Below are 1,021,687 nucleotides of genomic sequence, written 5' to 3'. Positions count from 1 at the left end.
TAAAACAATGTATAACAGGCCCTTGTAAGCTTACAATCTAAAGGAAATGCACCAAATGAACTATATATATATATATATATATATATATATATATATATATATATATATATATATATATACATACATATATATTAAATATACATTTCATATGGTGCATGCCTTGTTTCTAAATGACTTTCTGAGTAGAATTGGATTTGGTAATTTCATTCCAATGCCATCATGTCACACATTGCTCCGATAATGGCTCGTGAAGCTTATCCACAGGGAAACTGAGCCCCTCATTTACAACACATCACTGCATCCGAGCTGCTTCTAGATGATGGATCACAGGCAAGGAGTCTTGTGCAATCCATAAACAATGCAGATACAAATCTGAGGCTTTGTTATGTCTGTTTAAATAAATATGGATATGAATACACATGTCCGGAAAGTTTATTTATTTCCCTAATTTATTTACATTCGCTTAGCACATGACTATGAGATTTTGATAGAAATTTAGTTGAAGAAAATTGGACACCGCAACCGATTCGTGCTTCTTTATGTTAGCAGGCTTGTAGCCCTGGATCACGCGCTAACTCTTTGGTGAGGTCTCCTTTAAGGTATTGTTCAGAAGCTACTGTACCAAGGTGCTCACCGCTCAAGGATTGGATGTGCTTTCCTCTGTTAAAGTGTTGTCATTGTGTACAGTAAATGTTCTTCCTTCCTTGAAACCTAGTGCTGCTTGTAGGGCGGCAGCAAGGACATGTCAAATGTTTTACTTGGAGATTATGTTGTTTTTTCCCTACATTGGCTGTGGTAAGCTGTCATCTACCTGTGTGTTTGTTATAATTGGGTCTGATCTGTGAATGTTACCATCAGGCCTGGATTTACATCACAGGAGCCTATAGGCACAGATGTCCTGGCACCTTAAACGTCATCCTCCATGGACCTTTAACCCCTGCTAAACTGCCATGTACTGGCTGGCCCAGCTGTCAACATTCCCCTACTTCCCCTGCCTGGAGTAGGTACCCACGGGTGCTCCTTAGTATTAGGTAGCCAGAGGTAACCTAAGTATTAAGTAGAGTTGCCCCTGACTGATCGGGTAAGTAAATCTCATTTACACTCTGCTCAGGACTCTGTATTGGGAAGGAGGGAGGGAGGCACTCGGGGAGGGACGTGAGCCACCTTTTGCATCATGAGGTGCCTGTAGGTACATGCCTACAGTGCCTTATGGTAAATTCAGCCCTGCTTACCATGGTTTCTCCTTGCAGTAAACTCTTAAATCCATTACTGCTAAAGAGGCCCCTTCTGATTTCCCTCCTCGCCAGGACCCTTTGTAAGATCCAAGCTGTGCTCCTCTCCAGGAGGCCATGCTACACTTAAAATCAAATTCCACTGCTTTGTTTTTATTATGCAGTCTACAACCTGATCCTGCATTGCAAGCATTCCAATATAATCATAAATGTTTTTGCTGTAATAAATCATATCTCAGTCTCCCTGGCTCTATTCTTGTACATTGCAGAGGAGAAGGAAGCTTGTTATCTCCCCTTCTACATTCCTGCTCCTCACTGATTGGCTGAGTGACACAAGGCTGAGAAGGGAAATACTCCCCATCCCTCTGCAGAAGCTGTTGAAATATGATTTATGCTGTGCTCACGTGTTTACAAAGCAGGCTAGATATAACAGTGCAGTTTCTAGGAGGAAAAATTAGTAAGGGAGGACATGACATCAGGATTGGCTTCAGTCAGAAGTCATAAAGATGGAAAATGCCTGAAACAGTTTTCTCCTGTGTGAGAGGCAGAGCCCTTGACCAGTACACTATCCAGCCAAAAGAGCATTACTAAGATGGGGTGCTCACTACCCTTGGCAATGATTTAGAAACTTTTTAGAAAGTAAGGAATAAGGACTGTGTCTATATGTTACTTCCTTAGATATGAGCGTCCCTTCCTATACATAGCAACGATGTATAGGAAGGCACGCTCCTATCTAAGTAAGTAACGCTCCGAAGGAAAGCACGCTCCTATCTAAGGAAGGCACGCTCCTTACATAGCAGCGAGCGCTGCTATGTAAGGCATGCATTAGCGGCTGCTCCATCACATTAAGATGTGCTGCTTAACAGTGCAGCTTAATGATCACGCCCTATTCACTGGAGTTCCTCTTTAACTCCTTGGCTCCCTCATCATTGCAGCAGAGTTTGGTAAGCATGCACTTGTGTCTGATGTCCCATTTAGAAGATGCCTTAAGCTACATGACTTCCGTCAGTGCTGCTTGGTGGTAGTACAGCCCAATTAGTAGCCAAATTCTGAAAAACTGGAAAGGCTTAATGTTGCAGGTTAGTGACCAAAACAGGAGAGCGGCTTCCTGTAGCGGCGATGTGTATCGCCGCTACCAAGGGAACTGCTCCCCTGCTTCCTGCCTCATCACAGCAGCCGCGGTGCGCACTGCTGTAAAGCAAAATAACATGGAGGAGAGGAGAATATAAGAGAGGCAGCGGCCCCGCCAGCTAAGGTAACAGCAGCAGCAGCAGCCGCGGGGAGGGGGGGGGGTGCGCATGCTGGGGCAACTATACTAGCTATACTGGGGCACACTGGGGCACTATACTAGCTATACTGAGGCACTATACTAGCTATACTGGGGCACACTGGGGCAATATACTAGCTATACTGGGGCACACTGGGGCACTACACTAGCTATACTGGGGCACACTGGGGCAATATACTAGCTATACTGGGGCACACTGGGGCACTACACTAGCTATACTGGGGCACACTGGGGCACTATACTAGCTATACTGGGGTAACTATGCTTGCTATTCCGCCGCACCCCCCAACCTCTCCCCCTGTAACCGGCTGCACACGACACTGCTCAGTGCACTTCCTCTCCCCCCACGTCATCTATCGTCCCAGCCCCCTCCCCAGAGAAGAAAATTTTGGTCGGTTAGCGGTCCCCGGGCTGAAAAAGGTTGGGGACCCCTGCATTAGAGGATACCCGAGGTGACATGTGACATGATGAGATAGATGTACAGTGCCTAGCATGCAAATAACTAATGCTGTGTTCCTTTCTTTCTTTCTCTGCCTAAAGGAGTTAAACATCAGGTATGTAAGTGGCAGTTCCTGTCCGAGTCAGGACTGGGTCAGACTACAGCGTGACCCTCACTGATAAGAAATCACAACTATAAAACACTTTCCTAGCAGCAAATGGCTTCTGAGAGCAGGAAAGAGATATAAAGGGTCAATAGTTCATAGACTTTAGTTCTGGCATACTTCAATGAATTTGTCATTGAGCAAAAACAATAAAATAGTAAAAACTTAAAAAGTAGATTTAAATATAAAATAAAACTATGCAATATCTTAAAAATGTCATGTTTAGGAGAAAGAGGATAGATACAATTGATTATTTCATTAGTTTATTTTCAACTCGGGTGTCCTTTATAGCAAACCTGCAGTGGAAAAAAAACTATAAAAGAGAACAGAGCTAATGATCCTTTGAACTTTCCTGCAGTCAAACATTATCCCAACCAGTCTTTCACTGTTTCTTTGATTACGTGTTTCAGAAAACAGCAAAAATCGATTAACCCTTCGCACTCTCACATGCAAATGTTCAAACAAATGCATTCACAGATTCACTCATCCAGGCACAACTGTTATCCCTACAGCTAAGTTAAAAGCCGGGGTTTTAGTTCACAGAAGAATGCATTCTTATGCTTAGTCACCTATACTGCGCAGAAGTACCCATGTAAACATAGGTGTCCTAACTCTGGCCCTGTAACATGCATAGTGCAGACATGCAACCACACGTATTGCATCAAACCTATCAATGGATTAGGAGCACACATCCTGACGTTCTCTCCTGGGACAGATAGCGCATCTTACCAATCGCACAAGGGAGCTAACGTAATGTATCCATGTGCACCATGCACATGTAACCCTCTCTTTCTTACACTATCTGCGACACTTCCAGCTTTCACACTCACTCGGCCACCAGCTCCTCCAGCATAAACTCCAAGTGGACTGAAAGGGATGACACTCAGGCCTTCTGTGTTTTAAAGCTTTATTGAGGTGGAGTGCACTTGGCTGGAGCCTGTAAGACAACAGGGAAACACTGCCACTATCTGGGATACTGTCAAGCCACCAGCCCACCTCTTCCACAGTCAATCGTTGCACTCACAAAATATAAAACAGTGATCGTATAGTGGATTTTACATAGAACATTTTGACTTCTCTTTTCCTTGTTTTGGCTCTGCTGTTAGTTTGTACAGCGGTTTTGCTATTCTTGAAAATTCTGGTATGAAATGAGAATAATAATTTGCCAGTCCCAGAAATGATCTGATCTTCTTTACTGATGGTGTTTTGCCATCTTCCTCCATCAGGTCATTTGTAGCAACGCTTGTTATCGCTGATACCTTATCTGGATCTGTGGTAATTCCTTCTGGTTTTATGATATGGCCCAAAAACTTCACAGTGCTTCTTAAAAATTTGCATTTCTTTGGTGCTAACATTAAATTGTGTTCTTGTAATCGGCTGAAGACCATCTGAATTCTCTCAAGAGCTTCTTGTTCTTGCCGAACACCAGTAAATCATCTAGATAGCATAACAAACTCAGATAATTTTGGTCACCAAAAATAGACATCATCATTCGAGCAAAAGTTGCAGGACTGTTGCATAACCCTTGTGCCATACGGTTGTACTCAAATAGCCCAACAGGTGTGATACAAGCTGTGTACTTCTTATCATCCTCATGGATAGGAATGTTGTAAAACCCTGATGTTAAGTCCATTGTACTGAACCAACAGTTTCCACTAAGGGATGCCAGAGCATCAGCCTGATTTGGTAAAGGATAGGCGTCCTTAATTGTTCTCGCGTTCAGCCATCGGAAATCTGTACAGATTCTGGGTTCTCCTGATGGTTTCCATGCTAGCACAAGTGGTGATGCCCATTCACTGCTAGACTTACGAATAATTTGCTTTTCTTTCATTTCATTCAAGACTTCACGCAATTTTTGCAAGTGAGCTGGAGGCACTCTTCTATATGGGAGACGAAAGGGTCTGTCATCAGTTAGACGTATTCGATGCCAAAAGCCCTTGGCTTCTCCACAATCCAGCCTTCCTCTAGAAAAGATCTGTTCATAAGATACAATCAGCTCACCTAACTTTTGCTTCCAGCACTCTGACACTTCACACAAGTCTATATTCACTTCCTCTAATCCAAGATTTTTCAGCATTGTTCTGATACACTCACTTTTCCCTTTAGTGTTATGGAAAGTATCTTCTTGCGCTGAGCATTGCTGGGATAGCAGTACTTCTTCTTTGCCACTAAGATCAAGATCTTCTAAAGCTATACAGGGATCCATCTGTCGTCCCATAGTGGCGTGACTGTACGCCCTATCAGAACATTTCTTGGACATGTCTTGGATGTAGTAGGCTCCACTATAACTGTACTACCAACTGATAAATTTGCCTTCTTTTCAAGCTTTCCCCACACTAAATGCTCTTGAAGTGGCTGCATAGTAATACAGGACACAAGCTTTACAGTGCCCTCCTTCTCTGGGATTCTATCACCTCTCCATCGGGTCACATTGGCTAGTAAATTCATAAAGGGACCAGGCCTGGCTTCACTGTCTTTTTCAGGAATAGCTAACATTTCCCCAAAACTCTCATCTTTCTTTAACTGTTGAGTAATGTGCCTAATCACATTTGTTCCAATAATTAGATCATCTACTTGTCCTGGCACTACTAGCACTTGGACAATCATTTTACAGTCAAAAATGTCTAGGTGTATGTCATAAACAGACTTTGGCTTTACCTTATTACCACCACAACCCACAAGTACAATAGCATTTGGTATGGCAGAGCACGATTTCAACAATTTAGACTGTATAAGTTGTTGCTCAGTTTGCTCACTAATGCTACATACAATCGAGCCACTGTCAATCATAGCAGTTAACTGACACTTTTCTTGAACAGTAACAGTAGTATGGAACAAATTGTCATAGGGAGCAATTTTCTGCAAGTGTTGAAATATCACCTGTGTACCTTTTGGCATTTCCTGAACACACTGATTATATAACACTTCCATATCTCCAGATTCATCAGTAGATGGGGTTTGAGAGTTCGGGCCCACACCATACCCCTCTAAGTGCAGGCTTTCTAGTTTAACTGTTGTGACTTTTTCATTGGGCATGCCTGCCTCTGGTGGCCGGGTTGCCAGCAGAGGAAGCACAAGTTATTCATCATGCAATGTGTCTTGGTAGAGTGGTTGCTGTTTTTGCAGATGTGACAAGCAGCATACCTTTTTCCAGGAACTGAAAAGACAGCTGTTTGTGCCCGGGGATTTTGGCAAGTATATTGAACTGGTACAACCTTTTCAAGCAATGCAATTAGTTTGTTAATATTGGAATCATTTTCCCCCTTACTGCATATGGGAACAATGTTCTTTACCTCAGATTCTGTAGGGGTGGAGTCTTCAGAAATTTCACATTTTTTAGTCACAAGACTCTGGACCATTTTATTGTCAGCCCTAAACCTTTTGTCTCTGTGGTAACTATCCATCATTTCCTGCACTTCACTTACTGTCCCTTTCTCTGCAGGTTTACACCTAAGCATGCTTTGCAATTCTGATTCTGGGCAGTGTCAGATGAACATCATTGCTACCTCATGGCCCAGGTCCTCCACACACCTTCCCTGTCTCTTTAGACATTCATTAGCAAGATCAATGACCCGGTTTAAATGCATCCAGTAATCAAGGCTACTCTCACCAGGTTTAGGCAGTGTGGAGTAAAAGTCTGCCAAAGGAGTCACCGTGAAGATTACTTCCCCAAAATGTTGCTCCAATATATTGTAAATAGCACTAGGGTCCTTCTTTATATCAATAGATGGATTATTTCTCACCCCGATTTTCACTAGTTCTTTTGCACGGCCCATCAATTTATCCATTATCTCTTTACCTCGTTCAACAGCTTGGTAACCTTTCTTATGAAGAAAAGACTGCATCATCTCCTCCCATTCATACACACTGCACTTGTCACTCTCATCTCCCCTAAATATTGGGGGTTCTTTCACATTTGCTTTTAGTACAAGATTTAATTTAGCCCAATCCTGAGTTTGCTGGTAACTTTCTGGTGTGAAGGTGGAATCCTGCCTGCTATTGTGAGCTGACAGACCTTCTATAATAGAGTGGCTAATCTGCTGTCCAACCTCCCTTATTACATCTGACAGAACCTGTGAATTCTGGAATGTGTTTTGCATAATGCTGGGTGTACGTCTATCATGGGAGTCAGTAACATGGCTCATGTTTTCTGAATATGTCCTGTCCTGGTCAGACACTTCTGGTACACCTGAATCATTAGATACAAATATCTTAGACCTTGTAAATAAGTTTCCAGTCTGATCTACTGTTGTGGAAAAACCTGCATTAACATCATGGCTATAAGATGCATTCAAATTCTGTAACTGTTTATACAATGGAGCTCCCCTCCCTAGTACCAAAGGTGTGGAGTTGTAATGTCCTGAGGGAGGTCTGTGGGGTTCTGACATTTTTTTTTTTTTATAGAAAGTTCCAGAACACAGTCTCTTAGGCAAACCTTTCAGATACAGTCCGCTTATTACACGTGTCCACTTGTCTGGATCGCTGCTGATGACTTTAGGTATCTTCACTGGTCACTTTGTGCAGAATGATGAGATCCGAGTCACGGCACCAAATGTAACCCTCTCTTTCTTACACCATCTGCGACACTTCCAGCTTTCACACTCACTCGGCCACCAGCTCCTCCAGCATAAACTGCAAGTGGACTGAAAGGGATGACACTCAGGCCTTCTGTGTTTTAAAGCTTTATTGAGGTGGAGTGCACTTGGCTGGAGCCTGTAAGACAATAGGGAAACACTGCCACTATCTGGGATACTGCCAGGCCACCAGCCCACCTCTTCCACAGTCAATCTTTGCACTCACAAAATATAAAACAGTGATCGTATAGTGGATTTTACATAGAACAATAATATGAACATTACAGAAACATACCTGTAAGACAACAGGGAAACACTGCCACTACTGTCAGGCCACCAGCCCACCTATATCATAACAGGCAGTCATTATATTACATTCCCACATACATTTTACAGGATATATAACAAAGCATACATGAAAATGAACAAGAGAAAACATTTTACAGAGATATTGCAGCAGGGTGATGTGAAACACTGCATGTCTCATACAGCAGCCATTTCAGAAAGAGCACATGGCTCTCTAACATCATCTACTCAGCTTAGCATGTTCTGCAGGGCCTACAGGGCCTACAGGCTGCTAAAAAGCACACATATAACTCTTTACATTCTACAGAACTAGTATGGATATAGATCATAACTTTTTACAGCAGATAGAATAACTTTAGCTTCAGAGAACACAGACAAAGATCCTACCTCTTCCACAGTCAATCTTTGCACTGAGGAGACCAAACCAACAGGCGGGAATACACAGGGGGCTTTCTGGAGTCCATTGCTAAGATTCAGCCTCTTATCACTTTCCTCAGTTTTAGCTAATGACACATTTAAAGAGGTTTATTTTGCCTGTCCTGACACTCTGTTAACAGCTTTTGAACAAATTAAACTATATTTATCAATTCTGCAGCTCCTGTATGTTGGTATGACCCTCTTGCAAACCTGTAGACTGGATATTTGGTGATAGTGTTGCTCAAATACCCCTTTTCAAAATTCGAGTTAGGTCGAATTCGAATAGTAAATTATTCGAGATCAGTCGAATATTCGAGTCGAATAATTTTTACTATTCGATTCGACCTCGGAATTCGAGCTCACTATTCGAGTCGGTATTCGAGCTCATTATTCGAGCTGACTATTCGAAATGGCCTTAAATAGCTTCCAACACTTGTTTTGAGGGTGAATGATGCAAGAAACCTCTTTTTTTCCAAGTAACAACAGCAAGTGATTATGTGGGGATGTTCCTTTAAAAAAAAAAAGTTGAAAAGAGAAGTTGTGTCCAGAAATTTGTTCAGTACTGTATATACTTCTTCTTCTTCTTCTTTATCTTCTATATCTTCTTCTTCTTCTTCTTCTTCTTCTTCTATATCTTCTTCTTCTATATCTTCTTCTTCTATATCTTCTTCTATATCTTCTTCTTCTTTTATATTGTCTTCTTCTTCTTCTTCTTCATCTTCTTCATCATCATCTTCTTCTTCTTCATCTTCTTCTTCATCTTCTTCATCTTCTTCTTCATCTTCTTCATCTTCTTCATCTTCTTCTTCTTCTTCTTCTTCTTCATCTTCTTCATCTTCAACTTCTTCATCTTCTTCTTCATCTTCTTCTTCTTCTTCATCTTCAACTTCTTCATCTTCTTCTTCTTCTTCTTCATCTTCTTCATCTTCTTCTTCATCTTCTTCTTCTTCTTCATCATCTTCTTCTTCTTCATCATCTTCTTCATCTTCTTCATCTTCATCTTCTTCATCTTCTTCATCTTCTTCTTCTTCATCATCTTCATCTTCTTCTTCATCTTCTTCTTCTTCATCATCTTCATCTTCTTCTTCTTCATCTTCTTCATCTTCTTCATCTTCTTCATCTTCTTCTTCATCTTCTTCATCTTCTTCATCTTCTTCTTCATCTTCTTCTTCTTCTTCATCATCTTCATCTTCTTCATCTTCATCTTCTTCTTCATCTTCTTCTTCTTCATCATCTTCATCTTCTTCTTCTTCATCTTCTTCTTCTTCTTCTTCATCTTCTTCTTCTTCATCTTCTTCTTCTTCATCTTCTTCATCTTCATCTTCTTCATCTTCTTCTTCTTCATCTTCTTCTTCTTCATCTTCTTCATCTTCATCTTCTTCATCTTCTTCTTCTTCATCTTCTTCTTCTTCATCTTCTTCATCTTCTTCTATATCGTCTTCTTCTTCACTTATTTCTCTTTTCAAATTTTTTTTTTTAAAGAAATGCAGCTATTTTTGAGCGTAACAAATAGCTGGTGGCGCACGCATGTTGGAAGCGCCATTGTATGTGCTCCCTGGCAGTGGAAACACACAGACAGCAGGAGGTAAATTCAGCAGCAGGAGGAGGAGGATGAGTGTGTGGCAGCAGGCAGTCAATGAGGCAGGCAGCGTGACATAATAGCCCTGGTACCTAGCGGTGATACCAGGGCTGTAAATAAACACAGCAGGCAGGAGGTCCCAGACAGCGGTCGTGCAGCCCACATTGTGTCCAATACACAACTGGGACAACACAGTTTTCAACCCGGGCACCTCAGAAAAATTAAACCTTTTTTTTTTTTTTTTTTTATGGTTTTGTAGTTTTGTTTTTACAACAAATTACACAGACAGATATAGCTATTTTTTGACGTAATAGCTGGTGGCAGAGTGGCAGCAGAAGGTAAATCTGTGTACCCTGGCGTTGGGAAACACAGACAGACAGACAGCAGCAGCAGCAGCAGCAGGAGGAATGGAGGAGTAATGTGAGCAGCTATTGTTTGACGTAATAGCTGGTGGCAGAGTGGCAGCAGAAGGTAAATCTGTGTACCCTGGCGTTGGGAAACACAGACAGACAGCAGCATCAGCAGGAGGAATGGAGGAGTAGTGTGAGTGTGGCAGCAGGCAGGCAGCGTGACATAATAGCCCTGGTACCTAGCGGTGATACCAGGGCTGTAAATAAACACAGCAGGCAGGAGGTCCCAGACAGCGGTCGTGCAGCCCACATTGTGTCCAATACACAACTGGGACAACACAGTTTTCAACCCGGGCACCTCAGAAAAATTAAACCTTTTTTTTTTTTTTTTTTATGGTTTTGTAGTTTTGTTTTTACAACAAATTACACAGACAGATATAGCTATTTTTTGACGTAATAGCTGGTGGCAGAGTGGCAGCAGAAGGTAAATCTGTGTACCCTGGCGTTGGGAAACACAGACAGACAGACAGCAGCAGCAGCAGCAGGAGGAATGGAGGAGTAATGTGAGCAGCTATTGTTTGACGTAATAGCTGGTGGCAGAGTGGCAGCAGAAGGTAAATCTGTGTACCCTGGCGTTGGGAAACACAGACAGACAGCAGCATCAGCAGCAGGAATGGAGGAGTAGTGTGAGTGTGGCAGCAGGCAGGCAGCGTGACATAATAGCCCTGGTACCTAGCGGTGATACCAGGGCTGTAAATAAACACAGCAGGCAGGAGGTCCCAGACAGCGGTTGTGTAGCCCACATTGTGTCCAATACACAACTGGGACAACACAGTTTTCAACCCGGGCACCTCAGAAAAATTAAACCTTTTTTTTTTTTTTATGGTTTTGTAGTTTTGTTTTTACAACAAATTACACAGACAGATATAGCTATTTTTTGACGTAATAGCTGGTGGCAGAGTGGCAGCAGAAGGTAAATCTGTGTACCCTGGCGTTGGGAAACACAGACAGACAGACAGCAGCAGCAGCAGCAGGAGGAATGGAGGAGTAATGTGAGCAGCTATTGTTTGACGTAATAGCTGGTGGCAGAGTGGCAGCAGAAGGTAAATCTGTGTACCCTGGCGTTGGGAAACACAGACAGACAGCAGCATCAGCAGGAGGAATGGAGGAGTAGTGTGAGTGTGGCAGCAGGCAGGCAGCGTGACATAATAGCCCTGGTACCTAGCGGTGATACCAGGGCTGTAAATAAACACAGCAGGCAGGAGGTCCCAGACAGCGGTCGTGTAGCCCACATTGTGTCCAATACACAACTGGGACAACACAGTTTTCAACCCGGGCACCTCAGAAAAATTAAACCTTTTTTTTTTTTTATGGTTTTGTAGTTTTGGTTTTACAACCAATTACACAGATATAGCTATTTTTTGACGTAATAGCTGGTGGCAGAGTGGCAGCAGAAGGTAAATCTGTGTACCCTGGCGTTGGGAAACACAGACAGACAGACAGCAGCAGCAGCAGCAGGAGGAATGGAGGAGTAATGTGAGCAGCTATTGTTTGACGTAATAGCTGGTGGCAGAGTGGCAGCAGAAGGTAAATCTGTGTACCCTGGTGTTGGGAAACACAGACAGACAGCAGCATCAGCAGGAGGAATGGAGGAGTAGTGTGAGTGTGGCAGCAGGCAGGCAGCGTGACATAATAGCCCTGGTACCTAGCGGTGATACCAGGGCTGTAAATAAACAGAGCAGGCAGGAGGTCCCAGACAGCGGTCGTGCAGCCCACATTGTGTCCAATACACAACTGGGACAACACAGTTTTCAACCCGGGCACCTCAGAAAAATTAAACCTTTTTTTTTTTTTTTTATAGTTTTGTAGTTTTGGTTTTACAACCAATTACACAGATATAGCTATTTTTTGACGTAATAGCTGGTGGCAGAGTGGCAGCAGAAGGTAAATCTGTGTACCCTGGCGTTGGGAAACACAGACAGACAGCAGCATCAGCAGGAGGAATGGAGGAGTAGTGTGAGTGTGGCAGCAGGCAGGCAGCGTGACATAATAGCCCTTGTACCTAGCGGTGATACCAGGGCTGTAAATAAACACAGCAGGCAGGAGGTCCCAGACAGCGGTCGTGTAGCCCACATTGTGTCCAATACACAACTGGGACAACACAGTTTTCAACCCGGGCACCTCAGAAAAATTAAACCTTTTTTTTTTTTTAATGGTTTTGTAGTTTTGTTTTTACAACAAATTACACAGACAGATATAGCTATTTTTTGACGTAATAGCTGGTGGCAGAGTGGCAGCAGAAGGTAAATCTGTGTACCCTGGCGTTGGGAAACACAGACAGACAGACAGCAGCAGCAGCAGCAGGAGGAATGGAGGAGTAATGTGAGCAGCTATTGTTTGACGTAATAGCTGGTGGCAGAGTGGCAGCAGAAGGTAAATCTGTGTACCCTGGCGTTGGGAAACACAGACAGACAGCAGCATCAGCAGGAGGAATGGAGGAGTAGTGTGAGTGTGGCAGCAGGCAGGCAGCGTGACATAATAGCCCTGGTACCTAGCGGTGATACCAGGGCTGTAAATAAACACAGCAGGCAGGAGGTCCCAGACAGCGGTCGTGTAGCCCACATTGTGTCCAATACACAACTGGGACAACACAGTTTTCAACCCGGGCACCTCAGAAAAATTAAACCTTTTTTTTTTTTTTTTTTATGGTTTTGTAGTTTTGGTTTTACAACCAATTACACAGATATAGCTATTTTTTGACGTAATAGCTGGTGGCAGAGTGGCAGCAGAAGGTAAATCTGTGTACCCTGGCGTTGGGAAACACAGACAGACAGCAGCATCAGCAGGAGGAATGGAGGAGTAGTGTGAGTGTGGCAGCAGGCAGGCAGCGTGACATAATAGCCCTGGTACCTAGCGGTGATACCAGGCCGTAAATGAACACAACAGGAGGTCCCAGACAGCGGTCGTGCAGCCCACATCGTGTCCAATACACAACTGGGACAACACAGTTTTCAACCCGGGCACCTCAGAAAAATTAAACCTTTTTTTTTTTTTATGGTTTTTTGGTTTTGTTTGTAAAACAAATTACACAGATATATAGCTATTGTTTGACGTAATAGCTGGTGGCAGAGTGGCAGCAGAAGGTAAATCTGTGTACCCTGGCAGTGGGAAACACAGACAGACAGCAGAAGGGCAGTACACAGCAGCCCACTGTAGGTGTAAAATGTGTGGCTGCAGGCGACGTAATAGTCAAAGTGAACCAGGCTGGCTTAGTGAGCAGGAGCCAGGAGGTGGTAAAGGGTGGTAAGGCACATTAACGATGGTTCTTAGCCAGTTCATGTCCCCCTCTCGCCAACAACAGGGGCCAGGAACTCGCCTTCCACCCACGCCTGGTTCATCTTGAGAAACGTCAGTCTGTCCACAGACTTGTGAGACAGACGTGAGCGTTTCTCGGTGACCACACCACCAGCTGCACTGAAGCAGCGCTCGGACAGCACGCTGGAAGGGGGGCAGGACAGCACTTCCAGGGCGTACTGCGCCAGCTCGCTCCAGATCTCCAGGCGCTTGACCCAATACTCCATGGGATCAACAGGGGCATCGCTGTCAAGCCCGCTGTAGGACCCCATGTAGTCAGCCACCATGCGGGTCAGGCGCTGGCTGTGACCGGTGGAGGATGCTGCTGCATGCACCTCCTCTCTAGTCACTGCTGCCGGAGCCTCTACAGTCCTGTAGAGCTCGTGGCTGAGAGACAGCAGGTCTGTGGGGCGCTTGCTGCTGGATGCAGGCACCTGCTGCTGCCTCTGTGCTGGCTGCTGGACAGTGGGGGTGGAAGGCTGGGGGAAGGCTTCCTCCAAGCGCTCAACAAGGGCCTGCTGCAAGCTCCTTATTTGTTGCGCTGGGTCTCCTCCTGCAGGCGGCAGGAACTGGCTCAACTTCCCCTTGAGTCGTGGGTCCAACATCATGCTGATCCAGATGTCCTCCCTCTGCTTCATCTGGATCACCCTGGGGTCTCTGCGCAGGCACGTCAGCATGTGCGCTGCCATTGGGAAGAGGCTGGCCACGTCTGCTGGCACATCGACGGCAGTGCTGCTGTCCTCATCCTCCTCCTCTGCCTCGTCAGCCTCATCCTCTCTCCACCCCCGCACCAACTCAGCTGCACTGTGCTGCTCCCCCTCATCAGCAGCAAGGTCAGGGACCTCCACCAAGTCCTCCTCCTCCTCCCCCTCAGAGGTGGACTGTGCAGCTGCTTGCCGCTCCTGCTGGTCCAAGGCTGCCGCTCCCTGTTCCAGCAAAGCATCGAGGGCCCTGTTCAGCAGACAAACCAGGGGCACCCACTCGCAGACCATAGCATGGTCCCTGCTCACCATGTTAGTGGCCTGCAGAAAGGGAGCCAGCACTAAGCACACCTGCTGCATGTGCCTCCAGTCATCATCGGGGACGATGGACGGGATGTTGCTGGTCTTGTCCCTTCTCTGAGCGGCGGAAACAGTGGCCAGGGCAAGGTACTGGTTGACAGCGTGCTTCTGTTCAACCAGACGCTCCAACATCGCCAGGGTGGAGTTCCAGCGAGTCGGAACGTCAAGGATCAGCCGATGGCGTGGCAGATCCAGCTCCTTTTGCACGTCTTCCAGGCTCGCACAGGCTGCAGCCGAGCGCCGGAAGTGACGCACAACGTTCCTTGCCGTTTCCAGCAGTTCGCCCATCCCCTGGTAGGTGCGCAAGAACTTCTGCACTACCAGGTTCAGCACGTGGGCAAGACAGGGGATGTGGGTCAGGTTTCCCCTGTCTATTGCGGCAACCAGATTGGCCCCATTGTCGGCCACCACCTCTCCGACTCTGAGGCCTCTGGGGGTCAGCCAAATCCTCTCCTGCTCCTGGAGTTTGGCCAACACATGGGTTGCCGTCAGCTTGGTCTTCCCAAGGCTGACCAAGTGCAGCAGCGCTTGGCAGTGGCGGGCCTTCACGCTGCTGCTGAGGCGGGGGGTTTGGCCAGGTGTGCCGGAGGATGGCAGAGGATCGGAGGAACCTGCTGCAGTTCCCCTGACCCTGCGGGGTGGCACCACCCACTGTGTTGCTGCTGCTGCTGTGCCCGCTGCTGCTCTCCCATCCTCACCCCCTTCCACCAAGCTGACCCAGTGGACAGTGAAGGACAGGTAGCGGCCTGTCCCGAAGCGGCTGCTCCAGGAGTCCATGGTGACGTGGACCCTTTCACCAACCGCGTGCTCCAGCCCTCGCTCCACATTGGCCATCACAAAGCGGTGCAGTGCAGGAATGGCATTGCGGGAGAAAAAGTGTCTGCTGGGGAGCTGCCAGTCTGGGGCTGCGCAAGCAAGCAGCGCACGAATGTCGCTCCCCTCCTGCACGAGCGTGTACGGCAGGAGTTGGGAGCACATGGCCCGTGCCAGCAAGCCGTTCAGCTGCCGCACGCGACGGCTGCTGGGAGGCAGAGCCCTAACCACCCCCTGGAAGGACTCGCTCAAAAGGCTCTGGCGTGGCCTTTTGCTGGCACGGGAATCAGCAGACACAGCGGAGGAGGCCACTGAGGACTGGCTGCCAGAACAGGCCTCAGTGTCGGCGGCAGGAGTTGCAGAGGGGGGGAGGAGCAGTGCGTTTCCGCACTCCTGCTGGTGCTGCTGGAGGAGCAGGAGGGCGGGTGGCTGCTGTTGCTGCTGCTGCTGAAGGCTGTGCAGTGATGGGTGTGGTGCCACTGCCAGCACCAGATGCCTTCAGCCTCTGGAACTCCTGATGCTGGTGGAAATGTTTCGCAGCAAGGTGGTTGATGAGCGAGCTGGTGCAGAACTTTAAGGGGTCTGCACCTCTGCTCAACTTCCGCTGACAGTGGTTGCAAGTGGCGTACTTGCTGTACACTGTGGGCATGGTGAAAAAGCGCCAGATTGGTGACAGAAACATCCCCCTACGGCATGGAAGCGCTGCTGCCTGTCTCCCTGTGGTGGTTGGGGGGGGGGGCTTGGGGGGCTTGGGTGCGGCTGGTGGTGGTACTGGCAGATGCTGCTGCTGCTGAGCCTGAGACACCAGCAGGCTGTGGGACCTGCCTACTGCTGCTGCCAATGCTTGCAATGATGCGCCTCCTTGCAAGGCCCACAAGAGCATCCTCCTCTGAGCTGCTGAGGACGACATCCCCTGGAGGTGGTGGCACCCAGTCTCTGTCTGTCACCGGGTCATCAACATCCTCCCCCTCCTGAAACATGTCCTGCTGGGATGAGGACCCCCCAAACTCCTCTCCTGATGCATGGATGGGCTGCTTGACTGTCGCCACAGTCTTGCTGTCCAATCCCTCATCCCCCAAAGTGCCCATCAGCATCTCCTCCTCAAGATCGCCAACAACAGCAGACAATTTACTCATGATGCCTGGGGTCAAAAGACTGCTGAATGACAGGTCGGCGAGTGACGGTGAACTGGCCTCCTCCCCAGACCCTGCTGGGCGGCTGCTGCGAACAGGGGTGGTGGTGGTGGTGGTGAGGGTGGAGGCCTCAGATGCAGAGCTGATGGCGGGCTGCTCATCCTCCGTCATGAGTTGCACCACAGTGTCTGCATGCTTTTCCTCAATGGGACGTTTCCGACCCGGCTGGAGGAAAATCGGAGCAGGTGCTACACGCTGCTGCTGCTGTGTCTCTGCAGCGTGAGTTGCAGATGCTCCTGCTGGGCGGCGCCCAAGGCGTCCACGGCCAGTGGCTATGGGAGGAATGTTAGCCACTGACGCTGCTGCTGCTGCTGCGGAACTGTGCATGGTGGCGCGCCCGCGGCTTGCCACAATGCTGCTCCCTCTCCTCCTGATTCCCTTGCTGCCCTTCCCCTTGCCCAAACCGCGCTGGCTGCCACTTCCAGACATCTTCGATGTTTTGGGCGTATAGACAAAAGTTTTTTAAAAGGGCGGGTGAAAAGTGGGGTACTTTAATGGAGTGGGTTGGTGGGTGAGGTGACTGAGTGAGTGTCCCTAGTACAGTAAGTAAGTAGTAACAGTCAGGAAGTACAACTAGCAGTTACAATAATCAGTAGTAATCACAAGTAAATTTAGTGTGTGTACACTACAGACAGTGAGTGCACGCACGCGCAAACACGCGCAGGAGCTAGCCTATGAACAGTGACTGAGTGAGTGTCCCTAGTACAGTAAGTAAGTAAGTAGTAACAGTCAGTAAGTACAACTAACTAATTACAATAATCAATCAGTTATCAGAAGGAAATAGAGTGTGTGTAGTGTGTACACAGACAGTGAGTGCACACACGCAGGAGCTAGTAGCCTATGAACAGTGACTGAGTGTCCTAGACTCCTAGTACAGTAAGAGTAAGTAGTAACAGTAAGTACAACTAACTAATTACAATAATCAATCAGTTATCAGAAGGAAATAGAGTGTGTGTAGTGTGTGTACACAGACAGTGAGTGCACACACGCAGGAGCTAGTAGCCTATGAACAGTGACTGAGTGTCCTAGACTCCTAGTACAGTAAGAGTAAGTAGTAACAGTAAGTACAACTAACTAATTACAATAAGCAATCAGTTATCAGAAGGAAATAGAGTGTGTGTAGTGTGTGTACACAGACAGTGAGTGCACACACGCAGGAGCTAGTAGCCTATGAACAGTGACTGAGTGTCCTAGACTCCTAGTACAGTAAGTAGTAACAGTAAGTACAACTAACTAATTACAATAATCAATCAGTTATCAGAAGGAAATAGAGTGTGTGTAGTGTGTACACAGACAGTGAGTGCACACACGCAGGAGCTAGTAGCCTATGAACAGTGACTGAGTGTCCTAGACTCCTAGTCCTAGTACAGTAAGTAGTAACAGTAAGTACAACTAACTAATTACAATAATCAATCAGTTATCAGAAGGAAATAGAGTATGTGTAGTGTGTACACAGACAGTGAGTGCACACACGCAGGAGCTAGTAGCCTATGAACAGTGACTGAGTGTCCTAGACTCCTAGTACAGCAAGTAGTAACAGTGAGTACAACTAACTAATTACAATATTCAATTACAATAATCAATCAGTTATCAGAACTTGGAAATAGAGTGTGTGTAGTGTGTACACAGACAGTGAGTGCACACACGCAGGAGCAGCTAGTAGCCTATGAACAGTGACAGTGAGTGTCCTAGTACAGTTACAGTATATAACTACAATACTAATACAATCAGTAGTAAAGGACAGCAGAAATACTGGTATAGAATAGAGAGAAATAAACAGAGGACAGGAGGACAGCTGCCCAGTGCCCACACAGGCAGGCCCTGAGGCCTAAAGCTGTAAGCCTGCAGCAGCTGGCCTGTCTCTATGTAACACAAAAGCTACTAACTAAAATACAATGTCTAACTAACTAACAACAATATAGGTGTGTATAGGAGGTGTATGTGAGCAAAAACGCTAGGTAAATGACCACAATAAAGCTCTTGCTAAGCCAAAGCACAAAGGAGCAACTCTCTCTCTATGCAAGTCTCAGGCAAGGACGGAGAAACGTAACATGGCGGCCGCTATTTATAGGGTAGGGGCTGGCCAGGGTCCCCCTCTGTGATTGGCTGCCGTCAGAGGGCCTGGGAGCAATCTGATTGGCTCTAAGGACATCAATCTGGGCTATGACGCTATTCGAGCTCGGTACCGAGCTCGAATAGCGCCGTTTGCTCGAATAGCTCGAATAGTGAATGGGCTATTCGAGTGTACGCGAATAGCCCATTCGAATAGCTACAGCTATTCGGAGCTCGAATACCGAGCTCGAATAGCTGGAAATGTGCTCGAATATTCGAGCTACTCGAATATTCGAGCTCTGCTGAGCACCACTGTTTGGTGAAACTTCATATGCCTAAAAATCACTGTGCTACACACATACACCAGCATAAGCTGTGTGCATGCTGACAAACACATACAGGGGAAGGAGGGAGTGCACTGAGTTAGACCCTAGCCACAGGGGTCAGTAACAAGAACAAAATACATATATCCAGGCACATCGCCTCTAGTTAGGACATTAAATAAGTTAAGGAAAGGGAGGTGCTGAAAGGGGTGTGGCTAGAAAACAGCAAAAATCTATTAACCCTTTGCACTCTCACATGCAAATGTTCAAACAAATGCATTCACAGATTCACTCATTCAGGCACAACTGTTATCCCTACAGCTAAGTTAAAAGCCGGGGTTTTAGTTCACAGAAGAATGCATTCTTATGCTTAGTCACCTATACTGCGCAGAAGTACCCAGATAAACATAGGTGTCCTAACTCTGGCCCTGTAACATGCATAGTGCAGACATGCAACCACATTCATTGCATCAAACCTATCAATGGATTAGGAGCACACATCCTGACGTCCTCTCCTGGGACAGACAGTGCATCTTACCAATCGCACGATTTTCAGAATCGCATATCATTTTCAGAAAACAGGACTGTCTTTGACCCAAGTAACATCCAAGAGCTCAGAGAAGCTCTTTTGCATAGGAAACAACTGAAGTTTCTTAACTCTTCCTGTACTGGAAAACAATATGAGACACTTTTCTTTTCTACTAATGTTCTATTTCTTAGCAGTACTATGCATACAATTCATTATCTCTTAAGTTTATAAAACACTTTTCAGGAGCTGAGGTAACAGCGTGTTTCTTTGTTTTTGCCTGCGCATCATTTATTATCAGGAAAAGAATGGACTGAGCATTCTTTAGTCAGGGCCACAACTTGTGTTCCAGAGTAAATGCAGGTAATAATCTGAGCTGCCTGCCACTAGTGCGCAGAAACATTTTTATTTGTAAGTATTCAATAATGCGTATGTTATTAGACAGTGTAAATTCATGACATTTTTTTTATACAATTAGTAAAACGTTCACATAGCACACCTGCACGTCATCTACATGGAAGCATAGCCATAGTCCAAGTGGCTCCTGAGGCCACAGTGAAGAACAGAGGAGGCTGTCAGTCTCATCCGTATTGTATGCATCCTCAGGCTATTACAGCTTACTGTGACTTACAAGGGCTCTGGTTCAATTCACAAATCAAATTACCCTTTATGAAACTGGACAGTGGGCACAGGAGTCTGTAAATCCGTGGACCTGAAAGACCAAGATGTGTTTTGGCTGTTGACTGTGACACATTATTTACAGCTCAATCATTTTCTGATTGAATTTGTGGTCAATGATATTGAAAGCAGCCTTGAGACTCTTATTTTCCCAAATAAATGAGGAACTGTCACGAAAATCTTAAGATTTAAAACACATACAAATAGGAAGTACATTTCTTCCAGAGTAAAATGAGTCATAAATTACTTTCCTCCTATGTTGCTGTCACTTACAGTAGGTAGTAGAAATCTGACATTACAGACAGGTTTTGGGTTGGACTATCTCGTCATGGGGGATACTCAGCATGGCCTTTATTCTTTATAAAGACATTCCCTGAAAAAGATTTATACAAAGATGCTGGCCAGCCTCCCTGCTCACCGTACACTTTTTTGACAATTGGATTGAGCAACTGCCATTCACTATGTGCTTTTGAATATAAAGAAAACCCCGAGAACCCCACCATGAGGAGATGGGCTAGTCCAAAACCTGTCAGTTCTGTCAGATTTCTACTACTTAGTATAAGTGACAGCAACATAGGAGAAAAGTAATTTACTCAGGAAGAAACAAACTTTTTATTTGTATGTGTTTACATATATTTTAAATTTTAAGATTTTTTGTGACAGTGGTCCTTTTTTTAAGTGCTCTAAGATATTTTTGATCCTGTTTCAAAGTAAAAAAGACATCTGAAGCTTGAAGAAAGGACTATATTTTTCTTTTTGACCAAAGTGGCAGCCAAGGTGAACATTTTTTTTTTCTGTTTTTATACCGTAGTGATTTTTTTTTATTTTTTTATTTTTTTAGTAATCTAGGAAAGATCATATGGTAGGCATAAAAGTCTGAACATCTTAAAGGGAGCCTTAAGTGACATGAAGTGTGTAGTGGTATGCGTAAAATTAACTAAGCTGTGTTCCTTTTCTTCTTTCGCTGCTTGAATGAGTAAATACTGTATATAGCTATGCAACTGACAGTTTCTCTCCAGTCAGGAACACACCTGGAATATAGGGAATTACAGCCTTTTTTTCTGGCAGAAACTGGGCTTCTGAGAGCACTGCGTTCATACAAAAGGTCAACAGTTCATATATTTTTGCTCTCTGAGATACGGGACAGACTGTGTCATTGAGCTGAGTTAAAACCATAAATCTCCTTTTTTAGGTTTTAAACATAACATAAAACTTTACAAAAGTCATTTTTAGGTGTAGAAGGATGGAGATACAGTAATATTGTTTATCTCATCAGTTTATTTTCACTTTCGGTTCACTTTATATTACAAAACAGTTACTGCAGCTGGAAGCACTTTAGAATGTAGAGCCTTGCACACTCGCCTGACTTAAAGGAATACTATCGATTGAAACAACTTTTTTTTTTAATATTCTATATTAGTGTACACATTACCACTAGTGCTAGGGGCACTTTATTTATTCACCCAGGTCTCTCTCTCCCTATCCCTGCTTAAAAATTCATTTCTCACACAGCTCATAGTAGTTTGGGTCACCCTGAGCTGCTTGGTTACTCTGTCACACAGCTCACAAATATATTTCACTGTGTCACTCTCACAGCATGCAGGAGTCATGAGGAGAAACAGGCTGATCTGAGGCTGTAATATTGCTGGAATATAACTAGCTATACCAGGAGTCTGTGTTTACACTCAGACTGGCTGCCTGCTTGAGGTGATTCACTCCAGGCTGCATCCACTTTACAAGCTGCTGAGAGGGGCAGACCACTGTCTACAATTAGCATTATTAGTATCTTTATCAGTCAAGAGAAGCAAAGATAATAAACACACATTGCTAGAATCTTTAACCCCTTACCACCATATCAACAAGATTCTTTCAGCAAGGTGATAATTAAACTATAAACTGAGTAGTTGATAGCATCTCCCCTTTGCAGAGACATGGTCTAGCCCTCTGGGAGCTCAGTATTAGATACATTTTGTATCCAACACTGATGCCAAAACTGACGGAGGATTTTACAGCTGAGAGAAACAGCTGTGTGAGGAATCAAATTGTTCCTAGTACTTGCCCTAATGTGTGCTACAACATACAGCATTTAAAAATAAATGCATACATCGATAGTATTCCTTTAAGTCAGCTGAGGCAGTCGATAACAACCTCCTTAGCCAACAATCAGGTGTGTGTATGGCAGCCAGCAACTCCCAACCCGCAAGTGATCTGCTGGGCAGATCTAATCAACCCCAGCGATGCTGATCACCCATCGATCCCATTGTTTGCACCGCTCCACCACCGTGTGATGTCATGCAGACGCCTCTCATTGTCCCTAGTGGTGCTCAGCAGAGCTCGAATATTCGAGTAGCTCGAATATTCGAGCTCTTTTCCAGCTATTCGAGCTCGGTATTCGAGCTCCGAATAGCTGCAGCTATTCGAATGGGCTATTCGAGTAAACGCGAATAGCCCATTCACTATTCGAGCTATTCGAGCAAACGGCGCTATTCGAGCTCGAAAACAGAGCTCGAATAGCGTCATAGCCCAGATTGATGTCCTTAGAGCCAATCAGAGGGCTCCCAGGCACTCTGACGGCAGCCAATCACAGAGGGGGACCCTGGCCAGCCCCTACCCTATAAATAGCGGCCGCCATGTTCCGTTTCTCCGTCCTTGCCTGAGACTTGCATAGAGAGAGAGTTGCTCCTTTGTGCTTTGGCTTAGCAAGAGCTCTATTGTGGTCATTTACCTAGCGTTTTTGCTCACATACACCTCCTATACACACCTATATTGTTGTTAGTTAGATAGACATTGTATTTTAGTTAGTAGCTTTTGTGTTACATAGAGAGAGACTCAGACAGCTGCTGCAGGCTTACAGCTTTAGGCCTCAGGGCCTTGCCTGTGTGGGCAGCTGTCCTCCTGTCCTCTGTTAGTTTATTTCTCATTAGTATTTAGACAGTATTAGATAGTATTAGACAGTATTTCTGCTGTCCTTTACTACTTAGTGATTGTATTTTGTATTGTAGTTATATACTGTAACTGTACTAGGACACTCACTGACTGTCACTGTTCATAGGCTAGCTCCTGCGTGTGCTTGCACTCACTGTCTGTGTACACACACTCTTTTTCCTTCTGAATAGTTATATACTGTAACTGTACTAGGACACTCACTGACTGTCACTGTTCATAGGCTAGCTCCTGCGTGTGCTTGCACTCACTGTCTGTGTACACACACTCTATTTCCTTCTGAATAGTTATATACTGTAACTGTACTAGGACACTCACTGACTGTCACTGTTCATAGGCTAGCTCCTGCGTGTGCTTGCACTCACTGTCTGTGTACACACACTCTATTTCCTTCTGAATAGTTATATACTGTAACTGTACTAGGACACTCAATGACTGTCACTGTTCATAGGCTAGCTCCTGCGTGTGCTTGCACTCACTGTCTGTGTACACACACTCTATTTCCTTCTGAATAGTTATATACTGTAACTGTACTAGGACACTCACTGACTGTCACTGTTCATAGGCTAGCTCCTGCGTGTGCTTGCACTCACTGTCTGTGTAGTACACACACTCTATTTCCTTCTGAATAGTTATATACTGTAACTGTACTAGGACACTCACTGACTGTCACTGTTCATAGGCTAGCTCCTGCGTGTGCTTGCACTCACTGTCTGTGTAGTACACACACTCTATTTCCTTCTGAATAGTTATATACTGTAACTGTACTAGGACACTCACTGACTGTCACTGTTCATAGGCTAGCTCCTGCGTGTGCTTGCACTCACTGTCTGTGTACACACACTCTATTTCCTTCTGAATAGTTATATACTGTAACTGTACTAGGACACTCACTGACTGTCACTGTTCATAGGCTACTAGCTCCTGCGTGTGTGTGTGCACTCACTGTCTGTGTAGTACACACACTCTATTTCCTTCTGAATAGTTATATACTGTAACTGTACTAGTACACTCACTGACTGTCACTGTTCATAGGCTAGCTCCTGCGTGTGCTTGCACTCACTGTCTGTGTAGTACACACACTCTATTTCCTTCTGAATAGTTATATACTGTAACTGTACTTGGACACTCACTGACTGTCACTGTTCATAGGCTAGCTCCTGCGTGTGCTTGCACTCACTGTCTGTGTAGTACACACACTCTATTTCCTTCTGAATAGTTATATACTGTAACTGTACTAGGACACTCACTGACTGTCACTGTTCATAGGCTAGCTCCTGCGTGTGCTTGCACTCACTGTCTGTGTACACACACTCTATTTCCTTCTGAATAGTTATATACTGTAACTGTACTAGGACACTCACTGACTGTCACTGTTCATAGGCTAGCTCCTGCATGTGCTTGCACTCACTGTCTGTGTAGTACACACACTCTATTTCCTTCTGAATAGTTATATACTGTAACTGTACTAGGACACTCACTGACTGTCACTGTTCATAGGCTAGCTCCTGCGTGTGCTTGCACTCACTGTCTGTGTAGTACACACACTCTATTTCCTTCTGAATAGTTATATACTGTAACTGTACTAGGACACTCACTGTCACTGTTCATAGGCTACTAGCTCCTGCGTGTGTGTGTGCACTCACTGTCTGTGTACTGTACACACACTCTATTTCCTTCTGATTACTGATTGATTATTGTAAATTCTACTTCCTGACAGTTACTACTTACTTACTGTAGTAGGGACACTCACTCAGTCACTGTTCATAGGCTAGCTCCTGCACGTGTGTGCGCGTGCGTGCACTCACTGTCTGTAGTGTACACACACTCTATTTCCTTGTGATTACTACTGATTATTGTAACTTCTAGTTGTACTTACTGACTGTTACTACTTACTTACTGTACTAGGGACACTCACTCACTCTCTGTTCATAGGCCAGATCCTGCGCGTGTTTGCGCGTGCGTGCACTCACTGTCTGTAGTGTACACACACTCTATTTCCTTGTGATTACTACTGATTATTGTAACTGCTAGTTGTACTTCCTGACTGTTACTACTTACTTACTGTACTAGGGAGTCGGGAGACTCACTCAGTCACCTCACCCACCAACCCACTCCATTAAAGTACCCCACTTTTCACCCGCCCTTTTCAAAACTTTTGTGTTTACGCCCAAAACATCGAAGATGTCTGGAAGTGGCAGCCAGCGCGGTTTGGGCAAGGGGAAGGGCAGCAAGGGAATCAGGAGGAGAGGGAGCAGCATTGTGGCAAGCCGCGGGCGCGGCCGCGCCACCATGCACAGTTCCGCAGCAGCAGCGTCAGTGGCTAACATTCCTCCCATAGCCACTTGCCGTGGACGCCTTGGGCGCCGCCCAGCAGGAGCATCTGCAACTCACGCTGCAGAGACACAGCAGCAGCAGCAGCGTGTAGCACCTGCTCCGATTTTCCTCCAGCCGGGTCGGAAACGTCCCATTAAGGAAAAGGATGCAGACACTGTGGTGCAACTGATGACGGAGGATGAGCAGCCCGCCATCAGCTCTGCATCCGAGGCCTCCACCCTCACCACCACCACCACCCCTGTTCGCAGCAGCCGCCCAGCAGGGCCTGGGGAGGAGGCCAGTTCACCGTCACTCGCCGACCTGTCATTCAGCAGTCTTTTGACCCCAGGCATCATGAGTAAATTGTCTGCTGTTGTTGGCGATCTTGAGGAGGAGATGCTGATGGGCACTTTGGGGGATGAGGGATTGGACAGCAAGACTGTGGCGACAGTCAAGCAGCCCATCCATGCATCAGGAGAGGAGTTTGGGGGGTCATCATCCCAGCAGGACATGTTTCAGGAGGGGGAGGATGATGATGACACGGTGACAGACAGAGACTGGGTGCCACCAGCTCCAGGGGATGTCGTCATCAGCAGCTCTGAGGAGGAGGAGGAGGATGCGCTTGTGGGCCTTGCAAGGAGGCGCATCATTGCAAGCATTGGCAGCAGTAGGCAGGTCCCCCAGCCTGCTGGTGTCTCAGGCTCAGCAGCAGCAGCATCTGCCAGTACCACCACCAGCCGCACCCAAGCCCCCCCCCCCCCCCCCAACCACCACAGGGAGACAGGCAGCAGCGGTTCCATGCCGTAGGGGGTCGTTTTTGTCACCAATCTGGCGTTTTTTCACCTTGCCCACAGTGTACAGCAAGTATACCACTTGCAACCACTGTCAGCGGAAGTTGAGCAGAGGTGCAGACCCCTTAAAGTTCAGCACCAGCTCACTCATCAACCACCTTGCTGCGAAACATTTCCACCAGCATGAGGAGTTCCAGAGGCTGAAGGCATCTGGTGCTGGCAGTGGCACCACACCCATCACTGCACAGCCTTCAGCAGCAGCAGCAGCAGCAACAGCAGCCACCCGCCCTCCTGCTCCTCCAGCAGCACCAGCAGGAGTGCGGAAACGCACTGCTCCTCCCCCCTCTGCAACTCCTACCGCCGACACTGAGGCCTGTTCTGGCAGCCAGTCCTCAGTGGCCTCCTCCGCTGTGTCTGCTGATTCCCGTGCCAGCAAAAGGCCACGCCAGAGCCTTTTGAGCGAGTTCTTCCAGGGGGTGGTTAGGGCTCTGCCTCCCAGCAGCCGTCGCGTGCGGCAGCTGAACGGCTTGCTGGCACGGGCCATGTGCTCCCAACTCCTGCCGTACACGCTTGTGCAGGAGGGGAGCGACATGCGTGCGCTGCTTGCTTGCGCAGCCCCAGACTGGCAGCTCCCCAGCAGACACTTCTTCGCCCGCAAGGCCATTCCTGCACTGCACCGCTTTGTGATGGCCAATGTGGAGCGAGGGCTGGAGCACGCGGTTGGTGAAAGGGTCCACGTCACCATGGACTCCTGGAGCAGCCGCTTCGGGACAGGCCGCTACCTGTCCTTCACTGTCCACTGGGTCAGCATGGTGGAAGGGGGTGAGGATGGGGGAGCAGCAGCGGGCACAGCAGCAGCAACACAGTGGGTGGTGCCCCCCCCCGCAGGGTCAGGGGAACTGCAGCAGGTTCCTCCGATCCTCTGCCATCCTCCGGCACACCTGGCCAAACCCCCCGCCTCAGCAGCAGCGTGAAGGCCCGCCACTGCCAAGCGCTGCTGCACTTGGTCAGCCTTGGGAAGACCAAGCTGACGGCAACCCATGTGTTGGCCAAACTCCAGGAGCAGGAGAGGATTTGGCTGACCCCCAGAGGCCTCAGAGTCGGAGAGGTGGTGGCCGACAATGGGGCTAATCTGGTTGCCGCAATAGACAGGGGAAACCTGACCCACATCCCCTGTCTTGCCCACGTGCTGAACCTGGTGGTGCAAAAGTTCTTGCGCACCTACCAGGGGATGGGCGAACTGCTGGAAAAGGCAAGGAACGTTGTGCGTCACTTCCGGCGCTCGGCTGCAGCCTGTGCGAGCCTGGAAGACGTGCAAAAGGAGCTGGAGCTGCCACGCCATCGGCTGATCCTTGACGTTCCGACTCGCTGGAACTCCACCCTGGCGATGTTGGAGCGTCTGGTTGAACAGAAGCACGCTGTCAACCAGTACCTTGCCCTGGCCACTGTTTCCGCCGCTCGGAGAAGGGACAAGACCAGCAACATCCCGTCCATCGTCCCCGATGATGACTGGAGGCACATGCAGCAGGTGTGCTTAGTGCTGGCTCCCTTTCTGCAGGCCACTAACATGGTGAGCAGGGACCATGCTATGGTCTGCGAGTGGGTGCCCCTGGTTTGTCTGCTGAACAGGGCCCTCGATGCTTTGCTGGAACAGGGAGCGGCAGCCTTGGACCAGCAGGAGCGGCAAGCAGCTGCACAGTCCACCTCTGAGGGGGAGGAGGAGGAGGACTTGGTGGAGGTCCCTGACCTTGCTGCTGATGAGGGGGATCAGCACAGCGCAGCTGAGTTGGTGCGGGGGTGGAGAGAGGATGAGGCGGCAGAGGAGGAGGATGAGGAGGACAGCACTGCCGTCGATGTGCCAGCACACGTGGCCCGCCTCTTCCCAATGGCAGCGCACATGCTGGCGTGCCTGCGCAAGGACCCCAGGGTGATCCAGATGAAGCAGAGGGAGGACATCTGGATCAGCATGATGTTGGACCCACGCCTCAAGGGGAAGTTGAGCCAGTTCCTGCCGCCTGCAGGAGGAGACCCAGCGCAACAAATAAGGAGCTTGCAGCAGGCCCTTGTTGAGCGCTTGGAGGAAGCCTTCCCCCAGCCTTCCACCCCCACTGTCCAGCAGCCAGCACAGAGGCAGCAGCAGGTGCCTGCATCCAGCAGCAAGCGCCCCACAGACCTGCTGTCTCTCAGCCACGAGCTCTACAGGACTGTAGAGGCTCCGGCAGCAGTGACTAGAGAGGAGGTGCATGATGCAGCAGCATCCTCCTCCGGTCACAGCCAGCGCCTGACCCGCATGGTGGCTGACTACATGGGGTCCTACAGCGGGCTTGACAGCGATGCCCCTGTTGATCCCATGGAGTATTGGGTCAAGCGCCTGGAGATCTGGAGCGAGCTGGCGCAGTACGCCCTGGAAGTGCTGTCCTGCCCCCCTTCCAGCGTGCTGTCCGAGCGCTGCTTCAGTGCAGCTGGTGGCGTGGTCACCGAGAAACGCTCACGTCTGTCTCACAAGTCTGTGGACAGACTGACGTTTCTCAAGATGAACCAGGCGTGGGTGGAAGGCGAGTTCCTGGCCCCTGTTGTCGGCGAGAGGGGGACATGAACTGGCTAAGAACCATCGTTAATGTGCCTTACCACCCTTTACCACCTCCTGGCTCCTGCTCACTAAGCCAGCCTGGTTCAGTTTGACTATTACGTCGCCTGCAGCAGCCACACATTTTACACCTACAGTGGGCTGCTGTGTACTGCCCTTCTGCTGTCTGTCTGTGTTTCCCACTGCCAGGGTACACAGAATTACATTCTGCTGCCACTCTGCCACCAGCTATTACGTCAAACAATAGCTATATATCTGTGTAATTGGTTGTAAAAACAAAACCAAAAAACCATTAAAAAAAAAAAAAAAAGGTTTAATTTTTCTGAGGTGCCCGGGTTGAAAACTGTGTTGTCCCAGTTGTGTATTGGACACGATGTGGGCTGCACGACCGCTGTCTGGGACCTCCTGTTGTGTTTATTTACAGCCCTGGTATCACCGCTAGGTACCAGGGCTATTATGTCACGCTGCCTGCCTGCTGCCACACTCACACTACTCCTCCATTCCTCCTGCTGCTGCTGTCGGTCTGTGTTTCCCACTGCCAGGGTACACAGAATTACATTCTGCTGCCACTCTGCCACCAGCTATTACGTCAAACAATAGCTATATATCTGTGTAATTGGTTGTACAAACAAAACCAAAAAAACATTAAAAAAAAAAAAAGGTTTAATTTTTCTGAGGTGCCCGGGTTGAAAACTGTGTTGTCTCAGTTGTGTATTGGACACGATGTGGGCTGCACGACCGCTGTCTGGGACCTCCTGTTGTGTTTATTTACAGCCCTGGTATCACCGCTAGGTACCAGGGCTATTATGTCACGCTGCCTGCCTGCTGCCACACTCACACTACTCCTCCATTCCTCCTGCTGCTGCTGTCGGTCTGTGTTTCCCACTGCCAGGGTACACAGAATTACATTCTGCTGCCACTCTGCCACCAGCTATTACGTCAAACAATAGCTATATATCTGTGTAATTGGTTGTACAAACAAAACCAAAAAACCATTAAAAAAAAAAAAAGGTTTAATTTTTCTGAGGTGCCCGAGTTGAAAACTGTGTTGTCCCAGTTGTGTATTGGACATGATGTGGGCTGCACGACCGCTGTCTGGGACCTCCTGTTGTGTTTATTTACAGCCCTGGTATCACCGCTAGGTACCAGGGCTATTATGTCACGCTGCCTGCCTGCTGCCACACTCACACTACTCCTCCATTCCTCCTGCTGCTGCTGTCTGTCTGTGTTTCCCACTGCCAGGGTACACAGAATTACCTTCTGCTGCCACACTGCCACCAGCTATTACGTCAAACAATAGCTGCTCACATTACTCCTCCATTCCTCCTGCTGCTGCTGCTGTCGGTCTGTGTTTCCCACTGCCAGGGTACACAGAAATTGCAGAATTACATTCTGCTGCCACTCTGCCACCAGCTATTACGTCAAACAATAGCTATATATCTGTGTAATTGGTTGTACAAACAAAACCAAAAAACCATTAAAAAAAAAAAAAGGTTTAATTTTTCTGAGGTGCCCGGGTTGAAAACTGTGTTGTCCCAGTTGTGTATTGGACACGATGTGGGCTGCACGACCGCTGTCTGGGACCTCCTGTTGTGTTTATTTACAGCCCTGGTATCACCGCTAGGTACCAGGGCTATTATGTCACGCTGCCTGCCTCATTGACTGCCTGCTGCCACACACTCATCCTCCTCCTCCTGCTGCTGAATTTACCTCCTGCTGTCTGTGTGTTTCCACTGCCAGGGAGCACATACAATGGCGCTTCCAACATGCGTGCGCCACCAGCTATTTGTTACGCTCAAAAATAGCTGCATTTCTGTAAAAAAAATTGAAAAGAGAAATAAGTGAAGAAGAAGACGATATAGAAGAAGATGAAGAAGATGAAGAAGAAGAAGATGAAGAAGAAGAAGATGAAGATGAAGAAGAAGAAGAAGAAGGAGAAGAAGAAGAAGATGAAGATGAAGAAGAAGAAGAAGAAGGAGAAGAAGAAGAAGATGAAGAAGAAAAAAATGAAGAAGAAGATGAAGAAGAAGAAGAAGAAGAAGGAGAAGAAGGAGAAGAAGAAGAAGATGAAGAAGAAGAAGAAGAAGAAGATGAAGAAGATGAAGAAGATGAAGAAGAAGATGAAGAAGATGAAGAAGAAGAAGATGAAGAAGATGAAGAAGATGAAGAAGATGCAGAAGAAGATGAAGAAGAAGAAGATGAAGAAGATGAAGAAGAAGAAGATGAAGAAGAAGAAGAAGAAGAAGATGATGATGAAGAAGATGAAGAAGATGAAGAAGAAGAAGAAGATGAAGAAGAAGAAGAAGAAGAAGAAGACAATATAGAAGAAGAAGAAGATATAGAAGAAGAAGATATAGAAGAAGAAGATGAAGAAGAAGAAGAAGAAGAAGTATATACAGTACTGAACAAAATTCTGGACACAACTTCTCTTTTCACCTTTTTTTTTTAAAGGAACATCCCCACATAATCACTTGCTGTTGTTACTTGGAAAAAAAGATGTTTCTTGCATCATTCACCCTCAAAACAAGTGTTGGAAGCTATTTAAGGCCAATTCGAATAGTCAGCTTGAATAATGAGCTCGAATACCGACTCGAATAGTGAGCTCGAAGTCCGAGGTCGAATCGAATAGTAAAAATTATTCGACTCGAATATTCGACTGACCTCGAATAATTTACTATTCGAATTCGACCAAACTCGAATTTTAAAAAGGGGTATTTGAGCACCACTGATTGTCCCTCCATCGCACCCCTTTTTCAGGTACACAGCTGACACGTGTGTGTGCAGGCTGGCCCAGCGATGTCACCCAAGGAGATCAGCTCTTGATCCCCGAAAGGCAACAAATATCAGCTGCAAATGTGTACGCATCAAAAAATCAAACTTGCAATAATGCTGCATTTTTCACATCCTTACTAGCCCCCAGAAATGTCCCCAGTGTGCTGCTGAGAGTTGTCACACAGGGACTATATTTTCTTCACTGCATTTATATACAACAGGAGTGCAGCCGTGTTGGAATACATTATATATTCAAAAATAAAAACTAAATTTTCATATTAACCACTGTAAATTAATCAAACAAATGTATAAAAATAACCTTACATTTCCGCCTCACCGTGTCCCTGTTGCCACCATTCTGTGCTTGCACAGTATGCAAAAATTGCAGGCGCAGAGCATTCCCAGCAACGGGAGCATGATGAGCATGCGCGCGGCTTGGGGCAGCGCATGCGCAATAGCCTCCGACTGGCCACGACCGGCGAGCTTTAAGGGGGTTTCCGCTGCTCAATGGAGGGTCTCGGAAGGACAGCGTGAGCACAGGTAAGTAAAACTACTTTTTTAATTTCATTTAAGTAACCCATTAATACTATGACAATGTAAGGGCAACCATGTTTTTCTCTTGAGTTATGTAGTGCCATTCATGTGTTGTTCATTTTAAACTGTATCTCAGAGGCCACAGTGTATAATGGATATTACTGACTTTCTATCTCTGCTTAAAGGATACCCGAAGTGACATGTGACATGATGAGATAGACATGGGTATGTACAGTGCCTAGCACACAAATAACTATGCTGTGTTCCTTTTTTTCTTTCTCTGCCTGAAAGAGTTAAATATCAGGCATGTAAGTGGCTGACTCAGTCCTGACTCAGACAGGAAGTGACTACAGTGTGACCCTCACTGATAAGAAATTCCAACTATAAAACACTTTCCTAGCAGAAAATGGCCTCTGAGAGCAAGAAAGAGGTAAAAAAGGGAATTGATTCACAAAGCAGTGATAACTGTCTTACGACTGTGAAAAAGTGCTTTGCGCAAAAAACGGTTCTCGCACTAAAAACTTTTTGCGCATGATAACCATTTTCACACTAAATTTCGCGTGAAGCACTTTTCACAGCGTGATAACAGTTATCAATGCTTTGTGAATCAAGCCCATAGTCTGTAGAAGGAGAAAAGGGAAGATAAGAAAAAAAAGGAAAAATTACAGACACTGATGTATAGTAAAGCTTTATCTAGTTACACGTAGCACTGTGGTGAAATATGGTAGAATACAGTAAATTATTCCAGATATCCACTTTTACAGTAATTTTCCTGGTTTCAGCACCAGAAACACTTCCTCTATCTGTATATAGGTATGTAGCCCTTCCCTCCCAGTGGTGATTAGCCTGGGCAGTTTAGCTATGTGTGATTCTCCTCCCAGAGCATTCTGGGAGACCCCCTATGATTTTAACTGGCTTCCGAATTCTTCGAAACAATTTTGCAGAGCTGCACTTGACAGGGCTAAAGATATCACCATTCACCAAATGTGATAAATTTCAGGGTAAGATTTTACAATGTGCCTACACTGACTAAATAAGAGTCTGAAGCCAAATACATTTCTTTTTTTTATTGGCCAGTTATGTTAAGTATTAAGATCAAAGCTGATTTGTTGCATTCCCATGGCAGAACTAGGTATTTATCCCCCAAAATCCCCGGGCCAAAATCCTGCCAACGTTTCCTGGTAGAGGCAGAGCTTTGCCTAGTAGCTCTGTCTCTGCTCCAGTCAATCTCTGCCTCTCCCCATCTCTCTCAGTCTTCTTTCACTGAGAGGAGTAAGGAGCAGTGGAGATCGATCGGCGGAGATTGATGGGACTGGAGGCAGAGCTACAGTACAAAGCTCTGCCTCCCCGGGCAGCAAAATCCACAACCAGGAAAGTCTTGGAATTTTGCCCCGGGATTTTTGGTGGATAAATACCTTGTACTGCTGAGGGGATGCGGCGAATCAGCTTTGATCTTGATGCTTACCATAACTGGGTAATAAAAAGAGGTAATTTATTTGGCTTCAGACTCTCTTTAATAATGAATATTGTAAAAAAATGTTTTATTCATTATGTTGTTGGAGGGGAGGTGTTTTGGTGTTAGGCATTGGAGGGGAGGTTTTAGTGTTCAGAATCAGCTTCAAGATTCTATGTTTGGCCTACAAATCTATACACAAGTCCAGCCCGACCTACATCTCTGACCTGGTCAGCAGATACACACCTGGTCACCCACTTCATTCCTCCAACAACCTCTTTGTAACCACCCCACGCATCTCGCACTCCCATGCACGACTACAGGACTTCACTAGAGCTGCCCGAATCCTGTGGAACTCTTTCCCACTGCCCATCAGGCTTGCCTCCTCCACCAACACCTTCAAACAAGCCCTCAAAACTCACCTCTTCAAGGTGGCCTACCCCATTTCAACGCTGCCCTAACTCTCTCTGCCGAGAACCTCCCAATCAAGCCCCCCCCTTTCGTGCCACCACCCCCTCCCTCTACATTGTAAGCCTTTGGCAGGGTGCCCTCTCCTTGTGTATCATACTTGAATGTGCACTCCACCCAGAATAATGTGAACTTGTATTATTGGGACTTTAACTGCAGTGTATGATCTGACATTGTATTGTTACCTGAATAGTGTTGTGTATCTTATTGCTTATTGCCTGTATTGTGTTGTCGGTTACCCCTGTTATTATCGTCTGTAATCTTATTTATTGTACACCGCTGCATATTGTGTTGGTGCTAAATAACTCCAATTAATAATAATATTAACAATAATAGTGTTAGGCACCAGAAGGGGGTGGGGGGTGGGGGGTTGGCATTCGGCATCAGAGGGAAAGTTTTGGTTCAAGGGTTAGGCATGGAAAGTGTTTTTTTAGGGTTAGGCATGGGGGATAGTTCAGGGCTAGGTATCACCAGAAAGGGGTGGTTAGGGCTAAGCATCGGAGAAAGGTGGTTAGGTTTAGGCATCAAAGGGGGGTGGTTAGGTTCAAGCAGAGGAAGGGCTCTGAGTGAGAATAAGGTAAGGTTAGCCTTTTTGTAAAATATTAGTACAATTTTTTTTACATTTTATTATCGTAATAACCCGCTCAAACATAGTAGAATATTGGTAATGTACCCATATTCTACATACAGCTATTAATGGTGCCCAAATTCTCACAGTGCCCGTTTAAAATTTACCCAATGAAGCAGACACTTTAAGTTTCTCCAGTTAGCATTTCTGAGTTGTTTTGGAGCAGGTGGGACCACCATTGCCTTCTCTTCTTAGATATTGATATATGTTTTTAGATATTTTACTTCACTTTGGCGCCTCTAAACAATTGTATAAAATGCACTTAAGTGGACATGAAGAGACAAACTAATGCTGCATAATAGTGAAAGCAGTACTGTCCAACAAAACACTGGCAGCACATTTGCCGGCTAGTGTACTGGAGTTGCTGAATCCTGACAAGGGTCAATACCTATGCAGTAAGGAGTTCAAGGCCAGACTCCCTAACACTGCAGGGTGGCCTCTTGAGTGCATCCCAGTGGCTGCAGCTCTTGAGCACTTTGAGTCCAACAGGAGAAAATGCTATACAAATGTTTGGATTACTATCTTTGCCCACAGAAATTGCAGTAAAGTGTGTGTTACCTGCTAAATCTCCCTCTTATGATTCAAAACCTAACAATGCAGAGATGGCAGCAGTAGAAATGTATCCTCAGGAGCATAACAGACCACTGCCATTTTCACCCATCTCAGTGTCAGTGTAGCTCTCATTTACTTGCATTAGGCGGCACATGCAAACTCTATGAGCAAACTCTGGCAGCTGAGAGAGATTAGGCTTTTCATCAATCTTTGCATTTGCACTCACATAAGCAACAACAGGTTTCAGTGTCTCTGAGTGACTAATAATGTTATCCTGCCATTGTACTTGGAGTTATCAGATGTATTTACTTCCATCAGTCTATCCAGTTAAACACCAATTCCAGGCACATGTTTTCCTAATCTTGTGTAGGCAAGCAGTTGCAGATCTTGTTTTTGGCTATAACCTCTCTAATTAGCACATGTATAATAAATCACTTGTAAATTACCTGGCCAGTAGCGCTGTCAATGTCCAGCTCCTGCAATCCTCTCAGAGAGTTTCAGACTGTGCCTTTCTCCTTGCAGACTGAACAGCAGTTAGGATGATGGAATCAGGGCAGTCTGAGCAGCTCCATGAACAGATGCTGAAAGCTGTTCCACTGAACATATCCTGTTCTCAAAATGTCAAGACTTTTAACTACAGGAGCCTCAGTTAATATATGAGCAGGGTGAATAATACTAAAGCAGTAGATGATGTTTTTAGATCTATGCGTGGAGATAAATAGGATAGAGTCTGTAGTAGAGTCCAAGGAACCATCCAGAAAAAAACAAAGACACAGAGCTCCCAGGCAGGGACATACCTGCAAAATTATGACCGCCCCCCCCCCCCCCCCTTCTTCCCCTGCAAAACTTTGATGGGGCCTTCCAATGTTCACACCCTTTTCCTTGCCTCCTCTTAGTGATGCCCCCCGCCTAGGGACCCATCTTACAAGGGGCATCCATAAGATCCACACATCCATTCACATCCATAAGAAGTGTAGCCACAAAAATACCCAACCTGGAGGATGGACCCCTGCATGGAGGGGGTGGAGGTTAGTAGTTGGGGATCCCCACTGCTCTGGGCCCCCCTGCAGTTGCAGGGGCTGTTCCCGTATAGTTACACCCCTGCCTCCAGGAGTCCCGTATAGTGTAGTAGTAAAAAAAAATAAAAAAAAGTTTAATCACATGCAAGTTGCTTTCTTCATTAAAGGTAAGAATTTAAGTAAGTTTTACTACTTTTTCCTAAACCATCCAGAACCTATTTTTGTGGTGCCCCTTCCCTTTAAAGCCTTATGACTCTGCCCAGTGCCCACCTTCAGGGTTCCAGAATGTTCTATTATTTTGAAAAGGTGTATGTGTTGTATGGGTTAGTGGTATATAGGTGGAGGGGAAAAATAAAGAAATGGAATATGATGCTTTTTAAGGCTTAACTGAAAAACAAAATGTTCAGCTTTGCTCGTTTTCAGGCATATCAGATGCATTGACAGATTCCTGTCATATCACATGGTTCAAAACTATTTTCTCTGCTTTTGTCAAGCAGTGCTATACATGCACCTGGGGACATCTTTGACAAGTGTAGTGATTATTTCACTCGGCTGTTATAGTAAGTTTAGATTAACAGTTTAAAGATTTGATCAAATGCATCACATAGCACAGTGGGGCATATTCACAAAATAGCGGTAAAATTGACGTGCACAGGCAACATAGGGCAATTTTACCATGCAGTGGCATGGTCAATTTCTCTATACAACTTTTACTATAGCTTACTAAATATGGTCTGCCAAATTTATATTTTATACCAATGTTCGTAATTTTATTAATTTATGTTTCATGTTTTTACTTTACAGTGTCAAGGATCATGAATGATGGTGCTATATAAATGAATACTACTACTACTACTACTACTACTACTACTACTACTACTACTACTACTACTACTACTACTACTACTACTACTACTACTACTAATAATAATAATAATAATAATAATAATAATATGCCAGGCTCTGTTTTCTGCTTAACAGTGTTGCACAATAGTTACCATTCTTCTTTGTAGCTATAAGTCGTATGTCTGTCTGGCTCAGAATGATTGAAAACAATTCAAGTTAAAATCTGTGGTCAAATGTTTAATATAACATAAGTGTACTGTATATACATGTGTGAGAAGTCTGAGTGGTAATATTTTTGTAATTATTGACGCACAGCATCAGCACAGAAAGCATTGGGTGGTTCATGTTAATGCTGGTGAGCAAGTAGTTACTGGTGTTCTGTAGTCATGTGACGAGCAGTGAAGGAAGACACAAGATTAACTTGAGAGATGCAAGTTAAATTACACTGAAAGAATGCAGTAACAGTTTTTTGGCAACAAAATTCCAATCATTACATTGAATGAAAAATCACATTGCCATTGTGTATTATTGTCAGCAACCATGCGTTACCATTCCATGGTGCATTGCAACGCATGGACTGGGACATCAGACAGTGCAGTCTATGCACTTCTAATGTCCCTGTGGATCGCACAGCATGGCAAATGTGGCAAAGATCATACTAAGCAGGGACGCGGCCTTAGTGAAACAACATTGCATAAAAATGTTCATTAAAATCAGCTGTTTTCTGCTCTACCGCATGCCATAATGCTTAGCAAATTGAAGCCTATGAATGTCAGATATACATTCTTTGATGTTCTGTCCGGAATTACTCCTAAAATGGTAACAGAAGAGTTGCTGTATGCCGAAATGGCATTGAGCTGTCATATTTCTTTCATCCACTCTTGCCTCTTGTCATGAGTGGATATGAAGCACTGAGTAGCGTTTGTACACTTATCTGTCACACAAAAAAGAAAAGTTGAATGGCCATTTTTTTTCCTTTGCTGCAAGGGACTCATGCTGTTCAATTTTACATGCTCTCTCTTCCTGAATTATAACTATCTCTGCTTAATACCAGCTAGGAGAATTATCTTATACAAAAATCCTTTAGGTCAAATACTGGGATTGTATTTCCTATGGATTCTATAACGCTCAGTAATATTTGTAACAATAATGTGTCAAATGCATCGTGATGAGGAAATATTGAAAGAGAAATCTTAAATAAACAATTTTTGCTGCTCAAGGCAGTTGACCATATGCTCCTATTTTACATGCATGATGTCAGCAGGCTGGAGGCAAAACACAGGAAGAAACAGTGCTTTCAACTCATCTGTTCAAGGCTCTCTGTTTATGATGATATGCTAAAATAATCTGTCTCCTCTATTATTGAATAAATTGTTTGTTACACTTCTTTGTTACGTACATAGACACATTTCGGTTTGCGTAGAACATGCCTCCAGACATATTTGAATGTGGAAGGTAACATCTCACCCAATAACTAGGCTTACATCATGCACAGACTTTTTCCAGAACCAATTTGTAAATGTTGTATTCATTGGTGTATTTTGATTATATAATGATTTTTGTAAAAATGAAAGCAGTGTCAGAGTAAACATGCAACCTCCTTTACCAAAATAACGAAAAGGCTGCAGTACTTGAAGAACAGTTACCACATGCAATAGAAGTAGTTCTTAGTATAATAGAAGCTGGCAGATTATACATATTTGTTGTTTGAAATGTATCCATCAGATCTGAAAATGACTATCTAGTCAGCTTCTGAAAATATAAAATATCATAAATAAAAATGCAGCGCTCCACCTGACAGTACAACTGACAAGCGAGATAAGTAATCAGTCCCAAGTCTGGAGACGTTGTAGTTTCAAAGTTACAGGCATGTTTACAGCAACAGACAGTTTACTTTGCTCACAAATCATAACCAGGTGTAAACATAAGAGAAAGCTCAAAATAAAAGCAAAAGAATGTATTTGTATGTGAAAAAAAACCCTTTCACACATTTGTAATTCCAAACGGGTTTAACATTATTATTTCTAGGACTTGTTTGCACTATGAGCTATTTGGTGCTTTTCCTCGCTTGCAAACTCAAATTCACGTGTGGGGAAAAAAACGGACAGGCGGCCGGCAGCATTTTTTTACATTACGCATGCTATTCCCCATGGCAGTGCATAGCAGGACTAGAGGGAATCTCATGCATACTCGCATCAACACAAGCGCCGGCCTGCGTCGAAGACGCCTACTGGCACAAGTAGAAACTGGCCTTTAGCATGTAATATATATTGAAAAAAAAACAATTAAATATGCTAAAACTATACTAAATTGCCTTTAAAGTTTCAGCACCCAGTAACCCCATCATAATTCATCATGGTAGTCAGGTGCACTTCTGTGAATCATATAGCCATCATGGAGCGTTTATGCGCGGTCTCCACGTGATAAGCACAATAGAGACAAGCACGCCTAACTAACCACCGACAGACAAACATGAAACAGAGGACGCGAGCGCTTGCTTAACGGTTACCTCACTGAGCCTCCAGCAAGCGTTCGTAGCAGACAAGACAGATACACGAAAACAGGAATAAGCGAGCGATAGGATCCACAGCACTAGCGCAAGTGGCTAGTGCGATCCAGGAAGACAGAACAGAAGGATCCACAGCGCTAGCGCAAGATGCTAGTGCGATCCAAGTACAGAGTAGCAGACCAGAAGGATCCACAGCACTAGCGCAAGAGGCTGGTGCGATCCAGGGAAACAGATCAGAAGGGGCTACCAGTAACAACCGCTGTTCCGGTTAGCACCCAGACACACAGAACGATTTCCTGTCGACCACCGCTGGGACAGGACAATCGCAACAGACAAACAAAACAGATAAGCAATCCTAACTGCACTAGGGAAACCTGCCTAGTGCAGTCCCAGGAATTACTCTCGGCTAATCTTTAAACAAAGAGCAAGGCTGACACTCCAGGCGAGTGTTCCACAGGACTAACTCTTATGACCAGCCCCTTACTGTGGGAAACATAGCTCTTTATAGAGCAAGCCCACAAGGGATGTGGCTAGGCAATCTGCATAACAAACGTATGCAAATTCCTCAGCAGCAAGCTGCACAACTGACAAATGGTCTCTCTTCCAGAGACCTGCAGAATGCAGACCTGAACAGTGGTCAAAAGGCTGCCTGCCTGCGCAGGCAGCCACGCGGATCATCACAGACAGCTCAACATAAATCTTATTTAGTTTAATGCTGCTAACTGGTATCATACGGGATATATTCAGGGGTTCAGGTAATTGTATTACCTAAGTACTTGTTTGTCAGCAGTCTAAACAAAATAAACTTAAAGCGGAACTGAAATAATAATAAAAAAACAGAGTGTTTCACTTACCTGGGGCTTCTGCCAGCCCCTTGCAGCCTCCCTGTCCCGCGCCGGTCCTCCACGATTCTCCGTTCTACCGCCGCTAGCTGCTTTAGGTACTGTCGTACCGTCAACTTTCAAGTCTATGGCAACTGTGCCTGCGCTCCCCAGGCCACTCTTTTCTTTCTAGTGTCCTGCACTAATAGCGCACGACGCTAATGCAGAGAAAGATACGCGTGGCCCGGGGCGTGCAGGCGCAGTTGCCGAGTCCATCGAACCGAAAGTAGCTGGCGGTGGGAGAACGGAGAATTGCAAAGGACTGGCACAGGACAGGTAGGCTGCAGGGGGGCTGGCAGAAGCCCCAGGTAAGTGAAACTCTGTGTTTTTTTTTTTTTAATTTCTGTTCCGCTTTAAGCTCAGTGGCATAAAACAGGTACATTAATATGACAGACAGTAGATGCCAATAAAAGCAAAATAGGAACAATACACAACAGTGTTACCAAGAATTTGTACAGCGGGAGACATGGCAGCGCTCAAACAGAAGTTATATCTGAATGATTTATCTGCATGGATGTGCAGAGCTCCAGTAACTGGACTATATTACACACCTAGCACTCAAAACAGGCAAAGGAGGGTGTTAGCTTCAGTAAATAATGTGTGCACAAATTATTACCTAATAGACTTCCCCACGGCGATGACAGACCCTCTCGAGGAAGGCCTAACACTAGTCTATCAATACAAACATAATATTCCTTGTGCTGCTAATCATAAATGATATAAACATTTCATCAAGCAGACAGACAGAAAAATGACAACACTCAAGGCTGCACCCGAAATGAAGATTAAAAGAAGCAATGCAGAGCCCCACTGGGGCTAAATACATGCCTTGAATGCAAAACAGATGCAAATTATGTACTAATTCTAACCTAAAAATTTTGAATGTAGATCTGAAGCAATGAGTGCAGCTAGCCACTAGTATACTTACGTCTCCCGCTGTACAAATTGAACGTAAGTATACCAGTGACCAGCTGAATTCATTGCTTCCGAACTACATTCAAAATTTTGAGGTTAGAATTAGTACATAATTTGATTTTCGTAATGAGAGAAGTATAGCTGCTCTTTCTTAAAAATAGTACTATATGTACTTACAGCAAATGATCATCTTCAGCACATATCTTAAAGAGAAACCGTAACCAAGAATTTAACTTCATCCCAATCAGTAGCTGATACCCGCTTTCCTACGAGAAAACCTTTCCTTTTCACAAATGGATCATCAGGGGGGCTCTGTATGGCTGATATTGTGGTACAACCCCTCCCACAGTGAGATATCAGGACCATGGTTCTGACAACACACTGTGGGAGCCTTGTTGCATTGTGGGAAATAACAGCTGTTTACAGCTGTTTCCAACTGCCAAAAAAGCAAGCAGCATTTCCTTCCACTGACATCACCTGCCAGCAGTAAAAATGTTACCATGTGATATATCTGCAACAACCTCCACCAACAAAAAAGTTTGTCCATGCCTCACTAGTCACTTATCAAAAATTCTTTATTGTGAGCAATAAGTTCAGACCATATTAAAAAAACACTCTAATAAAACTTTAAAAACACTAAGAACCCTAGGATAGGCACGTTACTCCCCGCACCCCACACCTGCTTCATGCATTCATTCACAGCAGTCATCCAAAAAAGAGCGCAAAAAAACTGCATGCAATTGTAAGTTACCACAGAGCTCTGGGACAATTGTGTGGACTATTAATGTGCCGGGTTATGCTGGTAGTCCATGCAAAAAACAGGCCTGTAATAACAGCAACAAACTCCTTTTAAGGAAAAAGGACCGTAAAAACTCCAGATGAAAAAACCTCCATTTATAGTTCCATAGATGCACAGCTTTATAAGTCTGCAGACAGACAGAAAGGCTTGGCCCTACCCTGAAATTTTTATGAATCCCATTATTGCTAAGGCTAAACATATTTTCCAACTGCCGTGCAAACATTAGCTCCCTCTGTGTGTATGTGTTGTGTATATATACAGTATATATTTATAGGCCTATCAACTGATGAGTGCACATGCACGAAGCGCGTAGGGCGGAGCTACAGGAGGAGGAAGCTGGCGTGGTGGAGCTCATGCAGATATATGCTTGTTTTTACTTTGAACATGTGAGTGCACTAGATTTTTATATATTTTAATACATTTGTATGGTTTTATGCTATGTGGAGTCCTTCAGTTGATAGGCTGATGTGAAGGGTCTGCTCCTATGGTGCTTTATCTGCTAAGGATTGGCTGGAAACATCCTATTTGGATACATTAAGCACTTCTGCTGTCTTATAACCTGGACGGAAGAGAGTAAGGTGAGAGGCCACGTATGATCTGGTGGATATCTGCATGCGATTGGGAAAGTGTATATGGTGCTGTTTTTGCTGTCTGTGTGGCTTGGCAGCTATTTCACATGGTGAGGACCTGTATAACCTTATGAGTCGTGGTGGACACACAGAGGATATTGCTTGCAGCACTGGGTGTTGTGGGAAAAGGCAATGTTTTAATGCAGTATCACGCTATGGTTTGTCTTTTTCTTTTCTTTTGAGTTACACAATTATAAGAAGATTGGATGTACATGTGAGCGCAGCATTCTGAAGGAGGACTGTGATTACATCATATGCTTGGTGACTGATGCAGCGATCCATGGACACATAATTAGTCACTGGACTGTGGTTTGAGGACTTTATTACCATTTATTTTGTAATATATTACACGTTTATAGGAAGATTGTAGTTGTAGTAGTGAGCGCACAGGAACAAAGGTTTTCTCTGTTGATAAGTCAGATGTCAGTCGTATTTTGTATTATTATTATTATTTATTGTATTTATAAAGCGCCAACATATTACGCAGCGCTGGACATTAATTTAGGTTACAGACAATATTTAGGGGTCACATACAGCAATATGACAATACAGGAATACAAGAAAACCAGATCACACAGCACAGTATGAGTTCAAGGTAATGCTTAGTCAGTCACTGTATGGAGCATGGAGATTAGGCAAGTTAGGTTCACTCAAAAGCATAGCATGGAATCACAGTAATGGAGGTGCAAGATCAGGTAGAACACAAAAGGAGGAGGACCCTGCCCAAAGGCTTACAATCTAGAGGGAGAGGTAAGGAAACCAATGGTAGGGGACCAGAGTTCAGCTGTAGGTTTAGAGCAATTGTGAGGGGTGGTAGGCCAGAGTGAAAAGGTGAGTTTTGATGGCCTTCTTGAAGGTGTTGAAGGAGGGGGCTGCCCTAATGGGTGGAGGTGGGGAGTTCCATGGTGTTGGAGCGGCTCTTGAGAAGTCCTGGAGGCGTGCATGGGACTGGGTTATGCGGGGAACGGTCAGGCGAAGTTCATTGGAAGAGCAGAGTGAGCAGCTTGGTGTGTATCTCTGAGTACGATCAGAAATGTAGGTTGGACAGGTTTTGTGGACGGATTTGTAGGTCAGACACAATATCTTGAATCTGATTCTGGACTGGATAGGAAGCCAGTGGAGGGATTCACGGAGGGGAGCCGCCCTGGTGGAGCGATGGGAGGAGTGGATAATTCTGGCTGCCGCATTCATGATGGACTGCAGTGGGGCTATTCAGGTAATAGGGAGACCAGACAGAAGGGCATTGCAGTAGTCAAGGCAGGAAATTATGAGGGCATGGATGAAGAGTTTGGCGGTGGCAGAGGTCAGGAAAGGGCGAATATTACAGATGTTAGGAAGGATGAAGTTGCAGGACTTTGTGAGATTTTGGATGTAGGGAGTGAAGGAGAGTGCGGGGTCCAGGGTGACACCCAGACAGCGGGCTTGAGAGGTAGGGCGAATGGTAGTGTGGTTAACAGTGACCTGCACATCTGGGAGGTCCAGGGATGACCGGGGTGGGAAGATCATAAATTCCGTTTTGTCTAGATTTAGTTTCAGGAACCTAGCAAACATCCAGGAGGAGAAGGCAGATAGGCAGCAGGAGACCTTGTCCATGGTAGTGGTGGATATGTCAGGGGTGTGGAGGTAGATTTGGGTGTCATCTGCATACAGATGATAGTTAAAACCCATGGAGGAGATAACCTTGCCAATGGAGGATGTGTATAGGGAAAACAGTAGGGGGCCAAGGACCGAGCCTTGGGGGACTCCCACTGAGAGGTGTTTGGGGGTGGACGAGCACTCATTGAAGGAGGAATGTATTGTAAGGATCAGGCAATAACGAAGTCAGGGACGGGCCGAGTCGAACACGTGTATCAGATGGCAGTGGTACAGAAGGACAAGACAAGAGCAAGGTCAAAAAGCAAGCAAAAGTCGGTACACAGATAAATATACAATAAGATGTTACTTCAATATATTACGAAAAAAAAAATATATATATATATATATATGTATATATATATATATATATATATACATATATATATATATATATATATATATATATATATATATATATATATATATAACTACAAAATAACAAGACTGACTAAGATCTTTAGGTGAAGCTCCTCTTTAAAGATGAGAGTTATTCATAATTTAAGGACAGTGTAGAGAGCCATGTAAATTATTCCAGTTATGCGTGCAGAACCGCTGAGCTATAATGTACCCAGGGATAGTTTTAGGGAAAATGTGGCCCTTTACATTTAGTATTGTACTGACAGCAAGTTTGTTGATTTCCAGAATCTTTTACATAGTGACCCGTCCGCCCCAAGGAGGTCATCTCCCTAGGCCCTTGTCCATATTAACCTTATGGAAGCATTGGCCCTGAGCATAACATTTAAGTACTTTAAAGTAAAATCTGATTCCTATAAACATAACATAGAATGATATAATATGTGCTCCGAGGCTACTTTCTATGAAAACTGCAGGACAAACTGACTTTTTGTTCTAAAAAGATGCTGGCTAGTGATTCTCCAGTGAACTCAGGTCTCACAGACTAACTTTCGGCTGTGTTTGTGCATGAGTGTGGAATGGCCTAGGTTAGATTGTATGCGTGCTTCAAAAATCATTATTAGCAGTGAAAGTTATATTTTAATGCGTGTACTATATAAAAAAAGTTGTTTTTGCTATAGAAATCAGTAAAGCACTTGCACAGGTACACAGGTTCATTGCAGGTGAGTGGGATTTTGGTTGAAGTGAGTTTTTTTCCAGGTCATCAGCAATGTAATATCTTATTTTCCTTATTATCTAAAGTCCACCCTTAGGCCTAGTTGCTAGGGTTAGTAGCAATCCCTCATCTCTCCCCCCCTCTCCCCACAACCAGCCTCCAATTTGGCAGTGGCCATAGTGGACCCTCCTATTTTATAAACTTAACACCAGAGGTAGGCCTTCAGAGAGAGAGACAATGTATCTGCTTATCTGCCTGGTTCTCAGCTAAGTCCAGCCACAATGCCTCAGAGAATCAGAGGTTTACTTGTGAATAACTTGGCCTGAAGTTATGTTTTCCTCTGAGGTCCCAAATTTAGTAAACCCTAACTTTAAAAAAAAGGGATTTTCTTAAAATATAAAATATTGTACTAATGCGTTAAGTAAAAGGCTCCCTGAACTACGGTTTTAGGAGATGCTGTAACTCCAACCATTTAATCAACTTTCCTGTTTTATAAGATTACATGGCCATTCACGTACTTGATTAAACCAAAAAAGGTTTAGCTTGCTCCCTTCATATGAAAGGTAATAATTGCTCCTTAGTTTTGCTCTCAAGAAAAATAAAAATAATGACTGCAAAATTCATTTTAAGCTCACTGTGAAAGATGAACTCCTTTGTGGGCAAAGGGAGAGTTATATAAGTAGTAGGAGATGCTGTAATTCCTAACCTTCTTCCCTAGCAGTTATTTTAATCAATAATACCGTATGGTTTTGACTGATACTTAAAAGTTAGAGATAAGACAGTACTTAAATACATATCTAATCAACTATTTTCTCTCTCTCATTTTCTTTGAGGCACATTTCACACTGGTGCGTTACCCATTTTTTACCGTAGTGTAACGCTACACCAATGAAAGTCTATGGGGCATTTTTCACCAATACGAAATGAAGTATTCACCACCCGGCCGATGCTGGCACAACAGCGCATTGGTTTTGAACTTGCGCGGCGACCGGAAGTCATGTAAATCTATGGCGATGCAGGTTTTTTTTTTGTATTTTTTCATGTTCAGATTGCGGCATGTATGCGTGGAAGCATATTTTGTCAATACTCTTCCGCACAATTTGAATATCGGTCACAGGAAGTGAGCGCACCTCACTTCCTGCTTGGCCTGCAGCCAGAATGGAGATTACCGAACACTGCCGCAGTAATCTCCATTGGCTTTTTTTGGCATTGCGGTGCGATGCGATCATAGCCACTGCGACAAGCTGTTGTGGGGAGAGTACTGTTGTGTGTCATGGTAAGTGTAAAAGGGGCCTAAATGAAAAATAGAATATAAGATGTTTAGAAGCAGTAAGAGTTGGATCCTTATCAAAAGCAATGTCTACTTCATTCCTTAATAACTTGTGAAGAATTGGCTAAACATCTATGTTGTTGTTCCCCCTGCATGACAAGCTGCTTATACTACTGTACTCTCTGAAATAAAAAGGCAAAACCATGCAACCCTTACGGCTTCTATTATTACAGAAGAGGAATCTGGAAGGTTTACATAAATAAGAGGAAATGTACAATGTTTGTATAGTATGCTGTGAATACAGAGACAGGAAACCTTTCTGTAAACTTTAGGTACATACGACACTCCCGCACAAGTTATTTATGAAGAAAGCAGGCCTTGAGCTGGTGCTGAATTAAATCTGATATGTTGGGATTTTACATTTCCAGCTGTTATATTTTCACATCAAGGATTAATTGCTCTCTCAGTAATCCAGCATATTACTGGAATATCGTAAAACACAAAAGCAAAGATAAAAATACTCTGATCTCATAGACTAACAACCAAAAGGTTAGAGCACTAGATGATACATTTACAGTCTGAGTTAATACTCTAATACTCACGGGCTTTCCAAATTATGTTATATTTTTCTTACAAATATGCATTAAAGAAGCACATGTTCCAAGTAGATCTGTAATTTATTTATTTTTTCATCTTTATTTTTACTAATTTTCATAAAGAAATGTAAAAAAAAAGTTTGGAACCCAATACCCTTGAAACCATTATTCCCCATTCAGACCAGTACTAGCCAGGAAATTAAAAACACAAGTTCATGGCTGTGCCCACGTGGCTTATAGCATTAGGGAGTAAGGAGAGGTGCTTATGGAAAACAAGGCAATGAATTAATAGCAGATGCTATTTAATTTCAGAGAATCACAACTCAGATTTATTTGCATCTCAATGATTATCCTTATCTGTTGGTAATGCCTTTATGCCACTTAAAGTGTTTGCCATCTATATTTAGAAAGAGGTCCATCACGGTGAGATTAGTTAAAATCTGGAATGTCTTGGATGTAGTTATGGCAAACTTTATGGGCTGGTGCACACCAGAGCGGTTCTGGAGCGTTTTTTAAAAACGATAGCTGTTTGAAAGCTGCTTGGGTAATGTATTTCAATGGGCTGGTGCACATACCAGAGCGGTTCATTTTTTCCACAAATGCAAACTCGGGGGCTGCAGCATTTTTTTAGATTTCTGAGGCGTTTCTGCCTTAATGTTCAAGTATAGGAAAGTGTAAAACTGCTCTGAAAAACACTAGATCAGAGCGGTTTTCCAAGTGTTTTTGTTACAGAAGCTGTTCAGTAACAGCTTTACTGTAACAATATATGAAATTTGCTAAATATATCACACATAACACAATAAATTACATTTTAAATTAACTGTTTACCTCCCACACCCAAAAAATATCCAAATACATTTTTTAACTAAAAAAAATAAAAAATTACAATTTAAAAAAACAAAAGCAAAACATAAATTGTTACCTAAGGGTCTGAACTTTTTAAATTTGCATGTCAAGAGGGTACATTACTAATATTTTTAAATTATAAGCTTGTAAATAGTGATGGACGCAAAACTGAAAAAATGCACCTTTATTTCCAAATAAAATATTGGCAACATACATTGTAATAAGAACATCATTTAAATGGTGTAATAACTGGGACAAATGGGCAAATAAAATGTGTGGGTTTTAATTACGGTAGCATGTATTATTTTAAAGCTATAATGGCCGAAAACTGAGAAATAATGAATTTTTTAAATTTTTCTTTCCACAAGATGTCCTCAGTCATTATTTTCGATTCGCGTACGTAAGGACGTGAATCAGAAATAATGCGTGGTAGTGTAACACCTGGAAGATACAATGACGCAGGCATCTAATAGATGCCAGTGTTCATTGATTCAGGGACTTAGATTTATGAATGAGAACTGCGTTATCATTCATTCATGTCCCCCGCTAACCGGCAGCCGGCAGCTCCCATTGAATAATTTTCACGGCCCTGGGACTTCAAATTAAGTTTCCCAGGGCGTGATTATACTGCACCTGGTGCAGTAGGTAGTTAAGCACATAATTCTACTTAAGCAGTTTAGTGCATACACTCCATGTATCTATTAGGAAATTGTCCTCAACTGAAGTATTGTCCTCTGTTATTTTTTCCTTGTTGTTTTGTGTGGAGCCCTGATAGATCATATAGGCTAAGTTCACAGTGGTGTGTTGTGGGGAAGCATATTAGCCACTGTGTAATTCAGCTTGCCGCATTGCAATGCACCACCTATGGGATGTTCACATTGCGGCTGGTGCATTGTGGTATAATGGAATGTGTCATGGTATCACACTGCATCCAGTGTGTAACCACAAAATATGCATGTTAACATTCATTCACATTCACTTTTCATTTTTCATTGACTGTATGCTTCACTGTATTCGATGCAATGGGAGGATAGCACACGGCACCGTTTTTCCATTACACTACTGCTGTTGCAAGGAGCGCAATGCTCAGTGTGAACCTAGCCTCAAGAAGATCAACAGGGGGCATACTAAAATTTTCACACCTGAAGAAGACAATATTTAGGGAAATTTGTAGCTACTTTTGCGCAACAACTGAAACTCTGCAGGGAATATGAGTATTAGGTATAGGGTCCTAGAGTGCAATTCGCCTTGTATTATGAATCTCCGTAGAGCATCAATTTTAGTGTTTTGTGGTGTTTAGAGGGTGAGTATTTAACCTTACCACTTTTAACTTCTCTTAATCCCATCAGCCACACTCACTTGATATTTCTACATAATCCTTCAGCTAAGTTTTCATTATCTACATCCTGAATCTCAAGACATGTAAAGATGATTTACATTACCCCAAATATTTTTTTTTCTTTTGGTTTCCAATATATGTATAGGTGTTCCTGAACAATCACAGGTCTCTCTACAGAAATCCCATAAGCTGGAAAATCCTCAGTTGATCACTATTGTAGTTCCTAATGCCTCTTGTCTTCTGCTTGCCCTTCCCACTCTCCTTTCCATAAAGCAAACTGTGAAACAGAGAGCTGGGCTGCGTGTCCTGCATTCTCTTATCTGAAATGGAAATTCTCTTATCTGTTACATAGTTACATAGACAGTTTTGTTGGAAAAAGACACCTGTCCATCAAATCCAACCAGAAATCTGAAACATGCGATTTTCCTCAATCACAATCATCGTGCCTGTTGCATTTTCATGTCTTTGAGTACTTTAAAAAGTATAGGAGTACAGGAAAATTGCATAGCAATCGCACCACTATGTGATATTTTTTTTTTTGCGATTCAAAATATTTTCCCATCTGTTTTGCCACTCAGCAGTCACGCCACACACCCGACCGTAGTGGAACATGGGAGAAACATGAATGCATTTCTCAGTGAAAAACAGCCCTTAATGAAAACACAACATGCTGACATGTCTGCAGCATGAACCAGCTGTGTGCCGCCCAATTTTCGGGCTGAGGACTTTTACATACTGTAAATTAAACAATGCAAATCTTTCCTATTATGGGCCAGTGCACTTTGTACATTGCTATGTGCCTCTAAATGGGTTAAATAAAAATGTAATATTTCACTATTCTGTTTGCAGATCCTCTGAAGGTTATTTGAGTTAAAATAATATCCATATAATCAGTACTGTATGAAATTCAAGGCCAGTCTCAGCTTAATATCAGCACTATCGTTCTAATGATGCACATTGTAAAGCATAAAAACACAGCACAAAGGTTACTTTTCAATATAAAAATGCCATTTTATTATTTATTCAGAACAAATGAAAATGCTAAGCTGGGGTTGAAATGGATCATAATCATTACAGGAAAGTTGTGAACAGTGCTGCCCATAAATTGAGTCTTAGAAATAATTAACAGGACTGTGGTTCATAAAGTCAGTAAATTCATAATGTAGTTTAGGTTACATCTCACACCACATTAATATATCTTATAATATTTTTGCAGATACGCAGTTTCTCTTTTACCGTAACGGTAAAAAAATAAAATAAACCAAGCACTTTATATAATGTAACTGAGGCATTCATCAATCTGAGGCTATATTTCATGTTCACAAAAACACATTTTACAAGCCTAAATACTCAAATGTAATTCAGCTCTTAACCAGAAGGGGTATGTCAGGCATTAATGTGGCATCTAATTAACTTGATGGAGACATCCATATGTTAACATCTGGAGCAGGTTTTGAGCTGACGAGCAGGTGGCTGATTAGGGCCAAACTGACTAAATATTGCCGTGTGCAGGTAGTGCATGACAATTTTAACGCCATTTACATTGACTGCATAGGTAACTCGTAGCAATGGTTGTAGTCAGCTAATTACAATTAAGCGAAATTTCACCCATATGTAATTAGGATTTGTAAATTCAATTGATTCTGTGTAATCATTCGTAATTTTGTGTAATTTCCACATTCATTGTACTGATTTAGCAGTGAAAAGCAAAACCGTCATACATGCTGTTGTCACCACAATTGTATGTATGTTATGGAAAATAGTGGGTACAAGTCAAAAAAAGTATTGTTCAAAAACATCTTGTTGTTTTTAGGAAAGCGGACAGTGCAACATTTCGCGCGCACAAGTGTGACGCTATCGGTGCACCGTGTGGCGCTAAACTTTGCACGCGATCAGTTAGAGCTTTGGACGTGCAAACCGCTTAGCACCCTAGTTTGCACCTCCAAAGCCTTAAGACGTGCTAACTGTGTTAGCACCGGTTAGTGAATCAAGGCCATCATGTGCATTTTTTCAGTGACAATCATTGAACTACTGTGACACTGCGCGCATTGTAAGGGACATGAATGTACATAGTGTCCAAAATTCACATGCAAGCCGTTCCTGAGTGAGCAGAATAAGGCAAATACCTTGGCTTAATTCCTCCTACTTCCTGGCTGCCGTGCTCATTATCTGCAGTAAGGTAGAGTTCACACTTATTGAAATTCCCTTGCAAAAATGCATTCTCCACAGATTTTATGTATTTAAATGGCATCACATTGTATTTCCGATTGTGTGCACATTGTGTGCATTTAAAGTTCAGACATCAGGTCTGTTTTTTTTTTTCATGTGGAATTCGCATTTCAATGCAAGTCATCCAAAACTCAGAATAATTGGGTTCTGCAGGAAAAATAGCATGCGCTTTGGAAGTTAATTAGAAGTCTTTTTAAAGTAAATTAATTTTGGTGTTCATGCAGAATTTACATTGCAATTTAAAAAAAAAATGCAGAATGGTACATGTGAATTATAACATGCTTTTTAGGCAATGCTTGTTCCAGGTTAGGGAGTAAAATACCAGGGCCTCCATCCCTGACCCTTTGTTAATGATCCTAATGACCTGGAACCAGAAGACTGATCTGATGTTCTAGATTTCTTGGCTGCAGGTTTGTTCTAGGTTTGTGATTCACTTAGAACTAATGTCTAACACCTGGTTCACACTGGCACTAAAAATGGTCCGCTAGATCATAAAGGAACGAAACCTAATGGATGCTAACTGATCCAATATTAACCGATGGATCTGTTCACAATGGTCTGTTCGAATGGATCCATTTCGCACTCTCTACTGAATGGACCGCAAGTTTGGTTCTGCAACGATTTTTCCGCACAGCAGAGCACAGCGGAACGGAAATGGGGGCTGAAGCACTACATAGTAGGAAATGAGAGAACACATGTACACAACACACTGACTATAAAAATGGATCTCTCTAACCATCAAAAAAAGTCTTTGGTAATGGGGGTCTGGAATGCAGCAATCAATCCATACAGATATCCTACTTGTGATAGTGGCATAACTAAGGAGTTTGGGGCCCCAATGCGAGTTTTACATGGGGCCCCAAGTTCTCTGTTGATATGGGGCCTCAAAACCTACCAAAGACAGTTGCAGTGTCTGAGAGGTGTAATTTGAACAAGGAAACAGTGTGTTAAAGATCATCACTATGCAATGCACTTATAGAGGTGTTCAATACCAGCACAGCACCAATGCAAAGCTAATTTGATAGATGAAGGAGGGCCTCTCTGGTCCAGGAGCCCTTGTGTGGTCACAATCTCTGCATCCCCTATTGCTACGCCAATACCACTGCATGTCTATATACTCTGTACGGCATTACAGAAGATGGCAGCACTTTATAAATACTCTAGAACAGTGATTCTCAACATCACTCCATGTACTAAGCTGTTGCTTATCAGGAACCCTTGTGATGGGTAAAATCCCACCTACTACTTGACACACATACAGGTTATATAGCACTGGTATTTTTCCCAGCAGCTATTCAGCACCTTCCATTGTAACAGAACGGAAACAGATGCTAAACGAATACCAACGGATCAGAAATCAGATCTGTTTTCAAGGATCTGTTTGCCAGAAAGTGCCAGTGTGAACCGACCCTAAAGAATTGCTTGACAGCCAAGCAATCAGAATTTTTCCAATAAGAAGGCTAGTAATGCCAGCCTGTGTATTTCTTCCCTTAACATGCAGCACTAGAATCTGTCTTGCAATTGATAGACGTATTTCACTTTCTCAGTTTCCCAAATCCTTCAAAAGAAAGCTGTGAAATCAAAACGTGTTACAGAACGCAGAGTGTTAATTATGTTGTCAAAATTAATTGCAGCCTGTGATATGTACATGACTTGCAGCTTTATTTTGACAGTTATTCTAAGTTTATAAAGTTATTATGTTTGCTTAAATGGATTTAAGATTATAAAAAAAAAAGTGGTTTTCATTTCAAGGAACAAAAGTTTGCCATTACATCCACTGAAAACATGTGCCACATAAAAGATAATTGTAGGCTGATACCAAGTAGCAATAGCATAATTATTGTATCTACCATCTCTCAAAGGGAGGCAATTACCTTCACAGCAGTGTTTGGTTTAAAGATCTAAGGAAGCTTCTACATTTTTAATAATATTTTGAAGTATTTAAATAGTAGCATACTGTATCCCACACAAGCAGCACTTGTACTGAGAATATAAATGAGGTCTGGGACAGGAAATATATCACTAAAATAGAAAAAAAAGGACAACACTTAAAGTATATCGTACATACCTTAAGCGCAGTTCTCAGGAGTTATAGCTGTGGGAATTCATATCACTCGAACAGAAGAAAATCTCCTGAGATGTTAAAAACAAACACAGTTTCTGCTTAGTTCCGTTCTCATATTAATATTTCAAGTGGCTTATAATTATTCTTTCAAAGAAAATAAATTTGGACAGCAGTGGGTCATAGTATAAATAGCTGATTAGGCAGGAGCATACATGATTAGAAAGCACTTTTCTCTATGTAAAGTAACCATAATACTGCTTCCGCTGACATTACAAGTTGATAATGAGTAAGGCCTTGTTTCCATTTGTGAGCGGCATGCGTCTTGCGAGACACGATGCCGGTACAGCTGTGACGTGTCTAGCAGGCGAATCCCTCTAGCCGCGCTATGCACAGCTATGGGATTCAGATGGGTGACACAATCATTATGCTGCAGGGGCAGCAGGGCCTCCGATTTTTCCCCGGCCACAAATTCGGATGCTATGCATAGAGTTCTATAGGCTGCCAAATTCCATCCGAATTTGTGGCCAAGGAATCGGCCCGTTTTCGCATAAATGGAAACCTAGCCTAAAACACTACAGAATGTTTATTGGAGAGCCCACTGAGAGAAACCTGCTGCCGGTATTTCAAGATCCATAATAACCTGCCTGATCATCCATCTCAGAACTAGGGCTACGTCACGCAAGTTAGCCGAGGCGACTAGCCGCTGTGACCAGCTGCTAAATGCTGCCTGCAACTGCTTGCTGTGATACATTGCTAGTAATACACTTGCAGATCTTTTGCCCTGGGGGATTTTCCATCCTCTGCCATGTTAAAAGCACTGGGGTACTTACTTAGAGGGGGAAATAAAGAAAATAATCCATGGGTTGGTATTGGTCAGGGGGTGGAACCCCATGCTCATAGGATCTGCTTTCCTGCTCAGTCAATCATTGTAAATAAGGCATTTAATAAGGCTTAGATGGGTCACAGAGTTTTATATTTATAATACAATTTTAAAAATGGTTAATAAAAATAAATATTTATATCATACTTACTGAAATTTGCCAGGATGGTTTAAACACATTTTCCCTTACTAAAAAATAAATAAATTCAAGTGGCATAGCCAGCTAATAGCTATCTCTTGGAACAGAAAGCTCCATAGCAATTGCCATGATATACTTTTTAAGTTTTAAAGTGAAATTGCAGATCATGGGCAAGTGTGCATGTGGAATTTTCCCCTCATTATGCACTAAGGCCACATATTGCAGCATTTACAGTATACATTTCCCCATAGTCTATAAAATTGTGTTTATCATTAGCAAATGAGTACTGTGACTTACTGATGGTAAATATATACAGTAAATATTCTTAACCACTTAATGACAAGCTGACTTATAAAAACGTCCTGCTAGAGCCTCTTAATGGCTCCAGGACATTTTTATAAGTCAGACAGTGCTCCTGCCTTTGTACACATGCACATGTGTGCTCCCAGTGGCGTAGCTATGAATCTCGGGGCCCCGGTGCGAGTTTTACATTGGGGCCCCCAAAGAACTCTAAACGTAACAATTGATACGGCGCAACAAAACCTGCCAAGGTCATCTACAATGTCAGAGGTGCCAGAAGGGGATGGGGAACAGCTTGTCAATGATTACTACCATTCAAAGCATCTATAGAAGTGATCATTACCAACACAGGACCAATAAACAGCTTATACTTTGGTTTAGGAAGGGCCCCATGGGGCCCCTCTAGCCCAAGGGCCCCGATGCGGTCGCTACCTCTGCAACCCCTATTGCTACGCCCCTGTGTGCTCCCGTGCATTCCTGTGCACGTGCACATGAAATTAAGTGGGGGAAAAAACACCAAAGAAAAAATACACCTTTATTTCCAAATACTATATTGTCACCATACTTTGTACTAGGGAGATAATTAAAATGTTGTGATAACCAGGACAAATAGGCAGATAAAATGTGTGGGTTTTTTGCACAGTAGCAGTGTTTATATTAAAACAATAGGGGATGAAATTGGAGAAATAGTGTATTTTTTCATTTTTCCTTGTTTTTCCCTTTAAAATGCATAGAAAATAAAGTAATTACTGAAAACAAATATCAACCCCCAAAAGCCTAATTGGTGGTGAAAAAAACAAGATACAGATCATTTCATTGTGATTAGTAGTGATTGAGCTATTGGCAAATGAAAGGGATGAGCACTGAAAGGTGAACATCGCTCTTGTCCGTTAGGGTAAAAAATGCTTTGGGGTGAAGTGGTTAAAGATTACCCCACTTGTTTCTGTTTTTATCCATCTCTCCATATCTAAAGAGCTACTGTATCAAACGTGTCTGACTAATGTGGAGTGATAATCACTCACCCAGAAATGTCATGTGTTGTGAGATTAAACCTGAAAATTGAGTCAAGATGCTTGAGCAATTTACAGATGAAATATCACAAGTAGTCTTGTTGGCTGGCATCATCTAGGGGGAATTGAATAGATACATAGTCAATTTTTTTCAAATGAATGTAGCTTATGCAGCTGTGAATATAAATGTTTTACCTTGCTCAGATATCAGACAAGGCCAACGGATAGCATTTGTGGTTTACACAAAGCAGTTTTTAGCAATAAAAATGACATTTTGCAATAGATATATATTGCCCCTGTTTCACATCTCGGGTGGTTTATTGAGCTGTATATCTTGCTTTAGATTGTTTTGCATTTAGTGACATGATTTACAAAAGCATGCTTTTTTATTTCAGAGTGTAAAACTTAAATGTTAGGTAGGTAATCCACAAGCGTCTATCAAATAAAGGCGCCTGGAAATTTGGATGCCCAGTAAGGCCGATGGTAAAATATCAGTATTAAATATTGATATTTAACTATAAAAGTGTAAAACATCGGAATTAGATACTAATATTTTACTATGGTCTAACTTAGCCTTACTCTAACACAGAGTTTAAGGTACTGAAGGAAAAAACACAAAGACAACGGGATCCCAAATGGTGCAGTACGTCACAAGTTGATAAATGTATAACAAAAAGGTGTTCGACAATGGAATACTCACAAAGGTGGGTTGCATAAGGGGCAACCGACCACTTTAGGCAGGTGGAGTATCTTAAACCTGACTCCACTCAGGTATGCCAACAATCCTGGAGGCGGTCGCTCTCTTGAAAAAATCTCATACACTCTAACCCTGTAAGGTGGTGGGGTTCCACCTCGGGTCTGGTGTGTGAGAATCCCATGCAAAAAGTAAGAAAGGCCAGGTCTCGACCTGGATTTAAGGCCGAATTGGCCAGTTTATTGCAAATACCACAGTGCAGAGCACAACGTTTTGGCCCGAGAGGCCTTTTTCAAGTGCTTACAGAGCATAAGTGCACCATACTATTTAAAGTGAATACAATTTACATAAAACACACCCCAGTGGGGACGGGCACAAAGCTTAAAGAGACAAGCAAATCAGTAACTCAGCGAGTATCTTATAGAAAACATTTTAAGTTGTATGTTTCATTCATCCCATGAGGGACAATGTCCCCAGATCACTTATCCATCTGTTCTCTCTGCTCAGTAGCGAGGTCTGTGGGTCAACACCTTCACCGCAGAACACCTTCTCCAACACTGGGAAGTGGGGAAGTAAGGTACAGTAGGAGGTAAAGTGGATATATAAAACACTCAAAAAATCATTAAGAAAAGTGAAGGGGTTTACCACACAGATGACAACTCACTTTAGATAGAACAGTTTAATGGTAAGAAGTTCTGTGGACTCGAAGCAGTAAAAAAGGGCGTATGCGGCAAGTAAACTAATTGGGTGCTGGTTTACTAAGAGCTTGCTGGTACTCTGTAACTCTGTATTAGTAGTAGGTAAAGAAGCGCCCAGTGGGTATATAAAACACTCTCAAATCACTACAATTAAAGGGAAGGTTCATGGACAATCAAAAAAAAATAAAAATCCACATCCACTTACCTCGGGCTTCCTCCAGCCCGTGGCAGGCAGGAGGTGCCTCTCGGCGCAGCTCCACAGGCTCCCGGTGGTCTTCGGTGGCGCGCCCGACCTGGCCAGGCCGGCGGCCAGGTCGGGCTTCTTCTGTGCTCCAATCTGCGTCTCACTGGTGCGTGCTGACATCATCGGACGTCCTCTGGGCTGTACTGTGCAGGCTCAGTAGTTCTGAGCCTGCGCAGTACAGCCCGGAGGATGTCCGATGGCGTCAGCGCGCACCAGTGAGACGCAGATTGGAGCGCAGAAGAGGCCCGACCTGACCGCCGGCCTGGCCAGGTCAGGCGCGCCACCGGAAACCACAGGGAGCCTGCGGAGCAGCGCCGAGGGCACCTCCTGCCTGCCACGGGCTGGAGGAAGCCCCAGGTAAGTGGATGTGGATTTTTTTTTTATCGTCCTTCCCTTTAAGAAAAATGAGGTGGCTTGCCTCACAGATGACAACTCACTTTAGATAGAACAGTTTAATGGTAATAAGTACAGGCAACGCATTTCGTGGGATCTAGCCCACTTCCTCAGGTCAAATGAAGTGCTGCTGTGTTCAACAAGCCACATTTGGGATGCCTTGGGGCACATTTGAGGCATCCCAAATGCGGCTTGTTGAACACAGCAGCACTTTATTTGGCCTGAGGAAGTGGGCTAGATCCCAAGAAATGGGTTCCCTGTGCTTATTACCATTAACCACTAGCCGACCGCGTCACGCCGATGGGCGTGAACACAGCGGCAGCCCCAGGACCACCTAACGCCGATCGGCGTAAAGTCCTGGGGCTTGCATTTGCAGGAGATCGCGTGCAGGCTTCGCGCGCATCTTCTGCTTGGTGGGCGGAGCAAAGCTCCACCTTCAGTCTCCGAGCGGTGATCGCCGCTCGGGAGACTGTAACGGCAAAACCACCTCTTAATTGTATTGTACAGTGCTGCGATCTGCAGCAGCGCTGTACTGGGGACAAGGTGTGTGACATGGCTGTCCCCCTGGGGCAATAGAGAGCGATCGGCTCTCATAGGCTGAAGCCTATGCTTGCCGATCACAGTTATTGGCTGCCTGGGGGGTGGGAGGGAGAGAGGGAAAAAATAATCAAAAAATACACAAATTTAATTAAAAAAAAGAACATAAATATTTATATAAAAACAAACAAACACTGCAGGGGCGATCAGACCCCACCAACATAAAGCTCTGTTGGTGGGGACAAAAGGGGGGGGGGGGAATCACTTGTGTGCTGTGTTGTGCGTCCCTGCAGCTTGGCCTTAAAGCTGCAGTGACCAATTTTGTATAAAATGGCCTTGTCACTAGGGGGGTTTAAGCCCATGGTCCTCAAGAGGTTAAACTGTTCTCTCTAAAGTGAGTTGTTATCTGTGAGGCAAGCCACCTCATTTTTCTTAATTTTAGTGATTTTAGAGTGTTTTATATACCCACTGGGCGCTCCTTTACCTACTACTAATACAGAGTCAGGCCTAGTGCACACCAAAAACCGCTAGCAGATCCGCAAAATGCTAGCAGATTTTGAAACGCTTTTTCTTATTTTTCTGTAGCGTTTAACCTAGCATTTTGCGGTTTTGTGAAGCGTTTTTGGTGTAGTAGATTTCATGTATTGTTACAGTAAAGCTGTTACTGAACAACTACTGTAACAAAAAACGCCTGGCAAACCGCTCTGAAGTGCCGTTTTTCAGAGCGGTTTGCGTTTTTCCTATACTTAACATTGAGGCAGAAACGCATCCGCAATCCAAAATCTGCAGCAGCCCGGGAGTATGCGTTTCTGCAAAACGCCTCCCGCTCTGGTGTGCACCAGCCCATTGAAATACATTACCCTAGCAGATCCGCACCCGCAAGCGGATCGAAAACCGTAGCAGAACCGCTCTGGTGTGCACTAGGCCTCACAGAGTACCAGCAAGCTCTTAGTAAACCAACACCCAATTATTCCACTTGCCGCATGCGCCCTTTTTTACTGCTTCGAGTCCACAGAACTTCTGCTGCTTTCACTATATTGAGAGAAATTTGAACTAGATATCTACCAATACATCTATACCCCACTTCTCATTAGGATATGCAACATCATGGTAGATAAATAACATTATTAGTGAGGGTTTTACTGTTCCCTCAAAAGTTAAGATACTGTGTAAAATGTAATTAAAAACAGAATGTAATGATTTCCAAATCTTTTTACCTCATATCTGTTTAAAAATAGTACAAATACAATGGCCTCAATTCTGGTAGCTATTTGCGGTAAATATTTTTTTCTCAGTAAAATACCTCATGCAAGTTTTTTAGCTATTCTGAAAGATTTTTCCACTTTTCTGAACATGCGGTAAAACGTGTGGTAAATGTGGAAAGTGCAATAAAACATGCAGTATTTCAGTGGTTAGCATGTGGTAAATAATAATAATAGAGTTTGATTCATCAAGCAGTGCTGCTAAAGCAGTGCGGCTTAATGACCCGTAGTGCGCCCTATGCACACCTTATACAGCAGTGCACGCTGCCATGTAAGGAGTGTGCCTTTCTTATTTACACGCATTGCAATGCGCATAACATTAACTGCGGGTGGCCCTGCTTCTGTGAAGTATCGCTGCCGCTATACTTCACTCACGGACGCTACAGAATTAATTTACATTGCTACGGGTTATTAATAGAGATGTCGCGAACCTCTGATTTTCGGTTCGCGAACTTCTGCAGAAGGTTCGGTTCGCGGAAAAATTCGCGAACCGCAATAGACTTCAATGGGGAGGCGAACTTTGAAAAATAGAAAAAATTATGCTGGCCACAAAAGTGATGGAAAAGATGTTTCAAGGGGTCTAAGACCTGGAGGGGGGCATGGCGGAGTGGGATACATGCCAAAAGTCCCGGTGAAAAATCTGGATGTGACGCAAAGCAGCGTTTTAAGGGCAGAAATCACATTGAATGCTAAATTGCAGGCCTAACGTGCTTTCAAACATCTTGCATGTGTATACATCAAACAGGGAGTGTAATTAGAGTACTGCTTCACACTGACACACCAAACTCACTGTGTAACGCACCGCAAACAGCTGTTTGTGTAGTGACGGCCATGCTGGACTACTGCGCAACATGGCGTGATTGCTCTTCCTCACTCAGTGATGTCAGGTAATGTGTGACTTCCTTCTCAACTTTCCATGGCATTGTTAAAAAGCTTACGTTTTGTTTTTAATTTACATTTTCTACTTGCTGTGTACTTGTTCAGTACCGCTACAATGAGAATCCTGTGGAGGCGGGCAAGTCTGCCATTGTGACCCCGGGTAATGGCCGGGGAATGAGAGGTTTGAATCCGGTGTGGAGCCTGAGCAACGGCTACCACTACACATCCAAGGAGGGCAGCGGGCAGGCATGCACGCCCGCCCGCCCCGAGGTAGTGACCAAAAATAACAATACAGGAGGAGGACTTTCGAGGCCCTGCTGTGTATTTGAAATGAATGTACTTTAAATCCTTTAACGAGAACCAGTTATGGCGGGCAAAGATGACACCACATTCCTTTCACGAGAATCATATGGAGGCGGGCAAGTCTGTCATTTGTGACCCCGGGTAATGGCCGGGGAATGAGGGATGGAATCCTGTGTGGAGCCTGAGAAACGGCTACCACTACACATCCAAGGAGGGCAGCAGGTAGGCATGCACGCCCGCCCCTAGGTAGTGACCAAAAATAACAATACAGGAGGCGGACTTTCGAGGCCCTGCTGTGTATTTGAAATGAATTAACTTTAAATCCTTTAACAGGAATCCGTTATGGAGGGCAAGTCTGCCATTGTCACCGCGGGGAATGAAGGTTGGATTGCGGCCCGAAGTGGGGGCCTGCTGAGACCCATGCTGTAGCTGCCCTGACCGTGCTTTGCAGACCAGGCATCTGTGGTCAGATGGACCCTTGAGCCAGCGGAAGACAAACCAAGTCGAAAGCATTTGCCAAGAATGTTTTACGGAGGGCAAGTTTTTTTGCCCTTTTTTTTAATTTTTTTTAAAATGATAGATGGTTGTATTTTTAAATTGTTTGAAAGTTTAGATGGTTGTATTTTTAAATTGTTTGAAAGTTTAGATGGTTGTATTTTTAAATTGTTTGAAAGTTTAGATGGTTGTATTTTTAAATTGTTTAAAAGTGTATCCATTCTTCCTCCCCCCAGCCACGAACAATACCATGGGAACGTGGAGCAGCAGAAGCCCCCTGTGACGGCTGCCACGGTTGTTCTCCGCTGCTTGTCTTTTGAGGGGTGCTTCTTTTCCTCAGGTGTTCTTGCCATAGCTGTTTGTGCCTTCTCTCCAGGTGCCTTCGTAAAGCACTTGTCCCTACGTGACAGTTGGCCTTTCCACGGCTCAATTTTTGCTGGCAGAGACAACAGATGGCTTTTCTCCGATCTGAGACACACACGTGAACAAATTTCCAAACTGCTGAGCCCCCCTGGGGTGATGGCGCTACGGTGGCATCAGCAGCAGCTGACGTTGAAGGGCATGTGTGCTCCCTGGCCATAGCTGGCGATACATGGCACCGGACACTGCCCCCAGCTGTTTCTGAGTACGAGCTCCCTCTGCTTCTATCATGGAGTCGTCTCCTCCTACTCCTCTCTGACTCCTCCTCTGAACTGTCCCCCTGGTCATCTCCTCTACCGGGAACATATGTGGTATGCGTATAATCGTCATCATAATCCTCCTGGCCAGCTGCGCTTTCCTCAGACACCTCCTCAAGTGCACCAACTTCAGGTGGTCCACCATCATCCCCATCCACACACGTTACGTCCATACTATCGCCACCTAACTCAGACGTATGAGGTGGTGTACCTGCGCCTTCTTGTTGTTGTTGCAGTAGTGGCTGGGAATCAGTGATTTCACCACCACCACCAAATAACTCCTTGCGAAGTGTCAAATGCAGCAGATGTGGTGCTTGTTGTAGCGCTGGTGGCTGCGGGAGATGAGGTGTTCTGTGTTAAATACTCAATCACCTCCTCACGATTTTGGGAAGTGATGGCACGTGCCTTCTTCTGAGCACTGTATTTTGGGGCAGGTCCGCATGAAATCACAGCAACACCACCTCGCACAGCCACAGACCTGCCGGTGCCTGGTGGCCTTCCTCTGGGTCTGCCTCTACCTCTTCCTCTACCTGGTTTGTCCATTTTGTCCATCTCGGGGGTATGCTAGCTATATGCAGTGAGGTGGGTTCTCACTCAACACAACAGGTAGTTAGATGCAGTGAGGTGGCCAGGTGGGTTCACACTCAACACAACAGGTAGTTAGATGCAGTGAGCTGGGTTCACTCAACAGTAAAGGTACTTAAGATGCAGTGAGGTGGGTTCTCACTCAACACAACAGGTAGTTAGATGCAGTGAGGTGGCCAGGTGGGTTCACACTCAACACAACAGGTAATTAGATGCAGTGAGCTGGGTTCACTCAACAGTAAAGGTACTTAAGATGCAGTGAGGTGGGTTCTCACTCAACACAACAGGTAGTTAGATGCAGTGAGGTGGCCAGGTGGGTTCACACTCAACACAACAGGTAGTTAGATGCAGTGAGCTGGGTTCACTCAACACAACTCTAGGTATATGCAGTGATGATGTGGGATAAGTAAACACAACAGGTACTGGGTAGTTAGATGCAGTGAGCTGGGTTCACTGAACAGTATACAGTAAAGGTACTTAAGATGCAGTGAGGTGGGTTCTCACTCAACACAACAGGTAGTTAGACTTAGATGCAGTGAGCTGGGTTCACTCAACACAACGCTAGGTATATGCAGTGATGAGGTGGGTTAAGTAAACACAACAGGTACTGGGTAGTTAGATGCAGTGAGCTGGGTTCACTCAACACAAAGCTAGGTATATGCAGTGATGAGGTGGGTTAAGTAAACACAACAGGTACTGGGGTATATGCAGTACTGGGTAGTACAATGTGCAGCTCCCTGTCACACACACAGGCAGTCAGTCACTGAATGTGCTGGGCTGCTGGCAGTGGCACACACACTATCAATTAGCAAGGCTGTGCATGCAACAAAAGTGTCAGAAAAAAAATGTACAGGTTGAGCTCTGAAAAGAGCTGTTGCTGGGTGCTTTAAAAGCAATATTAATCAGTCAGGAACAAGCAAAGCAGCCTAGAACCTAACTAATCTGTCCCTAAGAGAAAAAGTCTGCAGCAGCTGTCCCTTTCCTCTCTCTAGCAGGCACACGAGTGACTGTAATGGCCGCCGGAGGCTGCCTTATATAAGGGGGAGTGGGGCTCCAGGGCTTACTGTAGCCTGAATGGCTACAATGTGCCTGCTGACTGTGATGCAGAGGGTCAAAGTTGACCCTCATAGTGCATTATGGGGCGAATCGAACTTCCGGAAAAGTTCGCCTGGCGCAGGCGAACGCGAACCCCCAATGTTCGCCTGGAACCGTTCGCCGGCGAACCGTTCGGTACACCTCTAGTTATTAAGTAGCGCTGCATTATGAATCAAGCCCCTAGTCTTTGTTTTCCATAACTTAGGATAGTCTTTGGACTGTGTTTTTTTGGGGGGGAAGGTGTATTTGATTATGTAGCAACCTATGGAAAGTATATTTATAAGCATCCCCTATAAAAAAAAATCCAGTAAATATTTGGAGTTTTATTTCTACTATTCTTCTCAATTACACAGTCTGAATAGGAAATCCACTAAAACAGGAATAGGAACTGAATTGGAACTCTACTAAAAACTGCAAAATGCTCACACATTAACTTTACCGCCAGGTACAGAAAGGTCTTAAGGCTACTTACACACTAAGACGTTGCGTTTTAGGGGACGTTATGGTCGCATAACGTGCCCCTAACGCAACGCATGGTGGTGCGGGAGAGGACGTTAGAGTGAGCCGTGTTAGGCGGCTCTATCCGCATAAGGTCTCCTAGAGTGGTGCTGATTGGCCGGCGGGACCACGTGATGCGGAGCGAGACACTCCGCATCACGTGGTCCCGCCGACCAATCAGCGGCCGCCAGTACAGTGCATATTAAGTAGCCATGTGCGCGGCTACTGTAGCGGCATCTCCACGCCTCCTCTCCGCCCCCCACTGAGCATGTGCAAACAGTCTAACGCGGCTAAAGCTGCGTAGAACGCACAGCATGCTGCACTTTCACTACAACGTGCAGTGTTACATGTAACGCAACGTGGGCTCTGTGAACAGCCCACTTGCGTTACATTGCTGTGCGTTGGGGGAGCGTTACAGGCTGCACTAACGTGCACCTGTAACGTCCCACTGTGAAAGCAGCCTAAACTAATCGGTAAATGATGTGCTAACATATGAGAATTCCAATTTTTGGTAAAATATCACACATTTTATGACCTCATTTACCGCATGTTTTAAATTATGACCAAAATCTACCAGAATAGCAAACTGCTTTTACTGCATGTGGTAAAATACTACTTATGCGGTAAAACGGACGGTAAGCATACATGAATTGAGGCCAATATATCACATTTTGAAACAGAGTTGTATGGTCTACAAAAATTGTGCTCACTTTAAATTTGGTGCAAGCAACTAATTTCACAACATTTAGAACAAGGACAGCAACGACTGGAAAGGTTATGTGATACTTAAAAAAAAAAGGAACATTCCACAAAAAAATAATTGGCCACAGGTTAGTAATATAATCAAAGAGTCCATGGGCGTAACAATAGACCCCGCAAAGGATGCAGCCACAGGGAGGCCCAGAAGCCACAGGGGGCCCCTTCCTGAGAGACTGACAACTAAGGGCAAGGAGAGAAAAAACGTTCTGCTCTCTGCACAATTGTTCTATTGACTGCATCTGCTCAGCCACTAATAAGGAATCATACAACGTTTTGGAGACAAAGATTTGTAGACAATCCCTATTCAGTGTTCAGCAGGGTCTTGTGTCCTGCTCTTTTCTTCCCCCAGCCTTTCTACCCCTCCCCAAGTGCTGATGCCTGTAGTGATGCTTGAGGAGTCTGGGCATGGAGAGAAAAAGCATTCTGTTCTCTGCAGGTTTGGGGTTTGGCAAGAAGGGGCCCCATCTAAAGTTTCGCAGGGGGGCCCAGTGATTTCTAGTTACGTCCCTGAAAGAGTCATTAACTTTTTTCCCTAAATTTTCTCCTAGGAGAGAATTTGAAAATACTTTTCTTTTTCAGCACTATGCAGTTAAAAAACTACCAAAAAGTACTGTCAAAAGTACTGTCAAAATTATACAACGTTTTGGCACACAAGCGTTTGCCAAAGGCCTGTGTGCCGAAACGTTGTGCTTTCTGTGGCTATGTTACCACTAAGACATTAAGCTAATATTGCAAAATCCAGGTGCAGACACAGTTTTTTCTACTCTTTGCTTCTGACTCTACACCCCTGTGGGATCTGGGTGTATGCTGGTTGACTCCCTGGTGCTACAACGGTCAGTGGTTGAAGCTCTGGGGCAATCCTTTTTCGTACCTGTTTCTTATGGTGTGTACACACTTGAAAGATAAATGAAAGATATCAGACCAATTTTACCCCCTTCCATGTAGTATGAGAGCCATACTCTACACCAGCGCTGTCCAACTGGTGGCCCGCGGGCTGCATCCGGCCCGCCAGGCCTCCTGCAGCGGCCCTCTCTTCTCCCTGAAATGCAGGCATGGCTTGCGCTATGGGCGCCATGCCTGCTCCCTCATATAGTGCCCTCTCATGTGTCCCCGCTGCCGCTTCCTCACAGCTCAGACGTCACAGATCGCGGCAACTGAAGCAAGCAGAGTGCGCATGGTACCCGCATTCACGGAGTACGTCACATGCGGAAGTGACATCATTAGTCACTTCTGCATGTGAAGTTCAGCCGCGCGGGTGCCATGCGCACTCTGCTTGCTTCAGTCGCCGCGATCTGTGAGGTCTGAGCTGTGAGGCAGTGCCAGCGGGGACATAGGAGAAGGCATTGGCGGGCAGCGCTCGGCAGAGGTAACGGGCTGGTTGGAGGCACTGGACACCTCTCGCTATCTAACTGGGGGGGGGGGGGGGGGGGGAGAACATGTCACTATCTAACTGGGGGGGGACACCTGTCACTATCTAACGGGGGGGGGGGGGCATCTGTCACTATCTAACTGGGGGGGGGGGCACCTGTCACTACCTCAGCTGAGGGGACACCTGTCACTATCTAACTGGGGCGCACCTGACACTACCTCAGCTGGGGGGGGACACCTGTCACTACCTAACTGGGGGGACACCTGTCCCTATCTAACTCGAGGGGCACCTGTCACTACCTCAGCTGGGGGGGGGACACACCTGTCACTATCTAAATGGGGGGCACCTGTCACTACCTAGCAAGAACCTTCGGCCCTCCACCATGGGGTCTGAAAAAAAATGGCCCTCCATGCTCGTGAAGTTGGACAGCATTGCTCTACACAGTCTATTCTATGGAGCTGCATTCCCCATCGGATAAAAATCTTTGCAAGATACTGTGCATAAAGATGCTGTACACATTCAAAAGATCAGTATCTGCAAAAGATCTGTTCCTGCAAAAGATCCATCCCTGCAAAATGCATTCATAGTCTATGATATCTGCAGATCCTCATACACACCTTGTTTAACAGACTTTATCTGCATATCTGACAATCATCTGCAGATCTGAAAATCCATCCTGGTGGATCTGATCTGCAGATGATCTGCAGATGATTGTCTGTTAAACAAGGTGTGTATGAGGATCTGCAGATATCAGAGACTATGAATGCTTTTTGCAGGAACGGATCTTTTGCAGATACTGATCTTTTGAATGTGTACAGCATCTTTGTGCACAGCATCTTGCAAAGATTTTTATCTGATGGGGAGTTCAGCTCCATAGAATAGACTGTGTAGAGTATGGCTCTCATACTACATGGAAGATGGTAAAATTGGTCTGTGATCTTTCATTTATCTTTCAAGTGTGTATGTAGCATTAGACATCACAAGCTGAAGGGATGGCAGTGATAGATCAATTGGAATCTCAGTCACAGACTAAGGTTGGCCCAGGTGGAGATTGAGAGTGTGAAGTTCACAGGCTGAGGTTAGAGCAAGCAGAGAGCAGAGTCAACATCATAAGTCAGGTCACAACAGAAACACTAAACAAGAATAGTCAGGCCGACTGGGTCAGCAGAGGAATCAGGAATTACTGTATCACACAACAGAATACTACAGCTGAACGGAACTAACAGCGCTGAGAATATATGAGGATAGAGGTGTCCAGAGTATTAAAACAGCATGAGAATTCAAAACAGGAGGAAAAAAACCCTCTCCTGTGTTCATTTTTTATGCTAGTAGCAAACTATTGTTTTAATACTTTGGGCACCTCAATCCCCACATATTTCCAGTTCCTCCTTTGGAAGTAACAGTTTTTTTTCCAAAAACTACTTCTAGGAGAGCGACCAAGCAGCATTCAGCAAGGCCTGGAAAGCTGAGCAGGGACAGCTAATTCCCTGCACGCCTATATGGTGGTTGCAGGGGTCTTGTGAATATAAAACTCATATTTACAATAACCCCAAACTAACGGTACTACTCCATTGGGCTCCTGGGCTCTCTATAATCATCTAGGTATTCCATGACTACTACCATGTGAAACACTGAAACCTTTCTATACCAGCGCTTTGCACTGTCAGAAGCAAATTTTTATAGCCCAGGGTACAGCATTTTGTCTTGTAATTTTACATACATGTCTCTCTTTCTTTACTAACCTCCATGCATGCAGGAGCTTATGCAGGAGATACCCACAATAAACCACAGGTGGCATGAGGTATGGGAACATGTTCATGCCCTGGAAACATTATGGAAGTGAGGTGAGCATGACATGGCCTATCCTCTATGGGCAACCTCTGGATGTCCTCTAGGGCTGGTTTCTCTGTATGTGCAGCATGGAAGGCCTTCGCCCCTTCTAGGAGCATGAGTGGTCTGATTTCCACAGTCCCCAGGAATTATCTTCAGGGTCAATGCCTTTCCACTTCAGACTATCAGATTTTGTAGATTTTCTTTGGTTCAACATTTTCTCTATCACATACATTTCCTTACCATCTACCAGGATATGAGGTGGAGGTTCAAAAGAACTACTTAGGAAGGAGTCTGGGACTAATCCTTTAAGAGTAACACATGAAATGAAGAATGAAGGCGGATGGAAAAAGTGAGTTTGATTTTGAATGCCGGTTGATTAAAACGGGAAAAGGACCAATATACCTAGCGCCAACCTTGGATGGTCAGCAGAGCTTAAGGGTGGCTGTAGACAGCTAAATCAAATTTTCAGATTTGAAATTAGGACAGTCTTGTCTTTTTTGTCCATTTTGTATTAATTCCTGAACTTTGCCAGTTGTAGGTTTTCAATATGTAATTTCATGTAGTTCTCCAGTGTCTGGCTTGTTTTCTTTTCAACAAAGGATAGTACTGCACATGGAGAGGAAAAACAAAAAACAAAGATATGTGTGATATGACCAGGTTCACCTGACGATATGCTGGCTGCCTAATCATCTATTGACTAATTATTTACTAATTAAAATAGAATAGCATATGCTGATAACATCTGCTTGCCAGAATATGCAGGGTCTAAAATGAACTCACTGCGTTTCCCGCAGGAGTTGGCCCATGCAAAATCCATTGCATCTCAACAGGAGCACAGCATGTAAGCCTCCTATGCTCCCAGGAAATTGTGAGCAGGGGCCTGACTGAGCCTTTCCTTTCCCTGCCTCACATTTTGGTGTGGTTGTTGTTCCCAGGTCATGCATTATCTTGCAACCAAGGGCAATATGCAAATGGTAAGTAGTCTTTCCTTCAGAGGCAGAGTGCAGGTGGTCCCCCATGGGCTCTGGCCAGGCCTGGGGATGGGCTGTCCTCATCTCTCTGTTCCCCCCCCCCCCCCCCGGGTGGCAGCTGCACCACTCCTGGGCAGTGGATGCTCATGGGGCATTGCTGCTGTAATTTCCTGGGGGCATAGGAGGCCTACACGTGACGTGACGCCCCTGTTGAGATGCAATGGATTTTGTGTTCACCAACTCCTGCAGGGAATGTGGGGAGTCAGTTTTAGACCCTGCATATTTTGGCAAGCAAATGCTATTTGCAAATGCTATGCCATTTTAATTAGTCAATAATAGACAATTAGGCAGATAGTATATAGTCAGGTGAACCTGGACAGAGCACACATCTCTTTGTTTTTTTCTCCATGTGCAGAGACCAAGGATCATTTTCTGGTGATTCTGGAATTTTAGCTTCTAGCTTTAGTAAACTGTACTCTGAGATTGGAAACCATGTACACAAACAAAATCTGTGCTGTGAGTGCTGCCAAGGTGAGTTCACCTTTCATGGTAGCAAAGTGCTCCATCTTAGTCAAAAGATCAAGCACTGCTACAACTAAATTCTAGACAAGAGGGATGTTATTTTAACTATAAAATGTAAGGAAATTATATCATAAAGGTGGGTAGATTGGGAAGAAGTTGTAGTAGTTATGATGCTTGGCCTGACAGGGATGGCGGCATTGGCAAAAAATATTCCAGGTTTTTGTGAAAAGTTTACTTTAAAAAGAAAAAAGCCAGTGGGATGGTGAAGAGACTCAAATTGCAGGAACAGGATGGCTCTAATAACCGTTTCTGAGGCTTGAACTTTCAAGATGAAAGGAAGTGCAGTGTCAGGATGCCTAAATATGGTGGCAGATATAGAGAGGATCTTGAGTTTGACTGTACCCTAAGGGTCAATTGGAAGGATTTGCTGTTGTTTTGTAAGATGAGTAATAGAAGAAACCACTGAAAAGGATAAGCTTGCTGTAAGGGTTAGCGGAGATGCCGCCGTGGAAACAGGCGGCATGGCGGCTGTCTCCGCGTATCAGCCGGCAGTCTCTGCCGCGCAGTTTCATGCGACTGATCTGCCTGGTCCTTCCATTGCACATAGGTTGAGAGCTACGCGCGCGTGCGCCAGGCGACAGGACCTTTATGCGAGTAGAAGGGGAGTCAGCTGATCTGCCCAGTCAGCTGACTCCAACAGTACTTCGGATTGGCTGAGTGGCTGGGGCGGCGCTGCGGAGCAATTTAATATATATAGTACCAGACTGTCAGTTGCCCGGTGTCTGCTGTTGCAAATACTTGCGTGTGAGCGCTCAGACCTTAGTCAGATCCCAAAGTGTGCTAGAACCGGCCGGAGCCGGGGATCCACACTTAGCCAGATTCTGTTGATAGCTTAAAGTACTAATTCATTGTATTATCTGTTATGACCTTCTGCCTCCATTGACTATTCTCCTACTTGCTGACTCTGTACCTCTGCCTATCTGATTCACGTTGCCGACTCTGCCTGGAAAACAACTCTGAATCAGTCTTCTGTCTTTGTACCTCATCTTTCCGTTCGTTGCCAACTCTGCCTGTCTGACCTCTCTATCCTCGCCAGTGGGCCTAGCCACTGGTGAGGGATCTGTAGCTGTCACCTGCTCCTCAGGTGAAGCGTTAATGTGATACAGTCTGAGTCACCTGCTCCTCAGGTGATCACCTTTTCAGCTTGCCAGTGGCACCTGCTCCTCAGGTGTCCCTTGGCTACAGTACTGTCTGAATCACCTGCTCCCCAGGTGATCAGCATTGCAGCATACTTGTAGCTCCTGCTCCTCAGGGGTTCTTTAACAGCTACTCAGCCGGACTCGCCTGCTCCTCAGGTGATCCTTGGCTGCAGTATTGTCTGAAGTCACCCGCTCCTCGGGAGACCTTATCTTCCTCATTACTGTTGCACAAATCACTATCTCACATTGGTAGTCCTGTGTCTGGCTATACTAGCATTATTTGTGATTCTGCAGATCACCACATAATCGGTTATTATAGCATCTGCATTATTGGTGATACTGCAGATCACCAATAATCAGATAATCTGTTTGCTGACACCAATCGTTACACTTGCAAACCCAATAAATCTTTTGATTCCTTTTTTTGTATAGGGGTTAGTCAGTTTAGAATGAGAAGATACTTTCTGTAGGACCATGGCAATACTCTTGGGTGAAATTAATTAACCCAGGAATCATCCTTTCCTTTTATGAGTTTCAGGTGCCCTAGGACTTTCTTCACCTAGGCTCCATGTTCCCCAGAGAAGTGGAGAAAATCAAGATATTGTCCACATAAATGATCGTTGTGTCTTTGAAGTCTTTCAAAATATTGTTTACCAGATATTGGGACATGACAGGAGCATTAAACATCCTGAACAGCATTACAATGTATTCAAAATAAGCAAACCGTAAACAGAGGGCCATCTTGCACTCATCAACCTCTAAGATGGAAACCAGGTTTTAGCAGTTCATAGCTTTATTTAGGTGCGGACCTAAGCCGATGAAACAGATTAGGTATGAGTGACCAAGGACATCCGTTCATGACAATGATCTTGTCTAGGCCTTTAAAATCTATGCAAGGGCTTAGAGAGCCATCTTCTTTTCAACAAATAAGATGCTGGCACTGTCCTGGGGGATGGGTACTGTAATGTACCATTGTCTCAAATTTTCATTGGTAAAGGGTTTTATTCACTAACCTAAGGTATAATTGCTGTGTGCGCACCCCACTACCCATTCGATTGCAAGCTCGCAAGGGCAAACACCTCTTTCCTATTGTTTCTTATTTTTCTGTAATTTAGCATATAAACATTTACCAATTTTTGTGATTTCTCAAGCCACACATCAACTGTGTATTTGTCCTTGTATTGCTGGATGTTCTGATTGTATAGTGTTTTGAACTTCTCATGTATATGTTCCCCAATATTTGTTTTGTACTATGTACAATGCTACAGAAGATGTTGTCGCGATATGACTAACAAATTATAATAATAATCCCCTTGTGGGCACTAGGGTCTCCTTGGACTCTGAACTCTTCCTGAATCTGTTCCTGCCAGTAGCTGCTAATAACAGATGCTTAGTTGTGATCCTTTACTCGAACTTTACTCACATTATACTCATTTGTCATTAGAGACTTTTTTCATCACCCCAATGAGTTTAATGGTTCCTCCTAAGAAATAGTCCCTAGACTATGGTAGGGACACTTAGATTTTTGAACCATGTGGGGAGGATAATGAGAAATAATGACTTATTCCCTATAAAAAAAAATCAGAGGAAAAAGATGTTGGTGCTATTTGAATCTGTAATAGTTACAATTATTTAACCGTGCAGTCGTGTTTTTATAATTTTCTGTAAAACAAAAGTGCATATTCTGCAGTGATGCATTGTGGGAGACATATGCTCGCTCCAACCTGAATTTTTGCAAATACCTTCTGTTGTAGGAGGCAACCTTTTGTTTTCCATAGCATTTTATTAAAGGGTAACTGAAGTAAAAGGTATACGGAGGCTGCCATATTTATTTCCTTTTAATCAATACTGGCAGCCCTGCTGGTCTATGTCTCTGCAGTAGTATCTGAATAACACCAGAAACAAGCATGCAGCTAGTCTTGTCAGATCTGACTTTAAAGTCTGAAACACCTAATCTGCTGCATGCTTGTTGCGAGGCTATGGCTAATAGTATTAGAGACAGAGGATCAGCAGGGCTGCCAGGCAACTGGTATTGATTAAAAGGAAATAAACATGGCAGCCTCCATATACCTCTCTCTTCAGTTCCCGTTTAAGAGGGCTTTTGGGTCCCCTGTAGCACCTTACACACTCCAATGAGTTCTGGTTTACCATGAGCTTGCTGGGCAGTCTTTAATTTTCCACAAGAGAGTACTGATTTTAGGAATGGTTTACTTCAGCATATAAATTAAATATTCTCCCTTTGTTTATACCAGGGTTTATCACATATTTAATTTTTACTGATTTAATTCTTGATGTGAGCAGATTGATGTACGGTGATATTACCCAAAAGGCTGCTGTTCTATCTAGTGCTGTATGGGAGTGAATTGGCAGCTTTGGCAGACAAACCACAGTTACCTACAAAATGTTTTGCTGGTAATCATAGGTGTTGCAAATGGAGTTGATTTCAATATTTATTAGTACTGCAATAAATTCTCAAAATCCCATCACTAATGTAACACTAGTAGGCTCATTGCAGTTATTATATCAAAGGCCCATATATTAACTGCCCAAATTTTAGCTCATTGAGATGCTGGGACTTTTGTTCAAATGTGATTTCTAGCGAAACTAAAGCTAATGTACATCAGAAATTGTTTTCCCAGACACAAATGGTTCTTCAGTTTCTCATAATTGGTAATTAAAATAGGATGATTATGACAAAACTACAATTATTACAAAGAAACAGCTATTACGGTTATGGAATAATGATTATTAAAAGAAAAGCGTAGAAACAGCAATGATTATAGGCGTCATTTGCATGAATTGAAAAATCTGTAATTATTGGACTTATAGTTATAAAATGGTGACATCATTTTCTTGAACACTTGTTAATGTCCTCAGGCAGGCGCATACATGTTTAAGCAAATTCATTAAGTAATGGTAAAATTGCTTTGTGCAGGCAGCGCGCAGAATTTTACAGTCACTTATGCCAGTTATATAGGACAAATTGCGCAATGAACACTTGCGTTAACAATTTACGTAGGTAATGTGCCTTGTTAGTGTAACACATTATGCAAATCATTAAATGTGGGTTACCTTAGCAATGAACATGCTACATAGGTAGCACGGGTTGTGCTAACTGCCCAACGTACACTAAGTAGCTGGCATAAGTCACGGTGCATTACTTGCCCACGGCAATTTTACAGCCACTTAGGAAATATGCCCCCATGTTCCTTAAGGGCCCATTCACACTAGAAATCGCTAAACGGAATTGCAGACAATGAGCGATTTTCTGGAGTTTTCCAGTGTGTTTTTCCTAGAGATTTTCCAGCGATTTTTCACTGTACAGAACGTGTTTTTTCAGTGATGACATGACGGAAATGACATCTGCACAGGAAAAAGCGGTGTTTTATGGGTAAACTGCAAGGTTTGATTGGTAAAATTGCTGGAAAATTGCTTGAAAAACTCTGTTGATTGTGAACAGCCCAGCACATGCCCGTTTCTAGGGCCGTGCGGGGCGTGCCACCGCCCGGGGCGCTGTTGGGAGGGGGCGCTGTAATGGATGGGGGAGCCGGAGCCGCGGGGAGGGCAGCCCTCCCTCTCCCTCCCTCTCCTGGGCCGCCCTCCGTGCTCCCCCCTCAGACGCATACTCAGGCAGGAAGCGCCGCTGTTTACAACTCACCTCATTGGCTCCAAGCGCTGCTCTCTCGCCGCAGGTCTCCTCTCTGTTTACACGCTGATACACACGCTGCCGGAAGCAGCGTGTGTATATCAGCGTGTAGGCAGAGAGGAAAAGACCGGCGGCGAGAGAACAGCGCTTGGAGCCAATCAGGTGAGTTGTAAACAGCGGCGCTTCCTACCTGAGTATGCGTCTGAGGGGGGAGCACAGAGGGCGGCCCAGGAGAGGGAGGGAGAGGTCTGGCTGCCCTTCCCGCGGCTCCGGCTCCCCCCTCCATTAGGGGGGACAGCTACCTATCTAACCTACGCTGGGGGGCACCTACCTAATCTAACCTACGCTGGGGGGCAGCTACCTAATCTAACCTATACTGGGGGGCACCTACCTAATCTAACCTACACTGGGGGGCAGCTACCTATCTAACCTACACTGGGGGGCACCTACCTAATTAACCTACACTGGGGGGCAGCTACCTATCTAACCTACACTGGGGGGCAGCTACCTATCTAACCTACACTGGGGGGCACCTACTTTATCTAACCTATACTGGGGGGCACCTACCTAATCTAACCTACACTGGGGGGCAGCTACCTATCTAACCTACACTGGGGGGCAGCTACCTATCTAACCTACACTGGGGGCAGCTACCTATCTAACCTACGCTGGGGGGCAGCTACCTAATCTAACCTATGCTGGGGGGCAGCTACCTATCTACCCTTTACTGGGGGGCACCTACCTAATCTCACCTACACTGGGGGGCAGCTACCTAATCTAACCTATACTGGGGGGCACCTACCTAATCTAACCTATACTGGGGGGCACCTACCTAATTAACCTACACTGGGGGGCAGCTACCTATCTAACCTACGCTGGGGGGAAGCTACCTATCTAACCTACGCTGGGGGGCAGCTACCTATCTAACCTACGCTGGGGGGCAGCTACCTAATCTAACCTACGCTGGGGGGCAGCTACCTAATCTAACCTATACTGGGGGGCACCTACCTAATCTAACCTACACTGGGGGGCAGCTACCTATCTAACCTACACTGGGGGGCAGCTACCTATCTAACCTACACTGGGGGGCAGCTACCTATCTAACCTATACTGGGGGGCAGCTACCTATCTAACCTATACTGGGGGCACTTATCTAACCTGTATTGGGGGCACCTACCTACCTAGCTAGCTTATACAGGTGGCAACTATACTGGCTACCTATATTGGAGACACCTACCTAAATAACCCATACTGGGGGCACCTACCTATCTAACCTATGCTGGTGGCAACTATTCTGGCTACCTATATTAGAGGCACCCACCTAGCTAACCTGTACTGGGGCACCTACCTATCTAACTTATACCGGGGGCGCCTGCCTATCTAACCTATACTGGGGGCAACTATACTGGCTACCTATACTGGAGGCACCTACCTGGCTAACCTATAGCGGGGGCAACTATACTGGCTCACCTATGCCTGGCTACCTATACTGGGGGGACCTATAGCTGGCTACCTATACTGGGGTACCTATTCTTGGCTACCTATACTGGGGGGACCTATACTAAGTGCAACTAGACCTGGCAAACCTATACTGCGGGCACCCATACCTTGCTCCAGGGGGGGGGGCGCAATTTTTACACCCTCGCCCTGGGTGCATTTTAGCCTTGAAACTGCACTGGCCCAGCACTTCCAGAGCGATTTACCAGCGCTCCTATACTTAACATTGAAACTCTAATCGCTTAGAATTGCTCAGAAAATGTTGCAGGCAACGCATTTGCATTTCAGCAAATCGCTTAGATGAGAACACTTCCATATACTTTTCATTGTACAAACGTTTTTCAAAACACTAGCGATTTTCAGCAATGCTGACATCGCTTGTAAAGTGCACAAGTGTGAATGGGCCCTAAGTTTTTATTTTGTAATTATGAAATGGTAATATTGTTACAGTAGCTATTAATTGCTTAAGTGGTTATGTGGCATAAGCCCCTTTTATACCCAAGAAGCTGTGTACAATGTGTGGGTGCTTGCAGCTGGCTATTTGCACATGGTCCTTTTCTGTATATATTTAAATGTTTATTGCACAGCTCTGTTATCCATGCCATTTTTTTGACATAAGGAACAAATACTGTTTCAATGTAAATCACTAATGATTGCTACATAAACTTGCATAGCATTTTCCTGGCTGTTCAGATGCTAGAAAGGCTTTCTGATCTTCTTGAGCTGAGCTGTAACCATGCCTCAGGTCTTTCAAGAGTCTCGCAGTCACCCCGGTGTCTTTGCAAGGGTCACATCATTTGGAAAGATTTTTCCTTTCAACATCTGCTCACCAGAAGAAGCCACGTTTGTACTCTGTGAGATTTCCTTTGCATATCTCTCACATGTGACAAATATGAATGTAATAATTCACCAGTCATTTATGATGACTATTATGTGGCAACCCTGGGAGTGTGTTTTACTATACATAATACTTTTTGAATAAAACATAAGCATTACGGTAATTATAATCTCTTTCTTATGTAACCTGCATCACAGTCCAACGTCTTGGATCTGTACTTCCAATTGTAGAGGGGAACGTGATTCCATCAGATGCCAGTAGTTCTTGTTATGATGTGTTATTTCTGCATTTTAGCATCCTTTTGAATACTATTATTTAATAAACCAAATTTTAACAAGCCTAATTTACTATGCATCTCCAAGGTTCTTTAAGTATCTCTAACAAGTATAGCCTTGTATACCCTTGGGACGCAGAAACTCTGAAGTGTTTTTTTTTTTTAGTTTTTTTTTTTTTTTTTGCTGTCATGTGGTTTAAGATTTCTGCCCTTGTTTGTTTTTTTTGAAATGCAGAGGGGGTTGCTAGAAGCTTATCTCATGCAAGAGCCCACAGCCAGAACACACACATATCTATCTATCTATGTTTCTATCTATCTATCTATCTATCTATCTATCTATCTATCTATCTATCTATCTATCTCTGCCTACGTACCTACACACAACACACACATGACAAAACAATTTTTAATAAATCTCATGCAGGTTTTTTTGAAATGCAGAGGGGGTTGCTAGAGGCTTATCTCATGCAAGAGCCCACAGCCAGAACACACACATATCTATCTATCTATCTATCTATCTATCTATCTATCTATCTATCTCTACCTACCTACCTACACACAACACACACATGACAAAACAATTTTTAATAAATCTCATCCAGGTTTGCTGGATTACATAAGATACCTCCACTGGAGGTGGTTGAAGATCACTGAAGATGCCCTAATTAATCAGGCCCACTTTGCATAATGTGACTTATGCAAATGCCATAGGTGCGGTATGCAACAAAGCATGTGTTGCACCTTTTTGCACAAGTAAGCATTCAGGATTCTTTGAAACTGTATAATAAGTGTTAGTATCTATGCTTAGAAAAGCACTTTGCCATCAGTGCAATACTAATGTAAGGGGCCTCTTTTTGATATTTACCCAGGGCTCCATTTCACATAAGACCCGGTTCTGCATGGAAGTAGCATAGTTTGCATGTACAATCTACTTAGCACCCTAGTTAGCACGTGCAAACTACTTAGCACCCTAGTTAGCACACGCAAAGCCTTGAAATCAATGGAGCTTCGCCCGCACAGTAAAATAGAGTATGATAATGTAATTATGAATGGTGGCTACATTAACATGTGCAGTACTGTAAAGCGGCGCGCGCCGCATAATGAAGTATTTACAGTAATCAATGTTTTATATTGTGCTCACGTGATCTGCACTGACTTTGCGTGCTAACTATCATTATCACGTGAAGTCAGTGCAGTTCACAGTACTTTGCACGCGAAGCGTTTGTGCGCAAAACTTTACGCGCGCAAACTCTTACGCTCATGTTAGCATGTGCAAAGTGGCTTTTCACTGGCGTGCTAACACTTTGCACGCTTTAGTGAATCAAGCCCATAGCCTTCAGCATCCACCAATCAGGCGGGGGGCGCTGCCCCAGAAGCGCCAATCATGGCTACTCACTGCTCCCTTTCTTAATTGGAGCTGATGGTCTCATGGGCGGGACATCTCATACCACCTGCTACTGAGGTGGTAGAAATCTTACAGAACTGACTGGACTGCCCATCTCCCCTTGGGAGATTCTCAGGGTTTTCTTTATTTTCAAAAGCACTTAGTTGAATAGCATTTGCTCAGTCCAAATGCCAGAATAGTACTGTTCAAAAAGGTGTACATATGGACAAACACCTGACTCTCTGGTATACTGAAAGAAAGGACATGATTCCGGCACTCCACAGGAACTCTTCTTTTATTGAGGCCACAAAGCAACGATACAGAAAGAAAGCCCCTACTGTCTATAGCTGTTTCGCGTGAGGTTCAACCTTACTTCCTACCCCACCTATAAACAGGTAACCCCTCACCCACCTCTCTCTCACAGGGCAGGATCAAGGGGGGTCAATATAAGATCAGGAACATAGGTGGCAGTGTAGTCTATGCTAAATTCCTATAGCGGACCTATTTAAAAAAGGCATTAGCCTCATCTCTCTCATTGAAACCCAGATTCCCCAAGGCCTCAGCATTATAAATCATCCATGCTTCCCTTTTTGAGAGCCTGTCATCTCTCAACCCCCCTCTGCGGTCGCTCTGTACAACCTCCAAACCAGCGAAGGAAAGACAATCTGCATTTCCTATATGGGCCTCATTCACATGTTCTATCAATCGGGTAGCACCTACCCCATTTTTGATAGATCTTTTATGTTGAAGAAATTCAATGGCTGGACCGTCCTACCAATATAATAGCGGCCACAGGGACACCACACACAGTAAACGACATACCGAGTCCGACAATTAATGAATTCTCTGGTTTTCCAAGTAATTGGGCCAATCTGCACCACCTTACCCTTTTTAATAAAGCGGCAGGCACTACAGTGCCCACAACCATAATTACCCTCCCACTTTCTTTTAGACAACCAGTTTCCAGATTCTTCCTCCCTCCTTTTTATATCGCTATGTACTAACAATCTCCTAATTGTTTTACCCCTCCTAAAGCTGACCCTCGGGGGAGATTCGGTTATATCTTTCAGGTGTTTGTCCAACCTAAGGATACGCCATTGATTGCGGACCGCTTGTCTAATCTTTTCAGAGAGTGAGGAATAATCAAATACAAAGTTACATCGATTGCCTGTAGATCGCAACCGATTTTTCCTAATGAGTAACTGTTCTCTTGGAACCTGTCGGGCTCTATGTAGGGCTTTGCTAACTGAATCTAGTTCATATCTTCTATTAATAAGACACTCCCCTAGCTTGGCTGCTTGTTCCTCAAAGTCTAACTCATTTTTATTATTCTGCCTAAGGCGCAAAAATTGGCCATACGGGATGGCGTCCTTGACATGTCTGGGATGGTAACTAGCAAAGTGGAGCAAGCTATTCGTTGCGGTTTCCTTCCTAAAACCTTTAGTGGTCACCATCCGATCCTCAACAACCACCTTTAGGTCCAGGTACTCCACTTCCCTATCACCAAAGTGTGAGGTGAAGTTCATATTAACTTGGTTGGAATTAATCCACTCCATAAATTTCAAAAATTCCACCCGGTCACCATCCCAGACTACCAGGACGTCATCCACGTATCGACGCCATAATTTAATCTGGCCACGGAAGGGATTTACAGGGGACCAAATGGTCTCGTCCTCCCAAACCGATAGAAAAAGATTCGAATAGATTGGGGCCACAGGGGTCCCCATCGCTGTTCCTGACACTTGCTTATACCATTTTTGATTGAACATAAAAGAATTTTGTTCTAGAATAAATTGCATACACTCACACAGGTAGTCAGAGAACTCATCACATTTCCCGTATCTATCCAATACGTTGCGCAATGCATGTAGCCCCGCCGCATGTGGGATTCGGCTATATAAACTGACCACATCAATTGTGGCCAGATGATAGCCCTCCTTCCACTCAAAAGTATCCAATGTGTTCAAAATATCAACTGTGTCCTGAACAAGGGATTTAACCATCCTGAGGCACGGTCTCAACCTATAGTCAAGGTACCTTGACAGCACCTCCGTTAGTGAACCCACCCCGGAGACAATCGGTCTCCCCGGTGGGTTCACCAACGTTTTGTGCACCTTTGGCAGATAATACCAAATGGGGAATCTGGGGTTCTCCACAAATAAATCCTCCCCCAATTTGCAACTCAAAAATCTCAATTCTACTCCTTTCTTTAAGAGGGCTCTCATCTTTCCATTATCTTTCTCTATTGGGTTTGATTTTAATTCCACATAGGTCGAGGTGTCCCCCAATTGACGATGGGCCTCCTCTAAATAAATCTCCCTAGATAAGATGACAATATTCCCCCCCTTGTCGGCAGGTTTACATATAATGTCAGTCCTAGATCTCAGCTATTCAAGTGCAGCCCTCTCGCCTTGCGTAATGTTCATCTCATCTTTGGGATAGATACAAGCCCTAATTTCATCTAGGACACCCCTTTGAAAAACATCAATTGGGCTTCCCGGGGCTATGGGGGGATTGAACGTGGACCTACGAAAGGACCTCAGTCCTCTATCTCTAGTTCCCTCTACCTCTTCCCCCTCCGTACCGCCACTTTCTTCCAAGAGATCCCTCAGGATCGCTAACACTTCCTCATCTTTAGCGTTAAAGGCGGCACTTGTGCTGAAACCCAACGGACCCACCATGGGATTAACCACATTTGATTCATTTTTGCTCTTAAAGAATTTGTGCACATTTATTTTCCTAATAGCCTCCATTAGATCGACCTCAAATCGACACATATCAAAATTACCGGTGATACAAAAATTGAGTCCTTTGGATAACAAATCATAACTAATCATACCACCTGCTACTGAGGTGGTAGAAATCTTACAGAACTGACTGGACTGCCCATCTCCTCTTGGGAGATTCTCAGGGTTTTCTTTATTTTCAAAAGCACTTAGTTGAATAGCAGTTGCTCAGTCCAAATGCCAGAATAGTACTGTTCAAAAAGGTGTACATATGGACAAACACCTGACTCTCTGGGTCTGCTCATCTCTCACTGGCTTCTCTCCTAATGCACTGTCATGATGCATGCTAACATCACTTCCACCGTGCAGCGAATCAGAGTGAAAGTGGCGGAGCTCAGGAGCACTGATAGAAGGGATGAAATAAAGTTAGTGAATTGATGCTGCACAGCAACATGCAGTACCATAATTGCAGGGCCGGGCAGAGGCGAGAGAGGCTGCAGCCTCAGGGTGCAATATAGGAGGGGCACACAACTCACTCGGCTATCATTCCCCTATTGTGTAGAGCTGTACAGAGGAGCCAGTAGGATAAAAGTCACTAAAACGTTTGGGATGCGGTGGTGGACCAGCCAACCCAAAACACACAGGTACTGTCGATTCAAGTAATAAATAATTTATTTACATACTCCAAAGACAATTCTTTCAAGGACAATCATTCCCCTATTGTGTTTGAAGCAGAAATAAGGGAAGGGGATACATGATGTCAGTGACTGCAAGTCAGATAACTAGAGATTAAGGTGTTGGGGGCCCTGGGGTGCCTCTTAGTCTAATAGCAATCACACTGGGCTCGATTTTCTAAAGCGTGATAACTGCTATCACAGTAGTTATCACGCGATCTGCACGCGCAAAGGTTTTCACGTGAACAGCGTTACTTCACGTAATAAGCGAAGGTTTGCGCGTGACCATGTGTGTGGCAGATCGCGTGATAACTGCTGTGATAGCTTTAGAGAATTGAGCCCAGTGTGTGATGGCTGCAGTGGGAGGCATGGAGGGGCGCACTTTGGTGTCTCAGCGTTGGGTGCTGGAGGACCTGGTCCCAGCTCTGCATTATTGTATCCCTGATTAAATCCTATGCAGTGGACATCGTCACTTTTAGTGGAAAATTTAGCAATAATTTGGATGTACATTTTCTAGGCATGCCTATCTGTGGTAGATACATCATATGGCATTAAAGCTGCGAAACAACAAGCAAGACCCCAGATCGGTCATGGGCAGGATTACCCATCTTGATGGAATCTCTCTAAAATCAGCTGGATATCTCTGATCATTAATATTTTATCCGTTTCGGTCAGCATGTTATCAGATTTGTACTGTATTATTCTGATTTATGAAATGCTAATCAGAATCAAGACTGCAGTACAATGATATTCTTCAGTAGCATTTTCACTGTGCAGCTTCAATCTTCTCTCATTTTAAATGTGACCAAGGGCTCGATTCACAAAGGTGTGCAAACATAGTGTGTTGATAGCGTACCTGGGGTACAGGAGACCAGTAAGCTGAGGGCAGCAACCCTTGCGGCTCAACGACTGGGGCCCCTGGAAGTGAAACAGGGGAGCCCAGTAAGAAAGGGGCAGGAGCGCTTTTGAAACCAGCGATAAGTCCTGTTTGGAAACACAGCACTCCCACAGGCTAAGTCTGGCACTGCAATGACTCAGCACCCGAGTAAGTCCAGTAATAGATGCCAGGCAGGAGAAGACGTGGAAGTTGGAACAGGCAGCAATCGGCAACAGATCAAGTACTCGTACAAGCCGGGGTCTGGCAACAAATCGGGTCCTCAGGCAAGCAGTGGTCGGCAACAAATTGGGCAGTCGTACAAAGCGAAGGTCAGCAGGAAATCGGGTAGTCAGGCAGGCCAAGGTCAACATCCAGGAATCAAGAACGGGCATGTGAAGAAGCGCGGAAGAGCCGCCGCCATGAGTCAGCGGGAGGCGGCTCTTTCCGCGCACAGTATGGCTGGACACGGAGAGGCAGCCGCCTCCTCTCAGTGTGAGGCGGCTGTCTCCGTGCAGGGCATGGTGGAGCGTGGAGAAACCGCCGCGTTGGATGCGGCGGTTAGCGCGCATGGCCCCAGTGCGGAAACACCGCAGAGCGGTGCTGGTGTGGCTGGGACACATAGTCCCTCTAGGTTTAGAGTGACGCGCGCGCGCACACTCAGGCAGGGATTATATGACAGCCAGAAGTGAGTCAGCTGACCAGGCTGGTCAGCTGACTCTGGCTCCACTCCTCATTGGTCCAGCACTTAGGGAGGTGCTGGAGAGATCCTTGTGTATATATACTACTAGCTGCTCAGTTGCTGGTTGTCTGGCGTTGCGATCACAAACGTGGGAGCACTCAGACCTTTAGTCAGATCCGTAAGTGTGCTGGGACCAGCTGGAGCTTTAATCCTACACTTAGCTAGAATCGCTTGATAGCTTAAAGTACTAGTTTGATTGTGATTATCTGTTATGACCCTTTGCCTGCCTGACTATCCTCCTGAACTCTGATCCTGTACTTTGCCTTCTGATACTCTGTTGCCGAACCCCGGCTCGTCCTTAGACTCTGCTTCTGCCTCCTGATCTTGTACCTCGATATTTCTGATACCCTGTTGCCAGGGCCGGGCCGAGGCATAGGCTGGAGAGGCTCCAGCCTCAGGGCGCAGTGTAGGAGGGGTCGCACAATTCTTTCAGCTGTCATTCCTAATTGTGTTTGAAGCAGAAATAAATAAGAAAAGGGGATACATAGCAGTGACTGCAAGCCAGATAACTAGATATTAAGGTGTTGGGGACGTTGTAGGCCCTGTGGCCCTCTTAGTCTAATAGCAATCAGTGTGTGACAGCTGGGGTGGGAGGGATGGAGGGGCGTACTTTGGTGTCTCAGCTTTGGGTGCTGGAGGACCTTGTCCCAGCTCTGCCTGTTGCCGAACCCTGCCTGTACCTAGACTCCGCCTCTGCCTTCTGAATCCGTACTTTATCTGTCCGAGTGTTTACGACCTGGCTTGTCCGACCTCGAGAACCGACCTTACTATTGGAGGCGGTTCTCCGTCCTATTAGTGACACTTCCTCCTGAGTGTCACTTTCAGACAATCCTTCCTACTCTGGGCCTGACTCCTGCCGCCTTGGAGAGTTCAGGTCTTCGGAAGGAATCTGTGCATTACTCCTCACTGCACTGAGGCCTAGTCCTCTAAGTGTTACTGTTACACCAAACACTACACTCTACTCAGGTGAACTAGAGGTTAGCTGGTATATCGGATTATCGGTGATACTGCAGATCACTTATAATCTGGTATAAATCTGTATTCCCAGTGATACTGCAGATCACCGGTAATCAGATCCTCTCTGTGCTTCATCGATCGTTAAAGGGCAGAGCAAGGAATCACTCACGGGAGTGCAACACACACAAAAGCTGCAATACTACAGCACCAGAGTGTTGCACTCTCCAGACTTTTATAGGCCGTTTTGGCGCGCACGCGCAAACATCAACCATGCATAAAGCAGAGCATCCCTCACACGCGCACGTGCACAGCATTCACCGCAAGCGTCTTACAACGCCAACGCCTATGCCGCACAACGCAACGCGCATGGGCAAGCACCGACAGTCCACCACGCAGGGAAGACCGCCGAGACCCACCAGGACGACTGCCAGCATCCATGTGTACAAGCCGCCTCGTCTGGACAGGTAACTGATCGTGACACATAGTTAGAATGCCTAACAGCTTTGGACATGCAAACTAGGGTGTTAAGTAGTTTGCACATCTAAAGCTGTTGCAGATCGCATGCACGGTGCGCATGAAACGTCGTACCGGTGCGTGCAAAATGTGGCACCGTTTGCGTGCTAAGCGTACTTAGCAAGCCAACGGTGCGACTTTTCGCGCGCACCGGTGCGACATTTTGCGCGCGCCGTACACCGATAAATTTTCCGCGCGTATTAGCTCATGAAGTGGCTGTTTTCGCTTCTTAAGTGCCTTTTCACTGCCATGCTAACACTTAGCATCCTTTAATGAATCAAGGCCCAAGAGTTCAAGAGCCAGATTAGTTTGTTACAATATTTTCTTTTTCTGTGGTCTTTAAAATGGTATGAATCTCAACTTTTCTTCTTTGCTCTAAAAGATTTTTTACAGCATAAAACATACCAGCACAAAAAATAAAAATGTTAGCAGAACAGCATTCAAACAGTTAAACACAGTACTCTCTTTTCCAGTAGAAAGCTTCCTGCCACATCTGAACTGGTGATAACATTGTCTTTTGTTTACATTCTTTGTCAGCTACAATTTGTATACAGCCAGCAGTGTGCTGAAACTGATCTTCACACATTGTAGAACCAGAGAGAGCTGAGACGTGATCACTGGATACATTATATGTAAATATAGCAGCTATGCAGAAAATGCTATAGCAGATTTCAGAGCAGATAAACTGTACTTTGGGACTTTTAATTTAAATGGACAATAATACTTGAGCACAAAATCAAGAAAACACTTTTTTTGAACATTATGTCGGAGTCGGTATTTACTTAACCACTTGCCGACGGCTACACGCCGGCAGGCGTGGCCGCGGCGGCAGCCCCAGGACCGCCTAACGCCGATTGGCGGAAAGTCCTGGGGCTTGCATTTGCAGGAGATCGCGCGCAGGATGCGCGCGCATCTCCTGCTTGGTGGGCGGAGCGGAGCTCCGCCTTCAGTCTCCGAGCGGCGATTGCCGCTCTGGAGACTGTAACGGCGAAACCGCCACTTAATTGTATTGTACAGCGCTGCGATCTGCAGCAGCGCTGTACTGGGGACAGCCGTGTGACACGGCTGTCCCCCTGGAGGACGAGAGAGCGATCGGCTCTCATAGACTGAAGCCTATGACAGCCGATCGCCGTTATTGGCTGCCTGGGGGGTGGGAGGGATGGAGGGAATAAAATATTTAAAAAAATACACAAATTTAATAAAAAAAAAATAACATAAATATTTATATTTAAAAAAACAAACACTGCAGGGGCGATCAGACCCCACCAATAGAGAGCTATGTTGGTGGGGACAAAAGGAGGGGGGGATCATTAGTGTGCTGTGTTGTGCGGTCCTGCAGCTTGGCCTTAAAGCTGCAGTGGCCAATTTTAAACAAAATGACCTGGTCACTAGGGGGGTTTAAGCCCAGGGTCCTCAAGAGGTTAAAACTGTATTGCAAACTAAAGAAAAATACCTTGTTTTAATGGATAGTAGATATTGAATACGGTGGTTGTGCATAAACTGTACTTACTTAATTTAGGTCACAGAAGTATTGATTTGTAGCAGCACTGGCCCACGGGGAATGTCCAGCTTCCATCTGTTCAGTTGGTTTTGATGCATGGAAAGACTGTTTATCTTTCCTTCAGATCAGGGGCGGCGCCAGGGGGGTGCTTGGGGGTGCTCGAGCACCCCCTAGAATTGTCCAAGCACCCCCAAAGCACCCCCTGGAGTGAACTGACTTCAGAAGTCAGTTCACACACCGGCAGCACGGAGCAGCAGGCAGGGCTACGGTAAGATGGCCGCCCGGAGCCCTGTTCTGCAGACTTCGGGCGGCCATTTTCCCGTAGCCCTGCTCTCTGCATGCAGGCAGGAAGTCTCGTGGGACGTGGTGACGTCGGGAAGGAAGAGGATCGTGGGCGCGCGGGCGCTGCGCGCCACAATGAGGTCGGGACTCGGGACAGGAGGTCGGGAAAGAAGGTCTTCTGGCTGTAGGTGAGTAAATGGGTTTTTCTTTTCTTTTTCAGGTGATGCGGATTGTGCATATTGGGGTCATATCTGCTACGGATTGTGCATATTGGGGTCATATCTGCTACGGATTGTGCATATTGGGGTCATATCTGCTACGGATTGTGCATATTGGGGCGATTTCTGCTACCGATTGTGCATATTGGGGTCATTTCTGCTACCGATTGTGCATATTGGGGTCATTTCTGCTACCGATTGTGCATATTGGGGTCATTTCTGCTACCGATTGTGCATATTGGGGTCATTTCTGCTACCGATTGTGCATATTGGGGTCATTTCTGCTACCGATTGTGCATATTGGGGTCATTTCTGCTACCGATTGTGCATATTGGGGTCATTTCTGCTACCGATTGTGCATATTGGGGTCATATCTGCTACCGATTGTGCATATTGGGGTCATATCTGCTACCGATTGTGCATATTGGGGTCATATCTGCTACCGATTGTGCATATTGGGGTCATATCTGCTACCGATTGTGCATATTGGGGTCATATCTGCTACCGATTGTGCATATTGGGGTCATATCTGCTACCGATTGTGCATATTGGGGTCATATCTGCTACCGATTGTGCATATTGGGGTCATATCTGCTACCGATTGTGCATATTGGGGTCATTTCTGCTACGGATTGTGCATATTGGGGTCATATCTGCTACCGATTGTGCATATTGGGGCCATATCTGCTACCGATTGTGCATATTGGGGCCATATCTGCCACCGATTGTGCATATTGGGACCATATCTGCCACCGATTGTGCATATTGGGACCATATCTGCTACCGATTGTGCATATTGGGACCATATCTGCTACCGATTGTGCATATTGGGACCATATCTGCTACCGATTGTGCATATTGGGACCATATCTGCTACCGATTGTGCATATTGGGACCATATCTGCTACCGATTGTGCATATTGGGACCATATCTGCTACCGATTGTGCATATTGGGACCATATCTGCTACCGATTGTGCATATTGGGACCATATCTGCTACCGATTGTGCATATTGGGGCCATATCTGATAACGATTGTGCATATTGGGGCCATATCTGATAACGATTGTGCATATTGGGGTCATTGGACGTGTTTTTTGTTAAAATCTGCTCACATTACGTGTATTTTCTTGAGAAAACCTGCACAATTATGTGAATTTTCTGGGAAAAGGGTCACCAAAACTTGGGCCCTCTGTCTTTGCGTTGCACTTTTAAAGGGAACCCGAGGTGAGAATAATATTGAGGCTGCCATATTTATCTCCCTTTAAGCAATACCAGTTGCCTGGCTGCCGTGCTGGTCCTCTGCCTCTTATTCTTTCAACCATAGACCCTGAACAAGCATGCAGCAGGTCAGGGGTTTCTGACAATATTGTCAGAACTGACAAGATTAGCTGCATGGCTTGTTTCTGGTGTAATTCAGTTCACTACTACAGCCAAATAGATCAGCAGGGCTGCCAGGCAACTAGTATTGTTTAAAAGGAAATAAATATGGCAGCCACCATATCACTCTCACCCTGGGTTCACTTTAAATTACAGTTAGCCCCGCCCTCATCCGGTCATGACCACGCCCATTTTTTCGCCGCGGCGCGCTTCGCGCGCCGCAGGTTGTAGCCACACCCATTTTTGGCGCGGCGCGCTTTGCGCGCCGCAGGTCGTCAGCTCCCCCGGAAATTGGTCCAGCACCTGCATAGCACCCCCTAAAAAAAATTCCTGGAGCCGCCACTGCTTCAGATCCATCTTCTCATTCCACTTACTGTTATCTGAACTAATAGTTAATAGGTTTTTTTTTCCCCCACAAGCAGTGAGCTGCATCTACCTGCTCCAGCTCATTGGTCTGCACTTAGATAAACTTGTGTGCATGAATGAGAAGCTGTCCATGTCTATATGGATGAAGGGAGCGATCATTAACACACAGTCAGTCTGTTCAGGCATGGAGAATGGTGTGCACATATTTTCAATGCAATTTTTTATCCAGCAGTGTTCATGCTTGGGCATCTAATACACCCTGTTAGGCCAAAACATTGAAACCAGCTGTCTAATATAGTGTATGTGTACATGACTGCTGTGCTGCCAAAACCTATCTGACCAATGGAGAAAATAATGAGGAAACATAATAGTGATATGTTTTATAATCACTACAATCTTGGTAAAATAGCTTTTGTTAACCTCCCTGATATTCAATTTCCCAGGATTTCTGTGCAAAAAGTGAACCAATTAATTTTCATAACCTCTTTTTTCCCTGTAACTTGCCAAAATGTGTCAAGCAAGGGTCTAGAATACAGTACAGGAGAGTACTGACTTATGCAGGTCAGTACTGCTCACAATATGTTTTGTATTGACGTGTATAACCGTCAATACCGCTAGGGAGATTAACCTCCCTGGCGGTCAATTAAAACCGCCAGGGGGCAGCGCAGCACTATTTAAATTTTTTTTTTTTAAATCATGTAGCTAGCCTAGCGCTAGTTAAATGACAGTCGCTGTGCAGCGGCATCCCCCCACCCTCTTCGATCACCTCCGGCGATCAAGCCCGTCCGGAAATCCTGTCCTGAACGGGATTTCCATTAGGGCTTCCCCCGCCGCCATGGCGACGGGCAGGATGACATCACCGTCGTCGTGACGTCAAAGGGCGTGCTGATCCACCCCTCAGTGCTGCCTGGCACTGATTGGCCAGGCAGCGCAAGGGGTCTGGGGGGGGGCAGCACGACGAGTAGCGACGAATCGGCGCAGAGCGGCGGCGATCGGGCAGTACACGCAGCTAGCAAAGTGCTAGCTGCGTGTACCAAGAAAAAAATTATGCAAATCGGCCCAGCAGGGCCTGTAAAATCTTCCTGCAAGGCATAGCCCGAACTCAGCTCAGGCTTACCGCCAGGAAGGTTAAAGGACTCCCGAGGCAAATAAATGAATATCTCTTTATTTACTTGGGGCTTCTTCCAGCCCCTAGAAGTCCTTTGGGTGCCATGCTGAAGCTCTAGTCCTCCCCGGTGTCCCGCTGGCTGCCTGTAAGTATTGCTGACCCACTGGCGGGTTAGCAATTTTGCGCATGCGCCCATGTCCACGTCACCGGGCGCGTACTCCACCTGCACAATAGTACATTAGCGCAGACAGACAGCAGGACACCGGAGAGGACCAGAGCTTTGGGGAGGGACCCAAAGGACTTCTAGGGCTGGAAGAAGTCTCAGGTAAGTAGAAGGAGATTTATTCGCCTCGGGCGTCCTTCAAAGGGGAGCTGTCAGCCATACAATCTCAGAAAAAAACATAAATATAAGTAGATAAATACTTGCTCTAGCTACATAACATATGCATTGCACTGTCCACGTTTCTATTTTAGTGATTCTTCTACTGAAAAAAAAAGAAAATCCTTCTTAGTATTTCCCATTTTATCTGTGGCTATTTTGAAGCCAATCCTGATGCCATTTCCCCCCTTACTCTCATCTGCCTGATTTGCCTGCCCTTCACTATAGAAAGTGCATTGTCTCAGCATGAGAAATATTGGCCAATCAGAGTGGAACAGAGGTGTGGGAGGGGAAACAGTAAGGAAAGAGGCTTCAGCCAATCAGGCTGCATTAGTTGAGTCTGAGGGGAAGTAGAGAAGCAAAAAAGGACACCCCAGCATGCCCTGCAACTACCTTTTTGTGTACCAAATTTTGTGTGTACCAAATAAGAGTCAGTTAAACTGGGGAATGATCATTTATCAACACGAAAAGTAGTAGTGATTTTAACTTTTGGATTACCTGGTTATCATCCTTATTACTTGTTTACCAGATAAAAATAAAGAATTGATTTTTGATTTTATGCCCGACAGTTACACTTTAAAGAGAGCCCTAGGTGGGCTTATAAAATAAAAAAAGTAGGCTACGTGATCCGGGGGGGCTGAGCAGATCAAGTAGCCTCAAAATCCGTTGCTCCTGTTGGCCGCAATGGTCCACTTTAAGTTTCATTACCTCAGGGTCACGACGCTGCAAGGAAAGACTGTGTGTGTCTCTCACCAGCTTGCAGGAAGGCAGGGGAGCGGCAGGAGGCATGGCTAAGAGAGAGAGTTGCCCAATGGCAGCTCTGGAGACCCTGTAGGAACGCCTCTGGTGGGCATTTTGAACAGGGAATACCTCTCCTCAATGTTTCCCTTGAGATAGCGGCAAAAATTGTCGCTAATTTCGGGGGGCTATAGCGGGGGGGGGGGGGGGGGAAGGGGCAGAGAGCGGCAGTGTGGCTGAAACAGAGGCATGTCATAAGGCAGAGAACATGCCTCTGTGTTACATCTGCCCCCCCCCCCCCCCACCATCACAAGAACCACCTCGGGTTCTCTTATATACAGTGTCTATCACTGTAGCCTAAGGGATCCGGACTTGATCTCCTAGACTGACAGTTTGGGGCCGACTTCTGAACGGATGTATCACTATTCTCAAATTTAGCAACTTACCATATATTAATATGCATTGGCCTGCTCCCCAGAAACCCGTTATTTCATTATTGTCAGTGGCCAAAAAGTAAGCCTTCTAGAATTATAGGTTAAAAAGTTGCATGGCATCCTATTTACATGAAAGCATAAAGCAATTTTGTCAGTATTTACACAAGTTACATAATGCCTGTGCACATATGGCAAAACACATTATGTACAGTAGGTAATGCACACTTTACTAGTATAACATGGATTACACTACGTGTGTGATGTGCATTATAGACACAGTCGGTTTAAGCCACACGGGGGTCCTGGAGCAAAAGTAACTTGGGGCCCCCTACATCCCCCTCCCCCCTAGCGAAGTCAGCCCCCAAACCGACTGCTGCCCCTCGTGGTCTCGCACAGACTTCTCTGATGGCCCCCGCACATTGTTTAGCTCAGCTGCCTTGTAATAACTCACCTGTATCAGCTGCTTCATCATGTGCTTTGCCTTCAGCCCTGCTGCCTGTGTCTCCTCCATCCGGCACGTTACATGTAAATAACATGCACAGGGTCATAGAGGCAGGCAGCGTGGCTGAGGAGGGAGCACGGGATGGAGTTGCTGCAGGGACAGGTGAGTTATTACAAGGCAGCTGGGTAGGGGTGTAACTACATCAGGCCCCTCTGCAGAGATTTGTTGGTGGACACCCTCTTGGACCAGAACAGAGACATATTAGCAGAATCAATCAGTAAAGAAATTAAGAGTGTCGCCCAAGAATGTCCCACAAAGCAATGTTTGCCATGTTCCAACAAGCTATTCAGTCAACTATTCAGACATTTTAAAAATCACCAGGATTGCACTTTTATTTAGCTTTCCTGTATGACAAGAAGACACAGCCAACCAGCACTAGGGGAAGAGGGAAACAAAGGTGGATGAGGGAGGGCTGGTGCACACTAAAAGGGCTTCTGAGCGTTTTTCAAATCGACAGTGATTTGGAAAGCACTTGGCTAATGTTACCCTTTGAGGGTGTTCTCACATCAGCATTGAGTATTTTTCAAAATCACAAACACACTGCATGTAGCATTTTTTGGAGCGATTCATTCAAAAATCGCTCTGAAAATCGTTTCACAAAATCGCACCCACAAATTGCTAGTGATTGTGATTTTGGCGTGCACTAGCCCAGACTCCTGTCCCTGCTGGTCTCTTACACAAGTCGGAAAGTAGCCCTCCTGGAGTCTAGAGACTGTCAAAAACTTTTCAACTTGTATAACACCTTATCCACACATGCAGTCATTATAACATTGGGAAGAGACCAGAAAGATTTTTGCCCACGGACCCTCCAGGCAAGCTCTGCATCATGCTGTGTATATATTTTCAGCTTGCCGGTCCTCTAATTGCACTTTTATCAGCTAGCCTAGTGTTTCACATGGCCTTACAACAACAAACCTGAATAAACCAGACACCAGACCAGCCCTAAATCACTGAATGAAATGCGGCCTGGGGGGAGATTGCCCCCCTTCCCCCCTGGCCAGTGTGGGCTTGCCTGCCACTGCAGCTGAGCTGAACATGCAGGCATATGGGAACAGTCAGAAAGACCACCTGGGGGGCCAAGCAGAGGTCAGAGGCCCTGGGGCAATTGCCCCCTTTGCCTCTATGGTAGCGCCGGCCCTGATTATAGAAGCAATGCATGTGTTGCTACATACCAGGAGTTCCACTATACCAGTGAAATTGCTATGTGCTGTCTGTTCGATACATAGGCCTCGATTCACTAACCGGTGCTAAGCCTGTTAGGAGGCCTTAATAGTTTTTGGGCACAAACCACAGCGTTAGGTGGTTTGCGCCCACAGGACCACCCTCATCACGCGCAGCGTGGCTGCACAGTAATAGTTGGCGCTTTGAGTCCGCCAGGAGAAAAGCGCAATATAAATGTTCTGTGTTTGTTAGTGTGCGGTGCAATGTTATCGTCGCACCTGCTGCCCTGTAAACGTTGCACCAGGTGCGACGAAAATGGTGCATTGGGTGAATCCATCAATGCGCCGTTTCAGGGCACCTGATGCATTGCTTTCGTTGCACCAGATGCAACGTTAACAAGGCAGCGGGTGCGACGATAACATCGCACCGCACACTATTACTGTGCAGCCGCACTGTGCGCGATGTGGGTGGTCTTGTGGGCGATTTAGCTTTGCGCTGCTATTAATGTGCGCAAAGCTACATTTCGGGCACTAAGTGGCTTTTCACTCCGGCGCTAACACTTAGCGCCGGTTAGTGAATCAAGCCCATTTAGTGAATCAAGGGCATAGTCCCTTTCTGGCATTAGCATTAACTGGCCATCTTGGCAGGTCTGGCTAAAGAATTAATTACCATACCATAAAAATATTAATTTTATTTTGGGCAACTTTGCCCTGTCAATGACTGCTTAACATCAATAGCTAATTACATTTGAGCAATAATAAAGATGCCAAAGGTATACTGTGCAGTCAGATTATACACATCACACCCTAATTACTTCTTAAGTTCCATTCATGTGTCCACTGATTTTTATATGTCTTAAAGTGGACTAAAACTCTAACATAATGAAATGAATCAGCTGAGTTACAAAAGCATGTTACCATGCCTTATCTGACCTCTACACAGTGCTGCTCGTAATGGAAAAATCTACGCTTACGGATCATTACGCGTAATTTTACGCTATTACGCATTACGCAATTACGGTTACGGCGTAGGAAATTATCTACGGTACATCACTGTAATTACGCGTAAACTTACGCAATTACGCGTAAGGATACCGTAATGAAGGCGCTTACACTACGATGTTACGCGTAGTGCCGTAATGACCATTAATGCGTATTTTTGGACGCATGCGGACGATATGTACGCAATAGCCGTCAATGTGACAGTTATTGCGTACATATCATTCGTATGCATCAAAACGTACGCTTATACTGAAGGGCGGGAGAAGATACTATTGGTTGCTTAGGATGTTGACTGATTGGCTACTCTTAGAAAATGGGAGATTTTACGTTAGTAATTACGCGTAAAATTACGCGTAAGTGTTCGTAAAATTACGCATGCCTAGCAATTACGGTAGACAGTGTAATTACGATACCACTTACGGTCTTACGCGTAAATAATTACGCGTAAGACCGTAAGTTACGCGTAACGCTTACGCGTAAATTTACATTGAATTACGATGCGTAATTACGCTCATGCGTAATTTCGGCCTAGCACTGCCTCTACACTTACACTGTAATATAGTACAATACTGTTCACCTCCAACCAGTTGTTTGTTTCTGCCTCAAAACTCTTCCAAACTTGTCAATAAAAGTGGCTCGGCCACTGATAGGTCCATTATTATTTTTGCCAAGAGTGTGAGCGGATCCAGTTTCAGCTTGTCACCAAGGTGGAGTCAGGTTTATAAATCTCCACCTGCCTTCAGTGGTTGATTGCCCCCCTGTGCAACCTTCCTTTGTGAGTACCACAAGCCTTTTTTATTAAATTTGCTATTTACTTGTGAAACACTGCACCATTTGGGCTCCTGTTTCTGTGTTCTTTTCTAGTGTGTCAATTACCCTGTACCACAGTTGTCAATAAAAGATTAAAGTCAGAGACAATTCTAAGGCTCTGGTCACATTGAGCAGGATCGCCATCAGCCAACTGGAGTGGACAGTGTTGTGTCCATTTCGATGGTGCCTTGAGGTCCGGTTGGAGTCTGAAGCTGATACGTTTCCAATATAGTCTTCTGTTGGAAATGTATCTGCAGATGTGCAGGCTGACAACTTGGAATGGATGATATTAAAATAGGAACCATTGATGCTCAGTATTTGTGATCTGTTGTGACCTGGAAAAACAGATAAAAGGCATAATATTTGCAAGTGTCTTTGGTTTTAGGGAGGCAAATTTACACGGGTACAACATTTTAACTGCCAGCATACCCAAGGATATAATAAGTAAAGTCCTTTTCATTTCAATACGCTGGGCAGCAGATTTACAGTATATTACAGCATTCTAGCTTATATGCTAGCAGTGCTGTTCCACAAACACATATTGTTGTGATAACCACATTGTTATGCTTGAGCACATACGAACATAAAGAGCTCTGTTTTACCAAGATGGTAATGCTCAACTATATTGTACAGCTAATTACACTCTTTTTGTCTCATTAACTTTTCACTGCCACTGGGCATGCTGTATAAACAGCTTTTCTTTTTTTAAGGCACTATAAATTACATTGGTAACACCATATATGGTATATGTCTGTCTGTATATACAGCATTTTTACAGTCACAGCTTGACAAAGTAACATACTATCATTAACAAGCCTCAACATGAACACAATTGTTTTAATAAACAATCTGAAACAAATTAGAAGTGCACAATGTCCAGGTTTTGAGCAAATATAATATAATTCTGTATACTGCTTAGAAGAAATGATCACATTTTGTAATTAATATAATAAATCTGTAAATAAATCTGTATCCTCTATTTTAAAATTATTCATTCTTTTATTTCCTTCAGAATTAAAATGATTGTTAATACTAGTGAAACAATCTTTCCGATTTTCTTTTCAGTCATCTTTCTGGCAGATCAATATATGTTTACATTCTTAGCTGACAATTTATTGAACACTTAACCACTTGAGGACCGCAGTGTTAAACCCCCCTAAATTTACAAATATTTATTGTATTTATTTTTAAATAAATTTGTCTATTTTTTTTTTCTTTTAACCCTCTCCCTCCATTCCCCCCCCCCCCGCCCCCCGTCAGCCTATCAGCGTGATCGGCTGTGATAGGCTTCAGCCTATCCCAGCGGATCACTTTCCTGTCTCTGGAGGGGACAGCCGAGTGACATGGCTGTCCCCAGTACAGCGCTGCTTTAGATCGCATCGCTGTACAGTACTATTAGACGGCGGATACGCCATCTAACAGTCTCCTAGCAGCAATCGCCACTGGGAGACTGATGGCAGAGCGGAGCTCCGTCATTCATGCGGAGATATGATCTCCTGCAAATCCCCGCCCCAGGACTTGACGCCAATTGCCGTTAGGCGGTCCTGGGGCTGCCGCCGTGCTCATGCACATTGGCATGAGCCGGTCATTAAGAAGTTAATAGATATTATGGAGTTTATTCACAAAAGACCTTTACGCGCAGTGCACTAGAGACGTATGCGTTATCTACATAGTATGAGTTTCACTGTTTGCGCAACATGTCTTATGTAACTAAGGCAAGAAGAGGTAAATTACCTTGCACTGCCTGCACACATCAATTTTACCGCACATACATAAATATATCCGTAATACTTTTTATTTTTGGTCTCACTAAACCTCACACAACTTTTTTCAGTTTTCTGTCATAGCCTTTCAGTATATCATCTATTTTTGCTTAGCATATACTGTACATTCAGTATATCGTATATTTTTGCTTAGAATATACATTCTAACATCAGATGCATATCACATATCAGCAAATGTAATTAATCGCAATAGCTGAGCTGCGCTCTCCACTCTGCTTCAGGTTCCTATAAATACAAAATGAGCTCCACATAGCAATATACTGTTTCAATAACTCCTTAAACACCCGTGTCTCAGTGATTGGTGCACCACTCGTGATCACACAACTTGCTTCACACTCCCTAATATATTGCGCTCACCAGATGTTGGCCACCTCAAACAACAGGTGGATCTAGCATTAGTTTCATCAACCCCACTGGCACTGTGTATCTTCCAACTCTTTAATAGCAGATTAAAATTCCGGTTCATAGAAAAAACATAAAACTAGACATAGCGTAAAACCTGAATTGAGTGCTCACTCACGTCTGTTGTCTTGTATAGTTGCATATGAATAAGTAAACAGCGGGGTCTGTCCTGGCATCTGGCCTCATTCGTATTGGTTAGAAATACGGCATCCCGAATCTCTATCCCTGGCCTTAGAATGCCTGTCCCTTGTTCCCATACTCTCCTCGGTAGTTCAAATTCACCGCTGTGTGTTCGTAAGCGATGATGTCAGGCGCACAGGATGTAACTCCGCCCTGCGTGTTTCATCCAGTCAGACTCATCAGAGGCGTAGGGCGGAGTTTCATCCTGTGTGCCTGACGTCATCGCTTACGAACAAACACTGGTGTTTTTTCTAGGAACCGGAATTTTAATCTGCTATTTAAGAGTTGGAATATACTGTATACAGTGCCAGTGGGGTTGATGAAACACACGCTAGAGCCACATGTTGTTTGAGGTGGCCAACTTCTGGTGAGCACAATATATTGGGGAGTGTGAAGCAAGTTGTGTGATCACGAGTGGTGCACCAATCACCGAGACACGGGTGTTTAAGGAGTTATTGAAACAGTATTACGCTATGTGGAGTCGAGAGCGCAGTTCAGCTATTGAGATCAATTTTCTACTTGGAACAGTGAAACAGTGATCCCACTAATACGTTGTGTGGAGGACATTCTTAACAGGATTCAAACTGGGTGCTACATAGAGAATTGTCTGATGAAAGTTGTGGTTAACTTTAGGCAGCGCAGCCCTGTGAATAATTTTAGCAACTGTAATTGAATATACAGTATTTCAAGTATTAGTACACCCCCCCCCCCCCCACCCACCCACCCCAACCTAACCACCACTAGTAAAAATGGTGGAGGCTATCCTTATCACCATACCATCCTTCTCAGTAGCATAATTATGTTCTGTTGCCAGTATGAATCCCCCTCATTCCCCTTTAATATAGAAATGCCTGCATACTTATTTGTCCCTACATGTTCCTAAATATTCTAGATATTAAATATTCTTCTAGACCAACAGAAGAATGCACACAATGAAAGTAAAAACTTAAATTAATGCACTTTTTAAGGCCTCCTTCAGATGGGCAGCTGACAGGCGGTGAATTCCCCCATGGAGTCATATCAGATATGCTCAGATGTGATATGTCATGGTTGTTTACCACCAGTAAACGCCACTACATGTCAAGCACTGACATGCATGGTGTTACAAGCACTGCCATTTAGCTGTTTCCTGTTGCTGCCACTCTTGTCCTGTTGCCAGTATGAATCCCTTCATTCCCCATCCCCGTTTAATATATAAAGGTCCCCATACTTATTTGTTCTTCTGTAATCTATGAAGGTGTTTCGTATCCCCTTGTTCAGGAATGGAGAGCTGAGACCTGATCAAGGCTGAAACACAACAGATTTAGAGAGAAGACCCAAAAGACACACTGGCAGTGGGTAGAGAAGTCACAAGAGGGAGCAGCTGAAGAGAGGAGTCCTTTAGGTGGAACACAGGATTTGTAGCTATACCAGCACCCTTGCAGCAAACTCTATTCTGCTTTTTCTTCACATTATGGGGGTAGAAATAAAAATTAGCCTAAAGGTATTTCAGTGCACACTCTACACAGTGCAATAGGAGAGAAGGGCCCATATGCAATTTAACTTTTTCACCTTTTCTCTTAGGTCATATTTTCAAAACTTGTAGATAAAATGCCTTTTAAATTGCCAACCAGCAAGAAAATGCTCAAAATAATTTTGATAGTACCTTTTCACTTATTTTTGGATATTTTTTTCAATTGCAAAGTGCAGAAAAAATATTTTAAATGCAAGATAAAAAATTATTTACAAGGAAAAAACTCAGGAGAAAAGGTTAATTGCATATGGGCAAATGAATACCTTCATACATTAAAGGGTTTATAATAAGAAGAGGATTGAGGATCACTCCACACGGTTTACTCTTTATTGACTTGAAAAGAAACAGGCTTGTTATAAGAGGGCATTCTATTGACTAAAAATTCAGTTTAGCTTTAAGTATATTCAGTACCCAAATTGTACTCATGAGGCTAAAAACAGTGTTGTGCACTTAGGAAGTTCTCAAATCACCTTACATAACAGAAAGACAGAAGAAATGTTTTAGATCAACAGAAATATTCACAAAATCAAGATTGACAAAAGTAAAATTAAAACATTTAAGCAATGTGCTTTTTAAGGCCTTTTTCAGATGGGCAGCTGACAGGCAGTGAATTCACCATGGAGTCACATCTGAACGCGGTTACAGTCATGTTCAAATGTGATATGTCACGGTTCTCTGCCACCTCGTAACACCACCACATGTCAAGCGCTGGTACGTGTGGTGTTACAAGTGCTGCCATTCGGCTGCATTTCAATTGCAACCTAATGGCGCTTGTGGGCAGCAGATGAGGTGCTTAACTGCTCGACAAGCGCACAGTTCAGCCGTCCATCTGAAAGAGGCCTAAATGGAACGTGACAGGAGATGTGACATTCTATTTTCCTTTTAAACAATGAAGCCTCCCTGGTTGTTGTGTCAGTCCTCTGTCTCTAATACTTTCTGAACTATTGACCCAGAAGAAATATACTGATCAGCCAAACATTAACCTTCCTGGCGAAGCCACGCAGGAGGATTTCTCAGGCCCTGCTGGGCCGATTTGCATAATTTTTTTTTTTGCTACACGCAGCTAGCACTTTGCTAACTGCATGTGCACACCGATTGCCGATGCTCCACCACGCCGATTCGCCGCTACCCGCCGCGCCGCCCTCCCCCTCCTGACCCCTTGCGCAGCCTGGCCTATCAGCGCCAGGCAGTACTGAGGGGTGGATCGGGACTCCCGATGACGTCACACATCGACGTCATCACGACTGTCGCCATGGCGACGGGAAAAGCCCTCCAGGAAATCCCTTTCTTTGATATCTGGCACCAAGGTGATCGCAACAGATCATTTAAATCCTAGAGGTTTTAAGGTGGAGCCCCTGTGGCGATGTCTTTCCAGCACATCTTACAAATACAGAAGTGGAAGGCCAAACGCTCTAAAACCCCCAAGAGGCAGACGCTCCACCGTTGCAGGATCAGGTGAGCCAAGCCACAGGTAACATCAACAAATAAGGATCCGCAGTCACAGCGAAGTTGTAAAAGCTGATATTCTTTATTAAAAAACGCCACAAAAATGACACAAAAAGGACCACAGAATGACTGACGCGTATCGGGCTCAAAATCTGCCCTTAATCATGGTCATAATGACCACGTCAAACTGGGCACCCAGACTGGTCTGTGGCTATTCTGTGTGTTCTGACACATTTCTGACATAACATTTTAAGCAGTTTGCGCTATAGTACCTCTTTTATGTCTAGTTAGGTCAGCCTTTGATCCCGACATGCATGATTGTGTTGTTGGTTCACAGACTGTGCTTCCATGAGCCATTTTTAGTAGGCACTCACCACTGCATACCAGGAACACCCCACAAAACCATTTTGCCGGAGAGCTGGCGCAGGGTAAGCTGCTCATATCCCCGACGGCGTTAAATACTATTCCCCATACAAGTCATTGCAACTCGGAGGGAGAAGTAATTCAGGGATCGGCAGAAGCACAAAATTACCCTTGCATGGAGCGCGTAGTGTAGCACTACTGCTATAACTGCACCCATTTTGCACGCCAGACGCCGAGCACCGAGACAACTTGCTTGGTGTCAGCAGGTGTCATTGTAATGAAATAATCAAAGTTACCCATTTTACCTGTCTGGTCACTGGTGTATCCAGATCAGGTGATGATTCCACCCTGGTTGTTCATGGCTTAATCATACACTGCTAAAGCTTAAAGACCAGCCTAATCACCAGCGTAATGATAAGACAACAGGGAATATTAAGTTTTAAAAATGGCAGCCTTCATATTCCTCAACTCATGTTCTCTTTAAATGATTGGTTTACCAGACAGTTTGACATAGTCTATGCCCTAGTTTCTTCTCATTAAATATCATCTCAAACTGTTTAAAAATTCTTCAGGATTATCTACTTTAATCTAGATCCTGGTTGACTAAAATCATCATTAAAGTCAAAAAGAGGATTTAATTAAAGGAGAGAAAAGCACAGTTTCATCCTAATTAAAAAGAACCACTTTTATGTGACCCCAATGAGATATTATGTAGTTAGCTTTAAACATAATAGCAAGAGACAATAGAAAGGGCAGATAACACAGGTTCACTAGCAGCACTTGTGGCTCCAACATAACATTAGTAGAAACAAGAGTGAGGTAGGTGGATTAAATCATGTGTTAATAATTAACAATTACAATTACTGAATACACTGCAAAGTGTCGCATTTTAACTGCATATAATTGGTTACATGAAAGAACAATGGAGCCCACACAAATTAATTACATTTCATTGTGTAGAAATTGAGTGAAGAACAAAAATAACTAAGATCAATCATGTGTTGCATGTTAACAACTAGCTACCACCAGTGAAATCACAAAAATTAACATAATGCTTTGCTAATAAAATAATCCTGATCATTGATCAGATCAGCTATCTCAACTAACGTCCTTACCAGAGCAGGGACAAGATCCTCCAGCACCCAAGGCTGAGACACCAAAGTGCGCCCCTCCATCCCTGCCACCCCAGCTGTCACACACTGATTGCTATTAGACTAAGAAGCGCCACAGGGCCCACAACCTCCCCAACACCTTAATATCTAGTTATCTGGCTTGCAGTCACTGCCATGTATCCCCTTTTCTTATTTCTTTCTGCTTCAAACACAATTAGGAATGAAAGCTGAATGAATTGTGTGCCCCCTCCTACACTGCGCCCTGAGGCTGGAGCCTCTCCAGCCTATGCCTCGGCCCGGCCCTGGTCATTACTATGATTACATAATTAGCAGCTGATCATCAATTTCAAAAATAAGACTCACTCCCTACTTGTGCTGGACCAGCGGGAGCGGACAGTGTATTCTGCTCTCATAGTCCAGCTGGAGCCTGGGGTGGATGTGCTTCCCCATAGGCTATATGGGGGAACGCACCCCCCTGCCCGGGATTACAGCGGTGTGCAAAGAAGAGCGAGCCGCGGATCTGCTGCAGCATGACAAGTGTGAACGGCTCCTATTTAAAAATAGCTCCTGCTTATAAAATCCTGAGATTTCCTAGGAGATAATTTCTTATTATTTTCTTTAAAATAGCTTTTCAGCACTTTGCAATTGAAAAAGTACCAAAATGTAGGTGAAAAAGTACTATTAAAAAAATTCGGACTATTTTCTTGCTTACTGGTATTTTAAAAGGCATTTTATTGACAAGTTGTGAAACTATCACCTAGGAGAAAACTCAAGAGAAAAAGTGAATTGCATATTGTCTAATGAGCGGAGAATGGACATAAAATGTCAGTTTAATGCTGAAGTGGGAGCAGAGCCCTAAGAGACCCACTTACAAAGGAGGGGAAAATGCAAACGATCAGTCATTCCCTGTATAAAAATGCGATAAGGGATACTGTAATTCTGTAAAAGCAACATTACATCTTCTCTAAAGTATATTCTAACCACCTTTTAGGTCATGGAAGCTACAGTATTCATGTCTATGGGGTCACAGTGAAGTTTATAAAATTATTGTCTAGCCTACAATCTAGCTGATGTACAGCTGCCCCACTGTGTTTAGTGAACCGCCATGTCAGATCACTAAATAATGAACAAAAGGAGTGCATTAACTTTTGTTCTAGTGCTGCAGGATGCCAATTGCTTGAACACTGCCCACTGTCCCTCTCCCTTATTATGTTACATTGAAATATACATGCTGCTTGGCTATAGCTGCACAGCGGTCTGTACAAAACTCAGTCATCGAGTATGTCACTGTATGTCCAACGTTAGTTCTGGCATTATTCAACTCAATTGCATTATCTTGTGATAAATGATATAAGGACTTAGGGCCATATTCTATTGCTGAACTCGCCAGCGCTAAGCACTGGCGAGTTCTTAACTTAGGCGATGGGGGCATCGCCTAATCTAATTAAACTTTAGACCCCCCCAGGCGGAAAAGAACTCGCTTTGGCGATATAATCGCCCAGCGAGGTCTTAACACCGAATCCAATTACCCTTATCATGTCTCCGGGAAGCGATGCTTCCCGGCAGACATGAGCGTTAGCTTAGACCTGCAAAAAGCAGGTCTAAACTAGCTAACGCACGTCGTCGCCACAGCATCTGGGGGTCTCCTTTAATAAGGAGCCCCCCAGAGCTCCCCGTCGGGTCGCCGCACAGTTTAGAAGCCCCCGCGCAGCTCTGCAAAGGCTCCCCTGTCATACGTACCGCCGCCGATCACCCGCCGCCTCTCACCGCAAAATCCGTCGTGTAATTACAGTGTATCTAACACTGTAATTACTGTCCGCATAGAAGGAGCCCGGGCAAAGCATCTTTGAATCTGCAGCCTGGGCTCCCCATTGGTTTGCTGTCTGAACCAATAAAATGGCTCAGACAGCGGACCAATGGGGAGCCCAGGCTGCAGATTCAAAGATGCTTTGCCCGGGCTCCTTCTATGCGGACAGTAATTACAGTGTTAGATACACTGTAATTACGTGATGGATTTTGCGGCGAGAGGCGGCGGGTGATCGGCGGCGGTACGTATGACAGGGGAGCCTTTGCAGAGCTGCGCGGGAACTTCTAAACTGTGCGGCGACCCGACGGGGAGCTCTGGGGGTCTCCTTATTAAAGGAGACCCCCAGATGCTGCGGCGGAAGATGGCGGCGGATGTTAGGCGGGCGAGTGCGCATGTGTGGGGAGTGAGGCCGTGGTGCTGATGGACAGCACCACAGCGTAAACCTCACTCCCCATCGCTCGGTAAAAGGGAGCATCGCTCAGGCTTTCGCCTGAGTAATGCTCTCTAACGATCGGCCATCGCGCGAAGGATATGGGCAATAGGATTTGCCGGTAATCCTCGCGCGATGGCAAGGTGATAAGTAGCTCTCATCTGCAAGCTACTTATCACCTTGAATAGGATATGGCCCCTAGTGTCTAAGCGGCATTACCACATTCTATTGCCCAGCCTTGTAACTAATAAACACCAATGAACAAAAAGGTCAGCACAAGTGGATGTATTTAATAAATCGGTAGAAAAGTTTGCTTTAGCAGACAAAGGAGAGTGTTCTTGTCATAACTTACAATGAAGCTGCTTTCATCTTATAGTGGTTTGCTTCCTCATAGTTTTCAGATTGCAGAGGTCACTCATTTTTCCACTATCTGCCCACGGTGTGAGGCCTGTGCACAGCAAGGACAACACTAATGCATATGGAGGATGACTCATCCAGAGAGCTAGTACTGATTTACTTACCTCCAGCTGATTCATGCTCAGAAGGGCTGCTGAGCCTGACAGTTGTCAGGGGAACTACAAGTCTCTATGTACGATTAATACTGTGTGCCATATATGATTTCAGGCAAGCAAGACAGTCCTTAGTGCCTAGTTAGATCCAATTAGGGGGCCCCCGAGTTGCATGTGGAAATGTCAGGTGTGTGGGCCGGCTATTGGTAGAATTTCTTTTACTTTGTGACCGTTCTGTCTTTTTCACTGTTATAGTCCACACAGGTGGAAACGGTTTTGTTACTTTATTTTGCACAAAAAGTGTTTGATTTCACACTGACCCTACTGTAAGTAACTATTTTCCCTCCCCTTTTTCAAAATTTCTATCTGTACAGCACTCATTACTTGAAATGTCACCCTAATGATCAATCCACAGTCATTATAAGGGACACTAATTGATTGTGTTTATTAGGCTTAATATGAAAACAGGGACACTCTAACCTGCTTAGAGTGAGAAGGCAATGAGAACCTTACACCCATGAACTGTCTGATGACTGTATATGGCATGCCAGTCGTCTTGCACCTGTTAGGACTTATTTGATGTTTCATTTGATGAATGACATGGTCATGACCAAGTTGAAGAACCAGAAACAGAATGACCCAGATCTACTCAATGTGTTACAAGACCACCTGTGTGGACAAAGGAATATTAGATGTAGTTAGCTTGCATTGTATTGCTTTGTGTTATAAATTAATATTTGCATACTTGACGTTTGTTTAAAGGGAACCTTAACTGAGAGGGATATGGATGTTTCCTTTTAAACAATACCAGTTGCTTGTCAGTCCTGCTGATCTCTTTGATTCACCTACTATTGCAGCCACACACCTGAAATAAGCATACAGCTAATCCAGTCTGACTTCAGTCAGAGCACCTGATCTGCATGCTTGTTGAGGGGCTGTGGCTAAAAGTATTAGAGACACAGGATCAGCAGGAGAGTCAGGCAACTGGTAGTATTTTAAAAGGAAAAATCCATATCCTCAGTTTAGGTACCCTTTAAAGAAGCTTTTGTAACAAGAGGGGGTATGTGGCGTTCATGCCTTTGGCCTGTAGATGGCACTGTGATATTACTATGACTACTGTTATACGGCATGAGTTTATCCATGCTGTTTCTAGACTTGTTCATTCCTGCTCCTGCCTGTCTGTGTGTGCTGGATATGAAAAGCAAAGCATGGCTTGATGTAAAGAACCACAGTAACTTGTAAATAAACCTCATTCCTGTTATCCTGCATCAGTGATTACTGAACACAGCAGTGAGGAGATCAACTCAGTTTATTTATACTTTCCTTTCACAAGATTTTACCAACTTAAATCTATGTAGGTACAGAGTGTCTCTTTTCTCACAGAAGGCAACCTCTGCCAATGTGTTTTTCCCAGCATTACCACATTCTATTGCTAATAAACACCAATGAACAAAAAGGTCAGCACAAGTGGATGTATTTAATAAATCAGTAGAAAAGTTTGCTTTAGCAGACAAAGGAGAGTGTCCTTGTCATAACTTACAATGAAGCTGCTTTCATCTTATAGTGGTCTGCTTCCTCATAGTTTTCAGATTGCAGAGGTCACTAATGTTTCCACTATCTGCCCATGGTGTGAGGCCTGTGCACAGCAAGGACAACACTAATGCATATGGAGGATGACTCATCCAGAGAGCTAGTACTGATTTACTTACCTCCAGCTGATTCATGCTCAGAAGGGCTGCTGTGCCTGACAGTTGTCAGGGGAACTACAAGTCTCTCTGTACGATTAATACTGTGTGCCATATAAGATTTCAGGTAAGCAAGACAGTCATTCCCTTCAGCATATAGAAATCAATAAGTAAACTTGATACTGTTATCTGAAAAATTAACAACCAGATCTGGGTATAATGATATTTTCCATGACTGATAAGATGCTTGATGTGGCTTGCTTTTCAGTAAAAATATCTAGTTTCACAGGTGGGCAATAATGTAGAGCGGTTTTCCTTTTTCAGTATACACGTCCAGTAGATCTGAAGGAAAAATGTACTTCTGTTGAGTACACATTAGTGCTTTCAGTTTGATTCTATATATTGTGAGGGTTAATGGTAAACATTATCTCAGCTGATTTATTCTGTTCCTAGGCTACGTTTCCACTGTAGCCGATTCGCAAGGTTTCCCCACATGTGAATTCCGAAACAGAATTTCAGCCTTTTGAAATAAATAGGCTGCTTCTGAATTCACTTGCGGGGTAAAAAAGCAGCTCCGGCAGCATTTTTTCAGACAACGCATCATGAATTTGGATGATTACTCACATCAGCACAAGTGCCAATGTCTATCTTGGAAATGGAAGCCTGAACAACTGGAAACGGGGCCTTATATGCAAATATAATTTCGTCCTTACACTGTGTTTTAACCCTGGACCATAATCAGTGATCACTGAACATTGGTAAAGTTGCCATGAGCAGGGCAATGATACCAGTACTTAAAGGAATACTATCAATTCACATCTTTTTTTCAATTGACACAGGAATTGTTTGGGAAGTGCTGCTAAGTACTGGTGTATACATTTTAGTAGCAACTTCTTTGTTTACTGTTATCAAAATACTTTCAAACTTTACTGACGCCAAAACTGAGGCAGACTGAGCCATGAGGAGAGGGGAAATTCCCCTCACACTTGATCAGTTAACTCTATGTGTAACTCTGTGTGTGACAGAGAGAGAGAGAAAGCTCCCAAGAGCTGCAGCTCCTGTGTCCTGTGTTTCTGACTGACGTGTCTGAAGAGAGCAGAGGAAATGTAACAAATTGTCACAGCTTTTCATTTTGTTTTTGCTTTCAGAGTTTATGTTTGATATTTGCTTTCTGTAGTCTGATATGCAACTCTGGCTGTGCATTGAAGCAGACACCCCTTCTGCAATTGATTTGTCCCAATATAGCTAAATCCTTCCCTCAATAAATTACAGCTTTTGCCTCTGATATTTAACATGAAAAGTAGGAAAATGTTTACACAGCTACTTAGACATTATTTGTACTTTGTCATTTTAGAACACTTGGGTATCGATAGTATTCCTTTAAGTACCAGTACTTACACCACTGGAGTAGCTGTTGTTGCACAATTAGCATAGGTAAAGTGCATGTTGCTAATGTAACATATACTATGTAAATAGTGCTGCCTGCACATGTCAATTTTACTGCTGGTTAAAGAATATGCCCCAAAGTTTCATGCCAGTAAATGCATTAGATCAGGAGTTGAAACAAAAACAAAGGCTTCTGTCCTGAAGCTAATTACTCCAAACCAAGGTGTGAGTTTCTGAACGGGTGGTTGGCAACAGTACTCCAAACAGAAAGTTACTGTTTTGTTTGCTGCAAAAAAGTAGAAGGTTATAGCCAGGTCTGAGCTGGCTGCAAATGGAAATATACTGGTAATTTTAACAAGATGAGAGATGTGTGCAACACTGATCTGTTTTTGGAGATTTTATAACAAACCTGGTATTATGACTTAATTAAAAAAAATCATAATAACTAGTAAATTATAGAAACTGGTTAAAATTTGGAAAGAAAAAAACGTTTCATGTACCTCCACTGCTTTCCTTCAGATCAGGTAAAATACATTTTTGAAGACATTCTTGTGCATACTGAAACCAGACCACTACAATCCACCAAAGAAATAAGCACCGTAGGAGAAAAAACCTTCGCTTTAGAAAATGTAAAACAAAAACTGTTGATATATATGCATGCAATGTGGTGTAGCCCCATTCAATATAACAATATATCTGAATGGGCTTGCATGTCCTACTGTATAGAAATGCTGATGGCCATGGGTGGTGCATTAAAAGACTCTTGTGTGAATGGGGCATAGTAGCAAAAGTACGGTGAAGTTGCTGAGTGCAGGACGCATACAGCAATGTTACTGTACCTAGGTAACTTGCACTGTGCTACTTGCATTACTCTAACAACACTCAGGTGACCTAGGTAACAGGGTCACTAACTGCACCTTCAGTGTAATTAACAGAAAAATTGCATGCACTCCCTGCACAATGAAACTTTACTAGACTTTTACGAATATATCCCAAAATGTGCATAGATTTTAATCCCAAGTAATGTCTAAAACAAAGATGACACAGATAAGTATGAAATTCAGTTTTAGAAGTTTGGCCGTGAAGTATCGGCCAGGTGGAGAGCTGTGTGCAGCGTATCGGCGAGAGGTGGTGACATAAGGTAAGGTAATGTTCTCTGCTGCCGCTTGCACCCACCAACACTTAGGTTATTCCTAAGGGCTGGTGCACACCAGAGCGGTTCCAGAGTGTTTTTTAAAACGCTTGCAGGGGGAAACCACTTGGCTAATGAAAGTGAATGAGATGGTGCACACTAGAGCGGTTCGTTTTTTCTACAAACGCAAACTCGGGGGCTGCAGCATTTTTTAGATTTCTGAGGCATTTCTGCCTCAATGTTAAAGTATAGGAAAGTGGAAAACCGCTCTGAAAAACACTAGATCGGAGCGGTTTTTCAGGCGTTTTTGTCACAGAAGCTGTTCAGTAACAGCTTTACTGTAACAATGTATGAAATCTGCTACACAAAAACGCTCCAAAAATGCTAGGCATGTTTAGAAAACCTCTTGAACATGCCTAGAATCGCTCTGAAAATCTGCTTCAAAAACCTCTAGCGTTAGCACATCTGCTAGAGGTTTTTGGTGTGCACTGGCCATTAGTCTAAAGCAAAAAACAGCAGGGCTAAAGATCACAGCCCTTATACTGTTTTTGGTGAGACTTGACTTTCCTCCATTCCAGATAACCTAAACTATGGAAAATAGCAGTGTTGGCTGGTAAGTCATGCAGTGCAATGCTAAACTAGTCAGCACTAGACCTGGTGTTTTTTGTTGTAGAATTTAATTGGACTTGAAATGCAAAAGCCTGGATAGTGTAGCTTAGGACATGTTGTCAAGAAGTGTGCAGCCAAGCATAGCAAGCCCTAAGGCACATTATGGTAATATTGATAGTTTTACTGCCATGGATCACTCAATAATGATCAGAATGATGACAGCACAGCCACCACTAGATGTGTTCTGGTTGGTGCAATAGGCAGTAGAGCATCACTCATTCTCATGCCCCGACCCAGGCTCATTCCATAAGTGAACTGTCTTTTCCTGATCAATGGCCAAAGATTTTCACTCAGTACTGATCTGGAGAGGGCCTAGATTTTCATAGACCTCCATTTGACACCTTTTTCAAATCAAAAATATTGCACACAGTATGCCTATCTTTAGGCTTTAGAACAGCGCCAAATGTACTTGCAAACTCATGTTGCCAAACATCCCATTATTCAATATAACATACATCATTTCATTTCAGAACTTAAACATTTACATTCATTTCTGTAGTGGCTAAATCCTGGCTTTGGAAACGCGTGTGATTAATTTTCTCTTGAATGGAAGCATAATTGGCTCAGTGGCTCTCAAGGAAAATCATAACATGCCTGATTCACAGAACACTTCTACCCAACTCATTCTCTTTTTTTAATTAGAAATACCAATTCACCTTCCCATCTGACCACTTTGAACATGTACGTCTTTCTGAGCTCACATTTGCCAGAATTGATTTTTCTACCTCACTTTTAGTGTTGGGCGAACAGTGTTCGCCACTGTTCGGGTTCTGCAGAACATCACCCTGTTCGGGTGATGTTCGAGTTCGGCCGAACACCTGACGGTGCTCGGCCAAACCGTTCGGCCATATGGCCGAACTAAGAGCGCATGGCCGAACGTTCCCCGAACGTTCGGCTAGCGCTGTGATTGGCCGAACGGGTCACGTGGTTCGGACCCGAACGCGCTCTGATTGGCCGAACGGTCACGTGGTTCGGGTAAATAAATACCCGAACCACGTCATATCTCCGCCATTTGTCTGTGGGTTTAGCTTTGGGTAGGCAGGCAGGGTAGTTCGCGCTCCAGCCACGCTAGCCAGGGTCCCCCCTGTCATTGTGTCACTGCTGGGAACAGTAGTACACCGCTTGCTCAGCCACACTATATAGCATTCTGTTTACTGCCACTCTGTGTACCTCGCTCAGCCACACTATATAGCATTCTGTTTACTGCCACTCTGTGTCTGCTGGGAATAGTAGTACACCGCTTGCTCAGCCACACTATATAGCATTCTGTTTACTGCCACTCTGTGTACCTCGCTCAGCCACACTATATAGCATTCTGTTTACTGCCACTCTGTGTCTGCTGGGAATAGTGGTACACCGCTCGCTCAGCCACACTATATAGCATTCTGTTCACTGTTCTGTGTCTGCTTGGAATAGTGGTACACCGCTCGCTCAGCCACACTATATAGCATTCTGTTTACTGTTCTGTGTCTGCTGGGAATAGTGGTACACCGCTCGCTCAGCCACACTATATAGCATTCTGTTTACTGTTCTGTGTCTGCTGGGAATAGTGGTACACCGCTCGCTCAGCCACACTATATAGCATTCTGTGCACTGTTCTGTGTCTGCTGGGAATAGTGGTACACCGCTCGCTCAGCCACACTATATAGCATTCTGTTCACTGTTCTGTGTCTGCTGGGAATAGTGGTACACCGCTCGCTCAGCCACACTATATAGCATTCTGTTTACTGTTCTGTGTCTGCTGGGAATAGTGGTACACCGCTCGCTCATCCACACTATATAGCATTCTGTTCACTGTTCTGTGTCTGCTGGGAATAGTGGTACACCGCCCGCTCAGCCACACTATATAGCATTCTGTTCACTGTTCTGTGTCTGCTGGGAATAGTGGTACACCGCTCGCTCAGCCACACTATATAGCATTCTGTTCACTGTTCTGTGTCTGCTGGGAACAGTAGTACACCGCTCGCTCAGCCAGAGTATATAGCATTGTGTTTACTGCCACTCTGTGTACACCGCTCAGCCAGACTATATACCATTGTTTACTGACACTCTGTGTACACCGCTCAGCCAGACTATATACCATTGTTTACTGACACTCTGTGTACACCGCTCAGCCAGACTATATACCATTGTTTACTGCCACTCTGATTCTGCTGGGAACAGTAGTACACCGCTCGCTCAGCCAGACTATATAGCATTGTGTTTACTGCCACTCTGTGTACACCGCTCAGCCAGACTATATACCATTGTTTACTGACACTCTGTGTACACCGCTCAGCCAGACTATATACCATTGTTTACTGAAACTCTGTGTACACCGCTCAGCCAGACTATATACCATTGTTTACTGCCACTCTGATTCTGCTGGGAACAGTAGTACACCGCTCGCTCAGCCAGACTATATACCATTGTTTACTGACACTATATAGCAGACTATATAGCATTGTGTGTACACCGCTCAGCCAGACTATATACCATTGTTTACTGACACTCTGTGTACACCGCTCAGCCAGACTATATACCATTGTTTACTGCCACTCTGATTCTGCTGGGAACAGTAGTACACCGCTCGCTCAGCCAGACTATATACCATTGTTTACTGACACTCTGTGTACACCGCTCAGCCAGACTATATACCATTGTTTACTGCCACTCTGATTCTGCTGGGAACAGTAGTACACCGCTCGCTCAGCCAGACTATATACCATTGTTTACTGACACTATATAGCAGACTATATAGCATTGTGTGTACACCGCTCAGCCAGACTATATACCATTGTTTACTGACACTCTGTGTACACCGCTCAGCCAGACTATATACCATTGTTTACTGCCACTCTGATTCTGCTGGGAACAGTAGTACACCGCTCGCTCAGCCAGACTATATACCATTGTTTACTGACACTCTGTGTACACCGCTCAGCCAGACTATATACCATTGTTTACTGCCACTCTGATTCTGCTGGGAACAGTAGTACACCGCTCGCTCAGCCAGACTATATAGCATTGTGTTTACTGCCACTCTGTGTACACCGCTCAGCCACACTATATAGCATTGCGTACTCTGCCAGTCAGTGTGTATATTGCTGGGATCAGTAATACTCCACTCACCGTCAACCACTATATGAGCTCAACATGAGTTCCCCAGAGACCTCCGCTGTGAGCAGCACTCCCAACAACAGCAACAGCCAACGCCCCACGCAAGCTATAACATCCACCCCAGCAGCCAGTGGTCAGCAGCAGCCCTCCCCGGAGGAGAACGTTGTGTCCATCAGTCCGTCGCCAGAGCGATTAATGAGGGCTGCCATTGAGGAGATGATGGGGCCTGATGTGGAGGAGGAGGTCTGGCTCAGGCCAGCATCCCAAGTTAATGTTGAGGACGATGAGGGGTCTGTGTCTGGGGATGTTGGGGTGGCAGAGGTGGTGGGTGGGTCAGACTCAGGAGAAGAGTTGTATGATGAGGATGATGATCGGGACCATCTGTATGTGCCTCAGAGTCCGACCCCGGAAAACATGTTGTATCGTGTGTTTAGGTACTAAAATCTGCGTTCCCTCCCAGTAGTGTTGGGCGAACAGTGTTTGCCACTGTTCGGGTTCTGCAGAACATCACCCTGTTCGGGGTGACTATATAGCAGACTATATAGCATTGTGTTTAATGCCACTCTGTGTACACGGCTCAGCCACACTATATAGCATTGTGTTTACTTCCACTCTGTGTCTGCTGGGAACAGTAGTACACCGCTCACCCGCCACTGTATAGCATTGTGCTCTGTGTCACTGCTGACAATAGTGGTACACCGCTCACCCACCACTGTATAGCATTTCTGTACTGCCACTGTACTGCTGCCAGTCAGCGTGTACTTTAAGGATAAGTGAAATGAGGAAGAAATCCGGTGAAAGAGGGAGGGGCAAGGGAAGAGGTGTTTCCCCTGACGGTTCACGTACAGGCCACAGGGGAGCACCCAAGAAAACCCACTCAATACTGCCCATGTTGTCCAGGACAACAACCCTCACAGATCCAAAAGAACAGGACCAGATAATTACTTGGATGACCTCTCAAGCGTCCAGCAGTGGGTTAAGCAGCACCAGCACATCACGCACGAGGTCCGAGTCCTCAGCCAGTTAAAGTCTGGGCTTTCTTTGAAGACTGCACTGAGGATGTTACCATGGCGATTTGCAAGGTGTGCAAGACCCGCCTGAGCAGGGGGAAAAGTATTAACAACCTCTCCACCACCAGCATGAGCCGCCACATTCTATCCAAACATCCCACTCTGTGGGCAAACGCGGCAGGACAGGGTACCACCAGCAACACTGCCTCCCTTGGGTTCACCAGACTCACCACCAGACCCGCCTCAGCAGCAGCAGTAGCCCAGCCATTGCGTGGTTCACAACATTCACAAACATCAGACGATGCTGACACTGTCACTTTCCGGACTAGTGCTCTTGAGGTCTCCCAGTGTTCATCAAACACAACAACCAACAGCCCTTCGGTGTGCAGCGCTACGGTTGAGTTGTCTGTCTCTGAGATGTTTGAGCACAAGAGGAAATTGCCAGCAAATGACCCCCGGGCCGTGGCAGTAACAGCCAGCCAGCATAGCCAAGCTTCTGGCCTGCGAAATGCTGCCATATCGAGTGGTGGAGACAAACAGCTTCAAGGGCATGATGTCAGTGGCCATCCCACGTTACGTTGTTCCCAGCCGCTACCACTTTGCGCGCTCTGCAGTGCCTGAGTTGCATGAGCACGTGGTCAGCTAAATAACCCGAAGCTTGAAGAATGCCGTTGCCTGCAAGGTTCACCTCACCACTGACACCTGGACGAGTGCGTTCGGCCAGGGTCGATACATCTCCCTTACCGCGCACTGGGTGAACCTTGTGGAGCCTGGCAGCGATTCCTCACCTGCTACGGCGCGGGTGTTGCCCACGCCGCAAACAGCTGGATAACAACAGCAGCACCTACCTCTCTGACTCCTTCTCCTCCAACGCATCTCAAAGCTGTACCTCATCCGGAAATGCTAACCCAGCACCAGCAGCAGTAGGATCGTGGAAGCAGTGCAGCACAGCTGTTGGCATGCGTCAGCAAGCGTTGCTGAAGCTGATCTGCCTTGGGGATAAGCAGCACACAGGGGAGGAAATTTGGAGGGGAATAAAGGAACAGACGGATTTGTGGCTGGCACCGCTGGACCTGAAACCGGGCATGAAGCTAGACACCTGGCACGAACTGGCAATGTACGCAATAGAGGTGCTGGCTTGCCCGGCAGCCAGCGTTATGTCGGAACGCTGTTTCAGTGCTGCCGGAGGCATCATCACAGATCGGCGTATCCGCCTCTCCACAGAAAATGCAGACCGTCTGACTCAAATTAAAATGAATCAATCCTGGATTGGAAACGACTACGCAACACTCCTGGACCCCAACCAAGTAACATGACCGATGAACATCTGGGATGGTTTAGCGTTTCCGGTCCCTGTTTATTGAACCTCTCATCTGTATTACATTTATGACTGCATGGCGGCAAAAAGCATTGCTGCTATATCCGCACGCTTTTTGTCCTCATGCAAGGCCTGGGTTGTTGTGTCTCACAAAGCGTGGCCTTCTCCTCCTGCGCCTCCTCCTGTTCCATCACGTGTGCTGCTGCTGCTGCTGCTGCTGCTGCTGCTGGGTTACCGTTGCCGGTCCCTGTTTATGGAACCTCTTATCTTTATTACATTTATGACTACATGGCGGTACAAAGCATGCTATCCGCACGCTTTTTGTCCTCATGCAAGGCCTGGGTTGTTGTGTCTCACAAAGCGTGGCCTTCTCCTCCTGCGCCTCCTCCTGTTCCATCACGTGTGCTGCTGCTGCTGCTGCTGCTGGGTTAGCGTTGCCGCGTGGTCCCTGTTTATTGAACCTCTTATCTTTATTACATTTATGACTACATGGCGGTACAAAGCATGCTATCCGCACGCTTTTTGTCCTCATGCAAGGCCTGGGTTGTTGTGTCTCACAAAGCGTGGCCTTCTCCTCCTGCGCCTCCTCCTGTTCCATCACGTGTGCTGCTGCTGGGTTAGCGTTGCCGCGTGGTCCCTGTTTATTGAACCACTTATCTTTATTACATTTATGACTGCATGGTGGTACAAAGCATGCTATCCGCACGCTTCTTGTCCTCATGCAAGGCCTGGGTTGTTGTGTCTCAAAGCGTGGCCTTCTCCTCCTGCGCCACCCTCCTCCTGTTCCATCACGTGTGCTGCTGCTGGGTTAGCATTACCGGTCCCTTTTCCTGGAACCTCTTATATGTATTACATTTATGACTGCATGCCGACAAAAAGCATGTTACCTGTGCAAAGAAAACAGACATTTCCCGCATTTAAAAGACAGTTTTCCCTTTGAAACTTTAAAATCGATTTTCTCAAAAACTATAAGCTCTTTTTGCTAAATTTTTTTTTCCTCTTGTACCCACTCCCAAGGTGCACATACCCTGTAAATTTGGGGTATGTAGCATGTAAGGAGGCTTTACAAACCACAAAAGTTCGGGTCCCCATTGACTTCCATTATGTTCGGAGTTCGGGTCGAACACCCGAACATCGCGGCCATGTTCGGCCTGTTCGGCCCGAACCCGAACATCTAGATGTTCGCCCAACACTACTCACTTTTAGCTGAAGTATACAAGTCTAATCATGGCAAATGATCATGTAGTGAGGTGTGATAAAGGCTCATAGTTTAATAAGACAGAAGAAGGGTAAAACATATGCATTTACTAATATATAAAAGCTTCATGAACACCATAATGGTGTAATAAACCTGCACAGTGAGGCACCAGTTAATAACCGCTAATAGCTCACACTGTTCCTGATGCACAAAGGCTACTGTACTGTGCTGTGTCTTGCTTGTCACAGTTTATCATACTTGCCAAGCAAGACTGCCTCCCTATTTTCTCATATTTACAGTACAGTATATGTGATCTGACAAAACTTTTTCTTCTGTACAGCAGGAGACATGGCAGCGCTTTCAAACAGAAGTTATACCTGAATATCTGCATGGATGTGCAGAGCTCCAGGAAATGGACAATATTACACACCTAGCACTCAAAACAGGCAAAGAAGGGTTCATTTGTTAGCTTCAGTAAATAATGTATGCACAGATTATTACCTAATAGACTTCCCCATGGTGATGATGGACCCTCTCGGGGAAGGCTTAATCTAGCAATAAAAACATAATATTCCTTGTGCTGCTAATCATAAATGGTACACACATTTCATCAAGCAGGCAGACAGACAAATGACAGCGCTTAAGGCTGCACCTTTAGCACTGTGATTTGTCGGTCTGCCTGCTTGATAAAAACGTTTTCTTCTGTCTGGCCAATGTTGTAATTCAGATCATGGGACAGTAGCACAGAAAAGGAAACAGACCCTGTCCTGTGCCCTCATCCTTTTTATCCCTTTATAGTTGATAAAGCATAGGTGTAGCCCCTCCCCAGCCTACTGATTGGGCAGGGTATATCAGCAGCTCATTAGCTTGTCATTTTGATCTGTAATCAATTTAAAGGACAACTGAAGTGTGAAGAATATGGAGGATGCCATATTATTTTTCTTTTAAACAATATTAATTGTCTGGCAGCCCTGCTGGTTTATTTAGCTTATGTCAATGGTTCCTGTGATTACAACCTCAGGTTCATCTAAAAGACAAAAGGAGACCAGGAGCCCAATGGTGCAGAATCATGTAAGATTCAGGAAAGCAAATTGCTAAGTATGTATATACTCACAAAGGCGGGTTGCAAATCCTTGCAACCACCGTCAGAGCAGGCAGGAAATTAACCGCCCCCACTCTGTTTCCCAGGTCTGTTGACAGGAACTGGGTGGTCACACTCCATAAGTTCTTTAGGACAACTAAAAAACTATCACCTCTAAAAGAGGTATGACAAGACACTTAAAAAAGGGGTGGAGGCGCCCAATGCATAAAAGATAGGCTAATAAGCTATTAATATTATAAACAGAGAAGGAATCTTTCCTCTCAAAGAATTTGGATCAGTTTATTGAAAAAAGGTCTTTTATTCAAGCACAAAATTGACAATGCATTGCGTGGGTACTTGCCCACTTCCTAAGGTCAGTGAAAAAAAACAGGTGCCTTAACTGCTATGGCTGTGTAGCAAGCATGAGCGCCTCTCTGAGCGCCAAATGAACAATAATAATAGTAGGACCAAAGCTTCCCAATGCTCAAATGGCTCAGTATTTTTTGAAGAATTAATGTTTTTGAAAAATAAAAACACTACAAACAAATATAAAATTCAGGACACAAGTAAAACATCAAACCAGAAGCCAAAAAAGAAAAAAAAAGGAAAAAAACACAAGACCCAAGTAAAAAGTAGTAGATACGACATATGCAGTACATTTTGTCTTCCTGGTATTCCTTTTTAAAACAGAAAAAATGAGCCCCCATCAAATGCACAATTGCCCAAAGAGCAGCAACTAAGCCCAGACAATTACATAAATATTCTGTATTCCAACTTTTGTGCTTCTACAACAATTTATTGATTGCTGCCTATTATTTTTGTCACATTTGAGTTGCAGACTTGACCTTTCTGGGTTTAATTACCTGAATATTTTCAACATGCAGTAAAATATATTGTTTGCTGTAATAGCTTTTCCTCTGTGTAAATGATTAGGCCATTGCTGAAACCGAGACTCATTATTCAGAATGAAGACAATGTAACTAGCTGCCTGCGGTGTGTCCCAATAAAGAGCATTCAATTCTGTTTCCTAAAATAAATAAAACCATTGAATAAACTGTTGCAGTTTGTCAGGTAATGGTCTACCTCCTTTCACCTTTCATTCAATTCCCTGACATCTCTATCTGTAAAGGCTACTGATATTCTGTCTACTGAACAAGTTTTCTGTCCTGGAGAAACCTTGACTCTCTATTCTCTCATTTAAGCCTCTCATCCAGAACAGCTACAAATCTTGGCATTTCCTCTTTTGGAACATCATTGCAGCCTTCAGTGTATTGTCACCTTATGCATCTGAGCAATTTTCACATTTCAGCGCTCCTCCCATTCATCCCCCAATAACTTTACCACTACTTGTCACAACAAAATGATCTATATCTTGTTTTTTTCTGTCACCAGTTTGCCTTTCTTTGGGTGGTACATTTTACTAAGAATTATTTTTTTCTAAATGCATTTTAACAGGAATATTAAGAAAAAAATAGACATAATTCATTATTTCTCAGTTTTTGGCCATTATAGCTTTAAAATACATGCTACTATAATTAAAACTCATGTAATTTATTTGCTTATTTGTCCTGGTTAATACACCATTTAATTTATGTCCCTATCACAATGTATGGTGCCAATACTTTATTTGGAAATAAAGGTGCATTTTTTTAGTTTTGCTTCCATCACTATTTACAAGTCCATTTAAAAAACAACAGTAATATATCCTCTTGACATACATATTAAAAAAGTTCAGTTCTTAAGGTAACTATTTAGGCTTTTTTTTTACTTGAATTTTTTTTTTTAAGCAAAAGTTTCATGTGGGTATTTATGGGAGAGTGTGGGTGGTAAAGGGTTAATTATAAATGATGTGTAGGTTTCTTTATTAAAATAAATGGATTTAAGTTTAATTTTACTTTTCGGCCGCAAAATGTACTCAATTAGCTTCCTGAGCGTGCTTTTAGTACGCAAAACAGTAAATAATGGGTGTAAGGGTAACTACAGCACAGCGGCGGAGTACATATATCTACTCCCCTGAGGCTTAGATGAAGTTTTTAGGGGAGTAGATATACTGTTCTATAACCATTAATAGGTTTGTCTACTCCACTTCCTCTGGAGACTACCAAAGTCTTCATCCATCCTAACAATGTCTCCTAGGCTGCACCAATGTCCTATTTTATGTTTCTTCATTAACTAGGCTTTGAGCCAACACCATGTTTCCACAAAAATAAGACAGTCTTATATTAATATTTGCTACAAAAGTTGTGTTAGGACTTATTTTCAGGGGATGTCCTATTTTTCCATGAACAATACATACAAAAAATTAAACCATCATGAATTTTTTGTGATTTCATTTCTTTTTTAAATCTATTTTTTTTATGTGGGAGTTGTGTTTTGAGCGTGATTGTTTTGAGGGTGTCTGTTTTCACTGGTAAAGGGTCTCTCTGTTCTGCTGCATTGTGCCTGAGTACTATTTTCACTGACTGAGTAGGGCTTGTATTTTGAGCATCCCCAAAATCCTAAAAGAATGCTAGGGCTTAATTTGGGGGTAGGTTTTATTTTGAGGGAACAGTTTAAGGCCTCTTGCACACTGCATGCATTTCCGATTCAGATTCCGCTTTTTAATCGGTTTTTACATCCGATTCCAAATCGGATTTTTAATCTTTACTGCATGCTGCGTTTTCTGATCCATTTTTCTGTTGAATGTATTCAGGGAAAATCGGAATCGAAAATCGGAATCGGAATCTGAATCTGAATCTGAATCGGAAAATGGATTGCCAGTGTGCAGGGAGCCTAACAGAACAAATCTGTGCACATTGGTGTACCCCTGCCCCCTCCTGTAGATGGCACCATTATTTATATTAGTGAGGTGGCATGCTTCAGAGAGCTAAGCACCAAAGATGGGCAACACTGACCAATTTTGTTTTCCCAAAATTTCACAAAAAGGGAAACAATATTAGCAATTTATATAGCACCATCATCTTTCATAGTGCTATACAAAAGTAAGAAAGCAAACAACAGACAATGGTATGCATAAAAAGACAGACACTGGTACATAATACAGAAGCCCTAGACAATGGCCTCAATTCTGGTAGCTATGTGAGGTAAATATTTTTGTACATAAAATACCTCATGAGGTAATTTCCTCTTTTTTTTTAGCAATTCTGAAAGATTTTTCTCCATTTTCGAACATGAGGTAAAACATAAGGTAAATGCTTAAAGTGAGGTAAAACATGAGGTAAATGCATAAAGTAAGGTAAAACATGAGGTATTTCAACGGTAAGCATGCAGTAAATAAATAATAGTAGTCTTTAATTGTCTTTCATAAGTTAGGATAGTCTTTGGAATATCTTTTTTTTTTTTTTTTTTTAGGGGAAAGGTGTATTTGATTATGTAGCAACCTATGAAAATTATATTTATAGGCATCGCTTAAAAAAAAAACCAGTAAATATTTGGAGTTTTATTTCTACTATTCTTTTCTATTACACTGCCTGAATAGGAACGACACTCAAACAGCAATAGGAACTAAAAACTGCAAAATGCATACAAATTGACTTTACCTCCAGGTAACTGATCAGTAAATGATGTGCTAACATGCCCTCTAATTTCCATGAGAATAGCTATTTTCAGTTAAATTAATGCAAATTACCTCATGAATTACCTCATAATTTACCTCATGAGGTAAAACATGACTAAAATTTACCAGAATTGCTAAATGTCATTACCTCATGAGGTAAATTACCTCCCATGATGTAATTTGTTTGATAACCCTACCAGAATTGAGGCCATTATAATAAGTTATAGTGAGAATCGTATCATTGACAAAATGTACAGCAATTTACTAGACACAGAAGGGAGAGAACCTTGACCTTCTGAGCCTATAATCTAAAGGAAGCTTACAATGTAATGGGATTTCAAATAAACATAATCCTACACACTTCACAAATATGAAATATATTGAAGTACATACAAAACTGATTTATTAAGGTGAATGTTGCTTGTTTTGGTACCTGCCCTGTAATTATAACTAATGTTGTCGGAATCTACCAACATTAATTTTTTTTTTATCAGAATTGCTTGATGTTTTAAACAAATAGAATTCAGTGGATTGATTGCAATCTGTGGTGCCCCAAGCCATGTGGCAGTAATATAGGAACAGCAAATGTATGATTTATATGTATTTCAAAAACATGGGACAGTAGGAACTTCTACATGAACGGAAAAAAATCCAGGAAAGGAGGAAGACAAAGGAACATGTTTTCTCCTCTCTTGTTGATTATTTCCTATTTTAAATTATACTCATTTCATCAACATTTTCATTGAAATTATAATGAGATTTTTTTTATATAAAACATTTCTCTAGCATCAACAGTTCATGCTTACTGAGCACTAGTTATTATTATTATTATTATTATTTATTGTATTTATAAAGCGCCAACATATTACGCAGCGCTGAACAATAAATATATACAATGATACAAGGATGACATACATAGGGTTATACACATAGAACAAAGTTATACATACAAATTGTACAAAATACATGATCATGCAATATGGGCTGGTTAGGTAGGCCCAGTAATACAAGTACAGGCTGTCATAGGACAGGAGCACATGATCCTGTAGATTACACTAGGGAGTGGAGGACCCTGCCAGAGGCTTACAATCTAAAGGCCAACTGCTCCATAAAAGCCTGATACATAAGCACATATAAGATTTCCTTTCTACATGTGTATGATAAGACATAGCAACGTATCATAGCAATGAGCTGTAGTGATTTTGTTATACAAGCTATACCAGCAACAGAAAGTAGTGGCTCTTGGGTGCATGTGGATATGAAAAAAAAAACAAAAAACACTTTATTCAAACACTGTCATGACGTTATGAACATCCAAAAACCTTTTTTTTCTAAGATTGATATTTTAGTATAGGAAAGGTTTTTTTTTTCATATCTACATGCACCAAGTTTTTCTATTCTTGGTACAGTATATATTGTTTATTGTTGGCATGATGCTTGGGGTTATATATTTATCTGTTCATGGTCCCATGTTGGACATACTACTATACTATTTGCCTGCCATCTCTAAAAATTGGAGTTGTGAGATTGTTTTTGTTATACAAGTACTATGTAATTTAGTATGCATCTTGTCTGCTAAGTGCAGCATGGCACAAACCCATATTTAAAGAGAATCTGTATTGTTAAAATCACACAAAAGTAAACATACCAGTGTGTTAGGGGGCATCTCCTATTACCCTCTGTCACAATTTCGCCGCTGCCCGCCGCATTAAAAGTAGTCAAAAACAGTTTTAAAAAGTTTGTTTGTAAACAAACAAAATGGCCACCAAAACAGGAAGTAGGTTGATGTACAGTATGTCCACACATAGAAAATACATCCATACACAATCAGGCTGTATACAGCATTCCTTTTGAATCTCAAGAGATCATTTGTGTGTTTCTTTACCTCTGCAGCTCACTGAAGTTACAAGCTGATTGTTTGTTTACTCTTGCAGACAGCTCTGCCCGGTTGTCTGTAATTCTGCAGTATGTGACTCATCAGTATGTGAACAGAGGATTTATCCAGCTTGTAAAAGATAAGAGCAAAGAAAAGCTGGCTAATGTAAATAACACATACACACACACAGGGGAGTGTGCATAGAGGGGGCATGCATAACAGATCACACTGAAGAGTTGGCAGCCTTCCAGACACAGGACGACAAGTCCGACAGAGGAAAGATAAGCTGATTTATTACAGAGATGGTGATAGTATTAAGTGCAGCAGTAAGCCAGAGCACATTATAATAGGTTTAGGAACCTGTAGGATGGTAGAAAACACAATGACATTTTTGTTACAGAGTCTCTTTAAGAAACATTTTAGTATTACATATGTTTGGGTTTCTGTTAATGATGTGCTTTTTTACAACTATTCACTAGCTGATGTTATTTTCTCCTCTATTATAAACAGAATGATGAAAGTTCATCATTCACAGATAAACTCTAGTGGACAGCATATGTTGATGCTCACTGGCTCTTTATCAGTGTGCCCCAAGTGCCGAGTCAGTTGGTGAGTAAAGTATAAATGTGAATGCAGAAATAAAGCAGAATATAGATGATTTCAGAGATTTCTAACATATGGTTAGGGATTTATCTGTCAGACAGAGGGTGGCTCCATAGTTGTTGACATTACTTCACTTCTCTGTGCAAACTAGCTATAGGTTTTCTATTGCTACATTAGAGGCCAGTGGGAGCACAAACAGCTGCTTCTGAGCCTTGAAACAGATTTTGTTAATGTATATACAATGTATGTTTCAATGCACAGAAGTAAGCATTGTGCTATGTATATTGCCATATGAAGTAACTTTACAGCATTGCTGTTTATGATCTATAGAGAGTAACATTTCTTGTATTTGTAATAGCCATTCTCAATCTACCAACAAATACAAAAATATAATGCATCAATAGCCAGGAATATCACTGTAACGATCGGTGAAGCACAGAGAGGACCTGATTACCAGTGATCTGCAGAATCACTGGGAATACAGATGTATACCAGATTATACGTGATCTGCAGTATCACTGATAATCCGATATACTAGCTAACCTCTGTTCACCTGAGTAGAGTGTAGTGTTTGGTGTAACAGTAACACTTTGAGGACTAGGCCTCAGTGCAGCAAGGAGTACTGCACAGATTCCTTCCGCAGACCTGAGCTCTCCAAGACGGGAGGAGTCAGACTGACAGTAGGAAGGACAGACTGAAAGTAACCTTCAGGAGGAAGGATCACTAACAGAGCGAGGAACCGCCTCTAACAGTAAGGTCGGTTCTCGAGGTCAGACAAGCCAGGTCGTACACACACGGACAGATAAAGTACAAGATCAGAAGGCAAAGGCGGAGTCAAAGTACAGGCAGGGTTCAGCAACGGGGTATCAGAAATATCGGGGTACAAAATCAGGAGGCAGAAGCAGAGTCAAGGAATGAGCCGGGGTTCGGCAACAGAGTATCAGAAATATCGAGGTGCAAGATCAGAGTTCAGGAGGATAGTCGAGGCAGGCAAAAGTCATAACAAATAATCACAATCAAACTAGTACTTTAGCTATCAACAGAATCTAGCTAAGTGTAGGATTACAGCTCCAGCTGGTCCCGGCACACTTGCGGATCTGACTATGGATCTGGGTGCTCCCACATATGTGATCGCACGTTAGACAAAGAGCAAGTGAACAACCAGCAGTATATATACTCTAGGACCTTTCCAGGACCTCCCTAATTGCTGGTCCAATGGGAGCAGTGGAATTTGTCAGCTGACCCAGCTGGTCAGCCGACACCCTTCTAACTGCTATTTAAACTCTGCCTCTGTGCTCGCGCGCGTGTAAGTCTGAATCTTGGTGGACTATCAGTCCCAGCCACACCAGTACTGTTTTGCAATGTATCCAGTGAACTGAGTGCGGGAGCCGCCTCCAATGCGGATTCCGCCGTTCCCAATGCGGATTCCGCCGCTCTGCCTAAGCGGCATGCGGCGTTTTTTCCGCGTTGTGACGCCATGCTGGACGCGGAAACAGCCGCCTCGCCTTGAGAGACAGCGGCTTTTCCGCGTTTCATCACAGTACCCCCCCCCCCCGAGGAGTGGACTCCGGACAACTCCTACCAGGCTTCTCGGGGTGTAAGGCATGAAACTCCCTCCTTAACTCATCCGCATGCATACGCCTCCCTGGTACCCATTGCCTCTCTTCAATGCCGTATCCTTTCCAATGAACGAGATACTGTACCGAATTTTGTACAGTACGTGAATCAATAATCTTCTCCACCTCATATTCGGGTTGGGCATCTACCAATACAGGAGGAGGAGGAGTGGGACCCACCTGGACTGCTGGTTTAAGAAGGGATACATGGAAAGACCTTACTCCCCGCATGCTGGTGGGAAGGTCAACGGTATATGTAACATCATTAATTTTCCTGACAACCGGGAATGGACCCACAAACCTGGGACCAAGTTTATCAGAAGGTTGTCTCAGGGTCAAGTGACGTGTGGATACCCAGACCAAGTCTCCTGGTCTGAACCTCCACTCCACTGAGCGTCTTTTATCAGCTTGACCCTTCTGACTCAGAAATGCTTTTTCCAGGTTACTTCTTACCGTCCCCCAAAGGTTCCTAAATGACCCTTGCCAGAGCTCCAGGGCTGGGAACGGAGTGGAGACCACAGGCAATGGGGAAAATTTGGGTGATCTCCCTGTCACTACCTGAAAGGGGGAAAATCCGGAGGACGAATTTTTTAAATTATTCTGAGCAGACTCCGCGAAGGGCAAGAATCTGACCCAATCGTCTTGCGCCTCTGCAACATAACACCTCAAAAACTGCTCTAAGGACTGGTTTATCCTCTCAGTCTGGCCATTTGTCTGAGGATGATAACCAGACGAGAATGATAGCTTTATGCCCATGAGTTGGCAAAAAGCCTTCCAAAATCAGGAAACAAATTGCACTCCCCTATCTGAAACTATGTCTTCAGGAATGCCGTGCAATCGGAATACATGTGTAATAAATAACTCGGCCAACTCCTGAGCCGAGGGGAGTCCCTTCAATGGCACAAAGTGGGCCATCTTGCTAAAGCGGTCAATTATGACCCAAATGACTGTCATGCCTTCAGATCTGGGAAGCTCACCCACAAAATCCATGGACAGGTGGGTCCACGGCTCACTCGGGGTGGGCAAAGGCTGTAAGGTACCGACAGGTGCCAGCCGGGAGAGTTTGCTCCTGGCACATATCGTACACTCCTTCACATATTCCTTGCAATCTGCTGCCAGTGACGGCCACCAGGCGCATCTGGTCACCAGATCCTGTGTTCTAGATGCCCCTGGATGGCCAGCATTCTTATGCGCATGGAACATCTCCAGTACCTGGAGACGAAATGGCAGAGGAATAAACAAAACCCCTGCGGGCTTCCCTTCCGGGATGTCCTGCTGAAAGGGAGTCAAAGTCTCCTTCCAGTCCTCCCAAGTTCCAGTTGCTGCCAGTATCAACCTCTGGGGAACAATGGTCTCTGGAACGGAGGGCTGTGCTGTCTCTGACTCGAAACACCTGGATAACGCATCCGCCTTAACATTTTTGCTACCTGGAGTGTACGTAATAATGAAACTAAACCTGGAGAAGAACAGCGACCACCGAGCCTGGCGCGGGCTCAACCTCTTAGCCCCCTCGATATACTCTAGGTTTTTGTGATCGGTGTAAACCGTGATGGTATGCTCAGCTCCTTCTAACCAATGTCGCCATTCCTCGAAAGCCAACTTGATGGCCAAAAGCTCCCTGTTGCCAATATCGTAATTCCTCTCTGCAGGGGAGAACCTGCGAGAGAAATACGCACACGGGTGCAATCTACCCTGCAAGCCTGACTGCTGAGACAGCACAGCCCCCACCCCAACCTCCGAGGCATCCACCTCTACAATGAATGGGAAAGAGGCATCCACATGTCTGAGGATGGGTGCTGAACAGAATAGGCCCTTCAGTGTGGCAAAAGCCTGTAAAGCCTCAGGAGACCAGTGGGTGGTATCTGCCCCCTTCTTAGTGAGACAGGTAAGGGGAGCAATGACCGTGGAGTACCCCTTTATAAACCGTCTATAGTAGTTGGCGAAGCCAAGAAAGCGCTGAAGGGATTTCAACCCAACCGGTTGTGGCCACTCCAGAACAGCGGAGACCTTGGCAGGATCCATAGATAGGCCCGTGGTGGAGATTATGTACCCCAAGAAAGCGACAGATGTTACTTCAAAGATGCACTTCTCAAGTTTTGCGTATAACGAGTTCTGCCTTAACTGATTCAACACAAACCTCACATGGTTTCTATGTTCAGCGAGGTTGTTGGAGTAGATAAGAATATCATCAAGATAAACCAGAACAAATTTCCCCAACACCTCCCGGAATACCTCGTTAATGAGTTCCTGAAAAACGGCCGGAGCATTACATAGCCCGAAGGGCATCACCAGGTACTCATAATGCCCGTCTGGTGTATTAAAGGCCGTTTTCCACTCATCGCCCCTTCTTATGCGCACCAGATTGTACGCTCCCCGCAAGTCTAGCTTAGAAAAGATTTTAGCATCCGTAATCTGAGTGAACAAATCATCTATCAGTGGCAACGGATAGCGATTTTTTACAGTAATCTTGTTGAGATCGCGATAATCGATGCAGGGTCGCAGGCCTCCATCTTTCTTTTTGACAAAAAAGAACCCTGCTCCAGCAGGGGACCGGGACGGGCGAATGAAACCCTTGGCCAAATTTTCACGGATGTACTCCTGCATGGCCAATTTTTCGGGCCCTGACAGATTGTACAAATGACTCCGGGGAGGTACACAACCGGAACGGAGATCAATGGAACAGTCGAAAGGGCGATGTGGGGGTAACTTATCCGCTGCCTTGGGACAAAATACGTCAGCATATTCCATGTACTGTTCAGGAACACCCTCCACCTGAACCCTGGTTTGGCCCAAAGTCACCCTCCCTAAACAGTGCTGGTGACAATGATCGGACCATCTGGTTATCTGACCCGTAGCCCAGTCTATTTGTGGAGAATGGACTTGTAACCACGGCATGCCTAGGATGATAGTGGAGGTTGACATATGCAATACAAAAAACTGTAGATGTTCCCCATGCAGTACCCCTAAGGTGACCTTCACCTGCGGTGTCTGTGACAGGGAACGATTCCGTTGCAGAGGGGAATCGTCTACTGCCGTGACCTGAATGGGGGGACTCACTGGAGTGAGAGGAATACCCAACTCCTGAGCAAATTCAGTGTTCATAAAATTAGCCGCTGAGCCCGAATCAATAAAAGCCTCAGTGGCTACAGACTTATTATCCCATGTAATCGTACAGGGGAGAAGCAATCTTTTCTCTTTTTGGGGTGAGAATGGCGTGCCTAGGGTGTCACCCCCCACTACTCCTAGGCAGACTCGTTTCCCGGCTTGTTCGGGCAGTTTCGCTCGACCAATCTGCATTGGTTTGGGCGGAGGCAAGGCCGGAGAGGTTGAGACAGGCGGATAAGGTGTTACTAGGGGAGTAGCGGATGGTGCCGCGTACGAAGTCACCCTGACACGGTGACTGCCCCTAGCCTGCCTCTGATGACGTAGCCTGCGATCAACTCGAATGGCCAATGATATGGCCTGATCAACTGTCTTGGGCTCAGGTACAGTTAACATTAGGTCGGAGACCTCCTCCGATAACCCAGACAGGAAGTAATCTATCAGGGCAAAGTTGTCAAATCTAGCGGTGACGGACCACCTACGGAATTCTGCCGCGTAATCCTCGACCGACCCTCTGCCTTGGCGCAAAAGTTTGAGCTTCCGCTCAGAGGTTGCCGCAAGGTCAGGGTCGTCGTATATCACGGCCATAGCCTTAAAAAATTCCTCAACTGAGGTCAGAGCTGTATCTGTGGGAGGCAGATTGTATGCCCAGGTCTGGGAGTCACCGGTTAACAATGTTTTAATAAAAATGACCCGTTGGGTCTCAGTCCCCGATGATCGGGGTCTCAATTCGAAATATGACAACACTCTACTCCTAAAATTCTGGAAGTCAGACTTGTGGCCGGAAAACTTATCAGGTACGGGCATACGTATGTCATCACTAGGAGGGGATCGCACCGAATCAACTGACGTCTGAAGGGTTTGCACAGAGCCTTTAAGAGCATCAATTAAGGCTTTGTGTTGCCCCAGTGCTTGATGGATGTTATCCACCGAAGTGGCAAGCACAGACAGAGGGTCAGCTCGTGCATCCATCAGTATTTTTTGGTCTGGCGTTCTGTAACGATCGATGAAGCACAGAGAGGACCTGATTACCAGTGATCTGCAGAATCACTGGGAATACAGATGTATACCAGATTATACGTGATCTGCAGTATCACTGATAATCCGATATACTAGCTAACCTCTGTTCACCTGAGTAGAGTGTAGTGTTTGGTGTAACAGTAACACTTTGAGGACTAGGCCTCAGTGCAGCAAGGAGTACTGCACAGATTCCTTCCGCAGACCTGAGCTCTCCAAGACGGGAGGAGTCAGACTGACAGTAGGAAGGACAGACTGAAAGTAACCTTCAGGAGGAAGGATCACTAACAGAGCGAGGAACCGCCTCTAACAGTAAGGTCGGTTCTCGAGGTCAGACAAGCCAGGTCGTACACACACGGACAGATAAAGTACAAGATCAGAAGGCAAAGGCGGAGTCAAAGTACAGGCAGGGTTCAGCAATGGGGTATCAGAAATATCGGGGTACAAAATCAGGAGGCAGAAGCAGAGTCAAGGAATGAGCCGGGGTTCGGCAACAGAGTATCAGAAATATCGAGGTGCAAGATCAGAGTTCAGGAGGATAGTCGAGGCAGGCAAAAGTCATAACAAATAATCACAATCAAACTAGTACTTTAGCTATCAACAGAATCTAGCTAAGTGTAGGATTACAGCTGCAGCTGGTCCCGGCACACTTGCGGATCTGACTACGGATCTGGGTGCTCCCACATATGTGATCGCACGTTAGACAAAGAGCAAGTGAACAACCAGCAGTATATATACTCTAGGACCTTTCCAGGACCTCCCTAATTGCTGGTCCAATGGGAGCAGTGGAATTTGTCAGCTGACCCAGCTGGTCAGCCGACACCCTTCTAACTGCTATTTAATCTCTGCCTCTGTGCTCGCACGCGTGTAAGTCTGAATCTTGGTGGACTATCAGTCCCAGCCACACCAGTACTGTTTTGCAATGTATCCAGTGAACTGAGTGCGGGAGCCGCCTCCAATGCGGATTCCGCCGTTCCCAATGCGGATTCCGCCGCTCTGCCTAAGCGGCATGCGGCGTTTTTTCCGCGTTGTGACGCCATGCTGGACGCGGAAACAGCCGCCTCGTCTTGAGAGACAGCGGCTTTTCCGCGTTTCATCACAATCACACAAACAAATACTAAAATTGTACCTAACATAAAATATGGGGACATGGTCACTAAATGCTTGTAAAATGTCTGTGTGCACGCGGAGCACGGTAATTTTAACAATATTAACCCCTTAGCAGCCAATTTATTTAAAGGCTAGAAAGTACTCCAGGCCAATTTATTTTAGCACTTTTTTATTTCTTTGTTACATTTTCTTGCTTATAGTTAGTACTGCTGTAATGTATTTATGGCCACTTGCCACTAGGAGGTCAGTGTGAGACAATAACAAAGGACTTCTGCTTTCAGTTTGTGTATTTTCTGCTAGAGAGAGAGATCAAAGCATTCCAGCACAACCAGTTCTGTGAACTAATGTCAAAAGCAGTGTATTTATCTCAAACGAGATAACTCTATTAAAGCTCCTCCCCTCCAAACCTTATTACAATGCATCATTGAATTGAAGCAAATCCATCACACAATGCATAGTGCATACTGGAATTCTGAACAATGCTAAATGTAACAGATTTATATAATTTCCCACAAGCATTAACAGCATTTTAACAGTGAAACAACTTATAGCTACCCACACCGCCCCTCCCACCTCACATGCCCTGCAACACTATGCATCCATTGCAGATAGTGATAGTAAACATTCCGCTATGTTTACCTATCCAAACAGCTGAGCAAATACCATAGAATTTCATATTAAAATGCTCAAATATTACATGCCTGAAAACTGCAGTACATGCATTCAGCATTTAAACATAAATAGTGATAATGCCAATTCCCCTATTGATACCGATCCAAACAGTAGAGTAAACCCAACAGCATTTAATAGTGCCCTTTTCGACTGTTGCATGCCTGAACTTGCAATATATGCATGCATGCATGCTGAATGCTTGTACTGCAGCTTTTGGTCATACAAAATTTGAGCATGTTAATATGAAATTCGGTGATATTTGCTCAGTTGGTTGGGTAGGTATAAATAGGAAAATAATTAGATATAAATTGTCTGCGATTCCCTCAGATGGAAGTGTGATCATTCCCCTAAAGTAAAAAGAAAACTGATGCAGCTTGTTGCCATTGAAGATAGAAGATGAATCATTTGGATAATTTGATTTGGATTGCTTTGAGGGACACTAAGAAACCTGTCTTTAAAAGTCAAGGTTTTTATTTTCTACAGTGAAAGGATGTTTTGTGTGATTATTTAAAATTAAGGCTTTTAATTCACTGTATTCTTTTCTTTTAGCTATTTGTATGAGTAAGTGAGAGGTCATCTTGTCTGCAAGAAAAACGAACGATTCGAGTGAGCTGAATTAGGCCTGGTGCACACCAAAAACCGCTAGCAGATCCGCAAAATGCTAGCAGATTTTGAAACGCTTTTTCTTATTTTTCTGTAGCATTTCAGCTAGCGTTTTGTGGTTTTGTGTAGCGGTTTTGGTGTAGTAGATTTCATATATTGTTACAGTAAAGCTGTTACTGAACAGCTTCTGTAACAAAAACGCCGGCAAAACCGTTTTGAACAGGCGTTTTTCAGAGCGGTTTGCGTTTTTCCTATACTTAACATTGAGGCAGAAACGCATCCGCAATCCAAAAAATGCCTCACCCCGGGAGTATGCATTTCTGCAAAACGCCTCCCGCTCTGGTGTGAACCACCCCATTGAGATACATTGACCAAGCGTATCCGCAGCCGCAATCGGCTGCAGAAACGCTGAAAAAGCCGCTCGGTGTGCACCAGCCCTTAAAGAGGAACTTTACTCAATACACATAATAAAATTGCTTACATTATACAACATTCCTTTTTAAATGAATTGGTCTGTGTTTGCACATTGTATAAACTTTCGTCACCCTGATTTGCATTCTTAAATTTATCACAGATGGGAGCATCTTTGCTGCTGGCTGGTGCATCACTGCGGAGCGTGTGTGTTTGTTATTTGTTGTGAAGTGGGCAGGAACAACACCTGGTCTTCCAGAGTGCTCAGGTCAGAAGGCTGTTTGTCATCATAGCCTAGGACAGTGATGGCTAACCTTTGCACTCCAGCTGTGACAAAACTACAAATCCCATCATGCCTGCCCTCTCTGCCTCCCCGAGTTATGCTTAGAGCTGTCAAAGTGCTGCAATGCCTCATGGGACTTGTAGTTCCACCACAGCTGGAGTGCCAAAGTTAGCCATCACTGGCCTAGGATACGCTGGGAGGGCGGAGCTACATACCTAGGCTAAGCATCACTGGGAGGGCGGAGCTACATACCAATATACAGCAACATATAGGAAGGGTTTTTGATGCTGAAACCAGGATTATTAAATGTACAAATGGGTATCCTAAAAAGTTTAACATTCTACTATTTGTCATTACAGTCCCTCTGTAAAGTTAGAATAATGTTTAGGAAATTTTTTAGACAAAAAAAAAAAAGAAATGTACCCAGGAAACAACTAGACATTTTATAACTGTGTGCTAATGAGATGCCATAATAAAAAGAAAACTTTCCTTACAGACTTTGCGAATGTTTTGAATACACAAAACTAAAAAAGTGTTACAACAAAAATAATGTGATCAATGTGGCAACACAAGTATAAATATTCTAAAGACCACTCATTTCCTTTTAGGGTGATAAATATTGTATGGGCATTTGAGCAGCACACTCTGAGGCCTGTTTCACACCAGAAACCAGCGTTATAGCATGTGTGATTGGATGATCGCATCTCACCGTTAAAAATAGGCTTTGGAGATTACCACGGCAATGCGTGGTAATCTCACTTCTGGCTGCAAGCCAAGCAATAAATGAGGCTCTCTAGCGCTCTCTTCCTGAGGCCGAAAAACTAATTGCACGGAAGTGTATTGAAAAAAATACCCTTCCAAGCATGCGCACTGTGAAAAATGCAAAATACATGCATCGCCATTGAGTTACAAGACTTCTGGTCGCTGCATGTCCCTGTGAATGTTGCCTGGTAACGCGCTGTTGCTTTTGCATCAAATGTTAGGCTTCCATTGCATTGCACCGCAGCAGGTATGAAACGCCCCATAGATTTTCATTGCTTTAGCATTACCTTGGGGTAAAAAAGGGTAATGCAACACAATGAAAACACCCTAGTGCAGGGGTCGGCAACCCGCGGCTCTTTTTCACCTTTGCCGCAGCTCCTAGGCTGCGGCTCAGCCGCGGCTCCAGTAGTGTGTGTCAGTGGCTGCGGTGCGCGTGTGACATGTGCTGCCGCTTGCCGGCAGCCTATCAGAGAGGCTGCCGGACCGGTGCAGTGCAGGGCTTCGGGCGGCCATTTTCCCGTAGCCCTGCAGTGTAATGCAGGCAGGAAGTGACGTCGGGAAGGAAGAGGATCGTGGGAGTTGCGCGCCACAAGGAGGTCGGGACAGGAGGAGATCGTGACAGGAGGTCTTCTGACTAGGTGAGTAAATGGGTTTATCTTTTCATATCTGCTGAAGGATTGTGCATATTGGGGTCAGATCTGCTGAAGGATTGTGCATATTGGGGTCAGATCTGCTAATGATTTGTGCATATTTGGGTCATATCTGCTAACGATTTGTGCATATTGGAGTTATATCTGCTAACGATTTGTGCATATTTGGGTCATATCTGCTAACGATTTGTGCATATTGGGGTCATATCTGCTAGCGATTTGTGCATATTGGGGTCATATCTGCTAGCGATTTGTGCATATTGGGGTCATATCTGCTAACGATTTGTGCATATCGGGGTCATATCTGCTAACAATTTGTGCATATTGGGGTCATATCTGCTAACAATTTGTGCATATTGGGGTCATATCTGCTAACGATTTGTGCATATTGGGGTCATATCTGCTAACAATTTTTGCATATTGGGGTCATATCTACTAACGATTTGTGCATATTGGGGTCATATCTGATCCTGTATATAGCATTAAGGTAAGAAACAATATATGCAGTGTTAGATTTGTTTTATAATGGTTTTGCGGCTCCCAGTTTTTTTCTCTTTTCAGAAACGGGTCCAAGTGGCTCTTTATGTCTTAAAGGTTGCAGACCCATGCCCTAGTGTAAAAGGGGCTAGAACCTTATTTTGTATGTATGTATGTATGTTTTAGATGTAATGTAACACTACTCGTAATGCAGCAGGCTAGCATTGCTGTTTAAGGGATAGATAGGGGCTAGGAGAGTGCACCTATAGTGAGCAATATTTTTGGTTTAACCCTCCTGGCGGTAAGCCCGAGCTGAGCTCGGGGTAAGCCGCCGGAAGGCACCGCTCAGGCCCCGCTGGGCCGATTTGCATAATTTTTTTTTTGCTGCACGCAGCTAGCACTTTGCTAGCTGCGTGCAGTGCCCGATCGCCGCCGCTACCCGCCGATCCACCGCGCCGCAGCCGCCCCCCCAGACCCCGTGCGCTGCCTGGCCAATCAGTGCCAGGCAGCTCTATGGGGTGGATCGGAATCCCCTTTGACGTCACGACGTCGGTGACGTCATCTCGCCCCGTTGCCATGGCGACGGGGGAAGCCCTCCGGGAGATCCCGTTCTTTGAACGGGATCTCCGGATCTCCGATCGCCGGCGGCGATCGGAGGGGCTGGGGGGATGCCGCTGAGCAGCGGCTATCATGTAGCGAGACTTTGTCTCGCTACATGAAAAAAAAAAAAAAATTAAAAAAAAAGATTTGCTGCCCCCTGGCGATTTTTAGCAAACCGCCAGGAGGGTTAAAGGACACCTAAAGTGAGAGGGATATGGAGGCTGCCATATTTCCTTTTAATAAATACTAGTTGCCTGGCTGTCCTGTTGATCCTCTGCCTCTAATACTTTTAGCCATAGACCCTGGACAAGTATGCAGCAGATCAGGTGTTTCTGACATTTTTGTCAAACCTGACAAGATTAGCTGCATGCTTGTTTCTGGTGTTATTCACACTACTGCAGCCAAATAGATCAGCGGGGCTGGTATTGTTTAAAATGAAATAATGATGGCAGCCTCCATATACTTCTCACTTCAGGTTCCCTTTAAGCCCATAAATGTGCCTGCCTCCTGAATACATTTTGGTCTGTCCTCATATCTGTTCATGTGTAGAGATGGCCTGAACTGTTCACCCAGGGAACAGTTCACGGCAAACAAGTGTTCGCATCTATTCGCGAACATATGGCGTGTTCAATTCGCCCCCTATACATTATAATGGAGCCAAAAATTGACCCCTCACCCCAGAGTCAACAGGCACATGGCAGCCAATCAACTATCACTCTCACATGGATCACCCCCCACCACCACCAATCAGAAAGCCAGCACAGCAGCCAGTTTACACTCTGACTGTGGGTGCTGTGAAGAAGACAGGGCTGTACTGCTATTAAAGAGAATCTGTACTCTAATATTCTTACAATAAAAAGCATACCATTCTATTCCTTATTTTCTCCTGTGCCCCTCCGTGCTGTTTCTGTCACTCCCTGCTGCAATCCTGGCTTGTAATTAACAGTTTTAGGCAATGTTTACAAACAAATGACTGGCTTCTAACCAGAGTATCATAGGCTGAGAACAGCTTACTGTGTGATTCATGCAGAGCTTGGAGGGGGTGTGTAAAGCTTCTGCCAATGACAAGCAGTGCTGCACATTCCAGTCTCTGCCTGACAGACATGACAGAAGAAAGGAGATAAGATTTATTACAGAGACAGTGCAACTAGAAAAGGTTGCAGTAAGACAGACCACATCAGAACAGGTATAGGAACTTATAGAATAGAAGAAATAAGGCTCAACATTTTGTTACAGAGTCTCTTTAAGAAAAAGCCAATGACAAGACTATGTTCTTATGCATATTTGCACAAGTTAATACACCAGTTACTATCTGCCTATTGAGGCTCGTTTGCAAAATTAAACAGGACACTGTCAACCTACAGAGTTTTCATGCAAACTTTTTGTTTAACCACTTCAGCCCACGGGTTGTTTTCTCTTATGGATGAGAGGAATTTTCACATTTCAGTGCTTCTCTAATTTATTCCCCAATAACTTTATCACTACTTATCACAACAAATGATCTATACCTTGTTTTTTTTCACCACTAATTAGACTTTCTTTGGGTGGTATATTATGCTAAGTAGTATTTTATTCTAACTGCTTTTTAATGGGAATAATAAGAAAAACATGAAAAAAATACAATATAAATATATTTCTCAGTTTTCCACCACTATAGCTTTAAAATAAAATGGAAAACTGTGGATAAAAGCCACAAATTTTATTTGCCCATTTGTCCCAGTTATTGCAATGTTTAAATTATATCCCTAGTACAATGTATAGCGCCAATATTTTATTTGGAAATAAAGGTGCAATTTTTCAGTTTTACACAAGCCCATAATTTAATAATAATATACCCTCTTGACATACATATACAAAACAAATGATTCCCTAAAATATATAGGTGTGATTTTACTATTTGGCCACAAGATGTCCTCGCGCATTATTTTCTATTAGTGTACAATAAGTATGCTAAATAGGAAGTAATGCATGGCTGTGTTTCTTCGGAAGTGACGCAGGCATCTCATTGATATTGATGCAGGCGATCGCAGGGGCTTAGAGAGGAAATGAATGAATGGGAACAAAGTTTCCATTCATTAAGCTAATGATTGGCAGCGAGAACAAGCAAGTGGGAGGGAATGCGGCTGCACCATTTGAGAATGATCACTGTTTTTAAACAAAAACAGTGGTCATTGTCACTGGACAAGCACGTATTGGCTCAGGGGACTTTGTTCCCCTGCCACCAATCCCTCCCGTTTCCGGGACCATCATGATTATGGACTCAGCCCCCCCAAGCTCCATGGACGTGAGTCCCACGTCTATGCGGCTGTAGCTGCAGCAGCTGTGGTTGTGAGACTAATGTCCGGGCGGCTTAAGTAGCTACAGAAAATAAGGCCCAATTTATATTTCAGGCATGCTTGAAATATAAGACATCCCCTGAAAATAAGACCTAGTGGCAGACCCGCCCCCCCCATGCTTTCCGTTCCCTCAGCCGCCCACTTTAACTAATCTGCTCCTGAATCTGACCCCTACCTTAAAGGGAACTTTAACTGAGTTTTACTGATGGGTAACAAGGTACAATACCCTATTGCTACTTTTAAACAATACCAGTTGCCTTGCGGTCCTGCTGATCTCTATGGCTGCAGTAGTGGCTGAATCGCAGACCTGAAACAAGCATGCAGCTAATCCAGTCTGACTTCAGTCAGAGCACCTGAGCTGCATGCTTGTTGAGGGGCGGTGGCTAAACGTATTAGACACACAGGATAAGCAGGGGAGTCAGGCAACTGGTATTATTTTAAAAGGAAAAATCCATATCCTCAGTTTAGGTTCCCTTTAAAGTCTGGATCCCCTTGCATAGTGGTGCGCACATAAGCAGACACTTGCATCAAAAGCAGCTACGGTAGTGTATCCAGTAACAGCGCCGTCCTATACAGGAATTGATCTCTGCTTACTTCCTGTCGGCACTCTTACTGGATACATTACTGTAGCTGCTTTCGCCGCAAGTCTCTGCTAGTATGCGCGCCGCTATGCCAGCGTAAACTGCAGGGGGATCCGGCCTTAAGGTGGGGGCCAGGAGCAGATTAGGTATGGTGGGTGGCTGCGGAGCAGTTTTTTTCAGCGCAGGAAGATTTGGGTGCAGCCAGCGCCACCATAGACTATAATAGGAATTACATCTATAGCACTCAGTAACGTCGTCGTCGTCAGAAGACGGAGCTGAAGTTGCTTTTAAAACACAATAATTCGGCCTCCAGCAATAGCTAAATTATATCATTCAGCACTCATATCATTCATGGCGGCTTGGAGGGGGAATAGTAATTTTCCTGATCTGCTAATACATACAGCATATACAGAGTTTAGAGTCATTGGGAAAAAAGCTAAAATAAAATACTAATACTGATTTAGAGTAGGAAACTATGAGGTATCCAGGTGATCACCAATTACCTTCCAGACTCAATACCCAATCTTCACCTATAGCCAAGCCCCCGCTTGACTGATTATGTCTACCCGACTTTGGTTGCCCCCAGAACTTATATGTGGAAAGTATTGAATCTGAGGCTGGAGGTAACCAATGAAACACCCAAATAACCCAGCTAACAGAGTCCAGGAATGGAGCCAAAGCTCATACACAGGAGATCAGATGATTTACTAATCCAAGGGTTAAACAAACAATTCAGGAACCAGCTAGAGGTCATACACAGAAGATCTAGCAGACAGGCAGATGCAACAGGGTATGGGACAGAAGCATAGCCAAATCAAAGCTGAGGTCAGTTAGTACACAGAGCAATATGAAAGCACACCCTTCACTGAACAGAAAGCTGAACAACATAATGGGCAGGGAGCCCAGGCAGGAAGGACTTCTATAACAAAGGCTGCCAATCAGAGAGCAGATGCAAACCAGACTCACCAGACCATTAATTAATCCATAGTGTGCTAGGTGAATTTGGCTGCAAGCCAGCTGCTATGCAAAGCAGACTCACCTGACAAATAATCAGCCAAGTGAGAACCAGGTAAGTTTGCTGTAACGCCTAAAGCTGTCACTAGGTGACACCAGCAACACTCCTCCTAGTTCTCATTCTGACAGCGTAGATTACATAACAGAAACGTACAATATGGCCTAGTGCACACCAAAAACCGCTAGTAGATCCGCAAAATGCTAGCAGATTTTGAAACGCTTTTTCTTATTTTTCTGCAGCGTTTCAGCTAGCGTTTTGCGGTTTTGGTATAGTCCGCACTCACCCGACCTGTGCGACCACTGCTAGACTGGTCAGTGTGCACTTTGTAGTCCTTCTGTGGCCGGCTGCCCGTTCTGCCTCATATAACTCCTCTTGCATGCGTGGATTTTGCCTGCAGTCCTTCCCTCAGTTGGTTCCTTGGTTTGTGCTCACCTCAAAGAAGAGCCTCACATAGCATAACTCCGTTAAGTAAAACAAGTTTTATTAAAATTAAGGTACTCACAAACATGTGTATGTCTCAGCGCATAGAGTATTAACGGGCTCTCCCCCGTGCCTCTCCGGATAGGCTCGTCGGGCGCTCCGCTTTCCTCCGCTGTATAGTTCCCAGACCGTCCTGTCGGCTGCTAGCTCCTCCCTTTATACTATTGCCTATTTGATGTATTTGAACTGATGCGAAGTGGAGCGCTATCTATTCACATAAAACAGACTATGATAAAGGGGACTTGCTGAACCCAAATAAAGCGCATACACGAAGGAGACTTGCAAACAGATTGGGCATTGAGCCCTTCCGAACTTTTCATTAACTCTTTTGTTGATGTTTGAGTTTTATTTGTATTATATCTAACACACATTTGCTGATAGGTATTGCATCGTAAAGTTTGCAGCGCTGTCTTTTATATATACGGTTTTGGTATAGTAGATTTCATGTATTGTTACAGTAAAGCTGTTACTGAACAGCTACTGTAACAAAAAACGCCTGGCAAACCGCTCTGAAGTGCCGTTTTTCAGAGCGGTTTGCGTTTTTCCTATACTTAACATTGAGGCAGAAACGCATCCGCAATCCAAAATCTGCAGCAGCCCGGGAGTATGCGTTTCTGCAAAACGTCTCCCGCTCTGGTGTGCACCAGCCCATTGAAATACATTACCTTAGCGGATCCGCTCCCGCAAGCGGATCGCAAACCGCAGCGGAAACGCTCCGGTGTGCACTAGGCCTATGTGTGTGTGTAAATTGGTAATCTTTAATGGCAGGCGAACGTCTAAAACTTCATGGCATCTCTACAGCCACAATTTCTTTAACCCCTTTGGAACCAAGGATGTTACAGTTATGTCCTGTGCTGCTGAATGGATGTAACTGTAATTCGCCTTGGTTGCGAAGCCAAATGGGGAGATTAAGCTGTCATATGACAGCTGACATTGGCTCCTGATCACATGATCACTACGACCTCCGCCAATCGTAGTGATCATCAGGCGGTGGCAAAAGAGTAGGACCCACTCACCTCTCCTGACGTGCCTCGAGCGATCGCCGCTCCCCCTCCGCTCTGCCTGGCATCCAGCTTCACACTGCCCATAGTGTGGGGTAACGGGCTTGATGACGTCATCATGCCGGGTCTCAGAATTTAGCGGCAGTCTGCGGCTGGATGGCAGGGAGAGCTGCTAGTCTCAGGACCCATGGGAGGTGAATAATTGCTGGTCAACATCTGCAAGGAGTTTGTATGTTCTCACCGTGTCTGCGTGGGTTTCCTCCCACATCCCAAAAACATACAGATAGGTTAATTGGCTCCACCCTAAATTGGCCCTAAGGTGCGTACACACATGCGACTATAGTCGTTTGTAACGATCGTTCCCCGATCTTTACCAACGACGATCGTTACAAAAAACGAACCAACGACTATTAAGGCAAACGACGAACGAGGCAAATCGCTACAAAACAAAGTTCTGTCTTGGCGGATTTTTACCACCGACGATCGTTAGCAAAAGTGGCACATCGTTGGAAACGATCGTTCGTACCAGGCTGGACATGCGCATTTCACTTTTTCTCCAAGGAACTTTACAATTTTATGCGCAGGCGCATTAAGTGCTTTTACGTGGTGTAACGTTCGTTCTAACGATGTGATCGTTACATACTTTTTACAACTAACTTTACTTCGGTCGTTCTTTCGTCAATTAAAAGATCGTTCGTCGTTGACAACGAACGATCGTTGTCGCATGTGTGTACGTAGCACTAGACTAACATATACACTACACAATACATACATAGACATAGGACTATGGTAGGGAATTAGATTGTGAGCTCCTCTGAGGGACAGTTAGTGACAAGACAATATACTCTGTACAGCGCTGCGGAAGATGTTGGCGCTATATAAGTACTAAATAATAATAATAAAAAGTAACACCAGTTTCCAGGCTATTGTACTGATCCTTTGCCTCTAATACTTTTAGAAATACACCCTGAACAAGCATGCAGCACATCAGGTATTTGTGACATTTTTGTCAAATCTGATAAGATTAGCTGCATGCTTTTTTCTGGTGTGATTCAGACACTACTGCAGCCAAATAGATCAGCAGGGCTGCCAGGTAACTGGTATTGTTTAAAAGGAAATAAATATGGCAGCCTCCATATACTTTTTGTTTTAGGCTTCCCTTTATTCTGTTTATTTAAGTATTTATATAGCACCGACATATTATGCAGCACTGTAGAGAGTATATTGTCTTGTCACCAACTGTCCCTCAGAGGGGCTCACAATCTAGTCCCTACCATACAGGGGTGTAACTAGACTTTATAGGACCCCCTGCAAAAATGATAGCATGGGGCCCCTTTGTCCGTGAACCTCATGTGGGTCACGTGATCAGGAGCCGGCAAAGGGCAGCAGAGAGTGTTCTGCTGTGAAGCAGCCTGTGGAAGCTGGGGAAAATTACACCTGCTCCTGCACACGGTTTTTGTGAGTGAATGGGGAAGTTTCTTTGCTAATTGGCTGCACTTGCGGTTGGGAAGAGGGAGGAGGAGAGGCAGAGCCGGGACAAGGTCCTCCAGCACCCAAGGCTGAGACACCAAAGTGCGCCCCTCCATCCCTGCCACCCCAGCCATCACACACTGATTGCTATTAGACTAAGAGGCGCCACAGGGCCCACAACCTCCCCAACACCTTAATATCTAGTTATCTGGCTTGCAGTCACTGCCATGTATCCCCTTTTCTTATTTCTTTCTGCTTCAAACACAATTAGGAATAACAGCTGAATGAATTCTGCGCCCTCTCCTACACTGCGCCCTGGGTCTGGAGCCTCTCCAGCCTATGCCTCGGCCCGGCCCTGAGGAGAGGCCCCGAAAGCCTCTGGGCCCCCCTGCAATGGCAGTGACAACTACAATCTCATTGTTTGCATTCAGTAGCACAGAAAGTTTTGATGTGTTGTTTGTTTCAGTTTTAATGAATGTATCAGACTGTATTAATATGCACTTTTCACTGATTTGCTGCTGTGCAGAAACAATGCACATTTTTTTCTTTCCGGTGTCATTTAGCAACCTGTTGCTATATATAATGTGAAGAGATTTTTACATTTTCTATGGCCAGCCCTGTAAATTTTCATATCAAACTAATTTTCACTGTATGTCAGAATAATCTTCACAGATCTCTCTGATGCCAGAGAAATTCGCCGAACGGTTATACAGATGTCATTTATATCTGATGTGAAAATGTTTCACCCTGTCAATCAATACGGACGTCATTAACAGATTAGCATTTTTCGCATTATGAAAACAGTGAACAAAGAAAATGAGAGGTGCATCACAGCTAATTATGAGTATGTGCAATGACTGAATGGGGGAGGCAGGATGTGAACAATCTCATGCGTGTTCAGCTTAATGCAAGCACAGTTGTCTGTCTTCCCTGAACACAGCCTAAAGGTGGCCACACACCATACAATTTGTACATATCTATTCAATTCAATAATTATAATAAGTTGATCTGATTAATTGTGCCAAACACGAGTTTATTTATTTATTTATTTTACCAATAATTAAAATAAATGATTGAAAACTCAAGAATTTTACAATCTACTCTACACCATTCAATTTTAATAAAGATTGATCAGAAAAATCCACCACCACTACCTATCAACTTTTATTGAAAAACAAAAACTGGGAAATTTGATCAGATTTCTCGAATGAATAAGAAAAAAAGCTTTAGATTTTTCTATACAACTGATTGTTTTTATGGAATTGCCTTAAAATTGGATCATTTTATTGTATCCTGTCTGGCCACCCTAATGCTACATACACACTTGAAAGATAAATGAAAGATATCAGACCAATTTTACCACCTTCCATGTAGTATGAGAGCCATACTCTACACAGTCTATTCTATGGAGCTAAACTCCCCATCAGGTAAAAATCTTTGCAAGAGGCTGCTTACAAAGACGCTGTACACATTCAAAAGATCAGTATCTGCAAAAGATCTGTTCCTGCAAAAGATCCGTCCTTGCAAAATGCATTCATAGTCTATGATATCTGCAGATCCTCATACACACCTTGTTTAACAAACATTCATCTGCAGATAATCTGCAGATCAGATCCACCACGGTGGATTTTCAGATCTGCAGATGATTGTCAGAAATGCAGATGAAGTCTGTTAAACAAGGTGTGTATGATGATCTGCAGATATCATAGACTATGAATGCATTTTTCAAGGACGGATCTTTTGCAGGAACAGATCTTTTTGCAGATACACTGATCTTTTGAATGTGTACAGCGGTCTTTGTGTGCAGCATCTTGCAAAGATTTTTACCTGATGGGGAGTTCAGCTCCATAGAATAGACTGTGTAGAGTATGGCTCTCATACTACATTGAAGGTGGTAAAATTGGTCTGATATCTTTCATTTATGTTTCAAGTGTGTACACACCATAAGGCTGCTTTCACAGTAAGACGTTACAGGCGCACGTTAGAGCAGCCTGTAACGCAGCCTAACTCACAGCAATGAAAACTAAATGGGCTGTTCACAGTGCCCACATTGCGTTACATTGTAACGCAGCACGTTTAAACAAAGGGCTGCATGCTGTACGTTATACGTGGCTAAGCCGCGTTAGACTGTTTGCACATGCTTAGTAATGTTGGAGGAGGAGGTCTCCCCTCCTCCTCCACGGCCAGCCACATAGCTAATTAATATTCACTGCACTCAGTGACGTGCAGTGTTTACTTCCTGGAGCGGCCGCTCTGTGTGGCGATTGGCTGGCGGGACCACGTGATGCCGCATGCGTCCAAAAGTACGCATCCCGGCATTACGGACGCATGAAGAGCCGCATAACGCGGCTCAATGTGACGTCGTCCAACTTCAACCCCACTATGCGTTGCGTTAGGGGCACGTTATGCAACCTTAACGTGGCATCTAACGCAACGTCTTAGTGGGAAAGAAGCCTAAGGCTAGTTTCACACCAGGACGTTGTGTTTTAGGGGACGTTATGGTCGCATAATGTGCCCCTAACGCAACGCCTGGTGCTCTCTAAGGTGGACGTCAGAGTGAGCCGCGTTGTGCAGCTCACTCTGGCGTCCGTAATGCTGTGATGCGTACTCTTGTGCGCATGCAGCATCACGTGGTCCCGCCGGCCAATCGCTGCACAGAGCGGCCGCTCCAGGAAGTAAACACTGCACGTCACTGAGTGCAGTAAATATTAATTAGCCATGTGCCTGGCCGCTCTCCGCTCCTTCCCAACGTTACTGAGCATGTGCAAGCAGTCTAACGCGGCTCTGCCGCTTAGAAAGTACTGCATGCAGTACGTTGTCTGGTGGCGCAGCGTTACTATGTAACGCAACGTGGGCACTGTGAACAGCCCATTGATTTTTCATTGCTGTGCGGTGGGGTGCGTTACAGGCTGCTCTAACGTGCGCCTGTAACGTCCCACTGTGAAACCAGCCTAAAAGTGGCCACATACCATACAATTTTTTATATTTCTTTTCAATTCAAGAATTACATAATAATTTTTTTCATTGATTATAACATCTGAATAATCTGACAAATGTATCACACACATATATTTAATGTTTCCCCAAATATATATTAAAAAAAAAAAGATTGAAAACTGTTAGAACATTGCTTGTCTATACAACAAGTAATTGCCATTCTTCCTTATACCATTCAATTTTCATAAAAAACTGATCAGAAAAATCCACCCCTCCCGATCAAGTTAGATTTAAAAAAAAAAAAGGAAATGTGAACAGATTTCTGGAACAAATAAAAAAAAATCGGTACTTATCCGTTAGCCGGGCGCATCAGGCAGGTGGCGCTAATTACTATTCCCCCTCCAGGCCGCCATGGATAGTAGGGAAAGATGTAACTCTGGTGGAGTTTTGTCGCCACCTAGAGGATGCGCCCAGCTAACGGATAAGTACCAAAAAATCTTTCAATTTTTCTGTACAGCTAATCATTTATGGAGTTGCCATAACATTTGTATAAATCTTTTCAATTCAATAATTATAATCAATTCATCTGATTAATTGTGCCATACACGTGTTCATTTGTTATTACCAATAATTAAAATAAATGAAAACTAATCACTAATAATGGCCACCTTGGGACCATCATACAAGAAGAAGTATATGTACAGTGTATATATATCACAATGTCCATGAATTATAATCAAATGTAAAACAATGCTGTACAGCAGGGATGTTTTAAACATTTAAGAAACTTCATGAAGGGAGCAGCAAACAGTAAGAAAACTTAACTCGTATTAATATTTTCTGTGGCCAGCCTTTGCCTTGAATGCTGTAGCTAGGTTCTCACATTGTAGGATGTGACCTGGAGAACTTGCCACATTTCTACTGCAGTCTTGGGTTTGAATATATCCCAGATTGTCTTGGTGCTGGTGTTCATTTCAGAATAGAACAATGAAAAGCTAATGAGATGGATGAAGGAGGGCCCCTAGTCGGCCCTTCTGGCCAAGGGCCCTGGTGTATTTGCAACCTCTGCATCCCCTATTGCTACCCCACTGGCAATGTCTGAGTCACACACCTGAAACAAGCATGCAGCTGATCCAGTCACACCTGATTCAGAGACATCTGCATGCTTGTTCAGGGTCTAATGCTACGTTCACACTTGAGATAAAAGCCTTTGGAAAAGGCAAGACCACAGACCAATTTTACCCCCTTCCATGTAGTATGAGAGCCATACCTACACAGTCTATTCTATTGAGCTAAACTCCCCATCTTTGCAAGATGCTGCACACAAAGATGCTGTACACATTCAAAAGATCAGTATCTGCAAAAGATCCGTTCCTGAAAAACGCATTAATAGTCTATGATATCTGCAGATCATCATACACACCTAGTTTAACAGACATTCATCTGCAGATCAGATCCACCAGGATGGATCTTCAGATCTGCAGATGATTGTCAGATATGCAGATGAATGTCTGTTAAACAATGTGTGTATGAGGATCTGCAGATATCATAGACTATGAATGCTTTTTGCAGGAACTGATCTTTTGCAGATAATGATCTTTTGAATGTGTACAGCATCTTTGTGTGCAGCATCTTGCAAAGATTTCTGTCTGATGGGGAGTGCAGCTCCATAGAATAGACTGTGTAGAGTATGGCTCTAATACTACATGGAATGGGGTAAAATTGGTATGTGATCTTGCCTTTTCCAAAGACTTTTATCTCAAGTGTGTATGTAGCATAAGGCTAAAAGTATTAGAGGCAAAGGATCAGAAGGACAGCAGGCAATGTGCATTGTTTAAAAGGAAATAAATATGGAAGCCTCCATATGTCTCTCACAATGGGTTGCCTTTAACCACTTTCCCCTTTTGGACATTGCGAATACGTCCAAAAGGCTGCTATTGCGATGCTGCGTGCTCCTGCATGCTCCAGCGTGCGATTGCGCACACACGCGTGCTCCCGTGCCACCACCCGTTAGCCCGGAGATCAATGAATCGGAACATAGTTCCCATTCATTGATTTAAGTCTCTGTTAGAAAGACCGACAGCTTCTTTCAGAAGCCGTGATCTTTCTAAAGAAGAAAAAAAAAAGTTTCCCATCCTCCCTTCACATCCTGCGATATTTTATTTATTTCCAAATAAAATATTGTCGCCATACATTGTGATAGGGACATAATTTAAATTGTGTAATAACCAGGACAAATGGGCAAATAAAATATGTGTGTTTTAATTATGGTAGCATGTATTATTTTAAAGCTATAATGGCTGAAAAACTGAGAAATGATTTTTTTTTCCATTTTTTATTAATATTCCCGTTAAAAATGCATTTTGGGAAAAAAATAAGCAAAATGTAACACCCAAAGAAAGCCTAATTAGTGGTGGAAAAAACAAGATATAGATCAATTCATTGTGATAAGTAGTGATAAAGTTATTGGCGATTGAATGGGAGGTTAAAATTGCTCGGATGCATAAGGTGAAAAATGACTGAAGGCTGAAGTGGTTAAGAATAACTTTGGTGGTCCATGAAAGCAACAGTTACAGATGACCCAGGACTTGGAACATGCCATGACAATTTCTAGGATAACTAATCGAGCAGGTGGTATCAGAAAACAAACAAACGAAAAAATAAGTTTAAAGGACAGATGAAGTGAGAAGAATATGGAGGCGGCCATATGTATTTCGTTTTTGAACAATACATGTTGCCTGGTAGCCCTGCTGATCTATTTGGCTGCAGTATTGTCAGAAAAACACCAGAAACAAGCATGCTGCTAATCTTGTCAGATCTGACAATAATGTCAGAAACCCCTGATCTGCTGCATGGTTGTTCAGGGTCTATGGCAAAAAGTATTAGAGGATCAGCAAGACAGCCAGGCAACTGGTATTGCTTAAAAGGAAATAGATATGGCAGCCTTCATATCATTCTTGTTACAGTTGTCTTTTAAGGGCTGGTTTAAGAGCTTTTTCTAAGCGCTTGGGCTTTTAAAAGCTCTTGCTAATGTAATGCTATGGGTTTGTTCTAACTTGAGCAATGTGATTTTATAAAAATCACCCACAGCATAGCCTTGCATTAGCAAGAGCTTTCCAAATCGCCAGCACTATAAAAGCTCTTGCAGTGAGAACCAGGCATTAATGTATGACTGATGGCAGGGCCGGATTTAGGCCTAGGCCACCTAGGCCATGACCTTGGGCACCACAGGAGCAAGGGCACCAAAGCAGCAGACTAAACTGGTGCAGCATTTGCAAGTTTGCAAATGCTGCAATGCAAGGAGATCAGGTGAGCACCTGACCGCGGGACTCTGCTGCCAGCAACCTGTGCAGTGGCCACCCCGCTCTCTGAGCTCGTTGGCGTTGTGGTGGGCGGCTATGGACTTTGGCAGCATTGGAGACGGAGGGGAAAATGATGCTTCTACACTGGAGATAAGCAGAGAAGTGAGTGACACTGATGGCTGGAGGCAAGCTGTACTGAAAGGGGGAGTGGGAAAGGGAGGGATTAAGGTAGTCATCTGGCTATCTATACTGGAGGGGGAGGAGAAGGGATCATCAGGCTATCCATACTAGAGGGAAAGAGGGGAGCGGTCATCAGGCTACCTACTCTGCAGGGGGGGGGGGGGTCATCTGGCCACCTATACTGGAGGGGAGGGGGGCATTTCGCTACCTATACTGAAAGGGGGCGGCTCGTGACATTGGCCTTGGGCGGTAAAAAGTACAAATCTGGCCCTGACTGATGGGGCTTTTGTGATATCTAATCCTGATGTTAACACTCAGGACCACTGCAATCAGAATGATCACAGCAGGCTCCCATGGATACCCCTTGAGTAGCACTAATTGGATAATCAATGTCTCTTTTTATTCTGGTAGTGGGTCTTCAGAGGAAAACAAACTTGATTGGCTGCCATGATCTAAACAAAGTCAAGATATTTAAGTGACCACCAGAGAGTCAATAAACAATTCATTTCTCAAATGAATAACTCACAGTTACTCAGATACAAATGATGCTTTGATTTAACACCAGAGTAAGCAGGAAATTTCATAACAAAACTGTAGATATTGCAGTTCATAACAAGCTTGCAGCAATTAGCACACAGAGCATTGATATTTGGAGTGTCGTTCATTATGTGATTGCATTAAATTAGGCTTGCCACCAACTTGGGCAGGTCTAGCGTGACAAATTGCAAAACCTAATGGTTTGAACAGAAACGAAACCCCAATTTAAATATTAATATCATGTAAAGTATGTTTCAAACTGATAAAAGGCCTCCATGAAATAACTTCATAGCAAGTTCCATTCAGTATTCCTTGTACACAGTTGCGCTTTTGGTATAAATCCACAGGTCACACAAATAATGCCTAGGATAAGAAAACAACATATAGCGAGCACCTTCCAGCACAGTACACCCTTAGTGCAATACACAAATCCACGTACCAAAGTTAAAAAGTAAAATAAGCACATCTCACATGAACGCCACTGGCTTCAGGTCTCTCCACATCACCGCCAGTGATCCATGCGTGTTCATCAGAAGGTAGCGGGGCGAAGCCTGGGACGCGTACGCTACCTTCTGATGAACACGCATGGATCACTGGCGGTGATGTGGAGAGACCTGAAGCCAGTGGCGTTCATGTGAGATGTGCTTATTTTACTTTTTAACTTTGGTACGTGGATTTTAATTGGGGCCTTGGGCCATATTAAAAACTTTATTACCCTATGGGAAGCGCATTGTTATTGGTTTTGTAGATTCCGGACAAATGGGGTTGTGATGCGCTATTAAACAAGAAGACTATCGGTGAGCAGGGAGCTGAAGGGGGAGTGTGTGTGTGTCCCCCCCCTGCATGAGGTGGCAGTGTCTCCCGCACAGTGTGTGTGTATTGCACTAAGGGTGTACTGTGCTGGAAGGTGCTCGCTATATGTTTTCTTATCCTGGGCATTATTTGTGACCTCTGGATTTATACCAGAAGCGCAGCTGTGTACAAGGAATAGTGTTTGTAGGGACTGTCTCTTACATTGAACAGCGGGCAGCAAACTGGACTTGATTGGTCGTGAGGTGGTGAGCGCTGTATCACTTGGAAAAAAAAAAAGTTCCATTCAGTGATGACGAGCGAAAAATGTTGTAACTATGTATGATGAGCTGTATTTTTGCCTCTACAGTGGAAATTTGGTTTGATTATTATTAGTGCTCATTTGATTTGAATATAAATGACAGTACTCATTTTTAGGTGTGTTTTCTTATTAGTTGTAGCTTACGGGCCTTTTGCTAATGAACAGGCCCGGATTTACATCACAGGAGCCGATAGGCACAGATGTCCTGGCACCCTAGACTCCGCCCTCCATGCATGCAGGTCCGGATTTACATCACAGGAGCCTATAGGCACAGATGTCCTGTCACCCTAGACTCCGCCCTCCATGAACCTAGAAACCCCCACCGAACTGCACTGCCAGTGTGCTGGCTGGACCAGGTGTTACCTTTCCCTTACTTCCTTTGCCTGACATACGTAACTACAAATTCCCTTTAGTATACCTAGAGGAAACTCAGTACTAAATAGCTAGAGGTGCCCCTGACTGCAGGGAGATCTCATCAGTGGAATGCAGAGAGCAGGGTGAGTAACCTCTCATTACACTAATCAGGACTCTACATAGGGAAGGCGGGAAGGAGCCACTAGGGAAGGGGAGTGAGCTGCTTTCCATCATCAGGTGCCTGTAGGCACGTGCCTACACTGCCTTATGGTAAATCCGGCCCTGCTAATGAACATTTAAAACAACCCTCAAATATATTTCCTTTCACTTGGTATCATCTCATGCCTAAGTATGACATTGTTTTAGTAATGCAGGTTGCCATCAATATTTACTGCAGAATGTATTGTATCTGTATCATAGGAACATCTTGCTGTCTGAAAATCAGGAAAACATGTATCTGAAACATTACATCCCAAACAGCTACTTGCTAGCTCTAGAGCAATGATCTTTAAATCCAGTCCTCAAGGTCTGAGGACCTCACACATATTTGGCACACCTCAAATAAATTGATGGGACTGAATCAGAGTAGGTGTGGCAGGGGCAAATCCAGGATTTCCAAGGGGGGGGTTCCTGAAAGCGGCGTGTGGGCGTGGCCAAAACATGGTGTGGGTGGAGCCAAATACTAGCAGTTTCTAGGCTAAATTGCATCCGGGGTGAGGGTGTAAAATGTGCCCCCAACGTAGAGACAGGTATAGGTGCCCGCAGTATGGGTAGCCAGCTATAGGTCCCCCCCAGAATAGGTAGCCCATATAGTTGCACCCAGTATAGGTTAGATAAGTATATGCCCCCAGTATAGATTAGATAGGTATATGCCCAGTATAGATTAGATAGGTATATGCCCCCAGTATAGATTAGATAAGTATATATCCGCAGTATAGATTAGACAGGTATATGTCCGCAGTATAGATTAGATAGGTATATGTCCCCCAGTATAGATTAGATAAGTATATGCCCAGTATAGATTAGATAGGTATATGCCCTCAGTATAGGCTATAGGTGTATGCCCCCAGTATAGATTAGATTGGTATATGCCCCCCAGTATAGATTAGATAGGTATATGCCCCCCAGTATAGATCAGATAGGTATATGCCCAGTATAGATTAGATAGGTATATGCCCCCAGTATAGATTAGATAGGTATATGCCCAGTATAGATTAGATAGGTATATGCCCCCCAGTATAGATCAGATAGGTATATGCCCCCCAGTATAGATTAGATAGGTATATGCCCCCAGTATAGGTTAGATAGGTATATGCCCAGTATAGATTAGATAGGTATATGCCCAGTATAGATTAGATAGGTATATGCCCCCAGTATAGATTAGATAGGTATATGTCCGCAGTATAGATTAGACAGGTATATGTCCTCAGTATAGATGAGATAGGTATATGCCCAGTATAGATTAGATAGGTATATGCCCCAGTATAGATTAGATAGGTATATGTCCGCAGTATAGATTCGACAGGTATATGCCCCCAGTATAGATTAGATAGGTATATGCCCAGTATAGATTAGATAGGTATATGCCCCCAGTATAGATTAGATAGGTATATGCCCCCAGTATAGATTAGATAGGTATATGCCCCCAGTATAGATTAGATAGGTATATGCCCCCAGTATATATTAGATAGGTATATGCCCCCAGTATAAGTTAGATAGGTTTATGCCCCCAGTACACATTAGATAAGTATATGTCCCCAAGTATAAATTATATAGGTATATGCCCAGTATACATTAGTTAGGTTAGGCGATGGGAGCGGGAAGAGAGGAGTTTCCACTTACCTGTCTTCATCCTGCACGCAGCTTCTATCTTCATCCTCTCCCGGCGAGCGTTGCATCGGTAAGAGCTCCCCCTGTGATGACATGCGGTTACGTCATCACAGGGGGCGCTGTTACCATAACGACAGACGCCGGCCGGGACAGGATGTAGATAGAAGCTGGCAGGATCGAGGAAGGTAAGTGGAAAGTCTTCTTCCCGCAGCGCTAGTGCCCGTACGCCTGCTCCCCGCCGCCAGCAGCAAGCGAGGCCCCCCGCAGCGTGAGGCCTCGGGTGCCCCTACTCGTGCTGCCAGTCAGATGGGACTATCCACCGCACACACAAACGGCAGCCCCACTTCCGATCTCGGTGCAGGGGGGTGTTTCAGACACCCGGAACCCCCCCCCCCTTCCGTGCGCCACTGTGTGGTTCATCATTTAGAACACTTTTCTCAGTCAATCCTAAACAATGGCATGGATATGGCCCTTGAGAACTGGAGTTTGACACCTGTGCTCTAGTCGCTGAGATAACACTATTACACAGGAGGAAGGGGGTAGTACAGAAAATGTATAAGAAGAAAAAAGTGAGAGTTGGCTCTTGGGTGCATGAAAAATTACAAAAGAGTTTTATTAACTATCAAAAATCATTATAAAACATTTATCACAACAAAATTATTATAGAAAATTTAAAAACAATTGTTTTTAAATTTTCCATAATAATTTAGTTGTGATACATGTTTTATAAGGATTTTTGATAGTTAATAAAACTCTTTTGTAATTCTTCATGCACCCAAGAGCCAACTCTCACTTTTTTCTTCTTATACATTTATATCGTTGGCAGGATGCATGAAATCTGATATTACGAATTTATAACCAAGTATATAGATTATTTGATTTCCCATTTAACCACTTTTTCCATCCTTTTGAGCTATTTTAAATAGTACAGAAAATGGGCCACTGCTGTCACCTGAGGAGAGAACCGGCAAAGGAGATACTGAGGATATATATATATATATATATATATATATATATATATATATAGCCGTCAAAGAGACAGACTTAAAGGGCACCAGTGAGAGGGGTAATGAGCCTGCTATGTTTATTTCCTTTTAAACAATGCAAATCGCCTGGCTCTCCTGCTGGTCCTCTGCCGCTAATACTTTTAGCCATAGGTCATGAACAAGCATGCAGATCAGATGTTCGGCTGAAGTTTGACTGAATTCGCCACAGACTTGTCCCAGGTGTGTGATTTAGACACTACTAATGCATGAAAGATTAGCAGGATGCCAGGCAACTGGTATTGTTTAAAAGGAAAAAAAATATGTCAGCCTCCATATTTTTCTCACTTCATGTGTCCTTTAAGGTATGCACACAATATTTGTTTGTACAAATTATTGCCCTGGACTACTATAATACTACTATCACACATATTACTCATTCACAGAAACACAGCAAATGCCTTCTCCACTTCTCCAAAACCTAAAAATGTCCTCCTCACTCCTGCATTGAGTTTTCTACTAACCAGTCCAAATTCTTTGGAACTGTATTCCTTGCCCTTGAACATTTGCTACAGTTTTGGGGCGTTGCTACAGTGTCGGGCACCCCAACACTTCCCTAACCTCTGCCCCTACATTGCCATGCACCCTGACACTCTCCTAATGTCTGGTGCACTTCTGCCAGGCTCCCAAGGCACCATTACTCCCCAGACCAGCAGCACCAACCCTGACAGGATCACCAGGGCCGGATTTGTACTTCTTACCGCCCAAGGCCGACTATTACCAGCCGCCCCAACCGTATCCTACCACCTCTCTCCACACACATCCATCAAAAAAATTTTGGGCCGATGGTGTCCACTATTGGGGCTAGTGCCGAGGTCTCCATGGCAACGTGAAGTGAATCAATCATGTCACACGGGGGAACTGGTCAATCAAGCGATCTACAGGTGATGGGCGTGGTAGGAGCCTTCCACCATACACACATAGTCAAAAGTAGCTCACAATTGGACATTGGGTGGGGTCAGCAACACATAAAAGTGAGTCCTGTACCCACTGCTGTCTCCAGGGTAACAGCGCTGGCCAATCAATAATTAAGAAATGGGTACTGTGAGAGGCTGCCTTCTGTATTCTGTACTATTTGCTGGTGCTGCCCCTGGTCCTTTCATCCCCCACACCAAGTGTGTGAGACCCGGCCTTCTTTAACTGCCTGGAGCTGCTGCTATGTCATTGGACAAGGTCTGGCTTTTTGCTAGTCACACTCACACACTGTTCACAAACGTTTGGTTAACGGACTGCAGCTGCCTGTAGCACAGCACAGGCAGATGCCAGCTGGTACTAATAGTGCAGTTATCCTGACCACTTTCATTTGTTTGGAAACTTGCAAATAATGCCCTGCAAATAATGCCCACTGTCTGCAGGCCGCCCCTTGTTTATCTGGTGCCCTAGGCCATGGCCTATGTGGCCTTGCCAGAAATCCGGCCATGAGGATCACCAATATACTTGTCACAGCCACCACTCCCAGACACTTCTCAGCACAGTGACATGGGAGCCCCAACAAAATGCTTGTTCAAACCATCTGCTTGTGCTTCTCGTTGGTCCTCCCTAGGGCTATTTACTCCTTATGTCCCATGCAGTCTTGTGTAGCCAAGGAAGCTGAGCTGACCACACTAGCCAATACCTGCTTGCATGGTCCATGATATCGGGGGTTCTGTAAGAGTGAAGGTTTACGCGTGTAAAGATTTACGTGCGCGTGCAAAAGAAGGTGTTCGCGTGTTAACGCGTGCACTTTGCTGCGTTAGTGCGCGCACTTAAATCTTTACGCATGTAAACCTTCACGCACGTCACATTGCGTGCTAAATGCATAGCACGGTTGTGCTATACATTATCACGGCTTTGGGAATCAAGAGCATAGTAAGTCGTAGAAATCTGACAGAACTGGTAAAATAGGTTTTGGGCTAGTCCATCTCTTCATGGGGGATTCTCAGCATGACCTTTATTCTTTATGAAGACACTTATTGAAAAGGATTTATACAAAGACGCTGGCCAGACTCCCTGCTGGCTGCACACTTTTTTGGCAGTTGGGCGGAGCAACTGCTATTCACTAAGTGCTTTTGAAAATAAAGAAAACCCCAAGAAACCCCTATGAAGAGATGGTCTACTCCAAAACCTGTCGGTTCTGTCAGATTTCTACTACTTACTGTAAGTTACAGCAACATGGGAGAAAAGTAATTTATGGCTCATTTTACTCTGGAAGAAATGTTCTTCTTATTCGAATATGTTTACATGTATTTTAACATTTCTGATTTTCACAATGTTAGTCCTTTAAGGTTAAAATAAATTCTTCTCTATTTTTTTTTTATCTGTATACTTCTTTCTTCTGAATACTTTTGTCTTCCTTCTTCTTTCTTCTTTTAACTTGAGTGATTCTCCTATTATATGTCTTTGTCACAAAGAGCACAGAGGCGTGCACCTTCCATCCAAGGTTTTAATTCCACAAGGGTGACAGTATTACAGTCCAAATATCCAATACACTGCATCAGCGTGCATAGCCAAACATAATTGCTGAACAACTTGCGTGGGTCTTACGTGTCCATACAGTGACTGGTCAGTGGGAAGGAGGTGGGTGGATTCTCCTATTATAACTTGATTAACCAGCCATCCTAGTTATACCATCCCGCATACAATAAAAAGAAACAGGGAGCAGGTATTATGTATACCTATACTAGTAGGATAAACCAAGCAGTGTGCATTGGTCTCTTTTACAATAATAGTGCAATTAAAGAACATTGTAAAGCACCATAATTATTCATAATTAAAAATCATACAGTACATCAACAAATGTCCACAACTGGGAAAAGAAACCCCAGTGTGCACGCATATTTCAAATACCGTATATATTCGTGTATAAGCCGAATTTTTAAGGCCAAAAAAATGGCCCAAAAGTGGGGGTCTCGGCTTATACACGAGTCAAGAGAGAGTTGGGGTCCCCGTGTAGCCTGCACTGCAATGTGCACAAGACATTTTAGTACAAACGGCCACTTAAGCATTTTATTGACAATGTAGGAAAATATCACCCAGGAGAAAGCGAAAACTTAGAAGAAGAAGTGAATGTAATAAGGACCAATGTATATCATACATAGGAGTTCACAATAAATTCACAAGGAATAATCAGGAATGCAGATATACAGATTGGGCATCACATTGAGAAAGTGGATCGGATCAGGCTTCATTGGGCTTGATTCACAAAGCCGTGATAACTGTTATCACGGCTGTAAAAAAAAGTGCCTGGCGCGCGTCTTAGCGTGTTTTCACATGAAAAAAGTTTATTGCGCGCCAAAATTTGTGTGTGTGCATTAATGCAAATTTTTGCGCATTAACTTTAGTGTTCATGCGAAAACGTGGCTTTATCGCGTGAGCGCGTAACATTAACGTGTGAAAAATAGTGTTATCGTGAATGCCAATTTTTGCGCGCGATAACAGTTTTCACACGAAATTTCACACAAAGCACTTTTCACAGCGTGATAAAAGTTATCACTGCTTGGTGAATCAAGCCCATTATGTCTTAAAATTGATTGAGTACATTCAAAGAAAATTCTGTTGTCTTTTAATGTATGTTATTATTATAATGAATGATTTAGCATTAAAATGATGATGGTAAAATAATGGGAAACAAGGTTCATAAACAACCAGTGTTCTAAATTCAGTTATCTGTGTACTCTGACATCTCATGGTATGTGTATGTCCTCTGACGTGATCACAGGGTAAAGAATTGAAATCTTTAAAGCTTACAGTTTCCCCTAAAGCTGACACTGTCAGTTTATCTGCATCCCGTGGGCTGGAAACGCTAACAATTTGAAAATGTGCCTTTCCAGAAATAAATCTAGATTTTTATGTTCCCCGCCGCATTCTCACATTGCTATTCATAATGTAGCGAAAGTGCAAAATATTCAGCTCGTTTCAGGAGTATTAGTTTGTATATCCGTTAATCTGCTAATGAATAAATTAACAGCATTATTTCTTGTTATCTGTGTGGTACTACTGCTTTCATTAACATTAGTCAAAGGTGGGTGGGTGTCATTTCATGAGGTTGGGGTAGGAATTACTTCACTGCTATTAACTGTAGCTTGAATGATATACAGTAGGTGTAGCAGATTAAGTACAATAATTAAGAAGGTGCCACTCAGTTGGCTCAATAAACTTGCATTCATCATATTTTCAGCAGTAACACAACATGTTTTGGGGTGATGAAGGGGGTCACCCCGAAACATGTCTTGTTAATGCTGAAAATTTGATAAATGCAACTTTATTGAGCCTATTGAGAGCCTCCTTCTTATTTATTGTATTACGTCTGTGTGGATTGGTGGCCCACAGGAGGATTGAGCACTGGCTGCCTAGGCTAAATCAGGCCTAAGGAAGGTGAGGTCCACAGACAGTACTCCCTTATGCTAAGTAGATACCTTTGGATATGGTACAAGAATTTTACCAGCACTACCATTGTTGTTATTAAACCAGGAAATTTAAAATTATTTTGAAACACATAAAGATAGAACACCACTTTCACTTGTTCTGTTTTAACTTATAAGAGTAAGTCCACTTTTATTAAAATGATTTTGCAAATGCTTTTCATGGTTCAATAGTATTAAAAATCAACTGTAGTAAAATAACATAATTAATAAAATGGCTTATTTTTACAATACTCATTCACAAATTATTTATTCAGTGTTCAATCATTGGAACAATTTTCCTCACCCTGATTTACATTCTGAAATGTATCGCTGTTGGTGACATCTTTAGTCCTGCTAGGCGACCTCTGCGGAATGTTCATTTACTAAGGGAGATATTGCTTGCTTGGCAGTTTGAAAAAGCGGATATTTCCCACAATGCAACAAGGTTCACAGACAGCAAACAGTTCGGGTCATGGCCCTGACATCATGCGGTGGGTGGGGTTTCACCACAATATCAGCCATACAGATGTTCCAGATGATTTATTTGAAAAGGTAAATATTTCTCATGGAAAAGGGCTTATTTGATCACATACAGTAGTTGATATAGCAGAGTAATCATATTATGTACCATATCATCTGTTTACTTCAATTGCTGAATAAAGTACAGAAGAATTAAAGAAATAGGTAAAAATCCTCCTTTTTTTAATTTAGCTCCAAGCGGAGTCTCCCATATAATTACAATATAGGATTAATATGCATTTTTATTATGCATTTATATAAAGCTGTAATCTTTCACAGTGGTTTATGCATGCAAAACAGAACTTTGCCTTTTTAAGAGGTATTTGCGATTATTCAGGTTGGAGTGAGCTCTGAGGTGCCCCAGAATACATTACTGGTAAATATGCAAATCATCCCTTTGTTGTCCCTGTAAGCTAAACACACCTGCCGGACCAGCAGAATGCAATGATGTGTCAGCTTGTTTCAGACCCTTAGGCCTGGAACCCACTACAAAGCGAGATCGCTAATCGCAATTGCTAGCATTCTGTATGCGCGTTTAGCAAGCAATTACTTGAGCGTTTTCCGGCGTTTTTGGGCATGTTTTTCCGAAATGCTGAGCGTTTTGTAAGCGTTAGCGATTTAAGTATAGCGTTTTGCCATTTCATTGGTTGATTCAAATTTTGTCAGTTTTCCCCAACATGTAGCCAGTGCTTTGTGATTTATCTTGATGTAAATTTGCATACACACCTGATGTGGTGTAGCTAGGGTGTTTGACACCCGGTGCAGATAATTCACCGACACCCCCCCCCCCCCCCCAAAAAAGTGAAGCGCGCAGCGGCAAAAAATGGGCGTGGACATGACATCACATGGGTGGGGGTAACTGTAATGTAACTGTACGGCAGTGGGCTAATATAGGTAGCAAGAATAGTTGCCCCCAGCATAGGTTAGATAGGTAGGTTCCCCCAGTGTAGGTTAGTTAGGTAGGTGCCTCCAATATAGGTAGCCAGTATAGTTGCCATCAGTATAGGCTAGCTAGGTAGGTAGGTAGGTGCCCCCAATACAAGTTAGACAGGTAGGTGCCCCAGTATAGATTACATAGGTAGCTGTCCCCAGTATAGGTTAGATTGGTAGGTGCCTCCAGTGTAGGTTAGATAGGTAGGTGCTCCCCAGTATAGGTTAGATTAGGTAGGTGCCCCCCACTATAGGTTAAATAGGTAGCTGCCTGCCAGTATAGGTTAGATAGGTAGCTGCTGCCCAGTATAGGTTAGATTAGGTAGGTGCCCCCCATTATAAGTTAGATAGGTAGCTGCCCCCAGTATAAGTTAGATAGGTAGCTGCCCCCCAGTATAGGTTAAATAGGTAGTTGCCCCAGTATAGGTTAGATAGGTAGCTGCCCCCCAGTATAGGTTAGATAGGTAGCTGCCCCCCAGTATAGGTTAGATTAGGTAGGTGCCCCCCAGTATAGGTTAGATAAGGTAGGTGCCCCCCAGTAAAGGTTAGATAAGGTAGGTGCCCCCCAGTATAGGTTCGATTAGGTAGGTGCCCCCCAGTATAGGTTAGATTAGGTAGGTGCCCCACAATATAGGTTAGATTAGGTAGGTTCCCCCAGTATAGGTTAGATAGGTAGCTGCCCCCAGTATAGGTTATATAGGTAGATGCCCCCCCCCCCCCAGTATAGGTTAGATTAGGTATGTTCCCCCAGTATAGGTTCGATTAGGTAGGTGCCCCCCAGTATAGGTTAGATAGGTAGCTGCCCCCCAGTATTAGGTAGGTGCCCCCCTAATGGAGGGGAGGGCAGCCCGACCTCTCCCTCCCTCCCTCTCTCTCCCAGGGCTGCCCTCCGTGCTCCCCCCTCCAACTTGACATAGAGCAATGCGCAGGGGAGCCTGTACTAAACGACTCACCTCCCTGCGTTCCCATCGCCGCTCAGTCGCTGCTGGTCTTTTTCTCTCCGCATATGCTGATACACACACTGCTTCCTGTTTAGCCAAAAGCTGTGTGTGTATCAGCATATGCGGAGAGAAGAAGAGAAGACCAGCGGCGACTGAGCGGCGATGGGAACGCAGGGAGGTGAGTCGTTTAGTACAGGCTCCCCTGCGCATTGCTCTATGTCAAGTCTGGAGGGGGGAGCACGGAGGGCAGCCCTGGAAGAGGTCGGGCTGCTCTTCCCGCGGCTGCGGGTCTCCCCTCCATACAGCGCACCCCCTCTAGGGCGGCTGGGGTCACCCCACCTGGTACAGGTCGCACCCCATGCACCCCCGTCACAACGCTAGTGGTTGGTAGCCTAATAGGATTATTTGGGTAACCATACTCATGTTCATGTTGATAATAGGTGTGATGGTAGTTGAGGTTGCCATAAGGTGCTTGTTTGTGATATGGTGGAATTGGCACTGGAGGTGATGGTGAGGGTGTTGAAGATGAAGAAGAGCTGTGTGATTGTTCCACAGAAGTGCAGGGTGTATTTTTGATGGATTTTTTTTACAAGATCTATGATAGCCTGTCTTAGATCTAAAATGTTATCTTCTGGCACTTTTTTCATATATGGAACTAGACTAACTGCAACATTGTAGTGATCTCAGCTAGCATGATGTAATACACCTACAGCTTCCTGCATAGAACTTGAAACCCCACTCTCAAAACTGCTTTGTGATCTGCCAACTACACCTTGGCGCCTTCCTCTGCCTGTTTGTTCTGTGGTTTTTGTTGTGGAGGTAGTAGACTGGTCAGGAGACAATACATGAACACTGCTAGTTTTTGATGTATCATCACTTGGTGTGTCTGATGTACTTAATAAAGACACAGTCATTTTTTCCATGCCTTCTTGTGCATCATCTTCATCAACTCTGACCACAGGATCAGCAGGAAGGACAAAGGTTGGTAAGTATTGCAAATGTGATCAATACAGTATATCTGTTTACATATGTGTGTGTTGCCCTATAAAAAAGGTTATGTAGCATACAAACATTCAACACAAACGAGATATTACTTACTCCTCCAAATCCATACTGTGTCTTAAGAATGATAGTTCAGCAGTGTAGCTATATTTGGTCCTATTGCTTGCCCCAGAACCACTTTTGCTCTCAGCTTTCTCTTCTAGCAGCTCCTTTCTAAAGTTGTCCTTTATCGACGTCTATCGAGTTTTAATTTCTCTGACTGGAAAAAACAAAACAGAAACATTAGTAATTATGTAATCTTTTCACAGGTTTCTTGCTACTGGACATACATATGTGTCATTGCACTACCAGTATCGAGTGGGAAGGACAACCATTCGAAGAATCGTTTTGGAGATATGCACCTTAATTTGGAAGATTCTGCAACCAGAATTCCTGAAGTACCCAGATACTGCAGATTGGGAGAACATTTCCCAGGATTTTTGGTTAAAACCTAATTTTCCAAATTGTGTGGGTGCTGTGGATGGGATAGTAAAAAATAGTAAAAAAAAATAAAAATATTTAAGTAGTTTTTTTAGTAGATAGTAAAAAAATGTGCACCCTGCTGTGGATGGGAAACACATCAGAATTGTGATACCTCCAAGGGCTTGATTCACAAAGCAGTGCTAACCTACTTAGCACGTCTAAAGTCTTTAGACATGCTAACCAGGGTGCTAAGTAGGTTAGCACCGGATTTCTCAATCAGATTGCACGCTAAGTTTACGCGCGCAAAATTTTGCGCGCGCTAAGTCCCATAGGCTTTAATGGGCACTTCGCGCGGAGCGCCCTGCGCTCTGTGCAGTGGGCTCGTAAGGTTTTAGGCGCATAATGTTTTGCGCGCATAAAGTTTTGTGCACGAAAAGCTTGTTTAGACGTGCTAAGGGGTTTTTACAGGCTTGCTAACAGTTAGCACTGCTTTGTGAATCAAGCCCCAAATAGTGCTAGATTTTATAACTATAAAAATATTGTGCTTCTAGCAGTAGCTGATGCTAACTACAGGTTCAGCTATGTGGATGTGGGTGCACAAGGAAGCAGCAGTGACTCAGGAATCTTTTTAAACAGCCGTTTTGGTGTAAAATTAAGAGAAGGAAGCCTCAATCCCCCTCCTCCTCGACCCTGGCCAGGCCCAGATGGCCCAGATAGGCAACTGGTGTTCATTGGGGATGAGGCTTTTGGCTTGTCTAACCACATGATGAGGCCTTTCCCATAGCGCATTTTGACCCCTGCAAGGACTGTTTTCAATAATCGCCTGAGTACTGCAAGAAAAGTGGTGGAGTGTGCCTTTGGCATATTGGCTAATAAGTGGTGTATATTACACACTAGCATGATGATGGACACTGCAAATGCTGTGACAATTGTAAAGGCTGCATGTGTCCTACATAATTTTGTGTGGGACAAAGATGGCATCATTGTGGATGAATTCATTCCACCTGCTCCATTAGAACCTCTCACAGCATCCACAAGAAGAGGCACTATATCTGACACCACACTTCGTGAGGAATTAACTGCATATTTAAATTCACCACAGAGTTCTCAGATAGCAGATTCATAATGTAACATACTGACAATCAGTATCAGCATTTAGCAGGTTGCTTATCATTAATTTCTTTGTATTACAATAAAAAAAATTGCCAGTGCATTATGTTCATCTTATTATTTCAGCGAGGAGAACGCCAGCGCATACCACTAAGGCTGCATCTGAAATGACCACCAGCTCAGTGTGTAGCACCTATATAGACTTTCTACACACTTCGCATTCAATTCAGATGCAAATCATATGTAAATCTGCTACTACTTATCATGCAAACAGGAAACTCAGGAGGAGGGGCTGGGAGCAGCTAACCTAACAGTTACATAGTTACAAAGTTAAGGAAAGGGGGGGGGAAGGCTGCGCATCCCTAAACACATGCTGCAATTGAATGGTTAATCGCACAGGCATACACCGCCTCTGCTAGACTGAAAAATGCATGCCCTGCATCCAAGACAAGTGCTAACATTTATTAAACTAGGAGGTACTTTAGCTTCCAATATGGTTTGCATGCAAAGTATATTATACTAGACACTTGCGCCACGGTGAGGCAGACCTCCGGGCAAGTGACCTAACCTAAATTTAAAACCTTGTGGCGCAAGTGTCTAGTATAATATACTTTGCATGCAAACCATATTGGAAGCTAAAGTACCTCCTAGTTTAATAAATGTTAGCACTTGTCTTGGATGCAGGGCATGCATTTTTCAGTCTGGCAGAGGCGGTGTATGCCTGTGCGATTAACCATTCAATTGCAGCATGTGTTTAGGGATGCGCAGCCTTTCCCCCCCACCTTTCCTCATCTTATTATTTATTCATTATTAGGACAGGTGCATCCATGCGTACATCTATGTGACAAATACAATCAATTGATGTTGTTACAGTCTATCAAAAACAGGAATAGGGGTTGCAGAGGTTGCAACCGCATCGGGGCCCTTGGGCCAGAGGGGCCCCGAAGGGCCCTCCCTCAACTAAAGTCTTAGCTCTCTATTGGTCCTGTGCTCATAATAATCACTTCTATAGATACTTTGAATAGTGGTAATCCTTAAACTGTTCCCCATCCCCTTCTTGCACCTCTGACACTGTGGTTGCCATTGGCAGGTTTTGGTGCACCATATCAAGTGTTATGTATAGAGTGCTTGGGGGGGCCCCATTGTAAAACTTGCATCGGGGCCCACAGCTCCTTAGCTACGCTACTGTGTGTATATATATATATATGTATATATATATATATATATATATATATATATATATATATATATATATATATATATATATACACACAGGATCTTCTAAAAAAATTAGCATATTGTGATAAAGTTCATTATTTTCTTTAATTTACTGATAAACATTAGACTTTCATATATTTTAGATTCAAATACACACAACTGAAGTAGTTCAAGCCTTTTATTGTTTTAATATTGATGATTTTGGCATACAGCTCATAAAAACCCAAATTTCCTATCTCAAAAAATTAGCATATTTCATCCGACCAATAAAAGAAAAGTGTTTTTAAAACAAAAAAGGTCAACCTTCAAATAATTATGTTCAGTTATGCACTCAATACTTGGTCGGGAATCCTTTTGCAGAAATAACTGCTTCAATGCGGTGTGGCATGGAGACAATCAGCCTGTGGCACTGCTCAGGTGTTATGGAGGCCCAGGATGCTTCGATAGCAGCCTTAAGCTCATCCAGAGTGTTGGGTCTTGCGTCTCTCAACTTTCTCTTCACAATATCCCACAGATTCTCTATCAGGTTCAGGTCAGGAGAGTTGGCAGGCCAATTGAGCACAGTAATACCATGGTCAGTAAACCATTTACCAGTGGTTTTGGCACTGTGAGCAGGTGCCAGGTCGTGCTGAAAAAGGAAATCTTCATCTCCATAAAGCTTTTCAGCAGATGGAAGCATGAACCCCCTTTTGAACCAAAAACAGCGGCAGACCTGGGCTACAGAGAAGCAGCACTGGACTGTTGCTCAGTGGTCCAAAGAACTTTTTGCGGATGAAAGCAACTTTTACATGTCATTCGGAAATCAAGGTGCCAGAGTCTGGAGGAAGACTGGGGAGAGGGAAATGCCAAAATGCCTGAAGTCCAGTGTCAAGTACCCACAGTCAGTGATGGTCTGGGGTGCCATGTCAGCTGCTGGTGTTGGTCCACTGTGTTTTTTCAAGGGCAGGGTCAATGCAGCTAGCTATCAGGAGATTTTGGAGCACTTCATGCTTCCATCTGCTGAAAAGCTTTATGGAGATGAAGATTTCATTTTTCAGCACGACCTGGCACCTGCTCGCAGTGCCAAAACCACTGGTAAATGGTTTACTGATCATGGTATTACTGTGCTTAATTGGCCTGCCAACTCTCCTGACCTGAACCCCATAGAGAATCTGTGGGATATTGTGAAGAGAAAGTTGAGAGACGCAAGACCCAACACTGTGGATGAGCTTAAGGCCGCTATCGAAGCATCCTAGGCCTCCATAACACCTGAGCAGTGCCACAGGCTGATTCCCGCCCGACAGCATTCCCGACCAAGTATTGAGTGCATAACTGAACATAATTATTTGAAGGTTGACTTTTTTTGTTTTAAAAACACTTTTCTTTTATTGGTCGGATGAAATATGCTAATTTTTTGAGATAGGAAATTTGGGTTTTCGTGAGCTGTATGCCAAAATCATCAATATTAAAACAATAAAAGACTTGAACTACTTCAGCTGTGTGTATTTGAATCTAATCACTGTTTTATACAATGTAATATCAGTCGATTGTGTATATAGATATATATATATATAAATATGTATATTTAAATACAGAGGGTACTGCAGCACACAACAGGAAAACAGTGACAGGGGCTCTTGGTTACGCTTTAACGTGTTTAAGCTCACCAACTGCACCAAAGTGTCCCCAATCTGGTGAGTCCTACTCTAACCAGGCAAAATGCTAGTTTTTATCAGCGTTCTAGTGGGAACCATAGCAAAATCTCAGGGGTCAGCTAAGTGGGAGAAATGAAATTAAAAACACCTCACTTCGACTAGCTACTAACTGAATTATGAGCACCGCTCATTTATATGCTTAAAGGAATACTATCAATATTTTTTTCAATTGACACAGGAATTGTTTGGGAAGTGCTGCTAAGTACTGGTGAATACATTTTTTTTTCGTTTAACACAAAATTTTATTAAGTGAATTCACAAAGCATAAACAGCTATATCAAAAACATTGAGTGATCATTATACATATGTAGATATATACACATATAAAGGATTCTGTAAGCAGGAGAGGTACATATATATCAGAGGTTATGACTTTTTATCGTCCTTCTAACAATGCCGGTTTCTATTTGTACCTTGGTGCTATAAACAGCCTTAAGGGGTATTAGTAACATTGTAAGGCAAAAGAGAAGGAGGTATATATTGAGAGAAAAATAAAACTTAAAAAGAATAAGGAGAAAAATAGAACTAGGAGGAGAAGGTCTATTTGCGTGGGTCTGTCTTTCCGTTTAGTAGTTGATGTTTAAAGTATAGTTTCCTCAGGTCCCTGTTACCATTCAAACTTCCAATTCAATCATGGGGGCATATAGTTCAAGAAATATGTTTCCCATGGATCCCATATTTTGTCATATGTGGTTTCTGAATCTCGTAATAGAGCTGTTAAAAACTCCATTAGCTTGGTCCATCTGATTTTAGCCATAATCTCGGGTGTTGTGGGACTACAAAGACTGCGCCAGTTGGAGGCCAGAGAGAGCCTAGTGGCCGTGAGAATATGAGTTATTAATCTCATGGTATATTTTTTGACTTTAGGGATAGGTTTGCCTAACAGCATATATATGGGATCCATGGGAATATGTATACCTGTTACTTTTAAGATCAGAGTCTGGATATCTATCCATAGAGGTTGAATAGCTGGGCAAGACCAGAAGATATGCTCCAGGGAACCTATGTGACCACATTCCCTCCAACAGGTGTTAGACACATCATGATAAATTTTAGCTAATACTTCAGGAGTTCTATACCATCTGAATAATATTTTATAAATATTTTCTTTCACTTGTGTGCACATAGAGGTATGTTTAGCGTTTTCCCAGATAGAGGACCAGTCTTCTAGACTTATAGTTTGGTTCAGAGCTTGTTCCCATTTTGTCATATATGAGTGATTAGGTTTTGCAGAACCGGATTTATCAAGAAGCAAGACATAAATTGCTGATATAAGGCCTTTTTGATGCCCTTTGTAATCACATAGACGTTCGAATGGAGTGTAAGTAGGTATAGGGTTATTGCCCTTGGGAAGGGATTTCAAAAAATGGTAAATTTGATTGTATTCCATAGTGAGCTTAGTTGTGAATCGTACTTTCTCCTCTATTGCTTCTTTAGTTACAATTTTTCCTGTTCGTATGTCAGTCCAATTGCTAAGTTTAGTATAGTGAAGGGTGAACCATCTGCCCATAAAATCCTCTGCCATACCTGGGATAAAGGCTGGATTTCCTAGTATAGGGTAAAGTGGGGATAAGGGGGATCTAAGGTTGGCAGTTTTTGCGGTTGCCCGCCATATTTGCAGAGTGAATTTAATAGTAGGGAGTAATTGAGCAGTAGGGATCTTTGGCGGGGTCTGGGGCCAGATTAGAGCTGGTAATGATATTGGGAAAATACTCATTGCTTCAATAAAGCCCCATTTAGTGAATGTTTTGAGATCAGACCATTTAGAAAGTTGTCTTAAATGTGCCGCTTGGTAGTATAGTTTTAAGTTAGGTAATCCCAGACCTCCTTGTTCCCTGGATGCCATTAAAATAGTGGATTTAATTCTGGGTTTGGAGTTATTCCAAACAAATTTTAAGAAAGCACGTTGTAATATTTTAAACTGTAAGGGTGGTACTTGAATGGGGAGGGTCTCAAATAAATATAATAATCGTGGCAGGACGTTCATTTTGAGGGAGTATATTCTGCCAATCCATGATATTTTATATGCCGTCCATTTGTGTAGGTCTGAGAGTATAGATTGGATCAGAGACGGATAGTTTGCTTTATATAATGTAGAATAAGTTTGAGTCAGGTGAATACCCAGGTATTTGATAGCATGTGTCTTCCAGTTATAATGAAAAGTGTTTTGTAGGGTTTCGAGTAGGTTTTGTGGGATCTTGATAGGTAGTGCCTCAGTTTTTTCCTGATTGAGTTTAAAGCCTGAGATGGACTCAAAGTTCCGTAGAATAGTATGTAGGACAGGAAGTGTAGTGAGCGGCTGAGTCAGGGTTAGGAGGATGTCATCCGCGAAAAGCGAAATTTTATAATCTCGAGTTCCTTGCTTAACGCCCACAATGTCCGGGTTCTGTCGTATTGCACAAGCGAGTGGCTCTATACTAAGGGCGAATAATAGAGGGGAGAGGGGACATCCTTGCCGTGTACCGTTGAGGATAGGGAAGGGTGTTGGGGACGCAAAAGGTAATTTTACTGAGGTGGATGGAGAGGAATAGAGAAATCGTATTAGAGTTAGAAAGGGTCCATCGAACCCCTGATGTTCCATAACTCTGAAGAGGAATGGCCAAGATAGTCTGTCAAAAGCCTTCTCTGCATCTAGACTCAGAAGCAGAGAAGGCTCTTTAGATCTATTCATTAGTTCTATCAAATTGATTGCCTTCCTTGTATTATCTCCTGCTTGGCGGCCCATTATAAAACCAACCTGGTCATTATTGATTAGGGATGTGAGGATTGGATTTAAGCGATTAGCTAGAACTTTAGTGATTATTTTAAGATCCGCATTAAGAAGTGATATTGGGCGGTAGCTTTGTGGAAGTTGTGGGTCCTTCCCTTCCTTAGGGATCATGGTGACCAGGGAGCTTAAAAACTGGTGAATACATTTTAGTAGCAACTTCTTTGTTTACTGTTATCAAAATACTTTCAAACTTTACTGACCAAAACTGACAGCTGACTGAGCCATGAGGAGAGGGGAAATTCCCCTCACACTTGATCAGTTAACTCTATGTGTAGCTCTGTGTGTGACAGAGAAGAGAGCTCCCAACTAGGGATGAGCGTAATGACCTAATTACGAATTTCCGAAATTTCGCGAAATTACTACAATTACGATTTTAGCAGTAATCGAAATTTCGTAATTTTCGCAAATTACGCAAATTTTCGTAATTACGATTACGAAATTTAGTATTTTAAACTTTGCAAAGGTTTCTATCCCTCTAGATGCCTTCGTAATTGAAATTTCACTCCCGTAATGACGAATTTCGTGTCTCCAACCGAAATTTTACTGTTTCAGGTTTGTAAGGGTTTCTATCCCTCTAGATGCCTAAAATGAATAGCACAGCCAGCCAGCAGCCTCCTCCTCCTCCTCCTCCTCCTCCTCCTCCTCCTCCTCCTCCTCCTCCTCCTCCTCCTCCTCCTCCTCCTCCTCCTCCTCCTCCTCTCTCTCTCTCTCTCTCTCTCTCTCTCTCTCTCTCTCTCTCTCTCCCAGAGATCTGTAGTATTTCAAAACCATACTCACATTCATGACATGTCCAGGGATCAAACCCAGGCCAACCACATGGAAGACAGCTATGCTCACCACCATACCACCAAACACACACTAAATAGACTGCTAACCTAAATCTTACTTGTAGACAGTCATATGAGACACATGCTGGGTGCAGGGCTTTGTGATTGGACCATGCGATAGAGTGAGGTGCAAAAATGAAATCATGCCTAGCAGAGGATGGTTTCACAGTGCTAAATGCTAGGCTGGCTGTGGTGCAATTGGTTAGTGTGTCTGGCTGGTAACAGCAAGGTTACAGGTTCAATTCCATCCAGGCATGTCTTTTCCTTTTGCGTTCAACAGTTGTCCAAACAGAGCCAACAGAGCCCCAGATAGCCATGTAGAGTTAGGTCACAGCTAGCCTGGCTGTGGTGCAATTGGTTAGTGCGTCTGGCTAGTAACAGCAAGGTTACAGGTTCGATTCCATCCAGGCATGTCTTTTCCTTTTGCGTTCAACAGTTGTCCAAACAGAGTCAACAGAGCCCCAGATAGCCATGTAGAGTTAGGTCACTGCTAGCCTGGCTGTGGTGCAATTGGTTAGTGCGTCTGGCTGGTAACAGCAAGGTTACAGGTTCGATTCCATCCAGGCATGTCTTTTCCTTTTGCGTTCAACAGTTGTCCAAACAGAGCCAACAGAGCCCCAGATAGCCATGTAGAGTTAGGTCACAGCTAGCCTGGCTGTGGTGCAATTGGTTAGTGCGTCTGGCTGGTAACAGCAAGGTTACAGGTTCGATTCCATCCAGGCATGTCTTTTCCTTTTGCGTTCAACAGTTGTCCAAACAGAGCCAACAGAGCCCCAGATAGCCATGTAGAGTTAGGTCACAGCTAGCCTGGCTGTGGTGCAATTGGTTAGTGTGTCTGGCTGGTAACAGCAAGGTTTGATTCCATCCAGGCATGTCTTTTCCTTTTGCGTGCGCGCGCTGCGCCATTGAACCCCATGGGGTATTTTGCGTGCGTAAAACTTTACGCATGCAAAACTTTGTGCTCGGTGTTTGGACAACTGTTGAACTCAAAAGGAAAAGACATGCCTGGATGGAATCGAACCTGTAACCTTGCTGTTACCAGCCAGACACACTAACCAATTGCACCACAGCCAGGCTAGCTGTGACCTAACTCTACATGGCTATCTGGGGCTCTGTTGGCTCTGTTTGGACAACTGTTGAACGCAAAAGGAAAAGACATGCCTGGATGGAATCGAACCTGTAACCTTGCTGTTACCAGCCAGACGCACTAACCAATTGCACCACAGCCAGCCTAGCATTTAGCATTGTGAAACCATCCTCTGCTAGGCATGATTTCATTTTTGCACCTCACTCTATCGCATGGTCCATGGTCCAATCACAAAGCCCTGCACCCAGCATGTGTCTCATATGACTGTCTACAAGTAAGATTTAGGTTAGCAGTCTATTTAGTGTGTGTTTGGTGGTATGGTGGTGAGCATAGCTGTCTTCCATGTGGTTGGCCTGGGTTTGATCCCTGGACATGTCATGAATGTGAGTATGGTTTTGAAATACTACAGATCTCTGGAGAGAGAGAGAGAGAGAGAGAGAGAGAGAGAGAGAGAGAGAGAGAGAGAGAGAGAGGGGAGGAGGAGGAGGAGGAGGAGGAGGAGGAGGAGGAGGAGGAGGAGGAGGGCTGGCTGTGCTATTCATTTTAGGCATCTAGAGGGATAGAAACCCTTACAAACCTGAAACAGTAAAATTTCGGTTGGAGACACGAAATTCGTCATTACGGGAGTGAAATTTCGATTACGAAATTGTAAATTACGATTTGAAAATTAATTACGAAATTACGAATTTGGGTCGTAATGTTAAATTTCGCATTCGTAATAAAAGCAGTTCGAAATTTCGAAAATTTCGGCTCATCTCTACTCCCAACAGCTGCAGCTCCTGTGTCCTGTGTTTCTGACTGATGTGTTTGAAGAGAGCAGAGGATATGTAACTAATTGTCACAGCTTTTCATACTGTTTTTGCTTTCAGAGTTTGATATGTTTGATATTTGCTTTCTGTAGTCTGATATGCAACTCTGGCTGTGCATTGAAGCAGACACCCCTTCTGCAATTGATTTGTCCCAATATAGCTAAATCCTACCCTCAATAAATTACAGCTTTTGCCTCTAATATTTAACATGAAAAGTAGGAAAGTGTTTACACAGCTACTTAGACATTATTTGCACACTGTCATTTTAGAACACTTGGGTATCGATAGTATTCCTTTAACTGTGCTAGAGGTGGGCGTGGTTATGCACGCTCACAGGGGAAAATAATATAAGCCGAGGGATGAGCAGCACAAACCGAATTTTATGCAATACTATGCAAAGCATGCACGCAGCACTGGAGAACCCCAATCTCCATAAGAAATATATAAATACTAGCTGGACGCCCGGCGTTGCCCGGGTATGTATTTGGCTAGTGTTGGCTCTGCCCACTTTTCCTAACCCTAACACACAATTACTTAATGACCAAGTATGTGAGCTTTGTGGTCTTTGGCATCAATAATTTGCAATGAGATAAAATTAATCTGATTAGATGTGGCTCCACCCCTTTTCTGAATTTTAACCCCAATCACCCAATGGCTAACTGTACCAGGTACAGGTGATTAACAGTGCAAGAATGGCAGCAATTAAATATTCCCCTTAAAAATCAATAGGTGGATTTTGATTGGCTTTTATAGGCTCCACCCACTTTTCTGAATATTAATCCCAGTCACCCAGTGACCAACTGTGCAAAGTTTGAGAACCCTACCATTACCAGTGTAAGAATGGCTGCAGTTTACATTTGCGCAATGAAATTTGTATTTTTCTCCACCCACTTATTTCCTAACATTGTTCAGGTATGCATTTGGCTGGTGTTGGCTCCGCCTACTATTTGTAACGCTAACACGCAATTACTCAATAACCAAGTTTGTGAGCTTTGCGGTCTTTGGCATCAATAATTTGCATTGAGATTAAACAAATCTGATTGGCTGTTTGTGGCTCCACCCCTTTGTCTGAATTTGAACCCCAGTCACCCAATGACCAACTGTACCAGGTTTAAGGCTTGTGCAAGAATGGTAGCAATTACATATTCCCCTTGAAAATCAATAGGTGAATTTTGATTGGCTTTTGTAGGCTCCATCCACTTCTCTGAATATTAATCCCAGTCACTCAGTGACCAATTGTGCAAAGATTGAGAACCCTACCATTAAAAGTGTAAGAATTGCTGCAGTTTACATTTTCTCAGTGAAATTTGCATTTGTCTCCGCCTACTGATGAACCGGCATTGCCCGATTATGTATTTTGCAGGTGCTGGCTGCGCCCACTTTTCCTAACCCTAACACACAATTAATCAATTACTCAATGACTAAGTTTGTGAGCTTTGCGGTCTTTGGCATCAATAACCTGCATAAAAATGAAACAAATCATATTGGCTGTATGTGGCTCCACCCTGTTTTATGAATGTAAACCCCAGTCACGCAATGATCAACTATACCAGGTTTGAGGCTTATGCCATTAACAGTGCAAGAATGGCAGCAATGAAATATTCCCCTGAAAAATCAATAGGTAATTTTTGATTGCCTTTTGTAGGCTCCACCCACTTTTCTGAATATTAACCCCAGTCACCCAGTAACCAACTGTGCAAAGTTTGAGAACCCTGCAATTAACAGTGTAAGAATGGCTGGTGTTTACATTTTCCCAGTAAAATTTGTATTTGTCTCCGCCCACTTATGACCCGGCATTGCCCGCTTATGTATTTGGCTGGTGTTGGCTGTGCCTACTTTTCTAACCCTAACGCACAATTAATCAATTACCAAGTTTGTGATCTTTGCGGTGTTTGGCATCAATAATTTGCATTGAAATGAAACAAATCTAATTGGCTGTTTGTGGCTCCACCCCCTTTCTGAAATTGAACCCTAGTCACCCAATGACCAACTGTACTAGGTTTGAGGCTTGTGACATTAACAGTGCAAGAATGGCAGCAATGTAAATATTCCCCTTGAAAACCAATATGTTAATTTTGATTGGCTTTTATAGACTCCACCTACCTTTCTGAATATTAATCCCAGTCATCCAACGACCAACTGTGCAAAGTTTGAGAACCCTACCTTCAACAGTGTAAGAATGGCTGCAGTTTACATTTTCCAGTGAAATTTGTATTTGTCTCCGCCCCCTTTTTGGTTATGGGAATAAAAAGTATCCTATACTTTATTCCAGGTAATGTACTATGTGTGTGCCAAATTTAATTCAAATCCATTCAGCCATTTTTGCGTGATCGAGTAACAAACATCCAAACATCTAAACATCCAAACATCCGAACTTTTCCATTTATTATATTAGTAGGATATATATAGAGAGAGAGACACTTTAAAACATTTGGTCAGACAAAAGGTACTCTGTAACGAATGTGGAACTTTCTCCGTGATCAGCGCACAACGTGTGCGCTGACACGGCGGAAATCCTCCACAAGCGTGTAATTTTGCAGGCACCCAGCAAAAGGTGCTACGCACCCATAGAGGGAAAATTCCTGTCGGCAGATGGCGCTGGGGAGTGCAGAGGAACCAATCCTCTGTACCTCCACAAATGCCAGACAGGAATTGTACGAAGCGCAGAACGCAATCGCAAGAGAGGCGATTGCGAATGAGATGAGCAAAGGGACAGGTTGTATGTGTGTGCGCCAATCCAGTCGCCACCCAGCGACCGCGCACACACACAACAGCAGATATGAAATAGGAACGCGATCGCGAGAGGTGCGATCGCCAGACGTGACACAAGGCAGATCAGAATAGAATACGAGGGTAGCAAAGGCACAGCAAATAATACAATAAGGAGATACGGAAAATGACAAATGCTAGCTAACCACGAACACCGCACTCATTCGCAACAGTGCACGCGGTTATGCACGGTCTCCACGTGATAAGCACAATAGAGACAAGCACGCCTAACTAACCATTAACAGACAAACATGAAACAGAGGACGTGAGCGCTTGCTTAACGGTTACCTCACCGAGCCTCCAGCAAGCGTAGCAGACAGACACATGAAAACAGGGACAAGCGAGAGATAGGATCCACAGCACTAGAGAAAAGTGGCTAGCGCGATCCAAGTACAGAGTAGCAGAACAGAAGGATCCCCAGCGCTAGCGAAAAGTGGCTAGCGCGATCCCAGAAGACAGAACAGAAGAGATAGCTGGTAGCAACCGCTGCACCAGCTATACTCCAAGAACAGAGATCAGAACCATTTCCTGTCAACCACCATAGGGACAGGACAATGGCAAACAGGCAAGACAAGACAGAACAGGCAATACAGATAATACAATCCTAACAGCACTAGGGAAATCTGCCTAGCGCAGATTTAGGAATTACTCTAAGCTGATGTTCAAACAGAGAGCAAGGCTGACACCCCACCAGGAGTGTTACATAGGACGAAATCCTTATGAACAGCGAAGCATTGTGGGAAAGACATAGTACTTATAGTACACGCCTCCAATGAATGTGGCCAGGCAATTTGCATGACAACGTATGCAAATTCCTCTGCAAGCACAAGCTGCAAAACTGACAGAAGCTGTTCTTTCCAGAGTTCCAGAGCATGCAAACCTACACAATGGTCAAAAGGCTGGCTGCCTGCACAGGCAGCTGAGCAAATCATCACAGTACCCCCCCCTCCAGGGTCGAATTCCAGACGACCCTCAAAACTGCTATTAGCAACAGACTCAAATTGAAGACTCATGAAGGTCAGGACAGCCCGACAAGGTCCAATTCCAGAGTCAGTCCACCCGAAACCGACCTCATCGGAAACAGAAGCCACCGAAACATGCCTATCAGTACCACCAGTCTCAGTATAACACCCATCAGGACTGTGAACGCCAGAGAAGAAGCCATCAACACCCTCCAGACAATACCCACCACCTTCCAAGGAGCGTCCGAAAATACCAAACCTGCCACAATACCTGTTCGAAGTGTCCCTTACAACACAAAAGCCACCGTTGATCTTATCCAGGGTACCAAGCAAAATTTCTCCCGGAATCTCCCAGAACCTTTTGAAGCTCCACAGAGATCCCAAGAGGGCAGAACAATCACCAGGCTCACATGGAGAATTACCAAGAACCCCCATGGAACCAATGACAATTCCGGATTCAGAATTACGAGGACACCCATCAAGATCAAGACTTTCAGGGACCACTTCTGGGCATGCAAGCAGGCAGGCTAAATCAGAGCATGTCTCCACCAAGGAAGCATCTGAGTACGCTGGCAACCGAGGCACACTTGGGCTTTCTGGGTCACAGAGCACACTGGGGTACACCAGCACAGGAGAAACCTCAGGACATGTCGGGGAACTGCCAACCTCAGAGTCCGGCATGAGGAAACCAAAACCAGGACTGGGCAGAGAATCATCACAAGCAATGGTCTCAAGCACTGGACTTTCAAAAGAAGACTCGGATTCAAATTCGGAAATTTCTGTGACTGCAATATCATCATTGACTATACATGACTGAAGCTCCACCAGAGCTGAAAAGGTAGTCAGCAAGGCAGCAATGCCTACGGAAGAGGGCAACACCTCAGAAGGACTTGGGGGACAGGAGACATCTCCTACAAGTTCTGCACCCTTTGGGAGGAACTCGGAGACCTCCAGAACATCAAACAAGACCTCAGGAACATCATTTTTCAAGTTTTCTAGGAAGGATTCTGAACTATCCATGTTACAGGGCAAAACTGGAACTTTATTTTGTGGACAGGGCAGATGTCCCAGGAATGGTTCCACCATAACCTGAGACTGGATCTCATCATCATGAGGGGAATGTACAGGTATATTTACTGGAACACACACTGACTCCCTAACTTCATTCTCACTGTACCCAGAATTCTGTGTGGCAGTCAAACTAGCTTGTAACTCCAAAACTGCAGAAAAACAAGTAAAAATAGCAGCAATACCTAGACGAGCCTTTAGGGGCAAAGCAGGAGATATTGTACAAGGCAATGTTGACTCATCCAGAGTACAGGGTGGAGAGTCAAAACTTCCCTCAGAGCAAGAAAGGGACTCACAAATGTCAGTGTGATTGGACATCATATTGTTATTCATGGTACAGGGCAGGTTCAGAGAAAGCGTCTCTGAATAAGGCAAAGAGGGTTCAGCATCAGATTCGCAAAACCGAAGCGCTGTCTCACTCTTAGATTCGGCTAACAATGTCGAATCCGAGGAATCAGAACGCAAAACCTGCGAATCAAAATTCACTTTAGGTTGTGAAACTGACGCTTCTATAGCGCAAACCTCCGCGATCTGCGGAGCAGACTGCAAGGCATCTAGGACCGAAACGCTGGAGCAACTGTCCCCAGGCAGCGGGCCCTGACAGGTGTGAACAGGGTGAGACAGAGACTCATCTGCAGAAGAAATAGTGACATCAACAGGACAAACTTTATTAGGCATATTAAATTTACTTTTGACGCTGCATAGTCGAGAACTTTTCCCCATAGCAGGGTCACAGACGGAAGATCTTAAAGATCTGTTTCTAAATGACAAAGGATCCCACACATCCTTGAGGAAAGCGGCAGACTCATGCCGATCACAATCTGCAGGAACATCCGAGAAACAGGCATCAGATCGCACAGATTCAAACTGCACACTGTCAGGAGCGAATCCTTCAGGATTCGCACAGGAATCAACCACAGCGGCACACTCATTCATTTCAGATTGCACAAAGTCAAGACTCACATGCTTTACCCCAGAAAGGCAGGAACAATCATCCGACAACGATGTCTCTTTATTGGAATCAATTGGTTGGTGTGTGTGCAACTCATCCAAAATCGTTTGCCATACATAGATCACCAGATCCACATCATCCTTGTCACATTCATCGGAATCAATCAGAAGGTACATAGAGTCAAGACAAGCATTCAAGACATCTTCGCTTTTTGCGATGTAAAAATCGCAAAAGGCTTTCCAATCAAAATCGAATTCCTCCAGCAAGGCCCCAACATCCCAGGAAGCAAATGGGGGTTCAAACAGGCCAGTATCCAGATAATCTCCATAGGGTTGGAGTTCAGGAACAAGAACAGATTTTTTAACTGCTTTAATGTAGTGTGCGATCCTACCTATAGCAGGATCCACATAAGCTTTGGATTGGGGCAAAAAAGGCGGAGACGGAACAACATCATTACAAACATCAATAGGAAGGGTTTTATTCTGATGCTTGCGTTTCTTAGTTTTTCTCTTTTTCGCCACTTTGCATGTCTGCTGTTTAAAACCTGAAGTGGCAACAGACACATTGAACTGATTGTCATACTGAAAAGTTTTGCATGGAAGGGAAAGATCAGCTGACTTATCAGCAGCTACACACTCAATCAGAGCAGGTGGTAAGCCAGGCAGTTTAAACCATAAGAGAATATCACTGCAAGAAACTGATACAGATTATCATTCCAAGAATTGATTTTTAACAGATTATATGCCCAGGTGAACAAATCGTCTTTTAAGAGCACATAGGCAAACAGAAGAGCCGATGTGGACGGATCAGAAATCTGAAAGGTGGGATTCAGACAAAACCTCACACATTCAGAAATAAATTCCGCCTTGGTCTCTGAATTTAGCCTTTTAAAGCTCTTAAAGACACAGGACCCAAACTCGACAAAATCGTACAAATCAGAATTTCCGTCTACACTGGGGTTTTGGGTTGGGCTGTTCATACTGTAACGAATGTGGAACTTTCTCCGTGATCAGCGCACAACGTGTGCGCTGACACGGCGGAAATCCTCCACAAGCGTGTAATTTTGCAGGCACCCAGCCAAAGGTGCTACGCACCCATAGAGGGAAAATTCCTGTTGGCAGATGGCGCTGGGGAGTGCAGAGGAACCAATCCTCTGTACCTCCACAAATGCCAGACAGGAATTGTACGAAGCGCAGAACGCAATCGCAAGAGAGGCGATTGCGAATGAGATGAGCAAAGGGACAGGTTGTATGTGTGTGCGCCAATCCAGTCGCCACCCAGCGACCGCGCACACACACAACAGCAGATATGAAATAGGAACGCGATCGCGAGAGGTGCGATCGCCAGACGTGACACAAGGCAGATCAGAATAGAATACGAGGGTAGCAAAGGCACAGCAAATAATACAATAAGGAGATACGGAAAATAACAAATGCTAGCTAACCGCGAACACCGCACTCATTCGCAACAGTGCACGCGGTTATGCGCGGTCTCCACATGATAAGCACAATAGAGACAAGCACGCCTAACTAACCATTAACAGACAAACATGAAACAGAGGACGCAAGCGCTTGCTTAACGGTTACCTCACCGAGCCTCCAGCAAGCGTAGAAGACAGACACATGAAAACAGGGACAAGCGAGAGATAGGATCCACAGCACTAGCGAAAAGTGGCTAGCGCGATCCAAGTACAGAGTAGCAGAACAGAAGGATCCCCGGAAAATAACAAATGCTAGCTAACCGCGAACACCGCACTCATTCGCAACAGTGCACGCGGTTATGCGCGGTCTCCACGTGATAAGCACAATAGAGACAAGCACGCCTAACTAACCATTAACAGACAAACATGAAACAGAGGACGCGAGCGCTTGCTTAACGGTTACCTCACCGAGCCTCCAGCAAGCGTAGCAGACAGACACATGAAAACAGGGACAAGCGAGAGATAGGATCCACAGCACTAGCGAAAAGTGGCTAGCGCGATCCAAGTACAGAGTAGCAGAACAGAAGGATCCCCAGCGCTAGCGAAAAGTGGCTAGCGCGATCCCAGAAGACAGAACAGAAGAGATAGCTGGTAGCAACCGCTGCACCAGCTATACTCCAAGAACAGAGATCAGAACCATTTCCTGTCAACCACCATAGGGACAGGACAATGGCAAACAGGCAAGACAAGACAGAACAGGCAATACAGATAATACAATCCTAACAGCACTAGGGAAATCTGCCTAGCGCAGATTTAGGAATTACTCTAAGCTGATGTTCAAACAGAGAGCAAGGCTGACACCCCACCAGGAGTGTTACATAGGACGAAATCCTTATGAACAGCAAAGCATTGTGGGAAAGACATAGTACTTATAGTACACGCCTCCAATGAATGTGGCCAGGCAATTTGCATGACAACGTATGCAAATTCCTCTGCAAGCACAAGCTGCAAAACTGACAGAAGCTGTTCTTTCCAGAGTCCTGCAGCATGCAAACCTACACAATGGTCAAAAGGCTGGCTGCCTGCACAGGCAGCTGAGCAAATCATCACATACTCACTTTTAGTATCCTGAAGCTTGGGTGACAGCATATTCCATGTCAAACCAGCCTCCTCATACAGTTCTTTAGTAATTTTGGCCCATATTTCGCTGGCTAGCTGGCTAACTTTGTGGTCTCTGTTGCTTTTGTTGTACAGGATATCATGTGGCTGCACTTTGGAGATGACATCCTCCGTTGTGAACCACTTTTTCTTTGCCATTTTCCTGAGGAATGCTCTATCCACACAGCCTGCAGCTCTGTCACACTTCCGTTCAGCCACCAGACGTCAACAGGAAACAGAAACCTTATCTTATAGCATTCTGGGAAGCAGTAAGCCTTCTTGGTACTTTCAGCATTTAGAAAACGCTACCAAAACGCTCGCCATAGCGTTTTCACAGCGATTGCACCGCGATTACATACTTAACATTGAAGCGCTAACGCTCCCAAAATGCTGCATGTCCTGCGCTTGTGATTTTCAGAATCGCAATCGCTCCAGTGGAAGTTTCCCCATCCATTAACATTAGCTGAGCGTTTTTTGGAAAACGCTAGTGTTTTCAAGCGCTCCCTAAATGCTCAAAATATCACCCTTGTGTGTTCCAGCCCTTAGGGCCTGTTTCCAGTACACGCAGATTTGATGCAGAATGGATGCAGAGTAACTGACTCCAATGAATGCCTATGGGCCTGTTCCCACTAAATTTTTCTGATGCAGATTTTCCCATAGGCATTCATTGGAGTCAGTTTTTCTGCATCCATTCTGCATAAAATCTGCGTGTAGTGGAATCAGGCCCTTAGAGTTTAGGTCATAGTAAAACATAGGTACATATTACAGATTTTTACTATATAAATGAGGTAGCACAATATCAGTAAATTAGCTGATATTTTATCTCTTTTCCTGGTGTCCATTGTACTAGATGTAAAAATAAAGGTTAAAGTGGGGAATAGAAAAATATCAGTACAATAAATGATATTTTACATCATATCTTGGCACCCATGTCACTAAACCATAATTCAAATATCGGCTATATCTGGCACCTTTTAACAGGAGCCATTATTATATGTACGCGGGAATTATTATTATTGGTTTATAAAGAGCCAACATATTCCGTGGCGCTGTACAAAGTAAAAAAACAAACATGGGGTACATAATAATACAGACAATGGTATACACCAATATAAAAAATACAGAAATGGTAGCAAAATACACAATCAATACAAAATACAGAATTGGTAATGACAAAAGTGACATGATGAATAAAATGTATAATGAATTCCAAGGCACATAAGGGTGAGAGAGCTCTGTCCTTGTGAGCTTACAATCTAAAGGAATAGGGGGAATTAGCTCTTGTCCATGTTAACATGGACAATGGGGAATTTGAAAGGGCAGAGGATCCCGTATCATGGGCCCTGCATGTGGTATTGTTCAGGTTGTGGAGCTCCATTCTGGTACTCATAGCCAGTTTGCCAATACCTGATTGGATGGGGGGTGGGGGGGGGGTAAAGATTTGAAAGAGGCCTCAACAGGGATGGGCAATTGAAAAAAATATTTAAAGCTTTTAAAAAATTAAACAATTATAGTATCCTATACTCTAACATAGCTAAAGTGATAAGCAAAGAATGCTGATGACAGCTCTGAAAAAGCAATAGAAATTGCCCAGTAATTCACTTAAAACATCATTCTAATGGTCAAACAGTTTCTCAAACAAGGCAAATTGGATTTTGCACAAACATCAGTAGTGTTGATGCAACAATTAAATTAACCAGTAAATTGTGTGCGATGCAGCAAGTCTTTTATCTCTTCTTTTATCTAATTGCATTGGGCCCTAAGTGTCCAAGTTGATTTTATGTATTATGTAGATGGCAATAACCAAAGGCAGATGGGCGCAGGCACTGTCTGCAATCTGGGCAGTGCAAGAGTTGTTTTCACTCCCATAAAAGGCTTAATTGTTGGATCATTATGTGTGTGACAAAATCATTTACGAAGTAATTTAACTATGTATTAGCATTAAAAATATCTTGGTACCCTAATTAATTTCCTATTACTATAGCAGCCTTAGACCATCTGGCTAGCTTAAATTTTAGTTTTTTTTAACTACGCACATCCATTGCTTGGTTGTTTATTTGTGTTTGGTTGGTAAACAAATTACGTTTAGCTACAGTTTTAACCGTTAATATTTCCTGTGCATGAAGAAAGCATGGTGTGCCAAGTAAGAATGTGCAATGAATAATTACTAAGTTAGTGACAAAGTTTCCTGGTTTAAGGCTGGGGCACACTAGAGAGATTTTGGGTGCGTTTTCAAAGCTCTGACAATCGCCAGCCCTTTCAAAATCACTTTTCTAGTGTAAGTTTATGTAGTAGAGCCCACTAGATCTCTTGCAATTTTGGAAATGGCAAACACAGGAAAAGCAGCAATTTGTGAGCATTTGGACATATTATATTAGTTACATTAATCACCATGGAACGCAGCTGAAATTGCCTACAGCGCGCTTACACAAAGCTCTAGCTATTGCTATAGCACTTTGCAATTAATAGTGTGTCCCTAGCCTCAATCAGTATTTTAAGTACAGTATAAAGGAACGTACACACGCCATACCGCCGCAAACGACGGGTCCATCAACCCTCCCGCAGTGCGGACGTTCAGCGGGCAGTAGCACGTGTGTGTGTGCGTACACACATGCTACTGCCGGCTGAACGTCCGCCCATGCGGGAGGGTCTGACGGAGCAGTCGTTTGCGGCGGTATGGCGTGTGTACGTGCCTTAAGTAGTATCTGCAGGGCAGACCTGTTATCAGATTCCAAGCTTCCCTCTACTGTATATGGAAGCACTGATGTTTTTCAGATGCCCAGAAACATCTCAAAAAGGATTAATGTTGATAGTATGAATTAACAATAGGAACATTTTACGTTAATAATAGGCATTACTTTCAATAACTATTCCATCTCCTCACAGGGTATTCTCAGTATTTACTTCTTTTTTTTTTTACAAAAGCACTCTCTAGAAGAGGCTGGCACCGTCCCTTGCTTGCACTGTTGTACAACATTTTTGCAGTTATACTGAGAAACTGCCTTTCAGTAGGTGATTTAAAAAATGAATAAGCCCATGAGAATACCCCATGAGGAGATGGGACTCAATGAACTAGTCCAAAACCAGATTGACAGTGACTTAGGATAAAGTAATTTATTTTGAAGTCTACTCTTGGGGAAATATAGGCCTTATATGTATGTGTAAATTGATTGTAAATTGTAAATATTTTTATTTTTTTTATTTTTTGTGATAGTAGTGGTCCTTTAATATCAGCAGTATACATCGCCATCACATAATGCCTAATGATTTCTATTATCTGTATGTGTGTGTGTGATGTGTGCTGGTGAGGAGCAAAGAGAGGAGGTGGCCAGCATCAGCAAGGCGAGGCAATCATCTTGTATGTAAGCTCTGAGGAAGGGAGGCGTAGCTTTGGAAACACATCAGCAACCAGTCTAGAAGACTGACATCACACTACCTTTACAGATACATGCACAGTATAGACCTGAGGAAGTTAGCATTTAACTCACAAAACGCATTGCCTTTTATTATGCACATAAAGTTGTTTGTGAAAGACATCTTTCTTGAGGTTTCATAAACTACCTCTTGAATTTGTATTGTGATACCAAAATAAGTGTGTTACTTCATTGGGCGCCTCTTATCAGTTTCCACTACTGAGAGCGATATGGAGGCATGTTTATTTCCTTTCAAACAATGCCAGTTGTCTGGCATCCTGCTGATCTCTTTGGCTGCAGTGGCGCCTGAATCACACATCTGAAACAAGAATGTGGCTAATCTAGTCAGACTTCAGTCAGAAACACCTGATTGACATGATTGTTTGGGGTCTATGGCTACAAGTATTAGAGGCAGATGATCCCAAGGATAGCCAGGCAATTTGCATTGTTTAAAAGGAAAATAAGATGTCAGCCTCCATATCCCCCTCAGTTCAGTGCCCCCTTAGTACATTAGATACAGCCCCTCAATATAGAGCTGCATTAGTAGAGAGTATACTATAGAGAGGTACTACCCCTCAAGTACATAGTGCTTAGACTAGATAATGGACCCTCAGAACTGCCCCCTCAAATCTGATATAGGGAATATGCCCCCTTACTATACTACTTCTAAGGCCCCCTCAATATAGAGCCCCCTTAGTAGTAAGACCCCTTCAGTACATAATGCCCCTCAGTAGTGCCCCTTCAGTAGAGAATCTGATCTCAGTCTGATAATGCCCCCTTTGTAGAGAACTAGGTAATACCCCCGGCCAGCCTGTGGTCTCTCTGGGAGCAGCACAGCTTTGGCAGCAGCTTGGTCTCTGGTTGGGGCTGTGGCTCTGTCTCTAACAGCAGCACAGCAACAGGCAGCTTCGGTAGCAGCTTGGTCTCTGTTTGGGTCTATGTCTCTGGAAGCAAGCAGCTTGATCTCTGTTTGGGTCTATGGCTCTGTCTCCGGATGCAGCACAGCAGCAGGCAGTTTTGACGTCAGCTTGGTCTCTGGCTGGGTCTATGGCTCTGTCTCTGGTAGCAGGCAGATTTAGTGTAAGCTTGGCCTCTGGCTGGGTCTATGGCTCTGTCTCTAGCAGCAGGCAGCTTTGGTAGCAGCTTGGTCTCTGGCTGGGTCTATGGTTCTGTCTCTGGCTGCAGGCAGCTTTGGCATCAGCTTGGTCCCTGGCTGGTTCTATGGCTCTCTCTGGCTGCAGGCAGCGTTGGTAGCAGCTTGGTCTCTGGCTGGGTCTATGGCTCTGTTCTTGGCTGCAGGCAGCTTTGGTAGCAGCTTGGTCTCTGACTGGGTTTATGGCTCTGTCTCTGGCTGCAGGCAGCTTTGGTAGCAGCTTGGACTCTGGCTGGGTCTATGGCTCTGTCTCTGGCTGCAGGCAGCTTTGGCATCAGCTTGGTTCCTGGCTGGGTCTATGGCTCTGTCTCTGGCTGCAGGCAGCTTTGGCATCAGCTTGGTTCCTGGCTGGGTCTATGGCTCTGTCTCTGGCTGCAGGCAGCTTTGGCATCAGCTTGGTTCCTGGCTGGGTCTATGGCTCTGTCTCTGGTAGCAGGCAGATTTAGCGTCAGCTTGGTCACTGGCTGGGTCTATGGCTCTGTCTCTGGCTGCAGGCAGCGTTAGCATCAGCTTGGTCCCTGGCTGGGTCTATGGCTCTGTCTCTGGCTGCAAGCAGCGTTGGTAGCAGCTTGGTCACTGGCTGGGTCTATGGCTCTGTCTCTGGGTGCCGGCAGCTTTGGTAGCAGCTTGGTCTCTGGCTGGATCTATGGTTCTGTCTCTGGCTTCAGGCAGCTTTGGCATCAGCTTGGTCCCTGGCTGGATCTATGGCTCGGTCTCTGGCTGCAGGCAGCGTTGGTAGCAGCTTGGTCACTGGCTGGGTCTATGGCTCTGTCTCTGGCTGCAGTCGGCTTTGGCATCAGCTTGGTCCATGGCTGGGTCTATGGCTCTGTCTCTGGCTGCAGGCAGCGTTGGTAGCAGCTTGGTCTCTGGCTGGGTCTATGGCTCTCTTCTTGGCTGCAGGCAGCTTTGGTAGCAGCTTGGTCTCTGGCACCAGGCAACTTTGGCATCAGCTTGGTCTGTGGCTGGGTCTATGGCTCTGTCTCTGGCTGCAGGCAGCTTTGGCATCAGCTTGGTCTGTGGCTGGGTCTATGGATCTGTCTCCAGCAGCTTGTGGATACCTTGTGAGGCCCAGGCAGTAGCGGGTCTATCCCTCTGGCAGCCATGCGCTCCAGCGGCTCAGGCTCTCTCCTGAGGCGCGAGGACAACTTGAGGTGCAGGGAAGCAATGTAGCTAGAATCCTACTCCTGGACTTCAGCTCGGCGTTCAACACCATCTGCCAACGCATTCTGCAGGAAGAACTAGCTGCACTGGGAGTGCACCCAAGCCTACGACTCTGGATCACAGACTTTCTCACCAACAGGACCCAAGTCGTCAGGCTGGGGGACATCAAATCACGAAGTATGACCACAAACACAGGTGCACCCCAAGGATGTGTCCTGTCTCCACTGCTGTTCTCCCTTTACACAAACAAATGCAGATCCAGGGCAGACTCAGTTAAGGTCATCAAGTTCGCCGATGATACTACTATCATTGGACTTGTCACCAAGAACAATATCCAGGAATACTGTCAGCAGGTGGAGAGAATCTCCCTCTGGTGCAAGGAGAACAGGCTGGTGCTAAACACTGCAAAAACCGTCAAGCTAATTGTCGACTTCAGAAGGTCCGCTTCCACCCCACCCCCAATTCACATCAATGGTACGGAGGTGGCAAGAGTACCCTGCGCTCGCCTCCTGGGAACCACAATCTCCAGTGACCTCACCTGGAGGCCCAACATCACCGCGATACAGAGAAAAGCCCAGCAGAGACTGTACTTCCTCCGCCAGCTGAGGAAGTTTGGCATGACCCAAGAGATTCTGACCAACTTCTACTCCGCTACCATTGAGTCGATCCTCTGCTCATCCATTCTGGTCTGGTACGCTGGCGCAACTGCCAGCGACAGGCACTCACTTCAGAGGGTCATCAGGGCGGCGGAGAGGGTCATTGGGAGACCTCTCCCCTCACTTGCCCTCCTACACAACAAAAGACTGAGATCGAGGGCCCTGAAGATCGCTAACGACCCCTCTCACCCGGGCCACTGCTACTTTAGTCCGATGCCACTGGGACGAAGGCTTCGGGCCATCTCCACAAAGACGGCTAGGCATAGTAATTCCTTCTTTCCCTCAGCCGTCAGCCTCCTGAACTCCCTCAACATACTCCCCACCAGGGCACCCCCATTCAATATAGAACTGTCACGGACAGAGCCAACTGCTGCCCTAGTATGCAAACTGTTAACGCGAATGTAATGTACAATGTAAATACAAATGGAAAGCAAATGTAAACGTCTGCTACTGACATGTGTAATTGTAACTGTAACCGTCTGCTACTGACATGTGTAAGTGTAAATTTTTTTCTGTTCCTCCCTTCTGAGCCAAATGTACTGTGCCAAACCCAATTTCGGGCATGACCCAGTCATGCTTGGCGAAATAAACGATTCCTGATTCCTGATTCCTGATGTCCCAGGATCAGGATTCACTGGTTTTGAATGGCAGAAATGACATAAAGATTCAAATTCACAAATCTCATATCTTTCTCAAGATTCAAGGGATCTGTGGATTTGTCCCATTTCTAATAGAATGCACATAGAACTGATTTAGGGGAAAAGGAATTTCAATGAGCCAATGAAGAGCACGTAGTAAAGTAACCATGGTAAGCTGTGCACCTAGAACTTCACAATTCTCTCAAACTATGTCAGCAACATTACAAAATGAGCAGTGATTTTCATCAAATAACAGGTTTGCAATGTTTTTTAAGCCTGACCTTTTAACACGCATTGATTACTGAAGAGCTTTAGACTAATAGAGGACAGTGAAGTGCTCCAGGACACGCTTTCTCCTGATACGGTTCATTACAAGATAGAATTCGCTTCAGTTTTTTTTATAATTAACAATTTTAAAACAAAAAATTTTAGTACATTTTTAAATTACAGCATTCAGATTTGCAGACACAGTTGAGCCATGAACTGTAGAGGTGAACAGACTGGCCATGGGTATGAGGACTCGTTGACAGTCCAACCCCCCCCCCCCCCCCCCCCAGTGCATTATGGGAGACCAGAGATCTTTCCTACTGGTTTTAGGACTCTCAGTCCTAAACATTACATAAGCATCACATCCGATGCCATTCATGAATACTAACTTACGCTAAATGATAGTGCTAAATTACCTAATGCTCAATAAAGCGTTCGGTAAGCGTTCGGTAACACTTCATGAATCGAGGCCATGGCTTTAATTGGCCATACCAATGCCCCTGAAATGCTAGTGCCATGAAAGCTACAGTGCCAGATTACAGGCAAGGCATCTGAGGCAATTGCCTTGTTCCAGGGGGCCCGGCCACTGGCCTCAGCATCAGCTGCCTGCAAGTATGTGTCTGCACTCAGCAGCTGGCTGAAGATGCATTGCGAGCGACAGCCGCGTGAGACGAGAGTACTGTTTGCGGCGACAGCATCTGAATGGGTGATTAGTCCTGTGCTGATGACTCATTCATTCAGCCCAGCTACCACTGCACCTATCCTGCCAGCAGGGCGTAACTAGAAATCCCCGGGCCCCCCTGCAAAACTTTAAATGGGCCCCCTCCCACCTTCTCTCCCAGACTTCACAAGCATTACTACAGGACACAACACTTGGGGAGCGGTAGAAAGGCTGGAGGTAGAACAAGCTGTACAGAAGACTCTGCTGCACACTGAATGGGGACTGTCTACAAATCCTTGTATGATTCCTTATCAGTGGCTGAGCAGATGCAGTCATTAGAACAACTGAGCAAAGAGCAGAAAGTTTTTTCTCTCCTTGCCCTTAATTCTCAGTCTGTCAGGACAGGGCCCCCTGTGGCTTCTGGGCCCCCATGCGGCTGCATCCCTTGCAGGGTCTATTGTTACGTACCCACTTGCCAGCCGGGATTATCTCCAGTGCTGCCGCTATTTACTCGAACGGACCACCCAATACAGAGATAATGCAATCAGATAAAGTTAGCCAGACTAGTGCTCTGCTCTGCTGACTCTCCCCCCACCATGGCTATATCTGGTGCTCTTTTTTTTCCAGACGCCCTTTTCAAATGAATGCACCAGGAAAGGATAGTTCAGCTTCATATAGTAATGTGACAGCAGGGGCAGCGCATGCAGCTAGTCTCTAGGCCCCAATATATGGTTTGGTGTGGTCTGCTTCAATGAGTTTCTACAGACAGGCAGTATGACCTAAGCACAGGCATTTTAGCAGCATATTAGCAATGTGGGGCAGAGGATAATTTAGGCTCCATTTGTGTGCATTTTGTTGGAACAGCAGTGGCTTGCTCTAGGCAAAACTCCTTTTATATGAACAGATACATTACTTTTCAGATAAAAATAGATAAGCATTCGGAGGGACATGTAAACAGGATGCCTGATAAAAGTCTATTGATTTTTCTTTATTTTTCACAGTTAAAAAACAGATATATCTGCAACAGATAAAAACAAGACATTTTCATATGAAATAAGAATTATGGTAAAAAACACTTTTTTACAAAATGAGCAGCAATTTAAGTCCATTGCTCGCACTCAGTGAGTAACATAATTTCCCCTTATTGATCAGACTTTCAACAGAAAATGGTTGGTTGAAAGAACAGAATGTGACCCATTCGGGACTGGGATAAGTGACTCTCAAAAGCACAGAATTGCTATAATAACAGTGAAATTGCATTGGATAAATATGCTTTGCTTGGTCACTCTTGTATGGATAACCATTTGGTACAATAATTGTGTGACATGATTAGTAGCAAGTGGGAAGCACTTTTAGGCTCTGCTTTTTGGGTCGTGGCCCCCATGGCTGGTTGCTGTGACAGAAGGTTCAGCATGTTTCTATGCCAAATGAGAGCAGACATTTCCATCCCAGTCAGTGGCGTAGCTAGAGATTATGGGGCCCCATAGCAAAAGGCACAGACAAAATCAGAGGGTGGAGGAACTCAAGGAAGTTAATTGTGAATACATCAAGTACCACCTGGACCCTCTCTGCTTCAAGGCCCCATGGCTACTATGGCTATTGCTACACTCCTGATCCCAGTAAATGTGAGAATAATCGAGAGTTAGAAATTGCCAGAGAACAGTATGGTTAGACCATAACTAGTGATACTGTAAGGAATAGCCACTCGGTCCTAAAGAGGTCCTGTCTAAAACAAGAGCCATTCTGATTGCTGGCAAACTGTTTATCAGTGCTAAGGAAATAGAACATATGATCGCTGCCAAGAATGAACAACGTCCAAAGTTCACAAAATTAGTATTAAGAAGTCACCGCAGATCAAAGAGGAATAAATACAGTCAATAAAACGTCTCCACGGTGATATTCCAACCTCACATGGTCTCGTGGCCAACCATCACCAGAAAAGAGTAAGAGGGGCTTACCAGCTGCCAACAACCCACATTATAAAGTTGTATGTCTTGCATTCAGTGATAATCCTAACGAACCTCAATATGGATCCAAACTTCTACCACTCCTTCACTCCAATACTGTATATGGTATGGTATCCAGTAAGGTCAATATATAAACACAACAAAAAACAGTAACTCTAAGTGTAAACGGTTTATTGTAAAAACAATCGGTATAGGCCGTAAAAAACAAGATAAAAACAAAGACTTACATATGGGGCCCAAGAACTGGGAACCCCTAATAAAAACTTGCCCATGTAAGCTGATCCACAGCCAATAAGACATTAAAGGTGCCGCCTGTCTTCTTTCCAACCGGTTTTGCAATCTAGCGTCATCAGGGAATCAACCCGGCACCTACCCGGCAGGAGAATACAGGCAAGTCTCCCTAACACCAGCGGCGGTGCATTACATAATGCAATTTCCCACAAAGTGTGTCCCAGCGGCTGCAGCTTCGAGCCCGCCAGGAGAGAAACACAACACAAATGTTGTTTGTTTTGTTTTATGCTTTGACAATCGGAACTCAAACAGCACGCTTGCACTCCGATAGGCGTCGCATAGTAGGCGTCATCACTTAATGCGTAATAAAGTACGCATCCAGAAGCAGTGCATGGGTAATAAAGTGCGCATTCAAAAGCCACGCATGCATTATGAAAGAACGTGTCAAGCAGTACGCATCAACTAGACAACGCACGCGTAAAAATGTATATCGCGCACACGTGTAAAATCCGGATTAGAGTGGAAAAAGGTGCGCATTAAAAACATATCATACGCCCTCTAGAGGGCAAAAAGGTCAGTAAAACCCTAAGGGAAAGAGAAGATAGAAATATTGTGAGCAGCCCATTTTATTAGATTATATGTGCATAAATAAGTAAGTGTACAGCAAAGAGAACCCAATTTAAATGAGTTTTGCTAAACTGGCACATGTTCATGAACTAAAACAAAGATTTCGAGAAAAGTGCTGTAAACGTGAACATAACCATAATGCAGTGAATCTGAATAATAAGAATCTATATAACCAAAAGACAGTTGTAAATTATGCATGGCGTGGACACACTTTGGCCAGTTAACAGTTAAACTGCACAGTTAGCAATCAGATAGCTGGTGTACAGGGGCGTAACTAGAAATGACTGGGCCCCCCTGCGAAACTTTAGATGGGGCCCCCTATCGCCACCCCCACCCCCTTTTTTCCACACAACTTTGTATGATTCCTTACCAGTGGCAGATGCATTAGAACAATTGTGCAGAGAGCAGAAAGCTTTTTCTCTCCATGCCCAAACTTCTCAAGCATCACTACAGGACACAAACTTGGGGAGGTGTAGAATAGCACTGTACACAAGACCCTGCTGTACACTGACTGTCTACAGATCTTTGTCTGCAAAACCTTGTATGATTCCATAACAGTGACTGAGCAAATGCAGTCATTATAACATTTGTGCAGAGAGCAGAAAGTTTTTTTCTCTCCTTGCCCTTAGTTGTCAGTTTCTCAGGATGGGCCCCCCTGTGGCTTCTGGGCCCCCCTGCGGCTGCATCCCTTGCAGGGTCTGTTGTTACGCCCCTACTGGTGTACGATTCTTTTGAGAATCGGAGGTTTACTGGTGACTTACTATAAAGTGTGTGAGAGGAGATATATGGTGACATCATCACACTCTGCTTAGTTCTACACGCATATAAAGTGTATACCCGTGGTGTAGGTGTGCAAGTTTTACATTGGGACCCCCCAAACCCAATAGATACGTTGCATCAAAAGCTGCCAAGGACAACTACAGTGTCAGAGGTGCAAAAAGGGGATGGGGAACAGTTTGTTAATGATTACTATTATTCAATGCATCTATAGAAGTGATTATTACCAGCACAAAACCCATAAAGAGCTAATACTGTGGTTGAGGGAGGGCCCCTGTGGCCCAAGGGCCCTGATGCAGTTGAAACCTCTTTTCCCCCTATTGCTATGTCACTGATGCATACAAATATCTCTATTATTAACTCCTTATATATAGACACGAATAGTATAGTGGTATCTTGACATATCATCAAGGAATATTAAGCTTATACAGTGCATGTGTTATCATAACAACGTTGCGCTCCTCGAGTAGCGTGGGTCGCGCTAATAACATAACTCACGGTACATGCTGCCGGATGTAATGGTAATATTGCTGTGCGCAGTTTGCGCTTTTGTGCATCAATCCCCTGTTTTCTTATGTGTGGATGAATACATTTTTTTTATTTTTTTTTATTTATTTTTTTGCTGAGAAAGTTACGCTTCAATTAGCTTTGCAATCATTTCCAGACCTTTGGAACTATTACATCTTGCTGTCCACACTCTTACAATTATGTGACTGGTGTTTCATAGATCTAAATTATCATGTAAAATATGGTAAACATCAGTCTTGTGAAATATTAGAAAAAAAACTAAACAAAACTTGGGCGTATTTAGCTCATTTATGTAGAAAAGATAACACTGCTCTTTACTCTGCAAAAAATCCAGGAGCAGGATAATAACAATAGTTCAGCCAGACCTGAAGGAAAAATCCGCTCAACTGGAAAGTTAAAAGAGTCCAATCTGTATTATAAAACGTTCACGGACAGAGGCGTCATGCTCACGCGTACCGGAGCTACAATCATTTCTAGCTACTGTAGTAATGCTCTCACAGGAGCAGAAATTTAAAGGCGCATATTAATGCCCACGGGAGGATAAAAACAAATTAAAAATGCAAGGAGCAAGTATTGCTAATATTAAGCTAATGAGTTTTTAGCTCATTATAGCTCTGCAAAACTTGTTCTTTATAAAGTTAGATTTCTGTTGCTATATAAAGTTCTTTATAAAGTTAGATTTCTTATACCCATGAGTTCCTGTTTTCAAACCCTCAAGAAATTCCAACAAACTTTACAATAAATAAAATGTGACCATAGAGTTGCATCGCTAAACACTGGTAAATGTGCTGTGCGCAGATAGTATATGGTAATTTTACCAGTATTTATTTATATATATATATATATATATATATATATATATATATATATTTACCAGTAAGTTAGCGGACATTGCGCACATAGCGCAATTTATGTTCCTGTAGGGTAAACACGCATTGCTTGTATAGAACACATTGCACAAATAATGTAATGTAACATATGTATCATACTAGCAACACTAGCATAGCTAGCATGCTATCTACACAGCTATAGATAGTTATGCTATATGCACAGCTACATGTGCAGCTCCCTTGGGTATCCGCTTCCATTTTCATGTGATGTTCCCATTTGCAGTCTCCAAGGCCCGAGCATTTGTGGCCTTTTCAAAAATACAGCCCTAAATGTATAACAAATTCCAAGACACAAAATGAATCACAAATTTCAAGACACAAAAGGGGAGTTATAGTAACATGATGCTTCCACTGTCACTTCTTTACCATAGCTGATACCCGCTGCCTGTTTTTGGCTTGCATGCAGGCTGCCATTTTGCTTGTAATGTCAGCACTGTGCACAGAACAGGGATAACTCACAGTATTTTATAGTCTCCCTTAAGCAAGCACCTTAGCCTGCTGTTTAATACAGTGCTTAGTCACAATGAAGCTATTTCTTATTACTTCCTTGTTTGTAACAAAGAGATTCCAAGTCACTCTACTAATATTTAGCATGAAGAGAACGTGGTTGTAAAACCTAAATAGCTATTTACTTCTACTTTACTTCCATGACTTTGACAAATGTTTATCTGGACTTCTGAATATTCACTCTTCTATCTTATTTGAAAACATTTTTAGACTAAAGCATACTTGAATTGCATTTCAAAGCTCATTTAATGAGAGAACAAGCACAGCTACTGTGACTCATCCTATCAAGGGAGAATGAAGAAAACATGTTTGACCCGACTGCATACTCTAAACATCAGTATTCATGTTTATATATTATGATAATTTAGCAAGAACCAACAATAAATGGGCAGCTTTATAGCTTAGACAAAAGTGCCAGTTTTATTTTTACAGCAGAAATAGCTCTGACTGTGTTGCTAATGTAACTCTACATGGACAATGCACTAGAGCAAAGATGGGTTCTGCTCTCTGCTAGTATAGTGAATGATTTCACAATTCCTAATGATGATAACTGACATGGACATTATATTGATGATTTCTTGGTTGAAATGTTCTGAACTCAAGATAGGAACAGTACCCCAAATAGACTACATTGCAGGCAACTGGACTAATGAATCAAACAGTTCATTAGTGGGCATTTTACCTGTTCCATTATGCACAGAGAATAAAACACATTAGTCACTGAATTATGAATATTTATGTTTCCAATGTTCAGCAAAAAAATTATGAAATGATGTTCTGCATGTGTAAAGGTCATAATAACCTGCCTGCATTGAAAGCAGAAGTAATTCAGCACACTCAGTAAGTATGGAAAAACTTCTTTATGTACTTGAAACAACCACACATTTCAAACGAAATTAAAAATACAAAAGGGAATAACGTTTTTGGGGGGTGCAGATACCCGCCTGTACAATTAGTGTGTCAGGGTTAGAGGTGTAGCGAACGGTTCGCCGGTGAACGGTTGCAGGCGAACTTCGGAGGTCTGCGTTCGCCTGCACCAGGCGAACTTTTGCGGAAGTTCGATTCGCCCCATAATGCACTATGAGGGTCAACTTTGACCCTCTGCATCACAGTCAGTAGGCACATTGTAGCCATTCAGGCTACACTAAGCCCTGGAGGCCCCCCCCCCCCCCCCCCTTATGTAAGGCAGGCTGCGGCGGCCATTAGCCTCACTCGTGTCCCTGCTATTAGACAGACTAGGGAGAGCTGCTGCAGACTTGTTCTTCTAGGGACAGATTAGTTAGGTTATTGGCTGCTTAGCTTGCTCCTGGCTGATTATTATTGCTTTTATAGCACCCAGCAACAGCTCTTGTCAGAGCTCATCCTGTACTGTTTTTTTTTTCTGTGTGTCAAACTGACACTTTTGTTGCATGCACAGCATTGCTAATTGATAGTGTGTGTGCCACTGCCAGCAGCCCAGTACATTCAGTGACTACCTGTGTGTGTGACAGGGAGCTGCACATTGTACTACCCAGTACTGCATATACCCCAGTACCTGTTGTGTATACTTAACCCACCTCATCACTGCATATACCTAGCTTTGTGTTGAGTGAACCCAGCTCACTGCATCTAAATACCTGTTGTGTTGAGTGAGAACCCACCTGGCCACCTCACTGCATCTAACTACCGGTTGTGTTGAGTGAGAACCCACCTCACTGCATCTTAAGTACCTTCACTGTTCAGTGAATCCAGCTCACTGCATCTAACTACCCAGTACCTGTTGTGTATACTTAACCCACCTCATCACTGCATATACCTAGCGTTGTGTTGAGTGAACCCAGCTCACTGCATCTAAATACCTGTTGTGTTGGGTGAGAACCCACCTGGCCACCTCACTGCATCTAACTACCGGTTGTGTTGAATGAGAACCCACCTCACTGCATCTTAAGTACCTTCACTGTTCAGTGAACCCAGCTCACTGCATCTAACTACCCAGTACCTGTTGTGTATACTTAACCCACCTCATCACTGCATATACCTAGTATTGTGTTGAGTGAACCCAGCTCACTGCATCTAAATACCTGTTGTGTTGAGTGAGAACCCACCTGGCCACCTCACTGCATCTAACTACCGGTTGTGTTGAGTGAGAACCCACCTCACTGCATCTTAAGTACCTTCACTGTTCAGTGAACCCAGCTCACTGCATCTAACTACCCAGTACCTGTTGTGTATACTTAACCCACCTCATCACTGCATATACCTAGCGTTGTGTTGAGTGAACCCAGCTCACTGCATCTAAATACCTGTTGTGTTGAGTGAGAACCCACCTGGCCACCTCACTGCATCTAACTACTGGTTGTGTTGAGTGAGAACCCACCTCACTGCATCTTAAGTACCTTCACTGTTCAGTGAACCCAGCTCACTGCATCTAACTACCCAGTACCTGTTGTGTATACTTAACCCACCTCATCACTGCATATACCTAGCGTTGTGTTGAGTGAACCCAGCTCACTGCATCTAAATACCTGTTGTGTTGAGTGAGAACCCACCTGGCCACTTCACTGCATCTAACTACCGGTTGTGTTGAGTGAGAACCCACCTCACTGCATCTTAAGTACCTTCACTGTTCAGTGAACCCAGCTCACTGCATCTAACTACCCAGTACCTGTTGTGTATACTTAACCCACCTCATCACTGCATATACCTAGCGTTGTGTTGAGTGAACCCAGCTCACTGCATCTAAATACCTGTTGTGTTGGGTGAGAACCCACCTGGCCACCTCACTGCATCTAACTACCGGTTGTGTTGAGTGAGAACCCACCTCACTGCATATAGCTAGCATCCCCCCGAGATGGACAAAATGGACAAACCAGGTAGAGGAAGAGTTAGAGGCAGGCCCAGAGGAAGGCCACCAGGCACCGGCAGGTCTGTGCGAGGTGGTGTTTCTCTGATTTCGTGCGGACCTGCCCCAAAATACAGTGCTCAGAAGAAGGCACGTGCCATCACTTCCCAAAATCGTGAGGAGGTGATTGAGTTTTTAACACAGAACACCTCATCTCCGCAGCCACCAGCGCTACAACAAGCACCACATCTGCTGCATTTGACACTTTGCAGGAGTTATTTGGTGGTGGTGGTGAAATCACTGATTCCCAGCCACTACTGTCACAACAACAAGAAGGCGCAGGTACACCACCTCATACGTCTGAGTTAGGTGGCAATAGTATGGACGTAACGTGTGTGGATGGGGATGATGGTGGACCACCTGAAGTTGGTGCACTTGAGGAGGTGTCTGAGGAAAGCGCAGCTGGCCAGGAGGATTATGATGACGATTATACAGATACCACATATGTTCCCGGTAGAGGAGATGACCAGGGGGACAGTTCAGAGGAGGAGTCAGAGAGGAGTAGGAGGAGACGACTCCATGATAGAAGCAGAGGGAGCTCGTCCTCAGAAACAGCTGGGGGCAGTGTCCAGCGCCATGTATCGCCAGCTATGGCCAGCCAGCACACATGCCCTTCAACGTCAGCTGCTGATGCCACCGTAGCGCCATCAGCCCAGGGGGGCTCAGCGGTTTGGAAATTTTTTCACGTCTGTGTCTCAGATCGGAGCAAAGCCATCTGTTGTCTCTGCCAGCAAAAATTGAGCCGTGGAAAGGCCAACTCTCACGTAGGGACAAGTGCCTTACGAAGGCACCTGGAGAGAAGGCACAAACAGCTATGGCAAGAACACCTGAGGAAAAGCAGCACCCCTCAAAAGACAAGCCACCCTCCTTCTCCTCTTCCTCCTTCAGGTGCATCATCTTCATTCACTTTCTCCCTTGCACCTTCACAGCCACCCTCCTCCACACCGCCTCTTCCCTTGAGCGGTTCCTTCTCCTCTGCCCACAGCAGTACCCAGCTGTCCGTGAAGGAACTATTTGAGCGGAAGAAGCAAATGTCTGCCAGTCACCCTCTTGCCCGGCGTCTGACAGCTGGCGTGGCGGAACTATTAGCTCGCCAGCTATTACCATACAAGCTGGTGGAGTCGGAGGCTTTCCGTAAGTTTGTGGCCATTGGTACACCGCAGTGGAAGATACCAGGCCGCAATTATTTTTCACAAAAGGCCATACCCACACTCTACCGTGCAGTTGAGAGGCAAGTGGTGTCATCTCTGGCACACAGCATTGGGTCAAGGGTCCACCTGACCACGGATGCCTGGTCTGCCAAGCATGGGCAGGGCCACTACATTACATACACAGCCCATTGGGTCAACCTGGTGACCGATGGCAGCAAGCAGGGAGTACGTGGCTGCGCAGCAGACTGACTTGTCACACCTCCACGGCTTGCAGGCAGGCCTCCAGCCACCTCCTCTCCATCTGCTACCACCGCTTCACTGTCGTCATCCTCCTCCTCCTCCTTGGCTGGTGCCACGATCTCCTCTCCAGCTACACAGCCCCAGCACACCAGGGCCTATGCTGCATGCCAGGTACGACGGTGTCACACAGTGTTAGACATGTCTTGCCTGAAAGTGGAGAGTCACACTGGAGCAGCTCTCCTGGCTGCTCTTAACAAACAGGTGGAGCAATGGCTGACCCCGCACAAGCTTGAGATCGGCAACGTGGTGTGTGACAACGGCAGCAATCTGATTGCTGCGTTGAATTTGGGAAAGCTGACACACATACCCTGCATGGCACATGTGCTGAATCTGGTCTTTTTGCAAAGATTTGTGTCCAAGTACCCAGGCTTAGAGGACGTCCTGAAGCAGGCCAGGAAGTTGTGTGGGCATTTCAGGCGCTCTTACAAGGCCATGGCACGCTTTGCGGAGATTCAGCGTAGAAACAACTTGCCGGTGAGACGCCTGATTTGCGATAGCCCGACTCGCTGGAATTCCACCCTGCTGATGTTCTCTCGCCTGCTAGACCAGGAGAAAGCTGTCACCCACTACCTGTATCATTACAGTACAAGGACACAATCTGGGAGGATGGGGATGTTGTGGCCCAACAACTGGACACTGATGCGAAATGCATGCAGAGTCATGGAGCCCTTTGAGGAGGTGACCAAACTGGTGAGTCGCGATGAGGGCACCATCAGCGACTTGATCCCCTACGACTACTTCCTGGAGCGTGCTGTGCGTAGAGTGGTGGATACAGCTGTGGAGGAGCGTGAACGAGAAGAGTTACAGCAGCAGGAGTCGTGGGAGCCATTTACACACGAACCCGATGTTCCCACAACACCTGCGGCAGCACAGAGGGGGGAGGAGGAGGAGGAAGAAGAGGAGTCGTGTGGGGAAGGAGAGGAGTCAGACTCTGATGATGGTGATGATGAGGAAGGTGTTTTTGTGGAGGAGGAAGAGGCGGCGGAAGAAGAACAACTGCGGCAGCCGTCACAGGGGGCTTCTGCTGCTCCACGTTCCCGTGGTATTGTTCGTGGCTGGGGGGAGGAAGAGGAGTTGCATCCCGTCACTGAGGAAGAGCAAGAGGAGATGGAGAGTACGTCTGCATCCAGCTTTGTGCAGATGTCCTCCTTCATGTTGTCCAGCCTGTTGAGGGACCCCCGTATCAAAAAACTCAAGATGAATGACCTGTACTGGGTGGCCACGCTACTAGACCCTCGGTACAGGCACAAAATGGCGGACCTCTTAGCAACTCAACAAAAGGCGGAAAGGATGCAGCACTTGCAGAACAAGCTGTCGATGATGCTTTACAATGCATTTAAGGGTGATGTGGCTGCAAAACGCAATCAAGGTACCACTGGCAGTAACCCTCCTCCTCCCAAGTCCACGCAGGCAAGGACAGGACGCTCCAGCGATCTCAGAGTGATGTCGGACATGCGGACGTTCTTTAGTCCAACTCCTCGCCATAATCCTTCCGGATCCACCCTCCAACAACGCCTGGAGCGGCAGGTAGCCGACTACCTGGCCTTGATTGTGGATGTAGACTCTGCGAAAAGCGACGATGAACCCTTGGACTACTGGTTGCGCAGGCTTGACCTGTGGCCAGAGCTGTCCCAATTTGCCATACAACTTCTCTCTTGCCCTGCCGCAAGCGTCCTGTCAGAAAGGACCTTCAGTGCAGCTGGAGGCATAGTTACTGAGAAGAGAAGTCGCCTAAGTCACGACAGTGTTCAGTACCTGACCTTTATCAAGATGAATGAGGAATGGATCCCGGAGGGCTACTGCACGACCGAAGACTAAGTCAGTCCCCACACACAGCATCTCTGCCTGCAGGCCGCTTGACTGCCTTCTCCGCCACCACCAACAGGGTCCAGGACTCTAGGCGGATTCCTGAATTTTTAAGGCCGCTGCTAGCAGCGGCCGCTACACTAATTTTTCTGGTGCGTGTACATGCCTGCCTAATTTTTCTGGCTGCACTGCGGGCGGCTGCAACAACAAAACAAAAGGCATGTACATGTGCCCATCCCCCTTCATGATCATTACCTTGCCGCGGTGAAGGGGCTTGCGCATCACAATGAAGCAATGACCGCCGGCTATTTGGGTGTCTCGGGTGGGGGTGGCACACAAAAGATAATAAGGTCGTTGCTTCATTGTGGTCAGACCAAATTTGATCAGCTGGACAGTCACTGTTGTTCTATCATTGAGCTACCAAAGCCCGGCGACCATATGGGCTTGAAAAACGCCACAGCCTACACTCTGGCCACGGTGCACACCAGTCCAGTACGGCCGTCACTACGCAAACTGCTGTTTGCGCTGCGTTACACAGTGAGTTTGGTGTGTCAGTGTGTAGCAGAACTCTAATTACACTCCCTGATTGATGTATACCCATGCAAGACGTTTTAAAGCACTTTAGGCCTGCAATTTAGTATTCAATGTGATTTCTGCCCTTAAAATGCTGCTTTGCGTCAAATCCAGATTTTTCCCCGGGACTTTGGGCATGTATCCCACTCCGCCATGCCCCCCTCCAGGTGTTAGACCCCTTGAAACATCTTTTCCATCACTTTTGTGGCCAGCATAATTTTTTCTATTTTTGAAAGTTCGCATCCCCATTGAAGTCTATTGCGGTTCGCGAACTTTTCCGCCTACCGAACCTTCCGCGGAAGTTCGCGAACCCGGTTCGCGAACCGAAGATCGGAGGTTCGCGACATCTCTAGTCAGGGTGGGTTTTCATCTCCTATTTAAAAATATGCTCAAAGATAGGTTGAAAAACGAAGAAAAATTGTGAAAAAAGCAAGTGTGGTGTGAGTATATAATCATATCCAGTTACCCTATTATTATTTAGTATTTATATATCACTGACATCTTTAGAGGTTTTGTCACTGACTGTCCCAAGAGGGGCTCACAATCTAATCCCTAATATAGTCATATGTCTATGTATGTATCGTGTAGTGTATGTATCGTAGTCTTGGGACAATTTAGGAGGGAACCAATTAACTTATTTGTATGTTTTTAGGATGTTATTAGCAACTGTTTGTAAATTCTACTCGTTGAAACTTTCTAACTGCATTGCATATGGTAAACCATTGCTAGAGGCAACTGGGGACCAGAATCCCAGTGGCAGCATGCAGATAATAGCTATAAAGGTGGCCACTAATGGTCCAATTTCTAGCAAAAAATCGTTAGAATTATCTGATCACTCGAACGATTTTTCACTAGATATTGGATCGTTAGTGGTCACCATAATGGTGGCCATACACGGTACAATTTTTTATCCAATTTTATCATTTCTATGTAATATAAGGGAACTACCTAAATTATCCTTTCAATATATTCACTTATTTGACCCTTATACTACATAGAAATGGTAAGATTGGATGAAAAAAATTGTACCATGTATGGCCACCATTAGGTTGATCACACTCATTGCTGTCTAATATCAGCAATCATATTTGTGTGCTGCTGCTTTTGCAGCAGACAGGCTGACTCAGGGAGAAGGGAAAACAGAAAGAGGACCTTGTAGAATTAGTTAGGCAGTTCTTCTTGTATTATAGTTTACTACTAATATTAGTCAAGTCATATAATTGTTCCATTTCAGAGTAAGGTGAGAGAACTGCAATATGTTGGTGTAACAGGAGAAGATGCAGCCAGACACCTTGCACACTGGTGGATCTTATCCTCCTGTCATCTAAGTAGCCTCGTGGATGATGCTTTTTTCAACTTTCTTTTTATTGACACGTTTTCAAACTAAGCGTAGCAAAAATGGACAATATCATCTAGGTCACTAAGAAAACAGTAAAGACTTAGCAACATATAAAAATAAAATAAATAATTTCCAGGCAAAAAAAGACAACGAGCCTAAGGCCAAGATAACATTTGTTAGGGTTGTATAATATGTACATTCAACAGGGATACCACTATGGTGGGAATGGCCGACATTCCAAGGCTAGCCCCCAAAAAGGGGTCAGGATGCTTAGCACAACAACATGCCACATGGTCAAAGGATCAGTGGAAGGAAGACCCAGAGGACCAAGGGCCCTATGTACGAAGGAAATTGTTAGGTCTGTTGGAAATAGAGCAAGTAATTGGTTGTAAGGTATGAATTTCTTTGATCTAAAGAGTTAGCTCCTCACTAGAGGAGGAGTTCTCTTCCAAGATTGGGCTAGAAGAGATTTAGTGGCATTACGTACCTGAGCTATTAGAGGGCTTAGATAGCCTGAGCTTTTGTTAATAAAAGCGTGCTGTCCAAGAAGCTGATTTTTAATATCAATCTGATTTTTGGCGGCAAATTCAAAAAGAGAACTTCTATGGTGTTGCTTTGCTTGGTTTAAAATGAAGATACCCCCAAAATAATGAAAAGGCTTTGTGAATTCATTATTTACTGTAACTGTGGTACATATAGAAAAGCAAATAAATAGATACAATTAATTATATAGTCAGCAATAAGTCACCCGGTGGAGTGATAAGTGCATTTACCCACTAATGTCAACAATAACATTCTATAGAGATAAATATGTGAATGATTAAGATAAATATGTACATATATGAATGAACAGGCTTCAGTGTAAGCAGCATTCCAAATATGTCATAAGATGTTCAGACAAGGTAACGTTTTAGAAAATAGCTCTTTCCAGATGCCAAAATCATTTCTGAAGGAGCTGTTGGTACTGCAGTTTTCTGAAATCTCTGTGTTACTGGGATAATAATACCATGAAGTACCTCTTTGCTCAGGTTTTAGTACAGCTAGGACCTTGGTAGTGAAATCAGAAGCATGCAGAAAATGTAATGTCTGTATTTCTCTGTATCTTCTGCCAGCAGGTGGCATAGGTGAGTACCTACGTAAGGCAACCAGCACTCCTGAGCGGAGCTCATATCTGGAGCCCCAGCTTTGGCCTCCTCCAGAGCTGGACATGATGGATCCACATTGATCCTGGCCAATATCATCAAGGGTGCCCAGACAGGGCACTCAAATTATGACGACCTATAATGAGGAAGTAATTTTTAGATTAGCTAAATGGCACCTCCTAATATATAATTAATTAGCAGAAATGTCTTTAAGGAGAATTTTCACTTTAATCCTGATCAGTTATTTATGTCAAAAGATTTATGGCCTAATAAATGTCTCAAATGTTTCAGTTTCTAAGTGCACAAAGTGACTGCAACTTCAAATGCTAAAATTAATTAACATCCTAGCTCAGCCGGCCATTTTTTTAATGCATATAATGGTAAATGTGCATTAATTAGCAATGCACAATGTCCTGTGGATTGCACATCTGTACTTTTTGCAATAAATATTTAAAGCTCCTGCATAGCAGCATCCAACCTTATTCCTATCCTTATTACCAGTAGAGTGGGTGTTTTCCCTTTTCCATCACAAATTAGCTCATGTATCTAGTCCACCCCCTCCCACTGCAGCACACTACAGCTCTTCCTCCCTTGTAATGAAGCAATTAAGCCTTCTCACACCTTCTCAAAGTTTTATCATAGATATGGTGAGAATGAAAAGTAGAATAGTTGACATAATTTTTGAGAAAGGTTGTGTGGATAAACCTCCTTGGGCCTAAAGTTGGATGTCTGATCATTTTTCACTCTCATAGAATTTCGTTCTTGCAGCTTGTCCTGTTCCAATGCTCATCATTTAAGGTATCCTGTCCAGAGAAATATGCATGCCATCTTTTTAATTTTAAAACTGTGCACCTGGCCTGGGAAAGGGATTTGGGGAGGGCATTCCAATAAACATCTGTAAATAATTATATGGCATATGGGTATGCACATAGGGGTCTGAAGTCCCTGCCAAAACCCTCCGCAACACTGATCAGGATAACCAAAGTTGGGCATTTGAATTTCCCACTGAGCATTCCTATATCATGGAGTTTACCCATAGGAAATCAGTAGGAAAATTCAAACAAGCACCTTGGCTGGAAGTTAAATATTTTAATTTTCCACCAAGCATTCCTTTTGGTCCGGGCCTTTGCAACTTCTCCTTCCACCAATCGCCTGATATACCAAGCTGAGGCCTTACCTACTTCCTTTGTCTACAAGTCTCATAAAGATAGATTGTTGTTGATTAACTAAACATTGATAACACTGTCATGTGCAGATAGCGCACTGAAATTGTAGCAGTATTTATGCAAGTAACGTAGTGCACTACTGCACATATCGCAGCTTGCTTTATGTACATGCTGCTTGCTAACTGCTTGGTTGGTTGTTTAACAGATTAGATAAAATTCATTTTAAAACTTTCTACTTGCTGTATGCATGTATGTGGGGACTGACAAATGTATTTCCTTTTAAACAATACCAGTTGCCTGGCAGTCTTGCTGATCTTTCTGTCTGTAGTAATGTCTGAATCACACATCTGAAAAAAGCATGTATTGTCAGATTTTTGTCAGAAACCTCTAATCTGCATGCTTGTTCAGGGTCAATGTCTAAAAGTTTTAGAAGCAGTGGATCAGCTGGACAGCCAGAGCCAGGCAATGTGGATTGTTTAAAAGGAAATACATATGGCGTCCTCCATATATTTATCAACTTGGGTTCCCTTAAATGAACGTTACACATAGATAGTTTTGTAAGCCAGATGTTTGAATCCCCTTAAGCTTCTAATTTTATAGCACTCTTGCCTTGCAGCCCCCAGGTTCAAAGTTCAACTAAGACTCTATTTGCATGGTGTTTGCATTGTCTCATGTTTGCTCGAGTTTCCACCCAGCATTATGGTTTCCTCCTACATCTCAAAATCATACTTATAGCAAACAACTGGTTCCACTTAAATCTGGCTTAGCATATGGTAGGGACGTCAGACTATGATTATGGGGTATATTCATGAAAGTACAGTAAAATTACACAAATCGGTTTTACTGTCATTTTGGGAATATAGCTCTATATTAGGGATTATATGTTAAAGCAGAACTCCAGTGAAAATAATGAAATAAAAAAGTGCTTAAGTTTTACAATAATTATGTATAAATGATTTAGTCAGTGTTTGCTCAATGTAAAATGTGTCCTCTCCCTGATTTACATTCTGACATTTATTACATGGTGACATTTTTACTGCTGGCAGGTGATGTCACTGGAAGGAGATGCTGCTTGCTTTTTTTGGCAGTTGGAAAGAGCTGTTATTTCCCACAATGCAACAAGGCTCCCACAGTGTGATGTCAGGACCTCAGAGCTGTGAGGTGCTGACATCACACTGTGGGAGGGGTTTCACCACAAAATCAGCCATACAGAGCCCCCTGATGATCCGTTTGAGGAATTGGAATAGATTTCTCATGGGAAAGGGGTTATCAGCTACTTATTGGGATGAAGTTCAAGTCTTGGTTACGGTTTCTCTTTAAGCTCCCTTGAGGGACAGTTTTTGACGTGACTGCATACTCTTTAAAGTGCTTTGGAACAGGTCAGTGCTATAATGAATAATAATAGTAATAGTAAACTAGCTGCTCACACAACAAGTATAAAAGCATGTTCAGCAGCCTACTACTTAAATAAATTTCATAAAAATCTCATACTGGATACCAAACATGAACATATTATTTTAAATGATGTTATTTGTGTTGGTCTCTGGCATTTGATCATGATAACTTCAGAAGATCTATAAGAACTGAAGGACTGTCTGTCCCCTGCTGTTTCATTCTCTTTTGCTACGGTATGAAAGGACAGAACAATGGCATTTTATGCTGCACACATAAGGCAACAAAGTAATTTCATGGGAGAAAAGCAGACATTTGAAATGCATTATTAGTCATTCATTTTAATGAGCGCTCTCTGCAGAAAAGATAAAAGGTTAAACCATTTCTTCCTTAGACAACAACAAACTTAATTGCAGTAATACCCTAAATAGAAATTGTTATAATGTAACGATGTAAATTCCATTTGTTGCTGTCAATCTTGCATTAACTAAGTGCGAGGAAAAATAAATAAGATCATTAATCGTTGTCATATTCTTATTGGAATATCATTACAAATGTCATTGTGGACGGTAATCCTTGAGTCTGTGATATTAAGATGCCAAACTCCATAGGGGCTTTAAAGTGGTGCTTACCGTAATTAAAATGTTGGTGTTGGCACAAATCCTGTGCTGCCAGTTAGAGTTACCCTTTCACTGCCACATGCCTGTGAGCAGGGTAAGTTGTTTTTGTTTTGCTTTCTGCAATGATTGTGGTATGCTCATTCTGCCTATGAAGAGTCCGTCTGCGTTGAGTCACTGGTGCCTAGTTTTGGCTCTGCTGCAGTGTAGAATCGTGTTGTGTTTCTGGTATGCACTTCTGTATTTAGCAGCAGTTTCAGCATATATCTCCTGTTGTTAGTCTAACTGTAAATTCCTCCCTTAAAGAGGAACTCCAGTGAAAATAATGTAATTAAAAAGTGCTTCATTTTTACAATAATTATGTATAAATGATTTAGTCAGTGTTTGCCCATTGTAAAATCTTTGAAATCCCTGATTTCCATTCGGACATTTATTACATGGTGACATTTTTACTGTTGGCAGGTGATGTAGCTGCTGCTTGCTTTTTTGGCAGTTGGAAACAGCTGTAAACAGCTATTTCCCACAATGCAACAAGGTTCACAGACAGTAAACTGCCAGGAGTACCATGGTCTTTTAGAGGGTCACACTACAGTGTGACCCTCACTGATAAGAAATTCCCATTTTTACCTCTTTCTTGCTCTCAGAAGCCATTTTTGCTAGGAAAGTGTTTTATAGTTGGAATTTCTTATCAGTGAGGGTCACACTGTAGTCACTTCCTGTCTGAGTCAGGACTGAGTCAGCCACTTACATACCTGATATTTAACTCTTTCAGGCGTTTTAACAGGAATATTAAGGAAATAATGGGAAAAAATTCATAATTTCTCAGTTTTCAGCCCTTATAGCTTTAAAACAATACATGCTACCATAATTAAAACCTATGTATTTTATTTGCCCATTTGTCCCGGTTATTACACCATTTAAATTATGTCCCTATCATAATGTATTGCGCCAATATTTTATTTGGAAATAAAGGTGCATTTTTTTCAGATTTGCGTCCATCACTATTTACGAGCTTATAATTAAAAAAATGTTCGAAATATACTCTCTTCACATGCATATATAAAAAGTTCAGACCCTTAGGTAACTATTTATGGTTGTTGTTTTTTTTGTTTTTTTTTGTAATTTTTTTATTATTTTGTATTATTTTTTCATTAAAAATTTTGTTTGGGTTATTTGTGGTGTGGGGGTAAACAGTTAATTTTAAATTATATAATATAGGTTTATTTCATTAAAAAGTGCCTGTAGATGTAGTATTACTATTTGGCCACAAGATGGCCACCGTGAGTATTTTCTCTTTTTTTGTCCTGGAAGCGAGATCTCGCTTCCAGGATGTAGTAGGAAGACAGGGATTTTTTTTTTTAATCAGAAAGATGGCAGTTTTTGAAAATAAACAGTCGGTATTTCTAGCGGGCACTTAGATCGATGAATGGGATTTATATTCCCATTCATTGATCGATGGGCTAACGGGGGGCACCAGGTGTGATCGCGGGCGGGAGCACGCACCCGCACAGCAGCAGCTGCCTGGCCATGAGCTTCACGTCCAGGCGGCAGAAATGGTTTTAATGATACACCCTATCAAGACCCCATCCCATTTTTCTGACACATTACTTCAACTCCCTACTTATACCAAAATGCCATTCTAGATGCCTAGCCTAGCCTAGCCTAAACCTCCTCCCTAAAAAATACAGAAGCAATAAAAAGTATGTAAACCCTTTGGAATGATATGGATTTCTGCACAAATTGGTCATAAAATGTGATCTGATCTTCATCTAAGTCACAACAATAGACAATCACAGTCTGCTTAAACTAATACCACACAAATAATAAAATGTTCCCATTGTTATGTTGAACACACCATGTAAACATTCACAATGCAGATGGAATGTTGCTTCTTTGCTTCTAATGTTCTATGAACTATCTGCACTACACATACCATTCATTATTTCATAAGGTTTTTTTTCCGTTTCAGTGTCACTTTAATGTCTTTGTCTGTTCTTCTGGCTTCAGCTCTGGTGACCAACAGTCCACTTACCCCCATCATGGTCTTGGACACCTGACCAGTGCAGTTTCTAGGCTAAAATGCACCCAGGGCGAGGGTGTAAAAATTGCGCCCCCCCCCCCCCCCCGGAGCAAGGTATGGGCGCCCACAGAATAGGTTAGCCAGGTCTAGTTGCACTCAGTATAGGTCCCCCCAGTATAGGTAGCCGAGAATAGGTAATCCAGTATAGGTAGCCAGCTATAGGCCCCCAGTATAGGTAGCCAGGCATAGGTGAGCCAGTATAGTTGCCCCCGGTATAGGTTAGCCAGGTAGGTGCCTCCAGTATAGGTAGCCAGTATAGTTGCCCCCAGACTAGGTTAGATAGGTAGGCACCCCCAGTATAAGTTAGATAGGTAGGTGCCCCACTGCAGGTTAGCTAGGTGGGTGCCTCCAATATAGGTAGCCAGAATAGTTGCCCCCAGCATAGGTTAGATAGGTAGATGTCCCCAGTATAGGATAGTTAGGTAGGTGCCTGCAATATAGGTAGCCAGTATAGTTGCCACCTGTATAGGCTAGCTAGGTAGGTGCCCCCAATACAGGTTAGATAAGTACGTGCCCCCAGTATAGGTTTGATAGGTAGGTGCCCTACAGCATAAGTTAGATAGGTAGGTGCCCCCCAGTATAGGTTAGATTAGGTAGGTGCCCCCCAGTATAGGTTAGTTTAGGTAGGTTCCCCCAGTATAGGTTAGATAGGTAGGTGCCCCCCAGTATAGGTTATATGGGTAGCTGCCCCCCTGTATAGGTTAGATTAGGTAGGTGTCCCCTAGTATAGGTTAGATAGGTAGCTGCCCCCCAGTATAGGCTAGATAGGTAGCTGCCCCCCAGTATAGGTTAGATTAGGTAGGTGCCCCCAGTATAGGTTAGATAGGTAGGTGCCCCCCACAATAGTTTAGATACGTAGCTGCCCCCCAGTATAGGTTTGATAGGTAGGTGCCCCCCAGTATAGGTTAGATAGGTAGGTGCCCCCCAGTATAGGTTAGATTAGGTAGCTGCCCCCCAGTATAGGTTAGATAGGTAGGTGCCCCCCAGTATAGGTTAGATAGGTATCTGCCCCCCAGTATAGGTTAGATTAGGTAGGTGTCCCCCAGTATAGGTTAGATAGGTAGCTGCCCCCCAGTATAGGCTAGATAGGTAGCTGCCCCCAGTATAGGTTATATTAGGTAGGTGCCCCCAGTATAGCTTAGATAGGTAGGTGACCCCCAGTATAGGGTAGATTAGGTAGGTGCCCTCCAGTATAGGTTAGATTAAGTGCGTGCCCCCCCAGTATAGGTTAGATTAGGTAGGTTCCCCCCAGTATAGGTTAGATAGGCAGCTTCCCCCAGTATAGGTTAGGTAGGTCCACCCCCCCATAATGAAGGGGGGAGCCGGAGCCGCGGGGAGGGCAGCCCGACCTCTCCCCACGCCGCCCTCCATGCTCTCCCCTCAGATGCAGAGTAATTACGCAGCAGGAAGCTCTGTACATAACTACTCACCTCCCTGCGTTCCACTCGCAGCTGATCTCCTCTCGGCATAGACGCTGAAGCAGGAAGCAGCGTGTGTATCAGCTTGTATGCAGAGAGGAGATCAGCTGCGAATGGAACGCAGGAAGGTGAGTAGTTATGTACAGCGCTTCCTGCTGCGAAATTACTCTGCATCTGAGGGGGGAGCACGGAGGGCGGCCCGGGGAGAGGGAGGGAGAGATCAGGCTGCCCTCCCCGCGGCTCCGGCTCCCCCCTCCTTTACAGCGCCCCCCTCACAACAGCGCCCAGGGCGCCTGCACGGGCCTCGCAGCCCTAAAAACGGGCATGCACCTGACCACACAGCTTAAAGAGGAACTCTAGCGAAAAGGGGGAAAAAATAAATCAATAATTGCAAATTGAGAAGGTAATAAAATAGAAGAGAGATTAAGAAGTGATTGATATTTGCCATGTAATTTGTTCATATTGATTGATCCACAGTCAGCCTGCATGTAATCATCTTTCAAACCAGACAGCACCAACTGCCATTATCTATAACCACACCTCCTAACAATGCGATAGGCTAAAATGTTGTTTTTTATATACACAGAGGGAGATACTGGTTGCTTGACAGTATTTTCCCAAATTACAACAGGGTTCACAGACATAAAACTGTCAGGACCAAGGTGGTACTGTGGGAGGGGCTTCACCACAATATCAGCCATACAGACCCCCCACCCCGATGATCTATTTGAGAAAAGGTAAAGATTTCTCATGGGAAAAGGGGTATCAGCTACTAATTGGGATGAAGTTCAGTCCTTAGTTACAGTCATTTAATAAGTTCCAGCACCAATGCTGGCTGCTTAATTAAATACTGCCACACAGATGATGCAGATGGTTTATTCAAGCACAAGCACCAAATCACCTACTTGCATTAGTTGACAGTATAGACAGCTGTGTTTTTGGTAAATATAAATTATCTAAGCAGATATCACCTTTGGGAGTTGTAAAAGGTAATTGGCCACAATTCGACACTACAAAATTGTTTTGTTTTTTTTTACAAATGATCTGCAATCCCTTTCAGTCCCCAATGCTGGAAAATTGAACATGAAGCTTAGAAGTGTTTATGACTGAATCTTTTCAGGTTTTTATCTGCAGAAATGAGGAATGAGATTGGCTACTCTGATGTACATGCAAGTAGTGAATAGTATTAGGCTGAAGACTAGGCACACTGGGCACACTGAACACACACACACACACTCACACACACACACACGTGGAAAGCATGGGGTTCTTTCAAAAAGTTTTAAGATATTATGCAATGCACTGCAGCACACGCTGAACAATTAACATTGCTCACTATCCCTTAGGATCCGAGATGAAAAACTAACTATAGCAAGTAACTTGTCTATATATCTTATCTAAAGTTTAGATGGTATACACAGTAAATTTAGCTGCAAACAGCTTCAACAGTATATGATTATTTCTTCCAGTGATCCAATGAGAGCAGCCATATTCTGCTTGTCATCATTATACAGACAAGCTGCTCTGCATCTCCACTCCTCAGCCTGTGAAAACTCCACTCCTCTCATCTCCTCTCTCCGCCCCCTTCCCTTTGAAATCTTGCGCATGCTTCAGCAAACACATCCTCCTCCCCAGGCTGAGCTCCCATGAGCACTTGCAGCATGGGACTCAGAATGCCTAGGCGCTGGGGGAGCTGAGGGAGTGGATACATTCATTTACATGCAATTAGGTAATAAATACAATTTTTAAAAAGCATTTGGGTGGGGGAAAGAATGCCCAAGTCAGAAAAAGCTTGACTCGGATCCACTTTAAGGGAACTGTAATGTCCCTACTACACTCTTAATACCAATGTAAGTGTGAAGCCACTACAATAATAAAACAATAACATTTGTAAAGCACTTTTCTCCCATAGGACTCAAAGTGCAGAGATATGTCTCAGTCAGATCAAAACAAGGTTGCAGGCTGGACTGTGTTACACAGGAAATAGTCAGGTGTTTATAAATGCCAGACTAAAGAGGTGGGTTTTCAGTTTGGACTGAAATGCTTCCAGGGATGGAGCTGTCCTGATTGGGTGTATGCCTACCAAGATGTTTTTTTGGGATGAGAAAGAAAGGAAGAGCACCTAGAGGAAACCTACAGAAACACAAAAAGTGCTTGGTGGGAATTGAGCCCAGGTCCCTAGAGCCACAAGGCCAGTGGCGTAGCTAAGGAGCTGTGGGCCCCGATGCAAGTTTTACATGGGGCCCCCCAAGCACTCTATGCACCACAATTTATACGGAGCACCAAAATCTGCCAATGGCAACTACAGTGTCAGAGGTGCAAGAAGGGGATGGGGAACAGTTTGTTGATTACCACTATTCAAAGTATCTACAGAAGTCATTATTATGAGCATAGGACCAATAGAGAGCTAATTCTGTATTTAAGGGAGGGCCCTTCAGGGCCCCTCTGGCCCAAGGGCCCCGATGCGGTTGCTACCTCTGCACCCCCTATTGCTACGCCCCTGCACAAGGCAAGAGTAATCCCACTTAGACTCCATGCTTACAGTTTTTCAAGTTAAAGCATACTTGAAGTTGTAGTCATAAACGTATGTTTAACCCTTACGTATTAAAACTTTTTAATACCAAACTACTTCTGCCTGCAGTGGAAGTCTATTGACAATTTTGTTAAGAGTATATCATTAAGTGGATTTTTAAAAAGAGAAGCAATACTTAGAACAAATGTATGTTGCTGAAATCTAATCAAGGGCAAGTAATTATTAGCAGTCGGGTCTCTATAGAATACTGTTACAGACCAGTTAGATTTAGAAGCCCATATATGATCTCTGCTATGGGAGTGCTATGAGAGGAGTTTTTCACTGAAAGTTAAGCTTTGTTTTGTGCATTTTTGATTTTTTTTTTTAATAAACGAAGCATTCTTTTAAAGGACATCAGAAGTGAGAGGGATATAGAGGTGACAAATGTATTTCCCTTTAAACAATGCAAATTGCATGGCTGTCCTGCTGATTCAATACTTTTAGCCATATACCCTAAGCAAGCATGCAGATCAGATGTTGGACTGAAATCTGACTGGATTTTTCACATGCTTGTTTCAGGTGTGTAATTCAGGCACTGCTGATACCAGACAGCTCAGCAGGACACCAGGCCACTAGTATTGTTCAAAAGGAAATAAATATGGTAGTCTCCATATCCCTTTCACATTAGGTTTCCTTTAAAGAGAATCTGTACTCTAATACGGTTACACTAAAAAGCATACCATTCTATTCCTTATTTTCTCCTGTGCCCCTCTGTACTGTTTCTGCCACTCTCTGCTGCAATCCTGGCTTGTAATTAACAGTTTTAGGCAGTGTTTACAAACAAACTAACCAGCTTGTGATAGGCTCACATAAACAGAGTGTGTGAGTCATACAGAGTGTGCAGGGGGCCTGCAGAGGGTGTGTATCGCTTCTATTCAATCACAAGCAGCCCTGCACATTCCACACATTCAAGCCTTAGCCCGACAGACACGACAGAGGAAAGGAGATAAGATTTATTACAGAGACAGTGCAATTAGGAAAGGCTGCAGTAAGCCAGAGCACATTAGAACAGGCATAGGAACTTATAGGATAGAAGAACTAAGGCTGAAAAATTTGTTACAGAGTCTCTTTAAAGACAAGTTAGCAGGAATAAGTAGACATTTTTCCTCATAAGCACAACTCCAGTGACCCAGAAAGTGGTAGCCATGTTACCAAAACTAAGCATCTAACTGGAACTCAATGCACTTGTGCTAATGACTCAACTGCCAGGTAACGGATTGGCAGCGAGTGACTTTTATTTGCTATGCCTCTAGCTGGGTGTAGAGGCGTAAGTATGGGTGGGCAAGGGAAGACACATGTCCCCAGGTGCAGCACTGTAAGGGGGCGCAGAGCACGGCCACCGCACCCCCAAGTGAGTGAGAGGCATCTCGCTTGCTGCCCGAAGTGCCCCTGCATCTCTCCCTTCCTCTGCAGGGGAGTGCAGCAGCAGAACAAGGAGGGCACATATGGATAATTATAGGGGGTACGTTTGGCTATCTAAACGAGGGAAGGGAGGCACATCTGGCTATCTAAAGGGGGGCACATTTGACTGTGCAAACGGGGGGGGAGGGGGGCACATCTGGCTATATAAACGGCATTTGTACATTTGCGTCCACCCATGACCACACCCACATACTGATGCGTGGCCATGCCCAATTTGTCCAGAGGGGGGCGCAAAAACTGTAAAAACCTAGCCACACATCTGGCTGGGTGAGCCAAATGTTCTGCTCATCCCTACTTGTTCATTAAAGCAGTATACAGTTCAGTGTTAGAATAAGAAAGCAGAGCTAAATTTAGCTTGCCTTTTCTGACGCAGCCGAGGTCTGCTTTAATGGTGCGTCATCCCTTCATGTGATGATCTGCACCAACACAAAGCATTAACATAATAGTCACAGCCAAGAACACCAGGCTGTGTCATACTCATCTGAAGTTCCGCTGACCATGCTGACATTTGAACACCAAAGTCATTTATTCTAATTAAAAAAAGGGGATGGACGCTTCCAGAAAGTGTAATGTTGATAAAGAATGATGCTTTTACTTGGGTGCTTTGTTTCCACTGCTCGGGCCATCATCTTAAAGCAGAACAGAGAAAAACAGATATGACATCCTGAAACCCCTCAAAAGGAAAGTGGTACATTTTCTATGTCTCGGTGGACAAACTGACCTTTTTATTTATGTAAATATTCACGCAGGAGTAATATCATTTTATCATATAAAAATAGCATTAAAGTTACAGTAGAGGCAGTACAGTTCCATTCTGTATTAAATGCTGTACGTTATTCTGATATTTTTCAAAATACATATAATTGACCTTATTCAGTAAAGTTTCACAGTTAAGATGCAAATGATTGTAGGAATAACAAACTCCTCTGCTGCCTGTAAATTGTATCTATAGAAACAGTTTAGTTTTTATTGATAGAGCGCAGTGATTGTAAATGCAGTATCGTTTGTAAATAAAAAAAAGAGAAAGAAAGTAAAAATAAAGAACTGTGGTGGAATATTTCATAACTGACACGGTTAATTTTCAACAAGCCAGTAATATGATTTGGTATAAAGAGAACATCCCAGAGATGCTGATTTCTGAAAAGTAAAGCTAAGATGGGGCACACCACTCTGTAAAACACTGCATTGGGTAGTCGTGTGATTGTTTAAGAATAACATTTCTCAACATGGAACTACAAAGAATATGGGGATTTCATAATCTACAGTATGTGATATCTTACAGACTTAGAGAATCTAGAGAAGAGACAAGGCTAGAAGACAGTATTGTTAAAGGGACACTGTAGGGGGGTCAAGGGAAAATTAGTTAAAGTTACCCGGGGCTTCTAATGGTCCCCCACAGACATCCTGTGCCCACGCAGCCACTCCCCAATGCTCCGGCCCCGCCTCTGGTTCACTTCTGGAATTTCAGACTTTAAAGTCTGAAAACCACTGCACCTGTGTTGCCGTGTCCTCACTCCCGCTGATGTCACCAGGAGTGTATAGCACAAGCCCAGTATGGTCTGTGCCTGCGCCGTGCGCTCCCGGTGACATCAGGGGAAGAGAGGACACGGCAACGCAGGCGCAGTGGTTTTCAGACTTTAAAGTCTGAAATTCCATAAGTGAACTGGAGGCGGGGCCGGAGCATCGGTGAGTGGCTGCACTGGCACAGGATGCCTGTGGGGGACCATTAGAAGCCGCGGGTAACTTCAACTCATTTCCCCCCGACCCCCTACAGTATCCCTTTAAGCTGTGATCTTCAAGCACACAGGCAGCACTTCATTACAAATGTACACTTACCATCTGTTTTACCTTATAAGTGGTATTTTAGAGCATGCGGTAAAAGCAGTTTGCTATTCTGGTAGATTTTAGTCATACTTTACCTCATGCGGTAAATTAAGTCATAAAATGTGCGGTATTTTACCAAGAATCACAAATTGTCATGGAAAATAGGGGGCATGTTAGCACATAATTTACCAATCAGTTTAAATGATACCACAGCTGAAAAAAAAAGATTGCTGCAGTGTGTGGGGGGTTAAAAGTACATAACATTATCTCCTCCTACCCCCCTCAGTCTGGCGCCGTTAGTGTAATATTGATCCCATTGTCCGGCGACTTGATTGACCCCCCACCTGGACATACTGTGTCCTGTGTGCGCAGTATGTCCTTCCGTCTTCACTTCTGGCCGGTGCATAGCGATCGGCTAAGAAGCACGCTGATCCCTCCGTCTACTCTGGGCTGCGTGTGTGCTCCACTACACCAAGCGTCACATGCTAATCATGTGACGCTTGGCGTAGTGGAGCACACATGCAGCCCAGAGTAGACGGAGGGATCAGCGTGCTTCTGAGCCGATCGCTATGCACCGGCCAGAAGTGAAGACGGAAGGACATACTGCGCACACAGGGCGCAGTATGTCCGGGTGGGGGGTCAATCATGTCGCCGGACACCGGGATCAATATTACACTAACGGCGCCAGACTGAGGGGGGCAGGAGGAGATAATGGTATGTACTTTTATACCCCACACGCTGCAGCAATCTTTTTTTCAGCTGTGGTATCCTTTAAGACCTGCCTGTACCTCGCGGTAAAGTCAATTTGTATGCATTTTGCAGTTTTTAGTGGAGTTCCTATTCAGTTCCTATTCCTGTTCTAGTGGAATTCCTATTCAGGCTGTGCAATAGAGAAATAAAACTCCAAATATTTACTAGAATTTTTTATAGGGGATGCCTATAAATATACCTTCTGTAGGTTGCTACATAATCAAATACACCCCCTCCCCCCAAAAAAACCCACTGCGCATGTGCATGCATCTCCGATCACCGCTAGGAGACTGTTAGATGCCATCTATTTACATTGTACAGTGTTGCGATCTATGACAGCGCTGTACTGGTAACGGCCCGTGTCACTCGGCTGTCCACTAGAGAGGCTCAAGAGCGATCAGCTCTCATAGGCTGATGCCTATTATGCTGATTGCTGTCATTGGCTTGTGGGGGGAGCGAGGGAGGGGGATAGTAAAAAAAAAAAGTAAAATTTATTAAAAAAAAAAAAAAGACAATTAAATTAATAAAAAAAAAACAAAAGCCTGCAGCAGTGATCAGAGCCCACCAACAGAAAGTTCTGTTGGTGTGCAGAAAAGGGGACAAGATTAATTTGTTTGCTCAATTGTACGGCTCTGCAGCGAGCCATAAAAGCTGCAGAACACCAATTAGTAAAAAATAGCCTGGAAGGTCTCTAGAGGGGGTGTAAGCCTACGTTCCTCAAGTGGTTAATTTACATGAAAAACCATCTTGTTAACTTCAAAATCACACACAAACTTGCATGAAAAAACACACATTTTATGCTTACTTTCTGCGTTCCCATTGACTTGTATTGAAACACAAATCACACATTACACACGAAAAGTCAGAAAAACAATGCAATTTCATTGAGATCCATTACATCTGTGGCCAGTGGGTTTTTGCAGTTTCACACATGCACATGAATTTTAACAAGTGTGAACCCTGCCTAAGTGTACAGAAACAAAAGCCACTAAAGTGTTTTAATGAATTGCAGCTATCTCAAACGCATGTTTTATTGAAAGTAATTTGCTGTTGCAAACAAAAATCTCTCACTCTGCAGTACAAACAGCAGATGTGGAAACCACAATCTATAGCAATATTATATTTCAACATGTGTACTGTACGTGTTGTCTTTAACAAGCTTTGGTGTGAAGAAGAAAACAAATTGCCACACAGATGGGTCAAATTCCATTTTATCTTCTAAAATCCTTGCTGAAAATTAGCATTTGCTCTCAAAATATCCCTTTTACATTAGTGTGAAAGAGCAAACAATCAATCAGCCATGCTGCAGGTGCCAATGCTAGCAGTTTTTAGTAATTACGGATGGATATCAGCTAATCCCTGTAGCACTCTCACTGTCACTCAAGTAACACATAACCCTATCTATCCCGATTATCAGCAGCAAATTTCCATCAGCTGTCAGTGATGGAACATGAGTAACCCTGGGGGTCATAAGGAGATACAGCAATCCCAGCTGCTAAATCTCTACGGTATGTCAACTGAATAAATGTTACTGAGCAGTTTCCTTTTGCCATATATGGACAATAAACAATTAAAATGAAACGATGATTGGTAAAAGTTATTTTCTCTGAATGCTTAAATTCTTGAAGTGTTAACCCATTGACAGTTGAGACAGTTAACCTTTTGATGTCCACAGGGGAAGTGTTGTACTGTAAGCCCATCTGGCTGTCCAGGAGTTTTGTGCATCTCGTCCCATATGTCCACTGCAGGCCACAATTCTTTGGCACCGTTCCTTGCTACTTGAACATTCATATGTCACAGATTGTTGGCTCACGATGCCTGATGTGACCCAACGGGATTCATTAATTTGGTAGCAAAAATATTTATTTATTTTTTAATTTTTACTTTCTTTTAGCTTTCTCCAAGCCAAGTTAAAGAATTTGAAACAATGTTCAAGTATTGCTTGTCACATTTCTGGAGCAAGCATGACAGAGCATTTCAGAGGTGGTTTTTTTTTCAACTTTTAATCAAGAAGAGGATTTTCTAGAAAACCATTTTAAAATAGTCATAAATGTAAATTAAATTATATTATTTTTTAGATTTGTAAATTACTTGTCTGTTTATTTACAAAAGATAATCCTTGACACAAGATAACACCCACCTGATTTGGCTTTATAGGCTAGATCAAGTATGGATCTCATTTCTATAGGCCCGTACACAAGGGCTGACTGATGTTGCCCATCGGGGATTGGGACCCAATTTTTCAGGCAACATCACTGGGCTGGTCTATACAGACACATGTCAGCTGTACAGATGTGTACAGCTGAGAGCGCTTTCTGTTGCTATGCGGGCAGGCTGAGGGATGACGGAGTGCTCACATGTGACAGGCTGAGCGAGAGACGCGAAAAAAGCAGCCGGTCGTTGCTTGACCCACCGGTGGATTGCTAGACAAGCGTCGGTTGTTTGTTGGGGCTGCTGTACACACGCCAGATTATTTGCGGAGGCAGTCGTTATCAGCTGCCTCAGTCCTGCCTGTATGCACAGCTTACTGATAAAATGATTACCAGACTACTCTGAGACTTTCCTAATTGTTATTGTTCTCCCTTCTCCTCCAAGATTAATGTCAATCCTAACCCACTCTATTGACACAAACACTTTGCTTAGCAAGGTTCCCAAAGGAGAACTGATCTTATCTGACTTCCATCTCATATCTACAGCAACCTAATTTATAACAGTGTGAGATTCTCATATTGTCCCTGACAGCTAAAGAAGTGATTGTTTTCATCCAAGCACCACAGCCTGGAAGACGTTAATTGGCAACTATGGATTATAGAGCACAGGATGATTATCTTCTCTGGCACTTAGATAAATGTGTTTAAAGGATGCTTACTGTATGACTATGAAAAGGAAGTTGTTACTTCTGTTCATCAAACCCATTCTGGCCACCTGCAGGTCATAAAACACATCATGCATTTCCCCTTTGTTTCCATATACCACAAATGTTCAGAAAGCACTATGCTAATTGTTGCCATTGTCCCATTTAGGTACAGTGTCTTATAATGGTGTATATTTACTATGAACAGTAAATTGTTGTATACTGTCATAAACCATAGATTTTTTTTAAGATATAAAAAAGACATGAGTCTAGTTACTTCAACCTATTGAGCCATTTTGGGATGTGTTTTGCAGTGGAACACCCCTGCTTTGTTAAGCATTCCCGAGCAAAATGCATCACAATATAAAAACCTTAAACAGCATTAGCAACTCTGCTTTGTCCATCCACTGTTCTTATCAGACTTCCACACAATGCTGGAGAACCCGCCTGTACTGGCCAAGCACAACCATTCCACATGCCCACAGCGTGTCTGAACCTCACAGTGACCTGCACCACCCTGGAACGGCATCTACAAGCAAGAACCCACCAGCACTAAGCCTCGCCAAGCATTGGATATAAACAAAATGTAAAAAATATTTGATCTGAGGAATATTCCCTCCCCTTTCCCGCAACTTTCCCTTATTGTACTAAGCACTGTGTACTTGTAACTTGAACAACATTTTCAATAAAATTTTCCTGTTAAAAAAAAACAAGCCTGGTCCCCAGCTCAAGAGGGACATAATAGTGATTGCAAGCAAACCCACATGGGTCATGTGGGTCATTTCTCCATTTTCAACCCCTATGGTTTTAAAATAAACAATACTACTGTAGATAAAACCCACATATTTTATTTGCCTATTTGTCCTGGCTATCACAACATTAAGGTTATGTTCCTAGTACAATGTATGGCAACAATTCATTATTTTGAAATAAAGGTGTATTTTTTTCATTAGTGTTTTTGGTTTTCTCATTGTACTCTATAAAGAATTACAATCTCTAATTAGCAAAATAACAATAATATACCCTCATGACATACGAACATAAAAAGCTAAGTCCCTAACATAACAAATTATGTATTCTCTATTAAACTTCATTACTTTTTTTTTTTTTCTTTCTTCAAGATTCAAGATTTTGGTGATGGGGCGAGGGAGGGTTAATCAAACAACAAACAACAACAAACAAACACAGAACATTTATATCACGCTTTTCTCCTGGTGGACTCAAAGCACCAGAGCTGCAGCCACTAGGACGCACTCTATAGGCAGTAGCAGTGTTAGGGGGTCTTGCCCAAGGTCTCCTACTGAATAGGTGCTGGCTTACTGAACAGGCAGAGCTGAGATTTGAACCCAGGTTTCCTGTGTCAGAGGCAGAGCCCTTAACCATTACACTATCCAGCCACACTGGTTAATGGGTTTTTTTCTTTATATTTGTAGGATTTTTTTGTGCACTATTACATTTTTCCCCTAGTTGGCAATTTCCTGCATAGAAACCTGAATTACAGCTTTCTTTGTAAAAAGAAAGGGAAAATTGTGGGGGGTTTACACACTTTCAATAAATGAACTCTGCTGTTCATCATTACAGTAGAGATTGTTCATAAATATTTGCACTTTAATTGGCTTTGGGAACATATGTTCCCATAACCAATCTGTGCTCTAACAGCTAGCAATGTGGGTGAGCTCACATGCAAGCGCACTGCCCACATTACGCTTTGAAAGCAGAAGATGAGTATCTACGCCCCCGGGACTCTAGATCAGTGGTGCTCAGCAGAGCTCGAATATTCGAGTAGCTCGAATATTCGAGCTCTTTTTCAGCTATTCGAGCTCGGTATTCGAGCTCCGAATAGCTGCAGCTATTCGAATGGGCTATTCGAGTAAACGCGAATAGCCCATTCACTATTCGAGCTATTCGAGCAAACGGCGCTATTCGAGCTCGAATACCGAGCTCGAATAGCGTCATAGCCCAGATTGATGTCCTTAGAGCCAATCAGAGGGCTCCCAGGCCCTCTGACGGCAGCCAATCACAGAGGGGGACCCTGGCCAGCCCCTACCCTATAAATAGCGGCCGCCATGTTCCGTTTCTCCGTCCTTGCCTGAGACTTGCATAGAGAGAGAGTTGCTCCTTTGTGCTTTGGCTTAGCAAGAGCTCTATTGTGGTCATTTACCTAGCGTTTATGCTCACATACACCTCCTATACACACCTATATTGTTGTTAGTTAGATAGACATTGTATTTTAGTTAGTAGCTTTTGTGTTACATAGAGACAGGCCAGCTGCTGCTGCAGGCTTACCGCTTTAGGCCTCAGGGCCTGCCTGTGTGGGCAGCTGTCCTCCTGTCCTCTGTTAGTTTATTTCTCATTAGTATTAGACAGTATTAGACAGTATTAGACAGTATTTCTGCTGTCCTTTACTACTTAATGATTGTATTTTGTATTGTAGTTATATACTGTAACTGTACTAGGACACTCACTGACTGTCACTGTTCATAGGCTAGCTCCTGCGTGTGCTTGCACTCACTGTCTGTGTACACACACTCTATTTCCTTCTGAATAGTTATATACTGTAACTGTACTAGGACACTCACTGTCACTGTTCATAGGCTACTAGCTCCTGCGTGTGTGTGTGTGTGCACTCACTGTCTGTGTACTGTACACACACTCTATTTCCTTCTGAATAGTTATATACTGTAACTGTACTAGGACACTCACTGACTGTCACTGTTCATAGGCTAGCTCCTGCGTGTGCTTGCACTCACTGTCTGTGTACACACACTCTATTTCCTTCTGAATAGTTATATACTGTAACTGTACTAGGACACTCACTGTCACTGTTCATAGGCTACTAGCTCCTGCGTGTGTGTGTGCACTCACTGTCTGTGTACTGTACATACACTCTATTTCCTTCTGAATAGTTATATACTGTAACTGTACTAGGACACTCACTGACTGTCACTGTTCATAGGCTAGCTCCTGCGTGTGCTTGCACTCACTGTCTGTGTACACACACTCTATTTCCTTCTGAATAGTTATATACTGTAACTGTACTAGGACACTCACTGTCACTGTTCATAGGCTACTAGCTCCTGCGTGTGTGTGTGTGTGCACTCACTGTCTGTGTACTGTACACACACTATTTCCTTCTGAATAGTTATATACTGTAACTGTACTAGGACACTCACTGACTGTCACTGTTCATAGGCTAGCTCCTGCGTGTGCGTGCACTCACTGTCTGTGTACTGTACACACACTCTATTTCCTTCTGAATAGTTATATACTGTAACTGTACTAGGACACTCACTGACTGTCACTGTTCATAGGCTACTAGCTCCTGCGTGTGCATGCACTCACTCACTGTCTGTGTACTGTACACACACTCTATTTCCTTCTGAATAGTTATATACTGTAACTGTACTAGGACACTCACTGACTGTCACTGTTCATAGGCTAGCTCCTGCGTGTGCGTGCACTCACTCACTGTCTGTGTACTGTACACACACTCTATTTCCTTCTGAATAGTTATATACTGTAACTGTACTAGGACACTCACTGACTGTCACTGTTCATAGGCTAGCTCCTGCGTGTGCGTGCACTCACTCACTGTCTGTGTACTGTACACACACTATTTCCTTCTGAATAGTTATATACTGTAACTGTACTAGGACACTCACTGACTGTCACTGTTCATAGGCTAGCTCCTGCGTGTGCGTGCACTCACTCACTGTCTGTGTACTGTACACACACTCTATTTCCTTCTGAATAGTTATATACTGTAACTGTACTAGGACACTCACTGACTGTCACTGTTCATAGGCTAGCTCCTGCGTGTGCGTGCACTCACTGTCTGTGTACTGTACACACACTCTATTTCCTTCTGAATAGTTATATACTGTAACTGTACTAGGACACTCACTGTCACTGTTCATAGGCTACTAGCTCCTGCGTGTGTGTGTGCACTCACTGTCTGTGTACTGTACACACACTCTATTTCCTTCTGATTACTGATTGATTATTGTAAATTCTACTTCCTGACAGTTACTACTTACTAACTGTAGTAGGGACACTCACTCAGTCACTGTTCATAGGCTAGCTCCTGCACGTGTGTGCGCGTGCGTGCACTCACTGTCTGTAGTGTACACACACTCTATTTCCTTGTGATTACTACTGATTATTGTAACTTCTAGTTGTACTTCCTGACTGTTACTACTTACTTACTGTACTAGGGACACTCACTCACTCTCTGTTCATAGGCCAGCTCCTGCGCGTGTTTGCGCGTGCGTGCACTCACTGTCTGTAGTGTACACACACTCTATTTCCTTGTGATTACTACTGATTATTGTAACTGCTAGTTGTACTTCCTGACTGTTACTACTTACTTACTGTACTAGGGAGTCGGGACACTCACTCAGTCACCTCACCCACCAACCCACTCCATTAAAGTACCCCACTTTTCACCCGCCCTTTTCAAAAACTTTTGTGTTTACGCCCAAAACATCGAAGATGTCTGGAAGTGGCAGCCAGCGCGGTTTGGGCAAGGGGAAGGGCAGCAAGGGAATCAGGAGGAGAGGGAGCAGCATTGTGGCAAGCCGCAGGCGCGGCCGCGCCACCATGCACAGTTTCGCAGCAGCAGCAGCAGCGTCAGTGGCTAACATTCCTCCCATAGCCACTGGCCGTGGACGCCTTGGGCGCCGCCCAGCAGGAGCATCTGCAACTCACGCTGCAGAGACACAGCAGCAGCAGCAGCGTGTAGCACCTGCTCCGATTTTCCTCCAGCCGGGTCGGAAACGTCCCATTGAGGAAAAGGATGCAGACACTGTGGTGCAACTGATGACGGAGGATGAGCAGCCCGCCATCAGCTCTGCATCCGAGGCCTCCACCCTCACCACCACCACCACCACCCCTGTTCGCAGCAGCCGCCCAGCAGGGCCTGGGGAGGAGGCCAGTTCACCGTCAGTCGCCGACCTGTCACTCAGCACTCTTTTGACCCCAGGCATGATGCGTCAATTGTCTGCTGTTGTTGGCGATTTGGAGGAGGAGATGCTGATGGGCACTTTGGGGGATGAGGGATTGGACAGCAAGACTGTGGCGACAGTCAAGCAGCCCATCCATGCATCAGGAGAGGAGTTTGGGGGGTCATCATCCCAGCAGGACATGTTTCAGGAGGGGGAGGCTGATGATGACACGGTGACAGACAGAGACTGGGTGCCACCACCTCCAGGGGATGTCGTCCTCAGCAGCTCTGAGGAGGAGGAGGAGGATGCGCTTGTGGGCCTTGCAAGGAGGCGCATCATTGCAAGCATTGGCAGCAGTGGGCAGGTCCCACAGCCTGCTGGTGTCTCAGGCTCAGCAGCAGCAGCAGCAGCATCTGCCAGTACCACCACCAGCCGCACCCAAGCCCCCCCCCCCCCCCCCCAACCACCACAGGGAGACAGGCAGCAGCGGTTCCATGCCGTAGGGGGTCGTTTTTGTCACCAATCTGGCGTTTTTTCACCATGCCCACAGTGTACAGCAAGTACGCCACTTGCAACCACTGTCAGCGGAAGTTGAGCAGAGGTGCAGACCCCTTAAAGTTCAGCACCAGCTCGCTCATCAACCACCTTGCTGCGAAACATTTCCACCAGCATGAGGAGTTCCAGAGGCTGAAGGCATCTGGTGCTGGCAGTGGCACCACACCCATCACTGCACAGCCTTCAGCAGCAGCAGCAGCAGCAACAGCAGCCACCCGCCCTCCTGCTCCTCCAGCAGCACCAGCAGGAGTGCGGAAACGCACTGCTCCTCCCCCCTCTGCAACTCCTGCCGCCGACACTGAGGCCTGTTCTGGCAGCCAGTCCTCAGTGGCCTCCTCTGATGTGTCTGCTGATTCCCGTGCCAGCAAAAGGCCACACCAGAGCCTTTTGAGCGAGTCCTTCCAGGGGGTGGTTAGGGCTCTGCCTCCCAGCAGCCGTCGCGTGCGGCAGCTGAACGGCTTGCTGGCACGGGCCATGTGCTCCCAACTCCTGCCGTACACGCTTGTGCAGGAGGGGAGCGACATGCGTGCGCTGCTTGCTTGTGCAGCCCCAGACTGGCAGCTCCCCAGCAGACACTTCTTCGCCCGCAAGGCCATTCCTGCACTGCACCGCTTTGTGATGGCCAATGTGGAGCGAGGGCTGGAGCACGCGGTTGGTGAAAGGGTCCACGTCACCATGGACTCCTGGAGCAGCCGCTTCGGGACAGGCCGCTACCTGTCTTTCACTGTCCACTGGGTCAGCTTGGTGGAAGGGGGTGAGGATGGGAGAGCAGCAGCGGGCACAGCAGCAGCAACACAGTGGGTGGTGCCCCCCCGCAGGGTCAGGGGAACTGCAGCAGGTTCCTCCGATCCTCTGCCATCCTCCGTCACACCTGGCCAAACCCCCCGCCTCAGCAGCAGCGTGAAGGCCCGCCACTGCCAAGCGCTGCTGCACTTGGTCAGCCTTGGGAAGACCAAGCTGACGGCAACCCATGTGTTGGCCAAACTCCAGGAGCAGGAGAGGATTTGGCTGACCCCCAGAGGCCTCAGAGTCGGAGAGGTGGTGGCCGACAATGGGGCCAATCTGGTTGCCGCAATAGACAGGGGAAACCTGACCCACATCCCCTGTCTTGCCCACGTGCTGAACCTGGTGGTGCAAAAGTTCTTGCGCACCTACCAGGGGATGGGCAAACTGCTGGAAACGGCAAGGAACGTTGTGCGTCACTTCCGGCGCTCGGCTGCAGCCTGTGCGAGCCTGGAAGACGTGCAAAAGGAGCTGGAGCTGCCACGCCATCGGCTGATCCTTGACGTTCCGACTCGCTGGAACTCCACCCTGGCGATGTTGGAGCGTCTGGTTGAACAGAAGCACTCTGTCAACCAGTACCTTGCCCTGGCCACTGTTTCCGCCGCTCGGAGAAGGGACAAGACCAGCAACATCCCGTCCATCGTCCCCGATGATGACTGGAGGCACATGCAGCAGGTGTGCTTAGTGCTGGCTCCCTTTCTGCAGGCCACTAACATGGTGAGCAGGGACCATGCTATGGTCTGCGAGTGGGTGCCCCTGGTTTGTCTGCTGAACAGGGCCCTCGATGCTTTGCTGGAACAGGGAGCGGCAGCCTTGGACCAGCAGGAGCGGCAAGCAGCTGCACAGTCCACCTCTGAGGGGGAGGAGGACTTGGTGGAGGTCCCTGACCTTGCTGCTGATGAGGGGGATCAGCACAGCGCAGCTGAGTTGGTGGGGGGGTGGAGAGAGGATGAGGCGGCAGAGGAGGAGGATGAGGAGGACAGCACTGCCGTCGATGTGCCAGCACACGTGGCCCGCCTCTTCCCAATGGCAGCGCACATGCTGGCGTGCCTGCGCAAGGACCCCAGGGTGATCCAGATGAAGCAGAGGGAGGACATCTGGATCAGCATGATGTTGGACCCACGCCTCAAGGGGAAGTTGAGCCAGTTCCTGCCGCCTGCAGGAGGAGACCCAGCGCAACAAATAAGGAGCTTGCAGCAGGCCCTTGTTGAGCGCTTGGAGGAAGCCTTCCCCCAGCCTTCCACCCCCACTGTCCAGCAGCCAGCACAGAGGCAGCAGCAGGTGCCTGCATCCAGCAGCAAGCGCCCCACAGACCTGCTGTCTCTCAGCCACGAGCTCTACAGGACTGTAGAGGCTCCGGCAGCAGTGACTAGAGAGGAGGTGCATGATGCAGCAGCATCCTCCTCCGGTCACAGCCAGCGCCTGACCCGCATGGTGGCTGACTACATGGGGTCCTACAGCGGGCTTGACAGCGATGCCCCTGTTGATCCCATGGAGTATTGGGTCAAGCGCCTGGAGATCTGGAGCGAGCTGGCGCAGTACGCCCTGGAAGTGCTGTCCTGCCCCCCTTCCAGCGTGCTGTCCGAGCGCTGCTTCAGTGCAGCTGGTGGCGTGGTCACCGAGAAACGCTCACGTCTGTCTCACAAGTCTGTGGACAGACTGACGTTTCTCAAGATGAACCAGGCGTGGGTGGAAGGCGAGTTCCTGGCCCCTGTTGTCGGCGAGAGGGGGACATGAACTGGCTAAGAACCATCGTTAATGTGCCTTACCACCCTTTACCACCTCCTGGCTCCTGCTCACTAAGCTAGCCTGGTTCAGTTTGACTATTACGTCGCCTGCAGCCACACATTTTACACCTACAGTGGGCTGCTGTGTACTGCCCTTCTGCTGTCGGTCTGTGTTTCCCACTGCCAGGGTACACAGAATTACATTCTGCTGCCACACTGCCACCAGCTATTACGTCAAACAATAGCTGCTCACATTACTCCTCCATTCCTCCTGCTGCTGCTGCTGCTGTCGGTCTGTGTTTCCCACTGCCAGGGTACACAGAATTACATTCTGCTGCCACTCTGCCACCAGCTATTACGTCAAACAATAGCTATATATCTGTGTAATTGGTTGTACAAACAAAACCAAAAAACCATTAAAAAAAAAAAGGTTTAATTTTTCTGAAGTGCCCGGGTTGAAAACTGTGTTGTCCCAGTTGTGTATTGGACACGATGTGGGCTGCACGACCGCTGTCTGGGACCTCCTGCCTGCTGTGTTTATTTACAGCCCTGGTATCACCGCTAGGTACCAGGGCTAATATGTCACGCTGCCTGCCTCATTGACTGCCTGCTGCCACACACTCATCCTCCTCCTCCTGCTGCTGAATTTACCTCCTGCTGTCTGTGTGTTTCCACTGCCAGGGAGCACATACAATGGCGCTTCCAACATGCATGCGCCACCAGCTATTTGTTACGCTCAAAAATAGCTGCATTTCTTTAAAAAAAAAAATTGAAAAGAGAAATAAGTGAAGAAGAAGACGATATAGAAGAAGATGAAGAAGATGAAGAAGAAGAAGAAGAAGAAGAAGAAGAAGAAGAAGAAGAAGAAGAAGAAGAAGAAGAAGAAGAAGGAGGAGGAGAAGAAGAAGAAGGAGGAGAAGAAGAAGAAGGAGGAGAAGAAGAAGAAGGAGGAGAAGAAGAAGAAGAAGGAGGAGAAGAAGAAGGAGGAGAAGAAGAAGGAGGAGAAGAAGAAGAAGGAGGAGAAGAAGAAGAAGGAGGAGAAGAAGAAGAAGGAGGAGAAGAAGAAGAAGGAGGAGAAGAAGAAGAAGAAGAAGAAGAAGAAGAAGAAGAAGAAGAAGAAGAAGAAGAAGAAGAAGAAGAAGAAGAAGAAGAAGAAGAAGAAGAAGAAGAAGAAGAAGAAGAAGAAGAAGAAGAAGATGAAGAAGAAGAAGATGAAGAAGATGAAGATGAAGAAGATGAAGAAGATGAAGAAGATGAAGAAGAAGAAGATGAAGAAGAAGAAGAAGAAGAAGATGATGATGAAGAAGATGAAGAAGATGAAGAAGAAGATGAAGAAGAAGAAGAAGAAGAAGAAGAAGAAGAAGAAGAAGAAGAAGAAGAAGAAGAAGACAATATAGAAGAAGAAGAAGAAGATATAGAAGAAGATATAGAAGAAGAAGATATAGAAGAAGAAGATATAGAAGAAGAAGAAGATAGAAGATAAAGAAGAAGAAGAAGAAGAAGAAGTATATACAGTACTGAACAAAATTCTGGACACAACTTCTCTTTTCACCTTTTTTTTTTTAAAGGAACATCCCCACATAATCACTTGCTGTTGTTACTTGGAAAAAAAGATGTTTCTTGCATCATTCACCCTCAAAACAAGTGTTGGAAGCTATTTAAGGCCAATTCGAATAGTCAGCTCGAATAATGAGCTCGAATACCGACTCGAATAGTAAGCTCGAAGTCCGAGGTCGAATCGAATAGTAAAAATTATTCGACTCGAATATTCGACTGACCTCGAATAATTTACTATTCGAATTTGACCAAACTCGAATTTTAAAAAGGGGTATTTGAGCACCACTACTCTAGATTAAGTCCTGCGGGGCATAGATATACTGCCCCAGATTCGTTAAGTGGTTAATGGATACAGAGCGGATCAATGGATACATGAGAACTGCTTATATTACAGAAACAGCATCTCAGAAAACATAGGTACAGCTGTTCTTTGTATGTTGATATCTTTTTTCTGTTGTATATTTATGCAGGTTGTAATAATAACTTAGAACCTTTCTGTATAAACACACTAATCATTAGAAGGTACCAATCAATAAATGCCTCAGTCTGCTGCCTGCTTTGTAGGACAATACTCTACGTGCCAGGTTTGACTGGCAGACTGGCAATAAATAAGATGGTTTTTTAATATTACTATAGACTCTAGCTACAGATAACACTCAAAGTGCCAGGGTTGACTGGTAGATGTTGGGTTAACAAGATTTCCTATTACCATCATATGTTCTACCTACAGAAAGCACAATGTGTATACAATAACAGCAATATGCAATGCATGAAGTTCTACAACCTTGCTTTCTTTTTCAGTATTGTCTACTTTTCAAACTAATATGTCTGAATTCCTGTGAAACAGTGTAACATATGTACTATTAATCTGGGACCCTAAGACATAACTCAATAGCAGGTTATAAGTGTGATCACAGGTTTAGTAGCTGTTTGAGACCTCTACACTCAACTGATAAAAAAAAGTAACAACCCCTGTCTGGGAGAAAACACTTCTGCTTTCTCTGGGATCACTGCTTGGCAATAATAAGTGTAGAATGTATCTCCTAATCACCTAATTTTGGAAGGCTGTTTTTTCCCCATAATTCATAGTGGCCTGCTGACCATGACATGCGTTGGGTCCCCCATCCCTACTCACCATAGAGGCCGATTTGCTAATTGAGGTCTGTACTTTTTGTATTTTTTATATAGGACTTTATGCCTTAAGTGTTTTGTCTATTAGTGGTGGTCATTCACATGTATATATACATATTTTTGTATACCCCGTGAGTTATATTTATGATTGATTCAGCACTTCAGCAAGTTTGAATAGCATTTTTACTGTTGTTTTAATATATCCATGGCAATTCATTTAGTTCAGAGGCAAAATTCATTCATTGGCATGATGGCATCCAGTGTGTAGGAACAGTGTAGTAAGGGCATTAGGTTTTGTAATTGGTTTTATATGGATTCCTGTCTTATTCCCGTTTTCCTGTGTATTTATTAATGTATTATTATGTTGTATATTCTGATGAAATAGTATATATTACTGATATAGTAGTATGGCATTTTTTTTTTTGGGGGGGGGGGGGGGATACTTGGTTCCTGTTTTTTCCTAAAAATAACTTCATCTGAACCACAACATTTTGTAAGAAAGGAAAGTTTTCAGCTAAGTTGCCAATTTTGGGGTAACATTTTTGCAAATGTAGAACCCAAGCTTATCAAACACATTCCTAACATCTAGTGACAACAGCAGGAGTTAAATAAGGACATTGTTGTATTAGATTTGTAAAGATTATGATCCTGCAGATATGATATGATCCCCTGCTTGCTATTTGGAAATAAATACAGTCAATCTAGTCTTCTTGCCAGTATCCGCACGAGAAAATAGTTCAATGTCAAGTCTTAAATATTGCCATGAAGCTGTTTGCTCTGGCGTTTTATCTTCTAGAATCTTACTGGCATTAAACATTGTGAGTTCTGCGATGGTGACATATGTTTCCAAGGTAGTCTTCAAGGTCTCACTGGCCAGTGAAAAAGAGTTTAGATGAATATAAAGGTTTGAAAGATAATTTTTTGTGGTAAACTAGTCTGTCTGCTGTATTATGAGTTAATCTGCAATTGCCAACCAAGAGACATATTGGTTATAATTGTAGATGTCCAGTTATTAAAAGCACATACAGTATAATGTATAAACACACACACACACACACACACACACACACACACTCCAAATAGCATAACAATAGTTGTAATATTTTGTGCAAGCAACGTGCTTTACATACCTGGCATACGTTTTGGTAAAATTGCCATGCCCTTCCTGCACACAGTAACTTAAACCAACTTTAGTTGCAACAAATCCTTCAGGTATCCAAGACCAAGGTTGTGTAGAGATTTGAATAGTGTTTGGAGTTCTTACTCACTGAACCAAACATATCATGCTAATGACACTGCCTACACAATGAAGAGCTTACTATGAGCACCTGAAGGGCAGCTTGATTTGTTCTATATGAAACTGCGCCTTGAGCTTGCCAATACAGCCTAAATGCAATGTTTAAAGTGACTGCTTGCAATTGCTAGTAAGAGTATCAATTATACCATATCAACTGATTATTGCAGCTGTTATCTCTGGAGTGGAAGTGATACTTACATCAATATCCTGGCTGAAAAACTGAGGCTTCAATACATATGATTCTTCTACTTTTTCTGTGCTATTTTTCTGGACTTTACATTATCCTGCAGGTGTCAGGACATATTATTTTTGGACATTAGGCTGCGCAGCCCTAGTTCAGATTCATGTGCACACAACATCATATTAGTCAGAACTAACAGGCAGTGGGTGGGAGGGGTTTTGGGGTTTGTGGATATGGGGTGGTGGGTTGTGGGATAATCTACCGCCATGTGTTTTTATGTAAAGAAATATATTGTTTGCAAGTGTTAAATAAAGCTTTGCTTTTTTATAATCAATATTTGTACTCAATCAGGACATACCCTTCCTATATTCTATCTCAAATGGTTTTTTCTTGATATCATGCTAAAACAATTCCTCAGAGACTTCTTAACTGCCGACTGCTTCAGAGCATCTGTGAGATTTTTTAGCAGAAGAAGTAGAATGAGTCTTTTCAAGCCTTGTTATTAGTTCTTGGCTGCCTTGTGCCTGGCAGAAAGAGGAGGCTATTTAACAGCCTACTTGCACTGCAGTGTTTTCCTCCATTTTTTTTAAATGGCAGGCATTGGCTAGCTTTAGTAGCTTTGAATGCCTAATGTGTGCTGGGGATGGCCATCAACTGACTTCATTATGTTACCACAGCACTTCCTGGATTGGGTTGCATGCCACCAAAGGCTTTCTCAAAATGATTTTTTTTTTTATTTCGATTAGCTCTCCAACAATCTTAGGGTTCAGGAGATATATTTCCTATTCTCGTCCTATTCATTTTCCAGTATTAACAGAATCATATCCTATCTTTTATGCATGATTCATTTGTTGTCATTTCTTCTGGGTTTCATCCTTTCTGAATACCTATACCAAATATTTTGATGCATTCAAAATGTCACAATATTGATTTAGATCAAAATAAGAGATTGAACTAAAAGGCTAAGGAATGTTTGTAGAATAGAAAATAAAATATAAAAAGTCTTATTTATGATGGGCTTGAGTCTTCTGCCCTAGCCAACAAAACCACGGAGATGAAAAAACAGATTTATGAATAAAGTGTTGTAGGAAGCTTCGTCACTTCAGCTTAGGGTTAAGGTACAGCTCCACCATAACAGCTTCACCATAACAGCTTCTAGATACCAGACAGAGGACATATAACATTTAGGCTGGCATTTCTTTCTTCATTTATGTGGTTGAGTTTTGCTTGGGTGAAATATATTTGTAAAAATTCCAAAACAATAACTAGCACAAAGTTTAATTACAAATTCATTAACCTTGAAGATGAATACACATCGACTCCACTATAAAAATTTCACAAGCAGGTTTCCCTAACCTGAAATCCAAACATAAAAGTAGAATATACCCTAAAAATGTATTCTGACTTTTTGCATTAATGTCTTTGGCACTACATTTAGTTAACTGCAAACCCCCAAAACATGCTACTGTTACCAAATTTGTTATGGAGGACAAGGTCACTAGTGGGAATATATCAATTTTTTTTAAATGCCTGTTTTGCAACGCGCCCCTAAATCTTTTGAACTATGCGGTCTGGTATTGCTTGGGGGTGGAGTCCACATTTGCAGGCTCTGAAATCCTTGACGCATGTCAATCATGGAGACAAGGGGTTAAGAGTGCTTTGGAGGGGGACTTCACAGTGCAAATTTTTTAAATGTGCATATAATTGTGTGCTGTTACTTTACATTTTAACTTGGGAACTAAGTAGATTAAGGCATGTGAGCTAAAAACAACTGCAATTCAACCCTCTACTGGATTTACAAATGTACTTTAAAATCAATTTTGGCAAAACTACAAGGTCTCTTTGAATGAAAAAATATGTAAAGAAAGAGTGTGTGACATGATCCCACAAGTGAGCTTGACCACAATAGACAATTTTGTAAAGAGAACTTGTCTGGGGGCATTGCAGTTGAGTCAGAAGGTCAGCACCACATACTTCATTGAATTTCATCCAGAAAGGTCAAAACTCTAAACGTAACTTAGAATCTGATAAAAAAACTGGAACAGAAGCAGAAACCAGATTTCAACAACTTTGCCCATTTCTCTTGTCCCAGCTATAATGTACCTGTAATGTACACAGAAGAGCGTTTCCCCACCGCTCCCACTCTTTGCTTGTCCTCCCTCTCCTCTCCCCAATGCCAAATATTTATAAAGTAGTGAGTATGCTGAAGAGTGAATGCAGCTTTCTTTCCTATGTTCCACCACTGGGCCCCTCTCTTTCACTGCTGCCTGGCTACATAACCTTTGTCGCCGATGGGTCTTGTCTCTTCCACCACTCTGTCAAATCCAGCACTTCGTAATATGTTGGCGCTTTATAAATACAATAAATACATAAGTCCTCACTCTAGATCTCAACCTTAAGCTTCATATCAGCAAGGGACCCGAATGCAAGACTGGAGGACTTAGGCAACAGAGACAGGACACAGAAGACACAATGGCCAGGACCTGGAAGAAGCACAGGTGGACAGCAGCTGAAGAGAATAGCCCAACACCGGAATGCAGAAGAGGAAGCATTTAGAGGGAAACCATTTAGTTCTGTCAGTGGTTCCCTACCTTGATGTTTTACTGCACTCCACAAGGTTTGGGGGCCGGGGCCCATTTCCTTGTACATGACCTCCTGTAAATCCGATATGTGTTAACTGCATCCACTGCTAACATAAAGACCCCTGAATAAGATTGCCCTCATCACTGCTCAGGACCATGCCCACAAATCTGTGGCTATGTGGATCCAACAATCTCTGTTATGTGGAGGTGTTATGTGTAACATCTGGCTTCATGGAAGTTTGAGTAGTGGTAACTTAGGAATCAATGAGAAACAGAGAGAGGAGAATTCTGGGTAACTTAAATACCTAAATCTATTGTGTTCCCATGGCTTCTAGCAGACTGAAGTTGAAGGATATTTGATGGCATTCACTTACAAAATAATTTGCATGGCAATGATATATGATATAATGATTTTTTTATAGTTTGGTGTTGCAACTCTTTAAAACATACCCACTTAGCACAGGGAGATGATGGTTTCAGAGTATTCTGACTCAGTGAACTTTTTTTTTTTATTATTTAGGAGAATGCTTTTTATTGGCTTGCTTAAAAGATTCAGAATGTAGGCTTTCATTCTAAGACCCTCAAGACACATTTTTCATTTTAAGAGTTGTATTGTTCTTACTCACAAAAGGCACCTAGGAATGCTCTGTATGATCATTGCTTTGGATTTATATTGCGCCAGCATCTTCCATGATGCTGTACAACAGAAATAACAAAATACAGACAATTACAAAACAATGGAAAACATATGAGTCAATTGAACAGGTCAGTTAATGCATTATACATAGTGGTGAAAAATATTTATCCACATTACAAAGCAGTAATAACACATATGGGGAAAGATATCCCTGTCCATTTGAGTTTACTTTTTTTATGCTAGGTACACATCATACAATTTTCTGGCAAATTTACCTGCCAGATCGATTATTTCCAAAATGTCCGATCTTAATTTCGATCAATCTTTCAATTTTCCGATCGATTTTCTGATCAGTTTTCATTTTCACTTCTATGAAAATCGATCGAAAATGATTGGAAACATTATCGGAAAAACAATCGCAAAATCGATGGAAATTCAGATCAGACATGTCACAAATAATCGATCTGGCAGGTAAATCTGCCAGAAAATTGTATGGTGTGCACCTAGCATAAGAGGCTAAGAGATGGAAAAATTGATAAGAATAAGCTTTGTACAAAGCAGTAGTTTAGTGGTCATTTCCTAGAGTCCTAGGTGAGATTATCAGCTTGCCTGAGGAGATGAATTTTCAGGTTGCCCAAAAGATGGTAAGTGTGCATGAGTGATAAACAGATTATGGAAAGGAGTTGCAGAGAAGGGAAAAGTCTGTTAGTTATGAATGAGAAGAGTTGACTAGAGAGGTAGACAGGAGGATATTGTTAGTAGAGCTAAAGTTATGTGTAGAGAGGTATCTGGAAGGTATCCTACCTAATAAAACCCCTGTGTCTCTGCATCCCATGTCCGTGTGTGCGTCCCTGCTTTGCGCTACTGCGCATGTGCCGCAGGGACAGCCGTTGTTCGGACGGGAGCAGGACAGCCAGGGGGCCAGCCGGGTGTGTGCGTGACGAGCAGGCACGGGCAGATGTGCACACGGTGGCAGGTGGTGGCGGTGATAGACCTAGAGCGCATTATTAAACGAACTAAGGTCCCTAGTTTAGTTATATGAGATGGAGTTAGACTGCAATGTGCTTGGTGCTTGAGAGTTAGGATCTGGAATTGTATTATTTGTGTGATAGTCAGTGAAGGGACTGAATGAGTGGGTTATAAATAGAGAAGCAAGAGGAGAGGTGGAAGAGTCATGCTGAGTTGACAATGGACTGGGGTGGGGTTTGTTAGCTAACAAGTAATTCATAGAGACAAGAGTTACAGTAGTCAAGACGTGAAATAATCAGGGCATCCATATTGATTCTTAACCATCTTTTTATTAGTATGATAGCGCTCGTGCACGGGCAACTTTGTTATACTGGGCATGCATGGGCCTTATTTGCACATGCCCATCCTGTCCTCCATTGCTGGAAGCATGGACAGAAGAAACATATTTGCCTTGGGCTTAGTCAAAAAGGTAAAGCTGGTCCCTACACTGCATTGGTGGGCTGCAGGAGGTTCAAGAAGGTATGTAACCATTACTTTTACACTTCAGGTGCACTTTAAAAGGATTTTAAGACACTTTTTGCATTCAATTATTTATCAGTTCACAGGAGAAAACTATACCCATCATGCACTTGCAAATTTCCCATTTCTTTCATCCCATTACAAGCAGCTGACAGAACGAAGTTCATGTAATCCACAGAATACTATACTGAAAGATGCCATTCTCTGACAAAAGAATCAGGAAGGTGAAGCACTGGTTGAACAGTTACCCAGTTTGCAACTCAGGTATTGGAGAACACTGTTGTAGCTGGAGGTTTCTCTCCGCCATCCTTCATTCTCTTACAGTAATATCGGAGAGGTGAACCAGATGCTACCCAGTTACCCGGTGTGCGGCTCAGGCACTGGGGAACACTGCTAGAGAATAAGCCTTCTTTCAGCCATTCTTCATTCTCTGACAGAAGAATTAGGAACATGAAGCAGCAGCTGCCCAGTTACCAGGTTTGTAGCTCAGAGGTAGGAGAACACTGTTGTAGCTGGAGATTTCTCTCAGACATCCTAGATTCTCTGACATAAGAACCAGGGAGGTGAAGCAGCTGCCACCAGTTACAGCAAAGTCCCCGCTATCTGGAAATCAGGCAACCAGAAGTCTCAACAAACCAGCATGCATGTTGGATAACGGGGACTACAGTTTTGGGGGATTTATGGGGGTTTTGGAGGCATTTAAAATACTTAACAGGCTTTTAGCGATGTCTGGCAGTCCAGTACCTCCCTGCGGGCTCCTAGCGGCTTCCCGGCATGATGCACATAAGCATGCTTGTCACATGACCCGATGTGGGTCATTTGACTAGCCAACTTGCGTGCATGGAGAGTGCCAGAAAGCTGTTATGAGCCTGCAAAGAGGTATGGGGAGACTACCAGACATTGCTGGAGGCTCAGTGAGTATTTGCAGGGGGAGGTTTGTGCTTTTTTAGCCAGTTGTTCAAGCAACCGACAAGCACATCTATCCAGCATCAGGTGATCCCCGCTGGAGCTTTTTTAGCCAGTTGTTCAAGCAACCGACAAGCACATCTATCCAGCATCAGGTGATCCCCGCTGGGGACTTTGCTGTACCCAGTCTGTGGCTCTGATACTGGAGAACACTGCTGCAGCAACAGTTTTCTCTCAGACATCCTTTATTCCAGAGGTCTCATTTGGCCATAATTTGCTCTCTTACACTCATTTTGTAAAAACATTTTGGTTTTTAAACAAAGAAACAATTTAGCAAGGACCTTATAAAGTTTCAGATCTTTGCAATGTTATTCTGTCTCACTTTGTGTATTCTCTGTTTTCATTCATTTTCTTTCCCACTGAACCGCCATTGTACAGAGTCCTGAGAAAATCTAGAAGAGCAAAGTATAAAAAATATTATTTTCAATCTTTTCTTTCTCTCTTTTTAACAACCGTGCTGACTTCCTATGTCTTGTTTCAGCAAAAAGCATTATCTGAGCTGAGCTACCAGCAGAGCCATCTCCATGAGGGAAAGGATGTTAATTATTGTATCATACGCCTAGTTGCACCAAATTAGTCATTTGTCTGTTATCTTTATTATCTCGCGCAAAGATTAAAGCCACTTTGAGGCCATTCCACAGTTTTTCCCTTAGGTAACATTCTCATTGCTTTTGAACAAGGACATAATATTGTACTTTTTTCAGATAAAATCCAATGAGAGATGTATATTGCTATAAATTGCATTTAATGAGTTGATTATTGAGAGACTTCAGTCATCTGGTATTATTGTCACATCTGGTTAGAGTGTAAAAATAGAAAGAAATAGAACTGACATCATCATTGTCATCATCAGCATCTATATTGTGTAGAACATATAAAAAGGAAACTGGCGAGGAGAGGAACATAGAGAACACCAATGCCACCATTACTCACTTCCTTGTAAATGTTAACTTTCTGGCTGTTGGTTTGAAACATTTTTTGTCTTTTAGTCAGAAATAGGATGCAGGTCTGGTTTTCTGATATGCCACTGGCTGCATGCTTTTGCAAATGCACAACTCATGGATTACTTATGTTATTTAAATCATTACTAAAATAAAATAAAGGAAGTAGTGGATCTTTCAGCAGGGTCACTGTGGCACTATCTTTGGTGATGGCCATCTTAGTTTGGTGATTCTAGCATGAATGGGGGCTTTGGTATTACCGTAAATACTCAAGTATAAGCTGACCCCCCAACTTTTGCCTAACAAACCCCCCAGGAAATGATGTACTCGAGTATAATCTGGGGGTCGGAACTGCAGCGCCTACTGAGGACCTCCTAGGGTTCTCTGATCACTATATGTCATTGCACTCTCCATGTAGGCCTATTCAGATTCACTTTTCTCTATGCTTCCCTCCATCACCTCCATCCCCTCCCCCCAAGAAATTGGTCCCACTTCTTTTGGATATGTCTCCTCAATATGTCCTGGCTTGCTGGAGGATATCCTCTTGGCGGAGACCAGTGAGTGAATGCTCTCATGGTGCGCAGCTCCACAGATGTCCGGGAATACCAAGAAGCCTAAGGACAAATGACGGTCAGTGCATACAGCTCTGGAAGGTACATGTCACAGCTCTGCAGATGTCTGGGGATATAGGTAAGCCTAAGGACAAATGCTGGTCAGAGCATACAGCTCTGGGGGGTACGTGTTGGGAGACACACAGCAGCAAAAACTGTTCTGCTCATACCGTTCTGGCGGGTGGGGGCACATGCCATGGGACCAGAGGTCAATTATTTGTGCCATGACTCGAGTATAAGCGGAGACACCCACTTTTGGGATCCTTTTTTTGTCCCAAAAACTCAGCTTATACTCGAGTATATACTTCACAATCCTGTGTCTCCCATTGGAGCAAAGGGCTTCAACAAATGTATGCCCCCGTTTTCTGTCCTGGGAGATTTTTTCTATCTCAGTCCATGATTTCCCTGCTTTCTGAATATATACAGTAACACCTACAGTGGGCGACCATTTCTTAAACCGTTTTAAAAAAAAGCTTTTTTTTGGGGGGGGGGGGGGGATTGTTGCCATTAATCCCCCTTCATCATGTCACTGCCTGGGTTTTTGACAGTTTTGATACCTTTTTTAAATAAATTGTGGCCATAAAAATGCACTGGAGGTTTTTACAGTTCTTTCAATTAAAGTCAATGGAGCTCATACAAATTTTCTCAGTAAAATTCACCATGAACGCTCGCTTCATGGATTTTTTAAGTAAAATTCACAAATGGGTCAGAGAACGGTCATTTCCAATGTTCAGCCATACCTATGTCCCATGCTTGATCGTTTTATTACATGGTTTCCTATGGATACAATTCAAGATGGTGTCTGTAGCATCACTGTCCTTACATGGAGTCCCCACAAAACCTTCAGAATAGCAGAGCTAGAGCAAAATTGATGCACAAGTCTTCACTGAAGAGGGTAGAGTGGACACAAAAAAGTCAACTTAGAGATATATAGAGTGTCCAAATGCTCCTGAGCCCCATAGCAACAGCTACAGCTACTATGGCTATTGCTAGACCCCCTAAAAACAATGCATTTTACTACAGAAACAAAGGCAGGTGTTCTGGTGCTTTCAGCTAGTGAAAACATGCATACAAGAAGCACCAGGTACCAACCTGTCAAGCATACTGACAGCATGAAATGTCAGAAATGAACACAGGTTACCTTTAACCAGAAATTAATTTTAAAATATCGACTGGTTTACAACTGAGCACAGGAACACATTTTTTCCAATAAGCTCCTGAATTACACAGATCACATATCACGGTTTCTATTAATTTCTTCCAAAACTAGACTATTTTTTTTTAATATCTTGGCATAAAATTCATGTCTATTCAACAGCTCAGAGAATATTCGATCATCCGAGGTTACTGCACACACTTCTATTTAAAGAATGGCAGTATCAAAATTGTCTTTTTTTTTCAAATGATTGCTTACTGCTTACAGCTAAAAATAGCTGGCTCCCTTCTGAGATAGTAAAAATACTACCTTTTCATGATGCTTGTTTGTCATTAACCAAAGGTATTATTTTATCCTCTCAAGCGGCTATCTCAAGCTCATCAGGCAGAATAAAATGAGGGAATGGATGAGTCATTTATGAATGCATCCTACATGTGGTACTTGCTTATCTACAGGTCCATCCGAGCATAGAAATGCACTGTGGAAAAGACTCATTAGAAAATTACTATGAGAGCAGTGGCTATTCAGGGTCATAGTCCTTGCAGCAGTAAGTCTTTTTACCAGTATCCCTTGCTTTAAAAATAACGTTCATAGCGGTATTCCACAGTCATAATGTTTTAAGATTTCTATTTTCAGCTTAAAAAGTTGAACATGGCAATAATGCCGTCATATGCTTCACGCTGTGCTGGCAGCAGTGCGATCTCTGCTTCTAATGGGGTCTGTGATTTTTAGACTAGCGATTCAGTAGAAGGGAGCAAGAATGAGGTCAGCCGTGAACATCTATCAGACTGCGAATGGAGGCTGCCAGCAGCTGGCTGGGGACATGTCACATGTGATATGCTGAATTAACTGCCGTGTATATTGTATATATCACCCTATGTAGAAAATGCATATTGTAATGATTAAGGTAACAAACTTCATAATTTTGTTTGATAAGAACTTCACTGGCCTTGATTCAGTAAAAAAAAAAATGAAATAATTTTTCTTACAGGGATACAGGTATTCCCAAAAAGATGATAAAATTGCTGTGCACAAGCAGCACATGGCAATTTTACTAGTACTTACATAATGATGTGGCGCAGGTTGCACAATTAGCGAGGCCTGCATTAACTAGGTATCACCTGTGTTGCTAGTGTAACACACACTATGCAAGCAGCTTAACCACTTCACACCTAGGGCTTGATTCACTAAACCGTGATAACGCATATCACAAGCGCACTAGCATTTTCACTCACGATTTCAATGTTTCGTGCGCAATCGCGCTAAATCGCAAATTTGCGCACAAAAATGCTATCGTGGCCGTGATATGAGTTCTCACGGTTTAGTGAATCAAGCCCCTAGACCCTTGAACCAGATATTATTTGACTGATAAAGGGTATACTGGTACATTCCAATATGATTCATGGGCAGAGCTAGGAGGTACGCAGGACACAAACCTTGGAGATAGGCAGACCTGACAGGATGCACTGCTTTGTGACCGCGGCCTTAGCATGTGAACTCTGTTGTGACCTGCCTTTTTGAAATAAACTTTACTGGATTTACTTGCCCTGGTGGCCTGGCTATGTCATGCTGGAGATTCCTGGATGTGCTGGAAGAAGGGAGACGGTCTGCTTTTGAAGATTTAGCGTACATGCTATATGCTTACAGCCAAGCTTCCAGGTGGTGAGTGCATTCACAAAGGGGGGGGGGGGGTTTGGCTGATCCTTCCTTGGTGGTGGCACATCCTGCTGGAGTGCAACATGGCTGTTTAATGTGTCATATACTTTGGCAGTACTCAGCACTATATGCAAATGTATTTATTTTCAGGGTATTCTTTCCTTCCTGGTTTGGTTAGTTGGATAAAGAAGCACAGGTATTTGCTTTGATATTCTAAATAGGAGTGGAGTGACTCTTTTACTGCTTGCGATGCCCTGAATACTGCTTTCATCTATTTAACCATTTGGAGGCCAGTTTTAATCTGGAATTCTTGATGCAACATAGGGAAGCTACAAGAGGGGAAATGGCTGGCATGCTACTGAAAATCCCTTCCCATTGGTCCCTTGTGTAAAGTAGGTTTAGTCTGGGGAGAGTGCTGTGAGGGGAATGTGGGCAACCCTCGAACTGAGGACCTCTAGTGGTGAATGTGGAGGGCAAATTGGGGGACAAACATGAATTAGCATCCAGCACCTGACTGGTGTATAACTATAGCAATTAGGTAAATCTTTCCAGTAATCACTAACCAGAAGTAGGTGGGTACTGGGGGAATACCTGAGCGCACATGGAAAAGGTGGTGTAACTGATCACAGACAGAGATTTCAGGCCACTTAAGATGCACACAAGTACTGGGTTTGGTTAGGAGGGCCAGTAAGTAAATATAGGGAAAAAACAGCAACTGGATTTTAAGGTATCAGGATATCCAACACCTATTTCACCCATGTGGAAAAGTACTTGTCCACCTGGTTAGTTAGTTAGTTAATTAGTTAATCAATTAGTTAAACAACTGATTGAAGCCAGGCCTGTTCAATCTAAATTTTACTAAATACATACTCTCGGCATGACTAGGAAACATCAACAAGAGCCAAATAATTCTAAATTATGTATGTATGTATGTATGTATGTATGTATGTATGTATGTATGTATGTATGTATGTATATATATATATATATATATATATATATATATATATATAATGCAGCTTGAATATAGACCAGCTGTAACTTGCATACAATTGGTATACAATTTGCATCAACTCAATTATTTGCATCTCATTGAGTATCCACAGTCATGAATTACAGTATAGCAGCATTTAAAAAAATAGGAAAACCACAATAAATTCGTTCATATGTCTATCATTCTAAGCTTTAATCACTTATGTGGTTTGCAATGCATTATCTACGTCCTGCAGGACTTCAGTTCCTGCCCAGGGATGTAGATAATAATCCATTGAATCCGGCAGCCGCCGCTCACTGTGTCATGAGGTCAGGTCAATGATCCAGAGCAGTGGGTGGACACATGTGCAGATGCGCTAGAATCCAACTACACTAGGGTCTCAGGACACTAGAATCTCCCAATTAGAGACCAGACTCACTTTGAGAATAGAGCCTGACGCTCTTACATTAGGTTCAGGAGTCTGCTTGAAAATATCGCGGCCATTAAAGAGGCAGCACTCAATTTATTTGCACCTCTCCTGCCACAAGCCGATCCAGAAAGCTTCAGACTTGATTGCTGTAACGATTGTGGAACTTTCTCCGTGATCAGCGCACAACGCGTGCGCTGATACGGCGGAAATCCTCCACAAGCGTATATTTGCAGGAACCCAGCAAAAGGTGCTACGCACCCGTAGAGGGAAATTCCTGTCGGCAGATGGCGCTGGGGAGTGCAGAGGAACCTATCCTCTGTACCTCCACAAATGCCGGACAGGAATTGTACGAAGCGCAGAACGCAATCGCAAGAGAAGCGATTGCGAATGAGAACGAGCAAAGGGACAGGTTGTATGTGTGTGCACCAACCTAGTCGCCACCCCGAGACAGTGCACACACAACAGCAGATATGAAATAGGAACGCGATCGCGAGAGGTGCGATCGCCAGACGTGGCACAAGGCAGATCAGAACAGAATACGAGGTTAGCAAAGGCACAGCAAATAATACAATGAGAATAACAAGTAAAATAACAAACGCTAACTGAACGCGAACACCGCACTCATTCGCAACAGTGCACGCTTTCGTGCGCGGTCTCCACGTGATAAGCACAATAGAGACAAGCACGCCTAACTAACCAAGGCAAGACAGACACCACACAAACGTGCTTGCTACACAGTTGCCTTACCGCAGGCACCAGCAAGCGCACCCAAACAGACAGACAATGAGAATCGATCAAACAGGAACCACTGCTCTTACCGTCAGAGCCAGTGCGAACCAGGTATCAGAAAGATCCACTGCTCTTGCTGTCAGAGCAGTGTGATCCAAGCACACGACAAACAGAAGGAGTAACCAGCAGCGACCGCAGCCGAGGTTAGCTCCAAGATCCAGACCAGAGGAATCCACTGCCACCAACGCCAGGGTAAGTGCGATCCAGACAGACAGAACAGAAGGATCCACAGCACTTGCGAAAGTGGCCAGCGCGATCCAGGAAGACAGAGTAGAAGGATCCACAGCACTAGCGCAGGATGCCAGTGCAATCCAGGTACAGAGTAGCAGGACAGAAGGATCCACAGCACTAGCGCAGGATGCTAGTACGATCCAGGGAGGCAGAACAGAAGGATCCACGGCACTAGCGAAAAGAGGCTAGCACGATCCAGGGAAACTGATCAGAAGGGGCTACCAGCAACAACCGCTGTTGCGGTTAACACCCAGACACACAGAACGATTTCCTGTCGCTGGGACAGGACAATCGCAACAGACAAACAAAACAGATAAACAATTCGAACTGCACTAGGGAAACCTGCCTAGTGCAAGTTCCAGGAATAACTCTAAGCTGATCTTCAAACAAAGAGCATGGCTGACACTCCTCCAGGAGTGTTTCACAGGAAGGAGTCCTTATGACCAGCCAAGCATTGTGGGAAACAGATAGTACTTATAGAGCAAGCCCACAATGGATGTGGCTAGGCAATTTGCATGATAAACGTATGCAAATTCCTCAGCAGCAAGCTGCAGAACTGACAAAAGGTCTCTCTTAAAGAGACCTGCAGAATGCAGACCTGAACAGTGGTCAAAAAGCTGCCTGTCTGCACAGGCAGCTGAGCAGATTCTCACAGTACCCCCACTTCTAGGGTCGAATTCCAGACGACCCTCAAAACTGATATCTCCAAACCACTTTAACAGAAGACTCATGAAGGTCGGGACAGCCCGACAAGGTCCAATTCCAGAGTCAGTCCACCCGAAACCGACCTCATCGGAAACAGAAGCCACCGAAACATGCCCATCAGCACTACAAGTCTCAGCGCAACACCCATCAGGACTGTGGATACCAGAGAAGAAGCCATCGACACCCTCCAGACAATACCCACCACCTTCCAAGGAGCGTCCGAAAATACCAAATCTGCCACAAAACCTGTTCGAAGTGTCTCTTTCAAAACAAAAGCCGCTGTTGATCGTATTGAGGGTACCAAGCAAAACTTCTCTCGGAATCTCCCAGAACGCCTTGAAGCTCCGCAGAGACTCCAAGAAGCCAGAACACTCACCAGGCTCACATGGAGAGCTACCAAGCACCCCCATGGAACCTATGACAGTTCCAGATTCAGAATTAGCAGGAGACCCATCAAGATCAGGACTTTCAGGGACCACTTCTGGGCATGCAAGCAGGCAGGCTAAATCAGAACATGTCTCCACCGAGGAAGCATCTGAGTACGCTGGTAACCGAGGCACACTTGGGCTTTCTGGGTCACAGAGCACACTGGGGTACACCAGCACAGGAGAAACCTCAGGACATGTCGGGGAACTGCCCACCTCAGAGTCCGGCGCGACCAGACCAAAACCAGGACCGGGCAGAAAATCATCACGAGTAGAGGTCACAGGTACTGGTATTTCAAAAGAAGACTCAGTCTCAGGCTTTGTAATCTCAATGACTGTAATGGTATCTGACAGAAATTCATCATTGACTACACATGACTGAAGCTCCACCAGAGCTGAAAAGGTAGCCAGCAAGGCAGCAATGCCTACGGAAGAGGGCAACACCTCAGAAGGACTTGGGGGGCAGGAGACGTCTCCCACAAGTTCTGCACCGTTTGGGAGGAACTCGGAGACCTCCAGAACATCAAACAAGACCTCAGGAACATCATTTTCCAGGTTTTCTAAGAAGGATTCTGAACTATCCATGTTACAGGGCAAAACTGGAACTTTATTTTGTGGACAGGGCAGGTGTCCCAGGGAAGGTTCCACCACAAACTGAGACTGGATCTCATCATCATGAGGGGAATGTACAGGTATATTTACTGGAACACACACTGACTCCCTAACTTCATTCTCACTGTACCCAGAATTCTGTGTGGCAGTCAAACTAGCTTGTAACTCCAAAACTGCAGAAAAACAGGTGAGTATAGTGGCAATACCTAGACGAGCCTCTAGGAACACTGCAGGGGATTCTAAGCAAGGCCACATTGACTGATCCAGAGTACAGGGTGCAGAATCAGCACTTCCCTCAGAGCAAGAAAGGGGCTCACAAACGTCAGTGTGAAAGGAAAACATGTTTTCATTCATGGTATAGGGCAGGTTCAGAGAAAGCGTCTCTGAACAAGGCAAAGAAGGTTCAGCATCAGATTCGCAAAACCGAAGCGCTGTCTCACTCTTAGATTCAGCTAACAATGTCGAATCCGAGGAGTCAGAACGCAAAACCTGCGAATCACAAATCACTTTAGGTTGTGAAACTGACGCTTCCATAGCGCAAACCTCCGCGATCTGCGGAGCAGACTGTAAGGTGTTCAGGACAGAAACACTGGAGCAACTGTCACCAGGCAACGGGTCCTTACAGGTGTGAACAGGGTGAGACAGAGACTCATTAGCAGAAGAAATAGCGACATCAACAGGATAAACTTTATTAGGCATATTAATTTTACTTTTGACGCTGCATAGTCGAAAAATTTTCCCCATAGCAGGGTCACAGACGGAAGATCTCAAAGATCTGTTTCTAAATGAAAAAGGATCCCACACATCCTTGAGGAAACCGGCAGACTCATGCCGATCACAATCTGCAGGAACATTCGAGAAACAGGCATCAGATCGCACAGATTCAAACTGCACACTGTCAGGAGAGAATTCTTCAGGATTCTCACAGGAATCAACCACAGCGGCACACTCATTCATTTCAGATTGCACAAAGTCAAGACTCTCATGCTTTACCCCAGAAAGGCAGGAACAATCATCCGACAACGATGTCTCTTTATTGGAATCAATTGGTTGGTGTGTGTGCAACTTATCCAAAATCGTCTGCCACACATAAATCACCAGATCCACATCACCCTCGTCACATTCATCGGAATCAATCAAAAGGTACATAGAATCGAGACAATCATTCAAGACATCTTCGCTTTTTGCGATGTAAAAATCACAAAAGGCTTTCCAATCAAAATCGAATTCTTCCAGCAGGGCCCCAACATCCCAGGAAGCAAATGGGGGTTCAAACAGGCCAGTATCCAGATAATCTCCATATGGGTGGAGTTCAGGAACAAGAACAGATTTTTTAACTGCTTTAATATAGTGTGCGATCCTACCTATAGCAGGATCCACATAAGCTTTGGATTGGGGCAAAAAAGCCGGAGACGGAACAACATCATTATAAACATCAATAGGAAGTGTTTTATTCCGATGCTTGCGTTTTTTAGTTTTTCTCTTTTTAGCCACTTTGCATGTCTGCTGTTTAAAACCTGAAGTGGCAACAGACACATTGAACTGATTGTCATACTGAAAAGTTTTGCATGGAAGGGAAAGATCAGCTGACTTATCAGCAGCTACACATTCAATCAGAGCAGGTGGTAAGCCAGGCAGTTTAAACCAGTGAGAGAATATCACTGCAAGCAACTGATACAGATTACCATTCCAAGAATTGTGTTACGCCCAGGTGAACAAATCGTCTTTTAAGAGCACATAGGCAAACTGAAGAGCTGATGTGGACGGATCAGTAATCTGAAAGGTGGGATTCAGACAAAACCTCACACATTCAGAAATAAATTCCGCTTTGGTCTCTGAATTTAGCCTTTTAAAGCTCTTAAAGACACAGGACCCAGACTCGACAAAATCGTACAAATCAGAAACTCCCTCTACCCTGGGAATTTTGGTTGGGCTGGTCATAATGTAACGATTGTGGAACTTTCTCCGTGATCAGCGCACAACGCGTGCGCTGGTACGGCGGAAATTCTCCACAAGCGTATATTTGCAGGAACCCAGCAAACGGTGCTACGCACCCGTAGAGGGAAATTCCTGTCGGCAGATGGCGCTGGGGAGTGCAGAGGAACCTATCCTATGTACCTCCACAAATGCCAGACAGGAATTGTACGAAGCGCAGAACGCAATCGCAAGAGAAGCGATTGCGAATGAGAACGAGCAAAGGGACAGGTTGTAAGTGTGTGCGCCAACCTAGTCGCCACCCCGCGACAGTGCACACACAACAGCAGATATGAAATAGGAATGCGATCGCGAGAGGTGCAATCGCCAGACGTGACACAAGGCAGATCAGAACAGAATACGAGGTTAGCAAAGGCACAGCAAATAATACAATGAGAATAACAAGGAAAATAACAAACGCTAACTGAACGCGAACACCGCACTCATTCGCAACAGTGCACGCTTTCGTGCGCGGTCTCCACGTGATAAGCACAATAGAGACAAGCACGCCTAACTAACCAAGACAAGACAGACACCACACAAACGCGCTTGCTACACGGTTGCCTTACCGCAGGCACCAGCAAGCGCACGCAAACAGACAGACAACGAGAATCGATCAAACAGGAACCACTGCTCTTACCGTCAGAGCCAGTGCGAACCAGGTATCAGAAAGATCCACTGCTCTTGCTGTCAGAGCAGTGTGATCCAAGCACACGACAAACAGAGGGAGTAACCAGCAGCGACCGCAGCCGAGGTTAGCTCCAAGATCCAGACCAGAGGAATCCACTGCCACCAACGCCAGGGTAAGTGCGATCCAGACAGACAGAACAGAAGGATCCACAGCACTAGCGAAAGTGGCCAGCGCGATCCAGGAAGACAGAGTAGAAGGATCCACAGCACTAGCGCAGGATGCCAGTGCGATCCAGGTACAGAGTAGCAGGACAGAAGGATCCACAGCATTAGCGCAGGATGCTAGTACGATCCAGGGAGGCAGAACAGAAGGATCCACGGCACTAGCGAAAAGAGGCTAGCACGATCCAGGGAAACAGATCAGAAGGGGCTACCAGCAACAACCGCTGTTGCGGTTAGCACCCAGACACACAGAACGATTTCCTGTTGCTGGGACAGGACAATCGCAACAGACAAACAAAACAGATAAACAATCCTAACTGCACTAGGGAAACCTGCCTAGTGCAAGTTCCAGGAATAACTCTTAGCTGATCTTCAAACAAAGAGCATGGCTGACACTCCTCCAGGAGTGTTTCACAGGAAGGAGTCCTTATGACCAGCCAAGCATTCTGGGAAACAGATAGTACTTATAGAGCAAGCCCACAATGGATGTGGCTAGGCAATTTGCATGATAAACGTATGCAAATTCCTCAGCAGCAAGCTGCAGAACTGACAAAAGGTCTCTCTTAAAGAGACCTGCAGAATGCAGACCTGAACAGTGGTCAAAAAGCTTCCTGTCTGCACAGGCAGCTGAGCAGATTCTCACAATTGCATACTTAGAACCCTAGGAAGACCACGGAACCCCGATCTGCCGTGCAACGTTGTGCTCAAATTCCACTATTATGATGTCAAGGAACAATTCATGATGGCGGCGCAAAGCTTATCCACCATGCCAGGTATACCAACATCGGTGCGTCTGTACGCAGATTTGTCTCCCATGATGCTGCAGAAGCATAAACTCTGATCTGGAAGGAGATCCAGTACACGCGAACCTTTCCATGTGGCTTACAGTTTCAGCTAAATGGCGTGCCACAGCATGTCAAGGCACTGGAGGACTGAAAATCCATCTATGAAACTGCAGGAGTTTCCATCAGTTCCATTCTCATAGCAACAGGAGGCTCTCCCGCAACAACATCAATGCCCCCAGAGGGAATGGCACAGCCTGACGCAGATCAGCAGGCCAGAGATCCCTCCGGAAAGGATTTCAGAAGTGTTTCAGTACCATGGACAGCAGCACAAGTCTTTTGTTCCATTAAGTAGCAGTAGAATATTGCATTGTGTTAGCCATCAGTAAAAGAAAGAAGTTTTGAATCAGGATGAAACCATTTATTGGCTAAGTAAAAAAATATATAAGAGCAAGCTTTTGGCTATTAAACCTTCATCAGGCTGAATCCTGTAAGCATACAAGATTCAGTCTGACTAAGGCTCAATAGCCAAAAGTTTGCTCTTATATATTTTTTAACTTAGCAAAGGAGAACAAAAGTTTGCCTTCTTAAAACAGAAGGAATTTGTGATAATTCAGGTTGGAGTGAGCATATGATGTCCCCCACAGTGCATCACTACTGACTATGCAAATTATCCCTTGTTGTCTGTGTAAGCTAGCCATACCTCCAGAACTGCTGAAATGCAATGATGTGTCAGCTTGTTAATTGTACAGAGCCACAATAATCAAACATGTATACAGACTGTAAAGGTGGCCACACACTATACAATAAAATGATTTGATTTTACGGCAATTCGATAAATATGATCGGATCTCCCAAAAAAATCGAAAGCTTTTTTTTCATTATACTGAAAAATTCAGTCGTATTTCCCATGTTTTTTTTTTCAATTTTCATCGATCCAGAATGCTGGAAATTTTTCTTAAATTTTTCTAAAGATTGTACGGTGTGTGTTAGATCAATTTATTAATATACACACCCTTGCAATTTTCTCAGAGTTTCCAATCATTTTTATCATAAATGGGGAAAAAGTGAACATGAGTGTGGTACATTGGTTATATTTTTGAAATGTTACAATCATTTAGAAAAATTGATTGCAATTCTTAAATTGAACAGATATTTAAAAAATGGTATGGTGTGTGGTCACCATAAGAGGACCTTTGTAGCCCCTTACACACTCCAATAAGTTCTGGCTCACCATGAGCTTACTGGGTAGTCTTTAACTTTGCTAATAAATGGTTTCATCCTAATTCAAAACTTCTTTCTTATTCCATTAAGTGATACTTTTACTATAGAACTTTCCAAGTTAAAAGACACTACATAGATACATTATGATGGAATTATAACTATGATTATATGAACCCTTGAAGAGATGACAATGTCTTTAACCACTTAAGTACCTGCGGTCTCTGACACCTGAAGGACCAGAGACGGCTGGTACTAGAAATGGCGGAACACCTAAAAATAACGACGAATTGCCGCACATACCCACCGCAATCGCCATCACCGCCGCCCGCACGTCGGGAACCTGGGCCACCCACTCTGCCATCTCTATGACAGCAGATTTCCTGTGAGCTGGTCAGGACTCAGGAGCTACTTTCATTGGCTCCTGACCCTGCCTATCAATGTAAGTAAATGGGAGCGGCTTACGTTGAAAGACACGGCCTAAAGCCAATGAAATCAGCTCTTGACCCACTCACAGGGCTCTTCCGTTATAGAGAGGGCAGAGCGAATGAGCTGTGGTGGGGAGACAGCGGCGAGATCGTCGGAAGCAATGAAAGCGGCGAGAACACGCGGCTTCGGTTGATTGAAATCAACGCCCTGGCAGCCAGGTAGCCATCAAAACATGGCGTAGATTTCAATCATTAAGGTCCTAACGTAGTTAAAGAGGAAATGTGAACTGTAGTGAACATGACATAATAAATAAAATTGCTATGTGCTTACAATATTCATTTATAGATTATTTCCTCTCACATTTCCTCTGCTGAAATTTATCACTGGTGGTAAAAATGTTTGTTCTGTACGGAATGTTTGTTACTGAGAGTTGGAAAAAGCCATTATGTCCCACAATGCAACTAGGTTCACAGACAGCAAACTGCCAGTACCATGGTTTCCTGACATCACACTGTGTGAGGGGTTTCACCACAACATCAGCCATGCAGATGTTCCAAATGGTCTAGTTAAGAAAAGGTAAAGAATTCTTGTGGGAAAGGGGGTATCAGCTACTTATTGGGATGAAGTTCAATCCTTGGTTAAAGTTACTCTTTAAGATTGAAACAAGTTTTAAAGTCTTTCTGATAAATCCTATTTTTTTTTTTTTTTTGTAAAACTATTTAAACATTTAGCTTTAAGTTTATTATATGTAGTTATAGTATGGCAGCTACATTTGCATTCTGCTTAGAAGTTTTGAGTTCCCTGACTATCATAATGATCTTAGAGCTTCACTGGCTGTATGTTTATCCCAGGTCATTGACGCAGTAAGGCTGCTCATAAATTTAAAGTCTAAACTTTTGTAGGAAGAAACACATTCATTCTGGGACTTTTATACACATTGTAAAGAATTTTAGCAAATATCAATGCAGAAAGCTTCCCTTTGTGTTTCTTTGTGTGTGTTTTTCTGACAAAGGTACACACAGGTGCATAGCTAATGTCTTAAGCTAGTTAGCAGTAATAAAATGTGACTACATGGAACATACTGGGATTGTATTGTTAATGTTTAACATCCATGTATGTGTTTTGATGTGCATATGTGTATTGTCCCTGACCACATAAAGAACTGGGCCCAATGCAATTGCAGGAGAAAAAAGACTCACAGCATATGGGACATTGATTTTATTTCTTCTAATGCCTATGTGATTTTAACCTGGCTTTCCACATTAAACTAATTATCTTGAGCTATATAAGAAAACATTAAAGTGAACCAGAGATGAAGCACCCTCATGTATTTTATTATATATATCAGTGAGAATATTAGAGAAAACACCTATCCTGCTCTCTGTTTCATTCTTCACAGTTCAGTTTGCTTCTTAACAGCCCTGATAAAATCCCCGACTGAGCATTCAGTCTGGCTTTGCTATAATGATTCCTGAGCAGAGCCACAAGGGGGCAGGCTTGGGCTTGAAAAGACATCAGAGGAGACAGAGTCAGCTATAATGATTCCTGAGCAAAGTCAGACTGAATGCTCAGTCTGTGATTTTATCAGGGCCGATAACAAGCAGGCTGAGCAGTGAAAGATGAAACAGAGAGCAGGGTAGGTGTTTTCTCTAATGTTCCCACTGATATACATGGTAAAATAAATGAGGATGCTTCATCTCTGGTTCACTTTAAGGAAGGTGTTGGGTTCTTTCTATCGCTTTTGTGTGGTCATCACTATTATGCATGATTTCTCAATATAGTGAGGGTTTTTTTCTTCTTTTTAATATTTTTGATGAAATGTTTACAAAATTGGCATAACCTCACCTCCAACTTTTTAAACATATGTGTATTGCCTGATTTGCTGAGCCGGTCACCAAGAGGCAGCACCTCCTAAGCAATACCATCCGCCTGGTCCATAACATTGGGGGGACTCTTGCAAGACAGAGATAATAATAAAGTATTCCCCTCTGCTGCAGGCGTGGCCAGTCAAGCCAAGTAAGTGAGAGTGAAGCGATGCTTCGCGTCCCTTTGATCACACGTGGATGCTGACAGCCTGGCCGGCCAATGAATAGCCAATACAGCCCCAGAGAGGTAAACTAGTGGTGGTGCAAGCTGCGGGATTCTGTGGCTGCAGACTGGAAGATGTTAATTACAGAGAGGGCAGCGAAGAGTTGGTGAGTGCTGCTATGCGGCTATGGACTTAAGCATTTGATCCTTGTAAACTTAACTGAGCCGATAGAGTGGAAAGCTGCGTAAGTGGCTGCCACTAGAAGAAGCGTACAGCATAAGTTTGCATTTTGAGCTGTGCTTAGTGTAAACGAGTGGTCTTTTGAAGTATAACCCTTAAAAAGACACTAAAAGAAGATCTTATTGTTTAATCTCAAGAGGAAAAGTTGTCTGGGAATAATCTATGCATCTTTGCATACAAAGCAGCATAGTAACTACCAAAATCTGGCCAAAAACTGTGAGCAGAGTGTGCAAGAATCTATGGATGTCAGGAGAGCTCCATGGTTTCAGACCAGCAGAGGTTTTAATAGGGAAGGGGTTGTCATGGGGACTCTATGTTACGTGTGTTTTGATATCAATAAAATTCATATGCATTGTGAGAGTGTGGAATGTTAAATTTTTGTTGATAATTTGGTTATACATTCCTTAAGCACTCCCCTAGGATTGGAGTAAATGTACTAAGTAATAAGCCTGTTCACCAGGGACTTATTATGAAATCTGATGCAAATCCCCCTTATCCATGTCAAGAACCATGTCTCATCACTCAACCCATACATGCGGTGGTAGGTTCTGGGGAGCTTATGGTGCAATATGGGAGCCCCCTTTAATGCAAAGCAGACCATCAGATCTCTCTTCCCCCCCCCCCCCCCCCACACACACACACACACACACTGCCACAGGTATATGGTGTAATTTTTGCCTCTCTTACATAGGAGTAAAAGGTAATATTTTATATCAAATATAACTTGACAATAAAATATTTATTAATATATATGTATACAGTTAACATATATATATACACACACATTTTTACTTTTTTTTTTTGCTTTTTATGCATCCCAGAATTTTATTTGCATTTGCTGCTGTTACTTAGCATTGAATGTAGTTACTTAACTTTCTGTTAATCAGTCTTTCAAGAACTTCTCCAAGTGTGATGTCTCCAGGTATATCAAGTTTTCATTCATACAATGCTATGTCATTAGCATGGCCAAGACCTAATCTTTTTTTACTTTGAATTTCACCTGCCATTTAGTTGCGTATCATGCTCAAAAATTGGCAACACTGTATTTTTATTTAACCTACTAGATCATTAATAAATAGACTGAAGAACAATAGACTTAAAAATGACTCTGTGGTGGGCTTGACTATTTTGACTCCTTGGCTCCTCAGTTTCTGCATCAAGCTGTTGTGGAAAAAGTGTCAAACGATTTTGCTAAGTCAAAGAATATTACAATAATTGTCTTTCCAATATCAAGATTTGTGTATTTACCCCTTCACAGATGCTGAATATTTCTGCCAGGCAGCAGCTATCTTTAATAAACCCATGTTGATTATTTGAAATTTGATTGTATAGATTTTATACCCAGAGCTAAATTCAATTTTTGTGGCCTTAAAGAGAATCTGTACTCTAAAAGTCTTACAATAAAAAGCATACCATTCTATTCATTATGTTCTCCTGGACCCCTCTGTGCTGTTTTTGCCACTCTCTGCTGCAAACCTGGCTTGTAATTGCCAGTTTTAGGCAGTGTTTACAAAGAAAAGACATGGCTGCTAAAAGCTTGTGATAGGCTCAAGTAAACTTAGTGTGTGAGGCACACAAAGCATGCAGGGGGCCTGGAAAGGGTGTGTATAGCTTCTATCCAATCACAAGCAGCACAGCACATTCCAGTCAGACTGCCTGAGCCCGACAGACCCGACAGAGGAGAGAAGATTAGATCATATAACAAAGATAACACAGCCACTGTGCAAGTAGGAAAGGCTGCAGTAAGCCAGACCACATTAGAACAGGCATAGGAACTTATAGGATAGAAGAAATAAGGATGAACATTTTGTTACAGGGTCTCTTTAAAACAGAAGGTGTTTGCAATAATTTAGCTTTAAGCGAGCAAGTATGGTTTATGATGATGCTAATTACAACAGAGAGAAAATGTGTGCATCAACCAAGGAGGAGGCTTCCCATTGCCCCCATTTCCTCTCTGGTGTAATTAGCATTGCATTTTCTTTCCATTGGAGGCAAGTGGTGAATGGCTTGTTTTAGGAGGTGAGAGCCCTGGAGCGGGCTGGTTGCGCCTGTCCTCCCCTTATGTGTCGCGCCCAGGTCATGCGCATGTAGCAGAACGCAATGGACGTTAAGGTAAGTGCCTGTTTTTAATCTTGGGAGGTGTGTGTGGGCGGCTCTTCCCGGCGCTGGCCACGCTGGGGAGATCGCCTACACCCCCCAGCCTCCCCCTCCGGGGTGCCGCTGTGTGGGTTCCAGGCGGTGAGAGAGCCTGGGACCCTCGCGGCCCCCCCGTTGTATGGGGGCAATGGGAAGCCTCCTCGTGGCGCCCCTGGATAGTGCTATGTAGCATGAACTAATTCCCGCAGGGCGATTGTTTTGCGGTTTTGGTTTTTGACCCTGCATATTTAGGCATGCGAAAGCAAATGCATATTTGCATGAGCAATGTCTCGTGATTAGGCAATAGGCCAAATTTGCAAAGCCAGATTTGTCAGGTTCACTTGGTTGATGCACACATTTCCTCTCTGGTGTAATTAGCATGGTTTATCATGATGCATCACTCCCAAATATGCAAATCATCTCTTAAGACCCTTAAAAGCCATTTATAAATGGTAGTGCATAGTGAGCCTACAGCTTATATATTTTACAGAGCCATACTAATTCAGCATGCATACAGCTGTTTCAGACTTTCTTGTCCTCATCACTGCATGGTATGAATTGATATGACCCTATGAGACAGTGCTTGGGCCAGTACTATAAAATATCCAGAGAGCTTGTGGTTACCCAGAACAACAAGGAGAGTATAAAGTAGGCTGACCAGATGTCTTTTTTTTCCCCGGACAGGTCCTCACAGGTTTTTGAAATGTCCCGGGTGAAGAGAGCCGAACACAGAGCGAGTCAGAAGAGACGATTGAAGAGACAGAGAGCCGAACAGCCAAGACTCAGTCCAGTGTTTTCCCCAGAGCCTATCAGCTGGGCAGTAGTGTTGTCCAGATCTTGAACGATTCGGATCTTTGATCCGGATCTTTTTTGTGAGTTGACTCATCCGGATCATTACAATGAACGAATGATCCGGATGATTCAACTCACAAAAAAGATCCGGATCAAAGATCCAAATCATTCATGATCCGGAAAACACTACTGCCCAGCTGATAGGCTCTGGGGAAAACACTGGACTGAGTCTTGGCTGTTTGGCTCTCTGTCTCTTCAATCGGCTTTTCTGACTCACTCTGTGTTCGGCTCTCTTCACCGGAGACATTTCAAAAACCTGGGAGGAGCTGTCCGGGGAAAAGAGGACATGTGGTCAGCCTAGCATAAAGGGCTAAAAGAGACCGAAATTTGGAAGCCATCTGGGCTAAATGCCTTAGCTATGTTGATTTTATTTAAATTTATCTGCTCCCTTTCTTGCATTAAGTAACTAATTATGAAGGTGTAATACAGTCCTCAGTAGAAGCGCTCTGCACAAAACAGCTTTCAAGATTTTGTGCCCCAGCACACACCACCTGTTACCTGCATGTTACACAGCCTGTTACAATTTATGTAATTCATGGCTTTAGTGGCTTGCACTTATAAATTGTGTTGTGAGCATTGCTAACTCTTCCCTTGCTGTCACAATACATTTAACATTTATATTAACGTTTCAAAGTTAGTTTTGGTATTTTACTATTGTGTTCCTTTCTTTTAGAAGTTTTAGAAGTCCTGTACTTTCAGCCTTCTTTTAAGTTTATATATTTGTTATTTGGGAGAATGCTGGCAGGTGGATATAATTTAATATCACTAACAACATGCTTTTCAGGTTCCAGTTTTGTCAGTATGACTTCCCTTTTACAATATTTATATATGTTCAAAGATTAATTTCAAGAAATGATATAACTGGGACATACATTTATTTAACCCATCCTTGAGATGTTGTTTAAGCAGTTTGCTTTAGAAGATGAGACTATTGGGATGTTATGGTTGTTATTATTATTATTATTTTGCTTCAGGTAAGGTGGGGGCTTGAGATGGCAGGAAAGTAGTCAGTTTTGTTTTACGCATGTTAAGTTTTAGGAGTCAGGGGAGTACATGAACAAAGATAACGCAGAAATATAGCTAGGCACACAAAATATAGTATAGTCTGAAGCTCGGTGCTAAATTTCCTTATTATTTGTGTTAATACCGAAACCTAAACAAGCTTATTATTTCTTTAAAGTGCCCATACACTTGTTGGTCTGTCACCAGATCAACCATCACATAGATCTCTCTCTGACAATCTGATTAGAGAGGAATCTCTAGCCTGCCCACACACTGCAGACAGATTTCCTACAGATTTCAGGATGAAATTTACTGGAAATCATCTTAAAGCTGCCACCTGCTGACCCCCCTCCCCCAAGTATATGTGTGTCCCCACCCCCACCCCTGGTGAGAGTTGGTGGCTCACCTGTCATGTCAGCACAAATTTTTGCCTACATGGGCATCCGCAGAACATTTTTCAGGTGGGGGGGGGGTTAAGTCATGCGATGTGCCAAAAAATGGGGGGAGTGCAGTGGGCGTAGCTTGCCGCGCTGAAGAATGGGCGTGGCCATAGGCCATGATGTGGATGTGGTCATGGGTGGAGCCGAAGTTACATGAACTTAGCAATGGTGGGACATTAGACTAGGAATGTGGTAGGGATCAGATTGTGAATGCCACATACACAGGCGCCCCCCAGTTTAGGTAGTGACAGGGACCCCCCCCCCCCTCACCCAGATTAGGTGATGACAGGTGCTACCCAGAGTTTAGGTAGTGACAGGAGTCCACCAGCAAAATCAAGTAATGTATGCCCTTAAAGCGGTTTAAAACTCTGACAAATTTTTCAATAAAAATGTGTTTTCCTACTTTTTATAACCCATACAATTATCATATTTGCTTTTGTGCACAAGTATTATTATTCATTGATGAATTATAACTTCCCAAAGTTCAGTTAATTTACTTTGAAAGCTGCTGGTGCATTTTATTTATAACTGTTGTCATTCTGTTTTAAAAGCTGCCAGCAGTTATTTCTCATCTGTTTTTCACTGCAGCGCTCATCAGCTGAAGTCCTGCACAGCCGGAGAATGTTTACATAAATGTATCAAGTAAAGAATGTGTACACTAGATGAGATTATAAGCAGTTTGGCTGCGGGTTCTCCCTGCAGAAGAAAGAGTCAGCCCTGTGATGTAACCCTTTGAATGCTGTTTTACTAAAAAAAACAACAACATTGTGTTAGTATATTGTATGCTGTAAATAATCTTTTAAAGCAAAGAAGAAATTCTGGGTTGTATTCCGCTTTAAGAATGAGAGTATCAATTTTGGAAAGTGATATGGTGATCTTTCTAAAGGAAAGATAGCAAAATGACTCAAAAGTAGAGACTCAGACAATCCCTGGTGACAACAACAGGTGGCTGGAATCATTCATGTATGTAGATTTCGTTCCTTATAATAAAAGTAAGGTATACACACACACACACACACACACACACACACACACACACACACACACACACACACACACACACACACACACACACACACACACTATTATATGCCATCCCTTCTACAATGAACAACCCAAATTCACCCTGATTTCACCTTTCTCATTGACCTCTATATAATTTGCCTTTGGTTTCACATTTTTACAAAATCAACTTCCCATTTTCCCCCAAAGGGAAACTGTTCATGGCAAAAGTCAGCAGCTAACAGTGATGTAAAAATGACTAATATGGTAATTTGGGCACACGGGGAAGAGGGTGTGGATTAACAAATCCACAGCTTCTAACAGTCTCCTTACCCTGTAAAGCTAATTTGCATGTTACTACTAGTTAAATGAAACCTGAGATGTAAATACTGGGTTTATTTATTCTTACCCGGGCTTCCTCCAGCCCCATGAGGTGTGTGGGCTCCCTCACCGTCATCTCTAGCTACTCCATTCTTTCGCTATGCCCCACCCCCCATTGCGCTCCTGCAGTCGTGAGCATTCCCAGGCTGCATATGCGCAGAACCACGCGACTGGCCTGATTACCGGGGGGCACGAACGAGTGAATGGAATGGCTCAGGAGGACGGCGAGGGAGCCCACACACCTCATGGGGCTGGAGGAAGCCCCAGGTAAGCATAAATGCACCCATTATTCACATCTAAGGTACACTTTAAGAACATAACACTTTCTGAAGAAACTATTTTACAATGCAAAAACGCATCACAGTAAATTGAAGTTGAGTAGACTATATTTTGTCTTTTGATGTAAAATAGATTATGCTTCAAAGCAATATCACAAACTTGTAATGAAAGAGCAGCAGTTAATACATTTCAGAGATTTGAAAAAAATGTATCTTTAATGGGAAAGCATGGCAATTAATAATGGCAGCTGTAACTGTATCATTCATTGCACACAGACTATTTGAAGTACTTAATTCATTTTTTACTTCTAGCGTACCTTAAAGTAATTGCATTTGCGTATTAGTTATTTCGGTACTCTTACTTAATGAAGTTAGCCAATAAATAGTTTCTTCCTGATTCAAAAGTTCTTGCAAAAGATATCTTAAGTCAACCTTAAGTTTACAGCATCAGTAATTTTAACCAGTTACTGATGTTTCCCTGTAAATCTCCAGCTGCCATCATTCACAAAACTTAAAGTGAACTATTTCTTTATTAGATTTGGAAAATGTTTTGTCATTAATCCAAGTTACTTCTTCTGTTAGCTAACTATTTAACTATCTCTAACCATTTCCTCAGCACAGCACAAATCTAGTTAGACCACCATGCAACAAATTTCAGTGGCAAGAAAATGGCTGCTATTTAAATTCCCTGACTGGTCCATACTATACGTCAGGGCTCTGATTGCAGAAGTGTAAGCTGATGGAACACACCATAGACCTTACTGGAATGCAGGTGGCAGCCAGGTGAGTTAACCCTGCATATCCTGCTCGGTTTTTGCGAGAGCATTCTCCCTTATTTTTAATATCCTTAGACAGAGGTATACAATAAGAATCATGTCTCCATAAACATGGGAAAGACATATGTCTCTCCATGTAAAATACCAGATATCTGCCCATTTCTAGCAGCTTATTGGCTGCTGCAGAGACCCTGGACATTATGGGATTGCCTGTCATTGCTCCTATGTATATTACAGTTGTTTGGTTTGAGTTTTCCCAAATTGAATATGTAAAGTATTTTTTACCTGATTCAGGATTTGGTACATTTGAGATACCTGGCAGGTTGGCCCTCTTTATACATCAAGACCTCCCATTCATCAAAAGTACCTTTAGCTTTATCATTACAGAAACCAAAAAACAATGATTTCCATTTTTATTTATTGTAGTGGGGTTTGGCCTCAGTCAGGACATGCTAATCTCAGATTAGTTTGGATTGCTGTTCCCAAACTGAACAGGTAGTCATAAACAGAATAATGGCTACTTATTTGCAATCTTCACTGGGCCAATATAGAATAGTACTTGTGCATTAACCCTCCTGGCGGTCTGTTAAAAACCGCCAGGGGGCAGCGCAGCCGTTTTTTAATTTTTTTTTTAAAATCATGTAGCGAGCCTAGGGCTCGCTACATGATAGCCGCTGTGCAGCGGCATCCCCCTACCCTCTTCGATCACCACCGGCGATTGGCGATCAGGAAATCCCGTTCAAAGAACGGGATTTCCTGGAGGGCTTTCCCTGTCATGGACGTCGTGACGTCTAAGGGAGTCCCGATCCACCCCTCAGGGCTGCCTGGCGCTGATAGGCCAGGCAGCGCAGGGGTCTAGGGGGGGGGGGGCTCTGCAGCGACGCGAATAGCGCCGAATCAGCGCGGGGCGGCGGCGATCGGTGTGCTCACGCAGCTAGCAAAGTGCTAGCTGCGTGCAGCAAAAAAAAATTACGCAAATCGGCCCAGGAAGGTTAATAAAGATCCAATGTTTCCTGAAAACCTGTCTTTTTCACTAAGATTTATAGCAGACCAATCTTTGCAAATGTGCAAATGTCTTGTTGTTGATTCACAAAACGTACTTATCTTTCACCTTAAAGTGGATCTGAGATAAACTTTTACTCATTGCATAATTGGCATAATTGTGTTCCTTACATATAGTTTATAGGGCATTCCTGAAAGCCAAATACTTTTTTTTATGGTTTTAATACCCTAATTCCCTATAAACTAAATAAGCCTCTCCCACAGCTCCTTCAGCGCCTAGGCACTCTGAGACCCATGTAGAAAGGGCTTATGGGAGCTCAATATGGGCAGGAGGAAGAGGAAGTTACTAGCTAGAGATTTCAGAGACAGAGGGGAGGAGAGAGGAGGAGAGGGGAGTGAAGTTTTCACAAGCTGAAGGTGGAGATGCAGAGCAGCTTGCCTGTGTGTAATGATCACAAGCAGAACATGGCTGCTGTCATTGTATCACAGGAAGAAATAATCATATACTGATGCAGCTGTTTGCAGCTAGAATTGCTGTGTAAATGATATAAACTTTAAATAAGATATATAGACAAGTTACTTGTTATAGTTCGTTTTTTATCTCGGATCCACTTTAACCATAAGGAGAGCTAATGCATGAGATAAATAAAAGATAATTCATAAAAACAAACAGATAAGGAGAAGTAAATCATGAGTTACCGTAAGTCAAATAAGGAGAGATAAATCATGAGTTAGGTCAGTTAAGGACAGATAAATCATGAGTTAAGTTAGATAAGGAGCGATAAATCATGTGTTAAGTCATTGAAGGAGAGATCAAACGTGAGTTAAAAAGTAAGACGAGATAATTTAACAGAAAAGCTTTGTGAATCAGCCCCATTACCTCTTATTGTGGAATGAGCACACTAACACACAATAACACCCACAAGCTGTTCTGCTTTTCTGCTAACAGGTTTTTGCGTAAAATACAGTTTTTTTTTCTGATTAAACACAGATTATTTGTAATACTTTGTCATCTTTATTATACAAACCTTTTTTTCATATTTTTTTCTGAGACGCACATAAATACAATGAACTGTCCCAAACACTTAGTGTTACTCTCACATAACAAGAATGAAAGGAGCTGGCGAGTAGATCCAACAATCTGGGCATGCTAGTCGGGAAACGCATTATTATGATACACATGACATTTGACTATGTTACCATACATTTGTATAATTTGTCATTATGACACGTTGCATTAGACCATCAAATATAAAACAGCAAATGCCATCTAGAAGGAACTGGTACATTTAAATATTTTTCAATAACGCATTAACAAATCTCTCCTAGTATGCCCCATATCTGTTGTGTAAGGTATGTACATTTCCTCCATTATTATGTATAGCTCTACAGCTGTCCTGTTACATTATGTATGTCTGTATAGCCTCATTGCATCACAGAGGAGAAAAAAAAAGCAGTTTTTGTTCTGCACAGAGTTTGAAGGGGTTAGAATATCTTATAGGGCAGCGGATGCAATTTCATAACCGGCACCTCTAGCCATCCTCTTGGTGGTTACAGCTCTTAAAAATGAAAGCGGTGCTGGAGCAAAAATTTGTACTCATCCAGTAAACTCAATTCATTCTACTGCAGTTTGTTTTTGTTTTTATGTGGGGGGTGGCAGTCCGTATACATTAGAAATGTTAACTCAATGCCCTTTTTAATCATCCATGTGAATGAGCCCTTAGGCTCTTACTGTTTGTGTCACCATCAGGTAGCATTTCCTTTACTTCCCTTTACTCGGGGCCTATAGGGCTTTAATGTGACCGCTCATAGTCCTGGGGATTGGAAATGAGGGATAGTGATGAAAACCTAGCAGCGATCAGGGGTGGGCCGAAATTCGCAATTATGCATCGTAATCATAATGCAAAATTTCAGAGAAAATCATAATTAATTTTGTATGTAGTAGTAATAAGTCATAATTTCGAGTAATTTTTTGCGTAATTTCTGAACAAATCGTAATTACATATAGACGTAATTGCAAAGATGTAAGCAAAATTTTGCGTAACTATAATTAGCTGATTACAAATCATCACTAGCAGTGATCTTAGCCTCACTTTACAAAAATAAATTGCATTTCTTTTTGTTCCTGTTGGACAATTCCTGTAAGAGAATTACACCACATAATGATGTAGATGACAATAAAAGCCCACAACTTGCAATGCTGGGTTCGAATCTTGGACATTACACTATCTGCATGGAGGTTGTATGTAGACTTCTGGAAAGGGCTTTTCAGCCATTTAAAGGCACATACTGTGGAACATTTTCTGCAACTAATTTATGTCTTAAAGAGAATCTGTACTCTAAAATTCTTACAATAAAAAGCATACCATTCTATTCATTATGTTCTCCTGGGCCCCTTTGTGCTGTTTCTGCCACTCTCTGCTGCAAACCTGGCTTGTAATTACCAGTTTTAGGCAGTGTTTACAAACAAAAGACATGGCTGCTAAAAGCTTGTGATAGGCTCAAATAAGCAGAGGGTGTGAGTCACACAGAGCTTGCAGGGGGCCTGGAGAGGGTGTGTATAGCTTCTATCCAATCACAAGCAGCACAGCACATTCCAGCCAGACTGCCTGAGCCCGACAGACCCGACAAAGGAGAGAAGATTAGATCATATAACAGAGATAACACAGCCACTGTGCAAGTAGGAAAGGCTGCAGTTAGTCAAACCTCATTAGAACAGGCATAGGAACTTATAGGATAGAAGACATAAGGATGAACATTTTGTTACAGAGTCTCCTTAAGCTCTTCAGGACCAAAGGCTTTACAATGCCCCTCCCCCCCCTAACCCCCCGAAGACCAGGCCACTTTTTACAAAAATGCCCACTGCAGCTTTAAGGGCTTGCTGCAGGGCTGCACAACTCAGCACACAAGTGATTTCAAGCCCCCCCCCCCTTTTTCTCCCCACCGAGCTCTCTGTTGGTGGGGTCTGATTGCACCCCAGGTGTTTGCTGTTGTTTTTTTTATAAATATGTAGTACATTATTTTATTTAACTATTTTTAACTATTTTTTTTTTATTTCCTCTTCCCCCCTCCCTCTGTCCCCCCGCCAGCCAATCAGCGCGATCGGCTGTGATAGGCTTCAGCCTATCACAGCGGATTGCTTTTGTCCCTCTGGAGGAGACAGCCGAGTGACATGGCTGTCCCCTGTACAGTGCTGCCTTAGATCGCAGCGCTGTACATACTAAATAGACGGTAAATAACACTCTCTTATCAGCGATTACCGCTTGGAGACTGAAGGCGGAGCAGAGCTCCGCCTACCAAGCAGGAGATGCGTGTGCAGCATGCGTGCGATCTCCTGCAAAATCCAGCCCCAAGAGTTTACGCTGATCGGCGTTAGGCAGTCCTGGGGCTGCAACCGCTGCCACACCCATGAGCGTTACACAATCCTGTAGCAGTTCGGCTGTCTAACAGTCTCCTAGCAGCGATCGCCACTGGGAGACTGAAGGCGGAGCTCTAGCTCCGCCTACCAAGCAGGAGATGCCTGCGCAGCATGCGTGCGATCTCCTGCAAAATCCAGCCCCAGGACTTTACGCTGATCAGCGTTAGGCAGTCCTGGGGCTGCAACCGCTGCCACACCCATGAGCGTTACGCAATCCTGTAGCAGTTTGGCTGTCTAACAGTCTCCTAGCAGCGATCGCCACTGGGAGACTGAAGGCGGAGCTCTAGCTCCGCCTACCAAGCAGGAGATGCCTGCGCAGCATGCGTGCGATCTCCTGCAAAATCCAGCCCCAGGACTTTACGCTGATCAGCGTTAGGCAGTCCTGGGGCTGCAACCGCTGCCACACCCATGAGCGTTACGCAATCCTGTAGCAGTTTGGCTGTCTAACAGTCTCCTAGCAGCGATCGCCACTGGGAGACTGAAGGCGGAGCTCTAGCTCCGCCTACCAAGCAGGAGATGCACGCCCAGCATGCGTGCGATCTCCTGCAAAAGCCAGCCCCAGGATTTTACACTGATCGGTGTTAGGCACTCCTGGGGCTGCCACCGCGAACACGCCCATTGGCGTTACGCAGTCCTGTAGCAGTTAAACTGTCTAAAAGACATTGGTTCTACATATTGCAAGCCATGTCCTACAGGGATGTTCAGTTTAGGCTGTCTTTTGTGTTCTTGTCGTAACCTCTTTTGAGATTTACCTAGTTTTCGGGAATAGGTATGTAATGTGACTTGCAAGCTAGCTTACCTGGAGGTCACCCTAGACCTCTGGCCGCCCACACCCGCCTCCCAAAGGATAGGTACCTACCTTGTAACGCATTGCGTTCATGTATATCATGTAGAATCTGCCAAAAGAGCACAACTTGTGAGCACCACAGAAAGGGGAGTGAAGCATGAACCACTCCAAGCTGGTTAAGGCTCAGAGCAATGCGCAACACGAGCAATGCCTCTTGATTTAGCCAATTAGGCCAAGTTTGCAAAGGCAGGTTTTACTTGGCGCTTGATGCACACACTCTCTTGTTTTTGAAGTATATCAGACTACATAACGTGTGCCTAGATTTATTTAAAAAAAAGGGGGGGGGGGGAATTCAGTGGAGATGCACAAGACCTTAAAAAAGGTAAAAGGTAACTGCAAATAAAGCTATATGAAAAATTGTAAAGCCTTACTGAAGACTAGATAATGTTCTGATGCCTGTAAGTTACCTGTACATTTGCCAGATGAGTATAATCAGAAGATAACGGATTAGTCAGGTTTGGAAACTTTGATGAATATTGTTTCCATATGACAGGCTGACAGTGTTGTATGTGCATAGCTTGAAAGCACAGTAGGGTTGCTTGGCAGAGATAAGCAATACTGTTTGCTGCACAGCCAATGGATAAGCCCTCCGAGGCTAGATAAACTATTCCTGCAAGCCTGTCTAGAGGCTCGTACACACGCCTGACTTAAGTCGGCTTAGGTAGCCGATAACAATCGCCTCAGCCGATAATGAGGCGTATATATGTCAGCCCCTGACTCCCAACCCGCAAGCAATGCAGATCTAATTAACCCCCGTGACGCCGATCTCATTGTTTGAGCCACTCCCCTGCCTGCTGCGTGATGCACACGCCACTCGCTGCTGGCACCCCAGCACGTAGCAACACAGCACGTCGTCAGATACACAGCTAAAATGCAAGTTTGCAGCCCGGCTCAGTGATGACACCCAAGGAGATCAGGTCCTGAATGATCCCCAACAGGCCACATCAATCAAAGAAATTTACAACTGCCAGTTTTGGTTCCAGTGATATTACTTAAACTGCTATCTGGATGGCTGATAACACAACTAAATATACTATAGCAGTTGTATGTGCTCCAGTTTCTTGCTCATTTTTCAGGTCTCCACAAACGGGATCAAAGTTGCAGTCTGTCCTGGGTAAACATTATCTTATTAATACACAGCATTGCTACACATAAATGAAAAAAGAGGAAATGGAATTATTTAGTTAACATCCACTTAGCTCTGTGTGAGGTTTGTTGGAAATGAGCTCCAAGAAATGAGATTACATGTTTTCCTTTGATGCTGCTGATCTCCTTTTACAGCTCTTGGCTGGTTTAGCTGTTTTTTGAAATGATCTTCATTGTTTGCCATCTAATTTTTAGCTTGTTACATTGAAATTATTAGATAATGCACCCCTTGCTGTGAACTTGAAGGAAATCACAAATCCCTGAGAAGTGTACAGTAGAATTCTTCTGTAATATAATATGGCATGTAATCCCACTGTAAATTTTAATATCCTTTTATTTCATAGAAGCAATGCCAGAATCGTTGTCAGTCATAAGCAGTGCAACAGATGTTAGATTTCTCTCTCATGTCCCCTTTTACTTTTACTCCCACTTTGAGTTACAGATTTGTGATTTTACATTTCCACCTACATTGTTTGCAAGAAATGTATGCATTCTACACAAAAACAAAAGGTAATTTTAGTTTTTTGTTGGTGCTTATTTTCCTACACTATACATTTACAATTACTGATTTTGTTAATCAATTGTTTGTTTGTTTGTTCGTTCATCAATCCTTTTTTTTTTTTTTCCTATTTTGTAACTTTCTCTTTATTTGCATTTTTCTCTTTTTTTTTTTTTTTTTGTTTGTTCACGACAATAAAAGATACAGTCACAACACAGAAAGCAAGGTGGGTCGTAAACAATGACAACAAATGTATTATGCACTAAATAAGTTACATTAAAACACCATACAACATGAACATGAGGTGCGAAACAATGTACAGAAAGAAAAGTAATATATTAATGTGCCTTAACAACTCGAGTTACATCATAACGCAGTCTGACCAGAACCCCCCTAAGGAGTATGAAGTGATGCCCAGACCGACCAAGGATCCCATATCAGATCGAACCTCTGGCACGACTCCCTGAGGTATGCCGTAATATTTTGCAAAAGATATAGTGAATGGATTTAGTGAATAAACTGAAGTCTGGTAGGTTATTAAAGCCTTAGCTGCATTGCAAAACTGATCCAGCAATTTGTTTTGGTGCTTAATGACCACGGGGATAGGTTTATGGAAAAGGGCCATCCAAGGATCTAGTTGGACTGTCACTTCCAATACTTCAGAGGCCAATGCAAAGCAGACTAACCAAAAGTTATGTACTAGAGGACAGAACCACCAGCATCAATCATGTTTTATTGCGATTGTTAGAATTTTTCAGAAGGTGTGCATTCTCAAAGTTAAGACAGTCGCAATAAGTGAGCTTTGCTCACTAAATTATAAACAGGTAAACCAAAAATATGTTTTAACAAGCTATTACAACTGGAAAGTAGTGTGATATGAATTGACTTCATAAAAAATTCAGTAGAAGTTCAACATTTGACAGATGCATGAGTTTGGCAAGTTGAGCTTACTGTTAACAGCTAGTTCATCTGTACATGGAACATGAACTGAACCTTTTTTATATATGCACTACACTGAATTCTGAATAAATCTATGCTTTCCCCTGGAGATGATCCTGTTTCTTTTGTTGGTACATCCGTTTCCCCTGTATTGAGACTGTCATGTGGTGAACTTCTTGGGTTTACCTCTTTAGTACCCCACAAGCCAGGGCTGTGAGCTTTCTATTGGCAGAGGTTCAAAGTTAGAACCTTGTATTCTTCAAGATGTTGGGTCTTATTCTTTATAATATGGGTTGAAGATTGTCTAGTAAGCTGTTTTTAATATTGGTGGCAGGATTGTCACACTGATTTATTGGAGATTAAGAACATGGTGGTGTGTCATAGCCTTTGTTTCCCCTCCCCTCCCTTTTTGCACTGAGGATTGCCTTTTGGATTTGAAGAGTGACTGATGTGTGGTGCACTGGCGCTTGCATTTTTTTTATTATACACGTCACTGAATGCCTACCTGCAGTGTTTGCACATAAAACCTTAAAAGCAATAAATTAAGGTATGCTTAAACTGGCTTATCGACTCCAAGATTGCTGTACTAAGAAAACCCTAAGATCCAACTCCAAATCATGCAAGGTATAGGATCTGAGGCTGAGGAAACCAATGAAACACAAGGGACAGGTGAACTCTAGGTCAGGAATGAGCCCGAGGTCATACAAAGTGACTCAAGCCGCCAGGTGGATAAACCAAGGATGAGACAAAAGCGTACTCAGAACAAGTAGAGATCAGTACAGGTGACAATCCAAAAACATGGTCAAAGTATCAAGCAAGGTTGCCGCAAAGAGCAGTCTGAATCACACCCTAGCAGCTTAGCACAAAACAAGTAAATGCTATTACAGGTGGTGGAGCACTGGATGAAGCAAACCTTTATTGATAAAATGAGTAACCATTTTTTTTTGGACTGAAGGTCCCAGTAGTCCATTAACTGCTTCAGTAATAGAGTGGCCTATCAGCCTCTTATCAACCCTATTGATTGCTGTAAACCCCTCTGGCTGCTTTAGCAATAACACCACTGCTGGAGAGGATATGACGGTCTATGGTTGCTCAGGCCCATCTATGTGGCTGTCTGCTTGTGGACACATGCACGCATGGGGATATTGTACGGTCAGGTAATCCAACCAGGGCAGTGAGAAAAAGAAGTTAACTAATCAAACGGGCTATCAAAAGATCTGGCCTTGTCACTGAAACGCCATGCGAGGTAAATTTGTGCAACTGCCTTTCCAAATGGTTTTACGCTTGCAAGTCCCCATCTTCATGTGTGGTGAGCCAACCCCATAAAGGGGGTAATGAAGGCGGTGTCATTGTAATAAGAAGCAGGTGATTCCAGCAATCTCAAATATGCTGAAGTCTCAGAAGTGAAGACACCCAGGGCGGTCTATATAAAAAGAAGAATTACTAAGCCATAGAAGATGGTCATTAAATTAATACGCATGAAACCTATATACAATAATTACTTTGTCTGTTTTTAGTATCTTATTTTAGCTGTTTAAAATGTCAAGCAATAAACATTAAAAACACAGGTACAATTAGAAACTATGGCTAGTTTTATAATTCAAATCAGTTCCGCTTCCTACGATCTGACGCATTTGGAATGCTTTTCTTAAGCAATGATAAAATGCTTAGTAGTAAATGTCAACTGTATATTTTAAACTTAAATTGGAATTAATTGCCAGACTCTCAGACTGAAAAACATAATTATTTGCAATAAATCTTAGGATTGATTTTCTTTTTTGTAATAAAACTGAGAATTGCTGCCAGATCTGTACATGGTGCGTGATTAATGATCTCGGCTTACTGTACTACTGATTGCTTGGACAAAGAACTCTGTGGCAGAGGTAAATCATATTTTAAACTTCTCAAAGACAGAAAGATGGTTAAAGCGGAATATAACCCTGCATTTCAACTTTGCTCTAAAACATTATTTACAGTATATTATATGCAACCAGCATTTTTTTTTTTTACTAGACCAGCATTGGAAGGGTTACACAGGGCTTTAAAGTTCCTGGAGATTTCTGCAGACGCATCCGAAGCTCAGATAGTTACATTTTGTTAACATAAATGTATCTAAGTGTTGAATGTGACTCATCTCTCTGACTGAGCTGGAGGACAGCCAAAGAGTGTAACATTCAACACTTAGATACATTTATGTAAACAAAATGTAACTGAGCTTCAGATGCGTCTGCAGAAATCTCCAGGAACTTTAAAGCCCTGTATAACCCTTCCAATGCTGGTCTATTAAAAAAAAATGTTGGTTGCATAGAATATACTGTAAATAATGTTTTAGAGCAAAGTTGAAATGCAGGGTTATATTCCGCTTTAAAGAGAAACCCTGTGCAAATGTGGGTTAGAGGAGGGGCAATGTTAGTTGCAAGGCATTGTAGGCAAATATCAGTAAAATATGCAGAAGAAATAATATGGTTGGTCGTTAGTGATAGGATACTGTGGTAAAAATATTTCATTTGGGGAAAGGGAGGGTGGGGTAGTTTGAAAAGCTCTTGCCAATGCAATGCTATGGGTGATCTTTATAAAATCACATTGCTCAGGTGAGAACACACACATATGATTACATTAGCAAGAGCTTTTAAAATCACAAGCGCTTAGAAAAAGCTCTTGCAGTGTGAACCAGCTCTAAGGTCTCCCTGTCCTGTCGAATTCTTTTTCAGCTGCCTGTGAACTCGTTATCAGCTTGATTCAGAGCTGTAAACTCAGCAGGGAAGAGCAGATCATCAGGCTACAGTATATTATTAGTATATTATTAACCTTTCTCTGCTCTCCCTTAGCTCCTTCACACGCCTAGGAGTTTTGGTTTACCAGGAGCTTGCTAGCCAATGTGTAACCCTGGACCTAAGTGTCACACCCAGGGCTACACACAAGTGGAATCACAACCTTCTTCTGTCCACCTCCAGAATCACTTCCTCAAATTCAAGTAAGCAAGATTTCTCATGAGCCTCACCCCTCCTCTGGAATCCCCTTCCAAAACACATCCGTTACTCTCCAACCTTTGAAATCATTAAGCCCTCCTTTAAAAAAATCACTGTTTTTCTTACAAAAAATAGCCATTCCACTTTAACCTCTGGCCAAGTTGTGCTCCTCACACACTGCCTCTAGGTAAACATATTGTATACTACACCACTTCTTGTTTCCTCCCTATTCCTATAGATTGTAAGCTCGTGAGGGCAGGGCTCTCTCACCCTTTTGTGTCTTGGAATGTTCTATACATTGTGTCATACATTTGTCACTATGTCTACCAATTTTGTAATATGTACCAATGTTTATATTTTATGTATACTATACTATTGTCTGTATTATTATGTAACCCAGTTCTGTTTCTTACTCTGTACAGGGTCACAGAATAATCGCGTCAGTCTGGGTCTACTGCGCATGTGCGAGAGGTCCGCGCATGCGCAGAAGACCAAGACTGGACCCAATTGAGCCTATTACTGGGGCTGATCGGGGCTGAACGGCAGACCGCGGGAGGACAGCGAGGGACTCAGACGGGTTTATGCTGCAGGAGGAAGCTCTGGGTGAGCATCAAATCTTTATTTTTTACAGCTCTGGTACACCTTAAGCCTAAACATTTATAAAGTACCACAGTTAAGCTATATCACAGACATTTTCATTTTTGTGTCTTAATGTGATCATGTTTTTGTCGTGTTTGTCGCACGCAATTTTCTCTTTTTATTGTACAATTTTATAATTTTGCCAAATTACAATAGGATTAGCAAAGCGCTGTAAGCAGGGGAAAAACAGCAGGAAGTTGTCCATTTTATCATAGGGAAACCCAAATTCAGAAACACAAATGGAAATCAGGCCATTGACTTTAATTGTATGCGTGACAGTGCGCGTTTCATGCTGTGCACCCTTCCTAAATGTTCTAATTAGTAGAAAGGCAGTATCACACACAAGAAATAGGTACATTTTCTAAAATAAATTGTCCCGGAGCACTTGCAAGCAACTATTTAAACTGGTGGTTGAAAGATAATTGGCAATAACTTTATCACTACCTAATATTATATATCACTTAAGTGATTTATCTTTCTTTCTTTTTTCAGGATAAATTACACTTTGTCTTTATTTTTTTAAGAAAAACAAGAAATAGCACATATTTTGCCCACTTTGAAACATTATTTTTGTTGATTTCTAAAAAAAGAGCATGTACATATTTTGTGGCATTGTTCAGTGTAAGAAAGAAACATTGGGTACATAATAATACAGACAATGGTATAAACAATATATAGACACTGGTACATAAATGTATCCCAAATTCCAACACACAAAAAGATGAGGGAGGGAGTCCTGCCATTGTAAGCTTACAATCTAAAGGGAGGAAACAAGAGGTACAGTAGTATGCAATGTGGTAGTATGCAATGTGTAGGATACAATATGTGTACCTAGAGGCAGCAGGCTTTTGTTTTTTATAGTAAGGAGTATTAAAATAAACTGTGTAACAAATACGGTATATGTTATTCAACGTTTGGTGAAGATAATTTATTTTAAAATAGTATATTTGTGTTCTTATGTGTACTTTTTCAATGATTTAAAGCCTTTACTCGCACAGATGACAGAGATATACTCTCATGCAATACATATTTAAAAAGCAGAGACCTTAATGCGTCTAAATGTTGTCACTTTATTTTCGAAAGCATACACAGTAAAATAGCCTGAGCTAGTGTGAGTATCAAGGGATAAACTGTACAAACTGTGTAAACACATGACCCCAACTGTTTAAAAATTCACTCCTATTAAAATATAACTTTTATTGGGTCATTAAAATAGGGCATCTTAATATACTTAATATATTGTGATGTAGGAAAACAGAGGTACAGTCCTTATGGAAAGAAGAACTATAGCGTCTGGTAAGATAAACCCAGGAACACCAGCAATTGTCAAGTCAAACCTATCATGCCAACCACAACAATTGCAAGGAAATGTATATATTATCTCTCTGCATCTGCACGAGTTTCCTCCATGAATAACAGTTTCCTCCCACATCCCAAAACATACAGAGATAAGTTCATTATATTAAAAACGAAATAATATTGATAGAAATATTAGTGAAGTAGATGCATCTCCCAACATAAATGACAATAAGCTACATGTACAGTTTATCTGGCAGAAATGCAAACTTTCCCAAATGATAGTGCTTACTCCATATGCATATAAGGAACTGGATTCAAGCAGCAGTGAGGATATAACATAGGAAATGAGGGAGTGCTAAAGTGTCATCCGACCAAATTGTAATTGATGGATCCCAGTATATATCAGCCTGATCAGACAAAATCCAAGAAAGGAGGAATCTGACTCATTTTGCTCAGTGCAGATGTTTTATTTATATTACAGGCAGTGGCGTAACAATAGTGGGTGCAGAGGTAGCGACCGCATTGGGGCACTTGGGCTGGAGGGGCCCCCAAGGAGCCCGCCCTCAACTGCAGTATTAGCTCTTTATTGGTTCTGTGCTGGTAATAAACACTTCTTATAGATGCTTTAACCTCCTTGGCGGTAACCCCGAACTAAGCCGCGCAGGAGGTTTTCTCCGGCCCTGCTGGGCCGATTTGTTTAATTTTTTTTTTGCTGCCGCCCCGCGCACGATTGCCGCTATCCGTCGCGCTGTGCGGCCCCCCCCAGACCCCGTGCGCTGCCTGGCCAATCAGTGCCAGGCAGCGCTGAGGGGTGGTTCGGGACTCCCAATGACGCCCCGACAACGGTGACGTCATCCCGCCCCGTCGCCATGGGGATTTCCAACGGGATTTCCTGATCGGAGATCGCAGAAGGCGATCGAAGCGGGCGGGGGGATGCCGCTGAGCAGCGGCTATCATGTAGCGAGCCCTGGGCTCGCTACATGATATATAAAAAAAAAAAAAAAAAACCTGTTGTGCTCCCTCCTGGCGGTATTTTTTATACCACCAGGAGGGTTAAATAGTAGTAATCATTAAGCTATTCCCCATTCCCTTCTTGCCCCCCTGACAATGTAGTTGTCCTTGGCAGTTTGTAAAGTCAATTGATTTCGTATAATCAGTCGTAATTTTGAGTAAAATTTCGCATAATTTTTGCGTAATTTCGTGCTGACTTTGGCAGTGAATAGCAGAGCCCCCCTCATACATGCTATATACACCAACATTGCTACATATGTTAAGAATAGTGGGTACAAGTCAGAAAAAAGAATTTTCCAAAAAGACCTTGTAGATTTTAAGAAAATTGATTTTAAAAATGCAAAGAAAAATGGTTTTTAAACTCAGAAAAATGAGTTTAAAAACCATTTTTCTTAGCATTTTTAAAATTGATTTCCTCAAAAACTACAGTCTTTTTGAAAAATTCTATTTTTGACTTGTACCCAGTATTTTGCTTAACATTAGAGATGTCGCGAACCTCCGATTTTCAGGTTCACGAACCCTGTTCGCAAACTTTCACGGAAGGTTCGGTTCACGCGAACTTTTGCGAACCGCAATAGACTTCAATGGGGAGGCGAACTTAAAAATTTAGAAAAATATCTGCTGGCTAGAAAAATGATAGAAAAGATGTTTCAAGGGGTCTAATACCTGGAGGAAGACATGGTTGAGTGAAATACACATCAAAAGTCTCAGAAAAAAAATCTGAATTTGACACAAAGCAGTGTTTTAAGGTCAGAAATCTCATTGAATGTTCAATTGCAGGCCTACACTGCTTTACATCAGGCAGTGTATTCTTCCCTCCTTTGTCTTCCAGGGAATTGTAGCATTTCAAAAGCCAGCTTACATACCTTGGCCGGGAATTGAACCCAGGTCTGAGTGCTTGGTAGGTAGCTCTCTTCACCACTATACCACCAACACAACACACTACAATGCTACATGCTGAAGCCAGCCTAGCATGTACCATTGTGATATATCCAAGAGAAAAATGAGCTTGCTTAGTGAAATGTAGGATTTCAAAAGCCAGCTTACATACATTGGCTGGGTATCAAACCCAGGTCTAGTGCTCGGTAGGCTGCTATCCTTACCATTTTACCACCAACACAACACACTACAATGCTACATATGCTAAAGCCAGCCTAGCATGTACCATTGTGATATACCCAAGAGCAAAATGAACTCTCTCTCTCTCTCTCTCTCTCTCTCTCTCTCTCTCTCTCTCTCTAGGACTTGATGCCATTGAAGTGAATTTTCAGCTTAAAACCATCAATGGATACCGGCAGAATTTCACAGGCAATTTCAGAATTCCGCCGGATTGAAAAAGCAATTCCGTTCCGACCAAACAGAATGGAATGACCAATTTACGCCCAAAATTGCGGAAAATACAATTCCGCGGAAAGCGGTGACCCTCCCTACTAGAGAGAGAGAGAGAGAGAGAAAGGCAAGGCCATGCCTGGGTGGGCTTGAACCACCAACCTTTCAGTTAACAGCCAAACATGCTAACCAATTGTGCCACAGAGACTGTGTACCACAAAGACTGTGCACGCAGTTGCTGTTGAATGATTTTATGGGGATGTATGTGTGTCTTTTGAAATGAGGAAGTAAGTCTGCTCCAAGAAGTTTCAGCATGTAGTGTTGGTGATATAATGTTGTGGATAGCAGCCTACAGAGCGGTAGGCCTGGGTTTGATTCCTGGCCAATGTGAATTGGCTTTTGAAATCCTACAAATCCCTAAGCAAGCTCATTTTCTCTTGGATATATCACAATGGTACACGCTAGGCTGGCTTCAACATATAGCATTGTAGTGTGTTGTGTTGGTGGTATAATGGTTAGGATAGCAGCCTACAGAGCGGAAGGCCTGGGTTCGATTCCTGGCCAATGTGAGTTGGCTTTTCAAATCCTACAAATCCCTAAGCAAGCTCATTTTTATCTTGGATATATCACAATGGTACATGCTAGGCTGGCTTCAGCATGTAGCATTGTAGTGTGTTGTGTTGGTGGTATAATGGTTAGGATAGCAGCCTACCGAGCACTAGACCTGGGTTCGATTCCCAGCCAATGTATGTAAGCTGGCTTTTGAAATCCTACATTTCACTAAGCAAGCGCATTTTTCTCTTGGATATATCACAATGGTACATGCTAGGCTGGCTTCAGCATGTAGCATTGTAGTGTGTTGTGTTGGTGGTATAATGGATAGGATAGCAGCCTACCACGCGGTAGGCCTGGGTTCTATTCCTGGCCAATGTGAGTTGGCTTTTGACATACTACAAATCCTTAAGCAAGCTCATTTTTCATTTGGATATATCATAAGGGTACATGCTAGGCTTGCTTCAGCATGTAGTGTTGGTGGTGGTATAGTGGTGAAGAGAGCTACCTACCAAGCACTCAGACCTGGGTTCAATTCCAGGGCCAAGGTATGTAAGCTGGCTTTTGAAATCCTGCAATTCCCTGGAAGATAAGACCCTCCTCCCTCCGGGAGTAGGGAGTAATATAAGGAATAACAATCAGCTAGGAACAAGCCTACAAGAGCCTAACTAAGCTCTCCCTAGCAGAGTCTGTCAGCAGCTGTCCCTTAACTAATAACTGTAGGCAGACGAGTGAGTAAAACGGCAGGAGAACCTTGCCTTTTATAAGGGGGGGTGGGGCTCCAGGAGTGAGTGTAGTCTGATTGGTGACAATGTGCCTGCTGACTGTGATGTAGAGGGTCAAAGTTGTGCTCAATGGAGCATTATGGGGCAAATCGAACTTCCACAAAAGTTTGCCTTCGCCAGTGAACGCGAACCACCCAAAGTTCGCTTGGAATCGTTCGCCAGCGAACCATTCGGGCCATCTCTACTTAACATATGTAGCAATTTTGGTAGCAATAGCATGTACGGGGGCTTTGCTATTAACCGCTAAAATCGGCACAAAATTATGCAAAATTATGCAATTATGCAAAATTTTGCAAAAAATTGTGTGAAAATGTACCCGAAACTATTAAATATTACTATTACATATGAAATTAATTACGATTTTCTCTGCAATTTTGCATTACCATGTGTAATTGCGAATTTCACATATGCGAAATTTTGCCCCACCACTGGTATAGAGTGCTTGGGGGGCCCAATATAAAAATTTGCACTGGGGTGCCATAGCTCCTTAGCTACGCCACTGAATAAAGGATTTTCAATGTCAAAAAAGCTAATCTATTTTTTACTCACCTTGGGCTTCTTCCAGCCTCTCGCAACCTTCTCAGTCCCTTGCAGCAGCCACGGTTCTCTACGTTCCCGCTGCCCACCAGTGGGTCGGGTCTTCTGCGCCTGCACGGGCATTCGTGCCAACGCATCCATGTCATCTGGTGCATAGTGGGGTCACAATCACTACTGGCAGCCAGCGGGACAACGCGGAGGCCTGGGGCTGCAGCGAGGGACTGAGACTGCTGCAAGGGGCTGGAAGAAGCCCCATGTGAGTAAAAAATAGATTCATTTTTGACAGTTCTTTAAATAAGAAACCAATCAAACTAATAACACTACCAAACTGCAATTAGGCTGCATTAACACTATAAATCACATCCTCCTATGCATTTCTACACAAGCATTTTCTGATGCATAGCATGCACATTGAATCCCATTTAAATGCAGATAACTGCTCTGCAACCACTACTATATACAAAATGCAATCAGGTATGTGGATAAAAAGAAAACCTAAGATTTTTTTTTGAAAATGGAAAGATGCATACTATTACTACTATAGACTTACATGGACTCAGCACTGTGTAATATGTTGGCGCTTTATAAATACAATAAATAAATAAATAATGAATGGACGGTGTGTTATAATGCATTTCCATATTCGATAAAAAGAAAAAAAGAAAAAAGCAGACACGGGGTTGATCCACTTAATGCTGATAAAATTGCCATGCACAGATAGTGCACCAATATACACGTGCACACGTAAATTTTATCAGGCATTACACAAACTAGGTTTGCGTAACCTCCCTGGTGCTATGATTATTTCTGGATTTTAGGGTCTAAAAGCGGTGCAATTTTTTGCACGCTTTTACACCGTAAGACCAGGAAATAATCATACCGCAGTGAGCTCAGTGGCAGCCCTGCACTTACTCACCTCCCTGGAATCCAGCGCTGCAATTCTTCCTCCGCTGTACCCCTATATTGAGATCAACGTCTGTCGTCATGACTACAAACAGCGATCTCACTGAGGGATCCAAGCCTCCGAGGACTGGAAGAAGAATGGCTGCCAGCATCTGGATCCCAGGGAGGGGAGTTGAAATGCTTGCTGCACTTAAGGCTCTGCACAGACCTCCCAGCAGCTACCCTAAATCAGGCTGTGGATAACTGCTCCTGGCTTCTTTTTTCCACTCTGAGTCTGACTCCGAGTTACCGCCGGCAGGGAGGTTAACCTGCATTATATGCACAAAACGTACATTGCTTGCATAATTGTGTATATAGTCAGAAATGCACAAAATATAGTTGGTGTACCATCCAATACAATTTATGCATTCTATCTAAAAATAATTTTTTTTAAATCCCCACAAAAACACACTGAAAAGGGCATATACACAGCTTTGCATATCACTATCTATGCTCTACTATGCTCTGTAGATTCTCAGCGTCTCGCTTGTCTTCCCCACCTGCTGGCTCAGCGCGTGTATCCCTGACTCCGCCCTATCAATTTCGTCATACTGGTGACTCTTTTTGAGAAACCACTCATTGCTGATCGGATGCAACTGGTTAGCCAGCTCACCAACTCAATGCCATATAGCCAACAAGGCAGGTGCCAAAATGAGATCCTTTGCTCTGCAACCACTAAAAATATCTTTCATTACTTCTAGGAAATGATTCCAGGTTGCCTCAAACTTGTTTCAAAAAGTCCTTTTAACACAACGTAATGAATCCTTTTATGCAAAGCTCCTTGAAAGCCCATCATTATACATGTTTTATGTAAATTGAAACAGTAAATGACTCATATATTAGCTGAAGACTAAAGAAATAGAAGAAAAGCTTAAAGAGAAACTCTGACCAAGAACTGAACTTTATCCCAATCAGTAGCTGATACCCCCTTTTACATGAGAAATCTATTCCTTTTCACAAACAGGCCATCAGGGGGAGCTGTATGACTGATATTGTGGTGAAACCCCTCCCACAAGAAACTCTGAGTACGTACTCCTGGCAGTTTCCTGTCTGTGAACCTTGTTGCATTGTGGGAAATAGTTGTTTACAGCTGTTTCCAACTGCCAAAAAAGCATGCAGCAGCTACATCACTTGCCAACAGTAAACATGTCACTATGTAATAAATGTCAGAATGTAAATCAGGGATTTAAAAGATTTTACAATGGGCACACACTGACTAAATAATTTATACATAATTATTGTAAAAATGATGCACTTTTTATTATTACATTATTTTCACTGGAGTTCCTCTTTAAGCTTTCCCGATGTTATTATTGATTTCCCAATAATTGTCACTAGCTGTCATAATAGTAAACATTCCTGACATAATTAGTACTTATCACAGCAGCTGGTTATCCCTCCAGCTGTGTCAAAAGTTCATCTGCCTATTTAGAAATCAGCTACGTTGAGTGACAGCATTAACCACTTGAGGACCTAGGGCTTTCTACCCCTTAAGGACCGGCCACTTTTTTTCCATTCAGACCACTGCAGCTTTCACGGTTTATTGCTCGCTCATACAACCTACCACCTAAATGAATTTTGGCTCCTTTTCTTGTCACTAATAAAGCTTTCTTTTGATGCTATTTGATTGCTCCTGCGATTTTTACTTTTTATTATATTCATCAAAAAAGACATGAATTTTGGCAAAAAAATGATTTTTTTAACTTTCTGTGCTGACATTTTTCAAATAAAGTAAAATTTCTGTATACATGCAGCGCGAAAAATGTGGACAAACATGTTTTTGATAAAAAAAAAACCATTCAGTGTATATTTATTGGTTTGGGTAAAAGTTATAGCGTTTACAAACTATGGTGCCAAAAGTGAATTTTCCCATTTTCAAGCATCTCTGACTTTTCTGACCCCCTGTCATGTTTCATGAGGGGCTAGAATTCCAGGATAGTATAAATACCCCCCAAATGACCCCATTTTGGAAAGAAGACATCCCAAAGTATTCACTGAGAGGCATAGTGAGTTCATAGAAGATATTATTTTTTGTCACAAGTAAGCGGAAAATGACACTTTGTGAGAAAAAAAAAAAAAAAAAAAGTTTCCATTTCTTCTAACTTGCGACAAAAAAAAAATGAAATCTGCCACGGACTCACCATGCCCCTCTCTGAATACCTTGAAGGGTCTACTTTCCAAAATGGGATCATTTGTGGGGTGTGTTTACTGTCCTGACATTTTGGGGGGTGCTAAATTGTAAGCACCCCTGTAAAGCCTAAAGGTGCTCATTGGACTTTGGACCCCTTAGCGCAGTTAGGCTGCAAAAAAGTGCCACACATGTGGTATTGCCGTACTCAGGAGAAGTAGTATAATGTGTTTTGGGGTGTATTTTTACACATACCCATGCTGGGTGGGAGAAATATCTCTGTAAATGACAATTTGTTAATTTTTTTTACACACAATTGTCCATTTACAGAGATATTTCTCCCACTCAGCATGGGTATGTGTAAAAATACACCACAAAACACATTATACTACTTCTCCTGAGTACGGCGATACCACATGTGTGGCACTTTTTTGCACCCTAACTGCGCTAAAGGGCCCAAAGTCCAATGAGTACCTTTAGGATTTCACAGGTCATTTTGAGAAATTTCGTTTCAAGACTACTCCTCACGGTTTAGGGCCCCTAAAATGCCAGGGCAGTATAGGAACCCCACAAATGACCCCATTTTAGAAAGAAGACACCCCAAGGTATTCCGTTAGTAGTATGGCGAGTTCATAGAAGATTTTATTTTTTGTCACAAGTTAGCGGAAAATGACACTTTGTGAAAAAACACAATTAAAATCAATTTCCGCTAACTTTTGACAAAAAATAAAATCTTCTATGAACTCACCATACTCCTAACGGAATACCTTGGGGTGTCTTCTTTCTAAAATGGGGTCATTTGTGGGGTTCCTATACTGCCCTGGCATTTTAGGGGCCCTAAACCGTGAGGAGTAGTCTTGAAACGAAATTTCTCAAAATGACCTGTGAAATCCTAAAGGTACTCATTGGACTTTGGGCCCTTTAGCGCAGTTAGGGTGCAAAAAAGTGCCACACATGTGGTATCGCCATACTCGGGAGAAGTAGTACAATGTGTTTTGGGGTGTATTTTTACACATACCCATGCTGGGTGGGAGAAATACCTCTGTAAATGGACAATTGTGTGTAAAAAAATCAAAAGATTGTCATTTACAGAGGTATTTCTCCCACCCAGCATGGGTATGTGTAAAAATACACCCCAAAACACATTGTACTACTTCTCCCGAGTACGGCGATACCACATGTGTGGCACTTTTTTGCACCCTAACTGCACTAAGGGGCCCAAAGTCCAATGAGTACCTTTAGGATTTCACAGGTCATTTTTGTTTCAAGACTACTCCTCACGGTTTAGGGCCCCTAAAATGCCAGGGCAGTATAGGAACCCCACTAATGACCCCATTTTAGAAAGAAGACACCCCAAGGTATTCCGTTAGGAGTATGGTGAGTTCATAGAAGATTTTATTTTTTTGTCACAAGTTAGCGGAAATTGATTTTAATAGTTTTTTTTCACAAAGTGTCATTTTCCGCTAACTTGTGACAAAAAATAAAATCTTCTATGAACTCACCATACTCCGTACGGAATACCTTTGGGTGTCTTCTTTCTAGAATGGGGTCATTTGTGGGGTTCCTATACTGCCCTGGCATTTTAGGGGCCCTAAACCGTGAGGAGTAGTCTTGAAACCAAATGTCGCAAAATGACCTGTGAAATCCTAAATTGGACTTTGGGCCCCTTAGCGTACTTAGGGTGTAAAAAAGTGCCACACATGTGGTACCGCTGTACTCAGGAGAAGTAGTATAATGCGTTTTGGGGTGTATTTTTACACATACCCATGCTAAGTGGGAGAAATATCTCTGTAAATGACAATTGTTTGATTTTTTTACACACAATTGTCCATTTACATAGAAATTTCTCCCACCCAGCATGGGTATGTGTAAAAATACACCCCAAAACACATTATACTACTTTTCCTGAGTACGGCGGTACCACATGTGTGACACTTTTTTGCAGCCTAGGTGCGCTAAGGGGCCCAACGTCCTATTCACAGGTCATTTTGAAGCATTTGTTTTCTAGACTACTCCTCGCGGTTTAGGGCCCCTAAAATGCCAGGGCAGTATAGGAACCCCACAAGTGACCCCATTTTAGAAAGAAGACACCCCAAGGTATTCCGTTAGGTGTATGGCGAGTTCATAGAAGATTTTATTTTTTGTCACAAGTTAGTGAAAAATGACACTTTGTGAAAAAAAACCAATAAAAATTAATTTCCGCTAACTTTTGACAAAAAATTAAATCTTCTATGAACTCGTCATACACCTAACATAATACCTTGGGGTGTCTTTTTTTTCTAAAATGGGGTCACTTGTGGGGTTCCTATACCGCCCTGGCATTTTACAGGCCCAAAACCGTGAGTAGTCTGGAAACCAAATGTCTCAAAATGACTGTTCAGGGGTATAAGCATCTGCAAATTTTGATGACAGGTGGTCTATGAGGGGGCGAATTTTGTGGAACCGGTCATAAGCAGGGTGGCCTTTTAGATGACAGGTTGTATTGGGCCTGATCTGATGGATAGGAGTGCTAGGGGGGTGACAGGAGGTGATTGATGGGTGTCTCAGGGGGTGGTTAGAGGGGAAAATAGATGCAATCCATGCACTGGGGAGGTGATCGGAAGGGGGTCTGAGGGTTTGGCCGAGTGATCAGGAGCCCACACGGGGCAAATTGGGGCCTGATCTGATGGGTAGGTGTGCTAGGGGGTGACAGGAGGTGATTGATGGGTGTCTCAAGGTGTGATTAGAGGGGGGAATGGATGCAAGCAATGCACTGGCGAGGTGATCAGGGCTGGGGTCTGAGGGCATTCTGAGGGTGTGGGCGGGTGATTGAGTGCCCTAGGGGCAGATAGGGGTCTAATCTGATAGGTAGCAGTGACAGGGGGTGATTGATGGGTAATTAGTGGGTGTTTAGGGTAGAGAATAGATGGAAACACTGCGCTTGGGTGGTGATCTGATGTCGGATCTGCGGGCGATCTATTGGTGTGGGTGGGTGATCAGTTTGCCCGCAAGGGGCAGGTTAGGGGCTGATTGATGGGTGGCAGTGACAGCGGGTGATTGATGGGTGGCAGTGACAGGGGGTGATTGATGGGTGGCAGTGACAGGGGGTGATTGATGGGTGATTGATAGGTGATTGACAGGTAATCAGTGGGTTATTACAGGGGAGAACAGATGTAAATATTGCACTGGCGAATTGATAAGGGGGGGTCTGAGGGCAATCTGAGCGTGTAGGCGGTCGATTGGGTGCCCGCAAGGGGCAGATTAGGGTCTGATCTGATAGGTAACAGTGACAGGTGGTGATAGGGAGTGATTGATGGGTGATTGATGGGTAATTAGTGGGTGTTTAGAGGAGAGAATAGATGGAAACACTGCGCTTGGGTGGTGATCTGATGTCGGATCTGCGGGCGATCTATTGGTGTGGGTGATCAGATTGCCCGCAAGGGGCAGGTTAGGGGCTGATTGTTGGGTGGCAGTGACAGGGGGTGATTGATGGGTGATAGGTGATTGGCAGGTGATTGACAGGTGATCAGTGGGTTATTACAGGGAAGGACAGATGTAATTAATGCACTGGCGAATTGATAAGGGGGGGGGGGGGGGGGGGGGTCTGAGGGCAATCTGAGCGTGTGGGCGGGTGATTGGGTGCCCGCAAGGGGCAGATTAGGGTCTGATCTGATAGGTAACAGTGACAGGTGGTGATAGGGGGTGATTGATGGGTAATTAGTGGGTGTTTAGAGAAGATAACAGATGTAAACGATACATTTGGGAGGTAATCTGACGGCGGGTTTGCGGGCGATCTAATGGTGTGGGTGGGTGATCAGATTGCCCGCAAGGGGCAGGTTAGGGGCTGATTGATGGGTGGCAGTGACAGGGGGTGACAGGGGGTGATTGATGGGTGATAGGTGATTGGCAGGTGATTGACAGGTGATCAGTGGGTTATTACAGGGAAGAACAGATGTAATTAATGCACTGGTGAATTGATAAGGGGGGGTCAGAGGGCAATCTGAGCGTGTGGGCGGGTGATTGGGTGCCCGCAAGGGGCAGATTAGGGTCTGATCTGATAGGTAAAAGTGACAAGTGGTGATAGGGGGTGATTGATGGGTGATTGATGGGTAATTAGTGGGTGTTTAGAGGAGAGAATAGATGTAAACAATGGATTTGGGAGGTGATCTGATGTCGGATCTGTGGGCGATCTATTGGTGTGGGTGGGTGATCAGATTGCCCGCAAGGGGCAGGTTAGGGGCTGATTGATGGGTGGCAGTGTCAGGGGGTGATTGACGGGTGATTGACGGGTGATTGACAGGTGATTGACAGGTGATTGACAGGTGATCAGGGGGATAGATGCATACAGTAAACAGGGGGGGGGTGGTCTGGGGGGGGGTCTGGGGAGAATCTGAGGGGTGGGGGGTGATCAGGAGGGGGCAGGGAGCAGGGGGGGGGGATAAAAAAAAAATAGCGTTGACAGATAGTGACAGGGAGTGATTGATGGGTGATTAGGGGGGTGATTGGGTGCAAACAGGGGTCTGGGGGGTGGGCAGGGGGGGGTCTGATGGGTGCTGTGGGCGATCTGGGGCAGGGGGGGGAGAAATCAGTGTGCTTGGGTGCAGACTAGGGTGGCTGCAGCCTGCCCTGGTGGTCCCTCGGACACTGGGACCACCAGGGCAGGAGGCAGCCTGTATAATACACTTTGTAAACATTACAAAGTGTATTATACACTTTGTATGCGGCGATCGCGGGGTTAACATCCCGCCGGCGCTTCCGTATAGCCGGCGGGATGTTGCGGCGAGCGAGCGGTGACAGGCGCCGGCGGAGGATCGCGTCACGGATGACGCGATCGCTCCGCCCATGCCCTTAAATGGACCGCCGCCTCTGTGGGTGAGGCCGTCCTGCAGGGCTCCACTTCCCCGCCGCCCCTGTGTAGTGGGCGGTCGGGAAGTGGTTAAGTATAATGTCAGAATGTCTCAGAAACAGTAACAGAAGTCTATCTTTGTGCAGGAAAGAGTGTGTTAGAATTGTTCAGCATATACAGTATATAATACATATTATGTGATGTCCAGTACTTTACGTGTAGAATTGAACCTTGGTTTGCAAGCATAATTTGTTGTGAAAACTTACTTGAAATCCAAAGCGCTCTTATATCAAAGCGAATTTCCCCATAAGCATTAATAGAAACTTATGATGATTTGTTCCAGATTCCAAAAACATTTACAGAAAATATTTAATACAAAGTACTGTACTGTATAAAGGAAAAATATAAAAAAAAAGACCATCATTATGACTACCGTAATCAAAACAAGACAGAAACATTGCTATCTATTGGCTCACACCAAGCTTTTGTGAAGCTTCAACAAGTAACTTATCCAATGACAGTTGCTGTTGGCTACTTCTGAGGATTTATTTCACGCAAATGTAAAATAGTACAGTCCCTGCACTCAGATTAAATACAATCCTGCAGCGCCCCAGGAAGAACAACCATCAGTTCAGTTGTGATCACAGGACACGTGTATATGTACTGTGCTTGTATATCAAGATGTTACTTGCTTGCTTGCTTATCAAGTTGAAATTTAAAGGGATACTGTAGGGGGTCGGGAGAAAATGAGTTGAAGTTACCCGGGGCTTCTAATGGTCCCCCGCAGGCATCCTGTGCCCGCGCAGCCACTCCCCAATGCTCCAGCCCCGCCTCCGGTTCACTTCTGGAATTTCAGACTTTAAAGTCTGAAAACGACTGCGCCTGCGTTGCCGTGTCCTGGTGATATTTTTAAATTGTTCAAAAGAGATACAGCGCTCACCACCCTTTCGCTACAGTAAAAGTATGTGCAGCTGGCTGCCAGATATAGGTGAGAACCAAAGGAATCCACTTATAACAACAGATATTTAAATGCAGCAGCGCGTCCACTTAGTCCGCTCAGTGTTGTTGCCTGTTCAGACACCTATGAGAGAGAGAAACATATGCATATAGCGCGTGATCCTTAATGCACAAGTACACCCTGTGTAGTCAATAACACACTGTACAGGGGATTTCTGTCACCACATGCGGGTTGGGGGTCACACTCCCCCCTTCGTTTCCCTGCTCACCAAATATATACTTGAAACAGGCACATCAACAATCACCGTCGGCTTGCTCTACAAGATATAAAAAATCCGCCTCCACATAGCGTAAAAAACCTTCTTTAATATAAGTAAAATCCCTCATACATATATGCGTACCAGAGGTTAAAAGTAATAAGGCATGTCTCATACATCAACATACCGCTCTCCAGGCCTCCTCCCTGTGATGCCGGCTGCTTCCGTGTGTGAGTGTCCTCGCAAGCGTGCGTGTTCAGAAGCTCCGCCCTACGCGTTTCGTCACTCAGTGGGCGTGACTCATCAGGGGCTCTGAACATGCCGCACGCTACGACGTTTAAATGTACACAAAATGCCCGCCCATGCCACCTCCCACCCTGCTGAGAACCCGACTAGGGTGTACGTCATTGGCTCAGCCTGCGGAGAGGGCGGAAGCCTGTTGGGTGCATTAAAATATACTGTTACGAAAAAAAACCTCTCTCTATGCTCATTCTGTCAGCAATACGGAATTCCAATAGCCCTATATATGTCTACCTATACGGAAATGGAGTTTCCTCCCACCCCATACTGCCCACATTCCGGAAGTTTGAGAAGTTGCATTACGGAAAGTATTCCCCCCACATCTAAAACAGCGATACGGAAATCCCATAGCCCCATATATATCTACCTATACGGAAATAAAGTTTCCTCCTACCTAATACTGCCCACATTCCGGAAGTTTGAAAAGTTGCATTACGGAAAGTGTTCCCCCCGCATCTAGAACAATGCGAGAATCGTTGCACAAATAGTGTTCCCCATACATGCGCAATTTTCCTCACATTTTCCATCATCTGCAAACACCCACTCAGCCACTGTAAATAGACTTCCTAACGTGATAGGGATGAAGTAATTTTAGATAGCAAGTAGGTCGTGCTGGAGACAAAGATTGGCTCTCCAAAGCTACTAAATTCTAAATCGGTCCCCCCATGTACACACATATCATCCAATTTCACCCTGGTGCTATCAATTATTGCACCAGATCCCGTTGTTCTTTCAACTTTTGCACCAAATTCACTTAGGATATATAGAAAAATATAAAATATATGTAAGCAGCATATATAAAAATCAATAAAATAATAGTAACAAAAAAATTTTTTAAAAACTTTTTAGGAATCTCTGTAGATCCCTCCTGTGTGGAGCAACGGAACATCTTTTTTCAATGCACACACCTCTCGGCATAGAAGCATCCTTAAGTGGGGTCCACTTCTCTAGTCATTGGAAATAAAGCAGTTAATATCTACCTCAATGTTGAGGCCATTCGGTGTGAGCGACCCCAGCTTGTGGATCCACCTTGTTTCTAACTTAGATAGTTCTCTAAGTCGGTTGCATCCCCTCCAACTTGGGGCCAGCTTCTCCAATACACAGAATTTCAGGCCTTCAGGATTGCATTGATGTTTATTCCGAAAGTGGGCAGAGACACTATGGTCTTCATGGCCCTTTCTAATTTTATATATATGCTCGCCTATTCGGGTTTTTAGGTCTCTCGTAGTCCTACCCACATATTGGGCCCCACAACTACACCACAATACATATACTACATATGTTGAGTTGCATGTAGCGAATGTCTTTATCTTAAATGTTTTATGATTATGGTAGGATGTAATGGACCTAATAGTCTCTCTCCTATTCGTAAGGCAGCACCCTTGGCATCCCCCACATGGGTAAAATCCAGGCTGCTCCCAGTTGCTGGCCCCACGGCTCAAAGGCGGGTCCACACAGCTGGGCACAAGAGCATCCCGTAAATTTGGTGCTCTTCGATATACAAAGTTAGGTTTACTAGGAAGTGCTCTGGACAAAGCCGGATCACTAACTAGAACCGGCCAAAACTTTTTAAAAATTTTCTCAACCGACCTGTGTTGCAAACTATAATTGCTAATAAAGGTCATTTCATTTTGCGTACCATTCTCTCTATGTTTTTCTACCAATAGTTGTTTTCTATCCATATCTCTCACACCTTGTATTGTAGAGTCCAATTGGGCCTCCTGGTACCCCTTTTTCAAGAAACGGGTCTTAAGGACCCTAGCTTGTTCATCATAGTCAAGTAGACTTTTACAATTCCTGCGTAGTCTCACCATCTGACCTTTGGGGACCCCCCTCAGCCACTGTGGATGGTGGCAGCTTTCAGTGGGGATGAAACCATTCCTATCCGTCTGTTTGAAATAGCATTTAGTTTTCAGCTCACCTTCCTCCAAAGTAATGCTCAAATCCAAAAAATGTATGCATTGCTTGTCACACTCCAAAGTTAGCTTGATATTTGGCCACATAGTGTTGAGGTTCTAAAAGAATTCCTTAAGGGCCTCCTCAGATCCCCTCCAGAAGACTATGAGGTCGTCTATGTAACGACTCCATGTGATTATATTGGGGGCGCCCCTCTCTATGGCCAGTTCCTCCCACCTCCCCATGTAGAGGTTAGCCAGGGAAGGAGCGAAGGACGCCCCCATGGCGCATCCAAACCTTTGCAGATAGTACTCCCCCTTATACCAGAAATAATTTCTAGTCAGTGCAAACCTCAGGAGGTCCACCAAGAACTCTACCTGGTGTGCATTAAGGTTGTCATCCTCTTCCATATAAAATTGTACTGCTTGAACCCCTTCCTCATGGGGGATATTCGTATAGAGGGAGCTTACATCTGCCGTTCCCATCACCATTCCCTCTTCCACCGTAACCCCTTCGAGCACCCTCAATGTATGTCCTGTGTCTTTAAGAACCCTTGGGAGTTTTGCCACCAGGGGTTGTAGAAAAGTATCAAGCTATTCCCCCAATCTGTGAGTCACTGACCCAATCCCACTAATAATTGGGCGTCCAGGTGGGTCAGTCAGACTTTTATGAATTTTAGGGGTCTGGTAGATTACTGGTACTCGGGGGGCCGATGGAACAAGATAAGCAAATTCTTTATCGCTCAGCAGGCCCTCATCCAGGCCTCCTCTCAAAAGTTCAATAAGATCCTGTTTGTATTTAACCGTGGGGTTCCCAGGTAACCTGCTATATGTATTTGTATCAAAGACTATTTTGTCTAATTCTCCAAAGTATTGTTCCTTGTTCAGGACCACAACCCCACCTCCCTTGTCAGCGGGGCGTATTACTAGGTCCTTGGTCTCCAGCAGTTCTTTAACTTCCTTCCTAAACCCCCCAATCCTCTTTTCTGGTAATTTGTCAATTTCTCCACCCACCAGCCTCTTAAAAACCTCAATACTGTTCTGACTACTACCTATTTGGGGATTGAAGGTAGAGTTATTTCGGAGGTCTGTATGCTGGTACCTCATATTGACATGAGCCCTTTGAGTAGGTCCCTCTTTATCGAGAAAATAACGTCTTAAATTAATTTTTCTTATGAACTTCTGTAGGTCGATATACGTATCAAACTTGTTTAAATTTTTTGGCCGTAACAGTATATTTTAATGCGCCCAACAGGCTTCCGCCCTCTCCGCAGTCTGAGCCAATGACGTACACCCTAGTCGGGTTCTCAGCAGGGTGGGAGGTGGCATGGGCGGGCATTTTGTGTACATTTAAACGTCGTAGCGTGCGGCATGTTCAGAGCCCCTGATGAGTCACGCCCACTGAGTGACGAAACGCGTAGGGCGGAGCTTCTGAACACGCACGCTTGCGAGGACACTCACACACGGAAACAGCCGGCATCACAGGGAGGAGGCCTGGAAAGCGGTATGCTGATGTATGAGACATGCCTTATTACTTTTAACCTCTGGTACGCATATATGTATGAGGGATTTTACTTATATTAAAGAAGGTTTTTTACGCTATGTGGAGGCAGATTTTTTATATCTTGTAGAGCAAGCCGACGGTGATTGTTGATGTGCCTGTTTCAAGTATATATTTGGTGAGCAGGAAAACGAAGGGGGGAGTGTGACCCCCAACCCGCATGTGGTGACAGAAATCCCCTGCACAGTGTGTTATTGACTACACAGGGTGTACTTGTGCATTAAGGATCACGCGCTATATGCATATGTTTCTCTCTCTCATAGGTGTCTGAACAGGCAACAACACTGAGCGGACTAAGTGGACGCGCTGCTGCATTTAAATATCTGATATTTTTAAATTTGTCAATAAAATGCCTTTTAAGCCACCGGAAAGCAAGAAAATACTCAAAATAATTTTGATACTACTATTGCACTTACTTCTCAGTACTTTTTCAGTTGAAAAGTGCTGGAAAATTATTTAAAATAGAAGATGAAAAATTATCTCCTAGGAGAAAAGGTAGGAGAAAATTGGAATTGCATATGGGCCACTGGCCCATATGCATTTCACATTTTCTCCTGAGTTTTCTCCCAGGAGATAATTTTTCATCTTCTGTTTAAAATAACTTTTCAGCATTTTACAATTGAAATAGCAGCAAAAAATAGATGAAATAGTAATAATAAAATTATTAGGGGTATTTTCTTTCTTGCTGGTGGCTTAAAAAGCATTTTATTGGCAAGGTTTGAAAATACCACCTAGGAGAAATCTCGGGAGAAAAAGTGAATTGTATATGGGCCAGTGTATTTTCTGATTATTTCTCCACATAATCACCTTTATTTAAAGAGAACCAGAAACTAAGCACCCTCATGTATTTTACCATATATATCAATGGGAACATGACAGTAAACGCCTACTCTGCTCTTTGTTTCATTTTTCACTGCTCAGTCTTCTTGTTATCAGCTCTGATAAAATCCCTGACTGAGCATTCAGTCTAGCTTTGCCCCGTAATGATTATAGCTGAGTCAGTCTTCTGTGATGTCTTTTCAAGCCCAAGTCTGCCCCCTCCTGGCTTTGATTTCCTGCTACAAGGATACATAGCAGACTTGGGCTTGAAAAGACATCACAGAAGACTGACTCAGCTATAATCATTACGGGGCAAAGCTAGACTGAATGCTCAGTCGGGGATTTTATCAGAGCTTATAACATGAAGACTGAGCAGTGAAAAATTAAACAAAGAGCAGGGTAGGTGTTTACTGTCATGTTCCCATTGATATATATGGTAAAATACATGAGGGTGCTTCGTCTCTGGTTCCCTTTAAGCATTTGTCTTATCTTTTTACAAGGTTTTCAATGCATTTGTTGTAGTAATATTGCACCCCTCACTTATGGGTTGGAGCAATTAAGGGGTGGGGGGGGGGGGTGCTTGATGTTATTATTGCTGAACAAACAGTTACCGGAATTCTGCAATCATGTGACAAGTGATGCAGGGAAAGAAGAGGTTAACCTGAGAGATGCAATTTAAAATACATAGAAATAATACCTAAATGACTATTACTTTCTGAATGACCCTAGTACTTGAAGGATTTCGATATAGACTATTAATGTGTTCTCTGCAGAACTGTTTACTATACCGTAACTGCAACACTAGTTTGAGAATTACTCTGCAGACATTGCAACCTTTGAAAATAAAACAAAGGAAATGCATGCAGATGGTTCATTAAGCTCTGTACAGATTATGCTACAGTATGGATAGCTAAATTTAACATTAAATTATAACTGGCTCGTCAATTTTACATCATCTTAATCTTCACACGTTGTCCTTTAAGACAGACTTAATGTACAAAATATCGTCATATTTCGTACATGAATATATGTTGTTGTTTTGGGGGGTTTTTTTGAGTTACAAGAATTAACGAGCACATGAATCTGTGGTTTAGAGAAATGTCTTTTTTATAGCGGATTAAAAGAAACAGTATTTCTGTTGTAACCCACAACTCTATGTTAATGAAATTGTGCTATTTCAGGCTGAAATTAAAAATGGCCTGAAACATGATGTGTGCTGATGAGGATGAAGCCTTATCAGTGAACTGCCAGCTAAGATAGATCAAATCATCAACCTTGTATCACTGTCTGGCAGGCAGGAAGGCTCAGTGCTTCCATTTCCACAGCAAATTATTATAAGCAAAATCAACATCCTCTAAGACACTTCAAGATTATGACAGACATTACACGGACATAGCAGGAAGCTCGAACAGCCTGGCACATCAAAGAAGTGATCATTGCTCAATTGAGGCACATTGGGGCTTAGTGTGGGCGAATCTATGTCAAGAAGTATCTGCTCACAGCATGAAACTAAAACGTACTTTGCTAATTGAAACTTTTCTAATTTAACTCTGAATCTTCATGCATTTCTGTTTTCAAATTGTTACTGTAACATGAAGACAGAGTGCAGTGCACTCCAAACCTTGCCTGTTTATCCCACAATTCACAGCTGAGATGCAACATCTAAATAAATGGAAAAACAGTACCACCTCCAATGCAAAGTGCATTCATCTGCGTATACAGCCGGGTGCGACTCAAACGACACATTGACAACACCACCAAGCATGACCACCGCTTATAAGCATTGCGGTGGTGGCATACTTCCACTTATGCATTCCTCAATGGGACACAATGGGCTCAATTCTGGTAGCTATGTGAGGTAAATATTTTTTTGTAGGTAAAATACCTCATGAGGTATTTTCCTCTTCTTTTATCAATTCTGAAAGATTTTTCTCTATTTCCGAACAGGAGGTAAAACCTGAGGTAAATGCATAGAGTGAGATAAAACATGAGGTATTTCAGTGGTAAGCCTGCAGCAAATAAGTAATAGTCTTTAATTGTCTTCCATAAGTTAGGATAGTCTTTGGAAGATGTTTTTTTTTTCTTTTTTTTTTTGAGGAGGGAAGGAGTATTTGATTATGTAGCAACCTATAAAAAGTAAATTTATAGGCATCCATTATAAAAAAAAATTCAAAAAAATCCAGTTCATTTAAAGGCTGGTGGTAGGGGGGGTAGGAGCACTTTTAGAGGCTGGGGGGAGGGGGGGTCGGAGCACTTTTAGAGGATGGGGGAGGGGTCAGCACTTTTAGAGACTGGGGGTGTGAGTACTTTTACTTTTAGAGGGTGGGGGTCTGGAGGGAGGGTTACAGCACTTTTCCTTTTAGAGGCTGCTGGGGGGGGGGGGGGCTCGGAGCACTTTTAATCAGAGGAGGGGGGGTGGAAATCGGTGTTTGCCGCAGTTTTACTTAATTTTTTTTAAGAATAGAGGCTGTGGGTTGGAGCATTTTTACTTTTTTTTTCCAACCAGAAGTTGGGGAATGGCAATGTTGAGGGGGGGGCGCGGCAGATGAAGGATTGTACGGGGTTTGGAGCACTTTTTCTTTTTTAAAACAAAGTGGAAGCTATTCGTTGGTCAGATCACTTTTACTTATTTTAGCAAAATATGGGGGCCCTGTACACAGAACAAGCTGAAAAGGCTCCATGTTATGTGACAGATATCACAATTCTGTCACAGCACTACATTTATCATGTGGTAGAGGTAGGTCTAATTATGTGAGGTAAAAAACATGCAAACACACCCCTTATTTCTCTTCAGAATTCAAGTGTGAGGTATTTCACTACTTAATACCACACATTTTTAGTCGAAAATTACCACATGAATTACCTCATGAAATTACACGAGGTAAAACTTAAACTACCAGAATTCAAAAGTTTATTTTCCTCATGAGGTAAATCAAATTCTATGAGGTAATTATCTACTAAACGCTACTAGAATTGAGCCCATTGTCCCTCTAGCTTCTATCCCCTGGCGCCCATATGGGAAAATACGGTACTTGTGTATTATCCCACCTAGAAGGAGCCATGTAAACAGTTTGTCAGTTACACAGGCTGGGAAAGTGTATACAATGTTTCTTCAACAGCTAATTCCTCATAACACAGCAGCTGTTAAACAGAACCCAAGGTGGGATTTAATTATATTAGTGGGGCACAGAGGCTGGTTGTGCACACTATCACCAGCCTCTGTTGCCCTATGGTGTGCCCCCAGGACCCCCCTGCGATCTGCTGTCCCCTCCGCCGTGCTAGCGACACGCAGCGTGTCGCCAGCACAATGTTTACTTATGCATGTCTGTCAGCGCCGCTCCCCCGCCTCCTCTGTATCGGCGCTACCCACCCGCGTCCCTTCCCTCCCGCTGATTGGAGGGAAGGGACGCGGGTGGGTAAATTGTCAATTTACAGAGATATTTCTCCCACTCAGCATGGGTATGTGTAAAAATACACCCCAAAACACATTATACTACTTCTCCTGAGTACGGCGATACCACATGTGTGGCACTTCTTTGCACCCTAACTGCGCTAAGGGGCCCAAAGTCCAATGAGTACCTTTAGGATTTCACAGGTCATTTTGAGACATTTGTTTTTAAGACTACTCCTCACAGTTTAGGGCCCCTAAAATGCCAGGGCAGTATAGGAACCCCACAAATGACCCCATTTTAGAAAGAAGACACCCCAAGGTATTCCGTTAGGAGTATGGTGAGTTCATAGAAGATTTTATTTTTTGTTACAAGTTAGCGGAAATTGATTTTAAGTGATTTTTGTTCACAAAGTGTCATTTTCCGCTAACTTGTGACAAAAAATAAAATCTTCTATGAACTTACCATACTCCTAACGGAATACCTTGGGGTGTCTTCTTTCTAAAATGCAGTCATTTGTGGGGTTCCTATACTGCCCACGCATTTTAGGGGCCCTAAACTGTGAGGAGTAGTCTTAAAAACAAATGTCTCAAAATGACCCTTGAAATCCTAAAGGTACTCATTGGACTTTGGGCCCCTTAGCGCACTTAGGGTGCAAAAAAGTGCCACACATGTGGTACCGCCGTACTCAGGAGAAGTATTATAATGTGTTTTGGGGTGTATTTTTACATATACCCATGCTGGGTGGGAGAAATATCTCTGTACATGACAATTGTTTGTTTTGTTTTACACACAATTGTCCATTTACAGAGAGATTTCTCCCACCCAGCATGGGTATGTGTAAAAATACACCCCAAAACACATTATACTACTTCTCCTGAGTACGGCGATACCACATGTGTGGCAATTTTTTGCACCCTAACTGCGCTAAGGGGCCCAACGTCCTATTCACAGGTCATTTTGAGGCATTTGTTTTCTAGACTACTCCTCACGGTTTAGGGCCCCTAAAATGCCAGGGCAGTATAGGAACCCCACAAGTGACCCCATTTTAGAAAGAAGACACCCCAAGGTATTCCGTTAGGTGTATGGCGAGTTCATAGAAGATTTTATTTTTTGTCACAAGTGAGTGAAAAATGACACTTTGGGGGAAAAAAACAATAAAAATCAATTTCCGCTAACTTTTGACAAAAAATAAAATCTTCTATGAACTCGTCATACACCTAACAGAATACCTTGGGGTGTCTTTTTTCTAAAATGGGGTCACTTGTGGGGTTCCTATACCGCCCTGGCATTTTACGGGCCCAAAACCGTGAGTAGTCTGGAAACCAAATGTCTCAAAATGACTGTTCAGGGGTATAAGCATCTGCAAATTTTGATGACAGGTGGTCTATGAGGGGGTGAATTTTGTGGAACCGGTCATAAGCAGGGTGGCCTTTTAGATGACAGGTTGTATTGGGCCTGATCTGATGGATAGGAGTGCTAGGGGGGTGACAGGAGGTGATTGATGGGTGTCTCAGGGGGTGATTAGAGGGGAAAATAGATGCACTCAATGCACTGGGGAGGTGATCGGAAGGGGGTCCGAGGGGGATCTGAGGGTTTGGCCAAGTGATCAGGAGCCCACACGGGGCAAATTAGGGCCTGATCTGATGGGTAGGTGTGCTAGGGGGTGACAGGTGGTGACAGGAGGTGATTGATGGGTGTCTCAAGGTGTGATTAGTGGGGGGAATAGATGCAAGTAATGCACTGGTGAGGTGATCAGGGCTGGGGTCTGAGGGTGTGGGCGGGTGATTGGGTGCCCTAGGGGCAGATAGGGGTCTAATCTGATGGGTAGCAGTGACAGGTTATGACGGGGGGTGATTGATGGGTAATTAGTGGGTGTTTAGAGGAGAGAACAGATGCAATGCACTTGGGAGGTGATCTGACTGCGGGTCTGCAGGCGATCGGATGGTGTGGGTGGGTGATCAGATTGCCCGCAAGGGGCAGGTTAGGGGCTGATTGATGGGTGGCAGTGACAGGGGGTGATTGATGGGTGGCAGTGACAGGGGCTGATTGATGGGTGGCAGTGACAGGGGGTGACAGGGGGTGATTGATGGGTGATAGGTGATTGGCAGGTGATTGACAGGTGATCAGTGGGTTATTACAGGGAAGAACAGATGTAATTAATGCACTGGCGAATTGATAGGGGGGGGGGGGTCTGAGGGCAATCTGAGCGTGTGGGCGGGTGATTGGGTGCCCGCAAGGGGCAGATTAGGGTCTGATCTGATAGGTATCAGTGACAGGTGGTGATAGGGGGTGATTGATGGGTAATTAGTGGGTGTTTAGAGAAGAGAACAGATGTAAACAATACATTTGGGAGGTAATCTGACGGCGGGTTTGCGGGCGATCTAATGGTGTGGGTGGGTGATCAGATTGCCCGCAAGGGGCAGGTTAGGGGCTGATTGATGGGTGGCAGTGACAGGGGGTGATTGATGGATGATAGGTGATTGGCAGGTGATTGACAGGTGATCAGTGGGTTATTACAGGGAAGAACAGATGCACTGGCGAATTGAGAAGGGCGGGTCTGAGGGCAATCTGAGCGTGTGGGCGGGTGATTGGGTGCCTGCAAGGGGCAGATTAGGGTCTGATCTGATAGGTAACAGTGACAGGTGGTGATAGGGGGTGATTGAGGGTGATTGATGGGTAATTAGTGGGTGTTTGGAGAAGATAACAGATGTAAACAATACATTTGGGTGGTAATCTGACGGCGGGTTTGCGGGCGATCTAATGGTGTGGGTGGGTGATCAGATTGCCCGCAAGGGGCAGGTTAGGGGCTGATTGATGGGTGGCAGTGACAGGGGGTGATTGATGGGTGATAGGTGATTGGCACATAATTGACAGGTAATCAGTGAGTTATTACAGGGAAGAACAGATGTAATTAGTGCACTGGTGAATTGATAAGGGGGGTCAGAGGGCAATCTGAGCGTGTGGGCGGGTGATTGGGTGCCCGCAAGGGGAAGATTAGGGTCTGATCTGATAGGTAACAGTGACAGGTGGTGATAGGGGGTGATTGATGGGTGATTGATGGGTAATTAGTGGGTGTTTAGGGTAGAGAACAGATGTAAACACTGCACTGGGGAGGTGATCTGATGTCGGATCTGCGGGCGATCTATTGGTGTGGGTAGGTGATCAGATTGCCCACAAGGGGCAGGTTAGGTGCTGATTGTTGGGTGGCAGTGACAGGGGGTGATTGATGGGTGATTGATGGGTGATTGATGGGTGATTGACAGGTGATTGACAGGTGATCAGGGGGGATAGATACATACCGTACACAGGGGGGGGGGGTCTGGGGAGAATCTGAGGGGTGGGGGGTGTGATCAGAAGTCCCCAGGGGGCAGTTTAGGGACTTTAAAAAAAATTGCGTTGACAGATAGTGACAGGGAGTGATTGATGGGTTATTAGGGGGGTGATTGGGTGCAAACAGTGGTCTGGGGGCTGGGCAGGGGGGGGGGTCTGAGGGGTGCTGTGGGCGATCAGGGGGCGGGGGTGCAGATCAGTGTGTTTGGGTGCAGACTAGGGTGGCTGCAGCCTGCCCTGGTGGTCACACCCATAACATGTGTTGCCACAAAGACACCTGATCTGAAGTATCAGAGAAACTGAAGGTTAGTAGTTGGGGTCCTCCCCCCAGTTAGGCCCCTGTATATAGATGTCGCCCAACCAACCTCAGTGAATAAAGAAACTCTAAAATTATATCCTTCAGGAAGAAATGTGTAACTCCTAAAACAATGTTTTGAAACATTTTTTATTTAATTTGCCAAACTATGTAAAAACAGCACAGATTGATGTCTGCAACAAGTTTTTCTGCCCGAAATAGCTGGTGTCTACCTCGCAAGAAATTGGAGAAATTAGAAATAATTTCCTATAAAATTGTTACAGCAGATGTTTTGTGCTTTTTCTTTTTCCCTTTAGTATTGCATTGCTTGCATTTAGTTTGACCATACCATGCCAACCAAGCTCACAGAGAAATCTGCTTTGATGTAGTGCTAAAATTTCAAACATTCTGTTCTGTCTGCTGTCACTTTACCATATGGTGATTTTGAGAAATGTAATGTTATTTAGATAAATACAGCTTGCCCGAGACCGTTTTTGATGCAAGAACCCTCATTAGTTATACGTCTCTCTTTCAGGATTCAATTTGATAAAGGCCAATTGGATAAAAAAAAGAGCTCTAGCGATGTTGAAGAAGTGGTCAGAGGACAATTCCATAAAGAAAAATGGCAACATTCACAAAGTCACATCACATCTCTCACTTGTAACTTTGAGGCTCATGAATCCTAATAACTCCAACAATGACTATCATTCATAAAAGTGTGTTCGGTAAAGAAAATCAGTGCGGGAAAACACCGCATTCGGTATTTTAGACTTCTGTGTGCTCATTCATAAAAATGTGTACAGTTGCAATAGCAGTGTAGCAATTTCCCGAACTAGGCTGGCTCTAGGCTGTAGGTAGGCTGGCGTAACAGGAGAAGCTGCCTGAGTTCCTTCCATGCGCTGCTCTCACTGCTGTTGCTTGGGAGGTCTGTCTCCATTGACTTAGCTGTAATCCACATGCTTATCGCTACTTCCAAGGGAGCAGTATTCCCTGTCCTCATACCGCTTGCTCTAATCTTTATGAATTGACATTTAGTAACATTTGTTAAGATAATCACCGCACAAGGCGGTAATTTATCGCTCAGCTCGGGAATGTCAGCTTTTCGTGCTGAAACAGCCTTTATGAATAGACATTTTGCTATGTGCTCGGTAAAGTCAGCTGTTTTCAGCATTTCCACATGCGGGAATGCTTTATGAATGATAGCTAATGTATAATATTGGGCAGCACGGTGGCATAGTGGTTAGTGCTCTCACCTTGCAACGATGGGTCCCCGGTTCGAATCCCAGCCAGGTCAACATCTGCCAGGAGTTTGTATGTTCTCCCCGTGTCTGCGTAGCTTTCCTCCGGGCACTCCGGTTTCCCCCCACATTCCAAAAACATACAGATAAGTTAATTGGTTCCCCCCTAAATTGGCCCTAGTCTACAATAAATACACTACACGATACATACATAGACATACGACAATGGTAGGGACTAGATTGTGAGCCCCTCTGAGGGACAGTTAGTGACAAGACAATAAACTCTGTACAGCATACATCAAAGGTCAGCGCAGGTTTAGAAAGTAATTGTATGTAGGGAATGATAAATTCTTCACCACAATATATCAAATGCTCAGAGGTAGGTATCCACCAAACATCAAAACAAGAGAAGGCTTACCAGCTCCCAACAACCCACATTATAAAGTTGTAAATTGGCTCAGGTCACAGATAACGTCCAGGGGACATCAGACGTCGTGAAGATCCAGTGGACATCCGTATGGAGGTAAAGTTTCAGGAATTTATATAGGAAAACAAAAACGGCAATATCTAAACGTAACCCATTTACCCGCCCTGGTTAGTCCACCACTTGTTGGCCCTGGTGATGAGCCTTGGCACGTGCTATCACACATGCTGTGCTCATCAGATGCTGCAGCCTGCAGGCTAACAATCACACCTTTCTGCTACAACTGCTGGCAGATACAACATGATTATACTGTAGCCCATGAGCACAAGTGGTTAGGGCCAGATACACAATCAGTGGAAATGATTATCAATCATATTCATTGTTCATTGCTTTAAATGGAGTCAACTTGTTTACACAGTATAATGAAGCAGTGGTGTGCATATCTGTATATTTTCACCCATGTATAGCCAGTCTCATTTTGTACAAAGGTCTGTCTGCAATAATTGCCACAAATTATCTTATACAGCATAGAATACTTCAAACTCAATCTGCATCAAAGGTGCTGACAATACGAGATGTCTCCTGTTTGCAGTAATAATTTAAATTCTGTAATGTGTCAGAGTCTTTTAATATCAAGCCATGCACTATAATCACTGGTGAGTCTTTATCTTCCCAGAATAAAACTGTCAGACACAAGTTGATATTTTTGAAGGCATAATTCTGAGTGCAGAAATAGAGAATGAATCATATTTTCTTATCTTTAGAAAGTAAATATTCACTGGAAGAAACATCAAAACAATCTGAAATCTTAGCGGAAGAGGAATTAAACCTCTGAAGTGCATTCTCTCTATGATTTGTTTATTTGGATTTCCCTGTAAATGGCTGTAAATTGATTGTGGAACATTTTCATTGCTTCAGAGTTCAAAAATAACATTTACTTGGATTAAAACTGCTGACTATAGAATGTACTGATGTCGGGTTGTTTTTCTTGATTCCTGTCTAAGACAGGGTTCACACAGGTGGCAAAATCAGAGCTTTTTGCAACATTTGCTAGACTGGGGAAAACCCCTTTTGATTTCATTCAAAAATCATCCAATAAGTTTCTAATTTACCATTGAAGCATTGAGCGAATTACAAATTAATGTTGGGCACAAGCGATGCATCACGGTCCACTATAGTAGCAGAGCTACATAACTATTATTTATAATAAACTTAAAGCAAACTTAAAACTTAAAGCACAGCAGCAGGCATAAATCTGTATATAAGAAAAAACTACAATAAAGGGATTGATGGATATGTAAGTGACTGTACCTTTAACCTGCCTAGCGTTCTGGACGAGCTGAGCTCATCCAGAATAAACTAGCTGGAAGTGTTTATGACGAGCTGAGCTCGTCATGCAGTGCTGTGACTCACCGATGCGGTCTGTGGCGCATCCGCCGCCTCCAGGCTGCTCTGCGGGCTGCTGCGGCTCCCTCCTTCTCCCTCCTCGCTCTGCCGGCTGCTGGGGGTCCCTGTGTCTTCTTCCCGGGCTCTATTCTGGGCAGTTTGCGGCGCATCCGCCGCCTCCAGGCTGCTCAGCGTGCTCCCTCCTTGCTCTGCTGGCTGCTGGGGGTCCCTCTGTCTCCCTCCCCGGGTTGATCTGAGCGTTTTTCGGCACATCCGAAGCCTCCAGGCTGCTCAGTGGGCTCCCTCCTTCTCCCCACTCGCTCTCCTGGCTACTGGGGGTCCCTCTGTCTCCCTCCTGGGCTCCCATTAGCCTCTCCTCCGGGCTGATCGCTGGGCAGGCAAGATGGCACTGCCCAACCACTTCCTCTGTGTCAGCACTTCCTCTGATGCTGATCAGGCGCCCCCCGGTGGCCGTCGCATACATTGCATAATTGGATCAGTACACAAAGCTAATTGTAATCCAATCATGCCAAAGTAATTCAAAGATGTTTAGTAAGCATCCAAAAGTGCACGCTTTGGGGTGAAGTCCTTTATGCTGTGTGAGGCCAAGACCGGCTACATATGGAACTCTGTGATATACACAGGCAAAGGAACCAAATTTGCACCGCAGTACAGTGAGTTTGGGTGTGCTACCTCTTCGGTGCTCACGCTTATCGAGCCATTGCTGGATCAGGGGTACTGCCTTACGACAGACAATTTTTACAGCTCCCCGGAACTATTTGACCACCTGATCCAGCACAAGACAGATGCATATGGCACGGTGAGGACTAACCTTTGCCATATGCCATCGGCCTTTACTGACAGGAAGCTGAAGAAGGGAGAGGTTGGTGCCTGGCAGAAGGGCAAAATGATGGCTCTGAGGTTGGGGGACAAGCGGGATGTGTGCATCCTCAGCACGGTGCACAATGCAGAGACTGTCCGCACCACTACCAGGAGTCGACAGGAGGTTGAGAAGCCCAAAGCGGGTCGTGTACTACAACCATACGATGGGGAGTGTGGACAGGGCTGATGGAGAAGTGTCTTTTTATCCGGCTGTCCGCAAACAGCAGCGGAATTACTACAAAAAAAAAATTTCTGCCACCTGCTGGAACAGTGTTTGTGGAACGCTTATGTCCTTTACAAAGAAAAGAGTGACAGTCCTGTACCCCACCACGACTTTATCTGGAAGCTTACAGAAGCCATCTGTGTGAAACACCCCCCACCGGAGTCAGCAGCTAGACCGGGGCGACAGACGTCGGACGGCGTGAACCCGACACGACTTTCTGGACGCCACTTTCCTGAACATTTGCCGCCAACATACATATTTGTTGCAAGCATGCAGACTAGTTGCATGCACGCAGCACCTAACAAAATCAGATCAAATTGCAATTATCATTAGTATAAAGTACACCCATGGTGCTCTTGCATAGTCCCATTATAATTGTGAATGGGACAGAAACTCAGCCTCACCAAAACAGCTGTATGGAATGCATTTGCACATTGGTAGAAATGTGCACTCACCAATGGGAATGAATTATAGCAATTTACAGGGGCGCTGCTAGAGGCTGAGAACTGGGGCTAGTGCCCAGTATCTTGACAAGAGTGCCTTGAATATGTAATATCGGCAGTGCCCCGACTGTTTCCATGGCTGCGGACTGTGACTGCAGAGATACACACGCTTGTAGCCTGCATGGGGATCACATGGTGCTGGGCAGCCAGTGAGAGAGAGGATTGTAGCTCACACCTCTCTCACTGGCTGCCCGGCCCCATGTGATCCCGGCCAGGCAGGAGTGCGACTGTGTATCTCCACCACGTGCAGTGTGATGTGTCAGCAGGAGCAGGGGAAAGAAAGTTGCTGCTCCTAAAGGTTCTGGGCAGGGTGGGACTACTAGAGCAAAGATGGGTGCTGAGGAGACGTGCAAAGTAAGAAGGAGGCAAGTTACTACCTGTCTCCAGTCCCAGCAGCCCAGCTTTGCTTCTTGCACACACAGGACACAGCTGGCGTCAGACCGTGCCTGTGTACTGATGCAGCTTACAGCTACGGATGGACGGAATGTTCAGTGTAGAGTACGAGTCACCTGACCTCCCCTAGTGACCTGATACACCAGCATCCACATTACTGTGATAATTGGTGGGCAGGTAGTGCTTCTTTCTACTTACTCCCTAGCTCTTATCTGCAGCTTTGCTAAGACTGGCTCAGGTAGGAGGGACAGTCTGCAGACAACAACCAACCTTTGCCAACCTTTCATGTTATTTTTTACTGACAAATATCTAAAAATTTACTGACAAAAGATTTTTTTAACTGACAAAATCCCCTGTGCCGCACTTAGCGCGGCGCGCCGAAAAATGGGCGTAGCGATGCAACAGAATGTGGGCGTGGTCATGGGTGGGGCCAAATATACATGATTTTAGTACTGCTGTAAAAGGTCTGCCGGGGAAGTTTGAGCTCTGCCATAGTGTTACCCCCCTTCCCCCAAAATACATGTAATCTTACAGCATTTCACCAAAAAATCCACGTAAAAATACAGGTAATATGGCAGTGGTTCCCTAAAAATAGATGTAATCTGGCAGCAGCGATTCCCCCAAAATACACATAATCTGGCAGTAGTTCCCCAAAATACACTTAATCTGACAGCAGTGGTTCCCCAAAAAAAGGTAGCCCCAGGTCTATAGGTATCCAGCTGTATAGATGTCCCCAGAACAGGTAGCCAGGGGTAGAGATGTCCCCAGAACAGGTAACCAGGGGTATATGTGCCCAGTATATGTGGGCAGGGGTATATGTCCCCAGTATATGTGGGCAGGGGTATATGTGCCCAGTATATGTAGCCAGGGGTATATGTGCCCAGTATATGTAGCCACTAGTCACAGGTATATGTCCCCAGTATATGTAGGCAGTGGTATATGTGCCCAGTATATGTAGGCAGGGGTATATGTCCCCAGTATATGTAGGCAGGTGTATATGTGCCCAGTATATGTAGGCAGGGGTATATGTAGCCAGGGGTATATGTACCCAGGGGTATATGTACCCAGTATATGTAGTCAGAGGTATATGTCCCCAGTAAATGTAGGCGGGGTATATGTCCCTAGTATATGTAGGCAGGTGTATAAGTCCCCAGTATATGTAGGCAGGGGTATATGTCCCCAGTATATTTAGGCAAAGGTATATGTCCCCAGTATATGTAGGAAGGTGTATATGTGCCCAGTACATGTAGTCAGGGGTTTATGTCCCCAGTATATGTAGTCGGGGGTATATGTCCCCAGTATATGTAGGCAGGGGGTATATGTCCCCAGTATATGTAGGCAGGTGTATATGTCACCAGTATATGTAGGCAGGTGTATATGTCCCCAGTATATGTTGGCAGGTGTATATGTCCCCAGTATATGTAGGCAGGGTTATATGTCCCCAGTATATGTAGGCAGGTATATATGTCCCCAGTATATGTAGGCAGGGTTATATGTCCCCAGTATATGTAGGCACGTGTATATGTCCCCAGTATTTGTAGGCAGGAGTATATGTGCCCACTATATGTAGGCAGGAGTATATGTGCCCACTATATGTAGTAAGGGGTTTATGTCCCCAGTATATGTAGTCAGAGGTATATGTTCCCAGTAAATGTAGGCAGGGGTATATGTCCCCAGTATATGTAGGCAGGTGTATATGTCCCCAGTATATGTAGTCAGGGGTTTATGTCCCCAGTATATGTAGTTGGGGGTATATGTCCCCAGTATATGTAGGCAGGGGGTATATGTCCCCAGTATATGTAGGCAGGTGTATATGTCCCCAGTATATGTAGGCAGGTGTATATGTCCCCAGTATATGTAGGCAGGTGTATATGTCACCAGTATATGTAGGCAGGTGTATATGTCCCCAGTATATGTAGGCAGGTGTATATGGCCCCAGTATATGTAGGCAGGGTTATATGTTCCCAGTATATGTAGGCAGGTGTATATGTCCCCAGTGTATGTAGGCAGGGTTATATGTCCCCAGTATATGTAGGCACGTGTATATGACCCCAGTATATGTAGGCAAGTGTATATGTCCCCAGTATATGTAGGCAGGAGTATATGTGCCCACTATATGTAGGCAGGAGTATATGTGCCCACTATATGTAGTCGGGGGTTTATCTCCCCAGTATATGTAGTCAGGGGTATATGTCCCCAGTATATGTAGGCAGGGGGTATATGTCCCCAGTATATGTAGGCAGGTGTATATGTCCCAAGTATATGTAGGCAGGTGTATATGTCCCCATTATATGTAGGCAGGTGTATATGTCACCAGTATATGTAGGCAGGTGTATATGTCACCAGTATATGTAGGCAGGTGTATATGTCCCCAGTATATGTAGGCAGGTGTATATGTCCCCAGTATATGTAGGCAGGGTTATATGTCCCCAGTATATGTAGGCAGGTGTATATGTCCCCAGTATATGTAGGCAGGGTTATATGTCCCCAGTATATGTAGGCAGGAGTATATTTGCCCAATATATGTAGGCAGGAGTATATGTGCCCACTATATGTAGTAAGGGGTTTATGTCCCCAGTATATGTAGTCGGGGGTATATGTCCCCAGTATATGTAGGCAGGGGGTATATGTCCCCAGTATATGTAGGCAGGTGTATATGTCCCCAGTATATGTAGGCAGGTGTATATGTCACCAGTATATGTAGGCAGGTGTATATGTCCCCAGTATATGTAGGCAGGTGTATATGTCCCCAGTATATGTAGGCAGGTGTATATGTCCCCAGTATATGTAGGCAGGTGTATATGTCACCAGTATATGTAGGCAGGTGTATATGTCCCCAGTATATGTAGGCAGGTGTATATGTCCCCAGTATATGTAGGCAGGTGTATATGTCCCCAGTATATGTAGGCAGGGTTATATGTCCCCAGTATATGTAGGCACGTGTATATGTCCCCAGTATATGTAGGCAGGAGTATATGTGCCCACTATATGTAGGCAGGAGTATATGTGCCCACTATATGTAGTAAGGGGTTTATGTCCCCAGTATAAGTAGTCGGGGGTATATGTCCCCAGTATATGTAGGCAGGGGGTATATGTTCCCAGTATATGTAGGCAGGTGTATATGTCCCCAGTATATGTAGGCAGGTGTATATGTCCCCAGTATATTTAGGCAGGTGTATATGTCCCCAGTATATGTAGGCAGGTGTATATGTCACCAGTATATGTAGGCAGGTGTATATGTCCCCAGTATATGTAGGCAGGTGTATATGTCCCCAGTATATGTAGGCAGGGTTATATGTCCCCAGTATATGTAGGCAGGTGTATATGTCCCCAGTATATGTAGGCAGGGTTATATGTCCCCAGTATATGTAGGCACGTGCATATGTCCCCAGTATATGTAGGCAGGAGTATATGTGCCCACTATATGTAGGCAGGAGTATATGTGCCCACTATATGTAGTAAGGGGTTTATGTCCCCAGTATATGTAGTCGGGGGTATATGTCCCCAGTATATGTAGGCAAGGGTATATGTCCCCAGTATATGTCCCCAGTATATGTAGGCAGGTGTGCCCTCAGCAGGAGGGAAACAGCACAGAGAAGAGGGAGAGCTGTGGGATCAGCAGGGTAGGGGGGCCATCTCCCCCCCTCCCCCTCACCTTAGGGCTCTCCCTCCCTCGTTCGCTCTCACCTCCAGAACAAACTGTGGGACAGTGGCTGGCAGCGGGTGGAACTTACCTCCGTCTCATTGCAGGCATGGGATGGATTTGCCGCTAGTCTGGTCTGGTCCAGACCAGAGCAGCGGCACCGGATCTTCCAGCGCTTGGACCGAGACAGAGGTAAGTTCCGCCCACTGCCAAACGCCGCACCACACTTCATTCTGGCCGCCCTTATGGACGCTGCTGAATTCCTTACAGAATTCACGGGCAGCTAAAATTGTAACAAAATGTATGGGCGGTTGGCAACACTGAACCAGACACACTGTGTAAGCTGCTCATCCCCCCCTTCCTTCCACTATTCACTCTCTCACTGACCTGTCCTCTGCACTATGCTCTGCTCTTCACTCTAGCCTGCATTTTTATTTTAATAACCCTTTCACTGCTGGTCCTAACTTCTTGAGCACTCTGTATCATAATTTTATAATGTATAGTTGCTGTTTATCATTTTCTGTTAAGAAGGGCTTATGGTTGCCATACATCAGGTAACTTGGCGAACAATGACCATCTGATTTGATTATTATAATCGAATCGGATGAGAATTGGTGACGCCAAATGCATGTCCGATCGATCATGCAACCAATTTCAGGCTAAAATTGGCTGCATGTATAATATGGATATGCTGCAAGATGTAGGACCGACTTTCACGTTTAGATGCATGATGGAAACAGCGAGCAATATCGGGACAAATGTGTTAAAACTCCCAGCGCTGTTCCCCCAGTATATAAATGTACATGTATGTGTGCATTTATACATTACCTGTCCTGTGTCGCTGTGCCTGTCCAGCCCCCTAATCTGCCACTCTTCCATTAGCTCTATAGCATGCTGGCTTGAGTGTGACGTCACGTGCTGGCGGCATGTATACTGCTAATGGAGGAACGTCCGATTTAAGAGACGGACAGGCACAGTGACACAGGACAGGTAATGTATAAATGCACACATACATGAACATTTATACATTAAGGAACAGCGGCATGTTCGGGCGTGAGACATTGATTACACTGAGCAGAGAGGTTCTGCTGGTCTGCGAGTCTGATGTGCTGGGGATTTGTACCTGTTGGCTGGAGTACCATATTGGGTTCACAAATATATGTTCCGTTTCAGTCCTGTGCCGTCAGTTTTCATCAGTTTTGTATCATTTTTCTATCAGTTTTATTCTTGACTGATAGAAAACTGACAGGACTGGAACAAAACTGTACACATTGTATGTGTGAACCCAGCCTTAGGCTACATTACAAGATGCTGTTTGGTCAGGCCACCCATAACCACGCCCACTTCCCCTCTGAACATGGCCATGCCCACTTTTGCTTTTACTTATTGCCTATCTGCATGTACAGACCACTCTGCTCCATAAAATATTACCCTATGGCATGGCTAATAAAGGCTAACATTGGAAAATGCATGTTAAAAAAATGGCCCTGGGGGAGTGAGTCCTAATAACAGAAGAGGACAGTCTATCAAAGCACACTCTGCAGTCAGTCTGAAGAAACTTCCTCAGAAAACATATTTCACCTCAAGAGATCAGTCTTGCACAAGTACATTTTATCAGTGTTTTGTAAATATATCCCAATAAGTTTCAATGCAAGACTGACAACCCAGGGATCAGTTCTGTTTGGAAAGTTTCCTTTTATTTTCTTTCATCACTACAGCTGATGTCAGTCCTTTATAGCATGGCAGTAAAGGCCACCTTCTTCACAAAAAATAATAGTACTAAGTTACAAAAAATAATAGCAAAGACAACAAGCTAATGATACAAAGCAAACACACTCATTTTGTTCTATCATTACTGTACGTACTTAACTTAGCCAAATCAGGAAAAAAAATGTACTTTGCAATTATACATAATGAAAATTCACTTTTGCCGCTCCTAGAATTTCTTCCTATATATATATATATATATATATATATATATATATATATATATATATATATATATATATATATATATACATATATATATATATATATATATACATACATATATATGTCCAGTTCATGTTGTTTTGCCTAATGACCACCTTGCATGTCAATCCAAACAGGGTGTAGGGGCAGGAAAATTCATCAGATACAGAAAACACACATTTAATTAAACATTGTGGTACTTACAGTGTGCTGCAGCGAAAACCACAAAAACAGATTTTGTGTTACGTGTATCACCAGCAAAGCATATTTTTCCATTTTCGACCATACTAGCGAAATCATTTCTGAGGATAATGTAGATAGAACGAATGATTACATCTTCTCTATTTAATGAATACAAATCACATCATTTCAGAGCATTTTGGGTGAACAATGAGGTCCAGAGTAAATATAGCAAAATGAAATTTGGACATCTCTACCAAAAACAAAGTTATTATGTATGCATTATACACAAAATATAAATGATGAGATTAATGTTTGTATTTAATATACAGTCACTTCTTTTCCCTTTATGTAAAATACATCAGAACACAGAATGTATATTGATTGTTGTTAGACCTTCCATTGATTTTCCTTACTTTGTGATCTCAATAAGGTTACACTAATTGAACATGAGGATATGAAATACTAAAAAACTCATCATGTTCACAGCCTCTTGTTGTGTTTGAATAGCCATTTTGCAAGTGTCAAGTTTATTCTATGTCTACAGTGAGATTAGGTGTATAGTTGTCTGGTCATTATTTACATGAGCTTTGGAAATGTATTTGGTTTGGGCTATTTGAGCAGAATATATCCTATGTATCACTTTGTCATATTCAAATCAATTCTGCTGCTCTGTCTTTTTCATCTCATCTTTTTCATCAGAGTTTTCTATAGTCAGTAAAACAGAACTGAGTCATGGATCTAAATGCAGCATATAAGCAAAGTGGCTTGGTTTGTAAAGTTGCCATTACTTTTACAAAAAGGTTTGCAAAAATTGTCAAGGCAGGGCTTCTCGGTGCACACAGTGTGCGCAGCATATAGCTTGAATTCGGCGAGGTTATAGCAGCAATGCTATAGTCCGTGCCTTGCGTATGGGTAATTCAGGCATTCGGCGATTGCCGGACCCCAAATTCTCCCTCCGAGTTACTATGACTGGGAGGGGGAATAGTAATTAACACTGTCCGAAACTTCAGTGGCAGCAGGGTAAGCCAGCATTCGGCTCGCCCTGTGCCAAAAAGACCAGGAGGTAAAAGCGAATGTATGCAAAACTGTAGTATGAATAAAGATAAAGTAAACAGAAGTAATCAGCTTCAACTCTGAAATCACATCAACATTGTAGGGTTTGCATAGGCAAGCACATAGACTATATTAAGTCATAGCGTTTATTAATATTAACTCAATTCCATTAAAAAAGGCCATATAAACCATGGTCATTGCAGATAATGCCTGATGTGCATTTCATGGTTACACAGAACAGCTTCCTCAGAGGCAGAACTCAGAGTAGATGGTCCGTGATGCTCAGATGAAAAAGCAAAAAATCTTAAGTCACATTATGGAGCATAACATGTAGGGTATTTTAACCACCCTGGCGTTCTGATTAAATCGCCAGGGTGGCTGCGGGAGGGTTTTTTTTAAATAAAAAAAAAACTATTTCATGCAGCCAACTGAAAGTTGGCTGCATGAAAGCCCACTAGAGGGCGCTCCGGAGGCGATCTTCCGATCGCCTCCGGCGCCCAGAATAAACAAGGAAGGCCGCAATGAGCGGCCTTCCTTGTTTCGCTTATATCGTCGCCATAGCGACGAGCGGAGTGACGTCATCGACGTCAGCCGACGTCCTGACGTCAGCCGCCTCCGATCCAGCCCTTAGCGCTGGCCGGAACTTTTTGTTCCGGCTACGCTGGGCTCAGGCGGCTAGGGGGGCCCTCTTTCGCCGCTGCTCGCGGCGAATCGCCGCAGAGCGGCGGCGATCAGGCAGCACACGCGGCTGGCAAAGTGCCGGCTGCGTGTGCTGCTTTTTATTTCGTTAAAATCGGCCCAGCAGGGCCTGAGCGGCAGCCGCTGGCGGTGTTGGACGAGCTGAGCTCGTCCAGACCGCTCAGCTGGTTAAGGATATTTCTGGGGTAAAATTCCCAGCTGGTATATGTTAATAATAAGTAAATATCCCCTTAATTCTAAGAAGTGGTAATCCACTAGGTGCCTAAAGTTAAGTGAGTAGTAATTCGCAGACAAAGTGCCACTTGAAAGGTTCTGGGCATCCTGAACAGCAACCATGCGCAACTGCTGTGTAAATATTAAAAACTATGGGGCATATTCACAAAAATGTACTGTCTGTACAGTGCACAGCAATTTTGCTGACATTTACACAGCTGACATAGCACATACTGTATGTAGCACAACCCATGCTACACCAGTTGCGTAAATATCGGTTACATTGCTGTAAACTGTGTGTGCACAGTAAATTTACCGGCCTTTCGTGAATATATCACTATTTCAGTTACTATTCTACAAATATTTATTATTGGCCTCAAAATAATAACTGGTATAACTAAAACAAGCAATACTGAATGATACATCTTTATGTTATCAGGAATGCTGTAGTGCAGGGGTCATTAACCTTTTTGGCTGAGAGCTATAAACGCCACATATTTTAAAATGTAATTCTGTGAGAGCCATACAATATTTTTCAAACTGGGACAGTGCACATGTGCAGCAGAGCGCTCATATCTCTTTTGCAATGGTGATGTGTATACAGTTGATCCGCTGGGTAGTGGAAGTGTCAGACACATCTTCAGCTGCTCTTGGCTTTCAGCATCATCAGCAATTTCCCAGACAGGAGAAATACCGACTTATAGCTTGTACAATTAGCTAGCTGACTTGGGGGTTGGATAACTTTTAAGGACGAGATCCTCGCACTTTGATTGGCCCAATAGGCTGCCTGTCACTTGACAAGGGATCTCGTCCTACAAAGTCACTGGACCTGACAGGGTCCAGACTCCGAGTGGGAAAATAGGAGCAGCCTTTCATTTTGGGGTAGTGCAAGTAAGTTAGTAGTGCATGCTACAGCAGTAGCGTGCCTACTTTGAAAATTGTATTTGCGCTGCCACACTAAGCTGTACTGCTTGAGCATTGTAGCTTAGTGAATGAACCCCTACTGATTTGTATGTGAGCCAGATGTAGCCATCAAAAGAGCCACATCTGGCTCCTGATCCATAGGTTCCCTACCCCTGCTGTAGTGGATAGTATAGAATTGCAGCAGCTCACACAAAAGTCTGCAATCACTCTCATGTTGAGTTCTGGAGGAAAATGACTAACAGGAAGCAAAAGGAAGTGGAATTTTAGATACAAACTTCTTATAGATTAGGGCATCATGGTGGCGTAGTGGTTAGCGCTCTTGCCTTGCAGTGCTTGGTCCCCCGTTCGATTCCCAGCCAGGTCAACATCTGCAAGGAGTTTATATGTTCTCCCCGTGTCTGTGTGGGTTTCCTATGGGCACTCCGGTTTCCGCCCAAAGACATACAGATAAGTTTATTGGCTTCCCCCTAAATTGGCCTTAGACTATGATACATACACGACTACACGATACATACATACACATATGACGATGGTAGGGATTACATTGTGACCCCCTCTGAGGGACAGTTAGTGACAAGACAATATACTCTGTACAGTGCTGCGTAATGCGTCGGCAGGGGCGTAGCAATAGGGGGTGCAGCGGTAGCGACCGCATCGGGGCCCTTGGGCCAGAGGGGCCCCGAAGGGCCCTCCCTCAACTACAGTATTAGCTCTCTATTGGTCCTGTGCTCATAATAATCACTTCTATAGATACTTTGAATAGTGGTAATCATTAACAAACTGTTTCCCATCCCTTCCTTGCACCTCTGACTCTGTAGTTGCCATTGGCAGGTTTTGGTGCACCGTATCAATTGCTATGTATAGAGTGCTTGGGGGGCCCCATTGTAAAACTTGCATCGGGGCCCACAGCTCCTTAGCTACGCCACTGTGCGTCGGTGCTATATAAATACTTAAATAAATACATTAATAGAATGGGGGTCACATTGATAGCTTTTTTTATGTGACCTTTAACTTTTTAAAAGGAACCTGAAATGAGAAGAATACAGAGGCTGCCATCTTTATTCTGTAATAAACAATGCCAGTTGCCTGACTTCTGTGCTAATGCTCTACTTCTAATACTTTAAAGGACAACTGTAATGATATACTAAGGCCGCCATATTTATTTCCGTACCAGTTGCCTGGCAGACCTGCTGCTCCTCTTCCTCTAACACTTTTATCCATAGATCCTGAAAAAGCATGCAGCAGATCAGATGTTTCTGACATTATTGTCAGATCTGACAATATTAGCCACATTTCTAGTAGGAAAGGTGGTCACTGTGGGCATACCATGGTCACCTGTATGACAAGGAGAGACCAGGAGAAAAATGGTGCAGTATTGTGGGGTATTAGATGTTAGATTGTAGTATAAGAATATTTATACTCACAAAGGTAGGTTGCAGTCCCTGCAACTACTGTATATCACCAATGAGAAAATAACTGTCCCCACTCGATATTCCAGGTCCTACTAGAACTAGATGGTCGCACTCCTGGTTGGTCCTTCCTTGTTGTAGATAACACCACACCCGGAAGGTGAACACCTCCAAAGGAGATGTATTGTATAGTACTGGGGGGTGGAGGCGCCAAAAAATAGGTAATGTAATGAAACAAAAAATATTAGATGGAGTGAGGTGTCTTTACCACTCCAGATGGAAGAAACCAAATAACAGGGTAAATGTAAAAATATTAAATTATTTATTCAGCACGATTAAAAAGACAACTTGTTTCACAGGCCTCAGCCCGCTTCTTTAGGTCAGTATAAGTGCCTTTAAAATAATATGGTCACTCACAAGCATGGACACCAGAAATTTTTAACGTTCACGCTTGTGACCATATTTATTATATTATTTTTTGTTTCATTACATTACCTATTTTTGGGCACCTCCACCCCCCAGTACTAAGATTATCCACATGCTTGTTGTTATTCAAATGCAACTGCAGCCAAAGAGATCAGCAGAGTTGCCAGGCAACTGGTGGAGTTTAAAAGGAAATAAATATTGCAGCCTACTTATTCTTCTCTCTTCAGTTGTCCTTTTAGTAACTGACCCAGAATGAGCTTGCAGATCTGATGCTCTGACTCTGGTCTGACTCCTCTGGCAGCATGACAGCCAGGCAACAGGCATTGTTTATGAAGGAATTAAGATTGCAAACTCCATATGCTTTCACCTTCAAGTTTCCTTATTTTCCTATTTCCAAATAAAAACTAATCAGCCATTATTCATCTCTCATGTAGACAAAATAACAGCTATGTGATCATAGGTACGAGTTTATGAACTTTACTACATCATTCATTCATTTTCTCTGCATCTCTCCCCTCGAGGTAAGCTGTAGGTCTCCTACCTACAACATCTTCATTAGCTATGAAATGCAACGGCAAATCTCTACACTTCCGTAGCCGGTGTTTTCTGTTAGTTGTGCATTTCGTTTCTCATGCCCTTCCCACAGACTGAACTGAGCAGGTGAGCCAACTGACCAATTCAATTTATTTGAAGGATCATTGAAAAAAATGCAATTTATGGAAAAGGCCTGCTTATGAATATCTATATGCTGCTCATCCCTTGGTATTTATTTATAATTTTCCCCTGTGAGCATGCATAGCCACGCCCACCTCTAGCACAGTTAAGTATATAAATGAGCGGAGCTCATAGTTCAGTCAGTAGCTAGTAGAAGGTGAGGTGTTTTTAATTTCCTTTCTCCCATTTAGTTGACCACATTGGGCTTTTGGTATGGTTCCCACTAGAACGCTGATAAAAAAACTAGCATTTTTGCCTGGTTAGAGTAGGACTCACCAGATTGGGGACACTTTGGCGCAGTTGGTGAGCTTAAACGCGTTAAAGCGTAACCAAGAGCCCCTGTCACTGCTTTCCTGTTGTGTGCTGTATATAAATATTTGGCATTCTTTGGGGGTTGAAATAAGAAACAGGAAATCACTCAATCCTCCCAAACATCTTAGGTAAAGTGCAGAGTTGATACATGTGTAAACGGGAAAGAATGTTACAAATTCTACAAACTATAAGAAAGGAAAGGAACAGGAAGTAGTTCTAAAAGCACTGGCCCTTCTTCCAGCAGTTTTGCTATGTTAGCAAAACATAGAACATTTATCATAGCGTTAGGTACCATTTTTAAAGGGGATCTAAACTTAAAATTGTAAAAAGCCTCCAAGGACTGCTACCCCCCCCCCCCCCCCCCTTTCCCCCATTAGATTGCTGGAACCATTAGAAATTTGTTATGAAAGACATTTCTCATGCCAGTGTCACTGCTATAAAGCCTTGTACACACATTAGAAGGAAATTGGTACAAATGAACGATGAAACTGCTAGCCATGTCATTGGAATACAAATATATTACTTCACCTTACCCTACTATTCACACCTCTATGCAGGCTTGGGAATATTTCACAAATACCCTCCTAACAGCCAAGATAGAATCAAGCTGAAAATCCCTATAGGCAACACTGGGGATCATGCTACAACACCTAGTCTGTAAGCTGCTGAGACCAAAAATATTCAGTACTTCGACCAAATCCAAGATCAAGGAAGAATTCCCTCTTTTAACATTATTAGTGCTAAATTGAATTTACCTGAATCTTTCCTGCTGCCAGGGTGTTGTTAGGGGGTAGATCCGGAGCATGTGCCTTGGATCTATTAAAATGTGCCCCAAATTATGGGGATCCCAGTGTTCCCCCCCACAGCACCCCAAATGCCGGGGAAAGCCGAAGCAGCACCCCCCTCTATTCACGCGCTGCATTGCTGGCGGCATGTGGCACACATAATAATACCTCCACTCACCCTTTGTGGTGTGTGCAGAGCACGACATGTGATGTGTGGGGGCATATTACAAATTCTCTCCAGCAAGGCGATCACATGGGTCTGAGCAGCCAGTGAGGTAGGGATGAGGTGAGTGAGCCTCACCTCTCCCCCACTGGCTGCCTAGCCCCATGTGATCGCCTTGCTGGAGAGAATTTGTAGCTCCACCCCCTGCATGTTCAATTACTGAATTCAATTAGCAGGCTTACCAGCTGATAGTTTTAAATATGCATGAGGCAAATGAGTTAATTCTATATGCAAATGGCAAACAACAATAATTGAGGTTATACACCAACTATGAACAGTGGAAGTTTCAACCTATATCTTTCCACCACATTCCATAATCTCTCACTACTTCTGGCTGCGCACACCTCCCAATCCGATGAGCCTGGACAACTGTCTATAACGTGTATGCTGTAATTTAACCAACGTGTCACTCCCAACTATCGTCCCCTCAGCTAGCTTCATTCATTCTTACCGACTTCAGTCTTAGTATGTGTACAAAGTTTAAAGCAAATTTCACGTAAGTTCTGGTATTTTTTTGAGAACCCGAATCTCTGTTCCATTAAATCAGTTGCTGAGTGCTTTCTAAAAGCTGGGATCCACTGCTGTTTCACCGTGTGGTTTAAAAATACATGAAGCTTTAGGGCTCGTTTCCACTATAGCGAAGATTCGCATAGGCAATACAAGTGGATGGGATTGTTTCCACTTGTGCGTCGTGCGGGTGCATTTTGGTGTGCGGGGAAAATCTGCACGGCAGAGCCGTCAGATTTCGCGTGCGGCAGGAATGCAATGCTTTTAATAGGGAAATCGCATGCGGCTTTGTCATGCGGTTTTCCCTGCGATTTCGTGTACGATTTCGCATGTAAGGCTATGGAACTTTACACAGGCAGTGACATGGTTAAATTCGCCTGCTTCCTAGCCATGCGAAATCGCGGGGAAACCAGCATGCGTAAACGCATCTGCATGCGATTTCGTCCGCGGTGGAATCCAGGCGATTCCACACCGCAACAGTGGAAACGAGCCCTTTCTAACTGAACAACACGACTGCACCACAAATTAAAGGTTTAACATAACAATATAAAATATCTGTCTGTAAAATTACAAAATTACAAAAAAAATACATAAAATACATGAGAGTGAAGATTAAAATACGTGGCTTATCTTATTTTATGCAACTGTTTTCTGTTTTTAATTTGGCATTTCTTGAGCTCTCTGATATAGCAAATCCTTGTCACCTTGCCGGTAAATAATGCACACATCTCCAATTGTAAGAATGCTTTGTGTAAGTAAATTACTGGGTGATGCATGTGGCATGACAAGAATATAATTGTGCTGCTGCTTCTCCTTGTTTAGAAGGTGTGACTTTCAGCACTTGGGGACTAAACAGCACAATAATTCAGTTGCAAGTGTTTTCCTGTCGGCTGAGAAATTATATGGCTTTATTGCTTCTGTGAATACATTTCACACTAAGCCACTCCAAGATAAATTAATTTCATAAAATCATACAAGCTTATATGTTTCCCTGATGAATTAACATTTCAGCACATTTATTATAAAAAGTATTAAACTGGACTTCAGTGAACATATTATAGTTGTTAACTTATTTATCTGTGTATAGGTCAAACAGATTAGTATTTTATATACTTACTAGTAGACCCAAGCCCATTTAAAAACGGGCTCTAGGGTCTGTTTCTTGCCGCCGCCCCCCCCCCCCCCACCGCATGTTAATGCGCATGCGCGCACACCCGCCGCACAGCCGGCCGCCCGCTCACACGCCCGCCCCAGCTCCCTGGCCCCATCCTCCTGTGTCTGAGGCTGGGTCTGTGCTGCGCACATGAGCAGTAGCAAAACGCACGGACCGGCTACACAGAGACAGCACACGCAGGGACACAGGGGATTTATTATAGAGGATAAAAAGATGCTGGGATTGGCATTCTTAGAGTAAGAGCCTTAGCATTCAATGCAGACAAACAAGCTAATGTTCTTGACACTCATTTCATTGCTGGCGCTCGGCTCTGCCTACCTATGATGTACCTAATGCAGGCAAAAATGGGGTTATTTGCTGTGGTTGGTCATTTCATTTAGAAAGGATTAATTTGGGTGTCACCAATTGGCTACTACATAACCAAAGTAAAAACTTTTGAGATTTCAGCCCCTGGTACTTTGATTTGGAATTGGGGTTAAGAAGATGCCAGAATGTGTCACTTGGGTTTTTGGGTTAGCATTATACATCATTTAGGGGGTATAATAATAAGAAATAGTATAGGAAATAATTATCATTAGTTTTTAGGGTTAGAAGGTTAAGGTTAGGCCTTATGAAGTTGGATAGCGTACTGGTAAGGTTGTTGCTTTTGGTGTGGTATTTGAGACCTTTGACAAGGGTTCAAGCCAGTTTATAAATGTAACGATTGGGTGCTGCAACTCAGAAGTCTGATTATTTGTGATCTGCAGAATCACCAATAATACAGACGCTATACCTGATTATGTGGTGATCTGCAGTATCACCAATAATACTAGTATAGCTAGCTGAGAGTATAGGTGCCCATACACTCGTCAGATTGGCAGCAGATAGATAAGAAATGCATCTGATGATCTATCTGATGCGTTTTTAGAACATTTTTTACCAGGATAGAATTCCAATAGATTTCAGTTTTAAATCTATTGAAATTCGATCTGATGGCATTTTTTTGCCATCAGATTTCCATTAAGGCCAATGCAAAATAATAAGCAATCTCATCAGATCGACCTAGATTTTCCACCCTGCCAGTTCGATGGAAAACCATCGAAATCGGCCATCGATCGGTCGATTGGCCAACCGATTTGCAATCAATCGATCGATTTGGATCGATCGGTCGGCCAAAAAATCGGCTGAGTGTATGGGCCCCTTAAGGTGTGGTGTTTGGTGCAACAGTATAGACTACTCCAGAGGAGCTGGAGGGTCTACCAACACAAATAACAATACCTTTACCAGAGGAGCTGGCAAAGTACGAATAATGAGAGAACTAAAGAAGTTTGGCTAAACCTTACCAGAGGGGCTGGTAAGGAACTGACAGTACAAATGACTGAATAGTTAAACTAGACCTTTCCAGAGGAGCTGGGAAGGTAATAACAGCACAAGTGACTGAATAGTTTAGCAAGACCTTGTCAGAGGAGCTGGCAAGGTACTCACAGTCACTGGAGCTTATACTATTGAGTCTGAACCTCACCAGAAGAGCTGGTGGGTTCTAATGGCCATAGCACCTCACCAGTGGCAAGGGCTCACTGGTGAGTAGAGTAGTCAGACAGGCAAAGTACGATAACAGGCAGGCAGAGACAGTACCAAAACGGCAGGCAAGAGCGTAGTTAATATCAGGCAGAGGTTCAGCAAATAAAGTCAGAAAGGCAGAGGTACAGAATCATTTAGCAATAGCAAGGTCAAAGAGTAGCCAGAATCATACACAGGTTATCAGAAATACAATGTAATAATAACTAACTATAGATAGATGTATATTGCAAACACTATCATCAACTGTACCTCACTAGGTCTGAGCGCTAACACGAGTGTATTCGCAACAGCAGACCAGTTGCCAATGATTAGTGAAGGCTTAAGAAGCCGAGGAGAGCCTAGCGTCATGCCCCCTAACAATCAGCCAATCCGAGCAGCTCGAGTCACTCCTGACGTCAGCCAACCAGCAGGTCAGCTGACGCGCCTTCTTCCAGCATAAAGGTCCTGTCTCTGCGCGCGCCCACGCGATACAGAGACCCTATGAGCAAGAGACAATGCCGTTCCCGGCGTGCTGGTTGCCGCCGGGATGGACAGGGCCTGTGAACAGGGAACAAAGGCGGCTGCGGGTATAACATGCGTATCCACAACCGCCAAGTTTACAGATGTTACAGTACCCCCCCCCCCTCCCTCTAGGTGTGGACTCCGGACATAATCCATCTTGCGTGACAAGGCACCCATCCTGGGACCTCTCCCTGATTTTATCTGTCCCCACGGATCCAGGGCGGGAGGGAGACGGATGCCCCTGTACAGGTGAACCAAAAGACAAACTAGAGGCAGTTCTGGACTTTCTTAATCTTGCTGGCAGAGCCCAAACTATCTCCCCTGGAATGAATTCCCATTCCTCAGACTGTTTTACGTTGTCCGATAAAGAAAAGCTTATAGACGAGGTCTGTTCAACCTGAAAATTAACAGCTGCCACAACAACTTTTTCGGGAAGAATATTGACTGGAGTGGCAATCTGTACTGATTCAGGCTCAAGGCATCTAGACAATGAGTCTGCTTTTTTGTTTTTGCTACCTGGTCTGTAAGTAATAAAGAACCTGATCCGTGTAAAAAATAGGGACCACCGAGCCTGTCTAGGAGTAAGACGCTTGGCGGTTTCAATATACTCTAAATTTTTATGATTCATATATACTGTTATCGTGTGCTCAGCCCCCTCTAGCCAATGTCGCCACTCCTCAAATGCAAGTTTAATGGCTAGAAGCTCTCGATTTCCAATGTCATAATTCCTCTCAGCAGGAGAGAACTTTCTTGAAAAATAAGCGCAAGGATGCAACCTGCCCTGAAAACCAGAATGCTGAGACAATACAGCCCCTACTCCAATCTCTGAAGCGTCTACCTCAACAATAAAGGGTAGGGATACATCTACATGTCTCAAGATGGGGGCAGAACAAAACACATTTTTTAGAGACGAAAATGCGGCGAACGCCTCTGCCAACCAGTTAAAAGTATCTGCCCCCTTCTTGGTGAGTTCCGTAAGAGGTGAGACTACAGAAGAAAAGCCTTTTATAAACCTCCTGTAGTAATTGGCGAAACCAAGAAATCGCTGGAGCGCCTTTTAACCCACCGGTCGAGACCACTCCATTACTGCAGAGACCTTTTTGGGGTCCATGGACAACCCTGCTGTGGAAATCACATACCCCAAAAAAGGAACCTCCGAAACCTCAAAAAGGCACTTTTCTATCTTGGCAAACAATGAGTTCTGCCGTAACTTCCTTAGGACATATCTCACATGTTTTCGGTCTTCGGTCAGTGTAGGGGAAAAAATAAGGATATCATCCAGATAAACAAGGACACATTTTCCCAAAACCTCCCTGAACACCTCATTATTCAGTTCCTGGAAGACGCCGGGTGCGTTGCACAACCCGAAGGGCATAACGAGATACTCGTAATGCCCGTCGGGCGTGTTAAATGCCGTCTTCCACTCTTCACCCTCTCTTATACGGATCAGGTTATATGCCCCCCTGAGATCGAGTTAAGTAAACACCCCAGCCTTAGTAACCTGGGAGAATAAATCGTCGATCAGGGGTAGAGGATAACGATTTTTCACAGTAATCTTATTCAGACCTCTGTAATCGATACACGGCCTGAGGCCACGATCCTTCTTCTTCACAAAAAAGAAACCTGCCCCGGCCGGGGACCTAGAAGAACGGATAAAACCTTTGGCCAAATTGTCCGAGATATATTCCTGCATAGCCAGCTTTTCGGGCCTAGACAAATTATATAAATGACCCCTAGGAGGCATACAACTTGATCTCAAATCTATGGGGCAATCGAAGCTTCAATGGGGTGGAAGCTTGTCTGCAGCCCGGGGACAGAATACATCTGAAAAATCAGAGTATTGTCTAGGCAAACCCTCCACCTGAAGTTCCGTGGCGCACACCGTGACTTTCCCCAAACAATGCTGCTGACAAAAAGAGGACCAACTTAATAATTGTCTGGAACTCCAGTTAATCTGAGGGGAATGCTTCTGAAGCCAAGGCATACCAAGGATCACAGAGGAGGTCGCCATTTTGAGAACAAGAAACTGAATTTGTTCTCTATGGAGAATTCCAATGTGACATAACAAAACAGGAGTCTGTGAAAGAGATTGTTTTCCATGCAGTGGTGAGTCATCCACTGCAGTAAGAACCACCTGTTGTCCCAAAGACTGGAGAGGAAGACCGAGCTGTACTGCAAAATCATAATTCATAAAATTGGCGGCTGAACCTGAGTCTATAAATGCCTGTGTATCCTGGACCTGATCTTCCCAGGTAATTGTACATGGAAGGAGCAGCGTAGAATTTCCGGTCGGAACAGCTGAATCGCCTAAAGTGGTACCCCCAACCACCAGGGAGCGATGTAAAGTGTCCGTCTCGTTAAGACAATTTCAAACCCTCTGATCTGTCTCTGGTGGGGAAAAACCGGATCCTAAACGAGAGCTCCTAACTCCCTCAGATTTGGACAACTGGAAGAAATTAATTCTTTTCGAGTTATCCTGACAAAACGAAGGACCAGGCTCAGCTTTCCTAATAATCTTACCCCGAGTCTTTTTCTGATATCAGACTCGGCGATCAATCTTTATAGCCAAAGATATCGCCTGGTCTAGAGACCTAGGTTCGGGGTGGCCCAACATCAGATCGGCCACAGTGTCAGATAGTCCCGATAAAAAACAATCAAGCAAAGCATGTTGCTCCCATCTAGTTGTCACCGCCCACTTTCTAAACTCTGCTGCATACACCTCTACAGTATTATGAGTATGTCTGAGGGCCTTAAGCTTCCTCTCTGACGTTATAGCTGAATCGGGATCATCATATATAACTGCCATAGCTTCAAAGAACAGAAGCTAAGGCTTCATGATTATCTGGAAGACTATAAGCCCATGCCTGTGAGTCTCCTGATAATAAGGTCGTTAACAAAATGACCCTCTGGCTCTCTGACCCTGAAGCCATGGGACATACTTCAAAATAGGAAAGGCATCGATTCTTAAAATTTTGAAAATCGGACCTATGCCCAGAAAATCTCTCAGGAAGAGGTAGTCTGGGCTCCGGAACAAAAGGGGATGACACTGGTATAGTATGTGTAGGAATGTCTTGTAAGGCTTTAGATAGTTGGAAAATCTGAGTCTGTTGAGTACTGACTGTAAGAGATAGTCGGTCAATAGCTGCAATCAAGACTTCCACATGACCAGCCAGTGTATCCATGATATGTGGTCTGCTGTTCTATAACGATTGGGTGCTGCAACTCAGACGTCTGATTATTTGTGATCTGCAGAATCACCAATAATACAGATGCTATACCTGATTATGTGGTGATCTGCAGTATCACCAATAATACTAGTATAGCTAGCTGAGAGTAAGGTGTGGTGTTTGGTGCAACAGTATAGACTACTCCAGAGGAGCTGGAGGGTCTACCAACACAAATAACAATACCTTTACCAGAGGAGCTGGCAAAGTACTAATAATGAGAGAACTAAAGAAGTTTGGCTAAACCTTACCAGAGGGAGGGGCGTGGCCTGAACCTAATGGCGTGAGGACGTGCTGCGAGAGAGCTCCCGTCCGCTGATATCCTGAAACCCACTTTTACTGCAGCTAATCGCCTCATTTCTTCTTACCACACACTCCGTAAACTTGCCTGACCTATTTGGGGACCAGCATGGCTACTCCTCGTCCCTCAGAAGCTCTCCAGAAGCTCCAAAAGTTCCGCCATGAGGATCAAGATGGCGCCGAGTCGGCCTCGCAGCCTGCCTCAGATGACGACTCAGTTTCTTCCGCCAAACAGAAGCGCCCTACACTAACCCAAGTGCTGAAAGCCATCACTGCCTGTCAGTCGAGCCTCTCTCAAATTACCTCCACCCTTGAAGAGGTAAGACGGATGTCTCCTTCCTCCGGCAGGACCTCCGTAACTTAAAAAGTAAAGTATCGGACGCGGAAGCCAGAATCAGCTCCCTAGAGGACTCCGTCAGACCGCTCCACATAGAAATGGGTAAATCTCAGAAAGGCCTGAAATCTGTTAAAGACCGGCAAGAAGACCAAGAAAACCGGCAACGCCGCTCGAACATCCGCATTGTGGGCCTCCCAGAAAAGGTAGAGGGAAGCGACCCCGAAAAATTCACCGAAACACTCCTAACATCCCTCTTTGGCGTGGACACCTTCTCTAAGGCCTTTATTGTTGAGCGGGCCCACAGAATATCTCCTAAGACCCCTCCACCGGGTGCCCCTCCACGCACATTCATATTTAAACTCCTGAACTACCGCGACAGAGATGCGGTCCTGAGAGCGGCTAGGGCCAAAGAATCGGTTGCATATGAGAACGCTGTAATATCTTTCTACCCGGACTTCTCTCTGGAAGTCCAGAAACAACGCGCCAAGTTTGCCACGGCGAAGAGGAAGCTGAGAGACGCCCAACTCTCCTACGCTATGCTCTATCCTGCAAAACTCCGGATTGCTGACAACGGTAAAGTGCACTTCTTTACTGAGCCTGAGGATATAATCCGCTGGCTTGAAAACCGCCCAAAGAACGCGGGTCCAGCTTCACCGGAATAATGGGGTACTGTAAGATCTACCATGTTTCCGCCCTTGATCCTCATCAGTATTAGCCCACTTGTGAATACGCTAGCCCGTATTCCTCTTCACCTACCCAGACCGTGCGTACATACCTTTCCCCTGTTCCCCCCGCCATAACCGGCAGCCATGCTTTCCTTTTTGCTGCGTCACTACCCCTCACCACTTTCGGAAAATGGCGTAAATGACACCTAGACGGCTTTCCATGAACGACACCCTGACAATATACTCCATGAACTTAACTACACTTCTCAACGGGTACATGGGGCTCAGACTCGTACCCTCCAACACCCAGAAACTGGTGGCTGTATAGACTATTTTTCTACCTATTAAAAATGTGATCCAATTCTGTGCCACCTCCGGTGATTGCCTACGGATTTGTCCGGCACGTAGAACAGAACACTGTTGCGACAACTTTTCGCCAAGTTTATAAGCTGTTTTGGGGTCGGAGGCCCAGCAATGCACATTGAGACCCAGATATTTCTGCATGGCTGCCTTTAAACTGTACGCAAAAGCCTTCAAGTGGCGCTCATAACTCATATTTCTATTTCTATACTGTGTGGTATAGCTATTACTCTATGTCATAATGTGGTGTAACTTTTGCCAATATCCCTTACCTTCTTTATTTGCTCTGATAAAGGTTACTCAAGCTGTAGTTTCATATTTGGATGGGACTCACCTGCAGCGTCCCGCCACAACCCCACATTAGTAAGAATCCGTGCACTTTTGTGCTTACCATTAAGACCTAAGTGTAAATAAACGTGTCTGATTGGCCTGTAGGCTCCAGCTCGTTTATCTTTTATTGTTGTACTGTTGGGTATAAGGTTCCACATGTTAGTTGCTGTGGAACAGGGTGTTCCGTTGGGACAGCTGCCATGTTGGCAGCTCTGTTATGTTACTCGCATCAACCCCTTCTGTGTTTACTACTTAATATACCCTCTATGCTTGGTCTTCTATATCCTTCCAACCTACCTATATCTTTCTCTCCTTCCCCTGAAATATAAATGGCAATCAATGATAGAAGTGTTAAAATAATATGCTGGAATGTGCGTGGTCTAAATGATCACATCAAACGCTCCCTAGTTATGAACTTTATGAGGAAAAAAAAGCCAGATATACTGGCACTCCTTGAGACCCATATTACAGGCAATAAGACCAAAGCTCTTGAGAGGGGCTGGGTGGGTAAAGCTTTCCACTCGTCCTTCTCTCAATACTCCCGTGGAGTCTCCCTGTTGATTAGTCACTCCCTCCCATTTCATCCACTAAAGGTTGAGACGGATCAGTATGGAAGATTTATCTTTGTCCACGGTCTTTTGGACAATAAGCGGATAAATTTGCTGGTCTTTTATATCCCTCCTCCATACTCGTCTGTCTTACTTAGAGAGGGAATAAAATTTATGTCCACTCTTCCCACTTGCCCAAATATTTGGATGGGAGACTTCAACTCTATATGTGACCCTGCCTTAGATAAATTCCCTCCCGCTCCCTCGAGAAAAACTCCGTTTGCCAATCTCTTATCTGAAATCACATTATATGACGCATGGAGATATTTTTATCCCTCCACCAGGCAATTTACGTGTTTCTCTGCCTCATATAATGTCCTATCCAGACTTGATTACTTCCTAGTCTCCGCTAATGTACTTCCCCTAGTGGATTCCATAGGTACACTACCAAGAATTACCTCCGACCACTCCCCAATATATGTTCTCATCCAATGGTATGATACCCCCAAATATTTCCTATGGAAATTTAACCCATTCTGGCTGTCATTGTTAACCTCCGAGGAGTGGCTAGTGGACAAACTACAAACTTTTTTCTTTATTCACAGGAATACCGAAAATCACTCTCTTACCTGGGATAGCTTTAAAGCCCACCTGAGAGGTCTCCTAATTAGTGCAGTTTCCCACCTAAAAATAGAAACAAATGCAACTATATCCTCACTCCAAAACCAGATACCAATTCTCGAACAAAAATATTTGGCAGACTCCTCCGAGGTGAACTTTGGTGCATGGAAACGGGCACAAGCTCAGCTAACAGATATTCTCATTGAAAAGGTTCGGGCAAAAAACTTCTTTTATAAACAATCATTCTACGAACAAGGTGAAAAAACTTGCCCGGAAGAAGCCGCTCCTTGCGGCGAATCGCGACGGCCTCTGCACACACACTTGCCCTCCTGTCCAGCCTCACCGGTAAGACCTCTTTCTTCAGGTTTCCGTACTACACGGATTTCCGTGACACTGGGCTCACAGCCCCCCACACCTCTCCTCCTTCCCTTCTTTGCCACTCGGTAGTTGGGCTTGGCTCCTGTACACACCTTATTTCTCCTCATATCTGGGGTTAGCGTTCCGTACACACATTGATACACGCTATCTAGCATTTCTCACAGCAGGGGTCCTTGGTACATTGCCTGTTCACCCATTGTCCTACAGACACGGCACAGGGGTTGGACATTGTCAACCCCCTTTCACACCACCTTTTCACCCTGTTTATTCCTTACAGGGTGTCCAGCTGCACTTCATAGTTTCATTCAGCTTCTCTACACCATTCCATCTGCTGGCTACCGGTGTGTTTTGTTGTTCAGTTGTACATACTCATGTGCTGTATATTGACTTATTGTTCATTGAGGGCATTCTTATCCATATTGTGCTCCTGTTTTTATGGTTTTAACTACTTTATGGTTCAATAAAGGCTTATTTGTACTTCATATTACTCTTGTGGTGCGGTTTTGTAGGGCCAATCTTTTTTCTTTTTTAAGAGCCAAGGTGAAAAAACGGGCACAATTCTTGCCAGGATGGCTCGAGACAGAAGCTCCCTGAGCTCTATCCCGACCATCAGGGATTCCGCTGGCACTCTCCTTACCGGCTCCTCTGCCATAAATAATAGGTTTACTGAATACTTTAAAGATCTGTACTCTTCAAAATCTCTCTTCAGTCAGAATGAAGCAGAGATTTTCCTGTCAGAAATTGACCTCCCCAGACTTGCTCCGGAACACAGGGAAATGCTCGAGGGCCCTATCACACTTGAAGGTATAGAAACCGCCATCCACTCACTTCCCAATGGTAAAGCCTCAGGTCTTGATGGCCTTCCTGGTGAAATATATAAAAGATTTGCCGATATTATAGCCTCGCACCTGCTCCAAACCTTTGAATATGCATTCAAAGAAGGTATGCTTCCCACCAGGGCCGGGCCGAGGCATAGGCTGGAGAGGCTCCAGCCTCAGGGCGCAGTGTAGGAGGGGGCGCACAATTCATTCAGCTGTCATTGCTAATTGTGTATGAAGCAGAAAGAAATAAGAAAAGGAGATACATAGCAGTGACTGCAAGCCAGATAACTAGAGATTAAGATGTTGGGGAGGTTGTGGGCCCTGTGTCCCTCTTAGTCTAATAGCAATCAGTGTGTGACAGCTGAGGTGGGAGGGATGGAGGGGCGCACTTTGGTGTCTCAGCCTTGGGTGCTGGAGGACCTTCTCCCGGCTCTGCTTCCCACCTCCATGCGGACAGCACTAATCATTTTGTTATCTAAACCAGGCAAAGATACAACAGTATGTTATTCCTACAGACCCATCTCTCTGTTACCGCAAGATGTTAAAATTCTAGCAAAAATCCTGGCCAACAGGTTAAACCAGGTAATACTTACTCTTATTCATAACGACCAGACAGGCTTTATGCCCGGGAAAAAGACCTCTCTAAATATTAGGCGTTTATTCGCAAATCTACAGGCATCCCACATAAACAAAGGCCAGAGAGTGGTAGTATCCCTAGATGCCGCCAAGGCATTTGATGCTGTTGAGTGGCCCTTCCTCCTTGCTACGTTGGCACGTTTTGGTTTCGGGGATAACTTTATTAACTGGGTTCGTATCTTATATAACCAGCCAATGGCCCAAGTCTGCTCAAACTCCACTTTCTCCGCTCCTTTCCCAATAAATAGAGGAACCAGGCAGGGTTGTCCCCTGTCCCCACTACTATATGCTTTATCCGCTGAGCCACTGGCCTGCAAAATTAGAACCGACCCTAGAATCAAAGGCCTCTGTATAGGCAGTATTGAAGAAAAAATAAGTCAGTACGCCGACGACACCATTCTTTATCTTGCTGACCCTAATAAATCCCTGCAGGTTGTGTTTGACCTAATAAGTGAGATGGGCTGCTACTCGGGGCTTTCCGTGAACTGGAGCAAGTCTGCGATTATTAGTTTGGATGATCCTAAGGTCTCAACTTTTCCCCTGCCCTGCCCTCTGCAAATTGTTACATCATTTACATATCTAGGGGTGATTGTAACAGCTGACCCTCAATTATATTACCAAAATAATGTTGCTCCCTTATTGTCCCTGACTCAGTCTAAAATATCAGCCTGGACTAGACTCCCACTCTCAGTAGCTGGACGTGTTAATTTAATAAAGATGGTCCTATTTCCCAAAATACTGTACATAATTCACAATTCACCAATTTATATACTCATGTCCTTTTTCAAAAAACTCAGGTCACTGTTCCTCTCCTTGGTCTGGGGTAGGTCTAGAGCCAGGCTGAGATTTGGCATTTTGCACTGCCCGACCGCCTCCGGGGGTCTTGCTCTTCCAGATCCATACCTATATTACATTGCTTCCCAATTGGAACAAATTGCCTATTGGTTTGTCTCTAACTCTCTACAATCCCCTGAACTTTTAGGTTTCTCTCCCATCTCCATTTCTAACAATTTACCCTTTGCTCTACTAAAAGATAACCTCACTGCTAACTCCCCAAACAACACGATACTTATACAGGCTTCCAGGGTATGGCAGGCAGCGAATAATATCATTCCCCCCACTGGCAAAGAATTCCATACACCCCTTTGGCATAACCCTCAGTTACCTGAACTGTATCATTTAGACAATACCAATCTCTGGTCCACTAAAGGTATTCAATACCTTGGTCAAATTCTCCACAACGCTAAACTCATTCCCTACCAAACTCTCCAAGAGCAATACGACCTACCCCCCATATGTAACTATATGTTCTTGCAACTTCAACATGCTATTAGAACACAATTTTCCTCAGGCCTACCTTTAACTACCGTTTCCCTGATTATGGAAACTCTCAAGGATGGCCCTATGAAACACCATATCGGCATAGTATACTCTATGTTACTGGAATATCACTCTGCCCCCATAATAAAGGAGTCTTTGTCCAAGTGGATCCGAATCGGGGTCCAGTTGGACGAGGAGGAGTGGGAGGACTGCCTCTCTACACCTAAACAGGTTTCTCCACGCATTAGTGAGCGTCTCACACAAATTTATACCCTACATCAAAGTTACTTAATCCCTTCCCAACTCTTAAAATTCTCTCCCTCAGCATCAGCTTTCTGTCCTAAATGTCAAGCATTAAACCCATCTTTCCTCCACCTCATTTGGCAATGCCCACCCATTGCAGACTTCTGGAAGCAAGTCACGGATTTCTTCCATGATTTAATGGGGTCTCCAGTAGACCCAGACATCAAAACCTGCATCCTTAATCTCCTACATGAGGATACACCTAAATTCGACAAAATTTTGATTATGGAATCCTTATTTGCGGCCAAACAATGCATCACCTTTAGGTGGTTATCCCCAATCCTCCCTACACTGGAAGCCTGGAAATCCAGAGTTCGTAAACATCTACCCTTTAAAAAATTGGTATATTCCCATAGAAAATGTCCTAAAAAATTCCTTCAAGTTTGGGATACATGGTTAAACTCTTGACCAAATTCTCCTGAGTCTATATAAAGTTTGCTGTGTCTTTGGACCATTTGTCATGACACATAAATGTTGAGATTCTCTGCTTTGGTATTCTCACACTCCGGTACATGTTAACTTATCGAGATGACCACCCACGGTGTATAATGTTTTCTCTCTTGATTGCCAATATCTAATGTGTATAAACCTTATTTTCCTTGTACATTTGTATCTGTATTTTATACTGTACCAACTCTTTTTTTATCAATAAACACTTTTGGTTGATGAAAAAAAAAAAAACTTACCAGAGGGGCTGGTAAGGTACTGACAGTACAAATGACTGAATAGATAAACTAGACCTTTCCAGAGGAGCTGGGAAGGTAATAACAGCACAAGTGACTGAATAGTTTAGCAAGACCTTGTCAGAGGAGCTGGCAAGGTACTAACAGTAACTGGAGCTTATACTATTGAGTCTGAACCTCAACAGAAGAGCTGGTGGATTCTAATGGCCATAGCACCTCACCAGTGGCTAGGGCCCACTGGTGAGTAGAGTAGTCAGACAGGCAAAGTACGATAACAGGCAGGCAGAGACAGTACGAAAACGGCAGGCAAGAGAGTAGTTAATATCAGGCAGAGGTTCAGCAACTAAAGTCAGAAAGGCAGAGGTACAGAATCGTTTAGCAATAGCAAGGTCAGAGAGTAGCCAGAATCATACACAGGTTATCAGAAATACAATGTAATAATAACTAACTATAGATAGATGTATACTGCATATACATCTATCATCAACTGGAACCTCACTAGGTCTGAGCGCTAACACGAGTGTATTCGCAACAGCAGACGAGTTGCCAATGATTAGTGAAGGCTTAAGAAGCCGAGGAGAGCCTAGCGTCACGCTCCCTAACAATCAGCCAATCCGAGCAGCGCGAGTCACTCCTGACGTCAGCTGACCGGCAGGTCATCTGACGCGCCTTCTTCCAGCATAAAGGTCCTGTCTCCACGCGCGCCCGCGCGATACAGAGACCCTATGAGCAAGAGACAATGCCGTTCCCGGCGTGCTAGACGCCGCCGGGACGGACAAGGCCTGTGAACAGGGAACAAAGGTGGCTGCGGGTATAACAGTTTACAGATGTTACAATAAAACAGTAAGGAGTTTTGGGACAAGACTCCCTAATGATCCTGAGCACGCCTTAAGTGGCTGCAGCTCTGGTGCTTTGAGTCCACCAAGAGAAAAGTGCAATATAAATGTTCTGTGTGTTGTCTGGTCTAAAAGACAGTCAATGTAAGGGAGATACATCTCTGACCAGGTCAGCAGATACACACTTTGCTCCTTCAATGACCTCCTCCTAATCACCCTACATATCTTGCACTCCCATGTGCAACTACAGGACACTAGAGCCACCTCCATCCTGAGGAACTCTCTTCCATTGTCCATCATGCTTTCCCCCTTTATCAACACCTTTAAACAAGTGCTCAAAATTCACCTCTTCAAGGAGGCCTACCCCAACTCATTGATGCCCTAACTCTTTCTGACGAAAACTTCTTGATGCAGCCACCTCCTAAAATGCCACAATCCCCTCTCTTTAGATTGTAAGCCTTTGGCAGGGCCCTTCCTCCTTGTGTAACCTTCTTGATTATACACTCTGCCCACAGAAAAGTGTGAACTTGTATTATTGGGAATACTACTCTAGTGTATGATCTGGCATTGTGTTTCTTACTGCTTATTACCTGTACTGTGTAGGTCTTTCACCCTTATTATAATTGTCTGTAGCCTTACTTATTTTCCAGCACTGCGTAATATGTTGGTGCTTTATAAATCCAGTAAATAATAATAATAATATCATAAAGGGGGTTAACGTTAGGTGTCAGAAGAGGTTATTTGATTTGGTATATTATTTACAAGTAGTCAAACAGGAGAGAAAAAAGAATGAAACAGCTGTACTAAACTAACAGCGCTATCAATCAAATCAATCAAATATACCTGCTATGGAAACCAAGGTGAAAGGGGAGTACAGCCAGTCCCACCTTCCCACATATGACATTTGTTTTAAACTTCTTCTCTTTTTCTTCCAGGGTTTGTGGTGGCGGGAGGACAACATTGCTGGTGAAAGACTTGAGAAAGTTTTTTATCACTTTATGAGTCCTCCATGCGTTCTGCATTGCATACAATGATAAATGTTGACCAAAACATGCATCTGTGTGCTGTGGAGCTCTGCCTTGGGGGGTTATGCTATATCCATCTAGTTAGTGGTGGAATTTTCAATTTGGAACCGTTCATGAAATTTTCTGCATGCGCGATTCTGTGTTTGCAATTTTTGTATTCTTTTTGGAACAAAAATTTGTATAACAATGGAATTAATTTACATGAAAAATATGCAAATTAAATTTCCATGGAGACAGCACCCAGGTACAAGAACCTGGGAATGTGCCGGACCGAGGCCTCGACCAGATTGCTCCGCTGGTCCAGGTACAACCAAAAGTAAGAAAGAGGGGGCACAGCACTGGCTGCAAAAGATGCTTGTATTGCAGAACAGAAGCACTACATGTTACCATTTCTGTTCCGCAATACAAGCAACTTTTGCAGCCAGTGGTGTGCCGCTTCTTTTTACATGAAAAATACTCTGATTAACTGAAAAAATGCATGCAAATATTTTTGTGCAAAACATGATTTTTCTCAATTGGTTGTAGTGAGACAAAAAAAAATCACACATTGCACACAAAAATAAGCAGACCTGCCATCCAAATTTCAAACGGAGAAAAATCATGATTGCCAATTCACATACTAAAACAAATAAAATGTGATGCCATTAAAATATATTAGATGTAACATGATCGAGAAATTATAAAATCGCACATGAATTTTACCAAGTGTTTACCCTTCCTGCTACATCTTGCACGATTGCAGGACTTCACTAGGGCTTCCCCCACTCTCTGGAACTCGCTCCCACCACCCATCAGACTTGCCCCCACATTTAACACCTTCAAATAAGCCCTCAAGACTCACCCTTTCATGCTCGTGTACCCCCCTACACCAGCACCACAATATGTTCTGTTGGAAAACCTCTCAATAGAGGCACCTATAGTCTCCACCCCCACCCTTTAGATTGCAAGCCTCCGGCAGGGCCCTCCTCCCTAGTATTTCCAGCTTTATTATGCAATCTTACTGTCAGTCGACCTTCTTGTGGACTAGAACAGTCTCTATTTTGACCTATGACACTGCACGGTTATCAAATCATTTGCATGATCTTGTTTTGTTGTGAGTTTCCTGTATGTCCTACCTTGAATTTTAACCCATTTATTTATTTAACCCATCTATTGTGCAGCGCTGCTAATATGTTGGCGCTTCATAAATACAATAAATAATAATAATAAAGTGCGCTCTAATCATTTTATTCTTTGTATTGGAAATTGCCCATGCAGGGGATATTTTCATACATGCAAAATTATTTTAACCACTTGATGACCCAGCCTTTACCCCCCCCCCCCCCCCTTAAGGACCAGCGCTGTATTTGCTGATCTGTGCTGGGTGGGCTCTACAGCCCCCAGCACAGATCAAACACCAGGCAGAGCGACCAGATCGCCCCCTTTTTTCCCCACTAGGGAGATGATGTGCTGGGGGGGTCTGATCGCTCCTGCCTGCGTGTGGCTGGCGGGGGGGGGGGCACCTCAAAGCCCCCTCCACCTCAGGATTCCCCCTTTCCCTCTCCTCCCTCCCTTCCCCGGAGATCCGAGGCTGCACAGGAACGGATCTGTCCTGTGCAGCCTCTAATAGGCTCCTGCCTGTAATGTGACAGCGATCCCCGGCCGCTGATTGGCCGGGGATCGCTGATCCAGTACAACACTGCTACTGTTAGCAGCATTGTACAAATGTAAACAAAGCGGATTATTTCCGCTTGTGTTTACATTTAGCCTGCGAGCCGTGATCGGCGGCCCGCAGGCTATTCACGGAGCCCCCAGCCGTGAATTGACAGGAAGCAGCCGCTCGCGCGAGCGGCTGCTTCCTGATTAATTAGCCTGCAGCCGGCGACGCAGATCTGCGTCGCTGGTCCTGCAGCTGCCACTTTGCCGACGCGCGGTATGAGTGTGCGGTCGGCAAGTGGTTAAACGTTATCGTCAAAGGCAACATGCATCTTGTGAATATGCCTCCATACTGGACTGAAATATTCCTGTATTACTATATAATTGTCGTTCAGCTTTTATCATGCAGTTTATCAGCCTAGTCAAAATATTGGACTCAAATAATCACAACGTTTCATGGAAGACTTCACAAACAGAATGAATAGTGATCTTCAGCTGATTGACGTCAATATAATCTTCCTGGACAATTGAGTAGAACAATGTGTATATATTTATGAGAACTTTAACTATGGTTGGCTAAATACAGAATACACAAAGCCAAGCTATGGGGGAGAGAAAAGGATGAAAAATTGCTTGTATGACACTAAAACAATATGTGGTTGATATTTTAATATCTCTTGAATCTACAATTGTAACACCAAATGGAGTTTACACATTCAGATTTCACTTTTATGTTAACAAATTATGTTAGTCTAGTATCGTTTACTTCTTTCTTTAGGAACCTTTTTTAACCGTGTTTTCATTAATTATTATTAAATATAAATAGTAGATAAAATGAAATGGCAATAGTCAGCAAGGTGACTTAAATAACATAACATTATAAGACTAATGGAAGGAATAAATATATACATATAATTACCAGAGAATATTAACAAGAAATACAACATTTCCAATGTAGAGCTAGGACTAACTGACTAAAATTCAAAATATTCAGTTTTAGGAGAAGAGTGGCTGTACTCCCCTGAGCAGGCGGGCTGAGTTTCATATATATGTAATAGGATTCAAAGACCAGGTCTGATGAGATTGAGGCAGCTGCTGAAGTGCCACTACAGGTCAGGCTCCTAGATTACTAAGGAAATGAACACTAGACAAACCTTTGTATGAATGTAGCAATATGATGTAAAGGAATCTGTACCAACTCAATTAATAAGCAAGAGCCCAAGCTATTTTAATAGGATCCTATGGAGGCTGAGGGAGGGAATTTGAGCTGGGGAGTGGAATTCTGTTATCCAGGAGGTCTAAAGGGCACTACTGCCAGGATAAGGCGGAAAAGGAGACTATAGCTTAGGAATAGCTGAAGAAGAGTCACACAACATTCCTGAGTTGCTGGACCACAATGCTAAATCAAACAATTCAGGTGGTCCACACACTCAACGTCAGAACAAAGCCTTCTTTATTTACAAATTGTGGCAGTAGTCCATTCACAGACCAACAACCGTTTTGGGGAACTGAGGGGTCCCCTTTGTCATGGTGACAGACAGAATGGCAACGAGCTTAGGAGAGGAGGAAAAAAAAAGGGCTGGGTAGTGGACTTCATCTGAACATGGGTGAGAATTTAGCAAGAGGAGTGGAAAATTGGTTGTACAGATTGGCGGTCTACAGTAGCTGGATTGTGTCGGAGAACGTATTTCCATAAGTATAAGGTCGTATTTACAATGGGGCGTTATTGTCCTGCGTTATAAAGTAATTATAACGCAGGTTAACGTACTGTAATGTTAAGCCTATGTAACATTCACAGTGCGACGTTAACATCGCATTGTAAATGTTGCGTTAGGGCTCGTTCCCACTATCGCGAATCCGCATGCGTCCAACGCATGCGGATTCGCACATGTAATGTGAGTGGATGGGGCTGTTTCCACTCCTGCGGTGGCGTTGTGCGTTTTTTGTTGCGGAGAAAAAACGCACAAAAGAGGCAACGATTTCGCCTGCGTCGGGAATCCGTGCGAATCGCCGCTAATGTATTTAATAGTAAAAACGCATGCGTTTTTACCCGCGATTCGCGTGCGATTTCGCACCTTTTCCAATGTTATTTTGCCCTGGCAGTGTCATGGTTAATTTCGCATGGCACCCTGCCATGCGAAATCGCACTCGAAATCGCGGGTAAAAACGCATGCAGAAACGCATCTGCATGCGTTTTTACAAGCGTCGGAATGCCGGCGAATCGCGTCGCAACAGTGGAAACAAGCCCTTATTGTAACTCAGTGCTGACAGTGCATTACCTCTAAACGCAGATGTTAAACAGATACAGAAAGGCATACTTTTCATTGCCTGTATGCTCCACTGTATTTACTGTATGCCACGGTGACGGTAACACATCGGTAATTTGCGTTACCACCTTGTTGGTTTTTTTTTTGCTTTGCATTGTAATGCTGCATTGTGACTTTAACATTGCAAAAACTCTGCTACGTCCCACTGTGAATATGCTCTAAAATATCAAAAAACAAATGCATGTCCCTTCACCATACCAGTTGGATTATGACGAAAGATTTCTGGTTACATAACTAAACAAAAATATGCACTCCCTTTCACCATATTAACTGAATCACAAAGAGATTTTGGGTTCAGGTAAGAGGCAAAAACTAAATTAGACACTTCCCTTCATCATCGTAGCTGGATCACAAGGAAAGATTTCAGGTTAGGGGCCATGGCAACACAAAGTTATGTGCTCCCCTTCACCATATTAGCCGGAGACTTCAGGTAACTGGGCAACGAGGACAGTTTTCAATAAAGTGCCCTGATTCACCGCAGTAAAAACAAAAATTAGATTGGCATCTTTTTCTGAGAGTTGAGCCCTAACTGCACCTAACTGCATTTCCTCTGGACCATTCTCCAATTTCCCAACCTAAGGGGTGCACTAGGAGAGGCCAGACCTGGAAAACTATGGCAGAGACCCTTAGGGCTGGAACCCACAAGAGCGTTTTTTTGAGCATTTTGGCAGCGCTGCGATACGCTAGCGTTTTGCCAAAACGCTCAGCTGATGTTAATGGATGGGGCAACTTCCACAGGAGCGTTTGCGTTTCCCAGAAACGCAAACGCAGGACATGCAGCATTTTGGGAGCGTTAGCGCTTCAATGTAAAGTATTGAAACGCTAGCAGAAACGCTCAGCAAAACCTAAACTGAGCGGTTCTGCTAGCGTTTTGCGGTTCAGCACACTGTAACAAAATGAAAAATAATTCACAGGACCAATCAGGATAAAAACACAAAACGCAAAACGCTACACAACCGCTGAGGAAAAAAATACACTGTTGCAAAACGCGACCGAAAACTCGCATGAATCCGCTTGCAAACCGCTCATGCAAAACGCTAGCGGTTGCGTTTTGCGTTTGCGGATTTCAGTGGGTTCCAGGCCTTACTCTGTCTCTCCCGAGCTCTTTCACACAAATGTCAATTCATCTGAATTGCTAACTGAACAAGATCTTTGAGTAGTTTCGGTACACCAAGTCTGGCCAATTCATCCTTGAGACTCTAAGATAGACCTAGAGGGGAACAGACAGCAGGAGGAATTCCCGGGAGGCTGCGGCTGACAGGAAAGTGGTAGGCAGGGAGACTGACAGTGCCGGGATGAAATGGCAGGCCAGGGAAGTGATAGGTAGTGTCAGGCTGGGGAGTGATTAACAGGGAACACAGGTTGACAGGAACTGACAGGCTGACAGGGGAGACAGACTGACAGGCAGGGATCCTAGGTAGGCTAATGCAGGCTTAGGCTGACAGGCAGACTAAATGCAGCAATAGGGAAAGCCAACAGGGAAATGCCAAAAGGGAATCCTTGAGGGGAAGCTGGTCGAGAAGGGAAGGGGGGAAACAGCGACTGAACACAGCGGCATTAGGAAGGGCGCAGTACCACCCTCGGACAGTGCATAACAGAGAGGACAGGCTCGCGGCTAGCAACAGAGGATGCCTGACCCGGAAGTTCCGCCATCTTGGGGAATGAACGATGAGCAGCTTGGGACTCAGCTGCAGGAGTGTAATGAGCGATCGTTACACTCCGCCACCCTTACAGGAGCCAGCGCTGGAGGCGAGGAGAAGTAAAACGTGCAATTGTTACAGCTTGATGCAGTGAATTACGGTAAAGTTGTCGTGTGCATAACAGAGTAACGTGCGTGACACTAAGGGGTTATGCGTCTAGCTCCAGCACTAGTAATGGTAAAATTGCTGTGCCCTGTCTGCGCTTGGCAACTTTGCCGTAGTAAACTACATCAGGCCTAATGTTTCTTGCCTGTAGTTGATTTGTTCATAGAGTTTGTGCAGAAAAACTTTGGCTATTTAGAATGTGCATTTACATCCTAGAAATAACCACCTGGGAAATGGCCTAGCAAAGTCTATGTGAACTCATTGCCCTGGAGTAGATAACTACTCCCACAGATGACTGAAGCCAGATGACACATACTACATTCACTAAACTCTGATAAAATAGCTGTGCGCAGGCAATGGCATAGAGCACAGGTACAAACAGTAAAAAGCACAAATAGTAAATAGCACAACCCACATTATGTACACAATGCATGCATTGCTAGTATAATGTGTATTATACTAGCAATGCACACACTGTGTATTTAGCACAGGTTGTGCTATTTGCACAATGCATGCTGCATAACTTGTGTAAGTATCAGTATAACTGCAGTGCACTGCCTGCGCAATGAAATTTTACTGAGGTTGGTGACTACTGCCCGTAGTCTGAATCTATTGTCTCCCCTGAGAGGTTGTTCAATGTGTTAGTCAGTGCCAGGCCTCCAATGTGCTAGTCAGTGCATCACCTCCCAATAACCCTAATTCCACAATTTAAGTATATCTCATGTGTTGTTTGCTCTGTGTGCAAGAGCAGGATGGGACCAACATGTGATGATCATTGTACTTCTAGCCTTTAAGGATAGTTGTTCTATCATGGGGTCTCTTATTTTGTTTCCTGTTCAGTCATTTGACATGTTAGCAGATGTCACTCAGCCTGATGTACATTAACATCATCAGGCATTACAATAGACTCTTGCCTGTAAGGGAGTGGAAGACAAGACAACAATCTGCATTTGCATGTGTCCACATTTGCTTGAACTCAATGTTATGATCATTACCAGCAAGGGATAAAGCCCAGCGTTGCACTTGAGTAGCAGCTGTTACCAGCCCTCCCTTTTTAGGTATAGTAAAAGGTTGATGATCAGTTCAATTGCAAACCCATTTCGGTAAAGAAATTAATTAAATCTGTTTACCTCCCACAAACGGCTGAATGCATTATTGTCTTGTATAACTCCTTTCAGCACTTGACAGTGAGGCTAGCTGTCTTCCCTGAAATGACATGAGATATAACTGATCATCCCCACATAATAAGGTGGAGGCAACTGTCCTACTTATGGGAGACTAGAACCCCGGGGGGGGGGGGGGGCTTACCTTCCTTTCCCCCCATCCCCTTCCCTCCTGAAAATCGGTCTTGGGCTTCTACCTGTTGTAATAATTCTCATTTTACCTGCCTTATATTCACTGACAAGAGATATTTGGCTTGATTAACTAAACTGTGATAACACCTTATGAAAAGATATTACACCTTATGAAAAGATATCACACCTTATGAAAAGATATCACACCTTATCAAAGTTATCACACCTTATCAGAGTAGCATAGCGAGCGCTACAAGCCCACAGGGGCTCAGGGCAGGATGAGTGCCATTGCCAATTAACAGACATAAGTTCATAGCACTCGCTATGCTACTCTGATAAGGCATGTTAACTTTGATAAGGTGTGATATTTCTGATAAGGTGTGATATCTTTTCATAAGGTGTGATATCTTTTCATAAGGTGTGATCTTTGATCAGGTGTGATATTTGAGTTATCATGGTTTAGTGAATCAAGCCCATAGTCTGTTGTTCCTTATTAGGTTTGTCTGTATTGATATCACCTTTGACTTCAATAAAAACTGATTTTGAAAAAATAAAGTTAATTTCATATAAAAATACAATTAAATATTTTGCTAAAACAAATAATTTTAAAGGGACCCAGAGAAGTAAAAATAAATGAAGTCGCTACTTACCTGGGGCTTTCTCTAGCCCACCGTAGGCCGGGAGATCCCCCGGCGTCCTCCTGGCTCCTCTCCCGGTCCCGCTGCTGCATACAGAACCGGTGACACCCAGGCCAGGTGACGGGCTGCCTCTTCCTTATCTCTGACACTGCACGTCATCATGGCGGCCGGCGTGACAGTACTGCGCAAGCACGGTTTTATTCCTCGGGGTCCCTTTAACTCACTTTTTTTTCTTTTTTTACTTGTACTCTTGTATTTTCATATGCATACTTCTTTCTTCAAGTCTACTGTATTTATTCCTTTTTCTTTAGTTTTTTTGTCATCTCCCAACTATGTGTAGCACACTACTTCATTTTCACTTGTAAACCTCTTTCTTATTCTTTGTTGTACAGGTTCTTCTATTCTCCTGTTTTCTCTTCTTGTATTCTACATTTCCTCAGCGATTCTACTTTTCTTATTCTATTACCATCCTGTTTCCAGCTGCTGGATAAAATTTGTGCCTGCTATAGCCCACCCTAAACTAATCAGCAGAATTTCCTGCCAGAGCTTCCAGTTGGTTCATCATGTTGACCAATAGGACCTCAGTGTTAAAATTCAAAAACCGCTCCAAAAACAAAATTATATTTGAATGTGCCATTCCTATTAGTACATGTATGAAAATGTGTTATAAGTAATTGGGCCATGGAATGCAAGCTGTCCTTTATTTGGTTGCTGTAAGTCAATGCACACCATTTCCCTTTACACTATTTTAAAAAAATGAGACTCAGGGCCCTTTTCCACCAGCGCGTTTGCGCTGGCTGAATCGCAAAACCGCAAACCACTAGCGATTTTACAATCGCTACGGTTTGCTTTTTAACATAGGAATCGCGGTAGGTCATTTCCACTACCGCGATTCGCTTTTGTCGGGAACGCAAACGCACGGCGGAGCGATAATTGCCGCGATTTTGCTATGCAGTGCATAGCATAGCAAAATCGCGGCCGCAAACGGGGGAATCGCCGGTTTTGCGATTCAGCAATCGCTAGCGTTCAGCATGAACGCTAGCGATTGCAGGTGGAAAAGGGCCCTCAGTTATACAAATGGCATAACGTAAAAGTGGAAATAGTATCTCTAGGAGTTGATTATTGCAGTGATTATTTTGTATAGTAAAGGTCAGAAAGCAAAATAAAAAAGCTTGTTGTTTTCTATGGGCAGCACTAACATTTTTAGCTTGCTTCACTTTTTGACATGAACATGGCTTATCTTGTTTTGTAACAAACTAATTTAATTTAACAATAAAATAAAACAAGTTTATAGAAAAAAAAGATAAAATACTATAAAAAAAACAAAACAAATGAAAACACATTCTCCTAGTTATTTTTCAGCAAATAATAAAATGCATACACATTCCTTTTATCAAATTTCATAATAAATTCAGTAGAGATACAAATAATTATAATCAGGGTTGGCCCTAGACTTTTGCCGCCTGAGGCAAATTTTGTAAAAAAATTGTCGCCCGCTCCCTTCCCCCCCCCCCACCAAGCTGGAGGGGTAGCGGGCAGGATGGGGGTACCTCCCTCGCCTGGGTCCCCCGATCTGCGCTCCCCTCCAGCTTTAAATAGCGAGTAAGCAGCCGTCCAGCCGACAGTAAGAGGCACGGGCGGGGGATCACTCACCTTCCTCGTTCCAACGTGCGCTCCACTGACGTCACTTCCTGCAACGCCGGCCACGTACAATACAGTGGGCGGCGTTGCAGGAAGTGACGTCAGTGGAGCGCACGCTGGAACGAGGAAGAGGTGAGTGATCCCCTGCCCGTGCCTATTACTGTCGGCTGCTCACTCGCTATTTAAGCTGGAGGGGAGCGCAGTTCGGGGGACCCAGGCGAGGGACGGGGGGTCCGACCCCCCTCCCCACCGCTAGGCCCAATACCCCCATCCTGCCCGCTACCCCTCCAGCTCCCCCCCCCCCCCCCCACACCCACGGACGGGCGGATGCCGCCCCTACAAGTTTGCCGCCTGAGGTAAAAGTTTCACCCCGCCTCATGAGCGGGCCGGCCCTGATTATAATACCAGGACCTTCTTAAAGCCAGTTAAATGCTTTTTACACAGCTGGCATCTAGATATATTAGTCTTGTATATAAAGAGAAAGAGAGTCGTGCACCTTCCGTCATAACCGTGTTGCATTTATTTGCAAAGATTCACAGCATATTCTCGTGGTAATTGGAGATAACGAAAAATGAATGGTATACCTTATTTGGTTCTCTGCAGGTTGCTACTGCTGGAGGTGGGAGTGGGGGACATCGGTGGGCCTAGTAATGGCCGTTTTGCGTCCACAAGGACGCTTGGTCACACTGCGTTCCCACTCTTTATCGCTGCTGTTACAATCTAGATAGATTAATCATACAAAGAATGATCTAAGTTCACAGTTGTTTTTTTTCTATGGCTAGATATATTTGTCACGCTGTCAACTTTGTAGAGGATATAAATACAATAAGAATTTATGGAACCTTTGCAGCATTTTCTTGAAATACTGTATGTAGTAAAATGTATCATAGCTTTGGATGGATTATATGCCTTACACATGATGGATATGTGCAGTCATTTCCTGCAGAGTACATTGTTTGATTTATGGGATGAGTGTATGTTTTTGTTTTTAACAAGAAGTCAGCATCTAAATACCTTCTTAGCTATTTGTTGTAAGTTTATCCTAAGGTGTCTCTTATTTGTAATTTAATCTACAGAGTTTTTGAATCCAACCTTAAATAATACAGTAGTTAAAAAGGGTGCAGACTTTGTCTATGTCAATTGTATACGTCACACCAAGAATCTTTGACTATCCCACCACAGTTTTTTATTGGTCTATGCACTGGCCAATAAGATGCAGGTCAATACATAGACCAACAGGAAATCCTTGCAGGAAAGCGAAAGATACTTTTGCAAGAGTTCCTTGTATAGCTGCAATTGGAAAGTGTAAGTAGTGCTGACATAATACATGTTTGAGCAAGCTGCCATGCCTCCCTATCGGTTGTTTGATCTGACCAATTGAAATCCTCCTGTGACGGATTGCGGAGAAACCGCTGCGCGTTCTGGCAGTGAGGCGGCGGAATCCACACACAGAGCGGCAGTTTCCCCGCAGCAACATGCTTCTGGTTTGTCTGGCCCTTGTAGTGCACACAGATGGAGAGCTACGCGCGCCGCAAGACAGGCTCTTTATGCCAATAGGAGAAGGGTCAGGTGATCGAGGCGGTAAGCTGATCCCAGCTCAGCAGGTGATTGGTTGATGGGAGCTGGGCGGCGCTGTGGAGCGCTTTACTATATATATCTCTTGCTGTTCAGTTGCTGGTTGTCTGGCGGTGCGAATACCTATGTGTTAGCACTCAGACCTTAGTCAGATCCTTCAGCGTGGTGGAACCAGGAGGACCTGGGAATCCACACTTAGCCAGTTCACTGTATTATTATCTGTGTATTCTCTAGCATAGTTCCAGGGTGTAGAGACCACGGACCTCACACCCCAGACTAGGAATATTGTATCTCAGCTGTGTTATTCCTTAGACCAGTTCCAGGGTGTAGAGACCATGGACCTCACACCCCAGACTAGGAATATTGTATATCATCTGTGTTATTCCTTAGACCAGTTCCAGGGTGTAGAGACGACGGACCTCACACCCTAGACTAGGAATATTGTATATTATCTGTTATTCCTTAGACCAGCCCCTGGGTGTGAGACTACGGACCTCACACTCAAGACTAGGCATTATTGGATATCTGTTTATGAATTGTATCACTCTTGACTTCTCTTCTGTTTTCTGATTCGGTACCTTCGCACATCTGATCTACTGTTGCCGACCCTGCCTGTCCCTGGTTACCGAATCTGTCTCCTGTCTCTGTACTTTATCTGCCTGTGTGTTGCCGACCCGGCCTGCCCGACCCTTCTGGCTGTCACCCAACCTTTGGGTGCTCAGTCCTCCTGCAGGGGTCCCCTGCTCCTCAGAGGGGGGCCCTGCTGCAAAACCAGTCGGGGACTCTCCCTCCTGGAGCCCTTGACTGCAGAAGAGTCTTTCTCTACTTATTGGACCACCTGCTACCCCGGTGGTTCAATTCCTACTGTTACACCAAACACTTACACGCTTCAGGTGTCTAGAGGTTAGTACTATATCTGTATTATTGGTGATTCTGCAGATCATCCATAATCAGGTATAGATCTGTATTCTTGGTGATACTGCAGATCACCAATAATCAGATTCTCTCTGGTTGCTGACACCTATCGTTACACCTCCTTAAGGAGCATTCTCATAAGTCCAATCAATTGACCAATGGGAAGCCCTAATAATTTAAAAATAGTTTTACTAGGAATTGCCTATTTATATTACAGTTTAGTTCAACGTGAGTGAAGCACTGTCAGTGGTGCTGCAGCATGAGTCCAGCAAGGGGGTTAACAGTGTTGGTTGTACTGTGGTTGGAGTCCAGGGATGTTGATGGTGTTGATGCTGCTGCAGTGGGAGTATGGACGTGTTGACAGTGCTTAGGCAGTAGTCGTTGTCATTGGTAGTCATGGAGGAGCAACTTTGCAATCAAGCAATCAAGATATAAGAAGATCTTCTCTTCTGCAAAACTAAGAAGAAATGAAGACTGGTAAAATGAAGCCTACATGAAAAGACAGAGGTATAAATATGAAAAGGCAAATTAGAAAATTAAAACGTTCAGTGAACTTAAGGGCCCTTTTACACTGGAGCGATGCGTCGCTGCAATTTACTACACTGATACCGCAGGGCACTGAAAGTCTTTGGGTGCTTTCACATTACCTGCGTTGCGCCGGAAGTGCTCAATCTAATTGCCTCGATGCACCACGCCAGTTTAAAAGGGCTCTTAAGTTTATGCTTCCAAAATGAGGTTAGCACACGTATCGGTGTCGACGTGTGGCGGACTGGAAGTCATGCAAGTCTAAAAATGTTGGCGGCGGCGCTGCGATGTTGGTGCAGTGACATTGCAACGCGCATGCATGGAAGCATATTTTTACAATGCGCTTCTGTGCACTTCCGTATACCTGAAACAGGAAGTGGCCGCTAATATTCAGTGTAAAACTGGCCTAAGGATTAAAGTCAATAAAGCTGCAATTTTAATTCTTATTTAGTAAACTAACCCTAACACTATTTCAAGCCTGTTAAATGTTTGAATTAATTTCCCTCTCTAACGGTCACGGTCAGTTACCTGTCCAGGCGAGGCGGCTGGCACATGCGGATGCTGGCAGGCGTCCTGGGGGGTCCCGGCGGGCCTCCTTGCAGGGTGGTCTGTCGGTGCTCGCCAGTGCGTGTTGCGTTGTGCGGCGTGAGCATTGGCGCTGAAAGGCGTTGGTGTGAGGGCCGTCTGCGCGCGTGCGCAGGGACGTCTGTTTTATGCATCTTTCCTGTTTGTGCGCGTTTGCGCGTACACAAGCGCGCGCGTGTGTTTGCGCATGCGCGCGTTCATGTGTGCGCATGCGCGCGCAGCACGTCTCACCGTGCGTGCGTGACGCGCTACGCCGTGCGCGCATTGCGCGGTGCGCGCCAAAAGGCCTATTTAAGCCTGGTGAGCCCAGACCTCTGTGCTGTAGTATTGCAGCTAGTTTGGTTCCCGTGACCTGACATTCTGTCTGCCTGTATCCTGATCCTGCTCCATGCTGACCTTGGCTTGTCTGACTATCCGCTCTGGCTTTGACCCTTGCTACGTACGACTACCCGCTCTGCTGCCGAATCTTGCCCGTCTGAGAACCCGCTTTGTTGCCGAACCTTGCTTGTCTGACTACCCGCTCTGTTACCGACCCCGGCCTGTTCACGGATTTGCTCTCCTGCCTACCAACTACAGGATCTGCGTGTCAAGACCAACACTGGTGTACGGGTCATTGCAGTACCAGACCCGTCCTGCGGAAGTCTCCAGTTCCGGTTTATTCCAACTACTGGTTCTGCGAGCACTTCTGCCCCGTGCCAACCAGAGTACCCTGTTCCCAGCTCAGGGCCTTTGGTTGGTAAGTTGCAGGAGTTGCTGCCCTCAGCATAACGGTCTCCATAACTCCAGGTACGTGACAGAATACTACAGCCACAACATGGAGACCGCTGAGGCAGCGAAGGTTCTGACTACCCTATATGAACAAATGGCGGCCCTGACTGATGCCATTAAGGAGCTACAGACCAGTCACTTACGCCTGGAAGGAAGAGTCGGTGCACTAACTGCAGCCGGGGGGCAAGCTCCAGTAACTAACCCTCCCCCAGTCAATAATACACCTCCTGCACCTCCAGCTGCAACACCTCCTCCTGAGCCACGTGTAATCATGCCTGAACGTTTTTCTGGAGACAGAACTAAATTCCGTGCTTTCCGTCACTCCTGCCAGTTATATTTCAACCTGCAACCCCGCACTTACTTCTCCGAGGAAATCAAGGTGGGACTCATTATTTCCTTACTTCAGGGTGAACCCCAAGCATGGGCCCATAATCTCATGGATCAGAAGCACGCGTCCCTAGCAACTTCAGAGACCCTGTTTGAGGCTATGGCCGTTTTATACGATGACCCGCAGCGCGGTGCTACTGCTGAGACCGCGTTAGGTTACTTACGTCAAGGTCGTCGGACGGTGGAAGAATACACTTCAGAGTTCCGCCGTTGGGCGGCCGACACGGACTGGAATGATTCTGCTTTAAGATATCAATACCGGAAGGGACTTGCAGCCCATATCAAGGATGAATTGTCTAGAGCTGATGCTCCCGCTACTCTGGAATTATTAATCACTGCGGCAGTTCAAATTGACAGGCGATTCCGGGAACGCCAGTTGGAGAGGGCTAGTGAGCGTAACCCACGTTTCAACTGGGTACCTTCCTTTCCTACCAGCTCTCCTGCTCCTGTGACAACTGAAGATCAACCGGATCAGCCTGAGCCAATGCAGATCGGTGTAATCCGCCCTCGTCTTTCTCCAGAAGAAAGACAGAGAAGAAGTCAAGGAAATTTGTGTTTCTATTGTGGGGCGGCAGGCCATTTCCTGGAAGCATGCCCGGTTCGTATGCCTGGTAAGAAGCAAGCGCCATGGATACGTCCTGTAGGTAATTTCCAGATTATCCGACCAGCCTCTAATCATTTTTCTGTCCCTGTTTCTTTTCAGTTAACCGGAGGAAACCTTGAAGTTTCAGCCATCATCGACTCTGGCGCATGTAGTTGCTTTATGGATATTACATTTGCTACCACTCATCAGATCCCTATGCAGTATAAGAAGAACCCCCTTCTCATTCACCTAGCTGACGGTAGTGAAGTCAGCTCTGGACCTGTCATCTGGGAGACATTACCCATAGCCACAACTATTCAAGGGTTACATAAGGAACAGCTAACATTGGATCTCCTTACGTCACCTCTACATCCCGTCATTTTAGGATTACCGTGGCTTCAGGCGCATAACCCTGCTATTAACTGGTCTTCTGGCACCATATCTTTTCCCTCTACCTACTGTGACAAAAGTTGTATAAGAGAGCGGCCAGGACCAGTAGGTACTCTTCTTTGTACAACTTCTTTACAAGAAACCATACCTGAACAATACCATGCATTCCTTGACGTTTTTGATAAGCAGAAAGCAGACGTACTACCTCCTCACCGGCCGTACGATTGTCCCATCGACTTATTTCCTGGTTCAGCCATCCCCTTTAGCCGAATGTTTACTCTCTCAGAGCCAGAACAGGAGGTGTTGAGAGAATACATCGAGGAAAATGTAAGGAAAGGCTTCATTCGACCCTCAAAGTCCTCTGCGGGTGCTGGAATTTTTTTTGTACAGAAAAAGGATGGGACTCTCAGACCCTGCATCGATTACAGGGAATTGAACAAAGTCACGATCAAGAATAGGTACCCTTTACCACTGATGCCAGAACTATTTCAGAAACTACGTGATGCTAAGATTTTTACAAAGCTGGATCTCAGAGGGGCCTATAATCTAGTAAGAATAAGGGAAGGAGATGAATGGAAGACCGCCTTCAGATCACGCTACGGTCATTACGAATATCTGGTCATGCCCTTTGGGCTTTGTAATGCACCAGCCACTTTTCAGCACTTTATTAATGATGTACTAAGGGAATTTATTGATCACTTTTTAGTAGTTTACTTGGACGACATCTTGATTTTTTCAGCATCTTTGGAAGAACATAGGAGACAAGTCTGTCAAGTACTGGAACAACTACGATTGCATAGTCTGTATGCGAAGGCCGAGAAATGTGAGTTCGAACAACATACAATTCAATTCTTGGGGCTCATTATTTCTGCTGAGGGGTTCACCATGGATCCACAGAAAGTCCAAGCCATTCTGCAGTGGCCAGCTCCCATCAACCGGAAAGCAGTTCAAAGATTTGTAGGGTTTGCAAATTTCTACAGGAAGTTTATTAGGAACTTTTCTGCCATCATCTTACCCATTACAAATCTCACCCGGCAACACATTCCGTTTAAATGGACAGCTGAAGCCCAGTGTGCCTTTGAAAAGCTCAAGGAGTTATTTACTTCTGCATCCATTCTCAGACACCCTGACCCAGTATTACCATACATCCTTGAGGTGGACGCTTCAGACTCGGCAGTGGGTGCAATTTTGTCTCAGAGATCAGGTGAAAAAGCCGTACTTCATCCCATAGCATTCTTCTCTAAGAAATTGTCTGATGCGGAAAAGAAACTATGACGTGGGGGACAGGGAGTTACTGGCTATCAAATATGCCTTAGAGGAATGGAGGTATTTATTGGAAGGAGCATCCCAAGATATACTGATTTACACGGATCATAGGAACCTGGAGTACCTGAAGACGGCAAAGAGACTCAACCCCAGACAGGCGAGATGGGCACTTTTTTTTTCAAGATTTTCGTTTCATATCACATATCGACCTGGGTCAAAGAACACTAAACCGGATGCGTTGTCTCGCATGTTTCCTGAAGATGATACGTCACCTGTAATGGACACTGTTCTTTCTAAACAGAACTTTCTATTGATACAACCCGATCTGATAGAGCAACTTCGTCAAAATACTTCAGACCCACCAGATAAAATTAAAGCACAGTTGGTGGCCAAGGATGGCTTGTGGCTCTTTAAGAATAGAATCTTCGTGCCCGAGGATCATCGACGGGAAGTGTTCAAACTATATCATGACCATCAGTGGACCGGTCATTTTGGCAGTGCAAAGACATGTGAATTAATTCAGCGCACTTTTTGGTGGCCAGCTCTACGAAAAGACTGTGAGAAATATGTTAAGTCTTGTCAGGTGTGTAATCGGAGTAAGGGTTCGAAGCTTAAACCTTGGGGGTTGTTGGACCCTCTGCCTGTTCCTCCTAGACCGTGGCACTCAATTTCTATGGACTTCATTGTAGAATTACCAAATGCGGAAGGTTCAAATACGATTTTTGTGGTGGTGGATCGATTGACAAAAATGGAGCACTTCATTCCCATGACGGAATTACCTTCCGCCAGAATCACGGCTACAGTATTCATCAAAGAGATTGTACGTTTGCATGGGGTTCCTAACAACATTGTGTCAGACAGAGGGACTCAGTTCACGTCACAATTCTGGAAAAGTTTATGCCAATTACTCAATATACAGTTGCATTTCTCATCCGCTTATCATCCCCAATCCAACGGACAAACAGAACGCACCAACCAGACATTGGAACAGTACCTCAGATGCTTCATTTCAGGATTACAGGATAACTGGTCTCAGTTGTTACCTTCTGCGGAATTTGCTTACAATAATTCTGTACATTCTTCTACTAAACAAACCCCATTCTTTGCTAATTACGGTTACAATACGTCATTTTTGCCTGGAATGATAAAAGAATCTCCGGTTCCTGCTGCGGAAGAATTAGCCAAATGGCTTGTTTAAAATAATCAACTACTGCAACAATCTATGGCTCAGGCTCAAGGGAACTTCAAGAGGAAGGCTGATTGTCACAGGAGGGGAGACTTGGACTTGGGAACCGGAGATCGTGTGTACTTATCAACCAGGAATCTGAAACTCTTATGCCCGTCCAAGAAATTGGGTCCCAAATTTATTGGACCTTTTGAAATAAAAAGAAGAGTAGGACAAGCATCCTATGAACTCGAACTTCCCAGCAGTTTCAGAATACACCCTGTATTTCATGCTTCTTTATTGAAACCGGTATCACCGGAACTCTTTCTGGGACAAAACTCTGTACCACCTCCACCGGATATGGTGGATGGTGAACAGGAATTTGAAGTGGAGGATATCCTTGATTCCAGATGGAGGAATGGTGGTTTACAATACTTGATCAAGTGGAGAGACTATGGAGTTGAGGACAACTCTTGGGAACCAGACTCATTTGTCCATGCAACCGCATTGGTAAGGAGATTCCATCAGAGGTTTCCTGATAAACCAAGCCCAAAAGGCATCCGGAGGCTGCCCGTAAGGAGGGGGCATTGTCACGGTCAGTTACCTGTCCAGGCGAGGCGGCTGGCACATGCGGATGCTGGCAGGCGTCCTGGGGGGTCCCGGCGGGCCTCCTTGCAGGGTGGTCTGTCGGTGCTCGCCAGTGCATGTTGCGTTGTGCGGCGTGAGCATTGGCGCTGAAAGGCGTTGGTGTGAGGGCCGTCTGCGCGCGTGCGCAGGGACGTCTGTTTTATGCATCTTTCCTGTTTGTGCGCGTTTGCGCGTGCACGGGCGCGCGCGTGTGTTTGCGCATGCGCGCGTTCATGTGTGCGCATCCGCGCGCAGCACGTCGCACCGTGCGTGCGTGACGCGCTACGCCGTGCGCGCATTGCGCGGTGCGCGCCAAAAGGCCTATTTAAGCCTGGTGAGCCCAGACCTCTGTGCTGTAGTATTGCAGCTAGTTTGGTTCCCGTGACCTGACATTCTGTCTGCCTGTATCCTGATCCTGCTCCATGCTGACCTTGGCTTGTCTGACTATCCGCTCTGGCTTTGACCCCTGCTACGTACGACTACCCGCTCTGCTGCCGAATCTTGCCCGTCTGAGAACCCGCTTTGTTGCCGAACCTTGCTTGTCTGACTACCCGCTCTGTTACCGACCCCGGCCTGTTCACGGATTTGCTCTCCTGCCTACCAACTACAGGATCTGCGTGTCAAGACCAACACTGGTGTACGGGTCATTGCAGTACCAGACCCGTCCTGCGGAAGTCTCCAGTTCCGGTTTATTCCAACTACTGGTTCTGCGAGCACTTCTGCCCCGTGCCAACCAGAGTACCCTGTTCCCAGCTCAGGGCCTTTGGTTGGTAAGTTGCAGGAGTTGCTGCCCTCAGCATAACGGTCTCCATAACTCCAGGTACATGACACTCACAATATGCATTGCTGTCAATGCCCTTTAAAAGTATTTTGATCCACAGCTGGAAAATAAGGGAAATGGGATGGTTTAGTTATTTTCTTACAGATGGTTTGGGATCTGATGACAGCTGGCACACAAAGTCGATTAATCTTTTAAGCTGGCTATATTTTGAAAGTATTATATAGAAGAACTGTAGTGCAGATCCGCAGTGCATGATTACACAGACATCAATTGACCAACATCCTATTTACTCTCAGAAAGATGCACAGAGCTGTCTGCAGTCTACTGACTTTGACCTTATCTGGTATTATCATCAGTACAGGCAATGCGACATAGTAAGTATTCTCAGTATACTGTATATACATATATTATATCCTCAAAGAAGGATAATGTCTTAGTGTTGACTGAAGATATGAGATAATGGAAACAATGGCCAGAATCATTACATCTTGAATAGCATTACACATAGGGTAACAGAGACAGAAATACGCCATATATGAAAAAGCCACCTAGGATTTTTTCCCCTGTGCATGCTCCTAATTGACAGCTTCCCTATAAACACCGTCCATCTGTCAGTTTCATAACATAAAGAACACATTTTGCTGTTAAACAATCCTCTGATAAAAAAAATGGCTTAATCACAATTAATAATTGAATTAAAAACATAATGAAGTTATTCTTTGTAATCAGCAGCATTGCACAAAACATTAGTGCTTTATGAATATTGGCTAAGAAGAACAAACAATTATTGGGGTTTATTTATTCTCATCATGGGCCATCTTGGCGCAGAGTGAAGACCCTCCGAGTTGAAGCGACTCGGGGTGACATGTAAGTCAATCACGGCTATTGCCAGCAGCCTACTTAATTTTTTTTTTTTTTTAACTAGTGTGGCACGCAGCTGAAACTCCAAGCGCCCAAATCAGACACACAGTGCTGGCACCAAAACTATTGGGGCAGTGCTGCGCCAAAATCAGCAGGTTCTGTGCTCTACAGTAGAATATATTTTGCTGCTGCTAAAAGTCACTTCTTCAGTTTAAATGAAGTGGGGAAGATATGCCCAGACATTTACATGCAAAGATAATGTTTTTACTCCAGTTCACAAAAACAACTGACACTCATACAAGTGTTAATTAACGAAGCGCCTGGATGGCTATGTATATTGTTCTTAAAGGGGAATGTAACATCTAAAAATAAAAAATTACTAAAAAAATAATTAGTGCCCCAAAAATATATGTAATCCTCTATTTATCTAAAACAGGTCCCTATATGTCTCCTAATTTTTCTTTCTTTTTGCCTGCTCTGGGTGTCTTTTCCTTACTGCAGGAACTGTGCAGTGTCATTGGGAGTGTGGGCAGTTTTTTATCTTAGCTACAATAACAATCATGCAAATAACAGAAAGCTTCCTATATAAGATAAGATAAGGACACTATGACCAAAGGGTAATTGAACACCCCCCCTCAACTTTTGAAGAGTTTACACAGTGATCTATTGTCTATGTGATGTTTGCTGTGGGAGGGACAGTAAACTGTGGCAGTAGGGAAGGAAAATAAACACTGATTCATGTTGAAAAAGAAAAGGGCAGAAGTAAGGAATGCTGGCATCACACCATCACCACCACCAAACCATAAAGGTGGAAAACAGCAGAAATATTCTTTTCTTTTTATCCCATTTCTTCTAAATTGGACAGTGAACACTAAAACAACAGGATAGGTTAACTAAATATTTAATTTCTTGCAAGTTGAATTTTTTTTCAGTTACTTTGGGGTTTCCTCACACATAAAGTCTGGGTAAGTATAATAATATTATGAAAAAAGTTAAGTAAAAGAGTCTGTACATGTAAAATTGGAACAACCATCCCTTAACAGGGAGGGGACCATTGACGTCATTTTATCATCAAAATCCAATGCTGCTTTATCAATTTTACAAGAAAATTGTAAAGGTAATGCAAACCTTCAGCCAGGCACTTAAATAATTATCATCTGCAAAATGAGTATCAGTTACTTTTGATGACTGAAGTAAGTGGGCTAGTTTTGCATGTAAGTGCCTGGCTATGGCTTCCAAATTTCATTTAGACCTAAGAAATTGTAAAGGTTATCATCATGATGTTTTTTCACATTTGTTTCACATTGTAGGGAGCACTGAGAGGGTTAACATGGTTTTAAAATGTAGGAGCTCACCAGATTGCAGCGGCTGCTGCAGAATTGAGCAGTATATTCCTTGAAAACTGTAATTGCTGTGCTTGTTCAATACAATCAACTGCAGAGTTTGTTTCTGCAACATTTAGTGCTCTACAGCTTTGCAAAACCACAGAAGAGCTTTTTTCACCACAAAATAATTACAGATCAATTTAGTTATGTACTATTACCAACTTTGGCTACATTGGTACTGTAAACACCAATAAAAATGTAATGGCTTTACTCAATCAACACCTTAGCGTCGAACGTTTGCAACCACAAAAGGTGGCCTTCATCTATCGACTTTGCGGCAGATTGACCATCTGATTCGATAATTATTATCGAATCAGATGAACATTAGTGCCAACAAGAGCATGCTTGATCAACAATGGGACCAATTTCAGGCCCAAATTGGTCGCATATATTGATTGAACATGCTCCAAGATGTAAGGCCGTTGTGGTTGCCATCGTGGTTATCTGATTGCCATCTGGAGTCGGGAAGGAATTTTTTCCCTTTTGTGGCTAATTGGACCATGCCTTGTAAGGGTTTTTTCGCCTTCCTCTGGATCAACAGGGATATTTCAGGGAGCAGGCTGGTGTTGTACTTTATACTGGTTGAACTCGATGGACGTATGTCTTTTTTCAACCAAAATAACTATGTAACTATGTGGTGGATTTGGTGTGTGGCAATAACTGCGAGAGATATTGGGATACAAAAGAACCCCTGGTACTGTCCCCCCTCTAATGTCAACTGTCTGCCTGTTACATTATACTTTACCGGTCAGTGTCTGCCACTGGGCTCTGTCCTCTGTTCATACATACACCCCACGTGGTTACCAGCATGCACGTGGGCCCGTGTGACATCACTCATGCGTCCACATTACTCTGGCAACCACAAGGGGCCTGTGAATGAATGGAGGACAGAGCCCAAAGCCAGCGGCAGACATCGACAGGGAAAGTATAGTGCCCTGGAGGGGGCACATTTGACATTAGGGTCGAGGCAGCGGATGCGGCGTCACAGGGCGAATTCCTGATCAATTTTAGCATGAAATCGATCTGGAATCAGCCTGCAGTGTATGGGCAGCTGACATAACTCTCTCTAATCAGATTCAATCAGAGAGAGAGATTTGTCTCTTGGTCGAATCTGCCCATCAGCCCTAGATTTTTGGCTGCTAAACTGTGACATTGCAGACTATAGTGAAGGGTAGTGAAATAGCACTGTTTAGAACCAGCCAGAGTGACTTTCAGAAATGTACCTGTTTGTCTAGTCTGTGATCATGTGACAACAAGGCAGTGTCTTTAAAGCGGACCCAAACCAAACATTAATTCAAAATATTTAGTTGCACCACTGACACATACAAATATAAATAAACACTCCTTCAAGCCTATGAGCATTTCAGTGCATGCTTTTCACCCTCCTCTTTGCATAACTAGGGTTATACAGGTGGCAGCCATTAGCAATTCCTCCTTTGCTGGACACCATCTACTCCACCAGTTTGCCGGATTATTTGCCGGCAATATGAAAGGAAGGGAGGGGTTTCTCCAATAAATGTAAAATATTTTATATTTGTCATCATGCAGCTGAATAAAGACTGCTATTTATTATTATGATTTAGAAGATAGATTTTATTTCTGACATCTTGTATTTTTAGTTTGGGTCCACTTTAACGGAACATGCTTAACAAAACATGCAATGTAAGCTCACATTTTGAAATTTTAAAACATTTTTGTGGCTGTCTTGCAAATTTCTTCCTTAAATACTTTACGAACTACTAACTTAAAATAACTATTCATGCTTGCTCTAGGTCGGCAACTGGAAGGGTTAAAGCCAAAGGATCAGTATAACAACATTGCAAGCTTTCAAACACCATCTCCAGAATGGAGTCAGCAATGTCATTCTCTATAATTGCCTCAGTCAGCTCAGATTCTCCTCAGGAGAGCCAGTGTAATGTACCTTGTATTGAAGAAACGGTAAAACTGCGAACTCTGAACTTTTTTTAAGTTTATAGCTGCTTTGGCAAACTGTATTTCTGCGTGATAATATCAATCTACACTCTTATTATCTAGTAATGGAAACATTGTGTCACAGAGTTTTATGCCTACACATTTTCTCACAAGCAATAATGCTGCAATAATAGTTCGTTTGGCTAATGAAATTATAGCTGATAATAAACCACTGTTAAAGGGAGAATAAAATCAAGCACAGAAATGCTGCAGTAACACCTCAGTAAATGCACTTGCGATTGTGTAGAAAATGAAATACTGCAAACAAAAAGGAGCCAGAAAGCTGGGGAAATTGCTATTATGGCTTTAGAACAATTTAGAAGGATGGTGATATCCCCAATTAAAACCAAGTTCAGTTACATATATATATATATATATATATATATATATATATATACAGGATCTTCTCAAAAAATTTGCATATTGTGATAAAGTTCATTATTTTCTGTAATGTACTGATAAACATTAGACTTTCATATGTTTTAGATTCATTACACACAACTGAAGTAGTACAAGCCTTTTTATTGTTTTTACTACTTTGGCCTCCTGGATGTACTAGCTACGCCCAGGAGGCCATGTGCGCGTCCGCGCGCTCCCATGGCCGTTCGTGCCCGTGCACGCGCGTTCCTGGCTGTGGATAGTTAGCCCACGAATCAGTGAATCGGGCTATGGTGCCCGATCACTGATTCCTCTCCCCCGCAGAAAAAGCCACAGCTTCTCTCAGAAGCTCCGCTTTTTCTGGCTGTTACGTCCCCCATACGTCCCTCTAAGCGTATGTTACGCTTAGAGTGACGTCATGTAAACAAACTCATGGCCGCCATCTTGTGGCCAAAAAGTAAAACTGCAACTAAAAGTTAAAAAAAAAAAAAACCTTAACACACATTTACATTATAAAAGTTCTGTTTACATCCCACCCTCCCAAAAAATACCCAAATAAAATGTTTAATATAAAAAAAAACATTACAATAATAAAAAAAAACCATGTAAATATTTACCTAAGGGTCTAAACTTTTTAAATATCAATGTAAAGATGAAATATTTCTATACTTTTTTTATTTTAAACTTGTAAATAGTGATCGATGCAAAACGGAAAAAAATGCACCTTTATTTTCAAATAAAATATTGTCGCCATACATTGTTATAAGGACATAATTTTAATGGTGTAATAACCGGGACATATGGGCAAATACAATACGTGAGTTTTAATTATGGAGGCATGTATTATTTTAAAACTATAATGGCTGAAAACTGAGAAATAATGAATTTTTTCCATTTTTCTCTTATTCTTCCTGTTAAAATGCATTTACAGTAAAGTGGCTCTTAGCAAAATGTACCACCCAAAGAAAGCCTAATTGGTGGCGGAAAAAACAAGATATAGATCAGTTCATTCTGATAAGTAGTGATAAAGTTATAGGCTAATGAATGGGAGGTGAACATTGCTCGGATGCATAAAGTGAAAACGACTGAAGGCTGAAGTGGTCATTATTGATGATTTTGGCATACAGCTCATGAAAACCCAAAATTCCTATCTCAAAAAATTAGCATATTTTATCCGACTAATAAAAGAAAAGTGTTTTTGAAACAAAAAAAGTCAACCTTCAAATAATTATGTTCAGTTATGCACTCAATACTTGGTCGGGAATCCTTTTGCAGAAATGACTGCTTTAATGCGCGTTGCATGGAGGCAATCAGCCTGTGGCACTGCTCAGGTGTTATGGAGGCCCAGGATGCTTTGATAGCAGCCTTAAGCTCATCCAGAGTGTTGGGTCTTGCGTCTCTCAACTTACTCTTCACAATATCCCACAGATTCTCTATGGGGTTCAGGTCAGGACAGTTGGCAGGCCAATTGAGCACAGTAATACCATGGTCAGTAAACCATTTACCATTGGTTTTGGCACTGTGAGCAGGTGCCAGGTCATGCTGAAAAATGAAATCTTCATCTCTATAAAGCTTTTCAGCAGATGGAAGCATGAACCCACTTTTGAACCAGAAACAGCGGCAGAGGCGCCTGACCTGGGATACAGAGAAGCAGCACTGGACTGTTGCTCAGTGGTCCAAAGTACTTTATTCTGATGAAAGCAACTTTTACATGTCATTCGGAAATCAAGGTGCCAGAGTCTGGAGGAAGACTGGGGAGAGTGAAATGCCAAAATGCCTGAAGTCCAGGGTCAAGTACCCACAGTCAGTGATGGTCTGGGGTGCCATGTCAGCTGATGGTGTTGGTCCACTGTGTTTTATCAAGGGCAGGGTCAATGCAGCTAGCTATTGGGAGATTTTGGAGCACTTCATGCTTCCATCTGCTGAAAAGCTTTATGGAGATGAAGATTTCATTTTTCGGCACGACCTGGCACCTGCTCACAGTACCAAAACCACTGGTAAATGGTTTACTGACCATGGTATTACTGTGCTCAATTGGCCTGCCAACTCTCCTGACCTGAACTCCATAGAGAATCTGTTTTATATTGTGAAGAGTAAGTTGAGAGACGCAAGACCCAACACTCTGGATGAGCTTAAGGCCGCTATCGAAGCCTCCTGGGCCTCCATAACACCTGAGCAGTGCCACAGGCTGATTGCCTCCATGCCACGCCGGATTGAAGCAGTCATTTCTGCAAAAGGATTCCCAACCAAGTATTGAGTGCATAACTGAACATAATTATTTGAAGGTTGACTTTTTTTGTTTCAAAAACATTTTTCTTTTATTGGTCGGATTAAATATGCTAATTTTTTGAGATAGGAATTTGGGGTTTTCATGAGCTGTATGCCAAAATCATCAATATTGAAACAATAAAAAGGCTTGAACTACTTCAGCTGTGTGTAATGAATCTAAAATATATGAAAGTCTAATGTTTATCAGTACATTACAGAAAATAATGAACTTTGTCATAATATGCTAATTTTTTTTAGAAGATCCTGTGTATATATATATATATATATATATTTATATATATATATTGCACTTTTTTTTTGGGGGGGGGGGGGCAGAAGAGAAAAAAAACTATGTACTACAGACTATTAGACATCCATTACTGCCATCTACACCTCTGTGACCTACCATCATATCAGTTAAAATTGCTTATGATAAACTTGATTTATTTATACGTGTCTTTTCTACAACACAACCTTAGCATGAATTGATAAATTCTTTACACATAGAAAAACAAACAAAAATGCAGGGGTTTATTCATTAAATAATGGCAAAAGGTTATTAAGTGACTTGACCCCAGAATAACTAAGAGGTTAAAAATAGCTCAATTAAGTGTTATTACATTAAGCATTTAATAGGAATAACATTTATAATTTAACTCATAAAAAAATAAAAAATACACCCTTTAACTTAAATTGAGCCCAGGGTGAATATCGGGTCAACAACACATACTTATGTAAGAAGATCGAAGCCTCTGGATCCTGTAAAGGCTTATTGTGTCCTCCTTGCCACTCCATGGGACCATCTGGAAGATCCAGGCCATGTTCTTCTTCCTGGACTGTGGCTTACTGCACAGGCGCAACCACACTTGCACAAAAGGCGTGTTGGTACAGTACATGAAGAGGATTGTGGCCTGGATCTTCAATTTCAACAAGCTCCTGTCGGGTTTCTCTGGGGGGTCCACGAATGGCAATGGAGGGCCAGAGGACAGTGTAGTGAGCCTACAGGAATCAGAGGCTTCCCTCTTCTTAGGTAAGTATGCGTTTTTTGACTTAAGGTTTAAAACCAGCATAATTCGGCTGCTGAAATACCTCTTTCCCCTGTGTCAATGGTGGCCTGGAGGGAGAATAGTAATTAACAATGCCGGGTCTTTTGCACATTTCCCAGGGTCATTTTTGCATGAATGCGTTTTTAGCAATATGCTGTATTCCAAACCATATTTTAAACGGGATAACAATACAGTGGAACCTTGTTTGCGAGCATAATTCGTTCCGGAAACATGGTTGTAATCCAAAGCACTCTTATATCAAAGTGAATTTCCCCATAAGAATTCATGGAAACCCAGTTGATTTGTTCCACAATACAAAAACAGTTATAGTAATGTATGAAATTAAAATGTAAACCAGACTTTCACTATAACTAACAGAATAATTGCCATCTGTTGGCTCACCCCAACCTTTTTTGTGTGTGTGACTTTAACCATTTACCGCCATCCTAACGTATTAAAACGTCATGCTTACCGCTATTAACAGCAACATGACGTTTTAATACGTCGCGCATTCCCGCCGCTGCTACCGCCGTGTGTCCGCCGCTACTGCCGCCATTACCGTCGGGATCCCGTGCTGGGCGATTGGGGAAGAGGACTGAACAGTCCTCTACCCAATCGCAGTGCCTGGAGTGAATGGACGTGACCGCGAACAGCGGCTACGTCCATTCACATAAACAGGAAATGTAACAGTTTAATAAAGTGTGTAAAAAAAAAAAAAAAAAAAAAAAAGTGAACACGTCCTATGAGTGTTCACCAGCGCCATCTTGTGGCCAAAAAGTATATTACACTTACAAAATACATACATTTTCAAGTATATACACATCATTAATAAAATTACACTTACAACCCTCCCCCCCAAAAAAAACACTTGTAAAAAAAAAAAATCAGCTTAAAAAAAATAAATAAATAGTTACCTTAGGGACTCAGCTTTTTTTATTCTATATTTTATGGGGGAAAATTAATTTTAATTTATTACATAGGGGCTTGTAATTATGGCCAGAACAAACAGAAAAATAACCACTTATATTTCAAAATAATATACTGTCGCCATACATTGTGGTAGGGACATAATCTAAACGGTTTAATTATCGGGACCACTGGGCAAATAAAACGTGTTTGTTTTATCCACAGGAGAATGTTTAATTTTAAAACTATAAAGGCTGAACACTGAGAAATAATGATTTTTTTTCTTTTTTTTTCTGTTTTTCTCATTAAAATGCATTTAGAATAAAAAAATTCTTAGCAAAATGTACTATCCACAGAAAGCATAATTGGTGGCGAAAAAAACGAGGTATAGATCATTTTCTTGTGATAAGTAGTAATAAAGTTATAAGGGAATAAAAGGGAGGAGCGCTGACAACTGAAAATTGCTCTGGTCCGTTAGGATAAAAACCCTTGGGGGTGAACTGGTTAACATGGAACTTATCCAATGACTGTTACTTTTAAGGATTTCATGGAAATGTGACTTTGCACATTTCGCACTTCGCACTATAGGGTTGATTCATATATATATTAGTATGACAGCACTCCTCTTCTTATATCCTTAAAACCTGGAAAATAAAACATATCTCCACATAGCGCGTTACTGCTGGATTTATGTCCCGCTCTCCGCACTGGCGCATCAAATTCAAACTCTCTTCCGTTCGGGCAATGTGTGTCCTGCTACCTGTGATGTCAGATGCTCCCTGCTCCGTTTTACGCGTTTCGTCCCTTGGGACTCATCAGAGGCTGACGTCACAGGAGCGACCAACGTCTTTTAAGTCCAATTTCTGTTCCGCCTACTTCTGCGCATGCCCCCTCCGTTACGATGCGTACTCTGCGTCAACTGGACGCTTGTTATGGGGCATGCGTAGTAACTTCTATTGCTCTCCATACCTTCATGCGTCATATTGCACATGAAGTGTATCCCCTCGCATAAACAGGATGGTTAATCCTTGCAACAATGCCATCTACTGGATGGTTTTCTAACTGCTGCCCCCAACAACATTACTGATTTCTTGTACAAGGGATCATGATTCAATTAACTTTATATAACATCTAAAACATTAAAATATTAATAACCTGCTGGTTATCTCTCCATAATGGATTGTTCTACGCCATTTAAATTGGTCTGCATTTTCATTAACATTCCTAAAACAATTCAAGCATTAACCATCCATCTGTGTTTCGCAAATTTGACCAAAGGGTACATCACAGTGCCAAAAAAAAAAAACAAACAAAAAAAACCCTATCCTTCCCAGAATACTGTTTGGTGTCTAATATTTTGTTAATTATATAGTGATGCCCCTTTGAGTCCCCATTTACATACACCTTTACCGGGTCTTATGGGGAGAGAATTCTGTGGCCCCTTCAGGGGGGTCAAATTCACCCTACCCCTATTGGCTCTCATATTATCTCCCCTTTAACCTTACTATAATATCCCTTGGTACCCAAACATCTATTGAAACCATTGAATTCTCAGCATCATTATCATAATACATTTCTTTTGATCCATGGTGTAATGTGTCCCATATTTTGCCTCTGTTTCCCCTATTTATAGAGGGGGATATCTGGTTGCCAAATTTTATTTATTAATAATTAGTGGGCCCCCTGTTCCCTCATATAAAATTATCCCTTATGTGTCCCATTTACCATATATGGGAGGGTGCAGGGAAGGGGGGTGAATGTGTATTCATAACCACCTGGTTCTATGAAGAGGAAAAAAGGGGATGGAAAGGGGTCCAGATATTCCAACACATCTCCCCAATGGTTTACAATCAATACATTGAGTCTCACATTCCCCATTTATTAGCCCTTCTCCAGGCCCATTCTGCACTGATGGTCATATTTATTAGGCTCTTAATATTATCATTCCTTTCAAGCTCCCTGATGACTTCTCTTTCTATATTATTCCTTCAACTTAAATTGAGCCCAGGGCGAATATCGGATCAACAACACATACTTATGTAAGAAGATCGAAGCCTCTGGATCCTGTAAAGGCTTAAGGTTATTAAGTGACTTGACCCCAGAAGAACTAAGAGGTTAAAAATAGCTCACTTAAGTGTTATTACATTAAGCATTTAATAGGAATAACATTTATAATTTAACTCCTAAAAAAATAAAAAATACACCCTTCAACTTAAATTGAGCCCAGGGTGAATATCGGGTCAACAACACATACTTATGTAAGAAGATCAAAGCCTCTGGATCCTGTAAAGGCTTATTGTGTCCTCCTTGCCACTCCATGGGACCATCTGGAAGATCCAGGCCATGTTCTTCTTCCTGGACAAGTGGCTGTGGCTTACTGCACAGGCGCAACCACACTTGCACAAAAGGCCGTGTTGGTACAGTACATGAAGAGGATTGTGGCCTGGATCTTCAATTTCAACAAGCTCCTGTCGGATTTCTCTGGGGGGTCCACGAATGGCAATGGAGGGCCAGAGGACAGTGTGGTGAGCCTACAGGAATCAGAGGCTTCCCTCTTCTTAGGTAAGTATGCGTTTTTTGACTTGAGGTTTAAAACCAGCATAATTCGGCTGCTGAAATACCTCTTTCCCCTGTGTCAATGGTGGCCTGGAGGGAGAATAGTAATTAACAATGCCGGGTCTTTTGCACATTTCCCAGGGTCATTTTTGCATGGATGCGTTTTTTAGCAATATGCTGTATTCCAAACCAAATTTTAAACGGGATAACAATACAGTGGAACCTTGTTTGAGAGCATAATTCGTTCCGGAAACATGGTTGTAATCCAAAGCACTCTTATATCAAAGTGAATTTCCCCATAAGAATTAATGGAAATCCGGTTGATTTGTTCCACAATACAAAAATAGTTATAGTAATGTATGAAATTAAAATGTAAACCAGACTTTCACTATAACTAACAGAATAATTGCCATCTGTTGGCTCACCCCAACCTTTTTTGTGTGTGTGACTTTAACATGGAACTTATCCAATGACTGTTACTTTTAAGGATTTCATGGAAATGTGACTTTGCACATTTCGCACTTCGCACTATAGGGTTGATTCACTATACCATGCTAACACATAGCAGGGTCGCACTATTCATTTTGCGCACGTGTCGCGCGCACATGTTTACACGCGTAAAGGTTTGCACTCGCTTGCTAACAAAGGTCTTAGCGTGTTCACTTCCGCTTTAACATGTGAAGACCTTTGTTAGCGAGCGAGCGCAAACCTTTACGCGTGTAACCATGTGCACGTGTCACATTGCTCACTAAACGAATAGCGCGACCGTACTATGTGTTAGCACGATATAGTGAAACAACCCCTTTGTCTCTACACTCAGATTAAGTACATTTAAGAACAATTCTACAGAGCCAAAGGGAGAAGAACTATTGGCTCAGTTGTGATGACGGGGCGCATGTATACTTTTTTTTGCTTGTATGTCAAGACGTTGCATATATATCAAGTCAAAATTTCACAACATTTGTTGCTTGTATTGCAAAGCGCTCTTAAACCAAGTCACTCTCAATCCAAGGGTTTACTGTACTCAATAATTAATTACAATAAGCGATATCATTTGGGGAATATTTTTATTTAGTACCTGGAGCTCTCCTTTAAATTGTGTTCAGGACCTTCGTTAGCAAAGTAATGCAAATCAATGTAGCCTGTAAGTCAATCATTTGCCAAGGGAATTTTTAATATAAAATATGTTAATAAGCTAAATTACAAGGCAACCTTTATTTAATCAGGCCAAGAGCTGCTTAAATCCATATTCAAAAGAGAATCATCATAAATTTACTTGTGGGGCAGTATATGCACATAAATAATGCATGCAGGATACACATTATATTGCATAATGATTCATTGTCCTTAAGCAATCTGGTAGCGCTGTTAATTACCGTGTGGTGCCTTTACTTCTGCTGACATTGTGTGGTCGGATGTCTAAGAAGTGGAAAGTTTAGTATCTGAACAGCAGGGAATACTGTCATGCAGAAGACACTGACAAATTATCTGCTTCAGTCTATGGATTAAAAAAAGAGATTATAAAATGGCACCATTATCCGAGACAGTAATGAATGTATTCAGCAGCAAAGCAATTCTATCTAGAGTATGTCACTATAGCATAAGATTCTATACGATGGCATTCTAAACATGACATTTTATGAATGCAGCAATTTCAGGGCTTTGTCTATAGAAAATTGATATTTTCAGCCTTGAGTCTACCCTGGAAGGAAGTATGAATCACAAATCACATTCTTTTAATCTCTTGGTAATTCCAGCAGCAATTGAAACTAAGTTGGTGGATCATCTGTATTTCATTATAGAGAGTTCAGTGGGAAGATTGAGACCCCTCCCCTTGCAGCAATATTTGAGATGGGCAAACCAAGGAAGTCCAGCGAGATCAACCAACTGTTGGAGGTCCTGGGAAGTATAAGCCAGTGAGAGCTTCAACCTGCTAGTCTTCTGTAAGGGAAACATTGTTTTTAAATGGATTGACTGATATATTAGGAATTGTGAATTGTGTTATTTTATGGTAATGATGGCATTCCCATTTGGAAGATGAAATAACATGTTTGCCTAAAACTCTTCTTTTTGGCCTTATCTACTGGATTGGTTGAAGTGGGAGCTCTCCTGCCACTCAAAGAGTGTCTTTAATAATTCTACATAAAACTCAACTTTAAAGAGAATCTGTATTGTTAAAATCGTACAAAAGTAAACATACCAGTGCGTTAGGGGACATCTCCTATTCCCCTCTGTCACAATTTCGCCGTTCTCCGCCGCATTAAAAGTAGTCTTAGGCCTCTTGCACACTGCATGCGATTCAGATTCCGCTTTTTAATCAGTTGTTACATCCGATTCAGATTCCAATTTGCAGTGTGCAGGGAGCAAACTGCAAATCTGAATCTGAATCGGATGTAAAAACTGATTAAAAAGCGGAATCTGAATCGGAATCACTTGCAGTGTGCAAGAGGCCAAAAACAGATTTAAAAAGTGTGTTTATAAACAAACAAAATGGCCACCAAAACCGGAAGTGGGTGGATGTACAGTATGTCCACACATAGAAAATACATCCATACACAAGCAGGCTGTATACAGCCTTCCTTTTGAATCTTAAGAGATCCTTTGTGTGTTTACCTTCCCCCTGCAGCTATCATCCACTGAAGAGTGACAGGCTGATTGTTTCTTCCTGTAGACAGTTCTGCGATGTCTGTAATTCCTCATGTGACAGCCCAGCTCCTTTCACAGCAAAACAGAGAACGATTTATCCAGCTTGTAAAAGGCAAGCAGCTCTCTTCTCTTACTGACAAGAGAGCAGAGACAGCTGCCTAATCTAAATAACACACACGGGAGTGTGCATAGAGGGGGCCTGGAGGGGGGCGTGCATAACAGATCAACAACACTGAAGAGTTGGCAGCCTTCCAGACACAGGGCGACAAATCCGACAGGGGAAAGATAAGTTGCTTTATTACAGAGAGGTGATAGTAGAAAGTGCTGCAGTAAGCCAGAGCACATTAGAATAGGTTTTGGAACTTGTAGGATAGTAGGAAAAAAGGATGACATTTTTGTTATTTTGTTACAGAGTCTCTATAAAGGCAACTGAGCACCAGGATTTTTTTAAACGAACCTCTCCATAAGGTAGGTTCCTAATTGAGTCTGCCATTAGGGGTTGGGGGTTGAGGTGAGCCTCACTAACCTGCGGGGTGCTTTTCCTTTGGCTCCTGGCCTCTATGGGATGCAGCACCATCTTCTCAATGGACCAGTCGCATCTGCCAAATTTTGTAGTTCCTGGCAGAGTCTTGTACATGTGCCACCAGGCCTGGATTTAGATCACAGGAGCCTACAGGCACAGATGTCCTGCCACCCTAGACTTCACCCTCCATGAACCTACAAACCTCTGCCGAACCGCACTGCAAGTGTGCTGGCTGGCCCAGCTGTCACTTCTCCCTTACCTCCCTTGCCCACCATAGGTAGCTACAGGTGTCCCCTAGTATTAGGTAGCCAGAGGTACCCTCAGTATAAAGTAGCTAGGGAGATCTGGTCAGTGGAATGCCGAGACCCAGGTGAGTAATCTCTCATTTACACTCTGTTCAGGACCCTGCATAGGGAAGGAGTGAGAGAGGCACTTGAGGAGGGGAGTGAGCCGCCTTTCCATCATAAGCCCCATGTAGGCACATGCCCCCAGTGCCTTATTGTAAATCCAGCCCTGTGTGCCACAATGCATGCTTGGACATGTAGCCCATGGATGCGAGTACTGACTATGGCCTCGATTCATCATTCTCTTTGAGATAACTTTTTCCAGTTTGTTAAATTACCGAATTCGAAGTTTAGCGATTTCTAGTTGTATTCATCAAGGTTTTTCCTCATTCGGTGTGAATTCGATAACAATTCGGTAACCATTCGGTAACGTGTCGATATTTCCATTTTACAGTGGTACTTTAACACAAGGCCATAAGATTCCCATGGAATTGTGGGTAAAAGGCAGTCCTTTGAGCACTACGTAGCAACATTCTGAATAGGGCTTTACACCTGGACCAGGATTCTGGAAGTGGTTGGGACAATCCCACAATTTGATAGGAGCCTTTTCTAAAAAATTATAGTGCAGCTAGCAAATTAGTTAACCCTGACACTGCCTGTGTTCTCTTACAAGATGATTCAAGAGAAATGCAGATGTCGTGTTATAGCAAATAAATCTATTCTCTTACAAATTTATATGGTTGCAGACCTTATTCTTGCCCTTCTGCGCCTTTGAATCACTCTCAGCTGATACATAACCACTTCAAATGGCTCCATCTTCTCTGTCAGCAATGATCTGACAGGAATAACGACAGAGCAGTGAAGGAGATAACTAATCCTAAATGTAACGCTAAACCACGCCCACTTTCATTTTCATGAATTGCACTTTATTCCGTTTAGCGAATCGTTACCGAATCGTTACCGAATGTTCGCTAACAGCTGTAGATAACTTTTATGAATCCTGAAATGAAGTTAACAAATTCGGTATTTTACCAAACTGTTGTTAACAAATTTGCTAAGTGTTGATGAATCGAGGCCATAATCTCCTGGCATACATTGTGACTCGTGACAACAATACTGCATGCAGAGTACTCAGGCCACTGTTGCCAAGGTTACAAAGAAATACAGATTGAGCTTACTGTCAGTTTTGGAAAATCTTTTACTAGCTGAAGAATAATTTATGCAGCACCAATGTATATTTTATTGCAATTTTACAATGAAAAAAGGAAATTTGCTTTAAAAGAAACTTGAATCGAGTAAAATTATCTAAAATAAACAAATGATGTACTTGCAAATGAATATTACATACTAACCTCGCTGTCAGTTCCTCCTCTCGGTAATGCATGCATTGCTTTACTAATGCGCACCACGCTACTTCCACAACAATGGTTACTCTGACATTACTCCCATTACCTAGGTAATGTAGGTCTCACTAACTGTGCAACACACTGTAATTGGCATCCAGCGACAGCAACTTTACCAACATTTAGAGAATATGATCCATTGAGTTCTAAGCAGAGAAGGATTAACATGTAATGGGGCCTCAGGCAAAGTAGTATATATGGGGGTGCCTTGCGGTCCTTTTGGTAAGTAAAATTGGAGAGAGGTCGAAGAAGGTGGCAGATGGGCCCCTTGACACCCACTGGGCACCAAGAAACCTGTTTAGGTTGCCTGGTGGATGATCCTGCTCCAGTTCTGAGCGAGAAAAAACACTTTTCAAATGTTGTTGTCGGGTGATAAGATTCTGTACTAATACCCAGATCCAATGGAAGCATACAGTACATCTGCCAGCTGTATGGAGCCTTGGAAGCTGTGGATTTCCCATCTATTTGTTAATGATGTGATTTAAAGGAATATAGAAATGCATTTTGTACACATGGCATGGTGCTCCATACAACACTATAATGCATCTTCACTAAAGGGAAGACTGCACCATATTGCAATCTGCTTTGCTAGACACATTACTGACAACCAGGGTCGGACTGGGACACTGGGAGCCCACCAAAAAAATTTCAACCTGGGGCCCACACATCCCATGATTGTGGTGAAAAAAGTGCGTGGCCATGCACCAGAAGGTGGGCGTGGTCATGATGTATTATGGACAGGGCCAAATGTACATGATCTTAGCAGCATTGTAATCCAGAGACACTGCTGCCCAGCAAAACTTTGCATAGAGTCCCCTCCTTCAATATAAAGTAATGTCCTACTTTGCAGAGGCTGCGACCGCATCGGGGCCCTTGGGCCAAAGGGGCCCCGAAGGGCCCTCCCTCAACTACAGTATTACCTCTCTATTGGTCCTTTGCTCATAATAATGACTTCTGTAGATACTTTGAACAGTGGTAATCATTAAGCTATTTCCCATCCCCTTCTTGCACCTCTGACACTGTAGTTGCCATTGGCAGGTTTTGGTGCGTCGTATCAATTGTTATGTATAGAGTGCTTGTGGGGCCCCATTGTAAAATTTGCATCGAGACCCACAGCTACTTAGCTACACCACTGCTCTCAGCATGAGTGATTACAGCACTGAGAAGAGAATTTTTGAGCTGCAGGCAGCAATTGGAGCTCTGTCAGACAAGGGGGGGGGGGCAACCAGAGACCTGGAGGGGGGCCCACCGAGGGAAAAAACTGTACTACTGTGGCCCAGTCCGACCCTGCTGACAACACTGTGGAATAAGTGTTTAATGAGTAACTGTTAAACATAAAATCAAAAATCAATTCTCTATTTTTATATGTTAAACAAATAGTAAAGATGCTAACCAGGCAATCAAAAAATGAAAAATCATTCTGAATGTTCTTCTCAATAGAATATTATTTACCAGGTCCCCTGGCTCTTATTTGGTACATCTGCTGCAAAAGAGAAGTTGCAGTGCATGCTGGTTTTTTTTTTCTTTACTTTCCTCCCCATTTCCCCTCAGACATAACTAATGCAGGCTGATTGGCTAAAGTTTCTTTCACTCCTGTTTTCTCCTCTGTTTTCTCCTCCCACACCTCTGTTCCTCTCTGATTGGCCAATATTTCTTGTGCTGAGAAGACGCTGAGAAAGTGACGAAGCTAAAATCCAATCCATACAAATTAACCAGGTCTGCAAAGTCACACAATGATTTGTGATGATGCACTTCTTACTGCGGGAACTGTGTGGGAGTATCTGAAGACTGGAAGGAGGGCTGGCAAGCATACTAAATCGGAAAGAGGAGAGGAAATTACAACAGGATTGGCTTCAGACACAGGGATTCCAAAATGGAAACTGACAGAAACAGAATTCTATTTATTTACTATATAAAAGCCGCTGAAATCAAAATGTGGACAGTGCAATGCATTTGTTATGAAAGTAGAGCAAGTATTTATGTACTAACATGTGTTTTTTTCTGAGATAGTATGGCTAACAGCTCCTCTTTAAGAAGCTTAGCTGAGTTAATTTTAGCATCAACTACACTCAATAAAATAGATTTAGGGTAATTGATCCTTGACAAAGAATATAAACACAAATGAAAAACAATAACTTCTAAAAGATAGATTTTTATTTGCCATCTTGCATCATTTCACGTACGGAACGCTCAGTTTGTCCTCCCAGTGGCAAGCATCTAGACTAGAGTTTTCCATTAGCTAACAGCATGAGCAGATTACTTCACTTTAGCTATTACACAATGGTGTTGCAATTCATATGCAAATGAAAGAACAGTTTCTACAACTCTACAGCATGGGAGATTATTTAAGGGCACAGGTGGGATCATTTTCCTTTACAAAACTGATAGGAAAACAAAAAGCGTGTGCTGCACTCAACAGTCTGTAAGGAAATAAGGAGTGTTTAAATCTGTCTAAGAAGTAAAAACTTCAAGTGTAAAATAAAAAATGTAATAAGCATAAACAAGCTATATAATAACAACAAAAGATTTCCTGTATCTTCCTGCACTCTGGGGGCATCCTCATACTCCTGTATTACTCTAGAACCCATATTTTTATTTCATGTGTTTGTTTTTGGAGAAGCAGAATATACCATGGAAAGAACAGATTCATACTGTCCTATAAGAATTAAAGAATAACTCCAGTGAAAATAATGTAATAAAAAAGTGTTTCATTTTTTCAATAATTATGTATTTTATGATTGTGATTTATTATTTATGATAATTATGATTTAGTCAGTGTTTGCCCATTGTAAAATCTTTTAAATCCCTGATTTACTTTCTGACATTTATTACATGGTGACATTTTTACTGTTGGCAGGTGATGTAGCTGCTGCATGCTTTTTTAGCAGTTGGAAACAGCTGTAAACAGCTATTTCCCACAATGCAACAAGGTTCACGGATAGGTAACTGCCAGGAGTACCACGGTCCTCAGAGTTTCTTGTGGGAGGGGTTTCACTAAAATATCAGTCATACAGCGCCCCCTGACGTTCTGTTTGTGAAAAGGAATAGATTTCTCATTTAAAAGGAGGTATCAGCTACTGATTGAGATAAAGTTCAATGCTTGGTCGGAGTTTCTCTTTAAGCTGTCCACACATATCAAAAAGAATCTGCTAGGCCTTGGGGATGTGGAAAGTATGTAACAATCCAACTTGAATCAATAAGATTACATAGCAGGTGGATATGGCATATAGCCAGTTCGGCCTATCTGGACGAGCTTCCTCGTCCAGATAGGCACTGCAGCTTTCCCTGCGTGGTGCACGCGATCGGGCGCGTGCCCGCGCGCGCACCCGCCGCCCGCCGCTAGCCCCCCGATCAGTGAATGGGAATATAATTCCCATTCACCGATCTAACTTCCCCGCAGAAATACCGACGCTTTCTCTCCAGAGAGCGTGGTATTTCTGCCCCCAGGAAACAACTCCACTGATTTTTAGTTTCTGGATGCGAGATCGTTTGCATCCAGGAATTTTTTCACTGTGGCCATCTTGTGGCCAAATAGTAAACTGCACCCACATACATTTTTAATTAAAAAATTCTATTATTTTACATGTAAAATAAACAGTTTCCCTCCCACACCAAAAATTACCCACATACATTTTTTATAAATAAAAAAAAATACAATAAAAAACAAAAAAAACAAAAACAACAAATAGTTACCCAAGGGTCTGAACTTTTTAAATATGCACGTCAAGAGAGTATGTTATTATATTATTTAAAATTATAAACTTATAAATAGTTATCGACGCAAATTGAAAAAATGCACCTTTATTTCTAAATGAAATATCGGCACCATAAATTGTGATAGGGACATCATTTAAATGGTGTAATAACCGGGACAGATGGGCAAATAAAATACATGAGTTTTAATTACAGTAGCGTATATTAATTTCAAACTATAATGGCCAAAAACTGAGAAATAATGATTTTTTTTCATTTCTTTCTTAATCTTCCTGTTAAAATGGATTTAGAAAAAAATAAATCTTAGCAAAATGTACTACCCAAAGAAAACCTAATTAGTGACGGAAAAAACAAGATCTAGATCAATTCATTGTGATAAGTAGCGATAAAGTTATAGGCGAATGGATGGGAGGTGAACGTTGCTCGGATGCATGAGATTTTCGGCACTGCGGTGCTGAACCGGATAGATTTGAGTGCTGAGCATCTGGTGTATTGGGATGTGGTCAGTGGTGTTGGGATCATGATTGCAGCCACCAGGGAACCTGGTCCTGGCAGAACCTTTGCTGATTAATTAATTAATTTAAATTTCCCCTGTTTCTTGGGCACTGGTCCCTTCCCTGTGTCCTGTCCTGTACTGCCGGCAGGTGGGTAAAAAGGGACTATTTTTCACCTGCCCACTGCTGCTGTGAATGAATATATCCTTACATGCTAAACCTTTAGAACCAGGCATGGAGCTGGCCAAAAGTAAATATTAATTGTTCAGCCGGGAGGGAGGTCTTAATGTGAAGGTGTAACGGAGCAGAGGCCAACACAAACAACACTGCCACTATGTATTAATATCTCACTCCCTGGCCTGACAATCTTTCATTCCAGCCATGGAGGAGGAAGAGTAGCTCAACTCTGAAGCAGATGTAAGAAGCAGAAACCGCCCGGAGGGGAAACCAAAACCAGCGTACAGCATCCCATCCCCTGCTAGTAAGTGGGCAAAGGAGGACCACTAGACCTTAAGGGTGCAGTTAATATGATGAAGGAGAGCGGGGACCACTAGACAACCAACAAAAGCTATATGGCAAGGGATCTCTAGACTACAAGGGAAATTTTAAATTCATACAGGAAGGGTGACCACTAGACCACCAAGGACCATGGAATATTATAAGGAAGAGGGAGGAACTGCAAGACTACCAGAGAATGTTATAATGGGGGGGGTGCTATACTGCCAGAAAAATGTATATAAGTGTGGTGACCACTAGACTCCCAGGGTACAGTAAATATGATAAAGGGAGACCACTATATCACCAGCCAAAGTTGTGCCAGGGCACTACAAGACCACAGGATAGTTTATATAACAGAGAGGAGCCCTAGACCTTTAGGGTCCAGAGAATGTGATATGCGGAAGGAGCACCACTAGAACACCAGGGAAAGCTATATGGGAGTTGGGCCCAACTAAAATTTTGCTATGGGGCCTAGTAATGTCTGCTACACCCCTGGATGTGGTGCATATTTTGGTATCTAGCAACAAAATTATCAGCAACATGAAACCTCTCTTCCCTGCTGTAGCAGAGATATGGGCGCATGACTCAGCCACAGGAAGTCAAAGCCATTCCAGAAAAGGATGATGGCAAGTGGGAATCGGTTAGGGTTAAGGGACTATTAGTATGGTCGGGTTAAGGCGACAGACTAGAGGGAGTTTATTTTTAAAACAGATTTAACAGTTTCGTTTTAGTTGTCAGTATTACAGGGCTAAGGTAAGGTGTTCGGGTGGGATGACATTAAGGGGAAGGTTATATAAAGGTTCAAATAAGGGATTCATGTTATGGGGAGGGTAGGGTTGGGCATCATGAAGGGGTAAATGTTAGAGGGGGAGATACGTAGTAGGCATCCTGTAGGGATTACCTGTAATTATCTGCTCTGCTGTCTGCACAGGCAGACAGCTTTTTGACCATTTGTTAGGTCTGAGTGCTGCAGGTCCCTGGAAAAGAGACCTGTCTCCACTCTGCAAGCTGCAGAGTTGCTGTTCTGGGGAGGAATTTGCATCCACTTGTCATGCAAATTGCTTAGCTGCTTCCTCTGATGGCTTGCAGTATAAAAACCATTTCCTCCCAGAATTTCTTGCTGGTCGTGATGGTTTGTTCCTGCTAACTTACCTGGAGTCTCAGCCCTTTGCTTACTGTTTGCTAATATTGCTATCTTAGAGTAGTTCCTTGGGAGTGCCCTAGCATTCCTGTTAGCATAGCCAGGTTGTTTGTTACCTGTATTGCTTTGTACTGTCTATCTGTTGTGATTGTCTTATCGCCAGCAGCGGTCGACAGGAAATCGTTCTGTCTGTTGGGATAGCATTCGCCCTAGCGGTAGAGGCGTTGGATCCTTCTGTACTCTGTCTGGGAGTGTAGCAAGAGCAGCGGTTGCTACTGGTTGCTCCATCTGTCTGTCTGTTTGGATCGCATTCACCCTAGCGGTAGAGGCGGTGGTTCCTTCTATATTCTGCCTTAGGAGTGTAGCCAGAGTAGCGGTTGCTACTGGCTGCTCCATCTGTCTGTCTGTCTGTCTGGAACGAATGCTTGCTGTCGTCTCGGTGAGGTAACCGTTTAGCAAGCGTTCGCGTTCTCTTTTGTTTTTGTGCTTTCTTGGTTAGTCAGGGTTGGTACGCTTTGTCGCTATTGCGCTTCTCGTGTGGTGACCGTGCCGCGCATGCGCTTTGTCGCTATTGCGCTTAACGTGTGGTGACCGCGTGTAGTTAGTCCTGTCTGCTCCTGTGTGTTGGATTACTGTTTGTTATCAGTTCTGTCTTTATTATGTTCCTTTGCTCTGTGTTACTCAGTCTGGTGTCGCTATTAGCAATCGCCATTCTGGAGATTGCGTTCCCACTTGGTTTTCATTGTTGTGTGTTCACCGTCGCCGGGTGGCGACTAGATTGGTAGACACACATACATTCTGTCTCTGTGCTCTCTCTCTCTCCAAGGGCTATCTTGCCCTATACTGCTTCACCTCGTACAATTCCCACCTGGCATCTGTGGCAGTGCAGAGGGTTTGTTCCTCTGCACTCCACAGCTCCATCTGCCGGAGGGAATTTCCCTCTACAGGTGCATAGCACCATAGCTGGATTCTGTTAATTTACACGCTTGTGGAGGATTTCCGCAGTGTCAGCGCGCATCTTGTGCGCTGACCACAGAAATAATCCCCAATCGTTACATTACCTTTAGACATTTGAATAGGGTTAACATTAGGGGCAGGGTTAGAGCTAACTATTGGTAGGGAAATATAAGGTTATATAAATATAAATAGTATATAAATATAAGGTTATATATAATATAATATAAGGAAATATAAGGTTTGGGTTGGACACCAAGAAAGCGTAAACATTAGTGGGGACCGATAGAGTTAGGCATCAGGAAGAGGTTACCACTGGAGTGAAGGTTGAAGTGTGTAAGTGTTTAACCTGGGGAATACAGTTAAGTGTCAGTAAGGGGCTAGCGTTCGGCATTAGAAAAGAGTTAACATTACAATGAAAATTAGGCTTGGCCTATGTAAGGGAATTCATAGCTTGGGGGATTTATTAGGGTTAGATGTCCCAAAACATGGTCAAAGACAGCATCACAAACCTGGAAAAGCAGAGTAACAGTAGTGAAAAAATAAGCAGTCTGTATTGCCCACATTTCTAGATAGGAGAAATGCATTACCATCTGATGCCAACCTCTAACCTCCGGGGTGTAATCACATAATCGAAGCTAGGATGAATTAATTCTTTGACTCCCTATACCTAGAGACCTTAATGGAACTGTTAGGCCTTTATTTACCACTTACCGAATTAAAGCCCCGCGGGAGGAGTATTCCCATTCCAGGGGCGTAGATATACGACTCCAACTGTGATTGCCGCTGTATGTGCTCATGTGTGCGTTCTCACCGCTGCCCGTTAGTACACAGACCAGTGAATGGGAGCACAGTTCCCATTCACTGGTAGCTTTGTAGGTTAGGGTTAAGAGCTTAAACTGGATCCTCTGGTTTATTGGTAGCCAATGTAGAGCTTGACAGAGAAGGGCAGTAAAGAGGAAAGATGAATGAGACGAGCAGCTGAGTTCAGTACAGATTGGAGCGGTGCCAGTCTGTTAGTTGGTAGTCCACAAAGTAGAATGTTAAAATAGTCCCGACAAAATATTATAAGAGCATGTATTAACATTTTAGTTGTGTCTTAGCTGTAGGGATAACAGTACAGCTACAGTTAGCTGTAGGGATAACAGTGGTGCATGGATGAGTGAATCATTGATTGCATTTGTTTGAACATTTGCATGCGAGTGTGAGAAGGGTTAATGGTTTTTTGCTAATTATCTGGCCACACCCCCTTCAGCACCTCCCTTTCCCTAATAACTTATTTAAGGTCTGGGGTAGAGAGGTACAGTTGTGCATCCCCTGCATATAAGTAGTATTGAAACCCAAATGAGTAAAAAAAATGTACCTCTTACCTCCCCTTTTCTCTCATAGTTACCCCCCAAAAAGTTGGTATATAAATATAAAAAAATGACATTTTAAAAAACATAAATTGTTACCTTAGGGACTCAAGTTTTTTATTATGTATGTCATGGGGGTATACTACTATTATTTTTGCAAGTAAGGAATTGTAATTAGTGACAGGCGTAAAGCTGAAAAAATACACCTTTATTTCCAAATAAAATATTGTCGCCATACATTGTACTAGGAACATAATTTAAACATTGCATGTATGGTTTTAAAATTATAAAGGAAGAAAACTAAGAAATAAGGAATTTTTTAAAAAATTTTTCTTATTGCCATTCAGGGCTGGAACCCACTAGAGCGCTTTTTTGAGCATTTAGGGAGCGCTTTAAATCGCTAGCGATTTCCCTAAACATACTGCCAATGTAAATAAATGTAACACATTCCACAGTAGCGATTGCGATTAGCAAAATCGCAATAGCAGGACATGCAGCATTTTGGGAGCATTTGCGCTTCAATGTAAAGTATATAGGCGCTGGAAAATCGCTCATGAATCGTTACGCATAGCGATTTGTGAGTGATTTTAAATTACTGCAAACTGTAAAAAATTATAATTATTTGAAAGGACCAATCAGAATTAAAATCGCTAATCACAAATCGCTATCACAATCACTGGCAAAAAACGTACACTTTTTAAAACCGCTACCAAAATAACCGAAAAACACTCATGAAATCGCTTACAAAATGCTAATTAAATACGCTAGCAATTGCAATAGTGCTTTACGATTTGTAGTGAGTTCCAGGCCTCAAATGCATTTAGAATAAAATAAATCGTAGCAAAATGTACCATCCAAAGAAAGCCTATTTAGTGGCAAAGATATGGATCATTTTGTTGTGATAAGTAATGATAAAGTTATTGGCAAATGAATGAGAGGAGCACTGAAAGGTGAAAATTGCTCTGGTTCATAAGGGGAAAAACCCCTTAGTGGTGAACTGCGTAATTAACTTTTTCTCCTGAGTTTTCCCCTAGGAGATACACTGTACTTTTTTTTCTTCTCTGTAAAATAACATTTCAGCACTTTGCAATTGAAAAAAGTACTAAAAAGTACTGACAAAATTATTTTGAGTATTTTCGTATTTGCTGAAGGCTCGAGAGGTATTTTGAGTTATAAAAATATAACTTTGAGGAAAAATCAGGAGAAAAGGTCCAGTGAATAGGGGCATTAGACTGATTCGTTTGAAAAGCAGTCAGTGCATACTTATGCAGCTTTATTACTTTTTTTTAGTGATGGTCATGTCTAGGAGAAATCATGTAGAAGCATGTGATCAGTTTGGTCAGGTGATAGATATGTAAGTCTCTGATAGTTATGGTCATGTGCTAAAGCAGGATGTGATCACAGCAAATCAGAGCTTTGCAGGTCTATCAGCTGATCAAACAAATCACATGCTTCTCCATGCGTTCTCCAAGACCTGACTATTGACTAATACTGTCACTACTCTATTAATTTTGGTATTTTGGTGTAGTAGTTACTAGGTCTGCTGTTTCAACACTCCTTTAAAGCACCTTCAGCCACGATATTAGAAAATAGCTGGATCAGGGATCGGTCATGTCACGTGTATGGATAACTATAGGCATAAGCAGAACGGACAAATCTGGAACCTCTCTGGGCTGATCTGTAACTGGAAGCATTTCTCATATTCATTCATCTTCCCCCAACCTGTTCCCATCACAAATCTTGTTAGCTCGAAAATAAAGTTTATACTATGAAGACCTTTCCCAAACATTTTACCAAACTGGCATATTTATTTTGCAAGCATGGCTTCTAAAGCAACATTTCCTTTTCCTCTCTAGGTACAAATATAATTCACATATGTCCAACATACAGATTATATAAATGCTGCATATGCAGGTAACATATTCTGACAGTCTATTTTGACATATTATAGACATGTGTCGAAAGTTGTACGTTGCTGAGAGATTCATAAGCATGCTTAACTATGCCTAGTTCATATACATGTCAAGTTATGCACTTTTATGATTCCATATGTCTGACCATGTGTTTCATCCCATACTGGGGTTTATATTTGCATGTTAGACTATGTATAGAATGGCCCTGTCTCTCTAAATTACAGTTTTTGAGCCAAAATGTCTGTAACGGTGTGTAAAATGGCAGAAAGGCAGTGAGGTCATTAGATCAAAGAATATGGGGAAGGGAACACATGGTGAAAATTATAAGTTTTATAAATATATAATAAGGATAGACAGACTGTAGCTCCAGAAAACTAATTTTATGGCAGTTTATATATTTACTTAAATCCATACAGCACTTGTGGCTTGTTTCAGCTCTCTGCAAAAAACAACAATACACCAGTCAGTCTCTTACCTTGAATGAGCTCAAAATTTAAAAGTAAATTGCAGTTTCATTAAAAAAGAAAACTGATGAAAACCCACTCGCTGGTTCTTAGTCAAATCACTTTTCTCATAAGTTTTCTATTAGGTGATATTTTCCCACATTATTCATAAAATGCATTTTAAAGAAAACCTGTAACGAACAAAACCTCCCCTGGGAGGTACTCACCTGGGGTGGGGGAAGCCTCCGGATCCTATTGAGGCTTCCCCTGTCCTCCTCGGTCCCACGGCGGCGGCGAAAAAGCTCCCCGAACAGCGGGGGTGTAAATATTTACCTTCTCGGCTCCAGCGCAGGCGCAGTATCGGCTCTCCGCTCGGAGATAGGCGGAAATAGCCAATTCCTGTCAGGCCGCTCTACTGCGCAGCCACAAGTCTCCTGCGCAGTAGAGCGGACCCGAAAGAGATTGGCTATTTTCGCCTATCTCCATGCGGAGAGCCGCAACAGCGCCCCCGCCGGAGCCAGAAAAGGTAAATAAATCAGTGTTTATCAGCGCTTGTCAGGCTTGTCGAGGGAGGATTCCGGGACACTTCGGGGGAGCCAGCGCTGGACTACCTGCAGCTACAGGGGAGGGGAAGCCTCATTGGCACCCTGAGGCTTTCCCTTCTGAGGTGAGTACCCCCCAGGGGAACTTTTTTTTTTGTTACAGGCTCTCTTTAACCACTTGCCGACCGCGCACTCATACCGCGCGTCGGCAAAGTGGCAGCTGCAGGACCAGCGATGCAGTATTGCGTTGCCAGCTGCAGGCTGATTAATCAGGAAGCAGCCGCTCGTGCGAGCGGCTGCTTCCTGTCAATTCACGGCGGGGGGCTCCGTGAATAGCCTGCGGGCCGCCGATGGCGGCTCGCAGGCTAAATGTAAACACAAGCGGAAATAATCCGCTTTGTTTACATTTGTACGGCGCTGCTGCGCAGCAGCACCGTAAGGCAGATCGGCGATCCCCGGCCAATCAGCGGCCGGGGATCGCCGCCATGTGACAGGGGACGTCCCGTCACTGGCTGCACAGGACGGATAGCGTCTTGTGCAGCCCGGATCTCCAAGGGGGGGCCAGGTAGGAGAGGGAGGGGGAGGATTTCGCCGCGGAGGGGGGCTTTGAGGTGCCCCCCCCCGCAACACCCAGCAGGCAGGAGCGATCAGACCCCCCCAGCACATCATCCCCCTAGTGGGGAAAAAAGGGGGGCGATCTGGTCGCTCTGCCTGCACGCTGATCTGTGCTGGGGGCTGCAGAGCCCACCCAGCACAGATCAGCTACAACAGCGCTGGTCCTTAAGGGGGGGTAAAGGGTGGGTCCTCAAGTGGTTAAGGGACCAGCAAGCAAGAACTCAGAATACATTTTGAAAGTTCTTATTTCACCTTCTTTTCATTAGTTTTTGAATTGAGTTCTGAAAAGTTATTTTAAACACAAAATGAAAAATGATTTCCTAGGATTAGCATACCATGCTAGTAGTACCCGGTAGGACTCCTTATGCCTTCAGAACTGCCTTGATTCTTTGTGGCATAGATTTAACATGATGTTGAAAACATTCCTCTGAGATTTTTGCACATTTGTTGGCTGCACTTCCATGATGTGAATCTCACATTCCGCAACATCCCAAAGGTGCTCAATTAGATTTAAATGTGGTAACTGTGGAGGCTGTTCCAGTGCAGTGAACTCATCGGCATGTATAAGAAACCAGGTTGAAATAATGTGAGATTTGTGGGAGTAGCCATCAGAAGGCAGGTACACTGTAGTCATAAAGGGATGGACGTGGTCAGCACCAATACTCTGTTAGGCTGTGGCATTTAAATATGCTCAATTGGTCCTAAGGGTAATGTAATTTAAGTAGTGCCCAGCAATGCCAGTAAAAGGGGACGTAATAAAGGACACTTGGGTCCCCCGGCAAACAATATTATCCCAGGCTCCCCTTGCAGATGCCCCCCTGCCAGAATGGGCCAGTGAAACAGATGCCTCCTGTCATCCCCCCTTCCCAAGAATTAGCATAGCAGAGCTATGTGACTATATTATATTTACCTGATCCCACTGCCTCATGTCTCCTTTTCCTCCCAGCAGCAACTCGCTCTGGGCTCCATGTGCTCCAGATGTCACATGATCAAAAGCTGTGTATGCAGTACAGAGCAAATGGCTGATGGGAATAAGAGGGGATGCAAGGCACTGGGATCAGGTAAATATAGTCACATACTGTAGCTCCACTGTGTAATGCTCTGTAAGGTGGATGGGAGGAGGAGTCGGCCCCTATAGCCAGGGCCGGGCCGAGGCAGAGGAGAAAGAGGCTTTAGCCTCAGAGTGCAGTGTAGAAGGGGACGCAAAACTCACTCAGCTATCGTTCCCCTATTGTGTTTGAAGCAGAGAGAAATAAGAAAAGGGGATATATAGCAGAGACTGTAAGCCAGATAACTAGAGAGTAAGGTGTTGGGGGCCCTGTGGCGCCTCTTAGTCTAATAGCAATCAGTGTGTGACGGCTGGGGTAGGTGTCTCAGCCTTGGGTGCTGGAGGACCTTGTCAAAGCTCTGCCTATAGCCCCTGGGCTCTCGCCATAACGAGGGCTATTGTTACACCCCTGATCTGGAAGTAAAAAGCCATTCTTTTCCCTTTCTATTGTAGTCAGACTATGCTGTACAATTCAAAAAGTCCCTGTGATAATTTACAATTTTATCTAATCAATAAAAGAGCTTTTAACTTCTCAATGGTTCCGGCTACTACCTGAATCTTGCTACTGATTTACTTGGGGTGCTGCCAGGTCGGACCAGGAACATCAAGGTACTTTAACTGATGTCCATCTATTCCTACTTGCAATTGGTACTATGGGCAGGGATGCCCACCTCGACCTTGTGACCACGGCTAACCGGGAATCACGGGCCAATATGAGCGATCATGGGGTTGAAATTGGCATCAATGGTCGTCTGCGATCACGGATGCCGGTTTAGAATGCACCCATGATTGTGTTCAAATCCGGCCAGGGAAATTACGTTGTTGGGCCAATCAGAGGGCGTCCAGCCAAGGCTCTAGCAACCAATCAGAGGAGGGAGCCTCTGTCCTCCCCTCCTCTATATAAGGCCATTTTAGGATTTCCATCCTTGGTTGTGACTTCTGTGGTATTGAGAGCATCTCCAGTGCTATTGTCTGCCTGAGCAAGTGCATTTCTGTTAAAAAATCTAGCATTTTGCCTAATTTAAACATTTCACACACATTTACTGTATTGATTTTGTGTTAACTAGTGATTTGATTGTGTTAGTTTATACAGTCAGCGTAGTGTAGTGTACTGTCTATACTGTGCATAGCTTAGGATTAGTGATGGCCAGAACTGTTCACCCAGTGAACCAGTTCACTGAGAAGCACAGGTTTTCGAGCCCGCCCCCTCAGGCAAACACATGATGCGTTCGACCAGCATCATCATGCAGCTACACTTTGACCCCTCACTCCAGAGACAGCAGGCAAGTGGCAGCCAATCAACCAGCACTCCCTAACGGGCGCCCCCCCCCCCCCCCATAAAAACGCCAGCATGGCAGCCATCTTACAGTTTGTCTGTGTGCTTTGTAAATGAGAGCAGGGACAGAGCTGTACTGCAGATGGGGAAAGTGTTAGTTAGGCCTCTGTTCTTTGTCCCCACTGACGTTATTGCTGTTTGTACAGCGTCCGGAGCACCCAAAGAGCCCTTGTAAAGGTTGGTAACAGGTTTTATTGCTATTGTGAAATCGCAGTTCTTTGTGTCTGACTGTCCACAGTGTACTGTCTGATACAGGTGTGTACTGTGTGCACACTGCTGCTGCTGCTGCAGTACCTTGCACTATTCTCTCCTAAGTGCTATTTTTGTTCTCTTCACTTTTGATATTGTTATATTGCATTTCTTTGCGTCCAGTGACTGTCCAGTGTGGAGACCTTAGCTGGTGGACACATGTCGACACTGCTAGTGCTGGTCTACCTTGCCCAATACACTCCATCATAATTGCTATTTTTTTCTCTTTTGATCTTGTTATATTGCATTTCCCTGCGTCCTGTGGCTGTCCAGTGCAGTGACTTTAGCTGGTGGACACAGGTGTGCACACTGCTAGTGCTGATCCAGTACCTTGCACAATACACCCCATCATAATTGCTATTTTTGCTCTCTTTTGATCTTGTTATATTGCATTTCTCTGCATGCAGTGCACACGTTAGCTAGCGTTTGGAGACCGGTCTGCTGGTGGTCATAGTTGTGCACCAACTGCATAACCCAATAACCCTTCTCCACCACTACTGGCATCATCTAGTATTTGCCCTCTGTAGTGGTCCTGTATTGTGAGTCATTGTTGCAGATAGCAGTAATTCAACTCTATTGGTCATGGTCACCCGATCTGTGCGGAGTGATATTTACTTTGTAAAAAAAAACAAAAAAAAACAACTTGAGTGAAACACTGCATCGTGTATCTGACCATTACTGCACCCTTTATTGGTCCTGTATTGTGAGTGATTGTCGCACTCGAATATAGCAGTACATCAACCCTATCGGTCACACAATCTGTGCGAGTGACATTTACTTTTTTCAAAAAAATAAAATAAAACAAAACACCTGAATGAAACACTACATCTTGTATCCGAATATTACTGCCCCCTTTATTGGTCCTGTATTGTGAGTGACTGTTGCACTCACACTCAGATAGCAGTACACCAACCCTATCGGTCACCCGGCCTGTGAGGAGTGACATTTACTTTTTCCAAAAATAAATCAAAACACCTGAATGAAACACTACATCTTGTATCCGCCCATTACTGCCCCCTTTATTGGTCATATATTGTAAGTGACTAGTGCACTCACAGACAGGGGAGGACTGACCAGGGGTAAGATTTTCACCCAGGCCGCCTCTCATTTAATGATTTAGGGGTAGTGCAGGGCCTGCTGCATTCAGGCAGGGAACACACTTGACAGTTTTCGTGCGCGTTTTCTGCACAGAAAAACTGAGAACTCATGTTAATCAATGGGCCAGTACACACTTACTGTGTTGTTCGCGCGCAGAAAAAAAACTGACATTCTGCATCCTGATTCTGCACATTTTGTCAGTTTTCTCTATCAATTACATCAGCTGCTGTGAAAAAACGCGCGCGTTTTCCTGCATGAAAACACACTTGGTGTGCAGAAAAAGTATGCAGAAAAATGCGCGCGGAAAACTGAAAGTCAAGTGTGTTCCCTGCCTCAGTGTATAAGACAATGTGAAACAATAGGCTGGCTGAGGGAATAGAAGTGCAATTAGACCTTGTTCACATCATAAATCGTAATCACTGACACCAGCATTTTGCGATTTTGTGTTTGATTTTTTTTTAGCGCCTGGTGCTTACCTGCGCATTAGGGATTTTTTCTAAAGCGCTTTTCTAAGCACTTTTGCAGACTGCAGAGTGATTATTTTTTTCACTTGCTGATGTCAGTCAAGAAGTAAACTCTTTGACTCAGAAAAGAATAAATACAATAGGCTCGATTCACTAAAGGGTGCTAAGTGTTAGCACGGCAGTGAGAAGCCGCTTTGCACGTGCTAACTAGGGTGCTAAGTAGATTGCATGTGCTAACTACGGTGCTAAGTAGTTTGCAAGTGCTAACTATGGTGCTAAGTAGTTTGCACGTGCTAACTACGGTGCTAAATTGTTTGCACGTGCTAACTATGGTGCTAAGTAGTTTGCACGTTCAAAGCTTTTAGGCGTGATAACGGAGTTATCACGCTTTTGAGAATCAACCCCAATGTATTTATTTTTAAAAACGCTTGGTAAATCGCTATACAAAGCGCTTTTTCAAGCGCTTAGCAATTTCCCTATACCTTCCATGAGCCAAAGCACACTCTCATTGGGAATATTGCACAATCGCTTCGAGGAAGATTTCTGAAATCACCTGCCCTCAAAAAAGACACCCGCAAACGCCCTTAGTGTGAACAAGCCCTTACAGAGCAATTAGAGGGTGGGTAAGCTGGTAAATGTACACAGCAAGATACAGAGCAGAGGCTTGCCTGGAGGGTCCGTAAAAAAAGAAAAAAAACTGTCTGCTCTCTCACCATCATAGCTCCCAACTATCCCTCTCTTGGAGGGACAGTACCTCTTTGGACATAAGTGTGTGTGGATGAGGCGGGGAGTCTTGTGGAAATAAAATGGCCGTACATCTGTCGACTTGGCGATCAACCATTTTGATAATTATTATCGTATTTGATGAAAATTGGTGCTGCAACAATAATGCCAAATCGACTAATTGACAGATTTCAGGTGGAAATTGGTTAAATGTGTGATGTTGGGAAATCTCAGGCTGATGTGGTTGATCGGGTGCGCATCAGTAACAGCCTATGATAATCATGAACAGACAACAAAAACCCCTGGCTGTCAACCCTCCAAATGTATTATGTGACCCCTGGTGACTGTGCATTTATACTTTACCTGGCATGCTGTCCTGCAAGTGTCCTTGCATTATTTTCGAGTGAACGGCGGCCGCGTTTGCGGCTTAACCATATTATACTTTCGGGGCACTTGTGTTGGGCACCCCATAAAATAGATTTGGGGCACCCTAAGGCCATGTTGGGGGCACGGGCCCCCTAAAATAGCGCTAGCGACGCCGCTGCAAAGAACCAAATGTCCCGGGTAAACTAAGAGAGATCTGGAGACATAATCTGCGTATTGGGTGGGGGCTATAGCACCCTAGTCCTTGCCAGACTTCTAAGAATGTCAGGAATAGCTCTAGGATCAGTGATCACAATTTGCTTGCCATTGTGCAGAATATTGAGTTGAAAAGGGAACCCCCATCTATATCTGATGCCGTGACAAGCTAGAACAGATGTTATAGGCTTAAAGAAAACCTGAACTGAAAATTAAAAGTCAAAATAAGCATACACAAATCACACTTACCCAGAGCCGGGACAAGGTCCTCCAGCACCCAAGGCTGAGACACCAAAGTGCGCCCCTCCATCCCTGCCACCCCAGCCATCACACACTGATTGCTATTAGACTAAGAGGCGTCACAGGGCCCACAACCTCCCCAACACCTTAATATCTAGTTATCTGGCTTGCAGTCACTGCCATGTATCCCCTTTTCTTATTTCTTTCTGCTTCAAACACAATTAGGAATGACAGCTGAATGAATTCTGCGCCCCCTCCTACACTACACTGCGCCCTGAGGCTGGAGCCTCTCTAGCCTATGCCTCGGCCCGGCCCTGCACTTACCTTCCATGTAGTCTACTCCTCAGTGTCTTTCTTCTCTCCCGCGTCCTGTTTGTTCACTGTGATCAAGGGAATTTTCCGTCCTCCATTTTGAAAATGGCCATTACCCATAACAGCTTTCTGGTCAGCACACAGTTAAACTGTAACATCACCCATTTGAGCCATAGGGAAACATGGACATTACCTGGTACATCAGTTTTCCGCTCAGCTATAACTGACAGCAACTGATATTTTACTGACAGCAACTGATATATTTCAGATCTGACAAAATATTGTCAGAACTGGAAGGGATTATTGTCAGAAGAAAATGGTGAGCTTCTGAGAGGAACTGATGGCAAGGTAACTATGTAATGTTCATTTGCAGTTACCTCGTGTGTTTATTTGAAATATTTTTACTCAGTACAGGTTCTCTTTAAGTTCTCTTCTCTTTCTCAAGGTGTAAGGAGACAGATCAGGAAAGATATAAACCTGGTACCCCTGGAATCAAATCGAAATGCGGAAATCGGTAATGCAAGTGCAGTAGGCGGATTTTTGCGGACTTTTCTGCTGACCTTAACATCGATTTTATCAAAAACTATAAGGTCTTTTTGAAAACTTTTTTTTAGTAAGCCCTGAAAATTTGTTTTTTTCTAGGACTTATGGGGACTTTGCTATTAACCACTTAAGTCAGCGGATTTTTACTGTAATGTAAAATGCAGAAAACCAGCATTATCCGATATGGTGTAATTTTAAGCCAATCAGAAGACTCGGAATGAATAAATCAATCAGAGAATGGGGATTTAGGCGGAAATTTTCGCATTCTCTGATTGGCTTATTCATTCTCCGTCTTCTGATTGGCTTAAAATTACCGCATATCGGATAATGCGAATTTTCTGCATTTTACATTACAGTAAAAATCTGCCGACTTTAGCGGTTAATAGCAAAGCCCTCATAAGTCCTTTAAAAAACAAATTTTTTAGGGTTTGTTAAACAGAATCTTGTGAACAAGATGAAAAAAAAGTTTTCAAAAAGACCTTATAGTTTTTGAGAAAATCGATGTTAAATTCAGCAGAAATTTCCGCGATTTCCAGCGGAAATCCGCAACGGAATGCGGAAATTGGTAGCGGAAAGTGGAATCGGTAGCAGTAGCGGTAATCGGCAATGGCGGAATGCGGGTTTTCGGCAGAATCAGAAATTGGCATTTCCGACCATCCCTAGACAAGACTATACTCTGTGCAGTGCTGCGTAACCGCTATATAAATACTTCCCTAACTAATTACAGTCTGCCAGCTCTGATCAGTAGCTAGCAGGCTGATCGCTGGGCCCTGCTGCGTAGACTGATGGGAGCTTGTGTTCGTGCGAGCTCCCATCAAATCTCATTTCTTGCGAGATGATGCATATATGCGTCGCAGAGGAACAAGAGAGCAGCTGTCCCGCTGCCATTCTGTGTTAAGCGGTCGGGAAGCAGTTAACTAGCCCCATCTTTAAGCCTCTGGTTAGCACTTTAGACAGGAATGTTCTCATCCATTTTCATTCTGACCCTCAGCCTGTCATAACTTTTTTATTACGTCCTCTTTATTTACACCAGTTATTGTTAATTCACTACGCATATAAATGCTCCTATTTGGATCCCCATACTCTATTTTCAACCAATATTCCTCTTTGATATACGATTGTCCCCTTTTTACTTATATATATATATATATATATATATATATATATATATATGTATATATACATATATATACTTTATCAATTGTTTAGCCCATACACATACTATTGTTGCATTGATTTGCATACAGTTTATGCCAGATTTGGATTTAATGCTACATAATAATGTTTTCATTTGGATTTCTGTGGTAAATATAAGTTCCATACACATTCAATCAATATTTTGATTGCATACAATTTACATAGATTTAGTTTTAGTACTGTATATGACAAGACAAGACAAATAACATATCGCGCTTTTCTCCTGGCGGACTCAAAGCGCCAGAGCTGCAGCCACAGGGACGCGCTCTATAGGCAGTGGCAGTGTTAGGAAGACTTGCCAAAGGTCTCCTACTGAATTAGTGCTGGCTTACTGAACAGGCAGAGCCGAGATTCAAACCCTGGTCTCTTGTGTCAGAGGCAGAGCCCTTAACCATTACACTTTCCAGCCAGTATATGGATGTTTTATCTGAACTTCTTTGACAAATTTGAGTTCCTAGCATGTATATTTGTTCCTCCTAGCTCCCAGTACTGTCTGATGAAGTCGGATATTACCCATGAAACGTGTTGCAATATATCAGAGTTTTCTTGAATAAAACTATTTTTCAAGAGTCTATTCGACTCTATTTGAAGAGTCGCTTAGGTGACGAAACCGGTCAAGCCCACGCGGCCTACGCTAGCATCCGTGGGGAGAGATGTAGATGCAGAGGGGCAGGCGAAGGGTACAGTGCAATCAGAGCCAACCCGGCGGCCAAGGTTTGGAGTGGAGCCCATAAAAACTCTATACCAATATACCCCGAATATGCTTGTAAGTGTGCAATCTTTTTATTAAGAAATATTTTATAAAATTTTACGCTATGGGAGCTCTGATATGTCTTTTGAGGTGAAAAGAACACACAACAGCTACAGTCAGAGGTGAGGATGAGATTTTCTCTATGCGGCAGGGGGCAGCCAGATGACCCCATAAGCGCTGAGAACCCACCTAACTGAGGGTCAATATATCACGGTGAGTGGTCAGGGCTTGGGGTGTGGTGGTGGTGTCTCACTGAAGTGGAGTATCTGCCTGTTGCTTGAAGGAGGAATATCGCCTAACACCTGGAATGTGGAAAAGATTGGTCGCTAGTGTCTTCGTGTGCAGCTATTTTTGGAAAACTATTTTTCAGTTTGAATCGACTTTTGAGTCCATTTGTGGGAGATAAGTCCACCACTACCTCCTTTTTAAACAGTTTTGAACTATTTTATCCTCATCTGGAGCCTCTGTTTTACCAACTGTTTAACGTATTTCCACCCCTGGTGTGTGTGTGTGTGTGTGGGGGGGGGGGGGGGGGTTTACCCCATTTTTTCATATCTACAGAGTGACATTTTTAACCCAAGTGGGGTCGGTTTAATCTCCCCACCTGCCCGCCCAGTGGTTACCAGGGGTAACCCACCTTTGTGAGCATATTACTACATCCAATTTAACAACACATATATCGAATCGACATATTGCACTTTTGCATACATGTCAAACTTGGGCCCGTGGGCCAAATCTGGCCCTCGGAGCCATCCGATTTGGCCCTCAGGTGGTTTCCCCACTTTGCATTATTTTTGGCCCACTCTAGACCACCAGAGAAGCTACTGTATATTGTAGGGTAATCCCTAGATCACCAAGGAACTGTATATGGACTGTATAGGGACGGAGGGGGGCTTTTAGACACCAGGGAACTTTATAAGGGATAGAAGTGTCCACTAGACATTGAGGTCGGCCCATGACTTGGTCCCAGAGCTCAATTTTGGCCCACTTTGTATTCAAGTTCGACACCCCTGCACTATTGGAAACTCTTTAATCTTTGTAAAAGAAAGCCAAGAGCCCTCTGCAAAATCACTTCAAAGTACAGGATCGCCTTCTAAAAACATACATTATCGCTTTCAGATGTCTTAAAAGTAAGATCCACATTGCACAATTATGCAAATAGTTATCATTATGTAACACACATCCAGCTGATGTTTGCACCTCATCATTGTGAGTTGTGGATTTGTTTTTTTGATACCACAAGCCCTAGTGCTGAGAATCCATGAAAAGCAGGACCATGGTTACAGTTGCCTGTTAGTATATAGATATTCCTATACAGGCTGGTGTATAAGAGTATCTCACAAGTGTCCATGTGTGGTGAAAACCAAAAGTGGTTCCTATCATCCATTCTGGGTTACTGCAGGATTTTACCACAGCCCAACAAAGTATTTTAAGTTAGCAAGGCCATATTCCTTCTACACAGAGATGGATTAAGATGTAATGGGACCCTAGGTAAGATAGTAGATTTGGGCCCCCTTGTGGTCCTTTTGGTAAGCTGAAGTGGTAAGGGGTCAAAGAAGTGGGTCCCTTGACACCCACTAGGCCCCAATCACCTTCCTAGGTTGCCTGGTGGATAATCCTGCTCTGCTGTTGGCTAAAATTATATAAAGGTTTTAAATTGCCAATAGAAAAAATATATTATGTATTAAACATGCTTTCTCATGAAATAAATGCTTCTTAAGCTCAACACACACCATACAATCTTGGTTGTACAGATTTTCCAAATCTATGTAGTATAAGGGCCAACAGATTGAGCTTTAGACTTTTACTCTACTGCATGTTAATGTATTCTAAAATCAATGCTACGAATTTATAATTAATAATAAGATAATTTAACATTTTAATTTTTGTACAGATTAAAATATAACATCAGTTAATTAGTATTATTGTATTCAAATGTCCAGGTAGGGAAACAGTGTGATAGCATGCAGTTCTGGGAAGCGATTGTCTGACCAATTAGGTACAAGTATACAGGGAAAGCACTGACAGAACCTATCTTTGCTAGAAGCTATGTTTTGGTTTTTGTAATGTAGGTCACATAAATGACATTCCATAAACACCAGAGGCTTTATTGGAGCGCAGACCTTCACTGATCTGACAGAAACAACAAATCTTATAAGATGCTCAAAAACTACAACTTCGCTGCAGAGGACAAACAAAATGTAATCAAAAAGCTCTGGATAAAAGAACAGTTGAATAAACTACTCATGTAATTTTTTTTTTCTCTGAGCTTTTATGTCGGAGTTCTACAATGGATCAGGGATGACTGCTGAGAGCTTTAAAGTATGTTTCTCAAAAACACAAAAGGGTACACAAAATGAAACATTTATTTTACTGTAGATACAGAGAACATAAAGTCATCAGCTTGCTGCAAGTTGTCTACAAAAAAATGAACAAGCTCTATCACAACCTTTACAACACACAAAAGGCATGCTGGATATAATACTACATTGCATTTCTGTTTAGCTCAATAAAAGTAGTAACAGAGATAAAAGAAGAAACTGTTGTATGTATGTGTGTGTATATATATATATATATATATATATATATATATGTATATATATATATATATATATATATATATATATATATATATATATATATATATATATACACACAATGTTTAAATGGTTCATAGCGGTAATGATGCTACCGTATTTCTAAAAAGCTGGGACACTGCATAAAATAACAACAACAACAAAAACAAATCATTTGTAAAGCGCTTTTCCCATAGGACCCAAAGCGCATAAGCTTGTCTCAGATCAGTGATCTGCAAAATTGGCTCCTCAGCTGTTAAGGAACTACAAGTCCCACAATGCATTTGCCTTTATGAATCATGGCTGTGGCTGTCAGACTCCTGTAATGCATTGTGGGACTTGTAGTTCCTTAACGGCTGTAAAGCAAAGTTTGCAGATCACTGTCTCAGATCAATACATGATGTGTACAGGGGAAAAAGTTATGTGATTGTAAATGCCAGACTAAACAGGTGGCTTTTCGGTTTTGATTTAAGCGTGTTGTGTTGGAGCTGGCTGGATTACATTTGGCAAGGCATTCCACAGAGTAGGGGCAGCATGACAGAAAGCTCTTGCTCCAAAAGTTTTTTAGTTGGAGTCTGGGGGTGGACAAGTTATTGGATTCTTTTGATCTGAGGTACATAACGTACTTAAAAGCAGAGTTCCATGATTTTCAAAACATGTAAACACAAAATATACATTTTATAAAGATCATACATTTTACAAAAACGTAGATTGCACCATTTTTCACAGAGTGATGTTGCCCTCCCAATCTTTGCTTCTGAGAGATTCAGCCTCTATGGGGATTCTTTCTACATTCAATTATATTACTCACTTGTTGCAAATTAGTCAAATCAACCTAATTAGTTGTGAGATGTTTAACATTTAATTGGACTGATAAATATCAGCCATATCTTAACATTTTTAATCAACATGCCAAAAATCTTTTGGTTTACTAAAAGTATTTTATCACTATTTCAAACCATTTCATTCAATGAAAATTAATTCAAAGAAACTTGTTGGATTGAGTTAAATTGGTCACTGTTATGGTGCCCATACATGGTACCATTTTTTCACTTTTTTCGATTAGATAATTTTGTTTGACTATTCCGTTAGATCGAATATAAAGATTTTTCCAACATGTCCTATCTGACTTTTATTGAAAAAACTAAATATAATGGTTTGTTTTTCTTGATCTAAAAAAAAAAGAGAGATTCATTTCGACTTTCATTTGATTCAATCATTTTGGTCGAATAAATGGGAAAATCAAATGTTTTTATTGTACCGTGTATGGGCACCATTAAAGTGATGACACATTGTACAATCTAGGTTGAAAGATTTTTTATTTGTAACAATCTGTATTGCACAATCTTAGTCAATCTTATTACATTCAAGTGCCATAAGAGTAAGTTCAAAGGGACAGATGAACCAAATGCCACCCAACAACTGGGGATCTGCTGCATGTGCAACTGAGTATGAATATACACATAGGCAATGTGGGTTGGAAGTTGCCTAGCAGGCATTAAACACAAGTGACAGGAACAGCTGACAGGAAGTCAATACACAGATTATAAATCCCACATATATAACAACTGAGCTGATCTGGAGGAGTATAAGAAACACGGCATGCTGGTAACTCTAATCTAGAAGCAATTACATAAATGAAGAAATAATTATTTGTAATACTCATCTCACTTTATCTCTATAATGACTAGGTTTAGAATAATTGTTTGTGATCTACATATTTTGTCAACATATTTGAAGCGCATTAATATTTTCACTAGGAAAATTATTCGTAGCCTTAGTCTATAGCCTTAGTCTATAAAAGTGCCTGCAGATATTCAGTCAAAATCATAGGCACCCATGATTTTGACTGAATATCTGCAGGCACTTTTGTTGATCTGAGGAAGCGGGCAGAGACCAGTGAAATGCGTTATCTTTTTAAAAACCTTGCTTGAATAAGAACTTTACCTAATCAAAACCCCCTGTTTTCTCTGGGTTTTGCATCTGGAAGAGGTAAGGTACCTGGTTCTTTTATTTAATATTGTAAAATTTGTCATATAAAGGATATCTCATGTAAATATTTTCGGGCACCACCACCTACTAGTTGCCCATCAGGACCTAGAATTCCAAGCCGGGACAGTAATTTCCCCACAGGCAATAAATGGTGGTTGAAGGGCCTGCAACCAACCTTTGTGAGAATAATTACTTCTGTACTTTACAGAAATACCCATTACCTTCTGATATTGCACCATTTCGCTCCTGGTCTCTCCTGTCACACAGGCAACCAAGGTTCCCCCACAGTGACCGTTCCTATTTCTCTAAACCTTATGGCTGCACTGTCAATCAGGCAGCATGGCTCCACAAGGGATCATAGTCACAAAGTCCTCTGGCATCACCAACACAGAAAATCTTATGAAACTTAGAGATGGCAGGCTACAAGCAAGATTAAAGATTCTTTAAGCAACATAGAAGAATACAACTAGCAAGGTGACTCCTTGCTCATTTGCCACTAAAGTAGGAGCCAATAAGCACACTGTGTTCTACTACATTTTATCTATTTTTACTTATGAGTTCAAAGTCTTCAGGCCTCCCAAAACCGGTAAAAAGTGTGCTCACAGAACTCTGGAAAGAAGGGCGCCGCCATAGATACCAATAATAAAAGCCACGATTAGCGGCAATAGGCAGAAATTTGGGCACCCGAGGGTACACGATAAAATAGTGGATGCCAGGGCTGCCCACTATGCAAATTGCTGCTGTAAATAGCTGTAATTTGCATAGCAAGCTGCCCCAGAGACAAATTTCCATCTCTTGCTGCTAATCGCAGCTTTGCGGCACAGATATTTTAGTGTTAGAAGTGGGAGTGGCTTAGGGGTTAAGGTTAGGCACCATGGGGGGGCTTAAAGGCTATCCACCACCAGGGGAGGTTGAGGGTTAGGCAACACTGGGGGTTAGGCACTACCGAGGAGGGTTAACCACTTCACCACTGAGGGGGTTTACCCCCTGACCACCAGAGCAATTTTCACCTTTCAGCGCTCCTTCCATCCATTCGTCTATAACTTTATCATTACTTATCACAATTAAACGATCTATATCTTGTTTTTTCCACCACTAATTAGGCTTTCTTTAGGTGGGACATTATGCCAATAATTATTTTATTCTAAATGTGTTTAAATGGGAAAATAGGAAAAATCTGGGAAAAAATTAATTATTTTTCAGTTTTCAGCCATTATAGTTTTTAATTAATGCATGCTACTGTAATTAAAACCCACGAAATGTATTTGCCCTTTTGTCTCGGTTATAAAACTGTTATAAAATTGTCCCTATCACAATGTTTGGCGCCAATATTTTATTTGGAAATAAAGGTGCATTTTTTTCAGTTTTGCGTCCATCCCTAATTACAAGCCCATAGTTTATAAAGTAACAGTGTTGTACCCTCCTGACATAAATATTTAAAAAGTTCAGTCCCTAAGGTAACTATTTATGTATTTTTTTTTATTGTACATTTTTTTATTTTTTTTTAATTACAAAAAAAAAAAAATTGGGAGTGTGGGAGGTAATGAGTTAATTTTTTGTGTAAAAGTAATTTATTTGTATGTGAAAAATGTGTAGGGTGTAGTTTTACAATTTGGCCACAAGATGGCCAAAGTAACTTTTTGTTTTAATGCGACTTCCAAACATCCTTCCGGAAGCTTGGAGGAAGTACTTGGAGGCTGGGTAAGATCACAATGATCGCGCTGCCCATTGGAGAGCAGCGGATCATTGCGGGGCTTAGATCAACGAACGGGAATGGATTTTCCCGTTCATTGATCTCCGGGCAAGCGGGCGGCGGCGTGTTTACTAGCGGCGGGCGGCGTGTTTACGAGCGGGAGCGCGGACAGCGGCGGGAGTGCGCAAAGTACGGATTTCTCCGTCCCTGGGGGTTAAAGGATGGAAAAAGGGACGGAGAAATTCGTACGCGTGGGGGGAAAGTGGTTAAAGGTTAGGAATTGGTAGCAGTAGGGTTAAGGGTTAGGCATCAGTAGAGGGAGAGTTTAGGGATAGGGAGGGATCAGTAGGAGGAGGGTTAAGAGTTAGGCATCGGTAGAGGGAGGGTTACCTGTTAGCAAGCAGTAGAGGGAGGGTACTGTGTGATAGTAGAGTTAGGTTAGGTCATAAATTACCGATATTTTACTATCACAATTAAATAGAAGAATATCTGTAATTTTACTGAAATTCTACTAGCAGCAATATCCAGCGCCCTTTTTTTCCTGGCGCTTTTATTACATGTACGCTTCTCCTCCTGCACCTGTTGCTCCGCCTCCTCCAAACATATTGATGGAACTCTCTACTGGTTTATGCATAGAACTTGACAGCAAAAATATGAAAATTTGCAATAAAACAGGCATTATGGAGTTTAATGAATCATCCTTATTATCTGCAATTAGGAATGGTCAATGAGCTGCAAATCATTTTGAGTTGATGCAGCATTATGCAAAGTTTGTATGCAAATTTATGCAGCTTGAACGTAAACCAATCAAATCCTGCTGAGGTAAAATTAAAGTGGTCCATTTTTAAGCTGCATAAATTTGCATACAAAATTTGCATAATCTTGCATCAGCTTGAAAATTATTTGTATCTCATTAACCATCCCTATTTGCAACTACGATTACTTTATTGTGTTTCATTTATATTCTAGTCTCTCAATAAAAGACCATTTCGAAATAGAAAATTAAATTGTATTTGGTAAATCAAGCAAGATTTTTGCCTTTTAACGTGCGTGATATTGACCAGAAACAAATTCCTACATTATTACTTGCTGTGTTTGGATTTGTACTATGTACTCCTCTTGTTCTGTATACTTTTACCAGGAGGAGATTGTTTATTTAGCCGTGTTTGAACAGTGTGCAGCTATTGAACACATGGAGCAATGTTCTTGTGCCAACACTTGATAGCATCATATTTTACTGATAATTAAAAGCTGATTTCAACAGATCTAGTCCAAGGAATGTTCAATACCTCATTGACTAGCTTTTACATTACTGTCCGTAAATTGTTTTGGTTGACCTTGGCTGATCTTTCGCGGAAACAGTATTAGAGATGGGAATGTGGATTAGTGAATGAAAGTCTGTGTAATACGTAAAGTATACACCCATCTGTACATCTGTATCAATGGGGAACCCAACGGTAGAGATAAGAAAAGGTCATATAGCCTGAGACTATTTCATTTATCTGCTGACTGCAAATTGCTCATGATCTGCGCTTCTTGGCTGATGGCATTAATTTTTCAGACCTCTCTGTCTTCACATTTCACTGCTTGTTTTTCATCACATGAATAAATTAAACCCTTTTAAGCTAAATTTTAGCTTGGTCGTATATTTTGTTTGGGTAGGTAATGCTCCTGCTTAGGGGATAAGTACAATCTATTATTGCATTTTACTTTTATCCATATTTAAACCGCCAGAAAGCCACATGACACTTCCGTGCCTTTTTGTTTACTTTTTCTTTTTACTATCTTGCATTATTTATTCAATGAGATTGAGGGAATTCCAGTAATGTCAATAATCACCTGTATACAATGGCAGCTTACGCACACGTGGTGTTTTTTTTAAAAGGCTCTCCAAAAGAAAATGCTGAACAGACAAAAGCATTGCTCCTCACTGTATGTGTGACCACTACTAAGTGTACTGTAAAGTACATATGGTATGTCATAGAGGTCTTGCTGGTGTAGGAGCAGGGGTGTAGCCAGAAATCATGAGGCCCCATAGCAAAATATTGATTGGGCTCCCCAAAAATATAAGGTACCTTTGATCCCCAGGTAGCCCCTGGTATACAGAGCTAGAGGCACCGGCCAGTATTTTGTAGCCCCCAGTATAAGTAGCCAAATTAGCCCCCCAGTATAGGTAGTTCCACAGTATAGGTAAATTAGCACCCCAACCAAAGTCCCCACCCCACACGCACACACAGTGTAGGTGGCCAGATTAGCACCGCAGTATAGGTACCGCCCAGAGGTATGTAGTCCTCAATATAGGTAGCCAAATTACCCCCCCCCCCCCCCCCCCCCTAGTGTAGGTAGACATACAGTACAGGTAGCTAGATTAGCTAACCAGTGTAAGTAGTCAGGTGAGCACTCCAGTATAAGAAGCTCCACAGTATAGGTAGCCAGATTAGCCCCTCAGTATAGATAGCCAGATCAGCCCCCAGTATATGTAACCCACTAGTAAGTAGCCACATTAGCCACCTCTCAGTAGAGGTAGCCATATTAACCCCTGGTATAGGTAGCCAGATTAACTCCCAATATAGGTTGTCCCAAAATATAGGCAGCCAGATGAGTCCTCCAAGTATTGTTACCCCCCAATTGCAGAGTACAGAGTTGAGGGCTGGAGAGAAGTGATATACCTCTCTGGGCAATCTACAATCTACCTATAATTATAGTGCCCCCGGTCTTCATGTAACTAACGTAAGGAGAGAGGGAGCTGTAGTCACGGATAGGAGGACACTAGGAGGAGGATAGATCACTAGTTGAGCCCATTCACTACTCTGCGCCTCGGGGGCCCAACACAGGTCTCTATGATGCTCGCTACAGACCCCCTTATTTACGGTCAGCTCCAGTGTTTCTCAGCATTTTATTGGTATGTACCCTTTTTAAAACCCTGCACTTACCAAGTACCCCCTAGCACAGTAAACATTATCACAAGTACCCCTTGACAAATATATATTTAATTGTAGTACATGATAATTGGTTCTAAACAATTTCCAAGCATTTACTATTGCTTTTAAAGCGGGCCCAAACCAAACATTTTTTTAATTCAAAATATTTAGTTGCACCACTCTGACACATACAAATATAAATAAACACTCCTTCAAGCCTATGAGCATTTCAGTGCATGCTTTTCACCCTCCTCTTTGCATAACTAGGGTTACACAGGGGGCAGCCATTAGCAATTCCTCCTTTGCTGGACACCATCTACTCCACTAGTTTGCCGGATTATTTGCCGGCAATATGAAAGGAAGGGAGGGGTTCCTCCAATAAATGTAAAATATTTTATATTTGTCATCATGCAGCTGAAAAAAGGCTGCTATTTATTATTATAATTTAGAAAATAGATTTTATTTCTGAAATCTTGTATTTTTAGTTTGGGTCCACTTTAACTAAACACTAATTTAATGTTGTTTAAACAAGATTTATCATTTCCTAAAATTCTAAATATTTGTTATTCTTGGTTAAGTATATTAAGCCCGAGTACCCCCTGGAACCATCACAAGTACCCCCCGGGGTACGCGTACCACACGTTGAGAACCTAGGAGCTAGACCACCAGACGGCCTCTTGGCAACAGGCCCCATATGGCTGTTGTGGTGATCCCTGAATCACTATGTAAGAGAACGCTGGCCTTCTCTCTTTCATGGTGGCTTCAGCATTTGTCCTTCTTGAGGCACCACGTGCTCAAGTACATTTTTACGATTTCAGGTGTGTATGAGCACATAGTCTGGATTTCTTTATACTCATTGTGCTGTGTTATCTGATAAACTTTCTTTAGAGAACATGTAGCTATACCTTTGCGCTCAGATGACAGGCACAGATATAAAAAAGGCAACAGTTGATGCCAATTATTCATGAAGACATGTTTATCTCAGCTCTCGGTGAAAGGTGCTCTGCATAGCAGAATCTGTTGTCATTCCAAAGAACTCTAAGCTATGGAATCAAATGTTTCAGTCTTGGATATATAGAGATTTTAAGTGACTTGTGTCTGATAAAAATGAATGTTTGCCACCAAGAACAGGCAGTGCCTATGACTAATACTGCCCGTAGTAGTTCAACCTTTATGCTTTTTTTCCCCCAAGATCTATGTCTAAAAAAAAGTATTTGAACATTAGAAAATGCTCACAATAAGCTTTACTTTCCCCTTATTCCCATCAGAGTTCTTTTTCTGGACATCATTGGGCAGGAAATCAGCTGTAAAGCACTGCAGCTTTGTGTCTGTCTTCATTGCTTGATGAAAACTGACAACCTATGCTTTCTCAGAAGTCTCTATGTGGCATACAGTGCAGTATATTCGGATATCGATATTTATCTTACATTGTGATGTGGTCCCCTGACAATTTGCATGCTGCTAAAATTTCCCAGCAACATGATTACCATGAGAAAAAGGGATGCATGTATGCTTGTTAGCAGCCTCCCCAGTAGCACAGCTCATTATGCCCCCTCCTGTTCCTCTACACTTTATAGCAAGAACCATTTCTTACCAAAGAGTTCTAAAATTGCAAAGATTAATGGTACGCATAATTCAGCTTCCTTAATCTGCTTTTTTGTGCTTATAAATATCAGGAAATCAACAGTCTTCCTAATAGCTGGGCAAAGAGCCCAGTTCAGCGCAGATAATTACTACAGCAGCAAAATTAGCATCAATGTGCTGTCTGGACTCCAAACATAGTACTGTTGTCATGCAAGTTAAATACAGCATGCGCACGCCGCATACTACGCGTCGTAGTGTTGTGTAACGTGTGGTGCTAAGTTACGTGCGCTCCTTTTGAAAGTGCACAAGTGCCTTACAAGGTACTCGCGCTCCTTCATTTAGCGTGAGATGTAAAGTATCACTACCACGATACTTCACAAGCATGGCCGCTACTATATTAGTTGACGTAGTAGTGGCCCCAGTAGTGAAGTATCGCGGTCATGATACATCACAACTCGCAACAGATGAAGAAACGCGAGTACCTTGTAAGGAACGCACATCCTCTCAAAAGGAGCACCCGTAACTTAGCACAGCACGCTATGCAGCACTACCGGGCGTAGCACTGCATGCTGTATTTAACTCGCAAGGCTGGCTTTTAACTCACGCTATAGCAGCCAATCTTAATGAATCAATTTTATGTATAACACTGGCACGCGCTAAAAAAATTCTATAGCAGTTTATTAGACATATAAAAAGAAAGAATTAAATCACTCTCCACACGCTTTCAACACTCACACATACTTCAGAGAGGCCTCTCTGTTCCGCCTGCCTAACTACTGCCACTAACATATATCTTAAAATTCAAAAGTCTTTTAAGGGGATTTATATTCAATCTATTGTCATATTGTTCATTTCTGGTAAATGAGTCTAATGGTCTTCAATGTTAAAAAGTCTTTCCAGTTCAAGAGTGTAGTTTCCTGTATAAATGGATTACATTCAGACCAGCGATATTGATACACTCACGTGCTCCCCGGTATTGGGTTTGTCACTCTTTAGATTTACTTGGGATCCTGACTGGTTACCGTTCCTATGTAGGTCTCACCAGGCTCAGCGTCCTCCGGTTTCTCTCCTATGCCCGCCGCTCGCCAAACTGATACCTTTGTGCAGCATACGTCACCTCCGCATCCACTACGGAAGTGCGCCCGCTGTGTTCTCCGTCTATTGGCTTCTCGCGTGCACTGCTTCTTGGTGACGTCACCTCTCTAGGCTGTTGGAACTTCGCTGGCGGCTGTTGCGCGCTAACAGTCCGCTTCTTCCAAAACCTATGCAGATTTCTGTGGGCAATTCATATGCTTTTATTGTAACCTCTACGCGTTTCTGCCGATAACTCGTCGGCCTTCTTCAGGAGGGTTTCAGATTATGGGGCACTCTGAGCTGGTCGTATTTTTTAGTCCCTTTGACCTCAGAAATTATCCGCCCCTCATTTCCTAGGGGTGTGGTAATCCAGTCACATGATGTGGTCTCCATTTTCTTGTAGTCCAGGTATTAAAATTTACTCATAAAAGCATAGTCTTACATCTAACACATCTCTCCACTATCACTTTATTCCTCATTCATTATAATTCTAAAATACCCCACATTGCCTCTATACCCAGTCTTTTATTATATAAAATAGTACAAGCTATAATCTTTATCAAAAAAATGCAAATAGCTCCATTTCACTATTTAGCCCTCTTGGGATAATTGTATCCAACTGGTAAATCCATTTTGACTCATTTCTTGACATCTTCTGGATGTAATCACCCCCCCTTCTACCACGGTTTATTACCTCCAATCCAAAGAAGATGGTTCCCCTCAAGCTCCCTCCATGTTTTTCTTTATAATGTTTTGACAATGGATGTGTTATATTTTGTTTCCCAATTTTATTAAAATGTTCTGCTATCCTACTTTGCAGGGCCCTCTTTGTCCTCCCTATATACCTTTTATGGCAGGGACATTGTATACAATAAATTACCCCACATGTGGTACAAGTTATCTGATCTTTGATCTTGTATTTAACAGAATCTGGCGCCTCTACCTCTATTATTCTACCTGGATTACTGGTTCTCCTACAGTTCAGGCAAAAGCCGCATCTCATGAAACCCACCCTGCCCCTTCCCCTCCCACTCTAGCCAATTCCCCCCTATATTCATTTGCTGCAGTGGCTATCGATAGTCCAATGTTTGGGGCCCTTTTGAAGATAACTTGTGGTCTCTCAGGTATCAGTTCTCCCAGGATTTTATCCTGTTTTAGGACATCCCAGTGTTTATTAATGATATTCCTTACTTTCTTCGATTGTACACTATATTGTAATGTCAAACTGAAATCATTTCCATCCCAGTCTTGTTTCCTACTCATACTTAACAATTCTTCACGATCCCTTTGTCGGACCGTCTCTCTAGACTGTTCCACTTTCTCTACCGGATATCCCTTCTCCAGGAGGCACTTCTCCAGCTTGCTTGCCTCCAGGTCATAGTCCTTTATATTCGTACAATTACGGCGCAATCTGGAGAACTGTCCCCTGGGAACCTCATGTAGCCACCTAGGTAGATGGCAGCTTGTATATAAGATGTAGCTGTTGACATCAACAGCCTTTTGAAAGGTTCTAGTGCTCAAACATTCCTTGTCCACAAATATTTCCAAATCCAGGAAATTTACCCTGTCTCTACTGGTTTCGGTAGTGAATCTGATTTTCCAATCGTTACTATTGATCATGTTGATGTACCTGTCCAGGGATATCTGGTTGCCCCGCCATATCATCAGCACATCGTCGATGAAACGGCGCCATAGGACCAGGTCCGCACCGTATTCCTCATTTCCGTACACAGATGTCTCCTCCCAATATGACATAAATAAATTTGCATATGAGGGTGCGAACCTGGTCCCCATCGCCGTTCCACCGACCTGTAGGTACCAGCAACCATCATACTCGAAATAATTATGTTCTAAAATAAATTTTATGGATCTCAGGATAAAATCCCTCTGAGCATCAGTCATTGCATCGTCATGTTCCAAATAAAACTTAACTGCTTCTAGTCCTCTTTTGTGTTCAATAACAGTGTATAGAGAGGACACGTCCAAAGTGCATAATATCCACTCCTTATCCCACTGCAAACCGCCCAGAGTAGTCAACACCTCCTTGGTATCCTTAATGTAAGCTTTAGTTTCCTTTACATATTTTTGTAGAAATGTGTCGACATATCTGGACGTCGGGGATTCTAAACCATAAAGAATATGACTTTCTAATGGTACAACATCCGAGAAGGCCACTATTTTATCATCTGCCAAAAGTGCACAAGAACCTGACAAACCCACCGGGGAGACCCATAGTGTCGGGGGTGGGATCTCTCACTGCGAACCTATCCAGATATGTCGACACATTTCTACAAAAATATGTAAAGGAAACTAAAGCTTACATTAAGGATACCAAGGAGGTGTTGACTACTCTGGGCGGTTTGCAGTGGGATAAGGAGTGGATATTATGCACTTTGGACGTGTCCTCTCTATACACTGTTATTGAACACAAAAGAGGACTAGAAGCAGTTAAGTTTTATTTGGAACATGACGATGCAATGACTGATGCTCAGAGGGATTTTATCCTGAGATCCATAAAATTTATTTTAGAACATAATTATTTCGAGTATAATGGTTGCTGGTACCTACAGGTCGGTGGAACGGCGATGGGGACCAGGTTCGCACCCTCATATGCAAATTTATTTATGTCATATTGGGAGGAGACATCTGTGTACGGAAATGAGGAATACGGTGCGGACCTGGTCCTATGGCGCCGTTTCATCGACGATGTGCTGATGATATGGCGGGGCAACCAGATATCCCTGGACAGGTACATCAACATGATCAATAGTAACGATTGGAAAATCAGATTCACTACCGAAACCAGTAGAGACAGGGTAAATTTCCTGGATTTGGAAATATTTGTGGACAAGGAATGTTTGAGCACTAGAACCTTTCAAAAGGCTGTTGATGTCAACAGCTACATCTTATATACAAGCTGCCATCTACCTAGGTGGCTAAATGAGGTTCCCAGGGGACAGTTCTCCAGATTGCGCCGTAATTGTACGAATATAAAGGACTATGACCTGGAGGCAAGCAAGCTGGAGAAGTGCCTCCTGGAGAAGGGATATCCGGTAGAGAAAGTGGAACAGTCTAGAGAGACGGTCCGACAAAGGGATCGTGAAGAATTGTTAAATATGAGTAGGAAACAAGACTGGGATGGAAATGATTTCAGTTTGACATTACAATATAGTGTACAATCGAAGAAAGTAAGGAATATCATTAATAAACACTGGGATGTCCTAAAACAGGATAAAATCCTGGGAGAACTGATACCTGAGAGACCACAAGTTATCTTCAAAAGGGCCCCAAACATTGGACTATCGATAGCCACTGCAGCAAATGAATATAGGGAGGAATTGGCTGAGAGTGGGAGGGGAAGGGGCAGGGTGGGTTTCATGAGATGCGGCTTTTGCCTGAACTGTAGGAGAACCAGTAATCCAGGTAGAATAATAGAGGTAGAGGCGCCAGATTCTGTTAAATACAAGATCAAAGATCAGATAACTTGTACCACATGTGGGGTAATTTATTGTATACAATGTCCCTGCCATAAAAGGTATATAGGGAGGACAAAGAGGGCCCTGCAAAGTAGGATAGCAGAACATTTTAATAAAATTGGGAAACAAAATATAACACATCCATTGTCAAAACATTATAAAGAAAAACATGGAGGGAGCTTGAGGGGAACCATCTTCTTTGGATTGGAGGTAATAAACCGTGGTAGAAGGGGGGGTGATTACATCCAGAAGATGTCAAGAAATGAGTCAAAATGGATTTACCAGTTGGATACAATTATCCCAAGAGGGCTAAATAGTGAAATGGAGCTATTTGCATTTTTTTGATAAAGATTATAGCTTGTACTATTTTATATAATAAAAGACTGGGTATAGAGGCAATGTGGGGTATTTTAGAATTATAATGAATGAGGAATAAAGTGATAGTGGAGAGATGTGTTAGATGTAAGACTATGCTTTTATGAGTAAATTTTAATACCTGGACTACAAGAAAATGGAGACCACATCATGTGACTGGATTACCACACCCCTAGGAAATGAGGGGCGGATAATTTCTGAGGTCAAAGGGACTATAAAATACGACCAGCTCAGAGTGCCCCATAATCTGAAACCCTCCTGAAGAAGGCCGACGAGTTATCGGCAGAAACGCGTAGAGGTTACAATAAAAGCATATGAGTTGCCCACAGAAATCTGCATAGGTTTTGGAAGAAGCGGACTGTTAGCGCGCAACAGCCGCCAGCGAAGTTCCAACAGCCTAGAGAGGTGACGTCACCAAGAAGCAGTGCACGCGAGAAGCCAATAGACGGAGAACGCAGCGGGCGCACTTCCGTAGTGGATGCGGAGGTGACGTATGCTGCACAAAGGTATCAGTTTGGCGAGCGGCGGGCATAGGAGAGAAACCGGAGGACGCTGAGCCTGGTGAGACCTACATAGGAACGGTAACCAGTCAGGATCCCAAGTAAATCTAAAGAGAGTGACAAACCCAATACCGGGGAGCACGTGAGTGTATCAATATCGCTGGTCTGAATGTAATCCATTTATACAGGAAACTACACTCTTGAACTGGAAAGACTTTTTAACATTGAAGACCATTAGACTCATTTACCAGAAATGAACAATATGACAATAGATTGAATATAAATCCCCTTAAAAGACTTTTGAATTTTAAGATATATGTTAGTGGCAGTAGTTAGGCAGGCGGAACAGAGAGGCCTCTCTGAAGTATGTGTGAGTGTTGAAAGCGTGTGGAGAGTGATTTAATTCTTTCTTTTTATATGTCTAATAAACTGCTATAGAATTTTTTTAGCGCGTGCCAGTGTTATACATAAAATTGAATTCTATATTTTGAGGGTTTAGGGATTCCCTCCACGGGTTACGCAGCTTACCATTTAGGATTTTAATATCCAGCGCCAGATAGTGTTGTATTTATAGTATACAAATCTTAATGAATCAACCTGATTGGAACTTAGGGCTGGTTCACACTGACGTCTGTCAGCGTTTTTTCCTGGCGTTCAAGCGCCGCGTTTAAACTGCTTCCAATGTTGTTCTATGAGAGCGTTTTTGTGTTCTCGTTTGTTAGCGTTTTCAATACTTTTTTCAAGCGTCGCAGTTCATAGTGGTCTCTGAGACGTCGCATGTGGCTTCTGGTGGCGGCTGTGTTCAGCAAACATCAGTAGCAAACGCAGAAAAGCGCATGCAACAGCCCACAAACGCATTGTCTTTTGTACGCATACTGGAAGTATATGAGGTTCACAGGAAATGTCCCATAATTCACAGGGAAGGGAGTAGACAGGAAATAACCACAATCCTCTGGGATAAGAAGGAGGAGGAAGAAGAAGGATAGATGCTGACCTCTGTCTCTTTGGAGAACGCTCGTGAACGCTCGTGGATGAGATAGAGGCCAAGCCAGCAATCTGGAACGCAGGCTGTGCAGAGTACAGCAACAATGTACTGAAAAGCAGGGCATGGGAGAGTGTCTGCACACATTTCTTCCCGGATTATGCCAAGAGGTCTCCAGCCACCAGAAAATTAATGAGTGAGTACCAACTCTAATGGCAGGTTTTGTGCGGACTTTCTAGGTTGTGTAAAATACCCTGTAGTGGTGGACCAGAGTAGTGCAGTGCAGATTTAAATCATCTGTGTATAATCATAAGGTGTAAAATACCAGAGTCACCAGACTGCCAATACAAACAGGGTGTTGTGAAAACACAGGATGTTACCAATAAGACTGCTGCTTTCATAGTATTGTTTACAAGTGATTTGCTAGTACTGGTTAGAAGTGGCAATTTTTTTATTTTTTTTGGGAGGTGGGGGTCAATTTGATGACTTAAAAAATTAATATTTTTTTGCCTGTTTATTTATCTTTTTAGTGGCCATTGTTAAGAAGAAATAGAAATCTCTGAGAGATCGCTTCAGTAAAGACTTGAGGGTGCAGCGTTCATCAAGAAGTGGACAGGCTCCATCGAAGTATAGGTTCCATCCATTGTTTGACAGCTTGCAATTCCTGATCCCTTCGCTAGAAATCAGAAAGTACGTTTTTTTTTTCATTTTATATATTTTTTTTCACCACAGCCCCATACACAAACTCAACAGCGGTCCCCTAGGCTCTCACAACTCCTCCCGTGCAACACCCAAAAAAAACTGAAATTACCATCGTGCAAGCAGCTGACAAGACTGACAAGAAGACAACCTACCATTTATTGGTATAAAGCCTACAGTAGTATGGTTTGAGAACAGATACATGCCTATGCACGTCCAATGTAAAAAGAGTGATCAGCACCTTCAATGAAAGTTATGTCAGCCTCCATATCTCTCTCTGCTTTGCGCCACTATGATTTGTAATTTATATGTATTGTTGTTTGCTATTATTGTAGGACTTCAAGTAATGTGAGAACGGTTCGAGGCGAAGAGGAACAGCATGATAGTCAGTCTTCAGAAGAACCGGAAGAATCATTTTCAGGACTATCAGCAAATCAATCTGTACGTGATAATAGTGTTGAGGACAATTCTAAATGCTCCTCTGCAAACCAAGATCCTGGAGAGGGTACTAGTTGTCCTCAATCTATCTCTCCTCAGCCAACCTCACCTGTTTGTGTGAGTCAACGCAGTGAAAGAAGTAGAGCTCCTGCTAATAAAAATACAGAAAATAATGAGGAAGTGATTAAAATGATAAAGGAAGTGTCTACTTGTGTACAGAATGCAATGAGGCCTAAAGATGATCTATCTTATTTTATGCAGTCTCTGGAACTGGATGTGCATAAAGTGCAGAAGCATAAATTGGGGAAGTTAAAAATATTGCTGAAAATAGTTGATTTGTATCTTGAACCGGATGTTCCTGTGCCGAGAGAACAGGCCATATTTTCAATCTGCTCAGCAATCTATGCAATCTTCCCAACCCCCACAATCCAACTATGTATCTCTGTATCCTTTCAATACATCCTCCTCTCAATCTGCATCTTTTCCATACAGTAACTATCAGGCTCAGTCTTGTTCCTTACTTGCAACCATGCAACCATTGCCAAACAATAATGTCCGATCACAACGTATCCCTAGCCAGAGTGCATCTCTTGATTTTGGTCCAGCTGAGGCCCTAGGCTCTTCCTTACAAATGTTGTCCAGATCCTCAACTCCTACAATAGATGATGTGTAAGTCCGGATATTGAAGTAGTACTTTGGAATGTTTAACAAACAAAAAACAAACAGTACTTAGTTTGAGATCAGATAGTACAACCGTTAGTTGTATATACAATTTTTCCCAATACAGTTGAAGAAGTGTTTTAATCACATTCAGTGATTTCTCAAACGATTATTGAGACAAAGTGTCAGTGCACAGAACCGTGACCTCAAAACTGCTGGAGTGCTGCAGCCCAATGTTAGTTCATTTCTTCACAAGAATACCATTGTAGGAAAGATGTAAACATACCTGCTATTATTTCCAGTTTTCCACTTTTCTCAGAAATTTGTACAAAAAGAAGTACATTTATGTCATAGTGGTGAAAACTGCCATGTACTTACCCCTGGGCCTCCTCTATCCTCTAGCAGTCGATCTGTCCACCGCCGCTGCTGCTGACTCCTCTCCACGGCGAGGGACAGATCAGTTGCCAGTGGATGGAGGAAGCCCCGGGCAACGGCATGGCTGTTTTTGCTCACTATCATAGTGAATAAAAACAAAATTTGAGGACATTACATTTTGACTGTCTTTATTCGGGAAAAACCAAATAGAAAGGTGTTATACCACAGTTACAAGCATACATGTATGTTACTACGAACATATACCATATGCACACTAATTTTTTGCAAATGTTGTACAGTTATTACAATTTTATTGCTATATTTCATTTGTTGAAAGTATTCAAAAAGTTGTACTATATTCTGATACATTGCAATAAACAAAAATCGTTCTTTGCACTTTCCAACTGTACACACTCTTTTACACCGTCTATTTCTAATGCAGCTAATAGCTTACAGTTGACTTTTTGTTGTTGGGGGTGGGAGAGGGATTTACAGGTGGTGGAAAACAATCCTTGCCCAGGTAAAGTGTTGTCTCTAGCCAAGAGACAACGCTTTACCTGGTTGTTATCATTGCAGGTGCAAGCCAATCAGCTGGTGTGTAATAATCTCCAAGTTAGATAGTATACCAAAGGCACATTCTACATACCTTCTTGCCCTGGTAAGGCAGTAATTAAAAACATGCTAGGGGATGTACAAATCTGTTTGAGGATATGTCTTCATTAGGTTTGTATGTACAACAAAGGCCTCATACCGATGAAACTGGACAGGGTGTCTCCTAAGGTCTTTAGAGCCATAAAGACAACCTTATTACACCTTTGTGATGTAATGGTATGTACCCATCTGCGATGATGAACAACCCTCTGAGGTCACAACCGCTTCATCAAAAGCATCCTCCAATAAAGGCACTTCAGCTACAGCAGACAAGCCCGCTAATACAAACCCCACTTCCTGGGGAAAACTATCGGAGATCAAAGACAATATATCTCTATCAATTTGGAGTACCGGAAGTACAATGCTGTGACCAATTTCCTCTACGTTTCACAGTTTAGTACTGCCCCCTAATGACTACTTCCTCTTTAAGAAACTTCTAAGCTATCAAACGCTTTCAAACGCTCAACTGCTAACAAACACTAACAAGCGCTAACAAGCGCTTGGCTTACCAGGCATGTCAAACTGGTCCTGCGAGGGCCGAGGTCCTCACACATTTTTGACACAGCTCACATAAATTGATGGGTCTGAATCAGGAAAGGTGTGGTCCATTAGGTAGAACATAGTTATTTACATAGTTATTTTGGTTGAAAAAAGACATAAGTCCATCGAGTTCAACCAGTACAAAGTACAACTCCAGCCTGCTCCCTCACATATCCCTGTTGATCCAGAGGAAGGCAAAAAAAACCTTACAAGGCATGGTCCAATTAGCCCCAAAAGGGAAAAATTCCTTCCCGACTCCAGATGGCAATCAGATAAAATCCCTGGATCAACATCATTAGGCATTACCTAGTAATTGTAGCCATGGATGTCTCAACGTAAGGAAAAGCATCTCTCTTTCTCGGTTCATCCTAAACACTGGCAGGGACCTGGCCCTCCAGGCCTGGCGTTCGACACCTGTGGCTTAACCATTTCCACCACCCGGGCGTAAAGCTCACGTCCGGGTGGCTGCTGTGCTGCGCTCCGGCACGATCGCGGGCGCGCCCCCGTGGTTTCCCCCGGTAGCCCTGGGATCAGTGAACGGGAACATTGTTCCCGATCACCGATCCCTGTCCCCCGCAAAAAAAACGAAGCGCTCACACATGAGGCTTCAGTTCTTCTGCCCGGAAAAATTTCTGCATCCCCCTTGTACTTCCGCTTAGCCAGAAGTACAAGGAGAGAAAACAAAAATGAAGGTGGCCATCTTGTGGCCAAATAGTAAAACTACATCTACACATTTTTTACATTACAATTTACACATTCAACAACATTAAAAATGAACTGATTATGTCCCACACCAAAATATTACCCAAATCATTTTTTTCATGAAAAAAAGAAAATACAATTTAAAAAAAAAAAAGACAAATAGTTACCTAAGGGTCTGAACTTTTTAAATATGCATTTGAAAGGGATATAACTACAAACATTTTTTAAATTATAAGCTTGTAAATAGTAAAGGACGCAACACGTAAACAATGCACCTTTATTTCCAAATAAAATATTGGCGCCATACATTGTGATAGGGACAAAATTTAAATGGTATAATAACCGAGACATACAGCCAAATAAAACACATAGGTTTTAATTATGGTAGCGTGGATTATTATTTTAAAGCTATAATGGCCGAAAACTGAGAAATAATGAATTTTTTCCATTTTTTTCTTATTAATCCTTTTAAATTGCATTTATAAATAAATAATTCTCAGCAAAATGTACCACCCTAAGAAAGCCCAATTAGTGGCGGAAAAAACAAGATAGATCAATAAATTATGATAAGTAGTGATAAAGTTATTAGCGAATGAATGGGAGGTGAAAATTGCTCTGATGCATAAGGTGAAAAATCCCCGCAGGCTGAAATGGTTAAACAACGCGTAGATTTCGGTCATTCAGATATTAGCAGTTGAACGCTAACAAACGCAGACGTGTGAACCAGCCCTTAGAGTTTTCAAATTGAAAAGGAAAAATCATTTAGAATGAGACTCGTGCAGCACTAATATATGTTTATAGCCATTTTGGAACAAAACTCGAATCTCTTTTTTAGACTGTTAAACCGTACAATTTTTAGCGAACGAACATATTTTCGAGAAGATAATTTAGATAGAAAGAAAAGATTGTATTTAACTGATTTACAGTGTTAAATACTCCAACGTGTGATTATATCTAAGCCTGTTTTGGCCAATCGACCATTTCTTTAAAGGGGCCAATTAATGGTACAATTTTTAGAGAATGATTAATTTTTGATCAGCTTATTCTGAGCTTATTGTGTGAAAACAAAGCAGCTGGTGGCCTCAATCGATCCTGAACTATTGCATTATATGATTGTAAGTTGGATTTATTAATGCTGTGGAGCCATGAAAAGTTTGACAAAAAATATGATCGCACACTGACAATTATACCAGTAATGCCCTATCCCATAGAGCCATATCAATCCCTGCCATGCACTGAGGAGGACCAAAAGTCCAAAACAGACGGTCTGCTTGTGTGTTTGATGTGGCTGTGTGCAATTTAAAGCTAAAGGCTGGCTATTCACCAGCAGCTCTGGATGTAAGCCTGGCTTCAGAGGCATAAAGAGATAATTTGCATATTCAGTAGCGGTGCATTGTGGGTAACCACAGATGTTGACTTAAAGCAGTAGGATCAGCCATACTATGCCAGGGAAAAAAATACATATATACAGTGGCGTTCCTATCATTGGGCGCAGGGGGGAGTGGTGCAACGGGTGATGGACAGGCAAGAGGGTGTCGCCAAGCCCCCCCTGGCCCCTACAGCGGCAGAGCAGGAAGGAGGGGGAAGAAACGCTAGAAGGAGGGGCTTGAGGGCAGCGGCGGGGAGGGGGGCCAGAACCCCACCCCTCCCTCACCTGGGTCCCCTCCTTCTGCTCTCTCCCCTTCCAGAATATCGGCAGCAAGGAGGCGCGGTGGGCGGGCAGAGGATTACTCACTTCCGCGTTCCAAGCGCTGGAACGCAGCGTCCTCTCGTCACAGGTCTCCGCCTTCAAGGCCGCCCACTGTGCTTCCTTCAAGCACAGTGGGCGACATTGAAGGCGAAGACCTGTGACGAGAGGACGCTGCGTTCCAGCGTTTGGAACGCGGAAGTGAGGTGAGTAATCCTCCGCCCGCCCACCGCGCCTCCTTGCTTCTGGAAGGGGAGAGAGCAGAAGGAGGGGACCCAGGTGAGGGAGCGAGGGGGGGGTGGGTGTTCTGGCCCCCCTCCCCACCGCTGCCCTCAAGCCCCTCCTTCTAGCATTTCTTCCCGTCCTGGGGCACCTATTAAGGCTACACTGGGGGCAACTACGCAAATGGGGGCAACTATGCTGGCTACACTGGGGGAAGCTATGCTGGCTACACTGGGGGCAACTATGCTGGCTACACTGGGGGCAACTATGCTGGCTACACTGGAGGAAAATATGCTGGCTACACTGGAGGAAACTATGCTGGCTACAAAGGGGGCAACTATGCTGGCTACAAAGGGGGAAACTATGCTGGCTACACTGGGGGCAACTATGCTGGCTAAAAAGGGGGCAACTATGCTGGCTACAAAGGGGGCAACTATGCTGGCTACACTGGGGGCAACTATGCTGGCTACACTAGGGGCAACTATGCTGGCTACACTGGGGGCAACTATGCTGCTTACAAAGGGGGCAACTATGCTGGCTACACTGGGGGCAACTATGCTGGCTACACTGGGGGAAACTATGCTAATGGGGGCAACTATGCTGGCTACACTGGGGGCAACTATGATAACTACACTGAGGTCAACTACGCTAGCTACACTGGGGGAAGCTATACTGGGGCAACTATACTAGCTACACTGGGGGCAAGTATACTAGGGCAACTATATTACCTATACTGGGGGCACCTATAACTGCCGTGGCACACGTAGTTTGCCGCACTCGGTCCTTTTTTTTGGGGGGGGGGGGGGTGTCTTATAATACCCAGCACCGGGTGTCAAATGGCCTAGGTACGCCACTGCATATATAAGTAGATAAATAATTGATCTACTTACATAACACATGTATTGTACTGTCCACGTTTTGATTTCAGTGAATGTTCTATAGTAAATTACGAGAATTCTGCTCCTGGTGGGGGCCATGTCTTTTGCCCACAGTTAAGGCTAACTCGTGATGTCATTTCTGCCCTTTACTTTTTTTCTTGTCTCCTCCAATCACTGAGTCGCCTCAGCTAGTGTTGGTCGAACAGTGTTCGCCACTGTTCGGGTTCTGCAGAACATCACCCTGTTCGGGTGATGTTTGAGTTCGGCCGAACACCTGATGGTGTTCGGCCTTTTAAGTTCGGGTTCGTCCCGAACTACTGAATGGCCGCCGAACAGGGCCCTGTTCGCCCGAACATGCCGCAATACGGCCCCCCTATGGGGTCGCAGGCATAAGGGAGGAGCATGCCCCGATCGCGGGGGGGGGGGGGGGGTCGGAAATTCCCCCCATCCCCTCCGCTAGCGCTCCCCCCTCTGCCCGCTTCCCCATACAAAAGTTTAAGGCAAGTTAAATAGTACTTGGTGGCTGGCACTGGCAGTGGAGTGAGGAGGAGGAGGAGTCCGAGTAGCAGAGTGACGCGTTGAGGCCAGGCAGCGGGCGGTTCAGCGGTAGTACCCTTGTGGTACTTCCGCCCTTTCTCTGACCTCACGTCCTCTGCATACGAGGGTACGCGTCACGCGTACCCTCGTATGCGTCATCACGTAGAGGACGTGAGGTCAGAGAAAGGGCGGAAGTACCACAAGGGTACTACCGCTGAACCGCCCGCTGCCCGGCCTCAACGCGTCACTCTGCTACTCGGACTCCTCCTCCTCACTCCACTGCCAGTGCCAGGCCAGCCACCAAGTACTATTTAACTTGCCTCAAACTTTTTTTATGGGGAAGCGGGCAGAGGGGGGAGCGCTAGCGGAGGGGGTGGGGGGAATTTCCGACCCGCCCGCGATCGGGGCATGCTCCCCCCTTATGCCTGCGACCCCATAGGGCCCCCAAAATGGGCATGTTCGGGGGTCCCATTGAGTTCCATTGAGTTCGGCGTTCGGGCCGAACATGCCGAACATCTGGCCCATGTTCGGCCTGTTCGGCCCGAACCCGAACATCCAGGTGTTCGCCCAACACTAGCCTCAGCCTTGCTTGTAAACACAAGTGAGTAGGGGATTAGGTTTCAGATAAGAAGCTAGCAGGGAAATAAAGGGAAGAGGAGGAATAGATTATAGATAAAAAGAACCCCCAGCATGCAATTCTTTGGCACGACTACTAAAGGGCCAGTGTTTCTTAAGTATGTGATAACTCCAAATCATAACAGCAGAAAAAGTTTTGAAAGTTTTGAATGCAGGATTAGCATCTTTATCACTTAATACACTCAGACCGTTTGCTGTTGAAATTTGATTTTTATGGTGACGATACCGCTTTAAAGCTGAATTATTGCAAATACCGTCTGTTTTAAGAAGGCAAATCCAACTAAGCTATACAGTAGAGTGATCAAACCGTCAAGGGAAACTCCATCCAATCTGATCTCTCTTGACAAAATGTCAGGTTCGTCTATTTTGGACATTAAAGCATTTTTCATTATAACCACAAGGTGCGACTAGATAAGTCATGAGATTGCCCATCCCCTACCTTTCTGGGTTGATGGCCTGCTGTGCTGCATCTAATATAGCTACTGACATGCATGACCTGATTCCCAAATGAACTAAAATTATTCACCAATGACTGTTAAGATAATAGTCCCCCCCCCCCCCAAACAAAAGGGGAAAAAATAGGTTTGCCCTTCTGTTTTACATATGGGAGCCTTAGGGTCCTTTACATATGATGTGATTTGTGCACGGCAAAATGGCTACTGCAACGTGTCCCACCATACCATTACACTCACTTTGTTACATCAACAGACTGCACCAACAAGAAAACCGGAGGCAACCCGCCCCCAAAATGCTTCAACCCTGTGCACACTGCTGGACAGGAAATACACCTCCTAAAAATCTGCATCTTCCCATTCTCACCGCACGGCTACCATGAGAAAATTACTCACATTACCAATGCCTTTATTTCCAGCACCGCATATTGGGCTTGATTCACTAAACTGTGATAACTCAAATATCACACCTTATCAAAGATATCACACCTTATCAAATATATCACACCTCATCAGAGTAGGATAGCGAGCGCTACGAACCCGCAGGGGCTTAGGGCAGGACAAGTGTCATTACCAATTAGCAGGCATAAGTTCGTAGCGCTCGCTATGCTACTCTGATAAGGTGTGTTAACTTTGATAAGGTATGATATCTTTGATAACGTGTGATATTTGAGTTACCATGGTTTAGTGAATCAAGACCATAGTGCACAACAACACACTGCAGCCTCTGTCTGCTAGACCAGTTCCGGTGCATCACAGGAAGTGTAACATGTTTCACTGACTTTAATTGTGGTGCAAAGCAGGTGGTTTCAATGGCTTGCGCCAGCCATGTAGCACCTGAGTTGGGCGACTGCTGGGATCTGTGGCTCGTGCACTGTTAATTCGGGGTTCTGATCCCGAATTACTTCTCCCTTCAAGTTGCTATGACTTAGAGGGTGAATAGTATTTAAACGCACTGGGATTTTGAATGGCAGCAGGGTGAGCCATCATTCAGCTCACCCTGTGCCCAACTCACCGGTGGCGTACATATACGTACACATTGTGGTGAAATGCAGTAGGAGGAGGTGACACAACGTGATTAGATGCATACAGTGTGTACAGCTCTAATCACTGAATGCATACGTGCATACAGTGATTAGAGCATACATGTCGAAATCTGGACCGCAGAGACATCAAACTTGGCCCCCAAGTGGATTTCCCACTTTGAATTATGTTTGGCCCACTCTAGACCACCAGGGAAGCTATATTGGAGGTGAAGCCCTAGATCACCAGGGAAGCCATATGGGAAGGAAGGGGAAATCATTAGACACCAGGGAACTGTATAGGAGAGAAAGGGGGTCACTAGGAACCAGGGAACTGTAGAGGAGAGGAAGGAGAATCAATAGACACGAGGGCACTGTATAGTGAAGGGAGGAACACTAGACACCAGGGAATTGTATAGGGGAGGAATGGGGGCCACTAGACACCAGTGAGCTGTATAGTGAAGGGAGGGGATACACTAGACACCAGGGAAAAGTGTACTGGAGGAGGGCTGCTACCAGAGAACCTTATAAAAGAGGTAGGTGGCTACTAGACATTGAGGTTGGCCGGCTACTTGGTCTGAATGTTCAGTTTTGGTCCACTTTGTATTTGAGTTTGACACTCCTGGATAAGAGCTTCTATAAATAGTATCAATATATCTTTAAAGTAAGGCTGAAGTAAGAGGAATGTGGTTGGTGCCATTGCTGACTTTTGTGCCACTTGCCGTCTATACAGGGAAGGGGGGGGGGGTGGCCAACTGAATCTCTAATGTTTCCCAGACAAGAGGCTCAAAAAATCTGGATACCCAAATGTATTTGATGGTGTGGGGACAGAGTTAGCTTTAAAACTTTTAGGGAAGATTGGAGTGGAGTTAAAATGTGTGTGTGTGTGTGTGTGTGTGTGTGTGTGTGTGCGTGCGTGCGTGCGTGCGTGCGTGCGTGCGTGCGTGGTCCAATTTTTTTAAATTTATTTTAGGCTAAATGATTGCAACATGCTATTTCACATCCACCTGACATTTTCTATTGCAACCCCAGAGGCCCCAAGTGACAAATGCAGCAGCCATGAGGTCTTTGTAAGGATTGGGGGTATAACTCTCGGAGTCAGCATGTATGTCCCAGGCTATAGGTCTCGGTCTTCACCTAGCTGTCCCTGCCTGGCACACCACTAGCTGGCCCTAATTAGGACTTAGGCAAGCAAAGCATACAAGCTGACAGAGGACAGATATACCACCCGGAGCCACTAATGAGGCTAGTAACACAGTTCAATAGTTCAGAGGTATCACATAGGTCATTACCTGGATTCAGAGGAACTGAAGCAATCAGCGTTGAGAGTCAGTGGTAACAAGGATGACAGGCAAGTCCCCAGGTAACAGACAATACAGGCAGCAGGCAAGTATCCAGTAAACAGGCAATCCAGGCAGTAGACAAGGGAGTATCCAGTAAACAGGCAAAGGTCAATCCAGGCAGCAGACAAGGGATATCCAGGAAGCAAGCAAGGGTTAATCACAGCAGAATAGTCAAATACAATCCGAGGTCAAAGTCCAGTATATCAAACAACGATCAGAGTGCACACCCAGCAACTAGTCAAAGCTATACTTATCACAGGTGATGACTGGGAGCACGCTGCACGTTTAAATATCAATCATTCTCCAATCAGTGGCCGACCACCTTCCGCACAACCAATCACACAGCAAGGCCCTGTCAGGTAGAGATCAGCTGACACTGCTCCAGTCAGCTGAGCGGGTCAGCTGACTATTGTTTACCCTTGCGGAGGGCATACTGCGAACGCGCCCTCCGCCTATCAGCGTGTGCGGACTGTGAGTCACCGGCAGGATCAGCAGCGGGGAACAAGCGCCAAGAGCCGGAAGCGACAGATTCTGCCCAGTTCTCGGCGGCACTTTCACTATTTACAGGTACATTCCTTATAGTCTCAAGTGACAAATTTGGCAATCCCTTCCAAAGTGACAGTAAAGTAATCATGAGGGCCCCCTCTTGCCAAGTGTCCAATTCAGCAACTGTTTGTTCCTAATTGAAATTGCAATGACAAATGCAGCTATCAACCATAAAGAGAAACCGTAACTAAGAATTGAACTTCATCCCAATTAGTAGCTGATACCCCCTTTCCTATGAGAAATCTATTCCTTTTCTCAAACGGATCATCAGGAGGCTCGGTATGGCTGATTTTGTTGTGAAACCCCTCCCACAGTGTGATGTCAGCGCCTCACAGCACTGTGGTACTGACATCACACTGTGGGAGCCTTGTTGCATTGTGGGAAATAACAGCTGTTTCCAACTGCCGAAAAAGCAAGCAGAATCTCCTTCCAGTGACATCACCTGCTAGCAGTAAAAATGTCACCATGTGATAAATGTAAAGCAGGGAGAGGAAAGATTTTGCAATGGGCAAACACTGGCTAAATCAGTTATACATAATCATTGTAAAAATTAAGTCATGACTCCCCCACACAAGCTAGTGGAGCAATTGGTGGGAAATAGGGGCAATTACGACATACTGACACCCAACACTACTATCCACAACCCCCACCACCACACACACACACACGCACAGCTATGTAAGCCTCTGCTATGTGTTGTACAGTCATGTCCACTGTGATATGCAATACTATCTATGTGCTCAGAGGGCTGTGAAGATAAGTTTCCAGGACACCAATTTAGGGAAGGTTGGAATTGCCGGGAGCTAAATACGTCAAATTTCTACAATTTCACCCAAAATTCTAAACAAATTCCAAAATTCACAGATTCCTATTTGCATCCTGAAATTTACAAATAGTTTTAATTTAGTGCAAATGTATTTTTGTCAATAACCATAATTAAGATCAATTATGGTTAGTGCAAAAAATATGCTCACAATAGGATACAAATTCACTTTCTGAATTCAGTGTACAACTTAAAAATACGAACGTGGAATAAAAGCTTTAGAACATTACACAAACCTAATTTTGCATGACTTCAATCTCATTTTCAAACCTCACATAATTTCAGCTCAAAACTGTGAAAGGGTCGGTGCACACCTAAAAACGGTAGCGTAATCGCAAACGCTCAATGCTTTTAGAAGTGATTTTTCAAGACTATTCTAGGCATGTGCCTAGCAATTTTCTATTTATACCTAGCGATTTTGGAGCGTTTTTGGGTAGCTTTTTTTTGTACAGTACAACTGCTAGTGTACTGGTTATGTAACAAAAACACTTGGAAAATCGCTCTGATCTTTTCAGATCGATTTTCTACTTTTCTATACCTAACATTGAGGCTGAATTGCCTCAGAAATGCTGCAGGACCCGTTTTTGCATTTTGGGAAAAATCACATTGCTCTGGTGTGATCCATCCCGTAGAGAAACATTACCAAGCGCTCTAGGTGTGCATCAGCCCAAACTCTGGTGCGAATGTCAGAATTTAGACAAGTGGTGAATTCACCGCCTTCAGCCTCCTATGTGAAAGAGTCCTTTGCCTCTATGTTCCTCACTAAGGATGGTCAATAAGAAGCAAATAGTTCCCAGGATTATGCAAATTTTGTATGCACATTTATGCAGCTTGAAAATGGATGAAATGACTCCCACCAAGGTGGAATATGATCATTTTCAAGCTGCATGAATTTTCTTACAAAATTTGCATAATCCTGCATGAATTCAGAAATTACTTTCATCTCATTAACCGCTACTATTCCACACTTTAGATGTTCTTTAACTGAGAGTGGCCATGCCTCTTAAATGAAGAGCAAACATCAAAGAAGAAGCAATACGTACTACAGCTGAAACTATTTATATACCTGCATACATAATGTGCACCTCCTGAACCAGAGTATATAATTTCTGAGCAATAACTTCACACTTGCAGTGATTCACGATTAACACTTGTCAGGCAGAAATATGCTGTGTTAAGACAGAAGAAGGTAGTAATCTTTCTGTCCTCACTTCTGGAAGAAAACTAATGAAATCTTTCAGGTAACCGCACAAATAAATCAGTTATGGATTGGATGCAACCAGTAGCCCCTTATTGCAAGCAGAGTGGGAGTTGCTTCACCAAACCAAAGCAAATCACCTGACCCAGCTAACCTACTGCTACTGCTAAGAGATATTAGCCCATATGCAATTCACTTTTTCACCTGAGTTTTCACCTAGGTGATATTTTTAAAATTATCGATAAAATCCATTTTAAGCCACCAGAAAGCAAGAAAATACTCAAAATAATTTTGATAGTACTTTTTCATTTACGTTTCGGTACTTTTTTAGTTGAAAAGTGCTGGAAAGTTATTTTAAATAGAAGATGAAAAATTATCTCCTAGGAGAAAACTCAGGTGAAAAAGTGAATTGCATATGGGCCACTGGCCCATATGCAATTAATTTTTTCACCTGAGTTTTCTTCAAAGTGGTATTTTCAAACTTGTCAATAAAATGTCCTTTAAAGGGGTTCTTCCGCGAAATAGAAAAAAAATAAAAAGTGGTTTATTTATAAACTATTAAAAATCCTCTTCAAATAGTGCGAAAAGTGTTTTTAAAAAATGAATAGTTTCATCAAAGTAACACGTAATGTAATCAGTGACAGATGTCGGCCAGGGAGGCTAATCCATTTGTTAGGGTTTTTTTTTTTGTACTATAATATCACAAACATAACTGCTGCGTACCTAGTTGACAGTTCTGTAGTCCGTTGCTGTCAGGAATGGCTCTTACAATTAGAATAACGGCTGTTATCTCCCGGAGCTCTGCGCAGTTATTTATTTTAGTTTCAGGGAGGGAGAGAGAGGACCCCGGAGCAATGAATCAGGCAGAGGGAGATCAGCTGATCAGTGAGAACGTAATTTGTTGACGTCATTGCCCGGCAACCAGACTACGGCGTGTATGCAGAATCCTCTTTATCTCCTGAAAGCGAGTGATCTCTTTGTCGCTGCAAGATTTATGGGTTTGTGTTTTCTTATTAACTTTTAGCTGCCTGGAGAACTCAACACAAACCAATAAATCTTGCAGCGACAAAGAGATCACTCGCTAGAGGATTCTGCATAGACACCCTACGTTCTCACTGATCAGCTGATCTCCCTCTGCCTGATTCATTGCTCCGGGGTCCTCTCTCTCCCTCCGTGAAACTAAAATAAATAACTGCGCAGAGCTCCGGGAGATAACAGCCGTTATTCTAATTGTAAGAGCCATTCCTGACAGCAATGGACTACAGAACTGTCAACTAGGTACGCAGCAGTTATGTTTGTGATATTATAGTACAAAAAAAAACACCCCTAACAAATGGATTAGCCTCCCTGGCGTCATCCGTCACTGATTACATTAGGTGTTACTTTGATGAAACTATTCATTTTTAAAAAACACTTTTCGCACTATTTGAAGAGGATTTTTAATAGTTTATAAATAAACCACTTTTTATTTTTTTCCTATTTCGCGGAAGAACCCCTTTAAGTCACCAGCAAGCAAGAAAATACTCAAAATAATTTTGATAATACTTTGTACCTACCTTTTGATTTTTTTTCATTGCAAAATGCTAACATGTTATTTTAAATTGAAGATAAACATTTTCCACATAGGAGAAAGCTCAGGTGAAAAAGTGAATTGCATATGGGCCATTGGGCCTGATCCAATTCACCTTTTCTCCTAAGTTTTCTCCTAGGAGATAATTTTTCCTTTTCTCTATACAATAACTTTTCAGCACTCTAATTTAAAAATCACCAAAAAGTAGGTGAAAAAATACTGTCAGAATTATTCTCAGTATTTTCTTCCTTGCAGGTGGCTTAAAAGGCATTTTATTGAGATGTGAAAATATCCCCTAGGAGAAAACTGAGAAGAAAAAGTGAATTGGATTGGGTCCATTAACTGTTTGTAGCTGGCTTGCACTACAAATGATGACATACCACACAATATGCATAAAAACACAAGGATGACACAGGGCATGAAATGAAATAAAACAAAAATTTAATTTCATGAATTGAAAGAGAAATTTCTTAATTAATGTGTAAATTAAGCATGCTGTGCCTGTTTCATTTACATCAAGCATAAGGGAGACATCCTCAGCAATATAATTCAGTAAATGCTCAATGTGCCAAGTCATCAGTTAGCACTACTGACTGCAATGTCACAATAAGGTAGTAGAGACTAGCACCATACTTATACAGTGCTGCTCATAATTATTCATAACCCTGGCCCTTTTGCCCCTGGCAAATTTTGACTTTGTTACTTTGATTCAACCAGCAAGTAATCATTGAAAGGAAAGAACATAGGTGTCTCCCAAAAGATAAGATAACAATGTACAAGAGGATTGTTGTGGGGAAAAAAAACATTTCTCAGCTTTTATTTACATTTGAGCAAAAAGTGTACAGTCCAAAATTATTCATACACTCCTCAATAATCAATAGAAAAGTATTTTATGGCTATTACAGCAATCAAACACTTCCTATAATTTCAGACCAGCCTTTTGCATGTCTCCACAGGTATTTTTGCCCATTCATCTTTAGCAATGAGCTCCAAATCTTTCAGGTTGGAGGGTCCTCTTGCCATCATCCTGATCTTTAGCTCTCTCCACAGATTCTTAATTGGATTCAAGTCAGGACTCTGGCTGGGCCACTACAAAACGTTAATGTTGTTGTCTGTTAACTATTTCTTCACCACTTTTGCTGTGCGTTTTGGGTCATTGTCATTTTGGAATGTCCACTGGTGCCCAAGGTTTCTCTGCAGACCGCTTGATGTTGTCGTTGAGAATCCTCATGTATTGCTCTTTTTTATGGTGATGTTTAGGTTCCCTGATCCATTGGCTGAAAAACACCCCCAAAGCATTAGGTTTCCACCACCATGTTTGACAGTGGGGATGGTGTTCTTTGGGTTGAAGGCTTCTTTTTTATGCTAAATGAAGGAAACACCATTGCAACCAAACAATTCAATTTTTGCTTCATCTGACCATAACAAAGAAGACCAGAAGTGTTCTTCTTTGTCCAGATGAGCATTTGCAAAGGCCAATCAAGCTTTTGTGTGCCTTATCTGGAGAAGTGGAACCCAGCAGTGTGCAATGTCCTTTGGGTTGTCTGCCTTGAGACATTGCCACCAGCAGAGCTCAGATTCACCAGGATTGCCTTGGTGGTGATCCTTGGATTGTTTTTCACCACTCTCACTATCCTCCTGGCCAGCACAGGTGTCGCTTTTGGCTTTCGACCACATCCTCTGAGATTTTCCACCGTGTGGAATATTTTGTTATTTTCAATAATACTTTGCACTATAGCCACTGGAATTTGAAAACATTTAGAAATGGCCTTGTAGCCCGTTCTTGACTTTTGAGCAGCCACAATGCGCAACTGCAGGTGCTCACTGAGCTCCTTTGTCTTAGCCATGACTGTCCACAAACCAACTGCAGAGAGCTGCTGTTTATTCACCTGTTGAGTAGATTAAAACAGCTGTTCCCAATTAATCAGGGTAATTAGGATACTTTAGAACAGCTTGGACTATTTGGAATGGTGTAGATCTTGTGAAGGGTATGAATAATTTTGGACTGGATTTTTCCCACAATAATGCCATTTTTCCCCACAATAATGCCATTGTACATCATTTTATTACCTTTTGGGAGACACCGATGTCATTTCCCGTCAAAAAATTACTTGCTGGTTAAATAAAAGTAACTTTAAGTCAAAATTTGCCAGAGGAATGAATAATTATGGGCAGCACTGTATATTATACCTCTTTCATTGAAACAGCATTGACATATGTAGTGACGTTTCAGAGTTACTGTTTATAGTGGATCTCCTTTCTCTGCTAGCCATTCTGTATAATGTACTGAAATCCAACCTCCAAGCACTTATACAATCATGGACAATCATAGACAACAATAAACCAGTCACACTTAAGGTAACCAATAGAAATCCCTCCACAAACAAGAGGATCTGAAGGAAAACTATTCAAAAAAGTTTAACCAATCATAAATGTACATAGGTACTTTTAAATCTGAACAGAGTAGGTCTGCCCTCTCACTTGCACTCATAATGCATCACAAAGCTTATCTGTATATGGTGAACTTCCGCTTAGTCACCAACTACGTAACTATAACATGTGACTCAGAACTGAGTCCAGAAGAGACCTCTCTCCTATACTAGATTAATGGGTGTATTAGCAGTTATTGATTCCCTAGGGCCACAACCTTCTCAATATGTCTAATGCATCTCAATTTGCTGAGAGGAAGAGCTGTGCAAGCAACAACCCATTACTACACAAATGTGATGCACTGTCCCAAAACTATCCATGTGCAAAATTCCAGGGTGTCCACCATCCACTGATACAGACACAAGATATAGTATCTACTCTGTGTTAAAGTAATATCCAGAGAGAGGGGACAAAAGAAATGTAAAAAAAATTAGGGTTAGGTCATATTCAGGATTAAGTCCGTTAGGTTCTAATGTACGGACCCAATACATTTCTTTCCGTAACAATTTTGTATTCCTGTCACCCCTCTTCTTGGCTTCATCATGACCTGCTCTAAAATCTGGAATCTGATCTGTGACACCCTACGGCCATGAGCCAGGAAATGGAAAGTGACCACCTGTGATCTGTATGTCCACTACAAATGTCTGATTTGTGGGATGCCAATCTATCCTTCATGTTCGGCATGGTTTTCCCAATATACTACATAGCAGGAGTCACATGTGTGATATCCATTGATTTATTTAGTGCCAGAGGGCAGTGGTGCACTTACCATAAGGCTGCAGGTACTCACAGCACCGGCTGTAGCCATGGGTAGGGGTGCCACTGTGGTGGGTGCTTAGTTAGGCCAGATCCATACTAGAAGGGCTTTTGTGAGTGCTTGCATTTGATTAGCGCTTGCTGAGCTCTTGTTAAAAAATTGATCCCATTCACTTTAATTAAAATCATGGTAAACATGTACGTTTTTACAATCATGGCGATTTTTACAGCAATTTTAATGTAAGTGAATGGGAGCGATTTTTTAGCAAGCGCAAATCAAACGCAAGCGTTCACAAATGCGCTTATAGTGTGGATCCGGCCTTACTGTATTCTTCCATTTGGGACCTTTTTTCCACGTTTGGGCTACATTCGAGAAAATGTAATAAAGACTTCGTGCGCACAACAATCCTAAAAATATTCACAGAATATGTTTTCCCAGTAACACACCACACAAAAGTAAAATGCTGTTAACTGTGGATCGCAGTACACTCCCAGGGTATTTCCCCCGTTACAAATGTCTCTGAGGACTGCGGGCTAGCAGCCAATATACTGCACTCAGAATAAATGATCATAAAGCCATTATGAGCCGTCCCAGTGTTCAATAGACCAGAGGGCCCTTCTTGTTATCCCTTGCAGCCAAATACGGCAAATACTGGGGTTCCTCACAGTGATTCCTTCAGATCGGGCACTTTAAAAAAAATTAAATCTCCATAGTGTAGATCAGGGATATTTATTTAAAAAGTTGTCTTTCAAAATATTAAAACCAGTTGCTGGTAACAAAGTTGTCATCCAAAAGATTAAAACCAGTTGCTGGTAAAAAGCTTCCAGTGCATATGTTTTAACAGGGCAAGGTACAGCGGTTGGCTTGTTTACGCAGCGTTCAACTGCGTCCTGGGTGCTGCTTGTCCTACTGCAAACCCGCTCACCCACGTGTATAGTTACAGCACAACACTTCCCCACTCTCAGTGACGGCAGTGCGTGGCTCTGACCTACACGTTTGTTTCGTATTTAAAAGAAACTCATCAGGGGCTGATTCAGGTAAAAAAAACTCATCAGGGGCTACATTCGGTAAAAGAGCAGCATGCAGTGCAGGGGACTGTACTAATTTATGCGCTAGATGTAGCACCCCTCCCCTTCCTGTCCCATAGGCAATGTGTCTCCTCGCTCTCTACACATAGCGTGCAGTGAGTGAATGTAAATTGCAGCAGGGTGAGTAGAGAGAATGATTGCTGTGCTGCGGCTGGGACATTAGCAGCGAGAGGTGGCAGGATGTGTTTAGCGTTTCAGAAGTTGCCTGTCATTAGTAGCCATGTGCACTGGCTGCTGTAATACCAGAGTGCCCTGGACTATTGATAATTTATTGATTATTTATCCTGAAGCCAGTGGCACTGACATCTTGTGCATCACTTCTGCAGCACTTAGTTATGGTTAGCTCCGTCCACATCCTGATGACTCCTTTTCCCCCAAATTTTGCAGCGCCACGCTCTGCACCCCAACCCGTCAAACCTACCATCAAAAAAGTTGATTGTTTTTGGGGGTGTCTGTAAATAATCAGCACCGGGGCCCATATGCAATTCACTTTTTCACCTAAGTTTTCTCCTAGGAGATAATTTTTCAACGTCTTTTTAAAATACATTTTCAGCATTTTGAAACTGAAAAAGTACTAAAAAGTATGTGAGAAAGTACTAGTACTATCAAAATTATTTTGAGTATTGTCTTGCTAGCTGGTGGCTTAAAATTAATTCTATTGACAAATTTTAAAAATATCACCTAGGAGAAAACTCAGGACATAGTGAATTGCATATGGGCCCGGGTGTCAAATTCCCTAAGTACGCCACTGCTAGAGTGTGGATGAGTAATTTCTGTACCTGAGGACATTGTTGCAATGGACACAATTATTACAGGGAAAAGCACCTCTCCTCTACTATTAAAGGTCTTGATATCTGAGTGCACAAGTCACACATAAAGGCTCTCCTTTATGACATCAATAGGAGATTTTCTAAACTCTTGTACCTCAGGGACATTTTTGCTCAAAATATTCCAAGGACTCTTTATCATTTTCTCTATAAAATGGCTCTGTAAAGAGCACACTATATAAATGGAATCTAATGGCCATCAAAACATCTGCCCCTTCTAGTCTGTCCTGAACATGCCTGTAGTTTAGGCACATCCACCACCTCTTGTGGACAGAAAAAGATTAAGATGAAATGGAGCCTTTGCTTTCTCCTATAGTATTTTTAATAAATTGAGGTGGAAGAGTAATCAGAGAAAGTGGCAGCTAGGCCCCTTGATGGCTACTAGGCCCCGAGAAGTTACCTAGGTTGCCTTGTGAATGACCCTGCTCTGCTTGCGGCAAATGGCTTGCTAAAAAAATCTTATTTTTGCATCTGCAGAGGATGTAAGTCTCTGTGGATGGTCTCTATAATTATCATGTGATCCCGCAGGAACTGCCTCTTAGGAATGGACTTACGAATAGACTCTTCCATTTACTCATAATGCAAAGATGAGCTTATCAATCTCAAAGGAGAGCCACAGAACCAGTATAGCTGCACTCATGAGATAAGTATTTAATAATGTGAGTACTAATAGTATAAGCCATCATTATGGCTAACTATGCATGCAAATGACAGTGGAAGCTCACATAAACCCCTAATCCTTCTCTTACTTCAAAAAATAAAACCCACTAAAAACACTAATTTGATGCATGAAGTTTCCGAGCTTATCAATCTGCCTGTTTTTACAAGTCTGAAATGTACAGCACATTTGCGTTATATTATATGCCGTGGGGAGGGCAGCCCGACCTCTCTCTTCCTCTCCCCGGGCTGCCCTCTGTGCTCCCCCCTCCGACTGCAGAGTTAGCCTGGGAAGCGCTAAACTGCCAGCAACTCACCTGCCAGGTTCCAAGCGCTGCTCAGTCGCCGCTGGTCTTCTCCTTGGCATAGACGCGGATACACACGCTGCTTCCTTGTGTGCTTAGTTATGCAGCCCTGCAGTGAGCCCTTAAAGCTGCAGTGGCCATTTTTGTGAAAAATGGCCTGGTCTTTGGGGGGGGGGGTAAACCCTGTGGTCCTGAAGTGGTTAAATCACTAGAGATTTCCCTAAATGCTCTGCCAATGTAAATAAATGTAACAAATTTCACAGTAGCAATTGCGATTAGCAAAATTGCAATCGCAGGACATGCAGCATTTTGGGAGCGTTTGTGCAGCAATGTAAAGTATTAACGTGCTGGCAAATCGCTCATGAATTGCTATACATAGCGATTTGTGTGCAATTTAAATTACTGCAACCTGCAAAAAATATTAAACTAATTTGAAAGGACCAATCAGAAATAAAAACGCTAATCACAAATTGCTATCACAATGACTGGCAAAATGCATACACTTTTTAAAATCGCTACCAAAATCGCCAGAAAACGCTCATGAAATCGCTTACAAAATGCTCATTAGTTTGCGATTTGTAGTGGGTTCCAGGCCTCAGAGTGTGGCTTTTTGGAAATGACTTTCTGCACATTTACCCAGCTTACTGCTGCTGCTGATTCCTCATTTCTCAGCTCTATGGATTGGAAAAAATGGACAAGACATTGTAATAATAATATTGTTCAGTACACTCCTCTGTCATTTATTATAATCAAATAAACAAAAATAAATAAATAGTGTGAGCCTGACCTATGTATTCTGTAGACTATATACAATATTCTAAATAGATACTTAGCATTGCCATTCACAATATGCCCACTTTGGTAAGCACAAATTGCATACATACTTTTCATTCGTCCAGTTTTTATACATAAGATCTTAGAAAATGTGGAGCAGTTATTTTTTGGAGTGTGCGCTGATCTCCTCTCATTCTGCATTTATTATACCATCAGAAAAGTGACTCTACACTGTCATTGTCTCTTTTATTATTAGGCATTGCTCACAAATGATGCCACTTGCGAATCCAAGGGCATTTTCAGATTACCGGGGAAAGAATAGAGCCCAGTAAATTCATCTGAGCAGTCAAGTTATTTCAGGTCTTCATCCGCCTCAACTGTCAGACCTCAGGCTTATTGTCACCTGAAGTTATGTTTAATTTATGCTATGTTTCCCTCTGCCTTCACATTTTGTCTTTTCCAGTGTTGTGGAGTTGCAGGAATGCAGCAAAGGAAGACCACCCTTCCTCACTGGACTGTGGTGCTGAAGCTTCTATCTTTAAGGTTATTGTAGCATATTTCAAATCATTTCCGCCAGCTGCGTTGAGCTCAGGGTTCGGTCCGGAGGACAGCTGGTCACAGGCAAATCTGAGAAATATCTCTCATTCTCTGCCACTGAAAGCGCATTCAATCTACTGAACATATTCTTGGCACATCAGGTTCTATCTGTGAGGGCAAATGGTCTGTTTAAATAAGTGGAAACCTCTCAAAGCTTTACAATTAAGGTGAGCAACCTGGCACATCTTCACTTGTGACCCTAAACGCCTTGAGTAAACTTTACAATAACGCTTCCTAAACAAATAATCTAGAGGAAGTAAGTGCAATGTTACTTAAAGTGCATACAGAATTGATGGCAACCACCGGGAGCCTAGTGATGCATTCCGTCACTGTGGAGGGAGAGGAGGGATATGGACAATGGTAAAGCACATGATGGAGTGGGAGGGTTAAGGAAAACAATGCCTCAGCACGCATTTATCCAGAATGATCTGCATCTCTCAATGATATATCGGGGCCGCTGTACCCACACTAGATTCTTGGCAGATAACCCCTCTAGAAAATTCATGCACTTTATATTTGTTCCAGGCAGTGGCATAACTACAATTCATCGGGCCCCCCAGTGAAACTTTAATGGGGCCACCCAATGTTCCCTTTGGTGCCCTCCACATCTTACAAGGGTTTTCAAACAAGTGTGGCCATCATGATCTTCACACCTACGACAAGTGTAGCCACAAAAACACTAGCCCCTAGGCTAGCAATTAATCTATACAATGCTCTGCCCCGAACTGAATCGCCGGTACATAGTACTCATGCATGTGTATGTACCCTAAGTCAGAATTAGTGTCTTCAATATATTACAGAGTGGAAGAAGATTGAAAGATTGACAGGTACCCTGTCTAAATACTAGGAGTGAGAAAGTAAATCTAAGTACACAGATGTGAGAACTGTCGCCCTTCAGGAATAGATCCATTGGGTGACAATTCAGGGGCAGATGCTATACAGACACATTGCTAGCCTTCAGGTTAACCATGCGTTTCATTGCTACGGAGGGGAGCAGAGGGACAATGATTGGAGCGAATACCTACGGTTGGAGCATCTGGCACGAAGGATCCTTAATGACCCCTGCTACCCAAACAGAATCAATCCTAGACTGCTGTACACACACAATGATCATCGGCTGAAATAATCGTAATCAGCAAAAGGTTATCGCACGTGTGTACCTATCTTAAGATTCTTAAAATGGAGTATAATAACTTTTTAAAATTTCGTTCTGTTCAGGAGTCAAAGTACATTACCGGTAACAGCAACAATCAATATGGTACCAATCGGGGCTCAACCAATAATATCGAGAAGATTCCTTAAAATGTCATATTTATTTGCAGCAGTTATATAGCATATACAGATCAGCACAACGTTTTGGGCGTGAGGCCCTTTATCAAGTGCTTAATCAACTGGTGCACACATATCTAATATATAACATGCTGTGACATAGACACACCTTCCTGACTGATCAGTGGTACCCTTTCTATAGAAAACAGCTAGCAACATTACAGAAAACATTTTAGACTAAAGTCTTCGTTCAGGCCATTTGGCAATTGCGTCCCCAGTTGGTCCATTCACCAGGCCTCCCACCTTAACAATGTAATTCTAAAAACATTTTAGACTAAATTCTTCATTTAAGCCATTTGGCAATTGCGTCCCCAGTCGGTCCATCCACCTCCCGCCTTAACAATGTAATTCTAAAATCCCTACCTTCCTGTCTCTGTATAACTTCAAGGACTTGCCACCTCAATTAACTGACGGTGTATCTCATCAAGTGTCCATGCGGTCTGGCCAATCTTGGCCACACCTCTAAAGATATAAAAACACGTTGAAATGAACACAGAAGCCACATATGCAACCCAGAGGCCCTCAGAGAGAGAATTAAGAAGGGGAAGAGGGGAAAAGGTAAAAAGAGAGGGTATCCCCTGGCAAGACATTTTATTGATATGGGGCATAGCGTCAGTCAATTGAGGTGGCAAATCCTTGAAGTGATACAGAGAGAGGAAGGTAGGGATTTTAGAAATACATAGTTAACGCAGGAGGCCAGGTGGATGGACTGACTGGAGACGCAATTGCCAAATGGCCTGAACAAAGACTTTAGTCTAAAATGTTTTCTGTAATGTTGCTAGCGGTTTTCTATAGAAAGGGTTAAAGTGTCAACTCAAGTTTGTGCCCACCCACTGATTAGTCAGGAAGGTGTATCTATGCCACAACATGTTATATAATAGATATGTGTGCCCGAAACGTTGTGCTGATCTGTATATGCTATATAACTGCTGCAAATAAATATGACCTTTTAAGGAATCTTCTCGATGTGATTGGTTGAGCCAAGATTGGTACCGTATTGATTGGACTTGATTTTGGAGGCTTGATGAATCCTCTCTCTAATCTGTGACTCCCAGCAGAAAACGGTTTCATACACATTTCAACAGGAATCAGGAGATTGCAGAGTCTTCTGGGATACTGACTTCTGAAAAACGCAGGCAAAAACGCAAGCGCATGCATTTTTAATGCGTTTTTCATGCGCTGCGCTTAAAAAAGCGCAGCAGGCACTGCGATTGCGTTTTTCTAAAAACGCATCGCACCAGTGTGTACAAGTCATCACGATTTTCATTCTTTTTCAAAAGACCTTGCGATTTTAAAAACGCAGCGCAAGCGCAGCAGTGTGTACAGGCCCTAAGATTAGATAGAGAGATGTAGGAAAAACTGAAGAGAAAACTATACAATAATAGTGGCCATTATTAAGGAATATTGGCCAGATAATGATATATAGATGATAAAGTACTGGTCGTTAAACCAGCAGCTAAACCATCACACTTATTCACTATTTTATTCATCATTCAAATAAATAACCCAGCTCAGGATTTCACAGAAAAAAATGAACAAAATGCAATCTTTAAAGCCAAGTACAATATAACATGTCATGATAGGGGAGTTAAATGCCAAAAGTAGTTGCTGAGAAAATACCACTCTGTATGGCGGAGCTGGGATCAAGCGATGAAAAGGAGAAAAACGAATGCAATTTTATAAAGGCATTGACTTAATAATTGCAAGTACTATGTTTGAGTAGTCTTCCAGAACATTAAATACCTTGAACAGCACAGACGGAAATTACATTTGATTATATTGTGATGAACAATTGATTTAAAAACTATGTTACACAGACTAAAAAAATGTTCTGGGGGCTGGCAAAGGATTGTATCATAACCCTTCAGTTCCCAAAATTACGATTACACTAAAATGAATGACTGAATCTCATATCAAAGAATGGGATGGCTTAAACTCTCTTCAAACACAAGAGGTGAGAGTTAATTCACAGAAGAAATCATCAACGTCAATGCAAAGATCTGATTATTAAAAAATTAAAAAAAAACAAACAATAAAAGTGGGGCTGAGCAAGTGGAAAAAAAAAGTTGGAAATCTTTAGAAATTATTTAAAAGACCACTGTCTCGAAAATCTTAAAATTGAAAATACATGTAAACACTTAAAAATAAGAAGTATATTTCTTCCAGAGTAAAATGAGCTATAAATTACTTTTCTCCTATGTTGCTGTCACTTCCAGTAAGTAGCAGAACTCTGACATTACTGGAAGGTTTTGAGCTAGTCCATTTCTCCATAGGGGATTCTCAGCATGGCCCTTATTATTTACAAAGACACTCCCTGAAAAAGATTTATACAAAGATGCTGGCCAGCCTTCCTGCTCACCATACACTTTTTTGGCAGTTGGATGGAGCAACTGTCATTCACTAAGTGCTTTTGAAAACAAAGAAAACCCTGAGAACACCCCATGAGTAGATGGGATAGTCCAAAACCTGTCGGTTCTGTCAGATTTCTACTACTTACTGTAAGTGACAGCAACATAGGAGAAAAGTAATTTATGGCTCATTTTACTCTGGAAGAAACATACTTCTTATCTGTATATGTTTAAATATATTTTACATTTTAAGATTTTTGCAACAGTGGTTCTTTAAGCAGAGCTGCAGAAAAAGTAATTTCTAAAGATAAACAAAAGTACAATAAGCCATGGATAAATAACAACATTATGAAAATCTCTGATCAATGCAGGACTGTAGATAAGCAAATGATAACAGATTTAAAGGGAACCTGAAATGAGAGAAATGCCACTAGCAGCCTAGTTTAAAAAAGCTCTTGCTAATGCAATGCTATGGGGGATTTTTAAAAACTATCATAGCTCAAGTGGGATCACATCACACCCATAGTTTTACATTAGTAGAGCTTTTCAAATCACAAAGTGCTTAGAAAAGTGCTCCTAGTGGGTTCCTGGCCTGAGGCCAGAAACCCACTAGGAGTGCTTTCTAAGCGCTAGTGATTTCAAAAATCTCTTGCTAATACAATGCTATGGAGGATTTTTATAAAATCACAACGCATAATCACACAGCGCGCAGAAAAGCGCTTCTAGTGGGTTTCTGGTCTCAGTCACTGGCCCAGAATGAGTATACAAATCTGATGCTTTGACTCCACTAGTTGCATGCTTGTTGCAGGTGTGTGATTCAAAAGCAGCTAAAGCCAAAAGCTCAATAAAGAAAACATTCAGGCTGGGACCACGCTAGGCTGTGTGTTTCTGACTTTTTTGAGAGGTTTTGTATGCCTTTGCAATTGCGTTTTGATTTTGTATTTTTCATGCGTTTGAGTTTTGTGTTTTTCAATATTTTTCCTTTTTCAATGGAGTAAAGTTATCAGCGCACATTACACTGCACTACCGTGCGTAGCATGCGCACAGCTCCCACTGCTCAGAATCAGAATCATCTTTATTATTGCCAAGCACACCGCTAGGTGTGCCCGGAATTGCTTGTGGTTCACATGGCAAATGGCAGTTCAGGAACATATAACAACAAACGTATAGAGCAAATGGCAGTTCAGGAACATATAACAATAAACGTATAGAGCAATGATTAGAGTCTTGGGAGGTTAGAGTTTACAGATGTAACAGTCCATGTTTCTAGTCAGAGTTTACTGCTGTGAGAGACGGTTGCTCTGGGGACCAGAGCGTCCTGAGTTCAACAGGAGAACTGCTTGGGGGAAGAAGGTGTTCATGCGCCCAGTGGTTTTGGAGGGGATGGATCTGAAACGGCGTCCCAGTGGAAGGGTCTCGAAGTAGCGTCTGCCCGGGTGGGAGGGGTCGAGTAAGATCTTGGAGGCCCTTGTCTTCATCCTCATGGAGTAGAGGAGATCTAGCGAGGGCAGGTGGGCGCCGATAATCTTTTCTGCTGCATTTATCGCTTTCTTCTGAGTTCTGGTAGTGTTCTGTCCCCATTTGAGGTCGCTTGTTAAGGTTGTGCCTATGAACCGTACGCTTTGAACTCTGGACCCATTGATAAACACAGGTATGGGGGCAGGGTGAAGTTTCCGGAAGTTCACGATCAGTTCCACGGTCTTTGCAGTATTGAGAACGAGATTGTTGTCCTTGCACCGAGTGCAGATCTTCGTAACTTCATTTCGATAAGCGTCCTCCCCGTTTCTGTCGATGAGGCCGATAAGCGTGGTATTGTCTGCAAATTTGATAACTTTGACGGAGTCAGAGGCCGAGGTGCAGTTGTTAGTATACAGAGAGAACAGGAGTGGAGACAGCACGCATCCCTGCGGTGCACCAACGTTGGTGGTTCTCTCGCTGGAGATGCGACTGCCAAGCTTGACCCGTTGTGTTCTGTTCGAGAGAAAGTCCTTTACCCACCTGCAGAGGACGGAGTCTGCCCCAAGATGTGCAAGGTTGTCGATCAGAATGTCTGGACAGATGGTGTTGAAGTCTGAGCTGAAGTCCAGGAATAGGACCCTAGCATAGGCCCCTGGTCTGTCGAGATGTTCTGAGATGTATTCCAGGCTGACATTGATGGCATCGTCTACTGATCGGTTTTTCCTGTAGGCAAACTGGTGTGGTTTGAGGAGGGAGCTGGTGGAGTGCTTTAGGTGGACCAGCGCTAGCCTCTCGAATACTTTCATGATGATGGAGGTCAGGGCTACAGGTCTGAAGTTGTTGAGCTCTGTGTTCCCTGGTTTTTTGGGGACTGGTATGATTGTGGACCTTTTGAAGCAGGAGGGGACCTCCCCTTTGATAGGGATCTGTTGTAGAGAGAGGTGAGGATGGGAGCTAGTTGGATTGCACAGGTTCTCAGGCAGAGTGAGGACACCCCATCCGGGCCTGAGACTTTCCTGGGATTGAGTCTACGAAGGTGATGTAGCACGTCCTCCTCTTGCACTGCGGTCAGAGCGAGGATGCCACTGACCACTGGGGGGCACCCGAGCATCTTTCATAGTGGGTGACGAGGGATCCAGGAGTGGCTGGGATGCTGGGGCCACAGGCTGCTTGGGTTGGAGATCAAATCTGCAGTAGAACTCGTTGAGTTCCTCCGCCAGTTGGGAGCTGGGTGCTGCTTGTTGAAGGGGGGGCTTAAAGTTTGTGGCCGCCCTGAGACCCTTCCAGACCTGCCGCGAGTTGTTGGACTAAAGGCTGAGGCCTACCTTGTTAGAGTAGGTCCTTTTTGAAGCTTTCAGTTCTCTGTTCAGGGAATTCCTGGCTTTCCTGAACTTTTCTAGGGAGCCCGAATTGTGAGCCTCCTCCTTGATTTTCCGAAGACGTCGTAGGTTGCTGTTGAACCAGGGCTTTTCATTTGGGAAGACTTAAGGTTTTGGTTGGGATGCATGCATCTTCGCAGAAGATGCTCACATTAAGATGTGCTGCCTTAGCAGCGCAGCTTAATGAATCAATCCCACTGGCCCTTATTCCATTCAGTTTTCTCCTACATTTTCTACTAGGACTAATTTTTTATTGTCTGTTTAAAATAACTTTTAAGAACTCTGCAATTGAAAAAGTACTAAAAAGTAGGGGTAAAAATACTCCCAAAATTATTTTAATAATTTTATTGATAAGATGTGAAAATATCACCTGGGAGAAAACTTAAGAGAAAAAGTGATTTGAATATAGAAAAAGGGCCAATAAGTCTTATCAGGTGTTGAATGTTCAGCTTTATTTTTGTTTGAGAGAAAAAAAAACAAAAATGCAATGCTGAAATAAGTGAAACACAAAGTGATTGTACAGAACATGTGGCAGGCGGGAGGGCACTTTAAATATCAGAACAACATTAGTATGTTCAATATTGTACAACAAAAATATCTAATCAAAACCCCCGCAGATGCAGAGATTAATGGAAAAAATGTCACACTGTGGTAAATCTCTACTGATATTTACTACTGGGACTTTAGACATCCTTGAGAATCGGTGTACAGCAGATTTTTTTGGAGGGGTTTCAGTTCAGAAGGAGCAAAATGAAGCTGTTTTATCTCCAGGTCTTTTTAACATATGCTTCAAAAACATTAGTAAAATAAGCAATTTAAAAGAAAATCAAGGTGTGAAGAAGAAAATGTTTAATTTGAGGTATGTTGACGATACAGAATTAGTTTCTGGGGAAAAAAAAAAAAGACTTCAATATTATAAAAAAATAAATAAAATCAATGAATAATATGGAATACAGTAAGTTTTAACATTAAAAAGGCCAAATGGGGGGGCGGAGTCAGCCATGGCCGCGTAGAGACGTTTCTATCCAGAGCTCCTCACCCTGACCGCTATTTAGCAGTAAAAGACGTGTTTCTACCCTCTTAAAACGTCACAAAGGGATGGCCAGCGGACCCCGGAGAAGTAAGCGACAACCTAAACACACCGGCAAACCACAACGCCGAACCTCCAACGAAAACTCAGGTCAGCGGGCTCCTACGCAGATGCTATCTAAGATGGCCGCCAGCTCTCCACCTAAAGACGCGCCTGTCAGAGAGGAAGACTCCACTGCCATGATTTCCAAATCTCTGAAGGAAATCTGGGACTACTTGCACAACTTACCCACCAAAGATGATCTGTCCGATTTAGCAGACAAGATTACCACAGCTACAAGAGAGGAACTGCGGGTCATCCAAGATGATCTTAACGTCCATGATGAGCGGTTAACAGCTCTAGAACGAGATGTGGCATTGCTTCAATCTGAGGTGGGGAAGCTAAAAGAAGCAAACCAGCAACAAGCGCTGAGGACGGGGATGGAAGATCTACAGAACCGCAGTCGCCGGAATAACATAAGGCTTAGGGGCCTGCCGGAGTACATCTCTCCGCAGCAACTTGAGCCTACCTTAGTCGCCATTTTCAACGGCATCCTCAAAAAACCTGCTGACGACCCTCTAAAGATCGATAGGGCTCACCGGGCCCTTAAGCCAAAGCCAGCAGTAGACGAGTTGCCGCGTGACGTGATCTGCCGCATACACTATTTTGCGGTGAAGGACTCCATCATGAAAGCGGCCCGCCAACTAGACTCCATCGACCACGAGGGCTCTACTTTATTACTCTTTCAGGATCTGGCGCCCAGCACCCTGATACAGCGCCGCGCTCTTCAGCCTCTAATTAAGATGTTGCGGGAGAAAGAAGTGAATTATCGCTGGGGCTTCCCCTTTTAACTTATTGCGACAAAGGAGGATAAATCCTTCACAATCAAGGCCCCAGCCGACCTCCCGGGGTTCTTTCAAGCGCTAGGCCTGCCGACGGTGGAGGTCCCTGAATGGCAGCCGGATGTAATCCCAACTGGCCTAACCCAGAGACAGAGGAGGCAGCCTCGCAACCAACGCTGATTTGCTTCTTTTTACCTTTGGCCTGTAACCTTCCCGGGAATCAGATAAGTGCAAATAGACTGTAAGATGTTTTTATTTTTTAACATTGCTGAATCTGGTACAAAGAACTGCTTCCATAAAGACACAAATGTTGGAGCCATGGAACTTTTCCTCTATACTAGCGGTGACTCTCCCCGAGATGGTAGATACAAAAGGGACGATGTGGGGTAATGAGGTAGATAGCGCTCTAACTGCTACCTAGCTGCAAATCACAACTACTTGGGGTGTAGGAATACTGTATGTGCTTATATTTATATACCTATATTCTTACTGTCTGTGAAATCCATGCATTAATCAGTAATCTACCTATAAGATGCCAGACTCTGGGGATAGATCTTGTGCACATATACTGCCACCTACGTAGGCACCGTTATACAAATCTGCACTATGGTTTAGATACATCTTAAAAAAATTTTTTATTCACCTATGACTAAATTGAACAGGGTGACCATACCTGCTAGCAAGGCCCTATAGGAACATTGGGAGAATAAGCCCCTCCACGTATTATTCTTTCCCCTCCCCCCCCCCCTCCCTACCCCCCTCCCCCCTCCCTTCGGTGTTTCACTTAGCGAACAACGTCTCATGTTGAGATCCCTAGACTGCTGATGATTCATGTACGGATCACTACACAAGGGTAACATTATTATCCTCTATGAGGATGTTGAAGGCACTAGCGTTCTTCCCACTATGTGGGACAATCTCCCATACCCCGCTATGAAGCATAGCTTAAACTTGCTTAAACTGTTCATTCCCCGAGATTGCAAGGAGTGGTGAATAGGTTGCACTTAATGCCTGCGATTTACATTAGGATTATTAATATTGCCCTCTATGAGGACGCTACCAATAGCTGTAACACCCCCACTGTGTGGGATCACCTCATACATATCAACATGGGGGTAGCCTAAACTTACTTACATCACCCCATCCTCTATGTGCACCACTACCCTCTACTCAGCAGAGTCGGCTTTGCCTCCTGCACATTGTAAACATATACCTCCACCTACATTACATACCCCACTGTCAGTCTCCTAAGATTTACTTCTTGTTTAAAGCAAAGCTATGGTAGCTTAATACAAGAATATCCCACGTACTACCACCTTCTGCCATTGAAGGGAGTACAATCACCCTTCCCTAACTAGTCACCAAAACAATAGACTCCATAAGAGATTCATTAGTACTGCTCTTTCTTACAAGTTTGCGCAAGTCGATTCCCGGGAGCCGTGGTCAAGGGTTACGCAGCCTCTACAACCTTAATATTGGGTAGAACACCGTCCTTATCTAGAATCCTAAATGGGTGGGGGGACCCTGGGCTCTCTGGGCGGTAGTGGTTACCTCGCACCCACATAGGACAGCCCACCGGGCTAAGTACCTTTTCAAGGTAAACCATGGTTATAGGTGTGGTAGATACACACCTATATGTTCGTTTATACTGTGTTTGTTATGTTCTAGGGTCTGTACTGGTTGTCTGGCACGTATGCTACTTGTACCACATCAATGGCCTGTCTGAAGGTGGTCTCGATTAACGCCAGGGGGCTTAATATTCCTGAGAAGAGGTCTACACTTCTGCATAATATGCATAAACAACAAGCCCAGGTTGTATTAGTTCAAGAAACTCATTTTAAAGGTTCCAACCCCCCAAAACTAAAAGATAGATACTATCAGACGCTTTATATGAGCAATTCCCCTGACTCCAAAACTAAGGGCACAGCTATACTACTACATAAAGATCTCCAGGTTAGTGACGTGGAGACAAAAACAGATGGCAAGGGTAGATTTATATTACTAAAATGTAAACTAGCTGACCTGAAATATACGTTCTGCTCAGTATACGCCCCCAACACAGATCAAGTGTCTTTTCTGCTACGTTTCCTCTCAATATTAGATGCCTTTGTAGAAGGCAGTGTCATCATAGGCGGAGACTTAAATGTCCCTTTGAACCCTGCCCAAGATACCTCACACGGTAAATCCACCATTCCTTATAGTAAGCTTAACAAACTTAAAAAAGCCCTGCATGAACGCCAATTAGTAGATGTATGGAGACTTCTCAACCCAACAGTCAAAGATTACACTTATTTCTCCTCTGTGCACACAATCTACACTAGACTTGATTATATCCTCATTTCTCATAATCTCCTCTCTGACTCACCAATCGCAGACATTGGGATCATGTCATATTCAGATCACGCACCAGTCTCATTGTCACTAAATTATAGGTCCCGCAAACATCGGCCCTTAAACTGGAAATTTAACACCTCCATGCTTGAAGATGATAGTGTGGCCACTAATATCAAAACAGAAATTGAAAAGTACTTTGATAATAACACCAGTGATGACATGCCCTCAACTATTCTCTGGGAGGCACACAAATGTGTACTCAGAGGATATCTGATACAGTTGGGTGCAAAACTGAAAAGAGAAAGACAGCAGAAATTCATAGAACTATCTACAGAAATACATAACCTAGAACTTAAACACAAAAGCAATATGAAACAATCAGACCTAGACAAACTCGCGGATGCCAGAGAATCTTTAAAAAAAATCATGCATAACAGGGCCCGACTGGCAGCCCATAGATGCCAAAACTTATTTTATACTCATGGCAATAAATCTGGCCGTCTATTAGCCAGGGCCCTACGTCAACAACAGCAAAGGAATTACATTCCTCAAATCATAGATACTTATTCCAGGAAACACATACGCAGCGAATCTATTGCGAATTCTTTTCGAGATTTCTACTCGTCCCTATATAACCTTAAAGGTAATAATTGCGAGGATGCACATACACTAAAGGATAAGATAAGGAGCTACCTGGCAGAGTCTGGAATGCCTCGCTTCCCCCCCGAGACGGCAGATCTTTTAGAGGAGCAGTTTACTGAAACGGAGGTTCTCATGGTCATATCACAAATTAAACCAGGCAAGACGCCAGGTCCGGATGGCCTACCCATCGAGTACTATAAAAGATATAAACAAACCCTCCTGCCACATCTGTGCCAAATGTTCAATGATATCATAGATTCTGAGAAATCAATTTCGTTTACCCCCCAAACATTAGAATCACATATCTCAGTAATTCATAAGCCTGGCAAAGACCCAAATGCCTGTACAAGCTACAGACCAATATCTCTGCTCAATTTAGATTTAAAAATTTTCGCTAAATTAATAGCCAATAGACTAGCTCCCCTCATAGGAGATGTAATCAACTGGGATCAGGTGGGTTTCATTCCTGAGCGTGAGGGTCGAGATAACACCATCCGAACCCTGGATCTCGTTCAGTTTGCCCGGTCGAGGGATATCCCGTGTATGTTATTATCAACGGATGCAGAAAAGGCCTTCGACCGGGTAGACTGGACGTGGATCACTGAAGTTCTCAACTACATTGGCTTAGGCCCTAAAATGTTACAATGCGTGTCCGCCCTTTATTCTCAGCCCTCAGCACGAGTTAGAACTAACGGAGTGCTTTCTAACCCCTTTCGAATAATGAATGGCACACGACAGGGGTGCCCTCTCTCCCCTCTCATCTTCGCATTAGCCCTCGAACCATTCCTCTGTCATGTGAGAGATAATCCAGATATAAGTGGCATAGCGCTCCCTGCGAAAATACAAAAAGTCGCAGCTTACGCGGATGACCTACTTTTCTATATTACAAATCCCTTGATAACTCTGCCTAATCTACTAACCGAATTTAAAACCTATGGAGATCTGAGTTTATTTAAAATTAACTATGATAAATGCGAAGCTTTAAATATATCTCTTCCACACGAGTTACAAGCACACCTAGAGACACAATTTCCCTTCAGATGGTCTCCCACCTATATCAGCTACCTAGGAACAAAAATTACGCCAGATATAAAAGATATCTTTCAAATGAACTTCCCTCCCATCCTTGAGACCCTAAAGGCAGACCTGACTAGATGGAACCTCCCACACTTCTCCTGGATGGGCAGAATTGCAATTCTGAAAATGAATATCATGCCCAGATTATTGTATCTATTCCAGACTCTGCCAGTTCAAATACCTACCTCTTTTTTACAATCCGCCCAGACGCTATTTGGCAAATTTATTTGGAAGGGGAAGCCCCCCAGGCTCAAAAGGCATATCCTGCATAGACCTAAACAACTAGGAGGGCTAGCCGCGCCCGATATTAAAAAATACTACTATGCAGCTGTCCTCACTAGAATTGTAGATTGGCATAGGCACTACACAACAAAGCAGTGGGTCGAGCTAGAACACTCCATTTCTAAATACCCTCCCGTTAACTTGCCATGGTCGTCTCCTTCTCCGCGTTGCAAATGGGCTGATCTACACCTGATATACAACACTCTCAGAGTGCTATCTATTACCAGACATAAAGATGACATATCTCCCTGGCCTCCTCCCGAAGTGCCACTATTTAATAACCCTGAATTTGAGTTGGGCTGCCATAGTAACCTTTTCAAGGTATGGAAGGCAGCTGACATTACTGTCACGAATAACCTTTGGAGTCAGGGGAAGTGGCTGACGATTGACGACCTCAGAGCTAGATCTGGCGTTCACACCCTAGATTGGTTGGGTCTGGCGCAGCTCCGTTCTCTATGTAGAGCACTGGGTATATCACCAAGCAACTCAAGATCTAAATCTGCCTTTGAAATGCTTTGCGGGGCGGGGGGTCCATCTCAGAAAACGCTGTCTGCGATATACTCTCTATTGATCAACCAACCGCTCAGCTCACTCTCATACTTTAATAAGTGGGAAAGAGATCTCCAGTGTACATTTTCTAATGCACAAAGGGCAAAGATGTGTATATTCACCCATAAAGCCTCTATCACGGTCAAACTGCAAGAGATCAATTACAAAATTATATCACACTGGTACCTCACCCCACAGAAACTACATAATATCTTCCCAGGCAGAGATCCTTGCTGCTGGAGAGGATGTACCTCCATAGGTTCCCTACTTCATTTGTTATGGGAATGCCCCTTAATCGCTTCTTTCTGGAGAAAAGTGGAATCCTTAATAAGAAAGATAACAGATAGAGAGGTTCTCTTCGCCCCGCAGTTCTTTCTTCTCCATTTTAATAACTGGAGTATAAAGGCATATAAAAACTCCATAGTAAAACAAATTCTGAATGCAGCTAAGCTGCTCATAGTTCGTAGATGGGGAACTCATAACATACCTACACTGAAAGAATTAGACCAAGAACTGAGCCATATTAGTGACATGGAAAATACATTAATGACTCTCCAAAATAGATCTGAGCAATACAATAAAACATGGAGATTCTGGAACTTCTATAGAGAATCAGAGGAGTTCAGGTGTCTCTTAATATGATCATGAGTTCTCCATTTATCAACTGACCCTTTTTATGTCCCCCTGGCGACCACTGATGACAACCATACACACTTCAAAGCTGAGATAGTGCTGGATACCCGACAACCAGACCCTACTTGTTCCGTTTCTGTGTTCTCTCTCTCTCTTTTGTTATTTCTTTCTGTTTTCTACTCTCTTTTCTTGAGCTACTTCGTAGCTCTATATTCTTTCCTATCTTTCCTTTTTGCCAATGTGTTGTACTGTCACGCTGAAGGACAATCGATATATGACCAGAATGCATACAATGTCTCCGCCGCAACCGAAATGCACCCTTCAGCTCCATAGAACTTGACACATCTATGCGGATCGTAATGTGAATGGATATTTATACTGTTTTCTCTGTATGGGCTCAACTACTAATATCACCTTGTTACCTAGGAATATTAAGCTTATCTTCAAAATTTACCGGATAAGGCCACGTTGGGCTCACCACTTGTATGTAATCCAGTGTTCAATTAACTGATGATAAGATATGTACATGTTCGGTTGTATTCATGTGGCAGTATGATGTCTTCTTACTTTGCTCTGTAAAAACTTTTGCATAAATAAAAAGTATTTGAAAAAAAAAAAGGCCAAATGAATGATACCATGAAACACCAGTATAGGAGGAATCAATCTGGATCAAGTGCAAACATATATCGAATGATAGAGAATGGTAGGAATTAAGGTCATGAAAAAAACTAAAGATTTTTAGATAGATTAGCTTAAAGGGGAACTGAAGAGAGAGGTATATGGAGGCTGCCATGTTTATTTCCTTTTAAACAATACCAGTTGCCTGGCAGCCCTGCTGATCCTCTGCCTCTAATACTATTAGCCATAGCCCCTGAACACGCATGCAGCAGATCAGGTGTTTCAGACTTTAAAGTCAGATCTGACAAGAGTAGCTGCATGCTTGTTTCTGGTGTTATTCAGATACTACTGCAGAGAAATAGACCAGCAGGGCTGCCAGGCAACTGGTATTGAAGAAAAGGAAATAAATATGGCAGCCTCCATATCCTTCTTGCTTCAGTTGCCCTTTAAAAAATTGTATGAAGTGAAAACTTTTAAGTTGCAGATGATATGAAAAATGCGTAAACTTCCATGGCAGACAGTAAATCTAATGATGCTGTAATGGAGATGGCCAGAGAGGGAGGAGGGCTGATGAGTAAAATTTAACTGCATGGTATGGATCTATTCTTCATTACAACTACTACTTACTAAGAGCACTTTGGAAGGGATGATTGACGGTAGGAAAAGGAGAGATAAACAAGAATTGACATATGAAGAGAAGATTTATGGTGGCTGACCTCCAGGAATGAAAAGAGTGGAAGGAGAACATTGTATTCGTTTGTATAGCAATGTGGCTACGTTCACAGTGGGACGCTGTAGAGCTGCATTATGAAGTCTTATAACGCAACTTACCGCACTGCAATGATAAGCCTATGGGACAATTACAGTGTGACATTAGCGTTGCATTGTACTACTGCTTGTAGTGTGTTACCTTTAAATGCACACATTACAAGGTACAGGAAAGCATATGTTTCATTGTCTATATGCTTTACTGTACTAACTATATGCGACGGTAACGCAGCATTAATGTGCGTTACCACTTTTTTTTGCGTTGTGTTGTAATGCTGCGTTGTGACTTTAACGTTGCATCACAACGCATCGTCCCACTCTGAACCTAGCCTGAGTAAAAGAAAAATCAGTTCCACATAATTAAGTTGGAACATTTACAGTTAGATAGCTTGCAAGACTAATTATTAAGGTTAAAAACTTTGTTACAAGGAAATATTTAATATGTTGGTGTTCCGACTTCCTACGCCTAAAAATTACCTTTTTTTATAATCCCACAGTTTTATTTTCTGTTTAAAAGCTAAAATGAGGTTTAATGTTTTTCTGTCTCAGCTGAATGACAGCCTTTTACACAGTTCAGCACAGTTCAGAGCCATATTGGCCTGTTTATGTATCTCCTGCAATCAGAGGCTGTTATCTTCCAGGCAAGAGTGTTCTTGCTGTACCATAGGTAATACTAATATAATCAGATAAAATCTTGTCTATTTACTTAGCTGTGAAAAAAGAGAAAGAGACATTTGACTGAGTGGAACAGAGTGCAGTCTGTGTAGTTGTAGCTCAGACCCACGGTTATGGCCATTTGCAGCTATACTTGGTAAATACAAATGGTCAATATGACACACTCACAGCAAGTACTTCACATTTATCCATTTACAAGGGTATTAAAAATCATTGAAAAACATATCCATTGTTGCTAATATAACAAGGTGATCATTGGCCAAGATAATTTAAGAAACCAGTGAGGGATTCATTGAAACTCTTGATCGTAATGATAAGCAATGAATTGTCCTCATATGCTAATTAGCGTCACTCATCGGACAAAAGTTGGAGACAGCAAACCACAGCTTCTACTGGCTCATTAATTTAACAAATAGTGGTTTGAATTATATTCAGTGATTTGCTAGCCCCAGCTTCCACTTTAAACTTATAAGCATGTCAGAACCGTCAGTCAACTGGCATGCCAGCTGATCTGAGCTGTTTATTCCTCAGCTTAGATGTCCACTGTGAAACTATGGTTGAGCAAACAACTAGTATCTACAGTATATATGTAAAGCTTCACTATCCATAAATATCTCTTCATTGCAAAAATTATGATGAGTTTAATCTAGTCCAATATAAACATCTGATTTTGAACACTTTCTGCAGCAGAGCTTGCTTTTTTTTCTATTTATCCTTCATCCTTTGTTATTTTGTTTCATCTATCTCATACATAGTTTATACCTAACATGTTTTGATCTTTTCATGATTCTTTGCTTGCTGGCCTACTTAATGATATTATTCATACTTAGGATTGTTTATGAATGAAAAATGAAGATTTTGCATCTTGGCTGCACTTACTGTGAAATGTGTTTTTATTTGTAACAGAAAACCTGGTACATATTAATATTCAATTAAAAATAGAAATGAGTTGATATGGCCTGATTTTTTTATTAACCTCCTTGGCGGTAACCCCGTATGTGACACGGGGTAAGCCGCCCAGGCCCTGCTGGGCCGATTTACATAAAAAAAATGTTTTGCTACACGCAGCTAGCACTTTGCTAGCTGCGTGTGCATAATGATCACCGCCGCTACCCGACGATTCGCCGCGCCGCCCCCCACCCAGACCCCTTTCGCTGCCTGGCCAATCAGTGTCAGGCAGCGCTGAGGGGTGGATCGGAACACCCGCTGACGTCACGACGTTGATGACGTCAGTGACGTCATCGCCATGGCGATGGGGACGCCCATACAGGGAATCCCATTCAGAACGGGATTCCCTGCAGGGTAAAAGCACCGGCGGCGATCGGAGGGATGGGAGGGATAGCAAAGGGAGGGGGGAAGCATGTAGCTAGCGCCAGGCTAGCTACATGCTTTAAAAAAAAAAATTTAAAAAAAATTGTGCTGCGCTGCCCCCTGGCAGATTTATTGTACCGCCAGCAGAATTAAAACATTAGTACAATTTTATGTACATATACAGTAGTTTCACTCATGGAATGTTCAGTTTTAATAAATATACATATGGCTGTCTATACATATCAGAGGGTGATTAAAGATAAAGGCCTGATCTGTAAAACAAATTAATAATATATAAATATATAAATACAGAGGGGCTGCAGCACACAACATGAAAATAGTGACAGGGGCTCTTGGTTTACGCTATGGGAGAAAAGCACTATAGAATAATTATTGTTATTGTTGTTAAGCTCACTAACTGCGCCCAAGTGTCCCCAATCTGGTGAGTCCTACGCTAACCATGCAAAAATGCTAGTTTTTATTTGCATTCTAGTGGGAACCATCCCAAAAGCCCAAGAGTCAACTAAATGGGAAAAAGGAAATTAAAAACACCTCACCTTCCTTCTAGCTACTGACTGAACTGTCACACAGGACAATATGACTGTCATAGGACAATATTATTTTACAGGGGGAGACAATTAATGGCAGTGCTCTTAGACCAAGCCATTCCTGATTAATAGTCACAATTTGCATGCTTGTTCCCAAGTCATAGAGTACATTTAATCTAGGTTTGGTGGAGACATACAACATTAAAGTGTGGTCACCTTAGAAGAAATGTTAGTGGGAGTATCATTGGTTTAATTTTTTGCAGCTGTAGTCTGCTCAATAAGCTGAGTTGCCCTTTGCAGCCAGTATGCATCAGGTGCAGCTTGCCAATCTCTTCTCACCATACAATAGGGCAGTATTATGAAACTGGCTGTGAATGAAGGCCTCGGTTTACAGACCCACATGGATAGACTGTCACCAAAACCAATAGGGTGCAGTCAGCACTAGGATGTGCCCTTTTACTGACCTGTTAAGCCTTAGAAGCAGCATTATAATGCAGTTTTCATATAATTCTAGAGTTAGCTAGAGTGTAGAATCAGAACTGGATTGTCCATCTTTCTAATATCAAACATGAACATTATGCAGCATACAATAGCTCAAAACACTGCTTCAAACTAGTCGGTGAATCCTGAAGTCCCAGGAAGAATTCAGGGTGTAAGGCCTGGTGCACACCAAAAACCGCTAGCAGATCCGCAAAATGCTAGCAGATTTTGAAACGCTTTTTCTTATTTTTCTGTAGCATTTCAGCTAGCATTTTGCGGTTTTGTGAAGCGTTTTTGGTGTAGTAGATTTCATATATTGTTACAGTAAAGTTGTTACTGAACAGCTTCTGTAACAAAAACGCCTGGCAAACCGCTCTAATGTAGCATTTGTCAAAGCAGTTTGCATTTTTCCTATACTTTACAATGAGGCAGAAACGCCTCCGTAATCCAAAATCTGCAGCAGCCCGGGAGTATGCGTTTCTGCAAAACGCCTCCCGCTCTGGTGTGCACCACCCCATTGAAATACATTACCCTAGCATTTCCACATCCACAATCGGATCTGAAAACGCGACCGAACCGCTCTGGTGTGCACTAGGCCTAAGTGTGAAATAGGTTTTTCTGAGCTGAAAACTTATCAACTGGTTTCCTGTGTGTACTAACATTTTTTTCAGAGTTATACAAATCAAAAGTTTGCTTTGTTAAAACAAAAGGTATTTGCGATAATTAAGGTTGGAGTTTTCAGAGATATAAACTTGTTAAGAATATTAGTATTGTGTTCCCAATACCTCATACAAATGTATGTACACACCCTCCAGCCCTCCTCCATGACCTTGTACCAGTTAGATGGCCAAATGTATCCCTTCTCTGCAGCAAGTGGGTTCCACGTGTGTGTGTGTGTGTGTGTGTGTGTGTGTGTGTGTGTGTGTGGTGGGGGGGATGGGCATGGTGCAAGAGTTAACTTATTAGTTGACATTGCCCCATAAATCCTCCTCTCCGCTGGGAGGTGCCTATATTACTGTCCATAATATTAGGAGATCTTAGTGTACAGAAATGCTGAGAAAAGACATCACATATTGTTGGCAGCATGTCAGATCTTTTCATTCTTAAGGTGGCCACTAACGGTCCAATTTCTAGCGAAAAATCGTTCGAGCGATCAGAAATTCTGATCGGATTGGTTGTAAATAATCTCCATTGGTGGAAACAATCGATTATGAACGAGTGAAAAATATGTCGCTCGAATTAATTTTCGTCGAACGAAAATTTGGATTTTCTTGGTGGTCGTGATAGATAGGAAGCAATAATTGGTTAGTTGATGGTGTAGTGAACGATTTTTCGTCCGATCAGAATTTCTGATCGCTCGAACGATTTTTCGCTAGAAATTGGACCGTTAGTGGCCAGCTTTACAGTTTTTGTGCAGGAGTTAACCAAATGACTGTGTAATGAAGGACTGTGACTTCAAGAGAAGCAATTCTTGGAGAAAGGCAAGTGTATCATTTTTTTAAATGAAGACAGAAACTTAGAGCCACAGTTCCCTATCCTACCCTGCACTTCTGTGTACATTTGATAAATGTGCCCTTTGAAATGGTGCAGAATATAGCCAGTAGTAGAATATCTGTAAATTTACGGATATACTACCACTTCATTCATATAGTAAGATATCAGTAATATTTGCCAATATATTACTATGGCCTAACCTTTCCCTAGTCTCACATAGAAACCCCCCTAGTGGTGCCTAACCTTAACCCAAGCCCCCGGTGCCTAAGCTTAACTTCCCTTGGTGGGCAACCTAACCCTAAGCTCCCCTGGTGGGCGCCTAACCTTAACCTCCCTAAGCAGACAAATAACCCTAACCCCTGGTGGGAAAGTAACATCAACCCCTCATCAAGGGCTGCCTCAAAAAACTACAGCTACAAATAGTGGGCTGTCTCCATTTCAAAAATGTTACTTCCCTATCCATCATACACAACATCTTTAATACTTCAAGAAACAAGTATGAAGATCGGGTACTTTTAGAGCCGGTTCAGATGAGGGTCCCATGGTGCTTGTCGTTTTTGCAATGTCCTTTCAATTGAATGGAAAGCGCCTGAACTGGGCCTTACTCTGCCTATAGGATTAACGCAGGTGTGCAATTCCAACACTGATGATGATATCAAAAGATTAAAAATAATAATAATGGTAGAAGCCACCATATACCACTCAGTTAAGATTATCTTCAGCTCTAGCTGCGGCAGCTAGTACATTGCATGAAACCATTAGCTGCCCATCAAAGCAATCAGGAACCTTACTACAGAAGCTAATTGTTGCAAGACCCTTAGCACAAAGCATGGGATCTATATGCATTTAGTACAGAATTTAATGCTTAATATAAAAAGGAATGTTCCCCCTTCCCATTAAAACTTCCTGCAATGCCATCCTTATGCCATTTTATATCTATGCTTACGGTAACATATAATGCATATTACAGTATTTTGGAGTTGTTCATTCCTATTTAAACATAGTTATTTAAAGAAGCTCTGCTAATGTCCTATTTCATGAAGTGCGTACTGCGGATCTCTCATTATAATCCTTTTTTTCCCTGTTGTCTCCCTGCAGAAGCAATTCAAGAGGTAGCATCGGAAAAAGATTGGATTTCTAAGAATGAGGCAAGTTCTGCTTGACTTTTAAATCCCTATCCTGTGGTAACAGCTTGCCTGTGGAACATAATAATATACCTCCTCTTGAGCTATTTAAGTGTACTCTTCTCCTCTGGTGTCTTCACGTTTCTGTACCTCAATCCTCTGCATTTCAATATCCTCTCTGTCTGATGTACAACATTTACAGTAAGCAAACAACGGCAATTATACACAAATGAATAGATCGCCCCACACAGTATGGTGTGTGTGTGTGCATAGTGTGTGTGTATAGTGTAGTGTATGTTTGTGTGTAGTGTGTGTGCGTGCGTATAGTGTGTGTGTGTTGTGTGTGTGCGCGCGTGTATAGTGTGTGTGTGTGTGTACTGTGTGCGTGTGTATAGTGTGTGTGCACGTGTGTGTGTATAGTGTGTGTGTACTGTGTGTGGTGTGTGAGAGTGCATGCCGCAATAAGTATATTTTATGGTGAAATGCTCTGCTGCATTACAACTATTTTCTGGTGAACCCATGCTACAATAAGTGTATTTTCTGATTTTCTGGTAAAACGCTGCTGCATTATGATTTTCGGGGGTCTTGGGGGTGCAGGGGTGGTGTTCACCACAGGGGTGTGGGGTATGGAGCTGGGGGGGGGGGGGACTAGCTAGGGGGCGCACAGGATTTCTCGCCTGGAGTGACAAAATGGCTAGAGGCGCCCCTGTCCTGACTGATAGCAACCCATTCTTTCATAATCACTTCTTTGAATTTCTCAGAATTAGTTGGCTTTTGTTTGTCCACTCGCCTCTTGAGGAATGACCACAAGTTCTCAATGGGATTAAGATCGGGGGAGTTTCCAGGCCATGGACCCAAAATGTCAACGTTTTGGTCCCCGAGCCACTTAGTTATCACTTTTGCCTTATGATGTAGTGCTCCATTGTGCTGGAAAATGCATTGCTCTTCACCAAACTGTTGTTGGATTGCTGGAAGAAGTTGCTGTTGGAGGGTGTTTTGGTACCATTCTTTATTCATAGCTGTTTTTTTTTTGGGCAAAATTGTGAGTGAACCCACTCCCTTGGATGAGAAGCATCCCCACACATGAATGGTCTCAGGATGCTTTACTGTTTCCAAGACACAGGACTGATGGTAGCGCTCACCTTTTCTTCTCCTGTCAAGCCTTTTTCCAGATGCCCCAAACAATCGGAAAGGGGCTTAATTGGAGAATGTGACTTTGCCCCAGTCCTCAGCAGCCCATTCACCATACTTTCTGCAGAAGATCAATCTGTACCTGATTTTTTGGGGGGAGAGAAGTGTCTTCTTTGCTGCCCTTCTTGACACCAGGCTATCTTCCAAAGTCTTCACCTCACTGTGCATGCAGATGTGCTCACACCTGCCTGCTGCCATTCTTGAGCAATCTCTGCACTGGTTGCACTCCGATCCCACAGCTGAATCCTCTTTAGGAGACGATCCTGGCGCTTGCTGGACTTTCTTGGACGCCCTGAAGCCTTCTTAAAAAGAATTGAACCTCTTTCCTTGAAGTTCTTGATGATCCTATAAATTGTTGATTTAGGTGCAATCTTAGTAGCCACAATATCCTTGCCTGTGAGGCCATTTTTATGCAATGCAATGATGGCTGCATGTGTTTCTTTGCTGGTCACCATGGTTAACAATGGAAGATCAATGATTTCAAGCATCACCCTCCTTTTAACATGTCAAGTCTGCCATTCTAACCCAATCAGCCTGACATAATGATCTCCAGCCTTGTGCTTGTCAACATTCTCACCTGAGTTAACAAGACGATTACTGAAATGATCTCAGCAGGTCCTTTAATGACAGCAATGAAATGCAGTGGAAAGGTTTTTTTGGGATTCAGTTAATTTTCATGGCAAAGAAGGACTATGCAATTCATCTGAACACTCTTTATAACATTCTGGAGTATATGCAAATTGCTATTATTAAAAACTTAAGCAACAACTTTTCTAATTTCCAATATTTTTGACAGTCTCAAAACTTTTGGCTGGGACTGTAGTGGAAATTCACTCACAAGCTGCACCAGTGCACCCTACTCTACAGGAGGAAACTGAAGTTAAACCCATGGAAAGGGTGGGAGGAATGATGTCGGCCACCTCCCTGCAGGGTACCACTAGACCACCAGACAAGCTATATTAGGGGATAACACCAGACCACTGGGGATGTCACATGGGGGTACCAATAGTGCACCATCCCCTAAAACGCCCCTTAAAAAATGTTTGATTGGGGCAGTGTCTGTAAACAATAAGCACAGGGGCCCATATGCAATTGACTCTTCCAGACCATACCCCTTCCAATCGACCAGATACTGTACAGAATTTTGCACTAATCGAGAATCTAATATCTTGTAAAATGTTTCCTCTCCCTGATTTACATTCTGCCATTTATCACATGGTGACATTTTTACTGCTGGCCGGTGATGTCAATGGAAGGACATGCTGCTTGCATTTTTGGCAGTTGGAAACATGCAACAAGGCTCCCACAGTGTGATGTCAGCACCACAGTGCTGTGAGGCGCTGACATCACACTGTGGGAGGGCTTTCACCACAAAATCATCCATAAAGAGCCCCCTGATGATTCGTTTGAGAAAAGGAATAGATTTCTCATGGGAAAGAGGGTATCAGCTACTGATTGGGATGAAGTTCAATTCTTGGTTACGGTTTCCCTTCAAGTTAATTATGCATGCAAGGCAGCTGAGAACCTGCATGAAGTAAATATTTTGACTGTTTTTGAATCATAAGATAAAGTGAAAACTGCCCCCCCCCCCCCCCCCCAAAAAAAATGGAATGAAACCGGTGTAAAAAAAAATCATATTAAAGACATTTTCTGCATCAGACCCATCATTCTCAGTTGTTATCCTCACTCATGGCCGAATTCAAGGGATATATTTATGATGTTTTTATTGCAGTCTTGATGAACATATATTTTCACAGCAGTGTTGCCAGGATTGACTTAGATGTTTCTTCCCCAACAAAGAAATATCCTTTTCAATCCGTTATGATGATTTAAGGTTTCTTGACTGAGAAAGAACACAACACTTTCCACAAGCAGTTCAGCATGCTTCTTTCAGGTTAAGTGCTAAATAGTTTGCTGAGGACATTAATAGCAGATGTGTGACCTTGCCAATGCCGTACCTAAAGCAGTCTTAAAAATATGTTGTAACTATTTCTCCATGCCCTGCAAGAAGACACAACTAAGAATGTAAAGTGTCATAACCCCTACTGCAAGCCATAGAAAATTACAGCCAGGAACCCAGTGGCAAAGAAACAAGCTGAATGTCAATGAATGCAGATCAGTAGTAAACATTCTTTTTAAACGGTTTAGTTATTGTATTGTTTGACAGAACGTTTAACAGAAATAAAAATAAATAAATGTACAAATGAAAGATTTTTATTTAATGTGCGCACATTATACAGTGTCTCAGAAAAGTGACTACACCTCTCACATTTTTGTAAATATTTGATTAAATCTTTTCATGGGACACCACTAAAAATATGACACTTTGATGCAATGTAAAGTAGTCAGTGTACAGCTAACATACATTTGCTGTCCCATCAAAATAACACACAGCCATTTATGTCTAAACCACTAGAAACAAAAGTGAGTACAAACCCAAGTGAAGAATGTCAAACTTCTTGCCAAAGTGTTAATAGTTTGTGTGTCCACCACTATTTTCAAGCAGTGCCTTAAAGAGTAACTCCAGTGAAAATAGTGTAATAAAAAAAGTGCTTCATTTTTACAATAATTATGTATAAATTATTTAGTCAGTGTTTGTTCATTGTAAAATCTTTCCTCTCCCCGATTTACATTCTGACATTTATTACATGGTGACATTTTTACTGTGGGCAGGTTATGTAGCTGCTGCTAGCTGTTTTGGCCGTTGGAGACAGCTGTAAACAGCTTATTTCCTGTCTGTGAACCTTGTTACATTGTGGCAAACTGTCAAAAGTACCGCGGTCCTCAGAGCTTCTGGTGGGAGGGGTTTCACCACAATATCAGTCATACAGCGCCCCCTGATGGTCTGTTTGTGAAAAGCAATATATTTCTCATGTAAAAGGGGGTATCCAGGGCCGGCCCGCCCATGAGGCGGGGTGAGGCGGGTTCCTCAGGCGGCAGGAAGTGGAGGGGCGGCATCAGATGAATGGCTGTGACTGAGCGGGGGGGGGGAGCCAGAGCCGCGGTGAGGGCAGCCCGACCTCTCCCTCCCTCTCCCCGGGCCGCCCTCCATGCTCCCCCCTCGGACTTTAGGCAGCAGAGTTAGCGCGCAGGGAAGCGCTGCTGTACACAGTCACAGCCTGTTACTCACCTCCCTGGATCCGATCGCCGCTCCCGCCCTGCTGGTCTCCTCTCTGCCTAGCCGGCTGATACACACGCGGCTGCTTCCTGTGTAAACAGGAAGCAGCCGCGTGTGTAATGTATCAGCGGCTACATTGCAGAGAGGAGACCAGCAGGGCGGGAGCGGCGATCGGATCCAGGGAGGTGAGTAACAGGCTGTGACTGTGTACAGCAGCGCTTCCCTGCGCGCTAACTCTGCTGCCTAAAGTCCGAGGGGGGAGCATGGAGGGCGGCCCGGGGAGAGGGAGGGAGAGGTCGGGCTGCCCTCACCGCGGCTCCGGCTCCCCCCTCCGCCATTATGAGGGGGCACCTACCTGGGCAAGCTACCTATCTATCCTATACTGGGGGGCACCTACCTAATCTAACCTGTTTTGGGGGCAGCTACCTATCTATCCTATACTGGGGGGCTCCTACCTAATCTAACCTGTTTTGGGGGCAGCTACCTATCTATCCTATACTGGGGGGCACCTATCTAATCTAACCTGTACTGGGGCAGCTACCTATCTATCCTATACTGGGGGGCACCTACCTATTCTAACTTATACTGGGGGCCAGCTACCTATCCTATACTGGGGGGCAGCTACCTATCTAACCTATACTGGGGGGGCAGCTACCTATCTATCCTATACTGGGGGGCACCTACCTATCTAACCTATACTGGGGGCCAGCTACCTATCTATCCTATACTGGGGGGCAGCTACCTATCTAACCTATACTGGGGGGCAGCTACCTATCTATCCTATACTGGGGGTCTCCTACCTAATCTAACCTGTTTTGGGGGCAGCTACCTATCTATCCTATACTGGGGGGCACCTATCTAATCTAACCTGTACTGGGGCAGCTACCTATCTATCCTATACTGGGGGGCACCTACCTAATCTAACCTATACTGGGGGCCAGCTACCTATCCTATACTGGGGGGCAGCTACCTATCTAACCTATACTGGGGGGGCAGCTACCTATCTATCCTATACTGGGGGGCACCTACCTATCTATCCTATACTGGGGGGCAGCTACCTATCTAACCTATACTGGGGGGCAGCTACCTATCTATCCTATACTGGGGGGCACCTACCTAATCTAACCTGTTTTGGGGGCAGCTACCTATCTATCCTATACTGGGGGGCACCTACCTAATCTAACCTGTACTAGGGGCAGCTACCTATCTATCCTATACTGGGGGGCACCTACCTAATCTAACCTATACTGGGGGCCAGCTACCTATCTAACCTATACTGGGGGGCAGCTACCTATCTAACCTATACTGGGGGGCAGCTACCTATCTAACCTATACTGGGGGGCAGCTACCTATCTAACCTATACTGGGGGGCAGCTACCTATCTAACCTATACTGGGGGGCAGCTACCTATCTATCCTATACTGGGGGGCAGCTACCTATCTAACCTACACTGGGGGGCAGCTACCTATCTAACCTACACTGGGGGGCAGCTACCTATCTAACCTATACTGGGGGCAGCTACCTATCTATCCTATACTGGGGGGCACCTACCTAATCTAACCTGTACTGGGGGCAGCTACCTATCTATCCTATACTGGGGGGCACCTACCTAATCTAACCTGTACTGGGGGGCAGCTACCTATCTAACCTATACTGGGGGGCAGCTACCTATCTAACCTATACTGGGGGAAGCTACCTATCTATCCTATACTGGGGGGCACCTACCTAATCTAACCTGTACTGGGGGCAGCTACCTATCTATCCTATACTGGGGGGCACCTACCTAATCTAACCTGTACTGGGGGGCAGCTACCTATCTAACCTATGCTGGGGGGCAGCTACCTATCTAACCTATGCTGGGGGGCAGCTACCTGTCTAACCTATGCTGGGGGCAGCTACCTATCTAATCTATACTGGGGGCACCTACCTAATCTAACCTGTACTGGGGGCACCTACCTAATCTAACCTATACTGAAGGGCAGCGACCTAATCTAACCTATACTGGGGGGAAGCTACCTATCTAACCTATACTGGGGGCACTTATCTAACCTGTATTGGGGGCACCTACCTACCTAGCTAGCCTATACAGGTGGCAACTATACTGGCTACCTATACTGGGGGCACCTACCTAACTAACCTATACTGGGGGTACCTACCTATCTAACCTATGCTGGGGGCAACTATACTGGCTACCTATATTGGAGGCACCTACCTAGCTAACCTGTACTGGTGGCACCTACTTATCTAACTTATACCGGGGTGGGGTGCCTGCCTATCTAACATACTGGGGGCAACTATACTGGCTACCTATACTGGAGGCAACTACCTGGCTAACCTATACTGGGGGCAACTTTACTGGCTCACCCATGCCTGGCCACCTATACTCTGGGGGGACCTATAGCTGGTTACCTATACCGGGGGGGGGGGCGCAATTTTTACACCCTCGCCCTGGGTGCATTTTAGCCTAGAAACTGCACTGTTGCCGCCGGCCTCCGAGTCCGATGACTCTGAGCTCTGCGGCCTCTCCTGTCTCCTCCAAGGCTGCATGCTGGTGACGCTGCCTAGTGCCTAAGCCTGCTGATTTGATGGCGGCGGCTGCCGCCCGCTCTGCTGCCGCCCGCTCTGCTGCCCTGGCTGCGGCTGATTGTCACGGTCAGTCACTGAGCAGCGAGCGCCGCCGACGTGTCGATAATGATGATAAGGCTGGCTGGCTGCCGCCGGCTGCCGCCGGCCGCCGCTCATGTTTTGTAGAAATATTGGGGGGGGGGGGGGGGGCGCCTTTACGATCTTTGCCTCAGGCAGCAGAAAGTCCAGGACCGGCCCTGGGGGTATCAGCTACTGATTGGGATAAAGTTAAATTCTTGGTTTTAGTTTCTCTTTAACTCTTTTGGGCATGGAGTTCACTAGAGTTTCACAGATTGCCACTGGAATTCTCTTCCACTCCACTTCACCTCTTCCACTCCACATGATGAAGCTGTTACATGTCAGAGCTAGTTAGTGGCCACCTTTTACCCGTGGAACTCCCATTACTCTCCTGGAGTGTACAGTACAGACAAAGTTGATTTTTGTGGATTGGCCTACACTACCCTGGTATACAATTCATAAGAATATAGGTGCAGTGACCTATTGTGGATGTTATCACATAATCATTGCAAGATCCCAAATAGGGACCAGCACAGCAAATCAACAAGAATGTATGCTTTTCATCTTGCAGACATCATATATGCATGAAACAAACCTTTTGGGGTCATGCAGGACTTCTTCATCGAAGCATAAACTACAAATCCAAGAAAATTGCTTCTACAGAATTCACCTACATCCGGTATATCAAGTAAGAAAACGGTAAGCTATCTACTCAGTCATTGCATAACAAGCACAGGAATGAAATGTGTTATAACAACAACTCTTTGAGCAGCAGGCTGGAGATTATGTGGCCTTTATACAAATCTAAAATTACAGTATTAATGCTGCCAGGAGGTAATGTATCATGACATCTAAATCAATATACAAAGTCAATTTTTTTTTTCAGGAATCAATTTTTCTGGTAAATAACTTCAGGACACGGGATTTGTTGATACAAGCCACGATGGAGAAATCCGATCGTAATGCAAAATAAAAAGTGTGTTGGCAACTTGCAAAGACACATCCATTATTTTCAGATATCCCCTCCAAGATAAATGAGAATTCTATTGTGCCAAGAGTAAAAACGTGCTAGCATTGCTAGTGAAAGAACAGCTTTTATTTGCTCCTAGTTTATTTTTTACATTATCATTTTACTGGCAATGCATACATTTAGCTACCTCTCAAATTTCTGTCAAGTACATACTCATTTAAGGGTTTTTAAGCACCCCGGGTTTATTTATGTGCTATGCTATGACTTTCCAACATTACAATATATTTATATCGATGCATTTTTTTTCCACAATCTTCCAAGCTGCATATTATGAGCTCAGTCAGGGGCAGCACATTTACTAAAGGCGACTCTTTGTGGTATATTAAAATAAATCCTGGCTCTATATAACAAATACTACCAAGTTATATTTAGTTCTGCACAGCCCAAATTCTGCCTGCAATCAGCATGAATTATTCAGACACAAATGTGCAACAGCCTGACAGTACATGGAATGAAAATGTTGGCAGGTGTCTGGAGTGTTGGAGCCTCCAATGAGTGCTATGGCACTTTTTTGGGCAGCCCTCTATTGTGTTCTGCTGAGAATAGCACTGATTGCTGCAGCCAACGCAGAGACTGTCATACTGTATGGGTGTAAAGGAGAAATTGCATTCATCATAAAGTATAAGCTAATTACGTATGGAGTCATAAAAAATAAACTTTAATTTTTCAAGTTCATTACATATAACAAGATCAGGCACTCTCTCCTGGTACATCTTGCCTGTGACAAAAAATAAAATCTTCTATGAACTCACCATACTCCTAACGGAATACCTTGGGGTGTCTTCTTTCTAAAATGGGGTCATTTGTGGGGTTCCTATACTGCCCTGGCATTTTAGGGGCCCTAAACCGTGAGGAGTCGTCTTAAAACCAAATGTCGCAAAATGACCTGTGAAATCCTAAAGGTACTCATTGGACTTTGGGCCCCTTAGCGCATTTAGGGTGTAAAAAAGTGCCACACATGTGGTACCGCCGTACTCAGGAGAAGTAGTAAAATGTGTTTTGTGGTGTATTTTTACACATACAGATGCTGGGTGGGAGAAATATCTCTGTAAATGACAATTATTTGATTTTTTTACACACAATTGTCCATGTACAGAGAGATTTCTAACACCCAGCATGGGTATGTGTAAAAATACACCACAAAACACATTATACTACTTCTCCTGAGTACGGCGATACCACATGTGACACTTTTTTGCAGCCTAGATGCGCTAAGGGGCCCAACGTCCTATTCAGAGGTCATTTTGAGGCATTTGTTTTCTAGACTACTCCTCACGGTTTAGGGCCCCTAAAATGCCAGGGCAGTATAGGAACCCCACAAGTGACCCCATTTTAGAAAGAAGACACCCCAAGGTATTCTGCTAGGTGTATGGTGAGTTCAAAGAAGATTTTATTTTTTGTCACAAGTTAGTGAAAAATGACACTTGGTGAAAAAAACAATAAACATCAATTTCCACTAACTTTTGACAAAAAAAATTCTTCTATGAACTCGTCATACACCTAACAGAATACCTTGGGGTGTCTTTTTTTCTAAAATGGGGTCACTTGTGGTGTTCCTATACTGCCCTGGCATTTTACGGGTCCTAAACCGTGAGTAGTCTGGAAACCAAATTTCTCAAAATGACTGTTCAGGGGTATAAGCATCTGCAAATTTTGATGACAGGTGGTCTATGAGGGGGCAAATTTTGTGGAACCGGTCATAAGCAGGGTGGCCTCTTAGATGACAGGTTGTATTGGGCCTGATCTGATGGATAGGAGTGCTAGGGGGGTGACAGGAGGTGATTGATGGGTGTCTCAGGGGGTGGTTAGAGGGGAAAATAGATGCAATCAATGCACTGGGGAGGTGATCTTAAGGGGGTCTGAGGGGGATCTGAGGGTTTGGCCGAGTGATCAGGAGCCCACACGGGGCAAATGTTATGATCGCTTCTGCAGCGTTTACTGCTGACTGCAGTGGTATTGCAACCCAAGCAGTTCTGATGTCATTACATGCATTTGCTTGCATAGTTTGGTTTGCACTTAAACTAGTTGCTGATTCCATCTGCAGTCGCTCTGAAGTTAATGACAGTTTAATATGCTTTTGTGTAAACAAACATTGTCTGCTGCAATGGAGGGGCAATCCCTTTCCTGCAGGCTGCATATCATTGTCTGCCTTTTCCTGCTGTCAGCCTGTGATTAATTACCATTCACTTGTGTGGGAATCTGCAGGTCTGCTCCCATTGGATGACCTCAGTATAAAGAACTGCTTCCTGCAATGCTTGATGGGCTACCATAGTCTCAGATTCTGTCTGTTACTCTGCTCGTGCCCCACCTCGTTCCTAGTCCGTGTGGACTGCGCTGACTCCTGCGAAGGGGTCAGCGAGTCCTCCTAGTTCTGCTCTTGTTTCTAGAAGTTGTTACTTTGCTTGTCTTGTGTCATATATTGGTTCATCGCCAATATATACGCATACTTGCACGTTTATTATTTTCCTTGTATTCGTGTTACGTTGATACATCAGTGACGCTGATATATACGTACACGAACTGTTTATATCCTGTGTTCAGTTAGTCAGTTCCAGCACGTTTTGGTGGTTGCGCGTATCGTGATCACCCGTGCTGAGCTAGTTATCCTGTTCCTGGTCCTGTTTGTGGATTGCGTTCATCTCTGCGAGGAGATAACGAATCCTTCTGAATCCTGTCCTGTTGCCGTTTGTGGATTGCGTTCATCTCTGCGAAGAGATAGCGAATCCTTCTGAGTCCTGTTCCCTGTATTGCTCCAGTGCTAGTCAGTGTTCCTGCTTATGTCATATATCGGTTCATTGCCGATATATACATATGTTAGTCAGACGTTACAAATAGTTTCATTGATAGCTGTAATTGTAATACGCTAGGAAAACATACTTATTGTATATTTGTCTGTGTTACGTTCATCTATCTTGATCCTGCTATTTCCTGACTATCCTGTCCTGTCTTTGTGAGGCACGCCATCGCTGCAAACGCATTGGCTGCCTCATTCCAGTCTGTCTTGTTGTGGACGCTTGCTGTCACTAAGTAGTGGCTAGTTAAGCAAGCGTTCATTCTGTCTACCTGCCCTGATCTCCTCAGTTCTGGTTTATGCGCTCAGCGCTACTTTGCGCTGAGACGTTATCACGAAAGTATTGTTTGTGGCTGTTCGGATCTGCACCGGCTCTGTGCGCCACAATCTCCTATCGGAGTCAGTCCTCTCCTCCACTAAACTGGGGATATCCTGATTCCTTGTGCTGGTGTGTGTACCTCCTTCCTGTCAGCTTATGCATCACGTGCAGGGGCAAATCCAGGATTTTCAAGGGGGGGATTCCTGAAATGTTCAATCAGGGTTCGATTCGATATGCGTTCGTTCAACGCAAATCGAATCGAATCCTGATCGGACATGTTGGATTTTATCAATTTGATCAGCGATCGCATATCGATCGCATGACAAATCGAATGGTGTAGAAGATGGAGCTGGGCATGAGAGGGATGTGGAGGCTGCCATATTTATTTCCTTTTAAGCAATACCAGTTGCCTGGCAGCGCCTCTGCTCTATTCTGCTTCAGTAGTGTCTGAATCACACCAGTAACAAGCATGCAGCTAATCTTGTCAGATCTGACAATAATGTCAGAAACACCTGATCTGCTGCATGCTTGTTCAGTGTCTAGGGATGAAAGTATTAGAGGCAGACGATCAGCTGGATAGCCAGGAAACTGGTATTGTTTAAAAGGAAGTAAATATTGCAGCCTCCATATCTCTCTCGCTTCAGTTGTCGTTAAGACAGCCACGGGCATGACTGTGTACTAAATATTGCAGCCTCCATATCTCTCTACGCTTCTGTCCGCTTCTGTGCACTTTTTTTCAGCAACATGTATCTGTTAATGTGCTGAAAAAAAAGTGGACAGAAGCACACAAAGTGTGAATGAGGCCTAAGTGTAAGTGCTGCAGAAGATATCACTGCTATATAAACACATAATAATGATATGGGAGGGCATTAGACAATGACTATGGTAGGATTAGTATGTGAGCTCCTCTGAGGACAGTCAGTGACATGACTATGTACTCTGTAAAGTGCTGCAGAAGATGTCAGTGCTATATAAACACATAATAATAATATGAGAGGACATTAGACTATGACTATGGTAGGATTAGAGTGTGAGCTCGTCTGAGGACAGTCAGCGACATGACTATATACTCTGTAAAGTGCTGCAGAAGATGTCAGTGCTATATACATACTGTACATAATAATAATATAGTAGGATTAGATTGTGAGCTCCTCTGAGGGATAGCTAAGTCACAAGACGATATACTCTGTACAGTACTGCAGAAGATGTCACACTATATAAATGCTAAATAATAATACACAAATGAGGGGGGATTTGACAGGCTAAACTCTACATACATAGAGGGTGCATATCTGTTTTCCTTCTGTCCTGCTCACGTCACACATTTAAGAAGGAAAGCACTTGCCCTTCTCACCTCTTACACACAGTGATGGCTTATCAGTAATCACCTCTTGTCCCCCTCCCCATGTTACATTATGCCGTTTACTGCTGCCTGGGGGTTTACTGCTGCCTGGGGAGGAGAACGAAGAATGAGAAAGCCAGCCACACACATTCCCTTCCCTGGCGATTCATCTGCCCTGTCCTGACTCCTTGACCCTTCCTATAAACATATAGGAGCAGCCATGGCCGGATTTCTGGCAAGGCCACATAGGCCATGGCCTAGGGCACCAGATAAACAAGGGGCGGCCTGCAGACAGTGGACATTATTTGCAGGGCATTATTTGCAAGTGTCCAAACAAATAAAAGTGATCAGGATAACTGCACTATTAGTACCAGCTGGCATTTGCCTGTGCTGTGCTACAGGCAGCTGCAGTCCGTTAACCAAACGTTTGTGAACAGTGTGTGACTAGCAAAAAGCCAGACCTTGTCCAATGACTAGCAGCTGCAGGCAGTTACAGAAGGCCGGGTCCCACACACTTGGTGTGGGGGATGAAATGACCAGGGGCAGCACTAGCAAATAGTACAGAATACAGAAAGCAGCCTCTCACAGTACCCATTTCTTAATTATTGATGGCCAGCGCTGTTACCCTGGAGACAGCAGTGGGTACAGGACTCACTTTTACGTGTTGCTGACCCCACCCAATGTCCAATTGTGAGCCACTTTTGACTATGTGTGTGTGGTGGATGGCTCCCACCCCGCCCATCACCTGTAGATCGCTTGATTGACCAGTTCCCCCATGTGACGTGATTGATTCACTTCACGTTGCCATGGAGACCTCGGCATTAGCCGCAATATTGGACACCATCGGCCCAAAATTTTTTGGGTGTGTGTGGAGAGAGGTGGTAGGATACGGTTTCGGTTGGGGCGGCTGGTAATAGTTGGCCTTGGGCGGTAAGAAGTACAAATCCGGCCCTGGGAGCAGCGAGTGACAGCCAGAGGAGCTTGTGTGACTGAGAGGCGGCAAGGAAGGGCTGGTGAATGCGGGAGTCAGTTTGATTACCTGGCTAGCTTAGCTGACTGTCGCTGCTGCAGTGCTCTCTCCCTGGTGTCTGCGAGGTGACATGGCAGGGCTGGATGTGGAGAGTAGCTGGCTGCCTCCCTGGGGGAAAGAGGTACATCGGGTGAACCAGCGGCAGCCGCTCCTCCTGCACACAGTGCAGTCTTCCTCCTGGCTTGGCTCCATGTGTGCGCTGATAGGCGTGTGGGGGTGGGCTGGCTCGGCTGCCTCTCTTTCTATAGGCTGAAGAGAGGTGCCAGTTTCAAAATGCTGCCACTGTAGAGAGAGCTGAGTGAGGAAGGGAGGGAGGGACAGAGGAGGACTCTTACTCAGCCGCCCGGAGTATTGCGGCTCTCTGTAGTGAAGAGCCTATGCGCGCGGGGACAATTGTATACATTTATACCGACGGTCTCGGCCCAGGGGGAGGTTCCAGACACCCGGAACACCCCCTTCCGTGCGCCAGTGACGTGCTGACCGTGGAGAATACACCCCCAAGCTTAACATTATGGTAGCCCCTTTACTAATCCCCATTGTGGGGGGGGGGGGTTCCAGCAAAAATGACACTGTTTGTTATGGTTCCTGTTCCTTTAAGAAATTTGAGAAACTTAATTCTGAAACAGAAAATGAGTTTTTTTCTGAATGTACCAGGTTTTTGGCCAATCCTGAGCTCCAGGCTACTCCTGTTTCAACGTGGGCCCCCCAGTTAATTTATGTTTTGTTTAAGGGAAATTTGTTCCAGTGGGCGTACAATATCTTGGATCATACTAATTTGAAAGAAAGACCACTGGAATTTCTAGCGTTTGTGATCCATAACTGGCTGCGCAAAACCGATTTGCCTAGCCCTTTTGATAAGCTCCTGGCAGCTTGTCAATCAGCTGCTCCTTCTACTGCCTACAAAAATAATCAGCAAGCAGATAATTGTTCTGATAACTTTTCTTCTGCTTTGAATAAATCACCTAAGGCAGCCGGGTCTAAAGCCAAACGTAAACGCTCCAAAAGAAAAGCGTTACAATCAGCGGAGTCGTTGCCCTTAGCGACTGCGCATCAGATCTGTAATGAGACTCCACCATTAGCAGATAATGAAATTCAGTCACCATTCAGGGGAGTCAATCGGACCTATGAAACTACTAATGAACTTTCATTGCTAGCCAGGGAAAATAAAAGTTCTTGTTTAAATGAATTATCTGAATATGATTATGAAGATATATTACAGAGTATTGAACAGATCAATTTATTCGTGCAGCAAGGGAAATTTGCATACACTACAGTTCAACACTTGCTACAGGTATTGGAGATCCTTTGGAATAAGAAATCGGCCAATCGCCTGCTAAATAACCCAATGTATGTTTCTGCCACAAACACATTTGCAAACTGTGATCAACCTGAATGTTCAGCTGTTAAATATGCATGGGATCCTCCATTTGAGAAAGGAGAGATGGAAGCCCTGGTCTATGAATGGAAGAAAGATGCAAGTTCATTTTGTCAGTTTTACAGTGCAAAAAGTGAATTAGTATTGAATGCATGCATTAAGTCGGCTTATAACCTAATAAAGACTGGTGTGTGTGGGTATGACTTTGTGGCTCCATTGATCGATGTGTGGAGAATGATTTTGGACGATTTTTATGCGATTCAATCAGTTGATACCAGGGAAGACACACTGTCAATTGGAGATTGTTCCACTTCCTCAGTTGCTGATGACTCGCCTGCTTCAGCACCTTTGGCTGATTCAGCGAGTGATTCAGAGCTCCTTTTGTGTGAAATTAGAGTTCCTGTAATTCCACCCTGTACCATGGATAACTCAGTGTTACTTCCCAGTAAGACAGAAATTACTAATACTTCCTTAACCTTGCCCTGCACAAATTTCTCAGCAGAGGACCCAGAGGTCTTGCTGACTTCTGAGTCCAGCCTAGCCAGTACTCATGAGTCTTTGTTCAGTGAAACAGACATTAGAAAATCTTTGCCTGCCTCTGCAAACAATTCTGTAGAATTTACCTGTGTTAATAAAGTTCAACTCCTGTCTGATCCAGCAGATGCCAATAGATGCACTACATTAGTTTCTGAGTCCCAGCAATCCTGTCTAGAAACCTCAGAACCCCAGCATCTGAATTTTCCAATTTTACAATTGAATAGTGCTTCAGATGCACAAACTTTGTGTCTTGATCTTCCTGTCTCTTCACCTCGCTCTAGTTTCGTGAATAGCTCAGAGCATCTGCTATGTGAACCTGAAATCGTAGAATTATTACCTTGTTCAGAAAATGTTCCAGTAAATTTGCCCTGTACCATGAATTGTGCAGTAGATCTTCCCAGTGAAGCTCAGGTCACAGAATCATTATGCTGTCCAGCAGGTGCTTCCATGGTTTTGCCCTGCGATATGGCCTGTTCAGTGATCCTGTCCAGTGAAGCTGTGGTCGCAGAGTCTTATGCTTCACCCAGTACTTTGGATACTTCAGATCCTCTAGTAGAGGAGTCTGAGGCACTGCTTACTTCAGTGGGTGTTGCAGTAGTATTCACTTGTTTAGCAGCTGTTTTGGAATTACAGTCTGCTCTAATAAAACTTGATAAATCTCTGCCCAGTGAAGCAGAAGCTATTGAAACATTGTCTCTGTCAGCAAGCGTTTTTGATACCTTGCCCTGTACACAGTCTGATTTAGCTAAAGATGTTGAGTCCCTCTCTGATCTCACAGTAGTCAGGGAACTTCAGCCCTGTCCTCAATGTTTCAGAAGTATTGCCCTGTAACATGGATAATTCTGACTCGCTGGAAAAAATAATAGAAATCTCAGAATTTCAGTCCGGGTTAATGAGTGTTTCTGAAACCCAGCCCTGTATCCTGGAAAATTCTGGTTTTCTGCCCGGTGTGGCAGTAGTTCCAGAGTCCCCTTCATGTCCAGTGAGTTTCTCAGTGCCGGTGTGCCCAGATGTGCTTCGTATGCCAGAGTGCCCAGATGTGTCTGTGTTAGCGTGCTCACGTGCTTCCCTAGTGGAGACATGTTCTGATGTTGCCGGTTGGCCTGCATGCCCGGAGATGGTTTTGGTCCCTAAAAGCCCTGATCTTGATGTTTGTCCTTGTGACCCTGACTCTGGAGTTGCCCTGGGTTCCATAGGGGTTCTTGATAGTTCTCCATGTGAGCCTAAGGGGCGTTCTGACCTGTGGGGATCTCTTTGGAGCTTCCAAGTGTTCTGGGAGATCTCTGAGGAAACTTGTCCTGGTACCTTGGACTGGTTCAACAGTGGGTTTTGTGTTGGTAAGGACAGTTCCGGTGGGCATTGCAAAGGCTTTGGCGTTTTTGGACAGTCCCTGGAAGGCGGTGGGTATCGCTCAGAGAGTTTCTTGGGTTTTTTTTCTGGAAGTCGTGGTTCTGATGGGTATCGCACTGAGGCTTGTAGTGCTGAAGGGCATGGTTCGGTAGGTTCTGGTTCCAATTGGTCTAGTTTTGGTGAGACTGATTCAGGAATTTGGTTTTGTCGGGCTGATCCGACCTTCATGAATTTTCAGTCAGATCAGTTTGCTGGATTTTCCACTTCTGATTTTTTGGTTTGGGTGGTTCAGGAGAAATATGTCAGTTTTTATAGGCATCCAGAGGCCGCGTTTAAGGGGGGGGGGGGGTACTGTTATGATCGCTTCTGCAGCGTTTACTGCTGACTGCAGTGGTATTGCAACCCAAGCAGTTCTGATGTCATTACATGCATTTGCTTGCATAGTTTGGTTTGCACTTAAACTAGTTGCTGATTCCATCTGCAGTCGCTCTGAAGTTAATGACAGTTTAATATGCTTTTGTGTAAACAAACATTGTCTGCTGCAATGGAGGGGCAATCCCTTTCCTGCAGGCTGCATATCATTGTCTGCCTTTTCCTGCTGTCAGCCTGTGATTAATTACCATTCACTTGTGTGGGAATCTGCAGGTCTGCTCCCATTGGATGACCTCAGTATAAAGAACTGCTTCCTGCAATGCTTGATGGGCTACCATAGTCTCAGATTCTGTCTGTTACTCTGCTCGTGCCCCACCTCGTTCCTAGTCCGTGTGGACTGCGCTGACTCCTGCGAAGGGGTCAGCGAGTCCTCCTAGTTCTGCTCTTGTTTCTAGAAGTTGTTACTTTGCTTGTCTTGTGTCATATATTGGTTCATTGCCAATATATACGCATACTTGCACGTTTATTATTTTCCTTGTATTCGTGTTACGTTGATACATCAGTGACGCTGATATATACGTACACGAACTGTTTATATCCTGTGTTCAGTTAGTCAGTTCCAGCACGTTTTGGTGGTTGCGCGTATCGTGATCACCCGTGCTGAGCTAGTTATCCTGTTCCTGGTCCTGTTTGTGGATTGCGTTCATCTCTGCGAGGAGATAACGAATCCTTCTGAATCCTGTCCTGTTGCCGTTTGTGGATTGCGTTCATCTCTGCGAAGAGATAGCGAATCCTTCTGAGTCCTGTTCCCTGTATTGCTCCAGTGCTAGTCAGTGTTCCTGCTTATGTCATATATCGGTTCATTGCCGATATATACATATGTTAGTCAGACGTTACAAATAGTTTCATTGAAAGCTGTAATTGTAATACGCTAGGAAAACATACTTATTGTATATTTGTCTGTGTTACGTTCATCTATCTTGATCCTGCTATTTCCTGACTATCCTGTCCTGTCTTTGTAAGGCACGCCATCGCTGCAAACGCATTGGCTGCCTCATTCCAGTCTGTCTTGTTGTGGACGCTTGCTGTCACTAAGTAGTGGCTAGTTAAGCAAGCGTTCATTCTGTCTACCTGCCCTGATCTCCTCAGTTCTGGTTTATGCGCTCAGCGCTACTTTGCGCTGAGACGTTATCACGAAAGTATTGTTTGTGGCTGTTCGGATCTGCACCGGCTTTGTGCGCCACAATCTCCTATCAGAGTCAGTCCTCTCCTCCACTAAACTGGGGATTTTCTGATTCCTTGTGCTGGTGTGTGTACCTCCTTCCTGTCAGCTTATGCATCACGTGCTGACCATGGAGAATACACCCCCAAGCTTAACAGCAAATTAGGGCCTGATCTGATGAGTAGGTGTGCTAGGGGGTGACAGGAGGTGATTGATGGGTGTCCCAAGGTGTGATTAGAGGGGGGAAATAGATGCAAGCAGTGCACTGGCGAGGTGATCAGGGCTGGGGTCTGAGGATGTGGGCGGGTGATTGGGTGCCCTAGGGGCAGATTAGGGTCTAATCTGATGGGTAACAGTGACAGGTGGTGATAGGGGGTGATTGATGGGTGATTGATGGGTAATTAGTGGGTGTTTAGGGTAGAGAACAGATGTAAACACTGCACTTGGGAGGTGATCTGACGTCGGATCTGCGGGCGATCTATTGGTGTGGGTGGGTGATCAGATTGCCCGCAAGGGGCAGGTTAGGGGCAGATTGATGGGTGGCAGTGACAGGGGGTGATTGATGGGTGGCAGTGACAGGGGGTGATTGATGGGTGATTGACAGGTGATCAGTGGGTTATTTCAGGGAAGAACAGTTGTAAATATTGCACTGGCGAATTGATAAAGGGGGGAGGTCTGAGGGCAATCTGAGCGTGTAGGCGGGTGATTGGGTGCCCGCAAGGGGCAGATTAGGGTCTGTACTGATGGGTAACAGTGACAGGTGGTGATAGGGGGTGATTGATGGGTGATTGATGGGTAATTAGTGGGTGTTTAGGGTAGAGAACAGATGTAAACACTGCACTTGGGAGGTGATCTGACGTCGGATCTGCGGGCGATCTACTGGTGTGGGTGGGTGATCAGATTGCCCGCAAGGGGCAGGTTAGGGGCAGATTGATGGGTGGCAGTGACAGGGGGTGATTGATGGGTGGCAGTGACAGGGGGTGATTGATGGGTGATTGACAGGTGATCAGTGGGTTATTACAGGGAAGAACAGTTGTAAATATTGCACTGGCGAATTGATAAGGGGGGGTCTGAGGGCAATCTGAGCGTGTAGGCGGGTGATTGGGTGCCCGCAAGGGGCAGATTAGGGTCTGATCTGATGGGTAACAGTGACAGGTGGTGATAGGGGGTGATTGATGGGTAATTAGCGGGTGTTTAGGGTAGAGAACAGATGTAAACACTGCACTTGGGAGGTGATCTGATGTCGGATCTGCGGGCGATCTATTGGTGTGGGTGGGTGATCAGATTGCCCGCAAGGGGCAGGTTAGGGGCTGGTTGATGGGTAGCAGTGACAGGGGGTGATTGATGGGTGATTGACAGGTGATTGACAGGCGATCAGTGGGTTATTACAGGGGGGATAGAGGTATACAGTACACGGGGGGGGGGTCTGGGGAGAATCTGAGGGGTGGGGGGGTGATCAGGAGGGAGCAGGGGGCAGTTTAGGGTAAAAAAAAATAGCGTTGACAAATAGTGACAGGGAGTGATTGATGGGTGATTAGGGGGGTGATTGGGTGTAAACATGGGTCTGGGAGGTGGGCAGGGGGGGGGCCTGAGGGGTGCTGTGGGCGATCATGGGGCAGGGGGGGAGAAATCAGTGTGCTTGGGTGCAGACTAGGGTGGCTTGCAGTCTGCCCTGGTGGTCCCTCGGACACTGGGACCACCAGGGCAGGAGGCAGCCTGTATAATAGGCTTTGTATACATTACAAAGCCTATTATACACTTTCCGTGCGGCGACCGGGGTGCTAGTAACCCGCCGGCGCTTCCGAATGGCCGGCGGGTTACAGTGCGGGGGGGCGGAGCCAGTCGCCGGTGGCTGATGGCGTCACGAATGACGCGATTGCCGCAAAACCACGCCCGCCACCGCCGATGGGCGTATTGCGGTAGTTTGGGCCCAGCCCTTGCCGCCGCCCATCGGCTTAAGGCGGTCGGCAAGTGGTTAATAAGTAAAATTAGATAATTTGTGAAGTAAGTTTGATGAATCGATTCCCTTATTAGATGACAGAACAATGCAAACCTGTTGAATTGGGTATTATCTGTTTACACTGCTACTGATATTTAGACAAGGTGGTAATTAGTATGGAGAAATTTGTTTTAGAATTGTTTTATTAATTGTCCCCACTGATTTATTATGCATTCAAAATAACATTATTTTGCAGTCATTTATGGGACTGAGGGCTCTATCACACCAAAAATCGCAAAACATGATCGCAAAACGCAATCACAAACGTATTTTGCATTTCGTGTTTTGCGGTTCTCACTATGTTGGGCTCAATCGAAATGCAGGAAAAATGCATTAGAACTGCTATTTCCTTTTTAGTAAATTCAGTATGAATGCATTCTCACAATTCCAGTTGTAACTTTACTGTACTTACGTTTAGAAAATCACAAGCCTTTAAAAAAAAAAAAAAAAAAAAAAAAAACGCAGCCAGTGTGAAAGGGCCCTAATTTCAAATAGAGATTAATATGGCTTCACCATTTGTCTTGCAAACATATCTTGACATAAAATCATATCTTAAAATAAAATGTATAAAACAGTTTAAATCAAAATAGTACATATAAAAACAGAGCACTTAATATAGACAGAGCCATTGTGATATTTATTGGTGAGTAGAGCTAGGCACAGTGAAACATAAGAATCCTCATTTTCACAGCTTGCCACCAACTGCACTTAGTTAGAGCCATGGTTTTATTGGTTGAATCCTACAATCATTGCAGCACATCTTTACAACCCCAAGGTATGGCAAATAGTGTCAAAGGGACATGTCACTATCCTGGCTTGCATCAGAAACCTAAAAGGCTGACAGGATATAAGATAAAAAAATAGATTTTTCAACTGACTCCTACTGTGACAAGGTTAGAAAGCAAGATAACTACCTCCTGAAAAATAGGCACATAGAACAATACGTACACTGGCAAATAATATAAACAGTTATAGACACAGTAGTTCTCTTGCAATGTGTCCTACGCCTTTTTTTACTCAGGTTTTGCACATTATGTAAAAGTAAATTATGTAATAAAGATGCAGTGCTGGCACGAAAGATGAGATAGCTAATGCCTAGGCTCCCTGGGATTGGTCTGTTATTTGTTACTGAGGTCTGAGATGTTTTAGGGTCTTTCATGTAGGTTTATCTGTTACTGGTGCTGCCAATCTGGGATTATTTGTTGTTGGAATTTGATGTTACTGGGGTGCATCATGGGTGTTTGTCTGCTACAGTAATCTAATCTGTTACTGTTGTCGGTCATAGAATTCAGTCTGTTTCTGGGGACATCTGTTACTGGGGTCTGTCATGGGCACGGGGGAGTCTGACTTGCTTCTTGGGTCCGTTGTCTTTTACTTGAATCTGATGTTACTAGGGTTTGTCGCTAAGGTTTATCATCTATCACCAGAGTCTTATCTGCAGGGCCGGATTTGTGGGCAGGCCACATAAGCCCAGGCCTAGGGCGGGGCTTGAGCTAGGGCGACATTGCAGTTTCTAAGTTAGCTATATCATATATGCCCTGCGTGCGTGCTTCACTTGTGCCCTGTACCGCTGGTCTGTCTGTGAAAATTAGCATTGCTCGCCTCCCCTTGCTGACTGCACTGCATACACACAGTGGTTCACAGTGATGACTCATCACTGTGCATCGCTCACTCTAATGACTGGGCTACCATGCTGCAGATTGTCTACAGCGTACTAGCGTAGTGTATGTAGTGCAGTGAGTGATGGGGAAGTTAGTGAAGGAGAGGCGACTTGAGCAGGGCTGTAAATCACTCACTCACTGAATGTGCAGAGGGGCCCCGCAGTCAGGCAGCGGTACAGGAACAGACATGGGTATGTGACAGATGAAAGTCCTCCTTTCACACTGACCTGTAACGGAGTCCAGTAGCTGTATAGATAAGCTGACTTGCCAGATGCTGCTGAATGTTTTGTCTCAGTCAGCCTGCCTGATTTATTACCCATCCCAGTAACTGGACATGTATAACGTCTCCCTCCCTCCTCCACTCTTTTTACTTTCCTTCCTATATCATCCCCCCTCTCTTTGTTCTCTCATCTTGAGACCGGAGGGCACTGAAGGACCGGCGCGGGCACAGGACGGCTGCAGGAGGCTTGGGAAAGCCCCAGGTAAGTGAATTTTTTTGGGGCCCACAGTTAAGGTTCCCTTTAATCCCTCATCATGTGCCCTCTATCCTTTCCTCCACTTTTCCTCATTTTCCTCCTCTCTCATTTTGACTGTCCTCAGGAACTCGCAATCTATCCCTACCATAGTCTAAGCTTTACCATATTATGATAAAGCATTTGTATAGTGCTGACATCTTCTGCAGCGCATTACAGAGTACATAGTCATGTAGCCGACTGTCCTCAAAGGAGCTCACAATCTAATTCTGCTATAGTCATAGCCTAATGTCCTACCACATTATTATTATGAATTTATATAGCTCTTACATCTTCTGCAGCACTTTACAGAGTACATAGTCATGTCACTAAATGTCCTCAGAGGAGCTCACAATCAAATCCTACCATAGTCATAGTGTAATGTCCTCCCATAATATTATTATGTATTTATATAGCACTGACATCTCCTGCAGCACTTTACAGAGCACATAGCCATGTCACTGACTGTCCTCAGAGGAGCTCACAATCTAATCCTACCATAGTTATAGTGTAATGTCCTACCATATTATTATTATGAATTTATATAGCACTGACATCTTCTGCAGCACATTACAGAGTGCATAGTCATGTCACTGACTGTCCTCAGAGGAGCTCACAATCTAATCCCTGTCATAGTCTAATGTCCTATCAAAATATTATGATGTATTTATTTATGCAGTGGCATCTTTTGCAGCACTTTACAGGCATGTTACTGACTGTCCTCAATGGAGCTCGCAATCGGTGATATAATATTGTGTTTCCATGTACACACATGGTGGGGGTGAGGGAGGGGGGCGGTTTGTTGATCGCTGGCCTAGGGCGGTAAAAAGTACAAATCCGGCCCTGCTTATCTGCAAGAAGTTTTGAGTCAGGATGATACCATTTATTGGCTAACTTAAAATAAGAGTAAGATTTTGGCTGTACAGCCTTCTTCAGACTTCAATCCTGTTTGCTTACAAGGTGTAAGAATAAACAGCTATCTACATGCAACATCAAAAGGAGATATATATGTTTTTGCAAGCATAAATACATGTCATTAAGATGCCTTAAATGAAACAGAACCTCTAAATGGGGTGAGAGAGTGTAACAGGAGTCTAATCTGTTATGGATATTACTGGATCTTCTCATAGGGGTCGAATCTGTTATCAGGGTCTGTCATGAGGGCCTGACCTGTTACTGGGATTTTTCCTCAGGGTAACATCTGCAACTAGAGTCTGTCATGGGGAGGTTTAATCTATCACTGGGGTTCAATCTGTTGCTGTGGTCTGGTTTGTCACATGAAAAATGCTGCTTGTTATTTGAGGGCCATGCAGATATTTTTGTTATATGAAGTTGTGTCTGCCTAATTGTATTCTTTTAGAAACATGCTGCCTAGCTGTTAATTTGAAGGCATGTCTGTCTATTTGTTATTTCAGGACATACCTGCCTCATTACTACTGAGGGACACACTGATAGCTAATTGTTTCCTGTGGGCCATATTGCTTAATTATGGTATTTGGGAAGCATGCATATGCTGACCTATTTAAATATCACTGTGTGACTGACCTATTGCCACACCTCATACTGGTTACCCACCATTTCAACTTGGACAGCCCCCTTTTAGATTTTCTACGTCCTCAAGTTTATTTTATTGTACAAGAATGGGTTCTGTAATGTGTTAGCAGTTCTTCATTCCCTTGTAAAATGTTTCCTCCATTTGCACTCATTTACAAAGTGGTGTGAAAGCAAAAGGAAGTGCAATGCAGTGGTAAGTATGCCCCAACTCTTGTAAACATACTGGTTGCATCAAACTTAAAATGAACGTATATTTTTCAAAAAATTATTTTCTCCACTCAAAATGGGCTATTTTCTGTTACAAATAGAATTTACATGATGTGCAAATGATGACTTTTCCTTTTTGTCTATATTTTTATTCAGATGCCCAACTTTTTTTGAAAATTGAGGTGGTGGTTTACTAAGTTTACTATTAATACAATATCCATGTTGGCAAAGCAAGGGACTGCGCTGGAAGACTAGCCGTGCAAACTGGGGTTGAGCCATTCAGAAAGTTTTGCTTTGCTGACATTTTTAGTAATAAGTAGAAAGATTTCAATAAATTATGAAATTAGAGAAGTATTGGAGTCTAAGAGTTATGGTTATTTTGAGGCCTCTGAGGGGTACTGTAGACATGAATTGCTGCTTAGGGGGTTGTGTAGACAGACTTAACTTCAGTTCAGTTGTCATTTTAACATTGTTTCTGATCGACCGCAGCACATCTGCAGTTTGGCGTAATTTGCTCCCATTTTCCTGATGTGCACAAATCTTTTTTTTTATTATTTTTTTCAATTTGAGCTCAGATTGAAGTCAAATAGCATCCATAACTCAAAATTCTGTATACACAGGCCCTTAAATATATAAAAGATTCTTGCAACTTATTCTCATGCCAGGAAAGAGCACTATTGACAAACAAGGATGGAAGTGACTATATTATCTTTATTCAAGATAATTGCAGTGGGGACTTTAAAAAAAACAAAACACCGAAACAAAACCATAACAAGAGCAAGTTCCCAAAATTGAATTATACAAGTATACACAAATTATAGTCAGGGGGAACAACCGGATAACTATACAAAAAAAACAAAACAAAAACAAACACTTGCTTCAAATAAACAAAACAAAAAAGTACATACAAATAAGTAATGGAAAGCTATTTACGCACATCATCCCCAAAACATACATTCAAAATAAATTGAACAGAAACCTAAAATGGCTTTCTGCTGGCTACTCAATGTAGTAAATGCCTAGTGAGGCACATTGCTGATGTCTAGCGACAGCCTGCTGTTTCAGGCCAAGCAACCTTTCCTCTGCAAGAAACATAACATTCACCCTCCCTCTCATAGAGAAAACAGCATATCATGTCATCGCCAGATAGTAAACAGCCACTCCCATAGGCCACAAGACAGGGATGGCGCATGTGTGTGTTTGTGCTACCTGGTTTAGTGTGGGTCTGACCAGCCTGAGGAAAGGCTGCTTGGCCTCAAACAGCTGGCTGTCGCTGGACATCAGCCCTGCACTTTTTTCCACTTTTACTATGTTTAATGAATTATGAATAAAAGAGCTATGTTTTAAGAGCTATAATACTTGGAGGTGCTGACCCTTTTTTGATACCGTCTGAGAGGTGCGTAAGGACGGCCAGGTCACAGCACTCCACTCTTTTCTGAAATACATGGGTGCTGAATGCTGATCAAGGCAAGAGTTTTGGTACATTGCAGATGACAGTAGCTGCTGGTTGTTAAAAACAGCCTAACATAGAGCTGAAGCAATATGCAATAAAATGGCCTCAAACCATCTCCATCCCTAAATTAGATCACACCTATAACCTGTTTCTGCCTATATACAAACGTCAATATTCGGTCTCTCTCTCTCGGTCTCTCCGTTTCTTTTCTCAACTCTACAGCTATTACCCAAGGTAGAAAGCAACATGACCTATTTATGCCTTAAGGCTCATACACAAGTGCAAATTAATGTACAACCAACCGCACAACATGACCAACTGCACAACCATTTGTTTACACGCAAGTATATATACGCACTCCAACCAATTAAACAACCAACTCAATTAAATACTAGGCGTGAAAACTAAACGACAAACTGCACAACAGGTCTGCATTCAAAAACAACAAAGTTATTCAATCAAAAGATTTTTACACACGTTCCAACCTGCATGATAGTTGGGCAGATTGATCCACCAGTTGTACCTGGTAAACAACCTGTTATCAGTTGGTTGTCTGATTGGATGGCAGCCATACACACACCCAACTATCTTCCAACAGACCAAGTTTGAAAGATAGTTGGGCAGATCCTTTGAACATGTGTATGAGCCTTTACATAGGGAGGAAGCCTGCTGATTACTGATTGGTTGCTGAGGTTGGGGCTGGTATTGGTTGGCTCAGTTTGGATAACATTAACAAGCTGAAGATTTTTGTCTATATAAACTGTGCATTTTCACTTTGGCATTCTATGACAAGTAGAATATATTTGCTTTAATGACCAATAAGTAATTTTAAAGCTTTTCCCGCAGGAAGATAAAGTATAAATAACCTTTAGGCTTCTTGCACACAGGGACGTTACAGGCAGCCTGTAACGCTCCCCCAACGCACAGCAATGTAACACAAGTGGGCTGTTCACACTGCCCACGTTGCGTTACATTGTAACGCAGCAAAGTGCTGCATGCTGTGCGTTCTCCGCGGCTAAGCCGCGTTAGACTGTTTGCACATGCTCAGTCATGTTGGGGAGGAGGGGAGAGCGGCCGGGCACATGGTTAATTAATATTCACTGCACTCAGTGACGTGCAGTGTTTACTTCCTGGAGCGGCCGCTCTGTGCGGCGATTGGCCGGGCGGGACCACGTGATGCCGCATGCGTCCAAGAGTACGCATCATGGCATCACGGACGCCAGAGTGAGCTGCACAACGCGGCTCACTCCGACGTCCCCACCAGACAGCACCAGGCTTGGCGTGTGCCCTATAACGTCCCCTAAACGCAACGTCCTGGTGTGTAACTAGCCTTAAGGTACAAAATGTAAAACATCTCATTACACATGATATACAACTTGCACCTTTCAGTAATATTTAGTCTTTAAACACATTGCTTGTTCTTAAACAGTTAAACATTTATCTCTCTCCAGTAACTCTGTTCAACTTGTAGCTATTCTTAAGATCGCCTGGAAGAGGTTATGGGGTTACGTCACTCCATGAAACACACTAGCAGACAAGCTTATCGGTTGGTCTTTTATTGCAGCATTGTCAGATAAAAGGAATGTATAAAGTATATTGACTCACATACCCAGGAAGACCTTGGCTAATCCCAAGTCCCTTAAGTGCTCCAGTGAAAATGCCCCATGCTGACATTTCATAAAGTTCTCAGTCTCTGTTCATTCTGGCAAAATCCCTGATTTTGAAATATTATACTCCACTTAGCTCATTTCTTTCAGAAACAAAATAATGTGCATTTCATACCTAAATATTTGTCTTTTTAAAATACTTTCAGTTAAAGTTTGAAGTGAATAAACTGAGTAGCGTTAAGCTTATTTTTCACACAAAATCGATTTTATAATAAGAAAAGGCATTTTGCATTCCCTACAATCTGAGGGGGCACGCTGAATTCAAATTCCAAAGCTGTTGGTTTGCCACACAAAGATAATCAGTTGTCATAAGATAACTTCTTTCCAGCATCCAACATTTATAGAGAAGTACATGATCGATCAGGTGATTAATTTGCACGTATCTTATTGGCTGATCACAATCCGCTTACACAAGAGAATAAACGGAGAAGCTCATGTGTGATTGGGATATCACATTGCACTTTTCTGATAGACTGATGCCAAATTTACAAATGAGCATATCATCATTACCAGAGAAGTACAATAATATCATCTGATAAATTAGTTGCATGTTTCTCTATAAATTCTACCTAAAGCAAAAATTACCCAGGAAGAAATGATCATTATATTGCCAAGAATCTTGGTCAAGCCAGGAAGACACCTTCAGGTATGGCAGATCTGTAGATTTGCGTGTAAATATTTAAAAAATGTTATGGAAACATAAGAAAATAAAGTTGTTAATATGAAATTGGTGGCAGAATATTTTAATCTTGCAGAGTTACCTGAAGTTATCAGGCAATACACCTTGAGCATCACTTCAGAGCAGGCTTCCAAAAGGATGCTTAAAAGCCAATGGTTCTTTAAGGACTCTAAAGATAACAAAGCATTCTACCAGCAGAAGTACTTGTATTCCATTCCATGTGCACCCACCCTCAAGTGGAGAGACCATTGACATCCATTTTATGAATCAGAAGGAGCGAGGGAACCCACTGCTCCATGATCTGGGGAGGGGGGGGGGGGGGGCATCCTGGATGAGGAGCCAGATGGTATGGAAACAGCTGTACAGCGGTGGCAGTGTAGAAAAGCACACAGTGGTGTGTGAGAAGCTGCACCTGGCCGGTATGAGTGATTCTGCCGGCAAGGAGTTAAGTTTGCAAGAGGAACCTGTAAGCTGTGTTTAAACGCAGCAAGAGGCTGGAGAAGTATTGAAAACTTTTTATCAGCTGCTATTAAAATGTTAGGTTCTTAATTCAGACTCTTCATCCAGGATGCTGCCGGAAGCCTGGCTTCTGACTTCAGACCTACAATTGAAGCCACCCTCTTCTCGGATCATCCATACAAGACACTACCGTAAGCCTGGTCCCCGTCACAAGTGAGACAAAATTGCTGGCAGCCCATATGGGTACTCCAGTCCCACCTATTAGGTGATATCTTTCCAAATAGGGCATTAGCCCTTCCCCTACACACAGTGTGTGCTTTTCTTCACTTTTGTCTTCATAGATAAACTGTGTCACACAGTAAGCAGCACCTCCCCCCTCCCCCCCCCTCAACTCATAGATCCCAGTCTTGTGGTTGGTAACCCTAGAACACCCTCCTCTTTTGCTCGCAACCTACAAAAAGGCAGTGTGTCATACGAGAAAAAAACCTTACCTGTCCAAATATAGGTTGACATACTGTACAGGAGTAGAAGCTATTCTAATAGTCCTTAGTTTCAGAAATTGTACAGTAGTGCTAAGATATTCTAGCAGGCTATTAGTGGTTGATAAATGGAGAGCAATTTGGATGCAGCCTGTATCAATGGGTTGATATTAGCGGTGTGAGCACAATGTAAGTATTTACTGTTTAAGTGTAGTATTCGTTTGTTGCAGTGATTACCCTGCATATTGTACGTTGACATCATTTTCTTTAGTAGAGCTTTACTGTGCTGAAAGTTTTGTAAAAATAAATCTTTTAAAAAACATGCCAAATTGGTTGTAATTGATCATCCTTTGCAAGTGATTTCTTTCAGTTTGATAATATTGTGTTTCTGGAATGTAATTCAATGCATGGTTCCTAACTGTGTGCATTGTTCCGCATATTCAGAATAGATATATAATTAAACTTTATGTGCTCCCATGAGCAAAAGACTATAATATCTTTAGAACAAGAAGAAGCTTACCCAATAACAAAAGTTTTGATCACAAATATAGCGAAGTGTTAAAAATATATATTATTTTTACTGTAATCCAACAAAGCAAACTCATTCCTTATCAAAGATAAACACATTCAAAACAGAGCTGTCCACACAAATGAAGAACAGAAGGAAACAAATGAACAAAAGGCTACATATTTTTAAAAAAAGATATGTGAATATTGACATTGAATTTAACAAACGCATTTTAAAGGACCACTATTGTGAAAATGTTCAAATCTAAAATACAGGTGTACACATACTTATAAAAGTACATTCTCCTGGATTAAAAAGCACTGTAAATAACTTCTCTTCTATGTTGCTGTGGCTTACAGTAGACAGAAAAATTTACAGGTTTTGGACTAGTCTATATCCTCATGCGGGTTTTGTATATTTTCATTATTCTTTACAAAAGCAATTCCTGGAAAGGATCTATACAAATATGTTGGCCATCCTGTGTACTCATTGGCAAATTATTATTAACAGTTGACTGTGCAACTGCAGTCCTGAGAGCACATATGAAAAATTAAAAAAAGTGTACCTGAGCCGAAGCTCAGGTGCAAAATGAGATACTTACCTAAAGAGAGGGAAGCCTCAGAATCATATTGAGGCTTCCCTCCTTGCTCTGCTGTCCCTGTCGATGAGTGAGCGCCGCGGAACATTAGCGACAAGGCATTGTCGCTAATCATATCGGGGTCGCACAGCTCCTCTTCTTGCAGCCTGGCCACCTGAGCCCGTCCGCACTCCGTGCTACTGAGGATGCGTGGCCATGCTGCAAGAAGAGGAGCTGCACAGCCCTGATGCGAAGCGGGGCAGCACTCAGTGATGGGGGACACCGGACCACCGAGGGAAGGGATCCTGAGGCTTCCCTCTCTCGCTTCAGGCAGGTATCTTATTTTGATCTCGAGCATCGGCTCAGGATGGTTTTAAGTAAGTAAGCGACAGCAACATGAAAAGTAATTTATAGTACATTTTAATCTGGGAAAACATACTACTTATAATTATGTGTATACACATATTTTAAAAGTTACTTTTTTTTTTTGCAATAGGTCCTTTATACTAAGTGTGTTTTAGCTCAATAAAATACTTTGTCCAGGATCATGCCTACTTTTATTACTTTATAATCTTTTGTGTAAATATGTAAGTGATCAGATTTTAATTTGGATGCCACCTTATTAAGTGAGTTACCCAAAAGCCCTCTTATCTTATCCCCCCCCCCCCCCCCCCCCAGCACTGCAGGGGATGAGTTCTTTGTCGGTAACACTGAAACAACAGTGCTTTGCAAGAAAGGAGAGAGCTTGTAACTCTAGCAAAGAACCCCTCGGCCCCTTGCACATTAGATGGTAGACGGTAGACTTCCCCACTGCAGCTCATCACAAAGGACATGCAAGTGTATGGAGACCTGCATAGTGGAAATGATGTGATGCAACAGAGGTATCCAAATCGCTGCACTACTGTTGCAAAATCTGCAGCGCATGAGCTATGCCTACCGCTTGGATCATGGCATAATGCACGTAAGTGGGCAAAGCAGTGAGCCCAAAGCGGCGTGCATGCACGGACCAGCAAGGAGTATGTCACAGAGGGGGACGGGCATATGCATATGACCCTGTCACTAGAGATGGGCCGAACCTCCGATTTTAGGTTCGCGAACCGGGTTCGCGAACTTTCACGGAAGGTTCGGTTCGCGTAAAAGTTCGCGAACCGCAATAGACTTCAATGGGGATGCGAACTTTGAAAAAAAATAATAATTATGCTGGCCACAAAACTGATGGAAAAGATGTTTCAAGGGGTCTTACACCTGGAGGGGGGCATGGCGGAGTGGGATACATGGCAAAAGTCCCGGGGAAAAAATCTGGATTTGACGCAAAGCAGCGTTTTAAGGGCAGAAATCACATTGAATGCTAAATGACAGGCCTAAAGTGCTTTAAAACATCTTGCATGTGTATACATCAATCAATCAATCAGGTAGTGTAATTAAGGTACTGCTTTACACTGACACACCAAACTCACCGTGTAACGCACCGCAAACAGCTGTTTGTGTAGTGATGGCCGTGCTGGACTGGTGCGCACCATGGCGAGAGTGCAGGTTTTGGTGGCTTTACAGCCCATATGGTCGCCTGGCTGATGTAGCTGAATGACAGAACAGTGACTGTCCAGCTGATCAAATTTGGTCTGACCACAATGAAGCAACGACCTTATTATCTTTTGTGTGCCCCCCGAGACACTCATCTAGGCGCCGGTCATTGCTTCATTGTGATACGCAAGCCCCTTCACCACGGCAAGGTAATGATCACGAAGGGGAATGGGCGCATGTACATGCCTTTTCTTTTGTTGTTGCAGCTGCCCGCAGTGCAGCCAGAAAAATTAGGCAGTCATGTACACGCACCAGAAAAATTATTACAGCGGCCGCTGCTAGCAGCGGCCTAAAAAATTCAGCAATCCGCCTGGAGTCCCGGACCCTGTTGGTGGTGGCGGAGAAGGTAGTCAAGCGGCCTGCAGGCAGACATGCTGTGTGGAGGGACTGGGAGCGACTTAGTCTTCTTGGGGCAGCCCAGGCAGCCAGTCACACGGCGTGCAGGCAGAGATGCTGTGTGTGCGGGGACTGACTTAGTCTTGGGGCGGGCAGCAGCCCTCCGGGATCCATGCCTCATTAATTTTGATAAAGGTGAGGTACTTAACACTTTTGTGATTTAGGCGACTTCTCTTCTCTGTGACAATGCCTCCAGCTGCGCTGAAGGTCCTTTCTGACAGGACGCTTGCGGCAGGGCAGGAGAGAAGTTGGATGGCAAATTGGGAAAGCTCTGGCCACAGGTCAAGCCTGCGCACCCAGTAGTTCAAGGGTTCCTCATCGCTGTTCACAGCAGTGTCTACATCCACACTTAAGGCCAGGTAGTCGGCTACCTGCCGTTCCAGGCGTTGGTGGAGGGTGGATCCGGAAGGGCTACGGCGAGGCGTTGGACTAAAGAACGTCCGCATGTCCGACATCACCATGAGATCGCTGGAGCGTCCTGTCTTTGACTGCGTGGACACGGGAGGAGGATTAGTGGCAGTGGTACCTTGCTGGCGTTGTGCTGTCACATCACCCTTAAAGGCATTGTAAAGCATAGTTGACAGCTGGTTCTGCATGTGCTGCATCCTTTCCACCTTCCGGTGAGTTGGTAACAGGTCCGCCACTTTGTGCCTGTACCGAGGGTCTAGTAGTGTGGCCACCCAGTACAGCTCATTCCCCTTGAGGTTTTTTATACGGGGGTCCCTCAACAGGCAGGACAGCATAAAAGACGACATCTGCACAAAGTCGGATCCAGTACCCTCCATCTCCTCTTGCTCTTCCTCAGTGACGTCACGTAAGTCAACCTCCTCCCCCCAGCCGCGAACAATACCACGGGAAGGTTGAGCAGCACAAGCCCCCTGTGACGCCTGCTGCGGGTGTTCTCCTGCCACCGTCCCCTCCTCCTCCTCCTCCCCCAAAGAAACACCTTGCTCATCATCCTCTGAGTCTGACTCGTCTTCTGCACACGACTTCTCTTCTTCCTCCTCCTCCCCCCTCTGTGCTGCCTCAGGTGTTGAGGAAACAGCTGGGTCTGATGAAAATTGGTCCCATGCCTGTTCCTGCCGTAACGGTTCCTGGTCACGCTCATTCACAGCTTCATCCGCCACTCTACGCACAGCACGCTCCAAGAAGTAAGCGTAGGGAATTAAGTCGCTGATGGTGCCCTCACTGTGGCTCACCAGGTTGGTCACCTCCTCAAACGGCCGCATGAGCCTGCATGCATTTTTCATCAGTGTCCAGTTGTCGGGCCAGAACATCCCCATCTTCCCAGACTGTTTCGTTCTACTGTAGTTGTAGAGGTACTGGGTGACGGCTTTCTTCTGTTCTAGCAGGCGGGAGAACATGAGCAGGGTCGAATTCCAGCGAGTCGGGTTATCGCAAATGAGGCGTCTCACCGGCATGTTGTTTTTCCGCTGAATTTCTGCAAATCGTGCCATGGCTGTGTAAGACCGCCTCAAATGCCCACAGAACTTCCTGGCCTGCTTCAGGACATCCGCTAAGCCAGGGTACTTTGCCACAAATCTTTGAACAACTAGATTCATGACATGTGCCATGCAGGGTATGTGTGTCAGCTTCCCCATATGCAAAGCGGCAAGCAGATTGCTGCCGTTGTCGCACACCACGTTGCCTATCTCCAGGTGGTGCGGGGTCAGCCACTCATCCACCTGTTTCTTAAGAGCAGCCAGGAGAGCTGCTCCAGTGTGACTCTCCGCTTTGAGACAAGACATGTCTAAGATGGCGTGACAGCGTCGTACCTGGCATGCAGCATAGGCCCTGTGGAGCTGGGGCTGTGTAGCTGGAGAGGAGAACTGCCACTCAGCCAAGGAGGAGGAGGACAGCGAAGAGCATGTAGCAGGAGGAGAGGAGGTGGCAGGAGGCCTGCCTGCAAGCCGTGGAGGTGTCACAATTTGGTCCGCTGCGCCCTGCTTGCCATCGTTCACCACCAGGTTCACCCAATGGGCTGTGTACGTAATGTAGCGGCCCTGCCCGTGCTTGGCAGACCAGGCATCCGTGGTCAGGTGTACCCTTGACCCAACGCTCTTCGCAAGAGATGACACCACTTGCCTCTCAACTTCACGGTGCAGTTGGGGTATGGCCTTTCTCGAAAAATAAGTGCGGCCTGGCATCTTCCACTGCGGTGTTCCGATGGCCACAAATTTACGGAAGGCCTCAGAGTCCACCAGCTGGTATGGTAACAGCTGCCGAGCTAACAGTTCCGCCACGCCAGCTGTCAGACGCCGGGCAAGGGGGTGACTGGGCGAAATTGGGTTCTTCCGCTCAAACATTTCCTTCACGGACACCTGACTGCTGCTGTGGGCAGAGGAGCAGGAACCGCTCAAGGGCAGAGGCGGAGTGGAGGAGGGTGCCTGTGAAGGTGCAAGGGAGAAAGCGGCAGAAGCAGATGATGCACCTGAAGGAGGAAGAGGAGAAGGAGGGTGACTTTTCTTTTGTGTGCTGCTGCTGCTTTTGCTCAGGTGGCCATCCCATTGCTGTTTGTGCCTTTTCTCCAGGTGCCTTCGTAAGGCACTTGTCCCTACGTGAGTGTTGGCCTTTCCACAGCTCAATTTTTGTTGGCAGAGCGAACAGATGGCTTTGGTCCGATCTGGGGCACACACATTAAAACATTTCCACACCGCTGAGCCACCCTGGGATGTGGGCACTATGGGGACCTCAGCAGCTGATGCTGAAGGGCAAGTTGGCTGGCTGTACATAGGTGGCGATACATGGTGCCAGACTCTGCCACCAGCTGTTTCTGACGAAGAGCTGCCCCAGCTTCTTTCAGCAACTTCTCTACTCCTACTACTCTCTGACTCCCCCTCTGAACTGTCCCCCTCTTCATCTCCTCTATTGGGAACATACAGAGGATCCCTATCATCGTCAGCATCGTAATCATCCTGCCTAGCTTCGCTTGCCTCAGAAAAATCCAAACATGCACCATCAGTAGGTCCTTCATCCTCCTTACACGTTACATCCATAGTGTTGCCGCGTAACGCAGACATATGAGCTGGTGAAAAATCATCTGGCTGTAACAACAATGGCTGTGCATCAGTGATTTCACCCCTAAATAATTCTTGCGAAGTGTCAAATGCAGCGGAAGTGGTGCTAGTAGTAGCGCTGGTGGCTGAGCAAGATGGTGTTCTGTGTCGCTAAATACTCAACCACGTCCTGACAATCTTGGGAGGTGATGGGACGTGCCTTCTTCCGAGCACTGTACTGTGGGCCAGGTCCACACGAAATTACATTTACACGACCTTGCGCAGACCTGCCGGGTGGCCTTCCTCTGGCTCTGGCACTACCTCTTCCTCTACCTGTTTTGTCCATATCGGGTATGCACGGAGTGGTATATCACACTGCGTGCACTCACGTAGGTAGGTGGGTTCACTTAACTGCACAGGTATGCGCACTGATGCGGTGGGTTCACTGAACACAACAGGTATGCAGTGGCAGGTTCACTGAACACAACAGGTATGCAGTGGCGGGTTCACTGAACACAACAGGTATGCAGTGGCGGGTTCACTGAACACAACAGGTATGCAGTGGCGGGTTCACTGAACACAACAGGTATGCAGTGGCGGGTTCACTGAACAGGTATGCAGTGGCGGGTTTACTGAACAGTACAGGTATACATTGGTGGGTTCACTGAACACAACAGGTATGCAGTGGCGGGTTCACTGAACACAACAGGTATGCAGTGGCGGGTTCACTGAACAGGTATGCAGTGGCGGGTTCACTGAACAGTACAGGTATACAGTGGCGGGTTCACTGAACACAACAGGTATGCAGTGGCGGGTTCACTGAACACAACAGGTATGCAGTGGCGGGTTCACTGAACAGGTATGCAGTGGCGGGTTTACTGAACAGTACAGGTATACAGTGGCGGGTTCACTGAACACAACAGGTATGCAGTGGCGGGTTCACTGAACACAACAGGTATGCAGTGGCGGGTTCACTGAACAGTACAGGTATGCAGTGGCGGGTTCACTGAACAGTACAGGTATACAGTGGCGGGTTCACTGAACACAACAGGTATGCAGTGGCGGGTTCACTGAACACAACAGGTATGCAGTGGCGGGTTCACTGAACAGGTATGCAGTGGCGGGTTCACTGAACAGTACAGGTATACAGTGGCGGGTTCACTGAACACAACAGGTATGCAGTGGCGGGTTCACTGAACAGGTATACAGTGGCGGGTTCACTGAACAGAACAGGTATACAGTGGCGGGTTCACAGAACAGGTATGCAGTGGCAGGTTCACTGAACACAACAGGTATGCAGTGGTGGGTTCACTGAACAGGTATACAGTGGCGGGTCCACTGAACAGAACAGGTATGCAGTGGCGGGTTCACTGAACACAACAGGTATGCAGTGGTGGGTTCACTGAACAGGTATGCAGTGGTGGGTTCACTGAACACAACAGGTATGCAGTGGCGGGTTCACTGAACAGTACAGGTATACAGTGGCAGGTTCACTGAACAGAACAGGTATGCAGTGGCGGGTTCACTGAACAGTACAGGTATACAGTGGCAGGTTCACTGAACACAACAGGTATGCAGTGGTGGGTTCACAGCACAGGTATGCAGTGGTGGGTTCACAGAACAGGTATGCAGTGGTGGGTTCACAGCACAGGTATGCAGTGGCAGGTTCACTGAACAGGTATGCAGTGATGGGTTCACAGCACAGGTATGCAGTGGCAGGTTCACTGAACAGGTATGCAGTGATGGGTTCACAGCACAGGTATGCAGTGGTGGGTTCACAGAACAGGTATGCAGTTGTGGGTTCACAGCACAGGTATGCAGTGGCAGGTTCACTGAACAGGTATGCAGTGATGGGTTCACAGCACAGGTATGCAGTGGCAGGTTCACTGAACAGGTATGCAGTGATGGGTTCACAGAACAGGTATGCAGTGGCAGGTTCACTGAACAGGTATGCAGTGGTGGGTTCACAGAACAGGTATGCAGCCAGCCAGGAACAAGTTAAGCCTAACTAATCTTTCCCTGAGAGACAGTCTGCAGCAGCTCGCCCTACTCTCACTAACGCAGGCAGCACACGAGTGACCGTAATGGCCGCCGCTGCCTGCCTTATATAAGGGGGGGTAGGGCTCCAGGGGCTAGTGTAGCCTAATTGGCTACACTGGGCCTGCTGACTGTGATGTAGAGGGTCAAAGTTGACCCTCAAGGTGCATTATGGGGCGAACCGAACGTCCGCAAAGGTTCGCCAGCGGGACGCGAACCACCGAAGTTCGCGTGGAACCGTTCGCCGGCGAACCGTTCGGTCCATCTCTACCTGTCACCACAGCATGGCGCCTGGTCATATGAAGCCGGACTTATGCAGCAATCACTGCACCTTTTGGGTGTGCAAATGGCCTCAATGTCAAAAAGCATTCTATTGTTAGGTAAAACATAGTAGCTTTAGTGGGTGGGTGATAAGAAGTCAGTGAAGTGATTAAAGCAAACCTGAACTCAGAATCTCATCTCTAAAATATAAGTAATGTTACAGCTGATTCAAATCCTGCAATAAATCTGCAGTTTGTCTACTTCCTGCTTTCATGGAAGCAGGCAGATTGTTAACATCCTGTGTTTACAAATGAGCTCTCTTCGGTGGAAGTCAGCTGACACAGCTAAGGGATCAAATTACAACTTGAGCTTAGTCGCAGATGAGGGGGAATTAGACAGGCTAAACTCTCTAAGTACATACAGGGAGCATTTCTGTAGGTTTTCCTTATGACCAGTGCAAGAGTGCAGGTCCACTTTAACATAACGAAAAGGCAATTAACCTTGGGTACAATTAAAATAGAAAAGAGGCTTTGCACTCCTAAAAATTGCTTTTAAGGCTCATGTTATTGTGCTAAGTTTTAGGAAGAATGGTCACCAACTATGACTTCTATTTATCTTTATTAATCCAGTTTATCTATGTGTCCCAGTCACATTCAAATTTAGAAACTGCAGGTGAACATTATCTTAAAGGTTCTATTCCTTTATATTTGTAGTCCTGGCATTAGCAAGTTATTTTAATAACCTGCACTGCCAGACAAAGCAATAAACAAGCCTGTCTTTTACACAGCTCAGGGATTTGTGAGGTGCACTCAGGGCCGGATTACCAACCAGGCAACAAAAGCAGTCGCTTGGGGCCCCCATTCAGAGTCAAAGGGGCCCCATCAGCACATAAACCAGCCCTTGCCATCCTGTCAGCGGTGGTTGGATGGTATAATGGTTAAAGGGACTCTGAGCAGTGCAGTAACTATGGAAAAATGCATATAATTTTAAAGCTCTCTTTCTCCTCTTTCCAATGATATATAAACAGCCGCCCTATGCCTTTTAGTTTTCGCTATTTTCACGATCAAAATTGCGGCCACAGAACGACTTTTCTCCAAAGTCGGCAGCTCAATTCAGCACAATGCAATGAAATATAAGGAACCCAGGGGGATATAATTACAAACATCATGCTGGTAGGTGTGAGGATGTAATTAATTAGTTGTGTGTATGCTTAAAGGCATACCCACAGGCACTGCTCAGAGTCCCTTTATGGGCTCTGCCTCTGACACAGGAGACCAGCAGGGCCGGCCCGCTCATGAGGCGGGGTGAAACTTTTGCCTCAGGCGGCACATTTCTAGGGGCGGCATCCGCCCGTTGGTGGGTGCGGGGAGCCGGCCGCCGAGCTGGAGGGGTAGCGGGCAGGACGGGGGTATTGGGCTTGCGGCGGGGAGGGGGGTCGGACCACCCCCTCCCTCGCCTGGGTCCCCCGTCCTCCGCTCCCCTCCAGCCTTAAATAGATCAGAAGCGCTACTCGTAAGAGGCAGTGGGCGGGGAGGACTCACCTCTTCCTCGATCCAGCGTGCACTCCATTGACGTCACTTCCTGCAACGCCGCCCACTGTATTGTAAGTGGACGGCGTTGCAGGAAGTGACGTCAGTGGAGCGCACGCTGGATCGAGCGAGGAGGAGGTGAGTCCTCCTCGCCCACTGCCTCTTACGAGTAGCGCTTCCGATCTATTTAAGGCTGGACGGGAGCGGAGGACGGGGGACCCAGGCGAGGGAGGGGGGGGTCCGACCCCCCTCCCCGCCACTAGGCCCAATACCCCCGTCCTGCCCGCTACCCCTCCAGTTCGGCGGCGGCAGCAATAATTTTTTCAAAATTTGCCTTAGGCGGCAAAAAGTCTAGGGCCGGCCCTGGAAACCAGGGTTCGAATCTCGGCTCTGCCTGTTCAGTAAGCCAGCACCTATTCAGTAGGAGACCTTAGGCAAGTCTCTCTAACACTGCTACTGCCTATAGGGCGCGTCCTAGTGGCTGCAGCTGTGGCGCTTTGAGTCCGCCAGGAGAAAAGCGTGATATAAATGTTGTTTGTCTTGTCTTGTCAAATGATGCCATGCGCTGCTGATTGTCTTCAGAGCCAGGCTCTCCTCCTAGGTCCCCCTCCTGCTACTGTGCGCTCTGCCGCTGCCCACTCCGCCCTCCCTTCCCACAGAGAACCACAGCTGCAGCAAGAATTATAGCAGCAGATGGCAAACGCTCACTCACCTATCCATCCATGATCCAAGCGATAGAGATCCCATCATCTGAAACCCATCTGTCTCTTCTACAGTGCAGCCGCTCGCTCTGAACTTCCTGATTCTCAGATCAGACAGGAAGTAGGAAGTAGTAATAGTAGTAGTAACAGAGCGGCAGCACTCTAGAGAAGACAGATGGGCTCCGGATGACGGGACCTCTATTGCTTGGATCGCAATAGGTGAATGTGAGTCATCTAGTGCTGTCATTCTCCCCCTCTGCAGCTGCCTTCTCTGCTGGACTATCGTATTCACTGGGATGGAGGTTGCATGGTGGCTGTCTAGTTTAGGAGGAAATCGGTTGTTCGGTGGTGGAGGTGGTTATGTAATTCTGTCTGGGGAATGGCTTCCGGTTTGGCGGTGTCCACAGCTTTCTGCTATTGCCAGGCAGGAGATGCAGGGGGAAAGTGCTGCTGCTGTGATATCTGGCGCCCTCTTCACAGGGGTGCCCCAGCCCCTGAGTGCAAATGTACCAGCCATTCATCTCTCACTCTGCATTGTGCACCCACAGAGGAAAGTGGGCTGTTGCCCATAGCAACCAGTAGCTCGGCTGCCCCGGTGTGTGCGGCATGTTGCTGTGCAGCTGCATCTTCTGATTCTATTATGACATGATGGGGGGGCCCAAATCAGTTACTTTGCTTAGGGCCCCATTTAGCCTTAATCCGGCTCTGGGTGCACTATATGATGCAGTGTAACCTAGCAACCAAGGAGCATTTTGACTCCCATCAGGAGACCAACTGCTTGGAGTTTAAACAAACATTGCCCAATATTTTAAGATTACTAATACCAGACTGCATGCAGCACTTTCCAAGTTTAAAGAAAAAAATATCAGAAAAATATGCTGCCACTGCAATAACATATCCAACCAAGATGTGCTGAGCTTTCTATAGAGACTCATGCTTCAAAAAATAATTTATATGGAGATTTATGATTTATCACCATTCACAAATAAAACAAGCTGCCTAAGGTAAACATGAAGTTACAAACCATAAAAAAATAATTACTACCAGGCACAGGACTTTTTTTTTATAAAGATGGGATGAATTCAGACAAATCTGCATGTCTCGATTCAATTATGCCTACAGCACAAAGGTAAACTTTTCTTGTAGTTATAATGCAGAAAATATGATGGTGGCAAATATTTAATATTAAGCAATACCAGGGGATGAGACACTCTCTGTATGTTCCCATTTCAGAACATGTCATTCTTCTGGTGTAAACACATTATGCATAGATTCTATGGTTACCTGGCAATAAGGAAATCCACAGAAGATATAGAAATCCTTGTCATTAGAATAAATTAAATACCAAGCTAAATTGAGCGCTCCAATGTAATGTAACAGTTCATAAAGCATCAGCGCTGAAACAAGCATAGTGCGAATGTCCACCTTGAGAGCTCACAGATTAGCACTCACCAGCCCTTTAGTCCCAAGGGCATACATATAGCCTACAGCCCTAGCAACTATGTGACTGCTACGGATCCCATCGGCATAGTGCCAATGCAGCCAGCAACAGTATTTAGTAAGAAAATTAGTATGAGAGATGATTATATGTAGTTAAGGAGCACAACATGCTTTGAATGAAATTAGTGTGAGTCACTGTTTTAAGCTCTTTAGTGTTAATGCCAAGCAATACTCAGACTGCTAAGCAGATACAGTTGAACCCGTGTGTGCTACTGGGGATAAGTTGTTCCAAACTGAAAGTGAAGTTTTACTGCTAGAGAATAGTATAGCTTGAGAACTGTTCAGCTGTCATCTAGTGGCTGGGAGAACAATCACGCTGCCTTCAGACTCAAAGTGCTTATGGCAGTCGTGCCTATTCTGTTAGATGCTGGCTGGAGCCAATAGTTAAAATATTGGTAATGTAACAATACCCATATATCACACTTACCTGGCCCCAAATTCTCATACTAACCTCACCCCTCCCCCCCCCCAACAAATGCCTAAAACTAAACATCCCTACTAGCGCCTGTCAGTCTCACCTGGTATCACTCCTGCCGTGGCACTGTGTAAAGTAGGAAAAAATTGACATGCTATTCAAGGACATAGTCACATGCACATACAGTACATCAGGCTGTGCATGGTCTTATGTCCATTTCCAAGCATGTGGGCATTGGAACGCATTCACGTTTCCATATGCCTTTATGAAAACTATATCTCATTGTATCACTACAGGTACTGTATATCTCATTGAAGCAATCCATAATCCAATGCAGGACGCATTGGTAAAGACTGGATGGCCAATTAGACTTCACTAGGAAGATCTTTTTTTCTTTGAAGCCTCAGCAAAGATTAGTAGAAGTGAAGCTACACTGATTTAAATCACGTTCAACGAACATAACTATGTACTGCTACAGCAATGCAGGCAATTGGGAGGTTCGCAAGTGTCAAGTCTTCAAGAAAGGTGCTTTAACTGCAATGTATTTTGGAATTCTGTGAAGCATCTGATTTCTCATTGAAGTTATCCCTTCAAGTTCTGCAATACAAGTAAGTTACTGAAAAGATATCAACAAACGTCCACAGCAATAAAAATCATTTTGACAGATAGGAGCCTCAGTTCTTGAACCTCCTGGAATTAATGAGCTTTGGGCTTCTTTCGAGGATTTCTACAACAGCTGTTACTTCTAATCTAATATTTTTTTGTTCATAGTATACATTATACATATACTTATAAAACCGATTCATGCACATATTGTAATTACAAATTCAAATGCAATAAATGAACCAATATCAACAAGTTACGTAGAAATTTTAGGATAGACAAAACATAGAAAACACAGCTAAACATGACACAGTGGTCACTCAGGGCTCTGTTCCACTGGACCATTTGTCATCTGCAAAACGCAATGCCTAAGGCTCTGTTCACATCTAAAAACGAGATCAACGTCGACGATTTTTGATTTTTTTGGTGCGTTTTCTGTCCCCCTTACGGCACTCCACTGCGCACTACGATTTTGTGCAAAACGCTTTTGCAGAGCGACTAAATTTTTTCACTTCCTGACGTCAGTCAGGATGTGAACTCCTTGACCCGGAAAAGAATACATACAATGTATTTATTCTTAAAATCGCGAACGTCATCGCCACACACAACAATTTTGTGAGCATTTAGCGCTCTTCCTATGCCTTCCATTAGACCAAAATCACCCCAAAAATGGTACAGGCACACCTTTGCAGAGCGCAAAGCAGACACAATGTGCTTCTCATAGAGATTCATTGCACAAATGTTTTGTGAGCGATTTTGAAAATTGCCTGCGCTTAAAAAAAAGGCCAAAAATGCCTTAGATTTGAACAAGCCCTCAGGGTTGCTACTGTTGCGATGCGACGTGATTTTTCCTGATTGCAAACGTTGGTCCTGCTGCATTATTTGCATGCGTTTATGATTGTGTTGAACATATCAGAGGGCTGGAAAAATCACACAGTAATTGTGGCTTATATTGTTGTGCTGCGGCAATTAGAAAAAAAAAAAAAAAAACATTCCCGCATTTTTTTCTTCTCCTTCGCAAATTGCTTTGTGACACACATTGGATGGTAACAAAGGTAGTGAGTATTCATAGCATCGTAATCGTGCTGCGAATTCTAGTGGAAATCAGCCGCAAGGCCAAGACTACACAATACACAGGCTTACCATTCTCCATGTGCTGCTTGTTTGGGAAATTAATAAAATTAATTGCCCCATAAAATGCAAGTGAAGCTATTCTGCAATCAGGAAGGACTTCATTGTAGTAGAAGGCTAATCGTAGAAAGGACTGTAACCACAACCCCCACCACAACCACCACCACGATCCACCCGCATGAACATACACTAATAATCTGAATTGGAGAAGAGGCTGGTCACTGACAAGAAAACAAAAACAAATGCTATGAAATATCTCCATGCAACACAAGTCATTTTGTAATGTAATCAGAACCTGTGTGGGAAAAATTGCTGTTTGACTTTTAGTTCAATTTTAGACATTTGCAGTCATGACATTGGTACTGTTTGGGTATATTATCTTAAAGGGACTCTGATCACCTCTCATAGGCATGCCTTTAAGCCAGTTGACTTCCAAAAAATACATGCTATGACCCTTCTGGAGGAGCCTCTTGCAATGGCTATGCGTGTCACTTCCTCTTCCTGCTACATTCAGAGATGCACTTCTCTAACAGAGAAGACAGGAGTGACCCGGAAGTTATAACATAGCCAAGATGGCATCCACAATTTTTAAATTGAAATCGAATTCAAACTATTTGGTGTAGTACGACTATTCAGGCATCAAATGAAATAGAAGAGCACAAGCTACAGAAAGGTATGCATCTTTAAGTACTTTGCAGTACTGGTCGGAGTCTCTAGGCATACCCATGAGAGGTGCTCGGAGTTCCTTTAAACCAGCATACAGTACAATCCTGTCATAGAAAACTCCAAGGGGCCGGGCAAAATAGGTTACTATATCAGAAGTCTACTATACCAGAAATTGCCATACACAATCACATAAAGTGTACTATAGTACTGTATCTTAATTCAGTCAATAATGGGGATTCATTTTTTTTCATTGATTTAGAAAGTGAGCACACAGTGTTTTAAGCTAGATCAAAATGCTCAGCGTTCAATATGCAGGGATTTGCATCATTCACGCAACAGCTTGTACAGGAAGCCTAGGTCTCACCAGTTATTATAGGCACAGTACAGCTCCTCTGTCCACATTTCTGTGCAGCCTGGATGATACTGTAGCATTACAGCCATGCAGAAGCAAGTAACAGATGACAGGCAATTCCCTCAGTAATCAGGCAGCAGCTTACACACGAAACATATGTGTCACCAACTGGTGCAGATAGCAAGCAGGCTACAATCAGCTACCAGCCCCCCAAAGCTCATTGGTCTCCGATTGACGTATGATGATGCACCCACCCACTTTTTACTATAGTCGGATATAGAATACCTCAGGGGTCAAAAACAGATTTACTATAACAGACGTTCTATTATATCAGGGTTTATTATACCAGAAATTGCTCCCATATACTTATAATGATGCTTGGCCTGGACTCAGACATTTAGTTTACTATAACCAAAGTAGGACTATATCAGAGTTTACTATAATGAGATCATACTGTAGTAGGTTGGTGATAAAACACAAAATTGGGACATTCTTACCTAGACGTTTTAAGATCAATACAAACCTTTAACTAGGCACTTAAAAGGAATCAGAGGTGAGAGACAAATGGAGGCTGCCATATTTATTTCCTTTTAAACAATACCAGTTGCTCGGCAATCCTGCCCATCTTTCTGGTCAGTAGTGTCTGAATCACACACCTGAAAGAAGCATGCAGCTAATCTTGTCAGATTTGTCATAAATCTGCTTGCTTGTTCAGGGTCTATGGCTAAAAGTATTAAGAGGCAGAGAAGCAGCAGGACAGCCAGGCAATGTGCATTGTTTAAAAGGAAATAATTAATGTCATCCTCCATACGGTCTGTTGCTTCGGGGTTCCTGTAAAGAGTTTACATCTACATAACGTCTTAGAATAAAACTTAAGAACAAACTGCAAAAATGCCCAGTAGAAGGTACTTTTTTTGTTCTCCATTATCGTGTTTTTGTGACTGTCTTGTTTTTCTCTTATTAATGTACAGCACTGCGTTGCATAGTGGCACTTGATGATACATAATACCTGTATGTTTTAATAGATATTCAATCAAATGGACTCCACTGTAGACTAAAATCCTTAATGTCAAAGATCCAGATTTGCAATATAGTAAATGATATTCATAATGCTGTGTAAAAATCATATCCACAAAATTGCTGTGGTTTTGTAATGTGAGGTATAAATTGGTAGTGCTGAAATGACTCATCAGCTTTTTCATCTCTTTTCTGAAGTGATGTTAAGTTCCTCAACTTCTCTTGGGCTGCCCTTTGTATGCTTGGGAAGCTAAGCACATAGTGGAAAGTGCTCATTCAGATGCACTGGCTTGAGAGACGCTTAATTTCACAGCACTTTGAAGCAGCAGAAGTCAGAAGTTGTAGGTCTGAATAAAGTTGAAGTCTGACTTTCTCTGCAGGACTGCATAAAGCAAACCTTTGGCTTAGTAGAGTCGGTGCAACCATAGAGACAACGGGGGCAATTGCCCAGGGCCTCAGAGCCTGTAGGGCCCCTCACATATTATCCCCCCATCATAACTGATGCTTCCTGGGGCCTCTACAGAGTCTTTGGCAGAGCAGCGTCTCACCTGCGCTGGTGAGCAGATGAGACGCTACACTGCCAAGGACTCTGTACAGGCCCTAGAGATCAGTTAGGTTCGGAGGTGATTGGGAGGATCAGCAGCCAGCTCAGGTGCCCAGGAGTGAAATTTGAACAAAGGGACCCTAATGCTGCGTTTTGGTCAGGGGGTGTCTGCTGGAGGGCCCCTGGACTAATTTTGCCCTGGGACCCCACTGATATGCTAGGTATACACCATACAATTTTCTGTTAGATTTACCTGCCAGATAGATATTTCCAACATGCTGGAAATTATCTAACCATTTATCTGCCTAGCAATTAGGCATTGTTCTACTCAGCAGGAGATAACCAGTCTCTACCAGTACTTTACAAAAAATTATCTAACAGAAAATTGTATAGTGTGTACTAGGCATTACTAGAACCGGCCCTGGGCGCAGTGCAGATAATCAAACATCCAGAGCCACAATCAACTTTATTAAATAAAAGACAGGTTAGGGAATACACCGGGTATTTATTTATATATATCCAGACTGCTCACAGCATTATTTATTAAAAATATAAGCCCCAGAAATCCCTGGCAAACTCTTTTAAAGGACACACATAAACTGAGATGTGGATATGGAGGCTGCCATATTTATTTCCTTTTGAAAAATACCAGTTGTCTGGCAGTCCTGCTAAACGTCCGGGAGGCAGTGGTGTCTGAATTAACACACAAGCATGCAGTTAATCTTGTCAGATTTATGTTAGAAACATCTGATCTGCGTGCTTGTTTAGGGTTTATGGCTGAAGGTGGGTACACACGTCAGATACAGGAAAATTAATACTTACCTATCGGAAATTTTCCTTTCCTGGTGCATTTCCATGGCAGCATACTATGGGTAGTGGCCCCGCCCCTGAACCCTATTGGACACCATAACTATAAATTTGTTGAGAGTATCACCCACCAGTATTCTAGTAACTATAGTCCTCCCCGTTTTGAGGGTGGGTTCGTATGCTGCCATGGAAATGCACCAGGAAAGGAAAATTTCCGATAGGTAAGTATTAATTTTCCTGTTTCCCTGGTGCTTCCATGGCAGCATACTATGGGATTTAACTAGCAAGAACAAACAGGGAGGGTAAAGTAACACTATTTTTTAACATTAGTAGGATCAGAAATTAATTGATTTTCCCACATTTGAAGAGCTAAGGACTGAAGGGTCAACTCTAATATTCAACAAAAGTATATGTCGAGGACCATGCAGCTTTAAAGATTGTGGCTGTAGACACACCGGCAAGAAATGCTCACGATGAAGTTATACTTCTGGTTAAGTGAGCTAATGTCTGGCCAGGTAGACCTTAGCCTTACACACAGCAGGTGAATTCCCGAATCCAAGCCGTTAACATCCTATAAGGGGTTTCTTAACCTTTCCTGTAACCAGAAGAAACTAACAGGAGATGGGTTGACTGTCTGAAAGATTCTGTGATCTGCAGATATCTTTTAAAAGAGCATGACACATCCAGAGGATGTATTAGAGACAGATTGGATTTTACCCTTTTTTCTTTGACAAAGACAATCATTATCTAGGTAGAGCACTGATACCACTTTGGGTAAAAAAGTTCATCACTGGTGTTAGGCTAGCTTGATCATGATAAAAGATTAGATCTTCACAACCTAGAGCATGCAATTCTGACATTCTTCTAGCAGATATTATTGACATGAGACAGCCTTCCATAGGATAAAACGGAGGAAAAACTAAGTTAATCCAACAGCAACATTAAATCCCATTTGGGATATACATTTCTTCTAGGAGGTTTCATTTTAAGAGCTGCCTTTAAGAATTGCTGCAATGGATTTAAGGCCCACTTGTCTCCAGTTTTTTTAAAATGAGAACAGTGCCGTCACCTGGACCTTCAAGGTATTGTAGCTAAAACCAAGGACAAATCCCACCTGAAGAAAGTTTAAAGTATTATTTACTGATGGGGAGAATGGATCAAAATTGTCTCCAGAAACAAAGTCTTGAAACCGGTTCCAGACTTTCTGGCATACCACATTTGTTCATACTTTACTTGCTGTCTTGGAACATCCCAACTTAGTTAACCTCTCCCCTTAAATATACAGGCTACCAGACAAAATTTGTGAGGTGCTGATTGAAATAACCATGGCTCAGACAACAGTTTCGTACAGACCGAGAGAAACATTTGCTCCGTCTGAGATAATTGGAGAGGAAGAAGTGGAAACCACAGTCTGTACAGCCAGTATAGAATTATTGAAAGAAGTTTTGATTTCTCCTTCTTAAATTTCTTCAGAAACCGAAAGACTATTGGTACTGGAGAAAAATAGTACCGAACAGGAGGCGGCCAAGACTGGGATAGAGCATGTATTCCCACTGCTGCTTGACAATAAATTCGGGAGAAAAATTGTGGTATAATTGACTGTTGTGTTGCACTCGGTTTTCCCTACTAGAAGATGTGCAAAAGCTTTTAAAGGCTAAACAGGCGGATCTTAATTCCAAAGGATTTGAATTGTTTGTTAAGGGGTGACATGGCCATCTGGACTGAAGCACCTGGTCTTGGCACCATGCACCCCCTCCCAATAGACCAGCATCCCTGAAACATAAGTCAATTGAGACAGAATCAGAATCCATTGAGTAAATAATCCTGATTGCAACACCAGATAAGAGAATTCTTCATTGATGTGAGAAATCACCATTTTCTGTTGTAGAGACACTCTGCCCCACTAATATAAGAAAGGGAGTTCAAAAATGCATCATGTGCCAGTGTGGCCACTTCATCATTATTGTAGCTGCTAACATTCCCAAGACTTGAAGACACTTCCTTGCTGAAAGATGAATGTCTTTAATTGCAAACCAAACAAACTGTTGATACTAAGGATGTGTGGGAATACATACATATCTTTTAAGTTTATTGGAACTAGAAAATAGTTTTATTGGACTGTCAGGATAATGGATTGAAGAGATTCAATCTTGTATTTTGGAAGCAGTGTGTACTTGTTTAAAATATCCCAGATCTAAGACAGGTTGCCAAACTTCTGTTTTCTTGCCAAACAACAGAGGATAGTACATCCCTTTGACTCTCTGTGAGCAAGGTACCTCCAGTACTGCATCTTGCACTATTAATTGGCATATTGAAGACGACAGACTTCTCTCTCCGGGTAGGCATAAACATATCTTGCAGAGTGATTTAAATCTCCACCAATAACCGTCAGAGATGGCTTGAAACCCGCCTCCAGAAGTGTGGATGGATGGAGGGCCCAAAAGGACTTTCCTTGGGTTTGTCGATTAGCTGGAGCAATCTTGATTGCCCTAGAGAGGGCTGACTGAGAAATTTGCAAATTTTTTTTTTTTTTTTTTTATTCTTATCTGGTTTATAGGAACAAAAATTCCTGAATCTTTGCTGGAACGGATTTATCTGTACAAATCTTTGTAACTTGAGTCTTCTATCTTGAGGAATATCTTCAGATTTCCCTCCTGTTTATTATCGACTTTGTTCGTTTCTTCAAGAATCATCCTTATGATTTATTTCATTAAAGGAACGGCAAGACCAACCTCGGTAAGATGTGGATAATATTTACCTACATCTATGGAAGGATCTTCTGGTTCTTTCCACTGTAAAAAGGTTCTTTAGTGGAAAATACCATTACCTTCTGCTTCAGAGACAACCTCTTGAATAGATTTGACTTGGAAAGATCTGTCATTCTGTGAAGTTGACAGAACTGCAACTGGCGCTTGGGAACGCATTTCCCCTCTTACTGCTTGCTTCATAAATATGTAACAATCTAAAAAGGAGTCTTCAGATTTGTCTTCAGAATTTTCAGTACAACAATTCGCACAAGTCTTATCCAGCATCGTCATTTTTCCACACTTCCAGTAAGCTGATTTTCCTGTCGAGTGGTTGGAGATCAGTGGAGGCGGAGTATGCCGAGTCGACCTGGATCTAGAATGACGAATCAATCTTGAGGAAGGAGATCTTCTAGAATGCCCTTTATTCAGACAATGGGCCTGATTCACCAAAGAGCGCCAACCGCCAGCACGGCCGCCCCCGCGCGAAACGACAACGTCCCCACGCGAAAACGATATCGATCCCGCGTGAAAATTCGCACCCGCGTGCGAAAACGCGCAAGCAACGCGAAACCGACCGCGCCAACAGTCAGTGCCGCTGCGAACCAAGCCCAATGACTTCTGTCATCAGAATATCTTCATGAAGAGTGTGAATGCCAACGATGTCAGGAACTTTCTTGAGAACGCCAATCTTCAGTGTTATTAGGTCAAGAGGGGCTGAAATGGAATACAATTTTGCATTTGCAACACCCAATGACCCTCCTTTTTTTTTTTTTTTTTTTTTTCCTAAAACATTGCCCGAGAGTCCCCTTTCTATGGGCTTCCGTCTGGTCTTTAGAGCTGCATGCCAGATTTCCAGCAGGAATAGGCTGCAAGAGTTAAATAGTAAGAAAGTTTGGTTTTTTTTTTTTTTTTTTAAAGATATTATTTTAAGATACTTTTAAGAAGAGTAAATTAATCCCTTGGGAGAAAATGACTTCTCACAGGAGAAATAGCAGTGTCCCTGCAACTTTCAAATAGCAACATTAGGCTAGATACTCCTTAAACCTCCAGGAGGCTGTGAGCATGCTCAGAAGCAAGCTGCCCACAACCAAGATGGTTGCAACATTACCCAAGTATGGGCAAAGAGGAAAAAGCTATTAGCCTATATAAGGAAGTGCACACTCGCGCGCGCGTGCTATACACGCCTGCATGCTCGTGAACACTCCCCACCAATCCACACTGTCCTGCCACTGCAGAAAGCAGAGAACTGGCATTTACAAAACCATGAGACTACTCAGCCAGGAGATGAGGAAGAAAGGATGGAAGGAGATAGAACCAGATAGAAAGCAGGAAAGAAAAAGGACAGACAGGCAGGTAACTAATGCAGCCATTGCACACCTGTATGCATTTAGCACAGGAACTAATGCAGCCATAGTTCAAGTAATGCAGCCATAGTTCATCAGTATGCATCTTGCACGTGAAAGTAATGCAGCCATAGTTCATCTGTATGCATCTTGCACATGAAAGTAATGCAGCCATAGTTCATCTGTATGCATCTTGCACATGAAAGTAATGCAGCTATAGTTCATCTGTATGCATCTTGCTCATGAGAGTAATGTAGGCATAGTTGATTTGTATGCATCTTGCACATGAAAGTAATGCAGCCATAGATCATTTGTATGCATCTTGCATGAAAGTAATGCAGCCATAGTTCATTTGTATGCATCTTGCACATGAAAGTAATGCAGCCATAGTTAATTTGTATGCATCTTGCACATGAAAGTAATGCAGTCATAGTTCATTTGTATGCATCTTGCACATGAAAGTAATGCAGCCATAGTTCATTTGTATGCATTTAGTACATGCAAGTACTGCAGCCATCGTTCATTAGTATGCATGTAGCACATAAAGATAATACAGCCAAAGCTCATTAGTATGCATCTAGCATATGAAGGTAAAGCAGCCAGCGTTCAAGTCTATGCATCTAGCACATGAAAGTAATACAGCCATTGCTCACCTGCATGCTTCTAGCACATGAGGTAATGCATCCCGTGTTCATTTCTATGCATCTAGCACATGAAAGTAATACAGCCATTGCTCACCTGCATGCTTCTAGCACATGAGGTAATGCATCCCGTGTTCATTTCTATGCATCTAGCACATGAAAGTAATACAGCCATTGCTCACCTGTATGCTTCTAGTACATGAAGGTAATGCATCCCGTGTTCATTTCTATGTATGCAGCCATAGTTCATTTGTATGCATCTTGCACATGAAAGTAATGCAGCCATAGTTCATTTGTATGCATCTTGCACATGAAAGTAATGCAGCCATAGTTCATTTGTATGCATTTAGTACATGCAAGTACTGCAGCCATAGTTCATTAGTATGCATGTCGCACATGAAGATAATACAGCCAAAGCTCATTAGTATGCATCTAGCATATGAAGGTTATGCAGCCAGCGTTCATTTCTATGCATCTAGCACATGAAAGTAATACAGCCATTGCTCACCTGTATGCATTTAGCACAGGATACTGATGCAGGCATTGCTCACCTGTATGCATTTAGCACAGGATACTGATGCAGGCATTGCTCATTCGTATGCATTTAGCACACATGTATATCTCCGGGACCAGAAGACCGGGCTCTCTGTGTAAGATACATTTAGTACTCATGCAGAGACTACCCAGGGAAAGGGATAAACCCTGGGGTAGAAAGGGGACTGAAAAAGAAAGGAAGAGAAGGAAAGAAAATAGCAATAGTGTCCAAAGGGGAGGACAAAGGAAAAAGAATACTGGTGGGTGATACTCTCAACAAATTTATAGTTATGGTGTCCAATAGGGTTCAGGGGCGGGGCCACTACCCATAGTATGCTGCCATGGAAGCACCAGGGAAAAAAGTCTTTGGAAAATGAAAGATCACAGACCAATTTTACCTCCTTTCATGTAGTATGAGAGCCATACCTACACAGTCTATTCTATGGAGCTGAACTCCCCATCAGACAAAAATCTTTGCAAGATGCTGAACACAAAGATGCTGTACACATGCAACAGATCAGTATCTGCAAAAGATCTGTTCCTGCAAAAGATCCATTCCTGCAAAATGCATTCATAGTCTATGATATCTGCAGATCTCATACACACCTTGTTTAACGGACAATTATCTGTAGATCAGATCCACCAGGTTGGATCTTCAGATCGGCAGATAATTGTCTGATCTGCAGATGAATGTCCATTAAACAAGGTGTGTATGGGATCTGCAGATATCATAGACTATGAATGCATTTTGCAGGAATGGATCTTTTGCAGATACTGATCTTTTGTGTCTGTACAGCATCTTTGTGTGCAGCATCTTGCAAAGATTTCTGTCTGATGGGGAGTTCAGCTCCATAGAATAGACTGTGTAGAGTATGGCTCTCATACTACATGAAAGGGGGTAAAATTGGTCTGTGATCTTTCATTTTCCAAAGACTTATCTGACGTGTGTACGCACCTTAAGGCAGAGATCAGCAGGACAGCCAGGCAATGTGCATTGTTAAAAAGGAAATAAATGCAGTACACAGAACTCTAGGGTCAGGGGAATCTTCCTATCTGTATATTTTAAATTTTGGGTTCAAGTACCTGCTGAGTTTCCTGCATTCAAGGGCAATTTAACAAGATGTGGCTAATATTAGCCTGGCTGGTATGTCATTTCCAGGACGGATAATGTCCCTTCCTGATCTGCTTATGAATGAAATACCATCTTGTTAATTTTTTTTAATTAGCCTCTTATACTCTGCTGAAATAAATGTTTTATGCATGAAGGTACATACTTTTCCCTGTTGATCATTAGTAAGCAAAGTTCAGATGCCTTTTTCATTGACCTTTGAAAGAAAAGAAGGGCCCTACTGATAAAAAAAAATAATTGATACCAACCCAACTGCACTCTCAGATCTGCACAAGCTTCTTTTGTCTTTCTAGAATTACCACCTCACACATACAAGACTTCTCACGTGCCTCACCACTCCTCTGTAATGCCCTTCCACAGCATATCCATCACTCTCCAACCTTTATAATCTTTAAACACTCCCTCAAAACTCACTTTTTCTCACAAGCATATGCTCTCACTTAGGCCACTCCCCTTTCAACCTCTCGTCAAGTTTTACTCTTTACTAGATAACCTAAACACATACTGCCTGTATGTATACTGAATACTTCCCCACTTCTTGTTTACCCCCATTCCTTAAAGCCCCATCTACATGAAACGATTCTTTGTGCGATTCGATTACAATTCTATTTATGATCCAATTAAATCCGACATGTCAGATCGGGTTTCAATTCGATTCAATTTGCCATTGTTTTGCATCGAATAGAAGCGTAATCGAATCGCATAAAGAATCGTATCGTGTAGATTGGGTTTTAGATTGTAAGCTTGCAAGGGCAGGGCTCTCTAACCCTTTTGTGTCTTGGAATTTGTTATTCATTTCACTCATCATGTTACATCTGTCATTGTAATCACTAGTTGTGTATTTTGTACCAGTGTCCATATTAATGTATATCATTGTCAGTATCGTTCTGTACCCCTTGTTGTTTTCCTACTTGTACAGCGCCACAGAATATGTTGGCGCTTTACAAATCAATAATAATAGACTGGCTCCTACCCTTGACAGAGATCGTTGAAAGGTGTGCTAGAGTGTAACCCAAAGAAAAATCTTAGTTGGATATGGCTCCAATTATCCAATCCTGGGTAAGAGAAAAGCTCCCTTAACTCACCAACAGCACAGACACATTGCATGATTCCATTCATTCTGCATCTTCTCCACTTCCTGAAGCTATTTTTACTGCATGTTATTGATAAATCTAGATTGACTGAGACAGGATAAAGTGGTGAGGGCAAAACACTATATTTTTATTCTCTGTTGGTAAACAGTATTTTAAAGATGGGAAGTAAAAGGGGGGGGGGGGGGAGAAAAAGAGGCAAAACCACTCTCTCCCTTTAGACAAAAATGAATCGCTTATCCAACCACACAGACTGACTAGTCAGGAGTAGGGATGATCAATGATATGCAAATATTTCTGAGTTTATGCAAATGTATGTACGTTTTTATGGAAATATATGCAACTTGAAAATGAATGAATCAATCAATTTAAACCTGGGTGGGACTTGAGTGGTCCATTTTCAAGCTGCATATATTTGCATAAAAATGTACATAATTTTGCCTAAAAAAGTAGAAGTATTTGCATATCATTGATCATTGCTAGTCTGGAGGGAGAAGTCACAGGACAAATCAACACTAATCCAATCTTTCTTACTTCAGCCATTGTTCCAATGTTGATTAGAGGTAAGAAGGATAGTTAACGAGATACAAATTGCTGCAGGACTTTGTATGCAAATATATGCAGTTTGAAAATGGACCAGTCTAATCTAAGATGGAATCCAATTGGTCCATTTTCAAGCTGCATAAATTTTAATTAAAAAATGTGCATAGTTCTTGGAATTATTTGCATGTCATTGACCATACCTAGTGAGGTGATGCATCCATGTTCATTTTGTACAAATGTATGCGGCTTGAACTGATTAAATGCAGTAGCTGATGGTCGAATATCAAGCTGCATACCTTTCCATAAAATTAACATTTGCTTCAATTAAAAACGCTGGAGTACTCTATTGTGCGATTGGGTCTGGAGGAACTATGTGATGAGTTTACTAAAGTTGGTTTATGGATGGATATTTTTATTGGTGCTTTTCAATGGTATCATCTATGTGTATGACTATTATTATTAGCAAGTAACGAAGAACAGTTTGCAAAGGAACTTTTGTTATGGAAAGCTGGTTTTCTGCTTTGAACATCTTTATCCAGGTGGATGTGTGCTCTGTCTGGGGACGTTCAGTAAACCTCTGAGCAAGAAACTGTTTCCATGCAGGTGGCTCGGGGCATACAGGCTTTTTTTAATGGGTGTGTGGGGGAGGGAGTTCTTAGGAGGTTACTGGCAATGCGTTGAGTTGTCATAAATGTATTTTGCAATACCATCTGGATACAGGATGAGTGCCTTTTCCCAAGAAAGTGGTTACGAAAATTATCGATTGAGGCATGTCCCTGGTTTTATCTTTACGAGGGTGCAGTCTCACACAACAAAAGTTCCTACCTCAACTCACAATTAATAGCATTTCATTGACCATCTCTAACGATGACAATGTACTCACCACCCCAAACCACTAGTTAAAGGAAACCAGAGAGGAATAATTAAAAGTTAATTATACATACCTGGGGCTTCCCGCAGCTGCAGAAACCCTAATCGCTCCCACGCCGCGGTCCTCCGCTTCCTCCGTTCGCTGGTGCGGGTCCCGTCCTTCCAGGGGGCGTGGCCAGCCTACGCCAGTGAAGTGCGCTGTTTGCGTATCTCTCCAGCAGCCGCTGGAGAGGTACGCAAGGAGCGCACTTCAGCTACGATCGACTGGACAGTCAGGCTGAAGTGTCGGGACCCGCACCGGCGAACGGAGGAAGCTGAGGACCGCAGCGTGGGAGCGATTAGGGTTTCTGCAGCTGCGGGAAGCCCCAGGTATGCATAAATAACTTTTAATTATTCCTCTCTGGTTCTCTTTTAAAAGCACTTCAAAGTGAACCTATCCGATGACCAGCTGTGTATAGTGTGAGACTAATGCCCGAGTCCTAAATTACATCTGTCCCTTCCTCCCTCGTGGAGCTACTCCCATTGGCCAGCTGTTACCAATATCACATAGCTAGTTATCCAATGAGACCACCTTTATGAAGCAGGAAGGGTTAGGGACAATCTATGCACCAGTTCCTCTCCATAAAGTTGGACACAGGATCAGTCTTTAAAGGACAACTGTAGGGAGGCGGTCATGTTTTTTTTCCTTTTGTGCAATACCAGTTGCCTGGTTGTCCTGCTGGTCCTCTGTCTCTAATGCTTTTAGCCATAGACCCTGAACAGGCATGCAGCATATCAGATGTTTCCGACATTAATGTCGGAACTGACAAGATTAGCTGCATGCTTGTTTCTGGTGTTATTCAGACACCATTGCATCCAAAGACATTAGCAGGGTTGCCAGGAAACTGGTATTGCTTAAGGAGGAATAAATATGGCAGCCTTCTTATACCTCTCCCTACAGTTGTCCTTTAAGTACCTGTAATCCCTTGTAATTTAGTGCTCACTTGACTATCCTGGGCATATTTAAACTTATTTTTTAGGTAGCCCAAAGCAAACCAGAAATCAGCCAAAGCACACTTTAAAGGTTTCAGCTTTATTAGATCTGAATCTCAATTCAGACAAGAAATTTGCCAAGTGTAACATCTTAAATCCATAGTTTTAATTGCTTTCAGGATTCTGATTTAATTTTATACATACATTTTGTATATACAGGGGTGACAAAAAATGGAATAAAAGGTAATGCAGTTAGAGGGGTTTAGTGCCTCATCAATTTACCCAATTGCTTTGAGAATAAGACACTTCATGATGGTTCAAGTTGAGAATGACACTCTATATATTATTAACATGGTAATGCCAAATATAAATGAAGAAGTCTTTGTTTCTGTGTTGAAAGTTCTGCACATTATAGCTCAGAATATGAAAGATTTGCTCTTGAGCTCCTGCATTTTACAAGTATTCCTACACGTTTAAAGGGAAATTACACTTTCATTTCAAGATATAGATAGTTTGATTCTACGCTGTCTGCCTTTGAAAAGGCCGCTAGATGCGGCGAAACATGTCAGGCTTCTCCTGACAGCGTCCTTCTTACTCCCACATCCCCTCCAGCCTGCACCTCCTTGGTCCCATGGACTTTTCACATACAGGCCACTCAAGCTAGCCGATTGTCAGTACAAGGGAAGCTCAACATGTACCTGGACTGCCATATGAACTTTGCTTCTGAAGTATGGTAACTATGAGGTGGACACCATTTTAAGCACACACACGCTTGCCTGGCTGCACATGCCCTGCGATTGGGGGACTGTTAACTGCATCTGCCACACATGCTTTGCTCTCACCTGTGAGATTTCTCAGCTTTGCTTCACCTGTGTATAGGTTGCAACTGGAGGACTGTCTGCCTACATGGATTACTGCCTATCACTAGGCTACATCATTGGCTATGTTTATTGCTTGCCATTTCTCTGCTTAGACGCTGTCCATCTGCTTCAAGCTCCAGTGTGGTTTTGTGCTTATGTGTGCCTTTCTGGATGCTGCTGCTCAACTTGCTCCCTTGTGTCCATTACATGCTTCAAGAATATCACTCATGAGCTGTGCTTGTAGATGCTGGCTATGAATTGCTCATTACAGGCTGGGGCTGAATCTCTGGCCGTTCCATCTATATGAGTGGCACTATTACCAAATCTCCATGGTGCAGGTTATCACAAAATATGTACATATCATTTACGGGGGACTGCAGCCCCTGAGATGTTACGGGGTTTGTGAGGAGTAATTTTATGGGGGTGTTTTGAATATTCATGGGATATTTGTATTGTATATATATATTTTTTCATGCTGGTTGACATTGTTTGATATATGAATAAAGTTTCTGTCCTTTTCATGCACCCAAGAGCCAATTCTCATTTCTATTTTCGCTTTACATGTATTTTGTTGGCATGTGCATGACGAGGATATTTATTATATCTTTTATGTTTATGGTATTACCATTCTATTCCTAGATCCATCATATCCCCATTTGACACTGCCCTACAATTGAGGCATTTGTTATATAATAGTTTGATGCTGTGATAAATTACCCATTTTAGCTTGCAACAACCTAAGGGTTTCCAAATCTAACAGTCAACACAAAATGCACATTTTTGCAACTTGGCAACAGCACTGCATTTGCCATTAGACAATAAAAAAAACTTGCCAACTTGATGCAGCAGTAATCACACATAGCAGGTGCCTTTGCTACTCTCTCTAGCCGTATCCATTCACTGGCAGCAAATGAATACTCCTATCTACCAGTTTATATTATAAATACTGTGCATTGGCTGTGTTTTGTATGCACATAAACAGAAGGTAATAAAGGTAAAATAATGTTTCCTATTATACCTTGTAATATATAGAACCACACTGAAAGTACTGAGTTTATTTTTTTTTACAAAAGAGAGAAATTTAAGGATGCAAAGTACATTATGTGGAGTTTCTCTTGCTACATAAACAAATCCTTTTTGTAGGATTCCTTAACATAATAGTATAATATAGTGTTTCATTTGAAACACAATATTACTGACTATAGCTTTACATTACATATTTTGTCATTTAGTACTTCCCAATCCCAAACACAGTAATGTCCAAGAAATTCTTCCACTTACTGCATGGCTACAGATGAATATTACCAAAATCAGAAAATGTTACAAATAGTTTCTTAAAACTGGATTATAGTTATGGTATTGATTTTGAAAACCCAAATGACAGAACTCATAGGTCTTGCTCACCAAAAGACACACAGAATAGGGAGTATTTCTGTGTGTTTCTAGTACCGGTTTATGAGGCCTTTGGCGCTTTAGAACTGGCTTCATCTAGAGCCATTTGTGTAACTATGTACAGTTGTCTAGATCCTAGGTTCTCAACATGTGGTACGCATACCCCAGGGGGTACTCAAGCTTGATATACTAGACCAAGAATAACAAATTTAGAGTTTTAGAAAATTATAAATCTTATTTAAAAAACACCAAATTAGTGTTTTAGCAAAGCGAAGCAATAATAAATGCTTGGACATTGTTTAGATCTAATTATGTACTACGATTAATTATATATTTGTCAAGGGGTACTTGTGATAATGTTTATTATGCTAGGGGGTACTTGGTAAATACAGGATTTTAGAAGGGGTACACACCAATAAAATATTGAGAAACATTGGTCTAGATGACCAACAACTACAAGTGTAGCATGACATTAACCTTGGAAACTATTCTATGAAGTTACTGGAATTGATGTACACCAATCTAATGTAATTTTCTTAAAATGGTGACTTTAATGTACAGATGAAGAAACAAGAAAGGTGCCAGTCTCATTACCATTAAACCCATTCATTTAAAGCAGAACATGATTTACCCCTGCCTGCAAGTATGTGACCAGCATGCAGAACTGTACGGTACTTACGTGAAAATACTTCAGGTGATCTGTTCTTCACCTCTAAGATTTATTTAAAGCAAATGGGATTCGTTTTAAAAAAAATAAAGCAAATACTTACCTAAGGTGAGGAAAGGCTCTGGGTCCTAATGAGCCTTCCTTCTGCTCTCCCGGTGCTCTTGTTCAGGTGGCAGCTCCTCTGTTCAAATCCCCCCTGCAGGGGACTTCGGAGGTCTTTGGGAGCCGAGTGCTCCCGAAGACAGGCGGCTCTATACTGCGCATGCGCGAGTGCACAAGAGAAGGTGCATGCATAGTATGGATCGGCCCGTCTTCGGGAGCACTCGAGCTCCCAAAGACTTTCCAATGTCACCTTTGGCTGGCGGAAGGAGGAGTATTTGACCAATTTAGTCAAATACTGCTCCTGGGGACAGCGCTGCACCGGGAGAGGAGAGCGGAGGCTCATTAGGACCCAGAGCCTTCCCTCTCCTTAAGTATCTGGTTTCTTTTTTTTTAGAAGTGGTTCCCATTAGCTTTAAAGGACAATTGAAATGAGAATAATATGGAGGCTGCCATATTTATTTCCTTTTAAACAATACCAGTTGCCTGGCAGCCCTGTTGATCTATTTGGCTGCAGTAGTGAGTGAATCACACCAGATACAAGCATGCAGCTTGACTGTTTTTGCTTGCCCTATCTGCTGTACTTCTGCTCATGCCTGAATGAAAGAGCTTTAAAATACTGAAGACTGTGCTGGATCCCTTCTGCTACTGCTGTTTCTGGGCACAGAGGGACAATGACCGCAGCACGTCGCACTTTGATGGTTGGGTGCTGCCTATTACTTTTTTTCCCCAGGTTTACTTGAAGACAACTTAACTGGAGACAATTTAAAAAAGCATCTGGTTTAAGAATTCCATTAGTGGTTTTAAAGGAACCGTGTCTTTAAAGGGACTCCGAGCTCATCTAAAAAATAAAAGTTGTACTCACCCGGGGCTTTTTCCAGCCCAGTGCTGGTCGGGAGGTCCCACGACGGCGTCCTGGCTCCTCTCCTACTCCCCGCTCCGGAATGGCTGACCGGCCGCAGCCCGGGTGACACTCGGCCGAGTGTCGGGCTGCTCCTTCCGCGTATGATGCGGCTGACGTCACACGCCGCCCGCCTCGCGTCATCACGGTGGCCGGCGTGAAAGTACTGCACATGCGCGATTAAAGCGCGCATGCGCGGTACTGCCACGCCGGCCGCCGTGATGTGCGAGGCGGCCGGCGTGTGACGTCAGCCGCGTCATACGCGGAAGGAGCAGCCCGACACTCGGCCGAGTGTCGTCCGGGCTGCGGCTGGTCAGCCATTCCGGAGCGGGGAGTAGGAGAGGAGCCAGGACGGCATTGTGGGACCTCCCGACCAGCACTGGGCTGGAAAAAGCCCCCGGTGAGTACAACTTTTATTTTTTAGATGAGCTCGGAGTCCCTTTAACACAGCAAAAATGGAGAGTTACATCAACTTTCACAGCTCTTTCTAATAAATGGCTCAAAGTGAATAATTGATTTGTTTGCATTATACAATTATTTCATAGAAGGCTGAAAAAGGCTGTGGCATTCTAGCCACTCAGGACCAAACTATGCCTAGATGTATGCAAACAATCATGGGTCCATTCTGGGAGAAACATTAAAATGCAAAATGTAACTTCAGTGTTCTGTATTATATAAAGGTGTAATGTAGTATTATCACATGCGCCTTACTGCATTTTTCTCTGGAGTAGCTCAGCTAACTTTAAACCAGTCAAGTTTATTCATTTCAGCGGTCTTGGAGAGGACTCGGCCCTGGGCATGAGCTCCTCCTACCCAGTTACCTAATCTGTAGTTTACGGCTATCTCATTTGTAAGTCAGCACTAGATGTTTCTAAATATCATGGGACTCAACTGGCCAATGTTAGAGTAGAAATTGTGTGATCCTGTTAGAAGGAGCTCTGGATGCCAAGAGGCACATATCACTAAACACAACAACATGTTCTCAATAAAGAAATCTTGCACTTTATAAACAGGATATGTTTCCACTTGTAAGGAACGGTGGTGTGCAGTGAAAAGCACTGCTGTATGAAGTCTCTAAACTGTCTCTTAAAGGAAATGTGAACTAAACTCATTTACTGGAGTTCATCTCAGACATGTACTGTACACCTAAACAGGATTATTTTATTAGTAAATAGCAACTCACCTTGCTGGTCAGAGATTCATACTCTGCTACCTCTTTTGGCATGGGGCCAGCCATTTTGCATTTTGGCAATTCTAAACATTGCCTTATCTGTAGAGCTGATGTTTCTGAGTGAGTTCTGACACTAACATGTTATCTCACCCCTCTGGTGCTTTTCCTGCCAGAAGCTTTTTTTTTACACTATGGGGACACATCAAGGACAAAAACTCAAGCAGTATTTTCAGTGTAAGAGAGACTCAACGAAGAAAGTTGAATTAATAGTGAAGCAGGTTTTAGCAGTGCAAACTAAAGGTATATGAAGAACCTCATTTGTGGGGGAGTTCAGACATTACTTTTGTTTGAAACAGAGTTCCTGAGGTTCAGGTAAATGTTAAGTGCCTATAGGAGTCACTAAACAGAAGCATTACATGCAAAAGGCAATAAAAAGTTCTAGTTATCCTGCTGAACACGTCACTCATTCAGTGTGTTCAAACATAGAAATTAATAAGATTGGGCATAAAATGTCTGACTATGCACCGATTACATTTAATAAGTAAAAAAAACTTTACTAAGTAAAAAAAAACACAACTTAAAAATACAAATTTTCTCTGGAGTGTTTTAGAAATAAGCCTAATGAGAAGAATATGTATTTGTAAAAGCAGCAGGAAGAGAAGAAAAAAAAAGTAAAATAAAAGTCAATCAATAGTAGTAGTAAATAGGGTGATGACTGACTCAAAAGATACAAGATTTGCATACCGCTATGAACACTGGTCTGAAATAGAATCTTTATTTTGGCTGTATTAAAACTGGTGCATATGGTAGCTAAAATATCAGTAACTGTACCTACATACAGCTATGCCCTTTCCTATCCTCTCTCTCACACTAATCCTCTAACACACTACTTGAAACTGCTAATATAGTCCATGCACTATAATTATGCAGATGTCGCTGCCCAAGATGATATGAGCACCCATGTCACGCCAAAATTACCAGGTGCGAGTGTGCACCATTATTACCCCCATAACAGACAAGACTCAGTGCACAAAGATGAAGTAATGAACAAGCATCGGATCATAAGGAGTTTAATACGTATGTACATTATCACTACAGACATCAAGAGCTTCAAACAAACCTATGCCAAAACTACAGGTTGTTCTTCAGTGAGTGACTCGCAACATTGCTAAGTGCTACAACAATGTGCAATAATTAACAAAGAAATTGTTGCTCTGAGCAACAGATCAGTTTTGCAATCAGACCTGATTGCAAACAATGAGATTCAGGGGAGGGGAGATGTTGGCGTCTTGAATACAACTCTTGGGAAAGGTGTAACCCATCAGAAAGATAAATGCTAATATCTTTTTTTTCCTGCAAAAGCCTCAGTATTTCATAAAAATAGGGCACATAGGAGATTAACTGCAGAGCAGAACAGGAATTCCAATGCAAAATAAAAATGCCATTATATGAACTGCATCTATTTTAGGTTTGCCAGGCTGGTGAAGTATTGGTTCATGAAGGAGCAACTTGCATGCTAGCTAGACGACTGATATCTGGACTGAGTGGGCACAGCTGATAAATTCCATTAGGAAAAATACTGTCTATACATATCTGAAGTAAATGATTTCTGAAGCAGCACTCCGTTTAAATACCAACCATTTCAAAGTATATGTAAGCATTTAATTAAAACCTAGACAACAGAAAGGAAAAATAAACACAACTTTTCAACTCAGTGCAGCATTAGATTGGCAACTGAAACTTCACATCCACTTGTGCCAGTTTTGCCAAAGTGACAATTTCTGACAGTTTTACGACCTGCAGGAAGGAGAAGAGAAGACAAATTAGACAAATCCCTGCAACCCACTTCAGCTCAGAACACCACAATGGACAAGAGGAATTTCTTAAGCAAGTTTCTAACACATTTCTGTTTCCATCCTGTGGCTCCTAGCAGTTATAATTAACGGTGAGACATTCAGATTCCATTAATTATGGCTCTCCAGGCAAATTAAGATAAAGTGAGCATGAGTTGCCCAGTAGTAACAATCTGGAACTCTAAGGGAACAGCACATTATACAACTAAAGCAGATACAAGCAGTCCCCAGTTTATGAACACCTGAATTATGGGTGACTCATAATTACAAACGGAGACTGACTGGGAGGCACATATGGGCAACGAACAGGCTGTACTCTGCTGCTGCCACCATCCAATAGGATCCCTGGCAGGTTGGTGAGGACCCCACAACCCCTGGAAGAAGGAAAAATGATGCACAGAGTTTAGAGATACCTCACACAGGCCTAACACACCATGTTTTCACAGTTGTAAGTGCAGGAAGAAGTCACTGGAAACAAGACCTAAATCTATTTAGGTTTAGTAAATAAGCATAACTAAGCCTATTACTAGGGAGGTTCACATGACCAGAAGAAAAAAAAAAAAGGGCATTTCTGGTCAATTTTACTTCTATCCACAACTAAAACTATAAACAATACTGTATGTCAAGAACTAACATGACAGTCTTTTAATGTACTGCTGTGCTATTTTGCTAGTACTGGCTCATGAGGGCAGGATTGGCAAAATACGAATATAATGACCTTTGCTTGACTGCAAGGTTTTTTCTTTTACAACCCATTATAAATGTACTTCAATAGTCTCACTGTTCTCTGAAAAAAAGAAAAAAAAGAAAGGTTTTGGACTTTAATATCCATTCTTTGGTCATATCTGCACCACAGGGAGTCCATATACGGTTTCCAGCAGTAAGCCCAGAAGAAAGCAACATCTCCTTATACTAAGGGCAAAGCACAATGTCCACTTTACATTAACCCTTCATTACAATGAATTCTTTTCATAGATTTTTTTTAAATCATTTCTGAACTCAAACATCAAGTACTACAGAATACAGTGAAGACTTTCATATATTATTAGGAGTCTAAAGTGTGTAAAATTACCCAATCATTAAGGTATGCCGTGACTGATGGAATGTAAGGAGATGTAATTAGACCAAGATATGAAGGTCTGATCTCGTGAACCTGCTGTGCTTTACTCCAGAAACATTCACTGCATTTGTGAGTGACAGAGGTTCATGGAGATTTCGAACACTATGGATATTTCACATGTGGTTTGGACCCATGCTGGTAGCACAATAAAGAGCTAGTCAATACCATCTCTCATCTGTAGTTTGACCTGCATTGACAGACAAATGACTATAAGCAGGTTATCACTATTCATGTCTACAGTATGTTAACAGGGTGTTAACAAATATGTCCAATCACCGTTCGATCGTTTTGCCGCTCGATTTCTCATTGCCATGAATTGAAAAAAAGATAAGAAAAACGAGCGGAAGATAAGAGAATCGAGTGCTAGAATCGACCCGTGTATTTCCAGCATAAGGCATCTTATCTTTTCTCCAGACTAAATACGCTCACTTTCCTGGTAAGTGAGACCTTTCATCCCTCTAATCAGTTTTGACCTGCACCTGCTCTAAAACTGCAATGTCCCTCCTGTAAAGCAGTGCCCAGAAATGAATTCCATACTACAGTTGCAGCCTTACTAGAGAGGTAAATGGGCAGTATTATGCTGGCATCCCAAGTTTTTATTTCCCTTTTAATGCATCCCAAAATTGTATTTGCTTTAGCTGCAGCAGCTTGGCATTGAACACAATTATTGAACTTGTTGTCAACCAGTATTCCCAAGTCCTTCTTTAAGTTTGATATTGCCAACTGTATCCTAGTTTGTTTTGTTTGGTGCTAGACAATTGGTACGGCCAAGATGCATGACTTTACATTTCTTAACATTGAATTTCATCAGCCATTTATTGCCAAAACTCTATGCAGCAGTTCCCTCCATTTGTGCTCTTACTTTCTTTGCTTATACAGTTACTTCCCTGTCTCTGCTACACACCTCTCCAGTTGTGTCTCTCTCTTTCCTATGCCAATTCTATCTATCTCTCTCTGCCTCTGTTTTCTACCACACTCTACATTAATTCTCTTCTTCCCACTCAGCTTTTTTTCTCTCTCCCTAACCTGCCTTCCTCAGCTCAGCCTCTCTCTCTGTAAGCCACATCTATCCCTCTCCCCTTCCTGTCTGCAACCTGTTCTCCTCCAGCCACATTACAAATAATAGTACTGAATATTATAGCCTAGGCTCTCTTTAAAAACAGCACGTCATTTATTTTGATTCATGCCAGACTTATAAAGTCTATCTTACACACATGTATTGCTTATTCCTAGCTGTAACCTGCAGAGATCGGGGGGAGTTGTAGCTTGGCAACTAGGCTGCTCCATAAAACAATATGATACATTAGGGAACATAAGGCATCAGTTATATGGCTTTCTAAATGCGAACATTTAAGAGCAAGGTGAGACTACAGAAGTAGTAATTAATTGTAAAGCTAGAAAATTTGACATAAAATGTCAGACAGGAGGAAAATTGGCAATCTTGACATTTAACATCATATTTGCTACTCCGGGGTCAACATAAAATATCTGATATGGCTAAAATAAACCTATCACTGTATGAACTGTCATTCTGAAATGTTCGAGACACAAGGAGTTCATGTACACAATTCTAAACATTAGGGCTCTCACCCTAAAATCAGTATGGAGTGGTGCCCTACACTCTGCACCACCTCTTCCCAGACTCCCTTTCTGTGTATACTGGCACCATTCACACTGCCTGTTTTGTGTTGTGGTACCCTGTGCATCCAGGCACATCTGTGAGCAGTGAAGACTTTGAAGTGAAGTGAATGGGGAATTCTGTATGCAGCTGCAGCCAGCAGAGGTGCCAAGCTGTGCGCACTGCTGCCTGTATTAGAAGATCCTTGGATAGGAAAAACGATCTCATACACAGTCCTTCTGCAGTTTTTTATTGGTTCTATGATGTTTTCTCACAGGGAAGTACGTGCAATGGAGGCACAAGGAAAAATAGCCACCAGGTTATACAGATTGTAGAATATCGGTCTAATTACTGATGTTTTACTATCCCTCACAGTAAAATATCAGTAATTATATTCATATTCTACTCTCACCCTCTGTACCCCAATTCTCATACTAACTCTTCCCCATCTATGCCTAACACCGACCTCCCCCCACCTACTCCTAACACTAAGCCTGGTTATTAACCCACTCACAGCCACTCCAATAATCAAAAAGCCAAAGTTCACCTACAGCGTAATCAGACTTCGGTTCAACACTGCTCTCACCGGGCGGCGATATAGCCGCTTGTGACCACATGCCTGCAGCTGTCCCTGCAGAGTTCTGCTACATGGCAACAGAACTCCACTGCTGCTATTTAGCTTGGGATGCAACCTTTCTGGCAATTGCCAGTAAATTCTAAGTTTAACATGGGCGTTTATGGCAGCACCCAAAATTCTGCAGCCGCGATTGCACCCAAATTTCCCCTTAAAGCTACAGAGAGTGAGCCAAAAATCTACATTCCCAGTTGAATCAGTATTTTTATAAATTATTCTTGGGTGCTCTGGTGATTAAAAAGGGAAGCCACATACATATCCATATACCAGCGTTGCACATACATGTAAAAAAAAACAGTAAAAACGGTGCATTTACTGTATCAACAGGTTTAGGTTCAATACAATAAATGCAAAATAGGCTCCAACGATGGCAAGAATATGTATGAAGTAAAATGGGAAATTTTGTGGCCACAGTTTAAAAAAATACACAAATACAAATATGGATTGTGTTTCTCTCTGTGCAGTAATTGAAATAAGAACTTCTAATTTACCATTTTTGCAGCTTCATCCAAATCATCACATGCGAGAATTTTTAGGCCACTAGCTGTTATAAGTGCTTTGGCATCATCGACTCTAGTACCTAAAGGAGGGAGAAGAAATAAAAAGAAAAACAGATACATGTACACTGGGCTCTACGAATGCCAACAACACAAAAAAACACCTTAGGTAATCTCCTTGCTCACCCTACCAAAGTTTTCATTTTTCGTTAAAGCAGACCTGAACTCCTGCACAGCACACACTGAAAAGTCTTCACTCCACAAACGTTATTAAAGAAATGCATTACTCTTTGTGTAAGGAGAGAGCTGGAATGCCAGTTTAATCTGGCTAAACAAACAAAAACTGAGGACCCGTTTCCACTTGTGCGGATCGAATCGCCGCAGTAAAAATTTGCATGCGAATGTATGCAAATTTTCATGTGAATTCGCATGAATGACGCTGTATGCAAATTTAACCATGGCAGTCCTTTTCCATGGATTTCATGCGAATTCGCATATACCCGAATAGCGGTATGCAAATTCTAATGGCTCTGCCATGCAAATTTTTACTGCGGACAAAACGCTCAGAAATCCTGACAAGTGGAAACAGTCCCATTCACTTGTATTGGCTATGCGAATTCGCATGCGGCAGGGCCCTGAGACGTGTGTGTGTGTGCGTGCGTGTGTGCGTGCGTGTCATCACAACACACCAGTGTAAAAACTAATTTATTAAAAATTCTGGTACACTTGGTGTAGGGAATGTGATAACTGGAAATTAAAGAAAACCTGTAACCCCCCCAAAAAAATCCCTCTGGGGGATGCTTACCTCAGGAGGGGAAAGCCTCTGGATCCTAACAAGGCTTCCCCCGTCCTCCTCAATCCCTCCGATCAAATGCCAGGGTCCCCCGAAGTGCAGTGAGGTAAATATCTACCGCAATCCTGTGCAGGCGCACTAGCCGCTCTTCAATGAAGTTGAGGTGGAAATAGCCGAATCCGACTGATCCGCTCTACTGCTCCTTTTGCGCCAGCGCAGTATGATCGGGCTCGGCTATTTCTGCCTAGCCTGAACGAAGAGCAGCTACTGCGTCTGAGCAGGATCCCAGAGAGGTAAATATATTAACCACTTTACCCCCGCGCGTACGGATTTCTCCGCCCCTTTTTCCATCCTTTCACCCCCAGGGACGGAGAAATCCGTACTCTGCGCACTCCCGCCGCTGTCCGCGCTCCCGCTTGTAAACTCGCCGCCCGCCGCTAGTAAACACGCCGCCGCCCGCTCGCCCAGAGATCAACGAACGGGAAAATCCATTCCCGTTCGTTGATCTAAGCCCCGCAATGATCTGCTGCCGCTCGGCTGAGCAGCGCGATCATTGTGAAAAAATAACAAAGTCCCAGCCTCTTTCTACTTCCTGCAAGCATCCGGAAGGACGCTTGCAGGTCGCATGAAACAAATTGGTAATGTTGCCATCTTGTGGCCAAATAGTAAAACTACACCCTAACCATTTTTTACACACAAACTTGTTTTACACAAAAAATTAACTCCTTACCTCCCACACTCCCCAATTTTTTTTTTTTGTAATTAAAAAAAAAATAAAAAATTTACAATTTAAAAAAAATACATAAATAGTTACCTTAGGGACTGAACTTTTTAAATATTTATGTCAAGAGGGTATAACACTGTTACTTTATAAACTATGGGCTTGTAATTAGGGATGGACGCAAAACTGAAAAAAATGCACCTTTATTTCCAACTAAAATATTGGCGGCAAACATTGTGATAGGGACATAATTTAAACGGTTTTATAACCGGGATAAATAGGCATATACATTTAATGGGTTTTAATTACAGTAGCATGCATTATTTAAAAACTATAAAGGCCGAAAACTGAAAAATAATAAATTTTTTCCCACATTTTTTCCTATTTTCCCATTAAAACACATTTAGAATAAAATTATTCTTGGCATAATGTCCCACCTAAAGAAAGCCTAATTGGTGGCGAAAAAAACAAGATATAGTTCATTTCATTGCGATAAGTAATGATAAAATTATAGACGAATGAATGGAAGGAGCGCTGAAAGGTGAAAATTGCTCTGGTTGTCAGGGGGTAAAACCCCTCAGTTGGGAAGTGGTTAAGCTTTGTCAAGCTTGTCAGGGGAGGATTTGGGGGAACCAGCGCTGGAATCCCTGAAGCTACAGGGAAGGGGGGAGCCTCATTGGGACCCTGAGATTTCCCCCTCCTGAGGTAAGTACCCCCCAGAGAGCTTTTTTTAAAGTACAGAGACTCTTTAAGGACATTAGTTACTGTGGAATGAAGAATGTAATTTCCTTTATGAAAATCTAGAAATTGAGAAAAGACATTGTAAAATAAAGTCAGACTTTAGGTGCCCATACATGGTACAATTTTTTTTTCGATCAGATCATTTTGTTCAATTATTCCATTTGATCGAATATATAATTTTTTCCAATATGTCCGATCGTATTTTTATAGAAAAAAAGACACGGGATAATCGTTCTTCTACTTTCATTTGATTCAATCATTTTGGTCGATTAAATGGGAAAATCGAACTTTTTATTGTACCGCGTATGGGTACCATAAGGGGATCAAAGGAAACGGCTTACCTTGTAAACGGACAACAATCGGTATCCTAAGCTCCAGATCTTTTACAGCCATTATGATTCCTTGCGCTATTACATCACACCTCATAATACCACCAAAAATATTAACCAAGATAGCGAGTACCTGGTAATTAAACAGGTGTAAATTAGACTTTACATTAGGAATGCTAGTCAGCTTTTACACATTACTCAAAAATCAAACTGCAAATCAGATGTACAACTTAATAGCCTTGTTTTTCAAAATATGACCTCAGAAATGTAATTCTATTATTCAGAACAGCACTTTCCCTACCCATGGGTGAAAAACAAACCATTCATAGTATCCCCAAATATAACTGTGTTGGAGATGGTTTTTAGGACAAGGCCAACTTAGATACCTTATTTCCTGCAACTGTTACCCATTGCAACTACACAGTAGACAATATAACTGAGCAAAAATGAACAAATGATATGAAGATTGTGTGTGATGGGTGTGGTGATATATTGGGGTGCTGATAATGTTAAGGATAATAACAGAACATATTTCTGTCTTTTTTCTGTCTACTGGGTAAAACCTCAGATGTGTATTGTGCTTGGTAGTAATTGGCCACCTGGCCAGAGTAATCTGAAGGATAATGTAAGTCTGCATGTAAATGTACATTACCTCTGCCCTCATTGTCCAGCCGGGGAAACTGTGTGTACTGCTAATTAGCGGCCAATTGAGGAAGAATAGGCTGGTCGGCATGGCTTTTGAGTCTGGTGTCAGCTATTGTCCCATTATACAAGGAAAGCCTGCTAAGAGTCTTGAGGAAAGGGGGAAGCTGACACCTGAATGTTTGAAATGTATTTGACAGCCTACGGGAAATTATGGAAGGGGTGAAGTCCTTTTGATACCATTTTCTACCTGTGGAAATTGAATTATTGGTGGAGGTGCAACCTCCTTATCTTTGATCAGCTAGGAAGTACTGTCAACAATGGGGTTGTCACCTGTAACGTGGACTAGGGAAATCTTTTCATGTATGTGGGCTATTGTACATTTTTCGCAGGTGGATGTTAGATCTCTGGAGATCCAATTATGACTGAGGATGTAATTAAATCTAGCTTCCCCCCGTCCACACAGGCTTACAGCCTCGAGGCGAATATTTCATTATAAAACCCAGGGGGCATCTACCTCAAATCAGTTCTCTTCTGACGGTAGTGGCAGCCGGTCTCCTGGCCCAAGCTAGTGAACTCCTGGTCTAACCAGAATTGTGTCCTTCCACAAAAGTCCAAGGTTCTTCTATCTGGATTCCTGTATTTTTGGTAAGCAAATTGCTTGGTGTTGTATCTTTGTAACCTCTTATTTTTGTAACTTTTATCTTGTAACATTTTTACTTTGTTTTTTGTAATCTTTTTGTATATATTAAGTTCTGCACTGTTCTATGTTTTTCTAGAATATTAAATTATTATTTAATAAGTTTGACTTCTGCCGTACTAAACTAACACTCATAGCCTAGAAGAGACTGAAGTGTAACCGTGTATAAGTTCATGCCTAATTGTACGCTTGAGCAACACTACCGTATGAAATTGTAATTGCATTGTGTGTGGGGGGGGCGTTTGTCATACGTTGGCCTAAGCGCGCAGCTGACCCAACGTACGAACAATGCCAGTGCGAGTAGCGACAGCAGAGTGGCTAACAGTATCGTTCGGAACGACTGTTAGTGGGTCTTTGCTTCACGACAGTGTAAGATTGCAACTGTGTGTGTGTGTGTGTGTGTGTGGGCGCGTGGCGTTCCCGTATTTGGCCTAAGCGCAAAGCTGACCCAAATACGAAAACGCGGAGTGCGCGCTGAGGACTCGACAGCAGAGTGGAAGTGTCTAGCGAACCGCTAGTGGTGGCAGTGAGAGGTGTTCTGAGGGGTCCCAGCCTTGTTTTAGCTTGACTAAGGCTGCTTCCCCTCTCAATCTGGTCAAACCCGCAGTCGGGAACCGTATACGCAGGCGTGCCGCGGGCCGGTTCCTGACAATGGGGATCATGGCTGCACTGAACAAATACTGGTAGAAGAAAACAACAACACACTATACTAATGAAATGCACAGCTTGTGATCAATGTTTGATATATTAACTATTCAAATTCGATTTTATTAGACATCTAAATTAAAAGAAGACTAAATCAGATTAGATCTCCTCATGTCAAGTATGGTTAGTTGAAGCCAAAGTTAACTAGAATCCAGTATATTTATTCAGAAGGCCCATCAAACATGGTCTGATTAACCAAGCAGATCTGACAGCAGACAGTGCTCTTCTTTATAAAAGGATGTATAGTACTGTATACACATGTGGTAGAATTTGCCATATATTGCAGATGCTAAAGAGCTACTGACACCTCCCCCCTGTGCTTCCTGAGGATCTTATCTGACACTCTGGAGAGTGATTTATGTTGCCTGCTCACATTTCCCTGCCATTGAAAGAGCTCTGAAGAGCTATGAGTTTGGAATGCAAGTTATAGCAGGAGTAAAGCCTCCCTCTATAGGGAAATAACTTTGTTTGACCCCCAGCTTGGGTGTGCATTAGGAGATATTAGCCAATTAGATTCTGCTTTATGTGCATTCTCATTCCTCACAGCTCCTTCAGTGAACAGAAATGTTAGCTGGCAGCATGAGTCACCCATTTCAGACTTTTAAATAAGATGGGCAGGAAATGTAGGAAAAGCGGTGTATAATAGCTGTTGGATTACAAATTCTTCCACATGTATACTTTACATTATATTCAGGAGTACTAGCTAAGAACTTTTTATAGCAGTCTGAAATCTATTTACTATTGTGCAGGGAAAGATAAACATCAAATTAATTTTGGAGAGTTTATCAGTCAGATGTACAGTAAATCTGTAGCAGTGGTAAATCTCTATTAATCAGCTGGCAGGCCATTCATTGGATGCATGGATCTGTACTGTACCAAGCCACACATAAACAATTAGAAGGCATGCTGCTTGCTAGTTTTCTAAACCTGCTTAAGGCCAAAAGCACTAGAAGAGCTTCTGCAGCGCTTGGCGATCCCGGTGATTGACAAAGCACTATACCAGTGAATCCCTATGTGGGTGGTCCCACCGGCAGAGTGCTCATTGTGAAGCGATTGCTAAACGCTGCTGGCAGCATTTGGGGAGCCCAGCATATGGAGGTACGCTCCATCACAGTAGACATACAAATGATGACATCTGAAAACTAAAATAATACTTTATCCCCTTTATTTTCATTACAATACTAATATTTATAAAATGTTATGTAATTGGTATAACATTTTTTTTTTTTTTTAATTCTGGTCCCCTTTAATGCATTTTCAGCCATTGACACTGCTTGTCTATCTTTATTAAAAACACTACTGGATTCTACAATATAGGAACCTGCCCAACAGTGCATTATACCTGCATTATACCAAGCCTTTATCCAAGAAAATACAGGTGTCACGTTTCACACACATATTAGCGGAAATGATTTTAGGGTCTTTGTTTGAAAGGGCAATGAACGAGAAACAAGCAAATATTTTCCAGTTTTCTGAGCTGCTGTTGCTAACCGGTTGCTAAGGAATGCAGTAAGCCATACCTTGTTGAAATCATCTGTATGCATTCATACCTATAACAATGACTCTAAAACACTATAGAATAAAATCATGCGAGACAGTTTACCAAACATGTCATTCCATGTCTTATTTGATCAACAGCTCTAATATTATATAAATATAGCAGCCATTATGATGCTTCCTTCACATTTACTAGAGTGCAAAAAAAAAAAAAAAAAACAACAACCTTGGCAGATGCTGCAGGTCTCCCCATTTTATATGGATTTTCCTCAGTAATGTTGTTCTGTAATTATTTCCCAGCTGTTCTATGTAGGCAGCCTGCACAATGTCTATAGTAAAAATAAGCCACTGGGGATCTATCACTTGTAAAATTATACTAAGGTGTGAGAGAGAGAAATGTGTTACATGTCTAGAGAAACAAGAGTCCAGCTCAATACTACATATCCCACTGGGCTAGACATAGAAAGCAATCACTTTGTTCTGTGAAAATTGCTTCAAGCTCGGTTTACAAGTCTGACTGCCTATTACAATGTGAAATTATTAAACCCTACGTAACAAGACTGAAAAAGGAGATCAACAATCAATGCTGAGTGAATTTTCACCTGATCGATGAAAAAAAAGTAATTGAAGCCTTGTAACACAATGCCTCGTGTAGGAATATACAGTCATGTAAATTAGCAAGATACAGGAAACACTGCACTACTGTACATTTCAGAGGAACTGCATTGCAGCCAATGTTATTGTATGGTTATGATACCTTTTTATCTGAGGTGATGAGCCTGAAAGCTTCTGTTACTTGCTGGACGGTAGCACCACCACCAACATCTAAGAAATTTGCTGGAGTTCCGCCATGAAGCTTTATAATGTCCATTGTTGCCATTGCCAGGCCAGCACCATTCACTGTGAAAAAAGATTAAATTATAGTGGTCAGAATACAAAATGTAAAGTTTCCACCTCAGTACCTTAAAGTTTACCCAGCCTAAGCTCATGCCTGCACAGTAAGCTGGAGTTGCTCAAGTGGCTCCGTTCTAATGCCCAGGAGCGGTCACACGTTTGTCAAAAGAGGAGTGTGGCCCCGTTCAGATGGAGGGTCCCGGGCAGCGGTGGAAGATCAGAGGACACTGTGGGAAGCCTCTGGAGGATCCAAAGTCTTCCTTCTCTTTAGGCAAGTATGTGTCTCAGGCTCAGGTTCTCTTTAAAGCGGATCCGAGATGAAAAACTAACTATAACAAGTAACTTGTCTATATATCTTATCTAAAGTTTAGATAGTTTACACACATCTAGATGCAAACAGCTTCAAAAGTTTATGATTATTTATTCCTGTGATACAATGAGTGCAGCCATGTTCTGTTTGTCACAGGCTAAGAGCTGGAGATGCTATTAGCTTGCCTGTGTGTAAGTTCAGTCTCCTCTCCTCCTCCCTCCACCCCTCAGCCTCTGAAATCAATGGCTGGTAATCTCCTCCTCCTGCCCAGACTGAGCTCCCATAAGCCCTTACTACAGTGCCAAGGCACAAAAGGAGCTGTGGCGAGAGCTTGTTTAGTTTATAGGGAATTAGAGTATTAAAACAAAAAAAAGTATTTGGCTTGAGGAATGCCCTATAAACTATACAAAATGAACACAATTATGCAATGAGTAAAAGTTTATCTCGGATCCACATTAAAGGCTGCGTACAATTACAACTATTGCTGGCATTAGGAACTAGTAACAGCTGCAGCAGATATTCAGGAGAAAGTACTTTTGCTTCATTCATTGAACAAAAGTCATGCCATAAGGATCTATTTCTCTATGGCCAAGTAGTAACAAACTTGATTGAAAATCTCACATATCTGTGAGCACAAACTGAGTCAGATGATACAACCATTGGGTTTTTAGAACTGTCAATATTGTAAGTAAAGTGCCCCATTAGAGAGAGAGAGAGAGAGAGAGAGAGAGAGAGAGAGAGAGAGAGAGAGAGAGAGAGAGAGAGAGAGAGAGAGAGAGAGAGAGAGAGAGAGAGAGAGAGAGAGAGAGAGAGACATGGGGGATGCAATGTTAATATCATTACAAACAATACCAGTTGCCTGGCTGTCCTGCTGATCTTTGTGGCTTCACTAGTGTCTGAAGCACACATCAGAAACAATCACATGGCCAGTGTGGTAAAGTCGGAGCGCCTGATCTGCACTGTCCTCCTGAGTCTGTGGCTGAAGCCTAAAAACTTTCAAGTGGACTCTTAAAAAGGACCTATTCAGATAAGTATTTAATCTCTTAGTCCTTCTACAGGGACACATCCATATCTGCACCAGATGTCAAAGACACCTGCTAGCCCCTATTTCCCCATACAAGACACAGACAAGACACCGAACATTTATATTGCGCTTTTCTCCTGGCAGACTCAAAGCGCCAGAGCTGCAGCCACTAGGACAAGCTCTACAGGCAGTAGCAGTGTTAGGGAGTCTTGCCCAAGGTCTCCTACTGAATAGGTGCTGGCTTACTAAACAAGAAGAGCCGAGATTCAAACCCAGGTCACCTGTGTCAGAGGCAAAGCCCTTAACCACTACACTATCTAGCCACATACCTAGCATCTCCACATCTCCCCTCTAGACTAAGTTTACAAGGCCATGGTTTCTCCACTTAGTGATTCTCTCAGTGGAATTGGTTTTTTTAAATGATCAAGCACCTGTATTGCTGAATATTTTACAATGTATTGTCTATGCAAATGTAGGTATTCTATCCTCAGTTTAATGGTATTTTATGGAAATTGTGTTTTGCTTAACCTTTTGGGGACCGCTGATAGTAAATCCTATGCTGCACTTGTGGCTGTCTAAACCTGATGTGGCGTAGGATTTACGCCACCTGCCATTTCCGCTCTCGACACGATCGTGCACACCAGAGAGGGGAGTTTAACCACTTCCCGACCGCCCACTACACAGGGGCGGCGGGGAAGTGGAGCCCTGCAGGACGGCCTCACCCACAGAGGCGGCGGTCCATTTAAGGGCATGGGCGGAGCGATCGCGTCATCCGTGACGCGATCCTCCGCCGGCGCCTGTCACCGCTCGCTCGCCGCAACATCCCGCCGGCTATACGGAAGCGCCGGCGGGATGTTAACCCCGCGATCGCCGCATACAAAGTGTATAATACACTTTGTAATGTTTACAAAGTGTATTATACAGGCTGCCTCCTGCCCTGGTGGTCCCAGTGTCCGAGGGACCACCAGGGCAGGCTGCAGCCACCCTAGTCTGCACCCAAGCACACTGATTTCTCCCCCCCCTGCCCCAGATCGCCCACAGCACCCATCAGACCCCCCCCCCTGCCCACCCCCCAGACCCCTGTTTGCACCCAATCACCCCCCTAATCACCCATCAATCACTCCCTGTCACTATCTGTCAACGCTATTTTTTTTTTATCCCCCCCCCCTGCTCCCTGCCCCCTCCTGATCACCCCCCACCCCTCAGATTCTCCCCAGACCACCCCCCCCCCAGACCACCCCCCCCTGTTTACTGTATGCATCTATCCCCCTGATCACCTGTCAATCACCCGTCAATCACCCATCAATCACCCGTCAATCACCCCCTGTCACTGCCACCCATCAATCAGCCCCTAACCTGCCCCTTGCGGGCAATCTGATCACCCCCCCACACCAATAGATCCGCCCACAGATCCGACATCAGATCACCTCCCAAATCCATTGTTTACATCTATTCTCTCCTCTAAACACCCACTAATTACCCATCAATCACCCATCAATCACCCCCTATCACCACTTGTCACTTTTACCTATCAGATCAGACCCTAATCTGCCCCTTGCGGGCACCCAATCACCCGCCCACACGCTCAGATTGCCCTCTGACCCCCCCTTATCAATTCACCAGTGCATTAATTACATCTGTTCTTCCCTGTAATAACCCACTGATCACCTGTCAATCACCTGCCACCCATCAATCACCCCCTGTCACTGCCACCCATCAATCAGCCCCTAACCTGCCCCTTGCGGGCAATCTGATCACCCACCCACACCATTAGATCGCCCGCAAACCCGCCGTCAGATTACCTCCCAAATGTATCGTTTACATCTGTTATCTTCTCTAAACACCCACTAATTACCCATCAATCACCCCCTATCACCACCTGTCACTGTTACCTATCAGATCAGACCCTAATCTGCCCCTTGCGGGCACCCAATCACCCGCCCACACGCTCAGATTGCCCTCAGACCCCCCCCCCCCTTATCAATTCGCCAGTGCATTAATTACATCTGTCCTTCCCTGTAATAACCCACTGATCACCTGTCAATCACCTGCCAATCACCTATCACCCATCAATCACCCCCTGTCACTGCCACCCAACAATCAGCCCCTAACCTGCCCCTTGCGGGCAATCTGATCACCCACCCACACCAATAGATCGCCCGCAGATCCGACATCAGATCACCACCCAAGCGCAGTGTTTCCATCTATTCTCTCCTCTAAACACCCACTAATTACCCATCAATCACCCATCAATCACTCCCTATCACCACCTGTCACTGTTACCTATCAGATCAGACCCTAATCTGCCCCTTGCGGGCACCCAATCGACCGCCTACACGCTCAGATTGCCCTCAGACCCCCCCTTATCAATTCGCCAGTGCAATATTTACATCTGTTCTCCCCTGTAATAACCCACTGATTACCTGTCAATCACCTATCAATCACCCATCAATCACCCCCTGTCACTGCCACCCATCAATCACCCCCTGTCACTGCCACCCATCAATCACCCCCTAACCTGCCCCTTGCGGGCAAACTGATCACCCACCCACACCAATAGATCGCCCGCAGATCCGACATCAGATCAACCCCAAACGCAGTGTTTCCATCTATTCTCTACCCTAAACACCCACTAATTACCCATCAATCACCCCCTGTCACTGCTACCTATCAGATTAGACCCCTATCTGCCCCTAGGGCACTCAATCACCCGCCCACACCCTCAGAATGCCCTCAGACCCCAGCCCTGATCACCTCGCCAGTGCATTGCTTGCATCCATTCCCCCCTCTAATCACACCTTGAGACACCCATCAATCACCTCCTGTCACCCCCTAGCACACCTACCCATCAGATCAGGCCCCAATTTGCCCCGTGTGGGCTCCTGATCACTCGGCCAAACCCTCAGACCCCCTTCCGATCACCTCCCCAGTGCATGGATTGCATCTATTTTCCCCTCTAACCACCCCCTGAGACACCCATCAATCACCTCCTGTCACCCCCCTAGCACTCCTATCCATCAGATCAGGCCCAATACAACCTGTCATCTAAAAGGCCACCCTGCTTATGACCGGTTCCACAAAATTCGCCCCCTCATAGACCACCTGTCATCAAAATTTGCAGATGCTTATACCCCTGAACAGTCATTTTGAGACATTTGGTTTCCAGACTACTCACGGTTTTGGGCCTGTAAAATGCCAGGGCGGTATAGGAACCCCACAAGTGACCCCATTTTAGAAAAAAAAGACACCCCAAGGTATTATGTTAGGTGTATGACGAGTTCATAGAAGATTTAATTTTTTGTCAAAAGTTAGCGGAAATTAATTTTTATTGGTTTTTTTTCACAAAGTGTCATTTTTCACTAACTTGTGACAAAAAATAAAATCTTCTATGAACTCGCCATACACCTAACGGAATACCTTGGGGTGTCTTCTTTCTAAAATGGGGTCACTTGTGGGGTTCCTATACTGCCCTGGCATTTTAGGGGCCCTAAACCGCGAGGAGTAGTCTAGAAAACAAATGCTTCAAAATGACCTGTGAATAGGACGTTGGGCCCCTTAGCGCACCTAGGCTGCAAAAAAGTGTCACACATGTGGTACCGCCGTACTCAGGAAAAGTAGTAGAATGTGTTTTGGGGTGTATTTTTACACATACCCATGCTGGGTGGGAGAAATTTCTATGTAAATGGACAATTGTGTGTAAAAAAATCAAACAATTGTCATTTACAGAGATATTTCTCCCACTTAGCATGGGTATGTGTAAAAATACACCCCAAAACGCATTATACTACTTCTCCTGAGTACAGCGGTACCACATGTGTGGCACTTTTTTACACCCTAAGTACGCTAAGGGGCCCAAAGTCCAATGAGTACCTTTAGGATTTCACAGGTCATTTTGCGACATTTGGTTTCAAGACTACTCCTCACGGTTTAGGGCCCCTAAAATGCCAGGGCAGTATAGGAACCCCACAAATGACCCCATTCTAGAAAGAAGACACCCAAAGGTATTCCGTACGGAGTATGGTGAGTTCATAGAAGATTTTATTTTTTGTCACAAGTTAGCGGAAAATGACACTTTGTGAAAAAAAACTATTAAAATCAATTTCCGCTAACTTGTGACAAAAAAATAAAAACTTCTATGAACTCACCATACTCCTAACGGAATACCTTGGGGTGTCTTCTTTCTAAAATGGGGTCATTAGTGGGGTTCCTATACTGCCCTGGCATTTTAGGGGCCCTAAACCGTGAGGAGTAGTCTTGAAACAAAAATGACCTGTGAAATCCTAAAGGTACTCATTGGACTTTGGGCCCCTTAGTGCAGTTAGGGTGCAAAAAAGTGCCACACATGTGGTATCGCCGTACTCGGGAGAAGTAGTACAATGTGTTTTGGGGTGTATTTTTACACATACCCATGCTGGGTGGGAGAAATACCTCTGTAAATGACAATCTTTTGATTTTTTTACACACAATTGTCCATTTACAGAGGTATTTCTCCCACCCAGCATGGGTATGTGTAAAAATACACCCCAAAACACATTGTACTACTTCTCCCGAGTATGGCGATACCACATGTGTGGCACTTTTTTGCACCCTAACTGCGCTAAAGGGCCCAAAGTCCAATGAGTACCTTTAGGATTTCACAGGTCATTTTGAGAAATTTCGTTTCAAGACTACTCCTCACGGTTTAGGGCCCCTAAAATGCCAGGGCAGTATAGGAACCCCACAAATGACCCCATTTTAGAAAGAAGACACCCCAAGGTATTCCGTTAGGAGTATGGTGAGTTCATAGAAGATTTTATTTTTTGTCAAAAGTTAGCGGAAATTGATTTTAATTGTGTTTTTTCACAAAGTGTCATTTTCCGCTAACTTGTGACAAAAAATAAAATCTTCTATGAACTCGCCATACTACTAACGGAATACCTTGGGGTGTCTTCTTTCTAAAATGGGGTCATTTGTGGGGTTCCTATACTGCCCTGGCATTTTAGGGGCCCTAAACCGTGAGGAGTAGTCTTGAAACGAAATTTCTCAAAATGACCTGTGAAATCCTAAAGGTACTCATTGGACTTTGGGCCCTTTAGCGCAGTTAGGGTGCAAAAAAGTGCCACACATGTGGTATCGCCGTACTCAGGAGAAGTAGTATAATGTGTTTTGTGGTGTATTTTTACACATACCCATGCTGAGTGGGAGAAATATCTCTGTAAATGGACAATTGTGTGTAAAAAAAATTAACAAATTGTCATTTACAGAGATATTTCTCCCACCCAGCATGGGTATGTGTAAAAATACACCCCAAAACACATTATACTACTTCTCCTGAGTACGGCAATACCACATGTGTGGCACTTTTTTGCAGCCTAACTGCGCTAAGGGGTCCAAAGTCCAATGAGCACCTTTAGGCTTTACAGGGGTGCTTACAATTTAGCACCCCCCAAAATGTCAGGACAGTAAACACACCCCACAAATGATCCCATTTTGGAAAGTAGACCCTTCAAGGTATTCAGAGAGGGGCATGGTGAGTCCGTGGCAGATTTCATTTTTTTTTGTCGCAAGTTAGAAGAAATGGAAACTTTTTTTTTTTTTTTTTTTCTCACAAAGTGTCATTTTCCGCTTACTTGTGACAAAAAATAATATCTTCTATGAACTCACTATGCCTCTCAGTGAATACTTTGGGATGTCTTCTTTCCAAAATGGGGTCATTTGGGGGGTATTTATACTATCCTGGAATTCTAGCCCCTCATGAAACATGACAGGGGGTCAGAAAAGTCAGAGATGCTTGAAAATGGGAAAATTCACTTTTGGCACCATAGTTTGTAAACGCTATAACTTTTACCCAAACCAATAAATATACACTGAATGGGTTTTTTTTTATCAAAAACATGTTTGTCCACATTTTTCGCGCTGCATGTATACAGAAATTTTACTTTATTTGAAAAATGTCAGCACAGAAAGTTAAAAAAATCATTTTTTTGCCAAAATTCATGTCTTTTTTGATGAATATAATAAAAAGTAAAAATCGCAGGAGCAATCAAATAGCATCAAAAGAAAGCTTTATTAGTGACAAGAAAAGGAGCCAAAATTCATTTAGGTGGTAGGTTGTATGAGCGAGCAATAAACCGTGAAAGCTGCAGTGGTCTGAATGGAAAAAAAGTGGCCGGTCCTTAAGGGGTAGAAAGCCCTAGGTCCTCAAGTGGTTAAGCTGTCATAACAGCTGACATCTCCCCTCAGTGCTCAGGAGCCATCCCGATTGGCTCCTGATCACGTGATCAATACGATCGCCGGAGGATCGTAGTGATCACTGTTGGCAGCGGCGGTCTGAGGCGAAGAAGAGGACAAGGACTCACCTTCCTGATGTTCCCCCGGCGATCGTTGCTCCCCTCCGCACTGGCCGGCATCCCCGCTTGCTCTGGGTTAAGTGTCGGGTCACAGCTTGATGACACCATCAAGCCAGGACCCGGAACTTAACGGCAGTGCGAGCGGGGATGCGGGGCAGAGCGGAGGGGGCTAAAGCTGCTCATAGCTGGAGCCTTAGAGGTGAGTAAAGGCTGCTGGCAATACGGGGGACACCAGGCCACACTGGGGACACCATGCCCAGCTGACTGTCCCCCTAAATGTGCCCACCCCGCATGTAAAATGGCCTGGTCCTTAAGGGGGGAGTTAGGCAGCCAGTCCCCAAAGGGTTAATATCTGCTCAAATATGGTAGGTTGTACAAAATTCGTAATATTTTTTTTAACCATACATTTTCTGCTCTCAAAAAATATATGGGTTGTGGGCGTTAATAACATTTTATAGATGTAATTTGCATAGGATTAATGTCAATGAAAAATGAAAGACATTCTTGGCAGGAAAAGGCTCAAATGCCAAACATAAAAAAAAAAATTAATAAAAGGAAAAGAAAACAGAGGAAAAAAAAGTCATAAAAAAGGATACAGATGGAACCTAGATATAAAGCTGTGTTTTTATGATATAAAGAGGAAATAACTGTGCCCACTCCAAGTATTTAGTATTCTGTAAATACTGGCATTGATAAGCTTATTAGCAGTGTGAGATAAGTTATCAGTATCATAAAAGCCATATGCAGTCTCACATTTTCTATATCTCCCACCATAATAATGAAATAATTATCACTTTACAAGCAACATAATATTTTAAACATGATTATAGTAGAGATAAGAAGGAAAATCTTGAATACATTTGTGGATGACACTGGAATAGTAACACTTGTATATACTAATAATCATATTAGAGCAAAAATAAGCTAGTGGATCAATGTGATTTATCACACAGATTACACAGTGCCTGCAGACAGAATGTGTTTCGCACATAGTGTACAAACAGGAAACACAGCTGATTATGGAGAGAATTTCCGAAAGTAAAACTATGCCTGTGCAGTCTTTATCCTAGATTTTATTATCTTAAAGCTAAATTCTAGGTAGAGATCTAAATATTCATGAGAAAAACAGAAGTCTATTTCTCACTACTGCCATCACAACACTTCAGTTACAAAACAAAGGTTGTGTTAAAACAGCATGATGTTGTTTAGCAACAGAGAAGCTTGGAGATGTTGCTAAGCACTGTCACGCTCCTTGAGTGCCTCTTTCCCAGCCTCTCCACAAGCGAATGAAAAATGAACAGGATTTAGCAGATGTTCTCAAACGGCAAGGTTGAATGGTGAATCACACTGGTATTTACACTGAGGCACAGGAAGAAGGTTATCCACCACTATGGGAGCAATAATGTTGTAATACAACACAGAGCCACTACCACTGTCAGTTCTAAAGACAAAAACATAATATATACAGTATATAGGGCAGATTTTTCAGACAGATTCAATTACCAACCATCCAGATTTTAATGACAGATTCTATTACCTACCATAATGGTCAATTACAGAGTCGGGACAAGGTTCTCCAGCATCCAAGGCCGAGACAAGTGCGCCCCTCCATCACTCCCACCCCAGCCATCACACACTGATTGCTATTGAGCTAAGATGCGCCCGAGGGCTGCCAACCCCCCTCCCTAACCTTAATCTCTAGTTATCTGGCTTGCAGTCACTGTCATGTATACTGTCATGCATACCCTTTTCTTATTTCTTGCTGCTTCAAATTTCTTGCTGCTTCAAACACAACAGTGGAATGATAGGTGAGGAAGTTGTGTGCCCCTCCTACACTGTGCCCTGAGGCTGGAGCTTCTACCGCCTCTGCCTGGGCAAGAATGATATGGAAAATGGGATTTTCACACATTATATTTAAACCAAAGACAACTGTAGAAACAATAAGGGTTGGGTAGGTTTTTAATGATATGCTTATGCCAGACTATTATTCTGCTCTAATCTAGGCAGCTCCCATTATCATTCCATACTGCCTGTTACAAAGAAAAAAACAGCATGCAGCAGCCATTTTAAAGATGGTGGCTGGATATTTCTCACTAAACCCAAATAAATGGAAGAATTAGAGTCCCAAACATAAGTGGGACAGCACAAGTTTGGCCTGCATACTTGGAATTATGCTTCAGGCAGGGAACACACTTGAGGCAGGGAACACACTTGTCTTTCAGTTTTCTGCGCGCGTTTTCCTGCATACTTTTTCTGCACACCAAGTGTGTCTCTATGCAGGAAAACGCGCGTGTTTTTTCATAGCAGCTGATGTAATTGATACAAAAAACTGACAAAATGTGCAGAGTCATGATGCAGAATGTCAGTTTTTTTTCTGCGCGCGAACAAAATATTAAGGCAGGGAACACACTTGCAGGGCTGTTTTCCCCTGCATTTCCCAGGTTTCCGTCGGGTTTTGCGGTCGCGTCTAACGCGTGCGTTTTTCCGTGTGCGTTTCCGTGTTTATGCGATCGCATGGCATGTAGTGCCAAGCAATGTGCGGGAAAAAGCAGAAAACTGTGCGGGTACAAAACGCGGAAAAAACGCGAACGCAAACACGCACAAATGCATGCGGCGCAGCGTTTCCTGAGCTAGGCTATTCATTTCAATAATGTGTATAGTACCTCAGCGCAAAAAGGGGTGTGGAACTTGCCCCGGGCTATGCAAGCCCACTCGAGATGTAAGCAGATGACAGTACAGTACCTTAATAGAGGTTACATCTAGCTGCCCAAATACTTGCTGTAATCCCGATCTCTGTATTTCAAGTAATCCTGATATCACAGCGGCGGGGGATAAGAGCTAGCTCGCTCTACCACTTCCTATTTCCGGTCCGTCAAGCCCTACTGCCAGTAGGGTGCGTGCTGCAATGTAGTTCCGTGCGCCAATAAAATCGCACCGGACAGCCTAAAAAAGAGATAGGTAACATATAGTGAAGAGAGTAGCGAAATGAGTGGCCACCGCTTAGGAATCACTTACTAGAAGCAGAGCTTGTTTATTGCACGTAATAAAACACATAGACTCCTCTCCCGACTCGAGTTTCGGCTGTATGCCTTCCTCAGGGGGAGGAAGGCATACAGCCGAAACTCGAGTCGGGAGAGGAGTCTACGTGTTTTATTACGTGCAATAAACAAGCTCTGCTTCTAGTAAGTGATTCCTAAGCGGTGGCCACTCATTTCGCTACTCTCTTCACTATATGTTACCTATCTCTTTTTTAGGCTGTCCGGTGCGATTTTATTGGCGCACGGAACTACATTGCAGCACGCACCCTACTGGCAGTAGGGCTTGACGGACCGGAAATAGGAAGTGGTAGAGCGAGCTAGCTCTTATCCCCCGCCGCTGTGATATCAGGATTACTTGAAATACAGAGATCGGGATTACAGCAAGTATTTGGGCAGCTAGATGTAACCTCTATTAAGGTACTGTACTGTCATCTGCTTACATCTCGAGTGGGCTTGCATAGCCCGGGGCAAGTTCCACACCCCTTTTTGCGCTGAGGTACTATGCACATTTTCTCCTTCATCATTGGGTCTGAGCCGACCCCACCTCTAGCAGCAACACATTCATCTACACAAGCGCAAACTTTTTCCTTTTTTATTAATTTCAATAGCCTTTAAAATCGTGCGCGTTTTGCCGTTCGTGGCAAAAGGCGCAAAAACGCATGTAGTGTGTTCCCTGCCTGAGTGTGTACTAGCCCATTGATTAACATGAGTTCTCAGTTTTTCTGTGCAGAAAACGCGTACGAAAACAGTCAAGTGTGTTCCCTGCCTAACTGTTTTCGTACGCGTTTTCTGCACAGAAAAACTGAGAACTCATGTTAATCAATGGGCTAGTACACACTTAATATTTTGTTCGCGCGCAGAAAAAAAACTGACATTCTGCATCATGACTCTGCACATTTTGTCATTTCTTTGTATCAATTACATCAGCTGCTATGAAAAAACGCGCGCGTTTTCCTGCATAGAGACACACTTAGTGTGCAGAAAAAGTATGCAGGAAAACGCGCGCAGAAAACTGAAAGTCAAGTGTGTTCCCTGCCTCAAAGTGAAATGAGCAGCATTCTTTTTTTAAATGAACCTCCCTATATGGGAGGTTTGTAATTGCATGCGGTTGGGGGGGAAGGGGGTTGGGGTGAAAACAACTACTTGCTTTTGGGGATGTGCTGGCTCCTGTGGCCTCATCAGCACAGTGATTGCCATCTCCTCTGCTCATATCACAGTTTCAATCTCATGGCACATCCCCGAAGATGTAGCCCATAGATGTAAGAACAAAGTTCAGAGGTATACCACACACAAGCACTACTGCCTCACACGGTTCTTTTCACTGCATGCTGATGATAATTCATCTGTCACTTATTGTCCTCTCTACACAGAAAAGAACATGCAGCTCAGTTGTGGTAGAGCAGCGTGTCTTTGAGATACTTGTTTGGAAAACCTATCACCAACTACAAACAACAACAATCACTACACTATTACTGTGCATGAGGCTTTGGTGACTTCACTGATCTTTGGTGATTGGGTAGGTTGGAATCTCAGTGATGGTAATGGTCTCAAGTAAACTGAAGTTTGAAATGTTCCAAATATTCTAAGTGATGTCCCTGGCCTCTGTTGAATGGAGAGATTAAGTTCTAAGTGACATCTCTGGTTGACGGTTAATGAATGAATGGGTGGTACTTTAATAATGAAATTTGTCTTCTGCAAAATAATAAAGATTACATTTTTGAGCAAATGACACAAAATGTAGCCAAATGTTTACCAAGAAGTTATAGATGCAGTCGACATTTTAGTTAACAAAAAAAAAAAAGCCTTACATGCCACCATCGCTCCCTCTTAAAAAAAAAAAAAACAACAAAAAACACAATTCAGTCTTTTCAGCACTGCTCAGAAGTGCCTAAGGGCTCTTAAAGCGGATCCGAGATGAAAAACTAACTATAACAAGTAACTTGTCTATATATGTTACCTAAAGTTTAGATGGTTTACACAGCAAATCTAGCTGCAAACAGTTTTAATAGAATATGATTATTTATTCCTGTGATACAATGACAGCGGCCATGTTGTTTGTAAACATTACACAGAGGCAGGCTTATCTGTATCTTGAGCCATCAGCCTAATCCCCTCTCCTCCTCCCTCCTCCCCTCTGCCTCTGAAATCAATGGTTAGTAACACCTCCCCCTGCTCCTGCCTAGACTGAGCTCCCATGAGCCCTTGCTACTGCCTTGGCTCTCTGAAAACCTGTGGGCGTGGCTTTTTTAGTTTATAGGGAATTAGAGTATTAAAACAAAAACAAAAAAGTATTTGGCTTGAGGAATGCCCTATAAACAATTAGAAAAGGAACACAATTATGCAATCTGTAAAAGTTCACCTCAGATCCACTTTAAGATCTACAAATGTTTGTGCCTGCTGATCAGACCGACCACCAAGTTTCACAGTATACTCTTATAAACAAGTGCAAGCTTTTAACATATGGAAAACAAGTCTCCATATCTTGTTTTATTAGAGAAGTGTGTTCGCATCACACTGCTTCAAAAAAAGAATAGATTTTGCTTTGTGCTAACAGGTAGTTAAAAAAAAACTAAATCATTACGGTTACTTATTTTATATGAAAACATTCATACATCAGGCATAGATGCAGCCCCTATTAGAGGTTGCATATGATAACTCCTGCCCTCCTTCAATTATCTTGGGTTGTATATATTGAGAGGCAGGTGAATTTCCAACCTACTGTTGGTTGATAAATGTCAAAAAGTGTAAATAATAGAATACTGAACAGTTGCACAATCAGTTTGATTTAATCATCACTTATACAATAGAATTTCTTTATGGTAAACTTCAAGGGACCTGACCTGACCAAGTAGTTTACTACATCTGAAGTGCCTATATAAGAATTTGTCATGCATTGTACATTTAGGGCTGATTCACTCTACAAGAGCTTTCTAAGCGCTAGTGATTTTGAAAAGCTCTTGCTAACGCAATGCTATAGGGGATTTTTTACAAAATCACATCACTCCAGTAAGAACACACACATAGTAACATCAGCAAGAGCTTTTAAAGTCACAAAGTGCTTAGAAAAGCTCTTGTAGTGAGAATTAGCCCTTATAGAGATACATGGCTAAGACATGGGCACTGAGTTTACTCTAGCTGGAAGTTTACTATATCAGAGCTTCCTATAATGAGGTTACCCATCATCAAACTGAAAGCAAAGACATACAAGTGTATCTGGTATAATTATATGATCTCTGAATGTGTTGAAATATAAAAAGGAAGGCTTCTTTTGCCGAACAGGAGTCTCAGTAAACATGTACTATGACCTGCAACTCCTCAACCCCTGTTTACAAATAATTCAATATAGGACAACAGGTAATTCTGCTCACAATTCAAGAAGGCTGCCAAACTACATCACTGCATTTGCTTCAATGAGTAATCTATCAAAAAACCATAGCAAAGAAATGAACAGCGCTACTTAAAAACAGATGATTTTTAAGTAGCGCTGTTCATTTCTTTGCTATGTTTGATTTAATTCTGGCCAGCTGCTCCCACTTGTTAGTTTTTCTTTGGTGTATATGCAGAGCCTCTGTTTGGGTTCAAGGTGCGTTTGTAGTCTCTGGGGGGGCTCAGCACATCTCTGAGCTGAGGCCATTCAGAGGCGGCCTGGTGATGCGCTGATCCCACTTTTTCTGCGCAATTCTTAATTTTACTGGTAGCGCGCCCAGGCTATGCATATGCATAGGTAGGATTTAGGTAGTGTTAGGTCCCCTCCCATGGAGGAAAGACTTCTTCGACAGTGGGAGGGACGAGTACCTAACAAATTGCATGCAAGCTGTTAGTGGAAACTAACATCCTCCAAGTGGTAGACAGGTTGTATGTGTGCTCATTGTGTATTTGTTTCCCATGAGTGGGGTCTGCACTTTTTTGCAGGTAAGCATTCATCTGTTTTTAAGTAGCGCTGTTCATTTCTTTGCTATGTTTGATTTAATTCTGGCCAGCTGCTCCCACTTGTTAGTTTTTCTTTGGTGTATATGCAGAGCCTCTGTTTGGGTTCAAGGTGCGTTTGTAGTCTCTGGGGGGGCTCAGCACATCTCTGAGCTGAGGCCATTCAGAGGCGGCCTGGTGATGCGCTGATCCCACTTTTTCTGCGCAATTCTTAATTTTACTGGTAGCGCGCCCAGGCTATGCATATGCATAGGTAGGATTTAGGTAGTGTTAGGTCCCCTCCCATGGAGGAAAGACTTCTTCGACAGTGGGAGGGACGAGTACCTAACAAATTGCATGCAAGCTGTTAGTGGAAACTAACATCCTCCAAGTGGTAGACAGGTTGTATGTGTGCTCATTGTGTATTTGTTTCCCATGAGTGGGGTCTGCACTTTTTTGCAGGTAAGCATTCATCTGTTTTTAAGTAGCGCTGTTCATTTCTTTGCTATGTTTGATTTAATTCTGGTCAGCTGCTCCCACTTGTTAGTTTTTCTTTGGTGTATATGCAGAGCCTCTGTTTGGGTTCAAGGTGCGTTTGTAGTCTCTGGGGGGGCTCAGCGCATCTCTGAGCTGAGGCCATTCAGAGGCGGCCTGGTGATGCGCTGATCCCACTTTTTCTGCGCTATCAAAAAAGCATAGTGGCCATAGTAGAGTACGGGAAGGATATGAAATTCACATCACTCTACTTTTACAAACTATACATTTTTTTTAAGGACTGAAGCTCTCTATTGTAAAGCATTTAGAACTAAGGACACTGAATTCAAAAGCAATCAAGCTGTGACTAAACAGAACTGAGATGTAACATGAGGACAGTTACAGCTGCTACACAACAAAGGAATATGCACATTATGTGAAACACTAGAAGAACGTTTAGCCTACCGAGACACCCGATATTGCCATCCAAACCTATGTAGTTAAGGTCAGCTGTCGCTGCTTGCTGGTCTCTCTCGTCTTCCTGTGACCAATCTCGCAGTCCAAAGATTGCCTTTTGACGGTATGCTGCGTTGGTGTCAAAATTTATCTTTGCATCCATGCACATAACTGGTGAAAACAAAAACATTACATTAGAAAAGCATTCTTTAAGCCTCTTATTAGTCACACAGCCTTACCAGACTGAGGCCCGGTTCACATTAGCGTTGAGCGGAACGGAAGCGGAACGTATACTGTACAAACGGTCCGGAATACGAACGGATCCAATGTTAACCAATGGATCCGTTCACATCCATCCGCTTGTACGGATCCATTGTCCATTCCAATCTGCTATTTTTCCAGACCGTTGTGCCCAGCGGAACGGAAACGGAAGGTTTTGCAGCTGCATAGGAACAAATAGAAAACTGACAGTTTCAGCACATTGGCTGTAAAAACTGACAGTTTTTACCTGATCCTGCTGGCCGGATCTGTACGTCCGGCTCCGCAAAAACCGCTAATGTGAACCGCGCCAACGATGGCAGCTTCCTGAGTCACCTCCCCACTACCAGCCTATTAGTTCACATATGCCCTGCATGGAAAAAAAATAATAAAATAAAACACGACAGTGCAGAAATATTTTTAGCTATCCTAGAGCCATGAATCGGGAATACTTAAAGACTCCCAATAACAAAAACACAGTTCTCATCATGTCCTAGTGCTGTAAAATAAGAGGACAATACAGAGGATAATAAAGCTAATAATCAGAGCTCAGTGACTGACTGAGCATACTAATACAACAAATTCAGGGTAAACAATCATAAACAATTCACAGCTGTGCTTCAAAAACAAAAATTACTGATTTCATTATTGTAGAGCTTATTACCGGGTATATATAAAGAGATACAGGAAATGCCATATTACATATAGTTGTAAAACTACATGGTAAAGATTGAAAATGTCTTAAAATTATTTGAAGGGGCTTTGCTGCTGAACTAGAAAATTGTATGAAAGCGGTTATGTATTCAGTCGTGAAACAATGCAATCACACTAATTGGGGTTAAAACACTAAATATTGGTAATACTGATGTGCACACATAGCGCAGGGCAATATTACCCTAACTTCCGCCTGCAAGTACCGCGCGTTATGCAATTAGTGTGACCCGTGGTACTCAAGCAGTGCAACCGTTGCTACTATAATGCGCATTACTAATGAGCGTTACTGCAGCAACAGTCACGCTACTTGAGTACTACGGGTCACACTAACTGCGCAAGTGTAGGCGGAAGTTAGGGTAATATTGCTTTGTGTTATGTGTGCATGGCAGTATTACCAATGTTTAGAGAATCAACCCCATTATATTACAGTTACTGTGTTTTAGTAAGTTAGTTACTGCTCCTGAATAGTGTGTTGAAACAAGTAAGGCCAGGTGCCCACTACAGATCGCAATTGCTCAGCATTTTTTGCTAGTGTTTTGTACAGCAATTTCCATTGCTTTTTGTAGCGATTTTATTTTCATTCTAGCAATTGTAGGTTTTTTGTTTTTTTGATTCAGGTAGTACAATTGCTGTAAAAATTACTTTTATTCAGTGATTTTGCAGCATCCCTTTCTTTTGTATTGGAGGGCAATCGCTCCAAAAATGCCACAGGACCCATGATTGCAATTTCCCTAATCGCAATCATTCCTGTGAGTTTTCCTCCATTGAGTTTAATAACTGCTTTTGGAATCACTAGCGATCGCTGGGATCTCAAAGCTATGCTAAAATGACTAAGGGCCATAGCCGTTAATGTTAACTCCAGCTCTTTCCAAACGGCACAGACCCTCACATTATTCATTATTTCATTCTTTGACAGGTTTTTATAAAAGTTTGTGTTTCCATCTAGCAGACATCACCTAATTTACTGTCCAAATCACTACAATCACTACTGGTAGCACATACTGCATAAAAAAAAAAAAAAAAAAAAAAAAAAAAAATAAAATGAGTCTCTTGCCCCTCCTCACTCCTAAAGAAAAAAAAAAAAGCATTCAGTCGCAGGGATGCGGCGTTTTAGTTAGGGCAGTGATGTAAAAGATATTTTTTCAATTAAATGTGAATTTTATGTCGCTTCAGTGTCTCTAAGTGTAGAGTACAATAATAGTGATAGTAATAAAGAGACATAAAAAAAAGGAAAACATGTTTAGTATACTCCTTTTAAGTCTGCAGTAAGCAGTTTTCAATGAAGCATACGAACAGAACATGACTATGGTATCGACCGCCCCTAGCCAGACTTCTGCCAAAACATAGTTTAAAATGTCACAAGAGGTAAACCACATTTGTAAATTTTGACATAAAGGACAACCTGCAAGAAACATCAATGGAGAAGCAGAAGCTAGAATATCAATGAAAACTATGTTTACAAAAGAAAACATGGATGGAAGAAGAGACACAGCAGTAACTAGACTTACTGAAAACTAAACTTTCATTTTAGAAATTCACAGAATAATGTAAGGTTAGACTCACTTATGGAATTAATGTGTGAATCTTAACTGGGAAGAATTTTTTTAACTTTCTTATTGGTTCCATGTAAAAGCATATAGGCTCCTCAAGACACTTGCGCAAGGTGATGTGTATCCAGCAAGGAACAGCGACGTCACCGACGCTTGTTGGATACACATCGCATTGTGCGAGTGTCTTGAGGAGCCTGACTCCCCTTCTTCTACTTAACCTTTAGGGGACCTCTGTAGGAAAATCCTACGCCGCACTTGTGGCTGTCTAAGCCTGATGTGGCACAGGATATACGCCACCTGCTATTTTCGCTCCCTACGCGATCGTGCACACCCGAGAGGGGAGATTAAGCTGTCATGACAGCTGACATCTCCACTAAGTGATCAGGAGCCATCGCGATTGGCACGTGATTACTACGATTGCCGGCAGACCATAGTGGTCACTATCAGAGCAGCGGCGGTAGGAGGGGAAGAAGAGGATCCACTCACCTTCCTGACGTTCCCACAGTGATCGTTGCTCCCCTCCGCTCTGACTTAAGTGTCGGGTCCCAGTTTGATGACGTCATCAAGCTGCAACCCGGAGCTTAAAGTGAACCTCCAGACTAAAAATCTACTCAGCAGAACTGAAAAGGCTTAGTGTTTCTTTAACAGTTTCACAGCATCAGAACTTGGTTTTAATTATAGAAGTCTCATTTCTAGCTGCATTTTTAGCTAAGCTTCGCCCCATCAAAAAACTGCCCTGGCTTTTTTCCCCTGATGCTGTGCAAAGCATGATGGGATTTCCTATGTTATTCACGTTGCCTAGTAACTGGAAGGGGTGATCAGGGCACAGGACAGTTGGAACTGAGTCTCATGCTCCCTGTCACCTTCTTTCAACCAAAAAGATGGCTGCCCTTATAAAATCACAAACATTTGCCTGTTCTTTTAAAACAGGGTGGGTAAGAGATTATATTACCTATCTATTTCAATTAACATAACTAATTTAACTTAATGACAATAGGTTTGTTTAGGCTGAAGTTCCTCTTTAACGGCAGTGTGACTGAGGATGCCAGCCAGTACGGCTAGAGCTGCTAATCGCTGGAGGTAAATAAAGGCTGCTGGCATCTCGGGGAACCCCTGGCCACACAGGGGACAACATGCACAGCTAGCCCTACCAGGGATCCAGCTGCCTGGCCCCCCCCAAATGCAACCCCTGCCGCATGTAAAATGGCCTGGTCTTTAAGGGGGGTTAGGAAGCCGGCACCAAAGGATTAAATAGAAGTTTTCACACAGCTGCGTGCCTGTGAGCAAATCTTGCCTTGATAAAGGGGCTCTACGCAGCTCTGAAATGTTGGCCCTATGCTTTTACAGGGAACCAATAAGATATTGCTTTGGATGTGCCAGCTCTTTACCCGTTTTCAATATTGCATAGAGGGAATCATCCCTCTTTTCTAGCTGCAGCACTCCCTCCACAGGTTACATCCTTTAGTGTGTGCGAGACAACACTACAATTCTTTTTTTTTTTTAACTTCCTGACCCAGTGAACAGTTCAGGGCCACTTACACGGTACATACATTTTCTCATTGTTTTGCATCTTTTGTTTCTATTCAGTTATACTGTATGCACATGCTTTTGTTGGCGGACAGACCTTTTTAAAGTACAGAATACTGTATATTGGCGGCACTCATGCTGGACTTGCCTCACTAGTGTATTATGTTCTACAGCATTATCGTATTCACACACAATGCTACATTATGGTTTTACCCTCATATCACCTCACTTGTTTGTGGGATGACATGCTATTTAAAGATACTAATTTTAAGGAGGAGATTAAAACACAACCGAGGTGACATGTGACATGATGAGATAGACATGTGTATGTATAGTGCCAAGCACACAAATAACTAGGATGTGTTCCTTTTTTTCTTTCTCTGCCTGAAACAGTAATCATCAGGGCCCATATGCAATTAACGTCTTCTCCTGAGTTTTCTCCTAGGTGGTAATTTTTAAACTTGTCAATAAAATGCCTTTTAAGGCACCAGAAAGCAAAAACATTATTAAAAAATAATTTTGTTAGTACTTTTTCACCTACTTTTGGCACTTTTTTTTTTGTTGAAAAGTGCTGAAAAGTTATTTAAAGTTAGGAATTAAAAATTATCTCCTTGGTAAAAACTCAGGTGAAAAAGAGAATTGCATATGGGACCAGGTATGCAAGTGACAGTTTCTAATCGGGTCAGGACCGGGTTGGATTGGGTCAGACTATAGCATAATCCTCACTGATGAGTAATTAAAGCCATAAAAATTTCCCTGTCAGTAAATGGCTTCCTGGAGCAGGAAACAGATAAAAAGAGTCAATAATTTATAGATCTGAGCTCTAGCATAAGTCAATGAAGATGTCATTAAGCAGAGTCAATGAAACATTAAAAATGTAAAAACTTAATTTAAATGTAAAATAAAACTGTGTGATATAAAAAAAAAGTAATTTTTAGGATAAAGAGGATAGATACAATTGTTTTTCTCCTCATCGGTTTATTTTCCCCTCGGATGTCCTTTAACCACTTCGCATCCAGATGTTGTTTCCCACTTATGGACCAGAGCAGTTTTGACATTTTAGCTATGTCCCTATTTAATCAGCAATAATGTTATCCCTACTTATGACACCTAAATGAAATATATATTCTTTTTTTCAAGACTAACTAGGCTTTCATTGTATTCATTTTCCCTCAAACAATTTCATTTTTTAGGCATTTTAATAGGAAAAAAAAGGAGGAAAAAAAATAGAAAAAACACATTAGTTCTCAGTTTTACCAACTCCAGTTTAACCACTTCAGCCCGAGAGCAATTTTCACATATAGGCACTGGTCCCATTCATTCGCCAATAACTTTGTTAACTACTTATCACACCTAAATGATCTATACATTGTTTTTTTCAGGACAAATTCGGCTTTTAGTGTGTGTTAATTTTGATTAGTAAGGGCTCTTTCACATCAGAGCTTGCGTTGGAGAACGCTCAATGCATACGTTTTGTTGTGTGCGTTTTAATGTGTTTTGATATGTGTTGCACTGCAGTAAGTGTGCGTTTTTAGTGCGTTTTCAATGCGTTACAGCACATAGGAAAACGCAGGTAATTTTTTTCTTTTTTAGTTTTCAACTTTCTACATTGTTCCTCTGTTGCATTCTGGGACTGATTGCCTGCGTTGACGTTTTAAAAATGCGCATAGCGTGCGGTTTACATTGACTAACATTGTAACACGTAAAGCTAGCGTCGGCCGAAAAACTGCGCCTGGGTGCATCGTAACGCAACGCACAAAAACGCTGCGTTATATATGAAAACTAAAATGAAAGTCTATGGACTTTCATTTTACCTTGGGTAACGCAAACTTTACCCGTTGCGTTGAAACGCAGAAAATCTGCCCTGATGTAAAAGAGCCCTAATCACCTTATTTTCTATGCATTTTAAAGGGAAAATAAGGGAAAAAAATGAACTATTTCTCCATTTACATCCATTATAGTTTTACATTAAACAGTGCAGACTATAAGTTAAACCCACTAATTTTATTTGCTCATCCATTTGCAACATTTAGATTATGTTCCTAGCACAACGTATGGTGACAAGGTTGTATTTTAAAATAAAGGTGTCTTTTCTGTTTTTGCTTCTTCATTGTACACTATTGATGACTACACCTTATTTTCAAAAATAATAGTAATATACCCTCATGCCATACAAATTTAAAAAGCCAGGTTCCTAAGGTAACAATATATGTTTTTTTCTTTTATATTCTATCACTTTGTTTTAATTTTACAAGTCTTTTATTTTGGTACAAAATATGCAAAATTTAATTTCTTCTGATTCAGTTTGTGACTAAAAAGAATACAGGAGGACATGCGCCTCAACCCTCTCTTTAAACTCTATTCTGCTATTCTATTCTATCACCGTTAAAATGATACCACATATGTCTCTTGTAGTGTTGCTAAAACTTTCCCAAGTTTGATCATAATTTTGAAAATGACTTTTTATGTTTGATTGAGTTTGTCCCTACCTATACACCAAAATGTATTCTACATCTCGTCACGGTTAAAATGATACCACATGTGCCTCATTTAGTAACAAACTGTGGTGGTGCAATCTCCACAACTACACTGGACAAATATATTCATCCAGTTGTCTTTAAAGGAGTTATCAGGAGAAAAAAAGAAAAACTAGCTTTACTCACCTGGGTCTTTCTCCAGCCCCTTGCAGCCAACTGTTCCACGCTGTCACCTCCTCTCCCCGCCGCTGTCCCAGTCTCGTAGATGAGTAATCAGGCCAACCCCGAAGTCGGCCGTACTGCGGCTGCGCGAAGCGCCGCTGTCAATCATGACCACGTGGGCCGCGGCGAACTGCGCAGAACTACGGCGCCTGTGCAGTTCACCGCGGCCCACGTGGCCGTGATTGACAGTGGCGCTTCGCGCAGCCGCAGTAAGGGCGACCCTGCGATCGGCCTGAATACCGCTCTACGAGACCGGGACAGAGGCGGGTAGCGGAGCGGAGGTGACAGCGTGGGACAGTCGGCTGCAAGGGGGTGGAGAAAGCCCCAGTTGAGTAAAGCTAATTTTTCTTTTTTCCCCTGATAACTCCTTTAAGTGGTTAAAAATAAAAGGTGCTATTGCAAATAAAAAACACAAATTTTGTTTGGCTATTTCTACTGTTTATCACAAAACTTAAATTACGTTCCTGTCACAATTTACGGTGAAGATATTGGATTCTGAAATATTGCTACAGTGTGGATTTTTCACTATGAACTAAGAAAATAAAAGTATTTTTAATGATAAAAATCAATCTTATTAGCTCAGGGAACATATATTCGAGTTCACCAATTAGTGCTGCAGCAAATAATGCCAAAGGTTTTGCACAAAAGCAAACCCAATCGTGCTCAGCTGTGCTTCAGCTACATGACTTATATCTACATCCTTGTGGCTTAGATGAAGTCACAGAGGACGTAGATATACTGTAGTGGTGGAAAAAGTGGTTAAAGATAGATTAAGAGAATAAATAAAAATAAAAAATTAAGAAATGAAGTCGCCCAATGTGCTTATTATTTTAAACAAATCTACAAGTAAGCTATAAGTTTTGCATGTTGTATATTGTACTGTATTATGTAAAATGTCCAAAAATAAGCATTTGGTCTCTTTAGTACTTGACGCAATCCCACATACCTATCAATCCTTTGTGGTAGGTTTCTATAATGTGTGAGCTGTTGTGAACTCAGCAAACAATTTTGGTTGGGGTAAGCTTCAAAGAAGGAGAAAATCTTTCCACCCCTCTTTTTGGGATATTAACCACTTGAGGACCGTGGGCTTTACCCCCCTTAAGGACCAGGCACTTTTTTTCCATTCAGACCACTGCAGCTTTCACGGTTTATTGCTCGCTCATACAACCTACCACCCAAATGAATTTTGGCTCCTTTTCTTCTCACTAATAAAGCTTTCTTTTGGTGCTATTTGATTGCTGCTGCGATTTTTACTTTTTATTATATTCATCAAAAAAGACATGAATTTTGGCAAAAAAATGATTTTTTTTAACTTTCTGTGCTGACATTTTTCAAATAAAGTAAAATTTCTGTATACATGCAGTGCGAAAAATGTGGACAAACATGTTTTTGATTAAAAAAAACCCCATTCAGTGTATATTTATTGGTTTGGGTAAAAGTTATAGCGTTTACAAACTATGGTGCAAAAAGTGAATTTTCCCATTTTCAAGCATCTATGACTTTTCTGACCCCCTGTCATGTTTCATGAGGGGCTAGAATTCCAGGATAGTATAAATACCCCCCAAATGACCCCATTTTGGAAAGAAGACATCCCAAAGTATTCACTGAGAGGCATAGTGAGTTCATAGAAGATATTTTTTGTCACAAGTAAGCAGAAAATGACACTTTGTGACAAAAAAAAAGGTTTCCATTTCTTCTAACTTGCGACAAAAAAAAAATGAAATCTGCCACGGACTCACCATGCCCCTCTCTGAATACCTTGAAGTGTCTACTTTCCAAAATGGGGTCATTTGTGGGGTGTGTTTACTGTCCTCGCATTTTGGGGGGTGCTAATTTGTAAGCACCCCTGTAAAGCCTAAAGGTGCTCATTGGACTTTGGGGCCCTTAGCGCAGTTAGGCTGCAAAAAAGTGCCACACATGTAGCATTGCCGTACTCAGTAGAAGTAGTATAATGTGTTTTGGGGTGTATTTTTACACATACCGATGCTGAGTGGGAGAAATATCTCTGTAAATGACAATTTTTTAATTTCTTTTACACACAATTGTCCATTTACAGAGGTCTTTCTCCCACTCAGCATGGGTATGTGTAAAAATACACCCCAAAACACATTATACTACTTCTCCTGAGTACAGCGATACCACAGGTGTGGCACTTTTTTGCACCCTAACTGCGCTAAGGGGCCCAAAGTCCAATGAGTACCTTTAGGATTTCACAGGTCATTTTGAGAAATTTTGTTTCAAGACTACGCCTCACGGTTTAGGGCCCCTAAAATGCCAGGACAGTATAGGAACCCCACAAATGACCCCATTTTAGAAAGAAGACACCCCAAGGTATTCCGTTAGTAGTACGGTGAGTTCATAGAAGTTTTTATTTTTTTGTCACAAGTTAGCGGAAATTGATTTTAATAGTTTTTTTTCACAAAGTGTCATTTTCCGCTAACTTGTGACAAAAGATAAAATCTTCTATGAACTCACCATACTCCTAACGGAATACCTTTGGGTCTCTTCTTTCTACAATGGGGTCATTTGTGGGGTTCCTATACTGCCCTGGCATTTTAGGGGCCCTAAACCGTGAGGAGTAGTCTTGAAACCAAATGTCGCAAAATGACCTGTGAAATCCTAAAGGTACTCATTGGACTTTGGGCCACTTAGCGTACTTAGGGTGTAAAAAAAGTGCCACACATGTGGTACCGCCGTACTCAGGAGAAGTAGTATAATGTGTTTTGTGGTGTATTTTTACACATACCCATGCTGGGTGGGAGAAATATCTCTGTAAATGACAATTGTTTGATATTTTTTTTACACACAATTGTCCATTTACAGAGATATTTCTCCCACCCAGCATGGGTATGTGTAAAAATACACCCAAAACACATTATACTACTTCTCCTGAGTACGGCAATACCACATGTGACACTTTTTTGCAGCCTAGGTGCGCTAAGGGGCCCAACATCCTATTCACAGGTCATTTTGAGGCATTTGTTTTCTAGACTACTCCTCACGGTTTAGGGCCCCTAAAATGCCAGGGCAGTATAGGAACCCCACAAGTGACCCCATTTTAGAAAGAAGACACCCCAAGGTATTCCGTTAGGTGTATGGCGAGTTCATAGAAGATTTTATTTTTTGTCACAAGTTAGTGAAAAATGACACTTTGGGGAAAAAAAACAATAAAAATCAATTTCCGCTAACTTTTGACCAAAAATAAAATCTTCTATGAACTCGTCATACACCTAACAGAATACCTTGGGGTGTCTTTTTTTCTAAAATGGGGTCACTTGTGGGGTTCCTATACCGCCCTGGCATTTTACGGGCCCAAAACCGTGAGTAGTCTGGAAACCAAATGTCTCAAAATGACTGTTCAGGGGTATAAGCATCTGCAAATTTTGATGACAGGTGGTCTATGAGGGGGCGAATTTTGTGGAACCGGTCATAAGCAGGGTGGCCTTTTAGATGACAGGTTGTATTGGGCCTGATCTGATGGATAGGAGTGCTAGGGGGGTGACAGGAGGTGATTGATGGGTGTCTCAGGGGGTGGTTAGAGGGGAAAATAGATGCAATCAATGCACTGGGGAGGTGATCGGAAGGGGGTCTGAGGGGGATCTGAGGGTTTGGCCAAGTGATCAGGAGCCCACATGGGGCAAATTAGGGCCTGATCTGATGGGTAGGAGTGCTAGGGGGTGACAGGAGGTGATTGATGGGTGTCTCAAGGTGTGATTAGAGGGGGGAATAGATGCAAGCAATGCACTGGCGAGGTGATCAGGGCTGGGGTCTGAGGGCGTTCTGAGTGTGTTGAGTGCCCTAGGGGCAGATAGGGGTCTAATCTGATGGATAGCAGTGACAGGGGGTGATTGATGGGTAATTAGTGGGTGTTTGGAGGAGAGAACAGATGTAAACAATGCACTTGGGAGGTGATCTGACGTCGGATCTGCGGGCGATCTATTGGTGTGGGTGGGTGATCAGATTGCCCGCAAGGGGCAGGTTAGGGGCTGATTGATGGGTGGCAGTGACAGGGGGTGATTGATGGGTGGCAGTGACAGGGGGTGATTGATGGGTGATTGACAGGTAATCAGTGGGTTATTACAGGGAAGAACAGATGTAACTAATGCACTGGCGAATTGATAAGGGGGGGTCTGAGGGCAATCTGAGCGTGTAGGCGGGTGATTGGGTGTCCGCAAGGGGCAGATTAGGGTCTGATCTGATGGGTAACAGTGACAGGTGGTGATAGGGGGTGATTGATGGGTAATTAGTGGGTGTTTAGGGTAGAGAACAGATGTAAACACTGCACTTGGGAGGTGATCTGACGACGGATCTGCGGGCGATCTATTGGTGTGGGTGGGTGATCAGATTGCCCGCAAGGGGCAGGTTAGGGGCTGATTGATGGGTGGCAGTGACAGGGGGTGATTGATGGGTGATTGACAGGTGATCAGGGGGATAGAGGTATACAGTACACAGGGGGGGGGGGGGGGTCTGGGGAGAATCTGAGGGGGGGGGGGTGATCAGGAGTCCCCAGGAGGCAGTTTAGGGTTAAAAAAAATAGCGTTGACAGATAGTGACAGGGAGTGATTGATGGGTGATTAGGGGGGTGATTGGGTGCAAACAGGGGTCTGGGGGGTGGGCAGGGTCTGAGGGGTGCTGTGGGCGATCAGGGGGCGGGGGGGGGGAAATCAGTGTGCTTGGGTGCAGACTAGGGTGGCTGCAGCCTGCCCTGGTGGTCCCTTGGACACTGGGACCACCAGGGCAGGAGGCAGCCTGTATAATACACTTTGTAAACATTACAAAGTGTATTATACACTTTGTATGCGGCGATCGTCGGGTTAACATCCCGCCGGCGCTTCCGTATGGCCGGCGGGTGACAGGCGCCGGCGGAGGATCGCGTCACGGATGACGCGATCGCTCCGCCCATGCCCTTACAAAAACCGCCACCTCTGTGGGTGAGCTGGTCCTTGCGGGCTCCACTTCCCGTCCGCCCCTGTGCGTTAGGTGGTCGGGAAGTGGTTAATATAGAATATATAATTTGATACTGGAATAAGAAATGCAATTGCATTTATTGCAACCCAAATGTTTTATTATAAAATTTGAAGAATGTAGGGTAGGTATGTGCTCGTTTCCAAACTTTAATTGGTATATTAATTGACACTGAAGAGAATTTTCTTAATTTCTTGTACCAGTCATCTGTACAGGAAGTAGACGTAAACTGCTTTATTGGGGGCATAAAAGTGATCATTAAAGAAATGACAGTCGAGAATTTAGTGCAATTTACTGCTGTGGGGCAGAACACTTTGCACATTATTCCTTCCAAGCCCCTGTGCCTAATTACCCCCTCATTAAATACCTTATTTTAGTAATATACAACCACTGCTGCTTGCGCTCTCTCAGAGACTGGCAAGATTTCTTGGACGCTGCCCAGGAGCCAGCAATGAGAAGGATTGGAGGAGGATGAGAAGAGATGGTCTCACTGTATGCAGCTAGCGGTGGGGTCAATCAAATGTTCGTTGTGCCAGTTTAGACGGACACGGTTCATATCTTTATACAATCTACATTAAATTGGCATCCTAGCTAGAATGATTTGCATTGACCACATTTAGTGATGAGGCACGGAAATGAGTGATGAGGCAGCTACCTACACTTAGTTTCAGTGCTGTAAATTAGCTGTTCTTATTCCATTAGAAGAAATCAATGCCTGACTAAACAGATTTTCAAACAAGCTGAAAAGGTTGTGTATATAATGAGTGCTTCCAAAATTAAACACCAGCTACTACTGTCGTACTTGGAACATTTTTGCATGTCACATCTGTTGTAAATGATGTTCAAATTAGATGCGTCCCTTCCAAGTATATGGCCATGTATGGCGCCCTAATGGGGTACAACACAACTGACTGGTAACCGATGCAAAATATAGGATTATGTCAAAGACTAATGTAAAATGGATCCAGTCACTAGTTTAATCCTCCCTTACTAAGCAGCCCATGCTCGTCATCATCTCATTGAAATGTCTGAATGAAATGTCTATTTATATGTATATTTATAAACACAATTAGTACAATACAATAAAATAAGCAATATGGGAAACAAAATATAAAGGGAATATTAAAGATAATGTATAATAGCACTTCTATTGTGAAATATAAAATGATGGCAAATACTGCAGTACATTTAGTTACACTTAGAAAAGACAATACTTGTAGTACTCTTTATATAAGCTTTGTTCTGGCATGATATTTTCCAATTATTATAGCTTTGGCCATCCACTGTGTCCTGCTATGGTAGATGAGTCAGACACATAGAAGAACCGCGTGCAGGCAAGCCACTCCAACATCTCAACAGTGAGGTGGAAGCAGTCGCATAGCATGAGGCAAAGAACAAAGAAATGATAAACAGCCATCAAGTGTTGGCAATCTTTTCACTGTTGGCAGAAAAAAAGCTTCTGAAATATGGAATGCCTATCAAGATGTGCGACTGAAAAATCATTCTGTCCCTGATCATTCTCAGGTACAAGTAAGCTATATACTGTGCACAAATGAATGGGAATAGCTTGCACACAAATAGGGCAAAATAATATGCATGCAACAGGTTTTTGCCATTGCAGTTTCAGCAAAAGGACGTCAGCAGCAAAGAACAAATGAAAGGAAAACAAGTAATTTGATTTCTGACGTAGATCAGAATCCTAACAAGTTCCTTTGTCTAAAGGTGGCCACACGCCATACAATTTTTTAAATAAATTCTCAATACAAGACTTGCAATCAATTTGTCAAACTGATTGTAACATTTTACAAATCTGGCCAATGGACCACACACATATGTTAAATTTTGCCCAAATTATGAAAAAAATGATTGATTATTCTATTGTATCATGTGTGGTAACCTTCCATCACTAACTTAGCCTAAACTATCCACCATCTAACCTTAAAGTGGATCCGAGATGAACTTTTACTCCTTGCATAATTGTGTTCCTTACATATAGTTTATAGGGCATTCCTCAAGCCAAATACTTGTTTTGTTTTAATACCCTAATTTCCTATAAACTTCACAAGCCACACCCACAGTTTCTAGAGAGTGCCTTGGCACTTGCAAGGGATTGTGGGATTTCAGTCTGGGCAGGTGAAAAAGGTGTTACTAGCTATAGATTTCAGAGGCAGAGTTTTCACAATCTGAGAGCTGCAGTGCAGATACAGTTCAGTTGCCTGTGTAATGGAGGAGATAAGAGTGGAGTTTTCACAGAATATGCAGATTAGCATGCCTAGATACAGATAAGCTTGCCTGTGTGTGTAATTGTGTAATAGTGACAAGCAGAAAACATGTCTGCTCCCATTGTATCACAGGAAAAAATATTAATATACTGTTGAAGCTGTTTGAAGATAGATTTGCTGTGTAAACTATCTAAACTTTAGATAAGATATATAGACAAGTCACTTGTTATATTTAGTTTTTCATCTCGGATCCGCTTTAAAGAACAGCTGTAGCAAGAGGTATGTGGAGACTGCTATATTTATCATTTCCTCTTAACCACTTTTGCCTCCTGGACGTAGTAACTACGTCCAGGAGGCCATGTGCGCGTCTGCGCGCTCCCGGCCTGCGGTTCGTTAGCTCAGGAATCAATGAATCGGGCTATGGTGCCCGATCACTGATTCCTCTCCCCCGCAGAAAAAGCAACAGCTTCTCTCGGAATCTTCGCTTTGTGTTACGCTTAGAGTGACGTCATGTAAACAAACTCATGGCTGCCATCTTGTGGCCAAAAAGGTAAAACTACAACTAAATGCAAAAACAAAACAAAAACACATATTTACAGAAAAAAATTACTGTTTACATCCCACCCTCCCAAAAATACCCAACTAAAGTGTTTAACCACTTGAGGACCGTGGGCTTTCCCCCCCTTAAGGACCAGACCCTTTTTTCCATTCAGACCACTGCAGCTTTCACGGTTTATTGCTCGCTCATACAACCTACCACCTAAATTAATTTTGGCTCCTTTTCTTGTCACTAATAAAGCTTTCTTTTGGTGCTATTTGATTGCTGCTGTGATTTTTACTTTTTATTATATTCATCAAAAAATACATGAATTTTGTCAAAAAAATGATTTTTTTTTAACTTTCTGTGCTGACATTTTTTCAAATAAAGTAAAATTTCTGTATACATGCAGCACGAAAAATGTGGACAAACATGTTTTTAATAAAAAAAAAACCCATTCAGCCTATATTGATTGGTTTGGGTAAAAGTTATAGCGTTTACAAACTATGGTGCAAAAAGTGATTTTCCCATTTTGAAGCATCTATGACTTTTCTGACCACCTGTCATGTTTCATGAGGGGCTAGAATTCCAGGATAGTATAAATACGCCCCAAATGACCCCATTATGGAAAAAAGACATCCCAAAGTATTCACTGAGAGGCATGGTGATTTCATAGAAGATTTTATTTTTTTGTCACAAGTTAGCGAAAAATGACACTTTGACAAAAAAGAAAAAAAACTAACTTGCGGCAAAAAAAAAAATGAAATCTGCCACGGACTCACTATGCTCCTCTCTGAATACCTTGAAGTGTCTACTTTCCAAAATGGGGTAATTTGTGGGGTGTGTTTACTGTCCTGGCATTTTGGGGATGCCTAATTGTAAGCACCCCTGTAAAGCCTAAAGGTGCTCATTGGACTTTGGGCCCCTTAGCGCAGTTAGGCTGCAAAAAAGTGCCACACGTGGTATTGCCGTATTCAGGAGAAGTAGTATAATGTGTTTTGGGGTGTATTTTTACACATACCCATGATGGGTGGGAGAAATATCTCTGCAAATGACAATTGTTTGATTTTTTTTACACACAATTGTCCATTTACAGAGATATTTCTCCCACTAAGCATGGGTATGTGTAAAAATACACCCCAAAACACATTATACTACTTCTCCTGAGTACAGCGGTACCACATGTGTGGCACTTTTTTGCACCCTAACTGCGCTAAGGGGCCCAAAGTCCAATGAGTACCTTTAGGATTTCACAGGTCATTTTTGTTTCAAGACTACTCCTCACAGTTTAGGGCCCCTAAAATGTCAGGGCAGTCTAGGAACCCCACTATAGAAAGAAGACACCCCAAGGCCCTGGTGGTCCCTCGGACACTGGGACCACCAGGGCAGGAGGCAGCCTGTATAATACACTTTGTGTAGTGAGTTCATAGAAGATTGTATTTTTTGTCACAAGTTAGCGGAAATTGATTTTAATTGTTTTTTTTCACAAAGTGTCATTTTCCGCTAACTTGTGACAAAAAATAAAATCTTCTATGAACTCACCATACTCCTAACGGAATACCGTTGGGCGTCTTCTTTCTAGAATGAGGTCATTTGTGGGGTTCCTATACTGCCCTGGCATTTTAGGGGCCCTAAACCGTGAGGAGTAGTCTTGAAACCAAAGGTCGCAAAATGACCTGTGAAATCCTAAAGGTACTCATTGGACTTTGGGCCCCTTAGCGTACTTAGGGTGTAAAAAAGTGCCACACATGTGGTACCGTCGTACTCAGGAGAAGTAGTATAATGTGTTTTGGGGTGTATTTTTACACATACCCATGCTGGGTGGGAGAAATATCTCTGTAAATGACAATTGTTTGAATTTTTTTTTACACACAATTGTCCATTTACAGAGAGATTTCTCCCACCCAGCATGGGTATGTGAAAAAATACACCCCAAAACACATTATACTACTTCTAAGTACGGCGGTACCACATGTGTGACACTTTTTTGCAGCCTAGGTGCGCTAAGGGATCCAACGTCCTATTCACAGGTCATTTTGAGGCATTTGTTTTCTAGACTACTCCTCACGGTTTTTGGCCCCTAAAATGCCAGAGCAGTATAGGAACCCCACAAGTGACCCCATTTTAGAAAGAAGACACCCCAAGGTATTCCGTTAGGTGTATGGTGAGTTCATAGAAGATTTTATTTTTTGTCACAAGTTAGTAAAAAATGACACTTTGTGAAAAAAACAAAAATCAATTTCCGCTAACTTTTGACAAAAAATAAAATCTTCTATGAATTCGTCATACACCTAACGGAATACCTTGGGGTGTCTTTTTTCTAAAATGGGGTCACTTGTGGGGTTCCTATACCGCCCTGGCATTTTACGGGCCCAAAACCGTGAGTAGTCTGGAAACCAAATGTCTCAAAATGACTGTTCAGGGGTATAAGCATCTGCAAATTTTGATGACAGGTGGTCTATGAGGGGGCGAATTTTGTGGAACCGGTCATAAGCAGGGTGGCCTTTTAGATGACAGGTTGTATTGGGCCTGATCTGATGGATAGGAGTGCTAGGGGGGTGACAGGAGGTGATTGATGGGTGTCTCAGGGGGTGGTTAGAGGGGAAAATAGATGCAATCAATGTACTGGGGAGGTGATCGGAAGGTGGTCTGAGGGGGATCTGAGGGTTTGGCCGAGTGATCAGGAGCCCACACGGGGCAAATTAGGGCCTGATCTGATGGGTAGGTGTGCTAGGGGGTGACAGGAGGTGATTGATGGGTGTCTCAAGGTGTGATTAGAGGGGGGAATAGATGCAAGCAATGCACTGGCGAGGTGATCAGGGCTGGGGTCTGAGGGCGTTCTGAGGGTGTGGGCGGGTGATTGAGTGCCCTAGGGGCAGATAGGTGTCTAATCTGATGGGTAGCAGTGACAGGGGGTGATTGATGGGTAATTAGTGGGTGTTTAGGGTAGAGAATTGATGTAAACAATGCCCTCGGGAGGTGATCTGATGTCGGATCTGTGGGCAATCTATTGGTGTGGGTGGGTGATCAGATTGCCCGCAAGAGGCAGGTTAGGGGCTGATTGATGGGTGGCAGTGACAGGGGGTGATTGATGGGTGATTGACAGGTGATCAGTGGGTTATTACAGGGAAGAACAGATGTAAATATTGCACTGGCGAATTGATAAGGAGGGGGTCTGAGGGCAATCTGAGCGTGTAGGCGGGTGATTGGGTGCCCGCAAGGGGCAGATTAGAGTCTGATCTGATGGGTAACAGTGACAGGTGGTGATAGGGGGTGATTGATGGGTAATTAGTGGGTGTTTACGGTAGAGAACAGATGTAAACACTGCACTTGGGAGGTGATCTGACGTCGGATCTGCGGGCGATCTATTGGTGTGGGTGGGTGATCAGATTGCCCGCAAGGGGCAGGTTAGGGGCTGATTGATGGGTGGCAGTGACAGGGGGTGATTGATGGGTGATTGACAGGTGATCAGAGGGATAGATGCATACAGTACACAGGGGGGGGGGGGGTCTGGGGAAAATCTGAGGGGTGGGGGGGGTGACCAGGAGGGAGCAGGGGGCAGTTTAGGGCATTAAAAAAAATAGCGTTTACAGATAGTGACAGGGAGTGATTGATGGATGATTAGGGGGGTGATTGGGTGCAAACAGTGGTCTGGGGGGTGGGCAGGGGGTCTGAGGGGTGCTGTGGGCGATCAGAGGGCAGGAAGGGGGGGAAATCAGTGTGCTTTGGTGCAGACTAGGGTCGCTGCAGCCTGCCCTGGTGGTCCCTCGGACACTGGGACCACCAGGGCAGGAGGCAGCCTGTATAATACACTTTGTATACATTAAAAAGTGTATTATACACTTTGTATGCGGCGATCCGGGTGCTAGTAACCCGCTGGCGCTTCCGAACCGGCGGGTTACAGCGCGAGGTGGGCGGAGCCAGTCCCCGGCCGAGGATCGCGTCACGAATGACGCGATCGCTCCGCCCATGCCCGTACAAGGACCGCCGCCAATTGTATATGCGGCGGTCCTTGCGGGATCCACTTCCCGGCCGCCATTTGTACATGCGGCGGTCGGGAAGTGGTTAAACTGTCAGGCTTTTGCTTTTTCAATCTGTAATGATCTTGGTTGTTTTATGAATTTGTTGGGTTGTTTTATGAATTTGTATGTCTTAATGTGCGTCTTGTTAATACAAAAAAAAAATCCTTAATCAGCAAAAACATTGGGACGTGTAAAGGCACTTGAGGCACTGTGGCCAAAACTACTGAAACGATGAAAGTGTCAGTGACACACTTTCAACACATAAAAGAACAGTCTCCACAGGGAACACATGTTACAAGACCCATGCTTGTACTCAGTAAACGGTGACAATTAATTTTTTAGATGTACTGCATCAGTGTAGCGGCTGCAATAAATATGTGACATTTGCTCTTTCGGTATTTGTCATGAGAATCCCCATAATCTGCTGTATTATTTATCATGGAAGACGTTTCGCGGCCTTTCATTTAAATCCATGGCCAACAGTCTTTTTTTACCTCGTCTCCAAAAATATGCTTTTTATTAAAAAAATATGCTTTTTATTAAAAAGAGAATTCAGAATTTAATTTCGTTTTATTCAAAAACTGATGAATATTACCATCATATAGTAAAAAGCTCCTGTGCTTTGAAGGACACCTGAAATTAGAGTATTATCAAAGCTGCCATATTTTTTTCCATTTAAACAATACCAGTTGCCTGGCTGTCCTGCTGATCCTCTAGCTCTAATGCTTTTATCCATAGAACCTGAATAAGCATGCAGATCAGGTGTGTTGACTGAAGTTTGACTAGATTAACTACATGCTTGTTTCAGGTGTGTGATCCCAATACTACTTCAGCCAAAGAGATCAGCAAGAAAGCCAGGCAACTGATATTGCTTGAAAGGAAATACACATAGCTACCTCCATATCTCTCTCGCTTCAGGTGTCCTATATATATATATATATATATATATATATATATATATATATATATATATATATATATATATATATTTCCTCCTTCCGGGTTGAACGCTTCCTCCCTCAACCCGGAAGGAGGAAGTGTTTGTAGTCACATGACGGCGGATTGGAACACATCATGGGAGGCGCCGAGGGACGAGCAAAGAAGACGTCAGATAGGTAAGCTTGCCCCCCCCCGCCCAGCCCGCACAGCATTACTGGGTAAAATCCGGATAGTAACTATCCGGATCACCCGAAGCAGAATTACAGCCCATGCCTGCATAGCACATCACTGGGCAAAGTGGATTTGCTTATTAGTGGTAGAAAGCAGGGCTGTGGAGTCGGAGTCGAGGAGTCGGAGCAATTTTTGGGTATCTGGAGTCAGAGTCTGGAGTCAAAGTCTGAGTCGGGAAAAAATGCACCGACTCCGACTCCTAATGAATTTAAAGAGACTCTGAAGCGAGAATAAATCTCGCTTCAGAGCTCATAGTTAGCATGTGTGCCCCTGCTAAACTGCCACTATCGCGCCGCTAAACGGGGGTCCCTTACCTCACAATCCCCTCCGAGCAGCCGGGGATCTCTTCCTGGTTGAGGCAGGGCTAACCGCCACAGCCCTGCCCCACGCGCGTCTGTCAGCGTGTATCTCCGCCTCTCCCCCGCCCCTCTCAGTCTTCCTTCACTGAGAGGGGCAGGGGAGAGGCGGCGATACGCCGCTGATAGACGCGACTAGAGGCAGGGCTGCAGCCGTTAGCCCTGCCACTAGGAGCAGCAAAATCTACGACCAATTTGGTCGTTGATGTTGCGGGGGGTTTGGGGGTGAAGGGACCCCCGTTTAGCCGCGGGATGGTGGTGTTTAAGCAGGGGCATACGTGCCCGATAGCTATGAGCTCTTAAGCGAGAATTATTCTCACTTCAGTGTCTCTTTAAACTGTAATTAAAATAGAAAATATGATAAAATGTTCTATTTCTCAGATAATAGTCATCATAAATAATTTATATATACAGTAATAGTTCTGCTTAGTCCACAAAAATGAAATAAACCAATCAAAAAATAGTTACTTGTGCTGCTTCAATAAAGCAGTCCCCGTATTTTTAAAGTCAGATATACTGTACATATCTGATTGAGACTGTATATATGATGTGTACACAGGAATCTCTTATATATACTAAATAACATCTATGCTGTAAGAATACAGCCTGATGTGTAGCCGTGTCACTAATAGAGATGGTCAATGGGATGGAAATAATTCTTCTTACAGTGATCCCTTCCAGTTCTAACAATATTTTGTCAGAACTGAAATATACCAGTCGCTGTTATATATCAGCAGCTGTCAGTTACAACTAATGTGCAAGGTAATGGCTATGTTTTCCTATAGCTCAAGTAGGTGATATTACAGTTTAACGGTGTGCTGACCATGAAGCTGTTATGGGGTAATGGCCATTTTTAAAATGGAGGATGCAGAATTCCGATGATCACAGTGGACAAATGGGATGCAGGAGAGCAGAAACAGGATGTAAATATGACCTGTGTAAGGCTTTTTTTGGGACTTTTTATTTTCAGTTCAGGTTCTCTTTAAAGAGACTTTGTAGCAAAAAAAAAAAAAAAAAATCCCCTGGGGGTTCTCACCTCGGGAAGGAGAAGCCTCAGGGCCCTTTCACACCAGAGGGATTTTTCGGCGTTTTAACGCCACGGCCGAAGTTGGCGTTTTGCTAGGTAAAAGAAAGTCCATAGACTTTCATTTTACCTTTCACATCTAACTCGGCGTTTTGGAGCGTTGCGTTTCAACGCTCCCAGGAGCTTTTTCAGGGCTGTTAACAGCCGAAGTTGGCTGTTGGCGTTTCAATGATAGTCAATGGAAAACGCCAACTTCAGCGTTTTCAAAGCCTTTTCAAATCGTTTTACAGCTATCTTGTTCACTTATTTTTATAGAAGAAAAAAAAAAAGGACGTTTTCATATGGGCTGTAAAACTCTTTCAAAAGGCTTTGAAAAGGCTTTGAAAACGCTATGTATTGGCGTTAAGCAAAAGGCTGACTTTCAGCCTTTTCTACCGCAGCCTCTAGTGTGAAAGAGCCCTCAGGGTCCCAATGAGGCTTCCCCCATCCCTGTAGCTGCAGGCAGTCCAGCACTGGCTCCCCCGAAGCGCCCCGGAATCCTCTCCCGACAAGCCTGACAAACGCTGATAAGTGCTGATTTATTTACTTTGCCGGGATCCAGCACAAGCGCAGTAGCAGCTCTTCCTTCAGGTAAGGCGGAAATAGCCGAACCGGATCGTATCTGCTGTACTGCGCAGGCGCAAGAGGACTGGCACCTGCGCAGTAGAGCGGATCAATTGGGTTTGGCTATTTCCGCCTTATCCCAAAGAGAGATCTGCTAGTACACCTGCGCTGGATCTTAGGAGGTAAATATTTACACCCTGGCACTTCGGGGGGCTGCAGCTGGACAACAGAGGGACAGAGAAGAATGGGGGAAGCCTCGTTAGGACCCAGAGGCTTCCCCCTCACGAGGTAAGTACCCCCCCAGGAGACGTATTCTTCATTACAGGCTTTCTTTAAGCCCCTCACTCTGCAAACCTAACCTTAACTGACACCCTCATCCATCAAACAAACATTTTCAGGTGCCGCTATAAGCGCCTGTATAAATAGAGGCTATATTATTAATATTGATTCATGAAGCACCAACATATTCCGTGCCGCTGTACAAAGTAAGAAATGCACATGGGGTACATAATAATACAGACAATGGAGTACACCAATATACAAAATACAGAATTGGTGTGGACAGTAATAAAAGTAACATGATGAATAAAATGTATAATGAATTCCAAGACACAAAAGGGGGAGAGCCCTGCCCATGCAAGCTTACAATCTAAAGGCCATAGTGCAAAATGTAGGCACTTGGGGCAGTTTTAACATAGCGGGCAATGCAAAATAGGGCGAAATACTGCTACAAATAGCGGCCAAACCTCTGCAGCTCGCTGGTGCCCAAATTTGCTACTTCCAAAAATACAACCTTTTGTCTGCTTTAGACTCTAAGTTAATCTAATGAATTGAACAATCTGTACTCAACACCATGTTCTGTATGTCTAAAATAGTGCTGTGCAAAATAGCTGTTCTGGTAAAGAATAAACATTCTATAAAATATACAGGATCGCCTTTAATGTTACATTTTATGCCGGGAGGAAAGAAACATTAAGAAAAAGAAAGGAAGAAAATGTTTTCACAAGATTACATTTAACAAAAAGCAACAGACACTTGAATGTTTTGAAGAGACAACTTGCACCATAATAACAATGTAAGTCTTTTCAGCTTAAATGGCTATTGCCGGCTTTAAACTGTTCAGGAAAGATTTGTCTCTCTTCTGCTAGGCAGATTTGCTTCACAATAATAGAATGATGCCTGTACACTGCAATTTTCAAACAGTGGCACAGATTCTCAGTTGGCATGAGCTCAACATTTGGACTGGGCTACTAGAGGACATTTGCATTTTCTCTCAGTGTCTTGTTGTTGTGCCTTTGATTACTGTAGTGAACTCTAGCCCCAGCTTAATTTCTAAGCAGACGGCAGCAGTTCCAGAACTTTTGCACAACACTGTGTAATTCAATAAGAGGACCTGTCCTTTGCAATAAAGCAACCCTACAGAACAGTGCAACCGTAACTGCATGAGGCATTAACTTGGAAAATTGTCCACAACACTTTTTCTGAGTTCTTCTGACACCAAAACCCCATATACACATAACACACATTTTATCACCCAAAATGTTTTGTGTACATAATGCTGGGTTTATTTACATTATTAAAAAATTGTTATAATAGATGTTCTATTTAGCCTCTCCAAAGTCTCGCCCCACCTCCCAGATAAATGTATTTATATGTGGTCCACAGATCATTTTCAACCCCAATCATTCTATCGAAATACCACCCTGAGGTGTCTCCAACTTATCCAAAATTACTTACTGTACCAGGCACTTCTTCCACTTAATCTGGGAATGCCTTCCAGTTCAAACCTACTGGCTTCAAGTCACTAAATTAATTTATGTTGTCATGGGTACTCCTGTGCAAAGTGACCCTCAAAAATTTGTACTCCATCTTCCTGATCAATACGCTAAATCGTTCCTATTTCAAGCTCTTCACTCAGGGCCTGAGCCCACTGACGCAGTTGTGTCCACTTCTGTCCGCTTTTCAACATCAGTTACATTGATGTGTAACTGAAAAGCGGATACAACTGCGTCAGTGGGCTCAGGCCATTACCAAGGAAAACTCTAACCAAGTTTGCGATATGACCAACAGTCTCCACTTGCTTGAAATGGTTGTAAAATGTGAATGCTGTTTTACCGCATTGAAGAGTAAATTATAGGCCTGAACGATTTTAGGAAAAGATTGAATTGCACGATTTCTGTCAGAAATTGCGATTTCGATTCGATTCACGATTTTATTCAAATCAAGCTTTAGACCAACCAGACCAAGGCGAGAGTCAACGAGGGGCGGCGGGGAGATTATCATGTCGCCTATCCCTTGTTTCCCCTTGCAGCACTTATTATGGGGGGGTATGAGTCATGTCACAGAGGCAGTGGGGACAATTAATATTAGGAATGGGGTAGGTATGGTAAAGGTAAGCAGTGGGGGTGGGATGGGTGTTACGCTGATACACACACACACATTTAATTCTTCATCTCAGAGCACTCACTGATACACAGTTATCCACACTAACTAATACACACGCTTCATCTTGCAGCACTCACTGATACACACACACTTCATCTTGCAGCACTCACTGATACACACACACTTCATCTTGCAGCACTCACTGATACACACACACTTCATCTTGCAGCACTCACTGATACACACACACTTCATCTTGCAGCACTCACTGATACACACACACTTCATCTTGCAGCACTCACTGATACACAGTTATCCACACTCACTAATACACACACTTCATCTTGCACCACTCACTGATACACACACACAGCAGCACACATTGAAATGCACACACATACTTATCCACACACACTGACTGAAAGACACAAACAGTCACGCACTTCAGTCTTGCCTACAGCTCCATCTCCCCACGCTGTGCAGATAGATCCACGTGCTCTCTCCTGTGCTTCCTGACAACTTCTGAAAAGGGGAGGGGGAGGGAGGGAATACCTTCTCTGCTCCCTGCTACACGCTGAGCTGCTTTGTAATGCGGAGGAAAAGTCAGCCCAGACAATAGCTTTTGTCTCGCTGTGGTCTGCACACCTTTAAACAATCAGTGTAGCAAATAGTTCGAGTGCCTATATCAGCTTCACAGAAGGAGCGAGTGAGAGACTGTGGGCGGAGTCTGCCGCCCGCCCAGCTGAGCTGACGATGAAGCTAGGAGGAGTGACAGAGAGCAAGAGCCTGCCGCTGCTATGTCTGCTGATGACAGGAGGAGGAAGAGAAGAAGGTGGCACTAACTACGTAGAAGTATAGAGATACTGAGCTGCTGCGGGGAGTGAGAGCCGCCGCTTTTTGTACACAGACATTTGTACATGCTGCGCTGCTGCTACTGTACAGCAAGAGGGCGCAGTACAGCAAATATCGGCAAAAATCGACACTTTGGCGATCACGGAATCGTCACTTCGTGATCGCGATTTCGATACAAAAACGATAAATCGTTCAGGCCTAGTAAATTATAAACACTGCTGCACTGTAAAGTTTAACAACACAAGGTTGCCCTAGAAACAATCAAACCTCACAAACATCTAACGTTTCTCTCAATTCTAAATGTGATGTTGGGCATCATTCTATTATCTCAATTTAACTGTATAAGACATATGTGTTTTACTTATTATGGTTTGTAGTTTTATAATGCACACCAAACTATATCCCATTTCTTTTTCCTCCTGGCTGACAACTAAAGTAAATAAACTGAATGTATTATTGTCATTATTACTTATTCTTTTGAAACAAACTTGGTATGTAGAGTAAAAAGATGGTATAACTTTAACACTCCCTTTGTCAGATCTCTAGAAAACATTGAACTGTCACACATTAACATCCAGAATTAGCAAGCCTGCTCCATCAGTCCATGTGAGGAAGTTAGAAGACAAGATAAATGACATTTATGTCGCGCTTTTCTCCTGGCGGACGCAAAGCACCAGAGCTGCAGCCATTAGGACGCGCTCTATAGGCAGTAGCAGTGTTAGGCCTCTTGCACACTACATGCGATTCCGATTTTTAATCCTTACTGCATGCTGCATTTTTTCTGCGTTTTTTCTTTTGATACCATCCAGGGAAAATCGGATTTGCAAATCAGAATCGCAAATCGAATTTGCAGTGTGCAGGGGGCCTAAGGGAGACTTGCCTAAGGTCTCCTACTAAATATGTGCTGGCTTAATAAACAGGCAGAGCCAAGATTTGAACCCAGGTCTCCGGTGTCATTACACCATCCAACCACCTGGATGGTGGCTAAGCTAAGCAGGTGATATTAATGTTATCCAGTGCAGCTGCCAACACTGATGGCACTCTACAGCAGAAGCTAGTAAATGCTTGAATGGCTATATAGTCCAGATTTAGTGAAATATGCTAGTACAAGTACACAGCAAAAAAGAAGTATCAGCAGCACCGCTAAAGTGAAAAAGATAGCTCTTTTATTTGTGCAATAAAATCACATAGCAAGGATAGAGCTGGAGGCAACTACAGCCCGCTGTTTCGAAGAAACATGCTTCTTCTTCAAGTTGCAAGCTCATTGATGAGCAACAAGTTTTGATCAGCTATAGCACGCTTGTCTCCAATTAGAGTGCTGGGTCAAACAACTTGTTTGCAGTACAAGTACATAGTCATAAATAAGTTTACTAACGTAAAACAGGTTTAAGAGACACAGGAAGTAATCACACATAAAGTTTGCTGAAAACAATTTAAGAACCCAGATCAATACTGAGCTAGTCTATGAGCTTTTGTGTTGTTGAATAGGGTCATCATTATAAGTTCAAAAACTTTTCTTTCATCTGAGTTTTGTAAGTTGCCTTTTACAATCATGGTGATCGGTTTTTAAATGGAATGTTATTGGGAGCAATGCAGGTTCTTTTTGTAAAATGCACAGCCACCTTCATTGCAGAGAAACACGAGAGTCTCCTTGGGCCCTAACTTTCACATCAACCACTGAAGACAATGGAAGCTGAGAAATGGTTAGGGTCCGCAATTAGGGTTAGGAATAGATGGTAGGAAGGTTAGAATTAGAGGGGCACTAAAGTGAAAAATGTAAGAAACTATATGTACACATCAATACACTTGTCCCAGAGTAAATGCACTGTCATTTTTTTTTACTGTGTGGCTGCCACTTACAATAGAATATATAGTCTAAAAGCTCTGACCTCTTACTGACAGGTTTTTGATTAGTCCATCCCCACATGGGAAGTCCCAAAGTTACTTTTTAATTGTTTCAAAAGCAATCCCTGGAAAGGATCTATACAAAAATGTCAGACAGGGTGCTTTTTTATGCACACTATTCTGGCAGTTGGATTGTACCCCTGCCATTCAAAGAGTAGTTTTGAAAAAAAAAATCCTGAGAATTTTAGTGTATTGGTTTGCATCCTTATTTAAATTGTTTCCACTTACAGAAATTTGTATTCTTTATTTATTTTCTTCTTTTCCCTATGGTTATAAAATGTAAAACTCTCAATAAAAAGAAAGTCAAATAAAAAGGATGATTGCGGCAAGGTGGCATAAAAGTTCAGTGTTAAAAGTAGAGGTTAGGTGTCTGGAAGTAGACTATACAGTTAGGGCTTGCTCACACTAAGGGCGCTTTTGGCTTTGTTTAAGCGCCGGTGATTTTCAAACTCCCCCTAAAATTGTTTGTGCAATGATTCCCTATGAGAGTGTTCACATATGAGTGGTTCGATTCCGATCCGCTCACCAAAACGCTGCCTGTGCAGTTTTCGGGGTGATTTGCCTCAATGGAAGGTATAGAGGAATCTAAAGTGCTTGAAAAAGAGCTTTGTATAGCGATATCCACAGCACTTTCATTAATAAATACATTGTATTTATTTCCGGGTGAAAGAGTTCACTTCTGAAAAAACAGAATCGCTCTGCAAAAGCGCTTAGAAAAGAGCTTTGTAAAAAATCACAGCGCACAGGTAAGCACCGTGAGGTGCTAAGAAAATCACACACAAAATAAATGTTAAAAAAAAAAAAAAAACGCAAACGCTGGCGTCAGCGATTGTGATTTATGATGTGAACAAGGCCTAAAGAGGACAGGGGCGTAGGAATAGACCCTGCAGCCCCTGCAGTTGCAGGGGGGCCCCTAGCAAGTCAGGGGCCCGGAGGAGGAAAGGCTGTCACCACCGGCGTACCTACCGGGGATGCGACTCTCTCAGCCGCAGGGGGGCCCGGCCGCCCGGGGCTGCTCTGGGGCCCGCTCACTGTGCGTGGGGGGAGCGCTGCTCTGGACCCCCCAGCAAGGTGCTCAACTGGCCGCAGCGTCTAATAGACGCTGCGCCAGTTCATTCCCCGCAGCCCCGCTCCACCAGCAGCCTGCATAGTCTCCGGCAGGCAGAGCAGGGCTACGGCAAGATGGCCGCCGAAGAAGCCCTACACTGGAGACTATTTGTGTCTCTAGTACAGGGCTTCGGCAGCCATCTTGCCGTAGCCCTGCACTCTGCCTGTCAGCGCGGGAGATGTGCTGCAGGAGGACTCGGGGAGCTGCGAGCCAGATGCCGGGAGAGGAGAAGACTTCTGTCAGGTAAGTGAATTGTTTTTTTTTCACAGGTGCATTTTTTTTTCTAGTGTCTGCTGCCTACATTGTGATTTTCAGGTGACTGCTGCCCACATTGTGATTTTCAGGTGTCTGCTGCCCACATTATGATTTTCTGGTCACTGCTGCCCACATTATGATTTTCTGGTCACTGCTGCCCACATTGTGATTTTCAGGTGTCTGCTGCCCACATTACGATTTTCAGGTGTCTGCTGCCCACATTAGGATTTTCTGGTGTCTGCTGCCCACATTGCGATTTTCTGGTGTCTGCTGCCCACATTGCGATTTTCTGGTGTCTGCTGCCCACATTGTGATTTTCAGGTGTCTGCTGCCCACATTACGATTTTCTGGTCACTGCTGCCCATATTGCGATTTTCTGGTCACTGCTGCCCACATTGCGATTTTCAGGTGTCTGCTGCCCTCATTACGATTTTCAGGTGTCTGCTGCCCACATTACGATTTTCAGGTGTCTGCTGCCCACATTGCGATTTTCAGGTGTCTGCTGCCCACATTGCGATTTTCTGGTGTCTGCTGCCCACATTACGATTTTCTGGTGTATGCTGCCCACATTAGGATTTTCTGGTGACTGCTGCCCACATTGCGATTTTCTGGTGACTGCTGCCCACATTGCGATTTTTCTGGTGACTGCTGCCCACATAAGGATTTTCTGGTGACTGCTGCCCACATTAGGATTTTCTGGTGTCTGCTGCCCACATTACGACATTCTGGTGACTGACTGCTGCCCACATTAGGATTTTCTGGTGACTGCTGCCCACATTAGGATTTTCTGGTGACTGATGCCCACATTGCAATTTTCTGGTGACTGCTGCCCACATGGCGATTTTCTGGTGACTGCTGCCCACATTGCGATTTTCTGGTGAACTCTGCCCACATTACAATTTTCTGGCCCACATTACGATTTTCTGGTGAACACTGCCCACGTTACGATTGTCTGGTGAATGCTGTCCACGTTACAATTTTCTGGTGAACGCTGCCCACATTACGATTTTCTGGCCCACATTATGATTTTCTGGTGAACACTGCCCAAGTTACGATTGTCTGGTAAATGCTGTCCATGTTACAATTTTCTGGTGAACTCTGCCCCCATTACGATTTTCTGGCCCACATTACGATATTCTGGTGAACGCTGCCCACATTACGATTGTCTAGTGAATGCTGCCGACGTTACAATTTTCTGGTGACTGCTGCTCACGTTACTATTTTCTGATGACTGGTGCCCACATTACGATTTTCTGGTGAACTCTGCCCACATTATGATTTTCTAAAGGCCCACATTACGATTTTCTGGTGAACTCTGCCCACATTACGATTTTCTGGCCCACATTACGATTGTCTGGTAAAATGCTGCCCACTTTACAATTAATTTACAGTGAAACGCTGCCCCATTACGATTATTTGGCACCTATGGGGGGGGGGGGGGGCCCATCCAAATATTCGCAGGGGGGCCCAGTGATTTCTAGTTACGCCCCTGAAAGAGGATAAGGGAAGGGTATGCCAATTGTGAAGGACAAATACCAAAATCAGAGATGAAAAAGCTAACAGAACAGCATCAAAAAATGCGTATTCGTTTCTTACGTCAGCTCTAACAGGCGCTAAAAATACATGTACTGCCACAGGCACACAATCCCACACCAATGTATGTTAGTGCAAATAGAAAGAAAATCACATACAGTGCCCAACTTGATGCAATGAAGGCACTAACATGGCTGTAAGCATTTTACCTATGCTTTATGCTTTTCTAGTAAAAAACACACTTTTCTTTGCTGCATATTCCAATACAACAAAAAAGGTATTTATTTTTGCATTTGATTTACATTTCTGAAGCATTGTGACTGGATCTTAAATTCAGAGTCTGAATTTTCATTGAGACCTTGAGGCACGGTGTTCAAAGCTGATAGATTTTCATTTTCTTTGACAGGTGTCTTTTCCAAATGCAGCCCATTGATTCCCCCCCCCCCCCCCCTTGAAGTTTGTTTTGAATTCAGTGACTGGCTGGGAAGCCATACACTATTCAAAGCGGACCTGAACTCAGAACTTCCTATCTGCTCTAAAAGACACACAATAGCGTAATAACCATTAAAGAAAAACATTTCTTTGTTACAGCTGATACAAATCCTGCAATAAATCTGCACTGTTTCTACTTCTGGCTTTCAAGGAAGCAGACTTAGGGTTAAAACCATGCGTTTACCAATTACCTCTCTGCTGTGGCAGACAGCTGACACAACTGAGGGATCAAATTACAAGTTGTGCTTAGACACAGATGAGAGGGAATTGGACAGGTTAAACTCTATAAATACATACAGGGTGCATTTCTATATGCTTTCCTTCTGTCCTGTGCAAGAGTTCAGGTCCACTTTAACCTGCTGGGCGGTATGGACGAGCTCAGCTCGTCCATTACTGCCGGAGGCTGCCGCTCAGGCCCTGCTGGGCTGATTCTCATCAAATAAAAAGGAGCACACGCAGGCGGCACTTTGCCAGCCGCGTGTGCTACCTGATCGCTGCCACAGCGCGGCGATGGGCTGCGTGCAGCGGCGAAAGAGGGTCCCCCCAGGCGCCCGAGCCCAGTGCAGCAGGACCAAACAGTTCCGGCCAGCGCTAAGGGCTGGATCGGAGGCGGCTGACGTCCATGACGTCACTCCGCTCGTCGCCATCGCGACGAGGAAAGCAAAACAAGAAGGGCCGCTCATCGCGGCCATTAGGAGCGCCCTCTAGTGGGCTTTCATGCAGCCAACTTTCAGTTGGCTGCATGCAACAGTTTTTTTTTAATTAACCAATTCATGAATCTTGGTGGTGGGCTGCTTCACTTCACTGCTGGGAATTGTGAGCACTAATTATATTACATTGCTGTTTGTATATTGTTTTTTGCTGCTGCAATATCTGGTGGATTGTCTGTGTGGTTCATCTGATATTAAACAGCAAGTGTCAGTTTTTAAAAGTACAATTTTTTTTTTCTTTTCCCTCTAGTTTGTTTTGCAGCAGGCAATTGGCTAGGGGGAGGGACTAGCTGCAACAGGAGGTATTTGGTCAGCTTCAGGACTCAGTACTGAGCTTGCTCAGTCTGTGGCTTGCTCATTAAGTGGCTGCGACACAAGTGGCATAGGCGTTAAAAACAGGCGTTACAACACAGGCACAAAGAGAGTGGTGAGAGGAAGTAGGTAAGGACAAAAAAAAAAAAACCTTCAATCAATATTGTGGTTTTTTGCATTGGTTAGAATGTGCTAGGCACGTTGTGGTGTAGTCTTTAAATTTTGAGGACTCCACCCCAACTTCACTCACTCCACCTCCACTCCTCCACCCCTCCCGCCCCTCCTCCCCCCTCCCCCTCCCCACTCACTCCCCAACTTCACTTACTCTCCCTTTCCTCCTCCCCAGCTACACTCACTCTCCCATTTCATCTTTTACCACCACAGTTTACTTTAAATAATTTTTCCCCACACAAAAGTCATCATGTTGGACTATGCTGTACAGTGTACATCCTGCAACATGTATGCATGCCTTGATCAGCGGATTGAGGGTGTTTACTGTTGCCCTGGGTGTGTGCGTGTTGCTCAGTTAGAGGCGGAAGTCGCAGAGCTAAATAAGCATCTCGCAACACTGAGAAGCATACACAACATGGAGAAGAGCTTGGATCTCACGATCCAGACACTGGATGGAACCGTTGAAGATGAGGAGGGTGGAGTACAGCCGGACCAAGAAGCAGAGGCAGCCGCTAGTTGGGTCACAGTTAGAAGGGGTAGGGGAAAAAGTGGCAGGGAGGCTAGTCCCGAGTTGTCCCTCACTAATAAGTATGCTTGTTTGCGTAATATTGGGGAGGATGATTCAGGAGTAGCAATGCTGCAGCAGGATGTGCTCCTTAGCAACCAAGGGGCAGACTGCTGTAACGAGAAAGGGAATAGGAGTGCAGCTAAGGCTAGACAGGTACTGGTGGTAGGGGATTCAATTATTAGGCGCACAGATAGGGTAATCTGTCGAAGAAACCGCGAATGCCGTACAGTCTGTTGCCTCCCGGGTGCTCGGGTTCGGCATGTAGCGGAAAGAATTGACAGATTACTGGGTGGGGCTGGGGAAGACCCGGCTGTCATGGTACACATTGGCACCAATGACAAAGTTAGTGGGAGATGGAAGGTCCTCAAAAATGATTTTCAGGTACTTGGAGATAAACTTAAAGCAAGGACCTCCAAGGTGGTGTTTTCTGAAATACTGCCAGTGCCACATCTGAGAGACAGAGGGAGCTTAGGGAGTTAAATAAGTGGCTGAGAAATTGGTGTAGGAAGGAAGGGTTTGGGTTCCTGGAGAACTGGGCAGACTTTGCAGTCGGCTACAGGTTCTACAGCAGGGATGGGCTGCACCTTAATGGGGAGGGTGCAGCTGCATTGGGGGAGAAGATGGCTAAACGGTTGGAGGAGATTTTAAACTAGGATCTGGGGGGAGGCGGGAGGATAAAGTCTCAATACATAGACAAGATGAGGTAAAAAGACAGTGGGAACCTATCATTATGGAGGGTGGAGAGGGGGGTGGGGACAGTGTAAAGATTAAGGAGGTTGGTAAAAATTCAAGTAGCCCATTTCATGTAAACAAAATTGGTAAATGTGGTGGTAAAAATATAAAGTGCATGGTAACCAATGCTCGGAGCCTTGCAAATAAAATAGACGAACTAGAGTTCATTCTGAATGACAAAGGCTATGATATTGTGGGAATAACCGAGACATGGATGGATGAAAGCCATGACTGGATAGCTAATTTAAAAGGATACAATGTGTTTAGGAGGGATAGAACAGGGAAAAAAGGTGGAGGGGTTTGTCTCTTTGTTAAGAATTCTCTTACAGCTGTCCTCAACGATGAGATGGAGGAAGATTGCGAAGATGTGGAGTCCGTTTGGGTAAATATTCATGGTGGAAATAAAAGTTGCCAATTGCTTATTGGGGTATGCTACAGGCCACCTCTTATTAATGAAGCTGCAGAACTGCGATTACTACAGCAGATTGAAAAAGCTGCAGGTAAAAATGAGGTCATAATTATGGGCGACTTCAACTTTCCAGACATTGACTGGAGTATTGAGGCTACCCATTCTGGTAAAAGCAGCAGATTTCTGGCAGCACTACAGGACAATTACTTGACTCAAATGGTAACTGAACCAACTAGGGGGAATGCGTTACTGGATCTGATCATTTCTAATAGACCAGATAATGTATCAAATGTGCAGGTTCAAGAACATTTGGGAAATAGTGATCACAACATGATAACGTTTGAGCTGGTGACTGATAGGCCACGGGGCAGCGGGACCACTAAAACTATGAACTTTAGAAAAGCAAAGTTCACTCAAATTAGGCAGGCACTAAGTTTGGTGAACTGGGATAATGTACTACAAGGGGAAGACACTGAAGGGAAATGGCAAGCTTTTAAACTTATACTCAATCAATACTGTAGTATGTATATCCCATATGGAAACAAAATGTCTAGGAATAAAAAAAGGCCTCTATGGATGAATAGAAAGGTTAAACATAAAATGAAGAGGAAAAAGAATGCCTATAAGGTCTTAAAACAGGAGGGGACAGAGGCTGCACTAAGCAATTATAAGGAGTGCAATAAAAATTGTAAAAAAGAAATTAGGCAGGCAAAGATTGAAGCTGAAAAACAAATCGCTAAGGATATCAAATCTAACCCAAAAATGTTTTACAAGTACATTAACTCTAAAAAAAGAAAGGTTGACTGTATAGGACTCCTAAAGGATGAGGATGGGAACTCAATGGTGGATGACCAAGGTAAGGCAGAGTTATTAAATGCTTTCTTTGCTTCTGTCTTCACAAAAGAAACAGCACTGTTGCAAACTACAGAGGCGGAAGAGTCTCAATCTTCTAACTGTAATATTAAATACTTAACGCAGGAAGAAGTGAAGGCAAGACTAAATAAATTAAAAATAGACAAGGCACCTGGCCCGGATGGCATGCATCCTCGGGTCCTAAGGGAATTAAGTTCAGTTATAGATAAACCCCTTTATCTTATCTTTTGTGACTCTCTTGCAACTGGCAGAGTCCCAGTGGATTGGCGTACAGCCCACGTTTTCCCATTATTTAAGGGGGGCAAAAAATCTGATACAGGAAATTATAGACCTGTAAGTTTAACATCAGTTGTATGCAAACTATTTGAGGGGTTACTAAGAGATACTATACATGACTTCATAGTAGAAAATAATCTTATTTCTCAGCATCAACATGGGTTTACTAAAGACAGGTCCTGTTTGACTAACATGCTCAGCTTTTATGAGGTAGTGAATGCTAATATGGATATTGGGAATGCTGTAGATGTGATATACTTGGACTTTGCAAAGGCCTTCGACACTGTTCCCCACAAAAGTCTGGTGCAAAAGTTGAGGATGCAAGGACTGGGGAAGAGTCTGTGTTCATGGATAGGGAACTGGCTAATGGACAGAAAACAAAGAGTTGTGGTCAATGGATCATACTCAAAATGGGAGACTGTTAGCAGTGGGGTCCCACAGGGGTCTGTTCTGGGTCCAGTGCTCTTCAATTTATTTATTAATGACCTAGTAGATGCAGTAGTGAGCAATGTTGCTATTTTTGCAGATGATACAAAATTGTGCAGAATCATTAACTCTCAGGAAGATAGTGTCATATTGCAACAGGATCTGGATAGGATGGCTATATGGGCACATACATGGCAGATGAAATTCAATGTTGACAAATGTAAGGTCATGCATTTTGGACGTACTAATGGTCTAGCACCATACAAAATAAATGGGATACAGTTGGGGACATCAAACTTGGAGAAGGACTTAGGAGTACTCATTGACAACAAGTTAAATAATCGTACTCAATGCCAAGCAGCTGCAGCTAAAGCTAACAAAATTTTGGGATGCATTAAAAGGGAAATAAAAACTCGAGATGCTAGCATAATATTGCCCCTGTTTAACTCTCTAGTAAGGCCACATCTGGAATATGGAATTCAGTTCTGGGCACCACATTACAAAAAAGATATTGCAGTTTTAGAGCAGGTGCAGAGACGAGCAACAAAATTGATGCGTGGGATGGAAGGTCTCACTTATCGAGAAAGGTTAGATAAACTGGGTTTATTTAGTCTAGAGAAAAGACGCCTTAGAGGGGATCTAATTAACATGTATAAATACATCAGAGGGCAATATAATACCTTGGCGGATGAGCTGTTTGTCCCTAGGCCTTCTCAAAGGACTAGAGGACATGATCTGCGCATGGAGGAAAAATGTTTTAGCCATTTATTTAGGAAAGGGTTCTTTACAGTAAGAGTGATTAAGATGTGGAATGCATTGCCACAGGAAGTCGTTATGGCAAACTCTATACCTGCATTTAAAGGGGGCTTAGATGCTTTCCTTGCGTTGAAAGACATCCATGGCTACAATTACTAGGTAATGCCTAATGATGTTGATCCAGGGATTTTATCTGATTGCCATCTGGAGTCGGGAAGGAATTTTTCCCTTTAGGGGCTAATTGGACCATGCCTTGTAAGGGTTTTTTCGCCTTCCTCTGGATCAACAGGGATATGTGAGGGAGCAGGCTGGTGTTGTACTTTATACTGGTTGAACTCGATGGACGTATGTCTTTTTTCAACCAAAATAACTATGTAACTATGTAACTATGTCCTACCTACAGTATTTTCACGTCATTGCAAGTGGATTCTGAAAGCCACATGACGTGAATATAAGTTGTGCCCTTTAAATGAGCACAGCGTGCGTGCTAGCACGCACCTGGGCTCATCAACCCCCCTCCCTCTAACTACTCTAATCCTGGATGCCTTCCCGGGGGTCCGATCCCCCCACCCCACGCCCGATCCCCTGTAATGATACCCCCCTCCCCCTCCATGCTGCGATTGGGCAGCATGGGGAATTACAAAGAAGATTTCCCACCTAATCATCTTCCAGTGCGGAGGCTGTCAGCGGTACTGAATGGAGGGGAGCCGATCCCCGCGCTGGAAGATGATTAGGTGGGAAATCTTCTTTGTAATTCCCCATGCTGCCCGATCGCAGCATGGAGGGGGAGGGGGGGGGATCATTAAAGAAACCGCTGCTCAGATGGGGGGGGAGGGGGGAGGGGGAAGGGTAGGAGAGCAACACAAAAAGGATTAACAAGGGGGGGAGGGGGGTAAAGGGGCGCACACACCTAGCTATGGAGGGGGGGGGGGAAATAGACATCCATCCAGCCAGCTTTGGGGGAGAGGGGCCAAATATATACATCTGGCTAGCTGGGGGGGAGGGGTACTAAGGCCTGGCTGGGGGGGGGGGTATCCAGAGGCACATCTCACCAACTATGGGGGAGGGAGGCATATGTAAGTGCACATCTGGCTAACTGGGGGGAGGATCAGATTATAAAGGAGGAAAAAAATAACTAAATAAAAGTCGGACACAAAGTGAAAAAAACAAAATTAGCTTACCTGGTAATGCTGTTTTTAATAACCCTCCAGGACAGGTGCTACATATGAGATTTGGGCTCCGCCCTCAACAGGAAACACAAAGAACTAGCTCTCTATAAGTTCCACCCCTCAGTATCCACCTGCCAGTACGTTCCAATTAACTGTCCTGATACCGATTCTTCTTTCAAACAATTTAACAAAAAACTTGCATATACATAAACATCCGTATAAACACACAGAAATATATGCTTCAGTCAATATTATACATATATATATATATATATATATATATATATATATATATATATATATATATATATATATATATATATATATATATATATATATATATATAATGGGTGGGTCACCTGTCCTGGGTTATTAAAAACAGCATTACCAGGTAAGCTAATTTTGTTTTTTTCAAATAACCCTCCAGGTGCTACATATGAGAGGATATGCAATAAATACCAACCTCAGGGAGGGACAACAGCCTGAAGAACTTTTCTTCCAAATGCCTGTTCTTCTGCTGATAAGCCCAGTCAGTAATGCCTAATGAAGGTGTTCACGGATTTCCAAGTTGCTGTCTTGCAGATATCCGCCGCTGTTGCTCCAGCTCTATAAGCCCAGGAAGTTGCCACTGACCCTGTTGAGTGAGCGGTTACCTCTCTAGGACTTTGAACTCCTTTCGATTTGTAACTGACAAACAAAAAAACTAATAACTAGAGGTTCTAATGCTAACCTCTCATCCAAGTATAGTGATAAGGCTGCCACTTGGATCTTTAGGGTACTCAACGCTAGATTTTTGTCAACGTATGCTTGCAAAAATTCTAACACTATAGCGAGCTTATTGGATCGGAGTCCTGTCTTTCTCTTCCATTGACAAAAAGTTTTCCAATAGTTTTGATATATTGCTCTAGTGACTTTCTTTCTTACTTTTAATTATATTCTCTGTCACTTTCAGATAACCCTCTATCTTTTAAGATCTTCCTTTCAGAAACCAAGCTGTTAATCGAAGATTCGGAATCTGAGTCCATTTATCTTTTCTTTTTGAGAAGGTATAATCTGTCTGTTAATGGCATTGATCTGTCCATCAGCATCAACTTAATCATTGGATACCAGATTATTTTCAGCCAATCTGGTTCAATTAATATTAGATACATTGTTGTCGATTTCAGCTTCTGTAATACTATTGGTAACAGCGGTATTGGAGAAAATGCATAAGATATTTGATAATCCCACATTTGAGCCAAGGCATCTACTCCCGAAGCGCCTCTTGGGTCTAGAGAGAAGAGCTGGCGGCACTGAGTATTCTCCAGATTGGTGAATAAATCGATCTGTGGTTGTCCCTAATTTTTCGCTAACAACTTGAACACTTCAGGACTTAGCATTAGTTTGATAGTCTCTTCCTGCTCAACAGATCCACCATGTTGCTTAATGAACCCTTTAGGTGAACCGCTGAGATCGATTGAAGATTGTCCTCCGCCCAATCTAGCAGCTGCAGTGTCAAATCAAGAAGTTGTGATGACCTGGTACACCCTTGTTTGTTTACATACATCACTACTGTTATATTGTCTGACCTGATCTTGAACATGCTGGTCTTTTAACCTGTATTTTGCATGGTCTCTTCACTCCCAGATGCTCTCTGAAATTTGAAGATTGGGTCTTAATCTGCTTTGACCAAGTTCCTTGTAGATATATCCCATCTATGTGGGTTCTACCAAGAATACTTGCGTCTGTTAACAGTTTTGTCATCTGAAACTACCATAGTCGTCCCCGAGTGACATTGTCTGCTATTATACACCAACTGAGTGATTGCTTCACCAGTGTTGAAATGGACACCATGCGGTCTAAAGCCGCATGACTTACTTTCCAACTGCGCAGGAGCCGTTGTTGTAATATTCTCACGTTTCAATCAAGGATGGTCGTAGTCAGCCAACTTCGCTACGCTGGAACTACACGTGGTTTTACTCAATTACACTTCACCAAACTACGGCTGCGAATATCAAATATTCGTTTTGTATGCATCACGTAGACTACGCATTAAAAATACGCAATTACGCGTAGTGTAAAGTGTAGTGTGTGCGGATGCTTGTACTTATATGCAGAAAATTTTACGCATTAATTTCTCTATAAATGCTTATACCGGGACCTCTTCAATGCATACATTCCCCTTTCCCCTGCGTAAATTTGTAAGCATACAATCGCACGCCGAAAATTAGATGCAAGAAACGCATTCGTAGTTCACTACGCAATACACACATTCACTACGCATAGTGGGCATAAGCTACGTGTAGCAGTACTTCACTACGCGTAAATTCGTAAGCGTTGTTTTGAAACTTCACCTATGAACTACCATGCGTAGATGTGAACTATGATGCGTAAATTTGCACTGGCGTAGTTTCTGCTCATCCCTGGTTTCAATGCCCAATACACTGCCGGTGCTGTGGATGTCAAAAATCCTATTAGACTCATCACTTGTTTGACTGTTACCCTTGATTTGTGCTGGAAATTTTCCACTAAGGCATGAATCTTGACTAACTTGTCTTGTGGAAGAAATAATTTCTAAGCTATGGAAATTGATTCTGAACCCCAAGAACTGAATAACCTGTGTCAGAATCAAATTTGATTTTTGTCGGTTCCCTAACCAACCTGCTCGTACCAACTGCTGGATGATGAGATCTCTGATGTTTCAACTTCACAATACTGTCTGTCACTACTAAAAGGTCGTCTAAGTACGGCATTATCATAACACCTTTTAAAATGTAGGGTTCCCACAATTTCTGCCATTACTTTTTGTGAAGATTCTGGGTGCTGACGTGATTCCGAATGGGAGCAGTAGCAGACCATGCCTTCTTAAGAGAAAATTCAACTTATTTTCTGGGTTTTTAAGGTCGCTTTAGATCTTGAATGCTAACTCATTCACCTTCCAACCTGACTAAATGCAGCATCAAGTTTAGAACATGAATCCCCAGGCTTAGCGTCTTCCTCAGAAAATGGAAAACGCTTTTTCAAACCCTAAGGCTACTTTCACAGTGGGACGTTGCGTTTTGATGCAACGTTACAATCGCAACGCAAACTTAAACCGCAACGCCCCCAAAAAGTTGCATCGCCAGTTAATGGCTCATATTGTTGAATACAGTACGGCCTACAGGCAATGAAAACTATGCTTCTAAGTCATTACTGAGCATGTGCAAACTTTCTAACGCAGCTAACAACGTGTATAACGCACAGCATGCAGCACTAACAATGCTATACGTTACACACAAACACAACATGTGCACTGTGAATGTCCCACAGACTTAGTATTGCTGTGCGTTAGTCTGCGTTGAATCATTTATAACGTGCGTTTTTTTAATGACGCACTGTGAAAGAGGCCTTAGATACAAATAGTCTTTTATCCGGCTCTTTCCAATGAGCTGTGATTATGTTTTTTAATAGAGGAATATGAACTGGGAAACATAACTGCTCACATGGTTCCATTCCTGTGTATAGCATGTAAAGATATTGCAGATTTTTTTTTTTTTTGGGTGGTGGAATATCCAAAGTAGAATGAATTGACTTTAATAATTATCCAGTTTCTTCCAGCAGCAAACTTAAACTTTGAGGACTTTACAGTCTCCTCTGCTTCACTCTGTACAGATAAATCCTCAGAAGATTTTGAATCAGGATTAACAACTTCCTGCTCACTATCATCTTCCTCTTCCGAAGAAAGTATTATTCTAGATTTCCTTATTGCTTTCTTACGTTTTGTAGATTGAATTTAAGCAGTCTGAAGCAGTTGTGAACCTGGAGTAGAAGGAAGGCTTTCTCTAAAAGCTTTAAACGTTTCCACCATTTCTTGCCTAATGGATAACAAACTCCTTGCAAGATGCTGTAGTATCTTCATTATTTACGCTTGAAATGCATTTTTGACAAGATACTTTAGGCCAATCTAAGGCCTCTTGCACACTGCATGCATTTGCAGTGTGCAGGGAGCCCAATGCTTCTTTCCCACCAGGACGTTGTTTTAGGGAACGTTATAGGTTGCATAACATACCCTTAACACAACGCCTGGTGGTGCTGGAGGAGGACGCTACCAAGAACTGCGTTATGCAGCTCTTGGTGCGCCTTTTTCGCGCTGTGCGATGCGGAGACCACGTGATCCACAACACGTGGTCCCGCCAGCCAATTGCCACACAGAGCGGCCGCTCCAGGCAGTAAACACTGCACATCACAGTGCAGTGAATATTAATTAGCCATGTGGCTGGCCGCGGAGGAGGAGGGGACCTCCTCTTCCAACATAACTGCGCATGTGCAAACAGTCTAATGCGGCTTAGCCGTTTTATAACGCACAGCATGCAGCACTTTTGTCTTTACCTGCTGCGTTACAATGCAGCACATTGATTCTTCATTGCTGTGCGGTGGGCTGCGTTGACAGGCAGCACTAACGTGCGCCTGTAACGTCTAGCTGTGAAAGCAGACTTAATATAATTTTTTATTACAGAGAAGGCAATTGCTGGACCCATCAGAGCTATCAGTAGGCTCAATAGCATCCTGAAAAACATGCAAATGATGATTTAATCAATTAAGTCTGCTAACCAGCATGCATAAATACTTAACATGCCATGAGAGCTATTTGGCATAATCAGTAAAACCCAGACTTAGCTCCACTCATAAAGCTAGGCATATTTATTAAAGTATAACAGTGAAACTTAATCCAATTTCAAAGTTTCAAATTCAAGTAAATTAAATGATAATATAAAAATCATGCTGCCCATTCAAATGCAAGATGCATATGACAAATTAAATGTGCACAGAACACATTTGCTGAGACAATTAATCAATTGACTTTGTCCACCTGCATGCACAAACCTCATGATGAAGTTATCTGCAGCAAAGTTATAAAATCCAGCAGTTTAAGTAAAGACATGAGACCATGCTTAAGTTAAACACCAAACAATTTGGGTAATAAACATAGTGCTGAATCCATGGGCAATAGCAGACAAAAGACTTTCTACAACCATCAGCGCTGTAAGAAACTAAAAAAATCTTCCCCTGCGCCAGGTTTAGGCATAGACCTCAGAATCAGAAGGGCAACCATCCTCCGATGTCCGCCGCCACTTACTTGGTCTGCCGTCCTCTGTCTCGTGTCCATCTCCACCAAACACCAACCGCGGTGTGGGGAATGGACCTCTCGGCGTTCTGACAGCTGCGCGTACCGGATACCGGATCTGATGTCACCGTAAGGGTGGAAGTGTCATGCTCACAGCGCTATTGCCCTTGCCTCCTCTCTGGAAACGCTGAGAATCACACTACCGCCAAAGGAAGTCACCTTTCCGCCTCTGCAAAGTGAAAGCTTCCCTCCGACGCGCGATCGGTCTCCACCATGCTGCCTCAAACACCGTCTCTCCTTACATAGCTGACCTCCAGCATGATTCAGAGATCCACTACCGTGGAAAAACAAGGTACACCCCCAGTAATCCTTCCAGGACAGGGCTACCTATAAAAAGTTCCATGGCCTCAGCACTCCCTGGCTGCTGACCATATCTAGCTGTAGAGAGCTAGAGGCTTCCCGGGACAGGAAACACAAAGAACTGGCAGGTGGATACTGAGGGGTGGAACTTATAGAGAGCTAGTTCTTTGTGTTTCCTGTTGAGGGCGGAGCCCAAATCTCATATGTAGCACCTGTCCTGGAGGGTTATTTGAAAAAATGCATTTTATTTCCAAATCATTTATTGTCATCATACATTGCAGGGCTGTGGAGTCGGAGTCGGAGTCGTGGAGTCGGGCAATTTTGGGTGCCTGGAGTCGGAGTCGGGAAAAAATGCACCGACTCCGACTCCTAATGAATTTGTAACAGTAATTAAAATAGAAAATATGATAAATTTTTCTATTTCTCAGATAATAGTCATTAAAAATAATGTATATATACACTATATATACCGTAATAGCTGTGCTTAGTCCACAAAAATGAAATAAACCAATCAAAATTAGTTACTTGTGCTGCTTCAATAAAGCAGTCCCCGTATTTTTAAGGTCAGATATACATATCTGATTGTGACTGTATATATGTTGTGTACACAGGAATCTCTTATATATACTAAATAACATCTATGCTGTAAGAATAAAGCCTGATGTGTAGCGGTGTCACTAATAGAGATGGTCAACGAGATGGAAATAATTCTGCATTGATGCTGATTTATGCAAATGTATGCACTCCCTTTGCTGATGAAATCAAATAATTTGATATGTTGTTAAAATTTGGTTTGGTGACTACAAATTAAAGGGTAACTGAGACGGATGAAAAGTAAAGTTTTATACATACCTGGGGCTTCCTCCAGCCCCCTTCAGTCTAATCAGTCCCTCGCTGTCCTCCACCACCCGGATCTTCTGCTACGAGTCCTGGTAATTCAGCCAGTCAGCGCTGTCCGGCCGCATGCCGCTCCCACAGCCAGGAACATTCTGCACCTGCGCAATAGTGCTGCACAGGTGTAGTATGCTCCTGGCGGCGGAGTGTGTGCATGCGCACTACGCCCGACTGGCTCAAGTACCTGGACTCATAGCAGAAGATCCAGGTGGTGGAGGAGGACAACGAGGGACTGATTATCCTGAAGGCGGCTGGAGGAAGCACCAGGTATGTATACAACTTTAATTTAATCTGTCTTAGGTTTACTTTGTTACACAGTAGTACTATACTCTACATATGCACTCCCCACAGAGCTGCAGGGAATCCACTGAGAATGCTGTGCACATTGAACACAGAGGTGTTGTCGGTTTACAATCTCCTCATTCCCCTGCAGAGTACCTGCACATCATTCTTACATGTACCCACACTTACATTGCCTAGGGCCTGATAGATGTTCTTAGTTCCGGTTTGTACCTTTTACAAGTACTCTTACCAAGGACTAGTTTTAGTCTAAAGGGAATAAATATAGTAGTCTACATATCCTTCTCACTTCAGTTGTCTTGTAAAATTCCTAAGCGTTGGCAGTTAAGAGACGAATTTCATGTTACATACTTTTAAGCAACAAAATTGTAATATGCAAATTAGAGGAGTCGGAGTCGAGGAGTCGGAGTCGGAGGAATCCTAAACTGAGGAGTCGGAGTCAGTGGATTTCTGGACCGACTCCACAGCCCTGATACATTGTACTAGGATTGAAATTGAAATGGTAAAATAACCAGGGCAAATGGAAAAGTAAAATGTGTGGGTTTAACTTACAGCAGCAACTTTTATTTTCAAACTATAATGGCTGAAAACTGGGAAATAATGACTTTTTTCATTTTTTTACCCCTTGTTCCCTTTAAAATGCATAGAAAATAATATAATTCTTAGCAAAAAGTACCACCCAAAGAAAGCCTAATTGGTGGCGAAAAAAACAAGGTATAGATCATTTATGTATGATAAGTAGTGATAAAGTTATTAGCAAACGAATGGGAGGAGTGTGAAATGTAGAAAATGGTTCTGGTTTTTTAGGGGAAAAACCCCAGGGACGCGAAGTGGTTAAAAAAACAACTGACCAGTCGCCAGCCTGTCGATCTTAATAGAACGCCAGGTTGGTTAAAGACAAATGCAATGCATGCACTTATGTAGAGCACCGCACATGGCTTAGTGTTGGACCTTTTCTCCAGCTTTAAATAACAACTTTGTGATTCCAACAAAGTGACTAGTGCCCTTTGTATGGCTTCTCTCACACAAGACTACTCCTAGGTAGTGCTTTGGTGGGTTGATGTAGAAAGAGTCATGGTATTAACATTTCCCTGTGGACTTTCATTGTGATGAAACATGTTGGGTGGAACTAGAACACTTGGTGGAATAGATACAAAGTGCTGCGTTACTGATTTTCATTGATACGTTGTATGGTTTTAGGTCACTTGAGGTATAAACTTCCTGTGAGAGGAAATATACAACAAACAGGAAGCAGACAACTGCTGAGGCTTTTCATCTACAAGTAGGACAGGTGTCTTGGACATCTGTACTCGCCTAGGATCAGGGTGACAGGCATGGCAGTAAGTGGAAGTTTCCCATTTGAAAATAATGCCAGTCAGGAGACCAAGCAGGCATATGACGGGTGTAGGAGCATATATGAGAGACTGCAACAAACCCAAACATCAGAATAGCCAGAGATATTGAGCCTAAGGGGATGCTTTTTAACTGTTGACAAAATTTGAGATTACCCACTGACCAGAAAATTTGGTCTTCTCATATTTTGTATGACTTGGTTCACATAAGGCCCACTGCTGGACTGGTTCCCAAGAGCAGGCAGTACATATTCATGTTTTCCTATGCGTCCGTTCACATATATCCCATTTGCAACATGCCTGGGATTGTTAGTTTCTGCAGTGCACAAACACTTTTGGGACAGCGGCTAAATTGACCTTCATCCAAATGAATGGTATACATGCACTCCCGAGTACAGCGCACACTGCAGAAGACTTCTGGAGCAGTACAGCACATCTGTACTATTCAGATATACTGCTGTTCCATTGTATTTAGTGTCAACTGTGCTTTATTGACTATATGAGCTTCAAATGTAGGTGAAATTTAGAATTCTACTGCAAGTAAAAATTATGTCTTAGCTCCCCTCACAAGTGTGGTCCCACATACAACCTTTGTCTCAGCAGCTAAAGTTCCTCTGTATAGAAATTCCTGTCCATCACTGCTGAGCTTCTCTTCCCCTCCGTGATGTCAATAAGACTGCTCAAGAGTTTAACCTTGCCATTACTCTGTAGTGTAAACAAACTTCTGGCAGGGGAGCACAAAGGAAAAAATAATCTCTGTTTATATGGCTGATTGTGAAGTGTTGAGGTGATCACTCATTAATCTCTTCAGCTAAGTGCCTTCAGCTGCAGAGTGTTTGCAGGAAGTTGTGCAAAGTGGCTGTCTGGGATTTTTAATTAATATGTTAGCCTACTTCAACATTTGACAAATAAGTCCTCTCATTTGACATTCAGTATTGTGGATCATTTTGTGTAACCACAAGTCCTTCTAAACAGCCATTAGAAGCCATCAAACTACTTCAAAGAAATAATACAGGTGTTTTTAAGGTGCCACTATTTAAATTCTACTGAGACAGTATGACAGATGTCGACGCCTATAAAAGACTGCATTTAAGATTTGGAACCACACAGCCACACGGTTAAAGTGTACCCAAGGACGAACTTGGAGTCAAAGACTTACCTAGGCTGGTTCACACTGCAAGTGCTTTTTCTAAGCGTTGGTGATTTTAAAAGCTCTTGCAAATGTAATGCTATGTGTGTATTCTCACTTGAGTGATGAGATTTTATAAAAATTACCCATAGCATCGCTGGTAGTAAGAAGTGGGAAGTCTCTGGATCCAGCAGAGGTTTCCCATGCTGTCCTCTAGATCACCATAGCTGCTCGTGGGACCCACAAATAGAAAAAAAAAAATAGTACAATCTTGTTGTATTTCTGATTGCGACTGTGCTTCTCTGCATACAGGAGCATGGCTGTACCGTTCTCACTTGGGTGCAGCATGGCTGTACTCATGTATGAAGAGGAAAGAGGGCACGATCTTCAGGAGGGTCTCACGCAGCTGCAGTGGTCAGGAGGAGTGTGTGCGAAGCCTTTACGGGATTCAAAGGCTTCCCTCTTCTTAGGTATCTGCTCTTTGACCCGAGGTTTGCCTCAACTTCACTATAACATATAGCCAAACACAGCTGCCCATGTGGTTACTCTCATTTGGTTAAATGGAAATAGCAAGGGTGGGGTTAGGCAGTGTTTGTTCACCTCTGAACAATCAATAATTGCACACTTCATCCGCATGGACTAGTGTCAGACCGCACTCAGGAAAAAGAGGACCAGCAAAGGAGTTTTCAAAATGCATGCAGTCCCTATTAAACAGCCAGCTGATTTTGCTGGACTGCAAGGGGCGATGTACACTAAATATAACAATTGTAGACATGCAAACTATGACATAGATAGATTCAAGACATTTGGTTATTGTAGGCCAGGGTTCTTTAAACATAAATACTTACCTACTCCTGAAGCATCTTCCACCATTGGATTGATTTCTACCATTGTAGCATCGTACTTCATGAACAGATTATACAAGTTGATCATGGTGTCAGCTGCCTCGTCTACAAGGTTTTCTGGGAAACCCATTTTCTGTGCAAGCTAAACATGCGAAGAAACAAAAATTCTCAATAAGATAAACATTCATGATCTGATTAGTCAGCTAAAATCCCACGGAAGATATTTTCCTTCTCTTCACTCTCATCTAGCCTTGTGATGATTTACATGACTTGGGAGAATTACCATAGTTTAAAAAGAGTATGTAAACAGTGCATTGAAGCAATTAAGGAGAGAAAACAGTGGACTGAGAACCACTGATTTGTGTTATTGTGTTTGATTGTATACTATTTTCTTTAGGGGTTAAACTGTCACCATTTGCAGCTGTTTGGACTTAAAAGGGCAAATTACCACCCATGATATACTCTGAACGAAAACCAATAACTATAGTAAATAAAAGGTGTCTATTAATTCATATCGTTATTAAAATAGTACAAATTACTGAATGTCTGCCAATTCCTTGTATCTAAAAAGTATTGGTCTATAAACCAGTGAGCACAAGCTCTCAGTCTGATGGGTGGCCATACATGGTACAATTTTTTCATACAATCTTACCATTTCTATGTAATATAGGGGAACTGCCTAAATTATCATTTCAGTATATTCACTTAATTTACTTATACTACATAGAAATGGTAAGATTGTATGAAAAAAATTATACCATGTATGGCCACCATTAGACCTTTCCTCCTCAGTGTCCTGATACACCAAACAAACTGAGGGCTTCCATGTGCCAGAAGAACATGAAATCATTCTATCTTTTTCATAATTCCTTGCTCTTACTCTGTAGTGGACACAGTGAGATGGGGAGGATCTGACAGAAAATGGGGGCTTTAGTGCAGACAGGTCTGCAGCTGGCTCTCATACTCGATAACCACTTAGCTGTGGTGCTGTAAGCAAAATGTCAGTCCACTCTACTCTTACTTTTATACTCTACTACTTTTATAAAGATTTACATTTCAGGGTTGTGAACTGTAAACATAGTTAGCTATTGTGAAGCCTATACTAAGTTCACCTTATCTGTAAAATCTGTATTCATTCTGTTCCTCAGAGCTATACAGAGTATATATAGTCTTGTCACTAACTGTTCCCTCAGAGGGGCTCACAATTTTAGGGGGTATGCCAATTAACTTTTTTTTCTTGGGGGGGGGGGGGGTGCTTCATATAGACATAAATAACAAATGGCTAATAATAGAGAAGTTGCAGTGACCCCCCCCCCCCCTCTCCAAGAAGAGGAGCACCACGGTGAACCAAGAGATGAGCAGGGACATTGACTGTACAGGATTCAGCTGTCGCAACCAACTTTGACCTTGGCTTGCATATCCGGTGCCTGATGCACCTTATCCAACACAAAAGCTATTTATACACACAGTAAATTAAACATGGCCAAGGCAGGCGATAAACACCACCTAGGCAAAAATCTAGGGTGTGTGCTGTAGCCAACACGTCAACAAGAGATCCAGCTTGTAGGATCATTTTGTCAAGAGTTTCAGTTCTCCTTTCTTTCCAAAATCTCGCACAGTGCTGCACGTCACCTGGGGACTATGGGCTGTCTTCGTAATAGAGGAGTCAGCGTATGCATTTTATTTTGGCAATTGCAGACCTCATCTTGGGTTAATTTACTAAAAGTGTGGTTCACTCTAGCTGTAACATTTCACAAATGAATATAGTGCATATAGCATAAGACCACTTAAAGCTTAGGGGCAACACCATCAATTCTGTGAAAGCAAAAATGCAACAGTCATTTCACTACCAGACAAAAGGAACTGATTGGACTGCTATACAATTACAGCTTATTTTATGATAAAGCCATAACTTTAGATTCATAAACAAACTTACCCTAACTGCTTGTTCTTTTTGTATGCCTTCTACAATGTCAATGGGTTCTTTAACTATAGCATCTGGGTTTTCAGCAGCAACATCTTCAATGTTCACTCCACCTTGAGAGCTTCCAATAAGCACAGGACCCTGAGGAAAATATTAATATATTAATAACCAGGCTGATGGATTAAATGAATTTGTTCTTCAGAATTCTACACACAACACCCCATAATGACAACGTGAAATGTTTACTTGAGGTTTTGGCAAATTAAAAAATAAAAATAATGGAAATAGGATAGGCGTGCCAAGCTTGTGGCATCATATTCAAAAAGACTTGAGGCTGTTATTGCTGCCAAAGGTGCATTAAGAAAGTATTGAGCAAAGGCTGTTAATACTTATGCACATGTGATTTCTCAGTTTTTTATTTTTAACAGATTTGCCCAAACGTCAAGTAAACTTTTCTCATGTTTTCGTTATGGGTTGTTGTGTGTAGACTTCTGAGGGAAAAAAATAATGTAATCCTTTTGGAATAAGTTTGCAACATAACAAAATAAGGGAAAAGTGAGGCTCTGTGAATATTTCCAGATGGTGTGTGCGTGCGTATGCGCGTGTCAAAATCTTCTACAGAGTCAACAAGTACCCTCTGCAGGGTTTGTACCACTTGTAGAGATTCTAGGTGTTACTGCTTCTATTTTCTCCCACGTCACCCATACCTGGCATGAGGGCAATTTCCCAGGAATTCTACCTCTGCTTCCCTCCCCTACCATATAGGAAACATAGAGCCTGATGCATGAAAGGCCAGTAGTTTTGCCATTCGCAGGCAGCACAGTGCAATGTTACTGGTGCTAAGGGAGCATCGTCCTATTCTAAGTATTTGTAATAACACATTATTGGATTTCAGCCTGCACACACGGCAGGTAATATCATCCAGCTTCTGTGACTGAGACACATTTTACATTTCAGATCTGTCTGCGTTTTAGTTACTTTATGACTGGTCAGCATAACAGCAAATACAGTTGTAGTGAGGGACACCTTTAGACACAGGCTGTAAAGCTCTAATGAGCAGATCCCCTCTGCTAGTGTTTTTCTGTATTAGAGTTCATATCTCGGCATATACTGTACATGTACATTTTACAAGGTGGTCTATACAAATGTATATTATAGGAACTTTCCTTGTTTGTTCGTGTACATGTCCATGTAATGTTGAAAGTAGTGCTACAGAGCCATAGAAGGTTATGCAATAATTATAATTACTTTCTAAATTATGCACCAAAACAAACACTTAAAGAGAACCCGAGGTGTGTTTAAAGAATGTTATCTGCATACAGAGGCTGGATCTGCCTATACAGCCCAGCCTCTGTTGCTATCCCAAACCCCACTAAGGTCCTCTAGCACTCTGCAATCTCTCATAAATCACAGCCATGCTGTGAGGCTGTGTTTACATCTGTAGTGTCAGTCTCAGCTGCTCCCCCGCCTCCTGCATAGCTCCGGTCCCTGCCCTCGTCCCTTCCCTCCAATCAGCAGGGAGGGAAGGGATGCAGGCGGGGACTGGAGTTCTGCAGGAGGCGGGGAGAGCAGCAGACTGACACTATAGAGATAAACACAGCCAGCTCTGACAAGCTGTTTGTCAGCAGCGTGGCTGTGATTTATGAGGGATTGCAGAGTGCAGGGGGACCTTAGGGGGGTTTGGGATAGCAACAGAGGCTGGGCTGTATAGGCAGATCCAGCCTCTGTATGCAGATAATATTCTTCAAACCCACCTCGGGTTCTCTTTAATAGCACACCTATGAAAGTCGCAGACAAAGCAAAAGCATTTCAGCCACGGAATTAGCATTTCCAGATGAGAATAATAGAGTCCATGTTTCTCCCTTAACAAGTGTACGAGTACTTTAAAATGTCAAAACAGTTTATAAAACTACTGGAGAAATGAATTCACATCAGAGGAGCAAGCAAACAGAAAATGTGCCTGAAATTCTTAAATAATCCTGAGCAGTGCATCATTTGAACAGGAGGATTGTAAAGGATCATTCTCTCAGTAACATCATTATTGCACTCCTTTGCCTATATGCAATGAACTTCTTCCTCTTAGTTTTCTCTAAGTAATATTTTCACACTTTGGGCCATATGCAATTCACTTTTTCACCTGACTTTTCTCCCAGGAGATAATTTTTCATCTCAGGTTTAAAAATAACTTTTCAGCACTTTTCAACTAAAAAAGTACCAAAAAGTTGGTGAAATAGTACTATCAAAATTATTTTGAGTATTTTCTTGCTTTCTGTTGGCTTAAAGGCATTTTATTGACAAGTTTAAAAATATCACCTAGGAGAAAACTCAGGTGAAAAAGTGAATTGCATATGGCCCCTTGTCACCTTTTAAACCACCAGCAAGCAAGAACATACTAAGAATAATTTTGAATGAACTTTGTCACCTACTTTTTTGGTACTTTTTTAATGGCAAAGAGCAGAAAAGTTATTTTAACCACTTCCCCTCCCTGGGACGAGTATCTATGTCCCTGCAAAACCCCTCTATAGGTCTCAGGGACGTGGATACTCATCCCTTGCAGCCGTGCATGCTCACACCGGTGTTCTCATTCATTCATCTAAGTCGCCGTGTCAATGATCGCCGCCATCGAAGAGATGCCTGCGGACAATTGTAAAAAAATTAATTACACAAGCACGCATTACTTCCTGTTTGCGTACTGTTATTACGCACCAGGAAGAAAATGTGAGGACATCTTGTGGACAAATAGTAAAATTACACCTACATACATTTATTTCAATAAAATGACCTACACATACGGTAATTTAAAATTAACTTCTCATCTCCCACACTCTCCCATAAATACCCAAGACAATGACAAAAAATACATAAATAGTTACCTTCGTGACTGAACTTTTTTTTTTAATATGTATGTCAAGAGAGAATATTACGGTTTTTAGTGACTAGTAATTAGTAATGGACACAAAACTGAACTGAAAAAATGCACCTTTATTTCCAAATAAAATATTGTTGCCATACATTGTGGTAGGGAAATATTTTTAACGTTGCAATAACAAGGGCAAACGGGCAAATAAAATGCGTGGGTTTTATCGACAGTAGAATGTTTTATTTTAAAACTATAATGGCCAAAAACTGAGACATGATGATTTTTTTCCATTTGTTTCTTATTATTCTCATTAAAATGCATTTAGAATAAAATTATTCTTAGCAAAAAGTACCACCCAAAGAAAGCCAGACAATATTACCACTACTACCAGCAGCAGGTTACTACGAGTTATGCTATTAGTGCTGCCCAAGGTAACACTAGCATTGCTATGGTAATGGTATTACTCACTTATGATACCTTAGCAACGCTCGCAGTCAAGCTAGTAGTGTACCTCATGGTAACCCGCTGCCGTTAATATTACGGTGTGCTACCTATGCTCAGCTCCATTACCGTAGCTTTGTTCATTAACCCCCTTGTGTCAAGCAAGGTGTCAATGTTGGTTGAGCTATGGTTCAGATAAAGCCAGCACACAGGCATGTGTGTCAGAAGAAAGAGTGGCTTCATTCCATAAGAGAGCATGCCTGCTTTCAGTGTTGCTTGGTCCTTCCCCACACCAGAGAGCTTACTACTTTTCAGAGGTATTAATGAGTACAGACATTTTACTACATTTCCTCTATTGCCGAGGTATGAGCACTCGCTGAGAAACTGTTTTGGGGAGAGAGAGGAATAGAGAATTCTACACGCTTGTCTTTATGGCTGTTAACACCCTTATTAACATTGCCTTATTGGTTAATAAAGCACAAAAATGTTAATTTTCATGAAAGGGAAATACATTAGTTCTGTGTGCTCTCATTTAACAGCTGCAACTTGGAAAGGCCTCTGTGGTTTGAGTTGTAAACACATTTCCCACACAAAACTGACTTAAAAACTTTATAATGGGAGAGGGAAACTGTCCCTTGAGCAAGTACTATTAAAAATGAACTCTTTGTGAACATTCATTGGACTGGGGAATACACAGGAATAACTTTTGTAATTAACGCGGTTTTAAAATGTATACTTTTAAAAAGTTATCAGCTGCAGAAGAAAAGACTTTCACTAGCCAGCTACCTGATCCTATCTCTAAACACTATTTGAAACAGTCAGAAGACACACTGCTTAGTACAAGCAACAAAGCAGGAGGTAAAAAAACAACAACACCTTCCAAAAAAATGGACTTTAAAGTCAGCTCATAATACAGAACTTACAGGAGCAGATTGTGCTCTTTTAGCAACCTTACCAAGCAGATTATAGGCTAACAATAGATGTAAAAAAAACTATGTGCAGTAAGTGACATAATAGGTAAAGACTTTTACAGTAAATACTTTTACAGTATTTGACATATTCTGCTGCCATAATCTGAATAATTTTGCTGTAAGCAGACTTAAAATGAAACCGAGATGGTCCACTAGCGGTAATTTATACTTACCTGGGGCTTTCTCCAGCCCCATAAGTATCATGGCCTCCCTCGCCGTCCTCCTCGGCCCCTCCGTTATGCCGCTAGGACTCCCGGTAAGCCCGGGCAGTCCCGGCCTTTTGCGAATGCGTAGCTCGTCCGTGCACCTCTCGTCGCGCTCTCATCTCCTGGAGCATTCTGTGTCTACGCAGTACTACTGTGCAGGTGCAGAACGCTCCAGGGGATTAAAGTGCGCATGGCCGAACCAAGCCTGCTCAAAGGGCTTCAATTGGTAGCGACTGACTGGATTACCGGGAGTGGTAGCAACAGAACGGAGGGGCAGATGAGGATGGTGAGGGAAGCAACGGTGCTTATGGGGCTGGAGGAATCCCCAGGTAAGTATAAATCAGAGATAGTGTACCATCTCTGGTACACTTCAGGTGGCCACAAATGATCACAAGACTCAGGAATACTCTGTGGTATCCGAGTCTTGCGCTTGGTGTAAAATTACTGTAGTAATCCGACTTTTGCAGAGAAATTCTGCATTCTCCGACTGGTCCAATGCTTCTGAGTTCTGTGATTGGGCTAAAAATTACAGTTGCGGAAAATCAGATCTCTGCGGAAATCAGATTTCCAATCAGAAATTTCAATTCTGTGGAATGCAAATTAGAATTCCTATCTAGAAGCTTCCCTCTCTTGATGGGGGAGGAGAGACAGACTACAGGTACCCTTTAGTTAGGTCACACTAAGGTTAAAGCTACAGTCAGAAATCCAGATTCTGCATGAAGTGTATCTGTACCCGATACTTATAAGGCAGTTCACAATAAGCTGCAGCTCATTACTCTTAAAGTAGTGTAATGCTGCCACCTAGTGGCTTGGATTGATAGCATACATACAACTTCACTAAATGCGCACAAAGGAAGAACACCTGTGTGATTGGGTTCTAATTGAAGCAGCTGTTCCCTAATTTAGGGAATCACATCATTCATACCAGTTTCAGAGTAATGATTCAGTAAACCAATTTGAAGGAAACAACTTTGATCTTCAGATCTGTCTTAAAGGGGAACTGAAGAGAGAGGTATATGGAGGCTGTCATGTTTATTTCCTTTTAATCAATACCAGTTGTCTGGCAGCCCTGTTGGTCTATTTCTCTGCAGTAGTATCTGATTAAAACCAGAAACAAGCATGCAGGTAGTCTTGTCAGATCAGACTTATAAGTCTGAACCACTGAAACACCTGATCTGCTGCATGCTTGTTCAGGGGCTATGGCTAATAGTATTAGAGGCAGAGGATCAGCAGGGCTGCCAGGCAACTGGTATTGTCTAAAAGGAAATAAACATGACAGCCTCCATATACCTCTCTCTTCAGTTCCCCTTTAAAGCACACCTGACGCTAAGATGTATACGGAGGCTGCTGTATTTGTTTATTTATTTAGCTGCTAAAAAAATGCACATTGCCTGGCAATCCTGCTGATCATCTGCCTCTAATACCTTTAGCCATAGACCATGAACAGGCGCATGCAGATCAGGTGGCTCTGACTAAAGTCTGACTAGATTAGATGCACGCAAGTTTCAGGTGCGTGATCCAGATACTACTGCAATCACAGAGATCAGCAGAACTGCCAGGAAATTACTACTGATTAAAAATGAAATAAATATTTGGCTGCCTCCATATCCCTCTCAGTTCAGGTGTCCTTTACTTTTAGCCTGGAAAATAGGGGCCAAACCTTCTGGCCAATCTTTGCAAAAATACTTGTAACATGGCTCTACCATTGATCGACTGTTCTCAACAAGTTCCTGCAATCTCCTGTATACATTCAGCAATTGGCTGCACATATTTATGATTTGATGAGCAGGGTTGTCCACTATGTGTGCAGCACACAGGAGAACACCCTGCAACCACTGGGTCTTCAGGTCTTTCTGCCTATTAAATTCTGCCTTGTCTGGATTTTTTCAAGATAATTTGCATGCAGAGTTTACATAATCCTGCATCAACTCAGAATTATTTGCACCTCACTGATCATCCATACTCATTAGTATAGGTCCACTTTAACCACCTCACCCCAAGGCGGTTTTTACTCTAACAGACAAGAGCGATTTTCACCTTTCCGTGCTCATCCCTTTCATTTGCTAATAGCTTAATCACTACTAATCACGAAATATGAAATGATCTATATGTTTTTTTCACCACCAATTGGGCTTTTTGGGGTTGATATTTGTTTTCAGTAATTATTTTCTATGCATTTTAAAGGGAAATACAAGGGAAAAAAAAGTACACTTTCTCCAATTTCATCCCCTATGGTTTTAAAGAGACTCTGAAGAGAGAATAAATCTCACTTCAGAGCTCATAGTTAGCAGGGGCATGTGTGCCCCTGCTAAACCGCCACTAACGCGCTGCTAAACGGGGGTCCCTTCACCCCCAAACCCACCCCCGCAAGCGTTAGTCGTATATTTGGTCGCTCCTGGAGGCAGGGCTAACGGCTGCAGCCCTGCCTCCAGTCGCGTCTATCAGCGGCGCATCGCCGCCTCTCCCCCGCCCCTCTCAGTGAAGGAAGACTGAGAGGGGCGGGGGAGAGGCGGAGATACGCGCTGACAGATGCGCGTGGGGCAGGGCTGCGGCGGTTAGCCCTGCCCCAACCAGGAAGCGCTCCCCCGCTTTACGGAGGGGATTTGGGGGATCAGGGACCCCCGTTAAACCGCGGGATAGCGGCGGTTTAGCAGGGGCACACATGCCCCTGCTATCTATGAGGTCTGAAGCGAGATTTATTCTCGCTTCAGACTCTCTTTAATATAAACACTGCTACTGTACATAAAACCCACACATTTTATCTGCATATTTGTTCTGGTTATCACAAGATTTTAATTACGTCCCTAGTACAAAGTATGGTGACAATATATCATTTGGAAATAAAGGTGTATTTTTTCTTTGGCGGTTTTTTTTTTCCGACTATTTTCATGTGCATGGGAATACACGTGCACCCACGGGAGCACGCACGTGCGCGCGCACAGCGGAACTGTCTGACTTATAAAAAGGTCCTGGAGCCATTAAGAGGCTCTAGCAGGGCGTTTTTATAAGTCAGCATGTCATTAAGTGGTTAAGTGCTGAGTCATTGTGAATTTACATGGTTTCTTTCCTATTGAGATAGTCATGAAATGTATTACTGCTGATAAAAGGGCACTGAATAGCACTTCCACCTTTCCATCCCTTCTTCCTTGCACAATGTTCTGAACCATGAAACAAACTTTACTGACTAAACACAAGACAAGTCAGATTTCTTTATTTTGTTTTTTTTATCAAATTGCCAGAAAAAAGTTTGTAATTCTTATACTTAAGATTGATAGAATTACTTTACACTTGACTCATGAAAAAGTTTAAAGCGGAACTATAGATACAAATTAAACACATTGTTTCACTTACCTGGGGCTTCTGCAAGCCCCCAGCAGCTGTCCTGTCCCGCACCGAGTCTCCATTCCCCCGCCACCGTTCCGGTCCATACCTCTAATTGTAAGTCAAGGCCAGAACAGCCCTGCCAAGCGTATCCTTTCTTTGCGTTCCCCTCTGCAATAGCGGGGAACGTGAAGGATACACGTGGTCAGAGCCGCGCAGGCGCAGTGGCCCGACGGCGAAACCAAAAGTAGCTGGCGGCGGGAGAACGGAGGCTCGTCGAGGAGCAGGACAGGACGGCTGCTGGGGGCTCGGGGAAGCCCCAGGGAAGTAAAACAATGTGTTTAACCACTTCAGCCTAACTGGATGAAAATTTTCGTCCCGTTAGGCTGCGCGCACTCCCGCGGGTCGCGCGCACTCCCGCGGGCCCCCCCCATGCGCACCCCCGCTGCTGGCCGTTAGCCCAGCGATCAATGAAAGGGATTATAAATCCCTTTCACTGATCAGGCCCCCCCCCCCCGGAGAAAAGCCGACAGCGTCTCTTCAGACGCTGTGGCTTTTCTGAGATCAAAAAGTTCCCTGTCTTCATACTCGATCAATCTCGCTCCCAGGACTTTGACTGTGGCCATCTTGTGGCCAAATAGCAAACTACACCACAAACACTTTGAATTGAATAAATACATTTTAAAACATTTAAAATCCCCTGTTTATCTCCCACACCAAAATATACCCACATACAAGTTTTAATGAAAAATAAAATGAAAAAATTACAATAAAAAACAAAACAAAAAAAGAAATAGTTACCTAAGGGTTTGAACTTTTTAAATATTCATGTCAAATGAGTATATCAATATGATTTGTTAAATTATGGGCTTCTAAATAGTGATGGACGCAAATTGAAAAAATGCACCTTTATTTCCAAATTAAATATCGGCGCCATACATTGTGATAGGGACATAATTTAAATGGTGTAATAAGCGGGACAAATTGGTAAATAAAGTACATAGGTTTTAATTATGGTAGCATGTATTAATTTCAAACTATAATGGCCAAAAGTTGAGCAATAATTATTTTTTTCCATTTCTTTCTTAATATTCTTGTTAAAATGGATTTAGAATAAATTAATTCTCAGCAAAATGTATCACCGACAGAAAGCCTAATCGGTGGCGGAAAAAAACAAGATATAGATCAATTCATTGTGATGAGTACAAATGAATGGGAGGTGAAAGTTGCTCAGATGTAAAAAAATCTCAACCCTGTAGGCTGAAGTGGTTAATTTGTATCTACAGTTCCGCTTTAAAATTATTGTTTGTTAAAAATTGTACTGGAATGCAAATGGGAGAGGACTATGTTTGCCCGTATAATGATTATATTCCTTTATTACCAACTTAGGGACTCTTTACTATACAGTGAAAAGTATAAATATTTCAATAACACTAGTTTAACACAACATTGATGAAACTAATATTACATCAATTATTTCCTGCAAGAGAGAATGATGGAAGAACAGTTTTCCTATTGTTAGTCATTTTAATGATCACAGACTTGATAACTTTTCTGCATCAAAAACTTATAAAAACTTTGAACCAAGTTTTCCAAATTCTTTGATTAGGTCCCAGAAAGCGGAATGACCCAGGGAATAATTTAAAGCTGTTTGTTGTGATGTGATTCACTTCTCCAGCAGACTTCTGCAAACTAACGTGAGCTGTGTGCTCTCTAGGGCATGTTAATATTGGTTGCTAAACATCTGACAGTGTGATAAATCACTGCAAGTTTCTTCTGCAGAAAGATGAAGAGATGAAAAACACGGCTTGCTCTGGGGAGAGAAATGAAGCATCTCATGAAAGGGAAGGCGGGGATTTACAGAGCATCCCAGTTTACAATATGGCATATCCACATTCATTTCTAGAAGGCTTGTAAAGCACAACTTAAGTATATTATGCAAACAAGCCAACAAATTATAAATGTGAAACCACTGATGTAAAAATTGTGACTAACCTGCTTGCCACTTCCAGAAAACACAGAAATTTGCAGTGAAAATGATTAAAAAGAGGAACAGTAGTGAGAATAACGCAATTAATAAAATTACTTATTTTTCTTTACAATATTTACAGTTGTGCTCATAACTTTACATACCCTGGCAGAATTCATGATTTCTCAAAGTGGACCTGAACTCGTGTACAGGACATAAGGAAAGCAGAGAGAAATGCACCCTGTGTGTTTTTAGAGAGAATAGCCTTTCTAATTATTATTTAGTATTTATATAGCACCAAACGCTGTATAGAGTATATTGTTTTGCCACTTAACTGCCCCTTAAAGGGGCTCACAATCGAATCTCTACCATAGTCATAGGTCTATTTAGAGTATGTATTGTGTAGTGTATATATCGTGTTCTAGGGCCAATTTAGGCGGAAAACATTTAACGTATCGGTATGTTTTTGGGATGTGGGGAGGAAACCGGAGTGCCAGGAGGAAACCCACACATATGTATCCAAGTTCGAGAGTAGCAGGCCGGGCACAACCAGTAAAAAACTGCCTTTTATTTGAAAAAATCCTTAAAAAACAACAAAACATACTATTCCATGACAGCATTCAAGGATATAGAGAGGTGGTACACAGCATGCAGAGGTCGAAAGCCATTTTGCACCCCTTAGTGGGGCGCTTCATAAGGACACTGAGCCCCCCCCCAATTGCCTCCCCTTAAATAGTATACTCACTATTGTGTAGATAGAAAGCCGGCTGGACGCCCAAGCCGCACGCTCCTCCTCCGTCTATTCACTTCCTGGTCGCCCGTGCGTTCCAAAGGGCGGAAACTGGAAGTGGTAATACAGTTCGGCGGTGAGAGAGGACTTTCCCTGATCCAAATAGATGCTGGCATAGTACCCACCCATCACAGGGACGTCACAACCAATGGAGGAGCATCTCCCAGAGCGACCAACGGGACAGCAGAGCGGCATATGCCGCTACCTGTTACTAGGCAACCATTGCATTGTCAAACAACTGCAGTTACTCTTTTTTTCTTGTTTGTTCTTGTATGGGTATAGACATACTTTAGAATGGCGGCTTGAAACTGAGAACTTATTCTAGCCATACGCATAAAGAATATCGTGCAGTCTTCAAAAGTCTATACCAATTATTATAATTAATCAAATTGATTTTTTTTTAACTCCCCCATTAAAAAAACCCTGTCATATTTGATTGAAACAAGCTGCATTTACTTGTTGATTATGAATAAATGTCATCTTACTGAAACAAAGTTGAAACATGTGGGCAGTAGTAGGACTGTCATGAAACAAGGTGAAACAGAAGGGATTTTGCAGCAATACACCCCCAAAACAAACACGCACGCACACACACACACTTTACAAACTTTGATTGCTGCAACTCACTTGAAATGACCTTTCCATGGTAATTGCGAAGTAATACTCTCTCCTGGGATATCTGCGCTCACAGATGAACACATGGTTACATATTCTGCCCTTTTCTCCTGTCTGTTTGGTAAACAGCTTCTTCCCAATCATTTGTGAGGAAATGGCTTTGGCTTCTTCTGGGCTAAAATGAAAGATAAATGGAAAATGAAGGCACGCAGAAAACCATGAAATAACCAGACATGCAGTGCATTGTTTAGCAGCCTGTCACCTCACTTCAATTCTCCCTTCTCTGACAGATGAAAATGTACGCATAATAGAAAGTGTTCACCTCATGGTAACCTTAAGAAATTGTGCAAAACTGACATTTTAACCCATGGGAACCAATCATATTACCACAAACATACATGGGAACTGTAAACGTCTTTCTGCAGTTTCATGTTGCTAAAAACTATCCTACTTCATTCTGCAGCCGGTTTCCTAGCTGTGCGGCTTCCTCACACTACTGTTCTCTGCAGCAGAACATTGTATTGTCTGTTAGCTGCGAGTCAGGTATGAGGCCATACAACTTGTGCAGTAGTAATTAGCCAACCTTTACTGTTGCTTTTCAACACTTGGACAAATCCACTGAGTGGTAGGAAACGCTAAGACTATTAATCGCCAGTTTCTTGTAGAAACAGTGCAAGGTGACATATATGCACATAAAACAAAGCATGGAAGATGAAATCATGTTTGAAAAAAGAAGGACTGTGATGGGAAAAGGCGTTGATATCTGGCCACTTATCTTGGAAGTGGGATGCCTATGGAGGGTCTAGAGCAGGGGTGTCAAACAAATACAAAGTGGGCCAAAATTGATCACTGGGACCTCGCCGGGCAACCTCAATGTCTATTGGCCACTTTATAAAGTTCCCTGGTGTCTAATGGCTCCCCTACAACCCCTATAGAGTTCCCTGGTGTCTTTACCCTCCACTACACAGTTCCCTAGTGTTTAGTGCTTTCCCTAACATCCACAACAAGCAAACTGCAGCGAGTCCCTGTGGAATAGGCCTAGTCAGGTCTATGTTGCCGGTGCACAATCCCTCTGTGGGTCACCACTCCACACACGGTTCAATGTAGAAAATACGAAGGAGGCACTCAATTGGCTTCAAACTTGCGTTTTATCAAATCCCAGTAATACACGACATGTTTCGGGGCATATTCTCTTCATCATTTACTACATTCCCTAACATCCCCATATAGTTTTCCTGGTGATATAGGGCTTCACCTCTAGTGTAGCTTACCTGGTGGTCTAGAGTGGGCCAAATATAATGCAAAGTGGAGAAACCACTTGAGGGCCAAATATTTGGCCCATGGGCTGGAGTTTGACACGTATGGTCTAGAGACTTCCAAGGTCCTCCCTTAGCCATCCAATGCTGCCCATGAGTAACATCCATGCATGTACGATAAACATGTGCATGCCCAGCAGAATTAAGCACTTGTGTATGTAGAAAATGAAATGTGCACAAGCTGCTTTTTTATACTGGGCATGTGCGGACCTTACTCGTGCATACCCTGTCCGGATATGCTGGTACATAGCGGCAGCATGGCCACAAGGAACATATTCAACAAGCTCTTGTCAAACATATTTAGAGGGACCCTACCACTGGAATGGTGAGGTGTAGGAGGACCCCAGAAGCCTCTGGACTATCGAGTTCAGAGACAATATCACTACTGAGGTTTTTTTTATTTAAATTCTGGCTTTGGGTATATATATATATATATATATATATATATATATATATATATATATATATATATATATATATATATATATATATATATATAGCACTGAGGTTTTTCTTACCCAAAGTAGAAGTTGCCTTTGAGCTTGTAGGCCTTGGATCTAAAATTATACTGTAGCAATACATAATAAAGGTTTACTTTACCCAAACAACTGAATTTTAGAGAGAAACATGGGAACAGTGGTGTGGTGTGAAATCTAAATCAGTAGGAAAGGTATAGGTACAGATCTAATCTTTCATCATTGACCCTGTACACCCTCAGTGAATGGATTTGGTAATAGTGGCACCATGTCCCATACATAAACTGTGACAAGACCACACCCCGTGTGCAGCTTCATGCTCTCCTTGTGCCAAGATTTTGTTTACTTATTTACAGGTTACTTGTTTCTTTCTGCTGGCATTCATTCAACATAAATAATTGTGGCAATGAAGCAATGGTCTATGTGAAAGTACTTAGTAATGGTCTTTAGTACTACATTCAAGAAACTGTTTTTGCAGCTAATGCCCTTTGCATGGGTTGGCTTCATGGCTGCTCCAACAAGCAAAATATTAACAACATATCTGATGGTATCAGTGTTGCAAAAGACTAGCTACATAGTAACCGCAACTTACTGCTCTCCCAGGCAGCTGTATACAGCACTAAAAGTTAAAGAAAATAGCTGAAAGGGACCGCATTATGTACATATTATGGCCTGATGCTATACTCGATATGGGCAAGTTACGGTCCGCAGGCTGTATCGGGCTATTTAGTTGTTGTTTTTTTAACCCGGCCTGCCAAAGTTTAAATCATTTCAGTAGCAACATCAGACACTTACATTTGTGTCTGCCCGAGATCCTCTGTCTCCTCATTGCAGGCCCCAGTATTTGCAGCAAATTAGCGGAGATACCAGGCGCGTGCTTCCACCTCCCAGTCTGACCGTGACCCCAATCCACCATACGATCTTACTAGACACGCTCATTACCGCAACCTATGAAATGTTAAGAGTGAGCATACACTTGACATTTTCCTAAGAATAGATGCTGGCAACTCGGCTGAGCTGCTGGAAATAACAGAGCCCGAGGTGGGGAGGAGGACCTTGGGTGGCAACAGACACAAATAAAAGTGTCTGATGTTGCTACTGGAATGATCTAGGCAACTCCTGCTAACTGATTTGAAATAGACAAAAAATTTTATTGGATGTTTTGTGACTGGACATAGCAGAATAAATCCACTGTGCACAAGTGGTATAATGTGAAGAGGGAAGGTGACCTGCAGGAACTTTCTGGGTACACAAGAATCTACTTGGGCAGATCTCTTGTACATGGAGGGAAGCACGACCACAAGAAGATATCTGAGAAGCTCTTGTTGGATATGTACAGAAGGACCCTGTACAGCAGCAGTGGGCTCATTAATGGATTGGTAAGCCTGTCTGGACCATCCATTGCAATCCCTCTGCCTAGGGAAACATCCAACTTTGTTTTGTGATGTTACAGGTTTGCTTTGCGTTAATCTATTTTGAGGTCAATCTATAAAATGTATATTTATGCTGTATATATTTACCTTCTATTTATGCTGTTCATAGAGGGTGGTTTCTATGCCCAAGGAATTATCTTGGCAGAAGTCTATTAGGGCTGGTTCACGCCCTGTGCAGTGCTGCCATTAACACACCAGTCTGCACAGACATATGAATGTCTATAAACTTTCATATCCACACACATTCTCTGGGTTGCTGTGTGATGCGTTATGATGCAGTCATAAACTGTTTCACATGCATTGCACAACTGACACACAAAATGTAAATCTATGTGCAATGTGCACTAATGCATTTTCAAGTTTGTAGTGAATTTAAATGAATGCCAACTCACAAAGAACAATGCATCATAACGCACACACTGCAGTGCACAGAAAACCATGAATGCATTTTACATCTGCTTTATAAGAATTGAAGTGTGTATGAGGCATTAATCTCTGTCCTGTTTCAATTTACTCTCCAAGGCCTAGCTTGCATTATTCCTCCTCTACCTTCTAGGTTTCATTTCCTTGCCCACAGCAGATTCGAGGGTCACATGATGCATGCTGATCTATTCCAGCCCATTTTGCTCCTCAATTCCCAAGGTGTCAATTTCTAATTTATCATTGTATCTTTGATCCAGTCTGATTTTATCAATATATCTTCTTGTTCATTCTGAGCCAATCTGTTCTTCTCAAGCAGTTTGTTGAAGAGCTTCAAACCTGAGGGGGCCTCATCTTCCAGTGTCATTTTTTTGTCTCTGGTTGCTTCTGTTGATAAAATTATATCGTCCAAGTATTGGTGTTTGAATTATAATTCCCACAACATTATTTTTGAATCATTGCTATACTCGGGACAAGGTCCTCTAGCATCCAAGGATGAGGCACCAATGTGCACGCACCTTCACCCCTCCCACCTGAGCCATCACAAACTGATTTCTATTAGACTAAAGGCTACACACGATACAATAAAATGATACGATTTTACGGCAATTCGATAAAAACGATCGTATCTCCCGAAAAAATTAAAAGCTTTTTTTTCATTCGACTGAAAAATCTGATCGGATTTCTAGTTTTCTTCGATTTTTATCGATCCGGAATGCCAGATATTTTTCTTCAATCTTTCTAAAGATTGTATGGGGTGTTTTAGATTGTCAATTTATTAATCTACACACCCTAGCAATTTTGTCAGCGTTTCCAATCATTTTTTTATCATAATTGGGGAAAAATGTAACATAGGTGTGTGGTACATTGGTCATATTTTTGAAATGTTACAATCAGTCAGAAAAATTGATTGCAATTCTTAAATTGAACAGATATTTAAAAAATTGTATAGTGTGTGGCCACCTTAAGAGGCACACAGGGCCCCCAACACCTTAATCTCTAGTTATCTGGCTTGCAGTCTCTGCCATGTATCCCCTTTTCTTATTTCTCTCTGCTTGGGAATGATAGCTGAGTGAGTTGTGCGCCCCCTCCTGCACCCTGAGACTGTAGCCTCTCTTGCCTCTGCCTGGCCCTGGCTATTCTAAACCATAGTATAATGGCTTGTCCATCATGTAATACTGTATGCAACTTTGAGCAGAGTACAACAAATGTTTCAGACTATGCTGGCTACTAAGGTTTAGCAGGTTAATGTGAAATTCAGTTTTGCCACCAATGAGTGTTAGTGTACATGCGGGCTGCAGCAGCGGAGGTTAGCTCACCTTGAGCTTCACCTCTGGCCACAGCACTCCATGGCCCTCTATATCTAGAAGACAAAGGAAGCATCAGGATGATGTAGAAGGGTATGGAGCACTGCAGCCAGAGGTGGAGAACAAGGTGAGTTAACTCCCCACTGCTGAGGCCTGCATATACTAATGCTCAGTTTTAGTAGAACTGAATTTCACGTTTGCTCGTTCAACCTTACTGGCTACAATTATCCGAGGCAATAACACACTAGGAAGTGATAGCTTGTGCAATTTATAGCTTGCACGTGTTGTTTTTGTGTAAGAATTTCAAAGTTCGGAATAGATGACTTACGAGTAGACAATCTTCACGCCTCCTTTAAGGCCACCTTCAAAGGTTCCCTTGCCTCGACCACCAGCCAACACTTGAGCTTTAACCACCAAGTCTTTAGAACCTTAAAATAATGACAAAAATGACAAAGTCAATCACAAAAAAATAACCATCATAAAAAAATAATTGGTTAACATATTACAAAGCATTTGGAAGTAATTCTTAATATGCTCCCTCCTAAAAATCAAACAAGTACAAGCAAAGAGAGAACAGCAGATAGGGGGTTTTAAAAGTACACTACCATCTACAAGCTCAGAGTGAGCACCCTTCACCCATTGGTCTCTGCACGCCAGCTGGCTGAATCACATGGCGGCCAAGTGACAGTATGTATATCTGCCTGATCTAACCGTGGTTAGCGGTATTGTGAGCGCAGACTGTGTGAAGATTGTGTCACAGGCACCACTTTTCACGATTGGACCAGCCTAGGATCTGGCATTCTGGACTCCACACAGCTTGCAAGCAGAGGAGGGTGAAATACAGCATTCCATCATTGTTTCTCCACTCATTTGCTGCTGTGTTTACTGTGTTGTTCCCATCTCTTTCCACGGAGCTTCATTATATGTTGGGCCCGACAGACTTGACTATACAGTTTTTACAACTGAGGGTATTGATGTGAGGTTGTGGTGGTTTGTATGAGGTGGTGTGACCTGAGGTTGGTGTGGGGGCGCCCCATTGTTAGGGAAGGTTTCAGGTAGAAGTGTGCTTTTATTAGGGCATCATCCAGCACCAGTGCCTTGCTGATGTCACCTATAAATGCATGTATTATTTATGTGCAATAAAGATTACATTTTGGACTCACTATGAGCCATCCATGAGTTTATGTTATGCATATGGGTTTTATTAGTACCAGACAAAAAAAAAAAAAAAAAACAGCTTGAATACAATACAATCTCCAATAAAATAGCCAAGCATACATAAAATATATCAGTCATTCACATATATAAACTTGATGATTTGTACAGCGTAAACGGCATGACGTGCATTTCACAACTCACGTGGGTTGCTCTATCAGAGACCCATCGTAATATGCCATTTTGTGGCTTGATACAAACAAAGATCAAACCACAAATATTAAATTACAATCATTTTCACAAAGTACTGCAGACCACCAGGAATGCCAGCCAGCAATATAACTGTGGAGACCATCGCCATGTCAAGCCATGTGTATATGTGAGCAGTGTGTGGCCACACCATGGCTGATGCAGATGAGTGGGTAAAACTGTGGTGGGGGAAGCCACCCAAGTATGTAGAACATTACATATACACCCCCACATATACAGACTGCTTCACCTTTGCCTTATGGACCACAAACATTGTATGTCGTTGGTTTCAGTTGTATTGCTGCCTGAGGTTCTTGTGGCCCGTTTGTGAAAACAAGTATAACTTACCCTTTGGGATACGAATTCGGTTTATGCCAAGTTACAATCACAACAAAATAGCATACAACATGGAATTTGGCCCCTGGTGATTTGATCCCTCTGAGGTGCATCATTCTATGTTGTACAAATCGTGATTTTTACATAAGTTTATTACTTACGTACTATATGTATCCCCTGCTATTTTACTCGTTATTATATTAAAAGCCATGTTTCAATTTACCCTGGTTTAGTTGAAACCTCATCCGTTCCTCTCCCTTTTCATGTGTTGGTTACCTTACTCATAACAAGCACAATAAACAACAAAACACTGGCACAGTCCATAGTACAAACACCTCATCCAGAGTGTCTCCTTTGCATTGGACATTTCATACCTAGCATTGCTATTATATGTCTGACTTTTGTCTGGTGTCCAGAAAGATCATGCAGGATGGGAGTTTATTGGCACATGTCTGAATGGATCCTACACTTAACCTAGGATCCATAAACATGTCTATTCATCTCTTTTGATCTGTTTTGTGAATGGGACAATTTTAGTTTGCAGTGTGCCACAGCCTATTACTAGCTCTTTGCATTAGGCTTTTATCACAAATAAAGTAGAAAATAGGGCAGCGCCAAAAGGCAAACAGACTTACTGGTAACGTCTTTTTCAGGAATTGAAAGGACAGCACCAATAAAAGATGTCCTATCTACCTCATCTGGCCATAAAGGATACCATTTAGATTAGTATAAATAGGGACCTAGACAGCTGAGAGTCCAATAGCAGGCAGTACTTTGGCCATAATCTTGATCAATAGCAAGGGGGTGGAGGACAAGTTAAAGGCTAGAGCCATACATTTAAAATGTCTCGCCTCTCCCAGAAGGTAGGTGGTGACTCTCAAGGACGGCTATGAAAGCAGGTGAATCAGGAGATCCAGATACGCACCTTTCAGATCTAGAGAGGAAAGGAACTAACACTTCTGGTTGAGACTCATCACTTATATTCTACATTACAATTTCCTGAATAAACGTGTCGAGAACCTTCAGATTCAAGATAAACCTGTGCTGCCCTTGCATTTTCTCTACTAGAAAGACAGGTGAATAGTTTTCTTTACAGCACCTCTATTTAAGCCCTCTGTTGTAGTCCTAAAACACATTCCTGCAGTACAGGAGCATCTGACGCATTCCTAGGAGCAGGAAACACAAACGGTCTGGAGGGGAACTTAACACCAGTTTGCACCCTTCAAGAATTAAGTTTAGCAGCCACCTGTTTTGGAAATTTGGTAGCCACGTCGTATAAAAATCAGAGAGATTCCATGCCCCACCACTCACCGGGATTCTGTCATCACTGGAACAGTAGCTGTAATGAGGTTAAAGTTGGATCTGTTTCTGTCATCTGTTTATTCCCTCTTTTTAAATCCTGATGCTACTTTTGCTAGTCTTGAAAAGAAATACAGAAAGCAAAAATGTGTCTTCTTCTGTAGGAACTTCTTTTACATATTTGACCATGTATTCAAAACCTTCCACTACATTACAGAAGCGTTTGCGTTCTCTATGCTGAAACTACCTTAAAAAGGCATGCCAATCTGCTACCCGAGTAAGCATCTTGCATCACAGCATCCTTAAGTCATGCCAGCCTGTGCATGGCTGCACTTACGGTACTTGTTCTGCCAGCAAGTAATGTGGTTAGCAAGACTGTGTTGCCAAAACCTAAGTGCACACTCCAAAGTGCCAATATGCTCCTGCCAGCAGTCTTCCAGTATTCAGATCCCCCCTGGTCTGCTGCATTTGTGGGGGCACACCCCATCTACCACTCATTCCGCCTGACGTGGAAGCCCTGAATACAGCCCCTCAATCCTATTCTTGACTGGGCAGGAAACAAAGTGTGGTGGATGTCTCCCTGTTTATACTGATCTAAATGTTATCCTATTTTCCATCCAGAGGCAGTGGAAAGGTCATCTTTCATGGGTACTGTTCTGTGAAAAAAAATTAAGCAAATCTTCACACTACTCACAGATAAACATTAAGGCTACTTATACACCAAAATGTTGCGTTTTAGGGGACGTTAAGGTCGCATAACGTGCCCCTAAAGCAACGCATGGTGGTGTTGAAGTTGGACGTCAGATTGAGCTGCGTTACGCAGCTCTCAAAGCAGCCGCTCCAGGTTAGTGATAGGAAGTCCGGATCTTTTTAAGGATTCGGATCATTTGAATCGGATCAATGAAAAGATCCGGATCTTTGAACCAAATCATTTGAATCATTTTACTAGGGAAGCAGACTGGGTGAAATGACAAGCAGGACAGGACTTTCCCTGCACTGTACATTCTGTATGTTCCTGTTTCTTCCAGACAGACATCCACTGTGAACCGAATCTTTCATTGTGATGATCCGGATGATTCGACAAAAAAGATCCGGATCAAATTAATGATTCGTTCATGATCTGGACAACACTACAGTCCTACCATGAGTCTCTGCAGTGCAGTGAATATTAATTAGCCATGTGGCTGGCTGCAGAGGAGGAGGGGAGACCTCCTCCTCCAACATTACTGAGCATGTGCAAGCAGTTTTTTTTGTTTGTGTCTTAAAGGGACACTGAAGAGTGCCTGAGTTTAAAAGAATACACTTACTTGGGGCTTCTTCCAGCTCATCGTAGGCAGCGAGGTCCCGCGGCGTCCTCCTGGCTCCACTCCTTCAGCCTCCGCCGCCCCCGTTACTGGCGTCACCCAGCTACACCCGGGCTGGGTGTCGGGCCGGCTCTTCCCGGTTAATGACGCAATGCGTCATCACGCCGGCCGACTCGCATCATCTCAGCGGCCGGCGTGACATGTCTTTTCCATGCATGCACAGACCTGTCACGCCAGCCGGCCTAATGGCGCGAGGCGGTCGGCGTGATGATGGATTGCGTCATTAACCAGGAAGAGCCGGCCCGGGTGATGCCGGTAACTGGGGGACAGCGGAGGCTGAAGGAGTGGAGCCAGGAGGACACCGCGGGACCTCGCTGCCTACGGTGAGCTGGAAGAAGCTCAAAGTAAGTGTATTTTTTTTAAATTCGGGCACTCTTCGGAGTCCCTTTTAATATCTTAAACGTTTTGCATAGTATTACTTCATACGTGATAAAGTACGTCTATCAGGACAGCACCCCTCCTTGAGACTTGTCTCCCCTCCCACTCTGGACAGGAAGCTAAAAGAGATACAAATTTGCATAATGAGCAGGCAGCCAGTATATAAAGGCATCACTCACAGAAGTACCTCAGGTTTTGTTTTCCTGTCCCGGATGGGATGCTTCAGGAGAGTCTCCATATGCTATCGATGTCAGGTGACTAGGGCAGCGCTTGCAGGGACTCCATTGTTGTCTTACCAGGCGGTTTGTATGGAGTCCCGCAGCGTAGGGGAGGCTGCTCCATTCATGGCAACTGTTTAGTGAGCACATGAGCGCACACCGGAAGTTCCGGATCATAATCCGGAAGTGGGCTGGCGTCCCATGTGATCTGGAAATGCGGCTGGAGGTGGATAGTGGAACGAAGTGGCGTCACACGTGACCAGGAAGGCGGACTATCGGACGCATTGGAGGATTAGCGGTGTTGGCCGCGGTGATATTCGCCAGTTGCAGGTATTTTAAAATGCTAATTTATGTGCAGACTTTTGCAGCCCCTGTTCTCATATGTTTCTGAGAACATGGAGGATGCCACTAGCCTTTCCCCACTGCAGTTGTGGACACTGGTTCTGATCCCTCTCTGGCAAGTAACTTGTTTGATTCAGTTTGCTTTCCATGTGTATTGATTGAGGGATGAGGCTTATAGCTTCTTAAAGAGAATCTGTACTCTAAAATTCTTACAACAAAAAGCATACCGTTCTATTCATTATGTTCTCCTGGGCCACTCTGTGCTGTTTCTGCCACTCTCTGCTGCAAACCTGGCTTGTAATTGCCAGTTTTAGGCAGTGTTTACAAACAAACTAACCAGCTTGTGATAGACTCAGATAAGCAGAGTGTGTGAGTCATACAGAGCCTGCCGGGGGCCTGGAGAGGGTGTGTATAGCTTCTAGCCAATCACAAGAAGCTCTGCACATTGCAGTCTGACTGCCTCAGCCCGACAGAGCAGACAGAGGAGAGAAGATTAGATCATATAACAGAGATAATACAGTCACTGTGCAAGTAGGAAAGGCTGCAGTTAGACAGACCACATTAGAACAGTCATAGGAACGTATAGGATAGAAGAAATAAGGATGAAAATTTTGTTACAGAGTCTCTTTAATTGCTGCAGGTGGTTTAGGATGAGTCATCAGTTATTTAACCCCCCTGGCGGTATAATTCCCGCGGCTGCGCAGCCGCGGGAGGTTTTTTTTTCACTTTTTTTTTTTTTTCCTGTTTTTTTTTTTTAGCATGTAGCTAGCCTAGCGCTAGCTACATGCTTCCCCCCCCCCCCTTCCCCGCGGCGTCTACCCGTCCCCTCGGATCGCCGCCGGCGCCGCTTGCCCATAAGGAAATCCCGTTCTGAACGGGATTTCCTTGAGGGCTTCCCCCGTCGCCATGGCGACGAACGGAGTGACGTCATGGACGTCGTGACGTCACAGGGAGTCCCAATCCACCCCATGGCGCAACCTGGCGGCGATTGGCCAGGCTGTGCAAGGGGTATGCGGGGGGGGGGGGGCCTGTTTCCACGGCGGGTGGCGGCGCCGATCAGACCAAACACGCAGCTAGCAAAGTGCTAGCTGCGTGTTTGAAAAAAAAAATTATGTAAATCGGCCCAGCAGGGCCTGAGCGGCACCCTCCGGCGGCTTACCCCGTGTCACACACGGGGTTAACGCCAAGGAGGTTAAGGACTTAATGAGTTGGATGCATAATGAAATGTCCATAGCTATTAAAGTAATTAAGGTTTTTGCTATTGCCTCTTCATCCTCTACTAGGGCTGCACGGTTTTTCGGTTCAAAACCGAAACCGCAGTTCGTGCCAAGACGATCTGGTAATCGTCAGTATCCTCGGTTTTTACTGAGTGCCCGCCCGCTGCCTGCACGCTTGCCTGGCCCGCCTTCCGCTGTGCGCCGATTGGCCAGAGCCGCCAGAAGCAGTGAATATGCATTATGGTTAATGAGCGGGGAGGGCGGGTCCACTGGAGCGAGCGGCACACCGCTTTACCAATCGCTGGATAGCGATGGAATGACGGCAGTGTTAGGTGGAGCTTTACGCTCTGTACAGCTCCGCCTTCCGCTGCCGTCATTCCAGCGCTACCCAGCGATTGGTAAAGCTGTGTGCCACTCTCTCGAGTGGACCCGCCCTCCCCGCTCATTAACCATAATGCATATTCACTGCTTCTGGCGGCTCTGGCCAATCGGCGCACAGCGGTGCAGCCAGACAAGCGTGCAGGCAGCGGGCGGGAACTCTAAAAACTGCAGATAGTGACGATAACTATATCGTCTTCACGTGAACCGCCCCCCGCTGCCCTCACATGAACCGCCCCCGCAGCCCGGCTCTTATAAAGGAACACCAGTGAACACTGCTGACAGATGCTGCATGGTTTTTGACAGTTGGTAACAGCGATTTCCCACAATGCAGCAAGGTTCACAGAGAGAAAACTGCCAGGAGTACGTTCTTTTCTTGTGGGAAGGGTTTCACCACAATATCAGCCATATAGAGCCCCCTGATGATACTGATTGGGATAAAGTTCAAGAGTCGGAGTTTCTCTTAAAGCAATCGTCCGCCCGCAGTATCTGGCTAAACTATACTGGGGGCATAGTAAATTTAGTGCCAAAGCTCGATTTGAAGAAAAATCGTGAAAAAAATCGAAATCGCAATTTTTGAGAGGAAAAATCGCAATTTCAGTTTTTACCTAAAATCGTGCAGCCCTATCCTCTACTATGCCTGTAATTGATCAGCCTGTTCCTAGTGTTAAAGTTATGGTTCCATTTGATAATATACCTTCTTCCCCATCCCCTCCAATACTGCTTGTTTTTCAGTTATCGAAGGGCATTGGGAATTTAAAAATGCATGCATTTTTATGCACTTTTTTTTTCATGCAAAAATCGCAGCTGCCTAGCAACATAAACAGTGTGTTAACTACAGCTCACCCTCCACCACCCCTAACTACACCCATTAAAGAGACTCTGAAGCGAGAATAAATCTCGTTTCAGAGCTCATAGTTAGCAGGGGCATGTGTGCCCCTGCTAAAACGCCGCTATCCCGCGGCTTAACGGGGGTCCCTGATCCCCCAAATCCCCTCCGTAAAGCGGGGGAGCGCTTCCTGGTTGGGGCAGGGCTAACCGCCGCAGCCCTGCCCCACGCGCATCTGTCAGTTATTGATATACTCATTTGACATGAATATTTAAAAAGTTTAAACCCTTAGGTAACTATTTGTTGTTGTTTTTTTTGTTTTGTTTTTTATTGTAATTTTTTCATTTTATTTTTCATTAAAACTTGTATGTGGGTATTTTTTGGTGTGGGAGATAAACAGGGCATTTTAAATGTTTTAAAATGTATTTATTCAATTCAAAGTGTTTGTGGTGTAGTTTGCTATTTGGCCACAAGATGGCCACAGTCAAAGTCCTGGGAGCGAGATTGATCGAGTATGAAGACAGGGAACTTTTTGATCTCAGAAAAGCCACAGCGTCTGAAGAGACGCTGTCGGCTTTTCTCCGGGGGGGGGCCTGATCAGTGAAAAGGATTTATAATCCCTTTCATTGATCGCTGGGCTAACGGCCAGCAGCGGGGGAGAGCATGGGGGGGCCCGCGGGAGTGCGCGCGACCCGCGGGAGTGCGCGCAGCCTAACAGGACGAAAATTTTCATCCAGTTAGGCTGAAGTGGTTAAACACATTGTTTCACTTCCCTGGGGCTTCCCCGAGCCCCCAGCAGCCGTCCTGTCCTGCTCCTCGATGAGCCTCCGTTCTCCCGCCGCCAGCTACTTTTGGTTTCGCCGTCGGGCCACTGCGCCTGCGCGGCTCTGACCACGCGTATCCTTCACGTTCCCCGCTATTGCAGAGGGGAACGCGAAGAAAGGATACGCTTGGCAGGGCTGTGCTGGCCTTGACTTACAATTAGAGGTATGGACCGGAACGGCGGCGGGGGAATGGAGACTCGGTGCGGGACAGGACAGCTGCTGGGGGCTTGCAGAAGCCCCAGGTAAGTGAAACAATGTGTTTAATTTGTATCTATAGTTCCGCTTTAAACTTTTTCATGAGTCAAGTGTAAAGTAAATCTATCAATCTTAAGTATAAGAATTACAAACTTTTTTCTGGCAATTTGATAAAAAAAACAAAATAAAGAAATCTGACTTGTCTTGTGTTTAGTCAGTAAAGTTTGTTTCATGGTTCAGAACATTGTGCAAGGAAGAAGGGATGGAAAGGTGGAAGTGCTACTCAGTGCCCTTTTATCAGCAGTAATACATTTCATGACTATCTCAATAGGAAAGAAACCATGTACATTCACAATGACTCAGCACTTAACCACTTAATGACATGCTGACTTATAAAAACGCCCTGCTAGAGCCTCTTAATGGCTCCAGGACCTTTTTATAAGTCAGACAGTGCCGCTGTGCGCGCTCCCGCGGGTGCACGTGTATTCCCATGCACGTGAAAATAGTGGAAAAAAAAAACCACCAAAGAAAAAATACACCTTTATTTCCAAATGATATATTGTCACCATACTTTGTACTAGGGACGTAATTAAAATCTTGTGATAACCAGAACAAATATGCAGATAAAATGTGTGGGTTTTATGTACAGTAGCAGTGTTTATATTAAAGAGAGTCTGAAGCGAGAAAAAATCTCGCTTCAGACCTCATAGATAGCAGGGGCATGTGTGCCCCTGCTAAACCGCCGCTATCCCGCGGCTTAACGGGGGTCCCTGATCCCCCAAATCCCCTCCGTAAAGCGGGGGAGCGCTTCCTGGTTGGGGCAGGGCTAACCGCCGCAGCCCTGCCCCACGCGCATCTGTCAGTTATATAGCTGTTTTTCTATGCATCATTCTCTTATATTTGCAGTTCCCAATACACTCTGTATTTTAAATTATGAAACAGAGCACATGACACTTCCTGGCAGAAAAACCTTAAACAAACAAGAAACAGTGAGAGATAGGTTGAGATAAGTGCTTCAGAAAATAGCATTGCTCTCTGACTAAATCAGTCGGAGAGCTCAGAGAAGCTCTTTTGCATACATAACAAGTAAAGCTTTTGAACTTTTCTTGCACTGAAAACAGTAAAACTCCTATCTGTGCTACTAATGTTCTATTTCTTAGCTGTACTACACAAACAAATCATTATCTCATAAGTTTATTTTCACTTCAGATTCCCTTTAAACAGTGCCCCAGGCGGCTCATCCAGCTCCCTCAGCAGCTGTTATGTCACTTTACTGCCAATACATGGAGGGCCACAAAAGCAAAATCTACACATTTGTATGTAAAATATCCCATATAAATCCAAACTATTTTTACTACTTCAGTAGCATGCATCTCACAAATAGGGTAGTGCTGAGACTTAATACTCCATGATCAGATGACAATCTAACTCAATGTATGTAGGGAAAGGTCAGAGCTGACACATGATGGACATGGCACATACGGGAAGAAAAATGTCATTTACAAAGCATTTTCCTGTAAGAAACATACAGTTATACTTATGAGATAGATATATATATATATATATATATACATACATATATATATACACACACATACATACTATATATATATATATATATATATATATATATATATATATATATATATATATATATATATATATATATATATATATATATATATATATTATATATATATATATATATTATATATATATATATATATAAACTATTTGCCCTCTCCTGGTTTCTTATTCTTTTGCATGTTTGTCAGACTTAAATGTTTCTGCTCATCAAAGACCGTTAACTATTAGTCAAAGATAACATAATTGAACACAAAATGCAGTTTAAAATGATGGTTTTTATTATTTAGTGAGAAAAAAAACTAAAACCTACATGGCCTTGTGTGAAAAAGAAATTTCCCCTGAACCTAATAACTGGTTGGGCCACCCTTAGCAGCAATAACTGCAATCAAGCGTTTGCGATAACTTGCAACGAGTCTTTTAGGGCTCGTTTCCACTATCGCGAATCTGCATGCGTCCAACGCATGCAGATTCGCACATGTAATGCAAGTGGATGGGCCTGTTTCCACTGTAGCGTTGTTGAGGTGCGTTTTTTTCAGCGGTAAAAAACGCACAAAAGAGCCAACGAATTCGCCTGCGAGTGGAATGCATGCGAATCGCCGCTAATGTATTTAATAGTAAAAACGCATGCGTTTGTTACATGCGTTTTTACCCGCGATTTCGCACCTTTTTCAATTTTATTTTGCCCTGGCAGTGTCATGGTTAATTTCGCATGGCACCCTGCCATGCGAAATCGCGGGTAAAAACGCATGCGGAAACGCATCCGCATGCGTTTTTACAAGCGTCGGAATGCCGGCGAAATCGCGTCACAACAGTGGAAACAAGCCCTTACAGCACTCTGGAGGAATTTTGGCCCACTCATCTTTGCAGAATTGTTGTAATTCAGCTTTATTTGAGGGTTTTCTAGCATGAACCGCCTTTTTAAGGTCATGCCACAACATCTCAATAGGATTCAGGTCAGGACTTTGACTAGGCCACTCCAAAGCCTTCATTTTGTTTTTCTTCAGCCATTCAGAGGTGGATTTGATGGTGTGTTTTGGGTCATTGTCCTGCTGCAGCACCCAAGATCGCTTCAGCTCGAGTTGACAAACAGATGGCCGGACATTCTCCTTCAGGATTTTTTGGTAGACAGTAGAATTCATGGTTCCATCTATTACAGCAAGCCTTCCAGGTCCTAAAGCAGCAAAACAACCCCAGACCATCACACTACCACCACCATATTTTACTGTTGGTATGATGTTCTTTTGCTGAAATGCTGTGTTACTTCTATGCCAGATGTAACGGGACACGCACCTTCCAAAAAGTTCAACTTTTGTCTCGTCGGTCCACAAGGTATTTTCCCAAAAGTCTTGGCAATCATTGAGATTTTTCTTTAGCAAAATTGAGATGAGCCTTAATGTTCTTTTTGCTTAAAAGTGGTTTGCGCCTTGGATATCTGCCATGCAGGCCGTTTTTGCCCAGTTGCTTTCTTATGGTGGAGTCGTGAACACTGACCTTAATTGAGGCAAGTGAGGCCTGCAGTTCTTTAGATGTTGTCCTGGGGTCTTTTGTGGTGTCTCGGATGAGTTTTCTCTGCGCTCTTGGGGTCATTTTGGTCAGCCGGCCACTCCTGGGAAGGTTCATCACTGTTCCATGTTTTTGCCATTTGTGGATAATGGCTCTCACTGTAGTTTGCTGGAGTCCCAAAGCTTTAGAAATGGCTTTATAATCTTTACCAGACTGATAGATCTGAATTACTTTTGTTCTCATTTGTTCCTGAATTTCTTTGGATCTTGGCATGATGTCTAGCTTTTGAGGTGCTTTTTGGTCTACTTCTCTGTGTCAGATAGCTCCTATTTAAGTGATTTCTTGATTGAAACAGGTGTGGAAGTAATCAGGCCTGGGGGTGACTACAGAAATTGAACTCAGGTGTGATAAACCACAGTTAAGTTATTTTTTAACAAGGGGGGCAATCACTTTTTCACACAGGGCCATGTAGATTTGGAGTTTTTTTTCTCAATAAATAATAAAAACCATCATTTACAACTGCATTTTGTGTTCAATTATTTTATCTTTGACTAATAGTTAACGGTTTTTAATGAGCAGAAACATTTAAAGAGGAACTGTAACGACAAAACGTCCCCTGGGGGGTACTCACCTCGGGTGGGGGAAGCCTCCGGATCCTAATGAGGCTTCCCACGCCGTCCTCCGTCCCTCAGGGGTCTCGCTGCAGCCCTCCGTGCAGCGGTGACGTCAATATTTACCTTCCCGGCTCCTGCGCAGGCGCTCTGACGGCTGTCGGCTCCGAAGTAGGCAGAAATACCCGATCGCCGTCGGGTCTGCTCTACTGCGCAGGTGCAAATTTCCGGCGCCTGCGCAGTAAAGCGGACCAGACGGAGATCGTGTATTTCCGTCTATTTCCGTGCCGAAAGCAACCACAGCGCCCCCGCTGGAGTCAGCAAAGGTAAATATTGAATCTACAGTCGGGTCTGTCGCCGGTTGTTCGGAGGGCTGCAGCGAGACCCCCGTGGGACAGAGGACGGCGTGGGAAGCCTCATTAGGATCCCGAGGCTTCCCCCACCCGAGGTGAGTACCCCCCAGGGGAGGTTTTTGATGTTACAGAGTCTCTTTAAGTGTGACAAACATGCAAAAGAATAAGAAATCAGGAAGGGGGCAAATAGTTTTTCACATCACTGTGTATATTTATATATATATATATACATATATATATATATATATATATATATATATATATATATATATATATATATATGTGTATATGTATGTATGTATGTATGTATGTATGTATGTATGTTTTTTTTTTACTGATTATTTTTTCGATGGTAGCCCTTTAAGTATCTAATTATATTTTTGAGATGAAGAAAAAAAAAGGCACACTATTTGAGAATGGTTTCTGCCACCAATAATGTGCCCAAGATAATATTCATACAGCACACCCATGTTAAATGATCGGGAAAAATAAATTAAAGCCATGCGAACTTAGGACATTTATACGATGAAAACGTCAGAAAAAAATAAATCTCTATAACTGTCTTTCTGTACATATGTACATAGAAGGGGCCCTTACCAGTTCTCAAGTGCACTTAGTAACAACAGTGCTTGAAAGCATCTGAATTCAATGTCCAGAAAATACAACATTTGCTCCACAGGAAGACTATTCACCATTTTCCTGTCAGCACGCTGAAATGAGAGCCACTGCTGTGGATAAAAATAGCCAGGCCTCAGCACATTTCATGTCTAAATGGAGTTTCCTGCTTCACAAAAGATGATGCTTCTGGAGATGCCACACTAATTTAGCATATGCCATCAACGTGTGCCAAGCATTAATAATCGGGGAATTATCATCCTGGCAATGCCACAATGCACAATTGTTTAACCGGAACGCAGCAGAGAATAATAAAAGGGCTGTTCGTGACATCGGTTAAGATTAAACATTACAGTATAAAACCTACACAGAGTGAGTCCACCCGCTTGATTAACTGGGTGTAGCAGCGTGAATCTTGATAACTCACCTAGAGTATGGCAACCTCTCACCTCTGGCACAGACAAGACATGAAAGATACTTCTAATATGTATTCCTAATATTATATGGCAAATTGACTTAATCACTACTGGACCACCAGTAGTATTAAAACGTCCTGTTTGTCCCTCTTAATAGACATTTTAAAACGTCTTCCACCACCCGTCGGGTCTTGGAGAGCTACGATTAGTGAAAGGGAAGACATGTTCACTGAACCAATCAAAGTGCCTGTAAGGGAAAGATCATGGCTTCAACAAGAAGCCAATGATCTTTCCTATAACGACAATGTCTGAGTGCTTACTCAAAGCACACAGACTAGTGAGTGTGAGGACATCTAGAGGTAAAAAAAACCCAAGATATAAAAATACACATTTTACGTCTTTTTAAATTAAATGAAAACAAATACCTTTTTTCCCCTTTACCGCCCACCCTCCCCCCTTCCCAAAAAAAAAAAAAGACAGAATTAAAAAAAACAACAACAAATAGTTACGTTAGGGACTCAACTGTGCTCTTTTTTATGAATGGCATGAGGGTATAGTACTGTTATTTTTTTTTTTGTAAATAAAGGCTTGTAATTATTAAAAACTCATAAAAACAAAATAAATACTCCTCGATTTCAAAATATAATATTGTCACCATACATTGTACTAGGGACATAATTTAAACGTTGTAATAACTGGGACAAACTGGCAAATAAAAAGTGTGGGTTTTATCTACAGTAGCATTGTTTATTTTAAAACTATAGGGAATAGAATTGGAGAAATAGTGTATTTTTTCACTTTTTTCCCATTTAAAATGCATAGAAAGTAAAGAAATGCCTGAAAACAAATTTCAACCCCAAAACGCCTAATTTGTGGCGAGAAAAACAAGTTATAGATCACAACAAGCTCTCTCCCTAGCCACGCCTCCTGCCGCATCCCTGACCCCCTGCACGCTGGGGAGAGACAGTCTCTTCTTGCAGTGGGGTCACGCAGAGGTCACGAAAGTGAAAGTGGGCCATTGCGGCCCACAGGAGCGGCGGGGGAATGTCGGGTTTTGAGGCTACTTGATCCACTCAGAACCCCGGATCAAGTAGCCTACTTTTTTTTTTCTATTTTATGAGCCCACCTCGGGCTCTCTTTATAGAAAAAAAACTCCAAAGTAATTCATCAGAGTTCTTCTGGTCCCCATAACTATAGATTAGTATCTCCAGCCATCATAATTCTGCCTTACCACAGGTTTCCCACTATGGCTATGGAATGCTTTAATAGACAACTATTAAAAATGATAGTCGGACTGATGCCGTGTTTACATGTAACATTACCAAAGGAAGGACCGTGTTATTAAAGTAAAACAGCTACTGCAGTTGAGAAATTCATAAATTAGGATCTTCCCCTATAAGAAAAGGTCCTCCTCAGGTTATAAAGAAGGAAGTAGTCAATCAGTAGCTTAAAGGATGCAGAGGAGGCTACTTCTTCAACAGCAGAGAGACATGGGATGCATTTTCCTTGTGATAGCCATACCTTTCTTAATAGCTGTAAATTACAATTATATAGTAATTATGGAGCTGTGAGCAATTTGGGAGAACTGTCTGGAGGTCCCCTTTAAGTGACCTTTGCACAATGACCTAAATTCTGATTTGTGCAACAAGAGATAAGTATTTCGCAGGCAACACTATTTAAATCAACCCATTATGTAATTTCCCAGATACTAGGACATGAAGATACATAGCACTGCTCCTCCTCTAAACACTTAAAGAGACTCTGTAACCAGGGCTGTGGAGTCGGAGTCGGAGTCGTGGAGTCGGAGTCGTAGAGTCGGGCAATTTTGGGTGCCTGGAGTCGGAGTCGGGAAAAAATGCACCGACTCCGACTCCTAATGAATTTGTAACTGTAATTAAAATAGAAAATATGATAAATGTTCTATTTCTCAGATAATAGTCATTAAAAATAATGTATATATACAGTAATAGCTGTGCTTAGTCCACAAACATGAAATAAACCAATCAAAATTAGTTACTTGTGCTGCTTCAATAAAGCAGTCCCCGTATTTTTAAGGTCCGATATACATATCTGATTGTGACTGTATATATGATGTGTACACAGGAATCTCTTATATATACTAAATAACATCTATGCTGTAAGAATAAAGCCTGATGTGTAGCTGTGTCACTAATAGAGATGGTCAACGAGATGGAAATAATTCTGCACTGATGCTGATTTATGCAAATGTATGCACTCTCTTTGCTGATGTAATCAAATAATTTGATATGTTGTTAAAATTTGGTTTGGTGACTACAAATTAAAGGGTACCTGAGACGGATGAAAAGTAAAGTTTTATACATAACTGGGGCTTCCTCCAGCCCCCTTCAGGCTAATCAGTCCCTCGCTGTCCTCCACCACCCGGATCTTCTGATATGAGTCCTGGTAATTCAGCCAGTCAGCGCTGTCCGGCCGCATGCCGCTCCCACAGCCAGGAACATTCTGCACCTGTGCAATAGTGCTGCACAGGTGTAGTATGCTCCTAGCGGCGGAGTGTGTGCATGCGCGCTACGCCCGACTGGCTCAAGTACCTGGACTCATAGCAGAAGATCCAGGTGGTGGAGGAGGACAACGAGGGACTGATTATCCTGAAGGCGGCTGGAGGAAGCCCCAGGTATGTATAAAACTTTAATTTCATCTGTCTCAGGTTTACTTTGTTACACAGTAGTACTATACTCTACATATGCACTCCCCACAGAGCTGCAGGGAATCCACTGAGAATGCTGTGCACATTGAACACAGAGGTGTTGTCTGTTTACAATCTCCTCATTCCCCTGCAGAGTACCTGCACATCATTCTTACATGTACCCACACTTACATTGCCTAGGGCCTGATAGATGTTCTTTGTTCCGGTTTGTACCTTTTACAAGTACTCTTACCAAGGACTAGTTTTAGTCTAAAGGGAATAAATATAGTAGTCTACATATCCTTCTCACTTCAGTTGTCTTGTAAAATTCCTAAGCCTTGGCAGTTAAGAGACGAATTTCATGTTACATACTTTTAATCAACAAAATTGTAATATGCAAATTAGAGGAGTCGGAGTCGAGGAGTCGGAGTCGGTGGAATCCTAAACTGAGGAGTCTGAGTCGGTGGATTTTTGGACCGACTCCACAGCCCTGTCTGTAACAACAAAAACCTCCCCTGGGGGGTACTCACCTCGGGTGGGGGAAGCCTCCGGATCTTAATGAGGCTTCCCACGCCATCCTCTGTCCCACGGGGGTGTCGCTGCAGCCCTCCGAACAGCCGGCGACAGAGCCGACTGTAGCTTCAATATTTACCTTTGCTGGCTCCAGCGGGGGCGCTGTGGCGGCTTTCGGCACGGAAATAGACGGAAATACCCGATCTCCGTCGGGTCCGCTCTACTGCGCAGGCGCCGGAAACTTGCGCCTGCGCAGTAGAGCAGACCCGACGGCGATCGGGTATTTCCGCCTACTTCGGAGCCGACAGCCGTCAGAGCGCCTGCGCAGGAGCCAGGAAGGTAAATATTACGTCACCGCTGCACGGAGGGCTGCAGCGAGACCCCTGACGGATGGAGGACGGCGTGGGAAGCCTCATTAGGATCCGGAGGCTTCCCCCACCCGAGGTGAGTACCCCCAGGGGACGTTTTGTCGTTACAGTTCCTCTTTAATACGCATCTTACAACAGACAGAGTTTTCCTATAACTTAATCAGACAATTAAAAAATCTTAGCCCTCATTAGCAGTTATTGCTAGCAGGGTTTTGTAACAGGTCCTATTTTTCCTTTTTTTTTAAGTAATTTTGATTTAGCCCAAAAAAAACCTTTCCTATCTGCATGCAGAGAGTTTTTCATGCTAAAATTGCACTTATCAATACTCCTGTATTTGTGCTTTCTGCCAAACAGTTATCTATAATGCGTGGCGCTTAATGCTGTGTGGGTGGAGAATCTGGTCTTGCAACAATAGCAGTGTTTGTGGATAGTGTGTGTGCTACTGGCTCCAACCCTCTGGGTGCCCTTTATTGTGTGTGTACTCCCTACACATGCAGTAAGGGCCCCGAGCCCACTAAAGCAGTTCTGTCCGCTTTTCAGTTACACATCAATGTTACAGAAGCGGACAAACTGTGTTAGTGGGCTCAGGCCCACATTTACCAGGGACACAGTGCTCGCTTCAGCTATAATAAGGTATCATAGAGGAAAAAAAGCCAGCCATATAATGGACAGTTTTTATTAGTGATGCCTGTAATGAGCATAAATAATCTGTGAATGCCTGGCATCCTAATGACTCGCAATGCACCAAAGCTATTTGATGTGTACACATCAATATAGAAGAGAGCAGATGTTCAGTTTTACTCAAAAGAAAACCCATCAAGAAGCATTAATACTAACTCTCAAAAGGACACATCACCACTGTACTCAATTCCTTGCAAGTCTGAAAGAATTTCCCCCAGGAAAAAAAGCAAAACAATTTATTTAAAAGGTGAAATACAGTAGCAAGTGTTTTCTTCTTCTACAACAAAAACCTTTCCAGTCATCCTTTGGGCAGCACAGTGGCATAATCACTCAACTTACATAGGTTGCTGCCAGGTGGGGGGGGCACCCTGCCTAGTAATAAAGGTCAAAACGGCATTTCGGTAGTGGTTTTTGCTAAGGGGTGCCTTGAAACAAAATGTCATAGCCATTAAAGGCACCCTCACCCCCAAAACAAGAACCACTAGTATAGTGTATAGCACTCTTGCCTTGCAGCACGGGATCCCTGTTTTGAATCCCAGCCAGAGCACTATCTGCACAGAGTTTGTATGTTCTTCCCGTGTCTGCGCAAGTTTCCTCTGGACACTCAGGTTTCCTCCCACATCCCTAAACATAATTAAGTTAAATGGCTTTCCCCTAAAATTGGCCCTGGACTACTATAGACATATGTATATGGTAGGGATTAGATTGTGAGCTCCTCTGAGGGACAGATTGTGACATGACTATATACTTTGTAAAGTGCTGTGGAAGATGTCGGCACTATATAAAACACTAAATAATAATACAGTAATAATAATCCTTGCTTGTATGAGAGTTATTGTAGTTATCTAAAATAACTTTATCAGATAAAACACCCACAGAGTTGTACTTTGCGTAAATAGTACGATCTAGCTTTACTAGACCATGCTATATCAGAACTTGGAAAAAAACTACCCTCTCACACCACAAACGCTCTACTTAGATGGGGGGGGCAACTAGACTCCAAATTCAACATCTTCTGAAGCACATTAAAACATACATACATTATGTACCAACTCCAGGGATGGGATGCATTTGGACTGGAAAAGTATGGATGGTGGTAAAGAGAGGGAGGGTAGTCAAGACCAATGTGGTGGCGCTGCCAGTGGAACACATAGCCGATGTAGCGACCTGCTAAAAGCATCCCACAAGTGCAAAGGAACCACGAACCATGATAAAGCGGCAAGGTAAACGGCAACATCCAAGTACCACATAACACGTCATGGTGAACGAGCAATATCTAGGTCATCAGCTCATATGCACACCAAGCCAGCAGAAACCCTGGAAATACGGTAAGCTGGCAAAAGGAGCATAGAGGCTGTCAATATGATTATCAACTCTCCACCGAGTATAGGGTTTCCAGAATAAACTCAGAAAGCCTCCCTGATGGTATCACATGATTAATAAGTATCTACCTTTACTTATTAGCATTGATGAGACAATGGCCTCAATTCACTAAGATCATGCTGGAGATAATAAGGCAAGAGAAAAATTACCTCCACACAGTTTGCCTGAGGTAAAATGTTTCCTGAATACTACATGCCTTATCACCATGGTGATAACTATAGAAATGCAGGAGATAAGCTTAGTGAATTGAGGCCAATATGTTTTTACCAAATCCCCAACTCTATGTGGAGAAATTAAGCCCTAAAGCTTCAAGGAACATCTACCATGTGTCACCGTTGCCTGAAAGACACTCCTCATACAATCCTTATTCAATCAAGCTGCCTTCTGCTACAGCCAAATTTGTCCTCACCATCTCATATCACATGCTGTCCTGCACATTACTTCTTGTACTTTTGGGCACAAGTCACTTGTCCTCGTTACCTTGTCCAGTGGAAGGAGGAGGTGCAAAGTGTGGTAGTGAGTGGTGGAACGCGTCCCATAGGTTGCGTATTACAGCAGTGACACGCATAGGATCCCTGGACTTCTGGGTAAGTTAACCCCCGATTCCGCAGTCACGGGTGCAGTAATTAATCTTCATTTGAATTCCGAAATTGAGTACTTCAGTACTCGAAAGCCCATCCCTGGAGGACAGAACTCCAGTGTAGGAAAAGGGCTGCAATGTGGGCCCGACAATTCTGCAGCAACAGCAGAGGAGAGAACGGAGCAGGATGAGAAACAAACCTGGCAGATATGTATGCTTTTGTTAATGTAAACGTACAAAGAATGGCTGTTGTGCTAAAGTGGAAAAGTATGATTTCTGTAGCAGTAAAGCTGGTTGAGCCAGCATTAACGTTGACCTTAAAGAGACTCCGTAACAAAAATTGCATCCTGTTTTTTATCATCCTACAAGTTCATAAAGCTATTCTAATGTGTTCTGGCTTACTGCAGCACGTTCTACTATCACCATCTCTGTAATAAATCAATTTATCTCTCTCTTGTCAGACTTGTCAGCCTGTGTCTGGAAGGCTGCCAAGTTCTTCAGTGTTGTGGTTCTGCTATGAACTCCCCCTTCCAGGCCCCTGTAACACTGCCTGTGTGTTATTTAGGATTAGAGCGGCTTCTCTCTTATCTTTTACAAGCTGGATAAATCGTCCTCTGAGCTGGCTGGGCTTTCACATACTGAAGAATTACAGACAAGGGCAAAGCTGTTTGCAGGAAGAAACAAGCAGCCTGAAACTTCAGTGCATGAGAACAGGGGGAAAGAAACACACAAATAATCTCTTGAGATTCAAAAGGAAGGCTGTATACAGCCTGCTTGTGTATGGATGTATTTTCTATGTGTGGACATACTGTACATCAACCTACTTCTTGTTTTGGTGGCCATTTTGTTTGTTTATAAACAAACTTTTTAAAACTGTTTTTAACCAATTTTAATGCGGCGAGGAGCGGCGAAATTGTGTCAGAGGGTAATAGGAGATGTCCCCTAACGCACTGGTATGTTTACTTTTGTGCGATTTTAACAATACAGATTCTCTTTAAGGCCGGTTACACACTGAAAGCGTGCAGGAGAACGGCTCCTGCACGCGTTGCGGCGTGTCGTCGGGAAACTCCGGTGCGACGCTGAGTAGCGGCGGTAGTAGTTAATTAACCCGAAGGGGAAACGGCGATTCCCGACGATAAAATGCGCCGGGACGCGTCATACCGCAACGTATCGAAACGCAGCGTCGGGTGTGAAAGGTAAAAGGAAAGTCTATGGACTTTCCTTTTACCTTGGTTAACGCAAAGTATACACTTAGCGTTAAACCGCCAAAAGAGGGCTCTGGTGTGAAAGAGCCCTAACTCAGAACTTTCTCTCTGCTCTAAAAGATTAGAAACCACATAATGACCTTTAACTACTTCAGCCTTTATTTTCAATTCACCTTATGCATCCAAGCAACTTTCACCTCCCATTCATTCGCCAACAACTTTATCATTACTTATCACAATGAAATGATCTATATCTTGTTTTTTCCGCCAACATTTAGGCTTTCTTTGGGTGGTACATTGTGCTAAGAATTATTTTATTATAAATCCATTTTAACAGGAAGATTAAGGGAAAAAAAATCATTATTTCTCAGTTTTTGGCCATTATAGTTTTAAAATAATACATGCTACTGTAATTAAAAGCCATGTATTTTATTTTCCCATTTGTCCCGGCTATTACACCGTTTAAATTATGTCCCTATCACAATGTATGGCGCTGATATTTTATTTGGAAATAAAAGGTGCATTTTTTCAGTTTTGTGTCCATCACTTATTATAAGCCCATCATTTAAAAAATAACAGTAATATACTTTACTACATACATATTAATTATTATTATTATTATTATTATTTAGTATTTATATAGCGCCGACATATTACGCAGCGCTGTACAGTGTATATATATATATATTATCTTGTCGCTAACTGTCCCTCAAAGGAGCTCACAATCTAATCCCTACCATTACCATATGTCTATATTATGTAGTGTAAGTACTGTAGTCTAGGGCCAATTTTTTTTTTTTTTTTTTTTTTTTGGGAGCCAATTAACTTATCCGTATGTTTTTGGAATGTGGGAGGAAACCGGAGTGCCCGGAGGAAACCCACGCAGACACGGAGAGAACATACAAACTCTTTGCAGATAGTGCCCTGGCTGGGATTCGAACCAGGGACCCAGCGCTGCAAGGCGAGAGAGCTAACCACTACGCCACCGTGCTGCCCACAGTCTCTAAGGCAGGGGTCTCAAACTCAATTTACCTGGTGGGCCGCAGGAGGCAAAGTCAGGATGAGGCTGGGCCGCATAAGGAATTTCACAATCGCGGCGCATCGCCGCCTCTGCCCGCCCTTCTCACTCTTCCTTCACAGAGAGGGGCGGGGAGAGGCGGCGATCCGTGTGGCGAATGACGTCAGGAGGGGCAGAGCTGAAAGCTCTGCCCCTTCCAGGAAATGTCGGAGGATTGCCCCCCGGGCGATTTGGGGGCTCTGCAGCCCTCGTTTAGCGATGGGGATGCGGCGGATTACTTGGGAGCACTGAAGCAAACTATAAGGAAGCTTTTGCCGGCGAGGGCCACAAAATATTGTATCGAGGGTCACAAATGGCCCGCGGGCCGCGAGTTCGAGACCCCTGCTCTAAGGTAACTATTTATGTAACTTTTTTTTTTAACAAAAAAAGAATTATGCGTACCTATCGCGGAGTGTGGGAGGTAAAGAGCTAATTTTCAAAGTAAAAAATTAAAAAAAAGGTCATTTTCTGAAAATTGTTATTTCCAAATGTAATTTTACTATTTGGCCACAAGATGCCCTCGCAGCTCACTTCTGCATGCAGAAAGTTCCTCCGCAAAGCGTAAGTAATGAGTGGATGGGGCAGAAGGAGATTTGTGAAAGACTGAGCCGTCTCGTTGACAGTGTCGGTCTTTCATACAGGGACTTAGATCAATGAACTTAGTTCCCATTCATTGATCTCCAGGCTAACGGAAGGTGGCGGGAGTGCACCAGGCAGCGGCAGCAGTGCAGCTTATCTGGACGGATATATCCGTCCAGAAAGGATTAAGTGGTTAACGAAAAACATTTGTTACAGCTTATAGAACTCCAACAGAGATCCCGCAGTGTTTACTTCTTGGTTTCCTGGAAGCACGGAAAGGGTTAACCACCTGTGTTTACATATTAGCTCAGAAGTCAGCACAACACAGTTCACAAAGCTGATAACCATGCATTTACACTTGCTGATAACTTGCAGATAAAAGGAGAATAATGCTGGGAATAAACAATGAGATTTTTCAGCAGATTTACTGTCCGATCAATTTTCCAATTGATTTTCCGATCGATTTCCACTCATTTCTATGAGAAGTTGATCAGAAAAACGTTCAAAAATAAGATCAGACCTGTCAAAAATAAACTATTGAGCATCTATCTGCCAAAAAATCTCACGGTGTATTCCCAGCATTAGACAGGCTCTTCTCTGTAAATACACACAGACTGAACTCATCTGTGTTTTCCTTGTATCCTGTGCAAGAGTTTATGTCCGCTTTAAGAAGCAGTCTTGGTCTCTCTCCTCCCTTCACAACCCTTCCTGTATTGCTCAGGTGTATTGTCCTACCCAAATATGTCCCTCTCTTTGTGCGCCCATCAGGAGAAGGCCAGATCACCAAGTAGTTCAGGGAAAACTGCAAGCATTACAATTCTAATATTCAATTACCCTTTAACCAGTTCACCCCCAAGGGTTTTTATCCTAACGGACTAGAGCAATTTTCAGTTGTCAGCGCTCCTCCCTTTTATTCCCTAATAACTTTATTACTACTTATCACAAGAAAATGATCTATACCTCGTTTTTTTTGCCACCAATTAGGCTTTCTGTGGATAGTACATTTTGCTAAGAATTTTTTTATTCTAAATGCATTTTAATGAGAAAAACAGAAAAAAAAAGAAAAAAAATCATTATTTCTCAGTGTTCAGCCTTTATAGTTTTAAAATTAAACATTCTCCTGTGGATAAAACAAACACGTTTTATTTGCCCAGTGGTCCCGATAATTAAACCGTTTAGATTATGTCCCTACCACAATGTATGGCGACAGTATATTATTTTGAAATATAAGTGGTTATTTTTCTGTTTGTTCTGGCCATAATTACAAGCCCCTATGTAATAAATTAAAATTTTCCCCCATAAAATATAGAATAAAAAAAGCTGAGTCCCTAAGGCAACTATTTATTTTATTTTTTTAAGCTGTTTTTTTTTTTTTACAAGTGTTTTTTTGGGGGGGGAGGGTTGGAAGTGTAATTTTATTAATGATGTGTATATACTTAAAAATGTATGTATTTTGTAAGTGTAATATACTTTTTGGCCACAAGATGGCGCTGGTGAACACTCATAGGACGTGTTCACTTTTTTTTTTTTTTTTTTACACACTTTATTAAACTGTTACATTTCCTGTTTATGTGAATGGACGTAGCCGCTGTTCGCGGTCACGTCCATTCACTCCAGGCACTGCGATTGGGTAGAGGACTGTTCAGTCCTCTTCCCCAATCGCCCAGCACGGGATCCCGACGGTAATGGCGGCGGTAGCGGCGGACACACGGCGGTAGCAGCGGCGGGAATGCGCGACGTATTAAAACGTCATGTTGCTGTTAATAGCGGTAAGCATGACGTTTTAATACGTTAGGATGTCGGTAAATGGTTAAAGGGATACTGTAGGGGGGGTCGGGGGAAAATGAGCTGAACTTACCCGGGGCTTCTAATGGTCCCCCGCAGACATCCTGTGTTGGCGCAGCCACTCACCGATGCTCCGGCCCCGCCTCCAGTTCACTTCGGGAATTTCTGACTTTAAAGTCAGAAAACCACTGCGCCTGCACGCCCGTGTCCTCGCTCCCGCTGATGTCACCAGGAGTGTACTGCGCAGACACAGACCATACTGGGCCTGCGCTGTGCGCTCTTGATGACATCAGCGGGATCGAGGACACGGCAACGCAGGCGCAGTGGTTTTCAGACTTTAAAGTCTGAAATTCCAGAAGTGAACCGGAGGCGGGGCCGGAGCATCGGTGAGTGGCTGCGCCAACACAGGATGTCTGCGGGGGACCATTAGGAGCCCTGGGTAAGTTCAGCTCATTTTCCCCCGAACCCCCTACAGTATCCCTTTAAGTACAGCAAAAGCCAACAACTCTCTTTAACATGACAAAAAAATTGCTCATAACCAAATAAGATCAGAAGTTAGAACTTATGAAAATGCACTAGAGAGGGCATGACAGGTGGCTTGCTGTGATTCTGCTCACATCTCCAGCTCTGTATGTGCTCATACGCGAGTTATCCATCTATCTCAATACCTGATGCACTATACACATCTGCCAGTCGGAGGCCAAATAATCTCATTTACTTTGATAACACTATGAACAAAGATAAGCATCTTTGTTCATAGTGTTATCAAAGTAAATGAGATTATTTGGCCTCCGACTGGCAGATGTGTATAGTGCATCAGGTATTGAGATAGATGGATAACTTCTTTGAAGCACTCAGTTTCCACGTGAAACATAATTACCGTATATACTTGCATATAAGCCAACCCGTGTATAAGCAGAGGTACCCACTTTTCCCTCAGAAACCAGGAAAAAGTGATTGACTTGTGTATAAGCCCCCTTCCCAGTATAGCCCCCTCCACAGTAGCCATATGTGCCCCCAGTACAAGTCAGCCCCCCTTCCCCATAGCCAGATGTGCCTCAAGGACGATCGTTGTGTCTCAAGACGCCACTAGATATGAGACAGCGAATGCCACACAGGAAGTATCCCTAATCATTGCACCGCTGACACACTGCTTGCACACTCTGCTTGCATGCTCTGCTCCGCAGGAAGTCTTGAGCAGCGCACTCTGCACTGTTATAGGGGATGGGGGGCATGGACACAGCAGGGAGCCAGCTGGCAAGAGCAGAATTTGTAGTGCACGATCCTTACGCTCCTCTGCCAGTAACAAAACCTGCTCCACCATCCGTTCTGCACCACTGACTCGCATATAAGCCGAGGGGGTAACTTTTCAGCTCATGTTTTGTGCTGAAAAATTAGGCTTATATGTGAGTATACACAGTAGACAAAGCAGGAAAAAAAGGCTTTAAAATTTTCAGCTGTTGAAAGCACAATTAGCAGCTTATGATCTTCCAGCAGTATAACAATGAAACTCATTTTTTTAAAGCTGTGTAATTTTACATAATAAATGAATGTGTTACGTGTACAGTTGCCAATCACAATATGGTGCCATTAACCACTTGAAATTTCAGCTGCAGAAAGGTATTCCCACATCAAAAACAAAGATAAAAGCAGAGCACTTTCACTACTAAGAAATTGTGTTGTACCAAATAAAGAGTCAAGTAAACTGGGGAATGATCATTTGTCAACAAGAAAAGTAATAGTGATTTTAACTTTTGAATTACCTGGTTAGCATCTTTATTACTTGTTTTCCAGATAAAAATAAAAGGTAACCTTTACTGAAGTTAAAAGTAAGAGTTTAATTTACCTGGGGCTTCGACCAGCCCCCTGTAGCCGTCCAGTTCCCAAGCCTGTGCTCTATGTCATTTTACCCCGACTTGGAGTCGTATGCACAGGACCCTATTGAGGATGAGAATGCAAGCTAAGCTAAACGTGGTTAGGACCACGCAAGCACATTGGCCCCCAACTTCCAGTTGGTGTAAAACAAAACAAAGCCATGGCGGAAGAATGGAGGATCGTAGAAGATCGGCATGGGCACAGGATGGCTGCAGGGAGCTGGTCGAAGCATCAGGTAAGTTAAACTATAGCTTTTAGCAAGTCACTCTTACACACCTCAAAGATAGACAGAAACAGGCCTCCTCTAAAATTGAATCTGCCAGACAACTCCGTATATATGAACAAGGGGACAGAACTGGGAAATTATTAGCATACTTAATTGGGGAAGAAAAACCCTCCTTCCATATTGGGGCTATCAAAGATGATCAAGGAGTAACATTCACAGATGCAAGGAGCATTAATACAGAATTCTTAAAATACTACCAGTCTCTATATACCTCCCACACTTCCTATCATCCAGACCAGCTTCACATCTTCTTGGCCACATTTCGCCTTCCGCAGGTATCTGCTGAAGATACAGTTTTCCTGGAGGCAGATATCTCGGAGGGAGAGATTCGAGGGGTTATTAAAAACTTACCAAACGCAAAGTCACCGGGCACAGACGGATTTCCCCCAGAATTTTATAAACAGTATAATAAACAACTTGCACCTCACCTTAAAGAGGTCTTCAAACATGCTCTGGAAAATAATACCCTCCCGCAATCCATGAAGGAAGCCCTCATCACAGTCCTCCCCAAAAAGGCAAAGACCCACTTCTTTGTTCTTCTTATAGGCCAATTTCCCTACTAAATCAAGACTACAAAATCCTCGCAAAAATTCTTTCTATCAGAATTAATACCTTCATTACAAATTTGATACATCCAGACCAGTCCGGCTTTATACCTGGTAAAGGCACAGACATAAATATTAGAAGACTTATGACTAACCTCTATTTAACACATAATAATTCTAAGACACGGATTATTGTATCACTAGATGCCGAAAAGGCCTTCGATGCAGTGGAGTGGACATTTCTTTGGGAAACCCTTCTGAAATTTGGCTTTGGTGCCGAGTTTGTGAACTGGCTCAGGATCCTCTACACTGCACCGGAGGCCAGAGTACGCACTGGTCTCGATGTGTCTCAACCATTTAAATTATTTCGAGGTACGAGACAAGGCTGCCCCTTGTCACCCACATTATTTGCATTAGCAGTCGAACCCCTAGCCACTCTGCTCCGCTCAAATGACCTCATAAAAGGCCTTCAATTTGGGGAACGAGTGGAGAAACTGTCATTATATGCGGATGACATTCTCCTGTACCTAGCAGACTCAGGTCCCTCTTTGACCGCAGCACTACACACAATTCAGGAATTTGGCAGGTTCTCAGGCTTCAAAGTGAACTGGGAAAAATCATTAATTATCCCACTAGACAGCCAGATACCAGTTGCTCCCAGTCCCACTCCACTCCAATGGGTATCCGAGTTCACTTACCTTGGGATTAAAATCACCAGAGACCCCAAAGATTACCGTAAGCTTAACCTTGACCCCATTCTTTCCAAACTCAAAACCAAGTGCAAGGCATGGCAAACCCTTCCATTAACACTAGTAGGCAGACTCAATGCTATAAAAATAAATATGTTACCCAAATTCCTTTATTTCTTCCGTAATTCTCCAGTCTCAATCCCAAATCAATATTTTAAAGAAATCCATAAAGCCATTACATCCTTTTTATGGTACCCCAAATCCCCGCGGATAGCTCTTCCCTCCTTACAACTGGACCAATATCAGGGGGGCCTTGGGCTGCCCGATTTTGAGCGGTATTACTGGGCCTCTGTCCTAGTATCCGCCAGGTGGTGGTTTGAACAAACAACACAAAACCCAGCAACGGCTTTAGAAGCAGAAATTATGGGTTCCTTCACAGCCCTTACGAGCCTCCCGTTCCGAGGAAGCAAACATATCCCCCAGGCAACACCCAACATGCTGATGACGGTGCAGGTCTGGGAGAAAGTGAACAACTTATCCAACCAACCAGGGCAGACCTCGCCCTACACCCCCCTCTGGAATAACCCCTCCATTCCAGAATTCCTCACTATTCCAGATCCCAAAATCTGGGCGGATCATGGGATTTACAAGCTCACTGACATAGTAGATAATAATACACTCAAACCCTTCTCTACCCTAAAGCGTGAATTCCATCTCCCAAATCATATGCAGTTCCGCTATCTACAATTGAAGCATGCTTTCACTGCTCAATTCTTTTCACGAGGGGGACAACTCCTGCTGCAGTCCCATGCCACTGAGGGGGAAATAGCAAAAACTGGGTTAGAACACGTGGTCTCGGTACTCTACAAGACATTTCCTTATAGGGGACAATCCAATATCACCAAACTCTATCTAAAATGGAAAAAAGATATGCCAGCACTCAATGAGGAGGTCTGGGGCACAGTCCTGGGATACTATGTCACCACCAATGTATCTGCCCGGGACAAGCTTGTTGCCTTTAAATTTTTACATAGAAGTTACTTATCCCCCGCCCGTTTGGAAAAATTCGACCCCAGTTCACTAGGGGCATGCAATAGATGTGGATACCCCCATGCTGATTTTTTCCATATAACTTGGCAATGTCCCCAAGTTCAATTATACTGGTCTCAGATACATGCAACACTGCAAGGTGTCTTTGGGATGTCCTTGGACCTTGCCCCCGACCTCATGTTACTTGGATATGTAGCAGATGAGGTACTTTCCACGCACAAGATGCTGGCACTTCGAACCCTTACCTCCTACGCCCGAAAAATGATTGTGTTGAATTGGAATAAACCCTTGCCCCCAAAAAAGAATGACTGGGTATCGCTAGTGCACAAAGAATTAATCATATTGAAGCGGGTATACCGCAACCGTAAATGCCGGAAAAAATTTACAAAAGTATGGTCGTACTGGACCTCTTACCACAATCTTCATTTGGAAGACTGACTCACTTGATGTAACAATTTAACACTAAACTAAGCAGCAGACAGGGGAGAGCATGGTCTGTCCAGGAAGGGCCAGGCCTAGCATAATTGCTGGTCTTGGACCCACGGACTGCTGGCCCTCTCACCAGGGCAGCCGAGTCACAGGAGTTATAAGCCACAAATGTTGTATGTTGTTGTTATGTGAATGTTGTAATGCACTGTTGTATTACTATGCAATTTAAAAACAAATAAAAATTATTCTTTCAAAAAAAAAAAAAAACTATAGCTTTTAACTTCAGTTAAGGTTCCCTTTAAAGTGTACCTGAAGCAAAAGAAAAATGAATACTTACCCAAGTACTGGAAAGCATCTTGATAGTCCACAGGCTTCCCCCAACCTCAAGGCCAAGTCAAATACAGTGGAGGAAATAATTATTTGACCCCCTCACTGATTTTGTAAGTTTGTCCAATGACAAAGAAATGAAAAGTCTCAGAACAGTATCATTTCAATGGTAGATTTATTTTAACAGTGGCAGATAGCACATCAAAAGAAAAATGGAAAAAATAAACTTAAATAAAAGATAGCAACTGATTTGCATTTCATTGAGGGAAATAAGTTTTTGAATCCTCTAACAATAAAAGGCTTAATACTTAGTGGAAAAACCCTTGTTTGCAAGCACAGAGGTCAAACTTTTCTTGTAATTGATGACCAAGTTTGCACACATTTTAGGAGGAATGTTGGTCCACTCCTCTTTGCAGATCATCTCTAAATCCCTAAGGTTTCGAGGCTGTCTCTGTGCAACTCTGAGCTTGAGCTCCATCCATAGGTTTTCTATTGGATTAAGGTCTGGCGACTGACTAGGCCACTCCATGACCTTAATGTGCTTCTTCTTGAGCCACTCCTTTGTTGCCTTTGCTGTATTTTTTGGGTCATTGTCGTGCTGGAACACCCATCCACGACCCATTTTCAGTTTCCTGGCAGAGGGAAGGAGGTTGTCGTTCAGGATTTCACGATACATGGCTCCGTACATCTTCCCATTAATGCGATTAAGTTGTCCTGTGCCCTTAGCAGAAAAACACCCCCAAAGCAAAATGTTTCCACCCCCATGCTTGACGGTGGGGACGGTGTTTTGGGGGTAATAGGCAGCATTTTTCTTCCTCCAAACACAGCGAGTTGAGTTAATGCCAAAGAGCTCCATTTTGGTCTCATCAGACCACAGCACCTTCTCCCAGTCACTCACAGAATCATTCAGGTGTTCATTGGCAAACTTCAGACGGGCCTGCACATGTGCCTTCTTGAGCAGGGGGACCTTGCGAGCCCTGCAGGATTTTAATCCATTGCGGTGTAATGTGTTTCCAATGGTTTTCTTGGTGACTGTGGTCCCTGCTAATTTGAGGTCATTCACTAACTCCTCCCTTGTAGTTCTAGGATGCTTTTTCACCTTTCTCAGAACCATTGACACCCCACGAGGTGAGATCTTGCGTGGAGGCCCAGAGCGAGGTAGATTGATGGTCATTTTGTGCTCCTTCCATTTTCGAACAATCGCACCAACAGTTGTCACCTTCTCTCCCAGCTTCTTGCTAATGGTTTTGTAGCCCATTCCAGCCTTGTGCAGGTCTACAATTTTGTCTCTGACATCCTTTGACAGCTCTTTGGTCTTTCCCATGTTGGAGAGTTTGGAGTCTGCTTGATTGATTGATTCTTTGGACAGGTGTCTTTTATACAGGTGACTAGTTAAGACAGGTGTCCTTAATGAGGGTGACTAATTGAGTAGAAGTGTCTAACCACTCTGTGGGAGCCAGAACTCTTAATGGTTGGTAGGGGTTCAAAAACTTATTTCCCTCAATGAAATGCAAATCAGTTGCTATCTTTTATTTAAAGCGGAATATAACCCTGCATTTCAACTTTGCTCTAAAACATTATTTACAGCATATTATATGCAAAAAGCATTTTTTTTACTAGACCAGCATTGGAAGGGTTAAACACAGAGGTTTTAAGTTCCGTGCAGACGTTCAGATAGTTACATTCTATTTAGTTATATGTATATATTTATAAATGTTACACACTCTTTGGCTGTTCTCCAACTCTACAGTGAGAGAGATGAGTCACAATAAACACTTAGATGCATTTGTGTAAACAAAAAGTATCTAACTCAAGTTCGGATGCGTCTGCAAAAATCTCCAGGGACTTTAAAGCCCTGTGTAACCCTTCCAATGCTGGTCTAGTAAAAAAAAAATGCTGGTTGCATATAATATACTGTAAATAATGTTTTAGAGCAAAGTTGAAATGCAGGGTTATATTCCGCTTTAAGGTTATTTTTTCGATTTTCCTTTTGATGTGCTATCTGCCACTGTTAAAATAAACCTACCATTGAAATGATACTGTTCTGAGACTTTTCATTTCTTTGTCATTGCACAAACTTACAAAATCAGTGAGGGGTCAAATAATTATTTCCTCCACTGTATGTTCTTGTGGCAAAACTCCCATCCGTGCATGAGTGCAGCCACAAATATGGTGCAGTGCTTCTACATGGATGGGAGCATGCCTGCAAAGAAAAGAGGGGTCCCAGTGAGCAGTGGTGGGCTGAAGGAGGATCGGAGAAGACTCTGGATCATCCAGAGGCTTCCCGCTACTTAAAGAACAACCATCAAAGAAACTGTTTTTCTGTAAACCCCACATACATATAGAGCTGTTAGCCAGCAACACTAAAAGTCTTTTCAGAGGTCTCTCAGCACAGCCTGTGTGAAAAAAAATGCTTTGTTTATTCCAGCTGAACAAATGTGTGTCAGCAACAGGGGAGGGGAGGCAGAGCTGAACTGTAACCTGGCTGTAAACTGTTTACTTTATACTGCGAGGCAGAGAGAAAGACAGAACACACAGACAGCTGCAGTTAATTATTATTTCCACACATTTGAAGGTATAGTTCCGCTTTATTACTTTGGGAAGAGATTTCAGTCACAGTGTTAGAGCCACTGAACATGGTCTTTGTATGCTGGATCTGCTGGACACAGTCCTCCATAGTAATGCCCACAGTGAACACTGTTTTCTGTAAATGTCATATTTTCTTCTCATAAGATATGAAAAAAAAAAAAAAGCCTTTGTGTTGCCATTTGCTAGTTATTACTGGAAACATATGTGACATTTAGAATATTAGTTAACTTTGATAGTTGTCCTTTAAGTAAGTATTTGACTTCTCTTTACTTTTCACCCCACAAGTTTGCATTAAGTAGAAGTAAATTACAATACTTTAATGCTGTTTGTTTCCCAGCTGGAGAAATGTCCTGACTACATGTCACCAGTGACAAAGTAAGAATAAAGGTTCGTATACACGTACGATAAAGATCGTTTGGAACGAAAGATTCATGACGTGTGAACGATATTTAAATTAGATGGGATTTATCGGCCGTAACGAACGACTGTGTACAAATGAGAACGATTTCTACAAAAAAAAGTGGACGAACGATAGTATATGCGTGCGCAAAAGGAAGTGACGTCAGAAACAAATCGTCCGACTCCGTACACACGTAAAGATAATATTTAATAGCCGTTCATAATTTTAGTTGTAAAATATTTATGTTCACTACTTTATACTTTTAACAAACATTTTTCTAATACCATTTTACATTTACAGTATATGTTAATTAAAGGAGGGAGAGGGGAGAAAAAAAAAATCATGTCAAAATTAAGAACGAACGTGCCTGTAAACACACATAAGCTACTGAACGAACGTTCCATATATAAAACGTTCTTTTTGTGGGAAAATAAACGATCGACTCAATACATTAACTGTGATCGTTATAGGCCGTTATTCAAAACAAAGCAACGAAACTTCCGGATTTTTGAGCATGTGTACTACATCACAGATCTTATTTATTGCACGATTTCTGTACACATAACGATCGATTGATTATCGTGTGAAAAAAAATCCGCCGGGTTGGATCGGTTGAATTGCCTGATAAAGATAGTTATCGTTCACTAGAACGAACGTTCGTGTTTTTTTTCACACAATTATCGTTCCACTTATCGCTATCGGCCGTTTTGGAACAATCTTTATCGGACGTGTGTACTCAGCATAACTCTTGAAAGGGAAAACACACATCATAAAAAAACAGGGCCCATGTTCAGCACTCTAATATTATCTAGAGACCTATTCACACTAGAAGCAGAGCAGCAGGATGCTCACCACTCTGCAACCCCCTTTTCTCACTGCTTCCTGGGCTCTGCATTACTAATGTCATGCCATTCACAGCTCCTGTTGCATGATGCAGCACTGTGCAAAAACGCATCTGCAGGCTGAGACAGGTAGCTCAATCTGCTTGTATTGAATGGGACCATGTTGCCCCATCGATCTGTGGGAAAAGGTCCTAAAGTTAATTTTGCATGGAGTTCTGCTTTACAGTGGTCTGAAAGTCAGCATTTCTACTTTGCTCTAAAAGATTCCTCACAGCTTGAAAGCTACTATCCCAGAATTTTTTTTTTTTGCAGAACATCACTGAAATGGTTAAACAAAGCACTTTGTCCTGCTATTCAGCTTCAAATCCGTATCCAAACTGGAGATAACAGCATCTTTGTTTGCATTCTAATGTTGATACATGTGTGTAAACACAGTGTAACAAGTGAAAAGGAGCTCTCTGTGCTTCAAGCACACAAATGGCTCAGAACAGCTAATTAGAAGATGTTAAATAATAAAAAGTAGTTTGAATAAAATGCAATGGCAGCTTTCAGGGCAAGATAAACTACACTTTGGGAACTTGTAATTTGTAAACGGACGATATTACTTGTGCACAAAAGCAAATATGATAACTGTATGAGAAATAAAAAGTAGGAAAACACATTTTTATTGAATGTTATGTCGGAGTTTTGGACCACTTTAAGCAAATGTATTGTGGAATTTGCATAGACACAAATACAAAAAATAAAACCAAAGAGCACTATACTAAATGCAACCAGTATTAAAAAAAAAAAAAAAGAAAGAGAAAGTTATTACACTAAAAACATCTGCAAATTTTCCCACTCAAGTTTAATTTTTATAACAGTGAGCAAGGTCAAGTTAGGGCCCTTTTTAAAAATGTGTTGCTGTAGTTGCTGCAGTTTGGTTAGTGAGCAAGGAGGGTCATTGGAGAACTGTGTGATGAAAATCTTCACTAGTTATGGCAGGACAATGAATCTTCAAGTGAAATGATGAATGCCCAGAACAGTTTGTACTTCTCGCATGGCTAAATGGCCACAAGGAATGTGCAGAAAGTCAGGTGCCTAATAAGGTCTGTTACCAGGCGACCATTCTACATTCTGTGCAGCCATGATGCAGCAGCACCACCCCCCTTTCCCCTCATTTGCACACTAATCTGGCAGTTGGACTGAGCAACTCTTGTTCACCAATTGCTTTTGAAAATAAAAGAAAACCCTGAGAATCCGCCATGAGTAGATAAACCAGTCCAAAATCTGTCTATTCTGTCAGATTAGTACTGCTGACTGTAATAGCAACATAGGAGAAAAGTACTTTATAGCACAATTTACTTTAGAAAAAAAATGTAGTTTTATTTATGTTTTCATGTTTTTAAAATTTTAAAGTAAAGTTTTTGTGATAGCGGTTATCAGGTGAATGATTCATTTGATTCTGAATTGGATTAGCCCTATTTAACCTTAGTATGGAAACTCTGATTCAAACTATTCAACAGGACGATGAGATCAAAGGGGTAAAAACTAGGAAAGATGAGATCAAGTCCATTGCATATGCGGATGATCTGCTCTTAACTTCGACAGACCCAGCGAAATCCATAACTAAATGTAAAAATCAACTCAATCTTTTCGCTAAATATTCAAACTTCAAACTCAACAAAGGGAAAACAGAAATACTTAACGTAGGATGTTTCACCAAATTAATGGAAGAGATCAAGCAAAATAGCGAATATAGATGGAATAATTCTGCTATTAAATATCTAGGTATTAAACTCACTAATGACCCTGGGCAACTTTTTAATTCCAACTTTCTTAAAATTGTGGGCGATTGTAGAAAGAAGCTAGGGTCCTGGGACCGCCCGTGCTTTAATGTAATTGGCAGGATCAGGATAATTAAAATGCTGATTCTGCCAAAACTCAATATTTTTACTGCAGAGCCTTCCGGTTACCACTCCCAGCACATGGTTTCAGAACTGACATAAGATTTTTCAAAATTTTATTTGGAACAACGTAAAACAGTAATTTATAAACTTGCCATGAGAGGAAAAGAACTGGGTGGTCTCGCCGCACCAAACGTATATAATTATTATAGAAGTGCACATTTAGCAAGAGTGCTTGAGTGGAAAACAGAGACCACCTCAATTTTAAACAACAAAATTTGGCCAGGGCTAGAAAAGGAGGAGTGTGGCTTTGCTTCTATCTTCTCTTGGATCCCTAGAAATATCAGTAAGGTGTGTAACTCATCGTCCCATCCTTTGATTCAACCGACTTAAAACCTTGCTATGGATAATTAAAAGGTGGGAAAAAGAAACTGGCCTATCTCCAATTACAACTCAGTGAAAACGCTGATTTTCACCCTGGGCTAAACTTAGCTTGGTTTGGGCAGAATAATATAAGTACTGAAACATGTATAATTGATCTAAGCGGCAACCACAATTTAGGTGTCCTCTCTATTCTAGAAGACTCTGCACATACGGGAATATGGGGTTTAAATCAATTGCGTAGTTTCCACCAAAAAATTATCATGAGGCATGACTTGATGGAAGATCTAAATATCTTGGAAAAACATATCTTAAATAAAAAAAATGGACAAAAGTATATCAAGAATGTACAAGCTCATTAGCCATACAGAAAATAGTAGAAGCTCCCCTACTTACTGCCAAAAAATGGGAAAAAGACGTGGGTGTCAATCTAAGGGAAAGATGGCCACAAATCTGGGCTAACATATGGAAAATACGCGATCCAAGACTGCAATTGATACAACTTAAGGCGACTGCAAGATGGTACACTACCCCGCTGCAGATTAAAAGAATGTATGGACAAGATTTGGTCTGTTGGAGGTGTGGACAAGGGGGAGGGGACATACTACACATGTGGTGGTTATGCCCGACGGTCAGGAAGTTCTGGGATAGTATCTCCCACTTTGCCCGCAAACTATTAGGAGAAAACTTTGAACTAACTGCTGAGGAGGCTCTCCTTGGAACGCAGACAGGGGAGATAGTGTTGGGTGTACGCTGATTAAAGAATCGGGTACTATGGTAGCAAAATACATGATCGCAAAAGATTGGAAGAACCCCAACACACATGATCTTAAAGAATGGATTGTTAGAATGGATGCGCTGTGTGTGAATGAGGAACATAGAAGTTCAAATACAGCCCACAGATTGTGGAGAGACATGACAAGTAAGTTTAACTGCGTGCTCCTCTGGGCAGGGGTGGGGGCGGACGGGGGGGGGGGGGGTGGACCTCTCATTTCACAACGGGGACAAGTGAATGACTGTATGAGTAGGTGGTAATGTGGTTAGAGGGTGATTGTTTGTAAGGACAAGGGGCGAGGAGGGGTCAGGAGCAGATTGACAAATATACAGTTGATAATGCACTGGAATGAAACCTGAGTCATCCCGCATTGGAGTGTTTTTGGTTTTTTTTTTTGTTTCTTTCGTGTATGTGGACCATGGGTTGTGAGGTGGTAGTGACATACTGCCCCAACCTTCAGGCGAGGGAGGGTTCTGGGGGGCCCCTGCTTCACTGGTTTGTTTATGTGAAAAGGAATTAGTGATTCGCTGTTCCTTTTCTCCTTTCAAACTATGACTACACAAGTCAACTAAGGAGTACAGCAGGGGAGGGACTCTGCGGTTACGCCACTAGTTGAGTACTTACTAACCTGGGATTGTGTACTGAGTTTGAATAAAGAAAAGAAAAGAAAAAAAAATGGATTAGCCCTGTGCTAAGATCAAGTTCTTTTGCTGCTTATGGAGCAAGTGTCACTTAACTTGTACAAAAAGTTCCTACTAAAATTTCTACATCAGATAAAATAAATACATGCTATGCAACTAACATTTCTCCAAGGGCTTAATGTGTTCAGGTCTGGAACAAAAAGTACATTCAAATACTGCCTATGGCAAAGACATGGAAGGTTACAGAGAACACACAAGACTAGCAACCTTCTTTCAGAGGGAACTACATCTTTCAAATACATTTAGCTCTAATCAGATTTAGCATCCACAATATGAATACCGTTGACGTCTCCAGTATAAAGAAGAATGAAGAAAGATCATAATCCTGTCTTTTGAAAGGTCAAGCAATCATCTTAAAGTATACCCAACTCAAGACAAAGCTGCCTAAGGTAAGCACAAAGTCATACCTCTGTGCATTGTCCATTTCTCTCTTAGTTTCTTCCAATCCCAATAATGTGCTTACATTGCTTAAAATACATTTCAGTTTTGACTGAAGTAAAATTTTCATACAGGAAGAATCATGCTTGCTGCCATGTTCCCTCCTATCATCCTCATTCCCTTAACTCAGGGGTGTCAAACTCAAATACAAAGTGGGCCGAAATTGTACACTGGGACCTAGTCGCGGGCCAACCTCAATGTCTACTGGCCAACTTCCCAGTCGTCTGATGGCCACCCTCAAACTACTATACAGTTCCTTGGTGTCTAGTGGTCCTCCCCTCCCTATACAATTCCCTGATGTCTAGAGGCCCCCACCCTCCCCTATATGGTTCCCCAGTGTTTACGGCTTTTCCCCACCTCCCCCATTTGGCTTCCCTGGTGTTCTAGGGCTTAACCTCTAATATAGCTTCCCTGGTGGTCTAGAGTGGGCCAAACATAATGCAAAGTAGGGAAACCGCTTGAGGGCCAAATTTAATGGCTGTGAGGGCCAGATTTGGCCCTCGGGCCAGAGTTTGACATTTATACCTTAACTGGTTCCGGACAACAGTGATTGAAATCTATGCTCTGCTTGGCAGCCGTTATCCCTGCCAAGGCACAGGTATCACTCACTCATGCCAAGCAGTCTGGTCACTCCCACTGTTCACACCGCTTTATAATTGCTGCAGCCTGTTCACTCTGCTGACATAATGACAGCAAAGCGTCTTGCACGGTCAGGAGCTAATTTCAAGTACTTAAAGGGAGTGAACTGGGCAGGGAAGAGGTAATGGAAGGAAACAGGGCGGGGGAAGGAGTAATGGGAGGGAACAGAGCAGCAAGACTTCCTCTTCCTGTCCGAAAATTTGACTTAAAACGGAACTCCAGTTCACTCCCTTTAATAAAAAAAAAAAAAATAAAAAAAAAAAAAAAAGGGCTTCATTTTTACAATAATTATTTAAAAACAATTTAGTCGGTGTTTGCCTATTGTAAAATCTTTCCTCTCCCCGATTTACATTCTGACATTTATCACATGGCGACATCTTTACTGCTGGCAGGTGATATCTGTGGAAGGAGATGCGGCTTGCTTTTTTTTTGGCAGTTGGAAACAGCTGTTATTTCCCACAATGCAACAAGGCTGACATCACACTGTGGGGTGCGATGTCAGAACCATGGTCCTGACATCACACTGTGGGAGGGGTTTTACCACAATATCAGCCATACAGAGCCCCCTGATGATCTTTTGTGAAAAGGAAAATATTTCTCATGGGAAAGGGGGTAACAGTTCTAAGGGGTATCGGTTGAAAAGGGCGCCTGAGCTGCCTGTATGAAAAGGAAGCCGCCATAGACATCAATGTTATTTCTGGAAATATGGGTTACAAGGTGTAGAAAAGGGTGCCCGAGTTTTGGTATGGGCTACACCAGGCGCCTTTTTTTGTAGCCGAAGTTTATATGGGCTACACCAGGCGCCTTTTTTTTTGTAGCCGAAGTTTTTATATGGGCTACAAGCGCTGGAAACCGAATTATTTCATTCCCCCACTATCCATGGCAGCCTGGAGGGGGAATAGTAATTAACACATCCCGGGGTTTTTTTGTAGCCGAAGTTTTTATATGGGCTCCACCAGACGCCTTTTTTGTAGCCGAAGTTTATATGGGCTACACCAGGCGCCTTTTTTGTAGCCGAAATTGGTATATATGGGCTCCAACAGGCGCCCTTTGTTACAGGCGCCCTTTTCATATAAACCCGTCCTAAGGTACTGGGTTGCGAAGTTTGTTTGTTATTTTATATTAAAGACATTAAATCACATGATCAGAAACTTGCATTAGATAGGTCTCTAACTTATGCAGTAGAGATGGCCCAAACGCTTCGCCCGTGATCACTATTCGGTGAAGATCAGGTATTTGTGCTCGCCGCCATACATCATCATTGGGCTAAACTTGAACCCTTGTATCACAGTCAGCAGGCACATGGCAGCCAATCAGCCTACACTCCCTCACGGACCCCCCACCCTCTATAAAAACACTGCAGCACTCGCCATGTTCCAGTCTGTCTTCGGCTGGAATAGTAAGAGGAAGGGACAGAGCTTGCTGGAGATAAGGAAAGCGTTAGCTAGGCTTGTTTATTTTGATCCTCGCTGAATTATTTGCTGTTATAGCATCCCAAACAGTCCTTCTGAGGGCAACTTCATCCTTCTGCTGTTTTTGTTTTTTGTGTGTGCGACACTACAGCCCATAGGCATCCACCCAGTAGAATCAGAATTGAGTTTATTCACCAAGTACAACGGTTGTCATACCCGGAATTGGTTGTGGTACACATGACATAGGCATTTTTACATAACAGACCAAACAAGAACAAACAGGAATGAATGAGACAGGTATAGCACCAGGCATTGCAGATACTAGGGGGAGCACTAGCATCTAGAGCGTGGGGCAGTACTACCCAGAGTAGAGAGAGTTCAGAGATCGGGGCGCAGACTACGGGCCAGGTGCTGTGGACAGCCAAGGAGGGAGGAGCTGAAATTCAGGTGAAGAACGGCTTGAGGGAAGAATGCGTTTCTGTGCCTGGTGGTTCTGGAGTAGATGGCCCTGTAACGTCGGCCTGTTGGCATAGAGTCAAAGTAGCGGTTCCCCGGGTGGGAGGGAGAACGAGAAATCTTGGAAGCCCTCTTCCCCAGTCTTGCTGTGTGGAGGTGTCTAGTGGTAGCAGGGGTGATCCTATGATCTTCTCCGTAGTGTTAATTATTCTTTGAAGTTTGTACTTGATCTTGGGGGATGCTCCTGTATACCATACAATGACAGAGGAGCAGAGTATGGATTCCGTGGTAGCGGTGTACAAGCTGGTCAGCAATTCACGCGGCATACCGAATCTCTTCAGTTGATGCAAGAAGAATAGCATCTGCTGGGCTGCCCTCTGTGTCCTGGAAGTATTTTTCTCCCACCTAAGGTCCTTAGTTATGGTTGTGCTGAAAAATCATACATCGGACACACTGGAGACTGCAGTACCATATACTGGGGAGAGTATAGAGGGGTGCTTTCTGAAGCCTACAATGAGCTTGTCACGGACGGTTGCGGGGCCGCAGGCGCGTCCTGTAACCGCCCGTGAAGAAAAAGCGATCGCACTCGATTCCCTGCATCGATTGCGCTTCAGATCGATAGAATCTGGGTTGAGTGTGTAGGGGCAGCTGCAGTCTGTTCTCAGCAGAGAGAGAGCACCAGCCTAAATGCTGGATGGCTCTTTTGATATGCTAATGAGCCTGAGCCTAATCTGCCCCGGAGAGTCCCTGGCTTCAAGCTGTGCGGATGGCCCATCAATCAGGTATAAGGTGACAAGCACCATGGCAGAAGCAATCTAGTTGGGGGAAAACCAGACCCGCTGGCTCCCTCCCAGCAGAAGAGGTGACACCTAGCTGGCTGCCCCAAACTTCAAAGAGCCTTTGCCTGGGAATAACCTAAGTCTCATAGCATATCCATAACTTCCCAGATCTGTCATATTTCTGGGGTTCCTGAGATGGCAGCTTCGCCAAACTTGGGGGAAGTGTAGCATGAGCCCCGGTGCTGGTTCTGAGGAAGTTTCAGAACATTCTGAGGTAAGGACTGCCAGTTAGGCAGTTTGAAAGTGCCCTGATGATACCACAGGGGTCCCACCCCTCATGTCTGGTATCAGGGCGCTGGGTAAATCGAGACAGACCTGAAAATGTTAATAAATCTGCCCTGACCTGTACGGTTCTGGGAGATAGAGCCCATATATGGGTAGATATGATTTCTAGTCCCCAGGACAAGGGGAGGGCTCATCTCATCTTCTAAGGGGGTGTGTGGCTCCCCGCCCTCACTCCCTCCTACTGAATCAGGGGCATAAGAATGGCAGAGGAGCCAAACTCCGTGTCCTCCACCCTGAAAACATCTTGAACTCATCGGTGCCAGCTTGAGGATATGCTGGCATCCACCTGGTCTGAACTCTGAACTTTGATTGAAACCCAGAACTCTGTTTTTCCCACAAAAAGGACATCTTTCCAGGAACTAAGTATTTTTCTCCCTTCTTTTATTTTTTACACTGGCTATTACTGTTTTAATAATTGTTGATTTTAATAATTGTCTGTATATATTAATTATTTATATTGTGTGAATAAACGACTTTCTCCAAGTCATTCACTGTCCGCTACCCTGCTTATCAGCACACACAGAACTGATCCCGGGTCTCTGAAGATACGCTACTGTTTGTTTCTTGTTGGCTAGACAGAATACCGTGTGTTTAACCGTTTTATTCGCAGGACTAGTCAGTCAGTTAGTGGGCTCCACGGTCCCATGGTAACCGCGGTGGTGGCAGTTTACTCTGAACCAGTGGGTGAAGTTGTAATCACCCGTGTCTCACAGGCTCCCTTCTGAGTTGTCTGCGGCTAATTCTTAACGGTTCCTGCGCATTGACTGCGACCAGAGTTCGCACGATCTGTGCGCTGGCACCGTTTAGAAAGCTAAGTGCGGTCAGCCACTAGGGCTCCTGTGACAGAGCTCAACGGTTTTTGTTGCATTGAGAACAAGCTGGTTTCCCTTGCACCAACTTCTAATCCTCTCAATCTCGTTTTGGTAAGTGTGCTCCCCTTTGTTGTCAATAAGGTCGATTATAGTTGTGTCATCTGAAAATTTAATGACCTTAACAGAGTCCGCAGATGAGGTACAGTTGTTCGTATACAAAGAAAAAAGTAGAGGGGACAGCACACACCCTTGCGGAGCGCCTATGTTGGTGGTTCTTACGTGGGAGGAGCAGCTGCCAAGCTGCCGTGTTCTGTTGGAGAGAAAGTCCTTGACCCATGCACACAGGATGGGATCGACTCCTATCTGCCTGAGGTTGTCAAGCAGGATGACTGGGCAGATGGTATTAAATGCGAAGCTAAAATCCAGGAACAGAATCCTGGCGTAGGAGTTTGGTTTGTCAAGGTGCTCTGTGATGTATGCCAGACTGACATTTATGGCAGCCTCCACAGACCTGTTGGCTCTGTAAGCAAATTGGTGTGGGTCGAGGAAGGTGTTAGTGGAGGACTTCAGGAGGGCCAAAACAATCCGCTCAAGGATCTTCGTGGTGACAGGAGTAAGGGCTACAGGCCTGAAGTTGCTGAGATCTGTGTTCCCTGGCTTTTTGGGTACTGGGATAATTATTATTATTTATTGTATTTATAAAGTGCCAACATATCAAAGATCTTTTGAGGCAGGAGAGTACCATGCCTTCTGCTAGGGATCTGTTGAAGATGGGGGTCAGGACGGGGGCTAGTTAGTCTGCACAGGTTCTTAAAACAGGCTGAAGATACACCGTCCGGACCAGAGGATTTCTGGGGGTTGACCCTGCGAAGGAGTCTCAGTACATCCGCCTCCTGAACGATGACTGGCACAGGGGGGTCGTGACCCAGTGGTGGGGATGGGAGGGGAGGGGCCCCGCCTGGCATGGATGTGGGGGTCCTGAGCGGCCTGGATTGGTGCTAGAATCTGCAGTAGAACTCCTTGAGCTCCGCAGCCAGTTGGGTGCTAGCAGTCACGTGATGTGTGGGTGCTTTGAAGTTCGCCACTGCCCTAAAGGCTTTCCAAACCTTCTATGGGTTGTTGGCCTGGAGACCCAGCTTGTCGGAGTAGGCCCTTTTTGCAGCCCTCAGTTCTCGGTTTAGGGAGTTCCTAGCTGCCCTGAACTCCTCTGGGTGCCGGACTTGTGCGCCTCCTCCTTGAGTTTCCGCAGGTGGCGCAGCTTGCTGTTGAACCAACGCTTGTTGATTGGGAAGACCTTGAAGGATTTGGTTGGGATGCATGACTCCTCGCAGAAGCTGATATAGGAGGTGGCATTCTCTGTCCAATTGTCCAGGGAGTACCCACTACTATAATTGTCTGTGACATTAGACATAAGCACAATAGTGCTCCAGTGCCTCTGTTATTATTATTGTATTGTGTTTGACTGTATCACTGTATTGTGTTTGAACGGTTGCATATCTCAGTGTCTGTCTGATAGTCCCCAGACAGAGCCCACTGGCACTGACCCACACCTGTGCCCAATTCTAGTGATATTGAATTGTGTGCCACATAACACACAAGCAGAGTACTAACTACTGCTCCATGGCCTCTGTTATCACAGTATTGTGTTTGACCTCACCTGTTGCATATCTCAGGGTCTGTCTGATAGTCCACTCACATAGCCCAGTGGCACTGATCCACACCTGAACCCACTTCTAGTGATATATAAATTTAAAAAATAAGTTGTTTACTGAGCCAGTCTGCTTGCTACCTTTATAAAGTTCTATTAACAATTTTTCCCATCCTGGCCTCTGCTACATGCCACGCTGGTCCGTTCAGTTGTGCATGCATGCAGCACCACACACACACCTAAAGGCCTTACAGACCTGAGCTCAATCTTGGTAAACGTGGCGTTTGGTCTGTCAGTATGAAGCAGGCATAACCCTTATATTAACACTCTGGACATTTAAAAGCATCCCTTTATTCCACCAATGTAGGGATGTACTGTGATTTCTGCCCTTGGGGGATTAAAACCCGACTTTGCGTCAACTCCATAATTTTTGGTGGGACTTTTGGTATGGATCCCCCTCTGGCATGCCCCTATCCAGGTGTTAGACCTTTTGAAACAAGTTTTCCTCCACTTTTGTGGCCAGAAAAAGCCTTTGTAGGTTTCAAAATTTGCTTGCCCATTGAAGTCTATGGCGCAAACTAACTTTCCTGGAAGTTCGACGTTCGTGAATGGAAAATTTGATGTTCGCGACATCTCTACTCTCCAGGTGCTCTGACTTACTAAAGTGCAGCCCTGGAGAAACCCAGTGTGAAAACATGCACCCAAAGAAAACAACATCAGTAAATTAACGTATTTGCACTGGGCATATGTGGTGCAAGTACATAAGATTATGAATTAGAAGAACGCTATATGTGCCCAGACAACACTTCTAATGAACTCTTGGGATGACTGATCTCTCCCTAGACATGTTTTAGTTAGCTTAAATATGAAGTGAAAATAAACTTATGATATAATGAATTGTATGTGTAGTACAGCTAAGAAATAGAACATTAGTAGCAAAGATATACGGTAAGTCTCATATTGTTTCCAGTACAGGAAGAGTTAAGGAACTACACTTGGTATCTATGCAAAAGAGCTTCTCTGAGCTCTCCGCTACAGTGCTATTTACTGAAGCACTCATACCTCAAAGAAACAGTGAAATACAACTTCAGATAAGATTTTACTGCACGGAAGTACAAAGGGTCATTATCTCTGCTCTATTTCATAGTTTAAAATGCAGAATGTAGTGTGTAAACTGCAAATATAAGAGAATGATGTGATATTAAAAAAAAAAAAAAAAAAAAACAACAACTGTATAAACGAAAAACAAACAATAGGAGACTCTTTTCTTTGCTACAAATGTAATAATTATTTATAGTACACATAGTTACATAGTTATTTTGTTTGAAAAGTTGAAAAGACATATGGCCATCGAGTTCAACCAGTACAAAGTACAACTCCAGCCTGCTCCCTGAAATATCCCTGTTGATCGAGAGGAAGGCGAAAAAAACCCTTACAAGGCATGGTCCAATAAGCCCCAAAAGGGAAAAATTCCTTCCCGACTCCAGATGGCAATCAGATAAAATCCTTGGCTCAACATCATTAGGCATTACCTAGTAATTGTAGCTATGGAAATATGTCTTTCAACGCAAGGAAAGCATCTAAGCCCCCTTTAAATGCAGGTATAGAGTTTGCCATAACGCCTTCCTGTGGCAATGCATTCCACATCTTAATCACTCTTACTGTAAAGAACCCTTTCCTAAATAAATGGCTAAAACGTTTTTCTTCAATGTGCAGATCGTGTCCTCTAGTCCTTTGAGAAGGCCTAGGGACAAAAAGCTCATCCTCCAAGCTTTTATATTTACCTCTGATGTATTTATACATGTTAATTAGATCCCCTCTAAGGCGTCTTTTCTCTAGACTAAATACACCCCAGTTTATCTAACCTTTCTTGGTAAGTGAGACCTTCCATCCCACGTATCAATTTTGTTGCGAGTCTGTGCACCTGCTCTAAAACTGCAATATCTTTTTTGTAATGTGGTGCCCAGAACTAAATTCCATATTCCAGATGTGGCCTTACTAGAGAGTTAAACAGGGGCAATATTATGCTAGCATCTCGAGTTTTTATTTCCCTTTTAATGCATCCCAAAATTTTGTTAGCTTTAGCTGCAGCGGCTTGGCATTGAGTGCGATTATTTAACTTGTTGTCGATGAGTACTCCTAAGTCCTTCTCCAAGTTTGATGTCCCCAACTGTCTCCCATTTATTTTGTATGGTGCTAGACCATTGGTACGACCAAAATGCATGACTTTACATTTTTCAACATTGAATTTCATCTGCCATGTATATGCCCATATAGCCATCCTATCCAGATCCTGTTGCAATATGACACTATCTTCCTGAGAGTTGATGATTCTGCACAATTTTGTATCATCTGCAAAAATAGCAGCATTGCTCACTACCAGGGGCGCTTCTAGCCATCTTGGCACTCCAGGCGAGAAAACCTGTGGTGCCCCCCCCCCCTCCTATGGTGCCCCGACACGTTCCCCCATCCTCCCCCTTGTGGTGCCTCCCTATGAAAATAATCGTGATGCGGCTGGGTTTCACTGGAAAATAATCGTAATTCAGCTGCCACCCTGCACTGCATGCCACAAACCCCGCGGGCTGAGTCCTAGGTTTGAACATTGGTTAGGGCAAAATCTGCATGGAGTTACTATCTACCCCAGGAATTCATTTAGGCACTTCATATTCCCCAACATCCCTAAAACACACTAACAAGTCAACTGGTTTCCCCCAAAACAATCCTATATTGAGAATATTAGACTTTTACTATGGTGGGATTAGATTGTGAGCTCCTCTGAGGACAGTCAGTGATTATCCATTATTGTACCTTTGTAAGAACCTTATAAACCACTGGGAGATCTACAATTACCAGCATTTCTTTGTGAAGATGAACTATAATTCCATACATGACACATACATAATCACAGTAGGACATGCTAGTACCTGTAGTTCCCCAGTGCGCACTGCAGTCTATGATTTGGCCAAGGAATAGGCAGCCTGAGCAACACCTTATACAGCAAGTCACTCTATTCACATCCTGATGACCTGGTCTCCCGCTGTGCTTCCCCCTCCCTGAGCTGCAGCCAGAATTTAACCTTTTGTGTGCTCAATCAGTGACTAAAGCTTTTCATTTAGCTAGTTGTCCTGCTATTCACACGGTGCCTTATCAGTCTGGAAGCCATCACATTCAGGTGATCGGGTCTGGTGAGGAAATACAAATGTCCCTAGTGCTGCAAAGTCAGTGCCCAGTAACGTAACTGTCTGGGGATTGATTTTCTCTAGCTGGAGCTCTGCACTCCTGGCATGTCTTGCATGCCTTGTTATTACCTCCTCCAAGGCTCCAACAGACATGCTCTTCTGCTGTGTTTACTTTTCCACTTTGGCACAGGGAGGGGCGGGAGCCTCCAGCAGTCACACAGACACACTCTAGATCTGGAGATAACATTAACATTAGGGAATGCCATACAAAGTGTTGTAGACAAAAGGTTTGTAGATTCCTTATTTGAGGCTGAGCAGCAAAGACTTTCGTTAGAACTTTTTATCTCCGTTCCCTAATTTTTCAGTCTCTAAGGACAGGAAAAATAAACTTTTTCTTCCCTCAAAGCGCCTGCCATAAATCTGGCGCTCTAGGCAATTAGCTGGTCAGCTGGTCTCTAGGAGCGCCTCTGCTCACTACTGCATCTACTAGGTCATTAATAAATAAATTGAAGAGCACTGGACCCAGTACAGACCCCTGTGGGACCCCACTGCTAACAGTCTCCCATTTTGAGTATGATCCATTGACCACAACTCTTTGTTTTCTGTCCATTAGCCAGTTCCCTCTCCATGCACAGACTCTTCCCCAGTCCTTGCATCCTCAACTTTTGCACCAGACTTTTGTGTGGAACAGTGTCGAAGGCCTTTGCAAAGTCCAAGTATATCACATCTACATAGTTATTTTTTTACATAGTTATTTTGGTTGAAAAAAGACATACGTCCATTGAGTATCTACAGCATTCCCAATATCCACATTAGCGTTCACTACCTCATAAAAGCTGAGCATGTTAGTCAAACAGGATCTGTCTTTAGTAAACCCATGTTGATGCTGAGAAATAAGATAATTTTCTACTATGAAGTCATGTATAGTATCTCTTAGTAACCCCTCAAATAGTTTGCATACAACTGATAAGCTTACAGGTCTATAATTTCCCGGATCTGATTTTTTTCCCTTCTTAGATAATGGGAAAACGTGGGCTGTACGCCAATCCACTGGGACTCTGCCAGTTGAAAGAATGTTACAAAAGATAAGATAAAGGGGTTTATCTATGACTGAACTTAATTCCCTTAGGACCCGAGGATGCATGCCATCCGGGCCAGGTGCCTTGTCTATTTTTAATTTATTTAGTCTTGCCTTCACTTCTTTCTGCGTTAAGTATTTAATATTACAGTTAGAAGATTGAGACTCTTCTGCATCTGTAATTTGCAACAGTGCTGTTTCCTTTGTGAAGAGAGAAGCAAAGAAAGCATTTAATAACTCTGCCTTACCTTGGTCATCCACCACTGAGTTCCCACCCTCATCCTTTAGGAGTCCTATACAATCAACCTTTCTTCTTTTTTTTTTTTTTTTTTTTTTTTTTAGAGTTGATGTACTTGTAAAACTTTTTTGGGTTAGATTTGATATCCCTAGCGATTTGATTTTCAGCTTCGATCTTTGCCAGCCTAATTTCTTTTTTACAATTTTTATTGTACTCCTTATAATTGCTTAGTGCAGCCTCGGTCCCCTCCTGTTTTAGGACCTTATAGGCATTCTTTTCCCTCTTCATTTTATCTCTAACCTTTCTATTCGTCCATAGAGGCCTTTTTTTATTCCTAGACATTTTGTTTCCATCTGGGATATACATACTACAATATTGATTGAGAATAAGTTTAAAAGCTTGCCATTTCCCTTCAGTGTCCTCCCCTTGTACATTATCCCAGTTCACCAAACTTCGTGCCTGCCTAAGTTGATTGAACTTTGCTTTTCTAAAATTCATAGTTTTAGTGGTCCCGCTGCCCCGTGGCCTATCAGTCACCAGATCAAACTTTATGTTGTGATCACAGTTTCCCAAATGTTCTTGAACCTGCACATTTTATACATTATCTGGTCTATTAGAAATGATTAGATCCAGTAACGCATTCCCCCTAGTTGGTTCCGTTACCATTTGAGTCAAGTGATTGTCCTGTAGTGCTGCCAGAAATCGTCTGCTTTTACCAGAATGGGTAGCCTCAATACTCCAGTCAATGTCTGGAAAGTTGAAGTCGTCCATAACTATGACCTCATTTTTACTTGCAGCTTTTTCAATCTGCTGTAGTAATCGCAGTTCTGCAGCTTCATGAATATGTGGTGGCCTGTAGCATACCCCAATAAGCAATTGGCAACTTTTATTTCCACCATGAATATTTACCCAAACGGACTCCACATCTTCGCAATCTTCCTCCATCTCATCGTTGAGGACAGCTGTAAAAGAATTCTTAACAAAGAGACAAACCCCTCCACCCTGTTTTCCTGTTCTATCCTTCCTTAACACATTGTATCCCTCTAAATTAGCTATCCAGTCATGGCTTTCATCCATCCAGGTCTCGGTTATTCCCACAATGTCATAGCCTTTGTCATTCAGAATGAACTCTAGTTCGTCTATTTTATTTGAAAGGCTCCGAGCATTGGTTACCATGCACTTTATATTTTTACCACCACATTTACCAATTTTGTTTACATGAAATGGGCTACTTGAAGTTTTACCAACCTCCTTAATCTTTACACTGTCCCCATCCCCAATAATGTTAGGCTCCCACTGTCTTTTTACCTTATCTTGTCTACGTATTGAGACTTTATCCTCGCGCCTCCCCCCAGATCCTAGTTTAAAATCTCCTCCAACCGTTTAGCCATCTTCTCCCCCAATGCAGCTGCACCCTACCCATTGAGGTGCAGCCCATCCCTTCTGTAGAACCTGTAGCCGACTGCAAAGTCTGCCCAGTTCTCCAGGAATATACCGTGGTGTGAAAAACTATTTGCCCCCTTCCTGATTTCTTATTCTTTTGCATGTTTGTCACACTTAAATGTTTCTGCTCATCAAAAAACGTTAACTATTAGTCAAAGATAACATAATTGAACACAAAATGCAGTTTTAAATGATGGTTTTTATTATTTAGTGAGGAAAAAAACTCCAAATCTACATGGCCCTGTGTGAAAAAGTGATTGCCCCCCTTGATAAAAAATAACTTAACTTTGGTTTATCACACCTGAGTTCAATTTCTGTAGTCACCCCCAGGCCTCATTACTGCCACACCTGTTTCAATCAAGAAATGACTTACATAGGAGCTATCTGACACAGAGAAGTAGACCAAAAGCACCTCAAAAGCTAGACATCATGCCAAGATCCAAAGAAATTCAGGAACAAATGAGAACAAAAGTACTGTAATTGAGATCTATCAGCCTGGTAAAGGTTATAAAGCCATTTCTAAAGCTTTGGGACTCCAGCGAACCACAGTGAGAGCCATTATCCACAAATGGCAAAAACATGGAACAGTGATGAACCTTCCCAGGAGTGGCCGGCAGACCAAAATTACCCCAAGAGCGCAGAGAAAACTCATCCGAGAGGCCACAAAAGACCCCAGGACAACATCTAAAGAACTGCAGGCCTCACTTGCCTCAATTAAGGTCAGTGTTCACGACTCCACCATAAGAAAGAGACTGGGCAAAAACGGCCTGAATGGCAGATATCCAAGGCGCAAACCACTTTTAAGCAAAAAGAACATTAAGGCTCGTCTCAATTTTGCTAAAAAAAAACTCTCAATGATTGCCAAGACTTTTGGGAAAATACCTTGTGGACCGACGAGACAAAAGTTGAACTTTTTGGAAGGTGCGTGTCCCGTTACATCTGGCGTAGAAGTAACACAGCATTTCAGCAAAAGAACATCATACCAACAGTAAAATACGGTGGTGGTAGTGTGATGGTCTGGGGTTGTTTTGCTGCTTCAGGACCTGGAAGGCTTGCTGTGATAGATGGAACCATGAATTCTACTGTCTACCAAAATATCCTGAAGGAGAATGTCCGGCCATCTGTTCGTCAACTCAAGCTGAAGCGATCTTGGGTGCTGCAGCAAGACAATGACCCAAAACACACCAGCAAATCCACCTCTGAATGGCTGAAGAAAAACAAAATGAAGACTTTGGAGTGGCCTAGTCAAAGCCCTGACCTGAATCCTATTGAGATATTGTGGCATGACCTTAAAAAGGCGGTTCATGCTAGAAAACCCTCAAATAAAGCTGAATTGCAACAAATCTGCAAAGATGAGTGGGCCAAAATTCCTCCAGAGCGCTGTAAAAGACTTGTTGCAAGTTATCGCAAACGCGTGATTGCAGTTATTGCTGCTAAGGGTGGCCCAACCAGTTATTAGGTTCAGGGGGCTATTTCTTTTTCACACAGGGCTATGTAGGTTTTGAGGTTTTTTTCTCACTAAATAATAAAAACCATCATTTAAAACTGCATTTTGTGTTCAATTATGTTATCTTTGACTAATAGTTAACGGTTTTTGATGAGCAGAAACATTTAAGTGTGACAAACATGCAAAAAAATAAAAAATCAGGAAGGGGGCAAATAGTTTTTCACACCACTGTACATACAATTCATTATATCATAAGTTTCTTTCCGCTTCAGTGTCACTTTAACCTTCCTGGCGGTATGATTCCCGCGGCCTTCGGATGGTTTTTTTAACCTATTTTTTTTTTTTAGCATATAGCTAGCTTAGCGCTAGCTACATGCTTCCCCCCTCCCTGCGGCGTCCCTCCCTACCTTCTGATCACCGCCAGCGTGCTTGCCCATAAGGAAATGCCGTCCTGAACGGGATTTCCTTGAGGGCTTCCCCCGTTGCCATGGCGACGAACGGAGTGACATCATCGACGTCGTGGCGTCACAGGGAGTCCCGATCCACCCCATAGCGCAGGTATGCGGGGGGGGCCTGTATCGCGGCGGGTAGCGGCGGATCGGCAGCGATCGGACCATGCGCAGCTAGAAAAGTGCTAGCTGCGTGTTTGAAAATAAAATTATGCAAATCGGCCCAGCAGGGCCTGAGAAATCCTCCGCGGCGGCTTACCCAGTGTCCAGCACGGGGCTACCGCTAAGAAGGTTAAAGCGGATCCGAGATGAAAAACTAACTATAAGAAGTAACTTGTCTATATATCTTATCTAAAGTTTAGATGGTTTACACAGCACAGCAAAGTTTTAATAGAATATGATTATTTATTTCTGTGGTAAAATGACAGCAGCCATGTTGTTTGTAAACATTACAGAGGCAGGGTTATCTGTATCTTAAGCCATCAGCCTAATCCCCTTTCCTCCTCCCCTCTGCCTCTGAAATCAATGGCTAGTAACACCTCCCCCTCCTCCTGCCCGGACTGAGCTCCCATGAGCCCTTGCTACTGCCAAGGCTCTTTGAAAACCTGTGGGCGTGTTTTTTTTTTAGTTTATATGGAATTAAGAGTATTAAAACAAAAAAGTATTTGGCTTGAGGAATGCCCTATAAACAATAGAAAAGGAACACAATTATGCAATGAGTAAAAGTTCACCTCGGATACACTTTAAGTTTTGGTATTTTATAAGTAAAGGTGAATGAATACATGTTGACATGGCTTTAAATAAATTAGCATGAAGCTAAAGATTTATAAACTTCTTATATCCCACCCATGATGGTAATTTATGCTTCTATAACAATTAATCCTCACAGAAACATCTTTCAAAAAAACCTATAATACTTTAAAAAAATTAATTTGACCTTGAAGCACAAGACAAACATACAGAGAATATTGACAAAACACAGCAGACATCTGGAAGTCCTTTCAGGACTAGGATTCATAATCATATCCTTGTTATAGTTTAAAATAAAGTTTCACACTGGCTATTCACCATATCACTGCACAGAACAACTTAAGTGACAATATTATTTGCAGAAAAACAATTTCTTGCAGTGTTTTGGATTTTTTCTTTTGCACATAAAGCTATCACAACCTTAATTATTAAATGGCTGTTTGGTGGCTAAGAAACTATCCAGACTAAAAGCACTTGGCTGTGTGCACTGCAAAACACTGCCACAAGCTTTGGTGACAACCCCACTGACCGGAATGGTGCAAACCAGACACCACAGTGCACTAATGCATGCAGCAGTACAATATTGCATCACGTCATAATTACACCAGGTTTGCCTTATCACCTATGAGTGATAACCAATGGAGTTGCTGGGAAATCTCTGGAAATGGGTTTATTTAAAAAAAAAAAATAAAAAAATAAACCCTCATTGTGGGTACCTGCATGAGACTCAAATCACACTATCTACCCTTACAGCAATCCCCACCGTGTCAGTACAGCGGATGAGAGTTGCATTCTTTTGTCACAAAGCGGATTTCTTTTTTTATCTAGCCTTGGTTATCACTCATATGCCATCCCAAATGTACATGCTTGGAAAGGGTTTGGTTAATTCAACTTATAGTGTGAATGGGTTCTAGTCTATTATACAGTACATACATACATACACACACACACACAGAACTACTATATATTTGCGCAACTGCTGTGGTGACCTTACGCAATGTGATCCCAGAAGAAGAAGCTTACACAATGTTTGCAAGCATGTTCTGTCTTGTACTTACATTTTCCTGGCATTTAGCATACACTGGTATTGTAAAAGCACGCACCTGAAGCTATTTACTGCTTCTGGATATAAAAGTACAGAATTATCTGAGAGAATATGCCCTTTCTGCAATATTTCCCCAGTGTAACTGAAAAGTACAAGCAGAAGCAATGACAAACTTCAACAGCAGCACTGGGGATTTTAACATACATAATTAAAGTGTCCATTTAAATACTGCTAAGGGAAGGCTCTCACAGTCTGTACTAAACTGATATTTATATTATATATACACATAAAATTATATTATATTATAATAATATATATACAGTGGTGTGAAAAACTATTTGCCCCCTTCCTGATTTTTTTATGCTTTTGCATGTTTGTCACACTTAAATGTTTCTGCTCATCAAACACCGTTAACTATTAGTCAAAGATAACATCAGTGAACACAAAATGCAGTTTTAAATGATATTTTTTATTATTTAGTGAGGAAAAAAACTCAAAACCTACATGGCCCTGTGTGAAAAAGTGATTGCCCCCCTTGTTAAAAAATAACTTAACTGTGGTTTATCACACCTGAGTTCAATTTCTGTGTGATGATTTGCTCAGCTGCCTGTGCAGGCAGGCAGCTTTTTGACCATTGTGTAGGTTTTCATGCTGCAGGACTCTGGAAAGAAGAGCTTCTGTCAGTTTTGCAGCTTGTGCTTGCTGAGGAATTTGCATACATTGTCATGTAAATTGCCTGGCCACATTCATTGGAGGCGTGTACTATAAGTACTATGTGTGTCCCACAATGCTTTGCTGTTCATAAGGATTTCGTCCTATGTAACACTCCTGGTGGGGTGTCAGGCTTACTCTCTGTTTGAAGATCAGCTTAGAGTAATTCCTGAATCTGCGCTAGGCAGGTTTTCCCTAGTGCAGTTAGGATTGTTTATCTGTTTGTTTGTTCTGTTGCCATTGTACTGTCCCAACGGTGGCCGACAGGAAATGGTTCTGATCTCTGTTCTTGGAGTATAGCTGGTGCAGCGGTTGCTACCAGCTATCTCTTCTGATCTGTCTCTTTGGATCGCGCTAGCCACTTTTCGCTAGCGCTGTGGATCCTTCTGTTCTGTCTCCTGGGATCGCGCTAGCCACTTTTCGCTAGCGCTGTGGATCCTTCTGTTCTGTCTCCTTGGATCGCGCTAGCCACTTTTCGCTAGCGCTGTGGATCCTTCTGTTCTGCTACTCTGTACCTGGATCGCGATAGTCACTTTCGCTAGTGCTGTGGATCCTATCTCTCGCTTGTCCCTGTTTTCGTGTGTCTGTCTTGTCTGCTACGCTTGCTGGAGGCTCGGGGGGTAACCGTTAAGCAAGCGTTCGCGTCCTCTGTTTTTTGTTTGTCTGTCGATGGTTAGTTAGGCGTGCTTGTCTCTATTGTGCTTATCACGTGGAGACCGCGCATAACCGCGTGCACTGTTGCGAATGAGTGCGGTGTTCGCGGTTAGCTAGCGTTTGTTATTTTCTGCACCTCCTCATTGTATGATTTGCCGTGCCTTTGCTAACCTCGTATTCTGTTCTGATCTGCCTTGTGTCACGTCTGGCGATCGCACCTCTCGCGATCGCGTTCCTGTTTCATATCTGCTGTTGTGTGTGCACTGTCGCGGGGTGGCGACTAGGTTGGCGCACACACATACAACCTGTCCCTTTGCTAGTCTCATTCGGAATCGCCTCTCTTGCGATTGCGTTCTGCGCTTCGTACAATTCCTGTCTGGCATTTGTGGAGGTACAGAGGATTGGTTCCTCTGCACTCCCCAGCGCCATCTGCCGACAGGAATTTTCCCTCTACGGGTGCGTAGCACCTTTTGCTGGGTGCCTGCAAATATACGCTTGTGGAGGATTTCCGCCGTGTCAGCGCACGCGTTGTGCGCTGATCACGGAGAAAGTTCCACAATAGTTACATTCTGTAGTCACCCCCAGGCCTGATTACTGCCACACCTGTTTCAATCAAGAAATCACTTAAATAGGAGCTATCTGACACAGAAGTAGACCAAAAGCACCTCAAAAGCTAGACATCATGCCAAGATCCAAAGAAATTCAGGAACAAATGAGAACAAAAGTACTGTAATTAAGATCTATCAGTCTGGTAAAGGTTATAAAGCCATTTCTAAAGCTTTGGGACTCCAGCGAACCACAGTGAGAGCCATTATCCACAAATGGCAAAAACATGGAACAGTGATGAACCTTCCCAGGAGTGGCCGGCAGACCAAAATTACCCCAAGAGCGCAGGGAAAACTCATCCGAGAGGCCACAAAAGACCCTAGGACAACATCTAAAGAACTGCAGGCCTCACTTGCCTCAATTAAGGTCAGTGTTCACAACTCCACCATAAGAAAGAGACTGGGCAAAAACGGCATGCATGACAGATATCCAAGGCGCAAACCACTTTTAAGCAAAAAGAACATTAAGGCTCGTCTCAATTTTGCTAAAAAAAAAACATCTCAATGATTGCCAAGACTTGTGGGAAAATACCTTGTGGACCGCCGAGACAAAAGTTGAACTTTTTGGAAGGTGCGTGTCCTGTTAAATCTGTCGTAGAAGTAACACAGCATTTCAGCAAAAGAACATCATTCCAACAGTAAAATATGGTGGTGGTAGTGTGATGGTCTGGGGTTGTTATGCTGCTTCAGGACCTGGAAGGCTTGCTGTGATAGATGGAACCATGAATTCTACTGTCTACCAAAAAATCCTGAAGGAGAATGTCGGGCCATCTGTTCGTCAACTCAAGCTGAAGCGATCTTGGGTGCTGCAGCAGGACAATGACCCAAAACACACCATCAAATCCACCTCTGAATGGCTAAAGAAAAACAAAATGAAGACTTTGGAGTGGCCTAGTCAAAGCCCTGACCTGAATCCTATTGAGATATTGTGGCATGACCTTAAAAAGGCGGTTCATGCTAGAAAACCCTCAAATAAAGCTGAATTACAACAATTCTGCAAAGATGAGTGGGCCACAATTCCTCCAGAGCGCTGTAAAAGACTCGTTGCAAGTTATCGCAAACGCTTGATTGCAGTAATTGCTGCTAAGGGTGGCCCAACCAGTTATTAGGTTCAGGGGGCAATTTCTTTTTCACACAGGGCCATGTAGGTTTTGAGTTTTTTTTCTCACTAAATAATAAAAACCATCATTTAAAACTGCATTTTGTGTTCAATTATGTTATCTTTAACTAATGGTTAACGGTTTTTGATGAACAGAAACATTTAAGTGTGACAAACATGCAAAAGCATAAGAAATCAGGAAGGGGGCAAATAGTTTTTCACGTGTGTGTGTGTGTGTGTGTGTGTGTGTGTGTGTGTGTGTGTGTGTGTGTGTGTGTGTGTGTGTGTGTGTGTGTGTGTGTGTGTGTGTGTGTGTGTGTGTGTGTGTGTGTGTGTGTGTGTGTGTGTGTGTGTGTGTGTGTGTGTGTGTGTGTGTGTGTGTGTGTGTGTGTGTGTGTGTGTGTGTGTGAGTGTGAGTGTGAGTGTGAGTGATCACCCGGCTTTAATGACACCCGGCGTATAAGACGACCCCTGACTTTTCAGATGATTTTCAAGTGTTAAAAAGTAGTCTTATACAACAATCACCCCCCCTGTTATAATGAATACGTGCAGGTGAATGGGAGATGTCACCAGACGCAGAGGAAAAGGTCAGTCCTCACTCTGGCACAGATTTATAGGCCAAGGTTGTTACATATCACACTTGGGAGTTCTCTGTGCGGTTTATGTATTCCCTTTTAAACACTTGCCGAACACCCACTACCAATTGGCGGCGGCAAGGTGGCACCCCCAGGACCGCGTAACGCCGATCGGCGGAGGCACCTGGGGGACCAATTAGCCAGCATTAGGCTCCGCCCACCCGCAATGTCAACCCGTCGGCCAATTAGCAGCGCCGGCGGGTTGTTAACTCCCAATCTGCCGCATAGAAAAAGAGTATAATACACTTTGTAATGTATACAAAGTGTATTATACAGGCTGCATCCTCCCCTGGTGGTCCCAGTGATCGAGGGACCACCAGGGGAGGAGGCAGCTGTGCATGTAAACACACACACACACACACACACACACACACACACACACACACACACACACACATACACACATCCTGTCCCCCTGCCCCCCTGATCGCCCACAGCACCCCTCAGACCACCCCCAATCACCCCCTCAGACCACTGTTTGCACCCAATCACCCCCCAATCACCCATCAATCACCCCGTCACTATCTGGCAACGCTATATTTTAGATTAGGTCCTAAACTGGCCCCTGGGGGCTCCTGATCACCCCCCACACCCTCAGATCCTCCCCAAACCCCCCCCCCCCCCCGTGTACTGTATACATCTATTCTCCCCTGTAATCACCCACTGATCACCTGTCAATCACACCCTGTCACCACCTGTCTTTGCCACCCATCAGATCAGACCGTAACCTGCCCCTTGCGGGCACCCTATCGCTCGCAGACCCCCCCCCCCCTGATCACCTCGCCAGTGCATTGCTTGCATCTATTCTCCCCTCTACCCCTCTAATCACACCCTGATCACCTATCAATCACCCCGTCACCCCCTGTGAATGCTACCCATCAGATCAGACCCAAATCTGCCCCTTGCGGGCACCCAAAAACCCGCCCACACCCTCAGTTCGCCCTCAGACCCCCCCTGAACACCTCCCCAGTGCATTATTTACATCTGTTCTCCCATCTAATCACCTACTGATCACCCCCCGTCACCACTACCCATCAGATCCTCATCTGCCCCTTGCGAGCACCCAATCCCCCACCCACACCCTCAGATCGCCCACAGACCCCCCCTAATCACCTCCCCAGTGCATTGATTGCATCTATTCCCCCCTTCTAATCACACCCTGAGACACCCATCAATCACCTCCTGTCACCACCTAGCACACCTGCCCATCAGATCAGGCCCTAATTTTCCCCGTGTGGGCTCCTGATCACTCGGCCAAACCCTCAGATCCCCCTCAAACCCCCTTCCAATCACCTCCCCAGTGCATTGATTGCATCTATTCTCCCCTCTAATCACCCCCTGAGACACCCATCAATCACCTCCTGTCACCCCCTAGCACTCCTACCCATCAGATCAGGCCCTAAATCTGCCCCCTGTGGGCTTCTGATCACCCGGCCAAACCCTCACCCACCCCACCGCAGTGACAGAATTTTTTTTTGATCACTGCAAAAAACAAACACTGTACAATAACTGTGGCGCTGTAAAGATCAGTTTTGATTTATTTTTTTTTAATCAAAACTCAGTGACCACAGCTTTCTACTTCACAAGTACTCCCTTTTGCTAGGTAGGTGCTCTTTTTCCTGGGTAGTCTCAGAGGAATAGGCCCTAAATTTATCAGTCCACCATGGCAAAAAAGGGGTATTCCGCTGAAGAGGCCGCCGAGATTCTGGCCCAGTGGGGTGAGTGCGATTGGGAAGCCTCATCCAACAAATCATCCAGGTCAGAATACGAACTGGTGAACAGCAGTGGCTCCCTGACTGATAGCAATGACGAGGTTGAGGTCCCAGCTAGAGCCAGGCGTACCACCCCCCATGTCACTGGACCGCAGGATCAGACTCAAGGGCAGCAGAGTGGTGCTAGCGCTGATCTGAGTTTTCTTGGTGAGGCATGCACCAGCGTGTGTAGCATCTCCTGGACCTAGCACCAGTACTACCGTAGACCCTGGTGAAGTGGCGAGCACCAGCATGGTAGTAGAAACTGGTTCGGTGGCACGTGCTTTAAGACCAGAGTTGCAGCCACCAGCAAAACGGGCCAGTACTACCCATGGTCTCCCAGAGGTGCTGGCAAATCCCAATTGGCAATCCCCTGGTTCCGCCGCACCCGTACTGCCCCCTTTCACCACCCAGTCTGGAGTCCAGGTGGAGACAGACAATCTAGGATTGGCCCTAGACTTTTTTCCTGTTCTGCACTGTGGATCTCTACGACTTAATTGTGGCTGAGACCAACCGTTATGCCACACAATACGCAACCGCCAATCCGAGAAGCAGCCATGCCCAGCCTTTTTTTGGTGGAAACCACTCCAAGTTTCCGAACTTAAAAATTTTTGGGGCCTTCTCCTTAACATGAGTCTAGTCAAAAAGAATGTATTGAGGTCTTATGGGTCTACGAACCCAATACATCACATGCCCATGTTCTCTGCTGCCATGTCCAGGTCACGATTTGAGAACATCCTGCGCTTCATGCACTTCTGTGCCAATACAACCTGTCATCTAAGAGGCCACCCTGCTTATGACCGGTTCCACAAAATTCGGCCCCTCATAGACCACCTGTAATCAAAATTTGCAGATGCATATACTCCTGAACAGTCATTTTGAGGCATTTAGTTTCCAGAATACTCCTCACGGTTTTGGGCCCCCCAAAATGCCAGGGCAGTATAGGACCCCACAAGTGACCCCATTTTAGAAAGAAGACACCCCAAGGTATTCCGTTAGGTGTATGATGAGTTCATAGAAGATTTCATTTTTTGTCACAAGTTAGTGGAAAATGACACTGAAAAAAAAAACCAATAAAAATCAATTTCCGCTAACTTGTGACAAAAAAAACATTTTAGGGGCCCGAAACCGTGAGTAGTCTGGAAATCAAATGCCTCAAAATGACCTGTGCAATCCTAAAGGTACTCATAGGACTTTGGGTCCCTTAGCGCACCTAGGCTGCAAAAAAGTATTTATTTTTACACATACCCATGCTGGGTGGGAGAAATATCTCTGTAAATGGACAATTGTGTGAAAAAAAAAATTCTCATTTACAGAGATATTTCTCCCACCCAGCATGGGTACGTGTAAAAATACACCCCAAAACACATTATAATATTTCTCCTGAGTACGGCAATACCACGTGACACTTTTTTGCAGCCTAGGTGTGCTAAGGGGCCCAAAGTCCTATGAGCACCTTTAGGCTTTAACAGGGGTGCTTACAATTTAGCACCCCCCAAAATGCCAGGACAGTAAACACACCCCACAAATGACCCCATTTTGGAAAGTAGATACCCCAAAGTACTCAGAGAGGGGCATGGCGAGTCCGTAAGCAGATTTCAATTTTTTTGTCACAAACTAGCAGAAATGGAAACTTTTTTTTGTTTTGTCACAAAGTGTCATTTTCCGCTAACTTGTGACAAAAAAATAAAATCTTCTATGAACTCACCATGCCTCTTAATGAATACTTTGGGATGTCTTCTTTCCAAAATGGGGCCATTTGGGGGGTATATTATACTATCCTGGAATTCTAGCATCTCATGAAACATGACAGGTGCTCAGAAAAGTCAGAGATGCTTCAAACTGGGGAAATTCACTTTTTGCACCATAGTTTGTAAACGCTATAACTTTTACCCAAACAAAAAAAAATCCGATAAGTGTCTATTATTAAAGACATGTAGCACAATACATTTAGACAAAAATGTATATAGACATTTTACTTTATTTGAAAAATGTCAGCACAGAAAGTTAAAAAAATATTTTTTTTTGTCCAGATTCATGTCTTTTTTGATGAATATAATAAAAACTAAAAAATCACAGCAGCAATCAAATAGCACCAAAAGAAAGCTGTATTAGTGACAAGAAAAGGAGGTAAAATTCATTTATATAGTAGGTTGTATGACCGAGCAATAAAGAGTTAAAGCTGCAGTGGTCTGAATGGAAAAAAAGTGTCTGGTCCTTACAGAGAACCCGAGGTGGGAATCTTAGAATGAAATCTATACACAGAGGCTGGGTCTGGCTATAGTGCCCAGCCTCTGTTGCTATTTGAATCCCCCTTAGTCCCCCCTGCGCTCCGTTCTAGCCCATATATCACAGCTGCGCTGTCGGGCAATGTTTACCTAGCTAATGTCACTCACGCCGCTCCTCCCGCCTCCTGCAGAGCGCCGGTCCCCGCCCGCGTGCCTTCCCTCCAATCAGCGGCGAGGGAAGGGACGCGGGCAGGGACCGGCGCTCTGCAGGAGGCGGGGGAGCGGCGAGTGACACTAGGGAGGTAAATACAGCCCGCTGCGACACACTGCATGTCGACAGCGCGCCTGTAATTTATGGGGGAGAGCGGAGTGCAGGGGGGACTTAGGGGGGATTCAAATAGCAACAGAGGCTGGGCACTATAGCCAGACCCAGCCTCTGTGTATAGATTTCATTCTAAGATCCCCACCTCGGGTTCTCTTTAAGGGGTTTTAAGACTGGTTAAACAATACAAATTGCCAGGCCATCCTGCTGATCTTTCATGTATTAGTAGGCTTTGACTCACACACCCCAAACAAGCATATGCAGTCTAACATCTGATCTGCATGCTAGTTTAGGGCCTATGGCTGAAGGTATTAGAGGCACAGGATAAGCAGGACAGCCAGACAATGCACATTGTTTAACCTCCTTGGCGGTAACCCCGTGTGTGACACGGGGTAAGCCGCCGGAGGGTGCCGCTCAGGCCCTGCTGGGCCGATTTTCATAATTTTTTTTTTGCTGGACGCAGCTAGCACTTTGCTAGCTGCGCCAGCACTCTGATCGCCGCCGGCCCCTGCCCGATCGCCGCTATCTGCTGCGGCGCGGGTCCGTCCCCCCCCCCCAGACCCCAGCGCTGCCTGGCCAATCAGTGCCAGGCAGCGCCGAGGGGTGGCCCGGGACTCCCAATGACGTCCCGACGTCAGTGACGTCGGTGACGTCATCCCGCCCCGTCGCCATGGCGACGGGGGAAGCCCTCCAGGAAATCCCGTTCTATGAACGGGATTTCCTGATCGGAGATCGCCGAAGGCGATCGAAGCGGGCGGGGGGATGCCGCTCAGCAGCGGCTATCATGTAGCGAGCCCTCGGCTCGCTACATGATTAAAAAATTTTTTTTTTTTTTTAAAAACTGCTGCGCTCCCTCCTGGCGGTATTTTTCATACCGCCAAGGAGGTTAAAGGGAAGGTTCAAGCAAAATAAAAAAATGAGTTTCACTTACCTGGGGCTTCTACCAGCCCCATGCAGCCATCCTGTGCCCTCGCAGTCGCTCACTGCTGCTCCATTCCCACCGCTGGCAGCTTGCCGACCTCGGAGGTCGGCAGGGCGCATTGCGTACATTTTTACGCATTCCCGCTAGTGCAGGAACATTAACACATACATTTTTACGCATTACTGGTTCAATGCGTAAATTTTTACGCATTGAACCAGTAATGCGTAAAAATGTATGTGTTAATGTTCCTGCACTAGCGGGAATGCGTAAAAATGTATGCAATGCGTCCCGCCGACCTCCGAGGTCGGCAAGCTGCCAGCGGAGGACTGGAGCAGCAGTGAGTGACTACGAGGGCACAGGATGGCTGCATGGGGCTGATAGAAGCCCCAGGTAAGGGAAACTAATTTTTTTATTTTGCTTGGACATTCCCTTTAAAAAGAAATACATATGACAGTCTCAATATCCCTCAGATTTCATTTGTCCTTTAACCTTTTCGGGACCATGTGAATGAGATCCTACGCCGCACTTGTGGCTGTTCTAGCCTGATGCGGCGTAGGGTCTACGCCGGCCCGCAATTTCCGCTCCCGACGCGATCGTGCGCACCCGGAGGGGGAGATTAAGCTGTCATATGACAGCCGACATCTCCCCCGAGTGATCAGCAGCCATCGCGTATGGCTGCTGATCACACGATCACTACGATCGCCGTCGGATCGTAGTGATCTGTTTGACAGCTGCGGCGGCAGGGGGGGAAAGAAGAGGATCCACTCACCTCCCTGCCGTTCCAGCGACGATCGGCGCCCCCCTCCGCTCTGGCCGGCATCTCCGCTTCATCTGACGTCAGCGCCGGGTCCCGGCTTGATGACGTCATCAAGCCGCGACCCGGAACTGCTCGTCAGACAAAACGGAGATGCCGGCCGGAGAAGAGGGTCCCGTGCGGCTCATCGCTGGAGCCTGGAAGGTAAGTGAAGGCTGCGGGCAGAAGGGGGAGGCACAGGCCACCATGGGGGACACCACTCTAGCCAGCCACACATGGGATCCGGCCGCCTGACCCCCCCCCCCCCAAACGCGCGCACCCCCTTCCCGCGCAAAATGCCTGGTCCTTAAGGGGGGGGTAGGTGGCCGGTTAAAGTAGGGCTTTGCAACCCTGTCCTCAAGTACCACCAACAGTGCTTGTTTTGCAGAAAACCACAAACATTCACAGGTGGGGTAATTAGTGTCTCAGAGCAGAGCCGATTATCTACCTCTGAGGATTTGCACAAAACATGCACTGTTTGTAGTACTTGAGAACAGGGTTAGTAAGTTCTGCTTTAAAGCGGTATTGTCACCATAAAAAAAAAATTTCAACAGCAACTGGTCTGAGTGTATTAACCACCCTGGCGTTCTGATTAAATCGCCAGGGTGGCTGCGGGAGGGTTTTTTTTAAATAAAAAAAAAACTATTTCATGCAGCCAACTGAAAGTTGGCTGCATGAAAGCCCACTAGAGGGCGCTCCGGAGGCGATCTTCCGATCGCCTCCGGCGCCCAGAATAAACAAGGAAGGCCGCAATGAGCGGCCTTCCTTGTTTTGCTTATATCGTCGCCATAGCGACGAGCGGAGTGACGTCATCGACGTCAGCCGACGTCGTGACGTCAGCCGCCTCCGATCCAGCCCTTAGCGCTGGCCGGAACTTTTTGTTCCGGCTACGCTGGGCTCAGGCGGCTGGGGGGACCCTCTTTCGCCGCTGCTCGCGGCGAATCGCCGCAGAGCGGCGGCGATCAGGCAGCACACGCGGCTGGCAAAGTGCCGGCTGCGTGTGCTGCTTTTTATTTCATTAAAATCGGCCCAGCAGGGCCTGAGCGGCAGCCGCTGGCGGTGTTGGACGAGCTGAGCTCGTCCAGACCGCTCAGCTGGTTAAGTGATAAACATGCTAATCCTGCATTCAAAACTTGCAAAAAAATGTCTGCTGTTATGGTTTGGAGTTATCACATACTTTAGGAGCACTGGCCCTAGTGCCAAACAGTGCCTAAGAGTTGAATGCTAGGAGTTCTTTTTATCTGTAATATATTCCTCCTCTTCCATTTATTTCCCTGCCTAGCTGCTTATCAGAAACTCCATCTGATAACTTGTGTTTACAAGCAAGGCTGAGGTGACTTAGTGATTGGAGGAAAAGACAGTGTAGTTCCTAGTGTACACCTCAGTGGGAGTGTCTGAAGACTCTGGGAGGAGGGCAGCTAATGAATACACAATGAGAAAGAGAAGGGAGGGGAAACAAGAGTCAGGGAGGATATGATGTCAGCATTAGCTTGGCAAGATGGCCGCTGCCTAGAAAATGATTTTCTGCTTTTCCATAATAAAATTCACAGGAATCATTACGTGGATAGCACAATACATCTGTTATGTAAGTAGAAGTAGCATTTAACTACTTATATATGTGTTTTTTATTTCTAGGTTAGCATCAGTGTCGCTTGTTCTTTAAAGGTCCTGCCTGCCAAAACCGTGATGCCAGATATCTCAGATGTCCATGCTTTGACACAAAGAGATAGAGATAGATAGATACCTAAAGTGGACCTGAACTCTTGCACAGGACAGAAGGAAAACATAGAAAAATGCACCCTGAATGTATTTAAAGAGTTTAGCTTGTTTAAAGAGAGACTGTATTAAAAAAAAAAAAAAAAGTCCACTGGGGAGTACTTACCTCGGGAGGGGGAAGCCTCAGGGTTCCAATGAGGCTTCCCCATCCCTGTAGCTGCAGGCAATCCAGTGCTGGCTCCCCCGAAGCGTCCCGCAATCCTCCCTCGACAAGCCTGACAAGCGCTGATAAATTTACCTTTCCTGGCTCCAGCGGGGGCGCTGTTGTGGCTCTCAGCATGGAAATAGATGGAAATAGCCGATTCTCCAGCGGGTGGCACTGTTGTGCCTCTCAGCATGGAAATAGACGGAAATAGCCGATTCCAGCTGGATCCACTCTACTGCACGCCTGCGCAGTAGAGTGGACCCAACTGGAATCAGCTATTTCCGTGTTGAGAGCCACAACAGCGCCACCCGCTGGAGCCAGGGAAGGTAAATATATCAAGCCTTGTCAGGTTGTCGAGGGAGGATTGTTGGAGACTTCGGGGGAGCCAGCACTGGATTGCCTGCAGCTACAGGCAATGCCAAGATGGCAGCCGCGATTTTTAAACTGAAATCAAATGAAAACTATTTGGTGTAGAATGGTGATTCAGGCATCAAATTAAAGAGGAGAGCTACAGAAAGGTATGCATCTTTAAGTACTTCGCAGTACTGGTCAGAGTCTTAAAGGCATGCCCATGAGAGGTGCTCAGAGTCCCTTTAAAAGCTTCCTGCTATTCGATGGCGTAAGTTTGCAAGCCTCTTGGGTCAATCCAAACATCCTGGGTCACATCCAAACACAGCTGGGGTTGCTGAAAAATCAGTAATTCAGCAGTTGAGTGTCTGAAAACACCTGCTGACAACCACAATGAAAAATGCTGCTTAATCCTGCACCGACCAACTAGACTAAACCCCCCATTACCCGGCACCAACGGGGATCGGCTGAGGCCGGATAAGTGTTGCTTTGTTGGTAGCTTGAGATTCAATATTAAAAATAGGCCCAGCTAAAAAAATAGTGCTATACCCCACACTGTATACTTACCATAAATTCTGTACTAATGTTAAATTTCATCAATTAAAAACAAATTAGGACAAAGGACAGATTTATCTTAAAGCGGAACTGTAAACTTGTAAAAAACAAACTATTTCACTTATCTGGGGCCCCAAGCGCACAGCAGCTGTCCTGCTCCGCGCCGGTCCTGCACGATCCTCTGTTTTCCCACCGTGGCTAAGTTTTGGTACCGTCGACTTGTAAGTTTACAGTTCCGCTTTAATGTAACAGAGGTTTATTACTGAATAAAGACGTGTAAAAGTAGATTTCTGCATCCTGCAAGGCCAGAATTTTTTTTTCCTGGTTGATTGAGACTTCTGGTTCAATGAGTTCTGGATAATGGGAGTTTTAATGTGATAATGTTAAGATTTAACATGGTTATAATAATAAACTCACCTATTTCTTTAGCTACTGAATATGCCTCTTCCGGTGTCTTTGCAACATAACCTTTGGGTATGGCGATACCAGCTTCTTTAAGAAGGTCCATACTAAGATACTCATGTAGTGATAAGTTTCTGTGCTGCTGTACCTGTAGGCCTTGACCGCCAAATAGACCAGGGAACCCACCGAGAACCTAAATGTAAACAAACATCACATAAATGACAGTAAACAGCAAGATTAGCTTTGCACACATTCTCATGGACCTAGTAAAACAACACTGAGATCCTTGAGTACAGTAACCCACAGGACACAATCGTCTATTACGGTTATGACGTCTATATATAATAAATAAAAATCTTGCACTGAAATGTGGAGGAACATGGATCCAAGCTGCCACAGATCACCTCCTCCGTCCAGCACATGAGTACAGAGGGAGGTGAGGCCCAGGTGAGGAAGGCTACCAGCAGCAGCCACAATGCAAACCAAACTCTGAAGCTGGAGTAGCTAGGAAGGCCTACAAATGGGACTTTCAAAGTGGAGAAACTGGAGTAATGCAATGGTCTCTGACAAAGTAAGATTAAAATACATCATATTTTAGCCACATCTTAATAAAAAAAAAAAAAAGCAACATACAAAATGTGGTAAGTGATTACCAAGTAACATGCAAGTTAAAAGAAATGGAGCATACCAAAGTGTACCCGAGGCAACATGATGAGATAAACGTTTATGTACAGTGCAAAACATTAATAACCAGACCGTTTTTCTTGTTCTATTTTGCTGCCTCAAAGAGTTAATTTCTGGGCATGAAAGTGACAGCTTCTGACTTGTCAGTACCTTATTGGGGAACATAGTAAACATCACTGATAAAGCAAATCACAGCCATAACGTTTTCCTGGCAGAATACAACTGAGAGCAGAGGGAGATAAAATGCCATTGACCTTTTTCTAAGCACTTATTAGGCTTCCACAGAGCATAGGCAACAAAACAGTCAATCTAGGGTAGTGTGTAAATATAAAACAAAACCATGGGATATCTAGAAAAGGTCCTTTTTAGGAGTAGGAGGAGACGTACAATTGTTTCTCTCATCAGTATATTTTCACCTTGGGTTCACTTTAACCTCCTTGCCGGTTATCCCGGAGTAACCTGCGCAGGAGGATTTCTCAGGCCCTGCTGGGCCGATATGCATAATTTTTTTTCCTACTCGCAGCTAGCACTTTGCTAGCTGTGTGTGTTACGCTATCGCCGCCGCTACCCGCCGCGCCTAATCCCCCCCCCCCCCCGGGCCCTGCGCAGCATGGCCAATCAGTGCCCTGGGGTCGCTACAGGATTTTAAAAAAAAAATAAAATTAAAAAAAGTGCTGCGCTGCCCCCTTGCCGGCGGGAATTGGACCAGCAAGGAGGTTAAAGGAGTACCTGCAATGACGTTTGAAATACAACGAACGCAATCCTTATTGTACCTGAAAGTACCGTAGCGTCTGCATTTGTGTCTGCGGCCCACCCCCAGCTCGGCAGTTGCCGACCTAGGGGAGGGACGCAGTAAAAGGTGGGAGTGGCCACAGAGCTCTAAAATTCATCAGAGAGGCTTTGCGTAACAATTGTCATGGGGTTTGTTGACAGGAGGGGTAACCATTTTCTGGCAAACGGGAGCCTATTTTGCTATCCTGTTGGAGATTCCCAGTGGTTAGGGCAGCAAGCTGGAAGAAATTAGAACAAGGGCAGAGGAAGAAAAGTAAATAAACAAATGAAGTACACGAGTGCACTGGGGGGGGGGGTTGGAATCTAGGCAAGGAAAATGTAAAGCTAGGTGCACACCATACAATTTTCTGGCAGATTTACCTGCCAGATCGATTTCCAACATGTCCAATCGGAATTTCGTTCGATTTCTTGATTTACAGATTTTCGTTCAGTTGTATGAAAATCGATAGAAAAAACAGTACACAGCGAACAGGACGATGCTGGCCTGGTTACGCTGGCTTGTATGAAGATCCTTGGTGCAAGCATGTCGCATCACACACACATTGTGAAGCCGCATAAAACCACCAACAACAACTGGGGAGATGGTAAGTGCCATCATCAGTGAACATATAACTACACTGTTGATCCCAAGGGACTCCAAGCAGGACCTGTGCTATGAAAGAGTTTAGAACATTATATGCTGGAGTGCTGATGTGATCAGTTAGAAACACCTGGCTAATATACAGAGCTGGAAGTCCTATATAGAAAGTCCGGATGAACTAAATATTGGTCTATTTGAAATCTTGATAATTCTTTATTGTGGGTTGTAGCTTGTGTCCTGAGCACTGAAGTTGGCTTTTGATGAAAGCACTAGTTTGACACTGGACTATAAGTAAGGGAAACAAACATAATTGTCACACTTAAACATAAGAAGAATCTTGTATGTGTGTGGACTGGTTGCCGCTCGCCTGAGATTGGTCTTGGGGGAAACACGATGACTCCAACTGGGGAATGTTTTTTAAATAGGGCTGAATATTCAGTGCTATCAGTTAGTTACGCAAATATGTTACACAAATCAATAAAGTTGTCATTACCACACTGGATTGAGCTGTTCCATGTACACTGTAATATAGAGTTTTATCTGGATATGGACTGGTTCCCACACATTTTGTGCAGTTTCAATAGCGTCCTTAAAATGTGCTTCACTGAGACTCTGTATATGTGAATACAAAAAATATGACTGGTACACAATGCAAACAGTTAATTTTAGACCTACTGGGAACACCTTTTCTAGCAACTGGCAGGAAAGAATGCACAAAAGAGGGAATCCACATCTGGGAAAAGGGAAGAAAGGGACCCATATAACAGTATTCCTCCCTTTGTTAAAAATAATAAAACCACATCATACTAATGTTCAATTGAAAAAGAGCTTCATGATGGGATGTTGAAGGCGCTATCCTGTTGATTCCAGAAAGAAACATTGCTAATAGTTGTACCCTTTTACCCAATTTATCTGCAAAAAAAAAAAAAAAAACACGATCCAGTGAGGGAGAATTGCCTGACGGACTTGTGTATCAGTCACAATGGCATCAATTCACCAGAGGTTATCAAACTATTTATCACATGGGTCAGTAATTTACCTCATGTGATAACTCAAAATAGCAATTCTCCAGAAATATAGGTTGAAATACAGACATGTCGAAATTCGTGTGATAAATAGTCGGTAGTTATTCGCTATTTTTTCTCAAAATCACAATTCACTAGGGAAAAAAAGGGGTGTGACCATTCGTTATTTTAGATCTACTTATCACCTACCGTAAATGTACCTGGCGATATGTGGTTTTTCACACAGCTGCTGCAGCCTACAGCTAGTTTACTAGCAGCACACAGTAAAAGCTTATACTGTACATATTTCAGGCACCAGAGAGCAGCCCATTTACAATATTAAGCATATTAAGCAATATTAAGCATTTACAATATTAAGTGGATGGGTGAAACGAAGGAGGAATTTGGATATATTTTTCATCGGGAGGGAGTGCGAAAATGTATCCAAATACCTCCTCCGTTTCACCCATCCACTTCATTTTGTAAATGGTTAAAGTGAACCTCCAGACAAAAAATTTACTCAGGAACACTGAAAAGGCTCGGTGTTTATTTAACAGTTTCACAGCATCAGAACTTTTTTTTTTCATACCCAAGCCTAATTTTTAGCTGCTTAGAAGCAAAGCTCCCCCCCAATCAAAGAAAACTGTCCGGGCATTTTTCCCCTGATGCTGTGCAAAGCATGATGGGATTTCTGATGTTGTTGTTCTCATTGCCTAGCAGCTGGGAGGGCTGATCAGGACACAGGACAGTTGGAACTGTGTCTCATGCTCCCTGTCACCTCCTTTCAACCAAAAAGATGGCTGCCTTCATGAAATCACAAACCTTTGCCTGTTCATTTAAAACAGGGTGGGTAAGAGACTATATTACCTATCTATTTTAATTAACATAACTAATTTAACAATGACAGTATGTTTGTTTAGTCTGAAGTTCCTCTTTAATATATTGTTTAATATGCAGAACAGAGGGAGGGATTTGTAATGAAAGGAGAGGGTCAAAAAACAGGTAGGGAAACCCTCTGTGGTCACGTGCTGGTAATAACCGCGTCCTCCTACCCACAATCCTTTACCAGCATCCAGAGCTGCAAAGTTTTGCAGGCAAATCATTAACACCGCATAACTACCGACTCTTTTTTGTTCGGTTTTCGCATCCATATCGCTCCATTATCGCCTGCTACCGTACAATCCTCTAACTATCCTCGCACAGTGGTGAATTGCAAAAAAATTATTAAAATACCGCATGAGGTAAAATACCGACCTTTTATACTTACTAACTCATCTCTGGTGAATTGAGGCCAATGTGTGTGTTGCGAGTCATTAGCTTTGCTTCGTTTCATATTTTAACCCCCTTGGCGTTCTGATTCTTTCTGGATTTTAGGGTCTAAAAGTGGTGCAATTTTTTTGCTCCCCTTCAGACCCTAAAACCTGGAAAAAAAATCATGCTGCCAGGGAAATCTGCAGCAGCCCAGCAATCACTCACCTTCATGGCTCCAGCACTGCAGTTAAGCCTCCATCTTCCAGGTGGCGCTGCAACTCTAAAGTGAACTTGCCGGCTGTCGTCTCACCAGCAGGAAGCAGAGCCCCGGAGGAGAGGAAGAAAACCAGCCGACGTCGGGATCCCCGGGAGGTATGTAGAAATGCTCCCGCTGCGCGCATTGCTTTGTACACAGCCTCCGGCGGCTACCCCGAGCAGAGGTCAGGATTACCGCTCTTAGCTGCGGTTTTTACACCCCGACCCTAGCTCGGGATAACCGCCAAGGTTAAAATACAGAGTGTAGTTTGTAAACTGCTAATATTAGAGAATGACGCAATGTTATATAAAAACAAAAATCTCTATAACTGAAAATAAAAATATGAGAATTTTCTTTGCTACTAATGTTCTACGAATTATTCGTACTACACATACAATTTATTATATCATAAGTTATTTTTGCTTCAATGTCATTTAAAATGCTTATGTCTGCAGTCGGCTGTACTCATGCGTATGTACAAGGCTTTAGAACAGGGGTCTCAAACTCGCAGCCCGCGGGCCATTTGCGGCCCTCGATACAATATTTTGTGACCCTCGCCGGCAAAAGCTTCCTTATAGTTCGCTTCAGTGCTCCCAAGTAATCCGCCGCATCCCCGCCGCTAAACGAGGGCTGCAGAGCCTCCAAATCGCCTGTGGGGCAATGCGCCGGCATTTCCTGGAAGGGGCAGAGCTTTCAGCTTCAGCTCTGCCCCCCCTGACGTCAATCGCCACACAGATCGCCGCCTCTCCCCGCCCCTCTCTGCGAAATTCCTTATGCGGCCCAGCCTCATCCTAACTTTGCCTCCTGCAGCCCCCAGGTAAATTGAGTTTGAGACCCCTGCTTTAGAATGTAAGCTGGAATGGGAAGGTTGTTCTCTCTCCTGTGAGAGTTTTTAATGCTTTGCAATGTGGGTACATATTTTCTACCTCTATGTAACATCAATAAACTGACCTGCTCATTAGTGTGTTACTTTGTGGATTATTGATATCTCATCATTGTTTTGTAACTGTATACATTTTATACTATCTATTGTACAGTGCCACTAAAAGGTGAATGCGTATACAGGTATAAACCAAAATCATAACAGTGTGAATGAACGGTTATTGTTGTAGATACACGGTACACTAACAACTTATGTTTATGTTTGGATTCATTCCAAAACAGGTTGCAAATCTAGTCTCAACTCGCTTAACAGGGATTCCTGCAATAGAACCCATTATAGTAGCTTTCCACTCCAAACCAGTTCAATAAAGCAATAAAAAGTTATAAAATAAGGCAAAACTGTTCTGCTGAAAAAGAAACATACAATTCCGAGCTGCACATTTGGATTTGTACAGTTCGTGATGTAGGACAGCAGCAGCTATCAGTGTGTATAGGTAACAAGGACAACTACTTTAAAAGTTACTTTTTTTTTAAATAACCAGAAAACGTACGTTTTGTATTAACAAATATATTTCAAACCAAAGCATGTTCCAGCTGTCCAGCTATGAAGTGCTCTCAATCTAGAGATTGTAAGCCACAAAGAATGCTCCCAAAAACTAGGAAGGTGGTACAAACTGCTAATAGATAGTGGGGCCTACACAGAAAACTGACAGATTGTGGGACCCAGATTGCTGGCAGATTGGGGGGGGGGGTGCAAATAGGCTACCAGCAGGATTATGGGGCCCACAAAGACTGCTGACATAATAAAGGATGACCACACAAATCACTGGAAGTTTGGGGGTGCCCATATAGACAAGTACATGTAGAGCGCACAAAGACTGTTCACTTGCACCACCTCTTCTTACACCATTAAGTGCTTGGCTGACTGGCTGAGGGGCTGCTCCGACTTCTGGCAGATTCAAGGACTACCACACAGGCTGCTGGAAAATAAAAATGGGGCTCTGTAGAGAAAGCAGAAATAATCAAAGGCACATCATGCAGACCTGCTGGCTGAATGTGTCAGTGTCACACAGAATGCTGAAATATTTCAGGAGGGCCCCACACACAATGCTGGACAAATTCAGGAGGGCGCCATACACAATGCTGGAAGATTTCAGGAGGGCCCCATACACAATGCTGGAAGATTTCAGGAGGGCCCCATACACAATGCTGGAAGATTTCAGGAGGGCCCCATACACAATGCTGGAAGATTTCAGGAGGGCCCCATACACAACGCTGGAAGATTTCAGGAGGGCCCCATACACAACGCTGGAAGATTTCAGGAGGGTCCAATATACAATGCTGGAAGATTTCAGGAGGGCCCCATACACAATGCTGGAAGATTTCAGGAGGGCCCCATACACAACACTGTAAGATTTCAGGAGGGCCCCATACACAACGCTGGAAGATTTCAGGAGGGTCCAATATACAATGCTGGAAGATTTCAGGAGGGCCCCATACACAATGCTGGAAGATTTCAGGAGGGCCCCATACACAACACTGGAAGATTTCAGGAGGGCCCCTGTTACGAAGAGCTGGATGCGGAGACTGTTGACCGCCCCACTGCGTTTATGAACCACCCAAGCGCAGAGTCTAAGTGACCACGGGTCTTCACCCACAACCCCTTGAGGGGGAAGCAGGACCACAACCCCTTGAGGGGGAAGTGGAACTTCGCTGCCTAGTGCCCACCAGGTTGCGCTTAGGTAAATCCCACAGAGGGTTGGAGAACAGATGGTACTGCAGAGGTAGCGAGCAGTAAGACAGGTACAGGAGCAGAAGACAGGAACATAGTCGGGGTCACAAGCCAAGGTCGGGGCAGGCGGATATCAGAGTCGAGGTCACAAGCAGAGATCAGGGCAGGCTGCAGACAAGAAGAGTCAATAACGAGCTGAGGTCAGGACAGGCGGCAATATAAACGTGAGTCAGGAACAGGCTAAGGTCGGCAACAGGTAAACACAAATCAATACAAGGCTCCAGCGGCTACTGGCACCAAGCTGATCAGAAGAAACAGCACTGGCCACCTCCAGCAGCTCACTTAAATACTGAATTCAAAATTGGCGCTGAAAGACGTGCCCTGCGCGTGTGCACGCGTGCGTGCGCGCATGTGCGTACGCATGCGCGCTGGCGCGAACGCTTGTGCGCGTGGCGCAACGGCTCCCAGGAACACGCCCAATTGTCATAACAGACAGAGGATGGTCGCGCGCGTAGATGTGTGTGCACGCGACCGCTGCAGACAGGTATTGTAACATTGCCCCTCCCCCACGGGCAACCTCCGGGTGCCCTTAGGAGCCGGCTTACATGGAAATTTACGGTGAAAATTCTTAATTAACTTAGGAGCATGAATCCCAGTAGCAGGTTCCCACGAATTCTCCTCCACCCCATACCCTTTCCATTTTATCAAATAGAACATTCGACCAGCTTTCATCTTAGAATCTAAAATATCCTCGACTTCAAACTCCTCACAACCATCCACCAGGACCGGTGGCGGAGGAGGAGACTGAGGATTGGAACAATAACCCTGAAAATGCAATTTTAAACAAGATACATGAAAGACTGGATGAACCTTTAAAGTATCAGGTAATACTAGTTCAACAGCCACAGGGTTAATAATCCTCTTAACAGGATAAGGCCCAATAAATCTAGGTCCAAGCTTTCTTGATGGGACCCGCTACCTCAGATTACATGTAGATAACCAAACCAGATCTCCCGGTCTAAACGAAGGAGATTCCCTCCTGGATTTGTCAGCAATCCTCTTCGTTCTAACCTGAGTCTGAGACAGAACGTCAGCAATATTTTTGATATTATCTTTCAAAAACAACACTCTATCCTGAAGCGAAGGAACAGAAGATTCAGGAAATAAATTGGGCAGAGAAGTGGGATGAAACCCATAATTGGCAAAAAATGGTGATTGCTTAGTTGCAGAGTGAGTGGAATTATTATATGCAAATTCAGCAGTAGACAGCAGGGAAGACCAATCCTCTTGCGAGGCAGAAGTAAAACACCTCAGGTATTGTTCCAGAGTCTGGTTGGTTCTCACCGCCTGGCCATTAGACTAAGGATGATAGCCAGAGGAGAGAGAGACACATGAATATCCAAACATCTGCACAATTCCTTCCACAATTAAGAAGTAAATTGTACCCCTCTATCTGATACAATATCATCTGGTACCCCATGTAACCTAACAATTTCTTTAATAAATACTTCAGCTGTTTCTAGAGCAGTAGGAGTGCCCTTCATGGAAACAACATGACTCATCTTAGTCAGACGATCTACCACTACTAAAATGGAGTTAAACCCCCTGAGAGGAAGGTAGCTCTACAATGAAATCTAGTGAGGTCATACCCCAGGGGCGGGAGGGGATGGGTAAGGGTTTGAGCAGACCCCAAGGTTTCTCCCTAGATGATTTAGAACGAGCACAGACAAAACAGGATGACACATACTGTTTACAATCTTGGAACATATTAGGCCACCAGAAATCTCTTAATAAAAGTTCATGGGTTTTAGAAATGCCAAAATGACCCGAACGTAAACTGTCATGACAGTGGCCTAGCACAGCAGTCTTGGCCTGATCGGGTACAAAAATCTTGTCTTTATGCAAGAACAAACCTTCCTTATAGGTAAGAGCTAGTTTCCTGCAAGGTTTAACCCTGCTAGAGGCTTCTTTGATGGTATTTAACAGATCAGCCTGTAGTAATAGGAAGCAGTTTGAGGAGAAGATAGTTTCAGATTTGTCTTGCATAATCTCTTCCAAATACATTCTGGATAATGCATCAGCTTTAATGTTTCTGGAGCCTGGTTGGTAAGTGATATGTAGGTCGAATCTGGAAAAGAACAAGGCCCATCGGGCTTGTCGTGGTTTGAGAAGCTTGGCAGAACGAAGATATTCTAGATTCTTATGGTCGGTAAGAACAAGAACAGGATTATTGGCCCCTTCTAACAAATATCGCCACTCCTCCAGAGCTGCTTTGATGGACAACAGTTCTCTGTCAGCAATGTCATAGTTTCTTTCAGCTGGTAATAATTTGCGGGGGGAAAAAAGCAACAGGATGCAGTACAGCTTTTGGATCATTACGTCGAGACAGGATTGCCCCAATAGCATTTTCAGAAGCATCAACTTCTAATACAAAAGGTAAAGCAGGATCAGGATGAGTCAGAACAGGAGCAGAGGTGAATTTATCTTTCAGTCTTACAAAGGCTTCTTGAGCTTCTTGGTTCCAACAGAACGGTAAATTGACTTTGGTAAGTTGAGTCAGAGGGGATACAATAGCAGAGAAGTTCTTAATGAATCTTCGATAGAAGTTTGCAAAACCTATGAACCTCTGGACGCCTTTGCGGTCGATGGGGACTGGCCAGTCCAAAATGGCAGATACTTTTTTAGGGTCCATAGACACCCCTTCATCAGAAATGACAAGTCCCAAAAAATGTACAGATGTCTGTTCAAACACACACTTCTCTGATTTGGCATAGAGACCATGAGTGCGTAGACGAGCCAACACATGCCTGACATGTTGTCTATGCTCAGAAATATCTTGGGAAAATATAAGAATGTCATCAAGATAAACAACAATAAATTGGTCGATAATGTCTCTAAAGATATAATTGATGAAAATGTTGGAACGTAGCAGGAGCATTACAGAGTCCAAAAGGCATTACAAGTTATGACCGTATCTGGTTCGAAAGGCAGTCTTCCATTCATCGCCCTCTCGGATGCGGATCAGATTGTATGCTCCTCAAAGGTCTAATTTGGAGAAGATTCGAGCAGAACGGAGGCGTTGGAAAATTTCAGGAAAAAGTGGCAGAGGGTAACGGTTCTTAACCCCCCTGGCGGTATGACTCCCGCGGCTGCACGGCCGCGGGAGGGTTTTTTTTGACTTTTTTTTATTTTTTAGCATGTAGCTAGCCTAGCGCTAGCTACATGTTTTCCCCCCTCCCTGCGGCGTCCCCCCGTAGCGTCCGATCGCCGCCGGCGCTGCTTACCAATAAGGAAATCCCGTTCTGATTTCCTTGAGGGCTTCCCCCGTCACCATGGCAATGATCGGAGTGACGTCATAAACGTCGTGACGTCACAGGGAATCCCGATCCACCCCATAGCGCAACGGCTCCCAGGAACACGCCCAACTGTCATAAAAGACAGAGCATGATCGCGCGCGCGTAGAGGTGTGTGCACGCGACCGCTGCAGACAGGTATTGTAACAGCCCAACACACAATGCTGGAAGATTTCAGGAGGGCCCCATGCACAATGCTGGAAGAATTAAGGAGGGCCCCACACACAATGCTGGACAAATTCAGGAGGGCCCCACACACAATGCTGGAAGATTTCAGAAGGGCCCCATACACAATGCTGGAAGATTTCAGGAGGGTCCCATACACAATGCTGGAAGATTTCAGGAGGGTCCCATACACAATGCTGGAAGATTTCAGGAGGGCCCCATACACAATGTTGGAAGATTTCAGGAGGTTCCATACACAATGCTGGAAGATTTCAGGAGGGCCCCATACACAACGCTGGAAGATTTCAGGAGGGTCCAATATACAATGCTGGAAGATTTCAGGAGGGCCCCATACACAATGCTGGAAGATTTCAGGAGGGCCCCATACACAATGCTGGAAGATTTCAGGAGGGCCCCATACACAATGCTGGAAGATTTCAGGAGGGTCCAATATACAATGCTGGTCAGAGTTGATGGGAAGATGGATGGAGCCAAATACAGTGCAAACTTGGAAGAAAACCTCTTGGAGACTGCAGTAGACTTGAGACTGGGGCGGAGGTTCACCTTCCAGCAGGACAATGACCCTAAACATAAAGCCAGGGCAACAATGGAATGGTTTAAAACAAAACATATCTGTGTGTTAGAATGGCCCAGTCAAAGTCCAGATCTAAATCCAATCGGGAATCTGTGGCAAGAACTGAAAACTGCTGTTCACAAACGCTGTCCATCTAATCTGACTGAGCTGGAGCTGTTTTGCAAAGAAGAATGGGCAAGGATTTCAGTCTCTAGATGTGCAAAGCTGGTAGAAACATACCCTAAAAGACTGGCAGCTGTAATTGCAGTAAAAGGTGGTTCTACAAAGAATTGACTCAGGGGGCCGAATAATTACGCACACCCCACTTTGCAGTTATTTGTAAAAAAAATGTTTGGAATCATGTATGATTTTCGATCCACTTCTCACGTGTACACCACTTTGTATTGGTCTTTCATGTGGAATTCCAATAAAATTGATTCATGTTTGTGACAGTAATGTGACAAAATGTGGAAAACTTCAAGGGGGCAGAATACGTGTGTGTGTGTGTGTGTGTGTGTGTGTGTGTGTGTGTGTGTGTGTGTGTGTGTGTGTGTGTGTGTGTGTGTGTGTGTGTGTGTGTGTGTGTGTGTGTGTGTGTGTGTGTGTGTGTGTGTGTGTGTGTGTGTGTGTGTGTGTATATTTTACAAAAACAACAACTTACATTTGGGCCTGCTTAGGGGTTACAAACTTACTTTTCCACTGATTAATAAGATGTATTAAAGAGGAACTGTAACGACAAAACGTCCCCTGGGGGGTACTCACCTCGGGTGGGGGATGCCTCCGGATCCTAATGAGGCTTCCCACGCCGTCCTCCATCCGTCAGGGGTCTCGCTGCAGCCCTCCGTGCAGAGGTGACGTAATATTTACCTTCCTGGCTCCTGCGCAGGCGCTCTGACGGCTGTCGGCTCCGAAGTGTAACGATCGGTGAAGCACAGAGAGGATCTGATTACCGGTGATCTGCAGTATCACGGGGAATACAGATGTATACCAGATTATAAGTGATCTGCAGTATCCCCGATAATCCGATATACTAGCTAACCTCTGTTCACCTGAGTAGAGTGTAGTGTTTTGGTGTGACAGTAACACTTAGAGGACTAGGCCTCAGTACAGCAAGGAGTACTGCACAGATTCCTTCCGCAAACCTGAGCTCTCCAAGACGGGAGGAGTCAGGCTGACAGTAGGAAGGATATTCTGAAAGTAACCCTCAAGAGGAAGGGTCACTAACAGCGCGAGGAACCGCCTCTAACAGCAAGGTCGGTTCTCGAGGTCGGACAAGCCAAGTCATACACACACGGGCAGATAAGGTACAAGATCAGGAGGCAAAGGCGGTGTCAAGGTACAGGCAGGGTTTCGGCAACGGGGTATCAGATAGATCAAGGTACAAAATCAGGAGGCAGAAACAGAGTCTAGAAACGAGCCGGGGTTCGGCAACAGAGTATCAGAAATATCGAAGTACAAGATCAGAGTTCAGGAGAATGGTCAAGCAGGCAATAGGTCATAACAGATAATCACAATCAAATTAGTACTTTAGCTATCAACAGAATCTAGCTAAGTGTAGGATTACAGCTCCAGCTGGTCCCGGCACACTTGCGGATCTGACTACGGATCTGGGTGCTCCCACATATGTGATCGCAACGCCACACACCAGAGAAATGACCAGGCAGCAGTATATATACACTGGTGTCCCCCCAGCACCTCCCTAAGTGCTGGACCAATGACCAGGGCTGTGGAGTCGGAGTCGGGCAATTTTGGGTGCCTGGAGTCGGAGTTGTAAAAAAATGCACCGACTCTGTGTACACAGAAATCTCTTATATATACTAAATAACATCTATGCTGTAAGAATAAAGCCTGATGTGTAGCCGTGTCACTAATAGAGATGGTCAACGAGATGGAAATAATTCTGCATTGATGCTGATTTATGCAAATGTATGCACTCCCTTTGCTGATGAAATCAAATAATTTGATATGTTGTTAAAATTTGGTTTGGTGACTACAAATTAAAGGGTAACTGAGACGGATGAAAAGTAAAGTTTCATACATACCTGGGGCTTCCTCCAGCCCTTTTCAGGCTAATCAGTCCCTCGCTGTCCTCCACCACCCTGATCTTCTGCTATGAGTCCTGGTAATTCAGCCAGTCAGCGCTGTCCGGCCGCATGCCGCTCCCACAACCAGGAACATTCTGCACCTGCGCAATAGTGCTGCACAGGTGTAGTATGCTCCTGGCGGCGGAGTGTGTGCATGCGCACTACGCCCGACTGGCTCAAGTACCTGGACTCATAGCAGAAGATCCATGTGGTGGAGGACAACGAGGGACTGATTATCCTGAAGGCGGCTGGAGGAAGCCCCAGGTATGTATAAAACTTTAATTTCAGCTGTCTCAGGTTTACTTTGTTACACAGTAGTACTATACTCTACATATGCACTCCCCACAGAGCTGCAGGGAATCCACTGAGAATGCTGTGCACACTGAAAACACAGGTGTTGTCTGTTTACAATCTCCTCATTCCCCCGCAGAGTACCTGCACATCATTCTTACATGTACCCACACTTACATTGCCTAGGGCCTGATATATGTTCTTTGTTCCGGTTTGTACCTTTTACAAGTACTCTTACCAAGGACTAGTTTTAGTCTAAAGGGAATAAATATAGTAGTCTACATATCCTTCTCACTTCAGTTGTCTTGTAAAATTCCTAAGCGTTGGCAGATAATCAACAAAATTGTAATATGCAAATTAGAGGAGTTGGAGTCGAGGAGTCGGAGTCGGTGGAATCCTAAACTGAGGAGTCGGTGGATTTTTGGACCGACTCCACAGCCCTGCCAATGACGAGTGGAGCCAGAGTCAGTTGACCAGCCTGGTCAGCTGACTCCTTTCTGGCTGCCATAAATTCCCTGCCTGAGTGCGCGCGCGCGTCACTCTGAAACTAGAGGGACTACGAGTCCCAGCCACAGCCGCCCCGCGCTGCGTCTCTGCAGCGGGGGTATGCGCGCTAACCGCCACGTCCAACGCGGCGGTTTCTCCGCGCTCCGCAACTTTCTGCACGGAGACAGCCGCCTCATGCTGAGAGGAGGAGGCTGCCTCTCCGTGTGTGTGGCCACTGTGCGCGGAAAGAGCCGCCTGCCGCTGGCTCATGGCCGGCGGCTCTTCTGCGTTTTTTCTTACACGAAGTAGGTGGAAATACCCGATCGCCGTCGGGTCTGCTCTACTGCGCAGGCGCAAGTTTCCGGAGCCTGTGCAGTAGAGCGGACCCGACGGAGATCGGGTATTTCCGTCTATTTCCGTGCTGAAAGCCGCCACAGCGCCCCCGCTGTAGCCAGCAAAGGTAAATATTGAAACTACAGTCGGCTCTGTCGCCGGCTGTTCGGAGGGCTGCAGCGAGACCCCCGTGGGACAGAGGACGGCGTGGGAAGCCTCATTAGGATCCGGAGGCTTCCCCCACCCGAGGCGAGTACCCACCAGGGGAGGTTTTTGTTGTTACAGAGTCTCTTTAATACATAAAGACTAGATCTATTTTAATCTTCCCCAACACGTAAAGCTCTGGCTTTAGTTTTAGTTAAAAAGTTGCCAAGAATTAATTGCACAGATCTGTCACACGTGTGTCAATATTTTGAGGCAGGGAACACACTTGACTTTCAGTTTTCTGCGCGCGTTTTTCTGCATACTTTTTCTGCACACCAAGTGTGTTTCCATGCAGGAAAACGAGCGCTTTTTTTTCACAGCAGCTGATGTAAATGATAGCAGAAACTGCCAAAATGTGCAGAGTCATCATGCAGAATGTCAGTTTTTTTTCTGCGTGCGAACAACACAGTAAGTGTGCACTAGCACATTGATTAACATGAGTTCTCAGTTTTTCTGTGCAGAAAACGCGCACAAAAACAGTCAAGTGTGTTCCCTGCCTGAAGGCCACTATGAACAAAGGTACATTATCATTATCAGTGAATATCAAAGTTATGCTTGGTCTCTAGAGTACAACTTACTGTAGCAGCTAACAACCTAACTATAACAGCACATCTAACAGCAGAGCAGAAAGTCCAGCTGCATTTGCTTGTAAGACAGCTGATCTTAGATGTCAGCACAAGGACACACAGCTCAGTCTTGGCAACAGAACACTCCCCCTCCCCATTCCTTTGCCTCATTTGCCCTATGCAAGCTGCAGGAAAACAAGCAACTACTACAGCACCATGCATAGCATATTTATTTCCACACTGCTGTCCTTCACTTTGAGTGCAAATCCACCAATTTCATACCTCACCTGCAAATCAAGTATACCAGCTGAATAAACTATTAAACATAAAGCATTGCCTGTCTTATTTCATTATCAATATACATGTTACAGAAGTTTTCATTGATCAAGATGGCAAATCTGCTTACTCAGACAAGCTACAATACAACTTTATTGTTTTACTGTAATGATGTACGTTACATATTTTAATTTCTGCAAACCATAAAAACATATTGTACGTACTGTAAAACATACTTAAACCGGTGAGGATGTTGATTCCTATGTGATGATTGTAATTGCTAACTGTCAATCCTACTGATTCTCTGGCTCTAATACTTTTAAGCCACAGACCCTGAACAAGCATATGCAGATCAGGGGTTTCACTGGATTTGCTGCATGCTTATTTCAAATGATTCCAAATGTGGTACAAATTTAAGTTTACTGTATATCAATGGAAGGTAGTAATGCGACTTTAGTAAAAAGCCCTTTATAATAAACACAAGGGACCTGGCCACACACCTGTATGAATAAACCAGGGCTGTGGAGTCGGAGTCAGAGTAATTTTGGGTGTCTGGAGTCGGAGTCAGAGTCGTGAAAAAAATGCACCGACTCCGACTCCTAATGAATTTGTAACTGTAATTAAAATAGAAAATATAATAAAATGTTCTATTTCTCAGATAATAGTCATTAAAAATAATGTGTATATACAGTATATATACACAATAATAGCTGTGCTTAGTCCACAAAAATGAAATAAACCAATCAAAATTAGTTACTTGTGCTGCTTCAATAAAGCAGTCACCGTATTTTTAAGGTACATATCTGATTGTGACTGTATATATGATGTGTACACAGGAATCTCTTATATATACTAAATAACATCTATGCTGTAAGAATAAAGCCTGATGTGTAGCTGTGTCACTAATAGAGATGGTCAATGAGATGGAAATAATTCTGCATTGATGCCGATTTATGCAAATGTATGCACTCCCTTTGCTGATCAAATCAAATATTTTGATATGTTGTTAAAATTTGGTTTGGTGACTACAAATTAAAGGGTACCTGAAACGGATGAAAAGTCAAGTTTTATACATACCTGGGGCTTCCTCCAGCCCCCTTCAGGCCAATCAGTCCCTCGCTGTGCTCCACCACCCGGATCTTCTGCTATGAGTCCTGGTAATTCAGCCAGTCAGCGCTGTCCGGCCGCATGTCGCTCCCACAGTCAGGTACATTCTGCACCTGCGCAATAGTGCTGCACAGGTGTAGTATGCTCCTGGCGGCGGAGTGTGTGCATGTGCACTACGCCCGACTGACTCAAGTACCTGGACTCATAGCAGAAGATCCAGGTGGTGGAGAAGGACAACGAGGGACTGATTATCCTGAAGGCGGCTGGAGGAAGCCCCAGTTATGTATAAAACTTTAATTTCATCTGTCTCAGGTTTACTTTGTTACACAGTAGTACTATACTGTACATATGCACTCTCCACAGAGCTGCAGGGAATCCACTGAGAATGTTGTGCACATTGAACACAGAGGTGTTGTCTGTCACCCATAAACCTTGTTCAGATTGTGCATGAAGAATGTGTAATAGAGGAAGAATCTCCTCATTCCCCTGCAGAGTACCTGCACATCATTCTTACATGTACCCACAGTTACATTGCCTAGGGCCTGATAGATGTTCTTTGTTCCGGTTTGTACCTTTTACAAGTACTCTTACCAAGGACTAGTTTTAGTCTTAAGGGAATAAATATAGTAGTCTACATATCCTCACTTCAGCTGTCTTGTAAAATTCCTAAGCGTTGGCAGTTAGAGACAAATTTCATGTTACATACTTTTAATCAACAAAATTGTAATATGCAATTTAGAGGAGTCGGGGTCGAGGAGTCTGAGTCGGTGGAATCCTAAACTGAGGAGTCGGAGTCGGTGGATTTTTGGACCGACTCCACAGCCCTGGAATAAACAATGTATAAATATACAGTGTAAATTCATACAGGCGCATGGCCGAGACCTGGGGACTAGGTTTACTATACCCAGAGGTTTATTTTATCAGAGTTTACTATAAAACTAGATTCTACTGTATTTCTAAGAGTCAAACTGGTGTAAGTTCTCCATATAAAATTATCTTCTAGACTAGTGACCTTAGCCAGTTTAAAAACGGGCTAGGTCTGTCACCACTCCATTGCACGCACACACACGCCCGCCCCTTCTGGCCCCGTCCTCCCTCAGCTCTCCTCAGTGTCTCTGGGTCCCTCCCTGCACATGCGGAGTGCAAAAAAGCACTGACACAGGGACATAGCGGACGCAGTGTCACAGGGATATTATATAAAGAAATGACAAAAATACACAGAATGGGGTGATGGAGCTGCATATTAGTGTTGTCTGTACACAATAAAGGCTTTTCTACAGTAACGCAATCAGTTTGAAACCAGCACCACCTCATTTAGTTGTCTAGGTAATCATTTCTCCAAATCCTTCAAGAATTATGACCTTCAAAAACATAATTGCTGCTGTAGGACTGTGTGCAGCAACCAATTAACTTATTCAGACAAAATGTTACCATTATAATTCACAGATCCCCTAACTACTTATCAACCGCTGCTACGTATATCTACACGCCAGTGTTCTGCCCAGGCTCTTTTAGCCGGGTGCTCTACCCGGTTAGTTTTGGTGACCACCCGGCTGTCATCGGCTCACCTCCTCCTCTGCTGTAAGCAGAATTGTGCAGAGAAGCGCTGGCCCTGCATTCTCTCATCTTGCCCCACCCGGGTACTTTTTCATCCCACCCGGTTGTAAAATAATTCTGGAGAGAACATGGCTACACCCTTGAAAATTTCACATAACCAGGGGTGTAGCTATGGGTATTTAACTTTTCGATTGCCCTCCCGTTCGGTCCCTCTGGTCTGTGATCGGGGAATAGGAATATCTGTTCCCAAAGCTGATCACAGTGCCTGAAATGAATGAAAGCTGGCACTAATTATATATATATATACACATATTCCACATACATACATACATATGCATATACAGGGAGTGCAGGATAATTAGGCAAATGAGTATTTTGATCACATCATCCTCTTTATGCATGTTGTCTTACTCCAAGCTGTATAGGCTTGAAAGCCTACTACCAATTAAGCATATTAGGTGATGTGCATCTCTGTAATGAGAAGGGGTGTGGTCTAATGACAACACCCTATATCAGGTGTGCATAATTATTAGGCAACTTCCTTTCCTTTGGCAAAATGGGTCAAAAGAAGGACTTGAAAGGCTCAGAAAAGTCAAAAATAGTGATATATCTTGCAAAGGGATGCAGCACTCTAAAAATTGCAAAGTTTCTGAAGCGTGATCATCGAACAATCAAGCGTTTCATTCAAAATAGTCAACAGGGTCGCAAGAAGCGTGTGGAAAACCCAAGGCGCAAAATAACTGCCCATGAACTGAGAAAAGCCAAGCGTGCAGCTGCCAAGATGCCACTTGCCACCAGTTTGGCCATATTTCAGAACTGCAACATCACTGGAGTGCCCAAAAGCACAAGGTGTGCAATACTCAGAGACATGGCCAAGGTAAGAAAGGCTGAAAGACGACCACCACTGAACAAGACACACAAGCTGAAACGTCAAGACTGGGCCAAGAAATATCTCAAGACTGATTTTTCTAAGGTTTTACGGACTGATGAAATGAGAGTGAGTCTTGATGGGCCAGATGGATGGACCCGTGGCTGGATTGGTAAAGGACAGAGAGCTCCAGTCCAACTGAGACGCCAGCAAGGTGGAGGTGGAGTACTGGTTTGGGCTGGTATCATCAAAGATGAGCTTGTGGGGCCTTTTCGGGTTGAGGATGAAGTCAAGCTCAACTCTCAGTCCTACTGCCAGTTTCTGGAAGACACCTTCTTCAAGCAGTGGTAGAGGAAGAAGTCTGCATCCTTCAAGAAAAACATGATTTTCATGCAGGACAATGCTCCATCACACGCATCCAAGTACTCCACAGCGTGGCTGGCAAGAAAGGGTATAAAAGAAGAAAAACTAATGACATCGCCTCCTTGTTCACCTGATCTGAACCCCATTGAGAACCTGTGGTCCATCATAAAATGTGAGATTTACAAGGAGGGAAAACAGTACCTCTCTGAACAGTGTCTGGGAGGCTGTGGTTGCTGCTGCACGCAATGTTGATGGTGAACAGATCAAAACACTGACAGAATCCATGGATGGCAGGCTTTTGAGTGTCCTTGCAAAGAAAGGTGGCTATATTGGTCACTGATTTGTTTTTGAATGTCAGAAATGTATATTTGTGAATGTTGAGATGTTATATTGGTTTCACTGGTAAAAATAAATAATTGAAATGGGTATATATTTGTTTTTTGTTAAGTTGCCTAATAATTATGCACAGTAATAGTCACCTGCACACACAGATATCCCCCTAAAATAGCTAAAACTAAAAATAAACTAAAAACTACTTTCAAAAATATTCAGCTTTGATATTAATGAGTTTTTTGGGTTCATTGAGAACATGGTTGTTGTTCAATAATAAAATTGTTCCTCAAAAATACAACTTGCCTAATAATTCTGCACTCTCCCTGTACGTACATATACATATACACACACACACACACACACACACACACACACACACACACACACACACACACACACACACACACACACACACACACTTTTATTAGTCATTAACCCCTTTCCCCTACTCCATAGTTAGCAAAACAAAGCACTTGTATAAATGAAAATAAATAGTAACATCATTAAAAAAATATATAAGTACAGAAATAGTTACCTAAGGGATTTTTTTAATATGTACGTCAGGGTATATTACTGTTATTTTTGCAAATGCGGGCTTGTAATTATTAATTTATTAACACACTAGACAAAAAATACACCTTTATTTCAAAATAAAATATTTTTGCAATACATTGTACAATACTAGGAACATAATTTAAATGTTGTAATAACTTGGGCAATTGTGTGGTTTTATCTACAGTACCATTTTTATTTTTAAAACTATAATGGCTGAAAACTGAAAAATAATGACATTTTCATTTTTTTTTTTTATTCCATGGAAAATGCATATAAAATAATTCTTAGAAAAAAAAAGTATCACCCTAAGAAGGTCTAATTTGTGGCGGAAAAAAAACAATATATAGATCATTTCAGTGTGATAAGTAGTGATAAAATTATTGACGAATGAATGGGAAGAGCATGATGTAAAAATTGCTTACAGTTTTTTTTAGAGGAAAAAAACTTGTGGTGGGGAAGTGGTTAATGTTTTAAGTTTGCTGAATGCAGAAATGTTTATGTAGGGTGAATCCAAAGCGAGAGGGATATGGAGTCTGCCATATTTATTTCCTTTTAAACAATGAACGTTGCCTGGCAGTCTTGATCCTGTGTCTCGAATATGTTTAGCCATACACCCTGAACAAGCATGCAGCAGATCAGGTACTGTGACTCAGATGACTCAGACTTTACTGGATTAACCATATGCTTGCTCCAGTGTTCCAGGGTTTTGACTAAGACACTACTTATGCCAAAAGATCAACAAGGCTGCCAGGCAACTGGCATTGTTTGTAAGGAAATAAAGATGGCAGCCTCCATATCCCTTTCACCTCTGGTTACTTTTAATTATTGAAATGTCTTATTTTTTCTAGATTCATTGATAAGTTATTTAGTCAGTGTTTTACCCCTCTGTACCACACCCTGATTTACATACTTAAAAGGGAAACCGGGGTGAAAGGGATATGGAGGCTGCCATAGTTATTTCATGGTTAACAATGCCAGTTGCCTGGAAGCCCTGTTGATCTTCTGGCATAAGTAGAGTTTAAACCCTGGAACAAGTACCAGATCTGCTGCATGCTTGTTCAGGGTCTATGGCTAAAAGTATTAGAGGCACAGAACCAGGAGGCCTGTCAGGCAATGTGCATTGCTTGAAAGGAAATACATATGGCATACTCCATATCCCTCTCATCTCAGGTTCCCTTTAAGTTGCATACAGTAAAGTTCCTCTTTAAAAGCTGGTTCAGACGCAGGGGCGGCATCTCACTTAGACAATGTCAAATGCTTTTCTGCTACCTAGAAGAAAAGCATTTGCCAACCTTCAGCTGTACTTCCCTGTATTGTGTTTTGACCCCCGGTCAACACCGACATTTAAAAAGCACTTTTTAGCACTTATTATTTTGAATGGAGAGTGCTTAAACAACAAACGTTGTGTTGCTGCGTTTGACACCCCTGTGAACTACCCCCTAACGCTACAAAGACTCACTGGTCGGCTAAAGCCAAGCAACATGTACCGTTCAATAGAGAAGAAAAGGATAGAGGATACCCGGTACTACTACTACTACTACTACTACTACTACTACTACAGCCTAACACCTAACATTACGGTTTCCAAGAGAACATTAGCATGCAATGGTTTATGTTGTAATGAAAATTGTATTTTGCATTGGATCGCACAATAAAGAGTCAAGTCACAGCAGTGCCAAAATATGACATTCTACAAACACAATTATTGTTTTGTCTGTGTATAAGCTCCTTAGCTTTTCTAAGTGGGAATACTGAAAGATAATGTGCGCAAAGTTCCGCCATTAATCCGAAACAAAAGCAGTGTGCAAGTTGTTAAATTTAGAGAGCATAAAGAAGAAGAAAAAAAAGAAAAAAAAAAAACTAAAACTAGCCCTACTTCCAGTTATGAATATTCAATAGCATGCACCAATATGTGAAAATGCAAATAACACTTTATTAAGTTAAATTATGAGGGCTGAAACCCACTAGCATGCTTTTCTAAGCCTTTTGTAACTGCTTGTGATTTGAAAAGCTATTGCTAATGTCATGCTATGTGTGTGATCCCACTTGAGAGATGTGTTTAAAGTGCATCCGAGATAAACTTTTACTCATTGCATAGTCGTGTTCCTTTCATATAGTTTAGAGGGCATTCGTCTAGCCAAATACTGTTTTTGTTTTGTTTAAATACTCTAATTCCTTATAAACTAAAGCCTCGTCCACAGCTTTTTCACAGGGCCTTGGCACTGTAGCAAGGGCTTATGGGAGCTCAGTCTGGGCAGGAGGAGGTTACTAGCCAGAAATTTCAAAGGCAAAGGGGAGGAGGAGAGAGGACTGAATTTACACACAGGCAAGCTATAGCATCTCCAGCCCTCAGCCTGTGACAATGTGACAAACAGAACATGGCTGCCCTCATTGTATCACAGGAATAAATAATATATTTATTCATATTCTATTAACCCTCCTGGCGGTTTGCAAAAAAATCGCCAGGGGGCAGCAAATCTTTTTTTTTTAATTTTTTTTTTTTTTTTCATGTAGCGAGACAAAGTCTCGCTACATGATAGCCGCTGCTCAGCGGCATCCCCCCAGCCCCTCCGATCGCCGCCGGCGATCGGAGATCCGGAGATCCCGTTCAAAGAACGGGATCTCCCGGAGGGCTTCCCCCGTCGCCATGGCGACGGGGCGGGATGACGTCACCGACGTCATCGACGTCGTGACGTCAAAGGGGATTCCGATCCACCCCATAGAGCTGCCTGGCACTGATTGGCCAGGCAGCGCACGGGGTCTGGGGGGGGGGCGGCTGCGGCGCGACGGATAGCGGCGAATCGGCGGGTAGCGGCGGCGATCGGGCACTGCACGCAGCTAGCAAAGTGCTAGCTGCGTGCAGCAAAAAAAAAAATTATGCAAATCGGCCCAGCGGGGCCTGAGCAGTGCCTTCCGGCGGCTTACCCCGAGCTCAGCTCGGGCTTACCGCCAGGAAGGTTAAAGCTGTTTGCAGCTAGATTTGCTGTGTAAACTATCTAAACTTTAGATAAGATATATAGACAAGTTACTTGTTATAGTTAGTTTTTCATCTCGAATCCGCTTTAAGTGACACTGAAGTGAAAAAAAATGTATGATATAATGAATTGTTTGCGTAGTACAGATATTTAATAGAACATTAGTAGCATTAGTCGGGTAATCGCTCGGGTGAAGACGCAAACCGCAAGTGTGAATATGGTCAGCACATCCTGAGTGCATGTGCTTACTGCGCCGTTTCTGCATCATCTGCTTTGCAGTGTATTGTGAACTCAGCCGAAGGGAAACATACTGTAAGTAGAGGCTTCTCATGTTGTCATTCACCCCACCGCTGCTGCCCAGTACCTGCTTCTTGTTCACGGCTGTGTTTCAGTCTGTGAATGAGCACAGTCATACTGCATGTGCAAATTCAGTTTGCACCTGCACAGTAGCACAAAGCTGTTCACACATGGCTTTACTGCACAGTCGCAGACTATATTCGCACATGCGCAGTATGGTGGCACAGTCACGAGAACACAGCTAACAAGCTCTTGTTGGTGGAGCAGTGCTTTTCAGCGCTGCTAGATTTGGGCGCAGCCGGCGCCACCATAGACTATAAAGGAAATCACTTCTATAGCATTGCTCAGTGAGTAACGTCAGCTCTGTCAAAAGACGGAGTCAAAGTTGCTTATAAAACACAATAATTCAGCCTCCAGCAATCGCTGAAAGCCAAATTATATCATTCCCAAGTATCCATGGCGGCCTGGAGGGGGAATAGTAATTAACATGGCCCGGACTTGTGCAGAAGCAGGATCAGCCATATAACGGCTGTATCCTGCACCCAAGTCTACCGGCACCGATTTCAAATGTATGCCTTGTTGGGCATGTTTAGAGGGGCCCTGCGTGGGAAAGGATGGGCTCAAGAATTAGTGATGGGTCGTTCGGGAACGAGCCGGCTCTTTGCTGCGAACGACAAGAGACAGTTCTCAGTTTTAAAAGAGCCGATGCCTCAGCTGCCCCGCACAGCTCTGATTTGCTCTGTAATAAAGGGCGCTGAGGCATGCTGGGAGATATAGTCCTCCTCTTGCAGCTTGTAGGAGTGTATGGGGCGGAGCAGAGCAGTAGCAGGAGGGATTGCCCCAGTCAGAGAAGCAGTCTGGAGTTGTCATGGAGACGGGGCGGGGCTTTTACTCTGATTCTGAGTGGTGTCTAGTGATATTTAATAAAGAGCCAATTCAGAGCCGTAAGAGCCGGCTCTTTAATGGGAGCAGATTCAGAAGAGCTGATTCTCTGAGAAGAGCCAGAATTCCCATCACTATCAAGAATGATGCAGAGGATTCCCTCTACTGAAGTATCCATTTTTTATTTAAAAAAAAAAACACTTCTGGATCTCTTTAAATTGTTTGAAGTATATAGAAAGGATTTTTTGAGAAAAACTCGTACAAAATCTTCAAAGTACAAAAATATCAAAAAGTTTTGACACAAATTTCCAAGAAATTCCATTAAAATTCTCTAAGAAAGATTCCTTGCAGGTGCTTCAAATACAAAATATGTAGCACAGACATGTAGTTCATTCATACACTTAATGCAATCTAAAAAGGGCAACGACACGCTCGTTTCGGGCCCAACAGGACCCTTCATCAGGCCGAGTTGCAGAAAGTATTATCTATAGAAAAAACACATGAACAGTTACATGTAAATAATGTTATTGTATAAATCTGTTTCCACCACCTCACAGAGAAAAAGAAACCAAAGAGTGAAAGAAAGACACAGTGTATACACTGAAAACCGTATACGCGGTCTTCGACACTTGTCTAGAAAAAAAGTGTGTCAACAAAGAAAAAAGACACATAAAGACATAAGAAGAAAGCAATGTATGGACCTGGCGTATCAAGAACCATGCGGACTAGTAAATATCAGTACGCAAAGAACGCCTAAGATCTAAAGGCGATAAAGCACATGGTAGAATATAGCATGGCAACGGGCCCAAAAGGTCTGTAAATATCGACCTCATTGTTGCGCGCCACACTGGAGCGCAAACGAAAAGCATACTATTACCCCTCATATATATAGGATGCTTTTCGTTTGCGCTCCAGTGTGGCGCGCAAGCTTACTGTTGTTTGGCCGTTGTTGTATCCGGCCTCCTCTATTTGCGTCTCAGCGCCACTATTAGTTGACGCTGGACGCAGTCTTCCCCTTGCCCTGCTCACGTCACATGTTGTTGCTTGTTTGTTGCCGGAGTGATGCTGTTTGCATCACTTCCGGTTTTGGCTGACGTCAGATCCGGCCCTCCTTATTTGCGTTCCAGCGCCACTATCAGCGGACGCTGGACGCAGCCACTCCCCCTGACTCTTCATCTACATCAGATGTTGCTGACGTGTCCCTCTCCGATTCCCCGCCCATAGACATGCGCTCTGATGAACTGTAGACGCTGGTGCTCGCTATTTAAACCATCAGCAGCCATTACTCCGTGCACTCCCATGTTTGCAGCATGTCAGATCTTCGTGATATCAGGACAGCCATTGGGGTTGTAAGTATCAGTGATTTTTTTGTATCTCTTTAGACATACGTTATTCCATCTTTACTTATGCTGTTTATATCCTGTGATGACATTGAAGCTTGGACATGGTTATGATGGTTGGTAGGTTTGTTGGCTGTCAATATTGGGGGTGGTTATATGGAAGGCCCAGAAACTAATCTGCTCTATTGTTTTCTATTGCCATTTTTTGCATCTCTATGCTGTGTACTGCTTGGGCTAATGGTTGTGTGAACAGGACTGTGTAATATTGTGTTATACTGGGGCGGTTAGCTAGAGATCTCTTTACTCCTGGCTGTTTGCTATCTTCTTATGTCATTTTGTGCCTTTTTTTAAGGTGTAAATTACATCTGGTCGGTTCAGATGTTTCCTTGCCTTTCTTTTTGGTGTTCCAACCGTGCACTGCACACAGGGCTAACATGTTTGCAGAAACACATTTATGATGTGTATTTTTATCCTATGTACTGTGTTTCCATGGCAACAATGAGGTCGATATTTACAGACCTTTTGGGCCCGTTGCCATGCTATATTCTACTATGTGCTTTATCGCCTTTGGATCTTAGGCGTTCTTTGCGGACTGATATTTACTAGTCCGCATGGTTCTTGATACGCCAGGTCCATACACTGCTTTCTTCTTATGTCTTTATGTGTGTCTTTTTTCTTTGTTGACACACTTTTTTTCTAGACAAGTGTCGAAGACCGCGTATACGGTTTTCAGTGTATACACTGTGTCTTTCTTTCACTCTTTGGTTTATTTTTCTCTGTGAGGTGGTGGAAACAGATTTACACAATAACATTATTTACATGTAACTGTTCATGTGTTTTTTCTATAGATAATACTTTCTGCAACTCGGCCTGGTGAAGGGTCCTGTTGGGCACGAAACGAGCGTGTCGTTGCCCTTTTTAGATTGCATTAAGTGTATGAATGAACTACATGTCTGTGCTACATAATTTGTATTTGAAGCACCTGCAAGGAATCTTTCATAGAGAATTTTAATGGAATTTCTTGGAAATTTGTGTCAATAAAACTTTTTGATATTTTTGTACTTTGAAGATTTTGTACGAGTTTTTCTCAAAAAATCCTTTCTATATACTTCAAGCTTGTGGAGGGGTGAAGTGGATGACCCCAAAAAGGACTATTGGTTTTTTTCTTTTTCCCTTTTGTAAAAAGTACAACACTCCCAATTATACTTAAACTCTCTTTAAATTGTGTCAGAAAATACAAAAGACAGTTTGTAATCATTTTAAAAACACGTCAACGCAGGAAGCCATGAAATAGCCACACCTCAGAGTAGGCCCAGCAATGGTTAGTATTAGTTAAACCCCTCCATATGGGGTGTAGAATGTAAATCTTTAGAATGCTGTGGAAAGAATTGTGGCTGGTTCCATTTAATATGATATATTTATCTATCTCTGGAAACAAGCTAAAGGTCCATACTCACTGCATGATTGTTCATCTCCTAACAATTGTGCGAACAATCATTTTTGGCATATCACGTAACATAGTTTAATGAAAATTCATTCCAGACTACTCGTAACGATCGTTTGTTTTGAACGACCATTGTGTCGGATCACAGCAAGACCAATCATTAGAACAATCATTTAAACAATTGTTCCCATCCGTCATTCGTTTCTCATTATTGCAATTTTGCCAGGTGGATCGGGGAACGATCGTTCATCAGAAGAAATTCTGCCTCAACTCAGAATTATTTGCATCTTATTTTTATGAGCTTTGGATTTGAAAGTCTGTCAGAGACATTCCATCTATAGTTGTGTCATCAGAAAGTCAAAAGAGTACATGATGGCAAAACTATTGAATAAACGATTGCAAGGTATACCATATGTTGCTAGAAGTAATTGATTTTATAGTGAAGTCATAGCACTAAGTAGAAAAGTGAGAGCTAAATGAAGTCCATATTTGTAAAAAGTTGAACTTGCCATTTATGTTAAAAGAAAACTTTTAGCCAAACTGGATTTAAAACCAACAAAAACTACAATAAAGAAATCAGGTATGATCATGTATCATAAGAATGATCTTAATCCATCCAATTTAATGGAGTTAATGCTAAAGGCTTGATATGTTGCTACAACGATAACACAGCAACCCTTTAAATGCATGACAGCTGGGAACCTCAGGTAAACAATGAGTTCAGTAGTGACAGTATGAACGCAGCCAATCAGCTGTCAGTTGATAATATAACACTTGGTGTGCCTGGTCCTCAATGTGCAGCTTGCTACTGACACAACTGAGTTAACAAAACACTTTTAAACACTTATTCCACCACATAGTCCTTCACTGAAGTCATGTCAGTTTGAACTCCAACTTCTGCAGCTACAAAGGCTGGCAGCTAGCTGAAGAGACGCGGCCCCCAACACGATCCTCCCAACCGGCCATCACTGCGGCGCAGTTACCTGTGCAGCACAGCCGAGCGCAGCCCGGGGCGCCCGACTCCTCAGTCCCGCTGACAGCCGGCTGTACATTATGGAGGCCGCCATGTTGTCTCGGTCAGACACACCTCGACATTCAACTTCACACACGCAGGCGTAACCGCCGCTACCAGCGAGCGGGAGGGATAGAGCGGCAGCTTGCTGCTACGGAGGTGGTTGCGCTGGTGAGGCGCTCCATCCGCTGCTGTGGGTAGAAGGTCATACTCTATGGTAGGCAATGCCAGTTCTTGGTCTAGGCTAGCTCTAGAGCGGCTGCAGCGCGGACAGTGATTGGTAGTCAGCAGTCTGCCTGTAAACTTTGTCATAGAAACCTGGGAAGACTTTTCAATACTGGGGTGCAAACTGCATTCTGGCCGTTCCTTTTGCCTCCGCAGAACATTCCTGCAGTTGTCAATCAATCAAGACTAAATTTAAAGCTGACGTCACTGTGTGTACTTTGTATCACTGACATGAACAGTTAGTTATAGCTCCCAGCTGTGCCCTTTTCAGAGCGGCAGCCCCTCATATCTTTAGATGTGGTGTGCTCCTCTGTGTAAATGTTGGGATTTCTCTGCTAAATTTTGTTTAGTTTTTTTTTTTTTTTTTTTTAATCTTCACTGTAATCCTATTTTAATTTACAAGTCGTTTATTTTCAATTGCTAAAATGACAGGAAAATAGGAATGGCAGAAACAATTCGTGTTGTTTGAATGAGAAAGAATACTTAATATTATGATTAATTATTTGTGGTGTGTATTGTAAATGTCCTCCTCTTATCTCAGAAAGGCTACATTCACAGTGGTGTGGCGGGCATAACGGCTGCTCTGTAACGTGGGTGTGTTGTGGGGCGTTAGTCTAGTTTAGAGCACCCAGCAGGGAACAGTTGTACAATACAGCACAAAGCGTTGTGATTGTCCGAATAGTGTGGGTATCTGAAATCTAGTAGCTCAAGAGAGTGATGTCCACCCAATCATGTTAGTGGAATTTCATTACGAGGTTTCATGATGGGTTCCCTAAACTAGGCTAGCGCATGTGTCGGTACAACGGAGCATGGTAATGCACCACATGCAGTGCGGTACCGCAAAACGCACGTATTAAAGGCTACTGTGATGCATACTTTTCATTGACTGTATGCGCTGTGACAAGGAATGCAATGCAACAGTCACTGTGAACATGGCCAAAGTTTGGAGGTATGCAGGCAGAAACTTAGGGGGGACGGGGGAAAGGACATATGTCCCCAGGCGCAGCAATTAAGCAAGAGAAGTGCACCCTCTACATATCTCTCTGGCGGCTGCCAGAGAGATACGTAAATAGCGCACTTCACTTGCGCCGCGTCTGGAGGAAGTAATGGGACCTAGTACAGAAGACGAAAAAGACTGAGGACAGCGGCGTGGGAGTGATCCGTGCGCATGGGGTTGGAGGAAACCCCAGGTATGTATAAAACATTTACTTTATTCCAGCTCTGGTTTCCTTTAAAAGCTATTTTAAATAGAATATGAATATTATCTCCTAGGAGATAACTCAAGAGAAAAGGTTAACTGCATAAGGGCCCAGGTGTTTCTGCTGACTTCAGCGTAAACAAGTATTTTGCAGTGATGCACCTACGAGCAGGAAAGATTTTGCCACCTGTGATAAATGTATGAATGTAAATCAGAAAGTGGAAATATTTTACAATGGGCAAACATTAGCTAAATCATTTATAATGTAATATTGTTAAAAAGAAACAGTCTTATTTGTTGGGTACAGGTAGGAGGCACCCGGGTAAGGATGTTCAGTATAATATTCTATATGGCAGTATCCAACTATTACACAATAAGTTGTCCTACCTTATAGGTGTCCCTTTAGGAAATAGAGAGAATCAGAAGTAAAAGGAATAATTTTAATGGTGCACTAGATGACAACGCGTTTCACGGTCACAGCCGCTTCATCAGGTCAATAGCAGTGCCTTAAAATACAAATTGGCAGCACTCAGAAACCGAACAATAGATATGGTGTATACATAAAATCATATCAAATTAGAAACAGGCATTAACATTTTAGATACAATTACAATCAACATTATCTACAAGTCTACTGTACTGTCTTCTCTTATTTGCTAAAAAGGTAACCAACTCCTCCCCCTCTAGTGTGGAAGGAAGTATAGATCTGTAAAGATAATATTAAACGAGGTCACTACGAATAAATATAAATATAAAAATACTATAAAAATGATGATTATAAATTAATTGCAGAGTATATGCATACATATATATGTGTGCATGTGCACACGTAGTAGGTCAGGGTAGCTGTAAAAAATATATAAATATACACATGTACACATATACATGTTAAAAACAACAGATTGCCATAGACATTAGAAATTACACAGAAATATGCACCTATGTACTGCCTATTGAGATTACATGGAGGAATTGTTAATCGGATACCATATGTATACCTATGTTGGGGAAAACTGTAGATTTTCTCTTGGCGGGGAAAGAAGCCTTTATAAGCAAATAAGCTTCCTGGGTTTGTAAGGGGGGATAATGTGTAATTATAGGTTTATAATGTCAGTTTTGCAGACATAACTGAAAACCAGGTGGGCTCAATTGGAGGATGTGTTCAGTGGAGAGATATGTAGAAGTGTGGGGAGGCCGATCTCCCCAGTACCTAAAGAATATGCTGGGTGTTTAATATGCAGGACATTGGGCAGGGTTGTTTTGAAAAAAATATATATAAACGTTCAGGGAGAGAGACTAGCGTGGGGAGGAAGCCCCTGGGTAGCTGTAGGGTGGGCAGTCCGAGTATAGAGGTGGCAGATGGTATAAGGCGGCGGAGCATGCAGGACTACCCAGTCCCAGATATTAGTCATTCCAATCTTCCTCGGTTTCACATTTCCACGTAGCCAGTATAGGTCTTACATTAATGCTAAACTAGGCACGAACTACATTCTACAGATATACCCGGGTACAGGAGAAATACACTGAGCCTAGGAGGTACATATTCATCTAATACGATTCTGCATGCCTGTTTTCCACTGGCTCATATGGTTTTTATATCCTCATATATGTCCTCTATGTAGGCTGCTGGAAATAAACTTTTATGTAACTTATTGGCTTAGTGGTTTCTTACCCACATATACAATTCTTTATATGAATACAATATAAAGATATACTAAGCTAAAGGGTCACAATCTCTTTTTTTCCACCAGAGGGCCTCATCTGCCCCCCTAATGAGCCTTCCATCTCCACAGGTTCATCTCCATATAAATTAAGTGTAACTACTCGTTTTTCTTAAAAGTTTTTATTTATCTTCTTAACTGCCTCATATCCCTGCTGTACAGGGGATACATGTTAAAATACACTCAGGAGGACATTTTCCCCTCCTCCACCAGCCCAACATCTCTGAGATAGCCAGGACATACTAAAATTGGCAGCCGTCACACTGGCTTCTATAGTGACACAGGGCTCCACCAAAATGGCCGCCGTCATACTGGCCCCAAATTACATGGCCGCCGCCGGAGCTAATGTGTCCATCCCCGGTGTAATGTCTGATTGCGCTGCCCAGAAGCTCCCTTCCACACTGAGTAGCACGCATGCTCAGTGTGAAGTTAATGATGCTGCTGGAGGTAAAATACTAAATATCTTCACTTGCACACCTCTTACACTCCCCAAATTTTCAGGGTAGGGAGGGGACCTCCCGAAGACCTCTATGCCAAATTGCAGCCTCCGAGACCCGCTGGTTCAGGAGATAGATTAGAGAAATCTATCTCGGGGGCTGCAATTTAGCATAGAAGTCGTTCGGGGGGGGGGGGGTCCCCTATCTACCCTGAAAATTTGGGGAGTGTAAGAGGTGTGGGAGCGGAGATATTTAGTATTTTACCTCCAGCAGCATCATTCTATAGGAAATGTGGCCGCACAGTCTCCTACTGCGCATGCGGGGCAGCGCAAATCCACAGGCAGCGTAATCAGACACAACACCGGCTCCCTTCCCAAAGTCTAACCCACGTGACGTGATGACGTCACCTGCCCAACCTGAGCGCACTTCCGCCCTCCTCCCACACACACCACAGTTTATACAGCTCCGGGGACGCCACATCACATCATTGGCGCCCAGACACACGGACTCTCTGCATTTCAGGTAAGCCCCCTATGCTCCGCCACCTTATACCATCTGCCACCTCTATACTCGGACTGCCCACCCTACAGCTACCCAGGGGCTTCCTCCCCACGCTAGTCTCTCTCCCTGAACGTTTATATATAATTTTTTCAAAACAACCCTGCCCAATGTCCTGCATATTAAACACCCAGCATATTCTTTAGGTACTGGGAAGATCGGCCTCCCCACACTTCTACATATCTCTCCACTGAACACATCCTCCAATTGAACCCACCTGGTTTTCAGTTATGTCTGCAAAACTGACATTATAAACCTATAATTACACATTATCCCCCCTTACAAACCCAGGAAGCTTATTTGATTAAAAAGGCTTCTTTCCCCGCCAAGAGAAAATCTACGGTTTTCCCCAACATAGGTATACATATGGTATCCTATTAACAATTCCTCCATGTAATCTCAATAGGCTGTACATAGGTGCATATTTCTGTGTAATTTCTAATGTCTATGGCAATCTGTTGTTTTTAACATGTGTACATGTGTATATTTATACATTTTTTACAGCTACCCTGACCTACTACGTGTGCACATGCACACATATATATGTATGCATATACTCTGCAATTAATTTATAATCATCATTTTTATAGTATTTTTATATTTATTCGTAGTGACCTCGTTTAATATTATCTTTACAGATCTATACAGATCTGTACTTCCTTCCACACTAGAGGGGGAGGAGTTGGTTATCTTTTTAGCAAATAAGAGAAGGCAGTACAGTCGACTTGTAGATAATGTTGATTGTAATTGTATCTAAAATGTTTATGCCTGTTTCTACTTTGATATGATTTTATGTATACACCATATCTATTGTTCGGTTTCTGAGTGCTGCCAATTTGTATTTTAAGGCACTGCTATTGACCTGATGAAGCCGCTGTGACCGTGAAACGCGTTGTCATCTAGTGCACCATTAAAATTATTCCTTTTACTTCTGATTGTCTCTATTTGCTAAAGGGACACCTATAAGGTAGGACAACTTATTGTGTAATAGTTGGATACTGCCATATAGAATATTATACTGAACATCCTTACCCGGGTGCCTCCTACCTGTACCCAGAAAGTTAACACCCCTCTTGTTAGTAGGGGAGATTAGGCCGATTATAGTCGACCGATCAATCATTTTTTGGAGCAGCGACTACCTAAGGACCCAAAGGCCGAGTGGGGACGGCACTTCCCCACCTGCGGACACAAGTGGTTGCCTTTACTGCAACCCACGTGTGAGTATAATTACTGCTTTTTATAGCTATATCCAGATCCACTAACCGTATTGCACCAGATTGGACTGCCGGATCTCTCTGAGTTTTTTCCCTCTACTATTCTACAGTCTTATTTGTTGAGCTGTAAAGTTTATTGGCTAGTTCACATCATATGCGTTATAACATACAGGGTAATGTTACCGCACTGTTGTATGCATTTTTTGCTCACTGTGCATTATTATGAAAACAGCTGTACATGTATTCTAATTCTTGTTTTTAAACATGCAAAGAATCTGAAAAACGTAAGGCCCAATTTACACTTAAAGGGGCACTACAGCGGAAAACTGTAACATTTAAAATATGTGAAAACATTTACAAATAAGAAGTACATTTTTTCCAGAGTAAAATGATCCATAAATTACTTTTCTCCTATGTTCCTGTCACTTACAGTAGGCAGTAGAAATCTGACAAAAGTAACAGGTTTTGGACTAGTCCATCTCTTCATAGGGGATTCTCAGCAAGGCTTTAAAGAGACTCTGAAGTCTCCCTAAAATGAGGTTTTTATTTTAAAAACCTCATTAACATTATAGTCCGCCCTAAAACGCCGCAGAACCGCGGCTGAAAACCCCCTCGATCACCCCAAACTCACGGAGGTACAGGGCAGGCAAAATCCACGACTTTCTTGGTCGTGGATTTTGCTGCCGCCTCTATGCGCATCAATCAGCGAATATCTCCGCCTCTCCCCCACCTCTCTCAGTGAAGGAAGACTGAGAGGGGCGGGGGAGAGGCGGCGATCGGCGCTGATTGACGCGCATAGAAGCAGAGCTGCGCTGCCTCTATGCGGAATTTGCCTCCGTGTACCCCCGTGAGTTTGGGGTGATCGAGGGGGTTTTCAGCCACGGTTCTGCGGCGTTTTAGGTCGGACTATAATGTTAATGAGGTTTTTAAACTAAAAACCTCATTATAGAGAGACTTCAGAGTCTCTTTAATTCTTTATAAAGATATTCCCGAAAAAAAATGATGCCAGCCAGTGTCCCTGCTCCCTACACAGTTTTTTCGCAGTTGGACAGAGCAACTGCCATTCACTAAGTGCTTTTGAAAATAAATATATATCCCTGAGAATCCCCTATAAAGAGATGGACTAGTCCAAAACCTGTCACTTCTGTCAGATTTCTACTACCTACTGTAAGTGACAGCAACATAGGAGAAAAGTAATTTATGGCTCATTTTACTCTGGAAAAAATGTACTTCTTATTTGTATATGTTTGCACATATTTTAAATTTTACATTTTTTTTGCTGTAGTGCCCCTTTAATCAGTTGCTCTCAATTATAACTGAAAGAAAACTGATTTTCAAAGTAATGCCCATGTTATGGCACCTTTCACACTTAATGCGTTTTAACTGAAATCTTTTTCACAATGCATTGCTTTGGGAAAAACGCGTACTAACGCACACTAATGCACACCAACTGATTAAGTGTAAATGGGCCCTAAGCGTTATAAAACGTACATTACAGAATGTCCACTGTGTGAATGGGCCCTTAAAGGAGTCATCAGGGGGATATCAGGACAATAAGTGCTACTTACCTGGGGCTTTCGTCCAGCCCCAAGCACCCAGCATGTCCCTCACTGCAGCTCTGCAGTGAGCCGTTCGCCTGTGAAGCTTCCCGGTCGCCAGTGATGACGTCAGGCCGACCTGCGCTCCGAACCACGTGGCGGTGATTGACAGCACTGCTCACGCCGTCATCGCCGGGGACCGGGAAGCTTCACAGGCGTACGGCTCACTGCGGAGCTGCAGCGAGGGACATGCACTTATTGTCCTCATATCCCCCTGATGACTCCATTAAAGGGGTTCTGTGGTATAAGAATCAAACAAGCTGACGCTTACCTGGGGCTTCTATTGGTCCCCTGCAGCGGTAATGTCCCACGCCGTCCTCTTTCGGTCACCCGTTCCCCGCCGTCGGTCCCCGTGTACTAACGCGAGTGATTACACTGCGGCTGCGCTGCCGTGGCCGCACACGTTCTCGCTCCAGCGCGCGTCACCGGGAGCTTACTGTGCAGTCGCAGTACAACAAAACTTCGTACTGCGCCTGCGCAGTAAGCTCCAGATGACACCAGCGGGAGCGAGCATTATTCGTCTGTTTAGGCGAATATTAAACCGGGACCGGCGGCGGGGAACAGGTGTTCGGAGGAGGACGGCACGGGACATTACAGCTGCAGGGGGCCGATACAAGCCCCAGGTAAGTGTCAGCTTCTTTGATTTTTATAATATCACAGAACCCCTTTAAAGGACAACTGATGGGAGAAAAATACGGAGGCTGCCATATTTATTTCCTTTTAAACAATACCAGTGGCCTGGCAGCCCTGCTGATCTATTTTACTGCTATGACTAATAGTATTAGAGGCAGAGGATTAGCAGGACTGCCAGGCAACTGGTATTGTTAAAAGGAAATAAATATGACAGCCTCCATATTCCTCTTGTTGCAGTTGCCCTTTAAAGCAAACCTGAACTGAAACTTAAAAGTCAAAATAAACACATCATACATGCCTCCCCTGTAGTCTACTCATCACTCTCTTTCTCCTCTACCATGTCCTGTTTGTCCACTGTGATCAATAAAATTCTCTGTCCTCCATCTTAAAATTGGCAATGACCCTGTAACAGCTGCCGGGTCAGCACACTGTTAAACTGTAATATCACCCACATGAGCTATAGGAAACATGGACATTACCTTGCACATCAGTTGTCATTTCAGGTGTAATTGATGCATAACTGACAGCAACTGATATATTTCAGTTCTGACAAAATCTTGTCAGAACTGGAAGGAATCATTGTTAGAGGCAAATGGTGAGCTTCTAAAAGGAATTGATGGCGAGGTATGTAATATTTAATTGCAGGTGCATCATACAGTGATGTGAAAAACTATTTGCCCCCTTCCTGATTTCTTATTCTTTTGCATGTTTGTCACACTTAAATGTTTCTGCTCATCAAAAACCGTTAACCATTAGTCAAAGATAACATAATTGAACACAAAATGCAGTTTTAAATGATGTTTTTTATTATTTAGTGAGAAAAAAACCTCAAAACCTACATGGCCCTGTGTGAAAAAGAAATTGCCCCCTGAACCTAATAACTGGTTGGGCCACCCTTAGCAGCAATAACTGCAATCAAGCGTTTGCGATAACTTGAAACGAGTCTTTTACAGCGCTCTGGAGGAATTTTGGCCCACTCATCTTTGCAGAAATGTTGTAATTCAGCTTTATTTGAGGGTTTTCTAGCATGAACCGCCTTTTTAAGGTCATGCCACAATATCTCAATAGGATTCAGGTCAGGACTTTGACTAGGCCACTCCAAAGTCTTCATTTTGTTTTTCTTCAGCCATTCAGAGGTGGATTTGCTGGTGTGTTTTGGGTCATTGTCTTGCTGCAGCACCCAAGATCGCTTCAGCTTGAGTTGACGAACAGATGGCCAGACATTCTTCTTTAGGATTTTTTGGTAGACAGTAGAATTTATGGTTCCATCTATCACAGAAAGCCTTCCAGGTCCTGAAGCAGCACAACAACCCCAGACCATCACACTACCACCACCATATTTTACTGTTGGTATGATGTTCTTTTGCTGAAATGCTGTGTTACTTCTACGCCAGATGCAACGGGACACGCACCTTCCAAAAAGTTCAACTTTTGTCTCGTCGGTCCACAAGGTATTTTCCCAAAAGTCTTGGCAATCATTGAGATGTTTTTTAGCAAAATTGAGACAAGCCTTAAAGAGAATCTGTATTGTTAAAATCGCACAAAAGTAAACATACCAGTGCGTTAGGGGACATCTCCTATTACCCTCTGTCACAATTTCGCTGCTCCCCGCCGCATTAAAAGTGGTTAAAAACAGTTTTAAAAAGTTTGTTTATAAACAAACAAAATGGCCACCAAAACAGGAAGTAGGTTGATGTACAGTATGTCCACACATAGAAAATACATCCATACACAAGCAGGCTGTATACAGCCTTCCTTTTTAATCTCAAGAGATCATTTGTGTGTTTCTTTCCCCCTGCAGCTATCTTCCACTGAAGTGTCAGGCTGTTTCTTCCTGCAGAGTGCAGACAGCTGTGCCTGTATGTAATTCCTCAGTATGTGAAAGCCCAGCCAGCTCAGAGGAGGATTTATCCAGCTTGTAAAAGATAATAGAGCAGAGAGAAGCTGCACTAATCTAAATAAAACACAGGCAGTGTGCAGAGAGGGGCCTGGAGGGGGGAGATGCATCACAGAACCACAACACTGAAGAACTTGGCAGCCTTCCAGACACAGGCCGACAAGTCTGACAGGAGAGAGATAAGTTGATTTATTACAGAGATGGTGATAGTAGAACGTGCTGCAGTAAGCCAAAACACATTAGAATAGATTTTGGAACTTGTAGGATGGAAGAAAACCGGATGAAATTTTTGTTACGGAGTCTCTTTAATGTTCTTTTTGCTTAAAAGTGGTTTGCGCCTTGGATATCTGCCATGCAGGCCGTTTTTGCCCAGTCTCTTTCTTATGGTGGAGTTGTGACCTTAATTGAGGCAAGTGAGGCCTGCAGTTCTTTATATGTTGTCCTGGGGTCTTTTGTGGCCCTCGGATGAGTTTTCTCTGTGCTCTTGGGGTAATTTTGGTCGGCCGGCCACTCCTGGGAAGGTTCATCACTGTTTCATGTTTTTGCCATTTGTGGATAATGACTCACTGTGGTTCGCTGGAGTCCCAAGGCTTTAGAAATGGCTTTATAACCTTTACCAGACTGATAGATCTCAATTACTTTTATTCTCATTTGTTCCTGAGTTTCTTTGGATCTTGGCATAATGTCTAGCTTTTGAGGTGCTTTTGGTCTACTTCTCTGTGTCAGATAGCTCCTATTTAAGTGATTTCTTGATTGAAACAGGTGTGGCAGTAATCAGGCCTGGGGGTGACTACAGAAATTGAACTCAGGTGTGATAAACCACAGTTAAGTTATTTTTTAACAAAGGGGGCAATCACTTTTTCACACAGGGCCATGTAGATTTAAAGTTTTTTTTCTTACTAAATAATAAAAACCATCATTTAAAACTGCATTTTGTGTTCAATTATGTTATCTTTGACTAATAGTTAACGATTTTTGATGAGCAGAAACATTTAAAGGAGTTATCCGGGCTTTCAAAAGAAAATAAAGGCTACTTACCGGGAGCTTCCTCCAGCCCCAAGCTCCCAGGACCTCCCTCGCCGCACCTCTGCGCGCAGCCGTTCGCCGGAGCTCCGTCCCGGTCCCCGGCGATGACGTCAGCTCTGTACTGCGCCTGTGCGAGCGGCGCTGTCAATCACCGCCACGTGGGCCGGAGCAGACTGCGCAGGCGCAGTAGTTCTGCGCCTGCGCAGTCCGCTCCGGCCCACGTGGTGGTGATTGACAGCCCACGTGGCTCTGACGTCATCGCCGGAGACCGGGACGGAGCTCCGGCGAATGGCTGCGCGCAGAGGTGCGGCGAGGGAGGTCCTGGGAGCTTGGGGCTGGAGGAAGCTCCTGGTAAGTAGCCTTTATTTTCTTTTGAAAGCCCGGATAACTCTTTTAAGTGTGACAAACATGCAAAAGAATAAGAAATCAGGAAGGGGGCAAATAGTTTTTCACATCACTGTATGTTTATTTAAAATAATTTTACTCCGTTCAGATTCCCTTTAAGTGAAGCCTGTTAGTTGAGGCTGAGCCAATGGGGCCTGTTTTAGAAGGCATTGCAATGTTTCTGGAGACAGCGACATTACTCTGCAATGGACTTTGCCTTCTACCACTGCCTCATCACAAATGGCCATTTGATTTATTCATATGACTGTTTTTGAATTGCCTGTACTGGGACACTGTCTTCTCCTCCCCCTCTATAGGCCAGAATGTGCTGAGCAAGCATGCTTGTCAAGCATTATTGGCAAGCTGTCATTCTTAGCATCCACTAAAGATCGTATTTGGTGACAGGTTCTCAAGCATAATTGCCAAACTGTCACTTTCAACAGCCACAAAATATTGTTTTTGGTGACAGATGATATAGACTGTCGGAAGCTTATATTATTTTTTCTGTTAAACTTGATGTTTTTCCATTGTCGTCCCCATTGAGCAGCCTGTGTTTCATAACCCAACTTTACAAATTTTCAAATTCCATTATGCCTTATGAGGTGTCCTTAGTGCAATATGACACCTATGGTGCAGAGTCCTACTCATTCACATGTGACCTTGCTTGTCTGGCTATAGTACGTATCATAGCCTTGCTGTTTATACATGAAAGGGCATTGTCAGGGTCCTGTTGATCCGAGCATCAGATGGTGTGGGCACTACCAGGGCGTGGGATTTAAGTGACCATGGGTCTTCACCAGAGCACTCTACAAGTGATCATGGGCTACTTTACTGCCCAGTGGCCACTGAGTCATGACCCGCGGGACAATCCCTCCATTTATGGGACGAACAGAAGGGTGAACCTCTCAGTGAGGGAAGGAAAGGCAGGGAGAGCTGATGAGAGGGTGAACTGGAAGATAATACAAAATCGAATAAAGAGGCGGCACACCACTGGCTGCAAACTGTTGCTGTTTTACGGAACAGATACATGTTACAGACATGCAGGTCCTTCATCAGTTGTATAGCCAGTGTTGTGCTGCCTCTTTTTTCAATTTGGTAGTACCTAGACTGTTTGAGCAATCCGGTCGAGGCTTGGCACCGGCCAAGGTCCATAAATTTACTCTTTAGCAGCTTTTCTCCATAGATTTTGCATTTGTACTCCCTGAACTAGAGAATAAGGCTGTCAGGGCAGACTGGATGGTGGGACTGATAGACAGGACAGGCTGACTGACGAGTGACAGGACTGGTTGTGACTAGTAAGTTACGTGGAACAGTTTGGCAATATTCTGCAGCTGTAACAAAGGATGAAACGGCACTGGATGCTGTTTGGCCATGGTTTAAATCACCCTAACATTCACGTCAGTGCTGAAGCTCCACCCTCCGCCACGTACATAAAGGTGTACAGGAGAACGCGCAGCAAGAAAGAATGACGAGGAAGAAGGTAGACAATGTTTACGTCAGCTTCTGGGAGCGGCATTGGCGGACTCCACAGACGACGAGGGGCACACTGCTAGATCCAAAGGTGGGTGAGTGCATTGGGCATGCAGCCACTTGTTAGTACACTATGGCTTGCAACACCATGCATCTGGTGAGTACTATGGGATAGCATAGAAGTCATCTCTGGGAAGCAACAGATTTTGAAAAGTCTGCTTAGCTGTACAGTTTGTCTTCCAGACTTTCCAAATCTGTGCCTCTTGCATTGCTGGCAACCCAAAATCCCTGGCCTTGTCTTCCTGCTAGGCTCTTTTGCATACCTAGCCTGATTAACAACCTTGTCCAGTTTCAGCCTGCCACTGCTGAAGCCTGATACATGATTGAACTACACTCACCTAAAGGATTATTAGGAACATCATACTAATACGGTGTTTAACCCCCCTTTCGCCTTCAGAACTGACTTAATTCTATGTGGCATTAAGTCAACAAGGTGCTAAAAGCATTCTTTAGAAATATTGGCCCATATTGTTAGGATAGCATCTGGCAGTTGGAGATTTGTGGGATGCACATCCAGGGCACGAAGCTCCCATTCCATCACATCCCAAAGATGCTCTATTGGGTTGAGATCTGGTGACTGTGGGGGCCATTTTAGTACAGTGAACTCATTGTCATGTTCAAGAAACCAATTTTGAAATGATTTGAGCTTTGTGATATGGTGCATTATCCTGCTGGAAGTAGCCATCAAAGGATGGGTACATGGTGGTCATGAAGGGATGGACATGGTCAGAAACAATGCTCAGGTAGCCCGTGACATTTAAACGATGCCCAATTTGCATTAAGGGGCCTAAAGTGTGCCAAGAAAACATCCTCCACACCATTACACCCCCACCCTGCACAGTGGTAACAAGGCATGATGGATCCATGTTCTCATTCTGTTTACGACAAATTCTGACTATTGAGACTCATCAGACCAGGCAACATTTTTCCAGTCTTCAACTGTCCAGTTTTAGTGAGCTTGTGCAAATTGTAGCCTCTTTTTCCTATTTGTAGTGGAGATTAGTGGTACCCGATGGGGTCTTCTGCTGTTGTAGCCAATCCGCCTCAAGGTTGTGCATGTTGTGGCTTCACAAATGCTTTGCTGCATACCTCAGTTGTAACATGTGGTTATTTCAGTCAACGTTGCTCTTCTATCAGCTTTAATCAGTCGGCCCATTTTCCTCTGACCTCTAGCATCAACAAGACATTTTCGCCCACAGGGCTGCCGCATACTGGATGTTTTTCCCTTTTAACACCATTCTTTGTAAACCCTAGAAATGGTTGTGCGTAAAAATCCCAATAACTGAGCAGATTGTGAAATACTCAGACCAGCCCCTCTGGCACCAACAACCATGCCACACTCAAAATTGCTTAAATCACCTTTCTTTCCCATTCTGACATTCAGTTTGGAGTTCAGGAGATTGTCTTGACCAGAACCACACCCCCAAATGCATTGCAGCAACTGCCATGTGATAGGTTGATTAGATAATTGCATTAATGAGCAATTGAACAGGTGTTCCTAATAATCCTTTAGGTGAGTGTATATTGCCGTGTGTCTTGACCCTAGTGGGTTTAATGACTCTGACTGTTGTCTGCCCTTACCAAATCCTTATCCATAACTTGTCCAGATTGCTGACAGTTCTAACATATGCATTATCCACAATTTTAACTGATAGCTGCTAGGCCTGATCTTGATTATTTGTTTACATATCCTGCCTTCATATTCATTGCAAGCTTTAGCAGAAGGAATAAGAGGTAGACTATCAGTCTAAATTTTAAAGGCAGGAACACTCTGGTCACTGAAATCCACAGGTACACAAACAGTCCAATGCAGAAACACAGTAATGGGAAACTCCCATTTAATAATTAATGTTAATAGTACCAAACAGTAGAATGAACAAATGTTTTGGGCAAGACTTTCCTCGAATGTCCCATAGACAGAACAAATCATCCTAGTTATATAGTTAAAACACACTCACTAAAGCTGGCCATACACTTTTTTTTTATAGATGTACACCCAACGTTCCCAAAACCATTGATTCCTTTCTGAAAAGAATCAAGTCTAAAGGAATTGATTCCTACCATACACAACATCAATTTCCAATACATTCCAGCAGGGAATTTATTGAAAATCAATCGAACTGTAGAGTTGCACTGTTTGATGCAAAGCAAAGCTATAGGCCATCAATCTGCCAATGGTCTTGCCTCACCCCCGATTTTTTTCAAATTTTCCATTCTCTCCGATTGATACGTTTGACCGATTTTTTTTTTTTTTTTTTTTTTTTTTTTGAGCAGAATTAATGAAAAATTAATGTGACTGTGATGGTCAGAGCCGATGTCTGCTTGGTTCTGGCCTGGATTGGAAGGGAAAGGTTCTGGATAGTGTCAGTTGTTGCATGTTTGCAACAACGCTATCCTGTAGATTAGTATGGGATCCAGGACTGGCATGTATTGGGAGAAAGGTGGGCCTAGCACACCACTCGTCCAGGCCTGAGTCTGGCAGAGAGGGGGTTAATAAACTCACCTGGATTGGTTAAGTAGCTGAATCAACCAGTATGCAGTGGGCTGTGTGTGGAGCAAGAAGGCTCCTGTAAGGCTGTGCAGCTGAGAGGGCTGCCAGGCCTGTTGCAGCAGGGAAGCTGCTGTGCTGAAGTGCTGGAGGAAGTTGGACTCCAGTACTGGTGAACCAGGAGAAGCCTGGAAAAGGTGAGTGGCCCAGGACTGCCATTAGGCCCATGGCAGGGTGTCATTCACAAGCCAGTGTGGCTGCAGAAGGCAAGAAGGCTGAGACAGAATTGGTACAGACCCAGAAGGTTGTACATTTTGGGCTGTGCCTACGGTGTGATTACTGTATACCCAGAGTGGTAGATTTATGTTGCTGGTTCTGGACATTGTTGTGACTTACAATAAAGTTGTATTGTTTTATCTTTACCCTAAGAAGACTCACTGTCAGGTATGTTGTGACCCTTGATGCTACTGACCTACTCTACCAATGAGCTAAAAAAAAACAATATCACAGACATTTTAGGGAATCGAAGAAGAAGAATGCTGCATTTGATAAAGGCATTCCGACCAAAACGTCATGGTACTTGTGAGCTCTGGTGTTAAAATGCAATAAAGCAACACAGCTGCATGGAAAACCAGGTTGAGTATCAGGTCTACTTTCTTCTCATAGCCTCCATATCTCTCTAAATTCAGTTGTCCTTTAGGCCAGAAACCCACTAGGAGTGATTTTCTGTGCATTTTGCGATTTGAAAACTCTTGCTAATGTAATGCTATGGGTGTGATCCCACTTGAGCGCTGTCATTTTATAAAAATCCCCCATAGCATTGCATTAGCAAGAGCTTTTTGAAATCACTAGCAATTAGAAATCGCTTCTAGTGGGTTTCTGGCCTTAAGGTGGCTAAAGAGCTTTTCGGCCTGTTTTAACCCCTTTTAATTTACCTAGTGGTTCTGGGTCACCATGAGCTATCTGGGTATTCTGAAAAATTGTTTTGTGAAACATTTATCCCTAGTGTGCACGTAGCTTTATTGCTAGATCTTCAAAGGTAGAAATCGGAGTGGGGCACGGGACACAGGGAAAGATTAGGATCAGGTAAGTTTTACTTTAAAGGTGCCCATACATCTAATGATGGTGGGCAAATTCAACCAATCCAATCTGATTAGAGAGAGATCTGTTGGCATATACCGCAGGCTGATTCCAGATCAATTTCAGCATGAAATCTCTTGGTAATCTGCTGCATCTGCCACTTTTCCTTTAGTATGTTAATGTGAACCCCCCCCCCCCCCCCCCCCCCCCCGTGTGTGCATTTATACATTACCTGTCCTGTGTTACCCACCCTTCTTTGGGAATCCCTGCTCTTCCATTACAGTGTTCTCCCCAGAATTTTTTTCCAGCTGGGTGGCATGAAAAAGTAGCCGGGTGGGGAAAGATGAGAGAATGCAGGGCCGATGCTTCTGTGAGCAACTCTGCTTTTACAGCATAGGAGGAGGTGAGCCGATAACAGCCGCGTGCTCATCAAAACTAGACGGGTGGAGCACCCGGCTAAAAGAGCCTGGGGAGAACACTGCATTAGCACTATACACACCAGCATGTAATACTGCTAATGGAAGAGTGGGGGATTCCAAAGACGGATAGGCACAGCACAGTGGGCGACACAGGACAGGTATTGTGTAAATGCATAGATGGGGTCACATTTATACACTAGGGGGCAGTGCTGGGTGTTTGTCCCGTTATTATCGCTTCCCACACCGCCGCACACCCAATCCACCACGAAGGCTTGACATCTTGCAACATGCCCGATCAATACAAGCGAACGATTTCGGCCCTTAATTGGTCGCATCATCAATCGGGCATGCACTTGACGGCACCAATTTTCATCTGATTCAATAATAATTAACAAATTGGATGGTCGATCGGCCGCCAAGTTGAGAGATGTATGACCACCTAACAGGTCGGAATGTTGCAACATTTAATACAGAGCACCTGCCATATCATTGTTAGGCTAATAAGCAGTGCCCATTTGGGTGATAAAATGACATCCATCCCTTTGTTATTGGAAGTAGCAGTTGTAAGTATTCCATAAAGCAGTGTGCTTAGAATAGCTCTGTGGTCCCCCTCCTGCAGGTGTCACCCTTTCCACATTCTTCATAGTGGGGTACATGCACAAAACTGCAATAATATTGCCTTGCACAGAGGGCTGATTCACACTACAAAAAATGTTTAAAGTGACACCGGAACAAAAAAAACAACAAACTTATGATATAATGAATTGCATGTGTAGTACGGATAATTAATAGAACATTAGTAGCAAAAAAAGAGTCTCATTTTTATTTTCAGTTATATAGCTTTTGTTTTTATAACATTGCATCATTCTCTAATATTTACAAATTAAAGCTTCCTGTACTGGAAACAATATGAGACTCATAACTAATGTCATATTTCTTAGCTGTACTACACATACAATTCATTATATCATAAGTTTTTTTCATTTCAGATTCCCTAATGATTTGAAAAGCTTGTACTAATGCAATGCTATGGGGGATTTTTACATCACCCCAGTTTAACACACACATAGCATTACATTAGCAAGAGCTTTTAAAATCACAAAGCGCTTATAAAAGCTCTTGTAGTGTGAATGAGCCCAGACAGTGCATGGCAATATTACCCTTACTTCTGTCAGCAATACAGCAAGTTGTGCTATTAGCACTATCCGCAGCATTAGAGTAGCGTTATCTCTGCTACTAACAGTAAGGCTCGTTAGTGTCTCAGATGTTACTGAATTTTCCTTATGTACTCCAATGAGTTAAATTCTGATTTCACTGGTTTGTATAATAAGAGGTAACCAAACATCAGAACTGGTTTAATAAAATTGAATGTATTATGTAATATTGATACTAATTTCCTTTTTCAGGGCTCGGAGGCATAAAATTATATTCACCTATCTGGACTGTGTCAGTGATGCAATATGCATGTTTTCATAGAACAGTCACATTCTATTCAGCTGTCTTTATTGTATATGAGAAAACAGGATATTGACAGCTGCATAATATGGTGTGCTAAAATAGGTAATAGGTTATCAAGTACTGACTCCACTGTACTCCTCTGGGGGAAGGGATTGTTGGAAAACACAGGGTAATGGAACTCATGCCTTGGATTTATAAAAAAAAAATGTTTATAAGGTGTTTTTTGTCAACCACAGTACAGTTTATTAAGTGATAACAGAAATATTGATTGTGCAAATGCAGCAGACACTCAAGACACACATCCATAGTGAGAAGGTTTTCTTTGATGAATTCAGATCCACATGGACTTATTAAAATGAAACTCGCAACTGCACGTGCATTATGCGTGCACTGCATTGCATATAAACAATTAAAATATGTTTAATTTAGTATTTATATAGTGCCGACCTCTCCCACAGCACTGTACACAGTGGCATAGCTAAGGAGCAATGGGCCCCGGTGCAAGTTTTACATGGGGCCCCCCAAGCACTCTATACATAACAATTGATACGGTGCTGCAAAGGACAATAATCGTGTCAGAGGTGCAAGTAGTGGATGGGAAACAGTTTGTAAATGATTACTACTATTTAAAGCATCTGTAGAAGTGATTATTACCAACACAGGGCCAATAGAGAGCTTATATTGAGCTTCAGAGAGGGCCCCTTGGGGCCCCTCTGACCTAAGGGCCCCGATGCGGTCGCTACCTCTGAAACCCCTATTGCTACGCCACTGACTGTACAGAGTATATAGTCTTAACTGTCCCTCAGTCGGGCTCACAATCTAATTCCTACCATAGTCACATATCTATGTATGTATTGTGTAATGTATGTATCAAAGTCTAGGGCCAATTTAGGGGGAAGCCAATTAACTTGTCTATATATGTTTTTGAGGTGTGGGAAGAAACCAGAGTGCCCATGCTGACACAGGGAAAACATACAAACTCTGTGCAGATATTGCCCTGGATGGGATTCAAACTAGGGACCCAGCGCTGGAAGGTGAGAGTGCTAACCACTACACCGCCATGCTGTCCTTCTCAGTCATTGTTAGTGCGCATTTCATGTGGTAACGCACAGCATTGAGATACCACACTCCATTAGATTGCACCAGACACACTCTGAATGTCACATATGTTTAAAATTGTATCTTCACAATGTGCCCAAAATTCCCAGCTCCCTTTTCCAACGTACGCCTGTGGCAGCTATTAATTGAAATCTGTAGGGGAAAAATTGCACCCAATTTGGGTACTTACCTAGGTAGAGGGAAGCCTCTGCATAACCCCTCCTGCTCCTTCTCGCCACTCCTCCACTGGGTCCATGCGCAGTAACACAGACTTCTTATTTTCAAAGTAATGTATTTACGTTTAGAACAACACCCATGGAGTTGCATCTGTGCATGGCGGATGCATGTCAAACGTGACATGCATGGTGTTGTCAACTGCTGCCATTCAAAATCAGAATCAATTTATTTGGCCAAATACTTTTGTACTTACAAGGGATTTGACTTGGCAGTTGCCTAACAGACACAAACATAACTATACAAGGACAGACAAGTAAAGAACAGTATTTAAGTTATAGTGGCAGTAAACAGGGTGAGAAGTGTTCATTTTCAGTTCTTTGCTGTAACGGTTTCAAGTCCTAGCAGCTCCAGCATAGTTCTGCATTAAGCATGGCTACCGCCTGAGGGAAAAAGCTGTTCCTGTGTCTAGAAGGTTTAGTTGCAATTGACCGGTATCCTACTCCTGAAGGCGTAAGCTGGAAGATGGAGTGAGCAGGGGTCAGAGGCAATGTTGGTCACTCTCTTTCTGCACCTGCTAACATAAAGATCCTGCAGGGAAGGTAAGCTACAGCCAATTATTCTTTCTGCTGATCGGATGATGTGCTGCAGTCTCACTTTTTCTAGTACTGAGCATGAGCCGAACTAGACTTTCATGGATGATGTTATTATGGAACTGATGTTAGTGTGGAACTGCTCCATTAGTTTTTGTGGTAGGTCAAAGCTTTTTCAGCTGTGTTAGGTGTTACATCCTCTGTGGCACTTTTTTGATGATTTTGACAGTATTTTTGTTGGAGATTGTGGACTCAATAAATTTGAATGACCCTACTCAGGTTACTGTGGATGCATTTATGGTTTGGGGGAGGTGTTGGAAGGGAAGTTCTAAAGTCTATTATCAGTCTTAAGAGCATTCAGCTGCATGTAATTACAACCGAATGGAGCTTGTGGTTGGCAGCCGGGTGGCTGAAGTGCTCGACAAACGAGCAGTTCAGCCATCAGTGGAAAAGAGGCCTGGGCTTAAACTCACTTGCAGTATTTGTTTTTCCAGCATTTTGCATTTCGGAAACACTCTTCTATTTGCTTAAGTGAAAATTATGGATTTTGCTACTATTTTGAAAAATTGCAGCAATTTTGTTGTGATTCTCATTCAAGAGAAAGGAAGAGGAACTCATTTGGGTTTCAATACTACCTATATGCAGATGATATACAACTGTACCTTTCGGCCCTAGACCCCTTCTCACACGTGTTGCTGACTGCTTGTCTGCTATATCCCCCTTCATGTCTTCTCGCTTATTAAAACTTACCGTATTTTTCGGACCATAAGACGCAGGGCCGGCCCACCCATGAGGCGGGGTGAAACTTTTGCATCAGGCGGCACTTCTGGGGGGGCGGCACCCGCCCGTCCATGTGTGTGGGGGGCCGCCCGAGCTGGAGGGGATAGCGGGCAGGAAGGGGGTATTGGACCCCCCCTCCCTCGCCTGGGTCCCCCGTCCTCCGCTCCCCTCCAGCTTTAAAAAGGTCCGTGCTGTGGCTGCAGCTATTCGTAAGAGGCAACGGGCGGGGATTACTCACCTCTTCTTCGTTCCAGGTCAGCGTGCGCTCCACTGACGTCACTTCCTGCTACGCCGCAGGAAGTGACGTCAGTGGAGCGCACGCTGGCCTGGAACGAGGAAGAGGTGCTTGTACATGCTTGCGTCCCATAATTTGAAGCTGCAGGGCCAAACTCCCCCACAGTCACCGAGGGAATACAGATATACAAAGATCAGGCGTACCAGATCCATACTGGCATGTCAGAACTGCAATCCGGGCATACCATATAAAAGTTTTGGATGTTTTCGTGTGCTTATGATATAGGGGCCAGTGTGGGGGTCCACCCCCCTCCCCATATAATCTAACTGCACACTAAAACGGGTCCATTTATTAATGGGCCCGCAGTGCTTATTGCACAGGCTTCTACACTTTTAGGTCCTGTATACTAGGACATACAAACTGGTAGCCCAGATTCGTTATGGCATTATCCAGGACACCAGTGGGAAGAGAAAGGGGAAGAGAGGGGGAGAGAAAGTCACCCACTCGGGGGAACAGGGGCTTTCTTCCCTCTGCTTCTATTGGTCTGTTTCGAACTTTGATCTCCTTGGGACCCTAAACCGTAGTCCGTCCAGCCACTAGCCCTTTGAACGGGATTTGCTGATCGGAGATCGCCGAAGGCGATCAAAGCGGGCGGGGGGATTCCGCTGAGCCTTCGGCTCGCTACATGATTTAAAAAAAAAAACTGCTGTGCTGCTTCCTGGCGGAAAACATTAGACCGCCAAGAGGGTTAATACATGCTCAACTGCTCGTCTCATTCATCTTTTTTCTTGATCTTCCTCTGCTGCCCTTCTCTGTCAAGCTCTTCACTGGCTACCAATTAACCAGAGGATCCAGTTCAAACTCTTTAACCCTAAACTACAAAGTTCTTCACAATCTCTCCCCCCGGTACATATCATCACTAGTTTCCAGATACAAACCCAATCGCAATCTCAGATCTATTGTCCTCCTCTAGAATCACCTCCTCACATTCATGTTTGCAAGATTTTGCACACGCTTCACCCCTCCTCTGTAATGCCCTCCCACAACACATCCGTCGCTCGCCAGCCTTTGTTACCTTTAAATGCTCTCTAAAAACTCACTTGTTCTGACAAGCATATGCTCTACTTTAGGCCACTTCCCTTTGTCCTAAGACCAAATTGCACTCCTACTAGATATCCTAAAACACACAGGCCCATATTTAATTCATTGTTTCACCTGAGTTTTCTCCTAAGTGATATTTTCAAACTTCTCAATAAAATGTGTTTTAAATCACCAGAAAGAAGAAAATACTTAAAATAGTTGTGATAGTACTTTTCCACCTGCTTTTTGTACGTTTTCAATTGCAAAGTGCTGAAAAGTTATTCTAAATAGAAGATGAAAAAATATCTCCTAGGAGAAAACTCAGGAGAAAAAGTGAATTGCATATGGCCCACAGCCTCTATATGTTTGTTGTATACTACCCCACCTCTTGTTTCCCCCCATTCCTTTAGATAGTAAGCCCGCAAGGGCAGGGCTCTCTCCCCCTTTTGTGTCTTGGAAATCATTATTCATTTTATTCATAATGTTTTATCACTGTCATTACCAATTCTGTATCTTGTATTCTGTATTTTGTATCATTTTTGTATTTTCTCACCAATTATATATTTTGTACACCATTGTCTGTATCGTTTTGTACCCCATGTTTGTTTCTTACTTTTTACAGCACCTCGGAATATGTAGGCCCTTTATAAATCAATAATAATAATAATAATAAGAAGAAGATGTTCAAAAGGCTGGCAAAAAATGCTGCAAGTGGGTTTGAGCCCTAAATCTGCCTCATGTCAACAAAATGTTATAAGGCACCACCTGCTGGTGAGCAGATATAATAAAACATTAAGTTGAAAAGTGCTACCAGCAGGTGCTTCAAAGTAGAGCCAGACTCCTAACAGAACCCAACCCTCAGATAACATGCAAAAATCAGTGCTGGAATAGGGTCCACCAATATCTATGCACATTTACATTTGCAGACATACACACATACAAAACTTTTTGTTAAGTTACATGTGCTTACTTACACACATTGGCACGTACATTTCCCACCTACAGGAGGCTGCAGAGACTCCACTGCAGAGACAGGGCATACATGGAAAACGGGTGCCGGGTGAATGCACTAGTACTGCTGATGGTTTACTATCACTTTACCTAACCTAGCAAACACACTAACCCTCCCTCTATCTACTCCTAACAGTAACCCTCACCCTATTGTATGCCTAACACTTGTCGTCCTTTCCGGCATGTTACCACCTACCAAACCTATAACCACAAATAACATTGCTGTCTATGGCGGAACCCAAATTACCAGGTGCTGTGCAGTGTGCTGGGTTGCCTGCTTTGGACTTGGGATTTATTTGCAACTCCATGTTTCACCTGCGGTGGTACCTTGGAATATCATAAGATCTCTGCTATCCACCAAAAGCTTTCCCTCCTTAAAGCGGTATTGTCACTATAAAAATCAAATTTCAACAGCAACTGGTCTGAGTGTATTAAGTGATAAAAATGCTAATCCTGCATTCAAAACGTTCAAAACTTTTTCTGCTGTTAAGATTTGGAGTTATCATATACCTTAGGAGCACTGGCTCTTTAGTAGTCGGTGCCAAAGAATTGCATGCTGGGGATTCTTTTTATCTATACTATATTCCTCCTCTTCCCTTTATTTCCCTGCCTGCTGCTTATCTGAAACCTGATCCCCCTACTCACTTGTGTCTACTAGCAAGGCTGAGGTGACTCAGTGATTGGAGGAGACAAGAAAAAAAGTAAAGGGCAGAAATTACATCATGAGTTAGCCTTAACTGTGGGCAAAAGACATGGCCCCCACCAGAAACAGAATTCTCGTCATTTACTATATAACATTCACTGAAATCAAAATGTGGACAGTACAATACATGTGTTATGTAAGTAGATCAAGTATTTATCTACTTATATATGTTGTTTTTTTCCCTGGCATAGTATGGCTGATCCTACTGCTTTAAGCCCTATCTACACCATGCAATTTTTTGTGCGATTCGATTTGATCGATTCGATACAATCCGACATGTCCGATCGGGATTCGATTCGATTTGCCATTGCAACAAGGGCAAATTGAATCGAATCCCGATCGGACATGTTGGATTGAATCGCACAAAAAATTGTATGGTGTGGATGGGGCTTAAAGAGACTCTGAAGCGAGAATAAATCTCGCTTCAGAGCTCATAAATAGCAGGGGCACGTGTGCCCCTGCTAAACCGCCGCTATAGCGCGGCTTAACGGGGGTCCCTTCACCCCCAAAACGACCACTTTGACACTTGGTCGCAGATTTGGTCGTGATTTATTGCTTCCTGGAGGCAGGGCTAACGGCTGCAGCCCTGCCTCCAGTCGCGTCTGTCAGCGGCGCATCGCCGCCTCTCCCCCGCCCCTCTCAGTGAAGGAAGACAGAGGGGCGGGGGAGAGGCGGAGATACGCGCTGACAGACGCGCGTGGGGCAGGGCTGCGGCGGTTAGCCCTGCCCCAACCAGGAAGAGATCCCCCTCATTACGGTGGGGATTTGGGGGATCAGGGACCCCCGTTAAGCCGGTCTGAAGCGATATTTATTCTCGCTTCAGACTCTCTTTAAGTCTCATCATTCAGAACTAAAGATGTTCAATGACATGCTTATACATTCAGTCTTGCTTTCAAATTGTATGCAATTAGAAGTGAGCCAGTCCAAATTAAACAGAAGTGTATTTGATTAGCCCAATTCCAAGCTGCATACAATTTGCATGCAAGCTGGAATTGTTAGCATCTCATCGACCATTCTTATACAAGAGTTCTGCAAGCTTCCTATATAAAGGCTCCTACTTCCCTAAGGCATTGCCCAAATCTATCAGTTGCTTGGCCTTTGTGTAGCTGCTGAAATCTGGACAAACCTGTTCCTGTTTCTTTTTACTGCTTCCTAGTTCCTGCCCTGCACTCTGCCTCTGACCTTGATTTTCCTGATGGTTTTGTACTAAACACCTGACTGTTTATATATACATACAGTGGTTTGCAAAAGTATTTGGCCCCCTTGAAGTTTTCCACATTTTGTCATATTACTGCCACAAACTTGAATCAATTTTATTGGAATTCCACATGAAAGACCAATACAAAGTGGTGTACACGTGAGAAGTGGAACGAAAATCATACATGATTCCAAACGATTAAAAAAAAAAATAACTGCAAAGTGGAGTGTGCGTAATTATTCAGCCCTGAGTTAGTATTAGCTCTCTATTGGTCCTGTGCTCATAATAATCACTTCTATAGATACTTTGAATAGTGGTAATCATTAACAAACTGTTCCCCATCCCCTTCTTGCACCTCTGACACTGTAGTTGCCATTGGCAGGTTTTTGGTGCGCTGTATCAATTGTTATGTATAGAGTGCTTGGGGGGCCCCATTGTAAAACTTGCATCGGGGCCCACAGCTCCTTGGCTACGGCACTGGCATTGAGGTTCATTGACTGCAAACTGTCAGGACCATGGTCATGACATCACACTGTGGGAGGGGTTTCACCACAGTATCAGCCATACAGAGCCCCCCGATGATCTATTTGGGAAAAAGTAAAGACTTCTCAAAAGGGGTATCCGCTACTAAATGGAATGAGCTTTAATCCTGAGTTAAAGTTTCTCTTTAAAGGACAAATGACCTGAGGGGGATATGGAGACTGCTATAACCCCCGGTTAATTTTTCCTGGTGGCATTGTTACTAGAACTAGCCCTGGCGATCGGGACACAAGGGGGGTTGTCGCAGGACATGGGATGGTTGGGAGGCATACCCCACCGCTTACTCATGCAATGTTCTAAAGTCCCCTTTTTGTGTCTTGGAATTCATTATATATTTTATTCATCGTGTTACTTTTGTCACTGTCATTACCAATCCTGTGTTTTGAGTTGATTCTATATTTTGTCACCAATTATGTATTTTGTATATTGGTGTATTCCATTTGTCTGTATTATGATTTAACCAATGTTCGTTTCTTACTTTGTACAGCGCCACGGAATATGTTAGCGCTTTATAAATCAATAATAATAGTCCCTTTTACTCTCTCCATTGAACAAAGCTTGGTGTAATTTGCCTTCTTTAAACAGAAGGAAATTTGCAATAATTCAGCACGGTGGCGTAGTGGTTAGCGCTCTTGCCTTGCAGCGCTGGGTCCCTGGTTTGAGTCCCAGCCAGGTCAACATCTGCAAGGAGTTTGTATGTTCTCCCTGTGTCTGTGTGGGTTTCCTCCGGGCACTCCGGTTTCCTCCCACATCCCAAAAACATACTGATAGGTTAATTGGCTCCCCGCTAAATTGCTCCTAGACTGCAACACATACACTACACAATATAGACAAAGAACTATGGTAGGGATTAGATTGTGAGCTCCTCTGAGGGACAGTTAGTGACTAGACTATATATATACTCTGTACAGCGCTGCGGAAGATGTCGGCGCTATATAAATACTAAATAATATTAATAATAATTTGTGGTTACCCACAATGCACTAAAACTGAATATGCAAATTATTCCTTTTAAATTACACCAAGCTTTGCTTTTTTAGTAGGAGGGCTTTTTGGTTCCTTTTATCCCCCTATACATTCCTAGTAGTTTGGGTCACCCTGAGCTGCTTGGTTACTCTGTTGTTCCATTGAACAATAAATGCTGTGCCGCTATTACTACATGTCATGTCTGTACAGCATTTTCCCCTGCATCGTTACTATGACAATCCAGGTACAATTATTAAGCATGAAATACATCAACAACACACATAACCTCAAAAGTCTGCTCATTGGCACAGCAGGTAAGAGGTAGAGATTTTTTTTATTTTTTGTCAGATGTCAGATCTACTGTTTGGGAGTGAAGCAGAGGCAGCAACAATCTGGTAAACTGTCTATACAGTTCCATTCACATTCCTATTTTGATTTACAAGTGTGTGTACATGCGGATCTACAGTACATCAGCCATTCACAAGACATGATAAAGACAAGGCAGCACAGTATCCATTCCAGTGTAGTGTACTACGGAGATTGCTCAGAAGAAATCACATCATCTCACGCTGGCTCTTACTGTTGACGTCACACGTCCCGCCCCTTCCATCAGGAAGAGAGCTGCAGAGAAAGCAAGCATGTTCTATCTGTACTTTACAGTGGGGAAGAAGTCGTGCCATTGCTAATAAGGTACAGTGAAAAGTGAACTATAAGTATCTGAGGACATTAATTTCCGCCCAGGCTATTTTTTTTTTTATAGGAATGAAAGAAGCACAGCTAGCCAAACGTTCTCCTTATTTGCTTATATGGAGCCCAAGAAAGGCATGTTCTAGCAAAAGCTGTATGTGTTGGGGGGGGGGGAGTAAACATGTAACCTGTATGTCAATAATGTTACTTTTCAACAGCAGTTCTAAATTGCAAAGTGGACGTTAGTAAGAAATATACAAAATAGGGATGTGATTTCCTGTGGAAATGCAGTTAAAAGTGGGGAGTTCAGCACGGCTGCTTTCACACTATGGACTTGTGTTGCACATCCTGAAAAAACAGGATCGCAATGTTGTGGAAGCAATGCAACACATGCCGAAGACCATACAGACGTTATTTTATGTTTACACTGCAACTGTTAGGGCCTATTTCCACTACACGCAGATTGGATGCAGAAAAACCGACTCCAATGAATGCCTATGGGCCTGTTTCCACTAAACGTGATTTTTCTTACGCAGATTTGCCCATAGGCATTCATTGGAGTCAGTTTTTCTGCATCCAATCTGTGTGTAGTGGAAACAGGCCCTTAGGCCCGGTTCACATTAGCGGTTGTTTGCCAAACGGTCCGGATCGGAACCGTACGGTTCTGATCCGGATCCGATCCGGTCAGGTTGCATCAGGTGTCCATCAGGATGCGATCCGGATCCGTTTGGCAAAAGTTACGTTAAAAACAAAAAAAATGTTGGGGTCTGGGAGGTCAGCAGAAGGGGGACCTGTGGAATCAGGCCCTCTGCTGTTTAGCACTCACCTCCACCTCCGACATGCTGCCAACATCTCCGGATCCGGATCCAGCTGTGCTGCTCCACTCCAAAATGCTTGCCCATGTGTCCCCATCCAATATCGCCGCAACAATCCCCATAGGAAGTGGGGTAGAACATCCGGATTTCTCAGCCAGTGTGTTGTGCGCTCTCCGGTTCCCATTGGTTTGTATTGGCCGGATGGTGCAGTCCGGCTCCGCCCCGGATACGGCTGCCGGAGGAGCCGGATGAAAAAATAGCGCATGTTGGAACGGAGTCCGGATCCGGCCCGGATCCGGTCCGGCTCCGGTTCGGCAGAACGGACGCATGTGAACGGACGCATAGGCTTTCATTGCTATGCCGTGCGTCCGTTCCGTCCGTTCTGCAAGCGGTGCGGCTCCGGCACGGCGATTCCGGAGGGCCACCGCAAGTGTGAACCGGGCCTTAGTGTGCGTGTTGTCTGGTAATGCACAGCACATTGCACGTTATTCATACTGAATCTGTTGCACCACTAGTGCCCAGATGTAACTACCATTACAATATCATCATGTTGCAATGCGATTATATTGTCCGCTGCAACAGATGCAGTGTGAGAGTTGGGTTAGGCCAGGAACCCACTAACAACGCTTTTCAAAGTGTTTGTGATTTGTGAAGCTCTTGCTAATGTAATGCTGTGGGGGAGTTTTTAAAAAAAAATTACATCCCATCACAAGTGGGATCACTCATATAGCATTACATTAGCAAGAGCTTTTCAAATCACAAGCTCAGAAAAGTGCTGGTAATGGCCTGAGTGTCTAAACTTTCAGGAAGCTTCACATTTATTTTTTTTATAAACTGTCCTGCTCTACACATTAAACGGCAAGGTCCAATTTACATGGACTGTTTCCCAATGTTAATAAGCCATGTTTTTTTTTTTTGCCCACAACTGCTCTCATATGAAATCACCATTTTGTGGATGTGGCAGTATACTGTACATGAAAGGGACTGTATGATGTCAGTCAAGTATAGGTTGTATGCAGCATCTGGGATGTACTGCATAGACAAGAAGCACTTGCGAAAGTGAGCAAATGCTTGCATGTGCATATCTGTTGCATTTTGTGCAGCACGGTGGCGTAGTGATTAGCACTCTTGCCTTGCAACGCTGGGTTCCCGGTTCGAATCCCAGCCAGGTCAACATCTGCAAGGAGTTTGTATGCTCTCCCCTTGTCTGTGTGGGTTTCCTCCGGTTACTCCGGTTTTCCTCACAAACATACAAATAAGTCAATTGGCTTTCCCCTTAAAAAAATTGTCCTAGACAATGATACGTACACTACATGATACGCACAAGCACACACACAAACACACACACACACACACACCACTATGGTAGCGATTAGATTGTGAGCCCCTCTGAGGGACAGTTAAGTGACAAGACAATATACTCTGTACAGCGCTGCATAAATACTAAATAATAATTTTTCAGTTACTAAAAATGCCTGATTTACTTAAAGGGTACCTGTATTTAGAATAGAGGAAAAAAAAGTCGGGGCTAGTCTAGTTTAGGGGGCCTCGCTGGAAGCCTCATAGGAAACTGTGAAATTGTTCTCCAATCACAGCATACTCTACAGCGTTGTGATTGGCCAAATAGGGTGGACGTAGTTTACTACAACCTATCTGAAACTTAGCAGGTCAAGAAGGTGCCATCCACCCAATCACGTTACTGGAATTCCCCCGTGAATTTTCCTGCTGGGTCCCCTAAACTAGAATAGCGCCAAAAGGTTAGATACTTACCTCAGAAGGGGAAATGGGGGGGGTTAGCTTCCCTGATCATCCTCCTCCCCTCCTGCACTGCGCTGGGAACCTTTAAAGAATCTTCAACAATAAAGTTGAGGGTTGCTCGCAGTTGCGCTCCCTTCTATGCTGCAGCACGGCTGCATTGTGCAGAAGCATGGATGGCTGCGCAGTAGCATGGATCCATTCATGCAGGAATGAAGAGGAAAAGCCACCGGCAGAGAGATTGGGGACATCAGGGCTGCCATCATCTGTAAGGCCTAGTGCACACCAGAGCGTTTCTGCTGCGGTTTGCGATCTGCTTGCGGGTGCGGATCCGCTAGGGTAATGTATTTCAATGGGCTGGTGCACACCAGAGCGGGAGGCGTTTTGCAGAAACGCATACTCCCGGGCTGCTGCAGATTTTGGATTGTGGATGCGTTTCTGCCTCAATGTTAAGTATAGGAAAAACGCAAACCGCTCTGAAAAACGGCACTTCAGAGTTGTTTGCCAGGCGTTTTTTGTTACAGTAGTTGTTCAGTAACAGCTTTACTGTAACAATATCTGAAATCTACTACACCAAAACCGCTACACAAAACCGCAAAATGCTAGCTGAAACGCTACAGAAAAAGAAGAAAAAGCGTTTCAAAATCTGCTAGCATTTTGCGGATCTGCTAGCGGTTTTTGGTGTGCACCAGGCCAAACGGATGGAAGTTTCTTGAGTATAATGCTGACCCTCTGCTTATACTTACTAAATTCCTTGCCATGAACTGGCAAGGTCTTCCAAATTTCCTCTGGCTTTACAAATCTACAGTACCAGGTAAGGACATGAAAATCCACTAAAAGGCAATATTTTGGAATTACATGAGCATTCTAATGATGCAGTGCACACTTATTCTACTATTGCAAAGGAACTTTTTATTTTATGAGTGCTGTATAGCCTTTGTAAAAGATTTATGGGACTGATGTTTGCTTACTAAAATCTTATTTTGTTTTAGAGAATCCACAATTATCTGTCCAACCTGCATCACATCTCTGAGATACAATGGCGACTAATGGTAGACCTGGGGTTGGAGTTGGTGTTATAGTCACAAGCCCATCCCACCCTGGCTGTGTTCTGCTGGGGAGAAGGAAAGGTGAAGGGTTATCGGGAGCCGGAATGTATCAGCTACCAGGAGGACACCTGGAGTTTGGGTAGGGTCACTGCACATAGGATGCAACTCTCTCCAAAATGAATTCAAAAGCATTGTTAGCTACATGTGGTTCCTCTGCTTATTCTCTCGCCCTTACACAAGTATTCAGATTTACATGAACATGGCGGCATAGTGGATAGCACTCTTGCCTTGCAGCACTCCCCGTGTCTGTGTGGGTTTTCTCTGGGCACACAGTTTTTCTCCCACATCTCAAAAACATACAGATAAGTTAATTAGCTTCCCTCTACTCATGACTATGGTAGGGGTTAGATTGTGAGTTCCTCTGAGGGATGTTTAGTGACAAGACTATATACTCTTAAGCGCTGCGGAAGATGTTGGCACTTTATAATCAATTACTTCAGGGCAGTGCGTGAATATGCAAGTCCTTAATGTAGGTCCCTGAAAAAGCCAGGTATACGTTCAGAACTGATGTTTTTAGCACTACTGCAGCTATGCAGTTTTATTGGATAGAGTAGACCAAATTGCTCCCCAATCAGGCCATCACCAATGTAAGGTGGTCAAGGAGGAGTTAGGAGGGAACACCAGCCACCCTCTCCCTGTCAGCGCCGATCACCTGACCACACCCACCTCCTTCCTTTGCTTGTGAGAGATTAACTCTTTGTGGCTTGCACTACAGCCTCATTTCAGTGCTCCTGCTTAGAGTGTAAAAGTATTTAGCTTCCAACACACTCTTCAGTGTTTTCATAAAAGGATTGATTAAATGAGCAGTGGGTAGGGCAGGGTTATGAAAGGTAGTCATGGCTTATATAAACACACTGGGGAAGGTGAGTAAAAGGTTACTCACTGAGCAGGGAAAATATGGACAGGACGATAATGAGATTACTGAACTATAGCTGCAGTGCTGGCCTCAAAGAGTTAGGGCTAGTTCACACTTAATTTAAAAACGTATCCGTAGCTACGTTTTTTGTCCCGGACGAAAAACGTAGCCACGGATACCAATGTTAAAAATAGGAACAGCACACACTCAAGTTAAAAACGTATCCGCGTGCGATCCGCGGAATACGTTTTTAAACCCGGAACGCTGAGTCCGGACTTGCAGCATTTTTCACGGACCCGTATACACGTACGGGTAGTGAAAATCAATGGGGAAACGGGCCTCCCTCTTCACTGACATTTTGGGACACTGGAAACGGATCAGTTTCCAGTGTCCCATGGTGAAGGAGGGGGCCGCCATGCTGAAGGGGGTAGCAGCCAGAACGGGGGGGCTTCGGGCAAAGCGGCGGGCAAAGCGGCGGCCAGGGGGGGTCACATCCACCCCCCCCCCCCCCCCTTGCTCACCTGGGTGCCCCCCTCCCCGCTCCCCCTCCAGCTCGCATATAATGTAATAATTTGTACCTAATGAAGTTCGGCGAGCCGGGCACTTCCGCCCACACCGCTCGCCGTCACTTCCTGCGATGCCGCCCACTGAAATACAGAGGGCGACATTGCAGGAAGTGACGGCGAGCGGTGTGGGTGGAAGTGCCCGGCTCGCCGAACTTCATTAGGTACAAATTATTACATTATATGCGAGCTGGAGGGGGAGCGGGGACGGGGGGCACCCAGGTGAGCAAGGGGGGGGGGATGTGACCCCCCTGGCCGCCGCTTTGCCCGCAGCCCCCCGTCCTGGCTGCTACCCCCTCTAGCAAAAAAAAAACAAAAAACGCAAGCGGATCCAAAACGTGTGCTGCAAAAAAGGCAGCACGGATCCGTTTGCGTTCCGGGTTTTGAAAATCGGAGCCCGGACCGCGGATGCGTCCCGCACCCGGAGCTAGTGTGGCCCAGGCCTTACTATCTCAGGAGCCAAAGGAGTAGTTGGGTGAGAATCTGCTCTGCTGAGGAGAAGCAGCTGTTCACTGGCTGGGGAGTGCTTACACCTTTTTTTCAAAAGTATTTCTCTGGAACATCCATTTCTGAAAAGTTTGTCAGTAACGTCTTATTTCCCTGTTCACCTTAACAAACAATGACAAATCCAGGAGGGAAACCTAGTCTGTGGTCACATCCTGCTTTAGCACATGATCATGACTAGGAAATCAGTGACTTATATATCTATAAGTCAGAGTAAAAATGTAAAGATCAGCATGCAGTTTGGTATGAAGCATTTTAAAGGCAGCAGTGCCTCTGTTTTCTTCCAAAACGTGATCTCTTTGAGAGATAGTTTAACTTTTCACATTATCATTCACTTTGCAGTGCCTTAATATTGTTATTATTTAGAATTTACATAGTGCCAACATCTTTCTCAGCTCTGTACACAGTATGTTGTCTTGTCAATAACTGTTTCTCAGAGGGGCTCACAATCTAATCCCTACTATGGTCATATGTCCATTGTAGTATAGGGGACAATTTAGGAGAAAGCCAATGAAAATATCTGTATGTTTTTGGGATGTGGGAGGAAACCGGAGTGCCCGGAGGAAACCCACACAGACACAGAAAAAACATACAAACTCCAAGCATGTAGTTCCCTGGCTGACATACAAACCAGGAACCCAATGCTGCAAGGCGAAAGTGCTATCCACTACACCACCGTGCTGAAGCCTGATGATTTACATACATTTTCATCAAAGCAGAAATATTTTTCTCTCAGTTTGTATGCTGACATAACATACAAATCTTTTGTTGTTTGCTTTGTTTTTCATGTCACAGCGCTGTGCTTAGCCTCTGGTTATAAAACCCACATGCAGTAGTGCTCTGTATAAGGGATTTTATGGTGTATCCCAATGATGTAAAAATGGCTGGAAATTAGAGGAGTCTGGTACACAAGTTTGTAGAAGAGACTGACCACGCTTTCTTCATAAAATAAAAGGTATTTACAATGATTTTTATGTTATGTCTGTGTACAAACTGTAGTAAGTGTGTGGTGGGCTGCAGAGTTCCCCTTTAAAGCTGGAATTTTTTTCTACAAGAAACGGCACCACCCGCATGTATTGTCTAGGTGTGGTTCTGTGGCTAGCTATGGTTTGCATAGCACTGTAGTCCAGTAAAGTCAATGAAAGCCTTCAGAGTAACAATCGACTGATTTATCAGTCAAATAAGTTGTAAGAAGTGGCTGTGCACAAGCAAATCTGAGCAGTTCCAAACCACATATGCTCAGTAAACGGCTGGTTTTACCATAAGGCACTGTAGGCACATGCCTATAGGCGCCTGATGATGAAAAGGCGGCTCACTCCCCTCCTTTAGTGCCTCCCTGCCTCCTTTCCCATGCTGAGTCCTGAGCAGAACGTAAATGAGCGGTTACTCATCCTGCTCTCTGCATTCCACTGACCAGATCTCCCTTCAGTCAGGGGCACCTCTACCTACTTTAAGAAAACCTGTATTGAGAAAAACCTCCCCCGGTAAGGTACTCACCTGGGGTGGGGGAAGCCTCCAGATCCTATTGAGGCTTCCCCTGTCCTCCTCGGTCCCACGGCGGCAGAGATAAAGCTCCCCGAACAGCGGGGATGTAAATATTTACCTTCCCGGCTCCAGTGCAGGTGCAGTATCGGCTCTCCGTCTCGGAGATAGCCGGAAATAGCCGATCGCTGTCGGGCCGCTCAACTGCGCAGGCGCAAGTCGCCTGCGCAGTAGAGCGGACCTAACGGAGATCGGCTATTTTCAACTATCTCCATACGGAAAGCCACAACAGCGCCCCCGCTGGAGCCAGGAAAGGTGAATAAATCAGCGCTTGTCGAGGGAGGATTCCGGGACACTTCGGGGGAGCCAGTGCTGGACTGCCTGCAGCTACAGGGGAGTGGGAAGCATCATTGGGACCCTAAGGCTTCCCCCTCCTGAGGTGAGTACCCCCAGGGGAACTTTTATTTAATACAGGTTCTCTTTAACCTCCTTGGCGGTAATGACGAGCTCAGCTCATCCAAGTACGCCAATGAGGATTGCTCAGCCCCTGGAGGGTCTTTTTACTTACTTTTTTTTTTCAGAACATGTAGCTAGCACTTTGCTAGCTACATGTTCTGTCCGATCACCGCCGATCCGTCGCAATGCGTTGCTAAAGGGGCTGTCCCAGCCTCCCCCCCCCCCCCTGAAACGCCTAGCGCAGCCTGGCGAATCACCGCCAGACTGTGCAATGGGAAGGATCGGAGCTCCCCATGATGTCATATTCCGATCATCACCATGGTGACGGGAGAAGCGACGATAGGAAGTTACTCGCGGGATCTCGGACACGTAAGTATGGCCGGTGGGGATTGGGAGGATGGATGCGGACGGCGTGGCATACTGCTGTAGCTAGCAATACACTAGCTACAACAAGCGGAAAAAAAAAATATTTAACAAAACGGGTAATGCGTACTTCTGTACGCATTACCCAGAATGCCAGGGAGGTTAATATTAAATACTAAGGGGCAACTGTAGCTACCTATGATGGGCTGGGAAGTAAGGGAGAAGTGACAACTAGGCCAGCCAGCACACTTGCAGTGCGGGTCTGCAGGGGTTTGTAGGCTCATGGAGGGCGAAGTGTAGGGTCCCAGGACATCTGTGCCTATAGGCTCCTGTGATATAAATCCGGGCCTGCCGGTAAAGGAAGTGCTCATGCTCAAAAGAAAGAAGGGGTGCACAAGCACTATTTTTCAATGCGTATGCTCAGTTCTGAACTTGTGCATTCTCTGTTCACTGCTTGTGTCAACACTCTATGGGCTTCCGGAAAGCTGTTGGGAGGAGGAACCCCAAAGACAATGAACACCACGAAGGTCATCAGCAAGTAGTCTAGCCCACCATGGGCAACATTTCTATGCCGCATTGCCATTCCTCTGCCCATATAGCCATGCTGTTAATACTATTGTGTAGTATGTCACTAGTAATGTTACATAATTTCCTTTCATCTAAAAATATGGCAAATATGTTAATTTATTTCCATCTAGTAAGTTATTAGTGAATACATTGCAGAAAGCTGGACCCAGTCCTGAGCCTTGCAGGCTAACAGTTTCTGACCCAAATACAATTCTCTCCTTTCTCGTGTATAGATTAGAAAACTGGAATATCAAATATGGTACAAAATTCACATTGCAGTTGCAAAACCAATCTGAAGAGAAGGGTGCTAATAGCCTGGCGGCTGTTTCGCACTGTGTGCTTCTACAGAGGTTTCTATATAATACAGCCTCCTGACGTTCTTTTGCAGTTACCTTCCACAGCAGAAGTTATGTTTTTGAATTCTTTGAGTATATGATTTATCGATTTCATATTGAATTCCAATGATTTATCCAGAGGTGATCAATTTTGTCTTTGTGTTATCAGTCTTCACAGCCTGTTAGATATTCCTTTTTATTAACTGCCTATGTGATATGTTTGTTACAGGGAAAGCTGGGAGGATTGTGCCAAACGTGAGACCCTGGAGGAAGCAGGACTTCAACTTACAAATGTCAGATTTGCTTCTGTTGTCAATGGAATTAGCATTGAAAATAACTATCATTATGTTACAATTATAATGAAAGGGGAAGTAGACGTGAATTATGCATTGGAACCAATAAACACAGAGCCTGAAAAGAATGAAGGTAAGTAGGTTTTATGTGTTGTACAGTCATATGATGCCTGCTGTGCTGACAACATGACATTTTCATATTATAATCCATAACACTAAGAAAGAAAAAATGTGTGAGGGCTTTACTAGCTACATATAATGACAGAATACAAAGGTATGTAAAAGTGACCTGGCACTGAGAGGGATATGGAGGCTGCAATATGTATTTATTTTTAAGCAATACCAGTTGCCCAGGTGTCCTTGCTCATCTGTTGGCTTCAGTAGTGTTTGATTTACACACTTGAAATAAGCACGCAGTTACTACGGTTAGACTTTAATCAGAACACCTGATCTGTATACTCAGTGTGAGTCTGTGGCTTAAAAGGAACCTAAAGCAAATTAAAAAAAAACAGTTTAACTTACCTGGTGCTTCTACCAGCCCCATGCAACCACCCTGTGTCTGTGCCGTCACTGAGTGATGGTCCGGTCCACTCCTTCATAGCGCCCTTTTTTTGGCTGGGCAAGTCGACAGCCAAAGCGCATGGGTGGCCCTGATATCGCGTCAGGAGTGTTCTGCGAAGAGATTTTCCCGTACTGGGCATATGAAGTGTGCTCCTGTCCACGGGAGTGTGGTCAGGAGGCGTGCGGATCAGGGCCGCACATCCAGATTAAAGAGGGCCACTGCGGATGACAGGGAGATTGCAGAATGATGATGCAGACACGGGGGGGGGGGGGGATGGGGAGCTGCAAGGGGCTGGTAGAAGCCCTAGGTAAGTTAAATTGTTTTGTTTTTTCTTTTCATTTGCTTTAGTTTCACTTTAAAGTGTTAAAGGCAGAGGATCAGCAGAACAGCCAGGTAATGGGCACTGCTAAACAGGGAATACATGTTGGCCTCCACATTCCTCTTACTACTCGTCCCGTTTAACATAGTCAAGGAAAGCCAAATTGAGACAAATATGGAGACATCTTTCTTCCCTTTTCGAAAATGTCAGTTGCATGTTTATCATGCAGAATTTTTGGTTTCTGTGCTTTGTAAGTCAGGCACCTACAACAAGCATGCAGCAAGTGGAGTCCTAGCGGAGTTAGAACCGCTGATGTGCATAGTTCTGGGTCAGTGACTGTCCTAGATGGTGTTAGAAGCAAAGCATCATCAGACCAGCCAGGGAAGGAGCATGTTTAAAAAGTTAGCAATGGCAGCTTCCACATGCTCCTCACTGTAGGTTTTGTTTCAAATACACTCAGTTATATGGCATTAACAGGGCTGATCTGGGTCCCAGGTTCAGAACCTGCAGAAGACCCCCCCCCCAGTCTATAATATGGTTTGGGGAAAAGGTTGGAGGAGAGCATGAGGCTGGGTTGGGACAGGCCTGGCCAGTTCAGAAACATTACCAGGAAGTCCAGCTGAATTCAGGATCCTGTCTCAGTACTACAGAGCTGAGGTTCAGTCCTACTTCTCTGCATACTGTGATCCTCTACACGATAACTTGTCATAACCTATAGCCAATTAAGTCACATGCTCTGAATATTTAGGTAATTGAGTGACAAAACAGAAGTTTGCCTTCTTAAAACAGGTTGGAGTGAGCATATGATGTCTCCCACAATGCATCACTGCTGAATATGCAGATTGTTGCTTTGTTGTCCCTGTAAGCTAAACACGCCTCCAGAACTGCTGGAATACAATAATACGACAGCTTGTTAATTGTAATGAGCCACAGTAATCCAATATGCATACTGACTGTTTTAGGCTGGTTGGTCCTCCATGTTTATCATCTACTCTTCTAGACTGGGAAACTAACTTAATTATGGGATTGTTGGTTGCTTTCTTCATTATTCTTCGGGCAAACAAAAATTGATAAAATATTCTTCAAATAATGCAACTATGGTGCAAATGCCATCTGGTATCAGGAGGGAGCTGATGAAGCCAAATGTTTTGACCAGGTACAGTCATACCCGGCCCTGGGGTAGCTGCTCTGAGAATTAACAGGGTGCAAAATTAATTTTTTATTTATTTTGTATTGAAAGTGATAATCCCTTACAAAGATCATGAAATCTGCTCACTTCTTGTGCTACAGCCTTCATTTGAAAAAAAAAATTCATGGAAATATAAGAATGATTCTTTCATATATATACTTTTCCATAGCTGTTTGTTTTTCATCCCGCAGGCTGGAATTGGGTTAAATGGGAAGACTTTCCTTCAAATCAGCAGCTGTTCTGGTCCTTGTGTTGTCTGAGAAAGCAAGGATATAATCCCCTCACAGAAGACTTCCATCATCTGTACTCTGCCCCAAGATGAGCCTGTACCACACCTGTGTGTGACTGAAATAACAGAGGAAATAGATTGTCTCATTTTTCTCTCTTTCAGCTTAATCCTTTTATTTTTGTGACAGTAAAATTAATCTTTTAACTTGTTTTGCAGATGCAGTCAGATGCCTGTCAAGTCAAATCTGATAGGAATCTATCTCATGTGTGCCACACAATAGGAACATATTTCCAATAGATTTCAGAATGAAATCTATTGGAAATTGATCTAAATGCATTATTGGACCATTAGATCCAATGCAACTCTATGGGCCCATCGATCTGCTGCCAGCCGCAGATTGACCTAGATTTTCCATCCTGTCAGATCAAATCGATCGAAATTGGCTGCAAATAGATCGAATGTGGAATTTGATAGAATCGATTTCTGATCGATCGATTGATTCTATAGGATCGATCGATTGATGGCTGAAATCGACCAGAGTATGGGCCCCTTAAGTTAATTCTAATCACTTGTGATTTGAAGAGCTCTTGCTAATGTAATGCTATGGGTGTGATCCCACTTGAGCGATGTGATTTTATAAAAATCCCCCATAGCATTGCATTAGCAAGAGCTTTTCAAAATCACTAGCGCTTAGAAAAGGCTGCTAGTGGGCTTGAGTCCTTACTGTGTTAGACGTTAATTGTCATTTTTATCTGATGTGTCTTATACGATTTCTGCATTGCAAATGGTTCTGGCTATTGGTAAAGAAGTAAATTTAAAGAAAATCTGTAATGGAAAAAGAAAAACCCTCTGGGTGATACTTTCCTTGGGAGAGGGAAGCCTCTGGATCCTAACAAGGCTTCCCCCATCCTGCGGTGTCCCGGCAAACCAGCGCTGCAGCCCCCAACAGAGGTGAGGTAAATATTTACCTACCGCGATCCTGCGCAGGCACACTAGCGGGTCTCTGTTCAGGTTAAGGCAGAAATAGACAAACCCAATCGTATCCGCTCTACTGCGCAGGGGCGAGTCCTTTGCACCTGCGCAGTAGAGCAGTTATGATCGGGTTCGGCTATCTCCGCCTTCCTGGAATGAGGAGCCGCTAGTGCGCCTGCACAGGATCACGGTAGGTAAATATTACTCTCGCCTGCACACCCTTGTCAAGCCTTTTTGTGGGACTTTCGGCGGAGCCAGCGCTGGATTACTGCAAGCTGCAGAGGGCGGAGAAGCCTCATTGGGACTCTGAGGCTTCCCCCTCCTGAGGCAAGTATCCCCCAGAGGTGTTTTTTCCATTACAGGGTCTCTTTAAGAAAAATCTTAAAATGAGCCCACCTGCTTAGAAATGAATGTATAGGGGGCATTGTTTACATTTCTGTAATTTTGCCACAACTATTCCACCAAATAATTAAAGTGGTATTGTCATAAAAAAAAAAGTTTTTTCCTCTAAAAAATTAAACACACACACAAAAAAGGAGTAGAAAACACCATGAAGGTGCCCATACTTTAGCTCATGCATGGGCAGATCGACCAACAGACAGATCTCCCACTGATTGAATCTGACCGGAGAGAGAGATCTGTTGCCTACCCATACACCAGCAGACCTATTCTCGAGAGATTTCAGTTAGAAAGCTTTCAGGAATCGGCCTTGTGACGGCACCTCCATCACTGCCCCCTAATGTAAATGTTCCCCCCGCCCGGGCATTTAATACCTTAATTGTCTCCCGCCGTTTTTCCAATTTATCGTCCGCATTCTGATGTTAAGCACATGGTGCGTGTGTGACGTCACTCACACGTTGCGTGCTTTATGATAGACCATCAGCAATGCAGAACATGCATGGGGACCATGGCGGGAGACAGCGGACACTCAGCTGTGTTCTCATGACACAGGTCATATTACAAGTCCGTTTGTATTGGGTGGCTCTGTAATATGGTGCCAGAATTATATCTTATTTTTGTATAGCACAAAATCCTTGTGAAACTCAGAAAATTCAGTAAAGCACAGTTTCTGTAGGGAAACCTATTCATGACTTGTGCTGTCATGTCTTCTGGCATTCCAGCATTTTCAGTACATCTGTGCAAAATTTGGTGTGTTTTTAAACAGTTACTGTAATTCAAATCTCTTTTGCTATTCTGAGTATTGGTTGAAAAAGCACCAATATCTTCTCTGGCATGTTGAGATAAAATCACAAACACTGGCCCGCACGACAGCCAGGGGCCCCAGTCTCTCTCACTGGCCTGGGGCCCCTAAACCACCATGCGATAACTAGAGGGAAATGCGGGCTAGCCCTGGATCTCTCACTTCCAGGGACTTCACCCCCATTACCTCTAAACTGAATGCTAACTGCAACACACACAATTGCTCACTACCAGATCAAGCAATTTCCTACCTTTATCTGGTCAGCAGGCGCCAGTCAGCCAATCAGATGTATGGCCATACACCCTTTGCCTGCCATACCAAATCTAGCAGGAATTGCATAAATTAGCATTCAGGTGGGAGGCTTCGGTTGGACATAATCGTTGATGACCTTTGTGAGATGGACCCCAAGGCCATGAAAGGCACCAAGGCAAAAGTCACTCTTGTGCTGTGGACTTTAGCACAAGCAACACGTTAAGCACAAGCAAACATTAAAGAGAATCTGTATTGTTAAAATCACACAAAAGTAAACATACCAGTGCGTTAGGGGACATCTCCTATTCCCCTCTGTCACAATTTCGCCGCTCCCCGCCGCATTTAAAGTGGTTAAAAACAGTTTTAAAAAGTTTGTTTATAAACAAACAAAATGGCCACCAAAACAGGAAGTAGGTTGATGTACAGTATGTCCACACATAGAAAATACATCCATACACAAGCAGGCTGTATACAGCATTCCTTTTGAATCTCAAGAGATCATTTGTGTGTTTCTTTCCCCCTGCATCTCTCATGCTCTGAAGTTTCAGGCTGCTCTTTTCTTCCTGCAAACAGCTTTGCCCTTGTCTGTAATTCCTCACTATGTGAAAGCCCAGCCAGCTCAGAGGACGATTTATCCAGCTTGTAAAAGATAAGAGAGAAGCTGCTTTAATCTAAATAACACACAGCAGTGTGCAGAGAGGGGCCAGGAGGGGGGAGATGCATCACAGAACCACAACACTGAAGAACTTGGCAGCCTTCCAGACACAGGCTGACAAGTCTGACAAGAGAGAGATACGTTGATTTATTACAGAGATGGTAATAGTAGAACGTGCTGCAGTAAGCCAGAACACATTAGAATAGCTTTTGGAACTTGTAGGATGATAAAAAACAGGATGCAATTTTTGTTACGGAGTCTCTTTAAGCTCAAGCGTGCTTATTTCTTTCCATCATTATTGATAGTAACTCACATACAAAACAAATGTAAGCAGTTTTTTACATATGAGTAGCACAAGTTACTGAAGTTGTTAGTTTCTGTTAGTTTAGCCGATAAAGTTTCTGGCCCATGTACAGACAAAATATAATTTTCAGGCATGGCATGCAATCCAAGACGATTGGTACAATTCAGCAAGCACACTTATCCGCAATATTAGGTAGCCCCCACCCCCACCTCCCCAGAATAGCTAGCCAAATGTGCCCCTACTATATAATGACAGATTAGCCCCCAGTATTAGGTAGGTCCCCAGCATAGCTAGCCAAGTGTGCCCCCAGTATCCCGCCCGACCCCCACGCCCCTTAGACAATCATGAGCAAGGTTTTCTGGGGCTGTTACCTTTCAATGCCAGGATCTCTCCTCATCCATGTTACAGCGCCCCCTCTCTATGCCTCTGCCAACAGCATAACAAGGGCCTGATCCCACAGCAGCATTTATAAAAACACATGTATTTTTGAAACGCGTTTCATGCATTTCAAAAATGCTTGAAAAAATGTGCTACCTTTTTATAAATGCAGCAGTGGGCTCAGGCCCTGAGAGATACCACTGGAAGAGTCATAGAGGAGAGGGGACACTGCGATGAGGCTGAAGAGAGATCTCAGCACTGAGAGGTGAGTAACTGCTCCAGCATGCTCTGCTCACAATTACTCTACCATGGCTGGGGAGGGAGGCACCTGGGGGCCCAGCCCTGAGTACCAGCACAGTACCACTGTAAGTACTTTGCATTTTCTCATTTTAAGAATCTACTCTGAGTCATAATTTTGGCAGCAATGTAACAATAACAATAATATTTTTGTAGCGCTTTTCTCCCTGGGGACTCAAAGCGCTGTTGTAAAGGGTGATGTCTCTTTTGGACGGATATGCATTGTATGCAGTGGCTATACAGAACCCAGATAATCTGCGCTGTGTCAGAGACAGGCTCTAGTTCCTTTTTAAGTGTAATTATTCTTCCTTCTATAAACAAAAATGAGAAACCGATAAACAACTATCCAGTCTTGCATATTTATTGCTGAATTTTTGATTTCCCTCAGGATCTCATTTATCTTTGAGCAGTCCCCCAGTTTCTAGCGTGACAATTTTTGCATATCATATCAACAGCCATCGTTTTCTGTATATATAAATATATCTAGAAAAGTTAAGAGAAGTTTGTGATTTAAGAGGTCAAAGCAATTTAGTAATAATGGTAGTACGTGGATTATCTATGTGTGTGTCAGAGGGGAGATCTGAAATAGCACAATGTAATGATAATTACCTCACGGTCCTAATGACTTCCTATAAGCAGGTTTGACGCTCTATCAGCCACCTGCATAATGTGTTGCTCTCCCTATGGAGAGGATATATCACTCTTCACTACTTATTTACAGTGGAAAGACCAGAAAAATGAGCAGTTCTGTTTACATGTGGGAGGAATGATTACAACGGATTTACATCTTTCAGAGGATGTCACCCTTACAGGGATAATTACAATGTTGTAAATAGGCCAATGACTCAGGCCGCAGGAAGACTTTTTTTTTAATAGATGCCCTTTTCAGTAGAAAGTTAAATCCAAGCTGATGCAAAGCCAGACACAGCAGGATCCATTTGCCACAAAAAGCCTCACATACAGGAAGTCACTTTGTCAAACTTTTGTGTTCCAGGTTAATCTACAGATTAATACCTCTATGAAGTTACGTGGAGGAGTATCTATTCATAATGTTCTATGCACTCACTAAATGGCTGAAGCTCAGTAATATAAATTTTAGTCAGAGTGCAGAATCTTAAGTCGGTACATTAAAACAGGTACTAACAAGAAAAGCAGCAACCCACACAGCATAACACTGTTTAACTCATTTGGGACCTTCAGACTTTGGCCCCTTAAAGAGAACCTGAGATGAAAAGTGCCTCGGGTTCCATACTTACCTACGGATTCCTTAAACCAATAATGCCCGAAAACCTGGCTGAGGCACACTCCACCGTCGCGCCAGTTCCTGAGAGGATACTGCGCAAGCGCAGAACGCTCCTGGGGGCAGGAGCGTGCCTTAAAGAGCCACACATGCCCAACTCAGCCAGGCTTTTGGGCAGCATTGCGCATGACAGGAGCCACTCAGGGAGACTGCAAGGGATGAGTAGCCTCAAGGGGGCTTAAAGAGAAACTGTAACCAAGAATTGAAATTCATCTAAATTAGTAGCTGATCCCCCTATCCCATGAGAAATCTATTCCCTTTCTCAGATAGATCATCAGGAGGCTTTGTATGGATGATTTTGTGGTGAAACCCCTCCCACAGTGTGATGTCAGCACCTCACAGCACTGAGGTCCTGACATCACACTGTGAGAGACTTGTTGCATTGTGGGAAATAACAGCTGTTTCCAACTGCCAAAAATGCAAGCAGCTCACCTGCCAGCAGTAAAAATGTCACCATGTGATAAATGTCAGAATGTAAATCAGGGAGAGAAAAGATTTTACAATGACCAAACACTGACTAGATCATTTATACATAATTATTGTAAAAAATAAGCACTGTTTTATTACATTATTTTCACTGGAGTTCCTCTTTGTGGATCCAAGATGCAAACTAACTATGACAAGTAACTTGTCTATATATCTTATCTAAAGTTCAGATAGTTTACACCGCAAATCTAGCTGCAAACCGCTTCAACAGGTTCATGTTTATTTATTCCTGAGATACAATTACGGCGGCCATGTTTTGTTTGTCACATTACACACAGGCAAGCTGCAACTGCATCTCCAGCCCTCAGCTTAGAGCCAGTCCACACTAGGTCCGGAAACGTATCTGTGGCTGCGTTTTTCAAACCTGATGAAAAACGGAGTCCCGGATACTAATGTTGAAAATAGCAGCCAGCCTCACCCAAGTAAAAAACGGATCCGTCTGCGTTTGCGGGGATCCGTTTTCAAAACCTGAAGGGAAGGTCCGGATCTGCTGCATTTTCACGCAACGGATCAGGACCACGGATACACGCAGGGGTAGTGAAAGTAATGAGAAAACGCATCTCCAGCTCCACAGGCAAAAAACTGATGTTAAAACGGATAGCCTGAGCTTTATGATTGGCCCAAAAAAATCCTCCCACTCCTTCCTAATGATGGAGACGTTTTCTGTCAGGGAAAAACCTGAACGAAAACTGATGCACTTTCATCAGTTTGCAATACGGTGGGTACTTCCCCTGATCCGGACTGCAGTGTCCGTCCTGCAACCGGGTCTAGTGTGGACCTAGCCTTACTCCCTTCTCCTGCTCCCTCCTCCCCTCTGCCTCTGAAATCTTTGGCTAGTAACCTCCTCCTGCCCAGACTGAGCTCCCATAAGCCCTTGCTACATGGAATGCCAAGGCACTTTGAGCTGTGGGTTAGGCTTGTTTAGTTTACAGGGAATTAGGCCTTGTTCACATCATTTAGCGCAGATGGATGTGCGATCGGAACGCAACGCGTCCGATCGCATGCCATATGCGCTGCAGATCCCATTCATTACAATGGCTGTCTATGCCCTTCTACCGTTCTTGCACGTCGCACACTATACGCGCTGCCAAAATGCGCACGGCAGCGTGTATAGTGTGAACGAGGCCTTAGAGTATTAAAACAAAAAAAAAACTATTTGGCTTGAGTAATGCCCTATAAACTGTATGTAAGGAACACAATTATGCAATAAGTAAAAGTTTATCTCAGATCCACTTTAAGGAAGCTCCAGGTAAGTAAGACTTCTCGTCTCAGGTACACTTTAAAGGGAACCTGAAATAAGAGTGATATGGAGGCTGACATTTATTTCCTTTTAAACAATACCAGTTCCCTAGCAGTCTTGCTGATCCTCTGCCTCTAATACTTTTAACCATAGACTCTGAAGAAGCATATGCAGATCAGATGTTTGATAAGATTAGCTGCATGCTTGTTTCAGGTGTGTGATTCAGACACCAGATTGATCAACAGGCTGCCAGGCAACTTGTATTGTTTAAAAGGAAGCAAATATTGCAACCTCCATATCCCTCTCACTTCAGGTTCTTTTTTTTTCATTTTGATCACTGTGATTGGCTCAGTGACCACAGGGTCAGAAGTGCCGGCTAGTACACGCAATCGGGTCCCATGTACGGGAGGCAGTGCAGTAAAAATTATGTTGCATCAGGCTTAAAGGGCAACTGAATCAAGCAGTATATGTTGGCTGCCATATTTATTTCCTTTTAAACTATGCCAGTTGCCTGGCAGCCTGCTAGTCTATGTGACTGCAGTAGTGTCTGAACACCACTAGGAACAAGCATGCAGATAATCTTGTCAGATCTGACAATAATGCCAAAAACATCTGACCTGCTGCATGCTTATTTCGTGTCTATGGCTAAAAGTATTAGGCCCCGTTCAGATCTGAGCGTTTTGCCAGCGATTTTGGCAAAACGTTCAAGCACTAGCGCTTTTTAAAGCGCCAGTGCCATAATACCCTATGAACGTTCTCACTTGGGTGATTTGTATCCTGCACCATTTTCAGGCGATTTTCCGGCGATCGCGTTTAGTGCTATAGAAACGCAAATCGCAAAAAAATCTAAGTGTGAATGGCGATTGTTTTCGCATTAATCGCCAGAGCAAAACGCTAGCAAAAACGCTAGTGTTTTGCAAGTGTGAATGGGCCCTTTGAGGCAGAGGACCAGCAGGATTGCCAAGCAGCTGGTGGTATTGTTTAACCACCCTGGCGTTCTGATTAAATCGCCAGGGTGGCTGCGGGAGGGTTTTTTTTAAATAAAAAAAAAACTATTTCATGCAGCCAACTGAAAGTTGGCTGCATGAAAGCCCACTAGAGGGCGCTCCGGAGGCGATCTTCCGATCGCCTCCGGCGCCCATAATAAACAAGGAAGGCCGCAATGAGCGGCCTTCCTTGTTTTGCTTATATCGTCGCCATAGCGACGAGCGGAGTGACGTCATCGACGTCAGCCGACGTCCTGACGTCAGCCGCCTCCGATCCAGCCCTTAGCGCTGGCCGGAACTTTTTGTTCCGGCTGCGCAGGGCTCAGGCGGCTAGGGGGGCCCTCTTTCGCCGCTGCTCGCGGCGAATCGCCGCAGAGCGGCGGCGATCAGGCAGCACACGCGGCTGGCAAAGTGCCGGCTGCGTGTGCTGCACTTTATTTGATAAAAATCGGCCCAGCAGGGCCTGAGCGGCGACCTCCGGCGGTGTTGGACGAGCTGAGCTCGTCCAGACCGCTCAGGTGGTTAAAAGGAAATAAATATGGCAGCCTCCATATCCCTCCTGTTATAATTGTCCTTTAAGCAGCCACAAGCGTTGTTTTTTCCTATGTGTGGTTTCTGAACTGGCTAAAGAAATGCATGCAAATGTATAACAACCTAGGTAACAGATACAAACAATCCCCACTGGCTTCAAATCACTAAGACACATTTGATGAAAAATAAAGGGTCAGTAAAATACTACACTCAGGGCCATATGCAATTTACTTTTTCACCTGAGTTTACTCCTAGGTGATATTTCCATACACTGTCATAAAATGCTATTTAACCTCCCTGGCGGTAAGCCCGTGCTGAGCACGGGCTATGCCGCCGGGAGGCACCGCTCAGGCCCCGCTGGGCCGATTTGCATAATTTTTTTTTGCTGCACGCAGCTAGCACTTTGCTAGCTGCGTGCAGTGCCCGATCGCCGCCGATCCGCCGTGCCGCAGCCGCCCCCCCCCCCCCCCCCCAGACCCCGTGCGCTGCCTGGCCAATCAGTGCCAGGCAGCGCTGTGGGGTGGATCGGAGTCCCCCTTGGCGTCATCCCGCCCCGTCGCCATGGCGACGGGGGAAGCTCTCCAGGAGATCCCGTTTTTTGAGCGGGATCTCCGATCGCCGGAGGCGATCGGAGGGGCTGGGGGGATGCCGCTGAGCAGCGGCTATCATGTAGCGAGACTTTTGCAAACCGCCAGGAGGGTTAAACCACCAGCAAGCAAGAAAATGCTCAAAATTATTTTTATAGCACCGCTTCACCAACTTTTTGGCACATTTTCAGTTGTAAAATGCTGAAAATTTAGTTTACAGAGAAGATGAAATTTATCTCCCAAGAAATAACTCAGGTGAAAAAATGAATTGCATATGGGCCTCAGTGTTTTAAACTTTTTCCCCAAAGTCAGTTTCACAAATGCAATAATTTTGTAGTTCAGTAATTTAAAGGAAAACTGCATGACAATTCACTAAGATTTGTAATAGGAATCTTAAGTAGTATTTCATTCAGTATTTTAGGCTACTTTCCCACCAGGACGTTGCGTTTTAGGGGACGTTATGTTCGCATAACGTGCCTCTAACGCAACGCCTGGTGGTATTGGATGTGGACGTCAAACTGAGCCACGTTGTGCAGCTCACTCTGGCGTCTGTGATGCCGTGCTGCATACTCTTGGACGCATGCGGCATCACGTGGTCCTGCCAGCCACTCGCCGCACAGAGTGGCCGCTCCAGGAAGTAAACACTGCACGTCACACCGTGCAGTAAATATTAATTAGCCATGTGGCTGGCCGAGGAGGAGGAGGGGAGACCTCCTCCTCCAACACTACTGAGCATGTGCAAACAGTCTAACGCGGCTTAAGGTGGCCACACACCATACAATTTTTCAAATATCTGTTCAATTTAAGAATTGCAATCAATTTTTCTGACTGATTGTAATATTTCAAAAATATGACCAATGTACCACACACCTATGTTCAATTTTTTCCTCAATTATGATAAAACTGATTGGAAAATCAGAGAAAATTGCTAGGGTGTGTATATTAATAAATTAACAATCCAACACACACCATGCAATCTTTAGTAGAAATTGAAGAGAAATATCTGGCATTCCGGATCGATTTAAATCGAAAAAAACGGGAAATCCGATCGGATTTTTCAGTCGAATGAAAAAAAAGCTTTCGATTTTTTCGAGAGATACGATAGTTTTTATCGAATTACTGTAAAATCGGATCATTTTATTGTATCGTGTGTGGCCACCTTTAGACACTTATAACGTACACCACGCAGCACTTTAACTTGAGGTGCTGCGTTACAATGTAACGCAATGTGGGCACTGTGAACAGCCCATTGACTTTTCATTAATGTGCGGTGGGCTGCGTTACAGGCTGCACTAACGTGCGCCTGTAACGTCTAACTGTGAAAGCAGCCTTAAAGAGGAACTTCAGCCTAAACAAACATACTTTCATTAAGTTACATTATTTATGTTAATTAAAATAGATAGGTAATATAATCTCTTACTAGAAATGTAGCGAACAGTTCGCCGGCAAACGGTTCCAGGCGAACTTTGGGGATTCGCGGTCGCCTGGACCAAGCAAACTTTTGCGGAAGTTCGATTCACCCCATAATGCACTATGAGGGTCAACTTTGACCCTCTGCATCACAGTCAGCAGGCACATTGTAGCCATTCAGACTACACTAAGCCCTGGAGCGCCCCCCCCCCCCCCCCCTTATATAAGGCAGGTTTGCCGGCCATTACACCCACTCGTGTGCCTGCTAGACAGACTATTGACAGCTGATGCAGACTTGTTCTCCTAGGGAAAGATTAGTTAGGCTCTTGGCTTGCTCTTGGCTGATTGTTATTGCTAAAATAGCACCCCCTCAACAGCTCTTTTGAGAGATAATGTTTTCCAGATGTGTTTTTTTTTTTTGTGTGTGTTGCTCACTGACATTATACAGCCCTATCTGTTGCAGCTGGACCTTGGTAATTGTTATTACTGTGCCAGCCAGGCCCTGCCTAACTATCTATACTGGGACACCTACCTATGCCTACCTAACTACTGGGGCACCTACTTACCTATACGGGGACACCTACCTACCTATACTAGGGGACCTACCTATGCCTACCTACCTATACTGGGTCTCCTACCTATGCCTAGCTAACTACTGGGACACCTACCTACCTATACTGGGACTCCTACCTATGTCTAGCTAACTACTGAGGCACCTACCTTTGCCTACCTACCTATACTGGGACTCCTACCTATGTCTAGCTAATTACTGAGGCGCCTACCTATACTGGGACTCCTACCTATGCCTGCCTACCTATACTGGGACTCCTACCTACATACAAGAAGATAATAAGGTCGTTGCTTCATTGTGGACAGACCAAATTTGATCAGCTGGACAGTCACTGTTCTATCATTGAGCTACCACAGCCTGGCGACCATATGGGCTTGAAAACCGCCACGGCCTACACTCTCGCCATGGTGCGCACCAGTCCAGCACTGCCGTCACTACGCAAACAGCTGTTTGTGGTGCGTTACACAGTGAGTTTGGTGCGTCAGTGTGAAGCAGAACTCTACTTACACTCCCTGATTGATGTATACACATGCAAGATGTTTTTAAGCACTTTAGGCCTGCAATTTAGCCTTCAATGTAATTTCTGCCCTTAAACCGCTGCTTTGCGTCACATCCAGATTTTTCCCCGGGACTTTGGGCATGTATCCCACTCCGCCATGCCTCCCTCCAGCTGTTAGACCCCTTGAAACATCTTTTCCATCACTTTTGTGGCCAGCATAAATTTTTCTATTTTTCAAAGTTCGCATCCCCATCGAAGTCTATTGTGGTTCGCGAAATTTTCCGCGAGCGTTCGCAAACCGAAAATCAGAGGTTTGCGACATCTCTATCTCTTACCCACCCTGTTTTAAAAGAACAGGGAAATGTTTGATTTAATGATGGCAGCCATCTTTTTGGTTGTAAGGAGGTGACGGAGTATGATACACAGCTCCAACTGTCCTGTGTCCTGATCACCCCTCCCAGTTGCTAAGCAACGTGAATAAGGAAATACCATCATGCTCTGCACAGAATCAGGGAAAAAAGCCCGGGCTTTTTTTCTTTGATGGGTGGAGCTTAGATAAAAATACAGCTAAAAATTATGCTTTGGTAAGAAAAACAAAGTTCTGATGCTGTGAAACTGTTACAGAAACACCAAGCCTTTTCAGTTCTGCTGAGTAGATTTTTAGTCCGGAGGTTCACTTTAAGGAATCATGCGGAGTTTCATTCAGTAGTTGATGGATTAATGCAGTGCGGAGAAAATGGAAGCTGGATGTGATATAGATAGCAAAGTCCAAGCTGCATAAAATTAATAGTTTGGATCAGCTCAAAACTATCATCTTATTAACCATTTTTTAATTACTACATAATATTGTGAAATTAGGTAAATATGTTTTTATTAACTTTATTTTTCAACTTTTCTCTGGTCTGTTTCCTCCCTTCTGTAATCTTACAAAATGGGTGTTTGTTAGTTACCGACAGCTCCAGGCTGGAGGTAAAATACTGAACATCTCACTCCTTTTACTGCATGATTCTTTGTGAATTTACATTTATGAGGTATTTACCTCACAAGTCGGTAATTTCAGTTTTCCATGTGGTAACAGCCTTAATGAATTGACAATTCACAAAATGTTCAGTAAAATCAGTTGTTTTCTACTTTACTGCATGCAGTAATAAAATGCTTAGTAAATTGAATTCACTGTAGGTGATCTATCAGACCATGGCTACATAGGTTGGTGTAGCCACAGGGTTCCAGACTTCTTTAGTAAGGCTTTGGGCAAAAACCACCACATTGGTTTTGCCCTTAGGGGGAAGAGTTTAACCTTTTAACTCAGCGCTAGTCCTAACAGGAAATGGGTAGCTCTAGCCAATAGGAAAAGGCCCTAGTTTGTGAAAGTGAGAGAATATATCCATATTGGGGACAGACAACAGCAGGTAAAGCCCCAGTGCTATTTTAGGCTACCTCAATTTCTAAAACTACACTTAACTCGCCTATTCTCCAGGAAATGGGCATTAATCTTAAATTGAACCTCCAGACTAAAAATCGACTCAGCAGCACTGAAAAGGCCTAGTGTTTCTTTAACAGTTTCACAGCATCAGAACTTTGTTTCTCTTATACAAGTCTCATTTTTAGCTGCACAGAAGAAAACTGCCTGGGCATTTTTCCCCTGATGCGGTGCAAAGCATGATGGGATTTCTGATGATGTTCTCGTTCTGCTGTTTTGGTGCAAATTTTTTTTTTTTTACATTTTGAATTTGACATTTGAAGCCTAGCGTGTGCAGCTGGGAGGGGTTATCAGGACACAGGACAGTTGGAACTGTGTCTCATGCTCCCTGTCACCTCCTTTCAACCAAAAATATGGCTGCCCCCATGACAAAGATGGCAGCCCACATGAATCACATACATTTGCCTGTTCTTTTAAAACAGGGTGGGTAAAAGATTATATTACCTATCTATTCTAATTAACATAACCAATGTTACTTAATGACAGTATGTTTGTTTAGGCTGAAGTTCCCCTTTAAGCATATGACTGTGATTGTTTGTCTCTTCTTAAAAATGCTAGGTGTGTCACTGTGATGCTGGTACAATGGCTATGTGGGTCACAGACATGTATGAATCAATGAGTTATTACCAGAGATGTAGAATTAAAAAAAATGAAATTAATTTAAAAATATAAGCTTAATATAGCATTATACTGAGCATATGTGGATATATGTGATTAATAGAGAACGATATGATCAGTTTGGATAAATAGCAGAACACAACAAAAGTTGACCAATCAAAATAATCCCTATGGAAGCCAAAAGATGGAATAATTGTAAACTTAATTAAGGATGTATCCAAAAAAATAATTAAAACACTTAAATTCTCCCTGCCACCAGTAATGAATGAATAAATGCCAATTAACCCTTTATCAGCCACATATAGTAAAACTATACGGTGTGCTGCATGCCCACATTTTTCTAACGATGGGGAAGTGTGCCTTTCTGAACCTGGCAGACTATGCAGAGAGCGGCCATAGTTACCAGTGCGGACACTGCATCAGCTTCTCATCCTCCTCCGCCCACCGTGCTACACTCCCCACATCCTCCTCCCTGCCCTGATCACATGACGTGATCGGAAGAGGATGGTGAGAGCATTCACTGTAAAGGTGCCCATTAAAGGTACATATATTTCACCAAATGCAATCATCCATTTATTACTGGTGATGCAGGGAGATTTAAAGTGTTTTTATATTATCTTTTTTTGGGGGGACCCATCCCTAATAGTTTGCGATCATTCTATCTTTTGGCTTCAAAATGGATTACTCTAACTGGGCAACATTTGTTGTGTTCTCATGTCTTGTTACTGCCCACTAATCAATCATAGATTGCTTGGCTATATTTGTGTGCTGTGGATAAATAACAGGAGCACAACTATATGATTTCTGTGAAATTAGATCACCTTCATCTGTCACACCATAAAATGTTCATCTCCTGCTGCATCCTCTTTTGATCTAATCCTTAGAAGGTGATTTGTAACTTTTTATAAATTATCAACACACTGCTACAACCATCCCCTCAGATCAAGCATTCAAAGATGTAAATCTGTGTGGCTAGATTTGTAAAAAAAAAAAAAAGTCTCAAACGCTATTAAAGCCCCCATTCACTCTCCTGGATATTTCATAGTTTGTGAATAGGGGGACTATGACGTTACACTATTTTCATATTTGATACAGCTGTTCCAGAGAAAATCCCTTTAGAAAAGTGAGTCAAATGATCAAGACACACATGTGCAGAAAGTATGGAGCTGCCAAAGTCATGTAAGTTTTTCCTCTGCCCAGACCTTTACGTGACTCCTCCTGTGCAGGGATGAACTCCGGACAAGATCTGAATGAATTTCATCCCCAATTATTGCACCTGAGAGTGTGCGAGTGTGGTTTGGGGGATTAAACTCACCCAGCAGCCTTTTTCTTTAACCTGTCCCACACTGCATTCTAAGCCACGTTCACGTGACTACACTTCCACAGGTTGAAGGAGGAAGATAGTAGTCACGTGACACAGCTTGGGACGGGTTAAAGAAGAAGGCTGCTGGGTAACACACCCGCTCAGCTGCAATAGTCAGGAGGATGAGATCCGAATGAAAACTCATTCGGATTTCATCCTAATTTGATCCGGAGATCATCACTGCTCCTGTGTAGTGCAGTGGGGTGTAAGCAAGGTCAGCAGGGTGTTCAGTTCACAAGAAATGACGTGAAGGGGTAGAGTTTGGACACCCTAGACTACTGGTTAGTGCAGCCAATCTGAATCTGACATTCACATGGGAAATCAGCATTGCAAACCCAGCCAGCCAGAAAAAAAAAATGAATAGGGCAAAAATGGCTTATGTGTATTGCGAATTAGGATATATATCGCACAATATATGGTTTAAAAACAACAACCTCCCAAAACAAGGGCTTTATCGCTGAATTCTACAATAAAACTTCAATAGCCTTCAAGTTTACATTACAAAATCTCTATTTAGTAAAGTTACAGTCTCAATATGTACACTTTAACCTGTACAAGCATACCATGATGTGTGAACTCAAATCTATATACATATACAGTGGTATGCAGATGAACTATATACAACAGTAGTGCCAACTTCATCTAGGAGATACAAAAATATAGTGGAAAACACCAACTGTTTAAGATCAACTTATGAACGTTACATGTCAAATAATGGGCCAAAATATAACTGAATACAAAAAAAAAACAAAAAACTAAACAGTGAATCGGACATACCACAATTCTATATACGCATGGTAATAAAGGAGTACAAAAATGTATCAGTTCATAGGACTGAGATGGTCCAGGACCTAGAAAAATGTAGCTCTGCACCAATCAGATCCCAACAGAGAATAAATAGGATAGTCTTTAGGGGGCCAAGCCCTAATCGGAGTCACTGCTGCTGCTGGAAGAGTCTGTGGACATAACTTCAACATCATCTTCATTCTCCTTATTGGGGCCAAGAGATTCCATGAGGAAGTCGTTGCTGTGGTTTGGAGGTAACATGTTCATGGGTAGGTCATTGGATTGCCATGGATACTGTGGAGCCAGGACATCTAGAAACAATTGAAATACAAACCACACGTTTTTAACACGGGATAAAATGTACTGCTCACAAAGGTATAGAAATTAAAAAGATCTTGCTACAAAATCTGAGACATTGGCTCAACCAGCAAATATACCAGAGGAGCTTGATCATGTTTAAAGTGGACCACCTCTGTAAATTTTAAAGTGAAAGAGAGCCAGAATGACGCTTAAAGTGCCCATTAACGGTACAATTTTTCACTAAATGCGATCTTTCAATGCGATTTGAACAATCGTAACTAATCGGAAGGCAATTATCAATTGTTCACATTTACTGAACATTTCTTTCTTTAAATTTGATCATAAAATCCAACTTTCAGATAGATTCTATCCTATTTAGCAATCGTAAAATAACTGTTCCTTATCGCTTGCCTTCCTAAATGGCGAATACAAATTGATCGTAAAAAAAATTACATCAAAAGATCACTATTACAAACCCCTCCCCCCTGTTTTTTTAATTTAATATAGCAACAGCTGACTACTTCAGACGTTTAAAGTGACAAAACGATATACACCTTTATTTACCCGGGGCTTTTTCCAGTCCATAGAAGTCTGTGTGTCCCTCGCCGCAGGTCCGCTGTTCTCCAGAGTCCCGCTGTCAGCCCCATAGTGGATTTTCTGTGCATGTGGCCTCTCACTAACGCTACTGCACATGTGCACAACACTCCCAGCAGCGGCAGTGCAGTCATGAGGTGCTCGCGCATACACAGAAGCCGTCACCGACCAACTACAGGGCTAACAGTGGGATACTGGAAGACAGCGGACCTGCGGCAGGAGGACACACAGACCTCTAGGGGCTGAAAGAAGGCAAGTAAAGCTGTATATAGTTTTGTCCCCTCAGATGTCCTTTAACCATTTCAGCCCGCAGGTTGTTTTCACCTTCTGAATGAGAGGAATTTTCACATTTCAGTGCTTCTCCCTTTCATTCCCCAGTAACTTTATCACAACTAAGTTCCCATTAATCTAATGATTGGCGGCGTGAGCAAGCGGGAGGGAGCTCGTTGGCAGAGCTCCCAGTGTCCGTCAGTCACTGAGCCAGCATACAGGGCTCACATGGATGTTGAAAAAAAAATACCCTGCTAACAATTAAAAATAAATACTCAGTGATTCTTCTGTTTGTATACAGTAACTACTATGGGGTACTTAAAAATGTTCGCGATAGTGGTCCTCTAAGCAGCAGGGAAGCTTTGTGGCAGCTCTTTAATGCAGAATACTGTGGCTGGCACTGCACTTTCTTCACCTCTCCAAGACAGGCCGGCTCAGTTAAGGTGCTCCATGGCTAAAGAATATTTAACATAAGTGACTTTAAAACAAAAACATGGAGCGCTCCATAGTGCATTAACATAAAAACTGTTTATTTCGCAATTAAAAGTTATACTCACAAGATGTGTGAAAAATGTTCGCTTATCAGCGGCAAGCAGCGGCCTAGTGGTCCTACCGACATATAGTTTGGAGCAGTTGCAAGAGAGAAGGTATACTACATGATCGCTCCCACAATTAATAAATTCTTTGAGCTTAGTGGCTTGCTGGTCACGATCCATTATTTCTTTTGTTCTGTGTCTCATAAACGGACAGCACCCACACCTTTTGACATTACATCTGAAATTACCAACAACGGTGGGGAACATGTTCATGTTCTTCACAGTATTGTTTCTAATATTGCTGGGGGCAATACAATTCTTAATTGACTTGGCCTTCCTGAAAATAATTCCAGGTTGGTCCGGTAGGGAATTTTTCAGAGGCGTGCTGTAGCTTGTAGCGTCATCTGACAAAGGCGCAGAGCGCCGAAACGCGCAATGACACTACAAGCACGTCTAGAGTAAGCCACGCCCCCCCCCCCCCCCCCCCCCCCCAGAGACGAGCTACGGAAACCATCGTACCGCACTGCTGGCCACAGTGCGAGAGCCAAAGCCGCTGGGGAGTTAAGCGGAGGGGCTTGCCGCTGATAAGCGAACATTTTTCACACATCTTGTGAGTATAACTTTTAATTGCGAAATAAACAGTTTTTATGTTAATGCCCTATGGAGCGCTCCATGTTTTTGTTTTAAAGTTGTACACACCCCAGAGATTGGAGCTGAGCCGTGCATTTGGAATATAAAGACAGCAAAGATTGGTGGAACTGTTTTGAAACCAGGATTCGAGCACAGGGGCTTTTTGTGGATTTCTTTGAACATAAGTGAGCCTATGAACCTGGTCTGGTTTTGGTAAAAAAAAATGGTCTGCTATCTGGTCCAACTAGGAGGTACTTTGGAGATGATAGGTGGGGCAGGATGTGGTTGGGAGTGTAGGTAGGGCATTATCTGTATCTCTGTTTCATGAGAAATGTCCGTTTGCCATAGCATGCAGCCTATTATCAGACCACAGCAACTGGCCAATGGCCTGACCTTTTGGCATGTCTGGATACGATCTGAAGTGACCCAGGCAAGGACTGAGAACTTTGAGTAGCTGACTGCTTTTATTAAATCCAGCACAGGTTTGAGGGATCATTTATGTATTCCAGCCTGATGTACGCTTATAAATCAGGCATTTATGTGAAATAAGTATTTTCTTGTCAATGTAAATAATTACTCTGAAAAGCGCTTACACAATTAATAGATTACCCACAGAGATAGAACAAAAAGCATCCGGGCACCAGCAACAGCAGTGATGCTTAGTAAACCTTTATTCCATCCCCATACCGCATGACATACAAAGTGCAATGCCTAACGTCGTTTCACAGGATAAACCTGCTTCCTCAGAGGCAACCTTGGTTGCCTCTGAGGAAGCAGGTTTATCCTGTGAAACGACGTTAGGCATTGCACTTTGTATGTCATGCGGTATGGGGATGGAATAAAGGTTTACTAAGCATCACTGCTGTTGCTGGTGCCCGGATGCTTTTTGTTCTATCTCTGTGGATTATAGTTCATTTATCTGGAGGCACAGCTAGAGTGACCTGCTACCCTCTGCCCGTCTACAGTCCGCAAGCATCTTGTGCCAATCAACTCTTTCTTTTTGTTGAATTAATAGATTACGTTTGAGCTCGAGTGTTGTAAACCACAATGTATTGGGATGAACACTCTTCCCTGCTATCCTTTATACCCCAGCATCCTACGGTTCAGCCATGATTTAGCTGGTTATAAGCTGTAAATAAATGGTTAATGCTTCTCTCAGTGTACCTGGAAGTCTCCCTGCCGCCAACGCATCTCCAGGTAAATGACCATTAACACCATTTGTAGGTAGATTGCTCATCTGCCCTAATAATCCACTCCGCATCTCCAGATCTGTAGGGTAAGGACGACGTGGATCACCTACGGCAGGAAAGAAAAAGGTTATTCAGCACTCTATATTATTTTAGTCTTTTATACCTGCTGTATCAATTAGTGTCTTCTGAAAAGGATTAAAGTCAAAACCCCATAAGATCCCAGGTCTAATCCACTCAAAAAAGATCTCTGAAGGGTGCTTTCACACTGTGCACAATGCGTTACAACACTATTGTAATGCGACTGTGCACATTAAAGACGTGCAGTGAAGCATACAGTACAATTAATGTATGCTTCAATGCCATCATAAACGCACACATTGTCCAGTGACCGCACTGCAACAGGAGCCACCGCAGAATACACTATGTGATTGTACCATAGAAATATAATTTCAGCGCGTTTGTCTCTGAGGGACAGTGGCTCACTTGACTAAGTAAGGCTGTGTTCCCACTTTAGCTGAGAAATGACTTTTTTTTTTCTCCGTTCTCAGCTAACTAACAAAAATATTGAACAGCTCCTATTTTATATATAGAAGCATGGCAAGGAAATGAACAGCGCTACTTAAAAACAGATAAGTGCCTACCTGCAAAAGAGTGCAAGCCCCACTTGTGGGATAAAATACACACCTAGCATACACATGACCTGTCTACCACTGAAGGATGTTAGTTTCCTGTAACAGCTTGCATGCAACTTGTTAAGTACTCGTCCCTCCCACTGCGGAGAAGTCATCCTTGATGGGAGGGGACCTAACACTAACTAAATCCTAACCTATGCATATGCATAGCCTGGGTAAAATTGAAAATTGCGCAAAAGGTGGATCAGCTCATCACCAGGCCGCCTCCGAATGGCCTCCAATCAGAGGTGCGCTGAGCCCCCCCAGAACACAGAAGACAGGTCATGTGTATGCTAGGTGTGAATTTTATCCCACAAGTGGGGCTTGCACTCTCTTTCAGATAGGCACTTATCTGTTTTTAAGTAGCGCTGTTCATTTCCTTGCCATGTACTAATTTAATTCATTTTTGGTCAGCTGCTCCCACTTAACAGCTTTGCTTTTGATGTATATGCAGAGCTTCTGTTTGGGTTCAAGGTGCGTTTGCAGTTTCTGGGGGGGCTCAGCGCACCTCTGATTGGAGGCCTGGTGATGCGCTGATCCACCTTTTGCGCAATTTTCTATATATAGAAGCAATTCAGACTTGTCAGTCTGACGGATCCATGGAATCGGTTGCGGTAAGCAGGCCACACTTCTGTTTATACGACTATAATACCGAGCAGGTGGATGCATTCCCCATAGTGCATATGGTGGTAACGCATCTTCCCCGGGCTCCAGCCAGACCACAGCAGACACTACATTGTTCACTCCCGCTGGCCGCATGTGGTTTGACGACAGGAACTGAGCCCAAAGCTGTGAACTGGGAAACAGACTAAAGAGTTTACCTGGGACCCAGGTAGGAGGAGCACACACTGCATTGCTGGCACTGATCCGATGTGCATATTTAATCAGCTCTTCAGAAGAGATGGCACCTGGAAAACATGGACAAAACTAAGGTATAAGCACTATATGTTTTACATAATTTCAGAAGTTTATAGATAGAAAACCATAGTACAGGATCTGAAGTTTAACTGTGGAGATAAAGGTTTATTTAAAGCTAATGATCAGTCAACCCTTTGCACCGCTTGAACCCTTAAAGGGACTCTGTAACAACAAAAACCTCCCCTGGGGGGTACTCACCTCAGGTGGGGGAAGCCTCCGGATCCTAATGAGGCTTCCCACGCTGTCCTCTGTCCCACGGGGGTCTCGCTGCAGCCCTCCGAACAGACGGCGACAGAGCCGACTGTAGCTTCAATATTTACCTTTGCTGGCTCCAGCGGGGGCGCTGTGGCTGCTTTCGGCACGGAAATAGACGGAAATACCCGATCTCCGTCGGGTCCGCTCTACTGCGCAGACGCCGGAAACGTGCGCCTGCGCAGTAGAGCAGACCCGACGGCGATCGGGTATTTCCGCCTACTTCGGAGCCAACAGCAGTCAGAGCGCCTGCGCAGGAGCCAGGAAGGTAAATATTACGTCACCGCTGCACGGAGGGCTGCAGCGAGACCCCTGACGGATGGAGGACGGCATGGGAAGCCTCATTAGGATCCGGAGGCTTCCCCCACCCGAGGTGAGTACCCCCCAGGGGACGTTTTGTCGTTACAGTTCCTCTTTAAATATAAATGACCAGAGTACATAAGGCTTGGAAGACACAGTTCGCTTTTGATCAGTGCAAGGTCTCATGACTGATCTCGGATCCCTTTTCGGTTTCCGAGGCTGCAGCCTGAATCAGTGGTCCCAGACAGGGACAAGCACCAGAGCATGCCTGCACTTCAGCTGCATCAATTGCAATATTTGCAGCTCAGGGAATGTGCTGCCTAAATACTTATCCTTTACCCGTTTTCCATATCCTTAGCTGGCTGCATACTGAAGAGAACTTTAACCTCTTGAGGACTGCAGGGCTAAACCTCCCTAGTGACCAGGACATTTTTAGTAAAAAAAAGGCCACTGCAGCTTTAAGGCCAAGCTGCAGGGACGCACAACATAGCACACAAGTGATACCCCCCCCCCCTTTTCTCCCCACCAACAGAGCTCTCTGTTGGTGGGGTTTGATCGCTCCCCCCATGTTTTTTTTTAAATATTGTTCATGTTTAAAAAAAAAAAAAAAAAAAAAAAAAAAAAAAAAAACACACTGTTCCTTTAAACCCCTTCCCTCCCTCCCTCCCTCCCCCAGCCAGCCAATCATGGCGATCAGCTCTCATAGGCTTCACCCTATGAGAGCCGATCGCTCTCTTGTCCCCCAGGGGGACAGCCGTGTCACACGGCTGTCCCCAGTACAGTGCTGCTGCTGATCGCAGCGCTGCACCATATAAATAGACGGCGACCACGCCGTCTACCAGTCTCCCGAGCGGCATAACATTGCATAACAAAAGTAGAAAACCTCCCATCTGTACAGGATCCATTCAGGAAGTCCAAATTTTGACTGCATTGCTAGGCTGTAAACTGGATAACCGATTACCTGAGCAAGACAATAGTGCCATGGTGAAGTTTATGTAGAGGTAGAACTATTTTTTCCAAATAACTAGCAAGATGCCCTTATTTATTTTGAGACAATACAGCAAGTCTAAACAGATGAAAGAATTGATGGCTGCCGGGTAAAGCACTTGATGCCACTAGAAGGTGTCATGCGGTACTATCACCTATCAAAAGCAGTCGCCTCTCAACACTAGAGGTCACCAGAGAACTATTCATTTTTCTGACCTGGTGTAAATTTTGTGGCAATGTCTATGCAGCTTGTTACTGGGCTAATCTCCTCTCATTTGCCGAAATTTAAAGCTAAATACACTTTCAATTTTGGTAGCCAACAGGGATTGGGACTCCTTTGGGTGCAAGTTCAGGGCTGACTTCTGTACAGATGCATTACTAGCCCAATTGCATACTCTTTTTACTTCTGTACAACTTAAAATGATTCGATTTTCCCTCTGGACGAGGATAGGAAAGCTGGCAGTGATGCGCTATTTTGCACCTTACCCAGAGAACATACTAAGAAAAATTGTACGGTGCAGATTATCACTGTGAAAAGGAAGAGTGGTTACAACAGGCTAGTGATGGTCACGTAGATGCAAATAATTTTGGGTTGATGCAAATGTATGCAATTACCCAATTTTATGGAGATTGAAAATGAACCAATCAAATTTTACCTCAGCAGGATTTGATTGGTTCATTTTAAAGCTGCATACATTTGCATTAAAATTTGCATCAACTCAAAGTTATTTGCATCTACTTGACCATCACTACAACAGGCTGTGGATAGGGATGAGAAGTGTCCATAGCCAACATAACATGCTGGAACCACTCTTCATCTGTCCCACCTTAAACACAACCATACTAAACAGCTAATACAATACTTGGCCACAATCAAACATCACTTCATCTCGAGGGAAACAAATATCCCTGTGCCTGGGTTGGGGGTCTGTGTTGCCAAAGGTTGCAACAACTGCAGGCAGGTAGCAAGTTAGAGTCGGTCCATACTTCTCCCGTTCCAAAACGGATCCATGTCAAACGGATCAGTTTTTCTGAAAAACAGATCCGTTTGACACAGATCTGATATGGATGATAGGACACGTTCTGGTCCACACACGCATCGGCATTCACGTCGCTGCTCACCTCTCGCCCCACCGTTCGGTCACTTCCACAGCCTGGAGGCCAGCAGAAGCGTGGCTCTCCATAGGCTGCAACAGGCCAAAAAGGTTCGGCTTCCAGCATATCTGCAGAGCTTTAAAAACGTTTCCCTTTTTTCTGATTTTTCTCGTTTAGGAATAGTGAAAATTTCTGATCATTTTTTTTTTATTGTATGGGGTGTGGCAATTTCTATTAGACCAATAAAAATTGTACACTAGAACTCAACGTGAGGACAACTTTATTAGTTATATGTAGAAACAAGGAAGAAGTAAAGGAAAAAAAATTGAAATGTATGAGCAAACAAAAGGGTGCGTAGGACAATGTATACATTGTAAAGGTGGTTATGTTAGAAATATTAATGTAACAATAATGTGTTAAGCCCAATCTACATGATACGATTCTATTTACAATCTGATTAAATCCGACATGTCCGATCAGGATTCGATTCAAATCGATTTGCTATTGCAAAACAATGAAGCCTATGACAGACAATTGTGTTGATTGGCTGGTGGGGAGAGGGAGGGAGGGAGGGAGGAGGGAGGGAGGGAGGGAGGGAGGGAGGGGTGGGAAAAATAGTAATATTTTGTTTTATTTTTAAATAAATATTTATAGAAAAATAAATAAACATCCTGGGAGCAATCACAGCCCACCAAAAGAAATCTCTGTTGGTGGGCAGAAAAGGGGAGGAATCACTTGTGTGCCGAGTTGTACAGCCCGGCAGCGAGGCCTTAAAGAGGAGTTGTTAGGTATAGGGTCTCAGAGAAAATAAACACCTATATCAGTAGCTAAAGATTGGCTGTACTTACATTACATATGCATTTCACTGTCCACGTTTGGATTTCACAGAATTTGTATATAGTATATGCAGAGAATGATGCTCCTGACAGCTCATGGCAGGTTCCATGTTTGTGAAGCCAAATGTGTCGTCATGTCCTGCCTGCTTCTGATCACAGAACAGCTCATACTGAATAACACTAGTTTGCAGTGAATATTAATGAGCCATGTGGCTAGGAACAATAGCGGACTCCTGCAGTGTACGCTGCCCCGAGATTTATCTGTGCTGTGGCTGGACTGAGTTTTAGAAGCTGCTGAAACTTGATCCCGTCTTCTCCTTAGCAGCCGAGGGGAGGGCCCCAGAATGCTTTGCAGTATGTTATGCGGCTTGCGTCCTGCTTAGGTCTAAGCTGTGCTGATAAGCACACATCAAAGGTAAGAGAGATCTTTATCTTCAGTAATGTCTTTTTGGCTTCCTTCTAAACTGTTTAACACAGGAGACTAGAGGTTTAAATTAGCTTCTGCAGCCTGACAGTTACTCTTTAATTGTAAAAGAAATAGCCTGCTGTAGGTGTAAGCCTACAGCCCTCAAGAGGTTAAACCAGTGGTTCTCAAACTTTTCCGGGTGAAGGCACCCTTGGCGATTTTGAAAATTTTTCGAGGCACCCCTATGGGCTGTCGATCTACCGTCACTCCCCCGCTCCGTCCGAACAATCTAAATTTACAGTCCGATCATAATTTATGATTGATTTATATTATGAATCGAGCAAAATTACGATCAATGCGGCTCATGGAATCACAGATGACCAACAGATATGATCACAATGATCAAATCCGTCAGAAAAAAAAAATTATACATGTTTGGCCAGCCTTAGACAGACCGACCGACCACCCACTCTTTCTCATCAGTGTCACTATCAACAATAATTCCCCCACAACAAACAGCATCACCAGTTACATTACACACAGCCCTACCACACATAATCATCCATCACAAACCCTCTCCACCTCACGAAAAGGCAAAATAATTACACCCCTCCCCTCACCAGGTAACATCATGTGTGGGGCCTGAGAGTAACCCCCCAAATAAGAACATGTGGGGCCTGAGAACATCACCATACCCCCCCCCCCCCCCCCATTAGAAATGTGTGCGGTTCTTCACCACGCTACCTGTGCCCCCCAACCCCCCTCCTTCCTGCCCGAGGGGAAGGTGAGAATCCTTTACTTTGCGCTGGCTGGAGAAGGTAGGCAAAGTACACAAGTGGCACAGCTGGCTGCCTGGCTCTCTACTCGTAAGATTTTTTGACGCATTTTTTGGACAAACACTGCCGCTGATTACTGTGCTCTGTCCCCAGCTCACAGCGATGTGGGGCTCTGATTGGTCCGCTGCGCTCTCCTGTGGGTGGATACACAGCGATGTGGGGCTCTGATTGGTCCGCTGCTACCCCCTGTGGACGGATACAGTACTGCTGCTGTATCCGCCCACAGGAGAGAGCAGTGGACCAATCAGAGCACGTCATCGCTTTGTATCCACCCACAGGAGAGCGCAGCGGACCAATCAGAGCCCCACATCGCTGTGAGCCGGGGACAGAGCACAGTAATCACCGGCCATAAATGTACACAAACACACAAAGCATGGCAGAGTGCGGCACCCCTGAGAAGTGTCTGCGGCGCACCAGGGCGCCGCGGCACCCACTTTGAGAACCACTGGGTTAATCAATGCACATTGCCTGGCAGTCCTGCGGATTCTCTGCCTATAATACTTTTAGCCATAGAGCCTGAACAAGCATGCAGTAGATCAGATGTTTCTGACTAGATTAGCTGCCTGCTTGTTTCAGGTGTGGGATTAGGACACAACTGATGTCAAAACAAATTAGCAGAACTGCCAGGCAACTGGTTTTGTTTAAAAGGAAATAATTATGGCAGCCTCCAAATCTCTCTCAATTCCCTTTAAATCATATTACATCCAGTCATCCAATACAAAGTGGTGTAAAATGCCAAGCAGGTCAGTTCAATATCTATTAGAATTAGCCAAATAGAAGTATTGTAAAAAAAAATAACGACCAAACCATCTGCTCTTAGAAAAAGCACTGCTGTCAGCACTGTGTGATGTTGCTGCAAGGTTGGCGCAACACAAATTACAAAGGATCCTGAAGAGTGATGTTAATCATGATTATGCAATAACATACATTTATAGTACTCAGTTGTGGGCACTAACCTTTTCTTGCTTTATCTATTGACTTCAGCTTTTCCTTCGCTTGGTACACAGCTGTTGCCTGTATAAAACAAATCCGTTATCACTTCAGTGTATCTTTATATCAAGCTGTAGGCAGACAGAAAAATAGCTGCAGGTTTGATTAATGCAGCTCTGTATGTTCTTTACAGATCATTTCAGGTGACAAATGTTAAAAGTGTGTACTCAAGTTTAGTTTTTCCCCTTGTTAGGATGTAGATCTTTTGGAGGTGCCCATACATCGCTAGACTGACCAAAAGACTGGGATATTTGTTGGCTGCCCATACACCACAGGCCAATTCCCGATCAATTTCAGCATGAAATCTCTTGACACCATATCCAAATGTTAATGTCCCCCCCAGTGCATTGTAATCTTACCTGCTGAAGTGGCATTCCTCCGTTGTCTCCCACGAGCACTACCACTACATGGGGGTGTATACCATGTGGCATGCAGATCAGATGTTTGAACGCATTTGCCTCATGCTTGTTTCAGTTGTGTGAATCAGACACTAGTGATGTATGAAAGATCAACAGGACACCCAGGCAACTGGTATTGTTTAATACACTCCCACTTCAGTTGTCCTTTAAAGGATACCAGAGCCGAAAAAGGTTGGAGAAACGGGGGTGGGGGGGGGGGGTTGGGGTATTTAGGTGTAGGTGGATCTGTCCTGATGGCCACTACTCCCCCCCCATTCTCCACTGACACCTCTTTCTCACCTAAAGAACCCCCCAGCTTCTTCCGGGTTGCCGGGAATCACCATCGCTGTGCAGACGTTGGCCCGGCTGTGCGCTTCCTACAGCGCCTGACAGTGCTTTGCACATGTGCATGACGTCATGGACATGTGCAGGTTACAGCATATACAAGATAAAAGCGTGCACCTTCCGTCATTCAAATATTTACTTGCAAAGTGTCACAGTCCATATACATCATAGGTCTCAAACTCAATTTACCTGGGGGGCCGCAGGAGGCAAAGTCATGATGAGGCTGGGCCGCATAAGGAATTTCACAATCGCGGCGCATCGCCGCCTCTGCCCGCCCCTCTCACTCTTCCTTCACAGAGAGGGGCGGGGAGAGGCGGCGATCCGTGCGGCAATTGTCATCAGGAGGGGCAGAGCTGAAGCTGAAAGCTCTGCCCCTTCCAGGAAATGCCAGCGGATTGCCCCCTGGGTGATTTGGGGGCTCTGCAGCCCTCGTTTAGCGGCAGGGATGTAGCGGATTACTTGGTAGCACTGAAGCGAACTATAAGGAAGCTTTTGCGGGCGAGGGCCACAAAATATTGTATCGAGGGCCGCAAATGGCCCACGGGCCGTGAGTTTGAGACCCCTGATACATCAGGTGCCAAGCCAGTGTGCTATTGCTGTAAAGCCAGGCATATCTTACTTGTCCCGGTGTCTTTAGGATGAGAAAGTTATCAGTGGAGAATGGGGGGGGGGGAAGAGCGGTAGCCATCAGGACAGCTCCCCCACGTTTCTCGCTTTTTCAACTGTAGTATCCTTTAAAATTGTATAGATCCCGTTTCCACAAGCACTAAATTGCTCTGTTTTCTCACATACAAAAACACAACCAAACAACAGCCTATTAAGATCAATAGGCTGCTTCAGATTCACACGTGGGAACAAAACATTTTGCGGCTGCCACAGTTCCATTGTTGTGCATTGGCACATCAGGGGGATTAGGATTCACAGTGGAGCGGCACTCAGTTGACAAGACAAGACAAATAACATTTATATCGCGCTTTTCTCCTGGCGGACTCAAAGCGGGCATTAAAGGACCACTCCAGCGAAAAAAGTAAGCAGTTAAAATCTGACAGAACCGACGGGTTTTGGACTAGTCCATCTTTTCATGGGGGATTTTCAGGTATTTCTTTTTTTTTCAGAAGCATTTCCTGAATGTCAATTTAACTGCTAAAATAGTAAGATACCAGCCAGCCTCCCTACTCACTTACACACTATTTGTCAGTTAGACTTTGCAACTGCTGTTCAGAAAATGCTTTTGAAAACAAAGAAAACCCTGAGAATCCCCCATGAGGAGATGGACTGTCCCAAAACCTGTTGGTTCTGTCAGATTTTAACGTCTTACTTTTTTCGCGATCATGGTGGTCCTTTAAAAAGAAAGTGCCTTGCAAAATTAAACTGCATCAGAAAATAGCTAAGTTATGCTTACCAGTATGTGTTCTGCCTCTTTCAGCTGCTTCTGTAGCTGCTGGATATCACTGTCTCTCTTCTCCACCTCCTTTTCCAGCAGCTGCATTTCTTGGTGGATTTTGCCCTGGTTATATGCCACCTTCATGAGTTCCTGAAATTCTGCATCCTTCTGTATCAATAATTCTAAAATCTGTCAAAAAGATTTCACGTTAAAGAGCTGACTGAAGCTTGCTGGAAAGCAGAATATTTACACTGAACATTTTCCTCTAGAGAACTGTTCTATAATCAGAGATGGGCAATAAGAGGATAATTATTACAGCTTGCATGCAGACTGGAATTTGCCAAACAAATGTTGAATACACTTTGCATTGAATTTGCACGCGAGCCACGATTGGAACTTCATTGGCCATCTCTACTTTTATTAACCACTTCCGGACCACATTGGTAGAAATCTAGGTCCTGCAGGTGGCTGCGGGGCTCTGACAGGATGTAGATTTCACCTTCCCCGCTGTGTGCTCCCGCCGATCTCATCACTCTGCACCCACCGCAGTTCTCTCACCCTGCTGTCTATAAAAACGGCAGACCTCTGTGAGCAGGTCAGGAGCTGCTTTCATTGGCCCCTGACCGCCTGATCACTGTGAGCATTGATAGACAGCATCAGGAGCCAATAAAAGCGGCTCCTGACCGGCTGACAGCGCTCTTCCGTCATAGAGACGGCAGAGAGAGGAGCCTGCGGGGGTGAAACATCGCCGTTACCGGCAAGAACGGTGGGTATATGCGGCGATTCGTCAGGAGGCGCCATTTTCTGGTCCTTAAAGAGGCACTTCAGCCCAAACAAACATACTGTCATTTAGTTACATTAGTTTTGTTAATTAAAATAGATAGGTAATATAATTTCTCACCCACCCTGTTTTAAAAGAACAGGCAAATGTTTGATTTCATGAGGGCAGCCATCTTTTTGGTTAAAAGGAGGCGACAGGGAGCATGAGACAGTTCCAACTGTCCTGATCACCCCACCCAGTTGCTAGGCAACGTGAACAACATAGGAAATCCCATCATGCTTTGCACAGCATCAGGGGAATCAGTTTTCTTTGATGGGTGGAGCTTAGCTAAAAATGCAGCTAAAAATGATGCTTTGGTAAGAAAAACAAAGTTCTAATGCTGTGAAACTGTTAAAGAAACACCAAGCCTTTTCAGTTCTGCTGAGTAGATTTTTAGTCCGGAGGTTCACTTTAACCTCCTTAGCGGTAACCCCGTGCTGGACACGGGGTAAGCCGCCGGAGGGTGCCGCTCAGGCCCTGCTGGGCCGATTTTCATAATTTTTTTTTTGCTGGACGCAGCTAGCACTTTGCTAGCTGCGCCAGCACCCCTATCGCCGCCGGCCCCCACCCGATCGCCACTATCTGATGCGGCGCGCCCCCCCCCAGACCCCGTGCACTGCCTGGCCAATCAGTGCCAGGCAGCGCCGAGGGGTGGTTTGGGACTCCCAATGTCCCAATGGCGACGGGGGAAGCCCTCCAGGATATCCCGTTCTTTGAACGGGATTTCCTGATCGGAGATCGCCGAAGGCGATCGAAGTGGGCGGGGGGATGCCGCTGAGCAGCGGCTATCATGTAGCGAGCCCTGGGCTCGCTACATGATTTAAAAAAAAAAAAAAAAAAAAAAACCTGCTGCGCTGCCCCCTGGCGGAATTTTTCATACCGCCAGGGGGGTTAAGGGGCCAGAGACTGCCGGTACGCAAAGGGTTAACAGAATGATCACTTGATGTGCTACTGTTATACAAACATGGAGTCTGAAGAGATACAAAATACCACTGATTGATCAAACTTGCAGCCAGGTATTAGCTTTTTGCAGAAACACACTAATGCCTGGTACAGATTACAGACTACTTCCCATCAGATACATGGGTCGAATCGATTATTTCCAACAGATCCGATCTGACTTCTGATCGATTACGGATGCCGCTGAATGTCGCAGTAGTCGTGACCCCTCCCCTCTCATGCAAACGTGTGTCCTGCAAGATGATGCTTCTCACTCCACCCTCATTCAATAAAAGCACACATATCTGTACCTTCCTGTCAGTGGGCTCTTGCATTGCAAGTGTCATTCTACAAAAAAAATGGGGAAGGCTTTTTTTTTTTTTTTTTTTTTTTTTTTAATATAATTTTGCATACAGAAACATTTAGAACATTTGTTAGGTTTCATCACTGTCTACATTCCTAATGTGGAGAGCTCTTCTCATATCCTGTCATCCAGTGGCGTAACTACAATTCATGGGACCACCCCTCCCCCCGCCCATTGTTCACACCCCTTCCCTTTCCTCCCCTTGGTGACCCTCGCAGCCAGGGGGCCCATTTCACAAGGGTCATAAAACGAGTGTGGCCATCGGGATATTCACACCCATAACAATTAAAGCCACAAAAACACCTGATCTGACGTATAGTCCCCTGTATCGGAGGAAGGGAAGGTTAGTAGTTGGGGCCCCCTGCATGTGCTGCTCCCCTCTAGTTACAACCCCGGCTGTCATCCCAGAGGTCAAAGGAAGTGAGGTAAGCTCTACTATTTACTACAAAATAACTTGACTAATACAAAGAATGGTTAATATCCTATACATGATTTTGCATAAAGTCCCATAGTTGAATTTCCCACTCCTCCTAATGTGTCACCAGCAGCAGAAAATGAGAGGAATCACTGCATCAGGGACACAGAATCTTCCCAAAACTAAGACAAAAATGTTTTCATAGTGGTAGCTATGATAGCTACTGGAGTTGCTAATATGCCTACTATTATTGATACTACTGTGTCTCCCCTGCGCGCGATGCATCATAATGTCCTTTCATTTATGCACACTTGTACTTTGTTATACTTGACAAGACTTGTAGGAGGTGTCCAAAAATATCTGATCTTGAAATAATCATAAAGTTTAGGAGTAATTTGATCTTATCTCCGCCAATGAACAAACCACATTGGCAGAAATCATTTTAATGATGCACAAGACAATGCATTTCATGGGTACTGGCCTGCTTCCTCAGGTCAATAACAAGTGCCCAAGTCAGAAGCAGTCACAGGTGTGGGCACCTTGTTATACTTGAAATTTTCAATAAAAATTTTGAAACCAAAAAGGGATTTCATAGTTACCAAATATACTAGAGTATTAGCTGAGTTTTTGAGGCCCACAAAGTGGTCCAAAAGGGGGGGGGGGGGGGTTGAGTCTCAGCTTATACTCAAGTCACGAGTGCACTCTCCTAACGGCCACGTGCCCCCCTCCTCCACTAGATATTTCTTCTCCCCTCCCCCTCCAGAACGGAATGTGTGCCAGCTTTAAAAGGTGTCCTCTGTGCCCCCCTTGAGTGTTCCTGATGGGATATGTGCAGCTGTGTGGGCTACCTTTGCATACGGGTCCACCATTGGCACTCCTCTGTAGCCAAACTCAGTAACAGCCTCATTGTTGAGACACGTTCTAATGGCTCATTGCATCAGGTGCAGCATTGCAGGAAACAGGGGTGAGACTTCAGCTACAGAGGAGTGTCAGCGGCAGACCGGTAATAAGCACAAGCCCGCACGACCCAAGTCGCGCTTCACTGCGCATACGCGGCCTGGCTGCGCACTCCCAGGCCAGGAGCATTTTGCAATGGGCCACCCGGCAAAGGACCGAGCAGCCTCAATGGGGCTGCAGGAAGCCACAGATGAGTATAACACCTGAGACTTCTTTTGTCTCAGGTTCACTTTAAAAGGAAATAAATATGGCAGGCCTATATTCTTCTCACTTCAGGTGTCCTTTAAAGAACAAGTGACACCCATGCTAACCTAGAAATAAAAAACACATATATAAGTAGATAAATACTAGTTCTACTTACATAACAGATGTATTGCACTGTCCATGTTATGATTCCTGTCAATTTTATAAAGGAAAAGCAGAGAATCCTATTCTAGGCAGTTTTCATTTTGTTACCTTTGACCTCCTGACCATTTTCTCCCTCACTTTTTCTCCTGTTGCTAATTGTGTATTCGTCACCCGCCCTCCTCCCAGAGTCTTCAGACACTCCCACTGAGGTGTATACTAGGAAGTTCATTGTCTTATGCAGGGCTGTATTTAGGGTTTGGGCTCCCCTAGGCACACCAAACCTATGGCGCCCCCTAGGAGAACGGCGGGAAATGGGCGTGGCCACAGAATGCAGTGGGCATGTCCATAACGCAGTGGGTGTGGCTAATTAAAATATCCTAGTAAGAGTGCAGCCCAAAGTCAGTGGGGCCATGGTTTCTCCCTGGGTATGAGTAAAGTGACCTTAAAAAAGCAAGTAGGAAATGTCCCCCCCTCCCAAAAAAAAAAAAAAAAAAACACCACATTAGCCAGTGTTCTCTCACACAAAATAGTCGTAGGTATTAGAGTGTGAGCTCCCCTGAGAAAAGTCAGTAACATGACTGTTCTCTGCAAAGTGCTGCAGAATATGCCAGTGCTATATAAATACATAATAATATGGTAGGAAATTAGACTATGGGAGAATTAGATTGTAAGCTCCTCAGAGGATAGTCAGTGACATGACTACGTACTCCGTGAAGTACTGCTGAAGATGTAAGTACAATATAGTACAGTAGTATGGCAGCATGGTGGCGTAGTGGTTAGCACTCTCGCCTTGCAGCGCTGGGTTCCTGGTTCGCATCCTAGCCAGGTCAACATCTGCAAGGAGTTTGTATGTTCTCCCTTTGTCTGTGTGTGTTTCCTTAAGACACTCTGGTTTCCTCCCACATCCCAACAACATACGTTACAGATAAGTAAAATGTTAATTGGCTTCCCCTAAAAATTGGCCCTAGACTACGATACATACATAGACATATGACTATGGTAGGGATTCGATTGTGAGCCCCTCTGTGGGACAGTTATGTGACAAAACAATACATACTCTGTACAGCGCTGCGTAATATGTTGGCGCTATATAAATAATTAGTATAAGTACAATAGCCAGGTCTATAGGTGTCCAAATGTAGACATACTATAGGTGTCCCCAGTATAGATATCCAGGTCTATAGGTATCCCCAGTTTAGGTAGTAGTCAGGGGCGTAACTAGAAATCACTGGGCCCCCTTGCGAGAATTTGGATGGGCCCTCCCCCCCATAGGTGCCAAATAATCATAATGTGGCAGTGTTTCACCATAAAATAATCGCAATGTGTGCAGCATTTCAGCAGAGAATAATCACGAGTGTAACATTTCAGCAAAGAATAATCACAACGTGGGCAGCATTTCAGCAGTAAATCACACAGTGGGCAGCATAACACCAGTGGGCTGGCTGAGTACCTGGCTGGGTGAGCGGGTAGTGGGCTGGCTGGGTAGCTGGGTGAGCAAGCAGTGGGCTGGCTGAGTAATTAATTGCAGTATTTGTATAACGCTGGCTGGGAAAGCGGGCAGTGGGCTGGCTGGGCATGCGGGCCGGCTGGGTACCTGGCTGGGCATGCGGGCCGGCTGGGTACCTGGCTGGGCATGCGGGCCGGCTGGGTACCTGGCTGGGCATGCGGGCCGGCTGGGTACCTGGCTGGGCATGCGGGCCGGCTGGGTACCTGGCTGGGCATGCGGGCCGGCTGGGTACCTGGCTGGGCATGCGGGCCGGCTGGGTACCTGGCTGGGCATGCGGGCCGGCTGGGTACCTGGCTGGGCATGCGGGCCGGCTGGGTACCTGGCTGGGCATGCGGGCCGGCTGGGTACCTGGCTGGGCATGCGGGCCGGCTGGGTACCTGGCTGGGCAGCGGGCTGGCTGGGTACCTGGCTGGGCATGCGGGCTGGCTGGGTACCTGGCTGGGCATGCGGGCTGGCTGGGTACCTGGCTGCGTACCTGGCTGGACAGCGGGCTGGCTGGGTACCTGGCTGGGCAGCGGGCTGGCTGGGTACCTACCTGGTTGGGCGAGCTGGCTCCTGGCTGGGTAGCTGAGCTGCAGTTGCCAGCGCGTCCTTCGCGCTTCTCCCGACTCGCTCCCGCCCTCCAGCAGAGTGGCAGACATGATCCTGAACTCTGCATGCCGCCTCCTGGTCTAGAGACGTCACTAGACCAGGAGGCGGCATGCAGAGTTCAGGATCATGTCCTGACTCCTGGCCGGCCGCTGCCACTGTGCTGGAGGGCGGGGGTGAGAGCTTCCCTCGTCATCTGTAGGTGCGCTCTCCGCCGCTCCCCCCGCACGCCCCCCCCCCCCCCCCCCACCCCCCCCAACTAAAAAAAATAATAATAATTTTATGAATAAAAAAATAAAAAAAAATTATTGAACTATAGGTGGAGGAGGAAATAAAGGGAAGAGGATGATTATAGAAAAAAAGATCCCCCAGCATGCAACTTTGTGGCAATGGCTATTATAGGGCCAGTGCTCCTAAGGCATGTGATAACGCCAAACAATAACAACAGAAAAAGCGTTGAATGCAGGATTAGCATCTTTATCATTCAATACACTCAGACCAGTTGCTGTTGAAATTTGATTTTTATGTTGACAATCCCGCTTTAACAGAGCTTGTGGTGTTAGCGAGACTGCAGCAGAGCAAAAAGACACACAGATCTGAGTGGCACTTTAGTTCTGTGCATGTGTCTTTTTGCCAGGACATAGGATGAGTAGATTTAGCTCTGAAGTACTGGCGAAGGCATGTGAAGAAAACTTACTTGATTTTCTTCCCCTGGTTGATTTAGCTTCTGGTTCCGGGAAAGCGCCAACAGCTCTATTAGCTCTCTGTAAAAGATGAAATTAGTTTGACAATATATTAACTATTTAAAGAAAACCTGAACTGAAATATAAAAGTCAAAATAAACATGCACAAGTCATACTTACCTCCCGTGTAGTCTAATTATCAATCTCTTTCTCCTTTCCTGCATCCTATTTGTCCACTGTGATCAATGGGATTCTCTGTCCACCATTTTGAAAATGGCCATTACTCCATAACAGTTTTCTGGTCAGCACACAGTTAAACTGTAACATCGCCCGCTTGAGCCATGGGGAAACATGGACAGTTCTCCTCTCAGCTATAAATGACAGCAACTGATATATTTCAGTTCTGACAAAATGTCAGAACTGGAAGGGATCATTGCCAGAAGAAAATGGTGAGCTGAGAGGAACTGATGGCAAGGTAACTATGTAATGTTTATTTGAAGTTACCTCATGTGTTTATTTTAAATACTTTTACTCAGTACAGGTTCCCTTTAAAGAGAAACTCCGACCAAGAATTGAACTTTATCCCAATCAGTAGCTGATACCCCCTTTTACATGAGAATTCTATTCCTTTTCACAAACAGACCATCAGGGGGCGCTGTATGACTGATATTGTGGTGAAACCCCTCCCACAAGAAACTGAGTACGTACTCCTGGCAGTTTCCTGTCTGTGAACCTTGCTGCATTGTGGGAAATAGCTGTTTACAGCTGTTTCCAACTGCCAAAAAAACATGCAGCAGCTACATCACCAACAGTAAAAATGTTCACTGGAGTTCCTCTTTAAAGGGGTTCTTCCGCGAAATAGAAAAAAAATAAAAAGTGGTTTATTTATAAACTATTAAAAATCCTCTTCAAATAGTGCGAAAAGTGTTTTTAAAAAATGAATAGTTTCATCAAAGTAACACGTAATGTAATCAGTGACAGATGTCGGCCAGGGAGGCCAATCCATTTGTTAGGGGGTTTTTTTTTTGTACTATAATATCACAAACATAACTGCTGCGTACCTAGTTGACAGTTCTGTAGTCCGTTGCTGTCAGGAATGGCTCTTACAATTAGAATAACGGCTGTTATCTCCCGGAGCTCTGCGCAGTTATTTATTTTAGTTTCACGGAGGGAGAGCGAGGACCCCGGAAGCAATGAATCAGGCAGAGAGAGAGCAGCTGATCAGTGAGAACGTAATTTGTTGACGTCGTTGCCCGGCAACCAGACTACGGCGTGTATGCAGAATCCTCTTTATCTCCTGAAAGCGAGTGATCTCTTTGTCGCTGCAAGATTTATGGGTTTGTGTTTTCTTATTAACTTTTAGCTGCCTGGAGAACTCAACACAAACCAATAAATCTTGCAGCGACAAAGAGATCACTCGCTAGAGGATTCTGCATAGACACCCTACGTTCTCACTGATCAGCTGCTCTCTCTCTGCCTGATTCATTGCTCCGGGGTCCTCTCTCTCCCTCCGTGAAACTAAAATAAATAACTGCGCAGAGCTCCGGGAGATAACAGCCGTTATTCTAATTGTAAGAGCCATTCCTGACAGCAACGGACTACAGAACTGTCAACTAGGTACGCAGCAGTTATGTTTGTGATATTATAGTACAAAAAAAAAAACCCCCTAACAAATGGATTAGCCTCCCTGGCCGTCATCCGTCACTGATTACATTAGGTGTTACTTTGATGAAACTATTCATTTTTTAAAAACACTTTTCGCACTATTTGAAGAGGATTTTTAATAGTTTATAAATAAACCACTTTTTATTTTTTTCCTATTTCGCGGAAGAACCCCTTTAAGAAGAAAATCGTGTATGGTTGGCATTAGTCAGCATAAACACACCTGATTTAGAAAACTAAACAAGAATATACCCTAATAGAAAAGTATAAAACTTAGCTTTTAATGAAGTTACATTAAAACCACATCATATTTACTAGCTTATTTTGTCAACTGTGAAAAATGTGGACTGGAGGAAAGAGCGTCCTGGGTCAAAAGACCACCCTCCTAGTTCACACTAATATCCTAAACCCTACACCAAAACTCAACATGTTTCGTTTCCTATGATGGAAACTTCGTCAGGAGTGATAATGCCCTAGTGATAGAGTGATAAAGTGCTACATTGAGAAGATACAATATAAACTTTCACATATTTACAAAGAGTTAGCAAAATAGCAGAGTTGTGGCCGCTAAACCAGCAGCCTGCTAAATGATGTCTGTCCAAGCTTTCCTTTTATAGAGCAGTCACAAGCCCAGAGGATGTTGGGTAGGGCGGGTACCTTCCACGCCTACCATCCTAATCAGGAAGTAGTATCTAATTGGACTAAAAGAAAGTCCATCAGCAAATTGGACCAATAAGAAGACATGTCTATAGCAACCAGTACATTCTCAAAAATGCTCTAAATGTACCTGTATACAGCCAGGGACCACTTGAATCCAAGTACCCCATCCCCCCAATCCCGTACATTCAGCCGGCAGGAGAAGCCACGCTTAGACAGTACATAAAAGTACCTCTACGTATTTCCTGTTCTCCTATTGGTTGATGCGTGTGTAGGAGGCGGGAGAGAGCGTCATTAGGGAGGAGAGGAGTGACACCAAACCTAGCCAATCAGGCGCTTGGGTCTTCCCTGCTCAGCGCTTGTATCATACACGCACAGGGGAAAGAATAATAGGCGTCACTTCCGTATTGTACGGACAAGCAGAGTTGTGTGGGAGGTTGCCATAGTAACATGTCACATGGGCTGTGACGAATTTCGAAGAGAGCGTTTCATTGGTTCACGCTCTGTACGCATCAGGTTGCCTAGGAAACACATAAATATTAGGGAGAAGATGTAAATACCGGGCAAAACACTCTCCGTTTACACCTTATCCACCACACATCATGCAAAGCATTGGTCGCATTGGCAAGATGTAGATACCCATATTATACCCATTAGTCAGCATATACAGAAATAAAGCCTTTTGCAACATAACTGTACCTAAAGACTAAAATTGTGCTTAACCAGTTGAGGACCGCAGTGTTAAAGAGAAACCGTGACCAAGAATTGAACTTCATCCAAATCAGTAGCTGATGCATCCTTTTACATGAGAAATCTATTATTTTTCACAAATGGATCATCAGGGGTCTCTGTATGGCTGATATTGTGGTGAAACCCCTCCCACAAGAAACTCTGAGTACGTACTCCTGGCAGTTTCCTGTCTGTGAACCTTGTTGCATTGTGGGAAATAGCTGTTTACAGCTGTTTCCAACTGCCAAAGCAGCAAGTAGCAGCTACATCTGCCAGCAGTAAAAATGTCACCATGTGATAAATGGCAGAATGTAAATCAGGGATTTAAAATATTTCACAATGGGCAAACACTGACTAAATCATTTATACATAATTATTGTAAAAATGAAGCACTTTTTATAACATTTTCACTGGAGTTCCTCTTTAAACCCTGCTAAAGACCAGGCCATTTTTTTTTTAATTGGGCCACTGCAGCTTTAACTCAGCACACAAGTGATTCCCCCCCCCCTCCTTTTCTCCCCACCAACAGAGCTCTCTGTTGGTGGGGTCTGATCGCACCCCAGGTGTTTGTTTTTTTTATAAATATTTGTTTATTTTACTAATATTTTTTACAATATTTTTATTTTATAATTTCCCCTCCCTCCCCCGCCAGCCAATCAGCGTTATCGGCTGTCATAGGCTTCAGCCTATGACAGCCGATCACTTCCCTGCCTCTGGAGGGGACAGCCGTGTCACACAGCTGTCCCCAGTACAGCGCTGCCGTAGATCGCAGGGCTGTACACGGTAATTAGATAACGGTTGCGCCATCTAGCAGTCTCCTAGCGGGGATAGTCGCTGGGAGACTGAAGGTGGAGCAGAGCTCCGTCATTCATGCGGAGATGCGCGCGCAATCTCCTGCAATACCCGCCCCAAGGTCCTTACGCCGATCGAAGTTAGGCAGTCCTGGGGCTGCTGCCGCAGCCTCGCTCATCAGCGTGACAGTTGGCAAGCGGTTAATATGATAACATGGTGGTAATTCATGCTGATTGCTAAATATGGCAGTCAGTTCCATATTTTTCAAGATTTAAAGTGAACCCAAGGTGAGAGGGATATGGAGGCTGCCATATTTATTTCCTTATAAACGATATCAATTGCCTTAGCTGATCCTCTGCCTCTAATACTTTTAGCCATTGATCCTGAACAAGCATGCAGCAGATCAGGTGTTTTTGACATTATTGTCAGATCTGACAAGATTAGCCGTATGCTTGTTTCTGGTGTACTTGAGACACTACTGCAGCCAAATAGATCATCAGGGTTGCCAGGGAACTGGCATTGGTTAAAAAGAAACAAATATGGCAGCCTCCATACCACTCTCAGCACAGGTTCACTTTAAAGAGAAACTCCGACCAAGAATTGAACTTTATCCCAATATCCCAATCAGTAGCCGATACCCCCTTTTACATGAGAAATATATTCCTTTTCACAAGCAGACCATCAGGGGGCGCTGTATGACTGATATTGTGGTGAAACCGCTCCCATAAGAAACTGAGGGCCGTGGTACTCCAGGCAGTTTCCTGTCTGTGAACCTTTCTGCATTGTGGGAAATAGCCGTTTACAGCTGTTTCCAACTGCCAAAAACTATGCAGCAGCTACATCACCTGCTAACAGTAAAAATGTTCACTGGAGTTCCTCTTTAAGATTGCCAATGACATGGAAAAATATTGACCTAATGCAAATATTAATGCTCATCTTATTTAGATTTATGCAGCATGAAAATGGACCAAATGCAACAACATTTGATTAGTCCTTTTTCAATGTGAATGGAGCTGCATAAGATAACAAACATTTGCCTCAACGTCTAACTATTTGCAGCTCATTGACGCTTTCTACTGTACACAAAAGCCAAACAATCCTGATGTATATTCAAATAAATGTGAAGAAGAAAATTATTTTGGAAAAAAGGAAAAAAAAAGTAATTTGCTTGCTCATCTCTAAGTGGGATATGGAAAGTAGTGAAAAAAATACATGAAAATGTGTAGCCTTTTTCCAACCTATAAAAACGAAAGTTTTTCTTGAAAATAAGGTTCCCTTTACAACTAGTAAACTTCAAGCTAATTTGACTAGTTTCTAAGCCACATACACAGCAGGAATCATGATCTATGCACAGGGCAGCAGGCAGAGGCATTGCCAGGCATGGCAGATCTTGGGGGGACATCTAGAAGAGTAGATATAATCCCTGGAAACCAGCTGCCAGGAAGCTCGGTTTAGGAATGAATGAGCTCCAGTCAGAGGCATCACACTGGTACTGACGCTGTGTGGTTACTCAGCATCTAAGCCAGCCCCGACCCCGCAACTGCTGAGGAAGGAAGAAAACAGCCAATATAATCATCACCTGGACAAGACCTCCACATCCTCCAGCACAGACAGCAGCTTCTCCTTCGTACTCTTCTCAGCGGCCGCCATCGCAGCTCTGTGCGCACAACATGCAAGCCATAGAGCAGCCCAAACCAGAGGATAGAGGAGACCAGCGCTGCCTCAGGCTGGCCTATTTCCCGGCAGCGCCATCTGTCGGGGAAGCGCTAATACTGCCACTGTCTGCAGTAAAAGCATTGTCATTCGTGAGTATGAGTAATGAGTATGGCGCCCCCCACTGAAGAAAGTGAATAAGAATATCTGTGAAGTTTACAGTTTATATACGGACTGCGGAATCATTATGTATAATTTATGTATCGCTGATATTTTGTTACAGCGCACACTGTTTCTATAGAGCATATGAAACAAATTATGTCTCCATCTGTCCATTATATCTCCCAACTGACCCTCTTTTGGAGGGACAGTCCCTCTGTCCTTCGTTCTTCCTCATTTGTCCTTCTTATGCAGAGATGTAAGTAGATATAAGTATGTTTCTACTGAATAATTTGCTTAATTGAGCTTTAGTCCCATCCTTTAAATTTATATATTTCTTATTTTCAAGTGTTAATTTGAAGGAGAGTGAACCAGGAGGATAGAAAGGACCAGTCTGGTTTGAATTATAAAACAACATCTTTTTTCTTATGAAATCTTTATGGTATGAGTGACTGGGGGTGTGCCAATGGCATGATTAGGTATGTGGCAGGGCCGTGCCATAATATCCCTCTTTCTTATTTGAAAATGTTGGGAGTTCTGTCATCAGAAAGAAATCAACATACAGTACCTGTATGTTTTTAAATGTAGAAGGGTCATTACATTGTAACTATGGTAGAATTTGGAATAGATTGTGAGTGAGCTCCTGTAAGTGACATTTAGGCTGGGACCACACTTGTTAAATGCATGTGCGATTTCTCGCTATGTGAAATTGCACGCAATTCTTTTCAATGGTAATGCAAACTTTTGTCCGTAAGTCCGTGATTTTTTTTGTCTGTAAAATACTTGCACATTAAAAAGTGAGTGAAAGACAAGACTAAAGACTGGCTCCTGCACACGTCCAAACAATCTGCCCAACTATCATCTAAACTTGATCTGTTGGAAGACAGCCTCATACACACTCCTGACTTAGGTTGGCTGAGGCAGCCGATTACGACTGCCTCTGCCGGCAATCAGGCTTGTGTATGGCACACGACTCCCAACCCGCGAGCGAACCGCCAGACGGATCTACCCAATCCCAGCGATGCCAATCCACCCGCCGATCTCATTGTTCGTGCCGCTCCCCTGCCTGACATCAGGCATGCACTGCTTGTCGACCTCCCCCACCACGCATAGTAACTCAGGGAATCAACAGCTACACAGCTGACGTGTGTGTGCAGCAGGGCTCAGCAATGTCGCCCAAGGGGAGCTCCTGATCCCTGACCGGCGACATTAGTTGTCAATGTGTACTAGCCCTATGGCTGGCAAACAACAAGACAAGCAGCTGGTAACATGAGGTATGCCAGATCCATCCAGTGGATCAACCTGCAGAACTATCTTGCAGATTGGCCACGTGTGTACAAGTCGTTTGAACAACTTTGTTGTTTTTGAATTCGGACATGTTGTGCAGTTTGCTATCATTTAGTATTTATATAGCGCCAACATATTACGCAGCGCTGTACAGTATATATAATTGGGGAGCCAATTAACTTATCTGTATGTTTTGGAATGTGGGAGGAAACTGAAGTGCCCAAAAGAAACCCACACAGACACGGGGGAACATACAAACTCCTTGCAGGTAGTACCCTGATTGTGATTCGATCCGGGGACCCAGCGCTGCAAGGTGAGAGTGCTAACCACTACGCCCAGTTTGTTGTTTCACTTGTGTGTACAGTATTTAAGTGAGTTGGTTGTTAAGTTGGTTGGCCTGTGTGTACGTACTTGTCGTGTAAACAAATTGTCATGCGGTTGGTCATGTTGTGCGGTTGGTTGTGTATTATGTTGACCTTAGGGCTCGTACACATGTAGCCCATTGGGGATCAGGACTTGATCCCCTTGGGCGACATCTCTGGGCCGGGCTGCACACCTGTGAGGGAAAATAAACGCCACGTGCGCAGCATCACACGGTGGACGGCGGAACGGCGCAAACCATGGGAACAGTGGGGGGTCGGCGTCGCTGGAAGTAAGTAGATCCATCTGGTGGTTCCCTTGCGAGTTTGGGGTTGCTGGCTGCCATACACATGCCTGATTATCAGCTGAGATGGTCGTTATTGACTGCCTCAGCCGACTTAGGTCAGGCATGTGTTCGGGCTTTTAAGGAACACAAGACTAAATGAATGCAATTATGCATATGTATTCTGACAATGGGCTCTATTCTCAAAGACCAAACTTTTCTGCAAAATTTTACCGCTATATTTCCGCCAGCGGTAAACTCCGCATTTTTTCAACATTCTCTAACATTTTCCGCATGTTTGCCGATTGCGGAAAAAAAGATGCGGAAACAGCCATTATTCATGCGGGAATCATGCGGTAAAAAGGTCGCATGAAAAAGTGTTTAAAAAAAAAAAAGTTAAAGTCCAGCAAGCACAGCCCTTAAGCCTCCAGACTTCATTAAAGTCAATGGGATGCGGAATATATCACCTACTACTTGTAGGTGATAAAAAAATCGGTAATTAACGACGAAATGATGCACCTGAACATTTTTGAGAATTGATCTTTTATTGCGGAAAATACCGACTTTTGCGGAAATTTTTCTGCATGAATCCCGCACTTTTACCACACTTTTTCCGCATGTGGAAAAAACATGCGGAACATTTTGAGAATTTCAACGTGGCGGTGTTTTGGTTGGTAACTTCCCGCATGCACTTTACCGCATGCGGGAAGTCTTTGAGAATAGAGCCCAATGTGATGATCCCTTGGCAGAAGTTGCAAGATGACTTCATCATATTTCTTTCACTCTGTATGCTATCAGAAAGCTGGCAAGTCAAAAGAATACATAGAGAGTGCCAGTACAATGAAGAAGGGGTGATCCTGGCGTGAGGTCAGCATCTCAAAAGACAAAGGTGCAATTTTTAGCGAACGATCTTATTTTAAAGCGGAATATAACCCTGCATTTCAACTTTGCTCTAAAACATTATTTACAGTATATTATATGCAACCAGCATTTTTTTTTTACTAGACCAGCATTGGAAGGGTTACACAGGGCTTTAAAGTTCCTTTAGATTTCTGCAGACGCATCTCGAAGCATAAAAGAGATACATTTTGTTTACAGAAATGTATCTAAGTGTTGAATGACTCATCTCTCTGACTGAGAAGGAGCTTGGAGGACTGCCAAAGAGTGTGTAACTGTTTATCAATAGATACATAGAATGTAACAATCTGAACTTCTGCATATCTCTCCACAGAACTTGAAACGTCTGTGTTTAACCCTTCCAATGCTGGTCTAGTAAAAAAAAAAATGCTTTTTGCATATAATATGCTGTAAATAATATATTAGAGCAAAGTTGAAATGCAGGGTTATATTCCGCTTTAAATAAGATCATTTAGATCAAAAGAAAAGATTGTATTTATTTGATTCACAGCATTAAAGAATCCAACTTGTGATCCTATCTAAACCAATTGCAATTGTATCTATAGAAAAAATTCTGCAGCACAGATCAATCACTTCTTTAAAGAGACTCCGTAACAAAAATTGCATCCTGTTTTTTATCATCCTACAAGTTCCAAAAGCTATTCTAATGTGTTCTGGCTTACTGCAGCACTTTCTGCTATCACAGTCTCTGTAATAAATCAACTTATCTCTCTCTTGTCAGACTTGTCAGCCTGTGTCTGGAAGGCTGCCAAGTTCTTCAGTGTTGTGGTTCTGCTATGAACTCACCCTTCCAGGCCTCTCTATGCACACTGCCTGTGTGTTATTTAGATTAGAGCAGCTTCTCTCTTCTCTCTTATCTTTTACAAGCTGGATAAATCGTCCTCTGAACTGGCTGGGCTTTCACATAGTGAGGAATTACAGACAATATAGTGAGGAATTACCAAAGGCAAAGCTGTTTGCAGGAAGAAAAGAGCAGCCTGAAACTTCAGTGCATGAGAGATGCAGGGGGGAAAAACACACAAATGATCTCTTGAGATTCAAAAGGAAGGCTGTATACAGCCTGCTTGTGTATGGATGTATTTTCTATGTGTGGACATACTTTACATCAACCTACTTCCTGTTTTGGTGGCCATTTTGTTTGTTTATAAACCACTTTTAATGCGGCGGGGAGCGGTGAAATTGTGACAGAGGGGAATAGGAGATGTCCCCTAACGCACTGGTATGTTTACTTTTGTGTGATTTTAACAATACAGATTCTCTTTAAGGGAATGACTGATAATGGATTAGTTCAGGATCGATTGGGTGTACAACCTTCTTTGTTTTCATACAATACGATCTGAATAATCTGATAGAAAAATTTGATCGAACACTTGTACTGGTAATGGGCACCTTTAGATTATACTTGTTTCTTACATGTTTTTATTTATTTATTCTTCTTTAAAATGCTAGAATGTATTGTTGCTCCCCACTACATTTATTGTGTACTCTTTGCTGTCCAGAGGCCGGAGCAGTTTTCAGCGCAGGAGATTGGGGCGCACACTGCTTAGGCTCCATCAGAAGACGGAGCAGAAGTTACATTTTAAAACACTATAATTCGGCCTCCAGCTATAGCTGGAAGCCGAATTATATCATTCACCACTATCCACGTGGACCTAGAGGGGGAATAGTAATTAACATCTCCGGTACTTGTGCAGCAGCAGGATAAACCATATACTGGCTGTATCCTGCGCCCAAGTCTCCCGGTGCCGATTACATATGTACGCCCAGAGGCAGCCTAGTCCACAGTACTCAGGTTGTGCACATATTTGCCTGCAAGCTGCTAGGAAGTCGGAGGAGACATCAATACACACGTTCAGAATACAGATGGTCAATGGGATGCTATGTTTTCCGGTTTCAATACAAATTGTATGCAGCTTGAAGTTGTGTCAGTCTAATTTGTCAGGAAGTGCATTTGATTGGCCTAATTCCAGTCTGCATAAAATGTGCATTAAATTAGCATTCAAACTGGAAAAAAAACTACTTCTTCCAGTCTGCATGGTGCTTTTCAAGGTGCAGGGCAGGCAATCTGACACTTGGTCACGATGCATTGGTGCTCAAAGCAGATAAGCACAGCTTTTCCTTGGCATGGTAGAGAAGCTGGTAAATTGGGGTGGTTATGTGCCACTAACAGTCTATTTTTATTATCTGTATATCAATGCATTACCAGCTACAACCAGAAGGTGGCAGTGTGTTCTAGTAACACCCTGTAAAGGAAGTTGTAAATAAAACTTGTTTGCATTCTTGGGGCCTGATTCACAAAGCGGTGCTAACAGTTAGCACCGTGGTGAAAAGCCCTTTATCACGCCTAAACTCTGTTTAGGCATGATAAGTTTAGGTGTGATAAGTTTAGGTGTGATAAGTTTTTAGGTGTGATAAGTTTAAACGCCAACTGGGCTAGCACCGCAGTGCACAGCTGAACAAAAGTTTTGCGCTAGCAAAGTCTGATGCACTTTGCATAGAGTTTAATGGCGCTGCTTTGCATGCGGGACTTTGCGCGCAATCCAAACGTATCTAAACTTATCATGCCTAAACTGAGTTTAGGCATGATAAAAATGGTTATCACGCCTAAAGTCTTTAACTGGGTTATCACCGCTTTGTGAATCGAGCCCTTGGTGTGTACTAGCTAAGAGAGCCATTAGCAATGAGGTACTGATTAATATTGGTTTCTCCTGCATTCTACATTGCTGCGCACTAAGAAGCTAGATTATAATAGCTGTTCTATCAACCAGATACTATCATAGCATTTTCCATCCAGGAAATGCTACTTGAGTGTGTCTTGTATTTATAATGTTTTCAGCAGTCCTGATGTGTGCACAGGGCTATGAGAGTGAGTTAGGATTCACACTGGTCTCTGCGGAAACTGCAAATGATTACCTCCAATTGTGCGTTATGTGTTTTCTTTGATTCTTTTTTACAGTATCCAGTGATTTCAATGAGAAATCACATGTGTCGTGCAGAAAAGTTGTGCAGGTTGTATCTTTCTTTAAAGGGAACCTGAGGTGAGAGTGATATGGAGGCTGCCATATTTATTTCCTTGTAAACAATGCCATTTGCCTGGCAGTCCTGTTGATCTTCTGGCATACGTAGTGTCTGAGTCAAAACCCTGGAACAAGCATATGGCTAGTCCAGTAAAAACTGAGTCAGAGTACCTGATCTCCTGCATACTTGTTCAGGGTCTATGTCTAAAAGTATTAGAGACACAGGATCAGGAGGACTGCCAGGCAACCGGTATTGTTTAAAAGAAAATAAATATGGCAGCCTTCATATACCTCTCACCTTGGGTTCCCTTTAACATTATACAGAATTGCAGATGGCTTCTAAAAATGCAGCAGTCACATAGGAAGGCATTAGTTGCATTTTCACATGCCATTTTGCATTGGGCCAAAACACTGCATATTTTCACAAGTGCCCTGCCTCTAAGCTACTTCTACTATTACTGTAGGAGGAAACAATTGTTTTTGAATTTGATGTCTGATTCAGAATGCCTTCTGATATTGTCAACACAGGACATGGGATCACTGCCCAATCCAGCAAAGCTGATGATCATCTTACCTCTATGAACAAGGGCCGGTTCACACTAGAGCGGATGCAAAACTGACATGGTATGCATTCTGTCCATTTTGCATCCGTTTACAGCAATTTCACCGTCCCCTCCGAGTCCGCCCACCTGCTTTGTGTCCTACGTCAATCACATTCACCCATACGCCACTCACTTATCCCACCGCTTTTTCCCTCAGCACACAGCCCAGAGGCCGATAGGAGCAGACAGACCAATTCTCCCTAGCAACAGGGAGAATTTTCATTGGTTCAACATGAACCAATAAGAGTCCCCCCTGTTGCTGAGATTCCCATTAATCTTTTGCAGCCCAGAGAAGATCCCCATGCTTCTGCCAGCTGTGTGCAGGGACTGATGAGCGGTGGGACACGTGAGTATTATGTCACAACGGCGAACGAAATGGGTGAAGTGAATGGAATGATTAGCCTAGTGAGAACGGACAGGTGTGGCCCGGGAAAATGAGCAAAGTTTGGACTCTGCATTCCACTTAGTGCAACGCGGCAAGCGGATCTGTTTTTTTTCCCAACAAGTGGAGGCAGATCCCATTTTTAACATTACTTACTTACCATTTTTAACATTAGGATCTGCTTCCTGTGCTATCCTAAATGGTGCTATCTCCTCCCAGGAAAATCATCAGACACTAGTGGAGGATCAGAACACATTACCCTCCCTCTGCCCCTGCTGTCTGGCCCTCTTGGACCTTTATCAGCCAATCCATGTCCTCTCGAGTATGGGTGCATTTGGACAACACCATCTCATAACACTCAGGGCTGGTTCGCAATGGGGTGCTTTTGGGGAATGTGTGACAAATATATTCCTGCGGGATCATTCTCCCTGTAGCACTTGATCTTTGCATAAATCGCAAATGTGCTGCATGCAGAATTTTGGTGGGGACTGCGATGCAATTTGTGTTCTTGAACAGAAATCGCAATCGCTGAAAGATCACTAAAATTTTGTTTTCTGATCGGAGTGTGAACCAGGCCTTTGGGTGACAGCCTCTTCTTCCCTGTTATGCCTTACTAACTTACCAACAAGGCAAAGCAAGGGAGTATATATTCACTTCAGGCCCCTTTCACACTAGCGTTTTCATTGCATTGCCCATTTTTAACGCAGGGTAACGCTAAAGCAATGAAAGTCTATGATATACTTCAGATTGGATGTGATGCACCGGAAGCATCCAATCCGACGCTAGGTCATCAGCGAGTTATGGCATAGCATCTGCAGTAATGCACGTTGACCGGAAGTCATGTAAGTCAATGGTGCCACAGATATTTGAAACTGTTTTGTGTTAGCGTTGCGGTGCGTGTGCGCGAAAGCAAATTTTTGCAATACACTTCAATACACCATCCTCGCTCCAACCTTATTTCCATCCATCCCACCCACAAACACATACTCCCCCTAGTATACCCTGCGGTCTCTGGAATGCCAGATCCTTCCGCAACAAACTTACAGCAGTCCACGACCTCTTCCTCTCTAAATCCCTCACCATCCTCGCACTCACTGAGACATGGCTCACCCCCTCTGACTCTGCCGCAGAGGCTGCCCTCTCCTACGGGGGGCTTCACCTCAGTCACACCCCCAGACCAGACAACAGGACCGGAGGAGGGGTGGGTCTGCTCCTCTCCCCATCCTGCACCTTCCGTGTCCTTACCCCACCTACCTCTCTACAATTCACATCATTTGAGGCCCACACCATCCGCCTCTACCACCCCCTCCCTGCCATTGTTGCGGTCTTATACCGCCCTCCGGGCTCCACCCCACAATTTCTCGAGGACCTTGCCTCTTGGCTCCCTCACATCCTCTCCTCTGACCTTCCCACCATCATCCTTGGGGATTTCAATATTCCCATCGATGAAGCCCAGAGCTCCGCTGCCTGTGACCCGGCTACTCACCATTGCCAACTCACTTGGACTAGTACAACACGCCAACACCCCCACTTACACTGCAGGTCACACTCTCGACCTTATATTCACTAAATCCACCACCATTGCAGACCTTGACATCGCACCCTTTCCACCCTCAGATCATCACCTTCTCACCTTCAACATCCTCATGGAAGGCACCTCCAAATTACCCACCCACCCACCTGGTCGATGGCAGCGAGACCTACGCAAGCTCAACCCTACTGTCCTTGCTGACCCCCTCCATGCCCTCTCCTCCACTCTCCCCACCCTAACCTGTCCTATTCTTGCTGCAGCTCAGTATCACCAAACTCTCTCATCAGCCCTAGAGAAAGCTGCTCCACCAATATTTTGCCGCAACCGACCCCCTAACCCCCAGCCCTGGCGCACTACCCATACTCGCAACCTCCAGAGGAAAACACGCGCCACTGAACGGAAATGGAGGAAAACTGGACTTAACCAGGATTTCCTACAGTACAAGACCAACCTGCTGCAGTTCTACACTGCCCTTGCTCATGCGAAGCAGGAATACTTTACCAAGCTCATCGGAGCACAAGCTTCCAACCCCCGGCATCTTTTTGCCACTTTCAACTCCCTGCTTAAACCCCCACCACCACCCTCCGTTTCCTCCCTCTCTGACCAACAAAATTGTCTCCATCCGCCAGGAAATATCCAATCTCCAATCTTCACCTCCCACCCCCTCCCAACCATCTCCTCCTCCACCCTATCCTCCCCTCACATCCTTCACTCCTACTACCACCGAGGAAGTCAACCACCTACTGCAGACTTCCCATACCACTACTTCCCCCCCTTGACCCCATCCCTTCTGATTTACTCCAGCCTCACTTCACGGAATTGGCCCCAGTCCTCACTACCCTGTTCAACCTCTCCCTATCCACAGGCACCTTCCCCTCAGACTTCAAGCAGGCCACTATACTACCCCTGCTCAAGAAACCCTCCTTCGACCCCTTGCTACCTTTCAACTACCGTCCTATCTCCCTCCTCCCCTTTGTCTCAAAACTCCTTGAGTGTCTGGTTCACAAACGCCTGACCCAGTACCTCAATGCCAACTCACTGCTAGACCCACTGCAATCTGGATTTCGGCCTGCTCACTCAACCGAAACTGCTCTCACCAAAGTGGTCAACGACCTTGCCTTAGCTTGACCTTTCAGCAGCTTTTGACACAGTAGATCATCCCCTACTCCTCCAGTCCCTCCAGTCCTTGGGCATTCACGATCTCGCCCTGTCCTGGCTTTCATCCTACCTCTCCAACCGCTCCTTCACGACCGCCTTCAATGAGTCCTCGTCCACCCCCAACCACCTCTCGGTGGGAGTCCCCCAAGGTTCGGTCCTTGGCCCCCTACTGTTCACCCTATACACATCCTCCATTGGCAAGGTTATCTCCTCCATGGGTTTTAACTATCATCTGTATGCAGATGACACCCAGATCTACCTTCACACCCCTGACATATCCACCACTACCATGGACAAGGTCTCCTCCTGCCTATCAGCCATCTCCTCCTGGATGTCCGCTAGGTTCCTGAAACTAAATCTAGACAAAACGGAATTCATGATCTTCCCACCCCGGCCATCCACGAACCTCCCAGATGTGCATGTCACTGTTAACCACACTACCATTCGCCCTACCTCTCAAGCCCGCTGTCTGGGTGCCACCCTGGACTCCGCACTCTCCTTCACTTCCCACATCCAAAACCTCACAAAGTCCTGCAACTTCCACCTTCGTAACATCTGTAAGATTCGCCCTTTCCTGACCTCTGCCACCACCAAACTCCTCATCCATGCCTTCATAATTTCCCGCCTTGACTACTGCAATGCCCTGCTGTCTGGTCTCCCTATGACCCGAACAGCCCGACTGCAGTCCATCATGAATGCGGCAGCCAGAATTATCCACTGCGCCCATCGCTCCACCCAGCAGATCCCCTCCTAGAATCCCTCAACTGGCTTCCTATCCAGTCCAGAATCGGATTTAAGATACTGTGTCTGACTTACAAATCTGTCCACAAAACCTGTCCAACCTACATTTCCGATCTTACTCAGAGGTACACACCTAGCCGCCACACCTAGCCGCTCACTCTGCTCTTCCAATGAACTTTGCCTAACCGCCCCCCCCCCCCCCCCCCGCATCACCCAGTCCCATGCACGCCTCCAGGACTTCTCAAGAGCTGCTCCAACACTGTGGAACTCCCTACCTCCACCCATTAGGTCAGCCCCCTCCTTCAACATCTTCAAGAAAGCCCTCAAAACTCACCTTTTCACTCTGGCCTACTACCCCTCACAAGTGCTCTAAACCTACAGCTGAACTCTGGTCCCCTACCGTTTGTGTCCCTACCTCTCCCTCTAGATTGTAAGCCTTTGGGCAGGGTCCTCCTCCTTTTGTGTCCTACCTGATCATGCACCTCCATTACTGTGAACCCATGCTATGCATCTGAGTGAACCTAACTTGCCTAATCTCCATGCTCCATCCAGTGACTGACTAAGCATTACCTGGTACTCATACTGTGCTGTGTGATCTGGTTTTCTTGTATTCCTGTATTGTCATATTGCTGTATGTCACCCCTAAATATTGTCTGTAACCTAAATTAATGTTCAGCGCTGCGTAATATGTTGGCGCTTTATAAATACAATAAATAGATAAATAAATAATAAAATAAATAAATACACTTGCTTGCAATGCGTATTTATGCCACAGGAAGTGAGCAGTAGAGAGCCTCACTTACGGTGTTTTGGAGCCAAGATTAACGCTCATTAACGCAGGGAACTACAAAGCACAGACTGATTGCTAAATATTTATGTGAGTTGATTAAAACAGTGTAAAATGTAACAAAAACTGTGAGAAACAATTGTAGAAGTAATAGTTCTTGAGGATTTTTAAATGCAAACTTTTTATACTGAGATTGTTGAGAAAAATTATGTAACGAGTTGACAGATGAACATCTGTGGCTTTTTTTTGTTTCACAAGCTGCAAAATGTGTTGATACCTTTATGTGAGAAATATACGATTTTTAATTTTCACAGTGGACTCCTGCTGTAATGTTCTGGTGAGGAGAAGGAGAGCTGAGACACTAAAGACGGTGCAATTTACTAGCGTTTCTTTTCAATCACTAAATCTGTCTTTCTTAGAGAAGAATAAGAGCCCGCTGAAACAATATATCAGTAAAGCTACTAAAATACACAGCAGTAGCATATAAAACAATAGCAGCTCTATAGAAGAAAAGGTAAAGATGAGTGGAATGTGTGCTGTTTGATTTGTCTCTGTAGTACGGGCTTTTCTTTTTCCTTCCAAAAAATATATTTCTGGAAAGAACAGCTCTTATTTAATTTTACAACCCATTGTCGCCAATACAGTGACTGGCAGTCTCCGAGGGTGGAAACACATTATGCGTCGCGTGAAAGGTTGCTTTTTGCTGCACATGTGTTTCAGTGTGTTTGCGTTTCGCACATGCGTTTTTCTTGGGTTTTAATGCGTTTGCGTTTCATACATATAAATCGCATATGGATTTTTGTGCGTTTTGGATGCGGTTCGTATGCATTTCTTTATCATTCGTTGTATGCAAATCACTAGGAAGTTAACAGAAAGCGGAAACATCATCAAACTTGTTTTTTTTTTTAAACGCATAAAAAAAACCACATACGAAACGCAATAAAACGCTATACTTATGCATCACCATTGACATATATTAGGTGTGTTTCAGATGCGTTTTTGAACAATATGCAGCAAGTTCTGCATTTTCAAAAACGCACATTGTAGAATGCAAACATATACATTTTTCATGCGGCCCATTGACTTGCATTATGTGTGTTAACCACACCGCCGCCTGTCCTCAGGAGTCCCCCAGTATAATTTTTAGAGATCGCATTGTTTTAATTGATTCAGCTAGCACTAGGCTAGCTAGCAGTAGTGGCCGGCATCCCCTAATTACTTTTGATCCCCCCCGATCGCCGACCAAATATATTACCCCCCCCCTGGATCCAGCGATCGCGCAGCCTCCCTGCACATCTCCGGTCCTCTCTATGGGGAGGATCGGGTCTGCACATGACGTCGATCCTCCCCATAGAGAAGAGCGGAGCTGTCCGGGGAGGCTGCGCCGATTGCTAGATCCAGGCTGGGTAATGTATTTAGCGGCGATTTCTAAAAATTATACTGGGGGACTCTCGGCTGCAAACCCTCCTGAGCGGCGTAACGCTCAGGAGATTAATGCTAGCGTTTTACGCAAAGCTAGCATTTCTGCCTAGTGTGTTCCTACCCTTAGGGCTAATTCACAGAGCTCAGTTACGTTGCAAAATAATTCTGCATGTCACCCCACTGCCCATACAGTTCTATGGGCCTGTTCACAGTACTGAGGTATCCTAACTCGCTGCATGCAGGATTTGTATTAACGTCTATGTAACGCGTGCGTTATGCAATTGAACACTGTGAATCCAGCCTTACCCCGGTTTTGAATTATATTTTTCTGTATTCAGCCAACCAACAAGTCTCATCAATTTTTAGATTTCGAGAGGGCAGAACCAGGATTTGAGCTTAGAAGTAGCACCTGTCTAATATGCAAATTTAATGTAAATGTTAGGCTCGGTCAGGGCCACCTATGCTGATAATCTAGAATGTGTATGGTGTTGCCCAATCCTGTCCAGTGCATTGATAAAAGATCCGAACTGGCAAATACTAACAAAATTTCTGGTTCATGCACTGAATATTTCACAACTACACTATAGCAACTCTCTTCTCTGTGGCTTCACCGCTAACTGTATAGCTCTACTACAGTCCATCATGAAGTCTGTTGCACGACTCATCCACCTCTCCACCCCCTTCTCCAGCCCAGTCCCTCTCTGTCAGTCCCTTCACTGGCTACCCATTGCACAAAAAATACAATTTAAAATCCTGACTCTCACCTACAAAGCATTGTACAACCTAGCGCCTTCTTATATAAATAAACTTATTTCCAGATACCATCCTACACACAATCTCCGCTCTACTAACAATATTCTCCTGTCTTCCTCTCTGGTCACCTCTTCTCCCCACCTACAAGACTTCTCTCAGTACTCTCTACTCCTCTGGAACACCCTCCTACAACACATCTGCCACTCACCCACACTTACCCTTTTTAACAACTTAACGACCGCCTAACGCCGATAGGCGTCGGCGGGTCGTTAGTGGTTTTGCATGGAAACGGCCGCTCGTTCGAGCGTCCTTTCCATGCTAGTTCACGGAGGCTCGCACACGTAATGTAAACACGCGGGGAAGAAATCCCCGCTGTTTACATCATACGGCGCTGCTACGCAGCAGCGCCGTAAGGCAGATCGGCAATCCCCGGCCTCTGATTGGCCGGGGATCGCCGCATTCTCATTCGCCGGCATCTGTTGTAGGCGGAGCAGGACGGATCTCCGTCCTGCGTTGCCCATAGGAGGAAGGGGAACGCCGGAGGGGGACAGAGAGGGGCTTTGAGGAGCCCCCCCGCCGAACGAACAGAGCCGGCGGCGATCAGACCCCCCCAGCAGGACATCCCCCTAGTGGGGAAAAAAGGGGGTAAGTCTGATCGCCCAGCCTCATTGCTGATCTGTGCTGTGGGCTGTAGAGCCCACGCTGCACATATCAGCTAGATCACCACTGGTCCTTAAGTGGTTAAGCGCAACCTGAAAATTCACTTCTTCTCCTACCTAGGACACTGTGGCTGCTGACCAGCATGATTACCATTTCATGCACGGCTTCCCCTTACCTACTGTCCTATCCCTTAAACCTTTATGCTGGGAATACACGGTTTGTTTTTGAGCCATTTAGATGATTCGATAGATAATTTCCGACATGTCCGATCTCCCGCTTGATCGTTTCGCTGCTCGATTTGTGATAGCAGTCAATGGAAAAAGATAAGAAAACCGAGCGGAAGATAAAATAATCGACTGCAGAATCGAGCAGCGAAACGATTGAACGGGAGAATCGAGCAGCAAAAACGAGCCATGTATGCCCAGCATTAGAATGTAAGGCCTTTTGGCCAGGACTCTCTTCCCCTTTTGTGTCACAATGCTGTGTAATGTGTTTGCATACCTCCCACCCCTGTGTGTAAAAATCTGTAGATGATTGTTCACTGTATGTATCAGCTGTAATCCACCATTGTCTTTTACTGTTAACTGTTGGAGGGCTGGTGCACACCAAGCGGCTTTTTCAGCGTTTCTGCAGCCGCTTGCGGCTGCGGATCCGCTTGGTCAATGTATCTCAATGGGGTGGTTCACACCAGAGCGGGAGGCGTTTTGCAGAAACGAAAAATGCCGGGGTGAGGCATTTTTTGGATTTCAAATGCGTTTCTGCCTCAATGTTAAGTATAGGAAAAACGCAAACCGCTCTGAAAAACGCCTGTTCAGAGCGGATTTGCCGGCGTTTTTGTTACAGAAGCTGTTCAGTAACAGCTTTACTGTAACAATATATGAAAAATGTACTATACTGAAATCCGCTGCAGCAATCCGCAAAACGCTAGCAAAACGCCATAGAAAAAAAGGAAAAAGCGTTTCAAAATCTGCTACCATTTTGCGGATCTGCTAGCGGTTTTTGGTGTGCACCAGGCCGTATTGTTTATTTTGTATTGTTATACCCTGTATGCTGTTGTACATCGCCACGGAAGATGCTGGCACGTAAGGTACATACACACGTCGGATTTGCGCAAACGACCAAGCGGATCGCTCAAGTCCGGTCTTATCAGCTGAACGACAGACTGTACACACGCCCGATTTGACGTCCAAATGACGGGTAGTTTGTGCAAATCCGACGTGTGTATGCACCTTATATAAATAAATAATATAATAACTGCCACAATAAATTATTTACCTATTTCCGTGTTCATTCTTCAGTATATTTTTATTGATGCAAATTTGATTACTGGTCTATTTCCTGTGGGTGCTGTTAAACTGGGTGGTTTAGATTGGGAGACTGATCTATTCCCGTACCTTTTAATGTATTGCAAGGTTAATCTACATGATGGGTGGGAACAGGTGGCGGGGTTGTGGTTTCAATGGCCTTTTCCACCTAAAGCGGCCTTGAACTCAGAACTTCCTCTCTGCTCTAAAAGATAAGCAACAGCATAATAACCTTTAAAGAAAAACATTTCTTTATTACATCTTTGTTACATCTGATACAGATCCTACAATAAATCTGCTTTGTATCTACATCCTGTTTCATGATAAGGGGCCCATACACCTAACGATTTTGCCGCCGATATACGGCCGATTCGATCACAGTGATCGAATCGGCTGTGAAATCGCCACGCACACCGCTGACAGAACAATCGATTTCCGTCCGAAATCGATCATTCCCGTCGATCCGTCCGTGCGGAAGATTTTTCCCGATCGCCGGCGGGTCGGGAATGCGTTGTTAGCGGCGTTCGAATGCCCGACGACCGACGCAATACAGCGGGTATACATTACCTGTTCCGGCCTGCGCTAGTCCCCTGGTCTCTGCTGTCTTCTTTCAGTTCAGTAGCTGCAGGAACGGTCTGGAACCCGGATCGGAGAAGAAGACAGCGGGGAGCAGGGGACTCGCACCGGCCAGGACAGGTAATGTATGCAGGGGGGGCGACAGCAGCGGCAGCTCCACAGATTGTGATCGGTTTCAGGCTGAAATCGATTCACAATCTGTTTGCAGTAAAGGTGGGCATACGATCCCTCTCTGATCAGATTCGATCAGAGAGGGATCTATCTGTTGGTCGAATCTGATGGCAAATCGACCAGTGTATGGCCACCTATAGCGGACATAGGGTTAACATCATGGGCTTGATTCACTCAGGGCCCGTTTCCACTATAGCGTTACGAAATCGCCGGCGAATCACCGCAGGCAAATTGCATGCGGGTGCGATTCCGCATGCCTTTTTTGCCGCGATTTCGCATAGGTAAGGCTGTATGCGATTTTAACCATGTCACTGCCTGTGTGAATTAACATGGGTACCTATGCGAAATCGCATGCGAAATCGCGGCAAAAAACGCATGGGGAAAACGCATGCGATTTCCCTATTAAATACATTGCGTGCGATTCGCCTGCATTCCACACGCAGGCGAATTCTGAGGCCCCTACCCTGCAGACTTTTTCTGCACAGAAAAACGTGCGAGGAAACGCACAAGTGGAAACAGTCCCATCCACTTGTACTGACTGTGCGAATCCGCATGCGTTGCCCGCATGCGGATTCGCGATAGTGGAAACGAGCCCTGAGACAAAAAGCGTGCCTTATCAAAGTTAACACGCCTTTTCAGAGTAGCATAGCGAGCACTACAAACTTATGCCTGCTGATTGGCAATCCACTCATCCTGCCCTGAGCCCCTGCATGTTCATATCGCTCGCTATGCTACTCTGATAAGGCATGTTAACTTTGATCAGGCATGCTATTTGTGTTAGTGAAGAAAGCCCGATGTGTTTACAAATTAGGCAGCCAGCAAACACAGCTGAAAGATCAAATTACACCTTGTAATTAGTCACTGGTGAGGGGGAATTAGACAGGCTAAACCAGGGCTGGGCAATCTTTGCACAGCCCGGGCCCGCGTTCCTTACATTCCTCTCCCCCCAACCCATCCCTGTGGTAACTAGAGGTAACTTAAAACTCACCTAATCGCAAATTCCAGTGTGACGTCTCCATGGCAACAGGGCATCACACGACATGCCGCCTTGCTATTACCATAGTTACAAGGTGTCTGCAGCACTTCTCCTTCTGTTCCACTTTTTCTAATGGTGGCCATACATGGTACAATAAAAACGTTCGATTATCCCGTTTATTCGATCTAAATTATCGAATCGAATGAAAGTTAAAAAAAACAAATTTCGATCAAGAAATTAGAACGATTCTCCCGCTTTTTCGAGAAAAATTAGATCGAACATGCTGGAAAAATCTTTATATTCGATCTAACGGAATAATCTAACTAAATTATCTAATCGAAAAAAAATGAAAAATTGTACCATGTATGGCCACCCTAAAATAGACTTGATTGGATGGATTGGCACATGATGTATAATACTATGTTGTGTAACAAAGAGGACTTTCTATGACTTGTCAGAGATTGTTGCTTGAGAAAGGAAGAAAGCTCTTCCAAAGCATTTTGATTATGTAATCTTTTTTTAGGTAGAGATATCATTAAACATTTTTATCATTATATTGTGCTGATCATCTATTATGGATTTCTGCACATACAAATTTTATACACTTCCATCCTCCAGCATATTTGCACATGGTATATGTAATGACTGCTTCTATGGGGTATTTTATACACTTTACTGTTTTTATAAAGCTTGCAAGGACCTGTCTGAACAGAGACAGTGCTGTACTATCACAAATCCTCTATAAGCAATGCATGCCAGGCTATTGGTTTTAAGATTTCAACATGGTGGTAAACCAGGGAACAGTAAATTCGGGCGCCTGAGGCAAGTGGACAAATCGGGCGCCGCCATTCACTCCCATAATAAATATCGTTTAATGGGCGCCCGACAGGAAAAAAGGGCGCCGGAGAAAAATAACGTTTTATAAGCGGCGCCCGGAGACTTTTACTGTTTTATAACTGCTTCTCATGATTACACATTATTTTATGATTTATAATTTTTTAAACATTATTTTTAAACGAAAAACAGTACAATCTTTTTTAAAACATTATTTTTAAACGAAAAACAGCACAATATTTTTTTCACACGTTATTAATGCTTATCACAGGGGGGTCTTAGGTTTAGGCACCACCAGGGGGGTCTTAGGTTTAGGCATCAACAGGGGGGTCTTAGGTTTAGGCACCACCAGGGGAGTCTTAGGTTTAGGCACCACTAGGGGAGTCTTAGGTTTAGGCACCATCAGGGGAGTCTTAGGTTTAGGCACCACCAGGGGGGTCTTAGGTTTAGGCACCAACACGGGGGTCTAGGGGTTAGGGGTAGGTACAGGGAGGGTTACTTACTATTTTTTTTTAAACGTTATTATACGTTTCACTTTTTAAACGGAAGATTAACGTTTTCACAATTGCCAATTTCATGCACATTATTTAATGATTTATAACTTTATAAAACATTATTTTTAAACGAAATATAGTACATTATATTTTTTAAACGTTATCCATGTTTATCGTTTAAAACCCGGCGCCCTTTTTTCCCAGCGCCCCTTTTTAACGTACGCGGTAAACCATGCCTTCCAAAATTCATGGGCTGCCGCTGTCCTTCCCCATAACCTACTGGAGATGCAAAACAGATGCGAGAGATCATTTGCATATGTTAGTCATGTTCAAAAACTCTCCCTTCGGGCCCTTTTCCACTGTGAGCGTTTGCGATGCTGAATCGCTAGGGTTGGCCAAATAACATAAGAACCATGGTAGGTATTGCGCCTCGGAGCGATTTTTACTGTGATTTTGCATTGCATAGCAAAATCGCGGTCGCAATCGCGGAAAAAAATGTGGGACTTGCTGAATTGCAATCGCTTGCATTTAGCGCAAGCTCTAGCGATTGCTAGTGGAAAAGGGCCCTTCTGGTTAAAGGCTAGGTCACAGTGCATCAGTTGTATAGCAGGATAATTCTGCACGTCAATTTACTACCCAAACCATTCTATGGGCCTGTTCACATCTCTGCATTGTAGCGTATCGCGTTATTCTAACTTGCTGCATGCAGGCTCCGAAGTAACGTCTACTGTATGTCCAGGCTTCATTGCAGTTCACACTCATTTTAACGCATCTGTTATGCAACGCACCAATGTCAATTTAGACTTTTTTTCACTTAAATTATCTTGAACTTCAAAACCTGTTGATGTTGGAAGTTTATCATTATTTGCTATGTTGTTCAGGTTTTAAGAGGTCAAATTCCTGCAGCCCAAACTCTGGAATTTGCTGCTGTCAGAAGTGTTTGTGTTTAATTATTGCATTACCAGGTCTTGATGAGGTCATTTTTTGTGCCTGTTGCTGTTACTTGTATATTATTATCTATTGGCACATCTGGACTTTGAGGGTCAAGTCTAGGTACTACCACCCATACTGGTCAAATAATTACTGCCAGTTCTTATTTATTATGTCCCACTAGGAGGTGTGTGGGTTGCTGTGTTAAGCCGGGTACACACGAGCTACAAACACAGGAGCGTGTGCACGACAGATCGGCGACAGTTGTAGCCCGCGTGTATGGGCCTTTATAGACTTTATGGGGGGGGGGGGGACTACACAGGATACCCCCTCCTGCTGTCTTACTCCCATTTTTTCACATATAATGAGATATAAACTGATCTGAGATTCCTCTATTTTTACCTGGGAGCAAGTAAAAATTGTTTAATAAATATAAACTAAGTGGAACTTCTCTGCCTCACCATTACTCCCACTGGGGGAGCACTCCACTGCACTCTCTGCACAGGAATCTAGGGATCATCTTTTATAGCTTTTGTAGCAGGGTGGCATAATGGTTAGTGCTCTCGCCTTGTAGCGCTGGGTCCCCAGTTCAAATACTAGCCAAATACCAGCCAATGCACCATCTGCATGGAGTCTGTATGTTCTCCCCATGTCTGTATGGGTTTCCTCTGGGCACTCCGGTTTCCTCCCACATCCCAAACACATTAATTGACTTGGTCCTTCCTTCAACACATTCAAACAAGCTCTCAAAACCCACCTCTTTAAGATGGCCTACCCACCCCCTACCACACAGTAACTCTCTAGTGAATATTTATTTCACAGCCCCACCTAGTGTTTCCACCCCACCACCCTTAGATTGTATTTACATTGAATTTTGATTGGCTTTTGTAGGCTCCACCCACTTTTCTAAATATTAATTCCAGTCACCCAGTAACCAACTGTGCAAAGTTTGAGAACCCTACCATTAACAGTGTAAGAATGGCTGCACTTTACATTTTCCCAGTGAAATTTGTATTTGTCTCCGCCCACTTTTTGGTTATGGGGATAAAAAGTATACCCGGCTCCTGATCACGTGACATGCATCGGGAGCTGGAGGATGGTCTGCTCTTCTTCCAAGCAGCCACACTCTCTATGCAGCATGCCCGGCTTCTGATCACGTGACATGCATCGGGAGCTAGAGGATGGTCTGCTCTTCCATGCAGCCACACTCTCTATGCAGCATACCCGGCTCCTGATCACGTGACATGCATCGGGAGCTGGAGGATGGTCTGCTCTTCTTCTATGCAGCCACACTCTCTATGCAGCATGCCAGGCTTCTGATCACGTGACATGCATCGGGAGCTAGAGGATGGTCTGCTCTTCCATGCAGCCACACTCTCTATGCAGCATACCCGGCTCCTGATCATGTGATATGCATCGGGAGCTGGAGGATGGTCTGCTCTTCTTCCATGCAGATACACTCTCTCTGCAACATGCCCGGCTTCTGATCATGTGGCATGCATCGGGAGATGGAGGATGGCATATAGTATGATGCAGCACTGGAGCAGGTAATACACTGCTCCCTGCACTTACTTTATAAGGTGGGAGGTAGGAGGGGCCCCCGCTTCCCCCTCACGGTTTTGTGGGGCCTATTGTTACAAACCAATTCCAACCATAGACCAATTGCATAGCAAGCTACAGAAGTGGATGAATGAAAACTGTAAATAAAAGCTGATAATATAACTGAAGTTCATCATTGGAGGTCAGCACCTGGCAACAAAACAGCTTTCCTCCCAATCATCACCTCTTTGGATAGCGGCCACACGTCTATGTAGCTGTGGCCATGTGCGCAGCTTGAGTGTATTAATCGATGGGAAAAGAAACTTCAGAAAGCAAATCTCTACCATTGTGAAGTCTTTTCTTTTGTAATCTTATTTAGTACTCATGTAAACCACTTTGCAGCGTTTGTTTCTGTGAATAGAAAGCTGAGGTTTAGGACTGTCAGTGATGTATAGAGCTTGAAAGATGAGCTCACCTCCTCCATTATGAAAATGTGCTTATTGACAGCAAGGTATCCTTTGTTCTACAAAAAGCACACTGCTGAATAAAGCTTTTATGCCCTATATCTGCATGAAAAAATATGATTAGCTTGATTTACTGCACAGCTCCAATAATAGAAGCCAGCATGATCTGATGCTAACACACCGTTGTAGACAGAGGCCTGAAAAGGTCGAGCACACCAGTTTCCTCGCAGTAGAATTGTTATTTCAAGGATCAATGAGATGCATCATTGATTGGGGATAAAAGCAAGCGGACCAAGCAGTAATAATACAGTTATAGCATCTGATGCCATTAGTTCTCAGCAAGTTTACACTGACAACAGGATGCTGAGCGTTGATGCCAACAGCATTTCATTGGCAGGGCTGGTGCGTCATCTGTTCTGAAACCTTTGGTAATGAGGCCATCCTGTTCCTTGTACAGGGGAGTTAGCAACTACAAGCCTGCAAATTAGCAAGAAGGGCTCTGTTCCCTGATTTATCAGTTATACACACAGGAAATGCGTATTTGCCGGCCCTTGTACCAAATGGTGAGCACATAAATTTGCATTGGAGATGCGAAGGTTTGGCACGTCCTAATGTTTTATAATTGCTGTGTTATTTGGGAGATGGGTTATGTTAGGATTAGTAAGCATTCAGATGAGTGTCTGGTATTTATTTAGAAGGACCTAGGTACATAGGAACACAGTGTGGGGGATATGTTGCTTTGTAATGTCATATATTCATTGTTCAACAAATAATGACACATACATTATCCATACACATCAGATGACAGTCTGCCAAGAGAGCTGTTTTCTGCTGAATCAGATGGTGATCTAATGTCTGTGGGACCAGCGGGTGACAACTGCTTAGTGGAAGAATTCATCTGCGTCTCAAAAAAACAAGTTCCCTATTGAAATGAACCTCACCGATAGTGTTTCCTAATAATCCTAACATTTGTATAGCACTTTTCTCCTGTTGGACTCAAAGCGCTCAAGAGTAGTGGTGTTCGTAATGGGTCAATTACAATTATGCAAAAAGTTGTGTAATTTTTTGCAATTACACATTGCGAAATTGCGATTATGTTAAAGGATACCAGAGCTCAAAAGGTTTGGAGAAATGGCAGGAGCAGGAATATACTATCTCCCGTTCTCCTCTCTGTCCCCCGAAGCTCACCAGAAGCACCCAGGGATCCTCTTCCGGTCGGCAGGGTCGGGACTTACTGCGCAGGCACCGGCTGGGCTGTGCGCGTCCTACATACTTGTGTATCAAGAGGTGGAGCTTAGAGAAAGGATTGGGCAGCGTGTGGATGGAGGTTATCACTGAGTGTTCCCTGAAAATTCCTAAAATTTAACCAGAACCCAAGGCTTCAAACATGTAAATACTTACCTAAGGAGAGGAAAGCCTCTGGATCCTCCAGAGGCTTCCCATGCTGTCAACCGCCGCTTCCAGGGACCCACCTTAACGGGGCTGCGCTCCTCTTCTGGCACGAGCCCGGCCGTGCTGCAGCCATACAAGCCTGCCTGTGCCTGCACAGTAGCATGGAGCCGCTCATGCACAAGTGACTCTGCCTTACTGCACAGGTGCAGCCGTACTCATGCAGACGCAGTATGGCCGTACTTCTGCTTGAACATAGCCTACAATGTAATTATCAGCTATGGCACTGCCAGGGGGTGTCATTTGGGAGCTGGTTGCCTGATTTCAGCAAACCACTGCATTCTGCAGCAGCTCCCTCTCACAGCTACTGCTGTTCCACTCTAGGGGGTCACAGCTGCTGCGCTCTGCATACATACACAGAGCTGCTGCAGCCCGGTTTACTGTAGCAGCTGCTCCTCTGAAAAGCTCACAGCTGCTGCAACTCTGCAGAGGCCTCCTTTCTTGGGCGCTGGGAGACAATTTCAGCACTCTCTCACTCCCATTTTACCAGGTGCCACTTCTAAATGTACCCCTGCAGAAGATGTCGGCGTTTTATAAATACTAAATATAAATAATTAAGAAATTCCAGATGGTACTGGTACTCCATAGCTTACAGGGGACAATGACAAAATTACAATTTTTTTAAATAACCTGCGTCATGTATCCAAAATTTTTAATACTTTTCAAACTACTGTACTGTCTCATTTTATTTGTCTGAAAAAAATGATTTAAAATGTTACATACATGACACAGGTTATTTAATAAATAGTAATTTTGCCATAGTGCTACTTTAAGGAACATGACTCATTTAATATAGGACTTCTTCCCAAAACTGACCATAGACAGCTGTAAAAACCTCTGAATAGTCTGGAAAGTGTTGCATAATACTGCAGCACTATATAACCATTGGAAATAAAATTATAACAGATTCAGGCCATAACGAACAAGGTGACTCGTGCCATGTAAGCTTATCATCATAACGCCCTTCACGGATAGTGATATATGCAAGTGCTTTAGAAATGTTGTGTCTGCCAGCATAATAGTTCCAGAGTACCTCACACTAGAACATAAACATAAGGCAGGATCGTAAAGTTGTGAAGCCATCTCCTTTTTTGGAAGCAGCAGCCAGCAGAATTTTGATAGTGTTTGACAATTCATTAGAGAGTAGTCAAATTCTCTGCCAAATATATCTGTGATATTGTGAAAAAGTAACTGATTGGAACAAGAAGAGGAGTTAGCGAAAATGAAAGAGACAAGCGAAGCCAATTGGATGTGACACAAAATTAATATGTGATTAGTATGCAAATAGTGACTGATCAGCATCATTTCTGTATCAGAAATTACCACTGTAGATGCAAGTATGCAGAAACGGTTTTTGTTTTTATAATAGAGCTAGTGTACACACTTTTTTCATATTATCGAGGTATTAGAGGGATTTACAGTGCCTATTTATATTTTCATAAGGCATGTAATCCCGTTGAAATGCACACATTTTCCATAATAATATGTGCAAAGTGAGAATGAGCTTCCTATCCAGATTAATCACAAGTTTGAAGCCATTGAATAGACTTAGGCTGTCACAAGCAATTCCATTTTGTTTTATTCATCACAATAATTTTTAAATTTTGGCACATGAGTTTGTAAAACTCATAGGCCTTAATGCAGTTACCTTTTCTCACAGGCAGCGCCAGCAGGGCTAGATTTCTGGAATGGCCACAAAGGCCGGGGCCTTGAGCGGCTACAGCCCAAGGGGGCACCTAAACATGAAAGAAGGGCTGCTACATATGAAAGAGGAGGCATAAAATGGGAGCAACACATGAAAAAGGGAAATAATGCTCAAGGGAGCTGTTCATGAAAGAGAGGGGCTGCATACATGGATGGTACACATGGAAGAGGGGGCTGCACATGGAATGGGAGGGGAGCTGCTGCACATGGAAGGAGAAACCACAACATACTTGACGCCTAAGGGCACACAAAGTATAAATCCAGCCTTGAGTTCCAGATTTACATCTGAGGAGCTTATACGCACAGAAGTTCTCGTGCCCTAAACTCTGCCCTCTGTTGAGTGCTGGCTGTACCCGTTCTCTATCCAACCTGGCCATCACCACTCCCCCCTTTCCCCTGGCTGGCATGCCCGCATTCACCATCCTGGAGCCACACTGATGCCTCTGCCCTCAGTGCATAGAGAGCTGACTGGGCAGTTCCATCCGGTCTCCCCATCCAGCTCTCTATGTTACATGCAAAGAGTTGTGCTGGTCACTGCCAAGGGAGTATCAAGAGTGGGATGCGAGGGCTGGATGGACAGTTCCATGCCAAATGCTAACTCCATAGCAAGACACATGATTTGCAAATTTATTCCAAGTTAGTCATTCAAAAACCATTGAAGCCAAAGAAGTAGCAAAACAGCCAGGCAGGCAAGTAAAAAGGACTCGGCAACTTGAGCTTCCATATGCTTCTCTTTTCAAGCTACTTTAAAAAAAAAACAAAAGTCACGTAATGAAAGGAGCATGATATACTGTACAGTATAGATATTAGAAGTAATAACCTCCTGTGTGCCCTCAAATTACTGAGCGCACCAGGTGATATTTTAGCACATATGCTGCTAAACTATTGATTATAAATACATATTTAACACTGTCTATAAATATAAATTACATATTTAACAATGTATATGATTATTGTGGCCACATGTCCGGTGTTGTGAATTCTCTAAATAAATAATGATTTTATTACATTAGTGCTTTATGATTGTTTAAATAAACATTTGTTATACTTTATACATAGTGCGGTGCTTGATATGGGCTAACTGGTGGTCTTCTCTTTGCCGAAGTAAAAAGTGTTTTAAATCCTATTTTTCAAACAACAACATTCTGCAGATAATGAAGTATATTCACTAATTGATGGTAACATGTATGTGTGCACATACATTGTATCATGCATTATTCAAGCTAAGCAACACATGTTACATAGTTTATGTAAGGCGCATTACTAAACTGCCTTATGCCTGGTAATATTTACTGCAGTATCTGCACACGTAAAGGATCGAGTAGCTAGAATGGTAGTGGTAATCACTAAGCTGTTTAGCAGCTCCAGATCAGCAGGACCCCTGTGGATCAGCAGCTGTGTGGTGATAGGATAGGCACAGGTTTTCCACTTTCTATGTAAATGTGATATGTCCTCTAAGCCAGTTAGTATAACCTGAAAATCTGCTGACACGAGAGATGGATTGTGGGAAGGATATTTATTCAGCGTACGCTGACTTGTTTGCTTTGACAAACCAATGAACCAAAAGCGCTTAGGATTTCGAGTTTGATATAAACTGACAAGAAACTTGCAAGTTGCATCCAAAACAGCGAGTCTCCTTGAAGAAGTGGATAAACAGGCCAGATGCGTTAATATTTCATGAAAAAATGAAGACGGTATGAGACATATTGCGATGAATGAACCCAACTAATCTCAAAAGCCAGCGTAGTGCAGAAAGATGTCAGAGTGGTACCCAGTACTTGTGTTACAGTGTTTCCTTATTGTCAAAGGAAATGAAATCACATAATACCCAGCGCCCTGCAGGCTACCAGGCTGGACAGACTGGCTCCTGTTCTGTGCAGTAATCTAAGTGTTCTGACAAGTTCCTTAGTGAACAAATATCAACAAGCTATATGCTAAAAGTATTTATACACTGCTCAATGTATGGGCAAATCAACCATAAGATAGATTCCTCTCTGATGGAATCTGATCACAGAGGGATCTGTTGCCTGGCCACACACTGCACACAGATTTCCAATAGATTTCTGCAGGAAATCTTTTGGGAATCGTCCTGCTACCGCCTCCCTGACCACCCCACAAGTGTAAAGTGCCCCACCCGTGCCCATGCTCAGTGCTTAAAAGTCTACCCTCTCCACCCACATCACTCCTGGCCTCTTCCAGTGTTCGGCATAACTGAGAGCGCCGGTATCATTTGACTGGCCACATGTTGCGACGGCACAAAGCGCCAATGTCCAGTGGTGAAGTCATTTGCAGTGACAGCGGACACTAGAGGAGACCAGGAATCACTTTGGCAGAGAGATGTGACACTGAGGAGGGGGGGGGGGGAGTGTTACATCTTCAGACACTGTTGACTCTTCCACTGAAGGAGGAGACGTTGCCCAGCAGTGGAATCTAAGCGCTCACGGGTGTTCACTAATAACCCCCGAAGGGAATGGTGGACTTAGCTGCCTAGTGTTCACTACTGGGATAATCTCAGCTGGTGGTCGAGAGAACAGTGACACCTCACAGTGGAGTTCTAGGAAGATGAATCTGGTAAACAATCCAAGTCAGGGCAGGCGGCAGGCAATAGCAGAGTCCAGTATCCAATCCAAGCCAGAGCAGGCAGCAAACAGTAGCAGAGTCCAGTATCCAATCCGAGTCAGGGCAGGCAGCAAACAGTAGCAGAGTCCAGTATCCAATCCGAGTCAGGGCAGGCAGCAAACAGTAGCAGAGTCCAGTATCCAATCCGAGTCAGGGCAGGCAGCAAACAGTAGCAGAGTCCAGTATCCAATCCGGGTCAGAGCAGACAGTAGCAGAGTCCAGTATCCAAACAGAGTCAGAGCAGGCAGCAAACAGTTGCAGAGTCCAGTATCCAGGCAAGAGGTCAGCACCGAGGGAAGTAGAACAGGAGTAGTCAGGCAGGCCGGGTCGAGATCAGGAGTACAGGCAAAGAGCAGGGCTGGTCAGCAGACAGATAGTCACCAGGAACCAACACTAGCTGTCAGAACGAACAGCACCTATTACAGGGAAAGACTGGCCTTTTATACTGGGACACAGCAGATTGGTGCCGTCGTACGCACGCCATGCGTGCGCAAACGCGAACGCAAGACTCCACGCATGCGTACGTAAAGCTGTGTTCGGTCATACGCACGCGTGCGCACGCCCCCAGCCACAGCCTTCAAACTACGACCAGAGACGCCTGTGCGCGCGAGACAAGAAGGACGCCACCGCCGGGGTATTACAAACGTGAGTATGACAGGGAGGGGCAAAGTACACTTGGCGGGAAAACCAGCCAGGGGCTTGCGGGTCTTTAGATCATCTCAGTATTCAACGCCCTTACCACCGTGCACCCGATCAAGCCCTTGTGACCAAGATTTTCCAGCCTGTCTGATCAATCACTTTGACTGATTTTGGCCCCAAATCAATTGAACGATCGATCAGGTGACCGTGATGCAACACCGATTCTCTTCCAATTCGATTATCAAATTGGAAGGTTGATCAAGCTGTAAATCACGTAATGGCCACCTTAAAGGGAACTTAAACCAAATGAATTCACTTACCTGGGGCTTCTACCAGCCCCCTGCAGCCGCCCTGTGCCCATGCTGGTCCTCAACGATCCTTCGTTCCCCCACCGTGGCTAAGTTTTTTTTTTCGCTTGACTGGGAGTCGGCGGGCCACTGCAGCCTGCGCAGCCCTGGCCATCTGTATACTTGTCTGCGTTGCTGTCCACAATAGCATCCTGCGTCTGCGCAGGCACAGTGGCCCACCAGCAAAACCGAAACTCAGCCGCGGCGTGGGAATGGAGGATTGTTGAGGAGCTTTGTGAGCACAGGATGGCTGCAGGGAGCTGGTGGAAGCCCCAGGTAAGTGAAACTCGTTTCTTTACAATTGGTTTAGGTACACTTTAAATCTTTCTTTGATAAACTGTCCAGGATTGTTTTTTTGCCATGGCCACCAAATTTCTGTCTGCGTTCAGAGTCAGCAGATTATTGGGAGAAACCTGTTATGCTGTCACAAAGACAGATGTGCTGCTATGTAAAGTTTTGTAGTAAGGCTACCTAACTGCTCACCCTCCCAACCGGCTACCTAACTGCCCACTACCTAACTGCCCACCCTCCCACCCGGCTACCTAACTGCCCACCCTCCCACTCGGCTACCTAACTGCTCACCCTCCCACCCGGCTACCACGCTCCCACCCGGCTACCTAACTGCTCACCCTCCCACCTGGCTACCACGCTCCCACCCGGCTACCTAACTGCTCACCCTCCCACCCGGCTACCTAACTGCCCACCCTGCCACCCGGCTACCTAATTGCTCACCCTCCCACCCGGCTACCTAACTGCTCACCCTTCCACCCGGCTACCTAACTGCCCACCCTCCCACCCGGCTACCTAATTGCTCACCCTCCCACCCGGCTACCTAACTGCTCACCCTCCCACCCGGCTACCACCCTCCCACCCGGCTACCTAACTGCTCACCTTCCCACCCGGCTACCTAACTGCCCACCCTGCCACCCAGCTACCTAACTGCCTACCCTGCCACCCAGCTACCTAGCTGCCCACCTGGCTACCTATCTGCATACTTTGCCACCCAGCTACCTAACTGCCCACCTGGCTACCTAACTGCCCACCCTCCCACCTGGATACCTAACTGCCCACCCTCCCACCCGGCTACCTAACTGCCCACCCTGCCACCCAGCTACCTAGCTGCCCACCTGGCTACCTATCTGCCTACCCTGCCACCCAGCTACCTAACTGCCTACCCTGCTACCTAACTGCCCACCCAGCTACCTAACTGTCTACCCTGCCACCCAGCTACCTATCTGCCTACCCTGCTACCTATCTGCCTACCCTGCCACCCAGCTACCTAGCTGCCCACCTGGCTACCTATCTGCCTACCCTGCCACCCAGCTACCTAACTGCCCACCCAACTACCTACCTGCCCACCCTGCCACCCAGCTACCTAACTGCCCACGCGGCTACCTACCTGCCCACCCTGCCACCTGGCTACCTAACTTCCCACCTGGCTACCTAACTGCCCACACTTCTACCTAACTTCCCACCCGGCTACCTAACTGCCCACCAGTCTACCTATCTGCCTTCTCTCCCACCCAGCTACCTAACTGCCTACCCAGTGCAGTGCCTGCACCGCAAATAGTGTGCCAGCCTGCCCAACCACCCTCCCTCCAGGTAATTAATGTTAGCCCACTATAGACCTAACTACATATACTGCATTTTGTGGGGAAATCTGGCGACAATCTGATTGCATTTTGTGGGGAAGTTTAGCGACAATCTGATTGCAATTTGTGGGGAAATCTGCCGCCAATCTGGTTGCATTTTGTGGGGAAATCTGCCGCCAATCTGGTTGAATTTTTTGGGGAAATCTGACGCCAATCTGGTTGCATTTTTTGGGGGAAATCTGCCTCCAATCTGGTTGCAATTTGTGGGAAAATCTGCCGCCAATCTGGTTGCATTTTGTTGGGAAATCTGCCGCCAATCTGGTTGCATATTGTAGGGAAATCTACCAACAATCTGGTTGCATTTTGTGGGGAAATCTGCCAAAAATCTGGTTGCATTTTGTGGGGAAATCTACCGACAATCTGGTTGCATATTATGTGGAAATCTGCCGACAATCTGGTTGCATATTGTGTGGAAATCTGCCGACAATCTGGTTGCATTTTGTTGGGAAATCTGCCGACAATCTGGTTGCATATTGTAGGGCAATCTGCCGACAATCTGGTTGCATAATTGTAGGGAAATCTGCCGACAATCTGGTTGCATTTTGTGGGGGAATCAGATTTCCCCACAAAATGTTTGGGTGGGAGGTCCGAGGTCTGTGGGGTTGGAAGGTCGTCGGGTGGGGGCCCATAATTTTTTTTTTGCTATGGGGCCCAGTAATTTCTAGCTACGCCCCTGCTTAGAAGTGAAGTGGTTAAACACATTTTTCAGTAGAAAAATACATATATTTACACAAATCTGTACATCAGTCCTAAAAGAGGGACAAATGAGGAAGAAAGAGGGCAGAGGGATTTGGTTCTCAAAGAGGGACTGTCCCTCCAAAAAGGGACAGTTGGGAGCTATGCATATGTGTAGAACATACCTCCCAACTTTTTGCAATAAGAAAGAGGGACACTTAAGCCATGACCCTGCCACACCCCCAACCATACCCCTAGTCACACATACCATAAATATTTCATAAGAAAAACATGATGTTTTATCATTCAAACCGTACTTGTCCTTTCTATCCAGGTTCATTTTTTCCTTCATGCTAACATTTTAAAATGAGAAATATATAAATTAAAGGATGGGGATAAAGTTTTAGAGTGAATTACACACATTTTTCAGTAAAAAAAAATCCCAACATATATTTACATACGTAGGTCTGTACATCAGTCCTGAAAGAGGGACAAGTGTCAAAGAAAGAGGGACAGGGGGATTGGGTTTCCAAAAAGGGACTGTCCCTCTGAAAGAAGTACAGTTAGGAGCTATGGCAGAGTACAAGCTGCTTTGTCATGTTAGGTGAAGAAGTAAATTTGAATTGTTGTTGTTTCACCAAGCCAGAATTGTTAACTCTAACCAGATAACAGTCTGAAAGGATGCAGTACTTCTCTGACACTAAACTTCTGATTAGCACATACATTACTTTTGTCATCTTAATATTAACCCATTCCAATCCACTGTCGGACTTGGATCATTTCCTCCCACCAGCTCTTGATATAGGACTATGTCTGAAAAGGAGAAAATGGCTGCCATTGTAGGCGTCCCAGTCAGATCTAGTCTAGCATGGCATCCGCCCTGTTGAATCAAAGTGTTAGAACTAAGTACAACATTTAGATCACAGATAACCCCACTCTGCGTCACTGCGCCACATACAGGGGCGTAGCAATAGGGGGTGCTGAGGAAGCGACCGCATCTGGGCTCTTGGGCCAGAGGTGCCCCGATGTGCCCTCCCTCAACTACAGTATTAGCTCTATATTGGTCCTGTGCTCATAATAATCACTTCTATAGATACTTTAAATACAGGTAGTCCTCAGTTAACGAACGAGATAGGGACTGTAGGCTTGTTCTTAACCTGAATCCGTCCTTAAAGGGATACTTAAGTCAAAAATAAAAAATGATTTTTACTCACCTGGGGCATCCCTCAGCCCCCTGAAGCTGTATGGTGCCCTCGCAGCCTCGCTCCGATCCTCCTGTCCCCGCCGGCAGCTACTTCCGGGTTTGGCGACAGCCGCTGACAGGCTGTGAACGCGAGTGATTCTCCGTGTTTCCAGCCGCTATATCGCCCTCTATGCTGCTATAGCGTATAATACTTCTGTGTCTTTGTGCCCCCTAATGCAGAGTATGCGCAGCAAGTCTCACCTGCTTCCAGGGCGGTTCCGGGCCAATCAGCAGCGTCCTCTCACCCCTCAATGTTCCTCCCGGCAGCTTTACTAGTGTCGCATAATGACGCAATCAGAAGGAGCCGCGGGGTCTCCTTCTGATTGCGTCATTACGCAACGCTAGTGAAGCCGCCGGGAGGAACATTGAGGGGTGAGAGGACGCCGCTGATTGGCCCGGTGCCGCCCTGGAAGCAGGTGAGACTTGTTGCGCCTTCCGCTGCGCATACTCTGCATTAGGAAAGTTGGTAGAAGAGGTAGTCCCCGGGCTGCGTCACATCATCGCGGCGAGTCGGCTGGCGTTTGTATCGGCGGGTCGTTCGTAAGTCGGGCGTTCGTAACCCGGTGCCTACCTATAGTGGTAATCATTAACAAACTGTTCCCCATCCCCTTCTTGCACCTCTGACACTGTAGTTGCCATTGGCAGGTTTTGGTGTGCCGTATCAATTGTTATGTATAGAGTGCTTGGGGGGCCCCATTGTAAAACTTACATCGGGTCCCACAGCTCCTCAGCTATGCCACTGGCCACATATTATATTATGTGGCCGCATTTGGGTTCCCTGCTGCCTGCACCACTGCTAGATATAGTCCGGCACGCGTCAGGCTACTCAGATCGAAGTCTAAGACTAAGTTAGACACTATGAGCCTTTTTGGCATATGCTGCACCATGTAAATACCTATTATATTGGCGCGCGTGCAATGCAGGGTGGAGCTACAGAACACGAGCTAGCACCATCCCCACCCCCCACTGAAGGACAGGATCGCCTCCTTGCAGTAGTGCGAGGCTTTAAGTGTCCCCACTGGCTCTCCCCGCAGCAGCACTCAGACATCACTCACATTTCCCGCAAACAGCCATGTAAAATGAAGTAGTGGGGAAAACATGGGTGATCATAAAAATGGAGTGGAGAGGGTTAACAATATTAGTAAAAAATTATTTCAGAGGCACTAACTTTTGTGAAGGCTGTATTTCTGCAACATGTGTGCATGTGATTTTACTTCCATGCAGTAGCTCAGCTGGGGATGCTGGGAAGTCATTTATATGTGAAGTTCCTCTGTAATTATGTAAGATCTGCCAGAGAGGTGTACAATCTGTAGAACTGCGGTCTCAGTCTCTCTGTTTGCTTGTGGTTAATGTGCTGGGGATTTCCATTGTACAATATTTCTCTCTCTCAGGGAAGAATCAAAATTTAGATGAAACAATCTGTGCTCCATTATCAGGCACCAATTCCTTTGGGTTATTTTGCCTGTTAAATACTGTGGAGAGAAATATAAGTACAGCAGCAGATGTTACATTCGAAGCAAATGCAATCTCTGGCCATTTACTGTAATAGTCAGTTACAGATAGAGCAATTTAGCAGTCTATAGGTGTTTCTGTGAAAGGACAAGCAATATCAACAGCAAGTTATTCCCATGCAGAATCAGGAGGTACTGGCTACAGTATGAAGGACAGTGGATTTTTTGAAACACTGAACATATTGAAGCATACTGTATATACTTGCATATAAGTAGACCTGCGTAAAAGCCGAGGTACCCACTTTTTCCTCAGAAACCAGGAAAAATTGATTGACTCACGTATAAGCCCCCTCCACAGTAGCCAGATGTGCCCCCAGTACAAGTCATCCCCCCTCCCTAGAGGATGTGCCCCAAGGATGATACAGCTGTGTCTCAAGACGCCACTAGATGGCATCATAGATATGAGACGCATCGATTGCCACACAGGAAGAATCCCAGATCATTGGACTGCTGATAGGTTGCTGGCAAATCTGCTTCACAAGCCAGGGGACACAGGTAGTCTTTAGCAGCGCATTCTGCTCACCATGTTGCAGGGGATGAGGGACAGGGAGACAGCAGGGAGCCAGTGGGCAAGAGCAGGATCACTAGTGCACGGTCATTACACTCATCTGCCAGTAACAAAACCTGCTTCACCATCCGTTCTACTCCACTGACTCACATATCAACTGAGGGGGTAACATTTTTGTGCTGAAAAATTAGGCTTATACGCGAGTATATAAGGTAATTTTTTCCCTGTGTGCAGCTCTGTATTGTAGTGTAGGTGACAGGACCGGGTCATCCACAAGGCAACTTTTGCAGGTGCTTAGGGCATGTTGGATGTTAAAATACTTGGCTGCCACCTGCTCCAAGCATCTGCCCACTAAAGGCTAAGTCTAAAGCAGAGTGAACCAGCGCTATAAATTTGTATAGAACCCAATTTCACCCTAATCTGTTTCTGGTAGATGGATCCTTTCTTTTAACTTATCCTTAGAACGTGCCATTTTCAAAATGGCCACAGCCTGTATTGCCAGCAGTTTTCCAACTAAAGCTAGGCATACATATTAAATTTGACATTAACTTTTTTACCTGAATTATCTCCTAGGAGATAATTTTCATCCTTCTCTTTAACCACATCACCCCAAGGCGGTTTTTACCCTAATGGACAAGAGCGATTTTCACCTTTCCATGCTCATCCCTTTCATTTGCCAATAGCTTAATCACTACTAATCACAATGAAATGATCTATATCTTGTTTTCTTCACCACCAATTGGGCTTTTTGGGGTTGATATTTGTTTTCAGAAATTACTTTATTTTCTATGCATTTTAAAGGGCAATACAAGGAAATAAAATGAAAAAATACACTTTCTCCAATTTCATCCCCTATGATTTTAATATAAACACTGCTACTGGGCATAAAGCCCACACATTGTATCTGCCTATTTGTCCTGGTTATCACAAGATTTTATTTATGTCCCTAGTACAAAGTATGGTGACAATATATTATTTGGAAATAAAGGTGTATTTTTTTTTCTTTGGTGTTTTTTATCCCCACTATTTTCACGTGCACGGGAATGCACGTGCACGTGCTGGTGCACGCACATGCAGGAGCACGCACGTGCACGCGCACAGTGGCAGCAGCACTGTCTGACTTCTAAAAACGTCCTGGAGCCATTAAGAGGCTCTAGCAGGACGTTTTTAAAAGTCAGCATGTCATTAAGTGGTTAAACTAAATTTTCTGCATTTTACAATTGAAAAAGTATCCAAAGGTTGGTGAAAAAGTACTATCAAATTTATTTTGATTATTTCCTTGCTTGTTGTTGGCTTAAAAGGCATTTTATGACAAGTTGTGAAAATATCACCTAGGAGAAAACTTAGTAGAAAACGTTAATTGCATATGGAGCTCAATCAAAGAGTAGAGCATTAGAGCATTCTAGATTTATGCACAATCAAAATATCAGTTGAGCTTTGATTGGGAATATCTGTAGGTAGTATGAGTGATGCTGTCAGAAGGGCAGTGGGGAGGAGTTGGCTTGGCACCAAAGGTATGCAGCTGATGACTTCATGACTTAGCAAAACATTGTGCAAGCTTAATGCTAACAGCAGCATGACTGATATCAGATAAGGAATTTATCTAATACCTACTGGTGTATGATAGTAGACCAGATAAACGATCATCGATATCCAGCTTTAGCCGTTAAGCTATGTACACACGTTATGCTAGATGCACACAGAGCAACTTCTCGTCAGATCGACCGGTTGCACCAATTATTTCCAACTTTTCCGATCTGCTCCCGATCAATAATGGGATTGATTTATGAAGAAATGATATGAAAATCAATCCCATAATCAATTGGAAGCAGTTTGGACATGTACAAACGATGCAGCTTCTCGTCAGATTACCCCGATTGCATCGTGTGTACCTAGCATTAGGTTAAAATCAGACAGGGCAGCCCATAAAAACTGCCTTGGCTGAGAATCTAGCATGAGTACTGGAGCACCCTGACATAACCTGAAGGTCCAGCATGTCCGATGCCTGAGTGATCCCATAGCAACTTCCTAGTGCATTGATCTCCCTGTCTCACTGATCTCCCTGTCACTGTGCTGCTACAGCTTGTGCCACAGATCATCTCTCCTCACCCTTCCATAGCAACAAATGCTTTGCTAACCTGCAGGCTAGTACCGCATCTCTACAGCCTCAACCCCGAACTGTAGCCGGAGGGTTTGAGTCCTGATTGCTGCTGGGCGATAGTCCTCGTATGCGTGTACAAGGTTTTAGAGCACCAGACTTACAGATAGCCAGAGTTCTCTAAAAGCCCTAGTGAACTTTTACGCATGATGATAAATTTACATTAATTATATTTACATTCATTAGCAAAGCACAGAGTTTTACTAGGTTAGTGGCTAACGGTAATCTCTTAATAGACAAATCTTTATGATATTTCCAATTCTAGATGCTGCGAGCAGGGGGCGTAACTACAAATGCAGTGGCTGGATAGTGTAATGGTTAAGGGCTCTGCCTCTGACACAGGAGACCTGGGTTCAACTCTCTGCTCTGCCTGTTCAGTAAGCCAGCACCTATTTCATTAAGGAGTTTCTTGGACAAGTCTCCTTAACACTTCTACTGCCTACTGAGTGCGCTCTAGTGGCTGCCTCGCAAGCGCTTTGAGTCCGACAGGAGAAAGGCGCTATACAAATACTGCAATTATTATTAAATCATAGGGCCCCCAAGGAAAACTTTAATATGGCCCCCCAATGTTCACAGCATTTCCCTTGCCTACCCCTGGTGACCCTCACAGTCTGGGGGCCCATCTTGCAAGTCATAAAACAACAACAACAACAACAACAACAACAAATAACATTTGTAAAGCGCTTTTCTCCCGTGGGACTCAAAGCGCATAAGCATGGCTCCGACCATCGTGGTACAGAGGAAGAATTTTATAAATCTGGAAATGCCAGGCTAAACAGGTGGCTTTTCAGTCTGGATTTGAATAGCTCCAGGGATGGTGCTGTCTTTACTGGGTGTGGTAGGGAGTTCCAAAGAGTAGGGGCAGCTTTTTTGAGGTGCACTCTGGGAGTGACCAAGTTTATAGAACTTGCTGATCTGAGGTTGTGAGAGGTGTGGTGCAGCTTCAGCAAGTCCTTCATGTATCCAGGGCCCAGATTGTGCAGGGATTTGAATGTCAGCAGTCCAATCTTGAAGAGTATTCTCCATTCTACTGGTAGCCAGTGCAGTGAGCGAAGGATCGGTGTAATGTGACAGTGGCGAGGCTGGTTTGTTAGCAATCTGGCAGCAGCATTCTGCACTAATTGCAAGCGACGCAGGTCCTTTTTGGGGAGGCCAGCATAAAGGGCATTGCAGTAGTCCAGCCGTGATGTGATGAAGGCGTGGACTAGGGTTTGAAGATCCTCTGGGGGAATCAGATGTTTAATCTTTGCAATGTTCTTCAGATGAAAAAAGGAAGATTTAACTACAGATGAAATTTGGTTTCTGAAACTCAATTCCCCATCGATTAGTACGCCAAGGCTGCGCACAAGGTTGGAGCTGTTTATGTCTGAATTCCCAATCCTGATTGGTGTTGCTTTAGGATAGAGCTGTTTTGATGGCGGGCACTGGCTTTGGACAAACAGGAGTCACAGGACCTCAGTTTTGTCAGCATTCAGTTTCAACCAGTTATCATTCATCCATGCCTGAAGCTCAGCTAAGCAAGAGTTTATTTTTGGGGTAGGGTCTGTTCCACCAGGTTTGAAGGACAGGTATAGCTGTGTGTCATCGGCGTAGCAGTGGTACGTCAGGCCATGTCGTTGGATAAGTGTACCGAGTGGCAACATGTAGATTGCAAACAGCAGAGGGGATAGGATTGATCCTTGTGGCACTCCGAATTGTAGAGGTGCAGGTTTGGACATTATAGGTCCTAGGCATACTCTCTGTGTTCTGTCAGTCAGGAATGATCTGAACCACTGGAGGACTGCTCCACTGATGCCACAGTACTCCTGCAGTCTGTTAAGCAGGATTTCATGGTCAACTGTATCAAAAGCAGCTGAGAGATCCAGCAGGATTAGGATGGAGCATTCCCCTCTGTCCCTTGCCATGAGCAGATCATTGCAGACTTGGATGAGGGCTGTTTCACAGCTGTGGTGTTTCTTAAAGCCAGATTGTAGAGGGTCCAGGATGTTGTTTACTGACAGCCTGGTTTCAAGTTGCAGATAGACAGCCTTTTCAATAACTTTACCTAAGAAGGGGAGGTTGGAGACAGGTCTGTAGCTGCTCATAGCATCTGGATCCGTGGAAGGTTTTTTAAGAAGGGGCTTGATGATTCCTTCTTTTAGAGAGGTAGGAAACCTCCCTGCTTGCAGAGAGCAATTTACTATTTTGTGAAATGCTGGACCAAGCAGGTCAGGACATTTCAGCATATGTTTAGTTGGTCCAGGGTCCAGGTCGCAGGTTGTCTGGCGGAGACGACAGAGGATGTCTGAGATCTCTTCCTCACTAATACTTTTGAAGTCAGTCCAGGGTGTTAGGCTGTTTTTGCAGCTATTTCCATTAGTTGCATGAGTCTTGGGTGCTGTGGACTGAATGAGAGACCGAATAGAAGATACTTTGTCAGCAAAGTAGCAAGCGAATTTCTCGCATAGCTCCTTTGAGGGAGTTATAGTAGGTTTTAGACAGGATGGATTACATAGTCTATCAACTGTGCGGAATAGTTGGGCTGGTCTGTTGGCGGCCTTTGCGATCTCCTGTGATAGGTAGGAGGATTTTTTCTTGGTGATCGCATTTTGGTAGCTTTCCAGGTGAGAGACAAGGGTGTGTTTATCTTTTGAATTCTGAGATTTTCGCCACTTCCTTTCTAGTCTGCGCACTTCTTTCTTTAGGTCCTTTAGTGAGCTGTCAAACCACCGTGCATGGTGAAGTGGTGTAGACCGTTTGATGCGAACTGGAGCGAGGGCGTCATAGGCAGATGACACTGCATGGTTGTATATCAGGACCATGGAGTCTGGGTCTGCGCAATGATTGGTTAATGCGTCGAAGTTGAGGATATTCTGAACGTGCTGGGGTGAGACATCTTTCAGTGAACGGTATCAAGTGTAGCAGGGGAGTAACAATAGACTCTGCAAGGGATGCAGATGCAGGGGGGCCCAGAAGCCGCAGCTCCATCTGGGGCCCCATGGGGGGGGGGGGATGGTTCTTTTCCCTGTCCTGAGAGACTGACAGCTAAGGGCACAGAGAGAAAAAAACTTTCTGTTCTCTGCACAATTGCTCTAATGACAGCATCTGCTTAGCCACTGATAAGGAATCATACAAAGTTTTGCAGACAAAAATTTGTAGACAGTCCCTATTCAGCGTTCAGCAGGGTCTTGTGTACAGCGCCCTGCTTGTTTCACTCACTCTCTCGATCTCCCCAAGTGCTCTGTACTGTAGTGATGCTGGAGAAGTCTGCAGAGCTAGTTCTGCTCAATCAGAAGGACAGAGTGAGTGTAATAAGCTGAGGCTGGGAGCACACTTGTCTGGCGGCTTTCTGTATGCGTTTTCTGCACACCATGTGTGTCTGTATGTGTGAAAACATGCACATTTCATCACAGAAGCTAATGTAATTGATAGATAAAATGTGTGCAGTACTTCACTGCTGTCTGTTTTTATCTGCATGGGGAAAACACATTCAAATGTGCACCCCCCCCCCTCCCCGCAGTAACAGGGTCTGCACTTCTGTAGTTATGCCCCAGGCTGTGAGATCTCTTAGGATCTGGAGAATAAACTAGGGTATAATTCATAGATTATAACCGAGGGGCAAAAAGTATGTGGATGCTGCTTGTTTGATTGTGTTACCTGTTTAATTTGTTACAAGTTAAATCAAGGTGGTGCCTTTATATGCGCTATAAACATTGATTGGTTACAAAAGTCTGGCATCGTCAGTAGTAGCATAAAAATGAAACCCAACCTTAGACATACAATGCCTGGCCAAAGATATGCAGACACACAAAACACCACACCCATATGTGCTTGCTGAACACTCCATTTCAAAATCACAGCCCAGATAATACACCTTTGCTAATATCACTGCTCTATGATTCTCCAGGGCCCAATTTATACTTTTTTGCCATTCAGGTGAACAATAGCTACTCTCTATCTGTTTGCAGCCCCCTTCCATATATAGCAGGCTTAGCAGCTTCCCTCTATCATATGCTGCAGCCTCTCCTGTTAATGCCTATATGAACATACCTCCCAACTTTTTGAAATGAGAAAGAGGGACACTTAAGCCACGCCCCTGACCACACCCCTAGTCATTCATAGAATAAAGATTTCATAGGAAAAATATGTTGTTTTATAATTCAAACCACACTGGGCCTTTCTATCCTGGTTCATTTCCTTCATTTTAACATTTTACAATTAGTAATACAGTGGGTTGCAAAAATATTCGGCCCCCTTGAAGTTTTCTACATTTTGTCATATTACTGCCACAAACATGCATCAATTTTATTGGAATTCCACGTGAAAGACCAATACAAAGTGGTGTATATGTGAGAAGTGGATCGAAAATCATATATCATTCCAAACATTTTTTACAAATAAATAACTGCAAAGTGGGGTGTGCGTAATTATTCGGCCCCCTGAGTCAATACTTTGTAGAATCACCTTTTGCTGCAATTACAGCTGCCAGTCTTTTAGGGTATTTCTCTACCAGCTTTGCACATCTAGAGACTGAAATCCTTGCCCATTCTTCTTTGCAAAACAGCTCCATCTCAGTCAGATTAGATGGACAGCGTTTGTGAACAGCAGTTTTCAGATCTTGCCACAGATTCTCGATTGGATTTAGATCTGGACTTTGACTGGGCCATTCTAACACATAGATATGTTTTGTTTTAAACCATTCCATTGTTGCCCTGGCTTTATGTTTAGGGTCATTGTCCTGCTGGAAGGTGAACCTCCGCCCCAGTCTCAAGTCTATTGCAGTCTCCAAGAGGTTTTCTTCCAAGTTTGCCCTGTATTTGGCTCCATCCATCTTCCCATCAACTCTGACCAGCTTCCCTGTCCCTGCTGAAGAGATGCACCCCCCGAGCATGATGCTGCCACCACCATATTTGACAGTGGGGATGGTGTGTTCAGAGTGATGTGCAGTGTTAGTTTTTTGCCACAAATAGCGTTTTGCATTTTGGCCAAAAAGTTCCATTTTGGTCTCATCTGACCAGAGCACCTTCTTCCACATGGTTGCTGTGTCCCCCACATGGCTTGTGGCAAAATGCAAACGGGACTTCTTATGCTTTCTGTTAACAATGCCTTTCTTCTTGCCACTCTTCCATAAAGGCCAACTTTGTACAGTGCATGACTAATAGTTGTCCTATGGACAGAGTCACCCACCTGAGCTGTAGATCTCTGCAGCTCGTCCAGAGTCACCATGGGCCTCTTGACTGCGTTTCTGATCAGCGCTCTCCTTGTTCGGCCTGTGAGTTTAGGTGGATGGCCTTGTCTTGGTAGGTTTACAGTTGTGCCATGCTCCTTCCATTTCTGAATGATCGCTTAAACAGTGCTCCTTGGGATGTTCAAGGCTTTGGAAATCTTTTTGTAGCCTAAGCCTGCTTTAAATTTCTCAATAACTTGATCCCTGACCTGTCTTGGACCTGTCTTGTGTGTTCTTTGGACTTCATGGTGTTGTTGCTCCCAATATTCTCTTAGACAACCTCTGAGGCCCTCACAGAGCAGCTGTATTTGTACTGACATTAGATTACACACAGGTGCACTCTATTTAGTCATTAGCACTCACCAGGCAATGTCTATAGGCAACTGACTGCACTCAGATCAAAGGGGGCCGAATAATTATGCACACCCCACTTTGCAGTTATTTATTTGTAAAAAATGTTTGGAATCATGTATGATTTTCGTTCCACTTCTCATGTGTACACCACTTTGTATTGGTCTTTCATGTGGAATTCCAATAAAATTGATTCATGTTTGTGGCAGTAATATGACAAAATGTGGAAAACTTCAAGGGGGCCGAATACTTTTACAACCCACTGTATATCAATTTAAAGGATGGGAATAAAGTTTAGAGTCAATCAAACACATTTTTAGTAGATAAATATATATATATTTACACAGAAAGAGGGACAAAGTCCTGAAAGAGGGACAAATGAGGAGGAAAGAGGGACAGTGGTACAGGGCTCCCAAAAATGGACTGTCCCTCCAAAAGAGGGACAGTTGGGAGCTATGTATAAAGCCCCTGTAGGCAGAAACCCTTATTCCATGTAGCGCCGCTCCCCCACCTCCTCCGCATCGGCGCTACCTGCCCATGTCCCTTCCCTCCCGCTGATAGGAGGGAAGTGACACTGGCGGGTAGCGCCGATGCGGAGGAGGCAGGGGAGCGGCGCTGACTGACAGCGCATAGGTAAACATTGTGCTGGCGACGCGCTGCGTGGTATCAAGGCCGATGAGCAAGTGAATGCTCTGTCCTTATATACCCAAAGGATAGATCCTAAGCCCACCCCAGCAAAGATAACACCTCCTGCAAAAAAGGTGTCAGCTGATGACATCACAGCTGACACCTTTGGACACGACTTCTCAGCCTGTAAAGGCTGCTCTGTGCTGCGCGCGTCCGTCTGTTCCCACTGAGCACGCGCGCATGCCAAACCCCCACCGCAGGGGTGCTGGGGATGCGACAGGAGGACGGCGGAGCGGAAGTACGCAAACGAGTCCCGCCGGAGACAACGTGGGAGACTTTGCGGGACTCGCCGCTGGCAGGTAAGATTATTACACATAGATTTGGTAAGATTGTACAATCAAGATAGTATCATTAGTGGGCAACTTAAAGGGTAACTGTCGGGTATAAAATAAAAAAATCAATTCTTTATTTTTATCTGGTAAACAAGTAAAGGGGCCCATACACTGGTCGATTTCAGCGATCGATCGATTCTATAGAATCGATCAGAAATCGATTATTTCAAATCTTTCGATCAATTTGTGGCCAATCGATTTCGTTGGATTTGATCTATCTGACAGAATGAAAGATCTAGGTCGATCTGTGGCTGGTACTAGATCCATGGCCCATAGAGTTGCATTGGATGTAATGGTCCAATAATGCATTTAGATAGATTTCCAATAGATTTTATTCTGAAATCTATTGGAAATCTGTTCCTAGTGTGTGGCACACATGAGATAGATTCCTATCAGATTCAACTTGACAGGCATCTGCCAGAAATCTATCTGATGGTCAACTCTGCTGCAAATCTATAAGTGTATGGCCACCTTAATAAGGAAAGATGCTAACCAGGCAATCCAAAAGTTAAAATCACTATTACTTATCTTGTTGATAAATGACCATTCCCCAGTTTCCTTGACTCTTAAGGTGCCCATACACTCGTCAGATTGGCAGCAGATAGATAAGAAATGCATCTGATGATCTATCTGATGCGTTTTTAGAACATTATTTACCAGGATAGAATTCCAATAGATTTCAGTTTGAAATCTATTGAAATTCGATCTGATGGCATTTTTTTGCCATCAGATTTCCATTAAGGCCAATGCAAACTGATAAGCAATCTCATCAGATCGACCTAAATTTTCCACCCTGCAAGTTCGATGGAAATCCATCGAAATCGATCGAAATCGGCCGTCGATCGGTCGATTGGCCAACCGATTTGCAATCGATTGATCGATCGATCGGGATCGATCGGTCGGCCAGAAAATCGGCTGAGTGTATGGGCTGCTTTAAGGTGGCCATACACTCGTTAGATTAGCAGCAGATAGTTGTGTAGTCTGATGTGTTTAGGAACATTTTTTACTAGGAACAGATTTACAATAGATTTCAGTATGAAATCTATTGAAAATTAATCTGATGGCATTTTGTTGCCATCAGATTTCCATTAGGTCCAATGCAAAATGATAAGCCATCTCAAGAGATAAGCCTAAATTTTCCAACATGTCAGATCGATTGAAATAGATCGAAATCTGCCGCAAATCGATCGATTGGTCAATCGATTTGCCATCGGTCGATTTCAATCGATCAATCAGCCGAAAATTGGCTGAGTGTATGGGCCCCTTTATTTGGTACACACAATATTTGGTACACAAAAAGGAAGTTGCAGGGCATGCTAGGTTGTCCTTTTTTGCTTCTCTATTTCCCCCTCAGACTTAACTAATGCAGCCTGATTGGCTGAAGCCTCTTTCCCTCCTGTTTTCCCTCCCACACCTCTATTCCTCTCTGATTGGCCAATATTTCCCATGCTGAGACAATACACTTTCTATAGTGAAGAGCGGGCATATCAGGATTTAGGCAGATGAGAGAGTAAGAGCCTGTTCAGACTATGCGCGTTCCTAGTCGTTTTCAGGGAACGCGTACGGGTACCAAAAACGCATAGAAACGGCTCCTAATGCTTTTGAATGGGCTAGTTCACATGTATGCGTATGAGACGCATACGTTTCTTATCCGCATTGCTGCATGCAGTTCTGTGCATCACGCATAGAAACGGACGCAATGAAAGTCTCTGGACGCGTATCAAAAACGCGTACTATTGCGTTTTTAGCGTACGTTTCCCTCTGCGGTTCCCATAATTCTTTTTTTTCCCCTGGGTCACCGGTGTGTGCGAAACGCAATAGAAAACGCATTAGAACGCAAGAAAAACGCATGCGTTTTTCAACTTGCGTTTCGATTTTATACGCGTTCTTCATACGCTGACAGTCTGAACAGGCCCTAAGGGAGGAAATTACATCAGGATTGGCATAAAAATAGCCACAGTTGAAATGTGAAATGCTACCGTATATACTCGGATACAAGTCGACCTCGTGTATAAGTCGACCCCAAAATTTGACCCGCTTAAGCTGGTATTTTTCAATGTTTCAAGTATTAGTCGGCCCACGATAGTTGATAGCTGCAGGTGGGGACTAGGAGGGTTACTGGTTCTACACTTGGGGACCTGAAGTAATGTCTGCACTTGGAAACTAGGAGAGGATAATAGCTAACTCCCCAGTTGCAGCCAGCACCTGCCCAACATTGAACCCCTGTGCCCTGTATGGCTGCAGCTGTGTCCTCCCTTCTGTGTGCCTTGTGATTCCTTAGTTTGCCCACCTATAGACCCCTCTCTCTCTCCCCCACCCCAAGTGCCCTGTATGCAGAGTGCACATTGCAGCACATCAGGCATACATTGCTAGGGCAGAGTTTCCCCTCAAACCTCCCCTCCCTTCCCAGCCGCTGTGGTGCCTCCCTGACTCTGAGTGCCCGCTGCCCTCTCCCTACGGATGTCCACCTCTCTCTCCCCGTTACGTGAAGCAGTGTAAGCCGGGCTGACATACATTACCTAATCCCCCGCTGCGCGCTGTGTCCTCTGATCTCCTCTTCGCTGATGCTGGTAAGCGTACTATAGCGTCTCTCCCGCTTCCGGTACCATGTGACATCGGGAGTCACATGGTACCGGAAGCGGGAGAGACGCTATAGTACACTTACCGGCATCAGCGAAGAGGAGATCAGAGGACACAGCGCGCAGCGGGGGATTAGGTAATGTATGTCAGCCCGGCTTACACTGCTTCACGTAATGGGGAGAGAGAGGCGGACATCCGTAGGGAGAGGGCAGCGGGCACTCAGAGACAGAGAGGCACCACAGCGGCTGGGAAGGGAGGGGAGGTTTGTTAGGGAAACTGGCCATAATTATTAGTAGGTGGAGGCAGGAGGGAGGGAGAGCCAGAGAGGGGGGCAGTTTAGAATAGCATAATTAAGAGAAAGAGGCACCGGACCCCAGCTATAAGTTGGTAAATTTAGGACTGTCTCAAGTACAAGTCGACCCCCCCACTTTTACACTGTGAGTCAGTCCTAAATTTCTCGACTTATAGCCGAGGATATACGGTAAGAAGGATTTTCTCTTTTTTTACAATAGAAAAATCACTAAAATCAAAACATGGACAGTACAATACAACTGTTCTGTAAGTAGAGCAAGTATTTATCTACTTATATATGTGTTGTTGTTTTTTTGAGATAGTATGGCTGACAGCAGTGCAGAGATGTTCACTGATCACTGGATACAAGGAACCTCTACATACTCGCCAGTGAAGCAAATCTTTTCTCTGGAAACATCAAGGCTGCAAAGTCAACAAAATTCAGATGCTTATAAAGAACCTAATCAGCTATAATTAAAGCCCTTGTAAGGTTCTGAAATCTATAAGCTTATGTGTGCTGATGTTTCCAGAATAAAGAAGGTTTGCTTTCAGGCAGCATTCAGAGTGGGACAGTGCGTTGTAATGCGACGTTAAAGTCACAACGCAGCATTACAATGCAATACAAAAAAAGGTGGTAACGCACATTATTGCTGCGTTACCACCGCGTACAGTAGATACAGTAAAGCATACAGGAAATGAAAAGTATGCTTCCCTGTACTCGGTAACGTGTGCGTTTAGAGGTAGAGTGCAAGCAGTGCGTTACCATAACACTACACGTTACAATGCCATGCTAACGTTGCACTGTGAACGACGCATAGGATTAGCATTGCAGTGCGGTAAGCTGCGTTATAAGAGTTTAGAACGTGGCTCCGCAACGTCCCACTGTGCATGCAGCCTCAAGCCTGCACTGCTGTGTATTTGGAGGTTGCTTGAGTTTAACGTCATTGATATCATAATCTGCCTGCTGTTTTTACTATCTGCATATAACTGATATCTTCCCATTCTTGGCAATATCTGAATTATTATTATATAAAAAGGCTTTATTCAAGTTTAGCGAATGACATGGTTAATTGACAAATCAGGTATAAACCATCATAACAAGTTATACAATCGGCATTCCTAACAAGATAAGGGGGGGAGAAATAGGGAAAAAACATTCAGGAAGGAATCCTAGGTGCTCTGAGTTAAATTCTCACAATAAGTAAACCATGGATCCCAGATAGAGTTAAATCTATCAAGGTTGTCGATTGAGGCATAAAATAATCTATCAGTTAGTTTGATGTTATTCATTCTATCAGAGATCAGGGTAATGGAAAGAGTGGCAGTTTTCCATTTCAGAGCTATGGCCCAAAGAGCCGATAAGACTAAATATCTATATAATTTCTGAAATTTTTTAGAGATTACTGGGTTTGGAACAAATAATAAAGCTTGCTTTTTGGTGATCTTAATATTCAAGGAGAATATCTTAGAGGCCAGCTCGTTCCATTGATCCCAAAACTCTTGAGCAATCCTACAGTCCCAAAAGATATGAGAAAGGGAACCGTTGTTATTACAATTACGGAAGCATAAGGGAGAAACTGAAGGGAATATCCTATTCAGTTTCATTGGGGTAAAGTACCAGCGAAGCATAAGCTTAATGGCAGTGTCCTTTAGGACATTAGAGGATGAAGTCGCAGCCACGTTGGACCAAATTTTTGCCCAAGTGCCAAGGTCGATTTGCTCTCCTAGGTCCTGTTCCCATCTCAGCATGTAAGGTAATTTACTGTCAGTGCCAGTGTCAATCAATAGTGAGTAAATTTTTGAAATTGTACCTCTACCTCGGCCTTGGTTATAGTACATATTTTCAAAGGGTGTAAGGGGATCTTGTGGGATAGGATTGTATAATGACTGGAAATAGTGCTTAATTTGGCAATAATGAAGCATTTCTTCATCAGGGATAGATCTGGAGAAGCGGAAATGATGAAAGGATGAAAACTTATCTGCTATCCAAAATTTATTGGCAGTGATTAAACCTTGGTCTTTCCACCAGGAAAAGGATTGGGGGTTTTCTAAAGCTGGAAGGAAGTCTGGATTACCCAAAAAGGATATCCGAGTAGAGAGAATGGGGGCTAGTTGGAATTGGGCCTGGGCGAGAAACCATAGTTTGAGGGATTGGGCTACAATAGTGTTGAGGGGGAGAATTTTGGAAATTACCTGTCTTTTGGAGGAGGCTATCAATGTAGGTAAATGATAGGGATCAATTGAACCTGCTTCAAACTGGCACCATAGCGGAGGGTCTACAGTTTGGTTCCAGTCCAATAATTGGGAAGTGCGGGCAGCTAAATAATAGGACCATAAATTGACCATACCTATTCCGCCAAAAAGTTTATGCCGATATAATATTTTGGAACGGATTCGAGGGGGCTTATTGTCCCATACAAATTTGTTAAAAAGGGATTGAAGTTGGGCTAGTTGACTCTTCTGGAGGAGGGTGGGCAAAGTTCTAAAATAATACAGTAGCTTGGGTAAAAGGATCATCTTACATGCCAGGCTACGGCCTAGCCAGCCAATCTTATAAGATGCCCAGTCTTTAAGATGTTTGGAAATGGTTGTAAATAAGGGAGGATAATTTGCTTCAAAAAGCGATGAATATTTGGGGGTCAGAAATATCCCCAGATATTTAAATTTTTGATGTTGCCATTTAAAATCGAAATTGGCTTCTAAAAGTTTAACAGCAGGTCTGGGAAGATTGATAGGCATGGCCGCAGACTTGGTAGTGTTAACCTCTAATCCTGAAAAAGCGGCAAATTTTCCCAACAAAGGGAGCAATATTGGAAGCGAGGTGACAGGCTGAGACAAAAATAACAACACATCATCTGCATAGAGCAGTATTTTATAGGATTCATCATACCCATGAATGTCCGGATGTTGGCGCAGGGCTTCCGCCAGGGGCTCTACAGCCAAGGCAAAAAGCAAAGGAGATAATGGGCACCCCTGGCGGGAGCCCCTGCGTAGCCTGATGGGATTGGAGCAGGCTCCTGGGATATGAATGTGGGTTACTGGGTCAGTGTAAAGGGTCTTTATAGCTGATACAAAAGGACCATGTATACCAAAGGAAGGTAAAACCATATGTAGGTACTCCCAGCCCACTGAATCAAAAGCCTTATTGAAGTCTAAACTTAGCATCAAAAAGCGAGAGTCAGTGAGCTGGGAGTCCTGGATAAGATTAAGGGCTAAACGAACATTGTCGTATCCCTGGCGACCTGGTATAAAGCCAGATTGTTCCTTTTGGATTAAAGAGTGCACCATCGAAGCCAGTCTGACAGAGAGAATTTTGGAAAAAAGTTTTATATCATTATTAATAATAGAGATAGGCCGAAAGTTATTGGGGAGAGAGTGGTCTAGGCCTGGCTTAGGGATTAGAGACATGTTAGCTAAAAGCATTTCTGGGGGAAAAGTCTCTCCTTTCAGGGCAGCGTTAAAGACAGGGGTCAAATGAGGGATAAGTAAGTGGGCAAATTTTTTATAATAAGTGGATGAGTACCCATCGGGACCAGGGGCTGAGGAAGATTTGAGTTCCTTAATTGCTATGGCTAGTTCATTATGAGTGATAGGAGCGTTTAGCCTTGATAGTTGTTCAGGAGTAAGATTAGGCAAGTTTAAAGAAGATGGCCAAGATGACGCCTGACTGGCTTCGATGGGGGCAGGTGAACCCAAAAGTTTGGAATAAAACTTTTCAAAAATTCAAATAACTTGCTGGGGTAGAACCTCTAGGCGGCCACTGTCATTCCTCAGTTTATAAGCATGGGGGGGTTTGTAAAAGTTATTAAGCTTTCTGGCGAACATGGTAGAGGGGTTTTGACCGTATAGCATAAATTTAGCTTTTATAAACTTAAGAGCCTTTTCTGCCTTATTATTCAATAAGAGATTTAATTCGGTCCGTTTGTGCTGGAGCAACTGAACTACGGAAGGGTCCATCGAGGAGCCATGTAGTTTATAAAGAGTCTCTAACTCTGAGGTGAGAGAGGCAATTTTTTGTGATCTAGCATTTTTTGCCTTAATAGCTTTTGAAATGAGGATGCCTCTGATAGTGGGTTTATGGGCCGCCCACAGTAGCCCCGGGGAGAGATCAGAAGATGAGTTAAAACAAAAATAATCCTCAATAGAGGCTGCTATCTCAGAACGGTCGGCCTCTGAGGCAATCAAACTGTCATTGAGGCGCCAGCGCTTATATGAGGGGGGAGGGCCAAGAGAATTAAAATGGGCCAGGACAAAGTTATGATCTGACCAGGGGCAGACTTCTATAGAGGAAGCTGATATGCTGGCTGAAAAGTGTGGTGTCAAAAATATATAGTCTAATCTAGCATAAGAGCCTCTGGCATGAGAATAAAAAGTGTATTCCCGAGAGCCCATGTTAAAAGCTCTCCATATGTCAACCAATTGATTCTGGGACAGCAGCCTCTGTAACTTTCTAGGAAAGCTACGAGCAAAAGGTGAGAGAGTGCTCCTATCTAGTGTTGGGTTGGCTACCACATTAAAGTCGCCTGCTAGGATTAAATTAGGAGAGGAGTATTTTTCTAATAGGGAATTCAGTTTAATAAAAAAGTCAGCTTGAGCTGTGTTAGGGGCATAGCAATTAAGCAAGGTTGTTAATTTACCGGCCAGAACCCCTTTTAAGATTAAAATTCGGCCCTCTAAGTCTTGATAGGACTCTTGAAGTTCAAACGATATTGAGTTGTGCAGAAAAATTGAGACCCCTCTGGATTTTTTAGCAAAAGTGGAATGATAGTGGCGGCCAAAAGCCCTATCAAAAAATTGTGGAAATTTCCCTCGGGCAAAGTGAGTCTCTTGCAAAAAGAGCATTGTAGCTCCTAGGCGTTTGTATGTGGAGAAGGCCTTATGCCGCTTGCAAGGCTCGTTTAAGCCTGCACGTTGTGCGATATCATTTTAACCATTATTAAAATTGAAATAAAACAGGCACAACCAGCTTATCGGTGACGAGAATACCTGAGGGGGCTGAAAAGTGAACAAAGCCTTGAAGAAAACACAGATAACATCTAACAAAATCAAACATAAACAAAACAGGAATATAGAACACCATCTGGAAGCCCTAAAAAGGGACATCTTAGTCCAGGAATCAACACCTTTCAAATATGGGCGGCTAAAGATCTTCTAAGCAGCCCCAAAGGTGAGGGGGGGGGGGGGAAAGGCAGGCAGTCAACGGTCTTAGCATGGTGGCTGTTCAGCCCCAGTTAACAGTACACATAAAGTGAGGGAGAGCAGTAATAGTTACTGAATCGCAGCAGGATCGGTTATTCATCCGGACGGGACATCCTAGGCGACTTGGAGGTCACAGGTTGAGACCAAATCGGAGAGACACTCTGGCGTCGTTGAGGGGTCGGTATAGGGGGAGGTTGAAAACCTAACTTCTCCAGTAGTGTAACGCCTTCAGATGGAGTAGTAGCAGTTTGCATGGAGCCATCTTGTAAAATGATAAGTTTAAAGGGGAATCCCCAGCGATACTGTATTCTGGCATCAATAAGCACTTTGGTGATAGCTTTCATTTCACGGCGTTTATCTAGAGTCACGGGTGAGACATCAGGGTATAACTGTAACTTGGATCCTTCAAATAAAATCTCGGTGGCTTTACGTGCGGCCTGCAGGACTCGTTCTTTTAATATGAAGTCTTTGAAGCACATCACTACATCTCTAGGGGGCTTATTCTCAGGGGGCTTAGCCCGCAAGGCACGGTGTATCCGATCAAATATAAAGGTTTCATCTTCAACATCAGGGAGAAGATCAGCAAACACTTTGGCAATTGTGGGCCTTAGATCGGTATAGGACTCAGGGAGACCCCGGAGACGCAAGTTACTGCGCCTATTGCGATTGTCCAAATCCTCCATGTGGAGATGCATGGTGCTTACCTCGGATTTGAGGGTGTCATGCTCAGCCGCCAGCTGCTTGTGTGCTTTGCATAGTTCGTCATGCTTTGTCTCCAGTACACCAGCGCGGGCTCCGATTTCAGCTATCTCGTGGGAAAGGGCCTCCGTAGTTTTGCGGAGTTCCGTTTGCAGCTTACCCACAAATCTATTGTAGGTGCGATCCAGAGCGTCTTCCAAGTCCCGCTTGGTGAGGCCAAGTTGTTCCGGGCTACAAGAGCGAGAAGAGGAGTGTCTCTGAGGTGATGAGCGGCTAGAGCGCCTGGATCCATGTTGTGAGGACGCCATCTTGGGTTGGGCCCGGAGAAAGTAGCTCATAAGAGGGCCTTCCGAGCTGCGGGCTTGCGTCTTGCTTCTCCCCGGCATGCACGATATTGGGGGGATGAAGGTAAAGTGAGGTTTAGCTAATGGCAGGGCAAATAGATTACATCCCCGGCATAAAAGGGCTGAATCAGTGCGGAGCTTAGCTCACATGCGTCCGGCCGGAAGCATGCCGCGCCATGCCCCCGGCAATATCTGAATTATATGTATTATTTGCATTTCATTGAAATGTACCTGTCATTAGCAGGGCCGGATTTGTACTCTTTACCGCCCAAGGCCACTGTTACCAGCTGCCCCCCTTCAGTATAGGTAGCAAGGTGACCCCTCTCCCCTTCCCTCTAGTATAGGTAACCTGATGACCTCCCCCCCCCCAGTATAGGTAGCCAGACGACCCTTCCTTCTAGTATTGGTAACCTGATGAACCCCCCTCCAGTATAGGTAGCCAGATGACTCCTACCCCTTTCGTTCTAGTATAGGTAGCCAGATGACTCCCTTAATCCCTCCTTCCTCCCCCCCCCCCCTTTCAGTATAGGTAGCCAGCTTGCCTTCACACAGCAGCAGCCATCAGTGTCACTCATTTTTCCGCTCGTCACCAGTGCAGAAGCTTCCTCTTCCCCTATGTCTCCAATGCTGCCTAAGTCCATAGCCATCCGCCGCAATGCAAACGTGTACAGAGAGCAAGGTGGCCGCTGCACAAGCAGCAGAGCACCTCGGTCAGGCGTTCGCCTGATCTCCCTGCATTGCAGCATTTGCAAGTGTGCAAATGCTGCATAAGTTCAGCCTGCTGCTTTGGTGCCCTTGGTTCTGTGGTGCCCTTGGCCATGGCCTATTCGGCCTTGGCCTAAATCCGGCCCTGGTCATTAGTAATACATTGGACAAATCATTGCGTTTCACCAAACAATGTGATATATTCATAAAGGACAGTAAACTTAACGTGTGCAGACAGTGCATGTTAAATAGGAACTATAGTTCAAATAAAAATAACATAATGAATAACATTGCTCATTTTTTTTACAATATTCACATTTAAATTATATAGTCAGTGTTTCCCACTGTAAAATTCTTTCCTTTCCCTGATTTACATTTTGAGATTTATCACTGGTGGTGACACCTTTCGACTTCTCAGGTGATCTCAGTGGAATGGTCGTTTAATGAAAATTCTATGCACAGATAGTTAACATTGCGGTAGCTCTTTAAAAAGCCCCCAGGGTCTGTGATGGTTTGAGAAAGGACTGATCCAGCCCGAAACGCCTGTGCGTCACCTTATACTTACCCACACAGCTTTTACCTGTTTTTATGGATTAATAAAGATGGATACTTGATGGTGCGGATCTTGTGGAGTGTTTGCAAGTACTTGTGACTCCAGAGTCGATCTCTGCACATCTAAATCACCACCGGTGCTGAAGTATTTACTACAAAACATAAGAATAAGATGTAAATTTATCCCAGAGTAAAAATGAACTGTAAATTAATTACTTTCTAGGTAGCCGTCACTTACAGTAATTGTTTTAATCTAATGGTTCTAACTTCTTACTGACAGGTTTTGGATCAGTCCACCTCCTCAAGGAGGTGGATGCATTCGCGGGGAGTTTTTTTTTTTCAAAAGCACTTACTGTATGGCAGTTGCACACTTTGTGTAGGAATATTTAAGGAGCTATACCATCAGATTGTGAAGTGCTGGCCGTTACAGGAGACAGGGAACAGCGGTGTGATAAGAGTTTTCATGCTTATACCCGCTCCATCATTACTGCATTCAAAGCGCTTGCCACTCTCAGTTGCTGACTACCTCCCCTGCTGTGCTTACCTGTCCAACTAAAAGAGATTGCTCGCCTCAAGCAGCGAAAAACCATATTGTTTCTGTCTTTTGTATCGCTGCCTAATGTGCTTTGATGTTGCTGCTCCATGCTGCTGGTGCATTCAGAAATATTGGCCTATCCCTGTCCTAATTTGCTTTACGGAAGAACTGCTTGAGCTAGATCTCATCTTTTTGCAGGCTTGTTACATAGAGGAACTATCCAGGTTACTCTATGGTCTGCGCTAACAAGGGTCCCCTGATTGGATTTCAGTAGTTATTGCCTATATACAGGACTTTATTCAGAGCTGTGTCAGTCTGGGCGTGTGTGATTAGCATGTTATCCCATAACTATTTTGTTTTGCTAAAGATTACGGTTGTATTTTTTATACTATCCATTACATGTTATTTTTTTGTGTTTTGATCCTTGCACGCACCCCTTACTGGTTACCGTTACCCCTTACTGGTATTACTAGTTATTAGTGTTGGGCGAACATCTAGATGTTCGGGTTCGGGCCGAACAGGCCGAACATGGCCGCGATGTTCGGGTGTTCGACCCGAACTCCGAACATAATGGAAGTCAATGGGGACCCGAACTTTTGTGGTTTGTAAAGCCTCCTTACATGCTACATACCCCAAATTTACAGGGTATGTGCACCTTGGGAGTGGGTACAAGAGGAAAAAAAAATTAGCAAAAAGAGCTTATAGTTTTTGAGAAAATCGATTTTAAAGTTTCAAAGGGAAAACTGTCTTTTAAATGCGGGAAATGTCTGTTTTCTTTGCACAGGTAACATGTTTTTTGTCGGCATGCAGTCATAAATGTAATACATATAAGAGGTTCCAGGAAAAGGGACCGGTAACGCTAACCCAGCAGCAGCACACGTGATGGAACAGGAGGAGGGTGGCGCAGGAGGAGGAGAAGGCCACGCTTTGTGAGACACAACAACCCAGGCCTTGCATGAGGGCAAGAAGCGTGCGGATAGCATGCTTTGTACCGCCATGCAGTCATAAATGTAATAAAGATAAGTGGTTCAATAAACAGGGACCACGCGGCAACGCTAACCCAGCAGCAGCAGACGTGATGGAACAGGAGGAGGCGCAGGAGGAGAAGGCCACGCTTTGTGAGACACAACAACCCAGGCCTTGCATGAGGGCAAGAAGCGTGCGGATAGCATGCTTTGTACCGCCATGCAGTCATAAATGTAATAAAGATAAGTGGTTCAATAAACAGGGACCACGCGGCAACGCTAACCCAGCAGCAGCAGACGTGATGGAACAGGAGCAGGCGCAGGAGGAGAAGGCCACGCTTTGTGAGACACAACAACCCAGGCCTTGCATGAGGGCAAGAAGCGTGCGGATAGCATGCTTTGTACCGCCATGCAGTCATAAATGTAATAAAGATAAGTGGTTCAATAAACAGGGACCACGCGGCAACGCTAACCCAGCAGCAGCAGACGTGATGGAACAGGAGCAGGCGCAGGAGGAGAAGGCCACGCTTTGTGAGACACAACAACCCAGGCCTTGCATGTGGACAAAAAGCGTGCGGATATAGCAGCAATGCTTTTTGCCGCCATGCAGTCATAAATGTAATACAGATGAGAGGTTCAATAAACAGGGCCCGGAAACGCAACACCATCCCAGATGTTCATTGGTCATGTTACTTGGTTGGGGTCCTGGAGTGTTGCGTAGTCATTTCCAATCCAGGATTGATTCATTTTAATTTGAGTCAGACGGTCTGCATTTTCTGTAGAGAGGCGGATACGCCGATCTGTGACGATGCCTCCGGCAGCACTGAAACAGCGTTCCGACATAACGCTGGCTGCCGGGCAAGCCAGCACCTCTATTGCGTACATTGCCAGTTCGTGCCAGGTGTCTAGCTTCGATACCCAATAGTTGAAGGGTGCAGATGGATGGTTCGACACAGCTACGCCATCTGACATGTAGTCCTTGACCATCTTCTCCAGGCGATCGGTGTTGGAGGTGGATCTGCACGCTTGCTGTTCAGTGGGCTGCGGCTGCATGGGTGTCAGAAAATTTTCCCACTCCAAGGACACTGCCGATACCATTCCCTTTTGGGTACTAGCTGCGGCTTGCGTTGTTTGCTGCCCTCCTGGTCGTCCTGGGTTTGCGGAAGTCAGTCTGTCTGCGTACAACTGGCTAGAGGAGGGGGAGGATGTCAATCTCCTCTCTAAAGTCTCCACAAGGGCCTGCTGGTATTCTTCCATTTTGACCTGTCTGACTCTTTCTTCAAGCAGTTTTGGAACATTGTGTTTGTACCGTGGATCCAGAAGGGTATAAACCCAGTAATTGGTGTTGTCCAGAATGCGCACAATGCGTGGGTCACGTTCAATGCAGTCTAGCATGAATTGAGCCATGTGTGCCAGAGTCCTACCAGAATCCTCATCATCCTCTTGTGAGCGTTGTGATAGTTGTTGTGATGCATCATAGTCGTCACCTTCCTCCTGGTCTGCTTCTGCTGACCATTCGCGTTGAATTGTGGAAGTCCAACGTGCACCGCTCTGGCCCTCGTCAGTGGTGGCATGAAATTCCTGCTCCAACTCCAGCTGTTCCTCCTCCTCTTCTTCGTCATAGCTGCTGGGGCCAGCGTTCCCTGAGGCGGATGGCCTGATGTTGGTACCATCACGCTGATCGTTTTCTCCTTCAGATTCCCCCAGTTGCATCATGACAGCTGTTTCCTTGATTTTTAACATCGACCTCTTCAGTAAACACAGCAGTGGTATGGTAATGCTGACTGAAGAGTTGTCACTGCTCACAAGCAACGTGGATTGCTCAAAATTTTGGAGGACTTGGCAGAGGTCCAAAATGTTGGCCCAATCGGATCCACAGAAGCTTGGCAGCTGGCCGGATGCGCCTCGGTACTGCGCCGTCATGTACTGGACCACTGCACTCTTCTGCTCGCAAAAGCGGGCTAGCATGTGCAGCGTAGAATTCCAGCGCGTAGGGACATCACACAGCAAGCGATGGTGGGGGAGATTGAAGCGCTCCTGCATCTTGGCGAGTGCCCCCGAAGCAGTACTGGAATTTCTACAATGTTTGGACACTCGACGCACCTTCAACAGCAGATCGGGCACGCCTGGGTATGTCCTCAGGAACCGCTGAACTACTAGGTTCATCACGTGCGCCAGGCAAGGGATGTGTGTCAGCTTAGCCAACCTTAAAGCGCGAATGAGATTACTCCCATTATCACACACAACCATGCCCGGTTTCAGGTCCAGCGGTGCCAGCCACAAATCCGTCTGTTCCTTTATTCCCCTCCAAATTTCCTCCCCTGTGTGCTGCTTATCCCCAAGGCAGATTAGCTTCAGCAACGCTTGCTGACGCATGCCAACAGCTGTGCTGCACTGCTTCCACGATCCTACTGCTGCTGGGTTAGCGTTTCCGGATGAGGTACAGCTTTGAGATGCGTTGGAGGAGAAGGAGTCAGAGAGGTAGGTGCTGCTGTTATCCAGTGGGAGGGACGGCGGTGCAGCTGTTTGTGGCGTGGGCAACACCCGTGCCGTAGCAGGTGAGGAATCGCTGCCAGGCTCCACAAGGTTCACCCAGTGCGCGGTAAGGGAGATGTATCGACCCTGGCCGAACGCACTCGTCCAGGTGTCAGTGGTGAGGTGAACCTTGCAGGCAACGGCATTCTTCAAGCTTCGGGTTATTTTGCTGACCACGTGCTCATGCAACTCAGGCACTGCAGAGCGTGCAAAGTGGTAGCGGCTGGGAACCACGTAACGTGGGATGGCCACTGACATCATGCCCTTGAAGCTGTTTGTCTCCACCAATCGATATGGCAGCATTTCGCAGGCCAGAAGCTTGGCTATGCTGGCTGTTACTGCCACGGCCCGGGGGTCATTTGCTGGCAATTTCCTCTTGCGCTCAAACATCTCCGACACAGACAACTGAACCGTAGCGCTGCACACGGAAGGGCTGTTGGTTGTTGTGTTTGATGAACACTGGGAGACCTCAAGAGCACTACTCCGGAAAGTGACAGTGTCAGCGTCGTCTGATGTTTGTGACTGTTGTGAACCACGCAATGGCTGGGCTACTGCTGCTGCTGAGGCGGGTCTGGTGGTGAGTCTGGTGAACCCAAGGGAGGCAGTGTTGTTTCTGGTACCCTGTCCTGACGCGTTTGCCCAAAGAGTGGGATGTTTGGATAGCATGTGACGGCTCATGCTGGTGGTGGAGAGGTTGTTAATATTTTTCCCCCTGCTCAGGCGGGTCTTGCACACCTTGCAAATCGCCATGGTAACATCCTCAGTGCAGTCTTCAAAGAAAGCCCAGACTTTGGAGCACCTGCCTCCTTGCTGGCGATTTCTGTTTGCTCCTCTTTTGCCTCTCACTTGAACTTCCACGCTTGTGGTGCCTGAAATTGCGCGCCGCCTACCTTGTGGCACAAGGCGAACTCGTGCAGCAGTGTGTTCTTCAACAGACTCATCTGTGCTGCTGCTACGACGGCGATGTTCTCGTTCACAAACAAAATCTGGGTCTCTGTCCACATTGTCCATACCCTCCTCTTCCATCTCCTCAAACTCGTCATATGTCATTGTGGGCCACCGCCGTGGAGTAGAGCTCCCCACAACAACCTCTGCGCAGCACACTCCAACGTCGTCTTCCAGATCTTGTCGGCCGACCTCCTGCAATTGCAACCCCTCCTGCCCAAATTGCTCTGGGATTTGGGTTTCCGAGTCCTCTTCGGACTCGCCTTGTATTTCAGTGCGCGGTGCATTTCCCACAGTTAACGGTTGTGAATCCAGGCACAACATTTCTGGCTGTTCCTCCATTGACCTTTGAAAGGTGGAAGTTTGTTGGGCTGGGAATAGCTCCTGCGAATACCCCATTGTGTCCTGAGGTAATTCATCGGACTGGTTATCTGGCAGTTGTGTGCGTGGTGTCGCTGCCGGTTGTGTCAGCTTTGTGCCCACTGGCTCCTTGTAACTGGCTGAGGACTCGGACCTCGTGCGTGATGTGCTGGTGCTGCTTAACCCACTGCTGGACGCTTGAGAGGTCATCCAAGTAATTATCTGGTCCTGTTCTTTTGGATTTGTGAGGGTTGTTGTCCTGGACAACATGGGCGGTATTGAGTGGGTTTTCTTGGGTGCTCCCCTGTGGCCTGTACGTGAACCGTCAGGGGAAACACCTCTTCCCTTGCCCCTCCCTCTTTCACCGGATTTCTTCCTCATTTCACTTATCCTTACAGTACACGCTGACTGGCAGCAGTACAGTGGCAGTACAGAAATGCTATACAGTGGTGGGTGAGCGGTGTACCACTATTCCCAGCAGCGACACAGAGCACAATGCTATACAGTGACGGGTGAGCGGTGTACCACTATTCCCAGCAGCGACACAGAGCACAATGCTATACAGTGGCGAACGAGCGGTGTACCACTATTCCCAGCAGACACAGAACAGTACACAGAATGCTATATAGTGTGGCTGAACGAGCGGTGTACCACTATTCCCAGCAGACACAGAACAGTACACAGAATGCTATATAGTGTGGCTGAACGAGCGGTGTACTACTGTTCCCAGCAGACACAGAACAGTACACAGAATGCTATATAGTGTGGCTGAACGAGCGGTGTACTACTGTTCCCAGCAGACACAGAACAGTACACAGAATGCTATATAGTGTGGCTGAACGAGCGGTGTACTACTGTTCCCAGCAGACACAGAACAGTACACAGAATGCTATATAGTGTGGCTGAACGAGCGGTGTACCACTATTCCCAGCAGACACAGAACAGTACACAGAATGCTATATAGTGTGGCTGAACGAGCGGTGTACTACTGTTCCCAGCAGACACAGAACAGTACACAGAATGCTATATAGTGTGGCTGAACGAGCGGTGTACCACTATTCCCAGCAGACACAGAACAGTACACAGAATGCTATATAGTGTGGCTGAACGAGCGGTGTACTACTGTTCCCAGCAGACACAGAACAGTACACAGAATGCTATATAGTGTGGCTGAACGAGCGGTGTACTACTGTTCCCAGCAGACACAGAACAGTACACAGAATGCTATATAGTGTGGCTGAACGAGCGGTGTACTACTGTTCCCAGCAGACACAGAACAGTACACAGAATGCTATATAGTGTGGCTGAACGAGCGGTGTACTACTGTTCCCAGCAGACACAGAACAGTACACAGAATGCTATATAGTGTGGCTGAACGAGCGGTGTACCACTGTTCCCAGCAGACACAGAACAGTACACAGAATGCTATATAGTGTGGCTGAACGAGCGGTGTACTACTGTTCCCAGCAGACACAGAACAGTACACAGAATGCTATATAGTGTGGCTGAACGAGCGGTGTACTACTGTTCCCAGCAGACACAGAACAGTACACAGAATGCTATATAGTGTGGCTGAACGAGCGGTGTACTACTGTTCCCAGCAGACACAAAACAGTACACAGAATGCTATATAGTGTGGCTGAACGAGCGGTGTACTACTGTTCCCAGCAGACACAGAACAGTACACAGAATGCGATATAGTGTGACTGAACGAGCGGTGTACTACTGTTCCCAGCAGTGACACACAATGACTGGGGGGGACCCTGGCTAGCGTGGCTGGAGCGCGAACTACCCTGCCTGCCTACCCAAAGCTAAACCCACAGACAAATGGCGGAGATATGACGTGGTTCGGGTATTTATTTACCCGAACCACGTGACAGTTCGGCCAATCAGAGCGCGTTCGGGTCCGAACCACGTGACCCGTTCGGCCAATCACAGCGCTAGCCGAACGTTCGGGGAACGTTCGGCCATGCGCTCTTAGTTCGGCCATATGGCCGAACGGTTTGGCCGAGCACCGTCAGGTGTTCGGCCGAACTCGAACATCACCCGAACAGGGTGATGTTCTGCAGAACCCGAACAGTGGCGAACACTGTTCGCCCAACACTACTAGTTATCCCCAATGGGCCACAGAAATATCTGAGAAGCATGTGACCCACTGGTATTGGGCACTGGTGCTCCGTGGGGTGAGAAAAGCCCCCCCCCCCCCCCCCGAAGTAATGTAAGTCAATGGGTGACACATACCTTTTAAAGAGGTTGGTGGTGCTGCTGCATTACGCATGCGGGGATACAAAGGGAACCCCAGTGACGTACTTCCTGTCCAGCAGGAAATATTAGTGACGTATTTCCTGAGTGAGTGGCTGTGAGGGGCTTAGTGGCCCTGTCATATGCATAGGGTCATATGTTTGTGATTTTGTGCACTGTGGTGTGATGCGGTAGGGGTGGGACATCGCACCACAAACGCACACTTCAGGTGTAAAACCAGCCCCAAGGGGGCGAAGTGTGCACTGACTGTTTTTTCTTATTTTTACTTTGATTAAAAAAATCCTTTCCTTAGAGACAGTTTTGCTGTGCACAATTTTAGGACAGGGCATCGCATTAGACAAGGAGTGGTGCATCTCTGCTGCGTGTCTACTGGCCAATGAGAAGACTCTCACCAGCAAGTACAAATTATGTAAAAAACGAAGCAGCCATAGCTGGCATAAATGAAACTTCCTGGTATTGTGTGCTTTTGAGATGTGATTCAATCAACCCCATTGTCTTGAGCACTATAATTTCCATTAATGGAAACATTGTTTTATAATCAGCTTCCCTATGCTGAAGACTAAAGCCGTTCAGTTTTTGCTTTAAACTTTTAAAGTGCTCTAGGGGTATAATTACAAGGAATGATTGAGTGTCAACTCTTTATATAGTTCTTGTGATAATAACTGAACAAAGCAAGGAATAATTTTCCTTACACAATTCAAAAGCACGGAAGTTACATAAGCATTTTCAGCAAGGCAAGGGATAATATAGCTAGGTATATACTGTAGCTGATACAGTAGAATTCTCCCATTGCAGAATTGTGATGAACGTCATAGCTTCAGCGAGTGTGGCGAGGATGCAGACATGCTAATGTATTGAGACACACTGATAAATATAGATATACTGCACATACTGCGTACCTTTAGCAATGACTGTTAACATCCATCTGTAGGCAGTCAGAAAAGATGGCAAGTGAACAGCTGCTACAATGTGAGACACACAGATTACTCAGGTATAGACAGTGATCTAAGCTTTGGTTTGCTTCCAAACCGTGTGCACTGCAGAGAGTGTGAAGTAATGAGATTCAATATCCTTCTCCTCTTGCAATGAACACAAAATTTGATTTATGAAACCACGCCACATAAAAAGGATTTAGTTATCCACAGCCACTAAGAACATCTAATGTTTCCAACAATTCAAGGTTGCCAGGTATAGGTACAGAGGCGTAGTTAGGGTTTTCAGCAACCGGAGACAAAGACAGTTTTTGCGCCCCCTCTGGACAAAATGGGCGTGGCCACACATCAGAATGTGGTCATGGGTGGAGTCAAAAGTTATTTAGATAGCTATATGTGCCCCTTACCCCATTCAGATAGCCAGATGTGCCCCCCTTTAAATAGCCAAATGTGTCCCTTTAGTTAGCCAGATGAACCCCCCTTCACCCTGTTTTGATGGACAGATGTGCCCCCTTTAGATAGCCTTATACTGCTGCTGTTAACACTTCTGCAGAGGGAGGGAGAGAAGCAGGGGCACTTCGGGCAGCCAACAAGGCACCTCTCATGCACTTGGGGGTGCAATGGCCGTGCTAAGCGCCCTCATAGTGCTGCACCCGGGGACACATGTCCCCCCCCTTGCCCACCCATAGCTACTCCTCTGTATAGGTAACAGGGTCATTCCTGGACATTTAGTTGCCACAGGCAAAGCCCTGCTCGGAAGTATCCATATCTGGGAACTTTCAGGAAGAGCTTGAGAAGTTCAGAGCACAAATGATAGATTTGGAGTATCCCAGAAAGTGTATTTCAAGGTTCCAGCTCACAACATAGGGTTCTGCTGTTTACAATGCTGCCAATATGGTGCTGCAGCTTTCTAGGTTCACTGTATTGGGTCCCAGCCTTCCTATTGCTCTCATTTTCCATTTCCTAATTTTGTGTCCAAGCTTCTACGTGTCCCTTTAATGTGTATTGGCCCACATCTTCCTAGTGCCTCTTTACCAATTACCAGCCCACATATTCCTACTACCCCTATCTTCCTAGTGCCTCTGTATTGGCCCACATCTTCCTAGTGCCTCTATCTGCCAACGTCTTCCCAGTGCCTGTATTAGCCCACATTATCCTAGTGCCTCTGTATCAGCTTACATCTTCCTAGTACCTCTGTATCAGCCCACATCTTCCCAGTGCCTCTGTATCGGCCCACATATTCCTGATGCCTCTGTATCAGCCCACATCTTCCTAGTGCCTCTGTATCGGCCCACATCTTCCTAGTGCCTCTGTATCGGCCCACATCTTCCTGATGCCTCTGTATCGGCCCACATCTTCCTAGTGCCTCTATCTGCCAACGTCTTCCCAGTGCCTGTATTAGCCTACATTATCCTAGTGCCTCTGTATCAGCCTACATCTTCCTAGTACCTCTGTATCAGCCCACATCTTCCCAGTGCCTCTGTATCGGCCCACATATTCATGATGCCTCTGTATCGGCCCACATCTTCCTGATGCCTCTGTATCGGCCCACATCTTCCTAGTGCCTCTGTATCGGCCCACATCTTCCTGATGCCTCTGTATCGGCCCACATCTTCCTAGTGCCTCTGTATCAGCCCACATCTTCCTAGTGCCTCTGTATCGGCCCACATCTTCCTAGTGCCTCTGTATCGGCCCACATCTTCCTGATGCCTCTGTATCGGCCCACATCTTCCTAGTGCCTCTGTATCAGCCCACATCTTCCTAGTGCCTCTGTATCGGCCCACATATTCCTGATGCCTCTGTATCGGCCCACATATTCCTGATGCCTCTGTATCGGCCCACATCTTCCTGATGCCTCTGTATCGGCCCACATCTTCCTAGTGCCTCTGTATCAGCCCACATCTTCCTGATGCCTCTGTATCGGCCCACATCTTCCTAGTGCCTCTGTATCAGCCCACATATTCCTAGTGCCTCTGTATCGTCCCACATCTTCCTAGTGCCTCTGTATCGGCCCACATCTTCCTAGTGCCTCTGTATCGGCCCACATCTTCCTAGTGCCTCTGTATCGGCCCATATCTTCCTAGTGCCTCTGTATCCGCCCACATCTTCCTAGTGCCTCTGTATCCGCCCACATATTCCTAGTGCCTCTGTATCAGCCCACATCTTCCTAGTGCCTCTGTATCGGCCCACATCTTCCTAGTGCCTCTGTATCGGCCCACATCTTCCTAGTGCCTCTGTATCGGCACACAGCTTCCTAGTGTCTCTGTATCTGCCCACATATTCCTAGTGCCTCTGTATCAGCCCACATCTTCCTAGTACCTCTGTATCGGCCCACATCTTCCTACTGCCTCTATCTTCCCAGTGACTCTGTATCTGCCCACACCTTCCCAGTGCCTCTGTATTAGCCCACATCTTCCTAGTGCCCTTATATTAGTACACATCTTCTAAATGCCACTATATTGTAACTCAAGTGTACCCAGTCACAGCTTTCCAACAAATGAATGTGTGGTATAAACGAGAGGGAAGACTAATGTATTACACTTAAAGAGGAACTCCAGTGAAAATAATGTAATAAAAAAAGTGCTTCATTTTTACAATAATTATGTATAAATGATTTAGTCAGTGCTTGCCCATTGTAAAATCTTTTAAATCCCCGATTTATATTCTGACATTTATTACATGGTGACATTTTTACTGTTGGCATGTGATGTAGCTGCTGCATGCTTTTTTGGCAGTTGGAAACAGCTGTAAACAGCTATTTCCCACAATGCAACAAGGTTCACAGACAGGAAACTGCCAGGAGTACGTACTCAGTTTCTTGTGCGAGGGGTTTCACCACAATATCAGTCATACAGCGCCCCCTGATGGTCTGTCGGAATAGATTTATCATGTAAAAGGGGGTATCAGCTACTGATTGGGATAAAGTTCAATTCTTGGTCAGAGTTTCTCTTTAAGCAGCATACATGAGAAGCAGTAAAACCTTAGTGTGTTGTGCCACTAAATATACTTTCAGTCATTGTTGCAAGAGTTTCAAAAACTTGGCAAGTGTCAGGCCCCCTGCACACTGCAAATCCGGTTTGCGATTCCGATCTGTGATTCCGATTTTCCCTGGATGCTATCAAAGCAAAAAGAAAGACACAGAAACAAAAACGCAGCATGCAGTACCAATTAAAAATCGCAAATCGGTATCGCATGTAAAATCGGAATCGCATGTAGTGTGCAAGAGGCCTCATACTGTAGAATATCTAGCTAGCTTCTTATGCCCTTGCTTGCGCTCACATGCACGAATGTACCGGCTCATTAGAGCACAAGTGTGCATGCACAAATTGAGGTGCACAATTGGCGAATTGCATGCTAAAGCGCTCCCTACTGCCTTTAAGAGACCTTCTCACTCAGCGCTCAGTGCTGATTGATCTGTCAGTTTTGGTGCATTTACCAGCTATCCAGTTGCAGATCCTGTTTTCCATTCTGTCTTCTTGACTACACTGGATATTCTCTCCTCGTTACAAGCCTGGCTAGTGAATTCTGTATGCTTTTCTGCTGACTGATATAAATAAAGGCCCCTAAGCGCATAAAATATAAGTTTTATTGAGTCAGTTAAAATAAAAGAGCAGCAAAAACATATATACAGTGCTAAACACAAGTGGTGTTAAAACAACACTTAGAAAAATGTGAGGGGTAAATTACCAGAAGGGTATTTTGGTGGGGCTCAATATCTCAAATCACATGAGGAGATACTGATTCCCAAGCTGGACGAATATCAATGAACCAGACCTGGAAGGTGTAAATACACCAGCCTACCAAATAATCCTAACCCTCTGCTCACAAAATACTGGGGGTACTGTGAGGTGGTGAACATTCGTTCATACATACATTACTCGACATGTTTCACCCATAACAGGCTTCATCAGGAGCTGTATATACAGTGATAAATTAGTGAAAAACAAAAAATAAAACCACCAAAACAAATCAAGTAACCACCAGCATGTCAGCCCGTCAGCCCCTGCTGCCTGCCCTGCCCTAGGCTTGTGACCCCGACTATGATTGCTTACTGCCTATCCCGATCCTAGATTGTGATTTATACTATGCCTGTTGTCGCCAGCCTTGACTTCAGCCTGTCTTGATTCCTCTCATTCTTCTCCACATTACAGCGTCACCTGTTCTCCCCTGTCACTGGTGAGGCAATCTTGGGGGTTGCAGCCTATTGGCTAATAGGCAAGAAAGTAGTCTGGCCACCTAGAGGTGGCGGCCTATCATCCCTTGCAGGGGCCTCTGATGAGTACGGAAGTACGAAACGCATAGGGCGGAGCTACAGGCGTGGAGAGTCGGCATGAGGGGCCTACTACTGTGATGTGCTTGTTTTTTACTGGGACATGTGAGTGCACTTCTTTTAGATGTTTTAAATAACTGTGCAGTTTTACACTATGAGGAGTTCCTTCAGTTATTAGGTTATGCAGATTGGGGATTGAAGGCTGCATTTATCTGCTGGAAATGACATCCATCTGTCGTGCTAAAGCCAATAGGGATCTGTTGGGACCCTGTAACAAGTGTGTGTGCTGTCTTGGACGGCAGAACATCAGGTGAGAGGCCACGGGTGATTGTTGGTGATTTTATTTTATTTGAGGGAAGTGATTGCAAGCTGCTGGTGTTGTTTGGTGCTTTTATTGCTGTCTGTGAATTAGCAGTCATATTACATGGTGAGGGTCTGTGATACCTGTTAAAGTGATCCTTAAGCCAACTGAAAAAAATGAGATTTACTCACCTGGGGCTTCCCTCAGCCCCCAGCAGCCGATCGGTGCCCTCGCAGCTCCGCTCTGATGTCCCAGGACCCGTCGGCGAGCACTTCCGGTTTGGCCGTCACCGGCCGACAGGCATGGGAACGCGAGTGATTGTTCGCGTTCCCAGCCTGTATATCACCCCCTATGCTGCTATTGCGGCCAGGAGGCTGCAATAGCAGCATAGGGGGCGATATACAGGCTGGGAACGCGAACAATCACTCGCGTTCCCATGCCTGTCGGCCAGTGACGGCGAAACCGGAAGTCGTCACCGGCAAGTCCTGGGACATCGGAGCGGAGCTGCGAGGGCACCGATCGGCTGCTGGGGGCTGAGGGAAGCCCCAGGTGAGTAAATCTCATTTTTTTCAGTTGGCTTAAGGATCACTTTAATGTGTTGGAAGAATACACGGAAGCTTCGAGCACTGTGTGCTTTTTTGTAGACACTTCAGATTATACAGTATCACGCTATGTGTTTTTTTTTGTTTGTTTGTTTGTTTTGTTTATTTTTTCCTGAGAAATACCACAGCATTCAGTATGGAGGCAGTGTTGGTGGGTTTTCTGGATGTGAGAGGTCCAGAGCCTGGGTGTGAGAGGTCCAGGCCCACCTGCACTCCCCTCCAGGTATCGCGCATTGGCCTTGGGGCCCCGGCCAGTGAGAGAGGTCCGGGGCCCCTGGCCATCGTGCGAACCAATCGTGTGTTTTTAAACGTTTTTTTCAGCTCTAGGACATGGCAGACAGGTGAGCGGTTAGGGAGGGACCCCTGTGGGAGGGATGCCTGCACGGGGCGGTCCTGCTAGCGATGCAATCTTGCGATTTGCGTCCAACTGAAGCCTCCCACCTGAATGCTAATGGCTGCTAGATGTGGTATGGCAGGTAAAGGGTGTATGACAGTGCATCCTGATTGGCTGACGAGCACCTGCTGACGACTTAAATGTAGCTGCATGCATGTATTGCTGTGTTCTATTGCTTGCGTGTGTCGAATTTAGCATTCAGTATGGAGGCAGTGTTGGTGGGTTTTCTGGATGTGAGAGGTCCAGAGCCTGGGTGTGAGAGGTCCAGGCCCACCTGCACTCCCCTCCAGGTATCGCGCATTGGCCTTGGGGCCCCGGCCAGTGAGAGAGGTCCGGGGCCCCTGGCCATCGTGCGAACCAATCGTGTGTTTTTAAACGTTTTTTTTCAGCTCTAGGACATGGCAGACAGGTGAGCGGTTAGGGAGGGACCCCTGTGGGAGGGATGCCTGCACGGGGCGGTCCTGCTAGCGACGCAATCTTGCGATTTGCGTCCAACTGAAGCCTCCCACCTGAATGCTAATGGCTGCTAGATGTGGTATGGCAGGTAAAGGGTGTATGACAGTGCATCCTGATTGGCTGACGAGCACCTGCTGACGACTTAAATGTAGCTGCATGCATGTATTGCTGTGTTCTATTGCTTGCGTGTGTCGAATTTAGCATTCAGTATGGAGGCAGTGTTGGTGGGTTTTCTGGATGTGAGAGGTCCAAAGCCTGGGTGTGAGAGGTCCAGGCCCACCTGCACTCCCCTCCAGGTATCGCGCATTGGCCTTGGGGCCCTGGCCAGTGAGAGAGGTCCGGGGCCCCTGGCCATCGTGCGAACCAATCGTGTGTTTTTAAACGTTTTTTTTCAGCTCTAGGACATGGCAGACAGGTAAGCAGTTAGGGAGGGACCCCTGTGGGAGGGATGCCTGCACAGGGCGGTCCTGCTAGCGACGCAATCTTGCGATTTGCGTCCAACTGAAGCCTCCCACCTGAATGCTAATGGCTGCTAGATGTGGTATGGCAGGTAAAGGGTGTATGACAGTGCATCCTGATTGGCTGACGAGCACCTGCTGACGACTTAAATGTAGCTGCATGCATGTATTGCTGTGTTCTATTGCTTGTGTGTGTCGAATTTAGCATTCAGTATGGAGGCAGTGTTGGTGGGTTTTCTGGATGTAAGAGGTCCAGAGCCTGGGTGTGAGAGGTCCAGGCCCACCTGCACTCCCCTCCAGGTATCGCGCATTGGCCTTGGGGCCCCGGCCAGTGAGAGAGGTCCGGGGCCCCTGGCCATCGTGCGAACCAATCGTGTGTTTTTAAACGTTTTTTTTTTCAGCTCTAGGACATGGCAGACAGGTGAGCGGTTAGGGAGGGACCCCTGTGGGAGGGATGCCTGCACGGGGCGGTCCTGCTAGCGACGCAATCTTGCGATTTGCGTCCAACTGAAGCCTCCCACCTGAATGCTAATGGCTGCTAGATGTGCTATGGCAGGTAAAGGGTGTATGACAGTGCATCCTGATTGGCAGACGAGCACCTGCTGACGACTTAAATGTAGCTGCATGCATGTATTGCTGTGTTCTATTGCTTGTGTGTGTTGAATTTAGCATTCAGTATGGAGGCAGTGTTGGTGGGTTTTCTGGATGTGAGAGGTCCAGAGCCTGGGTGTGAGAGGTCCAGGCCCACCTGCACTCCCCTCCAGGTATCGCGCATTGGCCTTGGGGCCCCGGCCAGTGAGAGAGGTCCGGGGCCCCTGGCCATCGTGCGAACCAATCGTGTGTTTTTAAATACCACTGAGAGGAAGACTTATTTAGAAGTTGATACATGAGGGCACAGAATCCTGGATGAATTAGTGTACACAACAGACCACAGGAACATTCACCTGTCAGTGAGGCAAACAGCATGTCACAGTTATTGTTTTTGAATTATTATTATTATTATTATTATTATTTAGTATTTATATAGCGCCAACATCTTACGCAGCGCTGTACAGTATATATATATATATATATATATATTGTATTGTCACTAACTGTCCCTCAAAGGAGCTCACAATCTAATCCCTACTATTATCATATGTCTATGTATGTATTATGTAGTGTAATTACTGTAGTCTAGGGCCAATTTAGGGGTGAGCCAATTAACTTATCTGTATATTTTTGGGATGTGGGAGGAAACCAGAGTACCCGGAGGAAACCCACACAGACACGGGGAGAACATACAAACTCCTTGCAGATGGTGCCCTGGCTGGGATTTGAACCTGGGACACAGCACTGCAAGGCGAGAGTGCTAACCACTATGCCACCGTGCTGCCCATGTTTTTGAATGACATTTAATGTGGCTTCCATTCATACACAAAATGCTGATGAAGGTGTACTTTCAACAGTTACAGTTCATTTTGTTATGCATCTAAATGTTAATTTATATAATTGAGCACACAGTGGTCATAATTTTTAAAAACGAATACCTTAATGTAATTAAAAGTTGTTGTGTCGGACATATACGCAGCCAGAACAATGTAGCTCTCCTTAAAAGTCTGGGCCATAATCTTTGCAGGAGATAGTCAAAACTGTGTGGAAAAACCATTATGTTAAATGTTGTAAACTTTAAGTCTGACATGTGCAAGATACACATTTTTCTGTGCGTACAGTTGACTTTTTTTTTATAAAAGGATTAATATTTTTTGCATCAAAAAATTATGGAGTCAGTTAATGACAGATTAAAAAAAAAATACACGATGTTTCCTTTGTTAAAAAAGAAGGTTAACAATTACAGGTTGATGCATTGTTGAAAGGCTTGGAAAATTTTAGTTACATAGACTTTTAACTTTGGGTATAGTAGGCGCAAATTGTTTGCCTATTGCTGTTGCTAAGGACATTGGGGTCAGATATGTTCAAATTGGAGTAAATAAACAAATCTCAAGATAAAATTTCTTTGAAAGGCCAAAATATAACTTAAACATGGTATTACAGGGGTCTAGTCCTGGAAAAAGAGTTGAGTGGACTTACCGCAGCGAACCGGTGGACCGAAAAATGGGCGTGGTCACGCAGCAGAACATGGGCGTGGTCATGGGTGGGGCCAAATATACATGACTTTAGCAGTGGTGTGAAAGGTCTGCCGGGGAAGTTTGAGCTCTGCGTGGCAGAGATTCCTCCGAAATACAGATAATATGGCAATGGTTTCCCCAAAATAGACGTAATCTGGCAGCAGCAGTTCCCCCAACATAAACATAATCTGAAACCAGTTCCCCAAAATACGCGTAATCTGGCAGCGGATCACCCAAATTACACGTATCACCCAAAATACATGTAATCTGGCAGCAGTGGTCCCCCCAACATACACAGTCTGGCAGATACAAGTTTATAGTTCAAATCATGCATGGAATGCAGTCCTGGGCTGGTGATAATATCTTTAAAGGGATACTGTAGGGGGGTCGGGGGAAAATGAGCTGAACTTACCCAGGGCTTCTAATGGTCCCCCGCAGACATCCTGTGTTGGCGCAGCCACTCCCCAATGCTCCGGCCCCGCCTCCGGTTCACTTCTGGAATTTCTGACTTTAAAGTCAGAAAACCACTGCGCCTGCGTTGCCGTGTCCTCGCTCCCGCTGATGTCACCAGGAGTGTACTGCGCAGACACAGACCATACTGGGCCTGCGCTGTGCGCTCTTGATGACATCAGCGGGATCGAGGACACGGCAACGCAGGCGCAGTGGTTTTCTAACTTTAAAGTCAGAAATTCCAGAAGTGAACCGGAGGCGGGGCCGAGCATCGGTGAGCGGCTGCGCGGGCTCAGGATGTCTGCGGGGGACCATTAGAAGACCGGGTAAGTTCAGCTCATTTTCCCCCGACCCCCCTACAGTATCCCTTTAACCTCCTTGCCGGTCTAAAAAATCCGGCAAGGAGGCAGCGCCGCACTTTTTTTTTTTTTTTAAATCATGTAGCGAGCCCAGGGCTCGCTACATGATAGCCGCTAAGCGGCGGCATCCCCCCACCCATATTAAATTTAATCAGTGATCTGGGGTCAGGGTCTGCACATTTTCGTGGTGGTGATGGGTGAGGGAGATCTCATGCCAGCTGCAGGCATGAATATTTAATATTATATAATACAGTATTATATATAATATTATATAATATTAAATATTCTTGCTTGCTGTTGGCTTGAAGCATGAGGTCTCCCCCACCCACCACCACGCAAATGTGCATTAATACTCAATATTAAAAACTGAATTTTAATATTATGATATACTCAATATTATTATATTATGCTCACCCTCAGGGCCCCCACCCAAACTCTGCTCACTAGTCTCACCTACAATAATTCTAAACCCCCTGAGGGTCTCTTCCTCATGTAAATGAATCCTGCCAACAGGATTCCTGGTTCAGCCTGGCTGCAATTGCAGTTCCTGTAGACCGCGGAGCACCTTTCAGGGACCGCTATGCGCATGTGTATGACATCAATCGTGACGTCAGGCTCAGAGAGCACACAGCAAGGATAATTAAACTGAACGCACGCCAGTTCTGCACTCCAGATACAGGAAGCTTTAGGGCTTTTAGGTGAGCGAGCAGCCGGCGGCCGCTGTGGTCGGTAAATGTTAAAATCTAGTGGCGGCGGTGCGGGCCTGGGGCGATTGCTAGGTGGACGACGTCCACACTCTAATAAAAGTAGGTGGACGTCGTCCACTCGCGTTCACGCACCACTCGACCCCTGTGGTATTACACAGACAAATGCAAAAAAAATAAGTTAACCTGGCTATACTCATCCTGGTGTAAGCAAAGAATTTCTCTGGATGAGCACGCAAATCTTGTTAAAGTGAACCTCCAGACTAAAAATCGACTCAGCAGCACTGAAAAGGCTTGGTGTTTCTTTAACAGTTTCACAGCATCAGAACTTTGTTTATCTTATACAAGCCTCATTTTTAGATGCACAGAAGAAAACTGCCCGGGCATTTTTCTTGTGATGCTGTGCAAAGCATGATGGGATTTCTGATGTTGTTGCTCTCGTTTTGCTGTTTTGGTGCAAATTTTTTTTTTTTTTTCTTACATTTTGAATTTGACATTTGAAGCCTAGCGTGTGCAGCTGGGAGGGGTGATCAGGACACAGGACAGTTGGAACTGTCTCCTGCTCCCTGTCACCTCCTTTCAACCAAAAAGATGTCTGCCCCCATGACCAAGATGGCAGCCCCCATGAATCACAAACATTTGCCTGTTCTTTTAAAGCAGGGCGAGTAAGAGATTATATTACCAATCTATTCTACTTAACATAACTAATGTAACTTAATGACAGTATGTTTGTTTGTTTAGGCTGAAGTTCCCCTTTAAATAGACTGGAACTGGCCCTTCCGATCTCAGCTAACATTCATGGGATGCACCCAGTATCGACGAGGCCAGCCAGCATTAGCAAGAGCTTTTAAAATCACAAGCGCACAGAAAAGCTCTCATAGTGTGTGTCAGGAACCGGCCCGCGGCACGCCTGCGTATACTGTTCCCGACTGCGGGTTTGACCAGACTGAGAGGGGAAGCAGCCTTAGTCAAGCTAAAACAAGGCTGGGACCCCTCAGAACACCTCTCACTGCCACCACTAGCGGTTCGCTAGACACTTCCACTTTGCTGTCGAGTCCTCAGCGCGCACTCCGCGTTTTCGTATTTGGGTCAGCTTTGCGCTTAGGCCGAATACGGGAACGCCACGCACCCACACACACAGTTGCAATCTTACACTGTCGTGAAGCAAAGACCCACTAACAGTCGTTCCGAACGATCTGTTAGCCACTCTGCTGTCGCTACTCGCACTGGCGTTGTTCGTACGTTGGGTCAGCTGCGTGCTTAGGCCAACTTATGACAAACGCCCCCACACACAATGCAATTACAATTTCATACAGTAGTGTTGCTCAAGCGTACAATTAGGCATGAACTTATACACGGTTACACTTCAGTCTCTTCTAGGCTATGAGTGTTAGTTTAGTACAGCAGAAGTCAAGCTTATTAAATAATAATTTAATATTCCAGAAAAACTTAGAACAGTGCAGAACTTAGATATATACAAAAGATTACAAAAAGACAAAGTAAAAAAGTTACAAAATTAAGAGTTACAAAGATAACACACACGGATATTTGCGTAAAATAAAAATGGGGATTAAAAAAACGTTACCAACTTGAAGGTCTCAACGTTGTCGGCAGGAGCATGCCGCTTGTTCGACCAGAAGTCGAGATCAACTCTAGCTATGCGCTAACTCCAAGAGCAGATAGTCACTAGGCTTCTGCCTCTGCTTTTTATACTCTGAGCTACGCCTGGAGGCTGCAACTTCCTTGGGGAGGGGAGGAACTAGGTTTTAATTACATCCTCAGTCATAATTGGATTTCTAGAGATCTAACATCCACAAAAAATGTACTATAGCCCACATACATGAAAAGACTTCCTCCAATAATTTAATTTCCTCACAGTGAAATAGTGTTTCTTCACCACAAGTTGACATGTGTTAGACTTTTCCTGCCTAGGCTTGCTTTGTGTATTGAGACAATGGGCAGTCTCCTGAGTTCAAAAAGCCAGGCAGATAATCCCATTAGCAGAAACTCAAAGCATTTCCTATGGTCAAGACAATACCCACTTCCTTGCCCATTGAAGGGGACTGGTCCATTCACTGAAGACAATGGCAGCTGTCTACATCAATACAAAAGATCACAGCGTACAGTTCCTCTGGACAGCCAGAAACAGGTAATGAGGTTCCCTTTGTCTGTCTATTGACACCACACACAATCACATTACTAGTCCATGAAGCTAGCTGCCACTATCTTCAAGTCATACTGGCTGACCTCCACCTCTGAAAGATATACAGCAGACATAAAAATGATAGAATAGGTTTCTGTACTCCCTAATATCATCAGCACCTCAATATATCTCCACACCTCCACCGTTAACTTGGTGCAAGGCAGATGATCTTCCCAGATCATCCTGCCTGCACCTACACTGTTGGTTCTGCTTGACGGGACAGCCCATCAGCATTCCCATGATTGCTCCCCTTTCTATGTTGAATAGTGAAGCTATATTGTTGGAGAACCAAGCTCCATCTCAGCAATTTTCCATTGTCACCAGAAACCCGATGTAACCAACTAAGAGGGTTGTGGTCGGTGAAGACCGTGAATACGCGACCATAGAGGTAGTGCTGCAGCTTTTGTAGGGCCCATACAATTGCCAAGCACTCTTTCTCTATGGTGGCGTAGGCTACCTCCCGGGGTAGCAGCTTCCGACTTAAATACAGAATCGGATGTTCTTCCCCAGTCTGGTTTACCTGGCTTAACACAGCACCTAGGCCAAAGGCTGGGGCGTCCGTCTGGACCGCAAACCGTCGGCTGAAGTCTGGCGCTTGCAACACGGGAGGGCTGGCTAGGGCCCTCTTCAGAGCTGTGAATGACTGTTCACATTCTGGCGTCCAGAGAATCTGCTTGGGCAGCTTCTTTTTGGTGAGATCTGTCAATGGCTTGGCGAGGGCACTGTAGTTGGGGACAAACTTTCTATAGTACCCAGCCGTTCCTAAGAAGGACTGAATCTGCTTCTTCGTTTGGGGGGTGGGCCAGGACACAATGGCATCTACCTTCCCCGTATCTGGACGAAGCTCTCCCCCCCCCACCACATGTCCCAGGTACTGTACCTGTTTCATGCCGATCTGACACTTGCTAGGCTTGACTGTTAGTCCTGCTGCAGTGATGCACCCCAAAACCTGTGACAGCTGCGCTAAGTGGTCGTTCCAGTTGGCGCTAAACACGGCGATGTCATCCAGGTAGGCGACAGCGCAGTGTTCCAAACCTTCCAGGAGACCATTTACAACCCGTTGGAAGGTGGCCGGGGCATTTTTCATTCCAAAAGGCATTACATTAAATTCAAATAGACCTGAGGGGGTGATAAAGGCAGACCTCTCCCGTGCCTCAGCTGTTAGAGGGACCTGCCAGTATCCCCGACTCAAATCCACGATTGTTAGATATTGCGCGCCAGCTAGCTTATCTAACAATTCGTCGACCCTCGGCATTGGGTAAGCATCTGACGCAGTTATCAAATTTAGTTTTCGATAATCTACACAGAACCGAGTGGTCTGGTCCCGTTTGGGTGCTAGCACTACAGGTGATGCCCATGCGCTGTGCGACCGTTGGATCACCCCTAGTGACAGCATTTCCTCAATCTCCTTGCTGATGTGGGCCTGAACCTCAGGGGAGACTCTATAGGCTGACTGTCTAACCGGCTTGTTATTTCCGGTGTCAACATGGTGTACAGCCAGGCTGGTCAGACCAGGGCAGGCTGTAAAGGTACCACGGTAAAGGGTCAGCACATCAGATAGCCCAGCCTGCTGCTCTGCTGTCAACTCCGGATTGATCTGCACCTCGGTAACAGAGTCGGTTTCCTGGGTGGAGGCCAGGATGTCAACCAGGGCCTCTGCTTCACCGTCCGGTAGCAAACTGCAGACAGGGAGAGCGCAAGCGGTTCTAGCATGATGTTCCTTTAACATATTTACATGGTATGTTTTCAGCTGCTTACCTCAGTCATCCAGCGCGACCACATAGGTCACATCACTAATCTTCCTATGTATGGTATAGGGCCCATCTCAAGCGGCCTGCAGCTTATTCTGTCGCATCGGGTTTAGGACCCATACCTTGCGACCTACCTCATAAACTCTCTCCCTAGCCCCGTGGTCATACCACTGCTTCTGGGTGGCCTGGGCTTGAGTCAGATTCTCTCGCACTAACCCCACCAGGGTGTCCATCTTTTCCCGGAACTTTAGAATGTATTCCACTATGGAGACCCCAGGACCCATATCCTGCCCCTCCCAGACCTCTCGAATGAGATCGAGGGGTCCGCGTACCCTCCTCCCATATAAGAGCTCAAAGGGCGAGAACCCGGTGGATGCCTGGGGCACCTCACGATAAGCAAACAGTAAGTGGAGCAGGTATCGCTCCCAGTCCCTCCCTTGCGATTCAACAAACACCCTTAGCATCTGTTTCAGAGTACCATTGAACCGCTCACATAACCCATTTGTCTGGGGGTGGTAAGGGCTGGCCATGATGTGTTCTACCTGCATTTGTTTACAGAGGCATTCCATTAGGCGCGACATGAATTGCGGGCCGTGATCGGTGAGCATTTCACGGGGAAAACTGACCCGTGAGAAAATGCGCACCAATGCGTCCGCAACCTTGTCTGCCCGTATGGAGCTCAGGGCTACAGCTTCAGGGTAGCGAGTGGCATAATCGACCACCGTAAGAATGAAACGTTTCCCTGTGCTGCTGGGTATTGCTAGAGGCCCAATTATGTCCACAGCAACCCTTTGGAAGGGCTCCTCTATGATGGGCAAGGGCCTCAGTGGGGCTTTGTCTGTGTCACCTGCTTTGCCGACCCGCTGACATGCGACACAAGACCGGCAAAAATCAGCTATATCTGTCCCCATGTGGGGCCAATAAAAATTGTGTGCAAGCCGGGACTTGGTCTTGCGGATCCCCAAGTGACCAGCCAGGGGCACCTCATGTGCTATTCTTAATAGCTGCTCCCTGTACCTGAGGGGCACAATCAACTGCCTGTCTGCCTCCTCCACTTCAGACAGCTCAGAGGGAGTAACCTCTCTGTACAGTCTGCCGTGCTCCCAGTACACCCTCACTTTGTCGCCTTCCACCGGTGCCCTGTCCGCCAGACCCCTGAGCTCTTCCAGGCTGCTATCAAGTCGCACAGCCTCGGAGAACTCAGCGCTGTCGGCCACAGGCACCAGGGAGGTGGCAAACTGAGAGGCCTCTGGGTCCTCAGAGCCAGGCTCTGAAGTGGAAGAGCCCGACCCAGTGACATCAGCCCCTTTAGTGGACAATTCGTCTGCTGCAGCCCGGTGAGCACTTCGGGTCACCACTGCAGCTGACGGAGCGTTCACTGTACACATGTCATTATGCAACACATCACATATTACATCAACATTATCTGCATTCATGGTAACAATGTGTCCTCCTCCAGGCCTGGGCACTGGAGACTCACTAGGGCTGGCTCCTAGTACACAATCCGTAGCCCCTGGGGCCTCACCAGCACTCCCCGCTTGCACAGCATTATCACACAGTACCTTGCAAGAGTCCTGAACTTCTGCAGGGGATGCAGGCTCCATGGGGTGTGGAGTAGGCTCATACCGGGCCACTAACCGTCCCAGGTCAGTACCCAACAAAACGTTCGTGGGGATGGCATCCGTTACCCCCACTTCTTTCATTCCGCTGCCGGCCCCCCAATCCAGGTGGACCAAGGCTGTGGGTATGGCGGGGGTGACACCCCCAACTCCTTTGACAGCCATAGTCTTGCCAGGAATGTACTCCTCAGGGTTCACAAGCTGGGGGTGCACTAGAGTCACCTCTGCTCCAGAGTCTCTTAGACCGGTGGTAACCGTATCCCCAACCGTGACAGGTTGCAGATTCTCTGCATAGCTACCTGCATTCCTGGTGGCACACAACGCATTCCTGGCCCCGCCAGAGTTTGGGGCTTCCTTCTTCTTTTCTGGGCACGTAGCACTGATGTGACCCGGTTTGTTACAGGCAAAACATCTCCGAGTGTCAACGGTGGCGGTTCTACCTCCAGGCGGCTGCGGGACTTGGCTTCGCTGGGTGCTCAGAGGAGAAGGTCTCGCAGTCTTTTCTCCCTTCCAGCTGGGCGCCGTAGTCCTCCGAAAGTCAGATGCTCGATTGGACGTGTAGGCATCAGCAACTTTCGCGGCCTCATCCATGGTCTTCGGCTCTCGGTCCCGCACAAACTGCCGGACCTCAACAGGACAAGTGTGGAGGAACTGGTGTTTTATTATCAGTTCCTGCAGGGCATCAAAAGTTTCAACCGCCAGTCCTTTTAACCACTGCTGGAAGGCAGTGTGCAGGTTGCACGCATGATCCAGGTAACTGTCATTAGGACCTCGCTGCACTGTCCTGAAACGTTTGCGATACACCTCTGGCGTGAGGTGGTATCGCGCAATGATGGCTTTCTTAATTGCCTCAAAGTCTGTTTCTTCCTCCTGGGGGAGACTCACAAACGCCTCCAGGGCCTTGCCTCTCAGCCCTGGTGTGAGGTATCTTGCCCACTGCTCACTGGGGGAACCCCATAGTGCCGACAAGTCCTTTCAAACCCCTGTAGGAAAGTGTCTATGTCAGAGTCCTTGTCCATAGCGGGGAACTTATCCAGGGGGATTCGGTTGACTCGCTCACCTTCGCGTTCTGCTGCTGAAGTTTAGCCAGCTCCAGCTGGTGTTGCCGTTCAGCACTTTCCCTCTCGGCCTGGTGTCGCTGTGCAGCTTGTTCCCTCTGGGCTTGTCGTATTTCCCTCTCTGCTTGCCGATGTTCCAGAATCAGCTTTAGGCGCAGTTCGGGCTCAGCCGAACCTAGTAGCTGTAGGTCGGCTTCCAGAGATGTCATCTCCAAGTTCGGTGGATCATCCAGGACATCGTCTCCACTCACATTCTATGGCGGGAGCGATTCCTCCTCTGGCGTGTCGTGAGCTGCATCCGCTGACGTTGAAGCACGGGCTCGCTCTGCCTCATCATACTCCTCGAGCGCACAAACTAACTGCTCCTTAGTCTGGCCGCTCACCGTCTCGATGCCTTTGTGCTCACACAGGTTGAGTAGTATCTCTTTGTTTTGCCTTGCATAGCTGGATGCTTTCTGAGCCATCGAGTTGCAAAAAATAAAAAGAAAAAAGGGGGGAAGGGAAAGCAAATACCAAGTGTGTATCTTTGAACAAAAAAAAAAAAACGTATATAGATTCTGCACTGAGTAGACTTCTGTAGGCTAGTTGCTTCTAGCAAGCTTCCAGCCTTTAGTACTCAGAATAGCGAGCTAAACTGCGTACTAATGTACTAAACGATGCCACCACTGCCAGCCAATTATGTCAGGAACCGGCCCGCGGCACGCCTGCGTATACAGTTCCCGACTGCGGGTTTGACCAGACTGAGAGGGGAAGCAGCCTTAGTCAAGCTAAAACAAGGCTGGGACCCCTCAGAACACCTCTCACTGCCACCACTAGCGGTTCGCTAGACACTTCCACTCTGCTGTCGAGTCCTCAGCGCGCACTCCGCGTTTTCGTATTTGGGTCAGCTTTGCGCTTAGGCCGAATACGGGAACGCCACGCACCCACACACACACACAGTTGCAATCCTTCACTGTCGTGAAGCAAAGACCCACTAACAGTCGTTCCGAACGATATTGTTAGCCACTCTGCTGTCGCTACTCGCACTGGCGTTGTTCGTACGTTGGGTCAGCTGCGCGCTTAGGCCAACGTATGACAAACGCCCCCACACACAATGCAATTACAATTTTATACGGTAGTGTTGCTCAAGCGTACAATTAGGCATGAACTTATACACGGTTACACTTCAGTCTCTTCTAGGCTATGAGTGTTAGTTTAGTACAGCAGAAGTCAAGCTTATTAAATAATAATTTAATATTCCAGAAAAACATAGAACAGTGCAGAACTTAGATATATACAAAAGATTACAAAAAGACAAAGTAAAAAAGTTACAAAATTAAGAGTTACAAAGATAACACACACGGATATTTGCGTAAAATAAAAATGGGGATTAAAAAAACGTTACCAACTTGAAGGTCTCAACGTTGTCGGCAGGAGCATGCCGCTTGTTCGACCAGAAGTCGAGATCAACTCTAGCTATGCGCTAACTCCAAGAGCAGATAGTCACTAGGCTTCTGCCTCTGCTTTTTATACTCTGAGCTACGCCTGGAGGCTGCAACTTCCTTGGGGAGGGGAGGAACTAGGTTTTAATTACATCCTCAGTCATAATTGGATTTCTAGAGATCTAACATCCACAAAAAATGTACTATAGCCCACATACATGAAAAGACTTCCTCCAATAATTTAATTTCCTCACAGTGAAATAGTGTTTCTTCACCACAAGTTGACATGTGTTAGACTTTTCCTGCCTAGGCTTGCTTTGTGTATTGAGACAATGGGCCGTCTCCTGAGTTCAAAAAGCCAGGCAGATAATCCCATTAGCAGAAACTCAAAGCATTTCCTATGGTCAAGACAATACCCACTTCCTTGCCCACTGAAGGGGACTGGTCCATTCACTGAAGACAATGGCAGCTGTCTACATCAATACAAAAGATCACAGCGTACAGTTCCTCTGGACAGCCAGAAACAGGTAATGAGGTTCCCTTTGTCTGTCTATTGACACCACACACAATCACATTACTAGTCCATGAAGCTAGCTGCCACTAGCTTCAAGTCATACTGGCTGACCTCCACCTCTGAAAGATATACAGCAGACATAAAAATGATAGAATAGGTTTCTGTACTCCCTAATATCATCAGCACCTCAATATATCTCCACAGTGTGAACCCTGTGTGTGTGCCCTATGTGTGTGTTCTCAATGGAGCGATGTGATTTTGCAAAAATCTCCCACACTTGTGTGTGTGTTCTCACTGGAGCAATGTGATTTTGCAAAAATCTCCCATAGCATTATATTAGCAAAAGCTTTTCAAAATCACTAGAGCTTAAAAAGCCTCTTGTGGTGTGAACAAGCCTTAAACGATACCTTTTCAAACTATTTTAGAACAAATCCTAATATATGTGGTCAAATAAAAAAATCCCTGTACATTATCTTTATTTAGCTCTGAAAAGAAGACTTGTACTTTTTTGTGTTTTCAGTAAGGAACATGATCATTAATCCCTTAACCAGAAATGCCTGGGCTCCCGAGGTCCAGTCAGATGTGGACTGACTACATGAAAACTGCCATTCCCTCTAGACATGCGTTCCTTAGCGGTGTCCCACAATTCCTTCATCTATGTGTATCAAATACTTGTGGGCAAACCTGTGGGAAACTCCGGGCTACAATAACTATAACATCAACTGGCTACATACTGAATTCTGCAACTACATGTAAAAAATATGCTGATCTGTATCCTGTTTTTACAGAAGACGGAGATTATAAAGCTACCACTACGCTAGCTGCAACCAAATGCATTCAAATGATTTCATGCTTGACTACGCACAACCTGATTAGAGATGGAATGTTTGCAAAACAGAAACAAGGCATTATCATATCTGTGACACAGCAGTGTGACTGGAGCAGCACAATGTAGATCCTCAATCATCATATGTGATTAAAATACTCCCTATATCCAATCTATTCACTATAATGAAACATGAACCATTCATGGCTACTACTTAAAGAGAATCTGTATTGTTAAAATCGCTCAAAAGTAAACATACCAGTGCGTTAGGGGACATCTCCTATTACCCTCTGTCACAATTTCGCCGCTCCTCGCCGCATTAAAAGTGGTTAAAAACAGTTTTAAAAAGTTTGTTTGTAAACAAACAAAATGGCCACCAAAACAGGAAGTAGGTCGATGTACAGTATGTCCACACATAGAAAATACATCCATACATAAGCAGGCTGTATACAGCATTCCTTTTGAATCTCAAGAGATCATTTGTGTGTTTCTTTCCCCCATGCACTGAAGTTTCAGGCTGCTCTTTTCTTCTTGAAAACAGCTTTGCCTTTATCTGTAATTCCTCAGTATGTGAAAGCCCAGCCAGCTCAGAGGACGATTTATCCAGCTTTTAAAAGATAAGAGAGAAGAGAGAAGCTGCTCTAATCTAAATAACACACAGGCAGTGTGCATAGAGGGGCCAGAAAGGGTGAGTTCATAGCAGAACCACAACACTGAAGAACTTGGCAGCCTTCCAGACACAGGCCGACAAGTCTGACAGGGGAAAGATACATTGATTTATTACAGAGACTGTCATAGTAGAAAGTGCTGCAGTAAGCCAGAACACATTAGAATAGCTTTTGGAACATGTAGGATGATAAAAAACAGGATGCAATTTTTGTTACGGAGTCTCTTTAAAGAGACACTGAAGCGAAAAAAATATATGATATAATGAATTGGTTGTGTACTATGAATAATTACTAGAAGATTAGAAGCAAAGAAAATATTCTCATATTTTTATTTTCAGGTATATAGTGTTTTTTCTAACATTGCATCATTCTCTAATATGTGCAGATTACACAACACTCAGCATTCAAAATGATTCTTTCAGAGCAGTCTGAACTAATGACCTCTCCTCTGCCAGAGGAAAAGTAAACAGTTAACTAACAGTTGAGATAATAAAAGTCAGAAAACAGCCCTCTCCACGACTTTGAAAGTCGTAGAGATAATGGCTTTTTTGCATAGAGATAACAACTGGAGTTTCTTAAATCTTCCTGTACTGGAAACAATTACACTGATGTATCTGATCTTAATGTTTTATTTCTTAGCTGTACTACACATACAAATCATAATATCATAGTTTTTTTTTTGCTTCAGTGTCTCTTTAAAGGGGGTTGTAACATCCAAAAATTCAAAGAATTAAAAATTGCCTCCAAAAAAGCCCCCATATGTCCCCTCTTTTTTTTTTTTTACCTCATCTGTGTGCATTTGTCTAACTGGAGAAACTGCAGTGCCAGTGGGATTGTGGGAAGTTTTCTTTTTTAGCTACAGTAACAAAAGCTCCCTATTTTGGATAAGATAAAGACACTCCTGTCACTTTGAAAAGTTTACAGTGCTGTAAGCCTGTTGTCTAGGTGATGTTTGCAGTGGGAGGGACAGTAAGCTGTGGCAGTAGAGAGGGATAATTAACACTGAGCTGATGATTTAGGGGGGAAAAAGGCAGAAGTTATGTCACCTTTGGCATCACAGAGAAACGGTAAATATGGAAACCCGCAGAAATATTATTTATGTCTCCTAAATGTGACAGTAGGTTTAAAAACATCCGAATATGTTAGCTAAATAAGTGTGAGAATCTGCTCAGCTGCCTGTGCAGACAGGCAGCTTTTTGACCACTGTTCAGGTCTGCATTCTGCAGGTCTCTTTAAGAGAGACTTTTTGTCTGTATTGCAGCTTGCTGCTGAGGAATTTGCATACATTCGTTATGCAAATCCCCTACCTGCCTCCTGTGATGACTGGCAGTATAAAGGTTGGGATTACCCACAGTCCTTTGCTGGTCATTCCTTCAGGGTTTGTAGTAAACACTCCTAGAGAGTGTCAGCCATGCTACTTCTTATTGAAGTTATCTTAGAGTAATTCTGGGGACTGCACTAGGCAGTTTCTTTAGTGCCGTTAGGATTGCTTATCTGTTTGTTTGTCTGTTGCGACTGTCCTGTCCCAGCTGTGGTCGATAGGAAGTCGTTCTGTGTGTCTGGGTGCTAACCGGAACAGCGGTTGTTACTGGTAGCCCCTTCTGTTCTGTCTCCCTGGATCGCACTCGCCTTGCGCTAGTGCTGTGGATCCTTCTGTTCTGTCAACCTGGATCGCACTCGCCTTGCGCTAGTGCTGTGGATCCTTCTGTTCTGTCTACCTGGATCGCACTCGCCTTGAGCTAGTGCTGTGGATCCTTCTGTTCTGTCTACCTGGATCGCACTCACCTTGCGCTAGTGCTGTGGATCCTTCTGTTCTGTCTTCCTGGATTGCACTAACCGCTAGCGGTAGCGGCTGTGGATCTTTCTGATCTGTGTTTCTGCTTGGATCACACTTGCTCTGACGCAAGAGCGGTGGATCCTTTCTGCCTAGTTCCTGTTTCACGTTTGTCTGTCATATCTGATACAAACGCTTGCTGTAGGCACGGTGAGGTAACCGTTAAGCAAGCGCTCGCGTTCTCTATTTCGTGTTTGTCTGTCTTTGGTTAGTTAGGCGTGCTTGTCTCTGTTGTGCGTAACACGCGGAGACCGCGCACGAAAGCGTGCACTGTTGCGAATGAGTGCGGTGTTCGCGTTCAGCTAGCGTTTGTTATTTTTCTTATCTTTCTCTTTGTATGATTTGCTGTGCCTTTGCTACCCTGGTGCTCTGTCCTGCTCAGTCTTGTGTCGCTATTGGCAATCGCCATTCTTGCGATTGCGTTTCCTACTTCGTTTCCGCCGTTGTGGGTTCGCCGTTGCTGGGTGGCGACTAGTTTGGTGGGCACACATTGGTTCTGTCCCTTTGCTCTGTTCCCTGTGGGCAATCCAGCCCTGCCTGATTGTACCTTGTCCTGGATCTGTACAATTCCCATTTGGCATCTGTGGCTGTGCAGCGGCTGTGTTCGCCTGCGCTCCACAGCGCCATCTGCCGGTGGGAATTGCCCTCTGCGGGTGCATAGCACCTAGCCTTGGTGTCCTCAATTATACGCTTGTGGAGGAAATCTGCCGCGTCAGCGCACGTCTGGTGCGTTGACCACGGAGACGATTCCACAATCGTTACAATAAGTAATTTCTATTGGGTATTTTTTTTATTATGATTTCAGTTATTATGGAGTTTCAGTCCACTTTTGCCTAAAATGCTGTAGGAAATCCTGCAGCGTTAACACATTTGTTAGCGTGTGAAAATAAAAACATCATGCAGTCTCGTGAAACAACCTGTGGGCAGTATGTTTAAACATGGTCACACTGGAGAAAAGAGGCATGACATAACTGCCATAAGTTAAATGCAGGTCTGTGGAGTCAGTACAAAATCATCCAACTCCGCCTCCTCAGTTTATGAAATCACCGGCTCCGACTCCAGGCACCCAAAATTGCTCCGACTCCTCGACTCAACAGCCCTGGTTAAATGTTAGATTTGTCCTTTAAATTCATATAACTAGAAAGACTTGTTCCCCAGTAAACTACAAATACACAGTGAAAAGTTCTCCTTTAGACATATGCAACCAGAATGTACTGCCACTTTCTGCCTGATGATGGCAGTATTGAATTTGACCTGTACTTCCATCGTCCACCAGCAGGTGGCTTTATCCTGATTCTGACTACGCTGGATTTCCCTTGTTCACCATCAGGTGGATCTATCCTATCTGGAGACAGCACTTGCATTACACTTGCCTTTATGTGGGCAGTGTATTGTGCTGGCTTGCTGGCATCATACAGTAGGTGTGGCCTCTCTGTTTAAAGGACTTCCGAGGCCAAAATCCGGCCCCCAAATGTAAAAAAAGTTATCTACCTGTATGACTTTCTAAGGCACGGAGGACGCCGTCCGCACCCTCCGTGCCGTTCCGCCGGGTCCCCGCCTCTCAATACGACCCCGAATGGCTCCCGACCCCACGGCCAGGGTCGGGCTCTGCTGCCTGTATAAAGATGGCCGCCGACCCTGGCCGCGGCTGCGCACTCCGCATGGCCGCTACTGCGGCTGTGCAGCACTAGGGCCAACCCCCCGATCCACGCAACAGGCTGTTTCCTGTAGCGTGGATCGGGGGGTTGGCCCTAGTGCTGCGCAGCCGCAGTAGCGGCCATGCGGAGTGCGCAGCCGCGGCCAGGGTCGGCGGCCATCTTTATACAGGCAGCAGAGCCCGACCCTGGCCGTGGGGTCGGGAGCCATTCGGGGTCGTATTGAGAGGCGGGGACCCGGCGGAACGGCACGGAGGGCGCGGACGGCGTCCTCCGTGCCTTAGAAAGTCATACAGGTAGATAACTTTTTTTACATTTGGGGGCCGGATTTTGGCCTCGCAAGTCCTTTAAAGCGGTATTGTCACCATAAAAATCAAATTTCAACAGCAACTGGTCTGAGTTCATTAAGTGATAAAGATGCTAATCCTGCATTCAAAACTTGCAAAACTTTTTCTGCTGTTATGGTTTGGAGTTATCACATACTTTAGGAGCACTTACCCCAGTGCCAAAAATGTGAATGCTGGGAGTTCTTTTGAATGCTGGGATTTCTTTTTATCTATAATATATTCCTCCTCTTCCATTTATTTCCCTGCCTAGCTGATCACTTGTGTTTACAAGCAAGGCTGAGGTGACTCAGTGATTGGATGTGTAAATAAAAAAAAAAGACTCTGGTAGGAGGACAGCTAATGAATACACAATGAGCAAGAGAAGGGAGGGGGGAAACGAGAGTCAGGGAGGATATGATGTCAGCATTAGCTTGGCAAGATGGCCACAGCCTAGAATAGGATTTTCTGCTTTTCCTTTGAAAAATTCACCGGAATCATTATGTGGATAGCACAATACATCTGTTATGTAAGTAGAAGTAGTATTTATCTATATATGTTTTTTATTTCTAGGTTAGCATGGGTGTCGCTTGTTCTTTAAGAGCCCTGCAATAGCTAATGCCTACATGCTTGCCCCACACTCAGTACCAAAGACTAGAAAGCATGATAAGTTTGCATAAAATTCAGGAGGTGGATGTAAAAAAGCTAGGCTGTCTCTATACTACAGCATCAGCTTTAATCCCATAGGATTATCCCACTGCGACAGCATAAGATAAACCTTTCCAGGGGAGATACTGTCCTACCTAGACACGAGAAATGTCAGCACTGAAGAGAGGGGGCTAACAATGAGTTTAATTTACAGGGAAGGTACTGAGGTTTCCTGTTCCAGGGAGGAGTTGGTCGCTTATAAGGGTTAATTCATCAAACAGCTGTAATATTATTGTGCATGCACGGCACATGACAATATTACCATTACATTACTTCCGTCCGTGCATAGATTCTGCGAGATAATCTAGTATGTGACATCTACTCTAGTAGTGCAACTGCTACTACGGTAACGTGGCATCATCTTTTGTGGCGCTGATATATATGTTATGATGTGCCTATCATTGATAACTGGTTTGTGCATACTCTGCATGTGAAACACAACCGTGCCAGTAACTATGGTTTTCAGTGGAAAACCACTGTCTAGTATAAGGCCTAGAACCCACTAGCCATTCTTTTCTAAGCACTTGTGATTTGAAAAGCTCTTACTAATGTAATGTTATGTGTGTTAGGGCTGATTCACACTTCAAGAGATTTTCTAGGTGCTTTATGATTTTAAACGCTCTTGCTAATGTTATACTATGTGTGTGTTCTCACTGGGGTGATGTGATTTTGTAAAAATCCCTAATAGCGTACCATTAACAAGAGCTTTTCAAAATCATTAGCTCTTAAAAAGCTCTTGTAGTGTGAACCAGCCCTGATCCCAATTGAGGGATGTGATTTAAAAAAAATAAATCACCTATAGCATTACATTAGCAAGAGCTTTTCAAATCACAAAAGCTTAGAAAAGCGCTGCTAGTGGGTTCCAGACCTTAACTAGACAGTGGTTTTCTGTGGTAGTGTTTCACAGAGTATGACCCTTTTAATTAGTGTTGCCTGCCTGCGAATCAAGCGAACCGCAATAGACTTCAGCGGGCAGGTGAACTTTCAAAACTACAAACACTAATTCTGGCCACAAAAGTGATGGAAAAGATGTTTCAAGGGGTCTAACACCTGGAAGGGGGCATGGCGGAGTGGTATACATGCCAAAAGACCCTGGGAAAAATCCGGATTTGACGCAGAGCAGGGTTATAATCCCTAAAGGGCAGAAATCACATTGCATTGCTAAATTGGAGGCCTAAAGTGCTAAAAAACATTTTGCGTGTGTATACATCAATCAGGTAGTGTAATTAGTGTACTGCTTCACACTGACAGACCAAACTCACTGTGTAACGCACCGCAAACAAATGGTCGTGCTGGTGCGCATGTTGGCGAGAGTGCAGGTGATGGCGGCTTTCCAGCCCATATGGTCGGGCTGAGGCAGCTCAATGACAGAACAACAGTGACTGAGTGTCCAGCTGATCGAATTTGGTCTGTCCACAATGAAGCAACGACCTGATTATCTTGGGTGTGCCCCCCAACACACTCATATAGGTCATTGCTTCATTGTGATACGCAAGCCCCTTCACCGCGGCAAGGTAACAATCACGAAGGGCAATTGACACGTACATACCTTTTGTTTTGTAGTTGCAGCCGCAGTGCAGCCAGAAAAATTAGGCAGGCATGTACACGTGCCAGAAAAATTATTATAGCCAGCGGCCTTAAACATTCAGGAATCCACCTGGAGTCCTGGACCCTGTTAGTAGCGGCAGAGAAGGCAGTCAGGTGGCCTGCAGGCAGAGATGCTGTGTGGGGACCGACTTAGTCTTGGGGCAGGCAGTCACACACGGCGTGCAGGCAGAAATGCTGTGTGTGGGGACTGTCTTCGGGCACGCCTGACCGTGCTTTGCAGACCAGGCATCCGTGGTCAGATGGACCCTTGACCCAACGCTGTGTACCAGAGATGACATCACTTGCCTTTCAATATCACGTTAGTTTGTGTATCGCCTTTTTTGAGAAATAATTGCGGCATGGTATCTTCCACTGTGGTGTGTGGCTTTGCTTATGTGTGCTGCTTTTCCTCAGATGGTCATCCCATCGCAGTTTGTGCTTTGTATTTATGTGCCTTTGTAAGATAGTTGTCCCTACGCGAGTCTTGGTATTTCCACGGCTCAATTTGGCAGAGAGTACAGATGGCATTGCTCTCATCTGAGGTGGACACACACAAAAATTTCCACACCGCTAAGCCCTGGGATGATGGCACTTTGGTAATGGCTGCCGACGGAGTGTTAAGTGGGGTGCCAGAATCAGAGCAGGAGGAGGAAGATATGTCACGCTTCTGTGCGGAAGCTGAGGTGTTCTGTGTTAAATAGTCAACTACGTCCTGACAATATTGGGGGTTGACGTGCCTTCTTCTGAACACTGTAATACCGTTTATTAAAAGATTAAGAACAAGTAGTGCACTCACATTTCACCATAAAACATGCGCATGTAAAAAGCAGGACGTCCTCACCTCCGCCGATCTCGCGTCTCCACCAGCACTACGAGGCCACTACTTGTTCTTAATCTTAACGGTATTACACTATGGCAGTTTGTATCTTGAGTCTATAAAGGGAGAAGGCTCCATTTATGAGACAGAGGAGGAGATTTGACCACCATATACGCATAAAGCTGCTCTGTCATACGGTCAGCATTTTCATCTGGTGAGCCCGCAGCTGAAACATTTTTGTATACACTTGGAATGGTGTGAAAATACGCTGGGTGCACGGGTGATGTGTAACACTGGTGGAGGAATTAAATCACTCATTTAAAAGGCAGTATCACACTATGTTTATCCCTTTCTGTCTGAGCCACGTATAGGAAGAAGGTCAAGGGATCGTGAAGCTCAATTATCAACCACGCTGTATATGCTGATCATAATTAATCAGCCATCACATCTGGTGAGCGTGATACCTACTGTTGAGTGTGGAATCCAGTATAGAACCTTTAAGTGTTTGTGAACTTTGGAAAGCAGACTTTTGCCTCTTATCAGAATTGTAGCTTGTTCCCAGTTGAACTATTGTGGTGCTGGCAGGTGTAGAGCGCTGTACTATACCAACCAGTAAAATATAAAATCTGCTACACAAAATGCTAGGCATGTTTAGAAAATCTCTCTAAACATGCCTAGAATCGCTCTGAAAAAACAGCTTTAAAAAACGCTAGCGTTTGCGGATCCGCTAGCGTTTTTTGGTGTGCACTGGCCCAATATCAGGTGCCACTCAACAACGTTCAGGTAACCTGCTCTCCGTGCTTCCTGCTGAACAATGTGCCAGTCCTCCTGCTGAGCTGGCAGCCTGGCAACATGATTGCTGGTCTCCTTGCTGAACTAGTATGTACCAGTGGAGATGGTCACTGAGATACTAATAAAGCTGGACTGCTTGCAGATTGTATAGTTTTGAAATGGACCAATGAAAATAATCAGGAAGTGAAATGTATTGGCCATTGGCCAAGGTCCAAGCTGCATACAATTTGTAATGCAAGCCAACATTATTAATCTATGATCTATGTGATCCCTTCTGGACGGTGTGTGCTGCCAGTCTGGTGCTCCCTTCTAAATGGTTTGCTAGTCAGTGTGCTCAGCTGCTGACCGCCTGATCTCTGAGCTCCCTTCTGAATGGTGTGCAAGTCAGTGTGCTAACAGCCTGACCTCCCTTTTGAATGGTGTGCCAGTCAGTATGCTGCCAGTCTGATCTCTGAGCTCCCTTCTGCACAATTATATGGCAGTAATTGCTCTGGACTGACAATATGATCCCCATCCTCCTTTCTGAACAATGTGTTATGGGCTGGCAACCTAACATCTGTGCTCCCTTTTGAATGGTGTGCCAGTCAATGTGCTGCCAGTCTGATCTCCCTTCTGAATGGTGTGCCAGTCAGTGTGCTGCCAGTCTGATCTCCCTTCTGAATGGTGTGCCAGTCAGTGTGCTGCCAGTCTGATCTCCCTTCTGAATGGTGTGCCAGTCAGTGTGCTGCCAGTCTGATCTCCCTTCTGAATGGTGTGCCAGTCAGTGTGCTGCCAGTCTGATCTCTTCTGAATGGTGTGCCAGTCAGTGTGCTGCCAGTCTGATCTCTTCTGAATGGTGTGCCAGTCAGTGTGCTGCCAGTCTGATCTCCCTTCTGAATGGTGTGCCAGTCAGTGTGCTGCCAGTCTGATCTTTGGGCTCCCTGCTGCACAATTATATTGCAGTAATTGCTCTGGACTGACAATATGATCCCCATCCTCCTTTCTGAACAATGTGTTCTGGACTGGCAACCTAACATCTGTGCTCCCTTCTGAACCGTGTGCCAGTCAGTCAGTGCTGCTGCTGCTGGTGGTGTTGCTATTGTTGTTGTGCGTCACTCCTATGTCGGCTATCAGCGTTCCTCTCTCCTCCTCTCTCAGCTATCAGACCTCCCATCCCTCCACCCTCCTCACCGCGGAGACTCAGGCTGCTGCTCACTCAGTCAGTGCTCACAGCCTAACAACAAAGCCACAGTCCCCGCACAGCCTCCCTCCGTCCCGCAGCCCTCAGCCGGGCTCTGAGCAAACATGGTGAAGCTCACATTCAATTCGTCCCTGGCGCAGAAAGACGCCAAGAAGGAGGATGAGAACAGCGAAGTGCTGATTATCCCCGAGAACAAGGTGAGGCGCCGGGGAGACTCCGCCATGCAGCTGTGTACTTGACTGGCTACTGCCCTCATATCCCTCCGCCCTGGCAGCATTGTAGTGTCCCTATGGGTGAGGTGACTGCAGCAGGGCAATGTCCCCCCGGAAGAGAACCGTGGTTGGGGGCCACAGGGTGGCAGCGATCTCTGTACTGAGGAGCAAGTGTGAGGAATGTGAAAGCTGTAAATTGCAGTGTCATCAATGACAAGGATGCCTGGACAGTGCTTGTGGGGGGCTCTGTGTGGTCCTGGTCTGTGGACCCCCGACTCCCCCCCCCCCCCCCCCCCCTCAGTCTCCAGGTGTGCTACCCAGGGGAGGGGGCGCTTCCATGCAGCCAGTCGCACCTGGTCGCCACGTTGCAGACCCCCCGGGAATTCCTGAGAAACCCTGCGGGCTTGGCTTGCATGAATCTGCCTCAGCAACACTATATCTCGGCTGATTTATGTCTTTCCCGCTCAGGCTTGTGCTGTTTGCTGTTGCTACACTGGGCTTGAACAAGGAAGGAATCAAATAAAATGGAAGCTGTTTGTGATCAGTAGCAGCAGCCCAGAGATAAGCTCTATAAAATGGCTGACAGGGTGCAGCAGCTCAGCCTGCATGCATAATGCTCAGTTTCGGTCTGTGTACACATCCTGCTCATTGCCTGTGCTTTGTGAGCCAGGTTTTAAGAAATGATTTAGCAAAAACTAGAAATATCCTGACTTGTCATGGACCATTTGCTTATCAGGTAGGCATTTGAGGCTTTGCACAAAGTATTGTTTACATTCAGTGCTGCCATATTGGCTTTGGTTCTGGTGTTTGTGTGATCATCACCACTCTCCAAGTGCTAGAAATTGTTCCAAGGCCCCTGCTCACTTTGCATGCATAATTGTCACCCATAACCAGGGCTGTGGAGTCGGAGTCGAGGAGTCGGAGCAATTCTGGGCACCCGGAGTTGGAGTCGGAGTCGTTGATTTCATAAACTGGGGAGTCGGATAATTTTTGTACAAAATCCACAGCCCTGTTAAGTATTAGACTAAGGAGTCGGAGTCTGAGCCATTTTGGGTACCCGGAGTTGGAGTCGTGGTTTCATAAACGGAGGAGTCGGAGTCTGAAGATTTTTGTACCGACTCCACAGCCCTGCCCATAATGCTTCTGTGAGGCAGACATGCCTGCAAACTTGGAATTCTAGTTATAGGTCTGCTTTGGTGGAACCCAGAAGTCAAAGGTGCATGGTTTTTTTTTTTTGGTTTTTTTTAAATGTCCCTTGTTCAGTAGTTGTGCTTATCCTTTTCCTCTGATGCGTGAACAGGGCTGTAGAGTCGGTCCAAAAATCATCTGATTCCTCAGTTTATGAAACCATCCATCCCGACTCCCAGTTACCCAAAATTGTTCCAACTCCTCCACTCCAACTCCTTAGTTAAATAATCACCAGGGCTGTAGATTTGGTACAAAAATCATCTGACTCCGACCCCCGACTCCTCAATTTATGAAACCTCAGACTCCTGGTACCCAAAATTACTCCAACTTTGCCTCCACAACTCTGGTTATTAATCATGGCAACTACATGTTGTCCTCATTTTGCTTTGGCAGTTCTGTTTTGGCCCTGAACACACTAGTGTGCTTCTATCTGCTTTTTTGAGTGAACTCCCTTGGGCTGAATTGGAACTTTGCTTCAAACTAATCAGAATTGGAAAGTTAAAACCCTGTTTCAGCCACCCATTTTTTGTTGTTGTTTGCTGGTAGTAAATTTGTGTCAAAGGCATAGTTCACCCAATGGGGAATATTCACTAAACTGCAGTAAGCAGAATGTGCATAAAGTCTTACTGCATGAAGAGTATAATGCAATGCATTTGCCACAGTTTAATGAATAGGCCTATCAGGTTACTGGCTCGCATTTTTCAAGATTGGTTGAAGACTGCAAAGACTTTCTGTGCACCAATTAACATTGATCCGTCCATATTTTTTGCCTAAAAAGCCCTGCTGTAGATGTTGTTATTATTATTATTATTTATTATTATATATATATATATATATATATATTTTTTTTTTTTTTAAGTGGGGAATAGCCGATTTACATTGCCTTTCACTTCATGAATGCAAGCCTTTTCCTTGGACCACTAGTAGTCATGTTTTTTTTTTTTCTTTAATTTTTTTTTAATATTTATATATCATCCAGAGCACTGTACAGTGTACAAAACAGACAATATTATGTTACTTTACAATGCAGATTGCATTCACCTTGGAATTGGGCCAATCAAAATCAGCAGGACATGTATTTTATTGTCCCAGTTCCAAACTACATGCAAGTTGGAATTCTTGTGCGTCTGTTGACCATATCTAATAGACAGCATATGGGAAAGTGCAGCAGCTACTCTATCCAAGTGCACCGATCACTCTGTGACCATAGCGGGAAAACTGAGCAGGGAAAACTGAGCAGAGTGTTGATTTCCTGTTCTTACTTAAAACATGCTTAGTACATCTCATCGCCCTGCCCTATCTGCAATAATCCATTTCTCATGCTTTTTTTATTTAGACTGAATTCACACTGTTTTTGTTGCATAATGTACACATTGGGCTCTATTCTCAATGAGTTACCGCATGAGTTAAATTAGGTAGTGATAAACACCGACCAAAATATCTCCATTTTCAAATTCACAATTTTTTTTTACCTCATGCGGTAAAAGTGAGGTAAAAGTGTGGTAATTACCTCAAATTTATCTCCAATTTGAGATTCTCAATTGAAAAGTTGGTGTTAATTAAGGATGTTTTTATCACCTACAAATGGTAGGTGATAATTATCACTTCTCTGCTTTTGGCCTTCAGGATGGAGCCTATTCAGCTTTGTTTGCTCGAGTTTATGTCAGTTTTACATAGAAGGCAGAAAAGACGAGTGTGTCTAATCTCAAGGCGCACTTTCCGACCTCGTACAGTCTTTTAGATGATTTAATAGATGCCGAGGAGGAAATTCTTCTCTGCTCTAAAAGATAAGCAACAGCATAATTACCTTTAAAGAAAAACATTTCTTTGTTACAGCTGATACAAATCCAGCAAACAATCTCCAGTGTATGTACTTCCTGCTTTCATGGAAGCAGACATGGGGTTAACATCCTGTGTTTACACATTAGCTGCTCTGCTGAGGCAGCCAGCTGGCAAAGCTGAGAGGTCAAATTACAGTTGTGATTATTCACAGATGAGGGGGAAGGACAGGCTAAATTATATACATACAGGGTGCATTTATATATGTTTTCCTTCTGTCCTGTGCAAGAGTTGAGGTCCCACTTTAAACGTGACAGGCTTTCCTGGGTCATCTCTGTGTAATGGGTGGCAAGTATATGGGCTGCCCTACAGTGGTCAAAAAAGCTTTATTTCCGTACCTATTACTGACAGTTTTATCACCTGTTTTATCACCTGTTTTATCACCTGTTTTATCACCTGTTTTATCACCTGTTTTATCACCTGTTTTACCGCACTTTTATCAAACATTTATCACACTTGGTACATTTTTAGTGAATACTCACTTTTTTCACTATTTTTAGTGAATTATAACTGGAGGTAATTTTTCACCCAAAAAAGAGTTACCGCACATGGTTTTGTGAATAGAGCCCATTGTGTGTGAATTGCAATAGAGACTAGCTATGTACGTTCATATAACAGTTCAGTACTAGCAGTCTCCAAGTCGATGGGAATGCAAAATTAAATAAGAAAAAAGAAAAAAAAAAAAAGCCAGATACCTGAGGAGAGGGAAGGCTCAGGGTTCTATAGAGCCTTCCCGTGCCTCTCTCGCTCATCGCTGGCTCTCCGGGAGCAGTATTTAACCAATTTCATCAAATACTGCTCTAATCCCCGCCGTGGGGGACTTCGGAAGCCCGAGTGCTCCCGAAGACTGGCTGCTCCTTACTGCGCATGTGTTGGTGCCCTCTCTCATGTACTCGCGCGCACAGTATGGAGCCACCTGTCTTTGGGAGGACTCTGCTATGCTCTTTATTCCCATTGACTACTGACTGCTAGTACAAAAATGGGGCGTACTGATGTCATGCCGTAGTGACCTGTCGCTCTCCCCGTATGTGGCAATCAACTGTCTGTGAAGCCCACTTGCTCTGCCGTCACTGTGACAGAAGAGCTCCGGTTAGCAGCCAATTACATTGGCGCACAGTGATCACAGGGTCAGGAGCCAATGAAATCGGCTGGTAACCGGTTCCCAGACCTCTGCTGTCATAGCGCTGGTGGAGCAAGTGGCCTGCAGTGGCGGGAGAGCGGCGTGATTTGTGGTAGTGATGAGAGCATGCGGCGCGGAAGTTGAAATCTACTTCCTGGCAAGGATAACCAGTCCTAAACAAGGCGTAGATCCGTTGCAACGTAGAGATGGGACCATGCCCATACAATTGTATGGGCAGTGAGTTCACGTGCAGAATTATTCTGCAATGCAATATAGTACCCATAAAGTAGGGTGAAATTGGACGTAGAAAACTCTTGTACTTCTTTCTAGGTACAAGAGTATTAACCACTTGAGGACCACAGTCTTTTCGCCCCTTAAAGAGAATCTGTATTGTTAAAATCGCTCAAAAGTAAACATACCAGTGCGTTAGGGGACATCTCCTATTACCCTCTGTCACAATTTCGCCGCTCCTCGCCGCATTAAAAGTGGTTAAAAACAGTTTTAAAAAGTTTGTAAACAAACAAAATGGCCACCAAAACAGGAAGTAGGTTGATGTACAGTATGTCCACACATAGAAAATACATCCATACACAAGCAGGCTGTATACAGCATTCCTTTTGAATCTCAAGAGATCATTTGTGTGTTTCTTTCCCACATGCACTGAAGTTTCAGGCTGCTCTTTTCCTCTTGCAAACAGCTTTGCCCTTGTTTGTAATTCCTCAGTATGTGAAAGCCCAGCCAGCTCAGAGGACGATTTATCCAGCTGATTAGAGCAGCTTCTCTCTTCTCTCTTATCTAAATAACACACAGGCAGTGTGCATAGAGGGGCCAGAAAGGGTGAGTTCATAGCAGAACCACAACACTGAAGAACTTGGCAGCCTTCCAGACACAGGCCGACAAGTCTGACAGGGGAAAGATACATTGATTTATTACAGAGACTGTCATAGTAGAAAGTGCTGCAGTGAGCCAGAACACATTAGAATAGCTTTTGGAACATGTAGGATGATAAAAAACAGGATGCAATTTTTGTTACGGAGTCTCTTTAAGGACCAGAGCCTTTTTTTCCATTCAGACCACTGCAGCTTTCACGGTTTATTGCTTGGTCATACAACCTACCACCTAAATGAATTTTACCTCCTTTTCTTGTCACTAATACAGCTTTCTTTTAGTGCTATTTGATTGCTGCTGCGAGTTTTAGTTTTTATTATATTCATCAAAAAAGACATGAATTTTGTCAAAATTACTTTACTTTGTGTGCTGACATTTTTCAAATAAAGTAAAATTTCCTATACATTTGAGCGCGAAAGTTATTCTGCTACATGTCTTTGATTAAAAAAAAAAACATTCAGTGTATATTTATTGGATTGGGTAAAAGTTATAGCGTTTACAAACTATGGTGCCAAAAGTGAATTTTCCTATTTTCAAGCATCTCTGACTATTCTGACCCCCTGTCATGTTTCATGAGGTGCTAAAATTCCAGGATAGTATAAATACCCCCCAAATGACCCCATTTTGGAAAGAAGACATCCCAAAGTATTCAAATACCTTGGGGTGTCTTTCTAAAATGGGGTCATTTGTGGGGTTCCTATACTGCCCTGGCATTTTAGGGGCCCTAAACCGTGAGGAGTAGTCTTGAAACCAAATGTTGCAAAATTACCTGTGAAATCCTAAAGGTACTCATTGGACTTTGGGCCCCTTAGCGCAGTTAGGCTGCAAAAAAGTGCCACACATGTGGTATTGCCGTACTCAGGAGAAGTAGTATAATGTGTTTTGGGGTGTATTTTTACACATACCCATGCTGGGTGGGAGAAATATCTCCGTAAATGACAATTTTTTTTATTTTTATTTTTTTTTACACACAATTGCCTATTTACAGAGATATTTCTCCCACTCAGCATGGGTATGTGTAAAAATACACCCCAAAACACATTATACTACTTCTCCTGAGTACGGCGATACCACATGTGTGCCACTTTTTTGCAGCCTAGGTGCGCTAAGGGGCCCAACGTCCTATTCACAGGTCATTTTGAGGCATTTGTTTTCTAGACTACTCCTCACGGTTTAGGGCCCCTAAAATGCCAGGGCAGTATAGGAACCCCACAAGTGACCCCATTTTAGAAAGAAGACACCCCAAGGTAATCCGTTAGGTGTATGGTGAGTTCATAGAATTTATTTTTTTGTCACAAGTTAGTGAAAAATGACACTTTGTGAAAAAAACAATAAAAATCAATTTCCGCTAACTGTTGACAAAAAATAAAATCTTCTATGATCTCGTCATACACCTAACAGAATACCTTGGGGTGTCTTTTTTTTAAAATGGGGTCACTTGTGGGGTTCCTATACTGCCCTGGCATTTTACGGGCCCAAAACTGTGAGTAGTCGGGAAACCAAATTTCTCAAAATGACTGTTCAGGGGTATAAGCATCTGCAAATTTTGATGACAGGTGGTCTATGAGGGGGCAAATTTTGTGGAACCGGTCATAAGCAGGGTGGCCTCTTAGATGACAGGTTGTATTGGGCCTGATCTGATGGATAGGAGTGCTAGGGGGGTGACAGGAGGTAATTGATGGGTGTCTCAGGGGGTGGTTAGAGGGGAAAATAGATACAATCAATGCACTGGGGAGGTGATCGGAAGGGGGTCTGAGGGTTTGGCCGAGTGATCAAGAGCCCACACGGGGCAAATTAGGGCTTGATCTGATGGGTAGGTGTGCTAGGTGGTGACAGGAGGTGATTGATGGGTGTCTCAAGGTGTGATTAGAGGGGGGAAGTAGATGCAAGCAATGCCCTGGCGAGGTGATCAGGGCTGGGGTCTAAGGGCGTTCTGAGGGTGTGGGCGGGTGATTGGGTGCCCTAGGGGCAGATTAGGGTCTAATCTGATGGGTATCAGTGACAGGGGGTGATTGATGGGTAATTAGTGGGTGTTTAGGGTAAAGAACAGATGTAAACACTGCACTGGCAGGAGGCAGCCAGTATAATAGGCTTTGTATACATTACAAAGTCTATTATACACTATCCGTGCGGCGATCCAGGTGCTAGTAACCCGCCGGCGCTTCCGAACGGCCGGCGGGTTACAGCGGGGGGGGGGGGGGGCGGAGCCAGTCGCCGGCGGCTGATCGCATCACGAATGACGCGATCGCCGCATAACCATGCCCGCCACCACCGATGGGCGTATTGCGGCCGTTTGGGACCAGCCCTTGCCGCCGCCCATCGGCTTAAGGCGGTCGGCAAGTGGTTAAGCTAGCCATACATCTCACGATTCTGATTCATTGAACAAAGCTATTGACTTTATTAAGGAATCGCCTTCAGTATGAGTGATCGAAAGTCGATCGACTAGTGAAACACACACTACAAACTATATCCTATGCGGTTCACATTCGATCTGACCGATGTTGTCTCCATGCTCTGAATGCAAAAATCGATTCAGTTGATTGAATATGTGAACAGTAGCAGATTCCTGTATTCTGCTCGAAAGACTAAGTTGGTTGTTTAGACCTGATATCAGCCACTTTTCATCAATTGGGAATTCTGGAACACTCTCGATTCTATAAAATTATCAAATCAAATGGTCAATTGTACAGCCAAATTGCTAGATGTATGTAGATGCAACATTTTTCCCTCCCACCACTCTCTGTTCGGAATTGATGATTGTATACATTATCTGTGTCTTCACGGTACCATTATATGGGAAGCCGGCTGCGAAAGATTGCCTTGGATGAGAATATAGTGTGTGTATAGTGGTCCCAATTAGGGATGGTCGGAAATGCCAATTTCCGATTCCGCGGTAAATCCGCATTCCGACATTGCCAAATACCGATTCCGCTTTCCGCTACCAATTTCCGCATTCCAATACGGAATTTCCGCCGGAAATTGCGGAAATTCCGCCCGACTTTAACATTGATTTTCTCAAAAACTATAAGGTCTTTTTGAAAACTTTTTTTTTGCATTTTGTTCAGGAGATCCTGCTTAATAAACCCTGAAAATTTGGTGTTTCTAGGACTTAAGGGGGATTTGCTATCAACCGCTAAAGTCGGCGGATTTTTACTGTAATGTAAATGCAGAAAATAGGCAGATGCGGATTTTCTGCATTTTACATTACAGTAAAAATCCGCCGACTTTAGCAGTTAATAGCAAATCCCCCTTAAGTCCTAGAAACACCAAATTTTCAGGGTTTATTAAGCAGAATCTCCTGAACAAGATGCAAAAAAAAGTTTTCAAAAAGACCTTATAGTTTTTGAGAAAATCGATGTTAAAGTCGGGCGGAATTTCCGCGATTTCCGGCGGAAATTTCCGCGATTTCCGGCGGAAATCCGCCTAACACACTTGCATTACCGATTTCCGATCGGAATTTCGGAAATTACATTTCCGTGGAATCCGAATGAGCATCCCTAGTCCCAATACATCATCTTGAACAAACCTCAATGTCCTTCCTTCAGTGGTTAGGGCCCATTTCCTCTGCATGCGTTTTGATGCGATTTTCATGCATGTGTTTTGCCTATCACAATGTTTGGCTTTTCCACTGGTGCAGTGCAACTTGTAGGCAAATACAATTTCTGCTCAGTTTTTGAGCATTTGTGTACAGTCAACAGGACGGGGAAAAAAATTGCATGAAAAATGGGGGGCTAAGTGGTTTTCTTGCAATTTTTGCTTTACTGTAATTTTTTTAGCCATTCTAATTGAAAATTGCAAGAAAAGCAAGTAAAAAAAATGATAAAAATGGCATTACAGTGCATATGCAATTCTTAGTGGAGAAAGGCCTTCACAGTCCAGGACTGTCACTCTGAGACCTGGGCAGTGTGACTGCTAAAGTGAAAACCGCTTCAGATGCCAAGCCTTGTTATAGTGAAATATTGTGTACTTGAGAAGGCTGGAGAACTACACAGTGATGACCCACCTACTGTGGGAAGTGACAGGCTGCCAGGTGAACAGAAGATCACAACATAGTCCTGGATGACAGCAAGCAGACAGGCATTCAACATTTCCATGACTGTTACTAATTAATTGCTGTAAAAGCAGTTTGTCATCAGCTTACCTAATTGTTGGTGAATTTACAAACAAATACTATACAGTATTTTATAGGACAGGCTTTCTGAACCAGGGTTCCCTGAGTACTCTGCAGGGGTTCCTTGGCATTTTCCCCACATCATTAGGAAAATATAATAGGGATTACTGTAAAAAGAATCACTAAATTAGGGGGCCAGAATAATAATGAGCACATTAATAAAAAGCACTAGGATGAGGAAACAGTACAATGAGGGGCAATGTAATAGGGGGTAGTGAATTAAACAGCCACACCTATTTTTAAAGACAAAATACATTTTTGAAGGCAAAATAATTGCAGGGGTTCCTCGATCGAAAAATTTGCAGGGTTTCTCTAGGGGAGAAAGGCTGTTCTAGGGGGTTCCTATGCCAAAGCTGATCTTACACATTTAATAGCAAACATTGACCTCGATTCATAAAAAGCAGTGCGATAAAAATCTTGTCAGGAAAATACTGCACTCGGTATTCTCCCGGTCTGTGTGCTAATTCGTAAAGATTTCCCCAGCTGCCTTTGAAGGTCGGTAAATTACCGCAGCCCATTGAGCGGTAGAGTAGAGCAGTGTGACGATTCTCTCTTTTGCCCTGCACAAATGACTCAGACAGATGACTCGCACAGACTTTCCCTGCCTGCTCAAATTACTCACACAGACTGCTTTCTGGCTCTCTCCACAGATGACTCAAACAGACTTTGGCTCTCTGCACTTTGCATTCATCAGAGGTGTCGGTAACTATCCTCAGGCTTACCGCTTGTTGCAGGCTTTATGAATTGACATTTACTGACATGTGTTGGAGGTAACTACAGCCAAGTCGGTAATTTATCTCCCTGGTCGGTAATGTCAGCTTTTCATGCGGTAACAGCCTTTATGAATTGACACATTTCTAAGTGGTCGGGAAAGTCTGCGTTGCCGCATTATGCACGCATAGATATGCGGCAACGCATATTTTTGTACGCGTTGCGGCCCGCAATAGCGCTAATTACAGTCGGGAATGCGGAAAAAGCTATGCTTGGCCAGTCCTGACGGGCCTGTCGGCAAAGACGAAACTAGCTGGCAGCGGGGGACCAGAGGATTAGTGAGTGGCTGCGAGGGCACAGGACTGCTGCAGGGGGCTGAGGTGAGTAAAACTCATTTTTTTTCTGGCTTAGGTTCACTTTAAAGCAGTAGGATCAGCCATACTATGCCAGGAAAAAAAACACATATATAAGTAGATAAATACTAGATCTACTTACATAACACATGTATTATACTGTCCACGTTTTGATTTCAGTGAATGTTATATAGTAAATTACGAAAATTCTGTTCCTGGTGGGGGCCATGTCTTTTGCCCACAGTTAAGGCTAACTCGTGATGTCATTTCTGCCCTTTACTTTTTTTCTTGTCTCCTCCAATCGCTGAGTCGCCTCAGCCTTGCTTGTAAACACAAGTGAGTAGGGGATTAGGTTTCAGATAAGAAGCTGGCAGGGAAATAAAGGGAAGAGAAGGAATAGATTATAGATAAAAAGAACCCCCAGCATGCAATTCTTTGGCACGACTACTAAAGGGCCAGTGTTTGTGATAACTCCAAATCATAACAGCAGAAAAAGTTTTGAATGCAGGCTTAGCATCTTTATCACTTAATACATTCAGGCCAATTGCTGTTGAAATTTGATTTTTATGGTGACGATACCGCTTTAAGGCCGCTATTGAAGCATCCTGGGCCTCCATAACACCTGAGCAGTGCCACAGGCTGATTGCCTCCATGCCACGCCGCATTGAAGCAGTCATTTCTGCAAAAGGATTCCCGGCCAAGTATTGAGTGCATAACTGAACATAATTATTTGAAGGTTGACCTTTTTTTTTGTTTTAAAAACACTTATTTTATTGGTCGGATGAAATATGCAAATTTTTTGAGATAGGAATTTGGGGTTTTCATGAGCTGTATGCCAAAATCATCAATATTAAAACAATAAAAAGGCTTGAACTACTTCAGTTGTGTGCAATGAATCTAAAATATATGAAAGTCTGTTTATCAGTACATTACAGAAAATAATGAACTTTATCACAATATGCTAATTTTTTGAGAAGATCCTGTATACTAGCCATACTGGGGCACTATACTAGCCATACTGGGGCACTATACTAGCCATACTGGGGCACTATACTAGCCATACTGGGGCACTATACTAGCCATACTGGGGCACTATACTAGCTATACTGGGGCTCTATACTAGCTATACTGGGGCACTATACTAGCTATACTGGGGCTCTATACTAGCTATACTGGGGCTCTATACTAGCTATACTGGGGCTCTATACTAGCCATACTCGGGCTCTATACTAGCCATACTGGGGCACTATACTAGCCATACTGGGGCACTATACTAGCCATACTGGGGCACTATACTAGCCATACTGGGGCACTATACTAGCCATACTGGGGCTCTATACTAGCTATACTGGGGCACTATACTAGCTATACTGGGGCTCTATACTAGCTATACTGGGGCTCTATACTAGCTATACTGGGGCTCTATACTAGCTATACTGGGGCACTATACTAGCTATACTGGGGCACTACCTACCCATACTGATCGCTATACTGGGGTAACTATACTAGCCATACTGGGGCAACTAAACTCCCTATACTGGGGCAACCCCAGGCCCCCCCCCCCCCTGTAACCCGCTGCGCATGATACTGTCCACTAGGTCGCGCATCGCCCCCTAAACCGCCCTTAAACAGGCTAAACTCTCTAAATATATACAGTGTGCGTTTCTCTGTTTTCCTTCTGTCCAAGAGGTCAGGTCCACTTTAACTATCAATAGGGGATGCAGAGGCTGACACCGCAACCGCCCCCCCCCCCCCGACCAGTCCTTCATCCACCTTGTTAGCTCTGAGTTGATGATATGCTGGCAATAAACACCCTTTTATGTGCATTGCATAGTGCTAATCCTAAAACTGTTTCGCTACTCTGATTACACCTTGTTATAGCTGCTACATTTCCTACCCCCTGGCTTATACTCGGGACACTAATTTGGGGGGGGGGGGGGTCAGCTTATACTCGAGTATATACGGTATTTGTGATTATTGTGTTTTACACAGCATTTTTTGTAAGGGGACTTTTTGGTCCTTTTTAGCCCCTTACAGGCAAATGGGAGTTCTGGTTCTCCATGAAGTTGCTGGGCAATCTGTAAGGGCTGGTTCACACTGTGAGCAATTGCAAAGGGCTACAGCAATGTTGCCCTATGAGGGTGTTCTCACGGCAGCCTTTCGATTTATGAGAAAATCGAAAACGTGCTGCCTGTACCATTTTTGATTATTTTTTTTAGAGCATTTTTCTTAAATCTGCAAAAATAATCCATTCCTTTAAAAATGCTAATCTCTTTGCAAAATCTTGATCAAGTGCTTAGCGATTGCATTTTGTAGTGTGAGCTAGGCCTCACTTGCATTTATTTAGAGTTTTAGAAAATGGAATTCAGCGATACTGAGCCAATCGAAGACTGCTTCTAGTGAGTTTGATTTCGCTCATTTTAAAGTTGTAACTTAGCATTATTTTGTTCATGAAGACCTTACAGGGCTTCTGCATTATTTTCCCCAGGGAAGGGAGTCCTCATGAGGAACTTTCTTCTCTCAGCCACAGTGTTTCCTTTTGTTGCTTTCCTGCTCTGCTCCGCTTTCTTCTTCACTTGCTGTCTGTTCATCCTAAGGTCTGACCTCCCATGCAGGGAAGCTAACCGAGGTTAAATCACGACTGATTACTCGTGATTCAGAATCACGAGTAAATTGCTGCAGGCTGAATGCGGCGGGTTTAATTACCCATAATGCCGCCGCCTGCCCTGCGTGTCAACGAGATTACAAGCGTCCTATTGGTCGCGTTGCAAGGCTCTCTATGGCGCACTTCCTTAAAGCCAGAAGGAGGAAGTGCGCCATAGCGAGGCTTGTAATCTGACCAATAGGACGCTTGTAATCTCGTTGACGCGCAGGGCAGACGGCATTATGGGTAATTAACCCCACCGTATTCATCCCTGCACCTGCAGCAATTAACCCTTATTTGAATCACGAGCAATCAGACGTTATTACTCGAGATTACCTTAGTGAGCATCCCTGCTCCCATGTTCTCTTTGTTCATTGAACCATAGCCATATAACTGGTGCATCAAGTGGAACACGACCATCCTGCTGCCGTGATAAACTACATGAGACCAAAACTTGGGACAGATGGTAATTAAACAGGACACAGAGGAGCTGATCAGGTTACTATAACCAATGGGTTATGCAGTGAACATCCCCTCCACATAGATAAGAAAGCATTAAATTAGTTACCTATCCTAGTGGAATGCTAAGGGCTTGTTCACACTGTGAGCATTTGCGTATTTTTTTTAAGCGCTGGTGATTTTAAAAATAGCCCTAAAAGCGCTGGTGCAATTATTCCCCCTTTGTGAGTGTTCACATAAGAGCGGTTCGATTGCGATCTGCTTTCAAAAGTGCTGCCTGTACAATTTTCTAAGCGCTTAGGCTCAATGGAAGGTATAGGGAAATCGCAAAGCGCTTTGTATAGTGATTTCCTGAGCGCTTCTGTGAATACATTGTATTTCCGAGTGAAAAAAAACAAATCGCTGTGCAAAAGTGCTTAGAAAAGAGCTTTTCAAAGTGCTGACAAAACTCTCAATAAATCGCTCAGCTCTTGCGATAGCATTGGCGATTTATAATGTGAACATAGCGTAAGGGCCGGTTTCCACTGAGCTCGTGTGTCTTACAGAACGCACGCCAAAACACGTGCAGTGATGCAAGTACACATTATAGGGATTCGGATGCGTGCTGGGGAAACTGCAGCATGCTGTCCAGAATCGCACTGCAATTTGTTTCGGATGTGAAGTCATTGCCCGAGTAGGCTGTTTTTCCCCATCTGACTCCCTTGTGCGGAAACTGAAGATTCAGAAACAGATTTGGCCCTAGTGGAAATGGACTTTAAACTGTACCAAAGATGACGTGGCATGATGAGAAAGAGGTTTATATACAGTGGCAAGCATACAGAAACTTATGCTGTACTCCCTTTTTTTCTGTTTTTTTTTTCTTTTTCTTTTTTTTTCTTTTTTTATTCCCTGCCTGAAAGACTTTGATAGTCGACTTATAATAAAACTGACAATTTTTCTCCAGTTGGGCTCACTGATAACAAATTACAGCTATAATACACTTTTCTAAGCAGATAATTGGGCTTCTGACTGCAAGCGAAAGGTAAAAAAGGTCAATAGTTCATGTATTTTCGCTCTGGGACTCTTGAGACACTGCAATTGAGCAGAAACTCAAAGTAAATGTTTATACATAAAATAGTCTTGAGATATCTTAAAAAAATAAATAATTTTTAGGAGTAGGAAGACAAATCGAATTGTTTCTCATTACGGTAGTTTTTTTTCATCTCTGTTTCACTTTAAAGGAACTTTAGAAGAATTACGGTTTCAGCCAAGGAAAATATGAAATGTCCAGGTGTCCCTCAATATCACTATCCTCCCCTTTAAAGGGAAGGTTCGAGCTGATTAAAAAAAAAAAAAATCTACTTACATAGGGCTTCCTCAAGCCCCTTGCAGCCGTCTTGTGCCCTCGCCGCAGCTCTGGTGGCTCCCGGTCCCTTCCGGTGCAGATGGCGACCTCACCAGGTCAGCCTCTTCTGCACTTCAGCGTGCGGCTCACTGAATGGCACTGATGTCATCCAGATCTACTGCGTCTGCGCGGTACAGTCTGGATGACATCAGCGCAACTCCGTGAGCCGCATGCTGAAGCGCAGCAGGCAACTTGTACTGGAAGGGGTCCCCGAGCTACTGGCGGGAAGTTCCTGTCAGATCTACGGATCTAATCGATAACTCCCAACAGGTTCAATCTGATTCCATACACTTCCATACAAAATCAAGATGAAAAAATATTGGAAATCACTGGACCTGTCAGAAATAATTGATTCAACCAGTCGACCTGATGGGATATTGCATTAGTACCAGGCATTAGTAATTTTACCTGCATTTTTAGTAATTAAACAGCAATTTGCTATTTGTATACAAAGTTGAATGTGCTCTTTGGTCTGTTAACCCTTTGATGGATTTTTTTTTTCTGAACAAGTTCTTCCTAGAAGTTTCTATGGTGTGGCTGATCTGGTGAAGCCGAGATAAGATTTTGACTACAGTCTCGCTTTAGTGCTGGGTACACTTGATTCAATTTTCCGTCCAATCGTCCGGTATTCTGACAGGAAGTTGTATTGTGTGTACATATCCAAACTGCTTCTGACCGGTAATGGGATCAATTTTCCAATGATAACTTTGCAAACTCGATCCTGTTATTGATCATTAGATCGGACTTGTTGAAAATTATTGTATCCAGTCGATAAGACAGGAAATTTCATCATGTGTATTAAGTATGAAGTTTTGTGTACATGTTAGATTGCTCACAGCTGAGTTGGCCTTTCAGGACAGTCCCAGCTCAGAGGCTATCTTGTGTACAGGTGTTTTTTGTTTTTTCTGATCAATGAAATCCAAAATCTTGTTGATCTGATGGTTCCCTGGTTGATGTTTACCTCTTGTAGATGCAGTTGATGATGTTGAAGATAGTCATGTGGCAGTACATGTTTTCCAAATCTCCGCTCTACAATTATGAGTGAGTTAATGAGCACTAGTGGATATTTTGATGAGTCAGCTACATATATGTATCCTGGTAAAGTTTTCAGGAATGTCTGAAAAGCTTCCACATGCCAGGGTTTCCCTGTACCTTTGTAGTTTTTATAGCCCTGCGTTTGTGTCTGTGTGTGCAAAGACTTGTAGACGTTTTTTGTGAAATCTATAGTTGAAAACCCAATTCCAGGAAAATATTTACAGCTATCGTTATATCCTGCAAACTAACAGGATATAAGCCCGACGAAGGCTGCAAGGTCAGAAAGCTTGCTTATTTTTATTCATTTTTAGTTAGCCAATAAATGGAATCATCCTGATTTATAACAACTTGTTTTTACTGATGGCTAACACGGTACAATACCCTACTTGTCTATATATCTTATCTAAAGGTTTAGATAGTTTACACAGCAAATATAGCTGCAAACCGCTTTAATAGAAAATTATTTCTTCCTGTGATACAATGACAGCAGCCATGTTGTTTGTAAACATTCCACAGAGGCAGGCTTATCTGTATCTTGATCACTAAGCCGGTGAACAAAACCTAATCCCCCTCCTCCCGTCTCCCCTCTGCCCCTGAAATCAATGGCTAGTAAAACTTCCTCCTCCTCCTGCCCAGACTGAGCTCCCATGAGCCCTTGCTACTGCCAAGGCTCTCTGCAAACCTGTGGGTGTGGTTTATTTAGTTTATAGGGAATTAGAGTATTAAAACAAAAAAGTATTTGGCTTGAGGATTGCCCTATAAACAATAGGAAAGGAACACAATTATGCAATGAGTAAAAGTTCACCTCGGATCCACTTTAAACATTTCTGTAGCTCTGCAGAATTACATGATCAGATGAGCTCCTCCTACTGGAAACACTAGGATCCTTGCCTAAGAAAGCAGAAACTGCTTGGTTGGTCATTATTTATAAATTACCTGTATATCGTAGACTGGATATTTGTCTACATCAGTTGCTAAAACCAGTGGTTCTGGATGCTTGCCTGGCTTACAGCAGTGTTCTCCCCAGAATTTTTTTCCAGCTGGGTGGCATGAAAAAGTAGCCGGGTAGGGCGAGATGAGAGAATGCAGGGCAGGTGCTTCTCTGCACAACTCTGCTTACAGCATAGGAGGAGGTGAGCTGATGACAGCCGGGTACTCACCAAAACTAGCTGGGTGGAGCAACCGGCTAAAAGAGCCTGGGGAGAACACTGTTACAGGGCGAAAAGAGATAATTTGACCTTCAGTAATGGTGCATTGTGGGTAATAGGGCTGCACGATTTTGGGTAAAATCGAAATTGCGGTTTTTCTCTTTGAAATTGAGATTTCGATTTATTCACGATTTCTCAAAACAAGCTTTAGCGGGGGTGGGGGGGCGGGGTCAGGAGCCTAGCTATGGCGGGCTCTGTGTCAGAAAATTTTGCTGTGAATTCGCATTGCATTTCAGGCAATGCACATTTGTAAAGCCTGAAGCCCTCTATGATGACCCCTCGGCTTAATGTGCGTGCGGTAGTACTAATGTGCGGCGTACGGGACTCTTATGAGCCGGGCAGCGAGGGGCGGATCCACTGACAGAAGCAGTGCATATTCATGAATGCTAATGAGCCGGGCGGCGAGTCCAGTCCGGAGCGGCACACACAGCTTCACCAATCACTGGATAGCGATGGTATGACGGCAGCGGTAGGCGGAGCTGTACAGAGCGTACAGTACCGCCTCCGTCATTCCATTGCTTTCCAGCGATTGGAGAAGCTCTGTGCCGCTCTGGACTGGACTCGCCGCCCCCCCCCGGCCGCCCGGCTCATTAGCATTCATGAATATGCACTGCTTCTGTCAGTGGATCCGCCCCCCGCTGCCCGGCTCATAAGAGTCCCGTACGCCGCACATTAGTACTACCGCACGCACATTAAGCCCCCAGCCCCCCCCCCCCCCCGGCTCATTAACATATGGAATATGCACTACGGCGTCTCCTCGGCGCGTAGCGGTAGGCGGACCATGCGGCCAAGCACGGGCACAGCGGGCACTGAAAAACGAAAACCTCCGGACACTGACGATCCCCAGATCGTCTTCACAGGAACCGCGATTTCGGTTTAAAACTGGAAAATCGTGCAGCCCTAGTGGGTAACCACAAATGTTCACTTATAGCTGAATTATTGCAAGTTTCGTTCTGTTTTAAGAAGGCAAATTTCACCTAAAATTAAAATGAAACGCTTGATATTCCTGTTTTCACACAAAGGATCTGAGGCTGCTTGCAGTTAACTGCACTTTAAAAGTCCAGCCCCAGGAAAATAAACTATTGTAGTTTTGGAGAATGTGGTAAACGGCTAGAACCCGTATTTGGATTTTTACTGCTGTCTTCTGTTTCCATCTGTGAGATGCTCTCCTCATGTCTTACAGACAGGAAGTGGGAAAATTTCTCCACAAGTGACAAAAACTGCAACAAAAGCGTTTTTATAGAATCCTGACTGGGTCTTTTGGCCGTGTCTTAAGGTCCGTACACACGCCGGACTTTAGGCAACGACGGGTCCGTCGTTGCCTCCCGCTGGGTGGGCGTGCCAGCGACAGTCCAGCGTGTGTACGCTCTGTCGTCAGACTGATACGGCCGCTCAGAAACAGCCGTATCAGTCTGACGACAGAGCGTACACACGCCGGACTGTCGCTGGCACGCCCACCCAGCGGGAGGCAACGACGGACCCGTCGTTGCCTAAAGTCCGGCGTGTGTACGGACCTTTAGCAACAAAGCCATATGGAGATCCCAGGGACAGGAAGTAAGGAAAAATCACTCCGGTGGTAGAAACAGCAATAAAAATACTCCAAAGTTTTAATCACTTCCACACTGTGCTTTTCTTGTTCTCTGTACAACTCCCTAATTTTCATACAAGGCTTAGGTGTTAATACAAAGAGAGTCTGTAAGAAGTCAGTTGTAATGCGTGCTTATCTGCAGCTACTTGTAGGGCAAATGATCTGTACACAGTGCATCATTATGTCTTCCATTCCCAAATCATGATTGTAGATGGTGGTTGCCAGACAGGAATCAGCCATGTGGGAAATGCAATGTCTGGTGGGTTGTTGCCACCCACCTTGATTGGGTGCAGAGCCAAATATACATTGGAGCAGTGAATCCACTGCCTTTGAGTCCTCTGCCTAAAGGGGCCCATACACTGGTCGATTTCAGCCGTTGATCGACGGCCGATTTGACTGCTCCAATAGAATCGGCTAGAAATCGATGCAGGAAGCATGATCTATTTCCAGCCGATTTCTATTGATTTGCTTGATTGGTCCAGATGGAAAATCTAGCTGCTGGCAGCAGATCGATCGCCCATAGAGTTGCATTGGATCGAATGGTGCAATAATGCATTTTTGATCTATTTTCAATAGATTTCATTCTGAGATCTATTGAAAATCTGTTCCTAGTGTTTGGCACACATCAGATTCTACCTGACAGGCATCTAACAGGAATCTGATGGTTGAATCTGCTGCAAATCTATAAGTTTATGGCTACCTTTTAGGTTGTGGGCATGTATCCAATTTTAATTGGTCAAATGCCTATTAATTGTACCACGTCCATGTAGTATGAGAGATTTCCTACACAATCTGTCCGTAGTAGTCAGAATCTGTTGGTCCTCGCACAGCTTGCACATAGCAAAATTGACCAATCAAAATTGTATGTATGTATGCTTAAGTTGCTTTATTAGTGTGAAGATTCTGTGCCAGCTGCTAAAAATAATACTGTTACACATGGACTTTAAAGAACAACTAAGAAGTAATTTGGTATAAATCCATTTTTTGTCTTCTCAATTGTCTGAAAAATGCTGTGCCATGATTAGACTGATGGTGTCGAGTTTGTGAGGGCATCAATCTTCACAGGGAAGACGTGAAGCATCGTGTGGCCTAATGGATTTCTAGTCCGCCCCCTCCCCAGCATGCTGCAATACAATAAGGCCCTATTTCCAATAAGCATGAACCCAGGCTGTTCCCCGCTGTATCGTTTCCCCACTTACGAGAGCGGCAGAGAAACGCTGTCTGTCTCTCCTATGGCTTGGTGTCCAGATCACACGCAGCTGAATCCCTATAGCCATGTATGGCACGGCTTAGTGATTTGGGCTAAGGCCACGCAGCAGAATGGAAGCCGTGGCTTAAAGGGAACCTAAACTGAGATGGGTATGGATATTTCCTTTAAACAATACCAGTTGTTTGTCAGTCCTGCTGATCTTTTTGCCTGCAATAGTGCATGAATCACACACCTGAAACCAGCATGCAGCTAATCCAGTCTGACTCCCGTCAGAGCACCTGATTTGCATGCTTGTTGAGGGGCTGTGGCTAAATGTATTAGAGACACAGGATCAGCAGGAGAGTCAGGCAACTGGTATTATTTTAAAAGTAAAAAACCATATCCTTCTCAGTTTAGGTTCCCTTTAACCGGATATGGCCGTGGCTCCTATTGGAAACTAGCCCTAATGCTGGTGATACACTGTACGTTTTCCCCCTTATCAATCGAGCCGCTGATGGCTCGATTGATAATTTCCAACAGGTCCGATGACCCTGCTCGATCCCCGCAGGGAGTCAAGCGGAAGATAAGGAAGTGCCCGCGGGGTCGAGCGGGAATCGATCCGGCGGCTAATCGAGCAACCGGGTCGTACCGTGTATCCCCAGCATAAGACTTGCATGTTTGCCACAGCAGGCTGCAGGGCTGTGGAGTCGGTCCAAAAATCCACCGACTCCGACTCCTCAGTTTAGGATTCCACCGACTCCACGACTCCGACTCCTCTAATTTGCATATTACAATTTTGTTGATTGAAAGTATGTAACATGAAATTCGTCTCTTAACTGCCAACGCTTAGGAATTTTACAAGACAACTGAAGTGAGAAGGATATGTAGACTACTATATTTATTCCCTTTAGACTAAAACTAGTCCTTGGTAAGAGTACTTGTAAAAGGTACAAACCGGAACAAAGAACATCTATCAGGCCCTAGGCAGTGTAAGTGTGGGTACATGTAAGAATGATGTGCAGGTACTCTGCAGGGGAATGAGGAGATTGTAAACAGACAACACCTCTGTGTTCAATGTGCACAGCATTCTCAGTGGATTCCCTGCAGCTCTGTGGGGAGTGCATATGTAGAGTATAGTACTACTGTGTAACAAAGTAAACCTGAGACAGATGAAATTAAAGTTTTATACATACCTGGGGCTTCCTCCAGCCGCCTTCAGGATAATCAGTCCCTCGTTGTCCTCCTCCGCCACCTGGATCTTCTGCTATGAGTCCAGGTACTTGAGCCAGTCAGGCGTAGTGCGCATGCACACACTCCGCCGCCAGGAGCATACTACACCTGTGCAGCACTATTGCGCAGGTGCAGAATGTTCCTGGCTGTGGGAGCGGCATGCGGCCGGACAGCGCTGACTGCCTGAATTACCAGGACTCATAGAAGAAGATCCGGGTGGTGGAGGACAGCGAGGGACTGATAAGCCTGAAGGGGGCTGGAGGAAGCCCCAGGTATGTATAAAACTTTACTTTTCATCCGTCTCAGTTACCCTTTAATTTGTAGTCACCAAACCAAATTTTAACAACATATCAAATTATTTGATTTCATCAGCAAAGGGAGTGCATACATTTGCATAAATCAGCATCAATGCAGAATTATTTCCATCTCGTTGACCATCTCTATTAGTGACACAGCTACACATCAGGCTTTATTCTTACAGCATAGATGTTATTTAGTATATATAAGAGATTCCTGTGTACACATCATATATACAGTCACAATCAGATATGTATATCTGACCTTAAAAATACGGGGACTGCTTTATTGAAGCAGCACAAGTAACTCATTTTGATTGGTTTATTTCATTTTTGTGGACTAAGCACAGCTATTACTGTATATATACTGTATATATACATTATTTTTAATGACTATTATCTGAGAAATAGAACATTTTATCATATTTTTTTATTTTAATTACAGTTACAAATTCATTAGGAGTCGGAGTCGGTGCATTTTTTCCCGACTCCGACTCCAGGCACCCAAAATTGCCCGACTCCACGATTCCGACTCCACAGCCCTGGCAGGCTGTCTGCTAACAGCCCACATTCATTCAAATAAACCCCTGCCTACATTTAGTGACGACACCCTCCACCATCTTTCATCTAATAGTGGACATTGCATGCGCATTATGTTATTTGAGCACAGCAGGAGCGAGAGTGGATTTCTCTGACTTGTCAGCTTATGTTGTAACCACAATCGTGTGGCTCTTTCATATCACAGTTTGCCATTGGGGGGGGGGGGCACAGGCAATGGATTAGGCCACAGAATCATCCGCTGTGAAGATATATGGGCTTATTTAGCTGACACTGACGGTCTAATGAGACAGCATTTGTAATTTAATAAAAACGAAGCCCTCAGACTATGTATAGCAATTATTCATTCTTAAAAATGTAATTACCATCCTGAACCACATACATGAGTAAAGAATTTTAACTTTCTACTTGCAACGCAACCCTCACTTTAGAGGGCGTTAAAACACAAATGGAGCACAAACTAAAACTGTGTGCTGGTTGTCTTTAAAATAGTCGCACAATAAAGTACCCTCATCTTTAGCATATTGTTGTTTATGAAGTTCGGACCAGGAAAGAAAATTACAGCTCCCATGATGCAATTGGGCTTTAGCAATGTAGATCTATCTAAATTTTGTTGGCAAAGAAAGTGAGGCCAGGAATGGGATGGGCACAAGTGCTCAATTTGCCCTTTATTGAAACTATGTAGTCCCATCCATAGCATATAGGCCAGCAAGTAATGTGCCAAATTTGTTTCCCATGGCAATTTTCTGTTAAGTTCTGTGTTGGTTTTTAGGTCAGGCAGCAGTTTTCTAGGACATCTGTCCATTTGACTCTGAGGTGGGGGGATCCCTGGCAGCAGAAGTCTGTCTTCTTGTAAGCACTTGGCCTCTTTTGTTGTGTAACACCACTCTTATGAGGCCCCGTTTCCACTATCGCGAATCCGCATGCGTCTTGCGTATGCGGATTCGCATAGACAATATAAGTGAATGGGCCTGTTTCCACTTATGCGTCTGCGGGAGCGTTTTATTGTGCAGAGAAAATCTGCACGGAACACCCTGCAGAATTCGCCTGCGTGTGGAATGCAGGCGAATCGCACACAATGTATTTAATAGGGAAATCGCATGCGTTTTCCCCATGCGTTTTTTGCTGCGAATTCGCATGCGAATTCGCATAGGTACCAATGTAAATTCACTCAGGCAGTGACATGGTTAAAATCGCATATACCCTCACCTATGCGAATTCGCATGCGAATTCGCGGAAATTAACGCATGCGGAATCGCATCTGCATGCGATTTCATCAGCGGTGGAATCCAGGCGATTCCGCACCGCCATAGTGGAAACGAGCCCTCAGTCTAGTATGTGACTTTAAAGGAAACCAGAAGTGAAAGGAATATGAAGGGTGTTATTCCTGATATCCTTTAAGAAAAAGCTAGTTTTCTGACAATGTTTTAATATATTTTAAACAAAACTGTACATGCTATGTCAGATAGACAGAGCACAGTCCTGTATCACTTTGTGCATCGACATGTAAGGGTGCCCGGTTGTCGATATGTCACGTTTTTAAAGCACTTGGCCGGGTGCGTGGCACGGTGGCAGTAGCATCATTTGATTTCCCTATGACTGCTTTTGCCAGTCTCCCTCCCAACCTCCCCCCCCCCCCCCCCCCATATATGTAATGTGTAACCCCAGGACCTGTGGTAAGTGTCCCAGTGTAGTTTGGGCTTACCTTTACGCTGGTGTGCTTCTCCTATGTCCTGGAGGGGTGGGGAACACCTGACTGACTGAAGGCAGACAGGCAAGTAGTATTTTTATTTTACAAGAAATGAAGTAGAAGCGGGGTCCATTTATATATATTTTTTTTTTATTTTTTTCCTCCCACTTTAAGCGGACATTTAGTGAATATAACCTATTCACTGGGTCCTCTTCTATAAAGTTATAATCCCCTGCCATGTCTTTCTTTTTGTGAATTACCTGTGGCTGCATGTTTCCAACTTCTGGCACATACTCTCCCTTGAGCTGAACTGAGGCTTCTGTCGATCCAATAACAAACCCTTCTGCTGAGAGGTAATGCAGAGCTGTACAGAAGCTGACAGAGAAAAGAAAACTCTGCAGTTGATAAGAGTGAACAAATGCAGATTATAATATTCATGGAATATACTGTTAAATTCTGCAGCAGCTAAAAGCACTGCATCAAATGCTCCCTGTGTAATTCAGTGCACTCCCTCCTTCCCCTGTATGTTTTTTTTGTCAGCATGCACACAGCTTATGCTGGTGTATGTACATGGTGCGCATGAATACATTACATTAGCTCCTTTGTGCGATTGGTATGATGTGCTATCTGTCCCATGAGAGGACGCCAGGATGTGTGCTCCTAATCCCCAGATGGGTCTGATGCAATGAATGTTTGCATGTCTGCACTATGCATGTTACAGGGCCAGAGTTAGGACACCTACGTTTACCTAGGTACTTCTGCGCAGTGTAGGTGACTAAGCATAAGAATGCATTCTTCTGTGAACTAAAACCATGGCTTTTAACTTAGCTGTAGGGATAACAGTGGTGCCTGGATGAGTGAATCTGTGAATGCATTTGTTTGAACATTTGCATGCGAGAGTGCGAAGGGTTAATAGATTTTTGCTGTTTTCTGGCCACACCCCCTTCAGCACCTCCCTTTTCCTTAATAACTTATTTAATGTCCTAACTAGAGGCGATGTGCCTGGATATGTATTTTTTTTTTTTTGTTTGTTTTTTTTTTTTTTATCTGATGTGTGCCACACACTAGGAACAGATTTCCAATAAATTCCAGAATGAAATCTACTGGAAATGGATCTAAATGTATTATTGGAGCATTAGATCCAATGCAACTCTATGGGCCATCGATCTGCTGCCAGCAGCAGATTGACTTAGATTTTCCATCCTGTCAGATCAAATCGATCGAAATCGACCATAAATTGATTTTGATAGGATTGAACGATGGCTGAAATTGACCAGTGTATGGGCCCTTTTAGAGTCTTCATTTTGGCACCTTTCTCCCCCTCTACATAAATAAAATATGCTAATCCGATGTCCATAGCACAATTTTACGCTACACATAGTCGGGTTGTTTTTTATGTATCTGAGAAGTTTAACATTATTTGTAAGCATTGTTACTGTGTTGCATGTTTTATTTCATGGATAGTGATATGTTCTGAGCTTGGCATAAGACAAACAACTGAAATAAGAGATGACAGTTCTAGGTTACTACCAGACTTCCACCTAAATAATTCATGTTTACAATGTTGGATACACAGGGAGGAGGATTTGCATTTCTGACTAAATGTTATGTATGTGTTCTCAACAGGCTCCTCACAGGTCCTCTGCCAAGACAGTAACAACAACAAATATGTGAATCAAACCCTTAGTTGCTGTATAGCTCATCAGAGCGAACCTTCATCTTAAAGAGTACGGCTCGGGTTCAGAAACACACATTTCTCAGGGATCGGGGCCACACTCCTCTTCTGTCATTAGTGGGGCTTCGGCTTTACGGTGCAGGCACAGTATGGCCACGCTTGTGCCAGAAGGCACGTGGCCTGATCAGATTACCAACAATCCCTTGTCAGTAATTCTGAGTGAACGCCAATGGGGGACTGGAGGAGGCCATCAGAAGCCTCATTGGGATCCAGAGACATTTAGTGGCAAGGTGTACCCCTAGAAAGCGCCAGCACACGCTGGGTCCTAGTAAGCTGGGAGAGACTTGGGGTTGCTCAGGCAGGGTTACAATGCATGGGCACTGGAAAGCTTGCACATATTTTCTCCATGAAGAGAGCATTAGAAAACTAGCAAGTTATGGGGAGCAAAGGAAAGATGAATTGCACAAATTAGGACACTGGCATTAAATATGTTGGATAGCCCACTGTTAGCCCCACAATTTTTTTTTTCCACCATTCAGCTGTTTTCCTCCCATTCATTTGGTGTGGGGAAAGTACAAGTCGTGTGAACCGTTTGTCGTGGCTTTATTCATGCGCTATTTACATAACCTACTGTATTAACAATGATCTAAGCAAAGAGGGCAGATTTTGTTGTCTTGGAAAATAGCACAGCTCTAATGTAAACAATCTGTCTATCTGGTTCTTTCCAGACTCATTCAAATAGCATGTTAATGTAAGCAGTCTTACCCATTGCACTGTATACACACCCATTCTTCACTGCCACCATATAATATATGATTTATGTATGCAGGAGGATTCCTTTGTGATGACTGCATGGAGCCTTAAAATTGTACCTGCAGTTCCATCCTAGTCAGCCTTCACTAGATTCTTGGACATTTCCAGTCAGTGTGGGAATGATCGCTGTATAGATGCATGACAGTAGCCAAGTAGCCTGTTCTGCCCTATGGAGAGGGGATTAGGATATGGGATGGCAGACGAGTGGTGCTGAACACTAGAGGTCAGTCATGGTGGTCGTTTAATTATCTGATACAGTGGATAGGTAAACGACCTAGTGATGCTATCTTTTTCACTCGACCATCACAAATGATTGCATTAAATCCGCAAAATTGCGGTGCAGTAGGGAAAATGACAAACGCGATTGCAAGTCACAATATGTCAACACAATGATTTTGTTGCAATTTGATGAGATTTTCACTGGATCCTAAGAAGACACGGAGAAAATGCAGGACTTCTGCAATCGGGAACATAGCAATTGCACTACTATAAACAGGTTCTTGAAATTTTATTTTCTGTAATGTCCTTGCACTTTGCTTGCAGTTGGAAAACACTGCACAATCCTATGTAATATAAATCCGCCTTTACAAGCACAATCTTTATCATTATGCTAGGTACGCAACATACAATTTTCTGGCAGATATACCTGTCAGACTGATTCAGCCCGAACTGAATTTCGATAGATTTTTTTTTCCGATCATTTTTTCGATAGTTTTTTTTTTTTTTTTTTTATATCAATTTTCGTTCAGTTCTATGAAAATCAATAAAAAAAAAAATAAAAATGGGGAAAATCAAAAAATTGCTCGAAATTCCGATCGACCATGTTGGAAATTGATCTGGCAGGTAAATCTGCCAGAAAATTGCATGGTGTGTACCTAGCATTAGGATGACCATTGAGGCCAGAAGCTCTGTAGCTGGGCACCGTGTACTTCGATTAAAAGAAGAGACGGGGTGACAGACGTGCACGATCAAGTGGCTTCTGGTTTACCCTAAAATTGTGCAAAGGATGTAAAAGCACCTTCTGCTACTTGATTTGAGGATGTCATTAACTACTTGGAAGGGGGATGCTGCCTAATAAGCATCACTAGCAACTTGGAGAGGGGTGTTGCCTAATAAGCATCACTAGCTACTTGGAGAGGGGTGCTGCCTAAAAAAAAAAAAAAAATCATACCAGCATTTCGATAGTAGTTTTTGACAAGGGGTGCCTTTGAAAATATTTCAAAGCCATGAAGGGCACCCTCACCCAAAAAAGTTTGAGAACCACTGTGTTAGATCAATTCTAGGTAAAAAATTGATTGAAATTGATCAAAATGGCATCCTATTGGAAAACCATTCTGTTCAAATCTACTGGGAAAGCATTGAATGTATGGGTATAATACATAACTCAAATTTCCATTGATCGATTAAGCGATTGACTTTATTGGGCAATCCACTAATGGCCCACACACTACAAATGAGCTCCTATGCAATTCTTCACTATCAAACTGAATGATGATTTGCCTTCATGTTCTGAAACCAAAAATATTCGGTGTCAATTTAAATCATGGGAACAATAGCCAATTCCTTTACCATCGACCAATATTTTCCATCCCGTCTGACTGAGTAAATTGGTAGATTTAACCAGAGTTCTGCCAATCCAATCAATTGAGCAGAATGGAACATAATTGATTCTCCCCCAATCCAATAAAATGATATAATTGAATGGCCATTTCAGCAGGAAAATCGAGTGATGTACGTGTGCCTCTAGCCGACCGGGTCACGCCGATGGGGGTGGCCGCGGCGGCAGCCCCAGGACCACCTTATGCCGATCAGCTGCGCGCACATCTCTTGCTTGGTGGGCGGAGCCTTCAGTCTCCGAGCAGCGATTGCCGTCTAATTACTGGAACAGCGCTGCAATCTACAGCAACGCTGTACTGGGGACAGCCGTGTGACATGGCTGTCCCCTCCTGAGCCACAGAGGTGATCGGCTGTCATAGGCTGAAGCCTATGACAGCTGATCACGAGGATTGGCTGACGGAGGGAGGGGGGTATACAATGGAATAAATAAAAAAACACAAACATCTGGGAGGGGCGATAAGACCCCACCAACAGAGAGCTCTGTTGGTGGGGTGAAAAGGGGGGGGGGGAATCACTTGTGTGCAGTGTTCTGCAGCCCTGCAGCTTGGCCTTAAAGCTGCAGTGGCCAATTTAATGAAAAATTGCCTGGTTTTTAGGTGGATTTAACACTGCGGTCCTCGGGATTGTCGGCCACAAAATTGAATTCCATTTACTCACTGCTCTGTGTTATGTAGTCTACAGCCTGACCCTGCATTGCAAGCATTCCAATATAATCATAAATGTTTCTGCTATGATAAATCAGATCTATCAGCCTGGCTCTATTCTGGCACAATGTGGATGAAAAGGAAAGCTCATTATGGCCCAGTGCACACCAAAACTGCTAGCAGATCTGCAAACACTAGAGGTTTTTGAAGTAGATTATCTGAGCAATTCTAGGCATGTTTAGAGAGATTTTTTTTTAAACATGCCTAAGCGGTTTTTGGAACGTTTTTGTGTAGCATATTTTATATTTTGTTACAGTAAAGCTGTAACTGAACATCTTCTGTGACAAAAACGCCTGGAAAACCACTCTGATCTAGCAGTTTTCCACTTTCCTATACTTTACATTGAGCCAGAAACGTATCTGCAAACTGCAAAAGTGCTGCAGGAGCCACATTTGCGGTTTGCTAAAAATCTCAAACTGCTGGTGTGCACCATCCCATTGAGATACATTAGCCAAGCATTTTCACAAGCGGCAGCGGTTTTGAAAACTCTACCAAAAATGCTTGGTGTGCACCAGCCCTATCTCCCCTTCCACATGCCTGCTCCTCACTATTTGGCTGAAGGCAGTTCAGCATGATACAAGCTGAGGTGGGACGTCACCCCTCTACAGAAGCTGCTAAAAATACGATCTGTGCTGTGCTCACATTTTGTTACAAAGTAAGCTACATATGACATTGCAGTTTCTAGGGAGGAAAAAAAGGGCTGAAATTACATCAGGATTGGCTTCACTAGGAGGGGCAGTAAAGATGTAAAATACCTGTAAACAGTCTTCTGTTTTACTGTATAAACTTAACTGAAATCAAAATATGGACAGTACAATACATATGTTATGTAAGTAGAACAAGTATTAATATGTGTTTCTTTTTCCTGGGATAGTATGGCTGTCCCTGCTGCTTTAAGACATATACTTTGCCAATTGTAGTACAGCAGTAAACGTAATAGCAAATGCTTACCTAATAGAGCTATGCATCACTGCAGTCTATCCTACGTTGTGCAGCTGCAGCTCCGAAAATAAATCTGTCGTCAGGGCAATCCCTATTCTTCACTAGCCCTCTGTAACTGCGTGCTCTCTTCTTCTGATTACTCCATAAACTGAGGTCACATTAAACCGCATACAGTCAAGCAGGTTTTACAAGCCTGGTAGAAATATAGTGATAAACAGTATGTAGGGTTACTAATATGGTTCTGGATAATCCAGGAAATAGAGATGTTTAAATGCACTGGGTCAATGTAAAATGTTACTTCTACATGCTCTAATGCAGTTACCGCCGAGAAAAGATGTTTTTACGCCCACCCCATGTTAGGAAGCAGAGGGCCGTGCTATATGCTGCTAACACTGATGCTATGATACATTCTGAGAATCTCCTGCAAGCAGCAGTCGGGTACGCTCTGAATCTGGTTACTGTGCTTCTATAAAACTATATAAACACTTTATGAAAGCCAAGAATTGCAGCTTGCAAATGTTTCTGCTTTATGTTTCTGAGCAGCAAGTCCGATTGCTTTCTCAAATGAATTAAAAAGAAAAATGCTAACACCCGACTGGTGTCTTCATTTTTTGTTACACAGCAGCTTGTAGCGTGTAATGCTCATACACAGAGCAGTTTCTAGGCTAAATTGCACCCAGGGCGAGGGTGTAAAAATTGCACCCCCACCCCATGGAGCCAGGTATAAGGTGACCGCAGTATAGATTAGCCAGGTCTAGTTGCACCCAGAATAGGGAGCCAGCTATAGGTCCCCCCAGTATAAGTAGCCAGGCATAAGTGCCCCAGTATAGGTAGCCAGTATAATTGACCCCAGTATAGGTTAGCCAGGTAGGTGCCTCCAGTATAGTTGCCCCCAGTATAGGTTAAATAGGTAGGTGCCCCCAGTATAGGTTAGATAGGTAGGTACCCCCAGTATAGGTTAGCTAGGTGGGTGCCTCCAGTATAGGTAGCCAGTATAGTTGCCACCAGTGTAGGCTAGCTAGGTAGATGCCCCCAGTATAGGTTAGATAGGTAGGTGCCCGCAATATTGGTTAGATAGGTAGATGCCCCCCATAATGGAGGGGGGAGGCAGTTGCGAGGAGGGCCACCCTCCGTGCCACCTAAAGCCTTCTATAGAGCAACTCCCCACCCTGCTGTTCCAATTGCCGATCACTTGCAGCTGGTCTTCTTTGCATAGCCGCTGATACACAATCTACTTTCTGATTCACAGCCATGGCTCGCCCCCCAACTCAGCGCTCAGGGCGGTCGCCTGGCCTGCACACCCCTAGAAACGGGGCTGCTTGTATACGCGTGCAACATTTCCATTCAACTGTTGTCCAAACTTGGTCTGTTGGATGATAGTTTGGTATGTGTACACGTGAAAAACTGCTCGATGAGAGACTGGTAACAGGCGATTTGCCTGATCCAACCGGTGGATCAACATGACTGCTCGGCTGATGTTGTGCCGGGCAGCACCTGCGCAGTGCTCACCGACCTGGAAGGGGGGGGGGGGGGGCAATAGACCATAACAAAAGGGGACGGTGGAGAATGGGGGTGAGCGATGGGCATGAGGAGAGCCTCTTATACGTGCCTGCTCCCCACGGTTTTTAAATTTTGAAAAGCGCTAAGGTATCCTTTAACACTCTTCCCTAAAATTGCATTTAAATCGCATTTTACATTTTGAACCTGTCATTTAAAATCTGTTCAAAATTTGGAAACAGAACAGATTGACATAAGCTTATGCATTAATGTTTTGGTTTGTCTTTTGCAGGAAGTGGAGGAAGTTGTGCCAATTGGACAGAGGCGAGCCTGGTGCTGGTGTATGTGCTTTGGATTGGCCTTTATGCTGGCTGGTATTGTGCTTGGTGGTGCTTACCTCTACAGGTATTTAGTTTCACAGGTAAGAGAGCCTTTTTGAGATGTGATGTATTATAGATTGACTTGTGTGCAGCGGTTTCTTGCAGTCCACTGTGATAAAGAAATTGCATTGACTCCTTCCCTTCTGACCAATTCATGCCCAGTAATTGCCAATTTATTAAACAGAAGATGCTACAAATGGTGCAGGGATTACTAGGACCAATACTACATGCAGAAAAAGATGGACTCTTGTGAGATTTTGAGCTGTGTTCGTGTCCATTCCAGCGCCATAACATGATTTCCATGTACAGGAATAATGAATTTTTCTGCTTGGCCTGTTGAATAACATACACTAACACAGGGAACACTATGGAGGAGGAACATGAAATGGAGGCTCAGGGCCCTTTTAAAGTGGATCCGAGGTGAACTTTTACTCATTGCATAATTGTTTTCCTTTCCTATTGTTTATAGGGCATTCCTCAAGCCAAATACTTTTTTGTTTTAATAATAATTCCCTATAAACTAAACAATAATGGCAGTATTTGTATATAATAATGGCAGTATTTGTATAGCGCCTTTCTCCTGTCGGACTCAAAGCGCTTGCGAGGCAGCCACTAGAGCGCACTCAGTAGGCAGTAGCAGTGTTAAAGAGACACTGAAGCGAAAAAAAAATGATATTATGATTTGTATGTGTAGCACAGCTAAGAAATAAAACATTAAGATCAGATACATCAGTCTAATTGTTTCCAGTACAGGAAGAGTTGAGAAACTCCAGTTATCTCTATGCAAACAAGCCATTAAGCTCTCCGACTAAGTTAAGGTGGCCATACACTGGCCCGATTCACGGCCGTTTCGACAGCAGATTCGATCCTGGGATCGAATCTGCTGCCAATCGTTTGCGGTAAACGCACCCGCCGATCCGATTTCCTCCCGAAATCTGATCGGTCCGTCGATCGCGCCGTGCGTGAAATTACCCTCGATCGCCCGCGGGTAGGGAGTGCGTCGCTAGCGGCGGCCGATCCGATCAGGTATACATTACCTGATGCTGGCTCCCGGGCATCTTCTCTGCGCTGCACGGCTCTGTTCCGGCTCCATCCCGGCGCTTCCTGTGTCACTGCAGTGACCAGGAAGTTCAAATAGAGGGCGCTCTATTTGGACTTCCTGGTCACGGAGTGACACAGGAAGCGCCGGGATGGAGCCGGAACAGAGCCGTGCAGCGCGGAGAAGATGCCCGGGAGCCAGCATCAGGTAATGTATACGGGGGGGGGGGGGGGGAGACAGGCGGCAGGAGTAGCTCAACAGATTGTGATCGGTTTCAGGCTGAAATCGATTCACAATCTGTTTGCAGTAAAGGCAGCCATACGATCCCTCTCTGATCAGATTCGATCAGATAGGGATCTGTCAGCTGGTCGATCTAATGGCAAATCGACCAGTGTATGGCTACCTTTAGTCCTGGAGAGGGCTGTTATCTGACTTTTATTATCTCAACTGTAAGTGAACTATTTACTTTTTCTCTGCCAGAGGAGATGTCATTACTTTACAGACTGCTCTGAAAGAATCATTTTGAATGCTGAGTGTTGTGTAATCTGCACATATTATAGAAGGATGCAATGTTAGGAAAAACACTATATACCTGAAAATAAAAGAATGAGAATATTTTCTTTGCTGCTAATCTTCTAGTAATTATTCATAGTACACAACCAATTCACTATATCATATTTTTTTTTTTTTCGCTTCAGTGTCTCTTTAAGGAGACTTGCCCAAGAAACTCCTTACTGAAATAGGTGCTGGCTTACTGAACAGGCAGAGCCGAGATTTGAACCCAGGTCTCCTGTGTCAGAGGCAGAGCCCTTAACCATTACACTATCCAGCCACGCCCACAGGTTTTCATAGAGCCAAGGCACTCTCAGACAGTAGCAAGGGCTCATGGGAGCTCAGTCTGGGCAGGAGGAGGGGGAGGTATTACTAGCCAGAGATTTCAGAGGCAGAGGGGAGGAGGAGGAGGATTAGGTTTTTTGCTCAAGATGCAGATAAGCCTGCCTCTGTGTAATGTTTACAAACAACATGGCTGCTGTCATTGTATCACAGGAAGAAATAATCATATTCTATTTAAGCTGTTTGCAGCTAGATTTGCTGCGTAAACTATCTAAACTTTAGATAAGATATATAGACAAGTTACTTGTTATAGTTAGTTTTTCATCTCGGATCCGCTTTAAAGAAAACTGATTTTCAAAGTAATGCCCATATTTTCCTATGGCACAGTTCCACTTACTAAAACCTGTAACAATAAAATCCTCCCCTGGGGGAAAAACTCCTCGGGTGGGGAAGCCTCCGGATCCTATTGAGGCTTCCCCCGTCCTGATCCTATTGAGGCTTCCCCTGTCCTCCTCGGTCCCACGGCAGTGGCGATAAAGCTCCCTGTACAGCAGGGATGTTAATATTTACCTTCCGGGGCTCCAGCGCAGGCGCAGTATCGGCTCTCCGCTCGGAGATAGGCGGAAATAGCCGATCACTGTCGGGCCGTTCTACTGCACAGGTGCAAGTCTTCTGCGCCTGTGCAGTAGAGCGGACCCGACGGAGATCGGCTATTTTTGCCTATCTCTGTGCAGAGAGCCGCAACAGCGCCCCGCCGGAGCCAGAAAAGGTAAACAAATCAGTGCTTGTTGAGGGAGGATTCCGGAACACTTCAGGGGAGCCAGCACTGGACTGCCGGCAGCTATAGGGGAGGGGGAAGCCTCATTGGGACCCTGAGGCTTCCCCCTTCCGAGGTGGGTACCCCCCCCCCCCCCATGGGAACCTTTTTTTTGTTACAGGTTGCCTTTAACGCGTTTTAACTGAAATCTTTTTCACAACGCACTGCTATGGAAAAAGCACATACTAATGCGTACCAACTGATTAAGTGTAAACGGGGCCTAAACATGTCTTTTCTAGCCTCACCATTGAAAGACTGTGCCTCTTGCAAAATAAATCCCTACTCCCTCCGCTATTATGCTGGATACACACGGTGCGTTTGTGCACTCGATTTTCCCGCCGATTCCCGTCGATTAGTTTATTTCCAACATGTCCGATTTGGATTTCGATGGATCGTTAGGTCGATTCGGCATACTTTGCATGCGAATCGACCTAACGATCCATCGAAATCCAAATCGGACATGTTGAAAATAAACGAATCGACGGGAAAATCAAGTACACGAACGCACCGTGTGTATCCAGCATTACAGGGGTTTCCTGAGATTCGGGCAAAATTATTTGAAGGTTTCCTCCAGGGTAAAAGGGTTAAGAAAGACTGCTCTAGACTGTTAAAGCAAGTCTGTAGTGAAATAGAAAAAAAGTCAGATACTTACCTATGGAGGTGGAAGGCTCTAGATCCTATAGAGCCTTCCTGGTCCTCACAGTCTCCACATTTCAGTGCTGTTCCCGGGTTCAAATTTGCCACCTCCCAGGAGCCCTTGGATAGCTGCGGAAGACAGGTGGCTACATACTGCATATGCGTGCTCAATCATGAACAGTACGGAGTGGCCATTTTCTGAAGCATTAGGGGACACAAGTGCTTCCGAGGATGATTGAAGACGTATGTGACCAACTGGGGGTGACAGCGCTGGGAACAAGTGGACTGTGAGACAAATGGCAAGGCCCTATAGGATCCAGAGCCTTCCCACTCTATGGGCTTGATTCACAAAGCCTTGCTAACTGTTAAGCACGGGTGTGCTAAACAGTTAGCACGTGAAGTGCCGTTCACGGACTTTTGCGCGCGCAAAGTGCCGCGGTTCGCTCGATCATGGACATTTGCGCGCGCAAAAGTCCGCAATCGCGCGAATCGTGGCACTTTGTGTGCGCAAAAGTCCGCGAACGGAACTTCACGTGCTGTTTAGCACACCCGTGCTAAACAGTGAGCACGGCTTTGTGAATCAAGCCCTATAGGTAAGTATCTGACTTTTTGTGTTTTTATTTTGCTTCAGTTTTACATTAAAATGTGTAACAGGTATGTTTGTGGCTCTAGGCAGTGTAATGCTAGTCTGACAGCCAGGTGCACATAGAACTATACATATACTTCTTCCTTGTGACCCATCCATCACAGTTATGCAGAGGTCAAAATCTACAAAGCCTGCTACTGATTCAGTGCACAGATCAAGTTGATACTAGAGTTCCAACAGTATTGTGCGGTTGTCAGCAATATTGCATCCTTGTTTTCATTTAAAAAACATCTGTGATGGATTTGGGTCAGGAGTTTAGACCGGAGCATAAAAGAAAGAAAGAAAGAATTGGTGTGTGGCTTTTCATATGTCTGGGCCCTGTGTATGTGTGTATATCCTCCGTATGTGCAAGACTCCGTAATGCAGCATATTTGAGTAGACAAGGTGAGTATGGGAACAATGAACTCAGCTGAGACAACTATCTGGCACTTCCAATCTCTCAACGATGCATCTGGCCACCCTGCACACACTAGACTGTTGGAAGAGTCTGTCCCAACTGGCTACTTTGGCCGAGAATTCTTTTGCATGTGTATGAGGCTCTTCTGTGCACTTAGTGTCTTTGTTCTCTCTGTGTGTGTGTGTGTTGTGTAGTCCTGCTTTGAGTGCACTATTTCTGTTAAGCTGTGTTAATTCTGTGTTGCTTCTTTCTCTATTCCACGCACGCGCGCGCGCACACACACACACACGCGCACACATATACGCACACATATACGCACACATATACGCACACATATACGCACACATATACGCACACATATACGCACACATATACGCACACATATACGCACAAATATACGCACACATATACGCACACATATACGCACACATATACGCACACATATACGCACACATGCACACATACACCTTGCAATGTAGTGAAAGCAATGAAGGGAGACAATGGAAAAGCCCAAGGGCCGGGTGTCAAATAGCTGCTATCACACATTGCACCTGTGGTGATGATGAGCTTCTCTTTTCAGCACGTTGTCACCCATCCTCCCTCCAGTGCGCAGGTTCATCACATATTTCACAACACTGAATCCCAGTCTAGCTAGACAAAAGGTATGTTAGTGTCCTGATGAAGGGGTACCTGGAAGCTATTTGCTAATGCGCAGTGAAATCTGAGCAAGTGCCCCAGCGGCTGCAAGTGTTTCAAAATTGTAGATGTGACATTAACTCCTTACTCTCTGCTGAGAGGAGATTCTATATATAACAGTTGAATACATGCAAAGTCATACTCGTAAGAACAATTTATTCATTTTGATTAGTTTGAATCAGATAATGAAAACACATTACATCGCTTTATAATCGTTTGCAAGCATTTTAAAATAGTTTTTAAGGAAAGCTTTAATACCCCCCCCCCCCCCCCCCCCCCAAAAGGTTTCACTTCTGCCAGCCCCCTGCAGCCTCCCTGTGCCCGCACCGTCTCTTAACTATCCTCCAGTCCCCCACCAGAGCTCCTCTTCGTTACTGCCGACTTGCAGGTCGCCGTCCACTGTGTCTTTGTTCATGCTCCCGCGAGCGTCCTTCGCAGTACAAGAAAACCTTGTACTGCGCCTGTGCAGGTCGCTCTCTGCTAGGGGAACACGACCGAGGATGCAGTGGACGGCAACTTACTGTAATGGAGCTGAGCTGCGGTGGGGGACCAGAGGAGGATGTTTAGCCATACTATGCAAGGGGAAAAAAAACACATATAAGTAGATAAATACTTGATCTACTTACATAACACATGTATTGTACAGTCCACGTTTTGATTTCAATGAATTTTATATAGTAAATGACAAGAATTCTGTTCCTGGTGGGAACCATGTCTTTTGCCCACAGCTGAGGCTAAATCCTGATGTAATTTCTTCCCTTAACTTTTTTTTTCTTTCCTTTTTCTCCTCCAATCGCTGAGTCACCTCAGCCTTGCTTGTAAACATAAGTGAGCAGAGGATCATGTTTCAGCTAGGTGGGGAAATGGAATAGGAGGAATATATTATAGATACAAAGAACCCCCAGCATGCAACTGAATAGCAATGGCTATTAAGGGGCCAGTGCTCCTAAGGTATGTGAGAACTCCAAACCATAACAGCAGAAAAAGATTTAAAAGGTTTGAATGCAGGATTAGCATCATTCTCACTTAATACTCAGACCAGTTGCTGTTGAAATTTAGATTTTTTTATTTTTTTTTATGGTGACAATCCCGCTTTAAGAGACTGTGCAGGCACAGGGAGGCTCCACAGGGCTGGCAGAAGCCCCAGGTAAGTAAAGCTTTTTTTTTTTGGGGGGGGGGGACAACATGACAGGTTTCCTTTAAGTACATCTAACTTCCTCTCCCCCCCCCCCCCCCCCCTCCCATTGCATAAGATCTTAGTTCCACTGGGTATACGTAGACCTTATTTGCATGTCCAGCCGGGGGTGCCATATTTATCTCCTTTTTAAACAATTCCAGTTGCCTGGCTGTTCTGGTGATCCACTGCATCTAATACTTTTAGCCATAGACCCTGAACAAGCATGCAGATCAGATGCCTATGGCAAAAACCTAACAAGATTAGCTGCACGCTTGTTTCAGGTGGGTGATTCAGACTCTTCTGCAGCAAAAAAGATTGCTAATCAGTAGGACTGCCAGGCAACTGGTATAGCTTACAAGAAAATAAATATGGTAGCCTCCATATCCCTCTCACTTCAGGTTGTCTTTAAGTCAAACATCTGATCTGCATGCTTGCTCGGGGTCTATAATTCGAGGCAGAGGATTAGCAGGACAGCCAGACAATGTGCATTGTTTAATAGGAAACAAATATGGCAGCCTCCATATCCTTCTCAGATCAGTTGTCCTTTAAGAAAATGTCATTAGAATATCTAAATGTGGTGGCCTCATAATGTTTATCAATTATGACTGACCAATCACTGACAAATTTTACCACCTCCATATAGTGTGAGAGTTTACCTACCAAATCTGCTCATAGTATTAAATATCTTTTGAGCCTCATACTACATGGAGTTGGTGAAATTGGTCAGTGATTGGTTAATCCATAATTGAGTGTGTGTCTACAAATTGTTTGCCATTACTTGTGTGTAATCTATTTCTATTAACGACACAGTTCAATACTTAATTATTGTGCCTGTAAAACTGTACTGCAAGCTGCATGGTACATTAATATTCTTTTTTCCCTTAAAATTAAAACTAAACAGTGGTAATGTATTCCGAAGAGTTAATTTTTCTGTACATACATTTCATAGTTTACTTTCGCAAGTGAAAATAAAACTAGTCTATAAAAGTTTTAAGTGGGACCACCTAGGAGTGCTTTGCTGCACTTGCTAATCGCTGGAAATCGGTAAAGCGCTATGCCAGTGGATCCCTATGGGGGTGGTCACACTAGCAGCATTCTGCGATCGTAAAACGCTGCTTGCAGCATTTTGGGAGCAGTCCCAGAGCGATCGCATCAGCGGCTACAGTAGCCAAATCGCAAATGTACTATGAATCGCTGCGAACATGCAGCACGTCTGTGATTTAGAAAATCGCTGTTGCTTTGCGAATACCACAAAGCGCCTGTCGTGGGTCCCAGTCCTTAAAGAGGAACTACAGCCTAAACACACATACTGTCATTAAGTTACATTAGTTATGTTAATTAAAATGGGTAATATAATCTCTTACCCACCCTGTTTTAAAAGAACTGGTAAATGTTTGATTTCATGGGGGCAGCCATCTTTTTGGTTGAAAGGAGCTGATGGAGCATGAGACACAGTTCCAGCTGTCCTGTGTCTTGATCACCCCTCCTAGTTGCTAAGCATCAGAAATCCCATCATGCTTTGGACAGCATCAGGGGAAAAATGCCAGGGCAGTTTTCTTTGATGGGGCGGAGTTTAGCTGCTGTGCAGCTAAAAGTTCTGATGTTGTGAAACGGTGTAGAAACACCAAGCCTTTTCAGTGCTGCTGAGTAGATTTTTAGTCTGGAGGTTCACTTTAAAGTGGATCCGAGATTAACTTTTACTCATTGAATAATTGTTCTTTTTCATATTGTTTATAGGGCATTCCTCAAGCCAAATACTTTTTTGTTTTTGTTTTAATACTCTAATCCCCTATAAACCTCGCCCACAGCTTTTCAGAGAGCCTTGGCATTTTCAGACAGTAGCAAGGGCTCATGGGAGCTCAGTCTGGGGAGGAGGAGGGGAAGGTATTACTAGCCAGAGGTTTCAGAGGCAGAGAGGAGGAGGGAGGATTAGGTTATGCAGGTAAGTTTGCCTGTGTGTAATGTGTTGGCGCTATATATATATATATATATATATATATATATATATATATATATATATATATATATATATATATACACATACATACATACATACATACATACATACATACATACATACATACATACATACATACATACATACATACATACATACATACATACATACATACATACATACATACATACATACATATACATATATATACATATATATATATATATATATATAATTACTGCTGTCGTATCACAGGAAGAAATAATCATATTCTATTGAAGCTGTTTGCAGCTAGATTTGCTGTGTAAACTATCTAAGCTTTAGAGAAGATATATAGACAAGTTACTTGTTATAGTTTAGTTTTTCATCTCGGATCCACTTTAAGATCAGTTTAATTTGTGGTGAAATATCATGTAATACTCTAGTGAACTCTGTGTGCCAGCATAATAAATGTATTTACTGTTTCCTTACCAGAGAGGTGTTTACTTTTGCGGCATCAGATACACTGACGATGATATGACCCTCGCTGACCCATACCCAGAGCCTGCACGTGTCCGCTACCACTCATTTAAGGAGAGAATTCAGATCCTGGAAGATGATGAAGTTGAAATGATCAATGTGCCCGTCCCTGAATTTGCTGATAGTGATCCCGCTGATATTGTTCATGACTTTCACAGGGTGAGTAAGTTTTTCTGGGATGATTGGTGGGATTGCTGAGCATACTATCTACTGAGTGTGTTTACTGTTTGGACAGACACTAATTATGTACATTTTAAACTTCAAATCTAAGTATTGTCATAAGTGTTTGCTTTCATCTGCTAGCTTTATTTTCTTGCACCTGAGTTCCCAGCTGTGTCTACTTGATGCATCCCTTATGAAAAGAGCACTCTGCTGGATTCTCTGTTTGCTTTAAGCTGTAGAAAATCTATTTGGATCCTGTTTAGTTTTATAACCTTTGCATGAATGAAGGTCCTGAGCTGGAAACCATGACAACAGAGACACTGCTGCTGAAGTTCCTGATAGATGAATGAAGCTGGCAGCCATCTGAGCCTGATAATCTAGTTATTGAGGTCACTGTCCTACAAGCAAGGCATTACCTTACTGTTCAGTTGACCTTGTGGCTTTCTGTTGAAGGACATCTCCATAAAGCATTTTTTGATGGATGAGGGAGGTATTTACACTTTTGGTGCATCCATCAGCAGATCAGCTTGCTTGTACAGGTGTGCTAGTTTTTTTTTTTTCTACTGTAGACTTCTAATATGGAGATTCTGTTTTAAACCTGTTTCCATCCTCAAAGTGTGCCCGAGCTTTGGCTTACTTACTTAAGAGGTAAGCCTCTGGATCCTATAGAGGCTTCCCAGGGCATCCTTCGGTCTACTGTTGTCGTGCGCGGACCCTCAAAATATTACTGACCAGGGCTTGTCGCTTGTCTGATCAGGGCTGCGCTCCTCTTCAAACACTAGCACAGCTGCTCTCTTTCCAGAAGAGGAGCGTGGCCCCTATCAGCTGGAGGGTCCTGGGCAGTGGCGGAGGACAGTGAAGGAAGCCTCATTAGGGTTAAGAGGCTTCCCTCTACTTGTGTAAGTGTTTCTGAACGGAGCTTCGGCTTGTGGTCTCTTTATAGAAAACCTGAGGCAGATTTTAAAATCTGAATAGGACACAGAGGCATGTTCTGTGCACAATGACATGCCTCTGTGTCTTTTTTATTGCCTACGCCAGTCCCCCCCCCCCCCCCCCCCCCCCCCATGGCTCTGCTGTCCCCCCTGCAAAATAGTGCCAGGCTAGCGACAATCTGCTTGTCGCTAGCTTGCTATTTACCGGTGATGAATAGGTTTTATTTGGAATTCATCCCGGTAATTATCACACCTGAGTGGGAAGGTTAAACTTACCCGGGAGCCTTCTGCTTTAATCCGTCCCATGGCGCGTTCCAATTCACGGTCACGTGACTACTGCACTTCCTCCTTTTGGGTTGAAGAAGGAAGTGCGGCAGTCACGTGACCGTGAATTGGGGTGGATTAAAGCAGAAGGCTTCCGGGTAAGTTTAACCCTACGAACCCTTGAAAGATAGTTTGGAAATCTGGTATGAGTGAAGGTGTTCCCCAGTGCCGTTGACAGTATAGTTAGTGAGCCATCATGTTAGGTCGCTAAGGACTGACCTCTGTTCTTCTGTTGTAGTCTCCACTGCAAGAGCATCTCTCGCTCATCCTCCCCTCTCAATACATTTGCCTAATGCAGGCTTTCTCAACCAGGGTTCCCTGGAACCCCAGGGTTCCTGGAGTACCACTTTTAAAGGCCATGCCTCCTCCAAAATAAATGCAGGGGTTCCTCAAGATCAAAATATTGTTTGCAGGTGTTCCGTGAGATCCCAAAGTTATTTGCAGGGTTCCTCCAGGGTAGAAGGGTTGAGAAAGGCTGCTATATAACAATACACCATATTTGCATTTAAATTTCTGCTGGCGGCGATACTTACATGCACTGACGTTCGTTCTGTTCATTATGAGCTATATGATACTTGGCATAATAAAATTCTTGTTGTTTGGAGTTTTGCATGATTCTCTTCATGAGAAGGGTCGCTTCATGCACACTGTTATACCATGCAGTTACCAAGCAATAACTGCTCATTTAGCCAAATATGCCAGGGATTTGCCACTGTTCAGTTTCTGCATAATGCGTTTGGCATCCTATGTTAACTGCGCTTAGTGTCGTCTGTGTTTGATGAGCAGTGTGGTTAGTGAGCAGTAGACGGACACTACATTTAGCATCTGACGAGTGGTCACAAGGTCTGTATTTGCATGGGTCCGGCTGCCATGAACATTTTATCGTGTTTGGTACACGATCTTGTTTTCAGCATTTATTTTGCGTTTATTCTCTATCCTATTCTCATGTAAACCTCTCTACCCCCCCCCCCCCCCCCCCCTTTGCCTAACCTGCCCATCTGTCATTGCCACTATTTGTGTACAGATTCCTGCGCCATATTTGCTGCTTATCCTGCCTCTCCATAAACTCTGTTTGTCTTAACCAAACTAGTGCACCAAATTGTCATTCGAATACATGATCGAGCACTTTGCTTTTGTCAGCAGAGTGCCCCGACTGAGCAGGTGCACTACATTTAGCTTTCAGCTACACAATCACACTCAGTGATCTATTGACCAAGCGTTCAGATCGTGCATCAACATTCAGGTCCCTGGCACCCCATAGGCGCAATTTATATTGCTGTCTGTGAAGTAGCTGACATGCAACAGGTGCCAGATATGCCTTCTTTGTTACACTTTGTTGCTACCCGGTGGTTTGGTGTAGTGATTGGGACTGTGACTATCCCAATCAGTGGGGCAGAGACTGTGCTGCTCCTGAGCTTACTGTGTGATTCAGTTCATAAAGCCAAGGGATCGAGTCTGGAATCCTGCTTTGCAACATGTCATGTACTTGTCTAGGAGGCTTCAGAGTGGATTTAGTCAGTATGCATGCCAACTTGTTTCAAAGTATCTTCCAGGAAGATATTAGCAGCACAGATTAGCATATTTATTTTGTTTGTTTGACAATAGATGTACTTTAGACTGTGCACTGAACTTGGCATTTCAAATTATCTAGAAATGAAAGCAATATCTTTGTACTCTGACCTGACCTGTGTGTTTGGAAAATCCAGTTTACTTGTCATGGCTTGTCTGCCTTGTCATTGCTGGATCAGAGGAACTGAAAACCAGCTTTTACTTTGCATTTTGTGCTGGTTCAGTTATTTAATGAAATTACTTTCATGACATTGTTTGCATGTCAGCATGGGGCAGCACGGTGGCGTAGTGGTTAGCTCTCTCGCTTTGCAGCGCTGGGTCCCCGGTTCGAATCCCAGCCAGGGCACTATCCGCAAAGACTTTGTATGTTCTCTCCGTGTCTGCGTGGGTTTCCTCCGGGCACTCCGGTTTCCTCCCACATTCCAAAAACAGACGGATAAGTTAATTGGCTCCCCCTAAAATTGGCCCTAGACTACAGTCTACAGTACTTACACTACATAATATAGACATATGACAATGGTAGGGATTAGATTGTGAGCTCCTTTGAGGGACAGTTAGTGACAAGATACATATACACACACACACACACACACACACACACACACACACACACACACACACACACACACACACACACACACACGAAAAACTATTTGCCCCCTTCCTGATTTCTTGTTCTTTTGCATGTTTGTCACACTTAAATGTTTCTGCTCATCAAAAACCGTTAAAGGGACACTTAAGTCAAACAAAAAAAAATGAGTTTTACTCACCTAGGGCCTCCAATAGCCCCCTGCAGCTGTCCGGTGCCCTCGCCATCTCCCTCCGATCCTCCTGGCCCCACCAGCAGCCACTTCCTGTTTCAGTGACAGGAGCTGACAGGCTGGGGACGCGAGTGATTCTTCACGTTCCCAGACACATTAGCACCCTCTGTGCTGCTATATGGTATATGATATATGCTATAGCAGCATAGATGGCGCTATTGTGGCCAGGAACGCGAAGAATCACTCGCGTCCCCAGCCTGTCAGCTCCTGTCACCGAAACAGGAAGTGGCTGCCGGCGGGGCCAGGAGGATCGGAGGGAGATGGCGAGGGCACCGGACAGCTGCAGCGGGCTATTGGAAGCCCCAGGTGAGTAAAACTCATTTTTTTTTTGTTTGACTTAAGTGTCCCTTTAACCATTAGTTAAAGATAACATAATTAAACACAAAATGCAGTTTTAAATAATAGTTTTTATTATTTAGTGAGAGAAAAAACTCAAAACCTACATGGCCCTGTGTGAAAAAGAAATTGCCCCCTGAACCTAATAACTGGTTGGACCACCCTTAGCAGCAATAACTGCAATCAAGCGTTTGCAACAAGTCTTTTACAGCGCTCTGGAGGAATTTTGGCCCACTCATCTTTGCAGAATTGTTGTAATTCAGCTTTATTTGAGGGTTTTCTAGCATGAACTGCCTTTTTAAGGTCATGCCACAGCATCTCAATAGGATTCAGGTCAGGGCTTTGACTAGGCCACTCCAAAGTCTTCATTTTGTTTTTCTTCAGCCATTCAGAGGGGGATTTGCTGGTGTCTTTTGGGTCATTGTCCTGCTGCAGCACCCAAGATCGCTTCAGCTTGAGTTGACGAACAGATGGCCGGACATTCTCCTTCAGGATTTTTTGGTAGACAGTAGAATTCATGGTTCCATCTATCACAGCAAGCCTTCCAGGTCCTGAAGCAGCAAAACAACCCCAGACCATCACACTACCACCACCATATTTTACTGTTGGTATGATGTTCTTTTGCTGAAATGCTGTGTTTCTTCTACGACAGATTTAACAGGACACGCATCTTCCAAAAAGTTCAACTTTTGTCTCGGCAGTCCACAAGGTATTTTCCCACAAGTCTTGGCAATCATTGAGATGTTTTTTTAGCAAAATTGAGACGAGCCTTAATGTTCTTTTTGCTTAAAAGTGGTTTGCGCCTTGGATATCTGCCATGCAGACCGTTTTTGCCCAATCTCTTTCTTATGGTGGAGTTGTGAACACTGACTTTAATTGAGGCAAGTGAGGCCTGCAGTTCTTTAGATGTTGTCCTGGGGTCTTTTGTGGCCTCTCGGATGAGTTTTCTCTGCCTCTTGGGATATTTTTGGTCGGCCAGCCACTCCTGGGAAGGTTTATCACTGTTCCATGTTTCTGCCATTTGTGGATAATGGCTCTCACTGTGGTTCGCTGGAGTCCCAAAGCTTTAGAAATGGCTTTATAACCTTTACCAGACTGATGGATCTCAATTACAGTACTTTTGTTCTGATTTGTTCCTGAATTTCTTTGGATCTTGGCATGATGTCTAGCTTTTGAGGTGCTTTTGGTTTACTTCTCTGTGTCAGATAGCTCCTATTTACGTGATTTCTTGATTGAAACAGGTGTGGCAGTAATCAGGCCTGGGGGTGACTACAGAAATTGAACTCAGGTGTGATAAACCACAGTTACGTTATTTTTTAACAAGGGGGGGCAATCACTTTTTTACACAGGGCCATGTAGTTTTTTTTCCTCACTAAATAATAAAAACCATCATTTAAAACTGCATTTTGTGTTCAATTATGTTATCTTTGACTAATGGTTAACGGTTTTTGATGAGCAGAAACATTTAAGTGTGACAAACATGCAAAAGAATAAGAAATCAGGAAGGGGGCAAATAGTTTTACACACACACACACACACACACACACACACACACACACACACACACACACACACACACACACACACACACACACACACACACACACACACACACACACACACACACACACACACACACACACACACACACACACACACACACACACACACTGTACAGCACTGCGTAATATGTCGGCGCTATATAATTATGTATTCACCACAGTCTGTACAGACACATACATTATGCCTGGTAGCCACCATGCAATTTACCGTCAGGTAGACTGATCGAATTGATTATTTCCGACTGGTCCAGAATGGCAGTGTCTTTCGTTTAATTTTTGTTTTGTTTTGTTTTTAGAGCAGAGGTCCACTTTCAGCTGAGCAAACATGCTAGATGGAGCTCAGCAGACATTGTGTCCATGTGCTGCCTCTTAAGCAGGCAATAGGTATAGCATATTGTTTTGTGATCGCTCAAAAGAATCAACAACAAAACATTTGTAAAGTACTTTTCTCCTGCAGGTTCCTCTCTAGTGCCAGTATAGCAAGTCATTAGCAGTACCTGAAACCACAATTATACTATAAAGGGTTACTTCACTTAAAGGAAACCAGAGATGAGTCTAACTAAAAGTTTTTTGTTTTTTTGTTTTATACATACCTGGGGCTTCCTCCAGCCCCCTCCGCACGGATCGTTCCCACACCGTCTTCCTCAGCCTTCTCTATTGCCTGTAGCGGGTCTCCTAACTTGCGCAGACTGGCTGCAGCTGGCCGAACTTACGGGACCAGATACAGAAGACTGAGGAAGTCGTCATGGGAGTGATCCGTGCGGAGGGGGCTGGAGGAAGCCCCAGTTGTGTATAAATCTTTGTTAGACTTGTCTCTGGTACAGTTTAACTACCTAACGACCGCGTCAAGCCAATTGGCGTGAGCGCGGTGGCAGACCTAGGACCGCCTAACGCCAATTGGCGTCAAGTCCTGGGCCGTGGATTTGCTGGAGATCATGCATGCTGATGCGATCGCCGCTAGGAGAATGTTAGACAGTGAAACTGCCGTCTATTTACACTGTACAGTGCTGCGATCTAAGGCATTGCTGTACTGTGGAAAGCCGTGTGACACAGCTGTCCCCTCTGGAGGCACAAAGGCAATCTGCTGTCATTGCACTAAATGGTTTAAAGAGGCGCCCTGGTGGTATATAAAAGCGTTTAAAAGCAGTTTTAAAACCGATAAAGGTTTAAGGTTGCTTACCTCAAGGACGACAAATCTTTGTAGGGACAACAGATTTTATTGGTAGCACAGGCAACGCGTTTTCACGGGTCTGAGCCCGCTTCCTCAGGCCAATAGCAGTGTCTATATTAGTAAACATGAGACTTCTAAGTAAACTAGTATTAAAGATATACATAAATTTACAGCATCAGATTGTAATCAGCGATAGCATTGTATCCAGTGTTTCATTTCATATATATTACAGATGAAATATTATAAATAATGTACATATTATATTAGGAGTATTTACCCTTATCTTACGGAGCTGCTGGCGTTTATCAGCCAGAGGTACCGTATATACTCGCATATAAGCCGACGGGCATATAAGCCGACCCCCCAACTTTTCCCTGAAAAAACTGGGAAAAATGATTGACCCCCATATAAGCCGGGGGTAGGAAATGCTGGATTGGTGCAGCCCCCCAGTGTGTCCCAGTATAGCTAGTATAGTGCCCAGTATAGGTAGGTAGTGTCCAGTATAGCTAGTATAGTGCCCAGTATAGCTAGTAAAGTGCCCAGTATAGCCAGTATAGTGCCCAGTATAGTGCCCAGTATGGGTAGGTAGTGCCTCAGTTTAGCTAGTATAGTGCCCAGTTTAGCTAGTAAAGTGCCCAGTTTAGCCAGTATAGTGCCCAGTTTAGTTAGTAAAGTGCCCAGTTTAGCCAGTATAGTGCCCAGTTTAGTGCCCAGTTTAGCTAGTATAGTGCCCAGTTTAGCCAGTATAGTGCCCAGTTTAGCCAGTATAGTGCCTAGTTTAGCCAGTATAGTGCCCAGTTTAGCCAGTATAGTGCCCAGTTTAGCCAGTATAGTGCCCAGTTTAGCCAGTATAGTGCCCAGTTTAGCTAGTATAGTGCCCAGTTTAGCCAGTATAGTGCCCAGTTTAGCCAGTATAGTGCCCAGTTTAGCCAGTATAGTGCCCAGTTTAGCCAATATAGTGCCCAGTTTAGCCAATATAGTGCCCAGTTTAGCTAGTTTAGTGCCCAGTTTAGCTAGTTTAGTGCCCAGTTTAGCCAGTATAGTGCCCAGCATAGGTAGGTAGCACTCCCGGCTCCCCCCCCCCTCCCCGCTATTACCTGCAGGCAGCGGCCGCTTCCTAATCCGCGTTCCTCTTCTTAAACTTTTCAGCGTGTATCACAGCAGCGCGCCCGGCGCTGCTGCTGTGACGATGCAGAGTGCAGGAAAGAGCGCGGCTCCCTATAACGGCGATCTGTATCGCCGTTACCAAGGGAACCGCTCTTTCCTGCCCCTGCATCGTCACAGCAGCAGCGCCGGGCGCGCTGCTGTGATACACGCTGAAAAGTTTAAGAAGAGGAACGCTGATTAGGAAGCGGCCGCTGCCTGCAGGTAATAGCAGCGGCGGCCGCGGGGGGAGCGGGGAGGGGGGGGGAGCGGGGTGCGGAACACCCACCACTATACCACCAGGGAAGACTCGCATACAAGCCGACCCCCCAACTTTTGACCCCCTTTTTGGGGGTCAAAAATTCGGCTTGTATGCGAGTATATACGGTATATAGATAATCAAAACAGGATTTTTCAAGCATATGGAAAATTATTAAACATTGTTTTAAAAAAGCAAAAAAAAAAAAAGTGGGGGGTTGAAAAATTGCTGTCATTGGCTGGTGGGGGGAGGAAGAGAGAAAAAAAGATAATATTTATTTAAATATTTATTTAAAAATAAAATATATAATTAAAAAAATAAACAACTTCTATAAGTCTGGCTAGTGGGGTAAGGCGGGCAGGAAAGCACTCGCTCAAGATGAACTGGCACTCTGGGTCTTGAAACATTAGGATGCTTACATGCTTGATGTTTGCCAGAGAGGACCTCAACCCTGTGATTTCCCCCCCCCCCCCCCCCCCCCCACATGCCTGGATTAAATGAATTCTCTTGTCACAGTGTGTAGGAGAGAGAAGAGACAGGAGAACTGCTGTAGCCTGTCTTATGCTGTCTGTTTGCTAAAAATCTTATTTCATATGTCTGTCTACCTGCCTAGATTAGATCACATGGACATAAGGGGTGAAGTTATATCAATCCTCCAGCATCCTCTGCACCTATGGTTTGGAAAGAAAAAGAAATGCCAGGGCCCAATTACACCCTGGGGGCGGGGATTTCAAGCCCATATGTGGAATACGGACCCTGGGGGTGAGAAAATCACACTTTATTATGTGTGATATTATATATATCTTAGCAACTTATTAGCTTTAAAGCAAACTGTAATTTATAATTTAGGTACTTTTTAACCTCCTTGCCGGTTATCCCGAGCTCAGCTCGGGGTAACCTGCGCAGGAGGATTGCTCTGGTCCTGCTGGGCCAGTTTTCGCGGAATTTTTTTTCTCTACACGCAGCTAGCACTTTGCTAGCTGCGTGTAGTATGCGATTGCCGCCGATTCGCCACTACCCGCCCCCCCCAAACCCTTAGCGCAGCCTGGCCAATCAGTGCCCGGCAGCGCTGAGGGGTGGATAGGGACTCCCTATGACGTCGGTGACGTCATTGCGATCGTCGCCATGTCGACGGGGGAAGCCAAGCAGGAAATCACGCTCTGAACGGGATTTCCTGCTTGCGCAGATCGCCGGAGGCGATCGGAGTGGGTGGAGGGATGCCGCTGCTCAGCGGCTATCATGTAGCTAGTGCTAGGCTAGCTACATGATTAAAAAAAAAAAAAAGTGCTGCGCCGCCCCCCTCGCCGACATAATTGGAACGGCAAGGGGGTTAAAGATACCATGTAAGGCCTCTATTTACCAGTAATTATTTATTTTTTTCAACTTTTATATCTTTTATTACTCTTGCTGCATTGGGTAAAAAAGGGGGGGGGGGGGGGGGGGAATCACAGTAGCGGTGTTTTCACTTTGGAATTTTCAGCGGAGGTCCCCTTTTGGCTACTTTCACATTTAATGTAGTGTGTCCATCCAGCAGCTGGAGAGCTTTCGGCAGGACAATCGCACTGTACCATATCCCCTTTCACAATGCACTGACAAGGTAATGTGCGTGGCGTCGGCCCTGCTCAGTGGCTTACTGGTCTGCTGGACGGGAAGTTTGTCACTGATCGCTTGTGCACACTTACTGCTTCGTCATAGACTTGCATTGCAGCATAATCGTGTGGTTGGCACTGTAGAGTTTGTGGCAGCATAGCATCGCACCGCGGGTAGTGTGAATAGTCTCATTGAGACTAATGGCCATGAAGCGAGGGAGCAGACCGCAACGCAGATCGATGCAGTAAGTGTGAAAGGGACCTTTATATGGGTGAACATCTTGTGTAACAGACAATGAAAGAAAATTGGTCTGCTCGCTGAAGTATGAGAATAATACAGATAAACGTTATTAAATTGCAAAAATACTTATAAAAATAAGACCTTCCATAAAATCACTTGAAATGTACTACAGAGGAGCACTGCATTTGAAAACTCATCCTACTCCTCATTGCTCCACAATGACACCGCACAATATAGCCCAGGAACTCTGCTCATTTAAGTAATATGTTATGTAAAGCGAGTGGGTGATGGTGCAGTGTAGAGTGTCTGCAGAGTTCTGTAGTAATGCTTCTGTAGAGCTAGAGTGCAGTGCCACTGTTTTGAGGAATTTTTTTATACTGGTGTATATTATGATGCATTTACATCTTTCAAGTGACCTATCTTTTCTTTTCTCTCTCTACAGAAACTCACTGCTTACCTGGACCTCAGCCTGAACAAATGCTATGTCATCCCCCTAAACACATCCATCGTAATGCCACCAAAGAATTTCTTGGAGCTGCTCATCAACATTAAGGTACTTCTTGCCAGTGTTTTGCAATATCATTAACTCATGTATCCCTTAAAGTGATTTGAAACCCATATTTCATCTCTGGTCTAAAACCTTAAACACTGTATAAACCTAATTGGGGAAAATACAGTTATGACTGGTTTTTAGGTTACTGGAAGGGTTAATACTTAAAGGATAACAGAGGTGACATGAGATAGACATTTGTATGTATAGTGCCAAGCGCACAAATGACACTACTGTGTTCTTTTTTTTTTTTTGTTTTTTTCCCTTTCTCTGCCTGCCACTGATAAGTAATTACAGCCATAAAACACTTTCCTGACAGTAAATGGCTTCTGGGATCAGGAACGAGATAAAAAGGGTTAAAAGTTCATAGATTTAAGCTCTGGCAATGAAGGTGTCATTGAGCAAAGACAATGAAACCGTAAAAACTAGATTTAAGTATAAAATAAAACTGGAATAGCTAAAAAAAAAAAAAAAAACTTTTTAGGAGGATAGATACAATTGTTTCTCATCACTTTATTTTCACCTTGGGTGTCCTTTAAGCTTCCACTTTACTCAGAAGCTAATTCATAAGATTTCCTTTGCTATGTACACAATGATCAGATTGTGTTGAGCTGTATTTGGAAGAATAAACAATGCTGAGTAGAGAATATTTTTGCTTTATTTCTTTTGAAAATTCTTCAACTGGACCTGAACTCTTTCACGTAAAAGGAAAGCCTAGAGAAATGCATCCTTGTATGCATTTAAAGAATTTAGCCTATCTAATCCCCCTTCATCTGTGATGAAGCACAAGAAGTAATTTGATCCCTCAGCTGTATCAGCTGATTACCATGGTAGAGAGCTCATTGGTAAATACAGGATGTTAACAATATATCTGCTTCCATGAAAGCAGGAAGTAGACAAACTACAGATGTATTGCTGGATTTTTATCAGCTGTAAGAAATGTTTCCCAGAACGTCTTTCAGGACAGCACCCCCTCTTGAGACTTGTCTCCCTTCCCTCACACTGGCCAGGAAGCTAAAAGATAAAAATTTGCATAGCAGATATGCAGGCAGCATAAATACCCCCCAGCTAACCTAGAGCCCTCAGTTGTTTTTTCTGTCCCGGACGGAACGCTTGGGGATCCTCCGCAGGAGCCATCGTTGTCAGGCGGCTGGGGCAGCGTTGTTGCAGACTGCAGATAGAGATGGTCAGGGGAGCCGGCGTGCAGCTCGGACAGCGTGGAGGAGGCTTCTCCAGATCTGGCAGCTTCGATATACGCGCATGGGCGCGCAAAGGAAAATTTCTGGGCGGATACCGGAAGTGCGTCACGCGCTGCGTCCCGGGTGACCGGAAGTAGGAAGCGCCGTTTTGCAGGCGCAATTCGGCGCACCTGGACCTACCGCACACTAATCAGGTAATCAACCAATACTATTTAAATGAAAGCAGTGCATGTTCCCACCTCTTTGGCAACATGGAGGACGCTGCAGGCCCCGCTCCGCTGCAATCTGCTGAGTCTGGCACTGAACCCTCTCTGGTAAGCGGCACAGGGGTGCTCTAATACCGGGGGAAATATGTATAAAGGTGGGGTATGATAGGGATGTAGGGATCTGCACTAATTTAGTCCATATTATGCTTTATTACAGCCTAAAAAGGACAAGTCAGGTTCCCAGCATCACTCATCTACTTCTGCTTCTACATCTTCTTCTAAGGGAGAAAGAAAATGTCCACTATGCAATGCAAAGATTTCCTCTTCTTCAACCAGGAAATTGTGTCACCATTGCACTGACAATCTAATGGGATGGATGAGATCAGAAATGACCACAGCTATTAAGGAGATTAAGGATTCTGCGATATCATCATCATCCACACCGACCCCTTTGGAAGTTGTACAACCAGAGGATCCCATTCCCCCTCCTGGGTCCCCTCCGATATCTTTAGTTCCCACAGCAGTTTCTAGGAAGAGAAGGGCTGAGGAATCAGTTGGGTCTGAGCTATCTGAGGGAGAAATTTCATCCTTTGTAGACATTTCGGAGGATGAAGAGGGGGAAAAGTCAGGGAAAAATCAGAAGTTTGCTTTTTCACCTGATCTTATTAATGTTTTATTATCGGCCATGCATAATACTATGGGCATTGAGACAGAAAGGAAATCTCTATCTCAGTTGGATCAAATGTATGAGAGCTTATCTGATCCTCATTCCTCTTTTATCCCGGTCCATTCTTCTCTAAAAGATATGATAAGAAAAGAGTGGGATAATCCTGAGAAACGGGCTTTTTGGCCAAGGACCCTTAACAGGCGGTACCCCTTTTCCGCCGAGGATCAGAAATTCTGGGGTCCCTCTCCTAAACTTGACCCAGCTTTATCCAGAGTTTCGAGAAATACAGACTTACTTTTTGAGGATTACGGGCACCTTAAGGACCCGATAGACAAAAAGACCAATAACCTTCTAAGGAGAGCTTGGGAGTCATCCTCCCTTAAATTTAAACCTGCTGTTGCTTCTACGGCAGTGGGTAGATCCCTAAAAACCTGGTTGATGGAGACACAACATAAAATTGCCACAGGGGTACCTAGGGAGGAAATCTTAACGGATTTCCCTAATTTGCTTAATGCCACCAATTATATGACTGATGCAGCGGATGACACAGTGAAGCTTACTGCCAGGACTACTGCATTAGTCAATTCAGCTAGACGTGGAGTGTGGCCAAACTATGCGGAATACCCTGTGAGGGAGAGTTGTTGTTTGGATCTAAAACTTGATGAGACCTTAGAGAGAACAGCTGACGTCAAGAAAAATTTTCCTGTTAGGAAGAGAGTTTTTCAGTCTAAACGTTCCTTTCGTGCCAACACCAAGCCAGAGTCGGATAATAAAACCACCACAAAGAAAAGATGGGCCCCCTATAAAGCACAAAAGGGAAAATCAAACTTTACCCCTCATTCTTCAACCCAGTCTAATAAACAATGACGCCAGCATCCCAGTGGGGGGAAGGATTACCCACTTTTACGAGACATGGCAGGAAATATTTCAAAATCAGTGGCTATTAAAGATAATTTTAGAGGGGTACAGCATAGAGTTCACACAGGTCCCCCCTCAAAGGTTTCTTGTCTGTCCAACTCCAAGGGACATTGTTCAGGGTCTAGCACTTCAAAGGGAAATATCCTCTCTGTTACAAAAAAGAGTAATCAGGGAGGTTCCAAAATGTCAACAGGGGTTGGGTTTTTACTCCCCAGTATTCCTGGTAAAAAAGCCTCAGGGAGATTTTCGATTCATCCTGAACCTGAAGGAATTAAACAAGTCAATAAAATACAGAAGATTTCGAATGGACAATATTTACTCTGTAATAACTCTTACAGAAAGATTGCTTCCTAGCATCTCTGGACTTAAAGGATGCATACCTGCACGTCCCAATTCATCTGAGATCACAACAATTCCTCAGGTTCGCAGTGCAGCTGGAGGGAAAGGTAAGACACTTCCAGTTTAATGCTCTACCTTTCGGCATCTCTTCTGCTCCCTGGCTCTTCACAAAAATTTTGTCAGAAGTATTAGCGGTAATCAGGGGCAGGTCCATATCGGTTCTTAGTTACCTGGATGATTTATTGATTTGGGGACAATCTAGAGACTCCGTGTTGTTGCAGCTAGAATCTACTATTTCTTTGTTGCAATCTTTGGGATGGCTTATTAACTGGTCTAAGTCATCCCTAAATCCTTCACAGTTAATGGAATTTTTAGTATTCAATATTTCTACCACTAGTGAAAGGATTTTGTTGCCAGACAGAAAGATTTCTGCGTTACTTAATGTTGTTTCTTCTTTCCAGCAGGCCCATTACATCTCCCTCAGAAAGGCAATGGCAATTCTGGGACTTCTAACTTCCGCCTTTCCGGCCATTCAGTGGGGTCAGTTCCATGCCAGAACTTTGCAAATTTTGATCCTAAAGGAATGGAACAGGGATGTGAAACTCCTAGACAAGAAAGTATTAATTCCTTACAGTATAAAGGTCTCTCTCATGTGGTGGAAAGATCTCACACATCTGTCAGAAGGTCGGCTGTGGCATTATCCATCTCAATCAGTGATAACAACGATGCCAGTCTGTGGGGTTGGGGAGCCCACATGGATGGTCAAGGACAGTGGTCCAACAAAATGAGAGCCAGATCGTCAAACAGCAGGGAACTTCAAGCAGTATGGTTAGCACTACAAAATTTCAGTCGAGACATATCTCAGAGTCACGTACTAATAAGAACCGACAACAGCAGTGTGGTAGCTTACCTAAATCGTCAGGGAGGGACAACAAGTTCGTTACTGTGGTCCCAAACCAGACGAATCCTGAATTGGGCGGAAAGGAATCTGAAGTCTATAAGGGCCCGACATTTAAAAGGTACAGCCAACCAGTTGGCAGACTTCCTAAGCAGGTCCCCTCTGAAGCAGGACAATTGGGCCCTAAATCCGGCAGTTTTTCAGGAAATCGGGGATCAGTGGGGATCCCCGGATGTGGACTTATTTGCAAACAAGGACAATGCCAAGTGTCAGAAGTTCTGCTCCCTGTGTCCTCTAGACAAGCCTTGGGCAGTGGATGCCTTCTCACTAAATTGGGGAACAGGTCTGATGTACAGTTTCCCCCCAATATCTCTCATCCCACGAGTTCTGAACAAGATCAGGCAGGATCAAGCTCACATGATCCTGATAGCCCCATTTTGGCCGAAGAGGCCATGGTTCACGTTATTACAGGAATTGACAGTATGTCAGCCAATTATTCTTCCGAATCGGCAGGATCTATTACAACAGGGCATAGCCTTTCATCCGAACCTACAACTTCTTCACCTTACGGCTTGGAAGCTGAATGGAAAATCTTGAAAGCAAGAGGGTTCTCAGATAAGTTATCTGAGACCCTAATACAATGTCGTAAAAAAGTAACAAGGAATATTTATAATAAGATATGGTCAGTATATTCAGATTGGTGTAAAGAGAGATCCCTAGATATATCTTTATCTACCTCAGTTCTTGAATTTCTTCAGCAGGGGCTATAAAAGCAGTACCTTGAAGGTGCAGACATCTGCGATCAGTATTTTTCTTGAAAGAAAACTGGCAGCAGAAGAGTACTTTATCAGGTTTTTTCAGGCTCTAAAGAGAATACGACCAGTAGTTCGATCCAGAATTCCTTCATGGGACTTAAATACAGTTCTTCAAGCTATGTGTACACCACCATTCGAGCCATTGAGGGAAATTTCAGATAAATTTCTTTCTTTAAAAACCGCCTTTCTGTTGGCAATCACGTCAGCAAGAAGGGTTGGAGAACTTCAGGCTTTATCGATTCAGGAACCATACTGTGTTATTTCAGATGATCGAATTACATTAAGAATAGACAGCGCCTTTCTTCCTAAGGTAGTATCTAGATTCCACAGATCCCAGGAGATATTTCTACCTTCCTTTTGTGCTAATCCATCCAATGAGAAGGAAAAATGTCTGCATTGTCTAGATGTAAGAAGATGTATCATTCATTATCTCGAGAGGACTAAGGAATGGAGAAAATCGGATTCAATGCTGGTATTGTTTGGAGGGTGTCTAGAGGAAAGCAGGCCTCCAAAGCGACATTGGCCAGATGGATTAGAGAAGCCATTACTACTTCATACCGATCTCAGGGGAAACTGCTTACTACTTCAATCAAAGCTCATTCGACAAGAGGTATCTCTACATCCTAGGCAGAGAGGGCTGGTGCATCCATCGAACAGATTTGCAAGGCGGCCACCTGGTCCAGTCAAAATACTTTTGTCAGGCACTACAGGCTTAATGTCCTTTCCAGTGCAGACTTGAGTTTTGGCAGGAAAGTTCTACAAGCAGTCGTCCCACCCTAAGATTTCATCTTGTCTATCTCTCAAGAGGGGGTGCTGTCCTGAAAGACGTTCTGGGAAAGACCACATTTACTTACGGTAAAGTCTTTTCCAGTAGTCTGAAGGACAGCACCCCTGCGACCCACCCAGTGTGGGAAATATTGAGGTAAATATACAAATTATTTTTATTGTTTTTTATTTATTGAAGCATACGTCCATATAATCTTTTTATTAACTGAGGGCTCTAGGTGAGCTGGGGGGTATTTATGCTGCCTGCATATCTGCTATGCAAATTTTTATCTTTTAGCTTCCTGTCCAGTGTGAGGGAAGGGAGACAAGTCTCAAGAGGGGGTGCTGTCCTTCAGACTACTGGAAAAGACTTTACCGTAAGTAAATGTGGTCTTTTTCTTTAAAGGTTATTATGCTGTTGCATATCTTTTAGAGCAGAGAGGAAGTTCTGATTTCACACCCGCTTTAATTACAAGACAATCTGATTATTTGTTCATCCATGTTATCAGTTAGCTTCAGTGAAATGTAATGCTGTACCACACGATGCGTTTTTTCGGTCGATTTTCTGTTCAATCGATTTCAGTTTCAATTTTTCGAGCGATTTCCGATTCGATTCTGTTATCTTTTCTTAACTATTTACATTCACTTCTATGAGAAATCTATCAGAAAAACGAAAATAAGATCGGACATGTCGGAATTATCTAACACAAAATTGTATGGTGTGTAGCTAGCATCACTTTGCCTTCCAGTGACTTAACCACTTGACCACCAGAGCAATTTTCACCTTTCAGCGCTCCTTCTATTCATTCATCTATAACTTTATCATTACCAGGGCTGTGGAGTCGGTCCAAAAATCCACCGACTCCGACTCCTCAGTTTAGGATTCCACCGACTCCTCGACTCCGACTCCTCTAATTTGCATATTACAATTTTGTTGATTAATAGTATGTAACATGAAATTCGTCTCTTAACTGCCAACGCTTAGGAATTTTACAAGACAACTGAAGTGAGAAGGATATGTAGACTACTATATTTATTCCCTTTAGACTAAAACTAGTCCTTGGTAAGAGTACTTGTAAAAGGTAAAAACCGGAACAAAGAACATCTATCAGGCCCTAGGCAATGTTAAGTGTGGGTACATGTACGAATGATGTGCAGGTACTCTGCAGGGGAATGAGGAGATTGTAAACAGACAACACCTCTGTGTTCAATGTGCACAGCATTCTCAGTGGATTCCCTGCAGCTCTGTGGGGAGTGCATATGTAGAGTATAGTACTACTGTGTAACAAAGTAAACCTGAGACAGATGAAATTAAAGTTTTATACATACCTGGGGCTTCCTCCAGCCGCCTTCAGGATAATCAGTCCCTCGTTGTCCTCCTCCACCACCTGGATCTTCTGCTATGAGTCCAGGTACTTGAGCCAGTTGGGCGTAGTGCGCATGCACACACTCCGCCGCCAGGAGCATACTACACCTGTGCAGCACTATTGTGCAGGTGCAGAATGTTCCTAGCTGTGGGAGCGGCATGCGGCCGGACAGCGCTGACTGGCTGAATTACCAGGACTCATAGCAGAAGATCCGGGTGGTGGAGGACAGCGAGGGACTGATTAGCCTGAAGGGGGCTGGAGGAAGCCCCAGGTATGAATAAAACTTTACTTTTCATCCGTCTCAGTTACCCTTTAACTTGTAGTCACCAAACCAAATTTTAACAACATATCAAATTATTTGATTTCATCAGCAAAGGGAGTGCATACATTTGCATAAATCATCATCAATACAGAATTATTTCCATCTCGTTGACCATCTCTATTAGTGACACAGCTACACATCAGGCTTTATTTTTACAGCATAGATGTTATTTAGTATATATAAGAGATTCCTGTGTACACATCATATATACAGTCACAATCAGATATGTATATCTGACCTTAAAAATCCGGGGACTGCTTTATTGAAGCAGCACAAGTAACTAATTTTGATTGGCTTATTTCATTTTTGTGGACTAAGCGCAGCTATTACTGTGTGTGTGTGTGTGTGTGTGTGTGTGTGTGTGTGTGTGTGTGTGTGTGTGTGTGTGTGTGTGTGTGTGTATATATATATATATATATATATATATATATATATATATATATATATGTATATGTATATATGTATATGTATATGTATATATATATATGTATATATATATGTATATGTATATATATATGTATATGTATATATATATATGTATATGTATATATATATGTATATATGTATATGTATATATATATGTATATATGTATATGTATATATATATATATATATATATGTATATATATATATATGTATATATGTATATATATATATATGTATATATATATATATATATATATGTATATATATATATATATATATATATATATATATATATATATATATATATATATATATATATATATAATTTTTAATGACTATTATCTGAGAAATAGAACATTGTAATTAAAATAGAAAATATGATAAAGTTACAAATTCATTAGGAGTCGGTGCATTTTTTCCCGACTCCGACTCCAGGCACCCAAAATTGCCCGACTCCACGACTCCGACTCCACAGCCCTGATCATTACTTATCACAATGAACTGATCTATATCTTGTTTTTCCGCCACCAATTAGGCTTTCTTTGGGGGGTACATTTTGCTAAGGGCCACTTTACTGTAAATGCATTTTAACAGGAAGAATAAGAAAAAAACGGAAAAAAAATCATTTTCTCAGTTTTTGCAGAAGGGGTGTCTGCTTCAATGCACAGCCAGAGTTGCATATCAGACTACAGAAAGCAAATATCAAACATATCAAACTCTGAAAGCAAAGACCGTATGAAAAAGCTGTGACAATTAGTTACATTTCCTCTGCTCTCTTCAGACACGTCAGTCAGAAACACAGGACACAGGAGCTGTTGGGAGCTCTCTTCTGTCACACACAGAGCTACACATAGAGTTAACTGATCAAGTGTGAGGGGAATTTCCCCTCTCCTCATGGCTCAGTCAGCGGTCAGTTTTGGCGTCAGTAAAGTTTAAATGTATTTTGAGAACAGTAAACAAAGAAGTTGCTACTATAATGTATACACCAGTACTTAGCAGCACTTCCCAAACAATTCCTGTGTCAATTGAAAAAAATATGTGAATCGATAGTATTCCTTTAATTGGAGTCCACCTGTGGTAAATTTAGTTGGACTTGTTTTGGAAAGGCACCCACTGTCTATATAAGGTCCCACAGTTGACTGTTTATTTCAGAGCACAAACCAAGATGAAGTCAAAGGAATTATCTGACTTCAGATACAGAATTGTCTCAAAGCACAGAGGTTACAAAAACATTTCTGCTGCTTTGAGGGTCCCAATGAGCACAGTGGCCTCCCATCATCTGTAAGTTAAAGTTCAAAACCACCAGGACTCTTCCTGGAGCTGGCCAGCCATCTAAACCGAGCAATCGGTGAGAAGGGCCTTAGCTAGGGAGGTGACAAAGAACCCAATGGTCACTTTGTCAGAGCTCCACAGGTCCTCTGTGGAGAGGATAACCTTCAAGAAGGTCAACCATCTCTGCAGCAATCCACCAATCAGGCCTGTATGATAGTGGCCAGATGGAAGTCACTCCTTAGTAAAAGGCACATGGCAGCCCACCTAGAGTTTGTCAACAGACACCTGAAGGACTCACCAACCATGAGAAACAAAATTCTCTGTTCTGATGAGACAAAGCTTGAACTCTATGGTATGAATGTCAGTCGTCATGTTTAGAGGAAACCAGTCACTGCTAATCACCAGGCCAATACCATCGCTGCAGTGAAGCATGGTGGTTGCAGCAGCATGCTGTGGGGATGATTTTAAGCGGCAGGTACTGGGGGACTAGTCAGGACAAAGGGAAAGATGACTGCAGCAATATACAGACATCTTCTGGATAAAAACCTGCTCCAGAGCACTCTTGAACTCTGACTTGGACGACAGTTCATCTCTCAGCAGGACAACGACCCTAAGTACACAGCCAAGATATCAAAGGAGTGGCTTCAGGACAACTCTTTGAATGTCCCAGCAAGAGCCCAAACTTGAATCTGAACATCTCTGGAGAGATCTTAAAATAGCTGTGCACTGACGCTTCCCATCCAACCTGATGGAGCTTCAGAGCTGCTGCAAAGAGGAATGGGCAAAACTAGCAAAGGATAGGTGTGCCAAGCTTGTGGCATAATATTCAAAAAGACTTGAGGCGCTAATTGCTGCCAAAGGTGCAACAACAAAGTATTGTGCAAAGGCTGTGGATACTTGTGTACATGTGATTTCTCAGTTTGTTTGTTTTTTTATTTTATTTTTTAATAAATTTGCCAAAACTAATTTTTAGCGCTGACATTAGGCAAGTAGAGTTCACTCAAATGCATAGCATGGGTGCACAGTAATGGAGGTGCATGATCAAGTAGGACACAAGAGGAGGAGGACCCTGCTCAAAGGCTTACAATCTAGAGGGGCTTTATGGCCCTAGTTATGACTTTATGGGCCAAAACAATGCGGCTGCCTCACCCAACATGAAGCTTTCATATGTATCTAAATTCTTGACCTTATCATAGACCAGTGTTCTCCCCAGGATCAATCAAGTGGGCGGGCCGCCCGGGTAAAATCAATTACCGCCCGGCTGGCTGCATTCCAAGCTGCCATCACCACGTGGCCAGCTATCGCGCTTGGTTACCTAGCAAAAAAAACAGCGCTGCTTCCGAATCTGCACAGAGCAGCGCTGCAGAGTAGCAAAGTAGTCGTTACCCATAGCGTAGCATGTCCGTCCCTTTCCTGCACATACCGGCTCTATTAGAGTGTACGGCGGAAGCTAGCTTTCACTCACCGCTCCTCGGCGTTCGGGGTTCCCCTGCTTGCCTGTCACCGGCTCATACCTATGATGCCCTCTAGTGGCGAGGCGCCACTGCATTGCGACATAGATGTGAGCCGGTGACAGGCAGAGCAGGGGAACCCGAACGGCGAGGAGCGGTGAGTGAAAGCTTCTTTGCCAATAGAGCCTGTATGCGCCGGAGGGGGACGGACACGGTGCTGGTAAACGACTACTTTGCTACTCTGCTCTGCCGGGGGATGTTTGAAAACTCGTGGGGATAAGGAGAGGGGGCGGGACATCTAACACATCAGCTCACTGAGCTGAGATTGTGTCAGCTTGGAGAGCCAGTGACAGGCAAAGCAGGGGAATCCGAACTGCGAGAAGCGGTGAGTGAAAGCTTCTCTGCTAATACAGCCTGTATGTGCAGGAGGGGGACGGACACGCTGCTGGTAAATGGCTACTCTGCTCTGCCCGTCTGCCGGGGGATGTTTGAAAACTCGGGGGATGAGTAGAGGGGGCGGGACATCTAACACATCAGCTCACTGAGCTGAGATTGTGTCAGCACGATTCTGCTCGGCAGTCGGCATTTGGCAGAGGGGGTCAGGGTTGCACTCGAAGTATGGCTGGGTCACTCGGGGGGTTGGGTCCAGGCTGCTATGGATCTCGTGGCTGGAGCAGCAGATGAGTCAGTGGAGCTGTGAGAAGCTACATGCACAGCTTGATGATACTGACATGCTGTCATAGCAATGTATTCAAAATAAGATGTCATCAATGCTGTGTGCATACCTGAACCACAGATATACCAATGCAGTGTTCTCCCCAGGATCAAACAGGTGGGCGGCCCTGGTAAAATCAATTACCGCCCGGCTGGCTGCGTTCCCAGCTGCCATCACCGTGTGGCCGGCTATCGCGCACGCTGCTCCCAAGTCTGCACAGCTCCGTGCACGAACTCTCGCGCTTCCCGGCGAGTTCGTGCAGTCATTGGCTCAGCGGTAGTAAGAGGAGGGACCAGCACCCGAGGCTAAGCTGACAGTCTGCAGAGGCGCGCATAGAGGCTGTCATCGTGCACGGACACTACTGTCAAGCCTGTAAGTATCCGCATTCGCCGCCACCCCCTAAGTGTGCAATGTGCCCACACCCCTACACTTTACCTGTCCGTGTGCACCGCTAGCTCCAGGCTGTGTCCATCATCCATACACATGCCCCACGTGGCTGCCAGCGTGCATATGGGCGCATGTGTAGGACATAATTAGTGCATATTTAATATTCCACACCGCCAAATTTCCCCATGCCGACCCACCCGGCAACTTTTTCATGCCACCCGGCTGGAAAAAAATCCTGGGGAGAACACTGTAGACAGTGCCACAGCTGCACTCTTCACATATAAATGATTCCCCACAGGGCTGATAACTACTTAAACACATTAAGGCTCATACACACACGTTCAACAAAAGTCTCTTTTAATGCACAATTCTCAAACAACTTTTGTTGTTGAAACAACCAAAAATAGTTGTTTGCTATTGTTCATGATTAAACAGACAGAAGGTGAGCAGACATATTGATGCAAAAAATATTTGCTAATATAGACACCCGTGTGTTATGGAAGGGGGGGCAAGGTCCTCGACCTGGTGAATAACTATAAAAAGAAGAAAAAAGGGCACCCCCCTAAAAGCAATAAGAATATTGGGCGTAGACAAATGACTGGTGCGTAAGACCAAAAAGTATATGCAAAAAGACTCACTTTATTAAGCCAATGTCCAAACAATAAAACCAATTAAAAGCAAGGCAGTACCATGCCCAGCCCAAACGCCCCTAATATAATGTAATAATTACCATAAGCCCACCAATAAGGCAATATAAGCTGCACAATAAAATTGTTTATGCAATTAGCATGTAGAGAATATTGCGTATGCCTGCTGAGGGGCAGCGATATAATAACAGCTTCCAAATAATTGGGTAATGCAAATAAAGACTGATGCTGCAATGTCACAGCTCCACAGGAGCAAACGCAATTAAAATAAACGTGCAGTTAGATAATAATAAAACAATACCTCCTGAACTAAGCATCCATAATAAGTGCAAAAAGTTGGACTACTAATAAGATATGTAAATAACAATAAGACCTCATGGAGGATGGTGATAAAAGTTTGATACAAACAATGCTTAATATAATGCAAATGCTGTGAATATCAACCAAATTGATAAAAAGTGAAAGTGTGAGATAACACGAGGAGAGGCAAAGAACAGGAGAAAAGCGGCAGGGCTTACCAAGTGGAAGAGTGTAAGTGGGACTGGGGACGGCTGCGAGGGCGCTCGTGCGCCCGTCCGACTAGTTCCGCCGAAGCTGCTGAGGGACAAACATCTGTGTGCATTAGCGCATTTTATGTGTCGAAAGACGCGGCCACGGCGTAAGCCTGACCCCGCGTGCCGTCTGATGTCAGCACGCTGAGGTATCCGTAATTTAGTACGCGTGTATGTCGATAAAATGTATGTTCGCCATCTAGTGGCTGTAATAGAGGAAACATGTGAGAACAGAAGAAATGCCGCCATCTAATGGACAAAGAAGTAATTACAAATGTAAAAGTTAAATGAGAGATCAGCAGATACAGAGAGGAAGTTTTAGAAAGAACAAGGATGGTTTAGCAAATGATTACAAATATATAAAAATACAGCCTAATCAATATTAGTGTAAAAACTATTGGAACATGGATACACCAAGAATAAATTACATCAGCAGAACTAGATATTACAAAAATTTTTCAAGAATTGGTAAATTAGGGAGGTTTTTGTCCAACTTCCATGTGAGATCTTCCCTTGTTGGTGGTCTAAGATTTTCTTTCTTAAATTAATTCATATGGATTCAGGCCTCCCATGATGATCAGTCTTACTGTGTACGTATGTTAATAAACACCTCTTTCTCGAATTCTTGGATGCTGGTACAATTCCGTCTGACTCTCAAAAATTGTCCAGTAGGAATACTGTGTCTCGTTGCTGCGGTATGATACGAAGAGTACTGTAAAAGACTATTGATGGCTGTTGCTTTACGATACAGAGTGGTCTTTAGTTGTCCATCAATGTCTTTAATTATCTTGCTGTCCAGAAAACATACTTCTTTCATTTCAGAATTTTGTTCCTCCAATAAGGACATCAGGTCCATAAAAACCGTTTTGTCCTGTTCATCAAGGCCCATTTCAATGGTTATTAGTGGGGTGTCCTGATTGTGATATAATTTTTTAAGGACTAGTTTCCTCATCATTAGTCCTTAGATTGGTAGCTCCACCAGTAGCCTTGTGTTTTTTCCCAACCTGACGTATATCATCCAATCTTCCCAAAAGATACTGTGCACTTCCTTCTACATCAGATTCAGTAAATTCACTGGAATCAGATATATATATAGTTTGTTGATGGTTCTCCATGTACTTCTTGGGGGTACCTGAGGTGTTGGTACTGGTCGTTTAGGTTTTTTAGATTTGATCGGTCTCCTAGGGAAGTTTTTACCACGCTTATTATTTTTATGTTTCCAGAGGTAGGCTTTGGCATTAGCATAATCTTGTCTATCTCTCTGTAACTTCTTTTTCTTATTTTCTATAACATCGCTCTCCAATTTTTCAATGTCTTTTTTTAAGTTGTTCTAAAAAGGGTTCTACAAGATTTCTCTGGTCATATTTGGCCAGTTGCTTTAGCAACGTTGTATTTTTGTTTTTTAGATTCATAAGTAGTTCCTTATCCAAATTGATTAACATTTTGTATAATTATACTGGCACATTTATTGAGACCTATTTCTCAGTTTTTTTTTTTTTTTTTTTTTCTTCCAACTGCCATGAGGGAAAGATTTGGACTTGCAAACCTCTGGGATAAACTCCCTCTTTGTCATAATGTTGTAAGCTCCTGATATTCCACCAAACTTTGGTATAATGTATATATGTATCCTTGATATTTCCACAAAGAGTCCTGAAATCTTCAGGCAAGGTGTTACAGTGTTCTCCCCAGGGCTAATTAAGTGGGCGGGCCGCCCGGCTGTTTTGAATTCCCGCCCACCTGCTCTCCTGCCTCACATGCTGGAAAAAAAATGGTGCTGTAAAACTGCAGCCATGAGCGCTTCACTTGCGTTCCATCTGTGGCCGTCTCAGACAATAGCGAAAGCCGCCTGCTACACAGTGCAGGAGGCTTCTCTGCCTGTGTAACCTCCGGGTACTGTGATTGGCTGGGCGGGTTTTAAGGGGCGGGACCATGCTTTGCATACTGCGGGAGTGAGCCGAGTTCCTAGTACCTCGTGGAGAGTGTCCGCTTCTCCCTAGTACAGTGTTTCTACTCTGCTCTTTGTTGGCTGCCTGTGTCTGCAATGCATTCACATGTGCAGGCAGCTCAGCTAGTGGAGGCGGCTGTCCGATACACATCTAGTGTGATAGCGTAGTGCAGGCAGGCTACTGTTGTACTGTGTGGGGAGAGGCTCTCTGTGTGGAGAAAGCCTGAAGCTGCGGGCAGATTCTCTCTCAGACCCAGCGAAACCAATGTGTTCCCTCTGTCCTGGGCTGGCTGCATGAATGTCAGCAGCCAGTCCAATCCCTTCCGAATCCACACAGCTCCGAGGCCTACTCAGAGCACAGATAACATCAGGCAGTGCACGGCATTGAGCTCTGCTGCCCCGCCCCCCTCTCCAGCTTCTCTTTAACACAAGCTGCTCTGATTTATGCCGCTCTGATGCTGGGAGAACTGCACAGGAACTCTGATCATCCTTCCACTGGTATGAGATCTATGTGTCCACTAATGAGCAGAAGCACTTTTTATCTGATATATTTTAGTCTGCAGAGCTTTTAAGCTAGGGGACCTGAGAAAACAAACAAACAATGACTGCAGTCAGCTGCAATTTAGATAAGCTGACTTGCTGGAGATGGAGGATGGTGCTGAATGCTGTCTGTGTCAGAAGTGCATATATATCTTACTTGATTTACAATTGTAAAAAGTTGGCCTAGAGCAGTAAAAAGTACAAATCTGGCTGTGGTAATTGGGAAAAGTCTGTTAAAAGTTGCCCACTGATCAAAAAAAGTAAATATGGAACACGATCCTGTGTTGAAGGTGTGTGCAGGTGGCTTGAAAGGGCAGTGTGTGTGTGTGTGGGGAGTGATTCTTGCAGAGTTCACATGCATGTTATTTCATATGGATGTTATTTGCTGCTGGGGTCCAGCGGTATTGCAGATAATTTAGTATGATACTGACTGACCCTGTACACTATCTGCAATACCCCTCGACCCCAGCAGCAAATAACATCCATATGAAAAGCAAAAATCACCCCCCCCCCCCTCCTCCTTTATGAAATGCAAAAAACACAGTTGTATGATACGTGAATTAACCGACCTAGTAAATGCAATAATCACCCCTAGTATGAAATGCAACTAGAACACCAATATTCAGTGTTATCAGGCTCTTTTAGAGGAGTGCTTCAGCCAGACAATTTTGGTAAGCACTGGGTGTCATCGTTTCTCCTCATCCTGTGTGGTAAGCAGAGTTGCACCAGCCCTGAATTCCCCTGTCGCACCCCACCCGGCTACTTTTTCATGCCACCCGGCTGGAAAAAATTTCTGGGGAGAACACTGGTGTTAGTAGGCATAACTTGTTCATTTCCAAAGACCTCACTTAGTCTCTCGCTCCAGTTTTGTTCAAAGGTATCAATGAAACTGTATGCCATTATCAGTATAAAAATTATGCTGCTCTGAGAAGAGAAAAAAGACAGTCTCAAATTAGACATGATTAAACAGACAGAAGGTGAGCAGACACATTGATGCAAAAAATATTTGCTAATATAGACACACGTGTGTTATGGAAGGGGGGGGGGGCAAGGTCCTCGACCTGGTGAATAACTATAAAAAGAATCCGACTGTTGGATTGACTTGAGTTGCGTCTTATCAGTTTGAACAATCGCAAACATATTTTTTGGCTGTTTCAACAACAAAAGTTGTTTGATAATTGTGCATTTAAAATACTTTTGTTGAGAGTGTGTATGATGCTTTAGGCAGGGAGCACACTTACTGGAATCGTGCATGGTTTGCCACATAAAACAGAGCACGACTGCAGTGGCCATTGAAGTCAATGGCTTAATATAGGAAAAGCACATAATTAGTAGTCCTTTTTTTTTTTTTTTTTTTGGGAGGGGGGGGTTGGTTGGGGATTTAAAATGGCACAGCTCTTCTGCTTGACTGCATGTTTATAATTAAATCGTTTTCTGCCAAACAAAGTGGAACAAATGTGAAACATTTTGTGCGGAAAGTGCAAAAACAAATGCACTCCTTTTGTACACCTGAGGCTATAAATACAGGTGCCTTTAGGCCACATTCACATCATGAAACGCAGATGGCTGTGCGTTTGCAATGCATACGACCGCACGCCATCTGCGTTTCTATGCGTTGCTGATCCCATTCAATGAAAGTGAATGGGTCAGCCGCACGTTTTGGTAAAAAATGCGTGCAACATGCATTCCCGGACTGCACTGGTCCAGAACGCATGCAGTGTGAACATCAGACCGTGCAGTCTATGCACTGTCTGATGTCGTTTGTGTCGGCCTCCTGCGCACGTTACCGAAATCCGGACGGCAGCGTGTGCAGTGTGAATGGGGCCTAACTATGTGAAACGATTGGAAGGAGCTGATTCTTGTGTGTTTTGCTTATTTCCTGCTTTTACCATTATTGCATTGCCTCAAACCCACTTATTTATACTCTACTCTCATACAAATATTTACATATACATAAGCTCTAACACACCTCACAATTTCTTTACTACTCCTACTACACTTTTCCAAATGTGTTTGCAAGCTTTCTCCCAATATTCCTGTGCCCAACAGGCACCAGTCTGCTAGTTTTCTTATAAAGTTAAAAGCCTAGTACAGCATTTTAATAAACCTCTGTGAGCAATTAATCATGTACATGGAAATGTCTGAATGGACTTGGCATACTAAGCCTTCCATCTCTTTCTAACACACTTCTAAACTTTTTTTTCAGGCTGGTACATACCTTCCTCAGTCTTACCTTATCCATGAGCAGATGGTGGTCACAGATCGCATTGAGAATGTAGACCAGCTGGGGGTGTTCATACGCCGACTCTGCCAGGACAAGGAGACCTACAAACTCCAACGTAGAGAGCCCATACGAGGTACCTTTCCTTAAACCTAACTAGTAGTATTGTTTGGTTCTTTATCCTCCAGAGCCTAACCTATGGGTTTTTTTCAGAGTCTGGAAAACTACGTTAGATCAGTCATTTTGCTTGAACTGCATAATTTTGTTAAAATTGCACATGCAATGAAGATAATTTAAAGCACAACTGCATTTTGCCAAAACTAAGTTCTAAAGCCTGGTGTACCAAGGCACTTATTGCTGAACGTCTTCCAGCTGCTTGTTGTCGGCAGGGCCCCTCCCATTCCCTGTTATACAAAGTTGTTTTTTGTTTTTTTGTTTCCTCGCAGCCTCCTTGAAGTTGACCAGGTAGTGAACAAGTTATTCTAAACTGGATGTGTGCAAGCTCCAAACCGCTCATGCCCAGTTCAAAAGCACTCAAACATGGCCATGGTCTCTTGGAAGGATTCCACTGACGAGCCAGGCAAATATTATAAAGCAGAGAATGAGAGGGATCCTAAAGGCTATGAGCAGCCAGAAGACTTTAAAGTGTACCTGAAGCTGGAAAAAGTGCCCCAAATTGGCACTGACCTAAGTAGAGGAAAGCCTCTGGATAATCCAGGCTTCCCCATACCCCTCCACCCTGGCTTCTGCAGTGTTGGGACCCCTGAAGCTCGTCAGTGGAGCCCCTGCTCATAGTTTGGCTATACAGTCTTGGTTGAAAATATTGTTTAGGCTTCACATATCTAGGTAATATAAGGGTCAACTAAATGCACATACATTTAAGTAGGCACTCTTGCTACAAATAAGCGATTAAGCTTAACAATATTGCTTGGTGTATGGCTGGCAGCATTACACTGTGAGCTTCCTTTTTAAAGGGGCAATATGGTTGAAAACTGTAAAATTTTAAATTGATACAGTACTTAAAGAGTAACTGTCAGGCTGCAGAAGCTAATTTAAACCTCTATTCTCCTGTGTTAAACAGTTTAGACAGAAGCCAAAAGACATTACTAAAGATAAAAATCTCTCTTACATTTAATGTGTGCTTATCACCAAAGCTAAGCTCCTAAGGAGGACGCAAGCCGCATTCCATACTGCAAAGCATTCTGGGGCCCTCCCCTCGGCTGCTAAGGAGAAGACGGGATCAAGTTTCAGCAGCTTCTAAACTCACAGCACAGATAAATCTCCGGGAAGATTACTCTGCAGGAGTCCGCTATTGTTCCTAGCCACATGGCTCATTAATATTCACTGCACACTGTGTTATTCTGTACGAGCTGTTCTGTGATCAGAAGCAGGCAGGACATGACGACACATTTGGCTTCACAAACATGGAACCTGCCATGGGCTGTCAGGAGCATCATTCTCTGCATATACTATATACAAATTCTGTGAAATCCAAACGTGGACAGTGAAATGCATATGTAATGTAAGTACAGCCAATCTTTAGCTACTGATATATGTTTATTTTCTCTGAGACCTTATACCTAACAGCTCCTCTTTAAAAATACATGTAAGTTTTACATTTTGTCTGAGTAAATGCACTATAATTTGTTTTGCTTCCTATGTAGCTATCACTAATGGCAGATATTACAATCTACCAATTCTGAACCTTTGACTTGTTTTGGACTAGCCTCTCCTCATGGGGGAATTCACAGGATCTATAATGCTGGGAATACACCATGAGATTTTTTGGCAGATTAATTTCCGATAAATTTTTCGATTGTTTTTCAGATCGATTTCTCATAGAAGTGAATGGAAATCTATTGGAAAAAACAATCAGAAAATCAATCGGAAAAACGATTGAAAATCGATTGGACAGTGAATCTGCTGAAAAATCTTGTGTATTCCCGGCATTATGCTAGGTACACACCATACAATGTTCTGTTAGATTTACCTGCCAGATATTTTTTTTTTTTTTTGTCCAACATGTCTGAAAAAATCTACCTGGCAGGTAAATCCAACTGAAAGTCTAATAGAAAATTGTATGGTTTGTACCTAGAATTGTATAGGTATTTTCCAGGGAGTGCTTTTGAAACAATTAAAAGAAACTTTGAGAATCCTCCATGAGAAGATGGACTAATACAAAACCTGATGGTGCATTTGCCGCGGGACAAGCGTAAGTATTTATATATGTGTATTTTACATTTTCCAGGTTTTTGCCAGTGTTCCTGAGGGCTCAGCCACGCTATAAGCGCTTTTCTGAGCGCTTTGTGATTAGCGCTTTTTAAAAATCCCTCCCATTCACTTTCATTTGTGGGAAAAATCGTGGCTATTGCGTATGCAAAAAAAATCACGATTTCTACCTTGATTTTAATGAAAGTGAATGGGAGCGATGTTTAACCACTTGAGGACTGTGGTGTTAACCCCCCCCCCCCCCCTTAGTGACCAGGCCATTTTTACTTAATTGGGTCACTGCAGCTTTAAGGCAAAGCTGCAGGCCCGTACAACTCAGCTCACAAGTGATTTCCCCCCCTCCTTTTCTCCCCACCAACAGAGCTCTCTGTTGGTGGGGTCTGATCGACCCCCACATTGTTTTTTTTTTTTTTTTTTATAAATATTTGTGTTTTATTTTTAAATAAACTTTACTATTTTTTGTTTTACTTTCCCTCCCTCCCTCTCCCCTGCCGGCCAATCACGCGATCGGCTGTCATAGGCTTCTGCCTATGAGAGCCGATCGCTCTCTTGTCCTCCAAGGGGACAGCCGTGGGACAGCTGATCGCAGCGCTGTACAAAGCAGTTAGACGGCGAATCCGCCGTCTACTAGTCTCCCGAGCGGCGATCGAGACTGAAGGCGGGGCGGAGCTCCGCCCCCCGAGCAGGAGATCAGCGTGCGCGCGATCTCCTGCTAGCCCTATAGAGGACAGTTCATGCCAATGGGCGTGGAGTGGTCCTGGGGCTGCCGCACTGCTCACGCCAATTGGCGTGGAGCAGTCGGCAAGTGGTTAAAAAGCTCTCAAACCGCTAATCAATCACAAGCGCTCAGAAAAGCCTATAGTGTGGGTGAGCCCTAAAGCCCAATCTACACTATACGATTCTTTGTGCGATTCTATTACGATTCTATTTACAATCCGATTAAATCCGACATGTCCGATCGGGATTCGATTAGATTTGCCATTGCAAAACAATGGAAAATCGAATCCCGATCGGACATGTCAGATTTTATCGGATCGTAAATAGAATCTTAATCGAATTGCACAAAGAATCGTATCATGTAGATAGGGCTTTAGAGGAGGTGATCCGAGGGACAACTAACCAGTATGCTGCTGCTCTACACCATGCAGCCCAGATCCTGTTTGCATTTGCTAGAGTCCAGTAGAGGAAAGGGGAACTGTTTACTTACTGCCTTTCTGGCTAGCCTGCCTAGAGCTTTGTGAATCACTGGCCTAGTTGCACAGCTAATTATGAAGTTACAAATAATCTTTTCCGGGGTCAGGCATTTTACATATACTGTACTCCCAAGTGTGCGTGGCAGTTTGTCTAGAGTTTAGGAACAGGAAAAGAAGACAAATGCAGAGCAATCAATCCACCCAAAACTGAGTACTCCAGGGCTTTGTCTGCTGACCTCCTAATTTCTCAAAAACACTTTGGAAGTAAGGGTCGGTTCACACCTGTTTCAGATCCGTATCCGTGGCTCCATTTTTTAATTTATTATTTTTTTTGCCCTGGACACTGATGTTAAAAATAGCGTCCGTCTTCACACACTTCAAGAAAACTGATCCGTGGGCTCCATTTTAGAAAACTAGAGAGTCCGGATTTTGCAGATTTTCATGGAGCCTGGATATCCGCAGAGGCAGTGAAATGCGAAAATGGATCTCCCTCTACACAGAGAACTTTGCACACAAAACCGATGCTAAAGCAGATTGCCTACTGCCTGCTTCTCCTTTCAGTGTCATATTCTTCATCCAATAGAAACACACAGGAAGGAAGGAAGGACACGTTTTTGACATGTTTAAACAGACTGGAAACGTATGCTGCAGAAGCACAACATTTTGAAAAACGGATCAGTTTTTAGAAAAACTGATACGTTTAAAACGCATTCCAATCTGCAACCTGACACGTGTGGACCGACCCTAATAGGAAATGCGTGTGTAGACTATTAGATTTTGGGTAAATGTTGTATGTCAGATATAGCAGACAAATTGGAATATATGCATGTCTATAAAAACCTTTACTTGACAAATAATTTTAAACTTTTCATTGTCTGTTTCTTTGCAGGAAGACAGAAACGAAGCACTGACGGCTGCCTTAAGATTGTTCATTTTGAAAACCGTTTTGCAGTGGAGACAGAAATTTGCCAATAAAGAGAGTCTGATGGATAACTTGTCAGCCATTTAACAACAGTATAGCCCTGCCCTTTTGTCGTGTGTAGTTATTATTTTTTAAGGAAGGGTTTTGTTATTAGTGGCCAGAACTTTGCACAACTTATTCACTTTCATCTCATTTGGGTTTTATCATCAACATTCGTTTTTCCCCCCCCCCTCTTCCTTACTTCAACTACTAAGTGTGGTATTTTCTATTTAAATATATGGAAATAGTCATTAAATAAGAAATGTTAGACAAACTTTCATTCCTGCTGATTTAGTGTAGGACTTTTTAAGACTTGGAAATGTCACTGCATTTATTATATACTACACTGTTACTTCATGATGACTTATTATACAAGCTTAACAAAATATATGCATTCATTTGCGTCAGAGAGCCTGTTAATATTGCATGTTCATACACGGAACAGATTTTTTTTGTTTTTATCCCCCATTAGAAACATATGTGAAGCTCAGGACTAAATATACAAAGTTATTCCTAGTGTAATATGAACGAAGAAGCAGTGGCACTGATGCCACTGATGAACCAGAACTCCCAGCTGCAAATGCTTATTGCAGCTGGCTGTTATTTTTTAGCTTTAGATACAAAGGGGAGGGAAGGCTAGAAATCCTTTCAGGGCTTTATTCTGATCTCAAAACCCCACTGGGTAGATTTAAGGTCACGTCCTGTCATCGTAAAACCTGGTGGATTGCTGTTAAAACTTCCCATGTATTTATGTCTGGAACTTTAGAGGAGCGCAGTAATGTTGACCCTCCTCTGGTGATTTCTTCAGTGGAATATCTACTCTGTAGGAAGATAAAAAAACAGAAATGTATCTCACAGCAATGCCCAGCTATTTACTGATGCAGCAAGCGAAGACACTGCAGTAACCTGACAGATGTTCCATCCTCTGCTCAGAAAACAAAGATGAAGTCCTTATTACAGCTGTGCAGCCAGAGGTTCCTTTCCTTGGTTTTCCACATCTTTATTGAGCCTCTAGATAATTTTTGGCCTTAGAAAAGTGCTTGAAGGAACAGCTGTTCATGCCCTGTAGCTTGTGCAATATTGAAAAGGGAGAATTTTGTATCTGTGGCAACTAAAGTTTTTTTCAGAAATTAATGAATGTGTTTTTTTTTTGTTTGTTTGTTTTTTTTAGACCTTAATGCTGCCACATTTTCCTTTTTAACCTTTTCGAACAAATCTAGATGCTTAGGAGTTTACGCTGGTAACACTAGCTTGGCTGTCAGGCATGAAATTAATAAGGCTCACTGTGGTTGACAGAATTGTGGGCGGAGACCCAGAGAAGAATTTTGGAGAATCGTGGTAGTCCTGTTAGGGCTGTATAAATCTTAAAGGGAAATGAGCTCCAATTATAAATCCTTGTTTAAAATGAACCTTTCCATAAGGGAGGCTATAAACTTACTCTGCCATTGGGGGTAACACCATTACTTAACCTACAGTGTGCTGCCCTTCTGGTACCCCACGTTTCCATTCTTGCTTCACACCGACCGCAGTTTGTATTTCTTGGCAGTGTCATCTGCACGTGCCACAATGAATGCTGGGAGAAGCAAATACAGAGAATGTGTACGCATCCACAGGCTACATCTCCCAGCATGCATTGTGACACATGCACGCCCACAACACTGCCGGGAGATAGACTGCGGTTGATGCAGCCGGTGTAAAGCAAAGATGGCGACGGGGACTAGGGGAGCAGCACCTCGTAGGTAAGTAATGATCTCCCCCCAACCCCCGCTTCTTAATGGCTGTGTCGGTTTAGAATCTCCTTTATGGGGAGATTCATTTAAGAAAAAATGTTTTAATTAGTGCTTGGTTCCCTTTAAAGGGTCACTTGGGTTACTGTAAAAAAATGAGTTTTACTCACCTGGGGCTTCCAGCAGCTCCCTGCAGCTGTATTGTGCCCACGCAGACTTCATCAGATGCTCCTGGCCCCGCCGGCAGCCACTTCCGGTTTCAGCGACAGGAGCCGACAGGCCGGGAATGCGAGTGATTCTTCGCGTTCCCGGCCACAATAGCACCCTCTGTGCTGCTATATGCTATAGCAGCATAGAGGGCGCTATTGTGGCCAGGAGCATCTGCTGGAGTCGGCGTGGGGTGATACAACTGCAGGGGGCTGCCGGAAGCCCCAGGTGAGTAAAACTCATTTTTTTTTTACAGTGACTTAATGACACAACCAAAAAGAGAAAGCGTTTAGAGATTTAAAGACAACACTTGATAATTGAGGGAAGACACATGAGCGAGTGTAAAGTCCCTTACATAAGTAAGTTGGAACACAGAAAAGATAAGCTGTGCTATTTCGGATGGCTTATTCAGCACTGACAGCTGTTTTCTGCTCTTAGCTGAGAAAGCGACAAATTGAGCCTTTTATGTAGTCAGCTCACAGAAGGTTTAAGACGTACTGCTCAGTGCAGCCTTGCAGAATGTATCTTTTTACATATAGTTTTATCTTTTTAACCCCTTGCTGTACAGAACACACATTAAAGGGAATACTTAGAACAACCTGCTTGTTGTACAGAATGGAGGCGATTTAGTTTAGAGGAGTGATTTTTCTCGCTGTAACACACAGAACTGTAATCATTCCATGATAGTATGGTGCAGTCAGTGTAATGGATGAGATCCATGAAGCTCAAACATTGCGTTTCAGCTGAAAATGACATTGTATGTAAATATCTAGGGCACTGCGTAATAGGCAAATACTATGGGAGCATCTGTGTACATATAGAAATACATGCTTTATGGAAAATATTATGGTCTTTGCATTTGCATAAAATCTGTGAAGATGCGTCTTCGTGTTGGTAAGTAACCTGACCTCCAGCTCGATTCCATTGGAAAATCTCCGCAGGTGTGCATTTCCAACTACTAAGAAAATGCATTTTTTTTTTCTGTGTTGTTTTTAAGCTTTTCTTAAATCTGTTTTTAACTCTGGTTGATGGTTTGGTATGTCCTCTTAATATTCAAACAGGAGTGTCAATAAAAGCATTAGATGGTAACAAATGTTACTAATTTGTATATAATCGTACTTGTAAAGGAATAAAACTTACACCACCTGTTTAACTGATAGTCTTGTGTTATTTTGTCTGTTTTTTGTGATGTTTGACAGGTCAGTGCACCCTGAAGTTATTTGAGTGGTTCTTCTACACTACAGTATTCTACTAGAAGTTTCCAGAAGTCAAAATATGTACACATTTTATTTTTTATGCTCCAAACTATTACTAGTGATGGCTTCAGAGGACAGTCACTGTACAACCATGCTGCTCGGCTCTGGGCTCAAGGAAGGACAATAGTGGTTGGTTAGTGGTGTAATATGACATATTAAGGACGGGTGAGAATCCCTCGCACACATTAGTGGTGTTATCATTTGCATTCCTCTCTGTAAATTAACATCCTGTCTTTACGTTTAGGATTCAGTTATTCATTTAGGAATTAAATTTCTAACTTTGGGAATCACTCCTTAAAGAGAATCTGTACTCTAATATTCTTACAATGAAAAGCATACCATTCTATTCCTTATTTTCTCCTGTGCCCCTCTGTGCTGTTTCTGCCACTCCCTGCTGCAATCCTGGTTTGTAATTAACCACTTTACCCCCGCCCGTACGAATTTCTCCGTCCATTTTTTCCATCCTTTCACCCCCAGGGACTGAGAAATCCGTACTTTCCACGCTCCCGCCGCTGCCCGCGCTCCTGCTCATAAACACGCCGCTCGCCCGGAGATCAATGAACCGGAAAATCCATTCCCGTTTGTTGATCTAAGCCCCGCAATGATCTGCTGCTTGTCCGATAAGCAGCGTGATCATTAGTTCTTCCTCCAAGCGTCCGGAAGGACACTTGGAGGTCGCATTAAACAAAAAGTTACTGTTGCCATCTTGTGGCCAAATAGTAAAACTACACCCTAAAGCATTTTCCACATACAAATTCATTACTTATACACAAAAAATTAACTCATTACCTCCCACGCTCCCTTTTTTTTTTAATTAAAAATAAAATTAAAACATTTACAATTAAAAAAAATACATAAATAGTTACCTTAGGGACTGAACTTTTTAAATTTTTATGTGAGGAGGGTACAACACTGTTACTTTATAAATTATGGGCTTGTAATTAGGGATGGACGCAAAACTGAAAAAAATGCACCTTTATTTCCAAATAAAATATTGGTGCCAAACATTGTGATAGGGACATAATTTAAACGGTTTTATAACCGGGACAAATGGGCAAATACATTTCATGGGTTTTAATTACAGTGGCATGCATTATTTAAAAACTATAATGGCCGAAAACTGAAAAATAATGCATTTTTTCCCACATTTTTCCTATTTTCCCATTAAAACATATATTTAGAATAAAATAATTCTTGGCATAATGTCCCACCTAAAGAAAGCCTAATTGGTGGTGGAAAAAACAAGATATAGTTCATTTGATTGTGATAAGTAATGATAAAGTTATAGTTGAATGAATGGAAGGAGCGCTGAAAGGTGAAAATTGCTCTGGTGCTCAAGGGGTAAAACCCCCAGTTGTGAAGTGGTTAACAGTTTTAGGCAGTTTTTACAAACAAATGGCATGGCTTCTAACCACAGTATCATAGGCTGTGAACAGCTATCTGGTGTGACTCATGCAGAGCTTGGAGGGTGTGTGTAAAGCTTCTGCCAATGACAAGCAATGCTGCACATTCCAGCCTTAGCCCGACACACGACAGAGGAAAGGAGATAAGATTTATTACAGAGACAGTGCAAGTAGGAAAGGCTGCAGTAAGACAGACCACATTAGAACAGTAATAGGAACTTATAGGACAGAAGAAATAAGGCACAACATTTTGTTACAGAGTCTTTAACTTAAAGAGCATCTGTAACAAACAAATCCCCGTGGATACTTACCTGGGGAGGGGGAAGCCTCAGGGTCCTAATAAAGCTCCCGCCTCTTCTGTATCCTGGGGCATCCAGCTCTGGCTCCGACGAGGGTGGACAAGTACTGCCCAGGCACGGCAATATTTACCTACCGTAATCCAGCGGAGGCACAGTAGCGACTCTCCATTCTGGCTCAGGCGGAAATGGCCGCAGTAGAGCAGATCTGATCGGGCTTGGCTGTTTCCGCATGAGCCCGAAAGGAGAGCCGCTACTGCACCTGCGCTGGATCACGGTTGGTAACCATTTACCTCGACCCTGTTCGGGGGGTCGCAGCGTTGGATTGCCAGGATGGGGGAAGCCTCGTTAAGATCTTGAGCCCTCCCCTCCTGAAGTAAATGTCCCCAAGAGGGGGGATTTTTTTTTTTTGTTACAGGTTTGCTGTAAGGACAGAATCCTTATTTTAAGTATTGCATGAGGTAAATTCCTTAGTAAATAATGATTTGTCACCATGGTGATAACGGCTCTGAATCATTATTGACCTCCCTAGCGTTAAGGATGAGCATAAAAATATGCTGAAAATGGTATGGACGAGTCAGGGTCCTTTTCAATGTATCTCTCTGCCTCCTCCCTCCCTACATTCAAGGGATTATTAAACAAAAAGAGGTGGTAATATAGAAAACGATCTGTATAAGATTGAAGCAATGTAGATCTACCGTCTGGGGACAAAAGTACCAGATGGTCTGAATTTGGACCCGAATATGGTATATTTCCTTGAATGAAAGAGAAATCGTGTGGAATTAAGGAGTATGAATATAAAAGATATAGTTGTGGTAGTATGTCCCTCAAAAGGACATTTATGCTGGACAATATATCTGTATTAAAGAGACTCTGTAACATGAAAAAGATGCCCTGGGGGGTACTCACCTCAGGTGGGGGAAGCCTCTGGATCCTAATGAGGCTTCTCACACCGTCCTCTGTCCCCTCGGGGGTCTCGCTGCAGCCCTCCGAACAGCCGGCGACAGATACGACTGTCAGTTCAATATTTACCTTTGCGGGTTCCAGCGGGGGCGCTGTGGCTGCTTTCGGTTCCAAACTACACTGAAATACCCGATCTCAGTCGGGTCCGCTCTACTGCGCAGGCGCCGGAAACTTGCGTCTGCGCAGTAGAGCAGACCCGACGGCGATCGGGTATTTCCGTGTAGTTCGGAGCAGACAGCCGTCAGAGCTCCTGCGCAGGAGGCGGGGAAGGTAAATATTGACGTCATCTTTCACGGAGGGCTGCAGCGAGACCCCCGTGGGACAGGACGGCGTGGGAAGCCTCATTAGGATCCGGAGGCTTCCCCCACCCGAGGTGAGTACCCCCCAGGGGATCTTTTGACATTACAGATCCTCTTTAACCACTTGAGGACCCACCCTTTACCCCCCCCCCCCCCCCCTTAAGGACCAGCGCTGTTTTAGCTGATCTGTGCTGGGTGGGCTGTGCAGCCCCCAGCACAGATCAGGGTGCAGGCAGAGCGACCAGATCACCCCCCCTTTTTTCCCCACTAGGGGGATGATGTGCTGGGGGGTCTGATCGCTCCTGCCTGCCTGGGTGCTGCGGGGGGGGGGGCACCTCCAAAGCCCCCCTCCACGGCGAAATTCCCTCCCTCCCTTCCCCGGAGATCCGAGGTTGCACAGGAACGGATCTGTCCTGTGCAGCCTCTAACAGGCTCCTGCCTGTCATGTGACAGCGATCCCTGGCCGCTGATTGGCCGGGGATCGCTGATCTGGTACAACGCTGCTACTGTTAGCAGCGTTGTACGAATGTAAACAAAGCGGATTATTTCCGCTTGTGTTTACATTTAGCCTGCGAACCGCGATCGGTGGCCCGCAGGCTATTCACGGAGTCCCCCGCCGTGAATTGACAGGAAGCAGCCGCTCGCGCGAGCGGCTGCTTCCTGATTAATTAGCCTGCAGCCGGCGACGCTGCTGGTCCTGCAGCTGCCACTTTGCCGACGCGCGGTATGAGTGCGCGGTCGGCAAGTGGTTAAGTGAGGAGTTGAATATCAATGCAAACAGCTAGACATTGAAGTGTTCTTCCCTTGGACCTCCCTCGTCCCCTCTTCCATGTAGGGAGGAGGCGGAGAGATACATTGAAAAGGATTGGTAAGGCAGGGCAAGCCAATCCTAAGCTTTGAGAAAGCCCTGTGGGCGTGGTGAAATGCGTCAGCGTGCGGGTGTGGTCTAGACATGTGAGCACTCATGAGACCCGGAATGCCAAGCTAACACCCTGTCACTCCCCAGACCGATTATAGCAGCGCACGAGGATCAGAAGTGATGCGGAGCGTCGGGCAAAGACCAGGAATCGAAAGCCCTGAGTGTAGATCCCTCTTGGCAATACTTCAGGACAGCTGCAGTGTCGTATAGGAACGGGGAGGAAGCCTCCTGGAACACCTACACACTGATCCCGGGAAGTGGTGAGAGTATCATGAAGGACTGCATTAATAGATTGTATTAAGATGCAAGCTGTGGGCGAGATGTTTATTCACAGAGGGTCCAACAAATTGTTGCACAGATTAAAATAGCAGAAGCTATATAAACGACATTAGGAATTTCAATAGTGACTCCAGTGAACGATACAAACAGGAAGTTATAATAGCATCCACAGATGGAAATATAACAGCTGTTATCTGCAGTGTATCACATGGACTACAGATCTCAGCTCAGTGTGTGAATGGAGGCCTCAGGGTGTGCGCTGGGTGGAGGGCCCACTGATGTCCGGATGTGATTGGGAGTCCGTTGAGGTTTTGCATAGGCAAAAGCTGGGCGACCAAAAAACGGAGATAACTCTCACAGGTACAGTGGAATATTTACTATACATGTGTCATGACATGCGGTTTTAATTGCTTTTAGGGGGGGTAAACGTTACATGATATGCTGGGGATTTTTTATATGCAACCAATAAATTAAGTTTACTTAACCACTAGAGGACTGCAGTGCTAAACCCCCCTAAAGACCAGGCCATTTTTTACAATTCAGACCACTGCAGTTATAACTGTTTATTGCTCGGTCATACAACTTACCACCCAAACAAATTTTACCTCCTTTTCTTCTCACGAACACAGCTTTCTTTTGTGGTTATTTGATTGCTGCTGCGATTTTTAGTTTTTATTATATTCCTCAAAAAAGACATGAATTTTGTCAAAAAAAAATATTTATTTTTTTTTTTAACTTTCTGTGATAAAATTTGTCAAATAAAGTAACATTTCTATATACATTTTTGTCCAAATTTATTGTGCTACATGTCTTTGATTAAAAAAAAAAAAAAAACCCATTCAGTGTATATTTGCAAATACCAAGATGGCGCCTAACAGCTGCCCCGGCACAGAGCTCCTGCTACTTTAATAGATTAGTTGTTTCTTTTAGTGTTTAGTCAGTTTCTTTTTCTAGTTGTTAAGTTATTAGCTGTTAGTTTAGCCAGCTCCAGCATCCCACCCTGGGTCCGGTCCTGCAGCAAGCCAGGCAGAAGGAATACAGAGCCGACCACCCACGTGGAGGACCTGAAGGGACACGCAAGCCTAACAACCCCATCTACCTGCGCTGCTTTTCCCGGCCGACGGCACCACCTCCATCGCTGGTCCTGCTGGTTTGCCTCGGAGCCTGCGTCCTCCGTTTCCTGACCCAGGCTCCATCGATGGCTGTCGGCGGCACGGGTCCCGCATCTGCCCTCTGTTCTGACCGCGGCCCACGTGCTTCCATCAGCGGGAGAGAGAGGATTCTCGCGGTGCACCCAGGGGCCGCTGCTGCTGCTCGCGGGTCCACTGCCGCCCCCACTGCTCGGAGGTCTGCTGCTGCCCCGTCTTTGCTGGCTGCCACATGCGTCCCACGTGGTGGTCCTACGGAGAATTAAAGGCGCCCTCCACCACCACCCAGTACAACAAGTGTACACCGGGTCCCTGGACTACCGCTGCACACAGTTGGACTACCGGGTCCCTGAACTACCGCTGCACACAGCCGGGTCCCTGGACTACCGCTGCACACAGCTGCCAAGCATCTCCCCCGGGCTTAGAAGTCTGCTTGCCTGCACTGAGACCACACCGCTGCCTGAAGCAACAGCTCAGCTGGTAAGAAACACTGACCACATGTGCCCTTCCCATCCTGTCTGACCTGCACACTGCTGGCTTGCTAAAAACTTTTTCAGCTTGCTTAAAAACGTTTTCAGTCCTGCACACTGCTGGCTCGCTAAAAACTCTTCCTGCACTCTGCTGCATTGCTCCCCTGATGTGATCACTAGGCCTAATCCAAGCTACCTATGCTCTATCTCTCCCTGCCACATCATTGGCATGCTCTATACTAGACTGATCTCCCTGCTGCCACACTGTGTGCACCCTGGGTGTACCTTGCTAGACCAGTATGCCAGGCCATGTTCTGATTTGTCATGACACACGGATCTGACTCACTCACCCTACCTGCAGCCTAAGCACGGTTGCGCAGCTGCTTCCCCTATGCCCCCCCACATCCAGCGCACCACCTACACCAGGTCACAGCTTCTGCAATGGGAGACTTATGCCACCCACCCTGAGGACAGGCTGCTGTTCAACACCATCTGGAAATATGCCCAACAACTCTCCGGCACTGCTCATGAACCCCTCGCAGGTTGGCGGAAGAGAGGTAGTCGTGCTGGGGCTCAAGTGAGACTTAGGAGGAAAGGACTAAGGTCGGCTGTCCCCTCAGTCCTCCTGGCAAATGTCCGCTCCCTCCCAAACAAGCTAGATGAACTCTGTCTCCTCAGCGACAAAAGGGAGCTCTGCAGAAATACCCCAATCCTCTGCTTCACAGAGACGTGGCTGCATGAGGACATTCCAGACAATGCTCTTCACCTTCCTGGCTTCGGCCTCATTCGAGCAGACCGGGACACCATCATCTCTGGTAAAAAGAAGGGTAGGGGCATCTGCTTTTACATCAGCCACTCGTGGTGCCCCAACACATCTGTACTGGCCAGGATCTGCTCCCCTGGGCTCGAAATCCTAATCGTCAATTGCAGACCGATATACTCACCCAGGGAGTTCTCCTCCTACTTCCTAGTGGGAGTGTACATTCCACCCGACGCTGTAGTTAAACATGACCTGAGTGACACCATTACACAGTGGGAGTCATCCCTTCCTGACTCGCTGTTCATTGTACTGGGAGACTTCAATAAGGCCAACCTTCACCAGGAGTTGCCACGTTTTCACCAGCATGTTACCTGCCCTACGAGGAACCTGAATACTCTTGACCATTGCTACACAGTGCTGAAAGACGCATATAAAGCGGTTCCTTGTGCAGCTCTAGGCTACTCCGACCACTCTCTCATCCACCTGATCCCCACCTACAGGAGGCGCCTGGAGTCAGCGAAACCAGCGCTAAAGTCCACCAAAGTGTGGTCGAGGGAGGCCAAACTCCAACTTCAAGCCTGCTTCGACTGCACAGACTGGACAGCCCTGGAAGCACCGAACCTGGATGAGTGGGTGGACAATGTCTCCTCATACATCAGATTCTGTGAGGACTCCTGTATTCCGTCCAGGTCCTTCAAGGTCTTTCCAAATAACAAACCGTGGTTCTCCAACAAACTACGGCAACTGAGGAGAAGCAAGGAAGCCGCGCACAAATCTGGCAACCAGGAGGACTTCAGGATGGCAAGAAACAACCTGAAGCATGAGCTGAGAGCCGCCAAGAGGGAGTATGCAGAGAAGATGCGTCACAACCTTCACTCAAATGACCCACGCACTGTCTGGAAGGGTCTAAAAGCTGCCACAAACTACAAGCCTCCCCCTCAACATGCGCCGCCTAGCACTGAGCTAGCCGAGAATCTCAGCAATTTCTATTGCAGGTTTGAGAACCAGGATGCACTGGGGGGGGGGGGGGGGGGGGACTAGCAACACCTACAGACACTCAGTCCTCAGCTGCTGATGATAATGTCCGAGGGCTGAGCACACTACCTCAAGCTGTGAGCGAGGCAGATGTCTTACGCCACCTGACAACTCTGAACGCCAGAAAAGCCTCCGGCCCTGATGGTGTGTCACCAGCCTGCCTAAAAACCTGTTCACGGCAGCTCGCTCCCATTCTTTCCTCCATCTACTCCAGGTTCCTCCAGGAAGGCAAAGTCCCTGTGTGTTTCAAAAGGTCCACCATCATCCCTGTCCCCAAGAAGCAGGGAATCTCAGGCCCGTGGCACTAACATCTGTCATCATGAAAACCTTTGAGAGGCTGGTCCTGTCCCACCTTAAGCTTTCTACCTCGGCCCTACTGGACCCGTTACAGTTTGCGTATAGAGCGAACAGATCCACTGATGATGCCATCAACATCTGCCTGGAGCTTACAAACAACCACCTGGACAAACCAAACTCATACGTCAGAATCCTCCTGCTGGACTTTAGTTCAGCATTTAACACCATCTGCCCCCGCATACTCCAAAACAATCTCATGGCACTGAATGTCCATCCCACCCTTCACGTATGGATTACAGACTTCCTGACCAACAGGTCCCAAGCTGTCAAACTGGGGGATATCTCCTCTCATCCTAGGACAACAAACACAGGGGCCCCACAAGGCTGTGTCCTGTCACCGATCCTGTTCTCCCTCTATACGAACAACTGAAGATCCTTGGCGGACTCGGTAAAAGTCATCAAATTCGCTGATGATACCACCATTGTGGGACTTATAACAAACAATGACGAGCAGGACTATCTCCGTGAGGTTGACAGAATTTGCCAGTGGTGTAAGGAGAACAGGCTGGTCCTCAATACAGCCAAGACTGTGGAGTTGATAGTGGACTTCAGGAAGCAGGCCCCCACCCCATCGCCAATCTACATTGATGGCACAGAGGTTGAAAGAGTGGCTAGCGTCCACCTTCTTGGCACTACCATCTCTAAGGACCTGAGATGGAAGGCAAACACTGCCTTGACCCAGAGGAAAGCCTAACAGAGGCTCTTTTTCCTCCGACAACTGAAGAAGTTTGGCATGGCTCAGGAGCTGCTGACAAACTTCTACACAGCCACCATTGAGTCCGTCCTCTGCTCATCCATCCTAGTCTGGTACGCTGGCTCCTCCAACAACGACAGATTCAAGCTCCAGAGGGTCATTAGATCGGCGGAGAGTATCATCGGTAGACCTCTCCCCTCGCTCGACCTCCTCCACAACTCAAGATTACGATCTAGAGCACTGAGGATTGCCAGCGACCCCTCACACCCGGGCCACCGCTTTTTCAGCCGGCTCCATTTAGGCCGCAGGTTTCGAGCCATTTACACCAGAACTTCGAGGCATAGAGACTCCTCCTTCCCCTCTGCCGTCAACCTCCTGAACTCCCTTCAGGCCATCCCATCTCTAGCGCTGTTCCCCTCCAAATGTTGCAGTTGCTGACCTTTTGGACTGTCTAGTGTAAATCTGATTAAACCGCACCCTGCAGACTACCGTTATACCGCTGCACACCTAACTATTAATATGTACCAGTGATTATGTTGTATGATTGTATGACTATGCTCTTTTCTTATGTTGATACTACTTCTACTTCTCTCTCTGAGCAATTGAATGTGCCAAACCCAATTCCGGGCACGACCCAGTCGTGCTTGCCGATTAAAAGATTTCTGATTCTGATTTATTGGTTTGGGTAAAAGTTATACCGTTTACAAACTATTGTATTTTTACACATACCCATGCTGGGTGGGAGAGAAAGTTCTGTAAATGACAATTTTTTTTTAATTTTTTTTTATTACACACAATTGTCCATTTACAGAGATATTTCTCCCACCCAGCATGGGTATGTGTAAAAAGACACCCCAAAACGCATTATACTACTTCTCCTAAGTACGGCGATACCACATGTGTGACACTTTTTTTTTTGCAGCCTAGCTGTACAAAGGGGCTCACAGCCTAATGAGTACCTTTAGGATTTCACAGGTCAATTTTACTCATTTGTTTTCCAGACTACTCCTCACGGTTTAGGGCCCCTAAAATGCCAGGGAAGTATAGGAACCCCACAAGTGACCCCATTTTGGAAAGAAGACACCCCAAGGTATTCCGTGAGGGGTATGATGAGTTCCTAGAAGATTTTATTTTTTGACACAAGTTAGTGGAAATTGATTTTTTTTTTAGTTTTTTCTCACAAAGTGTCATTTTCCACTAAATTGTGACAAAAAATTAAATCTTCTGTAAACTCACCATACCCCTCACGGAATACCTTGGGGTGTCTTCTTTCCAAAATGGGGTCACTTGTGGGGTTCCTATACTGCTTTGGCATTTTAGGGGCCCTACACCGTGAGCAGTAGTCTGGAAACCAAATAATTAAAATTGACCTGTGAAATCCTAAAGGTACTCATTGGACTTTGGGCCCCTTTGCACAGCTAGGCTGCAAAAAAGTGTCACACGTGGTATCGCCATACTCAGAAGTAGTATAATGTATTTTATGGTGTCTTTCCACACATACCCATGCTGGGTGGGAGAAATATCTCTGTAAAGGACAACGTTTTCATTTTTTTTTTACACTAAATTGTCCATTTAGAGATTTCTCCCACCCAGCATGGGTATGTGTTAAAATACATCCCAAAACACATAGTACTACTTCTCCTGAGTACGGCAATACCACATGTGTGACCCTTTTTTGCAGCCCAGCTGTGCAAAGGGGCCCAGAGTCCAATGAGTACCTTCAGGATTTCACAGGTCAATTTTACTCATTTGGTTTTCAGACTACTCCTCACGGTTTAGGGCCCCTAAAATGCCAGGGCAGTATAGGAACCCCACAAGTGACCCCATTTTGGAATGAAGACACCCCAAGGTATTCAGTTAGGAGTATGGTGAGTTCATAAAAGATTTTATTTTATGTCACAAGTTAGTGGAAATTTTTTTGTTTTTTCTCACAAAGGGCCATATGCAATTCACTTTTTCACATGATTTTTCTCCTAGGTGAAATTTTTAAACTTGTCAATAAATTGCATTTTAAGCCACCAGAAAGCAAGAAAATACTCAAAATAATTTTAATAGTACTATTTCACCAACTTTTTAGTACTTTTTTAGTTGAAAAGTGCTGAAAAGTTATTTTAAATCAGAGATGAAAAATTATCTCCTGGGAGAAAAGTCAGGTGAAAAAGTGAATTGCATATGGCCTAAAGTGTCATTTTCCACTAACTTGTGACAAAAAAATAAAATCTATGAACTCACCATACCCCTCACGGAATACCTTGGGATATCTTCTTTCCAAAATGGGGTCACTTGTGGGGTTCCTATACTGCCTTGACATTTTAGGGGCCCTAAACCGTGAGGAGTAGTCTGCAAACCGAATAATTAAAATTGACCTGTGAAATCCTAAAGGTACTCATTGGACTTTAGGCCCCTTTGCACAGCTAGGCTGCAAAAAAAGTCACACGTGTAGTATCGCTGTACTCAGGAAAAGTAGTATAATGTGTTTTGGGGTGTATTTTCACACAACCAATCCCGTGTGTGAGAAATATCTCTGTAAATGACAATTTTTTTTCAATTTTTCACACAAAATTGTCATTTAGAGAGATTTCTTCCACCCAGCATGGGTATGTGTGGAAAGACACCCCAAAACACATTTTACTACTACTCCTGAGAATGGCAATACCACATATGTGACACTTTTTTGCAGGCTAGCTGTGCAAACTTGCCCAAAGTTCAATGAGCACCTTTAGGCTTCACAGGGGTGCTCACAATTTAGGCCTCACCAAACAATGCCAGGACAGTAAAAACATGCCAGAAATGACCATTTTGGAAAGAAGAGACCCCAAGGTATTCCACGAGGGGCATAGTGAGTTCATATAAAATTTTATTTTTTGTTACAAGTTAGCGGAAAATGACACTTTGTGATAAAAAAAAAATAAAATCCATTTCTGCTAACTTGTTGCAAAAAATAAAATCTTCTATGAACTCACCATGCCCCTCAGCGAATACCTTGGGGTGTCTTCTTTCCAAAATGGGGTCACTTGTGGGGTCTGTCCTGGCATTTTAGCATCTCTGCAATCATTACATGTATGGCCAGTATTAGGAGTTTCTGCTATACTCCTAATACTGTATGCCGTATTGGGCATACAAATTATGCACTTTTTTTTTTCCATAAAAGGAAAAATGACCGGCAAAGATTCTAGCATTCGCATTGATCAATGTGGATGAAAAAATATCTGCCAAAATATGTGAAAAAAAGAGGGGGGCATGGCGTTTGCCAGGACATAGGAGCACCGCCCACAAAATTTTCCAAACCCACTTTGCTCCTATGCCCTGGCAAACACGATTAATGTGGATGAAAAAAACCTTTGCCAGGTTTGATACAAAATGCTTGCCAAACCATAGGAACTCCCATACCGCCCCTCAGCTGATATGCCTTGGCAAACGTATCTTACTGCGGAGGAGAAATCTCGTCCTGCCGCGCTGCATGCACTGACTTGTGTGTAATCTGACAGATGTGCAATGCTTCTGTCAGGATGCACCATCAGTGCTGCAGCTGGTTGGTCGATCAGTCGTTCACTTGGTCTACCTGGAAGGGTAAAGGATGGCGATAGAGAGAGAGAGAGAGAGAAACATACAAAAACAAAAACAAGCAAGCAGCAATGCAAGAAATTCATTAACATTAACTTTCAAACTTTATTAAACCTTTTTAACCAAACCATAAGATTTGGAACTTTTAACTTTTTTGCTTACCTGTTTTTTTTGTTTTTGTTTTTTTTTACTTACTTACCTTCCAAGGACAAACTTCTCCTTCCCCATGGGACAGTGTGGAAAGCGCAAATTGCACAGAGATATGGCGAAGTACACTATGCACTTTGTCCCAAGAGGAAGGAGATGTTTCTGGCAGCCCTGTGTATTTGGGTCTCTCCAAAGCTGATGTTGGTTTCACAATGCATATTGGCGTATCCGGCGGGTCGCGCCCGCCGCACCGCATCGACAAAAACGGACCTTCAGGGAATACTGCATTAGTACATGGTATTCCGTCTGGCATTCGGCCAAGTAATCTTTGCATCGCCATCTGGACGACGCAAATTGCCGCGCAGTAGCGTAGGTAAGCACTAGCGTTCAGTCACACACATCCGGCGTAGTGGGGACCGCAAGTGGGACTTTCGGTAGGCAATTTGCCGCAACGCATCGCGCTAGTGTGAACGAGCCTTGAGAGACCTTTGTGTGCCTACTCTGTCTCGCATTCCCTACTCTAATAGCGTACCTGCTCATGGTAGTTCTCGAAACACTCCCCTATGCATAGGGCAGGCTCGTCGGGACAGTATGGACAATAAAAAGTGGTGTCACGCCTTATTCTGGCCCTGCTGCAGACACGACAGCGGTTTCTTGGGGAACGGTGAGATTGGGTACCAAAAAACAGTGCACAGGCAATAGATTTCCACTAGCCTGCGATTTGATTCTGATAGCAAATCGCAAGGTACATTAAACTAATGGAAACTGCAGCAGCAATTTCCCGTAGTGCGATCCGATTGCGATGCGATTTTGGTCCAAACGCAATCGTCATCCTGCTGCATTTTGGATGCGATTGAGCTCTACTATACTGAGTGTAGTAGCGCAATCGCATGGTGGAAATTGAAATGTGATCGCGATTATGATCGCGATCGCATTTCATAGTGAAAAAGAGCCCACTCGGACCTCAATCAGAGCTGTGACAGGTGACCAGATATCAATCACAGTGCCGCTGTCAGATACCAACCAATGTAAACAGCAATTGAAATCACAGGGCAATCACAGATGATCAAAAACCAATTACAATCAATCAATCAATCAATCAGGTGTCAAAGAACTGTGCACAGGCAATAGATGTCACTCACACCTCGATTAGAGCTGTGACAGGCGACCAGATGACACTCAGACCTCAGTCAGACGCCTTGGCAGGGCCAGTGAAGGGGGTAGTGGGGGTAATCGGCGGGGAACTGGAGCAGGATCAGTGTTTCTGTGTGATCAGCAGGGCTGCCGCCCTCTCTTTTGGTGGTCTGGGCACGCTGTGACCAGGAGAGGAGGAGGCAGCCAGTATAATACACGTTGTGTACATAACAACGTGTATTATACTCTTTCCATTGGGCCATTTGAAAGATCGCAGCCCGCCGGTGCTGCTAATTGGCCGGCGGGCTAAAGACACAGGGGGGCTGTACAGCATGCCGGGCGATCCTCGCGCATGCGATCGCCGGCAAAACAGCGCTCCAGGACCTGACGCCAATTGGCGTTAGGCGGTCCTGGGGCTGCCGATGCGGCCACGCCCATGGGCGTTACGCGGTCGGCAAGTAGTTAAAGGACAACCGAGGTGACATGAGATAGACTGTACAGTGCCAAGCACACACATAGCTAGGCCTTTTTTTTTATCTTACTCTGTCTAAAACAGTTAAACATCAGGTGTGCAAGTGACAGTTTCTGTCTGGGTCAGGACCGGGTCGGACTGGGTCAGATATAGCATAACCCTCATTGATAAAAAATTACAGCCATAAAACACTTTCCTGTTAGTAAATGGCTTCAGAGAGCAGGAAAGAGATAAAAAAGGATCAATAATTCATAGATTTGAGCTCTGGCATACTTCAATGAAGGTGTGATTGAGCAGAGACAAAACAGTAAAAACATAAAAACTACATTTAAATATAAAATAAAACAGTGGGATATCTAAAAAAAGGCATTTTTAGGAGTAGGACGATCGATACAATTGTTATTCTCATCAGTTTATTTTCACCTCGGATGTTCTTTAAGCACGTGCAGAGATTGAAGCTATTGGTGTGTTTGTGTAAAAGCGCAAGAGATTTGGGCGTCGTGCCAGGTCATAATAGGAATTACGGCTATAGCTGCGCTCGGTGAGTAATTTGGGCAAAAGACGGAGCTCAAATTACTTTTAAAACATTGTAATCAGGGCTGTGGAGTCGGTACAAAATTCTTTCAACTCGACTCCTCAGTTCATGAAATCACCGACTCTGGGTACCCAAAATGGCTCCGACTCCAACGTCTAAGGCCCGGTTCATATTTGCGTTTTTTACCAAAACGGAGACCAGATCCGTTCCGTCCGGATGCATCCGGTTGCAATCCGGATCCGGTCAGGATCTGGTCCGTCTGCGTTCGGATTTTCATCCATTACGGATCCGGTTGCTATCCGGATCTGTTTTTTAACCACCTGAGCGGTCTGGACGAGCTCAGCTCGTCCAACACCGCCGGAGGCTGCCGCTCAGGCCCTGCTGGGCCGATTTACATCAAATAAAAAGCAGCACACGCAGCCGGCACTTTGCCAGCCGCGTGTGCTGCCTGATCGCCGCCGCTCTGCGGCGATCCGCCGCGAGCAGCGGCGAAAGAGGGTCCCCCCAGCCGCCTGAGCCCAGCGTAGCCGGAACAAAAAGTTCCGGCCAGCGCTAAGGGCTGGATCGGAGGCGGCTGACGTCAGGACGTCGGCTGACGTCGATGACGTCACTCCGCTCGTCGCTATGGCGACGATATAAGCAAAACAAGGAAGGCCGCTCATTGCGGCCTTCCTTGTTTATTCTGGGCGCCGGAGGCGATCGGAAGATCGCCTCCGGAGCGCCCTCTAGTGGGCTTTCATGCAGCCAACTTTCAGTTGGCTGCATGAAATAGTTTTTTTTTTATTTAAAAAAAACCCTCCCGCAGCCACCCTGGCGATTTAATCAGAACGCCAGGGTGGTTAAAGAGATAACAGACTAAATAAATTCCTGGGGTCTGGGAGGTCTGCAGAAGCCCTGGAGTCATTGTTGGAGACAGCCTGACATGGAGTCCACCCCCCGTGTCCCTGCCATGTGTGCCCCCACACCCATGGCCCTGCCATGGGTGGCACGTGCCACCCATGGCAGGGCCACAGCTGGCAAGGGCCACGTGAGACACACGTGGCAGGGCCTAGGTGTTGGCAAGGTGACACACATCAATAGCAAAAGTGGAATACATCACAATCAAACAAAACACAAATGAAAAGCCACAAGCCCCCCCAAACAACACTTGTAGTCAACATTCCCTGTGCCGTTTTCTCTTTGCGGGGCAGGTCGTCAAACCCCTCGACGTAGGACTTGGCTATCTGCTCTCACAGTCTTTTGCACAGCCTGACATTGCTGTGGTCTTGGTGCCCCTTGTCCCACAGGGCAGGTAGCTGCTGCACCTGTAGAATCAGGTCCTCAGGTGTGAAAGTCCTGACCTCTTCTTGTGACATGGTCCCAAATAGCTCCAGCAAGAACTCACTGCTGCTCCACTCCTCAAATGCTGGGCCCATGTGTCACCATCCAAAATGGCCGCTATCACCATAGAAAACGCTACGGAAGTGGGGTACATAGGCCGGATTTTATAGCCAGTGTGTTGCGTCATTTCAGTTTCTCATTGGTTTCTGCTGTGCGGATGGTGTAGTCAGGATCCGGTCCGAGTGCGGCGGCCGGATGAAGCCTACGGCAAAAATAGAGCAGGTTGGAAAAATCCGGACCATAGCCCAGAGTCCGGATCCGGTCAGTGAGGAACGGACGAGTGTGTACGGATCCATAGAGTTACATTGGATCGCCGAACGTCCATTCCGTTTGTACCATATACGGTCCGGATCCGGTCCGGAAAATCCTGACGGCGAACGCCAATGTGAACCAGGCATAAGGGCCAGTGCACACCAAAAACCTCTAGCAGATCCGCAACACGCTAGAAATTTTTGAAGCAGATTTCAGAGCGATTCTAGGCATGTTTAGAGAGGTTTCCTAAACATGCCTAGCATTTTTTGGGGCATTTTTGTGTAGCAGAGTTCAAATATTGTTACAGTAAAGCTGTTACTGAACAGCTTCTGTAACAAAAACGCCTGGAAAACCGCTCTGATCTAGCATTTTTCAGAGCCGTTTTCCACTTTACTATACTTTAACATTGAGGCAGAAGCACCTCAGAAATCTAAATAAATGCTGCAGCCCCCAAGTTTGCGTTTGTGGAAAAAACGAACCACTCTGGTGTGCACCATCTCATTCCCTTTCATTAGCCAAGCGGTTTCCCCCCTGCAAGCGTTTTAAAAAATGCTCCAGAACTGCTCTGATGTGCACTAGCCCAAATACTTAACAGGGCTGTGGATTTTGTACAAAAATCACCCGACTCCTCCTCAGTTTATGAAATCTCCGACTCCAGGTACCCAAAAGCCCTGGCTGTAATTCAGCCGCCAGCAATAGCTGGAAGCCGAATTACATAATTTCCCACCATCCACTGCAACCTGGAAAGGGAATAGTAATTAGCGCTGCCAGGACTTGAACAGGGTAAGCCGTACATTGGCTTCATCCTGCACCCAAATCTTCCAGCTGCTATTTCATAGGTGTGCTCCCATTCTGCCTGTTAACACCTCACCACCATCTCTCCTAACACCACAGAGTTTCTGAATGTCCCTGACCTCACCACCATCTCTCTGCATCTTTCCTCTCTACTAGCACTCCCATCCCTGATAATTTGCTATGTGCACCCCAGTGTCTGCTTATCTCCCAGCTTCTGTTTACCCCAATTGTCCTCCTAAAACTACATACACACGTTGCAATTTTTCAAGCGATTTTTTTCCCACAACTGGCGATTTTTTTTTTTGCACAACGAGCAATCGTTTCCACAATTTTGCGAAGTGGACACGTGTGAACGATTAAGTAAGCATTTTGCTTAATCGCTCAGCGATTAAGACCATCACAGCAGATCTTTAAGATTTCCAACGACTCTCACACAAAGTGCTGCTATCCTTTAACTCTTGCTCACTCAAGTCACATGTTTACATGGGTAGGAAGATGGCACTTTTTTTTATTACAGGTACAGCTTACGTTATACCCTTGTGGCTGATAATAGAAATTACAATAATTAAATATTTTAGATGTAGTGCACATAGGATTCTTGAGCGTGAAATATTTTGTAAAGTTGTGACTCCGATAATAATACAGCATTTGAAAGAAACACTACCTTTAACTCCATAAGGTAGCAAAGATGAACAGTGTTTATGTATTTGATTAAACCAGTGCTGCCGTTTCTGACCAATTTTAGAATGCCAAGCAAAACAGCCCTTAACTTCCTCCACCACTAATGTCCCTGCCTATACTCCTGCTCTCCCTAGACCCAGTCATCATCCCCCAATTTCCAGGGCTCTACCTCCATACAGGTGACCTTTACACAGGAAGACATCACTTCATGCAGCACAGGCTCCCTCTCCTTTCCATTACAAATAATGACCCTCCTCCACAGTGCTCTGTGTTCCTCAGTGATAAGTGCAGAGCAGCTGGTGTAATAAGGAAGGACTGCAGCTGTGTCACTGTATATAGCAGCTCTAGCATGGTAATTAGTGTTGTCCGGATCATGAACGATTCGGATCTTTGATCCGAATCTATTTTATGAGTCGATCATCCGAATCATCAAAATGAACGATTCGGATCGCAAAAGGGGCGGGGTCAGGAGCGACACGCCCCCTCTCAGCGGGCAGCGGGGTCCTGTATGCAGGGATCGCTCTGTTGGATGGGAGGCAGCCTTGCAGGGAGACAGGTAGATAAGAGAGAGGGGACATGGGTGCCACTGCCAGATATGTGTAGAGCACACATACTGGCTGCAATGTGCTGCTCATTATAGGCTGTCTCTTCCGTAGTTGTGCTGCACAGTGATCACATTGGAAACTTTTGGCTCATCACAGCTCAGTAACTTTGCAGGCACTGTGATTGCTGGGCAATTATATGATCCTCCTGCACTCGGCACTAAACAGCTGCACTTATCTTCTGGGAATGCTTTCTTTCACTGTGCGACCTTTTCTTTCAAAGTGTACAGATGAACATATAGGTGAAATATATGTAAAGCATATGACTGCAGCATGTGGGTATTACGTGCAAACATTTCTGCTCTCTGCTCGTCCCTCCTCCCATCTCTGTCCACTCCCTGCCCTCTGTCCATCTTCTCCCCTTCTCTGTGTGTCCACCCCCCTCCCCTTCTCCTGTCCACAGACCTGTCCTGCTGTTCATTTCACCCCCGAATGCTTCAGGTAGTAAAATGATCCGAGATTCGGATCAAAGATCCGGATCTCTTCAATGATCCGATTCGAATCATCCGGATCATTGAAAAGATCCGAACTTCCCAAAAGGCTAAGTGCATTGGATCGATGTGGTCACGTGTTGATGCATATGCCGTCCTCAGCGGTGATGCGCATGACATGTGCGTTATATGCGCATCACAAATGAAGCTTCCAAATCTCCCTGGAGACCACATTCTCTCAGCGGCAGCAGAGGAGAGAACAGGCAGCTAGCCTATCCCAGTCCCGTACATCGACTCCAGAAACATGAAGTGAGAGAGAGCGGCCATCCCATCAGTAAGTGCACCGGAGCTCCCCCATGTGGCTGGTAGTAGGAACTACCGTGCTAAGGCTGCAGCTGAAGCAGATTGATGTGAGTAGAAATTATTGTTTACTGTGTAAACACAGGGCCGGATTTAGGGCAAGGCCTCCTAGGCCATGGCCTAGGGCACCACAGGAGCAAGGGCACCAAAGCTGCAGGCTAAACTGGTGCAAGCTTGCAAATGCTGCAATGCAGGGAAATCACCCGAGCACCTGACTGTGATACTCTGCTGCTAGCTGCCTTTGCAGCAGCCACCTTGCTCTCTCTGCATGTTTGCATTGTGGCAGCTATGGACTTGGGCAGCATTGGAGACAGCATTGGAAGAGGAAGCTTCTGCGCTGGAGACGAGCGGAGAAATGAGTGACACTGATGGCTGCTGCGGTGTGAAGGTGAGCTGGCTACCTATAGTGAAGGCGGGTGGGAAAAGGAGGGATTAAGGGTGTCATCTGGCTACCTATACTGGAGGGGGGTCATCAGGCTATCTATAATAGAGGGAAGGGGGAGGGGTTATCTGGCTACCTATACTGGAGGAAAGGGGGGAGGGGTCATCTCACCACCTATACTGAAGGGGGGCAGCTGGTGACAGTGGCCTTGGGCGGTAAAGAGTACAAATCCGGCCCTGTGTAAACACTCAGGCAGGGAACACACTTGTCTTTCAGTTTTCTGCGCGCGTTTTCCTGCATACTTTTTCTGCACACCAAGTGTGTTTCTATGCAGGAAAACGCGCGCGTTTTTTTCACAGCAGCTGATGTAATTGATAGAGAAAACTGACAAAATGTGCAGACTCAGGATGCAGAATGTCAGTTTTTTTTCTGTGCGCGAACAGCATATTAAGTGTGGACTAGCCCATTGATTAACATGAGTTCTCAGTTTTTCTGTGTAGAAAACGCGTACGAAAACAGTCACAAGTGTGTTCCCTGCCTCAGGGCTAGTTCACACTTGTGCGCTTTTCAGCCCTTTGCTGCTGGCCATCGATCAGCAAAGTGCTGTTGCCTGTTGCTAATGTATTCCTTTGGGAGCGTTCTCACTGCACTGTTTGCGATTTGCATAAATCGCAAATGTGCATGCAGCTCTTTGGGAGTAATTGTGATGTGATTTTCATTCTCTCGAATAGAAAAGTTGCAATTCACATTTTGCATTCCTCACAATTGCACTTTTGAATTGCGCTTTTGCAGCAATTTGTGTTGTTATTCCTATTCAACAGAATGAGTATCACATTGCGGATGCTCTCAAAGCGCCGCATGCAGCAAGTTGCAATACATGCAAATCACAAACGCTGCAGTGAGAATGATCCCATATGGATACACTAGCAACAGTGCTTTGCTGATCGCCGACACTCGGCAAAGCACTGAAAAGCGCCCAAGTGTGAACCAGCCCTCATCCCAGGCTGAGTAATACATACAGGGCCGGGCCGAGGCATAGGCTGGAGAGGCTCCAGCCTCAGGGCGCAGTGTAGGAGGGGGCGCACAATTCATTCAGCTGTCATTCCTAATTGTGTTTGAAGCAGAAAGAAATAAGAAAAGGAGATACATGGAAGTGACTACAAGCCAGATAACTAGAGATTAAGGTGTTGGGGGCCCTGGGGTGCCTCTTAGTCTAATAGCAATCAGTGTGTGACGGCTGGGGTGGAGGGATGGAGGGGCGCACTTTGGTGTCTCAGCCTTGGGTGCTGGAGGACCTTGTCCCGGCTCTGAATACATATATGTAAAAAAAGGTGCTAGCAAACCTGGGCGCTGGAGTAAAAGCACTTTACCTAACCCTAAACCTCCCACTACCTACTTCCAACATGCCACCCATTCCCTTATGTCTAACAGTGACAATTACTAGATATGGGTTTTGGCTACATAATAGCCCAAATGACCTGCTTCTGTAACTAGCTACTAAAGTACACCTGTGACATTAAATTAAGCAAAAACGTACTTTGGGTGGGGGAAGCCTCTGGATCTTAATGAGGCTTCTTCCATCCTCCTCAGTCAGCCCAATCCATCACTGGCACCCGTGCAACAACAGTGACAATAATATGTACATTCACCACTGCGCACAGATACACTAGCGGCTTTCCGCTAATGCACCAGTGGAAATAGCTGAACCCGATTTGGGTCCGCTGTACTGTGCAGTCAGCTCACCTGCAACAGTGGAGCGGACACTATCGAACTTGGCTATTCCCGCTACTGCTACTGCACCTGCATGCACCAACAACAATCTGTGGGGTGCCAGGGCAGGATCGCCTCTGCTGAGGGGGACGAGGAGCCTCTTTAGGATCCAGAAACTTCTCCCTCCCAAGGTAAGTAACCCCCAGGGGCACTTTTTTCCCCTTCAGGATCATTTTCAGGCCTCTTTACCAGGGATGACTGCACTACTTGTTTGTTGGGCAGCTCAGCATCCCATGTGCCGCCCATGACTGCGATTTGGGTGCAGTTGAAATGCAGCTGAATGACATTGTTTATTACACCTTGTCAGCTGTTTCCAGGCGGTGGTGTTACCAGGTGAGGAAAAACTGTCATACTCAGACGCTACAACATGGGGGGCTGCCATGCCATGCCCCTTGTCGAGCGCTAGAGAGCGCCCGGACCGAATTCAATGCCTGACAGAAGCTCATGGAAAAGACGCTTTTGTATCAATTAACCTGTAACTACTCAGATCCATGGTGTGAGCACTTTATTTTAGCATTCCCCCCCCCCCATTCCCTCATACCATGTGACTTTGGGGTGTATGCAATAAACTACATTAAGCAGAATTACGCACATAAAGTCTTACACACGAGAACTAGAGACTAATGCATTGTATATATTAAACTTTGTGCACGTAATTTTGCTTAAAGGACTTCCGAGTCAAAATGTATAGTCAATTGTTTTACTTACCTGGGGCTTCTTCCAGCCCCTCACAGCCGTCTCCGTCCCTCGACACAACCCCAATCCTCTTCGGTGTCCCCGCTGGCTGGGCGCAATGATGGCAAACCACTGGTGGGGTCGGCTCTTCTGTTCCCAAGTCATCTGGCGCGGACTGCACCTGCGCAGTAGTTGTGCAGTACGCGCCAGATGACGTGGAGGCACAGGTGCAGAAGTGCCAACCATCATTGCAGCGGGCCAGTGGGAACAGAGGAAGACAGGAGCTGCGGCGAAGGACTGAAACGGCTGCAAGGGGCTGGAAGGTGTGTAAAAAACAGATTACATATTTTGCCTCGGAAGTCCTTTAACATTGCACACAGTGTGGTTTTATAAAATCTTTACAGGACACATCCGAGCACGGTACAAATAAAAAAAAATCCACTTACCTTCCTCCAGCCACTGCCAGCCATACTGTGCCCCCTCTGAAGCTACGCTTCCCGCCGGTGGCCCAGGGTCCCCTCCGGCCCAAGATGTCCACTGCGCCTGCGTGAGCAGCTCATAGAGTCACGCTGACGTCATCTGGACTGTACTGCACAGGCGCAGTAGCTCTGCTCCTGCGCAATACAGACCAGATGACGTCAGTGCGACTCAGTGAGCCACATGGTGAAGCGCAAGCAGATGTCGACCTGGCGAGGTCGGCATCTCCACAGGAGGGGACCAGGAGCTGCAAGGGGCTGGGGAAAGCCCGAGGTACGTGGATTTTTTATTTTGATTGTGCTCGGACCTTCCCTTTAAAGAAAATCGTTAAGAAAAAAGCCCCCTGTGGGATACTTACCTCGGGAGGGGGAAGCCTCTGGATCCTAATGAGGCTTCCCCGCCGATCCAGCGCTAGAAGGCCCTGAACACCGTGATGGTAACTATCTACTACGATCCAGAGCAGGAGCAGTAGCGGCTTTCCAATCGAGCTCAGGCGGAAATAGCTGAGCCCCATGGGGTCCGCTCTACTGTACACGTGACTCGCCTGCGCAGTAGAGCGGACCCGATTGGTATTGACTGTTTTCGCCTGAGCACGATCGGAAAGCCACTACTGTGCCTGCGTCACAGCCAGCATCCTTGTTGGCTGTTGTTTCAGGGGCTTTCAGTGCTGGATAGCCAGTATGGAGGAATCATTAGGATCCAGACGCTTCGCACTCCTGGGTAAGTATCCCCCAGGTTTTTTTTCTTACAGAGTCTCTTTAAACATTACACTTTAGTGGAGAGGAGCACTTGGCACACAGCTGGTTAAATGGGGGATGCAGCCAGCTCCAAGATGTCTGCATCAAGCTTCACCCATGCAGCAGCACCCAATGGTCAGCACACAGTCCGAGCAGGGGGAAGTGCAACAAGCTTTTGGATAGTGCAGGGCACAAACTCAAGCATAAAGTACACAAAGACAGCGCTGTGCACCTTCCTCTTGCATTTTTATTGATTCCGTCTTTCAGCCAACAGCCAGTGTAAATGACATTGAGAAAACAGAACAGTCAAACCTGGGTCGATGGGGGTGCCTGGGTGAGCGAGGAAGCGGTGACCAAGGGATGTATGGACGGCACTACAGCCGTTTCACGCCGTCTGGCGCTTGTTCACGTGCGTGTGTCCAAAAAACGGGGCAGCGCTGAACGGCTTCCTACATCTATCTTCAAGCCGCGCCCCCAGCGCTACCCCATTGGTGTGAGTTACGTGGGAGTGGGGGTCGGAGGTGAGGGGGCGGAGACTCTCCGCTCTACGGAGAGAATTAAGCATACAGCTTGATCATCGTGCTGGGCTGCGCTATGCAGCCAATAGGAAGGTGACATGTGTAAACACCACATTTACGTGATACGCATATAATATATGAACAGACAACATTTTTAAATAAACATCACTCCTCTCTGTGCATAACATTGAAGCAAAATTAAGTGCATAAAATCAAAAGTGCTCAGTGCATTATTAGAGGCATACATAAACGCCAGCATGATGGCTTAACTTTCTTTGGAATCCTGAAACTTGGCATATTAAAAACTCGCCCTTTATTAGTACAAATTTAAAAAAGGGGGGCTAGAAAACCTCCCATCCGACCCACCCCAAAGAGGGTCCCACTAAAAAAGATCAGGGGGTAAAATTGCGTGGACAGAGACCTCACAGGGCGTATTCACATACAGGAACACCCCCATACCTCTATTTGGTCAAATTCCATCTACAATAAGCAGAGGTATATATCGGACTGCCCACCCCACATCGAGACAACCCAGAGGTATCCCACTTCTATATTCAAAAAATGGGGACAGGTCGTTTCTTCAATGGAAATGCTCGGAGAGCCAGGATCCTGAACCCCCAAGCTGGGAAAGCTACAGGTCAGAAACGAGTGTCTACTTGAAAGTAGAGAGGTGAGAACAGAGATGAAAGGGATCTGAATGGAAGAGAACATTTGTGAAGTTCAGAACCCACCACCAGAAACCGGCCCAATTTAGGGCCACATGCCGGATCCGACCCTCCCAGGCCAAGGTCATGCACCCAAACATCTCTCCCTCCATGTCTCAGCACAGGCGGAGAGAGAGGGTGAAAAGAGAAGAGGGAGTCCGACCTCGGACACCAAGTCAAAGGCCGGCTCAAATCTCTGTTGGGCCGCAGACTACGTCCGTGCCTGGTCGAGGTAGTGGGGAGCCTGGTCTCTTATTGAGAACCTGGCGGTGCATTCCGCACCTTTCCAACCCCACTCAGAGTCGCGATCCGGCAACTGGTCCATCCTGGATGTGCTTCGCTTGCCAAAGGAGGAGAATTCTAGAAGAGGGGAATATCCAGAGTAGATCCAAAGAGGCAAAGATGGATTGATAGGACCCATCTACCAAGATTAGAAAGGTTAAACCCAGTCGAAAACACATTATGGACAGGAAGGTAGGGGCCAAAGGGGGGGGGGGGGGGGGCTCCTTAGGGATCCAAAAAGCAGGATAACTCTAACCTATCATTCAGGCCTAGTGGCCCCAGGGCCTCTGCACGCAAAATGACTCGCGATTCCCGTCTGGTCAATTCTCGGTCGCGGTCACCTCCCCTACATGAAGGGGCAACGTGCAGAAGGCCTGCAAATCTCAAGCATCTGGCCTTACCCCCATGGGCCTTCCTTACATGTTCAATCAACCTCGGGCTTCCCTTGCCCGACTTGACTGACTTGAAATGCTCCCCTATTCTCTCCTTTAGGGGGCGAGTAGTTTTACCTACATAATAGAAGAGACAGGGGCAAAAGATCACATACGAGACAAACTTGGTTTGACATGTAATGAAGGCTCTCACCTCCCACTGCAGACCACCCAGCCGATAGTTTGTACCCTCCCACATATTCTTACAAAAGCTGCAGTTGCCGCACTTGTGATTCCCCCTAGGACGCCTACTGGAGAGCCAGTTTTGGACAGGGGGTGAGCGATATTCGCTCCTGGTCAAAGTGTCCCCCAAAGTCGGGGCTCTCCTATACGCCACTCTAGGGGGATCTGGGAACACCTTTTGGAGGGTAGGGTCTCTCACTATTATTCCCCAGTTCTTCTTGATGATTTGTGTCAACTTTTTGGACATCGGGGTATAATCAAAAGTGAAGGTGAAACATTCCCTCTTTTGATTCTTGGAACCTCTGGTGAGGAGGGAACTCCTATCTGCTTTTCTTGCTCTGTCTTGGGCTGCCTCAAGGGAGTGTCTATCATACCTTCTTGCCTCTAAACGTTCAGTCAGCTCCTGTGCCTGTTGTTCAAAGGTATCTAGACTTGAATTATTCCGTCTTAATCGCAAGTACTGGCCGTATGGCAGGGAGGTTGTGACATGTTTGGGGTGGAAGCTGTTCCTATGCAGCAGGGAGTTCACGGCTGTGGTCTTCCTGAAGCCCTCACATATCAATTTTGTGCCTTCTGGCTTAATCTTGAGGTCTAAAAAACTGATAGAGACCTCATTTATTTCTGATGTAAAGCGCATATTCACCCGATTATCGTTAAGATAGTCCATGAAGGCCTCAAAAGTTCCTGTACCTCCCTGCCATACCACCAGCACATCGTCCACATACCGGGCCCATTTCTTGATGTTGCCCCTAAAGGGGTTATTGGGGCCCCACACATAATCCTCCTCCCACGCTCCCAGAAAGAGACCAGCATAGGTACATGCCACAGAGGTCCCCATGGCCGTCCCGGACGTCTGGTGGTACCACCTTCCATCAAACGAGAAGGCATTGTGTGTTAAGATAAACCTCAAACAATCACAAAGAAAGTCTTTATACCCTTCATCCTTATTTGTCCTGTCCAGGAACCTCCGAACCGCCCCCAGTCCCCCCTCGTGGGGTATCCTGCTGTACAGGCTCTCCACGTCAATAGTGGCCAGCCTGCAATCAGGTTCCCATGTAATATTTTCGACCATATTGATCGTATCAAGTGTATCAGCCAAATAAGCCGGGACCCCCACGAGTAGGGGACGTAGCAGATGATCAAGGAACCTGGACAGGCGCTCCGTCAGAGAGCCACACCCCGAGACAATGGGTCTCCCTGGGGGGCTCACCGCGGACTTGTGCAATTTTGGAAGGTGATACCACACAGGGTGCCGGGGGGACACGGGGAGTAGGTCAACTGCCAACCTCTGTGACATGTACCCATTTTCAACTCCTCGCCTTAACAAAGTGCGAAGAATTGACTGGTACCTGTATGTCGGGTTGCCTCCCAACTTTTGATAGAGCTCGGTGTTATTCAATTGCCTGTAGGCCTCCTTGGTATAAAACTCGCTCGACATGATCACCACATTCCCCCCTTTGTCCGCCTGCTTGATCACCAGGTCGCGATGCCGGTTGAACCATCTGATGGCAGTTTTGTCGGCTTTGGACAAATTATCCGGAACTCGATTGTAGCATACTGCCTTCATGTCTGTGGCGACCTAGAAGTGGGATACCTCTGGGTTGTCTCGATGTGGGGTGGGCAGTCCGATATATACCTCTGCTTATTGTAGATGGAATTTGACCAAATAGAGGTATGGGGGTGTTCCTGTATGTGAATACGCCCTGTGAGGTCTCTGTCCACGCAATTTTACCCCCTGATCTTTTTTAGTGGGACCCTCTTTGGGGTGGGTCGGATGGGAGGTTTTCTAGCCCCCCTTTTTTAAATTTGTACTAATAAAGGGCGAGTTTTTAATATGCCAAGTTTCAGGATTCCAAAGAAAGTTAAGCCATCATGCTGGCGTTTATGTATGCCTCTAATAATGCACTGAGCACTTTTGATTTTATGCACTTAATTTTGCTTCAATGTTATGCACAGAGAGGAGTGATGTTTATTTAAAAATGTTGTCTGTTCATATATTATATGCGTATCACGTAAATGTGGTGTTTACACATGTCACCTTCCTATTGGCTGCATAGCGCAGCCCAGCACGATGATCAAGCTGTATGCTTAATTCTCTCCGTAGAGCAGAGAGTCTCCGCCCCCTCACCTCCGACCCCCACTCCCACGTAACTCACACCAATGGGGTAGCGCTGGGGGCGCGGCTTGAAGATAGATGTAGGAAGCCGTTCAGCGCTGCCCCGTTTTTTGGACACACGCACGTGAACAAGCGCCAGACGGCGTGAAACGGCTGTAGTGCCGTCCATACATCCCTTGGTCACCGCTTCCTCGCTCACCCAGGCACCCCCATCGACCCAGGTTTGACTGTTCTGTTTTCTCAATGTCATTTACACTGGCTGTTGGCTGAAAGACGGAATCAATAAAAATGCAAGAGGAAGGTGCACAGCGCTGTCTTTGTGTACTTTATCTTTAAACATTAGCTGGGCTGGAAATTTCTGTTTGCAATTCTGTATAAACACCATTTTTAAATAATAAACGTAGAAGTTGCTTTAATTAAGTAGACGTTGCTTCTGAATCTTGTTTGAACCACTTCACTCCCGACCATAAGCATATTTAAATGCGCACGCACGCCCTCCCCCCCCCCACCCCTTCAAAAGATAGTAGTAATAATATGCTTTCCTAATTTTTACCTTTCCTTTATTTAACCCTGTCGTATTATTGCATTTATCTGTATTTTTTGGGTGTGAATATACACTTTAATTTGATTACATTTGCTATTTATATCGTTACTGTACTTGTATTTGGTATTGTAGACCAGACAATGCTCAGCCTTTGGGAGTGTAAGGTACCTTGTTCGCTGTATTTGGGACGGTCAGTAAAATGGAAATTAATCTAAATTGATGCAGGATTATGCAACTGTTGTATGCAAATTTATGCATCTTGAAAATGGACCAATCACATTCCACCTGGGCTGCTTTCAATGGTTCATTTTCAAGCTGGATAACGTTGCATACAAAACTTGCATGATCCTGCATCTCACTGATCATCCCTATGCTACATGTTATATTTTTTAAACAATTTTTGGAATGTGTAGAGTAATGCTAAAATGTGGAGGATAAAATATACACAACAAACGGGATATGTAAGTTAAATGTTCTAAAAGTTCTAAAGGAAATCTGAGATGAAATTAGGTAAAGCATTCATTTATTCTTACCTGGGACTTCCTTTAGCCCCATTTAGGCCATTGGCTCCCTCGCCATTCTCCCGGGCTGCTCCAATCATCCGCTGGCTGCCCCGTTTATCCCTCCAGTCAGCTCAGTCCTGCTGTACTGCGCATGCATGGCCCAGCTGCGCATTCACTCCTATCACACACCCATCGCTGGGAGTGCTCTGCACCTGCACAGTACTACTACTGTGCAGGTTTCTTCAGGCGTCATAAGTGCAATGGGGTCGCATGCGTGGTCGATGCAGAGGTTGCGACTGCACCGGGGCCCTTGGGCCAGATTGGCCCTGAGGCCAAAGACCTAGGGCCAGTTCTCTCATGAGGCAAGGTGAAACATTTGCATCAGGCGCAGAGATTTCAGTGGCAGCATTTTTGTACTGTGTGTACCTTCCTGAGGAGGAATGGAGTGGCTGAGGGTGAGCAGTCTGTTTGTCACAGACTCACAGCCAGCCAGTGTGCTATTGTGTTGAGCTGCAGCATGTCATGTGAGAACATTAAATGAAGCAGAGTAAATTTTAGGGTGTTGTGCAATCATTCTAAATGGGGGGGGGGGGGGGGCACACATCCTCACAAGTTTGCCTCAGGCAGCAAAAACTCTAGAACTGGCCCTGCAAGGGCCCCTCTTAACCACAGTTTTATCTCTTTATTGGTCCTGCGCTGGTAATTATCAATTCTATAGATGCTTTTGATAGTTGAAGGATAAAGGATACCAGATGCAAATAAAGGTAGAAGGTAAACGTTCTCCTCTCTAGCCCCCCATCATACCTAAAAGCCCGTGGGACCGTCTTCCGGGTCGCCGGAGTTGGGCTTTACTGCGCAGGCCCTGGCCAGGCTGCGTGCGTCCTACAGCATGTGGCTGGGAGCGCTCTTTGCATGATGTATTGACATCATGCGCATAGTGCTCTCGGCCACGGGCGCACGCAGTAGAATGCTTGCAGCCTGGCCAGCGCCCGCGCAGTAAAGCCCAATATCGGCGACATGGAAGAGGGTCCCGGGAGGCTTTTAGGTATGATGGGGGGCTAGAGAGAAGAATGGGGGCAGCAGTGGGCATCAGGACAGGTAAGAGTATATGCCTGCTCCCCCCGTTTCTCTACCTTTTATCCTTTAACCTGGTATCCTTGAACAAACTGTTACCCATCCCCTTCTTGCACCTCGGCCATTGTGGTTTTCCTTGGTGGGTTTTAGCACGCCGTATCCAATATTATGTATGGGGGGGGGGGGGGGGGGAGGGGCAGGCAATGTAAAACTTGCACTGTGGCCCATAGCTCCTTAGCTACACCACTGCTCACAGATTTGCTTTAATTTATATTTAAGGAATGTATTGTCATTAGTTCATAACCAGCACCTCTATATATGTTTTTTTTAGCACTTTAGTGTTTTTTGCCACATGGAGAATAGTGGTGCTATGTATTTTTCCCTAGATTTTTGACACCCCTTTCCCCGATATGTGACCAATATTCTTCATTATTATTACCATTACATAGATTAAGCGCTGCTTTGTTCTGAATTGTTTTTATTTTACTTGTTTGCTATTTATTACGGATTTCATGAACATTGTACAGTGCTGAAAACATAAAATCTTTATTTCCCCTCTTTTTTGTAATACTATGGCACTATATAAATCATAATTATTAATGATAAATAACAATGTGGGACACACTATTAACTATATTATGTAGGGACATACTGTTTAATGTTATTTGAGGTTGGCAATGCGGCTCCTTAATTGCTATATGTGGTCATGCTGCTGCCTAAATTATATGGGGAACATTGCTGGAAACCAGGTGAATTCAATTTAATTCAATTCACTTTATTGTCATTGTGTAACACAACGAAATTACTTTTCATGACAACCCTACGGTGCATATAGGGAACATAGTGATAGTAAAAAGGAAGAGAAGAAATTATACAAGTATGCCAGGTATTACAGATGTTTAAACAATTTGTACACAGTGTTAATTATTTCAGATCCTAATGAGGCTTCCCCGCCGATCCAGCGCTAGAAGGCGCCATGCCATAGAAGCGGCGGCTTTTCCGCGTTTCTTTACAGTACCCCCATACCCCCTCCCCCCCGGGGAGTGGACTCCGGACAGCTCCTTCCAGGCTTCTCAGGGTGTAGGGCGTGGAACTCCCTTTTCAAATTATCAGCATGCATGCGACCCTCAGGTACCCATGTTCTTTCCTCAATACCGTACCCCTTCCAGTGCACCAGATACTGTACCGAGTTCTGTACTACTCGTGAATCTAAAATCTTTTCTACCTCGTACTCAGGTCAATCATCTACCATCACAGGAGGAGGAGGAGTGGGACCCACATGGACTGCTGGCTTGAGTAGGGACACATGAAAGGATCTCACGCCATGCATGCTGACCGGAAGATCAATGGCATAAGTGACATTGTTGATTCTTTTAGCTACTGGAAACGGACCTACAAACCTGGGGCCCAACTTGTCTGAAGGCTGCTTCAGGGTCAAGTGACATGTGGACACCCAAACCAAATCTCCTGGTTGGAACCTCCACTCTAAGGAAAGTCTCTTGTCAGCTTGACCCTTTTGACTCTGAAACGCCTTTTCCAAATTGTTTCTCACGGTCCACCAAATGTCCTTAAAAGACTTTTGCCAGGCCTCCAGAGCTGGAAACGGGGTGGAGGCCACTGGCAATGGGGAGAACTTGGGCAATCTACCATTCACTGCCTGAAACGGAGAGAATCCAGAGGAAGAACTCTTTAAATTATTTTGTGCAAATTCTGTGAAGGGCAGAAATTTGACCCAGTCATTCTGCGCTTCGGCAACGTAACACCTCAGAAATTGCTCCAATGACTGATTAACTCTTTCAGTCTGACCATTGGTCTGTGGGTGGTAGCCTGACGAAAATGACAGCTTCATGCCCATTTGGTCACAAAATGCCCTCCAGAATCTAGAAATGAATTGGACTCCCCGATCTGACACTATGTTTTCTGGAATGCCATGCAGCCGGAAAACGTGGATGATGAACAAGTCGGCCAATTCCTGGGCCGAGGGGAGTCCTTTCAAGGGCACAAAATGGGCCATTTTGCTGAAGCGGTCGACTACCACCCAAATGACCGACATGCCCTGAGACCTGGGAAGCTCACCCACAAAATCCATGGACAAGTGGGTCCACGGCTCACTCGGGGTGGGCAAAGGCTGCAACGTACCTACAGGTGCCAGCCGGGAGGGCTTACTTTTTGCACAAACCGCACACTCCCTAACAAACTCTTTGCAGTCCGCTGCCAGAGAAGGCCACCACGCACACCTGGCCACGAGATCTTGTGTTCTAGATGCCCCAGGGTGTCCCGCATTCTTGTGCGAATGGAACATCTCCAAGACCTGGAGACGAAATGGTAGCGGAATAAACATAACCCCATCCGGCTTCCCTTCCGGGATGTCCTGCTGGAAGGGACTTAAAGTCTCCTTCCAGTCTTCCCAAGTTTCAGTTGTAGCTAGCACCAATTTTTGTGCGACAATGGTCTCAGGAACAGAGGGCTGTGCTGTCTCTGGTTCAAAGCACCTGGAGAGGGCATCTGCCTTGGTATTCTTGCTACCCGGAGTGTACGTAATAATAAATCTGAATCTTGAGAAAAACAGGGACCATCGAGCCTGACGAGGGCTCAACCTTTTAGCCCCCTCGATGTATTCCAGATTTTTGTGATCAGTGTAAACCGTGATCGTATGTTCTGCTCCTTCTAACCAATGACGCCACTCTTCAAAGGCCAGTTTAATGGCTAAGAGCTCCCTGTTGCCTATATCATAGTTTCTCTCTGCTGGGGAGAACCTACGAGAAAAATAGGCGCATGGATGCAATCTACCCTGCAAGCCTGACCGCTGAGACAGCACAGCCCCCACTCCGACCTCCGAGGCGTCTACCTCAACAACAAAAGGAAAGGAAGTATCCACGTGTCTTAGGATGGGGGCCGAGCAGAACAATTCCTTCAAGGTAGAAAACGCCTGAAAAGCCTCAGGGGACCAATGGGTGGTATCTGCCCCTTTCTTTGTGAGACTGGTGAGGGGCGAAATGACTGTGGAGTACCCCCTTATAAACCTTCTATAGTAATTTGCAAAGCCTAAAAACCGCTGAAGAGACTTCAACCCAACCGGCTGAGGCCATTCTAGAACAGCGGAGACTTTGGCAGGGTCCATAGACAAGCCAGAGGTGGAAATTATGTACCATAAGAAAGTGACAGATGTTACCCCGAATATACACTTTTCCAATTTAGCGTAGAGCAAGTTCTGTCTCAGTTTGTCTAACACAAATCTAACATGGATCCTATGTTCAGAGAGGTTGTTGGAAAAAATAAGTATATCGTCAAGATAAACTAAAACGAATCTCCCCAACACCTCTCTGAAGACCTCATTGATGAGTTCTTGGAAAACGGCCGGGGCATTACACAACCCGAAGGGCATCACTAGGTACTCGTAATGCCCGTCGGGTGTGTTAAAGGCCGTTTTCCACTCATCGCCCTCTCTAATTCGTACCAGGTTGTATGCCCCTCGTAAATCTAACTTCGAAAAAATCTTAGCGTCGGTGACCTGCGTGAATAGATCGTCTATTAAGGGTAACGGATAGCGATTCTTCACTGTGATTTTATTCAGGCCCCGGTAATCAATGCACGGCCGCAGGCCCCCGTCTTTTTTCTTTACGAAAAAGAAGCCTGCCCCGGCCGGCGATCGGGATGGGCGGATAAAGCCCTTAGCCAAATTTTTCACGGATATACTCCTGCATGGCCAATTTTTCAGGCCCAGACAAGTTGTACAGATGGCCCCGAGGAGGCATACAACCAGACCGGAGATCGATGGGGCAATCGAAAGGGCGATGTGGAGGTAACTTATCAGCAGCCTTGGGACAAAACACATCTGAATAGTCCGAATACTGCTCGGGTACCCCTTCCACATGCATCCTGGTTTGGCCCAAAGTCACCCTCCCTAAGCAGTGTTGAACACAGTGATCTGACCAATTCGTTAGCTGACCGGTGGCCCAATTGATCTGTGGGGAGTGAAGGTGCAACCAGGGCATCCCTAAGATGATAGTGGAGGATGTCATGTGTAATACAAAAAACTGCAGTTTCTCTGTATGTAGTACCCCTATAGTGATTCCCACCTCCAGTGTCCGAGACAGCGGATGATCTTTCTGCAAAGGGGAATCATCTACTGCCATAACCTGAATGGGTGGTTTTACCAGGGCGATCGGAATACCCAATTTCTTAGCAAATTCAAAATCCATAAAATTAGCCTCAGAGCCTGAATCAATAAAGGCTTCCGTGATCTCGGTTTTATCCTCCCATGTAACTGTACAAGAGAGGAGTAACCGTTTATCCTCTTGGGGTAAGAGACGTACGCCTAGGGTGTTACCCCCTACAACTCCTAGGCGGTAGCGTTTCCCGGCTTATTAGGACAATTCTGTACTCTATGTCCCCCTTCAGCGCAGTACAGACACAGTTGTTCAGTCATCCTCCGTCTTCGCTCCACCTGGGACAGCCTAGACCGACCAATCTGCATTGGCTCGAGTGGAGTCAAGACGGGAGGAGACGAGACAGCAGGAGGAGGGGTCCCTGGGGTTGCAGCATAAGAGACCACTCTAACACGGTGACTACCCCTGGTCTGTTTTTGATAGCACAGCCTGCGGTCGATTCGAATGGTCGCTGAGATGGCCTCATCGACTGTTCTGGGCTCAGGCTGACTTAGCATCAGATCAGAGACCTCATCGGACAGCCCTGACAAGAAACAATCTAATAAGGCATAAGTGCCCCACCTAGCTGTAACTGACCACCTCCTAAATTCCGCTGCATAATCTTCGACCGGACCTTTGCCTTGACGCAAGAGCTTGAGCTTCCGCTCAGAAGTCGAGGCAAGGTCCGGATCGTCGTAAATTACAGCCATGGCTTTAAAGAATTCCTCTACAGAGGTAAGGGCTACATTTCCGGTGGGCAAACTGTATGCCCATGTCTGGGAGTCACCAGATAACAAGGTTTTAATAAATGTGACCTTTTGGGCCTCGGTTCCTGAAGATCGGGGTCTCAACTCGAAATAGGATAACACTCTACTCCTAAAATTACGAAAGTCAGATCTGTGGCCAGAAAATCTTTCAGGTACAAGCATACGCATGTCAATGCTAGGAGGAGATCGCACCTCGTCCACTGACGTCTGGAGGGTTTGTACAGACCCTGATAGGGCATCAATTAACGCTTTGTGATTACCCAGCACTTGGTTGATGTTATCCACCGAAGTGGCAAGTGCGCCCAGACGGTCAGTGCGTGCGTCCATATTGTTTTGGTCTGGCGTTCTGTAACGATCGGTGTAACACAGAGAGGGTCTGATTACCGGTGATCTGCAGTATCACCGAGAATGCAGAATATACCCGATTATAGATGATCTGCAGTATCACCGATAATCAGATATATCTACTAACCTCTGGACACCTGAGTAGTAAGAGTGTTTGGTGTAACAATATACTTCAAGAACGGCACCTCAGGAGGAGGTGCAGGAGCAGTAAGGAGTACTGCCCAGAAGTAAGTTCCTTCCTATGGCCTAGACCAGTGATGGCTAACATTGGCACTCCAGCTGTGACAAAACTACAAATCCCATCATGCCTCTGCCTCCCCAAGTTAAGCTTAGAGCTGTCAGAGTATTGCAATGCCTCATGGGACTTGTAGTTCCACCACAGCTGGAGTGCCAAGGTTAGCCATCACTGGCCTAGACTCTCCCGGGGGAGGAGCTAGGCTAAGAGTAGGAAGGACAGAGCGTGAGTGACACCAATGAGGGGGTGTCACTAACAGATCTGGGAACTGCCTCTAACAGTAAGGCCAGTTCTCGAGGTCGGACAATCCAGGTCGTTAACACACAGACAGATAAGGTACAGATTCAGGAGACAGATTCGTAATCCAATGGACAGGCAGGGTTCGGCAACGGGTATCAGAGGTAGCGAGGTACAGAGTCAGAAGGCAAATACAGAGTTCAGGTACTAGCAGAGTTTGGCAACAGGGTATCAGAAAATAGCAAGGTACAGAATCAGAATTCAGGAGGATAGTCAGGCAGGCAAAAGGTCATAACAAATAATACAGTTCAAATTCCTAACGCTAAGGTGTGAGGTCCGTGATCGTCAACACCTTTGGAAACTATGCTAGAACACAGATACGAACAAGGCCTGAGTGCTACCACGTTGTGATCGCAACGCCAGACAACCAGAGAATGACCAGCACCCAGTATATATACACCAGTGCTCTCCAGCACCTCCCCTAAGTGCTGGACCAATGAAAAGAAGCAGAGTTGTCAGCTGACCGGCTTGGTCAGCTGACCCTTTTATGGCTGCCATATAAGCTCTGCCTCTCCGCGCGCACGCGTGTCATTCTGAATCTAGGTGGACTACTGGTCCCAGCCACACCTGTCGAGTCTTGCAATGTCCCTGCAGAGCCATGTGCGGGGTTGGCCGCACCGCTACCCGCATAGACGGCGGCGGTCTCCCCGCGCTGGGACAAATTGTCAGTGCCAGGTCCATGCGTGCTAACCGCCGCGTCAGACGCGGCGGTTTTTCCGCGTTCCGCCATGCCATCCGCGGAAACAGCCGCCTTGCTCTGAGTAGAAGCGGCGGCTTTTCCGCGTTTCTTTACACAAACAAGGCATTTCCAGGGTGAGTGTTGTCCTTGATAATGTTTTTGGCCCTTCTCACGCTGCGAGTGTTATACAAAAGTTCCAGTGATGGTAGTTCAGTGCCAATAATGGCTTCTGCTGTTTTAACAACTCGCTGCAGGGCTTTTCTAGTAGCTTTTGTGCAGCTGTTGTACCAGGCTGTCATGCAATTGGTCAGAACGCTTTCTATAGTGCATCTGTAGAAATTAACCAGCAGCTTCTGTGGGAGGTTAGTGCTCCTTAGTTTTCTCAGAAAGTAGAGGCGTTGTTGTGCTTTGCCAGTTAGAGCTAAAGCATTGTCAGCCCAGGACAGGTTCTCTGCGATGGTGACTCCCAAAAATTTGAAGCTGGAAACTCTCTTCACAGCCTCTGCATTGATCATTAGCGGTAGGTGAGTGGTCTTTTTGGTGGTCCTAAAGTCCAGAATAATTTCTTTGGTCTTCCTTGTATTTAATAACAGGTTGGTAATGTCGCACCATGCAGTCAAGTTCCTAACTTCTTCTCTGTATGCAGCTTCCTCATTGTCTGATATAAGCCCAATGACAGTCGTATCATCTGCAAACTTAACAATTATGTTTGAGGTATGGATAGGCTGGCAGCAGGGCCGGCCCTAGACTTTTTGCCGCCTGTGGCAAATTTTGAAAAAATTATTGCTGCCGCCCCACCCCCACTCCGGCCGCTGCCGAGCTGGAGGGGTAACGGGCAGGATGGGGGTATTGGGCCTAGCGGCGGGGAGGGGGGTCGGACCCCCCCCCTCCCTCGCCTGGGTCCCCCGATCTGCGCTCCCCTCCAGCCTTAAATAGATCAGAAGCAGCTGCTACTCGTAAGAGGCACGGGCGGGGAGGACTCACCTCTTCCTCGTTCCAGGCCAGCGTGCGCTCCACTGACGTCACTTCCTTCAACGCCGCCCACTGTATTGTAAGTGGACGGCGTTGCAGGATATGACGTCAGTGGAGCGCACGCTGGAACGAGGAAGAGGTGAGTCCTCCCCGCCCGTGCCTCTTACGAGTAGCGGCTGCTTCTGAACTATTTAAGGCTGGAGGAGAGCGCAGATCGGGGGACCCAGGCGAGGGAGGGGGGGTCCGACCCCCCTCCCCGCCGCTAGGCCCAATACCCCCGTCCTGCCCGCTACCCCTCCAGCTCGGTCGGCCGGCTCCCCGCACCTACCGATGGCCGGATGCCGTCCCTAGAAATGTGCCGCCTGAGGCAAAAGTTTCACCCTGCCTCATGAGCGGGCCGGCCCTGGCTGGCAGTCATGGGTGAAAAGTGTATAGAGGAGTGGGCTTAATACACAGCCCTGTGGCACGCCAGTGCTCAGGGTAAGGGTGGAGGATGTCTGTTTTCCTAGTCTGACAGTTTGAGGGCGATTAGTAAGGAAGTGCAATAACCAAGTACATATGGAGGGAGCAAGACCAAGTGCATGGAGTTTGTTGGTCAGCTGGCTAGGTACAATGGTGTTAAATGCTGAGCTGTAGTCAACAAAGAGCATCCTAACATAGGAGTTGGGCTTTTCCAGGTGTGAGAGGGCAGCATGGAGAGCTACACAGATGGCATCCTCAGTCGATCTATTTGTTCGGTAAGCAAACTGGTGTTGATCTAGATTTGCTGGGATGGAGGCCTTGATGTGTGTGGCTACCAGTCGTTCAAAGCACTTGGCGATGACAGGGGTTAGAGCAACTGGTCAATAATCATTAAGACAGGTTATCCTAGGATTTTTTGGGACTGGCATAATGGTTGTAGATTTAAGGCATGAGGGGACTACACCCAAGAACAGAGAGAGGTTGAATAATTGTGTAAAAACTTTCGCTAGTTGACCAGCACAGGCCTGGAGAAAGAACGTTTAACCACCCTGGCAGTTCATTTCTTTCTGGATTTAATGGTCTAAAAGCGGTACATTTTTTTTCAAGAATTTTAGGCCTTCAATTCTTAAGTCATAGCTCACCAAAATATGTCAAAATAAAGGTCTTGTTGACATCCCATGTATAATTAAAGTCTAGAACACAAAATTGTTGAAGTAATTACATTCATGAATAAACTTAAAAAATAGTGAAACTGTACAAATAAGGCACCAGACTATACAGTATGTACATATATACCTAATACACCTCCCACATATGGTATATTTTGAAGCAAGGAATGGCACAGAGAGCAACATCACAATCAGGGCAGTAGAAGTGTGATTCTTTTCAGACTTTTCCTTTGCTATCAGTCTTAGGCGGCAGACAGAGAATAGTCGAAATCCAGGCAGAGGTCAGTGCAGGCGGCAGGCAGAGAGTAGTCAAAATCCAGGCAAAGGTCGTGCAGGTGGCAGGCAGAGAGTAATCAAAATCCAGGCAGAGGTCGATGCAGGCAGCAGGCAGAGAATAGTCAAAATCCATGCAGAGGTCGGTACAGGTGGCAGGCAGAGAGTAGTTAAAACCTAGGCAGAGGTTGGTACAGGCGAAAGGCAGAGAGTAGTTAACATCCAGACGGAGGTCGATGCAGGCCGCAGGCAGAGAGTATTCAAATTCAGGCAAAAATCGGTAACCGTAAAGCTACCCACATCGCGTGTTTACCGACGATTTTGCTGACAACCAACGATTTTTGGTCGAGTGCTGAACGGTTGTTTCCGCTACAATGCGACGTGGGTACAGACGCATGACCACGCAAACGTTGGGGCGTAACAACAACATTCATGGCGGATCGGATCACTAAGATCACAACTCTCATGCAAAGTACTGCGATCGCTTGAAGTCTCGTTCCCTCCCGATGTGTAATGTCATGTGACATCGTGCAGAAGGAGGAGGCGTCGCTAACAACCATCGTCAAGGGGACGTCGTACAACCCGTCGGGTGGTAAGGCAGATCAACAGAAGGAATTAGATCAGAAGTAGTTGGCAACCAATTGGCTATATTGTTAACATACTGTGCTTTCAAATGAGCTTATCTGCCATATCTGCCATGGCAGTCATTACAACTTGTGATTAGACACAAATGAGGGGGAATTAGACAGGCTAAACTCTCTAAATACATACAGCCTACAGTGCATTCTGGTTGTTTGTTAATGTTCTGTCTCAATAAAGTTTTGTTGTTGTTCCTCTCATCATGAGGCTGTGCTAACACCTATGTTTTCCTTCTGATCCTGTGCAAGGGTTTAGGTCCAGATGGGGGAATTAGACAGGCTAAACTCTCTGCACACATACCGTGCATTTCTCTGTTTATCTTCTCTCCTGTGCATGGTTTTGGGTCCACTTTAAATTTAGCGCCGCCCCCCACTGATAACATCACACCTCACCACCAGTGATTAGCCGTCAGGCCTGCCGGGATCCAGGAGGAAGCAGAGAGGAGATAGGAATTCCGGTGGCCGGCAGAAGGGTCCTGGGGTCCTACACAGTAGCGCTGATCGCTGTGTGGGAGCCAGGTTAGCTGCTAGGGCTGTTTTGTAGCTACCAGAGCGTAGCTTGAAATTCTTACCCTGAGCTACACTCAGGATTTCCACCAGGGAGGGTAATGTTATATTTTCTCATATGCTGACAGTCTTTCAGTGTCCTAGAAGCTAAAATATATGAACTATTGACCTTTTATATCTACCACCTGCTCTCAGGAGCCGTTCTATTCCAGGAAAATGGTTTATGGCTGTAATTCATCATCAGTGAGGGTTACACTATAGTCTGACTTAGTTCCAACTCCTAAATGTTAACTCTTTTAGGCAAACAAAGAAAGAAAAAAAACGCAGCCTAGTTATCTGTATGCTTAGCACTGTACATTCACCTGTGTATCTCATCGGGGGTTAAGTCTTTAAACAGTGGTAATGTTACCTTGCTCACATAGTACATGGCAATATTTCCGCCTGCATGTAACGCGAGTTATACAATTAGCCTAACCCATGGTACTTGAGTAGTACAACCGTTGCTATGGTAATGCGCGTTACTAAGTGATATTACCGTTAGTAATGCGCGTTACCTGCAAGTACTGCGAATTACACGATTTCCATGACCCACGGTACTCGAGTGGCGCAACTGTTGCTACAGTAACACACATAACTAACGTTACCATTAGTAACATGCATGACCATAACAATGATCACGCTACTTGAGTAACTTGAGGTACTTGCAGGCGAAAATTGGGGTAATATCGCCGTGCACTATGTGAGGAAGGTAACATTATCGCTGTTTAGAGGCTCAACCCCTATGTCACATGTCACCTCGGGTATCCTTGAAGGGACATAGCTGCCAGTTATTTGTGGGATGTGGCTACCTGTTATTTGGGGGAGCATGGCTGACTGCCTGCTATTTGGGGGGCATGGCTACCTGCTATTTAGGGGACATGCTGCCTAAGGGCCTCCGCTGTGGGCCTCTGTCCCCCTGGGTGCCTCCGCTGTTTCCCTCTGTTCCCCTTTGTGCCTCCGCTGTGTCCCTCTGTCTCCCCTTAGTGCCTCCACTGTGTCCCTCTGTCTCCTCTTTGTGCCTCTGCTGTGTCCCTCTGTCCCCCTTTGTGCCTCCACTGTGTCCATCTGCCCCCCCCCCCCCTTGTGCCTCCACTTTGTCCCTCTGCCCACCTTTGTGCCTCCACTGTGTTCCTCTGTTCCCCATTTGTCCCATAGCATATTACAGCTGGTAGCTACTTACCTCCCTGCCTGAGTCCAGCTCTGTGCAACCATACTCACTCTAGTGCCTGGCATCACCTACTGTATGACGCGTGTAATTACGCATCATGCAGGAAGAAATGCAGGGCACTAGAGTGAGCAGCAAGGGTCAGAGGAGGTTACACTGCATTGGACTACAGCAGGGAGGTGAGTAGCTTGCAGCTGCGCTATACTCTGGGCTCAGGGAGCGCAAGGGGATGGAAGGTGGCTCAAGGGCAGCTCCAGATGTGATGCAATGGGATCGTCAGGCCGTTCGTCAGTCAGGGACTACCTGTAGTTAAAAATGGTTAATAAGATATTCATGGTTTTGAGCTGAAACTAATTTTATGTTAATTTTATGCATCTTGCACTGCAATAATCCATTAAATACCAAATTAAATGAGTTAAAAATCTTAGTAAATTGTCATGCAATTTTTCCGGATATTAACTAACTATTACTGCATGTATAAAAATCTTAGTGACTTTGGGGAAAGAAGTCTAAAACACCGAATGCAGTATTTCTATAGTAGTGCCAAACTTGTCTTAGGCCCAGTGCACACCAAAAACCTCTAGCAGATCTGTAAAATGCTAGAGGTTTTTGAAGCAGATTTCAGAGCGATTCTAGGCATGTTTAGAGAGGTTCTCTAAACATGCCTAGCGTTTTTTGGAGCGTTTTTGTGTAGCAGATTACAAATATTGTTACAGTAAAAGCTGTTACTGAACAGCTTTTGTAACAAAAACGACTGGAAAACCGCTCTTCATGTAGCGTTTTTCAGAGAGGTTTTCCACTTTCCTATACTTTAACATTGAGGCAGAAACGCCTCAGAAATCTGAAAAATGCTGCAGCCCCCGAGTTTGCGTTTGTGGAAAAAACGACCCGCTCTGGTGTGTAAAATCTTGTTCACTTTAATTAGCCAAACGGTTTCCCCCCTGCAAGCATTTTAAAAAACGCTCCAGAACCGCTCTGGTGTGCACCATCCCTTAGACAGCATGGCAGCGTAGTGGTTAGTACTCTTGCCTTGCAGTGCTGGGTCCCCAGTTAGATTCCCAGCAAGGGCACTATCTGCGCGGAGTTTGTATATTCTCCTGTGTCCATGTGGGTTTCCTCCGGCCACTTGGGTTTCTTTCCACACTCCCCAAAAAACATCCAGATAAGTTAATTGCTTTCCCCTAAAAAATAACCCTAGACTATGGTATATACCAGTGGTCCTCAAACTAAGGCCCGCGGGCCGAATGTGGCCCTCTGAGGCTTTTTTACCGACCGAACCACACAAAAAATGTATTACTTATAGATGTGGTCAGCTACATCTTTAAATATTGGTTATCCACATATAGAATAGCAGTGCTGGCACCACCCATCCACATGGAAGTCAAAAAGTATAGAATAGTATAAGAATAGTGAGGGTTAATACTTACGCACTCGCCGCTTCCTGCATCACGTCTCCACAGTAACGCAATCACGAGCACATTGTCACATGACACACCAGCGTGTCACATGCTGCCTATCGGCGGGCCAGATGAACAGCGCACCGACCCCCAGGCCATAGTTTGCCCAGCGCTGCCCTAGTACATTGAAAACATAGCAGTCAGCTTGTGGAATATGAAACAGTACTACACACTGCCAGCAAACCTCTCCGCCTCCACTTTCCAATTGGCACCATAATATTGCTCTGTATCGCCCCCATACACAGACCTCAGACTATAGGCATGTCCCAGAAAATCGCAGTATGTAAGACGACAGATCCAAGATTCAGGTCACATGGCCTCTGTTATCCCCAGCAAAGAAGAACTGCTGGTGATATGGCTCAGTAGCTGTGCATCTTGGATCTGAGGTTTGTAATATGATACCGCTGAACCAGGGCCGGCCTTAGGTTTCATAACGCCCTGAGCGGAACTAGACTTTGGAGCCCCTCACAGATTATAATCCCCAACCGAATAAGTGAAAAACAAGCACTGGGGAATATTCACTAAGTTGCAGTAAAACTGTTGTTTTTATTGTTACTTAACCTCCTCCTGACCGCCTAACGGCGATCCGCGTCGGGAGTGTGGCAGCCCCAGGACTGCCTAACGCCGAAAGGCGTCAAGTCCTGGGGCGGAGTTTTGCAGGAGATTGCGTGCTCCGCACCTTCATCAGTCTCCTAGTGGCGCTCACTGCTAGGAGACTGTTAGATGGCGAAACCACCATCTATTTTACATTGTACAGTGCTAAGATCTAAGGAAGCGCTGTACTGGGGACAGTCGTGTCACTCAGTTGGGGAGGCTCAAGAGCGATCAGCTCTCATAGGCTGATGCCTATGACAGCCGATCGCTGTCATTGGCTGGCGGGGGGAGGGAGAGAGGGAAAAAAATAGGGAAATGTATTTAAAAAATAAACAAATGAATACAAAAATAAATAAACAAACATTGCAGGAGCGATAAGAGCCCACCAACAGAAAGCTCTGTTGCTTGGCAGAAAAGAGGGTGGGGGGGATTCATTTGTGTGCTGTGTGGTATGGCTCTGCAGCAAGCTTTTAAAGCTGCAGAGCCCAAAATTGTAAAAATAGCCTGGTCACTAGGGGGGGGTGTAAGCCTATGGCCCTGAAGTGGTTAAGCCAGTTGCGTACCATGCATTACACTAGCAACCCGTGCATTACAGTAGAATCCCTGTATAGTAAACTCCAAGGGAAAAGGAGTCATTTTTTTTTATTTCCAATGCTACAGCGAGCAAACACAGATAGTATCTTAAGGCAACACACCATGCAAGGTTGTATATTTCTTTTCAATTCAAAAATTGTAAATCAATTTTTCGGATTGATTGTAACATTAGCAAAATGTGCCCAATGTACCACACACACACGTGTTCAATGCATTCAGAATCAGAATAATCTATTTCGCCAAGTACAATCGCAGGATTTGGCTCATAGGTTCTGGAACGATGGGGGGATAATGTCCGAAAGTCAGGAGCTGAGGCTGCCATACTACGGAGCCACCAGTAGCAATTATGAAAAAAATGATTGAAAACTCTGAAAAAATTGCTTGGGTCACACACACACATATATATATATATATATTGCCTCTAATTCTAGGTACACAATATGGGATGGTGCACACCCGAGCGGTTTGCTTTTTCCACAAACGCAAACTCGGGGGCTGCAGCATTTTTTAGATTTGTGAGGCGTTTCTGCCTCAATGTTAAAGTATAGGAAAGTGGAAAACCGCTTGGAAAAACGCTAGATCAGTAACAGCTTTTACTGTAACAATATTTGTAATCTACACAAAATGTTTAGAAAACGTCTTAAACATGCCTAGAATCCCTTCAAAGACCTCTAGCGTTTTGCAGATCTGCTAGAGGTTTTTGGTATGCACTGGGCCTACGAGATTTGTCCGATCGATTTCCGATCATTTTCCGTTCAATTTTCGATAGCAGTGGACAGAAAACAGTCAGAAATCGATCGGAAAATGCTCGGAAATTGATCGGAAATCAGAACGGACATGTTGGAAATAGTCGATCTGACAGTAAATCTGCCAGAAAATCTCATAGTGTGTACCTAGCATAATTCTTTTAGCCATAGACTCTGAAGAAGCATGCAGATCAGATGTTTCTGACATTTTTGTCAGATCTGACAAGATTAGCTGCATGCTTGTTTCTGGTGTGATTCAGACACCACTGCAGCCAAATAAGATCAAGGGCTCCTTAAAAATTGCAGCGGTCACTGAATAGCTGAATAGAGGCAGCCATTCGCTTCCTGTGAGTGGTTTCGATACCTCCGTGGGCGGGACTTGCAGCATGTGTCCTGCAAAACTTTCTGCTCACACTTGGGCCAATCATTAATCCATCTTCAAAATGCAGCCAATCATAAGCCACTCGCATCTGTAAAATGCGTGGCTCCAATACCTCCATGGGCAGGACTTAGCACTCTTAGTTTTGCAGTGAGACGGCCCTCTTGTAAGGCTTGGTGGTGTATTCTCCACAGTCAGCATGCAACGCATGAGCTGGCGTGGAGGAGGTACACACACTAGCACCAGGAAACAGGCTATCCCTAGTATAGTGGAGGGGAGGACTGACTGCAATAGGAGATTGTGGCGCACAGAGCCGGTGCAGATCTGACAGCCACAAACAATACTTTCGCTATAACGTCTCAGCGCAAAGTAGCGCTGAGCGCATAAACCAGAACTGAGGAGATCAGGACAGGTAGACAGAATGAACGCTTGCTTAACTAGCCACTACTTAGTAACAACAAGCGTCCACAACAAGACAGACTGGAATGAGGCAGCCAATGCGTTTGCAGCGATGGCGTGCCTCACAAAGACAGGACAGGATGGTCAGGAAATAGCAGGATTGAGATAGATGAACGTAACACAGATAAATATACAATAAGTATGTTTTCCTAGCGTATTACAATTACAGCTATCAATGAAACTATTTGTAACGTCTGACTAACATATGTATATATCGGCAATGAACCGATATATGACATAAGCAGGAACGCTGACTAGGACTGGATTAATACAGGGAACAGGACTCAGAAGGATTCGCTATCTCTTCGCAGAGATGAACGCAATCCACAAACGGTAACAGAACAGGATTCAGAAGGATTCGTTATCTCTTCGCAGAGATGAACGCAATCCACAAACGGTAACAGGACAGGATTCAGAAGGATTCGTTATCTCTTCGCAGAGATGAACGCAATCCACAAACAGAACCAGGAGCAGGGTAACTACCTCAGCACGGGTGGTCACGGTACGCGCAACCTACCAAAACGTGCTGGAAGCTGACTAACTGCACACAGGATATAAACAGTTCGTGTACGTATACATCAGCGACACTGATGTATTAACGTAACACAAATACAAGGAAAATAATAAACGTGCTGGTATGCATATATATTGGCAATGAACCAATATATGATGCAAAGACCAGCAAAGTATCTTTATAACAAGAAACACGATCGGGGGCTAAAGCGACAGCAAGACTGGCTTACACTGAAGCTATGAAAAAACCCAAGGAAACCCTGCAGGAAGCAGATCTTTATACTGAGGTCATCCAATGGGAGCAGACATGCAGATTCCCACACAGGTGAATGATAATCAGTCACAAGCTGACAGCAGGGAAAGACAGACAAAGCTATGCAACTTGCATGGAAATAGATCAGAACTGCCTGAGCTGCAGCACTACTACTTCCAGTAATAGCTGCTGCAGCAGCGATCATTACAGTACCCCCGCCTTTAAAAGCGGATTCCAGACGCTTTTCAAAACTGAAATTCCCAACAAAACAGTCTGACTGATAATTCATGATGACCGGGACAGCCCGGCAAGACCGAATTCCAGAATCAGTCCCCACAAGACTGGACCCATCAGAACCAGAACCTACAGAACCATGCCCATCAGTACTACAAGTCCCAGTGTGACACCCATCAGAACCATGATTTCCAGAAGAAAGCCCTCCGAAACTCCCTGAGCGATACCCACCGCCTTCCAGGAACCGTTCAGAAACGCCAAAGCCTTTGCAATGCCCACCGGTACTGTCTTTACCAACACAAAACCCACTGTTGAACCAGTCCAAGGCACCAGGACAAGTTTTCTCAGAGACCTCCCAGAACACCTTGAAGCTCCAAAGAGATCCCCATAGGTCAGAATGCCCCTTAGGCTCACATGGAGAACCATCAAGAACCCCTATGGAACCTAGGGCAATTCCCGAGTCAGGGCCACAAGGACAAACATCAATATCAGGGCTTTCAGGGACCAGAACCATCTCTGGGCATGCAGGCAGACTGGCAACATCAGAACGTGTTCCCACTAAGGAAGCATCAGAGCACGCTAACACCTTAGACACACTTGGGCATTCTGGCACACAAAGAACATCTGGGCACACCGGCACAAGAGAAACCTCTGGGCATGTCAAGGAACTGTGAGCCTCAGGGTCAGCCAAGACAGGACCAAAACCAGGACTGGCCAAAAAAAAATCATCATGACTAAACTTCGCAACTACTGGACTTTTACACGAGAATGCTGGATCAGACTTAGATGTCGCTGATTCCAGCAAAGTCAGTAACAAATCAGATTCAGGGGCACTAACAAGACAGGACAAATCTTCTGATGTATGCACTGAACCAGATAGGGACTCCACAACTACCTCTGGACTGGACAGAGACTCATTTAATACACTGGATTGGAGCTCATAAGGCGCTGCAGAACAAGTCAGTATTGCAGCAGCCCCCACTGGACTAGGCAAAACTGAGGAATTCCCTGGACAGGAAGGGGACTCTGGAACCTCTGCCACAGCGGCCAGAGAACCAGAATCTTTCAGGATACAGGGCTGGGTTTCAGGAACACTCATCAGACCGGACTGAAATTCTGAGATTTCTATTATTTTGACCAGAGAATCAGAATTATCCATGTTACAGGGCAAGACTTCTGAAACATTCAGAGGACAGGGCTGGAGTTCCTCGGCTGTTACAACACTGGAGAGGGACTCAACATTGGTTAAATCAGACTGTGTACAGGGCAAGGTATCTAACACACTTGCTGACGAGGACAATATTTCAATGGCTTCTGCTTTGCTGGACAGAAATTCATCAAGTTTTATTAGAGCAGACTGTAATTCCAAAACAGCTGCTAGACAAGTGAATATTACTGCAACACCAACTGAGGTAAGCAGTGCCTCAGACCCTTCTGCTAGAGGGTTTGAAATATCCAAAGTACTGGGTGAAGCATAAGACTCTGCGACCACAGCTTCACTGGACAGGATCACTGAACAGTCCATATTGCAGGGCAAAACCATGGAAGCACCTGCTGGACAGCATAATGATTCTGTGACCTGAGTTTCATTGGAGAGATCTACTGCACAATTCATGGTACAGGGCAAATTTATTGGAACATTTTCTGAACAAGGTAATAATTCTGCGATTTCAGGTTCACAGAGCAGATGCTCTGAGCTATTCACGAAACTAGAGCGAGGTGTAGAAACAGGAAGATCAAGACACAATGTTTGCGCATCTGAATCACCATTCATTTGTAAAATTGGAAAATTCAGATGCTGGGGTTCTGAGTTTACTAGACAGGATTGCTGGGACTCGGAAACTGATGTAATGCATCTATTGGCATCTGCTGGATCAGACAGGAGTTGAACTTTATTAACACAGGTAATTTCTGCAGAAGTGTTTGCAGAGACAGGCAAGATTTTTCTGGTGTCTGTTTCACTAAACAAAGAGTCATGAGTACTGGCTAGGCTGGACTCGGAAGTCAGCAGGACCTCTGGATTCTCTGCTGAGAAATTTGCGCAGGGCAAGGTTAAGAATGTATCAGTGGCTTCTGTTTTACTGGGAAGTAACACTGAGTTATCCATGGTACAGGGTGGAATTGCAGGAACTTCAATTTCACACAAAAAGAGCTCCGAATCACCTGCTGAATCAGCCAAAGGTGCTGAAGCAGGCGGGTCAGAACGCCAAATTTGCGAATTCGGAGTCACAAAAAAATCATCCAAAATCAGTTCCCACACATCAATCAATGGAGCCACAAAGTCATACTCACACACACCAGTTTTTATTAGGTTATAGGCAGACTTAATGCATGCATTCAATACCAATTCACTTTTTGCACTGTAAAATTGACAAAATGAACTTGAATCATTCTTCCATTCATTGACCAGAGCTTCCATCTCTCCTTTCTCAAATGGAGGATTCCAAGCATACTTAACAGGCAGATCATGGTTTGCAGATATGATTGTAGCAGGGACATATATTGGGTTAATTAGCAGGTGATTGGCAGATTCCTTATTCCTAAGAATCTCCAACACCTGTAGCAAGTGCTGAACTGTAGTGTATGCAAACTTTCCTTGCTTTACAAATAAGTTGATTTGTTCAATACTCTGTAATATCTCCTCATAATCATACTCAGATAATTTTTTTAAACAAAAATCTTTATTTTCCCTAGCCAGGGAGGAAAGTTCATTAGTAGTTTCATAAGTCCATTTAACTCCCCTGAAAGACAATTGCATTTCATTATCTGTTAATGGCAGAATCTCATTATAGGTCTCAGTCGCTAAGGATAACGATTCTGCAGATTGGACACGTTTCTTAGAACGTTTGCGTTTTGCCTTTGACCTTGCGGTTTTTGGTGATTTATTCAAAGCTGCAGGAAAATTATCAGTAACACTTTCTGCTTGCTGCTCATTCTTGCAAGCAATTGAAGGAGCAGCTGATTGGCCTGCTGCCAGGAGTTCATTAAGAGGAAAAGGCAATGGATCTATGCGCAACCAGTTATGGATCACAAACGCTAGAAATTCCAGTGGTCTCTCTTTCAAATCGGAATGATTGAGAACATCAAATGCCCACTGGAATAATTCCCCTTTAAACAAAATATAACTTAGTTGGAGTGCCCAGGTTGAAACAGGAGTCGCTTGGAGATCAGGATTGGTCAGGAACCTGGCACATTCAGAGAAAAACTCATTTTCTGTTTCAGAGCTAAGTTCTTCAAATTTCTTAAAGGAACAGGAACCATAATTAACAGTGTCATACTTTCTGGGAATCCCCCCCACAATGGGGATTGGTAATGGGGTTTTCATAATGTAAGGCTTGGTGGTGTATTCTCCACAGTCAGCATGCAACGCATGAGCTGGCGTGGAGGAGGTACACACACTAGCACCAGGAAACAGGCTATCCCTAGTATAGTGGAGGGGAGGACTGACTGCAATAGGAGATTGTGGCGCACAGAGCCGGTGCAGATCTGACAGCCACAAACAATGCTTTCGTTATAACGTCTCAGCGCAAAGTAGCGCTGAGCGCACAAACCAGAACTGATGAGATCAGGACAGGTAGACAGAATGAACGCTTGCTAGCTAGCGGCTACTTAGCGACAGCAAGCGTCCAAAACCAGACAGACTGGAATGAGACAGCCAATGCGATGCGGCGATGGCGTGCCTCACAAAGACAGGACAGGACAGTCAGAAAATAGCAGGATTAAGATAGATGAACGTAACACAGATAAATATACAATAAGTATGTTTTCCTAGCGTATTACAATTACAGCTATCAATGAAACTATTTGTAACGTCTGACTAACATATGTATATATCGGCAATGAACCGATATATGACATAAGCAGGAACGCTGACTAGGACTGGATTAATACAGGGAACAGGACTCAGAAGGATTCGCTATCTCTTCGCAGAGATGAACGCAATCCACAAACGTTAACAGAACAGGATTCAGAAGGATTCGTTATCTCTTCGCAGAGATGAACGCAATCCACAAACGGTAACAGGACAGGATTCAGAAGGATTCGTTATCTCTTCGCAGAGATGAACGCAATCCACAAACAGAACCAGGAGCAGGGTAACTACCTCAGCACGGGTGGTCACGGTACGCGCAACCTACCAAAACGTGCTGGAAGCTGACTAACTGCACACAGGATATAAACAGTTCGTGTACGTATACATCAGCGACACTGATGTATTAACGTAACACAAATACAAGGAAAATAATAAACGTGCTGGTATGCATATATATTGGCAATGAACCAATATATGATGCAAAGACCAGCAAAGTATCTTTATAACAGGAAACACGATCGGGGGCTAAAGCGACAGCAAGACTGGCTTACACTGAAGCTATGAAAAAACCCAAGGAAACCCTGCAGGAAGCAGATCTTTATACTGAGGTCATCCAATGGGAGCAGACATGCAGATTCCCACACAGGTGAATGATAATCAGTCACAAGCTGACAGCAGGGAAAGACAGACAAAGCTATGCAACTTGCATGGAAATAGATCAGAACTGCCTGAGCTGCAGCACTACTACTTCCAGTAATAGCTGCTGCAGCAGCGATCATTACACCTCTCTTATCTGCACTACAAGTGAAATTAGCCTGTACTGCACTCCACACGCTAACAGGAGCGGCATCACTAACAAGGGAAGAGATTCATGGGAGTGCGTACAATCCCGTGGGAGGACTGTGATAATACTTTTATCAGTGATTGCAAAGTGGAAGTGGTAACACTGCATCCTCTTTTGTTTACATTAGGGATGGGACGAATCCACACTTTCTTCGAATCCGAATCCGGATCCGAATCTATAAAGGTTCTCGAATATCTCGAACCTTTCAAATCCCGAATCTAACGAATCCTGCACATAAGAATTGTGCGATCCATGGTATAGTTGCCCGCAGTATAGGTACCCAGGCATAGGTAGCGAGGTAAAGGTGCCTTCAGTGTAGCTAGCTAGGTATGGGTGCCTTCAATATGGGTAGCTTTCAGTACAGGTAGCAAGGTATAGGGGCCTTCAGTATAGGTAGCAAGGTATAGGGGCCCTAAGTATAGGTAGCAGGGTATATGGGCCTTCAGTATAGGTAGCAGGGTATATGGGCCTTCAGTATAGGTAGCAGGGTATATGGGCCTTTAGTATAGGTAGCAGGGTATATGGGCCTTCAGTATAGGTAGCAGGGTATATGGGCCTTCAGTATAGGTAGCAGGGTATATGGGCCTTCAGTATAGGTAGCAGGGTATATGGGCCTTCAGTATAGGTAGAAGGGTATATGGGCCTTCAGTATAGGTAGCAGGGTATATGGGCCTTCAGTAAAGGTAGCAGGGTATATGGGCCTTCAGTATAGGTAGCAGGGTATATGGGCCTTCAGTATTGGTAGTTAACTAGGTATAGGGGCCTTCAGTATAGGTAGGTAGGTAAAGGGACCTTCAGTATAGGTATATAGGGTATAGGGCCTTAAGTATAGGTAGGTATGTAGGTAGGTATAGGGGCCTTTAGGTAGGTAGGTATAGGGGCCTTTAGGTAGGTAGGTATAGGGGCCTTTAGGTAGGTAGGTAAAGGGACCTTCAGTATAGGTAGCAGGGTATAGGGCCTTAAGTATAGGTAGGTATGTAGGTAGGTATAGGGGCCTTTAGGTAGGTAGGTATAGGGGCCTTTAGGTAGGTAGGTGTAGGGGCCTTTAGGTAGGTAGGTAAAGGGACCTTCAGTATAGGTAGGTATGTAGGTAGGTAGGTATAGGGGCCTTTAGGTAGGTGGGTAGGTAGGTGTAGGGGCCTGTAGGTAGGTAGGTATAGGGGCCTTTAGGTAGGTAGGTATAGGGGCCTTTACGTAGGTAGGTAGGTAGGGGGGCCTGTAGGTAGGTAGATGGGTGGGTAGGTATAGGGGCCTTTAGGTAGGTAGGTGTAGGGGCCTTTAGGTAGGTAGGTAAAGGGACCTTCAGTATAGGTAGGTATGTAGGTAGGTAGGTATAGGGGCCTTTAGGTAGGTAGGTAGGTAGGTGTAGGGGCCTGTAGGTAGGTAGGTAGGTATAGGGGCCTTTAGGTAGGTAGGTGTAGGGGCCTTTAGGTAGGTGTAGGGGCCTGTAGGTAGGTAGGTGTAGGGGCCTTTAGGTAGGTAGGTAGGTAGGTAGGTATAGGGGCCTTTACGTAGGTAGGTAGGTAGGGGGGCCTGTAGGTAGGTAGATGGGTGGGTAGGTATAGGGGCCTTTAGGTAGGTAGGTGGGTAGGTAGGTATAGGGGCCTGTAGGTGGGTAGGTAGGTATAGGGGCCTGTAGGTAGGTATACGGGCCTTTAGGTAGGTAGGTATAGGGGCCTTTAGGTAGGTAGGTATAGGGGCCTGTAGGTGGGTAGGTATAGGGGCCTGTAGGTGGGTAGGTAGGTATAGGGGCCTGTAGGTAGGTAGATGGGTAGGTAGGTATACGGGACTTTAGGTAGGTAGGTATAGGGGCCTTTAGGTAGGTAGGTAGGTATAGGGGTCTGTAGGTAGGTAGGTAGGTAGGTATAGGGGCCTGTAGGTGGGTAGGTAGGTATAGGGGCCTGTAGGTATGTATAGGGGCCTGTAGGTAGGTATAGGGGCCTCCCATGCCTCCTCCGCTCACTGCCAACCCCCCTCCCCGGCCTCCTCCGCCCCCCCCCCCCCCGTGCCTCCTCCGCTTCCCCCCCCCCCCCCCCGTGCCTCCTCCGCTCACCCCTGCATGAATATCTACTCACCTGTCCGTGGAGCGCAGAGCGGCAGACCTCTTCGATACTTCCCTGTTCCCTCTAGTGGCCGGACCGGCTCTTACTGATGACATCATTGTAAGAGGCGGTCACTAGGGGGAACCAGGAAGTCGGCGAGAGGTCTGCCGCTCTGTGCGCTCCGCTCAGGTGAGTTGATGCTGGCGAACAGAGGAGGCGCGGGGGGGTCGGGGGAGGACGAGTGCGGGCGGGGGGAGCGGCGTATGCGGCGATGCAGCGTCGGGATTCGGCGGATTCGGAAAGTGAAAAATGGCGTCGGGATTCGAATCCACGAATCTCGAATATTTCCCAATATTCGAGGGATTCGTGGATTCGCCGGATTCGTCGTCCCACCCCTAGTTTACATTCACATTATTCTTTATTTCCCCCAGGCTGCTTATTTGTACAGTACTGTATATCCAGCGAGGGTGTCTTTCTTCGTGTCTTACAAATGTTATCAGGCATCAACTCACCTGCAAGCAGCCTGAAGAGAGAGCAGACCATGGGTTTCACACTGACATATGACACATGCACCGCCCACTGTTTAACCACTTGAGGACCCACCCTTTTCCCCCCCTTAAGGACCAGCGCTGTTATTTGTGATCTGTGCTGGGTGGGCTCTACAGCCCCCAGCACAGATCAGGGTGCATCCAGAGCGATCAGATCGCCCCCCTTTTTCCCCCACTATGGGGATGATGTGCTGGGGGGGTCTGATCGCTCCTGCCTGCCGGTGTTGCGGGGGGGGGCACCTCAAAGCCCCCCTCCGCGGCGAAATCCCCCCCCCCTCCCTCTCCTACCTGGCCCCCCTGGTGTTCCGGGCTGCACAGGACGCTATCCGTCCTGTGCAGCCAATGACAGGACGTCCCCTGTCACATGGCGGCGATCCCCGGCCGCTGATTGGCCGGGGATCGCCGATCTGCCTTACGGCGCTGCTGCGCAGCAGCGCCGTACAATGTAAACAAAGCGGATTATTTCCGCTTGTGTTTACATTTAGCCTGCCAGCCGCCATCGGCGGCCCGCAGGCTATTCACGGAGCCCCCCGCCGTGAATTGACAGGAAGCAGCCGCTCGCGCGAGCGGCTGCTTCCTGATTAATCAGCCTGCAGCTGGCGACGCAATACTGCGTCGCTGGTCCTGCAGCTGCCACTTTGCCGACGCGCGGTATGAGTGCGCGGTCGGCAAGTGGTTAATATATCCAGAGTCAGCGTCACATAGGGGCTAAAAAACATGTTTACTATAACAGAAGTTTTATTATATCAGAGTTTACTTTACCAGGCGTTCCTCCCATTAGACTTACAATGGAGACTGGATGGGATCTGGAGAGGTAGTTTACTATACTCGAATGTTTACTATACTCGAATATTTACTATACCCGAGTATATTATAACGAGATTACACTGTACCAGGCGTTACTCCCATATCCTTATGATGCTGCTTGGCCAGGACCTGGTCATTTAGTTTACTATAGCCGACGTATTATTATGTCATCATTTACTATAACAAGATTATACTGTACTTAGGTAATACGTAACTGGCATTATTAATGTTGCCTGCGCATGGCAATTTTACTGGTATTTCATGAATGTGCAAAACGCTGTTATTCAATGGTGGGGAATCCACACCCGCAATTGTAATTAGGCCAAATTGGAAGTGGGTGTCCTGCTGCATTTTTGGAACAATTCCACTCTAATGCATAAGATAGGAGCACTGCAAAATCTCTTTTTAATTGCTTTTCAAAAATGATTTTGCAGCGACTTGTGTGCCCTTCTCTAACTGGATATAGAGATAGGCCTAGGATCTCTTGTGACAGGGGGCAGGGCTACACGCCAGAAATCTTAAGGTTCAGTAAATATATTAAAAAGTATATAGGCCTTTTTTTCCCTAAAAAAAACACAAAATCCTCCCCCCCCCCCCCCCCCACACACACAATCGTCCTGGGGATCACTGCACAAAGCCTGTGCAAGCGCCTATTGCAAGCGCAGCAGCAATCCCTAGTGCGTCCCAGGCCATACACAAAATGATTACACACCTGTGAAAAAATCAGTGCTGATTAATGATAGACCTAAACTTAAACTCAAATAAGAAAAAAATAGTAAACAGACCATTCAATGCACTCATGACGGGCTGCTTCGGATATACCAAGCTGATGCAAAAGGTCAGGGATAGCGACCAACCAGCCCATAAAGATGTAAATACAGACCAATAGGAGCAAGGGCCCATTTCCACTAGGCTGCAATCAGCTTAAAAAAGATCATGGCCCTTTTGCTGATCGCAGCAGCACTACAATTAACAATTAAATAGCGGTGCTGTTTGTTCCAAGAGCATGATTCATTGTTTCCCTACACGCAATCGCTGGCCTGCAAATTAGTGGTGAAATAGTGAAAAACACCCTAATACACGAACTTAAAAATACATAAATACCCCATAAAATTAACCTTTTGTCTCCCCCAATCTTACTTAGTTACCTAAATATAACACATTAGAGTATGTGTGTGTATATGTGTGTGTGTATATATATATATATATTTATATATATATATATATATATATATATATAAAGAAAACGAGGAGTTGCAGCACACGGCTCTTTATTGAGCAGATAAAGTGGTTACAGACAGACGTTTCGGTTGCTTCCAACCTTCTTCAGTGTCAAAGTACAAGTGTACAACATGAAACATTTATACCCGCCCAACAGGAAGTGACATGCTAAGTATACACCCATTATCATCAATGGCAAGACAATAAGTCCAAAAGACTACAGATAGTGTTAAATTCACACTTATCTGTTCCAGAGACAGTCCATGTATCAAATTCCTGATGGGCATTTGTCACAAGAGCCCTCGTGGCTGACCGCACTTAGCCTTCTAAACGGTGCCAGCGCACAGATCGTGCGAACTCTGGTCGCAGTCAATGCGCAGGAACCGTTAAGAATTAGCCGCAGACAACGCAGAAGGAAGCCTGTGAGACACGGGTGATTACCACTTCACCCACTGGTTCAGAGTAAACTGCCACCACCGCGGTTATCATGGGACCGTGGGGCCCACTAACTGACTGACTAATCCTGCGAATAAAACGGTTAAACACACGATATTCTGTCTAGCCAACAACAAACAAACAGTAGCGTATCTTCAGAGACCCGGGATCATTTCTGTGTGTGCTGATAAGCAGGGTAGCGGAAAGTGAATGACTTGGAGAAAGTCGTTTATTCACGCAATATAAATAATTAATATATACAGACAATTATGAAAATCACCAATTAGTAAAACAGTAATAGCCAGTATGAAAAATAAAAGAAGGGAGAAAAATACTTAGTTCCTGGAAAGATGTCCTTATTGTGGGAAGAATCATAAAGTCCTTGGTTTCAAAGTCCAGAGTTCAGAGTTCAGACCAGGTGGATGCCAGCATATCCTCAAGCTGGCATCTGATGAGTGCAAGATGGTTCAGTGTGGAGGACAAAAGCCCGCCTGCTGGCTCTGTGCTTTTGATGAAGCTGGTTTGGGGGTGTGGCAATGCCGGCCCCCTCTGAACTACCAGCAAATGACAGTTCATTCCCTCTCAGAGATTTTAGAGCTAAACTTATGAATTGCTGTAACTCCTGAACCATACACGTTACATTTAGGGGGGTAACAGCTTCATACTTGGAGGAAAATACAGATTAATATGATACCTGACATGGCTAGTGCATCAGATCAGGGTCCTGAGTAGATTCATACCTGAGTGGTAGGGGCCCCGGGCCCCTCTCGACTGGTATCAAGAGATCCAGCATGACCCTACGGATCCAATGATACCGCTCTCATAACCACCCTATTTATTGTATTCTGTAAATGGGCAAAAGATTATATTGTACATTCATTTCTTCCTGCTAAGGCCGGAGTCAGCCTGACTGGAGTCCAGCTGTGTCTGCTTCTTGTCTATGAAAGGCCCTGTTGGCTCCTTCAATTAACATCTGAATGTGAAATCTGCTTAGACAACTTTGAGTTTACACCTCTGGCTTGATCAGCAGTCACAGGGCCAGTCTTCCTGCCAGCTGCTTGTCACCTTATACCTGATGGATGGGCCATCAGCACAGCTTGAAGCCAGGGACTCTCCAGTGCAGATTAGGCTCAGGCTCATTAGCATATCAAAAGAGCCATCCAGCATGCTGGTGCTCTCTGTCTGTTGAGAAGAGACTGCAGCTGCCCCTACACACTCAACCCAGATTGTATCGATTTGAAGCACAATCGATGCAGAGAATCGAGTGCGATCGCTTTCCTTCACGGGCGGTTACAGGACGCAACCGTCCGTGACAGCATTGATGATAATGGGTGTATACTTAGCATGTCACTTCCAGTTGGGCGGGTATAAATGTTTCATGTTGTACACTTGTACTTTGACATTGAAGAAGGTTGGAAGCAACCGAAACGTCTGTCTGTAACCACTTTATCTGCTCAATAAAGAGCCGTGTGCTGCAACTCCTCGTTTTCTTTATATACCTGTGGGGGATTGGGCTCCCCTAGTTGCGGGCATACACCTCCTGACACCAGTGTGAGCTGTTGACTCCCCTCGGACTCTGTATAATCTGCCCTGAGTCAGCGTGCTTCACGTTATGGAACCTGCACCTACCGTCCCTGTCAGTGGTGTCTTTTCCTACACAGAAGAAGAGACATCAAGGATCCATACGGAGGTCACTGGATCGCGTGACTTTCTCACGCAGAAAACATCTACAGTTAATACCAGATCTTGGGAGAAGCTGCTCAAGCGGCAATTGGCTTTGGAGCTACATTGTGTCACTTTGGCAGAGTACCACCGGGTACGCTACATCCCACGTGGTTTGCGAGTCCGTTTGACTCCTACATTATTCTCGGACTCTGAGGAATTTAAAATTCTCTTTGCACAAATACTCAATAAGTGCTCCTTTGACCTTATTACGCTGACCATCCAACAGATCCAGAAAGAACTGCCCGTCTTACAGACTAAAGCTGCAGCGGTGGAGGCGGAGCTTCGCAATACACTTACGGCGGAGGAATTTACTACGACCAAAGAGCGTCTTGATAAGACTCTGGCGGACCTTCGAGTTACGCTACAAGAGCGCAAGCGCACAAAGTTTGACCGGGATCAGGAGGACTATCGCCGGAACCAAGTGTACCATTGGAATTCCACGGGAGGACGCAATTGGCGCACGGACCGTGCACCGTCAACGTCATCTATCCCCACTTCCGGTTCCTCTTCCTCCCCGGCTGGCCGTTTTTTAGGCCGTGGCCGGCAACAACAACGACGCCGCCGCAAAACAAGAGATATCACCACAGAGCAGGCCGGAAACACCGCCGCACCCGCTTCAACCCCATTGGCTCCGCGCGACCCACCGGAGCGCAGAGTGACTCGGAGCCAACGACGTTAGGAGCGATCATGAATCTGTCGGTCGCTGAACTTAAGAGTGACGAGGTACGTGTACTTAATAGGGGACTGGGATTTACTCCTAGAACTGTACTTGATACGTTTACTTTGAAGCAGGATACATATAGATTGTTTCGACAAATCAGACTGAAAGTACATTTCCTGTTGAAACCGGCCATTACTAGGTCGGTCACATCCACTGCCTTGAATAGTAAACAGTTTCAGTTATTTCCAAAGAGCCGCTTTGTGCCTCCTAGTTCATATACTGGAGTGGAGATGTTTATTAATAAGGTCTCAGGGGACATTGATCGATTGATTAATTCAAGCAGTAAAGACTATACTGGCAATAACTTAAGTTTGGGGGAGAGAAATGCCCTATTTGAACTTAGCAAAAGGAGAGACATTGTGCTGAAACCTGCTGATAAGGGCGGGGCCCTGGTAGTTATGGACTACAAGAACTATGAGGCAGAAATTTTGTCCCAATTGTCTGTAAAAGAAGTCTATAAACAACTACCAGGCAACCCCGCCCCACAGCTAAAAACTGCATTACGCAGTATTTTAGATACAGCAATTTTCCAACAAGTGATTACCAGAGATCTGAGTGACTATTTGTATGTTGCACATCCCATTACCCCGGTGTTATACACTCTGCCAAAGGTCCACAAAAACCTTGAGAACCCTCCGGGGCGTCCAATAGTGGCTGGCATAGGGTCGATTTTTACCCCATGTGCCACACTATTGGACAAGGTGTTGTCCCCACTCATACGAAATACACCATCTTTCATCCGTGATACATCTGATTTCCTTAATAGAGTGTCATCTTTGAAGTTTACTCCAACAGATGAAGTGTGGTTGGTTAGTTGGGACGTTTCATCACTTTATACGTCTATTCCACAAACTGAGGGTATTTTGGCATGTTTGGAATTGATTGAGTCATGTGGGTCATACTCACAGCCGCAATTGTCCTTTTTTGACACCTTGTTGCATTTTGTTCTAGATAACAATTACTTCCTTTTTAAGGACATCTTTTACCTACAATTGTGGGGGACGGCGATGGGATCCAATGTGGCTCCGTCGTTCGCGGGTGCATTCATGCACCGCTTTGAGAGTACATATGTCTATAACAATGAAGCGTACGCCAGACACTGTGGTGTCTGGTGGCGTTTCATTGACGACATCTTTGCGGTGTGGCGGGGCCACATTGGGTCCCTACTGTCCTTTCATGACACTCTCAACCAATTTCATGCCAATCTGAAATTTGAAATTACATATGATCGTTTTGAATTGAATTTCTTAGACACCACGATCAGACGCTGTGGAGACGGTTTGGTATCGGATTTTTATCAGAAACCAACTGATCGTAACCAACTGCTTCGCTATGAGAGCTTCCATCCACCTGCTGTCTTCAAATCAGTAGCAAGGAGCCAATTGCTCCGTGTGGAAAGAATAGTGACTGATACTCAAGTTGTTGATAGAAGAAGGCAGCAGATGGCTGACAGGCTCTCTGAGCGTGGGTATCCCCGTGATTTAATTCAGGAGGAAATGGAGAAGATTAAGTCTGTCAATGATGAAACCAGGATAGCCGGCAGATATCCGAGTGTACGGTTGCCCTTTGTGTGCCAGTTTCATGGTTCATCTAACAAAGTTATGGCATGCGTTAAGCGACACTGGCACATCTTGGGCAATGCATACCCGGAAATTCCTGAGTTTCACACCCCTCCTATACCAGCCTACAGGCGTAATGAGACCATAGGCAGCAGGTTGGTGAGAGCTGATATTTTGCCCACAACTGGTGAGACCACCAGTTTTTTTGGCCCTAGACGTAAGGGGTCATATCCTTGTCTTTCTTGCTCTGAGTGCCAACATATGACCAAGGGGTCGACATTTGGGGACAACTATCAGATCAGACACTTCCTCACCTGCCAGAGCTCCTTTGTGGTGTATATGTTAACATGCCCTTGTGGGTTACGATATGTGGGGGAAACCACACAAAAGGTGCGAGATCGCATCAGCCAACACAGGAGCTCTGTCAGGGGGGGATCCTCTGATCTGCCGGTAGCCAGACATTGGAGATCTATGGGCCACAGAGACATAGATCTTAAATTCATGATTATTGATCCCATACCTAGGCCTAGAAGAGGGGGGGATCGGGTTTTGCTCCTTAAAAAACGAGAGGTCATGTGGATTCATAAATTGGGGTCCCTACACCCGCTGGGTTTGAATAGGGACTTTGACCTGCATTTATATTTATGATGTGTTGTTTTGTAACATTACAGATTATGTACCTACATATTGGACGATATGAATCGGATAAAGACACAGGAATTTGATACATGGACTGTCTCTGGAACAGATAAGTGTGAATTTAACACTATCTGTAGTCTTTTGGACTTATTGTCTTGCCATTGATGATAATGGGTGTATACTTAGCATGTCACTTCCTGTTGGGCGGGTATAAATGTTTCATGTTGTACACTTGTACTTTGACATTGAAGAAGGTTGGAAGCAACCGAAACGTCTGTCTGTAACCACTTTATCTGCTCAATAAAGAGCCGTGTGCTGCAACTCCTCGTTTTCTTTATATACCTGTGGGGGATTGGGCTCCCCTAGTTGCGGGCATACACCTCCTGACACCAGTGTGAGCTGTTGACTCCCCTCGGACTCTCTCTCTCTCTCTCTCTCTCTCTCTCTATATATATATATATATATATATATATATATATATATATATATATATATATATATATATATATATATATATATATATATATATATAAAATAATAACATTTAAAGGGACCCTGAGCAGTAAATAAAAATTCCACAGGTAATACTTACCTGGGGCTTCCTCCAGCCCACCGTATGCCGTGAGGTCCCCCGGCATCTTCCTGGCTCCTCTCCCAGTCCCGCTGATTATTTAATTACTGGCGACTCCCGGGCCAAGTGTGGGCCTAACACTCCCTGAACGGTGACGCTCCGCATCATCACGCTGCCTGCTACACATCATCATGGTGGCCGGCGTGACAGTCCTGCGCATGTGCGGTTTTCTAACTCTGAACCACGCACACGCAAAGCTGTCACGCCGGCCGCCATGATGAAGTGTAACGTCATCGTTCAGGTAGTGTTGGGCCGAGACTCGGCCCGGGTGTCGCTGGTAATGAAATCACCAGCGGGACTGGGAGAGGAGCCAGGAGGATGCTGGGGGACCTTGCGGCCTACGGTGGGCTGGAGGAAGCCCCAGGTAAGTACTGATTTAATTTTTATCTACTGCTCAGGTCCCTTTAAAAAATACATAAATAGTTACCTCAGGGACTCTTTTAATTTGTATGTCATGAGGGTATATTACTGCTATTTTTGCAAATAAAGGTGTAACGATCGGTGTAACACAGAGAGGGTCTGATTACCGGTAATCTGCAGTATCACCGAGAATGCAGAATATACCCGATTATTGATGATCTGCAGTATCACCGATAATCAGATATATGTTCTAACCTCTGGACACCTGAGAGACAGAGTGTTTTGGTGTAACAGTAATTGCGCAAAAGGTGGATCAGCGCAACACCAGGCCACCTCCGAATGGCCTCCATCAGAGATGCGCTGAGCCCCCCCAGGAACTACAAACGCACCTTGAACCCAAACAGAAGCTCTGCATATACACCAAAAGCATGGCTGTTAAGTGGGAGCAGCTGACCAAAAACGAATTACATTAGTACATAGCAAGGAAATGAGCAGCGCTACTTAAAAACAGACTAGTGCCTACCTGCAAAAGAGTGCAAGCCCCACTTGTGGGGTGGAATACACACCGAGCATACACATGACCTGTCTACCACTAGAGGAGAATGTTGGTTTCCATTAACAGCTTGCATGCAACCTATTAAGTACTCGTCCCTCCCACTGCGAAGAAGTCAATCCTCCATGGGAGGGGCCTAACACTAACTACATTAGTACATAGCATAGTTTGATTAGCCGCACCCAGGCTATGCATATACATAGGTTAGGTTTTAGTTAGTGTTAGGCCCCTCCCATGGAGGATTGACTTCTTCGCAGTGGGAGGGACGAGTACTTAATAGGTTGCATGCAAGCTGTTAATGGAAACCAACATCCTCCTCTAGTGGTAGACAGGTCATGTGTATGCTCGGTGTGTATTCGACCCCACAAGTGGGGCTTGCACTCTTTTGCAGGTAGGCACTAGTCTGTTTTTAAGTAGCGCTGCTCATTTCCTTGCTATGTACTAATGTAATTCGTTTTTGGTCAGCTGCTCCCACTTAACAGCCATGCTTTTGGTGTATATGCAGAGCTTCTGTTTGGGTTTAAGGTGCGTTTGTAGTTCCTGGGGGGGCTCAGCGCATCTCTGATGGAGGCCATTCGGAGGCGGCCTGGTGTTGCGCTGATCCACCTTTTGCGCAATTTTTAATTTTCGATTTTGTTTGATTAGCCGCACCCAGGCTATGCATATACATAGGTTAGAATTTAGTTAGTGTTAGGCCCCTCCCATGGAGGATTGACTTCTTCGCAGTGGGAGGGACGAGTACTTAATAGGTTGCATGCAAGCTGTTAATGGAAACCAACATCCTCCTCTAGTGGTAGACAGGTCATGTGTATGCTCGGTGTGTATTCGACCCCACAAGTGGGGCTTGCACTCTTTTGCAGGTAGGCACTAGTCTGTTTTTAAGTAGCGCTGCTCATTTCCTTGCTATGTACTGGTGTAACAGTAATACTTTGAGTATTGCACCTTAGGAGAAGGTACAGAAGCAGTAAGGAGTACTGCACAGAAGTATGTTCCTTCCGTATGCCTAGACTCTCCCGGGGGAGGAGCTAGGCTGAAAGTAGGAGGACGAGTGTGAGTGACACCAGAGAGAGTGTCACTAACAGGTCTGGGAACTGCCTCTAACAGTAAGGCCAGTTCTCGAGGTCGGACAATCCAGGTCGTAAACACACAGGCAGATACGGTACAGATTCAGGAGACAGATACGGAATCCAATAAACAGGCAGGGTTCGGCAACGGGGTATCAGAATAGCGGGGTACAGAATCAGGAGGCAATTACAGAGTCCAGGAACGAGCAGAGTTTGGCAACAGGATATCAGAGATAGCAAGGTACAGAATCAGAGTACAGAAGAACAGTCAGGCAGGCAGAATGTCACAACAAACAATACAGTTCAATATTCCTAACGCTAAGGTGTGAGGTCCGTGATCGTCAACACCTTTGGAAACTATGCTAGAACATAGATACAGACAAGGCCTGAGTGCTACCACGATGTGATCGCAATGACAGACAACCAGAGAATGACCAGCACCCAGTATATATACACCAGTGCTCTCCAGCACCTCCCTTAAGTGCTGGACCAATTAAAGTTGCTGAAAATGTCAGCTGACCTTTCTCTGACTGTCACAAAAGTTCTGCCTCTCCGCGCGCACGCGCGTCCTTCTGAACCTAGGTGGACTATCAGTCCCAGCCACACCAGTACTGCTTTGCAATGTCTCTGCTGACCCATGCGCGGGGTTAGTCGCACCGCTATCTGCACCGGCGGCTGCCTCCCCGCGCTGGGTCAGAGTGTCAGCAACAGGGCCATGCGTGCTAACCGCCGCGTCAGACGCGGCAGTTTTTCCGCGTTCCGCCATGCTCTCCATGGAAACCATGGAAACAGCCGCCTCCCACTGAGTAGAGGCGGCCGATTTTCCGCGTTTCCTTACAGTAAACCCCCCCCCCCCCCCCCTCTGGACAGCTCCTTCCCAGCTTCTCAGGATGTAAGGCGTGGAATTCCCTTTTCAATTTGTCAGCATGCATGCGACACTCAGGTACCCATGTCCTTTCCTCAATCCCATACCCCTTCCAGTGCACCAAATACTGAACTGAATTCTGCACCACACGTGAGTCTAAAATCTTCTCTACTTCGTATTCAGGTTGGTCATCTATCATCACAGGAGGAGGAGGAGTGGGACCCACATGGACTGCTGGCTTGAGCAGTGACACATGGAAAGATCTTACGCCACGCATGCTGGCAGGAAGATCAATGGCATAAGTAACATTGTTGATCTTTCTAGCCACCGGAAATGGACAGACAAACCTGGGGGCAAACTTGTCTGAGGGCTGTTTCAGAGTCAAGTGACGTGTGGACACCCATACCAAGTCTCCTGGTTGGAATCTCCATTCTAAAGTACGTCTCTTGTCAGCTTGACCCTTTTGACTCTGAAACGCTTTTTCCAAATTATTTCTCACGGTCCACCAAATGTCTTTAAAAGACTTTTGCCAGGCCTCCAGAGCTGGAAACGGGGTGGAGGCCACTGGCAATGGGGAGAACTTGGGCAATCTCCCCGTCACTACCTGAAACGGAGAAAATCCGTAAAAAGAACTTTTCGAATTATTTTGTGCAAATTCGGCGAAGGGCAGAAATTTGACCCAGTCATTCTGCGCCTCTGCAACGTAACACCTCAAAAACTGCTCCAATGACTGATTGACTCTCTCAGTCTGCCCATTGGTCTGTGGGTGGTAGCCTGACGAAAATGACAGCTTCATGCCCATTTGGTGGCAAAATGCCCCCCAGAATCTAGGAATAAATTGGACTCCCCGATCTGACACTATGTTTTCCGGAATGCCATGCAGCCGGAAAAACGTGGATGATGAACAAATCGGCCAGTTCCTGGGCCGAGGGGAGTCCTTTCAAGGGCACGAAATGGGCCATCTTACTGAAGCGGTCGATTACCACCCAAATGACCGACATGCCCTCAGACCTGGGGAGCTCACCCACAAAATCCATGGACAAGTGGGTCCACAGCTCACTCGGGGTGGGCAAAGGCTGCATCGTACCTACAGGTGCCAGCCGGTAGGGCTTGCTTTTTGCACATACCGTACACTCCCTAACAAACTCTTTGCAATCTGCTGCCAGAGAAGGCCACCAAGCACACCTGGCCACAAGATCCTGCGTCCTAGACACTCAGGATGTCCCGTATTCTTGTGTGAATGGAACATTTCCAAGACCTAGAGATGAAATGGTAGAGGAATAAACATGACCCCATCTGGTTTCCCTTCCAGGATGTCCTGCTGGAAGGGAGTTAAAGTCTCCTTCCAGTCCTCCCAAGTTTCAGTTATAGCTAGCACCAATTTCTGTGGGACAATGGTCTCAGGAACGGAGGGCTGTGCTGTCTCTGGTTCAAAGCACCTGGAGAGGGCATCTGCCTTAATATTCTTGCTATCCGGCGTGTACGTAATAATAAATCTGAACCTTGAGAAAAACAGTGACCATCGAGCCTGACGAGGGCTTAACCTTTTAGCCCCCTCGATGTATTCCAGATTTTTGTGATCAGTGTAAACCGTGATCGTATGTTCTGCTCCTTCTAACCAATGACGCCATTATTCAAAGGCCAGTTTAATGGCTAAGAGCTCCCTGTTGCCTATATCATAGTTTCTCTCTGCTGGGGAGAACCTACGAGAGAAATAAGCACACGGGTGTAATCTTCCCTGCAACCCAGACCGCTGAGACAGCACAGCCCCCACTCCAACCTCCGAGGCGTCCACCTCGACGATGAAGGAATAGGAAGTGTCTACATGTCTTAGGATGGGTGCAGAGCAGAACAGATCTTTTAAAGTAGAAAATGCCTGCAGAGCTTCTGGAGACCAGTGGGTGGTATCTGCCCCTTTTTTAGTGAGACTGGTGAGGGGTGCAATGACAGTGGAGTACCCCTTTATGAACCTTCTATAGTAATTTGCAAAGCCTAAAAAATGCTGCAAAGACTTCAACCCCACTGGCTGTGGCCATTCCAGAACAGCGGAGACTTTGGCAGGGTCCATAGACAGGCCCGAGGTGGAAATTATATATCCCAGGAAGGCAACAGATGTGACCTCAAAGGTGCATTTTTCCAGTTTCGCATAAAGCATGTTTTGCCTTAATTTATTCAGCACAAACTTGACATGGGATCTGTGTTCGGAGAGGTTGTTGGAGAAAATAAGGATGTCATCCAGGTAAACCAGGACGAATTTGCCCAACACCTCTCTGAATACCTCATTAATTAGTTCTTGGAAGACGGCCGGGGCATTACACAGCCCGAAGGGCATCACTAAGTACTCGTAATGCCCGTCGGGCGTGTTAAAGGCCGTCTTCCATTCATCGCCCTCTCTAATCCGCACCAGGTTGTATGCACCCCGTAAATCCAATTTTGAAAAATTCTGAGCGTCAGTAATCTGCGTGAATAAGTCGTCTATCAAGGGCAAAGGATAGCGATTCTTCACTGTGATTTTATTCAAACCCCGGTAATCAATGCAGGGATGCAGGCCACCGTCTTTTTTCTTAACAAAAAAGAAACCTGCGCCAGCGGGCGACCGGGACGGGCGAATGAACCCTTTGGCTAGGTTTTCACGGATGTATTCCTGCATGGCCACTTTCTCTGGCCCAGACAAATTATAAAGATGGCCCCTGGGAGGCATACAACCAGATCGGAGATCGATGGGGCAATCGAACAGGCGATGGGGAGGTAAGTTATCTGCAGCTTTGGGACAGAATACATCTGAATACTCGGAATACTGCACGGGTACACCCTCCAAATGAACCCTGGTCTGGCCTAATTTCACCTTCCCTAAACACTGCTGAACACAATGATCTGACCAGCTAGTTAACTGACCGGTGGCCCAATCGATCTGTGGGGAGTGGAGGTTCAACCAGGGTATACCAAGGATAACAGTGGAGGTTGTCATGTGTAGCACAAAGAACTGCAGTCTTTCTCTATGCAGCACCCCTATAGTGACTCCCAACTGTGCGAGAAATTTGCCCACTTCTTCTCAGACAAAGTCTCCTCCATACGATCTGCCATTCAATTCACAGCCCCAGAAACCCATGCAGAGCCATATAACAGGTGCAAAAATAGCCTACCACCATGGTCTGATTTTAAGGTAATCACTGAAAAAGACATCTTGGATATCCTCTCAAACCTTCGCCAGACTACCTGCGATCTGGACCCTGGCCCCACTAAGTTCATGTTGAAATGCCCTGAACTATTTACACCGGCATTCCACAAAATAGTCAACGGCTCCTTACAAGAAGGGTGGTTTCCCTCTACTCTGAAAGAAGCAATCGTCAGGCCTCTACTCAAGAAACCATCCTTAGACCCAGATGCTCTAAACAGCTACAGACCTGTCTCAAACCTCCCCTTTCTGAGAAAAGTTATTGAAAAGGCTGTCTACCTCCAACTTGAAGCCAGGCTCTCCAGAAACAACATCCTTGACCCTCTTCAATCTGGCTTCAGGAAATATCACAGCTGTGAAACAGCCCTCACCCAGATTTGCAATGATCTGCTCATTGCAAGAGACAAGGGTCAATGTTCCATCCTGATTTTGCTTGACCTCTCAGCGGCTTTTGACACAGTCGATCATGAAATCTTGCTCAACAGGCTACAAGAGTACTGTGGCATAGATGGCATTGTTCTCCGGTGGTTCAACTCCTTCCTGGCTGGCAGAACACAAAGGGTAGCCTTAGGGCCCGTCCTCTCCAACCCTGTACCACTAAAATACGGTGTACCTCAGGGCGCAATATTATCCCCTTTACTGTTCACCATATACATGCTGCCACTTGGAGAAATCATACAAAAACATAGCCTGACATATCATTGCTATGCTGATGACACCCAGCTATATTTGTCATTCAAACCTGACGTCACAGACCCTACTCCACATATAAACGCATGCTTAGCTGAGCTTCAGGAGTGGATGAATAATAATTGGCTAAAACTTAATGCTGACAAAACTGAGGTTCTTGTTATCGAGGGCCAGGGCTCAACAGCAAAGCAGCCTCAGTCTCAACCAACACCGCTAAGGATAGGGAGCTCAGACCTGAACAACTCAGACTGTGTGCGCAGCCTGGGAGTACTGATTGATGGGAACTTAAGCTTCAGGAATCAAATCTCAGCTGTTGTGAAACATTCCTTCTTTCACCTAAGGAATATTGCAAGGATTAAACACCTAATTCTTTCAGAGGATCTTCCAACCCTAGTTCATGCCTTCGTCACATCAAGGTTAGACTACTGCAACGTCCTCTACACAGGCCTGCATAAGAAAGACTTACGCCACCTGCAATTAGTACAGAATGCCGCTGCAAGGCTGTTAACGAGCCAACCCCGCCATTGCCACATAACACCAACCCTGAGCTCACTCCACTGGCTACCGATAAAATGGAGAGTTCTGTTTAAGATTGGCTTACTGACATTCAAATCCTTGCACAATCTGGGCCCTGGATACCTGAAGGACTTGTTGCAACTACATCACACCTCCCACAATCTTAGATCAAAAGGACGTAACACCCTGGTCACCCCCAGAGTCCACCTCAAAACCTTTGGAGACAGAGCCTTTTGTCATGCTGCCCCTACACTTTGGAACTCCCTGCCACACCCAATCAGGACAGCTCCATCCCTGGAAGCATTTAAGTCTAAACTGAAAACCTACCTCTTCAGTCTGGCATTCATGAACATCTGACTATCTCCTCTGTAACACAACCCAGCCTGCAACCCTGTATTAATCTGAGACACAGCTATGCGCTTTGAGTCCTATGGGAGAAAAGCGCTTTACAAATGTTATTGTATTGTATTGTATTGGTGTCTGTGATAACAGATGATTCCTCTGCAGGGGGGAATCATCCACAGCTGTAACTTGGATGGGTGGTTTTACTGGGGTGAGTGAAATACCCAGTTTCTTAGCAAACTCAAAATCCATAAAATTAGCTGCAGAGCCTGAATCAACAAAGGCTTCAATGACCTCGGTCTTATCCTCCCATGTAACTGTACAAGGAAGAAGCAACCGTTTATCTTCTAGGGGTAAGAGTCTGGCGCCTAGGGTGTTACCCCCTACAACTCCTAGGCGGTAGCGTTTCCCAGCTTATTAGGACAGTTTCGTACTCTATGTCCCCCTTCAGCACAGTACAGACACAGCTGTTCAGACATCCTCCGTCTTCGCTCCACCTGGGACAGCTTAGACCGACCAATCTGCATTGGCTCGGGTGGAGGCGAGACGGGAGGAGGTGAGGCAGAAGGAGGTGGGGTCACTGGGGTCGTGGCGTAAGACACTACTCGGACACGGTGACTACCCCTGGTCTGTTTTTGATAGCGCAGCCTGCGGTCGATTCGAATGGCCGCTGAAATGGCCTCATCGACTGTTCTGGGCTCAGGCTGACTTAGCATTAGATCAGAGACCTCATCGAACAGTCCTGACAAGAAACAATCTAACAGAGCATAAGTGTCCCACCGGGCTGTAACTGCCCACCTCCTAAATTCAGCTGCATAATCTTCGACCGGACCCTTGCCTTGACGCAAAAGCTTGAGCTTCCACTCGATGCAAGGTCTGGATCTTCGTAAATTACCGCCATAGCTTTAAAAATTTCTTCCACAGAAGTAAGGGCTAGGTCTCCGGTGGGCAAACTGTATGCCCACGTCTGAGAATCGCCAGATAACAAGGTTTTAATAAATGTGACCCTTTGGGTCTCGGTCCCCGAGGATCGGGGTCTCAACTCAAAATAAGACAACACTCTACTCCTAAAATTTCGAAAATCAGATCTGTGGCCAGAAAATCTTTCAGGTACAGGCATACGTATGTCAATGCTAGTAGGAGATCGCACCTCGTCCACTGACGTCTGGAGGGTTTGTACGGACCCTGATAGGGCATCAATTAACGCTTTGTGATTACCCAGCACTTGGTTGATGTTATCCACCGAAGTGGCAAGTGCGCCCAGATGGTCAGTGCGTGCGTCCATATTGTTTTGGTCTGTCGTTCTGTAACGATCGGTGTAACACAGAGAGGGTCTGATTACCGGTGATCTGCAATATCACCGAGAATGCAGAATATACCCGATTATTGATGATCTGCAGTATCACCGATAATCAGATATATGTTCTAACCTCTGGACACCTGAGAGACAGAGTGTTTTGGTGTAACAGTAATACTTTGAGTATTGCACCTTAGGAGAAGGTACAGAAGCAGTAAGCAGTACTGCACAGAAGTATGTTCCTTCCGTATGCCTAGACTCTCCCGGGGAAGGAGCTAGGCTGAAAGTAGGAGGACAGAGTGTGAGTGACACCAGAGAGAGGGTGTCACTAACAGGTCTGGGAACTGCCTCTAACAGTAAGGCCAGTTCTCGAGGTCGGACAATCCAGGTCGTAAACACACAGGCAGATACGGTACAGATTCAGGAGACAGATACGGAATACAATAAACAGGCAGGGTTCGGCAACGGGGTATCAGATTAGCGGGGTACAGAATCAGGAGGCAATTCCAGAGTCCAGGAACAAGCAGAGTTTGGCAACAGGATAGCAGAGATAGCAATGTACAGATTCAGAGTACAGAAGAACAGTCAGGCAGACAGAATGTCACAACAAACAATACAGTTCAATATTCCTAACGCTAAGGTGTGAGGTCCGTGATCGTCAACACCTTTGGAAACTATGCTAGAACATAGATACAGACAAGGCCTGAGTGCTACCACGATGTGATCGCAACGACAGACAACCAGAGAATGACCAGCACCCAGTATATATACACCAGTGCTCTCCAGCACCTCCCTTAAGTGCTGGACCAATGAAAGTTGCTGAAAATGTCAGCTGGCCGGCCTGGTCAGCTGACCTTTCTCTGACTGCCACAAAAGTTCTGCCTCTCCGCGCGCACGCGCATCCTTCTGAACCTAGGTGAACTATCAGTCCCAGCCACACCAGTACTGCTTTGCAATGTCTCTGCTGACCCATGCGCGGGGTTGGTTGCACCGCTATCTGCACCGGTGGCTGCATCCCCGCGCTGGGTCAGAGTGTCAGCAACAGGGCCATGCGTGCTAACCGCCGCGTCAGACGCGGCGGTTTTTCCGCGTTCCACCATGCTCTCCATGGAAACAGCCGCCTCCCGCTGAGTAGAGGCGGCTGATTTTCCGCGTTTCCTTACAAAAGGCTTGTAATTAGTGATGGATGCAAAACTGAAAAAAATACACCTTTATTTCCAAATAAAATATTGTTGCCATACATTGTACTAGTGATGATACTGTAGAAAAGAGAGTGACAGGCGCTGCTGCTAGATAGATTTAGTAGTAGTGTGCAGTGGTTACAGGCAGTCAGTCATAGCGTGACAGATGTGGCAGTTAATCCATTAAACATATAGGTTTGCAGGGCTGGTCTCATGCAGTGGATGCAGGCACAAAAAGCCTAACAGCCATTTCACGCCAAGTGGAGAATCTTCCGAGGCTGTGTCAGGCGTGTAATTGGCATAAAATGGCCGTTAGGCTTTTTGTGACAGATGTTGCAGTCAATCCATTAGACATACCGGTTTGCAGGGCTGGTCTCATGCAGTGGGTGCGGGCACAAAAAGCCTAACGGCTGACACAGCTTAGGAAGAAGAGCCGCTTTATTGTGAAACAGCCATTAGGCTTTTTGTTCCCGCACCCACATGCACTGCTGTGATTTCCTGTTCCAAATGCTTGCACAGTGCCTGGGTTTCCTCTCAGTGTCAAACACAGGTAGGTGCATGTGAGGGTGGAGCTTCTGGGAGAATGGGGGTAGAATTTCATGTCATTTTACAGGTGGGGCTTATCAGTGGTTTGGGAACATAATAAAATTTAGGCCCCGTTCACGCCTAAGTGGGAATTGCGCGATTCCCCCTAACCGCAAACCTCTAGCATTTTTAAAAAAATGCTAGTCCTATTCTAGTCTATGGCAGTGTTCTCACTGCCATGATCACAGGCATTTTTTGATTATTGCTAATTGGAAACGCGTTACCTGCAGCGGTTTGCCAGCGATTCTGGAGTGATCGCGATTAGCATGTATAGAACCGCTAATTGCAATTGCTCCCAAAATGCTAATTTGTGCAGTGATTTTTCCATGTTTATCGCAGAAAAATAACGCCTGCAAAACGCTAGCGGTAATTGCTACCGTTTTGCGATTCCTAGTGTGAAAGAGCCCTAAGGTAATGTTATGGTATGGCATCCATTTTAAATTACTTTGCCCTGGGGAGCTCAGGGCAGAGTTTTGTGCCATTTGGGGAGCGGGGCTCAGTAGCAGTGGGGGCAAAGCTTCACATCGGTCCCAGTTCCCTTTGAAATATATTGAAAATAAAATTACTTATATACTTGTTATAAGTGTATAAATTGCTTAAAGTACTTTGGCCAGGGGAGCTGGGGCGGAGTTTCATGTAGTTGGGGCGGGGCTTGGCTGCAATCAGGGCGTGGCTTCACGCCATCCCAGCACCCTTTTATATAAATTGAAAATTAAATTAATATAATGTTATGTATTCATGTAATGCTATGGTATATGTGTATATATTATATAAAGTACTTTGGCCAGGGAATCTGGGGGCGGGGCTTAGTGACGGTTTGGGGGCAGATCCCAGTGCTCGTTCAAATATATTGATAATAAAATAAATGTAATGTCATGGTACAGTATATGTCTATATATTAAAGAGAATCTGTATTGTTAAAATCGCACTAAAGTAAACATACCAGTGTGTTAGGGGACATCTCCTATTCCCCTCTGTCACAATTTCGCCGCTGCCCGCCGCATTAAAAGTAGTCAAAAACAGTTTTAAAAAGTTTGTTTGTAAACAAACAAAATGGCCACCAAAACAGGAAGTAAGTTGATGTACAGTATGTCCACACATAGAAAATACATCCATACACAATCAGGCTGTATACAGCCTTCCTTTTGAATCTCAAGAGATCATTTGTGTGTTTCCCCCTGCAGCTCACTGAAGAGTTACAAGCTGATTGTTTCTGCCCGGTTGTCTGTAATTCTGCAGTATATGACTCATCAGTATGTGAACAGAGGATTTATCCAGCTTGTAAAAGATAAGAGAGCAGAGAAAAGCTGGCTTATGTAAATAACACACACACACAGGGGAGTGTGCATAGAGGGGGCCTGCAGTGGGGGCATGCATAGCAGATCACACTGAAGAGTTGGCAGCCTTCCAGACACAGGCTGACAAGTCTGACAGGGGAAAGATAAGCTGATTTATTACAGAGATGGTGATAGTATAAAGTGCTGCAGTAAGCCAGAGCACATTATAATAGGTTTAGGAACCTGTAGGATGGTAGAAAACACAATGACATTTTTGTTACAGAGTCCCTTTAATGTAATGTTATTTGTGTATATATTACATAAAGTACTTTGGCCAGGGAAACTGGGGCGGAGTTTAGTGGCGGTTTGGGGGCAGACTTTAGTGACGGTTTGGGGGCAGATCCCAGTGCTTTAAAATATATTGATAATAAAATCAATGTAATGTTATGGTACAGTATATGTATATATATATTAATGTAATGTAACATGTGTATATATGTATGTATTACTTTGGCGGGAGGGGGCTGTTGTTGGGCCTGGTTGCTCAGCTCCCATCACATCACAAGCTCGAGGCATCAGCATGATGTCATAGTAGAGCTGCTGCTTCCTGTAAATAAACCCCCGCGGACACACTAGCAGGAGACAGGCGAAGGAGCTGGACGTGTGGCTCGAGCGGAGGGGACATCTCTGAGCAGCAGACAGTGAGGAGTGTCGCCCAGCAGCCAGCAGCATCACACGGAGCAGCCAGCCAGAAGCCCGCATGTCAGCAGAGAGGAGGCATTAGCTGTGCCGGAGCGCCCCCTGCTGGTCCTGATAAGTAACCTTACTGTAAAAATGTCTTGGTGAATTCCCTGGTGTTAGAAACAAATATCGGGGAGGCAATTGAGTTATGAGCGAGTGAATGGATATTCTCAGTCTTATTTCTGTCTTGTGGGAAATTCCGTACATAAGGCTGCTGAACACAAAGGAATAGGGCGGCTGGATTAAGAGCTGCAGATCAACAGGGAACTGCTGAAAATTACAGAAAAATGTCTCATACATACTAAAGGCAATTTTAAAGTCATTAGGCCAGGGGAGCTGGGGGCGGAGCTTAGGGACGATTTGGGGCGGGCTTCGCAATGGTCTCAGAGCCCTTTCAAATAGATTGAAAATAAACTGACTGTAATGTTATGGTACATGTGTGTATATTACATGAAGAACTTTGGCCAGGGGAGCTGGGGGCGGAGTTTCATTACATTTGGGGGTGGGGCTTAGTGACGGTTTGGGGCCGAGTTTTGCACCAGTCTCAGTGCTCTTTCAAATGTATTGATAATAAAATGAATGTAATGTCATGGTACAGTATATGTGTATATATTCATGTAATGTTATGGTATTTGTGTTTATATTACATAAAGTACTTTGGCCAGGAAGGCGGGGGCCGAGTTTAATGTAATTTGGGGAGGAGCTTAGTGACGGTTTGGGGGCGGGGCTTCGCGCCAATCCCAGTGCTCTTTCAAATATATCGATAATAAAATAAATGTAATGTTATGGTACAGTATATGTATATATATATTAATGTAATGTAATATGTGTATATATGTATGTATTACTTTGGCGGGAGAGGGCTGTTGTTGGGCCTGGTTGCTCAGCTCCCATCACATCACAAGCTCGAGGCATCAGCATGATGTCATAGTAGAGCTGCTGCTTCCTGTAAATAAACCCTCGCGGACACACTAGCAGGAGACAGGCGAAGGAGCTGGACGTGTGGCTCGAGCGGAGGGGACATCTCTGAGCAGCAGACAGTGAGGAGTGTCGCCCAGCAGCCAGCAGCATCACACGGAGCAGCCAGCCAGAAGCCCGCATGAGCAGAGAGGAGGCATTAGCTGTGCCGGTGTTCCAACATTTTAGCATACCCGACAGAATAGCATACAAATGCTACTGAGCATGTGCAAAGTCATGCAGGTCGTACATTAACCCCATAATGCCCATCAGCAGCATTAACCTTTTCAACCCCAGTGAGCTGCCTGTGTGCTGATGTGCAATCTCCACTATCCAAGTGGACATAGAGTTAGAATAAAAAGTTGTCCGAGCGAAGCGAGGACCGAGCCCGCAGCCCAGCGAGCGAAGCGAGCGGGCAAGGGGACACTGATTCTACTAACAAGGGGTATATCACTTTAAATGTATGCTATTCTGTCAATGTATGCTAGTTAGTTGGAACACCGGAGCGCCCCTTGCTGGTCCTGATAAGTAACCTTACTGTAAAAATGTCTGAATTCCCTGGTGTTAGAAACAAATATCGGGGAGGCAATTGAGTTATGAGCGAGTGAATGGATATTCTCAGTCTTATTTCTGCCTTGTTCCGTACATAAGGCTGCTGAGCACAAAGGAATAGGGCGGCTGGATGCAGAGCTGCACATCAACAGGGAACTGCTGAAAATTGCAATAACATGTCTCATACACGCGTTAGTGTGTTTCATGTGAATGTTACACTGGAAAAAATAAAATAAAAACAGATCCTCACATAAGGAGAGGGAATGCCCTGGGTCTTATAGAGCCTTCTCTCTCCTCTCCCGGTCCTCGTTCCAGCACTGTCACCCCATAAGCAGTATCCAACCGATTGGTTGAATACTGCTCTCTGCCACTGCGGGAGGCTTTGGAAGTCGTCGGGAGCCCGTGTATTCCCAAAGATGGGCAGTTCTGTACTGCGCAGTACAGAGGAGCCTGTCTTCTGGATCGCTCGTGCCCCTGAAGATCTCCGAAGCCTCCCGTGGCGGTGGATTCAAACCGGGGTGACATCGCTGGAACGCGGGGACCGTGAGGCTCTGTAGGACTAGCGTCTTCCCTCTTCATAGCTTCTTTTTAGTTCATTAGCTTTAGGCCTCGTTCACATTATCAAACGGAGATGGTTGTGCGATCTAAAGAAAACGTGTACGATTGCACACCATCTGCGTTTTCATGCATTGCGTGGCTGATTCCCGTTCACTGTAGCGAATGGGACAGCCATGCGTTTGGGCAAAAAAGGCATGCAGCATGCGTTCTTGGACCGCACTGGTCCGCAATGCATGCAGTGTGAACATCAGATAGTGCAGTCTATGCACTTCTGATGTCGTACGTGTCTGCCTCCCGCACGCGTCGCCGAAACACGGATGGCAACGCGTGTAATGTGAACAAGGCCTTAATCAGAATTAAAGTGACAGTCGGTTACATCAGTAACTGCCAGTTAGAGATGAGGGTATAACTGTAGTCAGAGCTGCACATTAAAGAGAAACTCTGACCAAGAATTGAACTTTATCCCAACCAGTAGCTGATATCCCCTTTTACATGAGAAATCTATTCCTTTTCACAAACAGGCCATCAGGGGGCGCCATATGACTGATATTGTGGTGAAACCCCTCCCACAAGAAACTCTGAGGACCGTGGTACTCCTGGCAGTTTCTGTCTGTGAACCTTGTTGCATTGTGGGAAATAGCTGTTTACAGCTGTTTCCAACTGCCAAAACAGCATGCAGCAGCTACATCACCTGCCAACTGTAAAAATGTCACCAAGTAATAAATGTCAGAAAGTAAATCAGGGATTTAAAAGATTTTACAATGGGCAAACGCTGACTAAATCATTTATACATAATTATTGTGAAAATGAAGCACTTTTTTTTTATTACATTATTTTCACTGGAGTTCCTCTTTAACAGGGGCACTGCTGAAAATGACAACAAAATGTCCAATACACATTATAAGGAGTTTATTTAGGAAAAAAAAGTGACAGTTTATTACATCTGTAACTGCCAGGTAGTATCTGCATTGTGATACAGCTTTCTGCAGTGCACCGCCTATGTAGCGTTCACGGTGCATCCGGTGCGGTTTAACCCTCCTGGCGGTTTGCAAAAAAATCGCCAGGGGGCAGCAAATCTTTTTTTTTAATTTTTTTTTTTTTTTTCATGTAGCGAGACAAAGTCTCGCTACATGATAGCCGCTGCTCAGCGGCATCCCCCCAGCCCCTCCGATCGCCGCCGGCGATCGGAGATCCGGAGATCCCGTTCAAAGAACGGGATCTCCCGGAGGGCTTCCCCCGTCGCCATGGCGACGGGGCAGGATGACGTCACCGACGTCATCGACGTCGTGACGTCAAAGGGGATTCCGATCCACCCCATAGAGCTGCCTGGCACTAATTGGCCAGGCAGCGCACGGGGTCTGGGGGGGGGGGGGGGGCGGCTGCGGCGCGACGGATAGCGGCGGATCGGCGGGTAGCGGCGGCGATCGGGCACTGCACGCAGCTAGCAAAGTGCTAGCTGCGTGCAGCAAAAAAAAAATTATGCAAATCGGCCCAGCGGGGCCTGAGCGGTGCCTTCCGGCGGCTTACCCCGAGCTCAGCTCGGGCTTACCGCCAGGAAGGTTAATGGTGTGTGGCCTCCTATGCAGTGCGTTACTGCAAAACGCTCAGTGATAGTGAAGGATACATTTTGTTGGCTGTATGCTTCACAGTAAGAGACGCAAGACGCAAATATGTGGCCCAACTTTCCAGTGCGGTGTAACAGCTGCTTTGTAATGCAGCTTACCGCACAGTAATGCACAACCTATGCGACGTTCACAGTGTGGCGGGAGCATTAACCACTCGAGGACCACGGGGTGTTTTAATGATCGGTGCTGCGCAGGCTCTCCAGCCCACAGCACCGATCAGGTAAAAGGGAGGGCGATCAGACTTCCCCCCTTTTTTCTCCACTAGGGGTATGTCCTGCAGGGGGGTCTGATCGCCGCCGGCTGCCTGTGATTTGCGGGGGGGGGCTCCTCAAAGCCCCCCTCCGCAGCGATATTGTGCGCTCCCTCCCCTTACCTCTCTCTCCCTTCCCCTATGTGAGATATATCCGTCCTGCGCCGGATAGGATAGGCTTCAGCCTATCAAATGACGGTGATCCCCGGCCAATCAGAGGCCGGGGATCGCCGATCTCCCTTACGGCGCTGCTGCGCAGCCGCGCCGTATTGATGTAAACAGCAGGGATTTCTTCCACGTGTGTTTACATTACGTGTGCGAGCCGCGATCGGCTGCTCGCACACTGTTAACGGAGACACCCTCCGTGAACTGGCATGGAAAGGCCGGTTTACATGCAAAACCACAAACGACCAGCCGGCGCCTATCGGCGTTAGCTGGTCGTTAAGTGGTTAAAGCATAACACGTTGCAGTATGGTAAGGCACTGCATGCAGTGCGATACCGGTAAACGTGGGCGACAACTTGACTGTATGCTTCACTGTACCCGAGTAAACTTTTTTGTTCGGTTGCGTTGTGCTCCTGTTATACAGGGGATGCAACGTCTCACCTTTTGAATGTGGCTTAGCGGATTCACACTGCAAGAGCTTTTTACACGCTACAGATTTTAAAAGCTCTTGTTAATGCTATGGGGAGTGTTTACAAAATTACATCGCTCCAGTGAGAACAGACACATAGGATAACAGCAAGAGCTCTTTAAATCACAAAGCGCTTAGAAAAGCTGTTGTAGTGTGAACGAGCCCTAATTGAGGGTCACTTTATAGCTGGGCTCATACTGGAAGCTGATAACAATTGGTGCATTTTAAATTATCAGTTGTTCTGCACTCTCTTCCGGATGCTGTGCATTTTCATGCACATTTGTATGTGTGAATTCCACAACGGACAAATAAATTGCGTACAGCACTGCAGTGTGAAAAAGTTTTCAGATAATGCACATAGATGTAAACTGAGACATAGAGAAACATGGGAAATTCACTCACTTCCGCTGCGCATCAGTCATCAATTGTGTTAGAGCTGAATGCAGCTGATTCAGTGTAAACCAGCCCCACATCTATGTGTTTTTAACTGAAAGATTTGTTACTACTGCAAGCGTTTATTTATTTTCTGTTGCTCAATACATACAAACGTGAATAAAAGCACACTGCAACTAAAACAGAAAGGAGCACAGAACAGAGAAGAAGACAGGCACAGCTGCCTAAAAACCCTCTTTTGCCTCTGATGAAGCAACCCTTACGAAACAGCTGTCAGGCACCTTCCCCCCCCCCCCCCCCACTGCTGTCTATCACTGTTTCTACCTGGCCACAATAGAGGGTTTTTATGCAGCAGTGCCCGTCGTCTCCTCTGTTCTGTGCTGCAATAAGTTCATGTGGATCAGAGCACGCTGCAGGTAAGCCCAAGTGTGGTCTCCTTTCCCTGCTGCACACTGGTGCCAGTATATCTGTTTTTATACATTTTACATGATAAAAGAGAAAGGAAGTTGAATTAAAATGTATACATTTTATTAGTAACTGCCAGTTAGAGATAATGGTAAATCTTTGGCTCCCATATTACGTACGTGTTAGTATGCTGTCAGTGAGTTGGGCTCTGGGAGAGTAAAGTGACGGCTCTCGCTATTCCCCCTCTAAGTTTTTACAACTCGGAGGGAGGTGTAATTTGGGGTCTGGAGATTTTTCAGTGGGGTTTTCTCAGCGTGTGATGCCTTAATGCGGTACAGTGTGCAAAATCCATGGACTTAGGAGAGGAATGGCTATAGTTATGCGACCCAACTATTTTTTACAGCTCACTTTGTGGGCCTTTTTATGTTTAAAGTATTTGTATGTCTGTGATTGTTTGTCTTATGCATGTTAAATGGTTAGTCTTTTTGTTACATGTTTGTCATTCTCACCATCTTGTGGTCCCTTTTTTAAGAGCCCGACGGGCTGATGGTGTAATCTTACTTTTCTTTTTCAGCGTGTGATGCCATAAGGTGTTACATACTGTCACTGTGCGCAAGAACCATGGACTTAGGAGAGGAATGGCTATGGCTATTGGGGAGGAGGAGGCCATAGGTCAGTGATGGCTAACCTTGACACTCCAGCTGTGGTGGAACTACAAGTCCCATCAGGCATTGCAATGCTTTGACAGCTTAGCATAACTCGGGGAGGCAGAGGCGTGATGGGATTTGTAGTTTTCTGACAGTTAGAGTGCCAGGGTTAGCCATCACTGCAATAGGTTGTGGAAGAGGAAATTTAAAACTTTAAAAGATGTCTTTTTTTTGTTTTATTTTTGTCATACTCACTGTCTTTTGGTCCGGCGCTCCTATTTAGGATGCTTTCATTTTAGTGTGTGTTTCCATGAGGATCAGTACTCTCTATTTGTAAATGCCAACCAACTATGTTTTACAGTTTACATTGCTGGCCTGTTAAATGTCAATTATTTGTCTGTCATTGTTTGTCTTTATGCATGTTAAATGGTTTGTCTTTTTTTTTTGTTTCATGTTTGTCATGTTCACCACCTTGTGTTCCGGTGCCCTTTGGTTAGTTGCGCAATAGGCTGATGGGCTAATTTAATTTCAGATTGTAATGCAATTAGGATCGGTACTCTATTCACAGATGCCACCAGACAATTTTTTACAGCTCACTCTGTGGGCCTTTTTATGTGTAAAGTATTTGTATGTCCATGTATGTGTGATGATCCGCTCAGCTGGCTGCACAGGCAGACAGCTGTTTGTCCATTCCTCTAGTCTGTGGGCTGCAGGTCTCTGGAACAGAGACCTGTCTTTCCATTGCAAGTTTCTGTTCTGTTCTCTTGCTGGGGAATTTGCATACATTCGTTATGCAAATCCCCTACCTGCCTTCTTTGATGACTGGCACTATAAGAGCTTTATGTTTCCCAGAATGCTTCGCTGGTCATTTCCCTTCCATGCTCAGTTCCTGATGGACACTGCTGGAGTGTCAGCCATTGCTATCTAGTATAGTTAATTCCTGGGGGTTGCTTTAGGCTCCCCTTCTAGCCCAGTCAGGTTGTATTATCTGTATTGCCTGTTCTGTCTTGTCTTGCCTGTTTGCCATTGTCCTGTCCCTATGGTGGTTGACAGGAAATGGTTCTGATCTATGTTCTTGGAGTATAGCTGGTGCAGCGGTTGCTACCAGCTATCTCTTCTGTTCTGTCTTCTGGGATCGCGCTAGCTACTTTGTGCTAGCGCTGGGGATCCTTCTGTTCTGTCTCCTGGGATCGCGCTAGCTACTTTGTGCGAGCGCTGGGGATCCTTCTGTTCTGTCTTGTCGGTCGCGATTGCGCTGTCACCAGCGGCGGTTGATAGCGAATCGTTCTGTCTTGCTGAGATCGCACTAGCCGCTAGCGTTAGCGGCTGTGGATCTTTCTGATCTGTGTTCCTGCTTGGATCACACTTGCTCTG

At 44.2% G+C, this 1,021,687-nt stretch overlaps 4 protein-coding genes and 1 long non-coding RNA gene across 9 annotated transcripts; 3 read left to right on the top strand and 2 right to left on the bottom strand.

The window, feature by feature from the left end:
- Positions 1–95,416: 95,416 nt before the first annotated feature.
- Positions 95,417–695,316, bottom strand: SUCLA2 (succinate-CoA ligase ADP-forming subunit beta). Of its 5 annotated transcripts, XR_011026128.1 has the most exons (15): positions 695,161–695,315; positions 666,959–667,136; positions 600,708–600,807; positions 595,440–595,602; positions 584,267–584,395; positions 582,334–582,472; positions 535,797–535,958; positions 520,114–520,256; positions 515,825–515,945; positions 513,223–513,311; positions 361,700–361,821; positions 339,970–340,105; positions 307,179–307,276; positions 160,896–161,058; positions 95,417–95,721 (listed from the first exon to the last, which is right to left on the bottom strand). XR_011026128.1 is itself a non-coding variant. In XM_068267736.1 (11 exons), exons 1-11 carry the CDS (start codon positions 695,242–695,244, stop codon positions 366,935–366,937), a joined length of 1,365 nt encoding a protein of 454 aa, XP_068123837.1. In that variant the 5' UTR covers positions 695,245–695,315; the 3' UTR covers positions 366,906–366,934. The 5 variants fall into 5 exon arrangements, 3 of the variants coding, with proteins under 3 accessions (XP_068123837.1, XP_068123836.1, XP_068123835.1); XR_011026129.1 differs by lacking the exon at positions 339,970–340,105; XM_068267736.1 differs by lacking the exons at positions 95,417–95,721; positions 160,896–161,058; positions 307,179–307,276; positions 339,970–340,105; positions 361,700–361,821 and adding an exon at positions 366,906–366,991.
- Positions 695,317–722,017: 26,701 nt separating this feature from the next.
- NUDT15 (nudix hydrolase 15) lies at positions 722,018–734,986 on the top strand. Its single transcript, XM_068265208.1, has 4 exons — positions 722,018–722,123; positions 725,683–725,878; positions 731,155–731,351; positions 733,480–734,986. Exons 2-4 carry the CDS (start codon positions 725,730–725,732, stop codon positions 733,608–733,610), a joined length of 477 nt encoding a protein of 158 aa, XP_068121309.1. The 5' UTR covers positions 722,018–722,123; positions 725,683–725,729; the 3' UTR covers positions 733,611–734,986.
- Positions 734,987–749,139: 14,153 nt separating this feature from the next.
- Positions 749,140–774,531, bottom strand: MED4 (mediator complex subunit 4). Its single transcript, XM_068265207.1, has 7 exons — positions 774,412–774,531; positions 769,007–769,073; positions 762,390–762,560; positions 760,211–760,268; positions 754,446–754,532; positions 752,928–753,059; positions 749,140–749,744 (listed from the first exon to the last, which is right to left on the bottom strand). The coding sequence occupies exons 1-7, from the start codon at positions 774,480–774,482 to the stop codon at positions 749,572–749,574; spliced, it is 759 nt and encodes a 252-aa protein (XP_068121308.1). The 5' UTR covers positions 774,483–774,531; the 3' UTR covers positions 749,140–749,571.
- Positions 774,532–864,851: 90,320 nt separating this feature from the next.
- Positions 864,852–940,765, top strand: ITM2B (integral membrane protein 2B). The gene is made up of 6 exons (XM_068267733.1): positions 864,852–865,073; positions 896,180–896,308; positions 904,941–905,144; positions 915,537–915,647; positions 933,281–933,431; positions 937,607–940,765. The coding sequence occupies exons 1-6, from the start codon at positions 864,981–864,983 to the stop codon at positions 937,690–937,692; spliced, it is 774 nt and encodes a 257-aa protein (XP_068123834.1). The 5' UTR covers positions 864,852–864,980; the 3' UTR covers positions 937,693–940,765.
- An 18,834-nt stretch (positions 940,766–959,599) lies between these two features.
- LOC137545941 (uncharacterized) lies at positions 959,600–1,001,337 on the top strand. The gene is made up of 2 exons (XR_011026130.1): positions 959,600–959,818; positions 1,001,049–1,001,337. It is a non-coding gene; the product is annotated as an uncharacterized lncRNA (long non-coding RNA).
- Positions 1,001,338–1,021,687: the final 20,350 nt, after the last annotated feature.

Source organism: Hyperolius riggenbachi, chromosome 2 (assembly GCF_040937935.1).
Source record: "Hyperolius riggenbachi isolate aHypRig1 chromosome 2, aHypRig1.pri, whole genome shotgun sequence".
NCBI classification, from domain to species: Eukaryota; Metazoa; Chordata; class Amphibia; order Anura; family Hyperoliidae; genus Hyperolius; species Hyperolius riggenbachi.
This window is presented reverse-complemented; position numbering and strand designations above follow the sequence as displayed.

What these genes read in the sequence shown, in the direction of transcription:
- SUCLA2 (XM_068267735.1), bottom strand. Translation starts at nt 695,244, where the DNA reads ATGGCGGCCTCCATAATGTACAGCCGGCTGTCAGCGGGACTGAGGAGT. An exon ending in CGCTCGGCTGTGCTGCACAG is followed by an intron (nt 667,137 to 695,160) that starts GTAACTGCGCCG and finishes GTTTACATTTAG; the next exon opens with GTTCTCGGTGGGTTCCCTGG. An exon ending in TGGATGAAGCTGCAAAAATG is followed by an intron (nt 467,092 to 513,222) that starts GTAAATTAGAAG and finishes ATATCCTGTCAG; the next exon opens with CCTTTTAGGTTTCTGATGCA.
- NUDT15 (XM_068265208.1), top strand. Translation starts at nt 725,730, where the DNA reads ATGGCGACTAATGGTAGACCTGGGGTTGGAGTTGGTGTTATAGTCACA. An exon ending in GGAGGACACCTGGAGTTTGG is followed by an intron (nt 725,879 to 731,154) that starts GTAGGGTCACTG and finishes TGTTTGTTACAG; the next exon opens with GGAAAGCTGGGAGGATTGTG. An exon ending in AGAGCCTGAAAAGAATGAAG is followed by an intron (nt 731,352 to 733,479) that starts GTAAGTAGGTTT and finishes TTCATCCCGCAG; the next exon opens with GCTGGAATTGGGTTAAATGG.
- MED4 (XM_068265207.1), bottom strand. Translation starts at nt 774,482, where the DNA reads ATGGCGGCCGCTGAGAAGAGTACGAAGGAGAAGCTGCTGTCTGTGCTG. An exon ending in AACCAGGGGAAGAAAATCAA is followed by an intron (nt 762,561 to 769,006) that starts GTAAGTTTTCTT and finishes TCTTTTTGACAG; the next exon opens with ATTTTAGAATTATTGATACA. An exon ending in TCCTCCTACCTGGGTCCCAG is followed by an intron (nt 753,060 to 754,445) that starts GTAAACTCTTTA and finishes TTCCTGCCGTAG; the next exon opens with GTGATCCACGTCGTCCTTAC.
- ITM2B (XM_068267733.1), top strand. Translation starts at nt 864,981, where the DNA reads ATGGTGAAGCTCACATTCAATTCGTCCCTGGCGCAGAAAGACGCCAAG. An exon ending in ACAGGTATTTAGTTTCACAG is followed by an intron (nt 896,309 to 904,940) that starts GTAAGAGAGCCT and finishes TTTCCTTACCAG; the next exon opens with AGAGGTGTTTACTTTTGCGG. An exon ending in ACGTAGAGAGCCCATACGAG is followed by an intron (nt 933,432 to 937,606) that starts GTACCTTTCCTT and finishes GTTTCTTTGCAG; the next exon opens with GAAGACAGAAACGAAGCACT.